Source organism: Fusarium venenatum (genome assembly GCF_020744135.1).
Source record: "Fusarium venenatum strain MPI-CAGE-CH-0201 chromosome Unknown EDB82scaffold_3, whole genome shotgun sequence".
Lineage (NCBI taxonomy): Eukaryota > Fungi > Ascomycota > Sordariomycetes > Hypocreales > Nectriaceae > Fusarium > Fusarium venenatum.
Window position 1 is genome coordinate 1 of NW_027072131.1, and position 947223 is coordinate 947223.

Here is a 947223-nt window from a genome sequence, read left to right on the forward strand (position 1 = left end):
CCCTAACCCTAACCCTAACCCTAACCCTAACCCTAACCCTAACCCTAACCCTAACCCTAACCCTAACCCTAACCCTAACCCTAACCCTAACCCTAACCCTAACCCTAACCCTAACCCTAACCCTAACCCTAAAGGCTCCGAGTGACTGTTAATGTACAATAAGAAACCGATGCATAAGGTTTGTACTGCTAGGGCGGAGGCGTAGATGGTGGCAGAAGCGTTCTCAGTGTACTGTGTATATTCGTTCTCACCGAAGTCGCTGTTAAATAGTATACTAATAATGCTTCTCGCAGCGTTTCGTAACCTTGTCAGGTCGCCGTTTAATTTCAACTGTTAAAGAACGTAACGTAACTCCTTAACTAAATCAAATGTAATCCGATATAACGCAACTCTGGGCAACGAGGTGTCTTTAGTGTCGGACACCAGCCTTGAGGGACTTGGACGCCGAAGAATGGTAAATGAGTCGCAGCATATGCAGTACTCTTGTGCATATCCGAATGTGGACCACAACGATTGCAAAACGGCGTCGAGATTGTACAGCAGAAATTTATCTGAGCTTGAATCATCGCTCTTACTACACTTGTATGATACCAGTGCGATGGAGTTGTTATTTTCGAAAGCCATAGTACCTTCCCAGTCGCTGAGGTCCCGGGAAGTCGGGGCAATGCCAGCGAGACCGCATAGCTCTTCGATAACTGTTGGAATGCGCCCCAAGTCCAGGGCTACCACCGAGTTTTTGGGAGCAGCTTTCTGGTTCCCTTGTTCATGAGCGCAGGCAGGTATGTGAAAGTCGAGTCGAGCTTCCATTGTCTGAAGAGCCTTAGGTGTGAAGTAGATCCATGGAGTATCCGTATTGTCCTCCAAAATGACCTCCGCAATCTCTGTCCAATTATATCCAAATTCGCAAAGCCCTACCACCCAAGAATACTGTGCATCAGTGGCACCATTCGACTGCAGAAACTTTGCCAACGCATCTTTATTTTCAGTTTTGAGGACTTCTTCGACTGTCCTTTAGGGCGGAACAGGAGGTGGAGGGTCAGGTTCCGCGAGCTGAGAGGCTAGTCTCCAAGCCTGGTAGGTTTGCGACGAATATCTTGATCTGTTTATTCCTGCCAACTCGTGAATGGTCTGCTCTTTGGAGTTCGGGATGGATCCGTCGACCGCCGTGTAGTTATAGACCCGCGAATCCGGGTCAGCTACAAGACAATCCCGCAGCGCAAAGAAAAGCTGGTAGATCTGATTCGTCTCCCATCTTGTCCCATACAATGTAGTTAACAACCCCACAATCGCGGTGCCAAACGGGGCATATGCGACAATATTGTGGTACACATCTCCATCGCCAAGCTGCCGGTTTTGGGAGACCATTTTCTGATTCGCGGTCTTGATCTCCTGGCTAACTTTTGCAGTCGAGATAACCTGCCCGCCTGGGTCGTTTGCCTTCACAGCCTCGAGTATCCACTTCAGCATGAGGTCCGAAACTACCTCGTTTGGCTGAATCACCTTGCTCGCCCAGTTCCACCCCGCCAAGAGGCGTTCCAACCGCCCACCACCGAATATGCGCAAGAACCGGAAGCGCTGACGCCCCAGGTCATAATGTACGCCGGGGAACCAACACTGGGTGATGCCGAAGTCTTTTGGCTTCCCGGGGTGTGGGTTCCGTTTGGCGAGACAGGGAGGGAAGATGTACAGATCGTCGTGCAACAATACTGCGTGGTACACGAGCTCGACTACACTTGAGACCTTTTGGTCATGGAATTGAGGCCAGTCCAGCCCCACGCCACCAACGAAGTCCGGAATCCCTAGGCTGCCTACAGTGTCGATAAGGCCCAAGAATTTCACGGGCGGTAGCAGCTTTGGGGCTTCGGGCTCTTCGTCGCCTATCAGTGGCCAGCTGGCCCTTCGACGGAACTGTACGGATTGGGGTGAACGCGGGTGGTTAATGGGATCGTCGGAACGGTAAATTCTATAGACTAGGTGGCACAATAGATCGGTCTTGACGTCGTTGACAGTGCCGTCGGGGTTCACTATACGCTTGATGATTCCGCAATTGTTTATTATACCAGCAACCGACCGTACCATAAATGCGCCCCTAGAAAGGCCAAACATCCAGATCTGGTAATCGGGGTAGCTGTAATAATGAACAATGAATTTATAGGCTGCTATGCATTGCATGGCAATGTCTTGCGCTATTATTCCGTTGAAAACATAACTATAATATTTTTAGCGGTTAATGTTTGTTGATATATAGCCAATCTTCGAATGATTATTGTGGACATACTCAATGAACGTACTGCCAAGACCAACACCATGGATATACCACGCCTTGTCGTCCACCACGTGCACGTCTATGTCTGTGTTTCTTTTCATATCAATTCCCATAATCTCGGCCAGTAGGTAGATGTTCGACTTAGTGTCCGCCTCGTGGCCACACCAGCTGCCATCCCCAAGGAGGATGAGTGGTTTAGGCTCGGCCAATGTGTCCGACATTATGAAATGGTAAGATACAATGACTGCACTTCAATCTCACCGCCAAATATGAGCGATATGTGCCCAATATGTGTAAGAATTCTTATAGAAACATGAAATAAGTGAAAAAGAGAGCCCAAGTTGCTGCTACTCCCTTAAAGCTACTTATAGAGCTAGGAGTTGCCTTATAACACGCCATATGGCCTTAAACTAAAACCGTTAAATCATCGTTGAAGTGGAACTTTCCATAACTTTATCAATATTCAAAGCTGATAGGACCGTCTCGAAATAAACGACTGTAACGTCCAGCAGTATACTAACGAATATAGAACTTCCCGATTATGTGAATCCTTCCTAAGCTGACCTCCAGTTGAATGCAATATGCAACCATGTGTCTCAAGTAGGGAGCAAGCCAGAAAGATGGAAGTGCATAAGGAGCTAAACCTTAAACTTGAGAAGGCATATAATACTATTAAAACGATCATGTGAAGCTAAGATCAAGGAGAGAAAGAGTACTATGCTAAATGCCCTGTCTGTAGTAGGAACATAGAAAACGCAGCCTACGGCTCTACTCAGTATTCTATAGTCCGATGGCATTTCGAATGCTAGATCTGCCAATACTATCCCTGGCCCGGAGGGCTTGTTACCCACAGTAGCCATTCCGTGGCAATATGCTCAAAGTGCAGATTTGCGGCCCAGCCGAGACTATTGTTTTTATTCATATGTCATCTTTTGACCAGAAATATTAAGGTTTACCATAAGTCAGGAAAGCGTCACTCTGAACGGTGATATGCCTTGCCCTCACTTCATGCTACATAACCACAAAGAGCCTTCTTATTTTATGACTTGCCTATGGTTTTAACTATCTGCAAGGAGTATATTAGACGCTCTAACTTTAATTATACTGCCTTTAAATTATAAACTTAAACCACTGGTTATATTCTTAGAATTTAGCGCAGATTCTGTTTATCTGATTAGTAGGTATACTACGCTATTAATAGATATTGCTAATATATAATAGCACTTATAATAGTTTAAGAGTAAAAAGTTCTAATTATACTATATAGTTTAAATAATAGAATATATAAGGTATATTAATATACCGCATTTACCTTTAATATATATTAATTAGAGTTTTAGAGTTAGATTATAGTTTACTTAATTAATAGGTAGCTATAATAAAGATATTTGCCTATAATAAAACCTAAGCCTATACTGCATATCGCGGAATAGCTATATTATTTTCGGTGACTGGATGCCACGAAAATTCCTAGTAAAGTTAGCTACCGAAGGTCTATAGCCACTATTGTAGCGCAATATTTAGGTAGACATAAACTTTTAATACCTTATCTAGCATTACTCTGTTTCTCTTCTTAATGCTTCAAGGGTGGGTTACAGTAACTCAACAGCGAAAACAAACACAGTCATATTACACAACAGTAGCATCATGTCTAACGCTCTGTATGATAATAGCCTTGTTTAAAATAAGCCTTCTGGCTGCTGTGGGTAGCTTCGATGACCTTGAACCCACCAAGTTGCAGTCTACCATGAAAGCCGTCAGAAGGTGTTGCTGGCCAGTGACATGTGATGCCAGACTTAGCCTTCTGCTGAAGATATAGAAACCCAGACACTAAATTCCACTCCTTTGTTGGTATTGATGTTAGCCAGCGATTGCACGTTACGGTCACGTATGACTTTTCTTGTTGAAGGAACAGGCACAACTCAGAAAACTCTGTTATTGTTTTAGTGTATACCTGGCACCGGCAGCCAATAGGTTGACCAATATTGAAGTCCCAGTTCCATAGTTTAGTCTATTGTAAAGGACTTTCGTACTTGTCTCTGTCATCGACGCAAGTATCTACCCTATCCCTCCATTTCAAGCCTTATAAAATCGTTCATTCCCCGTCCTATTCCGTGTAATTAAATTAAGATAGAATACCAGTTAAAGCAAGCTGCAAATATGCCCCTTCTCACCAACTGGAATGACGAGATTCGGTTTAAAGTAGCCGATGACCACTTCGAAAGGCCGACGCAGGTTCAGGACGTTCAGGCCATCGTCAGAAGAGCCCATGAACAGAACCAGCAAGTGACCGTCATCGGTGCTATGCATTCGACCACTGAATTCGTAGTAGGTTCCGGCATCGTCATCTCGATGAAGAACATGGCTCACGTCCTCTCCATCGATAGGGAAGGGCTGACTGTTACCGTAGAAGGAGGTGTGACTCTGTGGCAGCTGTATGCCCACTTGAAAGAGTTCGGCTCCCAGCCTCCTGTGGTCCTGGAATATGGCAACTTCCAGGTTGGCGCCATCAGCGGCACCCACGCCAACGATACTACTATCAGACGCTCTGCGCAGTTCTCGTCATTCGTACTCGGCTTGAAGTTGGTTACACCCACTGGTGAGATAATGGAAATATCTGAGTCACGGAACGCGGAATACCTACCCGCCATTCGATCCCACTTTGGCATGCTAGGCGTCGTTTGTGAGGTAACTGTGCATGTGTTCAAGACCCAGCCACTTCACGCCAGTTTCCAGGTTTCACAGATCGACACATTCATAGACAATTTTGCAATAGAGCTGCAGGCTCTAAAAGGACCTAGCGACCAAGTTTTCGGGATGCTGTTTCCGACCACCGGCAAGCTGGTCTGGCAGTGCCGCAAGTTCTTGGATCCGACGATACCAAGGCCAGATTCGCCAACGGCTTGGCTTAATCCGATTAAGAGCAAGAACATTATTCTGTTTAGGGATATATTTTTGCCTCTGGTAAAGGCCATAAAAACGCTTTGCCCCTCGATTGCCATGGCCGAACTGATTAATAACGCGATGGTTGACTTGCCGCTAAAGATCATCCCCCACAGTCGCTATATCATTGACCCGTGCAATCGTGCCGTCATCTACGCCGAGGACAATCCAAACTTTGACTTCTATGACTGGGTGTTTCCGGAGGCGCAATGGTGTGAGATGGTTCAGGCGTTCTTACAGCTGAGCCGCCGCTTTCAGCAGCACGGCTTCATCTTGCCGTTGCCTGCACTGATCTACTTTATCGAGCAGGACCAGGCATCGCTGCTATCGCGATCCCAGAGTGCGAACATGATGGCCATTGACCCTTTGTTTCCCGATCCTAAGGATCCCATTTGGAAGGAGTTTCGTCTTGCCTTCATTAAGATTGCTATAACTCATGGCGGCATCCCTCATATCAACAAGACGCGCGACGGGGCAATCAACCATTTTGCCCAGGCCCACGACCCGGACAGCATCCGGCAGTTTCTTCAGATATGCCAGCAGCTCGAGCCCAATAATCTGTTCCTTAATAACTTCTTCAGGGCCATGTTCGCCGGTTACCTCTGAAACGCGAAGAACAACGGGCAGAGGCAGGGCAAAGAGTGGTTTAGAATAAAGTCCTGTTAGATTGGTTACCAACCACCTGATCCCCATTGCTCGCTAGGGCACAAACTTGTGTCGCCATGTGCTGCATTCTGTGTCTCTGTTTTGTATGTACTGCCTTGTAATAGTTATTGTGTAGTACTGTGACTTATCGCTAGATATCATTCTCAAATGCAATCATTATCTCCAGCCCTAGCCCCAGACTACCGAAGGCGAACTTTCTTGTCCAGCGAGTCCGAGAATTCCAAGTACTTGCTCGATACAGAAACCGCTCCAGCAAAGATAGTTCTAATCCTTATGGTCAGGGCTAAGTTTGTTTATTATCGTTATTGGTTCTGAAGCCGCTAGCTGGCGGACGTTAAAGTTGCATAATCGGCACTTCAGTATATCGAGCTTCGGTAGGGTAAGGCAAGGAATAGGCTCGGTTCTTAGTGAAGGATACCATAGCCGAGACAGCTTAACTTGGCTTCGTAGCATGCCCAGGATCACTTTAATCGCTTTAACCTATTAACGCCAAGGCCCTAGGTCCGTTCTAACATTCTTTTTAGCAAGATACATGGCAATTCCGCTAGCTAAATATGCATACTGGCATGTCTAGCATATGGGAATATGATAATTAGTGGGATAGATAAAGGGATAGATAGGATTAAAAGAACCAGGCTCTGTTATATAATTAAGCGTTATAATATAAAAATCGGTTCTAGAGGGACTTAGATTTCAGGTATAGTTTATATTTGCAGTAATAATAATAAACCTCATGTAAAACTTTATATACTGCATTATAGTATTGCTACACCCTTGACTTATAACGGAGGCCCAGTTAGGAATTTAAGCCTACCCCCTTGTAAAAGTCAAGGCTACCTCCTGGCTAGTGACTTAAAGAAATTCAATTCTACCCCCGGTTAGAAACTAAGTCTATCCCGTGTAATATAGGGTTAAATAAATTAATTCTACTATAATTAATTTTAATATATAAAACTAGGGATAAGGCATCTAGATCTAGAAGGTTTAATAAGTATAGGAGAGGCTTAATGTTATAACCCTAGTGGTTATATTACATATACCCTATAAATTTCATGCAATATGCCCTATTTATCTATAAACTTACTTATAGAGTTTACCAGATTAATCATACGTGGATTACGCTTATATAGGATTACTATACTCCAGGAGTACCTATAATCTAGGATTACTATAATCCCTGAATCTAAGTAATCCCCTAAGGATCCCTTAGGCATATATACTTATTTAGCCTTAGATAGAACCTAACTTACTAGCTATTAATAGAATATCTTTACCTAAATATATTTAACCTACTCTATTTACTATTAAGAAATATAATACTTTATACCTGCTTAGTATTATATGCCTTATAACTCTACTAATATAAACTTAAAATGGACTAGTTTATCCCTTAGAAACCTAACTGTTATATTATCAGTTTAAAGCTCTTATAATAATTATTAGAATAATTTAATTATTATCTATAAGATATAAATAATAATTATATTTTAAAAAATAATAAGACTATCTAGTAGTATAATTTATCCCCTATAGCACTTTACGCGAAAAGACATATTACGCTCTGGCTAAACTCCTATTCTAAGCGGCACTAATATTAAATCAACTCTGCACCCCGGTAATAATCAACTCTGCTAGGTTTAACGTGGGTCAATAAAATCAACTCTGGCAGAGTTGATTTGGGACTGTAGTACTAGGACCCCTGCTAGTACTTTTGCCCCGTGTTTTCGATGCACGTGCCAACTGCACCTAGCATTAGGGGTTTATGAACGCGTCTCAGCTGTCGTCGCGCTCTATGACCCTTGCAGGAAGATCATTGCCTGCATTCCATTCCTTTCCTAATCTTCAAATGATGCCAACGTACCTGTCAAGTGCCAGAGTCCCGACTGCAGCGCATCTAGTACTTCACCTAATAACTCGGATGCTTCGCCATTCGAATAGAAAGCCTTCCTATGGCACAAGTTTCCAGGTTTCTCGATTTCGGAACGCGTTGGCAGGCAAACTTCGTGGGTTTGGCAGCACGGCTTTGACATTCAAGCCCGCGATTCTCCCACGAGAAGGAAATGGGTTTGCAAGCATTATCCCCGGAGGGTCAGGTCCAAGGTGACAGACTTCACTGAGGTTGGCACACATAATATCGAGAAACATCTGATCAGGGAGCACAGGCTTGTCGACGAGTCCGAGAGGAGGAAGCCACCTGCTCTTTGGAAGGGAAAGCAGAAAAAGACACGCCCAAGAAACATTGTGGGAGGAAGAGTACAAACCACTACCGACTCTTTCGAATTCGGATGAAGAACCCCCATTCAAGCGTTTGAAGGCAATGAGTGCACTCGAAGGGAACTGAGCTCACAGGACTTCGTCTCTGGCAGGCAGGTGTTCTTGGGAAAGTCCACGGAGTAGGGGCTAAGACGAGTATGATCACTGGCTGTCGAGTGCCGACTCTAGGAACGACAATCTTGTGACAGATCCCATCCAATATTGTTGGGAAAGGCGGAGAGACTACCCTCGATTGTTGCGAATGGCCCTTGACCTACTATCAATACCGTCTATGTCGGCAGAGTGCGAGCGTTTGTTTAGTGTTGCTGAGCAAATGATACCACCGCTGCGGAGTCGATAGGAATGGCACAGACACTGAGGTCATGGGTGCGGAATGGCCTAGTCGACGCGGCTGATAGCTTGATTGATGTGTCAGAAGAGGTTGGAAATAGCGTTATATGGGAGGCAGAGGAGGCTGACCTAGACGCTGGAAGTGAGCATTGGGGGACTCGACGCGCGTGTGATATTCAACATATTCAATTCAACGCCATCAATTCAATCTGGAGATGCAGTGGTTCAACTCCACTGGCCAAATGCTGAGTAAGCTTTCAACGCCACGCCACGCGAAAACAAAATTAATGGAATTGAATTGATCGCGAGCCTGGACTTCTTTTACCTCTAGTCGACTTGGCAAGCCTTGTGTTTGCCACCTTTTGGCCGTGAGGGTGATCAAACAGGTCACTCATCGGCACTTCACCGCTAGATGTTGCAGTAAGAAGGTCTGTTATGCTCGGAACGAGGTAAACTATCGAAGCTAGCCTCAAAAGACTAACATCAAGTGTTTAGCGCTTTTATGGCTGCCTTAATATGCATTGCTCCACCCAAGCTGCCCAGCGTCGCTGCCTTGGAAATAGTTCATGATTTGCATCTTTACTTCCTCCTTGAAACCGATAGAAGCAAATCCATCATGCCGAAGCCAGATGCACTCCAGCATAACCTGAAACTAATCCTTGAGAATCGGCGAAGGAGAGGCTGGCAGCTTAAGCCACCAGCCCCAGGCAGTCTGACCGAAATGGTTGACTTTGGCTCAAATGACACCCTGTCACCATCCTCTTCTAGTCTATTGGGGAGAAAATTTCTCAAGGAGCTTAGAAAGCATCCTAACTTTATCCTCGGGAGACGAGCATCCCGCTGAGGGGAAGGCTCAACCGAATACCTTTCCCAACCGGAAGAACATATTGCTGAGTTCCGTAAAGCAGACAATGCCTTGTTTTTCAACACTGCCTACGAAGCAAATGTGGGCTGTCTTTTCAACAATTCCCCAGCCGCATGATGTTGTGCTGTATGACAGCCTTGTCCATGCCAGCATCCGAGAAGGAATGTATAGGAGCCGTGCAACTGCCCATCCTTTTAACCACAACGATCTGGCAAATCTACGCCAACTTTTGCAGGACATCAAGCATAAGTATAAAGGCGTTAGAACGGGTCTCACTCTTGCGTTTGTTGCACTGGAGTCTTTTTACAGTAAGGGCGGCGATGTGGCGCCTATTGAGGCAATTGACAGGGAGGTGAAAGAGCAGTTTCCCCATAGAAATACTGTATTTGTGATCGACGAGGCACATTCAACGGGATTGGCAGGCCCCCAGGGGTCAGGCCTTGTGTCTCATTTGGGTCTGAAGAAAGACTTCTCTATTCGAGTCCATACCTTTGGTAAAGCACATGGGGCTTCTGGTAGTAAGCTCCAATTCCAGTTACAACTGTGATTCACTGTCAAATACTTATTCAGAGTCATAGCTGTTGTTTTGTCAAACAGAGATTGCAAGCAAGTCCTGCTCAGTTGCGTCCATGGACTTATTTTCTCCACTACGCCGACCTTCACGACGCTGGCGGCAGTCAAGGCTGGGTATAACATTTTAGCGAGTATCGAAGGCGAAAGAGTATATTGCAAGGCCGTTAACATCACGTATATCTGCTAATCTGGTTACGATAGAGAAGAGATTTCGTACAATCCAACATAAAGTTGTTCTATAATGTTGTCAACAAGCATGTATTATGGCCAAGCTGCCAGCACCTCGGCATCATTACCATTCCAATGAAGCCTGCATCCGATACTCCCAAGTCACCCATTACTCCCATTTTTGCCCCTCACGGCAGAGAAGCAACTCTAGGAAAGCTTCTTAGCAATGCAAAGTTTCGCGTTCTCGTTATTCACTTCCCAGTGCAAGGACAAAGAGCAAGCCAGGATCAATTTGCACGCAGATCACACGTCTGATCAGATTCTGTCACTAGTCAATCTGATCCTTGAGTGGACTCAGTCACACCGAAAGGTTGGCATGCCTTTGTTTCATCTTTAATTAGTTGCATTCTATATCAGTTTAACTTGAGAAATCGGACGAGCATCACTTGATTTCTTTTCGTGACGTTTCGATCTCGTGATAATAACAGATAGTAACGCTTCCCTGGAGACAATTCACTGTGTCATTACCGGCAGCAAACTTCGGTGCAGAGACAGAACGAATTAGGAAACCAAATCAGTAACCGCGACCGTATCACCGTAGTGTCTATACAAGGTAAGATTCATTCATCCGCCGTGGCTAGATAAAAAGCTATATGAAGTCTGGTCACGTGGCCGGGGGCGCTGCAATCTCCCCGCCGCAAGCTCAATTGACCCATGATTAGGGACAATGCAATCATCATAAGCCAGGTACCAGTAAAAGCTACGGCGATAAGTAGGTAGTATGCATAAAATTAATAGACCATTTAATAAAAAGATCGATAAATGAGAAGCAATTCAGCTTTCCAATAACAGAACCTCAAAGCATTGTCTTGTGAGCTTTACTACTTGTCTCAACAAATAGAAGAAATGGATCCAATAGAGCAACATTTCGGAACCAACTTAGCAAAGGCTTTACACAATCTTCCAACAGCCGTACACGCAGATAATGTGCTTAACAATGTCGACGACGTGAAACCGCCAATTCACGTTGCTGCAGCCTTCCGCTATCCACGAGGTCCAGATCGTGTGCGAGAACATCACGAGAGACTTTCCTATCCGGTTCTAGGTGCTGGGGAGTACTGCTATTCCAGACAATCTACGCCAGGATTGTCGCGCTTTGTAACCTTTTTATCCTCTTTTCTCGGCCAACCCTGCATTACCTACTCCTCTGGCCTTGCAGTATTTCATGCTTTGCTGCACTCTTTCCCGCCCATATGTAAGTTCTAGTGTTGTTATTGTAAACTCGTTGATTTGTTTGCACTCTGCAGAGTATATAAGCTCGCAAGCCTCGGCAACTTGCATCAACCCTACTGATCGGGACGAACAAATCTCCAGCCATTCGGTAGCACTTTTCGCTTCCCACACTCCAATTTGGGTGGTGAACATCATGCCGCCTGGGCATGGGGCCGTCCTTCCACCCTTGACAAAGCCGAACAGCCCGAGCATAGTAGCCATGACATTCCACGTTCGGCGAACAGTCTCAGAAACGATCCAAGAGTGCCAGAGCAGTTGAATGAATTCTTTGCCGTAGTACTTTCCGGGTTCGGAAGATGCAAGTATGTCTCGCACTCCGGATGGAACTGTGGTTGCTGCTGCTGAAACCATCTCCTTAGTCCAAGCCAGCAGGACGTCGTTCCGACTTTGAGCGACTGGACATGAGCTGACTTTATCTTCAAACAGGCCAATGAACTGGTAGATAAACAGAGCTTGAACGCGCGCGATATGGTCCATTAAGTCAAGGCCGTTGCCCTGACCTCGGAGAACAAGTGACCCAGCGGCGTCAAAGCCGTGCTCATTTAGCAATGCCTGAGATCGCTCTTCTACCAGGCGCATAACCAGCTGCTCATTGGCCGGAGTCTTGTTCAGGAAGCATGAAAGGCACATGTACGCATCTTGGATGCTTCTCGGGAACCTCAAGCTGTACAGCTGACGGTGGATAAAGGGATTGCTTCCGGTCTGCACCCACTCAGCCAGCCAGCCACGGACTTTCCTAACATAACCGTCCAAGTTAAAGGAGGAGAAGGCATCCGTCTTGAGTCTCTCTGAGTAGACGGTGTCCCAAGTGTGAATAGAAGTGAACCAACTTGAGAGCTGCGCATGAGTCATTTCTTCATTCAACAAAAGGAGTGGATCCAAGCCGCGCAGAGCCGTTTCAGCATTTAATCTTGGAGGCGAATAATCCTCTGATGAGGTTTCTGGGGGTGCATCGGGCATAAGGACCCAGCGGCTAAGCCTTTTCGTCGGGTACTGACAGTCCAAACCTCGGGAACGACAGCGAAGACAGGCGGGGCTCTGGCGCGAGCATTTCCGCTTCGCTTTGACGCATGCAGCGCAAGCCTGCATGTGGTGTGACCGCCAAATCGGCTCAGCTATTGGGAAATCAGGGACTGGAACGACCAGGAAGAGGAAGTGCTTTGGACAGGATTTATCAATAGTACAGAGTACGGAGTACGACGCGGCACGGGGAATCCGCAAGCTGCGGTGTCCGCCAGCGGACCCTAACCGCATCCAGTTAGCACCCACTTACCGTAACAATTTGATGCAACAATGCTTGGTAGTGTTTTGCGGGTGCTAACCGTAAACGGGGTTTTAGTAATATACATATTACATCATAATGTTTTTAATGAAGTGAAATGCACTTGTCTACCGCGCAAGGGCGTGCACCGTCGGGAGTTTTGTAATCAGCTCATGGCCTAAGTCCTCAGGGAAGACACTGGTGATTTTGTATAAATATGGGATCCATATGCCTATCCGTCCCTCTCAACAGAAATTGCATCTGGAAATCAACACTACTCTTCCTCCCACTGGCTTGAAATACAAAAACTCTTATAAAACGTTCGACTTGGTCTTTTGAATACCATGGATATTATCAACATTGCTAGAGCAACTGATGTCACCAAAACGGTGCACAGAGAGCCATATGATGCTATCTCCCCTGAAAACCCCAATCTCAGCCAAGCTGGCAAGACCATTTTGATTACCGGCGGCGGTACTACAATCGGCAATGCCATTGGGCGCTCTTTCGTACGTGCCTCAGCTGAGACAGTCATCATCCTGGGGCGACGTCCCGAGGTCCTCCAAGAGGGCGCCCGTCGCCTCGAGCAAGAGGCAAAAACTGCTGGAAAGCACACAAAGATCATTCACCGCCAGCTTGACATTGGCGACTTCTCCGCTGTCGATGCATTCTGGACGCAGCTGGCTTCCGAGGGGATTTCCGTCGATGTGTTCGTGTCGAATGCCGCCGCTTTCCCTGAGTTGAAGCCTTTGTTGGAGATAGACACCAAGGTTACGTGGTCGCAACTGAATACCAACGTCCATGCACCCATGTATCTGTTGGAGAAGTTCCATGCACAGAATACTGGAACGCGAAGAGTAAGAAAGCCCATTGAATGATCGAAAGTGTCCTTAACAGCGCTAACCTTCCGCTTTAGTTCGTCGTCAACGTCTCCAGTTCCATTACGCACAGTTACATGCAGCCTGCCACTACGAAGCATGCAGCATACGCTTTCCAAAAATCGTGCGGCACTATGCTCTTCCAGATGGTTGCGAAGGATACACCCGTCGAGGAGATGCAGATCGCTTCCATGCACCCTGGCCTTCTCTGGCAGGAGGAGTGGGTGAAGATGGGCTTCAAAGAAGATGTTGGATTTGATAACAGTCAGTATTTTCAAATGATGTCTTCAACGCCCCATAAAGCTAACAATGATTGATCAAACAGTCGCTCTTCCGGGTAATTTCGCAGTTTGGCTCGCAACCCCGAACGCCGCATTCCTTCATGTAAGTCTCCACCATACGTTCATACTCGCTATTAAGGACTTTTAACTCATTAAGATTAATAGGGCCGGTTTACTTGGGCATCTTGGGATGTTAATGAGCTATCGGAGGGACCACTTCGCAAGCGCATTAACGAGGATCCCTACTATCTCAAGATGACTGTACGTGGTGCCTAGATGTAAAGTATATATTATGCTGGAACCTATAAGAGGGGCTTATATTTAGACATAGACTTCTTAGTAAACCCTGGTCATAGACAAGCTAGAATAGCCATTGATAGTATATATAAGAACTATACTATAGAAGTCAGGTTGTATAAGAATAGAAACTCTCGCCTTAACCCTTTATCCCCTAGTACTACAGTCCAAAATTAACTCTAGTAGAGTTGATTTTATTGACCTATTTTAAACCTAGTAGGGTTAATTATTGCCAGGGTGTAGAGTTGATTTAACATTATTCCACATATAGGAATAGTAGTGCTAATCAGAACAGGGGTTTATCTAAAGCGCGACGCGTCCTTTCGCGAAAAGTGCTATAAGGAAGGTAAATCATGCAACTAGATGGTCTCGTTATTGATTGAAATACAATCGTCATTCAAATCTTACTATCAAGCCACAGTCACTATGACGATTAATATAACGGCTGCGGGCTTGCAATCTGAACCATGCAGTGCAATTCATCCCTACATTGTTCTCTCTATATACCGCCTTCTGGTGTGCCAGGCTTGTGAGTTCGCCTCTATAGCCGATGAGGTTGCTACGCATCTGAGAACACGACATGGCGATATACAGCCGGACCGTCGACAGGAGCTGGTAGAGAAGATAAAACACATCTCGAATATTCTCCACGGTCGGGATAACCTGTCTAAGGCGATTAACCTAGTGCACCATACTAAAATTAATTCTACGTAGAATTCATTTGTTTTATGCCAAACAACCCAGGGTAGAATTTAATTTCTAGACCCACCTAACAGGGAGTAGGCTGGAATTTCGCAGGGGGTAGACTTTATTTATACTAGGGGTAGACTTCATTTAAACCAGGGTTAATTAAATTAATAATAAGACGCATAGCTTTATATTTCATAGGCTATTTAGGGTTCTTATTAATTAATTACTTTAAGGGTTTATTTACCTTAGTTAAGATTTTATAGCTTTTATAGTTTATAGCAGTGTTATAATATATACTTAAACTAGTTATAGTTATAGTATTTATATTTAAATAAATCTTTTCCTAGGTTACTTAATTATAGCCTTAAGGGCTATAGGCCTAAGTTATATCTTATATAAGGTATTATTTTACTATTATTATTAGTTTTAAGAGTTATTTTAATTATAGCTATAATTATTTCTATAGTTATTATTATAGTATTAATTTAAAAAGTATAAGTTATAGTTATTTCCTTATTTTATAATATTAACTTACTTTTTTCTATATTTATATTATTATTTATCTCCTATTAAAAGTACTATTAAAACTACTATAGTTTTAATATATAAATATAAAGAGGGTTATATAACTTTATTCTATTAACTATTATATAAGAAAGCTTTTACTTAGTTTTATTTAACTTTATATTAAACTCTCTTATATATATATAACTTTTTTTATTATAACTCTAACTTTAATAGAGTTTTTTAATTAAGCTTCTATAGCTATATTTATTATCTTTACTAGGTGTAATTAAATATTATAATTATTATAATAAGTATTCTTATCTCTATTAACTATATTAAATAGCTTAAAATATTTAAGAATATAGTCTCTGCTAAGTAACCCCTTAGCTAATAATAATATATATTAAGTAAGTTATAATAGTTAGGTTTTCTAAGGGATAAACTAGTCTATTCTAAGTTTATATTAGCAGAGTTATAAGGCATATAATATTAAGCAATTATAAAGTATTATATTTCTTAATAGTAAAGAGAGTAGGTTAAGTATATTTAAGTAAAAATATTTTATTAATACTTATTAAGCTAAGGGTATTAATTAATACTAAGTAAATATATATATACCTAAGGGATCCTTAGGGGATTACTTAGATCTGGGGATTATAGTAATCCTGGATTATAGGTGCTCTTAGAGTATAGTAATCCCGTGTAAGCGTAATCTACTTGTAATTAGTCTAGTGAACTCGGGAAGCGAGTTTACGATTAAGTGGGTCAAGTTGCATGAAATTTATGGTATACACGTGACGTAACCGCTAGGGTTATAACATCCTGTCGGCGAAGGTTAAGACGCTTCAAGAAATGCTACGGTATTAAACAGAACTCAGCGATAAGCTGCCCGGCGCTTACGACAATACTTACCAGGAGCAGACGAGGGAATATATGGAATTCCAAATCCAGGTAGCAAAGAATCTCAAGCTGCAGTCCGACTCTAACCAGAGAAGACTCGAGAATGAAGTTAATTTAGTACAGAACCAGCGGGGTTATAGTACTCGACTGGTATTTCGCTCAGATAAACTGACTAAATGTAGGCATTTGATAACACCGCCAACCAAGATAACACAGTGACAAAATCCATCGTACCCTGACAATGCTGTTTCTCCTAGCAACCTTCCTTTCTGTGCGTGTCGCCCTGAATCAGGCTCAACAATTTACTCAAATAATTACAGGCTTTCTTCAGCACTGCCTTACCAGGCGTTCCGCAGCCAATACCAACTACTAACCCTCGGCGAATTGACGGGAAGGTATAGGTTAAGTTAGTTAGCACATATGGGGTATTATTATTTCCATATTAGTCGTAAGGCAGATATATAATAACAATATTGTGATTTCCAATACTTCTAAATATATAGGCATTATTATTATCAAAACACTTCGGTAGTTTGCTATAAATATTATCTATTATAACTAGAGCGATAGCTATCTCAATATATAGTGTCACGGGTCGGGCTTGGGGATATAGATAGACAGGGAACGCGTCGGGCAGGATACTCTCTATTGCTACGGATAGGCACTGCAGGCAGGCCAGGCTCCATTGACAAGACGTAGCTCAAGGAGCTACATTTAGGATCTATCTAGTTGGTGTACTAAAATCGTGGCGATACGTTATTGCCACGTGATCTGATCCACTTTTGGGTACAGGGTAGGCAGGTCTGGTCTTGAGCTGTGACACGGGTTGACTAACCTACAATTACAATGGATAATAGGGCATAACTTTTAGGGCTATTTCCACCCAATCAGCTGCTCGGCTCAGCATCTGACGATGTATTACTAAAATTTAAGTGAAATTATCCATTTTAGTGGCCGATTATTAATGAATCGCCTGTAAATAATACCTAGGTTTGAAGTGGGTCGATAAAATTAACTCTAGTAGAATTGATGTAGTTATTAGCTACTGGAATTGTTCTATTTCACAACTATCTAACCTAGCCAGTCCAGCCACTGTGGTTTCAGGGTCTGGGCAGGGTTGTATGTATCCAAACCCAGAGCAAGTGTAGCTACGGTAATGAGGATATTTAGAACGACGTCGATCGGCTGCGTTAGCCAAAGCTCTGCCCCTATTTCTTGTTCTTCACGACCGGCAAACTGGTTTCGCGCAAGAGGCGATGCCATCCTCGGTGTCAGAATAAGAAAGTAAAGAGCAAAACAATCCCAGCAAAGCCAGCACAATTTCAATGGAAACAGGGCGAGAGTTTCTCTGAAACTGGGCATGAAAACGAAGGGGAAGAATACGATTATTGACGACAGGAGAAGAATAGGAGTAAAACATATGACGACCACGAACATGCCGAGAGCAGTGTGCATGAACAGCGACACCACCTCAATAGCGAACGCAGCATACCAATGCACAGGAGGCCACCCCTCTGAAAAGAAGACTCGCATGATACCCAAGTAAACGACTAATAAAACCTTGACTAGATTGAACTCTGGGTAAAACAATGAGTCGGAGGTGTGCGAGCTAAATAAAATATTTTCAATTCCCCTGGCTAAACTGGCGATTTCCTTAATATCATCTTCTTCAAGTTCCAGACCATAGATGAGAGCGATAAGTGCCTGGACAGCTAGCTACCTGCTGATTATAAACCATGCTGGAATAAGAATGCCCTATGGGAGTAAAGAGGCTATAATTATGATAATAGCAATCATTATAGATGCAGCGGATATTATATATACGAGGATCTCGCTGTGCGCTATAACGCTAGACACTAGAACATATCCGAGATTCAAAGGTTACGCTTTAGGATTTTTATCCAAGTAGACTTTATGGCTCACAGGGGGGTCATAGACCTTAAGATAGCGCGCCAAAATCATCTTAGGAAGTATCTATTCCCCGTCCTTTGCCCTCCTCTGGGCCCATAGGAGTAGAAGAGCCGATGCTATCCTCCGGATTATCGCTACCCACGTATGCCAACTGGGCAGGCACCAGCCGGCTGGCGAATCAGAATGGAAAAGACGCCATATAATACGAGCCATCGTGGAGAATACTGCGGTAGTTTCGAGGAAATAAGCGAAAGGATTTAGCCGCGAAAAGCCGAGGATAAGGATACTCCACCTCTCGTATTTGCAGTATTGGCAATATATTAGACTTCCGAGGGGTTAGGAAAGGAGACATAGGGCCAAGGTTAGGAATATCCCGAAGACGCTGGAGCGCTGGAATACATTGGTGTTATCATGTTCATTGAGAGCTGAAGAAGAGACATTATCGCCGTATTCCCCGCGGGGTTGAGAGAGGTTGGGTTCTTCTGTGCTTAGGAAGTTCATGTTGTCACCGATGCACCCAATTGACGCCTAACAAGTGTTTCAAAAGAGAGGGAGAATCTTGTCCCGTGCTATGCAAGGGAGATTGGCCATTTAATGAGGGGGCTGTAATGAGAAGCCTGTAGTAAGCAATATTGCTTACTTCATTTCTAGGGCTGGGGTTTTCATTTAATACGTGCCTGCTGTGTTACAGCCTGAAGCCTAAAGCCTGAACCGATCCTGATCTGAGGGCGCTATAGTTATATATATGAGAATGCAGTGTAAGGTCAGGGACCTTACATCCTAGTCTTTTGCCATTTTAGCGCAGCGGTAAGACCCTGAATGCATCCAGGGACCCTGGCCGTGACATGCTGATCGATCAATGGTTGTCTACTACATCTCTTTGGATTTATTCACTTCGATAAAAGTGGACGTTTTGTGATACGGTTAACTGACGATTCATTTATTAACCCCGCATTCCAGGAACCTTAATATATATGCTTAGGCTATCGACGCAAACAATAACTGTCAGGTGGAGTCGGAGGGCCTGTTCGACGTGAAGGCAAGACTGCTTGGGTTTGTTATTAGAGCCTTGGGTTGTGGAATCGGTAAACAACACCTGTCATTGACCCGGACTAAGCTCGTCGCCAGTTTCAGCGGCGAGAATGTACTCTTTGTCAAGTGTATGGGGTATATTACGGGCAACTAATCTATCAAATCTATAGTGATTTTTTGGTCCCTCAGCTTTGATGTGCGCAACAAGGGATTCTCGATGGCTCTGGGCGCTACAGCCATGCATACCAGTGAGGAACTGCTCAACAAACTTCTGTGTAGCATGTTCTACATCAGTGTTAGCATTGTTAGTAGCCAGATCGGCTGACTCCCTAATAGGGATTTGTGGGCTTTGGGGCTGTCTTTGACATTTATCTTCTTTAGTAGGGGGGGTATTAACTATTTCCTCCTTATATTATAGATCTACTTTAATAGTATTAATTATAGAATTATTAACTTTTTAAATGGAAATAGTAAAATGCTTATAGGTAAAGGTACTATCTTTTTTAATCTCTTTATTTTTAAGGGATAAATCTCTTTTAGAATTTAATACTTTATTTCTTATTATTAAGTTAACTGTATTTAATAATAGTTTGCCCTAATGGTTTATTACAGTAATTTCCTCCCTTACTGTCTAGCACTTTTAATAGTCTTATATACAATTTGCTTATAGAACATATTAATATTATATAGCGCTATCCTGTTTTTTTATACTAATAAATCGAACCTTTATTACTAATCTTATTGTATAACTCTCCTGAACAGTCTCAATAAGTGAGATAAGTAATATTCAGTAATTAAGATACTTTTATTTTAAAATAGTATAGGTGTAATAGGTTACTTATAAAGATTCTATACTTAGAAACATACTAATAGATGCATTATTAAGCTAGTGCTAGCTATTTTAGGCAATGTAATGTATTACTAATGAAATATAAAAATAGAGTCTATTTATTGCAATGTACCTCGTTTTTACTACCCTATAAAATTCATTTTGGTACTAATCTGCCTTTATTGAGTCACTTGACTGTCTGTATAGTCTTATCTGTATTTTTAAATTTCTAAGTAAATGGCTAATAGTTTAATTTGAGGTAAAATAAATGAAAGACGGGCTTTTCTAATGATAGCACAACTTTCACATTTTAACTAACGTTATTTTAAGCTTATCTCAACTCTATATAAGCTTTTAAAAACTTCCTTCTTAAGTGTAGCTTAAGCTGATTGGCTTGCCTATCGACTACAGCAGGTTTTCAAATTACTATTAAGTTAAGTATTAGCATAACTAAGCAGACTGATAAAAGCTACTAGTCTACAATAGAGTATGTAACGCTTAACAGATAAACTTTATTACTCCATAACAGGAAATGTAACGCTTAATTGAGAATCCAATCTTCGCAATATTAGATGATATGCTATAACGACAATATTAATTGAAATTGAAAAAAAACTTAACTAAGAATGCTAATCTGAGCCTTAAAGAAGAGATAGTAGTTTTGTTTAACTTAAAAGTGTGCTGGTGGCTTTAAACACCAAGTTGAATTTGCCTACTGGAATAGTGGCGTTCCGGTCCCCGCCACTTGTGCATCCCACCATTAAGTCACTATGACTCATGGCCTCGCTGCTTGCTCACCCTTGTTTATCATCTATCTTAGATTTCGATTCTCTCCCGGATCATCTTGGGCATGGATCAACGTGTGGTTTTTTAACGAGTCTCTTAGAAAGCCTTATTAGGAACTCCGTGATCTTAAAAATCCCGTGACCTCTAGTCCTTTCATGACAAAAGCTCGTAATGTTATCGCCAAATCCCCTGAAGACGCCCCAAACTGTGACGCGTCCCCGCCAATGCTGGGTGATGGAACCCGACCGAGTGGCCGCCATGATTTGGGCAGCAAACTTGGTCAGGCATCAGTGGTGTAAACCAGAACTCCCAGCCACACGCTGACAATACCGTATGATAATCTCATATAATTAACCCCGCGCCTTAACGCTGACTACTGCTGCACCGCTTTCTTTATAATATAATATTAAGTTTATCTCTTGCTGGGAAAAAGTTATATCCACCTGTAAAAGCCATAAGTAAACTAGCCGCAAACCTCACCGGATTGCGTATTGGCCGACGAACCTATGTTGGCTTTAGTGACGAAATACCAGATGAGGTTCCGTTCTGCCCGTCAGGTAACCTCGCAACGAAATTAAATAACACTCCTTATTATCTCTTTCGCATTTACTTATATGCATCTGCTGGAAAGAATAGTTGCAAATAGATAAAATCTATTGACGCCCTAGAAAATAATCTGACGGACATTTTTGCATAAGATCATACTGCAAATATCGCTATAACCCTTAATGAGCATCTTCGATAGGAGCCAAAATCATGCGGAGACCCTTCCATATCCTAGACAACTTCGCTCCTTGTCGCAATTGAATACGCTATCTATAAGCATAAGACGGAAGGTGCCAAGCTGGAGGCAATTTATCTATGCATTGTCGATACCACTATGTTCCCAAAGGGGGTATTTATACGAGACCTCGACCTAATTGAGGAATTCTATAACAAAGTCCCCAGCCGTCAAAAGATCATAGTCAAAGGTATATGCTACACTTGGGAAGCGAGAGGACTCGACGACTTCCGTCATTTGCGAAACAAGCGATATAGGACTTACTCCGGCGTTTATTACTTCGGAGAGTTCCTCTTACAAGGACAGACAAATATGACAGGTCATTCATCCACGGTGATATACAATAAGATTATCAATAATGATTTATTCACTATGCTACCTTAATTCTAAGCGGAACTGGAAGATAGTAAAATACAATAGGCGGAAGCAGTGGTAAAGTCTCGAGAGTGGTTCTATATGGATATTGAGCCGGAGGCAATAAGCGCCTCTGAGTTCGTGGAGGCAGCGAAGATAGCATTAAATTTTAGGATAGTATGGTTTCTGCCTATGCTAGCTAATCTATTGGCTCTGCGTCCTCGCGCAGCGCAAGATCCCGGGATTCTAGACCAGATCTCAGGCCTATTTTCAGGTGTATAACTATTGTAATAAGTCTAGGCTTACTAACTAATAGGTAGATTAGTCGAGGTATAGTATATCGTCTAGAGATATTAAAATTATAGCCAATAAGAATATCCCAGAGGTCCTGCAGTTTAGGAAGATTATTTATAATATTAATAAAGATTATTAGGATAAGTCTGCCTATACCTTATTGAGATCTTTAAAAGAGACTGCAGGTGCACTCTCTGACTTAAATTGCCCTACAGTAGGAAACCAGTGTAGGCTATGGCATACTAACTTTAAGTTTTTAGACATTATTCAGCGCTTTGCAACCAGCTCTAGGACCACCGGAGCTTCTAGGCTGCTAGGTAAGGGTAATTTAGCAGGCAGTCTCTATACAATAGAGAGTAAGCATCTATAACTACTTATACAGAGCTTAATAGCGCTAAATCGCACTATATAAGAACTTCAAGAAGGTATAACTTCTAATTAGTATTATTATGGATATAGTTATGGTTAATTACTTTGAAGGAGTTCGGTGACTTTTGTTCTAGGATCGTTGGCCTAGCATTTAAGGAAGATGCCGGTGAAATAATGCAATTAGCTGCTATAGCTCTAGCCGATAAGACCTACTACGGTGCCTTTAAGCAAGAGGCTGAATAAGCTAATAAGGAGCTTAGTCTTACTACTAGCTCTTTTAAAGATTGGTTAAAATGCAGCGGATGGACTATTCCTTGGAAGATATATGCCTTCTTTAAGTTAGATTTAGCTAGTTCAGTGAAATATCGACAATAGGGTTTAAATTTGCACTTACGCTTAACTTGCATATAACTGAATAACCATAAGAATTGGATAGGGTTAAATTATCTTCGGCTATTAAATAATAGCTATACTTAACTGACTTACTGGAAGACTATAACAGTTAAGGCTAGGTTATAAGTTTATCTGCTAGTAAATTAATAGTAATAGTTAAGCGAGGATTAGATTATATAGAGCTAAATTATTTATATTATAGAGTAAAGCCTAATCTCTATGCCCTCTTAGGTTAGTCTATTAATGCTTTTAGGTATTATATTTTTATATCTTTTGGATGCAATAAATAATATGGCCGCAAGTATAACATTTTAAACTATCTGGTTTTAGCGACATAAGATATAGGATAGGTTAAATTATATCCGTTAGGTACTGTAAATGGTGATATAGGTTATCCCGACTGTAGATAATATTCGGGATCTGTTTTATCTTCTCCACCAGCTGCTGTTAACGCTCTGGTTATATAAAATGCATAGCAACCTCGTCGGCTATTAAGGCAAACCTATAAGCCTGGTATATAAGAAGACGGTATATAGAGAGAGGAATATAGGGATAAATTACACTATATAATTTAGATTGCAAGTTTAAAGCTATTATAGTAACTTAGTGACTAATAGTAAAATCTAAATAATAATAGGTCTTTAATTAATAATAAGACTGTCTAGTAGTATAATATTACCCCCTTATAGTACTTTATGCAAAAGGATGTATTGCATTCTATAGTAAACCCCTGATAAACCCCCGTTCTGATTAGCACTACCCCTACTGTATGTGAAATAACGTAAAATCAACCCTACACCCTAGCAATAATTAACCCTACTAGGTTTAAAGCGGGTCAGTAAAATCAACTGTACTAGAGTTAATTTGGTCATTAGTTACTAGGGCTATTTATACCGCTATTATTAATCTCCTCCTCGCACTTACTAACCTTTTCGTCTTTAACTTCTTCCTTATTATTAGTATTTATATTTCTTTTACTGTAGAACCCGGTGTTATAACTGCTAGGAAATGCATTTCTTTTAATTTCTTTGTTAATATCGTTTAGTTAGTTTTACTGCTTATCTATAACCTGAATAGCCTAGCGTGAAAATGCCTCTTTACGTCTAATATAGTATAACCTCTAGTAAAAGCTTAAGTAGTAGTGACCTATAAAATGGTATTTGTTTATTAATGCCTTCTTGCCTTTTTAGCTAAATGATATGCCGCTTAGGCTTGTTACTGTGATACTGGTTAGCTATTATAGTGTTTCTGTTGGTATGCTGTTAAGTCGCCAGCAGTAACGGTCTACCTTGTGGTTAAATCTCTGCCTACGTTAACTGAGTAATACTTGTTTACGGATTGCTTGCTTGTCTGCTTGCCTAGCCTGACTTTCTGTTATTGACCTTGCTTGTACCTATGTGGCTGCGTTGTGGATATTAAGCAAGTCCTGGGAGCCAAAGTGCCGTACCTAATATAGTCTCTTTACCTACTGTGAATTACGGTTAATCTCTTCTTTTAAGTCGCCCTGGCGCTTATTGTTTGCGTCAACAGCCTGCCGACAATTAACTTTATATAGGAAATTTCGTGGCGCTAGCAAGATATAGGTATTACGATAATTAAAATGAGTAAGTGCTAATAATAAGCATTTTAGGCGCTATAGTGGCTATAGTAGGTTTAAAATAAGTAAGAATATAAAATAAATGTTTATAAATTAATTAATACTAATATTAATATATAGACTTATAATATTAGTAACTGCATAGTAAATTCTCATCAAGGTTATTTTTATTAATAGTTATTAGGCAATAGGGTTTATAAGTATAGATTAGTCTACTATAACTAACCAGAGTGTATTCTTAACTTATAAAGTTTAGCGATAGCTATGGCTATCTTGGTACTAGTAATATCCTAACAAATGTCCCTTATGCCATTTGGTAACTAATAAATTATTGTGGGTGGAAACAAATGGCGCTAGTAAGACATATCTTTACATGGTCATCAAGGAACACGCAATACTCCCACCAAATCTACACCGCATTATGGATGCAGATGCAGTCAAACGTGCGAGAAGTCTGCCATCAATGTGACAGGAGACTGACGACACGGAACAGGATCGACAGTTTCGTCAACAGCACGTACAAATTCAAGATATCCTTGCCGAATCCGCCGAGGCAAGCACCATGACCAAGGGAGAATCAGCGTGGAATACACAAGTTCAATACACCATTCTTAAACTGGCTCTCTCCCCCATTGCTTCAACAAGGGCAGATACCGTTACCAACGCACAAATTATCAAAGACTTTCGGCCCAAGTCTCAAGAGAAAGGCTGGTCATCAGCATCATCAAGTGCAGCGTCAAGTCAGTCGAGTTTTCTCAGCGATGACACAGGGACGTGGCCAGAGCCTGAGTCATCATCAGTCCATAAAATGGTCGATTTTGCACTTGTTCTCATACCTGATGACACGCTGGAAGAGAAGATCAAGGGGTTTCTTAAGAAGCAACGATACTTTACTATCAGCCACACGATGTATGATGCTTTGTCTCAACACCCTACACCCGTGTTCATCGAGACCAAGACATCAGCTGGGGTGGTAGCTCGAAGTCACGTTTAATTAGGATATGGATTGCAGCATGGTATCAACGTCTCCGTGCTGCAAAATCGACAAAGGATCTTATTGCTGTCCCTATCATGCAGGTCCATGGTAATGTTTGGACCGTGAGTTTTGCTGTAGTTAATAAGAATAAGATTGTAAGTCTGCTGTGAATACTATATTGGGATTAGTTCACTGACATGTAACCCAGTTACTTCTAGACCAGTCGGTAAGGATTGGAGATACAGCCACTATTATAGGGATATATCAGCTTGCTATTTTGAGAGTGATTGGAAAGTGGATTAATACAACGTTTCGGACTTGGTTAAGCGATTTCTTGGATGGTGTATAGGCTGCGTGACTCAATCCTGTTATATGTTCGTCAGGAGTACTTGTCTCGCGAAGCAAAGACTGACATGAACTTCTCCCAACGTTTCATCCTGAAATCCTCTTCGACTGTGATAGCTCGGTGGTGGAGACAGAAGCAATTGAAGTTAAGCGCTGTCTCTCGGACTTGTGATATACCAGGCTGCACAATTGAAATGCCTACATCCTTATTGTCTGTCCCATTTTCAATAGAAGAGGAAACCCACTACTGCTTATTGGCTTTGCACTGTATCCAGTCTATCTTCTGACATGGATAGATATGAATGTCTATGACCATCTACGTCTGATATGAGACCTCCAGAGTTAGGATATGCAGGAATACAAATGATTACAATGGTAAGAATTGCAGCGTCAGTAATGCTACCGATATTAAGGCCGCTGCCATCTTTGTCAGATTTAGCCTCTGCAACCAGCATGCAGGCATCAGGCCATTTTGGAAAGGAATTTTGGTTTAGAATTTCCCTCTTGGAAAAACAAATCCCGCTTAGAATGAAACAAGATACGCTTTGCCGCGGGGTATTTCGGTTTAAAGGCCTGCAAAGCCATGCATCTTGCATCTCGGCTGAATGCGAAATCCCCTACGCTCTGAATCATGAAGTGGCTCTGACCTAGGCAATCCATTGTCATGTAGAACGTATCCAGACCTTTGAAGCTGGAGAGACCGATAGTTGGGCGTTAAGGTAGATCGTAATGGTGGCGTGATGATGGTAGTGGCGACGTGCTCTCAAGTGTTGATTGGTTATCAGACGTATCTTTCAACTGACATTGTAGCTTCCTAGCCAATCAATGGGTATTCGGCATGATGATCTCCCATGGCTTGCAAATTTAGGTTCAAAGACCTGGCCTCGTGGCGGCAATCCCTTGAGAGTGGACTAACAGAGTTTTGAAAGGCTGAGATATAAATTGGGGCCTTGATATGGGAGCATTGACAAGTATCCAATCAAAACGGGTCGGACCTTTTGTCCCAAAGTCAAAGAGACGTGGTTGGAACGCAGTCCTCCAATAAATAGGAACCAAGGACATCTCCAGTATACGGTGAGAGAAGAAGGTATTCAACCTATAAGAAGGTTAAAGCATGAGGTTTGAGGCTGCTAGATCACAAGCTGTTCCTTATCCGAAAGACACATTTATAATGTCGTTATTACATGAAATCATTTCTAATTTAAATTCGGACCCTTCGAGATTGAATGATTTTATAGCCTATCTTTCAAAAAATCACTGCCTAGAAACCCTTCAATTCATCCAAGACGCCTCGAGATACCGAGCATGTTACGCAGAGATAGTCGAGGATAAAAAAATCCCTTGGGAGTATCTAAGACGCCATTACGATTATCTGCAGGAACTATGGGAAGATCTTCTAGGCACCTATATTCTTCCTAACGGGGATCGCGAGGTCAACCTGCCCTGTGAAATTAGGATCCGACTTCTTGGGTTGCGTTCTTCTTCATTGCCTCCACATCCATCGGAACTGGATGATGTCATCCAAATTGTCCTTGAGCTCATGGAGGACTCGATCCTCCCTGGGTTCCTGAAGTCTTATGAGTCGCTGGATCAATCGAGAGGTGGAGTGGTTGGTGGCTGGAGGGGACTTCTCGGCGGACTTCCGCGGAGAGTTTCAACGCCCACATCAGAAGGGGGCCACGAGGGTTCTGTGTCGCGGTCTTCCGGTTCAAGAGAGGACGATGAGGAAACTCATTGTACACGCCGTCGCTTCCTACAAGCCACCCTCGCATCACCTCGCAGGCATCTTCTGCGGCCTCTGGAAGAGTTACTTGACCATGCTGTCTGCAGTGTCAGGAGTATGAGATGGTTCAAGGAGCCGCCAGAGAAAGGTGGAGCAGCAGACACTGAGATCGGTACTAAAGATAAGGAAGTCAGCGCAAAGCTTCTGGAATAAGCTCGTTAGTGATGGCCATGACGGAGTATTCGGATAGCAGCAAACCAGTGTCTTAGAGGGATTCGTCAACAAAATAGCAAAAATGAACTATCATTATAATTCAGTCGGAACTCATTGGCTTCTAGTTTTTTTACGCAGAAGTATTAAGGCTCTCGGAGGATATAAGCTGATGCATAAAAGTTTAACGGAGCAATAACTGAACAGATCAAGGTTTTCTGTGTATTAATAAGCATGCCGGGTTTACTGCTGTCACGGTGTTATGTCGGAGAAACGTTTGTTGAGACAGTGTGGCTACGGTGGTCCGATCTGCTCGTAGTTAGGATGTGGGTACTATGTGAGGAGCTGTGCTCCTCTCAGACACATGTAACTTAGAACTAACAGCAACACAATAAACCCATTTTTGTTTCATCAGGTTATGAGCTCGGAGGGCACTGTTTTCTCTAATTCCGAAGCTGAGTGTTTTCTGTCTCCTTTCAACCTCTCATTGCTGGCACAAGAAGTCGAAAGACTTCCTTCCACTGCGCATGCACATTCAGCTTAACCTGGAGCTATCTCCTTCGCATATTTCCCGGAGCTTATAAACCAGCTGACAAGACATGTCTAAAAATATCACCAGAAGGAGCCTTCGCTCCCTCCATTCAAGTTATCGACTTATAATTATTAACTTCAAACCACTGATAGATTCTCAGACTGCAGCCTGGCTTATGAACTGTCAAACAGGCCAAGATCGCCTGAAAGTGGTCTGCCATAGTGCTGGAAACAGACCACTGCCCCTTTTTCGGGACAGCGGGAGAGTTACAGTCAATTTTACTCCCTAGTACTACAGTCCAAAATCAATTGTTGTACAATTGAATTAATTTACCACACTTTACAGGGCGTAGACTTGAATTTCGAAAAATGGACTAGAGTTGGGGTAAATTACATTTTGACAGAGGTTAACATGAGTTTCTGATTGGTTCTTGATTACACTTTCAGGCAAGACAACACTTTAACAGCAGCGCGTCGAGTTTTGACTCCTGTCCATTGGGGTCTATCACGACGAATGTCAGATCTGGCTAACAACTTATGGTTTTTGTTTTTTTTAGCTCTTAAGAAGTATCTATTAGACTATAACACTTAAGGCTATAATAAAGCTTGGCCTTTTTAACCGTATATAACTATTTATACTTCTATTTAATTATTATATTCTTATTTATTAGAAATACTAATATACTTAATTAAGTAAAGAGGTTATTACTTATTTTATTAAATTATATCCTAGAATAGACCTAGGGGCTAAATATACTCTAATGCTAATAATATAGTTTAAATTTCTACTAGATTTAAGTAATATAGAAATACTGTACTAAGTTCTATAGCTAGATTAATCCTAGAGATAAAGAGAGGCTATTGATAGGATATTTAATAGCTAATCCTCTGCTATAAATAGAAGGTATTATATATTAATAATTCTTTCGATCTTGGAAAAGTAATAAATAGTTTTAAGTTAATATATAGAATAAAAGTAAAGTTAAGTACTATGAAACTTCAAATTCTATATAATTTAATTCCTTCTAGCTAGACTAGGTTATATTATATTTAAAACCCTTTTTATATTTAATAACTATTTAATCTACTATACTATAAGTAGCTTAAAACTAATAAAAGAGCTTAGTAATAGCTTTAGAAATATTTACTATTTTAAAATAATAGGAGACTTTAGTCTATACCTTATTTAATATATATTATAATAAAGGCTACTTTAGAATTATAATAATAATAGTAATAATAATAATATTATTAAAATTTACCTATTAAAGTAAGTATTAATTAGTTTAAAATAGGATTATATATAGACTTAATAAAGTATACTTATCTAAATTTTAATTATTATTTCTATAATAGTATAAGTAGGCTTTAATATAATAGTATAGATTTCTATATTAATTAAGTAAGAATATGCTTTTAATACTTAAAGATTTATTTACTTAAAGTTATTTTCAATATATAAGATATAAGCTATTATAGAGGTTATTATAAATTTTATATATTTAATAGATAAGGTTTATTTAGTAAAAGGATAAAAGGGTTATAAGTTATTAATAAACTTAAGTAAGTAAGATTTATAGCCTTTTTTAATAGAATGCGAGTAAGATAAGTAAGATTAAGTATAACCTATAATATATAATAAGGTTTTACTTTATACTATAGATAATTAAAATAAATATTTTATATTTATAGATAGAGTTTTTTATATACTTAATAAGCCTTGGATTTCCCTGTTTAAAATACTATTAAAATTACTATAGTTATAATGAATAAATATAGAGAGGGTTATATAACTTTATTCTATTAAATATTATATAAAAATACCTTTGCTTATTTTTATTTAACCTTATATTAAACTCTCTTGCATATATAACCTTTTTTATTATATAGAATTTAACTTTAATAGAGTTTCCCTAGTACTAGGTTAAGCCTCTATAGCTATATTTATAGGAATACTTTCTTCACTAAGTGCAATTAAATATTATAACTATTATAATAAGTATTTGTATTTCTATAAACTATATTAAATAGCTTAGATTATTAAAAATATAGTCTCTGCAAGCTTACCCCCTTAATTAATAATAATATAAATTAAGCAGGTTTTCCTCCTCTATAATATCTTAAATATTATATAGAGAGATCCTAAGGGAAAGTAAACTTAGAAATCTATAGCTAAATATAGCTAGTATTACCTTATTTTTCACTATAATTAGCTAGATTATATTTATTATAACATAGTTTAAGCTAATTTCTAGGCTATATATCCTATTAAAGGTCCTTTTACTTATATAGTTAAAGGCCTTAATAATTAATTTATAGCTATAGGCTTATTAATTAAGGCAATTATATAACTAAATAATATAATATAATAACATCTTAGCTATAATTAAGGTTAATATAATATATTATATATTAAATAGAGAGTATTTTACTTAATTACTTATTTATTATTTTAACTAATTATCTTATTAAATAAAAGTAAAAAAAGAATACTATATTAATATAGATTTATTATATATTTATTTTAATATATAGTTCTTATTAAAATATTATATTATAAGGCCTTATAGCCTTATTAATAATTTTATTATTTACCTTTATTATTAAAATCTTAGGTTTTTACTAGGAATAGTATTATAATTTAAAGTTATATTAACTTTCTAAGATAGAATAGCACTAGCTATATTAAGCCTTAGATTTTAATTTGCCTTCTCTATTAATATTCTATTTAGTCTAGCAGAGGTATTAAAGCTTACTTTTAAAATATATATAAGTATATAAGTATATAAGAGATAAGATTAAGGGGATATATTATTTTTCTAATAAGCAAGGATTATAGAATTTAATTAAGGTATTAATATTAAATAATAATAATAAGGCTATATTATAATTCCTAGAGCTCAGTGGATTTTACTATAATTACTATAAGTTCTTATCTATTAATAAGTTAAATATTTAACATTACTATATTATAATCTTAGCGGTTATATTATATATACCCTATAATTCCTATATAGTTTAACTTACTTAATTATAAACTTAATTCTTAAGTTTACTAGACTAATTATAAGTAGATTATACTTATATAGGATTACTATACTCTAAGAGTACTTATAATCTAGGATTACTATAATCCCTAGACTTAAGTAATCCCCTAAAGATCCCTTAGGTATATATATATTCACTTAGCAGTAATTAATATATTTAGCTTAATAGCTATTATAAAAATATCTTTACTTAAATATATCTTACCTACTCTATTTATTATTAAGAGATATAACACTTTACTATACTTAGTATTATAATGCCTTATATATCTGCTAATATAAACCTAGTATAGACTAGTTTATCCCTTGGGAATCATAACTATTATATATACTATAAGTAATAAGAAGTTAATAGGGCTTATATAATTATCTATTGGGTTATAATATACTAGCGCTAGCTCTTTACTGCATAGTAGCTTAAGCTTAATTATTTTACTTCCTAGCCTATTATTATTATTACTCTTTAAATTGCAACTATAATTATAAAGAATAGTAAGTAAAATAAGCAGGTATATTAGTTATATTATATTATATAGACTAATTAAATAACTAATTAATTAATTATAAATTAAATATAAGAAATATAATATAAATCTAGCTTAATAAGTAAATAATTAAATAAAAGAGAAAATAGAATATTACTAGACTATTAACCCTATTAGAATAACTATTAAGCAATTAGGATTCTATAGTTAAATAAAAGCCTCTTAATAATTATTTAATCTAGAATAGCTTAAATTCTTAAGCTATAAGGGCAATTATATTTAAACCTATAACTTAGCCTTTATTACTTTTTAAATATAATATCTCTATAATATACTTAATATTAGTATCCTTAACCTCTTAATATAGTATTTAATATAAGGCATTAAGCCTATTATCTTCTTAAATTACCTATTTAATATTAAATACTTAATCTAGGCAAAGAAGGATTAAAATCCTATAATTAAGCTATATTAATATAATATTTATTATATTATTATATTTTCTATAGATAAAAGTATTAAGTCTATTATTTATAGAATTAGCTATTACTTAATAATACTTATTATTAATTTATTTATAATTAGCCTTTTATTATATAAGCAGTTAAATAAAATAGTTTATATATTTTAAGATTTTAATTATTAATATTAATAGTTTTTTTATTTTTATTAATTTATATAAAATAAAAGGAAAATAATTACTATTTATTTATAGCTTATATTTTAATAAAAGGTTTTAATTTAATATTAAGCCCTATAGTATTACTACTATTATTACTATTTATATACTATGAAGTTATTAAATCTACTATTAATTATATAGCTCTTTTCAGAGTATTAACTATTAAAAATAATTAATAAAAATTATTACTTTTATTTTTTACTTTTTATATCTCTCTCTTACTCTCTTATTCTTATTACTATCCTTTTTCCTTATACTTTAATCCCTATTATACTCGCTAGGACTTATTATATTAAGAAGTATTTAATTAAATAACCTATTAATAGTTAATATTAAAGTAAGGAGCTATTATACTTCTTTAATTATTTATATTAGCTAAGCTTATAAATATTATACCTTTTCTAATAATTATATTAACTAGCTGCCTTACCCTGGTTTATTCTACTATTATATAGTTTAGCTTTATATATCTAGCTATTTCCTATATAGTATATTTATTTTCTTCTCCTATTAATATATAGATTTATTTCCCCTCTTTTATTACAACTAGGTTATACATACCCCACTTTCACACTTTTCCACTTTAATATAACCCACTTTAACATTCATTTTACGCTAATTATATCAGGACCGAAAGATTAACTCTTAATCCCTAAACACTGACCAATTAGACAAGGACTAAATAACTTTACATCGGTCTAGGATTAATAACTATATATCTCAGTCTAAGACTAGTATAATAATAATACCTATTGCCTTATACCTCTAAACTAGTATAAATAGCTATACTCTTTAAATATTAGATAGAACTTAGCTTACTAGCTATTAATAAAACATCTTTACCTAAATACGCCTAACCCGCCTTATTCACTATTAAGAGATATAATACTTTGCAATCGCTTAGTATTACATGCCCTATAACTCTGCTAATATAAACTTAGAACGGACTAGTTTATCCCTTAGAAAAACCCAACCATTATATCTTTTCTCCTTTTCTTTTCTTTTTTATAATACTTTTATAATATAATCCTATAATTATAATAATATTAATATAAGAGTATTATTATAATAGCTCTTATATTATACTTATAATAAGGAGAATTAAAATATATATAGAATTAACTATTATATATATAGCTTTTACTTTTATATTTAATAGGGAGTATTAAATAGGAAAATAAATATTATTTATATAGATATATTATATAGAGTAAATATAGAGGATAAGTATTATAATCCTTTCTTTTTTTATATTAATATTTAATTATATAGTTTATATTATAATAAATTATTCTCTTTTATTAATAATATATTTTTCTTTTAACTCTATACTTTATACTAAGCCTAAGTCTTCTTAAAGTTTTCTTATAAATTTAAAACTAGAGGGTCTATATGGATTAAAAACCTAATATATTAAACCTAAGTTTCTCTTAATAATTAACTTTCCTAATAAGATAATTAATATAGTAATAATTAAACTCTATAATAAAAGGGTAATAAAAGAAGCCTCTATATATATAGTAGCTTTATTTTCCTATAACCTACTATTAAGCACCTTTAAATAATTACTTATTTAAATACTAAGCTAGCAGTTAATTAATCCCTAGTCTATCTGCTACTAGCTGTATTATATAGCTAACTAATATAGCACTATACTGCCTAGAAGAAAAAGCCTCTATAGTATTATTTATAATTATTCTAATAGCTATTTCTTTAGTAAAAAGGATACTATTAATACTATCTTACTTAATAATAATAGTAAGGACTTAAAGTAGCTAAGGTATAAGGCTAGGTGCCTCTAAGAGGCCTAGTATAATAATAACCACTATAGCCTTATTAGGCTAATTGCCTTTAGCTATAAGCTCCTCTTACTCTTTATAATGCATTTTTAAACCTATAAGCTAGGCCAGATAGTAATAGGGCTTAAGCAGGAGCTTAAGCATCTAAGGGAACTTAAGAAGAGGCTTATAAGATAGCTTAATAATATCTATTATAATAAAGTTACCTTCCTCAAGGAAGTCAGGTTAAACTATAGGCATAAGGCCTAGTATTAATACCTTAGGTTATAGGTAGCCTAGGCTAATAAGCCCTTTAATAACGCTATTATTAAGTTAATTAAAGATAAGATTATAAAGTATGCCGCTAAGGTAGCTAAAGTGATAAGGGCGTCTATAGAGGAGGCCTTATAAGCTAATAGCAGAAGCTATATATAGGGTTAACTGAAGGTTAATCTGGGGATTATATCGGGGATATAGAAAGTTAAAATGCAGGCTAACCCGGATGCAAAAGCTCTGTAGGAATTAATCCAGTTATATAATATACTATCTTAAAATTCTATTATTAAACTTACACTGAGATACTAAAATTTTAAACTATATTTTAAACTGAGGATTAATAATATATATAATATATAATAAAAGCCTTTTCCCTTTTCTATTAATACTATTAAGAGTTAAACCTTAAATCTAAATTAAGACTATTACTATTAGCCTTATAAATATTATACTGCTTTAAATTTTTATATTAGCTATTGCCTTAACCCCCTGCTCTTACTTACTTACTAATAGGAGTAATACTATAACTTTCTTAAAGTAAGATTAATCTTTAAATTAGGTTTCTAGCCTAATTAAAAAGCCAAAATATAAAAACTAATTATAAAATAATAAATAACTACCTAATTAGCTAGTCTGAAAAGAGTATTTAAAAGACTACTCTATTTTAATTACTATAGAAAATCTTTAAATTAAATTTAAGGTTAAATCGAATTTCTACTATAATATAAAAGCCCTTATAGTCTATTTATATAGGGGATTAGGGAAAATAGCAGTAATACTATGCCCGACCTAACACTGATAGGGCCTTCTATATCTAGGCGGCAGAAGTTAATAGAATAGAACATAAAAATACACCAATTCACATCAATTAACCGAATACAGGTAATGTCTAACAATTGACCGCCTTTATGAGAGTGATCTCTATAGGCTGCCGCACTGTATAACAGAATTGGGATAAGAACTCAATTGAATGACCTCGGTCGACACAGCCCTGAAAATGATCATTCCGGGGTCCTTTGAATTAGTCAGAGCCCTACTGTTGTCCATTCGGCACCGTTAAACCTTTCCCTTCAAGCAACGATCTCAAAGGTCACCTTTACGCCAAGATGGTCAGTAACCCACGGCCTTTCAAACCCAATAGAAAGCAATTCCTTTCGAAATTCTTCTTCTTCTTGGTCTAGTTCCAAATCAGCACCAAATCTCTCAAATACTTGAAGTCTAAGGCTATCGCCACAGAAAAACGCTTTATCCATGCGTGAATAGCCATACAGTAGACGCAGCTCAGGTAAAGTTTGTTGCCCCCACGTATATCCCCCATATTCGTCGAACCTTCCATCGCCCTCTTGGCCGCCAAGTTTCAAGTATGCATCTTCAAGGTTGTTGTCTGAGTGGAGAGACCTGTCAAATGGCTGAATGGCGTTGAAATCGCCTGTAACGACGGCACCCGCGATACCTTCGGCGTGTAAGAAAGTCGCGATAAGACGCATCTGTGCTGGGCGCATGGGTGGATCCATTACAAGAGATTCGAGGTGTGTATTGCATAACCGTATCTTTTGTCCCCCTGGTGACACTGAAACGTCAATGAATAGTGCATCTCGTTCCATTTGGGTAGCCGAGTAGTGCACTCGAAAGCAAGATGATATCTCGAGCCGGCGGTCTATTAACGAAGCGGTGCCATATGCGCCAGAAGCCCAAGCCGAGGTATCAATGTCTGTGCAGTAAAAGCTGTCCCGGATCCAGTCCTTTTCGCCGATAGTCTCCAAGTCCAACGGTGTACACTCTTGGAGGTTGATAGCAATCGCTACATCATTATCAAGTCGATGCTGGCGAGTAAGCTCCTCCAGGTGCTTCAGAGCAGCGTTCATGCGAGCCTCGCCATGAGGCAGCATAAAGTCGATGTTCCAGCTATATACCGCCAGCTTTATCAAATCGGACTTGTCGAACGATGACTGTGATGACTGGATACCCTGCCATCTACTTGTCTCTGGGCTCCATCCATAGAAGGATTGCTTCCATGGTCGGTCATTTTGCCACGGAATTGAGGACGTTGACTTCCTCATTTCCATTGTGTGTTGAATCGACTTCTGAACAAATTCTTCCATATTCTTTAGAGAAGATGGGTGAAGTTGTGTTTTTCGTTGGATATACCTGATATTTAATATGATTCTACGATAATAAGAGATCAGACTTCGTCGTGCGAGGTCACCAGGAAAAACACAATGCGAAAGCTCAAATTCCAAGACGAAGGTTAGAACGATTACTGACTATGTCCGAGAGATCCGGGTGCGGGGTAGCCTATTATCTGACGGAAGATCAGAGGCAGCACACGCTAGTCATAAATGAGTGAGTTCATTCCGCCCGGGATGATACGCCTTATATGGCCCACAGAGTTAAGTCTCGTTAACATTATTTTCCGGCGTCCAGCTCTGAACCCTCAAACCTCACCAATTCCTACTCCTCGCCACATTTCACCGCCCCGCTCGACCCTGAGATAGACCTGCTTTAATGCTAATTTCTCCAAGTGTTCGGCCTCCACTCATGCCTGTCTTCTACCGTCCTGTCTTTCAGGACGAATGATAAATGACCCATCATTTCCCGATCTATATTTCGCATGTGTTATCGCTGACTATCCCACGGTAGACACGGAAGAGGAAACGGGTCACCGTTTCTTCTTCCTGGCCGCAGCCGCATATCCCTGTCTCTACTGCGCCTCTCCTGTGCAGATACCTGTTGATCCGTGCCATTCCGTTCGTGGTTACACCAAGATGTCAGCTTTGCGTCTCTTCACGGCGTCATATCTCCTGAGTGCACATAAGGCTCCAAGGAGGTCACGAAGAGGGGTTATAACTAATTAAAAAGTGTCAAATTAAAGGTATAAAATTCCTCGCCTATATTACACAGAAAATGAAGTCCTAAAAATTCCAGTTATTATAAATTGCTATATCACAGATTTAGCAGCTATACTAAGTCTGCTTATATAGCTTCCTCTTTGTATTCTCCTTATTACCGCTAACCTCTGTAAGTGGGCTCTATTCTATAGCTTTTGCCCCTATCTCTCCCTGCTAATACCTCTATTAAGCTAGGCAGCTTAATATAATATTGCAATTAATATAACTAATATCACGATTTATTTATTCCCTCTATATTTCAAGGTCTTATAGATTATATATATTGCCTACTCAGTAATACTGCCTTGCTTAATTATAATAAATATAGGCATTAAATAATTTATTATAAATATACTCTTATTACTCCCTTTAATTTATATATCTTTTTAAATTTAATTGCAGTCTATTAAGTTAAGTGATATAACTATTAATACGGACTATATTAAGGAGGAAAGTTTATAGAAGTGCCTGCTATATACTATAGCATAGGAAATAACTATGCTTATAATATAATCTTATTTAATTAATATAGTTAATATAATTTATTTAGTTATTATACTTAGCAGCCGCTATTATATATTAATTATCTTAATAGCTTTATTACTAAAAAAGCGGCATATTAGCTCAAGCTCTAACTTTTTTAACAACGGCTTCTTTGTCTGCCACAGCGATGACCTCAACTCAATTATCAATTCAAGTATTTCAGAGAAGTCAAGTAAGTCGATGACCCAGTTTATTTCAAGTAAGCAGGTTCATAATGCTTCAAACTTGGTTTATCTGAAATGCTAGATATTATGGATTTTCCTATGTGACAGCCTTGTGAATGTTGAGGCTGTTCAGAGTCCCAGGCATAGAGTTAGAAATTGAGTCTAGTACCTCAGTTGATATCACTAATGGAACTCAGGAATGTGGAAGGGGTGGCGAGACTACGTGTGTTGCGTTCGCTCGCGTAGTAGAAACACCAGGTTTAGAACTAACGTCGCTCCCTGGTGAGAAATATCTATATTTCGCGATTCGCCGGTAACCCGCTATAGCAGGACAACAACAGTCGTTAGAATCGCTTTTAGGAATTAGTGGCCAGCGCAAATCACTCAAGCAGCAGCTTGACGCTGCATCCATCAAGACTAAGCGGGAAGAACGACCCTCACTGATCTCCCAACTGTCCAGATCGGCTGCAAGAAATATATACCAGAAGGGTACATTACCAATAAGAATCGCAAAGGTCGAAAAGGCTGGATCCAAGCCCATGACTTCTTTCTCACAGAAGTCGTATTCAACGAAGAATGCAGGTTCCTCGATTATTGACCAGCACCATTCAGAGACCTCGTCTACGCAGGAGATTCGCCAGTGGCTATCCACGGTTATGGGAACGTGGAAATTCGTTGTTCAAGGACCCAAAGGGTCATCTATCCTCAGATTGTTTGATCTTGCTCACTGCATAAAATTCACCTGCAATATCGTCTCATACCCCCAGTTGCGGAAAAGAGGCTACTACTGGGACACAAAGGGAAACAACCATATCTGCAGAAAAGGCGATTCAATCCTCTCCATGTTAACCGACCATTTCGACCAGTACATACTGGAGTATATCGACAAGTCAACAATAGCAGCAGCATTCCAAGCCAAACGGAAACAATATGATTTATGGACTAAGCGCCCTCCTCGCAGTGGAAATGAAAACCTTTGGTACCTTGGACTTAGACACCTTGCGGGCCAATCGGGGGGCGAAGATCAAGGGGATCTCTACGGTTGAGTGTGATGCTTGTGGAATAGCCAAGGTGAAGTGGCAGGTCCGTCGACAGAGACGAGTTCCACCTGAGAAGGCGAGGATTCAACTAGTTATTGATTTTCATGACATTAGTGGGGATCCCGGCTACACTTCAGCTATGCTGGATACCGATCGCTATTCTGGCTATATTTGGGACTATCATCTTCCCGATCAAACTGCACCAACGCTTCTTAGCGCACTTAAACATCTGCTTAGAACACTTGAGCGCCAACTCCAGTGCAAGCCTGCAGTCATCGAGTGTGACAATGAGATCCCAGATAGTCACCAGGTAAGTGACTTCCTTAGTATCTAGAACGGGATGCGCGCCATACACTCAAAGTCAAAACGGTGGCGCAGAGCGCTTGGGGGGTATGATCAAGGAGAAATCTTGTGCAATAAGAGCTGGAGCAAAGCTACCTTCCTTCCTTTGGGTTGAGATTTGGCGCGCTGCGGTATACCTGTACAATAGGACACCCAAGTATATTGATAACTGGAAGACACCATATGAGCGCTTCTACACTTACCCTGCCTTTAGGGACAGCGTTGTTGTCACGGAGCGTTAGCTCGATCAGACACACCTTCAAGTATATGGTTGCAAGACCTTCGCGATGACGACCGATGCTCTGCAAAAGAAGAATCGACGACAGCGGCTCGACCCCCGAGGATAGATAGGATACCTGGTCGGGTACAACTCAACAAATATCGACGGGGTTTGAAATCCTTTGACCAACAAGGTCATCTCCATGAGAGATGTGATCTTCAACGAGAAGGAAACGTTCTCTGGGGATACTCAAACACCTCAGGGATGACCTTAGAGAACTTGGTGAGGAAGAACTTATCCAGCGCCTCACCGAAGCCGAGGTCCCACAGGGATCCAGCATCAATCTGGATGCTTCAACCCAAGAAGAAGACGAGGAACTCAGCGCCTTGCCAGAGGGACTAGCGTTTGAGCGGGAGGTTGCGAGTCATCCACCTGAAGGGTTGGAACGCGATCTGACGATCACGCAGGGTGAGAATGGCAGGAAACCAGTCGCAGGAGGTCGTAATCGAGATGATCCTGACGGGACTGATCACCTCTACACGACCGCACGATTCGCTCCTACCTGATCCCGAAGACTTGCCCTCTACGGCCTGCTGCCCTTCTGGTCGCTGGTATCAGAGAACCTCCCGCGAGGAAGGGAGGACCCCCCTCAGTTGCGACCTGCTAAGATGGTGCATGTCCCACCTAGCGCTGGCACTTCCCCAGGACGAGACGGTGCAAATGGAGCCCCTCGTGTCATCTCAACTCCGATCAGTTGCTGGGAGGCCGCATTTAATGCCAGTCAACTCGCATCTGTGAAAGGGACCTGGGATGGCAAGGTGGCAAATAAGCGGAAGCTTGTGAAGCTTGTGAGCTCGGCCGGCTGCTACCCTAACGATCGGAAAGCGCGGGAGTCTACTAAGCAGATGGACTCCCTCAATAACAAAACACAATCTGCAAAGCTGACAGATTTAGGTGACGGTCAGCACCGAATGCACCGGAAATATATGCTGGCATTACCAAAGTGGCATAAAGACCTCGAGACCCATCCACTGGGGTGACCTATTCCGCGAGGCAGAAAGACATATCTTTGGAGCCATAGAGTGATGCACTACTGGCATGAGGTTCAGCGAAGAAGCCGCAGGCAAGGAACTCCTAGACTGCATGTGGGCCTACATGTACAATTTCGATAGGCATGGGCGGTTCACCAAATGAAAGGCGCGTCTCGTTGTACGAGGCGATCAACAAACAAAGTCAGCTCACGAGGATATCTATGCAACTACACTCGCCGGCAGATCCTTTAGAACGCTTATGGCTATAGCTGCTCGTTTCGATCTGGAACTCTTCCAGTATGATGTTTTTAACGCTTTCGTTAATGCTAAACTGAAGCAGGATGTCTATATGCGGATGCCTTGGGGCTACTGAAAGCCTAGACTGATTCTCAAGCTCTAGAAAGCTCAATATGGCTTGCGCCAGTCACCATTGCTGTGGCAGAAAGAACTAACCACTACTCTTGGGAATTTTGATTTTAAACTATACCTCACGAGCCATGCTTTCTCGTGAAGGAAGGCATAATTATATTCTTATATGTCGATGACCTGATTTTTGCCTATAAAAGGAGAAATCAAGATATGGTCGACTGGACAGTAGGCAAGCTTTGAAAAAAAAAAAACATTTACTCTTTAGGGGGATATACTATAGTGATTTCTTGGGATCGAAGTGCCTGGCGGTCGAAGTGAACACTTGATGTGGCTCTATTAATCGTCTTTCATTGATAAGATCATCAACGATTTTAGAATCCAAGGAGGAAAAGGTTCCCCTACCCCAATGACCACTGAAGAACCGTTTCCACATGAAGAATATGCAACAGCAGCATCACTGCATGAGTATAAACACAAGACCGGATCCGTATTTTACTTGGCAGTGAATACTCAACCCGATATCGCCTTTGCTGTGTCTCGACTTTGTCAATTCAATATAAACCCGAGCGAGCAACACCATGAGGGCGTGAACTACCTACTCCGATATCTTCGAAGCACCAAAACATTTAAATTATAACTCGGTAAAACTGACACCTTCGACGTCTACAGTTTTACTTATATTAATAAAGTTACAGAATAAAATCCTAATTAATAATAAAATATTAAATTATAATATTAAACTAGTGTAGGAGACACCTATTAGTAAGAATATATTACTTTAACTTTTATTAATAAACAAGTATATCTTATTTAAGGAGAATTCCTTTAAGCAATTTATATAAAGTAGATAACGCAAGATAGAACATCAGTAGATCCGCAGTTCCTATTCCGCTATAGTTCCTATTCCGCTGCAGTTCCTGTTCCGAGAGTTATGCCTTTAGGAACAGTTACAGCGCAATCAGTTATTTCTAAGTGATACGCAGTAACATGAGCTAGGAGTCGATAAGTAACCCGAAGTCCTGAACTAAGAAATGAAAGGTTTTGCAATAGGAAGGGAATTGCATCGATGAGAACCTCGCATTTCCGCATCTGGAGTGGCCTGTAGTGACGAAAAGCAATTGCTCGCTTGCCCATCTGTTGTCAAACCAAAAACAAAAAAAAAAAAAAACGATCTCCAACAAGATAGATATATGCCAATATTAAAAAGTGAGCAGCTGCCGTCAGACATTCCATGCTGTGTAACTGTTGCCTTTTGTAATAAAACACAAACCCAAGTTAGCTGCTCATTAAGATTTGGCCTGTGTAAATTTCCTAACTCCCAAAACAACACAGTTAGTCCACCAGGATATTGCCCATCTTTAGCGAAACGTACATCCAAGACTTTTGCACGCAATTACATTTCTTCAAAAGCTCCTCACAACGGTCTAACCGTGCCAGTATTTCCTTCACGGGTTTGCGACGGCTGCGCTTGGGAGCTGGCGTACTTGGGATGCATTCTATTCCGGCCTACCAATAGTTAACTTGTGTCTTACATAGGTGCTAGACAGTTTACCTTGGTGCAAAATGAACATGGACTTTTGCGATCGCACTTCTTCTTGCGTTGGTGACAGAGCACACAAGCGAGAATACGTGGTGAACGTTGTTGTTCAGGTACCATAGTTATTTAATGAATACAGAATGAAAGCAATAAGAAGACTGGTGATGGTTTTCCGAAAGTCCTGATTCTATTGGGATCTATCCGAAGGGGACAAGCCGGGTATTTTCTACATGCGCTTCACACCCAATCTTGACCTGCTACTCTCCATCCCTTCGGCAGCGGGCTCTCGACACTATCCGATCTCTACTCGGGATCGGGAAGTCGAAGGGATCCGCGAGCTAACGACCGGGTTTCACACACCTTTGGTGCAACCAGGACGGCAACGGCCAGGTTAAGCTTGGTATTAACGTGATCTACAAGCGAGTGGATCACACAATTCAATGGATAAAAAAATCTCTCAGCCTACATTATTCATGTTGGCGCATCGTCGTCTGCAGAATGCTGCACACCGATTAGAGATGTAGCATATGTCTTCTGATCGGTTTTATCCATGCTGTATGCAGTAAATGGAGGTTCGTAAGTGCTGGGCTTGCTGCGAGCCTGCACTTTCTTTACAGGGGACTGCATAGTTAAAGGGGCTTGAATATTTGTATTAGGTGCTTTATTTAGCTTCATTGGAATGGCTTAATAGTTTATGGATTGGGCAATGATTGCAGCGCTCATCATATGTCAATCAAATCAACTTTGACCTCAAAGTTAATTTGATTGATTTGATTGATTTGACATATGATGAGCGGTGCTGCTCGATGCTGCTCTTGATAAGGAGGAGCATATCAAACGGTGTCAGGACAAGTACTACGACGTCCTTGCTGACGAATACTTAGCACCACAGGATTGGCAAAACCTTCGTGAGACGCGGAACTTCTTACAGCTGTTTTAGAAGATAACTCTCCTCTCTAAGGGGTATCGTACAACGCTCGATCGTATATTATTTACCATAGATGTTCTTTACAAGCATTACCAGCAAGCATTCAACAGATATAAGATAAACTAACAGGTACTTAGGTATAGTATTGACTAGCTGGCATATCTTTAATAAATACTACCGGCTTGCCGATAAGAGCTCGGCATATGCTGCATCGCTAATTCTCCATTTATCCTGAGGAAAGGTTTATAAATAGAAACATTGGCTAAAGGCCCGGCATAAGAAGATCTTGCCAGGGGTGAAGAAGTTGAAGGACGGCGAATATAAGAACCTGCCAACCGTTTATACTACCCCTTCCGTTATTCCTGCACTGGAACTGGATAGGTATAACCAGCTTGCAAAGGAACTTAATATTACAGGCACAGAGCCCGGCATTTACGAACACAAAACCTACACCTCTCAGCCGCCTATTCCGATTGACTGCTTCCCCCTTGACTAGTGGCTCTATGATGGTTAAAATGATCACTTTTCCTAACTGTTAAAGATAGCAGTATACATTCTCTCAATACCAGGCTTATCTGCAGACCCTAAGCATAGACTCTCTGGATCGCGGCATATAATTTCGTGGGATCGAATGCTCTTTGGAGCATCGACAATTGAAAAGGTGGAGTACTTGGAGAGCTGGATTAGCAGTGGTAGAACGGCGAGGCTATGAATAGACGAGGTTAAACCATATGAGTACATAGCAAAGAAGGGAAGCATCAGCGCTCTAAAGGAAGATGTGGGCTATTGACCGGTTTGGCATCATTTGCCGCATAGACAGTATATGGTTTAGTTCGACAAACGAGAAAAGATTATAAACCATAAACCATTCACATCCGTTTGGCGTATGGAGTATGATTAGAAAGCCTGCATTGTGTGCTATAGAATGGCCGAAAGCAGGAAAAGGGAAGACGGAAAGGGAATACCCGAAAGGGAGCGGAACGTAAGACTGTTCTAAAGTTTTAAGTTAGTTCCGGCAAATCCCCTGTTCCGAAAATCGGAACATGAACTAGAGACAACCAACTATGGAAGCATAGATATGTAGAGTGTTTTATGCCCGAGAGAACAAATCACATAGGGCCAGCAGGTACGCTAAGACATTTATGATTCCTCCGTATTGATCCGGTCTAAGAACGTATACCTGCACGATTACCTGTACATACAAGACGCTCAATAGGCGAAGTGCAAAGACTAGTGGTGACCAGCTAAGGAACATATTGCAACAGCGTTTTCTATGTGCCGATAATCCCGAGTTTTATGAGTATACGGCTGAAAGTTTAATTTCGGCGATCATCGTATTGAAGCCGTGAAATTCACTTCTTGAGGGTTTATTTACCCCATGATTTCTGTGGTTTATATGGCAGTGTACATAAGACCCTAGCGCCACCCAAGTTTCCAAGAAAAAGAAAAGAAAACTTCCTCACATCACCGTTCACCATCAAGTCGACTTCAACTCGATAACCCTTTCATTTCATTCTGTCCAATCTCTGAATTTACACGGTAACATGTTAACACATAGCGACGATCTAGTAACGTCATCCCTGACTTCACAGGTAACAGGCATGAATCTCCAACAGGACGAGGGTGCTATGGCCAAGACGACCAAAGTCGTTGAGCCTAATACAGCGCAGAACGCCGGCAAAGAGCCGGAGCTCGAGGCAAATCTTCCCCTGGCCTTGCAGCAACCAGAACCCCCTAACGGCGGCGTCGCCTGGCTCGTCGTTTTAGGAGCATGGTGTGCCTCATTCTGCAGCTTTGGTTGGATCAATAGTGTCGGAGCATTTCAGGAATATTATCAGAATGAACTACTCCCCAATTACTCACCGAGTACTATCTCCTGGATTCCCTCGCTTCAGATCTTTTTCATGATGGCCATGGGACCTATTGTCGGCAAATTGTATGATTCTTATGGTCCTCGGTATCTGGTCTTTGGGGGATCGCTTCTTCATGTTTTCGGCCTAATGATGACATCCCTCGCTACTAAGTATTATCAGATTCTACTTAGCCAGGGTGTCTGTTCTGCTATTGGCGTTGCTGCCATTTTCCAACCTGGTAAGAATAGTATTTGCCTTCACTTTAAACAAAGGCTAATTCTTTCTTAGCTTTAAACGTTATCCACGATTGGTTCACCACAAAGACCGGAACTGCTTTCGGCCTTATGGCCACAGGCTCAAGTCTGGGTGGCATCGTCTTCCCAATCATGGTTGCTCGCCTCATCAAAGACATTGGCTACAGCTGGACCATGCGTATCTGCGCCTTCCTTATCCTCAGCCTCCTCATCATTGCTAATCTAACGGTGCGTGCGTACCGCAGACCTCAACCGGCCAAATTTAGCCTCAATCAAATAAAGCAGCTATTCAAGGAGCCGGGGTTTATCTTATGCCTTCTAGGCTTCTTCTGCTTTACTTTTGGAATCTATATTCCAATTACTTATCTGCCTGTCCAAGCACTCGAGATCGGTGTAGACGCATCTATTACCAATTATCTTATCCCTATACTCAACGCAGGAAGTCTTTTTGGGCGTATCTTATCCGGCTTCGCAGCGGATCGCATTGGTTGCTACAATACTTTCACCATTGTATGCTATCTTACTTCAATTTGGATCCTTGCTCTTTGGATTCCTTGTACCACCACAGGCGGAATTGTCGCGTTTGCTGCGCTTTTTGGCCTCTGTTCTGGCGCCTATGTCTCACTTATCTCCCCTTTGGTTGCGCAGATTTCGCGCATGTCTGAAATCGGCTTCCGTACGGGTGTTCTTTATTCCGTCTCCTCCATCGGTGGTCTTACGACGAGCCCTCTCAGTGGTGCAATCATTGATGGTGCTGGTGGGTGGACGGGTGTTAAGGTTTTTGCTGGCGTCCTTTGTCTGGCTGGCACTACGTTTATCCTTGCAGCAAGACTCTACAACACCGGCTTTAAGCTTGCTGTTGTTTTTTAAATGTATTGATGATTCCTTGGAAAGTATGTCTATCCCACGAGCTATGGAGAACCTTCCGGCCGTACCGAGCCCAACATCTGCCCCAACTTTAAAGTGTATATGAAGGAAATCGTATTCCCTCAATCATCGAAAGGCTCCCGCCAGGTCACTCCAGGTATGTCTGCCCAACTGAAATGCGAGAAGAAAAGGTATATTATTCTCCATCTAAATTAGCCCATTGTAGATATTCCGACAATACTTTGAGTTACAAATCGCGACAACACACTGCTCCTTATTGAGAATGGGCGCCAAAGGCTTCTTTAAACTTCCTGACCTTGACTGCACCTACCCGGTGACCCCGACAAACAACGCAATCAGCTTTCCCCTCCTTCAGATAAGTTTTTAGTATGCCATAAGCGTAGATTCGTCTCCAGGCCGAAACATCTGCCTCGGTTGGCTTTCTGTCGCATAGTAGACATAATCTTCACGGCCTCGGGAAACCACTGTATTAGTAATCTAGCTATATGTTTTAAGTAACTCTACGGGATGGAATGTTAGAAAATCCGGGAATCCCCCTCATCTTCAGGATTTAGACTGTTAGTCTGAAAGTCGTAGATAAAATTATCTAGAGATATAAACCCGAAAAGAACTCTCATATTAATAATAAACAATTGAGTTTCAAAAAGCATACTTTCACCCAGCACTACTGCGCAATATAAACAACATAGAATACCCTACACAAGAAAAGAAGAAGGTAAAATCAATCAACACATCTGCTGCCGCTTAACACATTTACTTTAACCCTTAAAGCACGCTTAGTGCGACACTTTTCCCATGGAACCCCTTGAACAGGACGTCATAGATACGTCGGCGCCAGTCCTGTTGGCTCGTGTATTACATCTAGTTAGGCTGTCTGTTGCATTATAGCAGTTAACTATTCACAAGGATTATATAAAGTAAGAGGATCCAAATTAGAGCCTGCTGAGCGCCGCGGCGGATAGATTGATTACAGCCTTAATATGCCCTCATCTGGTCTCTACAATCTACAATCGACAATCGACATGGTTTATCTCATCATTATATCTAGTAGCCACTGTAGGAATTGATATTGTTCAACGAATCGTATGCGCCTTAGTGTCCTTGATTGTACTTTTACTTTGAGACTCTCCCCTCCCTCCCTCAAAGAAGCGTCTGCTTTTTGTGTTTTCCTAACCAGGCCTAGTGTCGTTGACAGATAGCTAATAGGTCATGTGATGCACTTTTTGGCTACCTTAGTTTAATAATACTATTCTGTCTATATGAGGATTAAACTAGTCTTAAAGGGTAAATTTACTATGACCTTTCAAGAGGGTGTATAAAATGGCTACTTATAAGATATAGCCTCAATCCTAATAACTATACTGAAGTTATTTTTTTTTTAAATTTTGAACTTTTTCTTGTTATGACATTAGCCATTAGGCCGGGTATTACCCCATCACACTTTCACCAATTATGTAGTGGCTCACGTCTAGACTAACTACAACCTTGATCCTTCATACAGAGCCTGACATAGCGACGACTCACGACTTGAGTCACCTAACAGGTATATAAACAACATTCATCAGCACTTTCATAGAACTTATCTCACCAGCTGTTGATAAAACATTTTTACATTAATATGCCACACCAGTTCTATTGACTATGAAGAGACATGACGTTATGCTACACTTAGACTATATACTATAATCCTACTAATATAAACCTAGAACAGACTGTTTTCCCCATATAATACCTAAACGTTACATTTATAATACTATAATTTAGCTTTCAAATAGTTTATATATAAAGGATCCTAATGAAGACTGCTTCTAGCTATTTTAACCTGCTTTATTTTAATAATATTATGCTGTATAGTTTAATAGTGCTATTTTTTTTATCGAAGGGTTTAAATAATCTTAAGGTGTAAATTCACTTCGAGTTATTAATAGGCTTAACCGGCTTGTTATTTTGCCCAAGGGTAAATTAAAACTTGCATTGGAGTATTACTTTAATATTTATGAGGCTCTATATTATCTTGACTTATACACTATAGCATGCAATAGAGGAATAGCCGCACTGCATTTCGTCATTTTGACTGGACCCGTTGAATTGTTAGAATTACAGATACCCATAGGCCTATTAACTCCTCACTTAGTTTCCAGACGGAACTTTGTGGCCTTTCCTGTATAGTGTAACTCGATAACCTAACATGGGAAAGTCAATGAGACCTTAGGAATATTTCCGTTGGCGAGTTCCATTGCTTCTATCTCAAATCCGAGGTTCCGGTAGCTTCGGAAGTGAGTTGCAACTGAATGTCGGAAGCTGGCACATTCCGACGAAAACTAACACATTCCGATGGAAACTGACACATTGCGACGGAAGCTGGCATAATTTAATGGAATAATGGGTCTGTACAGAGGCATGGAATAGCGTCCCCAAAATTTCGAGTCATCGCTACTCAGACATCATATAGATACAACTATTCTACATAGATACGTCTCACATCGGATCCTAACCTCGCATTTACCCTCTATAATATTTTAGAACTTAGTTTCAATGCTGACAGCATCCATCAAACGGGCAGCTGCCCTTTCAAGCCGCCATTCCCTATCTCTTTATAGACGATATGGAAGCACAGCGACCCAGCCTACGATCCCGCTCATAATCAATGGTCAGCAGGTGCATGGTTCTGAATCTTCCCCTGTCATCAGCCCTTTGACTGGTAAAGAAGTATGGTCTTTCTCTTGTGCCAGCAAGCATCAGGTGCAGGAAGCTGTGCAAAATGCCCACGACACCTTCAACGACTGGTCCCGAACCAAAGTTTCATATCGCCGCGATATTTTTCTCAAAGCAGCTGAGATAATAGAAAAAAGGCGTGAAGAGCTCGGCGGATATATGCATCTCGAGCTAGGCGCCAATAAATTTTACCAAGACTTCGTTCTTGGGCTGACAATTGAAGGGTTGAAAGACACAGCTGGTAGGATAGCTGGGGCTGTGCAAGCGTTTGCACCGGAGTCAACCCATGAAGGTATGAAAGCTCTAGTGCAAAAAAAACCTTATGGAGTCGTTCTGGGAATTGCACCTTGGTAAGATAAATCTTGGGGAGTCATGCCATGGCTTAGTAGCTCTGCTAATGTCCACTGTTACAAGGAATTCTCCTTTTCATCTTGGACTTCGATCTGTTCTTTTTGCCTTGGCTGCTGGAAACACTACTGTTCTTAAAGGCTCTGAGTTTACGCCCCGTTGTTATTGGGCGATCGCCGATGTCTTGCGAGAGGCCGGCTTGCCAGACGGGTGCCTGAACTTGATATTTCATTCACCTACCGAGGCGGCTAGTACTATAAATACCCTGGTTTCGCACCCGCATGTTAAGAAGATTAATTTTACAGGCAGTACCAGGGTTGGGAGAATTATATCCTCTCTCGCAGGGAAACATCTGAAGCCTGTGCTTATGGAACTTGGCGGAAAGGCGAGTGCGGTTGTACTCAAAGACGCCGATCTAGACCAAGCTGCTCTTCATTGCGCCCGGGGAGCATTCCTCAATGTATGTGACTCTGAACTCCCAAGTGTATGACTGAGAAGATGTTATTGACAAGGACTTATATAGGCTGGCCAAATCTGCATGTCCACGGAGCGTATCCTGGTTGACGAATCTATCTCATCTGAGTTCCAGGAACGTCTTGGTGAAGCAATCAGAAAGCTTTTCGGTGCCGCGGATGACACACCTGCCGTCGTGACTGCAGCCTCAGCCACTCGTAACCGGGGCCTCATTCAAGACGCTATATCCAAAGGCGCACAACCACTGAAGATCTTTGAGGATAAGCATGCTTATGAGACAGATACAAAAATGAGACCTGTGGTCCTTGGCAATATCAACAAGGACATGGACCTATACGCATCAGAGTCGTTCGGCCCCAGTGTGTCTCTCTTCACTTTCAAGACAGAAAAGGAAGCCTTAGAATTAGCGAATGACACGGAATACGGCTTAGCGGCTGCCATTTTCTCGAAGGACTTGAGGGTGGCATTCCGGCTGGCCGATGGCTTGGAGTCAGGGGCCGTACACATTAATTCTATGACGGTGCATGATGAATACTCTCTCCCTCACGGAGGTGTGAAGGATAGTGGATTTGGTCGTTTTAACGGTTACCAGGGGTTGGACGAGTTTCTTTACTTCAAGTCGGTTACTTGGATGGATTGATAAGATTAGAGTTCATTGTCTCAATGTTCCAAAGTGTCGCTGTTAGTGTCCTGCGTCATTATCCTGCGTATGATGACTTGTGCCTGTAACAGCGGACCTTCTAAGCAGATGCTCTAGTTCTCGACCATATGCCTTTAAGCGGTCCAAATCACCCGAAATTAGGTGGCTGGAGTTGATGAGATGAATAGGGCGGCAGATAGGCCGTGATAATCTTAATACCATTGCAATATCTCCTAAACTTGGCGGAGTAGTGGCTTTTATAGCTATAAAGGATCAGGAAATAATAGCGACTATTTAATTACTTAGGTATAGATTAAGTAAAGTACTTCAGCCACTCTAGGCCCAGCTGGTTATATATCTAGTAATTTCAGCTTATTATAATAACTAATTTAATTATAATTATACCTATTTTAAAACTAGTCTTATTAAAGTTCTAGTATCATTTAATTAGATATGATATTTATAATAATATCTTCTATAAGCCTAAACTACTTATAAATAATAGTAGAATCTTTATATTTTACTCTTTAGTAGTTATATTTCTATAACAAATAGGTTTTTAGCCTATTTATTGCTTTACGACGTTATAATCCTAGCGGTTGCTGACAGGTAATGCAGCCCCCAGGGAATTAGCTATTTCTTCCGCAAAACGCAGTTACGAAGGAGAACCCTCGTGAAGCTAGGCCAAGAGCAGATTAAATTATAGTATATTCTTCTAGATTAGATAGTCCCCATGACTTTTGGAAAGTATTACGTTGTGATTGAATGCCATGTTAGCGACGTAAGGCTAAGCGGTTAACTTTGCAGGTACTTGCGGCATGTTGAAAACTTGTTTTTGGGTTATTTTCAAGCGCTTGGAGTGCAAGATGCATTCCGGTCTCACTTAAAGAGTGTGACGTGCTACATGCTGGGTCATTGAGAAGTACACGGTATCTGATTGAATAAAAATGTTGGAGAATGAGAGTCTTTTAGACCACTTGCTTATCTTACACATTATATCGCAATGTTATCAATATCAAGAAATACATAAGGCTCAGGGGAGCCCGTGTCAGGCTCATGAGCTAGTCCGAGCACACGTTATTGGGAATTACAGTGATTCTTATTCATGCTTAATAGAACATCGCTTCTAATTCCCGAACACAGTTAGACTTCTGATGTAGCAAAGTAAGTCGAGCCAACGGGCGTTTGTATCAGCTATATGAACGGTTTGAACTAGGTAAGACAGTTGATGCCGATATTCTCAGCATTGGAGTGCAATAAGTATTGTTATGTTCTTGTCCTCCATCATGGCCTCTCACACGCTTGCCGCCAAGTAATACATTACCTAGGCAGTACCCGTCTGAATAGCTGGAACCACTGGGTAGTTCGGGACTATATGGTCGGCTCCCCCCTTTGCCAGAGAAAGGGGGAGCCATATGGTCAAAAGGATACTGGCACGATCAAACTCTACTAACGCAGTAAGCTTCGTTGCCAACAACCGGTCAAACCCAGATTTCTGCTTGACTTGAACCAGATAGTCGTTGAGAGAAACCCCTTCAGCAGGTTTGCGATATGCCAGCTGGACGGCGATCATCTTATCCTCAGGTTGATGCAGCAACCAAACAGCAAGTGCCCCCTGGGCTTCTGCAATAGACTTGATTTGAGGATAAACCTCATGCAGATAAGCCTCGATATTATTGGAGGTATAAGACCAGCGCTTGAAGTGTCCAATAGCATGATGCTCGATAGGGGCGAAATTATGCGCACCAATAACTTTCCAAGCAAAGCGCACAGGTGAATCAAACGCCGGCTGGCTCCAGAACTTTGTTCCTTCCTCATCAATTGTATACTCATTGGACGTCCAATGGCTATAGTCGACAGCTTCTTCCCACTTGTCGAATAGATAGGCTCCGCCGGTGAGGAGCTTACCAGTGACTTCATCAAAACGGGTGGGAAGATATTTGAGCTGCATTCCAGGGCGCTCCATCATCTCCAAGCTCTGCGGGTACTGGGAGTTGATGATGTCCGACAGAGACAAGCCGGCCTTGGAGAACGTGATTTCGGAGGTGAAGGCTCCCTTAGCCTTGATTTCTCCAACACCATAACCGGTGACAGCCTTTGAGGGAATTTGAGAAGCAGCTATCTATAGTTAGCTTGTTTGTGATCGAGGGACACCTTGCTATTCAAACGCACCCATTGCCATAATGAACTTGTAGCAAGTAAGTGTTACTGGGAAAGTAGGTAGATAGTTTTGGACTTATAAGGGTAATGTTGAGTTGAGGTGAGATTAACAGGTATATGTCGGGCTATGGGATACTATCTATATATCAGTCTGAGCAGCTACGTAGCTCCTAAGATACGAACTATAAAATGAAGAGCAAGAGGTCGATTTGTCAGACCAATGTAGCATATCTCCTAATTTCCCTCGTACGTCGGCATCACATTTGTGCCGAATGTCTACTTCGTTAATAATCGGGTCTGGATCGGTGGGATTTTGGTTCAACACGTTAGAAGGAACCCGAGTGGAGCATGAAACAATTCCGAACCCAGATTCCGAACCCGGATTCCGAAGCTGGATTCCGGAACCGGCATGAACAAATGTCAGCCTACCTTGTTTCATATAGTGGGGCCCATTCCCTGTAGCTCATCTCACTCACGCAACCTTTCGTGCGTTTATTGATCCAAGCATGACAGAGACGAGCGATAATCAGTCATCGATAAGCACCTTCATTGTCGAAGATGTCAAAATCTTTGACGGTCATAAGTTTATTGCCAATGGCTTTGTCTATGTTCGTGACGGACATATCGCCGATGTTGGCAGCGGCAAGCCAGACAGAATTATCGGACAACATACCTTGAGGATCTCTCGACCACAGCATACGCTCATCCCGGGACTGATTGACGCCCATATCCATGCCCTTGCTGGTAACACCAACAGTGTTGAACAGTCTCTGCGCTTTGGAGTCACAACCGTATGCGATATGCATAACGAAGTGGAAGATATCATGCGGCTGAAACAGGTTTGTTTGTACTTTGACTGGCACAGATGATTATGTGAAAGACTAAATATGAATGTAGTGGGTTGCCGAGCCGAAAAACAAGGCTAGGTACTCGGATTATAAGTACGCTGGAATCGGAGCGGTTGTCGAAGGAGGATGGCCTATCCCCGTCATGAAAAAGGAACTGGAGTCAGTTCCTCAGGGCGAGAAAGTTCTAGACGCCATCGTCTCGGCCTGGCCCAAAATAAATACAGGTCATGATGCAAAACCATTTGTCCAACAGCAGGTCAATCAGCATGGCGCATCATATATCAAGATGTTTCACGAACTGGGAGACACCCTCGGCATGAAACTACCGTCACCTTCTATAGATGTGCAAAACGCTATAGTAAAAGCCGCTCATGACGCGGGAGTCATTGCTGTTGGTCATGCCCTCAGCTATAGTGGCGCCATGGATCTCCTCGAGGCTGGAGTCGACGGCTTCACGCATATTTTCCTAGACAAACCTCCTAATGACTACTTCATCAAGGTTATGAAGTCGCGCAATGTTCACTGCAACCCAACGCTGAGCTTATGTGCATCGCAAACCGCCGAGCGACAGGAATGGCAGCAAACATTCAGAACAGACCCCTTTGCTCAGAGTATGCTGATTGAGAAAACATTCGAGAAGCCACTTGGACTAGCCAAGGCAGAGCGCCCAAGAGCCGGTGTACAGCACGCGTATGAAACCACGCGAAAGCTGTACCAGGCAGGTATCCCTTTGATAGCAGGCAGTGACTGTGCTGGTCAAGGGTTCGGTGTAGCATATGGTCTTGGGGTACATATTGAGATGTACCTTTTTGCCCATGAGATCGGCATGTCGCCCGAAGATGTCCTCAAATCTGCTACGTCTACTACAGCTACTCGGTTTGGGTTCGAGGATAGAGGAGAGATTTCGGTTGGAAAGAAGGCAGATTTGGCTCTTGTCGAGGGTGACATTGCTGATGTACTATCTGATCCAAAAAACCGCTGTTTGCCAATCGTGGGTGTTTGGAGAGATGGTGTTCTGGCGTCTATTTATGAGCGGGGTTATCCTGAATTTGTGCAAACATTTGATAGGAATATCTGATACGAATATTCCCTTATGCCAAGGCTTCCTTCTGTGAAAGAATTGAATAAATAGTGATCTGTTTCGTCTGCTTATGGACCAACACAGCATTGTCTTGATATTTTCACGACATTATATGCACCTACAGTCAATGGAAGGGACTGCAATGAGTGGTCATTGGATGATGGCACTTGCTATAGCTTCACATGTAAAGCTGGGCACAAATTAAAGAGCCCTTGAGTAACATCATGGATCACATATTATAATCCAATAGCCATACCACTACTTGATATTCACAATATCATATATTGTCCACTACAATTTTCCATATATCCAGCCCACCGACGACGCCAATGCATATGACTCCAAAAAGCCTAACAATTAATATTGGAAACTGTGGTTATTGTAAGCAAATTGTTTTATATTGAAGTATGTGTTTGTGCATCCATTTCAGCAGGATTTAAGTTATTGTCAATCACCATTCAAACATGTCACGGCCTCATAACCAGTCGAATAACGTTCCTTAACGCGTGACACTAATCCTGCCGGTTTGCGAATCTGTATGATACTTCACACAGCGTTGTGCTTCCGTAAAATTTGCGACAACGACACGTTCGTCGGAACTTGAGGCGATGACCAAAAGGCGGCTTAATAAAGCGATGATACGCATTATTCTTTCCGTCCTCCCTCGATTTTCCCAAGTCGTTGAGCCTCAACAAGAGTAGTCTGGAGCTACAGTTACAATAACTGCTGTGTTGCATTCAGACGTTCAGGGTTTCATATTGCGCATATTCAAGAACGCTCTATGTTTTTAGATGTATCTAAGACTGAAGAATTCGGGACCATCGTAATCGAAGCATGACTTAATATGCAATAAAATATTAAATTCGGGAGGAGCAACGAAACCATCTGCCATATATATGTTCTAATCTACTAAACTGCATCGAAGCCCATTTCCGTCCACCTCCCTTCAATCTTCTCCTGAAGCTCTGGCGGATACGAAGATCGAAAGTCCACAGATCTAAAGATTCTTCCTCCATCATATTCCATAGCTAAAAGGCAGTTAGATACCATTTTGCCTCCCTTAACAGAACTTCCGCGACCGTATTTCCGATATGGAGTAAGAGGAAGACCCATCACCTCGTCAAACACATATTCGTCAATACCTGGTCGGCAACGGGACGTGTATGCCCATATGACATCTGCCCAGTCATGTATGTCCACGTCGTCCCCGATCAATAAGATGCGATTAATTAACATGGTTGACTTAGAATTGAAGGCTATGTTGCCTATAGTTGTGCAGAGGTCATCAGGGTTCGTCTTCATGACGGCAAGCTTCTTACTGTCAACCTGTAGTATGCACCAAGTTGCAAGGGTCTCCAGGGGGGCGACTGCGTCTTTGATTGGAAGATCATGTTCTTGCAACGTCTCCAATAACTGGACTGACGCCATGGAAGCCGTTGTGTGCTATAATAATATAGTCAGTATGCAGCCCTAGAGAAGAACTTGGCTTTGCAAACTTACCGATTCGTCTGTCAGCCGGCCGGGCACGGAAACGGGCAGAATGGCACCATCGCGATAGGTGATAGCATCCACGGTGAATATGGGTTGATTTCCAGCTTCACCCTCAAAGTGCATACCGATGTAATCCTCAAATGGGCCTTCAAGAGCCTTGTCCTTGAGAGAGAATGTGCCTTCAAGGATGATCTCGCTATTTGCGGGTACGACAAGATCACTCAATTCGCATTTCACCATGTCAAGTGGCTTCCCAGTAAGTGCACTTACATAATCTCCCTCTGAAACACCAGGGGGTAGAGGAATTGATGCAGCAATGTTTGCTGCTGGTGGAGCGCCAAGAGATAAAGCCCAGGGGACCTTGTCTTTTCCAACTTTCAACCACTGATCCCTGATCATAGAGTTATGTTGTCCTGGAATGACGAGACATGACAAACGTCTCTTGTCATGGACCATGCCTCGAAAGACAGACCAGTTCGTCCACGATTTATCTGGTGTCTCTAAGATATGTATCCCCCAGGTTTGAAGATATTTGCCGCCATCACCTTGATGCAGCAGCGGAACTGGTAAATTCGTGAGATCTATGTCATCGCCAAAGATTTTATTTTGCTTGCATTGGCCTGTCGAAAGAATATTTGGAGGTAAGGGGTCTCGTGTTGTAGCAAGGCGCATCTTTTCGAGGATATCCTTCCAATTTGAGTCAGGGGGAAGACCGAGGCTACGCGCAATTCGACCGTATCGGAACTTGCTGTCATTTCGAAGGCTGGCAGCGTTTCCAAATATCTTCCAGAGGCCATTTCGAGTACCTTTAACGTTGTGGAAAATCGGCGCCTTAGCGTTGGTTTCGCTGACTCTTCTCACAATCGCCCCAACTTCGAGATTGGGGTCAACTTCCTGATAAATATCGGCAAGATCTCCATCTTTGCGAAGAACCTCCACAAAGCTGCGGAAGTCAAGTTGCGGGTCGCCTTGATTCGAGTTTAGTGATGCTTTGCCAGAATAAAGGCGAATTCTGATTGATGTGTGTTTTAGCGATGATAGAATCTGATGATGGGTTGTTCGGAACATGGTTATGACAAATTATGGGAGAATACAGTTACAGTATTGCTAAACCCAATGGTTATCATGAAGGTCATAATCGAACTTAGGGCTCTTTCTTAACAACAGAGGCCTAGTTCACTCATTACGGACCTTGAGGCGTAGTTCCGTCGGACCGGAACAAGAAGCTGGAATAGATTACAAGGTAATGCGGAGCTCCGGAAACAAAACGGATGGCCACTCTGGGCGGGAAGGGTGATATGTTTCCGTAGAGTTAAAGGCATTGGAATAAAATGTGTGTTTTCTTTTTTGAATCCTATTACCCGGATAAAGATTGATAATCGAAAGTGTATTGCAAGCACTAATTTTTTCTCTTTGCCTAACCCCTACACGACATCTTATTTACCATGAAAGCAGTCTCTTCCGCCACGCGCCAGCTTCTTGGAGTGTCTTCAAAAAAGGTTACGTTCTACTATCCTACACGCCCCATACAAAGACCGTATGTGAGGCTGTTCTCCACAAGCCAATCGTACTTGAGCTCGGATGGAGCACGAGACCAGGTTTACGAAAATGCTCTCCCATCTTTGGAATCAACAAGGCCGACGAGGATCGTTGTCGGGATTACAGGTGCAACAGGTGCCCCGTACGCCATCCGCATCTTAACGCTTCTTCACCACCTAGGTGTGGAGACTCATCTTATCATTAGCAAATGGGCATTAGCCACACTCAAATACGAAACATCCATGAGCGAAGCTGATATTCGAGGACTTGCGAGTAGATCATACACAGCAAAAGATCTCTCAGCGCCAATCGCTTCAGGATCCTTTCAGCATGACGGAATGATGATCGTTCCCTGTAGCATGAAAACTCTTGCTGCAGTACGATCTGGTTACTGCGATGACCTAATATCAAGAGCCGCCGATGTCACACTCAAGGAAAACCGCAAACTACTCCTAGCTATTCGGGAAACACCTTTGAGTTCTATTCATCTTGAGAACATGCTTGCTCTTCGTCGTGCTAACGCCATCATCTTCCCTCCTGTTCCGGCTTTCTATACCAGGCCTGGGGGAATCGATGATATTGTCGACCAAAGTGCTGGAAGGATGTTGGACATGATGGGAATATTCACTAATGGATTTGAGCGATGGGAGGGGTTCAAGAAAACTCAGACTGAGATGTAGCCGGGATATGAGCAAGATGTCGATTGAACTATTTCATAAGCTGATATGAACTTCAAGCGTCCCGAAATCAAATCGTATTACTTTCATTTGTAAACCTTACTTATTGAAAAAGAAAACTGTGTGAATTAGCAGGCCAGCCTCGCAATATCCATGGCAGAGTATCTTGCGGGCCATGATCACCTTCCATCGGCAACTCGAAGCCCAAGTTCGCGCCGAAGGAGTTCATTTCGGCCTCGAAAGTACGATCTGTCATGGGGACAAAGGCCTCTTCTCGAGGCTCATTGTTAAGACCAATGCCTTGTGATGTCGCAGAGGGACCTGTAAATGTGGTGTTGCTTTGGAATGCAACGGTTGTAGACGGAATTGCTTCATCAGAGGCTTCTCTCTGTGCTTTACCATACGTTTCCATAGCGTGGCAAAGTTCTCGAATCCTTTTCCCTAAATCTTTTGCGGCCGTGGACACATCTCCGTACTTTTGTGATAGATTGCGTGCTCGTACAAAGCATTCACGGATTTGTTCGTCATATCCTGGGGTCAAATACGGTAACATGGTTAAGCGATGCTTCTCAATGTAGCCCACCACTAGAAACATCAGAGCACAAATGGACGCGAGGATGTGCTGGTAGTACGGTCGCTGGTTACGGTACATATCCGTAACATTGTCCAGTTTGTGAAGTGACCCTGTGACCCTGACTGCCAATTCCATGGCCTGTGGAAGGTATAGTTTGCTCTTCTCGATATCCGACGTTGGAAAGAAATAAGGACGTAGCAGAAGGCTTTTTATCGACGCAGCTCGGTAGATCAGCAATAACAGCCATGACGGAGGTAGGTTTAATGGTTCATCAAACCAAATCTCCATGTCAGAAAGGTCTTTATCCCCGACACACTTTTTCTGCCACTGTTGAATCTGGAAAACCAATAGTTCCATCACATCATCATCGATACGAGTATTTCCCCTGGCCGCGATAGATATAGGTTCGTCAAATCTGTCGCTGATGTGAATGAGCATGTACATAGCCTTTGCATATGGCATATCGTCCTATAGTATTCCAAGTTAGCGGATAAGCTCAGTGTATTTCATTGATGTTTCGAGGTATGTTGCTAAAAGCAATACTAGGTGACTCACTATGAATGTAGGCGTGAGACTAAACGCCGCGTTGGGGAAGTTTGCGGGCAAGCCAGTCATAGCGCTCCATTGACGATCAAGTATAATTACGGAGCACATGATAGCAGAAGCCTCTTTACGTTGAGAATCGGTCTTGAGAATGTGATTCAACATGTCGCTATTGTGGAAGCCAAGTTCCATCAACATACGTCCAGCAATGCCACATAACCTTAATGCAAGCCTTGAGAGGTCGTGGGAGAAATAATAGTAGCCCTTGATCAGATATGTTAGCATGCTCTGATAGGGAATTAGCTGGCTGGGTTTGTTTACCAGCAGTAAGGCGATGGTGACTTGTTTGATACTAGTTGTAGAAGATGTAATCGCGGCATTTGCTGAGGGCATAAAGTTAGAATGAAGGACGGATGCCATCGTTGCAAGTAAAGTGTCTTTAGAGACTTGTGCTACTACAGCCAGCATAAGTACCAAGATGATCAGGTCATCATCGTCAGGCTGGTCGCTCTCTCCACCCAAAGATTGGTTCGTATCACTGGAATAGCATGATTCCAGTTGGCTTCTAACTCTGTCAATGTTGACAAATGGGTGCAGTTCTCCTATGACTCTGTGATATGTATCTGCAGCATCTTTGGCTTCCTGTAGCGATAACCATGGCCGGAATTGCAATAGCTGATAGCGGTCAAAATGACGTCTGGACGGCCAATGTGTTATGGGCGGCAATACAGCATCGTTACCATTTACACTTGGTAGCATGGGTTGGTGCGATGATGATGTGAGATAACCCAGTTGTCGCAAAGTGATTTGTACCAAGTTCATGCTGTAGTCTGGACTTGTAGGACCATAAAAGTAATGGCTAACATAGCTTGGAGTGGTATCGGGTTGAGTGCCATGCGGCCGTCTGTTTGACAAACTTGTGTGGTCACCAGGTGAATGCAATGTGTGGGGTGAAGCAACTGAACCTAGGCTGTGGGTCCCATTACTTTGCGCTTCAACCATGGCCTTGACTTGTTGTAACTCGGTGCGAAGACTTGCAACAAGACTTGTAAGGTCATTGTCATTGTCGCTTCCGCATCCATCACTAGGTACATCGGGTGCCCCTGAACTATTTGGTAGAATGGCTGGAGACGGCGGACCATTGGCTGCGGCTGGTGTCAGCGGCGGCGAAAGGCTTCGATTAGACTCGTCTCTTTGGAACGCTGATGGTTGTGCCGGAGCTCTAGTAACGCTGGCTGTAGCTGTAACTGTTTCTATGCCTGGAGAAACAGTTTCTTCATCGTAAAGGCATGTCCGACCCCGGTTTTCGCAGTAGTCGCATGGCTTCTGGCCGTCGCATTTGCCTTTCCGTCGTCGGCAAGCAACACATGCATGAGCAGTATACGGAGCTCGTCGTTTGCCGCTAACAGTGGGTAACGAGTTCCCTGTCCTTTTAGTGGCGCGTGAAATCATCATGTTGCTTGGTAGAGAATAGTCAAAAGTAGAAACAGGGAAGGCGGAAAGGGAAGACGGAAAGAGAAGACGGAAAGGGAATGACTGAGAGGGAGTAGAATATAAGACTGTTCTAAAGTTTTAAATTAATTCCGGTAAAATCGCTATTCCGAAGACCGGAACTTAAACTAGTGCTAATAAAGGAAGTGTATAAAGCTAATGACGCCGGCGAATGCGGCATTAGCTGCGGCATAATTAACTCCGCATAAGCCGATATTATAATAGTTATTATTCCCAAGGGATAAACCAGTCCATACTAGGTTTGTTTATATTAGCAGATATGTAGGGCATCGTAATACTGAGTATAGCGAAGTATTACGTTTCTTAATAGTGAATAGAGCGGGTAAGGCATATTTAGGTAAAGATGTTTTATTAATAGCTGTTGAGCTAAGCTCTAACTAATGCTAAATGAATATATATATATATACTTAGGGGTTTACTAGATGAGAGGTGAGCGTTTGGGAAAGGCTTATGATGCGTCAAGTGAGCTTGAGTGGAAGGCTTACGATGTGTTGGGTGAGCTATAGAGTAGGTTGCATATGGGGGAAGGCTCACGACAATCGGAGTGAGCCTTTTGTTGATTGGTGAAAATTATGGGGTATACGTGATGTAATCATAGGGATCGTAACACATAATGACTAGTATTGCTTGCAGGTACTAGACACAGAATCAAGCTAGTTTATCGAAGTATGCCTGCCTATAAACTCTGTTGAATGCATAGTGTTTAAGTCCTGACTTGATTTGGAAAAGCATGACTGCTTGAGAAGAAGTTCAATACGGCATAAAAACGATCTGAATATAGAGGTCATGTTATAGGTTTTATTAGTAAGGGTATATATGTCGGGATCGAGTAATCCATTACTAATTCTTGACGAACTCGAGGGCGGAAATACACAAGCCATCGTTACATCATCCAATGAGAGGTCGCCCTCGCTATATGTGACTGATTAAGCTTAGTGCATTATCCCACTTCGTCGCGATCAGACAGTACCTAACCCTTGTCGGTATGGGGAGGCTGGTATATATGCTACTGCCGATGTCTACTGGGCATTCATTATAAAGGTATCGCGTTATCCAGCCCATTCCAATTGATTAATATCTAAACAAGAAATCATATCAGACCTCTCTCATTCTTAAGCATAAGCTCATCTGCAGAATTCCCTTTTCCTGTCCTTATTACCATGTCTTCTGGTCATTGTCTTTGTGGTGGAGTCAAAGTCGAGGTCTCGGGTAACCCTGTCGCCGTTGTATGAACTTTCCTAACCCTCACTTTTCTTTTACCGTTACTGATGTATAAGCAAGGTCTTGTGCCATTGTTTAGATTGCCGCAAGACATCTGGTAGCACTCACGGCCTCAATTGGGTTGTCCCTGGTGATCTGGTTCAACTTGAGGGACCGTCGAAGACGTTCACAAAGCTGAGCAAGGCTGGCAATCCTGTTACGAATACATTCTGCCCTACCTGCGGTACTACAGTGTTTCGTGATGGCCCTGCTGCTCCTGGTATCAAATTTGTCAAGGCGGGTATCTTTGATGATCCCGAGCTCTTGGCTACCATCAAGCCTCAAGGAGAGATCTTCGTGTCTCGACGCCCGGTCTGGATGTCCCCCATTGAAGGTGCTTCTCAGAAGACGGAAATGATGGAGTGAAATGCAAGGTGGAATTCGCTCACCCATTCTGTCTTCGCCCCGTCCATACAATTTTCGTTGAAATGCAGGATATAAGTTGAGATACTGGGATATCGGGAGGCGCGCAGGGTTTGTGCAGTTGTATATATTATGGTCAACGGTGTGGGACAATCACAGCTTAGCGTGGCAATCACGGCACGGGGTATCACCAAAATGTGGGGATTGGCACGGGATGATGGGTACGGTGGCGTTTCACTATGAGGCATTACTAATTCCGATCGATATTCTAATGTTCATTTCACAAATTGAGTTTACCAACATTTCGTTCATATAAAGTCCCTCCACGTTCGACCATTGCCTCTCAGGTTATGGTAATTCATGTATTCGAGCCTCGAGCATGGTTAATCTCGGACGACCAGCAATGGGCTGTTTCAACTGCAAAGACAGCCGTGTCAAGGTGAGGCGGTGCTTCATGCGATAGCGACACATAATCTCTCACACCACGTATGCAGTGCGATCTCAAAAAACCATCATGTGGGCGATGTAAGCGTCTCACCCATATATGCCCTGGTTATCCGGATACCTGGAGCTTGATACACAGACAACAAAACGAGAAGGTTTCTCGCAAGGTACAATTGAGAGTGAATCGTCAGCAACGCCTGAGACAAAACAACACAGATACACCGCCCTTGTCGGCATCGGCCATTCACGCCTCGCCCGTCTCAGTTCCCAGGTATATTGACCAGAACGTCCAAATTGACGCTGTTCATCGGATGTACTATGATTTGTGCTTCGACGCCAGCGTGGGCGTGTTCGTAGCCCTTCCCTTCATAGCTGTCAAAACTTCTGTATCGCCTTTCATGCATGCTCTCCAAGCCGCAGCTCTTGCCCACTCGTCTGCAAATCTTAACCAATATGGACTTCTACCCAAATTGGAATATTGCGCCGCAATTTCTGCATTGAAGAGAGATATCGCCGACCCGGCTCGATTGCAGAATGATGCCATCTTGATGTCCATTTTCCTCCTAGGCCTCTTCGAAGTCAGTCCTCTGATCCTCATTGTTCTCAATGTTCATTTATATGCTAACTAACGAAGGTCATCGTTCAACAACGGTCGGAAAGAAAGGTAGAGACAGATGGGTTAAAATGTCACCCACACGCTACAGGCGCACTCGCGCTTATTCGATACCGAACTCAGCAAAAACTAGACAGCTCTATGGATATAAGTGTCTTCCAATTCTATAGGCATGTTCGTGTAAGTCAATCTTTCTATGATATTGCAAAGTCTCAAACTCTAGCTGACGTTGATATCTTTCGTCTTTTGCCTGGTGCAGCTACTCGATATTTTCCTCCTAGGCACCGACCCGAGCTCACTGGAGGCCGACTTTGTAAGTCCTTGGACGAATTGGGCCCAATTTCGTACAATCGAGCCGCTTATACAAGATTGTGTCGAGCTTACCGGAAAAGTTCGCATTTTGACATCTACACTTTGCTCAAACCTGTTTTCAGCAAATGTAGCTACACTTTTCGACGAAATCATTCAGACAATTGCAGACCTTGGGCATGTCGCATCCCTTGTCGCCCAATGTCCGCGTTCTGCTTCCCACCCCGGGTACTTCAATGGATTACTAAGTCCAGATAATGAGACGAGCGTTGCAATAGCTAAGAGTCTGTACCTGACGATGCGCTTGCACATGACCGAAATGCTTTTATCTCTGCTAGAAGATGTCGGGGCCCCAGTGGAAAGTGTGTTGAAGGCGACCGTAGTGGACGAGCTTTGCGAGATTATACGCATGGTTATTGATGGCAACTTGAAGTGTGCGCAAGGGGGACCTGGTATGACTGCTAGATTATTGCTTATGTCATGGCCCATGCTTGCCGTTCTCCAATCCCATCTCCCCAGCTTGGAAACAAAGGCTTGGGTTCAGAGTTTACTCGATAGGAGAAGGTAAATATCAAGTTGATTATTTATTTTACTTCCGGCCCCGACGTCTCAGGCATATACAGCAGTTTTTAAAAAAACAATTTAAGTCTACCCATTTTTATTAATAAAATTACGGATTTTTCAATTGGGATCCGCAAACATCCTCTTTGTTGGGCCAAGCTCTTGCCAGCTAGCTCTCTCGGTTCACGAAAGTTAGACTTGTCCTTCTCTGGCCATCTTATACCTAAATTATATAAAGATTGCCCTTGCAAGCCTGCTTGCTTACCGCTTTAATATAATCATTCTACTACAAACCCACGCCTTTACTGCTTCAGTCATTCTTCAAGCACTAATGCAACGAAGGGACTATAAGTCCTTAGTCTAATTATCTAATAGAATAACATTAGACCCCCGGCAAGGGCAGCAGCCGTGTGGCATTTAGGAGCCTACCAGTTTGCACGGATTAAAAGGATATAGTTTCACGAAAATAATACTATATCCTGTGTTAAAATGTACTATTTTAAAATTGAAAACTTTTCATAAAAACGCTTTATGCATGTATGAGCTACTATTGTTATATATGGCTGCTTATATGCATATTGATATTATTAAGTAAATAAGTAATATAATAGCGCAGTTTTTCCCTGTAGTGAATGAGAAATAGGTTTCAAGAAGTCCTAGAGTCTATTAAATTCCAGGGCCTATAAGACTTATAGAATATATTTATTACTGCTAATAAGCTATATATAAACTATTCTTGCCTTATATACTTTATACTATAAGTAAATGTTTTACCTAAGTAAATACTTTACTTATTCTTTATAGATATTTCTATTATTATTATTTATTTACTTTATCCTCTATTTTAAGCTTAAGTCTTTTTAAAGTTTTCTTATAAGTTTAAAACTAAAGGATTTATATAGATTAAGAACTTAATATATTAACCCTAAGTTTCTTTTAATAACTAATAATTATAATAAAATAATTAATATAGTAATAATTAAACTCTATAATAGGAAGCTAATAAAAGAAGCTTTTATATATATAGTGGCTTTTACCTCCTATAACTTATTATTAAGTACTTTAAAATATAGTTAATTAGTCCCTAGTCTATCTACTACTAGCTATATTATTTATTTAATTAATCTATAGGCCTTATATAATATAATACTGCTTAAAAGAAAAAGCCTTTATAGTAATATTTATAACTATATTAATAGCTATTTCTTTAGCTAAAAGAAGATTATAAATATTATCTTACTTAATAATAATAATAATAATAATAATAATAATAATAATAATAATAATAATAATAATAATAATAATAATAATAATAATAATAATAATAATAATAATAATAATAATAATAATAATAATAATAATAATAATAATAATAATAATAATAATAATAATAATAATAATAATAATAATAATAATAATAATAATAATAATAATAATAATAATAATAATAATAATAATAATAATAATAATAATAATAATAATAATAATATCCTTATTATATTAATTATATTATAATCTCAGCGGTTATATTATATATACCCTATAATTTTCCTCTAATTAAGGCTAAGCTTACTTACACCAGAGTAAGCCTTAATAAGCTTACTTATATATGTAATAGTTATAATTCCTAAGGGATAAACTAGTCTATACTAGGTTTATATGAGCAGATATATAGGGCATTATAATACTAAGCGTAGGAAAGTATTATATCTCTTAATAGTAAATAAAGCAGGTAAGGCATATTTAGGTAAAGATATTTTATTAATAGCTAGTAAGCTAAGTTCTATCTAGTACTTAAAGAGTATAGCTATTTATATTAGTCTAGGGGTATAAGGCAATAGGTATTATTATTATACTAGTCTTAGACTGAGATATATAGTTATTAATCCTAGACTAATATAAAGTTATTTAGTCCTTATTTAATTAGTTAGAGTTCAGGGACTAAGAGTTAAGCTTTTAGTCCTGTTATAATTGGTGCAAAGTGAGTGTGAAAGTGGGTTATATTAAAGTGGAAAAGTGAGAAAGTGGGGTATGTATAACCTGGTTATAATAATATATATATAAAACCTACCCTATAGCTTACCTCTAATATTATAAGCCTTTCTTTAAGGCTTACTATTATATAAGTAACCCTTTATATATATATATATACTCCTTTAGCACTAGATAGGACTTAGCTTACTAGCTATTAATAAAATATCTTTACTTAAATATGCCTTACCTGCTCTATTTACTATTAAGAGATATAACACTTTACTATGCTTAGTATTATAATGCCCTATATATCTGCTAATATAAACCTAATATAGACTAGTTTATCCCTTGGGAATTATAACCATTATAATTTAATTATATAATATACTATCTTAAAACTTTATTAGTAAACTTATATTAAAATATTAAAGTTTTAAACTATATTTTAAATCAAGGGTAGCTTTTTATATTGCAGTGTTTAATTATAACTTAATAATAAAACTATAGTATCTTTAAAATAGCTATAGTATAGTCTATAAGCTAGTGCATTAATTAGGTTTTCTAAGGAGTTTAAATGTAGAGTTTTAAGTTTATATAATACAATGTAAGACTGTAGTATATTTAATTAATTTGTTTAGTAATTTATTTATTTATATCTAATCTATAAGTAGCGGTAATAATTCTTTATGCGGTAGGGTTAGCCAACTAATAATTTTCATTATTATAGACGATTATAAGCTAATATCTGCTAATTAATTAACCCTCACTTAGTCGACTGGAAGGTTGCATTCTTTATACTAAGCCGGGAGTTAACATCGATATATAACTACTATGAACAGTGGGATGGGCAACCCTATTCTTAGTTCTCAGGATGGATAATTTGGGCCTTGTGCACTTTTAAGTCAGCGAGTAGTGGTTAAACTATATATTCCAGGTCGCTAAGTCACGGACGAAATTATGTGCAGGTTAATAATTTATTCAACAACAGATTTCTCTTTGATGTCTGTCGGCTTGCGCGACTCAGCCGTTACACGGCATCTGGAAGAAGAATTTGGGTGGAAGGAGAAGTGATCTACAGTAAAAGATTGATCGCTCGTCTATTATATACAATGCGTACATTAAGCAATTTAACCGCCCAATATATTTTTTTATTTAAAATCTTTTGTGCCTTGATTAACGCCCCTGTGTTTCCACCAAAGCGTTAAAAACCAAAGTTTGGTTTCATATGGATCGTTGTCGTGGTGGGTTTCCACTCAGTTGAGATCAATCTAAATACCGTATCAAATTTGTGCACTCCTCTGCGAGGGGTTAGTAGGTGATGGGGACAGGCTACTCACACTGTATTACCCACTTCTTTGTTCGACGTATAAAAGTGCTCAGCACCGAGCTCAGTGGGTCCATTGAGCAGATGACTTTCATCAGCTACTGGAATGCTTGAGTCCATAGAATTCCCTCCCAGCCTCCACGGGCCCACGCCAACGCTCCCAAGAGCTATGTGTAGCAACCAGAACTTGCCGTCCATTTCCCATGTAAGCTGCCGCGACTGCCCAGTGTGGGTTACCCAGTGCCGCCGACCTGTCTTCACGCACCGCTCTAGAAGCAGACTTGTCAAGATAACACAGAGGCTGAGCGCGAACACGAGTATCAAGTCAACACATCTGAAGTTCTGGAGGCGGCCGGTTGTGGCAATCTTCTGGTTATGACACAATGTGCGCGCAGCATCAAGCTCCGGTCTCAACGGCAGGTCGGCAAGCGGCTTGTAGATCAGAAAATCGCCGTACATCGCTGGGCTACTTAGGTCGATCCGGCCGAGAAATCGAATAAAATGAGCTTGCAAGAGAGCAAGCCCAGTTTCAAACCAGAGGGTAGCCTCTTTCTGCCACTGATCAGGTGGAAGAGATGTGGAGAGCGTATCGCTATAGGTTCGGTCCCTTGCTAGAAGGCCTAGCAATAAGTTACATCCAGGCAATTAATATTGTTCTTGGACTACCAGTGTGGAATATCGACTTACCTGCTGCCCCAAGACTTTGGGGACCGAGTGATGCAATATTGCCAAGGCCCAGGAGCATTGCAGTACGGTGAAGCGTCATCCGCTGCTTGATATTGAGTTCCAAGGCTTCTGTTTCCCGTAACGCAGTAACAGAGTCTGTAATATTTGTACATTTCCCGGCTCTCGGATTGCATAACTGTATCTGCTCCAGGCAAGCCAGAATGTTGAAGTCATTGTTTCCAAAGTATTGAACAACCCCGTTAACGTCCCTGTAGATGCTAGAGCCGTTCGCCCAGAACAGGGGATCATAAACTGGCTCAGGATAGGTTACAGAGTTCTGGCTGATGAGGCAAAGCGACAGGTCTGTGTGCGCGCGGTTGAATGGCCATGCCCAGCCTTGAGATTTGAGTGCTCCAAGGTAAAATGCACCCCTAGAAAATTAGTGTCTAATAATCTATAGGACATTGGAACAAGGATGAAAGTAATAATCAGGACTTACGTAGCAGTATAGCCATTTGTGGCCAATTTGTTGCTTTGGAAGATGAGAGGAATAGAAAAACTCACGTTGAGCAACTTCTGGAGTTCATTCACAACTATACCATCTCCTTTAGTGCTTGTGACGAGGTCGTCTACGTTCACAGGTGAGCACGTGACTTTCTTCCTGAAATTGACACGGTCCTCAGTCCGTGCATTGACTCCAAGGTGAGTATGTGAGTCCAGCATTCCCGTGTCCCAGGCCATGGAGATATTTAGCGATGACGTATTGTTCGAGAGACATCTATTCTTCCCCCCGAACGGACATGGCTCCATTGTATCGGTGTATGGAAGCTTCTCGACCGGAAATTTTGAGCTGGCGGCCGACAAGGGTTTAGTATCTGAGTAGAATTCCTTCGCATATGCCCGCGCGTCCATAGCATCCTTCGTTATGGCGTTGAGATGGTGAGATAGTGGGTTCCGTGCCGCCTCAGTATATAATGAATGTAACTTGGTCCAGTTAAATTCCCAGCTGCCACATTCTTCGGGCATCGCTAGAATTCTGATGGCTTCTTCACTGCGAGTCGCCATACTGGAGGCGAGGATACCGGCGACAGTGGTAAGCACTGATAACAGTGCAGCCAGACACATAAGTGGTACAAGTCGTTTCTCTAATGAAAGTAGCTTCCCGCCCCAGGCACGGGACAATGAGAAGGCGTCCTTCATGGCAGAGAAAGGCGTAACATCATTTCGCAATAACGTTTGGATCTGGAGATGGACTGGGTCAAATTGTGTCTTGTGGCCGAGCCGGGACTGGTGAAGACCGTAAGCAATAATAGTCCATAAGCGTGATCCAGCTAGAGAGATTAGGAGGGTCATTGCGGAGATAAGATATGCCCCATAACGTATAGGAAGTGTCAGTGTCAATTGACCAAGGCCATCCTGGGAATAGTCGCGCCAGAGACCCTCATACGGCACGAGTTGGACCATAGTGACTGGGAACGGTAAAAAAGAGAAAAGGGCGTTGTGCACTTGGTTATAACTATTTGGCTCTGAAGGATGGCTGCGCCGTCCAGGTAGGCATGGGCTAGTGGAATGAGAGAGTTGTGAAATTAAGTAGTGCTAAGGAGCGGGAGGATAAGACAGAGAAATGGAGACGCAAACAGAGCTGGAAAACACGTTTTAGATGGATTTTATCATATGATTCAGCCACCTCGCCATGTCTCCAAGGCTTAACGCCTCCAACATGCATATCGAATTATTATCAAGCAGTGACCTTACGGCTGAACAATAAGACTGCAGTTGCTGGATGACTAGAGGCTCCTTGCAGCTTAGCAAAGATTACTTGAGCTGCGCACTGTTATATTAAACTTTCTTAACCCTGCGCCAATCCGGCTATAGTTCTGGCTAAAGTATCTCTTTCGGTGGCACAAGCCTACACTCCCAAACCGAGCCCTACTTGCCTTCGGTAATCCTCTCAGTATACGTGGGGTATAAAAAGTTATATAAAGGATATAATTTTCGCAAAATACCACTTAAGTCTTACTAAAAGAGTCTTTGCTAAAGTAAACACTTCCTAATTAAGTCTACCTTAAGTATAAGCTAGCTATAACTTTAATAATAATAGCTTTAGTATATACTTATAATAAGCTAATAAACTTACTATTGTGCTTATTTTCTAGCTAAAGAAACTAGCTAGCACTTTATCCCTTTTAATGTAAAATATTTTAATTCTAAAATTAAATCTCTGCCCTAAGAATCATTTCAATTATTTCAACTTTTTATATTTATTTCTCTTATATAGGTATAGATTAAACATATTAATAGCAAGATTATTTATTTATTAAATAACTTGAAAGGCTTTTTTATATATTATTAATAATTATAAGAGTTTAAGCTAAATATTCAGCTATACTATAAAATCTTATATAAAATAATTAAAATATAATAAGTATTAATAATTAATATAGTTTATTTTCTATTAAGCAGGAGTATTAATATTATATAAATTATAAAGAATAATTAACTATACTATAATAAAAAATATAAATAGTTAAGATAGGATATATTCATATAGAGATAAAAGACTTCTTATAATCTTAACCCTACCTAAAGCAACTAGCTAGACTAAAGAAAGTAACCCACTATAGTAAACTACTTATAATACTAATTCTATACTATTTTTCACTGATGGTTTACCACTTATCTTGGTTGACTCTGGCAAAATCCTTCCACGCCATAGGCTTCTCATCGACAGCATTGAGAAATGGGGCCAGCTCGCCCATGGCAAAATAGCCCGGATCTTGCATAAGCAGCATATTCTCATAGATCAACTGCGCAGCAGAAGGGGGCATATAGGACTTGAAAACATCCTCTGGCAACTGCACATATTTGCCCTTCTTGCCCGTTGCCTCAGACCACTCTGCCATCAGTTGATTAGGAGTCAAGTACCCAGCTGCGGCGAAGATATCCTTGCCGACATATTTCGGGTAGTTTACAATAGCCAGCTTGACAAATTTGCCTACGACAAGAGGTTAACGATCGATGATCAGGGCCACACGCTGCTTAACTTACCCATGTCAGAAGAGGCGAGAAATAGAGGCATCTGCGCCTTGTCACCATCTATAGGCAGCGCGAGGATGTACTCGTCATCCCCGCTCTTGCGGATGTACTGGACAAAATCATCCATGAAAGCACCCGGCCAGACGAACGAGCAAGGCACGCCGCTATCGCGCATATACTGAGCAATGCGAGCTTTGCTGTCAAAATGAACGATATGCTTCAGACGACCGCCACTCGCTTCTGACACATTCAAGAGCGCCGAAAAGATTATGTGCTGTACGCCAGCGGTCTTTGCAGCATTGGTCACGGCTCTGCCCTGTAATTCTTCGGTTTCGGCTGACATGGTCTCCCAGAAGTTGGTCACAACAAAGACAGTGTGAGAGCCCTGCACAGCCGAAGCCAGAGAGTAAGCGTCGGAGAGGTCGGCCTGGGAGAAACCAAGGTTTAGCTAAGAATCTGATAAAGGGTTCCATCACACGTGCCGCTACCATTTCAACGCCCTTGGCTGCAAGCTCTTTTGCAGCAGGCTTGTTGATGTCGCGGGAAACAGCGCGGACTGTAAATTCGCTCGAAAGCTTCTTATCAGCGAGGATGGTCTGGACGACTGAGCCGCCCTGCTTGCCAGTGGCTCCAAAGACTGTGAGAACCTTTGACATGTTGATGAACTTATTACTCGGAGAACTGAAGTTGTAATTGTGTGTGATAATTATGCGTGAGATGAATGTGTAGCTTTTAATGAACGTGGTGGCCGCAGCCGATTATCTTTATACCACATTCCAACTTTCAGATCAATAGCGCTTCTTCAAACAACTGTTCACTTCTCATAAAACCTACTGGAAAAGTTCAAATGTCCGCTTCGGCCGAATGGTAAAAATGTCCAGTAAACAACGCACCTCGGAGCAACTTACTACCATGGTATTTATTATAAAGAAGCGTACTAACTCTACGACTTGCGACTAAAAGTGGGGGCGCGGGACAATCTCTCGCCGTGTCAAGTGCCTTTGCGTCATAGGCGCGCGCAAAACTTTAGCGTAAGTATGCTGCCATTTCATTGCCGCTTTCAGTGTGATAAGAAAGTGTATGAAAAGGACTTATTCTTATCTAGGTCTAGTCACTTTTGAACAATAGTGATACCCTGCCGAAAATGGCAGGTTTGGGTAATAATGGCCGAGTAATAATAACGTGGAATCAAGCTACTTGATGATAATTACGTTTTAATTTTAGTCCTGGGCTCTCAAAAGAGGAGGGATTACTGGTCATTAGACAAGCTCTTTCTTTGAAGCACTTAGAAGGTATCTCGTTATTTAAAGGCTGTAAACCGACCTACCCAGGAGCTACCAAAGGATTGTTTAACTGGAGGTCTTCCGATGTTTTGCACTGCAAGCCTATATCCTTTGGCAAAAAGGGCTGCCGTGATGTTGGCTACTATGCCACCGATGGCGGGCGCACTATAAGTTCCGAAGCGAGGAATATCAACCGTCTACAGCCGGGGTTACTCAAGGTGTAGTGTTGTCGTGTTGAGATCCCATCGCCTATCCAACGAAGTGGAGCATGCTTGAAAACCTCAGTCTCTGCTATGTATCTGTAGCTCGTATTCAGAAATCTCTGCAACCTTGGCCTTTGTAGATCGTTCGTATAGACCGAAGCCACATTCGCTTAGATTTAGTTCCACAACGTTTACAGCTTGTCTCATCGGCGCCTATTGCTCCGCGCCGGACGTCCTTTTGCCCCGAACTGCGACGTAATGGTCGTGGAGTTCAATGGCATAGGTTTCGTGCCTTGACTGACAAACTCTTGCCAAAGTACAGCCTTTTAATTATTGGAGTTAGAAGACAGCGTTCTCTACAGTCCAAGCCTCACGGGGTCGAAAGAGATCCAGCCTCTCTCTCTCGAACTTTAGTGCAGATTAATAGTTATAATTCGGATCAACCTAAACACTTGTACCAGGGCCCACTAAAACGATCATATGCTGGTGAAAAGATCAAGCATGACTAGATCAAGTTTTCAGCTTTGTAGGGGCGCTTCTCAGAATCAGAGTATCGTCGTTAACCTTAAGCTTGGGGATTATTAGTAGGTTCGACACACTTACCTTTCCGTTATGTAGGCCGCTAATAGGCTGAAAAGGTGTACATTGGCGAGGTCATCAGGATATCAACAGGGATCAATGAAATAAAAGTTCTGTCGACAAAATGACGATTATATTCCAGTTCCCATCTCGCCTTTAGTATTGCCCAGGGTCTTTAAAATTCAGGAGATCATGTCAAAGCAATTGTCGGCCAACCAATAAACTCTTTGGGAGGTAACCTCAGTAAGATCAAAGACGTGACTTACCGGAGCGGCGAGTAGGTAATTGTTAATACACATGCTGCTCCGAGATCATCAGATCTTCTATAGGATCCATCGCTTCAGACCTACTGCTGAGTCTTTGCGCTTACTGGTGTAGAAAATAACGTGTCGTCTTTCGGGGTCTGGAACGTCATTTTCTCAGTCAATGTTAACCGTCTCACGCAGCGTCTTGACCGGTACCATCAGTTGAGCTTGTATATTTTATGAATCTATTCCTTTAACGTGTTGTGTAGATCCAACACATGGATCAATGGCCCTGTATACACTTGAGACAGTTTAGACGCTCAGGAACGTATACGGCGGGCGAACTCGTCAGTGGCTTGATGAATCATGCCCTCTCAGTCGAACAATAGCAGTGGTAGAATCTGTTCATCCGTGTCCTTGTAGATTCCATCCCAATCCCCTTCTATCTCAGGAACCTCCCACTTAACGAGTTCTCCTTGACGGCGACTGATTTGAACAAGCCACTGTGCGCGCTCTCGATGAACCGAATCATACGTTCCGAATGCATGTACCAGAGCATCTTCCTTGCTGATGCCTCGGTCTCCTTTCTTCAAGACCATTGCAGCTTGCTCTAGAACAGCTATAAGCACAGTTGCATCTTCGATACCCATCTCCGCGCCGTATCTGAGATGAGGAGTTGTATCGTGAGCGGCATCGTCGGCAAGCGTGATGCGGCCGTTGGTGAAGGAAGAAAGCGGGTGATCCAACGTGTCAAACATGCCCTAGCGGTTGAGCTAGTCTGGGAGTAACTTGACCGGATCCCGCATGTAAGGGCCGAATCGGGAGAACGAGTCGACGATGTCGTCCTTGTTTGCTGAAAATGTATGTTTCTGGTCATGCGACCAGTCGCCACTGTCGCGAAAAAAGGCTACCACGTTGAGGTACTTGCAGTCGGCGAGGGGATAGGCCATGATGTGCGCGCCGTGGCCTGCAAAGAGAATTTGGCGCTTGGCTAGATGGCCTAGGACAGGGAAGGCTTTGTTCATGTCGACGAGGCAGCGGTATGCACTCTTGTGGGCATAGCGAGGGTATGAAGCCGGGTTGTCTATTCCAGCGACGATCCGACCGACCCGAGATTTGATGCCATCACAACCCATAACTAATATGGGCAGAAACAAATTAGTTGTCTTCGTTCATCCTACCAGTTCTCAGACTGGCAGACTTGGTGAAATGTACACATACCGCCATTGGCTTCCGCAGAAGTACCGTCGCAGAACTTGATAACCATCTTCTCGTTATCTTCACCTTTTGTTATTGTATCCACGCGCTTTCCCAGTTTGAGCCGATGAGGCGAGACAAGGTCGATCATCGCTGCCAGGAGCTGCGCGCGATGACAAAGATACGCACCGCCGCCGGGAGTGCCGTACACCATGTCAAACAGCTTGTCCTTTGACCGTAGCCTGACATCCTCCTGGCTGAAGCCATCGATGCACTGGTAGCCCGTTGGGGACTTGTTGGCTACAGTCTCGAGGGTCTTGGCTAATTTGGGATCCAGAAAGTTCAGGCAGGCTTTCCCACTACCTGAGATTCCGATGCCGGCACCGATTTCTTTCAGTGCGTAAGTCTGTTCGTAGATCGTGACGGGATGTTGCGGAATGTAAGGCCCAGAGCGATGGGAAGACCGACAAACCCGGCGCCGATAATAGAGATATTGAAAGGTGCTGGCTCTTGGTGGCCGTTGGTGGTCTGACTCTTGCTCATTTGTATGTTGGGCGTTGGTGAGGATATTGATATCAGGACTGGTAAAGGTATTGTGAGGTTAAGATCTGTTTGGCAGTACTGGAATGCTGTGAGTGGCTTCTAAGATAAATCACATCCTGTAAGTACTGTACTCATATAAGAGGGACCTACATACTCCAGTTCGGCATCGGCGTTAGTCTATACCGACAGATCTACAGTCGTTTCCTTTCTTGGTGCCCAAGGACGCCGGGTCGCCCTACATGAGTCAAGTCAACGGGCAGTAGAATAGCACCCGAGTTTCCACTTAGTTGTTCTAAATTCTGCCTTTGGCAATGAAATGGAGTCTCAACTAGACATCACCCTTCAGATCTGGGGCTTTTATTACCGATGCTCCGATGTTTACACCGAGTCTTAGCGCACCGAGCCCCGGTCACAATCTAAAGTAGTTTCTTAACCCCCTTGACTCCGATGATTACTCGAGTTCTCCCTCCATCTCCCCCGATACTATTAACGGTTCAAATTTGTTTTATACCCGTTTCACAACTTTTCACATCAAACACACTCTCCATCCAAACCAAACATCGCAGCGCTATCTCCCTTACTACTTCCAACTATCAATAACACCTCCGCCTCGCAGCAGTGTATTGTAACTGGACACTTTGGCACGAGACAACAAGATGATGAGGACAAATGAGGACCAAGATACTGAAGCTCAACGGGAATATGTAAGCTCTAATCTTGACATCTAGATTATTAATAGATATCCAACACGTCTTAGGTACCACAAACGTCCCCAGCGCAAACAAGAGACAACGAGCAAAGCCCCGCCGAGCAGAATACCAGAACAGACGATGGGAGTTTATCAAAGAAATATCCACTCAGTGAATTGGAGAAAGGACTCGTTGGCTGGGATAGCCAGGATGACCAACTAACCCCAGGTAAGCATATCCCCAAACTGAGGCATGTTCCCCTGGCTCAATCGCAGTCTAGAAACCTCACCGACTTCCGAAAATGGTATATCATCTACTTCATTGGCGCAATCACTTTTTAAGCAACCTCTCGTCCGCCATGTACGCGCCTGGAATCTCGTTTATGAACAAGGATTTACACAACTCCTCCCAAACTCTGGGCTCATGGTCTATCAGTATTTTCCTTCTTGGTTGCTCTATAAGCAACACAGTCCCATCCATGTTCTCGTCTAATCACAAATCAGCTTGGTCCTCCCTTCCTCAGCCCACTAAGCGAAATCTACGGCCGCCGCATTGTCCTCAACCTCGCCAACATTTTCTTCTGCGCCTTTACATTGGGCTATGCACTCGCACCAAATCTTGGCGGCCTCATCACCATGCGTCTATTGGCTGGGCTGGGAGGGTCTACATGCTTGACGCTGGGTGCTAGTGTCATGAGCGACTTGTTCTTGCGACAGCAGCGTAGTAGAGCCATGTCCATGTATTCTCTTGGGGTCATATTCGGTCCGGTCCTTGGCCCTATCTGCGGCGGTTTCATTGCTCAGCGCGCAGGATGGAGATGGGACTTTTGAATATTGTTCATCGCAGGATGTATAAACACCGGCGGCATCGCTATTTTAAAATGTGAAACGAACCCCGTTGTGCTTCTCGAGTGGAAAATAAGACGTCTCATATCGGAGCTTGGTCGACCTGACCTCCAGAATATCCTAACATACAAAACATGTGAACCATTGCTGAGCCGTCGTGATGTCCTTAAACGGGGCATTATCCGTCCGCTCAAGTTGCTCTTCACATCACCCATTGTCTTCCTCCTCTCTCTATACATCAACTTTGTGTTTGGTCTTCTCCTTCTACTCTTCACAACCATCGCAAAACCTTTCATCCAGGTCTACGACTGGTCGCCAGAGATATGCGGTCTGGCCTACATTGGCGTGGGCATCGGGTTCTTCATCGGTATCAGCTTCGTCGCAAAAACATCTGATACCACGGTTATCAGCCTCACCAGGAAGAACAATGGTGTCTACGAGCCCGAGATGCAGCTACCGTCTTGTGTCTTCCTGGTCTCTTGATACCAATATCCCTCTTCTGGTACGCTACCCCTTCTACAGTGAGCAATAATATCCTCTGCTAACAGTGGTCCAAAGGTACGGCTGGTCGTCCTACAAACGCACGCACTGGATCGTGCCCATCATCGTACTTCTCCCCTTCGGAGTCGGAATGATGGGAATCTTTTCTGCAGTCCAGATATACCTCGTTGACTCGTTCCCGCAACACGCAGCTTCTGCTCTCGCTGCCATGGCGTTCCTCCGTTGCCCCTTTGGAAGCGTGCTTCCTCTTGCTTGTCCGAGTATGTATGAGAGCTTGGGGCTAGGATGGGGAATTCCTTGCTTAGATTCGTGTTTATTGCAATGATTCCTTTCCCGGCACTAATCTACAAGTATGGAGGAAACGTAAGGAGAAAGTGGCCGGTGAATTTGTAACTTGTGGTGGAACTTACATAGAAGACGAAAGATAATAGTTATCAGGAGACTTCCTATATCCGATGGAAGGGGTTTTAGGGTATAGATATAATTTTTATCAATAGTATTCTCCATCATATTGTTGCCTGCTTATTTATAACGCTTATTATTGACTTTAGTAATACTTAGGAGAACCTCGGGCATCTAAGATAACCTTAGGATGGCCGTACTATAAAGGCGCACCACAGATATAATTCCAATATAACTCGCAAACCCACCCAGTTTCCAACCCACTCATCACTCACTATGAAAGTTGTAATAGGACACTTGAACACTGCATGGCTAGTTATTACCCCAGGTAATATAAGCTATAAGCTGAAACGAGAACTCGGTCATTGGCGCTATGGAGCTGCTATTCTTGTCTCGGCTATCCACGTACTCGAGGAGTTGGGCGTCCTTGTTGGATGAAACAATTTCATTTCCACTTTCCCAAACCTGTTAATTTCGGACAACAGGCCAACTGGTCACTAGAAGTAGGCAGGATCGACGAGTTCCCGCTGCAAGACACAGGGACACAGCGGACACTCAGGACATGTTAAATGCCCGACACCCAAAATGGTCGGCACTTCGCGTTCCAGTGCCAACATCATCGGGGCCTTTATATCTCCGAGGAGTTGCGGTGTATACCAGCCGTGACTTCGGTCGCACACTGGGCCGATCATGACGTTGAACTTGCACCTAATGAGCAATAAACAATGCTGCAATCCCAAGTGTCATCGCACAAAGACAGAGAGACAGAGCAGATACTGACATACTTTCACATCATCACCATGCTTTCATACATGTTGCTCCTAGCCGCAACTGCAGTTGCCATCGTCGTCGTTTGTACTCTGATGCAAGCATACACGTTGACAAAGCGAAACATCCCCGGCCCCTTCTTGACCAAGTTCTCTAGCTTATGGTACCTAAGTCGTATATGGACGCGACAGTGCCATCTGGAAATGATTAATCTCCACAAGCAACATGGTCAAGACAACAGATTCTAGCACTACCGCGCAAGATATAAAACCTTGCTCATAACACAAAGGCCCTCTAGTGCAGGTCGCACCAAATGAATACAGTATCAGTGACGCCGAAGCTATTAAACCGATCTACGGCCACGGAACGCGATTTACAAAGGCACGTGACCCCACCCGTTTGGCCCTAACATTACGGTTGCTTACATCGCTGTAGTCTTTATGGTACTCTGCTTTCGGAGTATCAGGTCACGCCAACTTTTTCGTAGATCACATCCCACAGAGACACGCACAGCGCCGACGTCAACTTGCTTCCATGTACTCCATGTCTAATCTGATCCATTATGAACTCGCCACGATGGAGTGTGCAGACTTCCTCAAGGAGCGCCTCCATGAGATTGCGCAGGAGCGGACCGCCGTAGACCTTCATCACTGAATTCAGTATTTCACCTTTGATGTCATCACTTCCATCACTGTACGTATGCAACTCTGCTGACGTGGTGTTATTTCTGACGCTGCTAGTGCGGTAAACGTATCGGCTTTTTGAACAACGGTGTCGACGAGATTGGCGCCTTCGCGACGTTGAATGGTGCCCAAGCATACATTAGCCTGGTCGGGGTGTACTATGAGCTTCATCCTCTTATGTTCAGCATTCAACAGTTCTTTTCAAATTTTGGACTTGGTGGCAACGGGCTTAACGCCATGATCAACTTTTCGGAAGTGCAGGTTAAGAAGCGACAAGTGTTGTTGGAGGATATTGACCGGAAGCCAGCACCGAGTGACGATTTCCTCGCTAAGATCCTGGCGAGGCGCGAAGAATCCCCAGAGTCTTTCAGCATGGACGAGGTATTAGATTCCTGCGCAATGAACCTCATCGCCGGCAGTGATACCACTGCTATAAGCCTCACTGCCATTTTTTGGTTCCTTATCAGGAACCCTCAGGCCTTATGCCAGGTATTTAGCCTTTCTAAGCTTTGATCTGTGATATTGGAAAGGGACTGACCATTGCGTAGTTACGGGAAGAAATAGATGCCAAGATGGGGGAGCAGGAAGAGCCTAGACCCTTGCCGTTCAAAGAAACGCAGGCGATGCCATACCTTCAAGCCGTGATCAAGGAGGCAATCAGACTGCACTCGCCAGCCGGGATATCCATGGCTCGCATTGTCCCTAAAGGTGGCGCAACGATCGCGGGACACTATCTCCCTGAAGGGGTAAGATCGAGTTGAAACCATAGAAGTATTACAAAGCACTGACCGCCCTCATTTTGGACCGCAGCGGGCGTGAACCCCTGGGTGACACACATCGACCCCAACGTCTACGGGCCTGACGCACAAGTCTTCAGGCCGGAGCGCTGGATCGACAGCGATCCTGAGCAGCTCAAGCGAATGGAGCGGTCCTGAATGCCTTTTGGCCACGGCTCGCGCACTTTTATCGGAAAGAATATCAGTATTCTTGAGATATCAGTTTTGGTTCCTCAGTTGGTGTGCCACTTTGACTTGAACATGGTACATCCTGAGCAGAAACTGGTATGCGATAATGTCTTTCTAGTTAAACAGAAGAACATCCTTTGTTACGTCAATGATAGAGTTGAGTTATAAGTGATAGGCTTATACTATTTATTGTTATATAAGATATTAGCAAGTGTAAGCTTTATTTTTCATAGCTGAATGTATGTTATAATTCATTACAACCGATTGTTGGTTCTAAAGCGCATATTAACGTTGAAATATAGTGTCTTATAAAGTAACAGATTCCCAGTCATTCCAGCCTTACACAGAGGGTGCGGTTTCGTAATATAATAACAGAGGTGATAGGATGTAGATTTATACAAACATCGATGTTATGTTGAGAGCTGGTAGGTACATGGCATAGGCTTTAGACCTATATATCTATAATATTAAGTACAAAGTGATAGGCTGTACTAACTAGAATTTGATTAGGCAAGATAGCTCTGGGACCGGGAAGGTTCTAAATGATTAAGGGGTGTGCTAGGGCATTATATGCGATCGAGATAGACAAGTAAAAAGCGGCATTATTGAGTCACTCAACATGGTGAAACATACAGCAAGGCTGCATACCCAAATTACTGTGCTTCAGAAGTCTTCCTCTGGTACTTCATCGTCAAGTTAATCTGATGAAACTTGGTCTTTAACCTGCAGTCTCCTTCCGTCTGGCGGAAGCATGCCCAAGCAGGTGTTAGTCAACAATCAATTGGCTGATGGGGTGTGCTTCGATCAAATGAAATAAAGGACATAACTGAAAAACAGTATTAGTATGAACTTATATGTGCTCTACCATACTAGATAAGATGTAGTAAAAGCAGAAGGCAATATTATACAGTATGAGGGTGGTTAAGTGCACTGGCTATGTTAAGAAGGTTAGCAGGAGCCAGTTCTTTTATATTCCTGACTGTATTAGATCCTACACAATGCTGGCCTTCTGCCCAACAGAATGCTAAAGTGTAACATTAGTTATCCTATGTTCAGAGACGGAAGGATCGCTCTGATCAGGTGGACTTTGACCTGCAAAGCTTCTTCTATGATTATACGAAGATGCGAGCACTGTGAACGCACGCTGTGAATGTTTTGGAAGCAGCAGTCATTCTTGTCAAGGCACGGCTACAAGAAACACGGTATGTTCGCTCTCCTTCGGTATGAAATCTGTAACAAATGGGCATTTGGACTTCGTCGTAGGTTGTGAAGCGAGCTATCCGCCAGCCGCGGTGAAGTCTCTGATCCTACATTTCAAATACGTTTAAGGCTGAAAGGAAAGGGGTTAAATCTCCACAAATGACCTTCCTATTAAGCATGAGGTTTTTCTCTCAATGTGATACTTCCTACAGGGGTCTAGATGTCAGTTAACTACTATATGTATTCAGGTGTAGATAATGAATGTATATTGCAGTCGATGCTGCATAGAATGTGCTGTTGACAAGGATAGAGTCAACTTAAATGGAGACTATTGCCTAGGTTTTCTAACCATATGCGTATAGTTTATTTAAAACATATGTTACTCATATATTGCCCATATACCTATACTATACAGTCTTACGCGTATGACCATATATAATCATACGCGGGATAGAGTTGCTCCGAGTCAAAAATAATCAGTCAAGGAAATCGGCGGCACTAGAACACCTTGACCATCCTCCTAGTCCTACAGTCTAAAATCAACTCTAGTAGATTTGATTTTATTGACCCACTTTAATCCTAGCAGGGCTGATTATTGCCAGAGTGTAGAGTTGATTTAATAGTATTCTTCTGCCCACTGTCGACACTCTCGGCTTAGCAAGTAGAGTAGGCTCGACGACTTAGTGTTGACTTGGCATGATGTTATTGGGGGTAAGTAGGGAGAATATAATATAGAGCATTTGTGGATTAAGAAGAAAGTTATATACCGTAGCAGTAGAATTTAATTTATAAGCTATAGCTAATAGATATTAGAGTATTTTAATAGATAAAGAATATATATTAAGAAAAGTTTTCTTAGGCATTGCAGTAGGGAAATCTCTCTTTTAACTATTATAACTTTGCTAGCATCTTTATAGTAAGTTAATATAATATAAAATTAACTTAATATTAAGGCACTAGAATCTTAATATAATGTATTTAATAAGCAAGTATCTAAGAAATCCCTTACCTTTTAATATCTTTATCTAATTAAATAATTCTTAACTAATAGATATATTATAATCCTTAAATAAAGCTGGAATTCTCCTTGCCCTTTAGGCTCTTTAAAATAATCTAGAATTAAGCACTTAATATACTATTATTATTTATAAGGTTAATTACTATACTCTATAATACTATTATAATATTATTTAATTATATTATAGTTTTATCTTAAATTCTTAGAAATTATTTAATTTAAAAGAGTAAATAATATTTTAATTTATTTTTAATTTAGATTTATAGGGATTTCCTTTAAAGTTATATTTTATAGAAAAAATAACTAATTCTTTATATATTAACTATAATATATTACCTATTAATAAGTATTAAGCTTATAATCTTATTAAGTAATAATTAAAATAAGAAATATATATCTATTAAAAATATATTTATAAATAAGTTAAATATAAAAGTCTAATTATTATTTATAGCTAATTTTAGTTTATATAAAATATAATTAAAAAATATAATATTTAATAAAGTAATAGCTAGAGTTTTAATAATACTAGCTTTATAATAGATATTATTTAATCTAGAATAGTAATTATAGGCTTAAAAAGGTAAAAAAGACTAAAGTTAATATAGCCTAGAAACTATAAATAGATTACTATAATTCTAGCGATTAATACTAAAGGTTAGTTAATCCTATTATTTATTATTAATTTAAGCTAATATTATCTTATAGATTAATATTAAAAAAATAATCTCCCTAGTAATTAAGTTATTATAATAAGCTAAAATAAATAAATAAATAATAAGCTAGGTTTTAAGTAATTAAAATACTTTAATTAATTAATAGTAAAGTAATTAATTAGTTTTTATTATCTCTTAATCCTTAATAATTATAAATATTATTACTTTTTTTAAATTTAAGAGATATTATTAAGACTATAAGATTATTATACTTTATATACCTCCTTATATATCCTATTTACTCTAGCCTCTCAATACTAAGTATTTCTTAATATTAAAAAATACTTATAGTTAAAAAATAGAATATTTAATTAGATATTTTATTACTTATATATAATAGTTGTAATTCCCAAGGGATAAACTAGTCTATACTAGGTTTATATTAGCAGATATATAGGGCATTATAATACTAAGTATAGCAAAGTGTTATATCTCTTAATAGTAAATAGAGCAGGTAAGGTATATTTAAGTAAAAATATTTTATTAATAGCTATTAAGCTAAGTATATTAATTAATACTAAGTAAATATATATATACTTAAGAGATCCTTAAGGGATTACTTAGGCCTAGGGATTATAGTAATCCTAGATTATAAGTACTCTTAGAGCATAGTAATTCTATATAAATATAATCTACTTATAATTAATTTAATAAACTTAGGAAGTAAGTTTATAATTAAATAGGTTAAGTTATATAAAATTTATAGGGTATATATAATATAACCGCTAGGGTTATAATATAATCTCTCCTCTCTATTAAGTCTTATCCTTAAGATCTGCATTTAACTATTTATCCTTATCTTAAAACTAATAAGTCTTAACTTAGACTTATAAATATTCTTATTATATATTCCTAATAAAATATCTAGTTATATTATAAAGTATATTAACTATAAGACTAAAGAGTATAAACTTCTTACTAAGGCTATTAAATTATTATATAAACTCGCAGATATACCTTATTCTTATTATTTTAAATATTAAAAGGATTATCTTATAATAGTAGACTCTTTATATTATAGTAAGTATATTTATTATAGTTACTTGTATAATAATACTTAGATAGCTTCTTTATATAAGATTATTAGTGTTTTGTTTATAGTTTTTTCTTATTTTATTAACTTATTTAATATTAAAATTAATTTCCTAGGAAAAGAAGTTAGAGGATAATAAGAAAAAGGCTAGTAAGGATCTTTTAAAACTTTATAAGGAATTAGCTTTATTATAAGCTTATATTGCTATTGCAGCTAGTTATTTATCTTATATTTAAAAGATAAAAAATAAGGTAAAGGAATATTATACCTTTAAACTTTATTATAGTATTTAAGGTTTAAATAGTAAAGATAAATTAGCTAAAGAATTAAGCTATTATAAGGAAGCGGTTTTTAAGGAGTTATATTCTTTAAATACTAAGAATTTAAATTAAGAGTCCTTAGGACTAGGTAATTTTAATTTTAATTCTTTATTTTTTAGCGAGACTAGTAAAAGTTCTTTAGGAATTATTAGGCATTAATAAGGTTTTCCAGTAATTCCTATATATTCTTATTCTCTAAGTAGTTTTTCTATTTAATTAAGTATATTATTTATTTATTAATTTTCTTTATATCTTTAATTACTTCTGCTTTATAGACCTTTAGTCCTTTAATTTCTTCTGGTTTATTGCCTACTTTAACTTATATTATATTAACTATTAATTTAAGTAAGGAAATATAAAAGATTAAATAGAGCCTAACTTTTAGTAGTAGGTCTAGTTTATAGTTATTTTCTAAAATTTTCTTTATAATTTTATATAGTCTAATATATTTATAATCTAATTTATAAGAGGGTTGTTTTATTATAATGTTTTTTATAGCTAGGTAAACTATCTTTCCCTCTTTAAAGGTTAATCCTTTAACCTTCTTAGCATTATAGTATTTTTTTATTCTTTTTCTAATAAATTTTAATTCTATTTTTATTTCTTTATATAGGTTTTTTAATTTATTTGCTTTTAGGAATTTATACATTTGCGGGTTTGCTTTAGGAAATTGCGGATTCCGGGTAAGGAAATGGTCTGGGTTTATTGCCACTGTGTGACCCACAGTTCATGCCTGGCGCTGCCCGTATCCTTGCTTTCTTTTTCTGCTGGCAGTAAATGTTAGCGCAAGAATAAGATACATGCGTGGAATAACACAGTACAACGACTTGCAATCAATTCTTTCCCACCTAAGACTGGATAGTATTGGCTGGTGGACCACAGGATCATCCGTGCTATCCTTCTTACAGCCACTACAAGCATTCGGTTTCTATGGTTGTTCCTAGACACTGCCACTTTTGGACACGCTGCCACTTTCGGACACGCTGCCACTTTTGGACACGTTGCCAGTTTTGGACACGCTACCACTTTCGGATGTTTCTTACAATTCTGGCCGCATAATTAATCGAAAGAAGGACGACAATACACCGGGATTGAGTTGATTATCCATTCTCATAACACTGTAGAGCGAACAAGTATGCAGTCCCGAACGAAATCAGAGGCCGCCCTAGTTTTCCGACAAAAGTTCCCAAGCCAGATTAAATCGTGGCTAAGCTTCCGCACTGCACATTGTGGAATAATAAATGAGAATTAGCACTCAAAATTCTCAGGCCTTATATTGCTTTCAATTATTGCTGCTTATCACGGCTGACTGTAACGGGTTTCAACTTCCATCCACTACAAATGTAGGCCATTATTCAGCTTGGTGCAACAACTTCTAAATAGCCTACACCATTGTCTGCGACCTTTGAACCGTACATGATCCTAAAGCCAGGTATCGACTCTTTAAATCGCTAAATACGCCCCGAACCACGTTGGACGTCGGAAAAATGTTACACTCTAGAAACGAGATGCCATATTCGATAGGCTCGCCGCCCAACGTACTATCGAATGAAGCGATGATAATGCTCCCATACCGCTCTATGCAAAGATCGCTCCATGCAAAGATCGTATCGAGCAGAAGTTGCCGGGACTTGTGCTCGCCATGGATGATGCATTTTCACATCATAACGATATGCGAGCCGATGTGTGCTGAGGCTGTGGCGGAGTTCGTTTACCTGCCTCCTTCAACCCGATCGAGTAATCTTTTGTGGAGCTAGAAGACGTCATCAAGAAGCCTGGGCCGGAAATGTCTGGATTGTTCGACAAAGGCTTCTTAGTGTCCCTGTAAGCATGTGTGAGGAAACATGTAGCGAATGCCAGAGGCTATTCCCGTTACGCTGGGTTCGCTATTGACGAGTGTATTGAATAAGTGCTATAGTGGAATAGATCAATATTTACATCAGTAGATTATTAGACATACTATTGGAGTTTATAAAACAAAATACATTCCTGATGCGTAATATAGAATCACAGTTTGTCAGTCATCTTGATACCTTGAACGGACGACGGCAGCCTTGACACTTTGGTTAATGTAGTGTTCAATGTATCGATCTCAATAAATGTGCCTCAAAAGGAGACAGTCGACTTTTACGATGCTGACCGCACTACGGAAGCCAGCTTTCCAAAACTTATCTTCTGCTTGGTCGTAGAGCCAGTCCATGTAGTCGTCTGTACCCCTGTCAATCGGTTTCGGGATTACCAAACCGGGTAGGTTAATTATTGATGGTGGAATAGTTCCTACAATTAGACGCTGGCAAGGCACACCCTACCTTGACAATCTTAAACCCCTATCGACGGCCCTATCCGCGGATCAGTTTTAAGAGCTTACTAAGGCAGTCGACGAAATCAATCGACCAGATCTTCAGCACCGGTGAGCGGGTGGGGTGCGCGGTGATTGACGATCCCTCAGTAGGTAATTGTATGGTTGCGGAGGTGATTATGGCCCACCTTCTGTTAATTACGTGGCATCATCGGCAACTTCATTTCTAGTCTGTTAAGGCCTCGTGAATAGTTTGTACCTAGTTCAAAACACGGCGGCAAAGGAAAATACTAATACGACCAGAACCTCTTTACAAAACGGCGGGTTCATGTCTTGTCTTAGCTAAACCTTTTGTGGTATGTGTCTATCATTTAACACTGATAGGCTATTGACACTGAACTCGTTACAGTAACCACTCACTGTACGGCATTCTCATGCTCCATACAGTCATATGAGACCACAATAAGTCAAGACATGTACACATCCACTGGGCCGGATGCTATTGGACCTCTTCTCAAGTACATTGCGATATTACCCTATGAGCCTAAAACGACAACCCTCCATAATAAGTTTCCAAAATCTCAGTTTAAGCTAAGGGCCTAGTGCAAGACAATTTAAAGGACGAAAAGAGATCCTTAAGTCGGGTACAGTTGCATATGGTCAACAAGTGACACAATGTAAGTTATATATGGCAGTTCACGTCCTCGTCCTCATGTCTCACTCCAGCTGGTTCCTACCTCATGCCAGAGTGCGGAGAATGCTCCAGCTACATACAAGAAGATGAACCCAATAATCGAAATTGGAAGTGACGCTCTCAATAACCATTCTTTCGCAAGAGGTGATGCCACCAGGGAACCAGGCGGTGCTCAACATAATAAAGGAATTGGTGTTTCAAGCTTCCTCGCAGCACTGAGCAGTGGTTTCATTATTTTCATGTTGCAGCTCGTACTCTTCCTATTGTTAAGAAATAAACTACGTCGCATCTCGTGAGGCTATCCAGGTACAGTGTCATGTTCTCGGAAGCTAATTATCGAGGGAATAGGATGAGAATAAAACAACAAATTCGCCCAAAGCAGGTGGACTTGGAACCTGTGGGTTTCTTCGCCTCTATCAAACAGTCATGGAATAGAAAGGATCTAGACATTGCAAAAAAATGTGGTCTAGATGCGTACTTCTTCCTTCGCTACTTGAGAACCTTAATCTTTCTGTTCACCCCATTGTCGGCGCTTGTAATACCTGTGTTGATACCGTTGAACTATGTCAATGGACGAGGACATCATCTTGATGCCGATCGATTTGCTAAAAGTGGTGTCAACAACTCACAGGTTACTGGTCTAGATACTCTTGCCTGGGGCAATATTCGATCGAGTAATAGCCAACGGTACTGGGCTCATCTTGTGATGTCCGTTGCTACTGTCGCATGGGTTTGCGCGTTGCTCTTTTATGAGATGAAGGCATATATTAAAGTACGGCAAACATATCTCACGAGTGCTGACCAACGAATGAGACCTTCAACAGCAACTATCCTTGTCGATTCCGTTCCTACCCAAATTTGTAATGACAGGGATTTGCGAAGTCTCTTCAACCATTTTCCAGGGGGTGTAAAAAACATATGGATAAACAAAGATTTGACGCTGCTTCTCCAAATGATTGATAAGCGAAATAAAATTGTCCAGCAACTGGAAGTTGCCGAGACAATCTTGATCAAAAACACACATTATGCTGAACAAGGGCGCCGGAGCAAAAGCAGAGCAACCCCTCACATCGTTTCAGAAAACATCAGGATACAGGAAAGGAGCAATGAGGACAGTCGGGGGTTCTGGACCACTGATTGCGAGAAGTACAACAGTAGTGGATTGTGGCATATGTTCCTTGGTAAGCGCGACCGACCCACCCACAGACTCCCAATTGTGGGATTAGATTGGTTGTCCTGCATTGTACCTTTCTCCAAAAAGGTGGATACTATAAGTTGGTGTCGAAAAGAGTTAGACGAGCTTAACGGGAGGATTGAGGAACATCAGCAGCTTTCCGACGACCTCCTACCTGCGAACTCAGCATTTATTCAATTTAACACTCAAATCGCGGCACACATGGCTTGCCAGAGCGAGATCCATCACCTTCCAGAACACATGACACCCAAAAGCATTGGATTCTCTCCCGACGAGATAATTTGGCCTAACTTAGCGTTGTCTTACAAATCCACTTGGGTTCGTACGATAATGACTTATGGTGTCTTGATCATGACGCTGTCGTTCTGGTCGGTTCCAGTGGCTTGGACGGGCGCCCTGAGTCAGGTAGACCAACTTGTTCAAACCTACGACTTATTTTCCTTTATAGATAACGCCGAAGTACTCAGGCAAATTACCTCAGTGATTGCCGGTCTATTACCAACCATGGCCTTGGCAACCCTCTTAGTCCTTCTACCAGTGCTTTTACAGTATTTGGCGGACTTCAAAGGTGTCAAGACCTACTCTTCGAAGGAAGAATTCGTCCAGACCTTCTATTTTGCCTTCTTGTTCATACAAGTGTTCTTAGTCGTCTCCATTGCCTCTTTTTTCACGGCTTCGATCAAAGAATTAGTGTCGAACGTCCAGGATATGGAGGAAGCTAGCGAAGTGGTCAAGATCCTTGCTCGAAATCTTCCTAAGTCATCAAATTACTTCTTCTCTTATATGGTGCTTCAGTCCTTCTCTACAAGTTCCGCGACGCTTCTCCAGATGAGCAGTTTGGTTTCACATTACATTCTTGGTCCATTATTTGACGTTACCGCCCGAGACAAGTGGATTCGAAAGATGGGACCACGTTCGGTAAAATGGGGTTCCACCTTTCCCGTTTACACGAATTTCGCATGCATCGCACTAATCTATTGTATAATATCCCCACTCATCTCCGTCTTCGCTGTCCTCACCTTCGGCCTTATGTGGCTTTCACAACGATATACAATCTTGAACTTTTACCAAACTGATCACGACACTGGAGGAGTTCTTTATCCTCGCGCTCTTAATCAAACTTTCACTGGTGTATATGTAATGGAACTATGTCTCACTGGGCTTTTCTTCCTCGTGAAAGATGAGAACGGAAATGCTGTTTGTTCGGCACATGCAGTAATTATGGTTTTGGTTTTAGTGGCTACAGTTCTTTTTCAAACATTTTTGAATTGGAGATTTGCACCCCTCTTTCGATTCTTACCAGTAGACTTGGGAATGCAAAATGTAACAATGGTCTCCCAGAAAAAGCAGGTTAAAAGTGTTTCCCAACTCCAACAAAGGTTCTTGGGGGATACAACAAACATGAACGAAGCGACTGGAATGAAAATCAGCTCTCTTGATCAAATTATTGGTTCGATGAATGAAAACTTTCCCACGACCTTGAGAGATGTACCTGAAGAACACAATAAACTACTTATTAAGGAGGCATTCAAGCACTACGCTCTCACTGTCAGAAGGCCTACCATTTGGATCCCCCAAGACACAATCGGTGTCAGCGATGACGAAATTAATCAATGCAGAAAAGTTTCAAGTTCTATCTCTATGTCCAATCTGGGTGCCGGATTAGACGACCGCGGGCGTGTGGTTTGTCGTGGCAAACCACCAGATTTTTCGGAGTTTACGTATGTGAAACTTTAACTGGAGATAATTGTTCCCAGAAAGTCGTTTAGAAAGTTCTTCACCATGTGGTTTATAGAATTATTGGACAGATTATCCGAAAGTTTGTGTGAATTTACACGACTGTTAGTTATCTTAGTACAATACACATCCAAAGTCTTTCGTATTGATTTATTGGTGTCTACAGGGGTCATACGCAATCGTTGTATAAGATCAAGCAACAGCTTGTTCCCGGTCCGGAGCCAGGAGTAAGTAAGCATCCGCTTTGAAGCATATGCATACAACACCTTTTGCATCTGGGCCATTTTTCATGCTCAGCCCCGTTGCTGAAGATACTGTCACGCTCCCAGAAGCGTCGTTGAGTTACACCTTTGGATCTGGCATTAGTCCACCTCAAGCAGTCCAAAACATGGCTTAAATCTAAAGTTTAATTTGCATTTGTGAATCGGAGCAGAATCTTATTAGTGGCTCAGTATTGTATTTAAAGATTGTATGAAAGGTTTGGCCTAGCCCTTCCTACGCTTCTTTTTGTTACAGGAAAGGTCGAAATCGGTTGTTCATCCGAATTTGTTCGGTTGAACAGTTGGTCTGGCATCTTGGTTACTTATCGAGGCCATGAAGTTTTTTGAGATCATGTTCTTGAGTCTCTAAGCCGTACTGTACTGTAACATCCACCTGGAGAGTCAGCATCAAAGGCTTATCTACTGTACCATGAATTTGATAACAATTTGCAGTGAAGTCGCAATGCGCTTTTTCATTATGCGTATAAGCTGTCAAAAAGGGATATCTATCTACTGTGTCCATACTGTTGGTCTCAGCTCTGTAGCTTTGCCTTCTATTCGACCCACCGAGTAGTGCAGGATCACACCTTGCGTTTCAAGGTCCGGCCTTTGCTTTGCGTTTTCACCACCTAAAACCAGCAAATGTCACCCCGTCCCCGTTTCCGAGTTTCGCCCTCGAAATCATTCGAGGCGCAGAAAAGGCAAGAGATTGAATCCGTTGGCGCGACATCATTTGGCGTTGGTGAGGTAGCACGCCCAGATCTTTGCTCGCTCCATCAAATGCCGGTATGGTTTCAGCTGCAATCCAATCCATGGATACTTCACAGTTATATGCCTATCTCGGGTTCCACTCTTGCTTCGGCCGGCAGTCTTTCGTACATACACAACGAGTCGGTGAACATCTACTCCCACCTCATCCCAGCCGTTTTATTCATGCTCGGCGGGTGGCATATGGAGCATTATCTTGCCAGTGAATACCCAAAGCTCACCAGCGCCGACTCAACTGCCTTATTCATCTTCATGTTGGCGGCTTTCGCATGCTTATCATTGTCAACAACGTACCACACTTTGATGAACCACTCCCAACGCGTGGAGCATCTATGCCTGCAACTGGACATGCTGGGTATAGTTATACTTATATCAGGTGATCACGTATTGGGAATATACGTCATCTTCTGGTGTGAAGCCTGGCTACGATATGTACACTGGTGTATGGTCAGTTGGTCTCGATGCGCATACTTTTATTATCCCCGTGCCACACCAGATAATACTCATGTTAACAATATTCCTTTCTCGGACAACAGGTTGGAGTCTTTGGTATCATCACCGTGATCGTCACATTGAACCCCAAGCTTCAAGGCCCAAAGTATCGCCTCCTGAGAGCATTGTCATTCGTGGCGGCTGGCATGTCTGGTGTTGCGCCATTGATCCATGGAATCAGTGTCTTCGGCATGGCGCAAACGATAAAGAAGGTACTTCCCTATGCCCTGGTAAAGGCTGCGTGCCTCGTGTCCGGGACTTTCCTCTATGCGGTAAGTTTCCCAGTTCTGCAGACAAGAGAGGAAGGCGAGTTTAACACAAGCGGGTCTCAAGACTAGGTTTCCTGAAAGGCGATATCCTGGCTGTTTCGACCTATGAGGTTCCCACTCGATCTTCCATATCCTAGTGGTGTTTGCGGCTGTTGTCCAACTGATAGGGTATCTGGATGCTTTGGACTATGCCCACACGAACCTTATCTGCTCTTCACGTTGAGTTACGTAGATTACGGTGTATATCATTTATGCTTGAGCCGAAGACGCTCACTTCTCCACGAGTCCCGCATGCATTTCGAAAGGACCATCTCTTACGTTACTGGCGGTGGAACAGACTCAGCCAATTCTATGCACGGAGAACGGCTAACAGGGCAAGTCATCGACAAATTGCGTAAGTTGAGCAGGGCGGTGATCTGAAGCGTGGTGGGACTAGAGAGCATGTTTGCTCGGACCACAGAAGAGCTGAAAGCTTGTCGCCATCTTAGATATCGTGCGTGGAAATCAGCTCAGCAAAGCACCGACGCGCACTCTATTGGTCCCATGTTCCTCATGGCCATAAGAGGTCGCTAGCGCGTTCAAACGATGGTGACGTAGCGAACATAAAAGTCGTAAATAAAACGCAGAACAGTGATGGCAGGTTCTACAGTACAGCATCTTGTGTTCAATGAGTGTTAATTAAATAAATCCCGACTTCCTGCCCTTAGCAGGACACTTTATCCGACCGCCTTTTGTCAAGGCACAGTACGAGTCTATATCCTGCCTACATCAACTCGAGGTAAAAGCCAAAGTCGGGTATAAACCGACACAGCAAAAATGAAGTAATATGCAAAGCACTATCGCCCATTGCCCTTTATGAACTTTGTGATCCAAAGACTACATTACCCGACTTTCACCATTCAGCAATCGCATCAATTCCATTTCTTCACTCTTGTGATTTGTGGGACGGGGTGCCTATGCTGTCGGATGGCTGAGCAGCAGGAAACGTCTCAGTCCAGCATTGGGCTACGTCCCGAATCTCCTTGATTTCCTCTTTGTTTCTAAACAAGGGACCCCTGATTAGTTGATCTTGTGAAAACATTACGGGATGATCTCCGCTCACTTTTTAAGTTGGCCTCGTATGCTAAAAAGAGTGGCGGTTAGTTAGAACCTCGAACAAGATCTCGTTGGGTGGCTTTACGTATCATTCAATTCCTGTAACCTATGCATTACATTAAGTTAGCATTGGACGAACGCCGTCAACTTGGATACCCCAAAAGCCACATACTCGGAAAAGTGTTCAGCAAGCGTTTGATTAATACTATAGCAAAAAGTCATCGTCAGCGAAAGGGCGTTTCTCTCCCGCCAGGAATCTCACGCTGTCAATGGAATGTCTCGTCTTGGCCGAGAAATACTTTCGCTTGGCCATTTAAGCAATGTTGGCACAGTCGGTTGCGATGGTTCTGCTGCATGTGCGTGTGTGGGGTGGCTTACTCTACTACTCTGCACTTGAGCTGAAGCATTATGCCTTTGTCGATTCGGTCTGCGAATGATCATATTGACGGTTCCAAAAATGAAGGCTCTGGATTCCTCGTTGTTTTTTTATCTCGTGTAAGTAGACATTGAGAGAGTGGAGATAGCCTCGGAATCTTTAGCATGCCATGATAAGAGCCTCTTCGTATTTAATTCTTTCCATCCTTTACATTAGCTACAATAGAAACCAGAGAAAGAAAACATAATAACGCCAGAATCCATACGCCCGTGCTGGGATTATCTCCCATAGCCAAGCTACTCACTCTTACACACACACCCCCTCCCACTCTACCTGTGCATATTACTAGAGCCACGCTTGCATGGTTCAGAAATGGCCCAGGTGACAGAACAGCGCGCAAAAACGGCCATTTCTGGGCCGGGCGCTGGCGGACTACCTACACCTGGAAGAGCCAGATTGAGACTAGACGACTAAGAGAGCATTTGAAAGAACTACCGTACTGATCGGCTCTCAGGTTGTATATTCATAGTGCTGTATAGAAGGAAATGAAAGCCTCAAACGAGCAAAGTCATCCACCTCCCAGGCGACTGTCAAACATTCAATTATCTACACTATTCTAAATCCGTGTCCTGGATGACGGCACAGCGTACGAGAACATTTTTGCGTCAAGTAACGGCATGATGAACAACGCTCACATGGTGAGTGGCGTGATGACTAACGGCGGTACGGCATCGAGCCGTCCTGTGGGCTCTGGGATCCAAAAGCGGAAGCTGGCGTACGCAGGACAGCGACAAACGCAACCCCAACATCAGCCTCGACATCAACACCCGCAGCAACAGCCACGATTGAGGCCGCAACAGCCGCCGGCGAAGCGACAGCAAAACAGACCAGGCCTGCAAACAAACAATACCATGCATCCTGATACGCCTGGCATTGGTCTCTTAGCCTCCCGGGTTCATGAGGCCCCCGGAGATGAGATCGATGACGTTGGCTTTGACGAATTCATGTGAGTAGCCGTACAGATATACATATCACCACTATTCGCGTCTGACGGTTTAGCACAATGCCTTCGGAGTTATCTTACCCCAAAGGTGGCGAAGAACAGCTCCAGGAAACGGCCGATGCAATTTCGTCAAAGCTAGATACGTGAGTTTCCATCATCATCATACCGTCCAGCATACCCAACAGACCATGCGACGATCATTTACCAGAGGCGCTGACGGGTCTTCAGGATATCTGAGCTGCTGCGACGAATACTCGAGTATGTTTCGCACAGATTTTGTCCCCAGGCTGTTTCACTTCTCTATTCTACAAAGATGAGGAGAACTCCTCTGACACAATTCGTAAGCTGAATCAACTCCCCGAGGACCACGCACAAGACACCCAACAAGATGGGACCGGAGAGTACGTCGAAGGGTTCGATCCTGGCACAATGCCCTACTGAGGCATCTCTCATCTGACTTAGTAGAAGACTGTGTTGAAGTGGATGAATGGCTAGCATAGTGACCTATCAACATGAACTTTTCTAAGGCACGGATAGCCGAAGACTCGATTTTTACTCGTCGTGCTTACATATGAACTGAATCCAATGGTCATCAATTCTATCTTTGATATGTTACGGTAGTCTCATTATTGACTATCCGAGAATAGTCTGTTCTTTTCAACGGTCGGCGACTAGATTACGAACCCACACCGGCCTTGTAAGGCGGGAAGGAAGGAGAGCTAGATGTACCGAGTACCGTACAGTCCGGACCAACATTGAAAGGCATCTGGGCTCTGACCCCGTGTATCCCGGACAAGCGCCGCTACCCTTGAAAACCGGATTACGGGTATATACGGGACAGGCTTATAGCGTTACGTTTCCACATCCAGAACAAACCTTAGTCGAGGAAGGGGGGATATCGGTCGCTCTTATTAGTTATCTATCGATAGCGACGTCACCAAGAACCACGACGGTACGCTTGTGAATCTGGTTTTTCATCCGACACACTCACAGTCTACCCACTATCGACTTCCCTGAGCTCCTTCTACAAGGATGGCGTTATTGCAGCTATCAGCCATTGATACACAATACCATAGGTACTACCGGACGATTTGGGCTGGCGCAATATCCTTTACGGCGCTACATCTGCTCTCCGCCAAACGTGCAACTACCGGCCTTTGCATAGGGGGGTAATAGAAGCGCTACCGTGAACCACTGGTGGGTTCTGTCTTGAGGCTGACCTCGAGGAGACTGACAACAGCGACTGCGAGGATGTCTGCCGTTCTTGTCTGTTTATCGCTACCAGGTGCGACCATCGAACAGGGACAAGCCGGCAACTGTCTTACGCAGGTAGAGTTTATTCCTGTCAGTCGACCACAACTTGAACAGGTAGCCCTCGGCGTAGAGTAGTTTTGTGACACGAATGCTGAATACTTGATGATGATTACCACTGTCGGAATGAACAGTAGAGTTGAAAACAGCAGGTCAACTCAGGCACCAGCAGTATACTACAAGAATGTTGATAACAAGCACACTTTCGCTGGCGGGAATACAGAGGCCACATGGCATGGGGCCAGATCTCGACGCGGAGGACATCTCGACGCGGAGGACATCTCGACGCGGAGGACATTCTTGTTCCAATCGCAAGATACCATTATACAACGGGCCTGTCTGTAGGGCGATACGCCAGCGAAGACATAACCATCAACAGTGACAGATTCAGTACGCGCCTCGTGCGGCTGCGACCCCGTAGGAACTTCATAGCATGTCAGAAAGTGAAGGGAGACAAAGGCAATAAGTTCAAGAAGAATGAAAGAGGGAGCTGGGGCAGAAATAGAAGTCAAGGATGAGAAAGACAAAATAGAAGGCGGTAGGTTGGATTGGAACGTCGAAATCCATGATGACGCCATGACCACATCCTCTGACGTCATCTTGATACACCACTGTCCAGTTTCCACCCACGCGCCCCTTGACTCTTTACTCTTTTCGATCCTCGCTTACCAATAATTCGCTCGACAGTCCAGAAACTGCCGTTTTATTGCCAAGCACGAACGCTTTGAGTTCTTAACGCTCATACACTGCTCATGTCGCCTCTGGTCCAATTGGCTCGAAATGGCTCCCAGGTGCAACTCATATTGTGTCTTGGAGGTTCCCTTGTCGACTCGCGGGACGAATATCCAGTTTCCACTGAGTGATGGGCCTTACAGGAAAAATGAAACATCAACATGATGCAAAGCAGAAGGCAAAGGCCCGAAAGAGCGGCCCAAGCGTCTTGCGCAAGACCCAATTGTTGGGCAAGAAAGGCAATGTGCTATCTCTGGCACTGTACGAGGAACCAACCCATCACGAGTATAGGATCGCAGCCCATATACCGAAAGGGAAAAGCATCCCAAACCTCAATGAGATCGTACGAGGGCATCGCTCCTAGACCGAGCGCCACTGTCTAACGTGTGAATACGATGCTGATGGGATGTAGCTCGCGAATTACCTAGACGGTCGCTCAACACCCATAGAGCCGTCCTCGTCCCTCAAAAGTCGAAGGAGAACGCGCAGCTCCTGCCGGAGGACAGCACATTCATCCTTTTCAGAGGACTCTGGCAGCGAGAGTGGAAACAAGGAACAGAACGGTAGCCCCGAAGGTGTTCGGATCGAGGAGGTCCAGGGGTCGTGTCAGTCATCGAGCGCTGCTTCAGAGGTGATTTTATCGGCTTCTGTTGCACCCACGTTGTTGCCAGACACTGTCCTGTCACAGGACAGTGCGCTCTCGACGCCAGCTATAGTCAATGCCAAAATGTCTGACGAACACGAACCATCAGTTTTGCATCCGATGCTCAACTCAGTCCAGGATATCATAGACCAGCCCGGAGCGGGGGGAACTCTTCCGAGCCATTCTTATGTTGACGAATGGCTCCAGGAAGGCCCGGGAGAGCAAAGGATGAGTTTTATGGAAGACCTCATGGGCCTGGGAGACGAATCACAGATTGAAACTTGTCATTTGACCGCGGAACATCCGGAGGCCTCACAAGCGGTAGTAACTCCGCCGCATAGTAGCAATAGTCGAGATCGGGCCGACTTGCTTCTACAGACTGCCAGGATCCCTAATAGCACATGGCGGTTGACCGCCCAGAAACTCCTTAGTTCAATCGACAAGATGCTAGAGACGACTTGAATTTTAATAATGAATGGAGTAGGTAGCCCAGTACTATAAGTTGCGCAACAATTTTGAGATGGTATCTCGTAGCATACCTATGATACAACAATATAAGATGACGTTAGAGTAATGTGTTCAAGGTACGATCCTTCCGTGCCTTGCAAGCGTTGAATACAGTCGCAGCAGCGCAGAGGATCGCCAGTTATATCAACACTCTTTTAACACACCTTCAACGCACCTTCAACGCTGAATACTCTTGAAGTGACAGCCTGATTATTCTAGTAGCGGGTAGTAAAAGTTCGCGCTACTGCCTTCTTTCTTGCTCAGGCGAGCCAGGCCAATCAATTCTCCAATTTGTCGCCGAACCCATAACGATACCATGATCACTGTTACCAAAACCGCCAGGTCTGAAGCCAAGAACATAACCCACTCATTCGAGCAGTTACCAGTGTGCCACAGTAACATGCCGATAGCAAGCTCTTGTATGACGACGCCGAGGAGGAATAACGGTGACCAGCCTATCACCAGATTCACTCTCTCCAATCGGCCCACCGGCTGCAGGATGGTGACCTGGTGCATGGCGGTGCTCGCAGCTGTGACGATGGTGACAATAGCAGCACTGGTCAGTACAACCGCCGCTACACAGGCAATGCCACTCAGGGTGTTTATCTGACATAGGCCCAGTATAGTAATGCCCAGCGATAAGCTTGTCAACCAGGCTATAAAGAGCTGAAAGCCATCGCAAAAGGGTAAGATCAATTTTGCGATCAATGCTGAGGAAGGACTGTGATCTTTATGTATTTACTGTTAGCCCTAGATAATGCGAATTTTTATAAACTATATTCTTTTTTTTTTTGTTTCTCAAGCTTACCTTTGCACATAGTACATGTAGGGATTAGGCTTCCTTCGCCAAGTTCGATGCCATGTTCATGGTACATGACTTTGAGTATCCGGACAATCAATAGTTACGGACGAGCGCAGTCGCCACAACAAGTAAGAACAGGCTCTTTTCGTCAAACTTCGTACTGTACTGTCTCCTCTTTTAATTTGGACTGCTTCATACAGCACCCTGATAGGTTTAAATAGTACCTTCTGCTTTGCCGGCGTGATGCAGTACGTACATTCACCATTGGAGCTACAGCCAGTTAAACCCAACTTAGGTAGCATTCACATGCGACCGAATCCTCCCCCCTCCCTCATCCCTGGCATGGCCGGGAGACTGAAGAGGACAAACGACCCTCATCTGCTGGCCGTAGGCAACTACGTGCCGAAGTCTTTCATTTGCCATCCAATCACTTTCGAATACTTAAGGTCTACAAAGTCCTGCTACAAGACCCTCTTCGACCCAAACAGCATCCTCTTCGTAGGGAATCCAAAGATGGAAACTAACAGATTTAGCAGTGATAAGAACGATGAGAGTTCAACCAGCCCCAGTGAAACAAGGGCTTCCTTACACGAGGACCTTATGACTAAATACCGTGAGATTCTTATACAGAGCGAGAAAAAGGCGGAGCGGGCCCGCTACGTAGCCGAGAAGATCGTCTCATGCATTCTCATTCTCGCTAGCCTTGTGCTACCGTATTGTCATCTGACTATGCGCCATCTCCCCATGTTCCAGAAGACCAAAGGGTTTGTGAGAGAGATTGTTGGTGTGACAGCCGCCGTCCGGCCGTTGCTAGATGCTGCACCTCCCTCCATCTTTCTAGCCCTTATGCTGTCATTAGGCACTTGGTGGTTTTACAAGCAAGGTTTGCGCTGGCTGCTGTCTCGTGCTCTCCTGTAAGTCGCCTAGTTACGCTTGTTCATTCACGAAGGGAATCTAATGCGGTTTCGTCCAGATCGATTGCCATCAAAGCGGCAGCTTACGTCGTCCCGCCTCCCATGTCTACGATCATCGATGCCCGTTCCTCATATACATTGCTGGAGACGATCTTTAGTCTAGCCCGCACTCTTCTTTTATGCGGTCTTGTCGTATTTGCCTTTCGGCTGGCTTCGACTGTTATTGCCGCGCCCAAACGACTGAGGTATAACAATTAAGGTCAGGCTATGACCGATGTCACAAGACCATAATGCTGCACTCTTTCTTTCTTGCCCTTGGGAAGCCGCCATGTACATTTTGAACTTGAAATCCATGGAAACACAAATAGGCCAGTTATAGATGCCATCACAATTGATTTGCCATAAGCGCAGCTGGTTCCTTACCCATTTGAAACTTGATTTAGGTACATGCATTGTAAAACCACATGTCCTGCAGAGGTACTGATAAAAAGAAAAATAAAAATAAAAAGAGTCGTTCAGAAAGAAACGCATTTAACTATGTGGCAGCCCCAGTTGATCTTTTTTACAACCACATCTTTAGATTTTATTCTTAGAATGAATTGCGAAACCCATTATTTTTTGCTACCATGCCAAAAAGTAACCTACCCTGAACCTCTTCCGCCTTCGGACGGGAACAGGATTTAAAGATTCGGGAACGGGCCCGTTGGTGCCGAGATTGCTTGCCATGCCCCACCCTTCTCAGCTGGTCTAGCTGCAGCCTACCTCTTTCGCCATGCGCAGCGTCGGACATATGGATGTACTCTCGGGGAACGCAACGGTCCGGGCAGTAGTGGAAGAAACTGCTGTAACCGCCTTCCAGGACGTACACGTCTGGGTATGTTAGTCCTGGATAAATGTTGCGTTCTCTGTCCCTTGAACGGATGGATGTGGCTGTCATAGGTGCTCTTAGGAGCGAGAACTCGCAGTAGAGGACGATGACAAGGCGATTCCACGTAGGCCGTTCGAACAAGCCATCAATCACAAAGTCGTCAATTCCGACTGCACCCTTAATATGGCCTCCGTTGAATTCGTAATCAAAGCGACAGTCGATGATCATCTTGTCGTCCACAGTTTCGTCAAATTCCCCATTAAGGAAGCGGATAAAGGTCTGCTGGTTGATGCGGGGAATCCTGTCCACAGATCGGGTGGAGAAGAAAGACGGAAGAGCGGCTGCTGGCCCGCCACTGTCCAGAGGCTTCCGGTTCCCCGCTAACATGGGGGCTGTTGACGAGTAGGCTTGGCGGCTGCGCAGATCCTCTGCAGCGTTCTCGGCCGCATCAGTCATGATGGTCAACGGATTGAACAAAGTATGGACGATGCAGCGTGATGCCACGGGTTCGCAGACCTATGGGATTACCTGGAAATTGGTCCTCGAGAACCGAGAGAAATTATACGAGATGGTAATGCAGATCACCTTTGCGGATGAGTTGAAGCATCATCGTGCTGCTCTGTGGAGGGATGAAAGCATCCCTGAGTAGAACAAGCCTCGATCAAGGCGCACGCAAAAATGGACGAAAACCTCGAACAAAAAGAGGCCGAAACTGGCTCGAAGGATTGATGCACACATGATCCCAGTAACGGCCAGAATTGGGTACACGCAACCAACACACACGGCCAGGTTGGACTGACCCATGGTCCTCGTTGTTACATGGTAACCCCTCCATGATCCATCAGGTGGTGTTTCTGACCTTCCCCGGAGCTGCAGCGGGTCAAAAGCACAGACAGCTGATTGGCTTATAGCAGAAGGGATCTCTGAAAGATTCCCGTTGCAAATCCATCTCACATCGAATCAACGTCACATGATTGAACAACACTGCGAGGACGGGACGGAACTGGGTGAATGAGTGTGTGCGTGTGCGTGTGCGTGTGCGGTTTATTTGTTTATCTATTTACAAATGGAAAAAGCTGCCCGCCTGCCATCGTAGCCCCTCCTTTAGAATTGAGACAGGGCATTCATTGCCTTCGCATCTGACATGACCTGTTGATAACTGCCACTTGATGCGCCGGGTCGTTTTCATGTTTCCATTCTGTCTGCTGACTGACATTCACTCTCCATTAAAGCCAGCGCCTTGGTCCTGCAGTCGTGGTAGGAACATGCTAAATTCTATACAGTTGGCGGCCATTGTCCACCAGGAGTATCAGAACCCGTCAATTGAGCATGCATTTCTGTTACCATTGAGAATATCTCACTTACAGCATATTGCCTAGTAATAGTCGGAGATTAGAAAACGAAAAGGAGGGAGTAGGAGGAGGGTAGAGCGAAATGGTAGAAACAATACAACAGCACCTTTTGTCTCCTACGCATCTCCTTCAAAGAAGGAGAAGAAAAAGAAGAGAAGAGGTACAAACAACAAAAAGAAAAAAAAAAGAAGAAAAAAAGGTGAAGGAGAAAAATAGCAAGAAAAAGAAAAGGAAAAAAAGGCGGACATAAACAGACTAGAAACAATATACAAGGGTTTTGGTATTTGCCTAAAGCTTTACTTACTGTTCTAGGAGCTGGGTGACACTGGGCCAACTTTATTAGCAGCGACTCCAAAGCAAGGAAAGCCCAGGACATACAGCCTTTTTAGTTCGTTCATCCTACAAGTACAGCACAACTTAGTCTCGATTGGTCTTCCACGAACACAGGTAGGTTTTCTTGTTTTGTCTTACTGTTCAGTGCAGTTGGATAAATGCTGTGAAATCCTGCTCGTCGAACACCGTTAGCTCGGCATCCTACTACATGGCGCTGGATGCATTATAATGGGCGAAGGAGGTAGAAACTGACTCTGCAAGTGTAGGGTCACGTTGGGGCACGGCGTCCGACCCGACCGAGAATTGTTGTGGACCAAGTGCAGGCATCTGGAATGCGGGCAACTGGAATGACTGTTGAGGCTGTACAGACGGCAAAGTGAGTGGGAGAGACGATGTATGGGTCGAAAAGTTGTTGAGTCCTGGCCAATACTGGCTTGTCTCGTCTGATGGTGAGACCTGTTGGAATTGGGAATGTTTCGGTGTAGCGGAGGATTGGCTGTGTCTGTTCCGTCTTGAAAATCGGCTGCGCTTCCAAGTTGCATTCGTTCCTGGCTGCCGTACGGGAGGATGGTATCCAGGAACCTGTTGCTCACTGGCGCTACTCATTATAGCTATGTATGCCTTTCAGAATCACGATAAAGCAAAGACTGGCTTGAAAACTGAATATTGTCAGTCGAAGATGTGCTCGTAAATGGCTGGCATGCGCACAATCATTTCTGGCCTTCCTTTGTCCGATGTTCTGTTTATTATATGCCAGTGTCGATTCCGACCGCTTGGTTCAACCAGGGACGCCTACCACACACCCTGGGCGATGGCAAGAAACGAGCATACCCTGTTCATCCTGCATTCTCTTGAACAACCAACGGATTGTCTGTATGAGGCAAAGGGAGAAAATGGAATCCTGCTGTGCTGCGCTGCGCTGTACTGCCGTTGTGATTGTATCCGTGATGGTGCTGCACTGCACAATTGACCAGCAAGCACTGACTGCACGTGATACTCTCGCGATTTTTCGAGAACGTAAAAGATAAGATACAGCGAGAGCCCGATGCAAAATGCACAGGCGAGCCGATTCTTGTGCTTCGTGAGGGCGTGATCAAGCTGGAAGAGCACGCACAAGGCCCGCCTCGCTATCAAAATGGCCCATGTCATACGGGGCTCCATAGTGACTAACCAAGTTGCGTAATAAGAAGGCCATGAGCCAACTCGTGGCGAGCCGGCAATTATTACAAGACGAAAAAAGGTTGGCACTAGATGGCCGCGCTATTCTTATCTTTCCAAAATCCAATCCTTCTCGTCGTCAAAATGTGATTGGTCATATGAATACAATCCGTCCTACGGTCAATGTATGCTGTTGGTTGTTAGCGCGAACAGGCGTCAAGGAAAGCGACATGGGAGTATCATTTCGACTGGCCCAAATCAAGGCAAGCTGCCCTGATGCCGTATGATAACCAACCCATGCAAGCCCTACAACCCTGTTTCATGGCCTGAATGGCACGAATGGGTCATGGCTGGAGTTGTTTTTGTTTTTTACAAGCGCCAACAAGTTACGACATTATTGATCACTGTCTGCGTTGATCAACCAACAGCGGCGCCGATCTTTATCAAAGAGCTTCAAACCGTCCACGCCGCTCTAATTCCCAAGTGAAGACTGTTGGTTCTTGTTCATATGGGCTGACAAATAGCATGGATCGACGGGGGTCACGGCACACTCTTCAAAAGGTACGAAATGGTTACGAAACAGGAATTTATTTTACAACGATTAAGCTTCCCGGGAGGGAGGGTACATGTCATTTTAAATGGGAGTGACGACGAATCTCTGTCTGGTGGGGTCCCTCATCATGATTACAAGGAGTTGCTGTCAGTATTGCGGGTTGATGGAGTTCACGTAAGCCGCCTGCGCTTCATTTGAGCTGAAAACCCCGCCTCATCGTCGTGGAGTCTTTTGCGATGACTGGCGGATCCAAAGGGTCTCTCCAGCTTCTGTTGACGAATTAACGACTCAAGAGTGAAAGGAGACCCGCTGATGTGGCATGGATCACCCGACCCCTCCGACAGCTGAATGTCAAAGAGCTCCTGTCGGCTAGATATGCGAAGTTTTATCTCTAAAGAAGGATTGTCGTACGCTCGTACGACGACGGCAGCGGCGGCGTCAATGGCAGGGGTATAAACATCGAAAAACATGCAGGAGATCGGCCACTTTCCGCGATAGAAGGTGGAAGCGCCCTGGTCAAGCTGTCGCATCAACGTAATGTGCTCGGGCGTTCCAACTTCGAGTCTACAGGCGATACGGCCGAAGCATTCGTACGCGCCGTTCACCCACTGGGGCGGCCGGGCCGGGTCAAGCTCAAAGAAGAACATTTCTGCCCGAACACACCGTGCCAGCTGTCTTATCTCTGGCGATTCCAGAGCGCTCACTCGGGCAGTTTCTGCGATATCCTTCAATCGACTCGTGTCGTCCAGTGATGGCTGTTGACCGTTGAACTTGACGTCGAGGCGAACGAATGTGCCGCGCTGGCCTTCTCGACGTTGGCTGACGACCTGTTTCCACGCCCTGTTGCAGTCAGCCTGCTTGAAAAATGCACGAACCAGGCGTGCGGGGAAGGTTGCGACCCAGCGTGGCTGGAAGCGGTGCTTGCTGTGCTGAAGCTCCTCCTTCGACGACCCTGTTCCTAGCGAGACTACAATGCTAGGCTCTGGAGCGTCCGGAAAGAGAGCGGCAACTTCGTTAATGGCGATTGAAGCCGGGTTGTTGAATGTGAGCCCACCATCTTGGAATCTGACGTCGCCGTCAATGGTATCGTCAGGATAATAGCTAGCGATAGGGTTAATTTTTCCTCTTCTTTCTTGGCCCTCTGTGCCTCAATTGGCCGGCTGCAGGAAATTGGGAAAACGGTCAAGGAACATGTTATGTAGAAAATCACTCACTATGGCGCGGCAGTACAGCACCGTAATCTGGACCGGACATTAGCAAACGGCTTTTTCATGCGCTGCGTCGCGCTATGACCACCTGAACCTAACAAAAGAAAATATGACAGGGGGAGAAGGCGGTAGGGAGATAGACACAGTATTCTTAAGTCGAAACCTCTTGCATATCCTAATTGACTTACATCTTATACAAAGGGGCAGAGCTCAAGCCCCGTTCTGTTGTTAGAGGTTGGTAGTCTGCAGAAAATCGATCAATGTTTCGTCTCCCTCACGTCACAGTTTTCCGATGATTGTCGGACTGCACTTACCTCCGTCGCACGGTCGTCGCCCAACGCCGTTGTAGCTCGTTGCAACCAACGTGCTCGTATCCTGGACAGTTGTCAATGTGATGCCAAGCATGGCACCCATTTCGCTTAGCGAATTGGAATCCATGATACTACGGTGGTTACCGTAGACATCTTGCAAAATCGTCTCGAGAGGCTGAGCCGAATATTTACTACCGATCGCCAGCGAGAGCACAAATTCCACCAGACTGGGCATCAAGGGAAGCAGTTGCACCATGAACAGGCACAAGCGGATGACCATATGTTTCTGGAAGGACAGAAGGGCGAGAACATCAAGATACTGGATGCATTCATCAACAGTCCAGCCGTTGATGTAAAGAGCGCAGGCTGATAACGCACCTAGAACAGGACCAGATTAGTATTTGGTACGGTCATTTGAGGCTGCAGCAACGCTTTCTATCCGCGACGCCAGCATCGATAGGGACACCTCACCTGAGCTTGTGCCAAAGACAACATCAAAGTGGCGCTGTATAGGGCAGGGCAGCCGGATAAGTTCCTCCAAGGCCCGAAGGAACTCGAGAGGTACCACGGCTCGTACACCGCCACCATCCAAGCTCAGCACTCGCGCTGTCGCTGTATCGGGCCTCATCCGGATACGGCGCCCTTCAGCCGAAGCACCGCAGAGAAGGCAAACATCTAGATTGAACAGATATGCATCCGTGTTCTCGGGTGGGTAAAACGAGGTGATGCATACTTCGCAGAAAGTGTGGCGGCACGGAAGGCAATACTGCGGGCGGCGCCGCAGACAGCATAGACATGTATCATCCGAACGAATCAACGACCACTCTTCTTTATGTCTACATATCTGTTCTTGGTGTGTGGATGCTACAGTGCTGCCGAGGCCGCATAACTGCTCAAACTGCACAGTCATTTCCTCCTGGATCTGCTCGACGAGCACGGAAGCAGTCATTGAAGGCTGTGAGGCTTTACACGGCGACACAGCCGCTTCGACAGCACGAAATACGGGGACCTGATAGAGAGTCTGGAAGACATGGCGGGGATCGAAAGCTGTACACACACACTGGTCAACCACGGCGACAAGACGTTTGGATGGGGCGGGAAGAGAGAAGGGGAGGACATCAGAAGGGACGTGGATGACAGCAACTCACGATGCATTCCTGGCGAGTAGTGGTCTAAGAGCAGGCTAGAGGCTATTGTCGGGACAACAAAATCGGATTCGGATGCGTCAACATCAAAACTCTTCTCAACAAAGTTGCTGATGTGGTGCGCTAGATCGCAAGGGACCGGCTCCTGTGCCCTGGAAGCTCGGACAAAGTCAAGGGCTGTCCACGGGGAAGCCGTGGCCGCAGAGGCGCTCAACTGCATCAGTTCCAGATTGTGGCGAAGAGAGAACAAGATACTCGACTCTTTCCGTGTCCGTTGAGTCTGAACCAGAGAGTGCAATATGTCTCGACGCAACGTCTGCCGCCCTTTCCGCTTTCTGGTGTTACTGAGCTCTAGATAAGTAGCAGATGCAGGGACAATGCGAATTGATTGGAAATAGCTGTTCAAGGATGAGGTGGTCTCACCCGCATCTAAGCGACCGAGAGCGGCCTGCATCTCTGAACGATCGTCCTGATCTGTGACTAGGAACAGACGGGGGCGAACGGATGAAGTGGAGGCATGACCTCTTTCAAGAAGCAGTTTGAGACGGACGGCGGTGCTCTGCACCCCACCGATGTCCCTGACAAAGATACACACAACGTCCGCGAACGGAAACAAAATCCTGTGGAATACGTCACCCACCATCTCGGGTATATCTACGGCTGCTGGTGCTACGGAAAAAGTCTCACTCTCCACTTGATGGCATTGAGCGTTGCTAGCTGTTGTTGGCATGCGGTTGTGGGTCGGCCATTCCGCGTCGGCAACAAGAAGCGTGCTCTTGTCGAGACCATCAAATGCCGACTTTTGAAGGTGAATCTCACCCTGGCTCCTATGGACAGCGTAGCTGCTACAGTCAACACCAAGGTTTGGAAGTACAGAAGCCTTGGTCTTGTTGCCTATCAGGAGAACCAAGCCGGTCGGACAATCCGCTTGTGCTGACTGGGCAATGATCCGTCGAGGTCGGTCGGATATCTCAAGAATCACCTCATTACCTTTCTTCCACAATTTGGTCCACCCAGTATGCTTACAAAGGCTCATCATATACAGGGGGAAATAGTTTCAAAGTAGTTGCTTCTCTGTTTTTGGGGGTTGCGACTCCCTTATAGTTTTGCAGAGACTGCGACGCAGGGATATAGAGAAGAAGTGGCCTATCCAGATATGGATGCGTTCCAGGCGCTCTGAGCCTGTTCATCGTTGCCTTGATGACCAGGATCGGTCGACCACTGTGATCAAGTGATAACTGCTAGTCCATTATCGTTCGCAACATTGACGGACAGACTGCCATATGTTGACATGCGGACCCCGGACTAGGAAGAGGTCCAGCCAACTGACTTGCTGCATCCCATAAGCGTGATAGGCGTCGACTCCCGCAGTCACCCCCACAAAAGGTTTATAAAGCATCAATTATAACAAATTACTTTAAGTCTCGTAGTGGGTGTATGTACATTGAGGTCCTTTCCTGTAACGTAACCGGAACTACGAACAACACGTAATAGAAGATGCAAAACTCACGGGATGAGCTCATTAGAGATACGTAGGTTACCCATACTCCCGCACATATCATTACGCACATAGCATCGACGTTCCGGGACGGTACATAAACTTTACGACGCTGTGCCTTTATCATAAAACTTCACCATCTCTGTTTCTTCTATATCTCAATCGTGATCTATGTGCGCCCCAAGCCACAAAGGTCTGGCATGTGCTTTGTCCATGTGCTTTTTCTAAAAGCACATGGCCTCAGAAGTACTCATTCAAGAGCACCATTGTCCCATGTCTCTGTTCATTGGTCCATCCTTCTTTTTGTCACATTTTGCCGTGATAGCTCCGTCTCGGCTTTCCTTTTCTCTGGATCCGAAACCATAGAGCCATCGTGTTTCGATGGTGGGATGCTGTTGTTGGGATGTAGAACCGTTTCCGGGTAAACAGCAGGCTGGAGCCGAGCGATGGTTGAGTTTTGGCGGCTCCTTTGATCGTTTTGGAACGGACACATGTTCCATGTGGGCGATGGGGCGACATGGGCAAGTGTCTGTTCCTGTCTAGTCTCAAGAGATCTTATGTAGTCTTGCTGTTTGGCCAAAACCCAGTGGAGATGCTTGTTTTCGTGGTCAACATGATCGTATTCGACTCGCAATTTTAGGCAATGACCCTTGTATCTTTCGCTTTCTTCTTTGGCAGCAAGGAAGGATTTCTGCCAGTGGTCTATGGAGTTTTCGAGATCTGTTCGGGATGGCTCCGTCCAGACAATCCTAGTTGGCGACTGACCTTGATCCGCCATCCTGAGTTTAGGGTGGATAAGGGCTCTGTGACGATGCTGGATAGAGGATGGAAATTCAGCCCCGTCAACTGAAGGTAATGTGCTGCTTTATCTGCCGCCAGAGCACGGTGGGGATTGAAAATCTGGAACAGTACTCTACCGACCAAAAACTTGGAAATTGCTTGAAGTCAGCGGTTCAACATTGCACTAAAGTGGACATAGGATTGCTTTGCCTCATAAACAAGAGAGTTTCTTGCGTTGTGGCTAGAAGTGAACACTATTTACACAACCTCTTTCTATCATACAAGTAGAACAACCTGTCCTCATTCTTTAATCACCAGATATGACCGAGGAAAGGCTGTCCTGCAACGAAAGCATATTTGAAGATCTGAAGTAGACTACAGATACAGTAGAGCGTTACTAGATACGAAGATGAAAGCTGGTATTGACTGATGCCATAATCGCGGTGTACCCAGCCGTGGGCAGTCCGCGACCCAGGTTGATATTCTTTATTTTTTGATCCATCCGTACATGTCCCCACTGGATCAACAGCCGGCACCTGATCTTCTTATGTAGTAATCAAAAGTCTTTAGGTCTTTGCAAGCTTCCGTGTCGGGAGAGTAGCCGAGTGGTGTTTCAGTAAAAGACATGAGTTCTGCCCATGTTTCGGTCACGTCTCGACTGACCGACGAGGCTATCTTTGAAGCGCATCTGGGGACCATAGGCCGCGTCTGAACTCTCCGGGCGAAGGGCTTCGTCTTCTTGTTCTTCTTCATACCCTTTGTAGGCCGGAGCTGGGGTTCTGAAGCAGCATCAATAGGAACTTTTTGAAGCACATATGTCATCACAGACGCTGTGTTAACCCTAGGAACCTGTATGTCGAGTCCAAGCATACAGTATCACTTAGTCTTCGTAGAAGATGATTGGACTCCGCAAATTATCGGAGATGAGAGACTTGATACTGCACAGTACTGTATCCTACGTACGGTAGTGTAGTATGTACTACATATCTTCTGACATAGAACGTCTGATTACGTCCCAGGCGATCTATCGGAACCGGTCTCGGTTGGGATGACGTTAACAAAGGATACAGAAGCCATTTTTGAACCACTTGGACTATTTACGGAGCTAGTAATGGCCACTCATGTTTCTATTCATGGCGCAAAGCGTTGTCGACATTTCCACATCAAAAAGGGCCGGTTTCCCGCTTCCTTCGACCCAACTTCACCCACGTATCATGGATGACTATGAGAAGTTTCGCAACATATCATGCCAACCTTATTCTGTGGACATGCTGGAAATGTTGATGGCAGCCACTAACATCGTCCATAAGCGCTTTGAAAACTGTCCCTCCACTCTTCTTTCTGCCAACCTGACCCACTTTCCGTCTCCCGAAGAAGTCAGTCGTCGCACAGCGGTTACGCCTGTGCAACAATTGTTGCCACCAGTTGATGGCAGCTGGATTGAAATCGCCGATAAAATATCAAGATTACCGGATCCTCCAGAAGAAACCAATGTGACTACAGCAATGTGGAATCTAGTCCGTGGCGGTCCGCTTGAGTTGCCAATCGTAGATGAGTACTTAGATCTGCTTCGAGCCACAAGCCTTCACACAGCAATTGCCAAAGTTCGACCGTTAAGTCAGGACGAGAACATGATTGGCACTGAGGGCTTGGATCGTCCAACAATTATTCCCTTTTTGTGCGACCATGACTGGGCCTTTGCAGTAGCATATCACGACTGCATTCACTGGTACGATAGCAGTCCCAGCAGACAAACTCCATCCTTTTCTGCTATAGAAGCGAGACGCGTAGTTGAGGGCTGGAAGGGGCCGCAGCACAGTAATCCCAACGATGTAGGCATCTTCATGCTTATGGGTATCAGGCTCGTCTTGCAGCGCAAGCCTCACTTGAGCCAGAGGGCTGCGGATCAGATTGCCCGCACTTTCCGAGCTCGCATGCTCGGTGAGCTTCTTGCAGGTAAGGTTGAGCCAGATGGGCAACGCCTTTGTAGAGAAGGCGTCATGCAGGCGGCGGAAACGGATGAAGGATCCATGTTCGTTGCTCAGCCACAGTACGAGTACAGTCCCGGTGCAGCACCTGAGGCGGACTTGTTCACCGAGGCATTATACATGCAGGAACAAGCGAACGGAGCCAACCGATCATCACGTTCTATGTCTTCTGTAGACGAGGTCATCAGTGCATCTCTAAGGCGCCAAGCCAACTCTCCACGACCAGCACTACGTCAGATGTCCTCAATTGTAGAAGACAATGAGGTGCCAATGGACGAAGATGCGGTCCTAGACGATCTAGTCACTGTCCATGGTAGTATCTCACCACCTGGACCACAGGAAGAGATGGTCGAGCCGGAACCGGATGCTCATCCGTCATCTGCAACGACCGCTAATACGTCACGTAGAAGGAAAGGTAGGGCACAGCAAAACGACATGTGGGCCCAAGGAGATACTGCAGATGGCACCCGGAAGACACTGAAGCTAGACGTGAACTCCTTGGTAAGCCGTAAAGTTATTCTTGAGAACCTCGCGGCTGCTCTGCAGTGTACGAGACTGGCAGTAGCGACCGAGGCATACGACAAGTGCGTTCTCTGGTTCCTTGGACAGGATAATGCTATGCAGGGAAAACTTCAGCAGCGGTACTCAAGGGTTCTCTTTGTCGAGAAAATGGAAGAACAAGCACGGCAAGATGTTACGATGAGTGGTATAAACGACAAACAATGGAAGAATATGAAGCGTGACTCACGGAATTGGAGGATTTGGAAAGACGTTCGGGATGCCGGTCGGGAGCATGACGACCTAGGTCCGTTTGTCACCCTCTGCGCATTTCCCGGTAGCATGGACAGCAAGTACCTATCAAAGAAAAACCGTGACAGTTTGGTGGCCGATTTGAAAAGGGAATTGAGAAGCGACAGGGAGGACGAAAGCGGGGGACAAAGGAGAAGTCATTCTTCCTCTCCATTGCGCCATTGGCTCCGGGACGCACGTCCACTGTGTGATGCTATACTGAGTGGGGCTTTGCCAACATCCCCGCTCAACATCGAAAATCATGATTTAACGTTTGCAGATGAAGTAACTGATGAGGATTGGATACTCTACACGAGCATAGACTTAGCTACAGGCCCTTGGTAGGTTGGGCCATTCCATTGAACTGAGAGATTGGAAAGGTCATATCTAGCTAGAGTTGAATAGCGGCGTGCGGTGTCTTGTAGTTCCAATATGACGGGTGTTGCTTGTTCTGAAAGCCAGCCAACTGCCTCTAAGCTAGATACAAAGCACTAAACTGAAGTGGGACAGGAACGTCAACAGTACCATGTAGGATGTGCCATAACAAGGTTGTAAAAGCTCTTAGATGAATAAGCCAGATAGATTCTTCTGGCCTAAATTTAAAAATCTGACGTTGAGAACATGCTCGTTTCCCTGGTAAACAGCAGCACAGTTTAGCTCGATATAGTAAACAGTCTTCTCGTTCATCACTGTTTCACTTTGACCATGACTAAAGCACTTTCCAAATATTTGACTCTCCTTCTACACAAACGATTACCATAGTTACCGTGGATGGATACATGCATGACTGGATGCATTTATTTGACTGTAGTACACCCTTGATACTGTCAGTCTTTCTAACGATGGGAGCTGATTGGTCTTGTCATGGGGTTTCATGTTATCAGATAACTTCTGCCATTGAGGAGATATAATTCATCTGTGCTTGAATCTTCATGCTTTAGTCATTTCCGCTTTATATCCTACTCTCTTCCCTTCGTTGCTGTTGCCACCAAGGAGCCAATGTCTAAATCGGCGGACTACACCGGTATTTGGCCTATCTGTAAGGTAAATCCCGTGATAAGGTGGCGGGGAGAGATATTTCTCAAGCCGGCAATAACACCATGGTTCCCTGTTATGCAAATTATGGGATCTATCCCACCTCAGACATGCAATAACCCCCGTTATATTCCACTTAGATGTGTCCTCATGCAAAGGGACTGCCTCTAGGCTCTCCAAAAACTTTCGTATTCTTTCGTAGGTACAACTGTCCTTGTGAGCCCGGATATGGCCTAGAAAATCAATGATATCCTGAGGTGCGAGTACTCGCCTTTCTCCAAAGGCGACCGGATTCTTTTCATTATCAAACACTTTGGGCCTTGCCCAGAGCCACGCATGCGCAAGAAGTGAGACCAACAGGTCACGTCCAGCAATATAGAGTCTTCGCCTTCCTGATGAGGCTTTACACTCTGGCGAGGAAGCAAGATTGGCCATGAAAAGAGACGCTTTTTGAGTACGCGCTTTAAAGGATCCTTCTTCAGTCACTTTATGCGAGAAAGAGCCGTGCTCGTTCAAGAAAAATATAGAATCATCAACCCATTGTCCACTCAGCTCAAGGGCCTCCAATTCCGCAAGCTTGATCAAAGCCTCTTCCTTCATCATTTTAGGCTGAATGTAAATAGGCGTACATGATATCTTGTTGAGGTGCATCGTGTTCGCAAAGTGTAGGGGCATGTAGAATTGATAGAACGGGACGTATACAGTACAGTACATGAACGACAAGTGCCAGAGTAAAGACGGCTTGCGTTGTGACTCTTGCTATTTATAACCTACAAATCAGCGAGCTGGTAAGGCTTACATACACGCCCCAAGAAACCTTCAATCTGCACCGCGCCAAAGCCGGTTTTGGACCATTTTGGCCAAGTTTTAATGAAAATTTTCTGACACTGGGTTCAGAGCATATGTACCTACAGCACTTTTGCCAAGTAGTAATAGTAGACTTACTTACCCTATTGCTTAAGTTGGTATCTTATTTTCTATAACTACTTTGACTGCTTCTGTTATTCTAATAGTAAAATAATAATAATTTTAATTTCAACTAGAATTTTAACTAAATTACATTATCCTGCAGCTAATTCCTTCTTTCCGGCGCACTCTTGTTTTTCTTGGTCTACTCAATCAATTTATAGAAAAAACCCGGCTATCCCTAATCTACAAGCTCAAGAAAAAAATATTATTGTCTTTGAATGTTTTCCTTGTCTCCTCCAGTATTCCCTCGACTTTCGATTCAGCCCACTTCTGGCAATCCCTGGTTCTTTTTTCCTTACAATTTTGAACCTCTACTTCCCACTCATCTAGCTTTCTTCGTTCCTCCGCAATCCGCTGCAGCTCCTCATCCTGCAGCTCTTTTGCTTCTTGTTCTTTGCAGCTCAAGCCCTCGACCGCCAACCCGATATCTAGTCGAACCTTTTGAACGGTATCGCTGTACCCCTTGACGTTCAAGATCTCGGTAAGCTCGAATGCATCGTCTAATAACTTCTTCATCCTAGACCAGTCGATACGCGTCCGTTTGGCGACTATGTTTTGGATATCGACTCCTGATTGTAATAGCTCCCTCCTGTGTTTTGTGTCCAAAGTCTTAGTCATAGCAGGAAACTCATTCATCCAAGTATGGAGCGCTACTGCTTCGGCACAGTCCCAGCCGCGTCCGCGCAGTATTCCCGCCAGATTTCTCTGCCCATAAGCAAAACATGCTCCCTCAAGGACTTCTTGTAGATGGACTATCAACTTGTGCTGACTGCTAAAGGGTAGGCAGATTGTGTTCTGCTCCTTATATACACAGTCCTCGCATGCTTCTTCTACTACATAGGGTTAGTAAGTATATTGAAACTTTGACGAGTATGGGCCTGAGTCATATACTTTCCGGAGGTTTCGTCTCCTTCACTGTAGTTTTGTATACCTCTTCCGGATATTCTTCTGCAGTAGGAGGTTCCCCTTTCATATGCGCTTCTTCTATGGACGATTCTTCTTCAGAGGCCTTTGCTGGCTCTTCTTCTGGGATCTCTGCTGAGGCCTTTTCTGGCGCTTCTGCTCCTACCAAGAATTCCCAATCGGAAGGTTTCTCCTCCATAGTGGGCACATCCATGTATTCCTCTTCTATTGCCTCGGGCTCCGTATCCTTTATTCCTTGGTCCTCTTCTGCTGCGATCTCAGGATCGCAAGGGTAGTTGTACAGTAGCGTCTTTTCTGGAGCCGGCTTCGGTTCTGTATCCCAAACTACCTCTTCATCGGCAACCCTTTCACGCTCTGCAGCAGGTGGAGAATTCTCTAAGATAGAAGACAACAAAGACCGCAGCTCTGGTGATGTGTTGTTTACTAGAACCTTGATAGATGCACATACCACGTTACAATCATACCTGGCGAATAGGTTATGAATGTCTTCCCTATATGGAAGGCTGTCAATGGCATCCATGATAGCTCTCTTATCATTAGTCGTCTTGGCGGTTTTCTGTTTTACCATTCTCTTGTCTCTTAAAGGTCGTAGATATGTAACGTGGTCTTTCAATACCACATAAATGGCTTTATCGTCGGGTACAAACTGGTCGCACAAGTCACATATTGTGTTGGTTAAGGTACCGTCGAGATTGAGCCTTCTCATGGTGCAAGCACAGTAAGGGTCGCGTGCTTCGCGTGGCGCGGCCATGGCGTGAGTGTACCGAGGAAGTCTTCACGGAAATGATGACAATAGAGTTAGAGTACGTCCAGTCCGTCAGCTAGGGCCAGAGTGAAGTAACGGAGCCCTTAAGAAAGGTGGTTGAACAGATAACAACTTCTACGTTGGCTGTCTTAAGATGCGGGGGCCTTGAGACATTCTGCAAAGGTTGCCTCATCATCACGTCAGACCCTCGCGTCATATGTAAAGCAAAGCTCAATGAACTAGAACCAGTCTATTCTTGCAATTATTACTCACCAGTTACCCGTAAGACATTTGCCACTGCACCTCTGAGCTAACATCTTAATTATATTCTTTCAATCCATATAGTGTTTATCCCTTTACCTACATGGACTACCCGACAGCACACAGGAAGGCCGTCTTTTTAAGCCATGACTGTAGGCGAGTGTTTGGCCAGCAAGATTCACAAATCGTGAAGAGAAAAGACATCCGAAATGCGGTTAGGAACGAGGCCATATCTGTTGCAGACTTCCCTGAGCAGGAAGTAGTTGACATAGTATATTGCCTGATTGCAAATGGAATCTTCCGCGCAGAAGCTTCCATCCAGCTCCAATTTCCAGACCTTTACTACCCTGTCTTTATTGGTAGCTATCAACAAGAGGCGATAGAGGATACATCAGCAGATCAACCTCTATCTACTCTCGTATATTCATATGACTGGTTGGAAAGGTATGATAATCTGGCAGCCACGAGTTGGCCTATCACATTATACTAACACAGTTTCACTAGATTATTTCAGACTGGAAAATACTCCGATCTCACCTTAACCTCTAAGGAAAAGAGCTATCCTACCCATCGCGCCGTGGTTTGTCCTCAATCTTCAGTAATAGAAAAGAAGTGCCAGTTTCAGGACGCCACACAAGGGCCCTCATGCGAAAGCTGTGGAGCCGCGCCAGAGTACCGTTTCGACTTCCTAGATGACGACTCGCAGTGTGTGGACTGCCTCATCCAATTCCTATACCGCCAGGACTACCAGAATACTCATATTGGTCATAAATATGAACAAGAAGAGGAAAACAGTGTCGCCAATAACCCGGAGGAGATAGAATTATCAGATGACTACATCGATAACTCTCATCCGGTCTTGCACGTCAGAATGTATGCACTTGCTGAAAAGTACGACATATCAGCGCTTAAAGACCTCGCACTTGGAAAGCTTAATAATGCACTCAAACAGAGCCCACCACCAGATCGATTTCTAGAAAGTGCAGAGGAGGCATACACGTCAACAGTACCAGAGGACAGAGGAATGCGCGATGTTATTGTCAAACACTTCGATGCCCATCCAGAGCTGTTGGATGACGAGCGCGCGCATGAGACTCCGCCGAACGCACTCATTGACGTACGACTTGCTTATTTATTTTCGTAAAGAGCATGCTGGAAAGCGGCCTGCCATCATTAGCCAGGGCATTCTTACTCCGTGAGCTGGACAATTGCTAGAATATAACTATATATCTCGGTTAGCGATATCGGGCTCTGATTGATCTCGACATAGCTAGCGGATGGAGTAGCGTATATTTTTTTTTGCTAGAAGAATAATTAATGTCCGCTTAAGATACAACGTTGGTGAATCGAATCGTTCACTTATTCTCATGTATACATATATGTGCCCATATATTGAAACAGAGGGGGAGCAGCAGTAGCCTTTGCTATATTCTTCGTCCGAAACATACAACCCTGCCTCACCTCCTCTGTCCTGGGCAGAGGCGAATTATTTCACTTACTTACCAGGCGGGTTACTTATTGACCGCAGAACGCCTCATTAGCCAACCTATCGGCTTCCTTGTTCATCTCCCGAGGCACACGCCAGAACAACACCTCAACATTAGATGTGTTCAAGTCTCCAACAAGTGCACACAACTCTTGAAATAGCTTCGCGTTTTCGACTAGTTTTCGCTTGGCAGTCTTGTAACCATTGGTCTCCCATTTAAATACCCACTCAGTCATCCCCTTAACAAGATAGTCCGAGTCTGACTTGATGACAATTGTATGGAGCGGCCCATAGGGTAATGCATTGTTTCGTACAATCTCTTTTGCCTGTTTGAGTGCAAGGATGCCAGCTTTCAATTCTGCGATTTGGTTCGTCATATTCGGCTCGGTTAACAGGACGCTCTGGTTGTACGTAGACGCTTGGCCAAAGAATACCCCAATAGCAGCTTTGGCATTTACTTGACCGTTACCCCTGCAGGCACCATCAACCGCGATAAATATGCTGTCGATATGTGGTGCAATGCAATCACAGTGCCTGCAAGGATGAGCGTCTTCGCATGCCACATACGTCCAGTCCTTATCATCGTTGGAGACCTCGATCAAGTCTAGGTCTATGCCGTCTCTGTAGCGCAAGCTAGGCTCAAATTTGCGATCCTGTGCCCATGCTCGGCCATCTGGCTGATAGTGCGCACTGGTTGCCATATTTGCGGGGCCTGCTTGGATATGGCAAGGTCGTGATTGAATAGAATCGTGTTACCGGGCGACGCGGTATACAGACTCGACCTGGCTATAGACGGCGTAGCTGCATACGAATAAATGTTATTGTTGATGGATGATCATGCGAAGCTAAGAACATTTACCTCGTGCCAGGCAATTTCAACCATGGGATATGCTGCATGGATGCCTGGGCGCCTAAATCTTAAATAAGGCTCTGGTGGCCAACCCAATCCGCGCATTTATCCAATCAACTCCATATCTTTAGCTTCCAGCCAACAGCGCACCTACCGACCGTCAACTCGCCAAATCAGCTCATATTGATTGATATACCAACCTGTGGAGTATTGCGTAACGCAATTGCCGTAGCCTCGCCATATGCAGTACTCCAGGGCTAAGTGTATAATCGTCTACTCCTCGTTACGGCACATCTTTAGCAAACCAGAGAACGCTGCCCTCCGCAGGAGCAAAGCGATCAAAGCAGTCGTTCAACGTCATCGCTTGGCTGTTTCCTTTTACTCTGAGAAGGACCTCATTCAGACCCTTCAACACCTACTTAAACAAGGCATATTCGAATCGAAAGACACAGCCCGGTCCATCTATCCAGAGTTCTTTCTATCGCCTGCAGTGCAGAAACAAATCGAGCAGGTCCCAAAACCATCTTCTGTGCCTGACCGAAACCTCTCTATTATGGAAGAACAGAAAGCATGGCTGCGCGAGTAAGTTCATGAGAATGGCATTCTTAGTAAGGATATGCTTCTAGCTATTTCTTTAGGATCTTTAATACAGGAGAGTATTCAGATATCGAGCTTGTATCAACCGACAAACTATACGAAGCACATCGCGTGATCGTGTGCCCCTGGTCACCGGTCATAAAAAAGTCTTGCGAATTCAACGCCGCTAAATCTGACCAGACGGGACCTGAACTGACTGAATTTAGAAACGGCATAACGAAGGCTTCATTTAACTTTGGAGACGTTGATCCTCAGGCAGTAGATTGCATGGTGCAGTTCTTCTACTTATGGGACTATAATCTCGGGTCTCTTATGCCTGAACGTATCCTCGACCAGGATGGGCCACAGGAGGACGAAACCGACGCTTCATGGGGCGCAGACGATGCAACTATCCCCAAGGGTCCGCTATTGATCCTTCACGCTAAAATATTTACGCTTGCACACATCTACGACATCCCTCGCCTCAGAGACTTATCTGTGGAGAAATTCGAGGAAGTAGCTCGGTTGCAGTGGAGATCTAATTGCCTGTTGGATGCGGCACGGGAAGCATACACTGCTACCCCATCTGCCGTCCTGGAAATGCGTAGGGCTATTGTGAGGACGTTCTATGATCACAGGGAGCTGCTGGATGAAGGTCAGGTCAAGGTTTTCTTGCGGGAAATGCATGAACTGGCTTTTGATATTTTAATGTACATGAACAACCCTCCGCCTTCACTGGGTTTCACCAAAAGTAAGTGGCCAGCAGGATTTTAGTTCACAGCCACTTCTTGCACCCTGAGAATACAAGTTTACTCACTTAAGTTCATTTAGTTTGCCTGCTGTATTTTTCTCTTCTACCTCCATATGTTCTGTTTGCCCTGGCTAGCTTGTTACACGGTTCTCCGCCAGTCCAATATCTGGTAAGACGTCTTTAGCTTGTCCCATGGCTGCAAATATGTCACGCTCGATGGAATCTCTGATGTTTTTCAGGCTCTCACTCTGATGCCGTTTAACGTCTTCCTCCTCCTGATTTAACTTTTCCCTCTGAGCCTCAATCTCTGCCACCTTCCTATCAGCTTCGTTATGGATAGAAGCAGCATCTCGATTCGCCATGAGAAGTACTTCGTCAATACGCCCTCTGAGCGGTTTAACAGCGTCTAGATATATTGGAGTATCGAGAAGCCGTACAAACTCTTCAGCATCCAGTAAAAACTGGTTAATTTGGAAGAAGTTAAGGTCGAGTCGATGAATGACGACATTCTAAATCTTGCCTACTGAGCTGAGTAGGTTCGAGAGTGACCCAGCATTATCTTCAGTCTCGAATGTTTTATTGTTCCGAAACAAGTCTATCCAGGTTTGCAGCGAAACTGCCTCGGCGCAGCTGCAGTCCCATTTGTCTAGTTCTTGTTGCATTTCTCGCTGTCCGAATGCGAAGCACGCATGCTCTAGTAGCAATTGCATCTGTGACATAAGTCTCTGTCGCGTTCTTATGGGAAAGCGGCAATCCCTGAGTGTCTGACCAGGTCGACTGATTGGTAATTCATCTGCAGCAAGGAAAGTAGTGGATCAGTATATCGCCGGCTCACCTGCGTTAGGAAAGGCACAAACCCACCATCTGCCTCGTTTGATTGGTTACATTCACCATCGAGCGGCTCGATCTCTTTTGTAGGCAGATGTCCAGTTGCTGTCTCTTGCTCTTCTTCTGGCCTTGGTGATGCCTGCTCTTCGAGAAAGAGGTCAGGAAATCGGCATCTTGCAGCATCCATGGACGCGAATATTTCTTGATCGATTAAGAATCTCAGTGAGGTTACCAGAGTTGGAATGCCATATTCATTGATCAGTTTTCTGACTGGTTGTTGGGTTTTCTTCCGCTTCTTAATGGCTGATATGATAGATTGGTCACTTGGGTTGCGATTGGCGATTTTCTTTAACGAGGTCGAGCCTTTAAAAGCAATGTAAACTCTTTGCTCATCAGGAAGAGATGCTTGCTTGACATCTGGTTGCTCGGTATCGTCAGGCTTTTGGGTAGTCACCTCCTCTAGATGGCAGTCTGGACAGGTCACTGTTGTACCAAGCTCGCCTTCGACCTCATAGTCCGCCTTTGCTATGGGACATCGGCACTTGTCGACTGCCGGTGCATTAGACAGTGTCATCGTGATACAGTGATTGACTTGCAGCAGATAAAGATACGGATCAAAGAGCGGTGAGGAAGGACGATGAGGGAGGGATGGACTTGGCTACCAGCGGTAGATAATGACAGCATCATATGTCTCATGCTGCAGCCAATTGAATCCACTAGGCTGAGCTCATCCCCGGTTAGGCGTGTAGGGATAAACAATTTTCAGATGCCATGCAAATCGGAGCAATACAAGCTTCCGAGACATACTTCTACGTAATTTTCTTTGGGCTCCTTTCAGGATTCCTCACATTTGTCGTAAACAGTTAAATAAGGCAAGGTATTTGGATCTCATCTTGACTTTCAATACTGGCGGGCCACAACTCCTACGCTCCATGCGACCTCCTTCTCTAATCAGCAAAGCATCTCTTTAAAAGGGTTATTCCAAACCGGCTTTAGTTACAGCTTCACAGAGAAGTTCTTTATCCAATCCCTTCGTAGTACATCCTTTAAAGAGACTCAATATATAGCTTCGGAACTAGCCACAACGTAAATATCTTTGGTACTGCCCTGACCACAATTGCTATACATGCCCCATATCGCATTTAAAACTGTGTAGTAAAGGAAATACTAAGGAAACCATGTCTCGTCGCAATCTTGGAACTGGTCTACATAATCGACGTCGCTGTCATCAGCATAAAAAACATTCGTCTCGATACCATTAATGCCATCTAAGACCGCATCCTCCCTGCCCATTGCTACTTTTGGGTCTCCCATAAGCTCGAGAGCATTTTTTAGCCTATCACCCGCCAACATTCGGTACTTTTCGTCCTCTTTTGCGATACAGCGAAGAACCTCCTGCTCCTTCTGCTCGAGTTCAGCACGCTGCTTGGCTATTTCTCCTTGAGCGCGTTCAAGTTGCAGTTGTATGAACTGTTTATTTCGTGTGAGTTCAATAAGTGTTGACTGAGCTTCTGAACGTAAGTGCGAGACGGCTTTTGCATATACTGTATCTCCTAGAACTCCGGCAAGCTCTTCAGCAGCGATGAGAAACTGTTCTAGCCCTGCTGAGTTAGTACGCAGGCGATGAACAGCTGTATGCCTGATGGATGCAATCGAACGCAGAAGCTCTTTCGAGAGATCTCCATTGATTGTCCCTCTCATACTACCCTCACGTCCGAGTAGCTCGGCCCACTTACTGAGCTCGACCGATTCAGGACATTCCCAACCGCGTTTTCGCATGATATCCGGGAGAGCTCTCGTTCCAAAGTCATAACAGGCAAGTTCCAATATCTTTTGCAGTTTCTCCATAAGCATATGCTCAACAGGGAATGGCAGATATACCGGAAACAGCGATAAGTTACCAGCTTTGCTTTCCGTAATACTGTTACTAACGTCTGGCGGTAGATCCAGTCATTATATGTAATAACGAAGATCATAATGACGTACCATATAATGCCGTTGTGATTCCTGTCCAGTCCAGGGTCCCTTGACTGTTAGCCCATTGAATTTGGATAATACCTTCCAGCGCAGCCTGTTCACTCCTGGTAGCTTCTGCTTCCAGTAGACTCCTGGCTGCGCTCTGGGCTGTACAAGGCTCGAAGAGGCCGGGGAAACGTTCACTGGCAATCGAGGTTGACTCGTAAACCCTATCCGAAAGGAGCTTCAATACTGGCTGATGTATAGCGTCGGCGCCATACTGAGCCACAAGTTGCCGGATTAGACTGCCCTTCCGTAGATGACTCGCGATAGATTTCTTTACGGGCGGAAGCTTTCTGTATTTGGCTTTCTGGCCAACAAATATATCCTTTGTCGCCTGATAAATTATCTGATCATCCAATTGCACGATCACAGTAGCATCCATATCGGATGGTTCAGAAAACTGAGAAGTAAATGTTAATGGTGCTACACAACAATCAAGGGCCGTAGGTAGATGGTAACAAAATTAGAGTTCCTTCTCCGCTTATCAGAAGAGGACTTCATGCGCAACCCAGTCTGCATAGATGCCTGACGGCCTAAATTTTAATCAGACCCTATAGGTTCCTCATTCAGCACGGCATGAAAGTAGTTTAAATGTCATTCTTTACATTTTTGCCATTATATGCGACTAACTAAAATCCTTAAGTATTACTGCCCCTCGATAGTTTATTATTAACCATCGTGGATGAGTGGGCCACAGGCTAGTTGAAGGACTCTTTGGAATAGTAATCTCCCCTGATACGCGCAGTAGGGGGTTAAACCAAGAATTAGTAAATCGGCAAGTATATATAGCAGCTCTCTTTTTACCTATTAGCTTTTCTTCCGCTAATCTCGCACTTACTGCATTATCGCAATAGCTAACATTCGTAACCTATATATCGCCGTCTTCTGCTTGCCCCCAAGGTGCCTCTCCGTCTGTTCAGCTATATGTGCCACCACGGACTGCCACACCGCCGTCGAATACACTGGCCCACCATCACCGGATGGCCTAGCTGGCCTGGAGCCCCCCTCGTCGTTAATCTATTCAATGCTTACTATGTTCAGCCTGCTCTGTACCTCTATCACCCACTCCGACCTCTCTGACCTCTCCGACCATGTCGAGAAGGCACTGTCAAGTACGAGGACCTTGCTATAGTACACTATCGCTTCCAGCCGCTCCCTGAGGTCAACGTCCATCGGCATCGGGTTCCTGTGGAATCGCCCTCGGCTGATAAAGTCTATGTCGCTGTCGCTCGAGACTGCTGATCGGGCGAGGACCGCAATCCACCACACGTGCGGGTTGTTTCGCGGCGTCGACTGAGCCTTCCTCAACGTCTTCATAAGCAGCTGCCGGATGGGAACCCAGATATACTCGAACCCTCCCTTTTCTCGATTCCGCGCTATCGCCTTGAGATCCACTTGCCAGACCTCTTGCTCGACATCCAGGATGTCATCGATCTGGCTCTCCGTCAACCGCATACCCATCTCCTCTAGCGTGCCCTCGCTGTGCGAGTGAGCGATGAACCCCACCAGGCTCGTCCAGATCGACTGGTATCGCCGTCGTTTACCGAGATCATAGACGGCTGCGAGGCTCTCAAACGCGCCTTGGTCTCCATCCCCCCATTTCCTTCGTCTATACTGTTCAATGCGGCCCGCGGCGCCCGCGGCCATCGCTCTGTCATGGCCTCTATCCCGTCCAGGTCGTTCCAGAAGGCTGACTGGATGGTCATTCGCCTCCGGCGATCATCAGCAAACCGACGCTTCTGCCCCCTTGCGTTCTCCACCCCGTCATCGTCCTCGTCGCCGCCCGTGAACTGCACAACCTTGCGGTTCGGCGCCAGCGCTACTTCCGGCGTGGGACTCGTTGCCGACAGGTATCCGATCCAGTTCCTTTTGATCTTATCTTACTAGCTAAGTGTATGCTGGCAACTACCAGAAACCATTCGGCCTGAGCGAATACAGCGTAGACAAAGCCCTGTGCTTTCGTTTAAGTGATCCAGGCTCCAACGACGACTTTTCCTATATTCTGGGGCGGCATGCTTGTACTCATACTGACATGCAGTGCTTCGCTCCTCGGGGATCGGATCTGGCATCGTTTCGGCTTTCTCTAGTGCCTTGGAGATAGAGGTACGAACTAACTGTGCCGGCCAAAGATCACTCCGTTCTAAAAGCTTTATGTATGCATACGCATATTTGCTCGTCCATCCACACTTGTGACAACACAGCCCGGTCCCATCGTTTACTCCTGCTATAAGAATTTCTGCTATCTTGAGCCTTACGAACCCTCTCTGCTCTTCTAGCAAAGCTGTTTATTAGTCCGTCAGTTACTTATCCAAACAATTGTCGGAGTACTTACAGAATACCTTCCACGGCATAGCAGATTCAACTTCATCCGAGGAGAGAGTATGATAAGCGCCATCGTGGCCAAGTACCAATGCTCGAGTAATCTCCTTGAACGCTTGCGCATTACGGAAGAGTTATGCCGCGGCAGTTAGAAGCATCAGATTGTCAGGGTCATCTCCAGGGGGTCGAAGCCAGGTGTCGCTTGCAAATTCCAGGGCATTCACGCAATCATATTTGTCTGCAACAACAGCAACTGCGAGGACGTCGCCAGCGGGAAGGGTCCGAGGCACTTCCTTGTTCTGATAGTGAACAACCGAACAGATAATCTTTAATGCAATAGCATTGTCTTCAGGCAGCGATAAATGGAATGGGCCATCCGGATCGCGCATGTCTTGGCCTTCTTTCCAGTTTGGACCGAGCATAACAGCGAATGGTTTGGAGACTGTCATCAAAAACATAGACCGGACACGGAGTTTCGTCTCTTCCGGCCCGACTATCAGAATAAGGTCGCCATCTGAAGCAATTGCAATGACTTTGCTTGTCTGCGTGTCTCTTGGGTTTTCCATGCTGATTTGTAACACTTTGTCGGTATTACGAGAAGGCGGCGTAGACAAGGCAGATGATGGCCGTGGGTACCCCGCATTCTATGACACCATTATGTGTTCATTTATCGCTTACCAGGGATGGAACAGTAGCATCGCTGTGTTCCCCCGCTTCTAATAGAGGACGCTGCAGTGGACTGCCATAGATTGGTGGGAACAGAGGCATAAAGTAAGAGATTTAATAAAAAAATTCTGTAGCAATTTGAGCTGAAAGCTCGAGTGCCCTGGAAAAGCTTGGGAACAAAGACCAAAGGAACTGAATCTTAAGAAAGGCTTGATTCTCAACCGATTTAACGTCATTGTGGCTTAAGTTGCGCGGTAAGGCATTGCCATAAGCAATCATGTGTCAAAAAAGGTCTCAACGCTCAAATCAGAAATCACAAAAAACAAGAGCTAACTCTGTCACCAAATAAACTGAAATGTGTTATTCTTCAAATATTACAATAGCTATATGAAATGTCGTTAAGTTATGCCCTGTCTTGTCGCATCCTCTACTCTAACCAGGGATACATGTTAGAAACGTCAAATTCATCATCATACGTCCCAACGTCAGCATATCCTGTGCCATCCGCCCCTAGCAGAGGCTCCGAGAGAAATTGTTGCTGCCTATCATTCCAAGATGAAATCAACAACGTCTCGCTAGTTTCAGCCTCCCGCTGATGATCCAGGAAAGACGATCCTCGATCAATAGTTGCCTCATTGAACATGAGATCCAGGGAAGAGTTTTCGGCTTCTGGCTCAATTGAAGATCCATGCGGAATGTCATTGCTGCCCAGAAGCTGATCTTTCTCCTTATAGAGATGAGATAACTGCAATTGAACATCACGAATGATGTCAGCGAAGAGACTTTGAACCTCCTTGGTGAGTGGGATAGAAAGCAAAGACGCCTTTTCTTCCAACTTAGTAGTTACAGCTGGCGAGAGCTCTTTGTAAAGATAATGGTCATATGTCTGTAGCTGTTTGGAAATAACATGTTTCCAGTCCTCGGAACTTGTGCCATTGTGTATGGTTTTGGTTAACGCGAACTTAACGATATCTCAAGAAACTCACATGGTGTCGGGATGGATGTTTCATCGTCACCAGGAAATAATATCACAAAGATTGCCCTCCAATAGTCGGCATCGCTCTGCTTTTTCGATTTTCGCCTCCGTAGCAGTTTTCCTTGTTCTTCAGTGAACCCTTCAGGGAGATCTGTATTGGACAATGCACACATCTCAGCGAGTCGTTGATGCTCTGTTAATTGTGCTTCGTTCTCAAATGATTTGCGACAGCGTAAACAGTGGATTGGTAATCCATGGACCCGAAAAATATGTTCCCTGCGTTGAAATATAAGCCTGCGAAAGTTAAGAAGGGCATCAGCACTTACTTCACGCGGTAGATAGAATCCCATCCAGGCCCTGAGCAAATCCGTGCTTTGGGGCTTTTTTGGGGATTTCGTTTGTAAAATGGACATGTAAACAGACGCTCATCCTCTGAGGACGGATCACTGGATATAGGCCTTTTTTTCTTGTTCCCGTCTTGGTCATCATCACGGTTTTCAGAGTTACTCGACTCGCCGTGATTCCTTTTCCTGTGAGAGAGGGAATTCCCAGTTGATTGGCTTGACGATTCTTGAGACGACACCCCATTAGATTGACCCTCCCCTGATGGTGTGGTTATTACTCCAAGAGACTGATTCGACAACAAGCTGAATGACTTTGTCAAATCATCTAAGGACACTGGAGTGGTTTCCGTGGACGGAAGAGGAAACGAAGGCCCTGCAATGTCTTCCCTCCTCAATAGGTTGTTGTCATAGAGCGGGGGCGCTTTTGCTCCTACGTCTTCCAGTTTCGTTCCTCCGGCCTCAGTGAAGTCTCCCCCACTGTCACTCAGTGATATGAACGATACTGGTGTTGAGTGTGGCGAGTCTTTTGCCAACGCTGACTTGAAGTAGGGAGGCATTTCCCATAGCTTTTTTTTAGTTTGATTCCTTGCCAAATCGGGTCGGGGCTCAGAAAGTATGGTTCGGTCAGAGAAGCATTGAGGTTACTTTGATTCAATACCACTGGGGAAGTCGGATTAGTTTGTCACTCTGAAAACTCAAATAAGTCCGATACCGGTTTGCTCTCGTAACGCATTACGATGACATACAAACATATTGATTGGTGTCTTTCAGAAGTTGTTGATCCAAAATACATCGCTGCGGTCCGCACCCTTATTGAGGACAACTATCCACGGAGAGAACCGAAGAGCAGCAAACCTCCATATTCCAAGGAGCATCTTGGGTCCGAAAGTGTTTCATTTTATTCATTGAGAAAGAATGAAGAGAAGATATTGCATCGCTATAATCCTTTTTGCTTCAGAATCCCGTACAATCTTACTGCATTGAGCAATCTCTTCCAGTATGATTACACCAGACGCTTGAATCCTTATGGCCTCAACATCACACCTGCGGATGAGCGTTTAAACTTCCTCAGAGAATATCACTTACTATACGCCGACATCCTCGAGGTTTTCAATGGAGATGGTATTACAAAGTCAAGACTTCAGACGAAAATCTACACAGACAACATGTATCAGAGTGCTGGAATCCAGGCCAGACATCTGAATATTCCATCGATGGAGAGTGTTCAAATCACTTTCAGACTTTCACTGCTCGCTCACTTGGCCTTGGATATAGTAAGATCTGAAGAGGAAGCTATTTCTGCCGCCGCTAGGGTTAAAGTCCTGAAGATGCTCTATGACTTCGATATCGACTCCGTCACTACGGAATTCTCTAAATACAACAAAGGGTTCTTGTTGCATGAACGAGAGTTCGTGGAAGATTTGATTCCGGGATCGTTTATCAAACATGTGACGGAAAAGGGGGGAACACCTCATAATGATCTCTTCATGCGGAATACCACGATTCAGAGTATATTCCGCATGCGGCCTCTGTATGGCGAAATCGATTTCGATGCGGGACTATCTACGTTACTTCATCACTACCAAGCTGAGACTGTACAGGTCTTACTGAGCTTTCTACGCCTCAACGTTGCGGTCGTACCACTGCCCAAAAAACACTGCGCCTGGGCCAATGATTATGAAAAAAGAAACCGCGAATCAACAAAACTTGTTTTCCATTCGCTTGTTCAGCTAAGCCAACTAGATTGCATACAGAAAAGAGAGCTGTTCGGTGCTAAGGCAAGCTACCGTACAAGTACCAAGAATGCTAGACCGTCTAGTTTCCAATCTCGCGTTGGTGCTACAACTGGCATCGGAGGTGGAGCTCGCGACGAACTGGAATCTCTTTCTAAAAAGTCTTTGATCGCCCTGGTTCGCCAACAGCGAGCATATATCGAGCGCTTGGAAGAATTGCCGCCGGTTTTGACCACGAAGCCAAGCACGGCGCCATCATTCAATGATTCAAAAGGGTATTTCAAGATATTTGGGCTTGATCCCAGAACCCTGGAGAATATTGATGAGATCTTGAACCCCTATTATCGCGCCTTAGCATTAAAATGGCACCCGGACAAAAATGGCGATGACCCTGAAAAAACCGAGAAGTTCAAGAAGCTACAGACCGCATACGAGCAGACTTGCAAACAAATAAATCGTATCCAAATCAAATCAAATAAATCCAAATCAAATCAAATCAAATGACGGAAAATATTATCCAAATCGAATCAAATCTCGAGGCCTGGATTTATTTGGATATTTGAATTCATTTGGATAAGGGGTTGTCCAACCAGCATTCGCGTTGAGACGAGTCTCAACCCCACTTCTACCTGGGATCCTACCCAGTTTGGTAAACAACTGGCATCTCACAATTAACCCGCGACGCCCTTTCAGCTGATGCTGCCTGCCACAGCACCATGTTTAACTCGCGGGACATGGTCCAGCAGTTCGTCCCGACATATCAACGGTGCTTGTATGCCTCGGACTGTAGCCTGCTGAGCTTCGCAACCTCACCTATCCCCAACAATCCTGCTCCAAATGGCTCAGTCTACGAATGCCAATTGCAGAGCAATACCTTCAATAACTCCTTCGACCATTTCCAGTGACCTCGACGCCCCCCCGAGCTTCGATCCATCCGATACCAACAGAGAGGTGACTATAGACACTTCCTCCTCGGTCGACTACACTGGCTACGAAGGCATTGATTGGAATCGACTTTCAGGGTACTGCATCCGCAAACAAAGACGAAGGCCGCGGACGGGATGGGTCTGGGAGCACGGATTCGATATCGAGAAAGACGGTTCTGGTCGCCGATTCTGGCTCTGCAAAGACTGTCACGGAAAGAAAGCTACGATCACTCATATGTACGACGATGCTTCTACGAGCCAAGCAAACGGTCATATGGAAGATGTCCACCGCATCAATCGAGATGGGCCTATGTCACCGCAGAGGAAGAAGCAACGCACTCTCTTCGACATAGCTGATCTGGACTATCGTCGACCGAAGGACCAAGCGGTGATGAACGCATTTATAGCGTCGTTTGATCCTGTTCGTTTTCAGCATTTGCTTGTACGCTGGGTGGCCTGCGACAACGTCCCGTTCAATAAGCTTGAGAGCCCGTATTTCCGCGAGCTCATGGGATACGCAAACAGCGCTATCATCGAGTCAAGAAGTCTCCCTACCCATACCACAATCCGTGACTGGATTGTACGGTCCTTCAATCGTCACAAAGGCGTCGTGACTGAGATACTTGGTCGCTCACTTGGCCGCATTAATATCTCTTTTGATGCGTGGTCCTCTAGCAAGTTTACCTCCCTTCTCGGCCTTGCCGTGCACTTTCTTGACGACGAAGGGAAGTTTCGCACATTCCTCCTAGGCTTGCCACAAATCGAGGGTCGTCATAGTGGCGAGAACCTTGCCGATCGCGTTAGTGAAATAATTCACGAATATGGGTTTGAGGATCGCATTGGGTACTTTGTCGCAGACAATGCGGAGAGCAACGACACGTGTCTTGAAGACCTAGGCACTGAGTTCGGCTTCAACAAGCAGCACCGGCGGCTTCGTTGCTGTGGGCATATTATCAACCTCGTCGCCCGATCCATTCTCTTCGGCACGGACGCCGACGCCTTTGAGGACGACTGCCAAGCGGAGAAAGAGATCCACGATGAGATAAAACTTTGGAGGTCGAAAGGCCCGCTTGGTAAGCTGCACAATATCATTCACTGGGTGCAACGATCTGGCCAGTGCATTGAGAAGCTCCACAAGCTCCAGCTTATTGAGAACACCGCGTTGAACCTTGAAGACAAAACAACCTACAACGTTGTCACGGATAACGCTACCCGCTGGAACTCGTCTGAGGCGATGATGGAGCGAGGCTACCAGCTTCGGAACGCACTTGATTCCCTAGTCCAGGCAGAAGTTACGGAATGGAACAACTACGTGGCCAGGAGAACTCAAAACGGGACAAAGCCAATGCCCAAGAAGAGCCGAACTAAGCCTGCGATTGTTGACGATAAGATGTCTGTTGAGGACTGGTCCGTGATCACGGAGTATCTGGCTATATTGAAGCCGTCAAAGATAGCTACCAAGCGCCTAGAAGGCCGACCCAAGGAAGGTGAGCCGAATCTAGCCTTCTGACACTCAGCTTGTGCTTATATTTTTAGGTAAATTCGGTGCGATCTGGGAGGTTTTGCTCACAATGGAGTGGCTTCTGAAACATCTGGAAGAGTTCAAGGTGCAACATGAACTAGATGAAGAACCACACCTACGGATTGGTTGCAATCTTGGCTGGATGAAGCTGGACCGATACTACACCCTCACCGAAGATAGCCCTGTATATCTCGCAGCCCTTATCCTCCACCCTGCCTTTCGCTGGTCAACCGTCGAGTCGCAATGGGGTGATCATCCGGACTGGCTAGTACGAGGAAAGGCAGCTGTACAAGAGCTGTAGGAGGAGTATCGAAATCTCCCTGTCGAGCAGGAAACGATACCTGAGCAGCCGACTGTTCCAAGAAAGACAACCGACTTAGATGACTTTATGGCCTCAATCAGGAAGCTCAGCACACGGCCTGCACGTTTACCGTCAGCTACGCGCGATGAGTATGCGGAGTGGGTGGCCACTACTGACCCCGGTGATTGTTTGGTGGATAATCCGATTCAGTATTGGCTTCTCCGAAGACGGCAGTATCCACGTCTGTCGCGGATGGCAATTGATGTCTTTTCAATTCCCGCTATGTCTACCGAGCCAGAGCGAATATTCAGCCTTGCAGGACAGATAGTAACAGCTCAAAGGGGCCGACTCCAAGCGGATATTATCGGAGCAGCTCAATGTATCTCATCGTGGGAGAAAAGTGGGGTTATCCAAACACCCAAATAGATCCAAATCGATCCAAATCAAATCAAATCAAATCAAATCCCACATTTTCCTATCCAAATCAAATCAAATTGGGGGTTGGATTTGATTTGATTTATCTGTTTGCAAGCCTGCATACGAGATACTTTCAGATCCTGAACAACGCAATCGTTACTTAGCTTCTGGACACTCTCAAAGTAGATGAAGTTAAAAAACGATGTTGTGTCAACTTAATTTTCGTCGACCAGCGGATAACACAACTTGACCAGCGAAGGTCGTATCTAAGAAACTTCACCCAAGGCTTGGTGGTTCTGTTGAAGATCTCGGCTTTCAGCTTCAGTACTCTTTTGACTACTCGTGATTTGTATGTCGGCTATTGATCTTTCTGTCGTCTCTCCTATACCAATGAGGCTGAGCTGGTAATATCGCGGGTGCGAGTTTCCCACGAGCCACGTAAGTGATCAAGTACCTTGCTTATGCAATCTTAAATTTTATCTGCGAAAGCTCGATGGGCCTGCTCATCTGGACAGATCCAGTGTACTTATATGGCCCCTTACTTGAGCAGTTAATCAATAACAGCGCCGCATATCAGACAATAAGCTTTCTCCGTCCAGGTTTTCTCGCCACCGGTTACGCTTTCGCGCAAATCACGAATTTCCCACGCTGTAGGGCCCTCTTGCATCTTGAGATTGGCTTCAAAGAGTCCTGCGTATGGCTTGAAACTCTCCACCTTCTTCTTTTGGTCGTTCTTGGCTGATCGCTTGGCTGATCGCTTGGCTGGCGTGGCAATGATAGATTTCAATGGCGTGGGTCTAGGCGTTGAGTTCCTGGTCACTAGAGGTGTTTCTGGAATAATCTCCTTTACGTGTATATTACCTCGACTCTTTTCAAATTGGATATCGATCGTGCGGATGGTCTCTTTCTTCTCGGCACCAGTCGGTGATAGCTGACAGGTTACATTTTTGGCTTCTTCTGCATTCGATACCGCTTCATCGGTTCGATGAGGCTTGTCGGTACCTAGTCGTACATAAACTTGCATGAGAATATCGTAAGTCAAGCATTCGTGATGCATCCACTGCTCACACTTCGAGCTCGAGCATCCTATGAGCATCTTATCGGGGTTTGCAGGAGTTTCACATTCGCATATGATGTCAACGGACTGTACAAGGGTAAGTGAGCGGGAATGTAAGGGGAGCCATCGCATAACATACCGAAAGTTGTGGTTTGCGGCAGTCGTATGCTTGACGCCAATAAAGCGCGGCTTCGATTTCTTCGTCATCTGACTCAATCCATTGGTTGACGATTGCGGGTGCTGTTACACTGACGACGTTGATGATATCCACTGAAGTAGTTGGTTAGCTGTGGCGTGGGACAATATTCCTAAGCATTCTAGAACGTACTATGGTTGGAAGCGATCAGCTCATTAGTACCATGATATGGCTGGCGGCCCCGAACTCTCATCTTGTGGCAGATGGTGCCAGAGGGCAGTTCGTCGGGCCAGTACATCCAGTAAACGCGTGCATAAATATTGTGCTCATTGGAAGCACGGATCTCAAGGATGCGCGCGACCCACTCACCATTGGACTTTTTGTAGCCACTTTCGCCATCATTTGTGGCCTTTTGATGGTTGACAGTTGACTCGTTGGCAACATAGACGAAGTCTTCTTTGTAGTACTTGATGCTATTAACTGCCAAGAATTACGCATGAGCGCGTCATACTTTAGAAAATGCCGCAGTTTATCGAATACTTACGAACAAAACTGTTGTAGCGCGTCATGTTTTGCCATTGGTTTGCAGGTTCGACTGTGTAGTACACGTCCAGACTGTGGTGAGCTTTGAAGCTGCCTGTGGGAGAGAAGGGGGAGATTTGAATTTGAAACTTTTTATCGACATCTTGGTCGTTATGTTTCCGCTTCTTGTTGTTACGACGTCCCTCATCTGCGCCTGATGGACCCGGCGCGAAAGTGATTGTGAAAGGACAACCTGCGTACGTCTTCTCCTGGACGGACCGCCATCGCTTTCGATTGCTCATTGTCGCGTTTTGATGTGGTCGGGTTCCGCCCGCGACCGGAGTTGGGACAAAGAGAGGTTTTTGGAGGCAAACGAGTCGCACAGTGAAGGGATGATGAATAAGAGGAAGAAGGACAGATAATGAAAGGATGCAGAGACGATTGTTTGTGTCTAACACAGTAAATTTGTGGTGTCGCGTTGTGAGATGCTCCCGGACCCAATTGTATTTGCGTTACAAGCTGCTGGCCCCATAATGTGGTGTCCGAGCGCATTTTTACGTCATCAGATAAAAGCTTTCTATTGGCCAAATAAGACTCTGGTGGAATTTTCTCATGCTAATTTGAGGGTTGGTATCCGTAGTTTGGGCCAAACTACCAACAGCCTCCTGGCTAGGACAGCGTCGTAACAGACGACTAGCCTTTTCGCTTAGCTGCTGGTGGCCCGTAATCTGCATCCGACGCGTGGTACTTCCGCACAAGAGCATCCTCCTCCTTAGAATACTTTGCCTCGTCCTCGGATCTCAGCTCTTCCGCGGAACTGGACGACCATCTGCTCTTCCTTATTAGTCGTCGCCTTGATTTGACGCTGTCGTCTGCATGGATGGGTTCCTGTTCCTTCTGCCGTTGCTGGGCGTCTTGGGCGTGTTGGGCAAGTCGGGAGAACTGGATGTTGATCGTGGCGGCGGGCCAAGTTTCAGATAGTTCATCTGTAGTAAAGTCGTGGATGCAAATCGTTAGCGACTGGTCGGGATTCAAGGCGTCGCCATCGGATGAGCGGAACGGCTATCGAAACATATTAGCGCGGTTCAAGAAACACCGGGTGATAGTAAGCTCACCATCTCATGGACGTGCTCAAACGTTTCTAAGTCGAGGCCATCTTCGGACTTGGTAAATTTGGGACGCCACAGAGATACTGTGGATGGCTTGCCACGGTAGTTGAGATCGACACCAATCACAAGTTTGATGTCGCCGTTCGAATAAAGAATGTAGTCTTGCGCAAGTCTCCTCAGATCTTTACCATCCTGAGAATACGATACCTCAACTACTATACCAGGATACCTTGCCCCAGGGTAATGGAACTGAATATCTGGCTCACGCTTAATTGGGCCGTTCTCGTCATCCGTCTCTGCAAGGAAGACGCGGGAACCTAGGGCGCTTATGACGTTCTCGGCAACGAGTTTTGCCTCGTCACTGCGACTGCTGGCAATCTTGTTCAACTCTTTACAGATCTCATCTCTGAAATAGGTGGTGAAGTAGTCATGAATTGGTGAAGGCATGCGAATCGTGAGACGGCTGCGCTTGGGTTCGTAGTCGAATCTTCTGAAGATTTGCTCGATCTTTGTATAGAGTTTGCGGTACTGTTTCTGGTCGAGAGTGAAATGTGCGAATTCCGGAACCTCACGCGTCTGAGACAGAAGTTTGTGTCTTTGAAGAGGGTCGGGGAGTGGGTGGTCACTATCGTCGCCGTCAACGATGTCGATGTCGATTTCCTTCACAGGGCGTTCTGCTGTTGCCGGCGGGGATGGGGGGAGGAGAGGGCTTGACTTGTCGGGCGGAGTCGTACTGAGTATAGCCATAATTGATATGAATTAATGTTGACATCAGATCTTCATGTTAGATTTTCGCCCACGAATGTTGGTGTTGATTGTTGATGTTTGGTTTGCGCCGGAGCGGACTTTTGTTCTGGCGAGAGATCCTGATTTGGTTTGTCAGCAATCGATAGGCGAGCGTCATTTGTTCCGTCCTGAGACCCCCACTCCAACTCATCATATCTTATTACTTGCCATCTGAAGAGCAAGGATCGCCCGCGATAGGTGGAGTCTCTTCGTTTCTCTAGTAACTTAATTGGCGGGATCCTTCCAAGCAGGACCGAAACCAACATCCTAAACCTACTCTCTCATAACGCAGGTAGTAGAGTATTAGTCTGGGCGGATTCGTATTTTGATGTTCTAACTCATGCAATAACAAGGAGCCCCACACAGAAATTGAAGGACAATTTAACAAATCGCCCTCCCTTTCGGCTCAGTTTTTTTTTTGGAATGATGCACTAGGCTCAATATGAAATAGAACGATTCGCTTCTGAAAATGGACGGACCTTGACCACGAAATTCACGATTGGCTGAAAGAGAGCTCTACATATCCAAAAACGGTTACATCTTGACCGCTAAATTCTGATTGGCTGCAATGCTTGTGACCGACGACGAGGTCAGCAACTTCCAAGACGGATATACCAAAAACAAGCTAGAAAGTCTTATAAGAATATATATAAGTCGAGTCTAAAGGCTATAGTGTATGTATTTACACAATAGTGATAAGTTTTATAGTATATTTAGTGCCCAGTCTGAGTGGGTAAAAAATCGATGTTTGGATCCTACCTCTCGTTACCATATATTTGCTTGACTTGCAGCACAGAAGGCGCAGATCGCTCACATAGTCAAAGAACTTCATGCTGTATAGATTTAAAATAAAGGGACGGTAAAAGTATAAACTAAGTAATCTTGAAGCTTCTCCCCTTATGAATGCTCTCTCTTTCTCTCTCGATTTTGTTTATTTCTTGTTGTTAAACTTTCTTTTTCCTGCAGGGTAGTATCAGCATAAATGCGACCGCCATGTTTTAACACGGCAGATAACATCACATCCTGGTAGGTTACTTTTCGCTGACCACCCTTGTTCACTGGTGAACATTGGAACTAAAGTCTACAATAAGATCAGATAATTAAGTATGTAAATAATAGCTTCTTAAATTTTTATCAACTTACCATTTCAACTGTAAAGGTTGAACGTTACGGTAACGCTTTTTTTCCCTTGTCTTTTCCATCATTATTGCAGTATAGACTGGAGTTCGTCAGTTACCCCATACCGTGCTAGCGCCTTTTTACTTCCTACTAAGAGGAGTTCATCGGTTGCTAAGCGACGCGGCATAACGTCAGAGGTTAGGGTCTTTTCTTCTTTTTATTTTTATTTTTATTTTCGCAACCCTTTTTCGCCTTTCTTGCTTATAATAGTCAGAGCAACTTTGAAATCCCTCCGAGGCAATGGAGGGCCACGTATTTGCACCTTACTGGGTCTCAAACTGACGTGAATTTCTACACCTACCTTGCGAAATAGTAGGGATGATATTAGAGAGCATGACGTTCGAAGATTTGCGTTCTACTCGAAAAACCTGCAAAAGACTGGGCACGCTGGGCCTCCGTCCGCTTTTTCGGGATCATCTTGTGAATCTTGACGGAAAGAATTTCATCAAATTCGTAGAGATGTCCAGACATCCTACCGTCGCCGCCTCTATATGCTCTTTGACGCTCTGCTCTTTCCAGCCCTAACCACCGAGCGACAGACGCGGCGGTGTGGATTCGACCGACGCTTGGTGGGAAACCGGCGCGTCCATCCGCATTGGCTGTACTGATGCGGACATCTTGCAGGCCAGCTGCCCGCCTGGTGATTACTGTGAGGGCTCCCTGCCAGCTGATCTCTTCTTGAAAATCCTAAGCACGGCCCTATCAAAACTCACTCAGTGCAAGAAGATCGCACTCAAAGATCTTAGCGGGGGTAGGACGTTAGATAATGCGAATTTAGCATTTGCCCTGAGGCTTCCAGCTATGGGCTTCATCCAGTCCAACCTCCTCGTAGTAATGTCTAGCACAATCAAGATGGAGCATCTCGACATACTCATCGGTGAACGAGAAGAGCATCCCCGCTCCATCGCGATTGATATGCTTTCAGACTTGAAGCAAGACTACAGTTCTCTTCGCCGGCTGCACATTTCCATCGATTCAAGGTTTTTAAAACCCGCTCACCTTCAAGCATTTCTCTCATCCTTCCCCAATGTATCTGATTTTAGTCTCCGTATTTCCAGCAACGTCTTTCATGTCAAATCCTTAGGTGTGCTAGGAGGACTGATCATACCAAAGTTGGAAAAACTGTCACTAGAAGCTGTTGAATGCACGGCTGCCGAGCTGGGAGACTTTCTTTTCCACCACACCCAGACGCTGCAGAGAGTTAGGTTGACCCGCATCAGCTCGATCTCAGATACACAATCTTGGCTGGATATTTTACACAAAGCTCGCCACTCTATGAGCCTCAGCCACTTTTCAGCGCATCAATGCCTGCAACAAGAGGGCTTGGACGTGGCTCGAATAGCTGGTTTCGCCCGGCTGGCATATGACAGCCTCGAATCAAGTACTTCTTGCGAATCGCATCCAAGCGATCAGGCTGTGATGGATAATGATCCCGGCAAGGCCATTCATAGACCAGAGTAGTATAACTGTAGACCGGCAGGGCATATTCGAGGAACAAGAGCCGGCCGATCCAAATCAATCCTGCTAATTCTGATGTAGAGTTATGCGCCGAATGGAAAGCAAGAGATCGTTGTTGTATGCCCGTGACAGCAGTGTAGTGAATGATGGCTGACGATGGCATATTTCCAGAGGGATCCTGGTGCGTCCAGAACATCATTGACAGTTGGAACAAGGCCTCAGACAGTCGCAGCCAGTAGCCGTTTGGGAGAGAGAAGCCGGATCCTTCGTAGCCTGATGTTCGGTCTTCATGAACTTCTTCATCCTCCCCGAAACCGGCATCTTCTTCTGTACTTGTGTCAGAATTGTCTTGGTCGATATCTGAGATTTCAGGATCGGAAGGAATTTCGCTGTTGTGACGCCAGTCTTGGCCGCGAGGTTCATCGTCTTCGCTGTCTGGACTGTCACTGACATGACCGTCTTCTCCCAGTTGCAGCTGACCGGCCAAGTACAACACATGCTGCATCATTTTGACTTCATTAGATCCTAAGCGTACGTTATACACCTCCACACGCTGTTGTGGTGGGTATTGCAGAACGCGAAATACGAAGCAGATGAATCTTTTCCATATTGCCAGATATCTTTTGAAGCTTGGAATGACACGAAATCCGTGTGGCCAAAAAGCGTCCTTCGCGAATGTGTTTAGCCAACAGCGAGAGATGTACGGCGTGCGGTCGAGTGTGGCTCTTGCCCTGTCGAACATCAAGTCTAGCCCATGGAGGATGATCTGTAGCTGGGCCTCAGTTTCGGCAGAGCTCCACATAGGGCTTCCTTGCCATTAACCAAGCAGATAATTTCTATTCCATTGCAGGGCTGGTTGCTTCGCCGTAGCGGCGATAATCTTGAGCGATCTATCACGGAACAACTCGACCCAGCCGGTGTGTCGGAGCCATGGGGTCGTTTCGCTCGCTCCAGTAAATGCCACATAATCAGTTTGAGTGCTTTCGAATGGGCGTTTCATGATGTGGAGATCTCGACTTCAAAATCAATATTCGCGAGGAGATGATGGTGACGAAACTTCTCAACTCGTTGGGTTCATACATCCTAGCAGACAGATGGCCAGGATACACGTCGCACGCGCGTCGACGCGATTTGATAACTCACGTAGCCTAAGGTCGAAAGTTTTTGATGGAAAAAGCAAAGTCGACCAATGAGATAGCGAGATGACCACTTTGACTTGAACTTTGCTTGGGTCACAGTATTGAGAAGCCTCTTTCAGGTGAAAGCGGAATGCGGGGTCATTGCAGCGATCATCAGCCAATAACGATGCAAATCGTCCACTTTCACTGAAAGTGAGAGAATCCATAGAGATGTAGTATAGTAAATAATATAGCTATAAGAATGAAGTATAGGAAAACTATTATGCTAATACTAGTAATATGGTGTTTAAGTACAAGTTATCATTGGATCAGCTTCGGATCTTTGGCGCCAACCACCCTGATCAAAAGTAATTGCAAATGGGAACATTACACCCTTACATGTGATTCTCCATCCTAGCCTGATTGGACAGTTTCAATAGCGGCCATCAAGCGATCCACGAAAGCCTTTGGCTGTGTCGTGATCAAGACTGGCACGGAGCCCGCAGAAAAATGGCATCGCGTCCAGTCAGCAATTTCTGATCTACACTGTTTTAGTGAATCGATTTCCCTGCTAGAGCCCAGATGATAGCAAACAAAAGTTCCTGTATCCTTTAAGCACGTTTCTTCACAGCCCGCGGTTTAAAGTCACCATCTTGACTCTTCTCCTTAGCGTCAGCCAATTCCTCCTTCGCTGTGAACTTCTCCTCGTCCCCCGGGCCAAGCCCCTCCACCGGGCTCGAAGATAGTGGGCGCTTTTTGACCCGCCGACTTGACCGTACACCCTTGGCATTTTCAGACTCTCTGGATTGGTGTAACTGTTCAGCCGTGTTCAAGAAGTCGCAGATGTTGGGGTAAGGAATCGAGATGGGAATGTTTGGATAGCCTTGGCAGAGTTCATCAGGGGCAAAGTCGTGAAGATCGAGCGTCAACTTGCTGTCGCAATTCGTCGGGTTCCTGTTGGCTGTTCGGAAAGGCTAGATGGGTGAGGTCAGTTCCTAATGAAAACAGGAGAAAGGGAACATACGTGTGACTGGACGACTTGTTCAATATGCATCGTGACTTCGTCACTGTCTTCCTCTGGACTGAAGCGGGGCTTCCACAGTGAAATTGTTGATTCACTACCTGCGTTGATGTCAATACAGACAACGACTTTAATATCGCCATCCGAATGGTGGATGTACTCTTTGGCGATCTTGGGCAGTCGCTTTCCGTCTTGGGTGTATGAAACTTCGATTACTGCCCCTGGAAGAGCTGCCTCCTTGTGCTGGTATTGGGCGTCTGGCTGGCGGCGCATCTGAGCCTGCACCTTGTTTACTTCTACTGCCTCTGCTCCATCATCATCTAAGTCTAAAAGTACGCGAGAAGACCCTGAACTCAAAATCTTAGAGGTAAAACCACGAACTGCTTCATCTTCCCGCCCAACTCTCGAGATCTCGTCCGATATAGCGCTGGCGATTGACCAAACAAAAGTATCATGCGTTGGGGAAGGCATACGCAAGATGATGCGACCTGGTCTCGGCTCAAAGTCAAATCTCGGCAATGTAGACTCAATCCTCTCGCGGGCGCTATGGTAATCGTCTTCGCTAAGGGAAATACTCGTCAGAGGTGATACGTCGCTAGTCTCAGCTTTTCGCTTGAAGTTGACCAGGCTTTGAGGTAGACCATCGGCAGTCGAAGGGCGAGTGCGCTCAGCCGTCGCGGGAGGTGAAAGGGGTGCGTTTCGCTCAGGCGGGGTGATCTTTCTATGTGATTTGAGATGTGGATTTCGCTGTGGTGAAAGATCTGGGGATATTTTACGTCCGTTATCCATGACTGGGTAGGAGAATCATTAGATTGAGAGGAAGTGTTGGTGTTGAGTGTTTGTTGTTTTGGCTGGGATGCGAGGCGCGGATTAACCATGACTGACACGTTCGCGTTGGCGATTTTATAATTTAGTGGGTCTGTGTCAGCATTATCTTATCGGATATCTGTACCAATGAAAAATGCCGATGGATGCCGAGCTCTAGTGGAATCTGGATGTTTGTTTCCTGGATTAAACTCGGTCCGTAAAGGACGCGTGCAGCAGGGCAGGCGGCGGCTCGCATTCGTCAAGAATGTCCACTAACGTAATGATTTTGACAGTCGAACGAACGACGCATGTCTCAAAAATATCTTTCAACCCCTTGACTGTCCCTGCCCAGCCTGGTCTGATTAAACTATTTTTTTCGCTTCCACTGAGTGGAAGCGTTGTTGTTAGTGCAATCACGGTTTTCTAGCAACTGGTGAAGTGTCGAACGGAAGAAACCTTTGGGCTTCATCTCGATTGAAATGCCTCGAGAATTGAAGCAGTCGATGTAGCTTCGCTTGCAAGAGATTCTTTTCGGCTAGTTTTGTATGCTCTTTTCATTGCTATAGTCAGTCTGAGTGCTTTCGAATGTCCTCTTCATGGTGTGATCGATCTGATATTGTGATTGGTATTTCCAGAGAGATTGATAGCAATGAAGGTTTTTAACCCATTGGGCTCATATACCTCCACAGGTAGATAGCCAGGGTACACGACATACGCGCGTCGCCGCGTATAAAACATTAGTATAGCTTCAGGTTGAAACTCTTGGATCAGAAGAAAAAGCAAAGTCAACCGATGAAAAGACGAGATCACCACTTTAGGATGCATTTTGGTGGGGGTCTGTTTTATTCACAGTCCTTCACAAGCAAGAATAAAATCGCTGTAGTTTCCGGACTCTACCAGCAAAGGGAGGGGGGCAGCGGGATGCCGACCATCTCACTCACGGACGCTAAAAGGATTAGTGAAGCAATAATTAAACATCAATGACGATATCCTTACCGCGCCTTCGGCCTGTAGCCCTTTGTTAGCCCTTCTGACCGAACAGCACAGAATCTCTATAACATCATCCTCTTCAAACGTCGGAATGGGCCACAGCGGTAATTTTAAAGCTATTATATTAATGTAATGACAGAAAAAGATGAAGCTTTCCTCTCTTCTCGCCACTACTACTGCTCTCCTGACTACGGTCTCTGCGGGACCTCTCGCCTACGGAGCCTGCCAAGCTGGTTGTGCTAGTATCGACATGGCATGCTACAGCGCAGCTGGATTTACTTAGGGAGCTACTATAGGAGCTACAGCTCCAGCATCAATTATTGCCTGCAATGCTGCTTTTGGGAAGTGCTCTGCGGTATGCGCTACTGTAGCGCTGGGTGCCCCTACACCTTGAACTGATTTAAGGTGGAACGTCTTGGTAAGTAAAGCTTAGCTGATAGACTGCCTAAGTCATTTTCGACAACCTCCTAATAATGACAATAGACAGTACCTTGCCTCTAAGCCTTGGCCCTTTTTGGCCAGAGCCTTAGTTCGTATGAGAAGATTTGTTTATTTAGTTTGGAATATGATAAGCATATAGTGACTTCAGTACGATTTCTGACCAATCTTATAGTCTTTACTTGTTTATCTCTATATTTGTGGTTATACCACTCTCTGGCTTGTATGTGTGATTCTAGGTCTTGAATCGGGGCAACACCGTAAGTAGCCAGCTAGGAGGGTCCTAGTTATTGCGATCTGTCGGGGTTAGTCAAACATATGCAGTCGCTACTGGGTATGCCGGATACATTCATTCGTTTAACCGTTTACATTGGAATAGTGCTGCTTGGGTGCCACGTAATGACTCACGCTCTCCACCTTTAGCTGGCCTCATTCTTCTCGCCAATAAACAAATGTAATTTAAATACCGAAGATGCCATTGGCCCATCTCACAGGAAAAGGGAAGCGGGATTGGAAAACTGCTGGTCGGCTTCCTGCAGGTAGTCATTACATCGCCCAACATTAATTGAATCTGACGGCCCGCCTCGTCACGGTACAATACTCAAAACGGCCTAAAGAGTCAAGACAGAAAGTATGGCTTATAACAAGTCAAGTTCTGAGCCTGTTCTCATTCAAAGAAGTGTCCAGAACAAAACGGCCAGCAAGAAGACATCGAACTACATACTCGATTCGAACGGGGATACTCAACTCATTTTCAGTACCAACAAAGATCAGCCTTTCATCTGGGAGGCGGAGGCAATCCGGACAGGCCAAGAAAGATCTAAAAAGAAATGCCTTGAGAAAAACAACAAGAAAAAAAATCAAAAAGAAAGCTACCTGCCATCCACCACCCATGCAACCACCACCACCGCCACCGCCACCCCCGGAATCCGCTGTTTTAATACCAACATCGCTTAGGCAGCCTACTATTTCATTCTCTAACATAACCTATCCTCGTCCAGATTTTTCGGATGAAGAAATAACGAGACTAGGCTCTGCTGACGCCAAAGAGAATGCTAACAGTTCAAGTCTGCGGTTGCAGGATTGGGATTATGGAGAAAAATCTGGAATCTTGCCTAATCAGGTAGAAATTCGAATGCTAGTCTCGAGAAAGCACCTGGAGCTAGCTTCGTCCTACTTTGAGAAGATGTTTTCAGGGCCTTTTACGGAGGGAAAGGCCGATCCCTTAGGGCTTCGCCGAGTAACAGCGACCGACTGGGATCCTAAAGCTTTCAATATTATACTAACGATCATATACGGTTACCATCGAGATGTACCAAGGTCACTCGGTCTCGAGATGCTTGCAAAGCTAGCCATAATTGTGGACTACTACGAGTGCCATGAATGCATTGAGCTACACGCCGATATTTGGCTAGAAAGGTTGAAGCCGGAAGTACCAACGGTTTATGAACGAGACTGTATTCTCTATATGCTCGTATCTTGGGTTTTCTCACAGCCTGATGTGTTTGCAAAAACGACTCGGCTTGCATTATGGCATAGTGGGAAATTAATCGAAGCTGAAGATTTAGCTATTCCATTAGACCTTCTTGGTATGTTCAACCAAGTGCCGCAATATTACAGCGTTTGCTAACCCTGGATACAGAGCAGATTGACATAGCATGCCAGGACTATCTCGATAAAATATTCTCAGCGGTCTACGATTTTCTTGATCGTTTGCAGGAAGAGCCAGAGTGCTCCTATGAGTGCTCATCCACGCTCTTGGGTACTTTAACAAAGGAGCTAAAAAAAACACCGGATTCTGAGCCCGCGGAGTGCGCAGCCATTTTACGGGTTCAGCATTGGAGGTTCGGTGGACATGATTAAAAGTTGCAAGGTGCCTCGTTGGTATGACACTAGTGGCAGCGGGAGGTATGGCTCTGGACATTCCTGCACCATCCAGCAGAAGTTGTCTTTAGCTCTTCAGAATGCGGAAAAAGAGCTGCGTGTCTTCGATCTTCAGGATTTCCAGTTTGCAAAAAGCCTACCATGTATTTCCATCAGGAACGCGGCCTATTCCCGCTTCTGCACCAATCATCTTATTCCAATTGTCCTTGTTTACTACCAGCCTGAGAACAGGCCCTGTTCCTAAACTCCATTTCATTTCCAAGTAAAATAAGGATCATCTGGGAATGGGTCCCGTTTTCTCCACTCGTTATAGTTTAACCGTTTTAGGCCGAGAAAAGGTTCACTGATCTTTATGGCAGAGATGGACTTGTTATAGCCAGCATATGGTAAAACCTCCTTACAGGCAAAAAACTTGTCAGCCTGCACGATCGAATGTTTCGACAATCGGGCTGGATCAAAAGACAAAAGCAATTGGGATAGTCTACGTAGCTGCTAGCCGCTTCTCACATCTAAAGATGAGCTTTTCAAATACCGTAACGACTTGATATTTCCCATGAAGGAGCCCATTATCCAAGGAGAGAATTCCTCCTTGGCTAATGTATATCGCGACTCGAAAACTGGCAGGGAGAATACTCAGCCAGGCCCAAGCCTTTCGCCTCAGTTTCCGCGGTCTGTAACAGAGTATCAATGAAACCTCTTAAGGAGCAGTGATGTTGCACAAGTCTTTGAGGTGCCTCTGTCTCGCTATTAGAAAACCCCCAGCCAGGTTGACTACTTCGTCCCTGACTGCTTAACCTGGAAGGATACGAAGATATGCTCCAGACGCCTGAATAGTCCCCAATAGGGCTTTCATTTAGTGGACTGTAGTAGTCCGGTAATTGAAATTTGCCAATGGACTGGGTTATTGTCTTGAGATCCAAGGAGTAGAACGGTTTGGTTGGCCGTGGCGAGTATAAATCATACTCATCCATTATTTGGATCAAGGTCCCAAGCAACATGGCTCTGCACCCGGGGTTACACCCAAGCTTTTGGTTAAGTAGCTTCCGTTCTATATCGTACAACCCATCCACTAATTTGGCTAGAGCTTTCTCTGTCCTTTTCTGAATCTCATCTGGTTTAGTTAGCCCTTTATGTGGCTAGGAGGATAGTCAAAACGTTGACCTACTAAGGATTTTTGGACGTATTGGAAGGCCGGGCGTTTGTGTGAAAACCCAGTACCCTGTTATGGCTGTTTTTGTGGAAGCTTCAAACATGACTGGGTCATGGAAGACAAACGAAATAAGAATACGTTGAGCGACATCTTTTTGCGTCTTTAACATATTAACTTGGCTTAGGACTGCAAGCCATCTTTTAGCAAAAAACCAAAGAACATCGTGGCATTCCAAGTCATCGACGACAACAGGAATACCAACCAAGAGTTGTACGTCAACTGCTTGAGGGATGTCACGGTTCTTTCCATGAATGATCTTCAACACAATCTCGAAAGCTGTTGGATCGAATATTGCATCGAATTTCCAGTGGTAAAGGCCATCGGCCTTTTCTAGTGTGGCTTCTTTAAAATCACTGTCGAACATCCTAAATTGCAGTATTTATCTCCCTTGAGGTCTACTGTAGGGTGATTTGTTCATCAAGTGAATCCTGAATCACCTCGATGTTGAACTTGGTCGCCGAAGAAAAAATGAACGTATCCCCAAGAGCCTCGGGCACCGTTACTGCGACATCTGAGTCTTAAGGCCTCGTCACATGGTGTCTACAGCATCTGTTGCTACTGTACGCAGTCGTGGTGGTAATTCGACGAAATATAACAAATCTGGACCGTGCACGTTATCGGGTCGTCTGGGCGGCTAATAGGCGGACGGGTACCCGTCCTTCTAAAATTGGACGGGTCCCGTCCCAGTTTCCATCTTTGGTATAATTTTTTCCGCTATCGGATTACCTCACGCCTTCTTGTTCCACTGCCTCAAGTAGTTTAACGAGTCCCATTTACCAGCTATTCCAACGAACCACTGGCTTGAGGTGAAATAGCCACGACATATCTGAGTTCCAAATTTACTCCAAATTCTACTAGAGCTAGAGCTGTACCACAATACAGCTTTCTTCCTCTTCCATGGCCGAGTACAAGGCTTCTTGTTCATCGATGTCCTGCTAGGCTATTTCCCAAAGCTCACCGATGTCTCTTCTGCTTGTGAACAGTCGCCCGTTCTCGGTCTCTCGAACTATTTGTGCTTCGATGCAATCACGTTCTGCTTTGTCCCAGTCTGAATAAGCCACCATCTCTTCTTTGGTCTATTCTCTTAGACTCGTTGAGGTTGCGCAGCACCTCCCCATTTGTTTATAATCAAGACACCAGCTGTAGATTGCTTTTGGATATGCTAAAGGCAGGCCCATTACTTTTCTATACTGGCGGTTACCTGGTGAGGTTCCCGGTGGCTGGACCTTATACCAATCATCTCTTGACGTGCCATATCTCTGGTGGATTGCTCGTGCATCATCATCGTACCTCAGCCGCGTCGTTGAATCTGGAACTGGATCTTGCAAGTGTAAGGGTAATGATACTGACGGTCCGATAGCGGAGAAAACTATACTACATATGGAAACTGGGACGGGACCCGTCCAATTTTAGAAGGACGGGTACCCGTCCGCCTATTGACCGCCGGTCGTCTGTGCACGCGTTGTAACTGTGTATTTCGTCAAATTACCATAAACACTGGTCCGTGCACGCGTGATATCTCTAACCCATCCGGCTAGACCCTCCATTCTTATTCATTAAGGTATCGGGAGTATATTATATCTGTCTTCCCATCCCCAACGCTTCGATGCGAGATTTCAAAGCGGCCTGTGGATATTAACAGCGCGTTCAGCTTTTTAAACCCAAAAGTGCGAGGGTCAAAGTCGGAATGCCACTGGACCATAACTGAACCAACTTCTGCAAGCGGGGCCCACCCTTTGCCGTCTGAAGACATTTCTATAGCCTTGCGCAACCATTCAATCACCATGGAATCAACTGGGTGGGGTTCGGGTGCTGAGTTGCCATCGACCTGAGGTTTTAGCAGCTGAGCTTCCTCCACTTGTGTGCTACTCCTTGGAGCATCAATCCCACCCCTGTTCCTTTCGCTCTGCTTGGTTGATGGTGTGCTGACTGCTAGATATTTCAAAGATTTAGCAATCGACGGATCAACGCTAATGGGCCCTGCAAGAGACGAACTAGCACCGGATGGCCCAGCTCCTGAAATGTCAAACTTGGCCGTTCCAGTCATTGTCACGAGATTCTCAACGTAGATAAACTTGTCGCAAGCTGTGACGAAAGGTTTAGGCGTTTTCCTTTCTCCACATCCATAAACTACTAAGCCGGACTCGCGTATCCGAGAAGCCAGCCGAGTGAAGTCGCTGTCACTGGAAACAATGCAGAAACCATCGAAGGTTTTGGAGTACAGAAGATCCATAGCATCGATAATCATGGCCGAATCTGTCGAGTTCTTCCCTTTGGTATAGGCGAACTGCTGTATTGGCTGAATCGACTGTTCAAGAAGGCGCTCTTTCCATTTGTTTAATCCTGTTCCAGTCCAGTCGCCATAAGCGCGTCTGGCGAAGGTCTTGCCATACTTAGCCATCTCTCTAAGTACAGAGCTTGCTATGGCAGCGTTGGCATTGTCGGCGTCAATAAGTACAGCAAGCTTGAGAGATGCCATTACAGAGGCCCTAACCATGGCTGATGCAGTCTGTTTGTGAGATGGCTTGTATCTCTTGGTCAGGTGAGCTATAGAATTTGCTTCGTTTAGAATTGTTACTAACCTTGTGGTACTGTGTAATAGGATAGCGCCTAACACGTCGCGAGGATAACCCGCTTTTCTCTTTCGTCTTATTTTTGAGATCTTACATTTGATAGCTCATAGAAAGATGAACTTCCCCTTGTCTTTATAGTAGTTGCGACTAAGAACAGCCATGGTACAAAGCGGGGTAGAAAGAGGTTGACTGGGTCTGTCGCAAAGCATCCAGCCACTGGCAGACCTAGCGAAACCTTCGTGATATGAGCCAGCGTGACAGGTAATTATTAACCCGGTTATCACGAATACCGCTATGCTGCCTGCAACACCTCTTTCCCCAATAAAAAGCTATGACCTCGGTAAGGTAGAAGCATATGCTACAGAAGAATGCGGCTTCCGAGCCCCACAGTTCAGTGGTGGTCTCCGTTGTACGGTAGATGTCTCAAGATAATCACCTAATACACTACTGTATACTCATTACGCCTCACGCATTATATGTCTAATGTAGGTCCCTATCTAATAGAAACACGTCTATATAATATATAAGTTAAGAACTCGTTAGCTTTAGGTATTGATGTTTGCTTGCAATATATAGGATTATTCTATTATATTACGTTGACCTGGGAATCATCATTCATAGACAGTATGACTTATACCTCCTATGTCACTTGTATTAAGACTTGTCGTCTTCTCCTGAAAAAGACTATTGGGCTACAATCTATTTATCTACTGTGCCTTCTCGGGGATTTCGTCAGAGTCACGTACGAGACCAGTGAGGCCATCCCACTTCCGCGCCCGAGGACCGCCAGAAAGGGTGACGCCACCATTGACTCGCTCTACTGTGAAATGTTAGTAAAGGTTTGTGTGAGGCTTGCAAACAGCAAAACATCGAATTTTTACCCACTCAGACTAGACACTAAATATAATATAAAACTTATCACTATTATATAAATACTTATATCATAGCCTTTAGACTTAAATTATTTATATTCTTATAAGACTCTCTAGCTTGTTGTTGATATATTCGTTTTGGAAGTTGCTGACCTCGTCGTCGGCCTCAAGCTTTGCAGCCAATCAGAATTTCGTGGTCAGAATGTGGCCGTTTTTGGATATGTGGGGCTGTCAGTCAGCCAATTACGAATTTCGTGGTCAAGATCTGTCCATTTTCAGAGGCGTATCACCCGCTAACTCATATAGGGCATAGCGCACCATTCCAAAACGCTAAGGGAGACCTGTTAATTGTCCTTCGATGTCTGTGTAAGTTTTCTTGTCGGCCGTGTTATTGCATGAGTTAGAACATCAGAATACGAATCCGCCCAGGACAATACTTTACCTCCTGCGTTATAAGAGATTAAATGTTTATCTCGTAAGTATACTGACTGTAGCTAATCTAGCCCGCTATATAAGAGGTATTTTCATGGGCTGGATACTAATTAGCACCTGCTGCTATAGCAACCGCAAAAGCAACCAAATAGTTATTACTGTATTAGAAAATAACCTCCGGCATCAACATAGAGCAACCATTACCACCTTATACAACAACATACTGAAATTAACATGGAGAGACCACCAAGGCGTGGGCGACCACGCAAATATGCAACAGCCAAGGACAAAGAGACAGCAGCCGTTCAACGCAGGCGGAACAAACGGCAGAAAGCTGCAGCTAGAAATAGAGGGTTACCCTATAGCAGTTTTCATCACTTGCACTATCCCGTCCAGCAGTTGGATATCTCACAGAGCGGTACATTCGCACAGCTACAAGAACAAGACATCAGTAACTTTCTGCCTTCGCCTAGTCCCCCACTGCAGCCCATCACTGAGGGAGTATTCCCCGATGATGATGAGCCTCTCAGATCAGCATCGGTTATGTCCTCACCGTGCATAGTCGCAACAGATCCTCAGCTACCGGGAGATATCAACGAACAAAGCATACATAGTACCGGATCTGCCTCTCATGCGGAAGATGCGGTAGCTGTTCCCAGTTATCAGAATCCTGACCCGGTTCAGGATATTGTCTCTGATACAACCTCGGAGGTCTCTCCACAAATAGGGGAGGGCGAGCCAGGTCCAGTTGAGCATCTCGCACAAGAGGTGGCAGAACAACTTATTAAATTCCAAGGATGTTGTAACGAGTGCCACCAGGCAGCACGCAGTCACCATATGGAAGATCCTAATTACCATATTAGCCTCGCCGAATACCTAGAGTTTACACCTGAATTAGGTCCAGATATTCTTGGTGTCGAGACTATTACGCGCCAGAAAGACGACTTGACGGGAAAACTGAGCCCCGAATCTAGAAGGCAGGTCTTTTGTGGTATTGACTCTAGAGACAATGTCCCATATGTCTACTTGGATGAGGATGAGAGAGTTACCGATAATGCCGGAGTCACTTTTGACATAGACAGCGTCGTGGCCTTTCCATCTAACCTTGCCGTTGCTAAGCAAGGAATTCACTGGTCGCCTACCCAGATGGCTGTATCTGATCTTCAGTCTGATCTCCACCTTCAATCAATCCCAGTCACATACACTGATGCGAATGGGAAACTACATCAAGTCCACCGGCCCGTACACCACATTCCACACTATACATTCGGTCGTCTTATCGGATTTGAAGATATATCCCTGTATCTTCTATTCCCAAACTTATATCGAGAAGAGCAAAAGTGCAGCAAGATTAGAGATGAAGACTTTAGGCTGTGGATGGATGGCATTCTTCTTCCTGCGATATATAAATGCTATAGCGCAGCGCATGTTCAGCATTACCCCTCGAGCTATGACCACGGTCGATATAATTCTACTGCTCGCGGAGTTGAGGGCCTCTCGCAACGTGTGCATCCGGTGGGACGCGAGCAACGACTAGTATACTTTCTGCAGCCAGATGCATTAGAAGATGTTTGGGTCCATATTACCAGTACCATTGAAGATCCAGGGTTTCAGCAGTTTAAGGACGTCATTATTCTCCTCCAAGGCAAGAACCTGAAAGTCCTTACAAAAGACGTTACCTGGGATAAGATGATGACACGATTTCGAAACTACTGGACTAGCATAGTCGATGAGACGTATACCACGACAGAGGTCTACTTTGACATCGGGAAAGAAACTTGCCCTCAGCAGGCATCTCAGGTTGTGCCATGGAGCCAACTGGCAGCTGGGGTCATGGATAGTCCAACAGAGAAACGGGCGGAAACACTGCTCTACCGGCGATGCTGCCTAGAATCATATGCTTCTCAGGTCAATGATAGGCCTACTAACGATAGAGGGACCCAAAAGCAGGTCTTTTATCCGTTCAGTATGCTTAGAGACACTGGAAGTTTAACCATTGAGACTGGAAAGCGCTCTCCACGCCGAGCTGCTGGTCTTCTTTACTCCCAATTTTACTCCAGTGTCAAGGAAGTGTTTGCAGCAGGAAATGTGTACCCGTTTACAAATACAGCCATCGAGACCCTTGCTCTTGATAAGAAGCTGAGAAATACGTGGGAACTTGTTGGAGGCGGCCTCAGTCACCAGCCGGCTGCATTGATTAAGGCATACCTTTACACAAAGCTTCGATGTCACTATGGCTTGCTGGGATCTATGCAGAAATCTTGGCATCAGGGAAGAGCATCGTGTTTCTAAAGAGCTTTTCTATGCTATTGACAGCCGGATAAGATGCCGAGAACTTCATGAACAGCGCCTAATCATACCCACAGACGATTACTCACCATACTATAGCTTCACGAGTGATACCTTACTTCGATGGGTGCGGTGGAACATTAATAAGTTCTGCTTGGGGTTCGAGATGGTATATAGCTTTCAGGGCCCACACTTTGTAACTTGGGAACACACGAGGATCATGCTGATGTTTCTCCGCTGTCTCCGATTCTCATATACAGGCGGATTGATACAGAAGGTCGGTGACTGCTGGCAAGATGTTCGTCAGCAACCTGATGCACGTCAACCAAACGGACTTCGCCGTCACGAAGGCCTTGGGTTCAAGATCACTATGGAAAAGTACGGCTATGCTTGGTTCCTTAACAAGATTGATTGGAACACGCTTACTTTCCGCCAACCGCATGCAGCGTATATGATGTTCAATAACCCATCGATGCAGAATGTATACCGCGCTCGGTATCACCAAGTCCGAGATGTACGAATCGACTTCATTCGCGTCAACAAGGCATACCAGTGGATGCTCGAGTTTAGCTCAATTTCTGCTTGCCTCAACCTCCTGGAAAGATATCTCCGAGAGCTATGTCTATGTGCATTTCGCAAAGACGTCTTCTTTCACGCCTAGTCAGCCTTAAAGCCGAAATATCTAGAATCAGCATTAGCAGGAGAGATTCCCCTCTGCTATCACAGTCTCAATAACGCCATGCTTGAGGACCACCAGCCACTCCAGCTTGCAGAGGGAAATCAGTTAGCGGTAAAAAATATCGACGTCTTGTTTGCCTGGCTTTGGAAATCGAAAGACGATCATTTTGAGCGGCAAGGATGGGACGATAAGCCATATCGTATGCTGTTCCAACAGAGCTTCCATGCTATCAAAACCATACGAGGCAAGGCAAATGCACGGAAATGGCGTCAAGAGTTAAAACGGTCGTTTCTTGGCAGCCACTGGATCCTCCCGTATCCACATAGCCGGGGTTTTATCCGTAAGGATAAAGAGGAAAAGCGGTTCGTTTGGTGGCCCATTGCCCATCCGGGACTTATCAAGTACTACGCCAGATCCCGCCAGATTGGAACTATTTCAAATCCCTTGCCATCATCCAGTATCCCACATCATCCTATTGACGGCTGGCAACTAGCAACCAATTCGATTTCCAACAGCTATATGCCCTATGTTATACAACCTGAGCAGGAGTTAATTCAACTCTCTGAGGATGAGCTTTACGCACAACTGGTTTGTCTTCGGGAGCAAATATCAGCCGGTCAGACCCAAAGCACTCTCCCGGTGCCTATACTGGAATTAGACAACTCCACAGGGAATTATCTTCCAACCCGATGGTGCCCAGTAAAGCAGACAAAAGTCGCCAAGACGTTTGAGGAGTGTGATCACCTTAGTGAGTGTATATGGTTTTTGAGGCAGCGATTAGAGAACTACGAGCATCTTCAGCATAGTCAACTGAGACGTCGCAAGAGGCGACGTCAAAAAGGAACTATACTTCAGTCGCTTAGTGATTCCAGTTCAAACTCAGGGAGTGATGAAGCTGAGCCATCATCAGATGAGGAGAGCCTCATTGCAAAACGAAAGAAACAAGCGCAGATCATTCATTATTTAGAGACTCAACTGCACGAGCTTATTGAAGCACACTATAAAAAGTACCCACAATGGAAAGATTGCTATAACCCTGAATTAAGGGAGCTTAATTACCGTTTGGCAAATGTTAATTAATAGATAGGCTATGTGAAGTATATAGAAGAAAAATATGAATGATAATACCTTTTTAACCTAGTAGATTATCTAAATACGCAAAGAGCTCAATGTCCTCCTCTGCCTCCTCTGCCCGGCCGCTATCAAGCCCGGCGTGGATCAGGTGAGGCGTCACTACCGCCACTGTCACAGGGCCGTCGGGCAACAGCTGCAGGAGGTCGTCGCATTCGCCGCTTCTTTCGCACCGTCAGGCTCGCAACCCCGAACGCTCCGGGACCCGACGGACGAGAGTGACGAGGCACTGCTGCCGGCCGACGGAACCCCCCCGATCGCCGGGCTGGAGACATACGCGGGATTCAGCTGCAAGAGCTGCCGGCATCTGACCCGCGATCGATCGAACCGTGATAGGCATCAGATGCTAGCTAGGCACTACGAAGAGGAAGGGTACGGGGAAGGGGAGGAAGAAGAGGAAGTGCAAGAGGAAGAAGAAGAGGAGGAAGAGGAAGAGATGAAGGAAGGAGACAAGAGCAGCAGGCGGCGACGCAACTGGGAACGGGTCATGCTCCAGTCGCTACGCAGGGCTCCACAGGCAAGGTACTGGATCGTCGAGGTGGCCCGAACCCGCCGTGGTCGCCGTAGAAGAAGCAGGAGCTGGAGCGGCAGCAGGAGCAGCAGTAACTCTACAGAGGGCTCCACAGAGGGCTCCGGGGCCATCGGTGCTGACGCGGGGCTGCTGAAGGTCGTGAGAAGGTATGAGAAGGAACTTGGAGAGGCGGCCGCCGAGCGCAGGAGGAAGGTAGAGGCGCCGGGCGGCGTCGATCACGAGTCCCGGTGGGTGCAGTTCATGAAGTGGGCGGCGCATCTGCAGGGCAAGGACAAGCTCAAGCTCTATCAAGCCGGTCTATCTCCCGTGCCCAGATCAAGTGAGCAGAGGCTTTGGAGGCAGGAGGATCGAGATTCGAACGCGAGGCTACGTGTACTGGCCGAAAGCTTCCGCCGAAAGCTGGCGCGAGGGCTGGAGCGCCTAGACAGGGTGCCGGACGAGACGCTGAAGTGGCTCGGCAGCATCGACTCGACAAAGCCGAGCACGAAACCGTTCGGGCTCAAGCAGCAGGCGGAGTCGATGCAGCGGTATAGCGGTTATTGGGAGCGCTTTCTATGCTATTGCGTCCGTATCTCACCGCTAGGACAGGCCGGGGCACAGAAGGAGCACGGGATCCGGTTCACGGATGAGCAGTGGGGGCATCTTAACGATATATTGCGGCAGCTTGACATTGTGGCCGACATTGTAAAGAGGAGCGAAGAGGAAGGGAGGATAGAGGGAAAGGAGGCTGATTTGGATAACAACCCCGAGTTTGAGGTGCTTGACCGAGACGTCTGCCGCCTCTATCTCAGCTGCATCAAGCAGAAGCTGGGACGGAAGCAATATCGAAATCCGCTGCTACACTTCACGGCCGTGCTGGGGATCAAGGAGGACGGCAGCTGGGCCCAGGCGCACTCGCATACCCGCTTTCTAGCCGGCTTCTTATGGTGCAGCCGGGCTCTCATGCTGGAGCACTTCTTCGAAGATGACCTGTACGACTCGGAGGAATCGGCGTGCGAGACGAGCTTCGCCGCGATCGACCGCTTCCACGAGGGCCACAAGGCGTGGCTCACGAGCGGGTCGTACTCGCCGGTGGGCACGATCATCCGCTGGATGACATACGGCCGAGGCTACCGCAACAACGAGGAAGGGCAGGCACGGCTCTGGTGGGACAGCGACAGCAAGACGATCAACTATCTCGGCGACCGCATCACCGTGGCCGGCTTCCAGACGATGGCTCAGGCGGTACAGCAGGAGGCCGAGGACTGGCTCGACAAGCTGACAGGTGGCCGCTGGAAGAGCGGCGAGCTGCCGGGGACGATACGGCTGCGCGACATCACCGACAGCTTAGAATATGAAGGGCCGGAGCAGTCATTCGCGACAAACCGGAAGAATGCGTGGCTCCGACCCGGCGCCGAGAAGCTGGCGGGCATCATGGGCGAGACGTTGTGGAAGACGGCAGACGCGGGCGATGGCAACACACGATATATGTGTCGTCGGGCGGCCGTCATGGAGTATCTCAACTGGCTCAAGTCATTCCGAACAAAGCTGTATCCGGCTACGCACATATGGGGAGGACAGCCGGGGCGGGGATCCGAGATAGCGACGCTGAAGCACTGCGACATGGAGCAGCTGCCGAAGAACATCGTCTTCGACGGACAGGTGGTCATCATCACCGACCGCGACAAGAGCAAAGGTCTCAACGGCGGCACGGGTGGTCGCAAGGTAGCCCGTTTCTTGCCCGAGCGACTGAGCCTTACATCATTATCGAACTTCCCACTTTCACTGAAAGTGGAAACCCCTGTCAGTATATAAGGCTGTGATTAATCAGAGAGAGGGACTAGAGTGGGGTGAGGCAGAAAGCCTCTTTCAGTTAAAGTGGGAGACCCCTGTGGGCTGGACGAAGTACCGGCGGCAGCATACTATGCGGGGTAAGCGACATAGCGTCGACAGGGGTAAGGAAAGAGTAAAGTAAAAGAGAATTTCATGAAAGAGGTGAAGATGATTGGCAAATGAAACAGCCAGCAGCAAGAAAAGAAAATTCAATAGGAGAGGAGATTTTTCTAAAAAAAAAAAAAAAAAAAAACAACACACCTAAGAAATAGTAAAAGAAAATAAGAAAATAGCTAGGAAAAGTAAAAAGAAGAAAGAAGAAAAAGGGATAGAAAGAGATAAAAAGATAAAGAGAGGTACTATATAGCGCAATAGAGCTAGCCGGCCCAAAAACCTTTATATTCCTAACCGGTTTAGGCAGTTTCTGAAGCTCTTGGGGGAAAGAGAGAAAAAAAACCTCAGTCTATTGACATTTTCAGTTCTAATGAAGACCCTGTCGAAAGCTTATAAACGGCTTGCTTGACCGGCTGCAGCCACAACAGCCCTTTCGATAGAGTAAGCAAGGCAGACTTCGACACATGCTACGCCGTACACAGGGGCTTAATAGCAGGCAGCTGACCACGTAGCTAATGCACAAGGCCATCGGGCGTGCAATGGCACTTGTCACAAACTAACAAATGCTACTGTACCAAGGACTGCTTGTAATTTATCAAATTACACACTTTTCGTCCGTGCACCTGCCCTTACCATCATTACTTTCCTGAAATTATATCCTTTTTTATCTGTGCATGCTGGTAAGTTATAGAGTGCCCCACCGCCGCTGCCCCTGCTAGGGGCTCAACAGCGACAAACCATCGAGGCAAGTCTTCTCTCATGCTGACTCTTCATTTTCGCTACAAATTTATCAAGCTTGCCGACTCAGTTATCTGCTACGTCGTGCTAAAAAGAACCCGGCTATGGAAATACTGCACAGTCCTGAACTCTTTGTTGACGAAGCGCATGCAGTTATCTGCTGTCGACAGGAATGTTAATCTACACTCTCAATTGCTGACTCCCGTGTTACGACTCATTTACGCGACAAGCACCATATTCCAGAGGATACAAGAAAAGGACTCACAAAAGTATTCAAGTCTATCCCGGGTCCTCTCAACCTTGATCATATTCAGCCTCGGGACGATGGATCTACTGAGCATCCACAATTACCAATCTACGACGACTCTCACTGCGGCGGGTGTAGCTTCCGTACATCCAATTTTCAGGTCTTGAAGCAGCATTTTTCCGACCAACAAATGCAGGGAAAATGTAAATATTTTGGTGAAATACGAGTCTTCAGAGATCTTAATTCTCTTTTCCATTATGTTTACCTGCAAACATGGGCGAGTTGCACATGTCGACAGTACCGGGTTGTTGAGCATAATGGGAGCCAACAGCGACCTATCGGGTGTGATGGTACTACATTAAACACCGTAAACATATATAGCATTTGTGCCTAGCTCTTTCACTTTTGAGATGCGCCTGTAACCTTTAGCATTTTACTTGTTTTGGCACTTGTTGGTCCTGTACAGTCCGGTACTGGATTCCAGATTCGATCAGTTTATACCTGTTTGTATTTCTCAATGTCAGCAGGCGCTTGATGCATCGAAATCACTAGACATGATTATGACTTCTATTTACTCTTATATATTGTCGAAATGAGCTGGGTACTTTCAGTGCAGAGTCCATCCTCACAGAAGGACTACTACGTAGCACTAGTAGGGTAGCAAGTCTAATAAACATGGTATTTACTATGGTAGATAGTGATGGGATTAGTAGAGACGATGGATATATCAGTTGTGGTGGTCTGAGTGACGGTGCTATTACCTCGAAAAGAATTGCGATGGCAGTAGTGGCGATGGGAGCTCAAGTCTTGGTGACGAAGTTGGTCATGACGACAGTGTCAGTCTCGCTAGGGTTCACACCAATAGCAATATAGATAGAGAGAAGAACACTGAGATCTACCTGTCGCCGAATGAAGCGAGAGCCAGCAGCAAAGCCCCCACAGCTCATATCAGCATCACCAGGGCAGATAATGTCGCACTAGTCAGCGCTGACAGATGAAGGAGTGACAGATTCAAGCTCACTACCGCAGTAGTATTTATTGTCATAAAGGCCGAAGTAGTAGGAACCCAAGCAAACCTCAGCACATAAGTCGGCGTCGTTATCCTCAGAAGAGTACGCCTGAGTGAAGCCGGGGAAGCCATTCTCGGACGAGAAGTAGCCGAGGATTTAAAAACCAACAGGGGTTTCGGCGCCTCACGCCGTATCGGGTGCTTCATTACCAGTGGTGGGAGTGCTAATTTCGGTTGGGAAGGTTGTGGTATCAGTTGGGCGAGTGGTACTGAGCTCGAGACACATTTCAGTGATGACCTAACTGAGAACGTTAGACCGCACATGCATATAAGCTGTAAGAGAGCCAGCAACCATTTAGCCGCATGTTATTCTTATATACCCTGAGCTAATCGATCCTTTATTATACTGATATGTAATGAAATGCCCTTATTAAGCCCCAATCTTGTAGAACTTGGCTGCGAACTCGGTCTCTAGCAACTCGAATGCCCTTAGAACCTGCAGCAATCCATACCCCTTATCCAACTCTGACTCCATACCAATTGTATCTTCGGCCGCAGATGAGCTAAAAATATCTGAACCAGGTACAGATTCTTTAGATTCGGATTCAGATGCATTACTCTCATCCTCCCAGCTATCGGGGACCTCAGCGCTGACATGATCTTTGGCTAACGCTTGGGCAACCTTCTCGGATGACTTATCTGGTTTCTGTACCCTAGCCGCCTTCAAGATACCGCCATCATCTTCTTCGCCCGCGTCGCTCATGTTGTCATCGTTATCAAGATCCTCCATGTAGAAGCCGCCTCCTGAATCAAGGACGCCCTTGAGGCTGGTCACGATGGTCTTCAGTACCAGAGAAAAGTCTTTGAGGTGGAACCACACATCACTCCGTTTGATGAGGTTGTCACGCACCAGTACCTTCAAGCTCCCATGCTTGAAGAAGTCGTAGAGATATGCGTTTAGCTCAACACTGATATCGTTTGGCCAGACTGGGAGGTAAGGGATAGCAGACTCTTCTAGGAATAATCCTTCTCTCACTGTGGCACACATCTCTTTGATCGAGTCAAACTCATCCGTGAATCCAGAAAGAGCCGCAAACGGAGATCGGATGACCGGCGGGGGGTCGCTCGTCAGACTGCACCCACGCCCCTCTTCCGGCCCAATTGGGATTCTGGTTAGTGGAAGTGTACGGTCTGGTAGGTTCTGTAAGTTTGCATTTATATACGAATACACATAGTCCTTGAAAGTGGAGAGAGTTTCCCGGTTATGCCGAACAAGTAGTTGCTCTGCGGCAGCTGGCAGTCGTTTGAGAAAGACATCAGACGAAGAACTTTGGACAACTTCTAGAAGCTTTGCAGTCTGCTGAATAGTGATTCTGTTGAATATGTGACTGAGCACTAACATCATCTCACGGAGCACTCTCTCACGAGCGTGGTCAATATCCTTGCATAACTTGTGAAAGTAGCCACCTCGGAGCAACGAGTGGAATGCAAAGACGGCGTTCTCAGTAAAGTATAAATGACCTACAAGTCCCGAGAAGTGAATAGGTAGTCCGTCCGGCGAGAGAAGGTTTTGTCGTCTCAGGTACTCGATCGAGAAGCGCAGGTGATGCTTGATTGACATCTCGGCATCTGGTCCCCCCAAGTATAGTCGAGTTTGTGATAGGAGAGCTTTGACTGCGTTAACTGCAAATTCATTGCTGTTGGTCCCACTCAACAGGACAAATAGTCGAAGGACAAGCGTGGTTGAGATTGGAAATTGACCCTTCAGAGCAGGTAGTCGAGAGGACATGATCTCGTGCACTCGATCTCGGTTGATACCGTTGAAGACAACATTTCCAAGTAGATCGAACCCTCGTCTTCCGGCGCGGCCTGACGCCTGACGATAGTTCTGAGGCGACAGAAACATAGAATCCCCACTGAAAACAACCGTTTTACAGGGCATGTTGATACCAAGCGCAAGGGTTCCAGTGGCAACCACTAATCGGAGGTTGCCCTTTCGGAAGAGCATCTCGACACTGCATTCTGTTAGGACCCATTCCTCCCTTTTTCTTGTGAAGGTCATGGGTTGAATGTGATATAGACGAATAAATTGGACTTACATCCGACGGTAATGCAGGTTCATGCCGGCATGGTGAACACCCAGTCCACGTCGAAGGGCATCGATTAGCCACGGCTGGACTTTCTTCAGATCAAGTCGAGATACCAAATCTTCAAATTCTTTCTTATGCATGGTTTTGGTGTCTGCGAAGCTGAAGTGGTCTAGGGGTGCCTCGGGGTCAAAACTCTCCCAAGGGCTGATTTCAACACTCCCCTCCTGGCGGGCGATTTCGAGCTTTGATGGATTCTCTTCCCCACTTTCCAAGCTTTTGGAGGATCGAATATCTCGACTATTTCTTTTCTGTCTTTGCCACTGGTTCAAGTCTCGGAGTTTCTTCTTCCAGGTCGTGTCACTCTCCTTGAAGGCCGTTTCAGCGTCTTTCAACTTAGAGAAAATGCTTTTGACCGCCGCTTCACACTCGGAGCGGTCGTAGTTGAAGACAATGGCTGGCAAGGCGTCCTGGGCGTGCAGCTCGCATGCCAGAGTAAACAGCCTACCAATATGGTCAATAGGGTCTGAGTGTATGCGACGTTGGATCTTGGCGGTACTTTCATCTTGCACTGATGGGTCAATACTTTCTTGCAACTTGTAGAAGGGAGACTTTGGGTTCTGCATGGCCTCTTTCAACTTCCCCTTCAAGCTTTTCTCCCACTCGACGATATGAGACTTTTGAATGATCTCTGGCAGGACTTTCAGGGGGTCAAGTTCGCTTCGATTCCTAAGGAGATCTTTTGGAAAAGTGTTTTGCATATTATTCCAGAGACTGAGGCAGTCTCTAGCTTCTAGATTGACATCATCTAGCGCTGCAATGTTCCTATAAATAGGTTGGTCAGTGCCTGCTCTGAGTCTTGGGATTGGACATTAAGCTCGCCTGTCTTTTAGTGCTACTACAGGGTGCACAAACTTAAAGTTTGGACTAATGCCATCACCCTCATCTAGCCCTGGCACAGGGAGTCTAGGAGTTTTGGCAAGTCCTTTGAAGACAAAATTCTGAGGGGGCTCGTAGATGAATTTGCGAAGATCTGAGTATCGTACTTCATGCACAATCATCTTCATTCTAAACCCCTTTTGTTCTTGTGATTTGGCAAGCCAGTCCTTAAGCTCATCCGGGTTTCCAACCGTCGCCGAGAGGGCAACAATAGGACACGGCGCAAGCAACAGCAACTGTTCCCAGATGATACCGTCCTCCGCTTGTCCGATACAATGAACCTCATCGAATATGATTCTCTTGATACGTCGTGACCATGCGGTTGGGCTGCTGGCATTTGTCGGGGCTAGGAGCATAATTTGTAACATGTGAGGCACTGTAACCAAGATTTGGCACCGAGTAGGGTTATTGATGCGGTAGTCGCATGTGTAAATTCCCCAAACAGATTTGCCCTCCTGAGTCCTAAATCTCTTGGAGAATCGAGCCTCGATCTCCGCAGCGATCTGGTTGACGAGGGCTTTTGTGGGAGCGACATACACCAGGACTCCATCGTCGCTCTCCTCAAGTACTCTCTTCATAGCGTAGAAGGATATGAAGGTCTTTCCTGCAGATGTAGGAGCCACAACCAACAAGCTTTCCTCGGCATCAATCGAGTCGAGAATGTCCCGTTGCCAGGCATCTGGCTCAAAGGGTACTCGTGCATCGGGCCGAGAATCAAATTGTCTATCCATATAAGACCCCCCGTGTTGAAGCTGAAGAAGTCGATGATCCTGGATAAGTTTCGGTGCATCTTTCATCATAATCTGAGGTATGGTGGTGAAAGGTAGCTTTCGTCGTAACTCCTGGACAGTCACCCTCAGTTGAGTTATTGAAAGGGTTTCCATAATCGCTTGGGCGGCGCTTGCAAGATCTGGTGTACACTTGTCGGATCTCGAAATATCCCTCAGCAAGTTCCATACCATAGAAATAAGGTATAACCCTAAGGATGTTAGTTTCATTTTCTTGCTACCCTCTACCCCCAAAGAAAAAGGAGCTATTCGAACGACTGAGTTTGGAACTGACCTTTGGAGGAATTTTCATCAACTTGTTTACGTGTCTGGTACCAGATCCTCCCAAGTATGTCGCAGAGGTATAGTAAAACTTCTGGCCTAACAGAAACATGGCTCCCTGGGGATCTATCAGACAGAAAGTCCAGAGCCTTGAGGTATCGCTTAACTGGATTCTCAGTATTTTGAAACTCAGCGCATTTCATGGCCCAGAGGCTTAGAGCATTGTTTTGCCTTGCTAGTGCTTTCTTCTCATTTAATTCACAAGCAGCCAGGAGGGCCTCCTGTTTGCCACCTCTAGCAGATTGATTACTTATCTTTGTCTGTCTTTCGCTGTCCGTGTTTCCATCCAATCTAACGTGAGCCGATTTTTGTTTGGTGACTGTACCCACGACAATAGTTTCTCGGCTGAAAACCTTTCCAATAGAGTTGCTGAGACTCGCCGCGTACAAAATGACATCTGCCATTTGTCTTTGAAGTCTCTTGCGCCTTAAACTTTCCAGCCAGACGGGGACTTTGTCATGTGTTGTCGCGGCACTGGTATTGACTGGTTTGTAAGTATGCCAGTGGTGAAAATCTCGAAAGACAGCTTCTGCAACAGGATCGATATCCTCTGGCACCTCTTGGACCCACACATCTTCAAGAATCTCCTGTAGTATGGGATGATTGAACGGTAGAACAGTGGGGACTGTGCGAGGTGGCACAAGAGGTAGATTACTCTCCGATACCTTGAGGGTCGTGAAAAGGCGAGGACCATTCATGCTCCTCTGCCCAAAAACCATTGCAGAAAGAGTTTTCCCACAATCAACAATGGGCATAGGAAGCTCGGATCCATCTCGTATTGCATAGAGAACGTAAAAGAATACATGCCCATCAAAGAGATCAAATAAATCCCATTCAGTTTGCCCTCTCGCAGCATTACCATGCTCTGCTAAATCTTGGGATGCAGTACAGAAAAGTTGTATAAAAGCAGCGTCATGGCTACTAACAACATGTTTAGAAAACCTCTTAGGGTGAGTATTTCGGTTTTGAAGAGGGCAGACTCTGAGAGTAGCCATATGGAGAAGCAGCGCCTCCACAAGCCCAAGGTCAGCGCCAGAAATCTCATCTTCCTTTGAGGATCGTTCAAGGTAAACGCGACAGAACACAATAGCGAAGTTTTCTCTTGCTGAAAGATCCGAAATTTCGATTGACAGTCCTAGTGTCTCACCACGTACTGCCTGTGAAAACTCTGCCAATTGTTTCGTCTCACATACGGGAGCGTCGATATGGAGATCTGGCAGCACACCCTTGGACCCACTCAGGAGAGGCATGAAAACCTGACCGCATTAGCATTCGCATAACCTTCAGATTCAAGACAATCGGGCTGACCTTTGAGCTCCTCCATGAAATAGAGTTGATGATGGCGACATTCCTCCCGCTGCTTACGACCTTCCATATAAGATGTCGAAGGCGAACAGTCTGTTCTAGGTCGACTTCGCTTCCTTCATCGCAGAGCATGAAATGTATTGCGTTGCTAGCAAGATATGTTCGACACTCTTGACTTTCAAACGAATCAAATTCGAGGATTTTGAAATCAACAATCGATCTGGTAAGATGCTGGATGAGAATTCGGCGGGTAAGCCTGAACTTGTAAGGATATTTCGAGCCAGCGCTACCATGAGATGGAGAGATGTCTTCCAAGTCACGAAAGAACACTATATCAAAGTTACAATCCACTCTCTTCAGATTGGCGAGAAATTTCTCCACGGCTTGGATAGCGTGCAACAATTGGAATCCTCCTACAATGGTCAATCAGGCACTATTTCATCAACTCTATGGAAGTAGAAGCACATACTGTCAAAGTCGACTCTGGCCTCGACAAGGCAATGCCGCATCAAAGCCTCTCCGTGGATCAGGAAGAGTTCTCGACCTGCAAAGTCTCCCACAATGTCAACTGTGAGTGGCCGTAAGTCTGTGTACCAGTCCAGGAGCGCCTCCTCAGATGGATCCTTTCTTGAAGCCATGGGGATATTTTCAGCTGGTGAAAATCATTGGTTCTTTTCTCTATAATTAGTAGATAAACGAGAAGTGGTGATTTCTAGAGTAGGAGAGAAATGACGGTTGGATACAGCCCGGGGAGGAGGGGATACCCTTCATTCCAGGAGGCCCACCACGGGGGGTCAATGTGCCAAGGCACAAATTATCCATCTTGCATAATCACTGAGGTCCCCCCCCCCCCTGTTGGGCATAAGAGCGGTCCTGTGGAATCAAACACTGTATCATTGTACCGCCACGACCAGATATCGTCGTAATGAGGCCTTCTATGTAGAGACTGTTGATGATACAGGGCAACTTTCAAGAATCGCAACCTAATGACACAGGCTTGTTAGAGATTAGAGCTTCAGACTAGAACACCAGGGCTCCCTTGATTTTCCTTGACATTATACATGGCCATCACCGCCAGGTGCCCAGGAAATTAGATCTAGACGCCATAACACAAATCGGGTTCCTTGTTGATTACTATGACTGCCTTGAAATTGTTCAGGTTTTCTTTGATCATTGGGACACGCATCTCGGCGATTGGTGGAAATACGGCTGGCTGCACTTCGACAAAAGCTCAATCAGCCCTTTTGGCGAAGCTGAGTCAGTGCTGTTATTCATTGCCTTGACGTTTCGAAGTCCCGTGGTCTTCAAGAATCTCACAATTTCCGCAATACGCACAACATCTAGCCTCATTGAAACACATCTACCGATACCCAGTCAAATCCTCGGTGATTCTTCCTGCTTGACTCACTATACAGATAGAAGGGCTAATCCTTAGCAGATCAGATTGATCAACAACGTATCGGACTACTCCATCAACTCTTTTCTCGGCTATACACTTTCCAAGAAGAGCTTTTCGTGGGGCGAGTTGGTTGTTCCCTGGAATGCTCATGTAGGCTTCTCGGATACCTGATGAAACAAATGCGGGACCAGGGTTTGCCGATGATGAAGCCAGAACAACCGTTTTTGGGATTTAGTGTTGCTTCAGTGGCTGACTTCATCCGTGGCATCAAGACTCCTTCGTGGTACAACAAAAAGCAGAACGTGGACCCTTGTAAGCTAGAGAAGAGTCTTTGCTTGGACGCGGAAGGATTGGACATATTGGTGGCAGGGTTAAACTTGGAGGACCTTAGTTTAGACCTTAGTAGCTAATGGCAAAATCAAGTGTAGTAGGAGCCGTCGATACGATGGTCCGAGGATGGAGAGGGCTTATTTCACATGGGCGAGCATATCGGCATGGAGGATTTCACCCGCACACTGCGCGATAAGGTTACTAGGGCAGAGAAGCTGCATGAGTCGTTCGTTGTTGAACATTGTTTATTTGGCCGTAATTGGCTGTTTTGATCGAGGGCCTAAAATGGACGTTTGGTCCTGGTGTGGTGGTGATGACGTAAGTTTTAGTTTTTGTGGTGTACGTTGCGGGTGAAAGGTTAACTTTGGTTGTAACAATTAGCTCCTACTGTAAGGCCCATCACTCAGTGGAAACTGGATATTCGTCCCGCGAGTCGACAAGGGAACCTCCAAGACACAATATGAGTTGCACCTGGGAGCCATTTCGAGCCAATTGGACCAGAGGCGACATGAGCAGTGTATGAGCGTTAAGAACTCAAAGCGTTCGTGCTTGGCAATAAAACGGCAGTTTCTGGACTGTCGAGCGAATTATTGGTAAGCGAGGATCGAAAAGAGTAAAGAGTCAAGGGGCGCGTGGGTGGAAACTGGACAGTGGTGTATCAAGATGACGTCAGAGGATGTGGTCATGGCGTCATCATGGATTTCGACGTTCCAATCCAACCTACCGCCTTCTATTTTGTCTTTCTCATCCTTGACTTCTATTTCTGCCCCAGCTCCCTCTTTCATTCTTCTTGAACTTATTGCCTTTGTCTCCCTTCACTTTCTGACATGCTATGAAGTTCCTACGGGGTCGCAGCCGCACGAGGCGCGTACTGAATCTGTCACTGTTGATGGTTATGTCTTCGCTGGCGTATCGCCCTACAGACAGGCCCGTTGTATAATGGTATCTTGCGATTGGAACAAGAATGTCCTCCGCGTCGAGATGTCCTCCGCGTCGAGATGTCCTCCGCGTCGAGATCTGGCCCCATGCCATGTGGCCTCTGTATTCCCGCCAGCGAAAGTGTGCTTGTTATCAACATTCTTGTAGTATACTGCTGGTGCCTGAGTTGACCTGCTGTTTTCAACTCTACTGTTCATTCCGACAGTGGTAATCATCATCAAGTATTCAGCATTCGTGTCACAAAACTACTCTACGCCGAGGGCTACCTGTTCAAGTTGTGGTCGACTGACAGGAATAAACTCTACCTGCGTAAGACAGTTGCCGGCTTGTCCCTGTTCGATGGTCGCACCTGGTAGCGATAAACAGACAAGAACGGCAGACATCCTCGCAGTCGCTGTTGTCAGTCTCCTCGAGGTCAGCCTCAAGACAGAACCCACCAGTGGTTCACGGTAGCGCTTCTATTACCCCCCTATGCAAAGGCCGGTAGTTGCACGTTTGGCGGAGAGCAGATGTAGCGCCGTAAAGGATATTGCGCCAGCCCAAATCGTCCGGTAGTACCTATGGTATTGTGTATCAATGGCTGATAGCTGCAATAACGCCATCCTTGTAGAAGGAGCTCAGGGAAGTCGATAGTGGGTAGACTGTGAGTGTGTCGGATGAAAAACCAGATTCACAAGCGTACCGTCGTGGTTCTTGGTGACGTCGCTATCGATGGATAACTGATAAGAGCGACCGATATCCCCCCTTCCTCGACTAAGGTTTGTTCTGGATGTGGAAACGTAACGCTATAAGCCTGTCCCGTATATACCCGTAATCCGGTTTTCAAGGGTAGCGGCGCTTGTCCGGGATACACGGGGTCAGAGCCCAGATGCCTTTCAATGTTGGTCCGGACTGTACGGTACTCGGTACATCTAGCTCTCCTTCCTTCCCGCCTTACAAGGCCGGTGTGGGTTCGTAATCTAGTCGCCGACCGTTGAAAAGAACAGACTATTCTCGGATAGTCAATAATGAGACTACCGTAACATATCAAAGATAGAATTGATGACCATTGGATTCAGTTCATATGTAAGCACGACGAGTAAAAATCGAGTCTTCGGCTATCCGTGCCTTAGAAAAGTTCATGTTGATAGGTCACTATGCTAGCCATTCATCCACTTCAACACAGTCTTCTACTAAGTCAGATGAGAGATGCCTCAGTAGGGCATTGTGCCAGGATCGAACCCTTCGACGTACTCTCCGGTCCCATCTTGTTGGGTGTCTTGTGCGTGGTCCTCGGGGAGTTGATTCAGCTTACGAATTGTGTCAGAGGAGTTCTCCTCATCTTTGTAGAATAGAGAAGTGAAACAGCCTGGGGACAAAATCTGTGCGAAACATACTCGAGTATTCGTCGCAGCAGCTCAGATATCCTGAAGACCCGTCAGCGCCTCTGGTAAATGATCGTCGCATGGTCTGTTGGGTATGCTGGACGGTATGATGATGATGGAAACTCACGTATCTAGCTTTGACGAAATTGCATCGGCCGTTTCCTGGAGCTGTTCTTCGCCACCTTTGGGGTAAGATAACTCCGAAGGCATTGTGCTAAACCGTCAGACGCGAATAGTGGTGATATGTATATCTGTACGGCTACTCACATGAATTCGTCAAAGCCAACGTCATCGATCTCATCTCCGGGGGCCTCATGAACCCGGGAGGCTAAGAGACCAATGCCAGGCGTATCAGGATGCATGGTATTGTTTGTTTGCAGGCCTGGTCTGTTTTGCTGTCGCTTCGCCGGCGGCTGTTGCGGCCTCAATCGTGGCTGTTGCTGCGGGTGTTGATGTCGAGGCTGATGTTGGGGTTGCGTTTGTCGCTGTCCTGCGTACGCCAGCTTCCGCTTTTGGATCCCAGAGCCCACAGGACGGCTCGATGCCGTGCCGCCGTTAGTCATCACGCCACTCACCATGTGAGCGTTGTTCATCATGCCGTTACTTGACGCAAAAATGTTCTCGTACGCTGTGCCGTCATCCAGGACACGGATTTAGAATAGTGTAGATAATTGAATGTTTGACAGTCGCCTGGGAGGTGGATGACTTTGCTCGTTTGAGGCTTTCATTTCCTTCTATACAGCACTATGAATATACAACCTGAGAGCCGATCAGTACGGTAGTTCTTTCAAATGCTCTCTTAGTCGTCTAGTCTCAATCTGGCTCTTCCAGGTGTAGGTAGTCCGCCAGCGCCCGGCCCAGAAATGGCCGTTTTTGCGCGCTGTTCTGTCACCTGGGCCATTTCTGAACCATGCAAGCGTGGCTCTAGTAATATGCACAGGTAGAGTGGGAGGGGGTGTGTGTGTAAGAGTGAGTAGCTTGGCTATGGGAGATAATCCCAGCACGGGCGTATGGATTCTGGCGTTATTATGTTTTCTTTCTCTGGTTTCTATTGTAGCTAATGTAAAGGATGGAAAGAATTAAATACGAAGAGGCTCTTATCATGGCATGCTAAAGATTCCGAGGCTATCTCCACTCTCTCAATGTCTACTTACACGAGATAAAAAAACAACGAGGAATCCAGAGCCTTCATTTTTGGAACCGTCAATATGATCATTCGCAGACCGAATCGACAAAGGCATAATGCTTCAGCTCAAGTGCAGAGTAGTAGAGTAAGCCACCCCACACACGCACATGCAGCAGAACCATCGCAACCGACTGTGCCAACATTGCTTAAATGGCCAAGCGAAAGTATTTCTCGGCCAAGACGAGACATTCCATTGACAGCGTGAGATTCCTGGCGGGAGAGAAACGCCCTTTCGCTGACGATGACTTTTTGCTATAGTATTAATCAAACGCTTGCTGAACACTTTTCCGAGTATGTGGCTTTTGGGGTATCCAAGTTGACGGCGTTCGTCCAATGCTAACTTAATGTAATGCATAGGTTACAGGAATTGAATGATACGTAAAGCCACCCAACGAGATCTTGTTCGAGGTTCTAACTAACCGCCACTCTTTTTAGCATACGAGGCCAACTTAAAAAGTGAGCGGAGATCATCCCGTAATGTTTTCACAAGATCAACTAATCAGGGGTCCCTTGTTTAGAAACAAAGAGGAAATCAAGGAGATTCGGGACGTAGCCCAATGCTGGACTGAGGCGTTTCCTGCTGCTCAGCCATCCGACAGCATAGGCACCCCGTCCCACAAATCACAAGAGTGAAGAAATGGAATTGGTGCGCTTGCTGAATGATGAAAGTCGGGTAATGTAGACTTTGAATCACAAAGTTCATGTACAGCTGTACAGTATATTCAGTGCGGTATTGCGACCGAGAGAGCAATGGGCGATCGATAGTGCTTTGCATATTACTTCGTTTTTGCTGTGTCGGCTTGTACCCGACTTCGGCTTTTACCCCGAGCTGATGCAGGCAAGACATAGACTGGTACTGTGCCTTGAAAAAAGGCGGTCGGATAAAGTGTCTTGCTAAGGATAGGAAGTCGGGATTTATTTAATTAACACTCATTGAACACAAGATGCTGTACTGTAGAACCTGCCATCACAGTTCTACGTTTTATTTACGACTTTTATGTTCGCTACGTCACCGTCGTTTGAACGCGCTAGCGACCTCTTATGGCCATGAGGAACATGGGACCAATAGAGTGCGCGTCGGTGCTTTGCTGAGCTGATTTCCACACACGATATCTAAGATGACGACAAGCTTTCAGCTCTTCTGTGGTCCGAGCAAACATGCTCTCTAGTCCCACCACACTTCAGATCACCGCCCTGCTCAACTTGCGCAATTTGTCGATGACTTGCCCTGTTAGCCGCTCTCCGTGCATGGAATTGGCTGAGTCTGTTCCACCGCCAGTAACGTAAGAGATGGCCCTTTCGAAATGCATGCGGGACTCGTGGAGAAGTGAGCGTCTTCGGCTCAAGCATAAATGATGTACACCACAATCTACATAACTCAACGCGAAGAGCAGATAAGGTTCGTGTGGGCATAGTCGAAAGCATCCAGATACCCTATCAGTTGGACAACAGCCGCAAACACCACTAGGATATGGAAGATCGAGTGGGAACCCCATAGGTCGAAACAGCCAGGATATCGCCTTTCAGGAAACCTAGTCTTGAGACCCGCTTGTGTTAAAGCCGCCTTCCTCTCTTGTCTGCAGAATGGGAGACTTACCGCATAAATGAAAGTCCCGGACACGAGGCACGCAGCCTTTATCAGGGCATAGGGAAGTACCTTCTCTATCGTCTGGGCTATGCCGAAGGCACTGATTCCATGGATCAATGGCGCAACACCGGACATGCCAGCCGCCACGAATGATAATGCTCGCAGGAGGCGATACTTTGGACCTTGGAGCTTCGGGTTCAATGTGACACACACGGTGATGATGCCAAAGAATCCAACCTGTTGTCCGAGAAAGGACTATTATTAGCATAAGTATTATCTGGTGTGGCACGGGGATAATAAAAGTATGCGCATCGCGACAAACTAACCATACACCAGTATACATATCGTAGCCAGGTTTCACACCAGAAGATGACGTATATTCCCAATACGTGATCACCTGATATAAGGATAACTATACCCAGCATGTCCAGTTGCAGGCATAGATGCTCCACGCGTTGGGAGTGGTTCATCAAAGTGTGGTACGTTGCTGACAATGATAAGCATGCGAAAGCCGCCAACATGAAGATGGAGAAGGCAGTTGAGTCGGCGCCGGTGAGCTTTGGGTATTCACTGGCAAGGTAATGCTGCATATGCCATCCGCCGAGCATGAATAAAACGGCTGGGATGAGGTGGGAGTAGATATTCACCGACTCGTTGTGTATATACGAAAGACTGCCGGCCGAAGCAAGAGTGGAACTGGAGATAGGCCTATAACTGTCAAGTATCCATGGATTGGATTGCAGCTGAAACCATACCGGCATTTGATGGAGCGAGCAAAGATCCGGGCGTGCTACCTCACCAACGCCAAATGATGTCGCGCCAACGGATTCCATCTCTTGCCTTTTCTGCGCCTCGAATGATTTCGAGGACGAAACTCGGAAACGGGGACGGGGTGACATTTGGTGGTTTTGGGTGGTGAAAATGCAAAGCATAGGCCGGACCCTGGAATTAAAACCGTGTGGTCTTGCACTACTATATGGGTCGAATAGAAGGAGCTGAGACTTCTAAGGGCCTTGGGGCTGAGTTGTAAATGATGGAGATTAACGCTGCTGTATAGTTAGGCACGTACATACCAGCCCGAGAACAACAATACCAGTCAATGTAGCCAATATTAACCTTGTGATAGAGTGTAATGATCGAAATCGGCCGTCTCTTGAACTAAAGGAGCATCGCAGGAGATGAGAGCTTTGGTAGCAATTTAGCTTTTGAGGCGTGGTCTTGTGTACCCCTACCTAACGAAGATATATATAATACGACGCATGCATGGATAACCCAGCATCGTGCACGGACCAGATCTGTTGTATTTCGTTGAAATTTTGCCATGACTGCATACAGTAGGGTTAGAAGGGCCAAGCTCTATCATACGGTTGAGTGCCATGGTTTAACGAACCACTTCTTGAAAATATCAATAGCAATTTCTGGCTGGCTGTTAGGTTTATCGCGAAAGGTACTGGCAAGCTAGAATCAGAACTTGACGCGCTGTTCTTAACGTGTCGTCTTGCCTGAACGTGTAGCAAAGCACCAATCAGCAATCCACATCAACCCCCTGTCAGAATTGAGTTTACCCCAACGCTAATCCATTTTTCGGTATTCAAGTCTACCCCCTAAACTAGAAAGCGGGGTAAACTGAATCAATTGTACAACAATTGATTTTGGACTGTAGCACTAGGCTCTGGGGACTGAGCACAAAGGTGGACTTAGGTGGCAGTGGAGATTTCAATCGAGTCGTAGGACAACAGATGCATTGGTAATCGATGCAGTGGTGCAAGTGCTAAGATCTCCAATATTACATCGACCAATCTCAGTAATAAGGCTAGATACCATGGTGAGATTAGATCACTGTAATAGCAATCTATTCTTATCTAAAGCAATTATTGAGGACTGGAAACTTGTGTGATGAGCCATTCGATCTTCGGTAAGACGTCAACCTAGTCCTACAGTCCGAAATCAGTTGTTGTACAATTGACTTAATTTACCCCCCTTTACAGGGAGTTGACTTCATTTGAATAAGGTGTGAAATTGAATTTCATTCAAGTTCCAGGTGGACCAACTTGCCAATAACCATTACAAGCTCGAGCAGCAGGTTCTAGTTGTGGGCAAAGAAGCGGATAGAGTTCTTAGTGTTAGCGCCCTACAACTTCGACAACGTGAGAAGCGAGAGAAGGCAAGTGTGGGAACAAGGGACATGCCAGTCATCGAGGTTCTGAGGAACCTAGGGAATATTTCAATCGAAAGAGGTGGGTGAAAATGCAAAGGCTTGTCCTACAGTCCCAAGTCAACTGTAGTTGAGGCTTCTTGAATACCAATTTTGCTGGGTTTGCCCTTGACTGTAGAGGCTGCTTAGTTGGCTGTCAAGTCCTACCCACCATCTTATATTGTTGGTAATTTGAAAAAAATTAATGCATATAATCGGCGATGCCTTGATAGACCTAAGCAAATTTAGTAGTAAGTTATACAGCCTCTATATAGGAGAAGGGTCTTATCGATTCCTTCCTACTTAGGCAGGATATTAGATGGTTGAGGCTAACCACAAAGTAGCCCTACCCCTCATAGTCAATTCTTAACCTTCCTCCTCTTGCAACATCGATGTCTGTCGCCGAACCCCTCCTCCGATCCGAAGACAATTTAGCACAGCCTGTGGAAACCGCGCGCAGTCATTATGGCCGGGCCAGGGACTGTTAAACAACGCGGCGCGCAGCCTGTGAGCCAAAACAGAACAAAGCAGGCCATGGCCAAACCAGCGCCCACAACCCGGACCCTTATATGGCACGGCTGCCCCAAGTGGCGGCAAGACAACGAGTACATCCTCACCGGCCATTCTACCTATTTTAAGCCGAAATCGGATTTGGACAGAAGTACTTGAGGAATTCCTTTTCAGTTGACAAATACTATTGACTGTTATGCTGCCTGGTTGAAATCTATATCACGTATGCTACCTCGAACCGGTTTGCATCATAAAAATTATGCTTCGTTCATTTGAAAACTTCCGAAGCCTCCCACTTGAATTGCAAGACGAGATGTGGAGCTCTGGAATCCGTCCTGCCAAGCCAGGCATACACATCTTCAGATTAACCAGCGACTACAAAAGTAAATTGCTAATGGAGCGGCACCTAGAGGCTCCTTGGGCTGTCAAGTATCGCCTTAGCACACCGTCTGAAGGGCCACATCCCTTCCGCGGAGGAACGGTCTCCTTCGCCGAGGTTGACCCTCCGACGTATCTAGTAGACGCAAGTATTTGGAATACGTGCAGGCAATCACGGCACGTAATGAAGCGTAAACTCGCTCCGATCAAGCGCATAACGATCTGGAGTACGACCGACCGCGGCAATCTCAGATTTAAGACCAACGCATTAGAGTCCAAGGCACTAGAGGACATCGCCCACAAGCAGTGTACTATAGTTGTGTGTCCGGGTCGCGATCTCTTTATCCTCCAGCTTGACGATCCCAGCATGTTTAGCTGGTCTCAGTCTGCTGATACAATCCCCGACGATTTAATACCAGCTCTCATGCCGATGCAGGACGTGGGATGGCGATACCGTAGCGTCTGGGCTTCTAGTCTATACATATTACCTCGGACCCAAAGCCTTGATTCTCTCTGTTCTTTTATCGTGTGTGCCTCGAGGTTTGGGGAACTGAAGACGCTGTGGCTCATCATCGATCGTATCAAGAGGAAGAACTGGGTACCGTCGAGGAGGGAACTTGACAAGCCAGAACCGAAAGGTTTTGAAACCGACAACTTTCAGTTGACAGAGGTGATAATTGACGATGCATCTGATTGGGACGGGTCAACGGAGCAACTGCCGTGGGGCGAGTTTGAAGATGAATCGCACTACCTAGCTGATCTTCTCGCCTTTGTCCACCATCTTCGACTATTCGTAGCTAACGCCTCTTACGACTCTCCAAACATAGGTAGAGCAAGACGCACTGTAAATATCAAGATTTTAGCGTGTGAAAAAAGCTATTCCTCACCCTTGATGAGAAGCTAGCTCCAGAATATACTAGTAATTAATTGCCTAGATGAGGCTCGCTAGGCCCGGCGGGGAGGCTACAGGTTGCAGGCATTACAGACCCAGTGGCTGGTAAGGCTTTCTTACACACAGTTACTCATGGTCCGTGCCTAGAAACCTTGTGAAGAAGACAAATCTCATCGGCATCTGTTACTGGTGTCATTTACTCCGTATTGGCATCCAATATGCCAAGAAAAAAAGTATTATATTACGCATTTGTATCCTGAATAATATACACCGTTAGCCCCTCTTCAAAGCCTCACCCACCTTGTTTGCGACATCAATGCTTTCATTTAAAACTCCAGCGCCGTTATGCAGTACTGGTAGCTGTGCAGGCCCAATAAACGCACCATGATGAAGTCCTATAAACTTTTATAGTCGCCTGAGTTTTGGCGAAAGTCGAGAAATTGTTCGTGTCGGGATGCGGTTTTAACTTGGAAGCAAACGTTTACGAGTTGTTAGCCTGAGATAAATAATGTCCCGAGATAAATGATGTCCTAGGACCATTTATGGCCTAAGACGAATGACGTCCTGAGACGAATGACGTCCTGAGATGAATGACGTCCTGAGATAAATGATGTCCTAGGACGAATGACGTCCTGAGATAAATGATGTCCTAGGACGAATGACGTCCTGAGATAGATGTCGTCCTGAGATAAATGATGTCCTAGGACCATTTATGGCCTAAGACGAATGACGTCCTGAGATAATTTATATTACAGTAGCATCCCCACATTGGAATTTTCGTGCAGAGATCAGGCTGATCCGGACGGCGTTCTGATATCATTGTCATCCAATAGGTGGCCAGCACGGCATCACGGGCCGAGCATCGCTGGATACTTTGCCACCCCGGCGATGGGTGTCTGAGCAAAACCTTGAGCTAGCCCATGTTCTCACCAACTTGCTTAACACGAATAGAACCGTTTTCTAGGATTGTGTTAAAATAAGAATATGCCATATATTATGTACCTTAGCATTGAATTTGAAAGGACCCGAGGCAGCGTTTACAGTATTAGTCCGCAAATATGTTAGATTTCCACCCATGCTTGATCATCTGGGTCCCATATGCCCTGAAATACCTCGGCTTACCAGGAATGCGCGACGTTAATGTGAACAAGTACTGCATCTGGCACAGCTCTAAGAGTGCCAATAATGTATGGAAGATGGAGTACAAGAAGACGTGCGACTTGACACTGGCTGAGGGGCTAGATCTCAAGCAGATTCGTCTCGATCAGGATGTCCAGTTCTTCATCGATAAGACGTTGGGTGAGCGACGTAAAGTTTTGGTTTCGCGATGTGAAGGCGCTGGAAGATTCAGAGTAGATCACAGTCCGTATTTAGTCTATTACGCTCTGTGTGTCTGATGCGCCCCGCTCGGTGGCTCCTCGATCTCTATGCCGGCGTGACGAAAGTGACCTTTAGCACTCAACTACCGTGATCCGACCTTGTGTACACACCACTCTAGGTATGAGGAAAATTCTATCTGGATAAAGTGCTCATTCTCATGCCAGTGACGCTTGATGAAGGCTTTGAACTCAGCAAAGAACTCTTCTATTGGGTGGAAGTCAGGCGAGTAAGGCGACAGGTACAAGAGTTTGACGCCGGCCTTTTCACTGATACAACAGCTGCTCGATGAACTCTTCAAATTTGACACTATATTGACGAAGCCAGATCGTATCTCAAGATATACTCAGGGAGTTCATGATCTTAGAGAACAATCCTAGCTATAGCGAAGGTGTATTCAAGGATTGATAGCCCTCATAAAGCTCATGATAAAACTGTAGAAAGGAAATGATAACTATCAACTATTCCGAAATCATGTTTCTCAAAACCTGCGGTGGAAGTTGGAGACCGTGTTGTCGAAGGGCATGCGCAACAAAGTGTTCGGGGTCGGCAAGGATCGAAGTGCAATCGGGCCACGGGCAGCGAAACGGGCCATTCTTCTTTATCAGATGTCCACGTATGTGTCTCGCGAGCACGTCTATGCGGCTAAACGGGCTTCGAAATCCTCGTGCTAAACAAAATGGACAATTGTGCCCCGAAGCGCAACCTTGATTCATGGATGTTTCAGTAAGGTCCGGCCCTTTAAGATTGGTTTCAGAAAGATACTGGCTCTTGTCATGGTGGGATTTTGCTTTTCTTGTTGCCGAAGCTTTGAGACCCCTGTTGGCAGCTATCTTTACTGGGTCTTCTCGCCTCCCAGCGAGCGCTATAAGCGTCTTGATGAGGTTGACCCGTAAATTGTAAATAGAATTCCTGTCAGGTTTACACGCCAACTCAGAGAAGATCTGTGCAACCTGAGCTCTCTCCTGGATCTCGTAGGTATTGCCGCTGGGTGCAATCACTTCCGCAGCGGGTTTCATACCCTCGAGTTGACGGTCTACTTCCTCAATATGTATCGCTTTGTGGAACTGCTCGATAGCCTGTTGCAAATGCTGTGCTTTGAGCTTCTGTCTTCGAGCTGCTGCCTTCTTGTTGTACTTGTCGTATCGGTCTCTCATCTTTGTCCCAATTGCATCCTTCATGCTTCGATAACCCTTATCCTTCAGGTTCGTCATCGCAGACATCCTTTTCTTCAGATACATACGAAGGGTTTGGTCGGTATCAATATCTGATAGTTGTTCCGGTGTCAGGGATTTTGGTGCTCCTTTGTGGTAGCGAAGCCGAGCAGCAAGTCTTACTATGTCATGCCTAGGAGCACTACCAAAGCAGATAGACTGGCAGTCGGCGTCGATGAAGTTTGACATATAGTACATCAAATAAGTGCTGGAGTCTCCTTTGCGATGTCCCATGATTTTGTTGCGTTCCTCTGGGGTTAGGGCGTCTATCGATCGTGTTAGGTATGTTGTCGGATCCGTAGTGGTAGGGGTATACTCACCATTCAGTTGCTTGCCTGAGCCACGACGTAGGTCATACCACTCTAAAGACTTCTCAATTCCAAGTGAACGGCCAAGCTTAATAAGGTTAAGTCTCTCTTTCTGGTAACTTATAGCTTTGTTTGTGGAGATGAGAAGATCATCGTCGACCTGCTCCACATCGCGGAAAACAGGGCGGTTAAGCCATTCCTCCTTCCACAGAAGGCGGATGCGATCTGTAGTAGGAGGCACCACCAAGTTGTGGAAGTCTTCAGGTCTCTGGAAGTTATTATGGAATGCTGAATCGGCAAGCGCTAAGGCTTGAATAAGAACCAGAGGATCGTATATCAGCATGTCATCTTCACGAAATGCGAAAACCTTAGGCTCCTTTTCGCCGGCAGTCCTCTTAACATCTTCCAATCTGACGATAAGGGCAAGTTGTGATCGGTTCTCGCCCTCGAGTGGAAGGAAAACCTGGAATTCCAAATGTTTATACAGCAGCGCTCCGATCAATGCCCCGGGCCTTGTGCTCGTAGCACCAGCTATGATCAGCATTGCAGCGTGCTGTATTCGTAGACGTTCATGTTGAAAGATCCTTTCGTCGTCAATCCAATGGTGTGTTAGAAGGAGGGATAGAGTGTCGACGGAAATGGCTGATTTTTCCTTCTTGGAAGTATCGAGTTTGAACTTAGGTGTCAAGTAGGTACGTAACCACTGTTTTCGTTAGCCTTCGCCACTAGCACTATTGCCTTCACATACATTACGGATGTCAAACAAAACTGACTTTTCCATACTGGCCTTTGCTTTCATAGCATAAAGCATGCTAAGCCTCTTCCAGTAGCCTTGTACTGCTGATAGCTTTTTTACATTAGAATCCTTCACACGTATCTCTAGATATACCTTGAACAACGCAGTGTCACAGCGGACAATCGCTTTATCCGCATCATCAAGATGACGGCGCTGGCAAAATCTGGTTCTCGTCAGCTTAGAATTAAAGGTTCGGGTTCAAGTCAATACCGTTTCCACTGCTCCTCTTCAATGTCAAGATTCCTTTTAGTCAATTCTGAGTGATCTGCCAGGACTGGACCTTGAGTTTTGAATTTCTGATACAGGGCCTCGTCTGTCTCGTCATCATGTTCATCGCCGTCTTCTTCTTCTTCAGATGTTTGGTCATCGTCGCTAGAGCCCATATTAGGTCCGGAATGGTAGTCAGCATCAGGTCCTGGCCCTCTATTAGTAAAAAGCAATATCTTGCGGTTACGGTGAATCAATTAACGTGACTTACCTATTGTATTCAATCTGCTTGGAAGAGAGCATAGGCTCCGGTACGAGTCCAGATTCTGGTGACGTTTGACTTGCAAATGGTCTTCCATAGGCGACTGACTCATCTCAACGGGTCCAGATATGATGCAGTGTTCTTGAGAATATCATAAAAGCTTAATCGCAATACGTTATGTTCAAATGAGTCAAGAGTAATATTAGGTCTTCAGAAGGTATGCATGAAGAAAGATTAAGAGGGGTTTGCAGGTGCATGCAGAAGCTCAAAGGATATATCGATCGAATCTTCCAAGGTCAGTCGAAAAGTGTAGAAGGATGGCAGTAGGTGATAAAATTCACGAGGACTTATAGTCGCAGTAGGCTGATATCCAAGACACGTGACCTTAAGGCAAGAGTCAAAGAATCCAAAAGCAGTATAAGTTGGGCAAGGTAGTGCGAGTGACATAAGCAACTACAAATTTTTCGGCTTTCGCTATCGTTCTTACAATATGTTGCAGGACTATTTGTACACTCTTATCCTATAATATCGGGTACCTGAAGCATCCTCTATAAAGGGAAACAACGTTCTCTATAAGATGAAGGTAACTCAGGCTAGGGAGTTGGCAGCGACCGTATGGCCTTGTATCAAGAAAGAAACATTGTCATGATGAATCGTGGCGGCCCCTTTCTAGGAAGACTCGTAAGACTGATCTCTGCTACAGTACAATGTCAGTTGAAATTAGAGTCCGCTTGTCCATTTCATTGAGTGTAAGATAAGCTTTCGCGAACGGACCAGACAAAACCCTGTAAAAACCGTGGTGTTTAACCCTTCGTTGCCATAACACCTTTCATTATCGCATACTGGTACAGTATTGAAACTAACCTATCATGGCTCTAAATGGTACAAATCACCTGGTTGCATATAGCCGCGCCTAGAAAGAGTCCTAAACTCTCGGCTTAAAACTATGTGTAAAGAAAGTCCAAATCAAGAAGCAAGAACTTACCCTCTGTGGGGTTGTTACAGTGCCGGCCGAAATCAGAGGCCGCCCAGCATTTTCCAGAAATTGCTTGAGCACGGACCATTCTATGACTAGTGTGGCTTAGCACAGTACGCGACACCCCATGACAGAACTGTCATCATAACCCCATTATGGATGCCTGCCATTTTCGCATACTGTCATCAAACGTAGCCGCTTGTGGCCGCGAGAGGTCAACGCGTGCTGGATCGTTCACAATTTTGCACAGCACATACTGACCGCACATAACGATAGGTAGTCCTTACATAGGTTTAGTCGACCAGAACTACACTACTGTAGCTTCTTTGCATTTTCTTATGGTTAATTCATCTGGTGGGTTCATAAAACCTGAACTCTGTCCAACAACGATGATCGTCGAAAACCAATGATCACAACTCTTCCAGACCAGCAGCCAATGACAACAACCGAACCTCCATGTTCCGTTGAAGTCGCCGATACCCTGGGTCGGAAACCTGGCGGAAGCCATAAAACTTTCCGTCCATCAGACCCACCTGCTGTAATCCACGTATTGTTATGGTTGATCCCAAAGCCTAGCCTACTATCCGCTTCTCCTTGGACCGCGAGGCTATCTAGCTTTGCTTCGCGCTCTCTTGGCTGCGTCGTACTAACGTCCCGAAACTTAACATTAAAACGGCCTGAAGTTGTGACTAAGGTCGAATTATAGTCAATGAAAGACAGGACGTCCGTGGCCGAGCCGGCATCAAAGCTGTTGGCATTGATGCCCGTCGCAACATTCCATATCTTGATGGTCTTATATGATCCCGATGCGATGAGCGAGCCGTCCGGCGAAAACACCACAGACCCGACATAATCCGTATGACCCTTGAGGGTCTGTTCCTCTTTGCCTGTCGCAACATTCCATATCTTGATGGTCTTATATGACCCCGATGCGATAAGTATTCCGTCCGGCGAAAACACTACAGACCTGACCGAACTCGCATGACCCTTGAGGGTCTGTTCCTCTTTACCTGTCGTAACATTCCATATCTTGATGGTCTTATCATATGACCCCGATGCGATGAGCCTGCTGTCCTTTGAAAACACCACAGACCTGACCGAATTTGTATGACCCTTGAGGGTCTGTTCCTCTTCACCTGTCGCTACATTCCATATCTTGATGGTCTTATCATCTGACCCCGATGCGATGAGCCTGCCGTCCGGCGAAAACACCACAGACCTAACCCAACTCGTATGACCCTTGAGGGTCTGTTCCTCTTTACCTGTCGTAACATTCCATATCTTGATGGTCTTATCATCTGACCCCGATGCGATGAGCCTGCCGTCCGGCGAAAACACCACAGACCTGACATGATCTGTATGACCCTCGAGGGTCTGTTCCTCTTCACCTATCGCAACATTCCATATCTTGATGGTGTTATCGTCTGATCCTGATGCGATGAGCGAGCCATCCTCCGAAAACGCCACAGACCTGACCGAACTCGTATGACCCTTGAGGGTCTGTTCCTCTTCACCTATCGCAACATTCCATATCTTGATGGTCTTATCATCTGACCCCGATGCGATGAGCCTGCCGTCCGGCGAAAACACCACAGACCTGACCGAATTTGTATGGCCCTTGAGGGTCTGTTCCTCTTTGCCTGTCGCCACATTCCATATCTTGATGGTCTTATCATCTGACCCCGATGCGATGAGCCTGCCGTCCTTCGAAAACACCACAGACCTAACCCAACTCGTATGACCCTTGAGGGTCTGTTCCTCTTTACCTGTCGTAACATTCCATATCTTGATGGTCTTATCATCTGACCCCGATGCGATAAGCCTGCTGTCCTTTGAAAACACCACAGAGCTGACCCAACTCGTATGACCCTTGAGGGTCTGTTCCTCTTTACCTGTTGCTACATTCCATATCTTGATGGTCTTATCATCTGACCCCGATGCGATGAGCCTGCTGTCCGGCGAAAACACCACAGACCTAACCCAACTCGTATGACCCTTGAGGGTCTGTTCCTCTTTACCTGTCGCAACATTCCATATATTGATGGTCTTATCATCTGACCCCGATGCGATGAGCCTGCCGTCCGGCGAAAACATCACAGAGTTGACCCTATCCGCATGACCCTCAAGAGTCTGCAAGACTGCATTCCACTCGGAGTTCACTTTCGGGAGTAGGGCAATCCACCTAGGAAGATAGCGTTCGAATGTCTGTCGTACAATGCTCCGCGTCGGCGCAAACACGATTGCCGACGCGTACAGCTGAAGAGGTGCGGTGTCGATGATCCATCGGCAGTTGAGCACAAACCGTTTCGCGTCATATAAGAAGCTAAGCACTTGGCTGCCTTCCTTCGCCTAAACGATATGTCTCTTAGCAGATTGCTAGCACGCACCAGGCGGGTGACTTACATCGACTAGGCCCTGCAGCTCGTCTATGAATCCAATGCTCTCGGATATCCTTCCAATCAGGCTCAGTGCTTCTAACCAATGGAGAAAGTGGAGCTCAAGGAATTCGTGTGCTTGGTCCCCATCTCTGACCCTTTCGTGACTCTCCTTCAAGTGGTAAACCCAATAGAGGCAGGCGTACTGAGCTTCTGGCGGTAAGTGTTTGTCGATTTTGCTTTTGTCAATATCAGACCGTGCAACACCAGGGACCGCAAGGTCACATATGTCTTCTTTTAGACAGTTGTTATTCATTAGCATCTGAAGGCACCTGAAAGCCAGCTTCTTGTGTGTCTTCTTTTCATCAATCCAGAATTGGCCTGACTTATCGCGATTGATCAAGAAGTCTCGAAACGACAGATGAAGAGGCTTAACAGGAGCGCTGCTTTCAGAGGGGAGGTATAGGACTGATGGGAGTAAGCCTACCATACGTCGAATCCTCTTCTCGGCAATACCTAGAAGTTGGGCGAGACATGCAGCTGAGAGCGGACTGGCTAAGGTCACGATGGCACCGACGATTTCTCGGAACTGTATCAAGAGTTCTTCTCCTGAGTCATCTGAGCCATCGAGCAGTTGTTCCAGGACGAAAAGGTACAGCTCATTGAGCTGAGATATCTGTGTTCCACTTGTGCGTTCTAGTATCCTATTCAGATTTTCCTCGGGGTCGCCATGTTTTTTGTTCTGGATCAGTTGGCAAACGGTCGCTGCGAAGATGAAAAGAGGAATGGCCATCTTAGCTAGGTCATGGACCTCCATCCGAGAAGGCCAGGATTCTGGCAATTGTTGGCCACTTAAAGGATAGACGTTATAGTCGTTTCGTATTTCCGCCAGTTTGGAATTCAAGAACGCTGTGATGTCGTGTTCGATTGTATGTTCGTCAACCAAGTGGAGAATGAAATCTTTGTAGGGCTCGCAGATTCTCCTGAACTCAACGTACACTGGGATTTCAGGTCGGCTTGTTACAAAGAACTTCACGCGGACCGATGTTACCTCTTTTACTCTGGACATAAGACCGACTATAGCCTGCATGTCTCTTTCTTGGTCACACTCGTCGAGAGCATCGATCACGATTACCACAGTCGGGGAGTTTTGAGGGTTGCTCGGTATTTTCGTCAAAGGTAGTCTGATCAGATTCTCGAACTGCTTACTGACAGCCATTTCACCAATGTGAGAGTCAGTCTCGATCGCATCTTGGATGTGGGGAATCAAGGAGGGCAACCGGCGGACAAGTTGGATAGCGATTGTAGGGAAAAACCGCGCTGCTCTTCCACGGTCACCTTCACCTCTCTTGAAGAAGAAACTAGCCCCAAGTGCTTCTTTGCAAGAAAGCTCGTAGGCTACGGTACGGGATATTGTGGACTTTCCAGTACCTGCCATGCCCTGTAGCCAGTATATACACTCACTATCCGGGTCATTGGCCCACTTGTAGATCTGTGCGAGGAGATCGACTCGGGTTTGAGGATGGCATCGAGCCTCGTGTTCATTGGCATGAGAATCATACGCAGCACCTTCGGCGGTTTTGAGTTTATCAAACACCAACCTCTGGTGGATATCCATGAGTAATACGCTAATATGATATCGTTAGCCCAACGTTGTCTCGCATACTAAGTAACGTACCTGTGGGTTTGCATGATATGGTGGGACTCCTTCGCACAACCGAGCAGCTCTTTGACCTTCGTCCGATTCTGAAGGCTGCATTGCTTTTCACAGTAGTCGGCGGCTTGGCTGAGTCGGTTCCCGCTTTCCTGCAGGCTCTCGATATACGATTCCACCTCGCCCACTCTGAAAGGGGCGCTGGCTATGGCCATCTTGCTTTGCTGGCGTTGATATGCGAATCCAAGAAAGAGCAATGATTTAGTGTAGGTTTGGACTACAGATGCCTCCAGAACCTCCAAAATCTCTGCGGGTGGTTGGAGGGTTGGACCCGAGGCGGTGTATACACGCCGGTAGGTATCGCACTGCAAGATCAACGAAGTGACCTTCGCAAGACCAAACATAATTTGACTTCTGAGTTCATCGCTGGCGGCCAAAGTCTATCTCAGTCAGCCCGAATCACACCACCCAGCTCATCACGACATGACACTAGGCAAAGCCCGAAGCGACTCACCACAAGAACGAATCGAACAGCAGCCCATGGTAGAGCAGCGTGAACAGGGTCAAAACTGACTGCGACGTCGCCCACGCCCACAAACTTATTTAGAATGTCGACAGTCTTTTCGACCAGACCACGCGTGGAATATTCTCTGTGACCAATCGTGACCTTCCATTCACGTTGTTCCTTTGCCTCTTGTCCGTCTCGAATTGCTTTCGCCATCCTCTCACTGATGTCTTTCGCCAGATCCTTTGTTGTGCTGGGCCTGCCATTAGTGGTCGCATTGTCGCCGCTTGGATTCTCGGCAAATATTTTGATGACTGCGACAATGCGGCGATCGTGTTCCGGCTCGTTGATATTGGCCAAAGCCTTGTCCCACAAGTCTGCTTTGCTTGAGGATTTCCCCTCAGATTGCGTACCTTCCTCGTTGGCTTCGGTCTGTGCGGTCCCATCATTTGACGGGGTGGCTGTTGTAGCCGTGGGGAGCACTGCGGTCGGGGAATACCGCTGCGATTGAGGTTGCGGCTGCGCTTGAGCATCGGCACGATTGGAAGAGGAGGACTAAGTAACGGTGCTGTTAGTCAAGTAGATAAGAGATGAAAAGCCGGCTCGAGGAAGGTCCCCAGAGATCAGCCGAAACGCGGGGACTCACCTGTTCGGGGGTGCTCTGCTTCTTTCGTGGCAGATCGCGAACACTAAAACAATCACGTAGTCGGGTGAGACGCCCAGCAAGCCTTCTTGGGCTCATTCTTTAGGTCGTCAATCGCTGCTTTAGCTTTGGAAGACAGTCCGGATAGGTCAATCGTGGACTGGTCTTCTAGTGAGCGGGCGGGTCGAAGGTAGGGGGTAGGTACCCGTCGGGCAGCGCTGAAAAGCTGCCTTAACCAGCATGTGTGTGATTGGTGCTGCCGCGCGTTTATGTAGAGCCTCTTGAATCACGCCACGCATACAGCGAGCAAAGGGCATGCCCGGCTATGTATCAATACTCTCATTCGGAAGGGCATGTTGCATGGCGTTTATGTGCAATTGAGTGCCTTTGATGTCGTGTTTTCATCAGTACTGCGACTAAGTATATTTACAGGGGCTACTAGAATATGCAGGATCACGAACATGACTGAGGGTTGGGCTAACCTATTTAAAACCTTAGTGCTATGATGGATTCTTAGCTCTTCACAAGCTAAGAAGGAACATGCCACCATTTCGCCATACATGCCTTCACCTAGTAGCCAACAAGAATGACGGATTGCTGTACATACAGTGCAGCTGGTCTCGGTTTCAAAGCCCCAGCTCTAACCTGCGGCTTTAAGTATGGCGACAAAATCTATGCCGAACCGCATAGATCAGAAAAAAATATTATTGAACTCTAAATCGTGGGATCGCCCGATAGATATTGTAGGTGACCCTAACGTAGAGTTGAAAACATGGGGATGTAGGGTTTGCTTGGTTTGACACGTGTCCTCCGCGGCTAGCGGAACAATGAAAAACAGAAGGTTCGATGAGGTTCTGCCTCAGGAACCCAAGTTCGACTGCTTACCTGTCTGTTGCAGCGTTACATGAGTGGGTCCATAAGAGACACACGAGTGGGGCTGTTCTTTGTCTGACACCTTTCCAAAGAGGCCACAGTCACCAAGCATGACCGTCACTTCTGGACCTCTACGGTGCATCCAACGGCCCCCAGCTTATGGTCAGAATCGGACTTTGATGTTGGAAGGATGGATGATGACAGGTTTCGGTCACGTGTCCTTCCTTCTGGCAGAGGCCGATTCTGGTCCGTGAGGGAAGGGGGATCGCTGTTGGCAGCTGTCACCTACCATCCAACCTGACACATCCAGAATAAGCCTTGAACTGGCTGACCCAAAAATGGCGCCCCGACTGTCTGATGCTGACCATGAGATGATGGAGGCTATGATCCGACGAGGTGAGCCAACTAAACAAATAGCCCAGGCCATCCCATGCAATCCGCGAACCGTCCGCAAAGCTCGAGCTCGATTCGGGCTCTTTGAAGCGACGAAAGCGCCCCCGAACCGCGTCGGGCGCTACAAGAAGGTGACCCCTTACAAACGAGATGTCTTGCTCGAGAATCTTGCCGAGTATCCTACCACCGATCGGACCGAGATGATACTATTCCTCCGCGACAAGTTCGACGACAGAGTATCCCTCTCCACCATCAGTCGCCTTTTGAAGAATGCTAGATGGACGCGAAAGAACTGCCATCCTGTCGCACGACAACGAAATCCACTTCTACGAGATTTGTATCTCTACAAACTGGCGAAGTACAAGTCATATCAGATGATCTTCATCGACGAGTCGGGCGCTGATAGACGCGTCGGCTACCGTAGAAAGGGATGGGCTCCGAGTGGAGTGACGCCGATACAGATTGGCAGGTTCAACCGCGAACAGAGGTATCAGATCCTCGCTGCCTACACGCAAGATGGTATAGAGCTGGCTCGTGTCTATCCTGGGTCTACTGATGCCGCCTTGTTCAAGGACTTTTCCGACAGCTCCGGTCCCGGTTTCTTGACGAAGCTCTTCAGCTCCGCAAAGTACTCTTCAATCGGGTTGAAGTCTGGCGAGTACGGAGGCAGATAGAGCAGTTCCACCCCAGCTTCAGCACACATCGGCTCAATCTCGTCGTTATGATGGAAAGACGCGTTGTCCATGATGAGCACAGACTTCTTCTGCGGCCATCGCCCGCAACTTTGTAGCAGCTGCTCGATACTGTTCAAGAAGGACTTTCGAGCGTTCTTACAGGCATGCGTAGAGACAGTGGGAAACGTGAGGCGAGCGCTAAAGGCCACTTTCGTCACGCGGGGCTTACTATTGACGAGTACATAGAGTAGATGCATCAGATTCGTAGACCAACAGATAAACAACTATGTATACGTAGTAAACAAAACTAAACGCGCGAATGACGCGCAATCTGATCCACAGTACACAATCACAGACCGGCTGTCCATGTCTTGATGTCCTCTACGAACGACCTAGCAATGCCAGCCTTGACACCTTGGTCAGTGTAGTACCTAATGTCCCGGTCCTGATAAACATGCTTCAAGTCGAGACAGTCGGCCTTCGTGATACTGCCCGCGCTGCGAAAGCCCGCCTTCCAGCCTCCATCCTCGACCTGCTCGCAAAGCCACTCAGTATAGTCATCTACTGCCCTATCGATCGGTTTCGGGATCACCAGATCTGTCAGATCCACTACCGATGGTGAAACGATCCCAAAATTCGATGCCGGCGGGGTACATCCCTCCATAGTGGCATGGCCATAGGGCGAAGGCAAGACATTCACGATCTTGATTGGGCGGTCACTCTCCGAGCTGGTTGCTTTCCGTTTCGTTCTCCGTTCACCGTCTAGCCTATCCTTCTCGTAGATCATGTCGAGGACATAAGATGGCACGTCCCTATACGTCCTCAGCTCGTTACCTTGTTCAGCATACTCAACCAGCTTGGTCAGAATGCTCGTGTCGAGTCTCATGTGCTTTCTTTGCTCATCAACGTAGCAGTACGAGCCTGGACACAAGTGTCCGTTGCATCGCATGACATCATACACGTCTTTCCAGACACGCGGCTGGCCAGCAGCCTCCTGTGTCTCTAATAGCTGGTCCCTCTGAGTAAACTGCCGGGCAGTGGCGCTACCACGACCACCCTGTTGTTGCACTACCCTAGAGCCTTGAGGCTCGTCCTTACAGATGAACGACATGTCGATCCTGAGCTTCTTTCCTGCGCGGAAAAGATGGCTCCACTTGCAGAGTTGCTCTTCGGCCATTTCCCAGTCGATGTTGAACTCGTCGAATCGCTTCGTGAGATCTCGTTCGCTGCGGTCGGTGACGGAGACGACGATAATAGTCTCCTCGGGTACGTGATTTTTACCCCGCGGGGTCTTCTGCTTCAGTAGCCTCTCCACCCTGGCCTCTAAAATCGTTCCCCAGAAAGCGCCGGGCGCCAGCACGAGGTTCTGTTCTGTGTCATTTGTGAGTTTGGAGAGCCTTCCTTTACGGAGCTGCAGCTTCCACTCGATGGAATAATGGATACAAGTAGGAGGAGACTCGTCATATGCGCTGTCGGGATCCCAATCATCCAGCTGAAGCAACGGCAATCTGGGTCTCTGGCTACTTGGTGATGGGCTGAGGCTAGCAAAAGAGCTTGCGCCGCGGCTATTGGTGCCTGGCAGCTGAGGCGTGCGGAAGTCGAAGTCATGGTGGTCCCACTGTGTAGGGTCAAACGGCTGACTGTCATCGTCCATAGTGGTGAGTTTGGGACGTCTACTGTTGAGCAAAGAGTGGCAGCAGGAAGGATGGAAGGAAGACAATCTAGCAGCACACACGGAAACACATTTTTTTCACACTTGATCACGGCTAGCCAGAATGTTCTGCGTGAAAGACGCAAACCCATGGCCTTTGATCTCTTTGTCCCTCTTCTGGTGGCCCCCCTTCTTTCAAAGAAGTGCCAAAAACGAAGAGCAGCCCCACTTCCCGTTGATGACATTGCATCTGATTGTGAAAACTGTTATCGATAAGCAATCGATAAAAGCGAGCACTATACCTGATCAGGCAAACAAGAGTATGCGATAGCTAAAAGCGCACCTTTCACAATAGACGCGTCACGCTAAATTGTCCGTCCCGTGGTTTCAAACATATTCAGTCTTCTCCTCGGAACTTAGCAAGATAGTTCTAACGAAATGCCTCTCTTGCTCGCGAAAACCACTCAGAGCTCTTACCTAGGCGATAGAGATGCTTGCGATAGCTTCTGTAGCATTGCTAATTGGCTCGAGTCACGTGTACTATGCATGTTGGGAGGACTGAGCCTCGTAAACCCCGCATGATGGTTAGGTTGCTTTCGCCATCAGGAATGAAGCTGAGTGCAAACACAGTGATCGAATCCAATGGCGGAAGCGCTCAGCGTCGCATCCAGTGCCATCGCTGTAGTCGATCTGTCGGCCAAGGTTTTCTCCTTATGTTTGCAATACTCCCGAGAGGTGAAAAACGCCAAAGATGATATCGAAAAGTTACGCGGAGCAGTTGCCACTTTTCAGACTACCGCTAAAGAACTCCGGACTCTGGTTGAAGGGCCTCGTGGAAAGGGATTGAAAGCATCGCAGCAGTTGACGTCTGCGATAGAAGATGGTCGCTTAAGGCTTGAAGAACTGGAGAAACAGCTCGAGCCCTTGACTGGTTGAAAGAGGATGAGCTGTTTCGGCATATGCGCCCTCAAATGGCCATTCGAAAGCAAAGAGGTTAAGGGAACCATCGAGGATCTTGAATGTTGCTGAGGGACTATTTCTTTTGCCTTGAGTATTGATCAGACGTAAGCGATGTGATGTAGGAAATGGCGACCGAGCTGATGTGGACCTGATCTAGCACAATCATCTAGAACGTTGATGACCGAACGATACTCAACCAATTACCGGTTGCCCAAGATGCCTCTTTCGACTCTAAAGCGGAAGAATACAACCCGACTTGCCTGCCCGATACCCGGCAAGAGCTTCTCAAGGAGATTGACCGCTGGATTTACAACCCTGAGTTAAGGACGATATTCTGACTGAATGGCATAGCAGGGACGGGAAAGTTGACCATCTTGCGAACTGTTGCTTGATTGCACTCCGAGAGGGGCAACCTCTGCGGTAGCTTTTTTTTTCAGGAGAGGAGAGATGGATAGAGGTAACCTGAATAAGTTGATGCTGACTCTAGCCTATCAATTAGCTTTAAGTATACCTAGGGTAGCATTCTTCGTTAAGAAGATACTTGATGCTATCCCGAACATTATAGGGAAGTCTGTTAAGGAGCAGTTTGAAAAGCTTATTCAAGAGCTGCTATTTGAGGCAGCGGCAACAGCAACGGCTTCATCGTCAGTTGTGATGGTGATTGATGTGCTGGACGAGTGTGACCAGGAGGCTGATGTTAGATTACTGATTAACATCTTCTTACAAGCCAAAACTCTCCTCCCTTAACTCCAAGTGTTCTTAACGAGCAGGCTAGAACTTCCGATTTAACTAGGGTTTGGTAAGGTTTAGGGTTTGTACTAAGACTTGGTTTTCTATAAAATCCTAGAGTAAATTGTTGAGTACGATATAATTGTTTTTTTAAATGATGAGTTTGAGAAGATCCGGTATGATTTTAACATTACTGTTTGTAGTAAACGGAAGCTGTTATCAGACTGGCCAGGCTGCCTAACGATATAAAGTCTGGCTTAGATGGCAGTACCGCTCTTTATCTTTGCAGCGACTGTTTGTCGATTTATTGGTAATTCTCGATGGAGGAATCCTTAAATAAGATTGCAAACGGTATTGAATCAGGAGAGGAGAAGTTATAGGTCACAACTCGAGCAAACCTACGCACCGATACTACACTCACAGATTGTTAACCTACCAAAGGAAGAGAGAGAGGAGGTCATTAAAGACTTTAAAGTGGTTGTTAGCAGTATTGTTACGCTTGCAAACCCTCTATCGGTAGCAGCATTATCAAAATTGATTGATATTCTCTCTGATACGGTAGACGAAAGATTAGATGCACTACATTCGGTTTTAAGCATCCTACTAGATTGAATAGTGCCTGTGCAGCTGCTGCATCTGTCATTTCGAGACTATCTTGTCGACTTTAAAAACAAAGAGAGAATTGAGTTCTGGGTGGACACGAAGCTCGCCCATCAAAGACTGGCAGAACACTGCTTGCGCATCATACGCAGTGGCTTGCGTAAGAACATATGTAGCCTATCCTTCCCGGGTATGCAGCAATCTTCAGTAAACGTTCAGCTACTCGAGGAGCGTATACCATCAGAGCTGCAATATGCGTGTATGTACTGGGTTCATCACCAAACCGAGGTTAGCTTGCAGCCGAATGACATGGGGGCTATGTATGATTTCCTGGAAACACACTTTCTCTACTGGCTAGAAGTGTTGAGCCTCATTGGAAGAATGGGAGAGAGCATTGAATTGTTAGAAGAGCTGCAGAGCATAGTCGATGTAAGTCATCTACCTTCCGCATTTTGTCTGTCTGCTGAGATATCTGTAGGTGGGAAAAGGTGGCCGAGTGGTTAGCTTCTTACATGACGCGAAGCGTTTTGTTTTGAACTGTTGTTGGGTAGTCGACACGGCTCCTCTTCAGCTCTATGCCTCGTCCATTGTGTTCGCGCCAAAGCAGAGCATCGTGCGACAGACATTCAAACGCTATCTTCCGGAGTGGATTTCCCTACTCCCGAAAGTGGACTCCGAGTGGAATGCAGTTTTATAGACTCTTGAGGGTCATGCGGCTTGGGTAAGCTCGGTGGTGTTTTCGCCGGACGGCAGGCTTATCGCATCGGGATCATGGGATGAGACGGTCAAGATATGGAACGTGGCGACAGGCATCCATGTCAACAGCTTTGACGCCGGCCCAGCCACGGACGTCCTATATTTTGTTAACCACGATTCGATCTTAGTTACAAGTTTGGGCCAGTTTAGTGTTGAGTCTAGAGATGTTGGTACGACGCAGCCAAGCAAGCGTGAAGCAAAGCTAGATAGCCTCGAGATCTAAGGAGAAGCGGATGGTAGGCTAGGCTTTGGGATTAACCATAATAATACGTAGATTACAGCAGGTGGGCCTGATGGACGGAAAGTTTTATGGCTTCCGCTAGGTTTCCGACCCAGGGTATCGGCGACTTCAACGGAACATGGAGGTTCGGTTGTTGTCATTGGCTGCCGGTCTGGAAGAGTTGTAATCATTTGTTTTCGACGATCATTGTTGTTGGAAGGAGTTTAAGTTTTATGAATCCACCGGATGAATTGACCAGGTCTGGTTGACTAAACCTATATGTGAGTTCTCTGTCGTTATGTATGTTTGGTGAGCATGTGTTGTGCAAGACTGTAAATGATCCAGCACATATTGACCATGTTGCGGCCATGAACGGCCGTTTTGGTCAACAGTAAGCGATAATGACAGCCATTAACGGAAGGTGAGAGGGCCGATTACAACAGTTTCGATACAGCCCACTGTGCACTGTCTCAGCCACACCAGTCATAAAATGGTCCGTGCTCAAGAACTTTCCAATGAAAGCTGGGCGGCCTCTGATTTCGGCCGGGACTGTATAGACAGCAATTAATAATGAATTTCAATAGATACCTTCCTTTCAGTAAGGTTTATTATGGTCGTGAACGATAATGAGATGTACTCATTTGAGTCCGCAACTAGCCTTTGATGACTACAGTACGTATATGCTTGGATTTATTCCCGGCATTTCTGGCTTTGGACACTGTGAAAGCCACGTGAGCCACTGCTGGGAGCTAGGCGCAAAAGTATTTCTTACACTCAACGAACTACAGTATACAAACGGCCTCTAATTTCAGCCGGGACTGGAAGAGAATCTTCGAAGAAACTAAGCGGCTCGACAGTTCCTGTCTTGCACCCTTACACTGCTCACAAGTGGGGCAACAGCCGAAAGTGTACAGCACTTGCCTAGTGCTCTGCTTACGTCCAAAAATGGACATTAACTGCCAATATCTCACTTTGGATGAGGTCTGTTTCTGGCTGTGGAGGGGTAAGAAAACCTGGTATGTACCTGGACATCTTCCTGACATTTCCAGTCATACACATTTCAAAAGCCATGTTAGGCTAGACTCTGACACCGGACTAGGCAGTACCAATAGTCAATGCTAAACGACCGCTTCCTGACATATGTTGGTAACGGACCTTGCGTCATTTGAGCCTCGGCGGCGTCTTTTTGAACTTCCTCGTACAGAATTTGACGAGCACAGCAGGTTTTCGGAAAAATTCCTTGCACATTACTAAAGCTTGACAATGATCATGTACCTTGGCACTGTACATAAGTTGATGATTTGAGATTTAACTCGGCGGGGAAGGCGGTGAGCGGTAAAGGAAGGCGGTCATAACGTAAGGCATTGCTGCCTGGTTTTACACAGTGAAGATCCTGCGGGATTGCCACTGAAAGTAGAGGCAACCAGTACCAAAGTTGGTGGCTTTTCCGCAAAGATACAGATACTTATAGGATTACAGTAGGGTTAATTATCTCTATTTTGCAATTACTATAATAAGCATTAAGGGTAAATCTAAAGTTTATATAAGCTAGTATTAACTTTATACTTTTATTATAGGCAGTATTATAAGCTAATTATATAATAAGTAGCTTTTTAACCTAGTTATTTTATCTATAGTTAATATAATATTATAAGTATTATTTTAATATTTAGTTTATTTATTTTATTTAATTATTTATTTATAGTCTAAAGGCTATTAATAGCTAGTAATTAAGTCCTAGGTATAATATAAGGGATTACTAGAACTTAGCTATAAATATTAGTCCTTTATCTAATAGGATTTTATTTAATAGTCTATATATATTAATAATATATTAATAAAAAATATAAGAAATTTCTTTTATATCTATAGCTTCTTTATAGGGTAAGTAATATAAGAATTTTATAAGTTAATTAATAATAACTATAATACTATTATAAAAGATTCCTATTAAAGGTTCTTCTAATAAAGGTAATTTAATTATAAAGTCTATAGTAATTAAGTCCTAAGGTCTTTATATTACTAATAAGGGTTATAACTATCTATAGGGTTTATATTATTATACCTTAGTTTATATATATATATTATATTACTTAATTACTTTCTTTATTATTTTTTTTATTCTTTTTATTTAGTATTTACCTTTAAGCCTTTTAAGTATTTTAATAATACCTTAGTGGCTATATAGGGGATATTTATATATATCCTATATTAGTTTTTCTTTCAATTTATTTAATACTTATTATAATTAAAGTATTTATTATCCTATTTAATAATTAAAGCTTATTTCTTATAGGCTTTATAGTCTATTAAGGTCTTTTTCTTATTCCTTAAATACTAATATTTTTATAGTTCTTATAATAACTTTATTATATATTTTATATTCTTTTATTACTTTCTTAATTTATTTCTTTAAAAACTAGTTTATATATAATTAATTTATTAATTCTAATATTATATAGTAATTAAGGTTATAATTAGTCTTAAGGTTATAATAGTAATTAAAGATTTATTAGAACTTTATAAGCAAGAGCTAGATTTTATTATTTTTATATTAATAGAGATCCTTTAATTATAATTCTCTTTTAACCTAGTTTATAAAGTTACCTAGTTTCCTCTATTCCTATAAATATCTATATTTAAGTAATAGGAGTAGTAATTTCTTCTTTCTAGTATATACTACTATTCTTATAGGTATTATAAATTAGTATTCTCCTTTATTATTTTTCTCTAGGAGTTTCTTATTTATCTTAGTATTATTAATATTAAAGTCTAATTATTAATTAATAGTATCTGCATATTTATTATTAAATCCTTTATAGTATATAATAATAAAGTTAAATTTATATAAGTATTTAATATAATATAATTATTATTAATTTAATTTTTATATTATAATAAAATATAAAATATTTTAATAATTAATATAAACCTTAATTTAATAGAGGTTTCTTATAAGGTAATATTTAAATTCCTTAAAATAGTTAATAATAGCTAGGAATTCTTTATTATAAATAGAGTAATTAAGTTTAGCTCTATATAGTTTATAAGAATAGAAGGCAATAGGGTATAACCTTCTTTTATTATCTTATTAATTAATTTATCCTTTTAATATAAAGTCTAATATATTTATTTTTAATTTTATTTCTTTTATTAGGTTAAATATAATTAATATTAGTTTACTAAGGATAGTATTTTATAATTTCTTAAATACTTTTAAGCTTTTTATATCTAAGTAAATCCTTTATTTTTCTTAGTAAGCTTAATTAATAGGTTTATTATTTTATTAAAGTCCTTAATAAAGTATTAATAGTAATTAATAAAGCCTAAGAAGCTTTATATTTCTTTAATAGTTATAAGTAGTAGCTAATCTTTTACTATTAAAACTTTCTTCTTATCTATTTAAATTTCTCCTAGTAAAATAGTATATCTAAGGAAGTTAACTTCTTTAATATAAAAGTAATTTTTTTCTAGTTTTACTAGTAAATTAATATCTTATAGTACTTTAAGGACCTTATAGATATATTCCTTATATTCTTTATTATTATCTAAGAAGATTAAGATATTATCTAGGTAATAAACTATAAAGATATTAAGGTATTATCTTAGAATATTATTAATTATCCTTTAGAAGGTTACTAGGGCATTTATAAGTCTAAAAGGCATTACTAAGTATTTAAATAGTTTAAATTTTATTCTAAAGGTAATCTTCTATTTATTACTTTATTTAATGCAGATAAGGTTATAGGCTCCTTTAAGGTTAAGGGTAATAAAAACTTATTTTCCCTATAGGCAGTCTTTTAATTCTATAATAAGCAGAAGTAATATCTAGTCCTTAATAGTAAAGGCATTTAATTATCTATAATCTATAACTAGTTATAGTTTTCTATTTTTCTTAAGTATAAATATTATAGGAAATCCAGCTAAGGATATTAATTCCTATATATTGCCCTTTTATAATTCCTCTTCTAGATATTCTTTAAGAGTAATAAATTCTATCTTATTAAGATTATAAATCTTCTAGAATAATAGCTTATTTAATATAAGATAAATTTTATAATCCTAGCGTAAATACTATAATACCTTAGTATTAAATTCCTCTTTAAAGAGTTTATTATAGATATAATTTTCCTATAGTATATTCTTAAGTTTATCTTTTATTTATAGTTTCTTTTCTAATTATTTATTTAGGCTTTATAGCTAGTTCTTAAATATTATAATAGTCTTTTTAACTCTCTTTACCCTGCTTTATATTTATTTATATTATACTCTATTTAGAGGTAAATAAATACTTAGTTTATATTATACTTTACTATAAGGGTTAATTAAAGTTTAAGATCTTATTTTTTTATTTATTTCTAAGTTATTCTAGTTATTATTAAAGAGATTAGTAATATTACTAATCTAGCCAGTTCTCTAATTAATGCAGGGGTTATAGTATTATAGCTATAGGTATCCTAGTATTAAGTTATATCCTAGTATAGGTAGGATATTAAGGTTAATATTTTATCTTTATATTCTAATAAATACCTTTAAGTAATTAATCTCTTAGGTAATTAATTCTCTTTTATAGTTAAATAGTTATCTTTTTAAGTTCCTTATTATATAAAGATAAGTCTTATTTTACTATAGTAGCTATAAGTAATTAATTATATAAAGGTTAATTATATTAATATTAGCTCTGCTATTTATAAGAGTAATTAGTTATATTCCCTTGATTTATACTTCTAGCTTTAGGCAGGTTTATTAACCCTTTTTAATTATCTATAGAGCTCTTAAAGGTAATATTATATCCCTTTTACTTATTTTACTATACTATAGCTCTAGTAGTATAGCAGGCTATTATCTTTTCCTAGTTAACTTAGGTAATATAGGTTATATTCTTTATTATAATATAAAGTATTATTAAGGCATTCTTATTCTTATTTTAACTTATTTTAATATTCTTCCTTAAGTTAGTTATCTTTTATATTATTTTATTTAAGGTATTATAATTTATAAGGCTTTAAAGTAGCTCCTCTATTAAGGTTTCCTTCTCTGTTTTATCTCTATTCCTAGATTAGGCATTTATTATCTAGTTCTTTAGCTATATAGACTGTCTATCTCTATTAGTTAATCTTTCTCCTATTCTTAATATATTTAAGGGCATAGTATTTAATATTCTAGTTAGATTTTAAATATATTACCTTATTATTATATTATTTATAGATATAATATCTAATAATATTAATAGGGATATATACTTTCTAGTATATATATTTTCTTATTAATACTAGGAAGTAATTATAAATAATCTTATTTTCCTTATAGATAGGATAATAGTATATAATATAGGATATCTAAGAGATCTTAGTATAGTCTAGGTCTATAGGGTATTTATATAATTCTATTATTACTATTAATTATTCTATAAGGGTTTTATTACTATTAGATTCCTTTTCTATTATTACTTAAATATAAATATTATTATCTTATTTTATTTTTATAACTTTTTATATTAATTCCTAGTATATTTATTATTTATTAACCTAATATTAAGTTCTTTTCTTATTATACTAAGGTTTAATATTATTAAACTATAGGTTATTAATTTAAATATTCCTCTTAGTTTCCTTTAGTTTTTTTAATAGTTTCTTAAGTTATTATTTCTTAATTATTTATTTTATATTAATAAAGTTAGGATCTATATAGTATTTACTAGGTTATCTTTATATAGTTTTAATAAGGATTTTATTGCAAAGTTAATTAAATATAAGTAGTTTATCCTATTTAGGGATAAATTCCTTATATATTACTATAATAGTTCTATCTTTATTAGCGAGATATATTAATTCCAGTATAGGTTATTATTATTACTAATATTATTTATCCCTTTTAAGTTTATTTTTATATTTATAAAACTTAAGGTTTTATTATATTAATTACTTCTTCTTAGAGATTAAGTCTTTATTCTTTTAGTAATTAATATTCCCGGTTTTATTTTTTCTTTCTTTCTTCTTATTTCCTAATTTTCTTATTTCTTTCCTCCTCTTATTCTTATTAGTTTTCTAACTATTCTTAGGCTTTTACTTAGTCTGCCAGATTTCTATATAACTCTATATTATATCTTAAGCGAGTTATAGCAATTCTCTTAGTAGTTTATATTGCTATTTGCAGTTCTTTTTCCTATAAGTTAGTTTATTGCATATTCTTACCTTCTAGTATTAGTTTATACTTTTAATTAGTTTTTATAGGGTTATAGCAGTCTGCTTCTCTATAGCCTTTCTTGCTATAGTTTTAATATATTAGGGGTAGTTTATTTAACCTAGTGGTTCTAATAGTTATTAGTCTAGCTTAAGTGCTATAAAAGGTATTAGTTTATTATAGCCTTCGTTAGTTAATATTATTTTTACCTTATTAATTCTTATTTTAATTAGGTTAATATAAGTTTTTATTTCTAGTTACTTATTTTTCTTTTTTATATTTATATTACTAGGTATTAATATTTACTATAATATTAGCAAGGTTATTTAATATCTTTAGCTTAAGTCTAATATTAACTAGTATATCCTTAATTTTATCCTTTAATCCTAAGTATACTTAGTCTATATAGGCTAATTTATTCTAATTAAGCTTAAATACTTAATAGTAATACTCTAATAAATATATTACTATAAATCCTATTTATTATAGGCTTTAAATCTTACTTTTTACTTCTTATTTTTTATTTATTAGTTTAAATATATAAATAAGTTCTTATTTAATATTCTTATACTTATTATAGACTAATCTAGTTATATCTTTTTATTTATACCTAGGGTTATTAATATAGTCTTAAATAATTAGCTTAATAAGTCTTTATGCCTTGCCTTTAAGGAGGCTTATAATATATTAAGTTTTTATTTTATTTAAGCTAAATTAAATAAGATAGTATAGTTAATAACTATAAAGAGCTATAAGGAATCTTTAAAGGTATTTAATATTTCTATTATAAGAATTAAGTTACCTAAGTTATAGGATTTCTCTGGGGTCCTTTCCTATTATAATAAGCGCAGTAGTATACTTAATATACTCCCTATATAGGCATTAAGTATCCTTGGCTTATTTTCTAAGGCCTTTAGCGATTATTATAAGGTTATAGACCTTGCCTTTAACGTTTTTAATTTTATTCTAGGCTATAACTATATTCCTTTTATTATTATTTAAGAGTTTATTATACTGCTTTCCTAGATATTTAAGTCTCTATTAAAGTTTCTTAACTTCTTCCTTATAGTTTTATAAATAAATAAGGGGAGGAATAATTTCTCCTTTATTATTATTATCTATATTTATAGGCATATTAAGGAATTCCTAGGATAAATACTAAAGGGTTTTAGCAATTAATAGCTATTTAGTTTTAGCGGTATTAAGGCAGTTTAAGGTAATAAGCACTATTATATAAGTATTACTTAGTATTAATATAGTATAATCTAAATAAGAGCTATTAATATATAATAATTATAATTCCTAAGGGATAAACTAGTCTATACTAGGTTTATATTAGCAGATATATAAGGCATTATAATACTAAGTATAGTAAAGTATTATATCTCTTAATAGTAAATAGAGTAGGTAAGGCATATTTAGGCAAAGATATTTTATTAATAGCTATTAAGCTAAATGCACTAACTAATACTAAGTGAATATATATATACTTAAGAGATCCTTAAGGGATTACTTAGGCCTAGGGATTATAGTAATCCTGGATTATAGGTGCTCTTAGAGTATAGTAATCCTATATAAGTATAATCTACTTATAATTAGTTTAATAAACTCAGGAAGCGAGTTTACAATTAAGTAGGTTAAGTTGCATGAAAATTATAGGGTACACGTGACATAACCGCTAGGGTTATAACATTATATTTTTAAGATTAAGTTCTTTCTGGCCTTTTATATTACTTTTTAAGTTACTTTTATAAAAAGTAATATCTATAGAGCATTTAGAGGAGCTAGGGTTTATCCTCTTAACCTAGAAACTATTATTTTTAAGCTTAATATATAGCTATAGACTTTAATACCTCCCAGGGAGATAAATTAATTATCTAGCCTATAGATGTTAAAGACCTTAAAGATAGTAAAAGAGGCTTAATCTTAATTTAAATACCTTATTAGATAAATTATATTATATAAGAGTAGCTCCTTAGATTTAATAATTAAGGCTATAAAGTTAAATATAAAGGTAATATTAATAATTATATATAAGGTTATCTTATTAAGAGATTAAATTTAAAATCTTAAAGAAATAAATATAATATTAAGTTACTATTAAAGAGTAAAAAGGACTAGACTATAGAAAGGAAAAGTAATAACTATATAAGAAGTATTATAGTTAATTAATTAAATAAATATAAATATATAAGTAGTAATAGAATTATTAAGAAATAATAGTTAAGGAAGGTTAATTAGACTAGGTATTTAGTATTATAGTATATATAGTAAGGCTAGGTATAATGCTAGAATATATTAAGAGGATATTTAGGCCTCTGGAGATAAGTATAGTAAGTAGTTTTAATTAATTAGATAGATTATAGTAATTTTATTATCTAGATAATAAAGAGGGTTTAGATTTTTAAGATACTCGCTTCTCTGTAATACTCGCTTATTAAACACATCATACTAATATCAATCAATAAGCTAAATACACATAGTGTCTAATAACTAACCCTATATCTCTATTACTATTTAAGAGCTTATCTTACACTAAAGAGACTTATTTTACCAGAATCGTCTTCTTCTCAGTCCCTTGGAGCCAAATATGCGTTAATGGTTCAGATATTGGTGCCCGCGGCAACCATCGTTCCGCCTTGTCTAGATATATAACTTGTTTGGGCTGTCCTTTCCAACGATCATCCTCGTTTGTAATCTGAAATGCGTGTCGTATAGTTATGAGTCCAACTCGTTCGTAGTGGTCGCTGCTTTCTTTCAGAACTAGGATGATAATGTTATGGTTCTTTGACTCAGTTCCAAGCTCCAAGACAATGACGGGAAGTTCAAACTGGCTTTCTGCCGCCAGCGACGCGTCATCAAGGTACAAAAACGAGTAGCACCTTATATCTGTTGTAAGCGGTAGAATAGCCCAAGGGCCATCTTGAAGCTTGGGCTCGTCAAGTCCATTATTTCTAACATTCGGTTCTAAACTCCATTTAATGTGTTTGAACGAGAATGTTGTCATCTTTCCCGTCAGTTCAATGACATGTTTCATAGGTAGGGTTTGGTTGTCGTCACAAGCTTTTATATATTTTTCGAGTGATGTCCGGTCTCCGTTTTCGGTCATTAATCCAATTTCATGATCCGGATTGCTGCGGCTGGTCAACTTCACTTCTCCTTTCCAACCTGTCCATGACCAACTGGGGAACTGATCCCTCCTTTTCGCAGGTTCGAGATGATACCAGGCGTTAATCATGCTCCCTTTCACGCGATGAATTGGGCTTCCTAGAAAGTGAACATATGGTTTTCCTGGTCCACTGTAGTGACTTAAGATCCCCAGAAAAGCATTAAGAGAATCCTCGTCGTATTTAAGGTCCCTCTTGCTATAAGCCATTAGATGCCCATCGAGATTCTGCTTGGCCATTAATATAGGCTCAATATCGTTGAGGTGTGGCTGTCGATGTCCTCCGTTGCCATTGGACTTTTGTAAGGCATCCATAGGAATAGCAAAAGCTTCGAGACAGGTCATATTATTGCACTGAAACATGACTTGATCACTCGTGAAAAAGATTCTTCTGCGTGACAAGATCCCTTCCTGATACGTCCAGCCCCTAGAAGCCCATCGACTGCTCCGAATCTTGTCTGCTGGAGGTGTATGGAGGTATGTAAGTTTTACACCATCAATTTCAACATAAGCCCGTGGGGGATTTGGTTGGCGAGGTAAAGTCACACCGGACAATCCATAGGTACGGTCATCTCCGGTGGCATCGATTATCGTGAACTTAGCTCCAGAATATATCTCATCCATTCGTTTCATCTGTTCGTGTTTTAAAGGATCGTCTTGGTCAATGCACTGAGTATCATCAGTAGGTGTCAAGTAAGATGAACTAAACATACAAGTCGGTCGACCCATAAGTAGTCGCATTCCAGCTTTAAAGCCACAGCTATACTGTCCTTGACAACCTGCGGCCATGTGTTTGGGTGATTAAGATTAGAACGGCATGTGTTCCCCCAGACGTATGATAGTGCCACGTACGAGCAATTAACCTTCGGTGATATAATTGCCTTGCCCTTGCAGTCTATGACTTTGAAGTCTTGAGGGTAAGTGATGTTTTCTGGTTTGCAGGATGCTGGGTGTTTGTTGTTGCACTGGTTCATCCAAAACCTGATTAAAGGAAAATCAATCTTCTCAAGATTAACGCGCCGAGGTTGAAGGAAAGTAGCTGGTGTAGACAATGGCTCAACTGCTATAACATGGCCCATCTGTTTCCTTTTTTTGAACCTTCGCAAGTTGCTTTCCGAGTCAATTGATAATAAGGTTGTGTCTTTTAGATGAGGATAGTTCGAAGTCGGCTTCGTGAATAGCCATTTCGCAGAGATTGCGCGAAGGGAGGAGCTTGAGTTGTCCAAATCGGAGGTTTTCAGCAGAGCGAACAGTTGACAAACTTGACAAAAGGATGCCTGAAGCGTTTCATGCGATCCTCGAACATTCAAAATTGACTTGCCCATACTTGATTCATGGCTTATCGACGACCATGGCACGTGGCTGCAACGTAAACAAAGATCACTTGACAATAATTGTGCTTTTCCTTTAGCACTTGAATCCTCGATACCTACGCTCGAGTCAATCCTTTTTCGTTTCGACATCTGAAAGTGGTGTCAAGATAAATCGGAGAAGGTATTCAATTTAGAAAATGGGTCGTGGATGATTGTCGTATTGTAGAACACATAAGAATGGAATTTTGGAGAAGGGACAATCACAATTACCACGTAATCAAGCCAGGCGCAGTGCCGGCAAAGCCAGTCAGCCACTCCGTTTATCATGCAATGATGCCTAAAAGTCTCGTCAGCCCATTGCTGCCTGATATTTAAACCTGCGACCACACTAAAAGCAATCATACACGTTGCCAGCTAAACTGCACATTGCCACCGTCGAGCTAAGGTGGCGAGCTGTAAGTTTGCAGGACTTATTCCCGACTGTCGAATGTTCGACGGCGGCCAGAGCGTTGGTCTGACCAAATGCCCTTTTTCCGTCCTTGCAGCCTTATGGATCTTGGCAATATGAATTACCATGTAGATCATTCTCAGTAAGACTCTGATCGCAACAGCGCATCCGCGCATTAACTAAAAGTAATCGCGGACACGCTGCTCTTATTTTTCTAACCCCACCGCTCAGTTGTCAGTTCATGTCACTAGCTCCAGGCCATGCCTTGCAGGGACTAACTTAAATCAGCTCCCCGCAAATCTAAAATTTAGCTTATTGCCCTATTAGCTTTGATACGGCGATACGGCGGGGTTCCTATATTATTTAAGCCGTGATTGGCAATTCGTTCGATTCATTGGCCAAGATGAATTGGGCCCGTCACTCGGTTTATAGCAACTATGGCAATAACAGCAGGATTTTCCATTACTACGAGATGGAGCTAGCATAGCCTTTTAACTGGCTATACACCGGGGCGGACCGATAAAAATTAGAGGAATGTAATATTGAGAGGTGGCGCGGGAGCTGTTTATTTCGACCTTTCAGCCCCCCACTATTGAGTCTTAACATCTTGTCAAATCATAGTTAACTGGTGCCAAGTGGCACACGATTTATAATCGAGCTTGCTGCCTCCCTTATTCCGACATGTCTTATTACCCCGCCCTGCCCAGCGCTCAATTAAAGATAGGGTTAATAGCTTCCAAGGGTTATACAGTACAATTTAGGGATGAGTGCAGAGGTTCTGTTAGTCGCGGCCTGTTGCTTTGTTATCTGCGGGGGTTGAAAATATGCAGCTGCTTCCCTTTTCATCCATGCCTGGCGCGACCATGCAGCCAACAATTATATTTCAACGAATTATAATATAATTACACTGCTCTTAAAAAAAGAGAGAAGTGATAAGATGGAGAACATATCTACGCTATATAAGAGATTGCAATAATATAGACTAATGTTTATTATATTTTATATTAATAATAGGGATTCTTTCTTCTGATTTGTTGCATGCCCCTTCTTGCACCTTATCTGTTGTTTCTCCTTATATGTTATTTTCTCGCAAACTAATACGCTTCCATTCATCCAGTGAGGCTAACATGCAATTTTAAGTTAATGCTGGTTGATCTCTTTATACCTAAGCCAATGTCCACCTGCAGCAGAAGGCCTTATTATGAGAATTAATAGCCTTAATTCATTAGTCGCACCAATTGGAGAGTCTGCCACGGCTTTGTGCTCAAGGGTTATCAGCGGGCTCTTCTGTCCGAGGTTCGGCTATGATGGATCGATAAGGTGATCCCTAAATGATCAAGGCGGCGCAATTTACCATAGAGGTTCTTGTTTAGGTTTAGTTTGGGTGCCTAAAGATCGAGAATCACAGAGCTTGGGGTTCTCCGGCCTATGGCATACTACTGTACAAAGGAAGCGATAAGTTGTAGACATCTAACTATCCAACTGCCTAGATCGCCACCGTAATTTGCAACCCAGTTTTGTAATTCGCAACCAATGCTAGTGTACTTACTACGTGACCTTTGCAGTACAAGCTAGCACACAGGAAGAAAAGGATAAGTCAGCGTTTTTATTTCTTATTATTATTATTATTAATTGTCAATTATTAACTGTTAATCGGATAATCGTATTATAGATTATTGCGGGTTATAAATTATAAAACTGGGTAGTAAATTACTGCGGCGTGACTAGATCATTGCTTTGGTGCTGACAGTCTCTCTACGCTGTAACTCCCTAACACCCAATGATGGTGAAGGTTTGTATGGTTACGGAAGCATCTGTGGGGAAAACAGGCTTCTTGCAGGTGAAATTACACAAGAGAGATCCCTATGACATCAGTTGTCCATTGTTTGGTCGCTGTCTGACCCTTTTTCACCCAGAGCAAGGTCCAAGGTAGGGACACAAGGCGACATTCAATTAAGAAGCTGTCGTTCTCGTCTTCTTACATCGTAGAGTAGGGATCGATGTAAATGACGAGATATGAGGATTGGGTCTTGGCCGCCAGTGGCGGTGGGTGATTGATGGGTCCATTTGTGTGATCTCAATGGTTTCCAAAGAGGAAGACCACTTATGTATAGCCATTTCTAAATCTTCAACGAAGAACTGACGAGTTTTCCAGTGTGCATGTGGTAAGACCTCTCATTTGAACGACTTTAAAAAAGGGAGAGAATTCAGCACTTGGCTAATGGTCTCGGGATGGAAGCGACGAGTACTGCTTCGTAGAATGGACAGACGTGAGATATCCCGTACCATGAAGGCAGATTTATTCCATAGTTGAAGGTGTAGTCCCAGGGAGAAGTGGAAGTCTAGCTTAGCATTATCCATAATTCTATTCAGTCCACGATCGGTTACCACAAGTGACTGGTGTAGCTGCCCATAGACCTGTTGAAACACATTATTTGCGTTGATAGTCATTGGCTTAGACCGCTGTCTATCTCCTTTCGAGGTTTTCTGCCAATAGCTTCTGGAGTTGGAAACAAGTTCCAGTTCGAGTAAATATGGGTAATATTCCTTCGGTGACTAAGATGTTGGTTGTTGAAAGAGAATACTTAGACTGCTAATAAGACCACGTGATTGGTTTTGAGCGTCCGATGAAAGTTGTTCTTTCGTCTTCAATACTATCATACTCGAAATGACCATCATTCGTGCAAAGATCCGTTCTGGTTTAGAACCTCGGGGAAGTTCATCACTGTATAACGAGAGGTCTAATGTAAGGCCGATATACTGAAGGTATTTGAGATGCCGTTGGATATGAAAGATGCTGCGAAATTGATTTAGATCGCGTACTCTGACTTTTAATTTTTGCATAGAGACACGTTCAAAGAGAGGTTGTCATTCTTTGGAGACGCAAGCATATCTCGTAAGACATCCCTTGTCATGGGGTGTATCTTGTGCGACCTGACAGAGGATCTCCAGACGACCATCCACACAGAGGCTTTACCACGACATTTCTTATCTTGCTTGTATGTGAATTATTGCCTAGCGAGAAATGCAATCAGAGATGTGCCAATCTTGTGGCTAGCTGAGATTGCCGTATTCTCGGCAGTGGGGGAACATCACTTACTTAAATCAGGTAATAACACCTGGAAAAAGTAAGTTCAGAAGTGTAAAACAACTTGAAAACTGTACCCCAAAGTACGGTAGTTGGTCGTAAATTCCCATGCATATAGACACATATACTTTCGTGGGAGTTGTTTTAACTTTGAATTTAAATTCAAACCCTCTCACTTGCCGTGGCTTTCCACAGTCAGAGTTATGAGTCAGAATGAAAGACTTGATAATATAAAGGCTGTAATCGATGGGTTTAGAGGAGAGGGCAACATATTTGGATACATCTCAATAGAATGACGGAAGTCTACGATAAATATCCACCCAGTAATGCACGGTAAATTTAAACTATAAGTGCATATAGGGTTTTCTGCGACGTATATTATACGCGCGTATAATAGCCTACTCATAGGGAGGAAGTGGCAAGGGTTAATGGCTGCTCTTGTGTTTGTGGATATTAAAGTATAACAGCGACACATACATTGCTAGTCAATTATACTTCTGATAGCAGTTCCTAAAGCTACTGAGACTGCAAAATACGCTATGCGAATCCCTCCGTTGGGTGGGTTTTCAGAAACAATAATGTATATATTCTGACATCTAATATACTTCCAATCATGCTTGAGCTACTTGGAATGTCATTTGTTATCTCAGCTTATTCTCTTCTGCTGGAACCTGAGCTCAACTTGGTGGTGTTTCACAGCGCGATAAGGTTAGAAATCAGTCACGTGCAACGAACAGCAAGCGCCACAGGCTAGGTCGCGTGGGGCGTCAGTAGTCCTAATCTCATCTATGAAGTTGTGGATTTAAATGCATTCTTCTTAAATATGAAGCATTGTCGCGCTGCAAATACTAGCTTTTCAATTAATCACCTCTTTCGCGAAATGTTCAAAACAATCTCAACAAAGATATTTACAGTGATAAGAGACAAATACATCATTCTCCAGTGCACACTTGTAGTCAGGAACGATGTGATAATTGAATATACTGTAGGTATATCTAACTGACCAATATCGTCAGGCCAATTATTCTTCAATGTCGTGTATTCCATCCGAACGCCGGCCAGAAAGAAAAGAAAGAAACGATAGCGCAACCCTTTCAAAAAAAAAAAAAAAAAAAAAAAAAAAAACCATCACCCATCCGTGAATATATTACTATAGGTGCCCTGGGATAAACTGAGGAGGCTGGGGCATATAGTGCTGACATCCCGAGAAATAACAAGACGTTATATATATCACAACTAATGATTCTGAAGTTATATAAATAATCGTTCAAGGCTTCGGAAATGTGTGGAAGTAGAGGTTAATGTCGTAAGTCCTCTGGAAAACGTTCTATCCAGAATTATCCACGACTGTGATAGTGATATTGTATCCTTGACATCTTTCGAGTAACAGATGTAGTAACTTCAAATTTAATACAAATTGTAACACCACCAACATAACGAACGTGGAGGAAGAGTGTGGGGGTAAGATCACTGAGTCTGAAATCACTTGCGACTATCCTTATCTCGGGGAAGAGTGACTTTCGCCTATTGAGCACTGATGCCTCACAACACAGAGATCAATATTACGATTGGCGCTTTGCTGGAATGTTGTAATCTCTCATGGACGACAACGCGCGTATATTAAACGAATTACTACAGAGCAACAAGTGATAATGATAGTTATGTCTCATTTTTCTCTCAAGGTAGATTATAATTATCCTTGTCTCTTGTGTTTTACATAGCTTTAGAAGGGCTCTGCAATATAAATTACAGGCAAATATAGTAATGTTTAATCTGTCTCAATGTCTAGACCTGCATACGCATAGCATCTTTTAACGCCCAATGACTTTACTTCCTGATTGAAAGGGACATTGTGATGGGAGTTCAGTCTGCATGTATTGACGAACGTAATGAAGATGTTTCATATGTATCTTATGTCAAGGGGCTAAGCGCTGATCACTGGCACTATTTTGGGGTACTGATAAACGAACTTTAAGCGCAACCTGCAGCCAATCTATTGTCCTTCTGGCAGGATTCATCAAGGAGTCACTAAGGGGGAGGTTCTCCCTCCTATTTACTATTCACTTGTTGAGGCTTTGAGGTCTCCCCATTAATTCAGTTTCATCCCGTTTTCCTTTCAAATGGGACACTTGTGGTCAACATGGCTAACTACTTTCACTACGATCCTTCTTTTCTTGTTGCAATTTTATTTTTTATAATATTTACTGTTTCACTAAATGTCCATGTTTACCAAGTTGTCACAACAAGAGTATGGTTCTTTTTGCCGTTTTTAGCTGGGTGTGTCTGTAAGTAATTCTTATATCCTGAACAAACCGCTTGCAAGCTGACAATGAGAACTAACCAGTTGAATCCATGGCCTTCATTTGTCGAGCTGTCAGCGCGAAAGAAGCGCCCGATTACACGGTTGGTGTCTGTATGGTTCAGGATCACCTGCTGCTTCTCGGCCCGACATGCTATTCCGCTACGATTTACACGCTTTTGGGTCGCTTTATCAAGTATCTGGAAGGGGACAAATACGCACTCATCAAGCCAAGATGGTTGACCAAAATCTTCCTCTTTGGTGATATCACTTCAATTACGCTCCAGGCGTTTGGTATGAATCTAGTTCAGTGTGACCGACTGTATGCTAATTTAACTATATTACAGACGAAGGAAAAAGCAACAAGTCGGATGCAACCCAACACAGTTTGACCACAACTGAAGGTGCGGTAGTCGCTGGCTTGATAGTTCAGCTTGTGTTTTTCACAATGTTTGTTGTCGTCACAGTGTGCTTTCATTATAGATTTGCCAAGAACTCACTAGTACAACCGCCCAACTGGGACAAATTCATGATGGCCATTTATTTTGCCTGCATACTTATACTGGTTCGATCCATTTATCGCATGGTGGAGTATGTTCAAGGGCCTAATGCTGAATTGCAGTCGACGGAGGTCTATGTATACGCCCTCGATGCCATTCCCATGGCTATCGTGACTACCATTTTTCACGTTATTCATCCATCGAGCTATATGCCAGTCCTGGACAAAACATTGAGTAAGACAGAGAGCGAGGTATCTTTGACATATGGTCGACAGCAATGAATGGGATGGGTGCAAATGAGGCAGTTGCTTTACACTAGTAGTTTGGATCGTGTTGTTTCTTTTGTCATTTGAGCTGGCTTTCTCGTACTGTTATTACTTTCCGTCGATACTATCAATGGAGACCCTTATTTGAACAACTTCTGGTCTAGAGTTTAAGCAAGAAATGGGATGAGGTACTTCTATTGCTTTAATATGCAATTGTAAACATAATCATAAATGATGGAGATAATCACTTGAGTGGTCATGCTATTCCATTATGTTTCAACATGCGTGGCTGCATCCACCTATCTCCAAGAACGAAACTAGAGATTTAATATGTTATAAAAATACCATGATGTAAATGTCGGCCAAGAACAAGAGAATCTCATCTCATCCAGACCTCTGTCGCTGATTTAATTAATTCACTGCATGAACTCATTGGTCCATCTTAGAGGATCACGAATCCTGTTATCCACTAATCCGTGTTCAATTAAGGTAGTCAGACTAACAAACAGTACGTTTGCTCCGTTAACTATGACGTTGTGATAAAACCCGCGATGAAAGCAGCATGACCTCAATGAAAACGCGTTATCATTCACCATGCAAAGCTCTCCTCCATCAGTTTGACGACGAACCCTTGCTTCCCAAGCCTTGCGGCAGAAATCCTGACATTATCTGCCATTCCTGAAGGACCACAAACGACTACTTTTGTTCCTCCAATAACACCACAGAATTCTTTCTGCAGCGTGGTATCGATGTCGAAACGCTTTGCAACAGTAATAGCTACCTCGAAATCGTTCCAAATTTCTCTGCCATCCGCATCTTCGGTAACTCTGTGAACAACATTACGAACTGTCTCAACGAGAGGTTCGGTCCTCACTCCCCACAGAAGTTTTCTTTTGCCCTCCAGATTCGTTAAGCTTGGCGGATTATCGAGACATGGCAGCACACCTGAGATACCAACACCTCCAGCCATAAAGATGATATTTGGGTACTCGATACTCGGTTCTGGGAGAGAATTTGGAATAATAGATACGTGACCGCCGTATGAACCCTCAATAATGACAGGTATACCAGAATCCGAATTTGAAGCTGCCAGTAGAGATGCCAGTCCGCCGTGACGACGAACAAAGATTACCAAGCCTGCGAAATCAGCCTCCCTTCTATGCAACTCCAAGTCTATCACTGTCTAATCTTGCTTAGCCTCGTTTCCATCATTGTTTCCATTTCGCAACTCAACACCGGGCTGTAGGCGCCTTCCGGAAGAATAAGCGGCCACTAAGAATGGATGATTCTCCCAGACACGCCACGTCAGAGAGGGAAAGTAGACATAGACGTGACCCTTGACCCTGATACGAGAAACTGTAACTTGAAGATAATCGTCGTCGATGAGCGTAATTTGAGCTTGTTGAACACCGTTTCGCATCAATCGAAGTGGTCTAGCCAGGAAACGATCAAAAATCCAGAATACAAAAGCGATCCAAACCCACGTTTGGTATCCCCACTGCCACTCATAACGGTAGAACATGTGCAATATGCAGCCAATCATGGCAAGAAGAGAGAGGATAACATGTGAAGCCAGGAATGCATCGTAAAGTCTCCGTCGGATTGGGAGTATAGAGAAGGGAGCTGGCACAGCATGATTCTTACCGAATAGAGGGGGGTCGACAAATGTGGCACGAAACCTTGAAACGAAGGGTTGCGAGAGCGGGAAGTACTCAAGCATGGAAAAAGCGATGGGGATAATGACACATATTGTCATCAGAATGATGCTGTCTCCTGGTTAGACAAGAAACGTGAAGTAAATGACAAACAGAGACTTACCCATATTTCTCGGTTACAACTTCCATCTTCTCAAAGATATAGTCCGCATTGAAGTTACTGAGCCAAACTGCCTCGTCAACCAAAGATGTTTTGTTGAGTACTGTCGTAGAATCCACAATCTCAGTAGGACGGGATTTGTAGGCGATAGCTATAGCAACCTGGTAAGATTGTTTACGGGAAGGCTGGATCTTGTTCCTCCCGATAATGTCCATTTGTCAGACGCGTTCAAGTGTGGAGGATTTAACGTCTTTGCAATGGGTATGGAAACAACACGCCATGGTCTCCATCGCAATTCAGTGGCCATACCTTGACAGTATCGATACATCTATACGCACAAGGAGGGTCATACATGGTAACGCCGTACCCAATGACCCCGTATCGCTCCCTTCCCGTGGTCATATGCGACCAAACCACAATTGGTAAGATAGCCTCCAACACTAGTCTCGTAATACGTGACTTCATGTTGTAAAGAAATACTGGAAAGATGGTGCGTGATTGTTGTTGAGAAGGCCTGTCGAGCATGTGGCCGGGATGAGGTTGATATATGCTGTAGAGAAATCACAGGACAGCAAATTTGTACTTGAAGAATTGGATACGTCATGCAGTGCGGTAGATCGAGCAATTAGTATTAAGAAAGAATCTGCATCGAGAACATCTGCGTTCCATCACTCTACATTCAGTTACGCTAGGATCTGACCACTTGAAGGGTACACAGCACCTGAATTATCACCAATTTTGCTGCTCTGATGTCGGCTAGCTAGTTAAATTGCTCCTTTTTACACTGTTTCGGCAGTTTGTTTTCCAGGCATAATTGACGATTGCCTCTTTCCAATTCGCCCAATTGAGGTTCTTGGCACAGCTGTTTCGGAAACTTGCTTATACTTGCGCAACCAGTAGAGATTTCCGGCATAACTTTACCGCTTACGGAATGCAGGAGCCCACCTATCTATAGTTAACGTGCATTTCTGCTCTTAGAATTTGATACCCATGTTCAAACCTAATGCATAACCTGTATCTGCAATAAAAAGGCGCTTCCAATGTTCAGTTTTGACGGAATATATACAAACAGTCTCGGCCCGATTTGTACCATGATCACTCATTCCCTGTCATTGTTCACAGACTACAACCTTCAATATTTGTTTCATTTGTTCTTACTTCAACTATCTGCCGCTCTTGAGTCTAGATCAAAGGATCTCTTCGAGCCCATAAGTCATGTAGATCAGCCCTGAATGCAGCAGCAACTGGAAATGTCATCTCCACGGCCAAGAGGCTCTGCATAATATGGTCTTGCTGCCACTGTTGCCAAGTCCGCGCCCCTGCAACACGCAAAGGAAAGAGCACCAGCAATGGCGAGATCGGAGAGTTACCGAGAATCATATGTGTTCTTGCGAGGATGTTACTCACGTGCCTCTGTATCTCCTCTTCGCTCAAGGTAGGGGGCACAATGCCCATACCTTTCCAGTATGGCATTTCGTAGTCAAAGATTCCGGACAGATAAATGCTTGTAGCTGAAAAGAATGCCTGTGTCAGACAGGAAAAGCTCTTAGCCGCCACGTTGTCACTTGTCCCATCGGAAAATGAGGAATCCAAACTGGCATCCCAATCAATAAGAGCTTGCCTCAGATGAAAACCCTCGGAAACAATATCACAGGCAATATCCTGACCTGTTCCCTGCCGGTCTGGGGTCTGAACTTCTTGGGGGTAGAGAAGGTTATGTACACTAGCTTTAGTCAGATATGTGTTCTAATATATCCAGCAATGCTTACCGGACACGAAGTGTTGAGCAGGAAACAACGATGTTGAGAAGTTCATTTAAACCACAATTGTCATTTCGACCTGTACTCTGAATCTCTTCTCCGACAAGCCTCCAGTCTGGACTTGCGAGAAACGTAGGTTCATTAAATATGATGGATCGGCAGGCTTCAAATACGCGAATTTCTGCAAAAAATCGTTGCCCAAGAACTGACTGACACACCGTTGGACCTGCAGCAACGAGAGCCTTGGAGGTACCATGGACCAGATGTTGCACCCAACCTGCTCCTGATGGATCGGTCATAAGCTCAAGAGTACCAGTTAGAAACAATTAAAAAGACGATCTCAAAATGTCATTTACCTCAAAAAGTCCCAGAAGATGTGTTGTCCATAAAACACAATGAAGAGAGCTAGGTCGTCGGTGGAATTGATCAAGAGCCTGCCTTAACCCTCTCACCGATCTTGAGTAATGACCAACAGCTAAGCCATAAGCCTTACTCGGGTCAATTCCTTCGGACGAGTTTAATTTGACAGCTTGCATCGCCCCAATTGAAAGAACAGCATGATGGAGAAAACCACCTGAGACTTCATCTTTCATTAAACTGACCACATCAATAAATCCAGTTGTCTTTGGATTGACAATATTGCGTTGAAAAAATGTGTTGAAGTAGTTGGAAAGATAGTAAATGTGATCATTTGAGAGACTCAGACCCAATTGAGAAGACGGGCCACTCTGGGTAATAGGCACATCCAGGGCAGCGTCGATCTTCTTACCAGATTCTGCATAATTGATGCAGATTTGCATCGGCTTTTGCATCTCGAATATGCATGTAATATGTTTCTTCCGGCAATTATTGCACGGAGAGTTTCCAGAACACTACAAGGCAGGGTTAGGCCAAACAGGCAATGCGTCATAAACTGTCTGCGCGAACCTTGAGATGGCTTTTAGCGCATGCAATGCATCTTGACCGTTTCTTGCGCCCATCGAATGGTCCGACTGGCATTTTCATGGTTGTTTCGTGTTGTAAGTCGTTGGATGCGGTGTGATCGGTGATGATTCAACAGGGGAAAATAAAATGAATGTCGATTTATACTAAAAGTGGTATGGATTGGGCGAACCTGGTCTGTGCAGATCACCATTCCCTTTATGGATACAATTGAGCGACGCTACTGTCGTGTGGGGTTTCTTGACCAATGACGACATCGACAGTCGGGCTAGCTGAACTTAAGCTTGGTGTCTACCCTGATCCGCTGTCTTCGTAAATGAGGCTCATCCACAATGTACAGAAATTACATCGCCCGAACTTGACTAAACTCAGAATAGTCGGGCTGATTTTCTAGAAGGAGCATGGGAAACCACAAAGTTTGACGACACAGGGCTGTGCTGCTGACGAATTAATTCTCGCGAGCTTGGACATACCCATTTTATTGCGACGTGGTTTCTGTCTTCTTTTTGAAACGCCTTGTTCATCCGTCGTGTTATAAGTACAACTTTGTCTCCCAGGAAAGCTTTCTCTCTATATCATCATTCCACACTATCACACATTTGAACAACCTTGCAGTTCCGTTCGACAAAGAATATAATCGCACTCTTTTTCACGACTACACTATGCATCTTTCTATCATTTTTCTGTCCCTACTGGGAATCGGACATGCCATAACCCTACCTGATCCCACCGGACCATATGGCGTTGCTCTCCGCTCTCAAGGCATGACCGACATCCGACGGGTCGACCCTTACGACCCTAAGAAGGGTCATAGACAGGTGCTCGCCTCCATCTTCTGGCCCATTCTTCCATCCACCTGTTCCGAGGAAAGCGTCCCTTACATGCCCCCCGCCGTTGCCCAATTCTATGGGCAGCAGGCACAGAGCCTGGGTCTTTCCAACGAAACCTTTGCCGCTTTCAACTATGCCGTTTGCAAGACACCTGATTCGCAAAAGGGGTGTGAAAACAAGAAACCATTCCCTCTTGCCGTCTTCTCGCCAGGCGCCGGCAACTCTCGGCTTCTTTACAGTAACATGGCTCGTTCGCTTGCTAGTTATGGAAACATCGTGGTTTTGATTGACCATCCTTATGATGCTGATATCGTTGAATTTCCCAATGGAGAAATAATCAAGAGCGGCAACATCCCTGAGACCATGAAGGCTCTGACAGAGTTGACTGAGGTAGAATACTTTGCACAATATCTGGTTAATCACACTAACTCTGTTTCTTTCTTTAGGTGAGAGCCAAGGATATCTCATTCGTCATTTCCAACGTCTTGCAGCCCTCTTTCCAAAGAAAGGCACTGAAAGGTCTCCCTGGATCAGTCGATACCAAGAAGATAGTCGCTCTTGGCCATTCTCTTGGTGGTGCCAGCGCGGCTGTGGCTTCCTTATCTGATAACCGAATTCGCGGAGGAATGGATTTGGACGGTCAGATTTTTGAGCCAGCTCTCAGTAAAGGGCTGGACAAGGCGTTCTTTCTCATCGGTCGTCCCAATCACAGTGAGGAGGACACAACTTGGAAGAAGTTCTACACCAAGCTTCGAGGGCCCAAGAAGGAGATTGCAATTAAAGGTACTGTTCATGGATCATTCACTGACTACCCACAATTGATCCAAGCCCTTGACCTCCCTGCATCAGCCAAGAAGGTTGTTCAGCAGCTTGTTGGGGACGTTGATGCGGAGTATCTTGAGAAGTTACTCTCCGAGACTATTGTTAGTTCCATGGACATCTCTTTTCGCAATACCCCCAAGGCTCCAAGAATTTAGGGCGGTCCTCGATCCGCAACATCAATTACTCTTCTATCTCGATAGCGTTTTGAAGGTCACATACAATGCCTTCAAAACATAACCCTGGTTTATAATTAACAAATTATAATACAAATCATTACCTGACATTGCTTTGATGTGAACTCGGTACCTCAACGAATAACTACAGACTTACTGCCCTCTGCCTGAATATCATGATGTAACGGCATCGATTTATAAGTGCTGATCGTCTTTACGCCATCAGCCCAATCAATGCATTTTTTAGCCATGAACCCACTCTGCGTTTCGCACGGACTACTGTGACGTGACATGCTTTACTTAAGAGTCAGCAGACCAGTAGCCTCGCACTTGACTTTCCCCTCAATAAACATCGATCAATTCACTCGTATCTCATATATATTTATTCAATTCCATTTTACGTCACCATTGTCTATACATCTGTAGTTGTACGTGATGAACCCAAATCCTATCCTCCTCCCGATGGGATGGTATCATTCTGGCGCTCTTCTCCAGGAGTGCTGGACAATCACAGGTCTACCGTCTCAATTACCTTCGGAGTGGAGTGCGACATCATTATCATCGGCGCAGGATATTCGGGCGCTTCTCTTGTCACACACATGTTGTCGGTCCCTGAGTCAAGGGACAAGTCAATCGTTGTCTTAGAAGATCTTGAGCTGTGCCCTGGAGCTACTGGACGAAACTGTTGGTCACAACTACCCCGTTCTCAGTAATTGTCTCACATTCGTTCAATAGGGGGCCACCTGAAGCCTGATGTATATAATCTGTGCTCAGGAATGGCTACAAAACACGAGATTGATGTAGCAGCCGAGATCGTTGAGTTTGAACTCGCCAACTTGGAAGCGTTGCAAGACTACGTCATTGACAATAACGTTGATTGCGATTTCATAATGAACCAGACTGTGGACGTGCAGTTATCAGAAGAGCATAACTCCTCTCTCAAGAGAGGCTTTGACGATCTCGCCAGTGCCGGCGTAAGCGCCACTAAGAAAGCATTCTACATAGATAGTAAATATGCCTAGATGATAAGTATTGTATTGTTCATGTCTGAACCTGACCCAGTGACCCAAAGGTATACGATTTCTGACACAGTGAAAACAGGTTTCCGGTATCAAAGGCGCCAATGGTGCCTTCAAGTACACCACAGGCCATCTTTGGCCTTACAAGCTAATCCATCACATGTTTTCCCGGACATTAAGCCATGAGCACCTGAACTTACAGACTAACACGCCTGTAACGAATATATCATATTCTCCCCATCCAACCGGGAAATGGATTGTTACAACCAGCCGCGGGTCTGTCCGAGGTCAAAAGGTCATAATTTCCACAAATGCCTATACTGCTCTTCTCCCAGAGTATCACGAGAAGATCATTCCGTATCGTGCAATATGCATCAGAATCGTCGTGCCGACTCCACCAATGCTTGCGGACTCTTATTCTCTCCGTTCCAATCTTCAGGACTTTGACTATCTGACTCCTCAACCTGACGGGAGTATTATTGTCGGCGGCGCCAGATCAGCTTACTTCAGACACACTGAGGACTGTTACGGCAGTGTCGATGATACGAATCTCATTGACAGAGCGAAAGACTACTTTGATGAATACATGCAGAAGACACTTTCGTGGTTGGGAAACAGTGGTGCATACACTGCTCAGATTTGGACTGGTAGTGAGTGCACCATGTTCCAAACAATTTCGGTGCTAATCTGTCGGAACAAGGCATGGGCTACTCTTCAGACGCACTTCCGCATGTTGGGCATGTCCCTGGGCGGCAAAACATTTTCATCATGGGTGGTTTCACAGGACACGGTATTCCTCAAGTCCCCCTTGGCTGGCAAGGCTATCAGTCGCATGGTGTTGCAAGATATAGCATACTCTGACACCGAATTTCCACAATTGTTCGAAGAAACAGCGTTGAGACTAGAAAATGGATAGAACTTCTTTCAAAATATGATTGGGAATAAGCCAACTCTAGCTAGAATGTAAATAATAGTAGAGTGCAATTAAAATAGATTAGAAGCATGACAAGAAGGCCGATATATTCCGTCATGACAAGCAACCCCGCGTCTCCTTTCAATTGCCTAATTTAGTCTAGAGATTTAATAGTTCTTATCCACCTGTCTTTCAGTATAGTCTACCCGATAGAGATAGGACCTCGGCGGCGCGGAGGGATGTTGTTTTACACCCCGAAACCCCACAATCTCATTACCCTACAGCCGGTCATTTCTTAGACTCGAAGATAGATATAGAACGCTCTTTTTATTGCGGGTTAATCTATGATGGTATGGATTGATGAAACTTGCACAATTTCCCGTGGCTAGATTTATTTCTCAAGCTTCAGTAACTGACAAGCATAAATACAACCATAACATCGCTCATCACAGTGATCAAGCTTAAGAACTGCTCTTAACTGAGAATTTTGAACCGAGTAGTCTCTTGCTTATCTCTAAGCGTTACTAGGATTTTGTTATGTTATTCTATGTTGGGCAACCCTATAATTTCCGCATCGCCTGGTCCAGGCGCTGCAGCATTGTCAAGTCCCGTTCAGCCCTTGTTACTAGTTCCTGTAGCAGCATTTGAAAATACCAAGTTGCAGCAACCACGATAAGATAGCCAAAATCACAAGTAGCGGCTAGAATTGCAAAGGCGACAAGATGCTCAGGAGCATTAGTGCTAGGCCACAAGTAGCTTCCGTAAATGATAGCCAAATGTCCGAACGGGTTGACAAAAGCGATAGCGACTAATCTTTTCTGGTCTGGGAATGGGACCGACTCGCTTGTCCAGTTAAACATCATTGGTAGGCCCGTATAGAAACCAACAACAAGCAGGCATATCATGGCGGATTTGGCTACAGCAGAACTGATTAAAGACAAAATGATACAAGCCATGACGTTTGTATAGCCCGTAGTCTTGAGGATTGTAGGCACGAAATATAAGATGGACATGCCAAGACGAATGACGCTATAGGCAACAAGGAAGAACCAAGTTTTACCATCCGTAACAATAGCCTTGAAAGCCTACCATGAAGTCATACAGCGGGTTGTGCTGTGTGCGCTAAGTTGTCGGCCGGCTAGGTTTCAAGTCTGGGCAAGGCATCTCTGATCAGGCGAGAAGTATCGGGCGTTATACGGGTTGTCTGGTAGGAAGGAATACAAAGAAAACCCGCAAATGACTGTGAGAACACCCTCAACAATGAAAAGCCACTGCTAGCCAGGAATACCTCGTGCCCCATCAAGACTCTTGACAATAGCACCAGCCATGATTCCATCTAAAGCAGGGCCTATACATCCAGACGTATAAAAGATATAGAACAGCTTGCCTGTAAATATGTTAGTTTTATATGCACTTTCAATACACAATCGCGCGTACCGATTTCTTTGTTAGTATATAAGCAGGTCAAAAGATAAATTGCTCCAGGAAAGAGTGCTGCCTCAATGCAACCAAGAGAGAAGCGCCCAGCGGGAAACCCTTCAAAGTCCGTGGCTTGGGATAGAGTTATAACAATGCAACCCCAAACCCAAACTATGGTACGAAGGTAGACAGATGGTCGGAATTTATTCATGATCATATTGGACGGTACTTGAGAAAGTGATTGACGAAGAGCAGGTATACAAGGGGTGAGTAATTTGGTTGGGATAATGTTTAGTATTATCCATATCCACAAAAAGGGACCGGACCATTACCTTTCATGTCGAGACTCTCACTCATCCCGGCCACGTCAGCATTGGCCTTGAAATTTAGTAAGATTCCAATATCAGGAGTTACGGTAGAGGAACATACAATGTTGCCATGGTCCAAGTATGCTAGGAAGTACATCCACCATAGGCAAGGTAAAACGGTAAGGTCAATGTTTTGGACAAAGGGTTTCTCCTCGACGATATTCGGAACGTAATTAGAGAGCGCAATGGCGAGCTCCTCATCGTGCCAACAGGCTTTACAATGTCGCCCAAGGCGATATTTTCCGAGTTAGAGCTCCCCACTCAAGTCTTGTGTTTGCTTTGGGAGGCCATGACAAATGATAAGAAACGGTGTGGCAAAGAATAGAATGAAGGGGGTGATTGCAATTGGGAATGTGGTGGTATAAAGGCACGATAACTACTTGGTCTCCGACAACGGACTGCGGATGTCAGATTTGGGTCACCTGGTTTTCTAACTTCTTCTCTTATAAAGACTGTGAGGTAACGAATTGGCGACTGATAGCAATCCAGATAAAACGCAAATGGAAGATATGACCCTTGTATGCCAAGCCGGCGAAATGACTCGTGAAAATCGGGTGTGGTTTATTTATACAATCTACATGTATCTGCTCTATAATATCAAACTAAGCTCATGAAAGAAAAAAGGAGAAGGATTGAGAGAAAAGAAAAATACCAACGCACAGGGAGTGAGTGGTCTGTAGGACAGAGGGAAGGGAATAGTACTGCAAATTGGGCCAGGAAATGCATCCAGTGAAACTCTCGCTATAATATAGAAACAAGCATTATAATACGACTTATCCTGTGGTCTCCTGATAAGTGGCTGTTCTCACTGCTGTAGATGCGATACGCAGTAAAAAAAAGGAGTCCACTTAAGGTGGAACCACCTGATTGACATGGTAAAAACCCTAGCACAGAGTGTTTTGGGCGCAACCAACAACGACTTGTAAGTAGTGGAAATTTTCCTGTGCCATTTACATACAGTAAATCTAACGGAGAGTATTCCAAACTAGGAGTTTCCGTCCCATATCATTGAATGGAGATTCTTATTATCATTACCCATGCAAATCTCCTACCAACATAGAATACCTTGAACCACATCCTGACTAAAGGACAGCCATTTAATGACAGCTTGATCCCGAGAATTTCCCACAAAATAGAATTATTCTAAGATTGTTTACTATGGGCATTTCATCATCAACTCTTTCCTGGAAATATCGAGGAACTCCCTCATATAAGCGACATCTATGTCAGCAAATAAGTCCTTCCACAGACTCAAGAGACCTCAAGTCGTTTATCAAACCCCTGATCACGTCATTCACCACCGAGCTTGAATATTCGCCCGTTGCACCAACGAATAATGACGCTCTTTGGAAAGCAATGTGCTTGTATGCAAATGGAACGGGCGTCTCGTATGACGAAGGAACCCATTCAGGGACATGTTTCAAGATAGGTTTCACATATCCAGTTGTGAGTTCATAACGTACACACAAAACCTAGGTGAGTGATACTAACGCCACTGGACAGGTATGCTTCCCTCATCATCCTGTCGAGGTGCAGACATATATCGGCATCTATTCCTGGCTCGGGCTACTCCTCGATGATGAAGCTGTCACTCATCCAGATGACTTCGAAATGTTCCACCAAAGGTTTTGTGCTGGTGAGAAGCAGCCTATACCTTTGCTACAGGGCTGGGCGGACCTCATGACTTTAGTGTTTGAACACTGGGATCCCTTGGTCGCTAACTTCATTATAACCGCTTCTTTGAACTTCCTGAACGCAAACGCACTCCAGGCTAGGGAAGATTTTACTCACATTGAGCGAACAAAGGCTGGGCGTAGCTGGGCGTGGTTCATTCGAGAGAAGGATGGTGTGGGAGAGGCTTATGCTTGGTTTACATTCCCAAAAGCACTGTGCGGTGATAAATCACGCTTCATGGAGGTGATACCCGATCTCTCTATGTGGATTGGCCTCACAAATGACATACTATCGTTAGTCCAGCTCGATCGATCCAAGTCCTTCACTCTGGGTATCACTGACCTTATCAAGTTTTTGGAAAGAAGAGCAGGCCGGAGAAAAGCACAATTATATCCATACCAGAGGATGGTATGATGATAAAGACACTTGGTCTACTTTTGAAGATATAGTCGATGATGTGAGGTTGAAAACCCGCAATAGTAAGTCTTACATTTTGTTTATTGCGGTTGGGGCTTACTGCAGCCTTGATGAATGCCATTACTTCATAATCTATATACGTGGGCGTAGGAGTCACTGCTTCCACTCTTTATATGGGAACATGCTGACGGGATATCTTAAATAGTGCGACTTGTGCTCAAGGGTAGGAACCCATACCTGCAACTATTGAACAGCCATCTACTGGGATACATTGCCTTTCACAAACTCAACACGCGGTATAGGCTATGGGAGATCGGCTTGGGAGAGTGAACCGCCACTATAGGAGTGTCGAATGAGTAATGGAAGTATAATCCTGTTGGTATGATGCCTCATGGAATAGTAAGCCATTGAGCTGCAGTCTTTGATCACAGGTATACATGGTATTAGAAGCAGTGTCATGTATGGCGTATCGCGAACGCCACGCAATTGATTGAGTAATGCTTCTCGTTTTGAAGATCTCTATCTATTTGCTTCTAATAAAAAAAAAAAGAACTAAATTGTGCATGTTTTTAGATTAGTCCCCACTTGGATACGGGAAAAATAATCAATTAGGACAGCTGTTTGAAGCAATAGCCACTCCAAGATACTACACAAATACATAACGCTGAACCCATTTTTAACTTGTCGTTCATCAGACTAATCCACCAAGTATTCCGTACTGTAGACTCAGTCATGTCAAATGAAGGCTATTGCGACTGTGAGAGCATCAAGGTGGCCCTGCCGCAAAAGCTACAGAAGGACACCATGTCCTGCTTTTGGTTAGTGTCTTTCATTTGGGAGAGAAACTTCCGGAATTTTTATTGACTTTTTCTCGAAAGCTAAGCCAGCTAACGAGCCGGTGAATGTAAGTCAAGATTCACGCCTACTGCTAGCCCATTTCATATTCTTTGAATACTAACTGGCTATTCCAGTATTTGCGCCTCACTATGTCGCTGATAAAAACCAGGCTCGAATCAGTAATTCAAATGGAACGATGAAGACATTTACTGCAATTGCAGACTTTGAGAACAAGTTCGAGGTTGATACCATTGTTCTGATATCTTGCATGTGAAGACATCGCTGACGTTTGTCTGGAGCGCTCTTTTTGTGGCAACTGTGGAAACCCAGTGGCTACAGGTACACCGGAGTATCCCGGAAAGCTCATTGTCAAAGCCATTCTTTTTGACAAAATTGCTATGCCAAGCGTTGAGATATTGACGCATCCACGACCTACCTGGCAGAGACTTTGGAAGGGGCCGAGCAAAAGTAACATGGAAGCCACATTCTATTAGAGCATACAAGTCTGTCTGGGGTAACAAGATCGGGTATATAAAGGTGTCTGAGAATAGTCACGAGTGTAAACTTGATAGGGATGATAGCTTCAAAGCTGTAACCTTTAAAACGTTCAAAGTGACACGTTTACAATCACATGCAATCTTAGTTTTTAATTATGTGGAAAAGATTATTGTGGTCATTTTCAGCAGCTATTTTCCCAAAATAAAGTATACTAAAAAGGATTTCACGAGCCTTCAGTTTGTAAGTTAGGAAGTGGTGAGCTGCTTTCTTCAATCAAGTAGCCTTACACGTGACTGTCAACTGCACCAATCATGGCTCCGTATTTGCTGAGAGTTGATCCACCAAGCTAGCTAGATTGGAATAGATAGGTTAGCCTTCTACACTTGTCCACATACAGTGGCCGGAAGCTGGTCCTCCGTGATGGCCATTAATTAACCGTCAAGTCTTGCAACACAAACCCGGGGCAAGGAAGCTTCTAGTGTTCAGATCAATAGCCGGGCAATATGACTTCATTTGCGGGGGAGTTGTGGACATCTGTTATTAGGCTGCTGATTTAAGCGGCTTTTCATATTTACACCGCTATTAGACAGTTTTTGGCTGACATTAATTGAATAAAATTGCAGAAAGATTAACTTTGCTCGCTCAATGCAATGAAACAATTACAACAATTAATCTCTGCTACACACATCTGTAATTTGGTCTATATCCCAGACAGACTTAATTTTCAAGTGCTCTACTGCCCGCGCAAACTTCAGCTGTACTATTCGTCGATTGCTACACCATGCAAGGAACACGGCACTTTTCCAGGTTTTTGGCTGTTATTGGTACTGACATTAGCCTGTACTGCAATCAATTTGCCCCCTGCCAAGCCGGTTATTGACCCTTGTATTCTGGGGTAACTCGACTGTTGAAACGCCCAAACACAGGTATTTAGCCGGGACTCATCAAAACACTGATCAAGGAATCATGACCTGAGCCTCCGATATAAGAGGCTTTGGCACGCCTGCAGAACAATCCACAGATTTGCCCAGCGACGTCTCCAGTCTCTTTATCACTATTGAAGTAACACAATCTTGCTGATTGCAGAGATGCGTTTCAGTATTCTTCCCGCCGTGGCCTTGGCCCTCTACAATGGTCTGGTGACAGCAAACCCTGTACCGTGAGTTCACCTATGTCAAAACTTTGAAACAAATTCACTCATAGTTCGCAAATAGAGATATCGAGTCTCGACAAACTTCTGGCCTTGACGCCGCCATGAAGGCTGCTGGCAAGAAGTACTTTGGCACAGCACTGACAGTCCGCAATGACGGTGGAGAGACCAACGTCCTCAACACCAAAGGGGAATTTGGATCTATTACCCCTGAGAACGCCATGAAGTGGGAGGCTATCCAGCCCAATCGTGGCCAGTTCAACTGGGCTTCGGCCGACCAGCATGCCAATGCCGCCACGCAGCGAGGTATGGAGCTTCGATGCCACACTCTCGTTTGGCACAGCCAGTTACCCTCTTGGGTGGCTAATGGCAACTGGAACAACCAGACCTTGCAGCAGGTCATGAAGGACCACATCAATGCTGTCATGGGTCGATACAAGGGGAAGTGTACTCACTGGGACGTCGTCAATGAAGGTACGTTCAACTAAGTCGTTGATGAAGACGAGAGACTTACAACTACTTCTAGCTCTCAATGAGGATGGAACTTACCGCGACAGTGTCTTCTACCGCGTCATCGGCGAGGCATTTATTCCCATTGCTTTCCGCATGGCTCTTGCTGCAGACCCTACCACCAAACTCTACTACAACGACTACAACCTCGAGTATGGTGGTGCCAAGACTGCAGGAGCTATCCGTATCACCAAACTTATCCAGTCCTACGGCCTTCGCATCGACGGTGTTGGTCTGCAGGCTCACATGACCAGCGAGAGCACGCCTACTCAAAACACACCTACTCCTTCCCGAGCAAACTTGGCTTCAGTTCTCAACAGCTTCACCAAGCTCAACGTCGACGTTGCCTACACCGAACTTGACATTCGCATGAACACCCCCGCCAACCAGCAGAAGCTCCAGGCCAATGCTGCGGCCTACGCCAGAATGGTGGGGTCTTGTATGGATGTCAAGCGATGCGTTGGTGTTACTGTCTGGGTATGTGTTTCAAATTCAATGGTTCACTTTCTTGCTTATACTAATAACTCATAGGGAATTTCGGACAAGTATTCCTGGGTTCCTGGCACATTCCCTGGGGAGGGCTCTGCTCTCCTTTGGGATGATAACTTTAACAAGAAGCCATCTTACACCTCATCCCTGAACACTATTCGTGGGCAATAGAATATTGCAATCTACTAACAGTTAAAGGGCTTGGTAAACCTGTGTTCACGGTGGTTTATGTAAGATATTTCTTCTTGATTCTTGAAGTATATTCTATAAACAATGTAAATAAACAATCGTTTTATTCCACTGTTATTTTCACCATTGTTTATGTAGAATGATTGAAGTTGCATATAGGAACTGCAAGTTTCAGGACATTGTCTTGTTAGGCGATGACAGATCTCTCTCACTTTCTCGGTATCTCTGGCGAGGTATTTATAGACATGTCTAATTGAAGGTTTTACCCCCTGAACATCGTGCTGTGGTAACTTATATAGTATGTAATTATCGATTAAAAAACAAAGTCTTGGTATTTGAGCTATTTCACATATTGTCTATGTGTTAAGGTCGTGTTCCTGATTCTTCAAGATCCCCTTTCTCGCAACTATCATCTAGTGTTTGCGATAAGACAGGTCTTCTTGGCGATCACGCTCAAATTAACTAGATAATCAAGCCAATGGCGTCTTAACATGTATTTCACTCCGAATTCAGATTCCCATATCTCTGTTTATCACTCGTGGTGAGCTTCACCAAAGCTCAATGTAAGCAACCCGTTTAGTCAATGTCATAATAGTCAGGTGGTTACCTTCGCGGCATAGTGTGTGTCTTTAATGAACTCGCCATCCTACAAGTGTTATGCTTTGAGGTTAAGTAACATTGTCACAAGATCATGATCGATTGCAAGTCGACCGGTTAATTTCATCGAGATAATATATACGAACTACGTCAATTTCTTCTAGGAGACCTGCATTAAAGTCTGCATAGGCGAGGTTTCTGCCATAATCGTAGCATGCGACCCAAAACTGACATGGACAGCCTCCCTCGGCTGAGGATCCCAACAGTAGAACCTCCCCGTTGATCGCATATGCTCCAAATCAATCACAACCAAGCTTTCCACAGGCATGATTGTCTCAGTCCAGAACAGAAGGTACAATCCATCTCGCAACTTGAGCATCTTGCACTCTTCCGCATCGGCGAGACCTCTCTCGGTCCCGTCTAGACAGTGCCAAACGAATGTGCCCTTGTTGAGGTAAATGTGTTCATACGCATCCTTTGAGCTGTAGCGGTAGAGGATGTGCTTGCCGATCAGGTCTTCAGTAAAGGGGAATGCTTGCACAGGTTGGTCTTGAAAGGCGGTGGCGTTCATGAAAGCAGTGTACGTTCGACGCTGAGTGTCTTGGCCTTTGAACCCCGAGACACCTGTGATGGCCTGACCAGTAGTCAAATCCGCTATCATTGTGACAACCTCGTTGTACCCAGGCTTGAGGAAGTCGATGAAGAAAACATCGGGTCGGACCTCAAAAGCTTCATAGTCGGCCGTTCTAGATTTGCCTTTGTCTTCGCCCTCAAGGGTCATCCATTCCAAAGAGTCGGTGGCAAACTTATGTGAGATTTTCATGCCATTGTCAAATTTGTGAATGATGGTTCGGCCCTGTAGTTTGCTAGACGCAGGCATAAGGTGCTCCCGAAAACCGGTGGCCATGGCCTCTAGGGTAGGCCATTTGGCAACCGGAACGAAGTCAGGGTTATCCGAGATGGCTGCTGAAGGCATGGTAAAGAAGTGATTAAGTTATAGAAAGAGCTTGGGAAAAATATGATTTGTTTTGAAATATTGTAATGCGGATTATGAGGGGGTGCAGTGGTGTAAGACTTTATATTTGACGTTTGTAGTAATTTGTGAAGAATTGTTCTCGGGTTGTCTATTCCGAATGCTAATCTGTGTGCCTTGCAAAAAGTCCGAAGTTCCAAGAGAGTCCGGGGCGCCTTGTGGAGCGATGTATCTACACTTGGAGTATAGTACGGAGCTACCCTGTGACACGGCAAAAATGAACTAATCTCAAAATAGACTAAAAGTGCGAGGTCCCCACTCGCCTCGCCCTCCTGAACGACACGAGGACACCTGCCTAGTCATGACTGACCCTATCTTACTAGCATGGTACTCTGTTCGACGCAAACTTATCTGTCCATCCTGCTTCCGTGCTCATGACCTCAATTAATGCGCAATAGTCCCGTTCTTTAACCCCGCAACATGAATGGAAATGGAGACGGCAAGTTACAGTGGTGGGAAAGGATTGAACAGTGTACCAGAATTCGGCCTCGACCAGGCCCGAAAGTCCGCTGCCTTTTGTCGTATCTATATCCCGTTCCTTGAATTCCGAAGTACACTGAACATGTAGTAATTGAGTAGACGTATGCGTTTAAGCCAATCTTTTAGTTTCATCCGAGAATTGTATCCAGTTTCTTGTCAACCATAACATCCACCCAATGGATATGCATAATAGGACTGCAGCAGCTTGCAGACTCAACTACCATTGAGTCCATTTGCGACCAGACTTCCTTGAGAATAGTTGCTGCTCGATTTATTGTCTGAAGTTTGAATGTGTGAAACAACTTGCAGAGTCTTCCCATCACAAAATTCCTCCACATTAGTATGGTCTCCGGGTCCGTTGTTGAGTAAAAGCTAAGGGTGCTGCCAACTGACAAGAGCATGAGTGTTTGAATCGCAATTGTATGAGACTCTTGAGGTATCTTCCCGCTGATTTCTAGGACCTCGATGGCCAAGGCCAAAACCTGTTGGGAGTGTTGATGCTGATGGTCATGTTCATCTTGGATATCTCCATATATTAGTTCAGGAATTGTCCTGTGAAGCTCGAGTAGAGCGACAAGTCGATGGCATTGGGCCATCTTGTAGAGATGATCTGCAGGAGTAGATAGATCTCCCGTCTCTTGTATCTCAGCAATGCTTGTAATCTGGATATCATTGATCTCCCGAATAAGTATAGATGCCTGGTTAATTATTGCGAAGTCCTTACTGAGCGAGCCGACAACGCAAACCGTACGATGTGCACTTCGAACATTCCGCACAAGGGCCACGCATTTGGCAAGAAGTATGAGAACCTCCATACCGACTCCTGTCCAAGGACATGGGTACGAGAAGAATACGCGAGGTTGGGTGCGGAAGACGTCGAGATACGCGAGGTCCTCTAAGCCCTGATCAACCAAGCAGGCTGCCATGACCTCCCAGTACACCATTGATGAAACAATCAGGCGTTGAGTGCATGAAGAGGGAAGTTGCAATTGGGTCAAGTCCTTTTCAGTCATCCAGATAGTGAAAAGTCGACGTGCACCATGAAAATGGAAAAGACCCAAAGAAGAAGGGTCATACCAGCTCTATAGACAGGATTAGTCACTCATAGTTCATTGATATCTTAGTACTTACAGATGTCATGCCAAGAAGAATAATCCCGATTAGAAGTTCATCTTTGACAGTGGGTGTATTGAGAACCTGAATATGGTCTCTGAACTCCTTCTCGTTGTATTGAATGCATACACTGGACCCAGTATCTATCTCAGCAATGTCTTTAGATATATGTGAAATGGCCTCTGTTTGGAAAACAATTGGTGCTGTTCCACTACTGTCCAATTGAGAAAGATGCGAGGCGGATATTGTCATGACGCAGTTGAAGATGATCGGAGAATCCAACATCATTGTCGATACGAGGGATCGGTAGGGATTTTGAGGCGAATCGAAGGAAGACACCACTTGGCAAATATTAGAGTAATAATGGGTAAGAAGAGACGAAAACTCGTCTTGAGGATGATAAAGAGTTGGTGGCATGGTACCGTCCAAAACAGCATCCTGTTGACTGCTGGAACCACTGACTAATGAATTATGATCAGAGGGCCCGAGCGATCCATCATGTATTTCGTACTTTGTTGACCATTTGATGGGTTTATTATAACCTGGACATGCAAGTCCTGACTTAATACAACGTTTGCATAAGGGCTCTGTTTCATCGCATTTAAGCCTCTAGTGTCAGAAGTCAGGTTAAATCACAGTTTTCTTCCAATGTGGAAGAGCATGAAACTCACTCTTTTTTTGCAAGTAACACAGCCACCTGAAAACATATTAGCGATACGAGTGTTAGGTCAATCATGCCCTTAAAAATGACTTACTCCTCGATTTGACACACCTGCTATGCCATCCCGCTTTCGCTGAAGATTGCTCCATCTACACAGTTCTATCAAGAATAATTGAGATTTCAGTATCCAAATATATATTTTTTGGACAGATAAATCACTGCATGACCGTAACAATTCATTTCCCTTTGTGACATGGACAGTTAGTAATACTCATGACTTTTCTGTCGTTGGGGAAGTCAGTCTTCGCAATGCGGAACCGAATTTCCGATTGGACCATTGCGGGGATCTCTGATAACTCAGCAGATTTGGATTGGTTGGCTCAGTTAGTTCGTAAACGAAGCGGGTCTTTCCCCGACCTCGGATTATCAGAAAACATTGGCTGGATAAGAGACGACATTTTTAGGTCAGGTTATGTTACAAGGAGCAAGCGTCTTAGGGTGTTGATTTTTCTTTCCTAAATACAACAAAAGACATCTTCTAATCAATTCTCCCTTCTAATACCTCGTTGTGTGTCAGTGGACCAATGTACCTCCGCTTCGCCTTTAATGGCCAATAGAAACAGCCAAACAGGAGTGCACTTCCAAGAACTACAGAAGCGTAATTCATGTTTGCCGCGCTGACAGGTCTAAATGGAGGAAACAAAAGAAAAATGCATGTAAAGGTCAGGTAAATAACGGCAAAGATATTAATGAATAAGCCAGATTTGCCCAAGCGCCATGGTCCCCAGGTCAATGTTTCGGGCCGGTATAAACGACGCCATATCAAAAGAACGATGGGAACTAGGTAGGTGAATTGCAGACTAACAACTGCAAGCGAGAGGATGGCATTGAAGGCAGTTGTGGAACCAATGTTGGTAAGACCAAGCAAAATAAGAAGGAATGTTACAACGAGAACGGATACAGTGGGGATCTCGCGACGTTTATCAACCTTCGCAATGTGTTGTGAAAATGGTAGTCCTGTTTATCCGTATCAAAGATGCTTCCTATAGAGTGTGTCGGAATTCTTACCTCCATCTCGCGCAAAAGCCCACATAACACGAGCTGCAGAGGTAACGAGCGGGACGGTGGATAGAGCCGCCATCGCAGTGATGGCGCTAACCATGCATGTCGCTGCAGTTTTGCTTCCCGTCATGTTATAGCAGATCTGAGTGATGGGGAAGCCGGTGGGGGTATTGAGCGCCGAAGCAACATCCCCCATGAAGAATAAAACGACGAGGAGAAATGCGAATCCAAGTGGCCAATTAACCAAAATCGAACCAACCATAGCTCTTGGGACACCAGTCTCAGCTTTATCCATCTCTTCACTCAAATGTGTCGCTCCATCGTAGCCAATCAACACGTAGCATGAGCTAAGTAGACCTATACTCCATGCAACAGTGTCATTTATCCACCCGGAATTATTCTCGAAAGTTGTAAATACGAATTCGGGAGTATGTTTGGTCGGAGAGACGACAGCCATGCTGACGACGATGATGATGATGAATTCGACGTGGAACACCAGCGTAATCTTTTCGATGAGAGGAAGTGTGTTGTTGCAAAGGATGCAGATAGCGGCAGAGCAGATCAGGATTGCCCAGAAAAGCATTGTTCCGTGCCATCGTTCGAAGACGTAATCGGGGTAGTTGAGGACAATTAGACCTTGTATTTGAGTCCCGGCTAGGAAGGGGGCACTGCCGGCGAGTGAAATCCAGCCAAGGGTTCTAGTGGTGTTCCTGTCAGTCTAGCATTTCTTTCTCGCTATTCTTCATAACTCACGAAATGTAACCGGCCAGCCAACTTAAAAGCGGTCTTGCCGCTCGTGGACTCAATTTAGCGACGAAATGATACTGTCCACCAGCGGTTGGGAAGCTTTGCACTGTAAGTTACACAGTTCAAGATATCGTGGTTTTGCATATCTCACCTGGATGCCAGCTCCGCAAGCGACATGGCGCCACAGATAGATCCCAGAAAGGCAGTTATGGATCCGTAAACAAGGGATACAGGCCCTCCGCTCACCAGACCAGCGGCAAGAGTACTGCCGTAACGATTATATTTAGTAAGACAAGGGTTAAAAGAATTTGAAGGAACACACATACCTGGATAGGGCTTCCCATGTGCACATAAGATTGACGCATGTCGCAACCATGGCAAGCAGGGAGAACCTGCGCTGAAATCGAGTGGATTAGCCTCAAACAGTAATCCGAGGATTAAATCTCCTGTTACCTTGACTTCTTGAGCATAGCCAAGACGCTCCAGGTTCTGACTTTCCGGGCTTTGCTCGCCCAGATGTTTTTCAGTATCCGCGTAGGAAGTCTCGTTTGTCATGATAAGCAATGGATTGTTGCAATAGCTGTAGATGCGTGTGTAGTAATTAGAGTGATTGTTTCCTCCCGGATTCCAGCAATTTATGTGTTAACAAGGCGTCCTGCGTATTCTTATCATGTCTGCCATTCAATCTGTTATACGGCTGAGTCGGCAATCCCAGACCAGGCTAGCCAGATTAAGAAAAAAAGTGCGAGTGGCGATCGACGCTAAAATGGAAAAGAGTTTGGCAGGGCCACCACCACATGGCTCACCCCGCGTTTAGCAGTGAGATTCCGTTCAAGCATTCCGAGATCAGGGAAGCAGAGGCCAGATACTTCACTGTAGCATTACTTAATTCATTACGCTGTAGAAAGCTGGACGTTGCGGCTCCTAGTGATACAGAGGTAAGGTTTGTGCAATTGCGGTATATCAGGAGTGCAGAGGCGCAGAATAGGTGAGAAAATAAATCCATGGTAAGCGATACGGTGAATATTCTAGGTATTTGTAAAGCCTCAGTGTCACTGGCTCTAAACAGAGATACGCAATTGGCGGTTATCTAGTCACAAATATGCTATTCGTTGCCTCTGTCAAGAAAGAATAACAAGACAAAGAGATGTTAATCACCTAAACTTTGTCTTTATATGATAATGATACTCACAATATTTTTGCAAATAATAAGCCAGGTACAATGATTGTGGTGCACGTTGAAAATAGATTTGTAGGTACATTCAGGGATGAATACAACTGTCTCGCAAGTTATAAGTCCTACTTCAGAGTCTCATGATGGCCTCTTGAAATGCACTTTCAACTCCTCCCAACTGTGCTTGTTATAGTCTTCCTGAACCTTGTTGCATGTTTCAAGTCCCCAGTCAGTGGTTCCAAGCATCAAACTGCTCTCGAACATGAAAGCCATGCTTCCCTCCCCAACTTTCATAGGCTTCAAATCCGAATTACTCGCTCTTTCGAACGAATCAGCATCTGGACCATGTGCCGTCATGACGTTGTGTAGACTAGCCCCAGCCGGTTGAAAGCCACCTCCTGTCTTGGCGTCATATTGACCGCAAATCAGGCCCATGAATTCAGACATGGTATTTCGATGGTACCATGGTGGTCGGAATGTGTCTTCCTGGACAAGCCATCGAGGTGGGAAAATTACAAAGTCGGCAATTGCTGTCCCGGGGTGATCAGATGGTCCCGTAAGGACGGTATAGATAGATGGATCTGGGTGGTCGAAAGAGATGCTACCAATGACTGAGAAGCGACCGAGGTCGTATTTGTAGGGGTAAACTGGGAGAGTCAGTCATGTCCATATACCCTGTACAAACACGTATCGAGCTAAGTACTCACATCTGTAAAGTGTCAGCTTGAACAATTAGACTCGACAAAATACTTACTTTCCATGCCAAGCCACCACATCAAATGGTGTATGTCCCTGCTGTGCCACGAAAAGCTCATTATTGAACTTGTTCAAGATGGTCCAGGTCGATACCGTGTCCTCTTCAAAATTCGCCACAGGAACCTGAAAGTCCCTAGGGTTGGCGAGACAGTTAGACCCAATGGGACCCAGTTCAGGTAGCTGAAAATGCCCCTGGTATAGTTCCAATATGTATCCACGAACAGGACCCTCTGGGAGAGTGACCCGGTATCGAATACCACGAGGAAGCACTGCGATTTCGTTAGGGCGAACCAAGATGCGTCCGAGCTCAGTCTGTATGTCCAATACGCCATGCTGTGCGACAACAAGCATCTCACCATCAGAGGAGTACATAGCTGTTCTCTCGTCCATATCCCTACCAGCGGTAAAAACGTAAATTCCGATACCTGTTTTCAGCGTAGGGTCACCTGCACCGGACACTAGCTTCAACCCCCTCACCCAATCGACTTTCTCATCGACATCAAAAGGATCCCATCGCAGCTGCTGGGGAATATAGTTCAGCTTTGCTTTCAAAATTGGTTCTGAAGCATCGCTAAAGCGCTGATACGTCGAGTGTGAGGCCGAAGGAAGAACACGATAGAGCCAGGTTTGGCGATTCTCATGTCGTGGAGCGGTGAAAGCTGTACCGGATAGTTTCTCGGCGTAGAGGCCGTACGGTGGTTTTTGTGGAGAATTGGCGCCGATGGGCAGAGCACCCTCAATGGCCTCTGATCTGGGGGTTAATCAGTTAGAGAATGGTTTTGTCTAGACAGACGAAGAGAAGCCACCTACTCGTGGAATGAATCAAATCCATTCAAATAAGTATACTTCTCAGAGGTGGAAAAATTGGTAATAGGCATTGTCACTAATTGGCTTTGGAAAACAAGATGAACAAGCTCTAATTCCTCTTTGGCATAGCGAGTCAATCAGATAAGATATATACAGACTGATTCATTTGGGCCTCCATATTGCCCCAGTCTTAACCGACTGCAGAGCAAGTCCGGGTTTCCGAGCTATGATTCCCAATCACTGACCCACCAGAATATTCGGAATGGCACCAACATTTCCGAACACTAATAGCGCAACGACTTCGGAATTAACTTTAATACGTTGCGGCCTGCAACAGTTCATGTGAAAGAAATGGCATTGAATAAGAAACTCAATGCTTGGAAAAGTATCAGCAGTCGCTCCCGTCGTCTGCTTCCCTCACAAACCAATCAATTTTATTTTTTTCCACATCAACCAATAACAGATTTTTTCTCATAATGTCATCTTGGCTTCCAATCCCCGCGAAGAGTCATTTCTCTCTCGCCAATTTCCCCTTTGGTATAGTCTCAACTTCGAACCAGCCGACACCTCGTCCAGCTGTTGCTATTGGCGAGCAAGTCCTTGACTTGTCGGTATTTGCGCGGAATGATGGCTTTTCGAAGTTATCTGACTTCTCAGCCGAGAAACTTGACGTGTTTTCGCAATCAACACTGAATGACTTTGCTGCCCTCGGAAGACCGGTGCATCGTGCTACAAGAGCTTATCTTCAAGATGTCTTTCGCAAAGATACACCGTACCCCGATATTCTCAAGGATAATGCACATTTACGAGAACAGGCCTTGATGCCACTTGGCGAAGTCAGGTCTCACGTGCCACTTAGCATTGGAGATTATACCGACTTTTTCGCTGGTCGTAACCATGCGCAGACAGTGGGTGCCTTGTTTCGGGGTCCGGCCAGTGCACTTCAGCCAAACTACAGCCATCTCCCAGTCGCATATCACGGTCGTGCAAGCTCTGTTGTTGTATCTGGCACTCCTCTACAAAGGCCTTGGGGCCAAGTACTTCCCAACCCTCAATCACAAGACCCTGTTTTTAAGCCTTGTTCCAGATTGGACATCGAGTTGGAACTCGGTATGTTTGTCAGCAAAGGTAATAAGCTTGGTTCTTCAATTGCTGTTGAAGATGCAGAGGAATATATCTTTGGATATGTTCTTATGAATGATTGGAGTGCGAGAGATATTCAGCAGTGGGAGTATGTTCCATTGGGGCCATTCAATGCGAAGAACTTTGGGACAACCATCAGCGCTTGGGTTGTTCTAGCCGATGCTCTTGAGCCATTCAGAGGTGAGGGGCTATTGAACGAGACGCCACTACAGAAGTATCTAGACGAGAAGAGAAAGGATCCCATCCTCCATATCAATCTCGAAGTTTCGCTCACGAGTAAGTTATGGTTATCCGTCATAGTAAACAGAACAATGCTAACTTGTAGCAGCCAACCAAGGTCACACGACGAAGATCACACGTACAAGTTCCAAGAATCTGCTGTGGTCGTGGCCCCAAATGCTTGCTCACCACTCTATATCTGGGTGCAACATGCGCACAGGAGATTTGCTTGGATCGGGAACTATTTCTGGTCTCGAACCGGGCACACAGGGAAGTCTTCTTGAGCAAACGCAAGGAGGAAAGGTTTTCGTCCAGCTGGAAGGCGGCGAGGAGCGTAAGTTTGTCCAGGACGGCGATACTATCACCATCACTGGTTGGTCGGGGGAAAATGAGGATGGGCTTGTCGGCTTCGGAGAATGTTCAGGTACTATCTTAACTGCTGTGTCGAGGGACTAGAGACTTGGACTGGGGTTAACTACAGCCATCAATTGTATTGAGAGTATTGTTATGATTGTTTCTGCAAAAACTCAAAACAGCATGATGGTTAAAACATTCTTCACCATAAACTGTTGTACTCATTGTTACGAAAAAGATAAAGACAGGATCGTCTCAATCACATGATCAGATCGGACAAAATGCCGTTACCACCATGACACTTGCACAAGAAATATACATACAAGGAATTTACTTCTGAAACCGTAATAATCCGGCACTAGAATCTGAAATTGTTTATCCTTGCTGATCCGAGCCCGAAAGTGAGTTCGGGAATGGCTGTGTAAGTGGACACGCGGGATTCTGTCTACTTCCGGAAATGAAGACGATATTCCGAGTATCTGCTCATATAAAACCCCCAATCGATTGGACCGCGTATAATCTCAAGACAGCTCGTTCTCGAAACTCATTCATACTTGTTTCCAATCAACCTGCATTTCCAACCAACTTCAAGCCATCAATCATGTCGCCGGTTACCCGCGTCACCCTCTTCAAAGTCCCCTCTGAGAATGACCAACAGCACCTCGTAGATCTCTACAAACAGATGTCTCAAAAAGCCGTCAAGGTATTTCGAATTGACACAACCGTTAGTTTAGTCCTGACAGAATCCTAGGAAGGAAAACCTTACATCACCTCGGTCCAAGCTGGAAAGGCTAGCCCCGATGAACGTGCCCAAGGTTTCACCGTTGTTGCCATTTCTACGTTTTCTTCCAAGGCAGACTTCGACTACTACGATACTCAATGCGAGGCGCACTTGGAATTGAAGACTTTTGCCAAGGGCGTTAATCAGGGATTTGCCATGATCTACTTTAATAACGAAGTAATCTAGATAAAGTTTGACCAAAGCAATGAATAATTAAATTAGCCCTTGGAAGCGCATTGATATATCTTGTCCCTCCTCTGCAGCCGTGGCGAACTCCTCATCATCTGTGAATGTGCCAGGAACAGGCTGTAGGAATTGTTGACCTTGCCCAATTGCATCGAAAAGATCCAGCAGATCATTCCTCATCTGGAACATGTCGGGTACAGAACTCAGCAAGTCTCCCTCGGGAACCACTATATCGCCAAAAGAAAAAGCTCCATTATCCACCGCTGGTATGGACATCTGCTCTTCAGCAACTGTACTCAGATGTGCTAGAGGAACTTGACCATTAGAGTCGCCCGTCTCTACTCCATCTCCTTCGCTTTGTCCCTGACTCTCAACCTGAGTTGTAGGGAAACCAAAGCTTTTAATCCTTGGTACCATTCCCCTGATACTCTTCCACAACCGCTTACTGACGATACTGTGTCTTGAAAGTCCTTTCACAAGGTCGACACCATCAGAAAAGGTTCGTCTACTCGGCGCAGAGAACGTCTCCGGTGCGTGACAAACAGCCAGGAACAAGACAGCCAAAGCGCTAAGCAGAAAATAGTTGAACGCACTCTGCTGCCGTGAATAAATATCTGTTGTCGAATGCAAATGAACCAGAACTTGGATAGTATCCTGTGCAATGTCGACTACTAGCCATGCAGTTTGGGGGCTAGCCGCGATACTGGCTGTGCTCATTAGATGATGTCGATAGATCAAGATTCGAGCGTAGTTCCCACGGAGGTAAAGAAGTGCCCTGAGCCGATGGGGAAGTCTGGGCTGTGCGCGAGGAGCGAGACCTAAACGTGGATGCCGAAGTCTCAGATGGGAGGGAATGGATTCTAACCAGTCTTGTGTTTGCATGTCTAACGCTGTAGCTGTATCATCCGGTATACTCTGTGACGCAGACCCAAATGGTGGAATGGCTTCCCAGATTTTCGAGCACAGTTGGCCATAACCAACCATGCACTGCAGATAGAGATATTCTTCATCCTGTATCAATCCGTTAGATGGATCAGACAAACTTTTTATTGGCATTCCTGTTGAGACTCACTGGTTTTGGTAACTCTGGATCAACATCCTTGTCCACCAAAGCAAATGACAAACTTGTCCCAAAACTCCATCTTCGGTCCAAAACGTACACACACCAGAAAACCCTTGTGGCCAACCTGCGAGAGTCAGAGTCCTTGAAATTATCTAGCAAGCTACGTTTGCGATGAAGGCCCATTTCCAGGGCTTCACGTGCGGCGATGCCGATTGTGCGCCAGGCGAGAAGTTCTTCACCTGAGTGAAAGTAGTATATACTCTGTGACTGTTAGGAGGAGATTTGGAGACATGGCGGTGAATTGTAACACTTACCAGCATTGCGAGCAACTGAATCTCCTTGAGGTCAACTTGCGGGCTGAGTATGCTGGAGATATTCGTCTCCACAGAGTCAACGATGGCGGTAGTCAGCTCAATCTTGCTCGGTTCATCCAACACAATTCCTGTAGCCATTGCAACTTTTGCAAGTGTAATGTCCTTACTACACAATGTTTCTTCATCTTCCAGAGAGCCTTTTCCCTGAAGAATTTGCAGAATCTCTTTACTCTGCGCGACATACTCCCCGATATCGATAAATGGATACACACTTTCGACCTCTTCCTGAAACGTGACCAAAAACCTTGTTACATCGTTCGCTGTACATGAATTCCAGAAATCTAAATCACTGATTGGGTTACCAGTCTCAAGTCCAACAGGAGATTGTACACCACTTGGGGGCATTGAGTCAAACTTTGGCACTCCTATGCGATTCAGTGAACGTTCGCCGACGAGGATTCCAAACGCTGATTGCGTTGGACCAACAAATTGGGGTTGTCGTGGAACTTGGCTACGCGCACTTGCTGGCGAATGAGTGACGATGTTGTCGCGCGTGTTTGGTGAGATTGTTGAGGGATTGTGAGGTCGATTGTTCTGATCCTTGAGTTCATGTACTACAACTACCAAGTCTGAGACTTGCTGACGAAGTTGTGAGAGCTCAAAGTTAAGACTCCGGATGTATTTGTCTGACTTTTCCTTGGGTGGTTGGGCAGGAGTTGTACCAAGAGTGCACACCAAACCACCTGAGATACATCGCTCACAATTGCTGTTATCTGCTATAGGTATGCATTTGAGTTTTTTTCTTTTACAGTCGTCGCTAATAGTGTCAACCTGTTTGTCCGTATCATAATTCTTGGTACCATACTCACCAGGCAACAGAGGTATACTTGCCCCTCTTGGTTCGTCCAGCCCCCACTGTCTCAGGAATGGACTCTATATCGGCAGCATTCCGCTTCCTCCCCTTCACTACCGGTTGACTGGGGCTTTTTGCTGGTGCAGTCTGTTGATCCATGGCGGTAAGTCAACGCAAAAAAGTTAAGTTCCGAAGAATGAGAATGGCGATTGAGGGGTCATGGTTAAGCAGAGGTTTCGGAAGCGTTTCCGAATTTCCGAGTCAGCGTCAACACTACATACTTTGGTGTTATGGAGACTTGAGCTAGCGTCTTGGCTCCACTATGAACGTCTTCAATGGGAAACTGGAAATATTCGGTAATCGTGATATGTATATATGAATCAGCTGGTATCATGGTGTAGTTATTTACTATTCTGCAAACAACAAACAACGCAAGTTAATCTATCCCATCCAACATGACAATCGCAAATCTACATGTGTCCCTCAACGAAAAGGTCTATGAAAACAAGGGCCAATCTATTCTCATCACATTCTTTATCGCACCTTTAATCTACATCTTCATCAATGAACTGGTGCGTCACAACGCACGAATCAGCAATCTCGGGGGACCTTCGGGGTTGCCCTTGATTGGCAACATTCGAGATATCAGAGTCAACGCCTCCGAGAAATATCGCGAGTGGGCGAAGAAGTATGGGCCAGTTTATCAGATCCAGCTGGGCAATATTCCTATTGTCGTAGTTAACAGCGCTGCTGCTGCGAGGCACATATTTGGTGCTAATGCACAAGCTTTGAGTTCTCGACCAGAGTTTTACACATTTCACAAGGTAAATCACACCACTCCATTGCTTCTGAAACCTGATGTTTAACCCGTTCAGGTTCTCTCGGATACCGCTGGAACCACAATCGGCACTTCCCCATACAGTGACTCTCTCAAACGTCGTCGCAAGGGCGCCGCCTCCGCCCTCAATCGACCTTCAGTGGCAACCTATGTCGACCATCTTGACGTCGAAACACGCGACTTCATTAAAGAGCTGATCGAATACGGAAACAGCGGGAAAACGCCTGTAGATCCCATGCCAATGATCCAGCGCCTATCTCTTTCCTTAGCATTGACTCTCAACTGGGGCATCCGACTCAAGAGCCAGAAGGACGACATGTTCGCTGAGATTACACACGTTGAGGAAGAGATCAGTCGGTTCAGATCGACGACAGGTAATCTCCAAGATTACATTCCATTGCTCCGCCTGAACCCATTCAACTTCCACTCTTCCAAGGCGAGGGAGATGAGGAACAGACGTGACAAGTACCTCACTACTTTGAATGATGGTTTGGATGAGAGAATCAAGAATGGTACTTCCAAACCTTGCATCCAGGCCAACGTCATCATGGATAAGGAAGCCAAGCTCAACAAAGACGAACTCACATCAATCAGTCTCACCATGCTTTCGGGCGGCTTGGACACTGTCACTACACTTGTCGCTTGGTTCGTTGCGTATTTGAGTCAACATCCCGAGATTCAAGACAAGGCAGTATCTGAGATCGGCAAATTCTTCAATCAGAAAGAGCCTATGTGCGATGTCAATGATGACCAGAAGTGCGATTATGTCGTCGCTTTGGTCAAGGAGTCATTGAGATACTATACTGTGCTCCGACTTGCTCTGCCGCGAGCTTCGATTCGCGACATCGTTTACGAGGGTGTTACAATTCCCAAGGGGACTGTGGTCTTCCTCAACGCATGGGCATGCAACATGGGTAAGTCATCAGCTCTTCGCATTCTCCTCTAATCTTTCTGACAATTTACAGATGAACATGTTTGGTCTGACCCTGAGAACTTCCGCCCCGAACGTTGGCTCGAGCAACCCGAGGCTCCACTCTTCACCTATGGTGTTGGATACCGCATGTGCGCAGGCTCTTTGCTTGCGAACAGGGAGTTGTACCTACTGTACATGAGACTCCTCAACAGTGTCAAGATCGAGCAATTTGATGATGTCGATTGTCACCCTGTTCGTGGTAACTTGGATCCTACAAGTCTTGTCGCGATGCCGCGTAGATACAAGGCTACGTTCACACCGAGAAGCCCTGATGATCTGAAGAAGGCTTTGTAGGTTTCAATAGAGTAGGCCAACTGTATGGGTGGTTGATTTGAGGAGCTTTTGTGAAGCTATGGGGGATCCTACTGTCTTGTGTATTGTTACTTGCTTAGTAGTAAAATTGAAGTTACAGTGTTGATTTAACATGTAATTCCAAACTCTAGATCCAGTTCTTCGAGATGACATTTTATTTCCCTGTCAAAAGAGGCTCGAATTATATTGACTTGTAATGGGCTTCGGTTCTTGCGGAGGAAAGATTGGAAACTACTGGTCTGTGTTCCTTTTGTCAATACACGTAAGGATCTTAGTGAGAATCCGAGCCTCACCTCTATCAAAGACATAATTGACAATACTGTTGAGTGTATCTCATCATTGATTGAATAAGTTACTAGCATCAAACCAAAGTAAACCTGAGGTGAATTTGTAATACAATGACGCGAGATTGTTTTTTATATATTGCGATTGAGGATATACAAGACCAACAAGAGCGATGATAACAGCGTTGAGAGATGCCCACCGTCTGTCAAGTCAATCGACCAACTGAACAATGTAAGTCTCAACTCAGAAGCCGCCCGGTATAGGAATAATGGTCAACAGGAGAGGTGCTGTTAGCAGCTACTTTCCCCAAGATATAGCATACCAGAGATGATTTCACGAGACTTGAATTTCGCTATTTAGGGTAGGAAGCGGTAAGCTGTGTTAATTGATTCGCAGTCTTACACGTGACCGAAAACGGTACCAATCATAGCTCTGTATTTGCTGACAAAAGATACTTTAGTCAGCTTCAATAATCTAAGTGATAATCTTACTTCCCCTTTTCCTAAAGCCAGGGCGAGAATTTAAGTCTCACACAACGTTTACAAGGCATTATCTTAGGCAAATAAAATTTGAAGATAATATGTCGCTCAGGAGAAGTTCAAGGCTCAGTAAGGCGAGAGAAGATCAACAGGACATGGTCGACCTCGTGCAACAGGCAGTCCCCCCGCAACCGAGAAAGATTCAAAAGCGAAAAACAACAATATCCGACCCAAATCCGAGAGCGAAAAGCGCTCAGAAAACAGCCAAGACGAAATATGCCGCAGGTAAGACGAAACAAAGACCCAATAAATCTTTGAGTGCATCCAAGACCAACATGTTATCGAATCTGCCGCCCGAGATATTTTCCACGGTGTTGAATAATGTAAGAAACCCTAACAAGGTTCAAGTTTATATTAACAGCCTCCAAGATAAATGAAAAATCGGCATTGAGCAGATTAAGCAGGACATGCAAGGGTTTTTACTCACTCATCACCCCGTGGCTTTACCGGCGCATATCCGTTGCTGCCATGTTTCACGCACATATCGGAAGACTCATTCGTACCATTGAACCACACCTGAGCATCCAACAGCGTAAGCAATTGAAGAAGGAAGGTGCCTACAAGGGCCAGAAAGACGTTTACCCAACCGATCTCAGGCCCCAGGAAAAGCCTGCGTGCGCAAGTTTTGTCCGTCAGCTCGTCGTTGGATCCGTTCAGGCGGGCAGGAACCATGATTATATCGTCCATCGATATGTTGAAGAAATGTTGAAGAATGCGGACAACATCGAAATCTTTGAGGCTTTGTTTCTTACGCAGTAAGTTCCAAACATGGGGCGTTGGCTTAATCTTACTATTTACTGACCTCTCTTGTAGATCGATGGCACAGAGTATCGCCGGGTTCAAAAACCTACAGGCCTTATCTCTCGACCTTGGCTACTGCAGTTACCAACCGCTGTCTGAGATCAGAAATCTCAAACATCTAGCGCTGCAGGCCTACGGCCAGACAGACATTCTTCATTCCCTTCTGTTGAATTCAAGGTCCACACTTCGAAGTCTCGATTTACGCACAAGCTCGCTTGAGTTCTTGAATGATTGGACTCGGATTGTAAGCACAGATAAAAATGCAGACAACCAGCATTACTTTACCTGTCTCAAATCATTCAGTATGCAGGTCTCCGACCTTGATCCGACTTCAGTTCAATCCTTGATAAGGGCAATCGACTTTGTTGGACTACAAGAGCTCCTGGTTGAACACCTGCACAACAACTCTCCTCTCTTATTTCAACAACTGCTCGAGTTGTTTTCAACAGCTAGAACGTCAGGCTTGGATGTCCACTTGCGGAGCTTAAAAGTCAACATGGCAGTCTCTGGCCACAACGTGACTGAAAGTCAGATTCAGGGAGCTACAGAAGCCAGAAGCCGTTTTCTGAGTTCCTTCCATACTCTCAAGGTTCTGGACCTTGCCGACTATGGCCAGTACCCACTTGAGGTATCCGAGAATCCAGGCCTGCCAAACAACCTCATCCAGGCTATTCTCCAACACAAGGGTCTAGAGAAGCTCAGTATATCATACAACGGTATTATTAGTGGTTGTAAATTGCCATACCTCACACCGGCTACGATTGCGAGACTTATTGACAATTTGCCTCTTCTGAGACAAATCGACATTGCTCCAGAGGAAGATGACCTAGTAAGATGGCCCTAGGATGCACAAATAATGATATACTGACATATTACAATAGGATGAACTAGGAAAAGTACTGTCCCGGGCCTCCAATATTGAAATCATCGAGTTTTCTTGCACAAGCAGTTGGGCGTCTCCTCGTGTTTCTGATGATCCGACAAAGCCTCTCTTACATTCCGTTCTGAAAGGATTTCTATCTCGAGACCAGTCTTGCGATGACAATCACTTCAGATGGGAGGATAACTGTAAGCTGCGGCGCGTCATTGTGAACTGCCAGATCTATGAGATTGCGTCAAAGTTTGGAAAGGGTGGAAAAGGAATATCTAAACCCGATAAGTTCACATTACCAGGTATTCCCAAGCGGGAGGTTATGTTTCGTAATATCACAGGAACATCACCTGTTACGTTACATGTTGGGTTCGATCCTACTTTCAGCTGGGTTGAAAAGGTGTCGAAGGACCTCGACTAAGCCGTTACTCCTTTTGGCCACCAAGCAATCTACTGATTTTCAAAAACAATCGAGTTCGGTTTATGATATTGAATACAAAATTTCTTTCGGCGCAATCTGTATTTTATTTAGACTTTCCTCCAGCTTCCATACCTCCGTCCTACATTGTTCATAATATATATATAGTCCTTTCCTTGTTTGATCTAAACGTACCATGGTATGCATAAACTTCTAGTTTATCCCCACCTAGTGCATGAATAACTGAATTATGGAGCGACGAAGGAAGTCAGTGCTGGACTTTGGAAATCGTGAACAACTAAACATTTTCTCTTCTGTGACTATATGACGTGTTTCAACCTCTCCTCCATCTGTTCTTGTGGACTCTTCAAGTTGACCTCTGGAAATCTTGGGTCTTTTGTCCAAGGCATTACATCAGCCCCTTCTAATAGCCACTTCAATGTAGCCTTCTCATACTTATCCACCAAATCCTTATATTCTGAATCACCCGCGAGATTATGCAGCTCATGGGGGTCAGCAGATCGGTCATACAACTCTGCTGGTTCGTAAAGTCGGTAAATGAAGGTCCAGTTTTTATCACGCAGCGAGATAGCCTTTCCCACCAATGTTGTATCTTCGTGTTGGAGGCCCGCCTTCAGATCGTATGGGTAGGGTGCTTGCTCAAGAATAGGCTCCTCCGAAGTGAGAAATCCACCTTCAGAGAAAGAATACTGCTTGTGCGTTTTCGCATTACCGCACAGCAGCGGAACCCACGACAAACCATTGTGAGAGAACTTCTCCCCAATTCCAGAAGTTTCGAGCAGAGTCGGTACAAGATCAACCATTTCCGTCATTGCATCGATCTTCTTACCTTCAGGTAAACCTGCACCGCCAATAATGATAGGCTCGTGGACTAGTGTCTCAGAAAGACCCGAAGGCCATTTTTCGATAAGTCCGTGGTCACCAAGATATTCACCATGATCAGTAAAGAACATAGTGACAGTATCTTTCCAAATGCCAAGGTCATCCACCTTTTTGAGCATTCGTCCAAACTGATCATCAAGTCTAGAGATCATGCCATAGTATGTCGCCTTGATCTCCTTCCAAATGTCATCCGTTGCCCGATGCGTCCCGTACTTCTCACGAATCGCCTTCATATATCGCGGCTCATACCCAGTCTTCTTCTCCAATTTTGCCTCAATATCAGAAATCTCTGAGCGATCGTACATGGAAAAATAAGGCTCTTCAACCTGAAATGGGCAATGAGGAAAGATGAGCGGCATGAATAAAACCCAAGGCTGATCTTGAGGTGGGCAGTCTAACCACGTCAAAGCTGATCGCACGACCGCTTCATCATAGTCCATGGTCTTATCCGCATCTCTTAGCCCTCGGTAAAATAAACGCCCCCATATACTCTCATCGACCTCCCTTCCACCCCCAGCAAACTTCGGCACAAACTCCGGTGTCTCAAGAAACCCATATTCACTGAGACTCAATTCGGTCACAGTCGGTGCAAAAGTGTCTCCTCTAGGTGCGAGACAAGCCACGTGATATCCTGATTCTTTCAAACTGCGAAAGATATTGGGTTCCCATGGCTTGATGAGATTTTCAAGACTTCTGTGACCGCTGACATGAGGGTATGTTCCTGTGAACATGCTGCATCGTGACTGGGAGCACACAGACGCTTGCGTGAAACAGTTTGTGAAGAGACTTCCCCGTGCAGCAAATGCATCGATGTTTGGAGTTTTAATGCCAGAGTTGGGAGAGGTTGTGCAGCCAAGAGAGTCATATCTCAATTGATCGGGCATGAAAATAATGTAGTTCGGTTTGTCTCCTCCATTTTTAGAGTCAACCATTAATGGCAGAGGCTTTGGTGGAAGTGAATGAAATTGAGACATTTTCAATTTTGTCTACTCAAGAGTCATAAGTTTAAATTGTTGTTTTTCTTGGTGTGGTTAGTTATCTGTCTAGTCATGATCGCAAAACTCTCACATGACTGAACTGGCTCCTCACTGGCCGCGGATGTCGTTCTCCACATCTCACGGATCTCGCCCCTCGCCATTTAGACCCCGGTTGACGTGCTCACGATTGACCATTGTAAAAACCAATTAATGCCCACTCATTCAAACAACCTGGAAGTCGCCCGGATCTCGCTATGGACTCTCTCAATTCTCCGAACCAGGTTGAATGCCCCCCGCAACCTAAGCAATTCGCGTGCAAACAATGCCGCGCTAGAAAGGTTCGTACTCTTTGGAGTTTTGCGGGGTACTCCACTGATACAAATTGGAAGGTCAAATGTGATCGCCGAAACTTAGGGTGTATGCGCTGCGAGAGGTTGGAGTTGACTTGTAGCTATGTGGCAGATACTCCCGAGCCATTGGTTGGCCAAGACTTGACTGAGGCTGGAATCAAGAGGCGGAGGATTCTGCGCGCGTGTGATTCTTGCCGGTTGGCGAAGGCCAAGTGTTCGGGGACAAAGCCTTGTGCCCGATGCCAAGCACAAAGACACGAATGTCAATTCGGGGGTAGTCATGCAGTATCAAGTTTCAACATTGGTACAGAGTCGCCTATGCCTTCGGCAAGTACTCTCCCAACAGGACATGGATCAATCCCCAGTCAGGATTCCTCAATGGACATATCCAATGTCGTGGCTGAAGATGCTGGCCGGTATGTATTTAGTAGTCTTGTGCTTAATTGTACACACACTCATCAATTATGATTTAGGATATTTAACCACGAAAATCGAGATATGATCAAACAATACCTTGATACATATTTTGACAACATCGACATCGCAGACTGTATATTCCTGCATCGAGCCACTACAATTGCTGAGTGGAGTCAAGGGAAACTCGATACCACACTACTGAAAGCCATTTGTGCTTCCGCAATACGGCTTTCACCTATCCAAGGACGAGATAGTGCAACAGCGAATACGTGGATGACGCAAGTTCAGCACGCGTTGGTTAACAACATGGGCGATATGTCAGTACCCAAACTTCAAGCTTTGATGCTTGTTGTCAAGTTTCTTTCTTCGATGCGCTTTGCCGGGGACGTTTGGATGTTACTCTCTGTTGCCTCCAGGGTCGCGTTCACAAAACGACTCAATTATGAACGTCCATCTATTGATCCTGTTAGACAAGAATGTCTTCGACGAATAATGTGGTCAATATATGCAGTTGACAAGATCTTCTCCGGGGGTATTGAAGATTTGACCGTTTGTCCAACACAAAGAATACACATTAGACTCCCTTGCAGCCAACATGACTTCCAACTTGGATTAAAGTCCAAGGCGCCTTTCCTGGGAATAAAAAACGACAGGGATACTGATCTGAATTCGTTGGCAAATCTGTTCCGGCTGTATGACATTCGCGATAGAGTCCTAAGGTAAGATATGAGATCGTTCTGCAAGACACTTGCTGATACTCTCCAAGATACACTCGACACGTTATTCTCAGTGGAAGAACTCCCTATGACAGCCGTGGACAGTTACGCTCGCTAGATCTCGAACTTGCGTCTTTCGAGAAGTCCTTGCCTGAAGAGCTGCAGCGGGATGACAATAGACTCATGCTAATGTGTTATTCAGATGAGGCACGCACGTACACAACACTCCATACTGTTTTGTTGAGTTCTCGTTGTGATCTTCATCGATTCTTGACCCCAGGTATTAGAGAAGCGGTATCACCCAAGGCAGTGGATCAAACACCAAGAGCATACATAGAGTATTGCCAACGTCAGTGTCTCCAGACCGCCTTACGATTTATCGACATGTGGTCTAAAGTTCGACACATGGGGACAAAGAGTCATCTTGGAACCACCACATTTTCTGTAGTGATGTATCAATTCGTCAAGATGATCGATAGTTTAGCCAGTTTGCTTCCTTCGAGTGGAGAATCTTCTCTGCCAGTCATTAAGCAAAAACTCACTGAGATCTTACTTATTATATCTCAAAACCAACCCGAGGCCGAGTTGATTGCCTCTTGTGTGAGTTGAAGTTCCGCTTTGTCAGGAGTTACAATCTAACAACCTCATAGGTCACTGACATTGAGAATCTCATATCAAGATTGGGGACAAGATATATATCACCCAGCTCACCGTACGTTTACAATATCGACATCTAGACTAATGCCGTACTGACATTTACATAGAAGTGCATCTCCTGGAGCACTACGGCTACAAGAAAAGCTGCATCGTCGCTCTAAGCATGCTTTTGCACCGGAAGATGAGGAAGAAGAAGATCCCGCTGTCAGAGCTCAGGACCCAAGTTTAGATGAGAGCCTGTGTCACCCAGATATTGGTATGCCACCTGGCGGAAATTCTTCTGCACATGATATCTGGTCTTTTCCGATTTCAAGTGAGAACCAAGACCTCACGGAGTCAATAGCAGGTACATCCCTTGACTCATTTGCGTCGCTTGGGTTTCCATTTATTGACTATGACTCCATCAACTCAACTGATATGGTATTTGGAAATCAGGATCTCGGATTCCCTTTGGACCTGTTTGATCTACAAATGAATAACTATACCGATACCAGTACGTCTGAGTATTAGATAGTTACAATTTATATATATCCTTTCCTTCACCCGTCCGCATTAAACGTTCCAACACATTCAACTCCAACGACTACACGCGGTTTTCTGCTGCTACAGTAGCGGCCTTGTCATGACCAGAATGCACCTTTGACAAGTTGTCCTCTCCCTGTACCGAGCGCATTAACTCGGCAGCATCCACCTTTCCAAAGTCTCTTACAGGTATGCCTTGATTGAATAGAAAATCTACTTGTTCTAGAGTCTTACCCTTACATTCCGGTACGCAAAGGTAGACGAAGACAATGGCTAGAGCCATCATCCCTCCAAAGATGAAACCGACTTTGCTGTTGAGGCCGGTGTACTTATCGAAGGTGAGGTATGGGATGCTGAAGTTGACGGTGAAACTAGAACTTCATTAGCATTAGACATACAGAATTGAGATTGGGACGGACTTCATGATAACATTGGTTGTGAAGCCAACACGAGAAGTAAGATCTCGAAGACGGAGAGCAGAGACTTCAGTAGTAACCACATAGACTAGTGGTGCCCACCCGAGTGAGAATCCGCAGGCGAAGATAGCCATCATGGCTATCACGCCAGTCTTTCTCGCATCATCAACAGGAGACTCGATACCAAGCCCTCCCATGGTGATCATGGCGGCAAACATGGTACAAGATGATGCGATCAAAAGAACTCTAAACTTCGTTAGCTCCACCTGCGCGTCAAGGTCAGGGTACATACCGTCGCCCAACGATATCGGCCCAAAGAAGAATGCAAGTAATTGTGACGATGTTGATGGCTGAAGTGATTAAGCTAAATCCAAATGGATTGATAGTCCCTAGAGTCTTAACGTAGACCGCACCATATTGAGATACAAACGCCTGGCCGCTGGACTGCTGAAAGAAGTTAATCACAATAACAATGAGAGTTCGTTTCACGTTGAGCCCTCGAAAGAGCTCAACAAATTGACCCTGCTCTGGGTCTTGCTCCAAAGATATCTGAAGCTCCTGGAACTCAGCATCAATTTCATCGTCTGTGAAAGCACCTTGGCGAATTTCGACCAGACTGTTACGCGCATCTTCCAATCTGTTCTGTCGAAGCAGCCAACGAGGTGATTCTGGAACGAACCAAATGCATGCGGCGACGATTGATGGAACAATGTAGAACATTCCGAGTGGAATGCGCCAGGCGCGGTTGTCAGGGATGGAACTCGTCCCAAAGCAGATACTGTTAATGACTAGACCGCCAACTGCCAAACTAAGTTGGTACGACCCGACCATGAACCCGCGAGCTTGAGCCGGGACTTTCTTCATTAGTTGTGTAATTGTGATAGGTAGAGATTCAACATACCAATTTCTGATTGGAACGTTGGAACAACACCAAGCTCCATGCCAACGTAGACGTAATTGAGAATCCGGGCTGCCATAATCTGCTCTCTATGGAAAGAAGTCACGGCGATGGTAGCCGTACCAAGAGCATATACACTCATGATAAACATACACCAACGTCGGCCCCATCGCGAAGAAATCCAAGTCCCAATGAGAACACCTGAACGTGTAAGCTCGTTAACCTTATCATGATTCAGGCATACATACCAGCTGCGAAGCCAATGTAATTCAAGCTATTGAATAACGAAAGCCAAGATGGCTCAAGAATATATGTCTTAGTTACTTCATTCCAAACACCGAATTGTTTGTCAAACGCATCCATCGCCTGGGTGGTGGCGAAAGCTTGATTGTCGAAGCCATAGTTAAAAGTTGATACAGCAATAAGCACACACGACAAGGTGAGTCGACGATTAAAGTATCGAAACTTGGTAAATACGCCCATGATGAATGGCAAATTCTACTTATTTGAACTAATGCACAATAATGCTGCTTGAGGATAATTTATATAAAATGGAATTCAGTATCAAAGATGTCGTGATAACTGGGATGATTGACACGTTCAAGCTATTGTGCGGTACATCCTTGTTAGCGGCAACAACTCCATGCTTTACCCTGGAAATCGTAGCGCAAACCTCCCAGGGGACGAGATCCGGACCCCGCAAGTTCGCATACTACTTCCGAGAGCGAGATCCGGGCTCGCTACACAGGCCAGAAAGCCAAATCATACATGGTCTGAATTGGTCGCTAAATGTACAGATTTTCACAAGATTTCGCCATCGATCTTTCGAATAACCGTAAGCCCAACACGGAACCTGATATACTGAAATGAGTCTTTGTCTTTGGATATCCTTCAGGTCCCTGATGAAGCTTAGGGTGGCGACAAATGTTCAGGCCGTCTTGGCTGCAATTTCCCATTAGGCCTCTGCTCTTATACCGAATTGAGGTATGGTGATGAATTGTTCTATGCAATGGCAGAACTGGACCAATGTTCTATATAGCATAGAATACACAACCAGGGATAGCACGCGAATTCATTATTGTATTGTTGACATGGTAGACCGGTAGGATCGTTTCACGCGACGGGATCTCTGAATTGGTCGGATGGACGGTAGAAACGTAACGCGACGCAATTTGGGAATGCCCTTTGTGAAGAACGTGTCTTACCGAACCTCCCTTTTGGCTTACCGTACTCCACCAGACTTCAGTTAATTGTGCACCTCCGCTCGTGTCGAAGCCTTTTTTGAGGCCGAAACTGAAAATAGTTTAAGTAACCGACACGATCAAAGGACAACAAAGAAGCTCTAGATAATAAACCGCTCGGATCATACCATGCGTCCTGACACGACGACTAGACTATCAAATGACGTCTCGACGGGCTTAACGACGCAATGCTCAGGCGCAGCACCTTCACATCGATGAACGGTCGAGATCGACCTCTTGATATCTTTAGGGGCCTACGCACATCAAACGACCCAACATGTAGCTTCGAGCAGTCCTGCAGTTGAGCTACCCAACGCATATAATATGCCAGTTGTCAATGCACATATTTTACATTTCTTCTTATAACTAGTTGGTGTTATCTTCATTTGATGGATTCAGACTTGGCGTAAAGTCAGGGACATAGACGCAGCTTACAATATAGTTCTGTCCATTGCCTGGCTCATGATATTACAACTTGTCTATCAGTTAAATCGATGTTTTTGAAACGTAAACCTTTAGTTTTTTCTGACCACAGTATGTAATCAGTTATATAATAACTAGACTCTCTGCGATAGATATGACGAAACTTACTTTTCCAAGTTAAAGACTGATGTATATTAATATAATAGGTGCTTACTACGGGGGTAATGGAGTTCGAACCCATGGCGTCCGAGTCGTCATCGGTCACGTGCCTTGACCCTCTCGAATGGGGCTCTAAAAATCCCGTTAGGGAAGGGATAAGCTTTGTCCGTAATCTTGCGTCAATGCAAAGCGAAACTGGACAGAAATCACTACCCTGAATATGGAATTGTATGTCTTACAGCTCTTCATAAAATATGACAAAGTACTGACAAACTATCATGAGGGGAAAGTGTTTACTAAGAGAATACTCTGTCTTATTCTATATTTTCTTTTTTTATAATTATATATGAGCTTGTAAAAACTGCAAGATTTTCTTAATGGAAAGGACATAATTCGTGACCTTTTCCAACTACAGGAGCGTCAATTCAACTTCTACGATTAGCTGTAGCGGGTCGGTCAGGCCGAGAACGCTGTCACTCTGGCAGGTCGAGATTTGTCGTTTGTCCTAGTCTCGGCTTGACCAACATTGCAGGGTAAGCGAGTCGGTATTACGACCCACCCAGCTGTCATAGTGCGGGTAACAGATTGATTAGCAGACAAAACAAATTAGTCAAGAGTATGGTTATAGCCCGGGGAACCGAACTACTTATTCTGTCATCCATGTCACTGCGATTTACGCACTGACAGTCGCAATCGCCTCAACCGCAATTAATTAGCATGCCTAAGCTTGGATTCCCATGGATGAAATTTCTTGCACACATCTTCTTCATGTCGATCACTTCGGAACTCGCCCCGACACTCCCAACTCTTCATTGAAGATTCTAGCGCCACCATTAGCCACACCATTAGCCAGATATCACTGCAACGGTATTTTGTCACAATTTCCATATCCTGGGAATCTCTCAAACCGTGCCGTAAACGCGTCGAGTTGGTCACTTCGGTGCCGCACCATCGTGCTTCGAAGGGCCGAAATGAGAAATCTCAATGCGTGACAAGGAACTTTAGTCTTAAAGTTGACCAACAGCTTCGTTTGGAGAATTCCACTGTCATCCGACGGCAGTTTCGTCAACCTTGCCACTTTTATAGCCATCAGATTGGACATTGTGAAGCGAGAAGTGGATGCATGTGTCTTGCATTTTGCCGTTTCTTTTTGCAGACTTTGCAGACGGGCTAACCAACGGCAGTCTTCAAATAAAGCCGCGTAAGTGAACAGCCGAGAATAAGCACCTTTTACCCCTTATTTCTACCATTTTGAGACAGATGCATATGCTTGTTCTGCAAAAGTTCCGGAGTTGGCATGAAACTGAATGAGCGTATGCGAGCTCCGAGATTATTTTCACGGAACGTTCACACAAAACAGATCGTAAATTCCGTTCTAGCCTGTAGACTAAAATTTGGGTGTGCTGATGTAGATTGAACCTTTATTTGACGTTTGACATGCCACCCACAGCCTTCATGTATGTCAGACAACACGGGAGGGGCTTCTGGATTTAATTGACGCCAGTCCCGTCTTCGTTAAGAGTGAACTCATGATCAAAACCAATAACATTGATAAAGCTAGTGACAGTTGCTATCTTGTTGACTTCCCTACTTATGCCTGGCGTCGCTAAAGAGGCCGTCGTGGTAAGTCCCAATCGAACTCCACACTGCAAATCCTTTCCTGGATCAAGCTCGCTTGCTAACGCTACATGATCTTGCAGCCCATCGAGGCCGTGCTTTTCGGGGTAGCATCAGTCCTTGTTCTTGCACGGTTAACTCTTCGAACCGTCCGTCAACGCCAGAGCCTCACTGTTAGCGACTGGTTTCTCATCGCATCATGGATCGACGCTGCTGCTCTCTTTGGAACCGACACAGCTTCGTATAACTTGGGGGGAATGGACGAATACGATCCGAAAGCGCCACCACGAAGCATCGAAGACCAGATCGCTTTGGCCAAGATTTCATTTGCTGGGAATTACTTTTATGATACTGGAATCTATCTACCAAAATTGGCGTTGCTGGCACTTTACTTCAAGCTTATTCCACAGACACTCCCATTGCTGCGCAAGGCCCTCTATACAAGCACGGTATTGACTGTACTGTTCATGATAACAACATGTTTCCTGGATACCTTCTGGTGCGGTGCTAATGTCGCGGTCAATTGGGATCCAGAGGGTGACTGCAGCACGTTCGCATCGAAGATGGTCTTTCGCATTGACTGGGGAATGAACCTTGTCTCAGACATCTTGGGTATGTTATCATCACCTTACTTCCATAATACTGCGCTGACTTGGGAACGCAGTCTTCCTTCTACCTTTTCCTCTCCTTTTCGGCCTTCAACTTAGTCGGCGCTACATGGCAGGTCTTGTTGCCATATTTGCATCGGGGATCATCACAGTAGGAGCAAGTATTGGCAGATTTGTCACCATCGATACAATTCACGCATGGACTAATGTTTGTAAGTATTGATCCTTTATCACTATGTTGATTACACTTACTTATATCTTGAGCTCAGATGTGTTGTCGATGACTGAGCTAGCGGCTGCGATCGTCGTGGTGTCTCTTCCTGCACTCAAGTCTCTCCTCCACGGCTTCGGTCTACGCTCCACAAAACAAGGGACAACACAAACGGGTTCAGAATATCACAAGCACTCAGCAACGGTTACCTCGTCGAGTCATTTCAACAAGCTTTCTAGCGGCCGGGATCACCATGCTGAGCCTTATGGGACCACTGCACGCGTAGCAGCAGTCCCTGAGGAAGACTCGGGTAGTGAAGTGGAGCTGAATAACCTCCAAGGGATCTACAAGTCGGCCCGCGTAAGCGTGACTTATCAATCAAGGGAAGATGGTGATTGGAAGAGAACCGAGAGGAGAGCAGGGGTTGGAACGGAATAATACCATCTTTCCAGAAAAATGCTTTTTGCCCCCGTCAGAGGGGTAAGCAATCAATATAACACAGGAGTTTTTCGGGGAACCACCAGGGATATAACAAATTGCGATTGGTCATCCTTCAAGATGATGATCTTATATGGATAAAAAAGAATTGTTAGGTATTACAGGATTCATCCTTTCGCACAGTTGGTCTCCCATCCATTCCGTGCAAAGTGGCATAGAAACCCAAAGTAAGAATAATCTCCGTACACGAGGTGTGCGTCCGTAGTTCGCCATTGGTGTGTAAATGAAGCTTTGCCTCTCTCCTGCGCTGTTTTACATGCTGTCAACCAACAAATGCAACGTCTCAATTACTCTCTCCAAATCATGTGTCAGGATGTTGTGCAGGGTCTGCGGCTTACCGGTCCCAACGGGTAAGAAGCCGCGAGCCAATGATTTCGCCTAAATCTCATTTTTGCCCGGGGTCTCCCACGCCAATCAGAACCCAACCCAGTTTTTTCTCCGTTTCAACCCATGGACGACGCAGAAAACCTATTATTACTCATTTCTTTTTCTAGGGACTTTCTGGTACAATTATTTCCGGCCATTGGTGTTGGTCATTCTGGTCCGAATATGCGCCACACATATGCAGCGGATATTATCGTGCCACATCTCCCAAAGACCATTTTGTGTCACACTCTGCGCTGTTGATAACCTGTTTGGCTTTTCTCCCGTAACCGAGGTGGGTTCTTTTTTTGTTCGAAGTGGTGTCCAACATCGCAAGGGTCGAGATAAAAGGAAAATGTTTTTTTTAATAGTTTAAACCGGATCTGCCTTATTCAACGTCTCTCATTCCCTTAATCTCAATATTTACCTTTCATTGTCTAATTCTCAATCGTCACTACTCAACATGGCATTCTTTATTGATGGAAAGGACTGCATGGTAAGCCATTTCGCCCACTTGTATTGCACTCTGTTTCTGTTTTGTGCTGACGTCCTTCCAGATCTCGGAGTGGATCCTTCTGGCAGTATCTTACCTCTTCGTCGGCCTCCGAATCTACGCTCGTCTGTTCCGTGCTCGCGAAAAACTCGATGCTTCAGATTGGCTTTTGATAGTCTCAGCTCTCAATGCTCTGGCTCTCATTATCTGCGACACACTTACATATCAGATGGGCGTCTTGGATAAATACGAGACCTCAGTCAAGCTGTCAAAGGTATGATTATCAAGGCGGAATCACCATAGGGTGGTAACTAATGTAAATGCCCAGATTTCGTTTGCCTCAAACTACTTTTACGATTTTGGAATGGGGTTCCCCAAACTGAGTATGCTGGCTTTCTATTGGGCATATTTCCTGCCCTCCAACGGTGTCAGTTCCGCCATGCGAAAGACTTTGTACGGCATCACTGCGTTTGTCTGTATCTCGTACCTGGTCATTCTCTTTGACGACACTTTTTTCTGTGGAAAGGATGTTTCTGTCCAATGGTCCCAAGAAGAGGGTGCTTGCAGTGTCTTTTATGCACCTGAGCCCTTCATTCTCAACTTCACTTTAAATTTGGCTTGCTACTTTGCTGGTAGGTGATAGTGGACAATCCGATGACATGCACGTATTGATAATTGCTTCTAGTCTACGCTCTGCCCCTGATCCTCCTTATTCAAGGCGTTCTCAAGCCTTCTACTGGTGTTACAGCCACCTTCATTCTCGGAGCTCTGACAATTTGTACTACCATGGTCCGATTCATCACCCTCAAGGTTGGCACTGGACAGGAGAACCTTGTCTGTAAGTTCATTCTTTGCACTGTGACCCTTCCTATTGGACCCTATTCTCTAACGTTGGGATTAGATCCACTGAGTATGGTTGAGATGGCTCTTGCCATTACTGTAGTTGCACTTCCTGGATTGAAGCCACTTGTTAACCGGCCTGTAAGACATGAGACGGCGCATGAATCATTTGATATTAAGAAATAGGGTTCTCAAGTGAGTGAGATAGGTAGAGCGTAATCATAAATTGCAAAAGTATTTCATATTGTGTCAAGTTTGTTTCTACCAATTTGATATACAGCTAGCTATTGCCAGTACAATCAGAGCTTACAACCACCGGGTCTACCGCCGCCACCTGGCTGGCTTCCACCTCTAGGCTGGCTTCCACCACCACGTTGTCCCCCAGGGACACTTGGTTTACCTCCTCCTGGGCCTCCTGACTAACTACCTGGCTGATCTTCTATAACACTAGACTTCCTTCCTCCTGGGCCTCCGGGTTGATCTACAGGACCACATGGCTTTCCGCCCCTAGGTTGATCTCTAGGACCACCTGGTTTTCTTCCTCCTGAGTCTTAGCCTATAGAAATAAGTAGTCTAAGACCCGTATCCTAAGGAGCATAAAGTGATCTACTAATTTCGTTTCTTATGTTCCCAGCGGTCAATTTTTCTGATACCCTGGGGGCATTCCACCTCCTGGAATGCTTATCAGTAGGGTAAGCTCGCCTAGAGGGAACATGCTCCTCACGCCTGGCTGGCGCATTAGAGGATTCAGAGTTGACCTCATGCGTTAGAGTAGCCGCAATGGCTGGCACAGCAGTGAGGAGAGCAACGACTGCTAACTTCATGCTGAACAGCTACTAGTGTTGATATTAACTGTTATTTGTTTGTTCAAACTGAAGTGCATGTAAAAAGATATTGTTGTTGAATTGTTAAAGGTGAGTTGTCAGGAATTCGAACTTCCGGAGAGCGGTTAGGTTCTCTCTTATGCTCCGACAATTTGCTCGTTGACGCCACAGATCCCTCTTCCCATGTCTGACCAGTGTTTTGTCTCTCAGCCAACTGCCCGTGACGGTCATGTACTTCTACCTAGCCATTCTGACACACTTCCGTCAGAAGAAGAGGTACAGAAATACAATCTAAGATCTAACCTCTTATTTCTTATGTTCTTGAGGACCCGAGTACTCCGGTGAGGCACTATTAATCCTCTTCTTGGCACCCTAACTAACAGTAAATCTGAGTCTCATTCGAACAAGCCCTGGCGGGATGGACATCTCAAGCCCTCAGTCACCCTTTTTAAAAGCATTACATGCTCTGCAAGCATGGCCGAACATGATCTCAACACAGCTCCAACTCACAGAGTTAAGTATATACGTCTATAAGGAGCTGAACACTTTATAGCCCTTCTTCCAACTTCATTTGACCTACCATACCCTTGTGTGTGATCTAATACGAATTTCCATTCCCGGGTTCGATTTCCCTCTCGCTTCAGCATTCCTATGGCACCTCTCCCATTTACACTTCAGTGTCAGAACCTTTATCGAGACCATGCTGCGTTCGTAACCCGGATCCTGGGTATGATGGTTCAGAACATACGTCCTCTATTCTCAGACTGTACGACTCATATGACCGTTTATGAAGCGACCAAGATCATGATCATATATGCCGCTTCGATGGTCGATGCTGAGAATGATGTTGGTATACGACAACAGTTGATAGACAACATCACTTCCAATATGAAGGTAGTAAGCGAACAACATCGTGCGCTGATTCCTGGACGAGTAGTATGTTGTCACTCGCTACCCTTTGTACTTATTTCTGATGCTGATATCGGTATGATATGCTATACAGACTCAGGCTCTTACGCGTCGTCTTGTTCGGTTTGGGTTCCATGAGCTCAGTAAGAAAGTCTGCACATAGTAAGTCAACCCTAACGTCATTCCAGCTTCGTTCTACTTACGTTCTCCCTCCCTCAGTCTTACAGATGGAGAGGTTGGAGGGGTCAGTGGCCCTTCTGAGGCTTTCTACCTTTCTGAGCTCTCCCCATTCCGAAGAGCATACGACGATGTTAATCAGAATACCAGACACGTGCAAGTTTGGCTGGTTCGCTTGGTAGCTCTTCTTACGACATTACGCAAGACGTATCATCTGTGGACTGGAACCAGCACGTCAATCAGCTACTGGACTCATCCATCGTGTCTGCTGCTGCAGCTCCGGTTGATGATCATGTATCGTCTATGGGAGACTATACGCAGGCTATGTTCAATGTATCTCAGGAAATAACGTGGGATCTTTTTTCCCTGCCAGATTGGGTGTTTCAGCAGGAGGATATATACTTCGGAGCATAACAATCCATAGCATTTCAAGTTGAACGAGACCATTCGGTGCATGTGTTTACTACCCCACTAAGATGGCACAAAACTTCGTAACTCTGGCGGTGTGATATCCGGACGCTTGATATACTTGATTCATAAATGAGGATCCTCCATCTCATCCTTGACAGTATCCTTCTGGGCGCCTTGTTGGGTAGCTATACCCACACCTGAAAGCTCACTCGCCAATCTTACAACCCCGCCTCAGTTTTGTAGTTCTCCCACAGCTGTAGTATTTCTACCATGAGCTCAGGCTGAGCCTCTGAGAGGTCATTTGTTTCCCCGGGATCTGATTTGATGTTGAATAACTCCCAACGCTGGGGGTCCTTAGGGGCAGGGACAAATGTGATTTTCCATTCTCCGCGACGGACCGCACCAGATCCCTTGATTTCAAACTCGACTACGTAGTCCTCATCATGTATCGGTGAGTAGCGGGACACATTCTCTAGTCGATCTAAGAAGGACTTCCAACTCTTGCCACGAAGAGGCATAACCGGTCTACCGGTGTAGGAAGCAGGGTGTTGACGACCCGCATACTCAAGAATCGTGGGTAATATATCCATGACCGTGCAGAACGCATCCGTGACAACACTTTCCTTGACTCTAGTCGCGACTTCGGCTGTGGGTTTGAACACAAGAGGTACCCGAAAACCACTCCCTGTGGAAAACATCTTGTACAGTCTGGAAGGTGCTGTAGCCGCCTGAGCCCACCTTGCACCGTACTAAACGAAAGAGTCTCCACGACCGATGTTTTCCAGACTGTTATCATAGTACTTGTGCACATGATCCATGATGGTGGTTCCAATGAGATGATATGCCTCATAGCTTGCTCCTTCAGCGCCATTGTCACTCATGAACAGCTCCCAAGGCCCTTCGCGGCCTGATGACCTCATCGCTCCAACTCATGATTCTCTTCGGTTCTCTTGTGGCTTCTCTTGTTACATGGGGCACAGCTTCAATGGATAGTAACGCGGGTTGGATCATTCCTGTGGCATTACAATTCTTTGCTCCCATCTTCCTTCTAATTCTCTGGTTTTGTGTCCCAGAGAGTCCTCGATGGTACGTAGACGGTAGTCAGAGCCACGTAAATGGTCAGACTAAAAACTTCTTAGGCTTTTATCCAGGGATCGAGTAGAAGAAGCCACCAAAGCTCTGGGTCGAATTCGAAAGGACAAGTCGGAACAGAACATTGAGTTCGAGATACGAGCCATTCAACATGCCCATTCGACGGATCACAAGGGTAAATGGACCGAACTACTGAATGCCAAAAAACAGATCCCGCACGATGGTTGCCATCCTGGCCATGTTTGAGCAGCAAATCACGGGTCAGGCATTTGCCTCACAATACTCGGTTATCTTCTACCTCTCTCAGGGATTCGGGCACAGAAGCTTTTTGTTCTCTGTCATCAACTCCTTTCTCGGACTTATATGTCTGCTCATTACATCGTACACTGTCGACATGGTGAATAGACGACTACTTCTGCTTACTGAAGGCACTGGTATGGCAATCTTCCTCTTTGTTGTGGGCTCTGTCGGGACAATTGCCAATCCGAACGAAACACAGAGGAACAGCCTTTTAAGTATTTCAATCATGAACGATGTCTCTTTTTAGTGCTGTTTTTACTAATCTATCCTAGGTCGCTTCTTTTATGCTCTTCTCTGCATCCTATGCACTCTCGTGGGCTCCCATATCCTACGTGATCGTATCTGAAGCCGCATCGAGTCACATCAAGGAGAAGACCCACCTCCTCGCCTCTCTCATCTCAGTCTTGACCACCTTTGTGACATCCTTCACGCTTCCTTATCTTCTTAGCAAGCCTTATGCAGCGCTTGGAGCCAAGGTTGGGTTTATTTTACGGCGGCATTTGTGTAGCTATGGTCATTCTTGCTTACTTTTTTATTCCCAAGCTTAAGGGCCGAAGTTTGGAAGAGGTGGATCAGCTCTTCGCAAGTGGACAGCCCTTGCACAAGCTTGGGTCTCTCAAGACGAGGACAGCAGAGGAGGCCTTCAGTACAGACTCCCATGACCAGGAAAAAGCTGTGGTAAAAGAAACAGCGTGGTAGTAACTTTCTTGAAAGGATTCGTTCAATATGTGCCCCATCTTCATGCTTTCGGATTTAACTTTTACTTCATCAACGCAAGCTAGAACAGCAAAAGCAACTCAGGAAAACCAATGCGGATTTTTGTAGACGACGACAACAAACACGAAGGGATTGACAGCATGGTTTGAATTTCATGAAATTCGCAAGACATATATTTCGATCACATTTATTGCGAGTCCAGGCGTTCTCACACGCTCAATACATGTCAATTGATGGTACTGATGTTATTGGAAATGCCCCTGCTAGTCTTACAAGGTGATAAGATATGCCAGACTGAGCTATTCTTAAGGAGGGATTAGCCCGTGCAGCGATTCCCTTATTAAAAGCAGGAACTTCCTGCTTCTTAGATAGAAACACAAGGGTTACGAAGACCCCCATTTACATGATCAATACGATGTTAATAGCTGGTTATCACAGATGTATTTATTCCTTTTGAGTGATAATGTCAGCAAATGCAGAGCCGTGATTAGTGGAGCTCCCAGTCACGTGTGAGGCTGCTTGGTTGAACAACCTTACCACTGCCTACCTTGGACAGAGAAACTCAAAGCTCATGAGATCCTTTCTGTTATGCTCTGTCTTGGGAAAATAACCACTGACAACAGATGGTTCATTGTTCATTTTTAAACCCGCATCGCGTTGCACGTATACTTGAACCAAGCTAAAAAGGCGATTAGCGCGACAGACGAGTTAACCCTGGACGGTCTAGCGAGGTGGGTTGAAATATGTAATTCCGTTTGGGTGGTGGATTTCGCGTTTGCTCATTCCGCTATCATTCCGCGCCATCAAGTTCGTCCTAAGGTACGTACTTAGTGCTAATGAGTCAACAGGATTGGCTGGCATCTCCCATGCTTCTGGGTACACAAAACAGCAAAATATAAAACATTATGTCGTTGTGATATCCAGTAGATGTCAAGACTTGGGTATACTGTCAATTAACAGCAGAAAAATTGCGTTATTCCACGCTTCACCTATCTTATTTCTTGCTGATGGATGTTGGTAAGACGAGGCAGTCTTTCAGGTGTCATGTGACGTGTCTGTGTTTGTGGGAGGAGTGATTAGCCAAGTCCATGATTCAATTGCGAAATAAACGACTACACAGATGTTTTCAAGCAAAAAGTTCTGCTATATGAAATAAAATCTTCGTACCAATTACTGATTGTTGGGGTTATCTAAAGCCATGTTTTCTTGATTATGGCTTCCAAGCGATAGGGTAGGTTACGGAAAAAGGCGAAACAGGCAGTTCCTGGCAGACATGCTGCGCACGCAGAACAAGCCAGGGTCTTCATCTGCCCCTCGGCTAGAAACATGGGCAGATCACGAGTTTCAGCGATTTACTGACCAGGAAAAATAACCTCAATAACGCTTGATTTATGATGATGTTGACTTTACCGATTGCAATTGTCGCAGAACGCCATTGGCCAGCGGAGACCCAGACACTTGGACGTTGAGCCGGATTTCCAAAACAGACGGGGTATTTCATCTCCGGATCTTGAAACAACTTGTCATAGATGGAAGTGGTCCCATTTTAGCCGAGATCAACTCAATGCCGGAGGATGAATGCCCGTCCCATCCATTTGGGACTCAAGTCTCCTCAGAATGGCAACCTAAACATCGAATCTCCGCATTATCGAGCCACATGGCATTAATGCCGACGAGTCCAACACTTCTCGGCTGTTATCATCTGTCCACAAGTTGGAAATACCCGTTGAGAAACTGGGGTACAGCGGTAGTTTAATGAGTTAAGGGGGGGGGAAGACAGGGATCATCGAGTTTAGCCTGAACAGTTGTCCCGTCAGAAGATCTTCCGATAGGCCACTTTGGACATGGGTCTAATATCCACTTCACAACTGAAAGATCCAGCTTGATGCGACATCTAACCAGGGTTGATATCTTGGTGAGGAGATCAATTAGAACTATATAAGCCCAGCTTGGCACAAAACAATCTTGCTTGGCAACCATCCATCCACTCTTTGTTTCTCCGAAAATTCCTGTACATACTTACTCGAAAATGAAGTCTTTCCTTGTCACCGCTCTCAGCAGCCTCCTCCTTGTCGGCAATGTCGCTGCCGCTGCTGTTGAGGACCCTATCGAAATCTTCAACCGTCAGGCTGCCGGACAAGTCATTCGCCAATGCTCCAAGCCCGGCGTTCTTGCCCTCGCCTACGATGACGGCCCTGGTCAATACACCAACCAACTGATCGACATCCTTGACCAGGCCGGCGCCAAGGGCACATTCTTCTGGACCGGCAAGCTGTACGGCTGTGTGTACAACAACCAAGCCGCCGTCAAGAAGGCCTACAACTCTGGCCACCAAATCGCCAGTCACACGTGGACCCACCCCCAGAACTTTGGCAGTCTGAGCACCGACCAGCTGAAGCAGGAGATGCAAAAGTTTGAGCAGGCCATGGTCAACATCATTGGCAAGAAGCCCGCCTACATGCGTCCTCCTTACCTCGCCACTGGCGGCAACGTCCTTCCCACCATGCAGCAGCTTGGCTATAAGGTCATCACCAACGACGTCGACTCTGGTGACTGGAACGGTCAGTCTGCTCAGCAGAGCCAGCAGAAGTTCCAGCAGGCTGGCGCCGGTGGCAACGGCCACATCCCTCTCATGCACGAGACCTATGCCAGCACTGTCAACACATTGACTCCTTGGTTGATCAACTGGGCACGACAGAACAACCTGAAGATCGTCACTGTTGGTAAGTTACATTATTGTAATTTGAGTTATGGTTCAATGCTAACATGTTTGCAGCCGAGTGTCTTGGAAACGCTGCTGGTGCTTATCAGTCTGGAACTTTCCAGGGTAACGGACAGAACTACTGTTAAGTATCCTGATAGCCGAGTGATGAGATTGGAGGTTCAATGGGGATTTTATTCTTACGTATATAAATATCTTTGACTCTCAACTGAAGCCTGAGTCTTCACAATGTACTTAAGATTTTGAACTACAAGTTGATCGTCCGCACGGATAGGGAACTCAACATGTCACATGAGTGAAGTTTGTCTCACAACAACTGATTTGCAATACGAACATACGTATAAGCGTTAAAGACTTTAACTGTAATACTGTGGCCTCTTAGGAGAGCGAATCTGTCAAGCAGCACGCTTTAGTTTAACAAAGAATCTTACTTGTTTACTGTTGACAAAACTACTTAACCAAGCGCAATGCATAAACTGATCACTGAAAATTGCAGGATTCGCGGCGCTAAGCCAATGATTTAATATTCATCCTAGTCCCATAAATGAGGCCTCTATATATAAATTCATGCTTAATGGATAGGACCAATCTACTGCAGATACGGCATGTAAGGAGTTCCATTCTCCTGTGCCTCGCGGTACAATCTCTTGTTTTCCCTCCAGAGGCAGTACTTGAGGGTCAAAGCAAAGGTGATACAAAGACTACCCATGAGAAACATGAGGATAAATGCCAGGCGGTATCGAGGCTCATCCGAGTCAATGAAGAAGAACGGCGCTATAACGTTGCCAATCTGGCTGAGAACGTTACAGAGGGCCACAGAGACAGCCTTCTTCTCCGGAGTACGGGCTAGGGTAGTAGACAGCCACGTCTGAATCAGAGGGTTGGCACCGAACAGGCCTCCAATAAACAGATACGAAGCTGAGTATCGAGGAACAGTCGCCGTTGTAATCATGCAGATGACATAGCCAGCGAGACCAACGGCGATAGGAGTCGAAAAATGCCATCCACGCTCTCCAACACGATCAGAGTTCCAAGCTACAGCAATGGACGTAGCCGCAGCGACACAGTACGGTGGAAAAGTGAGAAGAAGTGCCGTGATCCTGTCATAGCCCAACCCACGGACAATAGCTGGATAGAAGTTGGAGAAACCGTAAGCAGCCGAGATGGCGATGTTGACACCAGTAAGGAGCCAGAACTTATAGTCGATGACTGTAAGCTTGACACCAGTCCAAATGGTAGACTTTATCTCAACTTCGGAGACTCTATCGGCGATAATTCGGACCTGGGCAACCTTACGCATGTCCTCCGTCATAGTCCACATGGCACTTCCACTCTTGGACTGAGGGTAGTCAGGTAGTAGGAACACAGCGGCAAAGGCAAATGCTGACCCAAACAGAGCCAAAACAATAAAAAGCCATTGCCAACCGGCGACACCACGTGCACCCTCAAGTGTAGTGAAGACTGCTGCGGCGATCAGACCCGATAACCCGTTGGCCAGAGAGACTCCAGTGGACATGATGGCAATGCGGACCGCGATCTCTCGACGGGTGTACCAGCTCGACATTACGTAGATAGCCTATGATGAACAAGGCGGTCACAAATTAGCGTCTGTACTCTGTGTAGGGACCTGCCATGTTGCACATATCGTTGTGGAACTTACACCAGGGAAGAGGGGTGCTTCAACCAAACCGAGGAAGAAACGAACGGCCAAGAGACCCTCGTAAGTCTTGACTCCAGCAACGGCAGCTGAAACCCCAGACCATAGAATGGCCATACCGGGAAGGTATAGACTCGGCCGAATCTTGCCAATGATCATGTTGGAGGGAACCTGACCGAGAACATATCTGCCGAGCATTAGAGGAGAGAATTCGAGACGAAATCGAGTTTGCACTTACCCAGCGCTGAGGATAGACACAGCAGAGCCAAACTGCGATCCCTCTAATCGAAGATCTTCATCAAGAGTACTCAGGCGAGCTTGCCTAAGTGATCAGAAGGTTAGTTCCGGCATGAAAAGTAGAATCGTCGTCATTGGTGATGGCTTACCCAAGGGAGGCTCTGTCAAGGTAATTGAAGACATAAAGAAGCCAAAGCGTTGGCAAAAGGGTCATATCAAGCCGACGAACAACCTTCTTCTCCAACTCTTCCCAATTTGGGATTCCGAGTTCGGCAAAGGCATGCTCGCGAGCAGATACAGGCGTCGAATCAGCATCAACATGTTTCATACTACCTTCTTCATCGTGCTCCACATTTATAACGTTGTCGGCATTCGGCGCTTCGCTCTTATCATGGCGCAACGAAGTCAGGCTAACAGCTGGCTGCGTTGCCGAATCAACACTATTGGACGCCATCAGGAATTGACAAAACAGAGACGATAAAAATGAGATTGATTGAACTGTTGGCTGAAATTGAAAGCTCCGTTGAGTGCAATACAAAAGAAATGACGATTGTGGAAGACAGCTCTCCTTATATGTAAGAAGATCTTCACTGCGACAAGAGGTTATTACCCCACTATGCAAAAAACCCCAGATTTCCCCAGGTTCCCCACACGGCCAAGGTTAATTGTAAGCTTAAAAGATGATCTCGTATTTCCGCATACCCATTGGCCCTACGAGGGTTGACAACGCTGTCAAGCTTTACCCTATGGGGTTTCGGAAAACAGCCGAACCGGCGAAAGACCGTAACGGTAAAAATGGCGTCGAAGTATTTGTACCGCGCCGTGCCAAGAAACGGTGCACCCATATCGCCGAGGCATTTCTCGGAAGCCACAGTTGCCTCACCCGACTAGAAGATAAACACCTACCTACACTGCAAGTAGCCGACGATGCGTTACGCTCCCTGCCAAGTCTCATCACGAGGTACCATACATTCACAACATGAGTTCATCTTCATCCATTACGCCGTTCAGAGCTGCTACAGGCGTGACTCAGCTTGAGAACGACTTTTGGAGCGCCAATCTCTACAAGGACTACTGCGTAGGTGCAGGTTTGTCACGCCTTAATCACAAACGATAAAGCGAGAAATAATAGTTGACATGGATAACAGTACCAAATGGCGGCTACGTGGCGAGCGTGATGTATCAAGCTGTGCAGAGTCATGTTCGAAATCTTGGCCTACGACAAGAGATCATCTCAGCTCAGCTTCAATATGTCAACCGTACTCAGATAGGTGAAGCAACTATCGCCATAGAGAAAGTCAAAAGCGGTCGCGCAACCTCTACCTTTCATGCAACTCTTCTACAAGGTCATGACTCTCCAAAGTCGAAGGCAAGGAAGTGTGTGTTTGGCTACTATGTGTGTTTGGCTCCGACAGCAGACGGCCTGACTCTCACTACCGACTGGAAACTCCTCCCTCCAGCCCCGCCTATTGATTTAGAGCGAGCTGCCAAGGGACTGGACCCAAACTGGTCGTTGGAGGCGTCCCGTATTCAGATCTCTCACTTGGCAACGCTGGGATTTGTCCGCGCCGTGGAAGGAGCCTTTGAATCGTACTATCGGCGACAACCCGCTCGCAAAGGACTTGAAGACTCATGGATTCGACTAACAAGCGGTGAACGCTTCACCAACAACACATTGTCCCTTGTTGTGGATGCGAAGCCCTACGTCGTTGAAGGTTGGAGACCCTTACCAGATAGTAAGAGCAGAGAGGCGGGAGCGGTACCTTTCTCCAGGAATGATCCATTTTGGTACCCAACCCTTGTTATGAATCTGGACATCAAGAAGGTCTTGCCACAGGAGGGTGTAGAGTGGCTTTTCATCAGGACGGAAGCAAGGAAGATTGAACAAGGGCGGCTTGACTTGCAGGTCACCATCCTGGATCAGGAAGGGGATCTTGTTGCGCTTGCCAGCCATATCAACTTGGTACTCTCGGCATCCCGAAATCTGGGGGCCAAGAATGTGAAGGAAGCCAAAGGGAAGCTATGAATGACTGAACCGTGGCCTTGTATGTTAGTCAGTCTAGTGGGTAGCAGAGACGTTAATCTCCTAAGTATCAGGGTATAAAAATGAGTAGTCTAAGAGCTATAGTCTAAAGAGCATAAGTTAGCCTCATAATTTCGTCTCTTGTGTTTCCAGCAGTAAATTCTTTTAATATCCTGAGGTCCCTTTGGCAAATACATTCTACAGTCTGAGCAGAAATTAGAACGCTTGGTCTTAGAAGTTGAAGCTGTAATTGAAACTCCGGATTCCCTCGGAGTTTCGCCGCGGGTTTTCGCCATGGAGATAATTGATGCGATGTGCCAAGTAATGTGAATTTTTAGAATACTACTGAAAGTAACTCTACCCGACCTACCCCTCACATATTTCTCCCCCCAGTCACACTGATCACCTGACCAGTTACGTATGAGAAAAGAGGACTGCAAACAGCAAGAACAGCCTTGGCGGCGTCTTCTGCTGAACCGGGTCTGCGAAGTGGGATATCCTCAAAGGAGGATTTGCCATCCCGCCCAGGAACGCCGAGCTGGATCTTTTCGCCGCCCGGTCCCGTGATAAACGCCCCTGCCTCTTTCGCCTGGGTTAGGCGCGTCTCAATGTACCCAAATGCCACCGTGTTAGCTCGGACGTTGAACGCCGGCCCCCATTCCTTTGCAATCGTCTTCATCAGTCCAGACACGCCGGCTTTGAAGAAGGCATAGTTCGACTGGCCGGCATTTCCGTGGACACCCGAAGTTGAAGATATGCCGACAATGTTTCGCTGCTTTCCATCTTTGACGCGGAAGTATGGGGCTGCGGCGCGAATAAGCTGGAACGGAGCATTCCCGTGGATGTTCGCCATCGCAGCCCATTGCTTGTCTGTCATCTTATGCACCACACCATCCCAAGTATATCCGGCATTGTTGACGATGATGTGGATTTCTCCTCCGCCAAACTCGGCTGCGCGCTTCACTAGCTGGTCGATGTACTCTGTATCTGTGATGTCACCAGGGACAGCCAGAGCTTGGCCTCCAGATTTGGTGATCCCATCCACAACGCTTTGTGCTTTGGCTTTAGTACGGTAACGACAAGTGTTAGTATGATCGACCTTGTTCATCCCGAAGTTGTTTTTTCTGAGATCCCTCCCGGGACTCAGAAACTGAGACTTACCTGAATCAACGTCGCAAACGACTACCTTGGCACCCTCCTGGGCGAACAGGCGCGCTGCTTCGCCACCAATACCTTGTCCACTCCCCGTGATTATCGCAGTTTGTCCCACAAGAAGACCTTTGGGGTAGGTAATGTGAGATGCGATTTGAGCTACACGTTCAGCCATGATTGCTTAGGTGAATTCTTCTTCCTTGATGAGCCAAACCATTAGATCTCGACATCAGAATGACTTTAAAACATCAGTCATGGATCCCAATTCTGTAAAACAAGACGGTTTCGTCCTAACCACTAATCGATAAGGCCAGTCGGCGTTATGGGTACGTTCGGCGTTTTAGACACAGACTCGGCGTTACCGAAAATCGCCCGGAAGGAAAGTAGCATGCGCAGTCTCTCATTATAGCCGTTATTCATTGTATATGGATAGTCAATTGACAGTGGATTGGCTCTCATCGTACAGATGATGCTATTGTAGTAACGCTGTTTGACTATCACCTGAACACAGCTCTCTTTACCCGCCTACCAGATCCAAGCCGAGGTACAAGCCTTAACCATGCCGACCATAATTGAGGGACACCAAGGCAATTTTATTAAGCCGAAGCCGAAGCGACAAGAGCCTCGAAAGAGATCGCCCAAGTAAGTCGCCTAGTGTGAGGAAAGGAATACAGACCTGTTGCTCCCCTGCAAAAGTAGCATTAAGACTCGGCTAACAAGCCGGCTGTGCCTTTACTGAACTACAGGGCATGCTTATCCTGCCGAGCACGAAAGGTTCGCTGTGATGTAGCATTCGTGCGTGATTCTTGCACAAACTGTGTGCTTGATGGTAAACAGTGCGTGGTTAGTTGGCGTCGCCGTCATCAACAAAAGTAAGTTATGCAGCCTCGAACGCGAGGTTTGTACGCCAAACTAACCTGCTTGCATCAGGAAGCACTCCGAGAAACCTGATGCATCAGAGGAAGAGATAGAAACAGTAGGCCAACGTCGGATAGCCCCCAAGGAATATCAAGGCCCACCTACAGTCTTGCCTGACGAATGCCTTGGGACGCCAAAACTGGCAGAGGCAAGACCTCGTCGAACTTCAAGTCATGACCACACTCAAGCCCGACCCGAAATAACATTCGCATATTACACTTTCCTCTGCATTAACAATTTGAGTTCTCTGCATACAGACGATGTCAAGTATTTGGAGTCTCAAGGATGTTTCAAAGTACCTGAAATTAGCTGTCTGGACGATCTGATCCGGGCATTCTTTCGTTATGCTCACCCGATCTTGCCTGTTATCAATGAAGCAGAGTTCTGGTCTGTCTATGATCCATTAGCATCTGATGGCAACAACACTCGACTTCCTGTCATACTACTTTCAGCCATGCTGTTTGTGGCGTGCAAGGTAAGCTTCACCCTGTGATCGATCATGGTAAAGCTCTTAACTAATCGTCGCAGTACGTGGAAGAGTCTGCCCTTCAAGGCATGCAGCTTGGATCTGCACATGAGGCACGGGAGAGGTTCCTTCGGAAGACTCAGGTGAGTTCAGTATCTGACACTACTAGAAGTGTACCATATATGCTAAGTTACCTTTATAGCTTCTCTACGATCAAGACACCGAGTCATCTCCGCTTGTGCTTGCTCAAGTTTCTCTTCTTCTGGCACACTGGACTTCACAAAGAAGCTCAAGATCCAGCAGGCACAGTACTCAGTGGCTTGGCCGGGCGATTCAACATTCCCAGGACGCCATTTCTCAGGTCAAGCTCTGGTGCACACTCAAGATTCGCTACAACCAGAGCAACCTCAGGCGAGTGTTGGGATGCTGCATACTCAGCGACCGTATTCACAGCATGTACAATCGTCGGCCCCTCATGGTGCCTCCCGGTATGGCTGAGGCAGAGAAAGATTGCTACGTACTCTCTCGAGCCGATTTGTCACATGAGATTGGACGCTCTCGAGTCTATGGTGTCGAATCTAAGCAGAAATGGATCGGAGCCCAGGAACAAATGTCAGCTCTTGTCACTATCTTGGGAAGAGTTCTGGCTCTTCTCTACCCACAGTCAGGCACGGCTACGAACAGAACAGTCTCGACACTCAATGGAGACGAAAACGAGTTCATTGATTGCAAGAACGACCTCAGAACATGGTATTATGAGAGTTTTATACTTGTGACTTCTGGACGGGATTCTGCGTTGGGCTCGCCTGTCAGCCCTGATGATGGAAGAGAACATGGGAGCTCACAGCATGACCCTGTAGAGCTGCTAACAAACATGATGTACCTTCATTATGAGTAAGTGGTCATTCGAATTGAATATACACAGCCCTTCATACTACAGTAATTAACTTCTGCTACTAGGACTGCCATGCTGGCGCTCTGTCAGAGCGACCTCCTGCGCTACGCAGCGAGTCCTCGCGCGACGTTCTCCACCTCCAGGCTGTTCAAACAGTCTTTCGTCCGTGAACAGAAGCACCATTACTTGAATTACATCGCCAACATGACAGATCGACTGTCGAATTGTTTGCAGCACCAACATCTGTCCCAGGTCCCAGAAAGCATGTGAGTAGACATCGAGTTCACAACTCCACGTGATTAGCAACGCTAACGCACGAACAGGATTTTCTGCACAGCGCTCCCGCTTCTTTTGCATCTCCTGAACATAAAAGCTCATCTACAGCCATCGCTGTCATCGAGCCGGAAAGTCTTGGGAGTACAGTCTTACCCAGTCTGGGTGCAAAGGGTCATGAAGTGCTTGAAACTGCACTACAAGAATGATCTTGAGTACATACTACAAGTGGCCAAAGCTGTCAACGATTACCTTGCTCAAAGTCTGCACGAGAGCCAAGAAGGACAAATCGACTTTGATCGGGAAGACGATGGCTCTCAGGCACAGATGAGTAGCTGGCGCGAACTGTTAGACGGCAATCCTAGGCTTTTTTCTGGTCTCATTGAGAGACTGGACACTATTCTCTCCTGGGGAGGGGAGCTTCCCGACAGAGGTATGGGTGCTTCATTGGATGACTACCACTTGCGGACTGGCTCTGCTCAGACTCGACTATCTCGGGATATGGATGCATCATGGACATTGACCCCTCCCGTGTCTTCGGCTCCATCTCGAAGGAGCACCGAGCAGAGGTCTCTGTCTACGTCACATGGGGATGAGACAGCGGCGCAAGTGGACGTCGGCACAACTGCTTCAAGCTTCCTTAACCCAGAAGGGTTACAAGAGAGATTCAACAATGTCATGCAATCCTACCTCAACGAGACCTCTGAAGAGACATGTTCACCAGCGTCATTAGACCATTCTCAAGGATTTTGGGCGGAAGAAATCGCAGATGGTGGAAGACGTGGCTCAGACCATTTCTCTCCCCGCGAAGAGATTGTACCCATACAGGTAGACTCGATTGATTCAGACAGCATGATTTTGGAAGGTGGACTGAGCGATGACTGGATAGATGCATTGTTGGACAAGGAGATCTCACTGCCAGGCGACAACAACAGTCGAATTGCTGAAGATATCGATATGGATGCTGTATGATTATGGTGTAAATGGATGATAAAGTAATTTATTTGGAGTTTGAGATTCGCCGTGTATATCATGTAATAAATACCCTGTTAGTCCAAGCTACGCTACAAAGCCAATCGTGATGAAGAGCTTCTTCAGACAGCTGAGATGTGATGTCAACATGACAATAGCCGATCTTCGAGTGTATACAGGGACATCAATTACCTTCTTGACGCAATAAAACTGCATTCCACGTTATCTTTCATGACCTTGCTGATGGCTATCTCTGAGGAAGTTTCAACGAGTTACAACATCATTGACGTCTTGGATATGCGAGACCGAAATTGTGTGCTCAAAATCGCAAATATGATTGTTATACCTATAGCTTCACCTTTGCCTGGCGTGAATTGAGGCGAGAATGAACATAACTAATCTGCTGGAACGCCCTCAATGCCTCGCCATAAAGCTCTCCCCTCAGTAATCCGTAGACTCCCAGCTTTGCCTTGGACTTGACCTTGTTGGCAAGCTGCATTGCACGATCCAGCATCTCCTCCGGCGGAGCAATCTCATCCACAACACCATCCTCCAATGCCTCACTTGAAGTGAACTTGTGACCCTGCAGGATGACCTTCCTGGCTGTCTGTGGTCGCAGCTTGGCTCTCAACAAAGCGCCCATTCCATCGAAATGGAGGCCGAGCTCTGCTACAGGCATACACCAGTACCCACGGGTAGCATTCATGATGCGATAGTCGTGTGCCAATGACAATACTGATGCACCTCCAAAAGTGTGTCCTGTAATGAGGCAGATAGTGGGGAACGGGTAATCCAAGAGAGTTGCAACAAGCTATCATGTCAGTGAACGGTTCACAAAGTCCAGATTACAATTGGCTACTTACTGGATAAAATCCCTCGGAACTGGCGTATGGGTTTGTGTCTCGTTCATAGAGATCCAATCCCTATGAGTACGTAGTTAGAAGCTGGTGAAGAAGGAAGAGCGCAGGACAACGTACCGTGCAGAAGAACTTGGCATCATTACCACGAATAATGACAGCGCCAGGTGCGTCGGCACCTATATCTTTTCTAACATCGTTCAGAGCCCGAATTATTTCTTGACAGAATTGTGATGTGAGACGGTTCTCAGGTGGCTTCTGTAGAGTAAGGATGAAGACATTTCCCTGTCGCTCAAGGTTAAGATTTTCGTACATGATTACTGGCGTATGTGGTAAAACAAATGACACTGAAGCTGTGATGTTGCTAATGGTCCAAACCCCAACGTTTAATTGATCACTTAGCCATTTAATGACGCTCAGCGGTGCTATTACCTTAGATTGGCCCAGGACCACGGCTTTGTGCGGGCCTCGGCGTTATGGTTGTAGCGCCATTCTAGCGAAACGCCGTGTGAATCGCCGAAGGTCCATGACAATCCAAACACTTTCACGCTGTACCACACAGGATCCCGAAGTGGTTAGCTATGCAGAATGGCAGTGTTGGCTGTCTCTTGCGGCTAATTGTTGGCCACAATCCTCAGGTTATCAGAAACATTGACCGTTGGAAGCATATGAGACGAAAATAGTAGGTCACTTTATGCTCCTTAGAGTATAGTTCTTAGACTACTTATTTTTATACTCTAAGATTTAGGAGGCTAACATTTCTGTTACCCACTAGCCAATGTCTTTTTGGCTCCTTGTAACAACCATTTGGTCGTGTTAGGCCACTCTCGGCCTCCGCAAGATACAGCCGCTCCGGTCAACACCCGCGGAAGATCGCAGTAAACTCAATTTCCGATCGGACAATGCTAAATGGTTGACCCCGCGATTTCGGTAAAGATCCGTACCTATTTCCTAGTGCACGGATCGAACTCTTGACAGATGGACAACGATTGCCGTGCTGCACGACCGCCTTGATAATGACGCCGAAGCCGTACTAGTGACGTTGTGTGGGTGTCTTCTTACCCTAGACACCCTGGACTACAATGGCTTGCTCAAAAGACTCTACACCTCGTAATAATGGAAAAGACAATCTTCCACCAGGAATGCAGAAACTCGACGATGGATACTAGTATAGTAAAATATCTAGTTGCTTTAGGTTATTTCCCATATACTTGCTATTGATTTCTTCCATTCAATAAAATTTCTGTTATTCCAGCTCGCTCTTTACTCCCCCGGAAACGCACTGAAAGCATAGGCGCAACAGCTCCAGGTCTTGGAATAGTGAAGATAGCGAAAGTGATGGAATGTAGTATTTATTTCTTTAAAGCTTCTTGGTGAAATCGATAATAGCATTGGCCATCGCCTCTGGTTGTTCTGGTGCCAGAGCATGGCCAGCATTCTTGATAATCTGCACCTCGACACGATCGCCGAGATACTGCTTCATAACATCTTTCACGACAACGGCGTCATATTCAGCCTGTAGATCCAAGATTGGAACAGTTTCTCCAGCAGAAAAGTACTCATCAACGGGCGTATGCATCCGCGCATACGCCTGAGCATCGTGGGTAGCTTCACTCCATCCGTCCAGCCACAGTCGTGGGTTGCTCTCAGGTCCGAAAAAGGCTGCTTGCAAGTACTCGAGACGTTTGGACTCAGGGAGAGAAAAATCGCCAGAGCCGTCAATTTCCATGCGTAGCCGACTGAATGGCTTCTCCGTCGATCCCGGAGGTAGCCTGCCTGCCGAGGCGGCTGCCATAATAACGCCCCGGACGAGGTCTGGGCGATCAGCTGCTAGCATACGCGCTGGCATGCTACCCCAGGCATGGCCAACTATGACAGATGGGCCACATTTGATGTGGTCGAGGACCATGGCAACGTCGGCGGCGAAGTCGTGTATCGTCAGCGTGTCCATGGGTCCATTGCTCTTGCCGATGCCACGGGGCTGGGGACGGACAACACGGTAGCCAGCTTCGACAAGGAATTGGGCAACGATGTCGTAGTCATTTGCGCCACGGGCGAGAGAGGGGTGGATAACAATAACAGGACCAGTGCCTTCGTCGAGTGCCTCAATGGTAATGAGTCCTTTTGTGACTGTGAATGAAGATGGAGTAGTCATGCTGACAGTTGTAGGGTAATTTTTATGATAATACTGGGGTTTGCGCCTCAATGTGTAGATGTGTGGTGAAGAGGGGTTATGAGAATATAACATGTTTAAGATCGCGCTTCAAACAGTCGGAACAAATATGTACGTACTCGGCATTCGGCATTTGCGGGGTTAGATATCACAGAAAGAAGAAAAAAGCCCACTGTCAGTTAGTTCGTTGCATTTACATCTTCCGGGAACCAGCCGCAGTAGTAGATCTCGAGTGTCATCTTTTCCTTGAGTCCCTTCCCATAATAGACGGCACTAGTTGCACAAATAACTTTCAAAATGATGTCTTGTCAAATTTGGCTTGCAATATTGATATACATTAAATTGGGTACCTCGGTCTGAAAACATTTCTAGAGACCCGAACCAGCTATGTAATTCCATTCAACAGGATTGCCATTCACAGTCTGGCCTGCACTGGACCTCCTGTCCTCGACTTCTTCCACACTTGTACCTGGGGGATCTTCTCATATCCAGGACTTGGTATCAGCTCCGGTCCCAGGATCTTCTTCTGCACCTTTCCAGTGGCACCCTTTGGAAGTTCACCCTCCACGATCCTCAACACAGTTGGCAACTTATACCCAGCCAGCTGACCCCTCAGATCACTTCGAAGCTGTTCAAGGGTAACGTCCGAAGCATTCACGTTCTTCACAGCCAGAACTGCGCCAACACGCTGCCCAAACTCTTCGTTCTCAACGCCCACCACCATGGCCTCATTGACGTACGGCAGCGCCAGGCACGCACGCTCAATATCCAGAGCTGAGATCTTGTAACCACCAGACTTGATAATGTCAACTGATGCACGACCAACGATGAAGTAGAAGTTTCCTTCAAGCCTTGCAATGTCACCGGTCTTGTACCAGCCATCAGCATCATGAGCGTTCTTGGTTATCTCCGGTTCCATGAGGTACCTGTGTTGCACGTTAGCCACAGGTAGAAGAATAATAAGACACAGTACTTACTTCGCAAACATATTTGGTGTCTTGACCAATAGCTCTCCCTCAGGTGAGATTTTGACCTCTACTCCTGGTATAGGCTGACCAACACTTCCCTTGGGAACGTCACGAAGCTCGACAGATACACGGATACAGCCAGGAATCTCAGTAGCACCATAGCGAGCGAGGATAGGTCGGCCCATTTCAGCGGCCCAGAAGTCCTGAACATGCTCCTGCAAAGCACTGGATCCACAAAGGAATGCACGGAACTGGCAAGCTGACTGCTTGTAAGGGATCTGCTCCTTCTCTGGGAGCTGCTCGACGAACCACTTCAAGCGCATGTAGATAGTAGGTACGGCAGAGAAGACAGTTAGACCGCCTTGCAACCAGCGCTTCATGACAGTGGCTGCGTCAAACTTGCCATGGAACTCGATGCAGGCACCTGCGTTGAGAAAAGGGAAGAATGATGTACCCAGACCAGTCTGGTGGTGTACGGGCAGCGTGTGTAGGAGCACGTCTGTGTGTGTTATCCCATAGCTATCACCAACGGTGATGGCACCCTCGTGTGTATAGGTACGTCGCAGAACCACACCCTTGGGCTTGCCAGTTGTTCCAGACGTAAAGATGACTACGCCGGGAGCGCTGGGGTCTTGTGGTGGGTTTGAAGACAAGGATATTTCGGGTGGTCCGAATCGAGTCGTGCGAGGTAGGTTGGGTAGAATGCTGATCTGTGCAATTCCACATTGCTGTGCTGATTCTTGGGCTAGTTGCGTCGTCGCTGAGCTGGACAAGATTGCCACTTGTTGTGACTTGGTAGCGTAATAGACAATCTCTTCAACAGGCGCTGTGGGGACTAGATAGATGCAGTCAGTCAGTCAGTCTTAAAATGTAACAGAACAGGATAGACGTACACATGGGCACCACCGCTGCTCCTAGTGCCAGCACTGTCAGTACAGCAACTGTGAACTCATAGCCCCCTGCGGACAGTACTCCCACATACACCTCCTCGCCGTTGCTCAACTGATCAATGACCTCGGAGGGTAACGCTGCTCGCACAACTTCTCTGAAAGCCAGCACTGTATCCAGCAGCTCTCCATACGTCTTAGAAACACCAAGCTCTCTGTCTGTAATGGCAAGGTAGTTTCGATGTGCGTGACGTAACAGCCTGGTGAACAATGGGTTGTTGGGGAGTACATGTGGACCATCGTGGAACGGAACCATCTGTGTGCGATCCATATTGGCAGTGATAGAATCCATGACTGTATTGAGATGCTTGATCTTGTTGTGTCTACGTCGTTTTCTGTTTAGCACGAATGAGATAATGCATCTTAATTATCAACACTGACTTAATAAAAATGGTTTAGTTTCTGTCCGACAGTACGTCTGTTGCTTTCCTCCACTTGGTTGTCCCCGGACGGACCCGGCGTTAGAAAATACCGATAATGTGGAGCTGGGACCGAAACTCCGGGCGGGGTCCACATTGGCCGCTCGGCGTTCGGCGCTACGGTTGAGTTGGTTTTTCGGAGAAATGGGTTAATCGTAGTAAACCAATAACCTGTGAGCCGATAGCGACTCATTCGAGAGCCATGCCAATAAATTACCGCTTGAGTTTGACTTTGGGTAGAGAGCCACAATCCATCCTCCTTGGCTTACCACGAAACCTACATCCATATCTCAATTCAGATTGTCATCTTGACACAACATTGCAACAATGGCAGTCATCGAGGTTGAGTACAATGGCCCGATTGCGGTCATAACGCTCAACAAACCCAACAAGCTGAACGCTTTGACCAAAGACGAATTCTACCAGCTTGCGCGCACACTTCAGGAAGTCAGTACACATGACGAAGTGATAGCGACCGTCTTGACAGGCAATGGGAGGTTTTTTTCAGCGTAAGTAGCTTCTCCATCTTTGTGCACGTGTTATTGGTACAATTATTGACACATGCTTATAGTGGTGCGGACGTGTCGGTGTCCAGGAAGACACCCGAGGGCACAGACTTGTATCGCCACAACCTTACCGTCACTGTAGCCAGCAACATGAATCTTGCGAGGGCGTTCTATACGCACCCCAAGATCTTGGTGGTAGCTCTCAACGGGCCTGTGGTTGGTATGGCTGCTGCACTGATTGCTTTCGCCGATTTCATTTATTGCACGCCAGAAACTTATCTTTTGACACCCTTCGCTAGTTTGGGCCTTATCAGCGAAGGAGTCTCGTCGATAGCGTTCGCTGAGCGCATGGGAATATCGAAAGCGAATGAAGCCCTGATCCTGTCGAAGCGAATTACCAGTAAGGAATTGCTTCAAGCAGGTTTCGTAAACCAGATATTCGATTGCCCCGCGGATTCATTTCGGAGTGAGGTTCTCAAGGAGGTCAAGGAAAGGTTTCACGAAGGTCTGAATGCTTCAAGCATGTTGCAGATTAAGAAGATGATTAGACAACGTTCGAGACGGGAATTGGATGCGCAGAATGTAGATGAGGTGTTTGGAGCTTTGGAGAGAAACGTTCAAGGCATTCCACAGAAGGAGTTTGAGAAGATGAGGAAAGGGCTCAAGAAACACAAGCTGTAACGGCATGACAGTTCAGTATATAGACACACTATTACATATTATCTAAGGATCAAACAAAAACCCATCATTGAGAATCCAATTTTCTACATGCTCGAATTGAATGGTCCCCATGTCAAACTCATCTCCAGGATCCATGAACTGCTCGTAATTAGTCTCCAACGCGTCGCCGAGTGGTTGCATTGGCTGTGGCATTTGTTGTTGGATATCCAGCGGGCTTGAGGACAGTTGCTGGCTCAGAGTACTCCATATGCGGCAATAGCCAAGGTCTATCATCTTGAAGTATTCTAGGGAATTCTGATTATCCATCCGCAACGTAGCTGTAGAATTACCCATACGTTGCTGCCTCTTCTTGATAGCATTTTGGAGAGCTCTAGAAGCCCCAATTGCCGATCGCCAACGCTTCGATAGTTCCGTGAGGGCAAGCTGTAATACGTCCAGATCTGGCTGCACAGCATCCCACAGTCGCTTATCAGGCATGACTGACACTAGAGCCATGCTTGAAATGAGACAATACCGAGTACTGATCGGTGCCAGAACTTTGATCTCGTCCCTGGCCAGGAAATCTTCAAAAATGCGGGCCACAAACGATGCAGCCAACGTCGCAACCACTGATAGCGATCCAGCCGAGTGTTGCATTCGAGAGAGCACAATTAAACTGGTGAAGTATGGTAGATACAGCTGACGCGCCGGAAAGTTGTGGCTGTTTGCGAAATAGCTGTGAGGTGGTTGATTGCTGGGCGCAACCCAGAGTTCTTGAGGCAGACTCGTTGTCCAGCAGCACAAGGCATTCACGATGTAGAGCCTTTTTGTTCGTGACATGTGCCGTCTCATGCAGCAAGACGAGATATCTCCAAGTATCTGGCAGATACTCACCCAGGATGAGAATAGTTGGAATGCGAAGAGGGAGTCGGGGAAGTCGCTCGCTATCGGGGCCTGGACATCGCTATCGTCGAGATTGATGATTCGTGGTCTGCCATGCGCGACTGAGATTAACGAGTCACGAACCTGTGCAATTATTAGTAAAGGAACGACCTTATACACGACCATGGTGATCTTTTGTTCAGGTTGCACTTACCACCAAACTCCACCACAGTCTCCGTCGAATTGCCCTAGATGGCCCTAGAGGGGATTCCCTGTGAAGACCGATCTGATGGGCGATGCCAACTCCAATCTTGAGCCAGAAACCACTGTTGTCAAACGAAATGTGCTCAGGAGCCTGTGGGTTGTACCATTGGAGCATCAGTGATGCCTTGATGGCAGATAGACCATCTGCCTCTACCCCAGACCAGAAGACTGCTTTGGCTCTGTGATAGAAGTCGTCAGACGATGCAAAGGCAACCACTGAAGGTGCGTTCGTGACTCGACTACCTGCCAGCCATAACGATTGCGCCAAGAGCATCGAGCTCTCTTCTTGGTCAAAACATGAAAGGTCTTGAATGTCTTTCGGCTCTAGCACAGGCGTCCATAGGTTACAATAGTCCAAAAAGGCACTGAGCAGACTTTGGCGCGCTGCTTGGGGTGGTATATCGAAAGCTTTCCATAGAACCAATGTTTCCTTTTGCGTATTGGCATGAGGGCCGACCTTAATCTTTGCCGGCTCGAATGCACGAGCACTCGACTCATCGATCTCATCGTCGTCTGCAACATAGTGGCCTCTTCCAATGTAGGTGGTGTCGTGACTCTTGCAGTTACATGTCAGCCTTGATCCAGATCAAGAACAGTCGTGGAAACACCATGCCATCTCTGATACTTCAACGGTGAATGTCTTGAATCAGGTACGCTCTTATCAAGGTGGTCACGAGAGAACTAGAGCAAAAAAATACGTGACTCACCGTGGATGGGGTCTGATACACGGGTTGTTCCACCGGTATCTCTATGCCTACTCCAGGCGCCTGTGAAACGCTCTGGCGGTTGTCATTTCCGTCATTTGGGCTACCATTATCATTGCTTTGTCGAGTGATTAAAGCTGTTCCTGCGCGACGACGCTTCCTAGAGCGCGGACTGAAGCATTGTGTCAGCCTACACTAGATGACCTTCTACCTATAGATGAGATACCCACATGCACTCAACTCCAGCAGCCTTGCATGTTACACAGCCGTTTGATTCGTCGTCAGCTTCACAGCGGACCTGGGGGGAGTCAGCTTGTCTGCGGACCAAGTCGGGTCCGATTGACGTCGAGACTATGTTCAATTGGACACAGCAAGGGCTGATCATCCGGACCGAGCTCTAGGGAAACATGCACTGACCTTGCGATTGTGACAGAGTGTACACGCGAGCATTTTCGATGAACCGCCGGTGTTGTTGTGAGGATTGTGCCGTTCGGGAAGAGTGACGGAGGAGAGCTTGAAGTTTGAACATGTGGACTTGGTCGTAGTTCCGAAACACCGAAACGCCGACCAGCTTATTCCCAGGGGGGAAGCTATGGCGAGTCAGTGGGATGTGGCGTTTACAGTGGGCCACGACCAATTGTCTGTGCTAACATCGAGGCTGTCGCAATTATTGTTGGTAACTGAACGTCGAATAAATGAGGCGACGGTGGGAAGATACAGCTACAAACATGTTGTTAACCTCAATTGCACGATGTCAACACAGGATTGACCGAACGACTTGTTAGAGATTGGTAGCGACACTTGAACAACAGTATATCTCACAGCCTGATGGTGCGTGCATTCCTTGCAACGAGCTATGCAAGCCTCTTCCCGCTACTCGGCGTTTCGCCGAATCTCCGGCGGATTGACCTTGAGATTGGACAGCATTATTGGAGCATTGGGAAAGCTTACCCCTCAACAAGTCGACCTCCGTTTGTCTGCAGAGCTCTGCGTTTTATTCTGGGAATTGTCTTGGTCTTCGTATGTGGACAGGTGGTACAACTTATCCATGATATCGCAAACGATGAAAGTGGACCACTACTATCTTGGAGATGTGTTGCTGTTTTGTCTGGAATATCCACTGGAAAAAATAAAATAAAAGAAAAGACGCAGCGTCAATGCCCTTTTCTTCTTTTGCTTGGACGCACTCACTCATCAACCTCAATTCGCAAAGTGAAGACATAAATGAATTGACAGAACAGTTGGCATCGGAGATAAGGCAAACAGTCACTTCTTTACATCCCGATTATTGGGAGATGCTTTCGTTAAGCCGTGGACAATTAACAGTGCGATTGACTGGCTAATGGGTAGTAACAAAGATCACCTTCTGAGCTTTCAGATTTAAAAAAAAAAAAAAAAATGACTAGGATCACGGTCGTAACAGCATAAACTGACTTGCTAATTTCGTCTCGTGTCTCGAGCGTCCAACGTCTCTAGTACCCCAAGGACTGTACCAACAAGCCGCTTAGATTTAGTGGTTGTTCACGTTCAGAGTCTTATGATGACTGTAGTCAAAAGTCATAACAGGTCAAGTCAAAGAAGCAAAGATAGAGGCGAAGATGTTGAAGACAATTGATGACTTGTATTGTTTCTTTCAAGTGCGCAATGGTGAGGAATCCCCATCAGTAGTAGTATCTCCAGATTAACCCCGTTGTACATGACCCCAGCGACATATTCCACCATTGCCAGTTCCCAAAATCCGAGCCAAATGAACCCAACCATGTATCCATCGTCACCACGAATTCAATGGCTTACTCAACGTAGCGCCACCTCTTTGGCAGGTTGTTGGCCGCTTCGTGTGCCTCCATCTTCTTGTTGAGTCTCTTGACATACCATTTGCAGACAAGGCAACCGACGATGCCCAAAACACAGCCTGCAATGATCAGAATACCACCGTTCTGATAGCGAGGTTCCTGGGAGCGAAGCTGGACTGGTCAACAAAAGTCTGATATGCTGAGGATGAGAAACTTACGAAAAAGTATGGTGTGAACCAGTGAGAGACTGAAGCGATGCAGTTGGTGATGGCAACAAGAGCACCTCGCTTTGTACGAGGGCGGGCGACGTTGGTGGTTTCCCAAGGGATGTGAACCTGTATTAATTAGCATGAGATGACAACATGTCGAAGCGTTGAGTACTTACATTCAGGCCAACGAAAGGTCCAGCACACAAGAGGAACATGCCGAAGTATCTGGCACCTGGGTTCAGGGTGGAGATCATGATAACGACGCCTACAATGCAGGCCACTGTGCTACCAATGATATGCCAACAATGTTCCATGTGCTTTCCTGAAGACCACGAGATTACACAGGTGGCGATGTAAGCGAAAATGTACGGTGGCGCTTGGATGAGGTACGTCATGAGGTTCGAGTAGCCGAGAGTTTTGACAATCTGGAACAGTCAGCCATGTTGAAACTTTGCAACAACTTGTACGCGTGACTTACCGATGGGAAGAAATCCTTGAACGAAAGCGCGACAATGAGACCAAAGTGAAGCACTGTATAGATCCAGGTGAATGGGTCTTGACAAGCAAGCTTGACTCCTTCCCAGGCACCGCCTTCGTCGTCCTCGGATCGTCCTCCTGCAGAGACAATCATTCGGTATTGGGCCATCTCTGACATCTCGGCCGTCATGAAGTATGTACCGGTATTGTGAGGGAAGTTTGGGATGCACCAGAATCCCATCATAGCGACGAAAAGACCGACGATACCAGTGAAAGATGGAGTTAGCCATTTGTCGTAATGTTCAGGAGCAGAATATACTTACCCTCGATGATGACGAACCACTGCCAAGCACGCATACCGGCAACGCCGTTCATGTTCTCCAAAACACCGGCCGCGAGAAGTCCAGAGAAGATGTTGGAAGCGATATTACCAGCATGCCAAATGGCCATTCTCAAAGGCGCCTCCTCCTTGGTGTACCAGGACGAAGTCATCAAGCTGACCATGGGTAAAAACGGTCCTTCAGCTACACCCACCATAAAGCGGCATACCAAGAAAGACCAACCGCTACTCATAGCAGCCATACAAGCTGTGATGACTGACCATGCGATGACATATGCAGGCATCTGCCATCGTGGCAGGCCTTTGGCGAGGTATACGGTAGCGGGGAGCTGGGTGACGATGTAACCAACGTAGAAAAGCGAGATTCCAGCAGACCACATGGTGTCGGACATGTGAAGGTCGTCCTGCATACCTGCAAGTCGAGCATTGGCCACGTTGATCCGGTCAAGATACCCCATCAGCAGCATAAGTGTGACAACCGGCAGGAAAACCCAATCCAGTTTGCGCTTGAGTTTTTTCTCGATGAGCTGACGTTCCTCAGGGCTTTTGCTGGCCAAGAGGGGAAACAAAGAGAGGTATTCATCTTCGGCCGGCTGCCCTTCGACATGAGCGGTAGATTGCTTCTCCATGGAACTGGCATGAGATGCTGTGCGGTGTACGGCCATTGTCATTCACTGTGCGTGCCGATAGCCTACTGATTGTGATTGATGCTGGAGAGAAACTGATGGAGAAGATGGGAATGCAACACTCTTGCTGCAAGGGCAGAGTGTTATATACCTAGACAAGGGACATAGCGCGCATGCATGTTCTAGGCGTGTTAGTACAAAATGCTAGGACTCCAATCAGAGCGTAGAGTTTTACCACAACAACGTTAAAGAAACGGGTTGTACCCCGCGTTGTAACTCATCTAGACCTTGGGGCTGTGGAAACCACTCTAGGAGTCTAGGTTCCCCGCGGATACCCCAGATTGTGTGTGACTTGAGCGCCATCTAGTGCGGGGAGATCTAGAATCTTATTTCGATAGTGCCGGCGTTTCGGTGCTTCGGTGATTCCAACCCAACACTTTGGAAGGCTGGAGAAATGGGCTCCTGGTATTGCAGAGTACATTATAGCTGTGGCAGCACACAGCGCAAACTCAATGAATTCCGCATCACTGAGCAGTGAGCTTTCAGCCACCTGGAATTTTTGGCTTTTACTAGGCAATGTCCGTATGCAAACTCCGAAATCTAGGCCGACTTCATCGAGTGTGTGTCTACACTTTGGTACACTGTCATAGCGCGAATAGCTGGTTCACCACGAATCATAGGTGCAGGAGCCTAGAACGTAAACTGTACGCTTTGTCCGGGGTTGATCTCCCGCCCGGCCAACCCTGCTCAGAGATAAGCAGCGACAGTCCTCGGTTATCGCTTAAAATGGGTTGGAACGAAGATATTAGGCGAAGGATCAAGAATGCTGGGAGATCAATTGCAGACAGAGACAAAGGCAATGCATCCATAGAATACAGAGAAAATTATAAGAAACTAGATCAGTTACACACGTATCCTATTATCTAGACTGATATAAGGGATATTTCTAGCGAAATAGTTAAGAGTCAGAATTTTGAATGATGTTTGTTGAGTGTGAAGGGTATCACGTGTATAGTCACATGATACAAATACACACTCTGTCTAGAGTCTTCTAACTTCAATCTTCACTTAGCCAGTCTTTCGTCACTATCACAATTGAACAATTTTAGATATACAACAAGACCAAAAGTAAAGCCGAAGAATTATTTGCAATACATTATCACTGTATTCGGAATGATAGAGAAATTTCCCGACTGTATAACATTGGACAGGTGATAATAAACTGTGCGATAAGATAAGTTTGGCTGATGGGATAAGCAGGATAGAGAATCTCCTCTACAACAATCACCTCATGAAAAGTGTCTTCCAACCTTTGCTCGCTATAAGGTCATCTAGTCGCATCTCTTAACTAGAAGCCGCCAAAAGCTTTAATTATAGACGTTCATTGTTTTGCTTTTGACGAAGGAGCGTGGAAAGCGGCATCCGTCCGATGCATCATCCCAGACTGATGTCAAGCTTTCTGAGTATGTCACTTCCGTGAATTGGTCGTCTCAAATGCCAGTACAGATACAACTTTTGGACAATCTCTGACTGGTTCGTTTATAAATCTCCCTCTTCTTGGCCAGGCAAGCCTGCCCTAGTTATATATGAACCAAATGCGAACAATATTCAAGACCTCTTCACCAGAGGCCCTATACTCATACGACAACAGAATGATAACATCAATCAGTTTGAGCTAAGAGTTTTCAATGGTACAAGCTAATGGATAGTATAGTTCCTTACTAAATACTTGCCAGCCGACTCTATTTGGGACCCTCGTATGAGATTTTATAAAGCGATTGGCAAAGCTTGAACAAGTGAGTCCGGTCAGTCCAATTTGAAGCGCTTGTCGACTTGGATGCAGGATTGATCCGAGATTTATTGATGGTGTAGAAACTCCAAAGAAGAAGTGATCAAGCCAGAGACTAGCTCCCGCTAGACTTGACAAGATCATCTTGGATGAGCAAGGTACACCAGAGATTATTCTCCAAGAACCGAATAGAGACGAGTTCAAGTCTCTTTACTTTCACTATACTAGACTGAGGTATGTTGGGGCAGGATTAACTTTACAAATGTCAAATCCATTTCTGATGTAATGGCAACCAGTGGAATATCCATGAAGAACTTTCCCTGAACGGTTCATGAAGCCATGACGGTAACTATTCGTCTTAGTCTCAAGTCCATCTTTGTAGATGCTCTCTGAACTCTCCAAGTCGATCCAGACGACTGGATTCCACACGCCATGACTATTGTCTGTACATATTCCGCCATCACCCTCGGTAGCCTGACAAGATGCACATAGAGACCCATTCCGAGACAGAAATTCCAAAGGTATCAAGGATACCCGACTCTACATCAAATGGCCTTTTTTGGCCTTGAAGTTGATGTTGTGAGAGCACCTGGTGATGCATGGCTTAGGGCGATACCATTTTTTCTCTCCTGGGACGGGCATAACTTTTCCAGGAGCATCTTCCCCAATTATAACTGTCCACTTTGTGCATGATAGGCTATACTGGTAATGAGGCACGCTTTATGCTTCAGAATTGTATCCCGAAGGAAGTTCATGGGCCTTACAGTACATACACTAAGAGTACGACGCTTGTCGTAGGCTCTCTTGAGATGCAAAGGCTGCTAGTGACTATCGTGTCAATCACATGTACCCTGATATCCTGGCCAAGCGCACAGTCTAGCAATCAACAATAGGAACCGAAGAGATATTCATGTGCATTTGCATTTCTGTTTCAGTTCAGTATAGCGTTGGGAAACTTAATACCGTGACGGGCAGTCTTATTGCCATCAACGGAGTGTCAAAGCAAATGACTTGTGTTGTCTCATAAGAAGCATCATTTCAATGGCCTTTGGGTCCAGGATAGCCTTCCATGTTTTCTATTCCGGCAAACCAATAAACCTGAAGGAACGCCGCCCATCATGAACCTCGTGCCGAGTTGTTTAAATGCATCAGTAGAGTTCGGCTTTTTATTCCGTAAGCAAACAATTCCCACGGTTATTGATATCCTTATTATGGGAGAGTTCAATACAATTACTCCACAATCTCTCGTTCCACAGTCCTAGTTGTCAATAGCCCTCCAACAGAGGTGGGTGTTCAACCGATCTACTCTGCGAAGAGGAATCGAGGTGTATTTAGCATATTGACTGGTTCAGAAACTTAATCTTAGTTATAGGTTTCTTAAGTTATACTGGAGGGAGAAGCAGCGATAGCGAACAGCTAGATAGTTATTAGATTCACTTGTATATATAAGAATAAGCTTGCTTCTTTTAACTCTAATTATTATAATATTTAGCTAAAGAGCTTTACGAAGTGTAGTAAACACTTACCAAAATTACATATTAACTATAGTCTCATCTATCGTCAATTTACTAAGCAAAACTCGTTCCTTTAAGATCCATTGGGCTTGAAAAGTAACTGATGCAAGACTTCAGCTGTTAACTATAGCGATTTCTTCCCGTTTAACCCCACGATGCATCTATTACCAAGCCAGTGAATTATCTCATATTGCTTTTTATTTGCCCCATTACTGTTTATACTTGAGAAACAGGTCATTTATGCACCAGACTTCAAAGACGTCCATAATGAGATTGTTAAGAAAGCAAAGCGCGAAAAAGACTGGCGATGTCGTTACAGAGAGTATCACGTGTTGAGTCACGTGGTTGTTCAACTTACCAATATCCATGTTCTCCCATGTTGACAGTCTTTGAACTTAGATCTTCAATCAAGTATTCTTTTTTCGTCGCGATTTAACATATGTCATTTGAATGATCATTGTCGGTTGACGACGCATACTAGCTGGCGTAACCCTTCTATTGAGTTTAATCCATTGAGAAGAAGCGAACCATCGATATTTTTAGCACGGAAAGATAAGATAAGGAACGTCGCAACGCAAGCGATAACGTGGAATATGCGCCACTACGCCTTCACAGCCACATTGTTCGCTTGTCCAAGGAGAGCATAGCGCTCCATTCAATCTGTCGACATCTTTATTGATCCTTCCGAAATAGAATCTGGAGTAGGGTCAATGCCGGAAGGCTTGATTAACTTGGATGTCATCATTCCCTGGTTTGTTAATTCAATTATAAGATAGATATCGTTTGTGCTAAGGGACGCTCAATAGCGTCAACAATTTCCATACCCTATAATCTTTTTTTTTTCTTCTTCAGTATAACCACTGTATCTCATAGTCAGCAGAACGCAAATGTAATCCCCAATCCACATTTCTCCATCACATTCAATTAAGACTTAGAGAGTTTCACGTTATGAATTGACACTCAATTTAAGCTTGTTCATAAGTGTACTCTGTAGTTTTCGCCTTATTATTGGAAGTCTGGTTGGAATTACCCTAGAGATAGTCAACGCGTCTCCCTTTAATTATTCGCGTCTTGACAAGGCTTACGCACAGTTGCGATAAGGCGAACGCAATTTGACTGACTCGACGCGAAACTGTTCCACATGTTCCCAACCCAACGTGGATATGATGTTCGAAGCCCAATGCCAAGGCGCCGGGAAATAAACAATCCAATTCATACCCTGTTAGTATCTGTAGATCCCGTCATGATCGCCAAAGCGCAATTCAATACCACCGAATTAACCATTTTCCTTAGCAAATATCCGCTTTACTAACACAAGTTCTGTTTATCAATGGATCTGAAAGACATTCGACTGAAACATTCCGGAGCGCAATCGGGCCTTTCAATTTCTCCGATCTTTGTTTACATGATCTACATTCTCCAGAGTGCATTCGTAAGAAACTCAATCAGAATTGTCATCACTCGTTTCGCTTACTCATCTTATAGGCAGTAGTAGAGATGAGATAAGATGTAGAGTTGTTTTCAAGCTTGGTGAGAACCTTATTGCCTTGTCGAGTGGGATATACGATTTGTCCAATAGGGGTGACATCCACGCACAAGCGAAAATCCTAATCTCTATAGAGTACGCAGATAAGGTTTACAGTTCAAGACAACAACAATTAACAGGGAACAGAACGTGCATCTCCGTTAATTACAGTACTCTGCCTGTAACGTCAATGCTGTCAACCTTGAGGCTATTGAGTCAAGTTGCGACAAATTATCTCAGTGTCGTCATGACGCGTCCTGTCAAGTTTAACCTCAAATCAGAGCCAAGAGAAAAGAAAATTCTTTCGTTTTTACTGTCCTGTGCTTTTTCGTTTGCGTCTTTTTTTTTAAAAAACTTGCGGACTGTCTTGCTGTCAAAGCAATAATGGCACGGCCTGTAGATCGGTCTCAGAGTGTCAGACCGTACTCCACAAGTGTCAAAGTGTCAAGCGGCCTCTCTACGAAGTAACTGCCGAAAATCGTAAATTCTAGAATATCCAGCTTAGTTCGGCTTCCATGTCACTAATCGGATAATGAACGTCAACTATACTGACGCAGACCGAGTCTGCGGCTTAGACAAGGAGGCTTGCGTACCCATGGTCCAACCCTGTCAAAACCGGGACTAGCGTTCGGCAGAGACAAACTAACCTTGCCGCTTACGGAAATGACATGCAAGCCAAGATACGGTCCAACCTGTTACAGAGCCGCAATGGCCGTAACCGGAATAATGAGTGCTGGGTAATCTGCAAAGTTCCGGCAGTGCCTTGATTACATTGTTTGAGACCATTGGTTCTCGTATATAGATGCTGACTGTTGAGGTCGAGCTCGGAAGCACAGGCAGCCCCGTCCCTTGACAATCACGGCAGTGATGTTCAATTATTGAGGATACTGTTACTTGAGTGCCTAGTAAAAACAAGGAATGCCGGGTTCTCGATTCCCCGAGAGGCAGATTTGCTGAGATGGGCCCTTGTACAGATCGCATAGGCAAAATGTAACTCAACCAAGAACGCTGACGATCAGAGACGATCTTCAGGAGAATGCCTTGTCAAGTAAGACAATGAAGCGACTATATAGCCTATGATAAAGAACCTTGAGTAGGCGGTCGAAGCAGAACATTGAGATCTTCAGATTATCGCTTAACATTAGGAAGAGATCTGAGAGTCTAACGCACCGACATTCCCATTTTCCCTTCTGTCATCCTTTTGTACTCTCTTTTTGGTGCGTCAATTGCTTGATCAACGTTTACATCGCAAGATGGATCTGGGTGCTCTGTTGAGGGAGCTGTGTGATTCACATACTGGTGATATCGTACAAAGCCCACAATTCCAGTCGTTTCGCGCCATGACCCCTGACAAAGTCGATCTGCTGTCGTCACTTCCTACGACAGGGGAGCCATCCACACAACCTCTTCACCTTCTTCACACTCTTTTGACTCAATTGTCTGGAACTTGGCCTGTATTCTCGCTCATCAAGTGTTTGACAAAAGTCTACAAGCATCTTCCCGAAGATGTCAAGACCGGCAATGATTCTGAATCTGCCCTTATTTTAAGGCAGACTACAGATCTTGTCAAGGCCACATACACTTCCCTTGCTCAATTCATTAGCGACGAGAACAAGCCAGCCCTCCGAGCTTCAAGTGGTGGTCATGTCATCACTCATCACGAATTACGACAATTCGTCGACAACTTCCAACTTCCCGTCGATTCACCCGGTCGAAAGCCAATCGTCTCCATTGCGCTACCGAACGGTCCCCTCCTCGCTGCGACATGTATCGCTGTCACAACATACTACACAGCATCGCCCATCAACCCCGCCGCCGGTCCAGAACAATTCAGAGCCGATATCCTACAAGCACGATCCAACTTCATATTGACAACGAGGGAGGAGTACACCAAGTTGCAGCTCGATGCATCATGGGTTTCGGACAACAATATTCGAGTTTATGTCATCGATTGGGTCGCTAGTGACGGCATCTCAGTCAAGGCACTCGATGGCAAGTCTCTACCCATTGGAATGGTTGAGAGAAGCGCCAACACAGCCGACGACATCAGCTTGATCCTTTTCACAAGCGGAACTTCTGGTACCAAGAAGGTTGTACCGCTGACAACACACTCCATTGTCACTGGAGTAGTTGCTGTCATTGAGTCATGGGGTCTCACTTCGGAGGACATCTGTTTGAATATGATGCCTTTGTACCATGTGTAAGTCAACATACCATACATTCTCATAGTCGCTAACATTATATAGTGGTGGTTTGGTGAGGAACATCTTTGCCCCCATTTTCGCCAACGGTTCAACAGTCTGCTGCCCTTCTTTCGATGCCAACCTCTTCTGGGATGTGGCTGAGACCATTCAACCTACCTGGTACTATGCCTCACCTTCAATGCACTCCGTCATCGTCGCCGAGGCAGCTGCAAGACCTGAGGCTTTACAGAAAAGCCGTATCAGACTGGCCTGTAACGCCGCTGGTGGTTTGCTTCCATCCTTGGCGTATCAGCTTCGAGATACCTTTAACTGTGTCGTCCTTCCCAGTTATGGAATGACAGAGTAAGCCAAACGCTATCTTCAATCACATCTAATGCTAACACTCCTAGGTGCATGCCCATCTCCACACCACCTCTCGACTACCGCCTCGACCGAGAGGGGACATCTGGTATCAGCACTGGTCCCGAGCTCTCTATCCTCGATTGGTCCGAAGACCAGGTATCTATCAACACGGTCGGACGAATCTGTGTGCGCGGCGATCCTGTCTTCCCAGGCTATCTCAAGTCTGATGGATCTTATGACAAGTCACCTTTCAACGCGAGTGGATGGTTCGACACGGGCGACTTGGGATACATGGACGCTGATGGATACCTCTACATCACTGGCCGCAGCAAGGAAGTCATCAACCGTGGTGGTGAGCTGATCTCGCCATTCGAGGTTGAGAATGCCATCATGACTGCTTCCAAGTCTGATGATTCACCCATCTACGGAAGGGTGTCACAGACCTTGGCTTTCTCAGCTACTCACGATGTTCTCCAGGAAGTTGTCGGAGTTATTCTCGTGACACCATCTGGTGTTCCTCGCGTCGACCTCAGGGCTCTCCATGCTGCTTTAAAGACCTCCCTTCAGCAAGCGAAGTGGCCTGTCCTCATTGCTTATATGGATGACGTTCCCAAGAACAACAACAAGGTTCTTCGCATCAACCTTGGGAAGCGTCTGGGTCTTCCGTGTCTCACCGATGACACACCTCACATGGGGAGACACTGGGATGCGACATGCCCTCCTGCTGACACACCTCTGTCTGTGTCCATTGACAGCTCGCCTTGTCAAGTCAACTACCACTTGCTTTCGACTCACATCCAGAGCATTGTTCCTGATCATTTCGATGTGTTTTGTCTTCACGGCAGCGATGGTGCATCTCATGCGGTCCTGGCACCTAAGACCAATGACGTTGCTGTCGAGGATACCAGCTTGTCCAACAGCATTCGACATGGACCTGGTGATCTTGTCGACAACTACATGGTCCCCAACGAGATCCACATCCTCGATCTTCCGCTACCTCGCAGCTCTTCAGGTGAAGTCGACGTTGTCATGCTCCAGACACAACTCGATGACTTGATGATGGCCTCAATGAAGCAACTCGAAGCCAGCACCGAAGGACTTGTCACCAAGGCATTCGCCGAAGTCCTTTCTCGTCCACCAGCCGACATTTCGCGCGACACCGACTTCTTTAGCCTTGGGGGTGATTCCCTTCGAGCTGGACGTCTTCTCGCAGCTCTTCGTTCCGAGTTCAGCATCCATCTTCCCATCACTGTTGTCTTCAACGATGGAACTGTCTCTGCACTTGCCTCTCACATCGACAAGATGCTGGAGACCAAGCGTGAAGGACATGAAGAGGTAGACACTGTTGAGGGATGCACCACAACTCACAGTTCTACCAACCCATTCCTGATGCTTCTTCAGCTTGTCCCTCTTGTCGTCGTTTATCCTCTTCGTCGCGCCTTCCAGTGGACTGTCTTCTTCGTCGCTCTCGCCTACAGTCAGAAGCTTCCCACCAATCACTCCATCCCAGGCCGTTTTCTCAACTTGGTCGTCTCCCTCCTCATCGCTCGCATCGTCACCCAGTGTGTCTCGCCTTTTGTCGGTATCATGGCGAAGTGGCTCATCATCGGTCGTCATCGTGAGGGTATGTATCCCATGTGGGGATTGTATCACACTCGATGGTGGTTGGTGCAGAAGATCGTTGCCGTCTGTGGTAAGGGCTTCTTCAGCACCAACGACATGACTCTGAAGATGTACTATCGTTTCATGGGTGCTAGCATTGGCAAGAATGTGAAGCTCAAGGGTGCTTCCATTGGGGAATGGGATCTTGTCACTATTGGTGACGATGTGGACATCACTGGAAGTCACTGTCGACCTTTTGCTGCTGAGGGTAACACTTCCATGTATCTTGGCCGCATCACAATCGGTGACAAGTGCACAGTGGGCTTCTCGTCGATTCTTGTTCCAGGTACCACCATGCCAGCCAACACTTGTCTTGGCTTCAATTCATCGACTTGGGAGATGCAGGATGCCAGCGAGGAGTATCGTGATCAACTTCCCAGCGAGAGGAAGAGTGCTCACTGGCTTCTCAGTCTACTCTTCACTTTCCCGCTGAAGCTTTTCTCTCTCTTTGTGACTGCTCTTCCATGGGCTGGTGGTCTTGTTGGTATGGTTCTGAAGAAGGCTTCACCAGCTGTGTCACCTTTGAGAAGCAGTGTTGAGTGGTTCTGTCAGCCTACGCGAATCGGATACCACTATCTTGCTCGCGTCGCAGGTTGCATATTCGGCCCCTTCTTCCTCTTTGCTTTCATCATGCTCGTCAAGTCTATTCTGGACTGCGTTTTCGGTAAACTTCATGCTGGTTCCAAGCAGGAGACGTCTACTGTGGCAGCTTGGAGAGCAGGCTTGATCAAGGATTTATATCCTGTCAAGAAGCTGCACGGTATGACGAGCTTGTTCGGACAGCACTACGAGGCTACGTCGATTGCCCTACGGGCCCTGGGCGCCAAGGTGGGACAGCGTGTCTACTGGCCTGGAACTGGACCAAGTGTTGGTGATTACCATCTCATCGAGGTTGGTAACGATGTTGTCTTTGGATCACGATCTCATCTTGTTACCTCTGATGGTATCGGATCTGAAAAGGTCGTTATCCAAGACAGGGCCATGATCGCTGATCGAGTCACTGTTCTTCCGGGTGTGATTGTTGGAGAACGAGTCACCATGGGTTCTGGTGCCTTGACCAAACGTGGAGGTAACTACCCTCATGGTACCTATGTCGGTTCCAAGGCCGGTGATGCAGTTTGTCTTTCCACAGGTCGTGAAGACTCGAGCAATGGAAGCAGCGCTCGATCATCAATGCTGGACATGCCTTTTGATGAGAAGAAGTTCCAGAGCGATTCGGATCGCAGTCAGAACTCTGGAAGCATCAAGGATGAGAGCCAAGACAAGGACGACTTTGCAAAGGATCTATCTCCGTTCGGTCGAGCCTTCTATCTCAAGCTGGCACCCTACTACGTCCTTGGTCCTTTCGCCATCTTCTGTTACTCGACCTTCTTTGCCGTCTTCACGTCTGTCTACTGGGATGCTCCCAGCATTTCTTCCATCCAACTTGTCCGTGTTGTGTTCATCCATCTTCTCGGTACCGGTCTCAGCTGGTGGAAGGATCTCGCTGCCATTTTCTGCACCATGCTCATCGCCATGGCCGTCATCACCACAATCCAGTCCGTTCTCGCCTTGTCCATTGTCATCCTGTCCAAGTGGGTTCTGATGGGTCGTCGAACACCTGGTAACTACGACTGGGACAAGTCTTCCTACTGCCAGCGCTGGCAGATCTTCCTTGGCATCGAGCGTCTTCGAAGGGAGTGCTACAAGGGCAATGGTATTCTGAACATGCTCACCGGAACGAGCTGGATCGTGTTCTACTTCCGTCTTCTCGGTGCCAAGATTGGAAATGATTGTGCACTTTTTGCCAATGGTCAGCCTAGTCTCATGTTCACGGAGCCTGATCTGATATCTTTGGGTGATCGTGTTGTGGTTGATGATGCTAGTGTCGTCGCGCACATCAACACTCGTGGCAAGTTCGACTTGAACAAGGTGGATATTGGGGACAGGTGTGTTCTTCGTACGGGAAGCAGACTTCTCAGTGGTGCTCGTATGGAGGATGACAGTTGTCTGTTAGAACACACACTCATCATGGGTGGTGATGTTGTGGAGGAGAAGTCGACCATGCAGGGTTGGCCTGCTGAAAGATTTACTCGTAAGAGAGTCTGAGTCTCTGATGTGTGTTTGATTGTGTTTTTCTTTTTGTTTATAGATTTTCATAGGCATCTTGGGAGGTTTTGTAATATTTGTATGCATTGCAGGCTTGTTTGGGCACGGTTTAAAAGTTATAGACTTAGACTGTATTTGTGCTTGTATCATAGATCTCTGTATAGAATGGTTTGACTTTAATTTTTGACACATTTTTCCATCTCCTTCACTCTTTTTCTTTCTTCGATAATGCTTTGAAGATAAAAAAAACATACAACAGCGGGGATTCGCTGGTCGTCACCGACCCAACTACTAATCCGCCCCTTACCAGCTTGACTATGGGAGAGCGGACGGGATCCAGTATTTTCTGGTAGGTATGGTCGTATGTGCAGGTTTGTGTGGCAAAACAAGGATATATAGGGAGCCCTGAATTCTACTGACAGACCATCGAAGTGAGAAGTTGATATCTGTTTGAATCGATTAGAGATCTGAGTTGAAGAATTGTAAAAATGGCATGGTCATGTGATGCCCTTCACGTTTAACGCAAACATCAATTGCACCCAGTGGTATTATATTCCCAAAAACCAACACGTTGAGTCGACAATGAAATAACTTATATCATTTTAGCAAAGGTTATAGATTTTGACTGTATTTGTTCTTGTATCTTCGATCTCTTTATAAAATAGTTAAACGTCGATTTCTAATACATTTGTTTCTCTGAGTTACTCTCTGTCTTGGAAGATTGTTTCAAGCCTAATTGCTTACTCTGACGTCTACCGGCACACTATTCACCAACCCACGATTAAGATGTCCGGGTGTTACGCTACTCAAACTGTTTGTGATCCCAAAACGGGACACCGTCTCGCCAAGATGCTGAAGATCGGAAAGACTCAGTCTCAATACCTTCCCATGGCTGCCACCGACAAGTTTCCACAGTCCCCTTGCGATGAAGGACAATTCCACTAACCATTAGGACCAGTGGATCGTTACTTTGGGATACTTCATAGAACCATTCCACCATAAATTCCGCCTGTGCTACTGAGCCCATGCATTGTAGTCTGTACAGGAGACCGATACCTTTACTTGTAAGACAGTCGGAAAAGTTGAGCATCTTGAGCCTTGTTTGTTGCTCGAAACGACTTTTCTGCTTCGACTCATTCAAGGCCCAAAGAGTGGCGGTGGCATTGCTTATCATAGTAAGGTACTGATCAAAGACGTAATAAGCAATAGAATAAAATGCAGTGAGTCTCATATAATCAGTGGATGAGGCCTCAAAGAAACGCCAACGTATAGACTCATTCCTTTCAAAAAGGATCTTCCTATTGACAAACCGCATTTGGCAATATGTCTCAAAATGTAACGCAGCCTGAATAACGCGTTGCCTTTCGTTTGCAGACATTACCAGGACCTCCTGCCATTGTTCGTATGGTTCGCCTTCTCGTTACATCGTGGACCAAGCTTGCGGTGCATAACTATCCGCAATCCACTCCGCCTCGACGAGGAGCTGGTATGCGCGGGAAAGGAATGAGAGCTTGCTTGTAGTAGATAGCCCCAAGCTTTGCCGACGGTAAAGTCGTAGACTGGTCTGCTCCGCGTCTTTGTACCTCTGGTTTTGTTACTGGGGTTTTGGACTTTCGGTAGTGCAGCCAAAATGCCGAGATGAACATAGGCGAAAGGTCGTTAAGGTTTTTGACGCTTATCTTGAGAATTTGGTGTCGGTGGGCGAGAAAATGCTGCAGAAATAGAGGTGATGTTTTAATAACAACAGTATTAATGCTATGAAAGCCCAACATCTTCATAATCTCTATAATGATTTCCGCGCTTAGGCAAGTCAGAGATGTCATGGTGGATGGTGGCATGGTCTTGACTACAAGATAATGAGATTTCGGAGAATAAACTTGATGTTGTGTGATCTGGTTGATAATACTGGAAGGAAGAGAAACAGATTGGAAGGAAGCAAGAAAGCAAGCCAGGGTTTTCTATACCTTGTGAGAGAACCTTATATTAGGGTTGACCTATACAAAGGGTATCGCGTCAATTAACCTTTTGAACGACTCGTGAAAATATGCTAGGCCAATAGCATGTGCCTCTTTTGGGAACTTTATCCCTATTAGTATCTCATAAATGGTTCCCCATCTTGCTCATCTACCAAGTTCATTCACATCACGTTTATCCCTCCCACCTCCAGTGAACTCATGAAATAGGTAAAAATCCTGTATACAGGCAATACTGTGTTTTGAGAACCAAGTAGAAGACAAGAACTAGCCTAGACCATTAGTTGTGTAACTCACTGTTGCTGTAACAGACGAATGACCAATCGTCAAGACGTTGATACTTGCAATAAGAATAACACATGTTGAGAATGACTTAAATATAACTAAAAGAGCTGTAGTACTTTATGCTTTCTCGGATCCATATGCTATCAAATGGATAATCTATTTACTGGCTTGGCAATCATTAGAATAATAGAGTTAACACTAACCTGAAGACGTATAGCCAAAGGTGATACTGCTGTTGATGAACTTATATCGAGAGTGCACCAGACCTATACGAGAATTCTTGACTTCCATCTTACCAAGATTCCTATGCATACACATTGGTCAAATAAGAACAAAAAAAATTAATACCCAGTAGCAAAACATAATTGACTGACTCTACGTATGAAACGCTCCTACAGAAAGATGGGTCGCATTTCGTTCTTGAGCATTGACATATTGAGTCCACAGTGGAATATTTGCATCATCGTGGCATACTTCATCATTGGAAAGTATCTAGCTATTTACATAAAGGCCAATTGCTCCTGCCATGTTACAATTTTACACGACTACCATCACTCAGCTAGCAAAACGCTTTCCCTTCTTGATGGTCTCAAGAACAGCAACACTAAGCTCAGGCATGGTGAAGGTGAAAGCACCCTTCTTGTCAGCCTTGAGAACAGTCTTGGTGCTCTTGACAACATTGTTGCCCTTGTGAGGATCGTTGAAGGCAAAAGGAGTATCTTCCTTGTTGGTCAACAGCGTCAACTCAGCCTGTGTACCAGCCTTGACACCCTCAAAGGACAGAGAAACAGGAACATCGGCGTGCTTGGTAGTGTTGTACGCAGCACCCTTCCAGATGAGAGTGCCTTTGTCCTCGTTCTTGCCAGCGACGTAGAACAGAGGATCCAAGTCTCCCTTGACGGGGAGAGTGTGTGTCATGGGGTGACCAGCAAAGAGCTCCCAAACGTACCAACTGGTAGAGCGGGTAGTCATGGCGGCGTCGGCAGCGAATTGGACCATGGTGATAGCCCATTGCCAGCGGTTCTCGTTCTTCAGGATAGGAGCGTAAAAGGTTCCTGGGATACGATCGGCGTTGCGCTCGTAGCTGACAAGAGCAACGGCCTCGCCGACACCAGAGATCCACCAAGGATAAGGCATGAGTTGGCCTTCCCACTTGGTACCTCCGTTGGGGTGAGTAGAAGCAACTTCACCGATGATGTGACCGTACTTGTTGTTGTCAAAGAGATCAAACTCCTCAACGAGAGCATCAGGCTCACGGTAAGGGTGGTAGTCGCCGATTCCGGGTGCGGGGATGTCAAACCCAGCGTTCTTGTTACCAACAGGGTCGATAGAGGCACCAGAGGAGATCACAGTCAGGTCGGGGTGAGCCTTATTGATAGCCTCGAGGAACATGGGGAATCGGTACTCCTTGTAGCTGTTCCAGCCGGTTGGGTAACCAGCAAGCCAGTCCTCGTTTCCAATCTCGACGTAGGAAAGCTTGAAGGGCTTGGGGTGGCCAAGCTCAGCACGCTTCTTACCCCACTTAGAAGTGACAGGACCTCGAATGAACTCAATCTCATCAAGAGCATCATCAATCAGAGGCTGAAGCTGATCCTTGGGAGTGACACCGCCATCAAGAGCAAGACCAGCGTAGACGCCGACAATGATCTCGAGGTTCATGTCTTCAGCCCACTGAAGGTACTCCAAGATTCCAAGACCGTGAGTCTGCTGGTAGCTCCAGACACCCTCGAAACCAGGACGGTAGCGAAGAGGACCAAGAGTATCCTTCCAGTCCCAGTAGGTCTTGTTGGTGTTACCCTCAAGCATGTTACCGCCAGGGAAGCGGAGAAGACTTGGGTGTAGACCTTCGAGAGCCTCTGCAAGGTCAATTCGAAGACCGTTCTTGCGTCCCTTGTAAGTAGGAGGGAACAAGCTGATCAAGTTGAAGTCAAGAGCACCATCAGCGCCCTTGGGGTCGAAGGTGATGGCAAAGGTGTTGTTGCTGTTGGGTGCATCCATCTTGGGCTTGAGGGAGAACTCGTGCTCAACCCACTTGTCCTTCTTGGCCTTTGACTTGACCTTGACGCTGCCAAAGACATCGTCTGTGAGATTGGAGCGCAGAGAGGCAGTGAAGTGGCCCTTGTAAGAACCCTTGACCCAGAAAGAGCCAGTGTACTTGTGCTTCTTGACATCCATGCCCCAGTAACCTTCGTTGAGGAAACCGACTTCCTTGGACTTGCTGTTCTTGCTGGGCTTGACTTGCATGGAGACGGGGAGGGCGTCGGAGAGGGGCTCGTCGAGTCGGCTGATGGACAGGTTGGCGCCATTGATGGAACGCCAGCCGGATAGCGAGACAGGGTACTTCTTGCTGTACTGGAAGGCTCGGTTGCGGATCAGTTCGGCGTAGATACCACCATCGCCAGAGTTGTTGATATCCTAGATAAGTCAGCATGGGACGATAAAGAACTCAACTGGAACTGACCTCGTGAAGGAAACCATATTGGTGACCGCTAGTAGCGTTACCGCCCTTGCTGTCGACCTTGATATCGACCGACTCGGCAGCAACAAAGCATGCCGCAGCAGCCAAAAGTGAACTGAAGCGAACCATGATGAAAAGTCTACACTCTGCAGATGGTGAGGTCAGAACAAGGTGTGATAGCAGGACGACCAGTCCATTTAAATATACGTTTTTAATTTAGCCACAACATCCCCTCCCATTCATCCGCCCCAGTAGCTTGTGCCATGTGACGTCGGACAAGAGCTTTTTCAAGGGATCAACTGCAGGTACTGGACGGTTCATGAAGCGGTCCAATAGAGTCATGGTGTTCACCCTCCGCATTTTTGTCGATCGAATCATCGCCAGTGCCGAGGGTGGAATTGATGCGACAAGACATGTTTAACCGGCGGCTACGAATTAAGGTAAGGGAAACCTGGAGAATGATCAATTGAATGCGGGGGAATTACAAGAAAAATGTCGGGTGAATTCTGGGGTGAAGAATGAATGACGTTAGACTTTTGTCGATCATGGCTCAGTTCCGCATTGGAGTAAGACCAGGGGATGAGGAATTGGCAATTCGGATTCGTGCGCATGGGAGAGCTTTGGAGCTTGTGTGGACTCACGTCGTATTCTTCCAGATTTCCCCCATAAACTACTCGGTATTATTCCCTGGATTGAGTTTAGTTTTCGGCGTGAAAAATGTTTATTATTCCTCCACGAATTAAAGCCTGTAAACTTGACCGGTTCATCAGATGATCGCCGGCTAAAATGGTCCAAGTCGCACGATTGAACAGTAATGCAAAAAGTCACTGACAAATATAATTCAATCACATAAAGAACAATGCGCACCAATTGTTGATGTCGTAATCATACTAGTATTCTATTGATCTAGTTGTCTATCAAAAATGTCGTCAAACATAAACGCAAACGCTTTCTTTCGCTTCCCAATCTAAAATCCAATTGCCCATTTATTCATCGCCCTGTTCCAAGTGGTCGGCCTTCTCCTTGCTAGCGAGGAATTGCTGGGGAGTTTCGCGAGGTCGGTTCTTGGCGAACTTGACAGTCGAGAAAACTGAAGGCGACTCCTTGAAGACGAGCTCAATCTCCTCAAGGCTACGACCCATGGTCTCGGGGAAGAAGAGGTACACCGAGATGGGAACACAAGCGGCGATGACAGCGTACACGATGTAGTACTGCCAGCCGATGGTGTTGAGAGCGACGGGAGTGACCATGACAACAATGAAGTTCCTGTGAGTTTGTTAGTGACTGATACAAAAGCCAAGACGAGAAGAAGAACTTACCATAGCCAATGGTTGGCAGTCGAGATGGAAGACATGGCCATACGAAGACGGATGGGCGCAACCTCGGTACAGTACAAGAAGTTGGCACCCAGGAAACCGATGGGGACGAAGGTGTTGTAGAGGTAGATGAAGCAAGCAGCAGCGATCATGGCAGGCTCGTTCTCGGGTCCGAAAGAGGTGGTGATGGCGAGAGCGATCATGCAAGCCGACATACCAACACCGCTGATGATGAAGACCACGCGACGACCGAATCGATCGATGGTGAAGAAGGCGATGAACGAAGCGGCGAACTTCCATGTCAGAGCACCACCAGTGAGAGCCTTGGATGTCTCAGCGTCGAGGCCAAGGTTCTTCTGGAAGAGGACGTTGGCGTAGACACTGACAAGGTTGGAACCACTCATCTGCTGGTAGAACTGAAGAAGGATGCAAAGAGCGAAGCGGTAGAGGAGCTTGTCGTCGCCCATCTTGAGCATGTCACCAAGACGAGCAGCCTTGTCGGAGGTCTCTTCAAGGGAGTGTTCAATGCCAGCGACTTCGGCGAGGACTTCGGTGGAGTCGATGGGGAGACCGCGGAGGGCAGCGACGGCATGACGGGCTTCTTCGGATCGGTTCTTAAGGACGAGCCATCGGGGACTCTCGGGGAAGCAGTAGATGGAGGCCATGAGGATGAGGGAGAAGAGGATGGCGATGGCGATCGGGGGTCTCCATGTGACAGAGCCATGCTCGAACTCGAAGAAGCCAAGGTTGATCCAAGACTCGAGGACGTATCCAAGGCAGATGAAGAGACCAGTGAGGACAACCTGTCGACCACGGTTCACGGCGGCCGAAGTCTCACTCTGCCAGACAGGAACGATGGAACTCAATTGACCGATACCCAAACCGATAATAACACGACCGACAATGAACTGCGCAAGACCGAAAGACGAAGCCTCGAGGATTTCTCCAATCAAGGAGCAAACGGCAGCAGCGAAGATGACATTGCGACGACCGAACTTGTCACCAGTCCACGAGCAAGACAACGAACCGATAAGAGCACCAATAACAAAGGTAGCAACGACAAAGCCTTGGAGTGTGGACTTTGCGCTCTTCTCAGCACCCTCTGAGTTGACGGTGTCGATCTCGGGAAATGTCTTGACCCAATCCTCCTCTGTGAGAAGACCACCAATGCCAGCTTGGTTGTAGCCGAAGAGGATGAAAGAGGGCGCGACGATGGCGGCGATTTGGAGGATGGCCAGGGACTTGCCGCTGGTTCCAAGGTAGGTTGGTACGCTCATCTTGACAATTTGTGATGGGGTATACAAAACAAAGAGCGATAAGGTAATACTAGAAACAACAATGGCGAAATGGGGAGTGGTTCTTTATACCCAGATTGTCAAAACTTCAGAGTTGGAGCTAAGAGTGTCGTTCTTGCGGAGCCCCATGGGACTCAATCTCAAATCACGGAGGCCAAATGCCCCGTATGTGGGGTTTTAGTTTATGAGAGTAATGAATGAAACGTAAGAAAGAAACCATTGTTTTTTTTGTCAATTTGTTATCTTGTTTTTCGTAGACTGGGATTTGCCATTATCGTGTTGTTGAAAAGTGAAGTCTAAACGGCTATTACGGCACGGTCTCTTTTCGGTGGCTTCACTAATTTATGGGGAATTGGGTCCGTGAGTCTCCGCTTTCGTCATTTTCGCGACTCGCGAGTTGGAGAAAAAAAGTGGAAAATCACTCAGACTCGAGAGACGAGAAGTGTCGGAGTAACCTGAAGAGGAATTTCTTGCTCGAAAAGAACTGGGCTGTAGGGCAGTTTGAGGCTCATTCCCACTGAACCTGGACCTGCATCTACGGCAGTGAAAGACATGGGGGGTCCTTGTTGAGGATATCCAGTTAATTACTAAGATAAATGCGACATGAAAGAATGGATGACCGTTATTGTCAATCTGTCCGTGTTGTAGAGATGACAGTAAAGTTCACATCGTGTACTGACTCGTAAACGTGCCGCGGGAATTAATTCCTTCTCGAAGGTTTCCAAAACGAAAACCGTTCGGCCAGGAACTGTCGATCTTACCCCTGTTGGCCACGAGTCTTGGCCGATTTATCCGTCTTGGAGGAGCGGCAGTTAAAGATGATTAATCCGTGACATCACTCCAAAAAAACATTCATGATCAAATGTCTCTTTGTCTACCCCAATTGACTGATTTGACCAAGTGAAATGATTCATTTAATTGTTATTACAAACATTACAGTGGAATCGTCAAAAAACTGGGTAATTTGGGGAAAACGGCCAACTTTTCGGGGAAATTGGAGACTTGTAACCAACGAAACACGGCGAATTAATAAAATTGTGGGAAACTCGAAAGACCCTTTCGCCTTTTTCCCCTCATTTCTGGGGGATATTAAGCTCATGAGATAGGTCCATGTTCGTGATGTATCCCCATATTTCCCATTTCGCCTCAACAAAACAGAGAAAAACTTGAGCGATCCACTGTCCCGCGGTCAGACTTTCCAAGGATGGATTTGGGGGAGGTTGGCTCGGATATCCGTTACTGGAGATAACTTCAACTACCGGACTTAGGCTTTCCCCTCATTCTCCAAGAAATCTGGCCAACCGTGCTTTTTTTTTTTCTTCTCACGGGAGAGAAAAGTGACCCCCACGGACCACCACAACACGACAGTTAGCACTCAACGTTACATGCCGGCTCGGTTCGCCCGCTTCCCGATTATTAAACTGCAGGTCAGAATCATGCAAAGGTCTCTCGTGATTTTTGGAGTAATTCTGCTGCCTGACATTGACCTCCACTCCGCTACATGAACTTCTGATAAGTGTTCGTGACCGCCAGATTCGTGTATCGGCTTGCTATTTTGGTCTGTCGGAGGAATTGAGGTTTGTCCATAACAACACCGTATCACGGCCGAGATAATGTAAAGAAAAGGAGATTCTCGCTTCATGAGATGCATTGTTTTGTGTTTTGGATATTAATTGACCGAATGGTATGCTGCATGCGAGAAGTCGCGTCTGATGATGGCGAGTTTTCACCGAGACGTGTTTGGTGGTGGTCAATGTGACGACAGATTGAGACAACAAACTTCATTGACAACAATAAGCATAAATTAATCTCTGCATAAGCTTCAGAAAGGATCGCCCTGTTTGTTCTCGAAGTCTGAACAATGGATTCACTGACAGAACCAATTCAACATGAGGAATTGTTCCATTTACTTGAGATTCTAGTACCTCACAACAGTGGAATTTTGAGCCAATGACCAGTCGCATGGATGTTGTTGATGGAGTTCCCCATCTCTCCTCGCTTCCAGCCGCCGGATAAGACTTTACCCAAGCGGAGTACTCGACAAGTTTCGGCTAGCCATATTGAGCTGGTCATGGAGTTTCTCTTTCAGGTTAGCTAGTCCATGGAGAAACCGGATTTCCTTGATTCAATCTTCCCATGGACGTTGGAATCTCACATCAAGTGACTTGACTGTTCTTGCCACTATCGCCGAATTTGCAGCATTCTGCCATCAGGAGTATTACCTTCATCGCGTCGATTTTCCAAGGATTACCAGATAATGCTTCAATTGAGCAGTGTGTTATTGGACAACGAGTTCGAATCTTCAATTACATAATAATAAAAATAAATAGAAAATAGATCTATAGCAGTACACTTCCAGTAATTGAACAGTTTGTCATTAAGTGTTGTTTCCAATGTCGGCATTGTCAATTCAGCATGGTAGTGATGGAAGGTCAAATGGGTGGGAAGACAAGGGGAATGAAGCTCGCGATGATAGAAGTTGACATAAATAACTACTCACTTCACCGACTTGCAACACGTTATCTGTCCGACTAGAATTTGTCACCCGAAAGTATCCCGGTGTTGTCCCGACCCATCCGCCGAGTCAAATGGCGGCGGGCCGGAGTCTCTGCCTCTAAGGTGTAGGTTAGCTCCCCAGCCAACAGAGATGACATGGCAATTGAGCAATGCAGTCTGCATTTCATTCCTTTTGACCCAATATGCTTGTTTCAAAATCGGATAATTGACATCAAACAGCCTGGTGTTCCATTCATGCGCCCGGAGACGGATGATTGACGAGATAATGCAATCGTGCGACAAAAGTAAATTCCACCTCTTCTGCAGAGGAGGCTTACGGGACAAATAAACCTTATTGACCACTGTAGCAAAGCATCACTCCAATGCTCAACCCGATTCCATGGTTCAGCTCTTGTTTGTGTATTTCCCTTGTCACGCTCTTCAAAAATAAATGTACATCTCTTCAATTCCTAATTTTCCCCTACAATTAAGTCAGATCGCTGTCGCCCATTGTGACCAAGTTGTCAATTGATGGTGCATGAGCTTATCGCTTATCGGGGCACTCACTACTGAAACCAACAAGCAAACGTACAACGGTACCGATTGACCTGGGTGAAAACACCACAACCAAGCTGTATTCTCAATTCTCCACGCTTGAGAGGCAGATTGACATGTCTATCAATTGTTAAGCATTTGTTAATAACTTGTCATGATCATCCCAAGTTGCTGTTCTCGCCCACTGTCAGCACCAACGCGTAGCCAATCACGTTTTTGAGGACATTATTCAGCCGATGACCAGTTTCTGCTGATGAGAGTATTGATTGGTCCGCCGTGTAAGACAAGGCCCATATTTCCCAAAAGGAACACCGCTTGCCCAAAGGAGTAACCGGAGCTTAAAAATCACAGGATCGTGAACCTTGTGAACCACATCAACAAGTAGAGGCAGATAAAGTATAAAGCTACTGGATAGAAAGAAAATAGATCAAATCATTCACTACCCTAACAGTTTCTCATTGACTTCTACTCGCAACATCAACAACATGCGATTCTTCAAAATTACCTTGGCTTCTTTGGTCTCTGTCGCAACAGCTCTTTCTTCCTTCGACACGTGGGCTCATGGACGTGTTGCTCTGAACGACGTCAGCATTCATTTCAGATATGCTGGCTCAGGTCCCCCGCTACTTCTCGTCCACGGAAACCCCCAACACAGCCTGACATGGCAGTTCATCGGTCCCATACTCGCCCAGAACTACACTGTTATTGCACCAGATAACCGTGGCGCTGGTGACTCGAGCATTCCTCCGGATGGGGACTATACTGCAGCTGCTTCAGCTGAAGACCTCAAAGGTGTGCTGGACTTTTTGAACATCACATCTGCATATGTCTTTGCTCACGACAAGGGAGTCGGCATGGCAACTGCTCTAGCCATCAAATACCCCAATGTAGTCAAGAGACTTGCACTGGCTGAGTACCCTCTTCCAGGCTTTGGATATGAGCAATCGTCAAACCCAGCTGCCTATTGGGACCTCTACCAGAACTGGCAACTGGCATTCTTCCAAGTCACTGACCTCGCCGAGTTTCTCATGTCGGGTAAAGAGAAACAGTTCCTGCAATGGTACTTCTACCACGGTAGTTACTCCGGAGTCGAGAGTTTCAGCGAGGAGACTGTCAACAGGTACACAAGCAGTATCTCGAAACCGGGATTCCTGAGAGCCATGCTGGGACCCTTTTCCGCCACGACTGTCTTCAAGGATGCAGAGTTCTTCAAGACTTCGTTGAATGAGACTAAGTTGGATGTTCCACTCCTTGGAATGGGTGGCGAGGCAAGTCTTGGACTTCAATCTCTTATTCAAGACTCATTTGAACCAATCTCTACGAATGTTGAGATTGATGTTATTCCAAAAGCTGGACACTGGATTGGTAAGTTCAAGCTCATGCACTTAAAGAAAACATGTGATTAACTATTCACTAGCGGACGAGAACCCGAAATGGACGGCGAAGCGTGTCGCCAAGTTTTTCCAAGATGGGGATGAGAGTCCCAAGGAGGTTGACCTGGCTTATTTGGATGACATGGTAACTTTGGATGTTGGATACTTTGGTACAAGGAGGAACTTTAAACTTGGATCCCAGTGACCAAATGGGTCAGTCATGGCGTATTGTCAAGAGCAGAAATGAACTTTCATGGAGAACCAAATAATTAAGATGTGCATTTGGCAGATAAATACTTTATAAAAGTGTCTTATACGTACAAGTTATATGTTTTTGCAAAATGTTCCAGTCTTATTCCTCCTTAGCCTTCATCATCCTCTCCGTATACTCAGAACCAACCTTGAACCACCATGCACCAATTAGGATTGCCAGGCCACCCACAACAACGCAGGTATAGTTCATGTTTGTAGCCTCAACGGGCATGACATACGGGAAGGAGAAAAAGATAATTGCAAATGTAAGCCAGCACACCGTAACAGTGTTTACAATGGGACCAATTGTTGGACCCATGTGGAACGCCCCCTTATGCATGTTCCTCCTGCCGGTAAGCAAGTTAGTAAGAATAGGGAACATATAAGAGATGTTGTTGATGGTGACAGCAGTGCCCAGAAGGGAGTTAAATGCTGTTGAGGAGCCGAGATACAAGCATCCCAGAGCTGCAATGACAGCCGTGACAGCCAGCTGGGAATTGAAGGGAATCTTCAAGCTTGAGTGAACCTTGGACCAGCTAAAGGACGGTTAGTTAGGGCGCTATCAGGCTATGTTGTTGATTGACTTACACCTTGGAGAACGGAATTGCTCCATCTCGGGAAAAGGCCCAGAAGATTCGACCAGTACTTAGCTGCGAGCTAATGACGCAAGGACCAAGAGCGATGAAAAGGATGAATAAAAGACCAAACGCACCGCCAGTCTTCTGGGTGACTTGACGGAAAAGTTCTGCGAGTGGCATTCCGGTGTTGCCCGAGGTTAGCTGGTCGAAATCCTGGATCGAGAACATGAGGCTGATCAAGTAGGTCAGGCCAGTGCAAAATGCGATAATCAGGGTAATAGCGATGGCCAAGGGAGCATTCTTTGAAGGCTGGAGATTGGTTAGCTTTTAATTATGCATTCTTTACGGTGGGAAAACATACGTTGGGCATTTCTTCCGTAATGTGTGTCACTCCATCGAGACCACCAAGAGAGTACAAAGGATTGACCAAACCAGTAATGAAGCAAATGCCGTTATTTTGCCAACCCGTTGTATTGATCCAGGTCCTGAACACGAATTCAGGATCACGGTGTATCGGGGCACATGCAACCACAGTGACTAATACAACAAGCCAGCCGATTTGTAAGTAGAAGAGCGAGAACTTGTTCAAGGCAGGAATGATCTTGTTCCCAAACATGACAACGCCAGCGGTTAGTAGGTTCAAGCCTTGGTAGACAATAAAGGTTTGCCAGGCCTTGATTTCGAGGTCGGCCTTGTACAGAGCGATTAATGCCATCAAGATTTGCGCATAGATGATGTTGGTAGATGCAGTTGTAAATATCCCTGGTCTTTGTTAGCGGGCTAAAACTTTCTCGTTATCCGGAGATGACTTACAGCCGAGAACACTGAACCATCCCGTGAGGAAGCTCAAGATGCCAGTTCCTCTTCTCGGCGCAACGGCTGCAATCCAATGATACATGCCGCCTTCAGTAGGGTAGGACGAAACAAATTCAGCAAGTGAGGCACCTAGAAAGCATTGCAAAATTGTCACCAGAATAAACCCATAGATCACTGCACCGGGGCCTCCAGCTCCTATCTCAGTGATCAGGCCAAGACCCAGTCCCGTCCACGAGATAGTTGTCGTAGAGGCAAGACCGATCAAGCTTAGAGTGCTGAAATGTCGGTTCAGCTCTTGTGTATGGCCTGAGTCCAACAGTTAGCAAGACTGCTGTACGAGGAAACAGGAATCATGTAACAAACCCATTTGCGCCAGGCGCAACTCATCGGCATTTATCTCGGCTTTTGTCTCCGAGACATCCATGCTCCTTTTCAGGCTTGAGACGCCTTCGTCTTGTGGAATGGCCATTCTCAATTAAGTGGATTGATGAGTTTCTGGCCCGAGTTGTGCTTTGCAATATGCCAAGCCAGCCATCAGCTTTGGAGGTTTCACCATATTCTGGGGTCACGCGAGATATAAGCAAATCCATGGTTCTCATGAGAGCGAATAAGCTTAATCCTTGAACGATAGCTTATCGGTTAGTCGGCACAGTGCTCACATGTCGTGTGAGCATTTCAGATCGAGAGTGGGCCAATACAACTCCGGTATCTCTGTTTCTTCCAATGATAGCGATAACCCAGATGCGAGTAACGTGACATTGTGCAAGGTAAGAGGCACTATAACCGGTCAAGTCCGGACCGGACTAGCTTGATTGCCGGTAAAGCCCGGGTTACATGCCTGTTGAGATACAACCAAGAGATTGATTCCTAGAGCTAGGATAGATAAGTGTTGTTACCCCGCATAACTCATTTACTGTTGTTATACCCTCGCCCTGTTCAGAACTACATCCAATGCACTTCGATCTCACAACAATGTCATCATACCATAAAGTGTGGGAAGCACCACTATGAAACTGCGACAAAACATCACTGAGTTTTGCATTTGGCAGATAAATACTCTGGTAAAATAGATACAAAGAAGTGTTGCACCCGGCAACGTCCTAATCCAATCCTATATACATTCATTCTTTCAAAGCCTTTACTTCTTGACAGCGCATCCAATACGCTTAGAGCTGACAGCAATGTCATCGTACCAGAACGTGTTGGAAGCACCACTGTAAGACTCCCATCCAAAATAGACACCCTGGATCTTGGGCTTGGGGTTGCTGTTCTTCCATCCGTTGGTGTAAGAAGAAGGTGCGCTGGGCCTGTAGACGAGACCCTTGACAGGGTTGTCGTTGAGCCAGGTGGCAATGGTACCATCGGGGGAGAGGTGGTACTCAAGGCACTGCCACGTGTTGGCAGGGATGTTCTTGGAGGCGGCGATGCCATCGGGGGAGAGATCGGGGAGAGTAGCGTCGTCGGATTCGTGGTTGAACATGAGGATCTTGCTCTGGCCGCCGATGCGGAGGTGCTTGCCCTTGCCCTGAGCTGCGTCGGGCATTGTGATGAAGGTGACGTGGGAATCGTCGAGGGTCTTCTCAGACTTCCTAAACAGTTGTCAGTAGGTGAACGTCGTAACATCTTATCCAAGTTGTCTTACATCCAGGCTCTGACGTAGACATCACCGCTGGGAATGGCATCGGTGCCAAAGAACTTGTGTCCACAGAAGCCATTGGCGCCACCAGTGACCTTGATAGAGTTGGTACCACTGTGACCAGTTGTCTTGTCAAGGACAACCTTTCCACCCTGGTCGCAGTCAGGAGCATACGTAGGCCAAGCTACCTGATCCCAACCACTCTCAAAATCCTCAGCGACCTGGCCGAGAGTGAGAGGAAGCACAGAAAGTGCAGCAACAGCAATTTGACGAAGCATGATGAATTGAATATGTACTTGGAAGAATGGAAAAGGAATAAGAATCGAAAGTGAATAGAATACTAAAACAAAAGCCAAGCTGCCAAGGACAGGCCAAGAGATATATATAAAGAGTTTACAATGTTTTACGCGATAAATTACAGGCGATATTAGGGATTCACAGCTGAAACAGGGCGGCTCTTTGCTCAAGTCGTAATTGGACCATGCTGGGATGTTCCGGTTATTTCGGAATTGAATGCCCGCAATTACCTTGTCGGGCGCGGACGCTGGTCAACCTGAGACAGAAATGGTAGTTTTTCCACGGAGGGGTCTGAAACGAGAAATTTATCCGTCTCCGGTCTGGGCTTCTTTGGGATGACAGGACGATTTTGTAGTTGTTTATACCGCTTTTTGATCTGTCGTGACGTCTAGATGCACTTTTGTAGTATATGAAGTGAGTTATAATGAGTTATTCAAGACTGAAAAGGTAGAAATGCTTCATGGACGGATAGACGGGCTGCTGTCTAATTGACGGAGTTGTTTCTGATTAGATAAGATACGATAGGCGATAAGCTCCGATAAGAGCCGATAAGATCTAGTAGTGAGCGAACGTTGCGATAGAATATGATAAGGTATCACGATATTAATTAGCCCGATAAGACACAATCGATAAGACGCATTAAGATAAAATGTGACAAGACACAATACGACGGTGAGGCATTCAACTATTCCATTGACAATGCGTCTTTAGCAATTGAAGCAACAAACTAAGGTATAATAATACAGTGGTAGATAAAGAATATTGAACATCACGTTCAGAATGGGCGTAGTATAAAACGATTAACTGGAACTGGGCTCTCGTTGCGGATTGTCGATGACTCTGTCCTTTTGGAACGGACTGACAATCCAGCTACCTTGCAGATAAAGGTTGTTGCGCGAATGGTGCTATAAATAGAGAGGTAGAGTCTATTCTACTGCTATAAGAAATGGCCTTTCGATTGAGATCATGTAGAGATGTCTATGTTGACATTGGCAATGGTGCCTTGCCCCGCGAAGATAAGACTTTCAAAAAAGAGATTGGAAATATCGAGTCAATAGAAACGCATGATAGAATAATAGGCAGACTTTATAAGTATGGCAGAGCGAAGGTCAGCAAGCGCTACGTTAAGGAGAAATAAAGATACGAAGCGACTCGCCTGTTCGTGGGCTTTCCGTTCTGTTGGAAGTGCCTGGGAAATACGCTTTCAATATCGATCTTGGACAATCTAAGAACAAAAGAGACTGACAAATGTAGCGAGTTTATAACATGGTTCTTCATTCACAACGACATAGTATCTCTCGCACTGTCCTAAATCAAGATCCAAGTAGCTTGACCCCTAAGATGATTGCTTCGCACCCTGCGTTTGTGATGTAACGAGAATCAAGGCAGTGACTTGAAACGTGTCCGTAGATGAAAGACTTAGAGTGAGTCACATTGTAGCGTAGTTTTACAAACAATAGTATGAGAAGTAAATGTCTTCAGATGAATAATTTGCTTACTACCCATGGCCATTCTTTAACTTCCATCACCCTCTGGCTTCATAAACAACCAATTTCGATTCGACATTCAGGAAGTCACTCCGTCACAACAATAAATCTAGAGAGCCTTCATAGCTTAGTGATAGTTCAACGTCAGAACATGCCAACCTCGACCAAGATCAACTATTTTAAAAAACGAGGACCGCCCAAAGTCATCCAAGTCGTGAGAGATGACCCAGTATGTTGCTAAGACCAACGAGACGTGGGTGATACTATTCAGCGCGGCATTGTACCAGGTGCTAATATACCGCTACCTATTGTTACTGTCATTGTGGCATGACCAATACCGACACCACTACTAGACCTAACAGTTCTACTACAACAGAGTCTGAACGGTGCCGCATTCGCTAATCCGTCAACAGTGCCATACCTCACCAGGATAGTGTCATATGCTTCGTAACTGATTGAGCAGAAGACAAGCGCGTCTTCCAGGATGAAATGGCCTTCTCAACCAGCGTGTGACTTCTTCCAGCTGTGAGTCTAACGTTTAATATTTGCTCCAAAGCCCGGGGCACTGACAATGAGGTATGCTTCCTCAGTCATGAAGCGAAAGCTCGCATCGGGACTGCCATTGTCACTGTCGAGAAACTCATCCTCGCCTCTTTTCTTCATCATTTGACGCTTCAAAAAAGGTTATCACATGGGCTATCAACACAACTCATTGAGAAAATAGTACAGTTCTTTCCTGTCAAGATCTGTCACACCTTTACAATTGGGATTAAGACACCAGGAGCGGTTGTAGCCAAACCCGAGACTGAGTCTAATACGCGCATGAGACCCAAATTTGCTGCTGAGAGGACACCACCATTAAATCCTCCCCTCAGTAGATGAACACACTAGCTCTAGATATATGAATGGTAGGGAAGATGATGTAGGGAGCTCCAACATCATTGGAGACCGCACTTTGGTTCGTTCCGGTCAGTAACTTCAAGGGTTAGTCAAGTCATAGTTAACCACCTGCTGTAGTCTTGTTGCTTACCGGGACAACAAGAGAAATATAGTTCAACGAGGATAAGCTTTTGCACTGAGTTTATCTCTATTACTGGTCATTGTGACATGCCGGTAGCACATCGGCCTCTTCGCCAAAAGCACGCTCGGCCATTCCATTACCAACCCATAGCTAATCCTACGTCGCCTTCTCGAAGAGTGCTTACACGACAGTTAGCGTAATCACAACGAGTGGGGTGGCTCTTTGTTACCGATGGTCACTCGCTCTTCCGCCCTGATGCATGGAGGACTTCTTCTGATATAGGTAGCAGATTCTTCCTCAGACACTCAGCAACGGAACTTAAAATTCTGCCATGGCCCTGTCGCGTTAACTTGTTCGTGCACAGGCTGTCGCGAACATCCACCAAGGTTTGGTCCTATTTACCTCCACGAACATGTCTGCATCTGACATGTGGAAAGCCAAACCTGATTGGGTTACAAGTAGTCCAGAGCAAGAGACATCTCCAAGACGAAAGGACTGGCTGTAGCTACCGAAGACCAATCCTGACCTGTGAAAAATGTTTCATGCGACTAGACATTTTCAATATAATTGGGCGAAGGTTCAGGTAAATCAGGCAATGTTTCAGCCAGGCAGTAGTCAATCAGGAAGGCAGATGACATATCGCCAGCATTGAGGCAGAAGTTGGGTATCAATCGGGCAAACTTGGGAGATGAGTGACTCGAGCGACTAATCACATGAGAGGAGGGAATAATCACGGTGCATCGAAAGTAGTTGTGTACAGTAGCCTAATTTGTAGGCTCCAGGATGCGAGACTTTTGGAAAGACCTGCAACTATGGCGTTTGCATACAGAGGTTAGTACGATACAAGCGATATCAAGTTTACAGTGATTCAGATAAATGAAACTTTACTACGAAAAGAAGAAAACATTATCCACTGATGAGTAAAGCACAATTAGAGATATAATTAAGACAGATTCTTATATATAATACCCTCATTACTGTTGCCATATGATACGATGTAGTTTTTTTCAACTCTGCTCCCAACTTCTGGATTCGCAGGTAATCGCAGGTATTTTCAACACCCTTGACCATGTTGAATCCGTGATTGGTCTATTTCCCCAACTTTGCTGCAAGGCTGACAGCAGCCCAAAATCCAAGCCTCTCATCTCTTGTGTTCCCCGCTTTGCTTACTACAACGGCCCCGAACGCTTACCAGAGACATAATGAGCGAACCCACAAGCCTTTGGGTAAAATCCCGCGAAGGTCTTCCAGAAGATGTCAAGAAGTGGCTTGACAGTGTCGAAAATGACACAAAACCTGGTTTAACAGCAACAGAGCATATTAATTGGCTCATCAACGAAACGGAACAAAAAAAGACAGAATTTGAGAAGACACGCCGTCTGTGTGTCATAGAAACGACGAGCCATCGATGGGATTTGTCAAAGTATTTCGACCGTATGGTTCGCTGGCTCAACAAGTTCAAGGCTATAGGAGATGTGGCGTCGTCTTTCGACCCTGTCCACGCCGCTCTTCCGTGGGCGGCTTTTCGATTCGTCTTGCAGGTATGAGACTTTATTGCTACGGTTATGCGGACTAACTTCCCCCACAGGCCATAGTGGCAGAGAAAGAGTATACAGAAAGTACCTTCGAACTTATGTCGTTAATCCCTCATTTTGTCATATCGGGACACGTTCTAGAAGTCGTCTATATAAACGATAAGAAGAATCTCGAAAACAACCATGATGTGTCATATCTGAGCCAGCAATGCGTCAAAAATTTGAGCGAAGAACTATTCAAGCTGTATTCGTCACTTTTGGTGGCACTTGAGTATTCCTACTCTTCATTCATGCTCAAGAAAGGGACGCGCAAGGTTATAGCACTGTTCAATTCATCTGAGCCCGTGGGTATCCTCAATGAGTTGAAAGCGCAATATCAGCAGGCCTTGGACTGTGGTCAAGATTGTGGGAGGATTCTTGCTTACAACTCATCCCACAAGTACTTGGGCTTGCTGGATGAGGTCAAACTTTCTATCGCACATCTAGAAGACCGTGTCTTGAAATCACTAGTCCGAATTGATGAGCAAGATCACTTAAGGGCTCTTGAAAAGATATCTACTATTCTTTTTCGAAGCCACCACGAGGAGGTCAAGAGAAAGAGGACTGGGGGTACTTGCGAATGGATCCTCAAGAAAGAGAAGTTCCTTGAGTGGGAAGGCAATGGTACAGCTCTTATGGTGTTATATGGCAATCGTAAGTAAGCAATTGTCTTATATTGTTAAACTCTAACAGCCTCTAGCTGGCGCGGGAAAGACCTTCCTAGTCTCCAAGGTGGTTGACTACTGTTGCCAGAATGCTCGACTTGATGAGGCAGTGGCTTACTTTTACTGCAAGCGTGATGAGCCGAACAGGAGAAATCCTCAAGACATCCTTCGCAGTATCCTGCGGCAACTGTCAACCCCAGTGAGGGAAGTGGAAAACGGAAAGATTCACCAAGCCTTGAAAGGGCTCCCTGATCGTCTCGAAACTAACGGTATGACCTTCGATATACCAACTTGCCAGAACCTGATTGAAACACTTATCGGTGACTACTCGAGAACCACTATCATTCTGGATGCTCTGGACGAGTGTGATAGGGACAGTCGAGTAGAGCTTATGAAGGCTGTTTCAGGTTTGCTGAAAGGCAGCAGCAAGATTCGAGTTTTCATATCGAGTCGAACTGATGATGATATACGACGTAACTTTCAAGACAAGCCTATCATCGAGATACAAGCCACTGACAATGAAGCCGACATAAGTTCATTTGTGCAAGATGAGCTGTCGCAAGACCCACGGTGGGACAGCCTGAATTCAGAGCTTCAGCAACAGATTAAAGCAATCTTCCATGATAAAAGCCATGGCATGTTCCAATGGGCAGCATTGCAGGTAAAGCAACTCTGTCAATCTACTGTTTGGAACCAATCAAGCATCAAAGCCCATACATCGAATGCGCCTAAAGGTCTCAGAGCGGCCTATGATGTTATCTGGGATCAAATAGGACAAAGAACCTCCCATGAAGAGCAACAGGCAAGACGAGCGATCAAATGGGTTCTTTGCGCCTTTCGACCCCTCGGAACTGCTGAACTGTCGAGGTTATTGCAAATCGATACAGATACTGATTACGTCGCACCAATCGAGCAGCTGACCAAAGATGACATTTTGGGTATCGGAGGCAACTTACTTATACACGATGACGAATTGGGAGTGTGGCGGTTTTGCCACTTATCAGCACGCGAGTACATCGAAGAACACCATTACGCCACGGTCGAAGCCCACCGCCATGCTGCCACTTCTTGCCTGAGAATACTGCTTCAGTCCTCGTCGACCGAAGCTAAGGACCCGCGGAATATTGAGCCTCATGAACCCTACATTCGGCATATTGCAGGCGATGTTGAACGTGGAACGTCGTCAAATTGGGACCACAACTTAGACGACTATGTTCTCTGCGAGGCCCTTCATCACGCGGGTCAAGCCGATTCGCCATCGAGTGAATCCAATCAATTAGCTTCTCTGCTAAGGGAGTTCTTCGGGTCGATCGAAACCGAAAGTCCTGTTTTTTGGTGCTGGAAGAATCACCGCCGGGCTTTGTTGAAGCGCAAGTCTTACGCTCCTTCATGTTACATGTCGTTGCAGCTTCTGGCCGTTCGTTCAAGGTCTTCGCCATTAGAAGTTGCAGCTGTCTTTGGACTTTTTCATTTGCTTAGGACCTGGTGGAACGAATTAAGTTCGAAGTCCAGTGATGCAGCTGACGAGGGCCCGTCATTGCTTTCTTTGGCCATCGAATTCCGACATGAACGCATCTGGAGATTCCTTTTGGACAGAAATGTGAAAGCTGAATCCTGCCCACTCCGCCCTTTGAAAGTTGCAATTAGAGCAAACTATCTACCTGCACTGGATGCACTTATCGAGGCAGGATTTGACGTAAATGATGTTGATCTGAACCCGCCACTTGCCAGGCTGTTACAGCGAGTCGTGGAGCCCGAAGTGGACACAGCACTTAAGAGTGCTTTAAAATGGTCAACTGATGGGACCAAAAAGACTGTTTTGCGAAAGCTTCTTGATAGAGGAGCGAGTGTGAGTTTGCGGACTCGACACGGGAGCGCTCTTGAGTTTGCAATCAGGACGTCAACTGAGGATATTGTGCGTATGTTACTCGATGCTACTACACAATTGTGTGATCTCACAAACCTACTATACTTTGCAGCTCACAATAGTAGGGAGAACTTCATTCCCCTGCTAGTTGAGCTGGGTGCCGACGTCAACAAGCGAGTGGAAGGACGGACGGCACTCATAGAGGCATTGGAGCGAGGAAATATGCCAAGTGTGTGGTCGTTGCTAGATTTGGGAGCCAGAATAGACTTCAGCTACCGGGAAGACCGAGAAGCAGCCACGAATGTCCACAACTCTGACGAAGTCATCGACAGACTTGAGACGTTCGTACTGGCAGGCGCAGATCTTAATGCCAACGATGGCAAAGAAACAGTCTTGCTTTCAGGTCTTTCTTACCCCAACATATTTGACTACGACTACAAAACGATTGTTCATTGGGCTATAAATAATGGGGCTGATATAAATCAGATTCTTCCCGCGTCCGCGCTTCCTACGCTTTTGTGTGCTGCAGCGGCAAAGTCCACGGCAGACGTGGTGGAAAGTCTGCTTGGTGCGGGAGCAGATCCAGCTCTCAATTTGGACTTCGGTTTTGGAAGCGCATTGGTTGCTGCTGCGTTCCATGGACAGGACGAGACATGTCGTCTTTTGCTCGATGAGCAAGGAGTTGATGTTAATCAGCGCTACCATTGTTTTTTCTCAAACGCCTTATATGCTACTATCATGGGTCATTTGGACTATCTCGATATGGACGAGGGGGATAAGGAGTACGAGATCTGGGATTTGGAAAGCCGCTTAGGATACACCGTTGAGTCTCCTGAGCATCACGCAGTCATGCAAGTATTATTTGAGAAGGGCCTGCATCTCTACCTACCGATATATAAATCACTTGAAGCGTTGGCTCCTTTACTCGATCTTGGGTCAAGTAGGTATGTGATCGGAGAGTGTTGCTTTATGAACGACACAGTCTATCAAAGCGGCCTACCTAGTTCATGGTTCTTCATAATATGGGAACTACACTCTATCAAAGGCGTTAAGAGCCATTTGCATTCACTACTACGTCAGTGGTACTTCCCTGGAGATTTGACACCAGGATCAAGGGTTTTGGCGAAAGTGAAGAGGGCCTTCAAACACAGACCTGACTATATTGTTATGATCTCCTTACAAAAGTATCACTCGCAGCTGAGCGTTTTTACAATACCATCCAAACGCCCTAGTGTCAATTTTGACTTCAAAGATCGTCAGTGGAAGGCTTACACTCCTCTTGAATTCGGTGGTGTCGACTTTACCCAGGACCCTATTTGGTCTTCCCGAGACGGCATTTCAAGTCGAAAGACCATACCTTCACTAGAAAGTTCTCAGACGAATAGCACAAAGCAGCACGGAAGTTTGGTATCTTGGCTTCTGTCTCTATTCGTTGTTGGTTGTTTGACATTTATCCTCAGTCTAGCTAACGAGCGACTTTGACATGAGCTATCCAAGATAGACATTAACATAGAGAAGGATAATTTCACGTGTACAAATAAAAATATGAAACTGACTCTTACGAATGAGACCTCTTCCAATCACTCGATGCCGATGTTCTGCGCGCTATCGACACCACTTTTCCCTTTCTGACCTGGCTTCCTGTGGATGTCCTGGCTACTCGCCGGTCACCGACGAATGAATGAACATCATTGGCCTTCAGTTCCTCAATACCGACCGCCGAGCACCGAGCTTCGGCAAGCTTGTCTTAATGCCCGCTGAGAAGTTCTGGCATGAATCGACCATTTATCCTGGCTCGGCATTTTCGCTCTGGGCCAACTTCGTTTCGCACCCATGAAAATTGGCTAGTATTGTTTGTGACATCAAAGGTCTAAGGTCCTATGTCTTTGTTGGGCCCTCTTTTCGCTTCTGAAGGATAAGAATGCTCTCAAGCTTCAAAAAAAAAAAAAAAAAAAAAAAAAAAAAAAAAAAAAAACTTGTATTCGCTGACAGATTGAGCAGGGCAGAAAGCCACTACGCTTGAAGAAAGTAAAATGAAAAGCCTAGGAAGTCTGATCGGAATGGTATAAGATCGCCTAAAAATCTAGCCTATCGTGTCCCCTATGGTCAATTCCTCTGGTATTCTGAGACGACATTCAGTAAAGTTCCTATCATACCAATGCAAGCCTAAACGGCTACACATACAATAATGAAGCTTGATTTGTTATAGGCAGTCCCGGCTAATAACGTTGGTGGCAGGCCTTGCCAGACGTTGGGTTGAATAACAATATAGAAGTGGAGGTCTTGACCTTGATTAGACATGCAAGGCTTGTGGGATCAGGAATGTGACGGATTCATATCAGAAACGACTAGTTATTTTTTGTAAATGGTGATAGGTAAACGAGTCGTCCCATCTACGTTATTAGAAATATCTCTATAAGGTTACATCAACAACTGCGAGTACAAACCCAGGATGATATAGTGTTTCATGATTCCTCAGGTTGTCTTGGTTATGTAATCTTGACTTCGCTCAGTCATACTGTAGCCAAAATGTTGTCCCATTGCATGACCACGATAACGATCATCAACATAGCGTAGCATGGGTAAAGGGGCTCTAAATTGTAGCCTCAACCGACATATTTGCAGAGACATGGATGAATACATGAAACATTGTCTTAGACTCAGGTGTTTATGTCTGAAGTAATCAACACAGAAGACCTAATAACCTGCCGTAAACCGGGTGATATCATTGTTCAATTTCGTGAGAAACCGCAGTACTGGGCTACCCCTTAGAGATCTGGAGCAAAGAATGTTGAAGAATATTCCTGGCACTGCTTTATGGAAATTCTACAAGACAATGATCGTTGAACAGAAGTGATATTGGTGTCTTTTCCAGCTGTATATATGCATTCAACCCAAATGATCTCCTTCTCTGGCAACCAAGAGCTGATGTTGTGTACTAGAGTCTGGCCCAATACCTTCTTATCACATGCATGAGTCTCTTATATCGAAGCGACGACAGAAAAAGAACTAGACCTAACACGGGCAGTGCAACTGCAAAGTAAGCCCAGAAGTGTTCATTGCCAGGTAAGAACTCTTCAGACATACTGAACAGGCTCGCAACCCAAGCCAAAGGAATGAAAATCAACGCTATGTAGGTCAGGCGCCTAACGCTGACAGCCTCGATAATAGAGCGGCGTGAATCGAGGAGTTGGACCATAGACGTGGCTATGGAGACCATCTGTTCAAGAGATTGACCATAGTCCTGCAGTTGCTCTCGAAGATAATTTATATCCTTTTGAACTGAAATCCATTTATGTGTATCACTTTCATGCTCTCCCCACCGGCTCACATACTCTGAAAGAAGCCACAGTTTATGCCGGCTTTGCTTGCAGCGACGGCGCCATCGTTGAAGGTCGACTAGATCCTCGTCATGTAGTCGGGCTTCCATATTCCGAAGAGAGTACTCGTAGTACTTGGAGAAACGACTTGTCAAGTGGGTGTATAAGTTCCACTCTGAAAGAACAATCCGTATAGGATAGTAGCTGAGACTAAGAATGCTGGGTTGACCAAGGAGCCGCTGTGTAGAGAAGTAGTGAACTAGACTGTCAAGCATCAACGTCTTGTCCCAACCACAATCTGTCTGGCCACCTGCGAAATACGAGAAGGGCGGCGATGGTTGAAAGTCCTCAAACCCTGAGTACAGGGCTTTGGCCTGATATCCTAGATTTTGCTTTGGCCCAGAGGCCTCGAGCACATAGCTGATAGGACGGTCAACGAGGAACAAGCCTTGTTCTGTCAGATGACACTTCGCGCCAATATCATACGGAGCATTTACCAATGGAGGAGCTTCCGGTGGATTTGAAGAAGATAGAACAGCTTGCACGAGCTAGAGCCAGCTGTGTACCTGACAACGGGGCCAGACGGCGAACATTTCGAGGAACGTTTGAGTCGGTCTTCAGCGCATATGAACTGTCTTTAAAGAGCTCAGAACTGCCCAAGCTCAGTATATGTTGGTAATGTAGATGCAGGTAGGGCTTTTCAGAGATTAGAGACGGCAGAATCGCAAGCGCTGGCGGTGGTGGTTGCTTTTCTAAATCCTTGAAGTCTGTGATAACATAATCGGAAAAGAACAATGGATCGATGTCTAAAGACGGTCCAATCTGCTTGATAATAGCGGGAGTAATATTCTCGATGAATAGAAGCCGCGTGACGTTTGCAGGAATGGTAGTTGTTAGTTGTACACACTGCTGCTCTGTTGCTGATATTGGTTTTGAGGACCCTTGTAAGGCCTGATCTGCTGGGAAATCAATAAAGAAGATCCGACTTGGGCTATTTGCTGGCTTCTTGAGGTGCTGCGAAAGTCCCGATATGCATGGGTTGCGATACACACAATGCTCCACAAAGTCGACGTAGGACGAATTGGCCATTCCGGTAGTTTAAGAGAGTTAAAAGATTGGAGTCTGTTACAAAATTTTGCTATTGAGCTTGCATCTTTTCAATGACTGAGAACCGCAACTCTAGTCTATTTGGAGTGTTTTGACCAAATAAATAACCGTTGTCAAATGATGGCTGCCTAACAACTGCCCAATGAGGCTTATGTCATGGTCTCGACATTTCATTGGCAGCCTCGTTTGCGACAAGGACACAGCCGACACAGAAACTAGGCTGTGGGCGTGTTGAAAATACGAATTTTCGAGCGGGGTTTGCTTACCATGCATGATGACTTTCTGATCTTCAGCTTTCCCCTCGTCAACAACCATCGCGCACAAATCCGTGGCACTTTCATTATCAAGTTCGCTCCCAGACCTCTTCCTTTTCACTCAACTTACTGGTTCATCTAGCTTAAGCACAATGAATCAGACACCAGAGTAGGCTATAAACCACAAGACCCGCGACGGATTCCTTATTGGATACATCAAAGAATGAACTGATGTAGTTCAAAGCGGCGACAATATAGAAGACGTGTATCGTTGTAAAGATCGACAACCTTGCCGTCCTAATCAAGTCTATTGTTAATTCCCCTTGTCTTTACTATCCGCCCTATGACCAGCATGTAGATTGAGCCTAAGTGGTCGGGAGAGTGTGCCAGAAGTTTACTATATGTACTAAAAGTAGGCCGGCGAAACATAATTAAAAGATCTCATCTGCAATCTAGTCCGACAGAAAAGGTACTCAAGCTAACCGGATGGGATTCTGCAGCACTATAAAGGTCTGTTAACGCCCTTGAAGGCACTCAAAGAATCTTTGCTATGGATTATTTGTCCGGCTGTGCATTCCTTGATAGAATCCTGGCATATGACTAGCCTAGTCGTGGAAGTCCCCAAGCGCTTTCAGTTCACTCGAGTGTTCGATCAAATGGTTTGGATTATTGGTAGTTCCGATGATGTGGATTTTATTTAGCTCCACGTTTGGCGTTTCACAGTATAATATCGAAGGAATACCAGGAAGCCCGTGATAACTGCCCATGCCAGCAGCCGCGACTGTTGTAAATTCAGCACCATGATATATCTGCTCTGACATTATGATCAAGGAGAGCTTGCACAACAAACCACAGATATCGATGGCTAATTTTATTTGCTCCTATTTAGGAATCCAAAGATTTTCAGATAGGCCTGACGAGGCCTGACGGTAAAATTCTTTGAAGCACAAGCGCTCCAACTTGGCGAGCGTTCTAATTTATTGCCTGGGCTCCCTTCTTAACCTATGCAAATAATACTGAGATAAAATAACTCTATGTCCTCTACCTGATTTATTGTCTATAGGATACGAGCTTTTATTGCCCGGTAAGGGATATTACTGTTGTATTAGCTTCTAAATTTAGTTTAGAGTAAAATAACTGCAAACATGCAAGCTTTAGGCTAGCAACGAGACATTCTCATGGCGGTGTAGATGACACGCATGAATACGGGGAGAGACGTTTATGTTAAGGCGAAGTGAGCCTAAACGTCTTTGACCTGGATTTGTTCTATGAGACAGTTCAATGTGGTAAGATCTACATGATTAATTTATTTATCGAGTGAGCAGCTGATTCGGATCGCGTTTGCCGACCTGACATTATGGAAGCGACTATATTGGCTTATCTGGAGGTGATATTAATTTACTTGGTCGTGCCGTAGTTGAGCTATTTTCCCGTTTTGTTGGGATGATAATACCTATCAAGCTCTCGTTCCTTAGGCTTACAATTCGAAATTTATCTGCTTAGGCATAGTCTAATTTTCAGTTGGCTCTCCACGCTTTACCTCAATGATCATTATGGCTGACTGAATAGAAATATTATTCGTTGTCTACTGTATCCGTTCAGTCATTGCAGTAAGAACTATTAGGAAGACTGCAGTTGTTACGCGGTGGAATAATGAGTAGACAGGAAGTCTTGTCAGCAGATGCGGCGCCGTGATTGGTTTAGTTTCCGATCACGTGCAAGAAGGCTCAGTTCAACGAAATAACTCCCGGCTTCCTACTAGACAAATAAAATCAAGGCACATGAAATCCCCTCCGCCATGCTCTATTCTGAGAGAACAACTGCTGATAATAACTCTCGTGTCTGCTCTTTACGTAGTGCTTTTTTCGCAAAAAACTTCAGAGTACGCATAAAAGCGGGTGCATATTCGGACGCTAATTCTGTATCCGGGGTCGTCATCCAAGCCGAGAGATGTCCGATGCGGGGTACCATGCTGGAATACCGGCGCTACCATTAACATCGACAAAGTACCAAGGATTTTCGTAATTTCATGAAATGTTTCTCGGGTAGAAGAATGGATTACCAATTTTCTTACGTGAAGTCATTTAAATAAAAAGAAGAGAATCAAGATTCCACAAGCCATCCAATCGACAGTGTCATTGCTGAGAATGTATATCGCAGCTATCAATATGGGGGCAGAGAGTGATCCCGATAAGGTACATCAATAGTCGTGGACAAATCAGCCTAGTCGTTCCGTGTTCCTCAGATTAGGCATTGGGGTTTCTTCTTTTGTGGCCGAGCGCTTCGAGGCTAACCTTTTTGTTGTTTATCGGACCATGTTGAACTTCACAATGTTACATCCCTCTTGAGAGGATTTCCGTATTCGGGCAATTGAGTGGACATATGTCGTTAAGCTCACAACGCCAAGGATTGTTACCCCAGATATCAGACATCCGTTGTGGGGATATCCGCCAGGGTCCCTCAGTCATGACTTGTCTTCATCACCAAGAACACTACTAGAAATTCTCGGAGAGCTACGCAAACAACGATGACAACGTTGTCCAATTTTCGGAGGTCGCATCCATCTCCCAACCCTCCCAATAAGCATGTTTTCTCAACCAGTCGCCTCCCGGCGGATAAAGTCAATTCTCATTCTCGAGTCATAGACCATGCTCAATTACCCCAGAGACCATCGCAACGCGGGGTAAACGATACCCATTGCGGGGGAAGATCAGCATGCCCAACTTGATGATCTTGTTCGCCTTTGGTCCGACGGACCTGTTCATGTTACATTTCGAGCTGTGGACGAATTGAATGGTCTGTTTCGTTGGAGACTCGGCGCATTTCAATACCGAGGCTACTGCCGTGTTTGCCGTTTCTCCTCATTCATGCTGCGTGACGTGAGTGGAAGTGGCTTGTTTTCTGTTTAAATATGATTTGGGAGGGAGATGGACCTGAATGCTTGACTTTCTTGTCCTACTTGGCATTTCTCATCACCTTCATCGACAACGACGCAATTGCGGCATCTACCCCCACGACCTCAATTGTCCACTTGGCACTTCAATATGGACAACGCCAAACCATCCGTCCAAATGGACGAAGGTGACCCCTCCCCAGCGGGTCATGAACAAAATCTCAACAACTTCGACTTCCCTTCCCAAACCGAAGAATGGCGACAAGACTTCGAGAAGAAACTCCTCCGAAAAGTCGACACCCGTCTGATGCCCACTCTCGTGATAATGTACCTCCTCAACTTCCTCGACCGCTCCAACCTCGCTCAAGCCCGACAAGGTTCTCTCGAAGAAGACCTGGGAATGTCAGGTACAGACTTCAATCTTGCGACATCCATCTTCTTCGTCGGATACCTACTCATGCAATTACCTTCGAACCTGATTCTCACACGTTTACGGCCGTCGCTGTACCTTAGCGCTTCGTGCTGTCTTTGGGGCGTTGTATCGACCTGCAATGCTGCCGCGCAAAGCTTTACACATCTTGTCGTTATCCGATTCTTCCTCGGTTTTGTTGAAGCGCCGTTCTTTCCGGGTGCAGTGTTTCTGATGAGTTCTTGGTATACGCGTGCTGAGCTCACGAGAAGAATCGCGTGGCTTTATTCCGGAAATGCGCTTGCGAATATGTTTGGCGGTGTTCTTGGAGCGGCTATTTTGGGCGATATGAATGGCGCGCATGGAAAAGCAGGTTGGAGATGGCTGTTCATCATCGTAAGTCTTGCCGCTTTGTAATTGAGGAATTGTTACTAACACGATGATTGACAGGAGGGTGTCACGGCCATTGGCTTCTCTTTAATCGCCATGTTCATCCTTCCCAATTATCCCCACACGACAAAATGGTTGACCGAAGAGGAACGCGCTTTCGCAGCATGGCGATTGGCTCAAGACATCAATGAAGTCGATGCTTACGGTGAAAATACTGTTTGGGATGGTGTCAAGATGGCTGTCCGAGATTATCGTTTGTACCTCTTTGTGCTTCTCCAGCACGTCAGTCTGATCTCTCAAACCTTTCAGTATTTCTTCCCGACAATTGTGGGGACGCTTGGGTACGGAAAGATTGTGACGCTATGGCTTACAGCTCCAGCTTGGGTAAGTCATTGACTGTCCTTTCTGTTCAATACAAGGCTAATTTCTGTGAACAGTTTGCGACATTCCTTCTGTCGGTTTGTGTGACGTTGAGTTCGGCCAAAACAAATGACAGGTCGCTGCACATTATTTGCCTTATGCTCGTCGCAGCAATTGGTAATGCAATCGCGACAGCCACCACAGTAGTCGGAGCACGATTCTTTGCCATGTTTCTCATGCCAATGGGCGCTGTGTCTTCATGTAAGTTCAATAACCTCCATTCAATTCAGCATCACTGACGTTACCCTATAGACCAAATCATTGTCTCATGGGTCGCAAATTCTTTTCCCCGCCCCCTGGTTAAGCGCTCAGCCACCATTGCCATCTGCAACATGATTGGTAACACAGCGAGTATTTACGGGTCATACATGTACCCCAGCAGCGATGGTCCACAGTACATTCCAGGTGGTAGCGCCAACACGGTCATTTGTGTTCTTGTCGCGTTGCTGGCTCTCATGCTACGTTATGTCCACAAATGGGAGAACAAGAAGCTCGACAAAGCCGAGGCAGAAGCAAATGCTGCTGCGGAAGAGAGCGGCAAGACTACGGGTTCACAGTTGAGAGAATCAGGATTCAGGTACATTTACTAGACGGTATTATCATTCAGATCGTCAGGGATAGTCGCGTGCTTTTGGAGTTGGGGCACGCACAAGCGTCAAATGATGTATATTTAAACAGAGGTTCCTTAGTACAAGACAGAATTGGCATTGGTAATTATTTTCCATCCAATCAATACAAGACCTTTTGCAATGCCAAGTCTCTCAGTGTCGTATTGCGTCTTTAAGCTTCCCGATAAGATTATCGGCCAATTGTCTAAACACAGTAATTGAGAGCGGGTAGCCAATAAGCTTAACTTAATTCACCTACCTCTTTCGGTTTGGTATCGGTCGCTTGGTCCCTTCCATCTTGATTGTGACTCTGCAAAGTCGAACATACCGTCTTGCCCAATTGGACCTTATTGAGTTACTGTTTTGATAGCACTTTTGTAAGACATTGTTCCCCAAGGTTGTAGTTGTCGGGACTTTTTTTTTTGTCCGTAGTTTCCACTCCACAAACCAATACCAACATTCCCGTTTGAGCCATCGGCTATCGGTCTAGGGTCGCATCGTTTGTTTGTCCTCGTTATCTTAGTCGTTTCTATATTTGTCAATTGAGAAGAGGCTCTGATAACAACCTCAACCCTTGCCATTTCACCTTCCGAATCTGGGGTCAATCCGGCAGACAAGAAAATGCCGTCACCGTCGCCAAGAATAGGCAATGAACGGATTGTAACCCTACTCAATAGCTTATTGGTCCTTCGAGTCGATCTCCAAGCGCGAACGTGCCTAGAGCCCTTCGGCTAGATGCCCAAACAGTAAGGTACCATGGACAATACTACTCGGAAGTGATGGAGATCCATCAAGGTCGGGATGACCAAGATTCCCGCGATTGAACCTGCGGCTCGTCATGGATAAAATGGACAACCCTCCCCCATGAGCTTCTACCTTGATACTCCAATCCATCCTCTCCATCTCTCTCATTTACTGCCTCCTGGTCTTCCTTCAAGATGGTCAAGTCTACTGTTCTTTTCGGCGCTCTCGCCGCCTTCGGCTCCTATGCCCAGGCCAAGGAGATCAAGGTCAACGAGGACAAGGCCCAGAGACTCTATGACACTGGAATTGTGCACAACAAGCTCATGGCCAGCAAGCAGGCATGTCCACCAACACAGTTTATGTGTAACTTATCGGCTAACATTCTCTAGGCTGTGTGGGAGAAGCAGGAGGCCGCTGGTGCTTTCGCTAGCGAGCAGTACCCCAAGCTGGGCTACACCAAGTGTGTCCGTGGTTTTGCTGAAGCTATCAAGGGTGATGCCGCAAACACCTTTGCCTGCCACAACGTCAGTCAGCTCCAGCTTCTCATTTTGTCTTAATTGCTAACACTTCCTAGGCCGACCTCTACTCTTTCCTTAGTCACGCCGATCTCGGCAGCACTGGAGGTCGAGGCTCCTCCTCCTGGGGATGGACCTCTGATGACGGGCGTGAATTCGTCGCCATCGGTCAATACGACGGAACCGCTTTCGCCGAGATCACCAAGAAGGGTCAGCTCGTCTACCTCGGTCGTCTCCCTCAGTACTCCGTACCATCCCAATGGCGGGAGATCCGCACCTACAAGAACTACGTCATCATCGGATCTGAAGCTGTCGGTCACGGTATTCAGATTTTCGACCTCACCAAGCTCTTGAAGATCAACCCCAAGAAGCCTGTTGTCTTTGATGCCAAGAAGGACCTCACCAGTCACTTCAACGCCCTTCTCCCCGTCGGTCGCGCTCACAATGTTGTTGTTAACGAGGAGCTCAAGTACGCTGTCGCCGTTGGAGCTCAGCCCCGAGATGACAAGAACTGCGCTTCTGGTCTTAACTTCTTCGATCTTACTGATCCTTCCAACCCTAAGTCTCTTGGATGCGCCAAGGGTGATGGATATGTCCACGATGCGCAGTGCATTGTCTACCGTGGACCCGACAAGCGTTACCAGGGACGGGATATCTGCTACGGTTACAACGAGGACACTCTCACCATTTACGATGTCACTGACAAGGCTAATGTCACCAACATCATCTCTCGTATCTCCTACGAGGGTGCCTCTTACACCCACCAGGGTTGGGTTCTCGACACACAAAACCAAGAGTTCCTCGTCTTGGATGACGAACTTGACGAGCAAAATGGTGCTGGCCCTGGAGCTGATGGTTACCCCGTGACTTTCATTTGGGACATCCGCGATCTCGAGAAACCCAAGCAGACCGGTCTTTTCAAGCACCCCACCAAGTCCATCGACCACAACCAATACGTCAAGGACAGCTACATCTACCAATCTCACTACGGTGCCGGTCTTCGTGTTCTTGACGGTCGATCAATTCCTTCAGACCCCACTGGAGCTGGTGTCTACGAGGCTGCTTGGTTTGACATTTATCCTGAGGATGACGCTCTGCAAGGTGGTGGCAGTGTTGCTTTTGTTGGAACTTGGTCTTCTTATGCATTCTTTAAGTCGGGTTACATCTTCATCAACACTATTGAGCGTGGTGCTTTTGTTGTTAAGTTGACTGCGAAGGCTTTCCAGAAGCCTAAGTGGTAAAGAGGATAATTCGTGTATATACTTCGTGACAGCTAGACTGTCTTCAATTTACATAACAGTTATTGTACTGCTCTTGCATTTACGGCTTACTTTGAATGAAATGTCAAAAGCGTGGTCTTAGTCCTTGCAAGTCTTGAGAGAAGCGTTCGTGTTCGGGAGCGATTGACTGTGTTGAACGTGAAGGGTATCACGCGTAAAGGCATGTGATGGATCACATGATAGCATGACAGTATCTTCCTCCATCTGAGTTACAGATGTTCGAACAAGTAGACATCTTGCGCAGGGTCTATAGACAATAAAACGGCGGGTACTGGTCTGTAGCCTCTGATGTAATATGCTGGAATGTTGAACCAGGAGCTTGCCCATCGAGTGGTACATTATCAAAAGCCCCTTGTCTGATACGTTGAAAACAACATCGATCACCACTACCCTGTTGTACTGATCTCGAATTTAGGTTATTGCTTTTAAGTCTTTCTCAAAGGCTAACTAGGAATGGACCTATACTGTATCCCTAGTCTAGAGACTAAGCAACCCACCCCGTCTACACGGTAGGAGTCTTAATGTAGCCGCGAGAAGGATTCCACTGTTTGTCATTATAGAAGCATATAGCGACGAAGTAACAGCCTATACTAGAGCTGAATAGGAAGGTAACTTAGTAACCACTAACTTTCTAAGAGGTTCAACAGAATAACAATAGCCCCTCTTGTATTTATCATCTAGTCTAGACAATATATAAAAGTTATTTATACGGCATAACCTAATTTGTTCAATTATATACAGATGTATGGCGTCATTATTCCTCGCATAGTAAGACAGTCAATAAAAAACCACAATGCAGTGTAGTCGCTCACCCCGCCATGGATTTCGTATTCACTGTTCTTGGCACAACTGGAATTGGGGGCCAAAAACTTCCTGTTTCGGCATTATGGGCCGCCGAGACAGAGGAGGGCGCTTCTGCCCTGTTATTCCCATTTATGGCGTTATTCCATTCGCTGGCTTTACGATCAAAGTCTGATGGACCAACAAAATAACTGTCCACAAAGTGGCTGGAGTATGCACTTTTGTTTCCCTTCCAGACTGTGTCTTGATTTCCTTTCTGGTTTTGACGTCATTCAAATCATTAATGTGTAAACATAACACTTTCAGTCCTTCGTATCTCTGGAAACACCACTTGATCTTTACATCCTCCTCTTATTATTTCCGTCTTTCGAAACGCCTCCCTTGTCACTATCAGAGTTACCTTATCTCGTTCCTCCATATTCTAGCGTTACAAGCCCATTCCACAGCAGGATCCTTCTCATAATGAAGCCGAACAGTACATACATCCTGCTCATATTTTGCAGATGGATTCTCGCTCAAGCTTGTTATTTCCCTGACAATAAAGGAAAGAGTGTTCGGGCCAGCCTTGGCTACAGGCCATGTAGCTCTAATGACACGACTTACTCGATATGTTGCAATACTGCTGATCGATGTTTCAGCCAAGGCGTGTGTTCGGATAGCACTGGAACTGGGCCTTCCCGTCTGTACCGAGGTGGCTGCACGGATGAGAATTGGTACAATTGCCCAGATATTTGTTTGTCCAGTGAGTGCCCGTTTTGAGAGAGTCGTTACGTAAGCTTCCCCTAATCATATCGTCAGAGAATGGAAATGCTTCCATCACAATCAAACTGTGCGAGAGTACTAGAGACTACTGCTGCCAGAGTGCCTCTCGGGCGGCGAGTAACTGTTGCATGAGTGCCGATGAACGATTCTCAATATCAAAGATCCCGCGTATCAGTGATCCGTCGTCTCGCAAGGTTCCTGTTGGGGCTATAGCGGGTGGTGTTGCTGGGGGTGTTATTGGTCTTATTGGCCTGGTAGGCCTATGTTTCGTCGTTGTAATGCATCGGCGAGGGAAAAAGAGATTGGGAAACCAAGCTTTGGGTGGCAAGTATGATCACAGCACGGATAAAAGCAGCACAGTAATCGATCCGTCCCTTGCAGAGGCTGATGCTGGCCCGGGAAGTGTATTGGTAGAGTCAGACTCAAAGGCTATTCGGCCAAAGACTGTGCATGAGCTACCGGCATAGGATGTACTGTAATATTATTCCTAGCCAGAGACAAAGATATATATGAGGACACTAATGAGAGCTCATAAAAAAAACCTAAACTTAGACTAAATTGCGTCCATTCAACACAATCTCTGAAGTCATGCTTACCCCGCATTGATGAAGTGGAGAACCCTACCATATAGTTGCTGCTGGCGGTGTTCAAAGTGCTCTCTAATAATCCAACATAGTAAAGACGATATCGCGAGCCTTGCAGCTCTTCGTCTGAGGTAAGAAACGTTGGACTGTTTTATTCCAGCAAGGGCGCCTTCAACGTGGATATGGCCATGAATAATCATGTCGACGTATTTGCAGACCGATCACTCATGAGTAGGACCACAGGAAAGGTTTCACTAGCGAGAACGCACTGTGTTCCACGAAAATCCATCTCTAGTCTCCCAAATTCATAGGTTAATGCGTCCTTTTTCTGTGATAGTTCGGTGCTACCCAAGATACATGATGCTAAGTACAGAACCAAGCCACAAGAGAGCCACTGTACAGGATAAGGTGTTGCTGGGACTTCACTCTGGCGTTCAATGTGGCAAGTTGAGCGACCCGCTTTTCAAGCTTTTCAAGCTGCAACATGCCTGCATGGAGGGTGCATGGGGAGTGCATCCGCTTTCTTTAGTGGAGATCGGTCATCCAAGGACATTACCGAGATCCACATGCCGACATTACACTCGATGTGCGGGCACTTCAATTCGAATGATCATGGAGGTACCCCATCGTTATATATCAGCCACCAGCGTTACATATTGATACGGCGCTTAACATTGTCATTGACAGAGCTTTCTATGATTGTTCATCAATACGAAAAGCGTCACTATGAGCGGGTGATCGATATGCAACTATCTCATTAAATACCCGAGATGAGAAGACATGCCACTCAGACTTTCGTTTCGGAAGCGACAAAGAGGTGTGGATCTCTATTGACCTTCCATTGTCAGTGAGTCTCGGTGGATGCCAGGATAAAGAGACACAGGAACTCTAGCCATTGATGACAGTGCGAACTCACTAAATTGAGTAGTGTGAGTGGCGCTTTGTCGACGGAGTCTCGAGCATACATCCAAACTACCAGTAAGTTATCAGCTTAATTAAACGTTGTGCGGAAAAAGAGACCTTTTCCTTTTACAATAACTTTCCATCAATTTTGACAGTGATGGATTTAAGCTTATGAGAATGTCTTAGCCCTTGCTGTTTCAGTGGAATTTGTATACTAACTAGCCAGAACGGCGGGTGGAAAAGCAGCTGTCCTTGATACTCTACATCCTGAAGCAAGATTGGAGAGACGAAGGAGTAATTTACCTTACCCACATTCCTTCTTGAGACCGCGCCATCGCCGTCCCAATCTGTGCATGACGGGAGGCAGACCTATGAGAGCGATATCGTCTTTAAAAAGCTCTTCATCGACGGCGATGCGCCAGGTACGACCGGTGGAACTGGGAAAAATGAGATGGTATCATATATGCCGTGATTGTAAAGTGGAAAGAGAAAGCGTTGGTGTTATAACAAAAGAGGCTCCACGTTGGGAACAGCAGTGCGATAATAGTAAAAATGGTTCATCATGACAAATGACCTTTAGCACACTGGTTATAGAATTAAAATGTATGATTTTTCTGTCAAGATACGTACGCGCACAGGCATAAGCTATTAAAGCTCTGGGATCGATTAACAGGGCTGAAGCTCAGGCGGGATCAAATGTGTTTTGTTACACCTCGGCATGTTTTGTGTTGAGTCTGAATAACATTGGAAGTAAGGACAAAATTTCCGCTGTTTGCGACAGGTTAAAGCTATTCTGTGGGTTTCTACACTCCATAATGACATGTTCAGCAACAACAATTGGCAGCAATGGATCCCATAACCCGCGAGTATTGACATGCGTCGCAGATCAATTGGTATCACGTGTTTGAAAGTGGCATCTGGTCAGTGACAGCATCTCTACTGGGGCAAACATAGTGCTTCCACAATACTGCATTAGTGATATGTTTATAAGTTAGGTGAGTGGTCAAATGGCCAGTCATAGCCACTTCCATCGAGTCAAACCATGATACCGCATCTGGTATCTAGACGTCTCGCTCACCTATACATCGTCGTATAACTCAGAAAAGATATATTGGCCATTCGGCAAACTATTTGCAAGAGGGGAATTTAGCAAGATTTACTACCACGCACCACTGTCAACGGTCTGTAAAAGAGTTTGTTTTGAAATCTGACTGTTTCTTTTGCATGATTCAAAATTGCATAGATTCTGGTAGCTTGCTTGACAAATGAATGGCATTGTGGCATAAGTGTTAATTTGAATTGATCAGTAGTGAAGTTGTGTCTCATACGATTGTGCTGTGTGGCCCCATGATTTCACCCGTCTTCAGCTTGCTTTACACCATTCCGGATCAGCTTTGTTCAGTCAAAACATGCGGCTAACTGCCGTTCTTGGAGTAGCATGGTTCATCATTTCGTCAGCGGTGAACACAGCGTGTGCCAAATTCCTCAAGGTAGAGATGAGTTTGAAACCGGTTCTAGACATAATCAGTTTGATTGAAAGTGTTGTGGCCACGGGCTAATGTAGAGGTCTCTTGTTTTCCTCGGAACTCATGCGGGAATACAGTCTTGGGAGGGATGGAGTATGTCAAGTCGAATTGATGTTACTTATTTCCGCGCAGTCACCGTTAGGTGTTGATCAGATACTGAACCCGGAGTAATTTAAAACTGACCAAAGCACACCCAGCTTTGACAAAATCTAAAATAAAAGTGAGCAGTTGAATGTCTCATGCGTGGTCTTGTTATTGCATCTATATCAGCCAGATAAATCTTATGTTTTATGATGTAGGGTAATGGCGTTGGTAATAGATCTTTCCTATCCACTTCAAGATCGGAGTTCTCTTGCCCTACCACCATAAGCATCTACCGAGGTGTGCTTTCAAAGAGGCACTTAGGCATGGTATCGTGTCAGTTGAGATCTAGATTGAGTTCATCAAAATGATCAATACCCATGGCTCACTGCAAACTCTTCAAAGGAAGCTTGCATTAGGCTCGCCCTACCTTTGTTGAATTTGGTGGAGACTCCCTTGATGGGTTTGTCATCAAGGTATGATTACTTTTCGGCGTGCAGCTTTGGTGGAAATGTACAGTATTGTAGGGTTGATATTTCCCGCCGTGGTGAGGGAAGACTGAGACAAATTAATGTGGAGATCTCATGAGTCTAGCTAGACTAATAGAAACTGTGTTTGAAACGCACTAACCCCGCATCTCAGTTTCCCTGGCGGAATGTCTCAAAATTGTACTCTAATCTATTGCCAATCACATTGATATCTGATTATGCAATGGAGGTTCCGTTGATAGCCTGGTCTACCAATTCAGTTAGCCAGAGCTGCTGGCTAAACACTCCTCGAATGAAAAAAGCTCGACCAATGGACGACATACGTAGGGAAGCGGACGACGGATGCCTTCAATGTGTCCTTGTATGTCACGCCTGCTCCCGTTACGAACCTGGCTATGACCTGAATGTATTTGTAAAGAAACAAGACAATGGATTGCTGTGGGTCATTGGAACTGATAAGCAGTCGGGATTTGGCCATAAAGACGTCACGTACCAGCTTTACTATCCTATTGGGACACAACGGCCAGAGTGGAACTTTGTGAAGCCTGGAAGAATATCCCCAAGAAGTCGTCAAGAAGAGTACATACAGCGTATTGATGAGTGGGTCGGGAGCTGCATGTCATCGCACCCGGAATGTATGGTACAGGATGCCGAGTTGCCGTACCGCGTTCTATTTGTCGGAGACGCAGCTAACAACCACATATACCTTTACATCTCACAACATCAAGTCGCTCCATATGTGGCACTAAGCCATTGTTGGGGCAACAGCCCTGTCCTGCAAACGACCACAGCCAATTTTGCAGAACATCGAAATGCGATCAGCTTTCAGAGTTTACCAAAGAATTTCCAACACGCTATAACCATTACGCGCAGCATCGGGTTACAGTACCTTTGGATCGACTCTCTTTGTATCGTCCAGGATGATAAAGCGGACTGGGAAATTGAATCGTCCAAGATGGCATCTATCTACAATGATGCGTATCTCGTACTGGCAGCATCACAAGCCGGCGAATCCTCCGACGGCTTTCTACAGCGGAAGGACGTCGAGTTTCAAACTACACAACAGCTCGATCCGACAAATTCAGTCAAGGTCGCTTTAATAAAGAATCAAGATTCATCAGTGTCCGAGATATACAGCAGACCGATCAGTGTCGATCCAACGATGGGGAAATCTGCACACCGATGGAAGATCACCACGTCGCCTTTGAATCAGAGAGGGTGGGTTCTCCAAGAGAACATTCTTGCGCGAAGAATAATCCATTTCACTGAAAGTGAGATGATATGGGAGTGTGTCCAATGTCTCAAATGCGAGTGTATGGAGATTGAAGCAGATGAAGCAGAAGCAACCCACTGGTCCGGGTTCAATATAGTAAGGAACGCCAGAAATGCAACCCTTCACGGGAAGGACTGTTTGGAAGCTCAAACACCCAACGACCTCTACATCCAATGGCGAAAGCTGATCGACCTTTACGGAAGGTTGATTCTCACAAAAGACACCGATAGACTACCAGCGCTATCCGGTCTCGCAAAGCTTTGCCAATCACATGGGACTGGAAAGTACCTCGCAGGCATATGGGAGAATGACTTAATGGTGTCCCTCGTCTGGTACACCAGGTTAGACAAGCCGGTGCGGAGGTGGCCCGAGTACATGGCGCCCTCTTGGTCCCCTTTCTCTGCAGGGTACATGAAGAGGTATGATGGGCTTATAGAGGCAGGTTACTGGTACTGTCAAGATGAAGATTACCACAAGAAAGTGGCCGAACAGAAAGCCCACATCTTGGAGGCGCAGTGCATCCCAGCTGGAAGTGATCCAACAGGTGCTGTCAAAGACGGATATCTGATTCTTCGGGGGCCGATGAGGAAAGATAATCCCGACGGACCGGATTGTTCCTGGCCGGCTTCGGATGAGTCGTATCTAGAGATTTGCACAATCTGGGATTCCGTTTTTTGGGATCGTCCATTGGAAGAGGTTGACCGTTCAGAAGTATTGTTTTTTCTGTTATGCGCAGATTTTGACAAGGGATATTTCAAAGCTCTATGTTTGTTGCCTTCGCAGACCGAATCTGAATGCTACATTAGAGTTGCATTAGTAGACTCGCATTGGGGAGAGACAGAGATGGCGGGCTTCTTTAGAAACACAGAAGAGGGCACAGTCAAGATTATCTAGCAGCTATTTTAATAGTAAGTCCAACCTAGCCTCGACGGACAAGTCTGATGTTTATCTTGCTAGCTGTCCAATATGACCTTGTCTGGAGATTGCACAACGTAATCGTAGGATTCAGTCAAGATGACGTGTCCCAGGTCGGCAACAAGAAGGAATTGAAGCCTACCTGGGACATTCCATTGGGCATCATGATTGTCAATTAAGGAGGAGCAACGTTGGATGGATTGGATTGGTTTGAAAAGGCTTTCGACACGGTGGTGATGACATTTCGGAGGGGTCGGTATGGAGAGGTTCTAAGTGCTGACTCTACAAGTGATGTTGTGGAAGATGATGGTATGGGGATATTCATACGTATTTGAGTGGCCCTGTTATATGTCTCCTGTAAAAGAGATACTTAACCTTACCCTGATCGATGTCATCATATACATTACTCTATTGACAATGGTTCGCAGCACGGATGAAAACGTTATATTCCAAGTGAGTGGACGGGGACAAGTAATTGCGATATAGTAACACTCGGGTCTGCTAAGTTTGGGAATTGCATTTTAGCCGATGACAGTTTCGGTTCAATGTCTCCAAACCTACACAGAACTATCTGTGACATGTAACTTCTTTTACTGAGGTGAGTTGTTACCTTCTGGTCGCTGGCAAGAGTTTCAATTCGCGCTAGTCCTCAAAGATATGTCACGGGAGAGTCTTGCATGGCTCTCCATTTCACAATTCCATGGTCTACATCGCGGCGCTTACTGTCTCGTGAATCAACTTACGGTCGGCAACAACATTATTGACGCGGGCATATGACTACCAGTTTCCGAAACTAGAAATTCTAAGGGCGTTCTGGGATGTCAATACAGGGCACAACACACTGATGATGCATTGGAAGAATGGTGATCTCATTGGCGCTTCAAATCATCACTTAACATAACGCTAGGAATAACAATTATAAGATCTTTTATGGTATGTGACCTCATATCAAGATACTAAATCAGTGGATACGACATACTCGTAGGTTGCTATATGTCTGTTGCACCCTCCGTAAGACATGTGTTTTCATCAAGGCGACAGCAGAAACATACAATAATCATACCTGAGCTATCTGAACACACGCACCTCAACGATCCAATCATGTTTAAACTGCAATCCTAACTATAGCGAAACGTTATTAGTAATTAGACTATTGTCATCACTGCTGAACACATTTAAAAGAAATTAAGACCAGATATTACAGGTTATAGAGACGTGCACGTGACCAGCAGCTAAAAAAGCTTAAACAACGGATCTAATACAGGACTCCTACCCGTATAGTATGGATATTCGCCCCACTACAACCATTATGCAACCTTGAAACAAGATGGCTGCAAGTACAATGCAACTTAAAAACAAGTCTAATGAAATGTAGTTTGAATCACTAGGCTATATTCCTCCTCTGAACATGATTCCTAAAACCTTTCTACATGCTTATGCATACCACACAACACACTATAAGAATATTGTAATTTACATCCGCTGCTTTTTTCTGAAACACTAAGTAGCCGCTCCTGTGGGGAATCAGATTCGATCCATGACGAGAAAAGTACACCTGTTCGGCAATAGGCACCTCGTGGATAAATTTGTGTCTGCATAGAAACTGCAAGCACGGGTCACAGAAATAATCGTCGCCACAATCTCATAATGCATTATCTCCTTCATTTGAAAATTATTCGATAGTAGCCGATCAATTTACAATTATGTTAAGACTTCACGGTGAAATATTCCTTCCTTTCATGATCGCCAAGCAAGACGCAGCGGCCAGAATACATAACGAAGCTCCATGTGGAAACTGTAAACAGACCAGTAACAATATGTATCATATTTAAACATGCGCTTTCTGTCTTCTCAGCATAGCGAGAAATCTACCTCTGGAAGTTTCTTGTTAGACCGATGACACATGATTGGAATGATATTGTAAATTCAAATGGAAGATCAATGGCAAAAACATCAAATGATTTCCATAGAGTGAGTTACCTGTGGCTGCTCTGCATTTGGAAGCCTACCAACCTTCTTCTTATTTGTCATCCAAGTCTTCTGTTCAAGCCTAAGGCGGTCGTGGATCGTCCCCATTTGGTAGATACCGCCACACAGCGTCCTACAATCGTAAGTCTTTCGAAGGAATGTTCGGATCCTGGGTGGGTCGAGGAAATGCTCTTTCTCGACTATTAAAATGTCGGCGCCTATTTTTTATTTTCAACTTGGCGAATAGCACGTCGAGTGCGATTCTCTATCAAGAGATTTAATATTCATTGTAAAGTCGGATTGGCTATAAGGTACATGTATTACTAACAGCATTTGTAAACACAAAATAAACTAACTTAAACGATCTATGTCATTATCAGACCAAGATGGCTTGCTGCGACCGGGCAATTAGAACAAGACCATGTTTAACAAATCAGATAAACATGGTTTATAAAGAAGAAGAACACCATTGGAGACACCCTCATTACAATTGTGGCAATAGACCCAAGGTTTCTTGTGTTCTGGGCAGAACTGGCACTTTTCTGGCTTATAATAGATTGTAAGAACCACTGGGACAAAGGCACTCGCCTGAAGCGTGACGCCTTGCCCTTCCAAGATGGTTTCTTCAATCATTGAACGGTCATGACTTCACCAACGACATAGTCGTATTTGGCAATCACAAGATGATCTGAGGGATAGAATGAGCCCCCGGTCTGCCTACTTGAATATTTTCCGTGATGACTAACGATGATCCCCAAAGTGGTAATCGGACAATAAAGTTCAATCGTGATTTAACCGCAGCGAGTTTGATCAAGACACTGGCCCTGTTCATCCCTGGTCGATATCAGTTCTATATAGTTCGTGCTTAAGTGTACGTGGATCGAACAAAACGACGCCTCGTTGCTCGTCATTGAGATCGCCCCAATTCAACTGTAGAGGTGAGCCCAGGTATGTGATGCTTCCTTTTAAATCGGCTTCATTCCTTTGTGGGATAGTTTGATGACTGTGAAAATGTCCGTTGAAGGTTCTGGCTAGAGACGCAAAGTAATCTGGGCCTGTCAAACCGCGGTACGTCATAGACTTATTTGTGTGTGGTGAACCGATGGAGAATGGCCTTATTGATTGCGAGGTGAGCAAACGCAACTGTCTTGCTCGCTTGATCAGGACTGATGGCGGCCACAGCATCTGTAAGCTCACTTTGCTCTTCGCGAAATGGTAGAAGCAAGACTTGTCGGTCGTCCCACTCCTGGTAATCGACGACGCTATGTAGAGAAACATGTGGGGCTAGTCTTCTGATATTGAGTGCTTCGAGAGCTGTCGTCTGGTAGTCACGCCGGTATGCGAGGTCGTGATTCCCTAGCAGAATATTAATTCGTGGGACGATATCGGTTAAATGGCTGATGAAGCGATAACATGCGGACAAAACGTGTGTCGGCTGCATCGTTCGGCTGGTCAAAAGGTCGCCGCAGATTACCACCCGGCGAACATGGTTTCTTTCTGCCTCCGCGACGATCCATTGTGCCGTTCGTCGCACACGATCCAAGTCGCGGATGTTGAAGTGAATGTCACTCAGAAGCAACCATTTCATCTTGGCGATTGCTGAGAGTTCTTAACTGGCTGGCTGATATTGGTGAGGGTCGAGTCTTGACTTGATGAGGCGGTTGGTAAATGATGAGTGCCTGTGCTGACAAAATGGATTGATCGAGTTTCATGCAAAGTCAATGATGTGGTGGGTGATATTATTATTGTAGAGTCACAAGGACTTTTGAAAAATTATCTAACGGATTCTGTGAAAGGCTTGAAGAGACCTCTCAAGTGGTGACTCATCTCCGCCTCAATGAAAGACGTGGGTGGTACAAGGCGAGCAACATGCAACATCCAACCACCATGCATTGTGTGACAGGTCAAATCGCTTTGAGGTTGGCTAGGCTCCATGAACAACAAATCAAGTGTTACAAGCGGCTTTCCCAGAACATAACATCACAGCCAACAATCCAACTTCCCGACGGTATGCTATGTAAATTGTAGGTTATTGGATAACTTCGAGCTACTTGTACTCACGTATTTACTTCCCGTCGCACAAAGAATCAACACCGTCGGTTACTTCAATGAAGTCCCTAGAATCACACATAGACATTCATCGGCTACGTACTAGTACGAAATCACAAACAATATACTCCAGGCTCCAAACAAACATCTTTGAACTTTTAATTGGACTTTACCGGGACGTTACAAACCCCAGTGACGCAACATGCTGCTTAGTCTAACATTGATCATTTTCTCATATCCAGAATAACTCTTAAACCTGTCATCTCTCATGCTGGGTTCATCTTGACAACTACCACCCACCACCGGAAACACGAAACCATCACGCCGAACTGACCAGTCCTAGCCTGCCAACATGCTACTCCGTACTGGAAAACGGATCATAAGCTGGTGGACAAAGTCAGCCCTGGGACGCAACCATGCCATCAACAATGTGGAAGATGTCTCATCCATCCAGCTACCTGGCCACGGTCATTCAAAGAGCCCCAATACAATTCGGCGAATGGCCGCGAAAGACGTTGTATTTCGCCTTGACAACACGTACAAGAAGAAACCGACAGAGAGACAGCGCATCATAAACAAGGTTCTTGGAAAAGCCATTCCCGGCGCTGTAGGAGCAGTGGTTATGTACGTTCAACTAAAATTCCATTTCCGCCTACAGCTAACTAAAACCTCTTCTTCAGTAATGCCTGGCATACCAGCCCATCCGAGAAGAGAGTACACTGCACCGTGGATTATACTGATGCACACAATCGCCGTCTGATTCGAAAGCATATCTTCCGAACGAAGACGAAGAAGAAGTAAACCTTCGTCCGTTGATGAAGTACAAGGAACGCTGGCTTGTTGAACATGGTGGACAAGGCGTGGGATTCATCTACCTATCTCCACGGAGCAGAGAATACCGGAAGCACACAAGAATAGTTTGAGGGCTGATTGCATCACTGAAGTAGATTTACACGGGTTCATCTTAGTATTAAAGTTGAGACAAATCTTGTCACAACTGAGGTCTTCCCGGCGGTGGCGTCCTGTATACACGAATTATTATGCGTGAATGGCCATGACAAATACCTTTTGCAACCAGCTGTTTCTTTTACGATCCATAGACTACTTCCATACTTCACTTGACCCGCTGCGTACTTTGCTCAGTGCAATAGAGACGTTATTGGGATGAAGATGTAGCCCGCACATGATGTCTACGGAGATGTGATAGTTAAAGTGTGACCTTTACTGGTAATCAGGTATAAAGTATAATTGACTTTGGCTGTTCCCCGTTAACATCTAATATACTACTAGGTCATCGGCAAGTATGCGGTATGTCAGGTTCAGTTACTTAGATTAGATTAGATGGCGTGCACGCGCGTTGTTCCGAGTTTGAATAAGTATACTGTTAGTAAGCCCTTCGCTTCGATGAAGCTTGAAAAACCGGTTCCTGCACGTTGTCAGTTTCCCAAAAACGACGTTATGTCCAGCAGCCAGTCATCTTTAATCAGCACCGCGTTTGAATTGTGACAGAGAACCCACTAAAACGCTTTTCCCAAAATTGATAGAGGTCCCGCCAGAACTTGAGATTTATTGAAGGGCAGTGGGCCTGTCCTTTTCAAAATGAAAAATATTCTATGAAAAAACATCTCTATAGCTGGACAAAATAGTTTCTACCGATTCAGGCCCCCGCGATCTTAGCGTACATGGATGGCAGCCGCCACGTACCCCAGAAGTAGCTTTCACGCAAGGCTCACACCCTATGCATGTAGTCTTTGTGTACAAACAGCACAACTGCAGCGTTAATGCCACATTGAGGACCTCAAGTTACAATGAGAAAGGAACCAATGATGTAATTATCATATATTATTAATTACTTCACTTCTTATCCGTCTTTCCTTCACACACCACAAATATTGTTGAAAAATTGTTCGCATTGTATTATATCAATACATAGTCAAATTGAGGCATGAATGAAACCAATGAGCTATACGTCCTTCAAACCAGGCGGTGAGAGTGAACTCACTTTTTTTTTTTTTTTTTCAAAAGATAGCTTCTATGTCAGGGGCCACTGCTATAGACGAGTAGAATTTTGGTATTGGAAGCATCGGACACACAAGAGAGGAGTTGGCCAATGGTCGTAATTCGTCCTGACTAACGTCAGAAATTCGACGGTCGGGATATTATAGCAGGTGAGCCAGTTGCATTTTTCACGTACTCTCCACGTATCGTGAAACTTGCTGGAGCGTGGCGGCACATGTCACGCATTTATCTTGCACGCTTGCGACATTTGCCATGTACCCTCAACAGAAAGTTAAAAATCCATGGCAACAGCACAAAGATGTTAATTACATGGTCTATATCTCCATTTGTCTTTCGTCGTGGTCGAACTTGTTGAATTTCCTATACTGACTAACGTGGTCACTGATATCGATGCATTGCGCACTCTCGAACTTACTCGCAGAAACAACCAACTGTTAATCCCAATCGGCTTTGATGTTCGTTAAATGTGTGTCACGGCTTGAACAACAAGTCTCGACCGAGAAATGGCACTGACAATCCCAACTGCTGATAATATATGGTACCACAGTATAGCCGACAAGTACTTGCTTGACACCGATAGCTTAGATCATTTAGATCTTTGACAAACCCGGTTCGAATAAACAATCTACAAACAATTGAACGTAATGACTGGTGTCCTGAAACGTGACCATAAAGTTGTCATGAGGAATGAAGCAAATACATGTCACCACACGTGTTTTTTTTTTTTTTTTTGCATAGAGACAAAATAATGGAGCACCAGCCGGCCATGGTTCACCACACCAAACAGTTTCGAACACCGTTCCGACCCCAAAGTCCTGATGTTTGAATATAAGGGTTGAATTCGACAAGAAAGATAAGTTATTAGTTAAAGTCAAGTTTAGGCAATACCTATTTAACTTCCCAGGGGACTCTTCCAGCCAGATGTGAATGATAATCCTCATCTTGTCTAGTCTTGTGACAGGTGTTGACTATCTGATTGTCTTTTGAGACTGTAATATAAGGATGACATTTCAAAGTACCGTATACATTACTCTTCATTTTCTATACCGTGGTCAGACTTATGAGACAAGTCAGTTACTCGATAAAGTAAGAGTCGTCATGAGGAGCACCTGACGAGTTACCAGACTGGATCTGAAGTTTTCCCACGTTCGGACGTCCGATTTCCCGTCTACGAGTTGATCGGGGGGCAGAACGAAACACCAGTACAAGCCCGGCATCACCAGGCAAGACATATCACAAGATAACTTCAAATATGAACGATTTATAGCATAGCATCGCTAGATATTGCCCTTGCCGCGTTAATTATCGTTCAAACGGTGGGAGTAGCACAGGCTTTAATGCCAATTCCATATTGTATACCAGCGTCTTGAGATACATATTCTCATACCTATTACATTCAGCGAAACGACATTCTCAATATCAATCTTGGTTTTGTTTTCAGGAGGGTCTTCCCAAGGCACAGTCTCAACAACTTGTCATGTGCATAAGGGTCTCGTCTACTTATTGAAATGCAAGTTAGAGATCGCCTCGTGACGTTGCAAGTTATTACATTTGAGTTGCGATCAAGTCTGATGCGGGAATGTGTCTCGTAGCTGAATCGTGGGAGTGCGATTTCATGGGAAGCAAATTCCGGAGCACTGAGCCAAGATCGGCAGGCTTGTAGTTGTTTCCAAGGTACTGCACCGAAGCCTCCTGGCTCAAATTAATCTCTCAGCTGTATCTTGATGAGTACATCAGCCAATAAGAATCTCAAAGAACCAATTTGGGAATGACTGCTGACAAGATGATGTGTATTACAAGATCAAATGTCTACAGTGTCTCGTTTCTCGAGATCATTGTTTCTACTCATTGTATAACAATTAGCATGTGTGACAGAATGCGGTGGCACCCCGCCCTAAATTCAGGAGCTATGTACCACAATACCAACAACCCGGTACCTGGTACCAATTTATTTCATCTTATTGAATTCTTAATCATTCAGGTAAAGAGCTTTACATAGCAATCCCATTTATCATTATTCTATAATATGAATCTAAATCTGCATGATTATTTCACGAAAGAAACAATTCTGTCCTTTGCGTTTACTGCTTGCATAGTCAAAACGGCTTCGATAAAGATTACCTCGCCTTTCTGTCTTGAAGTCGGTTGTTGTCACGCATCACCACCAACCTTATTTTTCAAATTCATGCACGCTTTTGCCATTCTGCTGAAGCAAAGCTCGAAATTGGATCACGTATGACTTTTTTATTGGAATACAACAACGGTGACAAGCCTATTGAAGAAACTGGTGGATACACATATGCGTCAGTCCATTGAGATTGAACAAATCAATGGATCCATATATTCAAAACATCGGAAATCGATGCAATGCAATTTGTTATCATCAACCATTGTCCCACATAAGGTACAATGAAAAGAGGATTTTACGAGGCTTCGTTCCTCTTTCTAAGAAACGGACGCTGACCCGTGTCGTTGAATTAAGGATCAACATACGTGACCGTAATGTCGCCCAATCCCGGTGCCGCATTTCCTCCAGTGGATTCCCCAGTCTTTTATGACAAACTTGTAACTAGGCGCGAATCACAACATGACTGTGACATCGTCGTTTACCTGCTACCGTGATCTATCACTAATTGGTATGTCTTTTACTTGTTGTCTGTCTCTTTTCGCAATCTGACCTCCCGGCTTCCCCTCCTCTGAGTTGACTTCTTGCACTATCCCTATTTGAGTCGTCGGCCAATTCTATTTCTCCGCAGGAACCCTCCACACATAAACATCGTCGCGTAGCATTCAAGGATACCGCAAACAAATACTGGACAGAGTGAGGTCTAATAGCTTGCAATTGTTTTATTGCTACTATTTTCTAGTCTCAAGAGAGACTGCGATATTCCCGATAAGAAGCGTTGGCTGAAGGATCTGACTGTAGACGTATCTGTAGGGTAGCATCAGTTGAAAAGACTCGTACTCGCTAAGCGATGAGCGATTGGCCAATAATGGTGGTCAATTCATGACCGTAATGACACGAATGCATATGTGAGTAAGAAGGGTCTCTTCACCGCAATATTACTGCAATGTCAGCATTTTCAATCAATCACAGACCGTGAAATTGTTGCACGACAGGAAAGCTGAACAACCAAGACGAACACATTAGTGTATGAATACGAGACATTAGCTCATCTTGTTTTCTTCCAGTCCCTCACCTTTTCACTCAAACCGTTCTTTCAGTCTCCGAACTAACACCTACATTGAATCATCACCATGGGTTGGGCAGAAGATACCAAGCTTAGTGATCCTTACATTTTTATCAAGTCAGATGATTTCTTCCAGGGTATTGACTCAGGTGCTACTCAAGTCAAGCGCCCTCGAACAATCACCTTAAATCAGGATGACCAACTTTTGAGTGATGGAAAGCTTAACCCCGCTTGTTCTCACGGTCGCATTTTTCGCTTCGACGATGGTTCTCTTCTTTTGATTCAGTTTATGAGACCCAAGGTTTGGCAGATTCGTTTCGATCCTAACAATCGAAATGGTGAAGACTTTACCGACTTCAACACGTAAGTAATAAACAATGTCGACGTATGGACTGTATCTCACAATTGAAAAGCCGAACAATCGTCAAAGACACTCTGAGTGGCCCTGGTGGTCTCATTGAAACCCTCGATGGCCTCGAGAACATTGATTGGAATGTTGAACTCGTCGAAGATCCTCAATACATCATTTTCCAGTCCGTCCTGAACCCCAACAATCACAATCGTCAAATCCAGCTTCAAATCTGGATACAACGAGACCCCTTTCAGATCACCGTCATTCGCGTGCTCGAAAGCAACCCTCCTGCCGAGAAGCTCCCTGAGCTCCAGAGCGTTAACTACGCAAGCTCTAAGCAGCTTGAGCTTCCTAGAACTGCAGGCGCACAGGCTGCGATCATTTGGAAGACCCGACCTAGGGGCCTGCAATACACCGAGAGAGCTACAATTCTGTCCATCGAGAAGTCTGTCACTGCGGACTTTATGGGTTTCGGCGAACAAGGCGGAAAAGACTTGTTCAAGAAGAAGACGTACATGAACTACTTCAGTGAGTCAAATGGCCAAACGGTGTATGCATACGTGAATCCTGATTGCTGCAGATTTTGACAACATGAGGTACCAGAACGTCTATGGAAAAGGACCTCTAGATGATCGCGAGCCTCTCTATCATTCCGAGCCATTCTGGATCGAGGTTGACTCCCACCCTGGATATCGATCACAGGTCTCAACGTTCATTGACAATTACTCCCACATCTGTGTTGATGTAGGTGTCAAGGATACAGGCGCAATTCGCGTCGCGACGCGCTTCAACAGTTTCCGCGCCATCATGGTCGCTGCAGACAGTATGCAGGATCTCATCACTTCTTACACTTCTATTGTCGGCAAACCGCGCCTCAAGCCCCGATACGTTCTTGGCTACCATCAGGCCTGCTACGGATACGACAGTCAAGAATCTGTCCTCGAGTCAGTCGCTGAATATCGCAAGTGCGGCTTCCCAATTGACGGCATGCACATTGATGTCGATATGCAAGACGATTACCGAACCTTTACCATCGACAAGCGTGATAAGCATTTTCCTGATCCTGTCCAGATGTTCAAGACTCTGAGAGAACAGGGTGTTAAGTGTAGTACCAACATTACTCCATACATCAACTCGGTTCCCAGTGACACCTACTCGACTCTCAACGAGGGTCTGAAGGATGGACGCTTCATCAAAGATGACCGCGACGTTGACCCTTCGGCTCCCAATGTGTGGGATCAGCGCTATGTAGGATGGTCTGTTGGAAACCAGATCTTCCTCAATCCCAACACACAGAAGCCACCATACTTTGAGGAAGACAAGTCGAAGTTCGAAGACAACTTCAACAGTCAGAAGCCTTTCCATGGTGGTGTTTTCTATGGGTGGGGAAATGGTCATCCTGGTCATTATCCCAATTTGAACAACAAGGACGTTCGAAAGTGGTGGGGTAAGCAGTACAAGTATCTCTTTGAGTGTGGACTTGATTTCGTCTGGCAGGACATGACGGGGCCTTGCATCGCTGAAGAGTACGGTGATATGAAAGGGTGAGTGAGGTCAACTTCAAGTTTCTAACAGTCCATCCACTGACGACAGCAGTCTCCCGTTCCGTCTCAACCTTGACTCGGATGGTTGGTGTCAAGACTCCACCAAGGCCACACGCAAAAAGGCCATCGAGATCTGGTCACTCTACAGTTACAATCTGCACAAAGCCACTTATCACGGCTTGAACAACATCCACAAAGTCAGTCCAGATCTCGAGTGGCGCGAGAACAGACGAAACTTCATCATTGGCCGTGGAAGCTTCGTCGGCAGTCACCGTTTCGCAGGTCTATGGACAGGTGACAACGCCTCTACATGGGAATTTCTGGGCATCTCGGTCGCACAGGTTCTTGCTCTGGGAATGTCCGGTATCACCATCTCCGGCCAAGATGTAGGTGGATTCGAGTTTATTGATTCTGAGCGCGACTTTGTCAACCCGGAGTTGCTGATTCGTTGGTATTCTGCCTACTCTCTTCTTCCGTGGTTCAGAAACCACTATACCAAGCGACGCGACTGGATTGATGGTCCGAGGAAAGGAACGATGAGGAAGGATGGCAAGCTGTTCCAAGAACCGTATGCGTATCAGAAGTACTACGAGGCGAATAGCTGGAGATTCCAAGGACAGGAAGCGATGATCTACCGTGCTGTGCTTCCAATCTGTCGTTACCTGATTCGACTGCGGTACAGTTTGATGCAGCTGATGTACGACGCCATGTTTGAGAATATGGTTACCGGACTGCCAATCGCAAGAGCCATGGTCAGTCTGATTCCTGTTGGTATGAATGCTGCTAATATTTGATGCAGGTTATCACCGATGACATTGACCGTAGTCTCTTCAGTGCTGATGTTAGTATACCTGTACCCAGAGTGTATACGTTGCTAACCAGTCAGAACCAAAAGTTCACTCGCAGCCAATACATGGTGCGAAACGACCTCCTCGTCGCACCAGCCTTGATCCCGGAATCCAAGCGCCGCACCCGCAAGTTGTATCTCCCCTACCCTGACAAGTGGTACACCATGAATCTGCGACCCGATGAAGATCTTGGCGCTCCTCTGCTTGAACCTGCCAATGGTGGAAGTAGAATTGAGTATGATTGTCGCATCAGTGACCAGGATTCTCAGCTACCCTACGTTACACCGATGTACATCCGTGAGGGTGGAATCATTCCCAAGATCAAAGTCCGAGACTACATCCCTGATCCTTCGCTTCCTGCACAGGACGTTAATCCGATTACACTGCATGTTTACCCAGGAAAGGACAACGTAAGTACAATCTGACAAAGCTGGTAGTTGTCTGAACTGACACTCGTTAGACCTACATCATGTATCTTGATGATGGTATCTCGCGAGACAGTGCTCCCGTCGTTGGGCGTGGTCTTAACGTTAGCGATGAGAAGGCGGCCAACAAATACTGTCAGGTTGAGATTTCCCAGGTACATCCCTCTGCACAACGAACGACTCTCATGCTAACCCTCTGAAGACTACCAAATCCTTCAACGAACAAACTGCAGTTAAGTTCATTCGCACCGTTACCATCAAGTCACCTTTCAACGGCTTCGGTGATCTCGCCTTCATGATCGGAACGAAGTACACCCTCGCTCTCTGGCATGCGCCCTCAGTCGACATCAACACTGCGAAGGTTGACTCGTCTAACAGCAATGTCACCTCCAGGACTGATACCGGATCTCGGGCTACTGTTGTCAATGTACCGGTTGCTGAAGCGCATACCGAGGGTGTGACTATTCAGGTGGCCTACGCCGAGATGAAGTAAGAGTTGAACGGGAAGAACAAGCACCTTTCTTGGATGTCGAGTGACATTATGGTGGTTTTTATTGGTGTTTCCATTTGCCATTTCCTTTTCGTCTTTCGGAGTTCATACTGTCCCTAACATGGCCAGCGACCAACCAGATTGCAGGAATGTCAAATTGAGTGTTATTTCTTTGAAACGTTTGCGTTTTGCTTGAACTTACAAATACAACAAATCGGCCTGAAATATCCACATGTAACTCAACAGATTATCAACTTCACATTAATAGAACTTTAAATCCAATTTCTTTGAACTTACGTATGCTTTTGACGTCTTCTGGTTGGTGTTTGTTGACGATTCTATAAGTCTAAACTTACCAGAAGCCCCGGTCTGTAGCAAGGTTTTGATATGTAAAGTTTCTAGTAACAAACTTATTCTAAAATATATAAAGGGCATTCTCCCGCTACTAGCTACAATCATTCTTCCTTCACACCCTTTCTACAACAATCAAAAGTCATCAACAGCGTCAACCCAACACCCATTTCTCCGTCTACTAACCATTGATACGACAAACACCATCTCTCCCGCTGAAGAACGGCCACTCATTGATAGTCAGCCCTTCCCGCTCTTGCGTCTTACACGCGAGCTTCAGCACATGATATTCGATTATCTCGACCCGATTGACAGCACATCCCTTGGGCTAAACTCGAGAGTTCTCTATCTTATCCACCGTCTACGTTTCAAAGAACGCCTTCCGCTGGATATAAGCGGTGACGGGCCTATAGAAGTAATATGGGGGTTCACACGAATCGGCGAACCTTATAAAGGTATGACGGTGTGTTTGAAATGCAATACTACAGATTGTTTTATACATTACCACATTGAAGATTGGTTTGGCGCGCAATGGCAATACTGTTATTTTTGCCGAAAGTTTGTATACAGGTCGGAGGAATATGACAACGGTCTTCTGCAATTGTGTAAAGAACATTACATTCCATATATCAACGAGGATGAGTGGTTGAACAGAACTTTTCAACGCCACCAAGACAGGTATGGGAATATCCACAGTCTTGTACGGCGGACGGTCGGAGACTATATTTCGTTTGGAACCACTGACGACAACGACAATGATTACTGAGTATAACATTCTACGGGTTATATCTGAGCCGATAAAGTAGAGATGGAGGATAGAATGCTCCGATTGAAGACATAAGAAGTCAAGGTTGATCTTACCTCTTGCACGTTATCATCAACTCTTCTAATGTATTCAAGCTTGTTCCAACTTGGTATTTCGGGAGTAAACATTTTCTTCCTGAACACAGTTTCGCAGCCGCAACACTTCTTCGACACATTGCATCTATCTATGATTTTAATAACTACAACTAAAACTAATATTGATGCCTTGGTATTTGACGAGTCACTTTACAATTGTTCTAATAGAATGTAATGGATTACCTTTCTTCGATTTCTGGTAGCAATGCATTCTTCGGGGAAGAATTGAACAATGAACGCGAACTGTCCACTCAGAGTTATAGAAGGCAAAGTATATAGTAGCAACATTATTATGATTCATTTAAAACTTTCCACGTTCCAGAGATAGACACTTCTTCTTCTTTTCACACTTTCTTCCACAACAACCAAAATTGCGAATACGATGACGACCTTCTACCAGGAAGCGATATTTCCTTTCAGACAAAGGTATGGTCACGCCTTAGGTTGTTGATGGGGAATACTATTATACAGACCTTACTTCTTGGAAGTCACAAACAACGGGTAGAGGCTGATAAGAATATTTCAAAATCTTTATAAAGTTTCAGAATAAAGCATGAAGGTTCAGAGATCACCAATAGTTATATTTCTCAAATTTGTTATTAATAATAATTATATATTGGTATATCACTACAAAGTTGAAAACAGTCTTTCTCACACCATATCGTATGGGCTATCTCTGGGACTGAACACTTGCCTTCAAATACCACCACTTGGGGTGAAAGTATGCAGGTCCACAGATGGGATTTCTTTCCATACCCGTTCCTAAAAATGGAAGTTCAAGGCCCCCAGGTAACAATCTTTCATTTGCACACGGGCAAAATGAGTTGAAATGTTGGGTGAACTAGAAACCTGGAAACGATTGAACACGGCACAGGCCTTGGGTCACAGGGTTATTGTGGGGTCAAAAGAAACAAGGGCGAAGAATTAATACAGATGATCATTAAGCACGTTACTTCTCTATTTTGATTAGGTAATATGTCATTACGGACATGTGAAGCGCGACATGTTCAGGGAGCGATACACAAGGAATCAACACGTGGCATATTAAGCTCCCAAAGACGTCTTGATTGAAATATAACTCATTCGGCATGATAGGGGCTGATATGTTGAAAACGAGTGTCCGCTTGAACGAAAACAATATAACGAAGAGCAGATTTCCGATTTCACTTGTCACTTCCTGTTATATGAAGAAGTTATTGATATTTTATGATAGAATACAAACGAATCAGCAATTGTAATAAACTGGATGCGTACAAGACAGTGGCATTCGAGATGTTTTGGAACTCCATGCTCTCGAAACAGACGATGCTAATCATTGGTTGGAAAAATTGCCGCGGTCGATTGTTCATTGTCTGGTTCTTGGACTTGGACTTTAGTACTAGTAGGTGGAGGAGATAATCGTGCAAGCTTACAATGATTGCCCCCACATCGCTACATGCTGAGACCATACAAGTGGAATGCAATCCGCGAGTGAACCTACACTTAGCCCAGGCGCAACACTTTGAGACAGCATAGTGCCAGCAGTTGGAACGCTTGGAAAGTGGGGTAACTACATAGTATGTTCAATGTACACAAACTGCAACGTGAATGCAAGCTTGTCGCGCCTCGAAACTACAATATGATGTCAGCAGCATAAAATTGGGAAGCAGAAAATAACAACTTTTTTCAGTTGTAGGTCAAATACTAAAGATAAAGTACTTGCACTTATTGTATTTGATCTAAAGAGGAATGACTGTAGTTAATTACCTTAACCGCTAAGAACTCACCACGCAAATGCAAGGTATAAGACATGCAGATGTGGAAGGAAGCGTAGAAGTATATAACAGATGTATCAAAACCGCCCGTTGACTTGATACAATTTCGCATTATATCATTTGATACGTGATGATGGATATATCAAAGTACGTTGAGCTTGTCTTGGGCATGTCCGCTTCTTGCGTCACTGGTATGGGTATATCACTTGCTACGTACTTGCATACATCCCGATGCAGGCTCACACGACTCATGTATAAATCTTGCATTCAAGACGCAAGGTGTTTGCACGCGGAATTAAACTTTCCTTTATGGAAACCAGATCGGGTTTGGATTCGAGTAACAAGACACCCGTTTCACTTTCAGCTTGAACATTAAGAACTTTCGAAGGCTCCAACGCTCAGAAGACCTTTCCCGGAGATGTCCGATACGCTTTAGAAACCTTGGTTCTTGTTTTTCGTTATTGATATCTTCCCTTCCCACCATCGCTTGTCTTGCATTTTTGTTCACTTGTATGCAAACACCTGATTACTGTCTGTCTTATTTTGAGACAATATTCGCAAACAGCTGCGAATGCCACTGAAACGATTCATAAGCAGCAACTCAAGACACACCTTATTACTCACAGGCGTGTAACTCACGAAGGAGTAGTTGCGCATATTCAGCTGCTTGAACAACTGTTCCAAGTGTGTAGACTCGATACATTAAGGGATTTACAGTAAAACGAATATTTTTGCAACAGTCAACAATTACTTATATCTACATCAAATGTAATCCAATCTACTCATTTCCCCTCGCATCCCCTTCAGTCAACTTGATCCATCCTTAAGACTGCATGATGGGGAGGTCCCTGTTGAAGCCCATCCAGACCACCATTCACCACCACCCAGTCCATCTCTTTTCGAGAAACAAATGTCAAACCACCCAACTCTCTCCACTTCTTCATTAAGCGGGAGTAGTTCCAACACACTCAACAACAAATCGTCCCTCAAGCACACCATTTACGTTCCGAGGAACCCAGATCTTATACGTGCCATCCCGGTCAGAAAACTTACCCTCGTACATGGTGTAGACAGGTGCGTAGTAGACATTGGCGTTGTTGGGACAGTTTCCACTGCTGTACTTGAGAGAACTACCGGCACTGAAGGACTCAGTGTAGCTAGTGCTGATCTGCACCGATGCCTCGAAAATCTTGAAAAGACCAGCAGACACGCCAGCAGTGGCGCCGACCTCGATGCTGTAAGACGAAGACTCTTCCCAAGTCTGCTCAATACCGGGTGCGAGCTCATTGGCGTTGACTCGCTTGCGCTCACCGGGCTTGATGACACCCTGGCGAGTAACAAGGTTGATCCACTTGCCATCTCTCTTCTCGACCTTGCCGTCATCTTGGTCAATGACCTTGGAGAAGGCAATGTCGCGGTCCTTTCCAAAGATGCGCTCGTACTCAGCCAGAGAGTATTCCTCCTGTCCAAATGGTACAGAACGACGGCGAGGGCTAGGAATACCCGTGTAGCGAATAATCTCAAAGTACTTGTTGGGTCCGTCGGTGAAACGACCACCGAGGTCATCGCGTCTGCATTGACTCTCGACGATCTTCTTAGACGTCACCATGAGTCCCTCGGAGGTGCCAACGCATGCATCGCTAGTAAAACACTGGGCGATTTGGCATGAGCCCTCGTAGTAAACAAGGCACCCAGACTTGATGTCTGTGTCTCTGCCGCAGTTGCGGGTGACTTCCCTGGGGCTGCCAGCTCTCCAGCCTAGGGTATTCCAGAGACTGTCGCCTGTTACCGACATTGTCAGTTTTAATCGCTCATGTGATGTCAGATTCAAGACTCACAGTCTTTCCAATCTGGGGACTTTTCGCGGTGGCAATCAGCTACAGCGCTCTGGGCCAGAGCACCTGAGGCAAAAAGTGAGGCTATAAACGCGTAGGTCTTCATGGCTGAAACAGGAACAATAGAGTCGACTTGTTGTTGAGGTGGTGTTTGATTGGTGTGAAGCGATGAGCTGCTGATGAGCTTAGAATAATGAAGGGGACTTTGTCTGTCCATTTATACTCGAATGCCATTCAATATCGGTGAACTATTCTTTGCTTATCATCGGGGACAAATGGATCCTATCATATCACGATCAACATTCCAAGGAGTCCTACAGTTAAGAATAGGAAGTCGAAAAGGCACATACAATCCTTCAAGTGTCCGAGCACTGGCTGAGTCCGAATCCTTTATCCGAGCGCACGACGGTGAATGGTTCGGTAAATAAATAATTACCTTATCCGAGCGCTTTGACAGGTAAGCCAAGACATGCGGTGGGCGGGCGATCGCCCGGTAGTTGAGCGAGGGCCAATAGAGAATGGTAGTCATTGACGATCAACCTCGTTCAGGTAATAGTTACCAAACAGATTCCACCGTAAGGCTAGCGAATCAACCAAAGTTCACTTACCACCTTTGCGTCTCACTCCCGGTCTACAAGGCAGAAAGCGAAAGACCCAGTCTGCCGGGCCTTCATGGTGAGCCACTTAGTGGACCTCGGAGTTATTCCAGCGTCCAGAAATGACGGTTACCGGAAGCATGAGGGGAGGATGAATGAATCAAGTTATGTGGCTTCAACAATTATATCTAGCGGTTATTTTCAATACCGTGATACCGTATGTATCCGCGCAATCGAACGACTAAAATCGGGTACAGATAAGATGGCTTCAACGTCTGTAGCTGAGAGTATGTCAGGTTAAATAGATCAATAAAGTACTTTATTTCCTTCATCATTAGGTCTAGATAGTATACATAAGTGATCAATACAGTGAAGCCCGATAACTTGCCTTGGGCTTGTTACGGCCGTTCAATTTCGTGGAAATGTACGGTACTTGAAGGACAGCAGTTTTGTCATGCATCCAAATCCGACTTGAGAGTTTTTTTGAAGACTTGCTTGAGTTTGTTTTTTATCCCGCAAAACAGAATTTCTCTCCTACTTTTACCGTTCGTGGTATCGCTGCTCATGTGGGAGGCCGACCACCTGACGAGGGGTAACTCCAACTGTTCCCATCAACAGAACACAATCACACTTCCCCGCTGTTACATCCTTCAACCTTCCCCATCAAAAGGATTAAAACCCTTGAAGACTATCAGCATGAAGATCTTCAACAGCATCACCCGACGTGTCCGCCTCCTGGTCTCGCCATCGGCCTTTCACCGTACACACTACACGGGCTCTCTACTCTTCAATCTCGCATCATTCATCCTTCCCGCTCTCTATGGCACACTGTCTAAGCTATGGGTCGCGAACATTGACTCGTCAATGGTTGTGTTGACCGATGCGTTTACATACATGAACACGGCTTCTGAAGCTGTGAATGAAGGGTTACCTCGAGCTGCTTGGGTTATCATTGGCGATAAAGCATCGAGGTCACTGGACAAACGTTTACAGCTGACTCATACTTTAATTGCGTTTCAAACAGCCATTGGTCTACTTCTGAGCATTATCTTTCTAGGCGCGGCATCTTCTTTCTCAAAGAGTTTTGTCCCAGTCGAAGTAAGAGATGTGAGTCTGACTTATGTACGAATCACTTCGTTCACTGTCTTGGCCGGAACATTGGAGACGGCTGTTTCTACATCGACAAGAGCTTTGGATAAACCCGATATCCCTTTGGCTATCAGCACTGTTAAATTCGCCGTCAACATCATCCTCGATTTCCTTATCATCTCTCGCTTTCATGTTGGTTCCTTCACACCCACTGTCAACATGCAAGGCACTATACAGTTGGTCTGCAACCTTGTCGCAGCTATCGCTGGCCTTGTTTATTTCTTGTGGTCCAACACATGGTCTTTTGTCAAGCATACACCACATGATCCCCAAGAGACAAAGCTGCGACCAAGTTTCGACTGTCTCAAGATTCTTCTCCCACCTGGTTTAATATTCTTCACCGAGTCGGCTGTTAGGAATGCATTGTATCTTTGGCTTGTCAGCACCATCGTTGCCCTCGGCGCTGTGTATGCTACAGCTTGGGGTGTTTTCAACACCATCCGCTGGGGATTAATCATGGTACCCGTGCAAGCGTTGGAAGCCACAGCTTTGCAGTTCATCGGGCATAACTGGGGAGACTGGAGAAAACGAGTGGACATCAACACACGAAAGCCTCGCGCTTCACTTAAAGATTTGCAGGGTATCGTACAACCAGCGCTTCGGTCCTTGACACTCGCAATCATCTTCGAAGTCCCCATAGCAATTTTCCTCACTCTCTTCGGCGCCAAGCCCTTTGCGTTATACATCAGCGGCTCAGATGAGGTAGCCGAAGTGACAGCATACATGTGGCGGAGTCTGGACTGGTGCTATGTCTTTTACGCCATGTCTACACAGCTTGCCGCTATCCTTGTTGCGACGCGACCGAGATGGTATCTTTATCAGAGTCTCGCGAGCAATCTGCTTTATGTGCTTCCATGGGCTATTGTATGTCAGGTGGTTGACTTGAATAATGGCAATGCATGGTGGTATTACAAGTTTGTTTTTGGGGGAAGTCTTGTTTTTAGTTTTGGTGATATTCTTGTTGTTGACTCACTCTGGGCTTGGAGCTTACATTATGGGAAGACCAAGTTGGAGGCCTTTAGAGAGTGAGAGTGAGGATACAGCTTAGATGTTCTGACGGTGAGTATATACTGTGTCCTAATAATCGCAAGTAACGAAACTAGCAGGTGTGTTAGTGCAGCTGTAGGGTCTAATACTGACCATGAGAACAGCAAGGTTGAATACAAAGGTACGAGGGTAGTCTGATTCGTTAGCTATGTAGCTCGGTTGCGCAACTCTTATACGTAATTAGTGTCTTCACACTCTCATCAATTTATGTCATCATTTGCACCACAGCAGAGAATCACAAACAACATCACGACAACTTCATCAGACAAGCAGTGTAATAAAACTCAGTAAGAGCAAGAGTAGACACCTTCTCTCAAGGCACCGGATATGGCGGCTTCCTCTATAAAAACTTGCTGATTCTATTGAGCTCCTTCTGCCTCTCCTCATACCATTCATCCACAATATCAAACTCAGTTTCATGTGGACTATATTCTTAAGCTATTTCTTCTGACGTCTACACGCAGGGTAAAATTCACTTTATCCCGTAGTGGCTTAGGTGGTGGAAGCACCACACTTGAGAGCTGCTCTCATTGCACGTGACCAGCAATCGACGCGCCAGATTTTGCTGTCAATGCTACACGTTGTCAGTATTTCTCGAAAATACTCGAAAATTGTATCCAGAGTTAAGTCTAAACAGAGGATAAAAGAGCATGCGATAAAGTTATTTTTTCCAGTCAATGCTGCATTCAAGGTGTTCAATTTAATTGTGGTGAGAAGTCAAACCGTTGCCTCGCTGAGATGAGGCTCTGTGGCAATTCCATCAGTCGGCGCACTTTTGCCCCAGTGAGTGAACTCTCCCAGTGCGCGATTCGCGAATTGGAGACAGCACTAAACCATATTGGAAAGTTCAATGGGAGATGCCCTGTAAGCCCCACAGGGGAACAAGGCCGCGTCTTTTTCCACGGTCACGTCTTGGGAAACTGAAGCAATTGATCGTTTTGGAAGAAAAGACCGTACCAATAGACAACGGATAAACTGATGAGTGATTCTTATGACACATAATCTTCGTAACTTGCTCATATCGTCAATTGAGCTGCACCTGGGTATGATTGGCTGTCTGATGTCAAGAGCGGGCCTTGTTCCTCAGTTTGCTACCCTACAACGACAGAGCAGAATCACTCAAATCTCCGCCCGCGGTCGGTTATTGACACAGATTCGCGTTTTTCTCAAATGCGCACGAGATTTATTGTAGCCATACTGCATTTGGACTTTTTGTCTTATTCACAAGATGTCTTGGTGCTTGTTGGCATTTTTTATTATGTTGTTGATGGCAGTAATTAATTGAACCGTCAAGATTTCAATTCAATTAAGCTTGCGTGGAGTCTCACAAAATTTCAACGTCCGTGCATGACGCAATCAATTTCCCAACATCTGATCCGATCTTGGTCTCAACAAGAGCTATACGGCTGGGCATGTTAGTTTATCTTACTCATTACAATAAGCAAAATAATTTGAGAATATTCAGTCAATTGATCTGCATCATCCAAACTTCCTTTTGTAATCGTAATCATTGCCCATTGTCTCTTGCGACAAACAACACCAGCCAGACTCGTCTTATATCCGCGTGCAGTAACCGTTGTACCAAAATCTCACAGACTCTGATCCTTTCCCCAAGTTGCCTGGCAACTGGATCCTTTTCCCCTTGGCGTGTTCCCACATCCTAGAAGTGATACGAGGGATTCTAAATTTGGAGTCGCTTTCACGGACCATGATAGGCTGGTTGACCCCGGATTAACCCCTTAATGCGCTGCCCGAGGCCTGGAACCACCCTGGAAGCGAACAATCCATTATTTCGCTTGTGCTGGTAGCCGACGCGTACTGTTTTTCTTTCCTCCCTTCCTCTTTCTCTCTACCATCGCATTTCCAATTAACAACCGACATTCGTTAATTCTTTCTTCCTACGGTCGCTTTTAATCTACCTAATTTAATTCATCGCAATCAATCACACGTCAAAATGTCCACCACCGTCAGCTCCGCTTCGGCCCCCAGCGCCAGCACCGCCTGCGCTGCTCAGCTCTTCAACCAGCCCAACCAAGACAACACCTGCGCCCTGCCCTACAAGGATGAATACCTCACCATGATGGAGAAGTGCTGTGGCGACGCAAAGATTGTTAGCTACTACGACAACTGCGGCATCTACTGTGTCGCCCTCGACCAGACCATCGGCGAACTCTCCAAGTGCCTCTTCAGTGAGGGCGCTGCCGACGCCGACGTTTTCTGCAGCGGTAGCAAGAAGACCACAAAGACCAAGGACGCCGATGTCCCCGCTACCGCCCAGGCGAGCGTTGTTTCTAGCAAGGACGATGATGACAAGGATGGTGATGATGAGGATAGCTCTTCTGCTGCTTCTTCTGGCACAGCTACCGGCACTGCTTCTTCCAGCAGTGAGACCTCTTCCGAGACTGGTAACGCTGCTCCTTCTTTGGCGCCCAAGAGCGGTATCAGCACTGTTGGTCTTGCCATCGGTGCTCTGCTCTTCTCCTCCTTCGCTGCTGGTGCTTTCCAGCTGTAAGACTCGTCAATTAAGTTTGCGTCTTTTCTCTGCGGTTTCCATCATTCTACATCTTGTCAATAATTAGGAGGGGGTTCTATAATTATCTATGTATTCGCAGTTGGCGATAAAACAATTGAACATTTATTTAATACGTACTTAATTGATGTTGTCCCATGAATTAATTAATTGACTTTGCCCGACCGTGCCCTGTCTCTCGTCGCGACCGTGCCTCGGCTACGACCAAACGTTTCCACTGTCTCCATCAGTGAATTAATTGGCGGGCCTGAGCATTTGTCTCTCCCCATTCCATTGCAACCGTGATCGAAGTAAATGCACGTCATTAGGGGTCCGCATGGTCAAAGTTCTGGAAGCGAGGATCCATCAACGCCAATTGAAGCCTCAATCCATGGAGTTGGTTCTTCCGGGCGGACGGCCGAACTCTAACAGCATCCTCCAGCGTTTAGGCGGTCGACAGTTGTTCCAAACATGGATCAAGCACGTTTTACGCAGCAGTTGCAAAAATGCGTCGGTTTTTTAATGTGCATCTTTTCGTCGCATTTTGATTGACCGATTAATCGGACGTGATTTATTTTTAATAGCCTTGGTCAATTAAGAGCGGGTGGATTGTTAGCAGGCTTGCCCGGCGTCTCTAGGCGGTTGATAGTTGTTCTAAACACGAATTAGGTATGCACGTCTTTGGGCAATAATTGCAAGATAGTATTGTTTTTTTTTTCATGCGCATCTTTCGTTCGTACTTCAATTCCCCTGTTCGTCGGGCTTTAATTATTTTTTGATTGTGTTGGTCAATTTGAAGCTCACAGATTGTCAATAGTCTTCCCAGCTTCCCCAGGCGGCTGTTCACTATTTACAGTTGTCGCAAATGCGAACCGTACGGTCTTCGATGTTTTTACGCATTAATTGGAAGAATACGCTCTTTTTTTTTACTTGCGCGTTTTTATCGCCGTATCTTAATTGATTGATTGGTCGGGTGTAATTTATTTTAAGTTAAGTTGGTGGTTAATTGAGAGTCGATGGATTGTTAGCAGCGTCGCCTAGCGCATCTCTACGCAGTCGCCAGTTGTTCGACATGTGAATAGTGCACGGTCTTTAATGTTTGCACAAAGTAGCTGTTAGTCAACGTCGGCTTTTGATGCGCCTTTTTCCCTTGCAACTCAATCTACCTTTTAATTGGGCTTTATTTATTTTTAATTGAGTTGGTCAATTGGGAGGAGCCCTGGTTTGGTCGCAGGCGCGTCAAATTGCCATCGCTCGCGTTAATTCTGAGCTTAGTCACCCGATCAATCGCACGTGATCAACTGCTATACCCAAGTTGACCACACGTTCTGGCGTACAGTCGGCAAGACACCTATTAATCTGTCTAGTTACGAGTATTAGACGCATCCAATGCAAAATCTATGTAATGCATATAGTCTGTCGCTGTCATCTTATTATTTAGCGGCCTGGGGAGACCCGATTGACTACAATGAAGGACCAGCAGCCAGTAGACAGACAGACTTATGCGCCCAAACTGGATAGATATAGGGAAGAAGTTCAGAACATCTTGAGTCAACCTTCTCTCGGGTGGAGTTTTGAGGTTTAGCATTCTTCAAAATTGGCTGAATTGCAGGTGGTGCGTAGATATCGGGTCGGAATACCTAATGCGGTGGTTGGATACTGCGTGTCTTTTGCTGAGTGTCCGTTCTGTTTACTTGTGATGGCCCTCTGAGAAAAAGTGTTACATTCACGAGGCTACTGATGCCTGGTCCTCGCTTCTCTTATTTCCTTTTCCGGTATAATTCGGTGTTTACCTATATCAGACACCCTGAGGATGTAGGTGACAACCCTGGGTTTGCGAATCGGAAGATTTGTGGCATATTAGGCTTGAACAGGGTCAGGTGCTTTAATCCTGACAGGATATAAAGTATATCGAAGTTGCATTGCATATGCAGGGGAGAGTAGCTGACACTGGGGATGGTGAGTTAACTTCCACCTAGGTCGTCCATGCGTAGAGCGGATCCAACTCAAACATAGACACTAACCCCGCGACTACTCGAAAATGCAAGGTTCATGCAGAAGGCAGTGAGGATCGGGCTACTAGAGCCTCAAAGGTGTCATGGGGACTGCACCATCATCCATCGGCAATAAGGTCTAAGCAGCCAGTTCCCACAGCACCATCTACGTGGAAGTCACGCCATGACGCAGGGGAAAACAGATGGACGATAGTCATGCGGAAATCGGAAGATCAGAAAAGCTAAAAAAAAGGCTAGCTGGGGACTCCATGAGGTCCGTTCTTCCTTTATTACGATGTTCATCTGAGAGACGGTTACATTATGGAGGGTGGATATTGTTCCTTAAACAACAGCAACATGATCTCCAATCTGGCTCAGTCACTACGACTGACTGGTCAGAGATCTATGCCTACATCGCTCTCGCAATGATATCTACTATACATTTCAGAGAGTTGAATGATGGTAGCGTGGTGCCATAAACGGACATATTTCAGAGGACTTCCAAGAACAACCTCAGTTAGTAATTCTCTAGGGGGCAGAACAAATCAGCAAAAGCCCATTTTCCATCTGTCAGCAAGCCCAAATGAAACACAGAAGTGACCAATATATGGTTTGACAGCCTACCTTAGTTTTGACGCTATAGCCCTACCGTCGTCCCACCACCTGGATCTAAGGCTTAGACCGCAAGCCGTTACCGCCGCTCTGAACGCTTCCAAGACTTAATGTCTCACAGGGATCTATCCGGCACATAACTTGACGCTACTCGAGTCAGACTCTCCCCATCCTTTGAGTTGCTTTTCGCCAGTGAATGCGACAACTCATGCCTGTTCTCCAAAATCCTTTCACATCCCCAACATATTCGAAGTCAAAGACCCTTGTCCAGAGGGGTCAGACTTACAATACATTTTGCTTAATTGGTCCCTTGACTTGTCGCACTAACAAATAGTGGATTTCGCGGGACCCCTGCCCTTCCGGATATTTATTATCCAGACTCATCAATGTCTACGTTTTCCAAAGATCCAGTGTTTAAAGTTTTAGGATAACACGTATCCGAGCCGGTGAAGCTTGGAGAACCAGGTGGAGGTGAATGGCTATCGGCTTTCAGAAACACGTATCACAGAACACAAGGCGGGGAATTATCACGGAGCTTATATATAGACATCATCATCGTAGCCTCCCTGAAGAGTAACATCTACGTCCCTGTGAAACAATTCAATATGCTTCGTTCACGTTTTCCTACGGCTCATCACTTTACTGTCTCCGTCTTCGGTTGCCAATACCACGCTGAGGCGCCAGATGCTGCCAAATCTAAGCTCATCGAAAGCTTTGACAAGCTAATCGACCAAGATGCCATCTTTGTTGAACATCTGGAACAAAACGACCTCCCATCGAAGATTTGGATGAGCTATTGGGAGTCGCCTCAAAAGTTTAAACAGTGGTGGGAGAAAGCTGAAACCTCATCCTTCTGGGCATCACTCCCGGACGATGCAGGCTTTTGGAGAGAGACATTCAGCCTTCCTGCCACTCGAGCCATGTATGAGGGTACTGGCAAGGGTCCATATGGGTTTGGTCATTGCGGAAGCTTGTCACCGCTCACCACCAAGACCGGGTACTGGGGAGCTTACCGTTCTCGAATGACCCCTGACTTTGAAGGTGACACCTTCAGTTCCCCACTACCGACCTACGCGAATCAGCAACCCGTTTCCGAAAAGATACGGCCCGGTAGAGTCAAGATCACCGACTTCCCTGATAACCTTTGCATGGTTGTCGAAGGCCAGGTCTACGATGCCATGGAGGAACGAGAGCGCGATTACTGGAATGAAAACTTCGACGGCCTGACAAAGGAATGGGTCACCAAAGTTGTCACAGCTGGCCCCGAGCAAGGCATGGTCATCGCAAGGGCATGCCACGGCTTCGGAGTAGAGAAGAAACTCGGAGCGAACTCACAAAGCGGCGTCTTCCCCGGACTTGACTACCTTCGCCAGGCCCAGATTCTGATATGGCAGGATATCTCCAAGATGGAACACATGGGACGTTACGACAAGACCCACGTAACGCTTCGCCGCAATTTCATGAAAGCGTATGGACCTGGTGGAGAGATGGAAGGCGGGGATCTTTTGTTATGGGTGGATCTTGGTATTCTCAAGAAAGATGAGATTGATGCGGAGTATGTGGGATGCTATGAGAACACGGGATTTTTGAAGCTTGACAAGGGTCAGTTCTTCAACGTTGAAGCGGTGGAGGCTTCGAAGTTGCCGTCGTTTTTCGACAACCCTATAGAATCGAAGCCCATAGAATGGTAGATTAGATTAGGCATCAAGATCTACAATTGATTGATGGGAAAACACGTATCAGCTTCTCGGCATTTGTAAGATAATCGCTCTTTGAATACGACGTGCATGAAGAACAAATTTGACGTTTTACGGTGAGTCGCGTCGCATAAAATCTGATATTGATTGAGGGAGTGACACAAATAATTGATATGTTTGAGTGTGTCCATCGCCCAAAATCGTGCTGATATTTCTGTCTTGTCCGGTTCGAGTCCCCGTGTTATTGTGACGGGCCTGGCCAAATGACAAACAAAGTTGATTGGACAGTCCGTCCGGATAACTGTTATCCAGGCGGGGTGGAGTTCGAACTACCGAAATGACTAGTATGAGTTTGGAGACAGACCCATGTCTCTCCATATTTCCGACAAGGGTTACGACTCTGAGGCTCTAGACTGGGCACCATGTTCTCAATTGAGTGCGCTTCAGATCAGGAGGGGAGATTGTACCTACGGTAGAAGTTCATTCTTACTTAGATTGGAAATTTAACTCATGGGAATCTCTGTGTAGGTGGCCCATAGTTAACCGATTGGATATACGGTCAAGATGGAGTTTGTCTACGGGCGTTGTGTGGTTCAAGACACAGACGACACACAACGGTACCTGACGCTTTGACAGTTCTCCTCTCAATCAGGTTAGAGAAGTGAGGGGATCACCCAGCAGCTCCATCATACCAACTCGATATGTGTTAGCCCCGAACCTTAGTTTTGTTGGACTCGATAAGCTATCACCCATAGACTTGTCCTGATCTCTCGTTTAGAAACAACAGTGGGGGATTTTTCATTGACTCTGACTTCACCTCAATTCTCACCGTCATACGCTTGAACCAAATCGATAGTATACTCCAACTGACACCACATCATATCTGAATCTCGCAATCATCATGTCTGATCCAAACCCACGTGTCAAAGAAACCCCACAGAACCCGAACCCTAGGAAGAGGGCATCTCTGGCATGCAATGGATGCAGAGTCAAGAGGACAAAGGTAACAATCCGATGCAAGATCCATGTGCTTATCGTCCGATGCTGCACATCCCATGAACGTATCGGCTTCTAACTCGTCTATCCGAGGTAGTGCGACGGAAGTCAGCCGCGGTGCAGCGCCTGTGGTGACCGAGGCCAAGACTGTGAATATACCCAGGCCGAAAGCAACAGGAAGTGTGTACATCCGGTACCCAGTCTTACCCGAATGCTGACAGTCACATCAGACGCCACACTAATGCTTACATAACCGCATTGGAGGCCCGAGTCGCTAGCTTGGAGAAGCAGCTCGCTATGCTGGCTAACAAACATCCGGAGTCACCAGAGTCCATCGATAATTGTGGTCCCAATGACGATGAAGCGGCGCCAGCCACCACGGACCCATCGCAGAGCCCTGCACTCGTTGAGTCAACGGGTGATGTGATGGATGAATTGGCCAATTCACTTGGATGTTTCACTCTTGGTGAGACTGGAGAGTTGCGCTATTTTGGCGCGTCCAGTAACTTTTCCCTCATTCAGAACCACTCCATCAAGATCCCTTCATCACTTAAGGCGCGTAACCGAGGTATTGAAGCAGCACGGGCAATGCCCGGTTACTTTGAACCGTCGGATGAGCTCCGTGATGAACTACTTACTTTGTATTGGAGGTGGCAGAACTCTTGGCAGTACATCGTCCCCAGAGAACTGTTTGTTAGGGACTTGTATGTGGATCATGTTGATCGATACTGCACGCCACTTCTTCTCTTTTCCATGCTGGCGTTTTCTTCCAGGTACTCTCGAAGACTGGAGCTTAGAACTGACCCCAATGACGCCAACACAGCTGGAGAAGCATTTGCTGCTCAAGCTAGAACCATGCTCCACCATGAGTATGAGGCCCCGACCACTACGACGGTTCAAGCTGCAGCTCTACTCGGTCTTTACTGGGCTTGCATCGACAACGAAGGTCTGGGGTTCATGTATATTGGAATGGCGTCGAGGATGGCTATGAACCTGGGACTCCACTGTGATTGTTCATCGTATGCAGTCAAGAGCATGATCACTGAAGATGATGTGGAAGCACGGACAGTTACGTTCTGGGGAATCTACATCCTTGACAAGTAAGTCCCACATTCGATGCATCTTTCACGACATGTCCACTGATTCTCTCAAAGGCTCTATTGTCTTGGAATGGGGAGACCCGCCAGTATCCAGGAATACAACATCACGACAACCAAACCGAAGGGACTGGTACCAGACAGCCCATTACTCACAGAGGCCCAACTACGGTCATCGACTCCTTGGCCTACTCCTCACATCAACGAAAACGCAATGTATACTTGCGATTTACTGATGATCACCTCTGAAGTCATTGACCAGTTGTAAGTTCACTTAACCGTGTAGCTTACCAACGAGGCTGACAGACCATAGGTACGCTCAGAGATATGCATGGACGGATAAGGAACGTGAAGATCGAGTGATGAAGGCCCACCTGGAAGCTGTGGGATTGTTTGATCGACTGCCCAAAAGCTTGAAGATCTCCAACTCGAGTCTGCAGTGCTCTCCTCCCTATGTCTACCAATTTCAGTGAGTACTCTCCATCATATGATACTGTCCATGCTGACACATGTTTCAGTATACAATACCACCACACTATCCTGCTTCTTCATCGACCTTTCTTCCAACTTCTCAATCCTGGGAAGAACTCCATCTTCTATGACCCTGAAGGTGGTGATATCCACTCCAAGTCAGTCAAAGACTCGGCAGTCAGAATAGCCAGAATTTTACAAATCTTCATAAAGAACTACACAATAGTGAGTACATTTGTATTTATCTGATCTTGATCTTCAATGCTGACAACGATAGGAACGTGTGCCCATCTCAGCAGTGCACCCAGCATTCACAGCCTCCATCATCCATCTCCTCCACATCAAGTCCTCGGGAGACGTCGGAAGAAGCGAGGCCATGAGATGTCTTACTACGTGCATCGTAGCACTGTATGGTATTAACGTCAGTTGGAATTGGGCGAATCGGTCAATCCGGGCTATTCAGTCACTTGCTCTCGAGTGGGAGATTGACATTTGGGCACATGGCTTGGCGGATGAGATTCCCGAGGAGAGTCGGTTGCAGTTTGAGAGATATGAGATGGATGATGTGCCAGTAGTTGCTCAGGCTCATATTGGGGCAACGGAAGGGATTTCTCTTGATGATATCTTTGAGTCATGGGAGTATGGGCAGGTCTTTGATGAATCTTCGCTTGGCTTCTTTCATTGAGACTGGCATTATTGTATTGGTAGTCTCATGCGAATCTTCATTGGATAAGTAGTCTCTGATGGTTAGTACTGTGAATCTACTGGTGTTCCCTTCGCTTGTGGTCCCAAGGTTGCATTCGCATCTTGTCGTGTGATGTGTGACAAACTCGTATCTGCAGGTACCCAGTTGTCATTTACCCCGCACATTAGATCTGGTATAATCGCTATCCCCTGCACTTCGGAGATATGGATGAGATAACTGCCACGTTGTGTCTGAGATCAAAGAGGGGTTTGTTCCGGGTTTCACGATTCCGGCCAGATTAGCGTGTGGGAACTTGATACCCGGATAAGACGAATTGGAGGATCAGCACATCCGGGAAACATTCTTCCAGATACGTAGATAACATCATGTCATGATCAGACCACCACAAGATAAATACCGATGAAAGCCGCTGTCTGGCAGTAATCACAAGTCCCCAGAAGCAATTCAGATCAACAATCCTACACTCACAATTCTTACTATCTCAACTTTCTTCTTCAAGCTCCCAGTTCGTCAACATGTCCAAGACTCTCAAGGTGGCCGCTATCCAAGCCGAACCCGTCTGGCAAGACCTTCAAGGTGGTGTCAAGAAATCCATCCGCCTCATTCAAGATGCCGCAAGCAACGGTGCCAACGTAATTGGGTTCCCCGAAGTATTCATTCCAGGTTATCCATGGTACGTCGAATGTCTGGAAGCATGGGCAGATCAGCTTATTCATTCTTAGGAGCATTTGGGCCAATTCGCCTGTCGAAAACGCGGCTTGGGTCAACGAGTACTTCAAGAACTCCCTTGAGAGGGAGTCTCCCGAGATGGACCAGATCCGAGCGGCTGTCCGTGAGGCAGGTGTTTTTGTTGTCTTGGGATATAGTGAGAGATACAAGGGTACTCTTTACATTGCTCAGGTCAGTTCACTTCTTCTGTATACGATTATCGTAGTTCTTTCTGACATTGGCAGTCTTTCATTGACGAAACCGGTACCATTGTCCTCCACCGTCGAAAGATCAAGCCGACGCACGTTGAACGCGCCATTTACGGTGACGGACAAGGCGAATCCCTGAACAATGTGTATCCTTCCAAGTTCGGCAAGGTAGCAGGCCTCAACTGCTGGGAACACACCCAGGCACTTCTTCGCTACTACGAATACTCTCAAGACGTCGACATCCACGTCTCTAGCTGGCCATCCATCTTTCCAGAGAACAACGAAGACTGGCCTTACCATATCACACCCGAATGCTGCAAAGCCTTCTCCCACATTGTATCTATGGAAGGCGCCTGCTTCGTCATCTTGTCTAGTCAGATCTTGACTGAGGAGAACCACGAGAAAGCTAATGTCAAAGGCTTTGACTACACCAAGAAGAACGGCGGCGGGTTCACCATGATTTTCTCACCTTTTGGAAAGGAACTTGTGAAGGCTTTGGACCCGGGTGTAGAGGGGATTTTGTACGCTGATATCAATTTGGAGGAGAAGTACAAGGCGAAGCAGAACTTGGACATTGTGGGGCATTACTCACGACCTGATCAGCTGAGCCTCAGAGTCAACCGCCATCCTGCGAAGCCTGTTTTCTTCGCCAACGACCTTTGAGCTGGTGGTTTTCAGGGGTGGATATTGGGATAGTTTTCAAGTTGTTAATTGACAAGTTTGATGAAAATGTTTGTGTCATTTGGAATGAGTGATATCTTAGATGTTTCTTAGTCTTACAGAGGCAACACAGCCAAGCATTCTAGACCTCAATTACATAGAACCTGAAAACTCGGCCCTTTTCCAAATTTGATCAACCTTAGGTACTCCGTATTATGTGCATTGAGCCGGTTCGGTTGTTACTCGTTTCGGGAGGACTCTATGTGGGTTTTCATGCCTTGGCGCGTCGTACTTGACTGTCGAATTGAAATCCGCCAGGTAATACCGGATGTAGGATTATTTCTTGTCTATCCCAACTTTGCTGAATGCAATAACCTGTTGTATAATTGGCCTTTTGTTGATGCGTCTTGGTATCACTCCTTGATTATCGAGCATGAGTAACGGGGTCCGGAGCCAAGATCAATGGCATTTCTCCGCTCTTGCGGCTCAGCATGCTGTCTCATCCCGAAGTCCCGATATCTAGAATCACAATATGCGTATAATCTTCCGAAAACTGTCAAGTAGCCTCATTATAAGCTTCGGCTATCTCTGTTCTTGGATCTGGTTCCTGTCCGTAGGATCCGGGTAAAATCCCAGTGGGTGCATGCGGGGCATCGAACCATATTGGGGTTGACCAGGATAATTTTATCCCAGTCGTATCATGTCAGCTACTCGAGTGATACGAACCGGGTAACCTTTGCGGAGGACGTATGGTACTGGCTTGCACCCACTGTAACCAGACTCACATTTACTACCAGGGACGGAATTGCGGCTGTAGTTACCGACTCCTTTACAACGCCGCAATCCTATCGTGTTACCAATGAAGTCCGTGTAAACCTGCTATGTAAGCATCACATTGTAAGAAATACTGGTAAATATCCTCACTGTTTGCACATATGGCTCTGAATTCTGTTTTGAAGTAAGGTACAGCTTATTGTCCTGGAAACCTCGTCGTGACGCAAAAGTACCTAATAGGTCCAGAACAAACAGATGTCGCGTGTTCCAATGGATAGCAGAACAATTGGTATCGATCTTGTAGAGTACAGAAATTACCAACGTCAAAGTGAAATCTCCGTGACACAAGAAGGCTTTACAGTTCATTGACGTTTGTTACCAGCGGCCGACCGGTTCAATATTTGAAGACGCCGTGCTTATGCATTTACCTTTACTCAAAGCAAGACATTCCTTCGCCACGCATACGCATATGGCTGGGCCTGTCAGAGCCTAGACTCCTGACTTTGAACCATTGTGTGCTGAATCCCTCTTGTGTCGTCCAAGCAACGTTGCTGTGCCATCGAGTCGAACCAACATACGAGAATTCTGAATATAAAATAGAGTGTCTTCCACGTCTTCCTCGGTTCTCTCAACCCTTCAGGATCTCTCCCATCAACTGACACTAACTACAAACCTAAAACCACTTTTTAAACATCAAAGTTATCCACTTCAGTAAGCAGACTGCAATTTGTTCTCCACCCATCATCACGACTGACTGTCAAATACAGCCAAAATGAAGGTTGATCTTGCCGTCGCTCTCGTCTCCATCCTTGGCATTGCTGAAGCTGCCACGCCCAAAATCGTTACCCACGTCAGCAGTATGGGAATTGGCACCTCCACTTATCATGACACTTCCGGCAAGGCTAACGGTCTCGGCAACTGGACCGACGGTTGTAAGGGCACTAGTTACGACTGGATCAAGCAGGTTTGCATTGACCTGCCCAGGAAGAGGGCACACATAATTTACCCGAACGGCACAAAGCGCTGCTTCAGACAGTCCAGCTCAAAGACTAGTCCGTGTGGAACCGGCGTTACTTGCACCACCACTACATTGACCGAATCCGGATGTAACTGGAGGTTTGCTGACCCTGAAATTGATGATGATGTGGACAACAACATCATTTAATGGATCGGGGGTGTACAGTCAACGGTCTCTACGACCAATACTCCCCGTCTGAAGAGTGGTGGCGTGGGTTGAGTCTTGTATCTGGTCGACCAACTTATACAGTCCTTACCTTAATAATGAAACAAGACCTATTGCTTGATATCTTGTAATTATTGTACCTGATGTAGTCGAAGGACAGCTTCGCCACGTAAACATTTGGCAGCATTGGCTATGTAGAATACAGACTCAACAGAAAGTACTTACTTATACGTTGCTGGTGCGTAAATTACGTGGATTGAAGTGACTGTAATCAAGGAGTTTAGCTTGCCAGCCTGAATATTGCTTCTTGTTTTAATTCTCAGTACAGTCCCTGGAGCTGACTGACTCTACCTTATCACCCTCACCTAATAACAACAAACGTACTGTTCAAACGCAAGACGTGTATCAGTCCGCTTTGTCAATCCTTTTCAATGCTTCATCATTATAACCTCTGCTGACTGAATGCAACCACAAATGTCATTCTTATCTGTCTTTTGTGATGTTTCCACCCTCTAGCTTTGCGAATAAGCCAACATTTCCCGACCTTCAACACCGAACCTAGTAATTTGTGATTGGGACACACTTACTTTTACAAGTGGCTAAGATATATTATGCCGTTCTGAAAATGACTTTGCTTTTTGTATGCTTTGCGATGGTGGCGCGGAACGAGAGAAAGCCGAGGCCAAATGTTCGTATACACACGGTAATGCCATGCACATAATTCCTCGCCCCAGTCTTTCCTCATATGTTTGAACTTTTGACAAATGCAACAGTACTGTTGGTCTGAAGCAAAGAACTCCTTTATATGATAGTGCAATACACATTTGAACTTACCACATTTCGCACACTCCACCTTTCGCCCACGACGAAAGTATTGTTCCTTCCATAACTTAGCGGTTTTTGGAATATCACCACAAGCATCCAGTGGAACCGGGTATTTGAAGTATCGGCGGTAAATCGGATAGAGGTTCTTGGAGGTAAGCCCGAGACATGTACTGTCTACCGGGTCAAGATAATCGAATATCAAATAGTAAAGTTCGGTTGGAAGACGCAGAAGAGGAGATGTTCGGTTGTTGACGGGTTGCCGTTTAAGGGTAGTAGAGGATGGTGTTGGCATGTCGTTCATCTTTACAACAATCGGCAAGAGGATATTGTGTTTATACTTGTTCCGGACTGACGGTGTTGGTATCTTTTGCCATGGGCCTAACAGGGGGGCAGAGTTGAATGATTGGGCATAGAAGACAGCGAAGGAAGATGAACTGTTTGGTTGATGCAGAGCAGTCGATGCTCTTATATGTGCGACAAATAGTTTAAACTTCGTCTACCATGACATTTGCCTTAGGAGCCACAGACAAAATCATTTTGAGTTCAAACTCAGTTGTTCTTATCTGGTATTGACAGTAGTCTTGTGCCACAGACCGCGAATCAGAGGATAGGAGTGTTGATTTCTATGAGGTGGGGCTGTGAAAGTTTAGCAGTGAAGGTTTCCGTCGCCCATGCAGATTTATGAAAAAAGTCAGAGTCTCAAAAGTAACCTTTTTCATACACATTACTGTCGACGGAAATATTTAGTATAAATGTTAGTGTCCCCCGTCTTTCTTGGTTTTTACAGCACCCGTCCTATCATTCCTTCATGAACTCAAACCAGCCACGAACCCAGAACATCCTCCCAACCAGCAAGATCCTCCATCTTCTGTAAGTTATGCCTGTCTGCATTAGCTCGTCACCACAACTAATTAGCTCCCGTAGTCACAATGAAGCTTTGTCTTGCTCTTGCTCTTGTCTCCCTCCTCGGCGTTGTTGGTGCTGGTGGTTCCGGAGCCAGGTTGGTGACCGTCATCTGGAGTACGGGAGAACGTTCTTTAACCTACCAGGACACTGAGGGCACATCCCACCCCATTGGTGGGAAGCTCGATGGGTGCCAGACCACCATCTTTGACTGGATAGATGAAATCTGTCTTAGTGAGACGAAAAGGAATGCCCACTTGTCTTACACTGACGGTGGAGAGCGCTGCTTCGGACAGTCGAGCCGGTCGAACGTCACGTGTGGAACAAATGTCACCTGTGACATTACTTTTTTCACTGAAACTGAGTGCAACTGGAAGTGGGCTGCGGGTTTTGATTCTAGTGATACGAAAACCCGAACGGTGGAAATTGAGGGAAGATAGTGGTATGAAATTGTTGTTTGTTGAAGAGTGTTGGCAATCCGTACAGTTTTTACCTGGGTATTAATGAAGAGCTTTATTTGATTGGCAACATCGGGCCTAATACAGCCTCGTGTCTCGTGATCTTTCTCTGACTACCCCTTGAGTTTCAATTTCTTAATCTCTTGACTTTCGCCTACGCCTTCTCAGTTTCCTTAATGCTCTGAAAAAAGGTTAATCTGTCCGCACAAATCGAATTTCACCAAAAAGAATAAGTGGACTGGGGCATGGCTTTTCAGTAATGCCTTTCCAGTATTAATTACTGGTTCTATATGCCCAAGCGTTAGAGGTCAACATTTCAGTTGTCTTCATCGGCAAACATCAATTCTTCACCGCGACTTCAGACACGATATTCAGTCCACAAGAGAAGAATAAGGAGGATAGACGAATGATATGCATTTTAGCTTCACTGACACCTTCTTTCCCAGTACGCAGCTATAGTAGCCATGGAATGGAATACAGCGACTTGGAATCTGCGGCGATGGTTTAGTCAAGCAAGGTCAATACAATATTTGTACACACTGCCAATTAAATGGCTCAGTGAGACGTCCAGACTGACCTGGAGTGGTGAACTACCGCTCAGGACCGGGGAGCTCTCCAAAATTTGCCTTCCCTCTCAAAGACCCCTTACTTCGTCTGAGTCACCTTGCTCACTCTTGTCAACGTGCTTCGAGGAACCACATTGGACCTCATTGACCATGATCGCTCCGACCTGACCAAGTTCAAATTCTAGCCCTTCTCAGAACGAACCTCACCAGCGTCGGAAACCCAGATATCCTCACGTCTAAAGATTCCCCGCGCTCAATAACCGACTTTCGTACCACCAGGGATAAATTGAGCCTTGCAGGTGTCTCCTTCGGGAACGATCTCTTAAACATTAGACGTGCGATGGTAGGAAAGACGAGCAAACGTTCTCTAATACAACATTATCGCCTCCACATGTCCAATCTCAACAGGCTTATCCACAGCTTCCACCTCAATTCTAACTTTGGCCTGTCCTCCCGAATCGCTCAGCGGTGAACTAGGGGTGGCGTTGCCATTGGCTTTGGATGACTACCGTTTGTTTTGCGATTGTTTGAAGAGCATCTAATTCAAATGCACACGGAAACAATGGATGAGATACTCCAAGCCCAGGCCTGGTACAGAATGCGTTGGTTCTTTGGGATGAACTGTTGATAGTGGCAGTGAAGGAGGAGCTCAGCTCGAATGGTTCCATTGATAATACGGTTCCTCATAACCTTGTCACCTTCAACTACCTTCGGGATGATCTCTGATTGCGGCATGATATCCGTAGTACTTTAGAGTAGGAGGGAGAAATAGGTACTTTGCTTACTTTTTACTTTGTTTATGTGTTTTTCTGTACGCTCTTTTACTAAATCCCGAGCCTTCTCCATTTACTCTGAATGTCCAAACTACTTCGATTACAACCCAGAAGAAACGTCATTCGTCACTCGCAACATAGAGGTACCTCATTTGTGAAGCTGGTTCGCAAGAACTGATAATTGGAGAGTTACAGCATTTTCTTCTGGGATGATGCAGTTGAGCATTTCGAACTGTATATTAGAGGCCGATGCTGAAGTTAAAAAAGCTCCCCACAATGCAGTGGCTCTTTGTTATGGTATCGATGATAAATTGCGTAAGAGCACCGGATGCTCCAGGTTACGTGGTTCTTGTCCAAAGGAAGTAACCCTTCTTAGGGACGCGCCGATTGTTACATGAGCCGGGAACAGAGAATAGGAGTGAATCAATTACGGATCCAAAAAGGATTGGTCTACAGTTAAATCGCATACCAAGACAGCAGTCACATTCACAACTCTTATAAATTCAGGTTAGTACTAAGCAAGAGTCGACATGGTTTAAAGGAAAAAAACGAAAACATGGCTGCGAATATGAAACTTGGGCAAAACATCATCCAAACAGATCCCGGCGGCATCTTTGAACTACTATGACTCTGCCATAAAGCATGAGCGATTGTTGGCACCAGACAGAATGCTGTCATTTTTTTTAGGAGAGATAATGGTAGGACTTCGGCGATAGTTTCATCACAGCAGTGACAGTATTGTCAATTTTAAAGCTCGTATCCACCATTTTTGGTAAAACAACTCGTCATTGTTAAGAATCCTTAAAAGGAATAGTAGCATTTGAATACAATACACATGGAACTGAGATTTAAAACTATTTAACGAGAGGATGGTTTAATTGCATTTCGACTCTCTTTGCCCTCCGTTTAACCAACACATGTTAATTTGTTATCCCCTGTAGAGATGGCTGAGTACAACCATTGGTAGCTTGCAAGTTGTTGCATTTTCCTCCAAAATGCCTTGCCGACTAAGTCAAACATACTTGAAGTGAGTTTGGGATGTTTAGAGAATCTAAGTAACACTCAAACTGTAAACTACGCATGTTGATGCCAACTCAATCTTGTTGCGCCAGGTAACGCATTCGTCGGATATAACAATTGGGTTAGATCAAACTCTGTTTTTAACTAACTTCTTGCACATTGCATGCGATACACGTGCCGCCTGCGTGCTTGATGCACGCCTCAAATCATCGACTCAAGCAGTAACTGTCGTAAAGAAAATCACGATTCGCCGAATATTTTGATATAATTGAGAGATGAACGTGAAAAATGTGTTGATAACGCCTATGTATCGTCTACAATTTCAAGGCTATGTTGAATGGTTTGGTGATGAAGCATAACTCAGTTGTCAATAGTGGAACTACGGTAGGGGCATCTTGCGAGACCCCCCAAGATCTCTGAATTACTGTTGCACTGTGCAGTATAATCCTTTGCGGGTCGAGCTGTCAATACTCGGAGACTTCATGTATAATTGAGTACATGGTGGGTTATTCGATAGTATTGTGTGATTTTCATAAAAGGACTTTGAATGAATGGCCTTTCGTTTACTCTCTCAACTGAACCTGTGTGGGGAAATAATGATGAATCTTCAACTTTCTCAAGTATTCATCCTGGCCTCTTATTTGCCATTTAATACGGCGGTGTCTTTATTGCCAAGTCGTTAGGGGTTCTGTATGACAGGGATGAATCTCACCCACCATAACCTCACAGCCCTGGTGGAAACACCCATACTGGCTCGCAGATCATGCCTTGTCGGGTGCAATTGTGGGGTGTCAATGCAAAGGGCCCATCCGATCATTATTGCCTCCTCCCCCGCTCGTTTTCGATTCTGTTGGTAAAGATCTTGCGTCCTCCATCTAAACGCTATGTCGACACCGCTTTGCATCGAGTGCTCTAAATTCGTTAACGAGGTTGAAGAAACGAAGAGTCAGAATGAACACCCTACTGTTCTTATTGCCTCCGACATACATGCTCTTCGGGAAAAGGCGCAAAACGGCTGTCAGTTGTGTCGAAATATCTACCAGTGCTCTTTCTACAGAACCAGCATCTCGTGGGATTTACGTTACCAAACAAAAGCCATTCACTTACGAATATGTTGGGCGGATCAAGGCAGAGGAGATACATATTTGAGGATCTGCTACGGTGAGGATGGTGTGTGGAATGAAGTACCATTAGCGATGCGAGATGACAGGTGCGAAGCCCCTGATGCATCATGGTCACAAGTTGAAAGGCCAATACTGGATATTTGTTCAAATGAGGGTCTTCAAGACGCGGCCGAGCTAGCCAGAACCTGGATACTCGAGTGTCATAATTCTCATATGAATTGCCGCAGGGCTTCAAGGTCCCAAAACAGGACAAAAGTCCTGCCAACAAGAGTTATTGATGTTGGGTCCCTCGATGGACAAGGCATTCCCAAGTTGTTGGTTCCTCAGCAACCGGTCCAAGACATGGAATATGCTGTATTGAGCTATGCATGGGGCTCTGATCCAACCTTTGCAAAAACTACAGCGTCCAATATCCATCAAATGACTACATCACTTCCCTGGAATAGTCTTGCAAAGACTGTACAGGACGCAATCATATTTACAAGAAAGCTTGGGATTAGGTACCTGTGGGTTGACGCATTATGCATCTTGCAATCCGAGGGACCGAACGATGAGCAGCATAAAACCGATTGGTCTTACGAAGCAGGAAGGTTTGGTGACTACTACGAAAACTCTGTTTTGACAATTGCTGCGACCGGCGCTACGTCGGCTAGTCAAGGCCTGTTTTTACCCAGACCGGCTTTGGAATTCAATTCTCAACCTCTTATATTCTCACAGACTTATAGACGCCTCGTTACTCAACGGCCAATTCCCTTCTGGGAGAGCGAGATACGCAATTCTCCGCTCCTCTCCAGAGGTTGGGCTATCCAGGAGAGACTTCTCTCGAAACGAATTCTGCATTTTGGTTCTAATTGTCTTTCATGGGAATGCCAAGGGTGCCAGGCTATTGAAGCAATACCTCATCTCACAATCCCAAGCAAATATGATTATATGGGGAGATCGTTCCCCACCGAGTTCAACGATTTGGAGAATTGCAATGAACGCAGCATTATAGATGCGTGGTACGATTTTCTTGAGTTATATTCACTCACAGACTTCACTTTTGCTCGTGATAGGCTTCCAGCTCTATCAGGCATCGCTTCAAGGCTTCAAACCCGCCTTTCCCAGAAGTATATCGCAGGTATTTGGGAGTCTAGTATCGCAAAAGGCCTCACTTGGTTCACTCATGGAACGTCCCGCCCAAACGGTGAGGGTCAAAACTCAAACCTCAACCTCCCGTCTTGGTGTTGGGCGTCTACTGGAGGACCTGTGACATTCTCCTTTCAACATGGTTACGTCTACTGGGATACAATGGTCGAGGTGGAGTCATGGTCAGCTGAGACAGATGGAGCAGATGTTTCGGGTCAGATCTTGCGTGCCAGTATGCGCATCAGTGGTGGCTTGAAAATGATCAACCTGTCCGAAGTACAGCTCTTTGCTCTCAGGGACTTTGATAGTGTTGCTCCGTGGCGGGAAGAGATGTCCGAAAGCTATAACGAGGCGGTAGAGCGAGGGCTTTATCAGCACGTATTCATCGACGCCGAGAAGCATGTCACCAGTATCCGTAGCGAACCCCAACCTTGCCTGCTAGTTGGGACGGTAGAGACTCACGCGAAGGATTTAAGAGGGGGGTCAATAGTGGAAGTAGCAACAGCGCTTATACTGAGATCCACTGGAAATCGTGTCGGGGATGTTGAAGAGTATACTAGGATTGGACTTGTGCGCCTTCCATTCGCGGATTACTGGTCTCATGATCAAGAGACAACGACAGTCGAACTTGTTTAGGGAAAGTGTTTACAACCACAGGGAAATACAAGCAGATATGTTAGGGACTGGTACCTTCTACGGGTTCATAGTTCTTGTCTTAGCTCTCTGCCCAATTATCAATCTTGTCTCCATTGTATGTAGGTAGGTCGTCTCGGAAGGGACGTCTTTGAATTTTAAATTAGAAATCTGAAACCGATGTTAGAAATGCATAATCCTAAAGGAAAGAATTAAACGCTTGCGTTACTGTGGTGCCGATTGATTCATAATGGCATGTAAAGATTGACTACCAGATAGTATAGTTGCAATTCATGGTCTAGACTGAAACCTTAAGACGACCTGGACCCATAAGGTGCCCGATGAAAATTGGTTGAAGGTGTTTTCGCCATATCAATTGGAGAATGTTCGCATCATCGCCTTTCTTCACGATTTAACGACGGCGCTAAATGCATCGGACAAGCACTGAAATGAATACAGTATGCAGTTTCTCGACATTTTAATAGAATTCAGAAAGAAGGGGGATGCAAGCTATTAAGAAAATAGGCTAGTGAGCTACTAACTATACGTTCACTAGGGACGAGATTGCACTTGAATTTTGATCGGCCACAGCTTTAGTGGGCTAATTATGAAGCTGGTAGAAAGTGTTTCTTGTAGGAGTTTGGATTAATGCTAACTGGAGCCAAGGCGTTGCTTCTTACATAGGAGCAATGCCAGGAAAGATGCCAACTGGAGCTCACAAGCCTCATCGACAGTCTTGCTGGGGTTGTATTCTTAGGTAATCCGCATAAAGGCTCTAAGTCTATTAGGTTTCCATTCTTACCATTACATCTTAACCACTGGGGTAGTGCAAATACTAAGCTCTTGAATAAGCTATTATAGTTGCAGTGAGGTCAGATCTACAAAGCCCCGACGAGTTGGTCCTGAACCCATAATCTTGGACGACCTCTCATGCGCGTCCCCGGTATTCCAGACGGCGTCGCTTAGCTTTTTGTCCTAGTCCCCACGCATCATGCCTTACCTTTTGAATACTTTGCAAATGTTCCAGACTTCAGTCATTTAATGCAGTACTTTCAATGCATTTCTTGTTATTTTATATTTTGCTGTCGATGAAGTTTTAGTTATGGTATTTGAACTTGATCTTCTTCTGGTATCCCGTCGTAGAGCTTCTGGGTTAGAGCTACTCAGCGAACCGGGCTTACGCATATACAGAAAGGCACGAATCCAACATTTAATGTTTATTGCCAGGGCGTTCATTGAAATGAAAAGATGTCTCCCATGATTCCAATTTCGATTAACATGTATGACTTTTTTTTTTTTTTTTTTTTTTTTTTTTTTTTTTTTTTTTTTTTTTTTTGAAAAACCACCATCAACTCTGAACTTGCAGCTGTGGTGCACTTGGCCACGCAGGCGCTACGTAGCTCCAAAGGTATAATTAACTGACTGGTAAATCCTTTCAGTTATGATTTCTAGCCTTCTAATAAAGTACGGTCCATTTTAGACGAGATTGATATGTATTGTATGCCAGTAAATTTAAATTTTCTCGCTTCCACTGAATGCCGTAGTAATGCATCGGTAATGCAACCTCGAAGTAGCAACTGTAATCAAAATGGTCATTGTATCGATAAATCCATTGTAACGAGGAATTCTTCGGCGCTGGTCGTGCACTTATGTTGCGTTGGCTGTGGATTTACGGTACAGGTGCGTGACAGTTGTACTACTTCCATACTGCAAGTATGCTCCGTCTCACCAAGCCTTGCAACAGCCAGACAGTTGATGTCTCAATGGTCGACATGAAACCTTCACACCGGTTTTACTCTCATGTGTCAAGACACTGCTACTGTGTTGAAACCCGGACGGAATAGATGAGAATCCCATATATAACTGTCTTCCAGTGCAGAACAAAGCGTCGTACTCCTTTGGCTCCAACGTCCACGCCATGACTCTTGACAAAAGACATGCAAGACGCCAACGCCCTACATGGTTGAAGGAACGCTTGTCTCTTTTCAGACTGTTAGCAACTTATCATAGATGAAACGCCCTCATGCTCCATTCTATATGCCTGGATGTCGAACGATTTCTCTAGCCCAGCCAGACTTGTTAAATCCCAGTCTGTTTAATTGCTCTCCTCATTAACAGATCGCATATCTGTTCCCTTCAACAACCACATCGTCACCTTACCATAGAGGCAACACACTCCCATCAGAAAGTTCTCCACACCTACGCGAGTCAGATAGTCACATGCAAAAGAGGTCTGATTCAATTCTTCGTCCGATGATGAAGATGGATCATTCTTCCACTAACGGAGACTCGCACTCGGAATCATACGATGATACCCTATAGTCATCGGTCCACATGTTCTTACAAGAGGTCAAAGCTCTTCGTCAACTTCAATCCCAACAGGAAGTGAAGACTCTTACTGCATTTGAACTCCACTGCTGACTTATTTAAAAAGCAACCTGGAAACAGGCACGAGTCGGCAGTGGCGCTGAGAGCTGCAACCAGGATTACTGGCAATTACGTCGGGAATGAGGCTTTTGTAAGAAAGATGCTGGGCTGGCTGTTTGTTAGATGTCTCCGATTATTAACACGGATTGGTTATCTACTGTCAAAACAGCAAGCCAGCTAACACATTAGTCAGAGATGAAACAATCTACTTGGCAGTGGTTATCATTACTGAAACGGGTATTAGCATCAGGCTCTCAACGTCGGTCCGGAATGAGCTCGAGCAAGAAGAGGATCATGCTGTAATCTCGAGGTCGAGGATAAGGGCAACCCCGTCCATACTGCGTATATTTTCTCCTCGGGTATCGTATTCCTGAACATAGCCATTAAGCAGTCAATGGTTCAAGTACCATCTTGCTGATGCATTAAGAAATACTTCAGGGACGTCGTCCCCTTTACGGATCACGCATACCCACAAGTCTATGATCGACATACGAACCACACCATCTGTCTTGTGGCAGTTGTCCGTATGCGTCGAAAGATGTTGTATGACGTCCGAGACCAGCGTCCGAGTGTCTGTCTGCCCAGTACTGGATGGATGAACGGAGATCAGCTGCAATTGCACACTAACTCGGGCATAGTTAACTCTATGGATCAAAGTAGGGACCAGGATTAACTGACTGTACCAGGTAGAACGATCGTTAGAAGAGGAAGAAACAGCTACTATGCATACAGCGCGGAAATATCTTCAATGGCGGTTCCAATCATACAGTTCGGCCATGGCCTTGTCACGCATGTTCTAATTGGTAAAGTGCATTATCAAGAAACCTTGATATAATTTGAGATCTTGAGATTTTGATATGTATGGATCCATCTTTATAACCCGGTAATCAAATAGATCTATCTACTACTGGGTAAATACAGCAGGCCTTCACAGTCAGGCGTGAGATTTTCATTTTAAGGCTAATACACGCTGATACAGAAACAACTATGAAAGAGGATAGTGTCCAGACGGCTCTGAGCTCCCACGACCAGATATGGACACACGAATATAGTGAGGCTTTAGTACTCTCGGGGGCTTGAGGGAAAGTCTAAGGACATCAAGGGGCGGACTGCCTTAGACCACACGGCTAGATCAGGACTAAGTCCCATCGAGGAGGTGGCCATAGAGGAAGATGAAACCAACACTGTCTTTAATTTCCAAGACGGGAACATGCAGACACTTTTTCAGTTTACAGTCGCGAGAGGTAATCACGAAATCGTGTCCGCATTTCTTCATAACATGGATGGCCCGGGTGTAATAAGCAAGCAAGGAACAAATGCGCTCCATTTTGGCACTAGATATAGCTCCCTGGAGGGGGTTTAATCACTAATGGAATTCCATGCTGATAGGAATACGCAAGGTGAAGATGTTTTAATGCCATTGCAGTTTGCGGCCAGTTGGAAGCAACGTCAGGGAGGACAGGCAGATGTCACGCTAAGGTTATTCCTACACTACTCAAAAACCCAATTTATAATGCGTATCCGTTCGCGGGAATCCTGGAGAGTGAGGTGCCCGATGTTGGGTCCTATTTGTCTCGCAGTCGTTGTTCTTTCATTGCTGAATTCCTGTCTGCCATCTCCTTTGTAAACCAACCGAAGCCGGGACCAGCCATTAGACCCTTGGCAAAACGACCATAGGAATTCTAAGGAGGTGGGCGAGGACAGTGACACAACAAGTCAGTCTCAAGCTCAGGGCCAGATGGACAGTAACAACAGCTCAATCAATGGCTGAGGGGGTAGTTGGAATGATGTATCATAGAAACAAAGCAGTCTGGAGCATCTTACTGAGCGGCTGAGGTTCCAAACACCTTGACAGAAATAATGTCGAGGATGGAGTGCTTGAGGCTCGGGGACCTGTGACGCAGAGACTGAACCAGGATCAGAGGCGGGAGTGGCAGTGTATTGGTTGGATCAGTTCGAACCCTCTGTTGCTGCTGGGGCTGATGGCGTTGTTGCCGGTAGCGATGAGAGTTCGGGCGCTAGATAGGTTGCCAGGCTTCTTATTGCTCACGAAAAGATAGCTAAAAAGAGGAAGGCGTCTGATAAGTCCGTAGGTTTGAGATTGAGATCCCGAAGCAGGGCTATGGTGTTGTGGTCGTGACCGTTGACGGGCTTGGAGAGGTCGAAGGTCAAACGGGGTTTGAGTTCCTTACTCTGGATCTTGATGCGAAGAAGGACATGAGATGGATACAGGATTGCTTGTTTGTGTCGAATATCCTTTTTCCATTCTCATACTGAGCATCGTCAAGGCGTTATTAGACTGTTTGTACAGGCCGGCAGTTGCATACTTGGTATCTCCGCTGTCTTTTCGGAAACAATGAAATCATGTTTAGCTGGGTCCACACCGGCAGCTATACGTCTGTTGTAGCCTTCTTTACTTAGATAAGAGATGATGGTATGAGGACAGTACATTCTGCTACTTGTGTAGGTTTGCTATCGTATCTCGCACGTAGTAAGTGTTTTCGTTCCTGCATCAATCAATCGTTTGATTCACCATACAATATATTTCAAGTAAACTCGGACGTTCTGTGAGATACTGTACATCAGCGGCTCTCGCCATGAGAAGTTTACAATCAACTTCAATTAATTTAAGATATTCAATCACGGATCAAGTATTAGCCAATCCGAAAACAACAACCTTGGTTGCGGGACCAGCGTCGTCTACTGGAACAGATATCTAGATGCCGTCGTATAAACTGGATTTAGATTATTCATTACATTTCACAGAACGCGCAATTGATCAAAGCCTGGGAAGAGCAGGAGAGCTTCTGCAACAATGGTCATGATGAACAATAAGATGAGTGGAGCCAGAACACTCAGTAGAAGCGTTTGTATTTTTAATTTCTGCGTCAGTAACAATGATTGCGTGTCAGGACAGGACGAGGTTTATTTTGTGATAGATTGCCAGTCATTAGATATGTCATTTAGTCATTTTCGGTTTTCTAGCTAGGATGTCGGACTTCCATCTTTGGACAGGGATGTCGCGGTGGATAAAAGACAGAAGACAGGGGGATCCCTGTGGCCCAGCTCGGTTTATCTTATCTGCGTGTTAGTTCATTCCGTTTGCATGGCACTTGCGTGAAGAATGCAGACAAGGATGATTTTGTTGCTTCGGGAAAGTCTGGAAAACATTCCCGTATTTGTGCTAGTGTGGATATGATGGATGCACATTGATAATCTTTCCCGGCATGGGATAGAAAGTTGCATGTGAACTGCACTTACAATGTAGTGGCGCTACAGTCACCGCAAACATGCCAGAATTTCGGGACATTGAACCCGATCTCGAAGGTAAACAGTTAAGATTTATTTATTGAATTAAAGATAGACAGAGTTGCCTACCTCTTGTTACATATGACCATGAATAGAAGCTTGGGGTGAGGACCCCTGAGAAGTCGAATCGATAGGAAACTCAAAGCCAAAGTCAACCGTAACTTTCCCATAGATTTAGATTTTCTAGTTGCCCTCATTTCACAGGCACCTCGGCACATATCACTTCCAGCTACGACTTGAAAACCTGGTTTACGATTCCCACCAGCTCCATTTTGTCACGCGGAAGGGCATTATTCAGATAGCGTGGGCTGCTGGTAGCTCTTTGTTTGACAGTTGGCATTGTGTTATACAAGACCTGCGAAAACAGTTAGCAATGTAGAGCGAAGGGACGAGAACTGACTGACGATGCTTGACTTGCGTCTTGGTGGATTGATGGTCGCAGGAGGAATAAACAGCTACTGTGCGTATAGCTCGGAAGCTTCTTTTATATAACCCTCATTATAGAGTTCGGTTATTGTCCTGTCAATCAGAGGGTATATTCTTATTGGGAAAGTAAGCATTGGGAGAACCTTGGTTCTAGATAGACGTGGTGATGGGTAAGGGCACCTACTATTCAAATTCTAACAGGTGATTAACAATTTACAGTAATCGCAAACTTCTAATCAGCAAGCTCTTGACAAAGTAGTAAGCATCGATCTCCTGAGATTTCTACCAAGTATGGTGCGAGAGGCTTTAATGTGTATAACCTCATAGGCGCAAGCGACTACATGGCAAGAGTATCGAGTTTGATGAATAGCGTACAGATACACCAGGAGTTGCCATTAATTGCTACGCTGTAACATTCTACTAGCTGCAAGATTTAGCATGTTTGCTAAAGCTGACTTATCAATCTTGATAGACGCCTCGACTTGGTACCATATTGTCCCTTTTGGTCTTGGTAACATGTCCTCTTCGTGATGTTCGCCTCGCTACTGCATCTGCGCGAGCCACGCCTCGGGTTAAAGCCTTGCTATACAGAATGTATCTTCCTGTTAGAATAGATCCAATGCATCGTTGTATCTCTCGACCTATCCAATGTCAAGTTCAGCTAGTTCTTGATCTCTATGCTATCTAGCTAACGAGATGACTCATTTCGGATGCCCAATAGCAAGACATCAAGGGCGCTGAACGGAGGTCACGATATACCTGTCATCCGGCTGGGTTCGAGGCCGTGCCCGAACCTTATGGGATGCCGGTGTTTGCTATTCGTGCAATATCACACTTGGTTTGAGTTGCTCGTTTCACTTTGTGCAACATTGACACACAAGAACTCACGCCATTTACGTCTTTGATACAATACAATACCAGTGCCTGTGGTCATCAGCCTGCTCTTCTCGCATCAAGTGCACAGAGTTGAGTAGTAACAACGCTGCCCTAACAACAATATCGCAAGATCGCTGTACGTGATTGATACACGGCCATGGCTCTTGTCCTCCACCTTCAACTCTTTCTGAAGGTAACCAGATGGCTTGCCAGTAACTAAATAAACAACAAGACTGATCAAATGGGCATGGGGAACCAAAACATTACCAGAGAATATCCTAGCAAACACTCATTTCATGGGGAAACGAGAACAAATTTGGGGTTACCGCTTTTAACTTCGGACCGTTTGTTGATCTCAGTTGCCGAATGTAGTTGCTGCATGATATGACTCAAACACGAGACTCGTGACTGGAACATAGTATAACATGGAACAACAAATAAAAGCAGGCTTATGGCGAATAGAGATAACTGTGCCCGTGAGGTTGGGTGTGTGCAGCGCATGTGTCAAAACTGAATTAATGGTGCGGCCATAACTTGCCCAATCAAACCGATCAAAGGGTGAAAACAAAAACTTGGGATTGAACTCCAGAGGGACATTAAGATTGACTGATTGAAGAGATACTTGGCAGGCCTTTAAACATTAACGTCAATCGACTTTAATACTGGGCATATTCTTATGCCCCAGCCATTATACACAAGGATTCAACTGCTGCATTGTTAAGGCGCATTTGTGTGGGTGGGTTTCCCATTTGCAACCGAAGTTTCTGGCATTCTTGCTGCAGTAGCACACAAAGCAAGGGAACCTGATGTCTTCCTCTTTGGTTGCCATCATGAGACAGGCCAAATCTCCGATGGAGTTAAAGCCTGCATACGAGGCTAACCAATATTCGTTGCTTACTTCTCATTGATGGCCGGGCTCCCCGTGTGCAGCAAAAATGTTTAACGCCCAGGTTTCCGGGTACAAAAATAAACAGAATGAGAAGTCCGGTCTAAGTAGCATGTACTATCAAAATTAAGCCGTGGCTCCCATGTGGGAGACAACGGCGAACAATTGACTTGACCAAAATACCTAAATACGCATTCGATCCAATGAGTCGAGACGAGAACGAGTAAACACTATGAAGCATTACAATCAATGACACTTTACTCGTGAATATTGTAGCTAATATTCCCGAGTGTAACACTTGTATTTAAATCTCTTTACTGAACTAGTGAACTGGGACATGTCATGTTTCGGACGACCTTGGTGGCAGGCAAAGCAGGGCAGTATGGAAGAAGAATGGGTACACTAATTAAGTAGTATACCAGGTTTCGCTCTGCTTAGGGATGCTTTTGATAGGGTCCCTGAAGAGTCACCAGAGGTAATCCGGCTGTAGCCGTCACACGAAGAGGGTAGTTCTTAAATCCTCCCTCTGACGATCGGCGAGATCCTCTACAAGAGGCCTATCAAGACACCAGTCAATAGACCAAAAAGGAAGAGCTAATGGAAGTAGACATATACTTAGGCTGAGGCTTTACCTTGTCTAAGAGTCGGCATCGGGGCCTTGTAGGGGCTCATGAGTTAAGGTCCAGCAAACCATCACCAGAGGACACTCTTCTGTTCAAAAGTCAACGTCGAGTTGACGCAGCCTTCTGTTCACAGCATAACGGCAACTGAACAGCTCGTGGAGCAACTCCAAAGAGGTTTATAACTGGTCGTCATTCGGATATAGATATCATCAATAACTATGAGAATATCCCAGTCTTTTTTACTTCAAGATCATCTCGGTACTTGATCACGCCTGTTGCTCTTATAGCACCGGCGTGAACAAGCTCTATAGACACCAGCCAGTACCTACTTTCCAGATTGCATACCGCAGCAGAAGTACGTCCTGATGAAACAAGAGGGAGAAAGCGGCTTCAAATTACGGTGTTGCTGGGCCTTCCAACATCGGCGCAAGCTCGGCTGTCTCGTCACCAGTCTCTCAATCCTCCCCGCTGCTTTCAGCGTTGGCGGTAGCAGTGGAGGTGTGTGTGGCAACTCACTCAATCTGTGGGGATATGTGAGCTTAATGGCAAGGTATCCTCGAACGGAATATTATGGGGACTTTCAAGATACTCTACCACTCATTCCTCTTCCACACATAGCTATTCAATGTGGAAACATTATATCTCACTCTAGCATCTCCATTCTCCATCGAAGCGGTTCATCTGCTTCTATTCGGTTGGCTTCCGTAGCTCAGTTGGTTAGAGCGTCGTACTAATACTTCAATCTGAATATTCAGTGATGCGAAGGTCTCAGGTTCAAGCCCTGGCGGGAGCAATCCCAATGCCACCGGATTCTTTTTGCTAAATAGCATGATGCTTTTGCTAAAGATCAACAACGGCTCGTTTAATCAATGCAATAAAGGCTGGGACAGTATAGGATCCTTGGGCACATGGCATGTGAGTTTGTTTCTCATTACCATCGTCATCCGTTAACATTTATTCTGCTTTCTAGCCAGGCGGTGTATTCTCCTATTAGAAACGGCTACCCAGCTGCAGATGGATTATCCAAACAACGGACCAAGGACCAGGCAAGCAGAGGATGTCTACAACAGGCAGAATCGAGTGAATTGGTAGATTAGATGTATATAGATGAAGGCAATTCTCCCCAAAAAGGCTGAAATCTCCCTCTGTCGCTATCCTATTAATATCAGCTTTTATCCTCATCTTGTCCCGCTCTATGACTCACAGACTGCAACCTTATAACATCTCTTCTTGTCTACCCGACATCTGGGTGCCTATAACAGTGTCTTGTGACCACGAAGTCTAAAGCAACTACATGTCAACACGGTTAGAGGACAGGAACATGGAACGACTCGAGCATGTTTAGACAGTTTGTTTCATGATAACATTTCTGAGATACGCTTAGCTATCATAGACGCTCCAGTAGGTGCACCTGGACCTTGGTATTCTCTAAACTTCCTGGATATTTCAGTCCTGTAGGTAATTTGTACTCCTTCTCATGTCCACCTTCAACAAGTTTCGTCCACGCTCGCTGATCCTCTCCCTCATCCTCCTCCGAATCCTTGCCCTTGGGTGGCAGCAGAGTTTGGTAAAGTAACCACTCAACGGGGTATCTCTTCTCCTGTCCCTTGTTGCTACTATCAGGTAGTGCAACATCAGCTCCAGGGCTATCTACAACAAGCAACAGACTTCCTTTAGGTGCCGCAGAAGTCAGTCTCAACAAGAAAGCCGTAGTCTTAGATATTGAGACTGAGTAGAGGTCGTGAAGCGTAAAGAAGAGAGTGATAAGTGTCGGGTTGGGTCCAATCATCGCAGGTAGATCTGTACTTCCGCTTTCGAGGATGTCGAGCTGGTTGACTGCTGGGTTCAAGACTTGGGATGGGATAGCAGGAATATTGGAAGCGTGTGCCTTGGCGCTTGCATATTTAGAAAGAGGAGGAGCGTGTGTGAGGGTGTGCTGTAGTTTTGTGACAACCCCTGACCAGTCGTGTCTATCGATGAGGTTGAGATCAACCATAGCACTGCCCTCGTAGGGAATTTGGTCGAGCTTGCTTTGATGAGAGTGCTTGAGCGATGCCGCACATGCTAACAAGTCAGATCCTCCTCGCCCGATGCATACGATCTTGGATGGCTTCTGTCCATCATTGTGAAGAAACTCTTGGACCCATGCAGTCTCACTCATCTCACTGCACATCCAAGCCAACACATTCGCAGTTGCCAACGCTCTATTGGGACTCCAGCGAATTGTATACGCCTCCAAGAACTCCTCAGTCCCGAAAGCTTTGCCGTAGTCCTGTTGCTCAAGGGCTTCCCTGACGGCACGTAACACTGGAGTCAATGCACTGAACTCATCAACGGCAGGGAATGCAGTTCTGATTGTGTCAAGAATGAGTTGTTGATGCTTCACAGATAGAATCTGGATCTGTTCTATCGAGCTATCCTGTTTGACCGTTGCAGGTGTCTTTTTGACGACTTTCCGTATATAGCTTGGTCCGGTCCATCCTGGGCGGCGGACGGGTGGTGCAACTGGTGCCTTGGATGCACCGCTGGCTGGCGGTGGCCCATGCTTTGGCTGCGATTGTGCGTGACGCTTGAACTTGGTCATAGTAACGTCTTATAAACTGGGTACAAGCTCAGGTGCAGGGCAAAGCTGTAGTCAATTGAGGCCGTCACGGGGAGGAAAAACAGTGCAAAAAAAAAATGACTCCCACCGGCACAAGTATCTTCCGACACCCATACAGCAGTGAAAAGCTCTATGTTCGAACCCCACTCCGTCCAATCTTTGCGCTTGTTAAAGAGTTTTGTATACGCAATGGCAGAGTGCCTCAGCTCAATTGTAGGCATAGCATCCGCGACTCGACACCTGCGACATCTCTGACTGTGGTGGCCGAGCATGTAGCAGGCGTTTGCACGTCGAAAAAATGGTGCGTCGCCAGAAATCAAGCTCCCTCACGACAAAGTCTAAGCTGCCTACCCCGTAGCCTCCCAACATGCTGCTTTCGCGAACCACCCCGATCGCGTCCATCTGGGCCCCGATTCACGGCCAACATCGCATGAATTTTAGAAAATAAGATGTAGAGTCAAGTTTTAATTGGATAAATGCGACAGGTTCATTTGTCGCCCGCCGAATTGATGGTGCGGTTGAGGTGTTCTGTGATGGTCACTGAGCAAGAGCGAAGGAATTGACTCGACTTGTCAATTGTATAGTCCAGTAACACATCCAATAACTAATCTACCAATTATTATCCATTCCAGTAATCGACAGAATTATACTTCAATGGTGTCCCTGGTCTCTGTCCAGTGTAGGTATTGCCTGCAAGGCTTCAACCCAAGTACTCCAGTATGCAGTTACGAGTTGACCAAGCCTACACAAGCACTGCATCAACGCCAGACAATTTAATGTCATCTGTCGCATTTTCACCATGTATTAGAACGTCGGGTATAGTGAGAAACGTGTTGTACTGCTCCAGAACTCTCACCGTTGGCGACTGGGTGATGGCCATGCTTCAATATGCTGGGCATGCCACCTACTCTTACGAACGATCTGCAAGACACAATTGTTTAGTTACTGCTTGAAAGAGATCTGATTGCCATGGAGAACCCATAAGTGAACGCCATTTACGCGCAACGGTAATCCATATCAATAAATGAGCGAGTGTCACTGGTGTCTTGCCATCAAGAAACCGCTCTGTAGGCCATCACCTTTGCGAATGAAGAACTTCCAAGAGATCCTTTGCCGTTCATCCGGAAATCTGAATCTTCCGTGCGACATCGTAACGTTGCTGTACATTTCTAATCAGTCAGTCATGTATAACTGGTTCTCTTGCCCTCCCATCCATCATCCCCCATCATGCAGAGACGTACAGCGCAGTGGCAAGATCATGTTACTTGTATTGTATCGTTCCTCTCAATTCTCTCATTACTAATACCGGAGTTTGCTCGGTCTCCTCTTCAAAATCCTTCTCAGAAGCGACAGTGTTGGGCAGCAGATCACGACATAGAACATGTCACATACCCATCAGAGCTCAACGTCAGCACAAACAACCTATTTTATTACAGAAGCAGTGAAACTCAACCGGTCAAAAGTGTCAATACTGCGAGGCAAATGAATGGAAGGGAGGTTGGAGGTTGCTGTGCATATATACATACACTCATGCCGTGTCACACCAAGGGTGTACACGTCCCTGAAGCTTCCTTCCTACACGAAGCCGATGAACCGCACTGTTACAGGTTTGTTAAGACGAATAGCCACTTTTAGCCTCGTGTCGGTACTACCCAAACCATGCTTTGGCTGACGGGTGACGCTGCGTCGGGTTGGAAGCTGTGTGGACTTCAAGATGGGCAATTCGGATGGTGTATTTCCGGTCGAACCGGTCAACTAATGTGACGTTCGTTTAGCTTATTGAATGGAACATTATCGCGTCGCTGCGGTCAAAATCCGGGGTGCATGAGATGATGATAAAGAAGAAATTTCACCGTTTGGCAGCTGGTGTCATTGGTGTTTCGTCAACGGACGCGTTGGCTTTTGTGGTCACTCAACACCAGCGCATCAGGTTTAGGATACCCTAGACCTGCACACAGCAACGACACGAGCAACGGCAAAGTTCGGTGAATCGCCACTTTACAGTTGTCTATTAGCAACTTGTTATCTATCAGAGTGATATAGCATCCAATTGCTACTCGCGATTTTGCCTTTCTGGAGTCGGTCATATGGCCCGGGCCGTTCAATATGGGTGTGAAGACGAGATCTAGAACTGGTCAGATACACACTTCACAGCACCTCTTAGCGCATCAAACTGCTCACCGGCCGCCAGTCCGACTGTACATCGAATGTTCAGACGGGGCGAGAGGCAAAGCTACGGAAATCTGGGGTACTGAAAGAGTCAATTGTGAGTGATTTGTCATTCTATACTGGCACATAGCATGAGCCGTTGTCGCAATGGTCCCATGGTAGTGTGTGTACATCAGATCTCAGTTGGGGTTACCCTATAACTGGATGAGTGAGGCGGACAACGGCGCGCAACAGAGTTTACAAGGAGATAGATAAGCTCCGCCATCAAGGCAGCACCTCCGAGGGGAACAGTTTATGTGCATCGTATCTGCTCGGTCACGCAATCAATTGACGAAACAAAGTCATTTGACATGCAAGAAATGCACGATACAGCAGCAAGACACAGCGGGAAGTGTCTCAGGGCCTGCATTGCATGTAACTGTACCTACAGTAAAGGAACAATTGAAGACTGCAAAGCAGAGATGCATGGCTGAGGCGGTGAACAAGTTGCTGAAGCATTTAAGAGTTCCCAAGGGGTTACAAAGTGTGTGTAGAGAGAGTCCCCTACAACCGTTGAGATTTGGTGTGTGTGTGTGGCTTGCAGTGGTGGTGGCTCACCTCTCACCCGATGTGACCACCAATACGCTTAGCAAAACTCTCCAGGTTTGTTCCACCTCCGCGTCCAACAATTCTGGGCCTGTGGAGGGGACAACTCTGCGTGAAATATTGAACAATAATGCATCACGAATAGTAACAATTACGTAGGATATGAGCCAAAGCGGGATAAGAATGAGGGATATTGCTGTGCACGGAGACACAGACAGAGATGAGTGCAAGCCACTATAAGCTATTGAGCCGCTGGAAACCTCTTGAGAGTGCTGCAAGTCATGTCGGGCGGCTATTCAATTCCTCTCTGACTCTACATCACCTTCCACTAAGCCAAAATGAAAGAATTAAAACTGCGGCTCATTCACAAGGGCGTTTGCAAAGTGGATTTGTTTGATGACTGGAGCTCCAAGAGGCTCTTGTACGATCACCACGATGGAGATGAGCCCCAGTAGTGCTCGGCCGCCAGACCAGGACAAGGGCTCCCTGCCTAACAGTGTAGGACTAACTAAATGCCCTAACAGACAGTGGACTCCAGCATCAATCATACCTTGTAGAGGGAAAAAGCTTGGCGTGGAATTGGCAAGCAAACTGAAGCAAAAGAAAGAGAAGTAACCGTGCAACCCCAGCAATTTATTATTGGCCCACTTCCCATCTGTATTTTTAAACGATTCACATACTAGACTTCGATGGTAGTGATCATGGTGCCTTTGTAACATACGTCATTAAGCATTCGTTCGTCTCAAGACAAAGAGAAAGGGAACAACTCCCCCGTGGGTAAGAGATTTCAAGGGGAAACCTGGGGGAAAAGGTAAAGCAACAGTCGTTTGGAGAGAGATGGATATGTCGCCAGGAATAGACATACAGACAGACATTAAACGAACCAAGTTTAGATAAAGTCCCTGTGCCTGGACAAGAACAGAGGTAAACTATCCACAACAGAACAAGTTTTGCTGATCAATCGCCCGAGCCTCAAGATGGTGGTGTGCAACCATCTCGAATGAGAAAGAAAAAAATGGGTGGTTCGCCCTGGAGATTGTCTGTAAGTATTGTAACTGTAGTCCTTGGCCAAAAGTACCTTACCCATCCTGTGGAGCATATCTACAGAAAAGCAACACGATAATAGACGAGGTCGCGCAATCTCGACAATCTAATTTACAGTAACTCGCTCTGTATGGTATGCCGGTTTCAACAAAGCCAATGCGGCTTGGCTTCACCGGACGGTTTCTTATCTGACCGACCGCTACAGGGGAGAAAAAGAAGTTGGAGGGCAAAAGGCAAGCAAGGGTAGATCAGCGGGGATATTTAAACCAGTCGAAAGCGATGTACAGACACATTTTCTCTGGTGTTGAGGCGATTACATGTTCGTGGTTGGTAGCCAAGGAGCCAGGATCTTGCCAGGTGTGTGTGGGGGGCATACCGTTGCTTAGCGAGCTAGCGAGCCATGATAACGGGTACGAGAGGGAGGGGAGTGGACAGGGGGAGGAGGGGAGAGGAGAGGAGGAGGAGGAGGAGGAAGAGGGGAAGCAGTGCAGGTAGTTCAATCTGTAGGAAGCTCGCAATGGAGTTTGCATTCTGACAAGATATGATGAGAGGTAGTTAAGATTAATTGGTTAAATTACTGTTGAAGACAGAACAAGAATGCCGTGCAGATTGAACGAGAACCCATTCAGTCAATCAGCCTTGGCAGCTGAAACGACTTTAACAGGTCTAGATTGAATGCTTGCTCTCTTACTCTCAAGTTAGACGACGCCATCCCATGGAGAGCTTCCCCGCACCATGAGTCGATGTCTGGTCTTGGAGTGAGTGTTAAGTCAAGTCGTGACCGTACTTATCATGCAGCAGCGATAAAACCCATGACCCTCGCTAGTAATAATACAGGGAAAAATGCCAATTGCTGGTAGACCGGAGTAAACATTCCCATAGTTCATCACATGAGATTCCAAATCATCCGATAAAGCAGGTTTCTCAGAATTCCCATCACGTGTAGTATCGGGTTCTTGATGTCGGCCGAGAGAGAGACAGAGACAGGCATGTAACTACTTGGGTTACTGTAGCTCTTGTTTTGTCCCGATATGGTTAACACCGGTCTCACGAGTCGTTGATGTTAGTGCAATGTAACGAATGGTTGCTAATCAGATGATGGCTTCAGCTAAAGAGGGGGTTTTACTCTGACGCGGGGTTGGAGAAGTCTCACTTCGTTCACCCGTGCAGCTTCAAGAATCAGGGTGCTTCATCTCGTAGAGTGTCTGTCTGTAGGGTGACTTGCCATCTTCTCAAAAAAGGCATCCGCAAAGAAAGACCCAAACCAGTATCCCTCAATCCACTCATTCCTACTGACACCCATCACCAAAAATTGATGAAACTGAAGCCATAAGCATTCAATGGTAAGCTAGCCCACCCCGGATGGTCTTAGGTACAGTAGCCTCAGTCCGGGGCGGAAGATCCGGGGGCCAATGCGCAAGGCACGCAACGGACTTGGCTCAAGCCGAAACCCATTCTCACGGACACCATCGGCCAGGGCGCGTACATACAATCATGATGATACCATCAATCTCCACAGACAAACGGCGCTCGCACGATATGGATAAGACACGAAGCAGATTGTAGATCACACGAGCTTGAACTACTGTCCCCCGCATTCAATCCCCAGACTTTTGGTGAAATAATGCCGAGTGCATCATGATAAGCAAGCGTCTGTACGAACTGTTGACTTGCAGCAGCTCAAAGAAAGAGCATACGCAATGCAACGCACAGTATCGTCATCATCACCAGTTTCGCTCTACCTAATATCGCCTGCATAACAGTCTGCCGTTTTTTACTGAATGACCTCCCCCTCACGGAGGCGTCCTTCTGGTTGCGGATGTGGCTGCGTATTATGGCGTATGTCTCACTGATACAGCTTCCCACCCATGGTAACGTCGGTGAGGTAGTGCTGTACAGTAAACTCAGTTTGGGTTGGGACTCTTGAATCCGGGGTTCAAATGCATCTTGGTTTGGCCTGCTTTGGTCCCTACAGGATGCGTGCGCGTAAAGGGTCCTTGGCAATCATTTTCACAATCGCCACGAAGGGTCCTGAAGCTCCCCCCCCCTTCTTGAGTGTGAGGGTGTCCAAAGCACCAAAAAAGGTACAACTGCGCGAAGATCACGACGCGCCTTTCACCCCCACACACTCACACTTTCATCATAAGATTCTGTGGTATTATCGTTGCGGAGATCATCAACGACGATCAGGGTAGCAGACATGAACTGGACCCTTTTTTTTTGTGTCTTGATGATGATGATCTCCCTTGGACTTACTGTCTGTGTCTCTGTCTTTCGTCTTGTCTTATTTCGCCAAGGGTCTGTGTCTGCGATAAGGCGGTTGTGGCCCCACGAGGCTTGTCTAGAATATGCAAAACACCAAAAGATAATCACGGCCATGATATGAGATCCTTCCTTTCTACCCTGCCTGGCTGCCTGCTACTCGGTATACCCTCTTTGAACCAACCCGAGAAAAGACATCAGATCATCATCTTGGCTTCTTTTAGTTTAAGAGTAAGAAAAGCACAGGGCATAAGGGTCGCTGTAACCGTACCCACAGCTCTGGTGGGATGGAGCATGTTCTGATCTCAAAGGGGTCGGGGATAGTTACATTTTGTCTCTTTAATTCAGGGTTTTCTTGTTATTACTCATTTCTAGCTTGAAAGAGGAATTCGTCCCTTTTTTTTTTTTAGTGTTTGTTGCAGGTGGTATACCCACTCACTCAATCGCCGGGGTCGTTGAGCTGAAGAGGTTGAATGTAACGCCCCCTTTGCCAGTGGCAAATTGCGAGATTACTCACTGAAGAATTTTTAAATATCTCAAAAAGAAAGAGGAAATGATGATCGATCTCGGCTTGAGATTAACTTTCATTACGGAAAGTATTCGGCAATAATTGTTTAGGACCCTTGAATGTAAATAAATGGCTTGGGTGATCAACAACGCCATTGAAGCCATCATGCCTTTGGGGATCATCGAGTCCTTCTCAGTGGATGGTAAGGTTCAACCTCTCAACCTCAAAACAATTAATTCGTCTCAGCCTAGACAGTCTAGCCCGTGCAGATCTTCACTGCGGGTCATGGAAAATACGATTTGGACTCCATTTCAATCTCGGTCTGCGACCGCCCCTCTATTTACTCTCTGTTGAGTTGAGTTGGATTGAGTTGAGAGTCGCCCTGAGCCTCTGAGTTCAATGGTCAATGCCACCCATGTTTTGTCTCGTTTAACGTCTTCCCTGTTCATGAACTGCATGCTTAGCGAGACCTCGAAATACCAATCAAGCCACGAATCCGAAAAAAAGACCAATACTTGTCGAGACGTTGTGCTTGCAGAAAGGGTGTCTGTTTGTATTAATGATAGGTATCTATCAAACCGCAAACGTAACAGTACAGATGCAGGAGATGCTTCATTCATTTTAGCATTCGCGGGGGAAACCATCGTCCATTATTAGTGGAGGTAATCAGCCAAGAGTCTATTACTGAAACCTCCAGATAAGCTGAGGGTCCTCCGTTTTTAGCAACTGCAGTAAACTGTATCGCGCTACTTTCACCGAGGAGGGGCGGCTACCTATCAGCCTTGCTCAAGAAGATGGATGTAGTGTCGATATCGAGTATCCCAATTGCCTCAAAAATTAAAGGGAACAAGACGGGTAGGGAAAATGTTAAAGCGATATCGGAGGTTTATCGTGTCGTCAGTCAACCATGATGAATTGACCAGAGGCTCTGGCGTGAGGGTGTCAGGTTACACAGAGACAATTGCTCTTCTCAGCTAATGAAGCTATCCCAATCCCTGTCACATATGTGCTCTGTACTGTTGCTCTCCCGTGCGTTATCGTACGAGCAGGGGTTCATCGGGTTCTTGCTGGGACTCAATCTCGAACATATCCAATTGCACTACATATTCCTCCCTTTGGTTCGCCATGCCGGGCTTGTTTCTTAAACAGCCACTGTGGGAAAAATAACCCGGCAGTGGCTCATACATGCATATCGCAAAAAAGGGAGAAGGAAACGGTTTTCTTTAGCGCCATCATCAATTGAACTGGGGACTCTTTAACGCTGAATGCGACGTTCCAAATTGGTGTGTGCGCATATGGACCACCAAGCATGGTCTAGACGACGTAATTGAGGCAAAAGTTTATGGTGGGAGGAATAATATATGCGGCACGACAGAAGGAGACAAAAGGTTGGTGATTTTGACTAATGGGTGGCGATGCAAAGGTCTTGGTGTTGTGCTTGGATATCGACCGCTGTAGATAATTGTTGGGGGGAGGAGCTGTCACTTTACAGTGGCGATGGATGGCTGTCAGCAACCCGACAGACTCCGTTCAAAATGTTAAAGGTGTGGTGGCTATTCAGACAGGGGGGTTTCTGGTTGGTTCATCAGATCATTCAGGGTCTCTTTAGTAACTGTTTCTGTAAGAAGTGATGGCGGTTGCGTGATATTGAATTGAATGAGGGACGTCGTGTTTCTTTAACATGTGAATATGTAGTCAGTGCATGCCACTAAAGCAAGCCATTGAGTGGCCTAACGTCGCCGCACCCAACAAGCCCCCAAAACTGTTAAGATGAGCCTGTGCGCCCCCACCAGCCACTAGCTAGTACTACGAGGCGCTGTAAATCATTTCATTGTTGGGTCCCCAGAGCTTGTCCCTTCTAAACTGAATGTGCTCTAGTGCTGAAACCAACGAGTCTTTAATTCCTCGACTCACCCTAGAGTTACGGTCTTTTGTCTCGAAATGAACAATTATGAATAATAACATAATGCTAGACTCGGTGGTATTTAAAAGCTCGAGGCATATAATCTGGTAATTAAATGACAAGAAGGGTAAAATACCTCCAAATTCCCCACCACCCTTCCGTCTGTCAGTCATACTTAGTCTCGGGGACTGTTTGATGATGGATGACTGACTCTAGAATGAAGCTGATAACGAACCACAATCGGGAAAGGCTGTTGGACCAACATGGAGGTGAAAAACTCTAACTGACCATACAAAACGCTCAGTCCAAAATAGCTAAGCTAAACTACCACACTCGAGCCTCTAGGCTGACGGACCTGACAGGAGTCCGGTCCAGTCCAGTCGAATTGAGTGGACAGTCCCCGATTGAGTGTGAGTGGGTGATCTGGTCTGTGCTTCCATCGTTATCTCTGTCTATCGCACTAAACTCTTTATCACACAAGTCTTATCCGTTTCTCTCACTGTTACTAATCTCTCGCTTCTCGTCTCCGTCGCTGTGGTTTCGCCTCGTAATTAATTAACCCAACGGGCAAAGACAAACAAGCTCAAGACTAAACCAATAGTACGTGGGGGGGCCTGTCAGAATGATTGCCGCTTGAAGCGAAAATTATTACTCCATCGTACCATAGACACAAAACCGTTATTGACCAATTCCCTTCAATCGTGACATGAACCTCTGACAAGACTAACATCTTGACTAAGCTGCCCCAGAACCATCATCTCATCTAGGAATGGTGCAATCTGCATGCAAAAGACAAACCGCCATCGTCTGCGAGCTATTGGCGCTTGCTTCAGAGGGGGGAATGGTGACAGAAAAGCGGTCTCGTTGACTCTGCTTACGAGTGTATTGTAGTCAAACTGAACCATGACTCTCAACTCTGCCGGCGGTCAAGAACATCTTCATTTTCTTCTCACGCGCACAATTATTGTGTTCACAAGTTCATCTCCTCAAGTGCCAGTCCGTTCAATTGGAGGAGGAGGCTGTCTCTACCCCAACTCGACACCCCACACACAGAACAGACGCGAACAGGCGGTCGGTTTTTTTTTTGTGTCAGATCAAAGACAAGACAATACAAGCCACGAACGTTGAGAAACTTGAGGGGGGAGAAGGAACATTTGCTTTTTTTCGCATTGTGTCTCGACCACGATTCCCCATACCTTGGATTCTCGACTCTCAAGGGAACCACCGACAATACTACAGGCATCATGAGACTGGGGAGGCTAGTTCAACTCCCATTGGAAGAGATGCGGGTAACTGACTGATGAATGTATCACGGCATGACATGACATGGCATTCTTGACAAGGGGATGAGTATGTAGCCAAGAGCAAGGACACCTGTCTCTCTGTCTATTGCGGTACGGTAGATCTTTTGCGTTGCATTCATCACAATTAAAGAAAAAAGTCTGGGGTTGATGGAAAACGTGGTTGGTATTTATTGTGCTGTGCCGTAGTTGGTGATGGGTTCAGATGCTTCCAGACTGTTGTTGTTCGCGTGGTGAGACAATGAAAGAATGCAGGCATGGTTTCTGTGACGACATACGTCATTGACGACAAAACAACCGTGTCACGACATGTTTTGTACATTTTGGGGCCTTTACTCTTTAGCTCGTCTTAAGCGAAGGCATTCATTCGTTCCATGTATGCATACAATCCCAATCCTCAATCGCGTGTCCAATCGCTTGGTCGGGTGTTAATTCCCACAACGACTCCATAATCTGCCGGAGCATTGGCCTCGTTTTTTATTGATCTGTGCTTTTGGGAATTTTTGTTCGTGTTTTAAACAAGGGGCTCTGCCTTGGATTTTGGAGGCTTAAAGCAAGTCAGACAAGACTCAAGACTGCGCTGTAGCGGAAAAAAAGGGATGGTGAGGGGAAACGCCATGGGCTGGGAATGGCGTCCGTTATTACCGTACTGTGTAATAACGAGTCGGTGAGAGCTGTATTGAGTTTTGTGCCGTGGTAGTTATTCCTTCTCATCGAGATTCATCTCTCATGGAATGTTACTTTGTTCTATCTGCCGAAGTTGGTGATTTTCTGCCCATCTGTCTGCCTTGTTTCCTTTCGGCGCGCGCGTATGTCCCGGAAGATACGGAGCGGACAAAGCGGGAGTTCAGTTCAAGGACAGGGCCGCCGCGATAGTTACCACAGACTAGATCCGTTCGCTCGCGGAAAAAGAGACGCAGAGACAGCTGAAGCGTACCTAACTTTAGTAGCTACTAGTTTTATCGAGGCTAAACCGTTAATCGTCTGGGGTGGGCTTGTTCAATGGAACTCTAGAGTGTGTCACTGAGAGAAAAAAAAACTCCACCTTTTTTGGCGATGAGTCTCAGAGCGAGAGAAAGAGAAGAACCCACAAGCATGGATGTCGCTGTCTCTGTCTCTCTCGCTTACCATTCAACAAAGACCGTGCTCTACATGAAAATTACGGAGTCCGATTACAGTAGTCTCAAAGCTTCAAGACTTTTTTTATCGTCAAGCGATTTCGTCATCATTATGATGCTGATGATGAGGAAAAACGTATGCAAGCTGAGATCAGCCTCGTATGCTTTTGCCTGCGCCCAGCATCTCATTTGTTGTTTGTCTCTGAGACAGAATGGTATACCCAATAAGAAAATGCCTGTCTTTGACCGACTGCGACTGAATGCACTCCTCTTCTTCTTCTTACCACCCAGAGCGAAAGAATGGGCTTGGGGTGCAAAGAATGCTACGAGTACATTGGCGTGCGCCATGGTTATCTGTGATTCGATGATCTGACTGACATCCTCCCCCCCGGCCTTGGAAGCGACGAGACTAAGACCGAAAAGGGTGTGCGCCGACAGAAAAAAAAAGACAGACTCGATCGTTGGTTGGTCGGTCAGTGCTGTTTCCAGTGGTTCTTGTCCGCTGTGTTGCTTCACGATGCCATAATGTCTCTGTTGGGTTGAGATATGTGAATCCTCACCATAACAACTGTTTGAGATGAAAGGATTATGTTTGAAGGCGAATGTTTCTCAATTTATTTTCTTTTGCGTTCATGTAGGTCTTATTAATTCCATGTCGCATCTTCTCGTTGCTCCAACACTCTTTTCTCTTTCTACTTCTGTTTCTTCTCTGTTTTCAGCTTTTTTTGGATGCAACACCACCAGATTGAACTGATTGCAAAAGTGTCAGCCTCGTTATTTCATTGATTCAATCCCATTCATTTCGTACAATAAACCTTCTGTTTAAATCGTTGCTATTTGCTCTTTCTTTTTTACTTTCTTATTGTCATTACTATCGGGTTTTTTGTCTTTTATCAGCATACCGATGCTACCGTTTCTGTATCGTCGCAACAACCAACGACACCAATAAAACTGTAAACTCGCCCATTCAATTCAATCCACTGAGAGCTTAAGTTTCCGGCGCATCCTCAAACCATACCAAACCAAACAAGGACCTCATCAACAAACCCATGCCAATACCCTTGACCCATGCTCATCAGCAAGTCCATGCTCTCGTAGCATTTTGGGGATCTCCGCTTACAGAATCTTTTATCTGACTTGGCCTTTTTTTATCGGTCGATACGGATACCTCATCTAACGCTATCGTGACGGCCTTGCTCAGATCATCTCCACTTGGTTTCAACATCAGTCGAGAACCTCATATCATTCACATTCACATTCTTTTTTACCAGCATCGGCATCAGATGCAAAGAAGCCAAGCCGAGATATCCCCACGCATTTACCAAAAAATTATTCGCCTCTCCTTTGTATTCCGCCATCTGACGTTTTTTTCTGCAAACTATCTCCCCTGCCCCAACAGCCCGTGTGTACTGGATCCGGTAGCCATCAGCAGTTGGTAACATCATATTGTACGTACAACGTGCATAATAACAGACTTGGGATGGGATTGTCATCAATCTTATAAAAATTTAATACCTTCCTTCAAACAACAGAGTGTTTTGGGTTTACAAGAGGCTTTTCCACTACTGTAATATCCAGCAGTAATCGGCAGACGCCAAACCCCGCCGCCATCGCAACCCAAAAACAACGCCAATCTTTTCTTCATCCACAACACCAAGAACGCCTTTATCTCTCTTCCCGTTCTTATTGCGGTTTGGAGGGTTTTCTCCTCTTTTCGCCTCCGCCTCAAAAGGTCAAGAATCATCAATTCACGCATTTTTAAAAAGGTCTCTCTTCAATTGCCAACGTCTCGGCGCTTCTCTCTCCCAACTCTCCACAACTCCATCCCCATCCCCATCTCCATACTCTTCTCCCCATTCCCACCCCACGGAGAAACGTCTCTCTGTTCAGTTTGAACCCCGCCAAAAGCCGATGCAACAGAGCTTTGAGTTGAGAGAGTTTGTCGATTGGATACAACTGTAATATTACTGTTACTGCACTGCATATCGTACTGTAGTAGAGTCTGTCTAATACAACAACAACACAACTTGTAAGTGCACAACATCAACATGATGCCACCCCTTCCCTTGTCTTTCTCAACTCACTCTCTTCAAAACCCTACCCTACCCTTCCCAACCAAAAACCTCATTATCCCACCCCTGGGCCTGCAACTCAAATCCTGCCCCATCCTGCCGTTTAGCACCCACCACCACATCTCTTCCTCCACCCATCCCAATTGCCTCTACTGCAACTCTACCACTCCAACCATCAGACGGCCCATGCCTACGCGGCTCTCAACCTTGTCGTGCTAGTCTATGCCGCTCAGTCCGGCCCCGGCGCTGTCCTCGTCCTCACACACCTCACTAAACCTTCATGGGACAAGTACCCAAAAAAGGCCAAGACAGTGGAAGCGACCAAGGTCAGGTCAGGATCAGGACCAAGCCAAACCAGAACAATCGTACTAAGTTTCGTACCTTGGTTTTTTTTTAACTGGGACCTGGCCTGAGAGGGATGGCAACTGGACAAAACACTCAAAACCACCTGCTCCCCGCAGCCCTCTTATCCTCGATTCCTTTCAGCATCTCCACCCCCAGCTCTGATTGCTGTTCAACGAGTTTACGACCACCCCAGAAAGAGACTGATCGATTTACTGACAATAGTATCATCAGCAGGAAAGCCATTTTGTTGTTTTTGTTATTCATTTGGTTCATTGTTTGCATTTTTCTATTTGATGTCAACGTCCTCCTTCTCATCATCAACTCAACGAGCCTCATAATCCGACGACAACCGCTGTCTTTCTTGTTCAACGTCGTTATCTCGGAATCTACCTGCAGTATCACTTCACTGTGATACCTTTTCAACCCACCGTCAATCAATTGCCGACTGTTCCTCGTGGATCACACATTTGCTCTGTTGCTGGAATATTGCCAGAGCATTTTCCCCGTCTCAGTGTCGACAAGTTTGTTTCCTGGTGTGCGCATTGATCAATCGTGTAAGTTGTGGCACTAACCCAAAGCCCACCTGGGCACCAACCAAACCCACTGAACTACTACACTGCACTGCACTGCAATGCACTGCGCTCGCTGTGCTCCCTGTAATGCTCGCCAACACAGCATTACCCACAGCGAAAAGCACAGCCCTCCTGTTTGCCTGCCTGCTCTCGTTACAAATGCAATCCGATTAAGAAAAAACTTTCCACATCATATCATTGCCCGTTTTCATTCTTCTATTCATTGGGAAACAATCTTTGATTTATTTCTTGGCTACTCCATCTCGTTTTCTGCCATTTTCTTCTTTTCTTCTTCTCGTTTAATTACGCATCGCCACAAAAGTTCCCTGTTTTTTAACCATGCTAATCAGTACCTTCCCCATTATTAGACCTGATCTCGATCAACTCCTGCCTTGATCTTCATCGAAAGCGCTAGGAGCAAAAACTCCATCGCATCGCTCGCACCAAACGACAATCCTCTTCCCTCAACCTCGTTCAGTCTCATCTCGCTCGAGACGAGAAGTTCATCAACCTTTTTACCCTTAGTCGATTCTTTTTACCTCTACGTGGTGAAGCTCCTGGAAATCCTTTCCTGCTTCCACGGATAACCTCCTCCACCTCCACCTCTCTCTCAAAGCCCACATACGACCTTGGGAATGCCTTACACGCCGCCCTCCCACCGATCTCCCGCCTCCTCAGCCTCTACATCACCTGTAGCGAGCCGGAGGTCATCGCTTCAATCGAGTCCTCGACCTAGCCTACCACGATCCGCCTCATATCTTACAAAGCATCGACGAACACCTTCAGCTTCTGCTCTTAGCGATGGATCAACAGGGACTTTGACACCGCAGGGAACATCGGAGGATCTCAAGAGCATGGGCACAGCAGTTCCTTCAAGCGTTCGGCAATCACCCCCACCAGTGACAGACGAGCGCACGATGCCCATGGGTGCTATCATCTCCCCACCTGACTCTGCTTCCTCCGGTAGTGATGATGAGGAGCAAGGTCCCCAAATCCGAGGACGAAAGCTTGACAAGGCTCTACGAGATGCTGTTAGCCAGATCCCCATGCAGCGCACATCATCCCCTGAACGAACACAACAGATCAAGCACCAAGACAGCACAGAAACATTGCAGCTCCGACCCCGCAAAGACAACATGCACCTCAGCTTCAGCACAAGTGCACTTGGTGATCTTGCCAAGGGACGCAAGATGGGTCACGTACGATCAGCTACCGAACCCAACGCTGATCTAAACAAGGACAACTCACAGTCAGTATCAGAAGAGGAGACCGATGAAGACTTGCTTAAGAAGCCTCAAATGGTACGCAAGAAGTCTGGTGAGCTCGTCCGACCTGCACTTCGTCCTTCTTCACGCCGTCGCCCCTCAAGCATGCCTGGTACTCCCATCTTCTCCAAGGCTGTTCACTTCGACTCACACCTCGAGCACGTCCGACACTTCCTTCAAGTGGATCGGCCTCTTGCTGTGAGTGCTGGCTCTTCACCTATCGACAGCTACGAGAGTGACACCGAGTACCCCTTCCCTGGCAACGGCAAGCAGACTGCCCGTACCCCTCCTTTCGAGTGGGAGATCCTCACCACTAACTTCCCTCACGACTCTGCGGCTCGTAAGTCGTTGCCTGTCCGACTCGAGAAGGTTTGGCTCTCGGCCGACCAGAAGACTCTATTGGGTTCAGTGGCTGTCGCCAACATTGCCTTTAACAAGGCTGTTACATGCCGTTTCACCCTGGATTACTGGAAGACCACCTCGGAGGTCGCCGCCGACTACAGCCATGAGATCCGCCCCCGGGAAACACCTCTTGGCCATGATCGCTTTACCTTTTCCATCAAGCTCGCCGACACCGCCAACCTCGAGTCCAAGACCCTGTTCCTCTGCGTTCGCTACACCGTCACTGGACAGGAGTACTGGGACAACAACAACAACTCCAACTTCCAGGTCGACTTCCGCAAGAAGCATCTCCCTATGAATGGCAAGAACAACTTCCAGGGCGCTTCTTCTCGGTCGGCCGGTGGTCTACCCCGGAGCAACCGACGCACCAGCAACACTAACGTCCCTCGACCCAAGTCGATGCCTGTTGGCTTCGGTGAGTTTGGTGATGACGCGAAGCTCAGCTACGATCAGCCCATCCACGAGTTTCTTGGTGAGTCTGAGAACGGCACTGGTGGTCTTCGCCTCAAGTCCAAGTCGGCTGGCAACCTGGCCAGTGACAACCTCTCTAAGGACTTTGGCTCACCCAGTGGCGTCGCCTTCTCCAACCGCTACGACTTTGGTGCTTCCCTCAGCGCTGCCGTCCAGGCTGCCAGGGAGAAGGAAGCCGCCCAGGACAAGGATGGTCTTTACATGAAGGCCAACGTCCGGAGTCCCAAGCCCATCCTCACTGTCCCTCAGCCACCTACTACCGTTAAGAGTCCAACGATGGCTACCGGAGCTACTTCTCCCAACTCTACAATCTCCAGCTCGTCTTATGAGGAGCTGGTTAACAAGTACTGCTTTGTACGTGCCCCCGAAGTCCGCCCTGCCTCACCCATCGCTTCTGGTGCCCGTCGTCCCTCCCTTGTGCGCCAGAATCGTTCCATCGTTCACCCAGCCCATCGGGATGGCACGGCAATCCAGAAGCAAAATGAAAGAGTTGGTTACTAACAGTCTTGTGCAGTTTGGATCAAAGCAGTCGAGCCCGAGCATGATGGACGGTACCCTCAGTGGTGCTCGTTTCGACCCCGCCACCGCTGGCAATAACCGCCATACGACCTCGCTTGGAAGCCCCAATAGCTACACCCATCACGCCGGCCCCGCCGCTCACCATACCCTTCAACTGGGTGGTGCTTTCAGCCCACAGTCGGGCTCTTCAACACCCAAGGATGGATTCCGTGCTAACAGCACATCGCCTTCCCCGAGACCCTCTGCCACTGCACGGTCGGCCTCACCTGCCTTTGTCTCTTTTGATGGTACCCCATCTAATGACCTGTCGTACCATGTCCAACAACAAATGATGGACCGGTTTCCCTGGTCGGGCGATGGCCATGCTACGGCGATCCGAGGATAGGACCATGTCACCGACCGTGGAATGAAGTTGGACTATTCATGATCCACCAACAACACTACACCAAGATTGTATTGCTATCGACATTATTTCACCGCACACACTGGGCCTCAAGACAACATCGCTTGTCGGTCCCACATCACTACTCTACCTGGCTGTTGACCCGAAACAGCACGAGCCTTTGATCAACGATTGATGGATGCTCACACTGCTTACAGCCACAATTGTTTGGCGTTTACGGAATTGGACTTGTGCAAGCCTGGCATGGCGCGCCGGGCATCCGCATTGGAGTTTGGGTCTTTTTTAAACTGCGAGTTTGTTTCATTTTCTCTTTGCTATCGCGGAACATCACCGCCTTTGTTTGACTCTGCTGTTTTAATCATCATGTCTGGTCGCCTCAATCTTTGACCGCTCTCCGTTGAACGGGCAGAGACGGTCTTAATAAGGATTGAGCGCGCAACAGAATGAGCCTGCTTTATTTGTATTTACGCAGAAGAAGAGCGAAGCCTGGTTTTACGCGTGTCACGATGTCTCCGAGAGTGCGTCCTTAACTGCGCCTACAACGATGACTTGATTGAATGCGAAGACTGTATAATGGCGCAGGGGAAAAGGGAAATGAATTGTTAGTGATTGATTTGGGAAAGGAAACAAAAAGTTTGCTTCCTTGCGAGGAATGCAATGCAATGGATTTGTGCTTTTTCGAAGGAGGAGTTGGTCATAACAGATATACATTATACTACTATACAAGGCTGCCAGAATGCAATGCAGGTACAGCTTAAGAGAATCATTTGCACCTCTGTCAAATTTTGTTCTGTCGCCATATGAATGTGAATGAGAATGAGTTGTGCAATTGAATGTGGTGAGCCGCGATAAGACGGAGATGCAAAGCCTGTAAAACGGACTTGGCCGCTCTTGTTTGCGGTAACGGAGCGCCGCCGTTGTTGGTAATTGGTCACACCGTAACAATGAGTTACGGTCTGGACTTTTCTTATCATCGCTTCAGCACAGCCCCCGGTGTACATGACTACCTTGTTGATGCGATGGATTGGGGGTGTGATTTGAAGAAATGGATTATGCAGTCATAAGCGATGAATGGTGGTGAAGAACGAAACTCCGTTGGATCTATTGCGTGGTTTATCGTTGCAGCGGTTTCCCCTTTGTAAGTTTAGTGGTTGGCCCTCAGATTGGTTGTCTTGTTATAGCGCTTTTACCCTCTGTAACGTTAGTGGTTGGATCGGTCGGTAATCAAGCGTAAGGTTCAACGCTCAACTGTAGGAGGGTTGTTTTTTTACGGGCGCGATAACTAGGACAGTTTAAAGAACTACTGTAATTAATTCGGTAAGACAGAAATAACAGAGTATAGGATAGTTTGCCAATGAGTGGGATTGGTCTTGTAATGCGCTTCACGCTGGTTGAAGTGACTCTGGCAGCTCACAGTAAGTGATTGACTGGCCTCAGATTGTGCAGTTGTCTTGTTACAACGGTCTACCCTCTGGAAATTTAGTTGTTGGCTCGGTCGCTAATCAAGCAATTTGCTTAACTGTACTGGAGGATTATCGTACAGGCGCACACACTGGAATAGTTTAAAAAGCTACGATCTAATTCAATTAGTATAGCAAAAATAACAGGGTATATTCTATAAATTATTTCGGTCTAGTATTACATGAGTGGGATTGCTCTTGTAATATGTTTGACGCTGGTTAAAGTCACACTGGCAGCTTTAATTGACTGCCCACCAAGCTGACGTCACGCCACCTCAGCTCCCCCTCCAACTCAATCCAGTTTCAGTCCAGCTTCGGCTCCTCCTCAAGCTCAAGCTCCATCACAAGGCGTTAAAGCCCAACATTACCAAAATAACCTTATTTCTTTATCGTCTACCGTCCTAAAAAAATGTCCTCCCGCGGCGTCCCAGAAGTCCTCTTCAAAAAGGTCGACGAGTACGTCGACTCTCTCGCTCCTCAGATCCAACCCCGCATCACCACCGAGCTAGAAACCTTTCAGCAAAAGACAATCGACAGTCTTGAAGACAAAGTCGTTGACGCCTTTCGCTCTTTATTCGACAAGGACAAGAAACCTTCCGATAGCCGAAGCCTAGACGATAACGCCCCCGATGCCTACGGTGGCCAGTCTTTGCCTTTTGCCGACGAGATCGCGAAGCTTACCCGTAGCTTTACCAAGATCACGGACGAGGCGGGCGATGATTTAAGGGATATTTTTGACATCACTGAGGGACAGGGTGGAGGAGGAGATGAGACGAGGTCTCGTGGCGGCGGTGATTCTTCTCGAGGTGGTGCAAAGGGCTTCCTTTCGTTCGCTATGGACGCTGTACAGGACCATCTTGAGAAGAACAACGGCAGAGGTACTGGAGGTCAGGGTTTCGAACTCGATGGCCTTCTAGGCATCCTCAGCAGTACCGTCAAAGACGCAGCGCGCAACCCCGAAGAGAAAGCTCGTCTCATCAGCCCCGAGATCAAGGAACAAGTCGGCGCCAAGCTTCGCGAACAGCACGCACCCATCGCCGAACAATTCACACGAATCGCTCTCGACCATATAAAGCGCTGGCTTCGAGGAAACACAAGTACAAGGGATTTGGGAGATGGTGTTAAGGGCGAGATTGAAGATCAAGTCAAGGATCTTGTTAAAGGTCTTGGAGGACTGTTTGGGAACAAAAAGTCCAACGAGGGATCTGCGCGGGGCTTTGGCGATAATGATCGTGATCGCGCTGATGGAGATGGTGAAAACGGCGGTTTCTCAAAGGTCATCAGTGACAAGCTCAGCACAGGAATTGCGCGAGTCCACCGTGAAGTCCGTCTCGAGTTCCGTAAGATTCTTGGTGGAATTGAGAAGCAGCTCTTTGAGCTTCTGCCCGACTCATTCCAGCGCCCCCTTGAGAAGATCCTCGGTGGTAACCCATTCGACTCGCAGCTGGACCGCGACGCTGGACCTGGAGGCTCAGCGGACCGTGGTTTTGGGGATGACATCAAGGCAAAGCTCGTTAACAAGATCCGTGGCCTTGTTCGAAAGGTCCAAGAGACGCTGCGTGAGAGTATTCTGGGTGTAGTCAACGGTGGACATCGCAAGTTTGAGCGCGAGAGTTGGGTGTTTGTTCAGAACATGGTGGAGCAAAAGGTGCAGAAGTACCTGCCCAAGGTCAAGATCTCTGTGCCTGATGATATCGGAAATGAGGGTGTTAGTGTTGGAGCGCCTTCTGCTGGGAACCTTGGTGGTGCCAATCAGCCCGTGCCGGCTTCGCAGGGTGGGCAGGGTGGGCAGCAGCCTTATAATCCTCCTTCGCAGTTCCAGCAGGATCACCATCAAGGTCAGGATTACAGGCCTCAACAGGGACAAGACTACAGACCTCACGAGAATCAAGACTACAGGCCCCAGAGTCAAGAACACCGCCCTCAACAGGGTCAAGATTACAGACCTCAGAGTCAAGAGTACAGACCCCAAGGACACGACGAGTACCGACCACAGCACGGCCAATCTCACCAAGACTATAGACCTTCGCACCAGGAGGGATATCGACCTGATGAGTACAGACCTCAGCAGCATCAATCGCAGCAAGACTACCGCCCGGATCAGTATCCCCCTCCGCCACAGCAGCATCAATCTGGTGGTTACAACCAAGGCTACCAGCAAGACCAAGGGTACGGACACGATCAAGGTCAAGGCCAGGGATACGGAAACAATCCCCGCTACTAAGAACTGGAAATGATCACGTCTGGTAGGAAGCAGTATCGCATTGGCTGCGCTTCAAAAGTTACATAGCGTCGGGTTCAGCATGGCGATGCTAGGTAGACCTTGACAGATTGATGAATGATATGACCATTAGACCTACCCTCTCTTCCCTCGCTGATGCATTAGTTCTTCAAGCATTGCTCGTATCCCACTCTTGTCAGAGCGCTAACCGAGACCCTTGAGTTCCACGACCCTGGATCGCCCACCCCACAGGGCAGAATGAATGTCGTGATACCATCAGATCATCTCATCTTCAATCTTGAACCAGGGTTCAACCTACTCTACAGCGACACCTTGGATCAAGGGTTCAATCCACCATGTGAGAAAGTCTCTCTCAACACTGTCCCTATTACTCGGTCCCTGTCCGGAATGAACGGCGAGAGAAGAAGAGCATCACATGGTCCCTTGACGCTGCGTTATCGTGAGTGATCTACTATGATATGATCCCCCAGAGGCCCACGTGTAGAAGCGTTACGTCAGAATGTCACGGTAATTGAAGTTTTTACCTCGGTACTAGGTTTCTAGAATCATGAATGAGGTTTCTGCTCATGATATGATGCGCAAAGCGATAACGGCTTTGTTAGATACACGGCGTTCAAGGGCCTGGATTTTTGTTTAGGTGGTGATGTTAGTGGTGACCCCGCATTATCAAGGCCTGTGTTTAAACGTCGCAATCAACACCATCGAGAAGCGATTGAGTGCCATACTGGAAACGCTAAACCGAATTGTCGCGACGGTCAACTACATCTCTATTGCTTACTAAAAATGGAGATTTATTTGTTTATCCATTTTTCTCAGAAATATAGAGAGAATCGTCCATTAACAAGTTTGGCTGGTCGCTGTCAATGTCGTGAAGCATCCGATCCATGCCTTGTCCTCCAAGCGTCAGAACTGAATCAGACACAACAACCCCTCGTGGCTTAGATACAATGCATTGAATCTGGAAGCGCGCAGTCGATAACCATTGCGATTAACGTGCGATTAAGGTGTTCAGGGTGTCCAAAGCGCGTGTAACACGATTGACATGAGACATTTGCCGTTCCGTTGCTTCATCTTCGCTAAGCCTTAGCAATAAGCACCCTACCTGCGCCCATCAACCTAGACAATACTCTATTATTCTGCGCATGCGCATCTACAGATTGAAACGTTGAAATGACTCGTCGTGTTTCCGTTTCATTATCTGTTATTCTTATTCTCACCTTCAATTAATCCCGGATTGGCGTTTACTGTTGTCGGGGTATTCTGGAATTATTCATGTTCGGTTCAATTGAGCCAATAGTCAATCTTGACAAAGCTCGAGAGCGATAAAGCCAACGCTTCCCAGAAGAAAGCACGACTGGACTTCCCCTAGCTTTACTAGAATGAGGTCGCTTTTGAGCGCATATGAGCCAATATCTATGCAAACCCGTGACGGATCAATTGAGATATCGCAAAGGTTGACCTTGATGGGGAGGTTGAGCGTCTTGTTAGTTGCTGTCTGACTTGGGCGTTTCGATGTGATGTTCCCAGCGGATCAAGTCCAGTGGGACAGATGTGCGAATGCAGAACCCAAAAAGATGCGAAAGAGGAAGAGAAAGCAAACAATAATAAAAGATAAATATCAAAAAATAAATATCAAAAAAAATAAACAATAAGTAAATTAGTTATTGTCTTCGTTCCTGTTGTCTTTATTTATTACTTGGTGGTTAGAATTGGTCTCCAATGCTGTCTTTTTCCCTCGCCCTGTAGCTCCAAGTCATTCCAGAGGGCCCAAAGAAGGCACCTCATTCTCACACAATACAAAAGCACTGCTCAACAGTCCACTTCTTCTTCCCCCAACACAACCCAAGAAATGCCAATTCCAAGTTGTCTGTTAACTTGCCCAGTTTCTTTATCCATTACGAAATTACTGTTCTTTTCTGCGTTGTTATAGGGTCAATTTCACTGGGACCAAGGGGGATCCTAGCCTGGGCACAATCCACTAACATGGGTATGTTGGAGTCGGACAGTTTATTTTCTCTTTTGGTTGTTTAATCCTGCAAGCCACAGGAGGAAAAGAGAAAGAGGAAGGAGTCTAGAATGTTGTTGGTTGAAGAATAAACAGGGGTTTCATGCATTTATTGTACGACATTTGACTGGGCAGATACGAAAATAGCATCGACAGTGTTTGAGGTTTGAGGCTCATGCGGACAGAGAGACAGACAGACTGTCGTCATATTTTAGTACAAGTTCTCTCTCATTTTACTTGCGCTTTATGGATCAATTAACTGGATGCTCAACGTAATCGCTGTCCAGTAAATGAAACGGCGGCCCGTTGGATCTCGTAAAAACTCCACTGTCGGCTTGAGACAATTCTCGGGCCGACTGACACTGAATGTGCGATTATTGCCGAACAACACTCTCAATTGATCATCTTCAGGGGGACCATGCACTGGGAACAAGGGGAGGGAGATATCGGTAATATATCCCTCAAAGAAGGAATAATCGACCAAGAAATGGAACCTGTCATGATCATAGCTCAGCCTTAGTTGCAGAAAGGGGGTAGTGTCATGCAGTTTAAGTGACTGAGACACACAGAAGCAGACAAAAGCAGCATTCATGATCTTGACCCTCTTCAGCCCTGAGTAAATAATCCGACGTTTGAACTTGAACTAGTTGCCCACGGGGGAGGGGAATAGCTAATCGTGTTTCTTACGTACTGGAAAATAACATTAATCGTGGAGAGGTTGTATCTCGTCGTCGCACGGGTCTCCGGTAAGAGGAGCCGTCGCTCAGGGGATGGAGGAGCTGAACCGACTTGAAGATAAAAAGCCAAGACGACGGAGTCTGTCCGTTTCTTTTCTAGCGTCATGGTGAGAAATATGGATCGCCATGCTTCTAGAGCGTGTTCTCTTACTAACGTCCAATAACAGGACAAGAGATAAAAAATCCACTGTCGTTGGTTAGACGAGATATCCGAGCTTTTCCCAGACCAGAAACCCTGCCCTGGAGAGGAGACAAGGTTAGGGGAGGGGGAAAAAAGAAGGGAACAGGAATTGGCCCCTGAGTCAAACATTCGACGAGAAAGACCAAGCTTTTTGAACCCTTTAATTGTTCTACGGTTCAATACAATCCTTTGTTGGTTGATTGGGAACTACGTACCAGGCCCAGTTTATTCCTCCTACCTGCTGTGACAACGCTGCGACGAATCCGATTCGATCCTCGACACACCGATCCCAATCAATCGATACGAATAATACATAATGTCTGGTCTCGACGCACAAGACATAGCCGCCGCCTACGATGCCGTGCGCTCCGACAAGGATGCTACCAACTGGCTCCTAATCTCGTACGCGTCGGCCGTGGGCAACAAGCTGATGCTCACCAAGACGGGCACGGGCGGTCTCTCAGAGCTGGTGGGCGAGCTTGACGATGGTCAGGTCCAGTACGGTTACGTGCGCGTCGAGTACGCCAACGACAAGGAGAGCACTCGTGTTAAGTTTGCGCTGGTGGTCTGGATTGGAGAAAACACAAAGGTCATGCGCAAGGCTCGTGTTAGCATTGAGAGCGGTGATGTCAAGAGGCAGCTTTCGCATCATAGCATTGCGGTCACGACGGGGGATAAGTCCGAGTTGGATGAGAGGGATATTGTGGTTCGGTTGAGGAAGGCTGGTGGTGCTGATTACAATGGAGGACGGGGTTAATCGACTACTACTACACATACATACATGCACATACGGAGTACACATGCAAGGAACGGCCCGTCATGACAAGCGTATTGATCATCAGCTATCAGCTATCAGCTATCAGCTACCGATATCTCCAGGTTGAGTACCGGTCACGTGTGACGGGATAGAGGGGGATGTCGCCGGACTTCTTAGATAGGAATAAGTTGATCGTTATCATAAAGGAGGGGGAAAAGAAAGCGTTTATCTTGTTTCAACCTAGATACTCACGATGGTATCAACTACAGTATCAACTTTAATCTTGGATGCACACGCGACCTTCGATGATAGGCAAGGATAATGGGTGGTGGTGGTGTCGATACCCTGACGATCACATACTGGATATTCACCAAAATAGGTAAAGTATGGGAATGCAAAGCTGAGTGATCGTCAAACGAGAAACCGGAATTCGGCCTGTCGGGGTTCATGTCGTCGATTGAGTTGGATAACGGACATATTGTTTGCATATGAGACATACAACAAGGTACAGGGTATTTTTAATTTCTTTGTCCCTTGTTTCACATGTTGTTGTTGCGCAATCCGCGGTTTAAAAAAGAGTCAGTTAATTAATTTAAACTTGTTACCTGATGTGCTGAAAGCTTGGCCCATTACATGAACCGTTCTCAACGTTGGAGACTGAGAGTTACTGGTGGTAAGCTTATCTCCTTCCAGTTTGAGGTTGAAGCCGAAACCTTGTGTCTGTCGGCTTGTCCGCTTGGGGCTTGTATAGTTCCACTGTTTTCATGACGTAGTAGCCTATAGAATTGTCTGGTTGCTTGAGTGACTTCTTTGTCTTGCGCTAAGAGTTTGAACTCGCCTATCAGAGGCATAAGAACCAACAGGTTGATATGGCAAGTTACTGGTTGTGTTTTGAGTCACTAACATGGTTGTGGTTTAGTTCAAGAACTGTCAAGACTTGGTTCTGCTCTGTTTTCACCAGCACTGCCATGTTCTCTTGTTCCCTGTAATTACAATTGCGCAGTAATACCCTTATTAGTGAATTGACTTGTTGGTCTAATCGTATCGTTCATGTGGGTGGACTTTCTCTCTCTCTCTATTCCACTTTTGGAATGGGTCTCAGTCAGAGAGGGATCCATTTCATTATCCCCATCCCCTGTCTCGTCCTTGATTTCCTGATCCATGGTTCCCTCTCTTGATTGCCACTGACTTAGCCTAGACCTGGTCCCCCCATGTTTCCCGTGAATGCGCTACTCCAAATTTCTTCAAGGCCCCCCGTCCGTCATTTTTCCCTTTCCCCAGATTCAATTCGATCTTTTTCCCTCTCTCTTTTCATTTCCGTAGTATTTGGGCATTTGTTTTCTTTCTTTCTTTTTTAAAATCCCCTCATCCCCCCTCACCTCCCTCTCTCCTCTCTGTCTCCTCTCTCTCATACACACACACACTCTCATTCACTCTGTCAATCATGTCCAAACACGACTCGGGCAGCACCAGCACCGGTGCCATGGAGCCCGCAATTGACCAAAAGCCTCGACGAAACTCCAAAGCCTCTGGCGCAGGCAACCCAGAAGCTGCCGATCAGCTCCTCGAGAACCTTGGTTACAAGGCTGAGCTGTCGCGAAACCGTTCTACTTTCCAGGTCGCTTTCATGTCCTTCGTCCTCGCTTCTATTCCCTACGGTCTCGCTACAACCTTGGCTTACCCTCTGATTGGCGGTGGCCCTGTCAACGTTATCTGGGGATGGCTCGCCGTCTCTCTCATTATTGTCTGTGTCGCTGCTTCTCTTGGTGAAATCACCAGTGTTTATCCTACAGCTGGAGGTACATTTCTCTCTCTCCGATCCGTCCCTGCTCGCTTGTCCTGTGCCTTGCAAAAAAAAAAAAAAACATGTCGCTGATTGATTCCCTCGTGATAATTAGGTGTCTACTACCAAGCTTTCATGCTCTCCCCTCCTCGATGGCGTCGCATTGCAAGCTGGATCTGTGGCTGGCTCTACATTGTCGGAAACATTACCATTACCCTCGCTGTCAACTTCGGTACCGCCCTCTTCATTGTCTCGTGTGTCAATGTATTTGAGTCGAGCCCTGGTGTCGGTGTCATGTCTGGAGAGGCCTACCAGGTCTTCCTCGTCTTCCTCGGTCTCACATTCCTGTGCAACGCCATCTCTGCGCTCGGAAACAAATACCTCCCATGGATTGATGTACGTGAACCGTCTCTCTTGTGATTGAATGATGTGCTGATAATTATTAAGACCGCTGCTGTGTTCTGGACTTTCGCTGGTGTCATTGCCATTGTCGTCTGTGTCCTTGCTATGGCCAAGGGAGGCCGTCGCGATGCCGCTTATGTCTTTGGTCATTTCGAGGCCAACTCTGGATGGCCCAAGGGCTGGTCTTTCTGTGTCGGTCTCCTCCACGCTGCCTACGCTACCTCTTCCACTGGAATGATCATCTCGTGAGTTTAACTGACAACATGCGACAATATAATACTGACCCGTCTGTAGCATGTGTGAGGAAGTTCAGAACCCTTCGGTCCAGGTCCCCAAGGCCATGGTCGCTACCATCTTCATCAACACCTTCGCTGGTCTCCTCTTCATCATCCCGTTGATGTTCGTCCTCCCCGATCTCCAAGAAGTCATCCTTTCCGCCCAGCCAGTGCCCTTCATCATCAAGACCGCTGTTGGTAGCTCCGGTGGTGCCTTTGGTCTCCTCTTCCCTCTCATCGTCCTCGCCATCATCTGCGGTATTGGTTGCACAACTGCCACTTCTCGATGCACATGGGCTTTCGCTCGTGACGGTGCTATCCCCGGTGCCAAGTGGTGGGCCAAGGTCAACACTTCGCTCGACGTTCCTCTCAACGCTATGATGCTCAGCATGGTTGTCCAGATCATCCTCGGTATCATCTACTTCGGTTCCTCTGCCGCCTTCAACGCCTTCTCTGGTGTCGGTGTCATTTGTTTGACAGCTTCTTACGCTACTCCCATTGCCATCAGTCTCGCTACCGGTCGCAAGCAGGTCAAGACCGGCAACTTCTACCTCGGCAAACTTGGCGCTGTCGCCAACGTTATCGCTATCGGTATGTCTCAATTACACCTCAATCTCTACGTCCTTTGCTAACCTGTTCAGCTTGGTCTCTCCTCGCCATGCCTCTCTTCTGCATGCCCTCCGTCGTCCCCGTTACTCCCGAAACCGTCAACTACGCTCCCGTCGTCTTCGTCTTCGCATGCTTGGTTTCTGGAATTTGGTACTGGGCCTGGGGCCACAAGAACTACGCTGGTCCCCCCACAAACGAGGACTAGAGGAGCAAGACTGTCTCTTGAGGCGAACAGGATATATACATGCTTTGGCAATTTATTTTGGCATTTGATTTGATGTGTTTTGAACTCAGTATCGTATATACGTGAGGGGATTTGAAGTCGTGCCTGTCTGCTTGATACCCATAGATACCTAGTTCTGGATCCGGATCGTATGTTGTTGAGTGATCTGAGTGTTGGCCAGAACGATACAAGATAGTTACAATTAAATATATGTTGAGCTGTTGCATTTAATCCTCTTAATCGAGCTTGTGTGTTTGAACACTGATGGGTTTGCCGACCGCTGCAAACTCTACCTCGTCGACTTGGTCAATTGATGTCGCCGGGTAGGCAGAGGTCTTGTACCATTCCCCAGTCTATCAACACGCTGCCTTCATACCTTTCATCGCTTCCATGCTGACATGTGTGTTAAGTATCCACAACACAACCTTCCTCATACCATTTAACAAAGCCCATGCCGAGATCGAGTCCAAGCAGTCACATAACGTATTTACTCTTACCATAGGAGTCAGCTACTTTTCATGCACAATGAGTCAACCTTCACGTCTTTACCATCATCGACCAAGGCCATCAAGGTACTCAACACCATGTGCACGTACTTCTCAATATTATCGGAAAACTTGGTCACTGTGAACATAAGAGATGAATTTTGTGAGCCAGGTTATGCTGTTGAGATCAGTGTTCTCATGGTGTTTATGCCTGTACCATAGAGCTTAAAGGTCATCTCTTCTACCATCTGCTAGCTGATGACGAGGTGTCTCATAGCTATACATCCATTCAAGCCGTATCTACTTGTACTTACCATGCCCTCAAGCTTGAGCTCAACAGACTCAACCAAGACCTTGAGTCTGCTATGGTATTTCTCCAGGAAAGAGACTCTTTCTAAGGAAGATGGCAGTGGTGGTGGTCTGTTGTGACCTTGCTGTTGGCAGCCCTCCAACCTTTGGCCACATATGCACCAAACTTAGAACATCGACAGTGACAAGGCTTATGACTGTGCAAAACAGGTATCACAGCTGAAACAACCTTGTATCTTGCTTATATGCAGAGGAAGAACAAGGTTACGGGAAGAATGCTCATCCGTGACCCTCTGTGTTACTGCCATGCTCATCTTGGTACTCGAGTGTCCCAAAAGAGTCAACAGTCATGGAAACTCGTGAACAGCCAGCATCACACGAGCAACAGCAAAGCGACCTCCACCAACCATCATCCCTGCTACTACGAGTAGTGTGTGTGACCTATATCAAGCTTCCGCTAGACTCATTGGACTATTCACTCACAGCTACTGTAGCCTTTTTCGAGATAGGGTTATAGGGTTACATAGAAGATGGTAGATGACAGCATTGTGCATCTGGTTCGGTATTGGCCGAGACAGGGTCGGACAAGGATTATGCTTATCCACAAGTTCGACGAGTCACATCTGAGATGAGTAAGGCAAATGACACCTTCTATGCAACTCGACGTTCTGTAATATAAGCTACAGCTCCACAAGCTGACTGATCATTCAAGCAAAAGCTGCATAAAACAAAGACTTGATCATTGAAACAAACATAAGCTAGCTAAACCTGAACAGAACGTGCCTCAAATCATCCATCGAGTTTGGAAACAACAGGGCTCGTCTTCTCCTTGGTAGAGTACTCTCCATCCTGATCAACACTCACCCCATCTCTCTCAACACCACCAGAGCTCTCCTCATCAGAAGCTCGTGAATCAATAGAAGAACCCTCATAACCGTTCTGCATAAGTTGAGGGTTTCTTCGAGACCACCACAGCAATCCAAGCTGCACAAAAACAGACCCGAACGAGAACGCAGTAGTAAGAGGGAATCCGATCGGATACTGAGGCGCATCAGAAACCCTGAAGGCACGAAGAGGAATAGTTGCATGTCCAATATAGACGATCATGACAGTAAGAGCAACAACGATGGATCGCGCTTCAGGTTCCTTGCGCATCAACTCGGCAAACCACGCCATCAGGGCTGGACTTCCTGCGTTGACAGCGTAGGTCATGAAGTAAAAACCCATAACGACTTTGTTGTCAGATGGCCAGGCGCAGAGAACACTCAGCATGATACCGAGCATAAAAGCACAGCCTGAACTGATTTGCCATCTCCAGTGCTTCCAGTCCGACAGGCCGTTGAGAATCAGGTTGGTACAGATCTGCATGGCATAACCGCCCAACGGAAGGATGTTGACTTGGTACGTGCTGTAGATGCGGTTTCCTGCGCTGTCCTTGAGACTCTCGATATACAGAACAAAGTACGCGTTTGCTCGATGTGCCCAAGCGTTCATGACAAACGCGCAGAGGAAGAAAAAAGTGACAGGGTGAGTAATCAGCTTGCGCAACTTGTTCTTCAGAACCGAAGTAGGGATCAGCTTTGAAGTCTTGGCTCCAAAGTCTCCCATACGCTCTCGTGAGAGCTTCTTCTCGTCTTCTGTCAACCATTTGGCACGAGTGTACGAAGGCGTATCAGGAATGACAAAGAAGCCCACGATTCCTTGAGCGATGGTGATGACGCCCGAAACGATAAACAACCACTGCCATCCTGCGATACCATGGACACCGTTCAAGTTGCGGTACAGAGCTGCTTGAAGAGCACCGAGAAACATGGCGCCTGCGACGTCGGATACGTTGAAGCAGGCAATTCGAAAGGCGAGTTCTTTGGGTGTGTACCAGTTGAAGATGAGGGAGACGACACTGGGCCAGAAGACGGCAGAGAAGAGGCCGAGGAAGAAGCGAAGAACGTAGATTGTGGTTGCGCTTTTGGCTTGGCAGGTTCTGTGAGAGAGTGAGTTTGGGTGTATGAGTTGAGGTCTGTATGTTGGACTTACACCAAGACGAAAAGACCCCAGATAATCTCACAGGTTGGGAGAAAGATAGACGGTCGAACCTATCATAAAGTCAGCGTTGTAAGCTCGATGATATTGGCGTCACTCACCCTCGTCTGAGCTAACTGCCCTGGAACAAGCCCAATGGCATATCCTATGGAAAAGAAGGTGTTGAACATGACCAACTCATTTCCATATAAACCCAGCGCCTCTCTCATTCCCGAAACATAAGCTTGCGTTGTAGCAGACTGATCCATCTCCTTCATGATACCAGCGATGAACGTCCACGTAAGAAGAAGACAGTCAAGCTTGAGAAGCAATACATGCCGTGGATTCTTGAAATAAGGAATGACCCCAGAAATGTGCTTGAAGATGCCCGTCTGAGGAGGATATGAAGACCCAACCTCGGCTGGTTGTGTTTGTGTTTCAGTGTTCGCCATTGTCTCGTCACAAATGCAAGTCAAGATGCTGAGTAGAAAAAAAAACATTAAAGATGAAACAGGAGTTATATACAAGGGGCCTGTTTTTCTCGTTAACATCCCAGCAACATTCTCGTGCCTCTAGATCGGCATCCTGGCGATAGCAGATCAAGATAGGCATTTAGCGGGCCACTTAAGGCTCGCGTCATATGCCGCGCAAAGAACGACATGGTGGTAGGATTGTCCCAGATAGGTAATATTCGTCGGACAAAACCCCGATATCAGACTTGGAGGGTTTAAGCTTAATTGCTCTATCGCGACGATGAATTTCCAATTGAGGCAGTCTCTTTTTCTACAGCGGGAGGATTGCGATGGTTACTTGAATGAGAAATTCCGTCTTGTCGCTGTTCAATTAACCTTTTGCAGTCACCTGATAAAGATAAGATGGATCCGATAAGAATGCGATAAGATAAGAGCTTCCATCTTCTGCGTCGTCGGTATGGGTCAATTAAAATAGCTCCAAATTATCTCTTTCTTTATGGCTATACCTTATTCTCAGTCAAAGTTGCCTCATTTAATTGTCTAGCAGTAGACTTTTACTTGTTGCTTTATCGCTGCGATTAATCCCCAAGTAGGTACAGAATAACAGTCTCTCGTTCTGGAGTGGTCATAGGGTTCTCACCACTAACCTTCCTGCTACAGTCTGAGAAACCTAAAAACATGAGAACCCACGGTATTAATTAACGGCGGTGCATTGTTTATTAAAAGAAAAATCAAGAATAGAGGTACAGTAGAGAATGAATCCAATTCGCGGTACAGAAAAAAACAGCTACCGCTGCGCCACTGGTCACCTGACTATACACCGGCTTTGGCTGCTGCTCTTTCAATCCAATGAAAAGTACGAAAGGTCTGAGTCAACAGAGATTAGGTAAGAATCGCATCATGAGCTTCACACGTTGATATGGATGGTACTTGTCGTTTCATCTCTCTGCCGTTTTAATAAAGGTCAATTGTTTATAGCTTTAAATTTAACATTTTACTTATTATTAACATCGAATTGTCCTTCTCTGTTGCCACTTATATTACGCAGAACGATGCATTAAACCGGGGCCGGTCCTGAGTGACTGGGACTCAGATGAAAAGCTAACTTGTAAGTGTTGCAGATGTGTCAAGGGTCAAGAGGCTATAACGAATAATTCGGAGACGAAACTCAGGCATACCAGAATCCATTTCCATTTATAGGACCGAGCTCTTGCCGCTCCAAGCTGAGTCGGTGCCGAGGTTGGGCTAAGGGATTTACAAGTAAGGATAAGTAGGAAAGAGAATAAGCTTTTTCAGGGCCTCTAGGACATTAGAATTGCTAACCAGCACCGCTCAGTAATAAGGATCCTTAATCATCTTCTAGATATCTCATTTCAGAGTCCATGTGATGAGTTTATCGAACGGTGACAATCTTTTGAGAACCTCGGTGATATTGATAGATTTCGAAGGGTTATCTTCGGCGATAGGTTCAACACTGATGTATTCCAGTACATCCTCCATGATGCCATAAACTTCCGAGTACAAGGAGGTAGATAGTGTATTAAAACAGCGTATTTAGTCTTCCTTGGCACCTGCTGCTAGTAACCTCTTGACAATCTTACTATCGCCTTGATCAGTTGCTTCTCGGAGTGCAGCCCCACGAAAAGTAGATGCAGCAGCATTAACATCAGTTCCCGCTGCTATCAGCTTCTCAACAACCTCAAGATAGCCTCCCTCAGCTGCTGCATAGAGCGCAGTCCATCCATCATTATCAGCAGCATTAATATTAACTCCTGCTGCTAGCAGCTTCTCAACAACCTCAAGATAGCCTCCCCCAGCTGCTTCATGGAGCGCAGTCCATCCATTAGCAGCAGCAGCATTAATATTAACTCCTGCTGCTAGCAGCTTCTCAACAACCTCAAGATAGCCTCCCTCAGCTGCTGCATGGAGCGCAGTCCCTCCATTAGCAGCAGCAGTATTGACATCAGCTCCTGCTGCTAGCAGCTTCTTAACAACCTCGAGATAGCCTCTAGTAGCTGCTGCATAGAGCGCAGTCCATCCATTATCAGCAGCATTGACATCAGCTCTCGCTGCTAGTAGCAGCTCGACGACGGCCTTGTGTCCGTTCTGGGCAGCATAGTAGAGCGGCGTATATCCGTAAATATCCTTTAGTTCCGGATTGTGTTCAAGTGTAAGTAGTGTATCTACAGCGTAGCTTAATCCAAACAAGCATGCTAGATGTAGTCCCGTCATTTCCTTTGGCGGGCGTTGACTGTAATTTAAGTAACGTGGAAATTGCTTGGTTGTCATGAGTGCTTGACATGATGCCTCGACCTTAGCTTGACTCTCGAGAAAGCTGATGACCACTTGATTTGATGTTACATCCTTGAGCGCATGATGACCCCAGTTGTGCGCGGCGTAATCGTAAAACAGATTTGAGCGCAATCGCTCCTCAAATTCGTCGTCCGTTTCACAGAACCCGGTCTCAAAGACGATGAACGAGAGGTAGGTAACGCAGGCTGTTGTGATTACAGATTCTGGGTCCTGGAACCATCGCTCTTGTGTCCGCTTGAGGTACTCTTGCGTTGTGTAGTGAACCAGTCGGATGATGCCACTCTCATCATCGACCGTTACCAGTCCAGCGCATACAGATACCATGTCTCCGATGTGTGTCAGGTCGCCACAGTCCAGCTCAGACTTTCCCGACTTTATTGCGATGGCATGCTGAAGTTCTGATGTAGTAAGCTGTCTCTTTGCGCACGTTATCCATAACAGGACCTTCATTGCAAGTGTCTTCATTCCTGGCATCTGTCCGTTGATTCTCTCCATGGCTTCTTCGTACGCAGAAGCGAGGACTTGAACCTTCCGATCTTCGTCTAATCCTTGACCCTGCTTCAGGAAAGTCTCCATTGTGCTTCGGATATCATTTATTGTTAGCTTATCGCGAAGAAAGCCAAGATACAGTTGTGCCAGAAGAAACCTGCGGATCATTAGTGGTTGCACTACCCTTCCGACTATAAGAACTTACATTCCATCAGTGGCTTCTGAGATACCCTTCGTAATTTCTTCTTGCAGCTGTCGATCCTGCCGGACGAAAGATGGTAGCTGCCCCATGTGATCTTCGAGGTATCTTGCCACATCGTCGGGGCTTGCACGAATCTCTATCGATGGACTGGTTTCCAAGCGATCCATAATCTCCGGAATGAACCTCGACGTTGCAAGAATGTTTATCCCGTGCTTTGTCTGAAGGTTGAAAAGCTCCGAGAGGAACCTCATCCGGCATCCATCGGATGTTTGACATTCGTCAAGTGCGTCAACGATAATGAAGACTCTCGAATACATCGCCACCACGGACTGAAGGAGTCCTGAAATCTCGTCGAGGGATGGCCGCGTTCGTTTGGTCTTGTGCTGGTCGTAGAGACTTTTGACGCTCTCTGGTAAGGAAGTCCGGCACTGAGTCAGCTGCTTCAGCACACCCGCCAGCAAGTCCTCAATCTTCTGCTCGTGTTGCCGCCGGAAGTTACAGTAGATGTACGCGATGGCGATATCCGAGTCCTTACCAAACCTTGAATTGAGGAAATCGACTACGATTGACGTTAGGATAGTCTTTCCAGCCCCAGGTATGCCAGGGCAGAACAGCGTCTGATTGCTCGCAGCTAGCCAATGCAAGAACTCCTCCGACTGGAGAAGCCAATCCCCAGTTCCTGCTTGCCGTCTGCCAAGGTAATCGCTTTGTAGTGGCCCGTAGTCGATGGGTGTGAGCCAATCAAGAATCTCAAAATCTTCCTTTCTGTCCAACTTGGCCCGGGTCTGTGTGGTGTTTTCTCGAATTGCGGATGTATCATCAAGAACTGTATTTATCATTAGGCAAATGCTATCAGCTCAACCAGAGAATGACTGACCCTGTCTAAGTATTTCCTTCACTGGACGCTCTTGGATAACGTCACCTGGCTGAACATGTTCCAAAAGTTCCTTCGCAAACGCTGCAGCCACAGCTGCAGCATGCTCCTGCCAGTCTTTGTTCTTATGCGAGTCTGCATAGTCGCAAATTCCTCGGATGACAATGCAAGGGAAGTTATTCACTAATCCTGCGGCTTCCATTTCAACGCAGAGAACATGTCCGTCAAGATCATCAATAAGTTTCTTCCGGAAGGTAGCGTCCTGGATAACCTGGTTGCCAGATGCAATCAGGCCATAGTGCACACGCATATCTCTAGGTTTCCTCCTTATAACTTGAGTCTTGTCGCAAAATCGGCAATTCTCTTCCTCCTCTTCGTCTTCGCTGTCAGGGATGGCGTCGCAATCCATGCTTTCGGTAAAATGGCCGTAGTCCCTGCAAAACAACACATCCTCAAGTGAATCGGACTTTAGATACTTGGGCACCAGTTTTGGCCATTTCTCCTTCAGTTCGTCTAGGTATGCTGGTATCTTGGGCCCGTTTAACTCATGCTCTGACTCCAGTTTTGACAAAACCGTAAGCAGCGAGGTAGGGGGGTTATTCAATGACCCAGTCCGTTCGAATTTGCCGCCTTCTTTTGCCTTACCGAGGTCCCATTGGACCACGCCGGGAAACTTGCCTACCGGTGTGCTAACGACAACATCGCCGAGCCTGACCTTGGGTGGAATACCGCCGCCAATGCCAACCATTAGTCCGAACCTAATGGAAGGAAAGGTGGAGATCATGAAGGCGGCAACAGTGGCTGCCGGATTGTTTCCTATCTGCCATTTGGGCAGGCAAGCTATAACAACATTGTGCCCACTAACAGATCCAAGGGTGTAAGCATTGGGGTCGTTCGACGGCTTTGGGAGATCCGCATGTCTCTGGTCCAGCATGGCTGTCGCTGCGGTCTGCTCTTTGGGTAAAGCGCAGACCCACCCCACAGTGTATTCATCATGACTTTTGGACTCGGTAGTTGCCTGTGTAGCCATTGCAGGGGATCGGCTGGGTCTTTGGGAAGACGAATGCGGACTGGAGAGTCGGTTCTGTTTGTTGCGGGGTTTCTCGTAATAGCTCGGCAGCTGAAAATTAAACAAAGAGCATCAAACGCCTGCGTCTTTTAAAGGGCAGGAGGTGACGATAAAACTACGGCAAAGTGGTTTGCGCGATAGTCTTGAGGAAGGTCGAGTATTTAGCCTTGGGCTGACTGTGTCTTAGGCAGCGACACAGCCACAGTCCACTAATCCAAGACATAAATCGTTGATTGGATGGCGTCAGCCACAGCGCGTAAATCATCATCGTATTGGTGCGGAGGCTGTTACAAACAGGCGCCGACGAGTGAAGTAGAGCGGCAATAGACAGCGTAAGCAAATGGCTGATAGGGCAGAGCCAACTCGCCCGACCTCGCCGCGGAACTCCCAAATGAAAGACACAGGACGATAGCCGGCCTGCATTCCCAGCGGCCAGTTGCACGCAAACAAAGACTGCGAAGGCGGCTATACTTGAAGGTGCGTGTAAGTATTTCAGCCCTCCAAACTGAGATAAGACGCAGGTAGGGGAGTCGGCTTTTGGGTCTGGAAGCACGTGCCCAAGGACTAATACCGCAACAGCTGTGGTCCCTTCCAAGGCGGGAGCGGGCGATCATTGCGCTTCGTGCCGAACCTTAACTCAAAATGGGTGGAGTAGCCAAAAGCGGCAGCCGGTGTCGGGTCACGTGTCACTTGAGTTTCGTCTCCGAACACCATGAGAAACAGGACTACTGCAACATGTTTGAGTAAGTGGAGTAACACGTTAGAAAACGTTATTTTAATCATTATCGTTGCCACTGGAATTGCTATCATGGACTCACCAGCATTTCCATTTTTTTTAATCCTTAATCTTGAGGTCTACAATAGAATACCTTTGCTATAGTGTTTCAAAGGTAATGTACTGTAGTCTGACTCTGCCGCCTACTCGCCGAGAAACAGGCTGACGTCCAAAAACTTTCCGTAATTGAGTCCCTTGCTGGACATATTCGCTGAAATCTCTTATTTGCCGATTACAGTACAGTTTTGTAAGGTTTATATCACCCCTCGTAGAAGATAGTCAACATGATTGATCTCTGAGTTGTCCGACCTTTGCAGTGGTCAAGCAAAGCAGAGCCAGAAACTGCACTGTATGGAATGACTTTGCATGTTTCTTTTGCTCTGCTAAGTATGTTTCATTGCGATACCGACACACCACGCTTGAGGGATCCCCCGATGTTGTTGCTATTCCAGGTAATGCCCTACAGCTGCTCTGACCTTTGCCCAACTCTGGAAAAAAGGTGATATAGACGAGCCTGGTATAGCAATTCCACTTTGTCTTCCTGTTCATTCAAATGGTACTATGACAAGTTCACAGCCAAAGAGGACAAAGCTGCTTCCCACATCATAGTTCTCACAGCCTCTTCACTCGACGGCGATATCAAGAACCCCTATTTCACCGCAGTATGTGTAGAGATAACCTCTGCGCGCTTGCATACGTAAATCCCGTAAGTTTCGGATAATGTCTGATAGCTAAGATAGCGGCAATGTTCAATGCCAAGACTGTCGCTGTCTTTCTCTGCGAAAGATATCGTAAGTGTTGACGCCACTGGTTTCATGCAGTCCAGGTGCTCAAGTTTGGAGGATATGTTAATGAAAGTCTCAAATGTCTTAAGAATTGTATAGATTGCGTATTTAAGGCCGGCAACGAGAAGATATATCGTGGTGGATTTAGCTACAGCAGAAATAATCAAAGCCGAAACACAGGGAATAAAACAGACCAGATTGAGTCAGATCAAATCAGAAAAACAATTTCATCACCCCGTAGTTCGGACCTGATGAGGCCTGTCCAGCACAGTTTAGGTTACCCATGTTGGTCGTCTGAATATTGTGGCTTCAGACACAAAGCTCTCCTGAAAACAAGGCATTTGACCTCGTTTGAATTCTTTGTGGTACTGGGATTCTTGAAGTCGTTGCATTCGGAAGTTGTGAGTCCGTTAAGCACGCAACGCAAGACACTATCAAGATACAAATGGTGACATTGGACTATAACTGACCGTGGTCGGACCATCTTTGGGGGTTTCTGTTCTTTGAAAGTGTCATTCACTCAAATGGGACATGACGGATGCCTAGTGGCAATCATACACTGGTAGATGAAGGTTTCAATAACGTCGTCGTGCTGTACATTTACAGACAATTGGATGGCTGTAGCGTTAAGCTATAGAGGGGTGTAGGTAACGTAACTTGGCCATCTGATAATCTTCCAGAGGATTACATAACTTAATGATAGAGCCAGTAAAGCTGTGACGACAATCCGGGTTTCCCCTCTAGAAACATAGGATGTCCATCCGCCGCAGTATGCAATCTTGAAAGGACTCTCTAATGCCTGTAGAGTATAGATATGCCTATACTCTAGTAGTGACATACATTATAAGACCTTGATGCTGACTTTATTATCCCAGGCAAGGCAAAGCCTGTTTATACTCTCTGCTCCGTTGTTCTGTTCTCGCTTTTACTGTCGAGTGGGGAGGTAGCTTCCTAAGACCTGGAGTACAAAAATAAGTGGTCTAAGTAGCATAAACTGACCTACTGATTTTGTCTCTTAGAGCAACTTTCCTAATACTGTAAGGACTATTTCCAAAGTGGTTTGGGGCCAACCTGCTGTTTTTGAGTTTACTAAAAGCCGAAACCTATAGAAAGAAAGTACTTGTTCTTCCAGGCAGTTTATGAACCGCTGGTAGTTCTATAATACCGTAACTCGTAGTCTAACACAAGGCAATGATGTCAAAATAGGTTGACACTAATCTATATCGCAATAACTAGGCTTGTTCGTTCCTCCATTGATTGGTGGCATTTTTGATATGTCCGAATAGTCTTGTTGTTGCACTGTTGGGAAACTACTTTCAAGTTTGCATTTCTTTCCAGATTGTCAGCAAGCCGCTACGAACGTTTGGATACTGACTGCTACTAATGATGCAGAGTGCTCTATTTACATGTCCGACGCAACAGTACCTGGAACGCTGCAAGACCTATCTGGTACAAGCACCAGTTTACCGGTAAGATAACGTCTTCTCATCAGCTTTCAAAGCTATAGAAACACTTGACCATCGTTTTCACCTTTGGCAAATGTTGTAGCGGTGCATGTAGTAGCAAAACTCCCAGCTTCAATGGCTATGCTGACCTTCCCAAGACACCGTCACTCACTCCTAGTTCAGCTTCTGGCAACTGATACCTGAAGCTTCAATCCATATTGCCAACTATAATTTCGTAAATATCTATTTGTACTCAAATAAAATGCATCTGTGTCTGCCATGTTGCATTTTGGCCATGTGTCAGACTTGATGCAGTGATAAGTTTGCTTCATATAAGAGGTAGTCTGCATCGTCATGCCCCAGGTAATAATGAGATATGAGACAAATGGAGGCTTTTAGAATGCGCCTTCCATTATGTTGTTTCCTAACCAGCTCTTCATCGAGCTCGCTGTGTCATCTGGTAAATGATGATGTAACCCATTGGCCATCCCGAGAGGTGTCGATGAACCACTCCCCATACTTGACCATTGCTACTGTTGGACTCAAGTTTCTCTTTATAAATATAAAGGCAATAATTATAAATACCAACAAGACCCAATCTTTATTACTATTAAACTGTTTCAGTCTGATACACCTAAGATACTTATATCCAGATCCTCACGAAAGATCTACAGGAAGTGGAGTTTGAAAAGACGAATGGCTAGATGTTCAAGTGACAAGTATTTATCGTAGTTACTTGTTAAGATCAAGTCCAGTCTTTAAAGCTTCGTCAGCACGAGTTACTTTCAAGCGTTTCCGCCTTAAAGGGTCTTGGACAAATGGTACAACTTTGAGATAAGGCATGAAGCATCTATTCCTCCCAATCGAACTTCTGATATGAATCCTTCATGAACTACTCGTAAAGATCCTGTCAAAGTCAAACTCAGTCCAATAAATCTTTGGCTTCAACCCCGCCAACTTCCACTCTCCCTCTATCTTGACATAGGTATGCTGCATCAAAGCATGACAATGGCCCTTGGCTTCGACTACCGCCTTATCAGGTCCAGTGTATCGTTGATGAGCAGCCCGTAGTTGATGTTTACCAACAACACGGTCCGTCGAGATGACTTCATACTTGGATCCCCCAATGAAATGCTGCGTGTCGACAAGAGGATCCCCGACGAAACTTGGGGCTGAGACCATGGCGATGAACTCTTTGGCTGGCATTGCATCCCAAGTTTGTCCTGTTACCTCGGCGTAGTCAACCTATGGAGAGTTAGACGACGAGGAGATGGTGAGATGAAGGTACGTACGTTGAGTTGTGGGGCAAGTATGGCTTCTAGACGAGCCCAGTCCTAGATATGCGTTAGGTGAACGGCATTGTATGTTGGAGAGGAGAGTCTTCTTACCTTGGTATCTAGACTATCTCCCCAGTCAAACGTGATGGCTGCGAGTTGCAGTGCGTCTTTTCAAGATCATCAGCATTCGTCTCGGACCAGGTATAAAATTGCTCAGTGTTCACCTGCGGGGTCAACTCTTGAAGCAGCCATGTTATCGTTGGAGGATCTTTGACTTGGTCCAATCAATAGTGGGTTAACTGTCGCGTTGACAGTTGATGTTGTTGGGTTGTAACGTTCAAATACAAATTTCGACCATATGTTTGTTCTTTCGGAACTGGACGGAACTTCCGAGGTTGCATTTCCGTCACTTTCTCCACTGTTGTGAGTACGGGGATTAACAGTAAAAAAGACGACAGTACCAAAGTCAAGAGTCAAGAGTCACAAGTCAAAAGCAAAATGTCACAAGCCAAATTGCTCAAGAATAGGTTGCAAAAAGTATTAGATTGAGTAGGCTAACCCCGAATTACTCCCTCCCATTAAAACACCTGCTCCAAAAATGTTTTTCGTTTCCAACTACAAGCCACCTCGATTGTGCAATGCAGATCTATCCATCTTCCCAAAGAGAAAAAGGCAGAAGAAGAAGTGAAAAGTCAGGTTCAGAAAAGAAGGCTGAATGCTAAAGTAAGATCCAATGCACGCGATGCGCTTAGAGAAGAGCAGCAGCGACGGCAGCAAGGAGAGCAAGACCGCCGACAGCCTGCTTGCCAGCGGAGCTGACAATGGTGGGCTCGCAGTGGTCACCAGAGCAAGGAGCCTCACCAGAAGACTCGCCACCGGAAGAGCCTTTGGAGCCAGAGTCAGACTCACCGCCGGAGGGAGGAGCAGGCTTGTATCCAGAGTCAGAACCACCAGAAGGAGGAGCGGGCTTGGATCCAGAGTCAGAGCCACCAGAAGGAGGAGCAGGCTTGGAACCAGAGTCGGAAGAGCCACCACCGGAAGGAGGAGCAGGCTTGGAACCTGACTCTTCACAGTGGTCACCAGTGCAAGGAGGAGCGGGCTTGGAGCCAGACTCTTCGCAGTGGTCACCGGTGCAGGGAGGAGCAGGCTTGGAGCCAGACTCTTCGCAGTGGTCACCGTAGCAAGGAGGAGTGGGCTTGGAACCAGATCCCTCACAGTGGTCACCGTAACAAGGAGGAGCGGGCTTGGAACCGTGCTCAGTGTCGGGGCAGTGAGAAGAAGAGCAGACAGGAAGCTCAGGAACCTTGGGGTGGTCGGGGGTACCGTAGGTGTTCTCCCAAGGCTTGTAGATGACCTGGCCATGCTCGCAAGACTCACAGTCGGCAGGAGTGTAGCAAACGTCGTAGTTGTACCAGTCATCACACTGCTCAGGCTTGTAGACAGTGAGGCCGTGGCAAGATCCGTTGGTGCAGTACTTGGGAACGTACTGAGATCCACCCTTGCAATCGCAGGCCTCGGAGATGTAGACGTACTGGCCATCGCAGTCCTCACCGGGGTAAGGCTTGAAGATGTAGACGATGCGTCCGCCCTTGTCGGAGTCGTAGCAGTGTCCGTTGGAGCACACGTAGATAGCGGTGACGGTCTGGGTCTGGGTGGTGGAAGGACCGTCGATGGTGGTTGTGAAGGTGGTGGTGATGGTGGACTGGTCGGTCACGGTAGCAGTGATGACATCGGTGAGGGTAACATCAGGGCCGCCGAGGTTGACGTAGACAGTGAGGAGGATGGTGTTGGGAATGGCAGACTGGCGGCGGCTGAAGCGGCTGCGGCGAGCAAGAGGAGCATCACCACCACAGAACTCGGAGTCATCGCCAGGGCACTCAATGTCGCAAGAGTCGAGGTTAACGCGCTCGGTATCATCGTCGTTGATCTCGTCACCACAGTAGCAGTCAGTGTCGTGAACACCAAAGTAGCTGCGACCGACACAGAGGCCGGCACACTCGTCGAGGTCCATGGAACCGGAAGATTGGGCAAGCTCAAAAGTAGGGAAACCGTTGGTGGAACCGACACAGCCGAAGAGAACAAAGTTGTCGATGGAACCGGGGAAGCCGGCAGCAGAGGTAGCGGTGGAGGTGGGAGCAGTCTCAGTGCCAGTAGCAGTGATGGTCTCGCCCTCGGAGTTGGTAGTAGCACCCTCAGAGTTGGTGTTGACATCGGTGGCAGTCTCAGTACCGGTGGGAACGATGGTCTCGCCCTCAGAGTTGGTAGTAGCGCCCTCGGAGTTGGTGTTGGTACCGGTGGGAACAACGGTCTCGCCCTCAGAGTTGGTAGTGGCACCCTCAGAGTTGGTGTTGACCTCAGTGTCGGTAGGGATGATGGTGTCGGTAACGGTAGCGGTAGGCTCGCCCTCGCTGTTGGTGAGAGTAGCCTCAGTGACGATAGCGGTGCCGGTCTCGGTGTCGGTGTTGCCGCCGTTACCGCCGCCGCCGTTACCGCCGCCACCACCGGAGCCATCATCGGCAGCAACCTTGACATTGCCAACAGTGAGAGCAGAAGGGTTGGCACCGCAAGACTGAACGAACTCAAGGACAGGAGCGGAGTCGCCAGCAGGAGTACCGGAAGATGAACGGCTAACAACGCCGCCGGTGGTCTCGAGACCCTCGGTGAAGACGCTCACACCGTCGACAGTGACATCAAGGGTGCAACCACCGTCAGCACGCTTGCGGTTGATGTCGAGGAGCTCAACAAGGATGCTGAACAAGATCTGGATCAAATCTCCGACAATGATGCCGAAAGGGAAAGCACCCCCAACAGAGAAGGAGGCGATACCGTTGGGTCCAGCGGACAGGAGGATAGCAAGAGAGCCATCGGGAAAACTGGAGAATGAAGCACCAGGACCAAGGGTAGCACTGCTGAGGTCAACAGGCTGAGGAGGACCAGCAGAGCTGGTGGGAGCGAGCTCAGTGGTGGTGCCAGTAGCAGACTCAGTAGCAGACCCGGTAGCGGGAATACTGGAGTTGGTGAATCGCTGAGCAGTGACACTCGAGGCCAAAGCCAAGAGTAAGCCAGGAGTGAAGCGCATTTTCGATTAGGTAAGCTGGAAAAATGCAAAGTGATTAAAAACGAGTGAATTGAGTGAGTTGAAATGATTCAAAAAGTGAATGTGATTGTTGTTGTTGTTGTAAAAGAATGACCTGGTCCTCGATGGGAAGATGAGAGTGAGGATGAGATGAGAAGGATATTGAGAGGAAGTTTGTCCATGTTATATACAAGATTTGGTCGCCCTTTGAGCGAGTATTCAGACTCTACTGTTCTCGTTTATTGGGAATTGCAATTACTGCAAGTGTTTCCCTTGGAATTCGTTCCCTTCTGCATGCGAGAAAGCATTCCTTGTTGTTATCGCTAAAACATGCAGGGCAGCACCAGCTTATCCACTGTTGTCCAACTAAACGGCGGTAGTCTATCACAGTGTCTCACCATGTCAAGAACCAGAACTGAATTCAGTATGAGAAATAAAACGAGTCCATTCTTTGAGAGTGCTGGCTAGACTGATTGCAGTTTAATTCAAGGCGTCGTAATCCACGTCAAGTCAAAGCGCAGTAATTGTCTCCTTTTGCTCCCTTGATATGACAATTTTACCATGGAAGTTGGATTTCTTGCCATTTCCAGGCCCTTGGATTCGTCCTCTTGGCAATTGTTTCAAGCCTTGCGGGCGCATCCAGGTTCTAGAGACAGCCAAGAGTCGTTGACAATCACAAACGGTTCCTGCAGTATTGAAGGTGATGTTCTCAATTGAAGTCAAGCAATTAATTATTCTTGTGTCACCCAAATTAATTCTTTGCGATGATGATGCCATTCTCAATTGAATGGCAGCCAATGACCAAATTCCTACTTACGCTGATCCTTAGTCGGTGGTTGACTTGTGCGCTGTGGCAACACGAATACCAGAGACAGCCAGCCGGTAAGATAACCAGAAAAAAAAGAAGATGGGGAAAAAGACATGGATTGGCCACTCAAGACCACAATCATTGTCATTCTTGGCGAAACTTGTAGACGGAGTGGACCGAAACAGTTCAGCATGCCATGACGAACCCGGCCAACACGTTTGCAATTCTGTTGGTGGGTAGATTGTTTTCGGTCAAAACGCGCATACTGTTTCACCCGCTGAGGTATTCACAACGGTTGGGAACGATTGTATTGGTCAGTTCATGCTTATGGCTGGGGACAATGAAGTAATTCTGTTTCCGTGAAATGGGTATCGGCACATTAGATTGAATTGTTTGTCGGGTTATCGCTTGCAGTTTACAGCTGTCAATGGAAGGAGTTGACAGAAGAAGGGAGGGGAGAAGACATACCCTACAGCATTCACTCGAGATGGGCACCTTTGGCAATGGATCAATTGAGCGTTGAACATCAATTACACCGTTGTGAACCTTGTGTATTCTCAACGTCTGCCAAGCCAAAAAAGCTTATTTATTTTAAACAACTGTTTGTCGCAACTGTCATTTGAAGTTGATGAAGATGAACACTCGAGACTCCAGTCTCCCTGGTACCTACACCACTGCCAGGACAACCCACATTTCCTTACCAACTGTAAGGAATGAAACCCTCTATTCCATTCCCCCACTGAGTAGCCTTACTCGTTCACAATGCACACAAGCGCATTTCTCACTTACAACAGACAATACTACACTCTGGTCCTCTCCTTTCTTTGATATGTCACTCCAACCTCGCAATCTAGAAATGAACAAGCTCTTTCTTCTCTCAAAAGGTTGGAAACCATTGGTGTAAAGACGAGAATTGTCTGAGACAGGGCAGTGCGCAGGTTCTGGTTGGTTAGACTACCCCTTTGCCCAGCCTCATGGTATGCAATTTGAGTAGGGAACAAGTGACGATGAGCCTAGATTCTTGTTTTTATGGAATGTTGAACGAACGGATAATTGGGTGAGATTCCAAGTTGTGTTGTCGTCGAGGGGTGAGGTACACAGATGGAGGGTAGATGGGATGGGACGAGTGCTTCGTCGCTGAACTGATCATCGTCAACAACACCATTCATCCTATCGTTCATCAGCTTAATGCTGTTCTCATTCTTTTGCTTCGCTATTCTTTCAAGATGCAAATGGGCCGCATAAAGACTGGTACTGGATTTTATTTAATACTTGTCTCCAGTCCAAGGTGAGCATGTTGCCTAACCGAGAGCGTACGCCCGAATCCCTTCTTTCATCCATTGGGCATATTTTATCGAGGTTATAGCAGGCTTTTACGATGTGTGCAATGGGTAGGCATTGCGTTGGTGAAGCTGCCCTTGCGATTAATGGCAACAGATAGGGATGAGAAGGAAATCTGGGCAGATTCGTTGACAAAGCTTGGCATCCTGGTCAAATATCGAAGCTGAATGGTCGATCGAAGAGCGGCTGTTTGTAATGTAGGAAGAAGAAGAAGTGGTAGCTGACTGTCCAAGTATGGATAGAGGTCTCTCAGTTTCGGAGAGTCAAAGTCAGAATTGAGTGTTGAAAATCACGTTACTCGAACCACCAAATTCTAGGTGATATTCCAGTGGACTACTCACTGTATTCAACCGTTGAGCATGGTGACCATCTTCAACGACACCATTTATCTTTGCCAATTCGTGTCAGGTTGATGCGATTTGTATCTCTCTGCTGTCGCTATCACTTCTGGATATAGATAAACTATATAAAGAACGGTGCTGAGTCTTGTTAGATTATTGTCGTCATTAAACGTGTAATTAAAGAGCCTAACTTACTCGTCTGCCCTCCCGATCTTTTTCTCCCTTTTTTATTTATTTATTTATTTTTGGAAAGAAGATAGATACGTTTTTGTTGCCGCTCAAGTTTCTACTTTGATCACCGTGGTTTTTAAGCACTTATTCACACGGAAAAGGATGCTACGGCCAATGGTTGATCTTGACTCTCGAGCGAACACGAAAGTTACTGCTATAGACAGTGTCACCTCCTAAAAATAACTAGAGACAGACCTAACCAAGTCGGATGCTTAAAAACTGTTCACCATTGTCCATTATTTCCTTTCAACTAATTCTCAACAAAGGTAAAGACCACATCTCCCGTCGATACAATTAATTACCTTCAACCTCGTGTATAGCGTTCAGGGAATGCGCCCTTGACATCAGCCATGACCTGCACAGCGACATAGCGACTCTAATCACCAAAAATTAGCTGGGTTAAAACCTGTACTTGGAACAATACTTACAATCCATCGACACATCCAGAATCCAATACCAGCAAAGTACAGATGAGGGTCTAAAAGACATTAGTACTATCTTCAATTATTGGAGGAAAACTTACGACCGGAATATGTCACGTAACCAGGAGGCTCGCCCTCATCGTCAACACTCGGTACGCTCACATTCTCAAGATGAGCCGCTGATTCCTTGTCAATGAAACCAGCATCGGCGTACTTCTTTGGCAAATCCTCATTTCTGTATCCCGTCGCAAAGACTATACCTCCCGCTGGAATTATTTTCGACTTATTCTCAGCCTTGTCGTATACAATGAGTCCCTGTTCTGTCAGTCCCTTTGCTTCACCATTGGCAATGCGGATGCGATCCGACAAAACCAAGTCAAACACTCTTTCTTGATCAATGTAAATAGACCTCCCACGTTCCTCAAATGCTCGACAAGGTAAGCAGACCTGTTTCTCTATCTGGTAACCCTTTTCTTGAAGGAGTTTATGACGCGGTTCCATGGTTTGAGTGAGAGATGACATTAACCCACTGGCCATGTCGCGCATTACTCCTAGAGGTAGAGAGTTTTCGTGGAAATCTGCTGCTTCAACGGGCATTTGACCCTGATAACGCATTGAAACGACCGAAATGAACATGTCAAAGTCTAACAGTGTCGTCGGACTTCGTTGTAGCATGGTGACGCTCTTTGCGCCGTTGAGGGCGAGGTCTTTAGCCACGTCGTGAGCAGAGTTTCCGGACCCGACGACAACTACATCAAGGTCTTTGTACAAGGTTGTGTCGCGATACTCGGAAGTATGCTGAGCTGGACCGTGGAATTTTTCCCGACCTTCAAGAGGTGGAATGTAAGTGTTTGCCTTTGAGATGAGAAAGCCATTGGACAGAACGAGGTTCTTGGCTTTGATCGTGGATGTGTTGCCCGATTGAATGTCTTTTAGATCAATCGCCCAATACTGAGCATTCTCATGCCATGTACTACCAGTGACTTGTATACCTCCAAAGAACGGAAGCTTGAGCTGTTCTACTGCACATGACATGTACCTCGTCAAGTCTTTGCCTCCCATGTATTCTGGGTAGTCGTCAGATGGGATGGGAAACATAGGCAATTGAACCATGCTCCTATTGTGATGGAGAACAACGCTAGAGTATCGTGACGTGGACCAATTCCCACCTGCTTCAAGCTCTACATCAAACACAGCGACGTCGGCGCCAGCAGAATCGAGCATGATTGTGTTGGCCAAGCCGCTGGAACTTCCTCCGATGACAACGGCGTCAAGAACACCAGAGAGGTTGGGTAGACCTTGAGCAGATGGTATGCCTCGTTGAGAACTGTCAATTGAGGACTTGGACAAACGAGGCAATTGCTCAAATGGGTGGTCAATCAGTTCTTGGACAGCTGTACTCAAGATCCAAATAAGCCACTTCCCATCGACATGGACGAGTTTCGCCTGACCAACGCATTTGGAGCGCGGCTCTTCAGTGCGGAACCCAAAAGGCACATCTAAACAAGCAAGGGTCGGAGAAAAGCGCATGTACTGGGGAGTCATGCCCCAGATTCCTGTTGGGTTGTCGGAGACTTCTGAGGGTTTGCGCTTGTGATTCTCGGATAGAGTCTTCCATGCTAACTGTATCGCGGATCGACCATGGATCGTACGCTTGTCAAAGGTGAGAGTAAGCGCATCCCTCCACCAAGCATCCTCAACAAAGAGGTCAGCGAATTTGTCCCAGTCTGAACTGATAACAGCAGAAGAGAATTCTCTGATGAATTCTGAAGCGATCTGAGGCTTGTCGAGTGATTCCTCGCCGTCAAAAGCTGGGACGTGGGGGAATCCAGAGGCGAGATCAGCGACTCGGGTCCTGTTGCGCTTTGGGTATTCGGCCATGACTGCTGCTGTTGTGAGGTTCATACAGAACACAGGACTACTTGAGAAATATCTGGGGAAATGGGCAACTATAAAGAAAATACACTCACCATTCTTACATGCCGTCAATCATTAGCCTAATTGTTTGTAGCTTGTGCCTCGAGATGCCGTGGATGACGATGGTGGTGAGAAAGATAAGCGCTAAAAGTCCGAGCCAGTCCACTAACACAGTTGCATTTCTTAAAGGATTTTACAGTGGTGTCGTTGCACTGTAACCCAACCTGTTAGTGCTGATCGGTTAGGCAATCTGCGTCTTACAAGACAGAGTGTCAGCGGAAACACGGCTTGGTCGGCTTTTGCAACGCTGACTATTACGAACTTTTCTCTGTTTGATATTATCTAATTGGGGTCCGTTGAATGCCATATAGTATTTTAATATTTATAAGAGACGTTGAAGTGTGTGTTTATGGCAACACAAAGTAGAAGAGGAATTAAACTGTCCGACATTTTGTTCACCATAAGCAGTGGCCTTGACCGTCCAAGCCAATCACTAACACCAATTATGCCACTTGTTGCCTTGATACACCAATGGTATTACACGGATGAGCATCTGGCCCACCTAATTGCTTGTATTTAAATGGAACGCAACAAAGATCGTTTTCCTTTCAAGCCATGGTTACTTATTGCTGCTATTGTCAAAACCAAAAGATAATGGGCAACAATTAATTATGACAGCGAATTATTAAATTATTAATGTAAAAGAGGAGCAACCTCAACATTCCACTGTCCTATTGAGGTCGACTTGCTGACGATTCCAATGGACATGCAAGCTTAACTGTAACCCACTACCGCACATTTCCACCAAATTGATCGAGGTTCACATCAAGCCCAACGCAGGTCATTAGGTCATGCCATATCAATCACTTCCACATATCATCTAGACTTAACAACAAATGAATGAACGGCTATTATTAATTCATCCGTATATCAGCTACAGAAGTCCCCTTGCCCAGACCACATTGTGGCATAACGCGGACCTCGATCATTTTGGTGAACATGGACGGTAACGCAACAGTGCTGTAGCAATCACAATCTCTTCAAAGGAACCTGGCTTACGGAATCATCTTCCTTGGCAACACTTCCGCTATCTAAAGTAAAGCACTATATCGGGATTTGTTGATGTCTTTTACTGACCTTTGTGCCCAGTCGGCCGAGTCGCCTTCATCCAGTCGTCGCATAAAAAGTGAGAGCAGCCACCACCAGTCCAGTCTTGAGTAGTCAGACACCAATACAATGGAAGCCATACTTCCAGGTATATATCAAACTGATTTGTCCTGCCAGACGACTGGACGCTGAAAAATGCCGGAATCCTGTACTCACCACGGCAACTCGTGTATCTCTTGAATGGCGCCTTCCTTCTCAGGATTCCCATCTACATCACGGATCAAGTCAAAGACTGTCAGATATACATATTTAAAGGCATGATTCGCCTGCCAAATAGTCAGTGGTGGGGTCGGGCAATTGGAGAGTCGCGATACTGGGGGATGTGATGTTCTTGTGGACAAACCCTACCACGCGAAGGAACAGGATGACCTCGACAAGCTGCACAATAACATTCAGGCGCTTTCTGAGAGCACTTTCAACTCGGATAAAGCAATTGTTAAAGATAATATCTTGTGAACTAATCATAGACAGCGTTGGGTACGGTGGCTTGAGGGCAAAGAGAATTGTCTGCTCTGGGGATGGGACAGATGTCATCCAACTTTCAGCAGCCGAGCGTGTAGCTGGATCCAAGCAATCGGGAGCCGTATCTAGCATTTCCATATCCGATATGAGGGTGTCAAATTAACTATGTGCCAGGGATCATATCTGGGGAAACTCTTCGAGTGGAAAAGATGAGTTGATAACCGTCGTCTGATAGCGACAGGGACGAGACACTACCCAGTTGATGACTTCGAATACAGAATTGTCGGAATATTTGAGCCACAGGTTATTTGATTGCATCTCTTGATGCTTGGAAGAGTATCGACAAAGTTGCAAAGTTTGTTGTCAGCCTTCAAGATAGCTGGTGATTCGGCCTCTATAGCCACTGGGGTCACAGTTTGTAGTTCAGCTGGAAGGCCAAGGACGCCAACATCGAACTGTAGGATCTAACACTGAACCTGATTTTGCACATAATTTAACTCCGCCTGCCCTGTTATCAACAGCGTCTATTTGGCGATGTGGTCAAGGAATGACCTTCGCTCAATCATCGTCAGACTTCGCTGGACCTTGATAACACGGTCTTCTAAGTAAGTCGCCCTTTGTTCAAGAAGTGCTTCATCATCTAAAACTAGCTTTTAAACTGTTTACGAGGATCTTTTCTGGTCAAAGTAGACTTGGACTGCCTTAAAGCTCGGCGGTCCTAGTCAAACCCAACCTGTCATTCTTTGGCATCATCAATAAATTCGGCGCAGACACTTGGAGATTGAAGGATCAAAGTGCCCAGTCTGATAGCGCCGCAGACTACATCCATGGTAAATCAAATGAAACAAGCCAAGTATGTTTAGAATGGCTGCAGTTTATGCCCCTGGTCTCAAGGGACGGGAAACAAGAACCTTCGTACATATCATACACGACTTGACTTGAAGCGTCATTCTCTTTAGTAGAACGGTCACTAAAAAGAACAGAAGAAATAAATAATCAAGCGACAAACGAACTGATGTCTATAGATCATTGTTATACAGTTATGAACAACATGTGTCTTCCAAAGATGACCAGTTCTAAAGCTCTTCGGTGACCAATACGCTACAGAGAAGGCTGCGCCAACTCAGCGCCATGATTTGAACAGGTGAGTGTCCTTTGAAGCAGGGAATTGCCATTAACTTTTGCTCCCAGGTCTCTACAAGTTCAGCCTTGCATCCCCCATTCTTCTTCCGATTTTACGTTGCCCGCCATCGACGTCGTCTGAACCACCACGTACCCCAGTCTAGCACAGAGATTTGCATATTAATGCTAGAGTATTCTAAAATGATGTTGGCAAGAGGGATTGGAGCGGTGATCTGAACGGGTTAACTAACAAAACTTGGTATGTTGGTCAAAGACTCGATGACCAATTAAGAGTGGCTCTTGGGTCGTGTGTATTGAACGAAGACCAAGTAGAAGCTAGCTACTGAGCAGGTCTCACAGCGCTTTTGTCTGTATGAGAATAAAGCTATAATATGAACTGTAATCTATTATGCTTGCTAGTTATACATCACCCTGAAGATATGACATGGAATAAGACATTGAGGCATGGTTTGCGAACCGGGCTGTATGCTTCGTTGTGGTGCGATGAAGGCGCTTCTGGTTTATAAGACCACCCCGTACTACCAGTACGTCGAACCTCTGACCGCAGGAAAGTGGCTTCCTATGCTACAGGACGATTGATGCGGTGGTAACATAACGGGCTGGGCTTTGATTGAGGGTTGGGAGGGGTAGACCTTGCTGCTGTCTGTATGACTTAACAGAAGCTTCTTTTATTAATTACCGGCATCATAGAGCCCAGAAAGCTGTCCTATTAGTTGCGTTTACATTGGGAAACTTGGTCTTATTAGTAAGAACTATAGAGAACATTCTTTAATAGTCTGAGCAGAAAGATGAACCTTTGTTAAGAACGTTGATGCAGTTAAGACAACCTGAGCGAAGGCTGAAGGAACTGAGGAATACGAGTACCTATTATGGCTATTGGCTGTAAAGTGAGGCGCAAAGTGAGTATTGAGCTTCGTGAATCATATTGAACCACCAACTACTTGACTGGGAAATGCATGCACTGTGTGTTGGGTGCATTGTCTCATGACTATTCGCGTACAGATGTTGTATTCTCCGATAGTGTAGCTTTGATCTAGAACTAGAGAGACATTGTCTACCATGTTGAGGTCGAGTTAACTCGCCCGCCTGCAGAGGGCCATCCCAGTTCGGTTTGACCAGAGCGAGTTTCTGTGGTAGACAACTTACAGAGCAAGAAACGTTCAGGGATGACGACATTTCCTGGAACGTTTGAACCTCCCTCTTATGTGTAGCCATCGCTGACACGCTGGCCGTGTTCACAGGCGATTCCGCCACAAGTTCTATTGTGGAAAAGATAATAAGACTCTGCGGCTGTTATTAAGACGGAGACTGGGATCCTTGAGCCTTTGGAGGCGAGACATTTGGAGAGAATTCGTGTTCTGCGCTGATAGTAGAAGAAGTGATGTGCACGCATAATTTTCACACAAGATTATTAAGATGCATATATACCAGCGACATGTTTTTCCCGATCGTCTAAAAGATTGTGAAAGGAAGACGACGTGGGATCACTGCCGTCCTGTTTACTGTACCAATTGTGTATTCGACCCCGTTATCCTACACGTATGCAAAGCCTCTGCCTAGGCACATGTATTCTTCTTCTTTTCTTCACTCTTCCTGTTTCTTTATATTTCTCCATATTCTGGATCTCTTGCAAAGTCCCTCGTAGATGCCTTTTCCTCCTTTAATCTTCGTAGACAAGATTTACTGACTACTCTTCAGTGAGACCTACAGCTGGCTTGCCTCTGGCGGATCTCTAGCGACCCCACTGGAGGCTGCCCCAAGCCGATTACGGCCCGGGGGTAAGCTAAATCATTCCCTGTAGCTCCGGAGCTACCCGTGCGCAGTTGCGAATTTCGCGTTATGGTAGACAAGCTGATCAAGATGATCTTTATCCGTATTTTTAACAGTTGTCAATCCTCCAATCTATGTAGTCCCACGAGGCTTGGTCAGATCTATTAGACTTTGAGAAGACCCCCATAAAAAAAAGTCCCACGAGGCTATGAAGCGTGGGAAGTGTTATTGATGCCGTGAAGGACTGGATACATTGGTTGCCTCTTTCAAGAAACATTGTCAATTCAGTATTACAAGACACCGGGGAAGGTTAAAATTGCAGTGAACGTAGCAAGGGATTACCGCATTTGGAACTTTCTTATCTGCGGCTGCCTTATCACTTACTCCATCGTGCCTTCATTCATTGAAGGACAGGGCGCATTGGTTGTCTTTTCTTATAAAAAAAAATACAAACAAAAAACATTATCAACTTAGTACAATGAAGACCATGGAGGAGGTTATAATCGCAGTAAACATGTTGGCATCAGCATGACTTGAAAACAACTCAACAACTTGAGAGAGGTCAAAATACAGTGAAGATGGCCGCTTAGTTCGCCACAATGTTTATATTTGACAGTTACTATACCAATCAATACAGTCCTTCAAGGCTACAACTCTTAAACTGCACACCGAAAAAGTCATCATGCTTTGAAGCAAATCCATCAAATATGGAACGCTTGGGAAGAGTTAATAATGCAGTGAAGATCCACTCCATCTCCATGCATCAAGATGGATACTTTACCTAGCTGGGTATTTTGAGAAGAACCCTCAAGTTTCACGACGATTAAAAAATTTAGTAAAGGACTCACTATAGTTATCGTGTTTTCCTAGCATTGTTGCTGTAGTTGACTCAGTCACCACTATTTAGAGGAGGTTGAGGTTGCTTAACGTCTCGCAGCCTAGCGTAGTTTGCCGCGCAAGGCTTGGGAAGGGTTAAAGATGCAGTGAAATATTCGCCTCGGACATCAAGTTGGATGCTCCAGTCAGTTTTGAAAGCATTGCCAATTCAGTACCGTGCAAGACCTTGAGGGAGTTTAAAATCGCAGTTAAGACTGGGCGTCTTGGCGCTCGTTGCATGGATGGGAGGTGGCAATTGTTAAAAATAGCAGCCTTGTCTCTACTATGACCTCTTTCAATGTTGAGCCGAGTTTAAAGATGACGATCTTTATTTTTGACAGTTGCTGTGCCTTTAATCCATGCAGTCATACGAGGGTATGACGCATGGTAGGGTCAATAATGTAATAGAGGACCGTATGCATTGGTTGCCTTCTTTAAGAAACATTGTCAATTCAGTACGATGGAGAACGTGGAGGAGGTTATGATTGCAGTGAGTATTTGGCCTCAGCAAACACAGGGTGGCTTGAAAACAGCCTGATAGCTTGAGAGAGGTTAAAAATGCAGTGGAGGGCGAGTCAATAATGCAGTAAATGATCCACCTCGGCTCTGTCCCTTTCAGCCAACTGGATGCCTTGGTTACCTGGTTTAATAAACATTTTCATGCAACACAATACAAGACATTGGGGGAGGTTAAAAATGCAGTGCACATTTCAACATTACCGCATTTGGAACTTTCTTATCTGCGGCTGTCTTATCGTACATCGTGCCTTTATCCTCGGATAACTGTTGGTCAACTCCAACTTTCTGCACCAACGGGTGATCAAACAATCTCCCAGTGCAACGCTCCAACACGGACCAATAACAACAAACTCACTATCGTCATTTTATGCCTTGGCCCGTTTCAGAGACTGGCTTCCCCAGGTTTGAATCCATGCTTTGTTTCCCTGTCTTTGTCTCCAACCTTGGTCAGCAGGCTACAGTACAAGAAATGAAGAAGAACCTTGGTAGAAGACCAACACCCGGGCAATTCTCTAGGCAACTACATGTACCTTTTATACTGTAAGCATATGAGATGAGTACTTACATGACGACACCCTCTTGTCTGCTTATCGTCAGCGTGAGCCATTCTTGCTATCTCGTCCAATCGCGATCCAGTCACACGCATGTATTGCCTAGCACAACAGCATCTTGATGTCGCATCCCCACGTTTAACAACATCATGCGCCTCGCTCTATGCCTCGACGATAAGGCATTTCCTCAAAACCTGCTTATCGTGGGCACTCCTGGTTTGTCTGTCAGACGTGAATCCGGAGACGGCGGTCCAACTGCGCCACTCGGTTATCTCTGGCATGTCCGGATCAAGCAAGTGAGTCACGTCACGGCTGTTCATTATGAGCCATCATCCCTAAAGTACCTACTACAGCCCGTGCCCAGCTACGCTTCAGCCTAGTTTAGGTACCCTGACCAAGGATTAGTGAGTGTAATGCAATGGTCCGGGGTCCCTAGTACGGGGCATATGACTCCTCCGGTAACCAATCAAGACGATATCGCACTCAATACGCCTCTTCGAGTCAACATGATACCATCCATATTAATACTGTCGCCTCGAGTCTTCTAGTTATCTCTTTCATATTCTTTCCCATAGTAATCGTGCGCCCTTTCGTGCGAGCACGCAACGTCTTACGCCATTTGTCACGCCCTTTGACAAAAAAGACACATCATCTAATCTTCATCTTCCATCTAACCAAGTACATACCTCTTCTCTTATAAGTTAATCGTCGTTTCTTCACCATGAATCCTTTGTTACTCAACAGCTCGGGTGATCTCCCAGCTTCTATTTCGCAGAATAAACACTTTCCCATTTCTTCAGCGCCTAGTACCGTCAAGACCCGCGCCCACACATCCCGGAATCACTTTGTCCGCGCAACAGCCAAACGTCAAGCCCAGCACAAAGGCGCGAACCTATGCCTCGACACTGGACTACCGTGTACAACATCGAACTGGGGTGAAGCCACTTGCCATCGCTGTGGTCAACAAGATACTACTACCGCTTCCGCGCGCCGTCCTCAGCTCGAAAAGATCCTACATTTTGAGATCTCGACAGGGAATCTGCAGCGCGCGAATCCACGATGGACACACGTCCACCGTAATCGCACCGCCCGGAATCACGCCCATTCTAACGGACTGGGTGGTTCCGATGAGCTAGAGGGGAGAGACCTAGCGAGAAGCAAGGTCCCTCTCCCTAGCGACCGATATCGTCTCGTCAGAAGGCCTACACTTGAAAGAGAGGAAGCGTTTCGGGACGCTTCCACGGCTAGAGGGAATGTCTATCTGGGCCGAAAGATGCCCATGACAGAAGATGACCAAGTTGCTGAGCTGTATCGCATGGGTTTGCTGTACGACGATGAGCAGGTTCGCGGAGAGGGCTTCAACCTTGATAGCATCAACCACCAAGAACCCATCTACTCCATCCGCACCGCCAAACCAACCCGCAAATCCAAGCGCTCCCAAAGTTTCAGCTTCAACCAGCCTCTACATCTAGACCTCTCTTTTACCGATTTGGGCGGTGATCAAACCATCGCTCAACTCCTCTCCTCTTCAGACGACGATACTTCCCTTCCCGACTCACAGAGCCCATCACAGCGCTCATTTGCTCCTCTGCGCGTGATATACGAGCTCGACGGGTCACAGCCTTCCTTTGACGTTGATACATCACAACCACCGGACCTTATCTCAGATGAGATACTTTCCGACTACGACTGCTTTTCCGACAGCGAATTGGATGATGGACCTCGTCAGCGGGAGGTCTTTGACAGTGCAGCGACTCCGACTTCTGATGCTTGGGTGGTGCTGGGTGATGACTCGTAGCAGGTCCGAACTTGAGATACGCCTTTGGTGATCTCGAGACAAAAAACGATGGGAGAGCCTCATCGCGGACTGGTCCTCTATAACCCTTGCATTTACCTTGGAGCGTTTATGAATGTTGGGGTGATGTGGTTACTGGTGCTCGCTTTTGACAGGCTTGAGCATCGTGACTGGATCGGTGGAAACCTGCTTGCTTGCATTTGTCTAAGCGATACTCTTTTTTATTTATGTAGCGTCCCGGCCGGGCTTTGTCTTTTTGCCTTATACCTTGGTACATAGTGTACAATAAATAGGTCCAGAATTGTTTCCGAATTGGTGCACCCATACTTGTTGACTTGATGATGCTGTACAATTGAGATGTTTCTAGTGTTGGCCGAGTCGAGGCCACCGCCCCTGCATCGCTTGCGGTACATTTGATGAGGTTTTTCATGTTTTTAATACCGTCCATGTCTTGTGTAGGTACCTGGGGCCGAAGGAATGTGGGACTTGACGTCGCTGCCTAAATGTGATGCTGATCTCACGATGCCCTCAAGGGTGAAATGAGCCGCCGTCTCAACCACCAACTCTTCAATTGAGCACATCCAGTCGCGCGAGTTCAAATAAATAAACGACGTGTAGAAATGAAATGAGAATTGAACAAGACATCGTCGGCGTCTTTTTTTCTATCCGTAGGAAACATTCCCAAAGTCTCCGATCGGAGCCTTTCACATCTCTCCGTTCTGTGTATATAATGAAGAACGCCAACAAAACCCAGAAGCATACCATCAAGACATTAATACATCCAAATCACTCACTCTAATTGATTTACTATCCAAAATGTCCAAACTCTACGACGTTCTTATCATTGGCGGTGGTCCAGCCGGTCTCTCCATGGCCTCAACACTCGCCCGCCAAGTCTACTCAGTCCTCATTCTCGACTCAGGCATATATCGCAACGCCCCTACAAAACACATGCACAATGTTCTTGGATTCGATCACGTAGATCCAGCTTCCTTCCGCGCTAAAGCCCGCGATGATCTCGAGAAACGCTACCACAGCGTCGAGTTTCAGTCTGCTACGGTAGATACCGTACGCAAGACGGACGATGGCATCTTTGAAGCGGTTGATAAGGAGGGAAATGTATATAAAGGGAGGAAACTTGGTCTTGGGACTGGTGTGAGGGATGTTTTTGACGGTTTGCCTGAGGGATATGCTGATTGTTGGGGTCGGGGCATGTAAGTGAACTCGTTCGATGTGAAGGAGGACTGCTTGCTAATACTTGTCAGCTTCCATTGTCTTTACTGCCATGGCTTTGAGGAAAGAGGAGCAGAGTCTGTGGGTGTCTTTGCAGGTGGTATGATCTCCAACGCCGATATGCTCGCCCATGTAACGCCCATGGCCAAACGTCTCTCCCATTCAGTAACAGTCTACACCAACACCAACACCTCCCTCATCGAGCCTATTCAATCCAAGATCCATAGCAGTAAAGTCCGCTACGATGACCGAAAGATTACTTCTTTCGCGCTTGTGAATGGTGGACCTTCTGTGAAGATCACCTTTGAGGATGGAACGTCCAAGGTAGAAGGGTTTGTTGTCAATCACCCCAACGTTGTACAAGCGGCGCCTTTCGCAGAGCAATTAGGTCTCGAGAAAACACCCACGGGGGATATTAAAGCCGAAGCGCCTTGGAATGAGACGAGTTTGAAAGGATGCTTTGCGTTTGGGGATGCGGCGACGATGCTTAGGAGTGTTTTGCAAGCAATGCATATGGGGGGGTTTGCGGCGCTGGGAATGGCGATGCAGTTGCAGAAGGAGTTTGATGAGAAGGATGAGCTGTGAATTTAATTTGCGTTAGAGATAGGAACATGAATATGAGATTGTGTAACTGTTTGTGTTGATGCTTGGTGTTTGGTAACACTTGCAGTTTGACAACGTGTGAGACTCGCAACTTTGACAACTTGCGCGACATGCTTGCCCAATTGGTCAAAGTGTTTCGCATCGATGCCCGAGTGTCAATTGATCTAAGCTGTATGTATTATGAATGGCTCTTTTTACGAGATGGTCTTGTGTTAGTTTGTTCTCGGCAGTGGCTCATCTGGATCATCGCCAGCCGTGTGTGTTTGAGATTGATCCAGACTACTAAGACCGGCAACGGCGGAATAAACTTCGCATGTTCTTGTAAGACTTTCCCATTAGTTGTTTCGTTGGTGATTGAATTTATTAGCCTAAATCTTGAGAATACTACACAACACTCTCATAATGTCAATTGAGTCCATCATGGTAACTTGCTGCTACTCTGACATCAAGAGCACACGCACTCGTGTTAATTCCGCTCTCCGCTGTTATTAATTACATCCGGCGCTAGAACAAAATAGACCCGGTACTTTTAGCTGGCTTGTAAGTTAGTGTACCGGTCAGTGTGTTTGTCTCAGTTGATAGTCATGCCTATCACAATCCGCTGCAAGGGGGAGGACTGCAACGGTCCAGACGTATCATTTTTTGAGTCAATTGCAGACTGGTTCCCGAGATAATTTGTCATGTATTCCCTGCTCTCTGAGTTTGTCTTGTCTTGAATGCATGTAAGCGGGTATAATAGCAGTCAGCATTACATGTTCAGCTCCAACAGTGGCAAGTAAGAAACAAGGACAACGCTGCATAACCTTCTGCAAGGGAATTACAAATGAAAGAAAAAAGAGATCTAGACTTCTTACCATGCAGTAGACGAGTCGACTAAACTGCATTCTGCATTCACCGAGTGGACTCTGCAATCTCTGGAAAAAGTTCCCGTAGCTAAAGTCGACGAGGAAGCAACTTACTGGACCTCTTACATTAGCTGCGACAAGGCGAGGGAAGATCTCAATAGCCAGCCCGCATGTTAGTGTCCGTGTGTTTGTATTCTCCGGTTGGTTGACCATGCTCAACTTGTACTACTGCAAACGAGACAGTGATAGTGTCAGTGCCCCGATGATGGTCGGACCACTCCACATGACAGGAGCTGTCATGGATGAGATCGCGACTGTAAGAAACAACAAATGCAAATAGAGACACATAGATAGAAACAAAAAAAAATACTGCAGCTCTTCTAATGCAGTCTAGTTTAGCTTGGCCGTTTGTGCAGGGCCGATCAGCGGATGACGAACAATTTGTAATTTCACGTCTTCATGTCTTGTATAAAGTGTCGCCATGATCGCCATCTGGGAATAACAATGTATCAGTTCATCTCCCTTGTGTCTTATTTTCTTCCAATCCTTTAAAACCTTTTTAGGTTCCATCATGATCAAATCTTTGGCTCTTTTTTCTTTTATTGCCGCTGCTTCGGCGCGCAAGTGCACAAACATCACAGTCCCTGTGTCAATCACCTCTGAGAATGTAGTATTTAGCATTGAGGCGCCATTGACAGAGATTGATGTTACAAATTTTGCTATCAATCTTGCTCGACAGGGCGGTACCCCATACCCTCAAACTATCCAGACTGGTGTAAGTCATTGATCAGCTAGTTTTAATTGATGCTGACTTGTAGTAGAAAGCCAATGTCACCGGTACTTATGACCTTGCAGCTACATACTGCGAACCCGATGCCGGTCCTGGAGATCAACTCCAGATTATGACACATGGCATTGGGTTTGACAGAAGTTACTGGGACTTTCCCTTCAATAATTACAACTACAGTTACGTTGAACGCGCAGTAGACGAGCACGGCTACTCAACCCTAACATGGGATCGTCTTGGCATCGGCGCTTCATCCAAGGGCAACCCCGTCAACGAGATCCAAGTCTTTCTCGAGATCGCAGCTCTCAAAGCCCTCACCAAGCACGCCCGTGAAGGATCTCTTCCTGGTGTGGGCTGCGGCGGATACTCCAAGGTCGTTCACTTGGGACACTCCTTCGGTTCTGTTATTACCTACGCCCTCGCCAACGAAAGCCCCGAGCTCACTGACGCCATCGTCTTGACTGGTTTCACCCAGGCGACTGCTTACCTGCCCTGGTTTGCGCTCGCAGCCAACTTTGTCCCTGTTGTTGACTCACCTATTTATCCTCCTGGATATGTCGCTCCTGCGTCGACTGTAGGCGTACAGATCAACTTTTTCGCCGAGGGTGATTTTGATCCTGAGTTCTTGAAGGTGGCTTTCGAGAAGGGTCAGCCTGTTACACCTGGTGAGCTTTTGACTCTTGGTGCGCCGGCGGGCGTGAACAACACATATACTGGCCCAGTCCAGATTGTGACAGGATGTAAGTCAACCCCAATTGAACTGACGAGTAACATAAACTAACAAACTCCAGCACGCGACATTCCCTTTTGCGGCGACAATTGCTACTCGACTACCAGTGTCGGCGTCAAGCTTCCTTCATTGCTCGACTACTCCAAGCAATTCTTCACTCAAGCTTCACGATTCAACACGACAGTTGTTCCAGGTGCTGGACATGGATTGAACTTTGGATACTCACACACGTTTACTTATAACGCCATTTTTGACTTTCTTTCTGAATAAGCTCAATTGAGTTGAGCTGGACTTGTACTTATTTTGTTTGCGCATTATTCACATGTACATAGCTTCATTGCAGCTTCCAATGCACTTCTTTTTTTACTGTTAGTTCCCGTAATGGGTAATTGATAACCCGTTCTTCAATTGATCCATTTCTTTATCATGAAATCTTTTATCATCCGATTTTATTCCCATCTGTCGTTCATCGCAAGTGGAGGTTGTCCCTGCACAAGCCGCCACCAACCGACCCCCACTACCAAGACCCTGTAACGGGAAGGCAATTAGTGAGCTGCGACCACTAAAACGTAAGGAGCTTCCTGTTTCGTGAATGGCTTCCGTCATAACAAAAACTCCGAGGTCGATAGCGGGGTTGTCTTTATCTCGGTCGTATCCTCGTTTTTATTCTCCATCAGCAACTTTTCTCTCTTCCCCGACTTTGAGAGTTACACGACATAGACTCGAGATCCGCGCGCAACATACCTCGTCGAAAATACCCCGCCTCGAAACCGTTAGAGCTTCCTCCTTTAACATGGTCGCCGAAAACTACGATGCCGTCCTCAAGGGCAAATACCCAGGCAAAGCCCATGCGAAGCGCGTCGTCGACCTCATTCGCAAAGACGTCCCCGATGCCAACGGTATTATTTACCTCGAGAGTCAGTTGACTCGCATGATGGAAGATAGCGACGAGCCCGAACCCTTCCGGTGCGTCATCACAGCTCCTTATCTCTACAAAGACATGTTCTGACCATCATCCGCCAAAACAGTCAACGACGATACTTTTACTACCTCACCGGCTGTAACCTCCCCGATAGCCACTTTATCTACGACATCCAATCCTCCAAATCGACCCTTTTCATTCCTCCCATCAACCCTGACGACGTTATCTGGTCCGGTCTCCCCCTTAGCATCGACGAAGCCCTCTCGCAGTACGATGTCGACGAGGTCAAGCTGACCACCGAACTCAACGCTACCCTCGCCCACCTCGGCGCCGCAAACCCAAAGGCCTCCGCTTTTGCTATCGCGAAGCAAGTCTCTGACCATGTGTCCTTTATCGAGTTTGGCAACAAGAACTTTGACGTCCTCAAGAACGCCATCGAGGTGTCGCGCGTGGTCAAGGACGAATACGAGGTCGCTATGCTGCGAAAGGCCAACTATATCTCTGGTATTGGACACCGAGCTGTCTTTGCCAAGGCAAAGGCTGCTAAGAACGAGCAGGAGCTGGAGGCTGCTTTCTACGAGCGATGTATGGCTCACGGTTGCAAGAAGATGTCGTATGATCCTATTGCGGCCGCTGGAAGGGCTGCTGCTACTCTGCATTACGTCGGAAACGACGCTCCTACAGAGGGCAAGCTCAACCTATTGATGGACGCTGGTTGCGAATACAACAACTACGCTGCCGACATTGTGAGTGTACCTTATTGTGGTGTCCGAATTGAGCTGACCTGTTAGACACGAACGTTTCCTCTGTCGGGCAAGTTCACCAAGGAATCCCGTCATATTTACGAGACTGTCCTCAAGATGCAAAAGGCATGCATAGACATCCTCAAGGAGGGTGTTCTATGGGATGACGTTCACGTTCTCGCTCACCAGATTGCCATTGACGGTCTTCTCGAGGCTGGTATTCTCCAGGGTGACAAGGACGAGATCCTCAAGGCTCGCACGAGCGCTGCTTTCCTCCCTCATGGTCTGGGTCATTATCTCGGCATGGACACCCACGACACTGGTGGTAACCCCAACTTTGCCGACAAGGACAAGCTGTTCCGATACTTGCGCGTGCGAGGCAAGCTCCCAGCTGGCAGTGTTGTCACAGTCGAGCCTGGTGTAAGTTTCTGGGTGAAGGTCGCCGTGTATAATCGTCAGTCACTAACAATGTTAGATCTACTTTTGCAAGTTCATCATCGATCCTTATCTCGAAGACCCCGCGCACAGCAAGTTCATCAACAAGGACGTCCTGGACAAGTACTGGGATGTTGGTGGAGTCCGGTAAGTTGTGGTGGCCACCGTCACGCTATCGATACCAATCTTGCTAATCGCTGTCAATAGCATTGAGGACAACATTCTCGTCACAGAGACTGGACATGAGAACTTGACGGATGTTCCTAGGGAATTGGACGAGATGGAAGCTTTGGTGTCTGCAGCTTAATTGACTCTGCCCCAACAAAGCGTGACTGAACCTGTGACAACCCAGTGACAGCAATCTATTTAAAAACTTAAGCATAAATAAACCATGAATGACAAGACTTCTATAAATACCCACTTCCCATCTCGCTTGGCTTCCCCGTATCAAACAATTAAAAGTCTCGATGGAAACATTCTTTGTCTGGATACTGTGTCAATATTAACCCCTGATTGACCAACACGGTGCAATTTCTCACTAATCTGATGTGCATACCTCAACCTTAACTCAGTTCTCCGTGAATATCCTCTTTCCATCAACTTTTGAGTTTCCAGGTAATACACGATGAATCCTTACTTTCCAGCTTCAGCTTCCGAAATGGAGAAATATCCGGCCCCTCCGCAATTCCTACGGAAGCCCGTTGCGCCGCCGCCGACTCCGCCGCCCGTGTACAGTGCTTATCCTTCGCCGCAATTCGGCTCCGCATATGCACAACCACCAACGTCTACGAATGCTTCACCGTGTCCTTCACCATCTTTAAAGACTCATTTTGAGTCGTATAATCCTTCTCAACCTTCGCCAGGCGCATACAGTCCTTCTCCAAGCGCATACAGTCCTTCTCAGAGCTCATTCAATCCTCCTCCAGCTCCATACAGTCCAACTCCAAACCCCTACAACCCTTCTTCACCTTCATACAACCCCTCTCTAATTCCCCCTCCCCTTCCTCAAAGACCACTACGACCTGTTCGCTCTGCGACAAACCTCACCGGTGCTCACGCTCCTCAGCAATCAGGCTTTTTGGATCCAAGAGGGACTCACCAGGTTGACTTTGTCGTCGATGACATTCCCACTCCAGCATCGCTAAGTCCCGGCCTGTCAAACGACTTCACCCCAGCGCATGAGATTCGTCGCGTAAAGAGTTCTTCAGCCCTCTCAGCCGCTCTTTCAACACAAGAAGAACAACCCAAAGACTCATCAAAATGGAAAGCCGCATTAGGTGAAGCCCAGTATTTTGCAGGCGGTCTCATCAGTCATCCTGCCGAGTCGAACAAGCATTTCAGCATCATTCGTCACTCTCACGCTTTAATCTGGTATCGTGGTCCCGCTACATCCGTACCCATCACCATCCTCTCAGATGAGCCTCTTCCACCTACAAGGACGATATGGATGCAGCAAAAGGGCTACTCAGGAAACGTGGGCATGTCCCTAAAAGCTCTGATGGGTACGACGGGGACTTGGCTCAACGTCACACCCGCTACAAGAGCCAGCGTCGAACACCTCCCCGAAGCTGATGAACGTGGTATTCAGCGCGACTTGAAACGTTTCGTCAAGAAAGCTTCGGGGAAATTGAAGAACCACATCCCCAGAGAGACACACATCGTGCGTATCCCTGCTGCAGCGACAGATGGATACTTTCGTCTCGTCGTCTGCGCTGGTGAAGATAACAAGAAGATCCTCTGCGGAAGTCCCGTGTTTCGAATAGCCAGCACATCTACAGATGTGAGCACCGTTCGGGGATCAAGTCTTAGTACCATGCCTTTGGAGATGGGCATCAAAGTCGCTACTACGATTGGATCACAGGTTGCTAAGAAGTACACCGGTGTTGCAGGCGCAGTTGTTGAACAGGGCGCCAAGCGATTAACACCATCCAATGCAGCGATTAAAAAGGTCGCCCATACAGCGTATCACAAGACAGGCTTGGGCAATGCTGTGAGTGAGACGTGGAAGAATGGGAAAGCAGGACGGTATGATCCCTTGGTCGCAGGAAGTGGTCTCGACGGCCCGTTGCAAATCATTGGCAATGACGAGGGTCCTGAAGCACCGTTTCCGTATAAATTCGCTGGGAAGGTTGTACGAGGAACGGGGATATCTACGAGGGAGTACGGTATTCCGACAGCGAATCTGAGTGAAGTCGGAGATGATGTCAAGATGCGTATGGGCGGTGTCTTCGCAGCATGGGCACGCATCATACCACCCAACAACACCCCAACCGAAGACTTTGACGATGACTGGCACGAAGCCATCGTTACAATCGCACCTTTACGAAATGCTCCACCGGGAGTCGTCCAGCGAAACAAAGTATGCGTTCACATCCTACATGACTTTGAAGATACGTTGTTCTTTGAGATGAGGATGAAGGTCATGCTTATGGGTTACCTACACGCCGCAACATCTGGTGAAGATATTGTGGAAGAACACTCTCGCGATGTAATGACTACTACTGCTAGTCTGGGTAGGGAAGCTTGGGGTCCAGAGGTGAATCTGTCTGCGACGAGGGCGGCGAAGAGTGATAGAGGGTTTAAAAAGAGATTGGGTGATGCGGCGGGTGTTGTGCAGGGTGGGTTGGATAGAGTGCCGTCGCATTGGGTTGGAGTGAGGAGTGAGGGTGCAGAGATGAGGGATCAGGTTTATGGGAATGGAGGGTTGTGGGTTGTTAGGTGATGATTGAGTGTTGGGTGGAAGTGAAGACAGGACACTTGAGTAGAATGCTTCTCATGGCAGTTGGGTTCTTGGTTCGGTTACTTTGAGATGATATTGAAGAGTAAGCGGTTTATAATACAGAAGAATGTTTAACTTAGGTATGTCTTTGAATGTGAATAATTGATGGTTGGCTTTGGTCCAGCGCTCTATCTGTGTGAACCATCTTCAAGAGCTGTCGCAATTGAGTGACCGTCAGTTGAGCTTCCATTAATTAAACATCCATTAATTGCGCTTCCATTAATTGAAATTAACATACAAGAGCATCACTAATGTCTCTCAGGATTAACTAAGTCCCTTGTCTGACAGACTTGTCCGATATTGGTTATCAACTGCTATTCCTCAATGACATAAGCCCCAAGGTGAACAAGACCATCAATTCTTTGTACGACCAGCTAATTTTACTCAGCTTCATTTCATAGGTAAAGCATAAGTCGTCTTGATCCCTCACTGTGCACGGTTCATCATCATAAATATCACAGCATTGTCTTGTATCACCTCAAAGCGGTTCACCATGCCTTCTGTCCAAATGTCAGGTTGTTTCTGCACGCACAACAATGACCCGCCATCAATTGAGCCTTGACAAACACAATTACCACGTCGCTACAGATATCTAGGTCTTTGAATCAATTAATTACCTTGCCTAATTCCATTACCCAATTGTGTGGCACCTAATGTTCTCTGCATGGTAAAAGCCCCATGACCCACTGTCAATCAAGACAAGACCACTCTAACGCCCCTAATTTCTATCAACTGAGTTCCTTGTCTAACAGGTATATTCAGCGCTAGCTGCCATCTAACATACGCCTAACAACAGATACCCTAAAGTGAGCAGTAACACCATCTCAGCAACCCGCCGTCAATTGGGCTTGACAGACACAAGTATCACGTCGCCACAGATACTTGGGCATCTGCATTAATTCAGCCCCCTCTCTGAGGTTTGTCTCAACACCGACTGGTGAGATTGATGCAAGTTGCCGTTATCTACGTTCCTTCGAGAGGTTATTGAGTTTAAGAAGCTGCGACGGAGGAAACATTTTGGCTTTCAATGAAATATGAGGTTATACTGAGCGTTGAGGCTCTGATTTTACTGCAATTTTATTCCGGTATCAATTGCCTCTCTCTACGTGCGATGCGGCTCTGATTTTCACTGCAATTTTAATGCCCAAACATACAGCACTTTCAAGCAACTCATGGAAAAGACCAATAATAACCACGGCAATGAATCCGCTCCTACCCCCCTCTGAAGCTTATTTAAACACCGACTGAAGTGATGCAAGTTGTCGTTATCTGCATTCCTTCGAGATGTTATTGAGTTCAAGAAGCTGCGACAGAGGACGCATTCTGGCTTTCAAATTTGCTCCTTGAGTCCAACTTTTTGTACCTTAAAGCTTCAGCGCGAGGGAAAAAGTCAATATTAGACATTGGAAATCGCGTGTAAACACCAAATTCTGGCTTTCAAAGCATCGTGGGAAAGCATCGTGGGAAAGCATCGTGGGAAAGCATCGTGGGAAATCAGTTCACTGCAATTTTAACGCCCTCCCAGGTCTGAAGCACAGCAAGTAAATGCGCAAACACACAGCATTTTTTCGAGGCAGAGCCGCATTGGTTTTCACTGCAATTTTAACCCTCCCCCAGCCTGGCCATCCCATTCTGAACATTGTCAAAAGATAAGATAAGAAAAACGACCCACCTATACGACGCCCTTTGTCATGTCTTGTCATTTCAGGCTGGGCCCCATCATGTCAAAACACAACGCCCTTTGCCATGTCTTGACATGCTGCTACCAAAAAATTACCAAATAATTTGATGTTTTATGCGGGATGACTTCCCTAAATCGTGACACCCGCCCATGCTTTGACGTAAAATTAATTCATCGTACGTTGGGGTGACATGATGTCTGTTATATTAACCATCCACCTCCCCTTCCCCTGACTCCGTTTACTCTTTTATGTTTCTGTCGGAATATTTATTCCTTACCTTGAGGACGATCCCAACGACGACCGAACCGAATATTTACTTCGACTTCACATACGAGAGAGAAACAAGTTTTCAGGGTATCATCATACGTCTCATTATACAACTATTACACTGCTATACGCCAAAAAAAGATACAAGAAACTTTTTGCTACACATCCAAAACAACCGAAACTCCCAATTCGACTTCTTCGCTTACATCTCCTCTCGTCCCTTGCTCAGATCGACTTCCATCAATGGCACAATCTTGGTGCGGCAGATGAGCTTGTGGCCGACGTAGAGAACGGCGAAGAGCATCAAGCTGATGTAGTTGGAGAAGAAGTCGGCAGTATCCCACTCGATAAAGACGGTGAAACCACAAGTAATAGTGATGAGAGCCACGAAGAAAGCACCGTAGTACGACAGGTAAGGCTGGAGAGGTGCAAGGTAGGGAAGCTCATCACGAGGGATACCCTGTGCAGCCATGATCTTCTGGAAGCGGATATGGCACACATTGATCAGGACCCAGGTGATGAAGCATGAGGTGGAACTGACATTGAGAAGCCAGTTGAAGACCTTTTCTCCGCTGGAGGAGAGGTTGATGTAGGCAATGAGACCCATGACGGAGCATGAGGCAACGGCGAAGTAGGGGGTGCCGTACTTGTTGGTTCGCTTCATGAAAGCAGGGGCAAGACCATCCTCAGCGAGAGCAACCATGATACGACTGCTGGAGTAGACGTTGGAGTTGGCAGCTGTGAGGATGGCGGAGAGGAGAACGGCGTTGATGATGTCAGGGAGGACCTTGACACCAGCGCGGGTAGCCACAACGACAAGAGGAGAAGCAGAAGCATCCTGAGCACCGCTGTCGAGGGCGGGATCATTGGAGGGCACGTTGATACCGACGAAGAAGACGGTAGCCATGAAAAGGCTGAAGATACCCCAGAAGGTCCAGCGGATGGCCTGGGGGATGGCCTTGCGGGGGTTGGCAGTCTCACCGGCTCCGACACCGACAAGCTCGGTTCCCTGGAAGGAGAAACCGGCAGTGACGAGAACAGCCCAGAAGCCGACAAACTTGCCAGTGGCGCCCTCAATGCCCATGTAGGTGTTTGCGACGCCGGGATCGTTCCAGTACTTGAAGCCAATGTAGCCCTCGTCACCAACACCAGCGTTGACGCAGATGGAGAAGATGATGAAGCCAATGATGGTGACGACCTTGATCATGGAGAACCACATCTCAATCTCGCCAAAAATACGCACGGGGACAAAGTTGAGAGCAGTAAACAAAGCCCAGAAGACGCTGATCCAGATGGCAATGCTGAGCTCAGAATCCCAGTACTGAATAATGATACCTGCAGCGACAAGCTCGAGAGCAAAGGTAATCGACCAACTGAACCAGTACAGCCATCCCATGGCGAAACCTAGAGTAGGATCGACGAAACGAGCAGCGTAGGATGTGAATGAACCAGTGATGGGAATGTAGGCGGCCATCTCTCCCAAGCTGACCATGACAGAGTAAACAACTGAGCCCATGAAAGCAAAGGCGACGAGCAGAGAGACGGGACCGGCCTTGACGAGAGCTGGACCTACACCGAGGAAGAGACCAGTTCCGATAGTACCGCCAATAGCGATGAACTGCAAGTGACGAGAGCTCATGGCTCGGTCAAGACCAGCTTCACCAGTCTCGACATCTTCCTTTTCGGTCTTGGGCTTCTTGTCGTTGCTCACACGAGGGGACTTTTCGTCCGCCGAAGAAGAGTCAAACATTTTGACGCTAGTGATTATTTCCTATTACGGAAATAATTTATCTTGTGTATGACGAATTGAGGCTGAGATGGTGATGATGATAATGCGAAACGCAAAAAAAAAAAAAAAAAGATTATCTGCTCGCTTGGGAGAAAAGAGGAGAGAGAGAGAGAGGACGCGAGATGGGATTGAGAGGAATGATGCGAGTGATTGAGCAAGCAAGCGAAAGAGAGAGAAACACCGAGGCCAAGTGGGCTTGTTATGTAAAAAAATTGAAATGTCAACCGGAGATGGCATATGGATACGGACAAAGTGGCATACAAGGGATCGGGAATAGATTGAATGGGCCCATTAGAAAAATTTCGATATCGGAACAGGCCAGGCTTACATTCAGTAGTCTGTTGGTCAGTGTGTGTGGTTCTCTACAACTGATCTCTCAATGGAGATATTTTTTTTGCCTCTCGGGAATGAGCGAAAGGCAGTTTTTTTTTCTTCAGTGATGATCACTTTCTTCCAAGGATGTTGTTATTGATCGTCTGTTGCTTCTAACCCCCAACTTCCTCTTACAATTATACATATCACACTACTTCTCTCAATTCAACAGACATGTAATCACCAGGTGGAAAGCTCCGAGATGCGACACTCTTCGGTCAATGTTGCAGCGAAATATCGCGAGATTTCTTATGTCGTTCTGTAGTTTCCGGTTCGTTACCGGTTCAAGTTCCCGCCACTAAAACAAATCCCTGTCCAAAAGAACGAAAAATTCACTTCCACCAAGAAACGTCAGGGGCCCATCTCTACCTACTGGACGCCACTAAAGAGAAAAAAAAACCTTGCCACGGCTTTGTCCGCTGCGACAATTAAGAACATCCAATCAAAAGCGCAGCTGTCTCGACAAATTTTAACAGTAGTGGCTTGATTCTGCACGTCAAGAAGCCACGCGATGTTCTGCGACATCAAGCTTCGATTTGTTCCATGCAGCTTTCTGAAATAGGATAGCTTTTTGCTGACGGATGGCCTGATATGGTTTGGAACTGTCGATATTACCAGCAAGGGTTTTTGACAAGGCTAGTAGGGGAGAGAGATTTTTTGCCAAGTAACGCGGCTCTTTTTGCGCACAATACCGACGACAACCTCCCATCTCCGAATATCTAAACTGTGACTCTTTGAGTGCAGTCATATCGTCCATTATCGGAGTGCACTGATCGATATGTAATCATTTCAAAACCTGGGAATAAAATGGACCTGAAAGACTGGGTATGACAAAGGTCCCCAATAACCTGGCAGCCTGGTTGTTGGTGTTGAGTTCTAGTTACGTACAGATTATGGAAATAAGCATCCATGGTGTCAAACCGTTTTGAGGAGAACCTGGTTTGTCTAAGAGTCGAGATTGGGTCTTTTGTGTTTTCATTATGTACAAACTCTTTCTTCTCCGCGAGTTCCCTTTCCCCAACGCTGGGATGGGGAACGACCTTTAGCGATTACGGGGTGAGACAGTCGCGAATTGACTCATGAGTTGATCGTGTCCCGATGTTTTGGTACGGGTATTATTCATGATGCATATTGTGATAGGTAGACTTCACTTATGGCTAGTCATTTAATCGGATACCCGCCTGTCATCCCCAGTCACAGCCTCCTCCAACCATCAATCCCTCAGTCTCACAGTAACAGATGGCACGCGTTCAACTGTCAACCCCTATCATGCAATATTAGTCCCCATCCAAGCCAAGCTCAAAAGAGCTTGTCCCCATGGTTCGACAATCTTAATTCTTACCTCGTTCTCCACCAAAGCTACGACCAACCGTCTCACTGACAAACTGTTTGACGATGGAGTTGTGTAATGGCTTTGAGCCGTTGCAGATATCGTATGGGGTTATACCCATTTGAGCTAGGATCGTGATAGGAATGCTAGATTCGGGAGATCCTCCCGCAAGGGGTTTGTTTGCATGAAGTGATGTCCATGGCTCATGTCCGATAGGTTCAATGTTGGGGCTGCTATTCTATCTTTGACAGCTTCCTTTGATGAAGGATATTGGTTCTGTTTTGTTGGTTCTCGTGGTTCCAAAAGGACCTTTGTTGAGATTGTTTCTGCGAATGTATCGCCGAGAGTAATGAGCATCACCATGTTCGTTGCGGCGCAGTGCATAAGAGCCTCAATCTCACACCACTGTGGTTCGTGGTCAAGCAGCGACGCAATAAGAAGGTCACCTTAGAGGTCAAAGAACATCAGCATCGAGATGTGTCAGCTCACTAGCATTCAAGCATATGCGCCCCAGCAGTTCTTTGCGTGGCATGTTCTGTTCTTTGGGAGGACATGCGAACATCCATGGCCAATCAGAAGAGGAAAATCCGTGCCTCGAGGGAATAAGCAGAGGATGAGGATCGATCCGTATTTCCGCATCCAAAATGCTGTGTAACTACAGTCCAACTGGTGAGTCCAAAAACTGACCTGAGTATGGATGCACCCCTTCTTCACTGCAATTTTTAACTCACATCAAGCTTGCCGCTCTTGTAAGCAGAAATGGCTCTCTACAGACACTGCCGATCATAAAATGATCCACAAGGCCGTTCCATTGGTGAGGTCTTAGGATTATTTTCTTCATTGCAATTTTAACTCGTCCTAACCAAGGTTGACGCTGAGACACTCTTGTAAGAGACCGTAGAAAACGTTCTGCGCAAATGCTACTGATGATAAAAAGGCAAAGCCATCCACAACACTATGGCCCGTCAATCATTCCAGCCTCTTTAAAGCACTTACAAACTGTGAACTCAATTGGACTCAAACAGCTAATGCCAGGTACTGGAATGACTTGGGAGCTGTCTCTTTCATGTCGTGAAGCATGTGATTGATGATCTCAATTGACAACTTGAACATTAGGCTTGAGAACATAGACAGAAGACGATGATCGACCCGTATTTCCGGGTCGCCCCATGTATGTAAGGCCGCTTGCACTGCAATTTTAACCCTCATGAAGTCTGATACTCTTTCAAGTTGCTGACATGTAGTTCTCTATGCAGCCAATCTATGTTAGCCTGAGTGATTTTTTTTTCACTGCAATTTTAACCACCACCAAGCCAAATACTACCGATGAGCAAAGGCAGAGTCATCCACGACACTACGGCCGTCAATCATTTTAGCCAGCACCTGCAAACATTTAACCCAATTGAATTCAAGCAGCTAATGTCAGGTACTAGAACGGTTTAGTGCTGTGTTGACCCGTGTGACGATCTTTATTTGAGATCAACATTAGGTGAGCTGCATTCGTTACAAGTCACAGAGGACAAACATTACAGAACGATGATACAACACCGTCCTACCTCTCTCAATTCAAGACTTCCATTTGTAAAATTTTAAGGTTATATATCAGGCATATCAAGCCAAGAATAAGCTTATCATGTAAACAGAGAGAAATCCCCTTCCCTGAAACCCTTTAAACAAAAAGCCTGGCACATCGGCAGGACGGCACGTTGCGAAGCCTCTAGCGGCTCTTAGCAGTTCTTGTCCAGAGCTATTCAGCTGCTCAGGCCCTGTAACCACAGGGGAGCTCAACTCTCATTGGATGTCAAAGCCTTGGCTATACCGCATGCCGTTACACTCGTCGCTTTAGGTTGGACAAGCTGGCGCTTCAATGACCTCATCAAGACGAGCCAAGCTGCTGTGATGTCTTTGATTTAGAGGCAGTCGCAATCTTGGAGGCCCCGCCTGCCTTTTCTTGGATGTCGCACTCAATCTCATGTTTGCAAACTGCAAACCTTTCTTGTTCATGCTTCTCTCTGTAATCCATCTAATCAACATCATTCATCGACATAATCATTTTCGCGTCTTCATTAATTACTTGCTCAACTACCGGCAGTAATTAATTAGCTTCGGCTTTTACATTTACGTATTCCACGACACCCCTGCGCTGATCCCTCAGAACCCAATCGCGACACGGAAAAAAACACCCAATTTCCCATCGATAACTCCATCGAGTCGTCGCCATCATGGGCGAATCTGACGCTTATTATAACGGGGGTCAACAACAGCCGTATAACGGCGGTTATCAGCAGCAATACCAACCTCAACCTCCTGCTGCAACTCATCCGTATAATCAGGCACCGCCGCAGCAACCATACCAGCAACCGTACCAGCAAGGTCCTCCCCAGAATGGCAATGGCAATGGTTACATGCCCGCCCAAGGCTACAATGGAAACGAAAAGGGTTCTTTTGACGAGCAGTTCAAGATTGCGAAGCCAAAGTACAACGATCTCTGGGCTGGTATCCTCCTGATCCTCGTGTTTGCCGGCTTTGTCGTCGTGTCTGGTCTCGCCCTTCAAGGTTACGCTGCGAACAAGGGCAATGCTGGTGATGGTATCTACAACAACCCCAACGACTTCTCTCTCAACACGAGTACCGTTATTCTTTTCATGTTTGTTCTCGCTGTTGCGTTTGTCTTATCGTACGCGTACGTTTGGATGGCACGACTCTTTCCTAAGCAGTTCATCTGGGTCACTGGTATCCTCAATGTATGCTGGGCTATCGGAACAGCCATCTTTTATCTCTGGCGTAGGTACTGGTCTGCTGGAATCGTGTTCCTCATCTTTGGTCTATTCATGGCGTTCTGCTTCTGGACGTGGATCTCGCGAATTCCCTTCTCGGCCCTCATGCTCAAGACCACCATCGACGTCAGCAAGAAATACGGCCATGTTTATCTTGTCAGTCTGATCGGAGGCATCATCGCCACGGCCTTCTCAGCTTGGTACTCCATCACTCTTGTCGGAATCTACATCAAGTACCAGCCTTCCCAAGATAACCCTTCTTGCGCCGACGGTGGTTGCAGCAAGGGTAAGGTCATTGGCCTCATCGCCTTTATCACCTTTGCCATGTACTGGTTCTCTGAGTGGCTCAAGAATACGATCCACGCAACAATTGCCGGTGTTTATGGCTCTTGGTACTTTAACCCCCACAACTTTCCCAAGGATGCCACCCGCGCCTCTGCCAAGCGCGCCCTTACATACAGCTTCGGCTCCATTGCTCTGGGTAGCTTGTTGGTTGCCATTATCCAGTTTCTTCGTCAAGCCTGCAACGCCATTCGCAACCAAGAGGCTGCAGATGGAAGCATGCTCGGATACGCCCTGTTCTGTTGTGTCGGATGTTTGTTGGGTCTTTTGGAGTGGGCTGTTGAGTTCATCAACCGCTACGCCTTCTGTCACATTGCTCTCTACGGAAAGGCCTACTTTGCGGCTGCCAAGGATACATGGAAGATGATCAAGGACCGAGGAATTGACGCTCTGATCAATGTAAGTAAACATATAATGGTTTTGTTTACAACCACTAACGTGTATAGGACTGCCTTATCGGACCCGTCCTTTCCTTCGGCGCCCTCTTCATCGCATACGCCTGCACCCTCCTCGCCTACCTCTACCTTTACTTCACCGACCCCGCCTACAACAGCGACGGCCAATACACCGGTGTCGTCTTGGCCTTTTCCTTCCTCATCGGCTTCCAGATCGCAAACGTTTTCACCACACCCATCTCCAGCGGTGTCGAGACCATCTTTGTCGCTTCTGGTTGGGACCCCCAGGTCATGTGGCGCGATCACCCCGAGTTGTACAACGAGATGTGCAGGGTATACCCCAAGGTTCAGCAGGTCATTCAGGACCGCTAAACTGGGAATGTCTTGCATCGGAAAAGAACTGAGTTACTGCTGGTTGACTTGAAATGATACCATAGTATAATATTGGAGGAACATTGTGCTTTTCTCATTGAGGAACCCTGTTTTGTGCTTCGTGTAGAAGCGCTTCTACCGCTTCAAAATATGTAATGATCCATCATAATACATAATACTTATCCCCATTACTCGTACTTCCTTCTTGAACCTATGCCTCGTCGTTGACTTGTGCTGAGATCGTCATTAGTAAGGTGACTTACAACATCACCAGACGTTGCAAGTTCACAAAGGTTACATCCCATCCACAAAAAGAGCAGGTTTTGAACCCCGAAATTGCAAAAAACAAGGAGCAGTTGAACGGGTGAAAGTAGGTTTTTTTTTTAGGTTTAGAGCTGTTTTGAGAGATTGTAGGTTATAGGAGCGGATTTCCACTCGACCACTCCTCGTCAAAGGTATACAGAGTTAGATCAATATGTAAAGGTATCCTGGTCCAGACAGTCTTGAGTTAAATGTAAAGAGTGGTATTCCAAAAAGAACCGCTATCCGAATATCCTAACGCCATACCCAATACTCGCTGTAAATCGTACATCTGTTCTGTATCCCAACACTACCTCCTTTACTACCGTCTTTCCACCCGTGATAGTCTCTCTCTCGCAGCTTCAACAACACTCTTCCTCAGCGCTGGACCTGGTGTATCCTCCCCTTCACCATCAGGAACGACAGTCCACTTCTTCGCAGATCCTTGCATTCCAGCCCATAGATCCGTAGGAAGGTACTCTCCTACATCCTGTCTAAACGTTTCACGCGATGCGCCATCAGCATCGAGAAGCTTATCGACGTTTTCTTGGGCTTTACGCCATATACTTCGTACGCGATCATCTACCGCGCGTCGACGCTCGACTTCGAGGATGAGACTGTCGTAGGCACTTGCATACCTCTCATAAAATTCCTTGAGTTGTTGCATCTCCTGTAATTTAGAGAATACACTCTCCTTTTCCATATCCCATCGAGACTTAAAATCTCCTTCTGCGGCGAGGTAGTCTGCGAGTCGATCGCCGATTTCGCCGAGTAAGGCATATGCTTCGAGCATATTTGTATATGCCTGTTTCGAAATGTCGTGCTGTTCCTGCAGCACGAGGTAATCCTGCTCCATTGCCGTGAGGCGTTCCTGTATTTCTTGAACTACATCTTCTACCTCGCCTGCGTCCTGGACGACCACCTTAAGCATTTCTGCGCGGTCTTTAGCGGTGTTGGGTTCGAGGTCGGATACGTTGGATTCTTGCTCGGCGATAACACCAGAAATGGACACGCCGTCGTTGCCTTGGGACTGTGTTGCTTCTGCGGCTCTACGACGCGCGAGAGCGACACCGCCTTCTGTTGTTCGGATCGCTGTGACACACATGTCGAAGTGGTGCGTTAACGAAACAAGGAGTTGTGCCATGTTGGCTGAGTGGTCAACCAGGCTTTCGAGGAGTTCAATGGTGGGTATGTGGGTGTCATCGTGGGACAAGGTCGGGGTATCATTGATGATCTTTTTGAGATTGCGAATGTCGGTGTCGAAGCGGAGTAAGTCGCCGTCGAAAGACTGTTGAATGACCTACTCTGAGTCAGCGGGTGATTGACGATGGCTTTGTTGGGATATGTCTTACCTGTAGCTCCTGGATACTTTTCTTCATAGCCTCTCTAACACCGTGGACACCTCCTTCATCGATAAAGTCAAGAAGACTTCGTCTGTCTTCCCCTTCAGGGCGAAAAACACCTTCGACGCTCGTCTCACGGAGCATCTCCATGGTATGTTCCAACCCCCCATCAACCAAGTCCATCGACCTGATAAGCTTTTTAAAGTCTCTCTTCCCCCAATCATAAGTCCCTTGCAGACTCCTCCTTACTCTAACAAGTATGGTGGTTTGATCAAGTATAGATTCTTTTAGAAAGCCCGCCTGGGCAGCTAGTATGGCGACATCCTCGTGGGACTGTCGCGCAGCATTTGCGATTTCGTTTGCGCGCAGGACCAATGTCATGGAAGAGAGCGATCGTTTAGCGACGAGGAGATGTGTGACGAGAGTATCGATAGAGATGGAGGGCGCGTTGGGGTCGGCATCTTGATGCGAGCGTGATGAGTTTGAGTTTGAGTGTCTCGAGAGCGAAGTAGATTGTGGATGCGAATGACGAGACGAGGCTCCGGATGAACCTTGTCGCAAAGAGGTAGCAGAAGAAGAAGCCATGATGATGAGTGTATTGGGTCTTTTTGTAAAAAATGCTAGTTAATCACCCATGGCTACATATTGAGTTTTCACGATGGGAGGATTAAAATAGAGAATGTAAGGGGTTAACGATTGGATAATGAAAGAAGAAAGAAAAGTGAAGATGGGACAGAGAGCTTGGGGATAACGATAGCTAGGGGAGCGATGACGGAAGTTGTGATAAGCTTCCGTTATCGCAATGGGTCCACTTCCTTCTAGGCAGCTGACGCGCCCTCAAAGACCCAGAGTCTGACTCGTTTGTAGCCCGTGTTCCACCTAAAAGCCGGTCTTGTTCAGGCGTCTCGGCAAGTTTTAGAACCACTTTTGTAGGCTGTCTCAGGTGTCTCGGGGCCTATAAATTGGTTTCTGTCTGTTTGCGACCAAAAACGTGGAGTTCCGTACCACGTGGAAACATAAACAAAGACTAACAATACCGCCATTTGTATCACTCATGTCGCAATTAAAGTCAAAGAATGCAATTTGTATTTACAACTTTAATTGCTCTAAATCAATCTTGATATCTCTGTTTAAAACAATCGTTCATGCCATCGTTCCTAAAAAGAATCCCTAACGCCTTTCCTCATCAATTACCCAAACGTTAACCATCATCTCGATATCATGTTCCTTCGAGGCGTGATCATTCTAGAATCTTATCTAATACGCTCTCTGAAAATGTGAAAATGCAATGTCGTGTACTTGTTCTTATCGGCTGGAAGGTCCAAACTCCAATCGACGATCGTGCTCATATGGAGTGGGTGCAGGGGAATTGACCCTGGTTGTGAACGCAGAGTCAATGTGGAAGTAACTCTTAATAGAAGAATACTTCTCACTAGAAGTGCCATCATCTTCCATGAATCTGTCATCCTTGCGAATGGTAGGGGTCGAAACCTTGCTGTCCTGCTCGGACTTGATCTCGGAAGACTTCTTGTCTACGACGCGTCCACCTCCAGCGTTGGATTGAGCGTTGTCGAGATCAGCGGCTCCCTTAGAACCCATGCCTCCCTCCAGAAGCTCACCACCCTCCATGACGGTGCGAAGCTCGAGGTTCTCGTCCTTGGAGTAGACGCGAACACCAACAATGCAGATTGCGTTCCAAGGCTCAGGCATCTTCTCCTCTTCAGAGTCGTACTCGTCCTGAGCAGCAGCGGGGTTGGCTTGTGTCAATCGGGGCTTGCGAGCCATGTCATCACTGCTGTACAGAGCCTCCCAATCCTCAACAGGGGAGTCTGATGACTCGCCAGCAGAGTCGTAGGCAGGTCGGGCGCGAACAGGAAGAGGCTCTTCCTCTTCAACAAGAGCAGGAGGAGCTCCGCTGACAGGAGGCACCTCTTGCTTCTCTTGAGCAGCATCAACTGTTGTCAAGTCGACACTCTTGGGGGTGAAGTGAGGAGACCCAGTTGAGCATGAAATGACACCATCTTCAAGAGAAGTCTCTTCCTTGTCGTTTGACAGCTTGATCTCCTCGGTCTTCTTGCTCAAAGCCTCATCATCGGCCTCCTGGGCCTTCTTCTCAGCTTCAGCAGCCTTCTCGGCCTCGGCCTTGGCAAGTCTCTCCTTCTTCATCTGCTCTCGCTCAGCCTTGACCTTGGCATTAAACTCCTCGTCAAGACGAGTCTGTTCAGCCTCCCACTCAGCGCGACGACGCTTTCGCTTCTCAGAGTTCTTCTTGGTCTGTTGCTTAGAGACATCGCGGTTGGTGGCGCGCTTCTCCCACATTCGGCGTCGCTCCTTCTGACGACAAGCAGATGCCTTCTTCTGATCCTGCTTCATGCGAAGCTTGGTCACCTTGTCCATGTGATCCCAAGCCTTGCTGTGGGCAAGATCGTAGGCGTAACCAACCTGGGCGAGCTTCTCATTCTCGACTCTCTGAGCAGCCTCGCGCTTGACAACTTGCTCAACGGATGGGGCATTGGAGTCGCGCTCACCAGTCACCTTGAGGTAGACGACATAGTTGCCAGAGGGGAGATCAGGTAGCTCGACAGAGACCGAGCGCTCCATGAGGTAGTTGCCATGAGATCGGACGATGTAATCCTCAGCATTAGGGCTGTCCTCGTAGTGAAGTCGGAAGTGAATGCGGAAAGAGTACTGGCCGTGAAGACCCTTGAAGTATCGCCCATCGAGCTGCGAAAGGACCAACACGAGGGGAGTGTCTTGCGTCACCTTGATATGGAACTTCTCGTGGTAGGCTGCCTTCCATGGAACATCAACACCAATCCATCGCTGACAGCATCGCCAATCGCGATCGCGGAAGAGACGGGTACGGTCGAAGTGAGAGTACTTGCGGATGAGATCCTCGTAGGAGATCCAGAAGACTGAGTCGCTACCAAACTTGTGGTCGATCTCTTCCTGGACCTCAGCGGTCCACTCCTTGGAACCATCACTCCAAGCTCCCTCCCAGATACCCTTGCGGACCTTGCCCCAAGGGTTACGGAGCTTGACTAGACGTTGACCGGACTTGAGGGTGCGGGCATCAAGGACGACGTAGGCGTGTCCCTCAGAGATACCATTACGCTCACCGTAGCCATGCTCAAGCAGACCTGTGGAGGCACCAAAGAGAAACTCATCGTTGACTCGTGACATCTCCTTGTCCCAGAATTCGTCAATGTCGAGGATATCCGACGTCAGAAGCTCGGTAGTCACACCTCCAGACAGATCCTCGACACCCTCGCCGATCCAGCCACCAGCCAATGACGCATAGTCGCCATGAGCCTTGGCGTAGGCCTTCTCGAAGAGAGGGACCCAAGTCTCATTTTGGTCTCTGCACTGAGCAAAGAAAAGAGCCTTGGAGCCAGTCTGATAAGTCTTGCGATAAACATTTTCGTTGTCTTCGCGATCGATTTGCTGCAAAAGGTCTCTCTGCATGCTAGGTGAGTCCCAGCATGGTGACTTGAGATAGAGTTTGTCGTCAATGATGGAGTAGATCCATTCGCCATCACGGTAAAACACAAAACCATAAATGCCGATCTTTGTGTCATGCGCGACGCAGATCCTTTGTAGACCTTCTGGTACGCCGGCGAGAGCTGTTAGGCCAGCCATGATCCAACAGTCGCCTAAGCTTCCTTGCTTGACGTCACCACCGCTAACTTCTTTCATGAAAGTTGGCTTCTCGAAAATTTCATGCACTCGCTTGACAGCCTTGGGAACAGCAGCTTTGGAGCTCAACAATGTCGTCCTGTTGAGTTCAAACTTTGTTGTTCCAAGGGCGTTCAAGCAATGGCCCTTTTCGTACTTGAGATCCCAGTCCTGGTCGTGCGTTAGCGCCACATTCATGCATGGGTAATCTGGGGTTTCCAAGAATAACTTACCAAGTCCCAACCGGGGTCTCTGTATCGCATATTCACTCGCTTGCATTCTTTAATGATCTTTTCGACTTTCCGTCGACACTCCTCAGCAGCTCTCTCGTAACCGGCCGATAGGATCTCATTGGAGTGGTATGTAGCGGGAGGTTGTACGGGGTCGAAGGGTAGGACGGCGAGGGCCTTGTGGAACTTGCGCTTGGAGAACTTCTTCCAAATCTGGTTGATGGACTTTTGGGGAGGAAGCTTCTTCTTCTTCTTCTTTGTCTTGTCGTTGTTGTTATTGTTGCCAGCGGGTTGAGCGCGAGGCCGACGAGGGTCGTCGGACTCTTCTGATGAACTGTAGCCGTGCATGTTGATGGCCGATGACGATAAACCGTGTGGAAGAGGATTGTCCTCCCAGTGATAGGAGTCGAGTGTGAGGTATGAGGTGGAGGGTAAGTCTTGTTGAGGAACAAGTTAAGGACAGAGACCCAACAGAGTAGTAGTAGAACGATGAGATATGGTAGGAACAATGTCCTGATAACAGAGCAGAAAGTCAAGAAGAGTGAATCAGCGAGGTCGGAGGACAGGAAGGTATATATAGGCGACAATAACTGAGGAATTGCTGGGTGAAGGGAACGGGAATGTTATCGTTGGATGGGACTAGCCATCAGCCACCAGCTTCACAACAGGGTCCATCAACTCAAGACCCAGCCCTGCAGATTGTACTGTGCAGCTACACCGACAGACAAAGGGGAGGCCATGGCGAAGCTCGTCATATTCCTTGCGACCCGAGCTAAGACAAGGTGTTGAGGTACAGTACCGAGTACATACGGTATCGACAGTTATTCACAAGAGACACCATGACGCACGGTGCACTTTCCGCACCGGGCAAGGGTGCGTCTACCGTGTGGATTGGCGCAGACGAGCAGCAAGGGTCTTGCTGGCGTCTCCATTCCCCCCAGAAGTGGAAGTGTAGAATGTACCTAGTACCAGAGGAAGGACTGTATAATGGCTTATCCCAGCAGCCTACCAATTTCACGTCGAGACGGACAGGTGGTTTCGAGCCTTGCATGACACATGGTGTAGAGGTGTAGAGCGTTCCCCGTTTGTAATGCATAGATTCCAGACCGCTCTACCAAGTTGAATGTCCCTTGGCAGACCTGTCAGTCGACCATGCGACCCAGTTGAAGGTGTGGACTGGAGTTTTGATAATAAGTTCTTTCAAGACGGACAGTCCGATGACCGGTTCAGACCCGCTGGTTACAAAGCAGACAGTGCTGTACTGTACAGCAAAGCGAAGCAAAGCACGACATTGCATACCGAAACTTTGGCGTGTCAAAGATCTGTTAATCTTTGCCATCCACCGTCGCAAAGACCACCAAGTTTGCTCCATTCCGATTCGTTGACACAACGAGGCTAGAAACTCCTGAATCGTTGAGCCCGGAAGTAGGGATGTGGGTCGTATTTTTCTAGGGGTCCAACCTAGAACAATTGTCAGGGTCCTGGGGGGATCCTTGTTGTCTCCTTTAAGGTACTTTGGCGAGGCAAACAGTGCGGGAGGAACCCGGTTGTCAGAAGCAGGGACGGAGCATTCGAGGCTGCATGTCTCATCTCAGCCTGTGATAGGCGTAGAGGCGCATAGAAACTCGTCGTAAGGACCGTGTGCTCCTGAGGCCTTCAAGGCGATAAATGACTGGTCGCCAATGTCTCACGGGTGAAAGTGGCTGGAACAGTTGGTACCAAAACAAGTGATGCTTTTTCCATGAGTCGCTAAATCCGCCGCCTGCTTCTGGAACAAAGAGGCGGAGAAAAGAACAGACAGTTATCAGTACAGACCGCGAGGTACTGTACCTCATCGATAGGGTGATAAGCGGTTGACCTATAAGCGGTGACGGATTGGCCTAGTCTGTGGTGGCAACACTTCCGACAACGGGGATCTGACTCTTTTTTCCTTTAACCCCCTTCACTATCAGTAAGAAATGGCGAGCTGAAGTGCGCGAATCCATTCTCTTCGCGACTCGACGCCGGTTTCAAGTCTCCATGCGCCGTTTGTCAACCGAATGAGAGCTTTCCCCGCATTCTCGATCTTTAGCAAGTGTATTAGTTACAGAGATCGGGAGGTCTTTTGATGGAGAATGATAACGGGTCTTTATTAAGCAGGTGCACAACAGAGCCTCAAGTTGTGCGGCACAGACAGTGGGCGGAGCGAAATAGGGTGCTGTGGACAAAAGGGTCTCTGTGGTGACTCGAGTTGGAACACAAGGTCCGATCGGCGGTTTTTTTAGCGCTGTCGCGTAGTTCGGCTCAAAAGCCAGTGCCAACACAATAGCGTCTGACTCGAGTATCGACAAAATCTGGGGTTGGCCTTGGAACATGGATTTGAAGCATGGGACTTTGGATGGGCCTTTGGATGGGCCTAGCCTCGTGGCCTGTCTAGCCTAATTGTTTCCATTCCACATGGCTAAGTAGATGCAACGCTGGCATGATCAGGCGTATCGTAGTTGAAATTGCGACTCCAATGTAGTAAGTAGTAGGATAGGCAACATCGTTGCTACCTGGGGCTGATGTTGTGCGAGGCCTCAGATTGTCGTTCAGCCGCATCGTTGGTGGTCTTTTCTGGCGGGGAAATGCATCTGCATTATGCATGCAACGGTGCACAAGGTTGAAAATGATAAACAAGGGTTGTCTTATCGTAGTTGTCTCGACTCTGCCGCAAAGATGCCCTGTCGTTAGTCACGTAGACTATTATCTAGACTTAGTAGGCAGGTAGGTAGATCCAGTACAAGCGTCGCTTACCTCCCCGGATTTTGATCGTCTTTGTTTCCCCCTCAAGTGTATCGGATGCTGTGATACCCCCACAAGCTTATCCGTCCCGTCGAAGATTGTAGTGTAGGCAGTGTGACAAGTTCGTCGCAATGAGTGTCTTGCTTGGGAGGAGGTGCCGAGACCATGTCGAAGGCCGTTAGTGCTGAGCGCGTACAGTACTTGTCGGTAGCAGGCATCTAAATGACGCAAGATTTACTGTGAATGAAGAATTAAAGCTTTGACAGTAGCGCAAATGTTGATGTTGTTTGATCAAAGATGGTGGTTCGATGTCAAGTTTGTGTTGGTGCAGGTAAGTAATTGTGGAGATGCACAACCACAGGCAGCCGAGGCAGGAACAGAGAGCTTTGGAGTTGATCTGTTTTATTTATTAATTATTATTTTAATTTATATCAAATTCTTCTTAATTATATGAAGTTTCTGGCCCGTCCTTGTACATATCCATTTAGAAAGTGGTGAGGGTTTGAGACGTTGATGTATCGCTATTTCGAGTAATTGCGGATAGTGAAGTATGGTGTGTGAAAGACTCAAAGAAGAACATTGGGAGTGTATCATTTTGTTTTATAAAGAAAACAGTATGTCAAGACTAAAGAAAACAATATGTAGTCTTTCATGGTCTATCATGACATACCGATAAGTCATTCTGGCCGTCAAGATGCTAACACGGGCGTTTCCCGAAGGCCATGCTCGTCAACGGGACAAGTCCGCACGATGAGTTATATAACTTCAAGTCAGTACCTCTTCTTCTCGAGACTCATCAAGTTAACAATCTCATACAAATAGACATACAAAATGACTGTTGTTCACATTGGTATGTCCCTCAAACCTCATCTCTCTTAACACTTGCTCATCACTCAGTCCTCTTCAAATTCCGCGCCGAAGTGGATGAGTCCCATCGCCAAACATTCATCAATGAACTCAAGACTCTCAAAACACTACCATGTGTCAAGGACCAACGTCTAGTAGTAGGCGGACCATCCATCACGGATCCCATCGCTCGTAGCAAGGGCTATCAAATTTGTCTATTGAGTTTCCACCAAAACCCCGATGCATTGGCCGAGTACCAAGCGAGCAGTGAACACCACAGGTAAGTTTCTCCTTTGTCCACTTAACTGCAAAGAGTTTATGCTGATGGCTTGCTACAGGGTAACAAGTCAGTATTTATGGCCGTACGCGGAGGATGTGACGAGGTTCGACTTTGAGGTTGATGAGAAGGATGAGGATTCATTTGAGACGAGTTTCGGTCTTGTTAGATAAAAGTCATACTTGAGTGGAGTAAGAAGTATTCATATCAATAAATTGTGTTGTAAAAATCCCTTCATGTTCAGAATTAGGTGATATTGTGACATGGAGAAAACATCATCAAAAGATAGCCTTCGGCGGCCGGCGGCCACAAAACTAATACAACCAGCTGGCCCATCAAAAGCGCCCACGATTGTATGACTGAAGTTATACGCAATCACTAAATTATTGTCGAATAAAGGTTATTATTAATTGCGTGTATTTAAAATAATTCCCCTCTTGGACCCTTTCCTCCGTTTTCCTTGTTCTCTTTCTGCTTTCGCTTCTTATTGTGGTGAAAGTGTCCACACCATCCATCTTTTGCGTAGGTATATTACTTGTCCCGACGACTCTGTATAGTCAGCCAATCGCCCACCCTGATTGTGAACTATTTATATTTACTAACATTGTAACACTGCATACAGTATTTTGTTTTGTTGATGCCGTTTCCTAATTCTATTCTTTTCTTCAACACCAAACTTTTATCGCGATACCCTCAATCCCACTATGCACACCCTCTTCCATCGACTTCGCCGATTACCGAAACCCAAATTTCTCAATGGGATTCCTAACAATAGCATCTTTGTTATCACAATCCTCGTCGGAGTTAATGCTTTAGTATGGATCGCTGTCGCAATCGTTCTACACTTCCACCCCGCTCTCATCTCCCCGGCGGCTCTGTCATATGTCCTCGGCTTGCGCCACGCTTTAGACGCCGACCACATCGCGGCAATCGATCTCATGACCCGACGTCTTATCGCCTCAGGGCAACGACCCGCTACTGTGGGAACTTTCTTTTCACTCGGTCACAGTACCATTGTCATTGTAACTTGTATCGTCGTCGCTGCCACAAGCGGTGCTCTGAGAGATCGTTTTGATGGGTTCCAGCGCGTCGGTAACATAGTAGGAACGAGCGTCAGTGCTGCCTTTCTAATCATTCTTTGTGTTGGGAATGGTTGGGTTCTGTATAAGCTAGTTCAACGTCTGCAGGCAATCCTTCGGGATCGAAGAGATCGTGTCCACCTACAAGGGTTCGCAGAAGAGGAAACTCAAATCCAAGATCACTTTGCTCTTGAAGGTGGTGGATTCCTAACAAGGGTGTTTAAAAGGCTATTTCGCGTTATCGATCGGCCATGGAAAATGTACCCCCTTGGTGTGGTCTTTGGGCTAGGTTTTGACACCAGTTCAGAGATAGCCATTCTGGGTATCGCCAGTATCCAGGCTGTGCAAGGGACGAGTATCTGGCTGATTCTAGTATTCCCAATTCTATTTACGGGTGAGTCACGAACATACTTTGCGGGGTTGACTGCTGCGCAACTTCAACGCCTCCTCAACAAGTCATGTCTGTTAACCTTTTCCAGCTGGGATGTGTATGCTCGACACGACTGATGGCGCGCTTATGATGGCTCTCTACACCTCGAATGCCTTTTCCAGAGACGTCGTAGCGATTCTATACTACTCTATAGTTCTAACAGGTATCACTGTTGTAGTCTCCGCCTTTATCGGAATCGTCCAGCTTCTGTCCCTTATTCAGAATGTCGCTGACCCTCAGGGACGTTTCTGGGACGGCGTCTCTGCCATAGGCGACCACTTTGACATTATCGGCGGAAGTATTTGCGGTGTCTTTGTCATTGTTGGCTTGGGATCCATATTGTTGTACAAGCCTTGGAGGCGACGTGTTGAGAAGAAGAATGCGCAAGCCCTTATCAGTCACGATGGAGTCATTGCAGGTACTCCTTCACCACTTGTCTCTCCTTCAACAATAAGCGATCACAACGGCGACTACATCGGAGTACAAAATGTACAAAGAATTGTGTAATACCGTGTATAAAACTGTCAAGGTTTGCGACAGACTTGCGACAGACCCTCTTTTGCGACAACACAAAGCCCTGATGATGAAGTCAAAGTTTCTTTGCGCCGGTATCCTCAAAGATTTGCGTACGCGTTCAAGCACACGAGGAAAAAAGAAGCTTCCATGTTCAAAGACACAGAGGAAAGAAACTTCCATAAAGGTGTTAATAACAATAAATGGCCGATTGCCTTTCGTTCTGAGGCATAAAACTCCTGCTTCTGTTCCCAAGTCTATCACATTTTTGGCTTTCCAAACATTCTGCTCATAGGTAAATCACACATTCACCCAGCATTTAACACGACAGAAGCAGAAATGGACTCAAACGCTCCCAACGACCACAACGACCACAACGGTGGAGTGAACCGCCGTATATTCGTTGATTTGACTCGGGTCGAGGATTCGCCAACCCAACAAGTGCGATACGACGAGTCAAGTTTATACGGTCTTACTGTATATATTGGTGGGCATCAGGGTATTTGGCTGCCTTATAATATAGAACAGACGCCTGCAGCAAACTCCGAGATCACCCACCCAGTTGATCTCGACTCACTTCGTCAGGCGACAGAGCCATTGGAGGGTGACATTCCTCAACCTCACCAGCCCGTCGCCCCTCATCAAGTCCCCCAAGTACCTCCCCCCAATCGAGTTCCAAAGAGAACCCGAGAGGATTTGGAGGAAGATCAGCTTGAAGCTCAAGCCCCAAGCAGCAAAAGACCGCCGCTTAGGAGCCTCAGCAGTCGCCCAGATGGTCAGTGGCCTGGTAATCCCATGCCTCATTTTGACCAGTCTTTCCAGGGAGGAAATGGTGATCCTCAAGGGCATCTCTTACGCCCGAACGTGCCTGGTTTTTGGAACCCGCAGGCGCCTATGGGTAACTCATACCCCATGGTAAATGGTATGGGTTGTGATACCAGATCCGCCAGACCATTTCCCACGAACCAACCTCGGCCCGGGGCTTCTATGCCTGATGCTTACACAATGCCTGCTAATGGCACGCCTGGTTTTCCGGTAGCAACCCAGGCCAACCATTTTCCTCCTGTGCCAGCCAACTACGTTGTTAGCACGGCTGGTCCACAAGGTCAGTTCCATGGGTTCCATCATCTAACACAGCAGATGGTGCCGAATGGGGGTCAAATGAGGCCACTGGCGCCACAGATGGGACCTCAGATGAATGGTCAGGCGCCCTATATGAACAGAGGATATATGCCTCCGTCGAATGGGGTACCTCAGCGGATGCATCCCATGGTACAGATGCAAGGGTCCCATATGCATCCCGTGGCCCAGAAGCCAGAGACTCCGATGCCTGAGACTCAGATGTCAGAGTCCCAAATGGAAGTGCCTCAGACAAACGAGGAGCATTCGCCTCAGGCAAATGTGGGAGATACCACGACCCAAATCGATGATGAGCTGCACCAGAAGTCTACGCACTAGTGGGTAGCAGAAACAACGGGCTCCTAACTCGTAGGGTATGAAAACAAGTAGTCTAAGGACTATAGCCTAAGGGGCATAAGGTGACCTAAATTCCGTCTCTTATGCTTCCAGCGGCTAATTTTTCTGATACCCTAAGGACGCCGTCGCATTATCATGGGTAAAAGGTCTCCTCAAGTTCAAACGTTTAGTATCATTATGGAGGTCATCCACATCATCTACCAGGTATCTAATATCTCAATGGCTCTACCCCAACCTTTTCCGCCTCAGCATTCAACGCATCAATCTCAGCCTGCACAAGCGGAATTCCAGTCTTCTCCCTCTCCTTTCGATTCAACTGCTCGATCTCACCAGGGAAGTAAATCCTGTCAACACCAGCAGCCTTTTCTGACCCAACCACTCGTTCATACAAGTACTGCATCCTCTCGCGAAAGTCATCCAGACTCATGAAGAGGTCAGGCTTGATGGCAACTAGGAAATGGCCAACATCCGCTGGCTTGGATGGATCATACGGTCCAGTTACGTGTCCTGCAAACGCAGAACCCGATAGAACTCCCGAAAAAACATCCATCATTATTGACAGTGCAGAACCCTTTGGGCCACCCATGGGTAACATGACACCACCCAGGGCAGCCTCGGGGTCATCTGTAGGTCTTCCCTCTGAATCGAGAGCCCAGTCTAAAGGAATCTTTTCACCTCGTCGCTTTGCTTTATAAATCTTTCCTCGCGCTGCTACGGAAGGTGCCATATCCAGGATGAAGTTCTCCATAGGCCCTTTACCTGGCGCGCCACAAGCGATAGGTGAAACACCCATGAGTTTACTCTTGCCACCAAAGGCAGGAAGAGCAGGACTCGAGTTGGTAAAGACAAGACTCATCATGTCGGCATCAAGGGCTTGTTGCACGAGCCAGGCACTCATTCCAAAGTGGTTAGAGTGCTTGATGCTCGCCATTCCGATACCAAAGATGCGCGCAGACTCGATTGCAGCAGCCATTCCCTTATAAGCGGCTACAAAACCGAAACCATTTTGACCGTCGACTTGAGCGACTGCGGGAGTTACCTGGGTCAGGATGGGTTGGGCCGTGGCATTGAGGACGCCTTGACGAATGCGCTCCATGTATGAAGGTATACGGTTCATGCCATGGGTGTCTACACCTCGTAAATCTGCTGCTACGAGGCCTTTGGCGATGATGGTGGCATTCTCTGAAGGGATACCGTTTGCTTGGAGGATATCTTGGACAAAGCGTTGGGCTTCTGAGGCTGCGATGGGGATTTTCTGGGATGCTTCTTGGTCTGCCATGGTGGTGGTGTAATTCGGAAGAAGCGGTTGATTGGTGTTTGTTTTGTGCTTTGTTATTGAGTAGTTATTATTTTCTGTTTTATGCTTCAATATTTTGATCAAGATGATGGCTTATAAGAGTGAATGAGTGAGTGAGATACTTAATTATGTCTTGCGGGCAAACTCCGTTTCTCCAGAATGCTACTAGCGGCATCTCCCCGCAAGACCCAGTACAGTACGGGATTTTCCCATTCTTTAACCTTCAACCTACACCAACACAGCCACCATGTCGGAAGATAACAATAACGGAGATAATGCGAGACAATCACGCACAAGAAGTGGCCAGCCAGGCCGGAAGAATCCCCGCCTTCGCATGGCCTGTCTCCGATGTCAAAGACGAAAGATCAAAGTATGCACTGATATCCTATGAACATGAATACCATTAATTGACTAACTGTCTGTAGTGTGATGGGGATTTACCAACGTGTAAGAATTGCCGTAATGCTGGTGCTACCTGTACAGATGGAGAATCCGCCCGTCTGAAAGACCTACCTCGAGAGTGAGCGCCACCATTCTTTCGCATGACATACCAATTAATGTTGTAGATACATATCGACATTAAAAAACAGGATAACTTGGCTGGAATCAATTGTCAGATCAAGATGTCCAGACGTAGACTTATCCCAGGACGCGCCCTCGGATATCCAGAAAGATTTGGATGATACCATTCTTCAAGACACCACAACAGCATCACCACCTGCGCGAACAAGCACCATCGATGTATCTGATACAAACCAGCCAGTAAGATCTACAGGAGCTGGTGCGATTACTCACGAGATTGGATTGGTGTCTCTTGGGACAAACCAAGACCCGAGATACATTGGTCCTTCGAGTGGTTATTTCCTAGCCCGCGTCATGCTCGATTCAGTCTCAAAACAAGATGAACGACTTGGTCGCGGGAGTAGAAATACTCCATTTCCTACAAAATTGGTAGAAGCTATTCAGGGACCTCTACCTTTACCACAACAAGACATGGCGGCGCAATTGTGTGATGCCTACTTCAGCGCCATCAATCTACAGTACCCCATTCTTCACCGTCCGACATTCGATACTATGCTGGAACAGGCATACGAACAAGATAACCAAGACCCAGTTGTTAGATTCCAGATCTTCATGGTTCTAGCCATAGGCTCAGCTGTCTTATCCGGTCGCATCAGAGCTCGCATCCCAGCAGAGTCATACTGTCTCTCAGCACTCCAATACCTCGACGATTTAAATCTCGAAAACTCTTTACAAGGGGCACAATGTCTTTTATTACTTTTAGTATTTACCATGCATAGCCCTTCTGTTCGATTGAACGTGTGGTATTTAAACTACCACTGCATCGCCGCTCTACTTGACCTCGGACTTCAGAGAAATATTAGCGCGGGGGTTGGCATTTCGTTATTGGAGCAAGAAATGAGAGCGCGTATCTTTTGGGTTATTTATACGTTTGATCGTGTTATTGCGACTATGATGGGGAGACCTATTGGGATAAGAGACGAGGGCTGTGAACTTCGAGTGAGTGTTGATGTTCAAGACAGTGGGCAATGACTGACGGTTTTAGATGCCTATTGGGTTGTCTGATGATCAACTTGCTACACCGTATCAACAGACTACGGAAACGTCGAGCGAAATGGCGTTTGCTATTCATCTGTTTAAAGCTGCCAAGCTTAATTCGGAGATCAAGTATATCGCCCAGAGTATAGTCAGAGACTCACCCAGATATGCATATCCGAGAGTTGTGGACATCAACGATTGGCAAACCACTATGCTACATCAACTAGATGAGTGGGCAAGTCAGATACCAAGCCAAGACAACCCTTCGGCTCTCTACTTGCGGACGACATGTCAAATACGATACCATGGTCTTCGAATGCTTCTTCTAAGACCAAGTCCCGGTATACCCAAACCCTCCAATGAAGCTTTGGTACAGTGCCACAAAAGTGCGCGCGAGAGTATACAATTGTTTGACCAGCTTTACAAAAAGGACCTTCTCGTACATAGCTGGACTACTTTCCACGGTCTTGTTCTGAGCACAATCACTCTTTTGTATTGCATAAAAGTCGTCCCCGATATTGCTCGCGCAACGGAGATGGACGTCTTGATGACTGACATGAGTATATCCCTCAGTGTACTTAGTGCAACGGGGGAACACTGGTCTGGGGCGAAGCGCAGTAGGGACATTCTGGATGAACTTGGCAAGTCGATTATTCGGCATCTCAGTGATCAAAATGGTCTATCGAATGGTGTCAACAGTCGTTCAATGTCCCAGGCCATCAACCATGGACCTGTTCCGACCGAAGCAATTGACGTTCAAGGACTGGGTTTACCGGGCGCATCCATGGATACATCAATGATGAACACGGATAGCATGGGATTTTTGCAAAATCCGTTTGATGATTGCATGTTTAACGATTCATTCGCTGGATACTTTGAGGAGACGGATTCCATCAACGTGGATAACATTGTACGAGACTTGTTCCAGGACTTTATCCCTACATACTCTACCGAACTATAGAATTCATGACCTTTGAGGTCCTTCAGCTGTCAAAAAGTCAAAGTCGGCGCCTAGCTCTGCCTGATTGACGCTTCGCATGTACAATCCTCGATACCCTCTCATACCCTCTCTCTTGACCCAGGGCGCCGCATCATTCTGCTCAAAACTCCTGACTCTCTCCTCAATTCTCTGAGAAATCTCTTCATCAGAGAGATCGACAGATAGACTGCGTTTCTCAACATCCAATGTAATGAGATCGCCATCTCGGACAATACCAAGTGGTGACTTGGGGTCTGCTGATTCAGGCGATATATGAAGCCCAATCGTCCCTCCAGCTGTACCACTCATACGACCGTCCGACAACCTCAGCATGTCCAAAACACCCTGCGCTGCGATCTTTCTCGGGATAGGAATCATGCCCGCTTCAGGCATACCAGGGTTCCCAACAGGGCCGATGTTTTGAAGAACGAGGACGCTGTCGGGAGTAACTTCAAGATCTGGATCGTCAATCCGCTCGGCCATATCTGCAGAGTTGGCAAATACGACTGCGCGACCTGTGTGCTGGAGGAGTTTTCTGTACTTGGAGGCGCTGGCTTTCATGACGGCGCCTCCGGGGGCTAGATTGCCTCGGAGGACGACGAGGGAAGATGCTGGGTACAGAGGTTTGTCGAAGGGTTGGATGACGCTTAGTTCTTGTGGGACGGGTATGAGAGATTGATGGGCGATTTCTTCGCCGAGGGTTCGGCCGGTGACTGTTTGGGCGTCGAGGTAGAGAAGAGGTTTGAGTTGGTGGAACAAAGCGAGCATGCCGCCTAAAATTGTTAGTCAGAGACAGTACATAATTATTTGTAAGTGGACATACCTGAGTTGTGGAAATCGGTCATGTAGTTATCACCACTTGGCTTCAGATCAACCAACAATGGTGTTTTACGACCTATCTCATCGACAGTGTCCAATGTGATGGTTCCCGCTACCTTGGGATGTCGTCCGATGATAGCCATGAGATGGACCACAGCATTCGTCGAACCACCGATTGCCTGCAGCACAGTAATGGCATTCAAGAAAGACTCTCGTGTGAGTAAAGCTTGCGGTCGCAGACGTTCAACATCTTTGCATGCAGCTACAGCTAATCCACCAGTTGCTTCTGCGATACGAAGTCTGGAGGCTGATACCGCTGGGGCTGTGGCGCCGGCAAAAGGCATCATTCCTAGACCGACGAGTATGGATGCCATGGTAGATGCTGTTCCCATGACACCACAAGTTCCGCCCTTTGCGTTGTCAGATACAGAAGTGAATGGTGCGTTTAAGACTTACAGTTGGTGCTAGTTCATCGTTGATGGCTGATATATCCTCAATGTCTAGACTTCCAGCTCTGTACTTGGCCCAATTGTTGCGACAATCAGTGCAAGCGCCGATGCGAACTCCACGATGACTACCAGGCATCATCGGGCCAGTGACGAGATGCAGTATGGGCTTGTTTGCGGAGATACCACCCATCAATTGAGCAGGTGTAGTTTTGTCGCACCCTGCCGAGTAGTTAGTACACATCGCCATTGACACAAAATAGGGAACATACCTCCTATCAAAACAACAGCATCACAAGGCTGAGCCGCAATCATTTCCTCAGTATCCATACTCATCAAATTTCTCAAATACATACTCGTCGGCGAGGAAAATGACTCATGGATACTAATAGTAGGAAAGTCAATCGCCAATCCCCCATTGAGCTGCACGCCTCTCTTTACAGCATCGATGAGCTGGGGGATATTGGCATGACAAGGATTGAAGCTAGAGTATGTATTAACAATGCCAATAATTGGTCGCGAGAGTGCATCTTCACTGTAGCCAAGAGCTTTGATGAATACTTTGCGGAGGAAGAGTGAGAAGTGAGGGTCGCCGTATGAGGCGAGACCTTGACGGAGGCCGACTTTGGAGGTTATGGGCTTGTCGAGGTCATAGTCTGGGTTTATGGGGGTATTGTTGGAGTCTGTCATTTTGGCTCTTTTGATGGACCTTTGAGTATTGTAATTGATGAATGGGATCAATGCTTATTTATTCATACTCCAAAGTGGTTGAGTGTGTTGTGAACGGGGTAACCCCGCGCCGGTCATCACGCAATACCCGGACGTCTCCCGTCTAGGTGACGGAGGAGTCCCGATTAGCAACAAAACAAAAGAGATAAAAGATGCATTAATTGTCATGATTGACATCTCAGTAAACTTCATTAGTATCGCATTCTTCATTATTTTATCATCATGCTCAACCTCAAGAACAAAGTAGCTCTCGTCATCGGCCTCGGTCAAACGAACACCGAAGGTTGGGGTATCGGCGCAGCAAGCGCCGTAACCCTTGCAAAACAAGGAGCCATCATCTTTGGCGGAAACAGAACAATCGCTTCAACGACAAAGACCAAAGAAACTATCCAAGAACAAGGCGGACAATGCGATATCATTGCCACAGACGCTACAAACTATGCATCCGTCAAGGCTCTTGTGGACGCTTGTATGGAGAAACATGGAAGGATTGACATCTTGTTGACAAGTGTTGGTCAATCGCAACCAGGAGATCCTGCATCCATGACTGAAGACACATGGGATTCCCAAATGGACATTAATCTCAAAAGCGTCTACCTCGCATGTCACCATGTTCTTCCAATTATGGAATCTCAAGGAAGTGGTTCAATTATATGCATCTCCAGCATCGCCGGTCTTCGATACATCGGCAAGCCACAAGTAGCGTACAACACAACCAAAGCAGCGATACTGCAATTCGTCAAGGCTACGGCAGTTATATACGCGCCAAAGGGTGTACGGCTCAATGCTGTTGTTCCAGGGCTCATGGATACACCCTACACAAAGAGTCTTGCGCAGAGGTTTGCCACACCTGGAGGTTATGATGAGTTTTGTAGCATGAGGGAGGGACAAGTTCCTATGGGGAAGATGGGCGATGCATGGGATGTTGCTAATACTGTTGTGTTTTTGGCGGCGGATGAGACGAGGTATATCACTGGGCAAAAGATTGTAGTCGATGGAGGAATAACTTCATCTACGGGGCGAACTTGAATGGCATATCACTACGAGCTTCTGTTCTCTCGAGTTTAATAGAGTCCAACTCTTACAACATGCTTAACACAAACTCAAATGGTGACATAATCGATATGTAAACGTCCAAAGTCTCGGACTCCGAAAGCTTACGTCGATGATCAATCGCTGTCTCAGTCGGGCGGCCGCCAGGAACCTCGACCACCATTCCCAAACCAGCACAAGAGCCAGCCTTAAAGGAACAACGCTGCCGGAATGACCAAGATTTGTTATTCCCATCACTTCCAAGGAATGTTGTCTGGCTGTAAGTAGACGCAGCCCAAGTAGATCGCTGTCCGAATCCGGTAGTGTAGATTTCCGCCGTGTTTCAACGGGGCTGTCTGGGAATGTGAAAAGACGGTTATATGTCAGCGGGTTATAGTCCTTGGCTTACTCACGGACTCACCTTTATGTATAGACTTACGACCGGGAGGGGAGTCTGAGTTGAGGCGATATCGAGTAAACTAATCCTTAGGGTAGAACCCGTTCACTGTCAAAGTGACAATCCCATCGACACATTCAGAACACAGTATGATTTGCGACCGCCAGGCCCAAGCCTTGTTCAATTGTTTCATGGCTTGGAAATGATGACAGGTACCATCTCAGCCTTCAAAGCCCATCACAATGCAATGTGATAGATCGTGCGCCTCAGTGCAATCCCCCCCTGATTACAAGTTCAACTTGACGTTACACAAAATCCTATCTCAAGCCACGCCGATCTTTCCCGTCCAAATATCAGGAACCAACATAATCTCTCTAACCGTAAACAAACTACGGGACCTTTTCTCTCCGCGCCGTGAATAAACTCTGTGTGACCTTGTCAGATAACATTTCGATGGGTAAGGTGATAAGCTTTTAGGGAATGATCGGAGGGTTTGAGTATAACTATCTCATATCCCGTCGAGTTATCAAGACAGTCCAGTGTTGGTCAGCTCCTACAAACAAGCTTACTCTGTACTTCCTTTCTTGGTCTCGGTCTTTGCCAACATGAAGTTTTCTACAGTCTTTACCGCTGCGCTGGCAAGCTACACCCTAGCTTTACCCATCATCATCACCCCAGATTCAACCACCGTCTCAAACCGTGGTATTTCACAAGAATTCACACCACGTATCGGTGTTACCTTACCCACTGGTTCAAAAAAGGTACCACGCGCTATATCAGGTCGTATTAGACGCGCGAGCAAGAACCATGACAGTGTCATTAAACTCATGGACTTTGTCACTACGAGAGCACGCACCGAATGTCAAGATATAAGTAAGTACAAACGCACAACATTTATAAAAGATTGGCTACTAACAGTTACAAGACGTTGCTGTCAGTGCAGTCAAGTTCGAGGGGTTAAAGAATGAAGCCATCACGACAACAGTCGACACCATGAACACCATCAGAACACTCCTCTCCGAAACTGTATCTCAATTGGATACCACGCCAAACATGGTGTTTACCCAAGAAGAGCGCCGCAATTTAATTGATGATGTACACATTATCACGAGCGAGTTCTTCAAGGCCACACAAGACTACATCGAGACATTGGGAGGCGCATCGGGAGGTCGCTCATTATCCCGCGCAGCGCATATGCTCACCGATGTACTGGAGAGCATTGTCTCTATTGACGCAGGAATAGCTTCCGATATGAGTCGCAAGCTAAAACCTATTTTCTCTGAAGTTGGCGACGATGATGAGGATTTGTTGAACGTTGTCATGAGCTCTGTGATGAGTTTTGTATCGTCAATTGAGACTGCTACTACGTGTGGCACAGAAGATTGTTTGAGCGATCAAAACGAAGAATTGAGATGATGGAGACGCATTGTTTTGGGAGTATTTGTGTGTAATGAGTTATGATTTGGGTTATGAGTCTACATTCAGCTATGGAGTAATGGAGGATTAATGATTACGAACTCACGAGAACTTGTACAACATCATCACATAGCTTCATTTTTATTAACCAGTGTCATTTCAAGATGGCCAATTGATCTGAGTCACAGAAACAAGAGTTCAATTAAAGGTTTCGTGAATATTCACTACGCCGGGGGTATCAACCAACAACTGCAAGCAAATACAAAGCCCAATATCCAACGCAAGCGTTGGAAAGATGTCCCAGTCGTTACGTCTCAACCTGGCACATCCACCAAAGTCATCCTGCTATTGAGATGAACTATGACTGTGAGCCCTCAAGATATCGCGTCTGTCAAAATCCCCACACTTATGTCTGTTAAGGTCAACCTCTAAAAGACCTCCCACCTGAGATCGCTGAACCAGCCCAGTCAATGCGCCTCTAAGCATCGTCAATCTGTGTCCCCGTCTCATCATCATATTCCGTAACCTCTTCCAAGGCGGCCAAACTCTCATTATCATGTCCAATCTGTCTTTGAGCATGAAGTGCTGCGATGCACTTGTTGTCGGGACGAAGTATACTCCACATCTCGGCTGTCACGGCGATAGCGCTGGTGTCGGAGGCACTGCGCGATAGCATGGCTTTCATCCATGCCAACTGCTTTCCTGCAAGGCGCCAGACCATGCGATATGCATGTTCCCACTTTAGTTTGAACAGGACGGATGCTTTGAGTAGCTCCCATTTGCTCAAAGCTGGATCACCATTCCAAGGGTCGAGGAGTGGCTCGACAACTCTTGTACTCAGCAAATAAGCGGATGGCTTGTATGAAGACCATTTTTGGTGCAGCTCTTTGACCTTTGACGAGAATTCGCTACTCGTGCTGTCAGCTTTCCCTCCTGCCATCGCAACCTTCCAATCCATGGTGATGGCATCAACTTGCGCGACCATGTCTATCATGAGTCTATCAATTGTCCTGGAATCTTTCCTCTGTTCATTGTACTCGTTGTAAAGATTAGTCAATTCCTTGTCCCATGCCTGAACACTGGGGGCTTGGAGGGCATCGTAGAATTGCTTCAGCGCATTATCGATAGTGTCCTGAGCGACCACAAACTTGAGAAAGTCGAGGATATGGATGAACCCATTTTTGTCCTTGTAATTCTGTACAGAACTTCTTTCCTTTTCGTATTCTGGCTCTTTTCCGCGCATGTCCATGTCTCGTTTCAATCGGTCATAGTCTTCGCGGGTGAACAGCAAGCCTTGCTTGGCCTGATCAACAAGCAGAGCGACCAACGTGCTCAAAGCAACTGCCCGTTCACTGTTGACTCCTCCTTCCAAGTAACAGAGCCTTTCCTTGAACTTGGTCACAATACCCAGGTAAGTTGGTTGCATATTAAATGAGATTGCCGAGCGTAAAAAGTCCGTACAGGCAGTCTCCATGTCGGGAATTGTGTCGAGAATTGACTGGAAGCTTGGGTTGTACTTTCGTAGGTATCCCTGTCCTACGAGATCTGGCTCAACAGGCTTTGGCGCATTGCTAAAGTTGCGAACAATATCAGGATCCCAGCAAACCCAAGCCTGATCACCATCGTAATCGCCGCCCGAAAGCATGTCGGCGAGAGGCGATTTACCCTTTGACGAAAACACAATGACGTCCTTCAATCTCTTCAAATTCGGTCGGAACACTGCCCTCACCTTTTGTACGTCACTCACGAAATGAGCTGGGGCTCGGGCAACCAGGATGTCCATATCATCTAGTAGCGTGTCTGACTCGCCATCGGCTTGGAACTTGGAAGAGAAGGCAAGCTGCACCTCACCTTCTTCCAATGTCCCAGTGAAGTCTGCCACCATGAATGCATATGTAGACCGTGGGATTTTGATGTTCATCTTGGTTTTGAGTTGTTCTGCCTGTCGCTTCTGATTGCTCCATACAAGGTCTCGTAGAAAACGGCACTTGGTGGCATCGAAACCGGCATCAAGCAAGAATGACACTATGTCTTCATCATGATCTGGCAACCCTCCTACGAAGGGGACATGCCCAAGGTTTGATCGATTGAAGCCGCGATGCATCCAGCCACGAAGACTGGTAGGATGTGTCATGGCCGCAAGCTGACCCCCAATCTCATCTTGAAGACCGTTGGCTAAATGATTAGCTATGATGTTGCGCATATTACCGGGATTTGGAGCCTGTGCCTCAAGAACTGGAATAAACTGCGTGTTGAGTGATGCAGACCTCAGCTCCCTGGACCATTCTCGTACTTCAAACGTTCTGTGGTGGACATCTTTAAAGTCGCACGCCCATTTGCGCTGGGATGGATACGTCTCAATCCAAATATCGTCATCCAATCCATCTTCTTCGACATCGACTATCCACATCCCCTTTGCACTGCCAATACGAGCTTGAAATGCGCATGGAGTCTCCAATAGGCCAAGATGGGTTGCGACTTTGCGCGCAAGACTTCGCGACATCCTGGCGATACCATCACCCATGTCCTTCTGCTCTTCTTTGTCTCGATTGCTCATGAACCTGCGGAAACCCAGCATGATGTCGCGGTGTCGGAACTGGTGAGGTTCAAGGATGATGGTGGGACAAGTTTTGCTGAGACCTGGGAAGAGTGTTAGATGATCCATGCAAAAGGTTGGGGAACTAACTGAGAGCAAGTCGCGAGAACAATTTTGGTACAGGCTGTTGAGCATTTGCCTCTACATTTATTGCCCACTTCAAAAGATCAGAGCGCCTCATCTTTGTCCGATGTCCCAGGGACGTTGCTTCTTCCAGTGGTGGAAACTGGCTTTCAGGTAGTCGAAAGTTGTTGCCATCAGTCGCAAAGAAGTAGACGCGCTCTTGCATAATCATGAGGGACTTGTGAGGATGACGAGGGTCTTTTACAGACTTGCTTGCGCCACGGTTGTAGAATGGAGACCAAAAACGCCCAAGAAAGTAGTGTAGGTTATCATTGAGCCATCGAATGACCTTATCCGCGCCTTGATCGGCGTTCCTGATCGCATCGGGAGCATCCCTAGAAGTTGGGGATGGCATGATGATCTCCATGAACCGGTCCGCACCAAAGCGACGGGCTAGTCGATGACCAAGTTCTAGGCGAGGAGGCTGAAGCTTGAGCCTGTACAAAGGGCCAGAGTCCTCGGTATTGACGATTAACTCTGCAGCAAGAACAACATGCTTGTCGTGTGAGGCAAATGACTCAAAAGCTGCGTTCCATACAGCACGGTCGCAAGGCGCTGGCAATCCCGCTCCGATGAAAAGACGATGTCGAAAGATCAAAGCCCTGAAATGAGTTTGGTCGTGCCAAGTTTGATCGGGTTTGTACTCGAGGTCCCATTGAGACAGATCCACGCAGCAGTGAAGCGCGGCACGGGTCAATTCCCACAATATGATCAAAGGTGCCTGATTCAATCCAGGAATGGGAAACTTGGGCCAAACATTTCGCAGGCGCTTTGTTAGAGCGCATGAACCGGGTGTCGTATCAAAACCCGATGCATCAAGAAGCAACGTATCCAACTCGTTCATCTCGGGCAAGCTAGAGTAGGCTGTTCCAGGACTACTAGACTGGGTTATCTCTTTTTGCTTCATACCAAGATGCCGGTTTCGTACAGGCTGAGGCATCACCAGAGGAGGGAGTCGGGGTTCGTCGACAGACATGTCGACAGGCTCTGGGAACACTTCGGAGTCATGTCGCCTAAACGAGGATGGCTTTGGTGGGTCGACATTGCGATTGAGCGTACTTTCGGGCTTGAATTGGAACTCTTTTATCCTTTGTGAGAAAGGAATTTGGGAGTCTTTCGGTTTTTGGTGGTCTCTGTAATTGGGTTGAGAGGACTGGAAAGAAGTTCGCGAGCCTTTGAAGGAAGAATTCGTCAAGACTGTTGTTTGCGTGCTAGGCGCGCCATTTGTGGATGCAGAGAAAACCGTCGGGGCCAGTGAAGCTTTACTAGAATTAAAAGAGGCTGGACCAGGGGATAAAGACTGAGGTTGGGTGCTCGAAAACGATGTGACTGGACTTGCGACGCCATTGGGGAATGAAGCCGTACCTGACCGACAAGCGGCCCGTCCCGCAAGCGCACGACTAGAGCGGACTGGGATGTCATCAATGCTGTCGACGGATGGGGAGTCAAAAGAGTCGCGACTTCTCTTTGAACTGTAATCCTCAAACTCATCAGACCTTCTCTTTGCAGTTCTTGAGCGCTGTTGACTGGTGATATTGTTGTCGTTCAACAGTCGCAGTAAATACTCTTGAAGCTCGCCTCGCTCCTCTGAGGTTAATCTTGCGCGATGGTGATGTGGGTCACCAAAAATACTCTTGATCGGGGTCGTGTCAGGATCACCATGGGGCTTTCGGATCCAGTTGGTCAAATAATCGTCTGCTTGTTCGCGAAACCGAGTGAGACATATTGAGAGTCGAGTCGGGTCTTTGAACTTGAGAAATTGCGCGCGATAGTATATCGCATTGCATCTCTCCTGTTCCTCATCTCGGCGCTGGCGCTGGCGCTTACTCGGCGACAGCGTCGGGTCGGGAATTTGGAGCTGAAGCTGGAATTCTGAGCTGATGGCGCGAATTGTCCGATCAAGCTCCTCTCTGGCTTGAGCTTTTCTGGAAGATGAAATATTGCTAGACATGGTGACCGGCGCCAGTTGTGAACCCAATGCCAAAAGTCAAACGATTGGGGCGTTCCAACGGTTGTCAAGTAAGGGAGAGTTTCTGATCTGCGAAAGAATCAGTGAAGGTTGTTAGCGCGCGCACACATTGAATGAAACGAGCCTTGAGATCCCAGATCTCTGTAACCGCCGAGGCGCAACAGCCCGTTCCGTAGCAAGCGAAATATAATTGTATTCCGATAATAATAGTCACAGCCTCGAGTGGCCATCCAAGTTCAATGTAAAGCAATGTAATAACAAATTGGTTATCACATATGGATAGTAATTGGACGATGTACCATGGCGGAGCCAACTGTTGGAGAGTGGTGGAAGCATTTTGAACAAGACCGACAGTGAATCGGCACCCCACTGCGCGTAGCCGTAAATAAATATGGGCTGCAGGGGAAACAAAAACATGATTAAATATTGGATTCATTTCGGTGATTTGTTTGTTCGAAGACAGATGGTAGATGTAGCACAAAGGAAGACGGGTATTTCATGTTGATGTTCTGTCTCTCTACTACCCTGAAGGAGGGAGCGTACCGCAAAGACAGTAGGTAGGGACAAACACGAAACCATGCTACTACCGACTAACTCATTGACACTCAACATAAAGTGAGGACATAAAAAAATTATATGAGTTACAGTGACTAGACACCTATTCAACATTATTATACAAGTTTATAATAAGAACGAAAGACTGTCCTAAATTCTCGTCATGTTCCATCCACGTTATCAATTGACATGTTCAGTTCTACGAGTGCAGGGTAACTGGCTGACGGAACGGCTCTTATTTATCCGACACATCGGAGGTCGGCTTCATCACCGATCTCGTGCTTCAATTCCCCTCCCAGTCCACCAACCAGAAAGAAAAGGCCAAAAGATCAGCCGTCGTCCCTCTCATATTTAACTAACACCAATTCGAAAAGCCGAACCGGCCCCGCCCATCACCGCCGTCTCTTCCCCTCTCACCCACTATCGCGCATGGAGACCCTCGGGGTTCGGCATTCGTAAACCCTCATCTGCAATCATAACATTACCTCGCCATTGCTATCGCGACTTTTGTTTGGCTCCGAGCCTTGATTCAGAGCCCAGAAACCCGCTTAACAATGGCGGAAAACCCTAGTCCAGATGAGCGCGTGGTCATTGATGACCTGACCCCAGAGGAGGCCAATCGAATCATACATTCCCATCGAAAGGTCAGATACGGTAAGAGTCTTGCGAATAACCTCAATTTGGGAATTGTTTGACTTATCATCGCGTTAGGCACCGCGTGTTGGCCCTGTCGCCAGCGCAAAGTAAAGTGCGACAACAAACAACCCTGTGAAAACTGCGTCAAGAGAGAACACCCTCGATTATGTTCTTATAAGCCCAATCGCTCATCAACTTCCAAGCCGACGGCATCAGGTGCTGCTTCAGAATCCAGTCAAACCGTCGTTAATCGCAAGAGGACACATTCATTCTCAGAAGTTCCCCGTGAAGAAGCCACACGCAAGGTTGAGCGTCAGGAAAGTTGGCCGCGCGCCCTTGGTAAGTGTTTGGCTGATGTCTCATCACACCACCAGGCTAACAAAACACTACAGCAAGCATTGATGAACCAGAAGTGGGAGCAGATCGATATCTCGGGCAGAACAGTATTCCTGCCCTACTGCGCGAGCAGTCTTCACCAGTTCACAAAGGCGAGGGTCTTGACATTCGACAAGACATGCGGTCCATTCTGGGACTGGACACATCAGCGCCTTTCCCGCTGATGTCGTCTCATCACCTTCAAAAACTAACACAGGACATCTCAAATGAATTGCCATCCGACCGCGAGGTCATGAAGTAAGTCTTGCGTTTGCGACCGTGGGATATTTGAAGCCCGTAAGCTTACAGGTTACAGGCTGTTCAGGGCGTACAAGGAAATACCGCAGCCCTTTTGGGGTTTTGTGATGGATATCGACGACCTCGAGAGCAAGCTAATGATTTACCTGGAAGAACGTTCACGGAATGCGACCAGCGGAATGAAGTCGACCAAACCCGTCACAGCATCATGGCTCGCCATACTCTTTGCCGTGTTGGCAGTCGGTTCTCAATACCACGAATCTCCCTACCATATCCGTACGCGAGACTCCCAACGGTTCATCCAAATATCCTTCCATTTCCTCCGATTGGGCAATTTTCTTCTTCGGTAATTGCTGCTTGCCGATACAGCAGAGCTCAAACTGACGTATAACAGACCTTCGTTCGACTCGATCCAAGCTCTCCTGCTTACATGCTTTGTTCTTCTAAATGATATGAAAGCGGAAGCCTCGTGGGCTTTGATGGGATTGACCTGTCGCCTTGCGCAGTCATTGGGTCTGCACAGAACACCACGTAACGAGAGTCGCGATTGCACGCCGCCAAACACACAATCGAAAGAGATGGTTAGAAGGAGGTTATGGTGGAGTTGTGTATGGCACGACACCTTGACGTCGCTTTCTTTTGATCGGTAAGTATTGTGTCTCCATGATTGAACTCACCCCTGACGATGTAGGTCACCAATGACCAACTTCCCGTGTTGTCCAATTCCCGTCATGTCGCCGACGCCGAACGGAAACTACTCATACCTCGAGACGATGTACCATCTTATGGAAATAATTTCCCGTCGCTTAAACCCCGATGATATGATGAGCTCGACATACGCTCAAATTGTCGAAGATTGCGAAGCAGTAGAACAACTTCGAAACCGCACCACACCACAATTGCGGGCTAAAGAAAATTGCAAGACAGCGCTCGACCGTCTACAGCACTACGCAATTCGCCTTCACACATCATTTGTCATCTCCGTTGCATGTCGTCCAGCGCTTCGCAAAGACAGCGAGTTTGAACCTGAGCAGCGCAAAACGCTAGCGGATCGCTGCAAAGACAACCTAACCGAAACCGTCCGAATGTTCTTAGCAATGCACCAATTGTCTGCAATCCCCACGAGAAGCTGGGCATTTACTTACCATGGCTTGTCGTCGGCTTTACTACTGGGTATACTTTGCGAAACAAAGACAGACCCCGAAGTTCGACAATTACAAGGCGATTTGATCGCTGCCCTGTCTGCCACTGCCGCCAAGGACGTTAGCTCCCCGGAACCTCATGTCATGACCACCGACAAGGACATTGAGCTTTCAGGCCCACTGTACCGAGCATTGACGGCCCTCAAAAATATCTACGACCACGGCTCAATTGTCCCATCGCACCTCAAGAAGGAGGGCGACGCCTCTGCCGCCGGCAGCGGGAGCCGTACGCCTCAATTCCCCTTTGGGAACGCCGGACAATATTCCGGAAACGGCAATTCAATGTTTCGCAACGTCTCCCAGAGCGCGGACCCACGAGAGGACGCTGCGCTCGCCATGGCAGAGATGCAAAACGGAGGAGCATCAATCCAAGACTTTGCTGGGTTAGTATTGTACCACCAATCTACCGTGATTTGTTTCTAAATGTGTCTCCATCAGACTTCCATACAGCCAACAGATGCAGGCTAACGCAAACCTCAACATGGACAGCATGAATGCGATGAATGTCGATCCTACGCAATACATGGCTCCCATGGACCTTTACGAATCAATTTGGGGTGGTATGTCACATAATTTTCGCTCCTCTTTTTTTCGTCTGTCATTACTCTCAAGACTAATCCGTTACCAGAATCACCAGACCCTTGGAACACGGGAATGGACTCGTTAAACTTTGACTTTCTGGCCCAACCCCCACCAGGCCAACCTCAGCAACAGTTCTACTTTTAGCCATGGTATCCCGAAAGGTCTCAGGCTGTGACGACAGAGGAGCATTTTTTACCATGTTTTTTTATTATCACAATAATGATGGATATGAGGTGAGATTGCATGTTAACGATATTTATTTGGCGCCATGGAGCGAAAAGGCTCCCAGGATGACACTTGACTTTTTACTGAATGTAAGAATAACTGAGCGACAAAATCATCAGACATTTCAACATAATTTCCAAGTCATTATTCTCTCTTTCTTTTGTCCTTGTCTCTTCTTATTTTTTTTGGTGTGCTCAATCCACTTTGCAGTCTTCCTGGTACAAGACCACCGTTACGTCTCGACGCAGGAACCAGAACGCCCCGAACCCTTTTTGTTTAAAAGGGTATAACGCAAACCCTTTTTTCCCTTCCCGCGGGCGCAAGTCGAAATGATGAAGACATTGATTCGTCGCCGAGGAGAAGTCTCCGGCCGAGATGGTTTAACATTCCCTCTTTGCGTGTGGGGTCTGTGTAACCGCTCGGTTTAGTGCGATCTGAACGCTTTTTTCTGCGTACTGAACGATCAAAGAGAGCTCTGACGATTTGTATTTTTTGCCTTCCTTTAGTGTCTCTGCCAAGAGAGAAGCACGGGAAGGGAAGAGGGTCGCGCAAGGTTGATAGCTTCCCCGGATGAGGCTCGTCAATTGTTTCGGGAGCTTGGGAGCTATGGCCTACCCTTGTGCAGGCGCGGCAAGAGGTGTAGAGGTTGTATTGAGATGCTTATTTCTTGCGACGGGATGAGGTGGCGACGATCTTCTTTTTGAGATGTTTGGGCATCTTTTCCTTGCGCTTCTCACGCTTGGCTTCCTTGACGGCTTGCTTGTGGGCCTGAGGGTGGTCAGTAAGGTCTGTCACATTGGAATGAGATATGGAATACAAACCTTCTTCTCGTCCTTATCTTCGAAGCGACGGCCTCGGGGAGTGCCCTTCTCAAAGTCGGCCTCGTTGTGCGAGTCGTCATCAGAGAGAGATGCACCATCGTCTGAATCAGATGTGGAACCTTCCTCCTCATCACCCTTCTCGCCATCGGCCTTCTTGGGTGCAATGACCTGGTCGGGCAGCAAATTACTGTAGACAAGATCATTACCCTGACCCTCCCCAACTCTTTGAGCATCCTTCTCAATGTCGTAGACCTGCTCTAATGTTTGAGGAATGTACTGGTTTCTGAAAACTTCATTGTCGACCTCCTCTTGAGCAGCGTTGTCCTCGCCAGTAGCATCAGCCCGATTTTCGTAAAGAACATCAATTGCCTTCTCCATCTCGGGCTCCTCCACGGGTCCCTCGGGAGCGGTGATGAAGTTGAAGATGGCGCGGTCGGCCAACGTATCAACGCCCTTGCGACGGAAGAAATCGCCCACGTTCTTGATGTCCATACGGAGGAACTCCAACGACCGGGGGTGGTCCGGCTCCACACTCTGCGACACATCAATGATGTAGAGTTTACCCTTGTGGTATAGAATGTTGTACTCGCTCAAATCGGCGTGAACAAGACGACAGACCTGGTAGATCTTGCGCATGATGCCAAGCAGCTGGACGTAAAGCTTGTGCCACTGCTGATCAACATCGTCTCCTGTTAGGGTAGCGTCGCGGAGGCGAGGATACGCCCAGCCCTTGCGGTCACCAAGGAAGCCCATGACAAGGACATGAAGCTTAAGGCTGATAGGCTCAGGGCAAGGAATACCAGAGTTGTAGATCCTCCTCAAGTTTCGGAATTCCTTCTCTGCCCAAAGTTTAACCATCTTGCGGTTGTTTCCCTTGTCAAAGCCACTCTTGAAACGGTGCTCGCCCGTGATGTAGCGCTCTCTGTCCTTGAAGCTCAGAATGGCTGTCTTGTAGACCTTGATCGCTTTCTGGGTGGGTTCGCCTGTGCTGCCGTCGATAAGAACGGCGCCGTAGACGTTGGCTTCTTTTCCTGTGGAGATGGCACCGTGGACTTCACTCACGAAACCTCGGTTAATCATCTGGAGCAGAATCATTCGGGTGCGCTGGTCAAGAACTTGGTCGCTAGTGGCGCGGTCCGCCTTGTCCTTATCCTTTGAATCACCACCATCTTGCTTAACGGAGTCGAGTCTGATCTTGGCGGCGTGCTTGGAAAGAGCTGAGACTTGATCATCCACGCTCGCAAAGGTGTTGGCAGTAGGTTTTTGCTGGTTCGAGCGAAGGGCGACTCCCTCGTTGGTACCGCGCTGTCTGTTGTAAGACTTTGTCAAGTCTCCCGCATCAGCAGACCAGTCATTATCGTCAAAGTCCTGGTCATCAAAGATATCATCGAAATCGTTGTCGTCGTCCTGGTTGTCGAGGGCAGCGCCATCGTCTCGTTGGGTCTGTAGCTCGCGGGGTATCTCTTCGGTCTGTTCATAGCCCTGATTCGCCGTGTAAGTGTAGGGCGGTTGGTGGGGAGCGGCGGGATCCATTGTGACGATTTGCTTTGCGGTGTAGTCTAAAGGCAAAGCGAAAACCGATCAATTAGTTTCGTCGGGTGGACAATAATTGAAGGCGTTGGAATTTTTGTGCAACCTTAAGAAGTTGTCGCGGGGTGGCGGGGTCGAAAAATCCGTTATCTTATCAAGGGTCTACAGCGCCTGACAGTGGGTTTAGGGACTGGCCCGACCGGGGGCTATGCCAGAAAACTCCAGTAATTGGGATACTCAGTGAATTGTTTGCAGGTGTCTACTACGGTTCTGGTACTGTTTGACACCTCCAAGTATTTGAGTAATTGCCATTCTAATTTTATCATCTGTTTATATTATATTAAAAATAGTATCTTTCACATTAGAATGTCTAAGTATAGATCCTCTCATTTGTAAAAATGTCAATTGTTTTAATGATTTTGGCACCTGCTCTCAAAAAGTTTTAGTGGATCGTGAGTACCCTGGTGAGTCATGGAGGGGTAATTTGCAGCAAATCGATGGGGTCATTCATTGGATGACTTGCCTCGACTTTGCATCATCACTTACTCCACCGTCTCCATCTTCATCTCCATCAATTGTTCAATGAAGGCATCGTGATATTCCATCTGGTGTTTACAGGCAAACACAACAATGACAGGTATTGACAAGAGTCAAGAGCCCCAAAGCGGAAGGGGCCGAGCCTTTGTCATGCATTGACCAGCCACTTTCCTCTCTTCGGAGCAAACCTCCTAAACCACGCTACGACTCAGCGTTTCAACTCCACCACAGGTAGCATCGCAATATCGAGTCAGTGCATTCTTTGGCATCTCAACCGAGGGACCGAGGCCTGCTAAACTGGCGCCAATGAGGCTATTTCTTGAGCCGCGCAGCCGCGGAGTTGTGATCATCACACCAACGAGTTAGACAAGCGATCTAAGAGGTGACAGCTACCAAAACGAGTAACAACCCGGACGGCTCAAAGGCAAGAGAGCTTGGGCCTGCTTGGCAAACTTATCACAGAGTCTTTCACGAATCGGATTATCGCTATGATTGTGATTGCGAAAACTCTTCCAAACTCAAAGGTGTCCTGCCAAGGGCAAGAAAATACCATGTCATTGTGACCAACAATTGGACGTCATCTGTCAAATGGCCGGAAATATGCAGGTACAATGCTTGGCGTTGACGATGTCTGACCTGCCGTAGGCAAGAAAAGGCATAAAAAATGACATTGTTGTAGATCAAATGATCAATCGAGGGTCCTTTTCATCATTATCACACCATCCGTTCATAACCTCTGCTGATCGATTCAAGAGGCATGGTCGGCAAGCCATTGTCGTTGACGCGCCGGTCGAAATGCCACCAACACACAAACCCGGGACCCTGGCAATTGAACATGAGTGCCTTCAACGTCAACACGGAGACCCTGCAGGATCGGAACAAAGTCAGACAAATCAGACGCAGGAACCAGGAACCAAGAACGGTCGTGGCAAGCCAAATTCAGTCATGGCTCGGTCATGGCTCTGTTGCCGCAACTCGTGGCATCCATAAAAGAGTCTAAATCGTCTAGTCCCATGCCCACGGAATGCAGATGCCATACTATACTATACTGGATCCAGGAGCATTCCACGCGAACCCATACTCTCCAAAGACCACATTCCAGGTTAAGCTCTCTGGGATGGCTTCACCTAGCTCGAGACTTGCCCAGAATGCCATGCTAGGGACCTGGAAGTGCCTGGGAAGATGTCTTGAGCCTCGATCCGGAACTCTCAACCGCCTCCCGAGTCCACAACCCATTGTCTTAAAATAACAGACCACGTCCCTCTTCTGGATTCGCCTCTTGACAATCATCATAACTCTTTTTCTTTAATCTATTTTTCACCATGAGATTCAGCACGGTTTCTTTTCTTCTACTCGCCGGCTGTAGCACGGGTATCCCTCATGAGATCCGTGGTGGTGCTCATGAGGTGAACGGTGCTGGAGGCCATCCCGAGAAGCCTTTGGGGAGGACAGCGAACAGGTCTACAGACCTTCAAGTTGATGCTTCCCGGGCTCTCACGGTTCGAAGCGATGATTACGATGACCCAATTGACGGGACAGAAGAGGAGGACATTGACCACGAGGAACTGGAGGAGATCGAGATGGGCAAGGGCTTGAAGGGCCGAGCTATTGATCCCGAGACTGACCCCGACTCCGCTCACCTTGTGCCACGAGCCAAAGGCGAAAAGGTCATGCTTGATCAAATCACAAACTCACGATACAAGAAGCCGCACGCCGAGATTGCCCTCATTCATGCTTACAACAAATACCGAAAGCCATTGCCGAATGCGGAGCTTCGAAAGATTGCCGACCATGAACAAGCACTCGTGAAGAACAAGCTCGGTAAGGGCTCAATTGTCACGTTTGTCTACCCATGGCTAACATTGTATAGGACTGAAGGGCACTGCAGCAGCAACACCTCCTCAGTACTACGACTCACAATACGTCGTTCCTATCCAGATTGGTAGTCCACAGCAGACTACCTATGTGAACTTTGATACCGGCTCATCTGACCTGTAATTCATGTTCCAAGGCTGCTTTATAGAGCACACTGACATCTAACAGCTGGGTCTTTTCTACCGACACGTATCAACCTGATCAGGCGGGCCATATCCTCTACAAACCTGACAACTCAAAGTTATGCAAGCGAATGAATGGCCAGACGTGGAGCATCAAATATGGCGACGGCACCGGTGCCAGTGGAATCGTCTACCGGGATAGAGTGCGAGTCGGAGGGACCTATGTAAACGACATGGCTGTGCAGTCTGCTACTGAAGTATCTGACGGCATTGCCGCAGACAAGTTTGCTCATGGCATCTTGGGTTTAGCCATGTCGAGTCTCAATACTGTCCGGCCTATTGCTCAAAAGACATACTTTGACAGAGTCCAAGACGCTTTGGATGGTCCCATCTTCACTGCCAATCTGCAGAAGGGCATGGCTGGAAACTACAACTTTGGGTACATCAACCAAAATGAGTACTACGGATCTGTGGGTTTCGCCAAGGTGAAGAAGGACAGCCCATGGTGGCAGATCACTGTTGAGGGCTTCCGTGTCGCTCAGGGTGCACCGTGGCATAAGTACAAGTACTCAGCAATTGTCGACACCGGCACCACTCTTCTTCTCTTGCCCGACTACCTGGTCAAGTTCTACTACAAGAAGGTTAAGGGCGCTTACATCGACAATGACTATGGTGTCTGGGTCTTCCCATGCACAGCCAAGCTTCCTAGCTTCTACTTTGGTTTTGGCAAGTATCGAGGCAAGGTCCCCGGCCATTACATCAATTATGGTCGTCTCACTTCAACGGTTTGCTACGGTGGCATCCAGACGTCGGAGGGTATTGGCTTCGCCATCCTGGGAGACATTCTCCTCAAGGCTCAATTCGTCATCTTCGACCTCAAGGCAAACCGAGTGGGATTTGCCAACAAAAACACAGTCAAGGCGTGATTCATTCGTTCATTCATTAGCTAGAAGATTTGGTAGAACAGAGTTGTGAAAAGATTTGTCTGCATTGGGAAGCGTGGGCGTTGATTGTTTGGCGATGGGTCTTGGTGCCTATCATTCATTCTTGTCAATTTAATTCTTAGCTGAAAGTTTAATAATGCGACCAGCGCTTTTAATGACTCCTCCCTCCTATGGCTTTCGTTTTTGTTTGGGTAGAAATCAAATAAACTCTCTAAAGCATTCCGCGTCTGGCAAGTTTGTTCCTGGCCTGGAGGGATGGGGCATGTGGCTCTTTTCGAGAGACGGGTTCTCGTTCTGGACCTTTCTATCCAACCTGCCGGCATTCAATCTTGTTTTATTGGTAATCAGGGATTATGTCAGTCATGAACATCGTTGCAGGCGGAAATGGAGATAGCGGATTTATAAGTAAGTCGGGGCAAGTCAGCGTAAGTCCCATGAGACCTCATTCGTCCCCTCTCAATTGAAGATCCGCTAACATGCAGACCAAACCACCACGATGACCATGATGGAATGAAACGACGTTGTAAACTATAGCTTAAATACCATGACAGAAACGCCCCTCGAACTCTCAATTGAAAATCTCCAAGCGTTGAACCGTCTCAACGACTCTTCCATACCAATGTCTCAAAACATCCTCATCCTAGGCGCCGGCGAACTAGGCCTCTGCGTTCTCCAAGGCCTGGCCAGTCATCCTAAGCGTCACCACCAACGAATCACTGTACTTATCCGCCAGGCAACCCTTGACTCAGCTGCCCCAGAAAAGAGGAAGCTCATCCAACATATCCAGTCCCTCAACGCCGGGACCGAAGCAGGCGATGTTGCAGATGCCAGCGTAGAAGACCTAGCAGCCATATTTTCCAGATACGATGTCATCGTGTCGTGCACAGGCATGGCTTTACCAGCAGACGTACAATTCAAGATTCTGGACGCTGTCATGGCTTCAGGTGTGAAGCGCTTCTTTCCATGGCAATTTGGCATGGACTACGATGCCATTGGAAAAGGTACATCGCAAGATTTATTCGACAAGCAAATCGACGTGCGCGACAAACTTCGCGCTCAAAAGGAAGTAGACTGGACAATTGTGTCTACAGGCTTATTCATGAGCTTCCTATTCCGCGCCGACTTTGGCGTCGTTGATCTGTCCCAAAAAATAGTTCGCGGGCTAGGAAGCTGGGAAACAGAAATCACCCTCACCACACCTCCAGACATTGGTCGTGTAACAGCTGAGCTAATTCTCGACCCGCGCGGAATTGGTAGCCGGCCTGTTTATATCGCTGGTGACACTTTTACCTACGGACGCCTTGCGGATTTGTTGGATGCTCATTTTGAGACCAAGTTTAAGCGTGAGCTATGGAATTTTGAGATTCTTGCGAAACAAGCGGAGGATGAACCGGATAATAAGATGATCAAGTATAGGTATTCGTTTGCGCAGGGACGAGGTGTGGCGTGGCCGAAGGAGGGGACTTTTAATGTGGAGAGGGGGATTGAACTTACTGATGTGAAGACATATCTTGAAAAGATGGATTTCAAGATTGGGGAGTAGATAAGTGTCGGTGTACTCAATTGAATGTGGTTGTTTATTGTCAAGTTGAGATGGGATAGTTCGGTTTCGGTTTGGTGTTTATGCATGGTAGGACTAGCTACACTGTAGCTGGGCGGGTAGGCGGGTTGAATACCCGGGCACGCTCACTAGACCGCCGCCTTCACTGCAATTATAACCTCTCCTGAGCTCCGTCGTACTGAACAGACAAGAGGAAAGTGTCTACACAACAAATGAGCCTCATGCAAGTTTTGATATGAAAAAGCCTGAGAAGAGTTAAAAATGCAGTCGGCGATTTCAATATGGAAGCATATTAATCCCATTCATCGCCATTGTACTTTCGAAGATCTTTGTACGTGGTTGTTTATTGTCAAGTTAAGTTGTGATACATTTTGGTGTGGGCATGTAGGACTGGGCTACAGTGGCTGCGAGAGAGCACCAGCAGGGGGAGAGATTTTGCCTCTCTTCACTGCAATTTTAACCTCCCCCGAGCTCACCTTACTCAACAGACGAGAAAAAATGCCTTGCAGGTAGAATCAGCCTTGTGTAGGGAACCCTGGTATACGACAACTCGGGAGAGGTTAAAAATGCAGTGAAACCGACTCTTTATAAGTTCAGCACATCCCCAAATCACTTTCCAATGAGAAACGAGTAGGACTCGGCAGGATTAATCCAGAGGTGTAACAATAAAGAGACCGATTCACAGAGTTCAGTAAGGCCTCAATCACTACTGAAACCTAGTAAGATCTATGAGGATGGCGGGAATGGCATTACAGATTGTTTCCGACGAAGAAGAGGTTTCGCGTATACAAACAAGAGTTCAGTATGGGGAAAGGGCCTAAAACCAGCAAGGTTCACTTACAATTGAGCCAAGTCACAACCAGAGCTCTTTTAATATTATAACGATATGACCGACAAAAAACTGACAGTAGTTAAACCAAGGCAGTACTGATTACAACGAGCCCCGTTGCGCATCCGTTAGATGCTTCTATTCCCTTTGAGAGATGTGGTTGCAGTAATTCCAGGCAATCACTTGGGGTGACTTTAAAACTGCAGTGAAAAAATCATACACGGGCAATACTCTGTGACCTTGGGAGGCAGCCGAGGTCAACTTGCCCAATAACAACTGAATTGATTGATACAGCCGTGACAGAGCAGTTGTTTGGTGGCGACGTTTTCACTGCGATTTTAACCTCTCTCAGGCTGTCGTAGTGTTCAAGACCGTTGGCAGTAGTTTAAATTGCAATGAAGGATACAAGGCCAGGCCTAGGTAACTTGGACACAGCCAACAGCCTGGGTGGGGTCAATTGCAATGAAGGCATTCCGCACATGAACTCTATTATGAAAAGGACACCAAGAGGCTCCGGCTATCATTGAGACGAGGACTAGAATTCTCAAGCCTTCAGAGACGGGATTACAACAAAGCTCGTTAGATTGCAGTAATGGTGAGCTGTAATACTACTGATGGGGAAGACTTGGATAGTCGAGGGAGTTGGGAAGAATTGATGCCCTGCACTGAGAGACAAGGTAGTATTGGCATGATGGTATCATCTAATCGTATCTATGTAAAGCCAGAGAGTGTCTATGTCGATAATGCTTAGGTCGCAATACTACAATGGCAGTATGAGATGCAGACATTACTACGAGCTTACATTTAAATACAAGGCGTTGCAGTTAAAGATGCCCCCTCGTTGTCTGATAGAATATCTATACTGCTTATCCTACTATTGTAGTTCTACAGATATACTTGCTGTTGTGATCATTGTTTCTAATTTGGAAGTATCGATGGCACACCGCCATAGGTTGGCAAATAAGACATAGACATGCACGGATTACACCGCCATATATGACTACTACTACACATAGCTACGATATAACAAAGAAACAAACCTGCTGGCAGAGAACGCCAAACATACATACAGAGAAGTCCAAAACTTCTCGAACAAAACATTAAATTAAACGTCCTTCTCCACTGTCACTCTAATGGACTGGCAGCAGTGAAGAAGATTTTCGACCTTGTCCAAAACCGTCGCCAAATTTCGCAGTGTCACCTTGCCAGACCTGTAAGGAGGACGAAGAAAACTGCCCGTTTCATTAGTCTCGTCTCTACCAGATGCATCAATGTGAATAGTGCTGTGTTCAGAAAGGACGCTGGCAATGTCTTTTTGGAAGAGGTTGAGTTCGCCAGGATAGTATTCGAACTCTTCGAACTTCGGTTCTTCCATGAGGGCACTCTTCTTCCGTGGAGGCTGGTCCTGGTCTTCGTCCTCAGCGCCTGAGTAATAAGCGTCTGAGCTTTGATTGAGGCTGGGCTCCAAGTCGCGGGAAGGGATAAGCTCCAAATTCATGATTGAACGGGGCTCCAGTTTCACCAGTGAACGAGCTTCTGGTCCGGGAGGAGGCTCGACATAAGAATCATCATCGTCAGGGATTCCGATAAGAGTCGAAGGTGCAACCACATCGGAAGAACTGTCAGCAAGAGAAGTACCAGAGTCGTTGGAGTCTTCAGAACGAAAACTCCCATGGGCAATAAGAGCGGGATCCGAGGAAGAAGGCATGCCGGTACCGGAGGCCTTGCTGGAACGTGATGCAAGAGAAGGCATTTTGACGCCACGAGGCTTATCATATAGAGAAGCCATTTGATTCATAGCCTCCAGATCGTCGACGTGCTTCGCATCGAAGGCGGTCATCTCATCATCAACGTCCCTTGATGTGTGATTGTGATATCTAGCATCGACCTTGGTCCCGGAATGAGACGAACCTCGAGCGTTACCACCACGCGCTTTACCAACAGGCAGTGATAGCTTCGCTGGGCGATCCACTCGATGTCTCACATTACGATCAACATCAAGAGCCACTTCTTCAGGGATTATCTTTACAGAGTCTCCAGAAGGCTTCCATTTGTTGAACCAGTCCTTAGCCGACCTATAATCATCGAATTTCTTGTCTGAAGACAGACAGAGTTAGTTAGTATATATTAGTCATGTCATAATAGGTTAGGAACATACAATTCGCATTCCGGAAACGGTCAACCAAGGCATGTGCAGCAGGCCATGATGCAATGCAGGAGGATGCCAGAGTGTCGGAGGATGAAACGAATGTAAAAAAAAAAAAAAAAAAAAAAAAAAAAAAGAGACGATAGAAAACGAATTGAGTCGTACAAATGAAAGACAAGTTGAGTTGCATAGAAGAGGATTCTAGAAATGAGATGCTGACTATGTCTTATACTTATGGCTAGGTCGATGCCATCGCAAGTCTTTCTCGTCAGATGGTACGAAGAAAGCTTCTAGCATCGCGAGTGGTCCCAGTAGATGGTGGTTGTGGGAACCCCGGAGATTGCATCGTCTTGCCGGTTTGCTAGAAAAGGCGATGATGGTAACATGCTGGCTCAGCAGTCAGGCCAAAAACTTGCTTTAGAACCATGATATGGAGTCGGCGGGCTGGTGTTTCAGTTGACAAGACCCAGGTGGCAGATCTTGCGGCTCTAAGTCACCCCCGCCTTTAGGAGTTAAGCTTTTGCACTATAGTGTGACTGGTTCGTCTCCCTTGTCATCGTATGCGGGCGGGAGTTGTGCCTTGGTAGATCCCCTGTATGATAGAAGTTGGCGCTTAGCAATTAGGCAAGATCGACGGCCCTTCCATGCGGATCTTATACCAACCAAATAATAGTAACCGAGTAGCTGGTTTACCCCACGTTTATGCCTCCCTAGGCAAGAACAGTAGCAAAAATTTGGAAGGAATTAAAAAGGCTTGCATCCGGTTTAAAGAGCAAGAACAAAAAAACCCAATCAAAGTTATACAATAAAAATCTTCCAAGTTAACAGATATAATTCGCAAGGCTAGAGATCAATTGGATACTAAAACTACACATCTATAGAGTACACAGAAGAAAACACAAAAGCTACAGGTTGCAGGTAAAGAAAAAGAAAGAAAAAAAAACGAAGGGACAAAAGAGAACTATAGACAGAAAGAAAATAAAAGATACGCAGGATAGACTTTAAAAAAGAAAGAACAAAAGAATGACAGGAACAAATAACCCTCCAATCGCCAGAGAAAACCGTCAATCTCATTACATGACCAGATAAAAATTGAAGTGGAAGAAATAGACAAAGAGAAACGGGGGGGGGGGGGGGGGGGGGGGTAGAAAGAACGGGAAGGCGCATCCATCAATGTCATCGACTCAGCCTCGCTTCCTCTTGGCTCCGTAATCAGATGCGGGAGATGAAGACCTGTAGGACCCTATCAACAGCTGTGAGCGGGGAAGATCGAGAGATTCGGGAGGAGAGACATGTGGTTGAGCGATGCGACCAGTAACGCGACCAGTGGTCCTTGAAGTGGGTGTTGGCGTCTGAGAGTGAATTCTTCTAGTGGCCCTTCCAGTGAATGTTGGCGTCTGGGACTGGATGCGACCCGTAGTCCTTGCAGCTGGAACAAGCGCCTGGGTCACCTGGCTGTCGCCCGATTCCAGAGAAGAGGCTGGCACCTGAGGCTCCGTAACATTGACCTCGCCATTACCTAAAGGATTGGCGCTGTAGTCTGCATCCTTGCCACCGGTGACAGAAGACCTGGGAGCAGATGGTATCGGAGCAGGCGGTGTCGAAGTGGATGACGTTGAAGTAGATGGTGTTAAAGTAGGCGGCGTCGGAGCAGAAGATGTTGGAGCAGAAGAAGTTGAGCCATAAGATACTGGGCCCTGCAAAACCAACTCCTCAATCGCTGGAGTGGTTTTGGGCGGTGCGGCAACATTCTTGCCCTTGGACTTCTTCTTCTGCCTGCTCCTCCTGGATGTAATGCTCCCGACCGTCGAATCAGTTCCGATGGTGGAATTATCGTCAGTGCCTTGACAAAATTCCGAGTCGTAGTCCATGTCCATAGTGTCGGCATCGGCGCTCTGACCTTCATCAATGGTTGTGATCTGAGCCCTGGAACTGCTCGCCACGGTCCGCGAAGATGGACCTGCTTGAGATGACAAGGTCTCGTTTTGCTGTCGAAACATATTGGGGAGTCGTCGCTGCTTGGAATCATCGGCAGCTGTGTTCTCGCCTTTCGCCTGTGGAGAAGTGCCTTTTACAGTCGCGTTCTTGCGAGGTCGGCCACGACCTCTTGTGGGTGCTGGCTGGGAGGTATCAATGGCAGCAGCAGAGTTGTTGATGTTGACCTGAGAAGCTCGTCTCTTCCTTGACCATGCGGGAGGGTTCGCCCGATGAATGACAGAGATGCGATGCTCCTTCTGGGAGTCACGGTCGCGGCAGTTGGGATCCGAGGCTCCATGCTTGCCACCGCAGTTGGGACATTTGAACTCCGCCTTGTTCTTCTTGTCACAATGGCGAGGGTGATGGGGTCCAGAGCATTGACTGCACCTCGTGTCAACTGTGCACTGATACGCAAAGTGACCCGCCTTTCCGCAATTGTGGCAGAAGCAGGGAAATGACTGCGGAGTTGTAGCGCTGTTGTCCTTACATTAGTGATCGTGAAGGTAATACGATTGTGGGGAAACTTACACGATCAAGTAGCTTTGCCCTTCGATTGTGACGATAGATGATTCAAGTCAGATGTCTTCAGAATCAATCTCCTGCGAAGAATGCTTGCATTGAGAGAGTGTCTCTCATTTGGAAAGTTCACGAGGAGAAAATCCGCGCCATCGAAGATCTCAACTGGGGAAGTTCCCCTCTTCACGAAATATAGTATCTCAAGCCAGTACCGATTGGGCGCCATGGATGATACATCGCTAAGGCTGAATTGGGACCGAAAATTCTGAATCTGGTCCCGACCCAGTTGCTCCATGTCATAGTCGTGGAAGGTGAGTATCATGAAGGCATCCTGCTTGGTATTGGGGCTTGTATCCGTAAAATGCACCGTCATGACCTCCGCGAAGGCACCGTCGATCTTTTTGACAGTTTGGAGAAGGGTTTGCTTGCTCATTTCTCTGATATGGGGAAGGTTTTCTCGGACGAAGAACTTGATGATGTGTCGTTCTATCTCACTGGGTTCGGACGCCCGTGGGATTCGAGACTCAATCGCATCTAGCCGCCGAGTGATGGTTTCGTCTATGTTCTTGATCTCCTGGAGAACTTGAACTGGGTCATCCGGGAGAGCCTCAAATGAGAGCGCGATCCCTTCATTGGGGCTGGAACTGGCGTGTCTGAGCTTTTCGAGATGGGAATTCATCAACTCGAGAGCTGCAGCAAAGGAATTGCTCTGATCGGGTGCACGGTTCTGGTTTGTAGTCTGTCGAACTTGAATCATAAGTAAATCAAGGGTGCTCTGCATGGCTCCGACCTGTTTCACCAAAATCTGACACGCTCTTGGCAATGAACGACTCCATATGGGAATCGTCGGTAGGTTGAGAGGACATAGTTACAGAAACGAGAATTAGTGATGCTGAATTTAAGAGAAAGACAAGCTGAAAGAATGAATGGTCTGGTGAATAAAGAATGACAGTTCAAGAAAAATACGGAAAGTCATGTATAAATGTCGATGCGATATCTCCTAGACTATGGGTTGTCAAGGGCACAGCCTACGCTGGCTGTATCTACATAGTCAGGGAATGATGTCAGAGTAACAAGAAAGCCAATCGCGAAACTGCCGAAATGTTCAAACTCCGGACATGGCGGAAGGCCCCTGCATAATGCGCCAGAGCTGGCCCCGGCCCCGGCCCCGGCCCCGGCCCCGGCACAGTGACCCCACAATTGCCGATATTGGAATTTGGACGGGCGATCTCCAGCAAGGCTGAAATGAACATCACCATCAACCACAACCTTGGAAGATTCCTGGACAAGCTCAACGAAGACTGAAAATAACGCCGGCCGACTTGATTTCCTTTCCGCCGTGCCATAGACGATAATACCGCGGAATACCTACCTTAGGACAAAGCTACGGTGAGGCTGGGAGTTGACATTACGCTATATGTTGACGACTTCATTTACGGGTTGGTTACTGAATAGGGAGGATGTTGGCAATCGACAAACTCTAGTCTGCAAGGGCAAGTATGAATCTGGTAATGCCATCGCATAGACTACCCATTTATAGGTAGTATGAGCTTACATAGTCTTGATCGGCAGTGTTTACAAATCTAGCTGACGGGCTTGATACAATCAACAGATACGTATTGCTTGTCTACGTAACTTACCTATATTCTCCCAAGCCCCCATGTTAAAATCCTGTTAGGATTTCCTTACTGTCATTATCTTCTTTGCTGCCAATTATTAACACATCTTTACTGTCATTATGGACATCCCCTTATTCTCTATCATTGACAACTCTTTTTCTTTTGTGCATTAGCAACTTCATACCCTTCAAACCTACGATTATCCTGCAAGTTGTTGTATCTTGTATCTTTGAACAATTGCTACCTGATTTCAACTTATTACCTTGCTCCTTACGTTTTCTCTTCCAATCCTACGCCTAGGTGCCTGCCAACTGACTGTCACCTGCCTACCTACCCGCCAAAACCATTTCTTTTTTCTTTTTCTCTTATCAAAAACCTTTGCTTATACAAGAATAGATCACAACATACGCAATACCTGTCATTATCATTCTTTGTTGGATTTGCTGCCCATTCATATCTTCTCCCAACTCTCTATTACATATCTGCACCGGTATGAAGCCCATCTCTCCTCAACATGACAACCAACATCACAAACAGTACCTATCTGAACACAGTCACATTCCAAACCCATCTTTCCTTCCCTCCAACACTTTCAGCCATCCAATCTGTAAGTCTTTCTACCTTCGTACTTCTTGTTCCTTCTCATTGCCCAACACACTAACGTGCTAGTACATACCAGCCACGCTTGTTTACTTCCTCTTGTTAGGCACTCTCGATCGTCATCCACTTCCATGTCCTTTTACTTCTCAACTATCAATCCACCCCGGACCTGTTCATGCCTCTCACAATGGGGCACAACAGGCGATCCAAGCCAACTGCCAAAGCTCGACGGGAAGGGCAAGAGAAGGCAAAGGATAGAGATCTCGCAAAGAAATGGCTTGTCAGCGTCGATCAAGTCAACTTTAGGGGCTCTAGAGAACTAGAGAGGAAATTCTTCAAGTTCATCAGAACGACCAAAACCTGGAGTCAACCCCTTATCATAGTCGGCTGCGATGGCTCGGATTCACTTGCTTGGAATTGCCCCAATGATTATCACCTCGAGATAAAATCTTCTCGAACGCTTGATGAAACAGACAACCCTCAGGATCCCATCTGGCCACGTAAAAAACCTCGCAAGCGTCGGGGTAGGAAGCCTGCTAACCAACCCGTTGGAGGTTCTACCACTGATCACCCCCCCGCTCCTGAGAAGCCACCTGTCAAGATGAGTCGAGTCTTCTTTCTTATACACAAGTCAATCGCAAGAGAATCATGGGACGTTGAATGGTACGATGGCGTTAACAGCGAAATGGTTGCCACTCTTCACATGGCCACTGAGATAGGCACCATTCAGATCCACTCCATTTACAACCCCAACCAGCCTGAACAGACCATGAACGTTCCTGAAATGCTGGCTAAGACAACTGTGTCCGGCTTCGACATCGTCATGGGCGACTTCAACCTTCACCACCCGGCATGGTCAGGTCCGCTCTTCCGTGGAGACCCCACCAAAACCCCATTGCCAGCCAGACAACTTCAGGAGGGTATGGCCAACGCGAACATGAGACTCCAGACGATCCCTGGAACTGAAACATTCAGGTCAGGCAAGGGTGAAGACGCGATCCGTTCGTGCATTGACCTCAATTTCGCCAGTGAGTCATTGCAGGGCCGTATCCAGTCATGTCAAGTCTATGAGGAGGATCCTTGGCAAGGGATCGACCATCATCCCAGCCGGACAATATTGGAGATCGAACCTTTCCAAGACACGACGCTACGCTACCTATACGACAAGGTCGATAAGGTGCGTCAGGTCGTAAGGCCTTTAGACGAGTTGAGTGGGATTGAGTTGGACAGAGGAGGTGTAGACAAACTTGCGGAAGAGGTCGTCGAGAGTTTGTGTACGGCTACAGATGAAACTGTCCCGACAGACAAGGTGCACCCGCCCCCCAAGAAGCCTCCGGATCAAAAAGCCCGTCAACTCCTTGACGGCGATGGGATTCCGTCCTCTGAGCCAAAACAACCCCCTGTCAACAGTCGGACCAAGGAACGGCATCACCTGCGGGCCACAAAGCCTAACCCCGTCCGTGACGCTTTTCACATCATGGGAGAGTCCTCAAACGGTACATGGAAGGCGGCTAGAGTGGCTACGCGATTTTCCCAGGCACACATTGCACAGAATGTGCCCATTCTCATAGATGCCAACGGCGTTGCCTATGTTCTTGATGAAGAGAAGCAACGGCATCTTTTCGACGAGTTCTGGAAGGGGAGGGACAAGCCCGAGATCGAGAACATGACTACCGTTCCCTTCCCCACCGTCGACCCGGAACGCACTGTGTATGTGATGGATTTGTCTTTTGACGAGGCGGAGATCAAACGCCTTATCAACCATATACGAGGGAGGAGTTCACCTGGCTTTGACACGGTCCATGGACAGGCTTTGAAGCTGGCACGAGAAACGCTCGCTCCTTATCTCGTCATCCTCTTTCGCGCCTGCATCAGGCTCGGCTACTTCCCTGCCTGCTTCAAGTCTTCCCTTGTGCGCGTTGTTCCGAAGCCAGGCAAGAAGTCATATACCTCAGCCAAGAGCTGGCGTCCGATTGCGATTCCAACTTCTATTGGAAAGGTGTTGGAGAGGTTCCTGGCCAATTGCCTCAAGAAGGTTGCTATAGACAACCTTCTGTTACCCAGATCCCAGTACGGCGCGCCAGGAAAGTCAACAACGCAGTGTATGAGGACATTGTTGGACACTATTCACCGGAACTGGTCCAGGAAGAAGACTAGACTTGTGATGAGGAAGTTGCGGAAGGTCACCAAGATGGGTCTCGATATCGCAGGTGCTTTTGACCGGGTCAACCGTGCGCTGGTACTCCAGGTACTTGCAGATAAGGGCATACCTGAGCCTTTCCTTCGAATCATGCAGTCTTTCCTCTCCGATCGCTATATCAGTCTCAAACTCCCTGACAGCATCTCCGGCAACACCCTCGTCAACATTGGCATTCCGCAAGGCTCTCCACTCTCACCACTCCTATTCTTGTTCTTTACAGCCCCTTTGCTTGAGCGACTGGAGGCACAGAAGGTCGACAATGTCACGATCATTGTCTTCTCCTACGTCGATGATACATATATTGTCGTCACGTCTCAGTCCTACGAAGACAACTGTTTGGCGTTGGAGAAGCTTCATCACACGATTGCGCAATGGGCGCAGGAGACGGGGACGGAATTCTCCCCTAACAAATACAGCATCACGCACTTCAAGAACCCCCAGGACAAGTCGCCTAACTGTCAACTCCTTCCCAACATTCCAGGAGTTGCTGGCAACAGTGATGTCTTGAAAGACAAGGAGGTCAAGATGCTCGGAATCACTCTCGACCCTCAGCTCGGCTTTAAGTCACACGTTGACGACATTGAAAGGAGAGTCAACAAGAAGCTGAGGATTCTGAAAATCATGGCTAAGCGAAAAGTTGGCCTTACAGTGCAGAAAGCAAGGGACTTCTACATGGGTAGTATCCTGCCCATACTCGCATACGCATGTGAAGCTTGGTTCTTTTACAGCCCAACAGAGACGCTTCCGCAGTCGCTCAAGCAAGAGGTGAACCGACTGGAGTCAATCCAGTACAAAGTCCTCAAGGACGTGACAGCCTATTTTGGTCAATCGCCGAAACAAGTCGTGATGAAGGAGCTACACATTCCCAGCATTAGCGAGTACCTCTACAGGAGGGCACAGGTTGGACGAGCCTTGTCCATGGACATTCAAGAGAAGAAACCCTATGTCCGTCCACTTCGCAACGAGCCATCAGCCCAGAGGCAGTACAACAAACTTTCGACGGATATTCTCAACAAGGAGGCACACAAATTGGCAAGACGAGCTGCAGAAGTACTACTGTTGAAGAACGGCGGCGATGAGGAAAAATTTCTCAAGGCGTGGCGTGTGCGAGACAAGCGCAAGAAAGTCATCAACGACCTGGCACGCCAGGATTCTGAGGAGAGAAGCGCCGAGGAATGGAACAAGTACCGATGTAAGCGACCGGACAAATATCCATCCAGGCACCGTCTTGCCAGCTTGAGGGAGGATTGGGGTCATGAGAGTCTCGATCTCTACAAGGATCTGCGACGGGGCGAGAGCACATTACTACTCGAATTACGCACCGAGAAGATCGCTTTGAACGGTCCGTTGCACGACATGAGGATTCGACGCCCAGTCCAGCCCAGCTCTGAAGCTGGCGATCACACCCCAGAAGAGGCTGTTTTGTCCCCAGCATGTACATGCGGACATCGATACCAAACCGTCTATCACATGTTCTTTCATTGCCCAGAACTTGATTCTGCAAGACAGAAGTTGGTCGATTGCATTGGTAGACTGGATCGGGACACCCTTCTTACAGTCCACGCGAAGCCTGCTACCCAATGGGCCATGGTGTTCTTCCCACTTGGCTCTCAGTACGACAACATTCGCGAGGACTCGCCGTTTTATGGCCGGCACGCCAGTGCTTAGGCACTTTTACATACATTTTACAGAGGACACTTTTGCTTGTCTGATTGTCTTTTCTTTCATTTGTACATCTTTTTTAATCTTTTTTTTTTCTGCATCGTGTCCTCGTTACAACACTGTCTTTTTCGGCTTTCTCGTTACCTGGACTGGTATGTGAGGGGGCCCCTCAGTTTAAAATATGGTTTAAAATTTTGGCATCTCAGTGCAGCAAGTTCAACCACTCTTCTCTTAATACAATCAACTTGTACTGACCATCACACAGAGTTTGGCAACGGAATTTTGAGACGGCACGTTACGTGACTGGATCAATTCCTACGGAGGTAAGTCAGCCTTTGACGTTTCGAATTTGTTCGGTTTATGACTGATTCAGTCAGCTTTTGCCTCCGGGTCGGCCTGCATTTTAACTTTCTACATCGTGAGTCTTCCAATGTTCGGTCCGCCTTGTTATGGCCATGCTGACTTTTTTCTCCAGCCCGACATAATCCCGTATGTTCGACTCCGATCGTCCTCCGCTATCTCATTTGCGCTTCATGGCACGATTTTCAATCATCTACTGACAATGCTCAGCAGATTAACCTTCAGTCAACCCCGTACACAGCTTCCGCCAGTAAGCTTGCCTCGCTGTTGTATCATGTACTTCGTGCTAATATTCTGCATTCAGCTCATGAGGCCTCCTCCGCGGACGCCCTCATCACTTCGGCTACCTTGGCGGCATCCTTCGCGATCTCGTCTTCGATCGACTTGATGACGGCGTCGTCAAAGGCCTCGTTGGCCCAGGCCACCTGCGACCTAAGGCACCGACACCAGGCCCTGTGCCTACGGTATAGCAATTCCACGTCTGTATTTGTTTTGTTTGCCAAGCTGACTTGAACTAGGTCCGACCTGACTTCCTCGAGGAAGGTGACTTCGTCGTGATAGATGTTGTCAGGCCATCTTGCAAGCCTCTTCTCAAGGTCCCTTAGACGCTCAAGCTCCTGCTCAAGCCCTGTCACCATCCGGCCTAGCTTGCGGGTCCGAAAACGCGTTGCGAAGAGCAAGAGGAGCTCACAGCCAAAGGCGATCAGCCGTTAGTAACCCTCACATAATATATCAGAACTATTCTAACTTTCTCTATGCATAGTGACAAGGCTGTGGTGGTCGTCGTCGTGCCGGGCCTCTCGGAGGCACCTAGCCTCGTGCCTCAGCCACTTCAGGTCCTTGCCGTTGTCACTGAGCAAGATGGTGTCGATGGTGTCCTTTTCGCTGAGGAAATGGCCGTTGGAATAGTCGTAGATGCCACTGTGGAGGCTTCTTCTTCCAGGCGGCATGGTGCTGTATTGGTTAGCTGTGTGACGCGGCTAGTAGCGGATGGACCAGGGATCAACTGACTGCCAGCTTGGTATTTGGACGAGTAATTGTTTGGAGGTGCTCGGTGGTGGGTTGCAGGAGGAAGAAGCTACTGTGCATACAGAGGCTTCTTTTATCGCCCTCTCATCATAGAGTTTGGTTATTGCTGTGTCAGTCATCTTGTTGGGAAAGTTAGTTATTGAGAGAAACTTAGGTTTGGTATATTGGGTTTTTAATCCGCATGGATCCTCCAGTTTTGAATTTACGAGAAAACTTTGAGAAGACTCAGGCTCGGCGTAGAGCGTGGAGTTAAAAAAATAAAATATTAAGCCTAAGTCTTTTTTAAAGTTTTCTTATAAATTTAAAACTAAAGGATTTATATAGATTAAAAACCTAATATATTAAATCTAAGTTTCTTTTAAGAATTAACTTTCCTAATAAGATAATTAATATACTAATAATTAAACTTTATAATAAAAGGGTAATAAAAAAAGCCTCTATATATATAATAGCTTCTTTCTCCTATAACCTACTATTAAGCATATTTAAATAATTATTTATTTAAATACTAAGCTAGCAGTCAGTTAATCCCTAGTCTATTTACTACTAGCTATATTATATAGCTAACTAATATAGCATTATACCGCCTAGAAGAAGAAGCCTCTACAGTGGTATTTATAACTATTCTAATAGCTATTTCCTCAGCGAAAAGGATACTATTAATACTATCTTGCTCAGTGATAACAGCAAGGACCTGAAGTGGCTAAGGCATAAGGCTAGGTGCCTCCGAGAGGCCTGGCATAACGACGATAAATATAGCCTTGTCAGGCTAATCGCCTTTAGCTATAAGCTCCTCTTACTCTTCGCAATGCATTTTCAGACCCGCAAGCTAAGCCGGATAGTAATAGGGCTTAAGCAGGAGCTTAAGCATCTAAGGGACCTTGAGAAGAGGCTTGCAAGAGGGCCTAATAATATCTATTACGACGAAGTTACCTTCCTCGAGGAAGTCAGGTCAGACCGTAGGCATAGAGCCTGGTGTCAGTGCCTCAGGTCGCAGGTGGCCTAGGCTAACGAGGCCTTTGACGACGCTGTTATTAAGTTAATCGAAGATGAGATCGCAAAGGATACCGCCAAGGTAGCCGAAGTGATAAGGGTATCCGCGGAGGAGGCCTTATAAATGGCGGAAGCTATATATAGGGTTAACTAAAGGTTAATCTGGAGATTCTATCGGGGATATAGAAAGTTAAAATGCAGGCCAACCCGGAGGCAAAAGCTCCGTAGGAATTAATCCAGTCATATAATATGCCGTCTTAAAATTCTATTGCTAAAACTTACACTAAGATGCTAAAGTTTTAAACTATATTTTAAACTAAGGGAATTAAATAATATATTTATTATATTTATTAAATTTAATTTAATAAAGAATTATATTATTAAAGTAATGTGATTAAAATGAAGGTCTTGGTGTTGAGGGAGGTGGGGGCAACTTTTTCCCTCCTTCACCTCACCAACGCATGATCTCTCTCCCACATTCGCCCACCATGGCCACCGAACGCCGCATCACGGATCTCCCGTTGGAGATAAGACAGCAGATATTTCGCGAATACTTCAAAGTCCAAGGCGGCTACGTCTACAACAGCCAGTCCGACAAGCTTAGGAACGCCGACGATACCCTGATCGACCTCTCTCTCATCTGCACATGTCGCTCGATTGCCAATGATTGTAAGCATCTCCCTCTTGCCGTCAATACGATCCATTTCTCAACCCTCTACCGCGAGGACTGGCGCAGTCTAGCAGGATGCTTCAATCTTGTAGCGGCATATTATTACGTATTGCAACAAGATATCGTGCTGCACCTAGCCCATCTCATCACCCCAGAAATGCATGCTCAATTGGAGAACAAGTTCCCCGGATTCCGTTCAAAACTTGACGCCGAACGAACCTTTCACTTTCGCACCTGGGACACTGGCGATCGCACCATACCTGATCAAGATTTGGACAACACGAGCACCTCAAACCACATGCGACCTGCTGTATGCCAGTTCGTGCGAGACTTTTATGACTTCGAAATCAGTGAATATGACAAGAACCATCCGTATCCGAGGCCCTATCAGGGCTATGCTGGGGCGCTTGAATACCCTGGTCCATCCTTCCCCAGGGACTATCGACCGGACTCATGCGAAGAGGCCTACCAACAATGGGACAAGTACTCTGGAGAAGTCCGCCAGTGTTTAACTCATTGTCTGAGACTCATTGCAGACGAGAACCCGGAGGAATTTAGCAACCGGGTATACACAAGTTTGCCACATTGGATCGGCAAATATTCTGCAAAAGAATTCTTCGACCTTCGCTTCGATTGCTGGGCGATTCCCTCACAATCTCAAGTTCAAAACGCTATGGAACGTCTTTACATCCCTGATTTTGTGTGGAAGCTTCCCAATCTTTGGTCTTACTCATGGAAACCGAAACAATTGGACAAGCTCAGGAGCCTACCAAAAAGTTATTTTCTCGAGGACTACGAACATCCACCTTTTCAATTCAACGCTCGCGGGCGCGGATTGGCCAGATTCTCTGCTGCTGCCACTGCGATTCGATTCCTCAGTATTCTTCCCAACACTCAACGGACCCAAACCCGTGCTCTGATCCTCCATGAGGATTCTCCATCAGTGAACAGATCGTCCCTTCATTGTAATGGGTTGATTCCTTTCTTTAAAGAGAACCCTTTGCTTCAGGTAGAGCGTCGCTTCAATATTGTCAATGCCGTCGACATCACGGGCAGCTATGGCAACGTCGACGAGGTCATGTCTAGCTGGGCACAAGGGTCCTGTGAGACTATATTTGATGATGAAGCAATCATTACAAATATGTCCCGGTGGCTTCTAGATACTATCGCAACTTGTAATGAAGGCATTCCTACTGGATCACTAACCCTGCTACTGGAATCAGACCCCTACACGGATTTCTGCACAGAGGCTTTCCAGGAATTAATCCACAGCCGCATTGCCCAGGGTCACGCTATACGCGATTGTTTGGAATTGGGTCTTTTCAAACACCTTACAAGCAAACAGGTGGAAGAGTTGAGGCGCCAGTTCACATTTGAAGATGGATTCGAGGAAGCCATGGTTCATTTGGTCAACAAGACATCCACGGTGTTTCGCTGCGACTTTAACCCTGGAGTTCCCGAAGACTGCCAGAAGATAGTGAACGATATGAAAGCTACCAGTCCGGCAGATATTTGGAAGTATTGGGAGACAAAGCGACTCGCTCTTGGTTATGTCGATCTACCAGTTGAGTGGACCAGGGAGATGATCTCCAAGGTGTATGAGATTGAGACAGAAGATGAACATTTCCAAGCAAGGTCATGCGATAGTGAGCAATGTCGATTTGAATAAATGGTGGGAGATGCGAACCGCTAGGGAGAATTATTGAGGACCTGGGGGATTTGGGTAACAACTGTTTGTATTTCGCTCTTGGTGTTTCATAGCTCAACTGTCCCAGATTGGAGAATACTACAATCGATTGCCATTATAATACGTCCGCCAGTCTTTGCTTCACCAAAGACTTCTGTGTCTACCCCAGCTGCTAACCCACAACACTACGCTTGCCATCGTTTATCCCAGGCAGGTAATATCCGTCGGGCAAAAACTCAATATCAAAATGGGAAGTTGCAAGCCTAAATACTTGATTGCGATAATTATTTTCCAATTCTATCGGTTTGTTATTCTGGAATTGAGGATCGTGGTGAATAAATCAAGGAATTTTTATCTTGTCGCTGTAATGAGGAGGAACGCAAGATAAGACGAGGGTCTTGTTCACCTTGAACTTCTGTTGTAGAGCATCTGGCAGAGCACATGGAAGACAAGCCAACGCCGGACACTTGAGTCCATTATAAAAGAAGCTCAATTGATGCGGCTGAACACACATCAATAGCGACGTGATACTCTCTGGTCTAAAGGCTCGATTAATGGCGGCTCATTAAGATGGTCTTGGCCTTTTTCACCTTGTGGTAGCGACTGTCATTGAGCGTGTGGTAAATAGAACATAACAGTGACAACGGTGAATAACTGCACTACAAGAGGGACTCGATTGATGTTGATACATGGATATTGGCAGCGACATAACACTCGCGTCTTTCCAAGCTCAATTAATAACGGGCCAATAAGACGGCGTGATTCACTTTGGTGCTTTTAGTGTTAAGATAGAGGCTGCATGTTCATGCATTCAGTCCATTGTAGTGCTTTGGAGGGCGTTAAAATTGCAGTGAAAGTTCGAGTTGGAAGAGCAGGTCACTACTACGTTAGTCGCAGTGCTGTTGAATGGATTTATGTGTGAACGAGGCATCACGTTGTACACCTTTTGATCGCCCCTCGAAAACATGGCTGGTGTCGGGTTCTAGACACAAAACTAACAGGTCAGTTTATTCCATTGCAGTCTAGGTATCTTAACGGGCCATCTATTCTTTACAGTCTTGGGATTAGAAGTCAACGTTTATGTTACTCCAGCCGGCTCTAAAGAAAGAAGAAAAGCATTATTCATGCGATGTACCAATGGGGAAGTCTGCTCAATTAGTAATCTTACTCTGTAGACCAGTGATAAATATGCTAAAGTCTTTGCTTGAGGTTTACAAGTTGCTATTGGCTTCTGGAGGCTCCTTGCAGTAAGATGGTTGACGTCGTGTGCCAAGCCTTAACCTTCTTCATGGAAAATGGAACACAACCATTCAGGACAGAGATGCAGGGCATGATGGTCACCCCACGCTTCAATGCCACCCTCTTCTTTTCTTCTAGCTCTGTTTTTCAAGACTCTGAAAGTTCATCCAAGGCATTTGTCAAGGATAGAACGATGACTTGCGCGTCTTGACTCTACTTTACGCATGACATTGGATCTTCCTCTAACAAACCCACAATCCCCTCTCGCATCCGGAGCCAAGACTCCAATCCCCTCGCTCCCCGAAACAAGCTCACCTTCAAACAAATCTAATTCGTCAGCCCTCCAAGAAACAGACTCCCCGAGCGTCATGCACGAGAATCAATAGGGCAATGCTCAACGGTGGCGGCGATGGTCCGACCCCTCTACTTCGGGTCGTCGGCGCCAATCAGGATAAAGTCAACGGGGAGAATCGCGATATAGAAAAGTGATTGGTGGTTTTTTTAGAAGAGGAACTGATGAGTTTTCTGTTGGGGGATCATCATGGTGACTGTTGTGTTTTTTGAACAGTCAGATGAACAGTAACAAGTCATTATGTGTTCATGACAATGAACGGGGAGAAAAGAAGAATACGTGGTCTGCCCTGCGAGATCCGAAGAGTGTGCCAGTTTCCACAAGTTCTCGCGTGAGAAGTAACCAAAATAGTCGTAAACTTAATTAATCCCGCAGTTGGATATGTAGGTGACTTGATGTGAGGCAAAGATTCCGGTTCAAATGGCTGGGATTAACACATTGTGCATATCATCACTCGGCAGCAACAGTTCAACCACCCCATCACTGCTCCTTGCATCTACAAGTCGGCAGACACAATCAGAGCTTTGATGAGTATTGAGACTTCGAATTGGTTCCATCGTATTTATTTCATTGTATTCCAATCATATGGGTTTGTCGTATCCTTAATTTAACGTGCTACTCGTCTGCGCGATCAAGGTTACCCTACAACAGTAGCCCCACGACATAGACAGGGGTGTCGTAGGGGACAAAAGATTGTTTCTAGCATGTGAAAGTGGCCCAGTTGTTTGGTTGAGAAGACATTGTTTCAAGTGACAGGGTACAAGTTGTCAGACTTAAATCTTTCGAGCATCTTGATGAGATGAATGATTATATTTTAAATTATAACAATGACTTCCAATAAAGGCAATTAATTATTTGACCAAGTCATGGAAAGACACATAGCACATTCAGTCCCCTCCATGCCGACTCCCCCAGGTCCCAAAATTGGCGTGCAGCTATGCCTGAAAGGTGTCTAGACCTGGCGGTATAGCTCGGCCTAAACCCAATAATCGACAGCCAATTCTTCGTGGGGGGTTTTACGGACTGATGTACAGTACCAGTGTCGTAGATAAAATGCGACTGCCTGCTTCCATTTATTTTGTTTTTACATATTTTTCTCATACATTCACAGGCCTAGAGGCTTTCTATTACTGTTCTTCATTTTCAGTATCTTCATTGTTTCGTTTCAACTGGGGTGACGTTGTAGTACTTGACAGCACAGACAACGCCTCATCCCACTACCTTAATTGACCCCGCGAGACCCTCAAACGATACGAACATCTTGAGGCCAACTTCTCTTCACCTACGGTACTGAGGAATTGGGATTGTTCTATTGAATTCCATTCATTTCGGATCGAAAGCCTAGAACTAGACTTACTGTGTCCCCAGAAAAGGATTCGCCTGCTCCGCCACTGGGTCATTACCCAGGAATTGTTGGGGACTGCCCTGAATATTACCGGACCCGTCACCGACATATCCTCCTAGTCTCAATCTTGTCTCCCCGGGTCTGTAGTTGGTCGCGTGACCCACCCACCGCTTTTGCCATCTTTATCTTTAAACCCATCACTCTCCTCCTCTTCTTCTCAATTCACACACAATCAACATGACAATCATTGATGTCAACAAGGATCTCGCTGCTCTCTTTGAGCAGCAGGCCTCAGCCACTCCCGATGCCGTGGCCCTCGAAGATGAGAAAAGATTCCTCACATACGCAGAGCTCGACAGAGAAACCTGGGCTCTAGCTGAGCGATTACGTGATTACGGTGTTGGTCGCGATGATCTAGTCGGTGTTCTCATGGGCAGAAGTGCCGATTACGTTATCGCTGCTCTTGCTGCCCTTCGAGCTGGTGGTGCTTTTTTGGTGCTTGAAGTCGCCTACCCTCCTGGTCTGCTACGAGATGTTATCGAAGATGCGAAGCCAACTGTCATTCTCACTCAAGTGGAGCACTCTAGCAACCTCACATCTGAGACTCCTGTTATTGTTGTCGACAGCCCCGATAAGCAAGCTCGAGGAGAATCTTCACCTCATTTGACCGACAGACGGTCACTCCCCGAGGACGACGATGTTGAGCGATTACTCTTTGTCTCGTACTCTTCTGGTACCACTGGAAAGCCCAAGGGTATCATGAACCCCCACAGAGCCGCTATCCGCTCATATGACTTGCGATTCGCCGTCAACGACCTCAAGCCTGGTGACAGAGTGGCCTGCAATGTTTTCTTCATTTGGGAGATGCTTCGACCTCTTATTCGAGGTGCCACAGCTGTCGCCATCCCCGACCACGCCAGTTACGACCCTGTTGCTCTCGTTGAGCTTCTATCTTCAAAGAACATCACTGATACCCTCATGACTCCCACACTTTTGGCCACAGTCCTTTCCCAACACCCCAAGCTCGGTCAGAAGCTCCCCCAACTTCGTTCTCTCTGGTTGAACGGTGAGGTCGTCACTACTGACCTTGTTCGCCGTGCTGTGGATGCCCTCCCTGAGACACGCCTTCTCAACGTCTACAGCGCCTGTGAGACGCACGAGGTTGCTGTTGGCGATATCAAGACTTTTGTCGATTTCGACACACAAGTGTGTCCCGTGGGTCTCCCTACAGACCCTGAGCACACCTACGTCCTCGATGAGGCTGGCAACAGAGTTGAGCCTGGTGTGAGTGGCGAGCTCTACGTTGGTGGTAGCCTTTTGGCACGGGGATACCTCAACTTGCCAGAAACGACAGCCAAGGCATTCCAAATGGATCCCTTTTCTGGAGAGAAGGACGCTCGCATGTACAGAACTGGCGATTTGGCCCGCATTCTCCCCAATGGACTTTTGGAGATCACTGGCCGAGTTGGTGGTATGATCAAGACTCGTGGTTATACTGTTCAGCCCAGCGCTGTTGAGAGCGCCATCCGAAAGCATCTTGCCGTCCGCGACTGCGCGGTCGTAGCTCACGGCGAGGGCTTGGAGCGACAAATTGTCGCTTACATCGTCCGCGAAAAGGGTGAGTCTCGAGAGCGAACCATTCCTCTCGTCGACGACTACGGATACAGTCCCGTCGCTCGACGTGCTCTCACTGACCACCTTGCTCACTACATGATTCCTACCATTTGGGTCGAAGTGGACGAGCTACCTACACATGGCGTTTCTGGCAAGACTGATCTCAAGGCTTTGCCTGTACCACCATCCCCAAGATCGCCCAGACCTGCCCCCAAAAAGGAGCAGAACATCAAGGTCAAGACCGAGACCGTTATTCAGCTGTGGGCCGCATCGCTTAACATGCCCGCCAGCGTCATCACACCAAAGCACGACTTTTTCGACTTGGGAGGTCACTCTTTGGCTCTTGCCGATCTTGCTGGACGTCTCACAAAGACCTTTGGCTTCCCTGTCCCTCTGGCTCCTCTGGCTGGAACTCCCACTCTGGAAGGACATGTCGCAGCCATCAAGGCAGCCCGTGACGGTCACACCGCTGCTGTGCAGGCTGATCTACCAGCTGTCCTCCGTGCAGACTCTATTCTACCCGACGACATTCAGGGTAACGGTACCCCCATGCGTGCCCTCAAGGATGCAGAGACTATCCTCCTGACTGGTGTCACCGGTTACCTTGGTGCTTTCCTCCTCAAGACCCTGGTTGACTCTACTGACGCACAGATTATCTGTCTTGTGCGATTCCCCGAGCCCGTGGAAGATTGTGCGCCCGCTGGTATGGCCCGTATCCGAAAGAACTTGATCGATCTTGGACTTTGGGAGGACTACCTGCTGGAGCGCATTGAGATCTTGCCCGGTACACTTACCAGGAAGCGACTGGGTCTTTCTCCTGAAGTGTTTGACGAGCTATCGACTCGTGTTCAAGTCATTGTCCACGCTGCTGCTACCGTCAACCTGGTCTACCCTTACGCTGCTCTGCGAAACGCCAACGTCAACGGCACCCGAGAGATCCTTCGTCTTGCTGGCCGCAGTGGCGCTACTGTTCACCACGTCTCTACCAACGGCGTGCTTCCACCCTCTCACACTGGTTGGTGCGAGAACACTGTCATTGATGTTGATGATGTTCCTACCAAGCTTCTCGATGGTTACGGCCAGACCAAGTGGGTTGCTGAGAAGCTCGTCGACGAGGCAAGCCGCCGAGGCATTCCCGTGCGAGTTTACCGTCCCGGAACTATCAGCGGTCACAGTGTTTCTGGTTCTACCAATGCCTGGGATTTGATCAATGCCATTATTGTTGAGTCCCTCCAGCTCGGTCGCGCTCCTGATGTCGAGGGCTGGTATATTGAGATGACTCCTGCCGACTTTGTCAGTGATGCTATCGTCACTCTCGCAAACCACACTGGAGACAGCGAGCAGACTCTCTACCATCTTGGTGATCCTGCTCCTGTTCCTTCCAAGGACCTGTTTTCCACTCTGGCCAAGCTGGGCTACCCCACCGAACCTCTACCCTGGGATGAGTGGGTTGCTCTGTGGTGGGAGAAGCGAGGCAACAAGAAGACTGGCAACGATCCTTTCACTGTCGACATTCTCCGAGGTGGTATGCCCAGTGACGAGGTTCTCAAGTCAGTCATTGTGCTCAAGGATGGAAAGACACAGCCTACACTTGACAAGTACAATGTTCCTCGCCCCAAGATGAACGAAGGTCTTCTCGAGATTTACATGCGACACTTTTACGCTCGTGGTTGGTTGTCTCGACCTCCTCGCCGAGGCCAAGTCAATGGCTGTGCCAAGAAGGCTCGCAAGGGTCGCCTTGTAGGCAAGGTTGCAGTGGTGACTGGCGCTTCTTCTGGAATTGGCGCCGCTGTAGCAGCTGGCCTTGCCAAGGAGGGCGCGCATGTGGCCGTGGCGGCTCGACGGACCGAAGCCCTGGAAGACGTCAAGAAGAAGATTAGCGTCTACGGTGGTAAAGTGTTGATCCACAAGACCGATGTCACAAACAAGGCCCAGGTGGAGTCCCTGATGAAGGAGGCAAGCGAACAGCTTGGCCCTGTCGATATCCTTGTCAGCTGCGCGGGTGTCATGTACTTTACCATGATGGCCAACAACCAGACTGATGAGTGGGAGCGCACAGTTGATGTCAACTGCAAGGGCCTCTTGCACGCCTTGTCGTCGACAGTCCCGGGTATGTTGTCTCGTGGATCTGGACACATTGTCGCCATTTCGTCCGATGCTGGACGCAAGGTATTCCCTGGTCTGGGCGTTTACTCGGCTAGCAAGTTCTTTGTTGAGGCCACACTACAGGCACTGCGTCTCGAGACAGCAGGTTCTGGTCTTAGGGTCACAGCTGTGCAGCCCGGAAATGTGGCCACAGACCTGTTGGGCATGTCGACCGACCAGGAGGCTTTGAAGAAGTACGGTGAGCCTACAGGCGCCGAGGTTCTCAAGCCTGAAGAGGTGGCCAGCGCTATTGTCTACGCTGTGTGTCAACCCCCACACGTTGCCGTCAATGAGGTGCTTATTGAGCCTCGTGATGAGCCCATCTAAAATCATGCATGCATACGGCGTGTGTTCATTTACGGCAGATGTTGGTTGTATTTATATTTCGGCCTTTTATTGGGCTGTTGATGTTTGATGATGGGATGATGTAGCGACTGATGCATTTACTCACGGTCAGATGATGGAGGTTTATGTTTGTACGTTTCGACATGGGATGCATGTGCATGGAATGCAAGTGCATTGTAATACCCTTGAAGAGGAGGAAGTTATGTAGTCGCATAATTAATTGACGGATAATTGTCATCTGAAGCTTGTGTCTTATCGTGATAGCTGAGAAACAGATTAACTGCCAAGATGTTCATGCCTGTTGATGCCCATGATCAATTGACTGCCGTCTTCCGATAAAAGACAAGGGATGAACTGACAGCGGGAAAAAGGGATAACGATAGCCACTGATATTTTTACATGGCCTGGCCTGAAACGCGGATTGCTCTTGGTCTTGTCGGAGAACAGTTTCGAGTTTCGGGAGACGTGACAGGGGTCAATAGTTTTTCCATGGATGAGAATCGTGAAGAGTACAGGGTTTATAGGGATCCACATATGTTCAAGGATGTAATTAACCGGTTAATGTCTTTAGAGATGAATTGAGTTGTGCTATATTGTATTGCATTGTATTGTACGGATAGAGATGGAATGCTTTGTTGTTGAGTTGAGTTGAGTCAGTAGAGTAATTGAATATGGGGTTTATCTTTAGGTAGAGAAGGGCCGTTGTCCAGATATTGAAGCAATACCCGTAAGCGAAACCGCTACCGAACGGAAGAATCCTTCTTTTTCTTTAATTAAGTAAAGGTCAGCGGCATAATATGTTATTGGTTCAATGTTCTGTCAGATCTTGGTGGGTGTTGTCCCAACTTGAGGCTCAAACAACAAACCTTGTAGTTCCACCAATAAAAATACTGCCCCTTGCGCTGGCTCCAAACGCCCTGACCTGTCTCTCTGTCTTGTACCTGCATAACTTGTCAGCGGGGAAAATACAAACGGACGAATCTTCTGTCTTTGGTTCTTGGTGCGAGCTTCGAATTCCGGTGAAGTCGGTCCTTGGCAACGGTGTACAAGCAAGGTTATTCTTGAGATGGAATGAACGTGGTGGTATGTCATGTTTGGTCAAGACGAAACAGAAGGGGATGGGTGGTGTTTGATAGACAAAACTAAACATTACTGTTTATATATGTTGGTGAGAATATTACTATAGAAAAGTAATAAAAATGATGGTAAAGTTAATATGTACATAGTTAGTTATTAGAGTTAATTACTAGAGTTAACCATCACCCGGCGCTTGTCGCCCGTTGAATGAGACCAGACAAGGGACTATCAACAAGATTGAGATTGACTACGGAGCGAACAAGGGTCCAGGCTTTGGTCCACCGTCTCGCTTGAGTCGGCCGAGTGGTTTGTATCAGATCCTCTTCTTGTCTAAACCCTGTCCTCTCTCATGGGGGTTCGTAGTATATATCTTGTTTAACCCATCTCTTCAGACTCTACTCTCTCTTACTTCTCAACCTCTATTCTTTCACGGACCTCGAAGGACCAGATTTCGACATTCTTTTTTTCACTTTCACTCTCTTTTTCAATCACTCACTTTCGCTTCGAGCCTTGACGGCCGTTTATATTATTTACCACTCTTTATAACAAACAACTTCTGGTCCTAGAGACACTCCACGAAAAAAGACAACTTACTCAGTTTTTTACAATCTACAATTACCGCAAAAATGAAGAACTCCGCCAGCATCCTCGCTCTCATTCCCCTCGTCGCCGCTCACGGCTTCATCAAGTCTCCCGCTCCCCGCATGCCCGGTGATGCCTTCAAGGCCGCTTGTGGTGAACAGCCCTTCTACCAACAGTCCTCCGACATCAACGGCAACGTCCAGGGCATCAAGCAAGTTGTTGGTCAGAGCTTTGACGCCACTGACTGCAACCTCTGGCTCTGCAAGGGTTTCCAGTTCGACGATAACAAGGACAATGTTCAGAGCTACAGCCTCGGCGAGAAGATTGACTTTGAGATCAACATTGCTGCTCCCCACACTGGTTACGCCAACGTTTCTGTTGTCAAGACTTCTTCTGACAGCATGATTGGTGAGCCTCTCATTGAGTTTGAGAACTACGCCTCCAACTCTGGTACCGCTTCCAACAACACTGCTTTCAGTGTTACTCTTCCTGAGAGCCTGGGTGGTGAGTGCACCAAGGCTGGAGACTGTGTTCTCCAGTGGTTCTGGGACGCTCCCGATATCGACCAGACCTACGAGGCTTGTGTTGACTTTGTCGTCGGTGGTTCCGGTTCTGGTACCGCCCCTGCCCCCTCCGCTTCTTCCGGCTCCGGCACTGCTCCCGCTCCTACTGCTTCTTCCGGCTCTGGTGCCGAGGAGCCCGCTACTTCTGCCCCCGCCGCTGAGGATGACGATGAGGACTGTGATGAGGAGGAGGAGCCCGTCGCTACTACTGCCGCTGCTGAGAAGCCCGCTGCCACCACTCTCCAGGCCGTCGCTATCAGCTCTGCTGCCGACTCTGGTTCTGCCCAGCCCACCTCTGCCCCTGTCGCCGACGATGATGAGGACTGCTATGACGAGGAGGAGCCTGTCGCTGATGAGGATGAGGACTGTGATGATGAGTACGATGAGGAGGAGCCCGTCGCTGATGATGACGAAGAGTGCCCTGCTGATGCTGAGGATGACTACTAAGCGTGTCGAATTCGCTTTAGTATGAGATCTTGACTTGCAAGCTTCGGGCTTGAGGGGAAGAGGGGATGTTTATTCATTGATGTAGATATTTAGTTCTGGGTAGCCTCCTGTGGGGGTGAATACAACTCAACTGTGAGATATTTGAGGAAAACTGTTTGTTCTGTGTCTTTTAAATGTGAAGTTTTGTTTAAATGCGAGTGTTGTGCGCCTTTTACCGGGTCAAGTGTTAGTATCACTCTGGCATTGGACATTAGACTGTTTTGGAGGGGCAAAGGCGTCTGCCTCTTTAGATTGAATCGCTACTTACCTGTGTCCATACTGTCAAACATATTCAAGGAGTGCCTGCCTCCAGGGACTGTTCTCCTGTGTCTTCAAACTGACCACATACCCCTAATTCTGTCCAATAATCCCATCTCTTCCTCTTCCTCCTCTCCTTCTTTCTTCTCTCCCTTTTTCTCCACAGAGGCACAAAGGGTAAAGAAGCCGGGGTGAGGAAAGATCCATAGCCGCTGCTGCTCAGACCATGTCTTGACATAATCCTCCCAAAGATCCCTCACATATTTTGGAACCTCCCAATCCATCATCATCTTCTGCCTCCTGGCTCGATTGTCACCGGGGCTGACCAACTGGTATTGGTCTTTCTGGTAGACAATACCAAGGTACGAGGGCTCTACGGTAAGACTTAGATTCATTGTCTCTCCTCGTCCGAGGATGGGAGGATCTAGAGCTGCGACTTCGCGGAGTTCCTGGAGGGCTGACTTACCTTGACAGATTCCGCAACTTGTAGCTGTGAGGCCACATTCAGCCGAAACTGGGGAGACAGTGGAAAAGAATTCCTTGTCGAGAGGAGCTTGCATTCCCATAGCTTTGCAGCCACATCCTTGGAGTGGAATGTCAGCATGGCAGATGGGACATGACAAGTCCAGACTCTTGTCAAAGAAACCCCAAATTCCCTGTGCCATGTTCTGCAAACAGCTGTAGCCCAGCATGTGTCCACAAGGGAGGATCCAAGGACAGTGCCCATCATACCGGACCTGGCCTGGCTGGGTGAGCAGGAGCTCTGCGCAGAGAACGCACCGCAGTGCATGAGGTCGAATGTTTCGTTCATCGCTTTCGACCTCTTGCTTAAAGCTAGGCCAGAAGTTGTTAATGATGGAACGAAAAGTGGTTTCACCGGTGTCCGCAGTCGGGCCTTTTGACAACTTCAATGGAGTAAAGATATGGAAGTTGTGTTCATCAGAACAGTACACTTGCTACAACCTTCCGTTGTTGGCACAATAAAGGAGCTTAGAGTAAAGCCATTCTACTCTGTCTGAGTGGTCGCGAAACGTTTCCAGATAACTACAGTACCGGATGAATCGTCTCACTTCTTTCGATTGACAACATATATCTCCTGTATAATAGTCAATATTTCGCTTGAAGGCGCGTCTCTGAATCAGATTGCTTGAGCAGCATACCTTCACGGACCACTCCAAGTGTGAGACTGCTCAGATAGTTGACAGAGGCTCTTTGTTGACGATACAATGACTAACAATGCAATATGGTGAGAAAAATTGTTAACAAGAGCATTGCAAGTAGTTGAAAGGATTGTGAACAGCGGATTTCTTTGTCAACGAACATGTCCGCGAACTACAACAATGGGATTAAAGGTTAACAGCATAGCTTAATCACAGTCTCAAATAATAAGAAATGGAATTCTCGTCAACTCGTATCATCTTATTACAACTTGCTTACTTCATCTACTAAACCACAACTTACCAAGATGGCTCTTCAATGTACAGACATCATGTCTATAAACAACATCCTCAACCGAGAACCCACACCTTCAGCCAGCCAACCCATACTTAGTAACACGTACTGGCCCGTCCTCAGAGACGCTCTCCTACAAGATCCATCCTCCTACAACAACCTGCATCTTGAATGCGGAATATGTCTTGAAAACATGACAGTATTCCAGCATGAACATACTTACGATCCAGAAATGTCTCATCTTTCGCATAGAGCTCGTATCTTTCCCTGTGGACACATGTTTGGTAGTAAGTGCGCCATGACAATGATCAACGACCTCGTCAGGAACCATCAACCCATAGCCTGTCCCATCTGCCGCGTCGATTTTTCTCTTCACATAGATTGTGGCCATGTCCACACTGGTATGCCCATGCCAACCACTGTCAAACAAATCTGGAGGTTTCCGCCTACACTCTCAGAAGGAGGCGTGGTGGCAAATAAATGTGGCGATTGCCAAGCCACAGAGATTATCATGGGCATCAACTATCTAGCGCCCACGCTTCTTTTCCCGTTTGAACTTGCAGAGGGAGATTCACTCTTTGTATCAGTCAGAACGAAGAGCCAAGTGTGGGATTTGAGGCCGACGGAGTTGGTAGAAGGGCATGTTTCGCATGACCTGCCGGTTAAAGGACCGCTGAAGAGGGTCTTTGATGAGATCAAAGCCAAACTGAAAGATAGTGCTATGAGATCTTGGTATTCTGCAGATTTGAGGAGCTTTGAGATCGCTATAAGGTTATGTTCTGAGGAACCTTGAGCTTTCTGTCAAAAGAGGAGGATTTTGTATGGGAAAGGGCATCAATAGGCTTGGGATGTAAGACCGTTGTATGGTGTGTATGGTGTTTGGGGATTTTATTTAGATACCGTATTAAGCAATGTCATTTTTGTCTACTTTTCCTTCACATTGATGGCTAAGTTAAGGTATCGCACATGGCATATCTCAACTGTCTCTCAGCCAACCTCGACGCCAAATATGAGCTGAAAAAGATGCTTAGACGACCAAAGAGCAATTGGTTCTGTAACTAACCAGCTACCCATGTCTATACTTGTACACTTCAAAAACGGTTCCGTTTATAACCGCCATTGAACTAACACCCGCATGCAACGATGCATCTCTCCCGTTTATTGACCATATAAAGTTTAGACCCTGAACCTGAACATCTGTTCCCCAGCATTAAACGATCGACTCCGCGTCTCAAAAGATCCAAAGGATTAGTATTTCATTCAAGGGGCGAGAACAGACTCGGGGCCTCCGCTTTCCGCTTTGAAGTTTTATGGGAATCATTAGGTAAAATGGACCGATTTTTGAGTAAGAGAATCCACTAAGTGTCATCGGTCTATTTTGTTCTCCAGCATCTTTATTTGGCTTCTCCAACTTAGAGAATATTATTCCTCAGTTGAATTCTATAGGATTTAATGAATTCTAGTAAATTTCTTAACAACATCTCTCTCTCGAATGAGAATAATGATAGACAACGTGTAGTAGTTGATGGCCAAGAAAAGTCTTCTAAGTCTTGCAAAAATAGTTCTCAGCTACTGACGTTAGCTGATTCGCTTGTTAGTGGAGCACTAATAAACTAACCAACTAAAAACCTCATAAAGAAGCTTTGCTTCTAGAAAGACGATGCGAATATCCACTTCGTACTCCATCCATGGATCGTGACATGACATGGACTGACAAACTTTTTCCTTCGCCTCTTCCCAGCTTTAAGACGAGGATCAAATCTGCTATGACAATGTCCGACGTCGGTCTAAAGGGGGGAGGAGTCACTCCATCATGTTGTTTGCCCTACAAAGATTGCATGGTCCCGCCTTGACTTGACTTTCGACCTTTACTTCCTTCACCCACTCAACTCAACTCTATCAGACAATCATCAGAGTCCGACTTGGAATTGAAACTGTCTGTGTGACAATGATAGACTGATTACACACGCCAAAATACAAAATGATCCCCACAACTACTACCTCGGTCGAAGCCGCCGCCAACAAGAACAAGACCAAGACAAAGGATACGCCTCAAGGACAAGATCCTCAAGACAACAATATCCTTTCAGATCCCATCGCTCGTGAAGACGATGACTCTACCAGCGAAAAGATGATCGGCGAAGTCACCGAGTTTGAGAAGCGCAAGATTCTCGATGGAAAGGCAAAGTTCAACCGTCTCGGCTGGAAGCGCCTCACCATCGTCCTCATCGTCCAGGCCGTCGCCCTCGGCTCGCTCTCTATTCCCGGCGCTTTTGCTACCCTCGGTATGGTGGCCGGCGTTATCTGCTCCGTCGGTATCGGTCTCATCGCCATTTACACCTCGTACATCGTCGGCCAGGTCAAGGTCAAGTACCCGCACGTCGAGCACTATCCGGCCGCCGGAGGTCTCATGTTTGGTCGTTGGGGAGCCGAAATCTTTGGCGCCATGGTCACCTTCCAGCTCCTCCTCCTCACAGCTTCACACTGCTTGACAGGAACCATCGCCTTTTCGACTCTGACTGAGAGTGACATGTGCAGTCTTATCTGGGGTGTCGTCTCTGCCATCATCCTTATTCTTCTCGCGGTACCTCCTAGTTTTGCCGAGGTGGCTATTCTGGGCTATATCGACTTTGCGTCCATCATCGCAGCTATCGGCATCACCATCATCGCCACAGGTATCAGGTCAAATGAATCACCTGAACCAGTCAATTGGTCTGCCTGGCCCAGGGAGGATGTCACTTTTGCGCAGGCCTTTATTGCGCTCTGCAACATCTTCTTCGCCTACAGCTTTTCCATCTCGCAGTTTAGCTTTATGGACGAGATGCATACGCCTACCGACTACATGAAGTCCATCTGGACGCTCGGCGGTTTAGAAATCATCATTTACACCCTCACTGGCGCTCTCATCTACTCCTTCGTTGGTGTAGATGTCAAGTCTCCAGCTCTCTTGTCTGCAGGCCATACAGTCGCAAAGGTTGCCTTTGGCGTCGCATTGCCCGTCATTTTCATTAGCGGCTCTATCAACACAACTGTTGCTGGACGTTACATCCACGGTCGAATCCACGAAAATTCCATCGCCAAGTACATCAACACTCCCAAGGGATGGATCTCTTGGTTGTTGATTATTAGCATCTTTACCTGGATCGGTTTCATCATTGCCGAAGCTATCCCTTTCTTCAGCGACTTGATCGCCATCACTTCCAGTCTTCTCAACTCTGGATTCACGCTGTACTGGCCTGCTGTTATGTGGTTCATGCTACTCAAGAAAGGCAAATGGTACAGCCGTGAGAATATCCTCCCGGCTATTGTCAACCTCATTATCTTCATTATGGGCCTCGTCTTTTTGGTTGCAGGAACTTACTCGGCGGTTGTCGATATTGTAAGTAAACTATCACACAAGATCTTCAAAACAAAGACTAACATTATTTGCAGATTGATCAGTACGATCGTGGAACTGTCAAGAATGCTTTCACATGTGCTCCTCTTGGCTAAGATGTCAGCAGGTTGGTTGACAGACTCCGAGTCAAGTCACCAAAGCGATGGGATACTCCATGTCACACATATGTCCATATTCCATATAATACAGCACAAAAACACCACCGTAGGGGCCATTCGTAAACGTAGACGTGACATGTACAGATTCAAGACCCAAGTAGTTGCTAAGTGATGAGTCCATGCTGATAAAGGATGGTTCTACTCTATCATATCTATTTACTTCAGTAGCATCAATATTACCTTACAGCTTGGCCTGTTCGAGCCTTGTCAACTTGCGCAATGGAGGACCACCTCGGCTACCATCACCCTGCTTCACCATGTCCTTCCCAGTCGGCGCTCTAAGCCTCCACTTGTGTCGAAGCTCTTCAGAAGCTTTGTTCTCGTAGCAATCAGCAATATATCGTCCTAAAACAGGAAGAAACTTGAACCCGCTGCATAATCTGTTAGTACATTTCTTCCTGTCATGATCAAGGTAAACTTACTGTCCGGCACCACCAGTAGCCATGAAGATTCCCTCGCGAGCAGGATGATGATCCACGATAAAGTCGCCCTCAGGCGTATCGGAATACCAGCAGAGACGCTGTCTCAGCCACTCATGGCTACCAATTTCTGGTACAAGCTGTTGTAGACCTTCACGGAGAGCCTTTTCAGCATCTTCGGGGAGATAATTCGCAGTTGCGTTGTTCTCATCTCTCTTTGGAGTTGACACTTTTCGAGATTCACCTAGAGGATCTTGGGCATCGAACTCTGTCGCCCATCCATAGCCATGGCGTGCGATCTTGAGAATATGCGTCTTTGGTGTAGGAGGAAAAACAAAAACTCCTGTGCTAAGGTTGATGATGACGGGCATGTTTGCGAGCTTCTCTGCTTCTTGGGGAGTTAGACGGATGAAGCCAACTGGTTGACCTGAGCCAGATGAAGCATGGCTGATAGGAACTAGTCTGTTTGACCATGCTCCTGTAGCCAAGATGACTTGTGCAGCTGTGATGGGTTCTCCTTCAGCGACGTTGACGCCAGTGACTTTACGTCCACTGTACCGCAATGACAAAACACGTCCTCTTGCACCTGTGATGAAGGAAACACCAGCAAGACTACACTCCATAGCCAATTGTCGTATACTCGACTCAGCATCAGCCCAACCACCAGTCTTGTTATAGTACGCCTTCAGGCCATCAAGCTTAGCCTGAACCGCAGGGAACGGCTTGCGGATATCGTGTGCATCCTCATACTCCTCCAGTGTATCTCCAAGGGACTTGTTGGCACTCTTGCTCTGCTCGGCAAAAGAGTTTCCTGCTTTGTCCGTGAGCATCACAAAGCCTGACTGGTGGAAGTGGTCAGAGTATTGACCCGTCCAACCGTCAAGGGCTTCGCGGGCCATTTTGCCATAGAAGGGATCAGCGTACTCCACGCGAATAACACGGGAGATGTCAACACTGCTTCCGTCTATGACGGGCGGGAGATAACGATCTAGGACTGTGACATTTTGATAGCCTCTGTTCTTGAGTTCGAGGGCGGTTGAGAGGCCAAAGACACCAGCTCCAACAATGACGATGGGCTCGTTCTTGGCTACTGGGTTTCTGGAGGTCATTTTAAAAAGATTATAGAATCAATACTATAAGTAAGTGTATAATAAGAGTGGAATATGAAAAGAGAACTTGAGTAAACGAAATATCTGGATTTATAGTAGACGACATGATCAAGGAGAGAACGGAAAAGTAATGTAAAACTCCGTGTTGAGAGCCATTGACCAATCGTGTTTCACGGTATCTCAACAGAGAGGGTACGGAGAATTACCACGATAGTTCCCTACTAAGCTTTGGAGTCACTAATAAACATATTATTCAAGAAACACTCTTACTAAATACTCAGATATGACTGAAAAAAGAAAAGAAATCTGTTTTACCAAGTCTTCTCTGTATAAGAACTTCAATGACCCCAATTCCATCTCCAACTCCAAGGTCACGTGTCGGGATACTTATCCTTGGTGGGCACGGAGTCAATTCCATCTCCCCCAATCCTCACCAAACAACTTACACGCCTTTCCCCAGTATCGACTAACCAATGTACATGTATACACTGTCATTCTAAAACCCATCGTTGAAGTGGTCATGTCATCTCATTCCGAATCTTCCGTGCGACGTGCTTGTGAGAGCTGTCGGTAAGTACCAATGGCATGGATCCCAAATCTAACGAAGTAGGATACTGACTTGATCGACGCAGACGCAAAAAGACAAAATGTACTGGTGAAAGACCTATATGTTCTTTCTGTGAGCGTTTGCAGCAGGACTGCGTCTACTTGCCGAGGAATAGAGAGACTGTTAAGAGAAAGAGGAGGACATCTAGAGCGTGAGTCAACTAATACCTCTTGTAAGCTGTACTGACAAAGACTCAGTGACCGAATTGTCAATTTCCGAGAGGATGCTGAAGGGATAAATGGGCTTCTCGGGTAAGAAGCACCAACATTTATTCTACCTATAACTGACTGACTTACATAAACAGACCGCATGCCGCCTCGTCAAGTACTGGCTCGGCATTGACACCCGACTCATTACCAAGACAGAGGAACAGGACAAATTCCACTATAGAAAGAACCTCAAGACGCATCAACAGGATAAACATTCACGAAGAACCCACAGCATCCTGGTAACTCCTCTTATCCTGACTACAGCGCTCTCTAATCATCAACAGGTCTTCTCTACCAGAAGTAAGCCCATCGTCAGCTTCAATTGACAATGCAGTACAAGAATACCGAAGACGGCTATACTTCCAACCACTACCTCTCTTCGATCCTCAAGGTCTAAGAGAACGCATCGAGAGATTTCCCATGTTTTTACAATGGATCTTTCTCGCACTTGCCCTTTCTAATCTTCCGTATGATGCGAGCAGCGCCAAGGAAGCTGACCTTATCCATTCGCATGCGAGAGCTGCGCGGGATATAGTATTAGAACTCGCTATGAGAGGAACAGCTCAGTTGGAAATCTCACAAGCGCTGTGTTTACTCGCTCTAGGCGATATACTTGGTACCCATCTTAGAAGCCTCATTCTACCAGCCATGATACTAATCGTCAACTCACAGAAGGAAGACCAGCGCTCGCGCTGATGACGATAGGAGCAGTCGGAAGACTTGAACTCGTCCGCGGAGCATGTTACTCCGACTCCCCCAGCGACTCCAGTCTCCGATGTTACTGGAGCGTCTTCATTCTAGAAAAAGGCTTCACACCTCGTTTCACACTTCTATCCCAAACACACTCCAAACCAGAATATCCTCGCAGCGCCCGTGAGCCTTCACCACCAGCATACATAGGCGATGAAGAGTACGCGCCAGACTTAGTCACCATCCGGGATGACCTAAGAACAGATCCTGGAATCACTTCACATGCTGTACGCGCGGTATCTTTCTGCGGAGACGTCATATCATATCTCCATGCTCTGCGTATAGGAAAGGCGGATAATCCTGCTGACACAAACTCCAACTTTTACCAATTGACCAATACACTTTATGATCTAGAGTCAAGGCTTGGACATATACATTTTGTTCGCAATGTGGGCTTTTCGGAAAGAACGTCAGAGGAGTTTGAGAGACATAGGGAATACTGGGCGCCTTGGTTATTGTTCCAGATAACGGCGCATGCGACGCAGGCGTTGTTGAATCACCCATTTATTCACCTTGTTACATTGCGACGAGCGAACCGACCATCGCAACCTCGGCTGTTTCTTCAGCAGACGGTTGATCAAGCCATGTTTCATTCAGCGTGGGTTACGAGGCTGGTTCAAACGTGTATGGATCGAGGATTAATGGTTTACGATCCGTTAATCGGGGATCTAGTAGCTGCGACAGCTACAATCCCGTGGTTATTCCAATACGCTCGTGATACAAAAGTCTCAGAAACATCAAAGGAAAACTATAGGAAATGCATCGATTTTCTAGAGAGTATGCCAGATCCTTCTCCAAGAAGTATACAAAAGGTCCATCAAACCACCCCTTCAAACTTCCAAGGCTAACAAATAACAGCGAGAACTTCTACATCAGTTGCAAAGTATGTCCAGTCAAGCTCACGATAACAACATGATAAGTTTCCAGCCTTCAAAGATCTGGCAGCTTATTGACTCGGATATAATGGACGCGGTAGCTCCACAGCCGACGATGGGGGAAGCGATGGGTAATCAGGCTGATGCGTCCAAGACGACTGTAAGTGTGCAGACGACTTTTGTGCATCCTGTTGGTGAGAGGAGGACGGAGCAGCGGCAGACTAATATGGCTGAGACTCTTGTGGGCGCGGGGGATTTATATGAAGGCTTGGAGCAGTATTCTTTGGATAGTATATTTTCGCAACCTATGTTTATTGACCATGCGTGGTTGCATGTATAGTCTAATATTACCATACAATCTCTACTGTCTCTGGCAATCATGTTTGGTATAAATTGTTTGTTGAACTTGTAGTTATCCTTAGATGGAACCTGTGTAGATCTCGCTGGTGACAGGTACTTTAGCAAGACATCAGCAGAGCCTCTAATCGGTGCCTTCTACACAGCACCACTCTTTCTAAAACACCATTAAACTACGCCCACCGCTGCACAAACTCATCCTTCTTAACACTCTTAGCCAAAGCCTTCTTATCAACAATCCCATCCACCTTCACCCTCAAACCCTCCACATCCTTCTCCAACGCAACAACCGACTCTTCAAACTCAGGATCAAGCATTTTGACCGGCCCAAACGGACTCTCCGCCAAGATGCTATCACGCAGCAATTGAATGGCCAACCTCGCATCATCAAGCCTTGACGTAACACTCGTCTCAAAGCTCTCCTGCGCACCACGCATCACATCCGTCGTCTTATCCGAGCGATCTCTAAAAGCCTTGCTCAGAGCAGATACCTGGTCTTGGATGGACGCATCCTCTGTGTCGGGTAGTGACAAAGAGAGGTCGCGCATAAGAGCTTCTATGGCGGGTTCGTCGAGCATGCCGGAGGAGCGACGTCTGTTTTTGCTGGTAGCGTCGCGACGGTTGCCGACTGTGCTGGCGCGCATGCGAATGGGTGATGGGTTCCGAATAGGCGATGCTGGCATGGCTGCTCGAAGAGACTTTTTCTTCTCCGGGGAGAGAGAGGCGGATGATTCGGCTTTGGCAGTGGCGATGATGGAGGATGCTGCTGCATTGTGGGACTTGAGGATTTCTACTCTCTCTGTGAGGAGTGTTATCTTGTCTACGAGATGATCCAGACATTCGTTGACCTGTACAACGTCAGTAATCCTGCCATGGGCATAGCGGTTATGATGGATAGGCATACATATGTCACTGCCACAGCTGAGCGGCGCAGACTTTGTCCGCTTTGAGCATCTGTTGACTTGAGAGCTGGTTCCAAATACTGTTGCTCAGCCGACATTTGCGCAACGGGTAGAATCTCAGAGTAAAGTGACTCGAGCTCTTCCTCAAGGGCCTTGACATCGTCTTGAGTAGCAGACTTAACATCTCCTGAGCGCTCTGCTTCTAGGATGGCTTCGAGATAGATCCTGTCTAGTCTTGTACGAAGGGTCTCGACAGTTGTCTTGATCAATCTGCAAAAGTTAGTGTTGATTCAACAGAGGTACGGAAATGAACATACCTCATACAAGTTTCCCGCAGCTTCTCAATCCTCTTTTCCTCCTCGGGATCCTGTTGATCAAGTTCCCAACCAAGTTTCTGAAGACTCAACAACAACTTATCATCAGATTGCAAAACACTGTCAACCGTTCTTTTCACATTAGATCGAGAGTTCTTAGCAATCTGCTCCAAATCTGCAACACGATATTCGAGACTCTGTGCCTCACCATCGACCTAAAACGGGATCAACACGATGACGAACAAAGAGAGGGGGCATGTGTTACCTCAAAAACCAGCTTCTTCAAGGCATGTTTTGTCTTGTCAAGACGCTCCTCTTCCAGATCCCTGCGCTCATGCTCCGCCTCATCACGTTTCTTTACCAAGCGCGCAAGAGCGTCTTGCTGCTGACGCAACGTCTCTGTCTGCTTAGTTATGGTCTCTGTAGACCGATTCAGCTCTTCTATGGCGGCACGAATATCATCTTCGTTCACCGCCTGAACTTCTCCCAAGTCATGCAGGTCAGCGAGCCGATCGACCTGTCCGCTTTTGTCAAGAGCAGTATACCTAGATGAATGTCAGAGACAAGAGTACACAAGAATAGGGTCACGACTCACAGTGCCAACTCATCACCCGTGAGGAGATGATCTGTCGCTAGATGCAGATTCGCCCACTCGACAAAGGTCGTGTCGGATAGGGCGCTGCGGATGTCGTCCTTTGTGGCGGGGATGCCGTGTGCGCGGGCAGCCTTGAGCAGCAGAGCTTCTGCGCGATCCCTGGGGTCGAGATCCATTTTGAGCCTGTGGAATAGCGAAGTGGCGTTTTCTCAGGTAACGTTGATGAAGGATTTAATGTTGTACAGCCAACGTCTCGGTTTGTAGATGTCTGTCGATGGGAGGCCTTACAATTGAGAGTGATGTCAAACCAAAACTAATTGGACTTGATAATAAATATTTGCAGACAACTCAGTGAGACGGTGTACTAAAGAGCCTCAAAGCTGTATCTCCAGTGTTCAAGATTGACATACGCAGAAAATACAACGGGTATCAGGAGAAAGAAAATAATGAGTAAGTCTGGGTGTCGTCAATTATTCGGTGTAAAAGCTGCAGTGTGTCGTGTCACGAAGCTTGTATCTCTTCAAGAAGATGTTGGAGATAACCTCACATTTCAATTGTTGAAACAAAACAAATTGACGCTGATCAAGACGTCGGCTGAAGATCCGAGACATTGGGCGGTCAAACCTGGACTACCCCTGTATTTTCTCTTTCAGGGGATAGCACAGCCTGAAGGACGATCATTTTCAGTGGGGTCACAGCACAAACACAACGCACACAACATGTAACATCTACAGCACATCTTGCATTGGTAAGGATCTTGTATTTTGGTACTATTGAGTTGATGATGACTAGAATAGATCGTAACGGTTGTGCATTCCTTCTTGCATCAGTCAATGCAGGGGACAAATGTGCAGCTGTGTTATACAGAAGGTGTCTAGGAGATGATGATGTTTATATAAATAAATATTCACTTTGCTCTCATAATCTAAAAGAACATTGTCATCATAAGAGAGAAAAGACACGTTTGACAAACAAATCTACTTCATATCTCATACACCTCTCATCGTTTGACAAGTCGTCCCACATCGTCCATGTCGTGACCCAGGGGACGTCACCATCACAACTCCTACAAACGGTCATACAACTCTCATATCACATATCATATCTCTGTAATATAAGTCTACAGCCCTTTTCTGTACATCAAACCCCACGGGGAATTAAGTCGTGTCTCGACCCGTATGACGTCCCCATGTCAAACAAACCCACCTCGTACCATTAAAAAGTAAAGAAAATAGCCCTCCTTCAAACAGACATCTACAAAGTCTCGACACGGGTGGATTTTCCCTTTCAAAGACCCGATCCCGTTCTTCCCGAGCAAACGTTACAAATAACAAACTGATTAATCTATCCGTAGGTACATCCTGTCCCCCCCCCCCCCCCCCCCCATTTAGTCTAGATTCGTGGGATTCTCTTCGGGTTCCTACATTATCTTGTTCCAAAAGGAGATATGCCCACATTGATGGACATACTAGTCCAAACGGCTGTAAAATAAACCTGAAATCAAATGTTTGGGTACCCGGAATATGGTACCATTCACTGTAATGAAGTACTGCCAGTGCCAAACCTCTGCCCGAAGCTATCCACAACGGTCCCTGCCACTGCCAAACCTTTCCTTTCATTCTCCTACTCCTATCCCATATACCTTTTTCGAGTCCTCTCGGATCCTTTTTAATCATCCTTCACCCTTCCGCAAATTTGGTTGCGAAAGGGTGTATCTAAACGTCCAACCACCTCCTTCTTCTCCTCCAACCTTTCTTGCTTCTGGGCTGTGTACTATCACCAAGTCACACCATGTCCACCTTAAGAAACAACATTTCTAAAATCCTCCGCTGTCTCAGTCCCTCAAATGAAGCCGACACCTCGAGGTCAGAGGTCCATTTGACCAAAACACTGTTTCAATCCATCCGAGACATGTCGCTATCAAAGATTTGGAAGAAGCGACTCAACTTCCTCGCCGGCAATGTGCTCGAGTTTGGCTGGGTCGTTGTGATTTATCTCATGAGTGAGCTTATCATTTGGGGCTTGAGTAGGGCGCTGGCGCCTATACATCTCGAGTTCTTTTCTTCCATTTTTGGCATGATTTTGACCTTTTGCTGTATGTCTTTCGCCTATTTGTGCTTCAGTGGTGTTGATGATGTCTACCAAAGACACATAAAGTCAAAGGTAAAGAGCCTGGCTACCTCCGACAATCAACACTGACCGTCATCGCAGGTAGACTTCATCAACGTCCATTTGGGCTTGGGTTTTCCTATCCCTCTGGTAATGCTCAACCAGAGCGATATCCTCGGTGGTCTCGACATTGCCTGCATCATTGGCAACTTTGGTGCGTACGGATGCGAAAAGATGCCGAACAATATACTGACTCCCTTCTAGTAGTGACAAATCTTGCTTCGTGGGTCATGGTCTTTGCTCTATCACTCCTCACCATGACCTTCGCAGTAAGATGGACCCAGGTTCCAGACGACTTCTGCCTCCCTCAGACTCACACAGAAGTCCCGCCCAGGATCGAAAACAGTTGGCTCTCCGACTCGACTCTGGATCAATTGCCTCAACCCATCTTGGGTTGTCGCGAAAAGACGAACCAACCAGCACCCGACCGAGACACTGCCCCTTCCACCACAGCCAGTCAACGATCATCCATCGCTCTCAAGGATCCCATCGATGCTTCCCGAGTGTGGCACCTCTGGACATCCAACTTCCCTTTACTCGCCTCATTCATTGGCATCTTCATCGTCGGCGCACCAATCGCCGCTGCTGCCAACGAAGACCGCATTCTCGATGGGTGTGTATTGTGGTTCATATGGGCACTCACCCTACGCCTCCAACGAGAAGTCAGAACCGCCAAGATAGGCGCCAACATGCCCAAGCTCAAGAACGCGACCGTCACGCTTATGAATCCTGTTCTGTTCACGACTCTTTTGATGACGGCATATACCCGGGCCAAGGCTGGAGCATATGGCTTCCACAGTCTGTCCAAGGTGCTGGAGGACTTTAGCAGTGGCACTCCGCTTTACGTCCTCTGGACTTCGGTGGCAACAGGAACACCTCTTTCGGATGACCGAACTCCGTGGTTTGGTGCTGGTGATGCTGCGCTTTCGATCCTCGAGTGTGGTATCTTGATATGGGGTTTCAAATTGTATGAGTGTCAGCGTCAGCTATTCAGTCTAGCTGGACTGCTAACGGTGTTACTTGCGACAGCCGCCGCAGCCGGCAATGTCTTTGTTTCTGTTCTCTCAGGAAGCTTGATAGGTTTAGAGCCGTCTGAAGCGCTATCATTCGCCGCACGAAGCACAACATTGGCACTCGCCAAGCCAGCCATGGCAGCATTGGGCGGAAACCTCGGTGCCAATGCCGCCCTCGTAGTGAGCAACGGGATCCTGGGTCAACTTTGTTACCCCTTCGTACTGGACAAGTTGGGTGTCAAACGAGAAAACAACCTCAGATCCGAAAATAGCATTTCTGAGTCAGACGGCAGAAGCTCGCGCTTAAGCCTCAAACCCCTGCTAAAGACAGCTCAGCAAGATTTAGCAAGCGGCGACGACCCCTTCACCATCTCCGCAGGCATCGCCGTCGGTATCAATGGCGCAGCCATGGGCGTATCATATCTGTATGAAACAAAAAGTCGCGCTGCTCCATATGCTGCTCTCGCAATGACGGTATCCGGTGTCATGACGGTGGTTTTCACAACGGTAGAACCCTTCAAGGGAGCCGTTTTGGACTTGGCCAGACAATAAGGAAAGACGTCGATAGATTCAGGATAGACGTTTGACGCACGTTGAATATGCCTGTTTGTTTAGAGTTATATACTTGCTTAGGAAGACGGATGGAAGGGCGAAAAAAAGGAGCAAGCCAGTTGTGGATGGGTACTGTAGAAATTTAGATCTAGGCAGAGTAATGTAAAAAGAGACAAGACTTGATAATACACAACCTCACTGAAGTTCATAATATGCGTCACGGGTTTAAAAAGTCTGCGACAGACAACGGGCGAGGGACGATAACGATGCGCTCTGCTTGGTCAATTTACAACGTTTGATAATTTATATACTTTTTTTTCCAATTATTCCAAACTGTGAAACAGGTCAGTAATAAGTTCTAGGTTCATTTTAAGAAAAGACTTACCGCTCAATCAAGTGCAGACCACTGGCTGTCTCGACAATCTCGCTCATGTTGCCTGGAGAAAGACCAAAAGAAGCATCTTCAAACTCCTTCTGCATATCTCCCCTGCCAAAGTATCCCAAATCCCCACGCTTGCGAGCTGAGGAGCAGTCGGACTCGGTGAGAGCAAGCTCGCCAAGGCTGACACTTCCAGACTTGATCTTTTGCTCGTGCTCCTTGATGATCTCGAAAGCCTCCTCCTTGGAGCGAGTAATCTCGGCCTGTTGCGATTAAATTAGTCAGCTGTTGAAGGGCCACTGGTGTATCGTGCTACCTACCTCTCTCCAGCTGCTGGGCCGTCGGCTGTCGCGATGCTTGACGAGAAGATGGGCAGCGCGAATTTTGCCCTCGGGGACACCGGGAACTGCACCAGGACGCGAACCAGCGCTATGGTTCGTGGCCATGTAGTGCTTGAGCTTCTCGGTGTCGGTGCCGGAGGGGGGTTCCCATCGCGACAGCTTCTCGGCCGAGTTGAAGTAGTAGGGGAGGTTCTTGGAGTTGGAGTGTCGGACCTCCCAGCCAGCAGGAAGACCGGTGTCAGCCTGCGCAGATGTCAGTAAGTTGTACCGAGGAAGTTGAGGCCATCCATGGAAGCCAATGGAATTGGGCAAAGGGAGCTTGGTGTTGGCATCTTACCATTATGTCGGTGTTGGCTTGTTAGTGGGTATAAGAAGAGTTTGAAGGGAGCTGGGTACAGCGTTGTAGATGTGGTATGTATGGTCAAATCGTCGTCTTGAGTGAAAGAAAAAGTAGGTATGTTGGTAAAGTAAGCTGGAGCTGATGGAGCTGGGCCCCTGGGTTATGGAACTACTGGAACAATGACGTGCCGTCCATCCCGCAGAAACAGAAATGGAAGCCCCCCGCTCACCTTAGCAACGCCGCATGGCAACCAGCGCGCGGGGTTTGACGCGGGGTGTCCATGTCTATTCACTGATAGGTTCAAAGGCAATTACCCTGCAGCGATACTCCCCTTGAACCAAGACGCCTTTTCATCTCGTAACGAGGGATAAAATCCAACTTGGTTAATATCATATGAATAAGTTTGGATTTGGCCCAATAAAGAGACTTGCTTTCAATTTGGGGGTCATGGGGCTGATTGTAGTGGATGCGCAAACAAGGGGTTTCGTTGTCACCAGACTCGTAGTACTGTTACGAGCTGAAGTTTCTTTTCCCTTTACTTCCGGGTACTAAAAATACAGAGTCTCGTAAGCTGGGTTTGAACTTAGACGTGTGTTTAGGTATTCTATCGTGTAGTGTCCATCTCAACTCGTAGATAATCTCTAGCTGTCAACCTCAGGTCTATGCTTCAATCAATGAACAAAATCTGATCAACATCCCCAGCCCATCAAATCCCCTTGCCCTACCTGATATGCAGTAGGGACGTGTACATACATGCTGTACGTCGACATCCAGTCAATCCGGAATGATATGCAGGCCTGTCACTCTCCCTCTAGCCCTGAACCTTGTCCAGAAGTTAAAAAGCTACGTGGTGCGGCCCTGATTTTAATAGCTAGCCAATAGGTAGTACCCAAGAAAAAAGGCTCTAGTTTTATGGGATTCTATCTGTGCGTGGAAATGGAAGCAGGTTGTAAGTAAATGCGATGAGAGCTTAGATCACAAAGACTAGAGCGGTGAAAGGCTTGAAATTATTTTGAGAGGTTTCTTCCAATGATTCGATTTATTGGATTTTGTGACAGAAATGGCTTGCTTGACGCCGCTATGCTATAGGGCCAACTTACACCTTGATCAGCTCTCATCGTAAGCGTTGGAGTAAAGCATCGGGTATCGTATTCCCGTCAAAACAGCACAGCCGAATTGACTTCGACCTACAAAATGATTGTTGCAAAATAAAGTGCGTGGCGCAAATAATTCCTCGCATTGAAACACTTTAACTCGAGTCTCGACTCACACCGTAAGCATAAGCTCGCTCGATGCTGAGACAAAACAGGACTGAGATGTGCTATCGTGTAAGTGGATTACTGAGAAACATGGAAGTGGGCTGTTATTTAGCTGGACAAACACCGCTCTAGTGACGTATAAACTTGAGGCTCAAGTTTTTTAATATTTCCGCCCAAGGTTACCGAGATCTGATGGTCTAAGCAGCTTTTGTCGGGATTGAGTATTGTTAGTCGTGATTAACTTGGACCTTGGTGCTTGTCCATCCTCACTACGAAACATACTATGATGGGTACGTACTCATACACGTGGACACGTCTGAGGCCTTTTCTGTTGATCGTGTCTCAAATACCGTCTTGGTGCGATCGCGATGGTCTCGTGGACCTCTTCGAGACCTTCATGTGCCCTTTAGTGATCATTTGTCCCGCGCCTACATCGTTTGATGTGGCAGGAAAGCGTGTTCCTGCATCCGCCTTTACGTTGACTGATCAATCACTAAGTAGTATTTGGATGCGTGTCTCTTGCGTGCATATAGTCCCTATCGTGACAGATGTTACATTGTGCCTGATTAACGCACAAGTGATGATGTGAACATCCCCTGTTTGTCCAGCCTTGTGTTTTTAACGTACAAACCTAGACCTGGTAAGCATCGGCGAATATTCAGCCATGAAAGTTAACCAATGAGAAAGTCAACACGGTGTATATTCACGCCTTGTCGAATATCTTCTGGCTGCCTCTAGATGAAATGCTCCCAAGGCATCACCGCTTCATACCTAATCAAGAATTATCGACTCGTTCAAGCCGTGAGTCACCACAAATAAACCCTGTCAAAGGACAAAGTCCCCAGTGTTTTTGCCTTGCCACCTGCATATCAGACAGTGAGATAGAGGGAATGGGAGTAAGCCATAGCAAGGCGCTGCAAAAGAAATCAGATTTTTGTCTGCCCGCCCACGTGTGACCGCCCACACGAGGCCACGGAGGGATGAAACTAACTGACTGTAAGCCTGGAATTAACGTTTGTGCCTTGGTTTTGTTCAAGAGTCATTCGCTACCCATCCCTTACAAAACCCGATCACCTAGCCGCCCAACCTTGTAGCTTTGTTCTGTCTTCTCTTGTTCTATAATTTAGACTCGAATTATCTTTCTGTACTTGACAATAGTCAACTCTCAAACAATCCTCACAAGCCTTGACAACTATTTACTTCAAAATATTCTGGTTGTTTTGTCTACCCAACTCAACTCAGCCCAACCACACAAAAGCCAAAAACCAGGCAGTCAACTCAAATTCAGTACCCGAAAGGAAAAGTGGAGCAAGGGAATCAATCCCATAGCGAGCCCCTCCCACTCATTCTAGACCTCTATTTTATTAGCACGCTGCCTTCCATCAACTCTCCCTTTCTTCTTCCTCTTACATCAACATTTCGACATCTGCTTTGGAGCGACAAACCCGATTCGTTTTTAATCACGGCTTGAAGATACAAAGCATTTCAACTTTTGCATTTGCTCTTTGCATTTACATCAAGCAAACAATCATTCCGTTCATACTCGAACCACTACACAACAACGCGACCGATACAATGGCGACTCCCCAGTCCATCACCTCTTACGAGGCTGCCGACAGCGACAAGAAGCTCGAGCAGATTACTTTCCGATTCTGCTCCGAATGCTCCAACATGTTGTACCCCAAGGAGGATCAGGATGCTCACAAGCTCCAGTTTACCTGCCGAACCTGCCAGTACACCGAGGACGCCAAGTCTACCTGCGTCTTCCGCAACAACCTCAACACCTCGGCTGGTGAGACCGCCGGTGTCACCCAGGATGTTGGCTCCGATCCGACGGTTAGTGACCTTCCACCTGTTCTCTGCCACGGTTGTGGTGGAGTCATTTACTGTACCTCTTGCGGCAAGCCCGATTGCCATATGGTTGCCTCTTTGAACAAGATCAGTCAGCCCATCACGGGCATGTGCCAGTTCACCTTGCCATGGGAGGACCCTTTTACTGCCTACGATGAGGAGATGATGGACGAGGACTCTGATGACGCCAAGACAGAGTCTGATGACTTCTTCTCCGACGTGAGCGAAGAGTTTCTTGACGAGATCTCCATGATGTCCGACTCATGAGTTTCGTCTTTCAACACGAACTTTACACCTACATCACGACGACCATGAATATGACGACATTATTGGCACGAACATTATTACTTTTGGGCTGGCTGGCACATGCTCGGGCTTTGGTGTTATACACCGGCGGTAAAACAGACCGACCGTGACATGTCAAAGTTTAAGAGTTGGAAACAGCAGTTGGAGCACTGGGTGGCTCGCGTTTTCTTTGGAACCCGCTTGTCATCGCTTAAAGACTGCTGGCTGACTTTATTTTTCTTTTGCGCGCTGCAGCTCCCGCGATCTACAAAGACCTGCCCTAGTTGCCAGCACACCGAAGCTGTCTTCTTCCAGTCTCAGCAGCGAAGCGCTGAAACCGGCATGGTAAGTTGTTCATGGTCAGTGTGCCAATCACCTCGATACTAACAAGGTCCAGAAACTGTTCTACGTCTGCTGCGAATGCGGTCACATTTTCACTTGAGCGAGACCTTGTATCGATACCCAGGCACCGACACGTCGCTGTGCAAGATGTTCGCATTATCATTTGTATTTGGCAAGGCGTTTACAAAAGGTTATGACAAGGTTTCTGTCATGGGCGCTGGGACTTTTTAGAAGGAAATGGAACCTGTATTTTAAACATGATCCTGTATTAACTGCAAATGGCAGTATATGAGCTTGGAGGAAGAAATTGAATCACAACCAGCTGCAATTTGTAGTCTTGGTTTTAATAATTTTGATGACCCATATTATGTGATGTATTGTGTGAACATGTTGTGAAATGTCAAGAGCTGAAAGGTGTTTTTATTCTCGCATCAACGCCTCGCATATGCCCGAGTATAGTATTCATAATTGTACAGTATTCCACTCGTACACGGCTGTTGTCAGCCAACCTCACTCCCGTAGTCTATCCTGTTTCTTTTATAAATCATCACCCCTCGCTCCCCCAACTTTGTGTCGTAATTTCTTTATGCCTGCATAGGAGCCATGGACAAGATCTTGCTCCACTTCTTGCGCTTCAGCTCTGCGCCAACAGCGCCGTTGATACGTGATCCGACGGGGTCACCAGACTTGTTCAACAAAACACAAGCATTGTCGTCGAACTTGACGACTGATCCGTCGGGGCGCTGTGTAGGGTATCGGGTTCGGACGACGACGGCGTGACGAATGTCACCTCGCTTGACCTTGTTGGCGGCAGACATACCAGCCATACCACCGGAGGAGCTACCACGCTGCTCCTGGACGACGACGACGAGACGGTCACCTGAGTAGAGTTAGTCATCGGTCGAATAACTTCGATAATCGTTCGAATCGTAGGTGCCATCGTGGGTTGGAGGTTATCGTACCGATTCGGGCATGTCGCTTTTGGCCAACGACCAAGACGCATTCAACAAGGGCAGCGCCCGAGTTGTCGATGCAGTTAAGCATTGTCTACATAGTCAGTATAATTAGACAGACGTATTTGGAGGGAAAGCACCTTTAATTGAATCATCTTGACTGTGTATCCGCACGCGGAGGATCGATAGCTCTACTCTCACCACGGTTCAACCCGGGATATCGTCAACTTGCCCAACTGAACTTTTCGACTAGCATCACGTGCACACAGCCACAGCTGAGATCCAGCCACACATGAATTAAACACTCGTTTAAACACCGCCCCACCCGTCGCCTGGCCAATGCCCCCAAACCGGACTTGATCAGGGAAGACTGAACAAACCAACCCCTAACCTACAAGGCCGGCAAGACACTAACATGTCATTCCACCTTGAACATCTCTTCCCTCCTTCAAGTCCGATTCCTTGAGAGGTTTATATGCTATATCGCTGTTCCCTCACCAAACTCTGAGCATAATTTGCCTTTATATCATTCTTTATCGAAGAAACTTCAATCTCCACTGCCCTTGCTTAGGCTATGACGTTGCGGCACGAATAAACTCAACTAGAACAACATTCATTGAGATCCTCTTCTCTCTTTCACCTCTGGCATTTGTGCTTGACAGAAGCTGAAAAGCAACGATCGTGGCTCCGACAAGGCTGTAATTCAGTGAACCAACGATCGACATCTCCGCTCTTTTCTCGCTCGGACTTTTAGTCTCTTGAGGGACACGTACGCTCCTTTATCCAACAGCAGTTTTAGCAACACGAGTCTCTTGACAGAGACTCTGAGTTTGGCAAGATGCCTCCTTCACAGACTGCGGCAAACAAGAAGCCGCGCATGACACTGGCTCAAGTGTCAGCATATGATGACATTCTCACTGACGCCCTGGTTGATCATGTGAGTGGTTTACGATTGAGTATCCTATGAAAAGGAAATGCGACTCTAACACAGCCAGGTCTTTTATTGGACAACAGTTCCCAAGAACCGCACATCTTATCACCCCTCGCGAGGTGTAAAGGAGGAAGAAATTGGCAAGATTCTTCAGGAAGAGGTGGTTCTGAAGAAGGATTTGGACAGTGCCGAGAAGCGATTATTGACAACAAACGGACTCAAAAGATTTCACAATGCATTGAAAACCGACAAGGAGAAGGACGATTTCCGAAAACATCTCAGACGTTATGTACAGATTTATCTACCGGATTGTCCCTGGGAGGTCAGCTCAACAAACCGATACACGATTGTCAGCCACGAGGCAGCCGTGACAGCCAGACGAGCCATACGGCGCAACGAAGCCATCAAGTATTTGTCAGGTGTACAGGTCGTCATTACACCAGAGGAGGAGAGGGCAATCTCGTCTCAGAAGAAGGATTTCAGCATTGTCGTTAGTTCACGAAGCAAGTGCACAAGCCTTTTCATGGGACCTGCTCGATTTGCGAATCACGATTGCGACGCAAACGCCAAACTTATGAGGACGAGCCATGCAGGAATCGAGATTATTGCAACGAGGGCGATTGAAGCAGGAGAGGAAATCACAGTCACGTACGGAGATAACTACTTTGGCGAGAACAACTGTGAGTGTCTGTGCAAGACATGCGAGGACCTGTTGAGGAATGCATGGGAGCCACAAGAGGGGACAGTGCCAGTTCGAACAGGCATTGAGCAGAGCCAGCCAGACGGTTACTCACTTCGACGACGACGAAGAGATGACAGTATCTCTGGCTCTTCACGAACACCATCAGTCACCCCCGATATGCGACCACGGATTACGAAAGCTAATTCGAGAGGATCACTACTGGCTCGAGATTCATCATCTATTAGATCTCCATCCGTCGAACAATCCAGTCGCAAGCGAACACACGATATTCTGGCTACACCACCCAAGACACCAGCGAAGCGACAAAAGCTTGGGGTCCAGCCGATAGTCTCGGATTCTTCGTCGCGCGGTACATCTGTCACGGCTAGTGAATCAAGTGGAGCTGTCGAGACAGATGTTACTTCGCCTGAGAAGGAGACTCCAGAGCCTATGCAGACACCATTGAAGGGCGTATCAAAGCAGAACAGTGAACAAAGCAGGATCGCACCCGTCTCACCACAGAGCACAGAGGGTTCGCGATCACCACATCAGAAGAATGGGGCTACGTCGAGCAATCGAAGCAGTTTGGATACTATGTCTATTCAAGCTATTTTGAACGATCCACTAGAGTCTGAGATGGAAACGGAACCTGAGTCCAAGAAGATGGAGGAAGCAACGGTGGTACCTCCACCAGTTGAACCAGTTGCGCCAATTGCAACCAGCATTGAAGCAGTTGAAGAGGGCCAAGCGGCTGATGAGGAACAGCCAAAGCGAAAGAAGGCACAACGTCGTGTTTACAAGGAAGACACACCCCCAGCTCGAGTGCGAACACCGGGCGATTACCTCCTTACACCACTACTTTTATCAGAACCCGAGATGGCTTGGATTCAGTGCACCATCTGCGACGGTTACTTTGTACAACAAAACGCATACTTTACACGAGCTTCATGTCCTCGCTGCGAACGACACTCAAAGCTTTACGGATACATCTGGCCAAAGACGGACAAAGCCGGACCTAATGACAAGGAGGAGCGAATCTTGGATCATCGCACAATTCATCGATTCTTAGATCCTGATGATGAGCGAAGGATAAGAAATCGCAAGAGTTTTGGAGTCCTTAAAGCGAATACGGAAGAGGCTGAGGATCTTGAACGAGGACGAAAGCGACACAGCACAGTTGGCTTAATTGGAAGGATTGCTCCAGCGACAGAACAAGACTCGGGCCACCGAAGGAGTGGAAGGCTACGAAGAGTTAACAGCAGGTTGCTTGACCCGTGATCTCATGGTTGGATCGTACATATATGCATTTTTTTGTTTTTGAGGGAGCGGGATTTGTCATTTGTATATTTTCAACAAAGCGAGATCAGGTTGGTTACACCATCTCTTGGTCTACTACTACCTACCTAGTATAGATAATCGACCCACAATCTGGGCAACGTTATTTATTATAAATGCTTCAACGTTAAACAATTGTCCACTCAAATGTCAGACCGAATAATAAAGCCGAAAATTAATGCACGTTTCCCAGGACATATCACCTTGACGATTTTTCATAGTCGAGATTGATAATCACAACGTCATTGGCCCATCATGTTTCAGTGAAGTTATATAAACTGGCATTCCCGTGGAGCTTCATCGAATGTGATATCTCAATCTCAACAACGACAATCTCAACATGGCTGCCTATTTCACCAACCGAATTGTTCACCCTCATCACGGCATTCCCGTTTCGAGGCCTGAAACTCCTGCACCTGCAAAGACGGAAAAGTGCAGCCATCCCATCCCCAACGTGGCAGCCAAGGGCGTTCCCTTTTTCACCCCAGAACAAGATCCCCCTGCTGGTCTGGCCATTAAACCCGAGGATGGAAGACCCGTGCCCAAGTTATTCCAACCTCTCAAGATCCGAGGCGTTACGATGCAGAACAGGATCTGGGTGAGTCCCATGTGCCAGTACTCTTGTCATGAGGGTTTTATGACACCCTGGCATATTACCCATTACGGAGGCATGGCTCAGCGTGGTGTAAGTGGCGTTTCCACAAATAACAAAAACGGTAACTGACATAAATAGCCTGGACTCATGATGGTTGAAGCCACTGCTGTGCAAGCTAATGGCCGTATCACACCTGAGTAAGTTTTTAACAGACTTTCGTATTGTGTGGAAACTTACAGATCAAGGGATGCTGGAATTTGGCTAGACGCCCACGTCGACACTCTCCGTAAGAACGTCGACTTTGCACACAGCCAAAACACCAACATCGCTATTCAACTCGCCCACGCAGGCCGAAAAGCAAGCTGTGTAGCCCCATGGCTCAGCGCCGGCGCCACAGCGACAGAGGAAGTCAACGGCTGGCCCGACGATGTCGTAGGACCCAGCAATGAACCTTTCAACGAGCATCATCCTACGCCTCGAAGCATGACTATCCAGGAGATCAACCAACTCAAGAAGGATTTCGTCAAAGCTGCCAACCGCGCCGTTACTGCTGGCTTCGATGTGATTGAGCTTCATTTCGCGCATGGGTATCTCGTCAGCTCATTCTTGACGCCAAGCGTTAACAAGAGAACTGATCAGTACGGCGGAAGCTTTGAGAACAGAACTCGTCTTGCGCTTGAACTTGTGGAAGAAGTTCGCGCTGTTATCCCAGAGACTATGCCTCTGTTTGTACGCTTCAGCGCTACGGATTGGCTCGATACTAACCCTGAGTACAACGGCGAGAGCTGGACCGTCGATCAAGCTGCTAAACTAACTCAACTCTTTGCTGAGCGCGGCGTCGATGTGATTGATGTATCAAGCGGCGGTAACCACCCCATGCAGAAAGTAAAGGGTGGACCAGGTTATCAGGCCGGTTTCGCCAAGTACATCAAGAAGGAAGTAGGCGACAAGATTCTCGTCAGTACCGTTGGCAGTATCAAGACAGGAACCCAAGCCGAGGAGCTTATTTCTGGTGGTAAAGACGAAAATGATGTACCAGTCGATCTCGTCGCTGCAGGACGAATGTTCCAAAAGAACCCTGGTCTTGTGTGGGCTTGGGCGGATGATTTGGATATAGAGATTCAGCTTGCGCATCAGATTGGGTGGGGATTTGGAGGGAGGGCGGCGAAGAAGGGTGGTCATGTCAAGATGAGTATTCCTGAATAGAAATAGAAATAGAATTGAATGGTTGGTATAGAGATCAAATTGTATGCATGCGAATGGGACGAATAGGAATGCAGTGATGTTTGGGATATGTCCTGTTTTGGTAATTCATCCTGTGAGTAGTCTGGGCAGAGATGAGTACATTTGAATTCATGCTTGATGTCAATGTGTTTGTCCGTACAGCACTGTTTTGATAGCTTAAACATATCCTCCCAGCGCATCCATGCTCAGATATTGTCAGCTATTTCTTCTCCGTCCATTGCTTTTCCAATCCCCGCCCTTCCTCCACTCGTTTCTCAATGATGAGAGGTTTCTTCTCATCTACCTATATCCCAACATAAGTACACACTCACTTCTGTCTTCATCACTCAGCTTACTTGAATCTGAAGATCAGTTGGTTCCGTAAGAGCTCTGTTGATTGTGTCGTAGACATCATTCTTCCACTCCGTCACTTGGGCCCCAAGGCCGATGTAAAGTGTATAGGCGGGATGCATTGTAGTTTAGTATGATGAGCTTGAGTAACGACTTGAGAGGAAGGAATGAGTTTTTATTACAATTTGACACATCATCATGTCAGCGTCAGCGGTTGATCTCATGTAAGCACCCTATCTATTCTAGCTGGTTGACTGAGCTGACGGGTTCCAGCCAAGATGTGTGAGATGGTTGGTCTTGGGTGTAAGACTGAGTAGCCAATGGGAGGGTGAGAGGGTTGGTACAGCAGATGTCGCATGCGCATTTATTAATTACCTGTACAAAAGTGGCTTATCATGGGAATTGCTTTGTCGATGCCATGCAGGTAGGCTCATGGAATGCAGTGGCTGCATATAGGCAGAGTAAACCGAGGATTCCGGGGCTGTATATACAAGACCCCTGCATGTCAATACTCTCCTAATGTTTATGTAAATTGCCCAACCCTTATTATGTTTTTCTTCACCGTCTCTACTGAGAATAAACAAAAATTAATCGGTGAGTGTCATGCAATAAGTTCCTGACCAGCCAACATAACATAACATCCATATCTCAGTTGTTCGTTCTTGGACAAAACATTTACATATCAGCATTTTAAATTATACAATAAAGTCCTACATTCAATTGATACAAGCCTTGTAGTTAAATATAATGTCTATATAAGTGTTGGTTATCTTCATTCGCATGAATAATGGCATCAATAGATAAGACAACCCAACCTCCAGGGTAAGGTCACTGCCAAGACACGGGGAAACAGCCCTGAAATCTAGACCAGGCAAAGATAAGCAATGCCTCGGGTTCCTGGCAGGGCAACCAAGCTAAGCTGCAGTAGCTCAAGATCATCACGTCACAAGCACTGGAGCTTGTATCACCTGCCCTGGCGGACCTGAATGAAACCCTTCTTCTACCTCACCGTTTCATCCATCTTCTTCTTCTTCTTCCTTCATCATCACAACAACTAACAAAATGACAACAAAGGGTCTCTGTCTGGTCGCTGCTACGGCCGCTCTGTCGGGCGTCTCAGCTCTTCAGATCCCTCTCAACATCCAAGTTCCAAAGCTCTCATGGGGTCCCTTTAGCGACGATCTTCCTCTGGTTGACACCAAGGAGTTGCAGAAGAGCATCAAGCCTGAGAATCTCGAGGCGCGAGCGAAGGATCTGTACGAGATTGCTAAGAATGGAGAGGAAGAGTATGGTCATCCTACTCGCGTCATCGGTAGCGAAGGTAAGTTATCGCCGACATCGGCATTGTCGCAATTGACTGACTGACTGGTGACTAGGCCATCTCGGAACGCTGTCGTACATTCACGCTGAATTGGCCAAGCTAGGTGGCTACTACTCCGTCTCGAACCAGCAATTCCCTGCCGTTTCGGGCAATGTCTTTGAATCGCGACTCGTTCTCGGCAATGACGTTCCCAAGGAGGCTGCCCCCATGGGTCTGACTCCTCCTACAAAGAACAAGGAGCCTGTCTACGGAAAGCTTGTTCTTGTAGACAATGAAGGATGCGACGAGTCCGATTATCCCAAATCCGTCGAGGGAAACATTGCCCTGATTCTCCGTGGAACTTGTCCCTTCGGAACAAAGTCTGGCAACGCTGGCAAGGCGGGTGCTGTCGCGGCTGTTGTGTACAACTACGAGAAGGGTGATGTTCACGGAACTCTGGGAACTCCTTCTCCTGATCACATTGCTACTTTTGGTCTTGGTGGTGATGAGGGCAAGGCTGTTGTCAAGAAGATCAAGGATGGCGAGGAGGTCGACAGTATTGCATACATCGATGCCGAGGTCAAGACCATTTCTACTACCAACATCATTGCCCAGACCCGGGGTGGTGACCCCGAGAACTGTGTTATGCTCGGTGGTCACAGCGATAGTGTTGCCGAGGGCCCTGGTATCAACGATGACGGCTCAGGCAGTATCTCTGTGCTTGAGGTTGCTGTCCAGCTGACCAAGTACCGCGTCAACAACTGTGTCCGATTTGCCTGGTGGGCCGCCGAGGAGGAAGGTCTCCTCGGATCCGACCACTACGTCTCTGTCCTTTCCGAGGAGGAGAACCGTAAGATTCGTCTCTTCATGGACTACGACATGATGGCCAGTCCCAACTTTGCCTACCAGATCTACAACGCCACCAACGCTGCCAACCCCAAGGGATCCGAGGAGCTGCGCGACTTGTACATTGACTGGTACGAGGAGCAGGGTCTCAACTACACCTTTATTCCCTTTGACGGTCGCAGCGACTACGATGGTTTCATCCGTGGTGGTATTCCCGCTGGCGGTATCGCTACCGGTGCTGAGGGTGTCAAGACTGAGGATGAGGTTGAGATGTTTGGTGGAGAGGCTGGTGTTTGGTACGACAAGAACTACCACCAGATCGGTGATGATTTGACAAACGTCAACTACACTGCTTGGGAGGTGAACACCAAGGTAAGTCAAAACCCATCACATGTTTTAATAGCGGTAACACTAACATAACACCCCGCAGCTCATTGCTCACTCTGTCGCTACCTACGCCAAGTCCTTCAAGGGTTTCCCTGAGCGATCTATCGAGGCTACTGTCCAGACCGAGACATACTCTGGCAAGACAAAGTACCACGGCAGCAAGCTCTTCATGTAAGAACTGTCTGTCTGTTTCATAGCATAGCATTAGTTCGTTTCTGTAGTATTCATAGCACACACGCACTCCAAGTAATGGCTGATTAATTGATTGGATGGATATCTCTACGTTAAATAATTGCAAATGCCCAGCTAAGCTAAATCGACTCCATGTGGAAGAAACAAAGTAGAAATCATTACACATAAAAACAACCCAGAACAAAAAAAGATGCCTGTCTAAATCCATCCCCAACCAAAGTAATGGAACGACTTCAACCTTAACACCGACTTTGCATATTTGTCATCTTTTTATCTAGGTGACATTTGAGGGGAGGGGGAGAGTTTGTTTCATATACTCTCGAGACAAAAGCCTCATCGCGCTGATGTAACATTGTACGGAGTCCCAACCAACACACCACCAGTAGGAAACTCGCAGCTGCCGACCTGTGATGGTGCTGCGCCGGTATAGTACTCAAAATCATCACGCAACTCCCTCAACTCTATAGGCAGAGCAATTCTGGATAAAGCCTTTGGTGTGGTGAGGTTGGCGAGGGTTCCAGAGTAGGGTGACGACGATGTTGATGATGTTGACCATGACGAGGCCGGGGCGCGGTGCCCCACATTGACGGGGGTGATCTCGGGGGATTCGGTGATTGAGACGGTCGTCTTGGCGGCCGAGGATCCGGATCCGGGTCTTGCAGTATGTCGCAATCGAGCAGCGAGGCCGACGTTGAATGTGAGTAGTCGAGCAACACGATGAGCGAGTTCGTCGCGACTGTTCTTTGCATCTTTTTCTCCGGGGCTATTTTATCGTTGTCAGTCTTCAATTCCATTGTTCGACAAGAGGTCCGTGTGCCAAGTCAAGAAAGTGGGAATTAGCAGGGTATAGCCTGCATGTCTTGCTTGCCCAATGTCTCGCCATTTGCCTTGCTTTTGCTCTTTCCCCAAACTTACCAGTTTACTATTGTCATCATCATAGCAATCGACAGGTTATGCCACCGAATCCTCGCGCAGAGTGCTTTGATGCGCTTCTCGAAATGTTTAGCCGCATCTTCCGGGCTGGACCTTGTAGATTCTTCATCGACGGCGCAGCATAGCGATGAGAGGCGTGAAAAGGCGAGGACGGTATCTGTAAGAGTCGCGACGAGGGTTTCGAGAGAGATCCAAGCGGCGCGAGTGGGAATTGGGATCTGGCCGTTCTCGATGAGGTTGAGGGTTTTGTAGAAAGCGTGTACGGAAGAGCGACACTCTTTAACCTCTCGAAGAAGAGCGTTGAGAACGAGTGTGTCGTGCTGAGGCGAGATGTTGAGATCGCTGAGGATGTCGATGGCTGCGGCGCCCACTTCTAGAAGGCCTGTGATGGCGGTTGTGGTAGGGAGGCCGACGACGGCGAGGGGATCCATGTCGGCCTGCAGAAGGGAAGGCATCTATCGCGGTATCATCCAATAATTTTTGATAAAAAAAAGAAAAAGAGAGAGTAAAAGTGAGGCTCAAGAGGAGGTTTAAAGAAGTTGCAAATGAGAAGTGAGTAAAGGCGGGATGAGGAAATCTTGGCGAAAGGCGCCGGCTTCCAGGCCTCCCCCCTTTGGCTTAAATGGGCCAGCTAGAAAGGGCCCCTGGGGCTGAAATGGAGAGTGACAGTCGCCCGCGGGGGTAGACGAGAGAGCGAAGCCCGAGAGTAACGGATGGGGAGGGGTGTATACTGTAAAAGTTGACCAAAACAAAAAGAAAAAAACCAGGAACGAAAAGTTTGGAGCCACTTGACGAAATGTCGAGTAGTAGAAGTAAATATCCGTAAGTGGATGAGTTGAGAGGAAGAGAGAGTTGGGGGAGTGAGGAAAAATGAGAGAGTAGTTACAGGGGAATGAAGCAACTGTAAGTTTGATGGTGGGTTCTATTCTTAGTCTAGTACCAGTGAAATGCTATGCTACCTATGCTATGCTACCTGATGTTAGGTCTGGCATGGGGAGTTTGTAAGGCAAGGTCTGGAAGAGACGGCAACAAAAAAAGGGTTCAATGGATGTGAACGGTGCAATAGGTCAAGCCGTACTTCCGAGACAAGCACCTGTCCAAGAGGGGGTGTGTGCACTACCTATTTGGACAGCTGTAGGCGAGTGACATACATTTATTCTTTAGGGGCTTAGGGGGTTTACAGTGGGTTTTTGACATTGATAATTACCAACAATATCAAATTGTTCTCTTGATACATCCATCTATCTAATCTATTGCCATATTCCATTCTCTTCTACTCTCTCTATTGCTGTCTCTCTGATGACTCTATAACCACCCCAGACTAAAAACTGGGCGTTTGGAAATGGTGGATGTCGAGATGCCGACTTGCCGGGGTCGATTGGGCGCGATCGGATACCGGCACGGCGCGGTGAGATGATGCTATCCTGTTCCACTTTTTATATTTCCTTCTCTTCTTCTTGACTCTGTTCTCATATATAGTGTTTTATGTCTTCGGCATATATATTCCGTCCGGTATTTTTTGATCATCGTATTGACTCATGGTTGATTCTCCCTGTCAAGGCTCAAGCCGATATCCGAAAAATCTCTTCTATCACCTGTCTGTCTGCGTAAGTATGCGCGTACCTGCGTGGCTTGAACTAACCGTTAGCTTTTGACGCTGACGTACCTATGATATTACTGCAACATCACTGGCTTAAGCGCTACTACTCACTACACTGCACTCTCAATATTAAATTGTCTATGCTCATCGATCTATAATGATCGTCCGACAATAACGGCTCCGACGGCACAAAACTGAAACCCTTTTTTAGTACAATGCGTAATTCCAATCTAATCCCGGATTTGAAAGGAAGGCTGTTTCACCGCCCGCATACATTTAGACATCAATCAATCACAAAGTAAACAAATTAATAAAATAATAGAAAACAGACTCCATTTTCCTATATGCCGTCTACCGTGCCGTCATATCCATACTCGGCCCGAGATGATCTCGTCTGCGTTTACTAGACGGACTATCTATCATTTTACCTTGCCTTACCTTTTGCCTGTAATACCCGGGGACCCATTTTGATTCGTGACTTACACGCGTCTTCCAGAGACGACATCAGTCAGCACCTTACCTTGTTCATTCCGCTGTCAGAACTCAGAAGAAAAGTATTGATGACAGTTGACTTTCGTCTTCCAGAGACTGAAAAGTCAAGCGCCATTCAATACCTTACTTACCTTGTGACCTGGAGAACTTCCGTAGTGTGTGGACGAATTCCAGCAAGCGAGCCAGAATAGATAGTCAAAGAATTAGAATGTCATTTCGACATCCCCATCTTCGTTGCTATTCGAGTCGTCTTCGCTTTCACTACTACTCGAGTTTGGGCTGTCATCGTTGTAGGTTCCACTGTCATCATCGTCTTCACTACTCGTGTCGTCGTCGACGCTGTGATGCTCCTCATCATCATTGCCGTTCGAGTCTACATGGATGTCAACAGCCTCGTGATCAAAGCCAAAAGACTGCCACTCGTTGTTTCCCACATTGACCCACTCTTCAGGAACATATGTTTCGACAAACTCTGCCAAAACACCTTCCTGCGTAGATGGTCTTGCTGCAACTGAGACTAGACGCATCCCGTTCGGGTTGTTGTTCGGTGCTCCCACAGGCCCAGGCCATTCTTCGTAACGAGGCCCAAAGAGCTGCCTCAGGCCTGCCCGTGGAGTTGGTCTCGCTGCCAGTGAACCCAGAGAATTTTGAACTCCCTGTGCTGTACGTGCCTGTGACTGCTGCTGGCTTTGTGCTGGGGGCTGTGACGCCTCTAGCATAGCAGTGAACTCGTGTCCAACATGTGGTGCAAGGGAATCTTGCCATTGAACATGTGGAGTTGGTGGCTCTTCCAAAGGAGGAAAAGTTATCTCCTCATCTTCGGAAGAATCCTCTTCTTCAAACCAAGGGCTCTCTCCCTCCAGGGCAGCGTGCATTTCGTGAATCCGATCTGAACGCTTGGTCACCATGTGTCCAAACTCCTCCTCAACAATGGTAGAAAACGCATTGACGATAGATCTCTTGCAGACGATCATATTCTGCTGTTGCATCTTAGTTACCAAGTGGTAAAACAGAGGGACAAAGCCAGGTTCTAGGTCACCAAGACCTTCTGGCCACCCACCTTGCTGAATACTCTCGTCAAATCCTGCAATCGCCTTACAATCTCTGCACCGGCTGCCGCCAGTCAGAATTGCAGGGACTGTCGAAGTAGGGCCCTCCTTGGGGATGGGCACCACCTGAGAAGGTTTACCGCAGTCGATGCACTGTAGGGAAGTACGGCACATGGGACATTTGCGGTCCTCCCAAGGGTTGGAAGCATCCTCGTTTTGGACACGACATGCCTGGCATAGAACGTGACCGCAGAGAAGGATCTCTCCGAGGGTTGGATCCGTACCCAAAATGTCGCCTTCACGCTCTGGCACGGGAGAGAAGCTTGTCACTGCAATAGCCTCCAAACAAATGGGGCATTGGACGTGAGAAGTCGTGTTGGGCTGGGAGGGGTCGTTGTTGATGTTGATAGCCTCCTCGATAGGGGGCCAAAAGTCCTGAATGGAAGACATGATGTCGGTAGGTAGGGGGGCACTTACTGGGAAATGGTGTAGATGTCGAAATGACGATTGACGCTTTCCTGGAAATGTTGTGAGTGAGGTAAATGATTTCAAGATTCTTACCGGAAGAATGAGAAGTCTGTTTACTCAAGATTTGTGATGAGATTGTTGAGATACAAGAAGATGGATTATCTTTCCTATTTATACACCGAATATTAGCTGTTTAGACATTGTATGGGATCAAGAACAAAGATGGTGTTTTGGATTCATGGATATGTTCCTTTGAGATGAACAAAGTGTCCAATTTTAATAATGAACTCTCAGTTCTGCATAATGGAACTCACTTGAATGAGAACCATCAATCAACTGAACAATGTCATAATATCAAATATTCAGTATAGAATCCCAGTCTATTCTCAAGTTCAGATACATTTCATTTCGTTTAATTTTCCTAGAGTTTGGTTGCTACTTGCACGATATACTGGCCATTGCCATAACTGACAATACGCAGCCCTCCCCAGCCTACTCTCGGGCCCGAGTTCTAATTCGCAGAGGATGATTTCGATGCGGTGCCTTCTGAGTCTCCTGGAATGGGATGCCGTAAAGGGCGAGAGCCGCTACCGATTGTCAAATCCTTAATATGCAGCCCACCCAGCCTTATCCGGTGCCGATAAACAGACCTACTGCTCAGCCGCCTTGATCTCCTCCTCTCCCTTTTTCCTCTCAATAGCAATAATCTCCTCCACCGTCTTGGTGCTCACTCCATCACCAAAGTACTTCTCCGACAGCTCCACACAGCGAAGATTGGCAGAAAGCTTGTTCATCGTCTCCATCCACTCATCCGTAGGGTCACTGTCGTAAACAATACCACCACCGGCCTGCATGTATGCCACACCATCCTTGACAAGCATTGTTCGAATGGCGATACACGTATCCATGGATCCTTCGTCAACATAGATCTTGTCCTGGGGTTCGCTGTTCTCGTCGACGCGAACAATGTCGTAGCCGAACCATCCAGCAGCTCCGGCGTAGATTCCTCGCTTCTCCTGCTCCAGATCGTAGATCAACTCCATAGCTCGGATCTTGGGCGCGCCAGAGACGGTACCGGCGGGGAAGATGGATCGTAGGGCGTCCCAGCGTGTGCATTCGGGTCGCAACACTCCTGATACTTCAGAGGTGATGTGCTGAACGTGGGAGAAGCGGTCAATTCGCATAAGCCGGTCGACCTTGACGGTCGTAGGATGGCAAACTCGGTTGACATCGTTTCGAGCAAGGTCGACCAACATGACGTGCTCAGCGCGATCTTTCTTGGATGCTAGGAGCTCAGCTGCCAATCTGTCGTCCTCAGCTGCGTTCTTTCCACGGTGAATTGTTCCAGCAATAGCATGGTTGACGATACGAGGCCTTGATCGAGCCTCAGCTGCTGAGTAGCCGAATCGCGAGTCCGAAGGTAGAGGCGCGTAGCCATCGGTCTTCATGAGACACTCTGGCGAAGCACCAACAATGTGAAAGTCCGCACATGACAGGAAAAAGACATATGGCGAGGGATTCAATGTTCGAAGAGTTCTGTAAATGTTAAAGGGGTGAAGTTGTGTGCTACGGCGGAACCTTTGTGAGGGCACGGCTTGAATAATGTCGCCCTTGACAATGTACTTCTTGAGCTCTGTAACAAAAGTCTCGTAACCCTTGCGACCGACGTTTGACGAAAACTGCTGGTCAGACTCGGACTGCGGAACAAGTGTTTGTTTGGGCAGAGGTGTCTCGGGCTGGAAAATAATGTCGAGGGTCTTTTTGAGGGTCTCACAGGCCTCATCGTAGGCGGGTTGAAGATCGTCCGATGGGTTCTTTGGCAGTTTCATGTGCGTGACGATAGTCAATGTCGAACGGAAGTGATCAAGAGCGACAATGGTGTCGAAGAGCATGAACAAAGCCTCGGGAATTTGGAGGTTGTCTTTTAGCGGTCGTTCTGTCTTGGGCTCAAAGTACTTGATGCAGTCATAGGAGACATATCCGACGGCACCTCCGGATAGCGCGGGTAGTCTTAACGAAGGGATATCGAGAACACGATCGTGGGAGAGCTCGGCCTCGAGGGTCTTGAGAGGGTCGCCAGAGTGTTGGTAACCTTCGCCGGTAGCCAGCACCTTTCGAGGGTCTAGAACAAAGACTTTAGAGACTGTCCACCATGATTGCCCTTTAGGAAACTAGCTTACTGGCGCCGATGAAACTGTATCTTCCGACAGTCTCTGTGCTACCTGTGGCACTCTCGAGAAGGAAAGAGTATTCTGCGGTTGCGCTGCGAGTGGTGAGTCAGAGGACGTGGTTCAACGCTGAAAGTACTGTGGTTCGTTACCCCGAGGATAGCTTCAGATAGATAGCAGAGGGAGTCAATAAATCGGCAGGGGCGGATGCGCAAACGGGAAGAAGCGTGGGTTGAGTAGAAGGCGTCCATTCTTGGTTGTAAGCATTTCGAGCTTCATCGGCAGTTGGCCGTATATCGAGCTGGCGGAGAAGATTAGTATAATCCATGGCTGTAGAATGAAGGACGGTGAGTGCAACAATGAGACTGTTCTTACCTGTGCTGCACACATCCTTTCTTATAATTCAAGGCTCAATGGTCAAGCTGGTATTCTGGTGGCTTGAGAACAAAGAAAGAAGAACAATGGAAGATTGTCTGTTGGTAGATGGATGCACTAGTACTACTTGGTGGTGTTTGCTTCGGACTCACTTTTTATCATTTGCCAATTGTAGACTCACCTGTTGGTGGGGGCGGGGCAGGCCGATAGCGGTTGTTTCGTGATACGGAGTGCTAAAGGTGAGTCCGTCCCCCTCCTCTGGTAGGCCTAATTGACAATAGGTCCAGGGTAGCCATGATGAGATGTATTGATGCCTTGCGCGTAAGGCTTCCAACCAGTACTCAAGCTCGCTTCCACTTACAGCCTAGCGCCTAACTGCTCTAATGATCTTTAATAGAATATCGTGTTTCGGTACGTCACGTCACACGCGCTGAACCACGATTACTTGCAACTATTCCCAATTCCACTCGTTTTTCACCGAGCGGCGCGGTGGCCGCTCCCTTCATTCAAAATTTCTTCCTTCAGAATCGAAATCATGCCTCCGGATCAGCATGAAGACTCGGTGGAGCCTACCGGCGACGTCGAGATGACCGCGACCGCCCAGAACACGCTAGAGACATCACTAGAGAATACCCAAGAAGACACCCACAATGGCGAGGCCGAGAAGAACGAGAATGCAGACGAAACAGCGCTTGAGCTTGTCGAAGAAGTCGCCAAGCCTCGAATTACATTTGCCAATTACCTTATGAGCCCTATCGTCACTCTCCTCATCGGCTCAAGTGATCAATCTATCCTCTCAGCGCATCAAGGCCTTTTGACACAAAGTCCTTACTTTAAGGATATCTGTGACGCCTTTGTCGGGGACGGCAGCGTTAGTAAACCGACGTTTTAAACTCAATCCATTCTAATTCCCTGCAGCCCCGTCAGATTGAGCTCCCCGAATACGACATCGACACTGTCGGAAGCTTCCTCGAGTACCTCTATACTGGCGAGTACTTCCCCAAGAAGCTCCCCGGCCAGCGCGTCCTCGAGTCCGACTCCGCGATCCCCGCCGTCGACGACAGCGGCGACCAGCTCCTCAAGCACGCCCGCATCTACACCCTCGCCGATAAGTTTGGCGTCGACGGCCTCAAGACACTCTCCAGCTCCAAGATCCACTGCGTCAACTCAACAGCCAAGGGCGAGATCGCATACGCTCGTTACGTCTACTCCTTTACCAACAACGACGATATCACAATTCGCGCTCCTGTCGCGAGCTTCTGGGCTACGCGCTCGCATACCCTTCGTGCCGAGGCAGAGGCCGAGTTCAAGGCTCTGTGCTTGGAGCACCCCCAATTCGGATACGATGTTCTCAGTATGTGTGATGACATTCCCGTGGAAGGACTTTATGCTAATAATTATCAGCTCGTGTCTTGGACGGCAAGCTCAAGCGAGAGCGCAACGACAAGATGCACCCTGCCACCAGCAGCGCCCGAAAGCGCGCCCGTCACAGCAGCGGTTCGCGTGCCGAGTAAGCAGCGCCGTATTCTATGTTATTGGCGCGTACTGGACCTCTTTTCTCTTTTGTACTGTAATACTATGGGAGATATACTCGGAGTTGCTTGAAAGATGGGATACTGGGACCACAGCGAACAAGCTCAAGAGAGCTATTGGATTTTTGCATCTTAATCAACAGAAAGATTTCTTAAGTTTAGGTTGGACATTATCATTGTCATTGCCAAGGGGTTTCTGGAGTTCAAAGCGAAAACAAGTCTTTTATTCTATTCAGGTTTCTTTGTGCATTATGCTAATGTGGCCTTTGGCTGTGAATTTTTGACATACTTTGTATGCTGTCCATGCGTAACAAGCTTCAACGTCCCATCCGCCTCAACCTTGGAAATCTTTATCGACGAAAACGCAACGCTTCCACCGACTTTGTCCGCCGTTGAAACAATCTCTACCATATCCCCCAAACGCGCAGTGCTGACGTAGCTAATGTGCATATCCACACTTGCACCAGTTGTCTCTCTTAGATCCCAGCTCGCAATGGCCAGACCAGTGACAAAGTCAATGATAGTAGCTGATACAGCGCCGTGCAGGCTTCCGCTGCTGTTCAGGTGATTCTCGTTTAGTATCATGCGCGTGGTGACGATGCCCTGGCTTGCACCGATGAGTTGCGCTGGGGCCATTATGAATTTGTAGATGGGACTTTTGCTGCGTAGACGGTCCATGAGGGATTGGACGTGGGTGGTTCGCACCGCTTGGGAGGAGTCGATATCTGGGGTCTGCACGCGAGTTGAAGGTGGTTCAGACATTTTGAGATATAGTGAATAAGTATTCTTCTTATAAGATATTTGTTTTTATGTGTTTTTGTGTAAGTCTAGCCATTTGAATTGAGCTGTTTTAGGGACATTTCCTCCGCGGACAAATCCCGCCCCCCTTTGGTGAATACCCTCTCTTGTCTGCATACTCAACTCAAACCTTTTCAAAAACATCCTTCAAGTAATCAAAAGCACCCAGAGGAACACCTTGAGTACGCATGATACAATATGCAGAAGTAAGATGAAAGTGAAAGTTTGGAATGACGTATTCGTTTATATACCTCTCTCCAGTGAAGCGAAAAGTGCCCATCTTGGCTTCGACGAGGATCTCGACATCTTCCTTACCGTTGATGAGATCTGGCTCTACACTCTCTAGAATCTCAACTGTTTTGGCGATGCGGTCTTGGAGCTGTTCGAATGTTTCTTCATTGTCTTCAAAAACTGTGACGTTTGGGGCGCCGAAGCGTGATGCGACGAATTTTGCTGTGTTGGAGCAGGATTGGACTTGGAAAGGAAGACTGACGGAAGTTAGCAGGACCTCGTAAGTTTGAGATGAGACTGGAATTACCCTCTCATGTCAGAAATGAGACGGTATGATAGCATGTCTTCATGTTTTATACTCTTTTCTTCACAGAACTTGGCGCCTTTTTGGAGCATGAAAGAGAGGTTCTTTAGGTACTTGACCAGGACGGGGATACTTTGCTTATAGAGAGTAGTCATTTTGGCTGTGTTGATAGAAGAGTAAAAAAGAACAACGGTCTTTCTTTGATCATAAAACCTCTAGGTACATGAATGCTAGTTTATATACTGCTTCGGAATGAACGGCATGTCCCATAAGGCCATCTTTGGCTGGTTATATCTTGTGAAGCTGACAGCACAGCAGCGTGGGTTTATTAGTGTTGACTGTACTATTAGTGCTTATTTCCTTTAGCATTAAGGTAAGGTACAGATACAAAGCGAACCAATCCTTTTCATAGATTTTGAAGGTGCAAGCTTCACTGCAATTTTAACCTCCCCCAACAGTCTGTATACATAATTGGTAATTGGTCATGTTGGGAGAGTTGGGGTCTCGAAGGATCAGTCCATGAAGAGGTGTAAGCTGATGTTATTCACGTATTATTCTAGATGCTATCACCCTTGTCAAAAATAAAGAGTTCACAGTGAAAGTGTTGGAATTGTGATTTCTAATTAGACATATTTATCGACAGGATGCTGCATATGTCCACTCTATACGTCTATGCCACTTGCTCAAAGTCGACCGTCAGTCCAGGAAGAAGCTCAATAGACTTGGGACTATCCTTTGTTCCCAAAAGTGTCAACTTGATCTCCGCCTTGCCGTTTCCACCCTCGAGCTTCGATAAAACAACCTTGTTGCTTCCCACGTTGGGCCCAGCAGGGAGATCATATGGCCATGAGTACTCATTTCCTTCAGCAACCTTTTGATCGTGAATAGCGTCGTAAATCGGTTTGTACGTCGCGATGTCCTTCTCTGGCAGTAGAACAGTAACTTTTGATACACTCTGTGCATGAGAAGGATGCTTTGTATATTCATGTAACCCATGACCACCATCGGCCTTGAATGGTGACCGCAGATGTCTCTCCGTCTCATCAACGCACCAAAAAGGAATCGTCCCCGGAAAGATTCGACTACCCTCTGAATTAAGAGCCACCGAAACAAGACATTTCATCAAGACACCATCAGGTCTGTGTCTCTGAAGAGAAGTGAGATCACCGTACGTAACCCCATTCCCAGCATCAGCGACTCTCTTTCGAAGAGCAGCATAGTCGGCTTCGCTGTTGAGAGTATGAGCCCAATCAGCAATCTTGCCCTCTTGGAGATTTCCCCAACGATGAGCACGGCGCTTTTCAGGGTCGACGCCCTCTACGAAAGCGATGAATTCGAGATAAGTACCGTCGGCGAGATGGATGAGTTTGTTTACTGTGAGACCATCTGCGTGGGCGCCGCCGTCAATGACGAGGAGAGAGTCTTTGAGGTTTTCTGTGACGGTTTGGAGGGTTTGGTATGAGACCAGAATTGCGAAGTGATCTAGAATTGGAAGCGACATTTTTGATGATAAAGAGTTTGTTTGATGATGGAGTGTTTGTTTGGGGTTTGTGAGAATGGGAGAAGCTATTGCGGGGGTTCGGAGTTGGTTCGGGAGGAGCTCCGACTTGCATGTCTAAGCCGAGTTGAAGCCAATTCTATTGTAACAGTAGGAAGTTATAACGCATATCACGGTAGTCCCATCTAGATTGAATACTCCATCATAAATCGAAATGGTATTGATCATTTACAGCTACCAGAGTCACAACGTATTGAGTATCTCATGGCAACTCTCTTGTCCGAACGCCAATCATAAATGCTCCAAGAGTCTACATCTCCAATCCATCAAGAATAAATTCATGCGTGCTCAGAGGTAATAGTAGTGCTCATATTCTCTCATAAAACCCAAGAGTTAGGTCCTTCTATCATAAAGTGTAGAAATATACATTAATATGTGACCGGCGAGATCGTATGTTCAAGCCCCCATTTACTTTTCCCTCGCCCCCTAATCTTTATATCCAAATTCAATATTGAAACCAAGAAGTGAAAGACTTGCAACTCAATTGCATTGTTGTTTAGTGTGTTCCTCGACCACCAGCATCATCAGTATCCTTTTCGTTATCGCCACGAATAACTTCACGAGTCTTGCCCCATTTGAAGTCATCGGAGTGGAAAAGAGAGTAAACCAGGATGATGATATTCATGAATGGCGATGTGAACAAGTGCATAACGTAGCCTACAAAGTACTGCGCTCGCTCGAGATTGTTGCGCGGTAACCAGAAGCCGATACAGAAAGAGTACAGCTGGAAAAGCAAACGTTAGTCTTTTGTTGCAGATAATATACAGACGGACGGAACTTACATAACGGAAGAACAAAACACAGATGAGACCGAGAAAGACGGGGTCTGACATGACTTCCTTGCCACGCTTGGCAAACACCATGAGAAGCTCGACAAAGGCAGCGATGATGAAAGGTGTGATGGCCCAGGTGATAACAGCGATGAGACTCTGAAGACGCTCAATGAGGATGATACCAGGGCGGAAGATCATGACGAATTCGTTGGAGATACTGCCCAAAGCCCAACGCTTGCGCTGAGACAGAAAGACTTTCCAGTCCTGAGGAACAATAGTCATAGCCTTGGCGCGAAGAGCCTGAGCAGTCTGCTTGCCAGGGAAAAGACTAAAGATGATCGACGCATGAATACTATCCTCAGAGTAGTTACCCATGATATGTTGTGTCATGATATCGTTGGGCTTGGGACAGTAACCAAATCTCTCGCGAAGAACAGCATCACCAAACGTAGCTTCATCAACACGGATGAGCTGACAACATCCAGGAAGACAGTTGACCTTTCCAGTGATGCGCGACTGAAACATACGACGAAGACCCTGGGTTTGCGAATACTCGACGGATTGGTACAGAGACCAGTAACCCCAGTTACTACCGTCAAAGTCAACACAGACATGACCGCAAACACCAACAAGCTTGGGGTTCTTGCGAATCTCCTTGATCATCTCGTAGACGCAGTCCTCGTCAAACACAGTGTCGGCGTCCATACCACAAAGATAAGTGACATCATCGAGACCAGCGTTAATGAAGTTATTGCCGATGTACTCGAACAACTCATTGTTAAACATGGTGACCACGTTCTCTGAGCGTTGCTTGAAGTGGTACAGAAGAGATCGCGCAAAGCAGAGACTGTCTCGCTTGCCCTGGTTGTAGCGTTTGCCGACAAATACGTAGGGAATACCCTTGTAGAAACCAGTCTGAGTCTTTACAGGCATGAAGAGGCCGTCTCGAGCACGGTAGCCGTTCTCAAAGGTTCGTGATGGACCTGGTTCGAGGATATCTTGGAGGAGATACTCCTGTGTAGTCTTTTCCATGCCTGGACCACGAACATTGCCATCAACAACGATAAAGATGACACGAGGGTGATTATCAATATGCTTCTGCGTAATCAGAGAATCGAGCGAGCGTGTCAACTCCTGATATGTCTCGTTGTAGCAAGGCAAAAGCATAACCATCTTTTCCGGCTCAGCAGGGATATTCTCCTTGGGTCGCCACCAAAAACACAACACGCGCGTACAGAACCAGTGTAGAATGATACAGATGCACATGAAGGACTGCAAGACGGTGTTGGAGCTGAGAAGGACGAGGAAGAAGTAGTACACCTGGTAATACTTCCAACCGATGTAGATGAGAGCACCGTTGATGCCAGCAAGACCGATGATGAGACTCCATTTCTGAAGACGGAGCATGCTCTTGGACATCTTCTTGAGTTCCTCATCTGAATCCCAGCGTAGCTTGGCTTCTTCTTGCATGATGGACGAAGTGAAGGAGAGGTTCGATTCGTTGCCGTTGTTTGTGAGCCATGATGCATGGGTCATGCCCGACATGGGGGTTTGGGCACCAGGATGGAAGTCGCCATTGATGCCTCGAACAACAGACTACATTCTGTTAGATTTGGATGCATTATGGGTGTAGCTGATTTAACTTACAGAGTCTCTAGACAAGGTCCATCCAGGTCGAAGAGGGTTCGGGGGTACTTGAGGATGAGAAGTGGATGGCCTGGAGTCATCGGTTGACATGCCTGGGACAACAGGCTTCTTTCCTTGCTGGACAGACATGTTTCCTCTCTCCGAAGAGGAAGACGACGCCCTGTGTCCACTGGTAGGCATTCGACTGGCCATTTTGAATGCTGATGGTTGACAAAAGGATCGAATCTGAAACCATTAGTGCATGAACATTATATAACTCCATGTAAGTATACTCACGGTAGCAATGAAAACAATATCAAAACTTTCCAAGTAAAGTCAACGATAATAACGAGAGACAATAGCGAGTGACAAGGCCAAGGACCAAGCGAAGGAAGATTCCCCTCAACACTGATATCCAAGAGAGACAAGTGAGTGATGAGCTACCAGAGATCTAGGGAAAGACAGCAGATAAAACCGGGGGGTAATGAAGCTATAGCAAGATTCTCTGTCTACCAGAGTAAAAGAAAAAAGTTCGCCTCCAAAACCAAACCCCTGTACAAACAACAAAGCGCAATAATCAGGCCTCATCACACTAGCTAGTTGTTGAGTGTATGTATGTACCTTGCTCACGGATACAGGATGCGCCTCACCAAACTAACCGTCTGTTTCCCAATTCTTTTCACATAGTCTGCTTAGGGACTCCGCATAGCACGACAGCACAGCTCTAAATGATACGAGGGTGGCCGGTACGGACGGTATCCCCGCCTATGCATCTCAATCTCAGTCCTAAACTTGCTTTCTCCAACGCCACGATGAAGAGAGAAGCAAGCAAGGACAACAACAGACCGTTTTGCTGGTCCAAAAGCGGGATATGCAACGACGCCTCTTACTTTCTTTTACTGAACTAGCTGAGAGGAGGCGTTTTTTTTTCTTTTCCGTGGAAAAAAGACAAACGTGCTGTTCATGATAGGATAGGATAGCAAGGAACATGGAAGTATTGAGAGATCGACGACGATTCCTTGCCTTCAGCTCTGCATATACAAAGCTTCAGCTTACTCCAGAAGTTCTATTTTTGCAAGGAAGAGATGATTCGTGCCAGGGATGCTGTAATTTTGCTTGGCTGGGAGAAAATGCAGTCAAGGATGCTGGCATCTGATAACCCCTGGTTGGTGTCACTGCGGATCCTTCTTTTTTCTTCCTCCCGAAACTCAACTCACTGTTTTACTGTTTGGCGGCTGTATATCACGGGTAAATTGCCGTACATATTCATGGGGTATGCGCTGGCTCCGTGTTGCTGGGATAAAGCTTGTCGATGATCGCGATCTTTACTCGAAAGATGCAATAATCAGCACGGCTTATACCATAGTTTATAACAGACTATTGAATGTATGTATTGACAACTGTGAAATACGGTCTGGTAAGGCCTCGACTCTTGAATAGGAATTTATTCAGTTGATCTCGATCAAGGATTAGAGTGACTGGTCATTGAGATAAGATGAAAAGTCGGTAGTGAAGATATGCTATTGTATAGAACAATACCATTGTTCAAGTCTACGTTGGCTTGTAAGTGTAAGTTGGACATAAAACATCAAAGTCTTGAACTATAACATGTTTCCAAGTATGGGTTGTAACCCTCAGAGTTGCATTCACAACAGCTTAATGACACTCCAAAAATAACCTACCCTCAACATCACCCCCAATGAGCCTATCATTCTTATTCCCCTGGTCAATGTCGCCTCACCTCGTCTGGTCATACCCTGGACCTGCAGTAGCCCACCATCAATGACATTATACGGCAATTTAAAAAAAAACTCAAACACGTAAATATACAAGCCACACTTTTTGTCCTGCCTCTTAGTTCTGCACCATGATCTACGCTACCCGATTTGCCTAGACTAGTCTCTCCCTGTACCTGATCTTACCCCTGTTGGTCTATCCTTGCCCCTGTCTCTTAGTTGCCTCGTGTGTGCCGAATATTTGCTTATTTTATTTCGTCCCGATAAGCCGTGTAACCCTTCGGGTCGTAGCCGTCGCCGTAAATACCAGCCCGCAGGTCTTTTCTTTTCATCTGTGAACCTGTAAAGCTACCCCCACTGCACCGGACTGTACAGTGGTTGGTTGGACGATGATATTTTTGGGCGATGCATTGCAGGGAAGTGAAACAATAGTTACGATGTATCTCATCATGACGTGTTAATACGACTTTTTCTTCTCTCCTTCTCTTTCTTTTCTCTCAGTGCAAGTCACTGATCAAGTCTAGCTTCAGGAACTTTCGAGTCACATTTATGTATATCCACGCTTTTCTTGCGGCCGTGCCACGTATGTTTTGAGTTGAAGACATCAGATCATGAATGCCGATCGACAATTTGTTGAGAAAGCAAATGCAAACTAAAATTTAAAGTCATGTTGATCAATCGAGATTAGTCGAGTTGAGATCAAACAGATATTCCCGGTTAAATCAGACACAATATATATTAACTTTTAAAGCAATCAAACGTCTCATCCTATAATACGCGCCCACAAAGTGACACATTAATCCTTTCAAACAAGGATAAGAAAGTAAATACTAGTAGCGTTTCCGTCGTATTACCCAAACCTCCGCAAGCCTCTCCCATCCTAGTCACACCGGGATGGATCCCCCGAGATATCACACTATTGACGGGTAGATTGTTCGTCTTCAAGTGCACGTACCAAAGCCACTCTGACATCCAGATCCACAGTGAGTCGCGCTATTACCGCTGTGGTGATTGTTAGTGAGACTCATCCATCTTACGATAGGAGGTACTTACCAGTATCCGTACTGAGAGCAGCACGTCTTGGATCCATAGTTTCTGCACGACGCATTGACTTCGGAGCCGCAGACGCCGTTTGTAGTGTCGTGGATGCCACCACCTGAAGGAGGCGTACACGTTCCAAAGTCGGCGTCGCAGCCTGTTCCGCAGTAGCTCGCACTCGAACCGCTAAGAATAACGTTAACAAGGATGATCCTGTACCCGGGGAGGCAAAAAGAAAAGAAAACAAGCTTACCAATAACCATAGAATGAACAGCAGCTGCCAAATGCAGACCCCTGGCAAGTGTAGCCAGTGTCACCACCGCATCGCTGGTTGGGCGAAATGACAAGCCCACCTGTGGCCGTAGCCTTGGTGGTTGAGGTTACTGTAGTGGGTGGTACAGTCTGTGTAGCAGCCGCAGTCGAAGTGCTGGTGACATCTTGGTCTCGCGAGGCTGTTCGGTACCAATTCGACCGAGGGTCACCAAGACATTCTCCAACAGTGACAAGTCTGTATCCACGGCTGCGGGCTGTATCAATCATGTACGAAGTCAAGTTGTGCACGGTCTGGTCGTGAACATCATGAGCTAGAACAATGTACTGGTTGCTGGCAGAGTTGGTAGAGATGCCCGCAGAGTACCTGTTCTTGGAGTTCTGGATCAGCTGAGGACTGTCATTCTCGTAGTCCTTTGTGTCAACGTTTTGGTCCACGACATGGTATCCGAGTCTGGACATCTCAGCTAGGCAACCCGATCCAGCGTTGCACTCGAGGTACGGGGCACGCATGTAAGTCGGGATCCAGCCAAACAAGTTGCGAAAAGACATTTCATTGTAGATCATCTCAGAAGTTCGGATGGTGCTGTTGACCGTGTTGAGGTTTCGATGGGTCCAGGTGTGGCTGGCAATGTGATGGCCTGCAGAGTGCATGCGCCTCATCACAGCTGGCCATGGGTTAGAAGAGTCGTCCATGTGGCCCTTAGCCCTGTTGTTACCAGCAACAAAAAACGTGGCCTTGACATCTTTCGAGTCAAGGAGGTCCAAAATGTCATTAGTGTAGGTGAGCGGACCATCATCAAAAGTAAGAGCAACCACACCAGGGGTAGTGCAGGTCTTGATGATGCTTCCTACAGAGATTCCGTAAGCATCACTATGATGCAATCAGGCATTCAATACATACCATAGGGAACACTGCCAATCTTGGGTCGAGAAATGCTCTCCGTGCTGCTTCCACTCGGTCCGAAACTGGTTCAATGTCAGCCTTTCATGCTCTGCAGAGCTCGGACTTTGCAATTCCCCATTGCCGATTTCAATATTGAGGCAAAAGACTTACAAAGTATCACAAGAATCACTGTATTCGAGCTGGCAAGCCGAGCCACCACAAAAGTCACCCGTCGTTCCGCAGAAGCCACTCTCCGAACAACAGGATCCAGCATTGCACGAGCCAATCCCAGGACCACACTCAGCACGCTTTCTCAGCCTCGAATGCCGCGGCGAGAGAATGTCGTCGACTGCAAGAACAGGTCCTGCGAGAGCAGCCCCTGCATGCAACAGCAGGGAGGCAAGGGTGATGGAACAGCTGTTCTTCATTGTGAAATGCAGTAATCGAGAACAAAAGGACGGGGTGCAAAATGAATGATACAAAAATGATTGTAAAGCACGGAAGGGAGATGTGAGCGGCCAGAGTTTAATTGTAGTGAAGCCCGTTGAGCGGAGACAGAGTTTTATCTACATGGGTTTGACTTAGACAGGCCGGCCGTGCATGACTGCAGCTTCCTTCAGCTAAACAATAACTAATTTCAAACTATCAGACGTATCGAACGCCAAAAGTCTTTGCATAGATTGAACACGAGAAGGCTACAACCAGCCAGGTTGTGTTGGATGTACTAGCCCGATATCCTGGACCTCCATCCCAGACCATGCCCACCATAGACAGACTGTAAAGATCCACGTCGAAGCAACATTGACAATCAGCCGCCAGCCATCATCAGGTGAGGCCTGTCTCTGATTTATTGTTTTCTTTGGAGTAGACCATGCGTTGGGCATATACGACGGTGGAGAATACTTCCAATGTGCAGACAATATTGCAGTATACTTCCAATAAATTCGTCACCATGACTGATAAGACTGTCACTTATCACACTCGGACCTTTTCATCAACCGGCAAAAAGCTTCAAGTCGAAAGAGTGACTGAGAAACAATATGATTCCTGGGAAAACACTAATGCAAGGCACATGCAGCTATCCATTCTTTTTTTTCTCAAGCTTTCGAGTCCGATTATCCGACTGGTATTGGCAGACTCGTATTGATTGACCAGTTTCTGTTTCTTTCTTGTGCGTCGTCGTACCACACCTTACAACTAGTCAAAAGTAAGCTGCTTATCTGGAGTTGTCCAATCAACAAGAGTTTTCTCGAATTGACATTGAATTAAAAGTATTCCTTGGAACACTGCGGGAAATCTTGAGCTTAATGCTTTCGGGCAGATGAGTGATTGACGTGTTCTGCCAACATGCTTTTTTCAGCTGAACTACAGCAGTATTGCGTCACCATTCCCTGTAAAAACGAATTGGCAGCCTTGCCAAGTTTGATGAGCGTTCCCGTTTGCCGTTGTCGGGTTGATGTTGCAGCATGTCCCCTGGGCGCCACATTTTATGCACCTCGAAGATCTACTCCTAGGGTGCTCTTCCGTCTTGACCGGTATCACAGGGGGTTTAAGCCATGGCTCTCTGATGTACCGATAGACCTATGTCGGATTTAAAAATGAATTTACGGGTAAATTGGTAATCATGGACATCTGCAAGGCTGTCTTGGCATCGGAAAGACATACTCGTCAGCCCGCAAGCTTGAGCTATGTCTCATCGGATACAAGCAAGTCTCAGATCAAAGTCTTGAAATGAATTGTATCAGTTCAAGACATTCTAGCATTGCTTCTTATGTGAGCTTCCGCGCGGCTGGAAGAATCCTCACGCGCTAATCGATCGGGAATGGGAACTTGCTTCCTTACTTTGGACAGCATCTACATGTAAAGACCCAAATTCATCATCCTTGGACCTGGACCTGGGATAAACCCTCGTTACTCTGTGCAACATCTGGGCTGAGCTAAAAGAGAAATGACAGTTCGGGCACGTTAGCTGAAAGAGATGCAGTGTTTCTAGCCTAGTCGAGTCCTTGCATGGCATACAGGGGAGTGACCAAGGAATTCGTGAGGCTTTCATGGTTCTGAGCAAGGTTTCCTTCTTTTCTAGGCAGAGTTGCGAGGTGGCGGTTACTAGTTTCGGGTTTCGTTTTGATTTCTCAACAGTAGATGGGATGTTGTTTGCGGTGATGTGAAGATCCTGCGTGGTTGGATGCATTTCGTATGATTGAGCTGGTCAGGGGCAGCAAGTACTCCAGTCGTTGGGGCCAAGCTCCCGCCCTGGGGTATCGAGGTAGCTTGAGAAAAAAGTCCCCTCGAGTTGAGGCCTGACGCCTCCCAGTACGGGCACTGAGCTGGCGTGGGGAGAGGGAAGACGGCACAGCTCTGGATTAACCGGCCGTGTGTCTGTATGTGTTATGATGTCTGGACGAGTCGATCGATATCCTCGATACGAGCCTGGAGTTGCCCGGATGGATACATATGCTGCTGTTGAGCCCCAATGGTTTTTCCGGACCTCTCTTCACTCCACTCCAATCACTCGCTACTTTGTCGATCGTTACCATCATGACCCAGGTTCTTTCAAAAAGTCTCCTCGTCCAGGGGCTACCCTTTGTTAGCCACCAGTCAGACACAAAGTCATGGAACTTCTCCAGCAGAGAATACTACGACATCACACCTCCCAGTGAGATCTCTGAGACTGAAGATGTGTTCCAAGACGTCGTGACAAACTGTATCGACACAACTGCTGAACCACTTGTGGCTGTCATCGGTGTTGGTTATGTCGGCGAACATCTTGTTGATGTCTTTTCGAGGAATCACGATGTCCTTGGATATGATGTATCAGAAGCCAGGACACTTCATTTGACTCAGAAACAACATGTCGGCAGTCGTGCGAGGTTCACAAGTAAAGCCTCAGACCTTGCCGAGGCCACTCACTTTCTCATCTCAGTGCCAACTCTTCTTCTTGAGAACAAAACCATCGACTCATCTTTCCTCCAAAGTGCCATCAACGTCGTCAGGATGTATGGACGTCAGGGTGCAGTCGTCGTGGTTGAGAGTTCAGTTGCCGTGGGAATGACACGAGGTCTTCTTGGTTCCTTGGCCAAAGAACGCGGTTTCTATGCTGGCATGTCTCCGGAGCGCGTTGACCCAGGTCGGGTCGAACCACCAGCGCATTCCATCCCCAAAATTGTGTCTGGGCTTGACGACATTGTGCCTGGGTCACTGGATGCCATCATTCGCCTTTACTCTAAGAGTTTTGACAATGTCGTTCCTGTATCGAAGCCAGAAGTCGCCGAGATGATGAAGCTGTACGAAAACTGCCAGCGTATGGTCTGCATCGCCTATGCCAACGAGATGGCCGACGCTTGCGGTTCACATGGCATTGACCCGTACGAGGTCTGTCGCGCAGCTTCCACCAAGCCCTTTGGCTATCTGCCTTTTTCACCAGGTCTGGGAGTTGGCGGACACTGCATCCCCGTCAACCCATGGTATCTTCTATCCAACAGTCAGTTCCCCTTCCTACGGGCTGCTGCTGAAAAGATGCACGCCCGACCAGCTGAGATTGCACAGCGTGCTGTCTCGCGTCTTTGCAACAGTGCCAGGACTGGATTAAAGCCCCGCGTTCTCGTTGTCGGGATTGGCTTCAAGCGTGGACAGTCTCATCTTGCAAACTCGCCTGGTCTTGAGTTGGCAAAGAGTTTGGTGAAGACAAACAAGGTCGACGTCGCTTGGGCTGACCCTTTGGTGGCGCAGGAGGCTGTGCCTCAGATCGAGCGCCTGCCCGAATCGAACTGGACTGTTGAAGCGCTGGAACGTGACTTTAACATGATTATTGTCGCATTCCGTCAAGATAGTCTTGACTTTAATGTACTGGATGATGTTCGAGGAGTCTTGGTTGAGCGTTGGTGTATTTGAAGGAAGTAAGGCAGCGGTGGGGTAAAAAGGACGGACAGTAAACACGACACGATGCACCTAATTATTTGGTCTTTCTTAATTAGAACTTTTCTTAACCATTTCTTTCTTTGTTACTCTGTAATTAGGCACTAAGATAATTAAAACGAGGTTATAATCGCAACCATTTCACTGCCTATAATATCAAAAGGCGTCTTAATTGATGTGACTCACCTCGCTCCTCGTATTTTTGTCGTTTACCTGCAAGCGCATCCTTCACTTGTATCGTTGGGCACGTTACGTGCCTCTATTCACATTTAGCCGCCTACGGCGTAGTTAACTCAGCTCGGCGCAGTCACTCAACACAGACTATATATGCTTCACGATCCCCTCATTAATTGTTGTCATTACAGTTAACAATTCCGTATACAAAATGGCCCATCAAGCTGAAAGATTGCCTTGGCAAACTTTGGCTTCAGTCTTTGACTTGAAGCCTACCAACCCCTGTCAGCACGATGCTCTCAACCTGCATCCACGAGATGAACCAGAGACATCACAAAAGTTATCCAAATTTCTTGACGCCTTCTTCAAAACTGCGTCTTTGGATGCGCGACGAGAGCGCGAGAAATACCCTGAAAAATACGACCCTCTCGACGCTGGCATCTTTTTGAGGAGCATGACTGGTGAAGAACAAGACGAAAGTATACGAATGCAGTACGACAATCCTCCAGAGAATCAAGTTATTTTGACGGACAAATTGGTCGATAAGATCACACCAAAAGTCCGACGCTGGTATCCCAAAGATAAAGATGGCTCTGTATCAGCCAAATTCGAGCAAGGACTACTATGCCCGCATGTCAATGATTCTGACAAGTGCGAATGCGTACTGCCACTCAAAGAGCGTCAACTCGCGGCGTTCCAACGAGATTACTATCCGAACGATTGTTTCCAGTTCTATGCGCAAAACGGCGAGGCGTATGACAATCTGAAATTCGTCAAGGCATTGATACTCCTCGGAGAAATGGACCCCATACTACAAGTCTGCTCATCCGATGAGTGTTATCTGCATAAATGGTGGGAAAATGGTCCATGCATGTGTGAGGGTTTCGATCTGGGATGGAATATGATATGCAAGTATGCTGTCATAATGTATCTAAATCTCAACATCCTCTACTGCTTTCCGGAAACGTGGCAGACGGACGACGGTTCACCTATCGACGACTACCGCAACCTCGCGTCATACCAGAGGGCCATACGGCTTTGTACGATATCCACAGGGTGCGAGATCGCGACATATCCTCACAGAGACGTATTTGGCATCCAAGACGAGCAATTCAGGCTCTGGCCAAGGCCATACGACATATCTCGGTGGAAGCATACTCTCAAGGTAGATGATTCCTATGTGTCCCGGATGCGTGACAGGAATCCCGAATGGGACATAGACTCCGAGCCCCTCAACCCTTATGCCTACAAGTTGAACTTCTACCCATACGGACTAATGACCTACGACGAGTTTCTCAACTTTGAGAAACCAGTCTCTTATCAACCTCATCTAAACGACGTCCCTCACGTCCGATGGATGATTGATCAAACGGGCCTACCAGCAGAGCTAGCCGACGATATTTTCTCAAGGGCAGAATATATCCCTACACGAAGTCTACCTGTTGACGGGAAGCCACTTCATCCTGAAAACAAGGCTGAGCTGGATCGTTATCTTGAGGAATGCTGGCAACTCATTGTTCGGTGTTTTATGCTTTGTTTCGAACTAGAGAACGAGGATGTGGATTTTGAGAGGGACATACGACGACTGTTCAAGAATTGCCTTCAGGAGGTCTTCAGGTGTGATTGTAAGAACAACGTTGAAATGTTTTATGATTTTGATGGTCAGTATTGATGATTGAGCAAGCTTCGTTTGATGATTTATATATACAACTATGGGCTACATAATATTTAATCTATTAAAAAGAATAGTAACACATGACTTCGGTGTCTTTAATATAATGCTAAGAACATCTTCAAATAGTATAACTTCTAAAAGGCATACGAATATCCTTCTTCATTAGACTCGGGGCTACTTTGTAATTGCAGGGGTAACCAGATACCAACAGGCGGAATAAGATGGTGTGCGGGGGCTTGTGCTTTCTAACTGTCAGGTCACTGCTCTTGACCTCTTGGCCTCTACTCTCATCTCCTTTACCTCCACCTCTAGTTAATCTACTTCATCACAATGCATATAATAGATGAAATATGGGGTTACATCTTTTCTCATCTCGAGTGCCCTATGGAGCGGAAGGGCTGGCAAAATGATGATGAGTGGACTGGTGAGAGGTGGGAAAGGACAAAATATGGCCGAGATGAATTGTTTGCACTTTGTCTCGTGAGCCGTCAGTTTCGACGTATCGCTCAACAATCACTGCACCGGTCCATCTCGATTATAGCCCACTGCGGTCTTCAGGAGTCAGGCCCAAGTCCCTATGACTTACTCCTAAGGATACTACACAACAATCCCACTCTCGCAGGAAACGTCCGCGCGCTCAAGTTTTTGGGATTGAGCGGAAACAAAAGCTACAATTTTGAGAGAGCATTGGGTCACTTGAAGCTAGAACCGAGTCTAGCAAGCCGCCTGAATAGGTGTCTCACTAACTGTGTTAGTAATGCTGCTTCTCTTCTCCTGCTTCACACGCCCCAAGTCCGGCTTATCGACTACACTATGACCAACCTCGACTCTAGTATACACTGGATGTTGAGCGGAATTCTGGGCTCGGAGGGTGACGTCGAGGATCTATGGTGGAAAACGCGCAAGATGGGAGACCGCTCTCTTCTTTATCACGAAGAAGTAGGATTCTCTAACAGCCCCGATGAGCAAAATATCAACCAACAAGCCCTTACAGGCGCTTTAAGGAACATTTCTGTGAACCACAGCCCCCTTCCCAACTTGAAAGAAGTGCGATTTAGGACTGAAGACATACGTCAAGAGTTCCTCCCAGCCTGGTTGATCAAGCCAATCTTTCTCAACCCAAATCTCAAGACATTGCGCACCTTTGGTATTGACTGGTACATGGGTGGGAAGCAAATGTTCGTCTGGCCGACTTACCAGAGCAACCTGGAATGCCTTGACCTCAAGGAGACGATCATAGACGCTAATACCCTAAAAGCCATCATGACACGCTGTCCTAAGCTGAAAAGTCTGTCCGTCGACTTGGCGGACATGTTTCAAAAGGCTACATATGAGGATGCCATTGACCTCGACTTAGAAAGATTTCATTATGGTCGCATGGATAGAAGTGGTTATAGTAGTGAAGACGACGACGACGACGACGACGACGACGATGATGATGATGATGATCAAGACGGTCCCGTTCCACCTGACCCAGTTTACGATTTTGGTATTGATCTGGCAGAATTTGGAGACGTTCTTAGAGAGTATGGAGGTAATCTCGAAGAACTTGCTGTCTCAACATTCAATTACGTAAGCAGCGACTTCGACAGCGGTTTCGAGGGATACATCGGTACACTCCGCGAGTTCACGAAACTGAGACATCTAAAGATTGATTGTCATGATCTCCTAGGACTCAACACTGAGGACTTCTCATACAAGCCCAAGATGATTAACGAGCGTCTCAGTGATGTTCTACCAGCCTCGATCGAAACGCTCCATCTATACAACGGGAGCAAATATGGCCCTGGCTACCAGAAGCCGAACGGACCATGCAATACTGAAACTTTGGTCAAGGCATTTCTTGCTGAAGCTAAAACCTGTGCGCCTAATCTTCGAAAAGTTGTCGTGGAGTGGTATGATAGTAAATATGAGGGGTACGAGATATGCAAGGAGTACTGGTCCCGAAGGACGATAGATTATGGGTGGAAGGTCAAGTTTGTGAAGGAGAAATTTGAGGTTGAGCATCACGTTAAAGGTTACGTTATGGCTCTTGCCGTATTGACCAAGAAGTACAAGAGACGCAATTAGAGAGGACCATGGGCAACTAAGTATAGAGTCATCCAGGAAGTTAGTTAATCGGCGATTATTTCCCAGGTCGTTAGATGTTCTTGGACTTTGGGTGAGATCTTGTCACACCAGCTTATCACAAAATACGATTCATCGGTCTCGCTTATCTTTAGAGTCAGCCTAGCATTACCTGTCTCTTTCGACCTAGTTCAAGAGAGTCCATAGTGAGAAGTATTGTATAGTAAGCGTGGTTCCGTGTTCTCGTCTCTTCTCTATAAAACAGTCAAACCACCTGTACCTCTGTCTCGTTGCAAGTTACATCATCTTCGGTACTTTGGTAGTAATACCTGTCACCGATATAGTCATCAACAGACAACACTACCCACAAACACCATTTGCGAACCACCAAACAGCAATAATGTCAAAAAGTAAAAGACAAAAACAACGCAAAAAAGGCAAATTCGACGCAGTCATCTTTGTTAGCTTTGGCAGCCTGGCTCAGCCTGCATCACCACACCCCCTCTTCAACAATCATCTTGTTACTATTGGTCAACATGTACCAACTGACCATTCAACGCATACAGATACAGTTACATCGAGTGTCTTTTTTCTTTACCAACTTGGTTAGTAATCTCATACAGCATCTTGGAATTTCCAGTTCGGGCTGCACATAACCCATCTCAAAGGGCTAGACACCAGCATCAGCAGACTCTATGTCTTGCGGAATGGTTGCCTGCTGTGTGAGACAGGAGGCTTGAAATTCTGTAAATATGGCTTTACAGCCCCCGAACTTTTTTCTTTTCTTTTGCACTTTTCTGTGAATATCTTCACTTTTTGTTTCACAATGGTCGTTCCCCATATGGTCATCCGCCAAGAGGCCCAAGTCATAACTCAGACAGTTGAGCTCCCCTCCACAACTTACACCACGCACGTCACACTAGGCGTGGTATCGGTTGCAGCCACGGACCGTCCCGTTGCTGTCACCTCGCAGCACAGTGGCGATGGTCTAAGCAGCACTGAAATTGGAGCTATTGTTGGTGCTGTCGTTGGCTTTTTTATTCTTTCCTTCGTCATGATATGCTGTTGCTGTCGTCGACCGAGAAAGCAAGTCAAAAGACGGAGGAGTTATCGCAGTTATTCTGGTTCTGAGGATGACTGGTCGGTTGTGATGCCGCATGAGAACTGGACGAGACCTGTGCCTGTTCCTACTAATCGGCCTACGCCGGTGCAGTATCCGCCCCCTGCGGCGCACAGAGAGCAAGTTCCTGGGGGACCAAAGTTTCCCACTTACAGAGCGATTCCTATTCCCAACCCTAGGAGGCCAGAGAATCTTCCTAGGACTTATCGGTGATGAACTACGATATGTTATGGGCTCTAAGATGCGAATGAGTTACGATGCATGACAGGCGCAATCATCACTTGTCGGATGGAAGGGATGCGAACGAGGAGGATGAATCTTCGCACGGGTTATATGGTCAATGGTTGACGATGTTCACGATAGCACGAGCGAGCGATCTTTTCCTCTACGAGTCACGATATAATGCCTAAAACAACATTTAATAATCACAAAATAATACTGAAAATGTAAATATACTATATACACGAATATTCATCATCATCTCATCTCATCATCACTCATCCCTCCCCAACTAAATACACGCCATACTTAAACAACCTCCTTGGTCTTGTGGTTACACTTGTGAGAGTTGCTAGCAAGTGTCCTCTTCTTCTGCCAATGCTCAAAACGAGCAGCAATAGCCCTCTTGTTCTTGGGGTTAGGAGTAGTCTTGTCACGCGCAGGAACACCCTTGAGACTAAGCGCAAACTGAGCAGCAGCACGACCAGCAGTCTTGGTGTTGAGGGTGAGAGCGTCCCAGTGGATGTTGTCGATGGTGTCGCAGGCCAAGTGGTAGCATGGGTCGGTCTCTTCGTCGGCGCCGGTGAAGATGCCGGATGAGGGGATACCGAGGGCGATAAAGGCGGCGTAGTCGGAAGATTCACCAAACTCTCTGTTTATTCTGTAAGTATCATGCTTTGGGGGTAAGGTATTGGTACTTACTCCCACTCAACTGTCTTGCCCTTCTTGCGGAGCCAAGCAGCGAGGATATCTCCACCGACTCTGTCAGCGGGCTTGCTGGCTTGCACCCAGTACTTGGGCTTAGGAGAACCGATCATATCGTAGTTGAAGTAGAATCGGATGCTGTCGGCTTCCTTCTCAGTCAACTGCTCGCCATAGAAGTAAGAGCCAGCAAGACCACTCCTGTAAACTGTGTCAGTAAATGGCAAATGTGTGAGTTGCTGGTTTACTTACTCTTCGGCACCCCACCAAGCGAAGCGGACCTTGTTCTTGTAACCAGTGTACTTGGTGAAAGACTTGGCAATCTCGAGAATACCAGCTGTTCCACTACCATCATCATTGATACCAGGACCTTCTTGGACACTGTCAAGATGAGCACCCATCATGACAACATTCTTAGGATCACCCTGCTTTGTCTCAGCAATGATGTTCCAGGTCTCACGGGTCTCGTAGAACGAGTCCACCAGCAAGGTGACCTCGAGCGACTCGCCGCCTTCGATGCGCGTCCTCCAAGCAGTTCCGACCTCAAGAGGAATGACACCAACAGGAACAATGAGTTCGAGGTTCTCAGCGCTGAGTGTAGCACTGGTGATACCCTCACCAGGAGCGTTGTGAACGAGGAGAACTCCACGAGCACCGGCCTTCTTTGCGAGCTTAAGCTTGTCTGAAATGGCACACGAACCACGCTTGACAAGAACAAGCTTGTCCTTGGCATCAACACCCTCCCACTGGTCGGCGAAGCATCCAGATCCGCGCTCATCATCAATTGGTACAAGGACAAGAGGAGCAGTTACACCACCGGCAGGCGTGCCGACGTTGTAGATGAGAGTGATGACATAGACATCTTCACCGTCAGGTCCTCGCACCTGGATATCCCTCGTCTGCTCAAAGGTGTAGTTGAAAGGTTGGATATGAGTGTCGAGGTATTTCTTGTGCTTGTTGAGCTCCTTGTAGATGTAGTCGACTGAAGCCTTGTAGCCGGGGAAGCCAAAAGCTCTGTTACCTCCGTTCTTCTTGCCAATGTTGTTGAGGTCTACAAGAGTCTTTCGAAGTCTATAGTTGTTAGGCTTAATTGACGATTGGATAGGAGAAGGTTTGCTTACTTGGACTTTTTAATGTCGCCTTCGACTTGACTGGCCGTCAACTTCTTGGTAGCTGACACCTCTGAGAAGAGGAGAGCTCCATAGAGCAGGGCATTGAAGAACTTCATGATGACCAATTGATTCTCAACGTCTCTGATGAGCAGATCCTAGATGCGACAGACCCTTCATTATATAGATAAAAAAGATGTACAAGCCATGACATAGACCAATTACAATGATCAATCACTCATCATCTTTACTCCAAGAGGCAACACCAGCTTCTGTCTAGCTTAGACTTAGCCTATCGGCAGAGGATGCGAAAATGGCAGGTCGTAGTACTCAAAAGTCTTGGCATCGACTGGTGCTCACTCAACCCATGTTGATAGACAGCTCGTCAAGATAAGATCTACAAGGGAGGACAAACAAATGCGGGGGTGAAGCCAGGACCGGGGCGATGGTGATAGGTTCGAGGGTAAGTGGCGGGAGGAACTATTGTAAAGTGCTCAAGGACTTTTGAAATGCTGTGAGGATGGTGATAGTCTGCTTACTGAGCTAGATAAACTAGGATAAAAAGATAAATAGCAGAGGTTGGATGGTTCGTGACCAAGTCTCGTCGTTTATCAGGTAATCAGATTGTTCTCACATCATGAGAGTGTTATAATGGGACATCATGACGTGATTTAGTAAAACACTTTCATGATATCATCTTGTGTAACCATGGAAGTCTAAGTTTGCACAACATGTTGCTTCTATTACTTACCATTTAAACCATCAAGCCTCTTCACTTTGACATTTAACAATGCCAATAAGCTTAAGTTTATGGCGATAAGCTACCGGGTAACTCTAACGGCTTTTTCTTCCGTCACCGCCTACCTAATCGGCTCTTTTCTAGCCGAATTCTAGAACGGTTTCCACAGGATAATCTCGGCATTGGCGGGGCAAAAAGTTTAGTTTCTGTCTGTCATACCGCCGTCTGCCCCGCCACAGCAAACAATCGTTTCGTCTCGTGGCGTGCTTTTTTATTTAATTAATAAAGTGGTCTTTTTTCTTTTTCTTGTCTTCCTCTCTTTGTTTCTCTCTCTATACAAACTATAGAAATCAGCAAATATGGCGTCTCAGGTTCCTCACGTCTTGCCTCGCGCTGCCACAGTCCATTCTGCGACTGAACTCATCGGCAACACCCCTCTTGTTCGACTCAACAAGATCCCCCAGTCGCTGGGTATCGAGTGCGATGTCTACGTCAAGCCTGAGCTCTTCAGCGCTGGTGGTAGCGTCAAGGATAGAATCGCTCTGCGCATGATTGAGGAGGCTGAGAAGAGCGGAAGAATTAAGCCTGGTGATACTCTTATTGAGCCTACCAGTGGAAACACGTAAGACCACTAATGAAAGCATCTACGACTGTTTTGCTGACTGTTGAATAGTGGTATCGGTTTGGCTCTCGTCGGTGCCATCAAGGGCTACAAGACCATCATTACTCTCCCCGAAAAGATGTCGGCCGAAAAGGTTTCCGTCCTCCGTGCTCTTGGCGCTACCATCATCCGTACTCCTACACAGGCTGCTTGGGACGCCCCCGAGTCTCATATCGGTGTCGCTCGACGTCTCGAAAAGGAGCTTCCCAACGCACACATCCTCGATCAGTACAGCAACGTGGACAACCCCAACGCTCACGAGTTCGGTACCGCTCAGGAGATCTGGGAGCAGACTGGTGGTCAAATCACTGCTCTCGTTGCTGGTGCTGGTACTGGTGGTACCATCACTGGTATTGCTCGCGGTCTCAAGAAGCACAACCAGGACATCAAGGTCATCGCTGCCGATCCTCACGGAAGTATCCTTGCTCTGCCTGAGCTCCTTAACCAGGAACACATCAACGAAGGTTACAAGGTGGAAGGTATTGGATACGACTTTATCCCTGATGTCCTCGACCAGCACATCGTCGACAAGTGGTACAAGACCGATGACCGAGAGTCTTTCCACCTTGCTCGCCGACTCATCTCCGAGGAGGGTCTCCTTGTCGGTGGCAGCTCTGGTTCTGCCATGGCCGCCATGCTCCTCGCCGTCAAGGAGTACGGCTTCAAGAAGGGTGATGTCGTCGTTGTTGTCCTCCCCGACAGCATCCGAAGCTACCTCTCCAAGTTCGCCGACGACGACTGGCTCGCCGCCAACAACCTCCTCCCCGTGAACGGAGTCGAGTCCACCGTCAACGGTAACGGCGACAAGAAGAACTCTGACCCCTACGAGGGCGCCACCATTGCTGCTCTGCGTCTCAAGCCCGTCACATCTGTCGGCGCCACCTCTACCTGCTCCGAGGCCATCGAGACCATGCGCGACAAGGGCTTCGACCAGCTCCCCGTCCTTAACGCCAGCGGAACTAAGCTCGTCGGTCTCGTCACCCTGGGTAACCTCCTGAGCTACATCTCCAGCGGCCGCGCCTCAGCCCAGAGCCCCGTGTCCGACGTCATGTTCGACTTTGCCCGTCTTGACGAGATCGTCACCGACCCTCGCGAGTTCGCCTCCCCCATCAACCCCGGCAAGCGCAGACAGTTTGTCGAGATCACAAAGGACACACCCCTCACCACCCTCAGCAAGTTCTTTGAGTGGAACAGTGCCGCCGTTGTCACCGAAGAATCGGGCGACTCCAAGTCTCTATCCAAGCCCATTGCTATCGTCACAAAGGTTGATCTCCTTACATGGATGGTTAACAAGAAGTTGTAGAGAAAGAAAAAACCTCGCGAGAGGACAGGAACGAGTACTCATGTTTTCAACGACATTTACGTCTGGCGTTCCAGGATACCTTTTAGAAGAAAAGAGATGGATTATTTGGGTGGAATAAGTTTGTTTGATAGAACTGCATTTTTTGGGCGGTAGACTCAACATCTACATGGCATTTGCGACGGGAATCATCTACGTAAATTAAAAATGTCATTAATATAATTGTGTCATTCAATTGAACCCCCCGCTCGTGAATATTCCGTCGTTTATATGCGCTGAGCAATCCACCACCACCACTTGTCTGCACCAGGGCCGTCGCCGGTGACGTTTCCGGGGAGAACATCGACATCGATGTCGAACTCTTGGAGCTGGCTAAAGGTGAACTTGGATGAACCGTACTTGCCCAGCCAAGAATCCTGCTCCTCTGAACCGATATCATCAGATCCAACACCGGAATCCAACAGTCCCTTGCTTCGCGAAGCACGAATTCTCGTCAACTCGGACTCCAGGTTGGTCTTGACAAGAGTCGATGGCAGCGCAGTAAAGAGATCCATCTTGTTGGCGGCAATGAGAATTGGGATCGAAGTCTTGGTCTTTGTGTTGGTGGTGGTGGCGCGCTTCTGCAGGAACAGCAGGACATCGTAGAGGTACGCAGCGGTGGGCGCAAGAATCTCGGGCTCTCCAATAGCAGCAGCGTCAACGACGAAAACAACAGCTTTGAGCTTCTCGGTGCGGTTCAGCTTGCCCTCGGCCACGTTTCGCAGCTTGCCATGTCCGGGAGTATCAATGAGGAGGAACTTTGTGTAGGTGCCGTCATGAACATCGTGGTTGCGATACGAGTGCTTGTGCTCAGAATCGGTAGAAGCGTTAAGCTCGACGTCGTGCGACACTTGAGAAGTGTGCGTCTCGGTACCAGTGGCGCCGCGCTCAAACAGCGTGAGGAGTGAGGTTTTGCCAGCGTTGGCAGGACCGACGAGGAGAACGCTGGGAGGGACGGTATATGTCTTTGAGCCAGCCAGGAGAAGGTGAAGAATAATGGGAGCACCAAGAATGATGAGAGCGCCGATGATGATGGTGGTGAGCGAGGGGGTCATGATGGCCTCGAAGACCTCGACAAAGTTGACCATGGTAAACGGAAGTGCGGCACCGATTGGCGCCTGTGGTTGTCGCAACGTGGTATCAAAGCCGGATAAGCCGATGCAAGGGACGAGAGAATCCTGGGGAGGCTTAATTGTATGCTTCGCAATTGCTTAGATGACGTTGCCAGCTTTCAAGCAAGATGTTTGCTGTCAAATTGGTCGAAGCTGTGAAATGATATCTGGCCAGCCCACCGGAGAGCTCCTAGACCGGGCTCCCCACTACGCACAGCCTCAGCCACACAAGATCATGTACGGAGTAGCCAATAGTCACTGCAACAGAAACGGATAGGGGACGTAATCAGCCACAAAAGACCCTGGCGTTGCAATTAAATGTTAGCCTGCCCAGTAAGTTCAAGGCGGACGGCTTTCTCCATAGGGGAGGGTCTAAGCTCAGCCGCGCTCGGCATCACGGCTTCCAGGTAATACGTAGGCCTTACTCCACGGTTCTCCTTCAAAATTCAGCCAAGACTCAGCCAAGCCAGTTTATTCCGGTCTACACTTTTCTCTCTTTGTCTTGCGCTGTTTCTCTTTTTCTTTTCTTACGTCTTGATTGATAATGTTTATCTTGTACGAATAAACCAAGCTTCAATCATATTTTGACTCTCACGTGAAATAAGCTACCTACCTACCTATTCAACGTCGCACACGAGAGCCCTAGCCTATGGGCACAATTGCCATGGCGAGCATAAACACTACCAGTACATCGGCCGGATCAGCCGCGCCAATTCAAATGTCGGGAAAGGCGAATGTTGCTACGCCCAAGCTCAACAGCGAGGTTGAGATGGGTAGTCTGCCGGGAGATGTCCAGAACCAAGCGGATGATATTATGCAGGTGGCTCGGGTAGGAGATGTACCGGCCATGGAGAAGCTCTTTGAGTCGGGCGAGTACGATGCGACCTACCATGATGATGAGGGTATCACGCCTTTACATGTGAGTGTTGAGCGACGCGACAACCACGATGATGAGCTAACCAATCTTTGCAGTGGGCTTCGATTAACAATCAATATGCGATGTGCAAATTCTTAATCGAACACGGCGCCGAAATCAACAGAAAAGGCGGCGAATCCGTCGCAACTCCTCTTCAATGGGCCGCCCAGCGATGCCATTACTATACCGTCAATCTCCTTCTCCAGCACGGTGCCGACCCCCTCATCACCGATGCTCAAGGCTACAACACCCTCCACATCTCGACATTCAACGGCAACGTCCTCCTCCTCGTTCTGCTCTTGCATCAGGGAATTCCCGTCGATGTTATTGATACCTTTGGCCACACTGCGCTGATGTGGGCTGCTTACAAGGGCTTTCCCCAATGCGTCGATCTCTTCCTCCGCTGGGGCGCAAGTGTCCACGCGACCGACGAACAAGGCTTCACCGCGCTGCATTGGGCTCTGGTCAAGGGAAGTCCTGGATGCATCCTAAAACTTATCGAGTACGGTGCCGATAGATTTGCAAAGACACAGACGGGCAAGACTCCTTCTGTTACGGCCAAGGAGCTCAATACCGAAGTCGCCTGGCACAGAGCGCTTCGGGAATGCGGTTTTGATGAGGACGGTCACCCTGCGGTGCCTCCTTGGCCTGGTGCTAGTTACTTCTTGAAGGACAAGAGGACTTTTGTTACTAGGTTTTTGTTCATTTGGCCATTTGTTTTGGTTTGGGCTATGCTCGTTGCTATGTCGAGTGCGCCTGTGTACATTGGTGTGCCCATTGGAATTGCCGCTGTTTATGGTATTCAATGGGTTGCTCAGCAAGTGTTGGAGTATGCGCCTTCAGATATGCGACATTTCCACAAGACGGTATGTAACGACGGATTTTGTGTTGTGAATGACCACTAACGTATTATAGCCTTGGTTAACTGGCATCTTTGCCGCTACACTTTTCTGGACGGGTGTAAACTGGTTGACTACAGTTCTTTTTGCGACAACACTCGGCGCAAGCGAAGGCAAAGGCCATGGTCTACTCAACCTCCTTTTTGCCATCTTCTTCGGCTTTACTGTGTATTTCTACATTGCCAGCATGAGATACGACCCCGGTTTTGTACCCAAGATGAACGGCATTGCTGAGCAAAAGGCTGTCATCGATGAGCTCCTTGCCCAGTGGAAGTACGACGAGACCAACTTTTGTGTCACTTGCATGATTCAGACGCCTCTGCGAAGTAAGCACTGCCGTCGCTGTCAGCGATGCGTTGCCAAACACGATCAGTAAGTAGCTTGTCTTTTGGATTTATGCATATACTGACTTCTGCAGCCACTGCCCGTGGGTCTACAACTGTGTTGGTATCAACAACCATCGACACTTTTTCTTCTACCTGATTTCGCTTACTATGGGTATCGTCTCATATGACTGGTTGTTGTACTATTGTAAGCTCCTTGAATTGTTGATTGCACTCTCAAAAATACTAATGCTTTTCCAGACTTTGACACTGTTAGCAAGAATGCTTCGGAAACTTGCAACGTCCTTAGCCCTACCCTTTGCAAGTACATCAACGCCGATTCATACACTTCAATCCTGGCTATCTGGATCACTCTGCAACTCCTCTGGGTCACCATGCTTTTGTTCACTCAATTCATCCAAGTCGCCCGAGCCATGACTACATACGAGAACATGTTTGGTATCCGCGACGGCACCAACATCACCGCTCTCACATCTACCGGCGCACCTCTTGACCCCAACCACCCATCTCTATCTGCTACAGCACCCCCTTCTGCTCACTCTCACAAGCACAAGGGTGGTATGCTCAAGTCACTGAGTCGTACTCTTGGTGTCGACCCATTCATTGAGACCATCACCGGACGCGGTGCCGTGTCCGGCAAGAACAAGCGCAAGAAGAAGAACCCCTACAGCAAGGGCTGTCTCGCCAACTGCAAAGACTTTTGGTGTGATCCTGCCCCTATTTTTGGCCAGCGAGAGAACGGATCTGCAGTGCTTGGTGGCGAGCGAGTCGACTACACTGCCATGTACGAGAGTCCAAGCTTAATGACAATTACGGGTCGACGAGATCGCGGAGGTTACGAGGCAGTTGGTACAGAAGATGTCTAGACCGGGACTATATTTCTTTTGGGAGTAGTTTTTGACTGGGCGGGTTACGTTATATGACCACAAAGAAGATGACATGCACTGACCACGGAATGGTATAAATGATGGGGAAGGCATGATGCATTACGAACTGATTATACTATATCTTGCGTGTTTAGATGTTGAGAGAGTGAAGCTCAGGTAGACGAAAACGCCAATGAGGTATATGATGAGAACTGTACATTAGTAGTGGGATGTAATATTAATACTCCAGAGGATAGTGTGTTACATGATGATATTGGATACAGAACCTCGAGTTTCAGAGTTATCACGAGTTAACTTGTAGTAGACCCTGTGACCGAGCTTGATCCACGACCGTGCAGAGTTAAGTCCAAGACAGGTTTAGAGCCCACGAGTCAAGTTGATCTGGTGGCGTCGGCTTCTTCACATGTGTAGATCTCAACGGTCTCTCCTGACCCTTTTCTTCGGGTCAATCATACTAGTTGGTTCGTACTGTATCCTGGTAATTCCCTTGGTTTCCTTCAAAGTGGTGATGTCAAAGCGCGAACACGTTCCATAGGTATGTAACAGCGAGCACCGCATGATACCTTCGTTGAAAAGCTGAAACATGACAGGTCAATTGACATTTTTCTGTTTCTCCACTACCAAACGAGAGTGGTAGGTAGACCGAAGAAATTCTTGAGGGATAGACTTTTTACGACAACGAACGATGGGACTGAGACTTATACGAAAGGCGTAATTGTTTACCAAGTTGAGTTTGTCAAAAATTGTTGGGCTTGCCAGCCGAGTTGGTTGGAACTTGTTGTAAGCTAAATGGCCCTGGTCTTTCTGATATATGAATTCTACTAGCTAGGGACCTCTCCACAAACTGAACATTTCCAAGCCCACGTGCCAGTATATATGTATTTATTCTTATGGACTCAAATTCTATGCAATTGATCGCAACGGTTTCATTAACCAGATTCGATCGTGCATATAGCATTTCGTGGCAAGAATACGGATAGTGTTGATATATGACCAAAATGGATATCTGGGTGGATGCATTTTGGCGGCATTTACTGGCAGGGGTTTCCTTGTAAAGAAATAGTTGCGAGGAAAGTGGGTATGAGAATATGACATGTCTTGCAAGCAAAAGATGATATCAGTGAGAGTGACATGTTTCGAGTTTATGAGGTCAGAGAAACAAGGCAACTGTCATTATCATCAACATGGACCCTGGGTCGAGTCATGGCCTGTCTGGACTTTTCTCTCTTGAATTCTCAAGGAAATACCATAATTGACAAGGCTAGTCTCTTTACAAGGGTTGTTGGAGCGGGCCGTGACGGTTTGATCAACGGTTCTTCGTCTACTCCACTCATCTCGAGAATGTATCAGGATATCCAAAGCAGTGACTTTTGGAGAATCATTGAATGAAGCGTAGATGAGACGCCGAGATAAATATCACCATAATAAGGACAGAGTGATATATGGCGTGAGGTGATATAAACCTCAATGCGCATAGAATGAGCTGAGACATTGTTTGCGTTTGTACCTGCATGTAACCATAGAGCAGTTTATGTGGTGGCTTTTAGCTTGGCAACATGTTAGCTCACTCAATGGATTCTTCTATTTGCTTTTTGGAATTCCACCGCCAAGTTTCCCATGGTATGGCCCAACCTCTATGGTCAATAGGACTTGACCTCTTTTGGCCCCGCGATCAGAGACAACTACTACTCTGTACGGCACTTGCGTATCGCGTACCCGGTTAAATAACTATTCCAGTCTGGTATTAGTTAGTCGAGAAGGACAGTCCCCGAAGCGATTGTGGATGTTATCGTTTCTTGCCAAATGACTGACCACTATAGCCATGAGTATGATCGACTGTACAGATGACGTCTAGAACCTGGAATATATTGGATCGACGATCTATAGCATTGCCGGTATTCTTCAAGCTGCGGCACTTAAAGTGCAGAGTCAAAGCGAGATCAAGCACCAACACACCCACCAAGATCGAGATAGATTAATATAACAAGGTCGACAAGGAAATGTCTGTGCAAAAAAAGACAAGAGTGTCTCGCAGCTAAAAACCAGGAACAGGGTAGTCTATCAGGCCAAGAGCCATTCAAGATCGAGTGTGTCAATGCATCCAGATCCATTACAGGGGTATCGAAATGCTGACTACAAGAGGAAAAAGAAACGAAAAATAAGTGGCAGCTTATCTGTTTTGAGTAATTGTAAGCCGGAAGACTCGACATTTGAGAATAGGGAATAGTTCTTGGAGTGTTTTTTTAGACAAGTGATGAGTTATCATGACATTTGATGACAGGAGACGGATCATGTTGGTAGCGAGACATGTCTTCTAAATCGGGCTCTTTCATCTGAACTTGCATCAGATTTACTTTAACCTACAATCTTTAGGGAAGTCAGTCAAGGTCCAGACCTTGAACCAGTCAAATTATCATGAAAAGTGCTTCCAAGGTAACGGATGGCGATCATATCCATTGTTGAAGACACGAAAGAAGCAACACTTTTGAACACGCAATCAACCGGCGATATGCTGTAAATATGAAAGACCTCCGAGGGGGAAAAAGAAAAAATACTGACAAATACCAATAGTTCCAACTATCAGTCTCCTCCTGTCAGGCGCCTCCATTAGGTTCCAGTAGATCCTCCACAAGACTCTCAACCCTGTCATATCCATTAGAGATGCTATGAACTACCGTGATGCATCATATACACGACAACACCCCTGGCCATCAATACCAAAGCTGACTCACGTGAGATGCGTAGTACAAGCTCAGCCTTCTTGGTATATGCAGTTGGTTGTTGTGATTGCTGCAGTGACAGACATCGCAATACCGGGTTAATTGACGGCCGGATCCTAAAGAAACAAACCGGTGAGACATGCAGCGTTTTGACTGGCTCACTCAATAAATTGAGGCCATACAATACGATTTTGCTTTTCGTTGTCTTCCGAAAACTTCAACTTTTGCTTGAAGATGATACCGGTCCACAACGGAACTCAAGGATACAAAACGAGTCCGCGATGAGAATGATGTCCCTTTCTTTCCTCCCCCACAAGTATCCTCTTTCTGTTTGACATGGGTTGCCAAGGCTCGCTTATAGACAGGGTTACAATACTATATCAGACGAGGACGCTACAAAATGGAGGACTGTAACAGGCAAAAGCAATTCGAGGTGTCTCTGTAATATCTATTCTTTCTTTTTCCTCTTCTTTTCGCCTCTGATTGTGTGCCATTCTCCTTTTTGTAAGTGAGACGTCACTTTTTCCTCTCTCCAAGTCGAACGATTCCACTGGAACTCGCTCGGTTAAATGGTCTTGTCGTGACAGGATGGAGATAGTATACCATGTCTAGGGAATAGACACGAATAGAATCCCAGTTCACACAATGAGTTTACCTGTAGATTCTGTATATGTATCACGGTGGAGTTTGAGGCAGCCTGGTCTCTTTTTGTTAGAACCTTGCTCCTTGTCCAATATATAAAGAGATGGTCTCTGCACATTTCCTATTCTCATCCCCATTGCGAGTCGTGCTACTGCTGCATGTCTTACCGTGCCCATTTATTTATATTAAAAAAACAAAGCTGCATGTTACATACTACTACGCTGCTTTTACTTTTTGTTCAGCAATATATATCCTCTTGGCGTCGATCGCCCTGCAGCATATAAGGAGTTGTTTCCTTCACAATGGCTACTCCTATGATCATCCCCATGATTCCTCCTCTGTACCTCATGGAGCCGCCGCCGGGAGAAGTCAGAACGCTTGAGAACCCGCCTACCAGTGCTGGCGCTGTCCTGCCTACTGGGGTGGCGACGACTGGTGTTGCGTTCATCATTGTCGTTATTCGAATCCTCACGAGAAAGTTTGTGGTCAAGAGTTCTTTGGGAGTTGATGACTGTAAGTTTTCTGTCACTTCTGCAGGGATGACCATGCTAACTTGATAGACCTATGTATAGCAAGTCTCGTCTTCGCCTTTGGCTTTCTTGGTATGGCACTTACGCGTAAGTAGAACCCCCTTTTAACTGAGTTGTCGATTTTCCTCTTATCTAACAGCAAGTAGTCCTAGACGTTGGCGTCGGAAATCACACATGGGATGTCCCTATCCGGCCGTATGTCCCCAAGTTCGGACAGTACAGCACTGCTTCGAACCTCCTCTACTGCGCCAGCATTGTTCTTTCCAAACTCTCCGTCCTCGCATTCTACCTCCGAATCTCAATCGACAAGATCGTTCGCCGAGCTGTATACTCCTGCGTCGCTCTGGTGTGCGCCTACAGTTTGACCTACGTTTTGCTAATTATTTTCCGATGTTGGCCTATAAGTGCGACATTTGATCCGCTCCAGCAGGACAAGTGCATTAATTTAAGTGTCCTCGCTATTTACCTCATCGCCTGCAGTGTTGCCGTTGATCTCTTCCTCATGATAATCCCCTTCCGGATCGTCAAGCCTCTTCAAGTTCCCATGCGTCAGAAGCTCGGTCTCGCGTTTCTCTTCGCTACAGGAGGTTCCATCATTGGCGTCACTCTCAGACGACTCACTATCACTCTTCCCATGATCAAGAGCCACGACTACACTTGGGAGTTACCACCACAGATCATCCTGAGTTTCCTCGAGGTCAACCTTAGCATTTTCGTTATCTCGATCCCTGCGCTTAAACCATTCTTCAAGCGCTACATCCCCTTCCTCATTCAGTCCAAGATTCGCTCCCAGGACAAGTCTCCCAAGAACAGCTCCAACAATCAGGAGAAGGGGAGTGGTTGCCAAAACGTCGTCGATTCATATGAGCTATCTCACAGAAAGTCAGATGGTCCTCAAGATGAAGAGGCACGTCTATGGTACAGGGATCCTGAGCAGGGTGTTTCTGTCGACTCAGATGGATTCAGACAAGATGCCGAAAGCTTCGAAAGTGCGGCTGATCGTTGTCCGTCTCTGACCCAGAAGCCTGAACCAGCAGTTGTCAGTTTCAGCACCAAGCGGACTCACAGTGTCAACGGTATCGATGTCAGCAGGGAAACAGTCGTGACATATGGCCAAGCCGTGTAGGAGAACTATTGGAAGAGTCAGGGACTCGATGGATTTTATGAATAACTAAACACAAGCGCCGCGTCGCTCTACAAAGAGCATTTCAACACACTTCAAGGACAGTATAGTGTCAATAAGTCTGACACGAGAGGACGTCCACGAAGAACAGAAACATACCCTTCGATTACATTTCAAGGACTACGGGCGCTTTTCCTACATGGCGTCACGAAGATGGGAGCATTGGATTTGACCAATTCCGCAGTTAGCGATCATGTTTTACAGAGATAAATAGAACTAGATAGCAGTGTTTTACAGTATACCACACAGTATCAATGTTGATCATGATACTTATTACAATTTACGAGATTATGTCTTTACCAAGATCTATATGCTTTTCCGATTTTCCATAATGTGATGACCAATAAGCTAAGTCGTGAAAGGGACGCATTACAGACTTGTTCCTTCGTCTCTAGCATGATACCCATTCCCATTGGTGATTCTCTCCTCTTGGGTCACCACAGCTTTGGGAAGTCCAAAACCAACGCCCAAAAAGACAAAGATGGCCCATTTCCATCTGAAGGGGTTGATAACGACACAAAAGAAGAACCACCAGAGAAGTTCCAAGTATGTAAAAAAGTCAAAAGCGCCAGTTGGACTGGTCAGTTTGAGAGTCTTTGTCAAATCGATCCAGCGCTGCATCCAAAACGGACTGGGTCGAGACAAGGGGTCCATAAGAAACATGAGCAGAATTCTGGTGTAGATTCCAATGTGCCAGTTACCGACTGTCCCGATGGCATTGACGTAGGTACAGTTGATGGCTGAGACGGACGGGTGTGATGGTGGGAATGTCTGGAGATACCAGTTGGGTGGTGGGTAAGGTTCTCGGAAGCAGTCGTCAGGGAGGAAAGATAGAGAAGGCCTTTTGTAACCAGTTGCCATGACAATAATATCTGCGTCGATGACTTCTTCATGACCAGGACCACCCTGGGGAACACCCTTGGCACGTCGATTGACACGAACTCCCTGATGAACAACTTCATCAATATCGCAGCGGATCCATTCAGCTTTACCCTCGCGCATCTTATCCATAACATCAGAGTTGACCATGGGTGTCTCCATGAACAAGCCATGACTCTTGTCTGGTGCGATGTTCTCTAAATCCCTGTAGAAGAACTTGCGGAGGAAGAACTCGGGGATAAAGGATAGAACTGTCTCCTGGCCGAATATGTTGAAGCTGAGAAGAGCGTCGACAAACATATTGCGAGGAATAATCCACTTGTCTGAGCGAGAGAGGATGTTTACTTTGGCAGCGTCTTCTGCAAATGCGAATTCGAGGGACTCTACTGCAGAAGCACCACCGCCAATGATGGCCATTTTCTTACCCTTGACATCTTTTCTAAACAGGAGTCAGTGTTTGTCTATGTATTCTTGAAGCTTAATGTACATACCCGGTCAAATCACTAGAGTGGTAGATGGGACCTTTAAAGTTGTCCATGCCAGGAATCTTGGGCATCTTGGGTGCACCACAAGTACCAACAGCAGCAATCACACCACCAAAACGACCGAGAGAAGGATCATTGACGATCCATCTTCCTTGCTCGTCTTGGTAAACACGATCAATCTTGGTGTTGAAGCGAGTGCGCTCTTTGAGTCCGTAGCGTTCCCAGAGCTGACTGACTTGGCTGAGGATTTGCTGACGATCAGGGTAGCCACGGTTCCACTGGACAGAAGGATGGAAGCGATACATTAATGAATGGATTTGAAGCCCAGATGTTTCATTGACTCTCTGCGTACACAATTAGCTTTTATATATAACCACATACTGGGCGGTGGTTGCTTACACTCCAGATACCGCCCACATTATCCTTTGACCCAGCTTCGAAAATCACAACGTCAAAGCCATGACCGATACAATGAGCAGCAGAAGTAACACCCGTGATACCAGCGCCAATTACCGCGATTTTAGGTCTGTTTTGTCCCAGCCTCGCATTTTCACTGGGTGGTTTGGGTGAGAGGAGTTTAGCTGTGATCCATTGGAAGATTTGGAAGATGAAGATGAGAGGATGTAAGATGGGATTGACGAGGCCTGAATTGAAAGGCATGATTGCAACAATTGGTGAGATTGTTGAAGAATGAAGAATATTTTGATTGAGAATTTGTCTCTGGTGTTTTCATGTGAAACTCAATGGATGTTGCTGGGGTCATGACGTCAAATTTTCACATGTCAAATATGATATGACCATGACGACTCAATGATTCAAATTCCAAGGTTGAGTTGAATAGACTGAGAGATATAGATAGTGATAAATACTATGGAGATCAGATCATTCATAGCATGTCTGAAACAACAATAACTTAATCATTCCAGCCTCAGTTCTAATTGCTTATTTGTAGGCCTCGCCTCGCTCTATAAACCTCAGCTCATCCACCCAAGTAAGCAGTATTTACAGAACATTGATCAACCACTGTGGCCTCAAACCGATAAATTCACACATAATAAACACAAGATGGAGCACCCAGGTAAGAATTAAGGTCATAATAACCCCGATTGAATACTAATTGCATCACAGTCAAAGAAATCGGCGGCGTCATTAGGTCCCTCACCCAAGGCACGCCAGATGTCCAAGAGTCCGCTCTAAGAGAATACTTTCTTCCCAATGCCTCATTCACTCACCCATTCTGTCATGTTCCGTCCATATCAAAAGGACAAGTTCCTCTTGCAGGTGGTCTCGAATCTATCCAATTGATACTGGGGATCTACCGATGGTACCGCACTCTTAGTCCGCACATTGATATCCAGGTGGACTCAGCGGGTGAGTCAACTCTCTTCAAAATCCATATTAGTTACTAACATCATTCAGCTTTCGATCAAAAAAGTGGTCTTCTTTACGTCTCCCTCCGTCAAACATTCGCTCTCTGGTTTGTGCCTCTTTACAAAGCACCAGTACGACTCGTCTCGGTTCTACAACTCACCCAATTATCACCCGAGTCATCTTCAGACGAGGATGAAGTACCGGAAGACAAAAAACCTCGTCGTCAGAGCCCAAAATACTACATTGCCAGCCAGGAAGATTTGTACCCCGTCAACGACTGTATACAGTTCTTGTGTCCTGGACTAGGTCCCTTTTTGTGGAGGATTTGGCAGTTGTATAGCACTTGGTTATGTGTAATGGGGTCTTTGTTGTTTTTACCTGTTTACTTTCTACTCAATGGGACAGGATCAAAGACGAGGAGAACAATGCCCAAGTTTTAGTTTGTGTTATTGCTTGGCGTTTTGGTGTTTGTTGGGTCTGTATAAGTATGACGGAACGAGGGGATGTTTGATACGACTAATGATGGCGTTTTGAGATTTATGAGAGAATATGAGCTCCACTATTATGAACTTTCACTAGCTGGGACGTGGTAAATTAAAGATTGGGATGTCTGGAATGCACAGATGAAGCATGAAAGAAACTCGGCTGTTGCCATGAGATACTCATTTCGATAGGAACTATCCAGATATCAACATGTCTCAAATATCTCTCAGCCAACCTCGACGCCACAATTATATTAAAATAAAAAGTATTACACGACTAAGGAGTAGTTGGTTCTGTAAATAGCTGCCCATATCTGCACGTGTGTACTTTAAAAACGGTTCCGTCTTTAGCTGTTATTAGAACTAACCTGTGCATGCGACGAGGCATGTGTCCCGTTGTATTAACCATATAAAGTTCAAACTCTGAACCTGAACATCTTTATTTCTACAGGCGTTATGATAGAAGGATCTAACCACTCTTTGTGAGATGAATGTTGTTAGTAGTTTAATTACATATTGCCAACCGTTGATTGATGAGATAAGCCACACTTCCCAATTACCGGTTGGCAACGTGTTTAGATCACCTTGGCACTCGTTGATAGGCGTGCTTGAGGTTAACATGAACGAAAGAGGCAATTATCTTGACCAGCTCTATGGTCTATGTTTAGCCAAGATAAGCATGCCAAGAGCATGAGGGTGTCCTCACCATTGAGGGTTGTTTGTGGAGTCGTCATAAGACCTCATGATCATGGCATGACAGTGACTCGCTATCAAACCCCCGCAAGTCTCCAAGATAGTACAGAGTAGCCGGGAGTTTTTGTCTTGTTTGGGGATAGGTTTACTTGTCAGCCCGCACATGTCGTGGCTGATCTCAATCGTGGGGAAATCTGGGCAAGGAACCTGCCAAGACGGGCATCAACGGTAACAGCTCCTCTTTCATTACAAGCGTCAGGAACATGTTATACGATGCGACCAACGGTTGTCACCAAAGCCAAGGGTCAATCCTAATTCTCTGAGGCTGTTGCTCTTAAGCTTGTAAGTGCAGGGAAGGGCGTAGACACTGTCTCTTACCCTATATCGACGCCGGAATTAATGGACTGCTTCACTATCTCGACTTCACCAGCCTTATCTCTATAATTTCTGCAGAGTCAGTCGGATGCCTTCAGTTTTTACTCTGTCTAGGAATGGGCTCCGAATTGAGATAGGGAAGAGATCCTAAGATTGGAGCGGCGTCTCGGTGATTGTTTTATCAAACATTTAATGATGTTGATAGGGCAAGTAACATCATGGTGGGTAGGCTTTAGGGGTTTGATCATTGCCCAGCTGCTGCCTGTTATCATTTCACGGGAGTAACGGCAGGTTATCTTGTACGACGATACTGAGACAATGCCAGATTTGATCCATTGGCCGGGGCCGATTGTGAATTTGAAGTACAAGACTGTCTTTGATTGAGATTGGGACCCAATTGCATGACTAGATGTTTGTCTCAACCAAAAATTGATCTCCCATCACTCCCACGGATGTATCGGGGATGATCAACTTCATTGCTTCTTTCAGGCATGAATACCAACATATCCTGTTCCGCTCCCATCAAGAGCTGTTGCTGCTCTACTGCCCTCTGATCCCTTATCTCTCCCGCGTCAGAAACAGACCTTTCCACATCAGGGCTGAGTTACCGCACCCCAAACTCCCCATCAACCCTTGCGCGCATCATCAATTGGTCTCATGTATCAGAGCGGGGTAAAACCTACCCTCCGATAGCTCTTCAAGCTAAGACTCTCTAGGTAAAAATCTCCTGTCGAGAATCTGGGGAAAACAATGGGGGCGTTTAGAGCTAAGCTACATCCTAGACAGTGACGAGGAAGCTCGTGATAACAAGCTCTGGATGCCATTGACTCTAACCTATGTAGGTGTCACTATAATGGAGGCGTCACAATTTAAATACAACGCGGTCCTGTGTTGGGACACGCTTCTGTCAACTCAGACAGGTTCTGCTTTCTATTCTACCTCGATTGTTTCACTTCTATCAATATGAGTCCGGCTTCAGATAAAGGAAGCGTGGGTGGCTATGAGCCCAAACATGTTGAGCGGGCGTCTCAAAGCGGCGATGCTGCTGATCTCACAGCTTTGGGCTACAAGCCTGAACTTCAAAGGAATCGTTCCATGTTTACTCTGCTCTTCCAATCGCTAGCAATTGCTGCCGTGAGTTTGTTGTCTCAAATTGTTAGTAGCATTGTACTGACTTGATAGATCCCTTATGGTTTCGGTGCACCTCTCATCAATGCAGTCTATGGCGGTGGTCAACTGGCCATGTTTCTTGGTTGGATCGTCGTATGTATCCTCGACGAATGCATCGCTATATCCCTTGGCGAACTCGCTGCCCGATGGCCCACGTCCGCAGGTCCCTACTACTGGTCCTTCCAAATCGCCTCACCGAAATACAGAACTGTCCTCTCATTTATAACAGGATGGACATGGCTCGTTGGTAACTGGACCATCACGCTATCCGTTAACTTTGGCTTCGCTTCGCTACTCGCTGGTGGTATTAGCATCTTCCTTCCCGAATACGATTGGCAACCATGGAAGCTTGTACTCATCTTTTACGGTCTCTGTGTCTTTACCTGGGTAATTGTCGCTTTTGGAAACAAGTTCCTTCCAACAGTTGATACGTTTTGTGCTGCCTTCACGGCTATTACTATCTTTATTGTCTGTGTCTACCTATCGACTGAGGCAAAGGACGGGAGACACTCGCCGAGTTACACGCTTGTGAGTACTGCAATCTTTGGTGATGTACGTAAACTAACTGCGATAAAGGGACACTTTGATCCAAACTTGTCAGGATGGGGGAAATTTGGGTTCTGGGTTGGCGCTTTGCCTTCGGCTTATACGTGAGTTTTTTTCAGGTGATGTTACGTGTCGTTCTCTAACACGGTTCAGGTTCTCTGCTATCGGTATGATCACAGCTATGGCTGAGGAATGCGGCGATGTCACCGTGAAACTTCCTAGAGCGATGTCGCTTTGCGTACCGGTTGGTTGCATTGCAGGATTATTCTTTGTAAGTATCTCAAACACGAGTATAACCGCCCACTGACCGTCCATAGATCATCCCCATTTGCGCCACACTTCCTCCTCTAGAAATCCTCCTCGAAGCACCACTCGGACAAGTCTTGCCCGTTATCTTCTACCGAGTCACGGGTAGCAAAGCCGGCGCCATGGCCCTTGTAGCTCTGGTTCTCATCGTGACACTCTTCTGCTCCATCTCTATTACGGTCGCCGCCTCTCGAACAACATGGGCTTTCGCACGTGATAGAGCCATTCCTCTCTCCAGAGTGTGGTCCAAGGTTGACAAGCGACATGGCACACCTATCATGGCTCTCACCCTGACCACGATTATTGAAATGCTTCTCGGTCTCATCTATCTTGGTTCAAGCTCTGCATTTAACGCCTTTATCGCAGTCGGTGTCATTGGTCTTGCAGCCTCATACGCAATTCCTATTTTCCTCTCCATGCTTACCCGCCGTGCTGGTGTCAACACGGCCCCTTGGACCTTTGGAAATAAATTCGGGTGGATTATCAATATTCTAGCTGTGGCATGGATCTGCTTCGAGATGTTTCTTTTTACCCTACCCGTTGCAATCCCCGTTAATGCTGTTACTATGAACTATGCTGTTGTTGTCTTTTTCGGCTTCATGGCCATCTCGGCGGTTTGGTACGTTGTACATGCTAGACACGTGTACAAGGGACCTCCTGAGTCTGATGGGCTGACTAAGTAGTTTGAACTGGGAGGCTGGGAGTTTAGGTGCAAATACCAAGGTTAGACAATAATATCAAATCACATTTAGATAAACAACTGGTTCACCACCCGAGATGTCCATCTTCTCATTCAGAGATTCTAATAGACACTATCCCACTTGCAACAAACCTCCATCGAGACGCCATCTGTACAATCTAGTGGGTAGCAGAATAGTTAAGCATTCAGCTTTAAATGATAAAAATAAATGGCCTAAGAAGTATGGTCTGAGTAGCATAAAGTGACCTGGATTTAGTCTCTTATGCTCTGGCGGCCAACCTTTCTGGTACCCTGATGATAACCCGGCAGGACAATGGTGTCATTTTGAATTTAACACAAGGAAGGCGCCATTCATAGGTGTTGCCTTGAGGGGATTGACTTTGCTCAGAAGCTTCTTGCTCAATGTCACCGAGATGAGAGGGGCAAGAGCGCGTTCATAAAATCCTACCCCCGTTCGAATCTCAACTCTTTCAACTCTTCATCATCATCATCACCAAAACTTCTTCCATCAAATATCCACTGATTCAATCTTGTCTATCACCACAATCATGGTATTGCACGTGACACCCCGCGGGTCACCCGTCGAAGAACCCTCCTGGTCATACAATTACCCAATCGCCAGAGCATCCGAGTCATCATCTGGGCTATCCAACTACTCACCCATCAAGTCATCTAAGGGATCATCCGGAGACTCATCCTATGTGACAGCTGTCACATCCCACAACGGCTCACCCATCAAGTCACAAACCCAGTATCCCTACCAGTCTCCTACCGATTCTATCGAGAGTCTTTACGAGAATACCTTTGTGGATCCTAACAACCTCAAAGATGTGGATCACAGTAAGTTTGGCCGATAGTGTCATCGCGATGTCTTCTAACATACTAAAGCCTCAATCGATGCCAGACTCAACAGAGTCTTTGATCAATTCAACCAGGGACAGCTTCGGGAAGCTCAAATCATGGCCAAAGAGCTCTTGTTCTGCTACCCTGCCATGGAATTTCACCACCGCGCTTCTCTCCACGCCATGCTTGGCGTCTACCCTTTCGGTCTTTCCCATGCTGAAAAAGCTTGTGCCATTTATGGGTTATTGGCTATGAGAAATCATGAAATGCGGGATGCATACGAAAATGCCCGAGAATCATTCGCCAAAGCACAGAAGATCGATGCTCTTTGGGAAGCTCAAGAGAAGAAGATGGAGTATGCGACTCGAGAAACTGGCAAAGGCTGGAGGCTAACATGAACAACAGGAAGCGCGGAACCTATACCGAAGATCAGATTCGCCATAAACGCTATGAATTATTTTACTACAGCGTCTTCAAGCATAACCGCAAGGAAGAATTCAACGGTCTTGTCGATGCCGTCTCACAGCCATCTTCCAAGTCTCCATCGTCTTCCAAGTCTGCATCTCAGCGTATTACCAGCGATTCTTCTGGATCCAAAGACAAGTCTGCCAAGACTGATCTTGTACCTTCTATCGAGCATAAACGCCAAATGCTTATAAAGCGACTGAATCTACAGGACTCCGTATCGAAAGGTATTCAAGAGCAGCGAATTGCCAAGTACGAACCTGAGAACAAAGTGCAACGAAAGACGAGCACTCAAAAGATGAATTCTGGATCTAAAGGAAAGTCTGTTCAGCCCGATCCTGTACGGATGACGGCTGAGGATGCTCAAGAACCCACCCCTAAAGCCCGTATGATAAAAAAACCGGAAGCCTTCTATTGCTACGCCTTGAAACATCAGACGTGCACTCTAGATGTGGATGACGTAGAGCGCCAACACGCTCTTGGCACGGAGAAATGCACAGTTAACGGCACTGCCACGGCACCAGCCGAGGCATCTATCTCTATTTCTATGGTATCAGAGCCATCAAGTACACTCAGCAGTGGGGGTACCGAAGAAACGGACGGCCAGACAAAGGACGTTGATGCAAAAGACGACGATGAACAGTCTGGGACCGACCGTTGGACGGATATTTCTACCTTGGCGAACATGTTGTACCGAACACAGTTGAAAGAAAATAGCCATGTAGCAACAAATGGCACAGCTCTGAAGGGATCGGGTCAGAAAGTAGTACCTGCTTGGGACCCCTATCGTCGAGGAGACCCCTCTCGAGGAATCTACTTTTAAACTTGTATATCCTTTTGGATCGTCAGCAAGTCGACCTACATACTCGACGAGACTAGATCCAAACATGAGAACTATGAGTCGGTTGCAGGATGGAGAAAAGGGGGGATTGCACTTTGTCATTTATCACATCATTAGGTCTTGACCCGTCGTTACATGGTATAGATTGAATGAACTATTTCAGCAATGAAGGCTCTTTTGTGCAAAAGCATCTCTAGGAGTTGAGTAGATTGAGACAAATCAGCTCAATGGGTGAGTCGTGTCTATTGAAACACCGTCTGTAGTTCAGTCCTCGATTTGTGTTCATCAGCTGTTACTGGTCGGACTCTGTATTACAGACAGTTCTGTTTCAACACTTTTTCCTACTACACAATCCAACATTGCGCAACTTTTCTGAATGCTTTGACAATATATGTTGTTAAGCTGGCCTTCATCACAACGACGAACCCATCTGGCCCGTTCCTATGGCATCATCAGGACACCAGAGGTTGGCCGTCCCAAGCATAAAGGGCGAAATTAGTAGGTCGGTTTACACTACTTGGGTTGTTTATTTTTGTATCCTTAAGCTTGAAGGCCAACATGTTTAGTACCCCTATATATTAAGAACTTTTATTATATTATTAAGTAACTGTATAACTATCGTGAGATCATAATCCCGGTTTCGTGTCTCTAGGACTGTATTTACGTTCCATTATCTTGGCTCACAAGTCTAAAACTTGGGCATATCATACAAGTCCTCGGGGTCTGGTGATTTGTTAGCATTGGATCCATTGAGGGTTATCGAGAAAACTTACCCTTGCCGTTCTCAGCAATGTACTTTCTAACCTCTTCAACACGAGCATCAATCTTCTTCAGAGTCTCGTCAAGCTTAGCCTTGAACTTGTCGTTGGTCTCGGCGGCGCCCTTAAGTGCACGCTTGGCAACGTCGAATCGACTGACCCAGTTGAGGAGCATCATGTCGAAAGGTGTGGTGGTGCTGCCCTCTTCCTTGTATCCCTCGACGGTCATGCGTTGTAGGCCAGGACGTCCGAAGAGAAGACCTTGAAGCTCGGTGGCGTATCCGTGGTAGTTGAAGCAAATTGCCTTATCTTCGGTGAACATGTCGAGGAAATCGGCTCGGCTGAGCGCGTGAGGATGGCGCGACTCGGCAGCGAGTACCATAAGATCGGTAACGTTGACAACGCGGACTCGAAGATCGGGGATCCAGTCACGCAGGATTTCGGCAGCCTTGACAACCTCAAAAGTCACCTCAACACCAATACCGGCAATTACGACATCAGGCTCCTTTCCGTTGTCGGTGGACGCGAACTCCCAGACACTGGCACCCTTTCGGCAGTGTTCCGCGGCCTCGTCGGGGGAAAGGAATACAGCAGTGGGCTGCTTGGAGCCGATCATGAGGTTGACATAGTTCTTTGAACCCAAGCAGTGGTGGATAGTGCTGAGGAAGCAGTTGGCATCGGGGGGCAGGTATACACGAGCAGCCTCAGCTTTGAGGTTTAGGACGGATCCGATGAACGAAGGGTTCTGATGGGAGAAACCGTTGTGTTCTTGGCGCGCCCATGTGCTGGTCTCGATGTAGTTGATTGAGCTGAGGTCGCCTCTCCAGTTGGTTTCGCGAGCGATCTTGTTGAACTTGGAGTACTGCACCATCATGGTGTGAATGATGCCAAGGAAGGATTCGTAACTAGGGAAGAGCGCGGTACGACCGGTAAGTGTGTAACCCTATCAAAGGTAAGCGAGGATGGTCAACTGGTATTTTCGCAACTCTTACCTGCATCCATCCCTGGCAGCAGTGCTCAGAGAGGATCTCGATAACCCTACCACCCTGGGCGCGAGAGAATTCGTCCCATTGGAAGTTTCGGCCAGTGTTCTCAAACACCGCGCTAAGCTTGTTACTCTCCAGTTCATCAGGAGAAAAGATGCGGAAACTCTTGGGGTTCTCCTTAATGACCTGATTCAAGAAGTTGCCAGTTTGCTTCATGCAGCTGTTTTCCGACAACTTTTCAACTCCAAAGGACTTCCAGTCAGGTAGTTGTAGCTGCTGGTACGGGTCGTAAGTCTTCTTCAGCTGTCCGAGTCTCTTTTCGTCCTTTTGGGGAATGATGTCCGTGATGCTGTCTGCGGGCTTGCCACCCTTGAGTAGGTGGTCTGTACCGTAAGTCTTCAACCAGTCTTGCAGAATCTTGACATGCTCCTCATCCTGGCCGGCTCCGGGAACGGGGATCTGGTGTGAGCGGAAGGATCCCTCGATAAACTCGCCATCGACCTTCTTGGGACCCGTCCAGCCCTTGGGTGTTCGTAGAACGATCATGGGCCAGCGAGGCTTGGTGATGGGCTTTCCATCTCGCGCGGCCTTTTGGATCTTTTTGATCTCACTCACAGCCCACTCGAGTGCACCAGCAAGCTCGGCATCAATCTCTTCGAGGGTCTCCACGATGATTGGTTGGTAGCTGTAGCCGGAGAAAAGACTGACAAGCTCCTTGTTGTCCATACATCCGAAAATGGTGCGCTCACTGATCTTGAAGCCGTTGACGTGGAGGATGGGAATGACAGCTCCGGACTCGGCGGGGTCAATGTACTTGATAGAGTGCCAGGCACTACACAATTAGCAAATGCAATGCTTCGCTGGGACAGACTTACGCTGCAGTAGGACCGCTCTCAGCCTCGCCATCTCCAACAAGGCATGTCACGATCAAATCTGGGTTGTCCATCACTGCACCAAAGGAAACAGCCAGAGAGTAACCAAGTTCACCACCTTCGTGGATAGATCCTGGTGTCTCAGAGTTGATGTGGCTGCACGAATTAGCTTGACTGTGACGCGAACTTGGAACATGTCTTACCTAGGGAAGCCACCAGGTACCGAGAAACCGGTAATGAGGTTTCGCAAGCCGTCCTTGGTGACGCCGTACTTCTGAGGGAAGAATCGCTCAAGAGATCCCTCAAGCCAGAGTGATGCGAGGGCACCAGGAGCGCCGTGACCGGGTCCAATGACGAAGATCATCTCCAGATCATGGTTGCGGATGAGGAGGCTCAGGTGAGACCAAACGAGAATGATACCAGGGCATGTTCCCCAGTGTCCTTTGAACGTTAGCCGGGCTCTGTCAAGAATGGTCGTTTACATACCCAACAAGCGAGGCTTAATGTCTGATGTCTTGAGATCTCTCTCGAGTAGAACATTATCTCTCAAGAATATCATAGCTAGTCTTCATATTAGCCATGTGCATAATGCTGGCCAGCCAGGCCACTTACACCCCGCAATGTAACATGCCGCATGCTGGAAATCGTTGAGCGACTGGGCGATCTTCTTGTCTAGCTGTTTTTTGGGTGGCTTTGCTGCAAGGTCCAGGACTGCATCTGGAAGTGAGCTATCCAATGGAGCAGGGTTTGGTCGGTCGATCACTTCTCCAGGCATCTTTGCAGCGGTTTTTCTTTAATTAGGATGAAATGAGATGAACCAGAAATGGAAGAGAAGACACTTTTCACTTCAGCAAACAAAAATGCTCTTAAATCCTGATAGATTTATTGTTTGCGCTCGTGTTCTGTGATAGTGACGACAGATTAAGCAGGGAATGATGCAGTCTTCGATGACGTATATGACGTCGAAACTGGGGCCGCTCCTGCCGACAAGCTAGCGAGTAACAGATTAAAAAAGGAACAGAAGATATTTCGTATGCTCTATCGGCCCAGAAGAGTACTTGAGGCTCACTTTGTTACACGCCATTGGTTGTTCAAGGGATATTCTAGCTTCGCTAATGAATTGCGATCGCGTTGCTTTGGCCTTATCACATTGCGGGTATGTCTTGGAGACTGGTCTCGTGGATATATTAGTGTTAATTATAAACAAAGGACAATTTTATTATTTACACGCTGGTAAAACGAAACAACGCACTACATTAAGTAATGTTTGTCGTCAAATCACCAGGGAATGTCTAACTAGGGTTGTGACAAGTCGAATGGTGCATACGGTTTGAGGTCACAGAAAACAAACAATTGTACAAAAAAGTTTTTATTAATATACTAATTCGTCAATTCAACAATTCATTAAAAGGTATCTTTTAGTAAGTTCATTAGTACGCAACCATGGTGCTGAGACCATCCAACTCTCGCTGCCAGTTGCGATGGCAACTAACGTTGTAAACAAACTTCTCCAGGAATCCCTTAGCATCGGAAGCAACTGTAACAATCTCCTTAAGGCTGTCGGGCGAAGCATTCTTGAGAGTAACCACACCGTAGCTGTCAACAACACCACTGCCGTCAGTGGAGGACAGAGCAACTTCAGAGAGCTGGATCGCCTTGTTGATGAAGTCGACAGCCTCTCCAGTACCACCAATGGTCTTCAGATGACCAAAAGCCTCTCGGACGTAGTGCAGAGCGCGGCCGTTCTTGGAAAGAGTCTCAATGGACTTTGCACCGCCAGGAACAAAGATGGCGTCGAACATGGTGGAACGTTGGCCTTCAAGGTGGTGCCCAGGCGTGAGACCCTTTGAAGAAGACGGATCCTCGTCGGCAGAGAAGATGGTTGATCGGCGAGGAGCGATGACGAAGGGAAGAGCGCTCTGAGCCTGGATAGCAGCGTACATCGCGTTGAAGGCGACAGGGTCGTAACCGTCAGCAATTAGGATGGCAATTCGTCGAGACTTGATGGTAGGAGTCTCAGGGACGAAGTCCAGCTGACTCAGGTTCTTGGCCTTCTTTCCGGGGTTGGGCCTGGGGTTAGAAGGCTTCTTGCCACCAACCATCTCGGCAATGGTGTTGGCAAGGTCGCCATCGATTTCACCGAGGCGCTCAGTCAAGCGCTCGTAGACGATAGCCTCGTCACAGTGGTCCAACTCAAAAGAGTAAGCGGCCTGAATGTGAGCCTTCTCAATCTCGGAAAGAGAGTTGTAGAAAAGTTGGGCTTGGGAGAAGTGGTCCTTGAACTTCTTGCTTAGAGTTCGCTGCTTCATACCAGCAATCTTTGCCGCGTAATCGACGTAGGCGCCCTCGCTAGCTGTGGCAGGAGGTTGATGGCTGAAACGGTTGGGCCAGTAGTTGACCTTGCCCTTGGATATGGTGTGTCGCATAGCACCATCGCGGTTGAAGTTCATGACAGGGCACACTGGCTTGTTGATGGGAAGCTCTTCCCAGTTGGTTCCCAGTCGGCTGAGTTGAGTATCTTGGTACGAAAAGTTTCGGCCCTGGAGAAGAGGGTCGTCAGAGGCTCCAATGCCAGGAACAAGGTGGCTAGTGCAGAAAGCAACCTGCTCCACCTCGGTGAAGTACTCATCGACAGTGCGGTTGAGCTCGAGCTCGCCAATGTATCGGACAGGGATGAGGTCCTCGGGCCAAACCTTGGTGGCGTCGAGGATATCAAAGTCAAAGTCATGCTCCTGAGATTCCTCCAAAACCTGGATACCGAACTTCCACTTGGGGAAAGCGCCGTTCTCGATAGCCTCTTGAAGATCCTTACGGTGGAAGTCAGGGTCTTGACCAGCAAGTTTGAGAGCCTCATCCCAGACAAGTGAGTGGACTCCAAGCTCGGGTGTCCAGTGGAACTTGACGAATCGTCGCTCGCCCTTTTCATTGACCAGAGTAAAGGTGTTGACGCCGAAACCTTGCATCATGCGGTAAGATCGGGGAATTGTTCGATCGGACATGGCCCACGTGTGCATATGAGTCGCCTCGGAGTGCTCAAACATAAAATCCCAGAAGTTGTTGTGCGCGGACTGCGCCTGAGGAACCTCATTATGTGGTTCGGGCTTTCCGGCGTGAATAACGTCAGGGAATTTCATCGCGTCTTGGATAAAGAAAACAGGGATATTGTTCCCGACAATGTCGAAGTTTCCTTTTAGCAATTTGTTAGCTTTCATGGCCATTTATAGGTGTATCGATGGTGTTGTGGTGATGTGTGGGGTGGTGTTTTGGACCAGTTGAGGTCGGGACAGAATGCTCCCAGAGGGCCTGCTGACACTTGCGCGCAAGGAAAGAATGAGAAGAAGGCAAAGGAATGCCGTAAAGGGGAGCGCAAATCTCTCAAAAGAGAGGACAGCTCATGGTACAATGGGATGGCAGAGCAGGGACTTTGGAGTTCGACGAACCTTCCTGAGTGTAGAACTTGATGGCGAAACCGCGAACATCGCGAACGGTATCGGCAGAGCCGCGGCTTCCTAGAACAGTCGAGAAACGAACAAAAACGGGTGTCTCTCGCGAGGTGTCGGTAAAGATGCCAGCCTTGGTCACGTCGGCAGCTGACTCGAAAAGTCTGAAGGTACCGTGGGCGCCAGCACCGCGGGCATGGACAACACGCTCGGGGATACGCTCGTGGTCGAATCGGTGAATCTAGAATACAAATATTAGAACATGGTCTATGTGCCGAATGCTGAGCTTCATGATCTGGCAAATGCGATTACCAGACCTGACTGCCAAAGTTCATACCTTCTCGCGACCGAAGGCGTCTTCCAAAAGTGAGGGACCCGTTTGGTCCTCAGTTGCAACGCGCAGCCAGTTGTCAGTGTTGTTCTGCTTGACACCATAATCGGAGGTGATTCGGGTGTTTTCGCTGGGCTCGACCATGTTGGCCTTGAGCTGGTCGATCTTGTCGTTCTTGTGACCCATAACTGCGTGCTTGATAGCTCCTGTAACTTGCTCGGTCATGTCGATTTGTTGGTGTTTGTTAACAGAGTTGACAGAGTGTGCGCGCCATTCAGAGAACACAAAGATTTGGATGCTTTATATAATTCTGAACATCTTCATAACCACGTTGAATTTACGTCACTCGTTCGATACCCCCCCGCTCCGCGGGGAAAGCACAATTGGAAATGTTGAGGAAACGTCGTCATGTTTCGTCAAGCACAATCAGCATTGACCTATGAGAAGGCTCAAATTTCCAAGAAAGAAGTTAGAGATGCGTTTTGGCAGGCGCGATCGCGATCCTTGTTTGGAAGCCGTTACACCAGGGAGGAAACAGTCCGCGACCCCACTATTTCCGGGTTTATTCCTAGCTTGACATGAGGCTCAACATGGATAAATGGGCTAGAGCAATTGCCATGTCAAATGGGTCAAGTTTGGTTTGTAATGATTGATGTGGAATCGCGAATTCGATGACGGCTACATTTGAAACTGACAGGGGATATATCTCAAAAAGCTGGGGTAGTTGATCGTCAACAATCGACAACATTCCCATCTTGCCGGGTCGATTTTTAACAAATCCGTGCCTGCAATCTTCATGGTGTTTTTCAGTAGATTAAAGTTCAATATAACTTCTCCGTTATTCTCGTACAATATCCGATAGCGCGTCTTAATGTTCATGAATTGTTGCGTGGGGCAATCGTCAAAGCAGCGTCATTACGTCATTGGTATAGCCATCCCCTGGTTCATTCCACTGTCAAAGCATCAATAGACAAATTGCCGATTCTAAATCCGGTTCTCATGAGATATAACCACTACCGATGTAACTCAAACCCACAGAGTAGATAGAACGGGAACTTGGAGTTATGTGGTATGGCGAGTCATGCTCAGAGCCGCAGAGCCTTAGCTCGACCAGACAATGATTACATCTAACCACTCTGTGTGTATCAGACATATATATATATTTATTCGGACGCCTTGATGGCGTGTTTCTGTCTCGGCGCATTTCTACACGCTCTTGTCTAGATTTTGCGCCAGAGTTGTTATCAATCTAATCAAGATCGTTTAGTACGGGCTACCCAAGTTTAGGGTAATCTGGTAACCAACAGTACTAGGTGCAAGAAATAGAGACACTAACATCTTCATTCAAACTGCGATACATCATGAATATTTCGTTTTTATATGCTAACAGAGACCAAATTCTCAGAGGGGTTTATATACTCCACAGTCTCTTAACCTCCTTAACCCAAACATTTACACTGTGATTAATCGGGGCGTCTCTAAATAAGGTATCAAAGCACACCTAGTCTGTCTCAATACCCGAGGGACCACTACCAATACAAGTTTTGTTCACCCACCTAGCGGACGGGGATTACTGTGAAAAAGAAGTGATAAATTCTTGTCTTTAAAAATGAACGACCTAAATTTACAGTCTAACTAGCACGAACTGACTTGGTGGTGATGAACTACTGGAGTGCTAAACATCATTTGTATTCATAAAGGAGAAGACAGCCATGGTCAAATGTACGAGCGAAGGTACAGACTAAATACACCCGTTCATTCGTCTTTAGTCTTGACGACACGGTCATGTGTCATGCCATAGGTTCAATCCATCCGAATGAGAGGTGAGGTACGCCACGTGATGTAGAAAGAGACCATCTCAATTAAAGAGAGGCACTCTATTTCCCTTCGAACGGGCCTCCTCCTAGAATTCATTGTACAGTTGTTCCAGACTTGTACCGCTGGCCCTGGTTGTATTACTGTCAGCAACAATAACTTACTAAGGTTCTATGACTTACTCCAATCTCCGTTTGACTCGATCCCCACGCACGTTCAGAATGTAGAATACATCCATAATAACCAACTATAGCTCCTCCTTCTCAGCATCCGTCATTCTTTCTTGGTTCGAATTGCTTGTCCAGAGATGAAAGGCTGTTTGAACGAGTTCTATGGTGGTGTCAGGTTTCGTGATGAGAATTAGGTTGAGTGCATATCGACGAAACCATCCGAGATGAGGTTCGAGAAGAAGCTCATTGGCCGCTACCTAGGCCTCCTCCAGCTTTTCTTCACGGTAAAGCTTCCAAGCTCCTTGGAAACGTTGGCCGATAGTGACTACAGAGTGTTAGCATATGTATCTTGTGGAGTGACTGACTGTCAACGGTCGGTCGTAGTGTTTCAGTCTCTAGTGGTTCTTTGGATCGGATGGTATGATAGCTCACCAGTCTGAGGGTTGCTTATGATTGCGTTGACTGGGTTGTTTGTATGTGGTAGTATGTTGTAGATGATTGAGTTGTTGGGAAGAAAGTGAAGAAGAAAAGGTGAGGGGGGGGGGGGGAGAAGGGTGAATCACAGGCGACCAAAGAATATATCAAGGCCATAAACAAACGACTTGAAACCTATAGCCTAAGATTTTAGGCAGAGGTTGAGGGGAATTGATTGTTAAATGGAGAGGTGCATACGGAAGACTCATAAAATGTGAAGTGTCTCTCTGCTGCGGATAAGTGCTTCGTCAAGCACGGGCAAACAAAAGATTGTTGGACCGTGGGAGCTGCCCTTGTCGAAGCAATTTTATAACATTTACCACAATGAATTGCGTTAATTCTTGTTCAGAGATCTAGAACATCAGCATTAAGGGATATTTTCTCTACAGTACATTTTAATTAAGCCATGAAGTATCCGTCAACAGATCTCAATTTGGCATCAATGATAGGATGCCGCCCCATGCTTGCCTCTTTAATTTGGTAACGTAATTTATTCAGCTCTGTGTATGCCAGTTTCACCTCTGATTCTGTCTTTTACCCGTAGTCAGTTTCCATTGACCAGCATACCGATTGATAGCTCACTTGTTTTTGCATATTACAATATGAGTCGGCAAGTCACGGAGGTGAAAGACGGAAAGCAGAAGAAGACGGATGGCTACCGGTGACAAACAGTGCATGGTTGGTGGAAGATACCTACCTAGTAGATAGCGGCTAACAGCAGTGTTAGTAAACGCCCGTGGCCGACAACAATGCAAACGTGCACCTGCCTGTTCCCGCCGGACAAAGACAATATTCCTGCCCCTCGTCATACGAGGAATTGCTGAACATACCAAAAGCGATATCTGCCTTCGTAAGAGTTTTTGGGTTGACCGGGCCACTTCGGTGGAGAGCTGGAGGAACGATGGATTGAAACAATGCCTATCCCGGACCAGACTGGCCGCCGCCAAGTGAGATCAAGTAGAAGTTTACAATCAACATAGGGTACCCGTCCAGACCAAGTCACAAGAGAAAACCGATTGGAAATCTAATTGGCTCTACCCGATTCTTCTAACCCCCCCGAGCCTCGTCAAGCGTACCAAGCCTTCCAAAAGTCTATCCGATAAATTGGCCAGCCATGCAGGCATAGAAAGCTTATCTCGTGGGTAATAGGCCATCACTCATCGAGATGGAGGAGGTGGACGAGCTGCGGTTGCCCATTTACGTACCAGAACCCCCAGACCTGACTATTCCTGTCCTCCCAGCATCTAGGAACAGCCATGAAGTGGCCTGACGGAGTGAAAGCCGGAGAATGTCCATCCAAAGAACTCTTATCCCTCTGACTGGTGGATGATGTTCGTACTCTTCTTATAAGCCAGGTACGACTTCAGCAAGACCACAAGTTCGGAGAGGTCGGCCTTCTTGGGTGGCATCTTGGGTTACACCACAGTTTTGGACAAGAGTCGCAGTGCTGTGATCTTTCTCATATCATTTGCAACATGGTGATTTGTTGTTTAGGGACATGTAGACAAAACTTAGTCCAGATTTACTGAGTTTTGTCCACCTTTTGCAAAACTTAATCCATATTTACTTTAATATAAACACTAAATTTGACTCATTGTTTCCCTTCATGGTATAAATAAAGCACATCATCTCCCATCCACTGTTCTCTTGTCTAAACACCACGCATCACTGACACCTTACTCAACATCTTGTCAAACCACACAATCAAAATGGATTCAGACTGCGACACGAGAAGCTGGCCTCCAGTAGGAGTAGATATCTCCTCGGATAATAGCTACCGTACCTACAAAGACGACCAGAACCCAGAACTCCTATTCGACAAGGCCATGGGATACCTCGACCACATAACAGCGAACCACAGGGCGTACTACAGGACTCCGAACTACAAAGAGAACATTGTCAAACGGGTCAATGATTCACTGATTAACGCCATATACGGGAGTAATATGATAGAGCGGGCCGGACTATGCTGGCCAGACACATTTAATCACTGCAACGAAGTTCTTCGAGGGGTGGACCCCGAGGTAGACAGTGATTCAGACAATATCCAAGGCCTGCGCGAAGTCGTGAATCATATGCGAGCCTATCAGCATATCCTTCGCCGATTTGTTTTTGAAGGAGAAGACATGTCGGAAGCTCTTATCAAGGACACGCATTCGATCCTCTGTAAAGGGATTCCTATCAACGACCCCGAATATCCAGAGGTGCCCTACGAGGGGTATGCTGGCAAATATCGCACAGTTCATGTGGGGGCGGGCGGCACCATGTTTGTCACACCCAAGTTCGTTCCAGCCAAAATGACCGAAATGTGCGCCGAGCTCAAGAAGGAACTCGATGAAGGGAGTCAAGGCTTGGACCCATTTTCAGTTGCTTCAAAATACTCGCTGAGATTCGTCGAGATACATCCGTTTCTGGACGGCAATGGGCGTATGTGCCGGATGATTCTCAACGCTATTTTATTCCGATATCTTGGCGTCGTTGTGTCGATTGGGGGGTCTGCTAAAGATCGGGTTGAGTACTTGAACATCAAGAAGCGCTCTTCGAGGGATATGGAAGGGCACGGGGAATATGCCACTTTTGTACTGGATAAGGGAGTGATAGCTCTCAAAGACTTGCAGCAGGGATTTCAGTGGTATTAGTGCAAATAGATACACGAAAGGTTATTTCATATCCACCAAGAAGAAAATTCGTCGAACTGTTCAGTGTTTTTGTGTATAGCTCGAGCCGTTGCTTTATGATCGAACTCCTAAAGCACTAGACTATTGGTAATAAATTATGGTATTTATGCAAGGCAGCATGACTAAATTACCTAAGAGAAAATAAAAAGCATAAGGCTGATCTAAAGTGTCATAAAGTGAGCTAAACAAGAGCTCAGCTGGCACCTTCCTTTGGCCAGCCGCGTGCCGGCTGGCGACCTTCAGGTCACACAGGTATTCACTCATTGTTTGCTTTCCAACAAAGGAGCAGTAGTTTTGTCTGCGATATCGATAGAACCGTCGTCTCCTCAGCATCTACAGAATTACCTACTTTTGGTAATAGAGCCGGCTTTCTTCCCCTATCATAATCATCATCATCATCACCAAGCATCTTATTATATGCTTCACCTCTCAGTATGGGTAACGGAAACAGCACCCCCTTCCAAGACTGTCTCAACAGCATCTGCACCAACGGTAGCGCTTGTGTCAGGTACCCAAGCGATCCACTCTTTGTTTGGTGGTCGAAGCCGTTCAATGTCGAATTTCCAGTTGTCCCAGCCGCTATCATACGACCTGAAACTACGATCCAAGTCGCAGAAACTGTCAAGTGCGCCAAGAAGTATGGATACGAAGTACAGGCAAAGTCTGGAGGTCACTCCTATGGGTATGAACTCTGAGCGGAGAGAAAAGCAAAGCTAATCGTGTAGAAACTACGGCTTGGGAGGTGTAGATGGAGCTATTTCTATCGACATGGTCAAGTTTAAAGATTTCAGCATGAATAACAAGACATGGTATGCTACATTCGGCTCAGGCATGACTTTGGGCGAGTTAGACAAGCATCTGCACGAGAATGGGAGACGAGCCATCGCCCACGGGACATGCCCAGGAGTAGGCACTGGAGGGCATTTGACTGTGGTATGTCTATTAGATCCAAATCTGCGTTTCTAACAAATCGACAGGGCGGTCTTGGACCAATATCTCGCCAGTGGGGAAGCGCGCTCGATCATCTCCTCGAAATCGAAGTAGTAACCGCAGACGGTTATATCCAGAGAGCTAGCTACACCAAGAACTCGGGTCTGTTCTGGGCTCTGCGCGGCGCGGGCGCAAGCTTTGGTGTTGTAACCAAATTCATGGTCAGAACCCACCCAGAACCTGGAAGAGTCGTCCAATACAGCTACAACATTGCACTCGCTTCGTATGCGGAAACGGCCGAATTGTACAGAGAGTGGCAGGCATTGGTGGGAGATCCAAACCTGGATCGTCGATTTGCGAGCCTCTTTCTTTTTCAACCTCTAGGAACACTTATAACTGGGACATTCTTTGGCACAAAAACTCAATACCTGGCTACCGGTATTCCTGCTCGACTTCCTGGAGCCGGCAAAGGCGCTGTATGGCTCACGGACTGGGCAGGCCTTTTACTTCACGATGCAGAGACAACTGGATGTGCTTTGGCCAGTATCCCGACAGCCTTTTACGCCAAATCGCTATCCCTCAGCGAGCAGGATTTACTTAATGACACGGCAATCACTGACCTCTTCAAATACCTGGAAGAAAATCGCAGCGGATTGTCACCTGTCACAATAATCTTCAACACTGAAGGCGGCGCAATGATGGAAACACCTGCCAATGCGACGGCATACCCGCACCGAAACAGTATCATTATGTATCAATCTTACGGCATCGGAGTGGGGAAAGTGTCGGCAGCGACACGGAATCTCTTGGACGGAGTTCATGAGCGGATCCAGCGGTCGGCTCCGGGCGCCCTCTCCACTTACGCCGGTTACATCGATGCTTGGGCGGACCGAAAGGCGGCTCAAAAGCTCTACTGGGCGGACAACCTACCACGACTACGGGAGTTGAAAAGGGTGTGGGATCCAACGGAAGTGTTCAGCAATCCACAGAGCGTTGAGCCGGCCGATTGAAGCGGAATTGGTGTAATTAAAGAACTGTCACGAGATGACATGGTGGACGAATGAGGAACGAGATTGTCAAACCACGGCTCCGATGGATGCCGATAGAGGCCGATTGAACAGATTGAAGTATACATTGTTGATTGTTTGCTATTTTCCTCACCGATATCTTGTATTGTCACGAGTTGTCTGTTATCACGTAGCAACATGAACTGTGACCCGCTTCAGCTTTCTAGTGCCATGATTTCCCCGCGTAAAGCTTCTGGCGTCAACTAAGTTAGTGGAGATTATTCAAAATCCGGGGTAACAACACGAACAGATAGATTAACAATGAACAACTAGTTGACAACTCTCTAGCAAAGATGAGAGTGGTCAAACATCCAAGTAAAATACATAGTCACCTCTTTTCCTCAGCCTCAGAACCCAAAACCCTGTAAATTTGTCTCCAATGTCTTACATCTCATCAATAACAAAAACCTTGTCAAAAACGCCCTATGTCCACACTTTGACCTTAGTCTCCCCCTCCCAACCCCGCACTATCTTGTCACCGTAACTCAGACCAAGTGCTTGTAACACTCGCCGCGTGATAAAAACGGCCAGACACGGCTTGTTAAGACAGAAAAAAGGACCCGCTTGACACAACAAAGGGCGTTTTGATGGGGTTCGTGAACGAAGTCAACGATGGTTCATTGGGAAAAGGGGCACTTTTTGCGGGGGAGGGGCGGGCAACAAAACCCGGGCTTGGAAGCTTGTTCTTGTTTCGGTTTCTTCATATTCATCTACATTGATCAATCTATACACCATCTGTAAAAATATTAAGAGTTGATTGGTTTGAAGTTTATACGTTTGTGCAAGGTAAGACGGTTGGTGATATCACTTATACCTTGACTTCTGTGGCTGTTTGTTACGACCCCTTACAAACTCATACTAACATGAATTAGACATAACATCAACATGACATTGCTACAGCGCTCAAGACTGGCCGCTTCAGGCCTCACAAGATATCGCCCGGGACAACTTCAGTCCTCAGTGCGAAGATACCAAAGTGTAGCTGCCGCCTCTGTCGTCTCGCAAAGAGACGGGCGCAACACATCATTATCACTATCAGCAACACCCAAAGCCTCAACGGCAATTCACAATGTCTCACCTACAGCAGTCATGGCTCGTCCATACTCTACCGCAAGTGAAGACATGTACACAGCATCTTTTGCCTTTTTCGAGGCTATCTGGGATGCAGGTATAACGCATTGCTTCGTCAACCTAGGAACAGATCACCCTAGTATCATCGAGGCTATGGTAAAGGGACAGCGAGAAAAGAAGGGAAAGTTTCCCAAGATTATCACATGTCCTAATGAAGTATGTACGAAACTCGGTTTTTTGAGAATAAAACTGACGGATTGTAGATGGTGGCCATGTCTATGGCTGATGGATATGCCAGATTAACAGGCAAACCTCAGTGTGTCATCGTACACGTTGATGTCGGTACCCAAGGTCTCGGAGCAGCCGTTCACAACGCTTCTACAGGTCGAGCCCCAGTGTTGGTATTCGCTGGTCTATCACCATTCACACAAGAAGGCGAACACCGCGGAAGTCGTACAGAGTACATCCACTGGATTCAGGATGTACCAGACCAAAAACAAATCGTCTCTCAATATTGCCGATACACCGGAGAGATCAAGACAGGAGCCAACGTCAAGCAAATGGTCAACCGAGCACTCCAATTCGCCACATCAGATCCCCAAGGTCCTGTTTATCTATGCAGTGCACGAGAAATTCTTGAGGCTGATCTTAAGCCTTATTCACTTAAGCAAGAACACTGGGAACCAGTTGAGCTGGGTGGACTTCCATCAAGTGCCGTGGATAAGATCGCAGATGCGCTGGCCGGTGCTAAAGCTCCTCTATTGGTGACAGGATACAGTGGACGAAACCACAAGATTCCTGCTGCGCTTGTGGAGTTGGCGGACAAGGTCAAGGGATTGAGGGTTTTGGATACAGGTGGTTGCGATATGTGCTTCCCTGCAGACCATCCTGCCTGGATAGGTCTCAAGTTTGGTGTTGACGACGCTGTCACCACTGCGGACACCATCATCGTCTTGGATTGCGATGTTCCCTGGGTTCAAACCCGCTGCAAGCCCAGAGAGGATGCAAAGATCTTCCACATCGACGTCGATCCTTTGAAGCAGCAGATGCCCACTCACTACATCCAAGCTGACGCGCGCTACAAGGCTGATGCGTTGACATCAGTAGAGCAAATCACGCGAGCTCTGGATAAGAAGGAATTCGCCAGCAAGCTCCAGACCAACGCCGCCGAGGTAGAGAAAGAACGTGCGGATATCCACAAGAATAAGTTGGCTACTATCGCCAAGGGAGCCGAGCCTCTTGCAGACGGCAGCTTTGGAACGGGACATCTCACCAAGAAGCTCAAGGATCTGTGTCCTGAAGATACAATCTGGGCTATCGAAGCTGTCACCAACACTGGATTCGTGCACGATAATGTACAGCCCACGCTTCCTGGATCATGGATCAACTGCGGTGGTGGCGGTCTCGGTTGGTCTGGTGGTGGTGCGCTTGGTATCAAGTTGGCGACAGATGCTGAGAACGGCGGTACAAACAAGGGTAAATTCGTGGTGCAGATTGTAGGAGATGGAACATATCTCTTTACCGTACCTGGAAGCGTGTACTGGATTTCAAGACGCTACAAGATTCCCGTACTGACTATTGTGCTCAACAACAAGGGTAAGTTACCTACCTCACAGATCAGAGATTCATGGCTAACACGTGACAGGTTGGAACGCTCCTCGCAGGTCTCTATTGCTGGTTCACCCTGATGGTCTTGGATCCAAGGCCACAAATGAAGAGATTAACATCTCTTTTGACCCCGTACCTGATTATGCGGGCATTGCCAAGGCTGCTGCAGGTGGAGACATTCACGCTGCAAGGGTTGACAAGGCGTCGGAGTTGGAGAGCGTGTTGAAGGAAGCCATCGCCAAGGTTCAGGCTGGACAAACGGCAGTTGTAGACTGCAAGGTTGCGCCGGACTGCTAAAGGAAGATGTAATGTGGAGGTTCTAGACCTTGAGGCTGAGTGCCATTGTTGTTAGCATTTATGGCTGCATTGGGAGGAGCATAGTTTAACTAATCCATTCACGTATTTGTCAATGTCAATTGCCTGGTATCTACCCGTCTGGGCATTGAATGTTTCATGCAGAGCCTAATGTCTCGTGCTGGTCCCTGTAAAATTGATCAGGCGACACATTAATCCAAGACTATTGCAGATCATCAATGCTAAGAATTAAATACTCGGGCCTAAATTCCGATACTATCCAGGGTCTGAAACCAGTGACAGGCAGAGTTGATAAGGCTAACCCAGCCGACAGTATTCCGCATCCGCATTAGTTGGTCGGTCATTTACTTTTTATTGCCACTCAATGGCTAATGAATTAGTCTCAATTTCAATGAGAAAAGAGAAATCGTGGCAAAGAAAAGTGAGCGCGTAATTGCATGATAGTTAATGGTGTTTTGTTCCGTTCATGCGGCCCAAGGTCAGCAGAGACAGACGCGGAGTGCCCGCATTCAACGCCGCATTTTTGACGCCGGGAAAAAACATCAGACGACGCCTAAATGGAGGCTTGGCATGGAAGATCATCATCTCTTTGCGGCTCTTTCTTTTCTTTTTTATCATCTGTTCTAGATCTGACCCTCTGTCAAGATAACACGATACTTTGTCGGGAACTACCGTAGAATAACACCATCTTTTAATCAGCTTCTGAGTTTGGAAAACCTACTAAACTAGCTCCTGACCCTTAACATAAACAACCGAATTTGGTAAATAAAATATGGGAAATGCAACTCTGATCAGGATGATCAACACTAAACTAACATCTCATCTTATAATTTCCCCCGCACCACGTGCTCGTGACAAGTAAAAAAATCCAAGCTCGGGAGGGGGGAAGGCGCAAGTGCATTGTTAGTTTGAAAGGCGGCAGGTGCAGGTGCATGCAGATTCCAACTTGCATGTGCGGGCAAGTGCGTGCTGCCTCTTTTTGTGATATTAGGCAGTCGCTGATGGTCGCCTCTACAGTCAATAATACAAAAGCAAAGAAATGACTTTCTCGCAACATTCCATTTCACCATGATTTCTTAGTTCGCCTATTCCCGTCCTTTGATGCCGAACAATAACTACCAACTCATCTCGGACACTCATCTCATTTCTCTTGTTTTGCCCCTCGGCACGCTAACGTAGTCGGTCCGGCTTATACTGTCCTCTTCTCCTCTCGACCGTTACGATACGATTTCCATATCTGACATCGATATACACGGACCCTGTTCTGGTTCTGGCTTCGGCTTCTTACTCGCATTTTACGGATACCGGTAGACCTTCAAGGGTCCCAGGTCCAGATCAAAAAGGCCCACTTCCGCATTCTCGTCCCACTTGAACGTCGCAAGTTTGCGCTCGACTTAACGCCCAAACGAACAACAAAAACTAGGCCCAGCCCGTGATCAAAAAATTAAAAAATCTCTTGCTACATCTTTTTTCTGAAAGATCATGAAAGGTGTAGACACGAATATTGCCCAGCGCCTTCGACGATTGAGACGCGACAATACTTCTGTATCTTGATCAACAATAACAACAAACAACAACATACCAAGCCATGTCTTACCAGACTCTAACGACCGAGGCGCAAGCCGGTACGATTCCTCTGCGACATCCTGATTCCATCATCGATCGACCTCCTCCTCCTCCTCCGGTGCCCTCAACAGACCCCCAATTGATCGCCGACGATAGCCCCTCCGCGCCGAAACCTGCCGATCATGACCTTTTCCAGATGGCGCCATTAGAAGCACTCGCTTTGTTGATTGCAGGTGTTGAACTTCTTGTTAGAATAACTGGCGATGTTCCTCCGACACCACCTCCAAAGTCTCCTACCGTACCTCACATGAGTGGTATGCAGGCAGAGAAGGAAAATATCGTGCGGTCATACTCGGACAGAAGTTTGACAAGATTAAGGAAACAGGCTGAACTTGAGGCCAAGAGATTGGCTGCGAAAGAGTCCAAGCCTGAATTCAAAGAGCCTGAGGATATTGATGGTGTACAACTGAAGCCTCATCCAGGTCTGATGTCGCCTCCTCCTCAATCAGAGCCATACGTTGTTGTTGGAGCCGATTCTCAACCGGTAAACCTACAACACAGCGCCATCACGCGCAAGTTTTACAGCAAGAACGAGCCTCCCATTACTATCAACCAATACCTTCAACGTCTACACCAATTCTGCCCAATGAGCACCGCCGTATACCTCGCAACGTCTCTGTACATACACCGATTAGCCGTTGAGGAGCGAGCCATTCCCGTTACCCGACGCAACGCCCATCGGTTGGTACTGGCTGGTCTCCGAGTAGCGATGAAGGCTCTTGAAGACTTGTCTTATCCTCATGCCAAGATGTCAAAGGTTGGTGGCGTCAGTGAAGCAGAATTGGCTAGACTGGAGATAAGCTTCTGTTTCCTCGTTGGTTTCGAGCTAGTTGTTGGTGAAAGCCGACTACAGAAACATTACGAGCTACTCAAAGACAAGACATCCCGTTATCGTTTCGATAACGTAGATGTTCCCATATTAACTCTCAAACCGCGACCGCGCGGTGCAGTTCAACCAGCCGCATAATTCTGGTATTATACATTTTACATCTTGGTTGGGGGCATATTACATAGGAGGTGCATGTCATTTCTCTTCTTCTTTTCTGGGACATGCATATAGTTTCACGGCATTTGACTAGCACTGTACTTGTCATATATTTTAGGTCTAGGCGTGGGATGAATGGGCATATACGTCGGAGTTATGAATTTATACCCGAATTTGACGAGACATCTTTTGAATGCAATGAGATACCCGAGTTTGGACGAATAATGGGCTGTCGATCCGCCAAGACAGCTTGACTCGTAAAAAAAAATAAGGGTCCTCGTATCTTTACGAAGTTGCAGTGAGACCCGCTTGGATCCATCAATACTTCTGGAATAAGGCGAGTCTGTTTGTTTCCGTGGACACATATGAATCGTGAGTGAGCTATCTTGAGTCGCGTCTCGACTTGTTTTTGGAATGCTAGTGTCTTAGCAATACGAATAACTACCTAGTCATTGGATTATTGACAATGAAGGCCACCAGTTACCCTGCATTTTCTTACATTGTAGTAGGAAACAAATATTCCATGCAACTGTAAAGCACATCATGGTCTTAATGGTGACTTAACCTGCCGTTCTCTCAACTGCAGTATGAGATTATCTTGGCTAGTTTTACTTGGCATTATGAATCTCAAACACCAATTGTAAAAGAAGAAGAAACATTGCAAATACTCTTAATTCTAGATCACCGCTCGACAAACTATTTATTAAATTACATAAACGAGCCACTTTCCCATATCCTCCTTATCGGAGCAATCCCATCTTGCGTCATATAACCCTTTAACATTCCGGTAAAAGAATTATGATAAAACGCAGTCAAGGCTGAGACAAATGACAGCACAAATGTCTGACACCAAAGGAAGCACTTGAACAAAGACTGTTGCTGGATCTTGGACTACTTGTGCAGCCAAGATCGTGGCTCCTCCAGCTGTATACAGCACCGTAGGGAAGTATCGTTCTTGCCATCGAGACGATTGAAAGAGCAGCGACACGCATGTCCAGTGAATACACACCGCCACGCATATTATGAGCAGTAGCGTCTCGCAGGTGAAGGCTGGACGAAGAAAAGATGGAAGAAATGACGGCGTTTTGAGGGTTTTGGGATCGCAGGCCTGAAGTGAGTTCGGGTTAGATGAGCAGCAGCTTAGTAGTAGGCGACATACCGGAAATTTTCCAAGGCAGGATGAAGTTTTAAAAAGTGTCGGTATGATGATAGATATTGCCGTTGATGTGCAGGCTCCAGCGATGAGAACGACCTTTTTTATGATGGAACGCCGAGTATCTCGACTGCAATTGTCCCATTGCTTTATGGACTTGTCTCCATGAAATTCAATCTTTGCCGTTGGACAGTAGGTGGTGAGCGCTTCAGCGTGTAGTCTAGTACTCGACATTGGTGTTTGATAATGGGAACGACGAAACGCCCTCGTCAATAAAATATTACCCTGGACTTGGATTCCAGAGTAGTATAAGTCGGAGAATTAATTATGCTTGCTTCGCGATCTTTCAGTATCGTTAAGAAGAGGGAGGTTGGAGGGAATTTGAGATGGGGGGTTTCAAGTATAACTCGACATAACACCCAAGTCCAATAAAAGGCAAACGGCGAACCAAGCGAGCCAAGGCGGACCTGGCTATATAAGAGAGGAACAAAACTGGTTTGACCAACCGCGCGTAGACACGAAGGAGATATAAGCAAGCCACCATTGCGTAAGATACCAAGTTGCCTTATACGTTGGAGTGGTTCGCCCTGTTCATAAGGCCTCTCTATATTTTCATGTCACTTCTTTATCGGGGTCAGAGACTACCCCCATCACAAATATCAGATCAATCGCACTGCCGAAAGAAAACACTACAAGGCCCCGATCCTCCTTCTTTTCTTGCTGTACTTACTCTGAATACCAACTTCAATTACTTCGTTATACTTCACCCCCTTGCTCCAATAGCCGATATATTTCCAAGAATCTCTTGCTTCCAGGACTGCCCGCCCTGTCCAGGACCACAGCTGTTTCTCAGTATTCTGACGCTCTTCCAACCAAACAAGCGTGGATCATCCAAGTGCTAACCAGAGGCAATTGGGAAGCGTCCGGGGCTTGAGATGAACCAATGTCTATTCCAATTCAACGCAACCCTCGCGATCCTGGTCCTCATCTTCCGAAGTCAGGAGGAACGCCTTTCATGGGCTCCCATCGCGACATGTGTGTATGGCAGCTCCCAATTCTAGGACCTTGGCAATCTCTTATAATCATAGGACCCTCTTTCTCTGGATGCTAAGTGGATTCGCCATTTGCGTCGCAAATCGAAAGGTTGCTCAGAGGTAAGTTACCACTCAATCAGAATCATAACTTCGACTAATATGTTCGTCTCAAGGTGCTGGATGCAGCTGGCACTCAACGCTCTGATGATATGGGGCATGTTCATGTTCGGGATTCAGCCATCTCTCCCAGACTCGAGTCTTCTGCTTCCAGTATCCGTCACCATGTCAATTCTAGTCAATCAGGCCCGGAATCCACCCTTGCCTCCTCTTCTCCCATTCTAACTCCGCCAAAGCCATCAACGTTTAGACGTGCTCATGCTCTATGGGCCGAAGACTGCGTACGGTCATCTACTACTAGGCCAAAGTCTGTCCAATGGAACGACGAGGATAACAATTCCAAAACGATGCGACAGCCGGAGACGAGACCTATATCTCAAGACCAGCTGGTCGCAGAGGTCAAAGGTATATACGCAGGCTTGGTCATGGTAGAGACCAAGTGCATCGAGGTTGACAACGTTCAACCCTCAGTTGCAAATGCAGATAACCACAGCAAGCTCAGCAATGAGCAGTGGCAGGCTCTCATTGCTCTTCATCGCACATTGCTCCATGAACACCATGATTTCTTTCTTGCCAGTCAGCATCCTTCTGCTAGTCCAGCCCTTCGACGACTAGCACCCAAGTACGCTGTGCCAGCCCGCATGTGGAGACATGGAATACATTCGTTCCTAGAGCTTCTTCGACATCGACTACCATCATCTCTCGAGCATATGCTTGCTTTTATATACTTAGCCTACAGTATGATGGCTCTCCTCTACGAGACAGTACCTTCATTTGAAGATACTTGGATAGAATGCCTAGGCGATCTAGGAAGATATCGTATGGCGATTGAAGATGATGACATTCGGGACCGCGAGGCTTGGACCAGGGTATCCAGACATTGGTATAGTAAGGCCCCGGTCGCCGCACCAAACACTGGTCGGCTCTATCATCATCTGGCCATTTTAGCCCGACCCAATGCCGTCCAGCAGCTCTACTATTACACCAAGGCACTCGCTATGCCAATCCCTTTCAGCAGCGCAAGACAGAGCATTATGCCCTTATTCGACCCTGTTCTCTCCAACAGCCCAACTCGATTAGCACCAATTGATTCAGCATTTGTCCGTGCTCACGGAATCTTGTTCTCATCCGACAAAAGCGAAAGCTTCAACAGTTCAATCCTTTCTCCAATCGAGGCTCTGGACGAGAACGGTATAGATATACATTCTTTGGGAACTTGCTATTCGCCAACCCTTGATGGCTGGGAACAAGCCCCAAGACCCCTATCAGAGGATTTCGCGATGAGAGGTATTCTCTATTGCAAGGATTACTTTCCAATCCTATCTTGCAAAAGCGAAAGTATCAGCAGCTCAATCCTTTGTCTAAGTAAGAGTGTGGATGAATGGCCGGGAAAATACTGGAAATGTCTTTCGCAAATTCTCAACTCGCTGCTCCCTGATGAAGGCTTAGAACAAGCCCCAAAGCCTCTTCCAGAAGATTTCGTGATGAGAGGTCTTCTATACTGTGAGAATTACTTTCCAACAGATTGGTTTGGTTTTGATGCAGGGTACCATCTGGACTTTGACCCATTGATACTGCAACCAGATTCACTACCTCCTTCCCACCGCATCGACTCAACTTCAGAAAAATTCTGGCTGTCTTGCAATTACGGGTACTATTTTACTGCCAAGGTCTTACATTCCGTCGCCGACTATCTCGCTAGATTGGCGTCCATTCAATCTGTAGTCGCACATCGCTATTTCGACGGCTTCCTTCACCCAGCCAAGGTTGCGTTTTGTGACCAGAAAACTTCCATGATGAAGCATTTTAGCCATTCATCATTGATGTTTGCACATGAGCAACATCAATACGCATAAAGAGGATGATTTAATCAATTGAGCAGAGGGGTGGTCATACACTATACCACATAACATCCAGTTGTTAGCTCGACAAGACCTCTGGGGTCTCCTTGGTGGACTAATGGCCGAACGATTGAACGATTCGACCAATCGCTGTAGCGCTATAAATGAGCATTGTCACTTGGCCACATTTTAAAGAGGTGAAGCTGGAAGGAATTCCCAATCACTTGGACATTGTCATGTCTCTGGTGGCCGGCTTTGTCTAATAACCTATTTCTTTTAAGGGGTTGGACTGTATTGGATAGGTTCATGTCAGGAGTACATGAAGCCTTAAATATCGCATCGTAGTTTCATTATCCTTGACAAAATATATATTGTTTAACTTGAGCTTCCATTCCATTGTGTAGTGCATGCATTTGAATCCTTCTCGTATTAGTGCTTACAGAATGAATCACGCGAGCCTTGTCTCAGTCTCTGCCGCAATTTAACCGACTACCCCAACTTAATCGTCAATTGTCACATCATCTCAGTCATTCATCAACCAAAAACTCTACAATTGAATCAGCGTTCATGTCGAAATGGGCGCCAAGACATCTGAAGACGATTACAATGGAGGAAATGGTATAAAATCTCATAATTCTCTGCATATGAATCAAGCTTACATACCTCAGGCCATGGACCCCTCTCATCCAAGCCATCCTCCGCAGGCGGAGAACCAAAAGGTGCTCATTTCGCCCGTGACGGAGACGGTAGTCTCGGAGGCGAAGGGGGTGATGACGACGACGACGATGATGATATCAATGCTACCCCCGGATCGATAATTGCCGAAGGAGCTGCCAAGAAGAAGAAAAAGAGAAAGCCAAAGAAGAAGAAGAAGACTGCTACCCAGCAATCTTCACCTCCCAGGGTTCCCCTGAGTGAGCTCTTTGCAAACAAGGATTATCCCGTTGGTGAACTCCAGAGCTATTCTGATGACTTTAACACGGCTCGTACTACTGCTGAGGAAGTTCGCTACAAGAGTCGTCGACAGCTTGAGGACCCTGCTTTTCTGAACGATTATCGCAAAGCGGCTGAAGTCCATCGTCAGATTCGACAGTGGACTCAGGAGAACGTCAAGCCTGGTCACACTCTCAATGAGATCGCCAATGGTGTTGAGGATGGTGTACGTGCGCTTCTGGGAAACCAGGGAATTGAACCTGGTGACAACATCAAGTCTGGAATGGGCTTTCCGACGGGTCTTTGTCTGAACCATGAAACTGCGCACTACACGCCTAATCCTGGCCAAAAGGACGTTGTTCTCAAGTATGAGGATGTCATGAAGGTTGATTTCGGCGTGCAGATCAATGGATGGATTGTAGACAGTGCGTTTACCATGTCTTTTGATCCGACGTATGATAATCTCCTAGCCGCTGTCAAAGATGCTACGAACAGTGGTATCAAGGTACGTAACATACTACTGATAAGTAAACTCATCTAACTTCTATAGGCTTCCGGAATCGACGTACGTATCTGCGACGTCAGTGCCGAAATCCAAGAAGCAATGGAAAGCTACGAAGTCGAAATCAACGGAAAGACATACCCTGTCAAACCAGTCCGGAACATCTCAGCGCACAACATCAAACACTACCAAATCCACGGTGGAAAGTCGATCCCGTTTATCAAGAATCGGGATCAGACTAAGATGGAGGAGGGAGAGGTGTTTGCTATTGAGACGTTTGGAACGACTGGTACTGGAAAGTTGTACGACGATGTAAGTTTTACTGATCCATACGCGAGATCAATTTCTGACATGGGGTTCTTAGGTTGGCATTTATGGCTACGGTCTGCAGCATGATGCACCCAAGAATGTCAAGTTGCCTTTTGCGACTGCGACGAAGCTACACAAGGTTATTCGAGAACAATTCGGGACTATTGTCTTTTGTCGTCGTTACCTTGATCGTCTTGGTCTGGATCGATATCTCGCTGGTGTAAGCACGCCCACTCTTGACCTTCAAATGAGATACTGACATGGTGTAGCTGAACTCGTTGGTTTCGCATGGAATTCTCGAGGCGTATGAACCGCTTGCGGATATCAAGGGTTCTTACTCTGCGCAGTTTGAACACGTAAGTTTGTTGTTTCTTTCTGTATGGTTGGTGCTAATTATTGTAGACAATTCTGCTTCGAGAGTCGAACAAGGAGGTTATTAGTCGTGGAAGTGACTACTAAATTGTGTTATCACGAGGGGGATGCGGTTCAATAAGTTTGGAATGAGTTCAACATCATTCCTGATGCATGGGAATAGTTCCAACACTGCTTGCCTTAGCAATGGCTTGGCTTCAACATGCCTGCCTTTATTACTTTACATTCGTATGATGGTCTTTTAGTCTGTCATTATCTATATCAAACATTTTACTCATAAATCTCATCCAACTGCCGAATTACTAGTGATATTTTAAGTTGACGTGCATTTATCGGCCATCTCCCAAAGAGTACTCTATTCAACATGCTACTCCAGTGACTCACGATATGTACACACTCAAGCCACAAACAAGCAAGACATACATAATCAGAGACAAGACCCCTGCACACTTTTCGGTACAAAACTACCTTTTCCCATGGATGCCTTGAGATTCCGGGTGCGACGGTGTCACAGGACCCTTGGACGGGTAATGTCTCGATCGGCACATTTTGAAGCGGGGTTGATTCAATTGAGAAGGGGGGTGGGAGGTGGGAGGGGAATATGTAGGACAATTTAGGCAGACAAGGCAATCAAAAGGAATTTTCAACTCATCAATCCTAACTGTGGCAGATAAGAAATAGTTAGGACTTTGATCATCATCTATACCGTGTTACTTCCAACAGACATTGTAATTTCCATATTTCCTATCTTGCATTAACGACGCCGTGATTCTGCATCCTCATGAACAACTCCCCTCGTATCCAAGACATTCACCCTCAAATGAAGCTCTACCAAAGTCCCAAAACGACACCATCTTTCGAATCATGGTGTTTTCTTCTCCACCCCCACTTTGGATAAGGACTTTGGTTCAATTATCCCTGTTCTTAATGCATGTAGTAGATCGATCACCTTTTTACACTTTTATTACCGGGACCGCAGTTCGCTTTGTGGTTCGCTTTGACAGGTATGAGTTTGGATGTCTTGGTGTGCAGTCTTTACACTTGCATCATGAGACATGGCGATATTTTCTTTTTCTTTCTATTGATGTCTTTTTGGTACCTGCTTTAGTTACGCCATCAAGCCACTAGTCATGAGAGGTGGAGTTGTCTTGACGTCTTTCTGATGGTAGCACTTGACTATGTGCATGTCTTTTTCTCAAGATTTGACTTTAAGATGCATACAAGTATCACTGATTCACTGTAAAGAATTAAAAGTTGATAACAAAATCCAATCCGGATTCCTTTTTTTTGTCTTGTTTTTGTGTCTTGCATCTAGCTAGTGTCCTGTAGTCCTGGCTTGCTTTCGCCGTACTGTTATCCAATATAATTCTCAAAAAAGTATACAAAGAGTATCAAGTCTAATCCAAATCAAATACCAAATCGCTAAACTTCCCATTCGCTGAAACAAAAGAAATAATCCCATATAGTAGAAACAGATGATACAAGACAAAAAGAAAAGAAACAAAAAGTACAAATTCATCGCTTATTCATAGCGGTACACTGGCTCGTAGATTTCTGTTGGTCGTCTGCTTCCAGATCCGATTGTAAGGCGTCGCTTGGGTTGCATGCGCTCACGAAGACGCTCGCGCTGTGCTTCCTCTTCCTTCTTCTCCTCGCGGCGGGCAATGCGACGAGCCTTGTCGTCACGGCGCTCCTCCTCAAAGCTCAGGCGTCTCAGCTGATCAACAGGGATCTCGACTGAGGGACGCTTGTAGGTGGATGAGCGTCTGGGAGCAGAAGGAGCAAGGGCAACGGGGCGTTCGTTAATGGCTTTGTTGGCTTCGGCGATGCGCTTCTGGAGAAGCTTCTCCTTCTCTTGCTGTCGCTTATCCTCTCGGCGACGGCGGCGCTCATCGTCTTCGTTGGAGTGGCGGCTCTCCTTGGAGTTGTGACGGTGGTGCTTGGAGCGGTGGTGGTTGTCGACGACTTCGATTTGGAAACGGCGCTCAGGCTGGAGAGTTCGCTCATCGACAATGACAGGCTTTCGGTTGTAGGGGTCCCTTGAAGAGTCGACCATGTAGGTGTTTGCGTTGGGTGAAGTGGGAGCAGTGTGAGGGGCGGACCATTGTTGAGGAGGAGTGCGAGGGCTGTCAACCAAGACAATGCGCTCCTGCTGGTGTCGAGATCCTCGATGCTTGTGGTTCAGGTCGAGGACCTTTTGGCCGTTGATGTAAACTCCTGAAGAACGGTCCTTCTTGCTGTTGGAGCTGGAGTAGGAACGGTCTGACTCGTCTCCCGAGCGGTATGATCCCGAAGGTGTCGAGGGCTGGGGAGTAGGAGGCAGTTGTGAGGCATAAGGGTATGAAGCAGAAGCATCATAAGCAGAAACGTATTGGTGAGGGTGCTCAAAGAGAAAGTTTGCAGAGCAGACCTGACCATGGCGAGAGTTTGAGCAAAGAGTGGGTTGAGAGTATTGCTCGCGACGTCCGTCAGGGTGGACGTATGTGTAGATGTTTGTGGTGCACATTGTGTCGGTGCTGTGTTGTTGAAGGCGCTGATTGCGCAGAGGGGGATCCTCTTGGATGACTATCGGAGGAAGATTGTAGTTTCTTTGACGATGCTCAAGTGGTGAAGCTGTGTTGGAGTTGCGACGACGATTGTTGTAGATGATATTGTCAATAACAAGTGGTGATTGTTGAGATGACAGCTTGATAGTGGATGAAGGTTGAGACTTTATAGTGTTTGCTGATTGAGATGAATTGAGTTGTTTGTTTGGTTGTTGAGAAGTGCAGGTGGTGGAGGTTATATAGAAATCCGGGATGATGGGTGGCAGTGAGGGAGGGTAGTTTGAAAGTGGTAGTGTAAGCCAGGTAGTACTAGTAAATGACTTGCTTTAGTGTGGTTTGGTTTGATGCCTGGGGACTAAAGTAGTAGAGAATAAACTGTAAAAATGAAGATATTGATGCCTGTTTGTGGTTCGCAAATGGATCGCTATATACATTTCCATTACTAGGTCACTTACAGTACTAAGGTAATGGTGGTGTTCCCTCCCTGAGGCTTCGCTTCAAGGCAGCCTTGGTGGGCGAAAGTGGAGAACAGCCGTTTCTGCCTACCGTCCGGCCACTAACAAACCCCTGCAGTATGACCCTGTACAGACCCACGAACCTGCCCATGCCGATGACTCCCCAGGGCACTCTCAGCCTCTGGCCCACTTGAAAAGTGTAGATGTCTAGTCTAGATACCATCACATCATTTGGTTTCATTAGTTGAGGCTCAGTAACTAATTTTTTAGTTGATGATCAGATCGAGAAAAATACTGGGGAGTGACGGGTATCGAAATGAGGTCACGATAAATGACAAGACTCTAAATGCCTAATCTAGGACTACAGGTCTACAACGCGCGGCCATGGTTGAAACAGAACAAAAGTAGTACAAATCCTTTCCCTTGGTGAGCGCTATCGGTTCTGTAGACAAAGTCTTTTTGGTATCATGGGATCCATTACATCCTCGGGCATTGAGTCATCAAGGACTGGCGTCTCCCGTGTCTCCATTAGCGCTAGCCTTGTGGCCTCGATCCAGGACTTGATCTTTGACCAACAAGAACAAAGTACTAAATGACCTGCATTTGTTACAAGGCCTGACTCAACTTGTCAGTAGGTCTAGTAGGTACTGAACTGTAGAGGGTCCCAGGCAGTGCAATCGAGGCTTGGATGGATCCACTTCGAAATCGACTATAGTCTTACATCCTCAGCCTTAGAACAAACCAGGATAATTCTTCAACATGGTTTCATTACTACTTCAGCCTCGCATTAATTGATTGAATTTTTTATTTTCTGATCATCTTGAAGGATCGATTGGATGCCTCTTCCTTCTTGTCTTACTGACATGCATCGTCCCGAAGCGGGAGCTAGTTTTTGATGCGCATCGCACAGGCACGGATACGCAGTTTGTGTAAGTGAGTACATAATATGAACATCTCTCTAAACCCCGTAACTCAAAGCTTTGACTGTGAATCACTGTAGGTTACTAAGGGCGCGCCCTCGTCATGTCAAATACAGACCCTCTTGGCAATTGCGCATTATCGCTTTACACTATCACAGAACCATAGTATTGCGAATACCTTGGAAACCACATGAAACGTCTAAAAACCAAAGATCCAAATTCTTTGTCGTTCTAGTCCACTCCAGGACTATGAAGCCGAGTATCTGCATTTACAATGTCTTGCCTTGCCAGCTCAATACGGCACAGTAGTCGTCGCCTTGCAAGGTAACCCTCCATTGGTTCATGATTACCGTTTCTAGAGGTACATACATACACTCAATAAGGATTCGAATGCCTGTCGGTATGGACCGATAAAACTGTCGTCCTCTCCGATGGAACTCCGTGTCTGTCAAGTCCGACGGCCCCCAACGGCCCCCAAGCAAGGGTCTGATTAACTCTCTGGCTGCCTCTTCTTTTGGACCAATAGACCAAATTTATTTTGCAAATTACAAACCATCATAGAGCCTTGTGCAAAGTCGAAATTTTCTGTGTTTCGTAATCATCGTCATGACAAATCTGCAGATTGCATTTGGTGTTGAGCCAGACAAAGAGAGAAAAAAAGGCAACACGGGCCAAAACTCTTTGACCATGTAGACAGACAAAAAAGGAATAGTGTCTTCCAGCCCTGTAAGGCAGAACCTTGACCTTGACCTTGACCCTAGTTAGTTCCCTTTATCTCGACACTGCCTCCTCCACAGTAGAGAGAGCTACAGCAAAAGTAGGCGCAGCAGCAGCTGCCCATAATCCGAGACTGATAATACCTCATTTCCCTACTCAACACCATCGTCATCATTTTCTGTTTACTCTAACACTATTTTGAACATTGTAGAAATATCTCTATCGGCTGCCTCTTTTTACCGTTCCAGAGAACTCACAGTTCTCTTACGCCCACTTTCGATCCAATGCACCTTTCGATTGCCCACCCACGAGTTCAGGTCTCCAGCGAACACTGTCACATCGTTTCATATTAGGTCGATTTTATGGACTGGCTGAAATACCACTCCCTCGGACGAGACAAGCGCTGTCAAACTACGAACCGACTCCAGGGTATGCGCTTTGGCATTTTTCTTCAACAGCAAGCGACCGGCCGCATAGAAACGACCACGCGGCTATTGAGAGTTTATTTCTATCTAGTTCCCTATTCTTGGCCCCCATGTTAGGACTTTGTAATATGAGGTCTTCTGATTGGTGATTTGCCTCTACTGTTGGTTCTATCAGTGTTGCTATACATAGCTGCAGCTCACTATCGATCTCGAATCTATACATATCTCATGAGTGGCAAAGTATTGACAAAATGTTTCATCACCCGCGCGCGGTTAAACGTCAAACCGAGCAGACAACACAATTTTTGGATGAATATGTATGGGGCGAGTGTTGACGCGCGGAGTTACTGATACTAATTCAGGCACAGCTGACTTATACTAATTCGGGTGTATAGTCATGTTACTATTCTGAACTAATACAGACCACTTACACCCTCCAGTCAAATCCAATGTCAAAGTAACCCTTCTCAGGTACCTGCAACCTCGAACACCTAACAATCTTTCCATCATCTCCGACCAAACCATGCCTATCAACACCCTGCTCATGGATCCTATTCCCCCACCAGTCCAACACAACACCCGTGTGCTGCACAGCAAAGTACATGATGGCCCCTGAGATACCAATAGCCGCGCTGAGCGAACTCGTCAGCACGTACGCGTACTTTTCCCACCACGCCGTGTACCGCCTTTTAATAAAAAAGTTGAATACGAATGCTAGGACTACTGTGCCCTGCATGTAGCTCCAGTTGAAAGGCGCCCAGGCCATCGGTCCTGCGAAAAGGATAGGTGCGTTGACGTTGCGCCAGAATGAGTTGGGCCAGCGCTTGGCAATGTAGTATGCTGCGATGGGGAATGTGATGCCTATGGGGATGGTGTATGTGAGGGCGCGGTATGGGCCTTGGGTTCCGAAGAGGCGGCGTGGACCGACGACGCCCCATACGACGGAGGACATGAAGTAGGAATGTGTGCGAGGGCAAGTAAAGCGGTCTTTTTGATGTAATTGGCATACATCTTCGACATTGCGAAGCAGCCAGTGATTAACACCTAATCCGATGAACCCAGCTAAAAAGGTTGCGTAAACCTGTGCAGCAAACGCCCATCGGGGAGGAATCTTGGCATAGTGCGCAAGTTTGAGATCACATGAAAAGTTCAACGACTGATGCGTAGACATGTAACTAAACATGTTGAAGATCATGTTTGGTATAGGACGTCCTTCTAATACATGGCCCCCAATTACCATGGCAAGAATACCTGTTGAGAGCTCCAGGTTTGTAACAGCAAGAAGCATTCCAATAGGAACTTGCAGCGTGACGGTGAAGAGTACAGCTAGAATGATCCCCCATATTGGCATACCGGTTGGCCACACACTGACAGAGATACAGGCGAGGGTAAAAGACGTAGCCAGGATGACAAGGTACCACCAGTGAGGACATTCAGGATACGCAGCCATGAGACGATTATGCACATCGTCAAACTCGTCATCCCTTGATTTTCTCTTCCAAGAGGCTCGTATACCATTCATGATATCCTTGCCATGCCAGAGAAACATGTGCACAGGCGTGGCAATATATATCATAAAGGCAGCCGCATACTTGGTCACTTGGGTAGACGTCATGAGGGGAACACTGTACTGGTGGTACGCCGTCTCGTTGAGTGTAAAGTTGGGCAGTAATATGTGAGACACATTGTATCGACTGCCCGAGTTGTCGTAAACAAGGTTGCTGTTGATGGGGAAATAAGCTGCGTCCCACACGTTGTTGAAGTAGAGCAACGGCGCAACTATGATGCCGATGATGGCCATACCGCTTGCGTAGTTCATGAGTGTGAAGAAGGGAGTGACGATGGGATCGCCGAGATATGTCGCAATGTTCCAATCCAGCGTGGGTAAGGGGTTAAAACCGAGACCGCAGGTAGATCCGGCGATGAGGGCGAGGGTGACGTTGCGTGGTGATATCCATGTAGGCCAGTTGAATAATCCCAAAGCTTTGAAGAGGAAATTGGGGATCCAAAAGTATACAAACATGGAGGCAAAGCAGATCAAGAAGAACTTGTATCGTGTCATCTTCCATCCATTTGCTGCTTCTTCTCTGTTTCCGTTGTCTTTGTACAAAGCTTTGGTAAGTGCAATGTTTGCTAGCGATCTTGGCCACAGCATGGACGATGGGTATACGAGGAATCGACGAGCCAGACCTGCACATCCATATCCAAGGAATTGTGTCGATAGAAGAGTAATAACCTGCCAGGGGATGCTGTTTGATAGAACCTTTTCACCGTAAAACGTGTCGAGCTTAAATACTTGGATGATGGAAACAACATATGCGCCAACTGCACCACCGCCAAAAGACACGTTTGCCATGATTGCAATCAAGACATGTTCTTTCTGGCTGAAAGGTCCCGGGTTAAGGGAGAATTCCCAAGAGAATATGCGAAACTTTTTCGTCGGAAGGATCTTTGCCAACAGCATACCCAAAGGCATGGACAATAATTGTACCATGTATGTCGACAGACTAATAGCCGGCATTCGAAGAGAGAAGAATTGTTCAATCGATGTCCCTAGAAGCACAAATATTGTTCCCAAGAAGAAGGCTCTGAATGTTCCCACAGGCAGCGTCCGATCGTCTGTATTCTCGACGACGGCTCGAACTTCCGGGTAGATGGAATTGTTTATGATCAGATCCCTCTGGGCTTGAAACTCGGCATATATGCCATGGGCTACTTCTTCATCCTGTTGCTCGCCATTTTTATTTTCGAGATAGCTTCTCGCTCGTTGGAGGATGTTGTCGGGGAAGTTCTGGTCGTGCTCGTGTTGTTCGAGGAGCGTTGCGAGTCTATCCGCCAGGCTCTCTTTGATCGTGTCATCGTTTGGGCCATGGGATATCTCTTCCATAAGAATGGCGTCCACATCGTCGGAGGGGACTTCGATCGGTTTTCCCGTTTGCGAACTCATTGTCAAGTTAATTCGGTGGTTGCTGGATGATCGTCAATCTCTCGAAACGGGGTATTAGGAAGATTTTGAACGAAGCATCGCTGAGGGAAACTGCAAGAAAGAAATACGCAATTAGAATTACCATGGCGCCATAGAATGATCATGTTGAACTCTATACTTGTCATGATCACCAAACAGGTGGTCTCCTGAGTACAATGGTAAGGTATATACATCACGCCGGACAGTCTCGTCCGGGAGACTTTGGAAGCCCAAGCCATCAACATAAATGTGAAGCTAGGGTGTAGTCATGATCCAGGAACTTGTCACATGAGCAATAGAGGCACAATGTCAAATGACAGGTAGTAAGTGTTGGTATTCGGTATTTAACCAGAAAGCGGTAAGAAAGCTGAACAAACCGACTAGAACTGTAATATTCTGTATGCCATATGTCCTCGATAGCCGGTTAATATTCCGGCACCTGGATGTGGGTCTTGCGCAGCAACGCAACTAAAGACGGCGGCGGGTGCCCCAAGCAGAGTTCTCTTTTCTTCTTAGTAGTCTCTCACCCTGAAATCGGTTTGTCCGGAGCTGATATATCGAGATAATCCAACCCACAGCAGAAAAAGTCGGACAAGACGAGACTACTTCTTGAGCTCAGGTTGCGTAGGCAATATCTTGAGCAGTAAATGTAGAATAGCTTGGATGCCGTTGAACTGGATGAACAGTCTCTTATCGAGGTACTTCTTGAGTTCAGGTTGCGTGGCTCTCCGCAACAGTTGCCGTATTATCCACGGAGATAATTTCTCCTGTCGCGTCAGTCTATCGAAACCCTTTCGAAATGAAAAGGCCGTCTTTCTGAGAAATTCTTCGTTCCATCGACCATTCAGCGTGAGATCTCCCATATCCATCTTATTCGGAACGGTTAAGGCAGAGAGACCCTGACCATACAAGGAAGTTATTTGTGTATGACCGACTGCTGCAACAGACTTCTCGTCCAAGATCCAACAGACCAATCAGTTACTGTTGAGAAGTAACCCAAAACTCAATCTCCAGGTCGTTTCGATGTTGGTGATACTCAGAGCGGAGTAGATCGGTTCGTGGTAATGGTATGTCGATGACCCAGACTTTGGCCATAGAAACGTGAGTAAAATTGTTGCCAGGCTAGTATGAGTGTCGTGATTAATGAGGTTGGTGACGCCAACAAAAGTTCCGCCTCCAATGGTAAATAAAAATTCGCAGTCGTCGGCAATGTCTATCGAAAGAGGTCCAACTCCAAAAACTCAATGCGCCGTTTGATGAATGCATGTCGTAAATCAAGTTAGTCTTCCATATCCAAGCAGTCGTAATGTAATGTAATGCCAAGTTCGCAGTGCAAAATGATTTTTCGCTTCACAAAATTCCCATCTGGTGCCAGGGATCATTTCGTCCTCCTCGCCGTCTCTGTCGTCTCTCTGCTGCGCGTCTGGCATCACCAGTACAATCAACACAGCCCCAGACTGCAAAGACTAATCTCCAGCCACTGTATCATCATTGTTAGTAACATGAGTCTCGACGTGTGAGGAGTATGAAACCTACACCACCGCGATTAATGCCCAGAGTGCAGCCATAAGCCACAGTTCTTGCCTCCTCTGACCGGGCTTCTTGTCGGAGGAGATGTTGATGTTGGATACCCACATCATTATGATGCCGCCCACGCAGAGCGCCAGCGCGAATAAGTCATGGAGAACCTTTCTTGAGGTGACTAATCTGGGGACTGAGAATGAGGTGTCTGTCACCGCTAGAATCTCCCAGCTGTCATTGAGCATTGCGATTGCGCACTGCAGCGCGTCAGCCTCGTGTAACATGGACTTGGATTTGAGGGGAGTAACAACTTACGCCCACAGCACCCGCGATAATGACTTGACTTTTGGATGACCATTCTTTGCAGACGTATGCAAGAAGGAGCATAGCGGCGAGGCTGGTGATCCAAGCGACTAACCTCACTCCTGCTTGAGCCAGGGCATAAGGCCTTGAAGGCCGCGCCTGGTAATGGTACCGCCGCCTCGAAGGCATGGTGGAGAGACAAAATCTCAGAGATGAAGCATGAGAAACAAGAAACAAGAGATGAAAACAAATTGGAGAGTTGTCGATGAGAGGGATGAGGCAAACAAAAAAAGAGGTAGCCTGGTTAACAATGGAGAGTAGGAATTGATGAAAAGAAGTGGAGGGAATGGGGATTCGGGGACTCAAGGGTTGGTGTAGCCAATTAGAGAGTGCCAGACTAGCCGTGGTCAGTGTAGTGCAAGGGAACTAGGGGTTGGCGAGCCGCTGGGGAGGAATTAGGTGGTGGATCAGTTCGAGACTTGACTCGAATTTTGGAGTTGCATTCCGATATGGTTAGTTTGGAATGGAGAAGAATGTAGAGGGGAATAGACAGATGAAGTGGCAATTCAGGAGGTATCGGATACTAAAGATGCATAACAAACAGTTTCAGGGCCCGCCCATTGTTTGGGTTTGGTCCCCTTGTTACCGTTGCTGTGGCACAGTACACTCTAGCCACAATCACCTCCAAAGGAGTGACATGACCCCTGTTCTTCTTCACTCATTATAGTCTCAATCATCGTCATTATTGTTCAATATCCTAGAACGAATACTCCTCCACGTAAAGATATATCCCCTGCGCACCTGTTCCTTTATGTACAGCTCGCTCATCACTCAAACGGCCAACACAATTCCTCGTCCGCGCCACAATCTCACGACCACCACAAACAACAACCCCTGTCTCCCCCCAAGCTTGCTCTACTGGTTCTCGAATCATGGCCTCGATATCTGGGCGGCACGTGTATTCCCGAACAAGCTCTGGCACAGAGATGGACTTTTCCACGCGACACGGTGAATCGCTCGGACATCCCTTCTCGTCTGTGCCACTACCGCAACAGCATCCCTTGACGGGTTGAATGTCGTCAGAGTCGCTCGATCTTGACGATTCTGATTCAGGCTGAGAAACGAAAATTGGGCCTTGAGTTTTGTTGTTGGACCCTGTAACTGCGATGTGGATGCTGACCGCGATGCCTTTTGCGCGTACCATTCGACCAGCTTCTTCGGCTCTTTCGACGTAATATTTTATTTCCTGCGCTGTTCTTGCTGTAAGAATGACTTCGACTCTTCGTGTGCAGTTCGCTTTTTGCGCGGCCGCGATACTCTCGAGGATGGGAACGACAAAACTCGCTCCAGTCGACGCTCCGATCAGTACCAGCGTCTCGTAAATGTCCCACTGTGGGGGAACACCATACGGTCCTGACACGAAGCCTGTAAGCTCAGAAGCTGCGTTCTTTGTCGCATACTCGTGGATACGCTTGGAGAATCCAGCGTGGGCGCGTACGACAAGCTGTATACTGTTGCAGCAACATGTTCCCCCGAGTTTGTGCGCACAAGCGATTGTATACGGGTGCGCTTCGAACAGACCAAGACGTGGAAGCCAGAGATAAATGTGCTGTCCAGCCTTCCATTTGAAGTGCACGTCCTTGATGGTGATTACAGTTGTCGCTGGTCCAACGACCCGAGCAGCCACACGATGTCCGAGATGCTTCATTCCCTGGCATGCTGTTCCTTGGGGCCGTAGTCGAACATTCTGCCATAAGAGAAGAATCCATCTCATGGCGCGATCGAAAACAAGAAACGAGATGCTCATCCATAGAAGCCAACGGGCATTCGCAGGAATATGCTTATGGAGCAGCCACAGCATAACAATACTGGTGACAACATGCTGAGCCACCCACACCTCATATGAAAGCCTGCGAATAGGCACGATACCGGTTACAACGTTCCAGAGCAGGATTGCCCATGCTGCCAGTCCATACTTGACCAGAGGCATAATCTCGAGGGCATATTCGAGGAATTCAGCACGTACCCACATGGTCCAGAAATGGAATCCATGAACCGTTGCGGTGACAAACATTGTGCGCGCAACCCATCGATGTAACCAGTTGAGTCTTTCGTGGCTGGTACCTGCGAGGAATCCGATAACATTGACTTTTGTCGATAATAGGTAGACCAGGGGGAACTGTATCAGAGTGACCCATGCGTTGCGATAACCGATACGTTCCCAGTAGTACACGTCGTTCTTTGCTACTTGCCAGCTCATCATGTAAACGACAACGACCCAGTAGCATGCTAGAATAATGATTCGGCCGAGAGGGAGTGGTGTAGCCCATCGGAGACCTTTGGTGGTGATGTAGTATTGTGGGTGGCCCATTTCTCGAAAGATGGCTGTTGCTGTCGCCCATGCTTGGCTTGGAAATCCTCTTGGTCGGGTTGGATGGTCTGTTGCCGGATCGCGACATGCTTTTAATCTTTGCGGCGTTAGTTAGGGTGTTGGTGAGTTTATGAATGTGGCTACCTTTGCTGAGCTTCTAGATGGTTGATGCCGCGGATGACGACAAGTGCGCCCACGACACCAGCAATGATATACCAATATGCACGAGCAAAGGCATAGTTGACTTCCATCCGTAAGCCGGGATCATGGTGCATGTGGTCCATGTCCATGATGGCTGTGATACGCCTTGGGCGTTAAGAGATGTGACTCGATCTGAATGAAAATAAGAACGACGGCCAGCGTCGTGAAGAAACTTGACGTTTCTAGTCCAGATTCCGCGGTCTCAGTAAAGTTGATGGTTCTGTCTGTTCAAAAGATCATGATGTCGTATACAAACAGAGCTCTGTCGATAGAGCAACATGTGTTAGCTGAGAGACAATTGAGGTACAGTGGTGAGAATGATTGAGCAAGTTGATATAATACTGAAGACTTGGCGATTTGAGGATGAGGAATGCCAAGATATGAGGATCAAAGGGTAATTAGAAGGCAAGATACCTACTCGAAGGAAGGGTGATGTTGGATGATGATAAGAAAGTCAGAGTCAAGTTGAACCCCGCGGTGATCAAGACCCAGGTCAAGGATGAATTACTGTAAGCCACCCACACCAAGCATAGCGACTAACTGATTTATACGGGCGTGCATGGAATACGCCATCTAGTTCAGCTGATAGATAGCATGTAAGAGATACGATCTAGTCTCAAGCCACAAATCATGTCTAATCATGCCTTGTAAACTCTCAAGGTATCATCTAATTTATTCTGCAGATGTCTTCCGTTTTATCCGTTTGATGCCGTGTATCCGTAACAGCGCAAGATCTTGCAACAAATGCCTCTATGAGTTTGTTTAAGAGTTACTATTTAGTGACTGTAAAAACTCGCTCACTTACAAGAGAAGTAAGAAAGAAACTTGCTCAAACAACCTCAGGGCCCGTGCACGATGACTTATGATTGGATAACTCTGTCGGACCCTGGTTTTTGTTCTAGACTTTTGGGGTAAACGTGCTCTCTTCAGCGGGCGTCTCCGCCACTCACTTACATGGACATTATTTGGTGATGGACACTTGTACTGGTGAAACCGAGTTCAATGCTGTGAATTACATGTACAATATATAGATATCTAACTCTAGGTCAATTTCAGGGAGTACGATGCATGGAATTGCTTCGGACTAGTAACATGGCTTGCATTGGCTTGATTGTCCATCATGGGAACACAGAGCCTCAATGACGTAGCAATCATGATGGAAAGTTGAGGTTGCACAATAACATGCATAATCTTCAACAAAGAATAATATCAGAGAATACAATCCTATCCATGGCATGAAACTCTTCAAGTCAAGGAATTATGTTAAGAGTTCTCAGTCTTGAGGTCTCAGAACATACAGAGTGAACACCCGAGGTACTTGCCTGCATAAAGTAACCTCCACATCCCCAGACTAAAAGGAAAGTAGTTCAGCCTCTCCCTCCTTCCCTTGCCGGTATCCGCACCTCTACAAAAAGCTGTCAACCGCCCACCACCTAAGCTGACTCTCCCATATCATACTCCGACTCCAATTCTCTCTCTGCTTCTATTCTCTCTTATACCCATCACAATGCGCTCCTCTCTCCTCCTCTCAGCAGCTGCCCTTTGTGGTCTGTCACTCGCTCACTTCGAAGTCAAATACCCCGACACAATCGGCTTCAAAGACGACGACGAAGATAAGTCCCCATGCGGCGGTTTCACCCCCGACCTCTCCAAAGATAAACTCGTCGATTTCCACGTCGGAGGCGAAGCCATTGCTCTTCGTTCCACTCACCAACAAGGCAACTGGCTTTTCCGAGTTACTCTTGATGAAGAGGCCTCAGGCGGTTGGGAACAGGTCTTTCCTATCGTTCAGCAGAGTGGCCTCGGTGATTTCTGTCAACCCCAGGTCACAATTCCCGAGAAATACGTCGGCAAGAAGGGTTGGGTGAATGTTGTGTCTTCAGCAGTTGATGGTCTTCTCTACCAGGTGAGTGTCTATCCTATAAACCATAATTCATGGCTAATCGTATTAGTGCATTGCTGCCAATTTCGTCAAGGGCAAGGCCGATGCGCCCAGCGAGTGCAAGAATGCATCTTCAGTCAAAGCATATTTCACCGACGACGACAAACTTTCTGCCCTTGTGGATGGCGGATCTAAATCGGAGGAGTCTTCAACTGGTACGGCCACAAACACTGGCTCAGCAGCGTCTTCTACAGAAACCAAAGATTCGGGTGCGGCGCCGCAATCTTGGTCAGCCAACGGCGTTGGCATGATCACCGTGTTGTCCATGGCATCCGTTGGAGGCGCTTTGTTTATTTAGATACGACTGGATGTTGGTTATTTGCACTGTTGAATATCACTCTGATAGAGTTTCCGTTCATGATGGGATGGAAATACGACGTGTCTGGCGTATCTCACTCACTGCGCCGCGTTACCGCAGATGGTGGCCATTGCCCTCATTTCCAAATGCACAACATGGGATCGCATCCTACCTCGTCGCAACAATTAATAACATGCCATCAAACCATGAAACCAAAGTACCAAACCCCATCCGGTCATGATCCACGCTTAACAACGACTCTTCCCCACAAGATCTACACAGCACCTCATTGGGCATTCAACATTTTGCTGGGGTCTGATTTAAAGGCCGAGGGAAACAAAAAGATTCACCGCTAGCAAGTTCCTCACTTCTCACTCACTACCACCCTTTCACAACTGTTGTCTGCTCATCAATTGATACCCTATCGCACAAATGTACACGTCGTTTATCTGATTGATTAGATGCTGTGAGCCAATGGCTAGTTATTCATCATTCTTTGTGTTTGTTTCGCACGCGCCACGAATAGAGTTTTATGTGTGAATCGCCCAGCCCCGATATTACAAACACCATTTGTATGTGCCGCGTTTTCCGTTTATATATTTATGTCTGTCTGCTTGTATCGACTCGTTTTCTCTTGACCATATATCTTTTTTCTATCTATCCATTGTATATTCCAAGTAAAATTGCGCATCCAACCAATCTTGCAACCATACACCCGACAACAAAAGCTTATAGCTAAAAACTTTATCCAGCTTCGCCGTCAAACTTACGCCAAATTGAACGTCGGAGCCACAAGCCGGCTATAGGGCCATTATGGCAGCTGTAGACCTCTACCACGCCAGCTTCTCAAAGCAGCTGTTCAACTTTCCGACAGTCCAGCCGCCTTTGTATCAAACATGGTCCGAATCATGGCCGAAGCGCGAGATGAGCCTGTTGCTCGGCCTCGATGTGGTTTCATGCACGATACTCTTACTTTATCTCTGCCGAAAACCGTTGCTGAGTTTAACTCCACGATGGTTGAAACCGTTTGCTCAAGAAACAGCGCCGTTTCACGCAAAGCAAAGAAAATGGACGTTTTGGACGTTGTGTCTGACCCTTATTTCTCTTGTTGGGTTGGGTGTGGCTATTAGCTGTGCTATTGTCCATTCTCGCCAGAAGGCTTCGTTTATGGACCTTATGCCATGGACGGTGACGACCCTTCTCACGATTGTCGATCTTCCCGTTCAAGCGCCGAAGTTACTACTGATGCAGTACACACTCATGATGGCGACTGCAGTTATTCTTCGGGCAATTTACTACCTCAGCTTCAAGACGAGCTCGATCAGCATCTTTCAGGTCGCACACCTTGTTCTCGAAGCTCTGGCTATCCTGGTCATCGGAAACATGCCCCTTCGCAATCCATTCTGGGGCTCATTGGATATCGGCAACACCAAAGTCCCTCCATCGAACCAAGTCCGCAGTCCAGAAGATAATCTCACGCTCTTCCAGTTCTGGACCATGAAATGGGTCAACCCTCTTTCCAAAGTCGCCGGCCAGCGCGAGATTGCCGTCGGAGACGTGTGGCAGCTACCATACGAATTTCAGCACTGGAGACTTTACATGGCTTTTCGTACTCTCAAGGGTAAACTTCTACCATGTCTTATTGAAGCCAACGGTTTGGATCTTTTTATATCCACTTTTGCAGCTATTGTTGAACGTGTCGCTGAAGTCTCCAATCTTCGTCTCACAAGTAAACTATACCAAGCTCTTGATAAGAGTGATCCTGCAGAGGCTGGCCTATGGTGTATGGTTATTCTCTCCATCGATACTCTTCGCCAAATCGCAAGAACGTCTTCGGGATGGTACTCGCGCAAAGCATACGAAAGGAGTCGCGGAGAGACCTTTATCGGTCTATTCGGAAAGCTTCTTACAAGAGCTGTGCCAGGATCTGAAATGACAGAGAAAGATCCCTCTACTGAAGAAAATGACCCTTCGAATAGCTCTGGAAAGTTTTCTAAATTCTTTCAACAATGCCGTGGACGTAAAAAGCAAAAGACTAAAGCTTCGCAACCATCCCAGGACCACCAAGCTTCCAACGCAAAAGTCGTCAACCTCATCCGCGGGGATACCTATGAGATATCCCAACGGTTCTGGGAATTCGCACGCGTTGTCGCCACACCTATCAAAGTTATCGTTACTATCTACTACCTCATCGACATAATGGGTTGGCCTTCCTGTGTGGGCTTCGGTTTTATGGTCATCTTTATCACATGCAATTCCCTTCTCGTTCGACAGGTTATTAAACTAGAGCGTCAAAGAACGGCTCATTCAGATCGACGAGCTCAAGCCGTTGCGCACTTTGTCGAGGCTAGTCGCCCGCTTAAGCTCAACGGATGGACATCGTCGTGGCGTGATAGGATTTTACGATTTAGGGACGTTGAGATGAGGAAGAGACTTCATATCTCGATTGTCAACGCAGCTATCTCGACGATTAATGTCTTTGGTGGTGCTGTCTATCCCTTTGCGAGTATTTGTCTGTACACACTTATTCTCGGCCGTGGGTTACCAAACGATGTCATCTGGCCTTCACTTCAACTATTTGCCCAGCTCGAGGCGAGTACCAGAGAAGCTTTCGATCTTATCTCTGCAGTTTGGAAGTGCACCATCCCTGTTGAGCGCGTCAACAAGTACATGTCTGAACCAGACAGAGATCAAGACGCATTCAGTGGTTCGCAAGATCGCGATATCGAATTCGTCAATGCTTCTTTCTCCCGCCCTGCGACCGACCATCTCGTTCTACAAGACCTAACTCTCAAGTTCTCAACAGGACTAAACGTCATTCGAGGAAAGGTTGGTTCTGGAAAGTCAAGTCTTTTACTCGCTATTCTCAACGAGCTTGAACATCGCAGTGGAGTCTTCTCACGAGCTGATGAGCCGATTGCTTACGCGCAACAACTCCCCTGGTTACAGAACAAGACCATCAGAGACAACATTCTTTTCCATGAACCTTTTGATCAAGATCGTTATCGAAGTGTACTCAGTGCATGCGCTTTACTTCCAGATCTTATGACGTTTCCTCTCGGCGATAAGACGAAACTTGAGGAAGCGGGTATTGGTCTTTCGGGAGGCCAAAAAGCGCGTGTTGCTTTGGCACGAGCTGTGTACAGCAAATGCCGTATTCTGCTATTGGATGATCCCCTTGCCGCTTTGGATCATGACACAGCGAGTTACATTGTGCAGCACTTCCTTCGTGGACCCCTTGCCCAAGGTCGAAACATTGTACTCGTCACACATCGGGATGATCTGGTTCTTAAACACGCTGATCAAGTCGTTGATATCAAAGACGGTTATGCACATGTATTGACGCAAGAACAGCTAAAGCAAGAACTAGAACATCCTCACCATGTCAACTCTGGTGCTATTGATGTCCAGCAACATGAGACTTCACAGGACCATACTTCTGAAGATGTCTCAGGATCCAAGGACGTTCCTGAACAAGTTACAGAGACGGGAGCCATTCCATTGACAATTTACCAAAAGTACATGAGTGCAGGTGGTTGGCATCTGTGGATTTCTCTAGCCTTGTTCTATGGTCTATCTCGATACTGCGACATTTCCCGTGCTCGTCTTCTTGAGGCTTGGGGTCATGAATCTGCTGGTCTGGAAGGGATTGTTGCGAGTAACTACTGGGGTCTTCCTAACCCAAGCCAGCATTCTCGACCGTGGTTGTATGTTTTGGCTGGACTTTCAATCGCTCAGGTCGTGGCTTATGCAGCCGCTCAAGTGCTTTTGGCGTCGATCAGTATCCGCGCAGCCAAATGTCTCTTCAAAGTCGCCATCGACAGAGTTAGCAAAGCTTCTTTCCGGTACCACGATACCACGCCAACAGGTCAGTTGAAGAACCGACTCATTTCCGACATGGGTATGGTCGATGGTGGTATTCTCGCGCCGCTGGAGTCCTTCGTATATAACATGATCGCCCTCGCTCTGAGTCTCTTTGCCATCATGACGCACCAGGTCTTTCTCGTTCTCATCATCTTTGTTGTCGGGATTCTCTTTTCGTACTTTTATAGTATATACGTCCCGGCCTCACGCTCTCTCCGCCGGATGGAGATGCGCTATCTAACCCCCATCATCGCTAACATCGGAGTCATGCAAGATGGCCTCGTCACTATTCGTGCTCTCAAGGTTGAAGAACGTTTCCAGGATAAGCACTTGGAAGCAGTCGACGACTTTCAGAAACACGACCATTTCTTCTGGAGCATGACATTCTGGCTTGACTTCCGACTCGGTATGTCTTCAGCCATCATGCGGACCATCCTCGTTCTTTCAATGGTATATATGCGTACTCCAGCTAGCGCGGTCGGTTTCGTCCTCACACAGACCAACATCGCCATGGTCGCTGTTCAACAACTCTGCGAGAAATTTGCTGCTCTGCAATTAGACGCTGTGTCGCTTGAGCGTGTAGACGCATTGAATCGTGTCCCAGAGGAACCAAGTGGTGATATTGAACCACCTCAAGACTGGCCCAGACCATGCGACAGCGTCCGCTTTGAATCCATGTCGTTCAAGTACGCCGAAGATCTTCCATCCGTGCTGGATGACGTCTCATTCGAAATCCCTGGCGGTTCAACATGTGCCGTCCTCGGCCGAACAGGATCCGGTAAATCAACCATCGCCAACGCCCTCCTCGCGACACAAGCACCAGCTTCAGGATCTGTAACGATAGGAAGCATCAATCTCGCACAAGTCAACCGCACAGCACTGCGGCACCGTGTGACATTTATCCAACAAGATCCAATCCTTTTCCCCGGCACACTCCGCGACAACATCGACCCAGAGACCAAATTCTCCGAACAAGAATGCACAAACGCCATCCATCGTGTTCTCGGTGAAGACTGGGCCCTCGACTCTCGCATCGACGCGGGAGGCAAGAACCTAAGTCAGGGACAACGACAGCTGGTGGGTATCTGCAGAGCAGTGCTGCGACGAAGCGGGCTTGTTATTCTTGATGAGGCGACAGCGTCGATTGATCGGGGCACTGCGGCGACTGTGCAGAGAATCTTGAGGCAGGAGCTAAAGGAAAGTACTGTGATTACGATTGCGCATCGTCTTGAAGCTGTGCAGGATGCGACGTGGTGTTTGAGGCTTGATAGAGGAAGGGTTGTTGAGTGTGGGCCGGCGAGGAATTCGGGGGAGACGGCGTAGTATATAGAAGAAGGGATAATGAATAAGAAGAGCGAATATTTGTCCTGAATCTCCGTGATCGCATAGCTTGTGATTTGAGTTGGACAGTTTATGCTGCCCGCCGCCCTGGTCTTGGTTTCAAGCCCAGTAGTTCTAGGCCTACATAAAACGCTGAAACTGATACATCAAGAGTAATGCTAAGTTCAAGGTTATGTTTCTTGCCAGTGGAGGGGATAAAGAAGATAAGGGAGCTAAGGGAGAGGCATTACTCTTCTGCATATAGATTTTATGTCTTCGTAAGACCGAGCACGTCCAGGAATAGGCGAATATTTGGGCGACAGAAATTACAGCTGTGTTTTATATTTATATATTACTGTAACTGTGAATCACAAGCACGTTTACCTCTCTGAATCACAGACGCTTTTACTGTGATCACCGGCTGGTCCAACTACTTGGTTGACGCTTTCAAGCGCAATCATCCGGACGCATATACAATCGGTGACGCTGGATATAAAATGCTTGAACGATATAGACGCGTCCCACGACGCAGCATCGATCCGCCCCCTATCGCCGAGAGCTCATGCCCGTTGTTTAACATTTCAGTCTATCGACGCTCCTGTTTGTTGGTGATTCGGAGATAGAAGAGAGGGCAGCTAGATAATATATACGTCTGTGATTCATGTATCAGTTAGAACGCCTGTGATTCACGTATAGCATTCAATCATCAGACACTCAGAGCAAACAGAAATAGTAACAATAGAAACAAGAGATTTTCACTGAAAGCACTGTTCCATGTAATATTAGAATCCTCGTTGGGTGTTTGTGTATTCAAGAGTTTGGGGGTTACAGAGTCACGACCCATACAGCGGTAGCGGAGAGCGGTTCGGGTACGGACCCAATCTAACGGAAACGGCTCCGCGAGTGAATGTCCGAATCTCCGAGCTTCAGATCCGAGTTGTCGGGAATATTCAACGGGGACATGGACGGGTATCGGATCTCAAGCATGTAAAATCTAATCGGAATAGATCGGACGACAGTTGGTAAAGTAATGTTCCGCGGCTCAGGAGATTTATGAATGGTTAATGTCTTATGCGCTTTATATCCATGGCCATTAGAGACGAAGACGTTGGAATATAATTACCGGATTTCCTGTCAGTGGAGTACTTGTCTTTGTCTCCGGTAACGGATTTCCGGCGTTTTTGTGAAAGGACATATATAATTCAAGGTGAAGGAAATATTTGGAAATTTAATAGAAGCTTGCTGAGTTGGTTACAGACCTCGGTAAATCTCGGCCGTACGCTTTAATTTCCAACGAACAATTGGAGAGGGTGTGAATTTATTTAGGGGATGTATAACGACTGTGGGGGAACGTTGATGATTGGTTGATCATTCAAGATGTCTCAAATGGAGAATACGAAAACTAACCAGACACAATAAAAGGCATGTGTGGCCGACGAGTAGAACAAATTGAAAGTATTTAAAACTAGTTCATACTCTTTTAAGCACGCATTTCTCTCCTTATATCATATCAATGCCCTGCCAAGATAGAGTCAACAATATACGGATGCTGTCTATAGAAACAAAGACCATCCCCCAAGTCTAAACTACAGAGTATGGGACCCCGCAATATCACAAGCTCGGCTACCCGTCGGCAAAGTACCGACGTCATCTTTTATCTCCTAGACCAAACAATGAATAAGTGACTCTACAAGACAAACACCTTTTTTATTACTGAGTCATCCTCTTTTCTCTTACTCGTGATCAACAATCAAATATCCAGTACGTTCTCGGCCACATGGATCATGGTCACCTACCCCGGTCCTCCGCCTGCCCGGACCAGTAGTGGGGCTTATGAAGGGTCTCTCGGTATGAGGTGAAGGCTTGTGCCGACGTCAGACTTGTTGGAGTACTGAAGAGTTTATTGTTGTTCTAAGCCAAGCCCCAGGTTGCATGTGAGAATGAGGAAAATAGCTTCTGATGATGGGAGGGTGTGAGTTGAGAGATGTTATATGTCTACTCCAATTCTAACAGAGAATCACCAGCACAAGATATCAAGATACATACTCTGAATAATACACGATTGAATCAGTGAATATTGAATAACTTGTACTATACAACTACACTGACACTGAATCATACTACATCTACCGCAAAACGTCTCCGATACCTTCCATTCACCCCCAAACTCCAACTCTCTTTTCCCCGGTCAAATGTGGGGTTCTCTTCTCCGGACATCAAAAAAGGTGTGTAAATAAAGACCCAGAAAGAAAGCTAACAGCTCAAAACTAACAGCTCGGTCCATGACCGACAAGGGTTTCACTCTCTCTTCATATGCCATAAATTCACTTTCCTCTTTAAATTCCTCCTCTTCCCCCATCTTTTGATTCTCTGTTAGTCTTGTTTCTCTTTCTTCTGGTCTTTGATTCCTCTCTCCTAGCGTCGGTATCGAAATATCCACAACCTCGGTTCTAAACGACTCGGCGCAAACTCTCGGACTTTCAATTAAAACAAACCACGCGACCTGTGTCTATATTGTATTATTCTGTACATATCACCTATCTCGGCGCAATATCTCTTGGAAAAGCAAAAGAACACATCTGTCGCAATGGCTTCAAAGAACGGCAATGGCAATGGCAATGGCAAGAAGACGCCGCCCTCAGCGGCCGTTAACCTTATCGGTACGTTGTAAACCCAAAAACAACGGTCTTTACGGACCATTAAGGTGCAATGATCAAAAACTAACTCAATCGCAGCTGGTGGTGGTGCTGGTATGATGGAAGCTCTCGCCTGTCATCCTCTCGGTAAGCTCCTCCTCGGAATGCGCCAAACCAGGCGCAAACCTAGAAATTAAAACACTAACATGACATGAAAAAGACACAATCAAGGTTCGCATGCAGCTTTCAAGACGCGCTCGCCAACCAGGTGCCCCTAAGCGCGGCTTCATCAAAACCGGCGCCGCTATCGTCGCAAAGGAGACGCCCCTCGGTCTGTACAAGGGTCTCGGAGCCGTTTTCACCGGTATCGTTCCCAAAATGGCTATTCGCTTTACCTCGTTTGAGAAATACAAGCAATTTCTTGCCGACGAGACGGGTGCTGTTTCTGGTAAGAGCGTCTTTGTCGCTGGTCTGGCTGCTGGTGTTACGGAAGCTGTCTGCGTCGTGACGCCCATGGAAGTTATCAAGATTCGTCTTCAAGCACAGCATCACTCTATGGCGGATCCCCTCGATGTTCCCAAGTACCGTAACGCTGCTCACGCGCTTTATACCGTTGTTAAGGAAGAGGGTTTTAGCGCACTGTACCGTGGTGTGAGCTTGACGGCGTTGAGACAAGGTTCTAACCAGGCCGTCAACTTTACTGCTTACAGCTACTTCAAGGATTGGCTCAAGAAGGCCCAGCCTCAGTACGAGAACACAAACTTGCCCAACTACCAGACTACTCTTTGTGGTCTTGTTTCTGGTGCCATGGGCCCTTTGAGTAACGCTCCTATCGATACTATCAAGACACGTCTGCAACGAGGAGGTGCTGAGCCTGGAGTCAGTGCTTGGACCCGTATTACTCGAATTACCACCGAGATGTTCAAGTGAGTTCTGTCATTGACAAGGGAGATTTGGAATATACTGACATTTATTCAGGCAAGAAGGATTTTATGCTTTGTACAAGGGTATTACACCCCGAATTATGCGTGTCGCTCCTGGTCAAGCCGTTACCTTTACAGTTTACGAATTCCTGAAGGATAAGATGGAGAGGAGTAAGCTGTCCCTTGTTGGAGGCAAGTATGAGGAATAGAGAGATTACAAATGACTGGAATCAACATCATCTGAATTAGTCCTGCTGCTGAAGGACAGACGTCTGGCCATACGAGACATACCAAGACCTCCTTCATATCACGCTTCGAGTCACTGGGGGAATGTATTTAAGGAACGGTACATGAAAGGCAACAGAAGAGGACCAAAAGTATAGAGGAAGATATACCATGCATAGGGATGGGGGTGGCTTTAGTTCTTACTGCGCGCATGCATCTTTGGATAAATATCAGCATTTGTAGTTTGGACAATTGACTTTTTTTGTATCATCAACACCTTTCATGAGCACAAGTTTGTAGTTTGATTCACACAAATGCATTCTCGTAACAATTCATACTATCTCATATCTATCGACCAGGTCGCTTAGGACGGCTAAAGCCCTGTCGAGAAGCCGTCTTGGGATGCAAATCGTCAAGAACCGACTGCTCGGTAATCTCACTAGGATCCTCCACCTCAAACTTCTTCTCAAGGGTAAGCCCAGCTTGGCCCTCGGCGGCTTCGAGGACGGAACGCTTCATCAGGGGGTACATCATGCGGAACTTGATGGACTTGTTTCCGGGCGTCGAGGGGCAGGTGTAGAAGAAAAGAACGGGGCTAGACTCGGAACCATCGTGTGTGTGGGTATACCGGTAAAAGGTGAACCGCGGCTCGGTCGAAGAGATGGCCTTTGTCAGTTCTGAAATGCCGCTCGGCGTGGGTGCCTCGGGAACGAGCTCCACTGTCTCAGTCGAGGGGTTGATTTTCTAGTGGTATAAGCGGTTAGTTTCCGGATGCGTTGTTCGTTGGACTTGTCTACTAACCAGCATTGTAACGGGTCGACCGCCATCTTGGCCAACTTCCTTCAGAGCAGCAATAGCATCCTCAGAAATGGGCATGGCAAAGTTCTTGCTCAGATGAATAGCCTTTTGTCCTGTTCCCGAACCAGCCTCCTGCTCAGCACGCTTAACCTCGCCCAATTGCTGCTCCTCTTCGGTGAGAGGGGCAGCCATCTTGTTATGCGCATCATGCTTCTCGAAGCCCTTGGCGCTCAGCTCCTCGGGTGTTGTGACAAAGATAGTCTCCCTAAAATGTTCTGTGCCAAGCTCTCGGACAAAAGTCAAGCGAGTTGAAGCAAACAACATCTTTTGGCGCACCTTTGCCGAGTCGGGGACGTAGGTGATGGCTATGAATCGAGGAGCATCTTCGTGACGACGAAGGATAATGTATAGGGCGGCATCAGTCTTGAGGTGAGGCTCGAGGGCGGAAAGATTGTCGGAAAAGGAGCTTGATTTGGAGGGGATCGTGGTGATAGGGACCATGGACTCCTTCTCGATAGTTGCGAGGAGTCCAAAAGTGCCGGTTGACGACAGCAACGAGTTGAACTCGTTCTGAAGCTCCTGAGAAGCTGCAAGAGTTAGTTCTGGCTCGTATTCAGAGCCTGTATCTTCATACCTGATATTCCTGACTGCATTTTGTCTATAACATTGAAATGTAGGTGTAGGTGAGATGTCGACCGACCTTTGCTCTGTTGTCAAGTACCCCGCCACTTCTCTGGCGTCGCACGCTTGGAGCTACAGTGGGGTTGCCAGCTCATGCCTCAAAAGATTTACGTCAGATCATTGGAGCTCCACTTACCCTATGCTCTTGTGCAAGTGGTTGTTATCAATTGATATCTTCAGAGAGACTGAAGATTCTCTTCATAATTGATCATTACAGTCAAGTATTTGTTTGAATAGAAATACTAGATTTTTGTGTATCGTCTGTATTATTCGAGGACCGTCGTCGGATAAACCTCAGGTCGCACAACTCGACTCAATCTGCTCATTCTCTGCTTTGTCTTTCAAAAAGATTCCTCCACAGTCCACTGAACATAGGCAGCTTCGATATAACTTGATATCATCATGCTACTACACCTCCATCCTTGATGATTGACCACCACTCCATCAACCTCAACCCAGCATCACAGCAATGAGGAGCAGTTCACTCAGCGTGACCATCAATGGGATTTCGAACCGATTTGCCTCTGAGAAACCCACTTCGCTGACGGTAGGGGAAGGGGTAGGCACAGAACCAGTGTCCGTCACTAGAACTTCGCTAGTGGGAGACTCTGTTTGAAACGCGGAAAGAGCTTCAGAACCATCCGAGAGCGAATCTGGGTCTGCTACCGGGGTAGTGGGAGGCTCATCTTCAAGCCAAGTGAGGCTGGATGGAACTTGGACAGTTGAGGTCGAGGTTGATTTCAGGAGTTGGCCAGGAGAAGTAGCAGGGGGGTCGACAGGGACAAAAACTGACGAAGGAAGAGGGCTTGCAATCTCAGTGGGTTGTTGAACAATAGGTGGCTGCGAAGCAGCTACTTGATCCTGTCCAGACGATGAAGAGGTTTGCCATGGGAGTGCAGCCGAAGCAAATGACACCCTCGACGTGATAGTAATGACGACGGTGGATGGTGCAGGCTGATTCTCCGGATTGCCCAGCTCAGGCTGACTTTCGGTGGCCTGAATGACAGCATTTTGGATGACAAACAGGTTCGAGATGTCAGAATCATCCTCAGAGCAGCCTCCTCCACACATGGGAGAGTAGGGATCTTCTGAACAAGGGTTGTTGCAGAAACCCTCATTAATAGCCTTGATGGCATTGGGGTCGTCTCCGCATCGGCAGGCACTTGAAGAGTTAGCTAGCCGTCACGGTGAGGTTCCTGTGCTTGACTTACTTGGGGGATACGGCGGCAAACATGTGGTCGACACAAGCAGCCTGGCACATCTCGGGGGTCAAGACACCATTGGGAAGCGGGACGGGGTTGCTGAAGCCGGCAGCATCGACAGTGGCACATCCCCAGTACTTGAACTTCTCGTACGACTGTTGCGATTTGTAGGAGGCCTGGCAAAGGGCGGCCGTGATGCCAAAGATGAGAATCAAGAGGCGGGTGAACATGATGAAGTGATGATGAATGTGAAATGAGTGTGATGTGAACGAAATGACAGGCAGGCCAGGTTGGCGATGGGGAAAATGTCAAGTTTTGAGATGGAGGAGAAGAAGGAAGGCATGCAGTGGTGGTGAATCTCGTGGTCGGCGGGAAGGCACGTTTCCTGACCACGAGGAAGTTGCTTGCCGCACCTTCCACGAGTTGGCGATGGCACAATACAGCATCAAGGCAACAGAGGTCGCTGGTCAATTAAAAGAAAATCAGTAGTATTGTTTCGTTTGAAGGTGATAATGTTCAATATTATATGGTAAGCAGCTCTGCAATGACTAAACACCATGGATATGTACACCGGATTGGGATCAACGCCCGCATCTATCTGTCGCACAAGACAATTACAAGGCTGTTTTGATTTGTTCGTTCAGAATATAAGATCGTCTGACTCTGAATACTCTTACACCTCGAAGATGAATTGACTCTTTGAAGTGCAGTGGCCGAGTGTGTTACAAAGCTCTGGGCTCCCTTCCACCACTTACACCAAGACGAGGCAAGTGGAAACAGCAAGCCGAAAGCTTGGCCAGCTTAACAATCTACTTGAACCATGTGGCTTACCCATCACGGTTCTCAACTCAGACACGCCTTATCACTAATAAAAAGATGGTAAAAAAAGGCTAACAACTTGATAGGCCTCCCTTCGGTTCCACTACAGGAGGGACCTGTCATGCCCCGTATGTGATTGGTCAATTTCACCAGCTCAATGAGGAATACCGAGCAAAAAGTTAAGAAAATCAGAAAACGATGGTAGTATTGCGAAAGATTTCGGAAGGCAGTCATATCAAATAAGCTTAAATATCTGTGGTTTCCCCTCTCGAATACATTCAGGGTTAACAGTAACACTCACAATATTGTATCGAAGCAAACATGTCGAATACCGATTCTCCCCCGCACACAAAAGAGTACCCTTCTACTCACGACCCCGAGAACAACATACAACAAACAGAACACACCGAAGAGAAGGGAAATTCTTCAGCTGTCAAGGCTTTGGGATGGCTTGATCGTTTACTGGCATTATGGATTCTTCTTGCAATGATTATTGGTATCCTGTTGGGTAACTTTGTCCCTTCTACTGGCGCTGCTTTGGAAAAGGGCAAATTTGTTGGTGTTTCAGTTCCTATAGGTAAGATACCCAATCCAGAGTCGAGGAGCACGAACTAATATTGAAATGTTGCAGCTATTGGTTTACTTGTTATGATGTATCCTATCCTGTGCAAAGTCCGATATGAGAGTCTCCACGAGGTCTTCTCCCAGCGCGACGTCTGGAAACAAATCCTCTTTAGTATCTTTATTAACTGGATCGTTGCACCCTTTGTGATGGTAAGTAGCGACCCGCATGATCCGTGAACATCGCTAACATGCACCAGCTTGGCCTGGCATGGGCCTTCCTCCCAGACAAGCCAGAACTCCGCGTCGGTCTCATCCTCGTCGGCCTTGCACGATGCATCGCCATGGTGTTGATATGGAATGGTCTCGCCGGCGGTGACAATGAATACTGCGCTATCCTCGTGGCTATAAACTCGATCCTCCAGATGGCTCTGTACGCGCCAATGGCGATCTTCTTCATCAGCATTATCAGTGGAGAAGAAGGTCACCTCGAAGTGTCATATTCGACCGTCGCCACAAGCGTAGCAGTCTTTCTCGGCATTCCCCTCGCTGCCGCCATAATTACTCGCTTCTCCCTGCGCAAGCTGGCTGGACCTGAGTGGTATGAGCGAGTCTTTATACGCATCAGTTCCCCTTGGTCTCTTATCGGTCTGCTATACACCATCCTCATCCTTTTCGCTTCGCAAGGCCATCAAGTGGTTCACCAGATCGTGTCCGTCGTGCGTGTCGCGGCGCCTTTGATCGTTTACTTTGTGGTCATCTTCTTTGCGACGCTGCTCATCTCCCGACGCCTTGGATTTGGATACCCGCTTTCGACAACACAGAGCTTTACAGCCGCGAGCAACAATTTCGAGCTCGCTATTGCAGTAGCCATTACTGCCTTTGGTCCAAGCAGTGATCAAGCGCTCGCGGCGACGGTTGGGCCGTTAATAGAAGTTCCGGTGCTTTTGGGGTTGGTGTATTTGCTTCGTTGGGTCTCTGATCGATGGAACTGGAAGATATAGGCTTGTCGTGGTTTGTAGCAACATACAATAACATCATGTCATCTCATCCATTAGGGTGAGCAAATCCGTATTTCTGACCATGCAGCTTTCATTGTCAGCGCATCCAAGAGCAGCACGTGCATTAGAAACATCCGGATGGCCTTTGATTTGTGCAAGGATTGTAGCAGCTTCCATGCAATGAATCTTGTCAATCGATCTCGGATACTGCATCTCTGGTTGTGGCTGTAGTTGCGACGGAGGTTGTGGTCTGGGACAGCAGCCTGACTCTTCAGTGCAAGTATTCGTAATCGTAGCAGGCGTCGGTGGCGAATACATCACGGGCTGAAAATTGATAGGGGGGTTGCTGGGACCACAGCTTTGAGGTTGACACTGAGTCTGGATGAACGGCATAGGTCTTGAGGGAATGGCGACAGGCGATGTGGTAGATGAGGGCGTCGATACAGGCGTAAACGAAGACACACAAGTTTTTACAGTGGTCTTATCCTCATGTCTCACAGCCTCAAGATGAGACTCGACTTCCTCAGGAGCAACACCCTTTGAAGCGAGCAATGCTCTTAGAACCGCGTTTTCACCAGCCACAACCCTGGCTACGCGCTGCATTTCAAGGGTAGCCTGAGCATCGCGACGCTCGTACTCACGTACGCGGCCCTGAAGATCGTCTAGTAGCTCACGTTGACGAGCGCGAGAACGACGTTGGTTCTCACGATTGAGAGCGAGAGACTCTGGGGTTCGCGCCTGAGTTGTGTCAGTATTTTGACTGAGGTAAAGTGAGATGATATTTTTTTCGTACCTTGCGTGGCATGGTGTAAGTGAATTATGTAGCTAAGATCTTGGCAATTGAGACGGGTTGAGTGAGATGATGGACCAGGGGAATTGATTAGTTTAAAAAGATTCTTGCTTTGAGAAGTCGCAAAGTGTAGGTTTTGGGTCCCCACCCTTGAAAGAGAGGCTTGCATCTAGAACGAACTGGGTAGAGAGGTATTCGTTAGCTCATTCTGCCACTCTTTCTGTCAGTCTTTTGTGTTTAGATTTCTCAATTAATACATACATAAACAATTCAATATACATATGTTATAGATACTAAGTTTATTAGATGTTCATGATTTACGAGTTCTGATTATGGGTATCATTCGGCTCAACTAACCGCCATGATCGGATTACAAACCCCTCCACAACTTTTTTTCTCCGAGTGGGTAACTCGACTTCAGTTTTACCCAGTTTAGGTAGTTTAAACCGGACCATCGGCATCCATCATTCCTGTCCATCGTCATCAACTTTTGTTTCAATCAACTCCAAAACAGCCAATTGATCCATACCACACCTCCTCCAAGCTATATCTGAGTATTCTATCATGATTTGCAGCACATGTCGCCGCGCAGCAATGCGCTCAGCACGAACCCTCATTCGCGCTGCTCCCACAGCCATCAACATCACCCGTCTACCACAAACACCAACAACACCTCGCCGACTCATCTCTACCTCTATCCCTCGATTCTCCGCTGCCGCTCAGGAAGAACCCGACCTTCCCTCCATGAGCCCCGCCGAAGCTGCCATTGCCGAGATTTTGTCTGAAAAGCTCAACCCTACCGAATTGCTCGTCCAGGACGTCTCGGGTGGTTGCGGGAGCATGTACGCCATCGATATTACATCACCTACTTTCAAGGGCCAGACAATTCTTAAGCAGCAGCGCATGGTTAACGCTGCTTTGGGTGATCTTGTCAAGAGCTGGCATGGAGTTCAGATCAGGACAAAGGTGGCTTAAGCTGGGGAGAAAACTACAAAGGAAGAACGCCATCCTAGAGAGGAGATTTTAGGGCCGTTACGATTGTACGACTACAGATGGGGAAGAAGCGATAGAGCAGAAGGTCATGCTCAACAATAAAATACTTCTTAATGTACAAGCTGTTGGCTTCTACTAGGGCCTGGAGAAAGAAACACATAGTATACCCTATTGTATAACAGGAGGAAAACGACAAGTTGAATGAAGCAAAGTGGTAGATGCAAAAGATGAAGAAAACAAATATATCAGCATACAGCTTTGTCCCTGCTTTTATCTTTACCTTGTTGTCGTCTGACATTCAGGACTGCCTTTAATTGTATCGTGACTCATCTCATCAGCCATTTTCTTCAAGCACTCAGCATCAATGGCAGATATATTTTGAATGGGTATATTATAACTTTTCATATTCTCATCTATTGCGCCAGCCATCGAGGCAAATCTGGACATCCCAACATTCCTGTCCACCGTTTTATTCCATCTTAAGTCTTCTACAATTTCTATTCTTTTACATTCTATTCAAAGTTAGCATAATATTCTTCAAACATTCAAAGGACAACATACCGCTCAACGGGAGAGAGACCAAGCAGGCTCATGCCGTTGTGGAGCACAATTCGGGCGGCATCGTACAGACCCATACGGGCCTTCTGGAGCTCATCCTCACTGCCAACAATTCGAAGGTGGTCGTAGCTGGAGCTAAGGACGTGAGTCATCTTGAACAGGTATGTCAAGATGGTGGTGGGCTCGAGAGTCTTGAGGGTGTTTTGGACGACGTCGGGCCACTGGCTGAGAAGCCGTACAAGATCGGTAGCGTGCTTCTCCTTGAGGAGGCTGAAGTCGGCAGTGGCGAGTTGCTCGTCGCTGAGGTTGACCCTTCGTCGGATAGAGCACAGACGAGCGTGGGCGTACTGGAGGTAAGGACCGGTGTCACCCTCGAAAGAGGTCATGACATCCATGTCGAACTTGTAGTTGTTGATTCTAGCCTTGTTAGTAGAGATCACTCATAGGATTCATGGTTACATACCGCTTTCCAGACATGTCCTGAACCATGACACTGCTGATACCGAGAATGTCGGCAACAGCCTCAGGGTTCTCAACCTGAGCGTACTTGGTCTCATTCTTCTTCATGACCTCGTGCATCTTGTCGGCGACGTCACGGAGGATATCGTCAAGGAACTTGACAGTGCCCTTTCGGGTGCTCATACCGAGAACCATACCGAAGTTGATGTGCTGGCACTTCTTGGCAATGTCCTCATGGCCCATAAGCTCAATAGTCTTGAAGAGCTGCTTCAAGTGAAGATCTTGCTGAGAAGCAACAACGTAGATCATGTTGTCAAACTTGTACTTCTCCTGTCGGTTAAGGAGCTCGCTGATATCTCGGGTGAGGTAAAGAGCAGTGCCGTCCTTCTTTCGGAGAATGACCTTCTCGAGACTCTTACCGGCCTTTCCAGGGACGTGCTTGGAGAAATCGATCAGAGTAGCTCCGTTGGCATCCTCAGTAAGTCCCTTTGTGGCAAGAATCTTGGCGGCCCTCTCCATATCCTCCTCAGGGACCTGTGACTCTCCAGAGTACTCGTCGTACTCAATGTTGAGACGAGCGTACGTCTTCTTATAACGAACAATGCTAAGGTCTCGGAATCGTCGCCACAACTCAACAGCCTCCTTATCACCATCTGTCATTCGTCGGAAGTACTTTCGGGCCTGCTCATCCAGAGACCTGGCCTCAAGCTCAGAGACGTCCTCGCCGGCGTCTTGCTTCTCCTTGATCTTGGACTTTTCGTCTGTCATCTCGTTGTTGATTTTGACGTAGAGCTCGAACAGATGGTTGATAGGGTCGGCCTTGAGAGCTTCTTCATTACCCCACTTCTCCCAAGCCAGAGCCAGCAGACCGTACTGCTTGCCCCAGTCACCAAGGTAGTTCATTCGGGTGACCTCCCAGCCAGCGCTCTCGTACAAAGAAGCGAGGAAACCACCAATGATGGTACTTCGGAGATGACCAGCGTGGAAGGGCTTGGCGATGTTGGGCGAAGAGAACTCGACAATCATTCGCTTCCTACCAGAGTTGGGGTCGCTAGGGTCTCGGAGACCATTGTAGGGGTTCTTTCCGTAGTTGCCGGCTTGCTTTCGGATGGTGGGAATCAGCATGTTGGTGAGCTTGTCGGGCTTGAAGAAGAAGGAAATGAAGGGACCAGAAGTAGTGGGCTTCTCGATGAGAGGAGACTCGGGGAACTATATCGTTTGGTCAGTTTAGTCGACAATGGCAACGGAATGCGACTGACCTTGGAGACCCATTCCTCAGCAAGCTCTTGAGGCTTCTTGCCCTTCACACGGAGAGCAGGCACAGCGAGAATAGCATCACCCTTGTCGAGTGTCTGAGTCCACTGGATGGCGGGGTAGATGATGCTGGGATCAACGCCAGTAATGGGCGCCAGGAGGCTTGTGATGTGAGATCGGTAGATGTCGACAGGGTTGGTGTCGGGATGACAGTTGGGGTAAGATTCGACACTGTTAATACCAAGCTGCTGGAGCTGGTCGGCGAGGGCGTTACCGTCGGTCGCCATTGTGCGTATATATCTTGAGGAAGAGTACTTGGAGGCGTGATACAGGGACTGATGAGAAAGAGCGCGGGCTTGTTGTATAGAAGACCGTCGCAAAGGAGAAGAGGCTTTATAAAAAGAACAAGAGGTAGAAGAAGAAAAAAGTGTGGATGGAGTGAAGCGCCGCGCGAGCATCAATGGCGATTCCGAGTGTGACTCAAGTGGGCTCAAGGGTTAACAAAAAGGCTTGACTCTTTCTTTCTTGCAGTAGACTGCGGGTCATTCGCTACAGAGCTTCTAAAATCGCGGGGCACGGCTGCCCTGAAATTCCGCTCCGATTTTACCCCTCCAAAATTTGATGACTGCATTTCAGTGTTACTCATGCTTAAACAGTAAGATCAGATGTCAGATTGAGTCATGTTGTGACTCGACTTCGATCACGGAGCTGTAGATAATATTTGATATCAATTTGGATTTGAAGATTCAACACGACTAAAACGCTATTGTCTAACAATTGACAACCCATACCAGACCAGACCACTGAACTCTTCAGAATAAACCGTACAATTTAATAAGAACCGAACCCAGAAAAAGATTATTTTGACGCGCCGTAGTTGTGGGCCATTCCCTTGAGAATCCCGTTCAACATGCATTAGAAAGGGTATAACAAGGAAACTTTTGCTTAGACATTATGATCACCAGGGGTCATCATGTCGTTGGTACCAAACTTGGCGCCGCTTTGCTTCTTGCGAGCAATCTCCTTGCGCCACTCAAACATGGTGTTGGGCTTGTCCTTGATGGCTTGGCGAAGCTTCTCGTCACTGCGCTTCATCCAAGCGTTGGAAGAGGCGGTGCTGACTGGGTACAGAGGCATGCTGTTGTGACTGAGGAGGAACGTATCCGGCTCGCGCTTATCATGAGACGCGATAACATCCAAGTCAGCAGCAATTTGATCGCAGTAAATCTCGAGAGGAAGATCGTTGACGTCCTGTCCGAAGGGGTTCTCAATCTCTTGGCCGATGAAGAGAAGTCCGAAAATGATGTAAGCTGCAACAACGGAAGCGGGAATAGTAATCCAATTGAGCGGTCCAACAAGCTGGAAGGGGAGGACAAAGACGTAGATAAAGGTAATCTGACTGATGGCAATGGTGTATGCAATGGGAAGGGGAGTGTTGAGAACTCGGTCACATCCTGTCATGCAGTCGTTCATCAATGTGAGATTGTTATAAGCGAGAGTCTGTTGCATAGGGACATCGAGCTGTCCTTGGCCGACCATACGATCGATAGTAACGGCAAGATGGTTGAGGATCTCGAGAGGCAGGTTACCGAGAGGCTTGTCAGTCTTCTTAAGGGCCTTTCGAGGGTTGCTCTGAGCAAATGACACGCCCAGGTACTCTCCAACAGACTTGAAAATGTTCTTCTTCTTCAATGAGCAAGCGTCGGGATCAGCCGCAGTAGCTTCCTTGGCAAAGGTGTTGAGGTGGCCGATGAGATGTTCCATATCGGGGTAGGCACTGTAGGGCTCAAATCGCAGGGCGTGCTTAAGAGAGACGGCGAATGCAACAATGAGGTTCATCGCGCCAATCTTCTTCAGAATCGACTCGCGGGGGTCTTGGTCTGGCACGTCCTTGCCATGAATCCAGATGACACGGCCCAGAGTCTGGGAAGCCATGGTGAGTGTGCCCCAGTATCGACGACCTTCAGCATAACGCTCGTAAGCAGTCGAGGATCGGAAAGACAGACTAAGACCGACGACGAAACCCAGAATGGTGAGCAGAACAGAGTTGACTTCAATCTTGGGGTAGTGGTAGTGGATGATTGTGATGGCAGTCGACCAAGCAGCGATAAGAACAAGAGGGATGATAAGCTTGGGCATGATGGAGCCGTGCATCTGCATGACAAGAGGCCATTTTGAGTGCTTTTGGATATCACGAGGACCAGTGAAGTAGTCGTCGAGATCGAGGGAAGTCTGCTTGCGGAAAAGGGCAGGGTTGACGCCAACAGCGGGAGAAGGGGGAGAGCGAATATTGTCGAGAGGGATTTCGAGACTGTGCATACGCTTCGCACTAGAGCTGTCCATACTTTGAAGGCGCGTAGGATCAAGCTTTTCCTGTGTGGCGGCGGTGGTGTCGATGGTCGGCCTGTTCACAGCCGTAGTGGCAGTATGGCCAGAGGTGGCAGAGTAGCTGTCGCCCATGTTGTCGAATATTCGTTTGATGTCAGTGTAGGTATTTCACAGTGTAGAGAATGCGTTTCCTGCCAGCAGGTCCTAGAGAGAGAGGATGCCTAGAGAATAGGTAAACTAGGTCGTGCGGTGATGAACTGCAGTAGTAAACGAAAGTAGGAAAAGGATAGGATCAAATAGAAGAAGATGTAAGAAACGGTGGAGGTGGTCTGGCGTATTTTAACCAAAGGAAAGAGGAGGCCCAAGGAGCAAACAAGCTACTGACAGGGGTGGCAGAAAGATTGAGACCTGTATTGAAGTAGGATACGGAAAATAAACTGCCCAAAAATCTAATAAAGATCGAACAAAATGACTGAATTATTATGTCTCTCAGACAACAAGTGTCAAGTTTTCTGCAACCCCGACTTACAGGCTTACAGGCATACACACCAGGGAGTAAATGCTAAGTGGAGGTGGTCTCAATGCCGCCGCCACTCAGGAACGCTCCCACACCAATCCTACAAAGGAAAGCCCCTGTAACGTCCGATCCGTTTCGCGTGGCTATTGGCTGCTGCGCACCACACCGGCGGCGCCGCCTCGTTCTGGGGGGACTGAGTTTTGTGGTCTCAGCGGCAGGGCCCGCCTGGGCAAGAGAACTAGGGTCAATTTCAGTGTAAGTGATCCGTCAAGACTCAACCAAGTTTTCACACTGTGCAGACTGTCAATGGATGCGCTGTACTGTCAGCGCTACCAAGTCGAGGCCTACAACGCACAACTAGAAAACTTGAAACGCGTTCGCCCCTTTCATGCATGTTGGTTTTTTATTTACTCACGGCGGCAAAGACAATGAACCAAGACATGAGTACAATTCGTCATGTAGGCTTCACTTGTTATTGTAAACAAGCGCCACGTCTAGGTCTGAGACAGATGCAAACCCGCCCAGTACTACACAAGTCATGACACTCCGTTGTAACGGGCAATCGAAGAGACGATCGAAGGTTCTAGGGATGGCGAGACACGATCGATATGGATGGTGCAACGTCCACCACGGAAATGCATGCGAGTTTCAGGGGGACGAAACCTAATTGCAGTCGCGAGACTTTATTCGCACATGGTTTCTCATCCGATACTGTCGATGATGACCTTTGGACATTCGAGGAACATGTCCAATGACTCTCGCTTCAACTTCAATTGGCTGTTTGATTAAAAGGAGGTCCGTGACGTGGAGGCGTCAACTAAACCATGAGTGACAAAACCTCCCTTGCGAAACAATGGGTCTTTACTTCCAACAAAAAGAAAAAGAGCAAAAAATAGGATACACAGCCCCCTGGTTGGACTCAAAGAACATCTGGGTCCAATTACAAGGGATGGGAAAAGGATATCCACGGGGTTTTCCTGTCCTTCATCACCGAATTAGCGAGACCATGGTGGGATTAGGCTCGTGGCTAAGCTTCCACTAGGAGGTCACTGGTGTTCTAATTTTATACGACAGTCATCGCCTCATTGGTTTTTTCGTAGAAAGACTAAACCTACAACTTTTTCTGTTCTGGTCAATATCCTTTGTCTCTCTCATATCATTCTTCACTCCTTGTTCATACATACAGATGACATCCCTTCTTTGTTTGATCTACGCTTCACCACCCCATACAGACATCACACACAGTGTTGTACACAGTCCTGATAACCTGGCCTCTCATCCTTGCGGAGCAATTTCTTCCAAAAACCTCTCCAGCGTCTCCACTGCGGGATACGCGTTGCACTAAAGTACCAAGCTTTTCTCTGATCTCGTTATGGTGAGTCCGTCTGTTGATCATTTATTCAAGGCCACGCAAAAGCCAAGATCCTCGTCTCCGACTTGGCCGTCTGGAGTGAGCCATTCGCGTCGATGCACGTAAGATTGTTCGCACGCGCCCTATGCACTCAAAAGACTTGGCAAATTCCCAATTCAAGACAATAATTACCCCCCGTGATTGTGTCTCTTTTGGGTTTAATTTTCGAGTTGGATTGTTTTGCAGCATGCAGTAGACTAGACTAGTAGCCTTGTAGACGCTGTGAGATCCCAATAGAGTTGACCTGAGGTCGATTGTTGACGACCACCACCAATATGAGGCGAGGCCAGCCCATGTTTTGGCCCCCGACTCATTAAGCCAGGATTCTGACATGGACATCGATTCAAGCGGGTTCATGCCTTGTCAACATGCGGTCAGCAAGCGAGCGAGCTGAATTTTAACTGCACAAAAGTCGTCATGATCCATATTAATCACCGCGATTGACTCCATACATCTGGTCTCGACTCAATTCGACCTCTCCTATACTCGAGACCGTTATAGTAAGTCAATTGATGCTCTCTCGACTCACAGTTCGTGTCTTTCTGCTGTTTGAGCTTGAATCTTGTTTCATCGTTAGCCTCAAATCTCCGGCACTAACGTTCCATTCCATTGCAATGGCGCGGAGAATAAACCTACGTCCTCTCGAATGGGACAAGTTTGCAGCAATAAGCACTAACATGGGACTTCAGCTAGTCTCTGATTTGAACGAGATTGGATGGTCAGCACTGTATCCCGCAAATCGGCAGAGTCCCTGTAATACGAGAATGGCTTCCTTTCCGTAGGCAATTTCACTACTGGTCTAGGGGAAGAGGCCATAAGAGCCGCGGGCTATTCAACCAACACGTCGGTTATCCTCGTATTAATATGTCTGTTGTATAAGAAGACTCAAAGTCACATGCTGTGTGTAATCTCGTTTGATTTATTACTGCCGTTATTTTATCTCTGAACTTAGACTCTGATGTGTGTCACTGGACCAACATCCCTTGCCTCGACGGTCCTGGGACTCATATGAGAGATCCAGACAAGGCAGGTGATGATTGATGTACCCGACTTCAAACCAGGGCTGTGTCACCAAATGCCGAGGCTACCTATGAACGGCATGATATCCAGCGTGTTCAGCATTCAAAGAGTTCCCTATCACAAAATGGGCTCCCAGCTCTGAATATCAGCCGACAAACACTGACAGATGAACACTATTCTTTTACAATTTTTGCCGTTCGCAATAGTCGAGTATTGATTGCTTCACAAATGACCAAGTTTTAATACAACTATCACAAGCCAAAAAGAAGTATGTATAAACGATGAACGTTGCACTTCTGGAGTGCTACTGTTAAGGGCACTTCTCTTTCTATCAAGATCGAAAGTGTCTCACCAGACAAAAAAGAATGACTTTAGAGGATAGTATCATATGAGTGTGCACTTGATTGAGCTTGCGCCGAACATTTACAGCCTCCTTAGACAGCATCGTGTTACTTGACGATTCGCCTGCGTGAGGTCAAAACAAGAAAAGTCCAAGTGGAGCAAAATATGACAGGTTTCGTCAAATCTGCGACTCCAACGTTGATTCAGAAGATCTTGTTGATCATGGACGATCGCAGGGTTGTCAAAGCCAAGTCTAAGACGAAGCGAGCAAAGGTGACCTCGAAGCTGGAGTGTGCAATTGATTGGCCAGTGACAATACTACCAACGACTTGCTCTCCAGTCATATGCTTGATATCTCGCAAAACATAGTCAATTATAGGGTAATGCTGTGATTGATACGTTGAAACTGTTGAACCTTTTGTGCTTGTCTATGATGATCATTGGAGCTTCTAGCATCGATTGCGCCGTGTAACAATTGAACCAATCGCTTTTTCTCTGTATGTAGCCCAATGATCTTTATCTGTACCTCGACTATTTACTCGCATTCCAATCAACATTGATGATGCAAATGACAGGAAACAATGATTGATAAAATGTTCCTGGATCTTCATGTTGAAGTAAGTGGCTCACAAAATCACACTATGACAGGGGATCTTGGATCCATATCCGGTCAAGCTAAGCCACTGCGGCGTTGAAGGGTCTTGCTTAGTCTGGCCAAGGGCGAGCTCCAGCTGTCATTCAAGGGATGATCCAGGACCCCCCTAAGAACGAAACCCGACTGTTACGAGTATCATCAATCCTTGCTTCAACTTCAACATCAGGACATTCTCGACTTTCTTTTGTCCTTTGTCGCTGTCAACCAAATCCATTACCCTCGAATCCCTTGACAGCCTCTATTTTCGACCGCCATCGTTTCGCCATGGCTGGTCATTGGGCCCCTCGACAACGCTCCAATCGAGCACCCATCGTCGCCTTTGTCCTCTTCGTCATCTTTCTCTATTGGTTCCGCGACAGCCTCCTACCGTCAAATACACCGGCGCGCAAGCATAGAAATGATTATCCGACGTTGAACCTCGGCGATGACGATGTTGAGTTGGTGGTGGCTAGCATGAAGCATGAGAATGTTTCTTGGCTCGAAGAATACCTCCCTGAATGGAAGAAGAATATTTACGTGGTCGACGACAACAGGGCCAAGCTGACTGTACCCATGAATAAGGGCCGTGAGGCCATGGTCTTTCTGACGTATGCTCTTCTCGACACCCATTCTAGTCCCATTTGCTAATGCGCTGCAGCTACATCATTGACCGATACGACTCCCTGCCCGGTAACATTGTCTTCCACCACGCCGAGCGCTTCCAATGGCACAACGACAACCCCGACTACGATGCTCTTCCCCTCCTCCAGAACTTCCGCTTCGACAACCTGAAGAAGGTCGGCTACGCCAACTTGCGATGTGTATGGATTCTTGGCTGTCCCGCAGAGATCAGACCCATTAAGGATGAGTCCCCTGGCAAGGAGGGCGAGCCCATACACGCACGTCACGTTTACAAGGCTGCTTTCCAGGAGCTGTTCCCCAGTCTTGAAGTTCCCGAGGAAGTCGGCGTTACCTGCTGCTCGCAGTTTGCCGTTCGTCGCGAAACTATTCATCTTCGTCCCCGCGCCGAGTATGTGCGATTCCGCGAGTGGTTGATTGTATCTGCCTTGGGAGATGCCCTCAGTGGTAGAGTTCTCGAATATTCTTGGCACAGTATGTCCACACCGCCCAATACCTGGAGCTTCGGAATACTAACGTTTTGCAGTCATGTTTGGCAAAGAAGCCGTCCATTGTCCAAGCGCCGCCGAGTGTTACTGCCAGAACTATGGCATGTGCGATCTCAAGTGTGAGGCAGACAAATGTGAAGGTCAATACACACTTCCTCCCTTCTCGACCCTTCCCAAAGGTTGGCCTCAGCTCGGTTGGAAGGGAGAAAACCGGGGCTGGGAGGGCCAGCTTTGAGTAAATTTGCGCCGTTGAAGGTTTTACGACTGAAGGAGTTTCTTCATTATCACGAAACTCTGTGTTGCACGATTGATTTTCTAGACCATTATGGGTTGCGTGTTGAAGAGGGGAGCTGAAGATTAATGTCCCTTGTCTTGTCTCTGGGTTTATGGGGATCACTATGGGATGGGATGGGAAGGGCGTCTGGTTTTGGGTTTGGCAATCTGTTATGTCTGCACTGGGTAGAGGTTTTTTTAACAGTATCAAAAGATAGTTTTAAACGAAAGCCAGTATGATATGAACAAATGAGGCCAAGTAATCACATTCCATTGAAACTATCGTCAAACTTTCCAAGGCCTAACTTTTGGTCCCCCACCGGAACTCTAGCCCCACCCCCACCTCTTCCCATTCAACTTCAGCTTGAAGCTCATCAACTCGTCTCCATCAACATTAACTCTCCAAATTACGACAGATATTCCTTACCCATTCTTCATCACTACTCGATACGTATCAGAGGGAACATTAATTGCAAACATGGATTCAACATCGTCTACCAACTTGCTGGGTAAACTGAAACCACTCGCAAGCTTTCCATCAATAGCTAACCTCATCTCTAGACAAGCACAACAAGCTCATCTTTGAGATCCTCAGAAGCTATCGTGATCTTATGAACTGCGCTACAATCCAAGGAATGGATAGGGACAATCAGAAAGACTTTGAATCCCAAACGACAAAGCTCAACTACAGAGATCCTGAAACAATGGCAGCTGCTGAGATAAGGACACAAAGAAAGTTTGACCAATTGGTAAGTTCACAGCACATCGCGTAGATGACACACCGCGACTTACTCAATCTAGCATGACAACATCAAACAGCTTTTGGCTCTTTCGCGTACCATCAAGGAACTCTGGGTATTTGGACCTCTCGATAGAGCCGACGGTCACCGCCAAGAGAAGGAAGTGCAGATTGACCGCGACGTGCAAGAAGTATCGCGTCTGCTAGACAATTTCGACACGAACGCCATGCAACAGCTTGCAGAAAAATATGGAGGATCTTATGAGCCTCAGGCTGCTGCGTCAGCGTCATCAGCTACAGCGACGACAACGCAACCGACGGAACCGGCGCCTTCGACTGGAAATTAGAGAGCAGAGGAGGCGATGGAGGAACCAAGGACTCCAGAAAGTACAGCAACGTTGGGTAGAGGGTCACCAGATAGCTTCGTGACAGCGCTCAGTTCACCTACATCTTCGATGCGTGCATCATCACCGAGAGGTTATATGGAGTCGAGGGCTGAGTGGGTTTCGCCGACGCTGAAGCCAAAGCGTAGACGTGACTGATTCTAGGCGGCGTTTTGGGAGTTGGGCTTCGAGATAGGGCTACAATGAGATACCCAGAGAAAAAAATGCTCACTCTTTATGCAATCCAGTTTTTATGACCTGTATCACAGACCTTGGTCTGACTTGATGTGCCCGGCAGCCTCGTGTTTCGTCTTCTAATATTGTTGTCGGTGGTTTGTTTGTTTGAGGAGAGGACATGCAGCAATTACGAATCTGGACAAGAAACAGCCTCACGTTCTAGAAGCTTGGGTCAGATGGCGTACGAGCGGTTGGGTCTCAAGCATCGGGTTACTTGGGACGCAGCCCATTTGACACATGGGATCATTGGAATGGCCGTTGAAGACATATGGGGACGGGCCGGAGCGTATCGGGGCCGAGACTCGAGCGGTGACTGCGCTGTTAGGGGATTATGGTTCTAGATTAACCAACTAACAAATTCATATTGCATAGAAGATGTCGTGGATTTTCCAGCGGATAACCGACAGTGAGGTGTATGGGGACACCTCTAAAATGATATTGTCTCCTGTTGATATGTCCACCTCTTTGGTCCAGAATCTCATCGTCTATCATTAGGTATACGCTAACATCGATGCGATAAGAAGAAGCAGGTTTAACATGATTCGAACATAAAAATAAAAGTCAAAAACAGGGACGAATATAGCCCTGCCTCCCTGCATATTGTGGCGTTTTTGTGCGTGGTAAGACGGGACGGTTGGGCCAAGCTACGTGTACAAGACCAAGGCTAGAACCAACTTGTGTCATGATACGAGGTTCAGCTCCATACAACACGGGAGTTTGTGCATAAGTCCACTCTAAAATAAAAAAAGACACCAGATAAAGGTTCTACTCTTTTTTTTTTCTAGATGTCTACGTAGACTAGTAGTTGATAACGGTCTTGTGCTAGGATACATCGTCATTCTCTCCTGTTGATCGTGGGGCAGATTGGGATGTGCGTAGTAGAAGAAAGGAAGCGAGGCTGAGTAGCAGTTTCAAGTTTAGCGGAATTACATGTTATGCGTTATTTCCATCGTTGGGTTTCTTGTGACACTGATTGATAGACTCACAATTATTCTATCTTGAGTTGTTGACCATGTTCAGTTCTGTGCAGCTGCATGAGACGCGCAATCGCACATGCGGCTCTAGTCTAGCTGAGATGGCTGGTCTGATCTATGTTTAGCACTAGTTACCTACGGATACTGACAGAAACAATATCATGATCCTTGCAGTTCCTGTCGATCTCATGTTATCTTCCATCATCCTAGCTTCTTTTGCGCAGCCAACACTTGTTAATGACCAAAACATTTGATCTAGTGATTGATCCAAGACAATTGTTTCAAATATACTCTTGTTTCTTATTCGCTCAGCTGTATTCCATCTCGTGTCTGCTGCTTGCCTTGTCTTGACTCAAGCTAACAACTTGGCAAAGGAGAAAAACCAACCCACTTCCCCATATTTTGATGGATCAGGAGCAGAACACCCCAGCCATGATAGCGTCAACAATGGGTCTTTGCTATGACTATGATCGTATATAGTCCGCCCCGTGCCGGTTTGGCCTGACTAGCTCAAGCCTTTACCCCAGGCTTTCCCATTCATCTCATCTCTTTTAGTTGTATTTCTCGTGTTGTCGTGACTGAATACGAAGAGATAGATTGGTGTTTCTGTTTCAGTGCATTCTCATCATGGTGCGCTTGAGCGTTGTTGCAGCCTTGTTTGCTGCTGTGGCCAACGCCGTTGACTTTGACAAGGTCGCTGTCAACAAGGGATACGGCCGTTTGCCAGGTGCTTATATCTTTGAGTTTGAAGAAGATCATGTGCGTATTTCGATTCATCTCGTATTTACATCACTAATTCTTATTCCAGGACTGCGCCGACTTCTTCGCCAAAGCATCGACAGCCGGAAAGACTCGCATCAAGTACAACTACAAGCTGTTCAAAGGAGCTTCCATCCAACTCAACGACATCGACAATGCCGAGGATATTTCCGCACAGATGGCCTTGATGCCTGGTATAAAGAAGAAATGGCCCGTTCAGGTGTTTAGTCTACCTAAACCAGAGGTCCACTGGACGGGTACACCGGGAATGGAGTATACTGCCGTCAAGAAGAGGGGGTTCGAGGAGAGAGATCTTTCGAATGATACGTATACACCTCATGTCATGACGCAGATTGATAAGCTGAGGGATGAGGGCGTGACGGGGAAGGGGCTCAAGGTTGCCCTTGTTGACAGTGGTGTAAGTAGAGAGGTACCCTCTAAAGTTAACGCAACTAACATGGTATGACCAGATCGATTATAAACACCCAGCTCTGGGAGGCTGCTACGGTCCCAAATGTCTCGTCTCCTTCGGCACTGACCTTGTAGGCGACGATTACGACGGCTTCAACCAGGCCAAACCCGATGATGATCCTATGGACTGCGCAGGCCACGGCACGCATGTTGCTGGTATTCTCGCAGCGCAAAAGAACTCTATGGGTTTCACAGGCGCCGCACCTGGTGTGAAACTCGGATCATACCGCGCCTTCGGCTGCAATGGCGAGGCTGGAAATGATATCCTCATCGCAGCATTTAACCAAGCCTTTGAAGACGGCGCAGACATCATCTCTGCTTCTATTGGTGGCCCATCAGGTTGGTCTGAGGAGCCTTGGGCTGTGGCTGTGTCTCGAATCGTTGAGCAAGGCGTTCCTTGTGTTCTCGCAGCTGGAAACACAGGTTCTGCAGGTTTATTCTACGCCAGCACGGCGGCGAATGGAAAGAAGGTCACTGCAGTCGGATCTTTTGACAATACCAAGTCTCTGTCACTGCTTAACGCCTCGAGTTACTCCATCGATGGTGGCTCTGAGCACGAGTTTGGTCATTTGGCTGGTAAGCCCAGCGCTTGGAAAGACGTTAAGCTTCCTCTGTGGGCACTCAACTATGACACGGGTGTCCACGACGATGGCTGTGACGAATTTCCCAAAAACACACCCGACTTGAGCAAGTATATTGTTCTTCTCCGACGAGGTTCCTGTACATTCAACGCGAAAGCTGCCAATGCGGTAAAAGCAGGCGCAAAGTATGTTTTATTCTACAGTAACAAAGAAGAACTAGCACCTTTTGATGTGTCGTCCGTTGATGGTGTCAAGGCAGCCAGCATTGTCTCACCAGAACAGGGCAAGGAATGGATTGAGGTTCTGAAGAGTAAGAAGAAGATTGTCCTGAACATGTCGGATGGTAGCAACGGCGATGTTATCCTCGAACAAAACCCCAACAATGCCACTGGCGGTGCTGTCAGTGCCTTTTCCTCATGGGGTCCCACCTGGGAGATGGACGTGAAGCCACAGTTTGGTGCTCCTGGTGGTAAGATTTTGTCCACGTATCCGCGTGAGATGGGAAGCTATGCCGTTCTGTCGGGCACATCTATGGCTTCGCCTCTAGTAGCTGGCATTGTGGCCCTTATCGCTGAGGTCAGAGGCACCCGCGACCCAGCACTCATCGAAAACCTCTTATCAGCCAACGCCAACCCGCAGCTATTTAACGACGGAAAGGCATTTTACGAATTTCTTGCGCCTGTTCCCCAGCAAGGTGCTGGTATTCTTCAGGCTCACGATGCCGCTCATGCCAAGGTTCTCTTGTCTCCTTCAAGCCTCTCGTTCAACGACACGGATAACTTCCCCGACTCGTTGAACTTTACACTTAAGAACACTGGCAAAAAGCAGATCGACTTGCAAATCTCTCACGTGCCTGCCGTCACCATGTTCACGCTCGTCAAAAATACCATTTATCCCGATGACTTTCCCAACGAATTTGCAACAGAGCAGGCTGGTATCAAGTTCAGCGAATCCAAGGTGACGATCGACGCCGGCGAAAGTATTGTCATCGAAGTCCTCGCTACTCCTCCCAAGGGTCTAAACGAGACTCGTTTACCCGTCTGGTCCGGCTACGTAGCTATCAACGGTACCGACGGCACTTCTCTCTCACTGCCGTACCAAGGCCTTAGTGGTTCGCTGCACGGCTCCAAGGTTCTCGGTCCCCAAGACACGTGGATTGCAAACTCAACTGATCCTAACCGCTTCCCCATGCCTGCCAACACAACCTGGACTCTGCCTAAGCCGGGCACAGCCAACAACCAAACCGACACCCTTCCCGGCTTGACGTGGTTCCTCGCTCTCGGTTCAGCCAAGCTACACGCCGAGATCATCCCCGTCACCACCGAAAAGCCATCTGGTGAGACCAAAGCGCGTGTTATCGGTGAACCCGTTGACTTTCCAATGCTCTGGAACGCCATGGGTGCGAACTCCCAAGCCTTCACTGGCGAGCTTGCAGACGGTACATTTGCGCCTGCGGGACAGTATGTTGTTCGATACAAGGCGCTGAGGATCTTTGGAGATGAGAAGAAGAAAGAGGATTGGGACGAGGCGTATTCGCCCGTGTTTGGGATTGAGTATAAGAAGTAGATTTGTGGCTATGCCTTCGCGGGCAGTTATGAAGGATGTATTAATTCATGTACAAAAGTATTTTAGCGATGTTATGGATCTGGTCATGATCAATTTGGAACAAGATATGGGCTTTGGTTAATTATCTGGATAATTAGCATAGATTAGATAGCATAGATGCGCGCTCAGCAGTAGAAACAATTCAGGAATAAGCATCACATATCAGTGCCAGCAATACCATATTTGTCGTTTGTGACAAGTAAAGAGAGTCATGGGCCACTGTGTCCGGCTTACCACCTCTCGAGTACTCCAGGGTTAACACCTTGTATAGATGCGCTTGTATCGGCAATAAAGTTCTCTTTCCCCTCGAACGAGCCTACATGAAATCGTCCTCCCAGTTCTCGTCACGGTCCTGGTTACTCGAGCCAGCCATGAGCTCATCAGTAAAGATATCATCATAAGCGTGATCCTTCTGCCACTTCTTCTCCTTCCACTCCTGCGCTTGCTTGGCCTCTTCTTTCTTCTGCAAGGATGAGTCAGTCAACATTGTCTCAAGACTTCTTTTTGTCTCCTCGCAGACTTACCCTTGCTTGAAAGACAGCCTGGTCGCGTTGTCTCAGCTCCTTGAGACGGTCATCACGTTCCTGCTTCAGGTCGGGCTTCTTCTCCACCTTTGTCTTGTTGAGGCGGTTGACGATGGGGTTTTCGCGCTGGGGTACGAGTACGCGCTTAACTTTGCGAGGATCCTTGAAGCCGACTTGGCCGACTTCCATGCTGCCATCCTTCTTGAGGTTGGACCATGGGGTGTAGATGACTGTGACGTTGTCCTTCTTGTTGCCTGGTGGTGATTAGACGGGTGCTTGGATGAGCAGTGGGAAACAGTAGGTACCTTCGATAGAGTTGGCCTTTGTCAATTGGGCCAGATCCATGATCAACTCTTCGGGGAGGTCGTCCCATTTCTGGCCCTCTCTCATACGTAGGTAAATATGTGCGCTGGAGAGTTTATCTGCGTGAAACTAATAAACAGAATCAGTACCACTGTTCTCAAGTGAGAGCATTTTTTTTCTCACCCTGTACTTCATTAGCATATAAACGACATGTTGGTCCACGCCTAGAGTGCCTACCAGATATCCTCTTCCCAGCCAAACTTAATAAGGTCCTCATCTAGCATCCAGTCTCAGCCGGCGGGGAACGCTTGTACTTTTGGGTACAGATCATACTCTCGAACTTGTCCTTGCCGACGTAAACGAAGCCCGACGGTTCGACGACGGAGGAGGTGAAATAGTACACCATCTTGAGGAATTTGGCTTGTCTTCCCTAACCTCGGATTAAAAATGCCGGATACGTAGGCTACGATATGGCCTTTTTTCTCGTTTGGTGAATTGGTTGGTGTTGTGAGGGGATCTTGGAGAAATTTCCGTTTGGTGGGGTACAAACGTGTTAACAGAAAGTGGGCATAATCTAATGCTTCTGAGATGGCATGGAAGTATTGTGAGATCCACCAGCGCAAAGGCACGATCCAAGTCTTAAACTCACGTGACCTGTCCAACATCATCATAAAGCTCGATTCACGACGAGATAATGTTACTTATTAGCTAGTCAAATAAGTTTACATGATAGACGCCTCTCACAAAAATGTTCATCTGCTAATACCTAGTAGCCGAATACGGTTAAGAGGGTTCAAATCAGAGCCAAATGATGCAGTGTCTAGCAGGCACTTTATGTCAGACATCAATGCCAGCCGGAAACATTCCGCCTCTCTTTTATCTCATCATGACATCTATTTCAGCTGAATTAAAAACTTGGGGATGGGCAGGCTATTGCCGGTAATTTGAGACCTATAGGAGTCTCTTAATCTACCTGTTTGCGCTTGCATCGGCGTTTAGTAGAAGCAGGCCAACAGTTATATACTTTGAACTTATACGCCTTCACCAAGTCCTCTTTTATTTTATTTTATGGTACAAATTACCTTTATGGTGGCACGTCAGATCGACGTTTGATCCACATTTGATCTGACTATAAAGATCGGAACTAATCCCCGGGTTTAATCGGATCGTATATTTATTCGATCTTGAGTTAAGTTGGAGTGTATCCACCGAGATAAGATCTTGACTCAACGGACCATCAACCATCATTGTGTATGGCTTTACTTGCCAAAAGGTTGACGCATGCCATGGTTACTTCATATTGATGAAATAGTGCCAAGAATACCTCATCTTTTTGGGACGGTTTCTCCCGGTTATTCCCAGTCATTAATACATGACAACATAAACTCTATTTTTAACATTCTCAACATACGATACTGCAGCTTCTCCTTCGGATTCTGGTCCGATTTGTTGCAATGAACCAATCAAAGAGTCTCACAACCTTCGGGCATCGTCCGGATGTTTGCAGCTTCTATTGGTGGCCAGTTCTAACAGCCTTAATAGCCGCGAGGTACACAGCGGTCCCTCCATAATAGCTCGCCTAAGACGCCTTTTAAGAAACAGGATTAAAGTCTCCTTAACTTGTCAACTTCGAAAATACAGCGCGGCAGGCGCCTATTTATCACTATGACGTACCAGACATGTCATAAGGGGTGATTTTCCTACAGATCTCGCTCTTTGATAATATGGAAGACCGATTTGCATTAGATTAGGCACTCTATACGATATCCACTACCTATGTCGGTCCGAAATTCGCATACGATGCATAAGCGAGGCCTTGTTTGTCGGCTTCTTCTGCGGACGGTTGACAGGGTCTTTTGTGTATGATTTTTGAAATCTGACTGCACAAAATGAAACTACGGCGAGTGGCAAGTCAATTTAAAAACCATCAGAGGGTTATATCTGATTTGTGAACCATATTATAACACTAATGCAACACACTGCATTGCTTGTCAATAACCTGATTGTGTGTGCACAGCACAACATGATAGCTAACTCATGCCCAGGTACTGCACCGACTCTAGAAGAAAAAATGAATAGAATATAAGTATGTCGTTAAATATTCATGCCTTTGTGTTTTTCATCATATCAATTGTATCGTGATCTGAAGTTGATGCAAATCGACTCAGTAGCCTTGACGACGCTGTGGGGCGCTGTGTCCATAATCATGGAATCTGGACACCAGCGTTTCGAAGGGCTCGAATCACGCTACGTTCAGAAGAACCTAATAGTTGACCGTGAGTAACTGACTCAAGAGTTATCAAGTAAATACATACCGGCAGTTCCAGCTGGGACGTCTTCGTTAACAGCAGTGATGCGGTTGGTTTTAATCTGATCTTGAAAAATATACCCGTCCGAATTTTCGTACGCAACCTTGTACACATCGACTCGAATCTTATAGGCGCCTTCGTATAGAAGGCTGAGGTCGGTAAAAGGGAAATAAATCGTAGTTCTCGACGATCCCACAAGTGAAGTGACGTCCATACCAGTCACCGATGTAGTCCCAGATAGACCATGCTCCACAATGTCCCCATTTCGTGTAAGAAGGATGGCCATGGCAAAGAAGTAGAATCCGGGAGTTGGTCCTTTAAAGTTGAACTCTGCAACCAGGGGAGGATATAGTATCGAGGATACCTGGGCCCGAGAAGGAGGTTGGACAGCGATGGTGAGAGCTGGCATAATTATGCAATTAAGTAGACAGTAGTGGTAGTAGTGAGTTCTTGGTTGTATCAAGCCTTTACTGTGCGCGGTATTGATATGCCCAGTCTCAATTTGTGTCTAAAAAGGTTTCAAGTATAACTGGGAAGCGAAATGATGATGATATATAAGTCTACATTAAGCCTCTTCCTTTCGAGATGTTCTGATCAAGGCTTCGATGTGGTAGAATATATAACTCTTCGGATAGATTGCACAGACCATACAAATTGATTCTTTCGGTGATGGGGTCGGGTCAGAGCAATATGTTGGCGTTTTGGTTTGGGTTCAAGGATGAAGTGGATGGCGTGAGGGATCAGACCCTTAAGACAAGGAGTATCTTGCTAGCTCTTCTTGGTCTGCTCTATCACCAACAACTGAGTCGGAAGTGGTCCTGACGGTGAATTTTGGACTAGATTGTTGTGGTTGCTTGCAGCGGAAAGATAAGGAGATGGAGAATTGGTTGGTTGTGGATGATGGGCTGGGTTGTAGTAGGAGCCAACGATGACAAGATGAGGTGGGAGGCCGTGAATGAAATGGAAGGTAGTAGTCTATAATTCAGTAGTTCCAGAATTAGTATTAAGCCTAGAGGCAGTTAGTAGTGGGACGGTGTCTCTCGGTAGTTTCTTGTAAGTACAGTACTGCTTTACTGGCTGTCAAGTTTAAGCCCCCAACGCCTGTGGGTGTGGCCGATCACTGTACTACTGTCCTTAACTCACTTTTGCCAAGTTTGTTTCGGCTCAGCTCAATTTATTCCATAATCCCTGTGACTATACAGACAAACAGTCTGGACCCAGTCGTGGAGGTAGCCTCAGTTTAGTTGTCGCCCTACTGAATGTCTCGGGAGGCAGTTTGGATAAAAAGAAACGGTTGACTAGTAAACTGAGAAAACAAGATCTGCAACGTTTGAGACAAGGGCGATCGCTATTACCGTTGTCTTTGATTCACGTAAAAAATAAGGTCAAAAAAAGTAAAAACTCCAGCCCTGTCTGCCTTGTCCTGCCCGGTTCAGCGGCTGACCGGGTACCTACCTACCACGTCAATTTCCAGGGTTCTTTAGAGGATTTGCAGCACAGTAAACTCTGCAGCCACGTGCAGATGGCGTCGTTGAAAGGCTGAATCCGAAACAAGTTTAGGTGGTGGTAGCACAGCATTCATTTGGCGCGATAGCCAAGAATGATTCCGATTTGTTGACACAAAGAATATGTGGCTGGTTGACATCATGTACTACCTGGTCCTCATTACCGAGGTGAGCTAAGGAGAAAAAATAGGAACCATCGGAGTCCGATAACCTTTACTGTCTCTGAGTGGTCTATTCGTAGGAATTGCAAAAAGAGACAACAAGACTGAGAATGAGGCTGTCCATCCCACCGGTTGCTCGGTCGGTCGAGCGGTGATAGCCTCACCTAACTAAGCACGTAAACGGATATTGACACGGATATGTAAGCATGCAACACATGTATGGTGACATTACATGAGTGCGAGTGAGGCTCAGGGGTTATCGTGCCGACTACCTTGCTAGACTAGCTTCTCGTCTCTTCATTCCAAGTCCAGAACAACAAGTTAAACCACATCCGGGAATAATTTCATCGTGCCCAGACACAGACTCCAAGACAAACCCAGATTCCTGGTCTCGTTAATTAGCGCTCGGCTAATTAGCTCCATGTTTCTGCAGTACGTATGTACGTACAGTGGTTCCCCGGGAATTTCTCCTTGGCCTGGCCTTGAGACAGTCGAACGATCTTCGGCAAGGGGATCTGAAGCAAGGGGTATCCCTGTCCTACCGCCTAGCTTAAGGTCTGAACCCCCAGTCCATCACAGTCATAGGTTGCGATACCACAGGTTCTTGCTTGAGTATCACTGTGGGTTTTGACTTTATTCTTTACCTCCGTTGTTGTGCATGCGCCAATTCTGATTTCCACATTTGTTATGTTCAAATGAGTCAACTATGCTCTCGTTATGAGACTGTAGTTATGGACAAAAGAAGAAGAAAGACCGAAATACCACGGATAAGGCGATATCCGATGTCCAGCCACAATGAATGGCATCAACATCTGCAAACTGCATTACAGATTGATAATTCAATATGAAGCTGACCCGCTGAGTATGCCGCATATGCAGTTGGGTTGTGTTGTAAAGAAGCAGTCCTGTCTTGCTTGACAAGGCGCTACAGTTCGGCAACACCAGTCGGTAATAAGGAAACCATCCCAACAAGGAAAATGAGTCATTGCCCAAAACAGAATGAAATGAAATTTTGTGTGTTTGCCAAGTTTGGTCACTTTACCTAAACAGAGATAGGCAGTATCTGAACAATTGGGGGCATAATTCTTGGAGTGTATCAAATCCTGGCTGAAAAAAAAGTCTGGGGCTGTCAGTGACAGCTGTAAGCGATGTAATCCCAGAGAAGACTATGTTCTGCAACTGCAAAGGAAACTGAAAAAGAGGCACAGCAGCTCAACAATATGAATAACCCAAGCTAAGATAAAGAATGTCATAAATCAAGTACAAGAGATCAAGATGGCCAATAAAAACAACTCAAACAATGTGATATGCATGCAAACACTAACCTTGTCGCTCCGACTCCCCGATCAGTCACTTTTCTCTCTCTTCTCTTTTCTTGTCCTTGCTTTATGTTACGTACTGCCTACCTACGTAACACATTAAACTAGTCTTGTCTCGAGGTCGTTATGGACCCTGCATATGTAAATGTCATCTCTATGCCGAGACAGGGGAGCAATTTTGCTATGTAATGAAGATCTTTCGGCCACAAGACGACGCTACTGCTAGCTAGAAAGCTAGTGCTATCACAGGCATCATCCGAAACTTTTACGGAAGAAATCCATTGTATAAATTATCAATACATGACAATTTCTTGTCTTTATGTCGGTACTAGACGTGAACGGGCCAAATAGGTAAATAGGCCCTGAAAATAAATCCACAATCCTAGTCCGCGCGTTCAACATAAAACTCCACACTCGCTCTATTTCCCGTTTAGACCTTTGGGGCATGGCATGGGTGCAGTAGTCTCGATTGCCTTGACGCGGGTACAACTTCCGTCCCGTCCGTCATTTCGAGAACAGGGCTAACATGCTCATCAAACGTGCGTATTCCCTCGGCTATAAGATACATTTGTGGATAGTAAGGAGGCAGCCAAGGAACAGCTCTTTGATGAATGATGCGGAGTAATGTTGGTTAGTTGTTTACTCCCAACACACTACTCACTGGGCTGCATGTTGTGTTTTAGAAAAACATCAAGGTTGTAATTGATATGCTATACTCCACAGAATGCACGTTTGCATGTCACCGATGGAGATTATTAGGCGAACTTTCATGCACAGCCGGACACTGTCGATTATCCGACTCTCAGATTTGCAGTGATGAAGGAAGGGTGGGTGATGGTAACGCATGTACAAGGGGATCCCTTGCAAGGTGTTGTCTGTCATACATGGATGTTCTACAGTTACGGAATAATATCAGCCGATTCGATCGGTGATACGGATATACGTTGTCGTTTTCTGTTTGTCAAGTTATGGAAAAACATATCCATGGCCAAGTAGAATTATCCCAGTCTTTGTCTACCACACATGGCAGGTAGCTGAAACTGTCGAGTACCAAAGAGGAAATATAAAACCGCCTCGGTCAGTAGTTTGCCAAACTTGCATCTTTCATCACACAAGCTCATTCGTTTTGGGCATTCTTCACCGTGAAAATACCAAGGCATGATTTGCAGCAGATCCTTATTTTGGTGTGCAACAAACATCTGATATGTGCCCAAATCAATGCATGGGCATATATATATGGGTGGCACGTTTTCAGCCCACTGTCGATCTTGAGACGAGAGCATACGCTTGCTTATAGACTCCAGGCTTTATGCGCCGGATCTTCAACACTACTGCGCACACCGTTGGCATGTGCATCGGCGGATTGGAACCGAAAAGGTGTTGTTTATAGCTATCTTGGCCAAGATGCACTTTTGCTTAGTTCTTTGGGCTGTCAATGGCATTTTGCAGGTTGAATGCATTTGGAGGGGAAACGTAAATCACAAAATGATCGACATGTCTTTCCCTATGGGAGCCAGTCCACTCATTTCACGGCCTGAAAATAAAGCACGTTGAAGATCATAGATGAGTGAATGCTTGGATGATCTAATAAGGATACAGTAATATTTGTTGTCGGTAACCGCGGCTCTGGCGCTGTAAAAGTACAGTCGGCACTGGGTTCTAGAGAGGCTGCCTAGTAGCTGAGCTGTTTGATTTGTATGTGCTACCGAGACCGAGCAGCACGTTTTCCTCGGTGTCACTATATGACTTGTCATTGTGTGGCTCAATATCAAGGGTTAACCTGGTCCATCACAATACTGACTCGCTAGAATCCCGCCGGCTCGTTCGTTCCTAGTCCCGCGTTTCCGCTGCATTTATGTCGCATTTTGTTTTCATTTAATTTTTTGTGCGTAAAACAGGACTGTTACTTTTAAACAACCATGGTGAGACTGAGTGATGTAAATGAGAACAAGCGGCTTCGACAGGAATTAGATCTACGGTTATGTTGCTGACTTTGCATGGGTCCCTATGAACCATGGAGGTCTTGTGCTGTCGAGGTACTGCATCTAGAAGAACTGCTAGGGCATCATTTTGTTCCAGAGCATCACTTTATTTGAACGCCAAACTCTCGATCAAGTTAGCATGTCTTTAACTATGCTCAACGTCTAACGTCTTCGTCGTTTGGTACTTATCACTTGGCAAAGCAGCTTACCCTGCACTTCTATAAAACACGTGATCATCTACAATGGATGATCCCTTCAGGTCTACCAAAATAGGCAAGTCGGCACCTTTGCGGGAGATCCATAAAAACCCGTTGCAAACATGTCGCATTCAATCTCACTCCTTCAGAATCGCGATCATCATCGATCTTGAAGACGACGGAAACTCCTGTAGCTGCAGCAGAAAACAAGGTCAGGATCGGGGACCAAGCGTTTAAAAGTCGCCCACCCAACTCGATGCGCTTGACTTCTTGGCATTTGTCATAGAGAAACACCATTGACCTGAGGGCAGGAAGAGAGATAGATCGCGTTTTTGTTTTCTCTCCCCCCACGCGATGGCTGCAGAATCAAGCCGATCCCAGAGTCCCGGCTCGCGCAGTAGCGGAAATGCGGCGGAAACAATGCCTTTGCTTGTCGGCGGCCAACTTGCCCCTGATGCCGATACCGAAGCTTCCACCCTCATCGGCACCGCGTCGTCCGGCGCTGCTTCCGTGACTGGGGACTACGGAACCGTTGGGACCTCCGGAGATGGTGCCGCCGAAGGTGTTGCAGCGCCGGCAGACACGAAGCCGTTGTCCAAGCCTTTCCCAACGCTCCAGATCCTGCTGCTATGCTACGCGCGTGTGATGGAGCCTATTGCCTTTTTCTCCATCTTTCCCTTTATCGCACAGATGGTACAGCAAAACGGCAACCTTCCCAAGAGTGATGTAGGTTTCTACAGTGGCCTCATCGAGTCTCTTTTCTCAGCTACGCAGATGGTTGTCCTGATCAGCTGGAGTCGTCTTGCCGATCGGATCGGCCGGAGACCCGTTCTTCTCATCACTATGTTCGGCACCGCTGTTGGTCCTGTGTTGTTCGGCATGTCCAAGACTATCGGGCAGATGATCCTCTTTCGATGCATGGCAGGTGTCTTTTCGGGTTCCGGTCTTGTCATCAGGACCATGATCTCGGAACTGAGCACCCCCGACACACAAGCCAAGGCATTTAGCTGGTTCGCTTTTGGAGGAAACGTGGGAATCTTTCTGGGGCCTCTTATCGGTGGTGCCCTTGCAGACCCTGCTCATCAATTTCCAAAGGTCTTTGGGGGTATCCAGTTCTTTATCGACTATCCCTACGCACTACAAGGCTTTGTTGTTGGTGCGATTAGCTCGACGGGCTGTATTACCAGTTTTTTCCTCCTCAAAGAGACCCTCCACGAGCCTAAACATTCGCCCCATACAGTAATTACTCAGCCACCGTCATCTACATGGCAGCTTATCAAGTCTCCTGCAGTGGCTATTGTCCTTTGGGTCTACGGCCACGCCATGTTTCTCGCGTTTGCTTTCACAGCTATTATTCCCGTCGTTCTCTATACCCCTATTGATCTTGGCGGCACAGGTTTCGACTCGTTCCAGATCTCTATATACATGGCTGTTCAAGGCGCCAGCCAAGCGGTGTGGCTACTGGTGGCCTTCCCTCTTCTTCATCGTCGTTTCGGCACGCGCGGCGTGATGAAGCTCTGCGGATACTCATACCCCTGGTTTTTCGTCGGCTTCATCCTTCTCAACACACTCCTACGCGCGCATACGCATGACGCCACGGTCGCTTTCTGGATTTTGGCTGCGATAGTCAGCGTCGTTGGGCCTGGCGTGTCCATGGCTTTTACAGGTGTGCAATTGGCTCTGAACGATGCAGCGCCTGATCCAAAGGTTGTGGGTACACTGAATGCTCTTGCTTTGAGTTTGGCAAGCGGTATCAGGGCTGTTGTACCTGGTGTAGCGACGGCTATTTACGCTGTAGGTGTTCGCGGCCAGATTCTTGGGGGTCATCTGGCTTGGGTGGTCCTTGTACCTTTTGCCATGGCTTTTGCTGTTGCCTGTAATATGATTCCCGAGGGAAAACGGCCGAGTCAGAATAATGATGAAGAAAATGAAGGCTAGTCGTGAAGGGTGTGCGTATAAATGATCAGTGGTAGAATTGCGATATCAACTTTTGTCTTCCAATTTAGTGGTCCATATAGAGTACAAAAGCATAAGCTTGCATGTCTAGATATTAACAGTCATTGGAATGACCGTCTTTTATTCCCTATTGCTACTTTCTTACTGAGCCAACGATTGTATACGCAACATAGCGGGTTAAGAAAAGTATCGTCTTGCAGTATCTCCGACTCTAACCAAGGATTTAATCTAGACATAATTGATGTGTAGGTTTTTCTTAACTAACATGTCCTACTTTACATCGAAATCACCCTTTCCTGTATCGCAATTTTCTCAATTGATCACAAGACTTTGCAACCCACCAGTTCCGCTTGCTCGGGCATGCTACGCACCAACTGCCCAAGTCAGCTAAGACGGGCGGAGTATCATCAGGCTTCTATAAAAGGACCTATCATGGCTGGATAGATATAGGCAACGGGTAAAGTTCAAGTAGGCTCCTGTAACGGAAGTATCCGAGGCATACTTGGGCGTTGATGAGTGTTAGGCTACGGGCATGGCTATATAGCTCGGGCATGAATGAGTAGCCTGGACACACCACGATATCATGACTAGAACAAATGGTATGTGGGAGTAGTCCGGGAGATGAAATGGCGTATCGCGGCGATTACGATGAAGAGTGCCGTTGCATTGCGCGTCAATGATGGTGATGCGAAATACGTGGGCGCAGCTGTGTTAGTCCGAAGGACCAATGCATATGCCTACGTATGTCTTTCTCCCCTCACTGACGAGTTCATCTGTGTACAAGACTGTAAAGTCAATTCCGTAGTGACCCATGACTGCAATTTATAAGTCATTCTTCAGTTAAACTGACTTGAGAGTATCAAGGTCAATATTGGGTTGAGGTGTAAAGACGATGAGACCTGGCGGAAACTCCACATCGTACCATAGATAAGACATGAAGAGAGAAATAAGTTGGTAACGTCTTGCAGCGTGGATTAGTAGGTAATATCTAATGATTGACAAGGGTTAGGATGATAGGCAACTGAATTCTTCATGAGGGGTATCACGTGATGCGTCTGCAGGTAATATGACAAGGGATCTCAGCCAATAAGATAGTCGTAGATCATTCAGGCAGCAGCATTCTTTCATTGTGAGACCGCGAATAGGCCGCACCTGTCAAGATCCGCTTTATAGTTAGGCAACCGAATTAATTGATTATCTCAACAAAAAATAAGACAATCAATCAATCCAAGTTATTCTAATCATCACCACACTCATTCACTTTATTTGTCAAGCTTAAGAAATATCATGGACACTAATCACTGCTAAGCCTCAACTTAGACCAAGTCCAAGAGCCCCGCATCGAGATCGACAATTGTAGCATCAAGCAAGGCATTCTTATATCATCGGCTTGGCAACAGCTGCATATATCCAAACCAATTTCCATCTCATACCCTGAAAATACTGGCAACATACAATACAGATCAACAAAATGGAGTCTTTTCTACCACTGGGTGGCTTTCAGCTGCCCTTCCAGAAACGCCTCAGCAGACTGTACAACGACACTAAAAAGTCAAGCGACTTTGTCAAAGAACCCATTCAAAATGAAGAGGACCCTCAGATCAAGGCTCTACATCGAAAGCTGCGTGTCCAAAAAGATCGTCTTGTTAGTTGGGGCGTTGAATGGTCTGACCCGAACCAGTCCGAGATTGACGAATCTCTATCCAAAGCTGGTTTGAGCGAAGTCGTCGGAAGCATCATGTCCACCATCAAGGACATCCTAGCAGAGGCGGAACCTCTTTGGTTGAGTTCAAAACGCATGATTCAAGCACCGCAAACTGGATCAAAAGATACAAAGCCGCCGCTGATACAATGGGATAAGAACCATTTCGAGGACCTGGTCAATGACTTGACTTCATCCATTGATACACTATACGACCTTTCACGCACACGAGCAGCCGGAATTCCTAGGAGATCGTCAAAAACACCATTCAAGTCTACGGCCGCAGACGATTATCGACCTTTTGAATCCACCCGCATGCAAACACCCCAGCAAATTGACCCCAAGCAATTGACACATTTGCGCCACAAGCAGGGTGACGAAAGCTCCTCTCGAGAAGTTGTCTTTATGAGCAAGACTGCTTATTCCGAACTCACACATGGTACAACTCGCGAGCCATGGGCGCCTTTACTACTCGAGTATGCTACCTTTGACTCCATCTACGCTAGTACAGGTATCATGCCTCCTATGGCGCGCTTCGAGAAGCTCTCTGCCGGTCTGCAGCAAGACTCTCAGAGGTCTCCTGGTACATGGACTGGACTGCCAAGATTACTCGGGTATTTCGAGGACATGGAGAACTCAAGACTCGGTCTTGTTTACCGGTTTCCTCCATCATTCAACGTCGTTTCGTTCGAGGGTCTTACAAAGAACCCCTCGTATAATCTGCCTACTCTGGGAGATCTCCTTTCAATAACAGGATCGGAGCCTAAATTGGAAGCCAAATTCAGACTGGCACACAATCTCATGAACACCGTTTTCGATCTGCATGCTCGCGGTATTACTCATGGAAACATTGTACCAACCACTGTCTCCTTCTGCGATGCAGCAACATCACAACCCGGTGCGGTCAACGGCGAGGTAGATATTCGACGTCCCCTTCTTTCGTCATTTGACCTCTTCTCCGAAGATGCCCCTTCATCATCACCAATTCTCTTCAAGCATCCGCTAGATCCACGCAATGCCCAATCATCCCCCCTCGCCAACAATCCAGACCAGAGGGTTCTCGACTTGTATTCATTGGCTACGCTGCTTCTTTCGGTCGGTTTATGGAAGAAACTTGAGGATATCGTTCCTGAGAACTCCACCAGCATTTCAGACTCGGCCCTGGAAGAGCTCTCTATACGATGTGGCAGTCTATACACAAAGGCAGTTCAAGCATGTTGGACCGCAGTCGATGACGAGCTTGCGGGACGATCCTCCGGCGAGTCTTTGTTGTCTTCGGTTCAAGTCAGATGCAGTCGCTTCTTGGAGGCATGCTGTATTCTGGACGGCGTCAGTGGCTTGGAGGAGAGGCTCGATAAGGAGCTTAACCCGGGCGAAGCGATTGCATCTACCGCTGAGATCCCTACTACGAAGATGAACAAGGATAAAAAAGATGTAAAGGACTTCAAGCCATCGCTGAAAACTCCAAGCGAGAAACCAACGTTAGTTTCGGCGCCGACCTTGGGGGCGGAGAACCCTGCTTCCAAGGTTGAGAGCGCTGTTGACAACGAGGGTATGCAACAATGCTCATCATCAAATGCTTCGTGCAATATTCTAACTGTGTTATAGATGCTACAGACAAACAATCCGAGACCAGGATACGCCTGTATCCTCATGTGCCCCTCGCACCAGAGGTCGTTGATAGGTGGAATAAGATCGTCATGCCTCAGATCAACCACGCCCTTCGACACTTTTATCGCAAGCACCCAGAATCCGTCGAGATCTCCCTCGAATCGGTCGGGCCGAGTCCTCAAAAGACACAACCCACTGTACTGGTTGTGTGTACCTCTGTTGGCAAGGTTCGCGCCATCCTGAAGAAGAGAATTGGTGATCTCTTTGATGGAAGCACCGGCTTCGGACTTAAAGTCTGCCGAGGTCACGTCTTGAGGTCTCGTCGACAGGCCAACTCTGTCCTTAGATCTATGGCCAGAAGGAGTGCCAAAGGTTTCGGCGAAGCAGATGATGTGGATGCTATAAACCCCGAATACCAGGAACGCCCAAGAAATGGAGCAAGCATCGGGGCATGGATTGGGGATCGCCATCTACCACCTGTGAGCCTTGGAGGTCTCGTCATCGTCGATGATAAGCCCTACGGGATGACAGTCCATCACATGCTCGATGACCCAGACCGCGATTTTGGACCAAGCGACACTTTGAGATGCAGTGCTTTGCCAGATATGGACTGGTATGCGCAATCCGGCGACGACAGTACTGTCGATGACGAGTTTGGCTACGAATTATCCGACACTGAATCAGAGGCCTACTCTGATTCCGATATTACAAGCGATTACGACGATGATGAAGAGGAGGAGGAAGACGAGGACGAGGAGTACAATGAGCCCGGTGACATCCCGGGCATCGAGCCTGGATGTGGTGATGGATACATCGTAACGCAGCCAGCTCTGGATGATGTGGAAGAAGGCTTCTATCCTGACTCAGAGACTCAAGATGAAGACCACATTGACACATACAGTGTTGGCGAGGTATATGCCTCAAGTGGCATTCGTCGAAAGCAAGCCTCTGGTCTCGTGCATGAAGTTGACTGGGCGCTTTTCGAGTTTGCTCACGACAGACTGCCTGATGATAACACTATCCCTCGCATCGACACAAAGAATCCCACATCACTACGGCCTACTGATGTAGTTCCTTTAGAGTCACTGCCGAATATGGAGGTTCAGTGCATGGCTCGCACAAGTGGCTTACAAACCGGCAAGATCCTGCCTGCATTGACCAGTGTCAAGATCTACGGTCGCGTCTCGCCTAGCCACGCTTACCAAGTCACCAGTGGAGAGGAAGCAGAGCAAGAATCCCTCCACAGGGTCCCTCTTGGCATCCCTGGTGACAGTGGTGCCTGGATCGTCAGCCGTGACGACGGCCAGCTATGTGGTCACGTCCTCGCCTGGAGTCAGCGCAAGCGCGTTGCTTACATCTGTCCCATGGACGTACTCCTTCAAGACATTGCAGAAACACTCGAAGCTCACGAAGTCAAGCTTCCAGGAGGCAACATAATAATAACAAGTGTAGTCTCCAAAAAACATGCGGACCTTCTTGAAGATGATCTAGAAGACTTGCTCGAAGAGGAACAGGATCTGCCTCCACAACTGGTAAGCTCTCCAGATCCGGTGAGGGAGACTGCCGGTAGACGAAAATCGCCACAATCGAATTATAGCTCTGGGGCGAGTGAGAGGAACTCTTCGAGTCCTATTCGGCTCGATACATCTAGTGACTTGGGAGGATTATCGAATCGATTTGAAGAGACGTTGAGTATGAGCGGTAGTTTTGGGATAGGCGTTAGTGGGTGACAGCGACAGTAGGATTTACTTTGTTTGGTGGAATCGTCTTAAATACCCTAGCTTTATGAATAGTTTGTTGAATATGAGAACAAGTTTTGTTAAACTCTATGATGACACGATGCGACATAAAGGCTATCGCAGTTTGACGCGACGTGAAACGAGGTAAAGAGTTGTGTCAATATACTTGCTGATGTTCACAATTCACTACACTATACCAGGCATGTCTCCTTCGATGGGCATTCTCAAAGTAATGTCCATCAAGTCTTCAGTCACACTCACAAGGAGAACGAGTTTGAAATGAACTTGAACTAGTAAATTGGATATTGAACAGATCGAAACTATTCCAGTACCATACGCCTCATACACATTCCCCTTGTCTATGATCCTTCATTTCTAACCGTCTTAATGACATGACATGAACCATGAGTAACATAAATCGCCAATAAAAATAACATGTAGGGAATTCATCCCATTTCATAAAACCTCCTCAAATATGTTCATTCTCCTTTACTGCTGGAGGTACTTGAGAATCTGCTCCCGCTCCTCAACGGGCATGACTCTCATAACCTCACGAACACCGGTCCATCCAGCCTTGGCGTGGCCTCGGACAACGTTGGCAACCTCAGCTGCCAACACCTCAGACTTGAGTGCCTCGACCTTCTCGCTGATGGTCTTGCGCTCAGTCTCATACCACTCAGTGACCGCCTGGTCATTCGTATCCCAATCAACAATGGCTGACCAGCTGCGGAGAAGGTGGAGGTACTTTTCGCGAGTCTCCTTGTCCTTGGCAGCAGCCTGGTGCGAAGTGCTGATGATGGTGGAAGTCATGCGGCGCAGGATGTACTCCTCGTTGAGACGGCGGCGAAGACGCCAGTAGAAGAAGCGTCGAGAGCTGCTCCACTCGAGAACATCGCGAATGGCGCCCTTGGCCTTCATACGTCCAGCACGATCGTGAAGATCAGCGAACTGAATAGCGATCTGAGAGTAAACAGGCAGCAACTCCTTCTCGCGGGCAGCCATCTTCTTCTTAATCTCGTCGGTCTGCTCGGTAGACAGGCTAGAGTCATCAAGCTGCTTCTTGAGTCCAGCATAGGTAGGATCCATGCGGATGATGGTCTGGATCTGCTTCTGCTTGCGGTACTTGATACCAATCATACCCTCGGGCTCAAGAACACCACCACGGGCCTCGGTATCGGCGTACATCTCCATGGCAGTGGGGTTGATGGTAGGATCGACAACGACCCAAGATCCACCACGAAGCTCACCGAAGGGAGGGATGTAGATGAAGATGGGCTGCTCGTACTTGACGAGGGCATCGACGATGAAAGAACCGTACTTGAGGACCTCGTTGTACATGTCGCGCTGACCACCAGAGAAACCACGCCAGTTGGCAAGGATCATCAGAGGAAGCTGCTCACCGTTGTTGAAGTCGTTGATAGCCTGGGCAGTCTTGAAGGCTGAGTTGGGGTACCAAACACCACCAGCCTCGTTGCTGACCTGCTCGATAGAGTCAGGGTTGGCAGGGTCGGCAGGAGTGATGTTCTCGACGGATCGGACCTCGACACCGATAACACCCATAGGGATACCGCCGAGACGAGCACGACCAACGACAACAGTCTTGGCCCAACCACCAAGAGCCTCGACGAAAGAGTCCTTGTCAAAGAGACCAGACTCGAAGCCGTTCTCACCTTCACGACCACCGATCAACCATCGGACATCGTAAGGCTGCTTCTGGGGAGGGTAGTAAGTCACATCACGGTTCCAGTCGTCGACGCTGGGGCTGACAGGAACGGGGCTGTTGCGCTTCTCGGGTACAAAAGACATCCACTCGAGAATCTTAGAGACACCAGCAAAGTCATCGTTGGCAGTCATGTGAGAGACACCGTTGCGGTGCATGATCTGAGTGCCACCAAGCTGTAGGTTGGAGGTGTAAACCTCACGACCAAGCAGATTGTTGAGGGCAGCAGCACCAGTCAGGATGATGGGCTGACCCTCAATCTGGACAGCACGCTGGCCAAGACGGACAAGGTAGGCACCAATACCAACGGATCGGCAAGTTACCAGAGTGATGGTAAAGATGTCGTTGTAAGCGCGGCTAGTGGCACCAGCGATGAGACCAGAGCCACGCAGACACTCAACACCAAGACCCTCCTCCTTACCGATAATGGTAACAATCTTGTGTCGCTTCTCGCCATCCTCAGTAACCTCCTCAGTAATGACATCCTTCTCGAAGCGAGTCTTGGCCTCGTCGTCAAGGTAGAGGTACTTGAAGCCAGCGTCCTGCTTCTCAGGGTTGTTCCAGGCAACCTTGTAGTGGCCCATAAGCTCATCGGCAAGGCCGAGACGAGCACCAGAGTTGGCAGACAGGTAGATACGGGGGATACCAAGCTTACGGGCAAGCTCAGTGCATTTGTGGAAGAACTCGTCTTCCTTGGGTCCAAATGAACCAATCTTGTAGGTGATATCGTTGGCGATAACGATAAATCGTCGGCCGTTGGGGTACTCAGGGGTGCGAGCCCTGAAGATCCAACCAACCATACCACAAGTGTTGGTACCAGGCTCACGGTTGACCTCATCCAGGTTATCCTTGTCGTCCAGAACAAGCTCGGTGAAGCTGATGCAATCACCGGTCTTGGGCTGCTGGGAAGCCAAGCTGGGCTGAGCCTTGACGGCCTTGGTCCAAGTGTTCTGGATGGCCTGGCGGAAAAGCTCAGGGAAATCGTAAACGTACTGAGTTCCCATACCGTGAGCGTCGTGACGCTTGGGCTGGAGCCAGTTCTTGATGGCGTAAGGGGTAGAGACGGGCATCAAGTGCATGGGACCCTTCTCGTGAGTGCCTCCAATGCTGTGGAAGACCCACACACCCTTCTCCGACTTGCGCTCAGCGTACATGTCGACATCGACGACGTAACCAGAGGTGTTGGTGATAACAACACGGAGAGGGTAGGGCTCGCCGGTCTGGGGATCAGTGCAGATGATGCGGATCTCGACCTGAGCGATGCGGAGTCGCCAAGCACGGATACCAAATCGGTCAAGGAAGCCTTGGAGACTCTCCTCGACCTCCTTGGGCTGAAGTCCGAACACGGGAGAGAAGTTGATGAAGACGTGGTTCAGATCAGAGTTGTTGTTGCCGATAATCTCGAGAGCGTCAAAGATATCGTTGACAACACGGTCAGCCTCGGAGATGAGGTACTCAGCAGTAGGGATCTCATCTCGGAGACGGCCAGGTCGGATGACAGCACGTGTGAAGTATCGCTTGTCAGTGTCATGCTTCTTGCCAATACCCTCGTAAACGTGGATGCTCTTGTTCTCAGTGAAAACAGGCTTGATGTTGAACTTGCTGAGACGAGCAAGCTCAAGCTGGAAAGCAAGGGCAGGCTCGCTGTGACGGATACTGTCGTCCTCCTTGTACTCGGGTCCACGGAAAGTGTAGTATCCGGGGTAAGAGCCATCGCTGTGACCGCAGATGAATGTCAGACGGCGAACACCACGGGCAAGGAGCTCATCCTTGTACTGCTCGACAATGGGGAGGATATCCTCGAGAGCCTCTCGGTCGTCGCGGCTCTCAACATCACGAATAGCAACGTTGATAACAGCAGAGAGCTCCTCCTCGTTCTGCTTGAGAGGAGCAGGCTTGCGCTTGCCGGTGAGGTCGGGGATCAGGCCAGGAGTGTTCTTCTTCTTCTGCTTCTGCTCATGAGCGAGGGCCTCGAGGGCCTTGCCAATGAGATCCTCGGCCTCATCGATGTACTTGCAAGGAACAATGACACCCTTGCGAGTGGGCTCATCCTCCCACTTGCTGTTAAGGTAGGACATGTCGCTGATGGAGTGGATTCGCTTGAAGTTGAACTCGCCTCCGCTGGGTGTAGCAGGGGTAGAAGGAGCAGCAGACTGAAGAGGAAGACCGAACTCAGACTGGCCAAGCTTTCGGAGCTGGAAGTCCCAAGAGACGAACTGAGGGTTGTCGTTCTCATCCTGGTGGTACTCAATCTGCTTGAGGAGGTACGCACGGTAGGCTCGGCGAACGTAAACCTCAAGAGAGGCCAGAGACACCCAAGGATCATCGTGGGCGAAGAACATGGTCAAGACATCAAAGACAGTGTACTTGGAGTCAACGACCTCCTTGATGATATCAAGGCTAGGCTCACGGTGGTCCCAACCAGTTTCACCATATCGAGACTCAACGACGGAAGAGCGAAGGATGTGCTCCATCTGGGAAGTTCGCTCCTCAAGAGAGGGGAGAGCACACTGGATCATGATCTCACGGGCCTTGAGGGAAACCTTGGAGGTGTGTCGGGACTGAAGCTCGGTAAGAAGACGGAGGGTCTCACGGAGGTTCTTGGCGACGTTTCCAGCCTTGGGCTTGTTGGGTCGGTACTCCTCAAGAATAGCAAGGATGAGAGAGCTCTTAGAGCTGACGCGGCTATGAGACAGAACAGTGTGGACAACCTTCATGATATCATCCTTGTGCTGGTCACGCAGCTTCAGGATAACGGCGTCCTCCTGAGGCTGGTTCATGAAGAGGGCCTCGACCTCGTAGTACTGCTCCAAGATGCTCTTAATGACACTGAGCTCTCGGTTCTTCTGGCCATCAATGTACATATCGATAATCTCGGTCAAGGGAGCGAGGGTAGTCTTGAGAAGACCAGCGTCGTTGGCATCGACGTTATCCTCGATGAACTTGTGGAAAGCCTTGCTGAGGGCCTTGGCAGGGAAGTCGGAGTTGCGAGACTTGCCGCGCTCAATGATCTGGGTGAACTGAGCATCGAGCTTCTGAGGCATACGAGAGTGGAGGGCGGAGAACTGAGCGTTCCACTCGCTGTAGGGAAGCTCGGTGTCGCGGAGGACCTCGATGAGCTCCCTCAGGGTGCTGGCCATGATAACAGAGTTGTCGTAACCCAGAAGAATGTTCTGGAGGGTGTTGTAGAGGAGAGAGAAGCGCTGAGCGGGCTTGGCACCGACAACAACAGGCTCGCCGTAAGGGGGAAGCTTGTCGACGAAAGCCTGAGCCTGCTTGACGCGGCTGGGGTCATCGAGAGCAAGGATACCGAGGATATCACCAGCCTCGAGGGTGGCTCCGGGCTGCTTGATGAGCTGGACAACACCATCCTCCTGGGCAAGGAGAGGCATGTACATCTTCATGACCTCGACCTCGGCAAAGGCCTGACCAGCACGAACATGGGAACCGTTCTCGACAGAATACTTGACAAGCTTACCAGGGCTAGGAGATCGGAGCTGGGTGGGGTCGTTCTCCTGCTCGAGCAAGCAAGTCTTGCTGTCAACGGACAAACGGGTGGCGCCAACCTCTTCCTTCCAGTAGACGCTGTGAGATCGTCCGTCGAGAAGGACAAGGATACCACCATCGCTCAGGGAACGGACACCAACATGGCACTTGGAACCGTTGATGAAAAGGTGGTAGCTGTCAACGCTGGCACGAGTGGCTGTGAACTTGTAACGGAAACCCTCGTAGATGAAGTCGATGGTGAAAACAGTCTTCAGGACGTCCTTGGAGGGCACCTGACCCTTCTCAAGGCCGGCTCGGTACTCAGTCATGCAAGCCTCGCTGGCAATGTGAGCCTTGGTAACAGCACCACAGGTGACAGCAAGCATGGTCTCGGGTCGCTCAGCGGTAAGACGCTTGGAGATAAGCTCATCCAGCCAACCAGTGGAGATGGTGTTGTCCTCGAAGGCCTCGGTCTCGAGAAGCTTGATGAGGTACTCAATGGTGGTTCGGAAATCACCACGAATGCTCAGCTCCTTCAGGGCCATGACCATGTGCTTCCTTGAAGCAGAACGGTTCTCACCATAGGCGAAAATGTGACCGAACTGACTGTCAGAGAAACTGTGGATACCACCCTGAGAACTGACGGAGAAGTAACCCCAGACGTTGGAGCTACTCCTGAAGTTGAGCTCGTGCATCACACCGTTGGAAGGCTTGAAGCCCTCACCAGGGTCCTCGGAGGTGATTCGGCAAGCGGTGGTATGGCCCTTGGGCTGAGGTCGTCGCTGGCTGGAAACAGTGTCCTCATTCTTGAACTCAAAGTCGATGTCGCTTGAGGTCTTGGGGTCGACACCGTACAGGAGTCGAATGTCACGGATTCTGTGGAGAGGGATACCCATGGCAATCTGGAGCTGGGCAGCGGGCAGGTTGACACCACTGACCATCTCAGTAGTAGGATGCTCGACTTGAAGACGGGGGTTAAGTTCTAGGAAGTAGAACTTGTCGTCGGCGTGGGAGTAGAGGTACTCGACGGTACCGGCAGAGACGTAACCGACGAGCTTACCGAGACGAACAGCGGCATCCTCCATGGCCTTGAATGTGTCGGCCTTGGCAATGGTGACAGGAGCCTCCTCGATAATCTTCTGGTGACGTCGCTGAACGGAACAATCACGACCGAACAGGGAGATGTTGTTTCCGTACTGATCAGCAAGAAGCTGGACCTCGAGATGGCGGGCGTTGCCGGCAAGCTTCATGATGAAGATGGGAGAGCCGGGAATCTCGCTGGCGGCGGCCTTGTAGAGAGCCTCGAAGCCCTCCTCTTCGGTAGCCTTTCGGATACCCTTACCACCGCCACCCTCGGAAGCCTTGATCATAACGGGGAAGCCAATCTCCTTGGCCTTCTCAAGACCCTCCTCCCATGATGTGACGCATCCCTTGGCGTAAACATCATCAGCAACGGTAACGATGCCCTTGTCATCAACGGCGACCTCTTCGACGCCTGTTCCTGACCAAGGAATACAGGGCACGGCGGCGTGCTGTGCAACAATTGTGGAGGAAATCTTGTCACCCAATGATCGCATGGCAGATCCAGGGGGTCCGATAAAGACAATTTTGTTGGGGGAGGCGGCCAGCGACTCTGGCAGCTTGGGGTTTTCTGAGGCGTGACCCCATCCAGCCCAGACGGCATGGACGTTCATACGCTCAGCAATGTCGACAATCAGCTCGACATTGGCATAGTTGTGGTTGTTTGTGCCGCCGGGAACCTCGACGTAGTGGTCCGCCATTCGAATGTATTCTGCGTTGGCCTGCAGATCTTCGGGGGTAGCCATCACAGTGAAGTGAATGGCTCGCTCGTCGCCAAACGTCTCGTAAGCCCATTTTCGGACTGATCGAATCTCCTTAACGGCAGCGATACCGTTGTTGGCAATGAGGACCTGTCGAAAGATTGTGTTAGTTGAGCTGCCACCAAAAGATCAGATTGGCGGGGTTGTCGGAAATCTGTTGAATCTTGTTCCAAGGGGAATTTTCTTACGTTGGTGATGACAGTGTGACCATCATTTTGGCCAACAAAGTCCTTGACCTTGCTCGGGGGAGCATTCGCCAATCGGTTGCCGCCGATGAAGTGGTCTGCGATATTGAACTTCTCTGCATACGACTGCTTGCCATTGACATAGGGCACCGACCGCCCATTGGCACCCTCCTGGGCACCAGCTGAGATCTCAGTCATGGCTGCTGTGTTATGTGTAAAGAGAAGAGAAAAAGAGGAGAGGAGAGATTATGGAGGAGATTCGTGAGAGAAAAAAGTCGAAAAATTGAGGAGATTGATCAAGAATCGTCTCTCTCAGATCGTCATGAGCCGGTCAAAGTAAAGTGGCGGGCGGGCGCGCAAGGGGAATCGCGGGCAGGGGTAGCTCCGGCCGAAGAAAAAAACCAAAGACGGGGACTCTAGGTTTGCTGTTGGGGAGGGAAAAAGTAGGTGTCCCTTTTGAGTGGTATAGGCGCTAAAAATACAGAAGGGTAGAAGGTAAAATTAAGATAGGTGGAGGAGAGGATGAAGGAAGACAGGTTCTGGCTGAGGAGGACCAAGAACTTGATTATGTAGAGAGAACAAGAGTTTAGACTTGTTCGTCTTCCTTTTGAATTGCCCGACTGTACGTGAGGATAGAGGAGAGGTAGAAAGAGAAGAGAACTCTTGAAGTTGTAAAGTAGGTGGGAGACGTTGAACACAAGTACAAAAAGAAGCCATTGGAAGCTACTGCCACCAAGTCACTAACTCCCATCTGCACTGTACAAGGATGGAGACCAATTCAATGGATCTACAAATACTTCCCCGCTCCATTTTTCCCCTTGCGGGTTGTTGGTTTACTGTTGTTGACTGCTGTTGGCTGGTGGCAAGCCTAGGAAGCTCCTCTCGGCACCTGGCGGGGAAGGGAAACGTGGGAAAACTAGAACTGTTGGGAGACAAGCCCGCCTGGGCATACCCCTGTCATCCAGTGAAATGAGACCAGCAATCACTATTCCCCAATGGAAATATCTTAGTTACGCACTACATACTGTAGATAGTGGAGTTGAGATCCTTTTTTCTTTTGGTCGGCTTTGTAAAGACCCGAAATGTCGTGGAGGGGCAAAACATACTCCAGGGTCTAAGATGAAGAGGCTGAGAGAGGTTGAGGGGCCGGCATTTTTGCTGCGGGTGAAGGTGGGGCCGTAAACAACCACACACAACCATCATGACAGCAGCACAGTACAGTAAAGGTCAACTCGTCTCATTCATTCCCAGTTAAGCCATGGCGCGGCTCCAGGATATTAATTGATGGGGTAAAGATAATAAATGACAATCCAATTAGTAGTGTGCGCATTCGTCCGTTGGTTGAGAAGGCAGTTTCATACGGAGACCGAACAATACGCCGGAAACCGCTTCGGAAGCCGGGTGATATCATGATTCCAGGGTAATATGCTATTATTGGAGAAGGGAACCATCATGACAATTGAGAGTTTGATCCATTTTATGATAGCAATGAAGAGTAAGCCGGTACTCTCCTCGTAAGCTGATAAACACGAAAGGCTATTTGTTTTAAAAGATGGTGATGTAATAACTAAGCATATCAGCTAACAATTCAACGGCTCAATTGGATATACTGAAGTTTTGTGCTCGATAGACTCTTATCATGATGCATGGCCTGATGTGTATCTCCAAGTGGCTTACATGCTCGGAACCCGACCCCCAGCTTATACAACATGTCACCATATCAGTCAAGATACACAACAATTTCCGACTTGGAATCACGGATTGAATGTCAACACCAAACTAGTTCATTCTCGCCTTGATCCCTTGGTATCCCCATATGATCAACCTCTAAAACACACTTAATACCTGGTTGGTAAGAGTAGAGGGGATAGGTCAGACTCATTTCGCGGTAAGTAAAGCTAAGCATTTCTTTAAACATATTCAGTGAATTGCACTGTATCGCTGTCATCGCCAGAGAATGCCAGCAGGGTATACTCATTCAAAGCTCTGGTCTTGTCACCAGAGTGGTGCCTCGCATCACAGCCTTGTAGCCCACTCCCCAAGGCTGAACCATCTCTTTATTCCCATGTCCATACACACCCCTACCCTTTATCACCTATCAATCTCCAAAAAAGGACTCAAAGCCACAGACGCAAGCCGCATGTTGGGAACCAGTCAGGGGTAAGTGGTTCCTCATGACGGCGTTGAGACTGCCAAACTCCAACGCTTCTCGGTGACGTCGTGACACTTCCTGTGATCCGGTACCGTTGACCTAAGCTTTTACCGAGCGGGAGCGAGATCGAGAAAGCTCGGCTCAGGGACAAGAGGTTTTGATATGGAAGGCTTGAAGAACTACCTAGCTGAATTGCACTGTGAGTGATCAATTGCCTGTTCAGTCATTTGGGCAACAATATTTTACTTCTTTTGAAGCCTGATAATTTTAATAAATTATGCAATACTATTGGAATGGATACTTTTCAGTTTGTAGTCCGAGGGTGTTCTTGAGCCTCATCTAAACCAAGACAGCTTCAGCCTAACCTCCACTTCCCTTGCCCAAGCATCCCTGTCTTGGCATCACATCTCATCTCTAGAAGCAAATTTATCTTCCCCAGCATTTCGAGCTTACGTAGATCCAAAGCACCGTACAATAGGTACTCACTGTTGTCTGTCAAATCTCTCATACAAAACAACAAACATTCGTCATTCCATACAAGATAAGATACAGCATCTCAGATTCAACAACACCACCAATAAAAAAGTCCCCCACTTCCCATTAGCGTTCTACCTTAATTATCCCACCCCCTTCAGACAAGAAAAAAAAGGGCCCTCCTCCCCAATTGTTGAGTTCCCCAATCTCCTCCCCCCTCTTCACCCAATTAAACAGCTCCCCTTGTTTTTCGGGGTCCCTTTTTTTCTTTTTCTATTTGATCCTCAATCTCCAGAGCCGCAGCCTCGCAGTCCGCGGATGTTGACCGAATCCCCAACAGTCGCGAAATGTCGGCAATGCAACTGGTTGTGTTAGTATTGAATCCCAGATCTTTGGTACTTGGTGGTTAAGCGGAGCCGAAGCTCGGCGATACGTACTCCGTATACGTCCTTGCTTGAACACATACGCGCATACGCACACACAGCTCGCATTAATGTTGAGTCGGATAAAGCCGTGTAGTTTCTTGCGTAGTTTGATATCTCATGCCATTATATCCTCCAATTGTGTGCACACATCGTTGATCAAGCGATAAAGATCCATGTTTGACCAGTCAAGGTTGCATCCGTTGTTCCTATCGACTTATCTCGGCTCAACACCTTGTATCCTCTCAACCGCATCTCAAACAGTGAGATCAGATCACGATTCGATCTGAAAATCGTAAAGTAAATTCCACACAAGCAACCCTAAATCTCTTGTATGAAAAACATGTCTAAATAAGTTGCACTTCACATCGCATATGGCTGGTGAAATCGTCATGAATTTGATCAGTATGTATTAGGCGTACCCAGTCTAGGCTTCATCTACCCCAGATCTCGAGCCAAGTGAAGATACTACTGTACAGTAAACTAAGTATGTATGTGTATCGCACGCCTCCACAATCTGTATCTACACCTCTCTCTATCCGACTTCAATGAACAAAGGAAATAATATTTCAAGATATAATAATAATAGTCCAGGCCATCCTAGACCTAGCCCGCGGGCCGTTGCTTCAGCCTTGTCAGACATCGTACGACTCCCCACTGATGTCCGCTCATCCCCCCCGCGAGTGCGAGCAACCTTACTTCAGTAAGAAAAGAGCAGCCTCGCATATCGATTTCTTCCCCAGTATTACCCGCTCCTTTTTGGCAAGCCGTTTTTAGAAAAATAGAGGCCATCCAAGCAAATCTGCCCGGTCGATGACTCGCTTTCGGAGCAGTACACCCCCGTCTCTCCAAGGCCCAGCCCGTGTGTGATGTGATTCGGATATACACCTTGGCCAGGCCCCTTCTCATCCCATCCATTCTAGTAACACAAAGAAAAATAAAAAAATGATAAATGCCATCCGTTTCTTCATAACTTCCGTAAACCCCGGTGCCGAAATCCCATGTACCCAAAGAAGCAGAAGTATTAGCAACAAAAGTCTGCCAGAGAGCAAGAATCGGAATTCCGTAACCATCGTCAACACCGTCTTCGCCGTCTTGAAGCGCCAGCCGTAAAAGTATGCCGTACCGTCCAACCCATATGCTTTGCAGAAACGGATATCAAATGTGAGGGGTGAAATGCGACCAATTTATGTGAACCGCTCGAACCGCTGTAAAAGTAAAAGTAAAATAAAACAAAAGCGACCTGATAGACTTGCAGAGCTATGTATGTGTCAACTGCTTAGTATGTCTCTCCCAGATCGCTCAGTTGTTTTCTCGGAGGTCCAGAGACACTGGACCTCATTGTGCTGGCGCTGATCCGCCGGCTGCCGCTTCGTCGACGGGACGCTGGCATGGGAATGCCACTTATCTCACCGCCTTGGCTTGAGTATGTGCCTCGGCGGCTTGGTGTTCGGAATTCACCCTCATCCTCTTCCTCTAGGTCAAGCTGGCTAATGCTGGTTGAATGGCCATGAAATCCCATGGAGGAACGAGATCGGCCCATAGGTGTTCGTACGCCTGTAAGTGATGCCCGTGAAACTGGTCGTGGAATTCCCTCGCCAGCGGCCCGTGAGGGTGGTCGAGCGTACGAAGTGACACTAGCACGAGAGCTTGGCCTGCTAATCTCATCGTGGCCTCCACGGTTCGGCAATGTTCCAAACGATAGGCGACTGACTCCGGACGTGCTAAGCCGGGGAACATGGCTACCCCTCGGCGTTGATGTTGGGATATTGGCGGGTGTAGGATCATCGCCTGTTACCGAAGACGCAGCAGAACCACTAGTGCGCTTGCGAGATCGAATCGTAATCGATGCAGGCATGTTGGTGGCGCTGTATACGTTGGTCCTGGGTGAAGCTCGAGGCGGCGTGCGACTCGGCCCAGGAAGCTTAGATCGTGCAGAGTGCACGCGAGCTTCGAGTCGCTGCATCTGTGCTGTGAGGGTTCGGATGTGGGTAAGCGAGTTTGAGGTGGGAAGCTTGTTCGAAGCAGAGCGAGGTCCAACGGCTCGCTGGGCAGGAGTGCGCATTGTGGTGGTGCCACCAGTCGAGATACGGCTGCCAGGCGCACGGGTTGTCGCAGTAGGAGGCTTGGAAAAGGGCCTGGGAGTGGTGCTGACATCGGTCGAAGGCAGACGCGAGCGACTAACAGTCCTGCGGTGGGCCGAAGGTCTTGAGGCTGCCACCTTGGGAAGAGGCGCAGAAACATCAGACATGGGAGGCGAAGGCGGATCGGGGAGTTCGGAAAGAGTATCACCGTCCTCAGTTAGTGACTTGGAATCCGTAGGTGTTGTGATGAGGGGAGAGCTGGCGGTAGAACCGGGAGAGGCGGGATGGCCGTCGAAAGTTGGTGAGGCAAGAACAGAGAGGTCGGTCGAGATGGTGGACAAATGTCTGGACTCCTGCTTCTTGATCTTGTCCTGGAGAACCTCGGCTTCGATCTTGAGGTCGCCGAGCTCCTCACGCAGACGCTGCGACTCGATACGTAGATGTTCACGTTCCTGCTCACCCATCTTAATCTCCTCTTCCATCAGCACCGCCCTCTCAATCGCTTGGTTGTACTTGGATTCCATGTCCTCCAAGGATGACGTGGTGTTGCGCGCCTGTCGCTCAAAGTCATCGTTGGCAACCTCGATATCCCTCAGCTTCAATTGCAAAGTTCGGTTTGTATCTCGAAGAGTTGTGATTTCCTTCTCGAGCGCATTCTGGGATGCGCTAGCCTCGGTCTTGGATTCCCTGTATTTCCTCTGTACAACGCAAACAAAGCGGTAGAGTCAGCCAAAATGTCCAGAGCTGCCGTCTCTGAGGATGTGGGGAATAATGGGTCGACATGACATACCTTCCACTCTTCCACTTCAAATCCCAAAGCTTCAGCTTTTTCTTGGTGATAACGCTCCTGCTTCTCTGCTCGCTCGATATCCTTCTCCAACTCTTGCTCTAGCTCTCTGCTGGAATCTCTGAATTCGGCGAGTTCGGACTCTAGTTGTTCATATTGCGCCTTGTACCATCCAAGGGTATCCTCAACGGTGGCCCCGGCGCCTGGCGGAGACGACGGAGGCTCAGAAGCCATCGTGGGTGGTAGAAATGGGGTATAGTGTTGTGGTGGTCGTTTATGTTGTCTATCGCATTGACACAGCCGAAAAGGAGGTAATGATCGTTATCAAGTAAATGTCGGGGACGGGATGAAAGGTGGCGCAGGCGATAATACGGAATACAAGAAAGATAAAGTCGTCGGTGAATTCGTTGAGTGATTTGATGTTGTCACTGCGCAACTGTCGCCATAGTCAGTCGCCCTGTTCCTGGGCGAAGTGGCGGGCAGATGTCGCTCACCGATTCCAAGAGGACCCAGCGTTGATCAGAAGGGAACAGACTGGGAGAGACGTTGGATGTGAATGAAGCCGAGTCGCAACCGCACTTGCTAAAAGTCTCAGCTAGATTGCGTCGAGTCGCTAGAATTCTGCTGCTTGTTAGTTAGTAGTCGCGGCCGCTGAAGAGCGGAAGTTCCATGGATAGGAAACGTCGCGCGGCGGGATATCAAAGGTTGTTGAATGTTGAATGTTTAGCCTGTGACCCTCGCTGTCTGTTGATGCGACACTTCACAGAACCAACCAGCCCCCCCATTCTCCTTACGCCAGCATCATGCACTATTCCTATATAGGAATGGTATATGGCAACCATGGGCAACAAGAGCATTTTCGTTCCTTTGAGGACCCCACTATTGGACAGCAATCAAGTGTCACATATCCATACACGTGACTCTCCTTATGACTCTTTGTGCCTGACTTGATAATCCTTCACCTTCATGTATGCGTTGGCATCGACCCAGATGTTCTAGACTAGTAGGTCCATGTCTTGCAGTACATCTATATTTCTCACTTATTTTTTACTTTCTTATGTGCATCACTCCGGGGGGTCACGCATTGTCCTCCTGTGACGCTTACAGGGATCTGCCACTTGCTATGTCTAAGACCCGAGTTTCATAAAAGGGCTATAAAAAGATGCTAGCATTTATCAATATGATGCACACATATTCACCGCTTTGCCCTAAGTTGAGATGACAGGCCAGGATCAGGGTAATACAAAAAGAAAGAGGCATTTTTTAAATACACAACAGCACACAAAATGTCATCTGAACGAATCAATACTTTGATGTGTTTTGTCTCAAGTCATGATACCCACTCTCGTGCAGGGCAACATGTTTGTGGCTTCATTCCAAATGCACAGTGACATATGTTGTGCCTTCTTGTACGCTCTAATAATGTTGGTGAATTAAACAACAAACGCTGAAACGTCAAAATATCTCTAAGATGTCTATCGTCCCGCCCAGTCTTCATATTCTTCATAGTCTTGCCCCTCCCGCTCTCCATGCACCTCTAACCCTTCCCGCTCCTGCAGCAGCGGCACCAAAATTATGCAGCCTTTCCCCAATGAGGTAGGCCTCATCGCGGATGCGAGCGGTCCAACCGTTAAACACCTTGACCAACCCAATTGTATTCTTGATCAGTAGCGCAAATAGCGCCACGGCTGGGTAAGAGTGTCGATATATAATTGCAAGTCGTGCAGCCTCCGCCAGTTCATTCTCTCCAGGCTGAGTGCCCTGAATCAAATTATATTTGATGAAAGTGCCAGCAATTGCTGGAGGTCCAAAGATGGCTGCACCAGCAATCGCCAGGCCAGGGAGGATGAAAGCTCGTGTCAAAACACCAGTATCGGGTCGCATCCAGCCGCCTCGCGTTATGGTCCTAACAGCTAGAGCAAGGCGGCTATCCGGGAACATGGCTGTAACCATTCGAGCTGCGAGCTTCAAGTAGAGCAAGCCAAGTGTCCAGGCTTGGATGACGCGAACTGTATGACGGCTTGCTTCAGGGCCTCCTGCTCTTGATGCCTGAACGGACTCTGCTGTAGGGGGGTGCATGTAGGTGTGCAAAGGTAGTACAAGATATAGCTCCATAAGTCCCGAGACCAGCAGCGGGAAAACAATGTATAGGAAAAAGTAGGCGTATACCAGTTTAACTCCTTGCAACAAAACCGCAGCGGTCCGGCGCTCAAGTCTACCAGCAGTGAGGGACGCACGGACAGCTGAGAAGCCGTCTTGGATCTTTGTCCACACACTGCGAAGGTGAAAGACCAGATAAGCTGCAGTGCCCAGTAAATAAACACCAATACTAAATGCGTAGATGTCGTTCGTTCGGATGTGCTGCGGGATCAACATCTTGAACATTCGTCGGCCAAACACTAACGGAATGATGGTGAAGCCGACGCCTGTAACTGCCGCAAAGATCCAAATAAAAAAGATGAAAAGGAATATTCTCGCCCGGAAGTGTGGTGGTACATATACCATCTGGTACTGGTTGCTGGCGTAAAGATCGGCATCGTCTTGCCCGTCACTCCTTTGGCCATTTTCGTCGACTTCAAGGAAAACCTTTCTACCCTTGGGGATTTTCACACGATCCGAGGCAGGCGCCCGAACGAAATGCCCACTTTCGACGAGTTGGTTCGCCTCTTTCAGGTGGTTCTTGTGGCGAGTAAGCGAGCGGATTTCACTGTTGTTGAGAGGTGTCCTTGGCTTGGCATCGCCGCCATCGAAAAAGTCGGTCCATGTCTTGGGAACAACATTGTATCTGTTATTCAACTCCAGGAACAAGGTCTGGTACCAGGGGAGTTCTTGGTGTCCGGCGGGATTTCCAAGCTGCAGGCTTCCTTCTTCATCAATCTTCCTCTCACCAAAGAGGAAATAAGTGAGTCGCAAGCCTCTGGCGCAGGTTCTGAACCACCATGTGTACATGGCGTGGAGTCCGTCTCCTGGTTTGAAGAAGTTGACAGCAAGCGGCATGAGGAAGTTGTAGAACAAGAGGTCCACTGGAAATTCGAGCACTGGTTCGTTAGACGAGTAGTGGACTGGAAGAACTCCAGGGACTGCCCATGAGAGACCCCACACAACACCTCCCAGGCAAACGATGACTAGTGCACCGTATACAAAGGCCGAGAAGAGAATTTTCCTTAGTTGAGTGGTGAGGTTTCTCTCAAGAACATCGCGCACGGGGTGGAACTCGGGATCATCTGGATCGCGAATGAAATCTGTAGCATGTTAGTTGAAGTCTTCGTAAATGGCGCTGAAGGACTCACAGAGAACACCCTGACGCATTATCTTACGACACATCGATACAAAGAGTGCGAAATGGAACATGTATCCAGTACCAACGAACCAGTGGACAAATACCGAAGTAAGGGGATAGTTGTAGGTGAAAAGGAGTCGAGACTTAAAGGTCGTGTTCTCAAACAGGGGAAGCAGAGCGCCGTCCAGGAGAAGTCCACAGTAAAGGGGAAACACAAGCATCTCAATACTAATAATCATGATGACTTTCATAATGCCGCTTGCTTGATGCAGAGTATCAATGATACCAGCTTCCCAGGCTTGCAGGATGTGTCCTCGAGAGAATGGGCTTCCACGTCTGAGATAAAGTGCACCCAAGAAAAAGATTGTTGCGTAGCCTGATGAAATAGCCCAGAATCGGTCCAGTCCGGACCAGTGGGCCAGCTCGGGGTTGACGATGAGAGGTCCTTCAGACTCGCCAAGATTGATAACCCATGAGTTTGGGTTCAATAGCGCAGACGAAAGAGCAACCATCTGGGCCCAGGCAGTATTGGCTACCAAGGTGATGGTTTCCATGGACAAGTCGCTGTTCAGGAAGTGACCGCCAAGGATAAAGCCCAAGGCTTTGCTCACAATTGTAAAGAGTGTGCCAATGTTGCTTTTGACCGAAAGGAGTGCACTGTGGCTGATGGCGGAAAAGTTTTGCATCTCTGCAGCAGACATGGGAAATTCCATAAAAGTGTAGTCCAGAACTCGTGAACCAGCACTGGTCCAGAGGGCCCATGAGGCCTTCCTCGCCAACAGGACTTTGGCGCCAATAAAACCTCCAATGATACCGGTAAACATGTCGACAAGGTTAATGACAACCCATAGACCGAATCCAACTGCCATAACAGCTGCGTCTTGCAAGAGCTTTGAGAACTCGAATACCAAGCGGAGGAGGCGCATGGGGTTGGCAAGAATCCAGACACTGACACGTCCGAAATTGTAGGGGACAAAAATGCAAGCAAAGATTGCCACAGAGACGAGAACCGCACAGAAGATGGAATTCTGGAAGAGTCCGGCGACAGGACCGCGCATACCAATGAGCTCCATAACGCCTTCGAAATCTTCGAGGTCTTCCATGGCTTCTTGGTCAATTCCCGCACCGGGGGCATCACCCATATCCTCAGGCTCTTCGGGATTCTCGGCTACACCAAGCTCAGGAGGTGGGACCTCTGGATGAAGATCTTCAAGCTCGGTTTCCCAGCCATCAGTATCATCAAGTTGGGCGGCGACGTCGGTAGCCGCAGCCCCAACTGTCGTTGCACGTTGTATATCTTGTTGAACATCATCCAGATCACCCCACATGAAATCTGTCACTCGGTTGACCAAGCCAGGAGGTCGGTCATCTTCGACTGCTGGGACAGTGTTGACTTGTTGAGGTCTTTGAAGTTCCGATCGAAGCGGTTCTGACGGTTCAGTTTCGGGGACATCTCTCTCATCAAGGGAGGCATCAGGCCAGCTAGAAGGACCAGCTTCAACCCCTACATCATGAATCAATTTCTCGCTCTGTTCAGGTGCGAAAATTGATGCATGACGGTGCTCATCAGATGGCGGCTCATCTTGAACTATAGGGGGCAATCCAGCAAACGACCAGCTATTGTTGGCTAATGGGTTTACAGAATCCTGTAGTTGAGGGCCATCCGAGACAGCTCGAGGTCGGGAAAGACTTGTCAACGATCCAATAGGGGCCGAATCAAATTCTGAGTCAGGAAGAAATGGCGCCTGTTCTCTTTCCTTGCCTTTGGAGGAGGAATGTTCGGCATGTGCATCCATTGGTGTGTGAGATTCATCGGAGCCAGGTGTGAAGGCATTTCGGGAGGAGCTGGCAGCAGTTGAACCAAAGCTCCCTGCACGCCCTCGAATGGATTCTGTACCATGGACATTGATACCAGGAGTATCATCTCCTTCTCGAAGAGCCCGGCGAGTGACATCAACCCAGTATGACAATTTCCTTTCAAGCCCTTCTTCGTGGATGATCTCTAGAATCCTTTCATGGTCACCGTTGGCTTGGCGATAGATACGTAGATAATCGTAGACACTAGCACGTTCCTCGGCGGGGCTGATATCTGTGGGAAGATGGGCTCCAGCAGTATCTGCTTCGGCATATCCGGTTGCAAGACCCTCAGGAGGTACAAGCTCAGAGTTTGTTCGCCTGCGTCGTCGTGTTTCGGCCTGAACCTCGACAGCAAAGTCGACATCGTTGGCGGTCGCAATGGGTTCTCCAGTATCGAGGGTTTCATCATCCGATTCGTCCGGGCCAGGTAGATCTTCCACATCCTCAGGTCGAACTAGCATTGGTTCTTGTTGCGCCAAAGGGTTTTCGGGAGCTACGAATGCTGCACGCATGTTCATCTCCGGTTGTTGCTGGACCACATAATCCCGTACCAGTATGACCAAAATAAAGCATACTATGACTAGAATAGTGATTATCTGGCCTTCAAGAATCGAAATTACTGCTCGATTGATTGTGGGATTGCGAGTAAGATTGTTCAAGAAGGATACTTCTCCAAGCAATGTTGGCGGTATAGACGCAGATCCAGAAGTAGTCGTGTTGGCGGATTCAAGAGATGCATCCGGTCGGTCGGGCTTGCTAGACAAACCCCAGCTTCCCAGGAAAACTCGGACAAGGAAATCGCTGATATTCTGATCTGACAGGCCATCGAATAACGCCTTGGCAGCCGCCGAGGTCGTCGTGGGCGCAAATAAGGGGCTCGAAGGGCATGTATCGGCATCCAGAGCTGAGGCCATTTGAACTTCAGTGCTTGATAAGGTTGCATTGGCGTGAGACGCCGCAGAGTTGCCGAACCCTTCATCGCTGATCCAGAACATGAAGGACCATACGGTTCTCATAAAATACGGCAACCAGCACAGCCAAACACTAATGGCCAAAGCTCCACGAAGCCATACGAGAACATTCTGCAACAGATATCTTGCCATGTGTCCAATAAAGATGTGCACGGGCAGAGATTGGGGCATGTCGGGTGCGTATAGCTTGGTGAAACGGAAGGATGTCTTGCAAAGCTCACAATACTTTTTTTGTGAATGAGAGAGCCATTCCATCAAACAATCTTGATGGACATATTTGATACTACCGCTGCACTTGCACGGGTAGAACAATGGTTCCTCTGGTGTTCCTTCACCTCGACATATTCGACAAATACCAGGGGCGCCATCGGATGGCTGTGGAAAGTCGTCGGATCGAGTCGAATTACGGGTATGGCTCTTAGCCTTTGGGATCGAAGTTGGGTCTTCCATGATGACAGTAACAACTCGGCGAAAGCGAATCGGGAGAAATCGATCGCGCCCACAAGGGGCTTATTGTTGGAGGGTTGCCGACAGGAGCATGCGCCAGCTACCAGGATAGTATCCGAGGGGTCTGAAGGGAAAGACAAACTCCAGAACGGGAAGAGGTACCGGTGAGGAAGTACAAGTATGAACTGTGTTGAGCTGGAGGCTTCAACCTTCTTAGAGACCTAAGGTGTAGTACAAGTCCAATTCTCCTGTACCTCAGGCGTCGGATATTGCAAAGTGTCGCAAGAGTTATTCGTAATAAAGAGAGTTGATCAAAGTGTTGAGAGACGTGGTTGTTAATAATTGCCCGTGCTGTAGGAGGAGCCACTAGCCGCCACCCCACACAGTTGAGTTGAATGAACCCAACCTGAAAGTGTCTGGCCTTATTGCCTGCGGGTCGGGGCAGTAATATTCCGGCGATTAAGACCTCACGTGCTAGCAATCCGGATTGATGTCATGATGAAGATCCAAGGTGTACAATTTTCTTTGAGAAAGCAATTTCTTTTCTATTTTGATAAAATTGGAGATTGTTGTAGAGTTACTCAACAGTTTCTACAGTGGTCATGTCTTTGGTATGATGTTGTTTTAAGGTCCGATGGAAACGTGGTTGAAATTAGCTACAGGGCCTAATCTCGTCATTTGGTTACGTAGTCTGCAATGAAGTGTCATCAACGATTCTCCAAAATGCTGTAAAATAATTGACTATCAACAGAATTATGCAGATATCAACCAATTTTGAATTAATATTAACACTTCACTTCATTTGGTACCAGACAGCGGAATAAATGATATTGTTTAGGGTAACTGGCTGTCACTTTTTGGGAGCATCGCTATCACATGGGAATGGTTATCGGCTATACCTTTCATCCATGCTTCATTCAGGCCAGTTCAGTATGTCACTGCAGCAGACACGAGCGTCCAAAAGCTGTCAAAAACCTTCCATTCAAGCCTCTCATAAGCTTAGTCGACGCTATTTCTTGTTCTTGGCAAAGCTAGTCAACGATAAAGAACCATTGTTGACTCCTGTTATAAGCCTCCCTGACGTATTATGTTTGACTTTGACCCGAATGGGCCAATCATGACGAATTCTCTTGTCTGCGACATCAAAGAGGGCCCGGGGTAAAGCAAGCTTGGACTGTTCCTAATGACGTCGCAACCATGCAACTGTTTCGAAGCTGCAGTAAAGGATGCAAATCGCTGAGCGTAGCTTATCTGTTGCCGGCTGAACTTGGTGGAGTAATAGGGACATGGCGTACTGGATGACACCACTTCACAGAAGTGATGTACGAGCTAACACTAACAGTGCCTACTAACCTAGGATTGATTCCAGATCAAGGCAAGGCAACTGTAAACGACGTCAATCAGTGAATTGAATCCCTTTCTTCTCCTCTATTTTGATTTTCTTCTTGAACATCATTAAAAGCCAAGAGCTTTATATTGATTTCTTCGGTCGCTTTATTCGCCGTCTCGCTTCTGTCTCGAGCGTGTCGCAGAAAAGCTCCCTTCCCTTTCGCTTGCTTAATACTCGACACTTTAGTACAGCACGACCCCTGCTGCACCTTCGGTAGCGCACCACAGGTAAGCCAAGCCAGCATTGAATCCAAAGCTTCCAAAACTTTCGTAGGCCGAAATTTCTCTATAACCCCGAACTGACCTGATTCTCTCCTCAAGGCCATTTGTTCATTTCAGAGGACACTTTTGTTCTACGGCGCAACTTCTCGCGTACATTGTCGCCGAGATTATTGCTACCGTTCGCTTGCCCACTCGGCTATCGTTCAACGTCTTTCATCAACCATCCTCCGCAGTGCGCGTCCAGCTAGCTCGTTATCATGGCCGAGTCCGGCGGCTCGATCATGAATGGCAACGGCCACATGAACGGCAAGTCGAATGGAAAGCCTATTGCTGGCCGCAGAAGACCAATCAAGCAGAGAAGAAGTATTTTGGCATGGACTTTCAACGTCGTAGCTAGGTATGTTTTCTACGCGTCAATGCGCTTTATCTTATTGCTATCTGGCTGCTTTTTCACGATCCTTGCAGTCAGTGCATCGTCGTCCACCTAAGCTGACCACATTACCTTAGACTCGCGACATGGGCTGCCATCCTCACTGTCCTTTTCCGATGCCCCTCATCACTTGAGGAGTGTAACGAGACCTCTCCCTCTATCTGCAAACCTTACTTCCAGATCAAGAACACCGTGCAACCCCAAGTTCAACCGTACTACGACAATTACGCAGCACCCTACGTCGAGCTCGCTCGTCCCTACTACGACACTGTTGATAGCAAGGTTTGGCAGCCCACCCGTGCGTATGCTGTTCAGTATGGAGCTCCTTGGGTCGAGAAGGCGCGGGCGCACACTCTGGCTCAATGGGAGAAGAACGGACAACCTCAGCTCGTCAAATACCAGGCTCTTGCACGTACACATTACGACCAGTCTGTTGGACCCCATGTGAACAAAGCTGGCGAGAAGCTTGGTCCATACTATGACATCGCCCGTACCAATGGATTGCAAGTCTACTACGAATATCTGCAGCCAGGCTATGCCTACGTTCACCCGTACGCTGTTCGCGGTTACGATGCAGCCTCCGACTTTACCAAGACCACTGCGCTTCCTACTGCTTACTGGACTTACAACAAGACTTACTCTTTCCTCGACAGCAATGTCTGGCCCCACATTCGATCTGTCTATGCTCAGAGCGTTGAGCCGCAACTTGTTCGCATTGGTGAGCGCTTGGGACGTTACAAGAACAAGTCCAAGTCTACCCAGGAGAACTATGCTGCAAGGTATGATATCCTACCTTCTGATTGTTAACTTTTTCTAACTCATCCAGCTACGTGACAGGAACAACCGCTTCTTCTTTCCAGAAGCCTACTCAGAGCACCGCATCTGTTGCTTCCGTCGAGCCTGTTAAATCCTCATCTCAAGCTCCGGTTGCCACAGAGAGCCCCGAACCTGTGGTCGAGCCTCCTTCCCAGGAGTACATTAACCCCGTACAGGCCCCTCCTGCTACTGAGAATGAGAGCGCGAATCGACGCAAGGCCCGGGAGATGGTGGCTCAGGACCTGGAAACTTGGCAAACAAAGTTTGCCACACAGGCCGATGAAGGTGCTACCGATTTGGAAGAGCGCGTTGGTGAAATCGCCAAGCGTGTGATTCAGGAAAAGGTCACCACTCGTGGCAAGCAGCTTTTCAACGACCTTGAAGCTACAATTGATAAGGAACTCAAGAGTCTGCGAAGCAAGATCTCAACTCTCGCCGGATCAAAGGGAGAAGGTGCAGATGAAGAGATCGTTTCCGCTGTGCGAGCTTCTGGTAAGACCATCAAGCAGAAGGCACAAGCTATTCGACAGTGGCGCCAAACATATGACAAGGAGCTCCAGGAAACTGTTGTCACTGTTGCCGATGTCCACTTCCAAGTGCTGGATGAGACTAGAAACCTCGCCCTGCAGCAGATCGGTATGAGGTGGGCATGGACTGACGGAATCACTTACAAGGACTGGGCTAAGTACCATGAGCTCAAGGCTACTCTCAACGAGTGGACCGAGCAGCTCAAGCAATTGGTTGTTACCCACCCTGGCCTTCTCGAGGCTCAGGATGCCGCTGCACGAGTTGAAGACGAAGGCATGGAAATCGCCTCTGCCGCTGCCAAGGAATTGGCTCGGCTTAAGGAAGTCGCTCGTTGGAAGGTCACTGCTGGAGACGCATCAGACAACTTTGATAGCGACGCCATGAAGCTTGCTGCTGAGCAAGCTATTGCAGCAAAGGAAGCTGACGAAAAGACCCCTGCCCAGGAAGATAACGCTGCCTCTAGCGTCTTGGACGCCGTGGAAGAAGCTACCGCCGAGGCTGAAGAGGTCGTCGAGGAAAGCTGGGAGAGCTTTTGGGGCTCATTGAATGCTGAGCCCGTCAAGGAGGATGCCACCCAAGTTGCCGAAGCTGCTAGCTCGAGCGCCTCGTCCATCGTTGACGAACCTAACGTGATCGAGAAGGCTACCGAGGCCGCATCAAACAGTGCCGAATCTATCGCTAGCGGCGCCTCCAGTGTTGTTTCTGAGGGCGGGAAGAGCGCCAGCAGTGTCGCCCAAAAAGCCTCGGAGACCATTGAGTCGCTGTCTTCAACAGCATCCGAATCCGCCACCGCCGTCAGCGAAGAAGCTTCAAGTGAACTCTCGGAAGTGATTGATTCAGCCACCAATGTCGCAGAGTCAGATGACAGCAGTATGTCGAACCCCCTTGCCTCGCAAGCAACTGAAGCGCTTATCGGTGACCCCTTTTCGATAGTCAGCAATGGTAGTGAAGAGCCCCTTGCGGCCGATGGCAAGGAGCCACTCGTCGAGATTGAGGAGGACCCTGTGATGCATCGAGACGAAACCCCTCTGTCTGACCAGTATGAGCATGTCAAGCCTGCTTTCCTCGGCGCTGCCGCTCAAGAGGTTCCTCACCGACAGATTGTCCTCGACGACTACGTCGATACAGATGCGATTGCCAGCGCTACCGACGCTGCTCAGTCTGTGTACTCAAACGCTGTGTCTCGTGCGTCTGAACAATACTCGAGCGCCCTCTCTGTCGTCTCTGCTCAAATTTATGGAACCCCCAAGCCAGTTCATGAGCAGCTCCTCTCTTCTGTCTCGGACTCTTATGACAAGGCAGTCTCTGCTGCTGGCGATCAATTCGACAAGGCCAAGTCTGCCGCTACAACCGCTGCTTCGCAATTGCCTGCCACCACTACTGTTCCCACCTGGCTCGACTGGGAGCGCATTGAGTCTATTGCATCCCAGAGACTGAACGAAGGACGTCTTTGGGCTGAGGTTCAGTACCAGAGTGCTCTCATCGCTGCAGGACTTGCTACACCCACTCCTTCTTCAGCTCCTGATAAGTACCTCCAGCAGGCTAAACTCAACTATTTCGCTGGCCTTGGTATGGCCCAGGACCGATACTCTAGCTTCCTGGCCGGTGCATCCTCTGCTCTCTCTTCTTTGACTGCCACCCCTACTCCCACCGACCTTGCTGGATCTGCCTCTTCCGCTGCTTCTGTGGCTCGTGAGTCGGCTGCTTCAGCTGCTCAAGCTGCTGCCGATGCGGCTGGATCTGCCTATTCGGCTGCTGATGACACTGTCAAGTCTGTAGTCAAGGCTGTGGATGATACCGTTTCTTCTGTCGTCGATGCTGCCAATGAGCAAATCTCCAGCGCTGGTCTGGCTATTGGTGACTCTTGGAACAGTGTTATTGAGCAAATCAGTGGCCAGGTCTATGGCGAGCCAACACAAATTGCCTGGTACGAGCACGTCTGGGGTGATGCTGGTTCCTACGCTTCCAAGGCTACCGACGCTGCTTCTGATAAGGCTTCTCTTGCCTCTGAAGCAGCTGCGGCATCAGCCATCACCGCCTCCGCCGAGGCCATGAAGCAGTACGAGGCAGTAAGCGGTCTTGTCTCTGAGCTCATCAGTGGCAAGGAGCCTTCTTTCACTGACAGCGTTCTGTCTCGATTCCAAGCAGCTTACGCTACCGCCGCTGCCAATGCCGAAAGCCTCAGGAGCCAAGCCAACGAAGCTGCCTCATCTGTTGGCGACCGGGTTGGCAGCGCAGCTAGCGGTGCTACCGAAGCCGTCAAGGAGAACTTCCAGCGAGGCAAGGATGAACTGTAAGGAGCGAGTCGACTGGGAGGAATACTCTTTCGGGCGATACCCTATATGAAATGACGATCGTTTAATGCCATGGATGACGCGGAGGAAGCTTACAAGAATGAATCGAAGAGAAGTGTGAAAAAGGTGCAGGACACGAACAAGGACGTTGGTGTGTTTGATTGGGGATTGGATCTTATTTGTTATTGACGATGACCGGCTGTTATGTATTTTTATGATTGCTAGCCCTAATTGCACTCCATTCAAAGCGATAAGGCATTCAAAAGTTGTGTGTCTTTAGTTCCGAGTCATGGATGTATTATTTGTGAGCACTCCGGAAACACTCAGTGTGATGAACGGTATGAATCCGTAGTATCGACCCTAAGTACGACTTATAACCCAAGAGTATCAATTCACCACCCAAAGCAAGTAAATCCCTCCAACACCTGCCAATATACCCCGACCCAAAACCTAAACCCAATATCATTATCGTTATAACCCAGCGCCTATAGTGCCCATGTTCCCATTCCAATATCCATTTCGCTAGTCACCCCAAGTCGTTCTTTTAAAACCATTCGTCGAAGCGCCACTCCAAATCCATATCCTGTCCAAAATCGTACTGCTCAAGAGGCGCTTGCACAGCTCTCACTTGCTCCCATTCAATGTTATCCTCCACTGAAGGAAAAGAGAGTTCTCCACCCGTCTGAGCAACGATCTCATTAAAGTAAGCGAGTTGTTCGTCGGATAAGAGCTCTGCTTCAAAACTGGCTTCGATTTGCCGGCGATCATCCTCGTTTAGGAGAAGAATGTCGTCTGAGAGAGTAAAGTCGTCCCCATGCAGGTAGGATACATCCTCGTCGAGGATCGCACTGCTCGTTATAGCAGGTATTTCCTCTTGGAAATAGAACTCCTGGATCATACGGTCCACTTCTTCGTTGTCTAACCATTCAAGTTGAGATGTAGGAGAGGAAAACATGAGTTCGACGTAAGAGGGTTGATCACCATTGGTAGAGCTCGCAGGGAGAGTAGCGCTCTCGGTCGAATAACCCCTTTCATGGGATGTAGAGAAAGATTGTTGAGGTGTAGTAGAAGGCTCATGAGGCATGGGGCAAGGCTCAATATTGTCGTTAGGCCATAGTTTGTCTTCAATCAAATGCTGGGGAGTATCGTTGGAAATCCAGCAGTCCCTGTTACAGCGTTGCGCAAGGGGGCATCGTTCGACGGACCAGACATATTTGTCTTGGACGATAGGATGACCGCAAGTAGAATAAACGTACCGCACCGGTTTGCACATGTTGGATTGAATAGCACTGGTAAAAGAAGATGTCGTCAACGTCTGTAGTTTTAGAGAATTGAAAAGCCAAAGCTCGCCAACCCCAAGAAATATACCGAAAGTAAAGAGTAGATTTTGGTGAATCCCTGATGTTTCTTTTTTGAGAATATCCTCTGAGAAAGAATCGTTGCAGTTTGTTCAATGCATCATTGCACTCAAAGGCACTGAACAGTGTTTGCAGTCAACACAGCATCACACTCAGGGTCAAAGAGAAAATGAACGATCGAGGGCGGGAAAGCAAACGGCTAGAGGTGTTGAAGAGAAAGATTTCGGGGAGATGCACTAAGATTTACAAACGGGGGTAAATTCGTGAACAATGAGTTGGTATGGCCTTGACAATAGGTAGGCCTACTTGTGTAGTTGCCTAGCAAAAAGGAGGAAATTATGGGCAACCTGATGAATTGGCGGTTCTATTCATTAACATTCATTGAACAATGTATGAGATTCTAATAACTACAGCGATGCGGTATCTTGTGAGGCAATGAGGTCCATCTCACCATACAGCGTCAAACTCGACGATCAGTGTTATTTTACAAGAACCACCAATACAGGCACTGTAACAAAGATTCGCATAACGAATAACAGTTGTAGACAATGCTTTGACAAGCAGATGTGTGGTGCAACGGATTCAGGTTAACAGGAGGTATCTTTCTCTACTCAAATTTCACATGATAAGACAGCAAGTGATAGTTTAGATCAATTTATTTTTGCTTTATTTCAATCGAAAAAACTTCGATATATCAACTCATCCAACCAATTCATTTTATCGCTTTTAAATGTTTGTTGGGTCACTCCTAAGCGCCGGTAAGCCATCCCATATCAATAACCTAAGACCGCTGGTCCTTGTCTTGGCAAGGACTTGTCTGTTCCCTTCTAACACCCTTGAATGCAATAAATTCGTAAAAGGCGACTTTTAGTCGCGATTAAAGTACTCCCGCTGCCGTTTTAAATGTTGAAGGTCAAAGGCCGGTAGAAGAAAATAAAAATAAGTAATGACACATGTTCCTCAACCAATGCTGTTTGGTATGGAGGCATGGCAGATATTTTTGAAAAGCAGTTCGTCATCGTCATGGATTAAGTATCCGTCTGTGTTCATGAAGGTGTGCCGCGTTCTTCAACACGCTCGCCCTCAAAGCTGTAAATGCGGACCTCGCCATCTTCACTGCCACTCGCCATGCGGCTGTCGCTGAGACCAACACAGGTGACAGGACCGGCGTGGCCAGTGAAGCTGCGTTCACATTTTCCAGAGCGAGGCTCCCAAATCTTGGTCATGGAGTCATTAGCACCAGTAACAACACGAAGTGTGTCACCAACGAGACCCCAAATGCCTTCGACATGACCAAACATACTGCGGATGCACTTGCCACTGACAGTGTCCCACAGGCGAACAGTGTTATCAAGTCCACCAGTGAGCATATAGCGTGGGGGAAGGGGTCGGTCGGGATTGGATGTGAACCCCGAACCATATGACGCCCGAGCATCCGCAATCTGTTCCGAAGGCTCTGCAGGAGGAGTATTGCTTCGGCCACTAGATACTGAAACGGCATCGGTGTTGTCCAAGCTGGGCACCTCATCAGGCTCAAAATCCGCAGGCATCAAGAGAACTTGCTGGACTTGGCCAACGTGACCAAGGAATGTCTTGATGCATTGCCTAGACTCAAGGTCCCAGAGTTTGACCGAGAGATCATCAGATGCCGAAAAGACAACACGAGAAGGCGAGTCCATGCGTACATGGTTGACCCAGTCAGTATGGCCACGGAGAGTAAATGTTTCTTTGGTCTTGAAGCTAGAAACCTTGATCGTCTTGTCGATGGAGCCAGATGCCACGGTACAACCATCATAGTGGACTGTCAACACACCCTCACCATGACACTGAAGCGTATTCAAGCACTCTCCAGTCTGCCAATTCCACACTTTGATGGTCTTGTCGAAGCTACCGCTAATCAACTTGGAATCATCAAATTGGAGAGTGCGAACTGCCGACGTGTGGCCTCGTAGCGTGCGTATGACTTCTCCTGTCTCAATATTCCAGATCTTGATGGTCGTATCGTAAGAGCCTGTCGCAAGGATGTTATCGTCGAACTGAAGGCATGTCACGCCATTTTCGTGACCCTTGAAGGTCTTGATAGAGCAACGGCCTGTCTTCCAGTTGTACCCCACCTTGAAGCGATCGCGGTATACATCTTTCCATGGTCGAAACTTGCGCTCTGCTTCAAGCTGTTGTCGCGATTTGGAAGGATTGGCCCGAGAGCGCTTAACAGATCGATCGCAATCTTCGTGTTCGTCGTCGGTGGCCTGACGTTTTCGTGAGTCGCTAGGTTGTGTCTCAGCCTCGTTGTCGATCTCAACCACGTCGGCGGCATTCGGTTGTCGGTGGTTTTGTTGATGGCGGCTCCACGCCTGAAGTTTTTTCCTTTCGAGCAAGGGCAGACCCCAACCGCACTTTGTGCATTTGCGGTCAATATGTTGTTCACACATACGATGCCAGACTACATCATCGTCGGCAAGGCTTCGCCATCGACGGCTGACCTGGGCGGCTTTGCAGAGGGAGACTGTATCGAGGTAGGATAAGATCTTGTAGGAGAGTTCGGTAGGAAGTGCAGCAAGGAAATCAATCTTGAGCTGCTCCTGGACTTCGCGTGATACTGTAGAGAGCTGTGGAAAGCAGCATTGTGTAATAATTCCCTGTAGCATCAAGTCACGGTGTTTTGACGGAGCAGCCGAGAATAGAGACCAAACGTGGGTGATGGCCTCCTGATCGGCGGAAGATAGACTGTTCAGTTCCTAGCGGTGAGTTAGCAACTGTCACTGCGATCGGCAAGACACCAGCTGAGCTTGTTGAGCCGGAGACACTCACACTTTGGATGAAGCCCATCTTGGACTCATCAGCTGCGCGCCGGCATTTTGAATCGGGTCTGTGACGGTAACAGAACTTGCTGTTGGGATCCTTCTTTCGTACTATGGTTGTATCATTGGTGGAAGGAGGAGATAGAGGCATCGATGCTTTGCCAAAGGGTGCATAGAGACCAGGAATGTGTTCCTTGAGGAACGGACTGACAGTCTTGCCAACTAGTTCGGAAGGCATCTTGACGAGTCGTGGGTTGATTTCTTGGTCGGATCTTTGTCGGTCGCAGTTATTCTTGGAAGGTTGTTGCTGTGAGCTGTCCTCAAGCTGTTCGGTGTCGGTATCGGTGTCAGTGACTTTCAAAGAGTCACCGTTGGTGGTAGAGGGGAGAGATGACGAGGTTGTATCGGGTGCCACCGAAGAAACAGTAGCATATTTTTGTAAGAGGTTTGTTGTTGACTCGGAGATAGTATGAGATGTAGACGATCCAGTAGAAATATGATTCAAAGATAAAGTTGAGGTTTCGGGGGCTGCAACAGAGTCGGAGTGGCCCCGAACAGTGTTGACGAGCGCAGGGCTGTCCATGGCGCAGAGGTATGTGTATGTACTGCACGGTTATCAAAGACCCAGGGGTGGGAAATTGAAAGTTGCGCGATGATATGGTTCAATATCGCAACGCCCTGACTGAAGAGTAACCGGATAGTCGGGGTTGTGATTGAATCTGGGGAGGCTTGGAGGGATCTATTCTGAGGCAAAGTGACTGGTGGATGGCGTGCTGAGTCTTAAAGCGCTATGTCCAAGGTCCACTTGAAACAATGCAACAGGTGGTTCTTGGCTTTTTTGGACGCTAATTGGATTGCGGAAGGAGGTGAAATTGGCGGTGATTTGTTCTTTTGTCTCCGAAGGTGGCCTTACATATACTTTGTTGTAGCGAATGAATATTAAAACCACAGTCTGACCGATAGGTGGTGTCAAGTGTCAAGGTGTAAGTGGGAGAGGATGTGACGTTTGGAGGCAAAGCAACAACCTTTGTGAGAGAGAGAGAAAAGAGTAGGTTCGGGTCGTCGGGGAGGGACCCTCTTTTCCGAATGGAAAGTGACAAATTTCCCCTTTGGTACTCCTACGTACTGATACCTGGTATTTGATGGAAATGGCGGGGGAATGAGCAAGGGGTCTTGTTCTCGCTATAGAGTGTATCGATTCAACAGGCGCAGTATCTTTTACCTACTTACTGTGCTAGAACTTGACAGAACCCAACATATCACGATGGCTTTACTTCCTATCTTCTATATCTAATCGATTACCTGTCTTCGTCTTCTACCTACCTATATCAACATAGTACAGTACAGCACAGTACCTGCTGAGATATGCGCCAACTTTCAGTGTAACCCCACCAGTCATCAGCTTCCATGCTCGCACTGATTTGAGCCCTGAGGCGTCTTTCATCCAATCATTTCACAAGAAGCTCTTTCGAATTTTGAGACTTGGATGGCGTTATCAGCGACCGATCGGGCGGATAGTCTGGGGACTGCTCGCTGTAAACGGCGGATCTCCCGTACAGAATACGGCAGTCGGTCTTAGTAAGTCTAGAGGCTCTGCTTATTTGAGATGCGAAATGGTGGCATTTGCCACTTGAAGTTTTTATCAGATTAACTAATGAGGTTTCAAAATCGACAACAAATTATTCTAGGGACTTCTGAAAGACATACGAAAACTCCCTAGTGACTTGACGCTATCCGCGCTTGGGCTCTAAAGGTCCTGCACGAGAACGGGTCACTGACGGGGCATGATCTGAACCCTTTTCTCTGAATCTCAAGACCCTCAATTGACGATAGCAAGGAGATGTTTACTTAATACCCAGTCAAATTATCATTTATCGTGAATCCAATCCACTTTATGTTTACTTGCAGTATCGCTTATAGTGTAGCAGTACTAAAGGTTGTCGGCAGATGGAAAAGAATATGGGTCTTTGACTGCCGCAATATCCTCGTCTTTATTACATAAAATGCCCTCATCGTCGTAAATTTCCACTTAGTGTCTCCTCTTTTTACGTCTTGTTTTCTCTCCGGCAACCTGTCAGAGTAGATTTTCGCATTATGTGGTTCTGGACCGAATTATGCGCCACAGACAGCCATAACACCGGATATCTCGAGACTGGATTTGGAGTTTTAACACCATCTATCTAGCTTTGGAGTCATGTAAAATTTGCCCCTTGATATGATGTGATTTTCATGGTCGTAACTCAAGAATTAAGCTTTGTCATCAAGGGTTTTCGCCATTCCGACGTCCGAATCGACTCATTGGCTTATCAACCCTGAGAAACACTTACAAATAATCCTCACCTGGGGGAGCGTATCTCGGCATGTTGGGACTTTGGCTTTGCCTTGAACTGGCATGACCAAGTAAAGCAACCAATATGCTATCAGTCCGACATTGTAAACTTTTCTTCCTAATCACATCATCGTAGATGAGTTGTGACGCTGAACTATAAGGTGAGCCCGTGCCAACTCTTTGCTATGGGAACCCTGCTGGACACTGATTCCGTAAGCGTTCAGTGTCTCATATTTCAGTATCTCCTCGACTTTTTACTGAACCTTACAGGATCAAACTCAGCAACGACACGTGTGCGACAGCGCATCATAACCAATGGCCATCGTATCATAGTATAGCAATCTTCGACTTCGGAGACTTTTGTAGTTGTCCTGAACAGGTAGGAGAGTATTTCTAGGCCTCAAGACCACCGAAAGTTCCCTTGTAGCCCCTGGCTGGCATGTACTCAGTGTCTTGCGACATTTTGTGTCGGTGTGGTGAAATCGAAGCAAAGCAAATATCTTGTCCTGTCAAGGTCTGTGATTCGACTGTTGAGACGCGGAACATATGCAACGGGCGTCTCCATGCAACTAGAAGGTTTTGACAGCAAGTTAATCACTTGTTGATCAGAATTTTCATGCCTAACTAGTTGATGCTTCAATTCCATGCGCGTGGTGTTTTGGTTGAGCTTGGATAGGGTGTGGTGTTAAAGTTGATGAGATGCTGAATTGCAAGATGAACAGGTAGACAGGGTGAGTGAGTACCATTTGGATCAACAGCCATTCAAGGAGTAGGAATATGACAAGTCAGGGATGATACAGTCAGATTAGCGAACGATGGCAACTGCAGCCCGTTTGAAGGTGTCTTTCAAGATATCTGACATGCATATCAACTCACCCTACAACGAGACGTGAGAGAATCAAGCGATTTTATACTAAACTTGGAGCTTGTTGCTCCATCAACAAGTTCGGTGAGATGGCCGAGTTGGTTATGGCGCCAGGTTAAGGTTAACCTTAACACCAATTTCCTGGTGGAGCAATCCTCCTGGGTTCGAGTCCCAGTCTCATCAGATTCTTTCGCTATCTTTTTGCTTTTTGTCCTTTTTCTTTTCCTTCGTCCCTTGTATGTTACTCACGCTGCACATCTCATATCAATGAGACGATTAAATGCATAGCCACTCGGCGTTAACCACGAGGTCTTGGCTATGGCTTTGAGCAAGGCTAAAATTGCAGTGAACGAAAATCGGAATGTAACTTCGGCTGTCTGCAAGGCCCAAGGAGGCTTAAAATTGCAGCAAAAGAACAGCGACAAGTAGGTATCGCAGTTGGCTAAATCCGAAGCAACCTTGCCTTCCACAAGTTTCTATCAAGACTTCAATCATGGCTTCTTTCAGCTTAGTCGCTAAGCCTGACAGTGTTCTGATGGATTCAGGCCTTTGCTTGGTTAGTGCTCAAGTGAATCTGAATACACTGGCCCCGGTGCAATATGCGCACCATCTCCTCGTCTGTATCAGTCTTTACGCCCTTATCACGACTTCATTCATGATTGAATTGTGTCGAGACAATATGTCTTGGTCTGTAATTTGCTTCTGCCAGCCCCTGCCTTATCTTTCACCAACAATGACTTCAGCGCATGGAAGCACTGACCTCAATATCAACACTAGTAGCACCTCAGCATCATAGATCGTTGATACGACTCACAAATCGCCCTGCCGTTGTCTCATTAACAACATCCAAGATCGAACTCCACCAGACAATAGATCATGAAACCACCACTTAACGCGTCGGATTTGTCTGAAACGCGAATCTTTCGCGGTTGGAATATTGCCACTTGCATCACATCCTCCCAGCCACGCGGTGACTGATCTGGATAGAATGTGATTAAGCTCTCGGATCGGAGATTGTCCCTGGTTGATGGGACAGATCAGGGGCACTAGAGATCGGGTTCGGAAGTGCTTGCAGCTGGACTAGGAGTGCTCTGTGCTGTTTGTTCCTGGGAAGATGATTCATTGAATCGGCCATCGTTTGATGTCGTCATGGATAGATCGAGCTGCGATAGGAGAAATGACGGAACTGTCGTGGTTAGTGAGAACGATATGACAATTGAAGGGTAGAGCTGAGATGTATAAGATGGGAGCTCTTCTCGAGTGAAAAGGGAACAATCTCATCACAGCACTCATCAACACTCGTCAACACTCATCTACCACTTACAACAACTACCTTCCCAACCCATCAAACAACAATCATCATGTCTGACCTTGAGAGCGCTCCCTCTGCCTCTTACGAGGACAACTCCTACGTCTCTCGCCCTGGTGAGAAGGACCAACCCATCGCTGTCCAAGCCGACTCCGATCGAGTTGAGGATCCCATTGACGCCGAGCAGGCTGACACTGATGCTCAGCTTGGTAAGTCAAACACTTTCCATGTTTGATCGAACTATGCTAACATGATGATAGAGCGCGACGAGAAAGATGCCATTGACCAGAGCAACATCATCGAGGAGCGTACCCGAGGTGCTGCCCAGCCTCGAGGCACATACCAGGAGCCTGGCGATGAGGAGGGTCTTCCTTCCGACGATGGAACAAGCTCTGTCTAAACAAATGATTCAAGCGTTGAAACGATAATTGAGCGAGTCTATATGTATAATAGATGTTTTGGAATGAAATAAATATTTGGTAATATATACGATCTAGGAATAGTGACAGTTTATATGTAAACGTTTACAACGATGAACTGTGCAAACTCTTTTAATAATCCCCTACCTTGACTTACCACAACCTTGATGCTGTTTCTGGTGTTGCTAACGTGTTGTGTTTGTCATGTCTCGCCCTTGTCCATCAGTCTGCCTATCTGTTCGTTGGTCTGGTTATCATTGTTACTGTGATCTCGGGAAATTACGAAAAGCTGTCGGTCATATAATCCAAAGATCGACAAAATTTCCATACTGATAATAATCTGTGATGACTATTTGCAGTTCATGGTATGATATAACTATCAAGTCTTTAATGATGTGGTGTAGAGTATGTTGTTGTTCAACGGGTGTTCGTTTGTGAAGTCTAACACTCAACTTTAACAAGAGCATATTTGACCTTTCGTCTTGCAGTCTTGACGGAGAACTCACTTCTAAGAGAAAGAAAAGAAAAATCGCAAATAAGATGACAACACAACAGAGTAAATGGAATACAGCCCTTGTTGACGATGGTGTAAATCGAACAACACTTACATGATGATAGATCCAGGGTAGCTCCAAAACGAATGACGAGATCCCCCGCCGGGACCGCAACGGGAAGCCCCACTCACCCGCATCGAAAATCTCCTCCACCAAAAAAGTGTCAAACGCGACAGCTACACTTTTCCTTTCCCATCTTCTAACACATACTTGTCGCAACCGATGCAAGCATGGCGGCAGATAACGAAGGTCCTGCCGCGAGTGGCGCCAATGACGCTCGCCCGTCAGGCGACTCCAATGCCGCTCAAAACAATGAGAATGGCAACCGTCGCAACCCGCGTCATGACCACAGAAAGCCTGGCAAGGGACGTTCAGAGAAAGGACGAGGAGAGTGGGGGTAAGTTTTCTTCTCAATTAATGGACTGAGTACAGTTGCCAACGGCGCTAACTAGATACTAGTCGTGAGAAAGGCGACAAGCGCAAGAAGAACGACGAGTTCAAGGAGTTCAAGCGTCGCAAACTGAACAAGCAGGGCGAATCTGCGGATGGCGAATCGAGCAACAACCCCTTCTCCAAGGATGAAATTGCTGCCGAGGAACGACGACCCAAGCGAAAGGTTGCTGTCATGATTGGTTACGCAGGCACTGGTTACAAGGGAATGCAGGTCAATGGCAACGAAAAGACCATTGAAGCCGACTTGTTCAAGGCTTTTGTCGCTGCAGGCGCCATCTCCAAGGCCAACGCCGACGACCCCAAGAAGTCGAGTCTTGTTCGATGCGCTCGAACGGATAAGGGTGTGCACGCAGCTGGAAACGTCATCAGCTTGAAGCTCATTATCGAGGATGAGGACATTGTCGACAAGATCAACGCCGAACTCCCAGACCAGATTCGAATCTGGGGTATCCAGCGAACCAACAACGCCTTCAGCTGTTACCAGACTTGCGACTCCAGATGGTACGAGTATCTCATGCCTAGCTACTGTCTTCTTCCTCCTCACCCCGAGACCTTCTTGGGCCGTAAGTTGGTCGAGTTGGCCAAGGAGCACGGTGTTGAGGATGAGCTTACTGCCAGAATGGCAGATGTCAAGGACTTCTGGACCGAGGTGGAGGAGAAGGAGATCAAGCCTATCCTCGCTCGATTGGATCCCGAGACCAGAGCTGCTGTTTTGGAAAAGGTTCATGTCACCGATGATGAAGAGATTGCTGCACAAAAGGCGGCCGCAAGAGGAACGGATAATGCCGCGCCGACCGAGGAGCAGCCCGCTACTGAAGCTCCTGCTGAAGAGGCTATCGAGAAGACTGCTGAGTCCGAGGCCCAAAGCACCGTTGTTCTGGAGAGCCACAAGCCCAAGAACCGCGAGCTTGGCCCCATTGACTTTGCTCTTCGGGACATCAAGGCTGCTTACATGGCCGCGAAGCGACGATACCGGGTCAGCACTGAGCGTCTGAACCGCCTTCAGGAGGCCCTCGACATGTACAACGGCACAAGAAACTTCCACAACTACACTGTCCAAAAGTCATTCTTCGACGCCTCGGCAAAGCGACACATCAAGTCGTTCATTGTTAACCCCAAGCCCATCATCATCAATGATACGGAATGGCTGTCCCTCAAGGTTCACGGACAGAGTTTCATGATGCACCAGATCCGCAAAATGGTCGGTCTGGCCAGTCTAATCGTTCGCTGCGGTACCCCTATGGAGCGTATAAAGGAGAGCTATCAGAACCAGAAGATGGCTATCCCCAAGGCCCCTGGTCTCGGGCTTTTGCTCGAGCGACCTGTTTTCCACAACTACAACCGAAAGGCTACCGAGTCACTTGGAAAGGACGGAATTGACTTTGACAAGTATGATGACAAGATCCAGGCTTTCAAGGACAAGCAGATCTACACCCGAATCTTTAGTGTGGAGGAGAAGGACAACTCGTAAGTATTGACGTATGCAGCTGTCGGACAAGGCGCTAACAGGACATTACAGGTTCCACATGTTCTTTAACCAGATCGACCAGTTCAAGACAAATCACTTCTTGTGGCTCACGGCTGGCGGCATGAAGGCTGCCGAGATCAACAGAGACACTACAGGCGAAAAGGTGCAGCGGGATGTCGATAAGGAGCTCGGCGACGAGGATGAGGAGGACCCCGAGGGCGGTGAGGGTTAAATGTGTAACACTAGAAACCGGACAAAGTCATGTTTATGGCGATCTGTTATGAAGAAGCATTGTTTTATCCTGATTTGTTGTCGGACGTTTCGGAAAGGATGTCACATTGAAGTTGTCTTGGGTATGGTTGAGCTGCATCAGTTGCACGACATTCATGTCTTAGATCCGAGTTTGAGTTGCTTTGAAATCATGTCTTGGAAAGAACCTGTACTACGAGTTACCTCATAACCTTGAATCGTATCAAGCCATGAAATGAAATATGCCGTGTAAGTGATGTGATTTCCATTTCGAGGAGACCCCACTAGCGATCTAACAAGGAGTTCCATCAAAACTCAAACCTCAGGCATCTAGATTCGAGATTAGCGATAAGCGCACGGACCACGCACAAATCGCACAGGGCTTGAAAACCCCAATTTAGCGACCCTCTGGCTTGCTTGACCATCTCAAAATTTACAACGGCCCTCGCAACACCACTCAACTCCGTCGTCGTCAATCCACGTAGTCGAACCAGCCGTCAAAATGAGCGCCCAGGCCCTTAACAAGATCGCTCCCAACAGCCCCTCGAGGCAGAACCCCTCCGAGCTCGAGTCGAGCATCGCCCAGGCTCTCTTCGACCTCGAGTCCAACACCTCCGATCTCAAGGTCGCTCTCCGACCTCTCCAGATCGTCTCTGCTCGTGAGGTGAGAATACCGTGAACAAAACAAAAAAACCTAGGTGCTCGTTTCTTCGAGAAATCCTGTTCCCACACAAGAAAATTGTCCTTTTGCAATGGCATGACCCTAGCGTCCACTCCTCTTTTCCCGCCTCACGACCCGCGGCACACACTGCTTTTTTCCTCGTCGAGAAGATTTTCAAAGATGTAATAATCTTTGGAGACTCAGAGACTGGAAATGGAAGAAGCTTGAGTGCACATATTCCCATGTCGTCGGGGCGGGGAGGCAGTGCCCAGCCGGAGTATCATTGACTTCTGTGGAACAGGACGGGAAGCGGTCCAAGGTTTCGTCCTGGAGCTCGCATGCTGACTTGGGATCTTAATTAGATCGAGGTTGGCCACGGCAAGAAGGCTATTGTCATCTTTGTCCCCGTCCCTTCCCTGCAGGGCTTCCACCGCGTCCAGCAGCGGTAAGATATCCTTTCCCTAGACTCTAAATCATCAACTAATAATGTCTAGTCTCACCCGTGAGCTCGAGAAGAAGTTCTCTGACCGCCACGTCCTGATCCTCGCTTCTCGCCGCATCTTGCCCCGCCCCAAGCGATCTGCCCGCTCTCGCAACAACCAGAAGCAGAAGCGACCCCGTTCGCGAACTCTCACCGCCGTCCACGACGCCATCCTCGAGGATCTCACCTACCCCGTCGAGATCGTCGGCAAGCGCGTCCGCACCAAGGAGGACGGTTCCAAGCTCCTCAAGGTCATCCTTGACGAGAAGGAGCGTGGTGGTGTTGACTACCGCCTCGACACCTACTCTGAGGTCTACCGTCGCTTGACAGGCCGCAACGTCAACTTCGAGTTCCCTCAGAGCGGTCCCGCTGACTACTAAGTCGGTGCGTCTACTTCAGAGATGAATTAGTAGTACGAGGCAAAAACAAAATACCAAACGTCTTTACACATCAATTCAAGGGCTGGGAGTGCTATTCTTTAAACATGGTTGGTTTGGTCATCAAAAGGGGCTCGGCGTCTTTAAAGAAAGTAGCTTGATAAATGGTACAAGCTGCGTATGATTTGACAAGACAACCTAAACACTTCTGTCCATGACTTTTCTCAATATCTGGGTATCTAGATTTACGTGTCTCATGTGCATGTCTATGTATGCGTCTATGTAAAGTCTTAATCGTTACCGATACGGCCAACTCCCAACACACACCAATAAGCCAGTTCTCGCTTTTCTTGGCCTTCCTTTTCCTTTGCTGATGTTGTACCCACATCTTGCTGGGAATCTGCCTCCCACTCCATTCTAACAAACATGGGTATCTCGAGAATGTCCTCGTCCTCCTTGATGGGGCTCTTGTTTTTGACCTTGTCGTCGTCAAGTCGTAGCGAAGAAGGCACCACTTCCAAAATGATACTGACCCAGTTACGCCCTCGCTCCCAGATTTTGCCGGCTTCAGGCTGACCGCTGCTCTCCTCACCCTTGCGCTTCTTGTCCCTGTCGTCGTCTTTCAGAGCGTCGTCCCACATATCCGTGTTTGCGTCGATCTCGAACTGCGGACACAAAATGGTGACTTTGCTCGAGAATCTGCCAGGGGTGCTGTTTGGTGTGGCAAGTGTAACCTTGATGCCGTCGAACAGGGGGTTCTTGAAGGTTATGATGTAGTGGTGAGGAGTAAGAGGTTTGAGAGGAAGCTCATGTTGGATCTGAGGACGCTGCGTGGTGGGAACAGGACTAGCAGTGGGATTGAGGGGTCTGATGGTGATGGTAGGTATGTACGACTTTGCGACGAGTTTGATCTTGAATCGTGTGGATGTGACCTTGTTCTCGGGCTTGGAGATGATGTGTCTGCATATAGAACAACGCTTGGAGCGCTTCGTTCGGAGGAGGTACGGAATGGGACGTAGACCATCCTGGAATCTCTGAACATCTGCTTGTAAAAGGTTTTGCTCAATGGTAGCAGTTGAATCCAACCCTTCTTGGTGCAGTTTTTTGATCTGAGCGGAATCATCCAGGTCGGCCAGCTTTAGACCTTCTTCTGTCGAAAGAGCCTCACGCATCACGTCTGAAGGACCGTTGCGCTTGCGAGAGTGTCCGTGACCAGTGTACATTGCCATGATCCTCGTCAGCGCAGCAGGTGAGCCATAGCCCAGGCTATCGTTAAGCGAAGAAGCACCAGAGGCGTTGGTGTCGGCCAGCTGCGACTGGTAGAATGATTTGAGATTGGCGTATTGAAGCTCGGCATCAACGTCGTTGTCGGCTGGTGGAGGCTCATCTGGGTTATCCTTGCGACGCTCTTTGAACTCTCTGGCCGTAAGTCTAGGCTGACCGCCGTTGCTGACCTTGGAGAGTTGTGTGAATATACCGCTCGGTCGGTCAAAGTCGATGCCTATCTCGGTCGAAGTCCAGTTGCAGTATTGACAGTAAAGAGCGAATCTACTGTTCTGGTGGGCTGAAGGGTCGGCTCCTGGTGGTGGAGGTTCGGTCGGGGCCAAGGCCATGACCTGGGTAGGTCCAATGCATACGGGACATTGGTAACAGCTTCGAGTGCATCTATTCGCGGGTATTCTGTCAGGCTTTTCTTTTCTTTCGTTTCTTGTTTGGTTGGTGTTTACCTGTTACCCTCGCTTCGCAAGTTACTGCTGGGAACCTCAAAGAGACAATTGGGGCAGTAGTATGTGACGACTTCTTCGTTGACGCATCTCGGACATCGGATCTGCTGGCAGTCTTCGCAGTAGAGAAGGTATTCGAGAGGATAGAGGCTGTAGTTTGAGCGAGGATCGGTGGGGTCAAAGGTATGTTCGGCGGAGGCTGAAGTTGGTGTTTGAGGGGTTTGTTGGTCGGCAGGAGAGTTATCGGAACATGGACATTGTATGTATGTGTATGGTATCACGGGCGCCATTGCGATTGCAGTGGTTGGTGACGTGATGTTGTGGTGTTGACTTTTGGAGGGGAGCTTTGTTGAAAGTGAAACTAGGGTCTTGGGTTCTGTGAGCTTAGCTACACCACTGTACCCAAGGCCCAGCATGACTCGGTGAGAAGCCAATCATGTTGACAATATTCAACAACAGACTATAAAATATGTAATAAAGGCTTAGATGACCTACGATGAGCTCTATGGTGTTTTTAGATGATAGTAAATCTAGTCTGGCATGAAATATCGCTGTATTTTCTACTCTATAAAATGCATGTTGAATAGGTGTCTGAGATATTGCAGCAGTATCTCTAGCCATACTCTGTTCTGCTTTTATACAGCACACTATTGACAAAACAGGTATATAGACAACCTGGCAGTTGAGTTCATATTGGGCTTGTCTTTGCATAAAGGTCTTTCTTCAACTGAAGTCCAAACCACAGCGCCACTGCTCTCATACCGCTCCTCTCAGGCCGTACTTTGGTGTAAGACACAACTAATACGCCACACTCATATTAAGGCCGTCTACGCATAAATGTTCTTTCCTTTGTGTCAACTGAAGTCCAAACCAGAGTGAAAACACCATCTCTCAAGCCTCTCTTCAGCTTACAGCTATCCCTACCTTTAACACTCTGTATTAATCGATCTAGACCTGAGCGCTGACCATGTGCGACCCTTATTTTTAGTATTTTCCGTCCGGGCCATGCCATCTTTTCAAGACCCTTATTGTTTCAACTTGATCTTTAAAAATTCATGCAAAAAGATGTCAGATTTTAAGTCGTCTCTCGTCTGGCCCCCTCTTCATTCAGCTTCAATTAAAGGGAGGGAACCGTTTAAACTTAATATGCGAGGAACTTGTCCTCCTTCAACGCTTGGTTCAACGGTATTATTTTAGTGGCCGTCTCAAGTTCAGCTCTTGACAGTTTTTGCCGACTAGGTTAACCTTGCCAACAAAGTTTTCTTTCTCTCGCCTTACCTCAAGACAATGATCAACGATGATCCCTACAAGGCTGGTCTGTGTAAGAAACTTGTCTCTTTTTTTTTCTTTTTTTCTCTTCTCGCTTCTCGCTTCTCGTTTGTGCCCGAGACCGATTTTGTCCGAGCTCGGGATCCGTATTCAAGGCTTTTTTGTATGTATTGTCTCGGCTTTGATGTCTTGTACACGACATTGTGCGGGGCAGTTTGAGTTTATGATGAAAGAACACCTCATGCTTGAATCACCACTTGTTGGTTGAGTGTTGAGTAAATGCTTACTTGATACTCTGTACTGCCTTAGCTTATTATCGAATGGTCTTAGCTTGGCTGCATCTCATCATGCCCCTGGGACGGAGAGCGGCTGCCCCTTGGTCAAAGCAATAAACTAGGCTTGGCTGAAGTCCCCAGAAGGGTTTAATTATTGCGTTACTGTAAACGCCTCTTGGGACTCGGTGCGGCTGACCTCACAACTCAATTCTTCAGTGGCCGCTGAGAACTTGATAGCCTACAAACTCCAAGAGACAGAGGGATATTCAATACAATCCATGTCCATGTCTCTGGGGGAAAAGAAGAAAGGAAAGAGATCAAGTGGATCATAAATATTCAGACTCCATTCTTTTCCTCTAACCGAAGTCAAGTTCGAGTCCAATCCAACAAAGACAAGACCCGTGGAGAAAGGATTGGTGTAGAAGATTGGTTTTATTAATTCCCGAAAACCTGGTGCGTCACAGATTAATTCAGGATACCCAATTTCCAAATTCTCGGTTATGAAATTAAAGCCACTTTCTCTTCTCTTTGATTCTCTCCCGATGGACGATCCGATCATCCCATTAGTTCAACCCGGAAAGACCGGTTCCGTTGGATTGATAATGATGATCAAGATTTATGTTGTGATGCCCTTTCTGTGTGACTTTGCCCTTCATGATTGTTGACGCAGAGAAACACGCCATTGAGTTTTACTAGGTAGCTTGGTGGTGGGTGGTAAACTATGTAATGGGCTAGGTAACTGTAGTGGTGTTGAAGATGCTCCGATCTATCGGATCCAAGAGTCTGATAAAGATTCACTTCAACTTGGCACTTCCATTGGATCGAGGGCTGACGAATGGTGGATGTACATATCATTAGAGACTTGGCCTCAACGATACCTTGTAATCGGACAACTCACTCCTTCATCCTTGAGGGGACCATGGCAAGCCACAACAAGACTCTTGTTCCTTCAACTTCTGTAACATCGTATGGAGATACTCCAGAAACACCCAGATGCAGTGTCTTCTGTTGTCAAATCCGAAAAAGACAGCTCATCTTACTGATCAGAGCCTTTTGGTCTAGCTTAGCTTGGCCTCTGGTTGACAGGGATCGTCATGACTTTGAATTGAATGGACGACACCAGCGCTACACTAAACGCAATGGCTTGATAGTTAGTGTCTCACAAGTTCTTCTCTGGGACTTTAGTCTCCCACTCAAATTCCGACTGACCGGGGGCCCTTGTCTTGTCCTCCCGGACATTGAACCAAGGTCCAGGGTCCGCCTTGACGAGCTCGAGTTGGCCGTAGAACAGACGAAATATTAACATCTCTCCCCCCCCCTTGACCTAACGAAAGAGGAGGGGAGAGATCTGATCTGATTCTGTTATTGAATGTCTTGATTCTTACGTAGGACCCGTCATGGAACCCTGTGCCTGACGTCTTCTTCTTTCAACATGGCCCTATCACTTGGTGTTCAATGACGAGAAAGCTAAACTCTGCTATTCATTCGACGGAAACTCACTTTTTGTGTCGCAGCTTTAGTTGACTCAAAAGACGAGACAGCCGACATATGAGAGACATTTCTTGAAGCTGAAAACAAAGAAACGAGACGAAAGAAGCGACAAACACAAAAGGGCTTGCTGCAATATCCCAACGACACGGCTCGCTGCATTGATTGTTCAGCCGCTTTCAGTTAAATCGACTTTTATTATATGGGCGGTGTTTGACGACAAGGCTTGCCAATATATTACAAATACATACATATATACACTTATACAACACCTCTTCACCATGCCTGCGACCATGTTGAATTCTAGACAGAGTTCTCTTCGGTTCAGTGCCATGGTGAATGGGAGAATGGATGACCGTCCGACAATTATGCGGTGGGATGGTGCTGCAAGAGCCTGTACCAACTGGGACAATATTCGTCGTGTGAGTTACAAAGAGTTTATCTTTCTGCAGCATCTAACTGACACTCAATAGGACCCTGAATTATGGTTTCGAAATGGAAATTGTATGGTTCACTTACACGCAAAAGGACATTCTAGACGAGGCCCATCCTTCAAAGTCCCCTTCTCAGCCCTCCTCGACGCCCAATGTTATCCTCTCATCGAAAGATTTCTTTCATGGGAAACCGACCAGAAGAAACCCAGCTTTCGCGAACTCTTCAGATGGAGTAGAGAAAACCCCACGCGCAGGATCGATTTGTACATCCCACCGCCACCTTCTACCGACAAAACGCAGGCGCTCGATTATCATCTGGCCACTCGCAACTTCTTCGCCTGGATTTTTCGCAGGTCAATGGTCGGAACGAGTTTAGGCAGCGCAGCGGTTGGTCTTTTACACAGCATGCACGAGTTTCGCTGCGGCGTGGAGGACAACGTTACGGATATGATGGATTATTTTGATGAGGAGGGTTATCTTGATATGGCTAACCAGCCTAATCACGCGCTGGCGATGTTGCAGCTGGCAGAGTTTTTTCAGATGCGGGAGCTTTACATTCGGGCTTTTTCTCATTGCGTAGGCATGAGCGAATACTTGTTTGAGAATCCCGGTTTCATGGTATGTCTCTCTTTTTCTTCCTTTTTCGTCATAAGAGAAACGTAATGCTGGGGAATAAGCCACTGACGTTAGTACCTTGTAGGAACTCAGTCCTGCAACACGCAAACTTATTCGAAAAAGACATCTCGAACTAGATCATCGCATGACGCGATCGTCGACGATGTTGAGGACGTTTCTCGACGAAGAACTCTCAGAGGCGCACTTGAGCGTCGCAGCTGGTGCAAGAGCCCATCTCGAGCGGTTCCGAAGCTTCTTGTTATCTTTCTACACAGCCAAGCTTGGATATTATCCACCTGCTGGTACAGATCCTGATAATAATCTGTTCGACCCGGCTATTCTGCGAATTATGCGCGAGGACTTTGAGGCGCTGTATGATCTCCTGGTTGATGACCGGTGCACTAAATCTTATGCCTTGCCTCCCACGGCTCACGGAGGAATTTGCACTATTCAGCTGGTTCAGTCTTTTGACTTGCAGCACGATTACCAGACTCTTACGCATCCTCTGCCGCGACTGCCAGATACAAACTCTCATAACTCCCGACGCAAGGCGTGGCTATATGGACGTGTTTCCCTCAGGTCCGATCGCAAGGTGACGGCGCACGCAGCACTGGTTAACGCCTCGAACTTGACAAAGCCTGGTGTATCACAGAATGACCTTGTTAGAGCGTATAAGCGCTTCGAGGAGGACTCTATCATGTCTCCCAACAAGGCTGATAAGTTGGACAAGGTGTCGCTGGTGGATGCTCGCAAGGTCAGATGGGTTCTCATCTACGCGACATATCAGGTTCTTCGCCACGCAACTGACTTGGCACCCGAGTTGGGTGAAGACGAGATCCACGAGGCTTACTACAGCTTGTCTGCGTTGACAGAAGGTCTTCCGCCGTGGGACACGCCTCGTGATATTGGGCATATGCTGAAGCGACAGACGCAGTATGTCACTGGCCCTATGGACTGGACTGTGTATGCAGACCGAGATGATATCCACGGACGAGATGATGGGAAGATTGAGATTAAGCCCGACATTGACTACTTTGCTCTCACCCAGCGAGATCGTCCCCAGACACAAAGCGGGTACCGAGAGCGTAGAGCGTCAATGCCATCACGCCCATCACGCTCAAACTCCTTCTCCCAGGCTCTCAGCCGCTCTTCAACCTTTCGACGTTCTATCGCCATGTTCAAGTCGCCTAGCAGCACACCACCGCAGTCCATCGCGCCGTCTCGTCCGACGTACCACGAGATTGTCGTCCATGGGTATGGCAACGGAACTAACCACGTCAGTCTGGGAACAGAATCCGGAACCGACGGAAGCAATGAGTTGAATATGGATGATATCGGAACAGCTGTGTCATCGCCCTCACCCTCGCCTTCTTCCTCGCCTGAGAGTCTTGAAACTAGCGACGACGCTCTTGATTCTCCCCTCGACACACTAGACTCTCCTCTGGTGGAACATTACATCGAGCCCGAGATCCCCAAGGACGTTAGAGCTTGTCGCGAGCGACGTCGTGACGTTATTTCCATGATCGGCCGCTCCATGTCAGGTCGGGTTCCCAAGCGAGGCGGACGACCCATCAGCGCTATGTTCTCCGACAGCTACAGCTCTATAGAGAAGGACACAACGACGACGAATCGACGCCACAGCATGTTTCCTCAACCACTGCGACTGAAGACGCAAGTGGACGAACCCTTCATCCTTAACGACGATGCGGATTGGGCGGCGATGCAGACGTTTATGGATAGCCCTGGACAGATGTCCGAGACGGATGATGATACCATGCCTGCGTGGGAGCAGTATGCTGATTTGGGAGGATTGACGGATATGAGGTGAAAAAAGAGTGGTGGTGAAAACATTCTACGCTTACGCGTGTCTTCTTTTTTATGTTTTGCTTTCTTGTTATTAGCGAATACCCCTTTTTATATTTCTGTATGAGATGATAGGACACATGCTGGACGTCTAGATGAGCTTATTAGTTACTATGCTTGGTGGGACATATCGGTGGCTATGATTGAGGGTCAGATAGCGAATTATACAATCCAACTGCTAAGCAACTGGACTTTATATTGCTTTTCGCTGTTCATCACTTCTGTGGTGTAAAAGAACTTATATGATCAATTGATGTATCAAGGTCTTACGTCATCAGGCCATCCCTCATTACCATTATTCATACAATAGTCCCTTCAGCCCTGAACGTCTATTCAGTCCTTTGCTTCACTGGTTGGCCAGAAGCAAGTGTCAGTCCGTCGAGAATATTCTTTCCGAAAGCATAAACCATGTAAGTTGGGAAAATAAGCCACATGCCACTGGTAAAAGGTCAGTCAGTTGAATCTGGAGACGGTAAAGGGTGCACTTACTTGGGAATGACCCAGAGAGTGAGAATATCGACAGGAGTGTTGTGAGAGATGTTGCTGAACTCGCTAAAATACTCGTTGGCCCCTAAATATTTGTTAGTATTGTTGAGGGTAGGTGAACGAGTTGACTTACAGTATAGAACAGTCTTGCTCAGAGTCATGACAGCTGCGCTGAATCCAATCAGGACTGCCAAAGCACCACTCCTTCCACTAACAGTCCTCCTCTTCTTTTCCTTCTTGTTGGTCACTTTATCAGCCCGTCTCCAAATCATCCACAAGTACATAAAGTACAAGATCATCTCGACAATATTCATAGCCGACTGCGCACCCGTAAACCCATTCTTGGCATCGAAAGCCTTGGAACCATAAATATAATCAACCTGTCCGTAGAGAGCGTATGGCATGTACAAAGGCCACTGAAGATGACCTCCAGGCATGGTATGCGGCCGACCAAGGACATAACCGCTATCCCAAGCCACGAGCGGTAGAGACAACGCGAGCCAGAAGATGGTGGCTGAAGAGGGAGAGTGACTCCATTTTTTAGGTTCTTGGACGGATAGACGACGTTTCTTGGCCGAGGCCGTTGTACCGTTGGAGGAAGAGTTTTTGGCGGCGCTTCTCTTGCGTGTTGTTGGCGTTGATGGGATGGTAGGTAGCTCGGTATTGAATTCTGGTGCGAATTCAGGTCCGACGCTTGCGCCGCGGGAGCTTGCTCTAGTAGTGACCACCATTTTGTAGTTTGAATCTGTCAATCAAGTGTTTGTGGGAAAAGAGAATAAAAAAAAGTGGTTTTTTTTTCTTCATGATTTTTCTGAAAAACAAACAACACACAACACAACACGTTGAAAGTAAACAACTGTCCCACAAGCCCCTCTCCCCATTAAAGTCGGATCACTAAACTTCCGAACAACCCCTCCAATTGCTTCTTTTGGAGGGGGGAAGGTTTTAGTGGTTTCTCGGCATTTGGAAAGGATGTCACACTCTTGAACTTGATTGGTCTTTTTCTTTTTTGACGTGGTTAATACGATTATACGTGGTCATGTCTTATTATGGCATCTTGGGGAACGAGAACACCTTTATACTACAAAGAGTATAACTGTCTAACTTCCAAATGTATCTCCTCCACTCGAGAGAAAGTCATTCTCTTCTGATCTCATTTTTCGTCCGAGGACCTTGTTTCTGTGCGGATACCTTCCAAATCTCTCAATAATCACCCGATGTCTCTCCTCAAACTCTACACTCGTTTGTCCCACGTTCTTTGCTTTGTTTGGATCTGCTTGTACGACCTCTCTCGCCTTTCTCTCATACTCATCCGTACCTCCCGTTCCTTCCGTCAAACTCAGAATATCTTCGTTCATGCGGTTAAACGCCGACACAGCTTCATCATGCACTGATAAATCCTCAGAGTGCATCAAAGGCATGTAGAACCAATTGCGATGCGAAAACACCCAGCGGATCTCTGGTGCGTTGTCCGGAATACCCTGGGCGATTGCCTCGAGGGAGATTTGGACAGCGAGAGGGTCAAAGTAAGTAAAGCATACGGAAGCTTTGTCGCCGCGATAGGAGTTGCGAGGGATTTGATCGAGTAGAATGATCAGACTTAACCAATCTAGAGAACTGCGAGGTTTGACGATGGATAGAAGATGTTTTCCAGACGTCACACCCGTGTTGCGAATGGCCTCTAGTATAGGGCTAAATTCAGCGCTAGAGACCTGTTAGACGACTCGATTGATTGGATGGTGAGTGACTTACACGCAGATATCGTCGAATTGCTTGTCTGAAACGAACCATCTCTTTTGGTACTCTGATCCAGCGATGATGCGATCAGTATCCTGCGGCAAATGCTCGAACCAGAAGTTGCGTAGTCTGTCCAGCTTGTCATACGTAAGATGTTCTTTAAGACTGTCCATACTCTTTCCCCGAGAACCCATGTTGGGAATAAGCTTTTCTTGTAGTTTGAAACTCGATGACCTAGATGCTGAGGCCATGTTTTGGTAGAGTCTTGCTGGTACTGTAGTAAATCGGCCAAGCTGGGAAAGAGTGCCACGGTGATCTGATAACCATTCAGCACTCCAGTAACAAATAAATACAAAGAACGACCAACATGCTACACGACGAGCTGTGACGGTCCAGCTTGAGGAGGCTCGGGTTGGCGCTTTTATAGAAGCCTGCACTCGAGGAATATTCATGGCGAAACTTTTAGAACGAGTGCACTGAATTCGCAACAAATAATGCCGGGCAGTCTGAGTAATTTCGATATGATAAAACAACAACTAGATTGAAGTACCTAGCCAAGGGGGGAAAAGTAGGAAGAAATGTTGCGATCGAATGATCCAACTCGGTACTCCGTAGATCCGCGTCACGGAACCCGGGGGTCCACTCTCGGACATCCAGGATCTCCGACCACGGGTATGGATTACCAATCTTCAGTCTTCGTTCCTTCAACACCCCCGATTAGTATAGCCATTCGCTCATAGCAGACATATTTGTAAGAAAAGAGTCAATTGCAGAATATTAAGTACTGATCTATCTAGCCGGACCAGGGGAATTCAGGATCTTGAAAGAAAGACGTATTATCTAGTCAAAAAGGTAACACCAGGCTTGCCATAACAACACGCTTGCATCATTCAACCCAGACATCTATGCCATCATCATAGCAGCAACCAGAGCAAACAGACCAGCTCCTCCAGCAACAACCTTGGTGTTGGCACCATTGACAACAGGGGTGACATCGGTAGGAGTAGAAGCAGACTCGCCAGCGTCAGATGTAGCGGTGGCGGTGGCGGTGGCAGTTGCGAGAGCGTCAACATCGATAGCTTGGAGAGTTCGGAGGAGTTCAGGGGTGGTGTAGGTGCCAGTCTCGCCGACGTAGGTGATGACGGAGAAGGGAAGCTTGGAGACGGGTGTGGCAGAGGGGAAGGCCAGACGGTCGGTGGCTTCGGCGGCGGGCTTGATATCAGCGCGGTCAAAGGGGGCATCGGCAGGGTTGAGGACACTGCTATATGTTAGTGTAGTTCACAAGTAAGTTGTGAATGAGTGACTTACGTGTCGATGATATGAGCAACACCATTGAAGAGAAGGACATTGGTAAACAGAATCTTGGCACCGTTAACCCAAGCACTTCCATCTTCAGCAACAGTAAAAGTCAAGTCAGCGCCCTGGAAAGAAGGAACGCTGACATTGGCAAGGTCTGTGGAGAAGAGGACATCGTCAACAAAGTGGTACTTAAGAACCTGCTGCAGAGTCTCGAGGTCAGCTCCCGCAAGGACTGAGCCGATGTTCTCAAAGGCAGGATCGTTGGGGACAAAGACGGTAAAGTCGGAGATGTTGAGGAGACCGGACTCGTCAGAACCAATGTTGCCAAGGTTGTAGGGCAGATCAGCCGCGTTGGCGGCGGCGTTGAAGTTGAGAAGGTTGTCGCGGCGGGTGAAGAGTTGCAGAGGGGCGCCAAAGCTGTGGACAGTGTCTACTTTGTGGACAATAACCGAGTCACCAACTTTGATGTCCTGACAATTGTTAGTACAGGTGTGTATATTGGCGATTTGGGGTATGACTTACTGCTTCGGTCACGTAGGACAGAGTCTCCTCGCCAGAGATGACGACAACATCATCACCATCCTTGACAATACCATTGTACTGACCACCCGTAAAGTTACCAAAAGGCTGGCGATAATTGACAAAGCTGCTGTCGAGAAGAGACTGCACGAAGACAGGAATGTCGGAAGCAACGCTGGCAGGGTAGTAACCCTTGAAGACGTGGTTGGAGAGGAGAGCACCAATAGCGATGGTGTCGTTCTTCTGCGAGATGGCCTCTCCCTCGGGGATGTCACGGGGGACAGAATCGAAAGCCTTGTTGGTGGGAGCAAAGATAGTGATGTTTGTTGCAGACACAAGAGTCTCGGCGATGTCAGGCACAAGAGCGAGAAGTTCGGCCAGAGTCGAGAGGTCTGGCTGAGAAGCGATGATGCTGGCCAGGTCGTTCTGTGCGACAACGGCTGTTGCAAGGGCTGCGAGGCTGAAGAATTTCATTGTGAATGAGATTTCGCTGGATGGTGTTTATAAAGCGAGCTGTAGATGGCTGTGAAGCTGGAGATGACTATGAAGCTGATGAGTTGAAGAGACACTTGTAGAGTTTCTCTTCAAGCTTTATACACAACATTGTCGCATCTTGAAGCCTGGCATGATACCCTTTCCAAATTCCAATCCCAAATTCCAATATCCCCTGGATCAAAGCATCATCGACTTGAGGTCTGTAAGCAAAATACTCTCATCTTGCTTGTCTGATACAGGGTGTTTGATGTTGAACCTGAAATCATTAAACGGCCAAAATTCACCGTCCCCACAAAGACCCTGAAGGGAAGAAAAGAAAGACAAAAGACAAGCTTAATTCCGTAGCCTTGTGGTTGATTCGCCGGCACTGCCTCAATGCTAATGCCGGTACTGCAACGGTATCGAGAGTCGTGTACGTCATTGGGCTTTTGGCAGACGGGGAATTTATGCGGCGCAGCAAGTTGCAATATCATTGGACGGCTCGCCATTCAAACTGCTTCCAGAACAACTGGTAATGATATTAATTATTAAAAAAGTGATAATATGTGATATAATGGCATGTTTAGAAATGTCCATTGGGGCTGAGCACGCCAATATCATGCTCGGCTGTTCCCTTTTCCAGATTGGACTCATACTGCTCGATGATGCTCTCGTAGTCGTCCAACCATACGCTCAACCATTCCACAGACCCAATGATCCTCGTGTTCCAGTTGCCCATGTCCGGATCGAGACGAAGTAGCCTTTCCTTGACAGAGATGAGCTTCTTCATGGCTTCTCTGACGTGTATCCTTTCGCGGGTTAGTACCTGGCTATACGTGTTCCCTGGCGCAGACACTGCCACAAACAACTTGACCAGAATCGAAAGCGTATAGCTCACCGCAGGTCCGAAGCAGAGCGATGGTAGGCTGAGCATCAGACTGGGCTCCATTATGAGTACCGCATCGATGGTGAAGTGGCACGCTTCCAACAGGGTTATGAGTGCCCTTGCTTTGTTTGGTGTCACTTGGGCTGGACAGGCAAAGTTGTTGACGCCGATGCGTTCAGCGACATATGGAGATCCAAAGAGGATCTTGTTGGTGGCCGTGTGAAGAACTGGCTCGTTGACGTAGACCGCAGCCAGCCTTTGCCAAAAGAAAAGTTGAACATCGTGGGCAAGTGGTCTGCTATTCAGGGCATCGAGGTCGTTGTACATCTGGGCTTTCGTGGCCGTGGCAACGTCAGAGTCGATATCGTAAAAGGCATGGACGTTGCATAGTTCTAGTCCGGAAGCGATTCGAGCGTGAAGTCTTGCTGTGTGAAGCATTTCCAAGAACAAAGGCTCCGAGCCGTCAGCCTCTAGGGCGTGGAGGGCTTCGTAGTGCGACCTTCCCCAGTCAAACACATGTGTTCTTCTGAGACCGAAAGCAGCCATGGTTGAAGTCATCCAGGAAGCTAACCAAGTCTTTTGCATTTCAAGAGTCGGGGGTCCCTGTATGCGGAAGAACCATGCCGGCGCGGAAGTCTGCAGTTCTGAACCTCCCAGTCCAAGTTCAACGCAGAGGTCGTGGGCTATGAAAGCCAATTGTATAGGGTTTGCGTGGTTCATGCTGAGAGAGGGCCGTATCCAGAGGCTCATGACTAGGGCAGCTTGGATGAGGTCGACTGATGGGCTTTTGAGACCGACTGCCGCCTTGCCGAGGATTTCGAGTGTTTTTGTTCGTAGATCTTCTTGGGTCTGAGGATCGATTTCTGCTTCCGAGGGAGCGACGGCGAACAAGGCCATGAGTTTGATGGGTGTTTCAGACCTCATAGAATCTAGTCGTGACGGTGCTGAACTGTTGTCCACGGGGGGAATAAGATACCAGAATTGTGCAGCAGTGGTTGAACAAGCCTTCAGGCCCTTGATCTGGGACTCGTAATCTAGATGGGCATCCAGATATCCAAGATCAGACGGTAGAGTGTTTGTCGTAGACCAGTTCCCCTCTGTCGAAAAGACCGAAGTGGCCCTTGTAGAAGCAGCATAACTCGACATGGCCTGCGTTGAAGCCCCATCCAATCTCTCCTGCAAAGACTTGATTTGATCTTCCAGCTCTGCGATTCTATCTCTCTGCCATTTCCTAGCGGCAGGAACGCAGGTGATGTTGAAGCGAGTACATCGTTCGCAGGTTGATGATTCGGAGGGAAACTCGCATTTGACTTTGAGAGCCTGACAGGCTTCGCAGGCGCGAGATCTTTTCGTCATGGTGGCATAATTTTTGAATAGACTCTAGAAAGAGTGCGATGAAGGATTAAGAAGTAGAATTTTTAAGTGGTGAGAGCGAGAGTGGCTTAGCACTTTGAAGGTTGTATTTGTGATGTATTGGAAGGAAGGAGGGTTGTAATCAGATTCCTGCGGGGTGGTCGTCATGATTAATGTTAGCGTTTTGACGTGTAAGTATTTGATTAAAAAAGGATTCTCTACAATTCAATTAGCAAAATATGAATTGTCATTGGTCATATAAGAAGTGAAAGATGTATTGGAAGTATTTTGCATCTTGATCGAAGCGATGGTAAGAAAGTCACACTGTACTGACAGCAGATCAGACCCTTCTTCATGTTTGTACGAATTCCAGCTTCCATCGATTGTCGATCATCTTTGTCTTCATTAATGATCTAGACCTTGACCATGTAATCAATCAATCCTTCAAAGCTACGGTCATAGCCGAATTTGCTCATTAGTTGTTCTTTCTGTAACGACCCGTCTCATCCTTCTGAAGCTATAGCGGATCCGCAGCAAGGACAGGGCTTGTATAAGAGGCTTGTAAGCCCGATAGACGCTAACCTTGCAGCGCCAATCGCGTTTCACAGGTACTGATGGTCAGGACTTGACAAAAGGTTCCATTTGGCCGGAGATAATTATAGATGTTAACTAATTAATCGGATGAGACCATATCAGTTGTGACAGCTGGTGTGTTTAATCAATTTGCTTCTTGGAGAAATAATTGTGTTGCCTTTGATGACTCGAGAGAGTTGAGATAGACTTGCTTCCCTGCCTGGTCTTGTTTGACAAGAGCCTTATCCGACATTAAACAATCCTCCAACTTTTCATCTCTACATCTCCCTTTACCCGAACGTCATTCATCTTTAGTTTCCGTATTTCCTTTTATTTTCGTACTTTTATACAAAGCTGTATTATGCGGCCTCTGAACATGGGGTCCACCATGACTCGCCCCTAGTGAGTAGTCAGTGACACTCGCTGCTCCGTGTCGACATATTGGAAACAGACTACAGTCTTCTGGAACATTGTAAGCGTCCAGTACAAGGCTGTCATGCTATTAAGATGAAGCTGACATCACTGCAGATATTCTGTATCTGTCCCCGAACCAACCACGGACATCGCCTTGTGAACCAGGATCCCTCGTTCATGGCAAAATGGATGCTCTAATCCATGCTTTCTCCCTTCAATATGATCAACAGCCTTCCATAAGATCTGATCAGATCACTTAGCGTCGATGCGTTTATTCCTAAGTTAATATGTATGCAACAAATCCTCTTCCCTTTCTAGACATTCCTTCTTCTGTCATTTACTTACTTCTCTTCCCTATTGACTAGGATCTCTTTTTACATCTTCGGATCACACTCTTTTATTTCCTTGTCATTTTTATCTGCTGGTGCAGACTCTCAACAAACATGTCCGACTTATGGAAAGGTCCAGGGTTCACAGAAGTGAACGCTGGCTCAGATGATATGAACATCGCCAGTATCGCCTGGGGCATATCGCTCGGTGTCGGCATCTTTACTTCTACAAAAGCCATTCGACAAACGATAGACTCGTGGAGTAGAGGTCGAAAGATGAACCACTACATTATTCTAGTGTGGCTAGAGTGGACGAGCAGTTGTATCATGAGTGCTGTCACCTGGTGTTATTTACGAAATTACATACCTGGCGGGTTTCCAGTGTTTTTCGCTTTGAGTATGTCTATCTTGTCACTCAGTCACGACAGTAGCTAACAGTATTGTAGTCTTTCTTTGGTGTATACAGATCCAAGCCCTTATACAAATCATCATCAACAGAATCACGATACTCATGGTTAATCGGCAAAAAGCAAAATGGCTCAAGATCTGGTCGTTTCTGATCATCTTGTGTATTAACGTCAGTGTCTTTATGATTTGGATCCCCGCGAGATTGCAGATCAATGATACGTGGGCAGACATCAACAAAGTCTGGGATAGGATCGAAAAAGTCATCTTTCTGCTCGTCGACGCTGGACTCAATCTCTACTTTATCCATCTTGTGCGGTCGAGGCTCATTGCGAATGGTCTCACCAAGTATACCCGTCTGTTTCGGTACAACTTGTGCATGATTGCTATTTCCATGACGATGGATGTAAGTCTACCATCACCCAACACACGGAAACAGTATAATAACTCTGGACTAGATCCTACTTATTGCCATGATGTCTCTTCCCAACGACATCGTGTAAGTCATCTCACCCTCTCCCCGCTTTCTCACTAACAACTCCTAGCTATGTCCAATTCCACCCTCTCGCCTATCTCGTCAAACTCCACATCGAAATGAACATGGCCGATCTCATCATCAAAGTCGTAAAAGCCAGCAACGGCAATGGCTACGACTACTCAGGCTCCAAGTCAGGCAGCACCCAACCGAAACAAAAGAGCGGCAACAAGCTCGGAAAAGGCCACATCCCTTCAGCCATGTTCGTCGGAGGAAACTTGACCCTTTGCCAAGCTGGCGACGACGATATCGAGATGAACAGGATGGAAGGCGGTATCCAGAAGACGACGAGAACAGAAGTTGAGGTGGTGGTCAAGAATAGACCATCTGACAGCGATGATCGGGATGTGCCCAGCGATGGAGAGTCGATGAGGCCGCTGAGGAATGGTAATACGTATACGGTATGAAGCTTCCGAGTGTCAATAATCGGGTTGGAGGTCTAACTGTTCCAATAGGTTCCGGAACCAAAGAGACGACGGAGCTCTCAAATTGCCATTCTCACAGCACCATAGACTGGATTTTCCTTTTTAGCATAAACTATAGATGATACCCATTTCTTTCATTAGATCTCATAGAATAGACTAATCTACCGCATTGTAATGTTGATTACCATACTATATAGTCCATGTACTTTGCAAACCATTCCAAAAACTGATCCGGCTCCCTCTGAAAGTAAGTATACCCATCCCATCGCTTCTCTGTCCCCTCAATCCACTTCAACTTCTTCTCGTCGATGGGGATATTGTCATAAATAGACTGTACATCCGCGGGCGTCGTGCAAGGGTCGTCGCGTACCTGGTATAAAAAGGTTGGCACGTTGGTGTGTTTCGCATCCATTGGAGGATTGAGTTGGTTGATGTGAAAACTCGTCTTCATAAAGAACATCCGATCAGCCTCCTCCATGAAAGACTCTGGCGCACCCATCGTCTTGATGAGCTTCCCGATGGAAGACCCTGCGGATATCGGCTGTGGCGCAACCATGCATCGCACACCCTTGAAGGCTTCGGGGTGATGTCTCATGGCTGAAAAGGTCGCGTTTGCGCCTGCGCAGCGACTAAAGAGCCCAATAGTCATATGTTTTGTATCCTCACGTCCTCGCACGTACTTGAGTGAGCCCAGAACATCGCGCCACTCAAAGAAGCCAAACAGTCCCTGGTTCCCCTGCCCGCTCAAACCATGGTTCCTCAAATCATATGCCAGGACATTGTACCCCGAGTCGTGAAGAATTTTGTAGTCTGGAATGAAGTTGACCTCAAAGTCGTTTCCAGGCATGAGGTTGTTCCAGGGTTCCAGGTGTGAAGGTATTCCTGCGCGATTGAACCAGTGTGGGTGGTTGGCGATGATGATCTTGTCTGATCCTTTGCAAGGGATGAACCAGCCTTCCAGAGGGACGCCATCGTCGGAAGGAAAGTAGATGTCTTCAAAGTCGAGGCCTGCTTCGTTGGGGAAGTGCATTATCGGTGCGAGGGGCCATCCTCGGAAATCGTCTATGACGGTTTGGAGGATGGACTTGAGTTCGTCTGTTGCCATCTTTGTTTCTGTGAGATTGATTGGTATAGATTCGAGAGTCAAATTGAAGAAGATACAAGGCCTTCTTATATTATACCTAGCGTATCGTCAGAATTGACAGTTGATGGTATTCGACTTTGACTCAGGCTTATCGTTGAAGGAATCTCCACTCGAATCCTTCGTTCCTATTTAGTGCCTCTATTCGGCTTTATAGAAAGTCGCGATTTTATCCCGATTAATGTTTGGACTTGTCGCGACAACTTGTTATCCCCGCTAACTCCAACAGTGTGCATATTGCAGGGGTTCAAGCTGTAAGCATCATAGATTCCATTCTGGTAGTCACGTTAAATGGTACAATTGTGTTGAAGGCAACGTTCAATTGATGCATGGATCTTATTGATCCAACCCTGATATTCTTCATGCTTGATACACTGGTACTTCAGGAGGGTATCCTGTGAGCTTCGAGCCAGGGCCGGGTCTGAACTTTGGCTCCTTGTACCATTCCTGCGCAGTCTCAGCAAGTTCCTTGACCTTGGAGAACTCGAATTGAGGGTTATCCAGAAGATTGTAAATCCCTTGCGCGTAGTCCTCCGAGATGTTGTATACCTGCGCCAGATACTTGCTCTAATAGAAATGTCAGCTCTGCATATACTCAGTCAAATATGGGATTGCCTACCTGGATCTCGGGATACTTGACACGTCTGAGACCCTTGGCCGTGTTGTAGCAAGTGTTCTTCTTCTCTTGATCACTCATGACTCTCGTCCAAAGGTCCTTGGCCTGGTCGTAGTCGTTCTTTTTACCCTCATGCCAATAGTGGCTCGCCCGACTTACAACATTATCATTGACCTGATAAGGAGCTTCGGCAGTATCAGGTCTAAACTTGTGAGCAAAGCTGTTTGGAGCATATTGCTTATTGCCCGCGTGGTTGGCGTCTACGCGCATAGGACCGTCAAAGTTGAGCGAGGCGTAGGACTTGGCCATAAAAGGACAGTTCACAGGTATTTGATGAAGGTTGACGCCGATACGATGGTATTGAGCATCGCGGTAAAAGAACATGCGGAACTGAAGAAGAGGGTCGGGCGAGTCTTCAATACCGGGGACCATGCTTCCGGGCGAGAAAGCAGCCTGCTCCACGTCTCTGTGGAAGTTCTCAGGGTTCTTGTTGAGCACGAGTCTTCCAAATTCCTTCATGGGGAATTGTGATCTGGGCCAGACCTTGGTGACATCGAAAGGATCGAAGCCGAGCTTATCAGGGTTTGCCTGTCTGGGGTCCATGACTTGAACATGTGCTGTCCACTCAATCTCCTCGCCCTTTTCAATGGCCTCCCAGAGATCCCTCTTGGAGTAATCCGGGTCTTCACCACACATTTGCATAGCCTCACTGTCGGTAAACTGCTTCTGACCATGCTTTGCGATGAAGTGGTACTTGATGTAAACGAACTCTCCATCAGAGTTGACCCATTTGAACGTGTGGCAGCCGTAGCCATGGTTGAAACGCCATCCTTGGGGAGTTCCGTGGTCGCTGAAAAACATGAGTCCGGCATGATTGGCCTCGGGGGTGTTGGCGAGAAGGTCAAAGAGGGCGTCATGATCTAGAAGGAAGTTGCTCGGGTTGCGGTACTGAGAGCGGATGACATCTGGTCCTTGAATAGGATCACGGCAAAAGAAGACGGGCTTAGAAGGTCAGGTCGGAATCATGAAGGGCAAAAACAAAGCTTACAAAGTTGAGGCCGACAAGGTCATAATTCCCTTCCATAGTGTAGAATTTGATGGCAAAGCCTCGAGGGTTTCGAGCCTCGTCTGGGAACTCTCTTCCAAGAGTGACGGTAGAGAATCTGACAAAGACAGGTGTCTTTTCCCCGACAGAAGAAAGGAAGTTGGCTTTCTAATATCAGTTAGCATGTCTTGATGTGCAAAGTTTATCCGTCTTACAGTGAGTTCGGTGACATCTTGGGTGCATTCAAAGTAACCAAAAGCGCCAGAGCCGCAAGGATGAACCATACCTGACATGTGTTAGCTGTTGGTAGTCAAATACGAGAACCGGTATACATACGTTCTAGGTTCTTGGATCTGTTGAAATGCTGCTGCTTCCTATCTCAAGGTCAGATTTGAAATTGTAGATGAGAGGGGACTTACTGCAACAAGAATGTATCGCTGATGAGAGGCAAACCCCCAACAGTCTTGCTATGAGCTCTGGACGAAGGTAAGTATACGTCAAGGCATACGAATATCAAATACATACGGGTCAGGGAAAGGAATGCCTTCGTTGTTGGTAAAGTAAGGGCCATCATCTTCCCTCTTCCCTCCGCCCTGTGCACCCGAGACCTTGGCGATGACATCGGCTGGCCCCTCATTGGCACCTTGGAAATGGCTCAAGCGAGGAGCCCGACGTTCTCCCTGTGCTTCGGCACCAATAGCAGCGCCAATGGCTTGTAGAGGATGCTGACGAGGGTCAAGTTGGTTGGAGTTGTTCATGGTGGAGATGGTTGGCATGTGGCCTATTTGAAGATTAGAATAAAGGATTGAGAGACCGCGTAGCAAGAGGGGGGCGAGGGGACAAACGCTGTCTTATAGACCCTCAAGGTGCCTTGATACTTCCATCTTTCCATTCCAATATCAACGATGCACCTAAGCCGGAGGAAGCTCCGGATCATTGACACGTCGTTTCGGGGTACATGGCTTGGATGCATTGATTGTAGCCAAACAGATTGAATAGATCATGGTGCTAAGCAATTTATAAATGATAAATCTCTGGGATCCAATAGAATTGACCGGATTGAAAACGGCTGAGGAAAATTGACCTAGAAATGACTTGATATGTTGGAAGACTGTCGTCATGGGAGAGTAATAGATATTTTTCACCGCTTCGGTAACGTAACTTCGAGCAAATCTATGATCATTTTGAGGAATAATACTTGGTAGTTGTATGCATGAGAAGGAATCGGGAATTTCCATTTGGGATTGTTGCCTGGTTCTTGAGAAGGTCGATGAAAGGTTGGTGGCTCTTGCCTGGTGTTGATATCGGCTGACTAACAGACACAGACGACTGCACAAGGGATTCTGATTGGGTATTTCTTCACTCTTCTCGCAACCTGAGATTACTCATCTTGTGATTCTCAAGACGAGACAAAGAAAGTGCGGTAGTGTTTGTCCCTTGATGTTAGTTCGGCCAATATTTTTCAACAACACCATGGCAAGGGTATAATCCAGACAAATGATGCGAGTCCCTGTCAAAGAAGAAGAAAATATTCTTGTCGGGATACTTCTGTATGACATGCTTCTATTTCCTCTGAGACAGTCTCAGCAAGAGTTGCTACTAAGTCCTGATGAATCATGCACTTCGTTCCCCTGTGAAACAGATTTTTTACCCTGTACTTTCATTTAAAGTTACAGGATATCTTCAACAAAGCCAAATAGCTAAATAGATATACAATAGCAAGCAGAGGAGCCAACGTTATATCAATCCCTCGCCACACCGTTCAACCAGTCCCCTCAACCCAAGTAGCAGTTTACGCCCAGGGGCAGGAAAGCAACGGCATGATCATAAATCTTGTTCCTGGTCAATATCTCTAATAGCTTTCACTAGTCAAGATCAATCAGACCTAGAGCTTGCCGCCCTAAAACTTTATTCGGTTGGTCTCTGAAGCTCGACAGGCACTGGAATTTAGACATCAGTCTTGGCAAGGACAATTTCCTAATGCGTCCATGTTGACGACGGTCCTCTGCGTTAGTCATTTGTTGAAATTCTATGTCGACACCACGTTACATTTGTCAAGTTAATGCGCAGTGTAGAAGCTAGGATTAAGAGCCGAGCTGCACTTCAGCAACACATTCAGGGAATAAGGAGTAACGTAGACTGGAGAAGTTGTATTTAGAACAAAGTGAGACAATGAGGAAATAAGTTGGTGCTGAGGATTGATGGAAATTTCTCTGAAGCTATTTTTGAGTGTCAGTCTACGTTTTGATCTTAACGAGAGTGAGTATTTGAACGAGGAGTTTTCTGATATTAAGGGAACTGGTGTCAAAGGCCTCCTCCAAGAAGCATTAGATAATAAGTAGAATGCCTTACTTAATTTACCTATTTTATTTAACGACCGCCATTGACCTTTACAGCATCATGTCCCTGACTAATAATAGGAAACAGCCCACAGGATCAAAGAGTGCCAAGTCAGTACTGCTTCGGATGACATCAACTACATCAACCACACTACTTGGCATAAACCATCTCGTACAACAACAAGGAAATCCCGTGTTCTGACGTCCAAGCAATCAAGCTCCAACCCAAGCTCCCGATCTGATCTAACTTGGTTACCCCAGCACTACCGAAAACAGATACCGTCACCTACACAAGTTCAGGTAATTGGCCCTGAATATCAATGGCCATTAAACAGAGGCGCCTGGAGACGGAACAAAGAACAAAAGCGCCGGACGCATAAAAGAAAACGTGGAAGAGATTGTGTCACACAGACAACCATCTCAGCAACAGATCGGATTGTGCAAAAATAGATAGAACAAGACAAAAATTGCTGGTTAGACAAATAATCACCGGTATGGGAAAAGGGAGTGGATGCTTCCGGGAGGAGTGGATGCAATCGTGGCTGGAATGTCTTGCATGTCTTTAACCAAAAGCAAAAGCCGACATCACCAACGCCGCACGCGGCAACTCGCGCGCGAAAAAAAAGAAGAGAACCATGGAAATGGGAGATGCTAGCTTAGAGTTGAGATCTAGAAAAACAAAACACACGATCGGGACAAGACATATAAACCCCCAAGTCTTGGTATGTGTCTCAATTCTTTCTCATCACCATCAATCACTCACTCACTCACTCGTATAACTACAACACTACAGCCTCACTCGACATTCGCTAAGAAGAATTAACAACACTTTCGTTCCGACTCAACCAAAATGTACAACAAGGTTCTTCTCATCGCCCTCTCCGCCTCTGGCGCTCTCGCCTCGGTTCAATACTCGCCCAGCTTCCCTCTCCTCTCGGTCCGCCAAGTCGTCGAAGTCCCCTGCTCGGAGCAGAATCTCAAGGACTGCGGTAGCGGCTGTATCCAGCAAGACTGGACATGCTGTCCTAGCAAACAGGGCGGTTGTCCTCCTACGGCGTACTGCGAAGTCGGCACCAATGCGCAGTACGGCTGCTGTCCCAACGGAAGCGTTTGCAATGGCGAGGGAGGCGGTAGCACTCGCGCTTCGACCGATACTCTGACTCTGGCTGGTGGCGATACTGCTACTGTCGTTCAAGGCGGTGGTAACACGGCTGCGACGGAGCCTCCTGTCCTTGAGGGATCCTCGACTGCCGTCATTGTTCCTCCTCCTGTCGACACTCCCATCGCCAGCTCTCCTGTTCCTCCTGTTCTCCCGGTTCCCAGCGGTAATCCCGTTCCTCTACCCGTCCCACAGACTCCCGGTGTTCCTGTCGTCCCGGTTCCTACACCCAGCTCAGTCGTCGTCAATGCTGGAACATCCAACAGATACAGCATGTTTGGTGGTATTGTGGCTGGTGTCGCCGCTCTCGTTCTCTAAATGGCATTCAGTTTCATTTGTTTATTGGTATAGATTGTTGGATTAGATGGTTAGCATTAGGGGAAACTATGGAAGGCAATTGAGCGTCGGTAAATGCCAGGCGGCATGTAATCATTTATTGATCGAGTAATGGGATAAGCACTCATTCAAGGACTTCAATTCACTTCATGCTTTGCCATTGTGATTCGTGTGAAAATGTGGTATCAATTGGTTCTATATATTAAACTTTAAAGCCAAAGCAGTCTTTGCCAAGGCGTCGCTTTTGTCATAATTCCATCGCTTACTCAATCTTGACACAGACCTTGCCCTGGTGCTGACCAGACCACTGGTACTCATAAGCCTCACGGAGCTGCTCGAGGCTGAAGACCTTGGGGTCGACAACGGGACGGAGCTTCTCAAGGTTGGCCTCGACAGCGCGGCACATGTCCTCCATCTGAGCTCGGCTTCCGACGAGGAGACCTCGGGTGGTGCAGAGGTTGGAAAGGCAGTCGAGGAAACCAGGGTCGTTCTGGCCGGTACCACCAACGAATCCGATGATGGAGATGACACCGTCAATCTTGACAGCGTTGAGGGACTGCTTCATGGAAGAAGGACCGGCAACCTCGATGATGTGGTCGACACCAGCACCACCGGTGATCTCCTTGGCCTTGGCTCCCCACTCAGGAGTCTCCTTGTAGTTGATGATGTGGTCGGCACCGAGCTTCTCGAGGAGCTTGGCCTTCTCGCTGGAGCTGGTGGTAGCGATGACCTTTGCGCCGGCAGCCTTGGCGAACTGGACAGCGAAGATGGAGACACCACCGGTTCCTTGGGTGAGAACCCACTGGCCGGGGAGGAGCTTCTTGCCCTCAAGACCGTAGAGACCGTTCCAGGCGGTCAGACCGGCACAGGTGAGAGTGGCGGCCTCGTGGAACTCGAGACCCTTGGGCATGGGGACGAGACCGTGCTCGTCAAAGGCACCGACGGAGCGGAAGGTACCGTCAATGACACCACCGAGACCGGTCTGGACGCTGAGGTTGTCGAGAGAGCCTCCGATGTGGCCCTGGTTGAAGAGGGTGACGACCTTGTCGCCGGGCTGGAAACGAGTGACGTTCTTGCCGACAGCGAGGACGGTACCGGCACCATCAGAGCCGGGGACGACGCCGTCCTTGGCGGGGAAGGGGTAGCGTCCGATAGGGAGGATCAGATCACGGTAGTTGAGGGAAGCACCCTGGACTAATGGATGTTAGTGATTTGTATACACTTGAGTGTTGATGAAGACTTACGCTTGACAAGGACCTGGCCATCACCGAGTTCAGGAGCAGGAGCCTCTTCGAACTTCATGCCACTGAAGTCCTTGGCATCCCGGGAGGGGATGATCCATTGCTTAACGGTTTGGGGAATAGACTGAGACATTGTATGTGAAGTTTGTTGGTGTTTGTAGTTATTGAGAGTGAAGATTGTTGATGATGAGGAAAGTGTTGTTGGTGACGGTTCGATGTGGTCTTTATATATCTCGACAATCTATACCGACAATCCAAAAAAGAGAAAACTCTTTAGATAATAGCAAAGACTCAAAAGATGGAGATTTGTAAGGAAATAATTGATGTCCGTGCAAGAAGCCGATTTGTAAGAATCGTGGTTCGATATAGATGCGAATTAGAGTGTTGAAACTGACGTAACCAACCCGTATCTAGTGGCAAGCAGTGGATACTTGACGCTTTACTGTTTCAATGCGACAATCTTCAACTGCCGATAGAATTCTTTTTTTTTTTAAGTGGACTGGGTTATGGAGACCAATTGCGGGCTTTGGACTAAGAATCCCGATGAAGCCATTCAGAAAAAACTTGATCCACATCGAATCCATGCGGATCCGAGATTGTCAATGCCTGTCTTTTTCCAGAGAAGAACCGCCGGGTTTCTTACATACCTTAGACAAGAGTCCGATTGAACAATGGATGTGTCTTGTCAGTGAGATTTATGCCACGTTGGTTTAATGACTCGTGTGCATTGCATTGCAGCAACTATCTGCATGACATAACATGAATATGGCATTAGTGTTGAACATTATGATACAACAAGTAGCTTCCATAGGTACCTCGTTACTGACGTTTAAGAACATGAGGTTATGATTGTATCTCGACCAAAGTAAACAACTCTAGGGTATCAATCGGTGATACAATAATGGGGCTTATTGTTCTGCCCCGCCAACTGTCATCTGTCATCAACATATTGACAAACTCCCCAGGTCCTTAGTCCTTCAAAACAATCACATAATACATCCGATCCATCCCTCAATGGCTCACACTCCATCTCAATTAACCGTCAATCTGGGTCTCCAGCTCCCATACTCCCCCAGTGGAACCCCCCGCCCACCATCAGTTACAGGCATAGTTGTCTTTTCAGGCGGTAGCGCCGCCAACAATCTCGTCGATGTCTTCGAGAGCGTTCGAGAAGCGAATCAGTGCACCCTCAGTTACGTGATCCCCATCTCTGATAACGGAGGTAGCAGTAGTGAGATCATTCGCGTCTTTGGTGGACCAGGTTAGTATTGCTACCACGTGGCAGGGTCCTCCCTCCCTAGTCCTAGTCCTAGTAGTAACAGCAAATAAGGTATCGGAGATGTTAGATCTCGTCTCGTTCGCCTGATCCCAGACGACAACGGAAACCCCGAGACCGTTGCTATCAAGCATTTCTTCAATCACCGCCTTCCCAAGAACTACGCCATTGCTAGATCGGAATGGTTTGAGATTCTAGAAGCTACTCATCCACTGTGGGACGACATCTCATCGCCCAAGCGGGAACTCATCCGATCTTACCTCAACAGCTTCAACCTCGAAGTTGTGAAGCGCATGAAACCGAGCAGTCGCTTTGACTATTCTGGCGCCAGTATTGGAAACCTTTTTCTTACCGGTGCTCGTCTATTTACCGGTAGCTTTGAAGCTGCCATTTATCTCTTGAGTTCTATCTGCTCTGTGCCGGATAGAATAGCTGTCCTTCCGGCTCTCAACACTAACTTTGCGAGCCACATTGCTGCCAGCCTTGAGGATGGTACCATAATTACTGGTCAAAATGACATTTCTCATCCAAGTGCTCCCACGGCTGCCGTACCGGGGACATCAGCTGGCGTGCATAGTCCGTCTGTGTCGCGACAAGGACCATGGCATCACGATCATCACCACGTAGAGGATGCAAACTTACCCGGTACATTACCTGCGCTGCGACGACCAGCGATTGCATTCTCAAAGGAACAAGAGGAAGACCTACCGGCCCGAATCTCGCGACTATGGTACATTAATCCATACGGTGAAGAGATCAAGATGCCCGCCAACCCAAGAGTCTTGGACGCCCTCGGATCCGTGCACAGCGTAGTATACAGCATCGGATCTTTATTCACGTCGCTCATCCCCAGTCTTGTTCTGCGCGGTGTAGGAGACGCCATCACGAGTCCGCACGTGCGCAACAAGATTCTCATTCTCAACGGCACCACCGACCGAGAGACAGGTCCTTCTACGGCGCCGTTTACAGGATTGGACTTTGTCGGGGCAATTGCAAATGCTCTCGCCGACTCACGCGGTCTACCGAAGCCTTCAGTGGAAGATTATAACCAGTACGTGTCGCATGTGATTTACATCGAAGGTCCGACGTCGCCCAAGGTGGACAAGCAGCAATTTGGACAGCTGGGCATCGACGCGACACGGTTGTACGGACCCAAGGATGAGAAGGGACGTGGTGGAAGGTATGATGCCAAGGCTTTAACACAAGCTCTTGAGACTATCATCGGGAGAAAGGATGCTCGGTCGGATAGAAGTCGACGTAATACTCTTGTGGGCTGACCTTACCTGGATGGTGATTTAGGATGGGAGACATAGAAAAGAATATGTATTAGATGTTATAATATCGATGTGGTATGCATTCAAACTCCAGGTCTGACCTAATATGCTATCCATTGCCATCAGTAACCAAGGTACCTCGAGGTATCATCATCTCCCAAAATGCGCCGTCCGTCCATCCGTATCGCTCATAACCAGCTTCCCATTTCCATTTCCATTTGCCAAAGTGTTGGGTTCTCATCAATCGGCATACGCGGGATTAAACAGCAAATACGCCATGACGACAGGCCAAGCCGTAGATAATAACAGGGCTCCGATTACAGAACCTCCCGTCGTCCGAACGCGGTCGTAAGGGCCTTTCCAGCGGTCGACGAGGGCGCATGTAGCAAAGATCATGGCGCAAGCGTAGAGAGAGGCACCCCAGAAGACGGCGAGGTGAAGGTCTGAGTTTTTGTCTTCGGGGCTGAGGACGACGCCCGAAAGGTCTGGAACGAATGTGGAGGAAAGATTGCCGCCCATTTTGTAGTAGGTATGTAGATTTGGTGGGGGTTATGTGGTGTTGTTTTTGACAGTGTAACCAGAGTAAAATTAAAGAGAGGTTCGTTCTGGTATTACAAAGAAATATAAATTGGGGAAAAGGTTCACTCGCCAGCGAGGAGATGTATAAAAGAATGAGAATGAGAAAGAGAGAGAGAGACTGAGCTGAGTGAGTGCCTTCTAAAAAGAGCGAATCATTCCAACAAAAGAGCACAAGATGGGGATGTCTTGATGCATGGGATGAAGCAGGGGTTAGTAAAGTGACCAATTAGACTTGTCAACAAGACACTCTTTGAGGTCGGGGCCAAGACGACCCGGTCGCGGATGCGTCTCGTTGGTTGAAACAAGTGCAACTATAGATACAAGGGACCAATTGAGGTATTCTTTAAGCGCGCGGCATGTATCCAACAGTCACAGCACATACGACTATCTATAGTGAGCTGACAGATGTGATATTGAGCTGATTGCATGGCATATGTTTTTTTCTATCTCTTTTACTCTTTATTCTCTTCATCTTTAATGACAACTCTATTCTCTTCATCCCCTGGCACCATCTCAGATCTGTTTCATACCTCGGTCGATGGCCCGATGTAACTATGGTAAAACCCTCAGACCCAAACATCCAAACAACAGGGTGATGCAGATTTCTCGATTGAACCCCTGTAGAGTCTTACCATTTTATGTATAGCATTGATTACTATTTCTTGGCTTGACCATTTCTTCCCATCCGAAACTTGCCACCTTCTCCTTATGGTTCTTCCCTCTCTGTCGGGTTCATCTCAAGCCGGCCCATATTTTTCAGTTCAAGTTACAGGATAACACCTGAGCTTTCTGGGGAATTGGAGACAAAAAGCAGTCATGGAGGCATGAAGAACAAAAACAGTACGTCAGTTTATGAGACTTGGGCGGTCATTTCTGTTACCCACTCTCATCTCTGGGGTTCCAGTACTACGCTATTGAGTCATAACATCACTGATAAGGCTGATTTAACATTTCTCGCATCAGCCACTTTATAGTCCCAGGTTTTGTGCAACTCACGTGCTACTAACTTTTTAATCAACACGCACTTATATCACAATTATCTGGAACCTTTTGTCTGAAAGTGCCCATCACAAGTCCCACTGTCACGTCACAAATCTGAAGATGTTAGATTTCTATTCTCACGAGGAAAAGAAAAGTTGGCCTTCAAGCTTCAGGGTAGAGCAATGTAAACCGGCCTGCAAATATCATCTGTAATGCTTTTATTAATGGTCAAAGTTTCTAATATCCCAAGGATATCCTCGAGGCTGTTTATTGCGGGAATCACTAGTTTAAACCATCCGTGCCATCAAAGAGTGTATCGTCAAAAAATCCATCATTAAAGACTCCATTATCAAAGACTCCGTCAGGTATGTTCTGGGCGTTTCCAACTTCAAAAGAGGGGGCGTACATGGGTTGGCCTTGCTGAAAAAGCGCACGCTGGCGTTGCTGGATAGGCAGCGGTCGACTTTGCTGAAGATGCATCTGTTGGCTCTGCTGAAAATGCGTCGGTTGGCTGTGCTGAAAAGTCGTGGGCTGGCTGTGCTGAAAAGACGTGAGTTGACTTTGGCGATAATACATGGGCTGACTTTGTTGGATAGGCATGGGTTGACTTTGGTGATAATACATGGGTTGGCTTTGTTGGATAGGCATGGGTTGACTCTGTTGAAAAGACGTAGGCTGACTTTGCGGTTGTGTGTTGGGCAAGAACCCATTCTGCCACGTCCTCGCCCTTTTACTCGCATCCCTAGCCGCCTCCAACCTCTCTGCCCCCTCCCGCTTCCTCTTGTCCCTTCTCGCCTGCCCTTCCGCAACGAACCGCTGGCCCTGGATCCTTGCGACGTTTTGATGATCTTCTCTTAGTTGGCCAAAGGTCTTCGGCTTCGCCTTCCGAATTCTGATGCCGTTGACGGTATCCTGAAGCTCGAACTGTGGCTCTATCTCGTCTTTGAGCTTTTTGTGATTTCTATCCTTTTCTGGCTTTTGGATGCGGGCGTACACGGCCTTGACTATTTCAATTTGTAGTTTGAAGGCGTCTCGTACTTCCTGATTGGGTGCCCAATTCTCAACACCAAAGTCCATCTCGGGCGACTTGCCGTCGGCTAGATCCCTTACCACACTTTCTTGAACAGAACGGAAGGATTCCAACATCTTGTCGGTGGTTCCCTCTGATAAGATAGGTGATTGTGGTTCGGGTGAACCAGAGGCGGACTCATCTGTGGTGGGCTCTCGAGAGGGAGGGGAGGGAGATGGTGGTGAGGGAGATGGTGGTGGTGACCCGAAGAGAGACTCATCTGTAGAGGGTTCTCGATCTGGTGTGGAAGACATGTTGTTTGGATTTGATGTTGATGTTAAGGAGGACTACACAAATGTCTGTTTCGTACTTATATGATTCCAAGACCTAGATAATGCTTCGTTCTACATTTTGTAGTTGAAAAGGAAAAACATTTCTGCAGAGACAACAGATGAGCCCCGGGAACCAAAAGCTCGGGGGAAGCACTTTCCCTCCCCATCCTGCTGCGGTGCATATTTTGAAGCTTATCGACGAGTACTTGGAAGGTTCTACGCGTACAGGCCAAATGATATTGAACCCTGTGCTCCATCCTAACAAAGAAATAGGTCAATAATCACACTTGTCCAGGGAGAGGAGGCGAAATTAGCCAGTCACTCAGCACCCCAGTAGAGTTCTGTGTGATTGATTTTTACACTCAGGTGAGTGATAGATAACCCAAGCGTGATTCGGTGGCTGACATATGGAAATATTAAATCAGCCTTATCAATGAGGATATGGTCCAATGGTGCAGCTCATCAATCACATTATTCCTATCCTGATTAAAAAGTATCAAAAACTCAGCCTTAAACTCAAACTTTCCCAACATTTATTCTTCCCCCCCACATTCTCAAAATCGCACCCTGGAACCTTGATAAAATATTCAATGTGACCTCAATTTCAAACCCTCCACTGAAACTATACACTAATGTCGCTGATGTCGCGGAGTACTATCTCTAAATGCATTGTTCATCTGCATGTACCGCAATTCCCTGGACCTTGATCTGCTAGAACTCCCTAGCAGTTCACTTATACGAATGGGTTTCGGACAATAGACCACATAGGGCCTGCTTCCACTACTACTGAAGCCCCAAGGACTTCCAGTAGAACGGGATGGTGGGAGAGCTGGTGTAGAGTAATCACTTCGGGATGAGGGGGTTGTGGGTATGTGATTGAGACAGTAGTCTTGATATCCGTCAGCCTTGGGCTGGCCGCACTCGGGCTTTAAGCATGCATCCTTCCGACAGAAACCATGTTTAATCTTGGCTGGATTCAAACAATCGTTATTGAGGCAGCGGTGATCAGAACAGAAAGGGGATATCGAACCATGGGTTCGGGCTTCTCGATCACATCCTGTTAGTTCGCAAATGTGTCGAGGGCACCTCCTAAAGTTGAAGCCCTTGGAGTCGACGAAAGAACTCCTACATTCGATGACAGAACACCTGTCTAAGATGAAAGTTAGCTTCTGAAGTGGATAAGAGAGGAATACGTACGTCTGTGACAGAACCGGGTGCCAGGGGCACGATCAAGGTCTCTGGGTCGATTGCAGCTTGGAATAGAGCACTCATGCTCGGCACAAAACGACGATCCAGTCTGGACGATACCATGGCATCGTGCCATCTTGCATTGACAATGGTAGGCGCAAAACGTCTTCGGATCGTTGGTGGAATCCAAGTCCACATGCCTAGTACATCCCGACGACGCACACGACTGATGGTGACGGCATTTTCCTTTGCTCCGACCCGAGGCCAACGTCTTCTGAGTGCAGTGAGGATGCTGACAAGAATGTTTGTCGCAGTAGTGTTTCGAACTTCGATCCGAAGAGCAGTCCGAAGCCTCGCATTTGTTCTCCTTGGCGTGATCTTCACAGTACTTGGTGTTTGAGTCGCGGCGATGTTTGTAGCAGCCATCTGCTTTGCAACGATCTGAACTACGTTAGTACTAAGCTTGGAAATATCAGAGTACATGGCACTTACGCTCTGAGCAAAGCCACAACGTAGTGTTTCCCTTTGAGAAACGGAAGGATTTGTCTTCGTCTGATATTCTTTTGCCGCATCCGGGGCTGCCACAAATTGCGTCTGGATATGTCAGTCTTTTGCTTCAATAAGATAACTTATAACTCACGATATTCACAGAACCTCTCCCCGTCTTCTGAAGGCGTGCGGCATTTGTAAGAAGCATGGCAGCTGTCTAGTGACTTGTTAGGAACTCTTATTGGTTATCCAACGCTATACCTACGTTTCGAGCAGTAAAAGGAACTCTTGTCACTGCTTTGATAGTACGCTACCTCTTTATCGCAATGCCTCCTTCGACACTTGCGAACCGATCGATAACTACTCCCACTGCTGGAATGAAAAGGCATATTGAAGGTGAGAGTACAGCGTGTGGTTGATAGGAGATACTGTGGTATCAGGATCGAATGAAAATGCCAGAAGAAATTCAGGAGCTGATAGATCGCTTTACAGGGTTTGCGTTTTTGAAGTAGATGAAGTAAAGGATGATAGAATATGAGCATCCAATGTTCGATGAAACAACTTGGACTGAAAGGTAGTTCGACAGCAGGATGCTCGAGGTTTATATATTGCCAGCAGAGGTTCTGGTACAGAATGACAGTCGCTCGAACGGATTGAGTCGTAGCCGCAGTTCGCTTGCAACTTTATATAGTTTGTCTTGTGTTGCCCGGTTTAAGCTTTCGTTACACCCTGGGTGTTGTCTTCACGCGTTTTAGCAAAACGTGGGCTCGTTACACCTCGGAAGCTGATGCGGCTTGCCATGCGATGGAGACTGGATGCCTATTGAGTGACGTGCTTTGCTGATGGCTGCCGTTCCGAAGTGTATAGTTAGAACGGGTGCTCATAACTTGACTTCCTAGACAAGCATAAAGGTCAGTAAAGATGTTGTCAATAATCACAATAGGGTTGAAAAAAATCAAACACTTGACGGCATGTATTCCACTTGGAAATACAATGGAGAATACTTTCAAACATATTAAGGGCCTGTTTCTCCATCTTCTCCTTCCATTCATCGTGGGACTACACCTTTCTCAGCAAGCCATTTACGGTATGCCGAAAGGGACCACAATCGCCGCATGACCATAACTCTCAAACTATGACAACATATCAGTCCAGTGTTCCTCTCGAGTTGTCTCGGGCAATCAGGCTACCTCTCAAATAGTTGCTGCCTTGCGAAAAGCGAACCGGTGTTTCAAGGAAACAATGACGTTGAAGTCTGAATATTTGATGAGCCTCGATTGTGGCTGCACTTCCCGCAGTTGTACGTTGTACGTTGTAACCGATTCCGTTTGTTGAACACTATTTTCAACCCAAATACTTGGCACAACTCAAAGATTTGTCATCGTGAGATTGTGAGGCTCTTATCCCTTGAAATCTCACGGTAAACCGGGCGATGCTGTGGACTGTTTGCGGTGCGCAGGAACCGTGGAAGAAGATAGCGGTGATTGGTGTCTATCGGAGGAACGGAGAAATCGTCAAATGACCAACAAACGACTGCAGGCCTGTGATTGTGTAAGTGAGGTTCTAGTTCAAAGAACTGACTCAACTCCTTTTGTGTTGCAGCTTCGCCAAGGGGCAGCCAAGTAGCGAGCCGACCGAAGATTTCTCGCCCATGGTAAATGAGTTCAGGTTTTCTGTTTAGTCCTACTTCTCGTTACTGATCCAATCGTATATGTCGCTGTCTGGGCCATGACTGGTGATAGATCAGGCAGCTTCCTCAAGGTCAGCTAGAGGCCACCAGAGGGAATTAGGGATAGATACAGCCAAATTGCTGGTGGAACTGTTGAATCGGACTCGCAACGCGAGTTGGACGCTTTTGAAAGATGTAAATTTCATAATTGCAGTAATAAAAATCAAGTTATTTCTCGTAGAAATCAAGTCGAGGAAATAGGATCGTGATATAAACAAAACAAGTGTATTTGGTAAAGGAAATGATGCAAGTTCTAATTGATTCACCCGCCTAAAACACGTAGGCTAGCTCACTACGGTTCTTTCCTTCCATTCCCCAGGCTGCGAGTTCCACCTTCCATCCAAATTGTCAACTGCTCCGTCCTTCTTTCCCGACCGCATTTTCAATCCCAAGCTCAATAAAATTGACAGCCAACCCGAAATCATATTCTCCCAGATTCTGGATCGTTCCAAGATTCTGATGCAAAGTTGCGCGAGTTCAACTCTGGTATCGACTTTGCCTCAGGTCGGGATCTTCGCTGTCAAAGGTAACCAAACACCCCACGCCCAATCTCTGCAGGAAGGGTAGCATGGGACGGTGTCATACAGTACAATTACATGACTTTTCGCCTGTAATTACTCTTATTAACAAATGGGTGTGACCATGTCAAAGGCAGACTTACTTGCCGTGTTGCCGGCAGAAATTACAATGTGCTAACATTGACGCAGCTGGAGTCGGTAAGGCATCTGGTCTGACAGTCGAAACAGTCTCACCGATCGTGTTAAAGCATCTCATAGTTATTGCAGACAAGATGTTTCATCACCGCACCAGTGTCGATGCTGCGTCAAAGGACAAAGATGAGGATCGAAGGCTCCCCTATATGGGAGGACCGGACACGCAAACTATCAGCAGACAGACTGGTGAGTCATGGTTCGCCCGCATCCAACAGAGGTACAAGAGAAGGCTGCTGGAATAACAGGTAACAGAAGTGCTGATCTGCTGCAGACAATCCACAACTTGGTTCACCAAGATGCCCTCGCCTGTCAGCCCTGCTTCCAAGGCTTATCAGTCATACGCAAACTCAGCATCAAACACGATAAAGATGGTGCTCACCTTGACAAGTAAGACAGTGAACCACTGATTCTTGCAAAATTCGGGTCCTCCGCGATCTGTCTCTGTCTCTCGAAGACCATCGATATTTTAGAACGAGGACCCGAGTGCATTTAAATATGACCTTGATCATTACACAATGTACTCCCTTCTACCTTCGCAACATTTACCAACTTGGGATCACTATCATCTGCTTGTCGAGGGCTTGAGCTTGCCTGACGTGATATACGATGAAAACTAAGGAATTTCTAGCCAGTCAGTATCCTTGGTAAGCGACTGTGCACCCAGCTGATCTCAATGATAGGTATATCTCGAATATCATCTTTTTGATTGCTACTCAAAACTAGTTATCGGTCCGATTGGAATCACTCAGGCGGCAAGCGGCATATTTGCCTCTTATTTCTGGGCGAAAAGCTTAGAAACGAACATACAACGTAGCACCAAGACGTTAATGTACCCTTTCGGTAGGACTTGCTCTTTTTCCTACTCTTCCATCCATATGGATAATGCACTGACGTTTATTTCATCGGCAGTTATTTTGTACCATCAAAGGACAACTTACATCATGGACTTCACACTGAGTGTCGGCAGATCTATCACGACACCAATTAATCTAAGGGCATTTTTGAAAAGGGATTGAAGAGAGCATCTGGGTACATGTCAGTTGACAACTAACCTGAAATTGCTTTGATATCACTGCTGTGTGATTGGGATTCTGTGTTGATACGGGTGATGCTCATCATTGGGGCCACTTCGTCTTTTGATTGAACGTTACCAACGTACATGCACAGGCTTGTGATCATGTTTCTTGACCGGTAAATTGTGATTTGCCTAATTTCAACTCGATTCCCTCAAGCATCTATCCTGACAAACTTTACGTGAAAACTTGGCTAATTTGCTAAACATCTTTACAAACTCAAGACACAGACAAGAATCGATATCAAGGCAATATCTACACAGGTGCGTCATCTCCGAAATTTGATCATGATTCTTCAAGACGCATGTCTCAGGAGTGTGAAACACAAACCATGTGACCGCCCACTGACGTTTTGTCTCAAAAAAAGACTCAATGCTCGTTCCGTACTATCTACCCCCTGCCTACCGTGGCGGTGTTAGACGCCTTGCTGAGAATGTTCTTTTTATGGGATTGCCAAGATTCAAGGCAGAAGAGCAAAAGTGCAAGCGTTGCAAGAAGAAGCTACCATCTTCGAATCGGCTAGTTGTTGCATTTGAAGACAGAAACAGCGGCTTGTGCATGACTGTCCGGCCTATAACACCAAAGCCAGCAAAGGACAAGAGAAAGATTGACGATTAGTGTGGATTTGCGGCATGATCTACAGAAATCAAAGGTTTGTTGCATCTGTCTCTATTTGGCTATACTTGCGAGCCAACTTCTAACGTCGAATTAGTAATGACACGTTGTCATTCGTGTACATGGCATTAGTGCTGTTGGACCGGGGTTCCATTTACGAGAAGCCGGTACTTGGTCCTGTATGTAAAGGATGCAGAGAATGCTGAAGTATCATCGGTCTCCCCGAAACTCGTGATACTCTCGTATGCTGCCACATATATCATATCATGCCTACGAACCTCAGTTTCCTGTGCCCTATGAGTGAAGACGGAGCTAGATGTGCTTTCCAACAACAGCCAGGTCAAGTTCTGTCTCCAGTTATTTGTGCTACTTCAGATTCATCATTACATCCTTTTGAGTAATAGTGATGCAGCAGGTATCATTTCTAGCTTTCGTTTGACGTGTACTAATGTCTGACTCATCCTAGGTTTCCGAACGAAATACCGACACTTGAAACCGACCTTCGCCTCCTTTCCCCTTTTACATTCGTATCTCTCTCGACAACTATACCCAAAGCCATATCTGCCCACCGATGCCACTCTCCTTGATTGTAGAATCAGCAACATTACACCTCGAGAGTATTTCAAACATCGGGTCTCAAGTTGGCCCAAACTTTACTGTACTCGATACGCTTCCGAAGATAACGAGATTTTGTTGAAAGGTAAACCCTAGTCATCATTGATATCTCGTTAATAGTTTGTGAACTTCGTGAACCTCTGTATTGTCCCAAACTCACAGTGTTGGGCGGGAGCTTGTCTCTCAATGTCAATAACAGACCCACCGCTTCCCTTGACTGCATGATGATGTCCGCAATCTTTCCTTGTTTACGGAGTGAAGATTAAAATGCCTCTTCGGGACGCTGTTCGGGGGTTATGCCGGGAGACAGAGGCCATGCATCCGGCGCCCCATCCCTATCGCTCGGTAGCCAGTCACACTTAGATATTGGCAACTCAGGGGGGCGTCAATAGGCCTTTTATATAGGCATGAATAGTTTCCAGTCATTCTTTCATGTGCGGATAAAAGGGGGGAGGGCGGAGAGTGCGTCAAGCGCCGGCGGTAGTAGCAAGTATTTTAAGGTCATACCATACAAATTACATACATCATCTTATTTCATACGAGGAACAAGCTAACAGGGATGTTATCATATGTATGAACGAAAAATTTATTTTCACGCTTTGTCAAAATAATTATGCTGGCCATTGACGTGACTGGCACAAAGTTATTCTACCGTTTACATATCCGTAGACAACCTTTCAGCTTCAAGAAACATATCCCATCAATCCATTTTCCACTACAGTTCAGCGCTGAGAGGCAGATTGCGAGAGCTGCTACCAACCCAGATCTTCTTGGCGTGATCGGTGATCACCCAGTTCTGGGCATTGACGTCCCAGTTGCTCAGATCACGACGAGTAAGCTGAGCGGTGAATGTGGCACTCTCACCAGGAGCGATGTTCTCGAGACGCTCGAAACCACGGAGGACACGGATGGGTTCGTTCTCACCACCAAGGCTGACGTACAGCTGGGGAACCTCGTCAGAAGTGGCATCGCCAGTGTTGGTGATGGTCGCGGTGACAGTGTAAAGGACATCCCAAAGTTGAGGGTTGCCGCCAGGAGCACCACCAGAAGCGAGACGGGGCTGAGATGAGCCGTTGAGAGCGTTGGGAGGGAGGAACTCGTCGGCGGTGTCACCAAAGTTACCCTCAATGTCGTTGGAAGCCTCTTGGGCGGAGGAAGAGGTGTTGAGGAAGGGGTAGATGAACTTGTAAATGTATCGGACGCCAGCAGGGAACTTGTAATCGTCCAAGTTCTTGCTAAAGTTGCCGTAGCTGGGGGCAGGAATGGTGTTTCCGACAGGGGCGCTGTAAGAGGCGTTGCTGACAGACTCGACCTTGAGGTCAGAGTACTTAAAGGTGGTCCAGGACAGACCGAAGCCAAACTCGTAGAGAGGGGCAGCAGAGTCGTTGGTAGCTCGCTTTCCGTTGGTGCTAGGGGATTGTTTGTCAAAGTGACGGTAGTCGATGAAGTTACCCTCAGTGAAGTCCTCTTGGGGAGCACCCTCGCCGTTGTTGGCCTTGTAGAGAACCTCAGTGCCGTAGCTCTTGGCAGTGCGGCCCCAGGTAAAGACGGAACGTCCAGGGCTAGTCTTGCCGTAGAGGATGTCAGCGATGGCGTTACCAGTCTCTTGTCCAGGAACACCGGCCCAAACAATAGCGGTGATGTTGGGGTTGTTGTGCCATTCGGTCAGCAGAACGGGGCCGACGGTGTGGAGGACGACAATGGTGTTAGGGCAGATGGCGGAGACGTTCTTGATGAGCTCATCACCTTGGTTCCACAGAGTGAGGTTCTTGCGGTCACCGTAGTTGCCATCAACTTCGATGTAACCCTCGCCAGCATTGGCATTGGCAAAGACGATAGCGGTGACGTTGGGCTGGCTGATGAGAGCCTGTGTCTGGGGCCACTGGTTGTTGTTGAGGATGCTCTCGTATCGACTGCCGTCCTGAATAGCCTGGAGCGAAATACCTTGATCGGGGGTGACGAGGTAGGGGAATTGAGAGGTTCCAGAACCCCATGACATGGCAAGAGTGCCGTTGTTGCATCCACGATCGCCGCAACCGTTGGGACCGGCAGGATTGGGGCCAGCGTCCTCACCAATGACAGCAAGGAATTTGGGCTTCTTGAGAGGAAGCGAGCCAGAGTTCTTGAGGATGACGGTTCCCTTTGCGGCAGACTCACGAATATGGCGCTTGTGGTCGTGCTGAACATCAACAGCAAAGTTGACCTTTTCTCGGTTCTCTTGGGCGTAGGTCTGGGCAAAGCCGTACTCGTCACGAGTCCAAGAGGAAAATTTGATGCCGGGTTCCTCCTCAACAGATCGACCAACCTTGAAGAAAGCGGCCATAATTCGAGTAGCCATGTCGTCGATTCTCCAAGCGGGAACGGTACCGTTGACAACAGCGAGGGTCAGGTTTCCACCCCAGAAGCTGAAGCCGGTGTTGAACTCTGTGTCACCGGGCATGGTCATATCAAGACCGGCAACGGCAGAGGCGGCACCAGTGTGCTGAGCTTGCCAATCACTCATGACGAAACCCTGGAAACCCATCTCGTCCTTGAGGATTCCGTTGAGGAGCTTGGAGTTTTGGCAAGCGTACGAGTTGTTGACCTGGTTGTAAGAGCACATAATAGAGCCAACACCAGCGCGGACGGCGTCGGCAAAGGGCCAGTTGTAGAGTTCGTGCATAGTCTTGTCGTCAATGTTGGAAGACAGAGACTCGGAAATGTTGAACTCGCGAGACTTGACGTCGCCTCGTTGACGGAAGTGTTCTAAGGAGTGTTAGTTTGTTCTTGTAGATGTTTGAAGTAACTTTAGCATACCTTGCTCGTTGGCGACGTAATGCTTAGCACAAGCAATGACACCAGAGTCTTGGATTCCCTTGACAGTCTCGGCCATAGCATGACCAGCGGCATAGGGGTCGACGGTGAAGCCTTCCCAGTTTCGCCCACCGGCAGCGTGACGGCCAAGAGGGCCCGTAGCAGGGCCAAGAGCAATGTCGATGCCCTTCTCCTTAAATTCGGTACCCAGCAATCGTCCTCTCTCATACCAGAGAGCCTTACTCCAAGAAGCGCCCGCGGTGACACCAGTGGGGAAAGCGCTGTTGTAGTCGGAGAAGCGGATTCCGAGAGGACCATCCTGAAGACAGAGACCTCGCATACCAAGACGAGGAATAGATCCCACGTTTCCTACACAGCGTTCGCCTTGCCATCTGACGACAGAGTTAGCTGGGGATCAGAGTGTGTCTTGTCGCTCATTACTTACCCAACACCAGTGGTCAAGTTGACCTTTTCCAAAAGAGTCAGCTGGGACACAAAGTCCTTTGCCTTGGCGTAGGCTTCCTCCCAACCAGGAGCTTCAGGGTCCATCCATGGTGAAGGATAGTGAGGAGGAGAATAAGCGAGTGTGTCTCGCGCAACGAGCTTTTGAGTGTCAGTATGAAGATCAAGAACCATTATTCCAGCAACCATCGCAGCTGGCGACGCAAGGAATGAGAGGCGCATCTCTGCAAGCAGATCAAGCGCCTCGGGGGGTGATCTCAAGATCGGAACGGGATGCGAGAAGAATGTCAAGGCTACAAAGCCAGTCAAAAGCGTAGAGAAGAACAAGAAAAGGGAAGAAGTAGAGGATGATGGCGATATAAGCGAGGACGGCAAGTTCAATGATCAGAAGCAGAGACATGATTGAGACTGGTTTCTTTGTGAAGATGCCGCGTTTGCAATGCAAATATCGTGAGAAAAGAAAAATGGCTGTGGCCTGGCGAAAGTTGAGATGAAATGAACGGAGTAGCTTACATTGACTCCTGCCAAAGTATCAGGGACTTGGGCAGCAGCTGCAGTATCACTGCCAGCAGCCAAATAAACGGCTGCGGCAAGCCAATTGGCCTTCATCTTGTCGGTTTCTTGCTGTAGATATAACTAAAGCGACTGTAAGAATATTTGTGAGTAATTTGGGTCTAACAGAATAATGAATGCTTCTCTATTTAAGGAGAGCAAGCGAGGGAGGGAAATAGTGACTGACAGGAGTTTACAGGGCTAGTCCAATATAATGGAGGCTAGTTATAGACCCTGGAGGTTGTAATGTTAAAGACGACGACACAAGATGTAGGTCAACATGAGAAAAAGAAGAAGAGGAATAGACGAATTTATATAAAACAGACAAAGCTTGTCCCATACAGAGTCAAAATGTAAGTAATAAACGCACGACAGATGCTGTGGTCATTTTACAAAGTTCAGCGCGCATCCATGCCATGAATGCATGCTACCTTGAGTTTAAACCATGCAGAGACCACTCCACTGTAAACTCTTTGCAAATCCCTTCCTTTCAGAGTTTAATCACGCGAGACCGGTTCTATCCTCCTAGCTACCCGTGCAAAAAAAAGAGAAAGAATACCAAAAAATGGGGAGTTTATGGACATCGTCATCAAAGTTGTCTCTCAGTCTTTACCCCACAAATCAGCAAAAACACGCCGCTGGAGGGTTGATCATGGTTGGGATTGGACAATTGCTTATTGAACAGGGTCTTGGGTCTATGGGTTTATGCTAGGTCGTGGGGTAAAAGGGCCGATGTTGAAAGAGGAGAAATCCTTCTTTCTATCGGACTGATCAGAAGACTTGAGCCTTGCCTTGCATCGAAAAGACGCGGTAGTATTCTTGCAGGGCCATCATTGACGTCACATCGTCTTGTCTTTTTTTCATCTCCCTTCTGGTTGATGCTCTTTTGTTTACCCGTCTCACAATTAAGAACAGGGATTTATACATCAACAGGTTGAGTTTATGGTCGGACACTTTGTGAATCATGGTAACTCAAGTCTGACAAGGTTACACTACAGTTTTCCAGCTCATCACTTCGAGGTCAGAGTCGGGTCGGTCAAACGAGAACCATGGATCGGCATAGCTAAATTTCCCAAAAAGGTCATACAATCTTTTATGCTTTTACCCTTTTGCTTCACTTTGTCTCTCCGTTATTTAGGTCAAAGTTTAAGTCTGATTCCACAGCATATGCCTCGGTAGTACAAAATTACGTCTCCTCTTTTATCTTGACCGGTTCGATTCGACTGTCTATAAGCTGTTATGCCCCTCCCCATTCCCCACGATGAGGGTCGGGTCTTACTATTCTTCCCCGCAAAATGGGACCAAGAGATCCCTGTTAGTCTCTTAGTCCAAGAGCGATCGTTTGTGTCCGACGAACGCCCGTGGAATTGCGGCCCGTTGATCCTGTGATGCGTTTCTTGGATCATCTAGTCCATATTGGTGATATTACTTCTGTTCTACCGTAGTTGATCCATGAGATGTTGTTCGGCTACGACATAAATACGGATTGCTCGGTTGTGCCTTGGTTTACATGTAACGGTCTAGAAGTGGCGCAGTTGAAAGTTGGGGATCATGGACATGACATGCGAGGCAATTGGCCTTGGATAGACACGAATCTTGGGTTGTATGCATACTGCACACGTTTAAAAACGACAAACATTATTAGTTAGATGACGCAGTAGCTCAATTCCTATACAGGAAGGTGTGTAAGCTCTCATCGTGCAAACTTTTCCTTCGAGGAACCTCACGATATCCCAGCCATTTGATCAATGACCCCATTATACTACATTACATTCCTCGGACCGGTAAACCGACAAACGGCCCCGAGATCATTAAGGACCTTTGTCTCCTAGGCCTCTCTCCAGTTTTTGTCTCCATATACATTAATTAGTAAAGGCCGGGAACGATTCGAGACCGAACAATCTTGCGATACTCCTCCCAGTCCTTGCCGTACTTGCGGTGGCACTTTTCGTCATCGCGGCGCTCGCGGTGAACAAGAAGAATGCCAAAGTAAAGGATGTAAAAGTAGGTGATCAACATGCCCCATCCCTTGGCCTCACCCTGAACGACCTCACGACCGTCGCGCATCACAAACGCACCCTCGACGTTGGCTCCGGCGCTCATGATCTGGTAGCCAGCGAGACCCGTGGGAAGGCAGTAAGGCCACGACTGAATCCAATCGCCAAGGTAATTGATGTGTCGGGACATACCCCACCAGCCAGTTGTAAGCAGCTTGCTACCCGTCTTGGTCTGGATGTACTTGAGGTGTGAAACCTTGGGGTCGTTGGGGTTGGTGCGGAAGCGGTTCTTCTCGTTGTTGGCCGAGCGAAAGATGTAAAAGCCAAGACCGATAAGGCCGAGCATCGCGGCGAGACCCAGAGGACCGAGCGAGACGGGGTGAACGGAGAGGTAACGGGTCTGAAGCGAGTATACATAAGGCACCCAGACAATGTCGCCGAAAGCAAGCATCATGCCGAAGCCGTCGGTGGTAATGTCCATTGTTGTCAAAATAGCGGGCTCGTTCCACCAAGAGTCAAAGACATACAAAGCTTGGACAGCGGTGATGAGGATAGAGCTATCGGTCACAAAACCGTAGTTGCGGTACTGTTGAGCGCACCAGGAGCAGTTCATAATGATCCAGCCCATCATGCCAGGTCGGAGCTCAAGGAATTCCTTAATGTCGACCTCACCGATGAGAGGAATCTCAATACGGGGGTTCAGTTCGCGACCAATGAACCAATCGTACAAGATGTTACCCGAGTGGCCTCCGGCAGCGAGCTCGCGGTTCTCCTTGTTGCCATGCTTAACACTGAAGCTTCGGACGTAGACGAATGTCGCAACGAGATACGAGTAGATAATGTTGGCGGAAAGGATCTGAATAAAGTTCTCCGACATAAAGGTCCAAACAGGGAACTCGGCGCCCTGAGCAAAGGTTCCGGCGGCAAGGACAGCGAGAGTGAAAGTGCTAGAGTACAAGGCTAACAGGGGTTAGTTATATAGATTTGAGCTTTGAAGAAGTTGACGAACTGTTGAATCGGTAGTTGAGTCTTCCACCGGAGCGCAACTCGGTACCCTCAACCTCGATCGCGGGCAAGACGCGGTAGAGGATCAAAGACAAAACATTGTATCCGATGACGGCGAGTGTTCCGTTCCAGCTAACAAGACCAGCGACTCCATTGTGAGGCCAGCCAACCTCTTGCTTCAGCGCATCGAGCGAAAGAGTCTTGGGGTGTAGAAGAGAAGGCGCAGGACAACCAGAGATATCGTTGCAGACAAAGTTGAAGACGTATACGAGAACGGGGAGGAAGAATGAGATGGCAAAAGCTCCAGGACTATAATTGTGTTAGTAACACACTTGACTTAAAAGAGATAGAGTAGAATTGACTTACGGGCCAAAGAATTCGTAGCCGTGCTGCTCTTGCGCAGGAGGCTGTTTAGGCTTGACGGCCATTGTTGAGGTTGTTATTGGGAATTGAGGAACAACCGTAGAAAATTAACTTAAAAACAGTTAAACGGTTGAAAACCAAGACTGTTGGGAAGACAATGTCAAGTCTTTAAGTTTTAATAACGTAAAGAAACAAAACAAGCCATCAGGGAGAGAGTCGTTGACGAAATTACACGACTTTTAGTTTGATCTAATCTAAGCGTCCCCTATACGCCCTGCGTATTGGCGTATAGCGTAGAGAGCTAGGGACCAGGTACCGGAATTTTCGTTTTTTTCCCTCCTCTGTGAAACCCTTGTCGTATTCGGCATTGTCTCTTCGTCATCGGAGTTGCAGCAAATCAGAGCTTGTGTGGGACTTAGTTTCAGTGTAACCAACGGGAACTCTATAGCCGACTCTCCGACGATGAATGATGTTGTCATCGGACAAATAAAGACCCGTTGGTTTTGACAAAGAGTTCTAATATTGGACCAGGAACCAATCATAAGCTCGGAAGAAAGCCCCTTGAGGTATCCGTAAAGTGACATGGAGGACAGTTTGAGGTTTTGGATACAGGGTCACAACGCGTAATCAGGGAGGAAGCACTTCTTTTATTATCATCTTGACCTTCATCTTTTGTATTGTTCGTTTTATTCTGACTCGCCTGTCTCTTTTGGCGACATTCATTCATAGACAAGTCTTGTCACAACCCTTTTTACTCTCAACCCCTTCGTCTAATAGCCGACAGTAGATCTGTCTGTCTGTTTGGAAGGAACGACATCCATTCCAATTCCGACTCATTCCCTTCAGTTTCATTCTCTTAAACAACTTGTCTCCCTACGATAGCACGACAGGATCGATTCACGATGCGGTTCCAAACATTACCATTCGTTTTATCTTTTGCCGCTGCCGTCAGCGCAGACATGGCAGAGGTACCCTCGACGACAGTACCAGTCCCAGCATGTACCGCAACATCTCATACCGGCATGGGAGGTTTCTACGATCTACGACCGGATATGGCCGTCGTTCCCGATAAGAACACCAACAAGTGGGCTGTGACAAAGGACTACACCTCAAAGGGATACGATTACGGCAAGAACTTTACACTGAACCTCTGCGGCGCCGTCGTCGAGCCCGTCACCAATGTTTATGGTGTTGAACCTCCTTTGTGGCAGAACGTCAGCGCATATTATCAGGTGGGAGGCGAGGTCTTCTCGATAGGGTTGGTTTGAACAATATTCTCCCCCAGGTGTCTTTCTTGCGCCAATTGGAGAATGCGCCGGCTAACAGGAAATAAAAACAGTTTCGAGTCAATGGACTTGCAGAGTCGAGGTCGTAAGCTGGTCCTTCAGTACACGGGAGGATCACCCTGCGGCGCCGACGCCAACAAGACCGAACCCGTCTACAAGCGATCCGCCCAGCGCGACTCTCCCCTCGAAGACGAGAACGACGATGCGACCGCTTACACGCCCGTGCCCGAGCCCGAGGAGCCAGTGGAGGAAGAGCCCAAGCCTAAAGACACCCGAAGACGCAAGTCGACCACCATCTCTTTTCACTGCGACAGAGACCCTGGGCAGACATCGGCCAGTTTCTCCTTTGTTGGCACGGACCCTGACGAGTGCGCCTACTTCTTTGAAGTTCGATCTTCTCACGCTTGCGCCCATGCTGAGCCGCACAAGCCCGGTAGCGTCGGGCCTGGCAGCATCTTTGGTCTCATCGTTGTCATTGCCGTACTCGTCTACTTCCTTGGCGGCATCTTCTATAACCGCACCGTCACCCATGCGCGTGGTTGGCGCCAGCTTCCCAACTACAGTCTCTGGGCAGGCATCTGGAGTTTCATCTGCGTGCGTCAATCCTTTTCTGGTTCCTCTTCTAAACCCGAGCGATACTCCCCCTGAGTTGTTTTTTAATATCATTTTTACCTCTTATCCTCCCCCTTTCTTTTTTTGAACTGTCTGTAAAACTGGGAAATACAACGGCGAGAAAAAAAAACATGGGGCTGACGGATGGGATTTTGCCTTTTTTCTTTATAGGAACTTTGTTCTTGCTGCTTCACGGCCTGCCTGCGACGTATGGCTGTTCGACGTGGCTATCAACAAGTGCACTCAAGTCCTAGCCGGAGAGAGCAGGACCGAGATGCCGAGAACCGGCTGATCGACCAACTAGATGAGGAGTGGGAAGATTAGGTTATAGACGGATAGAAAGTGGTGGTGCTTTACTGTTTAATGGGAGGTCTGGGTTTGCGTATCGTATATAGAATGAACATGGAAGGGGTTTACGGCTTGCACGACAATGGTCATACATTGAACTGAGTTTTGAGAGATGGTCTTGTCTCGTAGAATACATGTCAAAATTGATGCCATTGATGCCATGGTCTTTGTTCCCTCAACAGCCCTTGTCAGTTTAACCGGCCGCTTGTGTGTTGAGTTGTAAGCTTGTAAGCTGGACTTGTAATTCCGCTACCCTGTACCATCAACTTTGACACACAATTCTCGACCGAGTCATCCCACTGGTACTTCCGAGAGATCCTAAGATAATAAAACCAAGTACCTTGAGATAGCCTTTCAAAAAGACTCCACTTGTAGCAAGGGAAAATAACATCTTGCAAACGAGACCTGAGACTTGCAGGAGGCCATAGAACCATGTGTGCATATTCGCATCGTGGTTCCTCAGACTGCCACTTCCTGTCATATCTCACTCAGCCACATGAGAATTAAAAAATCAAGATAGACTGATAAATGTCAAAGTCCAGTGTGAGCGGCACGGCCCATTCCATTGAGAGTTTCTTTAGCCTCCTTTTTTCTTCCACTTCTCCAATCATTCAACTAGATTCTTCCAGAAAAAGCAAAAGCGAGTACAAAACATGATCCAGAAATGACAATACCCACATGCTCTAGAACTGACGGCAGCCACAAAAACGACGCAGGCGATGCGATTGGGGGGAGGTTTGCAGGTATCTCGTGGGTTTGCGCACTCACAAACACGCGGCTGCTGACGAACTGCAGTAGCATGGAAACGAGGAGAAGAATTACTCGCAATCAGGGATCAACAACGTGCCACATGTCAGATTGACAGAACCATAAGGAGGCTGGTTTTCTTCTTCTTGGGATAGCCGCTGCACGAGGGAAACACGACAACGTCAACGGTGGATGCAGTCTTGGTAGAAAAGAGAAAGGTTATCTTCTCAAAATTGCCCCCACATAACGAAAGGTCACTCATGTCCGGCTGAGTATCATAGGTACACTTATGTTTGATCAGCGTCCAAGAGATCAACGGACGGGGAAACTGTCCTGGTCAGATCAACACTGCAGGGCACTCAAAGTAGAATTAAATGTTATTGCTCCGACGCATACGACTTCGATGCCCAGATGTGACCGATCCTCGGAGAACAGATACAAAGCAAGATCCCAGATCCAATCGACCATCTAACCATGGACCCGGTGCGATCCAGATATGCAAGCAAAGCAAACTGAGATGGGAAGGGTGCACTTCATTTCTCATTTGGATGACCTGCGCACAAAGCAAAAGACCCTTGCAAGTCCTTGTTGTCTCAACAGGCGGAGGGCCTCCTTCTTTTTTTCGTCCCCCCAAAAAGCGTTTAGTCGTTTATTCCCGTGCAACAGCTGTCCTTGTTTCGGCCCCTGGGATGATTTCTCGCGGTATGGTACTCGGGAATCTGTCTGAGATTGCTTGTTTGCCTGCAATTCCAATCCAAGTCTTCGGTATACGGAAATAAGACTCTGATAACTGAGATGCAGCAGGTGGTACATTTGATGCATAGAGGACGTAATATGTGTAATTGCAGCACTGCTGGGCCAAGTGATTTGTGTCTTGCGCATTCGATCTGTATGTCAATGCCAAGTTGACAAGTCATGTGTTCCATCTCGGTATCTCGGGGATTGTCCCGTTTCGTGGAGCTGAAGGGCCTCAAAAACAGGCCCTCTGCAAAAAAGAAAAGAGCAAGGGAAAAGATGATGACAGAAACTCCTTACATCTTGGCGACGTTAGCCACTTGTAAAAGTCTTCTCGAAAATCAGATAAGGCTTGGCCCTTCGTCTTATTAACATGGTACTTGATACTTATTCCTTTCCTTTTTGTGTATGAGCTGTGCCCAATCTGTGAACAGCGGCGCTCCGACAAAAGACTTCCAAGGCTGGTGCAAGCCTGGCTTGTTGAGCCGCCGGAGGGGAACGGGCCCTGTTTTTCCGTGAAGCCATCGTGTAAGGTGATGCATCATAGGGTATCATCTAGGGAACGGTGATAGCCAATTCATGTCGACAAACATGGAAATACAGTTCTTGGGTTCTCGGGAGCTTGTGTGTATTCGTCTTTCTTACATCGTCGTAATGAGCGTGGTGCTTCGAGTTCCTGAAAAAGGAAACCCAGATCTTCAACAAACAGTATCTGTAACCAGTAGTTGCCGTCCACTCCAATCTCATCGCCGTTGAGCCTTTCCGGATCTGTCGCTGCTTGCTGTCTTCGCTCCCGTGCTTCAGACCAATGCTGAGAGAGGCCGCATCATTGTATTTCCTGAAGAGTCCAAGTGCCTAGTTAGTCAATGAACTGAAATACTGTAAAGAAAGGTAACCGGCAGGTAGGATATCGCTGATTAGCCAGTGTGTGTCCTGTCTCAGTGTGTGGCTGAGAGCACAAAAGCTAAGGAAGTGAAACAGATACCAACACTCCCTCCGCCCCCCTTCAGCCTCACCCTTCCTGTACACCTGTACAGTCCCTGAAGTACCTTGTCCAAGCTCCCTCCATCCTGGTAGACGACCGTTGAAGCAAGTAGCCGCGTCTGACATGGATGGGATAGACCACCCACAACTGCCCAAAACGACATCCTGGACGGTAATGGGGAGGCAGCTTGGATACCCACGAAGCGGGCTTAATATGCAAATGCCGTGAAACCTTTCAAATCCGGTCACTTGGTATGCAGTCTTCTCTCAGGATAGGAAAGCGGCCTTGGACGATCCGGCGCTATGTTTCTTTTGATTTTTGGAGGAAGTGAAACATTGTAAACACCCCAAGTTTCTGCTGAGAGAGGAGAGATGAGGCAATATTCGGAGGAGGCGATTCAACGGGACGGAAACGGGTTTGTAATGTGATTTTGATGGTATTTGCCTGAGTTTGCTTGCTTGAGGGTCCTTTTTACGGGAAACAGGGATCTCCAGTCGGCGTTTCTGTAAAGTAAAGATTAGCGACAGTATAACGCTACAAGGAGAAAGGTGTCATAGAAGACACTTTGAAAGCTTGTACCTGATTCCAACGGTCTGGACAGTTGAGTTACATGATATGCTTGAGGTCGGCCTTGTAGCAGTGACCGTGAGGCTTTGTATCTCGACAGTGAAATCGATTGGGTTGAGATTTGAGGAGTGTAGTGGGGGTTGTTATGCAGCTAGACGAAGAACGAAATAGGGAGTACAAGGCAAATTCGCCACCCTTTCGTAAAGTGTGTACATGGCTGCTTGATGTCGTCTGATACCTGTTGCTTGGTGTTTTGATTAGTGATTTGTACTGATGTTTGGGAGGACTTGCTTTTAGTTTGCGCTTTTCTTTGTGCGCTCACTTTTCTTAGCAGAGTGAACTGACCAAGATTTGTATCTTTTCTCGTCCAGGGGTATTCTTTTGCTGTCTGAGCTTGGTAATGTATTCCGACAAGGTGCTTTTGGTGTTTTGGTGTCTTGCGGAAATCAAAGTCGAGGCCATCCTTAGGTAATCAGAGATGGTCTCCTGACCGTGCCTTCCCGACCGTAAGATGGCCTCAACACCAAGTCTTTCCTCGACCTTCCTACCTAAAAATCCAGTGGTTTCATTCTAATAGAATGATTAACTGCAAGTAATAGTAGGTTGCCAGTTCTCTCTCAAATAAAATCTTCAACCATAAATCATTCTTCAACTCAAGATAACGACGTGACAGTAAATCTTCAAGTCTCAACTAATTTCAGTCGATCGTAAATTATCAAGACTGAATAAATTCAAATAGATCGTAAAGCATTATCAACTTCATAGCGCCTGTCCAAACTCGCCTTCCTCCATTTCATTCTTCTTCTCTTCTTCGTATGATTAATATTCACCATCGTACTAACCTTCCTCACTATAGAGGCCTACCCCAGTATTACATCCCATCAAAGGTCCGTCCATTATTTCCACGTTCAACAACAGTGAATCGTTCAGATCCAACAAATTCAAACCGATTGTGAATTATCGTCAAACTCACAATGTCTACATAAACTCGTCTTTCCTCTATTCCAATCTTCTTCCTTTCTTCTTCCTCTCATCAACATCAACCACAATGATGATCCTCCTCGCTGTAGAGGCCCACCCCATATCATTAAATCCCACCAAACGTACGTCTACTACTTTTACGTCACCCCTCAAACATCAGAGGGGTGTATGGCACCCCTCTGCCTATCGTTTCTCATACCCCCCACCCTGTCCCTGTGCCTGTCTTAGCCCCGATCTTCAGCTGCAGCTAGCAGCCCATCCCTGGCTGCAACAGTATGCATGGCACCGGCACCTACAATATACACATGCAAATACACAAGTTTATATCCATGATTATACCCTTGCCCATGTCTACATGTCCCGGTGCTTTTGTGAAAGTCATACTGCTTGAGTTACCCGTCATTACTGCAAGTTCGCAGACCCTCGTTATTGCCATTTTGAGCACTGGAATAGCCTGTTCTAGACACTTAAAAAATAGGGGCTTGTGTAATCCGTACTGAGATGCAGTTCTTCATATCAAAGCTGCATTGTGCGTTGGACCAAGTGTTCCAGGGTCTGCTCTAATCTTCTATATCAGCTGGCACCAGCCCCCTCTTTGAAAACGCTCCAAGTCATTCCTCAGTATTCAAGTCTCTACTAGCACTGCCCACTTCTATTAGATCCCTGTCACTTATGCACTCTCTCTGCATATTGTTCTTAGTCTTCTGACCTTATCATTGGTTCTTTTTGTCAAGTTGACAATTGCCTAGGGCCTCTTGCAGCAAGGAGTTATTGGTCTGTATCCACAACAGTTTATCGGTTGGACCAGATTAAACGAGCTTTGACGATATGGTTTCTATTCAACAGTGTTGGTGTTCTTCAATAATGCAGCTGCCGGATATAAGTCAACACAGCTACTCTCCTGGGCCTGGATATATTTCGCCCACCAGTTCAACCTTTTTCTTCCCTGACTCTTCTCCCACACAAGACTTCCATTCAGCCTTTTCATCTTTGTCTCCATCACAGCAGCGTTCAGATTTCCCATCTTCGCCACAACAGCTTTCAAGCTTTGCTTCATATACAACAAGCTTTAATCCATCACCAGTCCCCTATACATCATCAGCAGCTTCATCTCGCAGCTCTCCAGGTATACTATTACTCTCTTCTTAACCTGCATTTGCCTCTCCTTAGCACTACTTGCTCAGAGCTGACTTGGACAAGTCACTACAATCAAACAAGAGCCCTCAGAGTTCAACATGGCTCCTTACAACTTTGTCTCTCCTGCCGATTCTCTGACCCCCTTTGTCGGCGACTATCAGGCCGCTCACACTGGCTACGCTGTTTCCCAGTACAACCCTGTGTACTTTGCCGGCATGGATCCTATGCATGCTTCTGGTGGTTTTGCTGGCTACCCTGTCGCCCACCCCTACGCCCACGCCAATGTAAGTGTCTATTTTTCAACTATGTTCTACTTCTCTTTGTCAAATTTACTACATTTTGCGACGTTGAGATTTAGTACAGTTACTAAATGTTATATAGGTGGAGTCCCCTGAGCCTGTAGAGATTTCTGTTGAGGGTGGCATTGTTGCCATGATGTCTCAGATGTCCACTGGGCGTCGTGCGATTGCTGAGCGAATCACTCAAGAGAACCCTGACATCGACTCAAAGGATTTCCACGATTGCATCCTCATCCCTTCGAAGACCGACCGAGAGGAGCGAAGAGAGTACATTTTGCTTCTTCGTGAGTATGATGTTTCCTACGACAACATTGTCATCCTTGGTGATTTGGAAATCACTGCATCGACGGTGCGAGGCATTCATAGGAATGCAACTCGTCCCGCTGCCGAGCGTCCACGTGACACAAGCGACCAATGGACTCTTGAGCATGTAAGTTATTCTTCATGAAACTCATTCTATTACACTTTACTGATTATTTCATTTACCAGATTGCCGCCATGCGTCTCAGCGTCAGCATTATTCAGCACAGAGAGGGTCTAGATCCTTTGACTGTGGATGGAATGAATGCCGTACCCTGGGCCAAGGTGGCCAAGATGATGGAGAACTCGCTTCCAGCGGGCTCTTTCAAGTTTTCTCCCATGGCTGTCTCCCGCTACTACAAGGCATTGATGAACGAGGAACAATAGGTGTTTGGATTTACTGGTATTTTTTGTAATGACATTTGAAATGGAAACGGATGAGGGATAAAGGCAAGCTATAGCTAGATAGCCAAAGGAATCAATCACTTGCACAAACTGTTTTCCACTTTGAATGTGACATGACTATGTCTAGCTAAAAAGATTCCTGAGTGCGCAAGATAGAGCATTTCGCTATGTGACGTAAACGTATTCAAAGATGTTCTCCTGTTGTAACGCAGACTTACTACTGCTAGGACTACATATTTGGCTAGACACCTGTCCCTGATCGTACCCTTCTTCTACATTCTCTTTCATCTTGTCTTCTTAGATATATTGTCTTTATTTCCTTAGTTCATTTTTTTCATATGTTTATTGTCTTTAGTTAATACCGGAAACTCCGTAGGCAAGACAAATGTAGAGCTATTATTCTTGATAGTCTACAGTTAATGTGATTTCCTGTTATATAATAAGGAAGAATGGAATCTACTTAAAGACACTAGGCACTCCAATGTTTCCAAGTATATTGCGCAGCGTGTCAGGATCCTTTTTCAAGGCCTCCCATTCCAACTCATTCTTGACCAAGGCCGTACCAGCAAGCAGTGTACCGTTGAAAGCCACCGTACCCAAGATATCGCCATCCTGACTTTGTAGCTTGACTCCCTCGGCTAGACGAGGACATATCACAAGTGTTGACTTGGTCATTGCCATGTTGTAACTGATCAGCGTAGGTCCCTCGGTGGGCGCTTCACCTTCGTGGGTGGTGTCTTTGGTATAAGAGGCAACGGCTTTGCAAGCTTTGCGGTAGAGTCGGAGGTAGATAGCGTGGAGTTCGGTGCCAGACATGTTGAGATTGATGTCTTCGGCAAAAGTAGTAAAAGGTGCAACTTTGACCTTGAGCTGGTCGGCTAGAACAGTCCAGGGGGTGTCGATCTCGAAGCCATCCTTCATCCTTGCAATTGGGAGTAGCTGGATGTGTCGATGAGGTTGGCTGGCGCCAGAGTGATCACCGCAGTTGAAGAATGCGTAAAGACCATCTCCGCCGCCCAATGCTCCGTCCCGGTGTCCTTGCTCGGCTTCAGTTCTTCTAGCAGCTTCGTATGCCTCGATGCAAGCCAGTGTAGCTTCTAGATCAGACTCTTCAAGAACGTGAGTCTGGGGCTTGAAGTCTTTGGTGGCAAGGATGAAGTGCTCGGGTACAATAGCGAACTTGTTCAAGACACAGTAGTGAGAGGGGCCAAGATCTGAGACTTTGAGGGCAGGTAGGGGGCTCTCGAAAGGATCAAATGGCTTTTGAGGCTTGGAGATGTCTTTCGGCGGAGGCTTGGGTTTGTTGGCCAGGGATGGGGAGAAGCGTAGTTGAAACTGGGAGGTGTTAGTGACGTTTCTGTGTGTATATGTATGATGGATAAGGTTAGAGATGTTCTCACTGGGATAGAGTCGACATTGAGAACGGCAACTTGGGTGGGGAAGTAGTGCAAATCTCCCTCTGATCTGGCCTTTGTAAAAGTAGTCTTGACGAGTTCAGGAAGGTTTGAAGGGGCTTTTATGCGAGGCATTGTCAATGAGATGAATGTATTACTTGTTGGTAAAATAATGGGAATTTCATCTGAACAAGAATACGTTGGAGTATCAAAACTTGGAAGTGCCTGGTCAGACGTCGTCAAGCTGTAGTGGATCAGATCTTCGGAGCTGCTCTCTGGTTGGTTGTAGATCCTTGTCTTGTGTGTGGCCCCCAAGTTTAGCCAAGCTCTCCCCCCTTCCCTCCCTCTCCTTCTGTGGCTTTCTCCTCCTGCGTTCTCCCACAACATCCTTTGTCTGAAAAAAAAAAAATACTTTTCCAAACACACCCAAACTTGCCACAAAAAATCACAAACGAAACAGAAACTCATTTGATTTTATTTCCTCGTCAAGACTTTTCTTGAAATCGAAAAATGCCGCCGCAAACGCGGAGTGACACCGGTTCCCTGATGGTACGGTTCACTTGGGGAAATACTTCATCCTGCGTCGCTGACTTTTTTATTTCAGATGAAACATCCTCCAGTATTATCTCTATCAAATCCTGAGTATCACTATAGACTTCTTTCTATATATACCGAAGTCGGCGGTGAAATGCCTACCAGCCTTGACCCTCCGGGCCACGCCCCAAATCATTTCAACACCAGCGATCCTAGCGATCCCTGAAGCACAAAACTCTCTATATATTTTCAGATGGGCCTCCTGGCTATAAATAGTAAGTCAGAAGTCGTACGTTCAAGTTGTCTTGTCTTACCCCCTCATCAGCCCGCTCAAGCCACCACCTCGGGGCCGTCCACGCCCGCCAGAGGAGATGACCTCAACAAAGGTCAAATTTCAGCGGCCCTCCCATCCTCTTGCCTTTGCCATATCGGCATGTCAGAGGCGTCTGGTTAACGCAAAATCGGCTGCCGAACCGCCTTCCAAAGGCTGGCATTCGCCACCCTCCCGGGAAACCACCCCACGCGCTTCCACAGCTGCTGAACCATTACAGCATATCTGAGAAGCGAGGCAACTTGGTCTCGAGTTTGTAATTCCAATACCTTGTGCTTCGGCCATCGTTTTGGACAAACTCAAGATCAAGTCGTCTCACTTTTCAGGTGTGCTGTAATGGTTTGGTGGTTGGACTATCACAGGTAAAAGCCGGGAGACAATCATTGGTGTTTCTAGAAACTCCCAGTCGTTGACTTATCACGCTATATTTGAGAAGCGAGGCAAATTGGTCTCGGGTCTGTTGCCCCATCACCTTTCGAGGTGGTGGGCTCAGGCTCAAGTTCAATTTGTCTTGCTTTTCAGTTGTAGAGTGATGGTCGATCGATGCGGAGTGGAAAGGCCCAAGACGAGGCTGAAGGACTATCCTTACCGTTCCTAGAAACGGCCAGCCGTTGGGACATCATCGCATATTTGAGAAGCGAGGCAGATTGGTACCGGGCTTGCTATCCCATTACCCTTCGGGGTGGTGGGCTCAAAATCAAAATCAAGCTGTCTCGCTTCTCAAATATGCGGTGATGTCTCAACGGTTGTGGAAGTGTGTATGGGTGGTTCTATCAATGGATGGCTGGTCACTCAACTGGCCGCAGCCGATTCAAAAATCTCGTCAGCGAACTTGGCGGCCAGCTGAATGCTGGGGAGGTTGCCGGGACTTATTCCCCAACCACGCCAACCGGCAACCTCCCCGACGATTAGCTACATGCGCCATCTTCCGGAACCGTTCCAACTGTAATAGAAACACGGTACTCCGGTACATCGCTAAAGCCATCATCAATTACCACGTTGCTAGTGGTAGTAAACCCCTCGAGAACCTATTTTCCAGGATGATTGCTGAGTGCGGCGCTGATATTAACCTCGATGTTAATACCTTCCCAACCCCTTACAACAGACCCTACATCCACTCTATCAAATGGATGGCCAATCACGCCATTGGCTAAAGCCGCTTCAAACATATCATCACACCCTCAAATGAAATCACCGCCATACTCCCAACGAACTATGTCATCTTGAACAACAGGTCAGTCGATATCAAAGTAAGTTCTGCTTATACAAACCCTATTGCTCCTATCAAGTTTGGCCTGCTGGAACTAAAATTTAACTAACATCGCTTCGCCTCGAGTAGGTTGATTTGAATCAGCAATGTAACTGGCACTGATGGACGATACGAATATGGAACACGATCTTGGTCATACCACTGGTGGCAAGTCTGTTCCCAAAGCTACCAGAAGCATGGGATCAATATGGAAATAGTTTGGGAGAATACGGAGGAATAGTACATTGTCATAGGAAACAATTCAAGATACAGTTTCTCAAACCCAAGATTCTATCATTGTTGCAAAGCCTCAACTTGAACCACTTACTGCCCACATAACTATCAACTGATAATTACGCGCCAAGTAAATAGCTAATACCGAAAAGACAATGAATACCTTATATGAGTAATTTGGTTGAGTGGTATACAGCTCCTATCAATGAAGAGGCTAACACGTATATCATCACAGAAACTGGCGCCCTCCACAAATACAACAAGACACTCATACACTTTCGTTCTCCGCCCAATCACCCTTATTCTATAACATCAGAGTTCTGGTTTAGCTAACTGAAGTGATCTATGCTCAACAACCTCTAAATTCATCACGAATTGTATCACATACCGCGAGAATCGAAGACCAGAGCGATACATGCACAGCCAAGTGGAAAAGAGGGGAAGAAGCAGTATTTGCCGTCTGGTGGTCGCTACCAAGCTGTCAACCAGCAAAGATTTGCCAGTGTTCACGACATTCGCTTCCTCGGGACAACACAACCTTTAAGGGCTGTTATCGAGAAGTACCGAGTGTACAAGAATCAAGAATCATATCAAGGATTTCTCGGTGCTTAGAAACATCTCGGCAGAAAGACATATAGGTAGGCCCCGGAGCATCACAAAATGGCTAGTAGAAGCATAAGAGACGAAACTAGTAGGTCATTTTATGTTACTTAGACTATAATTCTTAGTCTACTTATCTTATAGTCTAAAGATTAAAGGTTGAGACAAAATCCAGTTGGGCACAAATCATCAAATGAGGTCTAGATACCGTTACATAGAGCCTGCGCACCATCTATCAAGTCCTCCTTGCCAGATAACCCAGCGAGAGTCCGTGAGATGAAACCATATGTGAATACCGCCGAAAGCCATCCCATCACCCCCTAAGAGTCCATACCAGAAGAATTCCGATCATAATTCTACTGTTCTTCGCCCTCTGGGTCTTCCCTGTTATCCGCCGGCCGCAGCATCACAGGCTGAGTATTTCCATCTTTATCATAAGCAGCTCGACCGATCTCCTTGAATCCCAGCTTCTCGTAAAGCGGTATACCTGACTCGCTTGACACAAGCACTGCTGGAGCACCTTCTTCTTCAGAACGATCGATACCCCATTGTGCGAGACGTCTTCCAATACCGGTCCGTTGACACTTTGGGGATACCCCTAACCACGAAAGACCCCAACGCTCGGCAGGGTAGAGTTTCTCTGCCTCTTTTGCGCTAGCGATTAGGTAGCTCATAGCATCTGTCGCAACAAGGCTGGGATCGGGACCGCCGGTAATAGAACCGTAGAAATTCTCCATTGTCATCTTAAGTCTCATGAGTTCTGTTTCAAATTCCATCAGCACTTTTCTTAGCCATTCCTCACGGTCCACTCACTCTTGTCCCAGGTATCTCCTTGCCAGCTTTGAGCGAGATAGCTCGTCCCATAACGAGCCCAAACGGCAAAAGCAACAAACTCGCCATCACTTTCCCTCTTGGCCGCTAGTATGACCGACCCCTTCTTCCCATACTCTTCGCGGAAGTTTGTTGACCAAGCTTCTCGGAAGCATTCAGGCTGCTCCAAGCGCTTTGGGAGGATAAGGGCGTAGAGGGGGTCGTCTGCAAAGGCTTCGCAAGCCAGGTCGACGAGTCTATAGGCCTCCTCGAGGGAACGAATTCGAATAATCTTCAGGGGCGTCTTTGACAAGTTCATTTTGTGTTGTTGATGCGGAAGATGCTAGAGTTGAATATTTCCACGCATCGGCAGATACAGATACCGAATTTTTGGTCAACTTTGTTCACGAGATCTTGGAGTCTTTCAAAAACGTGACTGCTGTGCAAATCCGACTGAGGTTTACCACGTCTGTTAATTTCCAAAATCTAATACGAAGAAAGGACGGCATGCATATATAGGCATGGGAGATGGGATAGGCTTTTAAATAATCGTCGTTTTATGAAGGTAGTCGTCATGTTTCTGCCGGGATGTCACGCTTATCCAAAAATGGGTCTTCCGTGGCCTCTTTGACTGGCTGTATCGTATTGACACGCAGCAGGGGTTAGCCTCAGGGTCCGGGTACAGTAGAAAAATTGGTCTCTGTGAGCAAGCGACAAAACAGTAGGTCATCTTATAACTACTTAGACCAGATTCCTTAGGGTGCTTAGGGACTTGGGGCCATGAGACTTGGGCAGTAGGTAGTGATTTCTTATTTCTATACCAACTGTCAGGTTGTGAGGCCACTAATAAAACAAACCACTATTTAAGATAGTTGATTGAAGCCCAAAGTATCATTGATTCTAGGGGCAAAAGTTGGATTGACTTGGGAGACTTGGTTGGCCAACAAGAACACGATTCCGCGGTAATCACCGAGCAGTCGAGAGACAACGGAGGCAACGTGGCCGCTATCCAAGTTGTTTAAATCAAGAGAAAAGATTGCTCCCCATCTCTCCGACAGATGAAGGGCCAGTCTTAGAATAGCTTCGGCTTCGTTGCCGTTGCCCAATTCGTCGATGCTCATGATAACACGGCACATTCCCAGCTTTTCGGCAACTGTGTCTTTGTCAGCGTAACAGGAAAAGGCGATAGAGATAGATTTGGATAGTTACCAGTTTTTACTAGATAATTCGTCGTGACTTCAGGTCTACCAGTTCCACCTGCGACTTCAGCCTCAGGTTCGCCTGTCAGAAGTATAGTTAACCCCCGCAAAGCAAAGGTCTCTAAACCAACAAGATGTTGGAAGTATTGTTCGTGGCGATCATTGTGGAAGGTAATATAGTCGAAGAATAAATAGCCTCAGAATTGTAGTCTAAGTGGCATAAGTTGGGCCTGCTAATTTCGTCTCTTATGCTTCTGGCGACCAACTTTTATGGTACCTGAGTCTACCTAACTCAAGTGTGGATTAATGACATAGACTCGCCAGAGAGTGCTTGGAGCATCAGAAAAGTCGATTGCTTGAGGACTGAGATATTTATTTAACGACTACTAACTAACTAGTGAATCAGTTTATGCCACTTATCAAGCTTCTTGGGCGAGTTAATTTCGTAGCTCCTTGTATCAGTCACACAACCAATGAGCGTGGGGAACAACACCACGGTGTTACTTGCATCTTCTCGACGATAAGAACTTCCGAACACGCACGTGGATTGCAATCGACTCTAACATTCGATGCTTACAATTCCTATCTTTCCAGCTGGTCGCTCACAACGTCACATCTCCACCTCTTTCGTCAGCGCAGATGCCAGGGCCCAGTTGCACAGGGTGCCACGGATGGGGAACACCAACGGCGATGCAATAGACTGCATGGAACGTGTGCAAGCTTGGTTAGTTTGTTGGCTGTTGATAACGGTTTCTCTATGGAAACTTGCATACTAATGACGAGCGCGGGGTTTAGATGGCAACGGCTCATGTTTAAAAGCAGACGAGACGGATACGCAAATGGTTCCAACCTTCTTTGTCAACGGTTTCACCAAACTCAACATGAAGACTGCTGCGCTCCTTTGTACCGGTGGCCTTTTGGCTGCGGCTGTCATGGCCGAGTTTGATGGCAATTTGAACTATGCTAGTCCGTCTCGTCGTCATGATCGACTTGGCATGAACGTTCCTCTAATCAAGCGCCGTTCCTTGAAACGCGGCAACACACCCTACAACGTCTCCGAACTCAACTTCACTCACGGTGTCGCTTCCGGAGATCCCTGGCCTGAAAGTGTTATCCTATGGACTCGTATCGCCCCTTCTCTTAATTCCAGCTTTAGCACCAAAGCCGTCGACGGTACTGCTGGACTATACAACCACGAGATTGAAAAGTACATCAAGGCCGATCCCCATCCTATCTGCGTGGAATGGAACGTCTTTGACTCTAAGCCCTCTGGAGATCAAGTAAAGTCGGTAGCTAATGGTCGAGCCTACACTACATCTGATATCGATTATACTATCAAGGTGAGGACCAAAGTATGGCTCTATTGAGCAAGGCTAACTCCCCCAGGTTGAAGCTGATGGCTTAGAGCCTCTTACCACTTATTACTATCAGTTTTCCGTCTGCAACTCTGACAATAAAAGCCCTGTCGGTCGTACAAAGACTGCTCCTACTGCGGATGACAACGTTTCCGATTTAAGCTTTGCGGTTTTCTCTTGCAGTAACTATCGTGAGTATTACCCGTCGTCTCGCAAGTTTGAAATTCGCTGACCAGCGCAGCCAATGGTTACTTCAACGCTTATGGAAACGCTGCTAGAAAGGATGAGCACGACTATGTCATTCATTTGGGAGATTATATCTACGAGTATGGGGCAGATGGCGAAAGAGCCAGCAATCCTACCAACGAGATCTTTACACTTCACGACTACCGGACTCGCCATGGACAGGTATGCTCTTCGGGCAATCACGATGTCAAGTCAGACTCTCACATATACTGTAGTACCGCACCGACCCAGATCTCCAGCTTCTGTCCAAAGATTTTGCTTGGATCCCAACTTGGGACGACCACGGTATGTTGAGCACTCTGCTAAGGGGAAGCAAACTAACCAAGATGAAGAATTTGCAAACAACGGTTACAGGGATGGTTTCTCTGGCCTCAACAATACAGAGGACTCTTTTCTGAAAATTGGAAAGAAAATCAGCGTCGATACCCGGAAGGTGAACGCTGTACGAGCTTACTTTGAGTGGATGCCTATTCGGTATGCTACCCTCTGCTCGTTGTGCTCGAGTGTCACTAATGTTTGTTACAGCCAAACCGATTTGGACGATGGTCTCCGAGTATGGAGATCCTTCAAAATGGGCAAGCTCCTCGACCTTATCATTCTCGACACACGAAACTATGACCGGAGTATCACCTCACTCGACTGGAACGATAAATATATCGACATGATTAGAGATGATCCCAGTCGAACTCTCATGGGAAGTCGTCAAGAGAATTGGTTTTACAGATCTTTGAGCGAGTCCAAGGAGCGAGGTGCCGCGTGGCGAATCATTGGCAACCAAATCATCTTTTCGCGTATCACTGAGAATTATGGTTCTGGTGAAATTCTTTCTGGTGACAATTGGAGTGTGAGTCAAACTACAATGCAGGTCTTGTTCCCTGTCTTTAACTCTTGTAGGGCTATGTCGCAAACCGAAACCGAACCCTCGAGCATTTGTACAACAACGACATCAGCAACAACGTGTTCCTCGCTGGTGACAGTCACCAGAACTGGGTACGTCTGACAATACGCTGTTTGGCTTTGACTAACATACTGCAGGTCTCTGACCTTGTCTCGCTGGGAACAAAGGAATACGACAACAAGACCGGCGCTGGAAGCATTGGAGTTGAGTTTGCTGGAACTGCCGTCAGTTCTAGTGGTATCGACGGTCCAATCGAGCCCGCCGCTGGTAAAGCCGCTCGATCCCGAATTGTTAAGAACCCCGAGCTACAATGGCAGGAGGGTTACTACCGCGGTTACTTTATTCTGGATGTCAACTCTAAGCAGGTGTCATCTCGATTCTATGGTGAGTTTTCAACTTGAATATCTCGAACTAGCACTAATCTCTTCAGGTTCTCCTTCTGTCGCTTCTCGCAACTCGTGGGACATCCCCTTGGCCAACTTTACTGTCGTCTCTGGTGAGAACCATTTGAAGCGACCTGTTGCTGGCGGCCGTGCTGAGTCTGGTGCCCTTCGTTATGGAGAAATCACTCACACCAACTTTACCCTCAACACCGAAACTGGAGAGTGGAAGATGATTAGCTTTGAGAATATGTATGTTGAGCATAAATAATAAAGTAGTCTTAGTGAATTATTAAAGATTGGGAACCCGTTTTGGAAAGAGTCTTTAGAAATCGTGCTCTGAAAACACGCCTGATATTAATATGGCCAATTTAGTTGGGCCTAATGAACCAATTTCTGTTTTAAATGTGTGTATAACGAAGAAGGGGATGAGAAACATTTTGGGGTAGTGAGGATATAAACCAGATAGTCATGATGTTAACCAACGTTCCCAACCAATATTCAACCCTCGTACTCCTCGGGCTCACCCTCCTCGTACTCCTCAGCCTCGTCGTCAATGTCGGCGTCTTGGTATTGCTGGTACTCGGAAACCAAGTCGTGCAAGTTGGACTGGGCTTCGGTGAATTCCATCTCGTCCATACCCTCGCTTGTGTACCAATGCAAGAAAGCCTTGCGTCGGAACATGGCTGAGAACTGGTCGTCGACACGCTTGAAGATCTCCTGGACGGCGGTAGAGTTGCCGACGAAAGTGGCGGACATGTCGAGGCCGCGGGGAGGCACGGAACAGACGGAAGTTTGGACGTTGTTGGGGATCCAGTCGACAAAGTACTCGGAGTTCTTGGTCTGAACCTTGAGCATCTGGTCCTCGATCTCCTTTGTTGAGAGACGACCACGGCTGGGAATTTTGTTAGTAACTCTTTTTGAAATTTCGACAGTTTTAAAACTCACAAGATGGCGGAACAAGCGAGGTATCGTCCATTGCGGAAATCAGCAGCGGCCATGATGTTCTTGTTGTCGAAAATCTGCTGAGCGAGACCGGGCACAGTAACGTGCGAAAAGGTCTTCATGTTGCGACCAGTCAGAGGGGCAAATCCGACCATGAAGAAGTGAAGTCGGGGGAAAGGAATCATGTTAACAGCGAGCTTTCGCAGATCCGAGTTGAGCTGTCCAGGGAATCGGAAACATGTCGTCACACCGGCCATGACGGTGGAAATCAGGTAGTTGAGATCGGCGTACGAAGGGTCGGCGATCTTGAGGGTCCTCTCGTAGATATCGTACAGAGCCTCGTTGTCGATACAGAAAGTCTCGTCAGAGTTCTCGACGAGCTGGTTAAGAGACAAAGTGGCGTTGTAAGGTTCGACAACGGTATCGGAAACCTTGGGCGAGGGCATGACGGAAAAGGTGGCCATCATGCGATCAGGGAACTCCTCACGGATCTTGGACAGAAGAAGGGTACCCATACCGGAACCGGTACCACCACCCAGAGAGTGCGTCAGCTGGAAGCCCTGAAGGTGGTCACAGTTCTCGACCTCGCGACGGACAACGTCGATGGCCTCCTCAACGAGCTCGGCACCCTCGGTGTAATGACCCTTGGCCCAGTTGTTTCCGGCACTGGCCTCACCGGCGACGTAGTTGTCGGGGCGGAAAAGCTGGCCAAGAGGACCGGCGCGGATGGCATCCTGGGGGCCGGACTCAAGATCGACCAGAACAGCACGGGGGACGTACTTGTCGTTGCCACCCTGAGAGAGTTAGAATTCACATTGAAATTTGCATCGCGAGTTAGCGATCGCAATTAGGACTCACCTCAGCAAAGTAGACGTTGATACGCTCACGCTGCTGGTCATTGGTACCGTGGTATCTAAAGTGAGGTCAGAAAAAAGGTGAGGCATAAAGTCGGTGACGTTGTTGACTCACGCGCCGCTGCCATCAATGCCGTGCTCCTTGGAGACGGTAGACCTGGAAATATGGTTAGCTCAAGGTTTTCAAGGTTCAATTGAGCTTAAAAAGCTTATAAAAAATACTTACCAGAAGCTGGAACCGACTTGGTTGCCCTGCAAAAAATCATCAACTCAATACATATCCCTCAAAGCAATTTTTTTGGTGGTGGGTTCGCCCTTACACATTGGCCGACCTGAACGTGGACCTGGAGAGAAAAAGTCAGTTTGGATGATGACAAAGAGAGTCAAAGGTGAATAAATCTTACAATCTCACGCATCTTGACTGTTATATGATTAAAGGGATTTTGGTTGTGTGTGTCGTGTCGCGTGTGTGTGGTAACTCCAAACAGTCAGTTCAGTGAGATGAGGCAGAAGAAAAGACAAGTCTCCTTTAAAACACACGTAAAATGGTGCCTAAAAGTAAAATGAAGGAGAATTCCGGTGCCTGGGGAAGGAGAAAGGAGGGGGGGAAAGACAAAGGGGGGGGTTAGGAACGGGAAGGAAAGAAAAGAGGCGGTAGAGGTACTAGTGGCATGATTATGTACATATAATTGGATGGAAAGAGGTCACTTATTTGGTGTCGGATAATTGAATATTTGGTATTGCAATTTCGTTTTTTTTTCTCTTGTCTGCTTCAGTTGCTATGGGCTTCTGGGTCTTACAGTAGAGCAGGGGATGATGGTAGTGTAATGTACAGTAGGAAAAGAAGAGCTCGTGTTTAATTGTCTGCCAATCGATTATGTGGATATGTGTCCATGTTTTGATGGGGGTAGCTAACTAAGGTGAGCTAAGCTACCCAAGCTCTGGAGCTATGGCTACCAGTTGTTTGTCTTTAGGCTACGAAATAACTGAAACTGTGGTGTCCATTCAATTGTGACTGTCAGTAGATATGTAACGTAGTTACCTTGAATATCTCTTGTTTTCGTCGTTGCCTTGTTGCTATGGTCTTGTTGTTTGTTTTCTCCTCAAATTGTTTATCTCGCTTCTCCTTTTTGTGGCAAATTAGATCAATTGTGTGACTTGGACTTTTTGACCCATGCTCTGTCCCTCCCCCCTCTAGGTCACCTAGTCCCCCAATTGGTTGGGGCTCATGGGAAGTGGCTCCATCGACAGCGCTAAAGATAGGGAAACGAGAACCTTGTCAACAACTGTCTTGCCTGACTCTCAACTACAGACCGATTTAAAGACAAGCATCGCAAGTAAATAGGCACAATAATTATATATTCTGCTGATTATCTACTGGAAATCTGTGTTATGGCCAGAAATCAGACCGCAGGCAAATTGAGAGGTTAGCTAGTCTTCTCACCAAAAAGCAAACCCCAAAAGTTTCCCCTCATGGTTATCTCACCGCTTTATCAGAAATGTCTTGGGCAAGCGCCATGATCAACAAATGTTATCACACCGAATACGGATACATAAACTCATCCTTGACGATATCCTAGGCTGAACTCATTCTAGAGATAAGTCATTTTTTACCAGCTGTTGAGTTTGGCTCATGAACGACTGAGCTCTACAGTGATACCAACGCTAATCAACAGTATTAATATGTGAAACAAATATTGTAACATCAAAACACTTCTGATAACGGCTACAATACTGGAACAATGCCGACTGGTCGACCCTTTAAAGTCAAATGATTGTGACAGCTGAAACCTGCGTGCGGCTGTATTTTAGCTTGGTCCCAACCACCTCAACACCATCAATATCACATCACCAAATCTTTAGTCAGCACAACATTTTTTACTACAAAAGGCTTGGGACTTGGTTTTTTCATGACACAAGGTAACTGTGATCTCTTCGTGCGACAAAGTGACTATAGTATACTCGAATATATACTTCAATTTGGTCTGGCGATTTTTAGCCCCAACTACCCTAGACCGATGTGATGACACGAACCTCAACAAGGTACGGACAAGCTATCAACTGTTGAGTCCAAGACCGAAGCGACTATTGAGAGAGTCGAATCAAAAGTTACAATTGTATTCCAGAGGATGGCAATCTTTGATATAATTGTCGGTGTTCCAAAAGGCTGCTGCGATAAACCACTCTACCACCAGAACTTCCACGCATTTCAACCAGCGGAATGTCCAAGACTGACAAGCTGGATTTGATATGACACATAGAAGGGCGTCTACAGATCCTAACGAAGACCTGGGTTGCATCATCTTCAGCTAGACACTTAAAGAATATAGTATTTACATTATCTTGGCCTCACCGCGCCACCGGAGAGTGACCCCAGGGCCTGAACGACTTGTCATCATGTAATGTTTCCTTCTATTGGATTATAAGATTCATATCAACTTGATTAAACTTGTACACTCAATCACCATACTCTCTTCGTCTGCCAAACCATCTCAAATGAAGCCAACCATGCTTAGTTCTCTCCTTCACCCGCAAGGGCTGTCATATTCACGTCTCCAACCTTGATAAACTCCTTCTCCTTTGGCAATAAATCCAGGAACTCATCAGAAACATGCAGATGATCCTTGACAACCTGTCTCGGCGTCAGAGCCAACCACTGCGCAACAGAGATGTCTGAGAACTTGGGCGCCTGGAGAACCTCGAGGAAAATCAAATCCGTGTCGCCGGTGTTCTCAACATAGTGACTGTTGGCAGCTGGGATGTATCCCACTCCTCCGGCTGTGAAATCAAAGGTACGAGCCGACTCGGGTGCTTTAAATACCGTCACACGACCGCTTCCCTGGAGAAAGTAGCTCCATTCATCAGAGGTTGTGTGCCAGTGGATTTCGCGGACTGCTCCGGGTTGTACGACCACGAGAGCGGCTGAGAAGCCCTCGGCGATGGGGAATGTTGTAGGGTCGATAATCTTGACTGAACCTCCGGGGACGGTGTGTGGCTTTTGTTGAGACCAATGGTACGTGTATGACTCGTTGCCTTCCAGTTTGCCAGCTGAGCCTGTCACAGTCTGCTCCTTAATATCCTTGGGCGCAGGAGTTCCGTTGAAGATCTTTAATGTGCATTAGCATGGGATCAGATAGTTCGGGGTAGATTGCTTACATAAAGCTGGTCCTTTGGAATATTCTTAAAGGCAGAGGTGTCGGTCTTGAAGTTCTTGGCCAGAACAGAAACAGGGTTTCGTAGGAATGTCTCAGACACCAGGAATGTTTCATCCTCGGAGAATTGGCCATCGTTGAATACGAGTAGAAACTCGACTCCTTCGTCAAAGGCCTGGAGACTGTGAGGAACACCAGGAGGGAAGAACCAGACATCGCCTGCGCAAAGGTCATCGACAAAGCTCTTGCCTTCTTCGTTCATGGCAGCAATACGGAGGCAGCCTTTGGTGACAAGAGACCACTCAGCCGAAGTATGCCAATGCAGTTCGCGGTAGGCATTGGGAGCAAGACGCATGTCAACTCCGGCCATGGCGGTTGCAGCGGGAAGCACATCCTGGTTCTGCTGTCTCGCCCATCCAGCGCCAGGCTCGCTACCAAGACGATTGTGAGAAAGGCCAAGTGGCCACATAGCATTCGGGACATCTCCAGAATCTGTGCCTGGAGGAGCATACAGATCAGGGTTGAGCTTCTCGTACTCATATGTTCGAGGGCCAGGATCAGTGGCACCTAGTCCGCCACGGATTGGCTGAGGAACATCAACACCGTCAAAGTCAAGATACAGTCCAAGCTTAGCATCTGCTTCTTGTCCGTTAACGAGCTTTGGATCCTTGACCACGGCCGAATCAGACTTGTCGGGGTCAGGTAGAGGAGCGTTGCCGCCTAATAGACTCGAGTCACCATACAGAGAACCGCTTGTTGAGGTAACAGTCGGAGTCGGGGGATCAACTCCTCCTACTGGACCTTTGTTCTCTCCATAGTCTCCCATTCTGTTGGTATGAAGTTAGATCGTAGAATAACATTGTCAAGTTCCGGGCGGACTTACTGGGGAGCAGGACGAGCCAGACTTTGAGAGATGGAGGTAGAAGCCAGCAAGGCTTTGAACAAAGCGTTTCGAAGTGTCATGGTGAGGGAAGGCTGGTTCTCTGATCACTGAGATTGATGATATGAGCTTGATGCTTGGAAAGAAATGACAAACGTACTGAACTGCTACTTATAGTCATTTCTGAGGAGCCATCCCTTTGCCATGGTATGTTCCCAATGGCGTTGTAGGATTGGTTATGATGGGTTGTTGCCGAGTTCAGGACCGAAAAACGATGGCGCACGGATTATCGAGACGATCATCGTAGTGATTGCCTGAATCCGAGCTCGCCGAAGTCGTGATGTCAGCACAAAGGGCTGGCCTTGGCCTGGTCGTTACTAGCACCTTGAACAAAAGTTCCGCTCATTCTGTGTAGTATCACAAAGTCAGTAGATTTAATCAAGCGGACAAAGCCGCGTATGCCTAATCTCGGACATACGAAAAAATCAAGTTGTCGTTGTTTGGTAGATCCAAGTTTTGTTGTTGCTGACTGTGGATGGTTGCAATTGTACCAATAGCATTTACTCCAGGCCACGCTTAGGCCCCGTAAGGACGGCCCGAGAGATCGCTTGGCGGCTTGGTTTCCAGGAGCCGACGGGACTTCGGCACTTGAGATTACTCAGCCTTCTATACTGGATAGGTAACCTGGCTGCTTATTTCAACGGACATTCGTCGGTATGATGAGAAGCATGGATTTAAGCTTGGTGTGCGGGCAATCTATAAGCATGCTTTGTTAGGCGATGTTTCACAACGACAGAAATGTAACTTGGTCCCTGTGATATCGGATAAGACGGGTAGTTCACTGATATATCTCGGAATTCGGCGAATGTGCATACATGCACAGTCATGCATACATATATCACTTGCAGGAGAGGCTTCAAATATATTAGAAAGTCTTTGACTGCATATACTTGGGTAACACCAAGTATCGGGACGTGCAACCTGAGCTGTAACAAGACTTTGGTTCCTCTTGTATACCCCATCTATCCAGCCATGAGAGGAGATGCCATCTTGACGAAAACCATTTGTTGTGAGATGACCATATTGTTGTCATAGACTGTTGAGCTTTTGACCTACATAGATGGACCAACTATGTAGTTCAGAGGCAGGTATATCGAGAAGTATTAAATTTTCATAGGGTCTAGCACACTATATACATATAGACGTGCGTCTGTATATATGTTCTTGGTAATAGTTGGAAATCTCGAGCAGGCTAAAAAGGGTTGGGCTTCGATTTTGAGTAAGAAAAAAAAAGACAATGAAGTTGTATGTATTTATATGTGAAGAAGAGACGATGCTTCAGATAAAGGATCACTGTCTCCTTGGGACACTACTAAGTGGATGATATATAAACGTCTCATAAGCTTCTCTATTTAAATGTCTCATGACTGGATATTTCACTCAAGATATTGACATAAGTAATCTTACCACACATAACACAAACAGCGGTCAAGACTACTCCGCGGATAACAAATGACCGGCTTTCACTCACGGCAATAAAGATAACAGAACCCAGTCGTTCAAACGAGAACTTGGGCATGTATCTTGGCACTTTGACAAACCAGTCATGGTACGGCATCAAGATCTCGTAGTTGAACCAGGGTTTAGAGCGGGGTGAAAGATATCACCAAGAAACTGCTAGCTAATAACTCTAAAGATTGCCTTGATCTATATCCCAGCTAGGAAGGTAGCTTTGAGGTTTTGGGCGGGGGATTGACAATGTGGAGTCTCGGACAACAATTCTAGGTCCTAGATTGAGCTCGCAAGATAATCACTCATATCTCGACTTTGCCGATCTTATCAGTATCACGAATCTTGGACAATGGAATATGTATAAAATAGGTCGATCCGCTCGTAGATGACCTGTGAGTTGTCATCCGGACCAGTGTCGGGACCAAACCATTGACTTGAGATTGTGCTGTACTAGAAACAGCCTCAATTTGGTCATCATGGTCTACATCCCTCAGGCAAAAGGCCTTGCTGCCTTTGTCTATGGTCTAGCATTGCTCGGAACCCCAGTATCAGCATCCCAAACTTCCCTCACACCTCGGCAAAAGAAGAACGCTGCAAGTCCATACGCAGACACAGTCTCCAAATATGTTGACTCTCTGGACAAAGAGCTCTGGTCAATCAACAAGAACATCCACGATAACCCTGAACTCGGGTACAAAGAGTTCAAAGCCCATAAGCTTCTCACAACATATATGAAGAAGCAGAAGGGATGGAAAGTCACAGACACCGTCGGTGGAATCGATACTGCTTTTATGGCCGTCTTTGAAGGCTCGGGCGATGGCCCCGTCGTGAGCTTCAACGCCGAGTATGATGCTCTTGAGGGCCTTGGTCATGCATGCGGTCATAACTTGATCGCGACGGCTTCGCTTGGTGGAGCTTTAGCTGCGGCTGAGATAATGCGAGAAGAGAAGCTTGGCGGAAAGGTTATTCTCTTTGGGACACCAGCTGAGGAGTCCCTCGGTGGAAAAGTCAAGATGCTTGAGGCTGGTGTCTTTAAAGACGCCAAGATTGACATCTCTCTGATATCCCACCCCAGCAATGGCCCTGATACTCCGTACATGCTCGCTCAGTCGACAGATCGCTTCGACGTTGAGTACACAGGTCGCGAAGCCCATGCTGCAGCCGGACCTTGGGAGGGTATCAACGCTCAAGACGCTCTTCTCCTTGCCAACAGCGCTTTGTCATACATGCGCCAGCAAATGCGAACGTCGGATCGTGTCCATGGCATAATCCACTCAGCCGGAAGCCGTATTAACGTCATCCCAGCCGAAGCCTCGGGAAGTTATCAGCTGCGATCCGCCAACGAAGAGCAATTGGAGGAGCTCTCTGACCGCGTGTACAACTGCTTCAAAGCCGGAGCCATTGGAACAGGAGCAAAGATGAACTTTACCATGCGCCCGTACGGCTATGCCACCATGAACAGCAACGACGGTCTTGCTGCTACTTATACGCGATGGTTCGAGGAACTTGGTGGTGATCTCCCCGACGCTGACGTCGACAAGCTGAGGGAGCCTGGCGGTTCGACGGACCAGGGAAACATCAGCCAAGACTTCCCGACAATCTCTCCCATGTTCCAGATCACCTTTGAGAATGGAACTGTGCCCAAGAACGGCCCTCACACTGCACCGTTTGAAGTTGCTGCTGGAAGCAAAGCTGCTTTCGAGAAGGCTCTCATGGTGGCTAAGAGTCTTGCGGGTGTTGCTGTTGATGTCTTGACCGTGGATGGTCTCTTGGATGAGATCAAGGATGAGTTCAAGAAGACCAAGTCGCCTGCCAGACGAAGGCGATGAAGGGCTAATGCATGTTGCCACGAAGAGCACGAGTTATGAATCAACAACGAATACTAGCGGCCTGTTGGGAGAGCAAGATGTTGCATTTGGTCTCTCGAGTTAGCTAGTCACACTCCTACAGAAATAAATTCCCTATGTCTATTGAGCAATTAAACATTGTTAAGAATTATATAATTGACTCTATCTTACATCTATGACCCTACCCCATCACTCATCACTACATAACTCATGGGTGCCGTATCAATTATATGCCAGGAAGACCAACAATCTGTCTCACACTAGGCACGAACCGAGGGACCATATACACAATGTAAAAGGCTGTACCGGCGGTCAAGAGTCCAGTAAACTGTTCAGCATTAGCATTGATCAAAGAAACGACAAGGTTCGACTCACCTTCTCAAACCAGGTATGAAAGTAGATAGCTGTCATGAGGAGCATCCAAGAGCTAAGTCCCATGACTCCAACGGCAAACTTGCCACCAAGTCCAAGTGCAGGCTGTGCCGCGCCTTCACCTGTAGCATGATCAGCCTCGACATTGACGCTCTTGAGTGCTCCATCAGACATGACGACACATCGCTCCTCGTTTCGTTTTCCAGACCACCTCAAGACAGCCCAGCCGACTTCCTGCATGAGGAATGCGGTGCCGAGAGTGAGGAGGAAGACATGACCCGATATGTCATGACCGCCCTTCCACTTTCCACCGGCAGCCTTGCATGCCACAGCTGTGACCTTGTCCGCGACACTGTCGACGCCAAACTCGACCTCCCTTCTAGCGAGCTCGCAGCGACCACCTGTCCATCGGAAACCTCGATCGATCAAAGCAGGACCAAAACACCACTGCGTAACAAGAAACCACATGCACGTAACAGCAAACCATCGGAAGATAGCCCGGGCACGTCGTTCCAGATTTGCAGTACTGGGATGGCTGAACACAAAGGCAAAGAAGGCAGCGGTAATCCAGGCCCAACCTCTCTTGACGAACAAGACGTTGAACAGATTGGACTTGCGCGCAAAGTAGCTTGGCGAAAAGCTTGGGTCTTGCAGATGCGATTGCGTGACGTGATCGTAGGGAGCAGCGCGTGTCTGGGGTGAGATGATGGAGAATATAGTGCCAAAGATAAGCATCGCTGGGAAGACGACAAGCCCGGCCCTTTCAAGGGGTGTCGGGAGGAAGGGCGAGGTGCGTGGCGTCGTAGTTCGTGTGGTAGAGTCCATGGTTGCAATGTTCTCTTCAGGGGCTGCCTTTGCAGCGCGACGAGTGGTGACCATTATAAAATTAGGCGCAAGCGAAGCGAATTATAGCGATGAGTATTTCTAGAGCATTGGAAGAGCTTAATGAGTGGTGAAGAGGGAGGGAAAAGAGAGATAGGTGGCGCTGGAATGGCCTTGGTGTTTTTCGACGATGCTATGGACACGCAATGACGTCTACGTATTGTACTGGACAGACGCTAATAGTGGGCTGCCGCCAAGGAACAGAAGCCCTGAGCTAAGAGATCGACAGTGGATTCGATTCGCTCGGTGACGGGGAAAAGAGGTTCCGTTTTAGCGCAGAGAACTATTGCGTAGCGCGGGGTGAAATGACATTCAACTTCGTCCTGTCACCATTCTGAACAAGTGCATGCGACGGCACATCATGGCGATTGTTTTGAGCCTTTTGAACATAATCAAGTGATTGTGGAATTCCCCCAAAAAAATTGCGTGTCTCCGTGGCTCAAATCGCCTGTTACCTAGCCAGTGCCCGACGCCGATATCCCCGACGAACCCACGAGACTTTATTGTTCACGCCGACTTCGACCGCACACGTCCCACGCATCAACCTTTTCCCACACGTCACGTTCCTCGATACCTTCTTATACCGGAATAGCATTCTATACCTTCAACAACCACTTCAGCTCGGGGTGGTCTAGCGGTAGAAAATTCCTCAACCAAAAAACCAAAAGCTAAAACGGAAAGAAAAAAAAAGCCCACCCACACACAGAAAGAGCAGGATAACAGCAATAAGGGCAATCGAACAGTAGATCCCAGAAGAAAAAAAACCATACCCACATTCAGAAAAAAAGAAAGAAAAAAAAAGAAAGAGCGGAAAACAAATAAGAAAGAAATGGAGGAGAAACAAACAGCAAACACCACTAGATCATCCTGGGCTCCCTTTTTTCTCTCTTTTGTACTGGTATCTATGTCTGGCACTCTTCTCAGTGGATGCCTCTCATTTCTTTGGGATCAATTCCATTGATGACCTCTCTTTTCTTTTGGGTCAATCCTATTAATGACCTCTTTTCTCTTCTGGAACACATCTTAGTGGATGATGCCCTTTTTCTTTCTGGGATGTGTGCATCTCAGTGGATGCTCAGTCTTCTTTCCTAGGATACATCTTGGTGGATTTGAACAGATGTGAGTCATGTGGTGGTGGCCTTGGAACCTTGGCTGTACCTTTAAGTATTGGAATAACTTAGTATATCCTCAACAATCACACCAGCAAGGGTGGTCTAGCGGTCAACTCTCAGAGTAAATGACACACGGCTCCCATTCAACCCCTACAGGAAGAGCAGAATAACTGCGATGAAAGAGCAGGACAACAGCAAGAAAGAGCAGGACAACAGCAGGAAAGAAGGAGATTCAGAAAAAACAACCGCTGGACACCCTTCCCACTTTTCTTTTTACGTTACATACTGCAGGTTTTTTTTTTGCTCTTTCGGAATTCTGGCCATCCTCGGTGGATTCGAACCGTGGCAATCGCATGACAACATCACCAGAACCTTATGCCTTGGACTGTACCCTTATTTATCGAAATAAGTGTCCATATATTCAACAACAGCGAAGGGTGGTCTAACGGTACACGAATAACTCCCAACACAAACCAGAAAGAGCAGGTCAACAGCGAGAGAAGAGAAGAGCAGAATAACAGCAACAAAAGAGCAGACCAACAGCAGGAAAAGATGGATAAGAAGAAGAAAGCTGCAGGATCATCCTTCACTATTTTTATGTATTTTTTATCTTCTTGTTACCTTGCCTTCTGGCCATTCATGGCGGATCGAACCGACTGCTCTTCGTTTTTGTAATTTCCAGGTTCAAGTCCATCCATGGCAATCTTTTTGCCCTGCGACTGTACAGCCACACCAGCGTCTGGCACCACAACAGTCTCCCTACTGCCGCCACGCTTCAGAGGACTTGGGTCATCCTGCGAGATGTACGACAATCCCAAAGGACGTCCGTGATGCCAGAATCTCTTGTCAATCAGATGTCACAGGGGCTGTTGGATGTCTTGTGCGATGGTGCAGAACGTGCTTCGGGGTGAGACTGCACTGCTACCCTTTATATGTCAAAATAACTTTGTGTATTATCGGCGAGGAGTGGTGCAGTGGGGAATACCACATCTGCTACAAAAAGCGAAAAAACCTACAAACTTAAAGTCCGGCCATATAAATACTCTCACCCCCACTGCACCCTCCTTGCTTTTTGTTTGTTCGAGTCCTGGCCTGGCTTAATCTTTTTGCCATTTTAGACACGCCGCCTCTCCGACAATGGCATTCTCAATCCCATGGACGCAGCTTGTATTCTACACAACGGGGTATCTCAACACTTGACGCAACATGGTGTCTTGATGGCTCATGGGTTCTTGTCTGCCATTTTGGAGACGTCTGCTTTTTGTTGATGGCATTCGCACCATGAAATGAAACCACGTACATTCATCGCATACGATTCGATGGCTTTCCGATCATGTTGACCCCCTTTCAGGGGCTTCGGCGCAAGACACATCGTCGGCATCGCGATTGCCGCTGACAGTGAACTCCCATACTCATACGGGAACAATGTCACAGGCGCAGTGTTGGTCTTGCGATGGGGTATTGCAGTGGTTGACCCAAAATTGTGTCTTGGTGACTCATGGGCTGATGCCACGGGTTGTTGAGACGCGCCACATTTCACGCATTGAGTCACTCTTTCACCCTTCAACAAGACCATGGCCTACCTACGCTTCATATACTGACTTATCTAGATTCCGTCCAGCCCAAGGTTTATATACCAACTTATCTCTATACCCTTTGACGAGGAGTGGTCTAGTGGTATCCGCTCCTAGAACCTACAAATCTCTTAAAAAACCGAACCTAAAAACCTCCCTCACCCACTGGACCACTCCTTGTTTTTGCCATTTCTTCCAAATTCGAGTCCAAGCCGACGAGAGCCATCCATACGTTCTGCCTTTTCTATTTTTTAGTCCGACAAACTTCATCTGGTTGCTATGTGATGATTGCTTCGATATGGAACTGATTCGAACCTCAATTCTGGACTCTTGGTAGATTGTCTCGTGGTGTAAGTCATCGGTACGCCATAAACAAGGCATTGCGGGCACGTTCCTAGCGGAAGGGGTTGCTATTTGTTCGTGGTCGTATTTAAACTTACGTATTGTATTCTATTCAGTGTTGCTGCCTGTGTTTTTTCTTGCGTTGTCGGGTAATGAACCTGTCGGTTGATGTCGCTGGGTGCTTAGTGACTCCCGAAAGTACAGTATCCCAAGGTATCGACCCACGCGCCGATATTGTATCACACTGATAAAAGAGGCTACTATCAGTGGGACCTCAATGTTGACCTAATTTGCGTGAATATCACTTCTCTGCTCTCTGTGTCTTTGGCTGCCAGTGTGTTCAGGCAACACTCTGGGCTGTACCCACCTCAGGCTTGTTTAACTTCATACACAGAACTCTGCCACCCTCTGCCCATACCTACTTATAGCAAAATAACAGGCTCTTCTATCAGCGAAGTAGCTACTGATAACAAAACGAAACAATTGTAGTGTCTCAGTTGCGCCTTAAAGGCGCCTTCGCTTTTTGTGTCTTACGTCTTGTGAGTTCGAATCCCATGTTTTCCACTTGGCGCTCTTTTTTTGTATTGTTTTTGTAAATGAAAATGTTCATCATGACTTGTTTCTTATGCCTTCTTTGTGTTTTACATCGCAGCAGAGCGGTTCCTTTGTTACCCCAACCCCTGTTCCTGGTTTTCCCTTTACCACCCAGCTTACGTTAGACCATGTCTGGCTCGCCGCACCAACCTCCAGGCACCAACCATTATATACCCATACAAAACACTAGCAATCAGCGAAGTAGCTACATTCATAACTGTCACCTTTCGATAGTCTGGTGGTATAAAGTCCTTAGTATACCATGTTGGTAAACAACCTTTCTTCGCTTTTTGGTCTTGCGTTCGAATGTTGATGAGATGGCTACCGATGTTGTCTTCCAGGGGAGTAGAGCAGCATTGACTGTTTTTGCAGTTGTATCGTCTTCTTTTTTGTTGGTTCATGCCTCTTTCTTTGTCATTTAACCGATAGTCCAGTTTGTTAGGGACATGATAAACGCGGTGTTGAGTGTCGTACCAGACATGACAGCCTCGGAATGATCACTTGTTGGATCACTACTGTAACATCAGCCATCAATCACATTACGATCGTCAACAGCCCACTGCATTTATGTACCATGTGAATGCAACGGAATAACTTGTATGCATGCCATTTTGTCTCATTTGTCCCGTGTGTTGTCGCAATGTGCTGGATGATATCGGTGGTGCTTCTACGACTTCATCCGGTATCGGTCTCTCCGACTCTCATTTCGAGTCGCCTCCAAACCTACCCAACAACCGTCGATCCCTTCCTCTAGCAATCAGACTTTTTCCTTCTTGGATTCTAGAAGTACATGAACGAAAACACAGATCTTCTACGACCAGTAAGTTAATGGCACGGCACAACAAAATACCTCTGTGGCTACTTAGTTCTGGCACAAGTTGATTAGGGCCCTGAAAGCAAATTGGTTTGACCCCTGCAAGTTAGAGTCAGCCGGTAAATGGAGCCCAGTAAAATCCGGGGTATGTTTGGGGGGAGTTTGATTGGGGTATTGTTGATTGAAGGACCCTGGACTTTGTGGATGTGTTGTAACGCTGTTGATGGTGAAACTGTGTTACACAGACTCTTGGAACTGAAAGAGGGCGAACCTGAAGGAAAGAAATAATAACTGTCATGGGATCGGAGAATACAGCGGTGTATTGACTCGCAAAGTCCAGGGTACGTATACACAAGTGTCTTTCATGACTTTTGAGAGATTTCATCTAGACCCGGAAATAAAGAAGCCGATTATGATCTAGCCAAACCATTGCCATAGAGTTCTCCTCCCCCAGTTTCTTTTGGATGGGGCGGATAGACACAGCGTTGTTGGTTCAAGAGACCATTCTTTCACCGCTTCAGTGTAACAAACAAATTGTCAATTTAGTGACGTTGGTATTGGGAACTTGTCTCTTTACTCATTCTAATAAACGCCGGACCGAGAGAAGAGAAGACAAGTCTATCGCGGCCTCCGAGAAAACTGGGACTAGGTCCACCTCCGCCTTGGATCCAAGAAACTGGCCTCTTCCCGCATTCCATTGCTTCTTCTGGAGGCAACGCTAGTTTCTTTTTGTGCTGAAGATGGCGCAAGAGAACGCCTGGAGCATGACCCAACGAGATGGAGCTGAGCTGCCTGACATCACTGTCAAGAGTCCACCTGTAACGCCTCTAGCCTGAGATTTGTACCAGTGCCTGTTAAGGGATACTTGGGCATGTACATGCATCCTCATTCTTCCATTCCCCTGATCATCCCCTTCTTCTGACTCGCCATGGAAAACTAGAAAATTCAATTACGACGAATCAAAAGAGTTGTTGTTGTGTTGAGTTTTAAAGATAAAAAATTACCTACTAATTTCTACCCGCCTCACCTTTATCCTCCCCCTTGTTCCATGTTCCTTGTCTTGTTGATTATCTGAACCGGGATTGCTAATCGCTGCAACGTTTTTTCTTGACCCTTCAAGAAAGTCTCTCCCTCACATACATTCTCATTCCTTTTCTTTTCTCCCTACTGTTCTTTCTTCTTCTTATTTCAAGATTAAAACAGAAACAGCGGGTTCAAAAAACTGGTTATCACGACCACTACCCGTTGCAACCCAACCTAACCGAACTACCGGACCCAAAAGCAAGGCTACGGATTAGAGAACCGCGACCGCCTTTGCGACCGTCAACAGTAAACAAACCTCGACTTTAATCTATAACTTGGACGGGCACAATTCAGCTCGCAAATACCATTGATCGACTGGTTCGAGTCGATATCCGACACTCCTTTTCTATCGCCGTTATTCGTCTATACCAAACACACGATCCTTAAATACTTAGAATAATCGATCTAAAACTACAAACATGTCCAAGCGCACCTTTTCCGTCAACGACTGGGCTCAGGAAGCGAAGATGGAATCTCCATCCGAGTCGTCTACCTTAGCCGAAGGCTCAACAGCCAAGTCACACACTGCCAGCGAAGCAGGCACCATCCACACACAGCCCCAGCGGAATCGCAGCATGAGCCTTTCTATGCCATGGCGACGACCCAAGTCATTTGCTTTCGGACACGATCATTCTCATTCTCATACTCATTCACAAAATTTATCTCGACATTTTACCGATCTCGCTATCGACGACCCCGAAGACGACATGCACGATTCAAATCAACATCACCACCACACCCCTGGTAAACAGATCAAGGGCATGTTCCGACGTGCCTCGCTCTCCATCAACCGCATGGTCCACCGTCGATCTTCTATTGTCGAGGACACAGAAGAGACCGTCGACTCCAGCCGACCTACCACCTCTTACACCGGTGCGCATTCGACTTGGAATCGACTTCGACAAGCTACCATGCGACGCTCACGATCCATTTACGGCTTCGACTTGCACCGTGAGACCTACCACGAGAACCCTTCTCAACTGCCTATTCCTGGCTTTGGTGGCGAGCCGCCCGTCATTCCCACCAACTCTGGAGCTGCTGCCAAGGCATCGGCTGCTATGCAGAACGAGTACCGCCAAGGTCTTGCCAACATGTGGTTGAACCCCAGAACCAACGACGAAAGCAACGATCGTGAGAGCGGTATCGGAATTACCGTGACTCTTCCCGGTGTCGAGTCCGAAGAAAACGAGACGGAGCAGAACACTGCTATTAGCACAATCGACTTCATCTCCAGACTCCCTGCTGAGCTCGCCATTCATGTTCTCGCGAATCTTGATGCTGCTGCCCTTACCAAGGCTGCTGTGGTGTGCAAGAGCTGGAACAAGATTGTGAGTAACCAACACATTTGGCGCGAGTCTTGCCTTCGAGAAACAACCACCACCTATGCGACTAGTGAGCCTGTCGTGCCCGGAAGTGGCCTCGGAGTACCTGCTGTTTCGCCTGTCAACGACTGGAGAGAAATATACCGTGTTAAGCAGGAGCTGAACCAGCGATGGAAGACTGGCCAAGCCAGACCTGTCTATCTGAATGGGCACAAAGATAGTATCTATTGCCTTCAGTTTGACGAGTAAGTTAAAATCCCCATCTTCATTTTGGCTTATACTGACTTTGACAGGCATAAAATCATCACTGGTTCCCGCGACAAGACTATCCGTATTTGGGACATGCACACCCTTCAGTGCAGTCTTGTCATTGGACCTCACGAGGTCATCAATGAGTCCGATGTTCTCTACGACGAGGAGGACCAGCCTACTCATTTTGCTTCTGGTTCGTCTGAGAATGACAAGACAAACTTTTCTGTACCTGCCATCAGGTCTTTCCCGACTTATCACATGGCGTCTATTCTGTGCCTTCAGTACGACGACGAAATTCTCGTTACTGGATCTTCTGACTCTACCTGCATTGTTTATGACGTGCGTGCTGGGTATGAACCCATCCGCCGGCTTCGACATCACACAGCGGCCGTTCTCGATCTCGCTTTCGACGACAAGCATATCGTGACCTGCAGCAAGGACTTTACCATTTGCGTCTGGGACCGCAACACGGGTGACTTGATCAAGCAGCTTCGAGGTCACAACGGCCCCGTCAATGCAGTACAGATGCGAGGCAACACCATCGTGTCCTGCTCGGGAGATTTCCGCGTCAAGTTGTGGAACATTGAGACGGGCAAGAACATTCGCGAATTTACTGGGCACACCAAGGGCCTGGCCTGTTCTCAATTCTCCGAGGATGGCCGGTACATTGCATCTGCCGGTAACGACAAGGTGATCCGTATTTGGGATGCCAACACCGGCGAGTGTCTCCGAGAGATGCGTGCCCACGAGAACCTAGTTCGCAGCCTTCACATTGACAGTGTGAGTGGTCGACTGGTCAGTGGAAGCTACGACACCGACATCAAGGTGTGGGATATGGAGACTGGACATCAGCTGCTCGATTTCCCCAAATGGCACGCAAGTTGGGTTCTGAGCGCAAAGAGTGATTACCGACGTATTGTCAGCACCGGGCAAGACCCCAAGATCTTGATTATGGATTTCGGTGCTGATGTCGAAGGGATCCAGAACATTGAAAGTGTCAAACCAGTTGAGCTGAACGGAGGATTCATCTGAGCCCAGCAGCCTCAGAGTAGAATATAAGGGACGAAATGGGTTTGTCAGCTTATGCTGCTTGTGCCAGACTTTGGCTGTTTATTTTTATACCCTACGATTTAGGAGGCCAACTTTTCTACCTACCCAAGCAATGAGGTATACAGGGTATCGATAATAATGGGCCAGACGAACTCGAACTGGCTGTAACGACTTATGATTGGGAGGGCCTACTTGATTAGACTGTTTTTTTTCATGGCAGCTTATAGCATTGGTGGCATGTTGGAGACATGGTGCATGTGTGCCCTCACGGAGCACATTTGAGATTCGGCGATTGATTACCCCAAAGGGATGATCGCCAACAGCGTTGATTAGCGATTTGATCACATTTGAATGAGTCTGGAGTTTTAATGATTAATAAATTGAACTTTTTGTGTGTATATCATATCTGATCTTTCACCATATCGTTTCACAAGATTGAGGTTTAAAGTGGTTGCAGGCATGGGGTCGTGAAACCGAAGGAGATGACGGGAATGCGCATCAACATCGAAATGCGGGATGTGGGATGCGGAGTGAAACATGAAGCGTGTGATGAGGAGTAGATGTCGATCATGTGAGGGAAAAAGCTAAAAAAGATTCGGAAACAGAAGGTGCAGTGCAGGATCGCATAAATGACCACCCTGAATTAATATGTTTACCTGATCCAGATGTTTCTTCCAGAGCATATTCACCTGATCTGCTACGTAGGTATCTGTCTCGGAGTATATTCTCAACTTGACTTGATACCGCCATGTATACTATTACTATGCCCACATGTCGACCTTTCAATGCAACTATAGCTAGGTTTGTCGGCACCAAAATGATGTATGGTGCATATTGTCGGGCGGCAAAGGCATGATTATTTCACATTTCAATGGAATGCCGTTTGGTGGTGCGGCGGGAAGTGGAGATGGTGTTTTGAAACAGGGGGCCTTACGTGGAAATTGTTGGCTGACATGATCTCTTTCATCCGATGGAAAGAAAATCAAGAAAAATATGCCTATAGCATGAATCAATTATAGATTAGAATATTTTGTTCTTCTTTGGACCAAAACCTGCTGTCCATCCCTGGCATCAGCTCTGAATGGCTTCGATAACCGCCACTACGGAGCTCTCATCAACAAGAAACTGTAGCTTTGAAGATCATCCCTACTGCGAATCTTTAATTAGCTAAGCGCTTATCTAACGATAGTCGCGCGCGGTTGGGCGGGCTGAGACACAACAGTGGGATTCTATGCGGTGGCGGAAAGGAACAAGGTCGCTAATGTAAATTAATGGACGGGGCGCAATGCTTTGGTGAGAATGGAATGCAGTTTCGCTTTGACAGAATAAGGGTTCTGGAGGAATGTAATGGTGGAGATTAAGCATAAGCTCTGGTCAAAAGTGTTGGATGGATGCCACATGGGTAGTGCTGATCCCCGATGCAAGGCACCCGACAGCTTCTCTATCTGGTATACCCAACTGATGCCGAGTCTTGTGAACGAGCCTCATGATGGTTCTACGGAGCTTTTGTTATCTGCCGCTTTTAGAATTAACCATGAGAAGCCACCCGCTAGATTAGCCCAGGGACTAGTGGATAGTCACTAAAAGACACAACGCTAGACTCGCTTCAGAGGTTCTATCGTACTTGCCATTTTAGGCGTCATCCATAGGCTGAGGGTTACATTGGGAAGACACATCAATGCTTGGCCTGTCTCTCTCCTTTCTCTCTTCTCTCGGTTCACCAGTGCTCGTCTCTTCACCATCACCATTCATTCTACTACCCACTATCGCAACAGGCATAAACATCACCGTTTATTCTTGTATAGCTCCGAATATTTGTTTCATCCTTCTATCCTCGAATCATAGCAGCAAATCCTCCCATCCGATCGCTTGGACCACTACCGACCGTGTTTGAAACAGTACCTGATGCCCCATAGCCAATAGCCATCTCTTCAGACCCCTTGAAGGACGACACCATGAACAACTCCACCGAAATGGCTGGCTCGCGGACGCAGAGACGGCGGATGCCATCCGTTGAGGGCTACTACGATGAGATCCCTGCCCATGGAAGAGGCCAAACTAAAAGCAACGACAAGGTGAGCCCAGTCAAGCACGACTACGACTATTCCTTAGTTCAAGTGACATATAAGGTCTACTTGTCTCTCATTTCCTTTGCTCTGCACATCAAACCACCATACCACCCTCCATCACGACACTCTCTATAGTGTGAACACGCGCCTCGCGTGTCTCTCCCTGTCTCACTCTTTTCCTTCACTTGCATGTCTGGAACAGCATCATTACTTTGATCACCACCCTCTCTCATTTTTTCGTCTTTGCAATTTACACCAATTTAAAGAGTGCCTCTCCCTTTGAGTATCTTGCCTTTTTTTCGCCATACATTGGTTCAGGGTTAAAACTTTTTTATTTTACCTGTTTCGTGGTAAGTTTCATCAGTGACAAGCCCCCTATGCAACCAGAACAGGGGTATCGAAACTTTTTGCAAGCCCTTTCATCCCGAGTACCGCTTTGAGCAAGTGCAAAAGGCCAGTGGCCGAGGGATTCAAGAAGAAGCCCCCGCCCACCTTTCAAAGTTGGCCATTCGACTTACACTGTCAACGGCCGTCAGACAGCTGGCAGCCCAGCTTCACTTCACCCACCGCGCAACGCCCACTTTCATTCACATCATCGTTGCTATTGTTCTTTGTTTACTGTTTTTATTCATTCATTTTTTCATCATCAACCTCTTTCATCTATTGTGCGATTCATTGTTCCAACCAACATTGATCCCGTACACCAACTGTTGATAGCTTCACTCGAAGCTTGATATAGCTTTCTCAAACCTTTCACTGCACATCGCAAATTTACTTTTCACAAACTTTCACTCTAAACAAAAGGCTGACCAGTCACCCTCCACAGCATTCTGCTGGAACATCAACACCACTCATTCTAGAGCGAAACCACTACTCGACACCCCAAAGGCAACGCAGCTGGTTCTTCATCGTCATCATGGGGCTCTCGACTATTGTCACCGCCTCTCTCTTGGCCTTGCGCCTCTTCACTCTCCCAGCTACTGCTGCTCCTCAAGCCGCAGTTCCTGTTCCCGCGGCTCCTGAGTACAGTGCTCCTGTCACTCCCGCTGCCGCTGGCTCCTGGTGGCTCTCTTCTATCGAGCGTCAAGGTGCCGTCGCCTACGGCAATTCCGCTAATTACAAGATTTTCCGCAATGTAAAGGACTACGGCGCCAAGGGTGATGGAAGCGCCGACGACACCGAAGCCATTAACGCTGCCTTCTCTGACGGCAGCCGCTGCGGTAAGGGCTGTGACTCTACCACAGTCACTCCCGCTCTTGTCTACTTCCCTCCTGGTACCTACGTTGTTTCCAAGCCCATTCTCCCCTACTACTACACCCATATGGTTGGTGATGTGAACGATCTCCCCGTCCTCAAGCCTGCTGCCAACTTTGAGGGTATGGCTGTCATCGACGTTGATCCCTACAACAACGACGGCTCCAACTGGCACACCAACCAGAACAACTTTTTCCGCCAGGTTCGCAACTTCAAGATCGACCTTACTGGCATGCCCAAGAGCTCCGGCACTGGTATCCACTGGCAGGTTGCCCAAGCCACCTCTCTTCAGAACATCGTCTTCCAGATGATTGAGGACCCTAGCGAGGACAACAAGCAGCAAGGAATCTTTATAGATAACGGTTCTGGCGGCTTCATGACTGACCTCACCTTTATCGGTGGCAGATATGGTGGTTTCTTCGGCAGCCAACAGTTCACCAGCCGCAACATGACTTTCCGCAACTGCCAGACTGCTGTTTACATGAACTGGAACTGGCTGTGGACCCTCAACGGCCTCGACATCTCTGGCTCCAAGGTCGCTATTGACATGACCGCTGGCGAGAGCATTCAGAACGTTGGGTCAATCCTCCTGACCGACAGCAAGATCGCTGACACCGAGGTTGGTGTTCTTTCCAACTACGACCCTGCCCAGCCTGGCACCAACGGTACCCTCATCATTGACAACGTCGACATGTCTTCCGTTCCTATCGCTGTCAAGAACGGTGGCACCAGTGCTACCATTCTCGCTGGCAACACCAAGATTGCCTCTTGGGTCCAAGGTCGTGCCTACACCGGCGGTAACGGCGAGGCTGTCCAGGCCACCCAGACTCCTATTGAAAAGCCCAAGGCTATCCTCGACAGCAACGGCAACGTCGTCACCAAGAGCAAGCCTCAGTACAACAACGTCCCAGCCGCCAGCTTTGTTTCCGTCAAGTCCAAGGGTGCCAAGGGTGATGGCAAGACCGACGATACCGCTGCTATCCAGGCTGTCTTTGATGGTGTTCAAGAAGGCCAGATTGTCTACTTTGACCACGGCGCCTACGTCATGACCGACACCGTCAAGGTCCCCAAGAACATCAAGATTGTCGGCGAGATCTGGCCCCTCATCATGGCCGGCGGTGACAAGAACTTCAAGGACCAAGCCAACCCCAAGCCTGTCTGGCAAGTCGGTGAGTCTGGTGATGTCGGCAACGTCGAGATCCAGGACCTCATGTTTGAGACTCTCGGACCCCAACCCGGTGCCATCCTAATGGAGTTCAACGTTGCTGGTGAGACTCCTGGCTCTGCCGGTCTCTTTGATGTCCACTTCCGCCTCGGTGGCTCTGCTGGTACTCAGCTCCAGTCTGACACCTGCAAGAAGACTCCCAACGTCAAGACCGAGCCCAAGCCCGAATGCATGGGTGCTTTCATGCTCTTCCACATGACCAAGGAGTCCAGCTGCTACCTCGAGAACACCTGGTTCTGGGTTGCCGACCACGAGCTCGACCGTTCTGACCACTCTCAGATCAACCTCTACAACGGCCGCGGTGTCCTGATTGAGAGCACCAAGGGCGCCTGGCTGTGGGGTACCGCTTCCGAGCACAGTGTCCTCTACAACTACCACCTGCAGGATGCTGCCAACGTCTACATGTCGCTCATCCAGACCGAGACTGCCTACATGCAGGGCAACCCCGATGCGACCGTTCCCTTCACTGTCAACGACAAGTACCACGACCCCGACTTCAAGGCCACTTGCACTGGCGACTCCAAGCGATGCGCCCGCACCTGGGGTGTTCGCGCTGTCGGCTCCAAGGATATCTTCATCTTTGGCGGTGGTCTTTACAGCTTCTTTGACAACTACGATCAGGTCTGTGTCGGCGAGAACAACTGCCAAGACAACATGATCAGCATCGAGAGCTCCAAGGTGCACCTTTACGGTATCAGCACCAAGGCCAGCGTCAGCATGGTCAACGTCGAAGGCAAGCCTGTTGCCCTAGACAAGGACAACCGCAACAACTTTTGCGCCGCCATTGCCCGCTTCTCTTCGTAGGACGATGATGAAGCGCCGCCTTATGCGTAAATCATGCGAAATACCCGAGCGACATGCTCACCAATCACAGACCTGTTTTTGAGTCTGTTTCTTTTCGTCTTGGTCTAGGGTTTTGTTCCTGGAATGGAACCGGAGTTTCGGATAGTCCAATAAGGCAATCGTTTTGGATTGCACTTTGCTTTTATGAGGTAGTTGAATGAAACAAATTGCTACTAAGTGTTTGAATGACGTGATGCGATTGTGCCGATGCTTTAGTGAAGTCTTGAGAGTAACATGTCCTGGTACCGTATAAGTTGCCCTATTGTGTGAGAATAAGGTTACTTATGAGCCCTACCTTGTGATAATGCTGCACGCCGAAATAGTCATTATACTTTGAACCATCAAGTTACTATGTCGCGATCCACGTGCGTTGTCTTTGACTGCAACTCCGGTGTCCTTCAAATGCACCAGCGTCGGCAACACAGCGCTAGCGCATTGACAAATAGACAATTTAGAAGACGAGTAGGTGCATATTGCTGGTGATATAATGGGTGACGAAAGGAGTATGAGTAAAAAAAAGACAAAGAAAGGCAGTAATCGAACCGACAATCCAGCAAAACGAAGAAGTCCTGCCATAGTTGGCAGGATGGCGGAGCAGTAAGCGAACTTACCACTCTGCCAAATGGCTTTAATATACATAGCTACTTCGTTGATAGCTGTTCAATTAGATCGTCCTATATAGAATGATGTCGGATCCAGTGATCGGCGTGGAGATAGCGTCAGTGTTGCCTGGTGGTGGATCTGGGTCGAAGACATGGGTTTGGTGCCTGGGCTGTACAACACCTGTGTTACATATGAGCAACGATGAAAGAGACAGAGGCGAGGTGACTACAATGGCAGTCTTTGCAGCTTTCAGAGTTCGTAAATATCTGATTTAGAAGAGGAATGCAATAAAAAAAGCAACAGAGGTATCAGAACGATATGCTCTATCATGTATATCTACATTCGAACGTGGCTACTTGCAAAAAGCGAAGGCTCCCTAGAGAGCAAGTAATTGTCCATAGACGATTTGTTCATAGTGTGTTTAGCTACTTCGCTGGAAATGACTCTAGCAATTTGGTTTATAAAGGGTGTTGGGCTGACGGACAGATGCTGGCTGTTGGTGAACGGCGTGGGGAGAGACCCTTGCAAACAGCTGCAACAGACAAGTCCATTACATTTATTTAATACAGAAAACATAATACTTACGCACAGTTTCTACAGTAGAATAAATAGGACAAAGTCACTGTTAGCCTTTAGAAGACGAAAATTATTAAGTAAAAAAAAAAGAACAGAGAAAATAGCAACTTGGTAGGTTTTCGAACTTGCGACGTCCAAAAAGCGAAGGCGCTTATCCTAGGATAAGCAAGTGTGTAAGCTCTTGGGCAATATGATGGTTTTTAGCTACTTCGCTGATTACTGTCTATTTAGTTCTGGTATATGAAGGAATGATTGCTCTGTCTCTTTGTTCGGACGGTTGCACAAGATATGAACAGAGGAGTGAGCCAGGGTTGGTTTAGCTTGGCTTGGTGGTGTAAGTACAGGGTGGGGTACGGTCAGCGTTGAGTCACCTCGCCGAGATACATGTTGGTGGAATGGGCAGACAAGTGAGAGACAAGGATAGTTCTGTTGAGAGGCACTGTGATGCTGAAATTTAGGTAAGGTCTTGGATAAAAGCCATGTATAATATTGTCCAGTGTCTTGTCTCTTGTGTATTGATCTCTGTATAAGCAAGCCTTCAACGTGACCATGATAACAAGTCGTGGCTCAACACCATCCATATATCCTGATAACAGATGTTCTTCAGAGGTCGTAACATCGGTCGGGGTTGATCATCAATCGGTACATAAGATGTAGATAGGGTCCATCACTCCGTCTGTGATTCAGCTTCTTAGACACTAAGCAATAATAAAAGCATGCGTGGGTGATGAAACAGTCCTCAGGGTATCAGAAAGATTGGCCGCTAGAAGCATAAGGGACGAAATCAGTAGGGTACCCTAAGACTTGGGAGGCCAACTTTTTGTTACCCAGTAGTCTTGTCGGACTCAGCCCTGTTGTACTTGATCAAGGAAATCCTCTACCCACTCGTCGGGTCCGTCACGGGCAAGGAAATTCTTTGTTGTCTCCATGGCTCTTTCGAGTCTCGAATCGCCAATCTCCTCGAGGGTATCCCGTACCTTCTTCGCCTCATCGAGCAACTCCTGCTTGGTGTCGATCAACTCCCTACTCATCTTAGAGAATGTCTACCTAACCTGGTCCAATGACTCTGTGAGAGAAGCAATCTTGCCTTGCGCCTTGGACAGTTCGTTTCATGCCTGGGTCAGGCTTTCATGGTGAATGCGCTCGTTCTCTCTCAATTGGTTTATAGCCGTCTTCTTTTCCGCTCGGATACTTTCGATTTGGCGCTCAAGAAGTTGATTTTTCACATGCAACCGGTCGTTGGCGGCGCTGTGAATAGCGCCCCATGACTCGAGAGCTTCTACTCTTCTCAGTAGCTCGGCGTCGGGAGACCAGTCCTGGGCGTAGCGCGAGACGGAATCTTCGAGGGCTCTTTCGAGACGGTCAAGGCGATCGTCCTTGAAATTTTGCTCTTTTTCACCCGGCAAAGATTGACTCAACCCTGCGGCTGAAGCAACTTCCTGGTGGTTTGCTGCAACTAGTGCATTTTGTTGTCTCTTTGCGGGCCGATCAGGATCGACTGCTAGAAGATGCTTCTGTCGTGGACTCATTTTGTTCGTTGTTTGTGATGAGTTTTCGTGAGTCTCTGTCTACAGGTCGGGTGGTGGTTGTGGGAGAGATGGTAGCCAACAAACAGCATAAACTTTGCGCCTTTCTAGCAGCTGTCAAATAACAAACATCCCCAGGTAATCAGACGAATTGGATGGCCGATATCAACGAGAGATCTAGCAGGTTTCATTGGGCTTGTGTTGTGTGAGAATAAGGTTGCTCTATGAGCCTTAACTTTTGTGACATAACTGCACACCTTTCGAAGTCATCATGGAGGACAAACCCGTCAAACCCATCAAATCAAACAAATTGGCTCAGTATGTGCTAACAGGCACCTACACAAATAAGGCGGTCTTGTCCAATTATAGGACAACGGGGCGGACAATTCGTAGATAACTTCCCAGATAGAAAGGCCTGTTTTGGCTATAGAGGAAGTAAGTTCCTTTCAAAGGCTTGATCTTCCTTCTTTCCTTAATCATGTAGCAAGTAGCTTTTTCACGTATTCTGAACACTTCTATATTTCGCCGCCCTGAGAACTGATGATTACGTCTCCTGATAGCTTGAAGAGGGCCTCTAAATTATTCCCATCATCCTCCTCAGTCTACTCACTGACTTTGCATCTGATCATCCGCGACAAATATCTATATACGAAGTGGTATTCTACGATATCAGAGATCGCTACAAGATTCCTTATATGCGCAACTATAGTGTCGTTTACAATCTGTTGGCCTGCCTGCCCAGACGTCACTCAAGCGCGTGCACACAAAGAACCACTACGTTTGGCGTGTATCAAGGCATATATCAAAGGTGCCGTGACGGAAAAGCTTTCACACAGCTCAGCAAGATTTACGATCCGGAAAATAGACTTCTCTGCCAGAATCTTCAGCATTTTCAGCCACCACAGCGGAAATCGATCGTGGTGAATGCAGGTAGACCCTTGGGAAGAAAGGCCGCATGGATACAGCAGTTAGGCTGTAGTGAAGATGAGGGAAGTCGTGAATACGTCGAAGAATAGGATCCGACATGGTTGATAGGAAGCTGGGACCTTGTAGAAGGGAGATTAGGGAGGATAAAGTTTGAACAATCCTCGTACGAAGTCAACCTTTGGATCATAAAATACACGAGTAAAGTTTCGTTGCTATGTTAGGGACTGGGCTCTACTGGGGTAAAAACAAGTAGCCTAAGAACTATTCTAAGGAACATAGAGTGACCTACTAATTTTGTCTCTTATGCTTCTATCAGTCAATTTTTTTTGATACCCTGAGGGCAGTTTCTATTTGTTAGGTACTTATTCTTTTTGGGAAACTCAGTTATCATGAGAACTCTATTGCACAGCTGGATAGAAGCTTCTCCATCACTTGTAGCCCACATGCCCATCATAGAGTTCAGTAGTTGCTATATTAACTACAAGATGACTTTGTTGATTCAGTTTATTGAGTGTTTGTTTGCGAATACTAACCTTGTAATAGAAAGTCTCGAGTATAATGATAAGGCTGGGGCTTTGGTTGAAAGCTAAAAAGAGAATGAAAAAGATGTATAAATAACTGATGATCCCGCTGTTTCTGGATACTAACTCCATCACCTTTCATGCTACTTTCTTTCCATCAACCATCAACGGACAGCACCGGAACCCACCGATCTACACATCGATCAACATGTCAAAGTCTACAAAGTCTACGGATGTCAATCCGTCTGGATTCCCAAGGCCTATCGCAGAGACATCATGCCCAGGATCTTGGCCCGCCATGACAAAATCTCCAGGATCTGTCGAAAAGACATGTCACCCACTACTTGGGACCAACATGCAGAGGGCCCTCGATGCCTTAAAAGATGAAGCGAAGCTTACAAACCCTTCGCCAAGCAACTCAAAAACTGGCTGCCAAGTGTATTTCAAGAAAGGTGAGGCATACATCACACCGGCCCCTGACCTGTGGCTCCCAAGTAGAGGAGGCATGCATATCAATCAAGATACCGTTTTAATCCGCCCGAATGTTCCTCCAAGCTCCCAGATGGATCCCTGGGTTCACAAGTCTGAAAAGTTGACCGATTTGCGAGAACGACTCAATGCTCAAGCCAAACGTTTGGTCAAAGCCGATACCGAGATCGGACGTCAATTATCAGAGCTAATCAAGGCTCGTGACGAAGTCTCCGCCAGAGATAAGACGATCAACGTCCTCGAAAAAGCGGCCAAGGTTCTCAGCGCTGAGCTCAAGGAAGCCAAGGATGACGCAAAAGCCAAAAAGGCGTCAGTCATGACAGCCAAGGCCGAGGCTCGAAAGTACCAAAGCAAGACGGTGGATTTGCAGAGCAAGCTTGCCATTGCGGAAAAGAATGAGGAATTCCTCAAAGGAAGACTAATGCAATCCGAGAAGGACGGAAAGACCAGAGAAGCCAGAATGGAGGAGCTAATTCTTGAAAATCAAGACATGGCCCTTGAATTGGACATACAAAAGGAGGATCACCAGGAGGCCTGTGAGAATGCTAAGCTGGCCTTTGAAGACGAGCTCCTCACGTACGGAGAAGTGATCCAGGATGTCATAATTGAGAGGGAAGAATTCCAACGCAAGCTCAAAGTAGCAGAGGATGCAATCGAGCCACTCAAGTGTGATTTGGCGACATGCCGGGTTGATCTCAATCAAGCCCAATGGGCGTTGGAGTCCCTCAAGTATGGCCCAACAGGAGAGCAAGCAGAGGTTCAGTGCATCACAGGCCAAACTGACCTAACGGAAGAGGGAGAACCTCAAACCGACGATGAGGAGGATCACGACGAGGGACTTGCCGAAACGGAAGAGGGAGAGGACAGTGAATGGGTTATGCCTTAAAGAATACTTGGGACTATGAGTATGATCACAGGAAGATAGGATTGGATTTCAGGTTTATTCACCAAATTGCATTCAGTTTAACTCGTAATCGACTAACTCGAAAGTAAGCCTTCTAGAGTTCGACATGACTAGGCCTTCGCCCTGACCGTCTGATATTTTGATATGACACCTTCTAAGAGAAGATAGAACGCAAAGGCTGCAAAGCACTCTGTCCCCCTCTACCCCCTTTGTTAGAGACCCACCACTTTTCAGCAGGACTTTGGGGTTTCCTCGTTCTCGGAGTGTGTCCGATACTCCGTCGTGGCATCTCGTAAATGACCAGGCTAGAAATCCCGTTGGATATCGTCAGAAGGACGGGAGAAGCCCATCTCGACCAGGCGTTGAGGAAACGGAATTTCGCGGTCTCTCCAATGAAATCGTCACACAGCGACAGCATCCTCATACCACTTGCACTTCGGCAAAATAGACCGGTCACGGCCACTTCGGTCAAATCGCGACTGTAGTTTATAGTTGTGTCTGCCATCGACGCCACGAGAAACATTTGATGCGTGATCGAGGGTCCATGGATACATGGAAGGAGCCTCCTTGCCCTCGGACTCCTTGTCATGCAGCCAGGCAAGCAGCATCTGGTGCCAGAGCTCCGAAGTTCGCAAAGGAGGAAGACCTGCACGCTCATTGATAAGCAGATTTAGCTTTTCATCCATGCTCAGACCTGTGAACTTGGTGCATTCGTCAATGTCATGGCTTGTTGTGTCGCATAAGACACAGCCTGCGATACTGCCGTTTAACAGACAGTGCTCCATGGTATGACTCTTGCTCTTGCACATGCCACAAGACTTTCCCTTACAAGTCATACATTCCTCGACTTCGGCCTTTCGCTTTTTTCCAGGTGCCGGAGTCACCTTTTCGTCGGTAGAACCGCTGTTTTCAGTTTTGATCGTCGCAGTAGGACCGCCGCCAGCCTCGATCATAGTGGTATTACAGCCTTCGAGAGCGGCCTTGTTGTTCTCCAGTGCGGCTTTGACGTTCTTGAGATGCATTTTAAGAAGACGTCTGATCTCTTCGTCGTTGTTGGTACCGCCGTCCTCGCCGTTTGAGACCATCTTGTGTGCGTGCCGGTGTTCGGAGTTGGGCGTTCGCTGGGAGGATGCGTCATGAGGTGTGTTTGTTGTTGAATTTCCGAAGTTGTGCGTGGAAAGATCCTGAATGAAATACTAGATCATCTCTAGTGACAATATCCTAAGAGAGCCCTAATATTTTTGTCTAATCTTTTTCTTGTTTGTTCTTTTGCGACTCGCCTGCTGAGGTTTGGTCGCACAATTCGCTTGACAGCTGGCTGCCGGCCGTCTGCACTGGCAGCCTAAAGGCAGAGGCAGCCACTTGGGATCAACTTCATGAACGTCATTAAATCAACTAATTTGTACTCTGGGTTCATATTTAACAGTCTGTAAATGTTTCCAATTTCACAATTAAAAATCTATACATGTATGGTAAGTATATCGCCTGGTTGATGGCGTTTCCACCTCAGCAGGTGAATTGTGAATCACGGACTCATATGAGATAGGTAGATAATCGAACATATAATATTACGCCTCACTTCACCCTGCTTCTTCTTCTCTTCTCTTCTTTGCAGCTCCATCTTGACCTTTGTCTTCCTTTACAACGTCTACTCTACACACGATGGCTCCCGCGACGTTTACTCAAGACCCTACCAAGGTCAGCCCTCATGATGAAGCCGCTCGTCGTGATTATCTTGTTGCCTATATCAAAACTATAGGGCTATTCGATAAGGAACATCTCGAACGAAGGTACAGCAAGGCGGTGGTTGCGTTAAGCAACGATCTTCATTCCAGGGGCGCGCGTCAAGTCGGCCATTTATTCTTTGAGTACATGGTCGATCACATTATCTGGGATGATATGTGTTAGTAACTACTTATAATATATGCCGAGACTCTACTGACAGCAATAAAAGTTAAATGCGCGACGAAAACCGGCCATGTTGTCCCCAGGTTTCCGTGGGACAATATGCCCAAAACCAACGACCACAGCCAGGGTATTTCCACTACCTACAAGAAATGGCGCCTGAAAAATGGCCACGATGTGCCTCCAGATGTTCCAGTGTCTCTCCCTACAAGGCCGACACCGCATCAAGTTCCTCGGAGTGCACCCAGCTCCCAGGAAGGCACAGTTCCGCTGCCTCCCATTGCCTTCGAAGCCAGGGCTCCCCAAGTGCCGGAAACCTTCCGCTTCACGACTCCGTTCAAGAGGGGAAACGCAGCCACCAACATGCAAGCCGACAGGGGGAAGAAGCGTAAGGGGCCTATGGACGATGACACTCTCGCTACATCCAAGAGAACCCGTTTCTCAACCCACCCCGACGTTGGGGTGCACAACGACAAGGGCATGGAGCCAGCCCCTATCGCTTCGCTGGCTTCACGACAAACCATGCGGAAGAACATCAATGGCGACACCCCTTTCAGCTATCCAATCGTTGGGCCTTTCGAGATCGATCTCCCACCGTGGCTTGACTTCGATACGCTGATCTGGGGTAAGGATGGTAAACTCTACGACGAATTGATCTCGTCGCTACACGATTTTCTCACTGTAGGCTGGACTACCGCTGGAGGGAAGCCTTCTCGTTTGGTCATTGGTTTCAATCCCTCCCATGAAGATACTTCCAAGCGTCATAGGCTCTGGTACGACTTGACAACACTGTGGGAAGACGTTCTTACTTGGTTCACCCAGGCCAGACGTAGCAGCTGGGTCGCCCTGTTGCACAGCTTGAGAGGACAAAATTGGAGGAGAACATTCCAAGCCTGTAATAAGGCCCAAGGCAGACTTAAGGGAGTTCAGTGGGAGAGCGGACGTGGACCCGTACCAGAAGAACAGGTGGCACTGGAGCGTCACAGCATGGAGGAATGATGAGGCAGGTCTGAAGGACAGTAATACTTGGGGTAAATTAGCAGTAATTAATAAGCCTTGGGGGTTAACTTAGCCAACAACGATATTGAGGACCTATGTTCTGTGGTGTTCCTTAGGAGGCATTGGTTCCCGAAGTCTATGCCATCCCAGAGGAGCAACCTCTTGCAACTCTAGGTACAAGTCCGAAGGCATGGGTACACTGAGAGAGCAGCGCCCTAAAGCATTTCCATGCCACACTTGTAGCCAACCTCTAGGTTACGTTCTAATCGCTACAAGGGAGGAGAGTACTAACTATATAGTGGGAGCCATTCAGTGGCAGCACTTTGTTACGTCTCTCTTAGAAAAGATGAGCGAAGACGTCAGTCTCTAGGTCGCATGTCGCTCACTTTGACCAAAGTTGTATTATGGTTTACGGTGATGAGCATGACCGCTTGCGAGCTCGAGAGCAACATGGTCGTTCCTCAGCGCGAGGTCAGCAATTCTGGTGGTTCTACAATCACGCCCAACTCGGCCCCAGTGCCACCACAGACTCTTGGCCAAACTGGTTACGGCAGAGATACCAGTATTTGGGCCCCTGGTCTTGATGCCAACCAGCCCAATAACAACGCTACCACTGGCAGTTACTTCGGTCATGGTGTTAACAGTGGCGGCAGCAACTCTGTCTCAGGCATGGGCAACTTTGTTTTGGGTCAACATGTTGACCACAGTTCTCGACGTCTTGCTGCGGCCAAAAGGCTGCAGAGGACTGTCAAATTCACTACCGAAGAGGTGGCCCAAATGAGTGGCGAAACGCCTAAGCAGACCGACGTCGTTGGCTCAAATCCGTGAACCACGGCAGGCCGTCGTCGAGGACTTTACCAAAGAAATTTTTGACCATGTAAAAAAGCTCAATATACTCATTACTGCGCGTATAAGGCTCTCTCTTGATGGTGCTAACCTGGCTTGTAAACCTGGTCAGTTGGATATGTTTCGGCATCATAGCTACCCTAAGTCACTAAATGTAAAGTCTGCCATTGTCACTTCATGAATAACCTCTCCTTATGACATTAAAATACAGTGTGGATTTCGGTATAGATTCTCGAGTTAGATGAGACAACGAGGTTGTTCAATCGGTAGTTCAACTTTGTCTCAAACCATGTTGTAGGGCTGTCGTGGAGAAGACAGTGGATCAAGTTTTTCCCGCTTCAAGGATCCATACTTACTTCTTACTGAAGATCAACAAAACACCACGTTGCGACATCGTCACTTTCACTTGCCTACGCATACTAAACTCACCTCTCACAATCAAGTGAATCAGGTCTTCAATCACAATGGACGCAGCAGCCCCAAAGAAATCAGCCCAAGTGGCTTTCCGCATTCACCCTCTTTACCGCATCTTCTTTCTCGTCCTTGAGCCCGTCTCTGCTCTCGTCGGCGCATTCTTTACTCACTTCCGCCAAGGAACATACCTAACTCTTCTCAACGCGGCTTCTGCGCCTACCGCAGCTCAAGCGGTACCAAAGGCTACATCGGTCGCCATGTCGCAGCTCGCCAACATGTATTTTTTCTTCGCGCTCAATGAAGCGCTCGTGCTGCGATCCACGCCGGACCTGAGAGTTTGGAAGGTTGTCCTGTTTGTGCTTCTCGTGGCGGACTTGGGGCACTTGTTTTCCATGAGTGAACTGGGCACAGGGATTTACTGGGATGTTAAATCGTGGAATGCGAGCGATTGGGGAAATGTCCCTTGGGTTTATGCTGGTATGACTTTGAGGATTTGCTTCTTGATGGGTTTTGGTCTGGGAGAGTCGAGGGTTCTGAAGAGGAGGATTTAGAGAGGTTGTCGTCGGTGTTGAGGATAGCGAAGTTCGGTGTTTGATAGCGAGGTTTTCGGGTTGGATAACCGAATTTTGTCACAAAAGTTGGAGATTATAAGAAAAAGGATTTGGGATGTTATTTGACTAGACCTTATGGCGAGTCTAGAACGCATGATGCTTGCTATAAAGAGATGCCCCCATTACGACACATTCCTCTTTGAGTCAAGATATATCCTAAATAAGCATATTTTAATGCATCGTGGTAGTTCTCATGATCAATTCCTCTGCAATCCCCCACGATTTCTAGGTCCACCAACTTCTGACCATGATGGACCACAATTATCCTTTATCCAATCAAGTCATGGCATCGGCTGTCGGATATCGCCTGTCGCTTATAGTTAGAATGGAGCTTCAACTGCAAGTCGCCATGTCACCCGAAACCCCCAAACAAACCCCCAAAAGTGGTCGCGCTCGAATTGGATCCAACCATGGTTATTCTTGTTCATGATGGAGTGAAGAAGGAGGGGTTAACCAGGTTCTTGACTTCCCTTGCCCCTCATTGCTACGCCATGAGGGGTGAGCTTCATTGAGTGGGGGTTTCTTCAAAGGGAAACCGCGAGGTTTATAAAGCATCATGATGCCGCAGTTGCCTCATTGACTCTTCTCTCGTCTGTTTCCCTCTTCTTCCCTCTCCATATACCCTCATTCTACTCAAACACATCATGTCTGTCCCCGACAAGTTCCAGGGCTTCCAGTCCCCCAGCGCCGAGCACTGGACCGACTTCCAGAAGAACTCATTCGAGCCTCGTCCCTTTGGTGAATACGATGTCGACATCAAGGTCGAGTGCTGTGGTGTCTGCGCCAGTGATCGCCACACCATCAGCGGAGATTGGGGTGCTTGCCCCTACCCTCTTGCTGTCGGCCACGAGGTCGTCGGCAAGGTTCTTCGTGTAGGCGACAAGGTCACTCTCGCCAAGGTTGGAGACCGTGTTGGTGCTGGTGCCCAGGTTTGGTCTTGCTTGGACTGCCGTCAGTGCAAGAATGACAACGAGACCTACTGCAAACACCAGATCGACGCCTATGGCGCTGATTACCTTGACACTGGTTTCAAGACCCAGGGTGGTTACTCTTCTCACAGCCGAGTGCACGAGTACTGGTGAGTACTCTCAATTCTCTCGAAAGACCCATGACTGACATGTTTCCCAGGGTCTACCCCATCCCCGAGGCTCTGTCAAGCACCCAAGCGGCCCCCATGCTCTGCGCCGGTATCACCGTATACAGCCCACTGAAGCGTCTCGGCGCCGGTCCCGGAAAGAAGGTCGGTATCGTCGGTATCGGTGGTCTCGGCCACTATGGTGTTATCTTCGCCAAGGCTCTGGGTGCTGAAGTCTGGGCCATCTCCCGTACACGAGCCAAGGAGGAGGATGCTCGCAAGATGGGCGCCGACGGCTTCCTTGCTACCGGCGAGAAGAACTGGACCGAGGGCCACAAGATGACCTTTGACATCATCATCAACACCGCTACCTCATTCGAGGGCTTCGCTCTCAGCGAGTACCTCAGCCTCCTCGACATCCACGGCCACTGGAACTCGGTCGGTCTGCCTGGCGGTGACGGAATCCAGATCCGAAACCAGGACTTTATCACCAACGGTTGCTACATCGGCACATCTCACTTGGGTAGCCGACGTGAGATGCTCGAGATGCTTCAGCTCGCTGCTGACAAGGGTCTCAAGTCGTGGATCGAGGAGATCCCCATCTCCACCGAGGGTCTTCAGCAGGCCATGAAGGCTTTGGAGAAGAGCTCCGTTCGATACCGATCTTGCATGACAAACTACGATGAGGCTTTCGGTGCTTGAGCGGATGATATTTATAAAAAGAGAAGGATTTGTGTTGAGAGCGAGTTTATGAGTTTATGAGAGATAATAGTGGAGGTGAAAGACACCTTGATAAAACACCTTGATGGGTTAAAATGACGAATATCTACCAATTCAATCTACAGGGCAGTCTCTCAATGAATTGACCAATTAAATTTGAAGTATAGAATGCGTAACGTTGAGTCTTTCGGCTCTCTCGTTGTGACACTTGGATTTTGCTTACAAAACGAATTTTCTTTTGTAAGCCAGCCATACATCATTTCAGCTTCAAGATGGATGGAGTATTGTAAAGTTTAGCGTTGATCCATTTTGAGGCCTGCAAGCTAAGCATCTGTCGCTCGTGGGGTTGATGTCTTTGGAGATGGAGACAAAACCGAATTCTATAGGCTGTGCAGTAAGACATCCTCCAATGCTGATTGTAAGCCAACAAGTAACATGCCATCATCCATGTTTGTTCTCAAGAACATCGCAACGTTCTTCTTCAAGCCATAAACTGTCAAAGAATAAGCAGACTCATCGTCTTTCATCCCTGTCCAAGCTAGTCCAAATAAACAACCCCAGGAATCCCTAACCCACCTCCACGTTTTCCAGACCATTCCTAATTCTGTCTCGCCGAAACGATGTAAAAACGCCCTCCGGCTTTCTCCAACGGAGAACGGCGGAGCATTGTCAGTGACTCAACCGGGTTCATGTAGCTGGACGAGTTGGTGTAAGCGACATATTACCTGTAGCAGTTGATGCTGTACGTTTTTAGCAGTCATTTTGATCTTCGCCGTGGATAGGAGAAAAATGTGATTAGCAATTCGTCATGGTCGGTCAAGGTAAGAGTCACTGTTGTGGGCTCGAAGATTGTTTAAGATGAAGCTCGTCGCCCTTTGTTTCGAGGTGAGATTTGGTGATACCCTCAGTTACACATTCTACAAAGACAGCCTTACAATAAATCAATTGAACATAACTTATATCTTATTTGCCTATTTTGTTTATACTCGCTATTGCTGACACCAATTGTTTGCTCATCATCATGTAAGTTACCTTCATCAAAGCCAGAGCTTCAAGACTAACAACAAACCAGGGGACAATCACCAGCACCACCCTCTCAACTCTCGCCAAGATCACAAAGCTCAAGCCCTATGAGCTCATCATCAACCATGCGTCTCCCACTACGCTTCAGCCGCGCCTTTAGCAAGGCCGAGATCACCTCGGTCGGTATCTCGCCTTCTACCTCTGTAGCATTCGCCATTTACGGCGCAGCACAAACTCTCCAATCCTGGATCGACGTCTTTGACCTCAAGAACGGAAACGTTTACTCTAAGACAAGTGGATCGAGAGCTGTCTTTGCGCCAAAGGGCTCTCGCTTGGCAACTGTTCGAGACTGGACTGTTCAGCTTACAGGCGGCGTTGACTTTCACCACTCTACTACCGTCTTTCTACGGGATTATGTGAGTGGTAAGACTGCCTGCGAACTCAAGGAGGCAAAGGGTGAGCCTATTGCTTGGAGCCGCGATGGAAGACTTGTTGCAGTGGGAGAAGCAAAGGATCGCGTTGGGGTCTACGATGTCAAGAATGGAGTTCGGGCGGGAATGGTTCTGAGCCACATCGACACGATCACTCACGCCGCCTTCCTCCCCGACTCCAGTCTTGTGACTATCTCGCGCGATGGAACGTTGAGAATCACCAATACGACGACCTACAAGACGATTCGCCGTCTTGAGATGGACGGCTCTAACAACCCCAGAGCTCTAGCCGTCAGTCCCGATGGACGACGCATCGTTTCAGTATGGGGAACAAACGTACACATCTGGATCCCTGCGGCAAACGACTTGACATCTTACAATCTCAACGCTGTACGAAGCTACGAAGGATGGCCGCTGGCTATCTCACCCGACTGCAGATACATGCTCTGCAGAACTGAGGACGGATTCGACGTTATGGATGTTGCGACGGGCTCGGTCGCGTACGAGGAGACTACGAAGGCGATGATAATGTCTGGGGCTTTTGCAGAGGACGGTAGGACTTTGGTACTTGGAAAGATGGATGGGGTTGTAGAGGTTCGAGATGTTTTGGACGCGAGGTTTTGAAAAGTTGTGATACCCGATGGATATACAGATTGTAAATTCTTATGATAGATGGGATTCGGATGGTAATAGGCTTTTTGCGATTTACAAAGGCGTTAGGGATATTTCTTCGTTGAGTCAGGTATTCAACACCATTAATACATCAAGAGCATATGCCAGGCTCTCAACAACAGTTGTTATCATTCTTCATGCCCATCCATGTCCCTTTTTAACGTGACACTCATCCCTCTTGAACAGCAGCAATGGCCTTCGAAACAATACGCCGATCATCTTCCCACGACACGGTAGACTCAACATCGTCAAAGCTCACCCAAACAGGGTCAAAATCCTCACCCTCCTGCTGCGTGCCCTGTTCCGGCGCAATCGTAGAATCCGCTATGGCGACGTACCAAAACATGATCTTTAGGACGCCATCTCTCGCCATACGTTGCGAAACGGCGATAGGTTCAGTAATTAGACTCGGGCGATCTCTTCCTTGGGGTGTGGTAGCAACGGAATTGATACGAACGGGGAGGAGTTGGGCTTTGATTCCGGTTTCTTCAAAAGTCTCTCGGAGGGCTGTTTCCTCTAGGCTTTCGCCTATGTCTTTGTGACCTTTGGGAAGCAGGTATTCTCCCGTCTTTCTGTAATAGATAAGGAGAAGTTTGGATCTTGGCACGTCTATTGTTACGGTACCGCAGCTGATGCCAAACTGGTCCGAAAAGAAGAGGCTTCTGTCTGAAGGCATGTTTTGATGTCTAAGAGATGGGTTAGCGTTCGGATAGCTGTCATGATGCATTCACTTACCCAAGCGCAAAGAGAGACAGTTGTTTGTGAGGAGAAATTAATGTTTGTTTGGGCTTTGGGTTTTCTTTCATTATGACTCAGCAAAGTTGAACTTTGCGGTTCCGATTTTGCATATCAGCCTCTAGAACCAACTGTTGCTCACATAGGTGTTACACAAACGACCAAAAACAAGTCCTACATCAAGTCCTCAGTATGCTATCTAGTAGGTAACAGAAAAATTGGCCTCCCAAGTCTTAGGGTACAAAAACAAGTAGTCTAAGGAGCATAAAATGACCTACTAATTTCGTCTCTTATGCTTCCAGTGGTTAATATTTCTGATATTCTGAGGGCTATACCTTGGCTGAGCGATGAAGGATTGATAATGGCTAAGTGAATCCCTGTTCTTCTGTAAGCTGATCCTACAATCCTTGGCGTACAAGTACAGGGTGTTATTAGCCGGTTATATATATATATATATATTACACACATGTCCTGATTCCCATTCATTCCCGGGTATTCATGAAAACGTAAGCATATACATGCAATTGTCAAAATGGCACCCTCAACACCGAGTACCTACAAAGCCACAACCCAAAGCATTGAAGCTGAGAAGCGATGGACACAACGACTAAACCTCTTCTTAAGCCCCTTCTGGGTAATCACAGTCGCATTCGCTATGTTGAGCGGAATAATGCACCAATGGAACGACATTGATTACTTCCTCTTCTCAATAGCAGTCGCCACACCACCCATACTATTCCCAGCGCTCTTATCTAAAAAGATCGGTCGTCCATGGTATCGCAGATACTGGTTCAAGCTGAACGTCTGGGTAGCGACAATCGTCTGCTTGGGAACCTACTTTACATCGCACTACTTCTTTGATCTCATGGGAATGAGATACAAGTTCCCTTGCAAGTGGAACTTTAGCTCTGATGTTGTTGGAAGAACCGGGGGTCAAGTTCCCGTGTTTCTGTATCCTCTTACGCACGCGTACTTTATGACCTACTATACAGTCCTTATGGTCGTAGAGAAGGAAGTTGCTCAGAGGTTACGACCTAGACGTTTTGGGAGGGCTGTTGTGATAGTGGCTCTTTCGTATGGCATTGCCCTTGGAGAAACGTTCTTCATGGCGAGTCCCCTGCTTTCAGAGTGGTTCTACTATGAGAAGAGAGATCGCATGATGACAGTTGGATCTGTGGGATATATGGCATTCTTCATTACAGGGCTACCTATGGTTCAGCGTATCGATGGGAAAGGTGAAGATTGGCCTTTGAGTCGAGTTGTCATTGAGGCTCTTGGGACTTTCATGTCAATTCTGGTATTATTTGAGGTCTGGGCAAAGGTGGTTGGTCCTTTGTGAGTCCTCATCCTCGGTAAGCCATATACGGTCAGGCAGGCATTATGGCGATGCGGGGTTGTATGAGAACAGTCAGAATTGGAGCTTCGGTTCGGTTTGTCAAGTCTTTATATGGTCTAGACCGTGCATAGCGACAGTGGCTTATGTTGAACCCGAATATGATGACTGGTTGTTTGAACAAGTCGAGACTCAAGTAAAGCCATTGAGTGATATAAATTAACTTTTCGAGATAGTAACAGCGATCTCATTCTATGATATATAAACCAACTTGTCAGAAGTCTGGAGTTTAAGCTACCGAACCGAACCCCCGGATCGGGAATGTGGAGGGAATCTAGGAATCCGATCCGACATCTGGGGTAGTTTAGATAGATTGGGGAAAGCTATGGATCCAAGATACCGATGTGGGGAAGGCCTCGAATTATATAGATCAAGAGCTTCTTGTCAAATCTCATACTTATTGTTTCTTTCGAGTTGTCTCACAGCCCTGCTCGGAAGGTATCTCTATTCATCATGACAGACACAAAAGATTATCCCAACCTCGAGGCTGTCATTTCAACAGACCACATTGAAAAGACCCAACCAGACAATCACAATGGACACGGCCACATCGAAGGAAACGCCCTGCTCGTTGATGGAAAGGGCGAAATTCGAAAGATTCCGGTTCCGTCCTCTGATCCCAATGATCCTCTCAACTTTCGCCCTTGGGAAAAGTATGGCATTGTCTTTTGCTGCTGTTGGTTTTCCATCATGGGTCTTTCTGTCGCCAGTGGACTGGGTGCTATTCTGAATGTCTTTTTTGAGGCCTATATCCCACAAGGCTACAACTCGGATCAAATCGTGCTTCTTATTACATTACCGACTTTATTCATTGGTCTTGGTAAGTCGTTATGCACTACCTTGAACGAACCACTTGGCTTACCCAGTATTCTAGGAAACTACATCATTCTTCCTTTATCTCTCGCCTTTGGACGCCGTCCCGTCTTTCTCATCTCAACAGTTGTTCTCTTCGCAGCCAGCATCGCAGCGGCTACACAAAACAGTTACAATGGCCATCTCGCAGCTCGCATTATCCAAGGCATCGCAACAGGCGCATCCGAATCTCTCCTACCCCTCATGCTCACTGAAGTCACCTTCCTCCACGAGCGAGCTTTCATTTTTGGTCTATACTGGATGCTTCAAAACGCTTTCTCCTCGACCCTCAACCTGGCGTCTTCCTACATCAACGCCGATCTCGGCTGGCGCTGGTATTACTGGGTTTTCACCATTACTGTGGGCGTTGGGTTGGTCATCGCTGTCTTGCTGGGTTTCGAGACTCAGTTTACCCGTCCGGCTGCTTCGCTCGATGGTCAGCTTGTCGTCACGGATGAGTTTGGTGTTACCAGGGTCATTCCTGATTCAGAAGCGCAGGCTTATCTGGAGGACATGTCGAGATCTGGATTGACGCCTCCTAACGCCGGTAATCCAGCTGATAATGTTGATCGCAAGACATACATGCAGCGTCTTCGACCATGGTCCAAGCCAGCGTCTCAGCCTGTGCGAGTCATTCTTCTGAGCTGGAAGTACATGCTTGCCTCGTTCTCGTCGCCTGGTATCTTGTATGCCGTTCTCACATCTTCTATCGCTCTTGGCTGTGGTGTGGGCATGTCTTTGACTTACAACCAAGTCTTGATGCAGAACTATCACTGGCAAGCCAAGGATATCGGTCTGGTCAACGTCGGCGGAGCCATTGGAGCGGTTATAGCCATGCTGTACTGCACGTTCCTTGCTAACCCGTTCGTCATGTGGATGGCCCGCCGAAACAAGGGTATTCACCAGCCCGAGCATCACCTCATCACCATGGCCCCTCCTGCAATTGTCGGTGTAGCGATGCTTCTTCTCTACGGCTTTACTGCTGGTGGAGGAGCGACTTGGTGGGGACCATATCTCGGCTGGACCATCTTCCAGTATTCCTTCACGGCCGTCCTTATCATCTCTACCACCTTTGCCTCTGAGGCTGCTCCCAAGCATCCTGGCCCAGCCATTGTCACTGTGGTTGGTACAAAGAATGTCATCTCCTTTGGAGTTACGTATGGCTTGACCCCAATGATTGAACAGCATGGTTACAAGTGGGCTTTTGGTGTTTTGGCTGGTATTTTTGGTGCTATCTTTTTGTTGGGTATTCCTGTTTGTATCTGGAACCCCAAGTGGCGAGCCTATGTTGCTGAGAGGGAGGCACGAAAGGGTACTACTACCACTGACTAGACTAGTCTTGAGAGAACTCGCTTGATGAATACAGACTACTGTTTAAAAATAAATATGGTGGCTGGATATTGTGATACCAATCCGGGCTTATATGGAGAAGCATGTGGTCCCGGATCGGGATCTGCTTCAACCGAACCGAGCCGGATTGCCATATGTTTCCAACCAAATGCAACTACTTACATAAGTACAGCGCCGCAATTAGTTTTAAGTCCTGAATTGGCTTCAATTATGTATGATTCGACTCATTGATTGAGAAGTGAGGCTGTGATAGCTTCCGGCCTCACTTCCGGACCTCCGCCGAAATGGGCTCCGGGATACCGTAAAGGTGGATCACGGGTTTCCGGGATCCGAACCGAGACACGGCGCGCTTGTAGAGGAACGGTCCAGCTGAGTTGGCGATCCATTATTTGTACTAGATCATGTCTCCTGGAAATTGTGACATTATTTATTACCGTGGATTGATAAAACTATCCAGTCATGTCAAAGATGTCGAGTTCCAATCTGCTATGCGGCTCTTACGGTCTTGGCGGACTTTGGACGACTTATATCCGATAACACCCAGATGTAGTTGTCAACTACACAAGCTACTGTCCTCTCTTGATACGCGCTAACCTTGACTCGTATTCATTACTATCTCTCCCATTTATGACTGGCGATAAATATGAGACGCTCTGTTCGGCTGAAATGCGCTAACCTACAGTCGTATTCACTGATATCTAACTTACCACACTATCATCATTGATTCCGTCGTCACCAATATGCTATACAAAAACAGGACTCCGAGGGCTAACTATAAGAACCGTTGATGTATGTCCGTAATTCGACACTATGAATCTCCAAGAGCCGTTACTCATTTCATTCATACATACACATCATGCCAGAGAACAAGGCCGCATACCTCGTTGCCGTCAATACCCCCCTCGAGCTCAGATCAGCTCCATATCCTGAACCTCAAGACGACCAAGTCATAGTAAAGAATCATGCAATCTCCCTTAACCCAGTCGACTGTGCGCAGCAGAAACTAGGCACTCTCTTTCCATGGCTCAAGTTTCCAGCTATACTAGGCTGCGATGTCGCTGGACAAGTCATAGCTCTTGGCTCTGGTATCACCAAGTTCAAAGTTGGTGATCGCGTCGCTGGCTACAACATGGGTACTTTCCAAGAGTACGTCCCCGTGAGAGAACACTCTTGCGCCAAAATACCGGACAATATCAGCTACGAACAAGCAGCTGTACTTCCTCTGTGCTTGAGTGTTGCTGTGAAAGCGCTGTTTCATCCGGAATATTTGGCGCTTGATCTTCCTACCCCTGATACCAAAGCCAGCGGGAAGGTTATTCTTGTCTGGGGTGGATCGACCAGTGTTGGTTGTAACATCATTCAGCTTGCCAAAGCAGCTGGATTCGAAGTCATAACCACCGCATCGCCCAGGAACTTTGACTACCTCAAGAAACTTGGTGCTAGCCACGTCTTTGACTACAACTCGTCCTCTGTTAAGCAAGACCTTCTTACCGCAGTCCAGGGGAAGACAGTCGCTGGATCTATTTCAAATGGAGGTTTAGATGTTTCACAGTACGCTTCAATCGTTGAAGCTTGCGCCGCTGTCGCTCTGAGCTCGCCGGATAATTGCAAACTGGTTCCTTTGACGATGGTACCTCGCTTCCCGTTACCAGAAGGTGTCGAGACGAAGTTTGTCGTGCCACTATCGACTGACAAAGAACTCTCTTCCTGGGTTTATAACGATTACATCTCGGGGGAGTTGGCAAAAGGTACCTTTATACCAGCTCCAGAGCCAAAGATTGCCGGGCATGGACTTGACTCTCTTCAGGCTGCTATGGATATTCTTGATGCTGGAGTATCAGCGACGACGATTGTGGTCACGATGTAGGAAGATAGTTGGAGGGATAACATGAACACGATTTGTGGAAGACATTTGGTTGCAGAGGGATTGTAGTCAGAATCTGTGGGCTTTCAATATCACAATCATTTCTGGGTTATATCGTTTCGGCTTGGGTCAAACCAGTGACAAACGCCACTCGTAGAAACACGTATCTTTCATTGACTGTGGACACATGGTCTTGCTGGTAGAACATGGGGACCAGATACACATTAACTCTATTAAATCGGACCATACGCCAACAAACGGCCGTAGCTGAATCGTCAACAGTATCTCTCTTCCCTCACCTCCATCCCATCATCCCAAAATTCTACTCCTTACTAGCCAAAGCCTTAACAACAGCCTCCAAAGCTCTTCGGTCCGCGCCCCGAATCCTATCAACCAAACCATCCTTGTTGACATTAACAGAATGACCACTCGGCAATCCCTCAACAGAAATACCCTTAGGCACACCATCCGTGAAAAATACAAAAGTAGGCATAGCCGAGATTCCATACTTGACAGCAACATCCTTCACATGATCAGTGTTGACTTTTGCGAAAGCAAGATGGCCGGTTGATGCGTGCTTGTCAGCAAGGCTGGAAAAGACGGGCGCGATGGCGCGGCAGGGAGGACACCAGTCGGCGTAAAAGTCTACCACGACATGCTTGTTTGAAGAGAGGACGGTGTTTAGTTCTGATGATTCAGTGACTTTGGTGACTTTTCCCGAGGTTTCGGGGATGGGGGAACGATCAGCGAAGATGGCCTGGGAGGTTAGTGACTGATAAATGGTTTGAGATGGGTTGACTTACCCGGCCGACCATGAACAGGACGAAAAGACCGAGGATAAGATATATGTTTTCCATTTTCTTGCTTGTTGGAGTTTATGTTGGTGAGTGATGAATGAGTGTAAGTGAGTGGTTTCATTTGCTCAAAGGCCACAGTGCTGATAGGGATTGCGTCACATGACCAACTTGGCACGCAACTCGGCATCGTCAACCTTATATTCACCAACTATTCTCAGATGACTTTCCAAGAGATGCTAAGTAACTAGTAAACATATCTGCAGGAATGCCTTTACCGATACAGAAATTGGTGTGTAATTAAACATTTTGGAGAAGACAGTATTTGCCGTGATGGGCGTTGCCATAACCCAACTGACTTTGCAACCGACCAGCAATCATCGCAGAGTTCTTTTACAGAAGAACATCAATAGAAAACACCACGATAGAAACAGGGACACATCAACAAATCAATTATATACATTCTCAAGCTATATTTTTCGTTGTCTGTGTTCATGTGAGCATCACATCCATCCAGATAAAGTTACCCTAGAGACGACAGCTCCTCATCACGATAGACACACTTAAAACTGAGAACTGAAAATTATCTTCATATATTTCATCGTAAATCTATCCTCGATCCAATTTTTCAAAGATGCCAAAGGGGTATGATGAATAAAATGCTCGTAATCAAACAAAATGACTGACACAGGTCGGCCAGCCCTGTCAAATCCAGATCCGCCTTGCCCCGGACTCCTGTCTTGCTATGCAATTCACCGACATTCCAACGTCGCCACAAATGCTGCACTTGATCCTTTTCACCCAGGTAACCGCTTGTGTTATTCTGGTCCACCGATAAATCACAGCGCTGCCTCCGCTCTTCTATTCTATTCTTCGTCCTCTTGTTGGTGATGGTGCCGTCTCTCCCAAAATCTATGTACCGAAGCGAATATACGTCGCCAAGGTTGAATCAAGCCCATCCAAGCATCTCGAGGGTGCCTCGGGCATCTGCGGCTGCCATACCGCTGACAGCAAGCTGTCGAACTTGGGTACCGCGGCGGAGTCGTTGAAGTCCAACTGATACCTTCCAGGCCTCCGACTCATCAACGACAAACAAGTATCGCTTTCCTTCTTGATCTCGAACGGAGGCACGCACAATATGCAAGCCCTTCGATTTCCATTCTCCAGTCTGTCCAGTTGAAGAAATAATGTTAGCGTCTCGAAATTTCCTATCGCATAAACCAATTCGACAACAAGTTTTGCATGCGCGCAGCATCTCGGTCAAGTACACTTCGGCTTCGTCGCCTACCAGAGGTTTGGCCGCATCACATGCCCGAGAAGAGGCCTCAAGCAAAGGGTTCGGATTTGAAGCAGGGGACGCAGAAGACGATTTCAAGCATTGCGGGGGGCACCATACCTCGACTTGTTTCAGGGTCCAAGCCTTAACATCCCATTCGCGTTGTGGTACATTTCGGACATCATCGTCGATAAAAAGACCTTCAGTAGTAATACGGAGTATGAGTCCGTCAGTTACAGTTCCAACACCAGAGATAAGCTGACTGGCAGGTGTCTTGGAGAATTGGTTCATGAACAGGTAGACACCCGAGATGACAATCTTGTCAGGATCCTTGGTAGAGTATGGGCCAGTACGATTCGAAGGAGGGGGCGTTGTCCGACCAGTAGTCTGAGAAGCCGCCCAAGACGATTCGGAGCCGAGGGAAGACATGGAAGTCCTCTCTCTTGGCTGTCTGGGCTTGTCATAAGGTCGATACGAATTCTCGGTGCTGACGCCAGAAACGTTGGACCTAGTGGCGGAGGGAGCAGGCTTTCTTTGAGAGGAAGCTGTGCTGGGAGCAGGTGGGTGAGCAGTTGAAGATGAGGTGGTAGACTTGGGAGCTGGCGGGCGACCGTTGGGCCACATGCTGATCTTCTCGCCAACTCCCGAGTAGGCGTAACTGCTAGGTTGACGGGAGGCGGTTTCTTGTGCAGCGCGCTCCCTCTCAGCCTTTTCAGCTTCGGCCTTTTCTCTCTCGATCCTCTCTTTTTCTGCCTTTTCCTTCTCAGCTTTCTCAGCCTCCTTTCGTTTTTGGGCTTCCTCTCGTTGTTTAGCCTCCTCGGCCTCCTTCTTTCTCAGAGCCTCTCGTTCAGCCGCAAACTTCTTCCTTCTGGCTTCACGTTCATCGGCTTCCTTCTTCTTTTTCTCTGCAAGGTCACGGGCCTCCTTCTCCCGTTGGGCTTCTCGCTCGCGAATTTCCTTGGCCTCCTTCTCTAGACGCTCTCGTTCTTTGCGCTCTTCCTCCAACTTGATCGCTAATTCCTTGGCACGTTGCGAGGCCTCGAGGAGTTCTTTTCTTTCTTGTGCTTCCTGCTCCTTGCGCTGGCGTTTCTTTTCTCTTTCTTCTCGTTCCTTGGCGTCCTTTGCCCTTAGCTCCGCAAGTCGTTTTGCGGCTTCATCGCGACGCTTCTGTTCGGCTTCCTTGGTTTTGCGTTCCTCCTCCTTTCTTCTCATCTCCTCACGAGCCTTTTCCCAAGAATTCTTCTTCCTGGCAGCCTCAGCCTTTGCAGCCTCTAACTTTTCGGCTTCAATCCTGGCGATCTCTGCTATTTCAGCCTCAATTCTTGCTGTTTCGGCCTTTTCCGCTTCTATCCTTGCTAATTCGATCTTTTCGGCTTCTCTCCTCGCCGCTTCGATCTTTTCAGCTTCGATTCTTGCGGCTTCGGCCTTTTCAGCTGCGATTCTTTGTGCCTCTTTTCTAGCTGCCTCGGCCTTTTCAGCCTCAATCCTCTCGGCTTCTTTCCTTGCGGCTTCAGCCTTTCGAGCCTGAATCTTTCGCTGTTTCCTGGCAGCTTCAGCCTCTTCCGCTTCTTTCCTTGCAGCTTCGGCCTCTTCAGCTTCTTTCCTTGCAGCGTCGGCCTTTTTAGCTTCTATCATTGCAGCCTCAACCTTGGCAGCCTCAGCTTTAGCGGCCTCAGCTTTGGCAGCTTCGGCTTTGGCAGCTTCGGCTCTGGCAGCTTCGGCTTTGGCAGCTTCGGCTTTGGCAGCTTCGGCTCTTGCGATCTTTTCTGGGTCAGGCGCTGGTTTGGATTTGGATTTTGGAGGAGGCGGAGTTCCGGGTCGCGACTTCGGTGGAGGTGAGGGATCTCTCGGCTTAGGTTTGGACTTGGACTTCGATTTGGAGTGCTTCGGCGGGGGTGTTTCGGGAGGCGTGTGCGGAGGTGGAGGCCGAGCTTCTGGAGACGGTCGCGAACGTGGCTCAGAATCATTTCGAGGTGATTGACGTGCTGAATGGGGAGGTGGCGGCGGCGGAGTTTCGTCTGTCTGGGGAGCCCCTTGCCACGATGTCCTAGGGCCATTGCCATGAGGAGGCGGCCTGGGAGGAGTATCATGGTGAGGAGGAGGCGGAGGAGGAGTGCCATGAGGTGGAGGAGGCGGCGGTGCTCCAGCGTTTGACCAGGAGTTTGAATGCCATCCTCCTTGACCACCGCGACCATTACCAGAGCCACTATTTCCAGGACCATTCGGAAACCCGCTACCCTGAGTCTGAAAACGGCCCAATGCCCATGCTCCAGCGCCAACACCAATAACAAGCATTGCCAGTGCCGCGCCATTCAACCCATCAGAGCCCGCCATCAAAGTTCGAAAAAAAGGGGCCAACGTTTGACCAATAACGACGAGTATCAGGGCTGAAGCGAATCCGGCAGCAAAACTGTTCAAATTTGGTTGCATAGACGGCAGGTACAAGAAACCACCTCCAGAAGAGTGCTCAGGGATGACAAAAATGTCATATTTGCCTGGAGGCAAACCGGAACCCTTTGGCACTCCGCCATGAGGCGGAGGCGGCGGAGGGGGACCGCTCATTCTTGTCTTTGAGGTCGAATAAGTTGATTTTCAGGAGAACTCCTTGGCTATCCGGATCTCGGAGTCGTAAACGTGGGCGCGACGGCTGGTTTATGGGAGTCTCACAGTAGCCATCAAGGCTGTGAGGTATTATCGGTACTAATGGCAGTGTTAGTTGATGCCTGACATAATTGATCTAATCTAACAGATTCCCGAAGCGCAGGTTGTCATTGCGACGATGTGAAAAAGAATCGAAAAGTTCCGTAACCGAGTGGCTGGGGCTGGGTCGCTGCGGCAATCGAAACGAGGTTGGACAAGACAAGACTCACACAAGACAAAATCGGTGATACAGGGAGACGGATCTATCTCGAGTCGATCCAACAAAACGAATTGCAAAATCGGACAATGAAGGGGATAGTCACTTGTGATACAAGATGACAATTCCCTATGCCCTTAACCTGGTGTAATTGCGGGATGGAGGACTAGTACTGTAGGTACAGGCAAGCGAGGAGGGAAAAAGCTAGGATGTCAAGAACACGAGGAGAGGAGACAGTAGAAAAATGGCGCTGGTTCGTGGTGGAGATGGATTAGAAGAGAGGCGGAGGTGGAGAGAGAGGCAGAGCATGCACCCAGACAAGGTCGAGGCAGAGAACAAGAACAAGAGCAAGAGCATGCATGGGATCATCCATGTTTACTTCGAGGCGCTTTGGGAAAGGTGGGTACCTTTCCGTAGGTGCGGACGGGACGGGCAAAGTGAGTGTGGATGGGTGGATGCGATGCAGTAGGTGGGTTGACGGGTGAATGAGCCCTGTAAAAGGTACGTGGTAAATACTTTCGGCACCTTCTACAGTTAGACCAGGGCTTGAAGACTTTCTGTGACGCTTAATGGCTAGCGCAGATGCCGGTCCAGGCTGGCTCTAGCGCCTTTACCCCCGTCAAGTGGGATACACCCGCTTCGACTGCCCCGCTACATGGATATCATCACTCACTCGTGGTTTGTGAGTGGTGAGTATATCACAGACGACCACTTCACCCTGAACTTTTTGTCCTATCAATTGGAAGACTAGCATACCAGGATTCAGGTTCCTAACGACACGGAAACCCGAGAGGTCGTTTTTCTTTTTCTGCCCCTCAAAGTTTGAAAACGTACATTTTGCTATGGAAACCGTTGTGATGGGGCGATACTGGTAGGCTTCTTATGAGATGATTTGTTGATGTGTCAACTCATCTATACGGCATGCAGGATGCTCAACGGCTGACCTGTGTGTTTTCTGAACTTGGAGAGAGTGATAACACGTTGACATTTTGTATGAACACTGGCTGGACAGCATATCCCCGTCATGTATGCATTGAAACTCACTCGATGGAAGCCGTTATCAAGGTTTATCCTTCTTCCATCTGCCGACATCATTACTCCCGCTGAACGGGATCATCAACTCAACGGTGTGATAAGTTTGGCCCCCAGTGTTCCTTTCACTTATATCTCATGACTTCATAGCTGGGTCTCCCCTGCTTGTCAACATGTGAAATCCTCATATTCTTCTCACCTGTTCCTTGTGACGGGTGGCTTGCATCGCATCCATGGAAAGCATTGACGAGACCCTGTGGATCAGGAAGAACAATGATAGAATAGACCACGAGACAGAACATAAGCGATAAGTTGGTACCGAGTATCCGTAAAGTAATCCTCTCGTTTATGAGCTTGTGCCAACTTGCGCACAGCAAATAGCTCTCCACCTGTCGATCTTGAGAGTGAAGCGTTGTGATGGATATTGCTAAAGTGTTTTGAAACGATTGGACTACAAGGAACGGTTTTGTTTCTGGGCCTTGCATCAAGCTCCAATTGTAATGGTCAACAAAATTTGCGGTATCCAACAACACTGCAGACCCCGCCTGCGAACACTCTGAGCAACATGGACGGATATCTCTTGCATCAACACTTCATCGAAAGTCCCGCAATCGTTTGAATGGTAAAAGTCCAAGCTTGACCTGTCAAATCCACACAAAGTTTGCACGGTCCATAGCTAACGAATCTCGAATTGTCACCGACAAACCAAAATCTTCAGTCCAGCAACGTTGTCGTTTTTCACCGCCACCAGATTAAATTTTGAGTGAGGTAACTGAAATCCGCATCCGTGGTCTGGACCTCGCCAGTAGTATCCTTGTTGAGGCTTAGAGGATGCCGCGGCTCTCTTGTCGCTTCTCACTATGGTTACATGCTGGGTTCCACGACACCAATGCCACGGATGCGGTTTTGTAAGTAAACATGACTCAACTTCCCGCGACATTGTTAGTGGAAAGTAAAAGTTTGAGTTTGGTACCTGAGAGCTGTCTCTTCTAACTGCCGACGCCACTTTACACGAATGCAACTCGAGGATATAATCAAGAAGCCTATCTACGTCACAAATGTCTCGACTGTCTTCTCTACAGATACAAATTCGAAAAAATCCAAATGTATTTCCGTGGCTTCCGCGACGCCAAGGAAAGGGGAGTGGCTGTCCATCGCCTCACCGCTGAGGCCCTCTTTACCACCCACCTTATTTTTCAAGCTTTCGGCATCGCCCAACCTCCCAATAAACGTGGATGATATTCATGGAAACTCGCGCTTGCAAAGCGTGTCACCAATTGATAGGTAATCAAATACTCTTGACTTGTTAGAGCCATCCATCTATTCATAATCTCAAGTAAATGAGTGAATGACTCGAAAGCAATTGATCTCTTGACTATGCGTTGCCTGGCAACCAAAGATCGGCAAAATACACCCCAGACCAGAGGGGAACAAAAGAAAAGTGCGCTAAGCTCGCGTTGGTCTTCGGCTAGTGACGTAGCTCAGCCACCAAAATATCGAGCCTAACGATGAATTTTGGTGCATCGCATCGTCGTGCAGTTGAGTCGCTGCATGTCTGAGCCTGATGTTATGCTAATGCCCGATGCCTAGACTAGTCTCACATTGAAACCACTTTACAAAAGACGCTATCTATCTTCCTGTTTACTCTTGTGTTTACATGATACTTGCATCCGATACAAGATTGGCGGTCCATTAGCCTTGTCCTCTCGCTTTTAGGCACCTGGCCTAGTGCCCCAAGTGTAGGCTGAAAGAATAAACAGGTTAAACTCCATATCTTGGGAGCATGAACTGACTGGCTTATTTCATCTCTTTCATTTTAGGCACCTACTTGTGCTCATGTCATGAGGCCTGCTCTTTCATCTGGTGGGCTGAAGTGACAGATCGAAGGTACCTCTCATGTACCACTTCAGCCCATGCAAGCCAATCTCATCCTCATGCACTCCAACACACGACGGCATGACCACAGCTCAACTTGTTGTACTGGCTTGTTCAAGGCCTTTCGGGTTACAAGCCAAGCAGGATCTCATTCTCATTATCTACGTAAAGAACGACTTTATTCTTGTCCAACACTTTGGTTATAAAGGTTACAAGAAATAATGATAACGAGTCTTGATACCATGTACGTACCATTAATCTCCCAATAAATGGGTGGCTGGTTGTGGACGAGGTCCCTGACATTGACGCTCAACGCCATTCACTAACCAGGAACAAGGATTCATAATGCTTGAACTCTCTGTTAAGGTAGCACTCAACGGTGATGCATTCAGTCCTCATTTGCAATTGCAATAAAAAAAATCAAGCTATTATTGCTTTGCTCTATTCGTACAAACACCAACCCAAGGCAATTTACGCATTTCTTGAAAGATCATGAACCCATTCCAACCAACAGGACGCCTTGCATTCTGACCCATTATTCCTTTCCCCAAGTTTGCGCCATGAAAGTCGCAATGTCTGCGATCCATGACAGCCCATTAAGTAGTATCCTTAGAACCCATAGCCACCAAACGGCAACCTGTACCACAAGCAGAATTATCCTTACCACCAGCGTGAGAAATAGCAGTCACATCTTCTTAATACGGTTGTTGGCCACCTTGAGCTTCGCTCCTGTCCGGTCGACGTCGTCGTCGAGCTGGTCTAGCATTAGGATCTGTTGTTCAACTTCATCGTGGATTTGTTCGCCCATTTGTCTCTGCCGTCGGATGATCGCGGTGAGTTGATCGACTGCAAGATCCTGGTTCTGCATCTCTTCCTTTTGGAGTTGCAAAACCCCTTGGTTATCCAGTTCGCGAGTCTTATCCGTCTCTGGTAAAGGAGCACCCAAGACACGGCCAGCGGGACGGCCTCCTCTTAACAGCCCTGCTTTATCAGCTGCTGAGGCTTGCCCTTGACTGAATCCGCCTCGGCCAGCAGTTGCTGTTGAGCTGGGCATGCTGTTGGAGAGCTTATCGAGACCCTCTCTCTCCATACGAGCTTGGGAAACTAGATCGCGACGTCGTCGCAATTCTCCCTCACCAAGTCGCCCTGACTCTTGTATCTTTCGTAGTCCATCCGCAAGTGTCGCGATCAAGGTTCCACTTCGTACGAGGACCCTCTTGGCTGCTGCGCCTGCTTCCGCTGCAGCTGTCGAATTGCCGCTGTCTACCGCTGCGTCTCTTCTGGACAAACACTGTCTCGCTTCATGTAGATTTTGTTTCAAGTCCCGATGGATATCCAGCCATGTACCTGGGTCAGCGGCGCCAGAAGCTGCGCTCCTAACCATTCCACTAGCCGACAGTGCCGAGTTGGTTGTGCTTGAGCTGGGCAAGTTCAAGAACGCTCTCCAAGCTGAAGTGTCGCGCCATCGTCGATCGGGTGACTCTGCGATTGCTCGCAGATATTTCTCGAGTTTTACTTGACGGTCGCGGGTCAATTCTACAGAGTTGACAGTAGATTTGAGCCAGTGTTTGCCAGGCAGAGGTTCTGGAGGTGGCGCGCCGACTTGCTGTGTGAGGGTCTTGTTGAGCTCGTCAAAGTCCGAATATCGTTTTTGCAACACAAAGGATCTCAAGGGAAGTCGCAGTGTGATGTTGTAGAGTGTATACGGCTTCTTTGATCCTTCGTCAGATACGCTGGTGGAGGGGATAGAGATTTCTGGCGGAGGTGCCATGTTGACTTGATTGTTAATTGACTTGCTTTGTGATTCACTGATGAACGGACAACCTAATCTTATGAGAGAAACGACCTACGAATGCGTCATGGTCATAGCGCAAGTTGTAGAGATCTGACGTATTCGTACAGTGAGACTTGAGCTGTCCAGGCCCTGTCAGCCTCCATGTCCACGACCTATAACGCTATCCGGCTGACCGTCATGGTCACGTCGCCCAGTAATTCGCCGCCACTAAACTGGTTGTACATGCGACCACTTGACACATTGGGTTGATACAGAAGTTTCCAAGTTGGAGTATAAAAACACATAACCTAGATAAGTCTCTTGTGATAGTATAGATTGGCCTACTAATTTGTTCTCTTGTGCTTCTAGCGACCAACGTTTCTGATACCGCTAGAGCACCATGCTGAGACAAGACTTACTCCGGCTTATTAAGTTGGGTTGTGTACCTGTTGAGAACTGACCCGTTAACCATATCAACTATGTATAATACAATGTGTAGTAAATCCTAAAGACGATATCTAAAAGTTCTATTGAGTTCCCACTCAAGCCCCTTGATTTGTCGATTCGCTGGATAATCATCTACGTGTATACATCGAATAGTACGTATATACGTACAGTTATCCCCAAGTTTGTAGTTTGTTTATACTACATATTAAATCAGCAGTATTATCCACCGATAGCCAACAGTTAATTAGTTAATGTACACTATGAACATGGATATATGGTATGAAACCTCTCTTGCCTGCCATTGGTAGGTAAATGACACAATCATTGTTGCGATTGAAGAATGAAACAGAAGATCGTCAGTCCAACAAGTTCCTTGCATTCACGACCTTGTCATTTCTTGTGTCCATGGTAGAAGCTTATAAGATAAGCCCGAAGCAAAACGAGATGTTCAAGACAAGGTCTCAAGCGATCAACTTTCACTCTGTAGTGTCTCCCCCGAGCTTTCCCGTTGACGCATAGCTGCTGGTGTTTAGATGGACAAAAGGTGGCTCCATGTTCGGTCTCAGGTTTAAAACAGCCCCAATACATTCGAAACTTGTTCATAGATGCTCATCAACGATAACTCACATTATACTCTCCCAGTTCGCTAGACAATCGACTAGCTAAACTGTGTATCCTCCCATCTACGTAACTCTGGACTTGATATCATGGCTGCGGCCCGTCCCGTCCCCGTTGCCTCCCACAGTGTTACTCAACCTGGCGATGCAAATTCATGTCCAACAAGATCAATTTTGCACTCATTCTCAGGGACTCAATACACTTCCCGGAACAAGTAAAGGAAAAGATTTAGCTTCTATGGCTCAACGTCTCTCCCCAAAAGTATGGGTCCACAACTCCAAGTTTATGCCCTTTTAACCTCCTCAAAGAAACCAGTAGTTGTCCCAAAGCACATTCGTGGTCGCGTTCATTATATCTCGAGAGACTGATGGTATCAGCACGATTAGAAAGTCTCCTGGTCGTCCACCTCGCCCTCGGCAGGAATCTCAAATCCTTCCTCTGTGGAGTACAAAATTGTCTGGATCTGCTTGACGAGGCCATCCTCTTGCTTCTCCAGCTCGGGGTCTTCGTCGACAGCCGTTTGAACGAGAAGCTCAATATCTCGGAGCTTGCTGAAGTAAAAGTCGCGCTCCCGCTCCAGACCAACAACTGTCTCCTTCAGTGTAGCGTTCTCCTGCTGCAGGGCAGCAGTGGCAGGGCCAGCAGCCTTTGCTACACGGGGTCCACCGCTAGGAGTGCTGCCTCCACGACGAGCGGCGCCAGTGGTAGCGGCGGGTCGAGGAGCGGCAGCGGCGGGAGGCATAGCACCACCCTTTCGTCGGGCAACGGCATCGTACTCGTGATCAGGGAAGTTGAGGTCCCAGAAACGCTTTGTCCATTGGAGGAACTCGAGGTTGTCCTGCATCTTGCATTTTATGAGTGAAGGGACGGGGATCGGCTTGTCGATCTGATGCTTGGCGAACGTGTCTGTCAACGTGTTAGGGTATCGAGAATGTAGATCGATCGAAGTGACTAACTCTGCAGAACCTTGAAATTTTGGATGTACAGGTATTCAGAGTTCACGTTGAACTTGACCTTGGACATGGGGACGTCCATGTAGATACTGTCGAAAACTTGGCAAAGAGCAGCACTAAAAAGCGGTATTAGAACCAGTGTAGGTCATGATTGTTTCACGCCATATCGCCCCGCCGTTGGAGGCCCATGAAGCCGAATAGAGGTGTTCGTGATGGGAATCGCGGGGCTGTTTTGGTGTTTTGTGCTGATGACATGGTGCAACACGACATAGCAAACCGTAACGAGGGGGCGGGGCAAACGACGATAGACCGACTTACCCAGTACCGCATTGCTCAATCTTTGTGATGTTGAGTTGCAAAAGGCTGTTGAGCCATGCAACAAGTTCTTGTCTATATTTACCACCAAGGTTAGTTTGCGAACAGTAACAGTTTGTAGGTAGAATCTGCCACAACGACAGCCTGGAACATAGGTACCAACCTCGACTCGCCCATTTTGAACTGATTGCTGGGGTTTGTAGTTTATTATTTGGGTCGTAAAATACTGGCGGAGGATTGTTGAACAGACGAAAGCGTATAGAAGATATCGTTTTAGAGAAGAGGAAAACAGAAGGAAGGATGGCGCAAAAGGGACAAGAGGCTAAGAGAGATTGCGTCTGTCGGGTTTAGTTGGGGAGAAATTAAAAGCAACTGCCTTCGCGCTGATTCCACGAAGCTGCCCATGGATTTGACTTGTCACCCAATCAACCAGGAAGCCGTTGGTGGGGGTACCCAGAAAGACCAGCCTTTGTGTGATACTTTGGCGGTCTTTCATGGGCTGTGCATGTACCGCCACGTACGGTCCCTAGAACCCCTCTGCGGGACCCCTGAAGATTCAGAAGGGTCACGTGGCAAATCCGCTGTAACTTTTAGTCTGTTGCAAGCTCTCACCGCCAAAATTTCCAGAAGCGGCAGAAAAAAAAGTTCGAGATTTGCTCCAGAAGCAGCCCCACTGCTTGAAATCGCGTTCTGCAAATCTTGATCAGAGTATAGGACGAGTGTCTTTTTCAATTCGACAAAATGGCACCCTCACAGAAGCGAAAGCCGGCAGACGACTTTATCTTTACAATTGACGACGACGACGAGCTTCCTGTTGAGGAGGAGGAAGTCGTTGCGCAGCCTCCCAAGAAAAAGGCAAAGAAATCGAAACGCGATGCTAGCCCCGAAGAGGATGACGAGGAGGATGCCGTAGAAGGTATCTGGGGGTTCAATGACGACGACGATGGTGCTATGGACTCTGGTTTCGAGTTTGGAGGCGACGAGCCCGCCAATGAAAACGGCACAGATGACTTTGAGGGTTGGGGTTTCGAAGGTGCAAAGAAGGGCATGAGAATCGAAAAGAAGGGGGTCGACCTTGACGAAATCATCCGAAGACGTCGCGAAAAGAAGCTCGGAAAGTCTACCGAGGATGCGACAGAGACGGAAGAGAAGGAAGACGCCGAGGTCGAGACCATGGATGTCGATCTGGACGACGATGATGACGAGGTTCTTGCCAACGACGCATTCGGTATGAACGTTGCTTCTGATGTCGAGGAGTCCGATGATGAGAAGAACGAGGATGATGAGGAGTCTGGTGTCGAGGTCGACGACGACGACGAGGCTGCTTCAGACAACGACTCTGTTGCTACTCCCACCAACCACCCTGACGACGAGGCTTCCGACGACAGCGATGCTGAGCAAGAAGACGCGGAGGAAGAGGCCAAGCGAAAGGCTTTCTTCGCCCCTGAAGAAGAGAACAACCCCGACAAAAAGGCAACTGCTTCTTCTTTCCAGACAATGTCGCTGTCCCGTCCCATCATGCGAGGTCTCGCTTCCGTTGGCTTCTCCAAACCCACACCCATTCAGGCCAAGGCCATCCCCGTTGCGTTGATGGGTAAGGATGTCGTCGGTGGCGCAGAAACAGGTAGTGGTAAGACGGGTGCATTCATATTGCCAATTTTGGAACGTCTTCTCTACCGACCCAAGAAGATCCCTACCACTCGAGTCGTTGTTCTTCTTCCTACTCGTGAATTGGCTATCCAGTGTCACGCTGTTGCGACCAAGCTCGCTGCCTTTACCGATATTAAGTTCACTCTCGCTGTCGGTGGTCTCAGTCTCAGAGCTCAGGAACTTGAGTTGAAGCTGCGACCTGATGTTATTATTGCAACACCAGGTCGTTTTATCGATCATATGCGAAACTCTGCCAGCTTCAGTGTTGACACTGTCGAGATTCTGGTCCTTGATGAAGCTGATCGTATGCTTGAGGACGGTTTCGCCGAGGAACTCAACGAAATTCTTACAACACTCCCTAAATCACGACAGACCATGCTGTTCTCCGCTACTATGACATCCAGTGTCGACCGTCTTATTCAGATTGGTCTGAACAGGCCTGCCAGAGTGATGGTCAACTCTCAAAAGAAGACTGTTACTACCCTGGTGCAGGAGTTTGTCCGTCTACGACCTGGCCGGGAGGACAAGCGAATGGGATACCTGGCACATGTCTGCAAGAACCTTTATAAGGAGCGAGTCATCATCTTCTTCCGTCAAAAGAAGGACGCTCACCGAGCCCGAATTATCTTTGGTCTTCTTGGTCTCTCGTGTGCTGAGCTTCACGGTAGCATGAACCAAACACAGGTTAGCTCATTTGAACCCTTACTATGACATTCACTAACATGCTCTAGCGTATCTCAAGTGTTGAAGATTTCCGAGACGGCAAGGTGTCATTCCTTTTGGCTACTGATCTTGCTTCACGTGGTCTCGATATCAAGGGTGTAGACACAGTCATCAACTACGAAGCTCCTCAATCCCTCGAAATTTACGTCCACAGAGTCGGTCGAACAGCCCGTGCTGGTCGCAAGGGTATTTCTCTGACATTAGCTGCCGAGTCGGACCGCAAGGTCGTAAAGGCTGCTGTCAAGGCAGGCAAAGCTCAAGGGTCCAAGATTGTCAGCCGACAGCCTGATTCCGGAGAGGTTGACGCTCTCCAAACTCAGATTGACGAGATGGATGACGAGATTGATGAGATTATGCAAGAAGAGAAGGAAGAGAAGCAACTCGCTCACGTCGATATGCAAATCAAGAAGGGTGAGAACATGATCCAGCACGAAGCAGAGATCAAGGGTCGACCCAGACGAACATGGTTCGAGTCTGAACACGACAAGAAGAAGTCCAAGCAAGCTGGCCGAGACCAGCTCAACGGCATGAGAGAGGAGCTTAAGAAGAAGACTGGCAAGCTTAGCAACAAGGACAAGAAGCGATTGGATTTAAAGCAACTGCGTGCCGAAGGTGGCGGAGAATGGAGGAAGGGCAAGAACTCAGAGGCTGAGATGAAGGCCCGACACAAGGAGGCCAAGGCCAAAAGCCAGTCCAAGAGTTCGGCTCCCAAGCCCAAGCCCAAGGGAAAGGGAAAGGCCGGTGGCAAGAGGAGATGAGTCTAAAAGTTTAGGAGTTTATTTGGCAGCGCTGTACCTATAGGTAGATTTAATTACTCATGACTATCCACCTGTATCTTTGGTCTATTATTTGCACCTAAGCCTAGTTCGTCCATCTTCCGTCTTCTCGCTGGTCGAGGAATGCTGTGATAGAGTTTGAACAATTTTGTACCTGTCAATCTCAGAACTCTGATCGGCAGTGACACTGGCCCGATAAGTTACCAGATTCAGTATAGACATTGCACGTTTGGAGGCGTCACAATTGGCCGATAAACTTAACAAAGAGAATTACTGTATTAAGTATGAAGAAGCGTTGTGCTCTTCTTAACGCTCGCTTTTGACGTAACAAGCGAGCTTGATATCTTTCGATATTGTAATGATCGTAAACTCATTCAAGAACCTTCCCCCGTATTATCTATTTAGAGACCTCCCATTTGGGGAACGCCAATGTCGGCAACAAGATCCCGTTGAAGTTGAATCAAGTTGGTAAAGGCAGAATCCAAACCTCGAACAATACCGCCCTCAAGACTAGGGGATGCGTTTCTGACAGCAACGCTGAAGAGGAGGAGAGGGTGTAGGAAAGGGTTTACGGAATCTCTTAGAGCCTTGATTTCGGCCTCCAATATGGCCTGAATCTCGGAAGTGAGGGTCTTGAGGCCAGAGACTGTTTCGAGGATATCATCGAAAGTGCCAATGGTCTGTCGAAGAGCAGCAGTGAGTTGCACAATTTGTCGCGCTGAGAGACTAGAAGCTTGACCACCGACATTGCCTGCAGCTCCAGTGGTGACACGGGCGATCTGGGTTGTGGCAGTTGTCAGAGCTTCGGTGATTTCCTCAAGACTGGCTTGGACAGCAATTTGAGCGTCTACCGTGGCTTCGGTACCCCGTGTGGTGTTTTTGAGAGTAACAGCAGCATTTTCTGTTTTCAGTCAGTGCCATTCAGATCAACAGAAAGGACAAGATATACCAATTATAGTGAGTGTTGTGAGTGTAGTGTCAGCAATAGTGTCAACTGAACTCTTGATAGTTCCAACGACTGTCTCTTGTCGGCGAAATTGAGGGAAAGCCGAGACAAGAGAAGCAAGACTAATGATTTTGAAGAACTTCATTTTGGCTATTGAGTCCTTCCGTCCCTTGAAATGAAAGTGTATAAAAAGTAAAGAGTGAAGTGGTAGAGATATTCCCAACTGTTCCTACATCGCCAGGTCAAGGTCATATATACACAATCCATCACACAGATACACATCTCGCCACCTCGATCTCGACAATTCATTTCATAGCTAATCGGGCCTGGAACTAACAAACTTTGGGAAATCCTCCCGATCAACATTCCAAAGGTCATATGACTTAGCCTGGGCCTTAGCAGCGATCCCCTCTGAAAACTTTAATTCTTGAGAATTAAGCTCTTCTGCCATTTTGCTCCAGATAACTAGACCTATTGCAGTGTCTTGTCCAAGCCGTTACCGCCGGGCCGTAGCGGGGAGGCGTCTTGTTCGGAGCATCGAGATATGCAAGCGGTATTGCCCATTTTGAACAAGACAGGAAAACATTCTTGGCATTTAGAATAATCTATCTCCATCTTTAGAAACATCTCGGTCTTTGACATAATGCTCTGTTACTGAGTTAAGACTTTGTGAAGAGAAAGGGTGGAGGGTTGACGTGTGAGACATGATCGACAGGGGAGCTAAACTTAAACATTTGTTCCTGCATATAGTCAATTACGGTGAGGCGCTATTCTTAGGTCATGAACAACATTGAGTGTGATTCCATTTGGTTATCTTTTTTTTAATTTGTATGTAAGCCACACCTAATTCTTCAAAAGGTCGAATGAAAGCTGATGACCACCAGGTACTCTCGCAACATGGAATAAGCTTATCCCGAGAGTGACCACTCATACAGCACCGCAACTTATATCCAATGTGTTATCTCTAGATTCAAAATTGTTGAGTTCTAATCGTGATCCTTGACTGATAGTGTTGAATCATCGTTTATAAGCCTCACAACTCGTTGGTGTGATTTAGACGTGTCAAGCTCAGCCACCAGGAGCCACTCTGCACGTCTCGTATGAGTTGGTCGTTATAAGTCCGTAGGCCACAATACTGCGAATTAAGTAACCTTGTTGCCCAATTGGAGAACCGAAAAGATGTGATGGCTCGGATCATACTCATCAGTTCCGTGACACGTATGGACGTATATGGCTGATTAAGATGAGCCCAGAAAGGGCATGATGCCGTGCAGTGCAAGCCTCAAAGCACGGCTAATTTCACTTGCTAGACTAGTGCACATAAATAATCATCTTATACCAACCTTGCTATATGCCAGTGTTTATGGAGTTACTCCCTTTTCTCCAGCGTCGGAGTTGGTTGTTTTGTATGCTAACCATGTTGTAATTTGCAATTCACAAATTTAGAACTGAGTTTGTAGAGACCGTTTTCATCGACTTTCTGAACCATAACAGATTTGTCCATCCAGTCCCTTAACCTCATTCTTAGCAGGGTCCATGGGAGTCCAAAATATTCCCCACGGGGTCACCAAGACTATGCTTGTCTTATTTCAGATATCCAAGACATAACAACAGATTTCCTATATAGTTATGTCTGAAGCACTGCTCCTTATTAACGGCATCATCTATCTAGTAATTTGTAGAAGTTTCAGATCTCTATATGTGATATGATGACTGCCGCGCCTCAACTCCCCATCATATTTTACAACAATACAACGCATATTGCCAAAAATCACATTTCTTAGACTTCTGACTTCAATCCAAGTGATCTGATATGATAATTTGCATTTCACTTTGTCAACTCCTGGATGAAAAACTTTTTGAGCATCATGCTCCTTCGTTCTCTCGAACGCACTAATTATACAAACATGCGAAAAGGTGTCAAGCAGATGCCTTTTTCAATTTTTCCCTTTTGATTTAATACTTTCTTCCCATTTACATATCCTCTGCCTTCTGTTCCAGAATCGAGACAATGCTGGAGGGTTCTTGGGCAGGGGGAGCAGCCTCTACCTTGGACAGAGGGCTAGGGGGTCGGCTGGCGATGAACTGCAAATATGCATCGTTAGCTTCTTTCTTTTCCATCTGTACGAGACACTTACGTTGCTTGCTGCGCTCAGCAGGGCAATCAGAGAACTCTGTACAACATCCTCGTGGATACCAACACCCCACACAGAGTTCTTGCTGCCAACAGGCTTGCACTCGATGTATGAAGCAGCCTTGACGCCACGTCCCTCACCAATAGCGTGCTCCTTGTAGTCGTTGACGTCGAATTCGATGTTGATCTCCTTAAGAGCAGCCACCATGCTGGAAATGGGACCATTGCCGCGACCACGAAGCTTGAGCTCCTTGCCGTTCACGAGAATAACACCCTCGAAAATACGGACAAAGTCCTTGGTGTCTTGTGTCTTGCCCTGAGATGGGGGCGCGGGAGATCGCGATCGGTCAGGGGTGATGCTGTAGTCGACCAGCTGGAAGTGGGGGTTGTCGCCGAGGAAGTATGTCTTCTCGAAGAGGGAAGTGATCTCAGTAGCCAACAGCTCGCGTCCAACCTCCTCGCTGTGCTTCTGGACAACCTTGGAGAAAGCGACCTGGAGACCACGGGGAAGGTCGAGCTGGAGCTTGGTGTGGACGATGAAAGCGCTTCCTCCTTTACCAGATTGGGAGTTGACACGGATGATGGCCTCGTAGTTTCGACCGATATCGCGGGGGTCCAGAGGCAGGTAGGGCATACCATCCCAGGGGTCTTCGTGGGTGTATCCCTTGTTCTTGCGGTCCTGGAATCCCTTCTTGATGGCGTCTTGATGGCTACCAGAGAAGGCGGCGCAAACCAGGCTGCCACCATAGGGGGCACGCTGGTGAACGGGGATCTTGGTGCAAGACTCAACCATGTCGATGACTGAGTTCAGGTCGGAAAAGTCGATTTGAGGGCTGACACCTTGTGTGTACAGGTTGAGGGCCAGAGTAACGAGATCGACGTTTCCAGTTCGCTCACCATTTCCAAACAGACATCCCTCTACACGGTCGGCACCAGCCATTTGAGCCAGCTCGGCGGCGGCAACACTGCATCCACGGTCGTTGTGAGGATGCAGAGACACACAGACGTCCTTTCTGTCTCCAATGTTGTTGCAGAAAGACTCGATCAGATCGGCGTAAATGTTGGGGGTGGCCAGTTCGACTGTAGCGGGAAGGTTGAAGATAATTTGGTCACCAGATTCGGCATTGGGTCCCCAGGCAGCCTTGACAGCCTGGCACACTCTCACAGCGTAGTCTGGGTCGGTGTCGGAGAAGCACTCGGGGGAGAACTCGAACTGCCAGTTAGTTCCAGAGGCCTCGGGGTTGTCCTTGGTCAGAGATCTGACCAGCTTGGTGCACTCGACGGCGAGCTCCAGGGTCTGTTCCTCAGAGTAACCAAAGACGACTTGACGGAAGCAAGCGCTTGTAGCGAGGTAGATGTGAATAATTGCGTTCTTGGCACCGCGAACAGACTCGACAGTTCTGCGGATGAGGTCAGGTCGGCAGGGCGACAGGACTTGTACGAATACGTCGTCAGGCACGACTCCTGGGGTTTCGATCAGGCGTCGGGTAAAGTCGAAATCGGTCTGAGAGGCAGAAGGGAAAGAAACCTCAATCTCCTTGTATCCTAGATCACACAGCATCTTGAAGTATCGCCACTTCTCCTCGCCGTTCTATCATTGATGTCAGTTCGGTTGCAAGTACGGATAAGCATGGACGGGACGCACCATAGGATCGGGCAGACTCTGGTTTCCATCGCGCAGACAACTCCTTGAGGACTGTTAGCTTTTGGATGTTTGATCGGAGTGTCTTGGGAAACATACGACAGCCAGCGAGGGGCCTTCTCGATAGTCTTGTCGGGCCATGTTCGGTTTGTCAGTTTAGGGCCCTAGCTATGTTAACCAGGTCCAATTCGAGTTCATTGTAACACCAAACTCACTTTGAAAGGCTTGTATTTCTTGGAGGGTTCCTTGAGCCTGGGAAGAAAAAGTTAACTTCTACATGGTTGGAGGGGCCGAAGTCGCAGCTCACATGGTCATCTTGGCAACGGGAAGCTTAGGAGCGACTTTGTTCCAATTCAATGTCTGGGGAATAATCAGAAGAAGGGGAAAAGGCCAGGTACAAATAAATAAAAGAAACAAGTTCAAAAAAAGATTGAGTCAGTCAAAAAGTTTGACTCACGGAGGCGGGGTAGTACCGTGTGGTGAGATTTCCCCAAGTCAAGTACAAGGCGCAATTGACCTTGTAAATCTTTTTGGAGGGGCAATGACACCCAGAATTACTGCAGTCCCTTGAGTGCCCGCCTATTCCGCTGTTATCCGTCAGCCGCTTTCCGGAGTCGGAGACAAACCCCATTAAAACTTTACTAGACTGGCCTGGAGGACCATGGTCCCTGGTTGTTGGTTGAATTATACCTGAATAATTGTATCTAATGGAGAAAAGTTTGCATGACTTGTATTTTGGGGTAAGCAAATGATATTGCGACCAAAAGTAATCGAGTCAATTGGCATGTTCAACAGGTATGACAGGGCTTGATTATACTTTCCCCAGACTCCAAATGATAGTGGTGTAACAAATCAAAATACATATGACTTGATAAAACACCTGCAAAATCAGAAACAATAATTAACGGCTGGCCGATAAACGGCTCAGCCTCATGCACATGGGTTACACTCGCAATTTCGGAGGTCGATTTAATCTGATTCGATCCTTCGTACGTAGTTCAAGACACGAGGTGCTGGGATACCGTTGGAACGTGATGACGTAAGGCCGATCCAACTTTAATGAGCTTACCTTCCCAGGTTTAGGGTCACGAGCTGTCTTGTCTCGCATCTGAGCACTACAAACCACGACAGATACACTGAACTCGACCAAATCATGTGCTACGGTCATCCTCATTAACACCCCTTCTCTGTCCTGTCAGGCTGAGAAAAGTCTCCATCAGAAGACTCAGCCGCCTGAGGACTGCTCTTGCCGCGTCGCATTGCCCTAAACGTCAGCCGCTGCGCACCTCGAGATAGCCTCGTCTGACCCTACATACCCTGGTCCCTATTAAAATCGGCAAGCTGGCTCCCTTTAGGTTCTTCGGTCCTTACCGCCCTCATCCGCGACACAAGCAGAGCCTCGTGCGCTTCTTCTTTCCGCGAGCTGTAAGAGATCGATACCGCGAGCGTTTACTCAATTTCCACCTCAATACTCTTCCTCTTCTCAAACACACCTTCCAATCCCGAGTCTACCGTTATCTTCTTGAGCGTCAACGTCGGCGCGCCGATCAATCACGCATTTTGGACATTGTTAGGCGGCGGGGAAGACAGCTTTGGCTAGGATCGCAAGCGACTCGTCCGGTTAAGAATGCGAGGACCCGATCCAAGGGTTCAGTGGCATACAAGACGCCGCAGACAGGAGGCACTATGATGGGATACGGGTCCGCCCGGGCGACGAGCCCCGTCGATGGCGAGAGGGGCTTTAGGAGGAAGCGCTTGGCAGCAATGGCTGGTAGTCTGTACAGAAGTGGCCAGGCAGCTGTTACCGAGATCAAGGAATCATATGCTCAAACAAGGGCAGGACCTGCCGCTGCAGGACACGACAACCATGGACGAATACACATTCCAGGTGCCTTTCCAGATGTTGCGATTACCGTTCATGGCGACGACCAAATGGTGCTGTTCCCCTCTTACGCCAAGCAACACACCAAGCAGGATTGGAGTGAAATGGCAGCGCACGACCCGGATGCCCCACCCGGCAGCATCAAGGACGAGGGCTTCTGGCGTCAGGAATGGGAGCGAGCTGAAGATGAAAGAGCAGTCGTTGATGTTGATGTTCGTGGTTGGATATATACCCCTCATATCGGTCCAATGACGAGGAGGAACAGAGTTCTGATTGGTCTTGCCCGGCAACTGAGTGGCATACCAGCCCCCCGAGCGGACCAAGCATATAGTCCAGGGACTGGACTACCACGTTCGCATCTTCAAATGCACGAAGAGAAGAAGGAACAAGAAAAGATCGATTCCGAGGCTCGACGTATAGAACGAGTTGGCCAACGTGAGAAACAAGTTGCCTACCAAGGAGGTTTTAGTGAAAAGACACCCGATAACGATGACCCCCTCACGGATAGCTTCTACTATCCCTCTCGCGGAGGGAACCAGTCTCCAGACTCGGCCCCTTCTAGCCCAACAATGCCCGCCAGAACAACGACATCTAGCACTACAAATGCTAGCGAGCTTAGTGAAAACGATCTAATTCTCGCCAATGCCAATCTCATGGCTCGAATCGCTCCCTTCATGACCAACCCTTCTGTTGCCCTACCAATTACATTCTTCTTCTATAACGAGACCAAATCTCAGTCCAAGACCGTCATGACGAATGATGCGGGCCATTTTGTTATCCGCGCCGCTCTCGACTTTGTGCCGACTCATGTCCGTGTTTTAGCCGATGAGAATCTGTCTGTTGTCCAAGAGGTCAAGGTCATCGATCCATACGGAGTCAGTCTTATCAGCGATATTGATGACACTGTCAAGAAATCCAATATTTCTGCAGGAGCCAAAGAGATTTTCCGCAATACCTTCATTCGTGACTTGGCCGATCTTTCAGTTGAAGGTGTCAAGGAGTGGTATAACAAAATGGCCGACATGGGCGTGAGCATCCATTACTGCTCAAACAGTCCATGGCAACTCTTTCCAGTCTTGGCCAGTTTCTTCAAGATCCATGGTCTTCCGCCAGGGTCACTCCATCTCAAACAGTACAGCGGCATGCTGCAGGGTATTTTCGAGCCAGTCGCTGAACGAAAGAGATCTACTCTTACTCGCCTTTTGAGAGACTTCCCCGAACGAATGTTTATACTTGTGGGAGACAGCGGAGAGGCCGATCTCGAGGTATACACAGAACTCGCCCTGTCAAATCCCGGTCGTATTCTCGCAGTCTTCATTCGAGACGTCACAACCCCGGAAGAGACAGCATTCTTCAGCTCTGGATTCGACTTTGGCCGGCCAAAGACTGCAGGTGCTTCAAATGGACCTTCGAGAACCGTTTCGCGTACCCCTTCATACCAGAGCCTGGCCCCGAGTGGATATCGAGTAGAAAGGAGGCCATCAGCAGGTCCCACCATGGGCACATTGATCGACTTCTCGAATGAACCTCAACAGACAAAATTCGATCGTAACGCAGCCCTCGCCCAAGTGCAAAGCTCCAACGCGAAAAGTGCCAGCACTACCGATCTTCTTAGTGGCCGTAAGCCAGCTCCGCCCAGACCAGCAAAGCCAGTCGCTCTAAGGAGTGCCAAATCCATCACTGAGTTAAACAAGGGGCTCTCTCGACAAAACTCTGATGAGATTCCTCCCCCTCCTCCACCTAGAAGGCCAGGAGTGCAAGCACGGGATTCTGCAGCGTCTCACCCTCTAAAGCAGATTCACAACTCTTCCCAGCAGAGCTCGAGTAGTAACAACACCGCTTTCAAGATCCCAGCACAAAGTCGATCTGGGTCTGCTTCTTCAGGAGGTGGCCCTCCTCCACCTCCCCCACGTCGAAGAGGTACACCGTCCAGTATTACCGAGTCGAGCCAGAACCCCCGTCTTCCACCACGTCCCGCGCAGACATCAGCTAATCTGGACGTGGATTACGACCCCCTTCCACCACCATCAGCCAACCCCCCTACGTCTTTTGGTTCGATGACAGGAGGTTACCGATCAGATGGCAACACATCAACAGGAGGGTCGCCCAACATGGGCCCTCAGGCAGTGAATAAGAAACTAGAGTTATGGAGGAGAAGATTAGCAAGAGCACACGAACAATTGGACGGACTAGGCGTTTCCTTATATACGTGGCGACGAGGAAACGATGTCATCGCCGAAGCGGAGGGAATAGTAAAACGAGCCCTCGCAGACATGGACAGAAAGAGGAGGATGAACCGATAATTACTCGGTCAAAGATATCCAAATCATGCTTATGTTTTTTCTTTATGGTTCTATTTGTATACTAGCATTTGGCATAGCGTAGACACGAAATCGGTTTTGCTACGATACCCACACTCACACAAGAATCCACACAGTCAGGATTAGAGACACACTTCAACATCCAATCAGCTATAGGCGCAGTGGCGGAGTGGTCTAACGCGATAGACTAGAAATCTATTCTCTTCGGAGGCGTCTGTTCGAATCAGGCCTGCGTCGATTGGTTTAACTTTTGTTTATGAAGATTATTTTTGTGTTGTGAGCCAAGTTTCTTTTCTCACTGCTGTTGAACAAAGATGAATAGACGCCAGTGTGGACTGGTAGCTTTTTGCATTCTTCGTTAGAAACTCCTCTCAATACTTCCATCCAGCAGTATGCAGCAAGCAGGCCATATTCACAAACTCACGAATCCAGGCTCTATCCAAGTCACATATTCACTATCCAAATCCTATGTCTATAGAAAATAGGCCATCGGGCCAACAAGTCCAATTGTTTGTTATATTCGTTTCGTTTTTAAATGCTTCCCAACTCCGACTCCGCTTGGCTCTTATTGTGTATTATCATCGTGGAGGGTTCATATCACCTGCCAGATTCATATGCATCATGGCATCAGCTGTCCAATCTTCTTCGCTCTTCTCGTTCTTCTCCTGCTGTGACCAGAAACCTCCTTCTTCTCGCCCATCAACACCTGGTAGCCGAATCTGGGGCGGCGCTTGACCGTGCCCTTGCATAGGCTCGTGTTGGGATTGGCCTGGGACTGGACGTCTATGGAGAGGATTATGATCAGGCTCTACTGAACTATATCGTGAAAAGTCCATATTGAATCCTTGGTCGGGTTGGTGAGAAAGGTTCAGCTGTGGTTGAGAACCGGCAGATTGAGGTGGGTGTTCAAACTGCGAGTGCTGAAACCCTGTCGGTGTCTCTTGGCCATCAGGTAGTTCAGAAATCATGGTAGGTGCCGCTTCGTATTCATAACGAGGAGTCATCTGATCATGTTCCTCTTCCAAGATCTGAGGTGCAGGTTCGACGTTTCTCAAACTAGACGATCCGGGAGCAGCGCCTCCGCTTCGTACGCTGACCATCGATGCTCTAGAATGATCCATCATATCGCCTGCTGTGGATTCAGCATCCATATCTCGAATGGAGAACTGGGCGAGAGTCCTCAGTTTTCTGCTGACCCAGCCACCGAGAATCTTGCCACGCTGCTTCTCTCCTAGTCGAGACCGTGGGAAGTCTCCCTTGTTGACGAATGCAACGATATCTACAATGATTTGGTGTTCATTGAGAATTGCATTGACAATGACGGGAACAATCGACGCCAGATACGGCTTGCGGTTGACTTCGACAAGAACAACCACCAAACCACCAGCTTGGAACACCGCACTAACTTTGTTAGAATATTCGCTTCACATCAGAGATCTGTACTTACCAGCCATTCTGTACAATGTTTCTGTGGCATTTCTCCACCGAGTTCTCAATATCCATTGGGAAGTGGCTCAACCCATTAATCTCAAAGGTCTCACCAATATTGCCGAGAACAAACAATACTTGCATGTCCACCTGAGCACCGTTAGGGCCAATAGGTCGGCTAACATTGTGAAGGAAACCCAAGTCTCCAGTACGGATATACTGGATATTGGGATCGCCGTCAAGAGCTCGGCCATCAAAGCGCTCGGCGTCAAAAGCGTCCTTGGAGCCATAAAACGACTTGACACAAGCTTCAGAATCGACCCAAATTTCACCATACTCGCCATCAAGACAGTGTATCCTACTTTCAGGGTTTATGATGGCTATTTGAGTTGAAACTGGAACCATACCGCTGTCCTGTACCAGTAGGGCCAGAGGATCTGATTCAGGGTCCACAGGAATAACCAAACCACGTCGAAGCGCTTGCATGTCCAACCAAAGCTCAATAGGCTCGATGCACATGTACGACCGCGACGCAACCATGGGGTTGAGAACATGCGAATAAACTGTGTTGATAGCAGTTCTATCAAGGCCAGCCCCAGCAAAGTGAAGTCTGACCTTTTGGAAAACATCAACTCTTGGCCGGCTCTCGGCAGTAATCATCATGTTCTTAAGTTCATGAAGCGTGAAGCCCTTGGCCTGCATGGAATTCATGGCATGATCAAGCATCTGTGGTGTCGCATAAGTATCCTTAATCTTGTATCTCGACAAGGTGACGAATAGAGACATGGGGTTGGCTGCAAACTCGACGGGTGATAGGAGGTAGGTTGGCGTTCCAATATAAATTCCCATCAGAGCCGTATGGATGAAGCCTAGACCAGTCGTGCTTCGTACACATCCAAGCACAGGTCTTGAACTTGTCATTTGGCAAGTTTCTTTTTGAACCTTGCACATGCCCATAATTGTGTCATGTCCAAGCTGAACTGAAATTCGTCGTTGATCGGGGGTCCAGTAAGTCCAGACAATGACGGGATAGCCAGGTCGAATCCAAGCAGGGTCAATGGTGAATCGCAAGTCCCTCAATCCACTACTTTGCTTTGGCGGCTTAGTTGTGTTGTAGATCGCAGGGCTCGTGATCTTGAGAACCTGGGCTGACTGTTTGATATGGCTAGCCACTGGCTTTACCTTGATCAGATGATCGACCTCGGCATTAACCAGCACAGCCTTGACGTTGTAATCAGCTACAATATGCAGGAAAGCCGGCACATCTTCATTCAGCCGGTTCTGGTCAAGGGGTGCGATAGGAATGACAATTGCGCCCAAGCTGATACAAGCATGAATGGCAAAGACATACTCCTCTGAATGTGTGTACATAAGGATAATGTGGTCCCCTGGCCTCACCTTGACCTTGTTCTTCAGGTACATGGCAACAGAAGCGACCTTGGTGTCGAACTTCTTCCATGTGACGCCCTTGCCTTCTCGGCCTCTGCCATCGATTGTGCAGTACGCTAGCTCTTCTGGCTGGCGGGCCACTCGCCATTGAATAAGGTCTGAAATGCAAGAAAAGTTGTTTAGAGGTGTTGAAGTCCGGTCATCGATAACGACTTCACGTCTGTCAACACCAGAGTATTGCTTGTCAGCAGGCAATAAAAATTCGGCACGAGATTCCGAAGCTAATGGTGACCAGATACCACCCATGGGGTCCACACCAATAGGAAGGTTAAGCACTGCATGTTCCACGCCAAACTTGACGTGCACGCATGGAAGATTGCCGAGGTCAAACTCCCGGCGACAAAGCATGTTACCAATCTCCCGTCGTCCGTTCTTAACGACACGAGGCAACGTGTTTGGTGCTGTGATCATAACGCAGTACAGTCTCAGATGATGCTCTGTCATGAGAACCTCCATACAACGCTCAGCCAATGACTCTAGCAGAGCTGTATCCGGTTGTCGAGGAGGTCCTCCAGATGTTAACGGCGCTGTTGATGCAGCTGCTGACTCCAGCACCACGACCGGCAAGTGTTCATCATTGACAAAGACGTCAAAGGCTGAACAATCGTAAATCTTTGGGACGTTCTTTACGATGCTCACAACGATGTGCTGGACAAAGAAGTAGCGGTACTCAGCTAGTTCGTGTCCATGCTCAACCCACTCAACCTTTTGTCGAATTCGGTCTTCGTAAAGACCCAGGACAAAGATTTTACCCTCGATGACGGTACCCAGCAAGCCTGTTCGCAAGAACTCGGGCTCTACGGGCTGTGGTGTAGGGTCACCTGGGTCAAACTTGTAAGGACGAGCATGGAAAATCAGCTCGGTATTCTTTGGCTGTGCCCAGAAACCGCCTGAAAGAGAAGGCGAGTCGACCCAGATTTCACCCACAGAATGTGGCGAGGCCAGTAAACCCGTTTCTGGATCGACAACGGAGAGTGTGGCATCTGGTATGGGGTATCCGAAAGAACCAACTCGAACCAAGCCTGGATCATCTGTCACCCTTTTCCGGGCGTCATTACCAATGGCCACTACCACAACTTCGTTGGTTTTCAGAGCCTCGCGATCCAAAAGGACTTCACCAAGCTCATTCTTTGCCCTCTCTTCGGTTGTCGCCGTGCCACCACCTGACAAGAGACTACCAAAGCCGTTTGAAATCGCTGGCTTCTCTGTTTCCTCCTTCTCTTCATCAGACTCTGTATCATCTTCGAGTTCAAGCTTCAATGGGCATCCCATACGCTCTTCTCCTCCTAGCCAGTCGCGCACACTAATCACCATGCCTCCATGCTCAGGTAGACAAAGCATAGGTGCGACAACCTCACGGGCACGAGGATTTCTCAACGGTCTTAGCCATCGGTCAGCCAAAACTTCGTGGAACCCGCTATCTACAGTCAAAGTGTCAATCAAACAAAGCTTGATCATCTGAAAGTTTGGCTCCATTCCCTTCTTGAAATTTCGGGTCACCATTGGTTCTTGCTGGTAGTTATAAGCGGCTCGCTTTAATCCTGGGTAGTCGGCGATCATGACGGTCGATTTGTACTTGGTAAGAAGGTGGGCGTACAGTCCAGGAACATCAACAGCTTTGTTGTCGAACCAAACAGTGGTGTGGCCACCGTAGACGGTCAGCAGCACACTCAGAATCATGCCAATGCCCTGACGGGGATCAAGGTACGAGACCAGAATTTCGCTGCTTGCGCCGCCACCAATAAGTCGGCCGTTCTTGTCGCGAAGAGACGGGTTGAATGTATCTCCTGGTCCATTTCCCGGAATAGTAGAAATAATCGCACTGAGACAAGCCATTTGGTGCATAATGGTTCGGTGGCTAAGAACGACACCTCTCAAGTCTCCGGTCGGCGCTCGCGAAAACTCGATATAGGCCAAATCGGGAACAACCAAGGCTGGGACGTCCTCTTTCTTCTTAGGGTGATAACTGCCAAACTCGTTTGTCTTCCACCATTCGACGCCCTTTGGCCATGTCAACTTTTGTGTAGTAATATCTCGTTGGAAGGCTTTGAGGTTGTTATCGGTGGTCAGCGCTAGATGAGCTTGCGTTGTGGTAAGAATGTGGTTCAAGCGTTGGTAGTCCTGCAAATCATTGATGGGAACGGCAACAACTCCAGCAATGAAGCATCCCAACAAAGCAATGGCGAAATCAATAACCTCTGAATCGCGGTAGATGAGAGCAACTCGATCACCTCGGTATAGAGAGCTCTTGTCGCGGATGACTTGCGCAACCTTCTCCGCCCTAGACGCCAGCTTATCCCATGTAATTGAAGCAATCTCCTTGCCCTTGCTATCCAGCACCCAGTATGCCGGTTTCTTAGCAATCGTTCGGCCTCTATGTCTTAGTACAGCTGCGATGTTATCGAACTTTGACATTGGCGTAGAATCGTCATGGGGGTCTTGAATAGCGAATGGTACCTCGCGAGGATCAAGGGGAAGCTGGTACTCGAGCGCTTCTGGTGGTGGAAGATCGTTGGTTGTAAGCATCGGAGGTGCCATTGCGGCGGTTGGAGAAAAGGCGTCGCTAGAAGAATATCGCTGTTGAGGTCCAACATACTCGGCAGTTTGGCCCTGGTCATAGTGCTGCTGTCCTGCAAAATCTGAGAAGTATCCTTGCGAATCGAGAAGCGTTGCAGTTCGTCCATCATACTGCTGACCATCGTACTGCTGCCCGTCGTGCTGCTGTTGAGGTGGTTGTTGCTGGAATTGATGCTGTTGGTGCTGGGATTCGCCATATGCGCCTTGTTGCTCAGGTCTGAATGCATAGTCGCCCGACATCATAGTACCCGTTCGGGTCTCAGGTTCGAGATGGGAGGGGGAGAAGAAGAGGGAGTCGCGGTGAGCAGCGGTCGATCCTCCAGCCAGAGAACCTCCCGGGCGCAGCAAGGAAGGTGGGGGTTGTGCTGGAGGAGGTCTTGGTGATTCTGAAGGAGCATAGCCGGAGAGCGGTCGGTATACAGGTGCATCTGGTGAGTCTGGAATTGGACCGCTGCTGCTACCGAGAGCGGCAAATGCAGCGGCGCGATGGCCATCGCCTGAAGGATGGTCCGAGTCGTCGGGAGAATGTATGCGTAGACCTGACTGAGGTTCGGCGAGAGCAGCAATTTGAGGTGGAGGTGCACCGAGGAATTGGGAGAAAAGTTGGGTTCGTCGCTTCTGATAGCTGCGATCGCGTGAGTAATTGAAGAGCGATTGTGAGTAATTGAGCCATACCCTTTCTGTGTAATATCTCCTTCCTACACCAGGGAACGGGTCAGTAACAAAAACTAAAGAGGATGATTTTTGGTCGCATGCGACAACAACAAACGATCTTCAGGATAGCGTGTTGAGACGCCAAGAAGAAAGGCATTGAGAGGGAGATGGGGATTTGTGGAACAATCGGAGGGTCTTTTACTAACCTCGAGCTCGCGATCCAACTCTTCAAGCCGCTCTTGGAGCTCTGGACTGACTTCAGCCATGATGGCGGTTGTTCTGGCGATGCAGCCGCTCAAAGGATGAGGTCGAGTACAGTAAAGATTGTTGGAATATCGAGGTTGTCTCTCACGGCTAAGTTGAAGGGACCCGGCGAGAGAACAGAGTCTCGTGACGTAGTCTTAACTGAAGACTTGGAGGGCGGACAAGAGTCTGCTCTTATTGGTTCTATGTACAGGGCCCGTTGGATCAAGGGCGGGGTGCCCCTGGGCTGTCTTGGACTGTATCACCACTTTAGCCAGTTTTTTGGGCACTCAATACGGTCCCTTGGCGGGTTAATCCGCCCGCAACTCAGACTTGCACCCTTCAACTGGTGCCCCTCCTCGACCTGCAGTAACTGCTACTCCACTAACTTGTGCCGTAAAGGGAACGTTGGCCGCTAAAAATAGTGGCTGGTTCTTGTCTTAGCGTAGTCCAAAACAAGATGGGTAACCTTGAAGATGAAGCTATACTCCGGAATAGCTTCGGTGATCATCGTGATCAGCAGGTTCGGTGACTTTTGCATACCATATCGGTTCGTTTCATGCGGCGCAGTCCTATCGTGATACGAGATATATCCGTACATTTATTCAAGTAGAAATGTCAGTTAACAATGCCACGTTGGAATAAAACTCTAATCCAACAAAGAAATTTGATCAATGCGATTCGACGACAACCATCTCTTGAAACAATTCCCATATATCACCAAGTCAAGGGTCCCCTACAATCTATCATGCGATATAGAGTTTCAATAATTCAAGAGATATTAATTATGATATTTGATGCGGCCGTAGATCCTGTAAACTCGATACTTACCCTGCTTCTCAACGGTCGGAAGCTGTTGTTCCGGACCGGACCCATAATGTCCAGAGCTCTTATCCTTCTCACGATGTTAGATTTTCAACTTCACTCTTTCCCAACACGGAACGACTATGCTTTTTGTCAGCAACAATCTCTGCTGTGCGATTCTGCGAATTCAGTGAGGGATAGGAACAGATGTCGTGAAGTCATGCGTCTTCCGGACTAGTTTCGCTCAAATGGATCATGAGCCTCGCTTCCTTGACTCGATTCTACTCACCAAATAGGTTGCCATTTCTTTTTCGGTGCATCAATATCAATGATCTAAACTCGTATGGTAAGTCTGCGATTTATCTTTTATTCTTTGAACAAATTGCTATTTCCATGATGAGACATACATAACACAGACCTGTTCTGAAACTTGTGTAGAAAAATATGCTTTATTATCTGATCTTTCTTGCAATTAATTCTTTGGCATTGCCTCATCATTGATGGCTTTTTGTGCTAACATGGCGTCAGATACCTAAAATGATAAACCAGGTTCCAAAAATGGCACTCGGCCTCGAAGCTTCGACTGGGCCGAGTCCTCGACAAAGACGATCGAGCACACCAACTCTGTCCACCGGATGTGCTTCCTTGTCCCAAACCACACTCATCGTGACTGTTCGTGTTGGAGCACCACTTGACGACAAAGCCCTGATATCATGACAATGTGCTCTATATTTACCAATTTTGGAAGTTGGTTCATTTCATAGTAATATAAAGATGGCTGTATACCGGTCTTGTTTCATTTCAAATCAATTCATTCTACCATACAAATCATTCCTCGAGTTTTCAATCATTTGAACCACCATTTCAACAACCATTTCAACAGCCATTTCAACAGCTACAGCAACTATTTCGAGTAGGTGCTTTGTTCCTACGCTTTGTGACTATCGAAGCACCAACTTCTCTCGATTCGAGTCAGTATGGCTACTCCGTATTTGAAGAATTCGCTACAAGCGGATTGCCATCAAAGTCTGAGCCAATCCATTCCGCAAGGTAACATATCCTCATCCACAAGTACGGCGAGTGTTCCTGACACCAAGCCAGAGCTGCTGGATTCGCTCAATGAGCCATTGGAGGATTTCGGATCGAACCTGGACTATCTGTACGATTTTGTCCCGGAAAATGATGAAGTGCACACACAGAACTTCCCGGAACTACCCCCCGCGGATGGTTTCGAAGACTTCATTGACCCTGCACTCCAGAATGAAGAGTCTTCAGATATTTCTACGCTTCAAGGACAATCTAGGTACCACGACTATCCCACATACAATACAAACAAGCCCCTGTTGTTCCAGTCTCCCGACGGACCGTTCATGGCACTTCGGCCGCAATCTACGCAACCAAGTCAAGCTCAACCTGAACTCTTCGCATTGCCTCAGGACCTGAACCCGTACGCCCCCCTCTACCCACACTATCAGTTCCAAAGTCAATACCCAGATGCGGGCATCAATGGGCATCAAGGCGCCCTCTCGATTCCCCAATACCCCCCGGTATATGATCAAAAGGTACAACAACCTCCTTCTTCTAGCATAGCTAGTGTGCCTCAAGCTAACCCGCATGTTCAGCCCGCTCCTGGCATCTGCAGGAATTGTGGCTGTGTAGCTCATTATCCTCCATGCCTCCTCCAGCCTCTCGCACACGCCAAGCCCGCCCAGAGTATCCCAGCCCAAGTCTCCCAGCCAGAACGGAGAAAGTGGGCTCCCAAGACCAGATGGATGGACGAGGACGAGGAGAGCGACGAGTGTCAAGAAATACCTGCCAAGAAGGGCAGAAAGAACGTCAGTCGTCTTGTAAGTCGTGTCGCCAAATCGAAGACCACCAGAGTAAAGAAGAAGGTCCAGAAAGATGGAAGCACCAACATCTTCCCCTATCCTCCTTTCGGGGAGCTTCTTGAATGGAGAACTGCGGATGACTGCCACATCTCCTACCTATCAGCAGGGCAGTTCGATGATGAACTCCTGTTCACTGCCAAGGAATTGCGCGACTACCTAGAGCAATGCCCTCGAGAGCTCAAGATCTGGCTCCAAAACAGTCCTTCAAAATGCAAAGGAAGGCACATTGACGCTGACGTGAAGTGTCGCTATTCTGAATGCCCAGCAAAGTACGGAACGATCCTTCACGGCTGGCATCGTGTCGCCTTTGACGAGTTTCCTGAAAGGACTAGTACGGGTATCAAAGACCCCTACAAGATGGCTGGTGTCATGCATCTTTGGTGTTTTGAGCAGTGTATCGATCCGCTTGAACCTATCGAAAAGCAAATTCTGCTCCCAGATGACCGCGAGTTTGAACACGAGACATCGAACCGTATGGCGATCACCAGAGACGACTACAAACTTGTCATCGAAGGTGCCATAAGGCCCTGGATCAGAGAGCGTCGAAGGGTGGGAGTTACACAGGCTCCCTATGCGAGACACGAGGATACTCTTGCCTGGGCATTATGCAACTTCCACGTTAAGCATCAAAACGGTTCCCGTGATAAGACCCGCCAGAAGCGAAACGAAGACAAGCCAGACGACGAAAAGAAGTCGATGGATCTCATCATGGGTGATCTTGCTGAGTATCACAAGAGAGCAGAGCTTACCAAGTCCAGAAAGGGCAACAAGGGAGGAATTATACAATCAAACAGCTTCGCATCTAAGCCGGTTAACCCACCACAAGTCGGGCGACAGTCACCAGAGCGCAAAGAGATTGCAGAGAATGTGCCAGAAGATCGGGTACAGGATGTGATAGAGGCGGCACCATATGAGTTGGCTCCCCTTTCCGAGGACGAGATGTTTGAACTTCTCAAGGAGTTCAACCAGACCGGTGACACTGCTGCTCGTCCTATTACACCGCAGAGCTTAGGCACAGAGGTTCCTATGAGGGTGTCCTGTCCTCCTGCAGAGACTGCAACGATGTCCAATCATCCTCTTGCTGATCAGGCAAAGGTTTCTCCTGCAATGATTCAAGACAGCATCACCATTCCTGCTCCTGTCGTATTTCAAGCAGGGGGTTCTCCTCTTGGAACGGGATCTCTATTTGGGTCCACCACTGGGAGTGTATTATCGACTGGGTCGCGCAAGCGTTCACGGGAAGAGGAGGCAGTTGGTACCCCTGATGCTAAGAAGAGACGGCAGTATCCTCCTGATCCTATCTCAGTCCAAGTAGGAGATTCCCCTATTGGAACGAGATCTCTCTTCGGTTCCCCCACTGGAAGTGTAGCATCATCAACCAGGTCGCGCAAGCGTTCACGGGAAGAGGAGGCAGTTGATGCCCCTGAAGCTAAGAGACGACCACCACCTACCTGGAGCACTGGCCCACCTAGAAGAAGAAGCAGGTATTCTTTACCGAAACGCTCGCCCGCGAGGAGAGGTAGTGGACCGCTTAGGAAGAGGATCTCTGTCTAGGCAGCAATAGTCTATTGCTTCCTAGGGGTGTGAGTGGAAGTAATGGGTATGAATCTCTGCGGGCGGAGAACTACCCGGGAAAAGTCGTGTTTGATTACACATTGTTTGGGTTGAAAAGTTTTTGTTTCGGTTTCATTCTTCATTTGATACCCCGGTTTCATTAGACAGCATAGCGATAGGTGCATTGGATTGGGTTTTGTATACGCATTTGGCATGGAGTTTTTGTGTATTTTGTTCTTATTGAGAAGATTGTACGGATTGCTTTTAATCATTGTTTGATCTATGAAACATGTTTCGATTTTTCAATTCACTTGAGTGTTTTGATCCCACGTCTCTGAAACAGTGACTTGTCGTAGGCAGATGAGTTGAGTCTTGTCTTGGCATCATGGGAACTTCCAAGAAAGACGTTGGTTTCAACAAGATTCTTTGAAGAAATGTCAAACGTGGTCAGGGGTTCAAGTCTTTTGTCGACGTTTCAATAGTTTCGAGTCTCTTTGTTTCCAATAGTAAAGACCACTAATACGTACCACAGCCATGGAACCGTTGCTTTCAAGCCACCACCTTGATAAGTGATAACGCACGGCTCAGCTCAAGATCCAGCCCCGATATGAAAGAAGCTCACAGTCATTTTTAGGTGCGATCTTTATCCACCAGTACTTCACAAGTCCAAGCTCGAGTTGAGCCAAGGATGCCAACGCCCGGGCAAGCTCTTAGCTTCTCCTCACTTTCAAGGTCAAGGCAGTTGAAAAAAAAGCCCGCCCGTTTTAGAGTGACGTTTGGTGGGGGAAACATGGGAACCTTTGGAATGGAGGGGTTCAGGTTCACGGAAACGCCGATGCAGGCTTACAGCTCCGGGGGCCGCTAAACAAGGTCGGCCTTGCAGCTGAGCCGGGAGCTGTTAAACTGTGAAGCAGTTTCTTCTCTTTTTCGGAGGTAATGAGCTGTTGGAGATTCCTCTTTTGGGATGAGCAATGAGACATGACAGGTGAAATATTGAATGGCATGGCAGGGTACAGTCAGGACGTTGAAGCTGTAGCTGTAGCTGCAGCTGCATCGGCGAGTGCGAGGACGGACAGACTGGTGCTGTACATGAGAGATGTTGCGCAGGACATAAAGTAGCTCACAGCTCAACTCAGAGTCTTTGGTCTTCCAAACACATAAAGCATCTTGCTTGTCCTGCCTGTACCCGCCAAGGGATCGGAGCAAGGGTAGACGTGGTCAAAGTACAATACGCTATCTATCGATATTCGGCGAGAGCGATCCAACCATAACATATATCAATCCCGGTTGCACGGCATTTGAGAGTTGTACAAGACCTCACACACAACGATTTGTAAAACAATCACGTGTACAGTTTCCCCTTTGTTTTTGTTTTTTTCGGTTTCTCGGTTTCGTTTCCCCCATTTCATCTTATCTCTTATCCTCTGGACATTCCATTCCATCATACTACAGCTACAGTTGCCGCGTTCGTTTCAAGGTTGCAACCCTTATCTCTCTCACACATCGGAGAAATAAATCCTGCTGCAGTGCAGATATTTCTTGTTAATCTTTTCCAAGTAAAATTATAACTTTACTCTCCACAGCCAATCTTATTCCGGAGAGTTGACAAGTCAACTAACAAGCTCTTTCAAAGTGACGGAGACGGCTTGAAGGAACCAAAGATCCCCAGTTTTTAACTTTTCTGGTTAAACCTTACAGACGGTACCTTACAGGCTTCTTTTAGTGGATCTACCGCCTAAACCACCCTCCCTGCCGTTCCGACCAGGGTTGCTAGGCCTAGCTACAGCTACCTACAGCTCCAGCTGCAGGGCCCTCCACAAGTTACCTCCACATTCACCCAGCTCAGTTAGATCCAATTCATCTCATCCCAACCGTCACAAATCGAGGGTCTAGTCCAAGTCCAAGCCATTGTCCTCGATTGAGTCTGTCAACAGTCATCTTTTTTTTTCGACTCTTCCATTCTCCCTTCTCTGCTTTTTACTCCCATCAAATCATGGGAGCTGACACGAAGCCTGCTTTGCAGGTGATTATATTGGTATGTCTAATAGTCTTTGCTATCATCTTGTCTATCCAGCCTCTCCATTCCTCGTTTGTTTACATTGTATCGTTATACAAAAAAAAAGGCATTGGCCATGCCATGACGTGAGAAACGGCTCGGATCAGATCCGAAAAGTGAAGAAACGCGTCGCACCATGACTCGTCCAGTGGCGCTTCTCCTACATTCTCACTATCATCATGACCTGTCTCTTCACAGTACAACCAACTCATAACCAAACTCTCACTAATCTCATCATCAGGGCTCTGGAGGCGGTCCTCAAGAATCAAATACGACGGCATTCCTCGTTCGCTCTGTTGGTGCAAAATGGCATCGTGGTTCTATCATCGCTGTCGATGCTGGCGTTCATCTCTCTTCCATCACACGTATCATGGAAGAATCGATACCATCACCACCACCGACTCCTCCATTCACACTCACCACAGGTCCCTTTGCAGGCCTTGAGCTTCCATACTCTTCACCTGCTGCCAATGCTGCTTACATTACCCGAACTCTTGTCGATACATATCTCATCACACATCCTCATCTCGATCACATCTCAGGGTTTGTAGTCAACACAGCTGGCTTCCCAGGCACAAGACCGAAGAAACTGGCAGCTTTGCCTAGTACGATTAAAGCTTTTAAGAACCACATCTTTAACAACGTCATATGGCCAAATCTCAGTGATGAGAACAACGGAGCAGGTCTAGTCACTTATATGAGATTAGTTGAAGGTGGTAGTCCTTCACTCGGCGACGGCGAAACTAGAGGTTACATCGAAGTCGCCGATGGACTCCTCGTCAAGATATGGAGTGTGAGCCACGGGCACTGCCTTGAGAAACACAGTCATAGGGGATCAACATCAAGTGCATCCACTCGCTTCAGCAGTCATGACGCATCCATGCCTCAAGGTCCACCTGCTCGCTCAAATTCCTACTATCCAGGGTCCCTGCACCGCAGTTCAGTCTTGCTCTCGCAGGGTAGCTTTGGTTCCATCTCTTTACCTCCACCACCCGAACAGGAGCGTATGTGCGTATACGATTCAAGCGCATACTTCATTCAAGATCCTATAACCAACCGCGAAGTGCTCATCTTTGGTGACGTCGAACCAGACAGCATATCACTTAGTCCGAGGAACCTGCAAATCTGGCAAGAAGCAGCACCAAAGATCGCTTCGGGAAATCTCAAGGCTATTTTCATCGAATGCAGTTATGACGACTCGCAGAGCAACGACCGCCTATTCGGCCATCTGAAGCCCGTATTTGTCATGGAAGAGCTGCGTGCGCTGGCTACCGAGGTGAATACCGTTCGCAGCATGCGTAACGCTGATTCCAAGAAGCGCAAGCGCATGGGTAGTACGGCTGACGAAGGTCCTCGACGGAATCCCTCGCTTGCCAACTTCACATCGGAAGACCCAGTGTCTCCCAAGACGCTCAAGGCATCAACGCCAGACTTCGTGTACACAGGTCCCGAAACACCTCCGACACCGCACCTCGCTACACCAACAGCAGAGTTGACACTCAACCCGTCTGATTCGATCACATCGGTACCTGCGATTAGGAGGCCTCTGGAAGGTCTTCAAATCGTCATCATCCATGTCAAGGACCGACTAGACGATGGTCCCAACGTCGGAGATATCATACTGGAGCAATTGAACAATCACGAGAGCGAGGCGCAATTTGGATGTGAATTTATCATTTCTAAGCCTGGAAAGAGCTTCTATCTTTGAGCATTTCAGCTATCGGCGTTGGGATATTTTTGTTTTTGCATTCGATCATATAGGTTTTTGTCTTATGGGTTGGAATCTGTAGGCTATGATCAAGCTTGCACTATACCGCTTGTATTTTCTTTATATATGACTCGGTTATGAATTTTCGTTTATGATAAAGCTTTGGATGACGGCTCTTGGGATGGGTTGAGCTGCATCAAATCTGGTACGATGCATTGCATGAGACACCATTATTGTCAGGCTGGGATCGTGATCTTGTTATTCTATTCGGGGTCTTCTTCATGATGAATATATACGTCTATATCTACCTTAGTTCTTTTGGTCTTTTTGGATCTTCTCAACTCCTGCTTCACCACCAACATCCTTTTCGTAATCCGTTCTAGTAAGCTCAAACGCTTCAGTGACTCTTCCATACGTAATGCCTCCCAATCTGCTAACCGGCCTCAACACAGCAGGATCAACCAAGTTCTTCTCCTCATTCAGCGCATCCTCGCGAACCCAGAAGCGCGTGCCTTCAAAAACAGCCATAACTCCAGACTTGTTGCCCGGTCGTGCCTTGCTGTCGAACTCCTTGATCATGTCGAGCTTGCACTCGATGCTGACAATAGCCTCGCGCACACGAGCACACTTGACAGTCTCGCAGTCATATGAGGGTGTGAGGCCTGAAATGTCCCACTCGGAGACGCCGTAGGGGGCATTCACACTGCATGAGTTTGCGGCTTCGATAAAGTGCTCGGAGATGATGTTGATGACACACTCGCCCGAATCAGCGACGTTGCGTAGAGAGTCCTTGGCAGCAGCGAGACTGGATGAGAAGCCAACGACAAACATGGGAGGATCGTGGTTCATCATGTTGAAGTAGCTAAAGGGCGCCAAGTTCTTGTGAGTGCCGTCGGGTGCTTGACTGCTCACAAAGGCGATAGGACGGGGAACTATGGCGGAGATGAGGAATTTGTAGTTGAAGCCCGCAGGACGACCCTCCTCATGAGGATTTATAGTGACGTGCTTCTTATCGGCATCATCCTTTCCAAGCTTGTTCGCACCCGCACCGAAAGCCCAGAACGCATCAACAGTCTTGGTGTAGTGAAACTCAGAGGTGTTGTCAAACTCGGGGCGAGAAGCCTCGACGCCCTTGAAATCCGGGTGAGGATTGCGCTTGATATTATCTCCCATTGTGAACCGAGATGTACTGAAGAGTCGTTTAGTTGAGTGAGTTGTGAGCGGTTTGAAGAGGCGGTTCAGTCTATGCATGGGGATGGGAGTGGGAGTGGTTTTAAAACTATGGAGATTCTTTTGGTCTCCAGTCAAGGAGAATAACAAGAGGGGTTTCCCCGGGTAGTCTATCAGGCTTGGTAAGGTTGCTAAATCTGTTTGTAATGCGTGATAAAGCATGGTGGGTTGTATTCCCCACAGCTTTTGTGTGACCTCATTGATATAGAGTCAGGTAGCGACGCTGTTTCGGCGAATTGTATGTTGGCCGAGTCATTGAGATGCTGTTAACCGAGGGGTTTGCAGGAATAAAAACTAAATTTGCTACCTCAGACCCATTGCCAGCTCGGTAATAAGAGATATTTTACGAGCAAGTCATCTCTGGTCAATGTTGATAAAAACCGACTTTAAGTGTCTTGAATTACCCCACGTTCTCCAATCGCTAGGTTCATATATTTTTATTATTGACGAATAGTCTCATTTGCATGCATCGACATGTTTATTTTGGCTTTATTTAATTATGACTGCCTTATTGCTGATATAATAATTTAGTGCTGATAATGGCATTTATCTCAATGAGTACTCTGACTCTATACAAGCTGTCTGTTCTTAAAGTCTGGAATTATAGGGTAATCGTCAGCTTACATAACCATCCAATTAAAGTTGTGCATGTGACAGCGCGAGCCAGTTAACGCGGCAAGTGCAAAGAGTCATGCCGCGCTGTAGAAAAAAAAAAGTCATCGAGTCAACCAATGCCAAAGAATACCAGCCATGAAATAAGCCATTGATGCAATTTTTGTATCACGCTTTTTTCCTCTCTGCATCATTTCTTATAAATCTTTCTCATGCAGGCATGGGCCAGTCGACGTCTCCCGCATTTATTTGCTTCCTTTAACCGTCCATCATTACCATATATTCAATCCCGCAGCTGCCCCTCCTCAACTGGGCCATTCATTTCCAGACGGTGTTTCTCGCCTAGCACCCGTCTATACAGGCTCAAATTGGATCGAGATTTAATATCCAACGAATACACCACTGATTTTACAGCTGCAATGTCTACCTCAATAGAGATTGTGTCTGTACCCACTGTTGACACTCCTGGCACTTGTCTTCTTGTTCATACCGACCAGCGCACATATGTCTTCGGACGCCTTGAAGAAGGCACTCAGCGTGCCTTCCAGAGCCGCAAGGTTCGGATAGGATCAACCGAGCATGTCTTTCTCAGTGGCACTGTCTCGTGGCAGCAGGTTGGAGGTCTCTTCGGCTACGTCCTTACAGTTGGCGGCGTCTTGGACGCGAGCAGAGAGCAGGAGGCGGCCGAGAACCTGAAGAGGAAGGAGAAGGGTCTGAAGGCTCTCAGGGAATCTTCTCGTCATCCTATTCATATTCACGGTGGCGAGAACTTGAACCATACCCTGGCCGCATGCCGTTCCGTCATTCTACGGCAACCCGTTACTGTCAAGACGCATGAACACAGAGAAGATCCCCGCCTCGATACCATCGAAAGCCTAGAACCGGACTGGAAAGACGATTCACTTCGTGTATGGAAGATACCAATTCAACGAGAGCGCTCTAGTAGCCCGCAGAAGCGTCGTCGTTCCAGTGTCGAGGCAGATATTGACTCCTCAGGGCCACCATTTAAAGGATATCCATCTCTTTCGGATCCCGAATATGCCGGCACCTTGGTCGAAAAGCTCATGTTCAATGGTGAACTCGCTAGAGTAGGTTATATGGGCACAATTGTTCATGTGAAGCTGGCGACCGTCAAGCCTGAAGACACAGTCTTTGTCTTCCAGGGTCAACACAAGGGTTCCCTTGGAGTCTACAAAGGTCCTAGGCCCGGTGACCCAAACTTTGAGGACAAGGGTGAAATCGTATGGGTATTTGGTAGATCTTCTAAATCTTCACCCGATGGCTCTCTCAACGTACTACACCGGCCGATGCCTCCTACGATATACAGCCAAACCTCCATGTGCTACCTAGTCAAATGTCTTCCTCGCCGAGGTAAATTTGACGCCCAAAGGGCCAAGGAGCTTCAAGTACCCGTGGGTGATTACAGGAAGCTGATCGCGGGTGAAACTATAAAGACAGAGGCAGGTGTCACTGTGACCCCTGAAATGGTTGTCGGTCCGGAAGTGCCCGGTCCTGGATTCATCGTTGCTGACATCGAATCACACGATCTTATCGACTCTTTCATTGAGCGACCAGAATGGTCAAATCCCGAACTGATGACCGACGTTGTTGCTATGTACTGGATCCTGGGTCCTGGGTTGATAACAGATGCCAGAATCAAGAAGTTTGTCGATCAGCGCCGTAAGGTGAAGCATGTCTTCTGCGCAAAAGACATATGCCCTAACGTGATTTCCCTTGCTGGGCCTGCTCAGTTACAGACCAAGTTGCACATCATTGACCCTGACAGATTCAATCTACTCAACTTTGACAACAACTCCAAGGCAGAATTGCCTATTGGACATGTCGAATATGGCCGTACTGGAAACAAGATCACCCTCATGCCCCGCCTAAGATTCAACGATGGAACCGTTACCCCCGTTGTCAATCTTCTAGATGCAGCCATGGAAGTCAACCAGGAGATTCTTAAGCTAGCGGAGCAGGCTCAAAAAGAAACCTCGGACCCCGAGTTTCTACGGAAGCTAGAAGAGGACGAGAAGGACATTCCCAACCGAGATACTGAGATCATCCCTCTTGGCACAGGCTCTTCACAACCGGGCAAGTACCGCAATGTTTCATCCACACTGATTCGCGTGCCTGGCATCGGCAACTACCTTCTCGATGTTGGTGAAGGTACCTTGGGCCAAATTCGACGTCTCTTTGGAGAGGAGGAAACAGGAAATATCTTGCGAGACTTGAAGTGTATTGTGATTAGCCATCTTCACGCCGATCACCACCTTGGTACTCCCAATCTGCTCAAAGCTTGGTACGAACACACTATCAACGATAGCAATGCAAGATTGGCCATATCTTGTGTAGGAAAATACATCGCCCTTCTGGAAGAGGTTGCCCAAGTCGAGGACTTTGGTTTCCACCGACTACACTTTCCCCGTCATCGTGATGAGGACAATGGTGGGGATAGCGCCGGGGGGCGTTGTGAGCTCAAGGAAGACACCTTTGGACTCAAGGCCATCACGCGTGTCAAGGTTCCTCACTGCTGGCTCGCAATGGGCACAGAGCTGGAGCTCACATCTGGCTTACGCATTGCCTACTCAGGTGATTGCCGTCCCTCGATGGACTTTGCCCGTGCATGCAAAGGAGCCCATCTCCTCGTCCACGAGTGCACTTTTGACGACGACATGATATCTCACGCTAAGAAAAAGATGCATTCCACCATGGGCGAGGCTCTGAATATTGCGCAAGAGATGAAGGCGAGGAAGACGCTGCTGACGCATTTCTCGCAACGGTATGTCAAGTCTGACTCGATAAAGGAGGACGAGCGATTCAAGGGCGGTAATGTGCTCATGGCATATGACCACATGAACGTCAAGCTGGGTGATTTCAAGAAGGCGGCTGCTTTCCAGCCTGTTATTGCTAAGCTACTGGCACAGGAGGACTAAAATAGATGCTGGGGGTTTGTAAGAATAGCAGACCAGGATAGAATGTACTACTACGATTTGACGATTACTACCCCTTATTGGAAGTGATGATGCTTGTCTAGTTTGAATCTATCGAGCCCCTCTAGCAACAGATTAGTCGTTCAAATTGTAAAGTTCTCTTGGAAAGTCAACATCATGAACCGTCCTGTGTGACTATCTGATTTCACCAGCCCTACGCCTTATCCCACAACCACAACTCAATCCAATACCTTGGAAACTCTAGAATTATAATCAACCATCTAATCAAAGAAAAACAAGTTCAACTTTCCCAATCCAACGCCTCGAATCGGTAGTTTCAGAAACATGGATACCATTACCGCCCTCAAGCCTTATCAAACTTAAGATTCCGGCCGCGTGGCCTAATGGCTAAGGCGCTAGATTTCGGTTCTCCAGCACCCGTATCCTCTAGAGATTCCAGGTTCGAATCCTGGCGTGGTCGAAAATCAGCTGGAAAGTTATGTTTTTGCTGGTTGCTCTTTTTTTTTTGCAGTGTGAACAAAACTCTATGTGTAAAACTCCCCGCCAATCGCGGCTCGTGGATATGTTGATTAACTATCTTTGGTCTCTGATATCATCTTGTTCAGGTACTGTACGGGGGCCGGCCCGGTATAAGTGAGCCCTAAAGTTTAATAAAGTGTTATCATTTTGAGATTGCTCTGTATTGTATCCTTTGCCCGACCAGACACGCTGCGGCAATAGTTACTGAATAAAATAGTTATTTTTCACATATCATCGGAATCACTCCCGATTATACTTGTCCCATGCCATAATATGCAACCCCACGATCCGCGTCCGTAGGCCGGGCCGGGGTCTGCATGTACGTAAAGTGATCCAGCTACCGACTCCGAAAGCGGGCCTCGAGAGCGGCTACGTTAGCTTATCGTCGCGTTTATTCAGAGCGCCCTCCATGGATTTTTTTGTCCCACATTGGTGGTCATTCGGGCATTTCTAGTCCACAAGAGCCCCCTCTAGAGGTCAATTAGTGACCTTTGTTTAATTTACTTCAGGGAAGCTCGCTTCTTCATCTTTCTGGGTCTTTGTCGCCATCTTCGTCTCACGTTCGTTGGTCATCCTCTTGTTCGCGAACAACTCCCCTCCGTTATCTCGACCCCGACAAAGACTCTCCGTCGAAGTCTATAAACGATAAGATACGCAGAACATGTCGGCCTCGCTCCCTGGTTCGCGGGAACTCCCCGCTTCCCAGCATGATCTTGGGACATATATGGGACGGGTGCGCCATACCATGGGGATCACAGACCCCTCGTAAGTACAATTGATGGTTCTGTGCAGTCCAAGTATCATGAGCTGACCGAGCTGGCGCAATCCCCAGGACCCTTCTCGCGGGCAAGACCGGACTCGAGGCGGCCAAGAAGTTGGTGACGGATTACAAGACCGGCAAAGTCGAGCACATGTCGCCAGCATTGTGGCATGCGAAGAAGGTGGTCGACTCTACACTGCACCCTGGTATATATGGCCCTGGCAGACATGTGTGATCGTAACACAGCTGACGAGACACCGTGTAACAGATACCGGCGAACCCATCTTCTTCCCCTTCCGAATGTCCTGCTATGTCTTCACCAACCTTGTCGTCACCGCCGGTATGCTCCAGCCCGGCATGGGAACGGTTGGCATTGTGGGATGGCAAGTCTTCAACCAGTCTCTCAACGTCGCATTCAACACCGCCAACAGTAACAAGTCGTCTCCCATGTCGACTTCTGTCTTGGTCAAGTCTTACCTCTCAGCTGTCGGAGCTTCTTGCTCTGTCGCTCTCGGTCTCAACGCTGTTGTTCCTCGACTCAACGTCACACCTTCCACCCGGGCCATCCTCGGTAGACTCATTCCCTTCGCGGCCGTCGCTACAGCTGCCGGTCTCAACACTTACCTCATGCGCCGCGACGAGATTGTCAAGGGTATCGATGTTCGGCCTGTCCTTTCAGAGGACGATAAGAAGAAGCTCGTCGCTGAAGGCAAGTCAGAGCGAGATGTTCCTTCGCTGGGCAAATCTCAATCTGCTGCTCAACGTGCTGTATACCAGACCGCTGCTAGCCGAGTCTTCACTGCGTCTCCCATCATGGTCCTCCCCCCAATGATTCTGTACTATATCGAGAGTAAGCAGGCCTGGTACAAGAACCTCATGGAGAAGGAGTGGGTTCGTGCACGACCAGCACTGATCAAGGGAATTCCCCTTGGTATCAACCTGGGTCTCATCGCCGCCACCTCTTTTGCCGTCCTTCCTTTTGCTTTGGCTGTCTTCCCCCAGTACCAAGAGGTCAGCGCCGAATCACTTGAGCCTGAATTCCATGGCAAGGGAGGCAAGGATGGCAAGGTTGTTTTCAACCGTGGTCTGTAAAAGATCACTCGACCTTAAACACATGAGCTGAGCTGAGCTTGGTAATCGGGAAAGTGAAATATATATCACCCCAGCCGTTGACAAGTTGATGGTTTCGCCCATGACTTGCGACAACCTGAGTCTGCTTGGTAAACAAGCCCAGGGTATGTTAGCCACTCTCAAAAGAGACGAGAGCAAAAGATACTCCCTCGTTATTTTGATGGCATCAAAAGATGGTTCACCATAGGGACGGCGTTTACAGGATAGATAAAGACTTTTTGCGTATCAGAGGTATACCGCAATGCGAGAGAGAAAAGGCTGCTTCAACTCGTAGATGGCTCAGTTGATCGATAGAGCTAGACTTGTTTGTATCATCAGTAGTTATATAATGGACTTATAACACATGTTAACATGTTGACCGGTTCGTGGTCAACTCTTGTCTCGATACGACCCGGATCTTGACCACATTGGTGATGAGAATATAATGTCTCGCGGAGGGAAGCTAGCCGGCCACAATAAGCATGCCAATAGAAGCATTCGGCTGGGAGATTCCCGAGACTCAGCCTCTTTGTCTAGAAACTTATCGCCGTAAGAATCATGCGAGTATACAACAGATAGCCAAAGACAAGACAACAAGACTCGTAATCGAAATGCGGAAATCCATTCACATGGCGTTAACATTAACGCCAAATTCGAGATGCCAGGCAACGCGATACAATTTGGTAATATTCAAACCGTTGGAATCACCAAGTAACAGCTAAGGGCTTTTGTTCTTCCATTCGTACACGAGAGAGACGTAGTCAGGAGTTTCGCCACCGATCGACAGGCCTAGCCTCGACTGTGCTAAGCCAACGTGTTCTCGCCGATTGAAGGAATGAAGCCAGGTAAATGGCAGGACTGTGTTTTGGAACAAATGGAAGATGGGATAATTATCCAGAAGCTTCTCTGTACTGGTTGTTATCGTGCAAACGGCTGTAACATTTGTATACAGAAGATCTACACAAAGTGACGGGATATGACCCAGTCAAGTCTGTCGAAAGAAGGTCATAGACATCGCGTTTGGTGACGATTCCGAAGTGGGGCACGTATGGACTTGTCAATCCTCTTGGATTGCGTAGAAGGGGCCACTGTTGAGACTGTTTGGACATTCTGAAGCTAAACAGGAAACGCCAAGTTAAACAGCGAGTTGTGCTATACGAACTCAAGAGTGAATCAAGTCCTGTATCAATCTCGGGTTTGCCTAAAGGATTTGTCAAGCATGTAGCGTATCGGTTCAACATAGTGAAACTATGAATAGCACTGCATGACAGCTGTAAACGATAAGTCTTGCGATCAAATGTCCGGCTAGATGAATCGTTAAGTGCACGGGAGAAGCATCGACTCCAGGGACGACTGAGCGTCAACAAGTGAGGAATAAAGCCAGGGCAGCCAATAGGGAATCATGAACTGACAGGTCAGTTGGCCGTGGCGCACAGAGAACCAGGAGTATCCCCCACTGGCTGTTACCGATCTTTACTGTTCTAAATGCAGACGCCTAGTCTATCTGGTGCTCAAGAATCGACAATTCTCACATTGAACATCTATCTGGTGATAACGACCTACCCCGAAGGAGGATAAATGATGAGTTCAGAGACCCATCTGAAGCTATAGAATCGAACGGGCTCATTGATCAAAATGAAGGGACCTGGGGTCAATGACACGGATGTAGGGATCCATCGCGTTGTGGGACATGGGCATATGCGTTAAGTGGTTAATGGGCGAATATTCGTGCAGTGTTTGTTTGAATAACGGCGACCAAGCTTCATGTTCCACTTGTAACGACAACAAAGATGACCAAGCTTTTCCAACAATGGAGGATTGTTCGCACTGACAGCTTCATTTGATTTGGTTAAATGCAAGTTTTGGTTGTGTTGCATCACTCAACATCACTCAACACAGAAGCTTATGTTTGGCTGTAGGGTAATGCTGCGACGAATAATGTCGGACGAGGATCGTGAGGTGACGGAGCCTCTCAGTCAGCCCGAACGAATGGATCGGTAGAAGTCCAGACGACCGCCCACTGACTGGTTACTGGAGGGTGGTGCAGAGAAGCTCTGGAACGACGGCCGCAAATCCGGATCCATTCGAGACAGACTGGTGCCGTCTCTGCAAATGTGGGGTTCATTGTTGTTTGTTTGGGGTCTCAGACGAGCGACGGCTGACGGATTGATAGATTCTTTCCGTAATCGTCGTGAACACAAGACAAACTGAGCAGGGGAACCGCATCCTCTTGATAGTTAGTGTTGCTATCTGTACGCGTCGATTTGGCCCATCTGATATGCAGAGCGTGAACGAACAAACCATGTATAGACTCAACACTTCAAGACGACAAGGCACGGGGCCGCCAAATCGTCGAGGGTTGGCTAAGGTCCACTACCGGCGTCACCCTGCCCCGGGGCGAAATGTGGTAGATACAGTGCCCAGCTAGACTCGCCCAGATGATGAAAGTTGAACTTTCTTTCAAGCCGTGGAGAGGTACCAACGGGCGAGCCGAAGCATATTTTGCAATGCGTTCCTGACTTTACCACAATGTAAAAGGTCCGTTGACGGCATGATAGAAAATTCCAAATGGACGGAAAGGACAGGGTATGGTTTGTTCACGTTCTAATTCGAGATCGGTAAGTCTGTGGATTTGTGTTTCTGTAGGGTCGTGTTCAGCTTAGGTACAGCACCATGGCATGGCGTTCCTGCCCGTGAATGGGCCTCATGACGTATATCAAGCAAGCATAGCGAGAGTAACATTTTAATCCACCGTGTAATTCCTTATAAGCTCTTTTAAATTGGAGAACTGAGCTCAACTCAAACGAAGAGTAATGTCAGTTCTGGGATGCATGTGAAGATAAAGCAATGTGAGCGAGGGTCAAGGCATATTGTGTTTTCTTTTTCTTTTGGTTGGCGCAGAGCAGTCTAAAAGAAGAGGAGTGAGCGGAAGGTACTCCCATCATGAAACCTGTAATGTACCATGGCGTACAGAACTGAACTAAAACAAACAAATGATTCAAAGAGTGTACCTGCGGGTCAGCAGTGCCTTTGTACCTGCGGCATCAGTCACGAAACGGGCCCTCCTTTCAGGTCATCCTCTCCTACCATCATGACACGATAAGAGCCTTGGAATTGGCAGAAACAAGGCAAACTTCAGAGAGTAAAACTGACTAGATATGAAACAGTTTTCTGGTATTGATTAATGTACCAAAATCTAAACCCTTTGTCTCTTATTCGAGATTTGTTGGTGAGCATTTTCTGCTCTATTAATCCTTCTATACTACGAATGCGGTGGGTACTGTGCACTGTAATATGCGACTATTTGGGCACGTCACAAGTTGGTCCATGCCCGCCCTTCCAACGACCTTTTCAAAAGTAAGACAGCCTAGGACCATCTAGCGATATTGCAGCTCAAAAACCTTGCGTTGAGAGGATTGATGTCAATATGGGATATCCCTACATGATTGTCTACCTCCTTGATCTTAGTCACCTTTGCATGGAATCGGAATTGTACCTGCTCACTATAAACTTAAATGTTAGTTTTCTACAGTGTTTATGGTTAATCACTCTGAATGTGCCTATCTTTGCCTCGCCTCGCTCACTCGGCCATTTTCCCCAAAACGACCCTTCATGGACCCTGGTTTTGTCGATACTCTTATAGTAATAGTACCAACTAAGGTACCCTTAATTGATCACCCTCCTTCCCATCCAATGTATGCCGGATCGTAACGCCGCCACACACCAAACAAGTACCTGTAAATTCCACGAATTCCACCTTGTCTTGAGCCCGAAATCGTAACCCGAAGGACACAACCCCAACCTGAGTGACAAATGACAAATCCGCACCCAAATGGGACCTGTTGGAGGATGCCGCTCAATATACCTGCTATCATTAGACGCCACCGCCTTGTAGAATGTACTCACTCAGAAGCGAATGTTGTATCTGAATCAACGTCACCCCCGAATGGATACTCTCTAGTCTGTCCCAGCACTCCCCGGCCACCCAGTAACCTACGACCAACACCTTTTTCCAAGACATGCCCGTGACGCCTTCAACCGAGCTTGGGGCAGATTTGTGATTGAGGTCACTCCACTCAACCGATGCTCATTTTCCATCTTGTTATTGCCCTTGCCTCTTCCTTCATCCCCACAATCAGTTGATAGCTGAGAGACAAAAAGCAAGATTGAGCGAGGCCGACACAGCCCTGAGCTTCCGCACAAAACTTGCACTCCACTGGGTCACGACAGGACCCGCCCACAGTGTCTTTTCAGGTGTCAACTCACTGAGGCATCCCCCTAAACACACTCTGATACCGCTGAACTTTCACTGGGTGGTCATCCATCATCTCATCACAGCCCAGTCCAGCCCAGTCCGTCTTCCCACTCTCTAAAACTGCCTCTCATCCAATTCTCCCGGGCGCACCTCCACCTCCCGTCACCACCATAACCATCGTACACCAAGCCAAAACCACTAACCTGGAAGGGACGCCCCCGGGTCCCCTTCCCCGTTCTATCTCGCCTCTCTTCGCTCATCGTTTCTCCTCCTCTTTTCCTTTTACGACGCACTCTTGATACATGAGCCTGGACAAAACTTTTACGTACGAATCGACTCGACGATTTACACGGTCTCCTGTGCCGTTGGATCCCGTCACGGCTCGTTCGCATATACCTCAATTTTGTTTTTCGTGATCGTTACCTGAGTCTTCTGTATTGGAGCCCTGGACGGCTTTCGGCTTCTTCCCCATCATCATGTCAACACCTACCACGGCCACGGCCACGCTTCCACATTACCACCCTCACCATTATCCGCAATCATACGGCCACACGCATTCGCATCATCAGCCGTATCAGCCAAACCCCAGCGCTAACTATCGTTCGGCTGCTTCGAATCAGAATATTCTACCTCCTCCGGTTTCTTCAGCTGTCTCGCCTTCTCACAGTGCCATTCTGCCTCCTCCGTACCAACTCTCACCTTTGGCATACTCTTCCACGGCATCGAATGGCATAGGCCTGACGCACTCGTCAACCTCTCGCTCTGCACATCACGCCCAGGAACCTAGCCCGCGACACGACGCGGGTTATTCAACTGCAACCATGCCTGAGACTGCTCCTGCTTCTCACGCAGAGCCCTCGAGAAAGCGTCGCCGCTCCCGCGAACCCGATTGGAATACTTTTTACAAAAATGGGCTTCCTAAGGAAATCATAGTCATTGATGATACGCCTGAGCCTGAAGCGAATACTAGTCGAAAAATTACAAACAGCACTGTTATCGCGCCCAACGACACCACGAACCGCCAGGCGGCCAAGAAGAGGAGACGAGACGAAGAGACCGGCACTGTACAGGGCTCGGGCTACCACATCAAATACCTCGAATCAAAAAACAACACCCCGGCGCAGATTACAACACCTGCTGGCTCGTCCAATTCGAGCAGTGACCGCACCAATTCTGGTGTCAATACCACTGCCCCAACTTCACTCTCCTCCAATGGTCAATATGAGGAGGCTGCGGTTCCCCTTAAGCGAAAGCGCACCCGCCAGCAGGTGGCTAACGAGGCCAAGCGTCGCGACGTCGATGGCCTCGGAGATATCTTCACATACAAGCCTCCACCCTACCCTCCCAAGAAGGCTGGAGAGGTCAATGTTCAGGTTATCCATGACGTGAGTTTTTACTCCACATTAATCAAAGTGAAGGTATACTGACGCAATTTGACAGCGACATTACAACAAGAACGTCAAGGTTGATGACGACGATGGTCATTACATTGTTATCCCTGAAGCTGAACTCACGGACAAATGTAAGTTGTAGTTACGTCCCCTCTCTCTTTCCTGTCTAATATTTGATAGACCAAATCGTCCGTCTTCTGGGCCAAGGAACCTTTGGCAAAGTTGTTGAAGCCCGCGACCGCAAACGTAACAAGGCCGTGGCTGTCAAAATCATTCGATCAGTCCAGAAATACAGAGATGCCTCGAGAATTGAACTTCGCGTTCTTGAGACCCTCAAACGAAATGACGAGGAGAACCGTAACCGATGCATTCATCTGCGAGACTGTTTTGATTACCGCGGCCACATCTGTATCGTTATGGACTTGCTGGACCAAAGTGTTTTTGACTTTCTCAAGGGTAATGGTTTTGTTCCATTCCCCAACAGTCAGATTCAGAGTTTCGCGCGACAACTCTTTACCAGCGTTGCCTGTGAGTATTGTGATGACGAGTTTTAGTGACCGTACTGACTTTTTCCAGTTTTGCACGATCTCAATCTAATCCACACAGATCTGAAGCCTGAGAACATCTTGCTCTGCGACCACGCCTATCAAACGTTTACCTACAATCGCAAGATCCCTTCTTCTTCTACCACTGTTAACCGCCAGGCCACGCAACGCCGTGTGCTACTCGATACTGAGATCCGGTTAATCGATTTTGGCTCTGCCACCTTCCAAGACGAGTACCACTCCTCAGTGGTCTCTACACGCCACTACCGAGCCCCAGAGATTATCCTGGGTCTGGGATGGTCATTCCCCTGCGATATCTGGAGCATAGGATGCATCCTGGTTGAGTTCTTTACGGGCGATGCTCTGTTCCAGACACATGACAATCTTGAACACTTGGCAATGATGGAGGCGGTAGTTGGATCACGGATCGACACCCATCTTGTCCAAGCTGTAAACAAGATGTCGACTCGAAGTGGCGGCAATTCTGCTGCCAAGTAAGTATCTCTTACTTCGGACTTCCGTATACTTGCTTACATTCACCAGATACTTCAAACGCCTCAAGCTGGATTATCCTGCAAACGAAACAACCCGTGGCTCCCGTCGGTTTGTCAAGGCCATGAAGCACCTTGATGTAAGCATCCTTTTGCCCTATACGGATCAAGCTAACAGACAACAGCACATCATTCCTGGAAATAACACTTTCCTCAAGAACTTTGTTGATCTGCTTAAGAGAATCTTTGTGTATGACCCTGCTCACCGCATCACCGCGAAGCAGGCTTTGCAACATCCTTGGCTCAAAGAGATGGCCCAGCCCGATGATGGCACTGAGGCTGCTAAGATCCGCCAGGAGAGGATACGGCTGGAGCAACGGAATTCATATGTCCGAAGTTGATGACATACGTCTGATACCCCACTAACGACATATGAGCATGATCAAGGAGTTCTGGATTTCCATGGCGTTGCAATGAAGGGATAGGTATCGACGCGCGGATATCATTGACTGTGTGACACCAGCCCAATTTTGATCTTGTATTCTAGTATCACAGCCACCGTTTTCTCGTTACCTTTTCTGTTTATATTGGGAGTTATCACTGGCGGTTGGCATCTTCTTACGCAACGCTATGACTGGAGGAATGTGCATTTCACAAGAGGCGTTGATGGGCCTATCTTGGCCCAAGCAATATGCAAACGAGCATACTATTTCTTGTTCCCTTTGTCAGAACAAATAAAATCGGACATGTTCCACGAGAACCATGCGTCACCACGATCGACGACTGACGGATTCGCCCATTCATTCACAATATCCTACATGTGATGTCTTTGAGCTGTTGCTTCACACCTGGGCCATGTCGGGTCTGTTTTCGACGTGCCATAGGTAGGTGTGTGGAACATCACAAAGTGTTCTGTTCTCTGCTAACAGCGAATAAGTACCGACAAAGCGATGTCTTTCACAAAGGCTGAATAATTGTTCAACTGATGGGCTTCGATTGACTGTTCACTCATCAAGCGGATATATAATTCAAGGTGGTAGTTAGTGGAGGAGGTATTCATACAAACCTTCAACACCTGAAGACAAACTTTATTTGCTGCATCGACAAAAAGCGCAACTAAACAAGCATTTCATTTTTATCATTTTCGTATTACATATTTCATCATGGCACACAACCGTGCAAACCACAACCCCGAAGAGGAGTTTGACGACACTCCGCTCAGTCGCATTTCAGGTCATCAGCTCGACCAACTCACTAAACTGCTATGGATGGACCCAGGCGTCAACGTAGTCATGCCGGACCAAAAGTGGCTACAGTCACAATATGACGGCGTAGCCAGACTTGACAAGTCCAACCGTCGCTCGAAGAACATTTGGAAACGTTTGTCATCCGGATTGGAGAACATGAGCCTCACGCCCAGACATGTAAACGATGGAAGACCAACAGCTTGCCTTTGTGATTTCCATCGCGACCTCGATCCCAAACTGATCCGACGTTTGATGGGTCTCATCACGGCTGAGTGTACTGTACGTATTCACCGCTATCGTGAATGGCGTCGACGCAACACTCTCCCTACTCTTCTTACCCATTGGCTCGACCGCATCGACGCCATGACTGGACTCTGGATGAGTCGAGATGCTTTCAACGCCGCCTTTAGTTATGAACGCGTTTCGACAACCCAGAATAAAGTCCGGAGCAAATGCGAAGCCTGTATCATGGCGGCTATCGGAGGCAGACCTCACGCGCTGGCCTACCTGCGAGCTTCCATGATCGGGCGACGTGAACGCCATGTTGACCAACGCCGTCCCATGCCCAGATTGCTTCGAGTGGTGGAGTCCTGGATTTCGCACTTCAACGCTGAAGTTCGCAGGGCCACTATGACAGACAGTATCCAAATCAGCGAGGAACTTGACAAACTGGATGCGGTTATCGATGCTTGGAAGAGGGAGCGCCGCCAGCGTTCTTATCAAACAGGAGTACCGCCAAGGCCAAGTCGTCCTCGAGAATCGAAAGCATACCAAGTAGATGTCCACAGTCCCCAAGGACGAGACTCCCGGCAGAGCTACACCACGGAGGACAGTTACGACAGTAGATCCCCACGCCATAGTAGTCATTTTGATGACGACGAGCAACAATGGATGGACAACGACGAAACCTACCAAGCGTCGATTTACTTGGACTGTCAGATGCAGAGGCAAGGTTTGACAAAAGCCAAGCGGCGGGAGATTTTCGAGAATGACATGCACCCTGCCGTTCATGACTATGTACAGGATGCAATGCAAGTGCCGGTAGGTGACCGCCAGTGGAGAGATGTCGAGTCAAAGCTCGAAAGCGACACAACCTCTACTTTCAGCAATTCGAGTGCTATTCCGGCACCGCTCAACTTGGCCAGAAAGCATGGGGTGCCCACACCGCCTCACAGTAATTCTGGTGATGATGCTGCGGAATCAATCTGGGAGGATGTCTCAGTGTTCTCTCCCCCACAGTATGCGATTGCAGGCGGATCTACACGCCGGCACACTGCCGCGCCAAACACGGGGAGCGACAGCGAGTCTCTTCTTACCACTTTTGCTGATAACCGAGCACATCTCGAGTTTTGTCAAAAATGGGGTCTCAGTCCGGGGTCTGAAATCCGTGAAGCACCATCAACACAAGCACAAACTCAACGGGACGCAGATATAACCTCGGTTGCTGCAGCTTCAAGCGTATACTCTGATCATCCCGGCTTTCGACGTTCTCAGAAAAATGTGGCGCCGCCGCCCGTTCCCCCGAAGAGCCGATTGCGAGACTCTCGTAATCCTTCGAACGGCGGACAAAGCAGAGCTTCTATGGAACAGTCACACCGATCGGCTCGTGACCAGCGAGACAAGAACATCTGGGATGAGTTGCAGGAGGATAGACAGCGTTTGATCCGGGAGTACCAAGACGAAGAGTAGTGGTTGAGTGTTCCTTGGATACATGGAGTTTGCGTTTGATTAGACCGCAACATTGTTTAGTTGGATATACCCTGGGAACACATTTGAGAGGACACAGCAGAGCCTTGCAAAACAATTTCCTTTGTCACTTGAATTTGCTTTGTCATTTTCGATTCTTTGTTTTATCTTGCAGTTCTCCGTGATGAATAAGTAGCCTGCCTCTGAAAAGTCGAACAATCAAAATGGTACGAGCTGAGTATCCGACTTCACTTATGACCTAGATATGCACTCTACCGTGATTAATATATATTAGACCACGAATAAAAGTCTTGCTTTACTTCTTATGAGTGGGGATAATTTGCATCTTGGTGAGAAGAGAAGTGGCTTAATAGTGTGCCCTGGAAGTGCAACAGTACAGATATAATATGACCTTGTCAAGTTTAGTAAAGCTGTAGGGCTCTCCTTTTGGATTTTATGATATCTATTATATGCAGATCTATTAGCTATACGTTTTTACGAATGGAAGAATTAAAGTTAACTTGGGCATAAAGAAGCTGCCATTGCCTGACGGGTGGCAGGTGCAGGCAGGAGGAGTATTAACCGTCCTTTTACCCCTTTCTTTCCTTTCCGGCATCTGCCCAGGGCTGCGTGATTCACTGCCCGCAACACAAGGCTTTTGTTACCTGTCTGCCTAATAATTCACACGGCAACCGGCAAGCGAGCCTTCACTATCTGTGACTTGCACAGTAAACTCAACACCAAACCTGTGCATACCCTTCCACATCCACACAACAGACTAAGCACTTTGGCTGTCTTCTCTGTTGTGCACAGGGAAGTGTTGTTTTCTTTTTCCTTTACTCTCATCTGCCTGATCCCGTTATCATCTACTTGTTCTGCCAATTTCCGTCTACATGGAGTGTAACTCGCCAACACGGCCCATCCGCAGGTTCGTCTTGGAGTTTTGAGACCTCCCCTATTTTTCATGCCCTAACGTAATACAGTGCGCTTCACGGAATCATGTCGCGGGCGCCCGGCAGCTCAAGCGGTGCTGCGAAGGAGAACACCCCCTCGTCCAACCTCACAAAGTCACTCATGCGACTCAAGGGAATTAGGGACGCTCTCGGTGAAAATACTACAGCTCGCCAACAGCTATTCCCTAGTGATGTTTTGAAAAGTCGACTCAACAAAGTTCGACAAGCATCCGGACAATCTATGGATTTCCTTCCTCATCAGCGAGCACCTTCGAAAACAACTGATACTCAGCATCAGCAAACAAGCCTGGAGTTAGTTTATGTACCTCAGAAACAAGGGCCTGTCGAGACGGCGCCTCCTCATCACTCGCAAGCACCTTCTCAACGCCCATCTGTAAGAGTGGGCTCTCAAGAGGAAGACGATTTTGAAAAGAGCTCTAGAGGCACTTGGAACTCTCCAAAGTCAATGGCGCCTTCAAGTGTGTCAACTGATGTGCAGGGTGCACCTTTGCCAGCACCACTTCATGTCATCGAAGCTCTTGGATCTACGTCAGTAGTGATTCGACGACCCTCCTTCAGCAATGTCTCTCTGGCCCTAAGTCATTGCCCTGTATCGCTTGATGATAAGGAGAATCAGCCAATCACTGCCGAAGAGGCATGGGGCCTAGGCAGGACAACCCAGGATCATGTTGACGAAGTCGGTCCTAACGCTCGAATCTTCTCAGCAACAGCCATTGATAATTGGAATTGTGGTCAGGAGGATTACCCTATCATCCCTTTGACTGAGAACCGAGACTCTCGCATCGACGATTGCGATATTGACCCTGCGACTGGCGAGCTTATTGATCCAGTTCGATACATCAAATTGCAAAAGGATAGCCAGGCGAATCTTGACTGGCGCCGAATGCAACTCAGTTCGGAGGAGCGCATTGCGAGAGAGATTGTTCGCCGAGAGCAGGTGAAGAAAGAGGTTGTACAGAGAGAACAAGAAGAAAAGTATGCGAATATGACTTTTGAAGAGGACAAGGTCCCTGATGCTGCCTGCACCCTCCGACCGGCAGAGGCTCAAGACTTCCAGGCCATTGCAGACATCATAAACTTGGAACGCGAGCAGGGACAGAACTCCCAAGTGTATCTTCCCAAGATTGACCGCAATCTGATTCGAACTCTTCACACCGCATGCCTTCAAAAGCATCGGCCATTCATTGTTGCCATCCCTGCACCAGCGAAGATCCCCGACCGTAGCAACTGGTCCAAGGCCGAAGAAGAAGAATATCAGGAATTCCTCAAGTTCAAGCAGTCCCGCGGAACATCAAAGCCAACCGTTCTCGGGTTTGCTGTCATCAACGATGTCCATCAGGGTTTTCTGGACAGCACTTTTCGCGGTTCCCGCTTCTCGGGCAACATTACCGTGGTTGTCCATCCGCAACACCGCAAGAAACTTGTTGGCACGGCCCTCCTCGACAAGATCTTGTCATGCGTGCACATCTATCACCGCAGCGAAGTTGACTATACATGGAATTGCGCGGAATCTCGGCAGATTTACGAGTATGTATCTGCACACAACCTCCGAAAGTACAACAAAGTCTATGTCGAGTTTTTTTCTGTTGGAAAGCATGATCCCGAGGTTGAGAAAATTCAGCGTCTTTTGAACAAGTTTGATTTCGAGCTCGTGGCCAAATTCACAGACGCTGTCAAACATGGAAATGAACCAGGTGTCTGGAAGAATCTGAATGTGTGGGAGCTGGAAGTCCGCACAACAATCGAGATTGACGAACTTCCGGATGATATGTGATGGTGTCCAGGAATGTATGAATGGTTGAGGAATCGAGCCTTTACTTGTCATGGTACTTTGCTCATTGGTTTGGTTTGGGTTGTGTTTTCGAATCTGGGATTAGCCAATGGAATGCGCAAGTGTAAATGCGATAAGACGAGCAAGTAATCATCTTGTTTAGTACGCCTGAAATACAAGCTGACATTGTGGCCATGGAACTTGAACTTTGTGAAGTAGAAGAGGATGTTTAAATGAGCACCAATCACGTGGATTGAGAAAGCCGCAGGCATTTGATTTTAACGACATTGATAGTACACCGATGTGACAGAAACCTATCAGACTGGAATTTGTGACCAAAAGTAGCGAAAAGTGAAGACCGAATCATTTTCTCCCCTACAAACACCTTTAAACATATCGCGCCATCAAAATGCTGTCGATTCTACGAAAAGCGCGACTTAAGGACAAGGAGATGCGAATCCTGATGCTGTGAGAATGCCATCTATACCAAAATAGGACATGCAATTGACCTGTCATAGTGGACTTGATAATGCAGGAAAGACGACGATTGTGAAGCAGGTTATGGGAGAAGACGTCAATACTGTCAGCCCAACGCTGGGTTTCATTATCAAGACTATTGACTACGAAGGGTATGCAGATATTCCGTTTCTGATACCGAACCGCTGCTAACAACTAATAGATATAAGCTCAACATATGTGTGTTTCCTAGACCGTTAGAAAGTTCATGTGTGCTGACTTCTTAGGGGACGTGGGCGGTCAGAAGACGCTGCGATCGTACTGGAGAAACTATTTCGAAAAGACAGATGCGCTGATATGGGTTGTCGACGCAACAGACCGTCTACGCATTCAAGATTGCAGAGACGAGCTTCAAGGGCTACTTTTGGAAGAGGTGCGCGACACCATTCCACACCGGGCGGATAGTTACTGACAAGTGGTACAGCGTCTTGCAGGGGCAAGCTTGCTCGTATTTGCGAACAAGACAGATGTTGAGGGATGCATGACGGAAGCAGAGATTCTCTCGGTAGGTCTCAGAACAAGAACAAGAACAACAGAACAACAAGCTTACACTGTGGATTTTAGGAACTGCAACTGGAATCGATACGAACACATCGCTGGAAGATTCTCCCGTGTAGCGCAATGACTGGAAGTAATCTCAAGGAGGGACTATCATGGGTGGTGGAGGAAGCGAAGAAGCGCTTATTCCTTTACTGAACAGACAATGTTGAACTAAACTCTATAAGTCCTTGCCCTCAACAAAAGGACCTTGACAAAAGCAAACATCAGCAAGCTGAGTACAAATCACATGTGTATGTAGTCAGCCGCAAAGTGTGGAATATGGACATGCATAAATAAGGCAGCTCGTCAAACATCGAAACTTGAAACCCAATGAAATAGACTCGTTACGCCGGGCAACGTCCCGCAGTAGCACTCTACCGACAACTAGACAAGACAAGAGTTGCGAACGACGTCCAACTAGCTCCAGTTAAGAAGCAGGGAACAAGCCGGACGAGTATGATGGGCGGGAGAGCATCGTTAGGTGCCGCATGCAGTTTTTGTCTTTACTGACAAGGTGGTATTCCTACGATCTGTTGGGCTACCTTATATGAGCTAAGGACCTGAACATGGTTTGAGGCATAAACTACGTATAATACGAAACTGGTTGTGACAAGGTTTCAACGAATTCAAATCATGGTTTGGCATGGGTTTGTTGTTGTGGTGGATCGTCGTGGGGGAAAGTAAACAAAAGATGACGTTTTTGTTTATGGCGCACAATGGATACGGACAACTTGTGAGGCTCCTACCTATCTACGTTAGAGACTTTTGAATTAAATCGAACCTAGTATCGATCAGAGTCTGCATGATGCAAGCAAGATGATAGTCCTAGTTCATGCACATTTTGCATGAGATCGAGCTTCATATGCAGCAGCAGGCTTAAAACATTTGTCTCTGTTGCTGGTTGCATCCATTTGTTTAGACTAGGTCAGGCACAAATCGTCCTGACCTTAGCGGTTAACCTGGTCTGGTAGCGGGAGCGAGCCCCCTCCGAGACTTATGGTACAGGGACTACAGCATTGCTTGAATTCCTCTCTTACAGTGGGCTTCATACCCGAAGGCGGCCATGAACCAATCAGATGTCAAACATAGCTCATGAAATTTCCACCGCATACAGTTATGATACCATCCTTGTCCTGGACCTGATCCAGACTCGGACCCAGTTTCCATCCTGTCGTCAACTTCCCACCACCAAGCACAAGCACAGCATCTCCAAGCTAGCTCGGCTTCTGGGAGGATAAACAAAAACATTCTATAATACTCACTGCAACCTTGCTCGTGAGATTGCACTGCATTTGCTCGCGCCCGTTCTCCAAAATTGCCCCTCCCTTTCTCCGACGCCAGACTCTTAGAACATCCACTCCCTTCCGTGTCATGTCCCAAAGGACCCAGAGCCATGTCCGACGAAGTCTCCCAATTTCTCGAGCAGGTCGAGCGCCTGCGCGGTCAGCAGATCGAAGAAGACGAAGTGAGAGCTCGTGAGCTCGAAGATTACTTGGCTGCAAAGCGAGAAAGACAAGCTCGCCGAGAAGGTGAGAACAAAAATAATCGGACGAAATAACAGAGAGCTTAGCCTTCTAATGCGGCCGCTTGGCTTTCCTTTCCTCTTGGGAGGCTTTTGCTGGTTGCATTGATGGAGCTCCCTTTACTATTTGTCGGGCCAACTGGTTCCCGTCGTACACCCATTGTTTACTTTCCATTTTTCTACTGCTATTTACTCATCCCCATGGTTTTAACTTGGCTCTGTGAACATTGTTGACAGCCGAAATCAAACGCTGATGGTGTCCTTTTGCTAACCACCATCTGACATTGCAGAACGTGCTCGATCCATCTCACCACAAAAGTCATCTCCTGCAAATACTCCCTCACCACGTTCGAGTCGACGTAGTATCCACCTCACTGAGGCATTGAAGCTCGATTCCCCAAGATTCCAAAGGGACGAGAGTGCCTCACGATTGTCAGAATCTGAGGCGAAAGCCGACACTTCAATGGATCTGAGTTCTTCACCGACCAAGGAGAACGAAGCTCCCTCTGACGTCGACACCAAATCTGCGACCACACCACCCACCCGTTACTCTACACTGTCGTGGCAGCGAAGGCCTAACTCCCGTAGCGGCTCTACCCGCCCTCTAAGCATGCTCGCAACCCAAAATGCGACCCAACGGTCATTTATCGGGTCGCATGATTCCACACCTGCTCCTGCGTCAGCCACCGAAGAGACCTTCTCGAAGGATCAGATTGCCCAGTCTCTGGGTTCCAAGGACCCTTCGTGGTTCCGCCAAACGGCGGACCGAGGGGCAAGCTCGGCTGCTTACCGAAAGAACCAGGTTGAGGATACAGACCGCCTAGATATGGCCTCAGTCAAGGCACAATTGCCGGGCATGACTGATGAACAAGTAAAGCCAAGCCCGCCCGTTGAAAAGCCTATTGAGAAACCTCTCGAAAAACCCGCCGAGGAACCTGCTACGCCCACTAAAATGAAGCTGGCAAATCCTCCATCTCTCAACCCTCCTGCTTTTGATGCTGGGGAAGACAAGTCTCTGGATGGCCGTCTTTCAAACGCCTCTCCAGGCCGTTTGTCTCCCACTCGGTCCAATTCGCGATCCAGCTCACCTACGAAGGGCATGGGCGGCTTTGTCCAGAGTGCTATGATGAAGAGATCAGACAGCGTCAAGCGATGGAGTGTTACTAGCCCTCCAAGCCTCAACCGTGCCAATTCGATTCAATCGAGCCAAGGTGCTGGTTTGTCCTTGAATACTCGCCCACAGAGCAGATCAGGACCTGGAGCGACAACGCCAGGCTCAAGCCGACCAACATCACGACACGGAGAGTCTGATAACGAGGTCACACCAAAGGCTCCTGCTCCTGCTCCTGCTCCTGCGCCTGCTCCTGCCCCTACCGTGGACACCGCTTTGGGTGACTCTGCCTTGCCTCTCAGTCCAACCAAAACAATGGATCCCCGAAGGTGGAGTCCGACAAAGTCAAGCTGGCTCGAGAGTGCCTTGAACAAGCCTCCCGAGTCTCCAAACAAGTCCCATCATAAGTCTAGTTCATCGCAACCAGCATGGATGGCCGAGCTTAATAAGAACAAGGGAGGTCTTCCTGAGGGAACCACCCGGCCTCGCCCAGGTTCAATTTCTCACAAGCACCAAGTTAGCATCGGAGGACTTATGAGATCTACTCCAATGGGAACAGCAACAAAGACCAATACGACTGGCCTTGGCGGTATATACTCTCCCCCTCCTGGCGGAAACCGACCTCTTAGCATGCATGGCAGCTTGGGATTCCCTAAGAGCGCGCCTAAGCTCGAACCTGAGACTCCCATTGAGGCCAAGATCACACAGTCTGACTCTGAGCCTGTCCCTGATCCAGAGCTTACTGAACAAGAGAAGAAGGCACCGGAACCCACTAAGGAGGAGACGACAAGCCCCAAAGAGGCGAAACCTGCTTCAACTTTGCCCACGAATAAGCCGGAGGCACCCAACAAGATAGATTTCCGCAAGTCTTTGAGACCCAGGCCAACTGGCTCAGATACGCCCAAGACTCAAGAGCCTGAGTTCAAGAACGTTTTTGGTACTCTCCGTAGGACCAAGACCCAAAACTACGTGGCTCCTGACGCGTTGAAGGATAATATCCTCCGAGGCAAGGCTTCCCTGAACCAAACTGGAGGCCCGCAAAAGACAGAGAGAGTGGACGAATTCAAGGATGCCATTTTGAAGAAGAAGGACGACTTTAAGAAAGTCCAGGCCGAAGGCAAAGGCATCTCACGGAGCAACACCCCCACGAACGATTCCCCACTTCCAGAAGGACTTGCTAAGAGAGCTGAAATGGCAAGGAGAAAGTCCGTGGCTGACGTCAAGTCAACACTTGCATCGAGTAAGCCAGATTCGCCCAAGCCGACACCAGGTCCCAAAAGGATGCACAGCCAGACCTTTTCCACGCCCAAGTCTGCTCCTAAACCAGCCCCAGAACCCGCTGACGAGGGTCTAAAGCGAGTAGTTACCGATTCTAAAGCGAAACCGGAGGCACCGAGAGGTTTACCAGGCCTAAACAAGGAAACGAGCTCACCCGGTAGACTGCAAGGAGGTATAGGAGGTAAGCTCGCTGGACGGTTCAACCCGGCCCTCGCTGGTATGCTCGCACGAGGACCGCCTCCTATGGCTACCAACGGGGGCAAGGCCCCTGAGGAATCCGAATCCAAGGGGTCTGCCAGCGCAATGGTTACAGAACCCTCCGCTCCCGGGCCGCAACTGACACATATGACTAAGGGTCGAGCTCGAGGTCCTAGGAGAAAGGCGCCAACCAAAGCTGCCCCCTCAGCTGTCTCCGGAGCTTCAACTGAACAAAAGCCTGCACAGGAAAAACCCGTTCCCGCACCGAAACCTATCGAACCTGCCAAGGAGAAGCCCCTGGAACAAACCGTTGCCCCTGCCGAAAAAGCCGAGTCTACCCCCGCTCCTTTTTCGATCCAACAACAGGTCGCCGCGAAAGCTGCTATCCAAAGAAAGCCCGTCCTCACCAAACCCGCCGCTGAGCCTCAAGATAACGAGCCCCGGAGACCTCCCACTCGTGAAGACCGAACCTCGTTTTCCTCTAAGCGTTTCTCCAAGGCTGAAGTTACACCACATGACGTTCCTTCACCGTTGAGAATTCAAAAGACTGGCGACGCTGGTTCACAGCCCGGCTCACCCAAGAAGCTGGACACCAACCGCATGTCTCGATTCCTTGATCGCTCAAACGATGCGCCAGAGCCTGCTAAAGAACCTGTGCGATTGACTCATCAACGTACAGGTTCTCGGTCTCCAGTCAAAATGTTTCAGCGTCAACTGCCAGACCCTGAGCCATCGTCCCCGACAAAAGTCGACAGTGACCCAGTCGTATCTATAAAGAATGCTAGAGCCATGTTTGGCGGCGCAGCCCCAGCCCCTTCACTATCTACAAAGCCTTCATTGGAAAGATCGGAGCCCGCTGTTCTCCGGACACCTCCACCTAAAGCATCCCCTCGTCCTCTTCCTCAGTCTGAACACTCTTCACCTTTACAAGTCAACAAGACACCGTCTCGAGTGGCTACTCGTCCCCTGCCTACACCTCCAAGCAAAGAGCCTGAGACTCCCCAGGCGCCCCAAACCCCAAAGGCCCAGCAAACACCCTCCGCCCCACCGAAAACCCCTAGCCAGGGCAACGATGTTGCGAGCTTGCTGACGGACTTCTTTGGGCCAAAGCCTCCCAAGGCTGAGTACAAGGTGGATGCTGCAGAGCTTTTGATGAACCGACCTCCAACAGGACCAATAAAGCTTCAGAGCCTCAGTTTCCAGGTTTTCCAAATCTCAGCGGAGGGCAAGAAGTCCCCGGTGGCGTCTCACTACGAGCGGACACTGTTTGAACGAGAGATGTACATTGCTCCCCATAGCTTCACAAACGAAGCTGGATGGAAGCGATTGGAAATCTACTTCTGGATTGGCGATCAAGTACCAGAGTCTGCAGCCGACGATGCGCTTCTCTTTGTTCAAAAGGAAGCCAAGGCGTTGGGCGGCAAGGTAGTCAAGATGCATCAGGGCAAGGAAACAACCGAGTTTCTGCAAGCTCTCGGTGGTGTCATGTTGATAAGAAGGGGCTCCAGCAACAAATACGATTCACTAGCACCCAACATGCTCTGCGGCCGGCGTTATCAGGGTCAGGTCGCTTTTGATGAGTGCGACTTGACCACAGCAAGTCTATGCGCAGGATTCGTCTACGTTATCACCAGTAAGGGTAAGGCCTACATCTGGAAGGGGCGAGGATGCGATGTGACAGAGTTGAGCGCCGCCAAGCTTGTTGCTATCGAGCTCACTCTTACTGGAGAGCTGATCGAGATCGATGATGGCGATGAACCCGAGTCATTCTGGAGTCTATTTGAAGGAAGATCAAAGCCTCACTCAGCCGATCATTGGAGACTCAAGCCCAACTACTCCAAGTACTGCAGCAGACTTTTCTGCTCAGATGCAGAGACACGACAGCAGGTCTTTGAGATTGCGCCTTTCAACCAATACGACCTCTCCCCTGAGCATATCTATGTTCTTGACGCTTTCTTCGAGATGTACATCATTGTTGGCGCTCGTGCCCAATCCCAATATGCATCCTTCCGCAATGCTCTCGACTTTGCTCAAGAATATGCCATTCTTGCTGCAGGTATGGAGGATCGTCCTTTCGTTCCCATCTCGACTGTTGTACTTGAGGGCATTCCTCGGGATCTCAAGCGTGTTTTCCGATTCTGGCGGGATGATCTGAACCCTACTGTCACCAACACTTCAACTTCTCTCAAGAGAGGTCGCAGTCTGAGGGTAGTGTCATTGACACAAGCACTGCAAGCACTTAGTGAGTAGGCTTGTTTGAGCATTGTTGTCTTCAAAAGTTCGGGCGGCTTTTTCCTTGTGGGTCTTTATTCATATGGTAGCGGTATATTCTTGTAATGGGTTCACGGAAGCATGGCGAGATATGGCAGTTTCGGCGATCTTGGAGTTGCATGTCGTTTTTGGGCCTCCGGTTTTGAGAAGATATGATAGATGATACCAGATGAAACACGAGATGTGTACGTATATTGCAATCGAGCAAATTCTCTTTTATGATTCCGAAATGGTGACACTTGGTAAATGGCCATATGCATATGTACACGGAGATAATCCATAAGCAAGTAATGATAAAAAGAAACGATAAACAAAAGCAGTTCGGCTCTCAAGCCCAAATCGAGCACAAGCCGCCTAATGCGTCTATGGGGGTATCAAAAGGCTGTCTCAAGTCTTTGCATTCGATGCGACTCCCCGTTTAGCAAACTCCTCTCCTAAAAACACACACAGTCCGTATTCCTCCTTTTCTTCTGGGTTTTTCTTTTTACTGTCTTTGATTCTTCCAATGTGCGTTTATTGCGCTGACCCATTGGTGTCAATGGCGGAGCTCTTGCCAGTTGTTGAGTCGCTAAGCGAAGCTGGCACGGCCATGGGTTGGCCACGGGCCTTTGCTGTCACAGTAACGAGTTCGTTGAGCATGAGTTCGCGCGTTGTGCGGGTGAGCTCTTCGACGTCGGCGGCGGTGAGACCCTTTGTAGGGATGGGCTTGAGGACTGTACATTGTTAGAATTTTGGACAGATTCGACGTGGACATGGGGTATACATACCCTTAACTGGGATCTTTCCGGCGTTGAAAGTAAAGGTCTTGGGGTAGAGAATATGGCTGTAGTTTGCGACTACGCAAGGCACAATAGGCACGCCGGCCTCAACAGCAAGGTGGAAAGCTCCCTTCTTGAACGGAAGTAGCATGGGCTCCTTGGCGTAGCTTCGAGTACCCTCAGGGAACATGTAGACACTCTGTCGCTTGGACTGGATCTCGCTGGCGGCACCCTTCATAGCATCGCGAGCATCCTTGCTGTTCTTACGATCGATGAAAATAGAACCGCTCAGAGACATGAACTGGCCCAGGAAAGGGACCTTCTTGAGCGAAGCCTTGGCGGTAACACTACAGTACTTGGGGAACATTCTTCCCAGCATGAGAACATCGAGCTCGGTCTGGTGGTTGCCGACAAAGACAGCAGGGCGCGTGGTTCCGAGAACATTGTCCGGGTCCTCAATGACGAACTCAACACCGGTGGTGTAGAGCATGAGGTAGTGAAAGGAACGACCGACAGCCCATTGCGCGATGCCCTGTTTGCCGATGAGGGTGAGGAAGATGGAGGCAAAGACACCGTAGGCTGCGACGATGAGGAGAGAGACGTAGGAGGCGAGAGCACGAGCTGCGAAGGCGGCTTGAGGAACGACGAGGGACATGGCGTAGAAGAAGACGATCAAGGCAGCGTAGCCAAGGGCGAAGTAGGTGAGGATACTGGAGAAGGACATAATGGGCGATTTTTAGCGGCCGTCGCTGGTCTATGCCGTGGTCGTAGTGAGGATTGTGGCTCAAAGGTTAAGACAGCTGATAGGTAAATTAGTAGATATAAAGTGAGACAAAAAAAAGGCAGAGAGGTAGAAGTAGAGGAGGTCAGCTGGGATGGAGAGGAATTGGCGGGGGGTTGGGTTGTTGAGTGGGTAGACCTAGTATGGAGGTCAATCAATTCCGGTGATGGCGGGGTTCTTTATTTTTTCGTCTGTACCCTTTTGTCTGCAGAAGGTACTTTAGTGACTACCTAGGTATACAGGATAGTAATATTTATAGTTAGAGAATTGTCAAGTCTATTAAGTTGAGAACAAGACGTGAGGGAAATATCATCTTCATCACAAGATCAAAGTATCCCCAAAAGATGGTGGGAAAATAGGTACTTCTACTATAAACGGCCGCTTGACACGGGGACGGGAACGCCTTTGATTGGTATATTTTGATTGGTTGGGATGTGATGTCACAGGTACAGGGAGTTGGCTTGTGAAAGTCGACGCCGAGGATGAGGATCAAAGACATGGATGGTGATGAGTCAGCAGTTTTGAGTATATCAAGATGTGTTATTTCCATTCATTATTCTATAGTACCTATATGCTTGATCATCAAATATATTGATTAGGTTATAATTGTTCCAATCACTAGGTAGCATATCATGTTATCTCAGTCCTGGTAAACTATGTCTACTTGTACGTGACTGAAGACCAACTGTGCACAACATCAATGCATTGTACTAACAAAACGTGGAGAAAGAGTTGGCCAGTCTTACAATTTATTTCCTCCAGATACTATTATGTAGGTTTCTCGAGGTGGCATCTCGGATCCAATCCGGCATCACGGGGCTGTCAAAGCACACCCTTTTCTAAGAATGTAGTACAGAACCAGTTGAGTCTGAGACATGTGAACTGACAGCTGAACCTATTTCTTTCGAATCCAAATCTTATTATCCGTATCCAGATAGATACTATAATCAGTTTATAGCAAATAGGTGCAAGCAGTACTATGCAGATTGTATATCGCTGCTAGTATGCATCACGTGCATAGCGCTTATCGGATTCAACAGCGGTTATCGATAAACCTGGGAGCTATTAGCACCTAATCTAATGTAACCACTGTAAGCCAGGCTCAACTCCAACACGACCATCATCAACGTCGACACCACCCCCCAACTGGGCCGTCTTCATTCCTATTGTGACTGTCGCTGTCTTTTGCGCTACCGCTCAATATAATAATACTTCTTCACCAGCGTCGCGGTTCTTTCTCATCGTACAACCCGTCTACTGCTCCAATTCGCTTCTCGCTTGCGTGCTATCACTTATCATATTCTCGCTTTCGCCTGTCTTTCCCCTCACAAATTAAACTCTCGACTCGAGCGCTTGCTTGCTCGCGCGCACTTAATACTCCAGTCGGAAAATAATGCGCGACTCCTCATAATTTAATCAACATGGCTTCCCCTCGCCGGGCACAACCCTCGCTTTCTGTCCGCATGCCTTCCAACCAACCTACCGATCGTCCTCCCATCGATGCCCTCTTTCTCATTCACTTCGACGTCAAGGCTGGATACACAATTCTTTGGAAACAAAATGCACCAGGCATTGACCTAGAAGGTCTTGTTGAGTACAAGTCCCTTCCTTCTGGACTACACACCGTCTCTGAAGACCTCATCTACTTCGTCCACGATAGTGTACATGCCGGACTTAGCGCTTTCGTCAACATGCCTTGCGACGAGGAAGAGGCACGAAATGCGAGGATGTTTGCCGTTGGAGTTCTGGTTCCCCTGAGCTATGGTCGTTTGGGTCGCGCCTGGAGACATGCTGAAGGATTGAAGGAAATGGCTGCGTACGTACATATCTACCCCATGCGCAGTTGGGCTTGACTGACGTTCCGTATAGAAAATTGGCAGAAGATCGCAAGAACACCAGTATACTCGATGATTATTGGGTTGCCAACCGCGAAAAGTCTGGCAATGGCAATCGTCGCCTCTCAGGAGAGACGCCCGTCAGCTCACCATCTCTTATTTCACAACCCTTCCACCGCAAGGCCCATAACCGCAACCGATCTGCTTCTGATGGCGCCGCTCTAATACCGCCGGGAAACAAACTCTCACCATATCATCCCGCTTGGAGTTTGACCAGTCTTCTGGACAAATTTGGTCCTCTCATCTTTCCTATACATCGCGCTGCGTTGCTACGCAAACGCATCCTAATATCGTGCCATGCTCCAGTTCACGAGGTTTGCGATTTTGGTGAGTAACTAATTTTCGATACATTGTCCTTTGCTGACATTCACCTCTTCAGTATATAATCTGTCTGTTCTCTCCAACATTCCTCTTTCTGTTATCGATATACTGCCTAGCTCAACTTCGACGCAACGTCTGAGACCACTCTTCTCCATTGGTGTTCATGACATCCCCTTTCTCATGGACGACTTTGAAGCATCCAAGAGAAAACAGAATAATGAGGATGTGATAGATGATGAGTCAGGCTCTGGATGGATTGCATGTACTACTGACAGTATCCTTGCCATGAAGGACACTCTGTGGGACATGCTTATTACTCTACCCCCTGACTACTCATCCAATGCTACAGAAAGGGTTTGGCCTACGGTAGAATGTCCCCGCGGACAACCGATCAAGGCGACTCAGCGAGATCTCCGACGTTTTACTTCCCTCAAGAACGGCCTCTCTCGTCTTGCAGCTACCACTCAAACACCCACCATGGTCCCAGAATCACCCGAAGATGAGCGCTTTACGCGTAGGGTTTCTACCCACTCAAACCACGTTGTTCGTGACCCGCGAGACGATGCAGTTGAAAAGGTTGTCGAACCTCTTACCTGGGCAGCATTCGCCTACAACGGTTACATGTGGTGGGCCAGCGCCGGTGAACAATTACGCTCAGAACAACAAGAGGAAGCGGCCCATGATGCATCTCTGCTCGCTGATTTTGGCCATTCGTCAATGACCATGCCTCGACCTGGCTCGCGTTCTGAGCAAATGTCAGACTCGCTTGGCTCTTTGAACGCTACTCGCCGCGCCAATGATGACTCTGGTGAAGCCCGATTCGAACTAGCCATCATCGCTTACTTCCACCGACTGACGACGCAAATACTCTCCGTACTAGCTGATCTAGCAGACAGCCAAGATGAGCCCTATACCGATCAAGACGACGAGGATGAGGGCCTATCACAAATCTCTGACGACAGAACGGCACTTCGTCCCTCAGACTCCGATCCTGAACCCGATGACGCAGACGCCATTCGTGTAGACAGCCACGCTGTGGAAAGCATGGGTCTCGATGTCTGGAGTGATGCTGACGCTCTCTTTGTCCGCGAACTATCCGTCAAGTACTTTAGTCGATCCGCTCGCATAGAAGGCAAGGGTGTCGAAGTCTGCGGTGTAAGAGTTTGCTAAGAAAGGCCGGGGTGACGAAAGCTGGACTTGCGTCGTTGGGAATTTTTATATGCCACCTATAGTCTAAATGCTCGCAAGGTCCCGATATTTGGAAGAAGCAGAAGGATGCTGTAAATAATGTGTGGAAACCAAGAAGCCCGCCTCACAGGCATCAAGTTGAATGGTATAAAAGGAATGGTAATTCGGGCGTATGTGTTACGGTAGTTGCTTTATTAGGTTATTTGTGCTGTACAAGATGGATGCTTAAAATATTTACTCAAAAAGATGGTTTCAAGCTAAACAACCGAACAAATTCAAACATCAAAAGTGAATTTAGAAAAAGAGCACACTAAATACGCTGCGCCCTGGATTAACACCCAAACTCCCAACCCGTCTCTAGGCGTAGAAATATGTGCCCAAAACCCAAGGTGTTTTTCTCTGCCTTCTCCCATACATACATCCCACACTGAGGGTTATTCTTCCGTTGATACGCACATGCTCACGGTTTGAGAAAGTTGTTCATAAAGTAGTGATTATAATCCTTTCTTTCATCCCAGAAATGAAGTCGTCTCGGTTGTGTCTTACTGATGCCGCTATGACTCGTCCTCAGTATCTGTATTCGTCGCGCTAGTGTCGTCCTCCTCCTCCTCATCTGTGCCACTCTCATCGTCAGAGTCATCAGAATCCTTTCTGCGAGTCTTGGGAGTTTGACCAGTCTTGAGAACGTGCATTTGTCCAGCGAGAGAATCTGATAAATAGTTAGCACACTGATTCGATTCATGACTGCATCGTAACTTACCCTCTTCAGGCTCGCTGATCTCATCTTCTTGTTGCATCTCGGCTGCCTTGCTAGCCTCTTCAACAACGAGTGTCACCTCCATCTTGGTATCGAAACCGACATAAGCATCGCAGATAACGTGCAGAACAAAGGTGTAGTGTCCGGCTTGAGGGGGGGCAGCGAATTGGGCCTTGAGAGTCTGCATGTTGAAGGTGGGCTTGCCCTCATCGTCAATGATAGGTTGGTCAAACTTGGCGAAATGGAAAGGAGGAACAGCCATCTTGCCCTGCTTGGAATCGCTGAGGAAGGCGTGCCATTGAGGAGAGTGGTCGCGGGCGTAGTAAGGAGCGTGGGTGAGAGGAGGGAGGATGGATTCTTCTTCAATGGGGATGAGCTTGCCATCGGGACCCTTGATAGTCTTCTTCTTGCGACCGTTGATAGCCTCGATATCGTCCTCGGCGGGATCAATGTCCTCGAGATCCAGCTCATTGATAGCAGGAACATCGTCAGTACCAGGAGGAATGAAGCGACCCTTGATAACGAGGGACACAAGCGAAGAAGGAGTGATGAAGCGCTCGCCAGTAACCTTGAAGAAAGCTCTGCATACGCGGAAGAAAGGAATCTGCTTGGCAACACCAATGGCGGTCTCGTACTGCTCCTCAGTCAGGAGACCCTCGCCAATAGCCATCTGTCTACGCTGAGCGTCGGGTCGATCCATGAAACGGTGGACAGGCATGTGAGTCTTGGACTCGCCCTCAATGGCGCTGGCGATCTTGGGAGTGATGTGGGGAAGCTGGAGAAGAGGAGAAGCGTGAGGTGCAACAGCCTGAACCAAGTTCTGGCTGGTGTAAAAGGAGTTGGCAATGGGACCGATGTTTCCGTAGGCGAGAGTGATGGCGTTGAAAGACTGGTTGAGAGCGCGGGCGATAGGGCCGGTCTGTAGCTTGGCCTTGGTGAGAGCGGGATCATCGAGTTCAACACGGCCAAGGTAAGCCCAAAGGAGAGCAAGAGCCTTGCGTCGCGCACCGTTATCGAGATCTTGAAGAGCGTCCTTGTCCTTGACTGACATGCCAGAAGCCGTGGGTTGACAATCGCTATCGGCTGTGATTCGTGACTCAATCTTAGAGAGAGCAGTCTCAATCTTGTCGCCCTTGACGGTATCCTCGAATTCCTTGCCAACACTGAGAGCTGTGATGATGCCGCCTTCTTCGATCTCGTCGTCGTATTGTCGGAACAGGTTGTTTGCGCTCTCCATCAGGACACCTTCCTTGGACATTCTCATGGTACCGTACCACCATGATCCAACTAGCCAGGGCAGAAGAACGCCAAGAAGCAGGGTGTACAAGAGAACAACGTACTTTCCACTGCCGTCTGCCACCATGAACTGGGGAAGGGCAATGCCCATGCTGAAGCTCTGCTTTCCATCGGGGTGACCGTACTGAATGTAGTTGTTGCGGACCTCTTCGTCAGTGAGGGATTGGTAGGCTTTGGTGAGTTCGACGTAGTAGTTGTTGAGAGATTCCACGGTTTCATTCTTGGCGGCGTCAGGGCGAACCTTGTCGGGGTGGAACTTGAGGGAAAGTCGCTTGTAGTGCGACTTGATTTGCTTCTCATTGAGGGACTAGTAGTGGTCATTAGTATTCTGTATCCGGAGCTGTACAGGTGTTGCAGGACTCACCTCTGAGATGCCGAGGATGTCGTAAGGGTTGTAAAGCTTGGGGACAGTTCGCTGCGTAACTACGATGAGGTAGGCCATGCCAGCCATGAGGGCCCAGCCGAACACCACAAAGATGGCCCGCTTGACCCTCCACTGGCTGCGCTTCCGCGCTGTCTTGAGGGAGTCGACTGTGGCCGCATGCTCTGGCTTGTAGTCGGTCTTGATTCGCGGCGCTAGCGCATCATCGCTGCGACTCGGACGAAGGAGTGTGTAGGTAAGGGGAAGAGTGACGATCCCGGTAAGTGTGAGGATAAAGAAGGGAAAGAATTGGCCCTATTCGCAACACAGGTCAGTAAATGTTGAAGTGCAGTTATTGCAACTAACTTACCTGCTCGTCGTAAGAGTAGTCTGAACTCATCTTGACGGTTCAAAGAGAGCCCAGGGCTACTCTGGTATAGAGGCTGAGAAGGAAACGTAGGCCACAACTCTGAGGCGATGGATTGAAAGTATAGATGTTGGAAACAAAGACAGACAAATCCGCTGAATTAAACAAAAGAGAAAGAAATCTCTTTACAGCACCACAAACAAACTCTCTGCCCCAAAAAAGAATGTATTTTCACAGGCAGTGGGAAACTTTGTTTGGGGTTTGGGTGAGAAGAGAAGAAAGTGTCGTGTCGAGTCGAACTGTCGTTTAGTTACGGCCACGCAGCGCATTTGCTATGGAGGTTAGGTCAGAGCACCCACTATAGGTAATTGACGGCTCCCGGTAATCGGATTATCTGTCACTCCCCACTTGCCGTTTGGGCTCCTTCCGTACGCGCCACCGTGTTCACAGTTTCGATTACAGGGGGCAAGAAGGAGCAGCAGACAGCCACTGTTGTTAGCGTACTCGGCCCTGCAAATCAATCAATCTATCAGCTTCTAGCGCCAGCCATTAAATCTATTAAAGTGTATGCGAATATGCTAAGGAGAGGAACTGGTTCATTGCTGAGACTCGTATTCAAGGGAGGCTTTGAGTTATCAGAACATACGAAATTTATTTATTTTGACAAATGAAACGCTTGATTTAGACTACTAACGCTGTAAACGATCTACTGTTCCTCCCAACCCAAATTATAGCAACCAATTTTACTAAGCAAATATAACAAAGCAACATACTGTATGATGCATTCTTTTCCTTTATCCTTCGACAATTCAATTAGTCAGTGCCTTCGGAATCACTCTTCTCTTTCGGCTCTTCGTAGAGAACATCACCCTCGGCCATCGTCATGCCGAGGCCCAGAGCACTAAGATCATCTCCGTCCGTCTCCTCCTCTGTGGTCACACTATTCTCCATCTCGTCGACGAGAATACTTCGGAGATCCTCTTCGCTCAGAATAGTCTGGATGCTACCTCGGCGCACCCATGGACGTGAGTCTGTACGTCCTCGCTCAACCAAACGCTCAATCTTGAGCCGGTTCTCGATAAACTTGAGCTTGGGGAAAGCACTCTGCTTTCCTTCGTGAATCATATGTGACAGTCGGTGCGGATCAGGATCTGTCAGGATGTGCCAAAAGTCGGAAACTCGTGATTTGGGCCAAATAGTAATGGTTCCACTAAATTGCTGCAGCCAAAGTTGACTCCAGTCTTGGCCCAGAGGTCGTGGCAACAACTCGGCATGGCGGATAAACTTGAGCCACTTGTTCATATCCAACTTTAGATAATGCTCGAATGCTGACATGAGGTAGCCACCTCGCCATCCACGTCCCTTACGATGTGTAACTGGGTGGCCGACTGAACCTCGAGACGAAAAGAAGAACAAGTTGATATGGGGGTTGACCTGGCTGACAATGGTAAAGTTGACGTTGAAGTGCGTGTTCAATGCCTTGATAGGAATGTCCGTTCTCAGGCTGCCATCCTTCCACTTGTGTCCAAAGGAATACGGCTCCAGACTTCCATCTCGTGTCTTCATCATGAGAACAACAGGGTTGAGGATTCCAGGAACCGCGGCCGATGCCAACACAGCAGACCAAATAACACAATCGGGGCTTGTCAAGTAGTTGCATAGAATTGTTGGCGAGTGAGGATCGGCTGGAACACAGGTAACATTGAGAATACGGCCTGTTCGTTCGTAGGCCTCTCGGAATGTCAACGAGCCATGCGTCCACCAGCCGCATCGTCGTGCCCAGTCAACAGAATCGAAACGAGCACCAGTCTTCCACCATCGTGGGAACCAGGTGGTGATGGACTCACGGCAAGCGTTAATACGTTCAGAAAGAGCTGGGACAAGAAGTTGATCAAGCTCCTCGTTCGTTCGAGTAGCTACCAGAGCCGCAACTAAAGCACCGCCACTGGTACCGGTGATAACATCCGGTAGTAGGTTCGCATCCAACAAGGCTCGAACAACGCCAACGTGATAGTAAGCGAAGGCTGCGCCACCGGATAGACAGAGCGCTGTTCTTCCGTAGTTTGCATAAACGTGCTTGAAAAGGACTCGTTTCTGCTCCATCTCCAGCTGTTCGGTGCTAGCCAGGAACTTGATGCATTTCTCCTCTGTGTCATGTTAGTCTATAATACGAGACACAATAGTTAAAATCTCACCTTCATCGAGGAAATTCTGTACCAGGTTCTTGGTTCCGTAATATGTCTGGCTGTACAGCCTCGCGTTTTCAATGCCAACAAAGTTGTTCTTCACGCAAGCCTCAATCAATGCCTTGAGCTCGCCCACTGCCTTACCCCCGTCACCTTTCTCACCCTTGCTCTCTTGCTCTTCGGCGCGAAGCCTCGTCTTCTTCATCTGCTCCCATACTCGTCGTGCAGTCTTTGAGTCGTAGTAGGCGAAATCGTTCTCTTCCCTCCACGTTTGTCGGCCCAGATATGTGTCAAGCTCTTTCGCAGCTGATACCCAGTCCTCGTATTTTGAAGCATTTCGTAAATTGCGTCGGAGTCTTTCGCGCTGACCTCTCCACGTGAAAAAGTGCTCATATACCCAGATGTACAATCTTGTCGATAGGTACATGGCAGCAAGTCCACCCAGCCATGCGAACACGAAAATAAGTAAAGGCCATTTTGAAACTTGATACAAGTATCCTTCTCGGGTCTCGTCCTTGGTTCGTGTTCCTAAAAGACCTTCAACAGGCCCCTTTCCATTTCTTCGTTTGCGCTTATTTCGTCTAAAACCTCGTCGATGGCGATAGACCTTTTCATTTACAGGCGCCCAATCGTTTTGCGCTGTGATAAATGTTCCCTGACTCTGCGGCTGAGAAACTGGGAAACCCCCGGAAGTGGCATCTGCGGCCGCGGCGACAGCAGCGACGTCGTCGGCAAGCCCTGATTCAACCTGTGAAGGTCTCTTTGTCACGCTGAACGAACTGGGACTGCGCGGCGACCGAGCGCCGGTTTCATCGGTTGGACTCTGTAGAGGATCTGGAGCTTGGAGCGCCTTTTCAAAGGATTCTAGATCTTGCGCATCAACGAATTCAGTATCGACATCTGGAAGAAGGGAGGTGTCGAAGGCCTCTGGTGGAAATCCGTATACGGGATCGCGAGGGAGTAGCGAGGAATATGATGACGACGACATTGCGAGCGAGTTTTATGTTGTGTGATCACTAACCCATCGCCCAGAAAGAAACATAAGCTGAGGCTTAAGAAGTTGTAAGTTGTCACGGATTAAAGGAGTAATTGATTGCAATGATTTGAGTTGGGTTGTCTTGTGACGATTCTAGTAACATGACGTAGATTCCGTTGGGGAAAATGGTACGGAGGCGGGCCCCATACCAGTCCGTCTTGGCGAACCGAGGCCGTTATCGAACACCTGGTGTCACCACCTACAGTAAGAAAATGAGCCCACATACTCTGATATTGGCGTGTAAAGCGTGAGACCTATCTCTGGTTCTTTAACCTTCTATTTCAAGTGACGCTGAGCCAGTCGAATTGCGCATCATGCGATCACCCGCCGCTTACTATCGTTCATGAGCATCCCCAAAAATCGCCCCTTGTAAGCATGGATCCTAGCACAAATACCACCAGGGGTTGATTTTTACTATCACAGGGACTATTGTCAAGGAGTCAATGTCGCTTAGTCGTAGCAAAATGTTATAGTTGAATTGCACAGCCTTTGTTCGCCCAACGGAGAATTTCTGAATTTCAAAAACACTGAATAGTCACATGTCTTCGTTCTCCCATCGACCAAGATGTAACGTAACGTAAGATATAATCTCCAGCCACCCCCCGTATCCCTTTCGGTCTCCCTTAGACGTACTGTGACAACCAGCGTATACCGTCACCGTAACCTTGGCGCATAACTACTGAGCACATGAAGAGCTCAATAGGTCGGATGCCCTCAAGTTGAACCTTGCCCTTACCGGTTGTCTGGTAGAGGCCGAGTTGGTGTCGCATCTCGTCCTCGGAGACGGCATCGGGGTGGTCGATCTTGTTGCCGAGGATGACAAAGGGAACCTTGGAAAGCTCTTCCATAGAGAGGAGGGCGTCGAGCTCGGCCTTAGCCTCACCAAATCGCTCGTGGTCCTTGGCGTCGATAAGGAAGACGACACCGTTGACCTCGGGGAAGTAATCGCGCCAGATACGTCGGGCTGTTGATTGTTAGGTAAGTTGAAAGCGGGAGATAGCATGTCCACGTACCCTGTTGATGGCCACCAAGATCGAAAGTGGTGAAGCGGACGTTACCAATAGCAAGCTCCTCGGATGCTGCGATGTCTTAGTAGGGAATCAAATAGTATTTCGAAAAGGAATCTTACTGGGGTGAAGAGTGGGCTGGAGAATGGCAACACGGTCGTTCTATATCCATCGTCAGTCTTTATATTCCTCCGAATCCGCCACCGCTTTCAAGCAATCCAGTCGAACAAGATTCATCCAGCAATATTGTGTCGACGCACCTTCAGCATGTGGAGAAGAGTAGTCTTTCCGGCGTTGTCAAGACCGAGGAAAAGCAGCTTTGCGTGCTTGTTGAGCAGGCCCAGGGAGGACAGCACATCGTAGACTATACATAGCACGTGTCAGCCCATCCAAAGTCGCAAGAGATGCATTTTAATACCTACACCAGTTGACGATCCACATGATGACGACGTATTAAATGTGAGTGAGTATTAATTGGTAGTAAAAAGAAGTGGTGGTGTGTATGGTGTAAAAGAGAAAAAGAGTCGTCGTTACGTTTCGTTGGCGTCGTTGATTGTAGTAGAGCTGTGTAGAAGGCGCTACATAGATCAAAAGCTGGCAAGAAAGGGTGACGCTGGATTAGTGCCTGACAAATTAGGCAAACATGATAGTGACATGTCACGCTGTACACTTTGACTCTGAATGTGTGGCTTGCGTGTTTGCAAATAGTTACATAACTTGTTTTTATGATTTGGAGATGGTCGTTTTGGATGAAAACTTTCTAACTTCTGAAATATCCTTACAACCAATTGCGAGGGCGATGAATGTTGTTACTTTTTTTTTTTTTCCTTCTAGATCTCTAAGTTGAAGGCCGACCCTTCTCAATTTACTCCAAATGTATCCTTCATGAGTCCGATAACAATCCTGCAACAACACTCATTCGGTCTCTTGGAGGTACCTGATGCCTCAGCCATTTGATGTCCTTGTTATGGTCTCTATTCATGATACCCAACTAGTGTCTTCTTCATCTAGAAATGGTCCATGTCCTTTTAACCTTAGGTGAATCATAGGTGAGTCGGTAGTTGGGACCCTCACCTGTGACACGACCAAATACAGCATCTTGAGTGACGGTTAAGCTTTCAGCAGCCTGTGACGGGCTCTTGTTGAAGGTGAATCATAAGTGAGTGGGTAGTTGGGTCCCTTGCCCTCAACACGGTCAAAGACGCCATCTTGAATGATGGTAGAGGTTGTCGAGATCATCTTAGGCGACATGGTGGCAACTGTTGAGGATAGAATGTAAGATAGTCTATAAGATTGTGTGAGTCTTGTCTCCAATAGGGCCAAAGACGCCATCTTGGACGAGGTCGAGGTTGCCGAGTTCTTGTCTGGCGACATGCTGGCGATTGTCAAGGATGATGGTGATGATGTAGAGGTCAAAAATGTAATTATGGCCTTTACCGTTAACGCATTTTAAGACTGCATCTTCGATGATAGTTGGAGCAACTAGGTTCCTATCGATAGAAGACACGGTGGCAACTGTTGGAGAGGCTGTTAAGGATGTGATGATGATGATGTGGTAGATGAGACCGATAGTGCAGAGAGGCAGCATGCCCGGGATTGTTGAGCTTAAAGATGCCAACTACATAGCTGAACCAGTCGGTGATCATGCCCGGGATCAGTCCGAGTATAGGGTGTTCAGCATTGTGTACGGAAGCTCGCAGGGAGGCTGAGCGCCCTAAGGCCGATCTGCATCGTGGTCATAAGATGCATATCGCAATCTAACCTAGCTGTATGTATTAGCTGACAGTATAGCAAACAAGACGCTGGAGTTCTTACAGCTCGATAGTCAGGACCCTTGTCCCCAGCATGTTTAAGACGCTATCTTGTATGATGGTAGAGGTGTAACCAAGGATAGCGGTCGGTAAAGGATATGGGGATGGCGGCCAGAATGAAAACGATATCGATATAACCAAGGATAGCGACTTCGGTAAAGGCTAGAGAGTACCAGAAAAGTTAGCCTCCAAGCTCTAGGATACAAAAACAAACAGCCTAAGAAGTCTGACCTAAATAGTATAAACTGACCTTCTAATTTCGTCCTACGAGGATCAGCAGAATGATGGCAGAAACAGCGGAGAAGACGATGGGTTAGACTTTTCCACCGCCAATGTCGATCAGCGCAATGGGAAGCGTTTATGACCAGACGTGGGCTTGGTTAAATCATCTGGGGTTCTCCCCAGTGCACTCTTCCAGTCCAGGCCAGCATCAGTTTTCCCGGGGGACAAAGGCTTTGGGAATGCGGCTCCCCTCGGGGAGTGTTATAGCCCGTTGCGTAACATCCTGGCGGGAAATGAGGTTCGCGCTTCTTCAAGGGTGCTGGCGTAATGCTAGATGGCGATGAGTAATGATGGTTAAAGATGGTGATGATGCCGATATTGTAGAGACAAAGCATCCCCGGGACAAGACCAAGTATATGAAAACTCGCAGGGGGACCGAGGATGTGAAAACTGGGCGTGATGCTAATGACACCAAGTCCAATTTGTGTCCCCGTCATAAGTGCAAACATCGTAATCCAGCCCAGCTGTGATTGCTAGCCAACAGTATAAAAACAAGAAGCTGGAGTCCTTACATTTCGGTAGACCTTTGTCACTACTACCGGAGACGCCAACCCATGTAGCTTGACCATCGTAACCACACCAATTATGCAAAGCCATAGCAGATCCAATATCCTTGGTTTTCTAGGCTAGCACGTTGATCATGTAAGGCATAGAGAAGTCTTCTTGATGGGACCAGCTGAGCTCAGAGCAGGGCGAACGTCGCGATGCAGCCCAGCTGTAATTGTTAGCCAACAGTGTAACAAACATGAAGTTAGAGTCCTTACATTTCGGGGGGCCTTTTTTATCACTGCAGAAGACGCCAATCATGTAACTTGACCATATTCTGTCATCACGCCAATGAGACAGAGAGAGATGAGGCTGTGGACGAAACGGCGTTGAGGGCCACCGAGATGCCCAGCACCCCGAGTTGAACCTGGTCGTTTTAGTTGAATCGTCTTTGAAACAGAGCAATTGCCGGTGCCTGGCCTGCTCCTTCTCCTTTGACATCTCTATCCTTCCCATCGTCTGTGGTGATGGGTCCACAACTTCTACTGTTCTCTAAGTAAGTAAAGCTCTCTCAAGACAATTTATGTTCAAATAAAGATTTTTTTTTTTTCTATTCAACATCGAAGCCTACAGGGATTTGCTAGACTAGAATATATCAAGCTTCTGTTAATTATAATCAGCATCAAGGTCAGTGACATGAACGCAGTCGTTGAATGTACCTTCCCGCTTTGCCTCTTGATCGTGAGCCTCATGTGACGTCAATCGCGCTAACGAAATGCAGACCGGTGACTGGTCCATTAAGGCCCCTACTCTCATTCAGAACTCGCTCCCTAGAAGGTATACAAAGGGCAAGAGGTACATACCATGGAAAGTACTCTCCTCTCTCTGTACTAACTGGAAGGTCCAGCTTGTGTAGCTTACGGAGGGCCTTCGAGTTCATACAGTGAGGAGCTGAGCCGTATCTAGGCAATGGATTGGGTTGCCCTCCGCTTGAGGAGGCTCCCTGGAGGGTATCATGAGATCTCTTTTACGATGATCGAATCTGTCTGCCAGAGACCTAGAAGGAAGAGGCCCAGTAAGAAAAAGACCTGTGCCTAGGTCGAGGCTTGCCTTCCCTGGGATGACGGAGTCAAAGGATGATACTCGGAGATACAACTTTTTAAGACTCCCTAGAGTACCCTAGAGTAACAGAAGCCCAAGACCAAAGTTAGGATACGGAAAACAAATAACATAATGTGATATAGAGTACTTGTTTTCTCTTGGGCAAGCAACTTTTGCCACCTAGATAGTACATTCATTTTCCGGCTGTCCATACAACAGATATATCTACAAGACCACGCATATACATTGAATAAATTGACAATCAGCAGGATACAATCTCAAACAGAATTTATCATTTCACAAAAGGCACAAAGTAATTGCAGAGTAATCATCATCGTTATTGATATCTGCTAAATGCATGTCATGATATTCCCTCATCCAACGCCGAGCAAGTAACCTCGTAATACCAATATGCTGTATCGGGTATCCAAGCAGTTCAAACATGGCTCCTCCGCCAATAGCGAGCGTTGTCCGGCCGCTTTATGCAGTTTTTGACAAAGAAAAAATAAGAAAAAATATGTACAGGAAAAGAACTTGGATAATACCAAGCTCTGCATCCAAAGGGTGTCGGTCCATTATGAGTATATACAGGGCAAACAATCTCGGAGACCTGGCCGAGAAAGAGTAATGAGAAGAAGAGACATTTTGTAGTCATCAAGTTAAAAAAGTCGTGTAAGATGTATCATCTTCGTCGTGACATGTCTCGCATTCTAGGGAGAAAAAAGCATTGCGGTTCTTGTGCAGTTAGGGAAAAAGACAAAGAAGCCTGCTTAGATGGAAAGGACGTAGTTGGTTTGGTCCTTCTTGCCAGCCATCAGAAGGCCGAGCTCTCGCATACGTTCGGTACCGCGACCAGGAACGGGCTTGGGCTCGGGGATCTTGCCACGACGGGCGCGGTTGCAGTACTTCTGGTGGAACTTCTCCTTACGTCGCTGACGCTTGCTCTCCAAGCCCTTGACAATGTCAATGGCACCACGAATGTGAGTATCGTTGTCGTGGGTCATCTTGTTGCGGGGGTGCTTTCGCTGGTGACACATGGCACCACCACGAGGCAGAGACTTGGTGTGGGTAAGACCAGGACGGCCAGCAAGGTTGAAGTTGACTTGGCCGCAGCGAGGAGATCCGAGAGGGGTAGTAATGGGCTTGCGCATGGGAGCGGGGGACTTTGCTCTGCGAGGGGATTGACGGCTGAAGAGTGGCTTAGGCGAACGAGCCCGGACCTTGGGGGGCGGCGAATGAAGGCGCTTAGGAGGGGGTGAGCGGAATCGCTTGGGAGAAGCGTGCTCGCTCTTGCGTCGGCGACGGGAACGATCACGGTCTTGGTGCAAGTCTTCCATAGATCCGAAGAACTCGTCGGCGTCACTTTCGTGGTGGACTGGGTTGAAGATCTCTCCATCATTCTCTTCTTCGGGCTCCGAAGCTGGGAAGCTGGGGTCGATGTCTTGAGGGATGACACGGAGCTTCTCATTTCGTCGAGCTGCGAGGCACGAGAGATAGGCTTCTTCAAGGGGGCGGTCTTCATCCAAGGTACCACAAACAAAATCGGTGCTGTCGGGAAGATCGGGGGCCTCCTCGGCGTATCTAACGCGCTTGGAACGGCGGCTAGCTCGCTGGCTGTTCACGGTAGCAATTGATGAATCAGATTGCATCTCATGGAGAGAAGGTCGACGCATCAAAGTAGCACCAGATCCAATGTGAACGACAGACTTGGCACCAGGTGTCCAGAGACGCATGTCATCGTCCTCGTCGTCGTCATCAGAATCAGCAAATCCGGTCTCCTCGTCGGTATGGTAACCATCAGAATCATCATCCTCGTCGTCTTCTTCTTCGTCATCCTCGTCGAGATCAACGTCAAGCCCATCCTCGTCGTCCTCATCCTCATCCTCGTCGTCAACATCTGCATCGTCGTCGTTATCAAGCTCATCTTCTTCCTCGGCCTCTTGCTCTGCTTCGGTAGCCAGACGTCGGATGTTGTTCTCCTTGACCAGAGTGTCATTGATGGTCAGCTTGACTGCGACTGCAGTGCTGTCACGTCGGATCCAATCGTCCTCGCGGGTGGTACCACTGGCAAACTCGTGGAACTGGGAGCTATCCGTAGCGAGGTCAGAAGAGTCGGCACGGAGGAACTTGGGGCGGGACATGGAATGTCTGCGGGGAGTAATTTGTCGAGGTGCAGACAAAGCGATACTTCGCTTGGGAGTAGATGGTGACTCTGCCTTGGGAGTGGCATCCTTGCGGTTTGTGTTAATTCCAATGGAGCGAGGAGGGGTGTTTTGCGTAGAGGCGGGTCGAGCTGGACAAGCGAACTTGATACAGGACTTGCGGGGAGCTTCCTGGGCAGAAGGGGCCTTCTCCATGGGCTGAGATCGAGGTGGTTGCACTGGTACTGTAGGCTTGCCACCACATGCAAACTGAATAGATCGCTTCTTGGGCTCCTCAGTCTTTCCCTGCTGCAACTTAACAGCGGCACCTAGAAGAGAAACGTGAGTCGGCACGGGGGCGCGCTCATCGTGCAGGCGAAGCATAGCCATGTCGGCAAGAGGTGGGCTAGGAGTGCTTGGGCGAGAAGGACTGGTGAATCCAGTATCACTGGTGAGCTCGGCGGTCGAGGCAAAGCTGATGTTGCTGACGAGAGAGCGGCGTCGCTGCCGAGTGTTGGTGGTGTTCTGGGGAATGTACAGGTCGTCATCCGAGTTTCCATTGATGGCCTTGGTCAACAAGGAGGACTTCTTCTCGGTGGAAGGTCGAATGGTGGTTCGCTGAAAGTCGTTTGAGGTGAACTGCTGCTTCTTGAAGTTTATCTCGGGTGGTTCGTCTGCCTCCTCGATTTCTTCTGAGCCGTGAGCCACCCAGGGTGTATCTAGGTTGTTGGTCATGGTGGTCATTTTGGTTTATAGGGAGATATAAATGCGTGATTTGAGTGTGGGTCAAGTCGTTTAGATCCAGAGTAAAGCTGAATTCCAATGATGATCAGGAGGTTATGATGAAGTTCCAAAACACGGTTTCGTTGAAGTGAGGAAGGGTGTGTGAGTTGTATGAAGGTATCGTAGTAGCTCAAGCTGTGCTGTGAAATGCTGCAACTTTCAAGAGTCTTGTTATAAAATGCGTCCCTGAGGACGGTGGTGCTATAAAAGCGAGACAAACATGGTCAACTACTATAAGGTGATAGAGGTTGTTTTTGGTCAAAGAAGGTTTTGAAGTCGGCGGACGAGCGAGCTCTGATATGGGATATGGGTCGATGAGTGAAAGTGAGATGCAGGGCCGGGCCGGACAGTGCTTTTGAGGAGAGGCTAGAAGAGGAGTAGAAGAGGCGGCTGATTTCCAGGTTGCAGATTCCCTAATCTGAAAAAGGGTGGCGTCTGTGCTACTTTGGCTTGTGGGTGTGTCTGGGCTGCTAGGGTGTGTATGTGTCGTTCGCTGTTATTGCGCGTGGAGACAAGACAGGTGCAGATGACGTTCTCCGAGGCACGGGTACAGTACAGTCTAGTACAGTGTATCTCTATTTCCAGCGAAACAGAACAAGGTCTGGGACAAAAGATTCTCGACAAGGACCAGGTGAGAAGTTAAAAAAGGAGAAACAACGTTTACAAAGAAGGGCGGTAGAAGGAAGGGAGCTCCGTGAAAGAAATACTCGCCCGTGGGTCCTCCTTTGTTTGACTCGAATTTTAATAATAAGTAAGCCTTGATTAATCCGACACGAAACAACAAGACCAGAACTAGAATGAATACCTCGCGGTACAAAGAAAGACGCGACCTGGACTAGGAGAAAAGAGGTAAAAAGGCACAACTCGACAGTCAGGTCGGGGCCAACGACGACAAGGAACGGGTTAAGATTTGGGGGGTCCCGTCCCCTAAATTAGAGACGCAGAGCGGCCGTCGATTTACCGTGCAAGGAGCGGGTAAAAAATGGATCTCGTCTTCTTTTTCACAGCGTCAAAGATTTTTTTACTGGCACGGACCAGAAACAAGAGACCTAGAGACATGGCTTGTTACATTGGATGGATGATGGGTTCCTCACTGTCTGTCAGAGGGTTCAGGGCAGGGCTTCTACTTTAGAGTACAGTACGCCATCACCAATTGATGACAAGAGAATGAGGTGTGAGTGGGAACAGTCATCTTTTTTTCAACTGATGAAAGCCAAGCAGGAACTGGACGATTCCAGGTTCATGGACATTTTGCGCCCTTTTTTTTTTTTGGTAGGCTGGATTTTTTCTAACCCTTTCTCCTGGGCTAGACCTTTCAGCGCTTAGATTGATCCATTCGTTCCCCCTGCCGTCAGCCTGTAAAGAAAAACGTGCCCTGGAAAAAAAATGTCTTGCTCCGCTGCTGATGCTCCGACGTCTTGAGTCCGCTTTTCCAAGCCCTTGCCGAGGAATAGAGCAACCGTAAAGGATCCATTGACCGACTTGAGATTAGATTTTCGTGTACGTACATTACGGTCTGTACGTCGAGAAGTCTGTTTACTTATTTTTGAGGCGAGCGAGCGAGCGAGAAGAGGGAAAAAAAGACACATTCCGCGGTGCAATTTCGGTTCCAGTGCTGACCGACAAAATATCAGTCTTGGCTCTACTGTAGTTTATTACGGGCTGTGTACTGTCTCTCATTCATTCCCCTTTCTTTGGACATAATTGTCCAGTCAGGTCCAACAGCAACTTATTCAGGGTCTTTTTCTCAATTGACCAGTGGCGCCTGTCAGCATCCAGCCTCTAATAGATCCACGTTTTAGTGACCGAAAACAGGTTGCCCTGATCTACTATGTGCCACACCGTCCTGAGTCTGAGTCTGAGTCTGAGTCTGACTCTTCCGTAGATGACCGAACAGTCAGTACGACTCGCTGCTTGAATATACCGTGCGAAGATCTTATGCACTGCCTTGATCCAAGCCTCGTGCTCGCATAATCAACCGCGAATACTCTTTTCCAGAAGCAACCCGCCACAGAATTCTTGGCCTAGTAAGATCCACAGATGGAATCTTTCCCACCAGTTGAATGCCGTTTTTTACTGTACATTGTACAGTATGTTCTTGAGACCAAAACTGTGAGACACCAGCCGCTTTCATTCTTTGCGAGGCGGTGTATGTGTCCGCAAATTGCAAAACACAACAGCACAGCAGCTGTGTTGTCGTTGATCATCGGACTGGCTTGTGACTGACAATCAGTCACTTCGCCAACCAGATCCTCAGATGATAGTCATGATTTGACACACTGATTGCTTGCTTTGTTTCAGGGGACCACATCCCACTGTCTAACTGTCACTGACTGATGCAAGAAGGGTTGTTGATCTTTTGATGTCGTCTCGTCTATCAAATCAAACCTTCGTTTATCGTACACCCTTTGTTAGTACTACAATGCACAATGCACCACAATACGACACGAGTTTTTTGTCTGTCTTTGCCTTTGACGCGCCTGCGTGCTTTCCCATTTCTCTTGTCTCCTTCTTTGTTCGTCTTTATTAATCAGGTTTATTACGCTGAATATTACTCGTTTTAATCTTGGCTAACCCCAAAGCCGTGGGGGTACACAGAATCCATACCTTGTAGTTTAGTACTAACATCGAAGCGAGCAACAAAAGACAAGTGTCATTGATCGATCCAGATGCTCGCCTCATTAACATTCAACCTTCCCCACAATCACCTGTTTCGTTTACGATAGAATCTCTCTTACTGGTGCCTCTATCCGTCTGCGTCGACCACGATCGACCCTTGCTTTCAGGGCACGCAGATGGTTGCGTTTAACCACTTTGGGTGTTCTGTTGTCTCTGCATCAACAACACCCCTTCCTTCATCCACCAATTAATGCCTACTTCCTTACATCCTCGTGAGCTCTCTCTTTCTCCTACTGCAGAAACCCATGCAATGCAAGCCAGAAATCCCCCGATGACGACAGTTTTGGCATGGATGGACTTTGTCTTATGCGCTAGGTGGGCGCATGAATCTGAGTCAAGTCGCCTATCAACATGTCAATGGGATCGTCGCCCCGACAGTATCACAGAGGACCCTGAAACTGCCCGACTCTCATTTTAGTTACCCATGAAATGAGAATGAGGTGCTGAAACTACCGGACGATGTCACGACGTTGTAGAAAAGGTCCTCTATGTGATCATAGCTGGTAGATATCCGAGCTTTCTTGACTCGTTATACATGGCACACTTCATTTTACAGCGACGATCGTAAATAAAGAAGGTACTCGAAACGACCCAATCCTATTTGGCGCCGTTTAGTGATCGCCAAATGCCTCGGTCGTTTCCCGTGATTTTGGAGCAGCTGCTGTTGTCGCTACTGCATACAGGCAGTGCAACCACCCTTGCTTTGCCTGAAAGGCATTCGGAGGGGTCTCGGTCTCGGTCTTTGCCTTGGCCCTTTGGTTCAACCTGTGCGATAACGGACATGTCTTGATGTGATATCAATTCTCTAGTCTGCTACTGGCACGCATACTTGATATTATCCTTTTGATTGACGCTCCTCGTCACGTTGACCCGTCCGCCTGGGTACTAACCCCGCGTTCTGAAGCCAAACCCCGCATCCTAAAAGGATACGACGACAAGGCGCTATCAGCGCATAACTGAAAATCCATTTCCACCATGTAACATAGCATTCATTTTCGATGCAGTGATTGCTTACTGTTCTGTACGGATACGTCCAGATAGCCTTTCTCTACTCTGGCTCATGCAACTCCCAATAGCGCCTCTCAGCTCACCCTCGAGAACTGTCCATCCACTATCCTTCTTCCACAGCCCACCCACTCTCAAAACAGGGCTCAATAATCGTGAGATTCTGGCGGTGAAGATTTGATTCCTCTACTTTCTTGGAATTTAAGGGCTGAGTCACGAACAACATGATCAACTATTTGAAGCTACTGTCTTGATCACGAGATGACTACCAGCCATAGTTTGCTGCAGTGGAATCACATACAGCCAAGTTATATGATATACCACTAAGCATTATGGGGATAGCATAGCAAGGTGTCAAAGAGTCGGTCATTCTTGATGCACCTTACAGACTAACCACCTGCAATCAAGGCAGCTTACTCTTGGAATATTGCTAGGTCCGAGACAAACAGCGGGTATCTCTCTCTAGACATCCATTCACATTGACAAGAATGCAGGTACATTGGTCTAAATACCTTCATCTCGCTCGGTCTCTTGAAGTGTCCGTCTAAATCTTCACCCGCAGCTCGCATACTGACCCGCATACTACAATACTGCCGTGCTCCATCCTCGTGCATCGTCCAGACATTGGACCCAAGTCTCGGCCGGTTGTTGTACGACTGGGCCGACTCAAAAAGAAGCCCACCCCAGTCAAGTCAATGTCTCATTGCTGTTTATACCGAAAGAAGATGCGCGGTTTTTTGGCAAAGGGAGGTGTGGGCTGACTCTGCTGCAAGATGGAACACGGGATGGGTTGTACAGCAAAATGCCATGCCCATGGACGACATGAGTGAGAACTGAGAAATGAGTGAACTCAACTCAACTCAACCCCATCTCGTTTCTCCCCATCCCATCCATCCTAGTCAGTTCCATTAATCCAGCCATGAGCCGGTCGACCGCCGGATGGTATCAAAGACCAAAAAAGCCACGTTTACAAATTAGAGGAAACAAGCATCCTACGACATGCAAGATATGCTGTCTATGACGGTACAAGAACGGGTTTCCTAGTCCATTTGCTCGTCTGTCCATCCACGTTGTCGTCAAAATTGCCGATCAGGGATTGGGCTTGATGTGCCCTCCTAGATCTTTTGCCAAGAGATTTGATTTTCTCCGAGAGGCCTGAGCTTCTCAGCCTTTTAGATGTCATGCTATGCCTCAACATTTTGGTGAGTGAGCCACGGATACAAGGCTGAGAATAGCAACACGGGCATGGCTCGAAAATTCCAACGGTTCAATTTCTTTAGATTTTGATGAGTGGATCGGAAACCTCCTTGTTGATCCAAGCTCCAGCTCTGTTGAAAGCCATTGTGGATTCTTGAAAATTTGCTTTACCGTCCAGACTTTTCTAGACTAGGGGATAGCTTCATCAATATTGAAGAGGAAGAGAAAAAAAGAGGCTTGGTTTTTTTTTTTTCCTTTTGTCTCCGTACGCTAACCTCGATACGAAATTAACCTCAGTACTTGACGATACTTCGTGTCATTCACCAGCGGTCCATTATACCAAAACCTGGTAATATTGAAAGTCAATCGCAATTTCTTACAAAGAATGTCAACAGCCACGCCGTCTCACCGCGGACTGCAATCTCACTCGCCCACCAGTGGAGACGTCGTCACTTTTCAGCTTTCAGCCTTCTTGTGGAGAGGTTGAGCTTGTATTCAGTTGAGGAATTCAGGGCTAAAAGGCAGTGAGTCGTGATGGCTCGAATTGACGTGTTGTTGACTTTCATATTTCCTCCGAAATGGTTCAAGTCAACAACACCATGGCTGAAACTGTGTGATGCAATTCATTGCTCCGCGCTTCTTGGCAGGGGCTTAGAGACGTGAATCAGAAGAACGTTTATTATTCCCACTGCCCTGTTACTTACTGTGTAATACTGTACCTGTACAATGTCACAGTTGACGAGCGCAATCGATTGCCAAGATGGGATTACGCAGCGTGGTAGAAAGATAAGGCCAGCAAGCAACATAAGCAAAAAAGAAGGCTGAGACTTGGTTACGACTTGACTGACCACGCCTAGTTGTTGATGATGACAACAACTGAAGATCCGTGACGACATGACAACTGAGCCACTACAAGCTGGCAAGACGATAACGATACGAATCAGTGGATGTTTTCGGGTCCGCGGATCATGGAGAGCGGACTCTCAAAGGCCCGAAATTCCACTGAAAGCATAAAAGCAGTAGTAAAAAGTCAAGTTCAAGTTAACCTGCTGTGACGTGTGAGATCATCACTCCACTGCCTCGAGGTGCGATCGGCACTTTGTACGCGTCTCGAGTGCCGAGACTCGTTTTCCGGTTTATGTCTGTCTCCTCACAAAAAAGGTTCCCTCGGAAGGATGGAAAGAGTAAAACTGGCTTTTGTTCTATGATGATGTTTCCGAACAACAAGAACCCGGTCTCCCGAGCCATATCCGGACCAGGTCGGTTATAGTTGCTGTGTCAAGTAGTAAACAAAACTGGAACTTTCGATATCTTGTCGTCATGGAGGGGAGTGAGGCATCTCTGGTATAGGGTAATCTCCAATCCGTGAATGCAGACACTTGTTGAATGCAATGTACAACACATCAAATAATTGGTACAGAGTAATTGCATCATATGACTGATGTGTTGATCTTTAATCGCTCTGTATTATGTGATATCTCGAAACGGCGGCATCGTCCGCTCCTCATATTCGCATTGCGTAGACTTTGACCTTCATATGCCATCACAATGCAGTTCGACAAAGCACATATAACCACAAGGTGACAAAGAAACCAGACACACTTAATATTGTCTAGACCATTCAGATCCCATCTCGTGGCGTCTGAATTTGAAGTGAAACGTGCCATAAAGCCAGGGTGCGGCTGTTAGTAAACACTCCATTGTCAGCATGAGGTGTTCCGAAGTCGCTTCAGCTAAACACGCCGCAAACCATGAGTCAAACGCCTTCAATATCGATTTGAGTTGAACAAGTGCTGGTGGATGGGTATATAGAGGTTGTAATGCGCTTCGAAGTGAAACACCACCAAACCCAGAATTGCAACTTTACCCAACTCTCAACTAATGCCGGCCTCTGTAGATTATTTGGTTATTAAACATGTTAAAGTAGCATCGAGTCTATTCACATATTCTTACCGGACGGGAAATCTCCCTTTAGGTAGACATACCGACAGGAGCCTAGTTTGTTCTGTGTCGGGACGTATCATGCTGCATCGCAATGTCCTGAAGAAAAGACCAATCTAATGTATCTCATATGAATGCACTCGCTTCTCTCATATCGTGTACTTATCAATATATAGGTCTATTACGAATTGTAGCTAAACCGACCATTCGATATTCTTGCAATTGCTATAAATTTTAGAAATAGGATCTTGTAGTAAAACATCAGATATGTAAACATGTGAGAATACACATCAATGATTCAAGGCGTGGATTAATTTAAAGAAACTGGTCATCTTATAATTGCATCATCATAGACATCATAAGTACTGATATATGTTTGCTTTTGAGTCGCAAGGTTCGCTGTAATTCAACCTCATCATACAACATTGGTCCTTCGTGTTGAAGAATTCGGTTTTGTTTTAACACAGACAAAAACATGGCTGATTAAATTAAATCGCAAATATAATCCCAATAACTACCTATTCAATAACGATTCGCGTCATGGCCCCAATTGAAGTACTACCCGTGGAAGTCATCCATCATATTGTCGATTTGTGCATCGATGAAACCATCGACACCGAGTTATTGACGAAAGCGTAAGTGCCGTTGACTCAGACAAACCATCACTTCTATGATATTATTCGCCCCCTCATGTGGGTAATCATTGTCTGCCAAGCAGCTGAAGAAGGACGGCTGGATGCCATCAGGAAAGCGCATCAAGATGGAGTTAATGTGAACATGACTGGAACGACAAAACGTGGACAGAGAGGCACGCCTCTACAATACGCCACAATGAATGGACATCGTGACATTCTCGAGTTCCTAGTTGAAGTTGGCGTCAACCCTCATATCCCCTCGACAGGACTCTGTGAATGCTGGTCAGTCGGCACAAAGTCCTATGCCCTTCACACGGCACTGGCTCATAGTAAGGTCAAAGGAGCTGCAAAGTTGCTTATTGAGGGGTTGGGAGTATACTGGTCCTATCCCGACATGCCTGCCTTGAGAGACGAACGACCTAAAGATGAAGATGAACGTGATTAAATCTTCGACCTCCTTATTAACCTTCTAGGACCCCAACCAGCCGGCGAGACACTACGCTACGTTCTTGATTACCACGTGTATAATCTTGAAGAGGGTATACTTGCAAGAAACGATCTGGATGCCTCCGTTCGTGACTCACTTGGACGTACGCCTCTATTTAACGCTGTATCTTCTGGACGCCTAAAAACTGTCAAGTCGTTACTGCAGCATCCGGAGGCCGACGCAAGTGTGACCGGGCACTATGGCCTCATTCCGTTGCATTTGGCTGTTGATATAAGAACCCTACCAATTTTCGAGGTGCTTCTTCGACGACTAGAGGTGGATGCAACAAAAAAAGATGACCGGGAAAGGACCCTTTTGCATCTCGCTGCCCTGCGTAGTGGAGTGGATATTGCAAAGCTTTTGCACGAATTGCCCGGAGTCGATGCAGCGTCGCCAGACGGTGAGGGAATGACAACACTTCACTGGGCTGTTCGTGGTCGCGATATCGTGTTTTAGGCGTGGAAAGGAGGGAGGTGGAAGCAGGGATATCCTCCGTTGAGTTAGTTGAGTCAGGGACTTATGTAACCGAAGGCCTTGAAATCCTGAACATCCTACTAGCTCGTCCAGAGGTAAACGCCGGTCTACACGACCAGAAAGGTCTCACGCCTTTACATCGCGCTTGTTTGCTAGGCGATCGCAAGGTAGCTGAGCTCTTGCTTCAGCGGGAGGGTGTTGGTCCCAACGCACGAGGCCTGAATGGACAAACGCCTCGTCATATCGCAGCATCTTGCCGTCTTCGTGGTGCATTGGAGCTGATGGATCTACTCCTTGAGCAACCAGGCGTTGAGATAACTGACTGTGACTACGATGGTCGCACGATCCTGCATTACATAGGCGGGGGTCTTCCACAAGCCTGGCGAGCCAAACCTGTCATCGAAAATGCTCTCCGAGAGGGTGTTCCCATTGACCGAGTGTCTAAAAATGGCTTAACAGCCTTCCACTAAGCCATCTGCAGCAGCAACTACTTAATCGCCAAATTCCTGCTCTAGTTAGGTGCAGAACCTATAGTCTCGAAGCGGTTCAAGTACAACCACAGTTTGCTGCATCTTTGCACAAGCGCTCCAAACTCACCTGAGGATCACCGGAATGAGGTGGTAGAAGAGCTCATTTCACGAGGAATTGAAATCGATACTTATACTGACTCACCTCTCTTCGACATTGATAATGACGAAGATGAAAAAATTGACAACGTTGAAGGCATAAGATCAGCGAGTCTTGTCGTCGGCACTGACTGCACACCACTTATGTGGACAGTATTAGGAGATCAAAGTACCAAAAACATGGAAATGCTACTCGATGCGAGAGCAGATCCAAATGTGCATGTTGTAATCAGGGATCTGGAGCTTGAGGGCAAGACCAAGAGCAATCGACAAGCGTTTCTATCCGGAGTGTTCCGTCTTGCTTGGGACCCTGAGGGAGTAAGCGATGAAGACATTATCATGATCGAATAACGTCTCGAGTTGTTGTTAAAACATGAGTCGTGGCTAGATTTTGATGGACCAGTGGACAGTCCGCTACAGGAGGCATGTGAAGCAGCAGAAGATGGTCGTATGCGGCTGTTGAGGACCTTGCTGGAATTCTCAACAGCTAAGAACGTCAGCCAGAGGCATGTTAAAGAAGTGATTTGCGAGTATGAGAATAAGCCGCAGCATGAGGAAATTCTCTCTGTGTTGAGAGCGTTTGAGCAAAGACTATTCAGTAAATAGGTTGTCTAGTGGGTAGTAGAACAGTTGGCCTCCTAAGCCTTAGGGTGCAAGAAACAAAAGTCTAAAAACTATAGTCTAAAGAGCATAAGCTGACCTACTAATTTCGTCTCTTATGCTTCCAGTGGTCAATTTTTCTGATACCCTGAGGGTTGTGAACTGGCGTTGTCTTTGATGGTGGACGGTTGGTGTTGGTCAGAGGCTATGGAGTTGCTCAATTCTCAATGAGCAGTGCATCTGATTTTTAGAATTAGTTATACTTATTAAAAACATGATGAATACTTATTCGGTTGCAGTGAAAGCAGTTGTGAGTAGATGTTCCATGAATTCATCGTGTAAGTCGAGTGAAGTCACGTGAATAGTCACGTGCAATACTTTATCGGATTTTCCCGCTAGCCGAATCGCGAATTGCTGCTCCGGCAAAGATTCGTGCCAGCGACCGACCTCATTTGAGCTCACCCAAGCAACAACCTCACCCACCAGCTCAGCCCATCATGAACTCTTTCCGCATCGCCCGTGCGGCTCTCCGAGCTCGCCCTGTCGCCGTCCGAGTTCCCCTCCAGCGAAGAACCTACGCCGAGGCCGTCCCCGACAAGGCAAGACCCAAAGAAGCCGGACCCGGCTACTGATTTTAACGAACCCGACCCGGCTGACCGTTATCGCAGATCAAGCTGAGCCTTGCCCTCCCTCACCAGGTATGACCACCGCCGTCGCGACAAGTCGGATCGAGATCGAACACGATACGACCTAATTGAACCATTGCCATGATGGCATCGCCGCCAATTGATGCATGGAGCTAATTGCCGCACGCAGTCTGTCTACAAGTCCCACGATGTCGTCCAGGTCAACATCCCCGCCGAGTCTGGAGAGATGGGTGTTCTCGCCAACCACGTTCCTTCCATTGAGCAGCTGAAGCCTGGTCTGGTTGAGGTTGTCGAGGAGTCCGCTGGCTCCAAGCAGTTCTTCCGTACGTCTTGAATTACACCAATCAATTTTGCCAAGGTCCGGACAAATCGCTGATGGAATTTTTTGTTTAGTCTCTGGTGGATTCGCTACCGTTCAGCCCAACTCCGTCCTTAGCATCAACGCCGTCGAGGGTTACCCCCTTGAGGACTTCAGCGCTGAGGCCATCCGAGCTCAGATCGCCGAGGCCCAGAAGGTCGCCAACGGCAGCGGAAGCGAGCAGGATATTGCTGAGGCCAAGATCGAGTTGGAGGTGCGTATTTAAGTGATATGTTTGCGATTGACTTTACTAACGGATACCTAGGTTCTCGAGTCCCTGTCTGCTCATGTGAAATAAGCGTGCAGTTAGTTTGTGGTGACGGAGGCCCTTGTACATCAAAATATTCTACCCATATTAGCACGAAAGCTGTGACAATTGATACCAGTCCTGGTTGTGCTACCTCCTAAATGCACTTTAATTCGTCTATTCTCAGTGATTAATTTGTCTTGAATTGTTGTAAGGTGGGCAGGTTTCAGTGACGTCGTTAGAGCAGAGTCATATCCACGACTTCCTCATTTGCAACACCAGACCAGACTTGACATGCGCTCAACCCCTAATATTGATGACACTACACAATTGACCTTAAAACTTCCCCTTACAATATGACACGCATTCCAGCACTTTGTAGCGATACTCCTTATCGACTCATTGATATTCGGGCTGTCGTCAACGGCCGTTCGTCTGCTTTTCTAGCAGTGTCGCATGTCCTCTTGTACGCAGTTCGCCTTTAGAAAGAGTCGACAAATCCTGATACCAGCTCGATATGATACCTCCAGGCGTTGTCGGTGACCGTGTTCGTCAATTGCAAACCCTCCCAGAAAAACCAGCCGCGAGTGAACGACCTTCAGTCTCTCCTGAGCAAGTGCGCAAAAGCATCACGTTCGATTAGGAACAGCGAGCGATCGATGGACGGAAGAGTCGTGTATCGAGAGATAGTGATCCCAGACAGAAAACGTCGAATCTGCCGCAGAGGGAACACCAACGAACGAGTGTTGCAAGAGGACCCAACAGTCGAGATCCATCGTCACGGCCGGGTGTTGCTAGATTTCAACCCCGAATTAGTCATGTTCGAAAGGTTTCAGCTCGCCCGAGTCAACTCCCACGATACTCAGCTAGTACAGAGCTGCTGCCCCCCGAGTCTATGTTAGCATCGAATGTTGCCTCGACGGACCCGTCTCGTACCGTGAGCACGACAGAGAAATGTCAAGATGCAATGGATATCCTCGAGCAGTACGGTATACCCAGGCCCGCTGGATGGTTTTCAGACGGCGGCGCGAGCACACCAAATCGAATAGTACAGAACAGGCCTATACTCTCGCAGATATGTCATTCATGCGGCAAGCCTCTCGCTCTTGAACGATACTGCTCGCACTGCGGACATGATTACTGTATAAAATGCATTAGAGAAATTCCTGGCAATGTCCCCAAACACAGTATCCCTACGTTTTCGACCCCATACAAGGGACATCATCATACGGACAGAATTCCCGAGTTACCTACTCAAGAAGAGCATGCTACAAGCGAGGACGCCCAGCCTACGCGGGCTATTTTGGACACAGCCCGTCGTCGCAAGACTTCAAGGTTCGCATCCGAGCCAGAAACACCAAAGACTCCCCGTCCAACCAGAAAGAAATCTCGCGTAATACCTAAAATTGATCAGGAACTCCTGAAACCAGTCCGAAAAAAGACCATTGCAGCACCAACAGAGATATCTAACTCCGTGAAGAACAACCCCTTTTTCATGGCAGACCGGGGAAAGATGAAAAAGGCTCCTGAACCTGCAATTACAGCGAGATCAGTGCAAGTGGAACGAAAACCTAAGCACTCCGATTGCGTTCCCGATCGTCTATTGTCCAAATCGCCCCGCGCTTCCCATGTACAGGAAGAGTGCTCTGATCCTAGCTGCCGAGCGACACACGCTGGCCATCACCCTACCCGGCATAGCATCAGCTGTACTACTCGACGCAGTTTGGGAGCCCTCGTGATCGAAGGCAACGACTTGGATATGATTGACGAGGATAAGGATAAGCATGAAGTGAAGCACGCCCCAGCAGTGGCGAAATCACCATCACGACAAAAGTTACAAACGAAAATTGATCAACTGTATCATCACGGGCAAGACTTGCATCACTCACAACATATCATGGAGCACCTAGCAGCTGGCGTCAAGACTCTTCCCTCTTCGGCAACAGAGGAGAGGCCCCCTCGTAGACCAGACGGGCGCTCGGTGATGGACGGTTACAAGCTGAGAATACACAGCCAACCCAATTCCGACCATAGTCTGAGTCAAGACGAAACTGTGACCGTTGGAACAGAGACTACCAAGCATAGCCTAAGCAGAGACACGGCAGTTCCTGGTGAGATTGAATCAAAGCCACTTAATCTTAACAAGCACAAGGGGGATCGACACCCACGTCCAAATTCCCACGAGCCCCATGTCAATACTCATAATGATGCCCATTGGATAAAGCCCGTGTTGGGCAGTCATGGTCAGGCTTGTGACGTGCAAGAACATCATTCGAGATCACTGACTTCACGGCCAACTGGCGCAAAGCTTACCCCGGCACCACTGATACCTAACAAAGGTCTCGGTACCTCACCAGCAGAAAATGGAAGGAATACGCCACAAGTTCAAAACACTCCCTTGCCAGCCAAAACATATAGTGTGAGCCCTGGGTCTCATAGATGCACCAACGAGCCAGATGAGCCAGTGCCTGGAGTGCACATGTTACGCAAAACAGTCCCGCGAGATGATCCTGAAAGGCCGAATGCCGAGACGACCAACATCTCACCGTGGAGAACGAAATTAAGGAAGGTCGACAAATCTGCGGAACAGCCATCACACCAACGTCTGACCCCTTCTCATGTAGAGAACTGGAGGAGAGAACTGAGTAGTGTAAATCATCGGACTCCAGTATCTGAAAAGAACAAGAAGGAGGATTGCATTAACTACAACCCAAATCAGTACATATCACCACAAGCAGAGAAATCCTCTCGATCTTTTGCCGAGGTTGACTTGCAGAAGAAAGCTGAACCTGAGCAAAGCGCTGTATTCAAGTCACCGGTACCTCGTCTCAAAGTAACCGACGTTGAGTTATCACTCGCTCGGCAAGGTGACGAGGAGCTCATGGCCAAGCGTCAGGAGCTCCACGATAAAGAAGCGGAGGAGCAGAGTAACCCACAAACTCTAGACAAAAAAGACGATCCAGAACGCAAAGACTCAGTGATGTCAGCTGTGATTCATGACCCAAGACCCATGATGCCGTATAAGCATATGTGCGCCTGGCGGGCGCGGTACATGGATCTAAAGAGCCAAGTTGATCAACTCGGAGATGAAACGGGTTGTCCGTTATCAGAGGGACGAGTTGGTACCTTTTGCTCGCATACTCACACAGATATCGACATTGAAGGCCTTACAGTCGTGATGCATTTCAAAGGCAAGGACGACTTGGTAGTCAATACCGATCTGAGAGAGGGCCTACGAGAACACCAGAGGCCGCAAGGGACAGCAAAATTGTGATACCAGAATCCGGATTGATTGGAATAGTGACATACAGAGTTGGACCGGGACTTGCGGACCGAGAGGTCATAGCAAGGTTTCATTCTTCAATTAACATAAGTACCAATACACCTACTTTATACCAAACAATAGAGCATTATTTTATATCCTAAATCCCGATCACCTCGACGAGACAAATTGTATCAAAGATTTGTATGTATATGAAACACCATGTCATAGTGTTGTATAAGAAATGTTATCTATCAGTATAAATATGCAGTTACCCTGCTGCTACACGAAATGCTTTCTTCTTCTCCTCGACAAGGCATGCCCCTCAGCGTTCAACGGCGTAGCATAACTTAGCGGATGGCAGTCATTCCAACGTCAGCGAACGTAGCGAGACATTCCTGTCAAGGTAATCAATCAGCCAACGGGGATGATTCCACGGCTTCCCGGTCTAAACACCCCCGGGCCCTACTGCAGGCTCCCCTCTTCCCCGGTTTGCTAGAACTCACGCCAGGTTTTGGGATTCCAGGGGGTGGCCGGAAGAAAAGAAAAAAAAAAAGGAATCCTCTTAGTTTGAGGAGCGGTGACAAGGGGAGTGATGAAGCGCCCCTTGTCTATTTTTTTGCTTCTTCTTCTCTCTTGGGCTTTGAGTTTTATACTACGTAGTGTATGCATGTAGGGCTGGCGTGGTTCATCATTAATTATTCCTGACGTGATTGAGAGAACCCCTAGGGAGCAAAAGTGCAGCACTGTTGCTGTGGTATAAGTGAGGCGAGCAGGGTGTAACCCAGAACAGGATCGACGCCCTCATTTTTGACGAGGGTGTTTCAAGATGGGATGTTGCTTGTTTAGCCAACTAAGGACCTACACGAAATGTCGGGAAAAGCAATATGATCTCACTTTGAGGTAGGTAGGGGTGAAGTGATGTTCGTCATATGAACGCGCAGACAGGGTAAAAGGTAGGGGAGACAACTGTACGGAGAGGGTATTCCCACGTGTGTCAGTGCCAAAAGATTCCAGCGACTAAATATTCTAGGGGTCCAGTCTCAATTGAAGCGGTGAGAAGGAAAGGGAACCTGAGTTTGACTTGTCGGTGAAAACCCCTTTCATTGTTCCGACTTGCTGTGAAGGAGCCTGGAAACGAAAAACCCAGCCTCATGCAATGCAGACTCTCGCTCGGTATGAATGCAGCCGTCAAAGGCACAGACACAGGACTAGCATCGAATTCTCAAACCTGCATCTGTACCGGTCACCAGGGGGTCCCTTGCCTGTTATAGTATGAGCCATCGAATATAGCGTTCTTATGCACGTAACAACAGGCGAGTCTGAAGAAAAGTTCCGATCAAGAAAGGCGCTAGATTTCGAGAGCGGTCAAGGCTTTTGACAGCGGTGTGTCTAAGGGTGAATAAGCCCGTGTTGTTTGAATATGAACATGAGTCATGTATTTAACAAGCGCGTCGGTAAGGAACACGCTTGTGGAAGTTTGTGGATCTTAGTCGGCAGTTGAAATAGTTTACGAGAACTGCTGTTCAGGTGACGCTCTAGACGCTTTGCTGGGAATTCCAACACCATGGAAGACGACAATGTCTCAAGCTGTGGCCAAGATGTGTCAAGATGACTCGGATGTGCTCCATGGATGGTGGACAAACATGAGCATGGCGTGGAACAGGCAAACACTGTGTAGCATTCGAGCAAACAAACAAGGTATCATGGAACGACCCAGCCGACGGGGCATGGTCCGCTCCAGGGGTTCCGGGTTTAGCTCAGACCCTGTCAACATAAAGAAGGGAAAGAGAACAAGAGAAGTTCGGGGTAATCAACTTGATTGGGTAATTGTTATTCAAGCCTCCAAGACTCAATGACAAACCTCAACTCTAACGAGGTCTGTGCTTTTACCGCTCAGCGCGCATAGTCGAGTCGACACAAGCGACGGTCATTGTCTAGCTCGAACGAGACTCATAGCTTGAACTCGTGAAGCTCCAGACCCTGGATGCCAACGTCAACCTTGAACACATGTCCACCATACTCGCGACTCGTTCCCTCGCCCTCGTCATCCTCTGCGGTTGTGATGACGAGTTCAGTACCGACGAACTGCACACAGGTCGTGTTCTTTGTCGGCACTTTGACCTCGCCTACAATCTCAGCCGTCTTGGGGTCGATCCGAATCACGCGCCCCTCTCCGTAGACGGCGTGCCAAATGAAGCCATCAACATCTACTCGGAAACCGTCCGGCTCACCTGAGCCATTATGGGTATAGAAGACACGCTTGTTGGAGATCTCTCCGGATCCAGTATCGAAGTCGAATGCAAAGATCTCCCTGGCACTTGAATGTGTGACATATAGTGTCTTCCCATCCGGAGACCAACCTGGCGTGTTGGGAATCGTCATATCGGAAAGCTTCACCTCCCGCGACTTGGAATCCATGAGATAAACCGCTCCTGGATTAGCATGTTAGACTGTAGAGGTTTGTCAAGGGGAAGGAAAAGAAGAGGTCCATGCGGCTGTTGCTTGACGAGGACACCGGGGTAAAGTAGCGTACCTTCAGGCTTGAAGGGTCCAAGACCAAAGTCTGTCATGGTTCCGAGCCAGAACCGGCCGAGAGGGTCCACGCCGCCGTCATTACTACGTAGACGCTCATTCGCCGGCTCTTCGAATGGCTGGATGAGTTCATATGTCTCCTTCTTGACATCAAAGATCGCCAATCCATACTTGACACCCAGAGCGATTCGCTCCTGTGGGTCGACGCCAACAATGTTGGCCGTGACAGTAGGACATACATCCAACTGAACTGTTCTGAGGGATGAAAGGCCCTCAGCGACCTTGACGTAATGCAATCGCTTGTTACGAATGTCGACAAAGCGCAAAGTGTCGGTAGATTTCTCATAGAAAGGTCCTTCGCCCAAGAGACAATGCGTCTCAAGCCAAGGCTTCTCTATCGTCCATTGTTGAATGTCGGCGCCCATTGTGTTAATTGAGGCTGGCGTTATATAGTGATCCAGGTATACGTTTGAGTTGAAAGAGCACAGAGATCAACGCAGACAGCTATGATGAATAGCGGGGTTGAGGTTTATGATATGGACTGACTCTGTGATCTGAGAGGGGAAAGGCGGGTCAAGACAAATAAAGATCGAGAGTGGGGGAGTTTTGCTGTAAAACACAGCATAAAGTGCTCGGCCGTGTGGATTGAAAGCTGAAGATATACTATAAAAGCGTGGAAACGGAAAGAAAACGCGATGGATAATTGCAGTATCACTGATGGCTAAATTCACGTTTGGCCAACTTGTCCGGTTCGGTCCGGAGATGATGGCAACATACTCCGATCCGATCCCGGGGCCGCCGGGCCTATAACCCGGTTCTTCATCATGACTGTAAGGTTTGTTGCAGGCGATACACAGAGAAACCCAGAAGCGTAGTACTGCATTTTCTATACTCCTCTAATGTAGTCTAAATGCTTGCTTCACATTCTTCCCTAGTGTAGCTATGCAAGGAGATGTCACTAGGATTTGGTGGCCATCAAGTGGTCCGACCATCATGTTGGCTTGCTGTGGCGTTCTCTGACCAACAAGCTGTAACAGTCGATCTTGCCTTGTGAAGCAGTGGCCCAAACTGTCGGGACCAACTAAGTACCGCAAGAGATATCATTGGATGGCCGCACTCAAATGTCTTGTGCGTAATCTCTTTGCGCGCTTGCGCCAGTGTAGTTGGGTCTTAACCACAGCTGCAGTACGCACGCATGGTTTGCGCATTTAGACGCCATTGTGTCTAGCATCTAACACGGCTGCCATTGCCGCGCTCATACATATATTGGAAAATGTCCTTCAGATCGGAAGAGACCTTGTACTGTATCATGAAGCCATGACCTGCCTTTGTTTGCCAGTCGGTAATACGTACTACGTATCACCGCCCACAAGCGACATTGTAACCTCACTGCGTGGGGGAAGATCAATTTTGGCTAGCCCCCCACGTGCGTTCTTTCTTGGGTTGCTCAATCTTGAACTTTTTCCTGGATGAACATCGACACTCATCCCCATGGCCATGAAACGTTTCCCAGCTTTATCAGATCCTGAGGTGGGTCACGATTCATCAAGGTAAATGCTGCCTCCCGACAATCTGACTGTCAATTATGCTTTCTCTCCAATTGACCATAAGCCATCAACCAAGAGGGGACGCGAAGCGACTGCGAAAAAAACACTCAGTTCAACAACATAGGATTCAACGGTAAACCTTTCGAATCGTTCCCCTAGCCATCAATGATTAGGTCGTCATCGGGCAGCAACACCACCTTCATGGTAATGAACTGTAGCGCGGGAGGACAACGCATCAAAAGACAGCTCAACCCGCAGTTCCCACACATCTCTTGACCGGTCGAAACGTATGCAAAGAGACTCACATACACCCACACCGCTCTACCTTGTGGCAGCAGTGATGCTGCACTGTCTGGAAAGGGTGAAGCGGACACGGCACCGTTGGGTGACAGGTGTCGACCAACACCGTTGCTGCATTCACTAGTTTTGAGGCGCCCATGTCAGCCGTTGGTCGACGGTTGCATCAATGCATCAATGCATCAGTGCTGTGCTGCTGCATGTCTATGTATCCGTATGTACGTGTAGATGCAGCAATGGGCTCCTGCATGAACCAGGCCCAAGCTGCACTTCTCCATGAAGGGTCTAGAGTGTCTAGGTCTCGGCTCCGTGACTGTGACTAATTGATTGTGGGCTGAAAGATTCAGGAAATACCACGCTGCCAGCACATCCCGGACCACCACAACAAAAGGCATGGCAGGGTAAATTAGTTGCAGGACGCAATGCATGCCATAGTTACAGATGCCCGTTGATTAGCTGGCCGGCCGTGTTTGACCTGGCTCGGACCCTTGGCTGTTTTCCCTGACCGCTCATGGTCACGGGAGCCGTCGAGACCCATGATCACCACTGCTAGACCGGGGGTAATTGTCGAGGCTGAGCCGAATTTTGAAGAGGCCATAACTCGACAGCTATTTGAGCGTCTCTGTGTACACCCTTGTCCACGCAAGTGACTTAGACTCCCAGCAGATATGCAAGGCCACGTTCGAGTGTAGGGTACCATTGGGTGTAGGTGACGTGACGCGACAGTAAAGCGAGGACAACACCATCGAGCTTCTTGACAGCGACAAGTTCGTCAACAGCGGCTAATTTATAACATGGATCTAATTAAGACGGCGATATTAGCTTTCGTGAATGAGCGGGCAGAAAAACCAATAAGAATTCGACAACTAGGGACGGGCCGGCAAAGGATGGGGACAATATAACAAGGGATGCCTTAACTCACTGCATAATTGACAGCTATTTCGAGCTGAAAGAGAAGGTTATAAAGAAAAGCAAAAGAGCCCGACCCTAGTAGCGTCACAGCAACTTGTTTCAGCCTCGTAGCTTGGATTGCCCTTGCAAATTTTTTGTAGAGGTGCTGTCTCAAAAGACTAAACATGAGCACCAACGTGGTGTAAGTGTTGGCATAAATGTAACTGTGCAGGAATTATCAATTCCCTAAAGACGTAGAGGGATCATCAGCAATCCTACCCCCACACTGCCGAGACCGCCACCTCACAAATTCATTTCTTGTGTTTGATTGTATGTGCCGGTCTCTGAAATTAGAAAAAATTGATGAGACATGATATTGTATCCAAAATCCGGAGCCCCTCCGCCATCGACATCATGGCTAAACTCGGATTGCGCACCTGGGGTCCAATGAAACACCAATAATGACCAAGTTGAAGGAACAAGTCGGATCATTTGCCTCGTAGAAACGCCATTGCGTCCACTCAATGCTAAGAACGCCCCGTCCCGCGGTGTTCAGCGCCGCAACGTGCCGTCAAATAAGACAATTGCGGCACGGCGTGATGTGATAACGGTTCAAGCCACCCGTCGTTGAAGATTTGGTGGCTTTGATCCACCTCATTTCGCTTTTCTCGTGAATTCATTTCCTGCGAGACTTATGATGAGTCGCCCATTAACAGTCACAGCCATATCATATCATCCCTGAACTCTTAAAAGCGGCCGCACATTGCTAATCTAAGATTAGAAACCGCCATGTCGACAATTTTGATTGTTTGCTTTTGTTCTTTTGTCGTCATTATGGCTTTGATGAGATGGAGAGAAAACCCTTATGATTCGGTCTGTGGCCATTCATTCAACTCGTGTGACGATCCATAAGTTTGCTCGCCGCGGCAGTGCTGAAAGAGCAAGCCATAAATGACGGGTAGTGATAGCTTGCGTTTACCTACCAGATAGTGCGGTAGGATCTGGTCTGCATGCTCTGCGCGTGACATTATCGACAGGTACGCAATGTCGCGTTTGATCGTGTGAAAGCTTGCTAGCCTCCAACCACTTCCCCGGTACAGGCGCTTGTGCCAGCCAGTGTGCCAGTCACAAACCCGGCATTCGACGCAATGCAGATTGGTCTCCCCACTAGAGACAACTGTCATGGATGGCTGCATCTGCCCGGGTGGGCCTTGCAGCTCTTAACCAGGTAACCAGGGCCCCTTCCCCGGTAGAAGCCCCTTGTCATGCAATTCACCATCACCCGTCAGAGTTGCTGTCGTCCGATGCACCCACACCCCTCGGCCAAGGTACCGTATATCACCGCTCCAGGGGTTTTTTGTCGAAACTAAGATCGAGAAGCAAAGTATTGCAAACAGTCATATATCAATCCTTCACATGTTTTCTTATCAGTTGATGTTGTAGAGGAGTGTTTTGCAGGAAGTTTTAGGAGGTTATAGTTACCTTTCAGTGTGAAAAGCAACGCAATGCCCACTGAGCACGTAGATAAATTCTCTGAGCGGAACTCGTGGGTACAGTGACTAGTCTTGGCGATGCCAGCAATTGAGAGCTAGCAATATTTATCGTGGAAATGGTCAACAACGGGTAAGTCAGGTCCCTTCCGCGTGCGTGGCGTGTCGTGGCGCGAATTGTGTGGAAGTTTGGTTTAGAGAAAAGTCAAAGGGTTGACTAGGGTGCCAACAAGATTGACGTCTGACGGTATTATTATTTGACGCTCGAATGTAGAGTCTTGGGTATTGGATATGGATCAAGTGGATGATGGTGAAATTCGAATTGTTGCATTTGACAGCTCCTGCCTGTTGTTTCTGTTCTCCAGTTGCTCTTGCCTGGAAAGTAGCTATTGTGATAGGTGGCTGCCTAAGGTATCTCAGAAGACACACCCTCACAGAATCTGCCTCATGATTTCTATTGTTTTCGCCTTCTTCCCGTGTCTTAATTCTGATCCTCCTGCAGTGTCAATCCCCGGCATCATCACCAAATCAACATGTAACAGAGTAAAATGTCACACTCACACTCTAGGGGTAAATATAAACAAACTCTGCCCTTCCTCATCCTGCAGCCCTGCCCTACCTATCCCTACCTTGGTTTCCAACGTCTCTTTTGGGGTCTCACCCACCCACCTCGGGGCAAGACAATGCAAGTGAGTGCTGTCTTGTCTCATGCGGATTCATGGCCCTGGTTTTTTCCGCTTTTGGTGGGCAAGTCCAAATGCAATGCCATGTCATCATGAACGACACTGCTTGTAAGTGAGATTCGAATTGGTGGCCTGTTCGAGGCCTACAACCCTTTCCCACGTCAGCGCGAACTACCAACGAACTGTAGTTCATATTCTTGCTAATGAAAGAGAGAATATGAGAAAAAAAGAAAAGAAAATACATCAACTAATGTTGCATCAGATAATTAGTACGCAATCAACCGCTACTCAAGGGACCAAACAAGCAAGCAAGACCTTGTAGCGACTAGCCAGGATCAGCTAGACCAAGGTCCGCACCACCCAAAACCACGGACACGGGGCACTACGACGATCTTTTGTTTCTTTGTCCCATCTCAGCTCCCTTCCACGTTCCTCTAGCACGTTGCCCTGAAGTACAGGTACAGCACTAGAGGTACCTAGCTTACCATAGCGGTATGGAGGTTGCTTGTTGCCTCTTTTCTCTTTTCCTCCAAACCGTTTTGTTATTGCTTTTTGGATTTGCGTTACCGCCTCTATCTCTGGCTTGGCAAATGCTTTGTCCTTCGCTCACGTACACCAGATTCAATGGCCCGGCCCACCCCGCGTCTCTCTCAGAGAGTAAGCGCCTACAACGGAAGTCCTTGCGCTCCCGTCGTTCACTGAACGGCCGGTGCGCCTGTTAGCATCTGCAACTCGATCGAGGACATAGTGAGTGAGATACGTACTGAGTGTACTGTATGACGCTTGGGCTTGGGCTTGGGCGAGACGGGCCGCGCTTGATCTTGCGCGGGAGCGATGCATTGAACTGATCGTGGTACAACCGTGCCCACGGCTGCCGTACATATTACTGCGGATACGTACACATGGCATTCCCGTTGACCGCTCTAGCTTCTCTTAGGCTCCGGATGCCTGGGTACTAGCCCGCCAGCTTCTAAGCTAGTCGAATGATGGGCGGTGTCGAGCTTAGTTTAGCTTTGGACACGCTGCACGGCATCCCACAACTTTGTTGACTGAGGCCTGCTTCTTTGCGGACCTGGTGGCCTCGCATGCTTTCCCTTCCGCCTATTGCTTCGTGGCGACTTGAACTTGGACTACATACGGGTCGTCGATTTCTTGTTGTTTTATCAAATAAGGGTAGCAGAAATCGTACAGTACTCGGCATGGAAAGAAACCTGTATGGGAAGCACACCGACCGAGCAAAGCAAAGAGAAACGAAGGGAAAAAATTGCCATGAAAGGCGAAGCTACCGGCAGCTCCCCGTTCGTTAGCACACCCCAGTCTTCTAAGCCTTGCTGGACTTGGCTACGAAGTTTACAGAGCAGGGGTATCTCAGTGACCTGGCTTGTATCCGTACATGCGTCTGCATATTCAGTCTTCACGACCCCTGTTCAAAACGCTCCCCGGCACTATGACCCATTCATCTCATCACCTCGAGCAGAGCTTGTTCGTTGTTGGGTCCTAGCTCTCAACCCCAGCTTAGTCTGAGAACTAACCACGGCTTCTTTAGCTAAAGGTAACTGTGGAACTCGGTCTTTAGATGACCAGACCAGCTCTGGGGCTTGATAAGGGCAGGTCGCCGTACTACCAGGGCCAGCTCAAGGCTCGCATGTTCGTACCAGAGCAAATAAAGAATACCACACAGTGTGGCCAGTAGCCCCATCTACGACAGACTCGCTTCTAGATATTTTCTCGTTGGTGGTGCCGGCCATACATCTTACATCACCAGACCGTTCCTGTGCCTGAACTTTTTGCTCTTCTTTCATCTTTGTCACTCTTCTTCCTCCCTCGCTCTGTTGCCACCTTTTGGTACTTGGCTATACAACTTCCTATCAGCCTTCCCACCCATCGACAAGGCACCATCAAAGCCAAGGCCACAAATTGCGCCTACACCTTCCAGCTCTTTGTACTACATCTCAATAAGCCGAGATCCCTCTTCAACGAAAGTGACGTGGGACCCAGGCACAGCAGAACCAGTAGTTGAGTTGCGAGGCGGAACGATTGCTTGAGACCTTAGCTTCATCATAGCCAGGCATTATTAGCCATTCAGAGTGGGAGCTTGCTTCTCAAGTCTATGATTTGCTGGCTGGCCTGCACATTCGTTCATATAACCCTGCCGTCAGTCTTCTTTCACGGCCACACCTGCGTGGTTCAGCTTCATTCTCAATTCCTCTCAGATTGAGTCAAGTTGCGTGCTCTCGAGTTCGCTTATAATAACTGCCCTGAACTCCGCACTCTGATTTGTTTGATCACAACCTAGTTGGAACACTAGTTTCTGTTCAACAATCGATAATACAGCGAAAACTCTCGAGTTGTTTCAATTGCTTGATTATAAAGGGCAAGGTTGTTGCTTCGGTCGCAGTCAATACGACTTACCTGATCTATCCCTCAACCCTTTTACTTCGAGCCAGGACTGTGTGGGTTATCTTCCCATCTAGTCCGCAGTAACCATAGTCAATCTGGCTATTCCATCGACAAGCCTGTGGTCGCAGGCGCAAACTTCTCTGAGCAGACCAGGTTCTGCCGCGACAGACTCGACGGGTGCATCTCCCAACTCACCACTTACACCATCGACACCAACCTGGCCTTGCCGAGACTTCCCTCAAACGAAAGCGACTGCTAGTCAGGATAACAAACTACCATCCATAGCTAAGTTCGAGCAAGATCCATGCACTGGCCCTCGTGGCCAGGTGAGCACAAGCGGTCCCTCAATGTCGCATACTGAGCCTGCATCTCAACATGCGCCAGGCCGCTCTTCGAGGTCACCCATGGGAGAAGGTCTAATTTCACCCACCTCGACTCGGCACGCACATATTGGTGATCGCGATGTACGCCACGATGGGAGCAATACCCCATACGCCAATGGCGAGGAACGAATGCAGCAGGTCCCTCAAAAGACTCTGGGTGTCCACAACATCCTCAACCCTTTAGAGCCTCGGCCATCGCCTTCTGGAGGCAACGATCCTATGCATCCAGCCCCTCGTCATTCTGACTCTGCGATGCATCCTCAAACACCCGGCTCGTTACCTGGACCCTTCAATGCGACAAGATCGTTCCCACACGGGCAAACTGCATCTGTTTCTCTTCCAGGTACACCCATAGGATCATTGACACCTCTTGGGGCCCCTACCTCAGGACGCAACTCACCTGTAACAGGGTATCCTTTTCCTTCAGTTGGAAATGCCAGACAAAGAGCTAGCCCGACGCAACATCCCCGAGCCATAAGTGTCAGTCACGTCCCGTCTCGCGAACCAGACGCTCGCCAACCTTCGTCTTTGCATGGCAAACGGCCCTACGAGGAAATGGCAGCTGAAGACAGCAGACCTCACTACCCGACTATGCATCATCTATCCGGAATGCCAGCTGGTCCTCCCTCTACACTGTCGGACTCTGGTAGGTTGCATGCCCAGGGGCCGATGTCTTCTCCCGGAATACAACCTCATCACTCTGGTTTGCCGCCAAGCCATATGACAAGTCGCCAGCAACCGCCTCCACCACACCATCAAACTTCATATTCTCCTAATTTGCAAGCCGGTCGACCATTCCCCAGCCCTGGACCCCAAAACGACAATACCACACACTGGTCGGAAACACTACGAAGACAAGGCACAGGTGGATCTCTCTTTGGCGTAGAAGGACAACAAGCCTTTATGACACTTCCTGGAAACGAAACACCTATACCCGTTCATATGGACTTTTCTCATGCGTCTAAAAAGGCAGACGAAAAGAGACAACGAAATGCCGTGGCTTCAACGAGACATCGAAGGAAAAAGAAGATTATGCAGGAGGAAAACTCAAAACAATTGCAAGAGCTTCGGGATGAGAGACGGATGATGGAAATCAGGATTGAAGAGTTGACGCAGCAGCGAGACTTTTACCGCGACGACCGCAATCGCTTACGGGACATTGTTGGGCAGACACCATCAATCAGTGGTCTTGCTGGAGGACCCCCGAGCCCCACCTTTTCAACGAGCAACTCGTACGCAGAGACTGGGTCCATGGCCTCGGGGCACATGGGTTATGGTGGAGAAGGAATGTCAAACGAAAGGCCAAACCAGCGCCGCCGAACCGATGACCATCCCGAGTACTCACTGCCTCCGTATTCTCCTGCGAGCGTCACGAGCGGACACCCGAGTGCATCTCCCAGCCAATTGCCACCGATGCCCATGCCGGGTTACGGTGCACCATCACGGCCATCATCGGCAGCATCCTCCGCCACTAGCGAAAGGCTGCCACCATTGAGAACAATGGAAGGTCGACCCATTGGTCCGCCTCCTGGATCAGGTGTGCAGGAGCAGGATATGCGAACGGGACAGTGGGTTACTGTTCAGCCTCGAGCACAGGAAACTGGCTGGGCAACAAGAGACACGCATCGCAGACCTTGATGCTGCCATTCTCGATATTGAGATTTGCAAGCTTGCGTTTACACTTTGCAATTGATGGATACCTATATATAATATCGCAACGGTTCAGGTTTTCTGTTTGGATTTGGATTTGCAGACTAGCGGGTGGAACTCTAAGACGCATCTGTTGGGCGACCAACGAATTTATTGCAATTTGTAACTCTGTATTGCTTCATTTCTCTTTTCTTGTTTGGCTGCATCTTTTATTACTTGCGTTGAATCGTTTTGCGTGCATAGTGCTCCTTGTTATAGCAGCGGTGGTTAAAGGCTTGTATCTTTCTGTTGCAGACATGCTTTCATTCCCATTCTCAGCACTTGCTTTGGCAATTCGCGGCTGGTCCCTCCCTTCTGCAATCAGATACCCCTGGGTCCTTTTGCTCTTATCAACAGTACATTGTCGTGGAGACGATGGTTCAGTCTGTACACCAGCATGCAGCATTTTCACATGACAGATATCCCTGACCGATGGTATCATTAACCTATCTAAACTTCACTCATGTTTATTCATCATCTTTACATTTGTATTTTATTGTTGGCAACCTGTTGATACCAAATTGGAATTGTGAATCAGCTACCCATATATGTATTTGTTGTCTGAAAAAGTTATTTGGGACAAACCGGAGTTCTCTCGGCCATTGGGCTTTAATTTCATTGCATGGCAGAATGTTGTTTCCTCCTTTCGCTTGTACCACCTGATACCCTGGTTCTTGGGACGGATTGAAAAGCGCTCGAGTTATAATAGTATACTGCAGCATAGAGCGGACAGCATTCAATGATAATAGTCTATACAAGAGGCGTTTCTTGTTAATT

General features: G+C 46.8%; 306 protein-coding genes and 4 non-coding genes across 310 annotated transcripts; 165 read left to right on the forward strand and 145 right to left on the reverse strand.

Moving 5' to 3' along the window:
• Positions 1–1011: 1011 nt before the first annotated feature.
• Positions 1012–2208, reverse strand: EDB82DRAFT_431694 (uncharacterized protein; the record flags this gene model as incomplete). The annotated part of the gene is made up of 1 exon (XM_065607702.1): positions 1012–2208. A coding segment is annotated over one exon (1197 nt), but the record flags the coding sequence as incomplete, so codon positions are not given.
• Positions 2209–4426: 2218 nt separating this feature from the next.
• On the forward strand, positions 4427–5815 carry EDB82DRAFT_546236 (uncharacterized protein; the record flags this gene model as incomplete). Its single annotated transcript, XM_065609458.1, has 1 exon — positions 4427–5815. One exon carries the CDS (start codon positions 4427–4429, stop codon positions 5813–5815), a length of 1389 nt encoding a protein of 462 aa, XP_065463675.1.
• Positions 5816–9020: 3205 nt separating this feature from the next.
• Positions 9021–9384, forward strand: EDB82DRAFT_502500 (uncharacterized protein; the record flags this gene model as incomplete). Its single annotated transcript, XM_065608680.1, has 1 exon — positions 9021–9384. A coding segment is annotated over exon 1 (185 nt), but the record flags the coding sequence as incomplete, so codon positions are not given.
• Positions 9385–10775: 1391 nt separating this feature from the next.
• On the reverse strand, positions 10776–12558 carry EDB82DRAFT_502501 (uncharacterized protein). Its single transcript, XM_065608681.1, has one exon. The coding sequence runs from the start codon at positions 12465–12467 to the stop codon at positions 11253–11255; it is 1215 nt and encodes a 404-aa protein (XP_065463677.1). The 5' UTR covers positions 12468–12558; the 3' UTR covers positions 10776–11252.
• A 193-nt stretch (positions 12559–12751) lies between these two features.
• EDB82DRAFT_446875 (uncharacterized protein) lies at positions 12752–14231 on the forward strand. Its single transcript, XM_065607804.1, has 4 exons — positions 12752–13496; positions 13556–13781; positions 13843–13901; positions 13964–14231. The coding sequence occupies exons 1-4, from the start codon at positions 12984–12986 to the stop codon at positions 14072–14074; spliced, it is 909 nt and encodes a 302-aa protein (XP_065463678.1). The 5' UTR covers positions 12752–12983; the 3' UTR covers positions 14075–14231.
• Positions 14232–17263: 3032 nt separating this feature from the next.
• On the reverse strand, positions 17264–17725 carry EDB82DRAFT_537630 (uncharacterized protein; the record flags this gene model as incomplete). Its single annotated transcript, XM_065609301.1, has 1 exon — positions 17264–17725. The coding sequence occupies one exon, from the start codon at positions 17723–17725 to the stop codon at positions 17264–17266; it is 462 nt and encodes a 153-aa protein (XP_065463679.1).
• Positions 17726–21630: 3905 nt separating this feature from the next.
• On the forward strand, positions 21631–22791 carry EDB82DRAFT_476527 (uncharacterized protein; the record flags this gene model as incomplete). Its single annotated transcript, XM_065608064.1, has 7 exons — positions 21631–21864; positions 21952–22159; positions 22202–22215; positions 22319–22406; positions 22440–22496; positions 22562–22604; positions 22683–22791. The coding sequence occupies 7 exons, from the start codon at positions 21631–21633 to the stop codon at positions 22789–22791; spliced, it is 753 nt and encodes a 250-aa protein (XP_065463680.1).
• Positions 22792–25316: 2525 nt separating this feature from the next.
• On the forward strand, positions 25317–25863 carry EDB82DRAFT_557157 (uncharacterized protein; the record flags this gene model as incomplete). The annotated part of the gene is made up of 3 exons (XM_065609692.1): positions 25317–25521; positions 25551–25669; positions 25723–25863. Exons 1-3 carry the CDS (start codon positions 25347–25349, stop codon positions 25861–25863), a joined length of 435 nt encoding a protein of 144 aa, XP_065463681.1. The 5' UTR covers positions 25317–25346.
• Positions 25864–27030: 1167 nt separating this feature from the next.
• Positions 27031–27976, forward strand: EDB82DRAFT_446878 (RGS domain-containing protein; the record flags this gene model as incomplete). The annotated part of the gene is made up of 1 exon (XM_025726193.2): positions 27031–27976. The coding sequence occupies one exon, from the start codon at positions 27031–27033 to the stop codon at positions 27793–27795; it is 765 nt and encodes a 254-aa protein (XP_025580784.2). The 3' UTR covers positions 27796–27976.
• A 7685-nt stretch (positions 27977–35661) lies between these two features.
• Positions 35662–36657, reverse strand: EDB82DRAFT_546241 (Endonuclease/exonuclease/phosphatase; the record flags this gene model as incomplete). The annotated part of the gene is made up of 1 exon (XM_025726194.1): positions 35662–36657. One exon carries the CDS (start codon positions 36655–36657, stop codon positions 35662–35664), a length of 996 nt encoding a protein of 331 aa, XP_025580785.1.
• A 5414-nt stretch (positions 36658–42071) lies between these two features.
• Positions 42072–42845, reverse strand: EDB82DRAFT_434381 (uncharacterized protein; the record flags this gene model as incomplete). Its single annotated transcript, XM_025726197.2, has 3 exons — positions 42072–42123; positions 42561–42694; positions 42741–42845. The coding sequence occupies 3 exons, from the start codon at positions 42843–42845 to the stop codon at positions 42072–42074; spliced, it is 291 nt and encodes a 96-aa protein (XP_025580788.2).
• A 2352-nt stretch (positions 42846–45197) lies between these two features.
• Positions 45198–46630, forward strand: EDB82DRAFT_431060 (major facilitator superfamily domain-containing protein; the record flags this gene model as incomplete). Its single annotated transcript, XM_025726198.2, has 2 exons — positions 45198–45744; positions 45795–46630. The coding sequence occupies 2 exons, from the start codon at positions 45198–45200 to the stop codon at positions 46628–46630; spliced, it is 1383 nt and encodes a 460-aa protein (XP_025580789.2).
• A 2553-nt stretch (positions 46631–49183) lies between these two features.
• Positions 49184–50825, forward strand: EDB82DRAFT_433314 (Aldehyde/histidinol dehydrogenase; the record flags this gene model as incomplete). Its single annotated transcript, XM_065607724.1, has 3 exons — positions 49184–49655; positions 49852–50171; positions 50235–50825. 3 exons carry the CDS (start codon positions 49184–49186, stop codon positions 50823–50825), a joined length of 1383 nt encoding a protein of 460 aa, XP_065463682.1.
• A 1181-nt stretch (positions 50826–52006) lies between these two features.
• Positions 52007–53396, reverse strand: EDB82DRAFT_567432 (uncharacterized protein; the record flags this gene model as incomplete). Its single annotated transcript, XM_065609849.1, has 2 exons — positions 52007–52920; positions 53364–53396. 2 exons carry the CDS (start codon positions 53394–53396, stop codon positions 52150–52152), a joined length of 804 nt encoding a protein of 267 aa, XP_065463683.1. The 3' UTR covers positions 52007–52149.
• A 66-nt stretch (positions 53397–53462) lies between these two features.
• EDB82DRAFT_502513 (uncharacterized protein) lies at positions 53463–55052 on the forward strand. Its single transcript, XM_025726202.2, has 2 exons — positions 53463–53824; positions 53883–55052. The coding sequence occupies exons 1-2, from the start codon at positions 53492–53494 to the stop codon at positions 54909–54911; spliced, it is 1362 nt and encodes a 453-aa protein (XP_025580792.2). The 5' UTR covers positions 53463–53491; the 3' UTR covers positions 54912–55052.
• A 771-nt stretch (positions 55053–55823) lies between these two features.
• Positions 55824–57473, reverse strand: EDB82DRAFT_557175 (3-octaprenyl-4-hydroxybenzoate carboxy-lyase-domain-containing protein; the record flags this gene model as incomplete). The annotated part of the gene is made up of 2 exons (XM_025726203.1): positions 55824–56357; positions 56415–57473. The coding sequence occupies 2 exons, from the start codon at positions 57471–57473 to the stop codon at positions 55824–55826; spliced, it is 1593 nt and encodes a 530-aa protein (XP_025580793.1).
• Positions 57474–57779: 306 nt separating this feature from the next.
• Positions 57780–58624, forward strand: EDB82DRAFT_462722 (flavoprotein; the record flags this gene model as incomplete). Its single annotated transcript, XM_025726204.2, has 1 exon — positions 57780–58624. The coding sequence occupies exon 1, from the start codon at positions 57851–57853 to the stop codon at positions 58622–58624; it is 774 nt and encodes a 257-aa protein (XP_025580794.1). The 5' UTR covers positions 57780–57850.
• EDB82DRAFT_446893 (uncharacterized protein) lies at positions 58492–61249 on the reverse strand. The gene is made up of 3 exons (XM_065607805.1): positions 60060–61249; positions 59751–60002; positions 58492–59663 (listed from the first exon to the last, which is right to left on the reverse strand). Exons 1-3 carry the CDS (start codon positions 61191–61193, stop codon positions 58725–58727), a joined length of 2325 nt encoding a protein of 774 aa, XP_065463684.1. The 5' UTR covers positions 61194–61249; the 3' UTR covers positions 58492–58724.
• A 1047-nt stretch (positions 61250–62296) lies between these two features.
• On the forward strand, positions 62297–63087 carry EDB82DRAFT_462730 (Mss4-like protein). Its single transcript, XM_025726206.2, has 2 exons — positions 62297–62476; positions 62532–63087. The coding sequence occupies exons 1-2, from the start codon at positions 62411–62413 to the stop codon at positions 62874–62876; spliced, it is 411 nt and encodes a 136-aa protein (XP_025580796.1). The 5' UTR covers positions 62297–62410; the 3' UTR covers positions 62877–63087.
• Positions 63088–63252: 165 nt separating this feature from the next.
• Positions 63253–64807, forward strand: EDB82DRAFT_432127 (uncharacterized protein; the record flags this gene model as incomplete). Its single annotated transcript, XM_065607712.1, has 5 exons — positions 63253–63312; positions 63368–63398; positions 63534–63895; positions 64101–64110; positions 64212–64807. 5 exons carry the CDS (start codon positions 63253–63255, stop codon positions 64805–64807), a joined length of 1059 nt encoding a protein of 352 aa, XP_065463685.1.
• Positions 64808–68054: 3247 nt separating this feature from the next.
• EDB82DRAFT_557180 (uncharacterized protein) lies at positions 68055–70228 on the reverse strand (the record flags this gene model as incomplete). Its single annotated transcript, XM_065609693.1, has 4 exons — positions 68055–68072; positions 68126–68718; positions 68786–69195; positions 69264–70228. 4 exons carry the CDS (start codon positions 70226–70228, stop codon positions 68055–68057), a joined length of 1986 nt encoding a protein of 661 aa, XP_065463686.1.
• Positions 70229–71340: 1112 nt separating this feature from the next.
• Positions 71341–72682, reverse strand: EDB82DRAFT_200136 (uncharacterized protein). The gene is made up of 3 exons (XM_065607199.1): positions 72283–72682; positions 71813–72227; positions 71341–71759 (listed from the first exon to the last, which is right to left on the reverse strand). Exons 1-3 carry the CDS (start codon positions 72454–72456, stop codon positions 71434–71436), a joined length of 915 nt encoding a protein of 304 aa, XP_065463687.1. The 5' UTR covers positions 72457–72682; the 3' UTR covers positions 71341–71433.
• Positions 72683–74484: 1802 nt separating this feature from the next.
• On the reverse strand, positions 74485–75458 carry EDB82DRAFT_546254 (uncharacterized protein; the record flags this gene model as incomplete). The annotated part of the gene is made up of 3 exons (XM_025726210.2): positions 74485–74871; positions 74905–75248; positions 75332–75458. The coding sequence occupies 3 exons, from the start codon at positions 75456–75458 to the stop codon at positions 74485–74487; spliced, it is 858 nt and encodes a 285-aa protein (XP_025580800.2).
• A 1048-nt stretch (positions 75459–76506) lies between these two features.
• Positions 76507–78278, forward strand: EDB82DRAFT_546255 (membrane transporter; the record flags this gene model as incomplete). Its single annotated transcript, XM_065609459.1, has 7 exons — positions 76507–76554; positions 76608–76843; positions 76882–77019; positions 77063–77328; positions 77386–77842; positions 77943–78149; positions 78191–78278. 7 exons carry the CDS (start codon positions 76507–76509, stop codon positions 78276–78278), a joined length of 1440 nt encoding a protein of 479 aa, XP_065463688.1.
• Positions 78279–79087: 809 nt separating this feature from the next.
• On the forward strand, positions 79088–80871 carry EDB82DRAFT_546256 (cytochrome P450 oxidoreductase; the record flags this gene model as incomplete). The annotated part of the gene is made up of 7 exons (XM_065609460.1): positions 79088–79283; positions 79345–79440; positions 79522–79691; positions 79796–80227; positions 80287–80494; positions 80549–80666; positions 80721–80871. 7 exons carry the CDS (start codon positions 79088–79090, stop codon positions 80869–80871), a joined length of 1371 nt encoding a protein of 456 aa, XP_065463689.1.
• Positions 80872–88069: 7198 nt separating this feature from the next.
• EDB82DRAFT_476547 (uncharacterized protein) lies at positions 88070–91312 on the forward strand (the record flags this gene model as incomplete). The annotated part of the gene is made up of 4 exons (XM_065608065.1): positions 88070–88275; positions 88332–90899; positions 91082–91146; positions 91245–91312. The coding sequence occupies 4 exons, from the start codon at positions 88070–88072 to the stop codon at positions 91310–91312; spliced, it is 2907 nt and encodes a 968-aa protein (XP_065463690.1).
• A 456-nt stretch (positions 91313–91768) lies between these two features.
• On the forward strand, positions 91769–93365 carry EDB82DRAFT_502526 (hemolysin-III family protein). Its single transcript, XM_065608682.1, has 3 exons — positions 91769–92390; positions 92480–92711; positions 92815–93365. Exons 1-3 carry the CDS (start codon positions 91818–91820, stop codon positions 92925–92927), a joined length of 918 nt encoding a protein of 305 aa, XP_065463691.1. The 5' UTR covers positions 91769–91817; the 3' UTR covers positions 92928–93365.
• A 3855-nt stretch (positions 93366–97220) lies between these two features.
• On the forward strand, positions 97221–98350 carry EDB82DRAFT_200639 (uncharacterized protein). The gene is made up of 3 exons (XM_065607201.1): positions 97221–97564; positions 97634–97950; positions 98003–98350. Exons 1-3 carry the CDS (start codon positions 97352–97354, stop codon positions 98010–98012), a joined length of 540 nt encoding a protein of 179 aa, XP_065463692.1. The 5' UTR covers positions 97221–97351; the 3' UTR covers positions 98013–98350.
• Positions 98351–98581: 231 nt separating this feature from the next.
• Positions 98582–99196, reverse strand: EDB82DRAFT_476549 (uncharacterized protein; the record flags this gene model as incomplete). The annotated part of the gene is made up of 2 exons (XM_065608066.1): positions 98582–99092; positions 99180–99196. 2 exons carry the CDS (start codon positions 99194–99196, stop codon positions 98582–98584), a joined length of 528 nt encoding a protein of 175 aa, XP_065463693.1.
• Positions 99153–100511, forward strand: EDB82DRAFT_200280 (uncharacterized protein). The gene is made up of 2 exons (XM_065607200.1): positions 99153–100087; positions 100147–100511. The coding sequence occupies exons 1-2, from the start codon at positions 99417–99419 to the stop codon at positions 100343–100345; spliced, it is 870 nt and encodes a 289-aa protein (XP_065463694.1). The 5' UTR covers positions 99153–99416; the 3' UTR covers positions 100346–100511.
• A 279-nt stretch (positions 100512–100790) lies between these two features.
• Positions 100791–101297, reverse strand: EDB82DRAFT_416995 (Rhodanese-like domain-containing protein; the record flags this gene model as incomplete). The annotated part of the gene is made up of 1 exon (XM_065607587.1): positions 100791–101297. A coding segment is annotated over one exon (507 nt), but the record flags the coding sequence as incomplete, so codon positions are not given.
• Positions 101298–104521: 3224 nt separating this feature from the next.
• Positions 104522–108051, reverse strand: EDB82DRAFT_431883 (uncharacterized protein; the record flags this gene model as incomplete). The annotated part of the gene is made up of 5 exons (XM_065607707.1): positions 104522–105452; positions 105870–106248; positions 106342–106693; positions 106739–106917; positions 107019–108051. 5 exons carry the CDS (start codon positions 108049–108051, stop codon positions 104522–104524), a joined length of 2874 nt encoding a protein of 957 aa, XP_065463696.1.
• A 2177-nt stretch (positions 108052–110228) lies between these two features.
• EDB82DRAFT_537648 (uncharacterized protein) lies at positions 110229–112633 on the forward strand. The gene has a single exon (XM_065609302.1). It carries the CDS (start codon positions 110415–110417, stop codon positions 112413–112415), a length of 2001 nt encoding a protein of 666 aa, XP_065463697.1. The 5' UTR covers positions 110229–110414; the 3' UTR covers positions 112416–112633.
• A 79-nt stretch (positions 112634–112712) lies between these two features.
• Positions 112713–113808, reverse strand: EDB82DRAFT_502581 (uncharacterized protein). The gene has a single exon (XM_065608683.1). The coding sequence runs from the start codon at positions 113778–113780 to the stop codon at positions 113001–113003; it is 780 nt and encodes a 259-aa protein (XP_065463698.1). The 5' UTR covers positions 113781–113808; the 3' UTR covers positions 112713–113000.
• A 310-nt stretch (positions 113809–114118) lies between these two features.
• On the reverse strand, positions 114119–115873 carry EDB82DRAFT_502582 (uncharacterized protein). The gene is made up of 2 exons (XM_065608684.1): positions 114966–115873; positions 114119–114907 (listed from the first exon to the last, which is right to left on the reverse strand). The coding sequence occupies exons 1-2, from the start codon at positions 115747–115749 to the stop codon at positions 114258–114260; spliced, it is 1434 nt and encodes a 477-aa protein (XP_065463699.1). The 5' UTR covers positions 115750–115873; the 3' UTR covers positions 114119–114257.
• Positions 115874–116011: 138 nt separating this feature from the next.
• Positions 116012–117334, forward strand: EDB82DRAFT_201520 (uncharacterized protein). The gene is made up of 2 exons (XM_065607202.1): positions 116012–116448; positions 116509–117334. Exons 1-2 carry the CDS (start codon positions 116108–116110, stop codon positions 117146–117148), a joined length of 981 nt encoding a protein of 326 aa, XP_065463700.1. The 5' UTR covers positions 116012–116107; the 3' UTR covers positions 117149–117334.
• EDB82DRAFT_201536 (ribonuclease H-like domain-containing protein) lies at positions 117301–118350 on the reverse strand. The gene has a single exon (XM_065607203.1). It carries the CDS (start codon positions 118189–118191, stop codon positions 117520–117522), a length of 672 nt encoding a protein of 223 aa, XP_065463701.1. The 5' UTR covers positions 118192–118350; the 3' UTR covers positions 117301–117519.
• Positions 118351–118459: 109 nt separating this feature from the next.
• On the forward strand, positions 118460–119740 carry EDB82DRAFT_502587 (uncharacterized protein). The gene is made up of 2 exons (XM_065608685.1): positions 118460–118922; positions 118979–119740. The coding sequence occupies exons 1-2, from the start codon at positions 118582–118584 to the stop codon at positions 119688–119690; spliced, it is 1053 nt and encodes a 350-aa protein (XP_065463702.1). The 5' UTR covers positions 118460–118581; the 3' UTR covers positions 119691–119740.
• Positions 119741–119798: 58 nt separating this feature from the next.
• Positions 119799–121069, reverse strand: EDB82DRAFT_476561 (uncharacterized protein; the record flags this gene model as incomplete). The annotated part of the gene is made up of 3 exons (XM_065608067.1): positions 119799–120128; positions 120192–120460; positions 120529–121069. 3 exons carry the CDS (start codon positions 121067–121069, stop codon positions 119799–119801), a joined length of 1140 nt encoding a protein of 379 aa, XP_065463703.1.
• A 400-nt stretch (positions 121070–121469) lies between these two features.
• On the reverse strand, positions 121470–122968 carry EDB82DRAFT_502591 (uncharacterized protein). The gene is made up of 2 exons (XM_065608686.1): positions 122482–122968; positions 121470–122429 (listed from the first exon to the last, which is right to left on the reverse strand). Exons 1-2 carry the CDS (start codon positions 122894–122896, stop codon positions 121663–121665), a joined length of 1182 nt encoding a protein of 393 aa, XP_065463704.1. The 5' UTR covers positions 122897–122968; the 3' UTR covers positions 121470–121662.
• A 380-nt stretch (positions 122969–123348) lies between these two features.
• Positions 123349–124583, reverse strand: EDB82DRAFT_546266 (uncharacterized protein; the record flags this gene model as incomplete). Its single annotated transcript, XM_065609461.1, has 4 exons — positions 123349–123531; positions 123568–124100; positions 124130–124393; positions 124547–124583. The coding sequence occupies 4 exons, from the start codon at positions 124581–124583 to the stop codon at positions 123349–123351; spliced, it is 1017 nt and encodes a 338-aa protein (XP_065463705.1).
• A 160-nt stretch (positions 124584–124743) lies between these two features.
• Positions 124744–125662, reverse strand: EDB82DRAFT_201616 (uncharacterized protein). Its single transcript, XM_065607204.1, has 2 exons — positions 124847–125662; positions 124744–124783 (listed from the first exon to the last, which is right to left on the reverse strand). The coding sequence occupies exon 1, from the start codon at positions 125397–125399 to the stop codon at positions 124968–124970; it is 432 nt and encodes a 143-aa protein (XP_065463706.1). The 5' UTR covers positions 125400–125662; the 3' UTR covers positions 124744–124783; positions 124847–124967.
• Positions 125663–127556: 1894 nt separating this feature from the next.
• On the forward strand, positions 127557–129056 carry EDB82DRAFT_525903 (uncharacterized protein; the record flags this gene model as incomplete). Its single annotated transcript, XM_065609148.1, has 1 exon — positions 127557–129056. One exon carries the CDS (start codon positions 127557–127559, stop codon positions 129054–129056), a length of 1500 nt encoding a protein of 499 aa, XP_065463707.1.
• Positions 129057–131997: 2941 nt separating this feature from the next.
• On the reverse strand, positions 131998–133930 carry EDB82DRAFT_201667 (uncharacterized protein). Its single transcript, XM_065607205.1, has 4 exons — positions 133456–133930; positions 133104–133391; positions 132915–133045; positions 131998–132862 (listed from the first exon to the last, which is right to left on the reverse strand). Exons 1-4 carry the CDS (start codon positions 133733–133735, stop codon positions 132269–132271), a joined length of 1293 nt encoding a protein of 430 aa, XP_065463708.1. The 5' UTR covers positions 133736–133930; the 3' UTR covers positions 131998–132268.
• Positions 133931–134126: 196 nt separating this feature from the next.
• EDB82DRAFT_546269 (uncharacterized protein) lies at positions 134127–135289 on the reverse strand (the record flags this gene model as incomplete). Its single annotated transcript, XM_065609462.1, has 3 exons — positions 134127–134495; positions 134549–135049; positions 135209–135289. The coding sequence occupies 3 exons, from the start codon at positions 135287–135289 to the stop codon at positions 134127–134129; spliced, it is 951 nt and encodes a 316-aa protein (XP_065463709.1).
• Positions 135290–137858: 2569 nt separating this feature from the next.
• EDB82DRAFT_420281 (uncharacterized protein) lies at positions 137859–138320 on the reverse strand (the record flags this gene model as incomplete). Its single annotated transcript, XM_065607589.1, has 1 exon — positions 137859–138320. A coding segment is annotated over one exon (462 nt), but the record flags the coding sequence as incomplete, so codon positions are not given.
• Positions 138321–139309: 989 nt separating this feature from the next.
• Positions 139310–141074, reverse strand: EDB82DRAFT_502605 (uncharacterized protein). Its single transcript, XM_065608687.1, has 2 exons — positions 140108–141074; positions 139310–140057 (listed from the first exon to the last, which is right to left on the reverse strand). Exons 1-2 carry the CDS (start codon positions 140891–140893, stop codon positions 139695–139697), a joined length of 1149 nt encoding a protein of 382 aa, XP_065463711.1. The 5' UTR covers positions 140894–141074; the 3' UTR covers positions 139310–139694.
• Positions 141075–141104: 30 nt separating this feature from the next.
• EDB82DRAFT_502607 (uncharacterized protein) lies at positions 141105–141874 on the reverse strand. The gene has a single exon (XM_065608688.1). The coding sequence runs from the start codon at positions 141734–141736 to the stop codon at positions 141506–141508; it is 231 nt and encodes a 76-aa protein (XP_065463712.1). The 5' UTR covers positions 141737–141874; the 3' UTR covers positions 141105–141505.
• A 945-nt stretch (positions 141875–142819) lies between these two features.
• EDB82DRAFT_537658 (uncharacterized protein) lies at positions 142820–144284 on the forward strand. Its single transcript, XM_065609303.1, has 2 exons — positions 142820–143928; positions 143982–144284. Exons 1-2 carry the CDS (start codon positions 143232–143234, stop codon positions 144200–144202), a joined length of 918 nt encoding a protein of 305 aa, XP_065463713.1. The 5' UTR covers positions 142820–143231; the 3' UTR covers positions 144203–144284.
• A 532-nt stretch (positions 144285–144816) lies between these two features.
• EDB82DRAFT_462767 (uncharacterized protein) lies at positions 144817–145800 on the reverse strand (the record flags this gene model as incomplete). The annotated part of the gene is made up of 2 exons (XM_065607887.1): positions 144817–145349; positions 145389–145800. 2 exons carry the CDS (start codon positions 145795–145797, stop codon positions 144817–144819), a joined length of 942 nt encoding a protein of 313 aa, XP_065463714.1.
• A 1087-nt stretch (positions 145801–146887) lies between these two features.
• Positions 146888–148035, reverse strand: EDB82DRAFT_201772 (NYN domain-containing protein). Its single transcript, XM_065607206.1, has 3 exons — positions 148016–148035; positions 147429–147964; positions 146888–147362 (listed from the first exon to the last, which is right to left on the reverse strand). Exons 2-3 carry the CDS (start codon positions 147928–147930, stop codon positions 146983–146985), a joined length of 882 nt encoding a protein of 293 aa, XP_065463715.1. The 5' UTR covers positions 147931–147964; positions 148016–148035; the 3' UTR covers positions 146888–146982.
• Positions 148036–149544: 1509 nt separating this feature from the next.
• Positions 149545–153358, forward strand: EDB82DRAFT_557224 (uncharacterized protein; the record flags this gene model as incomplete). Its single annotated transcript, XM_065609694.1, has 10 exons — positions 149545–149663; positions 149727–150650; positions 150681–150814; positions 150848–150885; positions 150925–151062; positions 151102–151398; positions 151429–151592; positions 151627–151768; positions 151874–152242; positions 152273–153358. 10 exons carry the CDS (start codon positions 149545–149547, stop codon positions 153356–153358), a joined length of 3411 nt encoding a protein of 1136 aa, XP_065463716.1.
• EDB82DRAFT_502614 (uncharacterized protein) lies at positions 153314–155941 on the forward strand. Its single transcript, XM_065608689.1, has one exon. The coding sequence runs from the start codon at positions 153753–153755 to the stop codon at positions 155733–155735; it is 1983 nt and encodes a 660-aa protein (XP_065463717.1). The 5' UTR covers positions 153314–153752; the 3' UTR covers positions 155736–155941.
• Positions 155942–158291: 2350 nt separating this feature from the next.
• EDB82DRAFT_567453 (uncharacterized protein) lies at positions 158292–164017 on the reverse strand (the record flags this gene model as incomplete). The annotated part of the gene is made up of 7 exons (XM_065609850.1): positions 163771–164017; positions 163305–163714; positions 161950–163252; positions 160831–161866; positions 159961–160773; positions 159272–159876; positions 158292–159052 (listed from the first exon to the last, which is right to left on the reverse strand). Exons 1-7 carry the CDS (start codon positions 163937–163939, stop codon positions 158292–158294), a joined length of 5097 nt encoding a protein of 1698 aa, XP_065463718.1. The 5' UTR covers positions 163940–164017.
• A 2396-nt stretch (positions 164018–166413) lies between these two features.
• EDB82DRAFT_476576 (uncharacterized protein) lies at positions 166414–167896 on the reverse strand (the record flags this gene model as incomplete). The annotated part of the gene is made up of 5 exons (XM_065608068.1): positions 166414–166527; positions 166652–166982; positions 167203–167290; positions 167346–167395; positions 167601–167896. 5 exons carry the CDS (start codon positions 167894–167896, stop codon positions 166414–166416), a joined length of 879 nt encoding a protein of 292 aa, XP_065463719.1.
• Positions 167897–169459: 1563 nt separating this feature from the next.
• On the reverse strand, positions 169460–171302 carry EDB82DRAFT_502636 (hemolysin-III family protein). The gene is made up of 3 exons (XM_065608690.1): positions 170434–171302; positions 170117–170344; positions 169460–170056 (listed from the first exon to the last, which is right to left on the reverse strand). Exons 1-3 carry the CDS (start codon positions 171037–171039, stop codon positions 169898–169900), a joined length of 993 nt encoding a protein of 330 aa, XP_065463720.1. The 5' UTR covers positions 171040–171302; the 3' UTR covers positions 169460–169897.
• Positions 171303–172697: 1395 nt separating this feature from the next.
• Positions 172698–174059, forward strand: EDB82DRAFT_576223 (uncharacterized protein; the record flags this gene model as incomplete). The annotated part of the gene is made up of 2 exons (XM_065609971.1): positions 172698–174016; positions 174046–174059. The coding sequence occupies exons 1-2, from the start codon at positions 173071–173073 to the stop codon at positions 174057–174059; spliced, it is 960 nt and encodes a 319-aa protein (XP_065463721.1). The 5' UTR covers positions 172698–173070.
• Positions 174060–175139: 1080 nt separating this feature from the next.
• EDB82DRAFT_557240 (uncharacterized protein) lies at positions 175140–175709 on the forward strand (the record flags this gene model as incomplete). Its single annotated transcript, XM_065609695.1, has 1 exon — positions 175140–175709. The coding sequence occupies one exon, from the start codon at positions 175140–175142 to the stop codon at positions 175476–175478; it is 339 nt and encodes a 112-aa protein (XP_065463722.1). The 3' UTR covers positions 175479–175709.
• A 1-nt stretch (position 175710) lies between these two features.
• Positions 175711–178575, reverse strand: EDB82DRAFT_201962 (uncharacterized protein). The gene is made up of 5 exons (XM_065607207.1): positions 178255–178575; positions 177987–178191; positions 177729–177939; positions 176993–177683; positions 175711–176938 (listed from the first exon to the last, which is right to left on the reverse strand). Exons 1-5 carry the CDS (start codon positions 178355–178357, stop codon positions 175920–175922), a joined length of 2229 nt encoding a protein of 742 aa, XP_065463723.1. The 5' UTR covers positions 178358–178575; the 3' UTR covers positions 175711–175919.
• Positions 178576–179434: 859 nt separating this feature from the next.
• EDB82DRAFT_201983 (WD40-repeat-containing domain protein) lies at positions 179435–181456 on the reverse strand. Its single transcript, XM_065607208.1, has one exon. It carries the CDS (start codon positions 181313–181315, stop codon positions 179582–179584), a length of 1734 nt encoding a protein of 577 aa, XP_065463724.1. The 5' UTR covers positions 181316–181456; the 3' UTR covers positions 179435–179581.
• Positions 181292–184806, reverse strand: EDB82DRAFT_502657 (uncharacterized protein). Its single transcript, XM_065608691.1, has 4 exons — positions 184402–184806; positions 183765–184310; positions 183275–183690; positions 181292–183224 (listed from the first exon to the last, which is right to left on the reverse strand). Exons 1-4 carry the CDS (start codon positions 184495–184497, stop codon positions 181598–181600), a joined length of 2685 nt encoding a protein of 894 aa, XP_065463725.1. The 5' UTR covers positions 184498–184806; the 3' UTR covers positions 181292–181597.
• Positions 184807–186660: 1854 nt separating this feature from the next.
• Positions 186661–187992, reverse strand: EDB82DRAFT_567456 (uncharacterized protein; the record flags this gene model as incomplete). Its single annotated transcript, XM_065609851.1, has 2 exons — positions 186661–187172; positions 187437–187992. The coding sequence occupies 2 exons, from the start codon at positions 187990–187992 to the stop codon at positions 186688–186690; spliced, it is 1041 nt and encodes a 346-aa protein (XP_065463726.1). The 3' UTR covers positions 186661–186687.
• Positions 187993–188332: 340 nt separating this feature from the next.
• Positions 188333–191342, forward strand: EDB82DRAFT_567457 (uncharacterized protein). Its single transcript, XM_065609852.1, has 8 exons — positions 188333–188920; positions 189166–189268; positions 189354–189645; positions 189811–189873; positions 189940–189972; positions 190072–190266; positions 190306–190707; positions 190757–191342. Exons 1-8 carry the CDS (start codon positions 188632–188634, stop codon positions 190973–190975), a joined length of 1596 nt encoding a protein of 531 aa, XP_065463727.1. The 5' UTR covers positions 188333–188631; the 3' UTR covers positions 190976–191342.
• An 8546-nt stretch (positions 191343–199888) lies between these two features.
• EDB82DRAFT_537669 (heterokaryon incompatibility protein-domain-containing protein) lies at positions 199889–202204 on the reverse strand. Its single transcript, XM_065609304.1, has 2 exons — positions 201317–202204; positions 199889–201272 (listed from the first exon to the last, which is right to left on the reverse strand). Exons 1-2 carry the CDS (start codon positions 202064–202066, stop codon positions 199983–199985), a joined length of 2040 nt encoding a protein of 679 aa, XP_065463728.1. The 5' UTR covers positions 202067–202204; the 3' UTR covers positions 199889–199982.
• Positions 202205–207592: 5388 nt separating this feature from the next.
• Positions 207593–208532, forward strand: EDB82DRAFT_546277 (RTA1 like protein-domain-containing protein; the record flags this gene model as incomplete). The annotated part of the gene is made up of 3 exons (XM_065609463.1): positions 207593–207737; positions 207797–208073; positions 208139–208532. 3 exons carry the CDS (start codon positions 207593–207595, stop codon positions 208530–208532), a joined length of 816 nt encoding a protein of 271 aa, XP_065463729.1.
• A 549-nt stretch (positions 208533–209081) lies between these two features.
• Positions 209082–210547, reverse strand: EDB82DRAFT_557250 (uncharacterized protein; the record flags this gene model as incomplete). Its single annotated transcript, XM_065609696.1, has 3 exons — positions 209082–209700; positions 209752–210283; positions 210336–210547. The coding sequence occupies 3 exons, from the start codon at positions 210545–210547 to the stop codon at positions 209107–209109; spliced, it is 1338 nt and encodes a 445-aa protein (XP_065463730.1). The 3' UTR covers positions 209082–209106.
• Positions 210548–211345: 798 nt separating this feature from the next.
• EDB82DRAFT_502674 (uncharacterized protein) lies at positions 211346–213189 on the reverse strand. Its single transcript, XM_025726217.2, has 4 exons — positions 213020–213189; positions 212449–212964; positions 212102–212394; positions 211346–212055 (listed from the first exon to the last, which is right to left on the reverse strand). Exons 1-4 carry the CDS (start codon positions 213095–213097, stop codon positions 211515–211517), a joined length of 1428 nt encoding a protein of 475 aa, XP_025580806.2. The 5' UTR covers positions 213098–213189; the 3' UTR covers positions 211346–211514.
• A 156-nt stretch (positions 213190–213345) lies between these two features.
• On the forward strand, positions 213346–214967 carry EDB82DRAFT_576231 (Alpha/Beta hydrolase protein). Its single transcript, XM_025726218.2, has 2 exons — positions 213346–214254; positions 214311–214967. Exons 1-2 carry the CDS (start codon positions 213697–213699, stop codon positions 214839–214841), a joined length of 1089 nt encoding a protein of 362 aa, XP_025580807.1. The 5' UTR covers positions 213346–213696; the 3' UTR covers positions 214842–214967.
• A 242-nt stretch (positions 214968–215209) lies between these two features.
• On the forward strand, positions 215210–216794 carry EDB82DRAFT_557254 (FAD dependent oxidoreductase-domain-containing protein; the record flags this gene model as incomplete). Its single annotated transcript, XM_025726219.2, has 3 exons — positions 215210–215543; positions 215595–215833; positions 215961–216794. Coding segments are annotated over 3 exons (1407 nt in total), but the record flags the coding sequence as incomplete, so codon positions are not given.
• A 557-nt stretch (positions 216795–217351) lies between these two features.
• Positions 217352–218119, reverse strand: EDB82DRAFT_476589 (uncharacterized protein; the record flags this gene model as incomplete). Its single annotated transcript, XM_025726220.2, has 3 exons — positions 217352–217820; positions 217852–217876; positions 218080–218119. 3 exons carry the CDS (start codon positions 218117–218119, stop codon positions 217352–217354), a joined length of 534 nt encoding a protein of 177 aa, XP_025580809.2.
• Positions 218120–219736: 1617 nt separating this feature from the next.
• On the forward strand, positions 219737–221012 carry EDB82DRAFT_476590 (isoprenoid synthase domain-containing protein; the record flags this gene model as incomplete). Its single annotated transcript, XM_065608069.1, has 4 exons — positions 219737–220024; positions 220055–220545; positions 220604–220731; positions 220924–221012. 4 exons carry the CDS (start codon positions 219737–219739, stop codon positions 221010–221012), a joined length of 996 nt encoding a protein of 331 aa, XP_065463731.1.
• Positions 221013–222951: 1939 nt separating this feature from the next.
• EDB82DRAFT_567459 (glycoside hydrolase superfamily) lies at positions 222952–224633 on the forward strand. The gene is made up of 4 exons (XM_065609853.1): positions 222952–223163; positions 223219–223628; positions 223681–224141; positions 224196–224633. Exons 1-4 carry the CDS (start codon positions 223093–223095, stop codon positions 224322–224324), a joined length of 1071 nt encoding a protein of 356 aa, XP_065463732.1. The 5' UTR covers positions 222952–223092; the 3' UTR covers positions 224325–224633.
• Positions 224634–225099: 466 nt separating this feature from the next.
• On the reverse strand, positions 225100–225967 carry EDB82DRAFT_557257 (molybdenum cofactor biosynthesis protein F; the record flags this gene model as incomplete). Its single annotated transcript, XM_025726225.2, has 1 exon — positions 225100–225967. The coding sequence occupies exon 1, from the start codon at positions 225913–225915 to the stop codon at positions 225100–225102; it is 816 nt and encodes a 271-aa protein (XP_025580812.1). The 5' UTR covers positions 225916–225967.
• A 142-nt stretch (positions 225968–226109) lies between these two features.
• Positions 226110–228517, reverse strand: EDB82DRAFT_502686 (fungal-specific transcription factor domain-containing protein). Its single transcript, XM_025726226.2, has 4 exons — positions 228321–228517; positions 228237–228262; positions 227584–228174; positions 226110–227534 (listed from the first exon to the last, which is right to left on the reverse strand). Exons 1-4 carry the CDS (start codon positions 228373–228375, stop codon positions 226581–226583), a joined length of 1626 nt encoding a protein of 541 aa, XP_025580813.2. The 5' UTR covers positions 228376–228517; the 3' UTR covers positions 226110–226580.
• A 196-nt stretch (positions 228518–228713) lies between these two features.
• EDB82DRAFT_462783 (amino acid/polyamine transporter I) lies at positions 228714–230721 on the reverse strand. Its single transcript, XM_025726227.2, has 6 exons — positions 230489–230721; positions 230362–230432; positions 230187–230300; positions 230042–230134; positions 229295–229986; positions 228714–229243 (listed from the first exon to the last, which is right to left on the reverse strand). Exons 1-6 carry the CDS (start codon positions 230588–230590, stop codon positions 228765–228767), a joined length of 1551 nt encoding a protein of 516 aa, XP_025580814.1. The 5' UTR covers positions 230591–230721; the 3' UTR covers positions 228714–228764.
• Positions 230722–231347: 626 nt separating this feature from the next.
• Positions 231348–232843, reverse strand: EDB82DRAFT_557266 (Homogentisate 1,2-dioxygenase; the record flags this gene model as incomplete). Its single annotated transcript, XM_065609697.1, has 4 exons — positions 231348–231856; positions 231917–231918; positions 231964–232716; positions 232776–232843. 4 exons carry the CDS (start codon positions 232841–232843, stop codon positions 231348–231350), a joined length of 1332 nt encoding a protein of 443 aa, XP_065463733.1.
• A 405-nt stretch (positions 232844–233248) lies between these two features.
• EDB82DRAFT_462785 (uncharacterized protein) lies at positions 233249–234633 on the forward strand (the record flags this gene model as incomplete). Its single annotated transcript, XM_025726229.2, has 2 exons — positions 233249–234191; positions 234244–234633. 2 exons carry the CDS (start codon positions 233249–233251, stop codon positions 234588–234590), a joined length of 1290 nt encoding a protein of 429 aa, XP_025580816.1. The 3' UTR covers positions 234591–234633.
• Positions 234634–235089: 456 nt separating this feature from the next.
• EDB82DRAFT_525934 (uncharacterized protein) lies at positions 235090–235455 on the forward strand (the record flags this gene model as incomplete). The annotated part of the gene is made up of 2 exons (XM_025726230.1): positions 235090–235191; positions 235240–235455. 2 exons carry the CDS (start codon positions 235090–235092, stop codon positions 235453–235455), a joined length of 318 nt encoding a protein of 105 aa, XP_025580817.1.
• EDB82DRAFT_462790 (fungal-specific transcription factor domain-containing protein) lies at positions 235395–237900 on the reverse strand. Its single transcript, XM_025726231.2, has 4 exons — positions 237702–237900; positions 236833–237649; positions 236528–236779; positions 235395–236466 (listed from the first exon to the last, which is right to left on the reverse strand). Exons 1-4 carry the CDS (start codon positions 237842–237844, stop codon positions 235483–235485), a joined length of 2196 nt encoding a protein of 731 aa, XP_025580818.1. The 5' UTR covers positions 237845–237900; the 3' UTR covers positions 235395–235482.
• A 206-nt stretch (positions 237901–238106) lies between these two features.
• On the forward strand, positions 238107–239920 carry EDB82DRAFT_446957 (cytochrome P450). The gene is made up of 3 exons (XM_025726232.2): positions 238107–238509; positions 238561–239437; positions 239489–239920. The coding sequence occupies exons 1-3, from the start codon at positions 238141–238143 to the stop codon at positions 239788–239790; spliced, it is 1548 nt and encodes a 515-aa protein (XP_025580819.1). The 5' UTR covers positions 238107–238140; the 3' UTR covers positions 239791–239920.
• A 704-nt stretch (positions 239921–240624) lies between these two features.
• On the forward strand, positions 240625–242892 carry EDB82DRAFT_502692 (uncharacterized protein). The gene is made up of 4 exons (XM_025726233.2): positions 240625–240955; positions 241002–241387; positions 241446–242262; positions 242315–242892. Exons 1-4 carry the CDS (start codon positions 240674–240676, stop codon positions 242723–242725), a joined length of 1896 nt encoding a protein of 631 aa, XP_025580820.1. The 5' UTR covers positions 240625–240673; the 3' UTR covers positions 242726–242892.
• On the reverse strand, positions 242890–244767 carry EDB82DRAFT_502693 (alkaline-phosphatase-like protein). Its single transcript, XM_025726235.2, has one exon. It carries the CDS (start codon positions 244597–244599, stop codon positions 243043–243045), a length of 1557 nt encoding a protein of 518 aa, XP_025580821.2. The 5' UTR covers positions 244600–244767; the 3' UTR covers positions 242890–243042.
• Positions 244768–245021: 254 nt separating this feature from the next.
• EDB82DRAFT_433486 (uncharacterized protein) lies at positions 245022–247252 on the forward strand (the record flags this gene model as incomplete). Its single annotated transcript, XM_065607728.1, has 5 exons — positions 245022–245368; positions 245426–246088; positions 246181–246685; positions 246736–246797; positions 246853–247252. 5 exons carry the CDS (start codon positions 245022–245024, stop codon positions 247250–247252), a joined length of 1977 nt encoding a protein of 658 aa, XP_065463734.1.
• Positions 247253–247325: 73 nt separating this feature from the next.
• On the reverse strand, positions 247326–249061 carry EDB82DRAFT_557279 (general substrate transporter; the record flags this gene model as incomplete). Its single annotated transcript, XM_025726237.1, has 5 exons — positions 247326–247635; positions 247684–247926; positions 247973–248534; positions 248582–248779; positions 248827–249061. The coding sequence occupies 5 exons, from the start codon at positions 249059–249061 to the stop codon at positions 247326–247328; spliced, it is 1548 nt and encodes a 515-aa protein (XP_025580823.1).
• A 2933-nt stretch (positions 249062–251994) lies between these two features.
• EDB82DRAFT_576242 (uncharacterized protein) lies at positions 251995–253275 on the forward strand (the record flags this gene model as incomplete). Its single annotated transcript, XM_025726238.1, has 4 exons — positions 251995–252024; positions 252102–252630; positions 252683–252838; positions 252896–253275. The coding sequence occupies 4 exons, from the start codon at positions 251995–251997 to the stop codon at positions 253273–253275; spliced, it is 1095 nt and encodes a 364-aa protein (XP_025580824.1).
• Positions 253276–253851: 576 nt separating this feature from the next.
• EDB82DRAFT_502705 (uncharacterized protein) lies at positions 253852–255284 on the forward strand. Its single transcript, XM_025726239.2, has 5 exons — positions 253852–254194; positions 254256–254465; positions 254520–254823; positions 254877–255029; positions 255093–255284. Exons 1-5 carry the CDS (start codon positions 254162–254164, stop codon positions 255215–255217), a joined length of 825 nt encoding a protein of 274 aa, XP_025580825.1. The 5' UTR covers positions 253852–254161; the 3' UTR covers positions 255218–255284.
• Positions 255285–257570: 2286 nt separating this feature from the next.
• Positions 257571–258272, reverse strand: EDB82DRAFT_546289 (alkaline-phosphatase-like protein; the record flags this gene model as incomplete). The annotated part of the gene is made up of 2 exons (XM_065609464.1): positions 257571–258101; positions 258162–258272. 2 exons carry the CDS (start codon positions 258270–258272, stop codon positions 257571–257573), a joined length of 642 nt encoding a protein of 213 aa, XP_065463735.1.
• A 65-nt stretch (positions 258273–258337) lies between these two features.
• EDB82DRAFT_525944 (uncharacterized protein) lies at positions 258338–259443 on the forward strand (the record flags this gene model as incomplete). The annotated part of the gene is made up of 5 exons (XM_065609149.1): positions 258338–258438; positions 258492–258572; positions 258655–258901; positions 259017–259220; positions 259288–259443. 5 exons carry the CDS (start codon positions 258338–258340, stop codon positions 259441–259443), a joined length of 789 nt encoding a protein of 262 aa, XP_065463736.1.
• Positions 259444–261355: 1912 nt separating this feature from the next.
• Positions 261356–262544, forward strand: EDB82DRAFT_446967 (uncharacterized protein). The gene is made up of 2 exons (XM_025726244.2): positions 261356–262184; positions 262238–262544. The coding sequence occupies exons 1-2, from the start codon at positions 261491–261493 to the stop codon at positions 262309–262311; spliced, it is 768 nt and encodes a 255-aa protein (XP_025580830.1). The 5' UTR covers positions 261356–261490; the 3' UTR covers positions 262312–262544.
• A 205-nt stretch (positions 262545–262749) lies between these two features.
• On the reverse strand, positions 262750–264631 carry EDB82DRAFT_446968 (major facilitator superfamily domain-containing protein). Its single transcript, XM_025726246.2, has 4 exons — positions 264227–264631; positions 264079–264162; positions 263844–264027; positions 262750–263759 (listed from the first exon to the last, which is right to left on the reverse strand). Exons 1-4 carry the CDS (start codon positions 264529–264531, stop codon positions 262773–262775), a joined length of 1560 nt encoding a protein of 519 aa, XP_025580831.1. The 5' UTR covers positions 264532–264631; the 3' UTR covers positions 262750–262772.
• Positions 264632–264804: 173 nt separating this feature from the next.
• Positions 264805–266214, forward strand: EDB82DRAFT_202551 (thioesterase-like superfamily-domain-containing protein). Its single transcript, XM_025726247.2, has 2 exons — positions 264805–265165; positions 265226–266214. The coding sequence occupies exons 1-2, from the start codon at positions 265057–265059 to the stop codon at positions 266101–266103; spliced, it is 987 nt and encodes a 328-aa protein (XP_025580832.1). The 5' UTR covers positions 264805–265056; the 3' UTR covers positions 266104–266214.
• A 214-nt stretch (positions 266215–266428) lies between these two features.
• EDB82DRAFT_537690 (uncharacterized protein) lies at positions 266429–267427 on the reverse strand (the record flags this gene model as incomplete). Its single annotated transcript, XM_065609305.1, has 2 exons — positions 266429–267162; positions 267262–267427. The coding sequence occupies 2 exons, from the start codon at positions 267425–267427 to the stop codon at positions 266474–266476; spliced, it is 855 nt and encodes a 284-aa protein (XP_065463737.1). The 3' UTR covers positions 266429–266473.
• A 384-nt stretch (positions 267428–267811) lies between these two features.
• EDB82DRAFT_525949 (uncharacterized protein) lies at positions 267812–270776 on the forward strand (the record flags this gene model as incomplete). Its single annotated transcript, XM_065609150.1, has 7 exons — positions 267812–267894; positions 267999–268124; positions 268183–268645; positions 268699–268779; positions 268839–269530; positions 269597–269797; positions 269855–270776. 7 exons carry the CDS (start codon positions 267812–267814, stop codon positions 270774–270776), a joined length of 2568 nt encoding a protein of 855 aa, XP_065463738.1.
• Positions 270777–271115: 339 nt separating this feature from the next.
• EDB82DRAFT_576249 (ClpP/crotonase-like domain-containing protein) lies at positions 271116–272048 on the reverse strand. The gene is made up of 3 exons (XM_025726250.2): positions 271754–272048; positions 271640–271699; positions 271116–271587 (listed from the first exon to the last, which is right to left on the reverse strand). Exons 1-3 carry the CDS (start codon positions 271946–271948, stop codon positions 271123–271125), a joined length of 720 nt encoding a protein of 239 aa, XP_025580835.1. The 5' UTR covers positions 271949–272048; the 3' UTR covers positions 271116–271122.
• A 708-nt stretch (positions 272049–272756) lies between these two features.
• On the reverse strand, positions 272757–276013 carry EDB82DRAFT_446978 (uncharacterized protein; the record flags this gene model as incomplete). Its single annotated transcript, XM_025726252.2, has 4 exons — positions 272757–273834; positions 274268–274732; positions 274784–275609; positions 275668–276013. 4 exons carry the CDS (start codon positions 276011–276013, stop codon positions 272994–272996), a joined length of 2478 nt encoding a protein of 825 aa, XP_025580837.2. The 3' UTR covers positions 272757–272993.
• A 315-nt stretch (positions 276014–276328) lies between these two features.
• Positions 276329–277348, forward strand: EDB82DRAFT_202580 (ClpP/crotonase-like domain-containing protein). The gene is made up of 2 exons (XM_025726253.2): positions 276329–276649; positions 276712–277348. The coding sequence occupies exons 1-2, from the start codon at positions 276468–276470 to the stop codon at positions 277325–277327; spliced, it is 798 nt and encodes a 265-aa protein (XP_025580838.1). The 5' UTR covers positions 276329–276467; the 3' UTR covers positions 277328–277348.
• Positions 277324–279656, reverse strand: EDB82DRAFT_502723 (uncharacterized protein). The gene is made up of 5 exons (XM_065608692.1): positions 279574–279656; positions 279387–279454; positions 279160–279328; positions 278403–279008; positions 277324–278332 (listed from the first exon to the last, which is right to left on the reverse strand). Exons 1-5 carry the CDS (start codon positions 279604–279606, stop codon positions 277370–277372), a joined length of 1839 nt encoding a protein of 612 aa, XP_065463739.1. The 5' UTR covers positions 279607–279656; the 3' UTR covers positions 277324–277369.
• A 1114-nt stretch (positions 279657–280770) lies between these two features.
• Positions 280771–282783, reverse strand: EDB82DRAFT_567473 (major facilitator superfamily domain-containing protein). Its single transcript, XM_065609855.1, has 5 exons — positions 281995–282783; positions 281637–281953; positions 281335–281583; positions 281168–281284; positions 280771–281120 (listed from the first exon to the last, which is right to left on the reverse strand). Exons 1-5 carry the CDS (start codon positions 282644–282646, stop codon positions 280947–280949), a joined length of 1509 nt encoding a protein of 502 aa, XP_065463740.1. The 5' UTR covers positions 282647–282783; the 3' UTR covers positions 280771–280946.
• A 5899-nt stretch (positions 282784–288682) lies between these two features.
• EDB82DRAFT_476617 (uncharacterized protein) lies at positions 288683–293725 on the forward strand (the record flags this gene model as incomplete). The annotated part of the gene is made up of 3 exons (XM_025726257.2): positions 288683–289629; positions 289676–289975; positions 290023–293725. 3 exons carry the CDS (start codon positions 288683–288685, stop codon positions 293723–293725), a joined length of 4950 nt encoding a protein of 1649 aa, XP_025580841.2.
• Positions 293726–296447: 2722 nt separating this feature from the next.
• EDB82DRAFT_537698 (glycoside hydrolase superfamily) lies at positions 296448–298881 on the reverse strand. Its single transcript, XM_025726258.2, has 3 exons — positions 298649–298881; positions 298445–298587; positions 296448–298398 (listed from the first exon to the last, which is right to left on the reverse strand). The coding sequence occupies exons 2-3, from the start codon at positions 298568–298570 to the stop codon at positions 296539–296541; spliced, it is 1986 nt and encodes a 661-aa protein (XP_025580842.1). The 5' UTR covers positions 298571–298587; positions 298649–298881; the 3' UTR covers positions 296448–296538.
• Positions 298882–299300: 419 nt separating this feature from the next.
• On the reverse strand, positions 299301–301163 carry EDB82DRAFT_462820 (general substrate transporter). Its single transcript, XM_025726259.2, has 2 exons — positions 299761–301163; positions 299301–299707 (listed from the first exon to the last, which is right to left on the reverse strand). The coding sequence occupies exons 1-2, from the start codon at positions 301032–301034 to the stop codon at positions 299428–299430; spliced, it is 1554 nt and encodes a 517-aa protein (XP_025580843.2). The 5' UTR covers positions 301035–301163; the 3' UTR covers positions 299301–299427.
• Positions 301164–304489: 3326 nt separating this feature from the next.
• Positions 304490–305729, forward strand: EDB82DRAFT_446988 (Alpha/Beta hydrolase protein). The gene is made up of 2 exons (XM_025726260.2): positions 304490–305468; positions 305521–305729. Exons 1-2 carry the CDS (start codon positions 304589–304591, stop codon positions 305679–305681), a joined length of 1041 nt encoding a protein of 346 aa, XP_025580844.1. The 5' UTR covers positions 304490–304588; the 3' UTR covers positions 305682–305729.
• Position 305730: 1 nt separating this feature from the next.
• Positions 305731–307827, reverse strand: EDB82DRAFT_502735 (amino acid permease). Its single transcript, XM_025726261.2, has 5 exons — positions 307486–307827; positions 307120–307428; positions 306668–307068; positions 306317–306615; positions 305731–306264 (listed from the first exon to the last, which is right to left on the reverse strand). Exons 1-5 carry the CDS (start codon positions 307589–307591, stop codon positions 305829–305831), a joined length of 1551 nt encoding a protein of 516 aa, XP_025580845.1. The 5' UTR covers positions 307592–307827; the 3' UTR covers positions 305731–305828.
• A 226-nt stretch (positions 307828–308053) lies between these two features.
• EDB82DRAFT_502737 (uncharacterized protein) lies at positions 308054–309085 on the reverse strand. The gene is made up of 2 exons (XM_025726262.2): positions 308765–309085; positions 308054–308711 (listed from the first exon to the last, which is right to left on the reverse strand). The coding sequence occupies exons 1-2, from the start codon at positions 309034–309036 to the stop codon at positions 308261–308263; spliced, it is 723 nt and encodes a 240-aa protein (XP_025580846.1). The 5' UTR covers positions 309037–309085; the 3' UTR covers positions 308054–308260.
• Positions 309086–312759: 3674 nt separating this feature from the next.
• On the forward strand, positions 312760–317424 carry EDB82DRAFT_202626 (uncharacterized protein). The gene is made up of 3 exons (XM_025726263.2): positions 312760–313104; positions 313152–313791; positions 313838–317424. The coding sequence occupies exons 1-3, from the start codon at positions 312766–312768 to the stop codon at positions 317149–317151; spliced, it is 4293 nt and encodes a 1430-aa protein (XP_025580847.1). The 5' UTR covers positions 312760–312765; the 3' UTR covers positions 317152–317424.
• A 1025-nt stretch (positions 317425–318449) lies between these two features.
• EDB82DRAFT_502740 (uncharacterized protein) lies at positions 318450–320188 on the reverse strand. Its single transcript, XM_025726264.2, has 2 exons — positions 319487–320188; positions 318450–319437 (listed from the first exon to the last, which is right to left on the reverse strand). The coding sequence occupies exons 1-2, from the start codon at positions 320076–320078 to the stop codon at positions 318608–318610; spliced, it is 1422 nt and encodes a 473-aa protein (XP_025580848.1). The 5' UTR covers positions 320079–320188; the 3' UTR covers positions 318450–318607.
• A 2937-nt stretch (positions 320189–323125) lies between these two features.
• On the forward strand, positions 323126–325210 carry EDB82DRAFT_567481 (major facilitator superfamily domain-containing protein). The gene is made up of 4 exons (XM_025726265.2): positions 323126–324048; positions 324103–324426; positions 324480–324663; positions 324715–325210. Exons 1-4 carry the CDS (start codon positions 323395–323397, stop codon positions 325050–325052), a joined length of 1500 nt encoding a protein of 499 aa, XP_025580849.2. The 5' UTR covers positions 323126–323394; the 3' UTR covers positions 325053–325210.
• A 798-nt stretch (positions 325211–326008) lies between these two features.
• EDB82DRAFT_557310 (uncharacterized protein) lies at positions 326009–327570 on the forward strand (the record flags this gene model as incomplete). The annotated part of the gene is made up of 3 exons (XM_065609698.1): positions 326009–326152; positions 326204–326338; positions 326389–327570. The coding sequence occupies 3 exons, from the start codon at positions 326009–326011 to the stop codon at positions 327568–327570; spliced, it is 1461 nt and encodes a 486-aa protein (XP_065463741.1).
• A 1194-nt stretch (positions 327571–328764) lies between these two features.
• EDB82DRAFT_202658 (uncharacterized protein) lies at positions 328765–329698 on the forward strand (the record flags this gene model as incomplete). Its single annotated transcript, XM_025726268.2, has 2 exons — positions 328765–329152; positions 329209–329698. Coding segments are annotated over 2 exons (819 nt in total), but the record flags the coding sequence as incomplete, so codon positions are not given.
• A 3279-nt stretch (positions 329699–332977) lies between these two features.
• Positions 332978–334921, forward strand: EDB82DRAFT_576264 (heterokaryon incompatibility protein-domain-containing protein; the record flags this gene model as incomplete). The annotated part of the gene is made up of 2 exons (XM_065609972.1): positions 332978–333115; positions 333173–334921. 2 exons carry the CDS (start codon positions 332978–332980, stop codon positions 334919–334921), a joined length of 1887 nt encoding a protein of 628 aa, XP_065463742.1.
• A 3006-nt stretch (positions 334922–337927) lies between these two features.
• On the reverse strand, positions 337928–338495 carry EDB82DRAFT_502746 (uncharacterized protein). The gene has a single exon (XM_025726270.2). It carries the CDS (start codon positions 338349–338351, stop codon positions 337992–337994), a length of 360 nt encoding a protein of 119 aa, XP_025580853.2. The 5' UTR covers positions 338352–338495; the 3' UTR covers positions 337928–337991.
• Positions 338496–339311: 816 nt separating this feature from the next.
• Positions 339312–339760, forward strand: EDB82DRAFT_525968 (uncharacterized protein; the record flags this gene model as incomplete). Its single annotated transcript, XM_025726271.1, has 2 exons — positions 339312–339583; positions 339640–339760. The coding sequence occupies 2 exons, from the start codon at positions 339312–339314 to the stop codon at positions 339758–339760; spliced, it is 393 nt and encodes a 130-aa protein (XP_025580854.1).
• A 4310-nt stretch (positions 339761–344070) lies between these two features.
• EDB82DRAFT_502747 (glycosyl hydrolases family 31-domain-containing protein) lies at positions 344071–348124 on the forward strand. The gene is made up of 8 exons (XM_065608693.1): positions 344071–344532; positions 344583–345049; positions 345102–346065; positions 346118–346817; positions 346865–346906; positions 346952–347323; positions 347374–347493; positions 347541–348124. The coding sequence occupies exons 1-8, from the start codon at positions 344237–344239 to the stop codon at positions 347829–347831; spliced, it is 3252 nt and encodes a 1083-aa protein (XP_065463743.1). The 5' UTR covers positions 344071–344236; the 3' UTR covers positions 347832–348124.
• A 3450-nt stretch (positions 348125–351574) lies between these two features.
• EDB82DRAFT_202690 (uncharacterized protein) lies at positions 351575–353035 on the reverse strand. The gene is made up of 2 exons (XM_025726273.2): positions 352672–353035; positions 351575–352615 (listed from the first exon to the last, which is right to left on the reverse strand). The coding sequence occupies exons 1-2, from the start codon at positions 352883–352885 to the stop codon at positions 351777–351779; spliced, it is 1053 nt and encodes a 350-aa protein (XP_025580856.1). The 5' UTR covers positions 352886–353035; the 3' UTR covers positions 351575–351776.
• An 873-nt stretch (positions 353036–353908) lies between these two features.
• Positions 353909–355765, forward strand: EDB82DRAFT_502751 (uncharacterized protein). Its single transcript, XM_025726274.2, has one exon. The coding sequence runs from the start codon at positions 353961–353963 to the stop codon at positions 355440–355442; it is 1482 nt and encodes a 493-aa protein (XP_025580857.1). The 5' UTR covers positions 353909–353960; the 3' UTR covers positions 355443–355765.
• A 1387-nt stretch (positions 355766–357152) lies between these two features.
• EDB82DRAFT_502761 (uncharacterized protein) lies at positions 357153–358140 on the forward strand. The gene has a single exon (XM_025726275.2). The coding sequence runs from the start codon at positions 357415–357417 to the stop codon at positions 357970–357972; it is 558 nt and encodes a 185-aa protein (XP_025580858.1). The 5' UTR covers positions 357153–357414; the 3' UTR covers positions 357973–358140.
• Positions 358141–361096: 2956 nt separating this feature from the next.
• Positions 361097–362437, forward strand: EDB82DRAFT_502776 (aldoxime dehydratase). The gene has a single exon (XM_025726276.2). The coding sequence runs from the start codon at positions 361181–361183 to the stop codon at positions 362264–362266; it is 1086 nt and encodes a 361-aa protein (XP_025580859.1). The 5' UTR covers positions 361097–361180; the 3' UTR covers positions 362267–362437.
• A 590-nt stretch (positions 362438–363027) lies between these two features.
• EDB82DRAFT_462840 (fungal-specific transcription factor domain-containing protein) lies at positions 363028–365700 on the forward strand. The gene is made up of 7 exons (XM_065607888.1): positions 363028–363275; positions 363366–363448; positions 363499–364368; positions 364423–364629; positions 364679–364834; positions 364884–365061; positions 365114–365700. Exons 1-7 carry the CDS (start codon positions 363174–363176, stop codon positions 365519–365521), a joined length of 2004 nt encoding a protein of 667 aa, XP_065463744.1. The 5' UTR covers positions 363028–363173; the 3' UTR covers positions 365522–365700.
• A 59-nt stretch (positions 365701–365759) lies between these two features.
• On the forward strand, positions 365760–367297 carry EDB82DRAFT_202737 (carbon-nitrogen hydrolase). Its single transcript, XM_025726279.2, has 3 exons — positions 365760–366215; positions 366265–366442; positions 366496–367297. Exons 1-3 carry the CDS (start codon positions 366058–366060, stop codon positions 367120–367122), a joined length of 963 nt encoding a protein of 320 aa, XP_025580861.1. The 5' UTR covers positions 365760–366057; the 3' UTR covers positions 367123–367297.
• A 1368-nt stretch (positions 367298–368665) lies between these two features.
• On the forward strand, positions 368666–369058 carry EDB82DRAFT_476637 (uncharacterized protein; the record flags this gene model as incomplete). Its single annotated transcript, XM_025726280.1, has 1 exon — positions 368666–369058. One exon carries the CDS (start codon positions 368666–368668, stop codon positions 369056–369058), a length of 393 nt encoding a protein of 130 aa, XP_025580862.1.
• Positions 369059–370830: 1772 nt separating this feature from the next.
• Positions 370831–371244, forward strand: EDB82DRAFT_525977 (uncharacterized protein; the record flags this gene model as incomplete). The annotated part of the gene is made up of 1 exon (XM_025726282.1): positions 370831–371244. One exon carries the CDS (start codon positions 370831–370833, stop codon positions 371242–371244), a length of 414 nt encoding a protein of 137 aa, XP_025580864.1.
• A 3232-nt stretch (positions 371245–374476) lies between these two features.
• On the forward strand, positions 374477–376734 carry EDB82DRAFT_502786 (heterokaryon incompatibility protein-domain-containing protein). The gene has a single exon (XM_025726284.2). It carries the CDS (start codon positions 374506–374508, stop codon positions 376507–376509), a length of 2004 nt encoding a protein of 667 aa, XP_025580866.1. The 5' UTR covers positions 374477–374505; the 3' UTR covers positions 376510–376734.
• A 9017-nt stretch (positions 376735–385751) lies between these two features.
• EDB82DRAFT_t168 lies at positions 385752–385846 on the forward strand. Its single transcript has one exon. It is a non-coding gene; the product is annotated as a tRNA-Ile (tRNA).
• A 456-nt stretch (positions 385847–386302) lies between these two features.
• Positions 386303–387701, reverse strand: EDB82DRAFT_502787 (uncharacterized protein). Its single transcript, XM_025726285.2, has one exon. The coding sequence runs from the start codon at positions 387635–387637 to the stop codon at positions 386441–386443; it is 1197 nt and encodes a 398-aa protein (XP_025580867.2). The 5' UTR covers positions 387638–387701; the 3' UTR covers positions 386303–386440.
• Positions 387702–401927: 14226 nt separating this feature from the next.
• Positions 401928–404672, forward strand: EDB82DRAFT_202982 (putative phosphatase regulatory subunit-domain-containing protein). Its single transcript, XM_065607209.1, has 2 exons — positions 401928–404026; positions 404187–404672. The coding sequence occupies exons 1-2, from the start codon at positions 402170–402172 to the stop codon at positions 404574–404576; spliced, it is 2247 nt and encodes a 748-aa protein (XP_065463745.1). The 5' UTR covers positions 401928–402169; the 3' UTR covers positions 404577–404672.
• A 1528-nt stretch (positions 404673–406200) lies between these two features.
• On the forward strand, positions 406201–408412 carry EDB82DRAFT_502806 (uncharacterized protein). The gene has a single exon (XM_025726288.2). It carries the CDS (start codon positions 406464–406466, stop codon positions 408276–408278), a length of 1815 nt encoding a protein of 604 aa, XP_025580870.1. The 5' UTR covers positions 406201–406463; the 3' UTR covers positions 408279–408412.
• A 2857-nt stretch (positions 408413–411269) lies between these two features.
• EDB82DRAFT_203350 (uncharacterized protein) lies at positions 411270–412108 on the forward strand. The gene has a single exon (XM_025726290.2). The coding sequence runs from the start codon at positions 411536–411538 to the stop codon at positions 411974–411976; it is 441 nt and encodes a 146-aa protein (XP_025580871.1). The 5' UTR covers positions 411270–411535; the 3' UTR covers positions 411977–412108.
• A 1312-nt stretch (positions 412109–413420) lies between these two features.
• EDB82DRAFT_546316 (amino acid/polyamine transporter I) lies at positions 413421–415250 on the forward strand (the record flags this gene model as incomplete). The annotated part of the gene is made up of 5 exons (XM_065609465.1): positions 413421–413775; positions 413875–414155; positions 414207–414406; positions 414456–415027; positions 415078–415250. The coding sequence occupies 5 exons, from the start codon at positions 413421–413423 to the stop codon at positions 415248–415250; spliced, it is 1581 nt and encodes a 526-aa protein (XP_065463746.1).
• Positions 415251–416710: 1460 nt separating this feature from the next.
• EDB82DRAFT_502819 (major facilitator superfamily domain-containing protein) lies at positions 416711–418658 on the reverse strand. Its single transcript, XM_025726292.2, has 3 exons — positions 418204–418658; positions 418097–418155; positions 416711–418043 (listed from the first exon to the last, which is right to left on the reverse strand). The coding sequence occupies exons 1-3, from the start codon at positions 418630–418632 to the stop codon at positions 416852–416854; spliced, it is 1680 nt and encodes a 559-aa protein (XP_025580873.2). The 5' UTR covers positions 418633–418658; the 3' UTR covers positions 416711–416851.
• Positions 418659–420108: 1450 nt separating this feature from the next.
• On the reverse strand, positions 420109–423462 carry EDB82DRAFT_430848 (uncharacterized protein; the record flags this gene model as incomplete). Its single annotated transcript, XM_025726293.2, has 3 exons — positions 420109–421513; positions 421562–422384; positions 422436–423462. 3 exons carry the CDS (start codon positions 423460–423462, stop codon positions 420109–420111), a joined length of 3255 nt encoding a protein of 1084 aa, XP_025580874.2.
• Positions 423463–427090: 3628 nt separating this feature from the next.
• On the reverse strand, positions 427091–428146 carry EDB82DRAFT_502830 (Scytalone dehydratase). Its single transcript, XM_025726295.2, has 4 exons — positions 428008–428146; positions 427895–427950; positions 427799–427840; positions 427091–427751 (listed from the first exon to the last, which is right to left on the reverse strand). Exons 1-4 carry the CDS (start codon positions 428033–428035, stop codon positions 427392–427394), a joined length of 486 nt encoding a protein of 161 aa, XP_025580876.1. The 5' UTR covers positions 428036–428146; the 3' UTR covers positions 427091–427391.
• Positions 428147–428269: 123 nt separating this feature from the next.
• On the reverse strand, positions 428270–430862 carry EDB82DRAFT_447028 (uncharacterized protein; the record flags this gene model as incomplete). Its single annotated transcript, XM_025726296.2, has 1 exon — positions 428270–430862. One exon carries the CDS (start codon positions 430860–430862, stop codon positions 428532–428534), a length of 2331 nt encoding a protein of 776 aa, XP_025580877.2. The 3' UTR covers positions 428270–428531.
• Positions 430863–433884: 3022 nt separating this feature from the next.
• On the reverse strand, positions 433885–435883 carry EDB82DRAFT_567496 (uncharacterized protein; the record flags this gene model as incomplete). The annotated part of the gene is made up of 3 exons (XM_025726297.2): positions 433885–433956; positions 434009–434058; positions 434104–435883. The coding sequence occupies 3 exons, from the start codon at positions 435881–435883 to the stop codon at positions 433885–433887; spliced, it is 1902 nt and encodes a 633-aa protein (XP_025580878.2).
• A 6903-nt stretch (positions 435884–442786) lies between these two features.
• Positions 442787–444258, forward strand: EDB82DRAFT_203662 (uncharacterized protein). The gene has a single exon (XM_025726301.2). It carries the CDS (start codon positions 443129–443131, stop codon positions 444203–444205), a length of 1077 nt encoding a protein of 358 aa, XP_025580881.1. The 5' UTR covers positions 442787–443128; the 3' UTR covers positions 444206–444258.
• A 576-nt stretch (positions 444259–444834) lies between these two features.
• On the forward strand, positions 444835–446135 carry EDB82DRAFT_203632 (uncharacterized protein). Its single transcript, XM_025726302.2, has 2 exons — positions 444835–445416; positions 445468–446135. The coding sequence occupies exons 1-2, from the start codon at positions 445019–445021 to the stop codon at positions 446018–446020; spliced, it is 951 nt and encodes a 316-aa protein (XP_025580882.1). The 5' UTR covers positions 444835–445018; the 3' UTR covers positions 446021–446135.
• A 1227-nt stretch (positions 446136–447362) lies between these two features.
• EDB82DRAFT_502849 (Alpha/Beta hydrolase protein) lies at positions 447363–448827 on the forward strand. The gene is made up of 3 exons (XM_025726303.2): positions 447363–447658; positions 447705–448410; positions 448462–448827. Exons 1-3 carry the CDS (start codon positions 447455–447457, stop codon positions 448668–448670), a joined length of 1119 nt encoding a protein of 372 aa, XP_025580883.1. The 5' UTR covers positions 447363–447454; the 3' UTR covers positions 448671–448827.
• A 1-nt stretch (position 448828) lies between these two features.
• Positions 448829–450919, forward strand: EDB82DRAFT_502851 (peptidase M24, structural domain-containing protein). The gene is made up of 5 exons (XM_025726304.2): positions 448829–449366; positions 449429–450068; positions 450114–450485; positions 450541–450647; positions 450708–450919. Exons 1-5 carry the CDS (start codon positions 448993–448995, stop codon positions 450805–450807), a joined length of 1593 nt encoding a protein of 530 aa, XP_025580884.1. The 5' UTR covers positions 448829–448992; the 3' UTR covers positions 450808–450919.
• On the forward strand, positions 450920–453389 carry EDB82DRAFT_502853 (uncharacterized protein). Its single transcript, XM_025726305.2, has one exon. The coding sequence runs from the start codon at positions 451126–451128 to the stop codon at positions 453220–453222; it is 2097 nt and encodes a 698-aa protein (XP_025580885.2). The 5' UTR covers positions 450920–451125; the 3' UTR covers positions 453223–453389.
• A 1669-nt stretch (positions 453390–455058) lies between these two features.
• Positions 455059–457156, reverse strand: EDB82DRAFT_502861 (amino acid permease/ SLC12A domain-containing protein). The gene has a single exon (XM_025726306.2). It carries the CDS (start codon positions 456976–456978, stop codon positions 455431–455433), a length of 1548 nt encoding a protein of 515 aa, XP_025580886.1. The 5' UTR covers positions 456979–457156; the 3' UTR covers positions 455059–455430.
• Positions 457157–458511: 1355 nt separating this feature from the next.
• Positions 458512–459355, reverse strand: EDB82DRAFT_502867 (uncharacterized protein). Its single transcript, XM_065608694.1, has 2 exons — positions 458732–459355; positions 458512–458653 (listed from the first exon to the last, which is right to left on the reverse strand). Exon 1 carries the CDS (start codon positions 459101–459103, stop codon positions 458846–458848), a length of 258 nt encoding a protein of 85 aa, XP_065463747.1. The 5' UTR covers positions 459104–459355; the 3' UTR covers positions 458512–458653; positions 458732–458845.
• A 1586-nt stretch (positions 459356–460941) lies between these two features.
• Positions 460942–462605, forward strand: EDB82DRAFT_476657 (plasma-membrane choline transporter-domain-containing protein; the record flags this gene model as incomplete). The annotated part of the gene is made up of 2 exons (XM_025726307.1): positions 460942–462237; positions 462285–462605. 2 exons carry the CDS (start codon positions 460942–460944, stop codon positions 462603–462605), a joined length of 1617 nt encoding a protein of 538 aa, XP_025580887.1.
• A 228-nt stretch (positions 462606–462833) lies between these two features.
• On the reverse strand, positions 462834–465070 carry EDB82DRAFT_203820 (autophagy-related protein 17). Its single transcript, XM_065607210.1, has 2 exons — positions 464258–465070; positions 462834–464205 (listed from the first exon to the last, which is right to left on the reverse strand). The coding sequence occupies exons 1-2, from the start codon at positions 464831–464833 to the stop codon at positions 463228–463230; spliced, it is 1554 nt and encodes a 517-aa protein (XP_065463748.1). The 5' UTR covers positions 464834–465070; the 3' UTR covers positions 462834–463227.
• Positions 465071–465487: 417 nt separating this feature from the next.
• Positions 465488–468713, reverse strand: EDB82DRAFT_203851 (uncharacterized protein). The gene is made up of 2 exons (XM_025726309.2): positions 468157–468713; positions 465488–468094 (listed from the first exon to the last, which is right to left on the reverse strand). Exons 1-2 carry the CDS (start codon positions 468499–468501, stop codon positions 465554–465556), a joined length of 2886 nt encoding a protein of 961 aa, XP_025580889.1. The 5' UTR covers positions 468502–468713; the 3' UTR covers positions 465488–465553.
• A 2940-nt stretch (positions 468714–471653) lies between these two features.
• On the forward strand, positions 471654–472295 carry EDB82DRAFT_502876 (uncharacterized protein). Its single transcript, XM_025726312.2, has 3 exons — positions 471654–471766; positions 471814–472042; positions 472101–472295. The coding sequence occupies exons 1-3, from the start codon at positions 471748–471750 to the stop codon at positions 472210–472212; spliced, it is 360 nt and encodes a 119-aa protein (XP_025580891.1). The 5' UTR covers positions 471654–471747; the 3' UTR covers positions 472213–472295.
• A 354-nt stretch (positions 472296–472649) lies between these two features.
• Positions 472650–474228, forward strand: EDB82DRAFT_203906 (high-affinity nickel-transport protein-domain-containing protein). Its single transcript, XM_025726313.2, has 2 exons — positions 472650–473512; positions 473598–474228. Exons 1-2 carry the CDS (start codon positions 472744–472746, stop codon positions 474053–474055), a joined length of 1227 nt encoding a protein of 408 aa, XP_025580892.1. The 5' UTR covers positions 472650–472743; the 3' UTR covers positions 474056–474228.
• On the forward strand, positions 474013–475632 carry EDB82DRAFT_203915 (uncharacterized protein). Its single transcript, XM_025726314.2, has one exon. It carries the CDS (start codon positions 474401–474403, stop codon positions 475517–475519), a length of 1119 nt encoding a protein of 372 aa, XP_025580893.1. The 5' UTR covers positions 474013–474400; the 3' UTR covers positions 475520–475632.
• On the reverse strand, positions 475633–476968 carry EDB82DRAFT_203898 (Malate/L-lactate dehydrogenase). The gene has a single exon (XM_025726315.2). It carries the CDS (start codon positions 476814–476816, stop codon positions 475746–475748), a length of 1071 nt encoding a protein of 356 aa, XP_025580894.1. The 5' UTR covers positions 476817–476968; the 3' UTR covers positions 475633–475745.
• Positions 476969–477319: 351 nt separating this feature from the next.
• Positions 477320–479355, forward strand: EDB82DRAFT_433328 (fungal-specific transcription factor domain-containing protein; the record flags this gene model as incomplete). Its single annotated transcript, XM_025726316.2, has 3 exons — positions 477320–477354; positions 477401–478355; positions 478402–479355. Coding segments are annotated over 3 exons (1944 nt in total), but the record flags the coding sequence as incomplete, so codon positions are not given.
• On the reverse strand, positions 479207–481385 carry EDB82DRAFT_203933 (dihydroxy-acid/6-phosphogluconate dehydratase). The gene is made up of 4 exons (XM_025726317.2): positions 480911–481385; positions 480649–480860; positions 480197–480602; positions 479207–480146 (listed from the first exon to the last, which is right to left on the reverse strand). The coding sequence occupies exons 1-4, from the start codon at positions 481326–481328 to the stop codon at positions 479359–479361; spliced, it is 1824 nt and encodes a 607-aa protein (XP_025580896.1). The 5' UTR covers positions 481329–481385; the 3' UTR covers positions 479207–479358.
• A 115-nt stretch (positions 481386–481500) lies between these two features.
• Positions 481501–482440, forward strand: EDB82DRAFT_502885 (uncharacterized protein). Its single transcript, XM_025726318.2, has one exon. It carries the CDS (start codon positions 481590–481592, stop codon positions 482394–482396), a length of 807 nt encoding a protein of 268 aa, XP_025580897.1. The 5' UTR covers positions 481501–481589; the 3' UTR covers positions 482397–482440.
• Positions 482441–483094: 654 nt separating this feature from the next.
• EDB82DRAFT_204027 (uncharacterized protein) lies at positions 483095–484451 on the forward strand. Its single transcript, XM_025726319.2, has 2 exons — positions 483095–483669; positions 483722–484451. Exons 1-2 carry the CDS (start codon positions 483402–483404, stop codon positions 484210–484212), a joined length of 759 nt encoding a protein of 252 aa, XP_025580898.1. The 5' UTR covers positions 483095–483401; the 3' UTR covers positions 484213–484451.
• A 239-nt stretch (positions 484452–484690) lies between these two features.
• On the reverse strand, positions 484691–488882 carry EDB82DRAFT_546336 (RNA dependent RNA polymerase-domain-containing protein; the record flags this gene model as incomplete). The annotated part of the gene is made up of 2 exons (XM_025726320.1): positions 484691–486852; positions 486899–488882. The coding sequence occupies 2 exons, from the start codon at positions 488880–488882 to the stop codon at positions 484691–484693; spliced, it is 4146 nt and encodes a 1381-aa protein (XP_025580899.1).
• Positions 488883–489910: 1028 nt separating this feature from the next.
• EDB82DRAFT_203976 (fungal-specific transcription factor domain-containing protein) lies at positions 489911–493088 on the forward strand. Its single transcript, XM_025726321.2, has 8 exons — positions 489911–490109; positions 490167–490430; positions 490484–490724; positions 490783–491070; positions 491119–491370; positions 491416–492309; positions 492365–492486; positions 492555–493088. The coding sequence occupies exons 1-8, from the start codon at positions 490010–490012 to the stop codon at positions 492650–492652; spliced, it is 2259 nt and encodes a 752-aa protein (XP_025580900.2). The 5' UTR covers positions 489911–490009; the 3' UTR covers positions 492653–493088.
• Positions 493089–493221: 133 nt separating this feature from the next.
• EDB82DRAFT_502891 (RIO1 family-domain-containing protein) lies at positions 493222–495432 on the reverse strand. Its single transcript, XM_025726323.2, has 2 exons — positions 493555–495432; positions 493222–493501 (listed from the first exon to the last, which is right to left on the reverse strand). The coding sequence occupies exons 1-2, from the start codon at positions 495085–495087 to the stop codon at positions 493394–493396; spliced, it is 1641 nt and encodes a 546-aa protein (XP_025580901.1). The 5' UTR covers positions 495088–495432; the 3' UTR covers positions 493222–493393.
• Positions 495433–496943: 1511 nt separating this feature from the next.
• EDB82DRAFT_431511 (aspartic peptidase domain-containing protein) lies at positions 496944–498544 on the forward strand (the record flags this gene model as incomplete). The annotated part of the gene is made up of 4 exons (XM_065607699.1): positions 496944–497264; positions 497325–497442; positions 497492–497615; positions 497665–498544. 4 exons carry the CDS (start codon positions 496944–496946, stop codon positions 498542–498544), a joined length of 1443 nt encoding a protein of 480 aa, XP_065463749.1.
• A 470-nt stretch (positions 498545–499014) lies between these two features.
• EDB82DRAFT_502896 (uncharacterized protein) lies at positions 499015–500358 on the forward strand. The gene has a single exon (XM_025726325.2). The coding sequence runs from the start codon at positions 499107–499109 to the stop codon at positions 500103–500105; it is 999 nt and encodes a 332-aa protein (XP_025580903.1). The 5' UTR covers positions 499015–499106; the 3' UTR covers positions 500106–500358.
• Positions 500359–501919: 1561 nt separating this feature from the next.
• On the reverse strand, positions 501920–503182 carry EDB82DRAFT_502897 (uncharacterized protein). Its single transcript, XM_065608695.1, has 2 exons — positions 503111–503182; positions 501920–503049 (listed from the first exon to the last, which is right to left on the reverse strand). The coding sequence occupies exon 2, from the start codon at positions 502790–502792 to the stop codon at positions 502058–502060; it is 735 nt and encodes a 244-aa protein (XP_065463750.1). The 5' UTR covers positions 502793–503049; positions 503111–503182; the 3' UTR covers positions 501920–502057.
• A 589-nt stretch (positions 503183–503771) lies between these two features.
• Positions 503772–504238, reverse strand: EDB82DRAFT_502899 (uncharacterized protein). The gene has a single exon (XM_065608696.1). It carries the CDS (start codon positions 504170–504172, stop codon positions 503966–503968), a length of 207 nt encoding a protein of 68 aa, XP_065463751.1. The 5' UTR covers positions 504173–504238; the 3' UTR covers positions 503772–503965.
• A 963-nt stretch (positions 504239–505201) lies between these two features.
• Positions 505202–505570, forward strand: EDB82DRAFT_204147 (uncharacterized protein). Its single transcript, XM_065607211.1, has one exon. The coding sequence runs from the start codon at positions 505306–505308 to the stop codon at positions 505531–505533; it is 228 nt and encodes a 75-aa protein (XP_065463752.1). The 5' UTR covers positions 505202–505305; the 3' UTR covers positions 505534–505570.
• Positions 505571–512336: 6766 nt separating this feature from the next.
• On the reverse strand, positions 512337–513345 carry EDB82DRAFT_502912 (uncharacterized protein; the record flags this gene model as incomplete). The annotated part of the gene is made up of 2 exons (XM_065608697.1): positions 512796–513345; positions 512337–512741 (listed from the first exon to the last, which is right to left on the reverse strand). The coding sequence occupies exons 1-2, from the start codon at positions 512980–512982 to the stop codon at positions 512338–512340; spliced, it is 591 nt and encodes a 196-aa protein (XP_065463753.1). The 5' UTR covers positions 512983–513345.
• Positions 513346–514373: 1028 nt separating this feature from the next.
• EDB82DRAFT_502916 (uncharacterized protein) lies at positions 514374–516574 on the forward strand. The gene has a single exon (XM_025726329.2). It carries the CDS (start codon positions 514516–514518, stop codon positions 516391–516393), a length of 1878 nt encoding a protein of 625 aa, XP_025580907.2. The 5' UTR covers positions 514374–514515; the 3' UTR covers positions 516394–516574.
• A 2648-nt stretch (positions 516575–519222) lies between these two features.
• EDB82DRAFT_502922 (uncharacterized protein) lies at positions 519223–523788 on the forward strand. The gene has a single exon (XM_025726330.2). It carries the CDS (start codon positions 519585–519587, stop codon positions 523431–523433), a length of 3849 nt encoding a protein of 1282 aa, XP_025580908.1. The 5' UTR covers positions 519223–519584; the 3' UTR covers positions 523434–523788.
• A 1157-nt stretch (positions 523789–524945) lies between these two features.
• EDB82DRAFT_502924 (uncharacterized protein) lies at positions 524946–526266 on the forward strand. Its single transcript, XM_025726331.2, has one exon. The coding sequence runs from the start codon at positions 525155–525157 to the stop codon at positions 526118–526120; it is 966 nt and encodes a 321-aa protein (XP_025580909.1). The 5' UTR covers positions 524946–525154; the 3' UTR covers positions 526121–526266.
• Positions 526267–526491: 225 nt separating this feature from the next.
• EDB82DRAFT_526018 (uncharacterized protein) lies at positions 526492–527082 on the reverse strand (the record flags this gene model as incomplete). Its single annotated transcript, XM_025726332.2, has 1 exon — positions 526492–527082. The coding sequence occupies one exon, from the start codon at positions 527080–527082 to the stop codon at positions 526492–526494; it is 591 nt and encodes a 196-aa protein (XP_025580910.2).
• Positions 527083–527884: 802 nt separating this feature from the next.
• On the forward strand, positions 527885–529129 carry EDB82DRAFT_502925 (uncharacterized protein). Its single transcript, XM_065608698.1, has one exon. It carries the CDS (start codon positions 527907–527909, stop codon positions 528660–528662), a length of 756 nt encoding a protein of 251 aa, XP_065463754.1. The 5' UTR covers positions 527885–527906; the 3' UTR covers positions 528663–529129.
• A 410-nt stretch (positions 529130–529539) lies between these two features.
• Positions 529540–531477, forward strand: EDB82DRAFT_447082 (transmembrane amino acid transporter protein-domain-containing protein). The gene is made up of 2 exons (XM_025726336.2): positions 529540–531248; positions 531302–531477. The coding sequence occupies exons 1-2, from the start codon at positions 529851–529853 to the stop codon at positions 531359–531361; spliced, it is 1458 nt and encodes a 485-aa protein (XP_025580912.1). The 5' UTR covers positions 529540–529850; the 3' UTR covers positions 531362–531477.
• EDB82DRAFT_576311 (FAD dependent oxidoreductase) lies at positions 531478–533114 on the reverse strand. Its single transcript, XM_025726337.2, has 2 exons — positions 531847–533114; positions 531478–531795 (listed from the first exon to the last, which is right to left on the reverse strand). Exons 1-2 carry the CDS (start codon positions 532950–532952, stop codon positions 531606–531608), a joined length of 1296 nt encoding a protein of 431 aa, XP_025580913.1. The 5' UTR covers positions 532953–533114; the 3' UTR covers positions 531478–531605.
• Positions 533115–533224: 110 nt separating this feature from the next.
• On the forward strand, positions 533225–535758 carry EDB82DRAFT_502928 (uncharacterized protein). The gene is made up of 7 exons (XM_025726338.2): positions 533225–533522; positions 533585–533710; positions 533757–533810; positions 533864–534007; positions 534053–534384; positions 534441–535330; positions 535377–535758. The coding sequence occupies exons 1-7, from the start codon at positions 533236–533238 to the stop codon at positions 535731–535733; spliced, it is 2190 nt and encodes a 729-aa protein (XP_025580914.2). The 5' UTR covers positions 533225–533235; the 3' UTR covers positions 535734–535758.
• Positions 535759–535761: 3 nt separating this feature from the next.
• On the reverse strand, positions 535762–538120 carry EDB82DRAFT_502932 (uncharacterized protein). Its single transcript, XM_025726339.2, has 5 exons — positions 537562–538120; positions 537232–537511; positions 536970–537181; positions 536655–536922; positions 535762–536598 (listed from the first exon to the last, which is right to left on the reverse strand). The coding sequence occupies exons 1-5, from the start codon at positions 537735–537737 to the stop codon at positions 535924–535926; spliced, it is 1611 nt and encodes a 536-aa protein (XP_025580915.1). The 5' UTR covers positions 537738–538120; the 3' UTR covers positions 535762–535923.
• An 821-nt stretch (positions 538121–538941) lies between these two features.
• EDB82DRAFT_557411 (uncharacterized protein) lies at positions 538942–541295 on the forward strand (the record flags this gene model as incomplete). Its single annotated transcript, XM_025726340.2, has 3 exons — positions 538942–539724; positions 539773–539884; positions 539935–541295. Exons 1-3 carry the CDS (start codon positions 539353–539355, stop codon positions 541293–541295), a joined length of 1845 nt encoding a protein of 614 aa, XP_025580916.1. The 5' UTR covers positions 538942–539352.
• Positions 541296–541456: 161 nt separating this feature from the next.
• EDB82DRAFT_204406 (uncharacterized protein) lies at positions 541457–542444 on the reverse strand. Its single transcript, XM_025726341.2, has 4 exons — positions 542353–542444; positions 541995–542258; positions 541681–541937; positions 541457–541628 (listed from the first exon to the last, which is right to left on the reverse strand). The coding sequence occupies exons 1-4, from the start codon at positions 542353–542355 to the stop codon at positions 541619–541621; spliced, it is 534 nt and encodes a 177-aa protein (XP_025580917.1). The 5' UTR covers positions 542356–542444; the 3' UTR covers positions 541457–541618.
• Positions 542445–545189: 2745 nt separating this feature from the next.
• Positions 545190–545732, forward strand: EDB82DRAFT_476685 (uncharacterized protein; the record flags this gene model as incomplete). Its single annotated transcript, XM_065608070.1, has 1 exon — positions 545190–545732. One exon carries the CDS (start codon positions 545190–545192, stop codon positions 545730–545732), a length of 543 nt encoding a protein of 180 aa, XP_065463755.1.
• A 150-nt stretch (positions 545733–545882) lies between these two features.
• Positions 545883–546192, forward strand: EDB82DRAFT_526026 (transcription factor S-II-domain-containing protein; the record flags this gene model as incomplete). Its single annotated transcript, XM_025726342.2, has 2 exons — positions 545883–546095; positions 546148–546192. The coding sequence occupies 2 exons, from the start codon at positions 545883–545885 to the stop codon at positions 546190–546192; spliced, it is 258 nt and encodes an 85-aa protein (XP_025580918.2).
• Positions 546193–546451: 259 nt separating this feature from the next.
• Positions 546452–547242, reverse strand: EDB82DRAFT_502941 (mitochondrial 54S ribosomal protein uL14m). The gene is made up of 3 exons (XM_025726343.2): positions 547186–547242; positions 547055–547139; positions 546452–546972 (listed from the first exon to the last, which is right to left on the reverse strand). Exons 1-3 carry the CDS (start codon positions 547198–547200, stop codon positions 546677–546679), a joined length of 396 nt encoding a protein of 131 aa, XP_025580919.1. The 5' UTR covers positions 547201–547242; the 3' UTR covers positions 546452–546676.
• Positions 547243–547883: 641 nt separating this feature from the next.
• Positions 547884–549936, forward strand: EDB82DRAFT_431067 (histone-lysine N-methyltransferase SET9; the record flags this gene model as incomplete). Its single annotated transcript, XM_025726344.1, has 2 exons — positions 547884–547982; positions 548041–549936. The coding sequence occupies 2 exons, from the start codon at positions 547884–547886 to the stop codon at positions 549934–549936; spliced, it is 1995 nt and encodes a 664-aa protein (XP_025580920.1).
• Positions 549937–550142: 206 nt separating this feature from the next.
• On the forward strand, positions 550143–551904 carry EDB82DRAFT_204507 (uncharacterized protein). Its single transcript, XM_025726346.2, has 3 exons — positions 550143–550678; positions 550727–550785; positions 550834–551904. The coding sequence occupies exons 1-3, from the start codon at positions 550334–550336 to the stop codon at positions 551792–551794; spliced, it is 1365 nt and encodes a 454-aa protein (XP_025580921.1). The 5' UTR covers positions 550143–550333; the 3' UTR covers positions 551795–551904.
• A 1036-nt stretch (positions 551905–552940) lies between these two features.
• On the forward strand, positions 552941–554999 carry EDB82DRAFT_204556 (uncharacterized protein). Its single transcript, XM_025726348.2, has 3 exons — positions 552941–553484; positions 553540–554681; positions 554740–554999. Exons 1-3 carry the CDS (start codon positions 553226–553228, stop codon positions 554869–554871), a joined length of 1533 nt encoding a protein of 510 aa, XP_025580923.1. The 5' UTR covers positions 552941–553225; the 3' UTR covers positions 554872–554999.
• A 222-nt stretch (positions 555000–555221) lies between these two features.
• On the reverse strand, positions 555222–556252 carry EDB82DRAFT_526031 (uncharacterized protein; the record flags this gene model as incomplete). The annotated part of the gene is made up of 2 exons (XM_025726349.2): positions 555222–555651; positions 555804–556252. The coding sequence occupies 2 exons, from the start codon at positions 556250–556252 to the stop codon at positions 555222–555224; spliced, it is 879 nt and encodes a 292-aa protein (XP_025580924.2).
• A 1502-nt stretch (positions 556253–557754) lies between these two features.
• Positions 557755–559673, reverse strand: EDB82DRAFT_204578 (uncharacterized protein). The gene has a single exon (XM_025726350.2). The coding sequence runs from the start codon at positions 559410–559412 to the stop codon at positions 558117–558119; it is 1296 nt and encodes a 431-aa protein (XP_025580925.1). The 5' UTR covers positions 559413–559673; the 3' UTR covers positions 557755–558116.
• Positions 559674–559813: 140 nt separating this feature from the next.
• EDB82DRAFT_502952 (ADC synthase) lies at positions 559814–562113 on the reverse strand. Its single transcript, XM_065608699.1, has 3 exons — positions 561751–562113; positions 561611–561693; positions 559814–561552 (listed from the first exon to the last, which is right to left on the reverse strand). Exons 1-3 carry the CDS (start codon positions 561924–561926, stop codon positions 560081–560083), a joined length of 1731 nt encoding a protein of 576 aa, XP_065463756.1. The 5' UTR covers positions 561927–562113; the 3' UTR covers positions 559814–560080.
• A 238-nt stretch (positions 562114–562351) lies between these two features.
• EDB82DRAFT_502957 (uncharacterized protein) lies at positions 562352–563725 on the forward strand. Its single transcript, XM_025726352.2, has 3 exons — positions 562352–562844; positions 562892–563327; positions 563378–563725. Exons 1-3 carry the CDS (start codon positions 562509–562511, stop codon positions 563485–563487), a joined length of 882 nt encoding a protein of 293 aa, XP_025580927.1. The 5' UTR covers positions 562352–562508; the 3' UTR covers positions 563488–563725.
• Positions 563726–564338, reverse strand: EDB82DRAFT_462942 (HotDog domain-containing protein). The gene has a single exon (XM_025726353.2). The coding sequence runs from the start codon at positions 564265–564267 to the stop codon at positions 563755–563757; it is 513 nt and encodes a 170-aa protein (XP_025580928.1). The 5' UTR covers positions 564268–564338; the 3' UTR covers positions 563726–563754.
• EDB82DRAFT_502961 (uncharacterized protein) lies at positions 564333–565099 on the reverse strand. Its single transcript, XM_025726354.2, has 2 exons — positions 564842–565099; positions 564333–564791 (listed from the first exon to the last, which is right to left on the reverse strand). The coding sequence occupies exons 1-2, from the start codon at positions 564991–564993 to the stop codon at positions 564428–564430; spliced, it is 516 nt and encodes a 171-aa protein (XP_025580929.1). The 5' UTR covers positions 564994–565099; the 3' UTR covers positions 564333–564427.
• Positions 565100–565404: 305 nt separating this feature from the next.
• Positions 565405–566378, reverse strand: EDB82DRAFT_502962 (uncharacterized protein). Its single transcript, XM_025726355.2, has one exon. It carries the CDS (start codon positions 566337–566339, stop codon positions 565509–565511), a length of 831 nt encoding a protein of 276 aa, XP_025580930.1. The 5' UTR covers positions 566340–566378; the 3' UTR covers positions 565405–565508.
• Positions 566379–566652: 274 nt separating this feature from the next.
• On the reverse strand, positions 566653–569469 carry EDB82DRAFT_204618 (chitin synthase-domain-containing protein). The gene is made up of 4 exons (XM_025726357.2): positions 569093–569469; positions 568817–569041; positions 567179–568765; positions 566653–567120 (listed from the first exon to the last, which is right to left on the reverse strand). Exons 2-4 carry the CDS (start codon positions 569006–569008, stop codon positions 566893–566895), a joined length of 2007 nt encoding a protein of 668 aa, XP_025580931.1. The 5' UTR covers positions 569009–569041; positions 569093–569469; the 3' UTR covers positions 566653–566892.
• A 2003-nt stretch (positions 569470–571472) lies between these two features.
• On the reverse strand, positions 571473–573153 carry EDB82DRAFT_546352 (uncharacterized protein; the record flags this gene model as incomplete). The annotated part of the gene is made up of 5 exons (XM_025726358.1): positions 571473–571533; positions 571585–571755; positions 571823–572690; positions 572744–572808; positions 572897–573153. The coding sequence occupies 5 exons, from the start codon at positions 573151–573153 to the stop codon at positions 571473–571475; spliced, it is 1422 nt and encodes a 473-aa protein (XP_025580932.1).
• A 2110-nt stretch (positions 573154–575263) lies between these two features.
• EDB82DRAFT_433128 (uncharacterized protein) lies at positions 575264–576616 on the forward strand (the record flags this gene model as incomplete). Its single annotated transcript, XM_025726359.1, has 1 exon — positions 575264–576616. One exon carries the CDS (start codon positions 575264–575266, stop codon positions 576614–576616), a length of 1353 nt encoding a protein of 450 aa, XP_025580933.1.
• A 325-nt stretch (positions 576617–576941) lies between these two features.
• Positions 576942–578574, forward strand: EDB82DRAFT_502970 (uncharacterized protein). Its single transcript, XM_025726360.2, has one exon. It carries the CDS (start codon positions 577026–577028, stop codon positions 578484–578486), a length of 1461 nt encoding a protein of 486 aa, XP_025580934.1. The 5' UTR covers positions 576942–577025; the 3' UTR covers positions 578487–578574.
• A 186-nt stretch (positions 578575–578760) lies between these two features.
• Positions 578761–580678, forward strand: EDB82DRAFT_576330 (uncharacterized protein). The gene has a single exon (XM_025726361.2). It carries the CDS (start codon positions 578820–578822, stop codon positions 580557–580559), a length of 1740 nt encoding a protein of 579 aa, XP_025580935.1. The 5' UTR covers positions 578761–578819; the 3' UTR covers positions 580560–580678.
• Positions 580679–581274: 596 nt separating this feature from the next.
• Positions 581275–582171, forward strand: EDB82DRAFT_204736 (uncharacterized protein). The gene has a single exon (XM_025726362.2). It carries the CDS (start codon positions 581383–581385, stop codon positions 581887–581889), a length of 507 nt encoding a protein of 168 aa, XP_025580936.1. The 5' UTR covers positions 581275–581382; the 3' UTR covers positions 581890–582171.
• A 33-nt stretch (positions 582172–582204) lies between these two features.
• On the reverse strand, positions 582205–583825 carry EDB82DRAFT_433816 (uncharacterized protein; the record flags this gene model as incomplete). Its single annotated transcript, XM_025726363.1, has 4 exons — positions 582205–582547; positions 582598–582798; positions 582850–583668; positions 583719–583825. 4 exons carry the CDS (start codon positions 583823–583825, stop codon positions 582205–582207), a joined length of 1470 nt encoding a protein of 489 aa, XP_025580937.1.
• A 591-nt stretch (positions 583826–584416) lies between these two features.
• On the forward strand, positions 584417–586642 carry EDB82DRAFT_502976 (tryptophan synthase beta subunit-like PLP-dependent enzyme). The gene is made up of 2 exons (XM_025726364.2): positions 584417–585067; positions 585119–586642. The coding sequence occupies exons 1-2, from the start codon at positions 584805–584807 to the stop codon at positions 586407–586409; spliced, it is 1554 nt and encodes a 517-aa protein (XP_025580938.1). The 5' UTR covers positions 584417–584804; the 3' UTR covers positions 586410–586642.
• On the reverse strand, positions 586643–587832 carry EDB82DRAFT_502977 (signal recognition particle receptor beta subunit-domain-containing protein). The gene has a single exon (XM_025726365.2). The coding sequence runs from the start codon at positions 587531–587533 to the stop codon at positions 586673–586675; it is 861 nt and encodes a 286-aa protein (XP_025580939.1). The 5' UTR covers positions 587534–587832; the 3' UTR covers positions 586643–586672.
• Positions 587833–588275: 443 nt separating this feature from the next.
• EDB82DRAFT_431181 (Palmitoyltransferase AKR1) lies at positions 588276–590582 on the forward strand (the record flags this gene model as incomplete). The annotated part of the gene is made up of 5 exons (XM_025726366.2): positions 588276–588476; positions 588530–589339; positions 589389–589744; positions 589791–589903; positions 589957–590582. The coding sequence occupies 5 exons, from the start codon at positions 588276–588278 to the stop codon at positions 590580–590582; spliced, it is 2106 nt and encodes a 701-aa protein (XP_025580940.2).
• Positions 590583–594267: 3685 nt separating this feature from the next.
• On the forward strand, positions 594268–595621 carry EDB82DRAFT_476706 (uncharacterized protein; the record flags this gene model as incomplete). Its single annotated transcript, XM_025726368.1, has 3 exons — positions 594268–594478; positions 594538–594582; positions 594642–595621. 3 exons carry the CDS (start codon positions 594268–594270, stop codon positions 595619–595621), a joined length of 1236 nt encoding a protein of 411 aa, XP_025580941.1.
• Positions 595622–595848: 227 nt separating this feature from the next.
• EDB82DRAFT_502986 (uncharacterized protein) lies at positions 595849–597727 on the reverse strand. The gene is made up of 3 exons (XM_025726369.2): positions 597442–597727; positions 597049–597386; positions 595849–596996 (listed from the first exon to the last, which is right to left on the reverse strand). The coding sequence occupies exons 1-3, from the start codon at positions 597700–597702 to the stop codon at positions 596048–596050; spliced, it is 1548 nt and encodes a 515-aa protein (XP_025580942.1). The 5' UTR covers positions 597703–597727; the 3' UTR covers positions 595849–596047.
• A 191-nt stretch (positions 597728–597918) lies between these two features.
• Positions 597919–599173, forward strand: EDB82DRAFT_502991 (uncharacterized protein). The gene is made up of 3 exons (XM_025726370.2): positions 597919–598120; positions 598171–598413; positions 598462–599173. Exons 1-3 carry the CDS (start codon positions 598108–598110, stop codon positions 598851–598853), a joined length of 648 nt encoding a protein of 215 aa, XP_025580943.1. The 5' UTR covers positions 597919–598107; the 3' UTR covers positions 598854–599173.
• Positions 599174–600610: 1437 nt separating this feature from the next.
• EDB82DRAFT_502993 (amino acid/polyamine transporter I) lies at positions 600611–602734 on the forward strand. The gene is made up of 5 exons (XM_025726371.2): positions 600611–601097; positions 601146–601661; positions 601710–601783; positions 601833–601950; positions 601997–602734. The coding sequence occupies exons 1-5, from the start codon at positions 600927–600929 to the stop codon at positions 602666–602668; spliced, it is 1551 nt and encodes a 516-aa protein (XP_025580944.2). The 5' UTR covers positions 600611–600926; the 3' UTR covers positions 602669–602734.
• A 725-nt stretch (positions 602735–603459) lies between these two features.
• Positions 603460–604971, forward strand: EDB82DRAFT_502995 (uncharacterized protein). The gene is made up of 3 exons (XM_025726372.2): positions 603460–603525; positions 603574–603883; positions 603934–604971. Exons 2-3 carry the CDS (start codon positions 603645–603647, stop codon positions 604814–604816), a joined length of 1122 nt encoding a protein of 373 aa, XP_025580945.2. The 5' UTR covers positions 603460–603525; positions 603574–603644; the 3' UTR covers positions 604817–604971.
• Positions 604972–605305: 334 nt separating this feature from the next.
• Positions 605306–608382, reverse strand: EDB82DRAFT_502999 (XFP N-terminal domain-containing protein). Its single transcript, XM_025726373.2, has 7 exons — positions 608063–608382; positions 607937–608011; positions 607654–607891; positions 607454–607606; positions 606585–607410; positions 605608–606535; positions 605306–605557 (listed from the first exon to the last, which is right to left on the reverse strand). The coding sequence occupies exons 1-7, from the start codon at positions 608223–608225 to the stop codon at positions 605523–605525; spliced, it is 2418 nt and encodes an 805-aa protein (XP_025580946.1). The 5' UTR covers positions 608226–608382; the 3' UTR covers positions 605306–605522.
• Positions 608383–608880: 498 nt separating this feature from the next.
• EDB82DRAFT_476712 (catalase-like domain-containing protein) lies at positions 608881–611446 on the reverse strand (the record flags this gene model as incomplete). The annotated part of the gene is made up of 3 exons (XM_025726374.1): positions 608881–610637; positions 610891–611131; positions 611228–611446. 3 exons carry the CDS (start codon positions 611444–611446, stop codon positions 608881–608883), a joined length of 2217 nt encoding a protein of 738 aa, XP_025580947.1.
• Positions 611447–615709: 4263 nt separating this feature from the next.
• Positions 615710–616402, forward strand: EDB82DRAFT_503006 (fido domain-containing protein). The gene has a single exon (XM_025726375.2). The coding sequence runs from the start codon at positions 615756–615758 to the stop codon at positions 616317–616319; it is 564 nt and encodes a 187-aa protein (XP_025580948.2). The 5' UTR covers positions 615710–615755; the 3' UTR covers positions 616320–616402.
• A 132-nt stretch (positions 616403–616534) lies between these two features.
• EDB82DRAFT_204991 (uncharacterized protein) lies at positions 616535–618745 on the forward strand. The gene is made up of 3 exons (XM_025726376.2): positions 616535–617040; positions 617084–617291; positions 617336–618745. Exons 1-3 carry the CDS (start codon positions 616793–616795, stop codon positions 618296–618298), a joined length of 1419 nt encoding a protein of 472 aa, XP_025580949.1. The 5' UTR covers positions 616535–616792; the 3' UTR covers positions 618299–618745.
• Positions 618746–619240: 495 nt separating this feature from the next.
• Positions 619241–621331, forward strand: EDB82DRAFT_526058 (thiamine pyrophosphate enzyme, N-terminal TPP binding domain-containing protein; the record flags this gene model as incomplete). Its single annotated transcript, XM_025726377.1, has 3 exons — positions 619241–619642; positions 619690–621022; positions 621072–621331. The coding sequence occupies 3 exons, from the start codon at positions 619241–619243 to the stop codon at positions 621329–621331; spliced, it is 1995 nt and encodes a 664-aa protein (XP_025580950.1).
• A 1341-nt stretch (positions 621332–622672) lies between these two features.
• EDB82DRAFT_205011 (cyclin-domain-containing protein) lies at positions 622673–623990 on the forward strand. The gene has a single exon (XM_025726379.2). The coding sequence runs from the start codon at positions 622938–622940 to the stop codon at positions 623940–623942; it is 1005 nt and encodes a 334-aa protein (XP_025580951.1). The 5' UTR covers positions 622673–622937; the 3' UTR covers positions 623943–623990.
• Positions 623991–624616: 626 nt separating this feature from the next.
• On the reverse strand, positions 624617–625585 carry EDB82DRAFT_503014 (uncharacterized protein). Its single transcript, XM_065608700.1, has one exon. The coding sequence runs from the start codon at positions 625345–625347 to the stop codon at positions 624757–624759; it is 591 nt and encodes a 196-aa protein (XP_065463757.1). The 5' UTR covers positions 625348–625585; the 3' UTR covers positions 624617–624756.
• An 82-nt stretch (positions 625586–625667) lies between these two features.
• Positions 625668–628490, forward strand: EDB82DRAFT_503016 (uncharacterized protein). Its single transcript, XM_025726380.2, has 3 exons — positions 625668–626152; positions 626202–626267; positions 626321–628490. Exons 1-3 carry the CDS (start codon positions 626057–626059, stop codon positions 628118–628120), a joined length of 1962 nt encoding a protein of 653 aa, XP_025580952.2. The 5' UTR covers positions 625668–626056; the 3' UTR covers positions 628121–628490.
• A 49-nt stretch (positions 628491–628539) lies between these two features.
• EDB82DRAFT_462990 (peptidase M24, structural domain-containing protein) lies at positions 628540–630526 on the forward strand. Its single transcript, XM_025726381.2, has 6 exons — positions 628540–628723; positions 628774–629543; positions 629589–629852; positions 629905–630069; positions 630119–630205; positions 630252–630526. Exons 1-6 carry the CDS (start codon positions 628681–628683, stop codon positions 630306–630308), a joined length of 1386 nt encoding a protein of 461 aa, XP_025580953.1. The 5' UTR covers positions 628540–628680; the 3' UTR covers positions 630309–630526.
• A 1020-nt stretch (positions 630527–631546) lies between these two features.
• EDB82DRAFT_205090 (uncharacterized protein) lies at positions 631547–632901 on the reverse strand. The gene has a single exon (XM_025726382.2). The coding sequence runs from the start codon at positions 632725–632727 to the stop codon at positions 631744–631746; it is 984 nt and encodes a 327-aa protein (XP_025580954.2). The 5' UTR covers positions 632728–632901; the 3' UTR covers positions 631547–631743.
• A 2708-nt stretch (positions 632902–635609) lies between these two features.
• On the reverse strand, positions 635610–638282 carry EDB82DRAFT_205096 (OPT oligopeptide transporter protein-domain-containing protein). Its single transcript, XM_025726383.2, has one exon. The coding sequence runs from the start codon at positions 638229–638231 to the stop codon at positions 635712–635714; it is 2520 nt and encodes an 839-aa protein (XP_025580955.1). The 5' UTR covers positions 638232–638282; the 3' UTR covers positions 635610–635711.
• A 1499-nt stretch (positions 638283–639781) lies between these two features.
• Positions 639782–642734, reverse strand: EDB82DRAFT_431912 (uncharacterized protein; the record flags this gene model as incomplete). Its single annotated transcript, XM_065607708.1, has 4 exons — positions 639782–639963; positions 640086–640373; positions 640905–642541; positions 642589–642734. 4 exons carry the CDS (start codon positions 642732–642734, stop codon positions 639782–639784), a joined length of 2253 nt encoding a protein of 750 aa, XP_065463758.1.
• A 1418-nt stretch (positions 642735–644152) lies between these two features.
• On the forward strand, positions 644153–644885 carry EDB82DRAFT_476723 (uncharacterized protein; the record flags this gene model as incomplete). Its single annotated transcript, XM_025726387.1, has 2 exons — positions 644153–644551; positions 644598–644885. The coding sequence occupies 2 exons, from the start codon at positions 644153–644155 to the stop codon at positions 644883–644885; spliced, it is 687 nt and encodes a 228-aa protein (XP_025580959.1).
• A 542-nt stretch (positions 644886–645427) lies between these two features.
• On the forward strand, positions 645428–650270 carry EDB82DRAFT_503052 (uncharacterized protein). The gene is made up of 2 exons (XM_025726388.2): positions 645428–645457; positions 645638–650270. The coding sequence occupies exon 2, from the start codon at positions 645699–645701 to the stop codon at positions 650070–650072; it is 4374 nt and encodes a 1457-aa protein (XP_025580960.1). The 5' UTR covers positions 645428–645457; positions 645638–645698; the 3' UTR covers positions 650073–650270.
• A 2386-nt stretch (positions 650271–652656) lies between these two features.
• EDB82DRAFT_526068 (mitochondrial carrier domain-containing protein) lies at positions 652657–653837 on the forward strand (the record flags this gene model as incomplete). Its single annotated transcript, XM_025726390.1, has 4 exons — positions 652657–652729; positions 652805–652852; positions 652926–653631; positions 653684–653837. 4 exons carry the CDS (start codon positions 652657–652659, stop codon positions 653835–653837), a joined length of 981 nt encoding a protein of 326 aa, XP_025580961.1.
• A 364-nt stretch (positions 653838–654201) lies between these two features.
• EDB82DRAFT_434320 (uncharacterized protein) lies at positions 654202–656764 on the reverse strand (the record flags this gene model as incomplete). Its single annotated transcript, XM_025726392.2, has 4 exons — positions 654202–654597; positions 654655–655298; positions 655818–656494; positions 656544–656764. 4 exons carry the CDS (start codon positions 656762–656764, stop codon positions 654202–654204), a joined length of 1938 nt encoding a protein of 645 aa, XP_025580963.2.
• Positions 656765–657674: 910 nt separating this feature from the next.
• On the forward strand, positions 657675–658918 carry EDB82DRAFT_433605 (sodium bile acid symporter family-domain-containing protein; the record flags this gene model as incomplete). The annotated part of the gene is made up of 3 exons (XM_025726393.2): positions 657675–657930; positions 657985–658127; positions 658175–658918. 3 exons carry the CDS (start codon positions 657675–657677, stop codon positions 658916–658918), a joined length of 1143 nt encoding a protein of 380 aa, XP_025580964.2.
• Positions 658919–658934: 16 nt separating this feature from the next.
• EDB82DRAFT_205286 (uncharacterized protein) lies at positions 658935–660003 on the reverse strand. Its single transcript, XM_025726394.2, has 2 exons — positions 659709–660003; positions 658935–659653 (listed from the first exon to the last, which is right to left on the reverse strand). The coding sequence occupies exons 1-2, from the start codon at positions 659718–659720 to the stop codon at positions 658952–658954; spliced, it is 714 nt and encodes a 237-aa protein (XP_025580965.2). The 5' UTR covers positions 659721–660003; the 3' UTR covers positions 658935–658951.
• Position 660004: 1 nt separating this feature from the next.
• On the forward strand, positions 660005–661022 carry EDB82DRAFT_205254 (bola protein). Its single transcript, XM_025726395.2, has one exon. It carries the CDS (start codon positions 660270–660272, stop codon positions 660678–660680), a length of 411 nt encoding a protein of 136 aa, XP_025580966.2. The 5' UTR covers positions 660005–660269; the 3' UTR covers positions 660681–661022.
• A 181-nt stretch (positions 661023–661203) lies between these two features.
• On the reverse strand, positions 661204–663256 carry EDB82DRAFT_476730 (uncharacterized protein; the record flags this gene model as incomplete). The annotated part of the gene is made up of 4 exons (XM_025726396.2): positions 661204–661210; positions 661260–661673; positions 661720–662924; positions 662975–663256. 4 exons carry the CDS (start codon positions 663254–663256, stop codon positions 661204–661206), a joined length of 1908 nt encoding a protein of 635 aa, XP_025580967.2.
• A 373-nt stretch (positions 663257–663629) lies between these two features.
• On the reverse strand, positions 663630–665810 carry EDB82DRAFT_503069 (Bestrophin, RFP-TM, chloride channel-domain-containing protein). Its single transcript, XM_025726397.2, has one exon. It carries the CDS (start codon positions 665427–665429, stop codon positions 663915–663917), a length of 1515 nt encoding a protein of 504 aa, XP_025580968.1. The 5' UTR covers positions 665430–665810; the 3' UTR covers positions 663630–663914.
• A 3526-nt stretch (positions 665811–669336) lies between these two features.
• EDB82DRAFT_503077 (uncharacterized protein) lies at positions 669337–670895 on the forward strand. The gene is made up of 3 exons (XM_025726398.2): positions 669337–669829; positions 669880–670334; positions 670387–670895. The coding sequence occupies exons 1-3, from the start codon at positions 669507–669509 to the stop codon at positions 670581–670583; spliced, it is 975 nt and encodes a 324-aa protein (XP_025580969.1). The 5' UTR covers positions 669337–669506; the 3' UTR covers positions 670584–670895.
• Positions 670896–671000: 105 nt separating this feature from the next.
• On the forward strand, positions 671001–671993 carry EDB82DRAFT_503079 (uncharacterized protein). The gene is made up of 3 exons (XM_025726399.2): positions 671001–671130; positions 671183–671370; positions 671423–671993. Exons 1-3 carry the CDS (start codon positions 671100–671102, stop codon positions 671705–671707), a joined length of 504 nt encoding a protein of 167 aa, XP_025580970.2. The 5' UTR covers positions 671001–671099; the 3' UTR covers positions 671708–671993.
• A 1588-nt stretch (positions 671994–673581) lies between these two features.
• EDB82DRAFT_430814 (peptidase S8/S53 domain-containing protein) lies at positions 673582–676331 on the forward strand (the record flags this gene model as incomplete). The annotated part of the gene is made up of 3 exons (XM_025726401.2): positions 673582–673713; positions 673763–674131; positions 674184–676331. 3 exons carry the CDS (start codon positions 673582–673584, stop codon positions 676329–676331), a joined length of 2649 nt encoding a protein of 882 aa, XP_025580971.2.
• Positions 676332–676534: 203 nt separating this feature from the next.
• EDB82DRAFT_503085 (uncharacterized protein) lies at positions 676535–677891 on the reverse strand. Its single transcript, XM_065608701.1, has 5 exons — positions 677531–677891; positions 677435–677474; positions 677200–677327; positions 676895–677148; positions 676535–676833 (listed from the first exon to the last, which is right to left on the reverse strand). Exons 1-5 carry the CDS (start codon positions 677601–677603, stop codon positions 676687–676689), a joined length of 642 nt encoding a protein of 213 aa, XP_065463759.1. The 5' UTR covers positions 677604–677891; the 3' UTR covers positions 676535–676686.
• Positions 677892–679401: 1510 nt separating this feature from the next.
• EDB82DRAFT_476736 (uncharacterized protein) lies at positions 679402–679915 on the reverse strand (the record flags this gene model as incomplete). The annotated part of the gene is made up of 2 exons (XM_025726403.2): positions 679402–679460; positions 679513–679915. 2 exons carry the CDS (start codon positions 679913–679915, stop codon positions 679402–679404), a joined length of 462 nt encoding a protein of 153 aa, XP_025580973.2.
• Positions 679916–684795: 4880 nt separating this feature from the next.
• On the forward strand, positions 684796–686764 carry EDB82DRAFT_503099 (major facilitator superfamily domain-containing protein). The gene has a single exon (XM_025726404.2). It carries the CDS (start codon positions 685025–685027, stop codon positions 686606–686608), a length of 1584 nt encoding a protein of 527 aa, XP_025580974.1. The 5' UTR covers positions 684796–685024; the 3' UTR covers positions 686609–686764.
• Positions 686765–687756: 992 nt separating this feature from the next.
• On the forward strand, positions 687757–691767 carry EDB82DRAFT_463024 (uncharacterized protein). Its single transcript, XM_025726405.2, has 2 exons — positions 687757–689880; positions 689937–691767. Exons 1-2 carry the CDS (start codon positions 688098–688100, stop codon positions 691667–691669), a joined length of 3516 nt encoding a protein of 1171 aa, XP_025580975.1. The 5' UTR covers positions 687757–688097; the 3' UTR covers positions 691670–691767.
• A 184-nt stretch (positions 691768–691951) lies between these two features.
• Positions 691952–698443, reverse strand: EDB82DRAFT_503103 (acetyl-CoA carboxylase). The gene has a single exon (XM_025726406.2). The coding sequence runs from the start codon at positions 698252–698254 to the stop codon at positions 692168–692170; it is 6087 nt and encodes a 2028-aa protein (XP_025580976.2). The 5' UTR covers positions 698255–698443; the 3' UTR covers positions 691952–692167.
• Positions 698409–699256, reverse strand: EDB82DRAFT_503104 (uncharacterized protein). Its single transcript, XM_065608702.1, has one exon. The coding sequence runs from the start codon at positions 699106–699108 to the stop codon at positions 698710–698712; it is 399 nt and encodes a 132-aa protein (XP_065463760.1). The 5' UTR covers positions 699109–699256; the 3' UTR covers positions 698409–698709.
• Positions 699257–706113: 6857 nt separating this feature from the next.
• On the reverse strand, positions 706114–711762 carry EDB82DRAFT_537815 (uncharacterized protein). The gene is made up of 2 exons (XM_025726409.2): positions 708120–711762; positions 706114–708071 (listed from the first exon to the last, which is right to left on the reverse strand). Exons 1-2 carry the CDS (start codon positions 711385–711387, stop codon positions 706333–706335), a joined length of 5007 nt encoding a protein of 1668 aa, XP_025580979.1. The 5' UTR covers positions 711388–711762; the 3' UTR covers positions 706114–706332.
• A 1490-nt stretch (positions 711763–713252) lies between these two features.
• Positions 713253–717066, forward strand: EDB82DRAFT_431490 (uncharacterized protein; the record flags this gene model as incomplete). The annotated part of the gene is made up of 3 exons (XM_025726410.1): positions 713253–713392; positions 713503–714204; positions 714252–717066. 3 exons carry the CDS (start codon positions 713253–713255, stop codon positions 717064–717066), a joined length of 3657 nt encoding a protein of 1218 aa, XP_025580980.1.
• Positions 717067–717607: 541 nt separating this feature from the next.
• EDB82DRAFT_557496 (uncharacterized protein) lies at positions 717608–718353 on the reverse strand (the record flags this gene model as incomplete). Its single annotated transcript, XM_025726412.2, has 1 exon — positions 717608–718353. Exon 1 carries the CDS (start codon positions 718334–718336, stop codon positions 717608–717610), a length of 729 nt encoding a protein of 242 aa, XP_025580981.1. The 5' UTR covers positions 718337–718353.
• Positions 718354–719325: 972 nt separating this feature from the next.
• On the reverse strand, positions 719326–721936 carry EDB82DRAFT_205634 (WD40-repeat-containing domain protein). Its single transcript, XM_025726413.2, has 2 exons — positions 721233–721936; positions 719326–721159 (listed from the first exon to the last, which is right to left on the reverse strand). Exons 1-2 carry the CDS (start codon positions 721803–721805, stop codon positions 719468–719470), a joined length of 2265 nt encoding a protein of 754 aa, XP_025580982.1. The 5' UTR covers positions 721806–721936; the 3' UTR covers positions 719326–719467.
• A 2563-nt stretch (positions 721937–724499) lies between these two features.
• Positions 724500–724599, forward strand: EDB82DRAFT_t169. The gene has a single exon. It is a non-coding gene; the product is annotated as a tRNA-Leu (tRNA).
• Positions 724600–725417: 818 nt separating this feature from the next.
• On the forward strand, positions 725418–726252 carry EDB82DRAFT_205644 (uncharacterized protein). The gene is made up of 2 exons (XM_025726414.2): positions 725418–725934; positions 725986–726252. The coding sequence occupies exons 1-2, from the start codon at positions 725778–725780 to the stop codon at positions 726123–726125; spliced, it is 297 nt and encodes a 98-aa protein (XP_025580983.1). The 5' UTR covers positions 725418–725777; the 3' UTR covers positions 726126–726252.
• Positions 726253–726835: 583 nt separating this feature from the next.
• EDB82DRAFT_503122 (pseudouridine synthase) lies at positions 726836–729109 on the forward strand. The gene is made up of 3 exons (XM_025726415.2): positions 726836–727095; positions 727158–728618; positions 728671–729109. Exons 1-3 carry the CDS (start codon positions 726929–726931, stop codon positions 728849–728851), a joined length of 1809 nt encoding a protein of 602 aa, XP_025580984.1. The 5' UTR covers positions 726836–726928; the 3' UTR covers positions 728852–729109.
• Positions 729110–729243: 134 nt separating this feature from the next.
• On the forward strand, positions 729244–730607 carry EDB82DRAFT_503125 (40S ribosomal protein eS7). Its single transcript, XM_025726417.2, has 3 exons — positions 729244–729532; positions 729892–729974; positions 730024–730607. Exons 1-3 carry the CDS (start codon positions 729371–729373, stop codon positions 730388–730390), a joined length of 612 nt encoding a protein of 203 aa, XP_025580986.1. The 5' UTR covers positions 729244–729370; the 3' UTR covers positions 730391–730607.
• On the reverse strand, positions 730608–732473 carry EDB82DRAFT_503130 (dynactin subunit 4). The gene is made up of 2 exons (XM_025726418.2): positions 732115–732473; positions 730608–732052 (listed from the first exon to the last, which is right to left on the reverse strand). Exons 1-2 carry the CDS (start codon positions 732399–732401, stop codon positions 730678–730680), a joined length of 1662 nt encoding a protein of 553 aa, XP_025580987.1. The 5' UTR covers positions 732402–732473; the 3' UTR covers positions 730608–730677.
• A 2480-nt stretch (positions 732474–734953) lies between these two features.
• On the forward strand, positions 734954–738280 carry EDB82DRAFT_205742 (uncharacterized protein). Its single transcript, XM_025726419.2, has 3 exons — positions 734954–735565; positions 735617–736195; positions 736278–738280. Exons 1-3 carry the CDS (start codon positions 735425–735427, stop codon positions 738018–738020), a joined length of 2463 nt encoding a protein of 820 aa, XP_025580988.1. The 5' UTR covers positions 734954–735424; the 3' UTR covers positions 738021–738280.
• Positions 738281–738384: 104 nt separating this feature from the next.
• EDB82DRAFT_526094 (uncharacterized protein) lies at positions 738385–739272 on the reverse strand (the record flags this gene model as incomplete). The annotated part of the gene is made up of 3 exons (XM_025726420.1): positions 738385–738493; positions 738545–738626; positions 738675–739272. The coding sequence occupies 3 exons, from the start codon at positions 739270–739272 to the stop codon at positions 738385–738387; spliced, it is 789 nt and encodes a 262-aa protein (XP_025580989.1).
• Positions 739273–739641: 369 nt separating this feature from the next.
• On the reverse strand, positions 739642–742570 carry EDB82DRAFT_476751 (uncharacterized protein; the record flags this gene model as incomplete). The annotated part of the gene is made up of 5 exons (XM_065608071.1): positions 739642–740245; positions 740294–740594; positions 741220–741536; positions 741587–742047; positions 742100–742570. The coding sequence occupies 5 exons, from the start codon at positions 742568–742570 to the stop codon at positions 739642–739644; spliced, it is 2154 nt and encodes a 717-aa protein (XP_065463761.1).
• Positions 742571–743137: 567 nt separating this feature from the next.
• EDB82DRAFT_205779 (uncharacterized protein) lies at positions 743138–744884 on the reverse strand. The gene has a single exon (XM_025726424.2). The coding sequence runs from the start codon at positions 744810–744812 to the stop codon at positions 743154–743156; it is 1659 nt and encodes a 552-aa protein (XP_025580992.1). The 5' UTR covers positions 744813–744884; the 3' UTR covers positions 743138–743153.
• Positions 744885–746055: 1171 nt separating this feature from the next.
• Positions 746056–747572, forward strand: EDB82DRAFT_205865 (uncharacterized protein). Its single transcript, XM_065607212.1, has 5 exons — positions 746056–746085; positions 746162–746522; positions 746572–746936; positions 746989–747029; positions 747076–747572. Exons 2-5 carry the CDS (start codon positions 746240–746242, stop codon positions 747470–747472), a joined length of 1086 nt encoding a protein of 361 aa, XP_065463762.1. The 5' UTR covers positions 746056–746085; positions 746162–746239; the 3' UTR covers positions 747473–747572.
• EDB82DRAFT_205851 (Alpha/Beta hydrolase protein) lies at positions 747572–748944 on the reverse strand. The gene is made up of 2 exons (XM_025726426.2): positions 748672–748944; positions 747572–748603 (listed from the first exon to the last, which is right to left on the reverse strand). Exon 2 carries the CDS (start codon positions 748593–748595, stop codon positions 747672–747674), a length of 924 nt encoding a protein of 307 aa, XP_025580994.1. The 5' UTR covers positions 748596–748603; positions 748672–748944; the 3' UTR covers positions 747572–747671.
• A 47-nt stretch (positions 748945–748991) lies between these two features.
• Positions 748992–751050, reverse strand: EDB82DRAFT_476755 (catalase P3; the record flags this gene model as incomplete). The annotated part of the gene is made up of 7 exons (XM_025726427.1): positions 748992–749198; positions 749251–750249; positions 750296–750460; positions 750508–750578; positions 750629–750666; positions 750712–750768; positions 750818–751050. The coding sequence occupies 7 exons, from the start codon at positions 751048–751050 to the stop codon at positions 748992–748994; spliced, it is 1770 nt and encodes a 589-aa protein (XP_025580995.1).
• A 2431-nt stretch (positions 751051–753481) lies between these two features.
• On the forward strand, positions 753482–754108 carry EDB82DRAFT_526101 (uncharacterized protein; the record flags this gene model as incomplete). Its single annotated transcript, XM_025726428.1, has 1 exon — positions 753482–754108. The coding sequence occupies one exon, from the start codon at positions 753482–753484 to the stop codon at positions 754106–754108; it is 627 nt and encodes a 208-aa protein (XP_025580996.1).
• Positions 754109–754297: 189 nt separating this feature from the next.
• EDB82DRAFT_463055 (uncharacterized protein) lies at positions 754298–755953 on the reverse strand. Its single transcript, XM_025726429.2, has 2 exons — positions 755371–755953; positions 754298–755320 (listed from the first exon to the last, which is right to left on the reverse strand). The coding sequence occupies exons 1-2, from the start codon at positions 755498–755500 to the stop codon at positions 754389–754391; spliced, it is 1062 nt and encodes a 353-aa protein (XP_025580997.1). The 5' UTR covers positions 755501–755953; the 3' UTR covers positions 754298–754388.
• A 260-nt stretch (positions 755954–756213) lies between these two features.
• Positions 756214–757968, forward strand: EDB82DRAFT_537831 (uncharacterized protein). Its single transcript, XM_025726430.2, has 2 exons — positions 756214–756628; positions 756698–757968. Exons 1-2 carry the CDS (start codon positions 756382–756384, stop codon positions 757918–757920), a joined length of 1470 nt encoding a protein of 489 aa, XP_025580998.1. The 5' UTR covers positions 756214–756381; the 3' UTR covers positions 757921–757968.
• A 1-nt stretch (position 757969) lies between these two features.
• On the reverse strand, positions 757970–758634 carry EDB82DRAFT_503157 (uncharacterized protein). Its single transcript, XM_025726431.2, has one exon. The coding sequence runs from the start codon at positions 758434–758436 to the stop codon at positions 758158–758160; it is 279 nt and encodes a 92-aa protein (XP_025580999.1). The 5' UTR covers positions 758437–758634; the 3' UTR covers positions 757970–758157.
• A 783-nt stretch (positions 758635–759417) lies between these two features.
• EDB82DRAFT_557501 (uncharacterized protein) lies at positions 759418–760938 on the reverse strand. The gene has a single exon (XM_025726432.2). The coding sequence runs from the start codon at positions 760798–760800 to the stop codon at positions 759760–759762; it is 1041 nt and encodes a 346-aa protein (XP_025581000.1). The 5' UTR covers positions 760801–760938; the 3' UTR covers positions 759418–759759.
• Positions 760939–761878: 940 nt separating this feature from the next.
• EDB82DRAFT_557503 (uncharacterized protein) lies at positions 761879–762703 on the reverse strand (the record flags this gene model as incomplete). Its single annotated transcript, XM_065609699.1, has 4 exons — positions 761879–761968; positions 762016–762447; positions 762499–762600; positions 762647–762703. The coding sequence occupies 4 exons, from the start codon at positions 762701–762703 to the stop codon at positions 761879–761881; spliced, it is 681 nt and encodes a 226-aa protein (XP_065463763.1).
• A 411-nt stretch (positions 762704–763114) lies between these two features.
• On the reverse strand, positions 763115–763722 carry EDB82DRAFT_205924 (uncharacterized protein). Its single transcript, XM_065607213.1, has 2 exons — positions 763686–763722; positions 763115–763628 (listed from the first exon to the last, which is right to left on the reverse strand). The coding sequence occupies exon 2, from the start codon at positions 763545–763547 to the stop codon at positions 763266–763268; it is 282 nt and encodes a 93-aa protein (XP_065463764.1). The 5' UTR covers positions 763548–763628; positions 763686–763722; the 3' UTR covers positions 763115–763265.
• A 4027-nt stretch (positions 763723–767749) lies between these two features.
• On the reverse strand, positions 767750–771140 carry EDB82DRAFT_503225 (glycosyl hydrolase family 3 N terminal domain-containing protein). The gene is made up of 4 exons (XM_025726438.2): positions 771009–771140; positions 770479–770636; positions 770037–770425; positions 767750–769985 (listed from the first exon to the last, which is right to left on the reverse strand). The coding sequence occupies exons 1-4, from the start codon at positions 771102–771104 to the stop codon at positions 767956–767958; spliced, it is 2673 nt and encodes an 890-aa protein (XP_025581005.1). The 5' UTR covers positions 771105–771140; the 3' UTR covers positions 767750–767955.
• A 1773-nt stretch (positions 771141–772913) lies between these two features.
• Positions 772914–774477, reverse strand: EDB82DRAFT_433869 (Delta(14)-sterol reductase; the record flags this gene model as incomplete). The annotated part of the gene is made up of 3 exons (XM_025726439.1): positions 772914–774004; positions 774054–774358; positions 774416–774477. The coding sequence occupies 3 exons, from the start codon at positions 774475–774477 to the stop codon at positions 772914–772916; spliced, it is 1458 nt and encodes a 485-aa protein (XP_025581006.1).
• A 500-nt stretch (positions 774478–774977) lies between these two features.
• On the forward strand, positions 774978–776829 carry EDB82DRAFT_503246 (mannose-6-phosphate receptor binding domain-containing protein). The gene is made up of 2 exons (XM_025726440.2): positions 774978–775670; positions 775752–776829. The coding sequence occupies exons 1-2, from the start codon at positions 775315–775317 to the stop codon at positions 776344–776346; spliced, it is 951 nt and encodes a 316-aa protein (XP_025581007.1). The 5' UTR covers positions 774978–775314; the 3' UTR covers positions 776347–776829.
• Positions 776830–781908: 5079 nt separating this feature from the next.
• EDB82DRAFT_557506 (uncharacterized protein) lies at positions 781909–782853 on the forward strand (the record flags this gene model as incomplete). The annotated part of the gene is made up of 3 exons (XM_025726441.2): positions 781909–782094; positions 782192–782539; positions 782599–782853. The coding sequence occupies 3 exons, from the start codon at positions 781909–781911 to the stop codon at positions 782794–782796; spliced, it is 732 nt and encodes a 243-aa protein (XP_025581008.1). The 3' UTR covers positions 782797–782853.
• Positions 782854–783012: 159 nt separating this feature from the next.
• On the reverse strand, positions 783013–784422 carry EDB82DRAFT_576387 (HIT-like domain-containing protein). The gene is made up of 2 exons (XM_025726442.2): positions 784215–784422; positions 783013–784149 (listed from the first exon to the last, which is right to left on the reverse strand). The coding sequence occupies exons 1-2, from the start codon at positions 784341–784343 to the stop codon at positions 783271–783273; spliced, it is 1008 nt and encodes a 335-aa protein (XP_025581009.1). The 5' UTR covers positions 784344–784422; the 3' UTR covers positions 783013–783270.
• Positions 784423–785583: 1161 nt separating this feature from the next.
• Positions 785584–786330, forward strand: EDB82DRAFT_206253 (uncharacterized protein). The gene has a single exon (XM_065607214.1). The coding sequence runs from the start codon at positions 785808–785810 to the stop codon at positions 786225–786227; it is 420 nt and encodes a 139-aa protein (XP_065463765.1). The 5' UTR covers positions 785584–785807; the 3' UTR covers positions 786228–786330.
• A 921-nt stretch (positions 786331–787251) lies between these two features.
• EDB82DRAFT_503256 (acyl-CoA N-acyltransferase) lies at positions 787252–788547 on the reverse strand. The gene is made up of 2 exons (XM_025726443.2): positions 787970–788547; positions 787252–787916 (listed from the first exon to the last, which is right to left on the reverse strand). The coding sequence occupies exons 1-2, from the start codon at positions 788283–788285 to the stop codon at positions 787513–787515; spliced, it is 720 nt and encodes a 239-aa protein (XP_025581010.1). The 5' UTR covers positions 788286–788547; the 3' UTR covers positions 787252–787512.
• Positions 788548–790046: 1499 nt separating this feature from the next.
• Positions 790047–792315, forward strand: EDB82DRAFT_463069 (PhoD-like phosphatase-domain-containing protein; the record flags this gene model as incomplete). The annotated part of the gene is made up of 9 exons (XM_025726446.1): positions 790047–790505; positions 790552–790711; positions 790762–790928; positions 790982–791051; positions 791099–791240; positions 791292–791610; positions 791661–791756; positions 791802–792048; positions 792095–792315. The coding sequence occupies 9 exons, from the start codon at positions 790047–790049 to the stop codon at positions 792313–792315; spliced, it is 1881 nt and encodes a 626-aa protein (XP_025581011.1).
• On the reverse strand, positions 792051–794556 carry EDB82DRAFT_503257 (beta-tubulin 2). Its single transcript, XM_025726447.2, has 7 exons — positions 794248–794556; positions 794164–794187; positions 794070–794095; positions 793959–794000; positions 793848–793902; positions 792993–793783; positions 792051–792939 (listed from the first exon to the last, which is right to left on the reverse strand). The coding sequence occupies exons 1-7, from the start codon at positions 794257–794259 to the stop codon at positions 792546–792548; spliced, it is 1344 nt and encodes a 447-aa protein (XP_025581012.1). The 5' UTR covers positions 794260–794556; the 3' UTR covers positions 792051–792545.
• A 1626-nt stretch (positions 794557–796182) lies between these two features.
• Positions 796183–798397, reverse strand: EDB82DRAFT_503259 (RmlC-like cupin domain-containing protein). Its single transcript, XM_025726448.2, has 4 exons — positions 798036–798397; positions 797879–797985; positions 797000–797822; positions 796183–796949 (listed from the first exon to the last, which is right to left on the reverse strand). Exons 2-4 carry the CDS (start codon positions 797956–797958, stop codon positions 796356–796358), a joined length of 1497 nt encoding a protein of 498 aa, XP_025581013.1. The 5' UTR covers positions 797959–797985; positions 798036–798397; the 3' UTR covers positions 796183–796355.
• Positions 798398–799516: 1119 nt separating this feature from the next.
• EDB82DRAFT_503262 (uncharacterized protein) lies at positions 799517–801371 on the forward strand. Its single transcript, XM_025726449.2, has one exon. It carries the CDS (start codon positions 799864–799866, stop codon positions 801214–801216), a length of 1353 nt encoding a protein of 450 aa, XP_025581014.1. The 5' UTR covers positions 799517–799863; the 3' UTR covers positions 801217–801371.
• Positions 801372–802656, reverse strand: EDB82DRAFT_503263 (inositol phospholipid synthesis and fat-storage-inducing TM-domain-containing protein). The gene is made up of 2 exons (XM_025726450.2): positions 801610–802656; positions 801372–801562 (listed from the first exon to the last, which is right to left on the reverse strand). Exons 1-2 carry the CDS (start codon positions 802483–802485, stop codon positions 801461–801463), a joined length of 978 nt encoding a protein of 325 aa, XP_025581015.1. The 5' UTR covers positions 802486–802656; the 3' UTR covers positions 801372–801460.
• Positions 802657–808036: 5380 nt separating this feature from the next.
• EDB82DRAFT_206398 (WD40-repeat-containing domain protein) lies at positions 808037–810805 on the forward strand. The gene is made up of 2 exons (XM_025726455.2): positions 808037–809574; positions 809623–810805. The coding sequence occupies exons 1-2, from the start codon at positions 808427–808429 to the stop codon at positions 810611–810613; spliced, it is 2139 nt and encodes a 712-aa protein (XP_025581020.1). The 5' UTR covers positions 808037–808426; the 3' UTR covers positions 810614–810805.
• Positions 810806–812341: 1536 nt separating this feature from the next.
• On the forward strand, positions 812342–816203 carry EDB82DRAFT_503280 (pectate lyase superfamily protein-domain-containing protein). Its single transcript, XM_025726457.2, has 2 exons — positions 812342–812706; positions 813527–816203. The coding sequence occupies exons 1-2, from the start codon at positions 812587–812589 to the stop codon at positions 815981–815983; spliced, it is 2577 nt and encodes an 858-aa protein (XP_025581021.2). The 5' UTR covers positions 812342–812586; the 3' UTR covers positions 815984–816203.
• A 2107-nt stretch (positions 816204–818310) lies between these two features.
• On the reverse strand, positions 818311–818730 carry EDB82DRAFT_476776 (uncharacterized protein; the record flags this gene model as incomplete). The annotated part of the gene is made up of 1 exon (XM_025726459.1): positions 818311–818730. The coding sequence occupies one exon, from the start codon at positions 818728–818730 to the stop codon at positions 818311–818313; it is 420 nt and encodes a 139-aa protein (XP_025581023.1).
• A 1580-nt stretch (positions 818731–820310) lies between these two features.
• EDB82DRAFT_503286 (uncharacterized protein) lies at positions 820311–821634 on the forward strand. Its single transcript, XM_025726460.2, has one exon. It carries the CDS (start codon positions 820384–820386, stop codon positions 821548–821550), a length of 1167 nt encoding a protein of 388 aa, XP_025581024.1. The 5' UTR covers positions 820311–820383; the 3' UTR covers positions 821551–821634.
• A 280-nt stretch (positions 821635–821914) lies between these two features.
• On the reverse strand, positions 821915–822653 carry EDB82DRAFT_557524 (uncharacterized protein; the record flags this gene model as incomplete). The annotated part of the gene is made up of 1 exon (XM_025726461.2): positions 821915–822653. One exon carries the CDS (start codon positions 822651–822653, stop codon positions 821970–821972), a length of 684 nt encoding a protein of 227 aa, XP_025581025.1. The 3' UTR covers positions 821915–821969.
• Positions 822654–823230: 577 nt separating this feature from the next.
• Positions 823231–824472, forward strand: EDB82DRAFT_576399 (uncharacterized protein; the record flags this gene model as incomplete). The annotated part of the gene is made up of 2 exons (XM_025726462.1): positions 823231–823471; positions 823523–824472. 2 exons carry the CDS (start codon positions 823231–823233, stop codon positions 824470–824472), a joined length of 1191 nt encoding a protein of 396 aa, XP_025581026.1.
• A 226-nt stretch (positions 824473–824698) lies between these two features.
• Positions 824699–825682, forward strand: EDB82DRAFT_576400 (uncharacterized protein). Its single transcript, XM_025726463.2, has one exon. It carries the CDS (start codon positions 824848–824850, stop codon positions 825298–825300), a length of 453 nt encoding a protein of 150 aa, XP_025581027.2. The 5' UTR covers positions 824699–824847; the 3' UTR covers positions 825301–825682.
• Positions 825617–826585, forward strand: EDB82DRAFT_206565 (uncharacterized protein). The gene has a single exon (XM_025726464.2). It carries the CDS (start codon positions 825783–825785, stop codon positions 826281–826283), a length of 501 nt encoding a protein of 166 aa, XP_025581028.1. The 5' UTR covers positions 825617–825782; the 3' UTR covers positions 826284–826585.
• A 295-nt stretch (positions 826586–826880) lies between these two features.
• On the forward strand, positions 826881–828304 carry EDB82DRAFT_206553 (chaperonin 10-like protein). Its single transcript, XM_025726465.2, has 2 exons — positions 826881–827421; positions 827472–828304. The coding sequence occupies exons 1-2, from the start codon at positions 826988–826990 to the stop codon at positions 828118–828120; spliced, it is 1083 nt and encodes a 360-aa protein (XP_025581029.1). The 5' UTR covers positions 826881–826987; the 3' UTR covers positions 828121–828304.
• Positions 828305–829286: 982 nt separating this feature from the next.
• On the forward strand, positions 829287–830216 carry EDB82DRAFT_526128 (Quino protein amine dehydrogenase; the record flags this gene model as incomplete). The annotated part of the gene is made up of 1 exon (XM_025726466.1): positions 829287–830216. One exon carries the CDS (start codon positions 829287–829289, stop codon positions 830214–830216), a length of 930 nt encoding a protein of 309 aa, XP_025581030.1.
• A 109-nt stretch (positions 830217–830325) lies between these two features.
• EDB82DRAFT_206556 (NUDIX hydrolase domain-like protein) lies at positions 830326–831024 on the reverse strand. Its single transcript, XM_065607215.1, has one exon. The coding sequence runs from the start codon at positions 830989–830991 to the stop codon at positions 830434–830436; it is 558 nt and encodes a 185-aa protein (XP_065463766.1). The 5' UTR covers positions 830992–831024; the 3' UTR covers positions 830326–830433.
• Positions 831025–831469: 445 nt separating this feature from the next.
• EDB82DRAFT_503293 (uncharacterized protein) lies at positions 831470–832590 on the forward strand. The gene has a single exon (XM_025726469.2). The coding sequence runs from the start codon at positions 831532–831534 to the stop codon at positions 832336–832338; it is 807 nt and encodes a 268-aa protein (XP_025581032.1). The 5' UTR covers positions 831470–831531; the 3' UTR covers positions 832339–832590.
• On the forward strand, positions 832591–834598 carry EDB82DRAFT_447264 (major facilitator superfamily domain-containing protein). Its single transcript, XM_025726470.2, has 2 exons — positions 832591–833212; positions 833267–834598. Exons 1-2 carry the CDS (start codon positions 832846–832848, stop codon positions 834574–834576), a joined length of 1677 nt encoding a protein of 558 aa, XP_025581033.1. The 5' UTR covers positions 832591–832845; the 3' UTR covers positions 834577–834598.
• Positions 834599–835450: 852 nt separating this feature from the next.
• EDB82DRAFT_537857 (chaperonin 10-like protein) lies at positions 835451–836539 on the forward strand (the record flags this gene model as incomplete). The annotated part of the gene is made up of 1 exon (XM_025726471.2): positions 835451–836539. One exon carries the CDS (start codon positions 835451–835453, stop codon positions 836459–836461), a length of 1011 nt encoding a protein of 336 aa, XP_025581034.1. The 3' UTR covers positions 836462–836539.
• A 37-nt stretch (positions 836540–836576) lies between these two features.
• On the reverse strand, positions 836577–837359 carry EDB82DRAFT_503297 (thioredoxin-like protein). Its single transcript, XM_025726472.2, has 2 exons — positions 837262–837359; positions 836577–837215 (listed from the first exon to the last, which is right to left on the reverse strand). Exons 1-2 carry the CDS (start codon positions 837313–837315, stop codon positions 836781–836783), a joined length of 489 nt encoding a protein of 162 aa, XP_025581035.1. The 5' UTR covers positions 837316–837359; the 3' UTR covers positions 836577–836780.
• Positions 837360–837793: 434 nt separating this feature from the next.
• EDB82DRAFT_503299 (uncharacterized protein) lies at positions 837794–840231 on the reverse strand. The gene has a single exon (XM_025726473.2). It carries the CDS (start codon positions 840161–840163, stop codon positions 838202–838204), a length of 1962 nt encoding a protein of 653 aa, XP_025581036.2. The 5' UTR covers positions 840164–840231; the 3' UTR covers positions 837794–838201.
• A 4558-nt stretch (positions 840232–844789) lies between these two features.
• EDB82DRAFT_206672 (Phox homologous domain-containing protein) lies at positions 844790–846193 on the reverse strand. The gene has a single exon (XM_025726475.2). It carries the CDS (start codon positions 846061–846063, stop codon positions 844978–844980), a length of 1086 nt encoding a protein of 361 aa, XP_025581038.1. The 5' UTR covers positions 846064–846193; the 3' UTR covers positions 844790–844977.
• A 1121-nt stretch (positions 846194–847314) lies between these two features.
• On the reverse strand, positions 847315–848689 carry EDB82DRAFT_206679 (calponin homology domain-containing protein). Its single transcript, XM_025726476.2, has 4 exons — positions 848563–848689; positions 848403–848474; positions 848088–848200; positions 847315–848037 (listed from the first exon to the last, which is right to left on the reverse strand). Exons 1-4 carry the CDS (start codon positions 848574–848576, stop codon positions 847514–847516), a joined length of 723 nt encoding a protein of 240 aa, XP_025581039.1. The 5' UTR covers positions 848577–848689; the 3' UTR covers positions 847315–847513.
• Positions 848690–849034: 345 nt separating this feature from the next.
• EDB82DRAFT_503307 (P-loop containing nucleoside triphosphate hydrolase protein) lies at positions 849035–851625 on the forward strand. The gene is made up of 2 exons (XM_025726477.2): positions 849035–850733; positions 850781–851625. Exons 1-2 carry the CDS (start codon positions 849141–849143, stop codon positions 851528–851530), a joined length of 2343 nt encoding a protein of 780 aa, XP_025581040.1. The 5' UTR covers positions 849035–849140; the 3' UTR covers positions 851531–851625.
• A 324-nt stretch (positions 851626–851949) lies between these two features.
• On the reverse strand, positions 851950–852639 carry EDB82DRAFT_476793 (uncharacterized protein; the record flags this gene model as incomplete). The annotated part of the gene is made up of 2 exons (XM_025726479.1): positions 851950–852449; positions 852498–852639. The coding sequence occupies 2 exons, from the start codon at positions 852637–852639 to the stop codon at positions 851950–851952; spliced, it is 642 nt and encodes a 213-aa protein (XP_025581041.1).
• Positions 852640–854110: 1471 nt separating this feature from the next.
• EDB82DRAFT_503312 (uncharacterized protein) lies at positions 854111–856761 on the reverse strand. Its single transcript, XM_025726480.2, has 6 exons — positions 856578–856761; positions 856486–856522; positions 856370–856434; positions 856274–856316; positions 854633–856219; positions 854111–854579 (listed from the first exon to the last, which is right to left on the reverse strand). Exons 1-6 carry the CDS (start codon positions 856583–856585, stop codon positions 854469–854471), a joined length of 1851 nt encoding a protein of 616 aa, XP_025581042.1. The 5' UTR covers positions 856586–856761; the 3' UTR covers positions 854111–854468.
• An 873-nt stretch (positions 856762–857634) lies between these two features.
• EDB82DRAFT_206790 (uncharacterized protein) lies at positions 857635–860753 on the forward strand. Its single transcript, XM_025726481.2, has one exon. The coding sequence runs from the start codon at positions 857957–857959 to the stop codon at positions 860453–860455; it is 2499 nt and encodes an 832-aa protein (XP_025581043.2). The 5' UTR covers positions 857635–857956; the 3' UTR covers positions 860456–860753.
• EDB82DRAFT_t170 lies at positions 860629–860710 on the forward strand. The gene has a single exon. It is a non-coding gene; the product is annotated as a tRNA-Ser (tRNA).
• EDB82DRAFT_206789 (uncharacterized protein) lies at positions 860754–867149 on the reverse strand. The gene is made up of 4 exons (XM_025726482.2): positions 866788–867149; positions 866603–866625; positions 861921–866552; positions 860754–861874 (listed from the first exon to the last, which is right to left on the reverse strand). The coding sequence occupies exons 1-4, from the start codon at positions 866845–866847 to the stop codon at positions 861052–861054; spliced, it is 5538 nt and encodes a 1845-aa protein (XP_025581044.1). The 5' UTR covers positions 866848–867149; the 3' UTR covers positions 860754–861051.
• A 1338-nt stretch (positions 867150–868487) lies between these two features.
• On the forward strand, positions 868488–871338 carry EDB82DRAFT_503323 (uncharacterized protein). The gene is made up of 3 exons (XM_065608703.1): positions 868488–868678; positions 868730–869190; positions 869251–871338. Exons 1-3 carry the CDS (start codon positions 868606–868608, stop codon positions 871069–871071), a joined length of 2355 nt encoding a protein of 784 aa, XP_065463767.1. The 5' UTR covers positions 868488–868605; the 3' UTR covers positions 871072–871338.
• Positions 871339–873064: 1726 nt separating this feature from the next.
• EDB82DRAFT_431345 (cAMP phosphodiesterases class-II-domain-containing protein) lies at positions 873065–874835 on the forward strand (the record flags this gene model as incomplete). The annotated part of the gene is made up of 2 exons (XM_025726484.1): positions 873065–873106; positions 873369–874835. 2 exons carry the CDS (start codon positions 873065–873067, stop codon positions 874833–874835), a joined length of 1509 nt encoding a protein of 502 aa, XP_025581046.1.
• A 243-nt stretch (positions 874836–875078) lies between these two features.
• Positions 875079–876420, reverse strand: EDB82DRAFT_503328 (uncharacterized protein). The gene has a single exon (XM_025726485.2). It carries the CDS (start codon positions 876225–876227, stop codon positions 875145–875147), a length of 1083 nt encoding a protein of 360 aa, XP_025581047.2. The 5' UTR covers positions 876228–876420; the 3' UTR covers positions 875079–875144.
• A 328-nt stretch (positions 876421–876748) lies between these two features.
• Positions 876749–879779, forward strand: EDB82DRAFT_503329 (uncharacterized protein). The gene has a single exon (XM_025726486.2). The coding sequence runs from the start codon at positions 876890–876892 to the stop codon at positions 879611–879613; it is 2724 nt and encodes a 907-aa protein (XP_025581048.2). The 5' UTR covers positions 876749–876889; the 3' UTR covers positions 879614–879779.
• A 221-nt stretch (positions 879780–880000) lies between these two features.
• On the forward strand, positions 880001–880091 carry EDB82DRAFT_t171. Its single transcript has one exon. It is a non-coding gene; the product is annotated as a tRNA-Arg (tRNA).
• A 449-nt stretch (positions 880092–880540) lies between these two features.
• EDB82DRAFT_206981 (Tricarboxylate/iron carrier) lies at positions 880541–882206 on the forward strand. The gene is made up of 3 exons (XM_025726487.2): positions 880541–880915; positions 880983–881116; positions 881179–882206. The coding sequence occupies exons 1-3, from the start codon at positions 880812–880814 to the stop codon at positions 882000–882002; spliced, it is 1062 nt and encodes a 353-aa protein (XP_025581049.1). The 5' UTR covers positions 880541–880811; the 3' UTR covers positions 882003–882206.
• Positions 882207–886751: 4545 nt separating this feature from the next.
• EDB82DRAFT_557551 (kinase-like domain-containing protein) lies at positions 886752–889284 on the forward strand (the record flags this gene model as incomplete). The annotated part of the gene is made up of 6 exons (XM_025726488.2): positions 886752–887660; positions 887716–887797; positions 887847–888194; positions 888243–888705; positions 888755–888842; positions 888888–889284. The coding sequence occupies 6 exons, from the start codon at positions 886752–886754 to the stop codon at positions 889101–889103; spliced, it is 2106 nt and encodes a 701-aa protein (XP_025581050.1). The 3' UTR covers positions 889104–889284.
• Positions 889285–889515: 231 nt separating this feature from the next.
• On the forward strand, positions 889516–891955 carry EDB82DRAFT_207039 (uncharacterized protein). Its single transcript, XM_025726490.2, has one exon. It carries the CDS (start codon positions 889866–889868, stop codon positions 891636–891638), a length of 1773 nt encoding a protein of 590 aa, XP_025581051.1. The 5' UTR covers positions 889516–889865; the 3' UTR covers positions 891639–891955.
• A 679-nt stretch (positions 891956–892634) lies between these two features.
• On the forward strand, positions 892635–894383 carry EDB82DRAFT_526149 (uncharacterized protein; the record flags this gene model as incomplete). Its single annotated transcript, XM_025726491.2, has 1 exon — positions 892635–894383. The coding sequence occupies one exon, from the start codon at positions 892635–892637 to the stop codon at positions 894381–894383; it is 1749 nt and encodes a 582-aa protein (XP_025581052.2).
• Positions 894384–894789: 406 nt separating this feature from the next.
• On the forward strand, positions 894790–895592 carry EDB82DRAFT_476805 (ADP-ribosylation factor family-domain-containing protein; the record flags this gene model as incomplete). The annotated part of the gene is made up of 6 exons (XM_065608072.1): positions 894790–894848; positions 894899–895009; positions 895060–895076; positions 895124–895269; positions 895321–895401; positions 895461–895592. 6 exons carry the CDS (start codon positions 894790–894792, stop codon positions 895590–895592), a joined length of 546 nt encoding a protein of 181 aa, XP_065463768.1.
• A 477-nt stretch (positions 895593–896069) lies between these two features.
• Positions 896070–901795, forward strand: EDB82DRAFT_546426 (uncharacterized protein; the record flags this gene model as incomplete). Its single annotated transcript, XM_025726493.2, has 3 exons — positions 896070–896116; positions 896778–896965; positions 897249–901795. The coding sequence occupies 3 exons, from the start codon at positions 896070–896072 to the stop codon at positions 901793–901795; spliced, it is 4782 nt and encodes a 1593-aa protein (XP_025581054.2).
• A 228-nt stretch (positions 901796–902023) lies between these two features.
• On the reverse strand, positions 902024–903699 carry EDB82DRAFT_447312 (uncharacterized protein). Its single transcript, XM_025726494.2, has 2 exons — positions 902584–903699; positions 902024–902529 (listed from the first exon to the last, which is right to left on the reverse strand). Exons 1-2 carry the CDS (start codon positions 903296–903298, stop codon positions 902330–902332), a joined length of 915 nt encoding a protein of 304 aa, XP_025581055.1. The 5' UTR covers positions 903299–903699; the 3' UTR covers positions 902024–902329.
• A 745-nt stretch (positions 903700–904444) lies between these two features.
• EDB82DRAFT_503357 (uncharacterized protein) lies at positions 904445–907024 on the forward strand. The gene is made up of 3 exons (XM_025726495.2): positions 904445–905171; positions 905225–905577; positions 905630–907024. The coding sequence occupies exons 1-3, from the start codon at positions 904777–904779 to the stop codon at positions 906739–906741; spliced, it is 1860 nt and encodes a 619-aa protein (XP_025581056.1). The 5' UTR covers positions 904445–904776; the 3' UTR covers positions 906742–907024.
• On the reverse strand, positions 907025–909861 carry EDB82DRAFT_503359 (Sec63 Brl domain-containing protein). The gene is made up of 4 exons (XM_025726496.2): positions 909544–909861; positions 909177–909488; positions 907520–909119; positions 907025–907468 (listed from the first exon to the last, which is right to left on the reverse strand). Exons 1-4 carry the CDS (start codon positions 909571–909573, stop codon positions 907314–907316), a joined length of 2097 nt encoding a protein of 698 aa, XP_025581057.1. The 5' UTR covers positions 909574–909861; the 3' UTR covers positions 907025–907313.
• Positions 909862–910282: 421 nt separating this feature from the next.
• EDB82DRAFT_207192 (acyl transferase/acyl hydrolase/lysophospholipase) lies at positions 910283–913076 on the reverse strand. The gene is made up of 2 exons (XM_025726497.2): positions 911736–913076; positions 910283–911687 (listed from the first exon to the last, which is right to left on the reverse strand). Exons 1-2 carry the CDS (start codon positions 912712–912714, stop codon positions 910354–910356), a joined length of 2313 nt encoding a protein of 770 aa, XP_025581058.1. The 5' UTR covers positions 912715–913076; the 3' UTR covers positions 910283–910353.
• Positions 912956–914433, reverse strand: EDB82DRAFT_207160 (GTP-binding protein SAR1). Its single transcript, XM_065607216.1, has 5 exons — positions 914192–914433; positions 914030–914133; positions 913892–913931; positions 913776–913841; positions 912956–913726 (listed from the first exon to the last, which is right to left on the reverse strand). Exons 1-5 carry the CDS (start codon positions 914208–914210, stop codon positions 913386–913388), a joined length of 570 nt encoding a protein of 189 aa, XP_065463769.1. The 5' UTR covers positions 914211–914433; the 3' UTR covers positions 912956–913385.
• Positions 914434–927885: 13452 nt separating this feature from the next.
• Positions 927886–929940, forward strand: EDB82DRAFT_576430 (ankyrin repeat-containing domain protein; the record flags this gene model as incomplete). The annotated part of the gene is made up of 6 exons (XM_065609973.1): positions 927886–928267; positions 928304–928717; positions 928774–929211; positions 929317–929735; positions 929806–929865; positions 929905–929940. 6 exons carry the CDS (start codon positions 927886–927888, stop codon positions 929938–929940), a joined length of 1749 nt encoding a protein of 582 aa, XP_065463770.1.
• A 574-nt stretch (positions 929941–930514) lies between these two features.
• EDB82DRAFT_557571 (uncharacterized protein) lies at positions 930515–934695 on the forward strand (the record flags this gene model as incomplete). Its single annotated transcript, XM_065609700.1, has 9 exons — positions 930515–930604; positions 930686–930715; positions 930834–930987; positions 931058–931236; positions 931994–932138; positions 932172–933688; positions 933722–933838; positions 933950–934317; positions 934443–934695. 9 exons carry the CDS (start codon positions 930515–930517, stop codon positions 934693–934695), a joined length of 2853 nt encoding a protein of 950 aa, XP_065463771.1.
• A 1742-nt stretch (positions 934696–936437) lies between these two features.
• On the reverse strand, positions 936438–937642 carry EDB82DRAFT_207419 (uncharacterized protein). The gene is made up of 2 exons (XM_025726505.2): positions 937068–937642; positions 936438–936966 (listed from the first exon to the last, which is right to left on the reverse strand). Exons 1-2 carry the CDS (start codon positions 937489–937491, stop codon positions 936485–936487), a joined length of 906 nt encoding a protein of 301 aa, XP_025581065.1. The 5' UTR covers positions 937492–937642; the 3' UTR covers positions 936438–936484.
• Positions 937643–939274: 1632 nt separating this feature from the next.
• Positions 939275–939918, reverse strand: EDB82DRAFT_207456 (uncharacterized protein). The gene is made up of 2 exons (XM_065607217.1): positions 939833–939918; positions 939275–939710 (listed from the first exon to the last, which is right to left on the reverse strand). The coding sequence occupies exon 2, from the start codon at positions 939608–939610 to the stop codon at positions 939317–939319; it is 294 nt and encodes a 97-aa protein (XP_065463772.1). The 5' UTR covers positions 939611–939710; positions 939833–939918; the 3' UTR covers positions 939275–939316.
• A 2334-nt stretch (positions 939919–942252) lies between these two features.
• On the forward strand, positions 942253–943050 carry EDB82DRAFT_207508 (uncharacterized protein). Its single transcript, XM_065607218.1, has 2 exons — positions 942253–942683; positions 942743–943050. The coding sequence occupies exons 1-2, from the start codon at positions 942469–942471 to the stop codon at positions 942909–942911; spliced, it is 384 nt and encodes a 127-aa protein (XP_065463773.1). The 5' UTR covers positions 942253–942468; the 3' UTR covers positions 942912–943050.
• Positions 943051–944248: 1198 nt separating this feature from the next.
• EDB82DRAFT_207515 (uncharacterized protein) lies at positions 944249–946490 on the forward strand. The gene has a single exon (XM_025726507.2). It carries the CDS (start codon positions 944722–944724, stop codon positions 946393–946395), a length of 1674 nt encoding a protein of 557 aa, XP_025581067.1. The 5' UTR covers positions 944249–944721; the 3' UTR covers positions 946396–946490.
• Positions 946491–947223: the final 733 nt, after the last annotated feature.

Bases quoted from the DNA above. Each gene is read 5' to 3' on its own strand.
- EDB82DRAFT_502501 (XM_065608681.1), bottom strand. From the start codon at position 12,467: ATGCAGGCTTGCGCTGCATGCGTCAAAGCGAAGCGGAAATGCTCGCGC.
- EDB82DRAFT_446875 (XM_065607804.1), top strand. From the start codon at position 12,984: ATGGATATTATCAACATTGCTAGAGCAACTGATGTCACCAAAACGGTG. The intron at 13,497-13,555 runs GTAAGAAAGCCC...CTTCCGCTTTAG, and splicing joins AGAATACTGGAACGCGAAGA to TTCGTCGTCAACGTCTCCAG. The intron at 13,902-13,963 runs GTAAGTCTCCAC...TAAGATTAATAG, and splicing joins CGAACGCCGCATTCCTTCAT to GGCCGGTTTACTTGGGCATC.
- EDB82DRAFT_502513 (XM_025726202.2), top strand. From the start codon at position 53,492: ATGACAGAGACGAGCGATAATCAGTCATCGATAAGCACCTTCATTGTC. The intron at 53,825-53,882 runs GTTTGTTTGTAC...ATATGAATGTAG, and splicing joins ATATCATGCGGCTGAAACAG to TGGGTTGCCGAGCCGAAAAA.
- EDB82DRAFT_446893 (XM_065607805.1), bottom strand. From the start codon at position 61,193: ATGATGATTTCACGCGCCACTAAAAGGACAGGGAACTCGTTACCCACT. The intron at 60,003-60,059 runs GTAAACAAACCC...TATCTGATCAAG, and splicing joins TCACCATCGCCTTACTGCTG to GGCTACTATTATTTCTCCCA. The intron at 59,664-59,750 runs GTGAGTCACCTA...GGAATACTATAG, and splicing joins GTCTCACGCCTACATTCATA to GACGATATGCCATATGCAAA.
- EDB82DRAFT_462730 (XM_025726206.2), top strand. From the start codon at position 62,411: ATGTCTTCTGGTCATTGTCTTTGTGGTGGAGTCAAAGTCGAGGTCTCG. The intron at 62,477-62,531 runs GTATGAACTTTC...TGTATAAGCAAG, and splicing joins CGGGTAACCCTGTCGCCGTT to GTCTTGTGCCATTGTTTAGA.
- EDB82DRAFT_200136 (XM_065607199.1), bottom strand. From the start codon at position 72,456: ATGTCAAAGGTTCTCACAGTCTTTGGAGCCACTGGCAAGCAGGGCGGC. The intron at 72,228-72,282 runs GCACGTGTGATG...GGTTTCTCCCAG, and splicing joins AGGGCGTTGAAATGGTAGCG to GCCGACCTCTCCGACGCTTA. The intron at 71,760-71,812 runs GTAAGTTAAGCA...CTCTTGTCGTAG, and splicing joins TCTCGCCTCTTCTGACATGG to GCAAATTTGTCAAGCTGGCT.
- EDB82DRAFT_502526 (XM_065608682.1), top strand. From the start codon at position 91,818: ATGTCACCCCGTCCCCGTTTCCGAGTTTCGCCCTCGAAATCATTCGAG. The intron at 92,391-92,479 runs GTCAGTTGGTCT...CTCGGACAACAG, and splicing joins GATATGTACACTGGTGTATG to GTTGGAGTCTTTGGTATCAT. The intron at 92,712-92,814 runs GTTTCCCAGTTC...TCGACCTATGAG, and splicing joins GACTTTCCTCTATGCGGTAA to GTTCCCACTCGATCTTCCAT.
- EDB82DRAFT_200639 (XM_065607201.1), top strand. From the start codon at position 97,352: ATGGGCCTTACAGGAAAAATGAAACATCAACATGATGCAAAGCAGAAG. The intron at 97,565-97,633 runs GTACGAGGGCAT...GATGGGATGTAG, and splicing joins TCCCAAACCTCAATGAGATC to CTCGCGAATTACCTAGACGG.
- EDB82DRAFT_200280 (XM_065607200.1), top strand. From the start codon at position 99,417: ATGCAGTACGTACATTCACCATTGGAGCTACAGCCAGTTAAACCCAAC. The intron at 100,088-100,146 runs GTAAGTCGCCTA...GGTTTCGTCCAG, and splicing joins CTGCTGTCTCGTGCTCTCCT to ATCGATTGCCATCAAAGCGG.
- EDB82DRAFT_537648 (XM_065609302.1), top strand. From the start codon at position 110,415: ATGTTTCTATTCATGGCGCAAAGCGTTGTCGACATTTCCACATCAAAA.
- EDB82DRAFT_502581 (XM_065608683.1), bottom strand. From the start codon at position 113,780: ATGCCCCTACACTTTGCGAACACGATGCACCTCAACAAGATATCATGT.
- EDB82DRAFT_502582 (XM_065608684.1), bottom strand. From the start codon at position 115,749: ATGGCCGCGCCACGCGAAGCACGCGACCCTTACTGTGCTTGCACCATG. The intron at 114,908-114,965 runs GTATATGACTCA...AACCCTATGTAG, and splicing joins GGAGACGAAACCTCCGGAAA to TAGAAGAAGCATGCGAGGAC.
- EDB82DRAFT_201520 (XM_065607202.1), top strand. From the start codon at position 116,108: ATGGACTACCCGACAGCACACAGGAAGGCCGTCTTTTTAAGCCATGAC. The intron at 116,449-116,508 runs GTATGATAATCT...CAGTTTCACTAG, and splicing joins TCATATGACTGGTTGGAAAG to ATTATTTCAGACTGGAAAAT.
- EDB82DRAFT_201536 (XM_065607203.1), bottom strand. From the start codon at position 118,191: ATGGCAACCAGTGCGCACTATCAGCCAGATGGCCGAGCATGGGCACAG.
- EDB82DRAFT_502587 (XM_065608685.1), top strand. From the start codon at position 118,582: ATGCAGTACTCCAGGGCTAAGTGTATAATCGTCTACTCCTCGTTACGG. The intron at 118,923-118,978 runs GTAAGTTCATGA...CTATTTCTTTAG, and splicing joins CAGAAAGCATGGCTGCGCGA to GATCTTTAATACAGGAGAGT.
- EDB82DRAFT_502591 (XM_065608686.1), bottom strand. From the start codon at position 122,896: ATGGATGCTACTGTGATCGTGCAATTGGATGATCAGATAATTTATCAG. The intron at 122,430-122,481 runs GTACGTCATTAT...ATCTACCGCCAG, and splicing joins AATCACAACGGCATTATATG to ACGTTAGTAACAGTATTACG.
- EDB82DRAFT_201616 (XM_065607204.1), bottom strand. From the start codon at position 125,399: ATGGAAAACCCAAGAGACACGCAGACAAGCAAAGTCATTGCAATTGCT.
- EDB82DRAFT_201667 (XM_065607205.1), bottom strand. From the start codon at position 133,735: ATGAGCAATCGAAAGCGATGGCGGTCCGTCCAGGAGAAGACGTACGCA. The intron at 133,046-133,103 runs GTACGTTCTAGA...CAACTACTTCAG, and splicing joins GCTGATCGCTTCCAACCATA to TGGATATCATCAACGTCGTC. The intron at 132,863-132,914 runs GTATGTTATGCG...ACCCTTGTACAG, and splicing joins GCCGCAAACCACAACTTTCG to TCCGTTGACATCATATGCGA.
- EDB82DRAFT_502605 (XM_065608687.1), bottom strand. From the start codon at position 140,893: ATGGATAACGGACGTAAAATATCCCCAGATCTTTCACCACAGCGAAAT. The intron at 140,058-140,107 runs GTATGTTCCCTT...TCACCCATCTAG, and splicing joins AACAAGTCGTCCAGTCACAC to CCTTTCCGAACAGCCAACAG.
- EDB82DRAFT_502607 (XM_065608688.1), bottom strand. From the start codon at position 141,736: ATGCATCCTAAAGTGGTGATCTCGTCTTTTCATCGGTTGACTTTGCTT.
- EDB82DRAFT_537658 (XM_065609303.1), top strand. From the start codon at position 143,232: ATGCAACCACCACCACCGCCACCGCCACCCCCGGAATCCGCTGTTTTA. The intron at 143,929-143,981 runs GTATGTTCAACC...CCCTGGATACAG, and splicing joins TATTCCATTAGACCTTCTTG to AGCAGATTGACATAGCATGC.
- EDB82DRAFT_201772 (XM_065607206.1), bottom strand. From the start codon at position 147,930: ATGGTTAGGGCCTCTGTAATGGCATCTCTCAAGCTTGCTGTACTTATT. The intron at 147,363-147,428 runs GTTCGTCTCTTG...AATATCTAGCAG, and splicing joins AGCTGGGCCATCCGGTGCTA to TCAGCACACCATCAACCAAG.
- EDB82DRAFT_502614 (XM_065608689.1), top strand. From the start codon at position 153,753: ATGCTAGCTAGGCACTACGAAGAGGAAGGGTACGGGGAAGGGGAGGAA.
- EDB82DRAFT_502636 (XM_065608690.1), bottom strand. From the start codon at position 171,039: ATGCTTTGCATTTTCACCACCCAAAACCACCAAATGTCACCCCGTCCC. The intron at 170,345-170,433 runs GTTAGTTTGTCG...CTCGGACAACAG, and splicing joins GATATGTATACTGGTGTATG to GTTGGATTCTTTGGCATCAT. The intron at 170,057-170,116 runs GTAAGTCTCCCA...GCGGGTCTCAAG, and splicing joins CCGGGACTTTCATTTATGCG to ACTAGGTTTCCTGAAAGGCG.
- EDB82DRAFT_201962 (XM_065607207.1), bottom strand. From the start codon at position 178,357: ATGAGTCAGTCGCCTATGGAAGACCATTTGCAAGTCAAACGTCACCAG. The intron at 178,192-178,254 runs GTAAGTCACGTT...ATAGAGGGCCAG, and splicing joins AAGCAGATTGAATACAATAG to GACCTGATGCTGACTACCAT. The intron at 176,939-176,992 runs GTGAGTATACCC...CACGATCGATAG, and splicing joins CTCAGGCAAGCAACTGAATG to ACGCCCTAACCCCAGAGGAA.
- EDB82DRAFT_201983 (XM_065607208.1), bottom strand. From the start codon at position 181,315: ATGTTTTCGCCGGACGGCAGGCTCATCGCATCGGGGTCAGATGATAAG.
- EDB82DRAFT_502657 (XM_065608691.1), bottom strand. From the start codon at position 184,497: ATGAGCCCAAGAAGGCTTGCTGGGCGTCTCACCCGACTACGTGATTGT. The intron at 184,311-184,401 runs GTGAGTCCCCGC...ACCGTTACTTAG, and splicing joins AGCAGAGCACCCCCGAACAG to TCCTCCTCTTCCAATCGTGC. The intron at 183,691-183,764 runs GTGAGTCGCTTC...TGACTGAGATAG, and splicing joins CTGTTCGATTCGTTCTTGTG to ACTTTGGCCGCCAGCGATGA.
- EDB82DRAFT_567457 (XM_065609852.1), top strand. From the start codon at position 188,632: ATGGCGGAAGCGCTCAGCGTCGCATCCAGTGCCATCGCTGTAGTCGAT. The intron at 189,874-189,939 runs GTTTGTAGTAAA...AGTCTGGCTTAG, and splicing joins GGTATGATTTTAACATTACT to ATGGCAGTACCGCTCTTTAT. The intron at 190,267-190,305 runs GTTTTAAGCATC...GTGCCTGTGCAG, and splicing joins GATTAGATGCACTACATTCG to CTGCTGCATCTGTCATTTCG.
- EDB82DRAFT_537669 (XM_065609304.1), bottom strand. From the start codon at position 202,066: ATGTCGAAACGAAAAAGGATTGACTCGAGCGTAGGTATCGAGGATTCA. The intron at 201,273-201,316 runs GTATGTTTAGTT...GATGATACTCAG, and splicing joins ACTTATGGGTCGACCGACTT to TGCATTGACCAAGACGATCC.
- EDB82DRAFT_502674 (XM_025726217.2), bottom strand. From the start codon at position 213,097: ATGAAAATGCCAGTCGGACCATTCGATGGGCGCAAGAAACGGTCAAGA. The intron at 212,395-212,448 runs GTAAATGACATT...GGTACTCTTGAG, and splicing joins ATCTTCTGGGACTTTTTGAG to CTTATGACCGATCCATCAGG. The intron at 212,056-212,101 runs GTAAGCATTGCT...GACTAAAGCTAG, and splicing joins TGCTCAACACTTCGTGTCCG to TGTACATAACCTTCTCTACC.
- EDB82DRAFT_576231 (XM_025726218.2), top strand. From the start codon at position 213,697: ATGCATCTTTCTATCATTTTTCTGTCCCTACTGGGAATCGGACATGCC. The intron at 214,255-214,310 runs GTAGAATACTTT...TTCTTTCTTTAG, and splicing joins CTCTGACAGAGTTGACTGAG to GTGAGAGCCAAGGATATCTC.
- EDB82DRAFT_567459 (XM_065609853.1), top strand. From the start codon at position 223,093: ATGCGTTTCAGTATTCTTCCCGCCGTGGCCTTGGCCCTCTACAATGGT. The intron at 223,164-223,218 runs GTGAGTTCACCT...GTTCGCAAATAG, and splicing joins GTGACAGCAAACCCTGTACC to AGATATCGAGTCTCGACAAA. The intron at 224,142-224,195 runs GTATGTGTTTCA...AATAACTCATAG, and splicing joins GCGTTGGTGTTACTGTCTGG to GGAATTTCGGACAAGTATTC.
- EDB82DRAFT_502686 (XM_025726226.2), bottom strand. From the start codon at position 228,375: ATGGAGCAATCTTCAGCGAAAGCGGGATGGCATAGCAGGTGTGTCAAA. The intron at 228,263-228,320 runs GTAAGTCATTTT...ATATGTTTTCAG, and splicing joins CAGGTGTGTCAAATCGAGGA to GTGGCTGTGTTACTTGCAAA. The intron at 227,535-227,583 runs GTAAGTACTAAG...TCCTGTCTATAG, and splicing joins TTCTTCTTGGCATGACATCT to AGCTGGTATGACCCTTCTTC.
- EDB82DRAFT_462783 (XM_025726227.2), bottom strand. From the start codon at position 230,590: ATGACAAACGAGACTTCCTACGCGGATACTGAAAAACATCTGGGCGAG. The intron at 230,433-230,488 runs GTAACAGGAGAT...ACTCGATTTCAG, and splicing joins GCTATGCTCAAGAAGTCAAG to CGCAGGTTCTCCCTGCTTGC. The intron at 229,244-229,294 runs GTAAGAATTCCG...ACGGATAAACAG, and splicing joins GGCTTTTGCGCGAGATGGAG to GACTACCATTTTCACAACAC.
- EDB82DRAFT_462790 (XM_025726231.2), bottom strand. From the start codon at position 237,844: ATGGATCAACAGACTGCACCAGCAAAAAGCCCCAGTCAACCGGTAGTG. The intron at 237,650-237,701 runs GTGAGTATGGTA...TGACACTATTAG, and splicing joins AAGTATACCTCTGTTGCCTG to CGACGACTGTAAAAGAAAAA. The intron at 236,467-236,527 runs GTGAGTCTCAAC...GGATTGATACAG, and splicing joins ATCCAGAGTTACCAAAACCA to GATGAAGAATATCTCTATCT.
- EDB82DRAFT_446957 (XM_025726232.2), top strand. From the start codon at position 238,141: ATGACAATCGCAAATCTACATGTGTCCCTCAACGAAAAGGTCTATGAA. The intron at 238,510-238,560 runs GTAAATCACACC...TAACCCGTTCAG, and splicing joins AGTTTTACACATTTCACAAG to GTTCTCTCGGATACCGCTGG. The intron at 239,438-239,488 runs GTAAGTCATCAG...GACAATTTACAG, and splicing joins CGCATGGGCATGCAACATGG to ATGAACATGTTTGGTCTGAC.
- EDB82DRAFT_502692 (XM_025726233.2), top strand. From the start codon at position 240,674: ATGTCGCTCAGGAGAAGTTCAAGGCTCAGTAAGGCGAGAGAAGATCAA. The intron at 240,956-241,001 runs GTAAGAAACCCT...ACAGCCTCCAAG, and splicing joins TTTCCACGGTGTTGAATAAT to ATAAATGAAAAATCGGCATT. The intron at 242,263-242,314 runs GTAAGATGGCCC...ATATTACAATAG, and splicing joins CTCCAGAGGAAGATGACCTA to GATGAACTAGGAAAAGTACT.
- EDB82DRAFT_502693 (XM_025726235.2), bottom strand. From the start codon at position 244,599: ATGTCTCAATTTCATTCACTTCCACCAAAGCCTCTGCCATTAATGGTT.
- EDB82DRAFT_502705 (XM_025726239.2), top strand. From the start codon at position 254,162: ATGGCATTCTTTATTGATGGAAAGGACTGCATG. The intron at 254,195-254,255 runs GTAAGCCATTTC...ACGTCCTTCCAG, and splicing joins TTGATGGAAAGGACTGCATG to ATCTCGGAGTGGATCCTTCT. The intron at 255,030-255,092 runs GTAAGTTCATTC...CGTTGGGATTAG, and splicing joins TGGACAGGAGAACCTTGTCT to ATCCACTGAGTATGGTTGAG.
- EDB82DRAFT_446967 (XM_025726244.2), top strand. From the start codon at position 261,491: ATGAAGTCTTTCCTTGTCACCGCTCTCAGCAGCCTCCTCCTTGTCGGC. The intron at 262,185-262,237 runs GTAAGTTACATT...ACATGTTTGCAG, and splicing joins CCTGAAGATCGTCACTGTTG to CCGAGTGTCTTGGAAACGCT.
- EDB82DRAFT_446968 (XM_025726246.2), bottom strand. From the start codon at position 264,531: ATGGCGTCCAATAGTGTTGATTCGGCAACGCAGCCAGCTGTTAGCCTG. The intron at 264,028-264,078 runs GTAAGTGCAAAC...AATGCTCGGCAG, and splicing joins GTGTCTATCCTCAGCGCTGG to ATATGTTCTCGGTCAGGTTC. The intron at 263,760-263,843 runs GTAAGTTCCACA...TGTTCATCATAG, and splicing joins AAGCACCCCTCTTCCCTGGT to GCTATCTACGTAATGTCGAG.
- EDB82DRAFT_202551 (XM_025726247.2), top strand. From the start codon at position 265,057: ATGAGTTCATCTTCATCCATTACGCCGTTCAGAGCTGCTACAGGCGTG. The intron at 265,166-265,225 runs GTTTGTCACGCC...CATGGATAACAG, and splicing joins GGACTACTGCGTAGGTGCAG to TACCAAATGGCGGCTACGTG.
- EDB82DRAFT_576249 (XM_025726250.2), bottom strand. From the start codon at position 271,948: ATGTACGAAAATCTTAACCTTGAGCGACAGGGAAATGTCTTCATCCTT. The intron at 271,700-271,753 runs GTACGTTGTCCT...ACGTACTCATAG, and splicing joins ATGCCAAGTTCTTCTGCACG to GGATTGGATCTCTATGAACG. The intron at 271,588-271,639 runs GTAAGTAGCCAA...CTGACATGATAG, and splicing joins GTTCCGAGGGATTTTATCCA to CTTGTTGCAACTCTCTTGGA.
- EDB82DRAFT_202580 (XM_025726253.2), top strand. From the start codon at position 276,468: ATGGCAGTCATCGAGGTTGAGTACAATGGCCCGATTGCGGTCATAACG. The intron at 276,650-276,711 runs GTAAGTAGCTTC...ACATGCTTATAG, and splicing joins AATGGGAGGTTTTTTTCAGC to TGGTGCGGACGTGTCGGTGT.
- EDB82DRAFT_502723 (XM_065608692.1), bottom strand. From the start codon at position 279,606: ATGCTCGCGTGTACACTCTGTCACAATCGCAAG. The intron at 279,455-279,573 runs GTCAGTGCATGT...GACTCCCCCCAG, and splicing joins CACTCTGTCACAATCGCAAG to GTCCGCTGTGAAGCTGACGA. The intron at 278,333-278,402 runs GTAAGTGCAACC...ATAATTGCACAG, and splicing joins GACTGTGGTGGAGTTTGGTG to GTTCGTGACTCGTTAATCTC.
- EDB82DRAFT_567473 (XM_065609855.1), bottom strand. From the start codon at position 282,646: ATGACAATGGCCGTACACCGCACAGCATCTCATGCCAGTTCCATGGAG. The intron at 281,954-281,994 runs GTATGCGTGCTT...ATCGAGGGTAAG, and splicing joins GAACATGAACGGCGTTGCCG to TATATTCTGCTCCTGAACAT. The intron at 281,121-281,167 runs GTAAGTTTCTCA...TGACCAGTCCAG, and splicing joins GGTTCACACCATACTTTTTC to CTTCGCTCCCAGGAACCTCG.
- EDB82DRAFT_537698 (XM_025726258.2), bottom strand. From the start codon at position 298,570: ATGGTTCGCTTCAGTTCACTTTTGGCTGCTGCGGCATGCTTTGTTGCT. The intron at 298,399-298,444 runs GTCAGTTCCAGT...TGACTTATCTAG, and splicing joins AATATGGTTTCCTTCACGAG to GATATCAACAACTCTGGCGA.
- EDB82DRAFT_462820 (XM_025726259.2), bottom strand. From the start codon at position 301,034: ATGAGCGTACCAACCTACCTTGGAACCAGCGGCAAGTCCCTGGCCATC. The intron at 299,708-299,760 runs GTAAGTTCTTCT...ACAAACTCACAG, and splicing joins ACTGCCAACCATTGGCTATG to GAACTTCATTGTTGTCATGG.
- EDB82DRAFT_446988 (XM_025726260.2), top strand. From the start codon at position 304,589: ATGCGATTCTTCAAAATTACCTTGGCTTCTTTGGTCTCTGTCGCAACA. The intron at 305,469-305,520 runs GTAAGTTCAAGC...ACTATTCACTAG, and splicing joins AAAAGCTGGACACTGGATTG to CGGACGAGAACCCGAAATGG.
- EDB82DRAFT_502735 (XM_025726261.2), bottom strand. From the start codon at position 307,591: ATGGCCATTCCACAAGACGAAGGCGTCTCAAGCCTGAAAAGGAGCATG. The intron at 307,429-307,485 runs GTTTGTTACATG...TGTTGGACTCAG, and splicing joins GTTGCGCCTGGCGCAAATGG to GCCATACACAAGAGCTGAAC. The intron at 306,265-306,316 runs GTAAGTCAATCA...ACCGTCCTTTAG, and splicing joins GCAATTCCGTTCTCCAAGGT to CTGGTCCAAGGTTCACTCAA.
- EDB82DRAFT_502737 (XM_025726262.2), bottom strand. From the start codon at position 309,036: ATGCTTCGTCAAATTGCTGTTGCTGCACTTTCTGTGCTTCCTCTCACT. The intron at 308,712-308,764 runs GTAAGACAACTT...ACAACTGTTTAG, and splicing joins GTCTACGTCAGAGCCTGGAT to GAAGTCTGAGAAGACCCTCG.
- EDB82DRAFT_202626 (XM_025726263.2), top strand. From the start codon at position 312,766: ATGAGCGAACCCACAAGCCTTTGGGTAAAATCCCGCGAAGGTCTTCCA. The intron at 313,105-313,151 runs GTATGAGACTTT...CTTCCCCCACAG, and splicing joins CTTTTCGATTCGTCTTGCAG to GCCATAGTGGCAGAGAAAGA. The intron at 313,792-313,837 runs GTAAGTAAGCAA...AACAGCCTCTAG, and splicing joins TATGGTGTTATATGGCAATC to CTGGCGCGGGAAAGACCTTC.
- EDB82DRAFT_502740 (XM_025726264.2), bottom strand. From the start codon at position 320,078: ATGGCCAATTCGTCCTACGTCGACTTTGTGGAGCATTGTGTGTATCGC. The intron at 319,438-319,486 runs GTAAATGCTCCG...TGACAGAACAAG, and splicing joins CACCGGAAGCTCCTCCATTG to GCTTGTTCCTCGTTGACCGT.
- EDB82DRAFT_567481 (XM_025726265.2), top strand. From the start codon at position 323,395: ATGGACAACGCCAAACCATCCGTCCAAATGGACGAAGGTGACCCCTCC. The intron at 324,049-324,102 runs GTAAGTCTTGCC...GATGATTGACAG, and splicing joins GGAGATGGCTGTTCATCATC to GAGGGTGTCACGGCCATTGG. The intron at 324,427-324,479 runs GTAAGTCATTGA...TTCTGTGAACAG, and splicing joins GGCTTACAGCTCCAGCTTGG to TTTGCGACATTCCTTCTGTC.
- EDB82DRAFT_502746 (XM_025726270.2), bottom strand. From the start codon at position 338,351: ATGCAGCCGACACACGTTTTGTCCGCATGTTATCGCTTCATCAGCCAT.
- EDB82DRAFT_502747 (XM_065608693.1), top strand. From the start codon at position 344,237: ATGGGTTGGGCAGAAGATACCAAGCTTAGTGATCCTTACATTTTTATC. The intron at 346,066-346,117 runs GTGAGTGAGGTC...TGACGACAGCAG, and splicing joins GAGTACGGTGATATGAAAGG to TCTCCCGTTCCGTCTCAACC. The intron at 347,324-347,373 runs GTAAGTACAATC...GACACTCGTTAG, and splicing joins TTTACCCAGGAAAGGACAAC to ACCTACATCATGTATCTTGA.
- EDB82DRAFT_202690 (XM_025726273.2), bottom strand. From the start codon at position 352,885: ATGGACAGACAAAGTCCCCTTCATTATTCTAAGCTCATCAGCAGCTCA. The intron at 352,616-352,671 runs GTGAGTCTTGAA...TGTCGGTAACAG, and splicing joins GTCCCCAGATTGGAAAGACT to GCGACAGTCTCTGGAATACC.
- EDB82DRAFT_502751 (XM_025726274.2), top strand. From the start codon at position 353,961: ATGAAGATCTTCAACAGCATCACCCGACGTGTCCGCCTCCTGGTCTCG.
- EDB82DRAFT_502761 (XM_025726275.2), top strand. From the start codon at position 357,415: ATGTCCACCACCGTCAGCTCCGCTTCGGCCCCCAGCGCCAGCACCGCC.
- EDB82DRAFT_502776 (XM_025726276.2), top strand. From the start codon at position 361,181: ATGCTTCGTTCACGTTTTCCTACGGCTCATCACTTTACTGTCTCCGTC.
- EDB82DRAFT_462840 (XM_065607888.1), top strand. From the start codon at position 363,174: ATGTCTGATCCAAACCCACGTGTCAAAGAAACCCCACAGAACCCGAAC. The intron at 363,276-363,365 runs GTAACAATCCGA...TATCCGAGGTAG, and splicing joins GCAGAGTCAAGAGGACAAAG to TGCGACGGAAGTCAGCCGCG. The intron at 364,369-364,422 runs GTAAGTCCCACA...ATTCTCTCAAAG, and splicing joins GGAATCTACATCCTTGACAA to GCTCTATTGTCTTGGAATGG.
- EDB82DRAFT_202737 (XM_025726279.2), top strand. From the start codon at position 366,058: ATGTCCAAGACTCTCAAGGTGGCCGCTATCCAAGCCGAACCCGTCTGG. The intron at 366,216-366,264 runs GTACGTCGAATG...ATTCATTCTTAG, and splicing joins TTCATTCCAGGTTATCCATG to GAGCATTTGGGCCAATTCGC. The intron at 366,443-366,495 runs GTCAGTTCACTT...TGACATTGGCAG, and splicing joins GTACTCTTTACATTGCTCAG to TCTTTCATTGACGAAACCGG.
- EDB82DRAFT_502786 (XM_025726284.2), top strand. From the start codon at position 374,506: ATGTCGACACCGCTTTGCATCGAGTGCTCTAAATTCGTTAACGAGGTT.
- EDB82DRAFT_502787 (XM_025726285.2), bottom strand. From the start codon at position 387,637: ATGACCAAGTTCAAGCGTCACGCACAATCGCAGCCAAAGCATGGGCCA.
- EDB82DRAFT_202982 (XM_065607209.1), top strand. From the start codon at position 402,170: ATGCCTTACACGCCGCCCTCCCACCGATCTCCCGCCTCCTCAGCCTCT. The intron at 404,027-404,186 runs GTACGTGCCCCC...AGTCTTGTGCAG, and splicing joins TGGTTAACAAGTACTGCTTT to TTTGGATCAAAGCAGTCGAG.
- EDB82DRAFT_502806 (XM_025726288.2), top strand. From the start codon at position 406,464: ATGTCCTCCCGCGGCGTCCCAGAAGTCCTCTTCAAAAAGGTCGACGAG.
- EDB82DRAFT_203350 (XM_025726290.2), top strand. From the start codon at position 411,536: ATGTCTGGTCTCGACGCACAAGACATAGCCGCCGCCTACGATGCCGTG.
- EDB82DRAFT_502819 (XM_025726292.2), bottom strand. From the start codon at position 418,632: ATGTTAACGAGAAAAACAGGCCCCTTGTATATAACTCCTGTTTCATCT. The intron at 418,156-418,203 runs GTGAGTGACGCC...ACTTTATGATAG, and splicing joins GGCAGTTAGCTCAGACGAGG to GTTCGACCGTCTATCTTTCT. The intron at 418,044-418,096 runs GTAAGTCCAACA...ACTCTCTCACAG, and splicing joins TGGGGTCTTTTCGTCTTGGT to AACCTGCCAAGCCAAAAGCG.
- EDB82DRAFT_502830 (XM_025726295.2), bottom strand. From the start codon at position 428,035: ATGGCTGCTTCAAGAGTTGACCCCGCAG. The intron at 427,841-427,894 runs GTAAGAAGACTC...ACGCATATCTAG, and splicing joins GAGATAGTCTAGATACCAAG to GACTGGGCTCGTCTAGAAGC. The intron at 427,752-427,798 runs GTACGTACCTTC...AACTCTCCATAG, and splicing joins TACTTGCCCCACAACTCAAC to GTTGACTACGCCGAGGTAAC.
- EDB82DRAFT_203662 (XM_025726301.2), top strand. From the start codon at position 443,129: ATGAATCCTTTGTTACTCAACAGCTCGGGTGATCTCCCAGCTTCTATT.
- EDB82DRAFT_203632 (XM_025726302.2), top strand. From the start codon at position 445,019: ATGTCCAAACTCTACGACGTTCTTATCATTGGCGGTGGTCCAGCCGGT. The intron at 445,417-445,467 runs GTAAGTGAACTC...AATACTTGTCAG, and splicing joins GATTGTTGGGGTCGGGGCAT to CTTCCATTGTCTTTACTGCC.
- EDB82DRAFT_502849 (XM_025726303.2), top strand. From the start codon at position 447,455: ATGATCAAATCTTTGGCTCTTTTTTCTTTTATTGCCGCTGCTTCGGCG. The intron at 447,659-447,704 runs GTAAGTCATTGA...GACTTGTAGTAG, and splicing joins CTCAAACTATCCAGACTGGT to AAAGCCAATGTCACCGGTAC. The intron at 448,411-448,461 runs GTAAGTCAACCC...AACAAACTCCAG, and splicing joins AGTCCAGATTGTGACAGGAT to CACGCGACATTCCCTTTTGC.
- EDB82DRAFT_502851 (XM_025726304.2), top strand. From the start codon at position 448,993: ATGGCTTCCGTCATAACAAAAACTCCGAGGTCGATAGCGGGGTTGTCT. The intron at 449,367-449,428 runs GTGCGTCATCAC...CCGCCAAAACAG, and splicing joins GACGAGCCCGAACCCTTCCG to TCAACGACGATACTTTTACT. The intron at 450,486-450,540 runs GTAAGTTTCTGG...TAACAATGTTAG, and splicing joins TTGTCACAGTCGAGCCTGGT to ATCTACTTTTGCAAGTTCAT.
- EDB82DRAFT_502853 (XM_025726305.2), top strand. From the start codon at position 451,126: ATGAATCCTTACTTTCCAGCTTCAGCTTCCGAAATGGAGAAATATCCG.
- EDB82DRAFT_502861 (XM_025726306.2), bottom strand. From the start codon at position 456,978: ATGTTTGACTCTTCTTCGGCGGACGAAAAGTCCCCTCGTGTGAGCAAC.
- EDB82DRAFT_502867 (XM_065608694.1), bottom strand. From the start codon at position 459,103: ATGCACTGCGCCGCAACGAACATGGTGATGCTCATTACTCTCGGCGAT.
- EDB82DRAFT_203820 (XM_065607210.1), bottom strand. From the start codon at position 464,833: ATGGCTTCTTCTTCTGCTACCTCTTTGCGACAAGGTTCATCCGGAGCC. The intron at 464,206-464,257 runs GTAAGACATATC...GACTCAGAGTAG, and splicing joins AAAGTATCCAGGAGCTACAG to GTCATTCAACAGTCTTTCGA.
- EDB82DRAFT_203851 (XM_025726309.2), bottom strand. From the start codon at position 468,501: ATGCACGGCTACAGTTCATCAGAAGAGTCCGACGACCCTCGTCGGCCT. The intron at 468,095-468,156 runs GTAAGTTATTCT...ACGCACGACCAG, and splicing joins GAGACCCCGGTTGGGACTTG to GACTGGGATCTCAAGTACGA.
- EDB82DRAFT_502876 (XM_025726312.2), top strand. The intron at 472,043-472,100 runs GTAAGTTTCTCC...GGCTTGCTACAG, and splicing joins GCGAGCAGTGAACACCACAG to GGTAACAAGTCAGTATTTAT.
- EDB82DRAFT_203906 (XM_025726313.2), top strand. From the start codon at position 472,744: ATGCACACCCTCTTCCATCGACTTCGCCGATTACCGAAACCCAAATTT. The intron at 473,513-473,597 runs GTGAGTCACGAA...AACCTTTTCCAG, and splicing joins ATTCCCAATTCTATTTACGG to CTGGGATGTGTATGCTCGAC.
- EDB82DRAFT_203915 (XM_025726314.2), top strand. From the start codon at position 474,401: ATGGACTCAAACGCTCCCAACGACCACAACGACCACAACGGTGGAGTG.
- EDB82DRAFT_203898 (XM_025726315.2), bottom strand. From the start codon at position 476,816: ATGGCAGACCAAGAAGCATCCCAGAAAATCCCCATCGCAGCCTCAGAA.
- EDB82DRAFT_203933 (XM_025726317.2), bottom strand. From the start codon at position 481,328: ATGACAGACTCCAACAATACCCCCATAAACCCAGACTATGACCTCGAC. The intron at 480,603-480,648 runs GTAAGTCTTAAA...GACAACGCAAAG, and splicing joins ACGATGAACTAGCACCAACT to GGCGGAACTTGTGGTGTCAT. The intron at 480,147-480,196 runs GTATGTCCACTT...TAACAATTTTAG, and splicing joins GACCGATTTCCACAACTCAG to GCGGCATGCTCGCTTTGTTC.
- EDB82DRAFT_502885 (XM_025726318.2), top strand. From the start codon at position 481,590: ATGCTCAACCTCAAGAACAAAGTAGCTCTCGTCATCGGCCTCGGTCAA.
- EDB82DRAFT_204027 (XM_025726319.2), top strand. From the start codon at position 483,402: ATGAAGTTTTCTACAGTCTTTACCGCTGCGCTGGCAAGCTACACCCTA. The intron at 483,670-483,721 runs GTAAGTACAAAC...AACAGTTACAAG, and splicing joins CACCGAATGTCAAGATATAA to ACGTTGCTGTCAGTGCAGTC.
- EDB82DRAFT_203976 (XM_025726321.2), top strand. From the start codon at position 490,010: ATGGCGGAAAACCCTAGTCCAGATGAGCGCGTGGTCATTGATGACCTG. The intron at 490,110-490,166 runs GTAAGAGTCTTG...TCATCGCGTTAG, and splicing joins CCATCGAAAGGTCAGATACG to GCACCGCGTGTTGGCCCTGT. The intron at 492,310-492,364 runs GTTAGTATTGTA...TGTCTCCATCAG, and splicing joins TCAATCCAAGACTTTGCTGG to ACTTCCATACAGCCAACAGA.
- EDB82DRAFT_502891 (XM_025726323.2), bottom strand. From the start codon at position 495,087: ATGGATCCCGCCGCTCCCCACCAACCGCCCTACACTTACACGGCGAAT. The intron at 493,502-493,554 runs GTTTGTATTCCA...GACCACCCTCAG, and splicing joins AAGATAAGGACGAGAAGAAG to GCCCACAAGCAAGCCGTCAA.
- EDB82DRAFT_502896 (XM_025726325.2), top strand. From the start codon at position 499,107: ATGACAGAAACGCCCCTCGAACTCTCAATTGAAAATCTCCAAGCGTTG.
- EDB82DRAFT_502897 (XM_065608695.1), bottom strand. From the start codon at position 502,792: ATGACCGCCTTCGATGCGAAGCACGTCGACGATCTGGAGGCTATGAAT.
- EDB82DRAFT_502899 (XM_065608696.1), bottom strand. From the start codon at position 504,172: ATGAGATTGACGGTTTTCTCTGGCGATTGGAGGGTTATTTGTTCCTGT.
- EDB82DRAFT_204147 (XM_065607211.1), top strand. From the start codon at position 505,306: ATGAATGACAGAGATGCGATGCTCCTTCTGGGAGTCACGGTCGCGGCA.
- EDB82DRAFT_502916 (XM_025726329.2), top strand. From the start codon at position 514,516: ATGATCTCTCTCCCACATTCGCCCACCATGGCCACCGAACGCCGCATC.
- EDB82DRAFT_502922 (XM_025726330.2), top strand. From the start codon at position 519,585: ATGACAATCATTGATGTCAACAAGGATCTCGCTGCTCTCTTTGAGCAG.
- EDB82DRAFT_502924 (XM_025726331.2), top strand. From the start codon at position 525,155: ATGAAGAACTCCGCCAGCATCCTCGCTCTCATTCCCCTCGTCGCCGCT.
- EDB82DRAFT_502925 (XM_065608698.1), top strand. From the start codon at position 527,907: ATGTCTATAAACAACATCCTCAACCGAGAACCCACACCTTCAGCCAGC.
- EDB82DRAFT_447082 (XM_025726336.2), top strand. From the start codon at position 529,851: ATGATCCCCACAACTACTACCTCGGTCGAAGCCGCCGCCAACAAGAAC. The intron at 531,249-531,301 runs GTAAGTAAACTA...CATTATTTGCAG, and splicing joins ACTCGGCGGTTGTCGATATT to ATTGATCAGTACGATCGTGG.
- EDB82DRAFT_576311 (XM_025726337.2), bottom strand. From the start codon at position 532,952: ATGACCTCCAGAAACCCAGTAGCCAAGAACGAGCCCATCGTCATTGTT. The intron at 531,796-531,846 runs GTAAGTTTACCT...CAGATTATGCAG, and splicing joins GCTACTGGTGGTGCCGGACA to CGGGTTCAAGTTTCTTCCTG.
- EDB82DRAFT_502928 (XM_025726338.2), top strand. From the start codon at position 533,236: ATGACTGAAAAAAGAAAAGAAATCTGTTTTACCAAGTCTTCTCTGTAT. The intron at 534,008-534,052 runs GTAACTCCTCTT...AATCATCAACAG, and splicing joins GAAGAACCCACAGCATCCTG to GTCTTCTCTACCAGAAGTAA. The intron at 534,385-534,440 runs GTACCCATCTTA...GTCAACTCACAG, and splicing joins CGCTCTAGGCGATATACTTG to AAGGAAGACCAGCGCTCGCG.
- EDB82DRAFT_502932 (XM_025726339.2), bottom strand. From the start codon at position 537,737: ATGGATCTCGACCCCAGGGATCGCGCAGAAGCTCTGCTGCTCAAGGCT. The intron at 537,512-537,561 runs GTGAGTCGTGAC...ACATTCATCTAG, and splicing joins ACGGGTGATGAGTTGGCACT to GTATACTGCTCTTGACAAAA. The intron at 537,182-537,231 runs GTAACACATGCC...ATCCCGTTTTAG, and splicing joins TGAAGAAGCTGGTTTTTGAG to GTCGATGGTGAGGCACAGAG.
- EDB82DRAFT_204406 (XM_025726341.2), bottom strand. The intron at 541,938-541,994 runs GTAGGTAGCACG...TAATCGCAACAG, and splicing joins GGCCCAGCAGCTGGAGAGAG to GCCGAGATTACTCGCTCCAA.
- EDB82DRAFT_502941 (XM_025726343.2), bottom strand. The intron at 546,973-547,054 runs GTACGATAACCT...AACTCTACTCAG, and splicing joins AAAGCGACATGCCCGAATCG to GTGACCGTCTCGTCGTCGTC.
- EDB82DRAFT_204507 (XM_025726346.2), top strand. From the start codon at position 550,334: ATGGCTGCCTATTTCACCAACCGAATTGTTCACCCTCATCACGGCATT. The intron at 550,679-550,726 runs GTAAGTGGCGTT...TGACATAAATAG, and splicing joins GAGGCATGGCTCAGCGTGGT to CCTGGACTCATGATGGTTGA. The intron at 550,786-550,833 runs GTAAGTTTTTAA...TTACAGATCAAG, and splicing joins AATGGCCGTATCACACCTGA to GGATGCTGGAATTTGGCTAG.
- EDB82DRAFT_204556 (XM_025726348.2), top strand. From the start codon at position 553,226: ATGACAACAAAGGGTCTCTGTCTGGTCGCTGCTACGGCCGCTCTGTCG. The intron at 553,485-553,539 runs GTAAGTTATCGC...ACTGGTGACTAG, and splicing joins TCGCGTCATCGGTAGCGAAG to GCCATCTCGGAACGCTGTCG. The intron at 554,682-554,739 runs GTAAGTCAAAAC...AACACCCCGCAG, and splicing joins CTTGGGAGGTGAACACCAAG to CTCATTGCTCACTCTGTCGC.
- EDB82DRAFT_204578 (XM_025726350.2), bottom strand. From the start codon at position 559,412: ATGTCTTCCATTCAGGACTTTTGGCCCCCTATCGAGGAGGCTATCAAC.
- EDB82DRAFT_502952 (XM_065608699.1), bottom strand. From the start codon at position 561,926: ATGGATTATACTAATCTTCTCCGCCAGCTCGATATACGGCCAACTGCC. The intron at 561,694-561,750 runs GTAACGAACCAC...CACCACTCGCAG, and splicing joins TATCTGAAGCTATCCTCGGG to CGCAACCGCAGAATACTCTT. The intron at 561,553-561,610 runs GTAAGCTAGTTT...TCTTTGTTCTAG, and splicing joins ATACAGTTTCATCGGCGCCA to ACCCTCGAAAGGTGCTGGCT.
- EDB82DRAFT_502957 (XM_025726352.2), top strand. From the start codon at position 562,509: ATGCCTCCGGATCAGCATGAAGACTCGGTGGAGCCTACCGGCGACGTC. The intron at 562,845-562,891 runs GTTAGTAAACCG...AATTCCCTGCAG, and splicing joins CCTTTGTCGGGGACGGCAGC to CCCCGTCAGATTGAGCTCCC. The intron at 563,328-563,377 runs GTATGTGTGATG...AATAATTATCAG, and splicing joins ATTCGGATACGATGTTCTCA to CTCGTGTCTTGGACGGCAAG.
- EDB82DRAFT_462942 (XM_025726353.2), bottom strand. From the start codon at position 564,267: ATGTCTGAACCACCTTCAACTCGCGTGCAGACCCCAGATATCGACTCC.
- EDB82DRAFT_502961 (XM_025726354.2), bottom strand. From the start codon at position 564,993: ATGACTACTCTCTATAAGCAAAGTATCCCCGTCCTGGTCAAGTACCTA. The intron at 564,792-564,841 runs GTAATTCCAGTC...AACTTCCGTCAG, and splicing joins CTCATTTCTGACATGAGAGG to TCTTCCTTTCCAAGTCCAAT.
- EDB82DRAFT_502962 (XM_025726355.2), bottom strand. From the start codon at position 566,339: ATGTCGCTTCCAATTCTAGATCACTTCGCAATTCTGGTCTCATACCAA.
- EDB82DRAFT_204618 (XM_025726357.2), bottom strand. From the start codon at position 569,008: ATGGCCAGTCGAATGCCTACCAGTGGACACAGGGCGTCGTCTTCCTCT. The intron at 568,766-568,816 runs GTAAGTTAAATC...AACAGAATGTAG, and splicing joins GGACCTTGTCTAGAGACTCT to TCTGTTGTTCGAGGCATCAA. The intron at 567,121-567,178 runs GTAAGTTCCGTC...TTGCTTTTCCAG, and splicing joins GTGTTTTGTTCTTCCGTTAT to CTGTACTCTTTCTGTATCGG.
- EDB82DRAFT_502970 (XM_025726360.2), top strand. From the start codon at position 577,026: ATGGCCCATCAAGCTGAAAGATTGCCTTGGCAAACTTTGGCTTCAGTC.
- EDB82DRAFT_576330 (XM_025726361.2), top strand. From the start codon at position 578,820: ATGCATATAATAGATGAAATATGGGGTTACATCTTTTCTCATCTCGAG.
- EDB82DRAFT_204736 (XM_025726362.2), top strand. From the start codon at position 581,383: ATGGTCGTTCCCCATATGGTCATCCGCCAAGAGGCCCAAGTCATAACT.
- EDB82DRAFT_502976 (XM_025726364.2), top strand. From the start codon at position 584,805: ATGGCGTCTCAGGTTCCTCACGTCTTGCCTCGCGCTGCCACAGTCCAT. The intron at 585,068-585,118 runs GTAAGACCACTA...ACTGTTGAATAG, and splicing joins GAGCCTACCAGTGGAAACAC to TGGTATCGGTTTGGCTCTCG.
- EDB82DRAFT_502977 (XM_025726365.2), bottom strand. From the start codon at position 587,533: ATGGTCAACTTTGTCGAGGTCTTCGAGGCCATCATGACCCCCTCGCTC.
- EDB82DRAFT_502986 (XM_025726369.2), bottom strand. From the start codon at position 597,702: ATGCCTTTCAATTCAGGCCTCGTCAATCCCATCTTACATCCTCTCATC. The intron at 597,387-597,441 runs GTAAGCAACCAC...TTGTGTACGCAG, and splicing joins ATGTGGGCGGTATCTGGAGT to AGAGTCAATGAAACATCTGG. The intron at 596,997-597,048 runs GTATGTACATTA...ACTCCTGTTTAG, and splicing joins CACTCTAGTGATTTGACCGG to AAAAGATGTCAAGGGTAAGA.
- EDB82DRAFT_502991 (XM_025726370.2), top strand. The intron at 598,414-598,461 runs GTGAGTCAACTC...AACATCATTCAG, and splicing joins TATCCAGGTGGACTCAGCGG to CTTTCGATCAAAAAAGTGGT.
- EDB82DRAFT_502993 (XM_025726371.2), top strand. From the start codon at position 600,927: ATGAGTCCGGCTTCAGATAAAGGAAGCGTGGGTGGCTATGAGCCCAAA. The intron at 601,098-601,145 runs GTGAGTTTGTTG...CTGACTTGATAG, and splicing joins AATCGCTAGCAATTGCTGCC to ATCCCTTATGGTTTCGGTGC. The intron at 601,784-601,832 runs GTGAGTTTTTTT...AACACGGTTCAG, and splicing joins GCTTTGCCTTCGGCTTATAC to GTTCTCTGCTATCGGTATGA.
- EDB82DRAFT_502995 (XM_025726372.2), top strand. From the start codon at position 603,645: ATGGCCAAAGAGCTCTTGTTCTGCTACCCTGCCATGGAATTTCACCAC. The intron at 603,884-603,933 runs GTATGCGACTCG...CATGAACAACAG, and splicing joins GCTCAAGAGAAGAAGATGGA to GAAGCGCGGAACCTATACCG.
- EDB82DRAFT_502999 (XM_025726373.2), bottom strand. From the start codon at position 608,225: ATGCCTGGAGAAGTGATCGACCGACCAAACCCTGCTCCATTGGATAGC. The intron at 607,411-607,453 runs GTAAGTCTGTCC...CTAATTGTGTAG, and splicing joins GAGAGCGGTCCTACTGCAGC to TGCCTGGCACTCTATCAAGT. The intron at 605,558-605,607 runs GTAAGTTTTCTC...ACAAATCACCAG, and splicing joins CATTGCTGAGAACGGCAAGG to ACCCCGAGGACTTGTATGAT.
- EDB82DRAFT_503006 (XM_025726375.2), top strand. From the start codon at position 615,756: ATGCGAGCCTATCAGCATATCCTTCGCCGATTTGTTTTTGAAGGAGAA.
- EDB82DRAFT_204991 (XM_025726376.2), top strand. From the start codon at position 616,793: ATGGGTAACGGAAACAGCACCCCCTTCCAAGACTGTCTCAACAGCATC. The intron at 617,041-617,083 runs GTATGAACTCTG...CTAATCGTGTAG, and splicing joins TCTGGAGGTCACTCCTATGG to AAACTACGGCTTGGGAGGTG. The intron at 617,292-617,335 runs GTATGTCTATTA...ACAAATCGACAG, and splicing joins CTGGAGGGCATTTGACTGTG to GGCGGTCTTGGACCAATATC.
- EDB82DRAFT_205011 (XM_025726379.2), top strand. From the start codon at position 622,938: ATGTCTTACCAGACTCTAACGACCGAGGCGCAAGCCGGTACGATTCCT.
- EDB82DRAFT_503014 (XM_065608700.1), bottom strand. From the start codon at position 625,347: ATGTCGAGTACTAGACTACACGCTGAAGCGCTCACCACCTACTGTCCA.
- EDB82DRAFT_503016 (XM_025726380.2), top strand. From the start codon at position 626,057: ATGTCTATTCCAATTCAACGCAACCCTCGCGATCCTGGTCCTCATCTT. The intron at 626,153-626,201 runs GTATGGCAGCTC...TTATAATCATAG, and splicing joins GCTCCCATCGCGACATGTGT to GACCCTCTTTCTCTGGATGC. The intron at 626,268-626,320 runs GTAAGTTACCAC...GTTCGTCTCAAG, and splicing joins AATCGAAAGGTTGCTCAGAG to GTGCTGGATGCAGCTGGCAC.
- EDB82DRAFT_462990 (XM_025726381.2), top strand. From the start codon at position 628,681: ATGGGCGCCAAGACATCTGAAGACGATTACAATGGAGGAAATG. The intron at 628,724-628,773 runs GTATAAAATCTC...TACATACCTCAG, and splicing joins CGATTACAATGGAGGAAATG to GCCATGGACCCCTCTCATCC. The intron at 629,853-629,904 runs GTAAGTTTTACT...TGGGGTTCTTAG, and splicing joins CTGGAAAGTTGTACGACGAT to GTTGGCATTTATGGCTACGG.
- EDB82DRAFT_205090 (XM_025726382.2), bottom strand. From the start codon at position 632,727: ATGTGCACCACAAACATCTACACATACGTCCACCCTGACGGACGTCGC.
- EDB82DRAFT_205096 (XM_025726383.2), bottom strand. From the start codon at position 638,231: ATGAGTTCGCAAACGGGAAAACCGATCGAAGTCCCCTCCGACGATGTG.
- EDB82DRAFT_503052 (XM_025726388.2), top strand. From the start codon at position 645,699: ATGGCAGCTGTAGACCTCTACCACGCCAGCTTCTCAAAGCAGCTGTTC.
- EDB82DRAFT_205254 (XM_025726395.2), top strand. From the start codon at position 660,270: ATGATTTGCAGCACATGTCGCCGCGCAGCAATGCGCTCAGCACGAACC.
- EDB82DRAFT_503069 (XM_025726397.2), bottom strand. From the start codon at position 665,429: ATGGGCGACAGCTACTCTGCCACCTCTGGCCATACTGCCACTACGGCT.
- EDB82DRAFT_503077 (XM_025726398.2), top strand. From the start codon at position 669,507: ATGGCTGGTCATTGGGCCCCTCGACAACGCTCCAATCGAGCACCCATC. The intron at 669,830-669,879 runs GTATGCTCTTCT...AATGCGCTGCAG, and splicing joins GAGGCCATGGTCTTTCTGAC to CTACATCATTGACCGATACG. The intron at 670,335-670,386 runs GTATGTCCACAC...AACGTTTTGCAG, and splicing joins TCTCGAATATTCTTGGCACA to TCATGTTTGGCAAAGAAGCC.
- EDB82DRAFT_503079 (XM_025726399.2), top strand. From the start codon at position 671,100: ATGGATTCAACATCGTCTACCAACTTGCTGG. The intron at 671,131-671,182 runs GTAAACTGAAAC...CCTCATCTCTAG, and splicing joins ATCGTCTACCAACTTGCTGG to ACAAGCACAACAAGCTCATC. The intron at 671,371-671,422 runs GTAAGTTCACAG...TACTCAATCTAG, and splicing joins AAAGAAAGTTTGACCAATTG to CATGACAACATCAAACAGCT.
- EDB82DRAFT_503085 (XM_065608701.1), bottom strand. From the start codon at position 677,603: ATGGTGTACTATTTCACCTCCTCCGTCGTCGAACCGTCGGGCTTCGTT. The intron at 677,149-677,199 runs GTACCTACTGTT...AATCACCACCAG, and splicing joins AAAGGCCAACTCTATCGAAG to GCAACAAGAAGGACAACGTC. The intron at 676,834-676,894 runs GTAAGTCTGCGA...TCATCCTTGCAG, and splicing joins AGGCTGTCTTTCAAGCAAGG to AAGAAAGAAGAGGCCAAGCA.
- EDB82DRAFT_503099 (XM_025726404.2), top strand. From the start codon at position 685,025: ATGGCTGCAGAATCAAGCCGATCCCAGAGTCCCGGCTCGCGCAGTAGC.
- EDB82DRAFT_463024 (XM_025726405.2), top strand. From the start codon at position 688,098: ATGGAGTCTTTTCTACCACTGGGTGGCTTTCAGCTGCCCTTCCAGAAA. The intron at 689,881-689,936 runs GTATGCAACAAT...ACTGTGTTATAG, and splicing joins GAGCGCTGTTGACAACGAGG to ATGCTACAGACAAACAATCC.
- EDB82DRAFT_503103 (XM_025726406.2), bottom strand. From the start codon at position 698,254: ATGATCAAGGCTTCCGAGGGTGGCGGTGGTAAGGGTATCCGAAAGGCT.
- EDB82DRAFT_503104 (XM_065608702.1), bottom strand. From the start codon at position 699,108: ATGACTGAGATCTCAGCTGGTGCCCAGGAGGGTGCCAATGGGCGGTCG.
- EDB82DRAFT_537815 (XM_025726409.2), bottom strand. From the start codon at position 711,387: ATGGAAGACCCAACTTCGATCCCAAAGGCTAAGAGCCATACCCGTAAT. The intron at 708,072-708,119 runs GTGAGTCCTTCA...AACATGCTACAG, and splicing joins AATGCGTCAGGGTGTTCTCT to ATTTCATTCGCGATCCAGAT.
- EDB82DRAFT_205634 (XM_025726413.2), bottom strand. From the start codon at position 721,805: ATGGACAGCCCTGCGCTCGTCAACACTGTTCGGGGCCACTCCGACTCT. The intron at 721,160-721,232 runs GTGAGTGTCTCC...ACTCACCGCTAG, and splicing joins AGATGGGCTTCATCCAAAGT to GAACTGAACAGTCTATCTTC.
- EDB82DRAFT_205644 (XM_025726414.2), top strand. From the start codon at position 725,778: ATGTCTGACCTTGAGAGCGCTCCCTCTGCCTCTTACGAGGACAACTCC. The intron at 725,935-725,985 runs GTAAGTCAAACA...ACATGATGATAG, and splicing joins TGACACTGATGCTCAGCTTG to AGCGCGACGAGAAAGATGCC.
- EDB82DRAFT_503122 (XM_025726415.2), top strand. From the start codon at position 726,929: ATGGCGGCAGATAACGAAGGTCCTGCCGCGAGTGGCGCCAATGACGCT. The intron at 727,096-727,157 runs GTAAGTTTTCTT...ACTAGATACTAG, and splicing joins AAAGGACGAGGAGAGTGGGG to TCGTGAGAAAGGCGACAAGC. The intron at 728,619-728,670 runs GTAAGTATTGAC...AGGACATTACAG, and splicing joins GTGGAGGAGAAGGACAACTC to GTTCCACATGTTCTTTAACC.
- EDB82DRAFT_503125 (XM_025726417.2), top strand. From the start codon at position 729,371: ATGAGCGCCCAGGCCCTTAACAAGATCGCTCCCAACAGCCCCTCGAGG. The intron at 729,533-729,891 runs GTGAGAATACCG...GATCTTAATTAG, and splicing joins AGATCGTCTCTGCTCGTGAG to ATCGAGGTTGGCCACGGCAA. The intron at 729,975-730,023 runs GTAAGATATCCT...AATAATGTCTAG, and splicing joins TTCCACCGCGTCCAGCAGCG to TCTCACCCGTGAGCTCGAGA.
- EDB82DRAFT_503130 (XM_025726418.2), bottom strand. From the start codon at position 732,401: ATGGCGCCCGTGATACCATACACATACATACAATGTCCATGTTCCGAT. The intron at 732,053-732,114 runs GTAAACACCAAC...ACCCGCGAATAG, and splicing joins TTGCGAAGCGAGGGTAACAG to ATGCACTCGAAGCTGTTACC.
- EDB82DRAFT_205742 (XM_025726419.2), top strand. From the start codon at position 735,425: ATGCCTGCGACCATGTTGAATTCTAGACAGAGTTCTCTTCGGTTCAGT. The intron at 735,566-735,616 runs GTGAGTTACAAA...GACACTCAATAG, and splicing joins ACTGGGACAATATTCGTCGT to GACCCTGAATTATGGTTTCG. The intron at 736,196-736,277 runs GTATGTCTCTCT...AGTACCTTGTAG, and splicing joins TTGAGAATCCCGGTTTCATG to GAACTCAGTCCTGCAACACG.
- EDB82DRAFT_205779 (XM_025726424.2), bottom strand. From the start codon at position 744,812: ATGACGAAAAGATCTCGCGCCTGCGAAGCCTGTCAGGCTCTCAAAGTC.
- EDB82DRAFT_205865 (XM_065607212.1), top strand. From the start codon at position 746,240: ATGTCCGACTTATGGAAAGGTCCAGGGTTCACAGAAGTGAACGCTGGC. The intron at 746,937-746,988 runs GTAAGTCTACCA...ACTCTGGACTAG, and splicing joins CTATTTCCATGACGATGGAT to ATCCTACTTATTGCCATGAT. The intron at 747,030-747,075 runs GTAAGTCATCTC...AACAACTCCTAG, and splicing joins TCTCTTCCCAACGACATCGT to CTATGTCCAATTCCACCCTC.
- EDB82DRAFT_205851 (XM_025726426.2), bottom strand. From the start codon at position 748,595: ATGGCAACAGACGAACTCAAGTCCATCCTCCAAACCGTCATAGACGAT.
- EDB82DRAFT_463055 (XM_025726429.2), bottom strand. From the start codon at position 755,500: ATGTCTCAGTCTATTCCCCAAACCGTTAAGCAATGGATCATCCCCTCC. The intron at 755,321-755,370 runs GTAAGTCTTCAT...AACATCCATTAG, and splicing joins TGGCCAGGTCCTTGTCAAGC to TCCAGGGTGCTTCCCTCAAC.
- EDB82DRAFT_537831 (XM_025726430.2), top strand. From the start codon at position 756,382: ATGGCTCACACTCCATCTCAATTAACCGTCAATCTGGGTCTCCAGCTC. The intron at 756,629-756,697 runs GTTAGTATTGCT...ACAGCAAATAAG, and splicing joins TCGCGTCTTTGGTGGACCAG to GTATCGGAGATGTTAGATCT.
- EDB82DRAFT_503157 (XM_025726431.2), bottom strand. From the start codon at position 758,436: ATGGGCGGCAATCTTTCCTCCACATTCGTTCCAGACCTTTCGGGCGTC.
- EDB82DRAFT_557501 (XM_025726432.2), bottom strand. From the start codon at position 760,800: ATGTCTTCCACACCAGATCGAGAACCCTCTACAGATGAGTCTCTCTTC.
- EDB82DRAFT_205924 (XM_065607213.1), bottom strand. From the start codon at position 763,547: ATGAATGGAAGGAGAAGATGGAGAAACAGGCCCTTAATATGTTTGAAA.
- EDB82DRAFT_503225 (XM_025726438.2), bottom strand. From the start codon at position 771,104: ATGAAGGCCAATTGGCTTGCCGCAGCCGTTTATTTGGCTGCTGGCAGT. The intron at 770,426-770,478 runs GTAAGTAATGAG...CTCTGTCGTCAG, and splicing joins AACTTGACCACTGGTGTTGG to ATGGCAAGGCGAACGCTGTG. The intron at 769,986-770,036 runs GTATGCTAAAGT...AACACTCCTTAG, and splicing joins TTACGTCGCCAACGAGCAAG to AACACTTCCGTCAACGAGGC.
- EDB82DRAFT_503246 (XM_025726440.2), top strand. From the start codon at position 775,315: ATGCGGTTCCAAACATTACCATTCGTTTTATCTTTTGCCGCTGCCGTC. The intron at 775,671-775,751 runs GTTGGTTTGAAC...AAATAAAAACAG, and splicing joins GGCGAGGTCTTCTCGATAGG to TTTCGAGTCAATGGACTTGC.
- EDB82DRAFT_576387 (XM_025726442.2), bottom strand. From the start codon at position 784,343: ATGCCTCGCATAAAAGCCCCTTCAAACCTTCCTGAACTCGTCAAGACT. The intron at 784,150-784,214 runs GTGAGAACATCT...AACACCTCCCAG, and splicing joins TCAATGTCGACTCTATCCCA to TTTCAACTACGCTTCTCCCC.
- EDB82DRAFT_206253 (XM_065607214.1), top strand. From the start codon at position 785,808: ATGTCTCAACGGTTGTGGAAGTGTGTATGGGTGGTTCTATCAATGGAT.
- EDB82DRAFT_503256 (XM_025726443.2), bottom strand. From the start codon at position 788,285: ATGAACTTGTCAAAGACGCCCCTGAAGATTATTCGAATTCGTTCCCTC. The intron at 787,917-787,969 runs GTGAGTGGACCG...AATTTGAAACAG, and splicing joins AGGAGATACCTGGGACAAGA to AACTCATGAGACTTAAGATG.
- EDB82DRAFT_503257 (XM_025726447.2), bottom strand. The intron at 794,096-794,163 runs GTAAGGGCGAAC...GATTTTTTGCAG, and splicing joins ACGTTCAGGTCGGCCAATGT to GGCAACCAAGTCGGTTCCAG. The intron at 793,903-793,958 runs GTGAGTCAACAA...ACCTCACTTTAG, and splicing joins GGCATTGATGGCAGCGGCGC to ATACCACGGTACCAATGACC.
- EDB82DRAFT_503259 (XM_025726448.2), bottom strand. From the start codon at position 797,958: ATGACACTTCGAAACGCTTTGTTCAAAGCCTTGCTGGCTTCTACCTCC. The intron at 797,823-797,878 runs GTAAGTCCGCCC...TCATACCAACAG, and splicing joins CTGGCTCGTCCTGCTCCCCA to AATGGGAGACTATGGAGAGA. The intron at 796,950-796,999 runs GTAAGCAATCTA...TGCACATTAAAG, and splicing joins TTCCAAAGGACCAGCTTTAT to ATCTTCAACGGAACTCCTGC.
- EDB82DRAFT_503262 (XM_025726449.2), top strand. From the start codon at position 799,864: ATGGTCTACATCCCTCAGGCAAAAGGCCTTGCTGCCTTTGTCTATGGT.
- EDB82DRAFT_503263 (XM_025726450.2), bottom strand. From the start codon at position 802,485: ATGGTCACCACTCGTCGCGCTGCAAAGGCAGCCCCTGAAGAGAACATT. The intron at 801,563-801,609 runs GTGAGTCGAACC...AATGCTGAACAG, and splicing joins TTCATACCTGGTTTGAGAAG to TTTACTGGACTCTTGACCGC.
- EDB82DRAFT_206398 (XM_025726455.2), top strand. From the start codon at position 808,427: ATGTCCAAGCGCACCTTTTCCGTCAACGACTGGGCTCAGGAAGCGAAG. The intron at 809,575-809,622 runs GTAAGTTAAAAT...TGACTTTGACAG, and splicing joins TATTGCCTTCAGTTTGACGA to GCATAAAATCATCACTGGTT.
- EDB82DRAFT_503280 (XM_025726457.2), top strand. From the start codon at position 812,587: ATGAACAACTCCACCGAAATGGCTGGCTCGCGGACGCAGAGACGGCGG. The intron at 812,707-813,526 runs GTGAGCCCAGTC...CACCCTCCACAG, and splicing joins AAACTAAAAGCAACGACAAG to CATTCTGCTGGAACATCAAC.
- EDB82DRAFT_503286 (XM_025726460.2), top strand. From the start codon at position 820,384: ATGTCAAAGTCTACAAAGTCTACGGATGTCAATCCGTCTGGATTCCCA.
- EDB82DRAFT_576400 (XM_025726463.2), top strand. From the start codon at position 824,848: ATGTCGCTCACTTTGACCAAAGTTGTATTATGGTTTACGGTGATGAGC.
- EDB82DRAFT_206565 (XM_025726464.2), top strand. From the start codon at position 825,783: ATGGACGCAGCAGCCCCAAAGAAATCAGCCCAAGTGGCTTTCCGCATT.
- EDB82DRAFT_206553 (XM_025726465.2), top strand. From the start codon at position 826,988: ATGTCTGTCCCCGACAAGTTCCAGGGCTTCCAGTCCCCCAGCGCCGAG. The intron at 827,422-827,471 runs GTGAGTACTCTC...CATGTTTCCCAG, and splicing joins AGCCGAGTGCACGAGTACTG to GGTCTACCCCATCCCCGAGG.
- EDB82DRAFT_206556 (XM_065607215.1), bottom strand. From the start codon at position 830,991: ATGCATCATGACAGCTATCCGAACGCTAACCCATCTCTTAGACATCAA.
- EDB82DRAFT_503293 (XM_025726469.2), top strand. From the start codon at position 831,532: ATGGCACCCTCAACACCGAGTACCTACAAAGCCACAACCCAAAGCATT.
- EDB82DRAFT_447264 (XM_025726470.2), top strand. From the start codon at position 832,846: ATGACAGACACAAAAGATTATCCCAACCTCGAGGCTGTCATTTCAACA. The intron at 833,213-833,266 runs GTAAGTCGTTAT...CCAGTATTCTAG, and splicing joins GACTTTATTCATTGGTCTTG to GAAACTACATCATTCTTCCT.
- EDB82DRAFT_503297 (XM_025726472.2), bottom strand. From the start codon at position 837,315: ATGGAAAACATATATCTTATCCTCGGTCTTTTCGTCCTGTTCATGGTC. The intron at 837,216-837,261 runs GTAAGTCAACCC...CTAACCTCCCAG, and splicing joins TCCTGTTCATGGTCGGCCGG to GCCATCTTCGCTGATCGTTC.
- EDB82DRAFT_503299 (XM_025726473.2), bottom strand. From the start codon at position 840,163: ATGATAGAAGCTAAAAAGGCCGACGCTGCAAGGAAAGAAGCTGAAGAG.
- EDB82DRAFT_206672 (XM_025726475.2), bottom strand. From the start codon at position 846,063: ATGGCACCTCCGCCAGAAATCTCTATCCCCTCCACCAGCGTATCTGAC.
- EDB82DRAFT_206679 (XM_025726476.2), bottom strand. The intron at 848,201-848,402 runs GTAAGTCGGTCT...ACCGCTTTTTAG, and splicing joins ATTGAGCAATGCGGTACTGG to TGCTGCTCTTTGCCAAGTTT. The intron at 848,038-848,087 runs GTTAGTCACTTC...ACACGTTGACAG, and splicing joins AAATTTCAAGGTTCTGCAGA to ACACGTTCGCCAAGCATCAG.
- EDB82DRAFT_503307 (XM_025726477.2), top strand. From the start codon at position 849,141: ATGGCACCCTCACAGAAGCGAAAGCCGGCAGACGACTTTATCTTTACA. The intron at 850,734-850,780 runs GTTAGCTCATTT...AACATGCTCTAG, and splicing joins GTAGCATGAACCAAACACAG to CGTATCTCAAGTGTTGAAGA.
- EDB82DRAFT_503312 (XM_025726480.2), bottom strand. The intron at 856,317-856,369 runs GTATGTTTCCCA...ACAGTCCTCAAG, and splicing joins AAGGCCCCTCGCTGGCTGTC to GAGTTGTCTGCGCGATGGAA. The intron at 854,580-854,632 runs GTAAGTGTCTCG...GCATATTTGCAG, and splicing joins TGCTGAGCGCAGCAAGCAAC to TTCATCGCCAGCCGACCCCC.
- EDB82DRAFT_206790 (XM_025726481.2), top strand. From the start codon at position 857,957: ATGATGGGATACGGGTCCGCCCGGGCGACGAGCCCCGTCGATGGCGAG.
- EDB82DRAFT_206789 (XM_025726482.2), bottom strand. From the start codon at position 866,847: ATGGCTGAAGTCAGTCCAGAGCTCCAAGAGCGGCTTGAAGAGTTGGAT. The intron at 866,553-866,602 runs GTATGGCTCAAT...ACGCGATCGCAG, and splicing joins GGAGATATTACACAGAAAGG to CTATCAGAAGCGACGAACCC. The intron at 861,875-861,920 runs GTAAGTACAGAT...TAACAAAGTTAG, and splicing joins AACATTGTACAGAATGGCTG to TGCGGTGTTCCAAGCTGGTG.
- EDB82DRAFT_503323 (XM_065608703.1), top strand. From the start codon at position 868,606: ATGGCTACTCCGTATTTGAAGAATTCGCTACAAGCGGATTGCCATCAA. The intron at 868,679-868,729 runs GTAACATATCCT...ACACCAAGCCAG, and splicing joins GAGCCAATCCATTCCGCAAG to AGCTGCTGGATTCGCTCAAT. The intron at 869,191-869,250 runs GTACAACAACCT...CCGCATGTTCAG, and splicing joins CCCCGGTATATGATCAAAAG to CCCGCTCCTGGCATCTGCAG.
- EDB82DRAFT_503328 (XM_025726485.2), bottom strand. From the start codon at position 876,227: ATGCTTTATCACGCATTACAAACAGATTTAGCAACCTTACCAAGCCTG.
- EDB82DRAFT_503329 (XM_025726486.2), top strand. From the start codon at position 876,890: ATGCAGGCATGGGCCAGTCGACGTCTCCCGCATTTATTTGCTTCCTTT.
- EDB82DRAFT_206981 (XM_025726487.2), top strand. From the start codon at position 880,812: ATGTCGGCCTCGCTCCCTGGTTCGCGGGAACTCCCCGCTTCCCAGCAT. The intron at 880,916-880,982 runs GTAAGTACAATT...CGCAATCCCCAG, and splicing joins ATGGGGATCACAGACCCCTC to GACCCTTCTCGCGGGCAAGA. The intron at 881,117-881,178 runs GTATATATGGCC...ACCGTGTAACAG, and splicing joins CGACTCTACACTGCACCCTG to ATACCGGCGAACCCATCTTC.
- EDB82DRAFT_207039 (XM_025726490.2), top strand. From the start codon at position 889,866: ATGGCACACAACCGTGCAAACCACAACCCCGAAGAGGAGTTTGACGAC.
- EDB82DRAFT_447312 (XM_025726494.2), bottom strand. From the start codon at position 903,298: ATGTCCTTCTCCAGTATCCTCACCTACTTCGCCCTTGGCTACGCTGCC. The intron at 902,530-902,583 runs GTATGTATACCC...AACAATGTACAG, and splicing joins CGGAAAGATCCCAGTTAAGG to TCCTCAAGCCCATCCCTACA.
- EDB82DRAFT_503357 (XM_025726495.2), top strand. From the start codon at position 904,777: ATGGCTTCCCCTCGCCGGGCACAACCCTCGCTTTCTGTCCGCATGCCT. The intron at 905,172-905,224 runs GTACGTACATAT...CGTTCCGTATAG, and splicing joins GGATTGAAGGAAATGGCTGC to AAAATTGGCAGAAGATCGCA. The intron at 905,578-905,629 runs GTGAGTAACTAA...TCACCTCTTCAG, and splicing joins TCACGAGGTTTGCGATTTTG to TATATAATCTGTCTGTTCTC.
- EDB82DRAFT_503359 (XM_025726496.2), bottom strand. From the start codon at position 909,573: ATGAGTTCAGACTACTCTTACGACGAGCAG. The intron at 909,489-909,543 runs GTAAGTTAGTTG...TGTTGCGAATAG, and splicing joins ACTACTCTTACGACGAGCAG to GGCCAATTCTTTCCCTTCTT. The intron at 909,120-909,176 runs GTGAGTCCTGCA...GACCACTACTAG, and splicing joins ACATCCTCGGCATCTCAGAG to TCCCTCAATGAGAAGCAAAT.
- EDB82DRAFT_207192 (XM_025726497.2), bottom strand. From the start codon at position 912,714: ATGTCGTCGTCATCATATTCCTCGCTACTCCCTCGCGATCCCGTATAC. The intron at 911,688-911,735 runs GTGAGATTTTAA...AACATGACACAG, and splicing joins ACAGAATTTCCTCGATGAAG to AGGAGAAATGCATCAAGTTC.
- EDB82DRAFT_207160 (XM_065607216.1), bottom strand. The intron at 913,932-914,029 runs GTGCGTCGACAC...CGATGGATATAG, and splicing joins CTCTTCTCCACATGCTGAAG to AACGACCGTGTTGCCATTCT. The intron at 913,727-913,775 runs GTACGTGGACAT...AACAATCAACAG, and splicing joins TCTTGGTGGCCATCAACAGG to CCCGACGTATCTGGCGCGAT.
- EDB82DRAFT_207419 (XM_025726505.2), bottom strand. From the start codon at position 937,491: ATGGGCGCCGACATTCAACAATGGACGATAGAGAAGCCTTGGCTTGAG. The intron at 936,967-937,067 runs GTACGCTACTTT...ATGCTAATCCAG, and splicing joins TGGACCCTTCAAGCCTGAAG to GAGCGGTTTATCTCATGGAT.
- EDB82DRAFT_207456 (XM_065607217.1), bottom strand. From the start codon at position 939,610: ATGGTACCCTACACTCGAACGTGGCCTTGCATATCTGCTGGGAGTCTA.
- EDB82DRAFT_207508 (XM_065607218.1), top strand. From the start codon at position 942,469: ATGGAGGTTGCTTGTTGCCTCTTTTCTCTTTTCCTCCAAACCGTTTTG. The intron at 942,684-942,742 runs GTGCGCCTGTTA...ATACGTACTGAG, and splicing joins CGTCGTTCACTGAACGGCCG to TGTACTGTATGACGCTTGGG.
- EDB82DRAFT_207515 (XM_025726507.2), top strand. From the start codon at position 944,722: ATGTCGCATACTGAGCCTGCATCTCAACATGCGCCAGGCCGCTCTTCG.